The 1,153,433-nt window shown below is 45.7% G+C and overlaps 1 protein-coding gene across 1 annotated transcript; it reads left to right on the forward strand.

The window, feature by feature from the left end:
• The first annotated feature begins 152,971 nt into the window (after positions 1 to 152,971).
• ING5 (inhibitor of growth family member 5) lies at positions 152,972 to 827,061 on the forward strand. The gene is made up of 8 exons (XM_069213625.1): positions 152,972 to 153,181; positions 229,561 to 229,632; positions 266,628 to 266,794; positions 369,288 to 369,399; positions 541,905 to 541,998; positions 645,281 to 645,416; positions 768,306 to 768,367; positions 825,171 to 827,061. Exons 1-8 carry the CDS (start codon positions 153,145 to 153,147, stop codon positions 825,208 to 825,210), a joined length of 720 nt encoding a protein of 239 aa, XP_069069726.1. The 5' UTR covers positions 152,972 to 153,144; the 3' UTR covers positions 825,211 to 827,061.
• The last annotated feature ends 326,372 nt before the right edge of the window (positions 827,062 to 1,153,433 follow it).

The raw sequence follows: 1,153,433 nt of genomic DNA on the forward strand, positions 1-1,153,433 counted from the left end.
GCTACATCCAAGAAGGAGAGGAAGTGGCACCATGGGTCCTCTTCAGGAAAGTCGTCTCACAAGAAGCGGTGTCATCGTGACTCCCGGAGTCGGTCAGAGTCGAGGTCTCCATCGACTCGGCGTCGCAAGTCTTGGGAAGTGAGTCCGACGGTGTCTCCACAGCCTGTGACACCGCAAACATCCCCAGCGCCGTCAGTCTTCGAGGTCGTGGAGCCTAAGTTATCTAGCTTCTCCGGTGCATCTAGGATCTGATCCGGCGCCATTTCTTAATACCATGTTTGCCATATTCCAAAATATGGCTCCGGGAGGTGGTGCGCCGGCTGGCCCCACCGGTCCGCTGGCATTCAATCTCTGCGTTCCGGCTCCATACAAGCCGACGGCGTGTATGCTGTTCTGTTCGGCTGGAGACTCAGGGCAAGCACCTCTGCCGGCGGCGCAGCCCTCGACATTGAGGGAGAGACCTTCAACGCCGGTGTTGGAGGGGATGGAATATAGAGGTCGGATGGCAGTGTCGGATGCAGGGGCCTTGTCCATGGTGCCGATGGATCCATCTGCGGCGTCGGGTGGATCCGGGGATCCCATCATGACACCTTCCTGGTGCCATTCACCGACGTTGTTGCACTCCATGTCGACGCCGGGGCTGGAGGCTAAGTTGAGGTCTCGGCGAAAGGCCCTTAGGTTGCTGGAAGAAAGAGAATATCAACAGCAATTCCTTGAAGAAGAGGAGATCACTGATCCCCCTGGTGACTTCCCAGGACTGGATACGGCAAGTGGACTTGACACTTCTCCAGAATATGATCTGGCCTCCCCAGGAGAGTATACGGAGGAGGCAGACCATTTCCATTCAGTGATTAGAAAAGCCGCAACATTTTTGGAACTTCCCTTACCTACAGCACAGGTTAAGACCAACCTGTTGATGGAAGTTTTGCACCCTGCTACAGCCATGGCGGATCCTCTATTGCCATTTAATGAGGCTCTGATGGAACCAATCGAAGAGGTTTGGAAGAAGCCCGTCACCTCTTCGGCTGTTAGTAGGTCAGTGGCCAGGCATTATAGGTCTGCACCTGGGGACCTGGAGTTTTTGTCCAAACACCCTTCACCAGAGAGTCTGGTAGTGCAGGCATCCTGCTCTTCGAGGTCGGCCCCTGGTTAGTTTCCGGGAGTCCCATCTGACCGGGAATCCAAGCGAATGGACCAATCTGCCAAGAATGTGTTTTCGTCGTGCAGCATGGCTCTAAAATCTGCCAATGCTACTTGTATTCTTGGCAGGTATATACATGCTATAATGGATGCGGCAAAGACTGTTCTTCCGGACATGCCACAGGACTTGCATAGCCTTCTTTTGGATGCTCAAGCGGCGGCTACGCAAGTTATTCAGTCAGGGCTGGATACCACGGACTCTGTTGCAAGAGCCATGGGGACTTCCGTTGCCACCAGGCGTCCTGCATGGTTACGCACTTCTGGTTTTTCATCTGACGTCCAGGCCACGCTATTGGATTTGCCTTTTGATGAGGCAAAACTATTCGGATCAAAAGCGGACTCTGCGCTAGAGCGCTTTAAAGAATGTAGGGCCACTGCTAGGTCTTTGGGTCTGCAGGCTGCTTCCACCCGTTTCGGTCATTCAGACAGCTGCGAGTTTTTGGTAGAGGGGCTTCCTTTTGTGGGAGGTCACAGCAGCCGGGGCAGCAGTCTTCCAGCCTCCCTTATCGATTGTTTAGGGGGCGGAGTAGAGTCTGCACAAGAGGGGCCACCCAGCAGCAGCACCACTCTTCCTCTGGAGGGTTACCTCAAGGAAAGCAGCCCTAGTCCTCTTGCCATTGCCTCTCATGTCTCTCCGGTAGGGGGGAGGCGGTCTCTTTTTCTTCCCATATGGGAGTCCATAACATCAGATTCCTGGGTCATCAATGTGGTAGGAAAAGGTTACGCTCTTCCCTTTTGGGAGATTCCTCCTTCCTTCCCTCCCCATCCTTCCTTTTGTTCAGAAGATCATCTCCTGTTGCTAGAACAGGAGGTTCTCTCCCTATTGTTGAAGGGTGCAGTGGAGTTGGTTCCGGAGCAAGAGAGGGGTCAGGGGTGTTATTCCAGGTACTCCCTGATCCCCAAAAAGTATGGTCGTCTAAGACCTATTTTGGACCTGAGGGTTTTGAATTGGTTCCTCAAACAGGAGAAATTCAAAATTCTGACTCTGGCACAGGTGTTGAACAAGGAGGATTAGATGGGGTAGGTCGACTTGCAGGATGCTTATTTTCACATTCTCAAGTCCCACAGGAAGTATCTCTGGTTTGTGGTAGAGTCGCAGCACTATCAGTTTGCGCTCCTTCCTTTTGGTCTTACTTCTGCACCACGGATCCTCACAAAGGTGATGGCGGTTGTTGCAGCACACCTCCGTAGGAAGGGAATAGCAGTATTCCCTTACCTGGACGATTGGCTGATCAAAGCAGAGTCTCCGGGGCTTGTGTTGCGTCATCTGCAGCTGACAACCCAGTTGATGTTCAGTCTGAGTTTTTCAATAAATGTTCCCAAGTCTCACCTAGAGCCCTCTCAATGCCTCCTGTTCATAGGAGCAGTACTGGATACGACATTGAATCAGGCCTTTCCTCCGCCACAGCGGATACAGGATATTTAGGTGTTGGTTCCGATGTTTCAAGGAGGAGCGGTAATTCCAGTCCTCAAGGTCCCTCGCCTGCTCGGTCTGTTCGCTTCTTGCATTCTGTTGGTCACTCATGCATGCTGGCATATGAGGGCTCTTCAGTAGTGCCTCCGCAGGCAGTGGTTTCAACACAGAGGAGATCTCAGGGAGTCAATAAAGATCTCCAGAGACACTGCAGCGGATCTCCGATGGTGGGCTGCGGAAGGCAACCTTTCTCAAGGAAAGCCGTTTTCGATGCCAACTCTGGTGATAACGGATGCCTCCACCTTAGGGTGGGGAGCTCATCTGGAGGATCTGGAGAGCAAGGGTCGTTGGTCTCCTGTGGAGCAGAGGTTTCATATCAATCTGCTGGAACTGCGGGCAATTCGTTTGGCCCTCAAGGCCTTCCTCCCATCCCTTTGTGGTCAGTCAGTTCAGATTCAGACGGACAACACGACGCAATGTGGTATATCAACAAGCAGGGGGGGGTGTAGGGTCGGACCTTCTTTGCAGAGAGGCTCTGCGACTCTGGTCCTGGGCTCAGGGCCATCGGCTTTGCGTAAAAGCAAACCATTTGGCTGGGGTCCAAAACGTACGGGCGGACAGACTCAGTAGCTTCTTCTCGGATGACCACGAGTGGTGTCTGCATCCGGATCTCACTCTTCACCTCTTTCGGATGTGGGGTTTTCCCCAGATAGACCGGTTTGCCACTTGGGAGAACGCGCACTGTCTGTCGTTCTGAAGCCTTCAGTATCCGATGCAAAGATTGTTAGGGGACGTGTTTCAGATGTCCAGGTGCAATCAGCTGCTTTATGCGTTTCCCCCCCCCCCCCCCCCCCATACCTTTGATTCCTCGGGTTTTGAGGAAGATTCGCCAAGACCGGGCCCATGTTATTCTAATAGCTCCGGATTGGCCACGAAGGGTATGGTATGCAGACCTTCTTCAAATCTCGCTGTGCCTCCCGCTCCGTCTCCCTCTCAGGGCAGACCTCCTCTTGCAGGGGCAGGTTTTACACCCCCCACCTCCAGAGCCTGCACCTTCATGCCTGGAGATTGAGCTGGGCAACCTGAGTTCCTTTTCTCTCCCACCAGAGGTGGTGGACATTCTTTTATCGGCCAGGCGACACTCCACCAAATCGGTCTATGCGAGTAGGTGGGCTAAATTTGTTTGTTGGTGTGGAGAGCAGAAAATTGATCCCTTAAGTGCCCATCTTTCTGATATTTTGTTATTTGAATTGTCGTTGGCTTAGCGCGGTTGTGCCGTGGCCACTGTTAAAGGCTATCTTTCAGCCTTCTTATGTCTTCCAGATCAAACCTCTTTATTCAAATCTCCTTTGGTTTTACGATTTTTGAGGGGGCTTACTAATAGATTTCCTCCCACTCCTTTTATTATGTCGCAGTGGGACCTGAATTTAGTGTTTACTTTTTTGATGGGCTCCCCCTTTGAGCCACTTCATTCTTGTCCCTTGAGGTATTTGTTTTTCAAAACTGTGTTTTTGACAGCAATTTCATCGGCTAGACGTGTTAGTGAACTACAGGCCCTTTCTGTTCACCCGCCTTTCATAAGGACAAGGTGGTTTTGAGGACCAGGGCGGCTTTCCGCCCCAAGGTGGTGTCTGTTTCACTTGGGACAGTCCATAACACTCTCGTCGTTCTACCCTCCTTCGCACCCATCTAAGGAGGAGGAAAGACTCCATCGTCTGGACCCTAGGAGGGCTCTCAGCTTTTATATTGACAGGACGAGAGAGTTCCGGTTGGATGAACAACTCTTTATCGGATACGTGGGGAAGAGGAAGGGGAAGGCCGTGCCCAAGAGAACGCTCTCCAGGTGGGTCGTTCTTTGTATAAAAATATGTTGCTCATTGGCGAAGAAGGATCCTCCTGAAGGGATCAGAGCCCATTCCACCAGAGCCAAGTTGACCTCATCTGCTTTGGCCAGAGGTGTTCCGGTGACAGACATCTGTAAGGCAGCGACTTGGTCTTCCCGCCACACCTTTTGTAAAGCATTATTGTCTGGATTCTGCGGTGCGGAGGGTTGGCCATTTTGCGCAGTCTGTGCTGCAGGAGTTCCTGGTGTGACCAGACGGACACCCTCCTCCAAGGTGGTACTGCTTTCGGACTCTATTCATTAGGGGAGGAATCCACAGGTGTAGTTGTATCCATCAGAAGAGCAAGTTACTTACCGTTGGTAACGCTTTTTCTGGCGGATTCATTAGCTACCTCTGTATTCCTCACGGTCCCTCCCACCTCCCCGTTGTCGGTCTGGTCATACCAGGATCCTCTTGGGTGTGCACTTCAGTGCCTTAATTTCTATATATGTTTATAGTTGCAATTCAGGTTATTTCCAAGTTTGCAAACTGTTCATGATGGTATGTTATTTTTAAAGAGTTATGTAAAAGTTTTTATATGAAGGTTCTCTAAAAAGTTGAATTCTTTTGATCATGAAGTGTTTAGATTGTCGATGTTCTTTATATGGTTCAAAGGCACGTAAAAAATGGTGTAAACTGACGTCAGCACGCTGGCGAGTGTCTCTCGTTGCCACGATGACGTCTCACAGAGCCGCGTGGAGTCGGGCAATTGTGACTTCCTCGCCAACGTGCGGAGCTAGAGAGAAGTTTCCATCAAATGCTACGCATGGGGAGAATTCATTAGGTGAGTAATCCACAGGTAGCTAATGTATCCACCAGAAAAAGCGTTACTGAAGGTAAGTAACTTGTTTGTCAGCCTCTTAAGAGGTAGAAGGGATCTTCCTGTGTTCTAATTAATGTCATTGGCTTCACCAGGCAGGGTTAGTTTAATGGATGCTGACAACTTGAAATTTGTACTTCAGGCTTTCATTACCTTCAGCTGTACTTGACAGCTATAGTACTTTGGGACAAACGTCTTCACCACACTAACTTTGCTGATGTTTGTCTGGCTAGGATCTAGAACACTGGGACAGAGCATCTCTACAGACTGCCTGGAATATCGAATTGGAACTTTGACATAAGCTGCTGTCTCCTCAAAACTCTTATTCAGCAAGTTGGGCCTTGCTTGTATTGAAAACATTGGATTAGTTAGGCCAGTGGGTTTACATGTTACTCTTAACTTTTTTGTTCATCAAGACCCTTTACAGCAAACCGAGTGGGATCTGATGAGCTCAAACTCTACTTCTTATCTTGCTGGGATGGAGAAGAGAAGTTCAGCTAGTTTCTGTAATGACCAAGCAACTGCATGGAGGAAAATGATTGGAGTGGATTATATGGCGGTGTCCCTCTTTACTAATGCAGATGGGCATGTGTTGGGGGCTTTAAACAAGTAGGATTATTGTGAGTTGCAGATGGTGAGGCAGCTGGTTAACTGGGACAGCAGCCATGCACATGATCCTTGCCCCCCAGACATTGTGCTCTGGGTGCATAGAAAGGGCTGAAATTTTAGCAAGTTGGTCAACTGGGAATGTAGTGAAATATGGTAATTCACAGGCCCTGCTAAAGTAAGAGCTGGGTGTTCCACAGGCAATAGGAATCAACAATAAAACATGCGAGGCTAAACTGTTATGCAGCCTACCATATATCCTCACAATCAAAACACACACATTTATAGCAAATTAGAACTGTTGAATTCCTGTACTGTAGTTGCATAATCTGAGATTGTGGTATTGATGATAATGCCTGATGCTTCTTACTTAAAAGAACAGTGGGTCCTCATTGGCCTAGGTAGCATGTTTCAGAATTTAGCCTGCTCTCCTTGGTTGAAAAAACCAGGCTCCCCAGGAAATACTCACAAAGACCACCTGTGCAGGTTGTGAACTGTCTCCAGGGTGGGTTTATCCTTCCTGCCCCCCCCCCCCCCCCCCCCCCCCCAAAGTGTGATGCACTATCCGTATATCTTCCTAGCAAAAGAAGGCAAAGGACCGCCATTACTGCTAAAAGGGCATCAAGAGAAGACAGCATTATTTTATTCAGGTCATCTGATACTATTGAAACGGGGAGTAGTCCTACCAAGGGTAACTAGGTCAGTTTGTCTCTGCAAATGTTGCTCGTGAGGGCTCTGACTTTCGTCCAAGTTAGGGGCCCTCAGGTTACCCTAACCAACAACTGTGTGTGTGGGTATGCAATAGATCCGGAGTTGTTTTCTGGGTCATTACCTGCATATGGAGAAAAAAAAAATTATAGAAAAAAGAACTAATTGTGACAGGTGGCATACTTTGCCATGTGGACAGATTTAGTTGAAGATCGGAAGGCACAAGCAAAATAATATTGCTAGAATTTAATGTGGTAATCAACTGCTTCATTTGTACAGGCCCTTAGGTGATAACCCTTATACTTAACATGCAACCAAAAGCAAACCAGTGTATATATGCATGCATTAAATTGACAGCAAAAAAGGTGTTTTGTATTCATTCTTCATCTGGGGGCCTTTATTGTTTTTAGATTTCAATTGCGTTTGCGAAATCTTTTGTGTTTAAAAAAAAAAAAAAAAAAACTGAACAAGGGCTTAGAACCAGCCCTTTACTTACCTAAACTTAACCATTGGTTTAGCCCAACTCACTCCAATTTACGTGCTTCTGATTGACCAGCATGTCGTCTGCTTTCACTTCGTGCCCTCTGCTGCTTTTGCTATGCTGGCTTCGTGTTGTCCTGGGAACAAGTACTCCTTCCGGTCACTGTCATTGGCTAATGGTCAATATCTTTCCACTGACCATATGCCTCCAAAGCTACTTCTAGGTTTACTTTCAAGCTCCCCCCCTCCCCAACTTCCTTTGATCACATCATCCCCACCGGATTAATCAAGGTGATAAAGGAAACTTAATTAGCTGTGCTAACAAACCGCAAAAAAAAAAAAAAGGAAAGTTGAACGGGGGATGTAGGTCTTGCATTCTAATGGAACCTAAATGTGCTAATGCAAATTAGCAACAGCGTGCTTGAAAGCCCCCTTGAGCAATATTTGATTGGTTTAAAATACCTTGCCTTAATTGCACTTTTGCTAGCCGCATGATTTTACCAAAATTATAGGAATGAAGGACCGTTCAACCCCCTTCATGAAACCATCAAATGATTTGAGCTCCCATATGCTTGGGCCCTGTTCACGCAAGTTAGCACTCATGTAATCATTCAAAAATCGAGGCAACAACAACTTGCTAAACCTACAAATACGTGGTGGTAATAGCAGACTGTGGAATTCTACGGAGCTTGAACTTCCTCTCTCTCACTGCCTTTTTAGATGTTTTGTTGATAAAGCCTCAGAATCCTGTCTGCACGCAGACAGTGGCACCTTTTTGATATGAGGTGTATGTGGCAGGGAGGCTTACTCAGGCACAGCAGGATTTCCATATACATTTTCTCTCCCTGGAGCACCTTCCTTATCTCACAATGAATATGGAATACAACAATGATCGCGGTCTCGCCGGGAACTCTGGTCATACAGTTTGCTGAAATCTTATCATAATTACAGTCGGGTGGGCAAAGCGGGCCTTGCGCTGAACACTGCTTTCCCTCACATCTATCTAATGTAGAATGTGATGGGAAATAACTTCATCTGATAGGATACAATTTAAGGAAGCCGATAGCTTGTTCATTTCACTCTGTCTATAATTAAGATTGTGTTTAAACGTTGAATGAACTCCACGTGCACGTTCATTTAGACGAAGCTGCACCATGAACTTTGTTTAATAAGTAACAGCCTGTGTCAATTCTAGTCATTGCTTTCATATACTTGAGTGTACCATCACACACCAGTCGTAATCATGTGAAGAGCTGTACCCTAATATGGTAGTCATTCCTGTCATATAATCAGTTAACCACCACACACCATTCAGTGCCGCTGTGATGTCTCCCTCATATTCCACAAGTACCATGATGTAGTGCAGGGATTTCAAATTTGACAGTGACCACCATGATGGGCCCCTCATCTGCCATTCAGTGCCATATTGTGTGTCATGCTTCTGCCTTACAAGACTTGGAGCCATAATGTACTCCAGGGATTACCTATGAGACATTCTATACATATAATAATATGCCAGTGTTATACCGAAATGCCATTTTAAGCCATGATATGCTGCAGATCTTTTTCCCTATTCCACTTAATGCCATGATGTACCCCAGGTGCACGTCATATGCCAACCAACCTCACGATGGGCTCTGTTACTGTTCTGCTAAATATTTTCCATGATGTGCTCAGACATTGCCCTACAAACCGGACAGCACAGTGATATGCCCCAGGTAACCCACACACCCCAGCCAATGCAACATTTTCCATGTCACTCTTGTTTCCTATCTCAAAACATTGACAATAGATCTTGCATAGGTGAAACCTATTGGTTTTGCCAATGCTTGTTTGTTTTATTCTGTTGCCCATTTTGGAATGCCTAAGTTGCCTCATGGAGGAAACCATTATATTTGGTGCAACTTTGAAGTGTATGATTGCTGTAATATGTAACTTGTGTGCACAGTGTGGCCGTTATATTGCATTAGGCTGTAGAAGTATCAACTCACTTTTCCTTGAAGCTGAACCTGGCCATTTAGCCTGTGATTTATATGTGTCTTGTCTGACAAAGTGAATGGCTAAGGTGGACATAGCTTCTTTAAATGTTACTGATTTGACCATGTACACCTCTCCCACAGAAGAGGGGAAACATTAAATGGAAATAAACCACATTAAACAAACCCCCAAATAACAAGGGTACAATTCTGTTTAAGTTCCATATCCTACCATCTTCCGATTTCAGTGCTCCCATAAACACACAACAGAGTATCCTAAAATAAGAATAATTGCTTGTTTCCTATGGTAACTTCACTTTCACCATGTGTCCAACCTTCTTAATTAAAGGATAATCCGCTTTCTAATATCAAGTTGTCTTTTCCTTTCCCCTTACTTTCAAAGTTCAATAATCTTTATTTTCCTGCCAATTCCTCTTTATTAGTGGTGTCTGTGCTGTTTGTATTAACCTAAGGAGGACACACTTGGCTTATGCTTCTGAACAATTCAAAAGGCCCGAGTTCGTGGTGTGAAGAGTAAACTGCTATTCCTCCATCCCTACCCATCACCCTTTTTATCCAATCGTTCCCTTAAAAATCAATCAAGAATTTATACAGCGTGGCTAATCATCCATAGGGTCTCAAGGCGCTGTGTAATTTGTATTGTCTCCTTCAATGTCCTATGGAACCTCTCAACCATCCCATTGGTTTCTGGATGGTACGAGGAAATGTGTTTTTGTGCATAATACCTCTCTCACTCAAATCTTTCCATTTCTTCTGAGGTTGGCTGTACTGCATTATCAGTTAGGATACACTGAGGATTTCCTTCTCTAGAAAACACAGTCAAAACTTTTATAACACACAATGTTATTTCATGTGCTAATGCTACTTCAGACCACCTTGATAACCAGCAAATACTTTAATGAATCAACAGAACTCAAAGGTCTCACAATATCCTAGGCCTTTTCTTCCCACATTCCTGCAGGAATTTCACAACAGATCATGCGCGATGACCATAGTTTCTGAGACTTATTACTGTTTTGAATAGCTCTTTACTGAAATGTTAACATTTGAAGGAAGACAATATTCTGAATTATTTATTAGTCTGATGCAACAACCAAGCATTTCATTTTTCAACATTAAGTTTAGAGTGGGTTAGGTGTGTGGGGGTTATTAGTGTTTAGGAATGGCAAGTATAAGTGAAATGCTGAAACAGCATGCAAGACAGCTCTCAGTGCCATTATAATGCCCCACAAGGGTTGGCTAGGGATGGTCAAAGAGATGGGCTGCTACTGACTTGGTCAGTGTCAAAGAAATGCTATGAGACACTGGGAGGCTAGATCCCAATGTATGTCGGCCCCTGTGTGCTGTCCACCCAGGTGATCCTGGGGACAGATCCCAGCCACCAGCCTCCGAGTTGTAGCCAATCCAAAGTTCAACTGTTATTCTGGTAAGGAGAAACTCCAGCAACTTTGTAGCAGCATAGAAAGATCCACTAGCAAATGCTTTCACATCTCCTCATTTAGGCATAAAGATTCCAAAACAGCAAACCGCAGTAAAGACCACAGGGAAGTCTTCAGGAAAAACCATCTTAATAAGAAACATCTTATTGACTATATCACAGTCTCTAAAGGATGGCTTACTGCAACCCTAGATATGTTTGATCCCCTGTCAAACTTTGTGGACTGGGTGGTGGTTTCATAGGCACATATGACCTAAACAGATGAAACACATTTGAAGCCCACTGGACACCAACGCCTGGGCAGAAGGCAATGTAAAAGCCACCTGGAAACGCCGTCCATTCGGATTTGACCTTAGACATGAAACAGGGTTTTTCCACAATTGACAGCAAAATAGATACTCTAACAAGACTTGATTGCGTGAAAAATGTTGGACAAGCCTACTAAATGCATTGAAACAATGGAAAAATGTGGGTGTTGAAGATGGTGCAACTGAGACCACAAATTGCAAAAACTAGAGAAAATAATACATATTGTAAAAGTGACAAATAAGGATTTAGAATTGCACTTTAGGCTCAGCAACCAGAACGTCATCGGAATACCAGGATCTCCAAACACTGAGAGGCTTGAAGACTATTCTGAAGGGCTTGTAGCGTCTACTGTTGATAAGACCAAGCTTTCCTCAGACTTTATTGTAGTGGATGCTCACAGGCAGCTGGTGCCAAAATCTCTTCCTGGTGGCCCTTCACACCATATTATCACTTACATTTTGAATTATTAGGATTGTGTTATGATCCTCAAAATGACTAAGTGAAAAGGTTAACTGTAATTTAAAGGAATGCCCATCTCCTTTTTCCCCTGACTTCACATCAGCATTACAGGACGAAAAAGACAAGCAAAACAAATATTGCAAAACGAGAACAGATTTTATTTATCTGTAACCCCAATGAGAGGGGAATTGCTTCTAGGAGTGAGGTGCAATTCAGACATACACATTCTGCCTCATATTCTGAAGGTTGGTTCTATATAATTCAAGGTATCCTATATGATGCTCATATCGCACTCATCAGCATTTGTCGTTTAACTGTGGATGTTCCATCTTTCTTTGAGATCATGAGGGTATGTGAAAGACTGATTCAAAAATATGAATCTGCCACCCCCTGCTCACATTATGTCCCCCAGGATACAAACAGCATTCTCATGTCCGCTTAAGGGTATGTTTGGGATGCCCTTTCAGACCACAGAGGCATGCCCTAGGTCTTAAAACTTTAAGGATCACCCAAGCCACTGTTTGCATATATGATGTGATGGTCGTGCCAGCTAGGCCAAAATAAAATTGTAAGTATACCAGATATTCAGCTGGGTTATCAGGACAAGGGTTGCATGTCCCTTTTATTGTGCAGGAGACATTCCTGCCCCCACAAAAATACTTCACCCTATGCCAAAAAAAGCAGGTTGCAGGTGATAGCTTCATATTTGTTAGGGTCAGCAGGAAGAGAGACAAAGTACTCAGAAGATAGAAAGGCTAGTCCAGGAACTTTCCCTGAAGCAGTACAAGGTATTTTATTATTGTATTTTCAAAAGATCTGGATACGGTACCCAGAGGCAGTATATTACTGAAAACAGTCTGCAGTGCCAACAATGATAGTTGAGAGCATTCCGCTGCTATCCTCGTTGCACCTGAACCAACAGATTTAATATTTGTCCTTTGGTGCAATGCTCATCAATCATAAGTACTGTATACCAGATGAACTCAAACACACAATTAGCATGACCTCTGAGCTCTCCTACCCGTGGTGCATTGGTAATGATGAATGGTAGGGCAGCTCTTTTATCGCACTCCTAGGTGTAAGTGACTAAGTGAAGGGGACAGGCTCATCCTTCAGATGTCAGTGTGATCCTGGGGGGGTCTACCTCTTGTATCAACGCCAGTATAGCGTCTCATGGAAGGGCTTAACTTTCATCCAGCAGTTGGTCCTCTGGATCCCTGAAGGAGTCTGCCAAGGTCTTCCATGCCTGTGCCACTTCCATGGAACCTGTCCCTGTTGTATAGCCATTTTAGTAGTGTCTCGGTCATTTTAGCTTCTAGGCCTGCCGCTTGTTCCCTTTAGCTCAGTTACATTTTATTTTGCTTCATTTTATTATTTTAGACTCTGTGGTGTTGTTTTATTTCCTTTATCTAATTGTTATTTGCCTAGGAAAGCATTGCATTTTAAAGCAAGACAGTCTTTTCCCTTTGTGCTTTCCTCAAGGCTGCAGAGAGATAGGGCTGCCGGCAAAGTTGTACACTGCATCTCCGACATTCACAGAAACATACACATACTTACGTGGGGACATTTTCTCAGAACATCAGTTATTTTATGATTTAAAAAAAACAAAAAAAAACCTTCTCTGTCCCATGCACGTTAGAGTGGATTCCAGCCAGATGACCACAACTGCATGGTGACGGACTTTGCTACAGCTGCTTGCTGAGACTACCAGTTCCCTGGCCTACATGAGGATGGTGTCTCTCTAGACAACAGGCTTCCTTGCTCAGGTATGGGGGATGATGTCTTCCCAGGGTGGAATCCTGAAGGATGGATTAGGGCTTATCATGCTGTGCTCTAACACATCTTACATTACACATAATGACAGAATGGTGGGACTTTTCCTTTGTTTCACTCTTCTTGTCCCCATTTTCTAGCGTGTTTCATAATTTTAATGATTGCATTTCATGCCATTTTATCTAGAACGCAGCTGCTTCAATAAATCTTATTGAACCATTTTCTGCCTCTTTGCATGTTTAAGACTAATCAATGTAACTGAGAGAAAAGTATGAGATCTGATGCACCACGATTTTCCTGAGAAGTCATTCTCGTCATGTGCCCAGTTGCCACAGATCATCACTGCTCTTGGGCAGAGACAAGGCGCTGCTAGTTGGCCGGAAACGGATTAGGCCGACAGTAGGCACATGGTATGGGATTGGACTCAGTTACCCACAATTCAGGTGCTATTGCCACCCGAATCCAGCAATCTCATTAGGATAATGAGCCCACACGACATCGTGCTGCCAACGTTTGGTCAGGCCTCCTAAGTATATCCATCTTAGTATGTACTAAACGTACCTCATTGATATATATGGAGACGTCCGTGGTATTGAGAATTTCCTCCTCAGTTAGGTATTTGCTAGCAATGGTCTTTACAGCCCAGGGGTGGTACTGTAACATTTGTAGTTGAGGCTTAGCCAGTCTACAGAGCAGAAATATTCCAGCAGTTGATGGGAACATGAATACATTTTATCACTACACACCTGCTAAAATACCTGAACAATACAGAGTACATGCATATTTAGAAATACCTCTATCTTATCAAGACCATAATAATTGGCTTGAAGGCGCCTTACAACAAACAATATTACACGGTAGGTTAGGTCCTCTGAGCAATGATGGCCCTGCTTGGCCTTTATTGGCCACATATACACCTCATCCTGATGCAGCCACCTTGGCGGTAGCTGAGGTTCACTGCTTATACGTTGAGCTTACAGCAGTATACTGACTTACTACAATTTATAATGCAGACATTAAATACAAACCTAGCACGTAGTGTCCCAGTGCAACCACATGTAGTCACACTAGGCATTAACCCTGCGACTATACATTCGATCATGGCTAAAGTACCCACCAAACGGAAGGAAATTCGGTTTTGGTTAGCTCAAAAAATAAATGCAGTGTAAAGTCTTTCCCCATACAGGACCACAGAATAAACATAGAATACTCACTGTGCTTTCCATTTGTGATAATTCCCACAGTAGATAACTGAAATACTTGGGGCATGGTATTTGCCACGCTCTATACTACTGCACACGGTACACCAACATTTGCCAGTCTTCCGGACAGCTTGGAACAAATTCAAGATGAATACGGGGCTGCCCCGGCCCTGGATTTGGGGATGCAATTAATGGACAATTTTGCCAAAATATCTTCAATTCTATTAAGTAACTTAAAAGGGGAAGTAGTTGTACTAGCAGTACGTATGTGGCTATATGACGTTCCTGCACAAGATCCAGAACCCAGGCTGCGAAAGAATATCGCTGAGACCTATTCTAGCATTGGTCTAGATAGTCTTGGAGCCAGACCTACTAACTAGATTTCCAAGGTAAATCCAATAAGGATTCTACAAAGCAAGCACCTGAGGGTTCTAAAGAAAACGCTGGGATAAACAAAAACTAATACCTATAAAAGAAAGGGGAGAATCTCCGCATTGGGAGACCCTTCAACATTGCTCTAATCTTAGAAACAATATAAAAATGCCTGATATCAATATACTGATACACGCCAATCTCGTTCCTTTCTGGTGGGGCGGTTAGAGTAACAAACAGAGTATGTGAAACCGAGAAAAGACTCAAAACTCGTCAGATGTTTCTGTTGAAAAAGAAGAGAAACCCCCAACAAAAACCCCAATTCAAAAATAAAAAAGTGGCATTTATTTCTGTACAAAATGCCACTCAGGATGAGAGCTTTATTGAATAACAGGAAGGGGCATTGGCGCTGCTAGACCACGAGGTCACAATAGTTCACCGGAAGCTTCAGGAGCATCTGGAGGTGAAAGCAGCTGATGACTTCTTACAAGTCAAGACAGCAGACGTGTGCATCTCCACACCCGATAAGGTGTATAAACTAAAATTACAATGAGGAGACATTGAGCACATAATAGACACCTTCTTTTGGGACTGCGTTGTTATTATTCATGATATCTTGCTGCCTGAAAAGGATTGTCCACCAGACCTTGGGCCATATGTATGAACACATTTTCCCATTGACACAGAATGGGAAAAACCCTTTGCTACATCTGGCCCCTTGTCCGTAATCTCTCATATGCCCCTTGTTCTCAGAGATTTTAGGGAAGCTTACGCCATTGATTGGGCATTGGCACCGGGACCCATGTTATATTGCTACCATGTGGGGTGGGATAAAGATTCCCCCTACCATATAATACCAATCAGATCCCAACCTCAACATCAAAAAAAGCATGAAGCTCAAGCACCCGTGAGGGAAATCCTCACACAGCTAGAGTAGCAGGGCGTAATCAAACCCTGTGTCTCACCAATTACCAATCCATTGTTCCCCATAGCCAAACCAGACCATTCATATAGAATGGAGACTACAGACATCTAAATAGTCACACACACACACACATTTGCCATACAAAATGCACAGAGCACTGACTTCATTAACAATATAGTGTGCGAAAAATACAAAACAACCCTGGATATTTCCAATGGGGTCTTCTGCCAAAATATAGTGCCTGAAATTAGGAACTTAACAAGTTTTAGCACCTTGGGCTCTCAGAAAAAATGTTGTGATCTCCCACAAGGGTACAAAAACAGTCCAGGATTGTTTCCAGCTCGTGTTACCCGACATTGACTCTGAGGCATTGTCCTACGTAGATGATATCTACCTTGCGGATGATCAACGCAACATGTAGGATAGGTTGCCCGCATTGTTGTGGGATTTGCTGAATTAGGCTACAAATTCAATTAAAAAAAAAAAATGCCTTCCTCAGTGCCCTATTTTTGGGATACGAATTATCAGATGAAGGCAAGAGTCTAGCGCCCCAATTTTTAGACAAATGTGCACAATTACAACCACCAAATACTATCAAAAAGCTCCAGTCACTGTTGGGCTTTTTAAACTTTGGCAGAACATACATTCCAGACTGCACAACGCATTAAACCGTTATGAAACTTAATACGTCCTGACTTTTCAAGCAAATATTGGACAGTCAAACACACATGCATTCTCTGAGCTTTGAAACAAGACATGCTTGCAGCTCAACACTTACACACAAGCAACAATAAAACATATTGGTCATCAGAGTAATTGCTGGTGCCATTTGTTTCACCTATTGTAACATTCAATGAAGATCATACCGTCCCCATAGCATACAAATCACAGCTGAACAACGCTTTGTTCCCACAGAAAAAATTCTGACTGCTGTTCCGATGGCTGTCATTAAAGAAAGATCACTGGCCCAGGGGAAACGCATCATTGTTGATATCTCTGATCCCAGCCCTTGAGATGGTCACCAAAGCCAGCGTTCCTAATGCTAAGGCACTACATCCATGTTGGATTCAATGGGCAATGTCTCTGATGGCCACCGATGTTGACTATGTTTTTGACCCAAAATTACAAACTAAAGAATTCTTACAAAATGAACTTGAATATCCAGTTCCTGCAAACACATTGCCTATTGAACAATATCAAATAATAATGTATACTGGTGGCTCAGCCCAGCCCGCTGTAGGTACTAAACATCAATACTTGCGAGGTCGTGAGTAGCTACATGAAAGATAGTGAATTCCATCTACAACACCCCTCCACTCAGACCTCTTAGGGGACTGCACTGCACAATTAGAGCTCAAGGCTCTTGTGATGGCACTGGAACACACGGATCCAGAACAGTTAATATTAATCGTCTGTGATTTGTATTCCTGTGCCCAGTCCTTCAATGGATATCTGCATTACTGATGCCAGAATGGGTTCAGAGTATCAAAAGGCAACACCATTAAACAGACTTCTGTGGGGGGAAAGTAGCAGATCTGAAGGAAATGCTACCCAGTGCCCATGTAGTTCATGCATTGGGACATCAACGTGTTGGAATACACGTTACTGGCAATACCTTGGCTGATGAAGCAGCCAAGTCAGCAGTAGCTAAGGCTCCTGTTGCTGCATTAACTTCTTCATGGACGAGGTTGGAGGATGAAACACTGGCTGCTGTGAAGGTTTCGGCTGAAGGCAAGTCCATGCCAAAGGCATATCCTGCTAAATATTTATACTATATATCTAGCCTCAATACTGTCCTAGTAACAATACCAGGGGTGGGTGATCGTGTGATCCTCAACAAGGATCAAAGTCCAGAGTTGATTAAAGCAGCGCATGAGGGAGTTGCTTTTGCCCATGGTGGTGTGGTGGTTAATATTTCACTGTTACAAGCATGTTATTGGTAGCCAGGTCTGTACAAGCAGACCAGTATGTCCTTTGTTGTGACATCTGTCAGCAGATAAAAGGACACACCGTCAAACGCCCACCGCAGACAACCCTCTTCATGTCCAACAAACCTTTACTATGTGTGTACTCGAACCACTTTAGTACCCGACGCTTGATAGTGCATACAAATACATTTTAGTCGCTGTTGACTCATGCTCTAGATTTTTATGGGTATGGCTACAATGCTTGGCTGACGCTCGAGCTGTTATTTAAGATTTGCAAATCTTTATTGGCACATATGCAGTTTCAGCTTTCCACTCGGACCAGGGTCCTGCTTTCACTTCAAGGGTATTATTTGTCTCCATTTCATCCTGAGGGATATAGTGTAGTGGAGCGAAGAAACTGTCATTCAGAGCAATCCTTAACAGCCAGAGTACTAGGCAAGGGTTGTAGTTGGCTTATTCACCTGTATGGAGTCCAGAGAGCACTTAATAATCTGCCCAGAAGGTCCCAGGTGGTGTACCTCAAATGAATGCCTGTTCGGATCACAAATGTATGTTCCAGATCTTGATGGTCCTGGTGTGGAGGCAGCAGATAAACCTCTTGACATAAATGAATGTCACTGTCTTGCAGGACTTATAACAGTTCTGTGATGACAACGCATCTGCCAGTGCTGCCTCCTTGGGAATAGGGGCTGCACCAATAACACCTACTGGCTGGATTCCTAAAGTTGAGGATCTAGTGCTTGAAAAGACTTCTGTGAAAAAGGAGTTTGATGCTTCCTATCGTGCACCGGTTCCAGTCCTGGGAATAGACAGTACCAGAACTGTCATTCTACCACTGATGCCTGGTTCTAAAGAAAATCGCTTTGTCGACATCGACAATGTCTAGCTACACCATATGGCTGATTCTGCACAGTAGACCTAGAGGACTCCTGGGTAGTACCCAGATTCCTCTCACTACAGACCAGGATGTTCCTCTACAGGTTTTAAGCAACAGCGCTGACACCTCTCCAAGCTTGGGGAGGTAGGACAGTGATCTTTCATTAGTCCCATTAACCTCTTCTGCGAGAAGTAACGTCATCAGTGTTGAGCAGTTCTACTCAAATTCTACACAAACAGATGGACTATATGAACCACCAAGGAAGACTTCTGCCAGCTCTCCCATTCCAAACACAGCTCCAGTTTTTGCATTAACTGCTTCTGGATAATTTGCCTTTGTCAATGACACTTTTACCGACTCATCTGCTGCTTCTGCAGCAAGACTGTCAAGAGCACCTAAGCTTATAATTTGGCTCAAAATTAACTATTTCATTCATCCATGGAACTATCTGTTGCTACTATTAACTGTACTTGCCTTCCTTCTTTGGATTGAGTTTGTCCTCGTTTTTTTCTTAATACATGGTCATTACCTTCCTGAACGCTCTACAGTTGTTGGATGAGGTCCTAAAATCAAATTTTTCTCTCCCATAAGGTCCATAGAGACTTGTTCCTAGTGAATATTTTAGCCATACCAATTCCTGATGGGATTGTTTGGGATAAAGTACCCTTTGATATATACGGTCAGACTGAGGTTATTCAAATTCCGTATGTGTTCAAACTGTCAATTAACAATGTAATAACACCTAGAGTTGTTTCTGATGATTGAGATGTAAAATTTGTCGATTCTATGCTATCTGAATTAGAATATTTTAGTGTATTGGAAAGTGAAGATATTTATCGGTCGGAAGAAAAGTATGGAGGTATGTTCTGTTAGAATTATTATTATGGAGATTATTACATTCACAGAGCAAGTACCTCAAAGACTATTGTTAATTACACACAATGGGATCGTTGTTTAACTCTGCCAGTGGGGAGTTCCAAAATATATTCTGAAAAGTTTGCATATTTTTCTGGGCAAAATGATAAAAATGCTGATTCATATTATTTTAAATTGCCAGTGATGGAAATGCCACATATCTTATTAACTCCTTCGCTGCCAGGCCTTTTCCCCCTCCTGTGCCGAGCCTTTTTTTTTTTTGGCTATTTGGGGCAGTTTGCGCTTAGGCCCTCATAACTTTTTGTTCACATAAGCTACCCATGCCAAATTTGCGTCCTTTTTTTCCAACATCCTAGGGATTCTAGAGGTACCCAGACTTTGTGGGTTCCCCTGAAGGAGACCAAGAAATTAGCCAAAATACAGTGAAACATTCGTTTTTTTAAAAAAAATGGGAAAAAAGCGCTGCAGAAGGCAGCTTGTGGTTTTTTCCCTGAAAATGGCACCAACAAAGCGTTTGCAGTGGCAAGATCACCATCTTCCCAGCTTACAGGAACAGGCAGACTTGAATTGGAAAACCCAATTTTGACATTTTACTGGGACATACCCCATTTTTACTATTTTTTTGTGCTTTCAGCCTCCTTCCAGTTAGTGACCAAAATGGGTGAGAAACCAATGCAACACTTTTTCCTCTCATTTCGGTGACAGAAAGTTCTGGAATCTGAGAGGAGCCACAAATTTCCTTCTACCCAGCGTTCCCCCAAGCCTCCCGATAAAAATGGTACCTCACTTGTGTGGGTAGGCATAGCGCCCACAAAAGGAAATGGCCCAAAACACAACGTGGACACATCACATTTTTTCACAGAAAACAGAGTTTTGTTTTTTTCAAAGTGCCTACCTGTGGATTTTGGCCTCTAGCTCAGCCAGTGCCGGGGGGGGGCAGAAATGGCCTAAAATAAATTTGCTCCCCCAACCCCCCTGGGGAGCGACCTTGCCTACGCCGTTGCTCCCCCTGTGTGACATTGGCGCAAAAAATAAAGATCCCCAGTGCCTAGTGGTTTCTGCTAAAATCAGCCGATCTGCCAAAAATGGTCTAAATACAATTTGCCCCCCCACGGGAGCTCCCCATCCCTAAAAAAAAAAAAAAAAAAAAAAATTTGCCCTGGCGCCTAGAGGTTTCTGTCCCCCCCCCGGGGGGGCAGATCGGCCTAATAACAATAGGCCGATCTGCCCCGAAATGGCCTCAAATAAATTTGTGCCCCTGCCCCCCCCCCCCCTCCTGGGGAGCGACCGTTCCCTACGGGGTCGCTTCCCTTGCGTGACGTTGGCACAAAAAAAAAAAAAAAATCCTCGGTGCCTAGTGCTTTCTGCCCCCCTTGGGGGCAGATTGACCTAAAATCGGACGATCTGCAGAAATGGTCTAAATACAATTTACCCCCCAGGGGAGCTACCCCTGCCTAATGGGTCGCTCCCCATCTCTAAAAAAAACAAACAAACAAACAAAAAAAAAAAACACAAAAAAAATTTGCCCTTGTGCCTAGAGGTTTCTGCCCCACCTAGGAGCAGATCGGCCTGGTTAAGGCAAATAGATCAGGAAAATTTACAGAAAGCATTAGCCGTTTTAGGTAATGAAAATTAACACCTTGTCGATCGCATACACGTTAAGTAACATCGTCTCTTCTGCAATAGACACTGTGCAAAGTGACATGTCATTTTTACAACATGGACAGAGCCAGCTAAGGTCCATTATGCAGTTGGGTTGGACACTACAAACACTGAAATCGGGCCCATTTCCCTGGCAGCACGTTAGTGCGAGGGATATATTTTCAACATTTAATTTGACGCTACAGCAACAAATAATGGCTAAGAAGGAAGCGATTTATGTTATGCTAAACATCGAGAAATTGGAAAAGTTGCCTTTTGCTGTAGCTGAAATACCATCTGCTGAATGGTTGATAAACAGGGTTTTTAACCTGCCTATTTCAACACTTCAGTTCACATCCTGCTTGAAACACATTACAGTAGGCAGCTATGAAAGGTTAGGAGACAGTTATATTCATGAGGTGTGGGAGCTTCCCTTTTTGCATAAATGTTTCAAAAGCACGAAAGAGGTCTTTCTTAGCGGCAGTGAATACAAGTCTTCTGTGAGCCATTCGATGGTTTGTAAGCAGCTCTCCTTGCATGGGGTATTAACCCTCCAGCAGCAAATTTAGCTTGCTATCTGAAGGGAGTGCCTGTGCCCTGTGACTTGTGTTCCGGGTTCTCTAATGGAAGCTATGTGCTTCTTAACAGTGAGAGCTGTTGCCGAATGCAAACTGGAATCACTTATGTCATTTCGGTATTCCAAATTGTCAGCTGTTGTGGGAATATGCATTTTCCTCCTGCACAACAGACTAAAGTAGCAGATATTTAACCTTACTTTGCTACTTCAAATGTTCATTTTTGACAAGTTGAGCAGACTAAAAGCTTTATTATTTTGTAACCATGTGGTGCTGACATCTGTGCGCAAGATCTATGCGCTTCAAGTTGCGAGGTCATCTGCAGAAATACAGTCTCTTTTAAATACAAACTTTCTGAGACACTTTTGTGAACTCTTGGGACAAATTTTCTTACACGTCCAGTAGTACTGGGATTGAACATTTCTTTAAGGCTGCTGGTTTTGGTTTTGTTCGCACCTTTTCTATATTTGGCTTAATATCTTCAGCCATACACTCAATATTTTTGGGGGATTTCCGCTTACTTTGGCTATAATAGGTGGCATCTTGCTGTTGCTATTATTTCTTTGCAATGGCTGTCCCATCACACCAAAGAGGACTGAAAGTGCTTCCTCCAGCGCAACTGTGTCGTGAATGCGTGATGCAGTATTTTGGGGCACCACTCCTGGAAGAACTGGAGTGCAACTGGTCCCCGTCATTCACCCTGGTTTTGGATTGTGTGCAGCCAGTGTTTCAATGCTTCTGGTGCCTTTTCAGATGTGCACTAAACGTTTTTCTTCTACACAGCGCTTACTTTAATTGGATGCTGATCTGTTGATTTTCTCGCGGATGGCTCATTACTAGACATGCACGTTGAGAGTATGTTTGCTACGGAAAACTGTCTATGAGTTGCCTTTTGTGGATCATGCAGCTCTTAACTCAACATAAGGCACAACACGGAATGCTGCTGTCTCAGCTTTTCAGGCTTTGGAACATGAGTGCTCTTTGGTTTACCTTAGCAACAACTTGGTTACCTTACCACCTGCTGAAGTGGAACATTTCCTTGCTTCATTTGTCCCCGGTATAATTGGAGATTTTAAAAATGACATTGACTTTGATTTTTTATTGCCGTCCATGTTATAATTTTAAATTGGCCCCTTCTAATATTTAAATGCTCAAGAGTGTTTTAACTTGTCATTTTGGCATTTATGTATATAGGTTTTTAGATAAGAGCTTTTAATTGCTTTTTAATTTTTGATGTTAGGCTGTTTTTACCACCTTTGAACAGGCAAGGGGGGGGGTGCTTTATAGCCATTTTAGTAATGTCTCTAGGCATGTTATCTTAGCATCTAGGCCTGCCGCTTGTGCACTTTAGCCCAGTTACATTTTATTGTGCTTCTTTTTATTATTTCAGAATCAGCCACATTTGTGGTGCTGTTTTATTTACTCTATCTGATTAAGCACTGCGTTTTTTAGCAAGACTTTCTTTTCACTTTCTGATTTCCTGAAGGCCTTAAGGCCTCAGCGAGATAGGTTTACCAGCAAAGTGGTACAATGCGTCTCCGACGTTCACGGAAACATACACATCCTTACATGGGAACATTTTCTCAGAACATCAATTGTTTTATTATAAAAACACTTCTCTGTCCCATACATGTTAGAGGGAGATTCCAGCCAGATGACCACGACCGCGTGCTGATTGACTTTGCAACAGCTGCTTGCTGAGACTTTGGGATCCTTGCTGAGGTATGGGGGATGATGTCTTCTCAGGCGGGAATCCTGAAGGGCGGATTAGGGCTTATCATGTTGTGCTCTAAATTATCTTAGGTAGGACTCGCACATAATACGCATAGTGACATTATGGTGGGACTTTTCTTGTGTTTCACTTTTCTTGTCACCATTTTGCTTCAAGCACGGTTTCATCATTCTAATTATTGCACTTCATGCCATTTTATCTAGGACGCAGCTGCTTCAATAAATCTTATTTAACCATTTTCTGCCTCTGTCTTAGCATTTGTGAGACTAATGTAACTGAGAGAAAAGGATGAGATCTGATATACCACAATTTCCCTGAGAAGTCATTCTTATCATGCACCCGTTGCCACAGATCATCCCTGCTCTTGGGCAGAGATGTGGTGCTGCTAGTTGGCCAGAAATGGATTAGGCCAACAGTAGTCACATAGTGTGGGATTGGACTCAGTTCCCCACAATTCAGGTGATACAGCAGCTTCATTAGGATAACTACAGCCCATGCAACATCCCTCTTCATGCATCTTGGAGACGCACCTCTGCCTCGTAATCTGCCCACTTTCTAAATTCTCTTCTCCATGCATGCAAGCTAGGACCCCTCGGGTACTTCCAGTTCCCAGTGATCTCTCTTTTAGCAAGGACAATTGCTAAGTCTTGGAAGTGGCTGGTGACTTTATTCTTAGCTATGTGTGGTAACCATCCCAAAAGGCAATGTTGGGCTACGCAAGGGACCTCGCGCTTTATGATAGTGAACTGTGTCTCTGTGATGCCCCCGCAATAAGTGATGAATTCTGGTCAGCCCCAAAACACAACAGAATTCCGTTATTTCCGCATCATCAGCTTCTACAAGTGGAAATTATCTATTGAGTTTTACAGGTGTAAGTTATGCTCTGTGTAGTATAGAAAAGTTAATCTTGTGCTTCTGGTTGCTTTAGCAGTGTTTTATAGGATACTCGCCCAGTCCTTGTTGCCTATGGCCAAGTCAAAATCCATCTCCCACTTGCCCTTCAATGTTGTCAGAGCGGCCATGACATTGTCCTGGTAGCGTCTATATAAACAAGTGACCACCTTGTATGTCTCTGATGCTGTTAGGATGTACTGATAATAAGCTGCTTCTGAGGGCTCTGTCAGATCGGCCCTCCAGTGCTTGCGAATAGCTGCAGTTAGTGCACTGTACAATAGGAAGTGGCCCTCAGGCAGGTCATATCTCAGATGCAACTCCCCCAAAGGGAAGGAGCATTCCTTCCTTGAAGGGAGGTCCCACAGGGACTACTCCTGCCTCCCACCAAGCTGTCAGCCCACTCCACGTTTTCTCCATGAGGCAATTCATTGATAATTTTTAGCAGTTAGTCCGGGGAGAAAGGAACTGGGATTCACACCTTACGGAGACTGCGAGTCCAGCAGCGCTGTACTATTTGGAACTCTGTGTCGTCCATAGTGCTGGGTGACAAGAGGCCAAACAGGGCCCGGCCCAGCTTAGTCATCTCTGGAGTCGATGGTGGTACCTCTCTGCATGCTGGCCACTCACTGCGTGAGCCATCGCATCTGTGCCACCAAATAATAGTCCTCAAGGTCTGGGACCGTCAGCCCCCCCTCCATCAAGGGGTGCTTGCAGGTTGGTCAAGGCAATTCTGTGTCAGCCCGATCCCCAGATGACACCCTTTACTATGTTGTTTATGCCACGAACGTAAGAGGCTGGAGTCCTAATCGGGAGTGTGGTAAAGAAGTATAGTAGGCAGGGCAAATATACCATTTTTTGCAGGGCCACCCTGCCCCCAACCGAGAGCAGCAGTGTCACCCAAAAGGCGGCGCTGGTCTTGAGAGACCTGATCGCTCTGCCTGTGTTACCTTCTAACAGGTCATGGTATATTCAGACTCTTAGATATGAGAAGGAGTCAGGCTTCCACACCAGGGATCCCAAGTCCTCTGGGGGGTTGTCTCGAATCCTGCACTTGGGAACAGGCAAGATCTGCACCAATTAACTCTGAGACCCGATAGTGACCCAGAAGAATAGAAGCAGGTTGTCTGCATACCGTACAATATTATGGGTATAACCTCCGGACTTAAGATCACAATATAAGGTTCCTGTGCGGGGCCAACATGCCAGGCGTTCCACTGCCAGGGTGAATAGCAAAGGAGAAAGCGGGCAGCCCTGTATTTTCCACCTCTCCGAGACTGAGCACCCAGTCCAGACTCCAGCCTTCGGGCCAGCATAGAGCAGGCACGTCCATGTTATAAAGCTCTTTCGCAGTCCCATGCGCTCCATAATGTCCTAGAAGAGTTTCTACTCCAAGCTAACCAAGGCTTTTTCAATGTCTATTGCCAAAATTTACGCTCTCCCTCCATCCTACGTGCTATCCCCTAGTATAGCGCATAACAACCAGATGTTATGGACTGTGTTGCGTCTCAGTATAAAGCCAGCTTGATACCTGTGGATGAGGGTTTGACATATGTGGCAGGAGATGCGTGGCCAAGATTCTGCTCAATATTTGTTGTTCGTGTTTAGGATTGATAACGTCCGTTAGGCCCGATTATCACGTGGCTATTCTCTGGGTTTCAGTAAGGTGACTATCATGGTTTCCTGAGTTGATTGTGGGAGGAGACCTATGGTTTTGGTGGTATTATGTATGTCTACTTAGGGGCCAGTATCTCTGAGTATGCAGCATAAAATTACTGTAGGTAGTCCGTCTGTCCCGGGCTTTTTATTCCAAGCTGTGGCCTTTATGGCCACTCTGACCTCTTGGATGGTCAGAAGATGGAAGGAGGCCAGAAGCTCAGGCAGCTAGGCTGCAAGGAGTTCCATGACCCTGCTATACAGCTAAGCACAGTAGCTGTGGAATGATCTGTTAATGTCACCATGGCGGTTCAACCTGCATCTGCCGTCAATTCCACAATTCCCAATCTGCATTTGTCTGGGTTCATGAGCAATGCCAAGAGGGGGCCAGGGCGGTCACTTTCAGCATGTGCCTGTACCATATAATTGTGATAATCGAAGCATCGCAGCCGTTCCACTTTCGTTGTCACCACCTCTTTTGCCTTGAGTAGATCTCTGTGCTTCGGGTGTTCCAGGCAACGCTTCTTGCATAATCTAATGTCTTCTTCCAACTCCAAAGTCTCCTGGAGCTGTGTCCTTCAGAATTATCACCTCCAAGATGCACCTCCTCCTGAGCACTACTTTGAGGGCATCCCATTCGAATAGTGAGGTCCTGTGTTGTCCTCAAAGTATTGTTATGCCGGTTCTGATCATGTCTCTAAGGACATGGTCATCCATGAAGTTCGAGAGCAGGCACCACGTCAGTAACGCAGGTTGTACCCTCTCCCACTGCAATCCCATCAGCAGGGGATTGTGATCAGAAATGGTGCAGGATAAATACTCAGTGCTGGTCACCAACGCATGAACGTCCAGCGTGCATAGGAGGGCATCCAGTCGCATCTGAACATCGTGGAGACTGGTGAAGAAGGAATAATCGCAATCTTGCAGGGATGTTGTCTCCAGGAGTTGAGTAGTCCCCACTTCCATTGTCAGCTAGCAAACACTCTGGACACTTGGGTGGCCGGTGCCTCCCGAAATGGGGGAGGAGGGTGGGGCGAGATTGTTCCGATTACAGATCTGCAACACTATTATAGTCCAATCCCAGAAGGATCGATCGCATCAAGTGTGGGGCGAGTTTTCAAGAAAGCTGTTTGAAAAATTCCAGGTGACCAGTATTCAGGCCGTAAATGCTGGCTAGCCTGATATCACAGCCATCGAGTCTTCCTGTCATGATCACATAATGACCCACAAGGTCAATAACCTGACTGATGTGCTGGAATGGGACTACTGCCCTGATCCATATTAAAACTCTACGCGCATAAGCTGAATAGGTTGTGTAAGAAAGATGTCCTCTCTGCCTGCGTTGTAATGCCAACCCCCTCCACTGCAGTTACGTGTTTCCTGAAGGAGTGCAATCTGTACCCTGCTGAGCTGTAGGTATGAGTGGACCTTGTATCTCTTAATCATAGAGCACATTCCTCTGATGTTCCAACTGATAATTTTATAGGGTATGGGGTCACCAAGGAATCGCAGTGTAGAAGTAACCTATGCCCATCCGCAGCGAATGAAGGCCCCTCCTAGTTTCTCGCTCTGTCATACTCGTTAAAGAAGCATAGCGCCCTCTCGATGCACGTACAAATAAATGTTCCTGTGCAATCATTTATGTGCAGATGGATAGGCGGGTGCAGGGCCCCACTGTGGTGCTGGGTCCCTCCCCCGTGCATAATGTGGGTAAACCACAGATCATCTTGGTACAGCAGATATTGTGACCTGCATTATGCAGTGTACCATTAAGCAGGCCATTTAAGAGTTTTTATATTCGAAGCTAAAATAAGTCATCCAATCTTAGAGAGTGCATCATCCGGCTGCCCAGGTATGCTTTCAACACTGGAAGTGGCTGAGTTTTGGGAATCTTCTCCTGACAGCAGCGAGGGTGAGGTACGGGCACTCCAGCTCCTTGCCGCCACCTCCTGCCCTGCACGTTGTTGGGCTTTCTGTGCTTCCTCCCCCGATGGTAAGAGCCCGTCAGGAGCTCATGTGCTCTGCTTTTTCCTCGTTGCTGGTGGTTGTGCCCTGCTGTGGAACCCCTGCTAGGACAGGCCTCTGCCTGCGTGTTAAGTCAGCTCCAAACTTCTTGGGCTGTGTGAAAAACTTTCATGCCTTCTTGCGATCACTCGTAAGCGTGCCAGAAACAGCATGGCGTATTTGAGGCCCAGTTGCCAGAGTCTTTTTTTTTTTTTCTCCCCCATCAACAAACAATGCATGCTGCTTTTGGATAGCTTTTTTGAAATCCAGAAATATCATAACTTTTTGATTGCCCATGCAGATAACTCCTTTGGTTCGGGTGTACGCTAGCATGTGGTCGCAGCCCCTGTAATGCAGTAGTCACGCCAACATAGGCCTTGGCGGCCCTCTCGACGGTAGCGGCTGGGCTGGAGTAGTGTGGACTCGCTCCAAGGTGAAGGGGCAGAGGCCCTACGGGGCCACCTCCTCTCAGCCATTTTTCCAAGAAGGCCGGGGCATCCCTTCCTTCTGCACGTTTGGGGATGCCCACTATTCGGACGCTATTCCGATGCAGTCTGTTGTTGCCGTCTTCTGTTCGGGTGTCCAGTGTACGCACCTTAGTTACATCTGGGTGGAGGTCAGTCAATGTTCACTCCGTTGTAGTCACACATTTTGTTAAACGTCTGTGGTCATCTCGCAAAAGGCTTAAGTCTGTTCCCAGCGTGTCAATTTTTCTTTCCAGTACTTTTCTGGTAGCTGGGCCAGCCTGAAACAGATCTTGGAGGGTGGTCCCAAGGGCCATCTCATGTAGGTGACATGTCTGGGGCTGCCTCTTTCCGGGTCTGAGAGCCGGTGTCAGTTTAGTGTTACTTGGCCACCTTACCCATCTGGATGCACCAGAGACCCGTACAGTTCAGAGCGATGGGGCCACACCTCCGACGAGCCACCAGCCTGACCTGCGTGGAATGATACTCGGCGGCTTTCCATTGTGCTCGTTCCAGGTGGTAGGGTCCCATCCAACAGTAGGCACTAGCTCAGGAGGTCCACTCTCAGCCCTCTGCACTTTTCTCTTTGGTCCCGCCAGGCACAGGTCTTCAGTACCTGCACGGGGTCAGCACGCTAGGCAGGGTGGGCCAGAAGGGTCTCTCCCGTCACGCACTCCAGTGCGCCCACATCTGCAGCTCCTAGTGTCCCTAAGGGCATTAGCCCATCTTTGTGCTTCTCGTAGTTGGTGGTTGCAGGGTTTTATGGGGGGGCAGAGATCCCTGGCGCCCCAAGGGGGGGGTCTCCACATCTTATGTACTCCTCTATTGTCCCAGGACCTCCCTCAACTGCACTTGCCCCCCCCCCCCTTTTTTTTTGGTGGCCAACTCCTTCTTAAGGCTTGTGATCTCCCAGAGCAGTTGTTTCCTCCCAGAGTTCAAGCAGTGCTCCTGGTGCAGGCAAGTACAAGGGGGAGTTTGTGAAATGGTGGCAATGTAAATTCACAGTCCTGATGCATCTTTGACAGTAAGTGCTTCAAATACAATGGCCCTTGGGTGGGAGTACAGTCTCCCACACTCTTTATGCAGTGGAGTTGGACTCCACTCTCCTTGTGCAGTCCTGAGAGAATAGTTCCCCTCTTCCCCTGTAGTGTGGTTAATATTACGTATATTTTGCGCATTAGCTTCAGGCTTTAGGCCTTTGTACACTTTGCCCTGAATGTATTTTATTCATTTGCTGACAGCTTAGAGCCTCTATGCACTTTGCTCTAAATGCTTTTTTATTACGCTTCGTACTGTTATTTTACAAAATAGACAGTTCTATGGTGTTGTTTTTTATTCATATCACACTGTTTTGCCTACTTCAGCACTGGAGTTCTTCATAACATATTCACTCTGTACTTCAGTCAAGGATACAGTCTGGTACATTGCCGATAGACGTGGTAGAAGTTTAGTCTTTAGGGTTCGTAGAAAGTATACATTCTTACGTAGGGATGTTTCTTAGAACACCAGCGTGTTAATTATAAAAACACTTCCTAGTCCTAGTACACGGCAGAGGGAGATTCCGACCAGGGAACCACAACTAGACGCCAACTGCCTAGTTGCAGATGCTGAACAAGATCACAGGCCTTTGCTCAGGTATGAGGGCTTGTGTCTCCCCGGTGATACGGAAAGGCAAGCTAGAAGCTTAACATGCTGTGCTCTAAATAGAACAAGCAGAGGGAGAGTAGAAACTGTTAGGCAATATGATAGCTTTGTTCTTATGTTTTACTCTCCTGGTGACTATTTCAATCCTACTATGTTGTATTGTTCTGGTTATTGCGGCTCACGCCTTATTATCTAAAATACAGTCGTTTTATTAAAACATTATATAAAACTTATACTGTCTTTGTCATTTGTATATGAGACCATATTGTAAATGAGAGAGTTGGTTTTGATCGTAGTGACCATGACTTCCCTGAGAAGTTCCAAAGATGTCATGCGCTCGGCTGCCCAGTCATCTCTTTCCCCGTGGGAGAAATGAGGCACTGCTAGTTAGCCGGAGCAAAAACCGGATTTAGGGTGACAGAGTTCTTTACACGTGGGTCAGACTCAGTCCCCCACACCGTTATCGATCCTGCTGCCTAGAAATCCAGTAGTCTCATTTAGGATAATGAGAGCCCACGCGACACCCCTATCCAAGGGCCTCATTGGGTCCTGTGGTGTCAGGTGCTACCAGCCAAGGTACTCCAGGGTCCCCACGTGGCTTGTGCTGCTCCCAAGCGCAGGGCCCCAGAGGCATGCAGCTAAGGTGACATAAGGGTCGTGGTCTGGCCCGCTCAGCACTGCAGGTGCGCTCTCCTTGCTGGGAGTAGCAGGATTCCATGATCAAGTCCAACTAAGTTGTAGATCTGCCATCCTGGTCCCCAGCAGTAGTATCAGGGCTGCCAGGGTCTGCTGGGTTACAGAGTATCTCTGCCTGGGGGCCGCCGCGTCTTCCTACTCCACGCCTCAGGACCCTGCTCTCTGTGCAGCACTCAGGACGCTAGAGTGCCCCAAGTCGTGGCTGCCTTGCGCATTCGTCCAGCGCTGCCTCCCCGACTGCCGAGATTAGATTTAGCGGGTCTCCTGTCTAGTCGCCATTTTGTATAGGCCGCGCCTGATCACCAAGCTGCATCCTCGGGAGGCTGCAGTGGCGAGTCCGCTCTGGTTTGGGTAACTGTGGGATGAGTACATATGTTAAGAGGTACGAGGTTGTTGTGGTGGGGGGGGGCCCGCAGGGCACGCCAGATTACCATGGATAGGGGATTGCCAGGTGGGAGCTGACAAGGATGCTTCCTACTCCATCAGATGCTAGCCACACCCTCACTTTTCCCCCCAAAAGAGGTACAAGGTAGTTGAATTTTTTTGTCTAAATGTGCCTTCAGGGCCCAAACCCAGAGTTCTTGGATAAACAAGGCGGATAAAGTTTCTGCTCTCCCTGGACAGAGGTGAAGTGCACCATGCAGGACTAAATTAACACGCCTTTGCTGGCTAAAGTCATCATTTATAAAGGATTATTTTGAAGCTTTCTAGAAAAGGAAATGACACTGAGGGCCTTATTATGACTCTGGCAGTCCAATGTCTGCCGGGGTCACGGTGGCAGTCCGAATGCCACATTACGCCCGTTGTCAGACCACCAGCACTGCCACTTTTCCTCGACACACAGTGTGGCAGTCCTAATCCACCAGGGCAGCGACTCCCTTCTCCAGCGGTTTCATGGTGGTAGCACCGCCATGAAACGGCAGGCAGTGACGGGGTGCAGGGGGCCCGAAGTGGGGGCTGCACTTGGAATGGCCAGCCCGGTCGCAGTGTTCATTGTCTGCTTTGCAGACAGTGAACATAGTGACGAGTGCTAGTGCACTCTACGTGCTGCAGCATTGCCGCCTGCTCTATTATGAGCAGGAGACATTACTGTAGTCTGTTTCCCACTGGGCCAGTGGGAAGAAACTCTGTTTTCACCCAGTGGGAAACTTGTAAGGGGGCCAGCGGGTGGCAGCCGCACTGGAGGCAACCTCCCCGTTGGGACTTTGGCAGATGGGCTTTTCCGGCCGCCAAAGTTATAATGCCCCCCTGAATGTCTACTGTTTCTTTTGGATCGAAGGCCACATGCTAGAGCAGACAGCACAGTAAAAAAAAAGGGGGGGGGGGGAGTGGGAAAGGCCTAGGCGGAGAGTATCAGAATAAAAGTTAACTTGGAAAGAAAGTTGCATAAAAGCTTGTTTTCCCATGGTTCACAGGTCACATAGGGGGTCATTCTGACCCTGGCGGTCAACGACCGCGGGAGCACCGCCAACAGGCTGGCGGTGCTCCCATGGGCATTCTGACCGCGGCGGTACAGCCGCAGTCAGAAACGGAAACCGGCGGTGTACCGCCGGTTTTCCGCTGCCCTGGGGAATCCTCCATGGCGGCGCAGCTTCCTGCGCCGCCATGGGGATTCCGACCCCCATTACCACCATCCTGTTCCTGGCGGTCGGGGTGTCATGGGGGCCCCTGCAGTGCCCATGCCAATGGCATGGGCACTGCAGGGGCCCCCGTAACAGGGCCCCACCATGATTTTTAGTGTCTGCCATGCAGACACTGAAAATCGCGACGGGTGCAACTGCACCCGTCGCACCCCTTCCACTCCGCCGGCTCCATTCGGAGCCGGCATCCTCATGGAAGGGTGTTTCCCGCTGGGCTGGCGGGCTGCCTTCTGGCGGTCGCCCGCCAGCCCAGCGGGAAACCCAGAATACCCGCAGCGGTCTTTTGACCGCGCAGCGGTATTCTGGCGGTCCCAGCCAGGCCAGCGGCTTCCGCTGCCGGCCGGGGTCAGAAGGACCCCCATAGTCTTTGTAAGCCTGGTCACAAAATCTAGAAACAGAGATGCCTATGGAAAACAGAGATGTTTTCAACAGTTTCACACACTAAGAATTTATTGAAAGGGGGTCCTACGTCTGTGAAGTTCAGGCAGCAATGAGTTTAGAGATAGTTGTGAAGAACAGATACTTTGCTTACTGAGAGTGAGATCTCAAAGCTTCCTTCCTTTAACAGCCAAAGAACCAAATGAGATAACAAGGACCTATAAAGAGCGAGTACACGGGTGGTGTGGATGTAACAGTGTATATAAAAAATAGTATGCGTCACATTTTTCATTCCCACACAAGAAGTCACTATAAATTAGCCTTTCTGCAAGTACAACTTTATAATTTTGGCTGCTGGAAAAACCTCTATTAATATGCTTTGAAATTTGCATTTGCTTTTCCCTCATGCCATCGAGCTTCACAGCCAGTGTCTACGAAGGGTCACTGTTGCCTAATCCACAAAGACCTAACTGACCCCAACCACCCTTACTTTCCAAAAATAAAGAACAGGCCTTTGCATCTGGCCCACATCTCAAGTCTGCAAAATCCCAAGGAGTTCGGGCAGACAAGGGGGACATTGGGATGCTCTTCATAGGAGTCCTGCTTGTCAGTTTTGTACATAACAGCCACAGGCACTTCCAATGTGCTATGGTCGGCTGAGAAGACTCTTTAGTGGGTTTATGTTCCTGCTGGCAAGGGGAGGCTCCACTAAAACTCATCCCCATTAAATCTGATCTTTATTTTCAAAAACTATGGATCCTCTTGAAAGGGCCCTCGCTGCAACAGCCTAAAGCAGTTGTCCCCAAAACTTTTCGACCAGCGACTCCCTCGACCAATTAGCTGTTGGCCGCGGCTCCAATTAAACTACTTTTTTTTGGCAGGGGTGTCGAATTCACACTCTCGAAAAATGCTAAACAAAATGTTGCATGGCTCGATATGTTTCTGCTTTGAGACCATATTCTCCCTCAAGAGGTGCCTTTGAATCTGGACATGACAGTGCACTGGACACCTCCCCTGGATAAACAGAAACTGCATAGTTCAATTTGTGCATTTTTGGTTGGGTGTTACTCAAAATTGGTTTCAATAAATAACATATTTATGATATACATACTTTCAGGGGCTTTCAGTCAGCCCTGTTCATCCATTAGACTACTGTGTTCCTTTTACATTTTGCTTCTGCCAATCACAACATATGGGATGGGGCACAGAGTAGGGCAATAGGCCTATTTTGCCCTTGCACAGTGTGCGCTACCAAATACCAAGTAGCCCCTTCAGTGTCAGGTCAACGTTGCCTGCCTCACATCCAGCCTGAGCCCAGCTATTCTCAGTGTGTTGCACAGCATTGCAGCCTCCAGCAGTTTCTCGCCTCATTTGCTGTGCCAAGCATATTTTAGTTCCTGCTTGCTCTAACATGGGTCACAATATTGTGATATGCTGTTGTGGGGATGTCCGGCTGTTCAGAGAGGCTGAATGAAAACTCGCTGAAGAATGTAGTTTTTCCTTTTGTATCCTGATGTTTTTGCTGCTTCCAAGTCTTCAGGTGTGCACTCATACTGCCACCTAGTGGCTGTTATAAGAAGTGCTGAAGAATAAAAAAAATTCTAGCATCCGTGCTAAGAATTTTTCAATTCTATTAAGGACACTGAGGCGAGGATTATGCTTCTCTTTCCATGCTTTATTTTAACAGCAGCCAATGAAAATCATGGAAAGTAAAAAACTACATGACCCAACATCGGTCATATCACGTGATAAACCATAGAGGAGGAAGCCTATAAAGTGTTGCATCAAACCCAGCCACTCCTCTTTCTTTGTCCAAAATTCGCAACAGAAAAGTCAAAGTCTTAACATAAATTTGAAAACGAAAATCCTGAAAACAGATAAACTGGCATCCCACTTGAATGGAAGAAGAACGATATCGCGGCAGTCCGCACTACTTCTCATCATTTCCTAGGAAAAATGAAAAAATCCAGGCCATAAAAACTGAATAACATAAGAAATACTTATATCAACTATTCAATAGGGAGGGATAGCACTGAAGTACAGTAACTTGCACATAAAATCAATAAAATAACATGAAACTCTACAATCATATATATATATATACAGTGCGGTGGGATAATCCTCGCCTTCGTGTCCTTAATAGAATTGAAAAATTCTTAGCGCGAATGCTAGACATTTTTTTATTCTATGTCAGGACCGGAGGCTCAGATTATGCTTGGTCAAAGCTGATTCACCACTACAGATGCTATATCAACAATAGGTTTATAATAAAACGTTTTAAAAGTTGAAGGCGAAGACCAATCTGCTGCGTTTGAAATGTCCTCCAAGCGAGAACCCAAATCTAAAGACTTAGATGCCATAGCCCCTCTGGCCGAATGCGCACCAAACTTAGAAACATCAATACCTGCTTCACTCAGCAACCAACGCATCCATCTAGCGAGTGTGGCTTAGGAAACAGGATGATATGGTTTAACTAAGGAAATGAGTAATTGACCCCCCATATCAGAACGAAATTCTTCTGTACTCACCTTGTAAGCTTTAAGACATTGCACCACACAAAGCTTAGGATTGTCTACAAAACAGGGGTAAGACACTGACTTCAAATTGCATTTAGTTCTACACGAAATGGAGAAAGAGACTCCTTCAGGAGAAAACACTCTCCCAGCCAAATCAAGTGCTCTAACATCTGAAACTCTCTTACAAGATATCAAACACAACAACATGGTGAGTTTAGCTGATAACTGTTTCCTAGACAAAAATCTATTAGCAGGCCAGGATTCTAAAAATCGAAGGACAACATTAACATCCCAAAGAGACGAATAACAGGGACGAGGGGGATTAGCTAACCTGATACCCCTCATTAATTTACACACAATAGGAGACTCACCAATGGGTTTACCCTCCACTGGTAAATGGCCTGCTGAAATGGCGGATCTATAATTATTAATAGAACGGTATGCTAGACCTGACGCTGCTAGGGAGGAAAGGAAATTCAAGACCAGACAGCTACCTGCTGAAGAAGGATTTGCACTCCTAGAACTACACCGAGCACTCCATCGCTTCCACACCGAAGCGTATCTCTTGTGAGTACTGGAGGACCAGGAACCCGCAATGAAGTCGGAAGACTCTTGCGAAAGTCCTGGGATGACCCATCTTTCCCTGAAAGACGCCATGCCATCAGGGATAACTTGCCTGACAGGATCAACGGATGCAACAAGCCCCGAGGGTCCTGGAGGAGATTCTCTCGGAAGGGCAGAAGGGTCGGATGATCGCAACTGAGTTCCATTGCTACCGGAAACCAAGCTTGCGATCTCCAAAGGGGTGTCACCAGAACTAACTCTGCTTGCTGACGTCTGACCTGGGCCAAAACCCTGGGAATCATTAGGAAGGGAGGAAATGCATAACTCAGTTCCTGAGACCAGTCCTGAAGAAATGCATCCGTCCTTGATGCCTCCGGATCTGGCCTCCAACTGAAAAAACGTTTCATCTGCCGATTGAGGCGAGATGCAAACAGATCGATCGAAAAGGGGCCCCACTTCGCAGAGAGAGTTTGGAAAACTCTAAGATGCAACCTCCAATCGCTGAAGTCTCTCAGGTGACGAGAGTTCCAATCGGCCACTAAGTTGCTGGCCCCGGGAAGGTATTCCGCCACCACTGAAATCCTGTGCTGAAGGCAAAAATGCCAGAACTCCTTGGCTATCTCCGCCAGAATGCGGGAACGAGTTCCCCCCAACTTGTTGACATATCTCACTGCCGAGATATTGTCCATGCGAAGTAGAATACAACAATTCGTTTTGATGGGAGAAAGACTCTTGATTGCAAAAGAGCCTGCTAGGAGTTCCAAACAATTTATGTGGAGACTCAACTCCGTGTTGGACCATCTGCCTCCCGTGGACACTGAACCGCACCGGGCTCCCCAGCCCCACCGACTGGCATCGGACTCTATCACTACATCTGAGAGAGAGCTGAATATGGCTCTGCCATTCCAGGCTTCCATATGATCGAGCCACCAATGCATCTGTGCACGGGCCTCCTCTGACAGGGGAATTTGATCTGCATAACGTCCCTTCTGAAGATGAGAAATCTTCAAACGTTGAAGGGCTCGGTAATGCAAGGGACCCAGGAAGATCGCCTGAATCGAAGAAGAAAGCAGGCCCACGTTGCGAGCAATCGCTCTCAAGGAAATAGTCTGTTTGGATAATAGACACCTCAATTCTCTCTTGATTGAACGGATCTTCCCAGAAGGAAGAATCAGAAGAGACTGCAACGAGTCTATCTGGAACCCCAGAAAATCTATCTGATGTGAGGGGGCTAGCACGGATTTTTGGGCATTGATTATGAAACCCAGACTCTGGAGCAGAGACACTGACCATTCGAGATGATTTAACAGAAGGTCCCGATCTTGGGCCATGATTAGGATGTCGTCTAGGTATACAGTTAACCTGACCCCTTGGGATCGAAGGAATTCCACTACTGGGCGCATAACCTTTGTGAAACGCCAAGGGGCGGAGGATAGACCAAAGGGCAGCACCTTGTACTCGTAATATTCGGTCTCCCAACAAAACTGAAGGAACCTCCGATGTGGAGGAAAAATAGGAATGGTCAAGTAAGCGTCCTTTAGATCTAAGTGGACTAACCAGTCTCCCTCTTGGAGAACATCTCTCAGTAAATGGATACCTTCCATTTTGAAATGACGATATAGCAAAAAAACGTTGAAGTCTTTTAAGTTTAGAACTAGGCGCGCGCCGCCACCCTTCTTGTCTACCAGAAATACTGGGCTGACAAAACCTGACGGATGATGAGGAACTCTGATAACGACACCCTTCTTGAGCAGAGCCAAAATTTCTGCGGAAATAAGACTGTGTTCTTGAAGGAAAAAAAAATCCCTGCCTGGGAAGGCATGTCTGATAAGGGGACTCGTAAAATTCTAGCTTGAACCCCTGCACGGTCTCTAGGACCCAAGCATCCGAAGAAATTAGACACCAATTCTCCAAAAACATCTGAGTTCTGCCCCCCAAAATCACTTCTGAACTCAAGACCAAGCTCACCTGTGGCTCCCGACTCCTGGGAGAAGGATTGTTGTCCTTTGGATCTCCCTCTGCGGAATCTGCCACGACCAGATCTAGGTCTTGATGGGTAGAAGGTAGATGAGGAGGAGTCGTAGCCCTGATAACCCCCTCTTCCTTGTTGGAAGGATCCACGATGGGGGCCTTGTTGATTGAAACGGCCGAAGGCACGCCCTCTGTAGCGTCTGGCCCCTCGAAAAAGTGGACATAGCACTCTCCGGATGGATCCTTGTGCCTTGTCCAGACTGGCGTAGGTGGATACGAACTTAGAAAGTTCCTTCATGAAGGGCGAGCCAAAAAGTAAAACTGGGCCACGGGGCCTGATTCTGATGCAGCGAAGTCCGCCAGTTTGGGATCTAGCTTCATCAAAACCGATCTGCTTCGCTCAGATGAGATGGCGCAATTAGCATTGCCCAAGAAACATAGAGCTCTCTGAGCCCAGCCTACCAGAATATCTGGGTTAATAGGATCACCCGATTCCTTGGCTTGAAAGGCTAATTCGAGGATCTTAGTTAGAGGTCCGGAAATGTCTAAAAGTTTAGGCACGATCGATACCCTTCTTAGGATCCTTAGCGGATTTTTTGAGGAAAGTTACTAGGGTAGGATCCAACTCTGGAGTCTCGGTAACCTTGGATGGAAAATCAGGTCTGGGGCACTCAGACCTTAATCTAGAACAAATATCTTTATCAAATCCATGTCTAATATGGGCTTCTACATAATCCGCCACCTCAGGGGGCAGTAACCACAGAGAAGATCTGGGGTGCCTCGATGTCCTCTGGTTCGAAAGTCAACACCTTAGGGGTAGGAACCTCCTGGTGATGAGCTTTCTTCTTGCGTTTACGAGGAGGCGCGTCCTCTTGCTCGGAGGAAGGCTCAGAGGAAGAAGAAGAAGAGGCTGGAGTATCCACACCCTTCTTTTGTGATCCTGCATTGTAATCATGCTCTCTTGCCATATTCCTTATAAGGGATTGGAAATCCGTAGCATGCAGGTTAGAAAGTTGTTTCTCAGGCTGCGGGTTTGCCGCAAAGGAAGGATCTCCCATGGTAGAGGCGCTCACTGGAGCTGCCCAAGCCTGTTGATCGACCAAGTCCAAGAGATGATGCTTGATGGGCTGAATGGCCTGAGCCAAGGCCTGATTAACTGAGTGACGCACACCTGCGTCTAGAGCATACACTAAGTCCTGGTCAAACGAGCCAGCAGTATCATCCATATAGTACAATTCTTCGGCTTGGTCATCATAGTCAGCCATACTGAGATACAGCAGAGGTGAGCTCCAGGGGAGCAGTATAACTAATAAAATAATAAATCAGGGCAGTAATCACAAAATTAAATTTTTTAAGATGTGAAGGGAGCTGCCCTGAAGGGGTTAATACCCTTAAGCCAAGCCCAGCCTGAATCAGAATTGTTTCAACCCCAGTGTCCAAGCACTGGGGCGTAGATGGGAGCTGAGCCGGTGGAGGAATCTCAATGAGGGTCTTAAAAGCGTTGAAAAACACTTTGATTTTAAGAGGCAGAACCTCTAACAAAAGTCCCCGTGACAAGGAGGTTAATGGCGCAGGAGCGCTTAATTCACACGAGGCAGCGCCTCATAAACGCCCTCGTGGAGAAAGAAGAAAATTCTAAGCCGCGCTCCGGTACGAGCGCTTAATTCCGACCCCCCGGGGGAGAAAAATAAACAAATAGAAGAAGCGCTCCGAGTGAGCGCGAAGACACACCAAGCTGAAACACTCCGACCGAGCGTTAATAATTAATCGACCCGGGAGGGGAAGAATCCTTGAAATGCGGCCCGGGGAGGAAGGCTTCACACGCGTGTCTGATTGCACACGCGGTGAAGCAGGGAGAAACGATAAAGCCTAGACCCATAAAACGCGCTCACTCTGAGCGCGGGTCATAAAACATGAATAAAGAGAAAGGAAAGAAAAACCTCACCGGCATAGAAAAGGACTGCGCGGAGAGCGCGAATCGTCGCTCCCTGCTCCCACTCCACTAGATGAAAAAGCATTCCAAAGGACGCTTATAAGGAGGGGAAAAGCCCGCTCCAACACATTTAAATATATACACAGTAGGCAAAAATAAATCATACTTATCTGGCTGCGAAGCAGCAAAGAAAGAGGAGTGGCTGGGTGTGATGCAACACTTAATAGGCTTCCTCCTCTATGGTTTATCACATGATATGACTGATGTTGGGTCATGTCGTTTTTTACTTTCCATGATTTCCATTGGCTGCTGTTAAAATAAAGCATGGAAAGAGAAGCATAATCTGAGCCTCCGGTCCTGACATAGAATAAGGTGTGCAGCATTAATAGTTTGGTAGAACACCACTGACGTGATGAGTCACGTCGATTTTAGACTCAGCTCTGCAACTGTGACCACGGCGCCAAAGGGTGCCGCACCGCACAGGCAAGAAAACCTACAGAAAACCTTGAAATCCTATACATTTTTAAAAACTAGATACCTCAAGTAATCCAGTATGGGGTGACTTTGTGGCTCTCAATAGGTTGTGTTATCCAGAATCCTTTGCAAACCCCAAACTTTGACTATAAACACATTTCTATGATGGAAAGTTCTGTAATCTGCGGGCGCCACTAACTTCTTTCCGCTCAGAATTCCTCCAAGTCGTCTGATTAAACTGGTACCCCACTTGTGTGGGTAGGCATAGTGTCCACAACAGGAAACAGCCCAAAACACAACATTGACAAATCACATTTTTTCGATGGAAACTGGCCATTTTTTTTTTTTTGCAATGTGCCTAGCTGTAGAATTTGGGCACTAGCTCAGCTGGCATCTAGGGAAACCTAGCAAACTCATGTCTTTGAAAACTAGACACTTAGAGGAAGATGGGATTGGTTGTGTTACCCAGAATCCTTTGCAAACTTCCAACTTTGATTAAAAAATGCATTTTCCTCATATTTCAAGCTTCCTACCAACCAGCATTCGCCCAAATCTTCTAATAAAAATGGTACCCCACTTGTGTGGGTAGGCCTAGTGCCTGAAACAGGAAACGGCCCAAAATGCAACATGAACACATCACATTTTTCCACTGAAAACTGACCTTTTTTTTTTTCTTTGCAATGTGTCTAGGTTTGGTTCTTTGGGTGTAACGCAGCCGGCACTTAGGGAAATGTAGCAAACCTATACATTTTTTAAAACTAGACACCTAGAGGAATCCAGGATGGGATAACTTGTGTGCCTCTTGGTTGCAGTACCCAGAATCATTTGCAAACTTCAAACTTTGACTAAAAAACACATTTTCTTCACATTTCTATGATTGGAAGTTTTGGAATTTGAGGGCAGCCAAAAACTTCCTTCCACCCAACATTTCCCCAAGTCTTTTGATAAAAATGATACCTCACTTGTGTAGGTAGGCTTAGTGCCTGCTACAGGAAACGGTGCAAAACGCAAGGTGAACACATCATATTTAGCCACTGAAAACTGACCCTATTTTTGCACTGTGCCTAGATGTGGAATTTGGGCCCTAGCTCAGCCGGCACCAAAGTAAACCTAGATAACCTATACATTTTTTAAAACTAGACACCTAGAGGAATCCTCAGTGTGGTTATTTGTGTGGCCCTCACTAGGTTGTGTTCCCCAGAATCCTTTGCAAACTTCAAACTTTGACTAAAAACAAATGTTTCCTCATTTCTGTGATGTAAAGTTCTGGAATCTGCAGAAGGCCACAAACTTTGTTCTGCTCAGCATTCCCCCAAGTCTTCTGATAAAATTGGTACCTCACTTGTATGGGTAGGCTTAGTGCCCGCAGCAGGAAACTGCCCAAAATGCAACATTGAAAAATCACATTTTTCCATTGAAAACTGGCCCTTTTTTTTTTTTTTGCAATGTGCCTAGCTGTGGAATGTGGTCCCAAGCTCAACCAGCGCCTAAGGAAACCTAGCAAACCTATACATTTTTTAAACTAGACATCTAGAGGAAGCCAGGATGGGGTGACTTGCATGGCTATCACTAGGTTGTGTTTCTCAGAAGCCTTTGCAAACCTCAAAATGTGACTAAAAAATAAATTTTCCTTATATTTCTGTGATTGGAAAGTTCTGCAGTCTGCCAGAAGCCACAAACTTCCTTCCATCCAGCATTCCGCTGAGTCTTCTGATTAAAATAGTACCTCAATTGTGTGGCTGGGCCTAGTGCCTGTGACAGAACAAATCAAATCAAGGTCAAGGACAGTCCCTTTGCGAGGACGCCCATTGATGTTAGTTTGATCTGTTCCTGTCACGGGCACTAGGCCCGGCCACACAAATGGGGCAGCTTTTTTATTGGGACATGTGGGGAAACGCTGAGTGGTAGGAATTTTGTGGTTTCTTTTTCATTCTGGAAGAAATGTCACAGGAATGCAAAGGAAAAGTGTGATTTTAGCCAAATTTTGAGGTTTGCAGGGCACTGGGTGCAAGAAAACTTAATGGCATCCACAAGAGGCACACCATCCAGTACTCCGACGGGTGTCTAGTTTAAGAAAATGTCTAGAGTTGGTAGATTTTCCTCAGCGACAATGTACACCCTGGCAGAGAAAGACAGAAAAGATGAATATTACTATTACTGCACAACCAGCTATTCCTCAAGTACACTCACATAGTGGTTGGATTTGGCACAAGGGTGAGTGAAAGGTTAAAAATGCAAATTTTATTAACAAGAGATTTCACAAAAATGAACTACACTGTTTATAATCGACAGTTCTAATTACTCAGAGCTTATAAACTTTAACGAAGCAACAAGGCACCAACTGCTTTACAGAACATTTACACACCTTTCATACATGACACACACAAAAACATCCATGCAACCAGCTTTGGGTCCAGCACATTACAACACTCACATCAACAGACAGCTCCATTTAATGTCCTGTCACTTTCATACGCCCACATGACTAACAAAGTAATCACACTGGGTGGCGACTGACGGAGTGTGTGGACTGGCATTTCTCTGGCAAGCTATGTGCAGTGACCAGCAGCAAATCACTACACACACACCGTGCTAAGTGCCAGTCCACAAACCTCCAGCCGAGTGCCAGTCCACGCACACTGACAGCCAAGCTCCAGTCCACGCACACTGACAGCCAAGCTGTGGTTCTAAAAATTCTGGACCCATGTAATTTACTTTGCCACAGCAGTACGATTTTAGTATCAAAAGACCGATAATGACTAGTACACTAAGCATGAGCATTTTTGCTCAATTCCAGCAGCGTTTTCACCTCGAAATCGCCATTTTCGTCCTGCACTCGTGGCTCCCATTTTATACACGGCAGCCATTTTTAAAAGTTGCCCTCACATAGGCTTATAATACAGTCAGATTTGATTCCAAGGACACGTACACCTTGATTGACTTTTCTCTGACCTGGGCAAGCTGGAACCATTGCCTCAGGCCAAACCTGTTTGGTCAGTCCCTCTCCCAGTGGCCGAATCAGATAGCATCAAGGCACACCATGCCATAAAACCCTTATTATCGCTCACACACCCTGCCTAATCTTGCTCACACCTGCACCTGCTCTTTTCTTCTTCTTACTTTACGAGGGGGAGGTGCCCGTTTTTATTGGGGGTCCACACTTATCTGATGTAAAATACTAGGCCTTGCCGGGTAATTTATTATGGGTTGGATGACATGAAATATGAGGTTTCTAAATGACACTGTTTTTTCCTTTGTAGTGAAAACATGTGAATGACCAACCAAAATCTCAAGAATGTTTGCCTGAAGCTTAAAAAACTGTATATAAGGAAACCTGACTTTGCATTGAAACACATCTCCTGAGAACATACAAACCGTGCTGTTGTACTTCTAAGACGCTTGTTACTTGGTTGCAGCCAATAAATTCGATCTTTGACTTCACCTAGAAGACTCTGAGTTTCTGTGGTCTGAATCAGGAAAGTACCCGAGGTCTTTGGGTGTACCCTGGCACCACTGGGTTACTGGATCAGTACTGGTTCTGAAAAACCCAGTACCTCAGTTGGCGCCCAACGTGGGGCGATACCAGCGGTACCAGTCCAAGCCTGAGGTCCGTGAGGAGCTTTGTGTGAAAATTCTGACGGAAGGCCGCCACTTCATCGACCCCTGCATGTCGACGTGGTCCGAAAGTCTTTGCTGCGAGGTTCCCCACTTCCCGACGGCTACGAAGGACTGCTGCCCTGGCTATCGCCCTGATTTGGACCCTTGATGTTTGGTAGAGCGAAACGATAAGACGAGTCTTCTGGTGACGTCATCGATATTTTCAGTTAAGTATAAGTGGAGGGTCTCCCAGTCCTTAGTTGGACACTTGGTTTGGTCCTTAGTTGGACATTTGGTTTGGTATCCCTTCGGGATCACTTTGATTTCGAACTTGCAAGTACCAAAGCCGAAGGACTCGTGTATTCACGAGACTATCGTAAACGATAATCCTTTGAAGTTTGAAGCTAGACTAGTGAGCGAAGATGCCTGGTCTTAGCAGACTTGGAAATTTGTTTTGTCTTGGTTGTAAAAGGGACTCCCGGTTGGAGGACTCATGTCCGGTTCCTCCGATTGGAACTCCAACCTATGAACTATATGTGAAGCACGGAGTGGGCCCCATCACGTTTAATAAAGTATGGGTCCGCTATTCTTGGAAATAAATGTCTGTGAGGCTGTTTTTGCAGTTTTTTGGAACACTATTGAGAAAAGTTTTCTTTTCTCTTGTAAATATGACTTACAACTAGGATCTGCAAACGGTTCTGTAAGTAAATTACGACGGCGCTATTTATGAAAAATGGCTAAAGCGCGCTGTATTGTGTGTCCTGAGTGTTTTCTGTTTATATCTGAAATGAGCTCAATGTGTGTTTGTGGGTCTTCTTGATGTTTTCAGTTTGTTAAGTAAAATGTTGGTTAATTAATATTAAGTAGAAACTTAGAAAAAAATCCAGAAATGAACCATGTGATGTGCTAACATAGCTATATGTTGCTCTTTAATTTATAGAATGAGCAATTGTGCACATATACAAAACTGCTGTTAAATGCTTAATAAATTAGAAAACACATTCAATAATTATAAATAGGGCCCCAAAAAAAAAACGAAATTATCTATTTTTGCAACAAAAAAAAAAAATGTACAGCATTTTTCTTAGATGCATTGTATTAGATGTTCACAGGCAAACTTTTCAGCTGCAGTATATTTGATAGGAATGTTCAATTCAGCCAGCACTTTCCCAGTTAAACACAGGTGGAATTTTGCATAACCTTCCTTTTAAATGAAAGTGGTGCAAAAATGTGACGCATTTCAAGTTAGGCTTATGCGCTTAGGCTTGTGAGTTAATGTATCCCAAATAATAGGCAAGGGATGCAGCTTGCTTTTATATGTGGAATTATCACAAAAAAAAGAATCATTGTTTTAAAATTTTTTTTTTTTTTTTATTAATTATGGAAAAATTATTAAAAAAATAAGTGCCTTTCAAAATCGTTTTTTAATATTTATAAAGCTTAATACCTATACTATGACCTCCTAGCATTAAAATTTAATTTAAGTTATGTTGCACCGCTAAAATGACATTTGTATGTGCAATTTTCCCTTGGCGCAGGAGCAAACAAGCTCATTTCTATAAAGTATAAGTTAATATTTTCAATGGCTGACTCATGGATTGTGTAATAGACATTCTGGTAATGCATATTATGCAAGAAAATTGTAGGATATTGATTTTTAATGCCTAAAATATCAAAGTCGATTTTGGGCAAAAGCACTGTTTAAACTGCATTTTCTTTCATTCAGAGTACTTTTTAAAGTGTCTCAGGCTTCAGTAAGTGCATACATTTAGGTTTGATATATATTTGCAGGTTGTGCCTTATGATTCAATGAGTCAATGTGCCAGTACAAAGGCTTGTTTTAATATTGAGGTTGAAGGTTCTAACTTCAGCTGGGCCTACTGAGACGTTCATTCATTCGAGGTTGATGAAATATGTACCATTGCATGGGATTGCAACAAGCATTTATTCTAACAACTGGTATGTGTGTTATTAAGGTTTGTGAATTATTCACAGTAAATGTAGTTTAATAATCTGGAAATATAAATAATTTTTTTTAGCGCCTAAAAAGGAAAATTATTTTTTTTAAAAATAGAGTGAATTATTGCAGGTTAGAAGGAAAACAGGAAGGCCTACTGTCTTTGACAGATTCAGAGTGGCAGAAGCTAGGAGAGCTACAGAGGCTGGCTCAAGTCACGCTGCTGAGATGCTATCTTTAGTTTTCCCATAAACAATGGGGGAGGCTGTCATGTTGACACTTGTGACCTTTTAAATTAGGGCCTTGTCTCTGTGAAATGCAGAATGACCCTATGGGCCTCTAAAAGTGGGATTTCTGGTTTCTCCAGAAGAACATCAATACAATTAAAGAACTTAATTCCAAAGGGAAAATATAAAAAAAAGGGGTTTCTTCGAAAGTCCCAACATCATGTTCAATGCTCTGCAGAACTGATACATTTGTGTCTCCGCTCTAAAAAAATAAAATGATGCCTGCTAGTTGCTTTTATTTGACAGAAAACGAAGTGTTGCATTAAGTCTTAGACAGAAAATAAGATGCAGCCCTTTTTTAAAATTTTGAAGGCTACATGCCTTAATGAGAACGATTTACCAATTAAGACTTATTTTTCACAGTGGAAATTGTAGGTGCCAAATTAATATGGAGTGTCAGTGTAATAATTTTTACTTTTAGAAAGGTAAAACTAAGGTGGCTTGATGTTGCGAAGTAACTGACAAGAGGGTAACAGTTAAGTAATGGAAATTTATTTTCGTGTATTTGGTCCTATCATGAATTGTTCTTGCTGGTCCTGTATGTTAGAAGAGAAACAGTAAAGTTATATTTGACAGCAGATTTCCATTGCCTGGTGAGCTACTGTCAAAAGGAGGGTAAGGATTTTAAACCTGACAAATTAAACAGGCCCAAATATTGGGTTTTGGGCTGCAGGTTTACAGTGCATAAAGTACATGACATGGTGTTGTGTGTCACCGCTTATTCACACATGCTATTGTTTTGTCTATCCTTTTTGTGCTTGATACACAGCAAGTATATCTGATAGCTTGACGTTTTGTGCGTTTTTATTATTTTTTATTTGTTTTTTTGCATGTTTGTTGCTGCTTTTGATACTATTACAAGCTCCCCTGTGTTGTGAGGGGATGGTCATGACGATGCCCATCGCTACGCAACAGTTGGTTGAACTTGTTCTGGTTACTAAATTCCACAGATAATGATATTTCATGCTGTGAGCATAAGAGACAACACTTCACCAGTGCATGTCTATTTGGCTATAATGGTATTGAAGGAAAATAAAAAGAGATATACAGGATCAAAGTGTGTCACCTGCAGTTAGTCACGTTACTGCCCCTTCCCTTAAAGGAACAGGCAGCCCTACATTTATGTAGCCTTGATTGGACCTAAGGATGAAATTATAGATCTGTGACTCAAGGTGGACTAATTTCTATATTACATTAGTTAATGATGTTCTGTTTCCTAAGTAGCATATGGCTTTTGTTCCTTAAAAGAAAACCAGGTTTTCATTTTTTCCTGAAGAAGGAACTGAAACATTAGCTAGGAGTACCGTATATGGTGTAGTCACCAACGGTAGAGTTAAAATTTGTGTAACTTTGGCCTTTGTGTATCACCCGTACTCTTGGTGTTGTGTCACATGCCTGACTATCACCCAAATAATTTTTTTGTTCTTCCTATAGATTTTTTTCTTTTGTTACTTCCCCTGACCAATGTCGCATCATGCTTAGTTATTGAGATTTTAGCTATGTCCTAGTCCCATTTCTCTTTTTCAAATTCCTTTCACCAGTCAGACCTTTTATTATTATTGATGTATTGTTCAGGTTCACATTTCCAGACTGCAGTGATGTACCAGGGACCCCCATGTTATGTATAATTCCCTTTGGTATGACCAGACTGGTTTTCAAGAATTTGCCTTAGGCCTGCTTCAATGTTTTCCAGCCTGACTGTCAGGGTAGCGATAGACTGGTTAACTGACTCAATATTATAGTAAGACAAGTTTTCCATCTCAATAGGAGATATCTTATGTTTACCTTTTTGAACATGCCGAATTTTCAATGTCTATTTTAATTTGGTTTTCGGTTCCCTTCTGTTCCTGCTACTTTAATTTGTGGTGGGATCAGATGTGTCCTAATCATGCAAATATCAGGACCCTCTAGTTCTTTTCTTTTTGTTTGCACATTTGACTATTAGCCTGTGTATTGCATAGTGCACCTGATGCACAGTTTTTAAAGGAAGGTTTCTACATGTCCCTGATAATCGGTATCATGTGATTTCTCTATTGAGATGTTCTAAGATAAGGAGGAACACCTAGACTTAATCATTGAGGAAAATATGTGTTTACCCCATCAGACAATGCCACTGTGTGAGGAAATCCATTCAGATAGAATTCTCATGTAACTATAGATGGCAGAGAATAATGGAGAGAACCCAATTAAAGATGCTAGAGACCCTGTTTTGCCCTTCTGCCTTTGTCTTTGTATTTTATGCCCATGGTGTATGGCTACTCCTTTGAAGATTGCAGACCACCTGCTTGCAGTCCCCTTGTTAAAAACCATGAACTGTTTTTGTACTAAATTGAAGGGAACTAACAACTGTGGCACATTTCGTACGTAACTAGATTCTGCGGGTATCAAGTCATAATAACCTACAGGACATTGATTTAAGCCTAATTCCCATCAGTGACAGCTACAGATGAAAGACGGACGTTTTGGCCCTACAGTCTCAGCACCCAGAAAGTAGCAAAGCTGGACAGCGATCGCCAGCGCATGGTATCGTACTTGCTCCATCAGACGGCGTTGGACATCACAAAACCAAAGTTTCAGTATAAAAGAGCTAAAGAGAAGGATTCCTGTTGTTGATGGCAGAGCTGTTTTGAGGTTTCATTTCTCTACCTGTCATGTGCTGGTAACCTCTGACAGTGTGCAATCCCTTGAGCCCCTTGGCCTGAGTTTTGGCCACACCCCCCCCTTTTCTTTGCTCCAACGGAAGAAGGGCAGTGCACCGGAGATTTCAAGTTTGAAAAAAGGCACTATATTGTGGTGCCCATGAAAGAGCAGCTTGAGCGTCCTCTGACACTAAATAATGAGTGTTGGAGTCTGAAAGTGCTGCTGAGCTTGAGCTATTTCCCAATTAATGGTGCTTGGGTCTGCACGAGATGATTTGTGCCCTTGATCAATGAAGAGCACATTGTTTGTAGTGTCTGCCACAGAGGAGAGACACTGGTGCATTGCTTTAAGACATTGAGACTTTCGAGTGAGCTGTGGGTGTTTGCCAGGAGGGCTCTCCAACTAAGCAGTACTTTTCTCACGAAGAGGCCTGAATTGAGAGGCCCATGCGAAAGAAAACAACAAAAGAAAATTTGATGGACAATAGAAGCCTGCCAGAGAGGCTTTTTGAACGGACTCTGGGCATAGTTGGTTTCACAAGAGGTTTCCGTGTGATTGTATAGACTAGGTGTTAGGAGACTGATTGTTTTGCTGGCATTGTTTTAAAGTACTATTCTGTTTAGTAAAAGCAAAATAAAGTCCATTTTCTGTGGAAAGAGTACCCCCTTTTCACCTTAGAGCATTGATGAGAGTCACCACTGTTCCACCTGAACATACCAAAATTACTGAAATGCAGAGGAGCCCTAAAAATGTTACTAGATAATTTTAGGATTTGCTTTTTGGTTAGGGTTGTGAAAAATTATTATTTCATTTGTAATAGTGGTCACTACTTTCTCCCGTTGTCTATATGTTCTTAATAACGTGTTTTCTAGTGTCTTTTAAACATGACGTTGTCATTTATGGGTGGGATTGTTTTTCTCTACTCAATTGACTTCTGCACCCACTTCCCAACCTATGTCTTTTCCTACTATTGTTTCTTTGCACGCTTTTCACCCTTTTCCTGAACATGAGCAGGTTAGAAGATCAGAATTCGTAAGCAATTCTTTTGTACAGCTTCTGCATCAACACTAGTTAGTAGTGAACATCACTAATTGTTGGGTGTGTGATCTTATGCCACCTACTGCAGATAGAGGTATTCCTTACTTTGTCCTGCCATATGTGGCCTCTGTGTTACATCATGCATAAGGAAACCTGCACCAAGAGACGAGCTAAATACTAGGATGATGTTACAGCAACATCTCAACGACTTTAGAAACATAGACCTGGACTCAGATTAGCATGAGAATAGGTTTATTGCCTATGTAAGGGCAAAAGCAGGGTTTGTGGTTCTAAAAATTCTGGACCCATGTAATTTACTTTGCCACAGCAGTACGATTTTAGTATCAAAAGACCGATAATGACTAGTACACTAAGCATGAGCATTTTCGCTCAATTCCAGCAGCGTTTTCACCTCGAAATCGCCATTTTCGTCCTGCACTCGTGGCTCCCATTTTATACACAGCAGCCATTTTTAAAAGTTGCCCTCACATAGGCTTATAATACAGTCAGATTTGATTCCAAGGACACGTACACCTTGATTGACTTTTCTCTGACCTGGGCAAGCTGGAACCATTGCCTCAGGCCAAACCTGTTTGGTCAGTCCCTCTCCCAGTGGCCGAATCAGATAGCATCAAGGCACACCATGCCATAAAACCCTTATTATCGCTCACACACCCTGCCTAATCTTGCTCACACCTGCACCTGCTCTTTTCTTCTTCTTACTTTACGAGGGGGAGGTGCCCGTTTTTATTGGGGGTCCACACTTATCTGATGTAAAATACTAGGCCTTGCCGGGAAATTTATTATGGGTTGGATGACATGAAATATGAGGTTTCATCATGACACTGTTTTTTCCTTTGTAGTGAAAACATGTGAATGACCAACCAAAATCTCAAGAATGTTTGCCTGAAGCTTAAAAAACTGTATATAAGGAAACCTGACTTTGCATTGAAACACATCTCCTGAGAACATACAAACCGTGCTGTTGTACTTCTAGGACGCTTGTTACTTGGTTGCAGCCAATAAATTCGATCTTTGACTTCACCTAGAAGACTCTGAGTTTCTGTGGTCTGAATCAGGAAAGTACCCGAGGTCTTTGGGTGTACCCTGGCACCACTGGGTTACCGGATCAGTACCGGTTCTGAAAAACCCAGTACCTCAGTTGGCGCCCAACGTAGGGCGATACCAGCGGTACCAGTCCAAGCCTGAGGTCCGTGAGGAGCTTTGTGTGAAAATTCTGACGGAAGGCCGCCACTTCATCGACCCCTGCATGTCGACGTGGTCCGAAAGTCTTTGCTGCGAGGTTCCCCACTTCCCGACGGCTACGAAGGACTGCTGCCCTGGCTATCGCCCTGATTTGGACCCTTGATGTTTGGTAGAGCGAAACAATAAGACGAGTCTTCTGGTGACGTCATCGATATTTTCAGTTAAGTATAAGTGGAGGGTCTCCCAGTCCTTAGTTGGACACTTGGTTTGGTCCTTAGTTGGACATTTGGTTTGGTATCCCTTCGGGATCACTTTGGAACTTGCAAGTACCAAAGCCGAAGGACTCGTGTATTCACGAGACTATCGTAAACGATAATCCTTTGAAGTTTGAAGCTAGACTAGTGAGCGAAGATGCCTGGTCTTAGCAGACTTGGAAATTTGTTTTGTCTTGGTTGTAAAAGGGACTCCCGGTTGGAGGACTCATGTCCGGTTCCTCCGATTGGAACTCCAACCTATGAACTATATGTGAAGCACGGAGTGGGCCCCATCACGTTTAATAAAGTATGGGTCCGCTATTCTTGGAAATAAATGTCTGTGAGGCTGTTTTTGCAGTTTTTTGGAACACTATTGAGAAAAGTTTTCTTTTCTCTTGTAAATATGACTTACAACTAGGATCTGCAAACGGTTCTGTAAGTAAATTACGACGGCGCTATTTATGAAAAATGGCTAAAGCGCGCTGTATTGTGTGTCCTGAGTGTTTTCTGTTTATATCTGAAATGAGCTCAATGTGTGTTTGTGGGTCTTCTTGATGTTTTCAGTTTGTTAAGTAAAATGTTGGTTAATTAATATTAAGTAGAAACTTAGAAAAAATCCAGAAATGAACCATGTGATGTGCTAACATAGCTATATGTTGCTCTTTAATTTATAGAATGAGCAATTGTGCACATATACAAAACTGCCGTTAAATGCTTAATAAATTAGAAAACACATTCAATAATTATAAATAGGGCCCCCAAAAAAAAACGAAATTATCTATTTTTGCAAAAAAAAAAAAAAATTCCAGCATTTTTCTTAGATGCATTGTATTAGATGTTCACAGGCAAACTTTTCAGCTGCAGTATATTTGATAGGAATGTTCAATTCAGCCAGCACTTTCCCAGTTAAACACGGGTGGAATTTTGCATAACCTTCCTTTTAAATGAAAGTGGTGCAAAAATGTGACGCATTTCAAGTTAGGCTTATGCGCTTAGGCTTGTGAGTTAATGTATCCCAAATAATAGGCAAGGGATGCAGCTTGCTTTTATATGTGGAATTATCACAAAAAAAAGAATCATTGTTTTTTTTTTAAAAAAAGAAAATTATTAATTATGGAAAAATTATTAAAAAAATAAGTGCCTTTCAAAATCGTTTTTTAATATTTATAAAGCTTAATACCTATACTATGACCTCCTAGCATTAAAATTTAATTTAAGTTATGTTGCACCGCTAAAATGACATTTGTATGTGCAATTTTCCCTTGGCGCAGGAGCAAACAAGCTCATTTCTATAAAGTATAAGTTAATATTTTCAATGGCTGACTCATGGATTGTGTAATAGACATTCTGGTAATGCATATTATGCAAGAAAATTGTAGGATATTGATTTTTAATGCCTAAAATATCAAAGTCGATTTTGGGCAAAAGCACTGTTTAAACTGCATTTTCTTTCATTCAGAGTACTTTTTAAAGTGTCTCAGGCTTCAGTAAGTGCATACATTTAGGTTTGATATATATTTGCAGGTTGTGCCTTATGATTCAATGAGTCAATGTGCCAGTACAAAGGCTTGTTTTAATATTGAGGTTGAAGGTTCTAACTTCAGCTGGGCCTACTGAGACGTTCATTCATTCGAGGTTGATGAAATATGTACCATTGCATGGGATTGCAACAAGCATTTATTCTAACAACTGGTATGTGTGTTATTAAGGTTTGTGAATTATTCACAGTAAATGTAGTTTAATAATCTGGAAATATAAATAAGTTTTTTTAGCGCCTAAAAAGGATTTTTTTTTTTTTTTAAATAGAGTGAATTATTGCAGGTTAGAAGGAAAACAGGAAGGCCTACTGTCTTTGACAGATTCAGAGTGGCAGAAGCTAGGAGAGCTACAGAGGCTGGCTCAAGTCACGCTGCTGAGATGCTATCTTTAGTTTTCCCATAAACAATGGGGGAGGCTGTCATGTTGACACTTGTGACCTTTTAAATTAGGGCCTTGTCTCTGTGAAATGCAGAATGACCCTATGGGCCTCTAAAAGTGGGATTTCTGGTTTCTCCAGAAGAACATCAATACAATTAAAGAACTTAATTCCAAAGGGAAAATATAAAAAAAAGGGGTTTCTTCAAAAGTCCCAACATCATGTTAAATGCTCTGCAGAACTGATACATTTGTGTCTCCGCTCTAAAAAAATAAAATGATGCCTGCTAGTTGCTTTTATTTGACAGAAAACGAAGTGTTGCATTAAGTCTTAGACAGAAAATAAGATGCAGCCCTTTTCTAAAATTTTGAAGGCTACATGCCTTAATGAGAACGATTTACCAATTAAGACTTATTTTTCACAGTGGAAATTGTAGGTGCCAAATTAATATGGAGTGTCAGTGTAACAATTTTTACTTTTAGAAAGGTAAAACTAAGGTGGCTTGATGTTGCGAAGTAACTGACAAGAGGGTAACAGTTAAGTAATGGAAATTTATTTTCGTGTATTTGGTCCTATCATGAATTGTTCTTGCTGGTCCTGTATGTTAGAAGAGAAACAGTAAAGTTATATTTGACAGCAGATTTCCATTGCCTGGTGAGCTACTGTCAAAAGGAGGGTAAGGATTTTAAACCTGACAAATTAAACAGGCCCAAATATTGGGTTTTGGGCTGCAGGTTTACAGTGCATAAAGTACATGACATGGTGTTGTGTGTCACCGCTTATTCACACATGCTATTGTTTTGTCTATGCTTTTTGTGCTTGATACACAGCAAGTATATCTGATAGCTTGACGTTTTGTGCGTTTTTATTATTTTTTATTTGTTTTTTTTGCATGTTTGTTGCTGCTTTTGATACTATTACAAGCTCCCCTGTGTTGTGAGGGGATGGTCATGACGATGCCCATCGCTACGCAACAGTTGGTTGAACTTGTTCTGGTTACTAAATTCCACAGATAATGATATTTCATGCTGTGAACATAAGAGACAACACTTCACCAGTGCATGTCTATTTGGCTATAATGGTATTGAAGGAAAATAAAAAGAGATATACAGGATCAAAGTGTGTCACCTGCAGTTAGTCACGTTACTGCCCCTTCCCTTAAAGGAACAGGCAGCCCTACATTTATGTAGCCTTGATTGGACCTAAGGATGAAATTATAGATCTGTGACTCAAGGTGGACTAATTTCTATATTACATTAGTTAATGATGTTCTGTTTCCTAAGTAGCATATGGCTTTTGTTCCTTAAAAGAAAACCAGGTTTTCATTTTTTCCTGAAGAAGGAACTGAAACATTAGCTAGGAGTACCGTATATGGTGTAGTCACCAACGGTAGAGTTAAAATTTGTGTAACTTTGGCCTTTGTGTATCACCCGTACTCTTGGTGTTGTGTCACATGCCTGACTATCACCCAAATAATTCTTTTGTTCTTCCTATAGATTGTTTTCTTTTGTTACTTCCCCTGACCAATGTCGCATCATGCTTAGTTATTGAGATTTTAGCTATGTCCTAGTCCCATTTCTCTTTTTCAAATTCCTTTCACCAGTCAGACCTTTTATTATTATTGATGTATTGTTCAGGTTCACATTTCCAGACTGCAGTGATGTACCAGGGACCCCCATGTTATGTATAATTCCCTTTGGTATGACCAGACTGGTTTTCAAGAATTTGCCTTAGGCCTGCTTCAATGTTTTCCAGCCTGACTGTCAGGGTAGCGATAGACTGGTTAACTGACTCAATATTATAGTAAGACAAGTTTTCCATCTCAATAGGAGATATCTTATGTTTACCTTTTTAAACATGACGAATTTTCAATGTCTATTTTAATTTGGTTTTCGGTTCCCTTCTGTTCCTGCTACTTTAATTTGTGGTGGGATCAGATGTGTCCTAATCATGCAAATATCAGGACCCTCTAGTTCTTTTCTTTTTGTTTGCACATTTGACTATTAGCCTGTGTATTGCATAGTGCACCTGATGCACAGTTTTTAAAGGAAGGTTTCTACATGTCCCTGATAATCGGTATCATGTGATTTCTCTATTGAGATGTTCTAAGATAAGGAGGAACACCTAGACTTAATCATTGAGGAAAATATGTGTTTACCCCATCAGACAATGCCACTGTGTGAGGAAATCCATTCAGATAGAATTCTCATGTAGCTATAGATGGCAGAGAACAATGGAGAGAACCCAATTAAAGATGCTAGAGACCCTGTTTTGCCCTTCTGCCTTTGTCTTTGTATTTTATGCCCATGGTGTATGGCTACTCCTTTGAAGATTGCAGACCACCTGCTTGCAGTCCCCTTGTTAAAAACCATGAACTGTTTTTGTACTAAATTGAAGGGAACTAACAACTGTGGCACATTTCGTACGTAACTAGATTCTGCGGGTATCAAGTCATAATAACCTACAGGACATTGATTTAAGCCTAATTCCCATCAGTGACAGCTACAGATGAAAGACGGACGTTTTGGCCCTACAGTCTCAGCACCCAGAAAGTAGCAAAGCTGGACAGCGATCGCCAGCGCATGGTATCGTACTTGCTCCATCAGACGGCGTTGGACATCACAAAACCAAAGTTTCAGTGTAAAAGAGCTAAAGAGAAGGATTCCTGTTGTTGATGGCAGAGCTGTTTTGAGGTTTCATTTCTCTACCTGTCATGTGCTGGTAACCTCTGACAGTGTGCAATCCCTTGAGCCCCTTGGCCTGAGTTTTGGCCACACACACCCTTTTCTTTGCTCCAACGGAAGAAGGGCAGTGCACCGGAGATTTCAAGTTTGAAAAAAGGCACTATATTGTGGTGCCCATGAAAGAGCAGCTTGAGCGTCCTCTGACACTAAATAATGAGTGTTGGAGTCTGAAAGTGCTGCTGAGCTTGAGCTATTTCCCAATTAATGGTGCTTGGGTCTGCACGAGATGATTTGTGCCCTTGATCAATGAAGAGCACATTGTTTGTAGTGTCTGCCACAGAGGAGAGACACTGGTGCATTGCTTTAAGACATTGAGACTTTCGAGTGAGCTGTGGGTGTTTGCCAGGAGGGCTCTCCAACTAAGCAGTACTTTTCTCACGAAGAGGCCTGAATTGAGAGGCCCATGCGAAAGAAAACAACAAAAGAAAATTTGATGGACAATAGAAGCCTGCCAGAGAGGCTTTTTGAACGGACTCTGGGCATAGTTGGTTTCACAAGAGGTTTCCGTGTGATTGTATAGACTAGGTGTTAGGAGACTGATTGTTTTGCTGGCATTGTTTTAAAGTACTATTCTGTTTAGTAAAAGCAGAATAAAGTCCATTTTCTGTGGAAAGAGTACCCCCTTTTCACCTTAGAGCATTGATGAGAGTCACCACTGTTCCACCTGAACATACCAAAATTACTGAAATGCAGAGGAGCCCTAAAAATGTTACTAGATAATTTTAGGATTTGCTTTTTGGTTAGGGTTGTGAAAAATTATTATTTCATTTGTAATAGTGGTCACTACTTTCTCCCGTTGTCTATATGTTCTTAATAACGTGTTTTCTAGTGTCTTTTAAACATGACGTTGTCATTTATGGGTGGGATTGTTTTTCTCTACTCAATTGACTTCTGCACCCACTTCCCAACCTATGTCTTTTCCTACTATTGTTTCTTTGCACTCTTTTCACCCTTTTCCTGAACATGAGCAGGTTAGAAGATCAGAATTTGTAAGCAATTCTTTTGTACAGCTTCTGCATCAACACTAGTTAGTAGTGAACATCACTAATTGTTGGGTGTGTGATCTTATGCCACCTACTGCAGATAGAGGTATTCCTTACTTTGTCCTGCCATATGTGGCCTCTGTGTTACATCATGCATAAGGAAACCTGCACCAAGAGACGAGCTAAATACTAGGATGATGTTACAGCAACATCTCAACGACTTTAGAAACATAGACCTGGAATCAGATTAGCATGAGAATAGGTTTATTGCCTATGTAAGGGCAAAAGGAGGGTTTGTGGTTCTAAAAATTCTGGACCCATGTAATTTACTTTGCCACAGCAGTACGATTTTAGTATCAAAAGACCGATAATGACTAGTACACTAAGCATGAGCATTTTCGCTCAATTCCAGCAGCGTTTTCACCTCGAAATCGCCATTTTCGTCCTGCACTCGTGGCTCCCATTTTATACACGGCAGCCATTTGTAAAAGTTGCCCTCACATAGGCTTATAATACAGTCAGATTTGATTCCAAGGACACGTACACCTTGATTGACTTTTCTCTGACCTGGGCAAGCTGGAACCATTGCCTCAGGCCAAACCTGTTTGGTCAGTCCCTCTCCCAGTGGCCGAATCAGATAGCATCAAGGCACACCATGCCATAAAACCCTTATTATCGCTCACACACCCTGCCTAATCTTGCTCACACCTGCACCTGCTCTTTTCTTCTTCTTACTTTACGAGGGGGAGGTGCCCGTTTTTATTGGGGGTCCACACTTATCTGATGTAAAATACTAGGCCTTGCCGGGTAATTTATTATGGGTTGGATGACATGAAATATGAGGTTTCATCATGACACTGTTTTTTCCTTTGTAGTGAAAACATGTGAATGACCAACCAAAATCTCAAGAATGTTTGCCTGAAGCTTAAAAAACTGTATATAAAGAAACCTGACTTTGCATTGAAACACAGTCTCCTGAGAACATACAAACCGTGCTGTTGTACTTCTAGGACGCTTGTTACTTGATTGCAGCCAATAAATTCGATCTTTGACTTCACCTAGAAGACTCTGAGTTTCTGTGGTCTGAATCAGGAAAGTACCCGAGGTCTTTGGGTGTACCCTGGCACCACTGGGTTACCGGATCAGTACCGGTTCTGAAAAACCCAGTACCTCAGTTGGCGCCCAACGTGGGGCGATACCAGCGGTACCAGTCCAAGCCTGAGGTCCGTGAGGAGCTTCGTGTGAAAATTCTGACGGAAGGCCGCCACTTCATCGACCCCTGCATGTCGACGTGGTCCGAAAGTCTTTGCTGCGAGGTTCCCCGCTTCCCGACGGCTACGAAGGACTGCTGCCCTGGCTATCGCCCTGATTTGGACCCTTGATGTTTGGTAGAGCGAAACGATAAGACGAGTCTTCTGGTGACGTCATCGATATTTTCAGTTAAGTATAAGTGGAGCGTCTCCCAGTCCTTAGTTGGACACTTGGTTTGGTCCTTAGTTGGACATTTGGTTTGGTATCCCTTCGGGATCACTTTGATTTGGAACTTGCAAGTACCAAAGCCGAAGGACTCGTGTATTCACGAGACTATCGTAAACGATAATCCTTTGAAGTTTGAAGCTAGACTAGTGAGCGAAGATGCCTGGTCTTAGCAGACTTGGAAATTTGTTTTGTCTTGGTTGTAAAAGGGACTCCCGGTTGGAGGACTCATGTCCGGTTCCTCCGATTGGAACTCCAACCTATGAACTATATGTGAAGCACGGAGTGGGCCCCATCACGTTTAATAAAGTATGGGTCCGCTATTCTTGGAAATAAATGTCTGTGAGGCTGTTTTTGCAGTTTTTTGGAACACTATTGAGAAAAGTTTTCTTTTCTCTTGTAAATATGACTTACAACTAGGATCTGCAAACGGTTCTGTAAGTAAATTACGACGGCGCTATTTATGAAAAATGGCTAAAGCGCGCTGTATTGTGTGTCCTGAGTGTTTTCTGTTTATATCTGAAATGAGCTCAATGTGTGTTTGTGGGTCTTCTTGATGTTTTCAGTTTGTTAAGTAAAATGTTGGTTAATTTATATTAAGTAGAAACTTAGAAAAAATCCAGAAATGAACCATGTGATGTGCTAACATAGCTATATGTTGCTCTTTAATTTATAGAATGAGCAATTGTGCACACATACAAAACTGCCGTTAAATGCTTAATAAATTAGAAAACACATTCAATAATTATAAATAGGGCCCCAAAAAAAAAACGAAATTATCTATTTTTGCACAAAAACAAAAAAAATTTACAGCATTTTTCTTAGATGCATTGTATTAGATGTTCACAGGCAAACTTTTCAGCTGCAGTATATTTGATAGGAATGTTCAATTCAGCCAGCACTTTCCCAGTTAAACACGGGTGGAATTTTGCATAACCTTCCTTTTAAATGAAAGTGGTGCAAAAATGTGACGCATTTCAAGTTAGGCTTATGCGCTTAGGCTTGTGAGTTAATGTATCCCAAATAATAGGCAAGGGATGCAGCTTGCTTTTATATGTGGAATTATCACAAAAAAAAGAATCATTGTTTTTAAAAAAAAAAAAATTTTTTATTAATTATGGAAAAATTATTAAAAAAATAAGTGCCTTTCAAAATCGTTTTTTAATATTTATAAAGCTTAATACCTATACTATGACCTCCTAGCATTCAAATTTAATTTAAGTTATGTTGCACCGCTAAAATGACATTTGTATGTGCAATTTTCCCTTGGCGCAGGAGCAAACAAGCTCATTTCTATAAAGTATAAGTTAATATTTTCAATGGCTGACTCATGGATTGTGTAATAGACATTCTGGTAATGCATATTATGCAAGAAAATTGTAGGATATTGATTTTTAATGCCTAAAATATCAAAGTCGATTTTGGGCAAAAGCACTGTTTAAACTGCATTTTCTTTCATTCAGAGTACTTTTTAAAGTGTCTCAGGCTTCAGTAAGTGCATACATTTAGGTTTGATATATATTTGCAGGTTGTGCCTTCTTATGATTCAATGAGTCAATGTGCCAGTACAAAGGCTTGTTTTAATATTGAGGTTGAAGGTTCTAACTTCAGCTGGGCCTACTGAGACGTTCATTCATTCGAGGTTGATGAAATATGTACCATTGCATGGGATTGCAACAAGCATTTATTCTAACAACTGGTATGTGTGTTATTAAGGTTTGTGAATTATTCACAGTAAATGTAGTTTAATAATCTGGAAATATAAATAAAAAATTTTAGCGCCTAAAAAGGAAAATTATTTTTTTTTTAAATAGAGTGAATTATTGCAGGTTAGAAGGAAAACAGGAAGGCCTACTGTCTTTGACAGATTCAGAGTGGCAGAAGCTAGGAGAGCTACAGAGGCTGGCTCAAGTCACGCTGCTGAGATGCTATCTTTAGTTTTCCCATAAACAATGGGGGAGGCTGTCATGTTGACACTTGTGACCTTTTAAATTAGGGCCTTGTCTCTGTGAAATGCAGAATGACCCTATGGGCCTCTAAAAGTGGGATTTCTGGTTTCTCCAGAAGAACATCAATACAATTAAAGAACTTAATTCCAAAGGGAAAATATAAAAAAAAGGGGTTTCTTCGAAAGTCCCAACATCATGTTAAATGCTCTGCAGAACTGATACATTTGTGTCTCCGCTCTAAAAAAATAAAATGATGCCTGCTAGTTGCTTTTATTTGACAGAAAACGAAGTGTTGCATTAAGTCTTAGACAGAAAATAAGATGCAGCCCTTTTCTAAAATTTTGAAGGCTACATGCCTTAATGAGAACGATTTACCAATTAAGACTTATTTTTCACAGTGGAAATTGTAGGTGCCAAATTAATATGGAGTGTCAGTGTAACAATTTTTACTTTTAGAAAGGTAAAACTAAGGTGGCTTGATGTTGCGAAGTAACTGACAAGAGGGTAACAGTTAAGTAATGGAAATTTATTTTCGTGTATTTGGTCCTATCATGAATTGTTCTTGCTGGTCCTGTATGTTAGAAGAGAAACAGTAAAGTTATATTTGACAGCAGATTTCCATTGCCTGGTGATCTACTGTCAAAAGGAGGGTAAGGATTTTAAACCTGACAAATTAAACAGGCCCAAATATTGGGTTTTGGGCTGCAGGTTTACAGTGCATAAAGTACATGACATGGTGTTGTGTGTCACCGCTTATTCACACATGCTATTGTTTTGTCTATGCTTTTTGTGCTTGATACACAGCAAGTATATCTGATAGCTTGACGTTTTGTGCGTTTTTATTATTTTTTATTTGTTTTTTTTGCATGTTTGTTGCTGCTTTTGATACTATTACAAGCTCCCCTGTGTTGTGAGGGGATGGTCATGATGATGCCCATCGCTACGCAACAGTTGGTTGAACTTGTTCTGGTTACTAAATTCCACAGATAATGATATTTCATGCTGTGAACATAAGAGACAACACTTCACCAGTGCATGTCTATTTGGCTATAATGGTATTGAAGGAAAATAAAAAGAGATATACAGGATCAAAGTGTGTCACCTGCAGTTAGTCACGTTACTGCCCCTTCCCTTAAAGGAACAGGCAGCCCTACATTTATGTAGCCTTGATTGGACCTAAGGATGAAATTATAGATCTGTGACTCAAGGTGGACTAATTTCTATATTACATTAGTTAATGATGTTCTGTTTCCTAAGTAGCATATGGCTTTTGTTCCTTAAAAGAAAACCAGGTTTTCATTTTTTCCTGAAGAAGGAACTGAAACATTAGCTAGGAGTACCGTATATGGTGTAGTCACCAACGGTAGAGTTAAAATTTGTGTAACTTTGGCCTTTGTGTATCACCCGTACTCTTGGTGTTGTGTCACATGCCTGACTATCACCCACATAATTTTTTTGTTCTTCCTATAGATTGTTTTCTTTTGTTACTTCCCCTGACCAATGTCGCATCATGCTTAGTTATTGAGATTTTAGCTATGTCCTAGTCCCATTTCTCTTTTTCAAATTCCTTTCACCAGTCAGACCTTTTATTATTATTGATGTATTGTTCAGGTTCACATTTCCAGACTGCAGTGATGTACCAGGGACCCCCATGTTATGTATAATTCCCTTTGGTATGACCAGACTGGTTTTCAAGAATTTGCCTTAGGCCTGCTTCAATGTTTTCCAGCCTGACTGTCAGGGTAGCGATAGACTGGTTAACTGACTCAATATTATAGTAAGACAAGTTTTCCATCTCAATAGGAGATATCTTATGTTTACCTTTTTGAACATGACGAATTTTCAATGTCTATTTTAATTTGGTTTTCGGTTCCCTTCTGTTCCTGCTACTTTAATTTGTGGTGGGATCAGATGTGTCCTAATCATGCAAATATCAGGACCCTTTAGTTCTTGTCTTTTTGTTTGCACATTTGACTATTAGCCTGTGTATTGCATAGTGCACCTGATGCACAGTTTTTAAAGGAAGGTTTCTACATGTCCCTGATAATCGGTATCATGTGATTTCTCTATTGAGATGTTCTAAGATAAGGAGGAACACCTAGACTTAATCATTGAGGAAAATATGTGTTTACCCCATTAGACAATGCCACTGTGTGAGGAAATCCATTCAGATAGAATTCTCATGTAGCTATAGATGGCAGAGAATAATGGAGAGAACCCAATTAAAGATGCTAGAGACCCTGTTTTGCCCTTCAGGCCTTTGTCTTTGTATTTTATGCCCATGGTGTATGGCTACTCCTTTGAAGATTGCAGACCACCTGCTTGCAGTCCCCTTGTTAAAAACCATGAACTGTTTTTGTACTAAATTGAAGGGAACTAACAACTGTGGCACATTTCGTACGTAACTAGATTCTGCGGGTATCAAGTCATAATAACCTACAGGACATTGATTTAAGCCTAATTCCCATCAGTGACAGCTACAGATGAAAGACGGACGTTTTGGCCCTACAGTCTCAGCACCCAGAAAGTAGCAAAGCTGGACAGCGATCGCCAGCGCATGGTATCGTACTTGCTCCATCAGACGGCGTTGGACATCACAAAACCAAAGTTTCAGTGTAAAAGAGCTAAAGAGAAGGATTCCTGTTGTTGATGGCAGAGCTGTTTTGAGGTTTCATTTCTCTACCTGTCATGTGCTGGTAACCTCTGACAGTGTGCAATCCCTTGAGCCCCTTGGCCTGAGTTTTGGCCACACACCCCCTTTTCTTTGCTCCAACGGAAGAAGGGCAGTGCACCGGAGATTTCAAGTTTGAAAAAAGGCACTATATTGTGGTGCCCATGAAAGAGCAGCTTGAGCGTCCTCTGACACTAAATAATGAGTGTTGGAGTCTGAAAGTGCTGCTGAGCTTGAGCTATTTCCCAATTAATGGTGCTTGGGTCTGCACGAGATGATTTGTGCCCTTGATCAATGAAGAGCACATTGTTTGTAGTGTCTGCCACAGAGGAGAGACACTGGTGCATTGCTTTAAGACATTGAGACTTTCGAGTGAGCTGTGGGTGTTTGCCAGGAGGGCACTCCAACTAAGCAGTACTTTTCTCACGAAGAGGCCTGAATTGAGAGGCCCATGCGAAAGAAAACAACAAAATAAAATTTGATGGACAATAGAAGCCTGACAGAGAGGCTTTTTGAACGGACTCTGGGCATAGTTGGTTTCACAAGAGGTTTCCGTGTGATTGTATAGACTAGGTGTTAGGAGACTGATTGTTTTGCTGGCACTGTTTTAAAGTACTATTCTGTTTAGTAAAAGCAGAATAAAGTCCATTTTCTGTGGAAAGAGTACCCCCTTTTCACCTTAGAGCATTGATGAGAGTCACCACTGTTCCACCTGAACATACCAAAATTACTGAAATGCAGAGGAGCCCTAAAAATGTTACTAGATAATTTTAGGATTTGCTTTTTGGTTAGGGTTGTGAAAAATTATTATTTCATTTGTAATAGTGGTCACTACTTTCTCCCGTTGTCTATATGTTCTTAATAACGTGTTTTCTAGTGTCTTTTAAACATGACGTTGTCATTTATGGGTGGGATTGTTTTTCTCTACTCAATTGACTTCTGCACCCACTTCCCAACCTATGTCTTTTCCTACTATTGTTTCTTTGCACTCTTTTCACCCTTTTCCTGAACATGAGCAGGTTAGAAGATCAGAATTCGTAAGCAATTCTTTTGTACAGCTTCTGCATCAACACTAGTTAGTAGTGAACATCACTAATTGTTGGGTGTGTGATCTTATGCCACCTACTGCAGATAGAGGTATTCCTTACTTTGTCCTGCCATATGTGGCCTCTGTGTTACATCATGCATAAGGAAACCTGCACCAAGAGACGAGCTAAATACTAGGATGATGTTACAGCAACATCTCAACGACTTTAGAAACATAGACCTGGACTCAGATTAGCATGAGAATAGGTTTATTGCCTATGTAAGGGCAAAAGGAGGGTTTGTGGTTCTAAAAATTCTGGACCCATGTAATTTACTTTGCCACAGCAGTACGATTTTAGTATCAAAAGACCGATAATGACTAGTACACTAAGCATGAGCATTTTTGCTCAATTCCAGCAGCGTTTTCACCTCGAAATCGCCATTTTCGTCCTGCACTCGTGGCTCCCATTTTATACACGGCAGCCATTTTTAAAAGTTGCCCTCACATAGGCTTATAATACAGTCAGATTTGATTCCAAGGACACGTACACCTTGATTGACTTTTCTCTGACCTGGGCAAGCTGGAACCATTGCCTCAGGCCAAACCTGTTTGGTCAGTCCCTCTCCCAGTGGCCGAATCAGATAGCATCAAGGCACACCATGCCATAAAACCCTTATTATCGCTCACACACCCTGCCTAATCTTGCTCACACCTGCACCTGCTCTTTTCTTCTTCTTACTTTACGAGGGGGAGGTGCCCGTTTTTATTGGGGGTCCACACTTATCTGATGTAAAATACTAGGCCTTGCCGGGTAATTTATTATGGGTTGGATGACATGAAATATGAGGTTTCATCATGACACTGTTTTTTCCTTTGTAGTGAAAACATGTGAATGACCAACCAAAATCTCAAGAATGTTTGCCTGAAGCTTAAAAAACTGTATATAAAGAAACCTGACTTTGCATTGAAACACAGTCTCCTGAGAACATACAAACCGTGCTGTTGTACTTCTAGGACGCTTGTTACTTGATTGCAGCCAATAAATTCGATCTTTGACTTCACCTAGAAGACTCTGAGTTTCTGTGGTCTGAATCAGGAAAGTACCCGAGGTCTTTGGGTGTACCCTGGCACCACTGGGTTACCGGATCAGTACCGGTTCTGAAAAACCCAGTACCTCAGTTGGCGCCCAACGTGGGGCGATACCAGCGGTACCAGTCCAAGCCTGAGGTCCGTGAGGAGCTTCGTGTGAAAATTGTGACGGAAGGCCGCCACTTCATCGACCCCTGCATGTCGACGTGGTCCGAAAGTCTTTGCTGCGAGGTTCCCCGCTTCCCGACGGCTACGAAGGACTGCTGCCCTGGCTATCGCCCTGATTTGGACCCTTGATGTTTGGTAGAGCGAAACGATAAGACGAGTCTTCTGGTGACGTCATCGATATTTTCAGTTAAGTATAAGTGGAGCGTCTCCCAGTCCTTAGTTGGACACTTGGTTTGGTCCTTAGTTGGACATTTGGTTTGGTATCCCTTCGGGATCACTTTGATTTGGAACTTGCAAGTACCAAAGCCGAAGGACTCGTGTATTCACGAGACTATAGTAAACGATAATCCTTTGAAGTTTGAAGCTAGACTAGTGAGCGAAGATGCCTGGTCTTAGCAGACTTGGAAATTTGTTTTGTCTTGGTTGTAAAATGGACTCCCGGTTGGAGGACTCATGTCCGGTTCCTCCGATTGGAACTCCAACCTATGAACTATATGTGAAGCACGGAGTGGGCCCCATCACGTTTAATAAAGTATGGGTCCGCTATTCTTGGAAATAAATGTCTGTGAGGCTGTTTTTGCAGTTTTTTGGAACACTATTGAGAAAAGTTTTCTTTTCTCTTGTAAATATGACTTACAACTAGGATCTGCAAACGGTTCTGTAAGTAAATTACGACGGCGCTATTTATGAAAAATGGCTAAAGTGCGCTGTATTGTGTGTCCTGAGTGTTTTCTGTTTATATCTGAAATGAGCTCAATGTGTGTTTGTGGGTCTTCTTGATGTTTTCAGTTTGTTAAGTAAAATGTTGGTTAATTAAATTAAGTAGAAACTTAGAAAAAATCCAGAAATGAACCATGTGATGTGCTAACATAGCTATATGTTGCTCTTTAATTTATAGAATGAGCAATTGTGCACATATACAAAACTGCCGTTAAATGCTTAATAAATTAGAAAACACATTCAATAATTATAAATAGGGCCCCAAAAAAAAAACGAAATTATCTATTTATGCAAAAAAAAAAACAATTTACAGCATTTTTCTTAGATGCATTGTATTAGATGTTCACAGGCAAACTTTTCAGCTGCAGTATATTTGATAGGAATGTTCAATTCAGCCAGCACTTTCCCAGTTAAACACGGGTGGAATTTTGCATAACCTTCCTTTTAAATGAAAGTGGTGCAAAAATGTGACGCATTTCAAGTTAGGCTTATGCGCTTAGGCTTGTGAGTTAATGTATCCCAAATAATAGGCAAGGGATGCAGCTTGCTTTTATATGTGGAATTATCACCAAAAAAAGAATCATTGGTTTTTTTTAAAAAAAATAAAATTATTAATTATGGAAAAATTATTAAAAAAATAAGTGCCTTTCAAAATCGTATTTTAATATTTATAAAGCTTAATACCTATACTATGACCTCCTAGCATTAAAATTTAATTTAAGTTATGTTGCACCGCTAAAATGACATTTGTATGTGCAATTTTCCCTTGGCGCAGGAGCAAACAAGCTCATTTCTATAAAGTATAAGTTAATATTTTCAATGGCTGACTCATGGATTGTGTAATAGACATTCTGGTAATGCATATTATGCAAGAAAATTGTAGGATATAGATTTTTAATGCCTAAAATATCAAAGTCGATTTTGGGCAAAAGCACTGTTTAAACTGCATTTTCTTTCATTCAGAGTACTTTTTAAAGTGTCTCAGGCTTCAGTAAGTGCATACATTTAGGTTTGATATATATTTGCAGGTTGTGCCTTCTTATGATTCAGTGAGTCAATGTGCCAGTACAAAGGCTTGTTTTAATATTGAGGTTGAAGGTTCTAACTTCAGCTGGGCCTACTGAGACGTTCATTCATTCGAGGTTGATGAAATATGTACCATTGCATGGGATTGCAACAAGCATTTATTCTAACAACTGGTATGTGTGTTATTAAGGTTTGTGAATTATTCACAGTAAATGTAGTTTAATAATCTGGAAATATAAATAATTTTTTTTAGCGCCTAAAAAGGAAATTTTTTTTTTTTTAAAATAGAGTGAATTATTGCAGGTTAGAAGGAAAACAGGAAGGCCTACTGTCTTTGACAGATTCAGAGTGGCAGAAGCTAGGAGAGCTACAGAGGCTGGCTCAAGTCACGCTGCTGAGATGCTATCTTTAGTTTTCCCATAAACAATGGGGGAGGCTGTCATGTTGACACTTGTGACCTTTTAAATTAGGGCCTTGTCTCTGTGAAATGCAGAATGACCCTATGGGCCTCTAAAAGTGGGATTTCTGGTTTCTCCAGAAGAACATCAATACAATTAAAGAACTTAATTCCAAAGGGAAAATATAAAAAAAAGGGGTTTCTTCGAAAGTCCCAACATCATGTTAAATGCTCTGCAGAACTGATACATTTGTGTCTCCGCTCTAAAAAAATAAAATGATGCCTGCTAGTTGCTTTTATTTGACAGAAAACGAAGTGTTGCATTAAGTCTTAGACAGAAAATAAGATGCAGCCCTTTTCTAAAATTTTGAATGCTACATGCCTTAATGAGAACGATTTACCAATTAAGACTTATTTTTCACAGTGGAAATTGTAGGTGCCAAATTAATATGGAGTGTCAGTGTAACAATTTTTACTTTTAGAAAGGTAAAACTAAGGTGGCTTGATGTTGCGAAGTAACTGACAAGAGGGTAACAATTAAGTAATGGAAATTTATTTTCGTGTATTTGGTCCTATCATGAATTGTTCTTGCTGGTCCTGTATGTTAGAAGAGAAACAGTAAAGTTATATTTGACAGCAGATTTCCATTGCCTGGTGAGCTACTGTCAAAAGGAGGGTAAGGATTTTAAACCTGACAAATTAAACAGGCCCAAATATTGGGTTTTGGGCTGCAGGTTTACAGTGCATAAAGTACATGACATGGTGTTGTGTGTCACTGCTTATTCACACATGCTATTGTTTTGTCTATGCTTTTTGTGCTTGATACACAGCAAGTATATCTGATAGCTTGACGTTTTGTGCGTTTTTATTATTTTTTATTTGTTTTTTTTGCATGTTTGTTGCTGCTTTTGATACTATTACAAGCTCCCCTGTGTTGTGAGGGGATGGTCATGACGATGCCCATCGCTACGCAACAGTTGGTTGAACTTGTTCTGGTTACTAAATTCCACAGATAATGATATTTCATGCTGTGAACATAAGAGACAACACTTCACCAGTGCATGTCTATTTGGCTATAATGGTATTGAAGGAAAATAAAAAGAGATATACAGGATCAAAGTGTGTCACCTGCAGTTAGTCACGTTACTGCCCCTTCCCTTAAAGGAACAGGCAGCCCTACATTTATGTAGCCTTGATTGGACCTAAGGATGAAATTATAGATCTTTGACTCAAGGTGGACTAATTTCTATATTACATTAGTTAATGATGTTCTGTTTCCTAAGTAGCATATGGCTTTTGTTCCTTAAAAGAAAACCAGGTTTTCATTTTTTCCTGAAGAAGGAACTGAAACATTAGCTAGGAGTACCGTATATGGTGTAGTCACCAACGGTAGAGTTAAAATTTGTGTAACTTTGGCCTTTGTGTATCACCCGTACTCTTGGTGTTGTGTCACATGCCTGACTATCACCCAAATAATTTTTTTGTTCTTCCTATAGATTGTTTTCTTTTGTTACTTCCCCTGACCAATGTCGCATCATGCTTAGTTATTGAGATTTTAGCTATGTCCTAGTCCCATTTCTCTTTTTCAAATTCCTTTCACCAGTCAGACCTTTTATTATTATTGATGTATTGTTCAGGTTCACATTTCCAGACTGCAGTGATGTACCAGGGACCCCCATGTTATGTATAATTCCCTTTAGTATGACCAGACTGGTTTTCAAGAATTTGCCTTAGGCCTGCTTCAATGTTTTCCAGCCTGACTGTCAGGGTAGCGATAGACTGGTTAACTGACTCAATATTATAGTAAGACAAGTTTTCCATCTCAATAGGAGATATCTTATGTTTACCTTTTTGAACATGACGAATTTTCAATGTCTATTTTAATTTGGTTTTCGGTTCCCTTCTGTTCCTGCTACTTTAATTTTTGGTGGGATCAGATGTGTCCTAATCATGCAAATATCAGGACCCTCTAGTTCTTTTCTTTTTGTTTGCACATTTGACTATTAGCCTGTGTATTGCATAGTGCACCTGATGCACAGTTTTTAAAGGAAGGTTTCTACATGTCCCTGATAATCGGTATCATGTGATTTCTCTATTGAGATGTTCTAAGATAAGGAGGAACACCTAGACTTAATCATTGAGGAAAATATGTGTTTACCCCATCAGACAATGCCACTGTGTGAGGAAATCCATTCAGATAGAATTCTCATGTAGCTATAGATGGCAGAGAATAATGGAGAGAACCCAATTAAAGATGCTAGAGACCCTGTTTTGCCCTTCTGCCTTTGTCTTTGTATTTTATGCCCATGGTGTATGGCTACTCCTTTGAAGATTGCAGACCACCTGCTTGCAGTCCCCTTGTTAAAAACCATGAACTGTTTTTGTACTAAATTGAAGGGAACTAACAACTGTGGCACATTTCGTACGTAACTAGATTCTGCGGGTATCAAGTCATAATAACCTACAGGACATTGATTTAAGCCTAATTCCCATCAGTGACAGCTACAGATGAAAGACGGATGTTTTGGCCCTACAGTCTCAGCACCCAGAAAGTAGCAAAGCTGGACAGCGATCGCCAGCGCATGGTATCGTACTTGCTCCATCAGACGGCGTTGGACATCACAAAACCAAAGTTTCAGTGTAAAAGAGCTAAAGAGAAGGATTCCTGTTGTTGATGGCAGAGCTGTTTTGAGGTTTCATTTCTCTACCTGTCATGTGCTGGTAACCTCTGACAGTGTGCAATCCCTTGAGCCCCTTGGCCTGAGTTTTGGCCACCCCCCCCCTTTTCTTTGCTCCAACGGAAGAAGGGCAGTGCACCGGAGATTTCAAGTTTGAAAAAAGGCACTATATTGTGGTGCCCATGAAAGAGCAGCTTGAGCGTCCTCTGACACTAAATAATGAGTGTTGGAGTCTGAAAGTGCTGCTGAGCTTGAGCTATTTCCCAATTAATGGTGCTTGGGTCTGCACGAGATGATTTGTGCCCTTGATCAATGAAGAGCACATTGTTTGTAGTGTCTGCCACAGAGGAGAGACACTGGTGCATTGCTTTAAGACATTGAGACTTTCGAGTGAGCTGTGGGTGTTTGCCAGGAGGGCTCTCCAACTAAGCAGTACTTTTCTCACGAAGAGGCCTGAATTGAGAGGCCCATGCGAAAGAAAACAACAAAAGAAAATTTGATGGACAATAGAAGCCTGCCAGAGAGGCTTTTTGAACGGACTCTGGGCATAGTTGGTTTCACAAGAGGTTTCCGTGTGATTGTATAGACTAGGTGTTAGGAGACTGATTGTTTTGCTGGCATTGTTTTAAAGTACTATTCTGTTTAGTAAAAGCAAAATAAAGTCCATTTTCTGTGGAAAGAGTACCCCCTTTTCACCTTAGAGCATTGATGAGAGTCACCACTGTTCCACCTGAACATACCAAAATTACTGAAATGCAGAGGAGCCCTAAAAATGTTACTAGATAATTTTAGGATTTGCTTTTTGGTTAGGGTTGTGAAAAATTATTATTTCATTTGTAATAGTGGTCACTACTTTCTCCCGTTGTCTATATGTTCTTAATAACGTGTTTTCTAGTGTCTTTTAAACATGACGTTGTCATTTATGGGTGGGATTGTTTTTCTCTACTCAATTGACTTCTGCACCCACTTCCCAACCTATGTCTTTTCCTACTATTGTTTCTTTGCACGCTTTTCACCCTTTTCCTGAACATGAGCAGGTTAGAAGATCAGAATTCGTAAGCAATTCTTTTGTACAGCTTCTGCATCAACACTAGTTAGTAGTGAACATCACTAATTGTTGGGTGTGTGATCTTATGCCACCTACTGCAGATAGAGGTATTCCTTACTTTGTCCTGCCATATGTGGCCTCTGTGTTACATCATGCATAAGGAAACCTGCACCAAGAGACGAGCTAAATACTAGGATGATGTTACAGCAACATCTCAACGACTTTAGAAACATAGACCTGGACTCAGATTAGCATGAGAATAGGTTTATTGCCTATGTAAGGGCAAAAGCAGGGTTTGTGGTTCTAAAAATTCTGGACCCATGTAATTTACTTTGCCACAGCAGTACGATTTTAGTATCAAAAGACCGATAATGACTAGTACACTAAGCATGAGCATTTTCGCTCAATTCCAGCAGCGTTTTCACCTCGAAATCGCCATTTTCGTCCTGCACTCGTGGCTCCCATTTTATACACAGCAGCCATTTTTAAAAGTTGCCCTCACATAGGCTTATAATACAGTCAGATTTGATTCCAAGGACACGTACACCTTGATTGACTTTTCTCTGACCTGGGCAAGCTGGAACCATTGCCTCAGGCCAAACCTGTTTGGTCAGTCCCTCTCCCAGTGGCCGAATCAGATAGCATCAAGGCACACCATGCCATAAAACCCTTATTATCGCTCACACACCCTGCCTAATCTTGCTCACACCTGCACCTGCTCTTTTCTTCTTCTTACTTTACGAGGGGGAGGTGCCCGTTTTTATTGGGGGTCCACACTTATCTGATGTAAAATACTAGGCCTTGCCGGGAAATTTATTATGGGTTGGATGACATGAAATATGAGGTTTCATCATGACACTGTTTTTTCCTTTGTAGTGAAAACATGTGAATGACCAACCAAAATCTCAAGAATGTTTGCCTGAAGCTTAAAAAACTGTATATAAGGAAACCTGACTTTGCATTGAAACACATCTCCTGAGAACATACAAACCGTGCTGTTGTACTTCTAGGACGCTTGTTACTTGGTTGCAGCCAATAAATTCGATCTTTGACTTCACCTAGAAGACTCTGAGTTTCTGTGGTCTGAATCAGGAAAGTACCCGAGGTCTTTGGGTGTACCCTGGCACCACTGGGTTACCGGATCAGTACCGGTTCTGAAAAACCCAGTACCTCAGTTGGCGCCCAACGTAGGGCGATACCAGCGGTACCAGTCCAAGCCTGAGGTCCGTGAGGAGCTTTGTGTGAAAATTCTGACGGAAGGCCGCCACTTCATCGACCCCTGCATGTCGACGTGGTCCGAAAGTCTTTGCTGCGAGGTTCCCCACTTCCCGACGGCTACGAAGGACTGCTGCCCTGGCTATCGCCCTGATTTGGACCCTTGATGTTTGGTAGAGCGAAACAATAAGACGAGTCTTCTGGTGACGTCATCGATATTTTCAGTTAAGTATAAGTGGAGGGTCTCCCAGTCCTTAGTTGGACACTTGGTTTGGTCCTTAGTTGGACATTTGGTTTGGTATCCCTTCGGGATCACTTTGGAACTTGCAAGTACCAAAGCCGAAGGACTCGTGTATTCACGAGACTATCGTAAACGATAATCCTTTGAAGTTTGAAGCTAGACTAGTGAGCGAAGATGCCTGGTCTTAGCAGACTTGGAAATTTGTTTTGTCTTGGTTGTAAAAGGGACTCCCGGTTGGAGGACTCATGTCCGGTTCCTCCGATTGGAACTCCAACCTATGAACTATATGTGAAGCACGGAGTGGGCCCCATCACGTTTAATAAAGTATGGGTCCGCTATTCTTGGAAATAAATGTCTGTGAGGCTGTTTTTGCAGTTTTTTGGAACACTATTGAGAAAAGTTTTCTTTTCTCTTGTAAATATGACTTACAACTAGGATCTGCAAACGGTTCTGTAAGTAAATTACGACGGCGCTATTTATGAAAAATGGCTAAAGCGCGCTGTATTGTGTGTCCTGAGTGTTTTCTGTTTATATCTGAAATGAGCTCAATGTGTGTTTGTGGGTCTTCTTGATGTTTTCAGTTTGTTAAGTAAAATGTTGGTTAATTAATATTAAGTAGAAACTTAGAAAAAATCCAGAAATGAACCATGTGATGTGCTAACATAGCTATATGTTGCTCTTTAATTTATAGAATGAGCAATTGTGCACATATACAAAACTGCCGTTAAATGCTTAATAAATTAGAAAACACATTCAATAATTATAAATAGGGCCCCCAAAAAAAAACGAAATTATCTATTTTTGCAAAAAAAAAAAAAAATTCCAGCATTTTTCTTAGATGCATTGTATTAGATGTTCACAGGCAAACTTTTCAGCTGCAGTATATTTGATAGGAATGTTCAATTCAGCCAGCACTTTCCCAGTTAAACACGGGTGGAATTTTGCATAACCTTCCTTTTAAATGAAAGTGGTGCAAAAATGTGACGCATTTCAAGTTAGGCTTATGCGCTTAGGCTTGTGAGTTAATGTATCCCAAATAATAGGCAAGGGATGCAGCTTGCTTTTATATGTGGAATTATCACACAAAAAAGAATCATTGTTTTTTTTTAAAAAAAAGAAAATTATTAATTATGGAAAAATTATTAAAAAAATAAGTGCCTTTCAAAATCGTTTTTTAATATTTATAAAGCTTAATACCTATACTATGACCTCCTAGCATTAAAATTTAATTTAAGTTATGTTGCACCGCTAAAATGACATTTGTATGTGCAATTTTCCCTTGGCGCAGGAGCAAACAAGCTCATTTCTATAAAGTATAAGTTAATATTTTCAATGGCTGACTCATGGATTGTGTAATAGACATTCTGGTAATGCATATTATGCAAGAAAATTGTAGGATATTGATTTTTAATGCCTAAAATATCAAAGTCGATTTTGGGCAAAAGCACTGTTTAAACTGCATTTTCTTTCATTCAGAGTACTTTTTAAAGTGTCTCAGGCTTCAGTAAGTGCATACATTTAGGTTTGATATATATTTGCAGGTTGTGCCTTATGATTCAATGAGTCAATGTGCCAGTACAAAGGCTTGTTTTAATATTGAGGTTGAAGGTTCTAACTTCAGCTGGGCCTACTGAGACGTTCATTCATTCGAGGTTGATGAAATATGTACCATTGCATGGGATTGCAACAAGCATTTATTCTAACAACTGGTATGTGTGTTATTAAGGTTTGTGAATTATTCACAGTAAATGTAGTTTAATAATCTGGAAATATAAATAATTTTTTTTAGCGCCTAAAAAGGATATTTTTTTTTTTTTTAAATAGAGTGAATTATTGCAGGTTAGAAGGAAAACAGGAAGGCCTACTGTCTTTGACAGATTCAGAGTGGCAGAAGCTAGGAGAGCTACAGAGGCTGGCTCAAGTCACGCTGCTGAGATGCTATCTTTAGTTTTCCCATAAACAATGGGGGAGGCTGTCATGTTGACACTTGTGACCTTTTAAATTAGGGCCTTGTCTCTGTGAAATGCAGAATGACCCTATGGGCCTCTAAAAGTGGGATTTCTGGTTTCTCCAGAAGAACATCAATACAATTAAAGAACTTAATTCCAAAGGGAAAATATTAAAAAAAGGGGTTTCTTCAAAAGTCCCAACATCATGTTAAATGCTCTGCAGAACTGATACATTTGTGTCTCCGCTCTAAAAAAATAAAATGATGCCTGCTAGTTGCTTTTATTTGACAGAAAACGAAGTGTTGCATTAAGTCTTAGACAGAAAATAAGATGCAGCCCTTTTCTAAAATTTTGAAGGCTACATGCCTTAATGAGAACGATTTACCAATTAAGACTTATTTTTCACAGTGGAAATTGTAGGTGCCAAATTAATATGGAGTGTCAGTGTAACAATTTTTACTTTTAGAAAGGTAAAACTAAGGTGGCTTGATGTTGCGAAGTAACTGACAAGAGGGTAACAGTTAAGTAATGGAAATTTATTTTCGTGTATTTGGTCCTATCATGAATTGTTCTTGCTGGTCCTGTATGTTAGAAGAGAAACAGTAAAGTTATATTTGACAGCAGATTTCCATTGCCTGGTGAGCTACTATCAAAAGGAGGGTAAGGATTTTAAACCTGACAAATTAAACAGGCCCAAATATTGGGTTTTGGGCTGCAGGTTTACAGTGCATAAAGTACATGACATGGTGTTGTGTGTCACCGCTTATTCACACATGCTATTGTTTTGTCTATGCTTTTTGTGCTTGATACACAGCAAGTATATCTGATAGCTTGACGTTTTGTGCGTTTTTATTATTTTTTATTTGTTTTTTTTGCATGTTTGTTGCTGCTTTTGATACTATTACAAGCTCCCCTGTGTTGTGAGGGGATGGTCATGACGATGCCCATCGCTACGCAACAGTTGGTTGAACTTGTTCTGGTTACTAAATTCCACAGATAATGATATTTCATGCTGTGAACATAAGAGACAACACTTCACCAGTGCATGTCTATTTGGCTATAATGGTATTGAAGGAAAATAAAAAGAGATATACAGGATCAAAGTGTGTCACCTGCAGTTAGTCACGTTACTGCCCCTTCCCTTAAAGGAACAGGCAGCCCTACATTTATGTAGCCTTGATTGGACCTAAGGATGAAATTATAGATCTGTGACTCAAGGTGGACTAATTTCTATATTACATTAGTTAATGATGTTCTGTTTCCTAAGTAGCATATGGCTTTTGTTCCTTAAAAGAAAACCAGGTTTTCATTTTTTCCTGAAGAAGGAACTGAAACATTAGCTAGGAGTACCGTATATGGTGTAGTCACCAACGGTAGAGTTAAAATTTGTGTAACTTTGGCCTTTGTGTATCACCCGTACTCTTGGTGTTGTGTCACATGCCTGACTATCACCCAAATAATTTTTTTGCTCTTCCTATAGATTGTTTTCTTTTGTTACTTCCCCTGACCAATGTCGCATCATGCTTAGTTATTGAGATTTTAGCTATGTCCTAGTCCCATTTCTCTTTTTCAAATTCCTTTCACCAGTCAGACCTTTTATTATTATTGATGTATTGTTCAGGTTCACATTTCCAGACTGCAGTGATGTACCAGGGACCCCCATGTTATGTATAATTCCCTTTGGTATGACCAGACTGGTTTTCAAGAATTTGCCTTAGGCCTGCTTCAATGTTTTCCAGCCTGACTGTCAGGGTAGCGATAGACTGGTTAACTGACTCAATATTATAGTAAGACAAGTTTTCCATCTCAATAGGAGATATCTTATGTTTACCTTTTTAAACATGACGAATTTTCAATGTCTATTTTAATTTGGTTTTCGGTTCCCTTCTGTTCCTGCTACTTTAATTTGTGGTGGGATCAGATGTGTCCTAATCATGCAAATATCAGGACCCTCTAGTTCTTTTCTTTTTGTTTGCACATTTGACTATTAGCCTGTGTATTGCATAGTGCACCTGATGCACAGTTTTTAAAGGAAGGTTTCTACATGTCCCTGATAATCGGTATCATGTGATTTCTCTATTGAGATGTTCTAAGATAAGGAGGAACACCTAGACTTAATCATTGAGGAAAATATGTGTTTACCCCATCAGACAATGCCACTGTGTGAGGAAATCCATTCAGATAGAATTCTCATGTAGCTATAGATGGCAGAGAACAATGGAGAGAACCCAATTAAAGATGCTAGAGACCCTGTTTTGCCCTTCTACCTTTGTCTTTGTATTTTATGCCCATGGTGTATGGCTACTCCTTTGAAGATTGCAGACCACCTGCTTGCAGTCCCCTTGTTAAAAACCATGAACTGTTTTTGTACTAAATTGAAGGGAACTAACAACTGTGGCACATTTCGTACGTAACTAGATTCTGCGGGTATCAAGTCATAATAACCTACAGGACATTGATTTAAGCCTAATTCCCATCAGTGACAGCTACAGATGAAAGACGGACGTTTTGGCCCTACAGTCTCAGCACCCAGAAAGTAGCAAAGCTGGACAGCGATCGCCAGCGCATGGTATCGTACTTGCTCCATCAGACGGCGTTGGACATCACAAAACCAAAGTTTCAGTGTAAAAGAGCTAAAGAGAAGGATTCCTGTTGTTGATGGCAGAGCTGTTTTGAGGTTTCATTTCTCTACCTGTCATGTGCTGGTAACCTCTGACAGTGTGCAATCCCTTGAGCCCCTTGGCCTGAGTTTTGGCCACACACACCCTTTTCTTTGCTCCAACGGAAGAAGGGCAGTGCACCGGAGATTTCAAGTTTGAAAAAAGGCACTATATTGTGGTGCCCATGAAAGAGCAGCTTGAGCGTCCTCTGACACTAAATAATGAGTGTTGGAGTCTGAAAGTGCTGCTGAGCTTGAGCTATTTCCCAATTAATGGTGCTTGGGTCTGCACGAGATGATTTGTGCCCTTGATCAATGAAGAGCACATTGTTTGTAGTGTCTGCCACAGAGGAGAGACACTGGTGCATTGCTTTAAGACATTGAGACTTTCGAGTGAGCTGTGGGTGTTTGCCAGGAGGGCTCTCCAACTAAGCAGTACTTTTCTCACGAAGAGTCCTGAATTGAGAGGCCCATGCGAAAGAAAACAACAAAAGAAAATTTGATGGACAATAGAAGCCTGCCAGAGAGGCTTTTTGAACGGACTCTGGGCATAGTTGGTTTCACAAGAGGTTTCCGTGTGATTGTATAGACTAGGTGTTAGGAGACTGATTGTTTTGCTGGCATTGTTTTAAAGTACTATTCTGTTTAGTAAAAGCAGAATAAAGTCCATTTTCTGTGGAAAGAGTACCCCCTTTTCACCTTAGAGCATTGATGAGAGTCACCACTGTTCCACCTGAACATACCAAAATTACTGAAATGCAGAGGAGCCCTAAAAATGTTACTAGATAATTTTAGGATTTGCTTTTTGGTTAGGGTTGTGAAAAATTATTATTTCATTTGTAATAGTGGTCACTACTTTCTCCCGTTGTCTATATGTTCTTAATAACGTGTTTTCTAGTGTCTTTTAAACATGACGTTGTCATTTATGGGTGGGATTGTTTTTCTCTACTCAATTGACTTCTGCACCCACTTCCCAACCTATGTCTTTTCCTACTATTGTTTCTTTGCACTCTTTTCACCCTTTTCCTGAACATGAGCAGGATAGAAGATCAGAATTTGTAAGCAATTCTTTTGTACAGCTTCTGCATCAACACTAGTTAGTAGTGAACATCACTAATTGTTGGGTGTGTGATCTTATGCCACCTACTGCAGATAGAGGTATTCCTTACTTTGTCCTGCCATATGTGGCCTCTGTGTTACATCATGCATAAGGAAACCTGCACCAAGAGACGAGCTAAATACTAGGATGATGTTACAGCAACATCTCAACGACTTTAGAAACATAGACCTGGAATCAGATTAGCATGAGAATAGGTTTATTGCCTATGTAAGGGCAAAAGGAGGGTTTGTGGTTCTAAAAATTCTGGACCCATGTAATTTACTTTGCCACAGCAGTACGATTTTAGTATCAAAAGACCGATAATGACTAGTACACTAAGCATGAGCATTTTCGCTCAATTCCAGCAGCGTTTTCACCTCGAAATCGCCATTTTCGTCCTGCACTCGTGGCTCCCATTTTATACACGGCAGCCATTTTTAAAAGTTGCCCTCACATAGGCTTATAATACAGTCAGATTTGATTCCAAGGACACGTACACCTTGATTGACTTTTCTCTGACCTGGGCAAGCTGGAACCATTGCCTCAGGCCAAACCTGTTTGGTCAGTCCCTCTCCCAGTGGCCGAATCAGATAGCATCAAGGCACACCATGCCATAAAACCCTTATTATCGCTCACACACCCTGCCTAATCTTGCTCACACCTGCACCTGCTCTTTTCTTCTTCTTACTTTACGAGGGGGAGGTGCCCGTTTTTATTGGGGGTCCACACTTATCTGATGTAAAATACTAGGCCTTGCCGGGTAATTTATTATGGGTTGGATGACATGAAATATGAGGTTTCATCATGACACTGTTTTTTCCTTTGTAGTGAAAACATGTGAATGACCAACCAAAATCTCAAGAATGTTTGCCTGAAGCTTAAAAAACTGTATATAAAGAAACCTGACTTTGCATTGAAACACAGTCTCCTGAGAACATACAAACCGTGCTGTTGTACTTCTAGGACGCTTGTTACTTGATTGCAGCCAATAAATTCGATCTTTGACTTCACCTAGAAGACTCTGAGTTTCTGTGGTCTGAATCAGGAAAGTACCTGAGGTCTTTGGGTATACCCTGGCACCACTGGGTTACCGGATCAGTACCGGTTCTGAAAAACCCAGTACCTCAGTTGGCGCCCAACGTGGGGCGATACCAGCGGTACCAGTCCAAGCCTGAGGTCCGTGAGGAGCTTCGTGTGAAAATTCTGACGGAAGGCCGCCACTTCATCGACCCCTGCATGTCGACGTGGTCCGAAAGTCTTTGCTGCGAGGTTCCCCGCTTCCCGACGGCTACGAAGGACTGCTGCCCTGGCTATCGCCCTGATTTGGACCCTTTATGTTTGGTAGAGCGAAACGATAAGACGAGTCTTCTGGTGACGTCATCGATATTTTCAGTTAAGTATAAGTGGAGCGTCTCCCAGTCCTTAGTTGGACACTTGGTTTGGTCCTTAGTTGGACATTTGGTTTGGTATCCCTTCGGGATCACTTTGATTTGGAACTTGCAAGTACCAAAGCCGAAGGACTCGTGTATTCACGAGACTATCGTAAACGATAATCCTTTGAAGTTTGAAGCTAGACTAGTGAGCGAAGATGCCTGGTCTTAGCAGACTTGGAAATTTGTTTTGTCTTGGTTGTAAAAGGGACTCCCGGTTGGAGGACTCATGTCCGGTTCCTCCGATTGGAACTCCAACCTATGAACTATATGTGAAGCACGGAGTGGGCCCCATCACGTTTAATAAAGTATGGGTCCGCTATTCTTGGAAATAAATGTCTGTGAGGCTGTTTTTGCAGTTTTTTGGAACACTATTGAGAAAAGTTTTCTTTTCTCTTGTAAATATGACTTACAACTAGGATCTGCAAACGGTTCTGTAAGTAAATTACGACGGCGCTATTTATGAAAAATGGCTAAAGCGCGCTGTATTGTGTGTCCTGAGTGTTTTCTGTTTATATCTGAAATGAGCTCAATGTGTGTTTGTGGGTCTTCTTGATGTTTTCAGTTTGTTAAGTAAAATGTTGGTTAATTTATATTAAGTAGAAACTTAGAAAAAATCCAGAAATGAACCATGTGATGTGCTAACATAGCTATATGTTGCTCTTTAATTTATAGAATGAGCAATTGTGCACACATACAAAACTGCCGTTAAATGCTTAATAAATTAGAAAACACATTCAATAATTATAAATAGGGCCCCAAAAAAAAAACGAAATTATCTATTTTTGCACAAAAACAAAAAAAATTTACAGCATTTTTCTTAGATGCATTGTATTAGATGTTCACAGGCAAACTTTTCAGCTGCAGTATATTTGATAGGAATGTTCAATTCAGCCAGCACTTTCCCAGTTAAACACGGGTGGAATTTTGCATAACCTTCCTTTTAAATGAAAGTGGTGCAAAAATGTGACGCATTTCAAGTTAGGCTTATGCGCTTAGGCTTGTGAGTTAATGTATCCCAAATAATAGGCAAGGGATGCAGCTTGCTTTTATATGTGGAATTATCACAAAAAAAAGAATCATTGTTTTTAAAAAAAAAAAAAAAAATTATTAATTATGGAAAAATTATTTAAAAAATAAGTGCCTTTCAAAATCGTTTTTTAATATTTATAAAGCTTAATACCTATACTATGACCTCCTAGCATTCAAATTTAATTTAAGTTATGTTGCACCGCTAAAATGACATTTGTATGTGCAATTTTCCCTTGGCGCAGGAGCAAACAAGCTCATTTCTATAAAGTATAAGTTAATATTTTCAATGGCTGACTCATGGATTGTGTAATAGACATTCTGGTAATGCATATTATGCAAGAAAATTGTAGGATATTGATTTTTAATGCCTAAAATATCAAAGTCGATTTTGGGCAAAAGCACTGTTTAAACTGCATTTTCTTTCATTCAGAGTACTTTTTAAAGTGTCTCAGGCTTCAGTAAGTGCATACATTTAGGTTTGATATATATTTGCAGGTTGTGCCTTCTTATGATTCAATGAGTCAATGTGCCAGTTCAAAGGCTTGTTTTAATATTGAGGTTGAAGGTTCTAACTTCAGCTGGGCCTACTGAGACGTTCATTCATTCGAGGTTGATGAAATATGTACCATTGCATGGGATTGCAACAAGCATTTATTCTAACAACTGGTATGTGTGTTATTAAGGTTTGTGAATTATTCACAGTAAATGTAGTTTAATAATCTGGAAATATAAATAAAAAATTTTAGCGCCTAAAAAGGAAAATTATTTTTTTTTAAAATAGAGTGAATTATTGCAGGTTAGAAGGAAAACAGGAAGGCCTACTGTCTTTGACAGATTCAGAGTGGCAGAAGCTAGGAGAGCTACAGAGGCTGGCTCAAGTCACGCTGCTGAGATGCTATCTTTAGTTTTCCCATAAACAATGGGGGAGGCTGTCATGTTGACACTTGTGACCTTTTAAATTAGGGCCTTGTCTCTGTGACATGCAGAATGACCCTATGGGCCTCTAAAAGTGGGATTTCTGGTTTCTCCAGAAGAACATCAATACAATTAAAGAACTTAATTCCAAAGGGAAAATATAAAAAAAAGGGGTTTCTTCGAAAGTCCCAACATCATGTTAAATGCTCTGCAGAACTGATACATTTGTGTCTCCGCTCTAAAAAAATAAAATGATGCCTGCTAGTTGCTTTTATTTGACAGAAAACGAAGTGTTGCATTAAGTCTTAGACAGAAAATAAGATGCAGCCCTTTTCTAAAATTTTGAAGGCTACATGCCTTAATGAGAACGATTTACCAATTAAGACTTATTTTTCACAGTGGAAATTGTAGGTGCCAAATTAATATGGAGTGTCAGTGTAACAATTTTTACTTTTAGAAAGGTAAAACTAAGGTGGCTTCATGTTGCGAAGTAACTGACAAGAGGGTAACAGTTAAGTAATGGAAATTTATTTTCGTGTATTTGGTCCTATCATGAATTGTTCTTGCTGGTCCTGTATGTTAGAAGAGAAACAGTAAAGTTATATTTGACAGCAGATTTCCATTGCCTGGTGATCTACTGTCAAAAGGAGGGTAAGGATTTTAAACCTGACAAATTAAACAGGCCCAAATATTGGGTTTTGGGCTGCAGGTTTACAGTGCATAAAGTACATGACATGGTGTTGTGTGTCACCGCTTATTCACACATGCTATTGTTTTGTCTATGCTTTTTGTGCTTGATACACAGCAAGTATATCTGATAGCTTGACGTTTTGTGCGTTTTTATTATTTTTTATTTGTTTTTTTTGCATGTTTGTTGCTGCTTTTGATACTATTACAAGCTCCCCTGTGTTGTGAGGGGATGGTCATGATGATGCCCATCGCTACGCAACAGTTGGTTGAACTTGTTCTGGTTACTAAATTCCACAGATAATGATATTTCATGCTGTGAACATAAGAGACAACACTTCACCAGTGCATGTCTATTTGGCTATAATGGTATTGAAGGAAAATAAAAAGAGATATACAGGATCAAAGTGTGTCACCTGCAGTTAGTCACGTTACTGCCCCTTCCCTTAAAGGAACAGGCAGCCCTACATTTATGTAGCCTTGATTGGACCTAAGGATGAAATTATAGATCTGTGACTCAAGGTGGACTAATTTCTATATTACATTAGTTAATGATGTTCTGTTTCCTAAGTAGCATATGGCTTTTGTTCCTTAAAAGAAAACCAGGTTTTCATTTTTTCCTGAAGAAGGAACTGGAACATTAGCTAGGAGTACCGTATATGGTGTAGTCACCAACGGTAGAGTTAAAATTTGTGTAACTTTGGCCTTTGTGTATCACCCGTACTCTTGGTGTTGTGTCACATGCCTGACTATCACCCACATAATTTTTTTGTTCTTCCTATAGATTGTTTTCTTTTGTTACTTCCCCTGACCAATGTCGCATCATGCTTAGTTATTGAGATTTTAGCTATGTCCTAGTCCCATTTCTCTTTTTCAAATTCCTTTCACCAGTCAGACCTTTTATTATTATTGATGTATTGTTCAGGTTCACATTTCCAGACTGCAGTGATGTACCAGGGACCCCCATGTTATGTATAATTCCCTTTGGTATGACCAGACTGGTTTTCAAGAATTTGCCTTAGGCCTGCTTCAATGTTTTCCAGCCTGACTGTCAGGGTAGCGATAGACTGGTTAACTGACTCAATATTATAGTAAGACAAGTTTTCCATCTCAATAGGAGATATCTTATGTTTACCTTTTTGAACATGACGAATTTTCAATGTCTATTTTAATTTGGTTTTCGGTTCCCTTCTGTTCCTGCTACTTTAATTTGTGGTGGGATCAGATGTGTCCTAATCATGCAAATATCAGGACCCTTTAGTTCTTGTCTTTTTGTTTGCACATTTGACTATTAGCCTGTGTATTGCATAGTGCACCTGATGCACAGTTTTTAAAGGAAGGTTTCTATATGTCCCTGATAATCGGTATCATGTGATTTCTCTATTGAGATGTTCTAAGATAAGGAGGAACACCTAGACTTAATCATTGAGGAAAATATGTGTTTACCCCATTAGACAATGCCACTGTGTGAGGAAATCCATTCAGATAGAATTCTCATGTAGCTATAGATGGCAGAGAATAATGGAGAGAACCCAATTAAAGATGCTAGAGACCCTGTTTTGCCCTTCAGGCCTTTGTCTTTGTATTTTATGCCCATGGTGTATGGCTACTCCTTTGAAGATTGCAGACCACCTGCTTGCAGTCCCCTTGTTAAAAACCATGAACTGTTTTTGTACTAAATTGAAGGGAACTAACAACTGTGGCACATTTCGTACGTAACTAGATTCTGCGGGTATCAAGTCATAATAACCTACAGGACATTGATTTAAGCCTAATTCCCATCAGTGACAGCTACAGATGAAAGACGGACGTTTTGGCCCTACAGTCTCAGCACCCAGAAAGTAGCAAAGCTGGACAGCGATCGCCAGCGCATGGTATCGTACTTGCTCCATCAGACGGCGTTGGACATCACAAAACCAAAGTTTCAGTGTAAAAGAGCTAAAGAGAAGGATTCCTGTTGTTGATGGCAGAGCTGTTTTGAGGTTTCATTTCTCTACCTGTCATGTGCTGGTAACCTCTGACAGTGTGCAATCCCTTGAGCCCCTTGGCCTGAGTTTTGGCCACACACCCCCTTTTCTTTGCTCCAACGGAAGAAGGGCAGTGCACCGGAGATTTCAAGTTTGAAAAAAGGCACTATATTGTGGTGCCCATGAAAGAGTAGCTTGAGCGTCCTCTGACACTAAATAATGAGTGTTGGAGTCTGAAAGTGCTGCTGAGCTTGAGCTATTTCCCAATTAATGGTGCTTGGGTCTGCACGAGATGATTTGTGCCCTTGATCAATGAAGAGCACATTGTTTGTAGTGTCTGCCACAGAGGAGAGACACTGGTGCATTGCTTTAAGACATTGAGACTTTCGAGTGAGCTGTGGGTGTTTGCCAGGAGGGCACTCCAACTAAGCAGTACTTTTCTCACGAAGAGGCCTGAATTGAGAGGCCCATGCGAAAGAAAACAACAAAAGAAAATTTGATGGACAATAGAAGCCTGACAGAGAGGCTTTTTGAACGGACTCTGGGCATAGTTGGTTTCACAAGAGGTTTCCGTGTGATTGTATAGACTAGGTGTTAGGAGACTGATTGTTTTGCTGGCACTGTTTTAAAGTACTATTCTGTTTAGTAAAAGCAGAATAAAGTCCATTTTCTGTGGAAAGAGTACCCCCTTTTCACCTTAGAGCATTGATGAGAGTCACCACTGTTCCACCTGAACATACCAAAATTACTGAAATGCAGAGGAGCCCTAAAAATGTTACTAGATAATTTTAGGATTTGCTTTTTGGTTAGGGTTGTGAAAAATTATTATTTCATTTGTAATAGTGGTCACTACTTTCTCCCGTTGTCTATATGTTCTTAATAACGTGTTTTCTAGTGTCTTTTAAACATGACGTTGTCATTTATGGGTGGGATTGTTTTTCTCTACTCAATTGACTTCTGCACCCACTTCCCAACCTATGTCTTTTCCTACTATTGTTTCTTTGCACTCTTTTCACCCTTTTCCTGAACATGAGCAGGTTAGAAGATCAAAATTCGTAAGCAATTCTTTTGTACAGCTTCTGCATCAACACTAGTTAGTAGTGAACATCACTAATTGTTGGGTGTGTGATCTTATGCCACCTACTGCAGATAGAGGTATTCCTTACTTTGTCCTGCCATATGTGGCCTCTGTGTTACATCATGCATAAGGAAACCTGCACCAAGAGACGAGCTAAATACTAGGATGATGTTACAGCAACATCTCAACGACTTTAGAAACATAGACCTGGACTCAGATTAGCATGAGAATAGGTTTATTGCCTATGTAAGGGCAAAAGGAGGGTTTGTGGTTCTAAAAATTCTGGACCCATGTAATTTACTTTGCCACAGCAGTACGATTTTAGTATCAAAAGACCGATAATGACTAGTACACTAAGCATGAGCATTTTCGCTCAATTCCAGCAGCGTTTTCACCTCGAAATCGCCATTTTCGTCCTGCACTCGTGGCTCCCATTTTATACACGGCAGCCATTTTTAAAAGTTGCCCTCACATAGGCTTATAATACAGTCAGATTTGATTCCAAGGACACGTACACCTTGATTGACTTTTCTCTGACCTGGGCAAGCTGGAACCATTGCCTCAGGCCAAACCTGTTTGGTCAGTCCCTCTCCCAGTGGCCGAATCAGATAGCCTCAAGGCACACCATGCCATAAAACCCTTATTATCGCTCACACACCCTGCCTAATCTTGCTCACACCTGCACCTGCTCTTTTCTTCTTCTTACTTTACGAGGGGGAGGTGCCCGTTTTTATTGGGGGTCCACACTTATCTGATGTAAAATACTAGGCCTTGCCGGGTAATTTATTATGGGTTGGATGACATGAAATATGAGGTTTCATCATGACACTGTTTTTTCCTTTGTAGTGAAAACATGTGAATGACCAACCAAAATCTCAAGAATGTTTGCCTGAAGCTTAAAAAACTGTATATAAAGAAACCTGACTTTGCATTGAAACACAGTCTCCTGAGAACATACAAACCGTGCTGTTGTACTTCTAGGACGCTTGTTACTTGATTGCAGCCAATAAATTCGATCTTTGACTTCACCTAGAAGACTCTGAGTTTCTGTGGTCTGAATCAGGAAAGTACCCGAGGTCTTTGGGTGTACCCTGGCACCACTGGGTTACCGGATCAGTACCGGTTCTGAAAAACCCAGTACCTCAGTTGGCGCCCAACGTGGGGCGATACCAGCGGTACCAGTCCAAGCCTGAGGTCCGTGAGGAGCTTCGTGTGAAAATTCTGACGGAAGGCCGCCACTTCATCGACCCCTGCATGTCGACGTGGTCCGAAAGTCTTTGCTGCGAGGTTCCCCGCTTCCCGACGGCTACGAAGGACTGCTGCCCTGGCTATCGCCCTGATTTGGACCCTTGATGTTTGGTAGAGCGAAACGATAAGACGAGTCTTCTGGTGACGTCATCGATATTTTCAGTTAAGTATAAGTGGAGCGTCTCCCAGTCCTTAGTTGGACACTTGGTTTGGTCCTTAGTTGGACATTTGGTTTGGTATCCCTTCGGGATCACTTTGATTTGGAACTTGCAAGTACCAAAGCCGAAGGACTCGTGTATTCACGAGACTATCGTAAACGATAATCCTTTGAAGTTTGAAGCTAGACTAGTGAGCGAAGATGCCTGGTCTTAGCAGACTTGGAAATTTGTTTTGTCTTGGTTGTAAAAGGGACTCCCGGTTGGAGGACTCATGTCCGGTTCCTCCGATTGGAACTCCAACCTATGAACTATATGTGAAGCACGGAGTGGGCCCCATCACGTTTAATAAAGTATGGGTCCGCTATTCTTGGAAATAAATGTCTGTGAGGCTGTTTTTGCAGTTTTTTGGAACACTATTGAGAAAAGTTTTCTTTTCTCTTGTAAATATGACTTACAACTAGGATCTGCAAACGGTTCTGTAAGTAAATTACGACGGCGCTATTTATGAAAAATGGCTAAAGCGCGCTGTATTGTGTGTCCTGAGTGTTTTCTGTTTATATCTGAAATGAGCTCAATGTGTGTTTGTGGGTCTTCTTGATGTTTTCAGTTTGTTAAGTAAAATGTTGGTTAATTAATATTAAGTAGAAACTTAGAAAAAATCCAGAAATGAACCATGTGATGTGCTAACATAGCTATATGTTGCTCTTTAATTTATAGAATGAGCAATTGTGCACATATACAAAACTGCCGTTAAATGCTTAATAAATTAGAAAACACATTCAATAATTATAAATAGGGCCCCCCAAAAAAAACGAAATTATCTATTTTTGCAAAAAAAAAAAAAATTCCAGCATTTTTCTTAGATGCATTGTATTAGATGTTCACAGGCAAACTTTTCAGCTGCAGTATATTTGATAGGAATGTTCAATTCAGCCAGCACTTTCCCAGTTAAACACGGGTGGAATTTTGCATAACCTTCCTTTTAAATGAAAGTGGTGCAAAAATGTGACGCATTTCAAGTTAGGCTTATGCGCTTAGGCTTGTGAGTTAATGTATCCCAAATAATAGGCAAGGGATGCAGCTTGCTTTTATATGTGGAATTATCACAAAAAAAAGAATCATTGTTTTTTTTAAAAAAAAAGAAAATTATTAATTATGGAAAAATTATTAAAAAAATAAGTGCCTTTCAAAATCGTTTTTTAATATTTATAAAGCTTAATACCTATACTATGACCTCCTAGCATTAAAATTTAATTTAAGTTATGTTGCACCGCTAAAATGACATTTGTATGTGCAATTTTCCCTTGGCGCAGGAGCAAACAAGCTCATTTCTATAAAGTATAAGTTAATATTTTCAATGGCTGACTCATGGATTGTGTAATAGACATTCTGGTAATGCATATTATGCAAGAAAATTGTAGGATATTGATTTTTAATGCCTAAAATATCAAAGTCGATTTTGGGCAAAAGCACTGTTTAAACTGCATTTTCTTTCATTCAGAGTACTTTTTAAAGTGTCTCAGGCTTCAGTAAGTGCATACATTTAGGTTTGATATATATTTGCAGGTTGTGCCTTATGATTCAATGAGTCAATGTGCCAGTACAAAGGCTTGTTTTAATATTGAGGTTGAAGGTTCTAACTTCAGCTGGGCCTACTGAGACGTTCATTCATTCGAGGTTGATGAAATATGTACCATTGCATGGGATTGCAACAAGCATTTATTCTAACAACTGGTATGTGTGTTATTAAGGTTTGTGAATTATTCACAGTAAATGTAGTTTAATAATCTGGAAATATAAATAATTTTTTTTAGCGCCTAAAAAGGATTTTTTTTTTTTTTTTAAATAGAGTGAATTATTGCAGGTTAGAAGGAAAACAGGAAGGCCTACTGTCTTTGACAGATTCAGAGTGGCAGAAGCTAGGAGAGCTACAGAGGCTGGCTCAAGTCACGCTGCTGAGATGCTATCTTTAGTTTTCCCATAAACAATGGGGGAGGCTGTCATGTTGACACTTGTGACCTTTTAAATTAGGGCCTTGTCTCTGTGAAATGCAGAATGACCCTATGGGCCTCTAAAAGTGGGATTTCTGGTTTCTCCAGAAGAACATCAATACAATTAAAGAACTTAATTCCAAAGGGAAAATATAAAAAAAAGGGGTTTCTTCAAAAGTCCCAACATCATGTTAAATGCTCTGCAGAACTGATACATTTGTGTCTCCGCTCTAAAAAAATAAAATGATGCCTGCTAGTTGCTTTTATTTGACAGAAAACGAAGTGTTGCATTAAGTCTTAGACAGAAAATAAGATGCAGCCCTTTTCTAAAATTTTGAAGGCTACATGCCTTAATGAGAACGATTTACCAATTAAGACTTATTTTTCACAGTGGAAATTGTAGGTGCCAAATTAATATGGAGTGTCAGTGTAACAATTTTTACTTTTAGAAAGGTAAAACTAAGGTGGCTTGATGTTGCGAAGTAACTGACAAGAGGGTAACAGTTAAGTAATGGAAATTTATTTTCGTGTATTTGGTCCTATCATGAATTGTTCTTGCTGGTCCTGTATGTTAGAAGAGAAACAGTAAAGTTATATTTGACAGCAGATTTCCATTGCCTGGTGAGCTACTGTCAAAAGGAGGGTAAGGATTTTAAACCTGACAAATTAAACAGGCCCAAATATTGGGTTTTGGGCTGCAGGTTTACAGTGCATAAAGTACATGACATGGTGTTGTGTGTCACCGCTTATTCACACATGCTATTGTTTTGTCTATGCTTTTTGTGCTTGATACACAGCAAGTATATCTGATAGCTTGACGTTTTGTGCGTTTTTATTATTTTTTATTTGTTTTTTTTGCATGTTTGTTGCTGCTTTTGATACTATTACAAGCTCCCCTGTGTTGTGAGGGGATGGTCATGACGATGCCCATCGCTACGCAACAGTTGGTTGAACTTGTTCTGGTTACTAAATTCCACAGATAATGATATTTCATGCTGTGAACATAAGAGACAACACTTCACCAGTGCATGTCTATTTGGCTATAATGGTATTGAAGGAAAATAAAAAGAGATATACAGGATCAAAGTGTGTCACCTGCAGTTAGTCACGTTACTGCCCCTTCCCTTAAAGGAACAGGCAGCCCTACATTTATGTAGCCTTGATTGGACCTAAGGATGAAATTATAGATCTGTGACTCAAGGTGGACTAATTTCTATATTACATTAGTTAATGATGTTCTGTTTCCTAAGTAGCATATGGCTTTTGTTCCTTAAAAGAAAACCAGGTTTTCATTTTTTCCTGAAGAAGGAACTGAAACATTAGCTAGGAGTACCGTATATGGTGTAGTCACCAACGGTAGAGTTAAAATTTGTGTAACTTTGGCCTTTGTGTATCACCCGTACTCTTGGTGTTGTGTCACATGCCTGACTATCACCCAAATAATTTTTTTGCTCTTCCTATAGATTGTTTTCTTTTGTTACTTCCCCTGACCAATGTCGCATCATGCTTAGTTATTGAGATTTTAGCTATGTCCTAGTCCCATTTCTCTTTTTCAAATTCCTTTCACCAGTCAGACCTTTTATTATTATTGATGTATTGTTCAGGTTCACATTTCCAGACTGCAGTGATGTACCAGGGACCCCCATGTTATGTATAATTCCCTTTGGTATGACCAGACTGGTTTTCAAGAATTTGCCTTAGGCCTGCTTCAATGTTTTCCAGCCTGACTGTCAGGGTAGCGATAGACTGGTTAACTGACTCAATATTATAGTAAGACAAGTTTTCCATCTCAATAGGAGATATCTTATGTTTACCTTTTTAAACATGACGAATTTTCAATGTCTATTTTAATTTGGTTTTCGGTTCCCTTCTGTTCCTGCTACTTTAATTTGTGGTGGGATCAGATGTGTCCTAATCATGCAAATATCAGGACCCTCTAGTTCTTTTCTTTTTGTTTGCACATTTGACTATTAGCCTGTGTATTGCATAGTGCACCTGATGCACAGTTTTTAAAGGAAGGTTTCTACATGTCCCTGATAATCGGTATCATGTGATTTCTCTATTGAGATGTTCTAAGATAAGGAGGAACACCTAGACTTAATCATTGAGGAAAATATGTGTTTACCCCATCAGACAATGCCACTGTGTGAGGAAATCCATTCAGATAGAATTCTCATGTAGCTATAGATGGCAGAGAACAATGGAGAGAACCCAATTAAAGATGCTAGAGACCCTGTTTTGCCCTTCTGCCTTTGTCTTTGTATTTTATGCCCATGGTGTATGGCTACTCCTTTGAAGATTGCAGACCACCTGCTTGCAGTCCCCTTGTTAAAAACCATGAACTGTTTTTGTACTAAATTGAAGGGAACTAACAACTGTGGCACATTTCGTACGTAACTAGATTCTGCGGGTATCAAGTCATAATAACCTACAGGACATTGATTTAAGCCTAATTCCCATCAGTGACAGCTACAGATGAAAGACGGACGTTTTGGCCCTACAGTCTCAGCACCCAGAAAGTAGCAAAGCTGGACAGCGATCGCCAGCGCATGGTATCGTACTTGCTCCATCAGACGGCGTTGGACATCACAAAACCAAAGTTTCAGTGTAAAAGAGCTAAAGAGAAGGATTCCTGTTGTTGATGGCAGAGCTGTTTTGAGGTTTCATTTCTCTACCTGTCATGTGCTGGTAACCTCTGACAGTGTGCAATCCCTTGAGCCCCTTGGCCTGAGTTTTGGCCACACACACCCTTTTCTTTGCTCCAACGGAAGAAGGGCAGTGCACCGGAGATTTCAAGTTTGAAAAAAGGCACTATATTGTGGTGCCCATGAAAGAGCAGCTTGAGCGTCCTCTGACACTAAATAATGAGTGTTGGAGTCTGAAAGTGCTGCTGAGCTTGAGCTATTTCCCAATTAATGGTGCTTGGGTCTGCACGAGATGATTTGTGCCCTTGATCAATGAAGAGCACATTGTTTGTAGTGTCTGCCACAGAGGAGAGACACTGGTGCATTGCTTTAAGACATTGAGACTTTCGAGTGAGCTGTGGGTGTTTGCCAGGAGGGCTCTCCAACTAAGCAGTACTTTTCTCACGAAGAGGCCTGAATTGAGAGGCCCATGCGAAAGAAAACAACAAAAGAAAATTTGATGGACAATAGAAGCCTGCCAGAGAGGCTTTTTGAACGGACTCTGGGCATAGTTGGTTTCACAAGAGGATTCCGTGTGATTGTATAGACTAGGTGTTAGGAGACTGATTGTTTTGCTGGCATTGTTTTAAAGTACTATTCTGTTTAGTAAAAGCAGAATAAAGTCCATTTTCTGTGGAAAGAGTACCCCCTTTTCACCTTAGAGCATTGATGAGAGTCACCACTGTTCCACCTGAACATACCAAAATTACTGAAATGCAGAGGAGCCCTAAAAATGTTACTAGATAATTTTAGGATTTGCTTTTTGGTTAGGGTTGTGAAAAATTATTATTTCATTTGTAATAGTGGTCACTACTTTCTCCCGTTGTCTATATGTTCTTAATAACGTGTTTTCTAGTGTCTTTTAAACATGACGTTGTCATTTATGGGTGGGATTGTTTTTCTCTACTCAATTGACTTCTGCACCCACTTCCCAACCTATGTCTTTTCCTACTATTGTTTCTTTGCACTCTTTTCACCCTTTTCCTGAACATGAGCAGGTTAGAAGATCAGAATTTGTAAGCAATTCTTTTGTACAGCTTCTGCATCAACACTAGTTAGTAGTGAACATCACTAATTGTTGGGTGTGTGATCTTATGCCACCTACTGCAGATAGAGGTATTCCTTACTTTGTCCTGCCATATGTGGCCTCTGTGTTACATCATGCATAAGGAAACCTGCACCAAGAGACGAGCTAAATACTAGGATGATGTTACAGCAACATCTCAAAGACTTTAGAAACATAGACCTGGAATCAGATTAGCATGAGAATAGGTTTATTGCCTATGTAAGGGCAAAAGGAGGGTTTGTGGTTCTAAAAATTCTGGACCCATGTAATTTACTTTGCCACAGCAGTACGATTTTAGTATCAAAAGACCAATAATGACTAGTACACTAAGCATGAGCATTTTCGCTCAATTCCAGCAGCGTTTTCACCTCGAAATCGCCATTTTCGTCCTGCACTCGTGGCTCCCATTTTATACACGGCAGCCATTTTTAAAAGTTGCCCTCACATAGGCTTATAATACAGTCAGATTTGATTCCAAGGACACGTACACCTTGATTGACTTTTCTCTGACCTGGGCAAGCTGGAACCATTGCCTCAGGCCAAACCTGTTTGGTCAGTCCCTCTCCCAGTGGCCGAATCAGATAGCATCAAGGCACACCATGCCATAAAACCCTTATTATCGCTCACACACCCTGCCTAATCTTGCTCACACCTGCACCTGCTCTTTTCTTCTTCTTACTTTACGAGGGGGAGGTGCCCGTTTTTATTGGGGGTCCACACTTATCTGATGTAAAATACTAGGCCTTGCCGGGTAATTTATTATGGGTTGGATGACATGAAATATGAGGTTTCATCATGACACTGTTTTTTCCTTTGTAGTGAAAACATGTGAATGACCAACCAAAATCTCAAGAATGTTTGCCTGAAGCTTAAAAAACTGTATATAAAGAAACCTGACTTTGCATTGAAACACAGTCTCCTGAGAACATACAAACCGTGCTGTTGTACTTCTAGGACGCTTGTTACTTGATTGCAGCCAATAAATTCGATCTTTGACTTCACCTAGAAGACTCTGAGTTTCTGTGGTCTGAATCAGGAAAGTACCCGAGGTCTTTGGGTGTACCCTGGCACCACTGGGTTACCGGATCAGTACCGGTTCTGAAAAACCCAGTACCTCAGTTGGCGCCCAACATGGGGCGATACCAGCGGTACCAGTCCAAGCCTGAGGTCCGTGAGGAGCTTCGTGTGAAAATTCTGACGGAAGGCCGCCACTTCATCGACCCCTGCATGTCGACGTGGTCCGAAAGTCTTTGCTGCGAGGTTCCCCGCTTCCCGACGGCTACGAAGGACTGCTGCCCTGGCTATCGCCCTGATTTGGACCCTTGATGTTTGGTAGAGCGAAACGATAAGACGAGTCTTCTGGTGACGTCATCGATATTTTCAGTTAAGTATAAGTGGAGCGTCTCCCAGTCCTTAGTTGGACACTTGGTTTGGTCCTTAGTTGGACATTTGGTTTGGTATCCCTTCGGGATCACTTTGATTTGGAACTTGCAAGTACCAAAGCCGAAGGACTCGTGTATTCACGAGACTATCGTAAACGATAATCCTTTGAAGTTTGAAGCTAGACTAGTGAGCGAAGATGCCTGGTCTTAGCAGACTTGGAAATTTGTTTTGTCTTGGTTGTAAAAGGGACTCCCGGTTGGAGGACTCATGTCCGGTTCCTCCGATTGGAACTCCAACCTATGAACTATATGTGAAGCACGGAGTGGGCCCCATCACGTTTAATAAAGTATGGGTCCGCTATTCTTGGAAATAAATGTCTGTGAGGCTGTTTTTGCAGTTTTTTGGAACACTATTGAGAAAAGTTTTCTTTTCTCTTGTAAATATGACTTACAACTAGGATCTGCAAACGGTTCTGTAAGTAAATTACGACGGCGCTATTTATGAAAAATGGCTAAAGCGCGCTGTATTGTGTGTCCTGAGTGTTTTCTGTTTATATCTGAAATGAGCTCAATGTGTGTTTGTGGGTCTTCTTGATGTTTTCAGTTTGTTAAGTAAAATGTTGGTTAATTTATATTAAGTAGAAACTTAGAAAAAATCCAGAAATGAACCATGTGATGTGCTAACATAGCTATATGTTGCTCTTTAATTTATAGAATGAGCAATTGTGCACACATACAAAACTGCCGTTAAATGCTTAATAAATTAGAAAACACATTCAATAATTATAAATAGGGCCCCAAAAAAAAAACGAAATTATCTATTTTTGCACAAAAACAAAAAAAATTTACAGCATTTTTCTTAGATGCATTGTATTAGATGTTCACAGGCAAACTTTTCAGCTGCAGTATATTTGATAGGAATGTTCAATTCAGCCAGCACTTTCCCAGTTAAACACGGGTGGAATTTTGCATAACCTTCCTTTTAAATGAAAGTGGTGCAAAAATGTGACGCATTTCAAGTTAGGCTTATGCGCTTAGGCTTGTGAGTTAATGTATCCCAAATAATAGGCAAGGGATGCAGCTTGCTTTTATATGTGGAATTATCACAAAAAAAAGAATCATTGTTTTTTTTAAAAAAATTTTTTTTTATTAATTATGGAAAAATCATTAAAAAAATAAGTGCCTTTCAAAATCGTTTTTTTCATATTTATAAAGCTTAATACCTATACTATGACCTCCTAGCATTCAAATTTAATTTAAGTTATGTTGCACCGCTAAAATGACATTTGTATGTGCAATTTTCCCTTGGCGCAGGAGCAAACAAGCTCATTTCTATAAAGTATAAGTTAATATTTTCAATGGCTGACTCATGGATTGTGTAATAGACATTCTGGTAATGCATATTATGCAAGAAAATTGTAGGATATCGATTTTTAATGCCTAAAATATCAAAGTCGATTTTGGGCAAAAGCACTGTTTAAACTGCATTTTCTTTCATTCAGAGTACTTTTTAAAGTGTCTCAGGCTTCAGTAAGTGCATACATTTAGGTTTGATATATATTTGCAGGTTGTGCCTTCTTATGATTCAATGAGTCAATGTGCCAGTACAAAGGCTTGTTTTAATATTGAGGTTGAAGGTTCTAACTTCAGCTGGGCCTACTGAGACGTTCATTCATTCGAGGTTGATGAAATATGTACCATTGCATGGGATTGCAACAAGCATTTATTCTAACAACTGGTATGTGTGTTATTAAGGTTTGTGAATTATTCACAGTAAATGTAGTTTAATAATCTGGAAATATAAATAAAAAATTTTAGCGCCTAAAAAGGAAAATTATTTTTTTTTTAAATAGAGTGAATTATTGCAGGTTAGAAGGAAAACAGGAAGGCCTACTGTCTTTGACAGATTCAGAGTGGCAGAAGCTAGGAGAGCTACAGAGGCTGGCTCAAGTCACGCTGCTGAGATGCTATCTTTAGTTTTCCCATAAACAATGGGGGAGGCTGTCATGTTGACACTTGTGACCTTTTAAATTAGGGCCTTGTCTCTGTGAAATGCAGAATGACCCTATGGGCCTCTAAAAGTGGGATTTCTGGTTTCTCCAGAAGAACATCAATACAATTAAAGAACTTAATTCCAAAGGGAAAATATAAAAAAAAGGGGTTTCTTCGAAAGTCCCAACATCATGTTAAATGCTCTGCAGAACTGATACATTTGTGTCTCCGCTCTAAAAAAATAAAATGATGCCTGCTAGTTGCTTTTATTTGACAGAAAACGAAGTGTTGCATTAAGTCTTAGACAGAAAATAAGATGCAGCCCTTTTCTAAAATTTTGAAGGCTACATGCCTTAATGAGAACGATTTACCAATTAAGACTTATTTTTCACAGTGGAAATTGTAGGTGCCAAATTAATATGGAGTGTCAGTGTAACAATTTTTACTTTTAGAAAGGTAAAACTAAGGTGGCTTCATGTTGCGAAGTAACTGACAAGAGGGTAACAGTTAAGTAATGGAAATTTATTTTCGTGTATTTGGTCCTATCATGAATTGTTCTTGCTGGTCCTGTATGTTAGAAGAGAAACAGTAAAGTTATATTTGACAGCAGATTTCCATTGCCTGGTGATCTACTGTCAAAAGGAGGGTAAGGATTTTAAACCTGACAAATTAAACAGGCCCAAATATTGGGTTTTGGGCTGCAGGTTTACAGTGCATAAAGTACATGACATGGTGTTGTGTGTCACCGCTTATTCACACATGCTATTGTTTTGTCTATGCTTTTTGTGCTTGATACACAGCAAGTATATCTGATAGCTTGACGTTTTGTGCGTTTTTATTATTTTTTATTTGTTTTTTTTGCATGTTTGTTGCTGCTTTTGATACTATTACAAGCTCCCCTGTGTTGTGAGGGGATGGTCATGATGATGCCCATCGCTACGCAACAGTTGGTTGAACTTGTTCTGGTTACTAAATTCCACAGATAATGATATTTCATGCTGTGAACATAAGAGACAACACTTCACCAGTGCATGTCTATTTGGCTATAATGGTATTGAAGGAAAATAAAAAGAGATATACAGGATCAAAGTGTGTCACCTGCAGTTAGTCACGTTACTGCCCCTTCCCTTAAAGGAACAGGCAGCCCTACATTTATGTAGCCTTGATTGGACCTAAGGATGAAATTATAGATCTGTGACTCAAGGTGGACTAATTTCTATATTACATTAGTTAATGATGTTCTGTTTCCTAAGTAGCATATGGCTTTTGTTCCTTAAAAGAAAACCAGGTTTTCATTTTTTCCTGAAGAAGGAACTGGAACATTAGCTAGGAGTACCGTATATGGTGTAGTCACCAACGGTAGAGTTAAAATTTGTGTAACTTTGGCCTTTGTGTATCACCCGTACTCTTGGTGTTGTGTCACATGCCTGACTATCACCCACATAATTTTTTTGTTCTTCCTATAGATTGTTTTCTTTTGTTACTTCCCCTGACCAATGTCGCATCATGCTTAGTTATTGAGATTTTAGCTATGTCCTAGTCCCATTTCTCTTTTTCAAATTCCTTTCACCAGTCAGACCTTTTATTATTATTGATGTATTGTTCAGGTTCACATTTCCAGACTGCAGTGATGTACCAGGGACCCCCATGTTATGTATAATTCCCTTTGGTATGACCAGACTGGTTTTCAAGAATTTGCCTTAGGCCTGCTTCAATGTTTTCCAGCCTGACTGTCAGGGTAGCGATAGACTGGTTAACTGACTCAATATTATAGTAAGACAAGTTTTCCATCTCAATAGGAGATATCTTATGTTTACCTTTTTGAACATGACGAATTTTCAATGTCTATTTTAATTTGGTTTTCGGTTCCCTTCTGTTCCTGCTACTTTAATTTGTGGTGGGATCAGATGTGTCCTAATCATGCAAATATCAGGACCCTTTAGTTCTTGTCTTTTTGTTTGCACATTTGACTATTAGCCTGTGTATTGCATAGTGCACCTGATGCACAGTTTTTAAAGGAAGGTTTCTACATGTCCCTGATAATCGGTATCATGTGATTTCTCTATTGAGATGTTCTAAGATAAGGAGGAACACCTAGACTTAATCATTGAGGAAAATATGTGTTTACCCCATTAGACAATGCCACTGTGTGAGGAAATCCATTCAGATAGAATTCTCATGTAGCTATAGATGGCAGAGAATAATGGAGAGAACCCAATTAAAGATGCTAGAGACCCTGTTTTGCCCTTCAGGCCTTTGTCTTTGTATTTTATGCCCATGGTGTATGGCTACTCCTTTGAAGATTGCAGACCACCTGCTTGCAGTCCCCTTGTTAAAAACCATGAACTGTTTTTGTACTAAATTGAAGGGAACTAACAACTGTGGCACATTTCGTACGTAACTAGATTCTGCGGGTATCAAGTCATAATAACCTACAGGACATTGATTTAAGCCTAATTCCCATCAGTGACAGCTACAGATGAAAGACGGACGTTTTGGCCCTACAGTCTCAGCACCCAGAAAGTAGCAAAGCTGGACAGCGATCGCCAGCGCATGGTATCGTACTTGCTCCATCAGACGGCGTTGGACATCACAAAACCAAAGTTTCAGTGTAAAAGAGCTAAAGAGAAGGATTCCTGTTGTTGATGGCAGAGCTGTTTTGAGGTTTCATTTCTCTACCTGTCATGTGCTGGTAACCTCTGACAGTGTGCAATCCCTTGAGCCCCTTGGCCTGAGTTTTGGCCACACACCCCCTTTTCTTTGCTCCAACGGAAGAAGGGCAGTGCACCGGAGATTTCAAGTTTGAAAAAAGGCACTATATTGTGGTGCCCATGAAAGAGTAGCTTGAGCGTCCTCTGACACTAAATAATGAGTGTTGGAGTCTGAAAGTGCTGCTGAGCTTGAGCTATTTCCCAATTAATGGTGCTTGGGTCTGCACAAGATGATTTGTGCCCTTGATCAATGAAGAGCACATTGTTTGTAGTGTCTGCCACAGAGGAGAGACACTGGTGCATTGCTTTAAGACATTGAGACTTTCGAGTGAGCTGTGGGTGTTTGCCAGGAGGGCACTCCAACTAAGCAGTACTTTTCTCACGAAGAGGCCTGAATTGAGAGGCCCATGCGAAAGAAAACAACAAAAGAAAATTTGATGGACAATAGAAGCCTGACAGAGAGGCTTTTTGAACGGACTCTGGGCATAGTTGGTTTCACAAGAGGTTTCCGTGTGATTGTATAGACTAGGTGTTAGGAGACTGATTGTTTTGCTGGCACTGTTTTAAAGTACTATTCTGTTTAGTAAAAGCAGAATAAAGTCAATTTTCTGTGGAAAGAGTACCCCCTTTTCACCTTAGAGCATTGATGAGAGTCACCACTGTTCCACCTGAACATACCAAAATTACTGAAATGCAGAGGAGCCCTAAAAATGTTACTAGATAATTTTAGGATTTGCTTTTTGGTTAGGGTTGTGAAAAATTATTATTTCATTTGTAATAGTGGTCACTACTTTCTCCCGTTGTCTATATGTTCTTAATAACGTGTTTTCTAGTGTCTTTTAAACATGACGTTGTCATTTATGGGTGGGATTGTTTTTCTCTACTCAATTGACTTCTGCACCCACTTCCCAACCTATGTCTTTTCCTACTATTGTTTCTTTGCACTCTTTTCACCCTTTTCCTGAACATGAGCAGGTTAGAAGATCAAAATTCGTAAGCAATTCTTTTGTACAGCTTCTGCATCAACACTAGTTAGTAGTGAACATCACTAATTGTTGGGTGTGTGATCTTATGCCACCTACTGCAGATAGAGGTATTCCTTACTTTGTCCTGCCATATGTGGCCTCTGTGTTACATCATGCATAAGGAAACCTGCACCAAGAGACGAGCTAAATACTAGGATGATGTTACAGCAACATCTCAACGACTTTAGAAACATAGACCTGGACTCAGATTAGCATGAGAATAGGTTTATTGCCTATGTAAGGGCAAAAGGAGGGTTTGTGGTTCTAAAAATTCTGGACCCATGTAATTTACTTTGCCACAGCAGTACGATTTTAGTATCAAAAGACCGATAATGACTAGTACACTAAGCATGAGCATTTTCGCTCAATTCCAGCAGCGTTTTCACCTCGAAATCGCCATTTTCGTCCTGCACTCGTGGCTCCCATTTTATACACGGCAGCCATTTTTAAAAGTTGCCCTCACATAGGCTTATAATACAGTCAGATTTGATTCCAAGGACACGTACACCTTGATTGACTTTTCTCTGACCTGGGCAAGCTGGAACCATTGCCTCAGGCCAAACCTGTTTGGTCAGTCCCTCTCCCAGTGGCCGAATCAGATAGCCTCAAGGCACACCATGCCATAAAACCCTTATTATCGCTCACACACCCTGCCTAATCTTGCTCACACCTGCACCTGCTCTTTTCTTCTTCTTACTTTACGAGGGGGAGGTGCCCGTTTTTATTGGGGGTCCACACTTATCTGATGTAAAATACTAGGCCTTGCCGGGTAATTTATTATGGGTTGGATGACATGAAATATGAGGTTTCATCATGACACTGTTTTTTCCTTTGTAGTGAAAACATGTGAATGACCAACCAAAATCTCAAGAATGTTTGCCTGAAGCTTAAAAAACTGTATATAAAGAAACCTGACTTTGCATTGAAACACAGTCTCCTGAGAACATACAAACCGTGCTGTTGTACTTCTAGGACGCTTGTTACTTGATTGCAGCCAATAAATTCGATCTTTGACTTCACCTAGAAGACTCTGAGTTTCTGTGGTCTGAATCAGGAAAGTACCCGAGGTCTTTGGGTGTACCCTGGCACCACTGGGTTACCGGATCAGTACCGGTTCTGAAAAACCCAGTACCTCAGTTGGCGCCCAACGTGGGGCGATACCAGCGGTACCAGTCCAAGCCTGAGGTCCGTGAGGAGCTTCGTGTGAAAATTCTGACGGAAGGCCGCCACTTCATCGACCCCTGCATGTCGACGTGGTCCGAAAGTCTTTGCTGCGAGGTTCCCCGCTTCCCGACGGCTACGAAGGACTGCTGCCCTGGCTATCGCCCTGATTTGGACCCTTGATGTTTGGTAGAGCGAAACGATAAGACGAGTCTTCTGGTGACGTCATCGATATTTTCAGTTAAGTATAAGTGGAGCGTCTCCCAGTCCTTAGTTGGACACTTGGTTTGGTCCTTAGTTGGACATTTGGTTTGGTATCCCTTCGGGATCACTTTGATTTGGAACTTGCAAGTACCAAAGCCGAAGGACTCGTGTATTCACGAGACTATCGTAAACGATAATCCTTTGAAGTTTGAAGCTAGACTAGTGAGCGAAGATGCCTGGTCTTAGCAGACTTGGAAATTTGTTTTGTCTTGGTTGTAAAAGGGACTCCCGGTTGGAGGACTCATGTCCGGTTCCTCCGATTGGAACTCCAACCTATGAACTATATGTGAAGCACGGAGTGGGCCCCATCACGTTTAATAAAGTATGGGTCCGCTATTCTTGGAAATAAATGTCTGTGAGGCTGTTTTTGCAGTTTTTTGGAACACTATTGAGAAAAGTTTTCTTTTCTCTTGTAAATATGACTTACAACTAGGATCTGCAAACGGTTCTGTAAGTAAATTACGACGGCGCTATTTATGAAAAATGGCTAAAGCGCGCTGTATTGTGTGTCCTGAGTGTTTTCTGTTTATATCTGAAATGAGCTCAATGTGTGTTTGTGGGTCTTCTTGATGTTTTCAGTTTGTTAAGTAAAATGTTGGTTAATTAATATTAAGTAGAAACTTAGAAAAAATCCAGAAATAAACCATGTGATGTGCTAACATAGCTATATGTTGCTCTTTAATTTATAGAATGAGCAATTGTGCACATATACAAAACTGCCGTTAAATGCTTAATAAATTAGAAAACACATTCAATAATTATAAATAGGGCCCCAAAAAAAAAACGAAATTATCTATTTATGCAAAAAAAAAAAAATTTACAGCATTTTTCTTAGATGCATTGTATTAGATGTTCACAGGCAAACTTTTCAGCTGCAGTATATTTGATAGGAATGTTCAATTCAGCCAGCACTTTCCCAGTTAAACACGGGTGGAATTTTGCATAACCTTCCTTTTAAATGAAAGTGGTGCAAAAATGTGACGCATTTCAAGTTAGGCTTATGCGCTTAGGCTTGTGAGTTAATGTATCCCAAATAATAGGCAAGGGATGCAGCTTGCTTTTATATGTGGAATTATCACCAAAAAAAGAATCATTGGTTTTTTTTAAAAAAAATAAAATTATTAATTATGGAAAAATTATAAAAAAAATAAGTGCCTTTCAAAATCGTATTTTAATATTTATAAAGCTTAATACCTATACTATGACCTCCTAGCATTAAAATTTAATTTAAGTTATGTTGCACCGCTAAAATGACATTTGTATGTGCAATTTTCCCTTGGCGCAGGAGCAAACAAGCTCATTTCTATAAAGTATAAGTTAATATTTTCAATGGCTGACTCATGGATTGTGTAATAGACATTCTGGTAATGCATATTATGCAAGAAAATTGTAGGATATTGATTTTTAATGCCTAAAATATCAAAGTCGATTTTGGGCAAAAGCACTGTTTAAACTGCATTTTCTTTCATTCAGAGTACTTTTTAAAGTGTCTCAGGCTTCAGTAAGTGCATACATTTAGGTTTGATATATATTTGCAGGTTGTGCCTTCTTATGATTCAGTGAGTCAATGTGCCAGTACAAAGGCTTGTTTTAATATTGAGGTTGAAGGTTCTAACTTCAGCTGGGCCTACTGAGACGTTCATTCATTCGAGGTTGATGAAATATGTACCATTGCATGGGATTGCAACAAGCATTTATTCTAACAACTGGTATGTGTGTTATTAAGGTTTGTGAATTATTCACAGTAAATGTAGTTTAATAATCTGGAAATATAAATAATTTTTTTTAGCGCCTAAAAAGGATTTTTTTTTTTTTTTTAAATAGAGTGAATTATTGCAGGTTAGAAGGAAAACAGGAAGGCCTACTGTCTTTGACAGATTCAGAGTGGCAGAAGCTAGGAGAGCTACAGAGGCTGGCTCAAGTCACGCTGCTGAGATGCTATCTTTAGTTTTCCCATAAACAATGGGGGAGGCTGTCATGTTGACACTTGTGACCTTTTAAATTAGGGCCTTGTCTCTGTGAAATGCAGAATGACCCTATGGGCCTCTAAAAGTGGGATTTCTGGTTTCTCCAGAAGAACATCAATACAATTAAAGAACTTAATTCCAAAGGGAAAATATAAAAAAAAGGGGTTTCTTCGAAAGTCCCAACATCATGTTAAATGCTCTGCAGAACTGATACATTTGTGTCTCCGCTCTAAAAAAATAAAATGATGCCTGCTAGTTGCTTTTATTTGACAGAAAACGAAGTGTTGCATTAAGTCTTAGACAGAAAATAAGATGCAGCCCTTTTCTAAAATTTTGAATGCTACATGCCTTAATGAGAACGATTTACCAATTAAGACTTATTTTTCACAGTGGAAATTGTAGGTGCCAAATTAATATGGAGTGTCAGTGTAACAATTTTTACTTTTAGAAAGGTAAAACTAAGGTGGCTTGATGTTGCGAAGTAACTGACAAGAGGGTAACAGTTAAGTAATGGAAATTTATTTTCGTGTATTTGGTCCTATCATGAATTGTTCTTGCTGGTCCTGTATGTTAGAAGAGAAACAGTAAAGTTATATTTGACAGCAGATTTCCATTGCCTGGTGAGCTACTGTCAAAAGGAGGGTAAGGATTTTAAACCTGACAAATTAAACAGGCCCAAATATTGGGTTTTGGGCTGCAGGTTTACAGTGCATAAAGTACATGACATGGTGTTGTGTGTCACTGCTTATTCACACATGCTATTGTTTTGTCTATGCTTTTTGTGCTTGATACACAGCAAGTATATCTGATAGCTTGACGTTTTGTGCGTTTTTATTATTTTTTATTTGTTTTTTTTGCATGTTTGTTGCTGCTTTTGATACTATTACAAGCTCCCCTGTGTTGTGAGGGGATGGTCATGACGATGCCCATCGCTACGCAACAGTTGGTTGAACTTGTTCTGGTTACTAAATTCCACAGATAATGATATTTCATGCTGTGAACATAAGAGACAACACTTCACCAGTGCATGTCTATTTGGCTATAATGGTATTGAAGGAAAATAAAAAGAGATATACAGGATCAAAGTGTGTCACCTGCAGTTAGTCACGTTACTGCCCCTTCCCTTAAAGGAACAGGCAGCCCTACATTTATGTAGCCTTGATTGGACCTAAGGATGAAATTATAGATCTTTGACTCAAGGTGGACTAATTTCTATATTACATTAGTTAATGATGTTCTGTTTCCTAAGTAGCATATGGCTTTTGTTCCTTAAAAGAAAACCAGGTTTTCATTTTTTCCTGAAGAAGGAACTGAAACATTAGCTAGGAGTACCGTATATGGTGTAGTCACCAACGGTAGAGTTAAAATTTGTGTAACTTTGGCCTTTGTGTATCACCCGTACTCTTGGTGTTGTGTCACATGCCTGACTATCACCCAAATAATTTTTTTGTTCTTCCTATAGATTGTTTTCTTTTGTTACTTCCCCTGATCAATGTCGCATCATGCTTAGTTATTGAGATTTTAGCTATGTCCTAGTCCCATTTCTCTTTTTCAAATTCCTTTCACCAGTCAGACCTTTTATTATTATTGATGTATTGTTCAGGTTCACATTTCCAGACTGCAGTGATGTACCAGGGACCCCCATGTTATGTATAATTCCCTTTGGTATGACCAGACTGGTTTTCAAGAATTTGCCTTAGGCCTGCTTCAATGTTTTCCAGCCTGACTGTCAGGGTAGCGATAGACTGGTTAACTGACTCAATATTATAGTAAGACAAGTTTTCCATCTCAATAGGAGATATCTTATGTTTACCTTTTTGAACATGACGAATTTTCAATGTCTATTTTAATTTGGTTTTCGGTTCCCTTCTGTTCCTGCTACTTTAATTTTTGGTGGGATCAGATGTGTCCTAATCATGCAAATATCAGGACCCTCTAGTTCTTTTCTTTTTGTTTGCACATTTGACTATTAGCCTGTGTATTGCATAGTGCACCTGATGCACAGTTTTTAAAGGAAGGTTTCTACATGTCCCTGATAATCGGTATCATGTGATTTCTCTATTGAGATGTTCTAAGATAAGGAGGAACACCTAGACTTAATCATTGAGGAAAATATGTGTTTACCCCATCAGACAATGCCACTGTGTGAGGAAATCCATTCAGATAGAATTCTCATGTAGCTATAGATGGCAGAGAATAATGGAGAGAACCCAATTAAAGATGCTAGAGACCCTGTTTTGCCCTTCTGCCTTTGTCTTTGTATTTTATGCCCATGGTGTATGGCTACTCCTTTGAAGATTGCAGACCACCTGCTTGCAGTCCCCCTGTTAAAAACCATGAACTGTTTTTGTACTAAATTGAAGGGAACTAACAACTGTGGCACATTTCGTACGTAACTAGATTCTGCGGGTATCAAGTCATAATAACCTACAGGACATTGATTTAAGCCTAATTCCCATCAGTGACAGCTACAGATGAAAGACGGACGTTTTGGCCCTACAGTCTCAGCACCCAGAAAGTAGCAAAGCTGGACAGCGATCGCCAGCGCATGGTATCGTACTTGCTCCATCAGACGGCGTTGGACATCACAAAACCAAAGTTTCAGTGTAAAAGAGCTAAAGAGAAGGATTCCTGTTGTTGATGGCAGAGCTGTTTTGAGGTTTCATTTCTCTACCTGTCATGTGCTGGTAACCTCTGACAGTGTGCAATCCCTTGAGCCCCTTGGCCTGAGTTTTGGCCACACCCCCCCTTTTCTTTGCTCCAACGGAAGAAGGGCAGTGCACCGGAGATTTCAAGTTTGAAAAAAGGCACTATATTGTGGTGCCCATGAAAGAGCAGCTTGAGCGTCCTCTGACACTAAATAATGAGTGTTGGAGTCTGAAAGTGCTGCTGAGCTTGAGCTATTTCCCAATTAATGGTGCTTGGGTCTGCACGAGATGATTTGTGCCCTTGATCAATGAAGAGCACATTGTTTGTAGTGTCTGCCACAGAGGAGAGACACTGGTGCATTGCTTTAAGACATTGAGACTTTCGAGTGAGCTGTGGGTGTTTGCCAGGAGGGCTCTCCAACTAAGCAGTACTTTTCTCACGAAGAGGCCTGAATTGAGAGGCCCATGCGAAAGAAAACAACAAAAGAAAATTTGATGGACAATAGAAGCCTGCCAGAGAGGCTTTTTGAACGGACTCTGGGCATAGTTGGTTTCACAAGAGGTTTCCGTGTGATTGTATAGACTAGGTGTTAGGAGACTGATTGTTTTGCTGGCATTGTTTTAAAGTACTATTCTGTTTAGTAAAAGCAAAATAAAGTCCATTTTCTGTGGAAAGAGTACCCCCTTTTCACCTTAGAGCATTGATGAGAGTCACCACTGTTCCACCTGAACATACCAAAATTACTGAAATGCAGAGGAGCCCTAAAAATGTTACTAGATAATTTTAGGATTTGCTTTTTGGTTAGGGTTGTGAAAAATTATTATTTCATTTGTAATAGTGGTCACTACTTTCTCCCGTTGTCTATATGTTCTTAATAACGTGTTTTCTAGTGTCTTTTAAACATGACGTTGTCATTTATGGGTGGGATTGTTTTTCTCTACTCAATTGACTTCTGCACCCACTTCCCAACCTATGTCTTTTCCTACTATTGTTTCTTTGCACGCTTTTCACCCTTTTCCTGAACATGAGCAGGTTAGAAGATCAGAATTCGTAAGCAATTCTTTTGTACAGCTTCTGCATCAACACTAGTTAGTAGTGAACATCACTAATTGTTGGGTGTGTGATCTTATGCCACCTACTGCAGATAGAGGTATTCCTTACTTTGTCCTGCCATATGTGGCCTCTGTGTTACATCATGCATAAGGAAACCTGCACCAAGAGACGAGCTAAATACTAGGATGATGTTACAGCAACATCTCAACGACTTTAGAAACATAGACCTGGACTCAGATTAGCATGAGAATAGGTTTATTGCCTATGTAAGGGCAAAAGCAGGGTTTGTGGTTCTAAAAATTCTGGACCCATGTAATTTACTTTGCCACAGCAGTACGATTTTAGTATCAAAAGACCGATAATGACTAGTACACTAAGCATGAGCATTTTCGCTCAATTCCAGCAGCGTTTTCACCTCGAAATCGCCATTTTCGTCCTGCACTCGTGGCTCCCATTTTATACACAGCAGCCATTTTTAAAAGTTGCCCTCACATAGGCTTATAATACAGTCAGATTTGATTCCAAGGACACGTACACCTTGATTGACTTTTCTCTGACCTGGGCAAGCTGGAACCATTGCCTCAGGCCAAACCTGTTTGGTCAGTCCCTCTCCCAGTGGCCGAATCAGATAGCATCAAGGCACACCATGCCATAAAACCCTTATTATCGCTCACACACCCTGCCTAATCTTGCTCACACCTGCACCTGCTCTTTTCTTCTTCTTACTTTACGAGGGGGAGGTGCCCGTTTTTATTGGGGGTCCACACTTATCTGATGTAAAATACTAGGCCTTGCCGGGAAATTTATTATGGGTTGGATGACATGAAATATGAGGTTTCATCATGACACTGTTTTTTCCTTTGTAGTGAAAACATGTGAATGACCAACCAAAATCTCAAGAATGTTTGCCTGAAGCTTAAAAAACTGTATATAAGGAAACCTGACTTTGCATTGAAACACATCTCCTGAGAACATACAAACCGTGCTGTTGTACTTCTAGGACGCTTGTTACTTGGTTGCAGCCAATAAATTCGATCTTTGACTTCACCTAGAAGACTCTGAGTTTCTGTGGTCTGAATCAGGAAAGTACCCGAGGTCTTTGGGTGTACCCTGGCACCACTGGGTTACCGGATCAGTACCGGTTCTGAAAAACCCAGTACCTCAGTTGGCGCCCAACGTAGGGCGATACCAGCGGTACCAGTCCAAGCCTGAGGTCCGTGAGGAGCTTTGTGTGAAAATTCTGACGGAAGGCCGCCACTTCATCGACCCCTGCATGTCGACGTGGTCCGAAAGTCTTTGCTGCGAGGTTCCCCACTTCCCGACGGCTACGAAGGACTGCTGCCCTGGCTATCGCCCTGATTTGGACCCTTGATGTTTGGTAGAGCGAAACAATAAGACGAGTCTTCTGGTGACGTCATCGATATTTTCAGTTAAGTATAAGTGGAGGGTCTCCCAGTCCTTAGTTGGACACTTGGTTTGGTCCTTAGTTGGACATTTGGTTTGGTATCCCTTCGGGATCACTTTGGAACTTGCAAGTACCAAAGCCGAAGGACTCGTGTATTCACGAGACTATCGTAAACGATAATCCTTTGAAGTTTGAAGCTAGACTAGTGAGCGAAGATGCCTGGTCTTAGCAGACTTGGAAATTTGTTTTGTCTTGGTTGTAAAAGGGACTCCCGGTTGGAGGACTCATGTCCGGTTCCTCCGATTGGAACTCCAACCTATGAACTATATGTGAAGCACGGAGTGGGCCCCATCACGTTTAATAAAGTATGGGTCCGCTATTCTTGGAAATAAATGTCTGTGAGGCTGTTTTTGCAGTTTTTTGGAACACTATTGAGAAAAGTTTTCTTTTCTCTTGTAAATATGACTTACAACTAGGATCTGCAAACGGTTCTGTAAGTAAATTACGACGGCGCTATTTATGAAAAATGGCTAAAGCGCGCTGTATTGTGTGTCCTGAGTGTTTTCTGTTTATATCTGAAATGAGCTCAATGTGTGTTTGTGGGTCTTCTTGATGTTTTCAGTTTGTTAAGTAAAATGTTGGTTAATTAATATTAAGTAGAAACTTAGAAAAAATCCAGAAATGAACCATGTGATGTGCTAACATAGCTATATGTTGCTCTTTAATTTATAGAATGAGCAATTGTGCACATATACAAAACTGCCGTTAAATGCTTAATAAATTAGAAAACACATTCAATAATTATAAATAGGGCCCCCAAAAAAAAACGAAATTATCTATTTTTGCACAAAAAAAAAAAAATTCCAGCATTTTTCTTAGATGCATTGTATTAGATGTTCACAGGCAAACTTTTCAGCTGCAGTATATTTGATAGGAATGTTCAATTCAGCCAGCACTTTCCCAGTTAAACACGGGTGGAATTTTGCATAACCTTCCTTTTAAATGAAAGTGGTGCAAAAATGTGACGCATTTCAAGTTAGGCTTATGCGCTTAGGCTTGTGAGTTAATGTATCCCAAATAATAGGCAAGGGATGCAGCTTGCTTTTATATGTGGAATTATCACAAAAAAAAGAATCATTGTTTTTTTTTTTAAAAAAGAAAATTATTAATTATGGAAAAATTATTTAAAAAATAAGTGCCTTTCAAAATCGTTTTTTAATATTTATAAAGCTTAATACCTATACTATGACCTCCTAGCATTAAAATTTAATTTAAGTTATGTTGCACCGCTAAAATGACATTTGTATGTGCAATTTTCCCTTGGCGCAGGAGCAAACAAGCTCATTTCTATAAAGTATAAGTTAATATTTTCAATGGCTGACTCATGGATTGTGTAATAGACATTCTGGTAATGCATATTATGCAAGAAAATTGTAGGATATTGATTTTTAATGCCTAAAATATCAAAGTCGATTTTGGGCAAAAGCACTGTTTAAACTGCATTTTCTTTCATTCAGAGTACTTTTTAAAGTGTCTCAGGCTTCAGTAAGTGCATACATTTAGGTTTGATATATATTTGCAGGTTGTGCCTTATGATTCAATGAGTCAATGTGCCAGTACAAAGGCTTGTTTTAATATTGAGGTTGAAGGTTCTAACTTCAGCTGGGCCTACTGAGACGTTCATTCATTCGAGGTTGATGAAATATGTACCATTGCATGGGATTGCAACAAGCATTTATTCTAACAACTGGTATGTGTGTTATTAAGGTTTGTGAATTATTCACAGTAAATGTAGTTTAATAATCTGGAAATATAAATAATTTTTTTTAGCGCCTAAAAAGGATTTTTTTTTTTTTTTTAAATAGAGTGAATTATTGCAGGTTAGAAGGAAAACAGGAAGGCCTACTGTCTTTGACAGATTCAGAGTGGCAGAAGCTAGGAGAGCTACAGAGGCTGGCTCAAGTCACGCTGCTGAGATGCTATCTTTAGTTTTCCCATAAACAATGGGGGAGGCTGTCATGTTGACACTTGTGACCTTTTAAATTAGGGCCTTGTCTCTGTGAAATGCAGAATGACCCTATGGGCCTCTAAAAGTGGGATTTCTGGTTTCTCCAGAAGAACATCAATACAATTAAAGAACTTAATTCCAAAGGGAAAATATAAAAAAAAGGGGTTTCTTCAAAAGTCCCAACATCATGTTAAATGCTCTGCAGAACTGATACATTTGTGTCTCCGCTCTAAAAAAATTAAATGATGCCTGCTAGTTGCTTTTATTTGACAGAAAACGAAGTGTTGCATTAAGTCTTAGACAGAAAATAAGATGCAGCCCTTTTCTAAAATTTTGAAGGCTACATGCCTTAATGAGAACGATTTACCAATTAAGACTTATTTTTCACAGTGGAAATTGTAGGTGCCAAATTAATATGGAGTGTCAGTGTAACAATTTTTACTTTTAGAAAGGTAAAACTAAGGTGGCTTGATGTTGCGAAGTAACTGACAAGAGGGTAACAGTTAAGTAATGGAAATTTATTTTCGTGTATTTGGTCCTATCATGAATTGTTCTTGCTGGTCCTGTATGTTAGAAGAGAAACAGTAAAGTTATATTTGACAGCAGATTTCCATTGCCTGGTGAGCTACTGTCAAAAGGAGGGTAAGGATTTTAAACCTGACAAATTAAACAGGCCCAAATATTGGGTTTTGGGCTGCAGGTTTACAGTGCATAAAGTACATGACATGGTGTTGTGTGTCACCGCTTATTCACACATGCTATTGTTTTGTCTATGCTTTTTGTGCTTGATACACAGCAAGTATATCTGATAGCTTGACGTTTTGTGCGTTTTTATTATTTTTTATTTGTTTTTTTTGCATGTTTGTTGCTGCTTTTGATACTATTACAAGCTCCCCTGTGTTGTGAGGGGATGGTCATGACGATGCCCATCGCTACGCAACAGTTGGTTGAACTTGTTCTGGTTACTAAATTCCACAGATAATGATATTTCATGCTGTGAACATAAGAGACAACACTTCACCAGTGCATGTCTATTTGGCTATAATGGTATTGAAGGAAAATAAAAAGAGATATACAGGATCAAAGTGTGTCACCTGCAGTTAGTCACGTTACTGCCCCTTCCCTTAAAGGAACAGGCAGCCCTACATTTATGTAGCCTTGATTGGACCTAAGGATGAAATTATAGATCTGTGACTCAAGGTGGACTAATTTCTATATTACATTAGTTAATGATGTTCTGTTTCCTAAGTAGCATATGGCTTTTGTTCCTTAAAAGAAAACCAGGTTTTCATTTTTTCCTGAAGAAGGAACTGAAACATTAGCTAGGAGTACCGTATATGGTGTAGTCACCAACGGTAGAGTTAAAATTTGTGTAACTTTGGCCTTTGTGTATCACCCGTACTCTTGGTGTTGTGTCACATGCCTGACTATCACCCAAATAATTTTTTTGTTCTTCCTATAGATTGTTTTCTTTTGTTACTTCCCCTGACCAATGTCGCATCATGCTTAGTTATTGAGATTTTAGCTATGTCCTAGTCCCATTTCTCTTTTTCAAATTCCTTTCACCAGTCAGACCTTTTATTATTATTGATGTATTGTTCAGGTTCACATTTCCAGACTGCAGTGATGTACCAGGGACCCCCATGTTATGTATAATTCCCTTTGGTATGACCAGACTGGTTTTCAAGAATTTGCCTTAGGCCTGCTTCAATGTTTTCCAGCCTGACTGTCAGGGTAGCGATAGACTGGTTAACTGACTCAATATTATAGTAAGACAAGTTTTCCATCTCAATAGGAGATATCTTATGTTTACCTTTTTAAACATGACGAATTTTCAATGTCTATTTTAATTTGGTTTTCGGTTCCCTTCTGTTCCTGCTACTTTAATTTGTGGTGGGATCAGATGTGTCCTAATCATGCAAATATCAGGACCCTCTAGTTCTTTTCTTTTTGTTTGCACATTTGACTATTAGCCTGTGTATTGCATAGTGCACCTGATGCACAGTTTTTAAAGGAAGGTTTCTACATGTCCCTGATAATCGGTATCATGTGATTTCTCTATTGAGATGTTCTAAGATAAGGAGGAACACCTAAACTTAATCATTGAGGAAAATATGTGTTTACCCCATCAGACAATGCCACTGTGTGAGGAAATCCATTCAGATAGAATTCTCATGTAGCTATAGATGGCAGAGAACAATGGAGAGAACCCAATTAAAGATGCTAGAGACCCTGTTTTGCCCTTCTGCCTTTGTCTTTTATGCCCATGGTGTATGGCTACTCCTTTGAAGATTGCAGACCACCTGCTTGCAGTCCCCTTGTTAAAAACCATGAACTGTTTTTGTACTAAATTGAAGGGAACTAACAACTGTGGCACATTTCGTACGTAACTAGATTCTGCGGGTATCAAGTCATAATAACCTACAGGACATTGATTTAAGCCTAATTCCCATCAGTGACAGCTACAGATGAAAGACGGACGTTTTGGCCCTACAGTCTCAGCACCCAGAAAGTAGCAAAGCTGGACAGCGATCGCCAGCGCATGGTATCGTACTTGCTCCATCAGACGGCGTTGGACATCACAAAACCAAAGTTTCAGTGTAAAAGAGCTAAAGAGAAGGATTCCTGTTGTTGATGGCAGAGCTGTTTTGAGGTTTCATTTCTCTACCTGTCATGTGCTGGTAACCTCTGACAGTGTGCAATCCCTTGAGCCCCTTGGCCTGAGTTTTGGCCACACACCCCCTTTTCTTTGCTCCAACGGAAGAAGGGCAGTGCACCGGAGATTTCAAGTTTGAAAAAAGGCACTATATTGTGGTGCCCATGAAAGAGCAGCTTGAGCGTCCTCTGACACTAAATAATGAGTGTTGGAGTCTGAAAGTGCTGCTGAGCTTGAGCTATTTCCCAATTAATGGTGCTTGGGTCTGCACGAGATGATTTGTGCCCTTGATCAATGAAGAGCACATTGTTTGTAGTGTCTGCCACAGAGGAGAGACACTGGTGCATTGCTTTAAGACATTGAGACTTTCGAGTGAGCTGTGGGTGTTTGCCAGGAGGGCTCTCCAACTAAGCAGTACTTTTCTCACGAAGAGGCCTGAATTGAGAGGCCCATGCGAAAGAAAACAACAAAAGAAAATTTGATGGACAATAGAAGCCTGCCAGAGAGGCTTTTTGAACGGACTCTGGGCATAGTTGGTTTCACAAGAGGTTTCCGTGTGATTGTATAGACTAGGTGTTAGGAGACTGATTGTTTTGCTGGCATTGTTTTAAAGTACTATTCTGTTTAGTAAAAGCAGAATAAAGTCCATTTTCTGTGGAAAGAGTACCCCCTTTTCACCTTAGAGCATTGATGAGAGTCACCACTGTTCCACCTGAACATACCAAAATTACTGAAATGCAGAGGAGCCCTAAAAATGTTACTAGATAATTTTAGGATTTGCTTTTTGGTTAGGGTTGTGAAAAATTATTATTTCATTTGTAATAGTGGTCACTACTTTCTCCCGTTGTCTATATGTTCTTAATAACGTGTTTTCTAGTGTCTTTTAAACATGACGTTGTCATTTATGGGTGGGATTGTTTTTCTCTACTCAATTGACTTCTGCACCCACTTCCCAACCTATGTCTTTTCCTACTATTGTTTCTTTGCACTCTTTTCACCCTTTTCCTGAACATGAGCAGGTTAGAAGATCAGAATTTGTAAGCAATTCTTTTGTACAGCTTCTGCATCAACACTAGTTAGTAGTGAACATCACTAATTGTTGGGTGTGTGATCTTATGCCACCTACTGCAGATAGAGGTATTCCTTACTTTGTCCTGCCATATGTGGCCTCTGTGTTACATCATGCATAAGGAAACCTGCACCAAGAGACGAGCTAAATACTAGGATGATGTTACAGCAACATCTCAACGACTTTAGAAACATAGACCTGGAATCAGATTAGCATGAGAATAGGTTTATTGCCTATGTAAGGGCAAAAGGAGGGTTTGTGGTTCTAAAAATTCTGGACCCATGTAATTTACTTTGCCACAGCAGTACGATTTTAGTATCAAAAGACCGATAATGACTAGTACACTAAGCATGAGCATTTTCGCTCAATTCCAGCAGCGTTTTCACCTCGAAATCGCCATTTTCGTCCTGCACTCGTGGCTCCCATTTTATACACGGCAGCCATTTTTAAAAGTTGCCCTCACATAGGCTTATAATACAGTCAGATTTGATTCCAAGGACACGTACACCTTGATTGACTTTTCTCTGACCTGGGCAAGCTGGAACCATTGCCTCAGGCCAAACCTGTTTGGTCAGTCCCTCTCCCAGTGGCCGAATCAGATAGCATCAAGGCACACCATGCCATAAAACCCTTATTATCGCTCACACACCCTGCCTAATCTTGCTCACACCTGCACCTGCTCTTTTCTTCTTCTTACTTTACGAGGGGGAGGTGCCCGTTTTTATTGGGGGTCCACACTTATCTGATGTAAAATACTAGGCCTTGCCGGGTAATTTATTATGGGTTGGATGACATGAAATATGAGGTTTCATCATGACACTGTTTTTTCCTTTGTAGTGAAAACATGTGAATGACCAACCAAAATCTCAAGAATGTTTGCCTGAAGCTTAAAAAACTGTATATAAAGAAACCTGACTTTGCATTGAAACACAGTCTCCTGAGAACATACAAACCGTGCTGTTGTACTTCTAGGACGCTTGTTACTTGATTGCAGCCAATAAATTCGATCTTTGACTTCACCTAGAAGACTCTGAGTTTCTGTGGTCTGAATCAGGAAAGTACCCGAGGTCTTTGGGTGTACCCTGGCACCACTGGGTTACCGGATCAGTACCGGTTCTGAAAAACCCAGTACCTCAGTTGGCGCCCAACGTGGGGCGATACCAGCGGTACCAGTCCAAGCCTGAGGTCCGTGAGGAGCTTCGTGTGAAAATTCTGACGGAAGGCCGCCACTTCATCGACCCCTGCATGTCGACGTGGTCCGAAAGTCTTTGCTGCGAGGTTCCCCGCTTCCCGACGGCTACGAAGGACTGCTGCCCTGGCTATCGCCCTGATTTGGACCCTTGATGTTTGGTAGAGCGAAACGATAAGACGAGTCTTCTGGTGACGTCATCGATATTTTCAGTTAAGTATAAGTGGAGCGTCTCCCAGTCCTTAGTTGGACACTTGGTTTGGTCCTTAGTTGGACATTTGGTTTGGTATCCCTTCGGGATCACTTTGATTTGGAACTTGCAAGTACCAAAGCCGAAGGACTCGTGTATTCATGAGACTATCGTAAACGATAATCCTTTGAAGTTTGAAGCTAGACTAGTGAGCGAAGATGCCTGGTCTTAGCAGACTTGGAAATTTGTTTTGTCTTGGTTGTAAAAGGGACTCCCGGTTGGAGGACTCATGTCGGGTTCCTCCGATTGGAACTCCAACCTATGAACTATATGTGAAGCACGGAGTGGGCCCCATCACGTTTAATAAAGTATGGGTCCGCTATTCTTGGAAATAAATGTCTGTGAGGCTGTTTTTGCAGTTTTTTGGAACACTATTGAGAAAAGTTTTCTTTTCTCTTGTAAATATGACTTACAACTAGGATCTGCAAACGGTTCTGTAAGTAAATTACGACGGCGCTATTTATGAAAAATGGCTAAAGCGCGCTGTATTGTGTGTCCTGAGTGTTTTCTGTTTATATCTGAAATGAGCTCAATGTGTGTTTGTGGGTCTTCTTGATGTTTTCAGTTTGTTAAGTAAAATGTTGGTTAATTTATATTAAGTAGAAACTTAGAAAAAATCCAGAAATGAACCATGTGATGTGCTAACATAGCTATATGTTGCTCTTTAATTTATAGAATGAGCAATTGTGCACACATACAAAACTGCCGTTAAATGCTTAATAAATTAGAAAACACATTCAATAATTATAAATAGGGCCCCAAAAAAAAAACGAAATTATCTATTTTTGCACAAAAACAAAAAAAAATTACAGCATTTTTCTTAGATGCATTGTATTAGATGTTCACAGGCAAACTTTTCAGCTGCAGTATATTTGATAGGAATGTTCAATTCAGCCAGCACTTTCCCAGTTAAACACGGGTGGAATTTTGCATAACCTTCCTTTTAAATGAAAGTGGTGCAAAAATGTGACGCATTTCAAGTTAGGCTTATGCGCTTAGGCTTGTGAGTTAATGTATCCCAAATAATAGGCAAGGGATGCAGCTTGCTTTTATATGTGGAATTATCACAAAAAAAAGAATCATTGTTTTTAAAAAAAAAAAAAAAAATTATTAATTATGGAAAAATTATTAAAAAAATAAGTGCCTTTCAAAATCGTTTTTTAATATTTATAAAGCTTAATACCTATACTATGACCTCCTAGCATTAAAATTTAATTTAAGTTATGTTGCACCGCTAAAATGACATTTGTATGTGCAATTTTCCCTTGGCGCAGGAGCAAACAAGCTCATTTCTATAAAGTATAAGTTAATATTTTCAATGGCTGACTCATGGATTGTGTAATAGACATTCTGGTAATGCATATTATGCAAGAAAATTGTAGGATATTGATTTTTAATGCCTAAAATATCAAAGTCGATTTTGGGCAAAAGCACTGTTTAAACTGCATTTTCTTTCATTCAGAGTACTTTTTAAAGTGTCTCAGGCTTCAGTAAGTGCATACATTTAGGTTTGATATATATTTGCAGGTTGTGCCTTCTTATGATTCAATGAGTCAATGTGCCAGTACAAAGGCTTGTTTTAATATTGAGGTTGAAGGTTCTAACTTCAGCTGGGCCTACTGAGACGTTCATTCATTCGAGGTTGATGAAATATGTACCATTGCATGGGATTGCAACAAGCATTTATTCTAACAACTGGTATGTGTGTTATTAAGGTTTGTGAATTATTCACAGTAAATGTAGTTTAATAATCTGGAAATATAAATAAAAAATTTTAGCGCCTAAAAAGGAAAATTATTTTTTTTTAAAATAGAGTGAATTATTGCAGGTTAGAAGGAAAACAGGAAGGCCTACTGTCTTTGACAGATTCAGAGTGGCAGAAGCTAGGAGAGCTACAGAGGCTGGCTCAAGTCACGCTGCTGAGATGCTATCTTTAGTTTTCCCATAAACAATGGGGGAGGCTGTCATGTTGACACTTGTGACCTTTTAAATTAGGGCCTTGTCTCTGTGAAATGCAGAATGACCCTATGGGCCTCTAAAAGTGGGATTTCTGGTTTCTCCAGAAGAACATCAATACAATTAAAGAACTTAATTCCAAAGGGAAAATATAAAAAAAAGGGGTTTCTTCGAAAGTCCCAACATCATGTTAAATGCTCTGCAGAACTGATACATTTGTGTCTCCGCTCTAAAAAAATAAAATGATGCCTGCTAGTTGCTTTTATTTGACAGAAAACGAAGTGTTGCATTAAGTCTTAGACAGAAAATAAGATGCAGCCCTTTTCTAAAATTTTGAAGGCTACATGCCTTAATGAGAACGATTTACCAATTAAGACTTATTTTTCACAGTGGAAATTGTAGGTGCCAAATTAATATGGAGTGTCAGTGTAACAATTTTTACTTTTAGAAAGGTAAAACTAAGGTGGCTTCATGTTGCGAAGTAACTGACAAGAGGGTAACAGTTAAGTAATGGAAATTTATTTTCGTGTATTTGGTCCTATCATGAATTGTTCTTGCTGGTCCTGTATGTTAGAAGAGAAACAGTAAAGTTATATTTGACAGCAGATTTCCATTGCCTGGTGATCTACTGTCAAAAGGAGGGTAAGGATTTTAAACCTGACAAATTAAACAGGCCCAAATATTGGGTTTTGGGCTGCAGGTTTACAGTGCATAAAGTACATGACATGGTGTTGTGTGTCACCGCTTATTCACACATGCTATTGTTTTGTCTATGCTTTTTGTGCTTGATACACAGCAAGTATATCTGATAGCTTGACGTTTTGTGCGTTTTTATTATTTTTTATTTGTTTTTTTTGCATGTTTGTTGCTGCTTTTGATACTATTACAAGCTCCCCTGTGTTGTGAGGGGATGGTCATGATGATGCCCATCGCTACGCAACAGTTGGTTGAACTTGTTCTGGTTACTAAATTCCACAGATAATGATATTTCATGCTGTGAACATAAGAGACAACACTTCACCAGTGCATGTCTATTTGGCTATAATGGTATTGAAGGAAAATAAAAAGAGATATACAGGATCAAAGTGTGTCACCTGCAGTTAGTCACGTTACTGCCCCTTCCCTTAAAGGAACAGGCAGCCCTACATTTATGTAGCCTTGATTGGACCTAAGGATGAAATTATAGATCTGTGACTCAAGGTGGACTAATTTCTATATTACATTAGTTAATGATGTTCTGTTTCCTAAGTAGCATATGGCTTTTGTTCCTTAAAAGAAAACCAGGTTTTCATTTTTTCCTGAAGAAGGAACTGAAACATTAGCTAGGAGTACCGTATATGGTGTAGTCACCAACGGTAGAGTTAAAATTTGTGTAACTTTGGCCTTTGTGTATCACCCGTACTCTTGGTGTTGTGTCACATGCCTGACTATCACCCACATAATTTTTTTGTTCTTCCTATAGATTGTTTTCTTTTGTTACTTCCCCTGACCAATGTCGCATCATGCTTAGTTATTGAGATTTTAGCTATGTCCTAGTCCCATTTCTCTTTTTCAAATTCCTTTCACCAGTCAGACCTTTTATTATTATTGATGTATTGTTCAGGTTCACATTTCCAGACTGCAGTGATGTACCAGGGACCCCCATGTTATGTATAATTCCCTTTGGTATGACCAGACTGGTTTTCAAGAATTTGCCTTAGGCCTGCTTCAATGTTTTCCAGCCTGACTGTCAGGGTAGCGATAGACTGGTTAACTGACTCAATATTATAGTAAGACAAGTTTTCCATCTCAATAGGAGATATCTTATGTTTACCTTTTTGAACATGACGAATTTTCAATGTCTATTTTAATTTGGTTTTCGGTTCCCTTCTGTTCCTGCTACTTTAATTTGTGGTGGGATCAGATGTGTCCTAATCATGCAAATATCAGGACCCTTTAGTTCTTGTCTTTTTGTTTGCACATTTGACTATTAGCCTGTGTATTGCATAGTGCACCTGATGCACAGTTTTTAAAGGAAGGTTTCTACATGTCCCTGATAATCGGTATCATGTGATTTCTCTATTGAGATGTTCTAAGATAAGGAGGAACACCTAGACTTAATCATTGAGGAAAATATGTGTTTACCCCATTAGACAATGCCACTGTGTGAGGAAATCCATTCAGATAGAATTCTCATGTAGCTATAGATGGCAGAGAATAATGGAGAGAACCCAATTAAAGATGCTAGAGACCCTGTTTTGCCCTTCAGGCCTTTGTCTTTGTATTTTATGCCCATGGTGTATGGCTACTCCTTTGAAGATTGCAGACCACCTGCTTGCAGTCCCCTTGTTAAAAACCATGAACTGTTTTTGTACTAAATTGAAGGGAACTAACAACTGTGGCACATTTCGTACGTAACTAGATTCTGCGGGTATCAAGTCATAATAACCTACAGGACATTGATTTAAGCCTAATTCCCATCAGTGACAGCTACAGATGAAAGACGGACGTTTTGGCCCTACAGTCTCAGCACCCAGAAAGTAGCAAAGCTGGACAGCGATCGCCAGCGCATGGTATCGTACTTGCTCCATCAGACGGCGTTGGACATCACAAAACCAAAGTTTCAGTGTAAAAGAGCTAAAGAGAAGGATTCCTGTTGTTGATGGCAGAGCTGTTTTGAGGTTTCATTTCTCTACCTGTCATGTGCTGGTAACCTCTGACAGTGTGCAATCCCTTGAGCCCCTTGGCCTGAGTTTTGGCCACACACCCCCTTTTCTTTGCTCCAACGGAAGAAGGGCAGTGCACCGGAGATTTCAAGTTTGAAAAAAGGCACTATATTGTGGTGCCCATGAAAGAGCAGCTTGAGCGTCCTCTGACACTAAATAATGAGTGTTGGAGTCTGAAAGTGCTGCTGAGCTTGAGCTATTTCCCAATTAATGGTGCTTGGGTCTGCACGAGATGATTTGTGCCCTTGATCAATGAAGAGCACATTGTTTGTAGTGTCTGCCACAGAGGAGAGACACTGGTGCATTGCTTTAAGACATTGAGACTTTCGAGTGAGCTGTGGGTGTTTGCCAGGAGGGCACTCCAACTAAGCAGTACTTTTCTCACGAAGAGGCCTGAATTGAGAGGCCCATGCGAAAGAAAACAACAAAAGAAAATTTGATGGACAATAGAAGCCTGACAGAGAGGCTTTTTGAACGGACTCTGGGCATAGTTGGTTTCACAAGAGGTTTCCGTGTGATTGTATAGACTAGGTGTTAGGAGACTGATTGTTTTGCTGGCACTGTTTTAAAGTACTATTCTGTTTAGTAAAAGCAGAATAAAGTCCATTTTCTGTGGAAAGAGTACCCCCTTTTCACCTTAGAGCATTGATGAGAGTCACCACTGTTCCACCTGAACATACCAAAATTACTGAAATGCAGAGGAGCCCTAAAAATGTTACTAGATAATTTTAGGATTTGCTTTTTGGTTAGGGTTGTGAAAAATTATTATTTCATTTGTAATAGTGGTCACTACTTTCTCCCGTTGTCTATATGTTCTTAATAACGTGTTTTCTAGTGTCTTTTAAACATGACGTTGTCATTTATGGGTGGGATTGTTTTTCTCTACTCAATTGACTTCTGCACCCACTTCCCAACCTATGTCTTTTCCTACTATTGTTTCTTTGCACTCTTTTCACCCTTTTCCTGAACATGAGCAGGTTAGAAGATCAGAATTCGTAAGCAATTCTTTTGTACAGCTTCTGCATCAACACTAGTTAGTAGTGAACATCACTAATTGTTGGGTGTGTGATCTTATGCCACCTACTGCAGATAGAGGTATTCCTTACTTTGTCCTGCCATATGTGGCCTCTGTGTTACATCATGCATAAGGAAACCTGCACCAAGAGACGAGCTAAATACTAGGATGATGTTACAGCAACATCTCAACGACTTTAGAAACATAGACCTGGACTCAGATTAGCATGAGAATAGGTTTATTGCCTATGTAAGGGCAAAAGGAGGGTTTGTGGTTCTAAAAATTCTGGACCCATGTAATTTACTTTGCCACAGCAGTACGATTTTAGTATCAAAAGACCGATAATGACTAGTACACTAAGCATGAGCATTTTCGCTCAATTCCAGCAGCGTTTTCACCTCGAAATCGCCATTTTCGTCCTGCACTCGTGGCTCCCATTTTATACACGGCAGCCATTTTTAAAAGTTGCCCTCACATAGGCTTATAATACAGTCAGATTTGATTCCAAGGACACGTACACCTTGATTGACTTTTCTCTGACCTGGGCAAGCTGGAACCATTGCCTCAGGCCAAACCTGTTTGGTCAGTCCCTCTCCCAGTGGCCGAATCAGATAGCCTCAAGGCACACCATGCCATAAAACCCTTATTATCGCTCACACACCCTGCCTAATCTTGCTCACACCTGCACCTGCTCTTTTCTTCTTCTTACTTTACGAGGGGGAGGTGCCCGTTTTTATTGGGGGTCCACACTTATCTGATGTAAAATACTAGGCCTTGCCGGGTAATTTATTATGGGTTGGATGACATGAAATATGAGGTTTCATCATGACACTGTTTTTTCCTTTGTAGTGAAAACATGTGAATGACCAACCAAAATCTCAAGAATGTTTGCCTGAAGCTTAAAAAACTGTATATAAAGAAACCTGACTTTGCATTGAAACACAGTCTCCTGAGAACATACAAACCGTGCTGTTGTACTTCTAGGACGCTTGTTACTTGATTGCAGCCAATAAATTCGATCTTTGACTTCACCTAGAAGACTCTGAGTTTCTGTGGTCTGAATCAGGAAAGTACCCGAGGTCTTTGGGTGTACCCTGGCACCACTGGGTTACCGGATCAGTACCGGTTCTGAAAAACCCAGTACCTCAGTTGGCGCCCAACGTGGGGCGATACCAGCGGTACCAGTCCAAGCCTGAGGTCCGTGAGGAGCTTCGTGTGAAAATTCTGACGGAAGGCCGCCACTTCATCGACCCCTGCATGTCGACGTGGTCCGAAAGTCTTTGCTGCAAGGTTCCCCGCTTCCCGACGGCTACGAAGGACTGCTGCCCTGGCTATCGCCCTGATTTGGACCCTTGATGTTTGGTAGAGCGAAACGATAAGACGAGTCTTCTGGTGACGTCATCGATATTTTCAGTTAAGTATAAGTGGAGCGTCTCCCAGTCCTTAGTTGGACACTTGGTTTGGTCCTTAGTTGGACATTTGGTTTGGTATCCCTTCGGGATCACTTTGATTTGGAACTTGCAAGTACCAAAGCCGAAGGACTCGTGTATTCACGAGACTATCGTAAACGATAATCCTTTGAAGTTTGAAGCTAGACTAGTGAGCGAAGATGCCTGGTCTTAGCAGACTTGGAAATTTGTTTTGTCTTGGTTGTAAAAGGGACTCCCGGTTGGAGGACTCATGTCCGGTTCCTCCGATTGGAACTCCAACCTATGAACTATATGTGAAGCACGGAGTGGGCCCCATCACGTTTAATAAAGTATGGGTCCGCTATTCTTGGAAATAAATGTCTGTGAGGCTGTTTTTGCAGTTTTTTGGAACACTATTGAGAAAAGTTTTCTTTTCTCTTGTAAATATGACTTACAACTAGGATCTGCAAACGGTTCTGTAAGTAAATTACGACGGCGCTATTTATGAAAAATGGCTAAAGCGCGCTGTATTGTGTGTCCTGAGTGTTTTCTGTTTATATCTGAAATGAGCTCAATGTGTGTTTGTGAGTCTTCTTGATGTTTTCAGTTTGTTAAGTAAAATGTTGGTTAATTAATATTAAGTAGAAACTTAGAAAAAATCCAGAAATGAACCATGTGATGTGCTAACATAGCTATATGTTGCTCTTTAATTTATAGAATGAGCAATTGTGCACACATACAAAACTGCCGTTAAATGCTTAATAAATTAGAAAACACATTCAATAATTATAAATAGGGCCCCAAAAAAAAAACGAAATTATCTATTTATGCAAAAAAAAAAAAATTACAGCATTTTTCTTAGATGCATTGTATTAGATGTTCACAGGCAAACTTTTCAGCTGCAGTATATTTGATAGGAATGTTCAATTCAGCCAGCACATTCCCAGTTAAACACGGGTGGAATTTTGCATAACCTTCCTTTTAAATGAAAGTGGTGCAAAAATGTGACGCATTTCAAGTTAGGCTTATGCGCTTAGGCTTGTGAGTTAATGTATCCCAAATAATAGGCAAGGGATGCAGCTTGCTTTTATATGTGGAATTATCACAAAAAAAAGAATCATTGGGTTTAAAAAAAAAAAATTTTTTTTTATTAATTATGGAAAAATTATTAAAAAAATAAGTGCCTTTCAAAATCGTTTTTTAATATTTATAAAGCTTAATACCTATACTATGACCTCCTAGCATTAAAATTTAATTTAAGTTATGTTGCACCGCTAAAATGACATTTGTATGTGCAATTTTCCCTTGGCGCAGGAGCAAACAAGCTCATTTCTATAAAGTATAAGTTAATATTTTCAATGGCTGACTCATGGATTGTGTAATAGACATTCTGGTAATGCATATTATGCAAGAAAATTGTAGGATATTGATTTTTAATGCCTAAAATATCAAAGTCGATTTTGGGCAAAAGCACTGTTTAAACTGCATTTTCTTTCATTCAGAGTACTTTTTAAAGTGTCTCAGGCTTCAGTAAGTGCATACATTTAGGTTTGATATATATTTGCAGGTTGTGCCTTCTTATGATTCAATGAGTCAATGTGCCAGTACAAAGGCTTGTTTTAATATTGAGGTTGAAGGTTCTAACTTCAGCTGGGCCTACTGAGACGTTCATTCATTCGAGGTTGATGAAATATGTACCATTGCATGGGATTGCAACAAGCATTTATTCTAACAACTGGTATGTGTGTTATTAAGGTTTGTGAATTATTCACAGTAAATGTAGTTTAATAATCTGGAAATAGAAATAAAAATTTTTAGCGCCTAAAAAGGAATTTCTTTTTTTTTTAAAATAGAGTGAATTATTGCAGGTTAGAAGGAAAACAGGAAGGCCTACTGTCTTTGACAGATTCAGAGTGGCAGAAGCTAGGAGAGCTACAGAGGCTGGCTCAAGTCACGCTGCTGAGATGCTATCTTTAGTTTTCCCATAAACAATGGAGGAGGCTGTCATGTTGACACTTGTGACCTTTTAAATTAGGGCCTTGTCTCTGTGAAATGCAGAATGACCCTATGGGCCTCTAAAAGTGGGATTTCTGGTTTCTCCAGAAGAACATCAATACAATTAAAGAACTTAATTCCAAAGGGAAAATATAAAAAAAAGGGGTTTCTTCGAAAGTCCCAACATCATGTTAAATGCTCTGCAGAACTGATTCATTTGTGTCTCCGCTCTAAAAAAATAAAATGATGCCTGCTAGTTGCTTTTATTTGACAGAAAACGAAGTGTTGCATTAAGTCTTAGACAGAAAATAAGATGCAGCCCTTTTCTAAAATTTTGAAGGCTACATGCCTTAATGAGAACGATTTACCAATTAAGACTTATTTTTCACAGTGGAAATTGTAGGTGCCAAATTAATATGGAGTGTCAGTGTAACAATTTTTACTTTTAGAAAGGTAAAACTAAGGTGGCTTGATGTTGCGAAGTAACTGACAAGAGGGTAACAGTTAAGTAATGGAAATTTATTTTCGTGTATTTGGTCCTATCATGAATTGTTCTTGCTGGTCCTGTATGTTAGAAGAGAAACAGTAAAGTTATATTTGACAGCAGATTTCCATTGCCTGGTGATCTACTGTCAAAAGGAGGGTAAGGATTTTAAACCTGACAAATTAAACAGGCCCAAATATTGGGTTTTGGGCTGCAGGTTTACAGTGCATAAAGTACATGACATGGTGTTGTGTGTCACCGCTTATTCACACATGCTATTGTTTTGTCTATGCTTTTTGTGCTTGATACACAGCAAGTATATCTGATAGCTTGACGTTTTGTGCGTTTTTATTATTTTTTATTTGTTTTTTTTGCATGTTTGTTGCTGCTTTTGATACTATTACAAGCTCCCCTGTGTTGTGAGGGGATGGTCATGATGATGCCCATCGCTACGCAACAGTTGGTTGAACTTGTTCTGGTTACTAAATTCCACAGATAATGATATTTCATGCTGTGAACATAAGAGACAACACTTCACCAGTGCATGTCTATTTGGCTATAATGGTATTGAAGGAAAATAAAAAGAGATATACAGGATCAAAGTGTGTCACCTGCAGTTAGTCACGTTACTGCCCCTTCCCTTAAAGGAACAGGCAGCCCTACATTTATGTAGCCTTGATTGGACCTAAGGATGAAATTATAGATCTGTGACTCAAGGTGGACTAATTTCTATATTACATTAGTTAATGATGTTCTGTTTCCTAAGTAGCATATGGCTTTTGTTCCTTAAAAGAAAACCAGGTTTTCATTTTTTCCTGAAGAAGGAACTGAAACATTAGCTAGGAGTACCGTATATGGTGTAGTCACCAACGGTAGAGTTAAAATTTGTGTAACTTTGGCCTTTGTGTATCACCCGTACTCTTGGTGTTGTGTCACATGCCTGACTATCACCCAAATAATTTTTTTGTTCTTCCTATAGATTGTTTTCTTTTGTTACTTCCCCTGACCAATGTCGCATCATGCTTAGTTATTGAGATTTTAGCTATGTCCTAGTCCCATTTCTCTTTTTCAAATTCCTTTCACCAGTCAGACCTTTTATTATTATTGATGTATTGTTCAGGTTCACATTTCCAGACTGCAGTGATGTACCAGGGACCCCCATGTTATGTATAATTCCCTTTGGTATGACCAGACTGGTTTTCAAGAATTTGCCTTAGGCCTGCTTCAATGTTTTCCAGCCTGACTGTCAGGGTAGCGATAGACTGGTTAACTGACTCAATATTATAGTAAGACAAGTTTTCCATCTCAATAGGAGATATCTTATGTTTACCTTTTTGAACATGACGAATTTTCAATGTCTATTTTAATTTGGTTTTCGGTTCCCTTCTGTTCCTGCTACTTTAATTTTTGGTGGGATCAGATGTGTCCTAATCATGCAAATATCAGGACCCTCTAGTTCTTGTCTTTTTGTTTGCACATTTGACTATTAGCCTGTGTATTGCATAGTGCACCTGATGCACAGTTTTTAAAGGAAGGTTTCTACATGTCCCTGATAATCGGTATCATGTGATTTCTCTATTGAGATGTTCTAAGATAAGGAGGAACACCTAGACTTAATCATTGAGGAAAATATGTGTTTACCCCATTAGACAATGCCACTGTGTGAGGAAATCCATTCAGATAGAATTCTCATGTAGCTATAGATGGCAGAGAATAATGGAGAGAACCCAATTAAAGATGCTAGAGACCCTGTTTTGCCCTTCAGGCCTTTGTCTTTGTATTTTATGCCCATGGTGTATGGCTACTCCTTTGAAGATTGCAGACCACCTGCTTGCAGTCCCCTTGTTAAAAACCATGAACTGTTTTTGTACTAAATTGAAGGGAACTAACAACTGTGGCACATTTCGTACGTAACTAGATTCTGCGGGTATCAAGTCATAATAACCTACAGGACATTGATTTAAGCCTAATTCCCATCAGTGACAGCTACAGATGAAAGACGGATGTTTTGGCCCTACAGTCTCAGCACCCAGAAAGTAGCAAAGCTGGACAGCGATCGCCAGCGCATGGTATCGTACTTGCTCCATCAGACGGCGTTGGACATCACAAAACCAAAGTTTCAGTGTAAAAGAGCTAAAGAGAAGGATTCCTGTTGTTGATGGCAGAGCTGTTTTGAGGTTTCATTTCTCTACCTGTCATGTGCTGGTAACCTCTGACAGTGTGCAATCCCTTGAGCCCCTTGGCCTGAGTTTTGGCCACACACCCCCTTTTCTTTGCTCCAACGGAAGAAGGGCAGTGCACCGGAGATTTCAAGTTTGAAAAAAGGCACTATATTGTGGTGCCCATGAAAGAGCAGCTTGAGCGTCCTCTGACACTAAATAATGAGTGTTGGAGTCTGAAAGTGCTGCTGAGCTTGAGCTATTTCCCAATTAATGGTGCTTGGGTCTGCACGAGATGATTTGTGCCCTTGATCAATGAAGAGCACATTGTTTGTAGTGTCTGCCACAGAGGAGAGACACTGGTGCATTGCTTTAAGACATTGAGACTTTCGAGTGAGCTGTGGGTGTTTGCCAGGAGGGCACTCCAACTAAGCAGTACTTTTCTCACGAAGAGGCCTGAATTGAGAGGCCCATGCGAAAGAAAACAACAAAAGAAAATTTGATGGACAATAGAAGCCTGCCAGAGAGGCTTTTTGAACGGACTCTGGGCATAGTTGGTTTCACAAGAGGTTTCCGTGTGATTGTATAGACTAGGTGTTAGGAGACTGATTGTTTTGCTGGCACTGTTTTAAAGTACTATTCTGTTTAGTAAAAGCAGAATAAAGTCCATTTTCTGTGGAAAGAGTACCCCCTTTTCACCTTAGAGCATTGATGAGAGTCACCACTGTTCCACCTGAACATACCAAAATTACTGAAATGCAGAGGAGCCCTAAAAATGTTACTAGATAATTTTAGGATTTGCTTTTTGGTTAGGGTTGTGAAAAATTATTATTTCATTTGTAATAGTGGTCACTACTTTCTCCCGTTGTCTATATGTTCTTAATAACGTGTTTTCTAGTGTCTTTTAAACATGACGTTGTCATTTATGGGTGGGATTGTTTTTCTCTACTCAATTGACTTCTGCACCCACTTCCCAACCTATGTCTTTTCCTACTATTGTTTCTTTGCACTCTTTTCACCCTTTTCCTGAACATGAGCAGGTTAGAAGATCAGAATTCGTAAGCAATTCTTTTGTACAGCTTCTGCATCAACACTAGTTAGTAGTGAACATCACTAATTGTTGGGTGTGTGATCTTATGCCACCTACTGCAGATAGAGGTATTCCTTACTTTGTCCTGCCATATGTGGCCTCTGTGTTACATCATGCATAAGGAAACCTGCACCAAGAGACGAGCTAAATACTAGGATGATGTTACAGCAACATCTCAACGACTTTAGAAACATAGACCTGGACTCAGATTAGCATGAGAATAGGTTTATTGCCTATGTAAGGGCAAAAGGAGGGTTTGTGGTTCTAAAAATTCTGGACCCATGTAATTTACTTTGCCACAGCAGTACGATTTTAGTATCAAAAGACCGATAATGACTAGTACACTAAGCATGAGCATTTTCGCTCATTTCCAGCAGCGTTTTCACCTCGAAATCGCCATTTTCGTCCTGCACTCGTGGCTCCCATTTTATACACGGCAGCCATTTTTAAAAGTTGCCCTCACATAGGCTTATAATACAGTCAGATTTGATTCCAAGGACACGTACACCTTGATTGACTTTTCTCTGACCTGGGCAAGCTGGAACCATTGCCTCAGGCCAAACCTGTTTGGTCAGTCCCTCTCCCAGTGGCCGAATCAGATAGCATCAAGGCACACCATGCCATAAAACCTTTATTATCGCTCACACACCCTGCCTAATCTTGCTCACACCTGCACCTGCTCTTTTCTTCTTCTTACTTTACGAGGGGGAGGTGCCCGTTTTTATTGGGGGTCCACACTTATCTGATGTAAAATACTAGGCCTTGCCGGGTAATTTATTATGGGTTGGATGACATGAAATATGAGGTTTCATCATGACACTGTTTTTTCCTTTGTAGTGAAAACATGTGAATGACCAACCAAAATCTCAAGAATGTTTGCCTGAAGCTTAAAAAACTGTATATAAAGAAACCTGACTTTGCATTGAAACACAGTCTCCTGAGAACATACAAACCGTGCTGTTGTACTTCTAGGACGCTTGTTACTTGATTGCAGCCAATAAATTCGATCTTTGACTTCACCTAGAAGACTCTGAGTTTCTGTGGTCTGAATCAGGAAAGTACCCGAGGTCTTTGGGTGTACCCTGGCACCACTGGGTTACCGGATCAGTACCGGTTCTGAAAAACCCAGTACCTCAGTTGGCGCCCAACGTGGGGCGATACCAGCGGTACCAGTCCAAGCCTGAGGTCCGTGAGGAGCTTCGTGTGAAAATTCTGACGGAAGGCCGCCACTTCATCGACCCCTGCATGTCGACGTGGTCCGAAAGTCTTTGCTGCGAGGTTCCCCGCTTCCCGACGGCTACGAAGGACTGCTGCCCTGGCTATCGCCCTGATTTGGACCCTTGATGTTTGGTAGAGCGAAACGATAAGACGAGTCTTCTGGTGACGTCATCGATATTTTCAGTTAAGTATAAGTGGAGCGTCTCCCAGTCCTTAGTTGGACACTTGGTTTGGTCCTTAGTTGGACATTTGGTTTGGTATCCCTTCGGGATCACTTTGATTTGGAACTTGCAAGTACCAAAGCCGAAGGACTCGTGTATTCACGAGACTATCGTAAACGATAATCCTTTGAAGTTTGAAGCTAGACTAGTGAGCGAAGATGCCTGGTCGTAGCAGACTTGGAAATTTGTTTTGTCTTGGTTGTAAAAGGGACTCCCGGTTGGAGGACTCATGTCCGGTTCCTCCGATTGGAACTCCAACCTATGAACTATATGTGAAGCACGGAGTGGGCCCCATCACGTTTAATAAAGTATGGGTCCGCTATTCTTGGAAATAAATGTCTGTGAGGCTGTTTTTGCAGTTTTTTGGAACACTATTGAGAAAAGTTTTCTTTTCTCTTGTAAATATGACTTACAACTAGGATCTGCAAACGGTTCTGTAAGTAAATTACGACGGCGCTATTTATGAAAAATGGCTAAAGCGCGCTGTATTGTGTGTCCTGAGTGTTTTCTGTTTATATCTGAAATGAGCTCAATGTGTGTTTGTGGGTCTTCTTGATGTTTTCAGTTTGTTAAGTAAAATGTTGGTTAATTAATATTAAGTAGAAACTTAGAAAAAATCCAGAAATGAACCATGTGATGTGCTAACATAGCTATATGTTGCTCTTTAATTTATAGAATGAGCAATTGTGCACACATACAAAACTGCCGTTAAATGCTTAATAAATTAGAAAACACATTCAATAATTATAAATAGGGCCCCAAAAAAAAAACGAAATTATCTATTTATGCAAAAAAAAAAAAATTACAGCATTTTTCTTAGATGCATTGTATTAGATGTTCACAGGCAAACTTTTCAGCTGCAGTATATTTGATAGGAATGTTCAATTCAGCCAGCACTTTCCCAGTTAAACACGGGTGGAATTTTGCATAACCTTCCTTTTAAATGAAAGTGGTGCAAAAATGTGACGCATTTCAAGTTAGGCTTATGCGCTTAGGCTTGTGAGTTAATGTATCCCAAATAATAGGCAAGGGATGCAGCTTGCTTTTATATGTGGAATTATCACAAAAAAAAGAATCATTGGGTTTAAAAAAAAAAAAAAAAAAAATATTAATTATGGAAAAATTATTAAAAAAATAAGTGCCTTTCAAAATCGTTTTTTAATATTTATAAAGCTTAATACCTATACTATGACCTCCTAGCATTAAAATTTAATTTAAGTTATGTTGCACCGCTAAAATGACATTTGTATGTGCAATTTTCCCTTGGCGCAGGAGCAAACAAGCTCATTTCTATAAAGTATAAGTTAATATTTTCAATGGCTGACTCATGGATTGTGTAATAGACATTCTGGTAATGCATATTATGCAAGAAAATTGTAGGATATTGATTTTTAATGCCTAAAATATCAAAGTCGATTTTGGGCAAAAGCACTGTTTAAACTGCATTTTCTTTCATTCAGAGTACTTTTTAAAGTGTCTCAGGCTTCAGTAAGTGCATACATTTAGGTTTGATATATATTTGCAGGTTGTGCCTTCTTATGATTCAATGAGTCAATGTGCCAGTACAAAGGCTTGTTTTAATATTGAGGTTGAAGGTTCTAACTTCAGCTGGGCCTACTGAGACGTTCATTCATTCGAGGTTGATGAAATATGTACCATTGCATGGGATTGCAACAAGCATTTATTCTAACAACTGGTATGTGTGTTATTAAGGTTTGTGAATTATTCACAGTAAATGTAGTTTAATAATCTGGAAATAGAAATAAAAAATGTTAGCGCCTAAAAGGGAATTTTTTTTTTTTTTTAAATAGAGTGAATTATTGCAGGTTAGAAGGAAAACAGGAAGGCCTACTGTCTTTGACAGATTCAGAGTGGCAGAAGCTAGGAGAGCTACAGAGGCTGGCTCAAGTCACGCTGCTGAGATGCTATCTTTAGTTTTCCCATAAACAATGGAGGAGGCTGTCATGTTGACACTTGTGACCTTTTAAATTAGGGCCTTGTCTCTGTGAAATGCAGAATGACCCTATGGGCCTCTAAAAGTGGGATTTCTGGTTTCTCCAGAAGAACATCAATACAATTAAATAACTTAATTCCAAGGGGAAAATATAAAAAAAAGGGGTTTCTTCGAAAGTCCCAACATCATGTTAAATGCTCTGCAGAACTGATACATTTGTGTCTCCGCTCTAAAAAAATAAAATGATGCCTGCTAGTTGCTTTTATTTGACAGAAAACGAAGTGTTGCATTAAGTCTTAGACAGAAAATAAGATGCAGCCCTTTTCTAAAATTTTGAAGGCTACATGCCTTAATGAGAACGATTTACCAATTAAGACTTATTTTTCACAGTGGAAATTGTAGGTGCCAAATTAATATGGAGTGTCAGTGTAACAATTTTTACTTTTAGAAAGGTAAAGCTAAGGTGGCTTGATGTTGCGAAGTAACTGACAAGAGGGTAACAGTTAAGTAATGGAAATTTATTTTCGTGTATTTGGTCCTATCATGAACTGTTCTTGCTGGTCCTGTATGTTAGAAGAGAAACAGTAAAGTTATATTTGACAGCAGATTTCCATTGCCTGGTGATCTACTGTCAAAAGGAGGGTAAGGATTTTAAACCTGACAAATTAAACAGGCCCAAATATTGGGTTTTGGGCTGCAGGTTTACAGTGCATAAAGTACATGACATGGTGTTGTGTGTCAACGCTTATTCACACATGCTATTGTTTTGTCTATGCTTTTTGTGCTTGATACACAGCAAGTATATCTGATAGCTTGACGTTTTGTGCGTTTTTATTATTTTTTATTTGTTTTTTTTGCATGTTTGTTGCTGCTTTTGATACTATTACAAGCTCCCCTGTGTTGTGAGGGGATGGTCATGATGATGCCCATCGCTACGCAACAGTTGGTTGAACTTGTTCTGGTTACTAAATTCCACAGATAATGATATTTCATGCTGTGAACATAAGAGACAACACTTCACCAGTGCATGTCTATTTGGCTATAATGGTATTGAAGGAAAATAAAAAGAGATATACAGGATCAAAGTGTGTCACCTGCAGTTAGTCACGTTACTGCCCCTTCCCTTAAAGGAACAGGCAGCCCTACATTTATGTAGCCTTGATTGGACCTAAGGATGAAATTATAGATCTGTGACTCAAGGTGGACTAATTTCTATATTACATTAGTTAATGATGTTCTGTTTCCTAAGTAGCATATGGCTTTTGTTCCTTAAAAGAAAACCAGGTTTTCATTTTTTCCTGAAGAAGGAACTGAAACATTAGCTAGGAGTACCGTATATGGTGTAGTCACCAACGGTAGAGTTAAAATTTGTGTAACTTTGGCCTTTGTGTATCACCCGTACTCTTGGTGTTGTGTCACATGCCTGACTATCACCCAAATAATTTTTTTGTTCTTCCTATAGATTGTTTTCTTTTGTTACTTCCCCTGACCAATGTCGCATCATGCTTAGTTATTGAGATTTTAGCTATTTCCTAGTCCCATTTCTCTTTTTCAAATTCCTTTCACCAGTCAGACCTTTTATTATTATTGATGTATTGTTCAGGTTCACATTTCCAGACTGCAGTGATGTACCAGGGACCCCCATGTTATGTATAATTCCCTTTGGTATGACCAGACTGGTTTTCAAGAATTTGCCTTAGGCCTGCTTCAATGTTTTCCAGCCTGACAGTCAGGGTAGCGATAGACTGGTTAACTGACTCAATATTATAGTAAGACAAGTTTTCCATCTCAATAGGAGATATCTTATGTTTACCTTTTTGAACATGACGAATTTTCAATGTCTATTTTAATTTGGTTTTCGGTTCCCTTCTGTTCCTGCTACTTTAATTTTTGGTGGGATCAGATGTGTCCTAATCATGCAAATATCAGGACCCTCTAGTTCTTGTCTTTTTGTTTGCACATTTGACTATTAGCCTGTGTATTGCATAGTGCACCTGATGCACAGTTTTTAAAGGAAGGTTTCTACATGTCCCTGATAATCGGTATCATGTGATTTCTCTATTGAGATGTTCTAAGATAAGGAGGAACACCTAGACTTAATCATTGAGGAAAATATGTGTTTACCCCATTAGACAATGCCACTGTGTGAGGAAATCCATTCAGATAGAATTCTCATGTAGCTATAGATGGCAGAGAATAATGGAGAGAACCCAATTAAAGATGCTAGAGACCCTGTTTTGCCCTTCAGGCCTTTGTCTTTGTATTTTATGCCCATGGTGTATGGCTACTCCTTTGAAGATTGCAGACCACCTGCTTGCAGTCCCCTTGTTAAAAACCATGAACTGTTTTTGTACTAAATTGAAGGGAACTAACAACTGTGGCACATTTCGTACGTAACTAGATTCTGCGGGTATCAAGTCATAATAACCTACAGGACATTGATTTAAGCCTAATTCCCATCAGTGACAGCTACAGATGAAAGACGGACGTTTTGGCCCTACAGTCTCAGCACCCAGAAAGTAGCAAAGCTGGACAGCGATCGCCAGCGCATGGTATCGTACTTGCTCCATCAGACGGCGTTGGACATCACAAAATCAAAGTTTCAGTGTAAAAGAGCTAAAGAGAAGGATTCCTGTTGTTGATGGCAGAGCTGTTTTGAGGTTTCATTTCTCTACCTGTCATGTGCTGGTAACCTCTGACAGTGTGCAATCCCTTGAGCCCCTTGGCCTGAGTTTTGGCCACACACACCCTTTTCTTTGCTCCAACGGAAGAAGGGCAGTGCACCGGAGATTTCAAGTTTGAAAAAAGGCACTATATTGTGGTGCCCATGAAAGAGCAGCTTGAGCGTCCTCTGACACTAAATAATGAGTGTTGGAGTCTGAAAGTGCTGCTGAGCTTGAGCTATTTCCCAATTAATGGTGCTTGGGTCTGCACGAGATGATTTGTGCCCTTGATCAATGAAGAGCACATTGTTTGTAGTGTCTGCCACAGAGGAGAGACACTGGTGCATTGCTTTAAGACATTGAGACTTTCGAGTGAGCTGTGGGTGTTTGCCAGGAGGGCACTCCAACTAAGCAGTACTTTTCTCACGAAGAGGCCTGAATTGAGAGGCCCATGCGAAAGAAAACAACAAAAGAAAATTTGATGGACAATAGAAGCCTGCCAGAGAGGCTTTTTGAACGGACTCTGGGCATAGTTGGTTTCACAAGAGGTTTCCATGTGATTGTATAGACTAGGTGTTAGGAGACTGATTGTTTTGCTGGCACTGTTTTAAAGTACTATTCTGTTTAGTAAAAGCAGAATAAAGTCCATTTTCTGTGGAAAGAGTACCCCCTTTTCACCTTAGAGCATTGATGAGAGTCACCACTGTTCCACCTGAACATACCAAAATTACTGAAATGCAGAGGAGCCCTAAAAATGTTACTAGATAATTTTAGGATTTGCTTTTTGGTTAGGGTTGTGAAAAATTATTATTTCATTTGTAATAGTGGTCACTACTTTCTCCCGTTGTCTATATGTTCTTAATAACGTGTTTTCTAGTGTCTTTTAAACATGACGTTGTCATTTATGGGTGGGATTGTTTTTCTCTACTCAATTGACTTCTGCACCCACTTCCCAACCTATGTCTTTTCCTACTATTGTTTCTTTGCACTCTTTTCACCCTTTTCCTGAACATGAGCAGGTTAGAAGATCAGAATTCGTAAGCAATTCTTTTGTACAGCTTCTGCATCAACACTAGTTAGTAGTGAACATCACTAATTGTTGGGTGTGTGATCTTATGCCACCTACTGCAGATAGAGGTATTCCTTACTTTGTCCTGCCATATGTGGCCTCTGTGTTACATCATGCATAAGGAAACCTGCACCAAGAGACGAGCTAAATACTAGGATGATGTTACAGCAACATCTCAACGACTTTAGAAACATAGACCTGGACTCAGATTAGCATGAGAATAGGTTTATTGCCTATGTAAGGGCAAAAGGAGGGTTTGTGGTTCTAAAAATTCTGGACCCATGTAATTTACTTTGCCACAGCAGTACGATTTTAGTATCAAAAGACCGATAATGACTAGTACACTAAGCATGAGCATTTTTGCTCAATTCCAGCAGCGTTTTCACCTCGAAATCGCCATTTTCGTCCTGCACTCGTGGCTCCCATTTTATACACGGCAGCCATTTTTAAAAGTTGCCCTCACATAGGCTTATAATACAGTCAGATTTGATTCCAAGGACACGTACACCTTGATTGACTTTTCTCTGACCTGGGCAAGCTGGAACCATTGCCTCAGGCCAAACCTGTTTGGTCAGTCCCTCTCCCAGTGGCCGAATCAGATAGCATCAAGGCACACCATGCCATAAAACCCTTATTATCGCTCACACACCCTGCCTAATCTTGCTCACACCTGCTCTTTTCTTCTTCTTACTTTACGAGGGGGAGGTGCCCGTTTTTATTGGGGGTCCACACTTATCTGATGTAAAATACTAGGCCTTGCCGGGTAATTTATTATGGGTTGGATGACATGAAATATGAGGTTTCATCATGACACTGTTTTTTCCTTTGTAGTGAAAACATGTGAATGACCAACCAAAATCTCAAGAATGTTTGCCTGAAGCTTAAAAAACTGTATATAAAGAAACCTGACTTTGCATTGAAACACAGTCTCCTGAGAACATACAAACCGTGGTGTTGTACTTCTAGGACGCTTGTTACTTGATTGCAGCCAATAAATTCGATCTTTGACTTCACCTAGAAGACTCTGAGTTTCTGTGGTCTGAATCAGGAAAGTACCCGAGGTCTTTGGGTGTACCCTGGCACCACTGGGTTACCGGATCAGTACCGGTTCTGAAAAACCCAGTACCTCAGTTGGCGCCCAACGTGGGGCGATACCAGCGGTACCAGTCCAAGCCTGAGGTCCGTGAGGAGCTTCGTGTGAAAATTCTGACGGAAGGCCGCCACTTCATCGACCCCTGCATGTCGACGTGGTCCGAAAGTCTTTGCTGCGAGGTTCCCCGCTTCCCGACGGCTACGAAGGACTGCTGCCCTGGCTATCGCCCTGATTTGGACCCTTGATGTTTGGTAGAGCAAAACGATAAGACGAGTCTTCTGGTGACGTCATCGATATTTTCAGTTAAGTATAAGTGGAGCGTCTCCCAGTCCTTAGTTTGACACTTGGTTTGGTCCTTAGTTGGACATTTGGTTTGGTATCCCTTCGGGATCACTTTGATTTGGAACTTGCAAGTAGCAAAGCCGAAGGACTTGTGTATTCACGAGACTATCGTAAACGATAATCCTTTGAAGTTTGAAGCTAGACTAGTGAGCGAAGATGCCTGGTCTTAGCAGACTTGGAAATTTGTTTTGTCTTGGTTGTAAAAGGGACTCCCGGTTGGAGGACTCATGTCCGGTTCCTCCGATTGGAACTCCAACCTATGAACTATATGTGAAGCACGGAGTGGGCCCCATCACGTTTAATGAAGTATGGGTCCGCTATTCTTGGAAATAAATGTCTGTGAGGCTGTTTTTGCAGTTTTTTGGAACACTATTGAGAAAAGTTTTCTTTTCTCTTGTAAATATGACTTACAACTAGGATCTGCAAACGGTTCTGTAAGTAAATTACGACGGCGCTATTTATGAAAAATGGCTAAAGCGCGCTGTATTGTGTGTCCTGAGTGTTTTCTGTTTATATCTGAAATGAGCTCAATGTGTGTTTGTGGGTCTTCTTGATGTTTTCAGTTTGTTAAGTAAAATGTTGGTTAATTAATATTAAGTAGAAACTTAGAAAAAATCCAGAAATGAACCATGTGATGTGCTAACATAGCTATATGTTGCTCTTTAATTTATAGAATGAGCAATTGTGCACATATACAAAACTGCCGTTAAATGCTTAATAAATTAGAAAACACATTCAATAATTATAAATAGGGCCCCAAAAAAAAAAAAAATGTATCTATTTATGCAAAAAAAAAAAAAATTTACAGCATTTTTCTTAGATGCATTGTATTAGATGTTCACAGGCAAACTTTTCAGCTGCAGTATATTTGATAGGAATGTTCAATTCAGCCAGCACTTTCCCAGTTAAACACGGGTGGAATTTTGCATAACCTTCCTTTTAAATGAAAGTGGTGCAAAAATGTGACGCATTTCAAGTTAGGCTTATGCGCTTAGGCTTGTGAGTTAATGTATCCCAAATAATAGGCAAGGGATGCAGCTTGCTTTTATATGTGGAATTATCACAAAAAAAAGAATCATTGGGTTTAAAAAAAAAACAAAATTATTAATTATGGAAAAATTATTAACAAAATAAGTGCCTTTCAAAATCGTTTTTTAATATTTATAAAGCTTAATACCTATACTATGACCTCCTAGCATTAAAATTTAATTTAAGTTATGTTGCACCGCTAAAATGACATTTGTATGTGCAATTTTCCCTTGGCGCAGGAGCAAACAAGCTCATTTCTATAAAGTATAAGTTAATATTTTCAATGGCTGACTCATGGATTGTGTAATAGACATTCTGGTAATGCATATTATGCAAGAAAATTGTAGGATATTGATTTTTAATGCCTAAAATATCAAAGTCGATTTTGGGCAAAAGCACTGTTTAAACTGCATTTTCTTTCATTCAGAGTACTTTTTAAAGTGTCTCAGGCTTCAGTAAGTGCATACATTTAGGTTTGATATATATTTGCAGGTTGTGCCTTCTTATGATTCAATGAGTCAATGTGCCAGTACAAAGGCTTGTTTTAATATTGAGGTTGAAGGTTCTAACTTCAGCTGGGCCTACTGAGACGTTCATTCATTCGAGGTTGATGAAATATGTACCATTGCATGGGATTGCAACAAGCATTTATTCTAACAACTGGTATGTGTGTTATTAAGGTTTGTGAATTATTCACAGTAAATGTAGTTTAATAATCTGGAAATATAAATAATTTTTTTTAGCGCCTAAAAAGGAAAATTATTTTTTTTTAAAATAGAGTGAATTATTGCAGGTTAGAAGGAAAACAGGAAGGCCTACTGTCTTTGACAGATTCAGAGTGGCAGAAGCTAGGAGAGCTACAGAGGCTGGCTCAAGTCACGCTGCTGAGATGCTATCTTTAGTTTTCCCATAAACAATGGGGGAGGCTGTCATGTTGACACTTGTGACCTTTTAAATTAGGGCCTTGTCTCTGTGAAATGCAGAATGACCCTATGGGCCTCTAAAAGTGGGATTTCTGGTTTCTCCAGAAGAACATCAATACAATTAAAGAACTTAATTCCAAAGGGAAAATATAAAAAAAAGGGGTTTCTTCGAAAGTCCCAACATCATGTTAAATGCTCTGCAGAACTGATACATTTGTGTCTCCGCTCTAAAAAAATAAAATGATGCCTGCTAGTTGCTTTTATTTGACAGAAAACGAAGTGTTGCATTAAGTCTTAGACAGAAAATAAGATGCAGCCCTTTTCTAAAATTTTGAAGGCTACATGCCTTAATGAGAACGATTTACCAATTAAGACTTATTTTTCACAGTGGAAATTGTAGGTGCCAAATTAATATGGAGTGTCAGTGTAACAATTTTTACTTTTAGAAAGGTAAAACTAAGGTGGCTTCATGTTGCGAAGTAACTGACAAGAGGGTAACAGTTAAGTAATGGAAATTTATTTTCGTGTATTTGGTCCTATCATGAATTGTTCTTGCTGGTCCTGTATGTTAGAAGAGAAACAGTAAAGTTATATTTGACAGCAGATTTCCATTGGTGATCTACTGTCAAAAGGAGGGTAAGGATTTTAAACCTGACAAATTAAACAGGCCCAAATATTGGGTTTTGGGCTGCAGGTTTACAGTGCATAAAGTACATGACATGGTGTTGTGTGTCACCGCTTATTCACACATGCTATTGTTTTGTCTATGCTTTTTGTGCTTGATACACAGCAAGTATATCTGATAGCTTGACGTTTTGTGCGTTTTTATTATTTTTTATTTGTTTTTTTTGCATGTTTGTTGCTGCTTTTGATACTATTACAAGCTCCCCTGTGTTGTGAGGGGATGGTCATGATGATGCCCATCGCTACGCAACAGTTGGTTGAACTTGTTCTGGTTACTAAATTCCACAGATAATGATATTTCATGCTGTGAACATAAGAGACAACACTTCACCAGTGCATGTCTATTTGGCTATAATGGTATTGAAGGAAAATAAAAAGAGATATACAGGATCAAAGTGTGTCACCTGCAGTTAGTCACGTTACTGCCCCTTCCCTTAAAGGAACAGGCAGCCCTACATTTATGTAGCCTTGATTGGACCTAAGGATGAAATTATAGATCTGTGACTCAAGGTGGACTAATTTCTATATTACATTAGTTAATGATGTTCTGTTTCCTAAGTAGCATATGGCTTTTGTTCCTTAAAAGAAAACCAGGTTTTCATTTTTTCCTGAAGAAGGAACTGAAACATTAGCTAGGAGTACCGTATATGGTGTAGTCACCAACGGTAGAGTTAAAATTTGTGTAACTTTGGCCTTTGTGTATCACCCGTACTCTTGGTGTTGTGTCACATGCCTATCACCCAAATAATTTTTTTGTTCTTCCTATAGATTGTTTTCTTTTGTTACTTCCCCTGACCAATGTCGCATCATGCTTAGTTATTGAGATTTTAGCTATGTCCTAGTCCCATTTCTCTTTTTCAAATTCCTTTCACCAGTCAGACCTTTTATTATTATTGATGTATTGTTCAGGTTCACATTTCCAGACTGCAGTGATGTACCAGGGACCCCCATGTTATGTATAATTCCCTTTGGTATGACCAGACTGGTTTTCAAGAATTTGCCTTAGGCCTGCTTCAATGTTTTCCAGCCTGACTGTCAGGGTAGCGATAGACTGGTTAACTGACTCAATATTATAGTAAGACAAGTTTTCCATCTCAATAGGAGATATCTTATGTTTACCTTTTTGAACATGACGAATTTTCAATGTCTATTTTAATTTGGTTTTCGGTTCCCTTCTGTTCCTGCTACTTTAATTTTTGGTGGGATCAGATGTGTCCTAATCATGCAAATATCAGGACCCTCTAGTTCTTGTCTTTTTGTTTGCACATTTGACTATTAGCCTGTGTATTGCATAGTGCACCTGATGCACAGTTTTTAAAGGAAGGTTTCTACATGTCCCTGATAATCGGTATCATGTGATTTCTCTATTGAGATGTTCTAAGATAAGGAGGAACACCTAGACTTAATCATTGAGGAAAATATGTGTTTACCCCATTAGACAATGCCACTGTGTGAGGAAATCCATTCAGATAGAATTCTCATGTAGCTATAGATGGCAGAGAATAATGGAGAGAACCCAATTAAAGATGCTAGAGACCCTGTTTTGCCCTTCTGCCTTTGTCTTTGTATTTTATGCCCATGGTGTATGGCTACTCCTTTGAAGATTGCAGACCACCTGCTTGCAGTCCCCTTGTTAAAAACCATGAACTGTTTTTGTACTAAATTGAAGGGAACTAACAACTGTGGCACATTTCGTACGTAACTAGATTCTGCGGGTATCAAGTCATAATAACCTACAGGACATTGATTTAAGCCTAATTCCCATCAGTGACAGCTACAGATGAAAGACGGACGTTTTGGCCCTACAGTCTCAGCACCCAGAAAGTAGCAAAGCTGGACAGCGATCGCCAGCGCATGGTATCGTACTTGCTCCATCAGACGGCGTTGGACATCACAAAACCAAAGTTTCAGTGTAAAAGAGCTAAAGAGAAGGATTCCTGTTGTTGATGGCAGAGCTGTTTTGAGGTTTCATTTCTCTACCTGTCATGTGCTGGTAACCTCTGACAGTGTGCAATCCCTTGAGCCCCTTGGCCTGAGTTTTGGCCACCCCCCCCTTTTCTTTGCTCCAACGGAAGAAGGGCAGTGCACCGGAGATCTCAAGTTTGAAAAAAGGCACTATATTGTGGTGCCCATGAAAGAGCAGCTTGAGCGTCCTCTGACACTAAATAATGAGTGTTGGAGTCTGAAAGTGCTGCTGAGCTTGAGCTATTTCCCAATTAATGGTGCTTGGGTCTGCACGAGATGATTTGTGCCCTTGATCAATGAAGAGCACATTGTTTGTAGTGTCTGCCACAGAGGAGAGACACTGGTGCATTGCTTTAAGACATTGAGACTTTCGAGTGAGCTGTGGGTGTTTGCCAGGAGGGCACTCCAACTAAGCAGTACTTTTCTCACGAAGAGGCCTGAATTGAGAGGCCCATGCGAAAGAAAACAACAAAAGAAAATTTGATGGACAATAGAAGCCTGCCAGAGAGGCTTTTTGAACGGACTCTGGGCATAGTTGGTTTCACAAGAGGTTTCCGTGTGATTGTATAGACTAGGTGTTAGGAGACTGATTGTTTTGCTGGCACTGTTTTAAAGTACTATTCTGTTTAGTAAAAGCAGAATAAAGTCCATTTTCTGTGGAAAGAGTACCCCCTTTTCACCTTAGAGCATTGATGAGAGTCACCACTGTTCCACCTGAACATACCAAAATTACTGAAATGCAGAGGAGCCCTAAAAATGTTACTAGATAATTTTAGGATTTGCTTTTTGGTTAGGGTTGTGAAAAATTATTATTTCATTTGTAATAGTGGTCACTACTTTCTCCCGTTGTCTATATGTTCTTAATAACGTGTTTTCTAGTGTCTTTTAAACATGACGTTGTCATTTATGGGTGGGATTGTTTTTCTCTACTCAATTGACTTCTGCACCCACTTCCCAACCTATGTCTTTTCCTACTATTGTTTCTTTGCACTCTTTTCACCCTTTTCCTGAACATGAGCAGGTTAGAAGATCAGAATTCGTAAGCAATTCTTTTGTACAGCTTCTGCATCAACACTAGTTAGTAGTGAACATCACTAATTGTTGGGTGTGTGATCTTATGCCACCTACTGCAGATAGAGGTATTCCTTACTTTGTCCTGCCATATGTGGCCTCTGTGTTACATCATGCATAAGGAAACCTGCACCAAGAGACAAGCTAAATACTAGGATGATGTTACAGCAACATCTCAACGACTTTAGAAACATAGACCTGGACTCAGATTAGCATGAGAATAGGTTTATTGCCTATGTAAGGGCAAAAGGAGGGTTTGTGGTTCTAAAAATTCTGGACCCATGTAATTTACTTTGCCACAGCAGTACGATTTTAGTATCAAAAGACCGATAATGACTAGTACACTAAGCATGAGCATTTTCGCTCAATTCCAGCAGCGTTTTCACCTCGAAATCGCCATTTTCGTCCTGCACTCGTAGCTCCCATTTTATACACGGCAGCCATTTTTAAAAGTTGCCCTCACATAGGCTTATAATACAGTCAGATTTGATTCCAAGGACACGTACACCTTGATTGACTTTTCTCTGACCTGGGCAAGCTGGAACCATTGCCTCAGGCCAAACCTGTTTGGTCAGTCCCTCTCCCAGTGGCCGAATCAGATAGCATCAAGGCACACCATGCCATAAAACCCTTATTATCGCTCACACACCCTGCCTAATCTTGCTCACACCTGCACCTGCTCTTTTCTTCTTCTTACTTTACGAGGGGGAGGTGCCCGTTTTTATTGGGGGTCCACACTTATCTGATGTAAAATACTAGGCCTTGCCGGGTAATTTATTATGGGTTGGATGACATGAAATATGAGGTTTCATCATGACACTGTTTTTTCCTTTGTAGTGAAAACATGTGAATGACCAACCAAAATCTCAAGAATGTTTGCCTGAAGCTTAAAAAACTGTATATAAGGAAACCTGACTTTGCATTGAAACACAGTCTCCTGAGAACATACAAACCGTGCTGTTGTACTTCTAGGACGCTTGTTACTTGGTTGCAGCCAATAAATTCGATCTTTGACTTCACCTAGAAGACTCTGAGTTTCTGTGGTCTGAATCAGGAAAGTACCCGAGGTCTTTGGGTGTACCCTGGCACCACTGGGTTACCGGATCAGTACCGGTTCTGAAAAACCCAGTACCTCAAAGCGCCAGTCAACGCACAGACAGCCAAGCGCCAGTCCATGCACACTGCCACCCAAGCGCCAGTCCATACACACTGCCAGCCAAGCGCAAGTACACACACACCACCAGCCAAGCACCATCTATGAACACTGCCAGCCAAGTGCCAGTCCACGCACACCGTCAGCCAGGGGCTAGTGCACACACACTGCAATCCCATGCCACCAGCCAAGCGCCAGTACAAGCACACACTCAGCCAAGCACCAGTCCACACACCACCGCCACATTTTCTTTTAGTTAAAAAAAAAAAAAAAAAAAAGCCAAACCAATTTGAAGAAGATGAAAAACTAACTAATACCACAAACACATCAGGCCTAACAAAATAAATCAAGGTACTGACAACAGTGAAACTGAACAAAAAATATAAGATGTTGCAAACCATTGCAGTTCAATTTTACGCTCAGGGTTGCTCCAAATATTTTCGTTGTGTGTGGTACAATTTAAAACATGTGGGCTCAAGCTGTGGAATTTGGGCACTAGCTCAGCCGGCACCGAGGGAAACCTAGAATATGCCTATACATTTTTTTTTTAAATAGTTAACTAGAGGAATCCTGGACAGGGTGACGTGTATGGCTCTCAGTAGGTTGTTACCCAGAATTCTTTGCAAACTTCAAACTTTGACTAAAAAAACTAATTTCCCTCACGTTTGGGTGATGGAAAGTTCTGGAATCTGCGGGGAGCAATAAACTTCCTTCCGCTCAGTATTCCCCCAAGTCTTCTGATAAAAATGGTACCTCACTTGTATGGGTAGGCATGGTGTCCACGACAGTAAATTGCCCAAAATGCAACAATGAAAAATCTAATTTTTCCTTTGAAAACTGGCCCTCTTCTTTGCAATGTGCTTAGCTGTGGAATTTGGGCCATAGCTCAGCCCACACCGAGGGAAACCTAGCAAACCTATACATTTTTTAAACTAGACATCTAGAGGAAGCCAGGATGGGGTGACTTGCATGGCTATCACTAGGTTGTGTTACTCAGAAGCCTTTGCAAACCTCAAAATGTGACTAAAAAACACATTTTCCTCACATTTCTCTGATGGAAAGTTATGGAATCTGCAGGGAGCCAATAATTTTCCTTCCATCCAGCATTCCTCCCAGTCTTCTGATAAAAATGACACCTCACTTGTGTGGGTGGACCTAGTGCCCGATACAGGACGAATCAAACCAAGGTCAATGAGGGTTCCTTTGCAAGGACTCCCATTGATGTTAGTTTGATCCGTTTCTGTCATGGGCACTAGGCCCAGCCACACAAGTGGGGCAGCATTTCTATGGGGACACGGGGAAATGCTGAGTCGTAGGAATTATGTGTTTTTTTTTTTCCTGATTCTGGAAGAATATGGCATAGGAATGCAAGGAAAATGTGAGTTTAGCCAAATTTTGAGGTTTGCAGGGCATTGTGGGTAAAACAATCTTGAAGGCATCCACAAGAGGCACACCACCTGGGTGTCTAGTTTTTTAAAATGTCTAGAGTTGGTAGATTTTCCCTAGGGACAATGTTCACCCTGGCAGAGAAAGGTTACAGAAAATATGAATATTACTGTTACTGCACGACCATTTGAATCTTAAACTTATTCCTCTGCTGAGATGCAGAGTCAGTCGCAGAGCCATGGTCCGAGGCAAATTTGAAAAGCAATCCAACAAACTGTTGAGCGGTAATCCTGCAGCTAGCCCTAATCCTTACTAATAAAAGTTACACAACAAATAAGTCAACAATACCCAGCACTGTGTAAAATACGTAATGAACAAACTGTGGCTCTATGAAACAGAAAGGAATAAGTGGCATATAGTAACCTGGAAGCAAAAGTCAATCATAACAAAGCACACAAAGGGCTATATTCCCAAAAACGATACCAGTCATTGCCAGAGACAGCTAGACTAAGGATCACCTACACCTACTCTGCACAGGCACAGCAAGCACCAATGATTTCCCACTAGAAAGCAAAACAAAAGAAAATTACACACATGACAACACAATACGCAACTTGCACAACTCCAAGGAGAATTTAACACATAATAAATATACTGCTATTATTGCACCATTAAAAAACACACTAATGCAGGGCAATATTACTCAATTGAAGTAAACAGTGCAAAAAAAAATTCTTACCAAACACATTCAACTACACAAACTGCAGATCTACCAGTGCTGAAATCGCAAGCAGGAGCTGCCACCAAGGAGCTCAAAAGTGTTGCACTAGAACAAAAAAAGAGAAATAAAACATTAAGATTACAAATGGAAATGATAACAAGAAATAAAACAGTTAACATTATAAAACACTATGAAGTCTGACCTTGGGGGCAGATCAGCATCTCGAACATCCAATTTGTCCCCAAAGAGGGCAGAAAGCATAATCAAGAAATTGCTACCCTAGAGGGGAGTGACCCTTATCCCTGCCAAACACCACTTCACACACACTACCTTCCAAATGCCAGCCAGAAGCAAATCCATACCACCAGCTAAATACAGAGTTCAAACACACCATCAGCCAAATGCCAGTCCACACACACTGCCAGCTAAATGCCAGTACACACACAGCATGCCAAGCGCTAGTACACGCAGACCCCCAGACGAACTCCAGTTCACACACACAGAAACTGTCCATGGTGTCTAGTGGTTTTCTGCCCCAATGAGGGCAGATGGGCCTAAACATATGGCTGATCAGCCTTAAAGGAGGGGCATAAAACTGCCAAAATGTTGCTCTAATAATGAGGAGTGACCCTTGCCCAAGGGGCAAACTCCCTGACTGACATATAAAAAAAGAAAATCCCTAGTGTCTAGTGGCTTTCAGCCCAGCCTAAAAATATGGCTGATCTGCCCCTGGAGGGAGTGGCTGGGCAGAAACAGACAAAACACGTACCCCAATAAAAGGAAGTGACCCTTGCCTAAGAGGCTGCCTCCAACATATAAATAAATAAAATCACTGGTGTCTACTGGCGTTTTGGTCCCCCCCACCCCCCTTTGGGGGTATAGGGGCCTAAACGTATGGTTGTTTTGCCTCTGGGATGCAGAAATGGCCAAAATACATGTCCTGCCCCAATAAAGGGAAGCTACCATGCCTAAGGGGCTGCTCCTTGACATATAAATGAATAAAATTCCTGGTGTCTAAGTGACTTTCTGCCTCCCTTGGAGGCGGATGGGCCTAAACATATGACTGATCTGCCCCTGTGGGGGCAGAAACTGATAAAATACATAATCCAAAAAATGGGAGTCACCCTTGCCTACGGGGCCACTCCCCAACATAGAAATAAATTAAATCCCTGGTGTAATAAATGCCCCAATAAAGGGGAGTTCACACACACAGAAACTGTCCATGGTGTCTAGTGGTTTTCTGCCCCAATGAGGGCAGATGGGCCTAAACATATGGCTGATCAGCCTTAAAGGAGGGGCAAAAAACTGCCAAAATGTTGCTCTAATAATGAGGAGTGACCCTTGCCCAAGGGGCAAACTCCCTGACTGACATATAAAAAAAGAAAATCCCTAGTGTCTAGTGGCTTTCAGCCCAGCCTAAAAATATGGCTGATCTGCCCCTGGAGGGAGTGGCTGGGCAGAAACAGACAAAACACGTGCCCCAATAAAAGGAAGTGACCCTTGCCTATGGGCTGCCTCCAACATATAAATAAATAAAATCACTGGTGTCTACTGGCGTTTTGCTCCCCCCCCCTTTGGGGATATAGGGGCCTAAACGTATGGTTGTTTTGCCTCTGGGATGCAGAAATGGCCAAAATACATGTTCTGCCCCAATAAAGGGAAGCTACCATGCCTAAGGGGCTGCTCCTTGACATCTAAATGAATAAAATTCCTGGTGTCTAAGTGACTTTCTGCCTCCCTTGGAGGCGGATGGGCCTAAACATATGACTGATCTGCCCCTGTGGGGGCAGAAACTGGTAAAATACATAATCCCAAAAATGGGAGTCACCCTTGCCTACGGGGCCACTCCCCAACATAGAAATAAATTAAATCCCTGGTGTAATAAATGCCCCAATAAAGGGGAGTTCACACACACAGAAACTGTCCATGGTGTCTAGTGGTTTTCTGCCCCAATGAGGGCAAATGGGCCTAAACATATGGCTGATCAGCCTTAAAGGAGGGGCAAAAAACTGCCAAAATGTTGCTCTAATAATGAGGAGTGACCCTTGCCCAAGGGGCAAACTCCCTGACTGACATATAAAAAACGAAAATCCCTAGTGTCTAGTGGCTTTCAGCCCAGCCTAAAAATATGGCTGATCTGCCCCTGGAGGGAGTGGCTGGGCAGAAACAGACAAAACACGTACCCCAATAAAAGGAAGTGACCCTTGCCTAAGGGGCTGCCTCCAACATATAAATAAATAAAATCACTGGTGTCTACTGGCGTTTTGCCCCCCCCCCACCCCCTTTGGGGGTATAGGGGCCTAAACGTATGGTTGTTTTGCCTCTGGGATGCAGAAATGGCCAAAATACATGTCCTGCCCCAATAAAGGGAAGCTACCATGCCTAAGGGGCTGCTCCTTGACATATAAATGAAGAAAATTCCTGGTGTCTAAGTGACTTTCTGCCTCCCTTGGAGGCGGATGGGCCTAAACATATGACTGATCTGCCCCTGTGGGGGCAGAAACTGATAAAATACATAATCCAAAAAATGGGAGTGACCCTTGCCTACGGGGCCACTCCCCAACATAGAAATAAATTAAATCCCTGGTGTAATAAATGCCCCAATAAAGGGGAGCGACTTTTGGCTAATGGGCTGCTCCCAGACATATAACTAAATAAAATCCTTGGTGTCTAGTGGCTTTCTGCCCCCTTCAGGGACATATCAACCTAAAAATATGGCAGATCTGCCCCAAGTAATGCAGAAATGGCTAAAATATGTACCGCTTAAAGGGAACAACCTTTGCCCAAGGGTCCGCTTCCCAGACAAAAAGAAAATCCCTGGGGGCCTAGTGGGTGCATTCCTCCTGTGTGACCACGGCCCCAACTGCGATTGTGCAGCAGGAAGGCACTGCAAAGAGACATCGGGGGAAAGGAAAAACTCTTTCCTTTTCCCCAATGCCTCTTTGCTCTGCCCACAGTGCCTCCACCGTGGGTAGGTTCTAGGACGGCTCAGAGCCGTCCACAGCACAAAGCCACCTTGGCTGAGGACAGCTCTGAGCCATCCTCAGCATGCATCTGGTTAAAGTGAGAGGATTTATGTGACAATCTTGCTGAACACTGGGGGTAAGAACGATGTTTTTTTTATCACAAAGCAACATTAAAATGAACTGTGTAAGTATTTCAGAATATATCAGAATTAGGAACGCAAATGAAGCACATTTTTTGTTATTTCAGAAGTGTTGTTTACTCTGCTATGCCCCTGCACTCTACACCAATCCACTGTATGCCACTCTAATCTACTCTGCACTACTGCACTCTACACCACTTTACGCTATTACACTCTATGCCATCTAGGCACCTGCACTCTACCCTGCACCACTTAACTCTACTCTGAAACAATCCACGCCACTCTAGTCCACTCTGCGCCACTCCAGTCTATGCCACTGCACTCCACTCTTAACCACTGCACTCTAAGCCAATGCACTCTACACAAATGCACTCTACTTTGCGTCACTGTACTCTACGCCACTGCTCTCTATGACACTCTACACCACTGCACTCTGACACTATTCTGCAACACTGCACTCTCTGCACACTATGCTACACCACTGCACTCTATAGTCCTATACTCTACACCATTCCATGCTACTCTGCCCTGTAACAGTCTACGCCACCACACTCCATGCCACTCAACTCACTCAGCAATAAATGCACTGCACTCTACACTACTGCCCTCTGTATCAATCAATTCTACGCCTCTGCACCACTCTATGTAATGCCAATCTACTCTGCACCACTCTACTCTGCACCATTGCACCTTGCACCACTGCACCCTGTTCTTGTCATTGGCTTTGTTCTTTGTAACTCACATTTTCTGGATTTCTATTTGCTGGCTTTATTTGCTTAAGTCTCCCTAGCTTGAGTTTGTACCTGCCCATGCTAAAGTTATGTTTACAATATACTTCCACAAACTCATTTTCTGTAATAAAGAGGCATGTAAACATTTTCTCATCACATTTGCTGGGCACTCAAAGACTGACGTCAGACCCCAGGGGAGGGAGCCTGGTGTTTTATTTTGCTTTCGGCTGACTTCAAAGAGAGAGTAGTTACAGAAAAACGGAATGCAGCGTACTTGTTCCATGGTATCTGCTTATACCTTTTTTTAATTTCATTTAATTTTAGATATAGCCATTTCAAATGGTATCTCATTCATCAGCTGTACAAAACATTTGCCTTTTAATCGTGTCACATGAAATTCACTATTCGGATTGTCAGGGTGGGTGGAAGCATGAACATTTCTAAAATCATGTTTGAAAACCATAAGGCAATTTATGCTGGTTATGGCCCACTCACTGTCAAGCACATGTTAGGATCTTTTCACAGGAAACAGCCAGACACATTGTAACAGAATTTAACAATGGTTGTTTTTCACTTTGTGTGTAAAGCATATGCTTTATTTATGACATCTGTGGTAACTCGTTTTCGGGAGCTAGATAAGTTTAAAGTACATTTTTATGAAAGTCTTTGTGTTTATATTTAGCACACTATAATTATGTATTCTGTCTGTAGCTGTGCCTATATTTTATTACTAAACAAACTCTCACAAGTGCACTTAGTTTGCCGGCACTAGGGCTACGATTTGAATGGTGCAGCATGTGCAGTGACACAGGGGCCAAAAGCTCTAGAAAGCCCACTAAACACTGATTATTGCTGTATTTTACTACTAAGCAAGCAGCCACAAGTGCAGTTATATTGCAGGCACTATGGCCATGATTTGTATGGTGCAGCAGGTGCAGTGGCACAAAAACTCTATGAAACCCACTGAACACCAATTATCAATATATTTTACTACTAACAAGCAGTCACAACTGCAGTATTTTTGCAGGCCCTAAGAACTAAGGCCATGATTCGAATGGTGCAGCATGTGCAGTGGCACAGGGGGCCAAAAGCTCTAGGAAACCCACTTAACACTGAGTAATGCTATATTTTATTACCTCCAACTCAGAACCAGTTTTAGCTGATACCTCCCTGCTCCCTAGCGACCATTTGCCGTCCCAGTGCTCCATGTGGTGCAATGCGAGCGCTGCCTCCTCCACTGCTGCACTTCCTCACCCTTCCTCTCCCTTCCTCTCTCCCCTCAAGTTTCCTCCCTTGCAGGCTTCCTGTTCTCCTCACCTAAGACTCTGGCACACTGTAAAAGTATACCGTCACTTTTGTTCTTGAAAAGGTTAGCTTTTTATAAAAATAATTTAAAAGTTCTATAAAGAATTTCAGCGCTTTATAAGAACACAAGTAATATTGCACAAAGACGCTTTTTTTCTGGCTCTGGAGAAATTACATGATTTGGCTAGGATCACAGGATGTTGAGTGGGCGCTAAGCCTCAAACCTGATTCCCCAAGTCTACAGCACTTCCCATCATTTCACATTTTTATTATAGTCATCTGCAACATGTATAAAAAACATTGACAAAGACAACAGATATTGCATAGACCATGGGTACTCGCAAAGATTTTCCTGGGGGCCAACATTTTGGTCTGTGATGTGACCGAGGGCCGCATTGAAGCGAGCAGGGCGGTAGTCATGGTTGGGGGGGTGTGGGAAGTAAAGTGGGTTTATGGGAGTAAAGCATAAACATCTAGTGGCTGAAGTGCACAAAGTCAAACCAGAAAACCAGGCATTAATCTCAGCTTCCCCACTTTACTAAACTGTGGGATCCTATGCAATTTTGTATTCCACTTTCCCTCCATTCTCACATTTAAAAGGACTAGAAACACAGGACTTCAGGATGAGAGGTGTATGAAACTTTCTCCTGTGCCTAGTTTAATAAACAATGTTGTTCATGTATAACACAAAACCAGGCCACTTAAGGGCCGCATAACCACTGTCTTGCCTCTTGGTTCACTATTGGAATTGTTTCCAGGGTGGGGAAAGAATGAATATTTCTAGATTCATGTTTTTAAAAAATCACTTTTAAAAATAAAAAACTTCTCAGTTTTCCATGTACGGATATAATCTGATTTACCAAGGTGAAACTGTTCTGCAAGTTATTAAAATAAACTTTTTCAATTCTGAAGAGACTTATATTTGTACCCTTTTGCTGCAAGATGTCTTTAAAATATTAAAGTGTTCCTAAAGTTAAGGGGTGCAGGATACCCAAGTTATATCCTTTTTTTTACTGCAATTAACCTGTAAATAAACGCCTGTTTAGTTAACATTTTTTTTAAGTTAGTGCTCAGTCTGATAAAAAAGCAGCTCAGTGACTAGGGGGCCGCATGCGGCCCTGGACCGTACTTTGAGTACCACAGGCATAGACAAAATCTCTAGGCATTGCCAATGCTTGTTCTTTATTATTACATAGCATACAATTGTGAAATACATACTACGATCTTGAAATACATACCTTCAGGATGTGCACTGCACAAAAACTTATCCAACATTTGATTTTACTAAAATGTTGCCTATGTGGAATAGAAACCCAGGTCATCCAAAGGGTACGTATAACCGACTTCCCTCTTAGTTCACTGTTGGCATTGTCACAATGGCTGGAAGCATGATTCATGTTTAAAAACTATTCCTTCATAAAAAATACTTGAACTGATTTAGTCTGATGTACTACTACTACGATTAAACTGTTTTGCATGTGAATAAAATATTTTTGGGAAATTTTTGAAGAGACTTTTTTCACAATTTATACGTTTGTTGCAGAATGTCTTTAATAATGAAGGGGTGGTCCAAAAGTTAACTGTGCTGGGCACCTTAGTTACTTGCTTTCTTTCAACAGGGGGCTGCATGCAAAGATCAGGAATGTGCATGTGCCCCCCAGACTATAGATTTACAGGGATGTTATAGATTATACAGCAGCGCTGGCTTCAGTGCAGCAAAGCTGCAACAACAACAAAAATGCTATAACGCAGCCAACACTCACTGTGCCATAAAGCTATTTATAATTATTTTCAGCCGTTTGCAACATGGCTAAAAAACTTTGACAAAGCCAGTATGTCTCGCATAGGAACGATATATTGGCTTTGCCAATGTTTGTTTCATCTGCTACAGCCTATCCAATTTATCAGTTTTCAAAAACAGTACGAATAGTAATTACAATCAATATTCTCAATCTCCGGTTGAGTTATATCGCTAAATTTGACCTCGTATAGAGAAGGAGATTTGGAACGAAACCCCAAAATGTTTATGGTTTCTTTCCCGCAAAAGCGTCTTCTGGTGTCAATGCGCATGCAAAATGTCCTGCGTAGTGAAAATGGAAAGTCAGATATCCCACTTTTATTAAATTAAATGAGAATGGTTGCGGGTTTTTTCCAGTGGAGCACTATTTGTAAGGACAGACTGGCATGCCTGGTGTAGCTTCAATGCACTAGTTGCACGCCTTAATGGGCTGCACTGCACAAATTCTGTCAGAAGCCCGTTTTATTGGAAATCTTATCCACTACCAAGATGGCCATTCCATTACGTGACTAAGTAGTGGATCATAGCAGCATTTCCCATAGTATTATGGCTGCCCACACGCTATCGGCGCGCTTGAAGTCTTTCTTTAGTGTCCACGTCAAAGGTGACCAACAGTTCACAGGGTCACTCCACCCTTCCCAATAGATGTAGACTGCGTGGCTAGCAATGAAGTCATTGCTCTACATGACGTCACTGCCTGTACCTACCAACCGGTGGCCGGCAGCTCATTAATATGAAAAGGTGTCTTGACAGCAGAGGAAGCGAAAGGGCGCGGTACACGACATGGCGACAGCTATGTACCTGGAACACTACCTGGACAGTAAGTGCCCTAGATACGGCGGCGGGTACGGTGTTTACGTGAGGGGATGTCAAGGGGCGGCCAGCCAGAGCACAGAAACGTCACTATTTATAGGCATGGCACGACTCGTGTTAAGCAAGCTGCATAGTGGTTGAGTTATCCTAGCTCCGCAGTTACCGTGTTTATCATGCGGACTAGTTTTTACAATGCGTCATTACTGTTAGGCTCTGGATTTCCTCATGTGGATATGCGCATGCGTTTTACGTATTTCGTCATAGTGCGAACGCCATGCGGGGCTACGTGTCATTTACGTTACCGTGTGAGCGTGGCAGTGGGGAGGGTATGCTGTTCATCAACTAGCAATAGTTTTTTTTCTAGCAACCAACAACATTTTATTGAAGTTAAAGTATTTCAGAATTAGGAACACAAATTACACACATTTTTTGTTATTTCTGGTGTGTTGGTAAAAATACTTCAATACTATTAAAATAAATTATTCACCTATGTGATGCAGTTTCCGCACATTTTTGTCTATGCACTGTATAGGTTTATTAGTAAAACTGAATGCCTGCAAATGTAATCGTAATTTCAATTGAAGATGTGTTGTCAGTAATGGCAGTGTGCTATCACACCACAAATCGCACCAAAGTCTGCGCCTCTCCACACCACTGCATTCTACTCTGCACCACTCCATTCCACTGCACTGTGCGCCACTCCACTCTACGCCACTTCAAGCTACGCCTCTCTCTCTCTACCCTGCACCACTCTACTCAGTGGTAATGCACCCTTTACCATTCCACACCACTGCAATCTACACCACTCCAGTCTAGGCCACACTCCTCTATTATGCACATCTCCACTCTACCCCACTGTACTCTATGACACTCTGCAACGCTGCACACTATGCCAGTACACTCCGTGAGTGTCAATACAATTTACTCTGTAACACTCAATTCTATGCACCTGTACTCTACGCCAATTCACTGTACCTCACTCTAATCTACTTTGTCCCACTGTACTCTATGCCACTGCATTCTACACCATTTTATGCATTACACTCTATGCCACTCTACACAACTGCACTCTACCCTACCCCAATCCACTCCATGCCACTTCACTCTACTCAGTAATAGTCTACTCTATGCTTTCTGCACCACTCCACACTGTTACAGTACTCTACTTTACTCTTAACCACTGCACTCTATGCCAGTGCACTCTCCACGACTGTACTCTGTCACTGCACTCAACACCACTGCATTATACTCTGCATCACTGTACTCTGCTCTCTACTCCACTCTTTCCCAATGCACTCTGACACTCTACTCTGCAGCACTGCACTCTCTGCCACTGAACTCTACTTCATGCTGCTCTACGCTACTCCACTCTATATGACTGCACTCAATGCCACTGCACTGTAAGGCACTCTACTGTACTCTGCACCACTCTATACTACTCTACACCCCTCTGTGCCACTGTACTCGATGCCCCTCAACTCTACTCTGCGCCATTGCCCTCTGCATCACTCAACTCTGTGCCAATCCTCTCTGCACCACTCTGTCACTGCACTTTGTGCCATTCCGCTCTCTGCCACTCCACTTTGTACCACTCATCTTCACCACTGCATTCTACTGTGCACCACCCTAATCTGTGCCTTTGCATCCTATGACACTGCATTGCATGCCGCTGAACTCTGTGCTACTGCTCTCAATGCCACTACACCCTACACTATACTCTGCAACACTCTACGCCAATGCACTCTACACCAGTCCTCTCTGCTCTGTGCCACCTCAATGTTTGCCACTCTGCGCGACTCCACACTATGCCATTCCATGGCACTCTCTGCCACACCACTCTACAACACTTTGCTCCGCTCTTTGCCATTCCACTCTATGCCACTCTCCTCTACACCACTGAATTTTAGCCATTCTGAACAGCAGCCATGCTGTTGTACAACATGGCTAAAACACATTGGCAAAGCCAATAGTTCTAGCACAGTGGAGACTGTTGGGTTTGCCAGTGCTTGTCTGCACTGAAGTCTTCTCTTTACCTCAGAATAAAACTATTTTCTTTGATGTTTCGAAGGATTTGTATGCAATTGTTGTGAAAAGAAATGTGAGGTAACCTGAATATTGAGCAGCACAAAGCAATTGGTGTGTTGCAATTTCGCCTAAGCAATCCACCAGGGGAATAAAAGTAGGGGAAGTGATTGTAATGGACTAATTTGGCTTCCACCAAGATACATTACAGCAACTTATGGACACCAATATTTATGACTAGGTGGAAAATCAGAAATCAAGCCAGTACATCAAGAACTGCTAAGTCTACTTCTAAAACGTTTTTGGGGACAAACTACTAAATGAAGGATACCAGCATTTCAAGGAGAAGGACCCCAAGACCTCTGCTATCTGTTTTCTTCCAAAAAAGTCATACCAAAGATATATTGCCTAGCTATTGAAGTAGTATATCAAGTATCCACTTGGAATGAGAGTGGGTTTCATAAAATAGGGAATTTCATATTGCTAGTCTAGTAGTAACACTGTCACCACTCATTAGAGGTTTGAAGACTCTATTAAGACTACTTGAATATATTCAGTGCAGAGCCGCTTGCTGTTTGCTAACTATCATTGTGAACTGTTATAAACAATTATTGAACATAATAAGAGGGTGAAGGCAATAGCACAACTATCCTATATGAGATTTGCCAGTTATTTTGCTCGTTCCAATATGTTGTTAACATCAACAGATTTTTTTTATTGCTCATTTTAAGTACTTTTTTTACCAGGCAGTGGTGTTCCATCAGAAAGAATGTACTGTTGTGGGAGCGAGGTTTGTTCCTTTTTGGACAGTAAAGTTTCCTGCATGGTGACAATTTTGGACCCCTGACCTGAGTACCCCAGCAGATGAATATCTGGCTCCCAGTAATGACTTTTTTGTCATAGCAGACACAGAATATTTGTGCGCTTCATGACCTAGGCCTGTCTTATTGTAATGCAGTCTTTTTGGACCACAAAGGTGACCGAGTGCTACTTTTGTGTATGGTAGAGGGCTTCTGCCCATACCAGGAGATAAGTACACCAGCACAGTGGTGTAGCATACCCGCTTTATGTTTCATAGTGATCAGTTGTGTGAACAGTGCTTTTTACCTGTATCGCAGCCGTGATGGCTGCTGGCGCATTCATGTAAATTTCAGTGGCTGGGCACTAAACTCACCCTTGGCGGCAATAGATTGTATCTAATTGGACAGCATGTGATACTTAAGTGTGCATGCTCAGTTGGGTGTGCCTGCATATGGCACAGATCATGGAGGTTTGTGGGACCATTTTGGAAGGGCCTGAAGAGGATTGCAACCTCAAGATAGGAGATGTATATTGCTGACATTCCTGAGGGCTACAATGGAAGCAGACACTGAAGGAAGAGAAGCAGCACATCCTCTGTGCAAATCAAGGGTCTCTTTGATTCCAGAAAGAAGTACCAGTCATTGGGGCCTGGCCTCATTGTTCTGGAAATGGTGGGACTGATGAGGCTGGCACAGTGGACAGGGAATTTTGATGGGGAAGAAAGCTTAGGCCTTTGAAACTTTGAGGCCTATTTCTGTGGAGACTGACGGTCGTGTGCAATCCCTGGTTACTCCTTTGGCCTGTGTTGTGGGTCAGTCAGAACTGGAGTCCCTCCTGCTGTGGAAGACTGTTCATTTGACAAAGGGCAGCTCAGAGGACAAAGCACTTCAAAGGAGCTGACACCCACAAACAGAATTTTAAAGGATCAGACACTAAATCATATTTGAGTCTGGAGTTTGACAGTAAAGGTGGGAGAATGAGAGCTGCAAGTTGTTCAGCAGTACTATAATAATACACAAAGGGAGAGTATAAGGGAGTAGGAGAAGACACCCTTCGTACTCGACTCCCCAAACACAATACTAAGTCACAAACGAGAGTACGGGGTTTTTTGAAATTACAAGTGGGTTGAAAGTGTGCTAATTGCATCACTATACCAATCCTAAAACTCAACTAAAGATAAAACGAGGGGTGGTTTAAGGTCTGTGGAGGGGGATTTCCTTTACGGACTAGGTGGTCTCACACACTATATAGTGTCATGCTTCATCATATGACCACCTAGCCCCACCCAGGTAGGACAATACCACCTGAGCGGACTCAACCTCGCTGTTAAAGGAACAGGAGGGAGTGCGTAAATTAGTTTGATTTCTGGAAAGTAGGGATCCAGCTATGCTATGGGAATAAAAACACCTACTCAGATACCAGGGTGAGTTTTAATAAAAGGTTCTGTGTGGTGTGAATAAAAGAAATGGGAGACCAGTGTGAGAACAATGACTCACAAGGTCACCTATCTAGCCGACATGTTGCTGCCCTTGTGATTGAGCTATGGAGGGTCTCTGGGCATTCATCAGGGCGTTGGATCCCTGTTGCAGATGCTTATGGCGCGCTGCATTTTAAATCGCAGTAGGAAAAAACATGGGAACGGAAGGAAGGGCCTACCTTAGCCAAGGGGATACCTGGGGAGGACCCTAACAATAAAGGCTACTAGCCTCTGGTATCCTGGAGAGGGAGCGTCCCCTTATAGTCAGACTTGCATCAAAGGTGGGCCTATACCGACCTCTCTATAGGGCATATGATGAAGCATGACACTATATAGTGTGTGAGACCTTAAACCACCCCTCGTTTTATCTTTAGTTGAGTTTTAGGATTGGTATAGTGACGCAATTAGCACACTTTCAACCCACTTGTAATTTCAAAAAACCCCGTACTCTCGTTTGTGACTTAGTTCAGCAGTACTATTCATCAGGGAACAGAAGATCACCAAGATTTCCAGCTGCTGGAACGAGGACTAGAAACCAAGGTCTGCTAGTCTAATTGTCTGGGGAGAGGCCCTATGAGATGCGGAGAGCACCTGGAGGGAGCGAGGCCCAGCCAAAATAATGGGGAGTGGATCAGTTGTGCAGAGTTTGAAATGCCCAGTCAGGTCACAACTGCAGCAAGAGTGCGGCCTGCCCGTCTGATTTTGCCAAAGTCGGCAACATCTGTCCTCGATAGCCCCCCCCCCACCCCATGCTGTCACTAGGAAGGAGACCACCAAGCAGTATAGGCCATCGCCCGTGTGAGTGCCAAAGGCAGTGACCCCCCCCCACCTCCGTGTGATCAGGAGGAGGCCACCTTAAAGTGCGGGCCATCACTAGTGTGTGCACCAAAGTCTGTGCCCCGCTAGTAACCAAAAAAGGGGTTACTGTGAAGTGCGAGCTGTAGCCTGTGTTTGCACTAAGGTGGATGTGTCACCAAGAAGGGTACCACTGTGAAGACAAGGCTGTCACCTGTGTGCAGGTGGAGGTCAGTGCCCCCTGACTCATATGACCAGTAGGGGGCCACAGTGAGTCAGGGCCATTGCTATGGTTTGTCTTACTGAGGAAGCATGAAGGAAGCTGCAGGAGCCAAATGAGGACATCCAGCACCGACTGGGGAAGCAGACGTGCCATTGGGAAAGATCTCAAGAGGTAGCAGACAATAAGTGTTTGGAAACCAGAGCTTACAAAGGAACACCCCAGTCCGCCCATGATTGGTGGTTGCCATCGGTTTGTGTAAGACTGTTCCAGGCCGTTGAGCCTGCCGGAGACTTGCACAAATGCACAACCTACATGCTGCTAGCATTGCCTCTTACGTTGAGACATAAGCTTTATGTGTAGGGACTCGGATGGGATGCATCTTTGAGTGGCCTCCAGTATAGAATTGGGAATGACAGATCCTACTAGACAGGACAGAGGGACTCTTGGATTCTGCCCGGGATGGCACTGGCATACTGATCTTAAGAGGCTGTGGGTATTCAGTGTGTTGATTCTGTGCTCTTTTTAATCATATTAAAATACTTCTTTTTACATAAAAGCAAGTATTTGGCTGGACAATCCTCTTTTTGCAGTTACTGTGTATGCTTTCAGTCTTAAGCCTATGCATGCCTTACACCTTCCCCTCGAAGAGCCTTGGACTTCTTGACCCACTCTGCCACTGAGAGTCAAGTGCTAAGCGGGCTAGTAGTCGGCCTCAGTTACTCAGGACCCACCGTAGGTCAGTCCATCAAGAATAAAATGCCTCAACCCTCATGGTTTAGTCCAGTAACTCTTGATTGTCCCATAATCCTCTTAAAGGAGTTCTGACAGCTCCTGTCTATTCCAGTATCTTGATATGAGAGCAAAAATGCCTGGGAAGGAATCTCCATATTTCCATCACATGGCAAGATTGTGTTGTTGGGGATCTTATGCTATGTTAGCAAGATTTATAAACAGTATGGCTACCCCAGAAGAGGCTTCCCAATGCCACAGAGTTTGGCTGCAGTGAGTCCTCTAAGATGTCCGCCTGCTTAAGAAACATGGAGTTTCAAGCAATTGCAGGGTGTTCGAATGCTTGGATGCCAAATTGCTGGCAGAACAACCACCCTGTCTGACTCGTTTAATCCTATTAACTTGTGCTAACTGGAAATTAGATACATTTTAGGGCCCTAGATGGAGCATAGGCGCTGGATAAAATTCCTCAGATAAAGTGACCTTATATTCACAGTAGGCTAAGCAGTGAGCTTTGAGTTGAATGCGTTTGACCACCGGCAACTAGTGCAGATCTCTCAGGTATGGTGTGGTAGAATGGTACTTCAGGATGTGTCTGAGCAGTCCTGTGGCCCAATTTTGGATAATTTGGAGTCTCTTAAGGAGGCAAGCTTAATGCCCAGGTTCTGGACATTTCCATAGTCTAAGCGAGATATTATAATTGTATGGACTATGGTTATTTTGTGCTTGAGTTGAAAGGGCCCAGAGTATCTTCTTTAGACATCTTAAAAGGCCCAAATATTCAGTACACAGCTTTTATTTGATTATCAAAATTGAGTTGGCTGTCCATCCACACACCTAGATTCTTCACAGTGGGTTTAAAGGCAGGTACTGGGCCTAAGGTGTCAGGCCACAGGGTATAGGACTCAACAGGTTTGGGTGATTTCCCATCATCATAATACCAGTTTAAGGTCCTTCCAGTTAGCCACTTTGGTCAGACACTCTCTTAGTTTAGGTGAGTTGCTCTCTGAAAGAGGAATTACGGTTATGACCAGTTGTGTGTCGTCAGTGTGAGAAATCAGTCAGGCCAAATGATTCAACGGTGTTCGTTTGAGGGCGAACATATATGTTGAAGAGTGTAAGGCTTAATGATGAGCCCTGTGGAAAAGACATGACAGTAGACATAAAAGGTTTAAGTGCAAACTGAAAGGAACAATAGTCTACACAAGATCTAAAATACTGAAAGGCCTTATTGCATAGCCCACACCCCAGTAGGCTAGTAAAAAGGATGTTGTTTGACACATTGTGAAAGAGGCACTTAAAGCAAGTAAAATATGTGCTGCAGCACCCCCTTATAGCCAAAGTAACTCACCATAGTTCTATTGATGCTTTTGAATGGGACAGAAGATGAACCTAAGAGTTTTTGCCCGTTTTGATTGAAAAGTAAATCACTGTGACACCATCATTAGAAAATCATAAGGACTGGATTGTTTTACTTGTTTTTGATCTATGTGTATTTAATATCAAGGTCCTTAGTTTTTTAACCAGCAGCAGCTCATACATGTTTACAATTTCGAGAAATATCATCAAACAAAAATAAAATATTCTGAAAGGATAGATTCTTAGAGAAAGATGAAATTGTGATGAGGATCATATATATATATATATATATATATATATATATATATATATATATATATATATATATAAAAACCAAGTGGTGGTCGCCACTAGGTAGTTTTAGTTAGGACCTAGTTTCGTTATGAAAAGCATTTTTTGTACTTGTTTGTAAAGTTTTGGGGTGATCTGTTTGGGAGAGCTGAGAAAAAGGGGAGAAAAAGGGGAGGGGATCCCCCAAAACACATAGAAAAAATTGAACGGCGATAGCGCTGAAACCACAGGATAGAATTACACCAAATGTGGCAGAAAGGTAGGCCCTGGTCCAGAAAGCAACTTTTTTTGTTTTGGTGTAAATCCGTTCAGTAGTTTTAGAGAAATTAAAGAAAGTCAAAATTTGAATATCTAGGGATGCGAAGGGTTCGGGACCCCTCCCGATATCATGCTGAGATCTGGTTGGCTACCAACACTTCAACAAGGAAGCCGGTGAAGTGTTGGCAGCCACCTTGGGACTCGGCTGAAGCCGAGTCCTAGAAAAAAAAATACAGAAGGGTCTAGAGTAAGAACACCCTGACCCCTTGGCTTTGGTGCTGGGGTCCCAAATGGACCAATCCCCCTTCCCGCCCCAGGGCTAAAAAGCATTTTTTTTAAACATTCTTTACTGCAAATTCGTGAAGGGGGTCGCAAATCTGTGTTAAACATAATAATTTAGAAAATATAAGCACAGGCTAAATACGCCCCTGGAATCCCCCCCCCCCCCCACCACCCATCCCGGGGACCACCAACCCCTAGGGAAAAATGCTTTTCTACTCTGGGGGAGGCCCAGTGGCCTTCCCCACTTCCCCGGGGCTATAATGAAATATGAGCCCCGGGGACTGCCACCTCCCCAGAGCCATATTAGAAATAATTACAGGGGGTCTGTTTCGGACCCCCTTAGCCCTGGGGATCACCACCTCCCCGGGGCTTTTTCAAAGTTGGGGGGGCACACGGCCCCCCTCGAGGAGCCACTGATGGCCCTGGGGACCACCACGGCCAGCTCCTGCTATGTTCTGGGGTGCCCACCCTCGGGACGTAGCTATTTGCTGCGGCTTGGCTGCATCTTTGAAGCTGCAGCCAAGTCACAGCAAACACTCTGGTTTTTGACAGCGGGACCTGTCAAGCAGGTCCCGGACCTTTCATCTCTGTTCCCTGCATGCAGATCTGTGTGCAGTGAACAGACATAAAAAGTTTGCTTCACAACCACGAAGCTGCTCCTTAATGCAGCTCTGTTGTTGCTGAAGCAATGGGATCGCGGGGGAAGTCTTGAGGCTTTCCTCACAGTAACAGGTAGCCTGTAAAGGGCTAAAATAAATGGCATAAAAAAACGACTTGCCCAGTGTGAAGGTCATAGACCTTCACACTGAGTGTTGAGGGTTCGAGTCCAGCGGGACACGTTTCTGATTTTATTTTTTTAAAACGTAAACATTTTTTTTTACTGCAAATCTTTAAGGCTCATACTAAAAGGTAATCTTACTCTTTTTAAATTACAAATACATTTTTTTTTTCTAGAAATATATAATTCTTTGTATGTCATATATCAAAGGCTAAAAACTTTCACTCTTTTTCTCTCTCTTCTGTCTCTCTCTCTCTCTCTCGCTATCTTTTAATCTTTCTCCCACTCACACACCCACTCAGATACTTACCCACCCACTCGGACACTCACGCATCCCCTCAGACTTTCACACGCCCACTCACAGACCCACTGACACCCTCATTCACCCACTCACAGACCCACGCACACTCTGATGCACCACTAAAACACTGATTTATGAACTCTCACACCCAGACAATCTGACAGCCACTCTCAACCCCAGATAACCCTCTTGTACATATTCTTACATCCCAGAGAGGCTGCAGCCCACTCCTGCCGCACATGGCAAAGGGCTGTACATAGCATGGGTTTGGTTGGTTGGGGGCTTGGCCTCAGGGTCTGGCTGCAGGCCAGGTCTTGCGGGCAACCTCCCCTGTGCATGGGGGGAGGCTGTGCACAGTGCAAGGTTGGGTGCATTAGTGGGTTGGCCTCTGTGGCCAACTGCCGCCATGCCTGGTCCATAGTAATGAAAATTACTATACATTAAAAAACATAGAAATTCATTGAAAAAAACAAAGGTTACAGGGATGTTATAGTTAGGAAATAGAATTAAAAGAAAACAGAGAAATTCACATAAAATACCAAAGGCTACAGGGACATTGTAGTTAGGCTCACATGCCAAAAGATCAAAAGAAATGATTTGTTGCTGGATGAACCTAATAATTCTAAAAGATTTGTGTGAATTATTTGATTTATAATTATAGATAATACTCAAAATAACTGGCTTTGTGTAATATTTGGATGCTTTGAAGCTAAATACTGGAATTAAGAAGGGGGATTTTCGGGGGGCGTGGCCAAGGCGTCAAGATGGCGGTCGCACTTTAATAGTGCTCCGGACCCCTCCGTCATCCGCCTAAAATAAACAGGCCATCCAGCCCCATCGCACTATGAACGACCCCTGGGGGTCCCGCAGTTTCCCCCCCCCCACACCGGCGGCGGGGTTTCCAATCCTTCTTGGCCTCGATTTTGAGCGATCTGGTCAGAAACAGCACGGGCCAAGATGGTGGCCGGAGAGTGAGGCCAGAAGACGGGGAGCCCGAGGCGAGCAAGCGGTATCGGCTCGCGGTGCTTGGATGCCTGACGAATGACCCCGCCACTGAGAGGAGAGCTCTGGGAATCGGGACACGGCGCGCGGAGCCGGCCCTGAAGGGCCCTGGCCAAAGACCTACGGCCGCGCTGCCTGCCGTCACGCCTCCCTCCCCCTCCCTCCCGTGGACATCGCTCTGCTGCCGGCAGAAATTGAGGGAACGACCCGGGGTAGAAACTCCCCCCCCCCCGCTAACCTTGGGCTGGTACTGAAATGAGGAAACGCCTCAGCAGCAAGAAAATCCGCAATCGGGCTGTGAGGCAGCGCCCAGTGAAGGTGCGGTCCCCGGGCCAGGATCGTGGTTGGGACCCTGTGGCAACGCAAAGGTAATAAACTAAGGTGGAACACAAAAGGAGCCTAACGAACCGGTTTAATTCTGCAAAACCTTGAGGGGTGGGCCGCGGCTGGGGACTGAAGAAAGCAGGAATACTACGGGGTACACAGGAAGCAGCGCAAAACCGGGCCTCCTCCAGAGCACACGGTTTCCTCTCTCCCCCCCTTACCAAAAGTAATTAAAGAGCAGAAAACCCACCAAGAAAGAGTGATGAAGTCATCGCGATGAACTATCTCAAAGAGAGATTACGCAACAAGAGGAAGGTCAGAAATATGCCATAAACGCCCGCTGCGGCCCCGCGGTTCCCCCCTACGAGATGCCACTAAATGGAAGGTTGAACCTGGACACTAGCACACCACAACTCTGAACCTGAAAAAACTGCGGAACCTCCATACGACAGGACAACCTCAACAAAACACACGACAAACTGAACACGGCGGCCCAAGTAAGCTCAAGACCAACAGCGAACGCCATGGGTAAAGACAAATCTGCCAAACAGGCAACAGCACAAACTCGTATGGACCAATTCACCACAGGGGCGACGGGCCCTCGGTCGGAGGACCCAAATTCGGGCGGAGTGGGTGAACAGCGGACAACATATGGCGACTTGGTGGCAATCCTTCAGGCGATCCAGGCCTCCCAGGTGGCGGTAGAGTCCAAAATTGGAGAAGTTAGGGTTGATGTCGCCCTGGTCCGACAAGACCTGCGCAATGCCACGGCTCGAATCACGGAAGCTGAATCCAGGATCTCCACAACAGAGGACGAATTAGCTGCACTCAAAACCCAAGTCTCGTTGTTAACTTAGCGCACATCAGAACTGCATAAGAGAGCAGAAGATGCCGAAAACAGATCGAGACGCAATAACCTTCGCCTGGTGGGGCTCCCCGAAACCACCGCAGAATCATCCTTGGCCGCCGGCCTGGAGGAATGGATCAAAACCTGGGTACCCGTGGACCATATCACACCATGGTTTATGTTTGAAAGGGCCCATAGATCGCTGCGGGCTAGGCCTCCGCCTGGATCCCCGCCCCGACCGGTAATAATCCGCCTCTTTAATTTCAAAGACAGAGACAGGGTGTTGCAAGAGGCACACTCCCAAGGAGACCTTCTCTACGAGGGAACCAAAGTCCTCCTTTTCCCAGACTACACATACGAGGTCCAACAACAACGCCGGTCATTTATCGAAGTAAAACAAAAACTAAGATCTATGGATATCCAATACCGCCTCCTATTCCCAGCGAGACTTCGGGTGATCTATAAAAATAAGACACACGTCTTTGAACAGCCAGACATAGCCTGGACGTGGTTGACAGAGGAGATCCCGCTGAACACAGACAAACCGGGACGAAGACCAACACTCAAAACAATACCAACCCACTCAAAGGGGGGACCGCCCGGTCGCCACAGACGCACTCGTTCACAGCGAGGGAAAGACAGACAAAAATCTCACTCGAGCTCCCCTGCCGGGGCTCACCGACCGGGATTGAGGAAATCACGGTCTCCGAAGACTTTGTTAAAACCCCCGAAAACCAAAGTCCACGGAATGACATCCAGACACCAAAAGACACACCTGAGGACACTGATCTATCCCGCAGTCCGACCTTATGAAGCCACAGGCCAAGAACCCCCCAAAGGGGGGAACTGTAACTAAATTACAACTGAAGTTGAACTAATGGATGAAAGCAAGACTGAGCTTGAACAACCTAAACATCTACTACTTATTCGCTATGCAGTCTTCGATGATCCGATACAATGGAGGGGTCCACCGCCATTCATACCACAACCCACCAGTTGAAAGCCACCTCACAAGTTACGGAAGTGAGGTGTCACATATTTATGGGTGACAGATGCTTCTGGGGGGAAGTATGGGGAGGGGAGGGAGTTGGGGGGGCAAAAGGGTTCAGGCCTAGTTCTCAAGGCCATTGTTCAATCGGTTCTATTATTGCAATGTTCATGTTCTAATTTGTTAACTCACACACAGGGCAAGGGATTTAAAAACATTACCAACACAACTGGGGCGCCAAACAAGTTTGAGATACAGAGGAAACATAACGTAATCCCCTCACAAACACAAATCTCCTTAATCCAAAACGAGGTCAGCCACGGTGACAAGCTACCCAAAACCACCCATCCACCATGAACCAGACACAAATTATTTCATGGAATGTCAATGGTCTCCTTGATAAAATTAAACACACCGCAGTATTCTCGTATATACAAAGATATCGACCAGAAATACTTATGCTGCAGGAGACACACTTGCTGGGGGATAGCTGTCCATTCCTGGCCTGTCGCAGGTTTGACAGAGTATATCACGCAGGGTTCACACGTGGATCACAAGGAGTAGCTTTAATACTACGCCGCACATTCCCCATGACACACATCCAGATAAGAAGAGATAAAGAAGGTCGATACATAGCCCTCACCGGCAAAATCGAGGGAGCCACAATTAATTTAATCAGTGTCTACGCTCCCCCGCCCCTGGTCAACAAAATGCTTCAAACACTCACCACACTTCTCTCTGACTTACCCCCGGGACGTACTATACTAGGTGGGGACTTCAACGCAACTCCAAATCCAACCCTTGACGTAACCGGACCAATTTCAACATATAGGACTACACTAGCGACAGAAATTAACGGCTGGCTCTCAACGACAGGGCTATGTGACGCCTGGAGAATATGGCATCCTAGAAAGCGACAATTCACTCACACCTCGGCAGCCCATGGTTCCCAATCTCGAATAGACCTGATACTCCTCCCAAACACAGAATGCGTAGCCCTTACACATGTTGAAATTCTGACGAGGGGAATCTCAGATCACGCTCCACTCCGGCTCACTCTGGGACAACCCCAGGCCCAGCCTCGCCCGATATGGCGACTAAACTCGTGGTACCTCCAAGACAAACAATACAGGGAACAAATACAACAAGCACTTTGTAGGAAAGTACCATCTTGCCTGGCATGTTACCCCCATATTTCACTGTATATATGTTGTTTTAGTTGTATGTGTCACTGGGACCCTGCCAGCCAGGGCCCCAGTGCTCATAAGTGTGCCCTGTATGTGTTACCTGTGTTATGACTAACTGTCTCACTGAGGCTCTGCTATCCAGAACCTCAGTGGTTATGCTCTCTCATTTTCTTTCCAAATTGTCACTAACAGGCTAGTGACCAATTTCACCAATTCACACTGGCATACTGGAACACCCTTAGAATTCCCTAGTATATGGTACTGAGGTACCCAGGGTATTGGGGTTCCAGGAGACCCCTATGGGCTGCAGCATTTCTTTTGCCACCCATAGGGAGATCTGACAATTCTTACACAGGCCTGCCAGTGCAGCCTGAGTGAAATAACGTACACGTTATTTCACAGCCATTTACCACTGCACTTAAGTAACTTATAAGTCACCTATATGTCTAACCTTTACCTGGTAAAGGTTGGGTGCTAAGTTACTTAGTGTGTGGGCACCCTGGCACTAGCCAAGGTGCTCCCACATTGTTCAGGGCAAATTCCCCGGACTTTGTGAGTGCGGGGATCCATTACACGCGTGCACTATACATATGTCATGACATATGTATGCGTCACAATGGTAACTCCGAACATGGCCATGTAACATGTCTAAGATCATGGAATTGTCACCCTGGGGAGACAATTCCATGATCCCCCGAGTCTCTAGCTCAGACCGGGGTACTGCCAAACTACCTTTCCCGGGGTTTCACTACAGCTGCTGCTGCTGCCAACCCCTCAGACAGGTTTCTGCCCTCCTGGGGTCCAGCCAGGCTTGGCCCAGGAAAGCAGAACAAATGACTACCTCAGAGAGAGGGTGTTACACCCTCTCCCTTTGGAAAAAGGTGTTAGGGCTGGGGAGGAGTAGCCTCCCCCAGCCTCTGGTAATGCTTTGATGGGCACAGATGGTGCCCATCTCTGCATAAGCCAGTCTGCACTGGTTCAGGGATCCCTCAGCCCTGCTCTGGCGCGAAACTGGACAAAGGAAAGGGGAGTGACCACTTCCCTGACCTGCACCTCCCCTGGGAGGTGCCCAGAGCTCCTCCAGTGTGCTCCAGACCTCTGCCATCTTGGAAACAGAGGTGCTGCTGGCACACTGGACTGCTCTGAGTGGCCAGTGCCAGCAGGTGACGTCAGAGACTCCTTCTGATAGGCTCCTTCAGGTGTTGCTAGCCTATCCTCTCTCCTAGGTAGCCAAACATCCTTTTTCTGGCTATTTAGGGTCTCTGCTTTGGGGAATTCTTTAGGTAACGAATGCAAGAGCTCATCAGAGTTCCTCTGCATCTCTCTCTTCACCTTCTGCCAAGGAATCGACTGCTGACCGCGCTGGAAGCCTGCAAAACTGCAACAAAGTAGCAAAGCCGACTACTGCGACCTTGTAACGCTGATCCTGCGCGCTTCTCGACTGTTTTCCTAGTGGTGCATGCTGTGGGGGTAGTCTGCCTCCTCTCTGCACTAGAAGCTCCTAAGAAATCTCCCGTGGGTCGACAGAATCTTCCCCCTACAACCGCAGGCACCAAAGAACTGCATCACCGGTCCTCTGGGTCTCCTCTCAGCACGACGAGCGAGGTCCCTTGAACTCAGCAACTCTGTCCAAGTGACTCCCACAGTCCAGTGACTCTTCAGTCCAAGTTTGGTGGAGGTAAGTCCTTGCCTCCCCACGCTAGACTGCATTGTTGGGAACCGCGTGTTTTGCAGCTACTCCGGCTCCTGTGCACTCTTCCAGGATTTCCTTTGTGCACAGCCAAGCCTGGGTCCCCGGCACTCTAACCTGTAGTGCACGACCTCCTGAGTTGTCCTCCGGCGCGTGGGACCCTCTTTTGTGACTTCTGGTGAGCTCCGGTTCACTCCACTTCGTAGTGCCTGTTCCGGCACTTCTGCGGGTGCTGCTTGCTTCTGAGTGGGCTCCTTGTCTTGCTGGACGCCCCCTCTGTCCCCTCACGCAATTGGCGACATCCTGGTCCCTCCTGGGGGCAGCAGCAGCATCCAAAAACCCTAACCGCAACCCTTGCAGCTAGCAAGGCTTGTTTGCGGTCTTTCTGCACGGAAACACCTCTGCACGACTCTTCACGACGTGGGACATCCATCCTCCAAAGGGGAAGTTTCTAGCCCTTGTCGTTTTTGCAGAATCCACAGCTTCTACCATCCGGTGGCAGCTTCTTTGCACCCACAGCTGGCATTTCCTGGGCATCTGCCTACTCCCGACTTGATCGTGACTTTTAGACTTGGTCCCCTTGTTCCACAGGTACTCTTGTCAGGAAATCCATTGTTGTTGCATTGCTGGTGTTGGTCTTCCTTGCAGAATTCCCCTATCACGACTTCTGTGCTCTTTGGGGAACTTAGGTGCACTTTGCACCCACTTTTCAGGGTCTTGGGGTGGGCTATTTTTCTAACCCTCACTGTTTTCTTACAGTCCCAGCGACCCTCTACAAGGTCACATAGGTTTGGGGTCCATTCGTGGTTCGCATTCCACTTCTAGAGTATATGGTTTGTGTTGCCCCTAACCCAATGTGCCCCCATTGCATTCTATTGTGACTATACATTGTTTGCACTGTTTACTATTGCTATTACTGCATATTTTGGTATTGTGTACATATATATTGCGTATATTTGCTATCCTCATACTGAGGGTACTCACTGAGATACTTTTGCCATATTGTCATAAAAATAAAGTACCTTTATTTTTAGTATATCTGTGTATTGTGTTTTCTTATGATATTGTGCATATGACACTAGTGGTGCTGTAGGAGCTTCACTCGTCTCCTAGTTCAGCCTAAGCTGCTCTGCTAAGCTACCTTTTCTATCAGCCTATGCTGCTAGACACCCGTCTACACTAATAAGGGATACCTAGGCCTGGTGCAAGGTGTAAGTACCCCTTGATACCCACTACAAGCCAGTCCAGCCTCCTACACACTAACAGAATATTTTCACATTAATGATAAATCAGTGTCCAAACCAAGCACCCTATGGGCAGCGGGTAAAGCAGTACTGCGAGGGGTAGCAAAACACCTGATACGCAATCAAGAACGTGCCAGAACCCAACAAATTACACAATTAGAACTCCGGACGATTGCCCTTGAAAATCAAAACGTAACAAGCCCAAACGAAAAGCTTAGGAGACAACTCTTTTTGATCCGAGAAGAAATCCGAGACCACTCCCTAGAAACGGCAAAATACATATGGAGGGCAAGCACCGGGAAACTGTACGGGTGGGGAGATAAAACCGGAAAAATGTTATACTCACTAATTTCCAACCAACATGCCTCCAGAATTGTCCCCGAAGTCTATGATAAAGGAAACGCCCTGGTCACAGGACATGCAGAAATTGTAAATGCCTTCGCTACATACTACACCACTTTATATCAAACATCCACACAAGTAGACCTACGACGAGCCTGCCAAACACTAAAAGGGATCCCCCTCCCACAGCTCCCCAGGGTGGAGGTACAATCATTGGAAGAACCCATTGAGTTAGAGGAGATCGGTGGAGCAATTTCTACTCTAGGCACGGGCAAAACGCCAGGCCCTGATGGGTTCCCCTCGGAATACTACAAAATACATAAAGAAGATCTAACCCCACACCTGCTGCGCCTCTACACGGAAGTCAGCGAAACAGGATCCTTCCCTCAAGAACTAGACACTGCCACGATCGTGGTACTTCCCAAAACCCAACCCCCTTCACCTCATTGCACAGACTATAGGCCAATATCACTAATAAATACAGAGGTTAAAATCTTTACATCCATCCTAGCCATTCGTCTCAAGAGGGTCCATCCGCAATTAATACACCTAGACCAACGTGGGTTCATGGCAACCCGTAGTACACGGCACTGCATCTGCAGATTACATGTGACCTTATCAGAAAGACACAGATTACCCTGAAACATTGCACTCCTGCTCATTGACTTCGAAAAAGCATTTGATTCGGTCGACTGGGGCTTCCTTCTCCTGGTGCTCAAACGCGCAGGGTTCGGAGCGCAATTCTGTCGATGGGTCCAAGCACTGTACACTAATCCTACAGCTCGGATGCTAGTCAATGGGATATTGTCCCCTGCATTTGATATCCGCAGGGGCATGCGACAGGGATGCCCCCTGTCCCCCCTCTTATTTACCCTGGCCATCGATCCTTTGGCCCAGATGATCAGGACCGACACAATCTATCGCGGGTGGAAATGGGGCCCCTCCCACGAGGATAGAATAGCACTGTACGCAGACGATGTCTTGCTATACATGCAAGAGCCCAGCATAACCGGCCCAAGAAGTCTCAACCTCCTACGACAATATGAACAAATATCAGGACTCAAGATGAACTCTGCCAAATCGGTTCTAGTCCCGCTGACAGTTTCACGGGATTGCTTTGATTGGCAGAGCACAATACCCCTGTGTAGGCTCAGCTTCAAATATTTGGGTATCTGGGTGTCCCTTCTGCCTGAGATGACATGGGCCAAAAACCTATGTCCCTTACTAACACGAATTAAAACAGACTTCCAGAAATGGCAAACCCTGCCACTAAACGTGATGGGTCGAGTGGCATTATATAAAATGATGATCCTACCAAGGCTCCTATACATATTTCAGAATTTTCCCTTCCCTATCCCCCACTCCTGGTTTCAGAACCTCGAAGGCTTCACAGGGAAATTTCTTTGGCGAGGAGCCAGACATAGAGTGGCAATGCACCACTGTCAAAAGGATGTTTTCGATGGGGGCCTAGGAGCAACAAATCCCTACCTGTACTACCTGGCCACCCAACTAATCGTGATCCACGATTGGTTTAATGGAGGATGCGATGACCCGGCCTACAAAACAGAACTGACAATCCTAGGCTTCCCCGGTGTTCTTGATATGCTCTACGGATCGCCGCTCCCCAGGGATATGGAAGACATAACTAAGGCAATCTTCCTGGCTTGGCGAGCAGCTCTGAGGTACACCAACTGGAACACCATTATCACCCTCCAAACCCCGTTGTGGAGGGGGAAGTGGCTGACCGCCCCAGCTGCGCTAAAGGGATTTACAGAATGGGACCGACTAGGTATCTCAATGGTGGGGGACGTATGGAGGGGGAGAACCATGAAAACATTTCAGGAGCTCCAGACAGAATTTCAACTAAACACAACACAATTCTTCAGATACCCCCAACTACGACATGCACTAAAAACACACTTACCCACCACGGGCCATATGCCAGAATTTAACCCGCTTGAAGCCAAGTTGCTCATGGGAAACCTGGGGGGGAAAGGCATCTCGCAAATATACAAGACACTAATTAACAACACTCCGGACAAACTAGTCCCAATTAGGGCCAAGTGGGAAACCTGGGTGGGAACCCTGGAGGAAGCGGAGTGGAGAGAGGCTCTAATGGCACCCAAGACACTGGCGATGTCCACTAGATTCCGAGTAATACAATTTTACTACCTGTATGAAGCATACCTGACACCATCCAGACTTCACAAAATAGGAGCCCGCCCCTCTTCCAAGTGCCCAAGATGCACGTGCGACCCAGCAGATTTCTTCCACATGGTATGGACCTGCCCAACAATACAAAAATACTGGGATGGGGTATTTCGGGAGCTGGAAAGAACACTGGGACAAGAACTACACAAATCTGCAAAATTAACTTTATTAGGGATAATGGAGGAGATGGAGGGAACAAGTGCAAAACGTGCCCTAGTAGCCACAGCATTACTAGTAGCCAAAAGAGACATCGCAACAGCATGGAGCCTCCCCGGGGGGCCATCGCTCCAAAAATGGAAGAGAGGGGTAGACTGGTGTGCCAATCAGGAGAAGATAGTCTTCGAATCCAGGGGGTGCCCACAAAAATTTCGAAAAAGATATGGGGACGATGGTTGGAACTATTGACATAAACCAAACTGATCACCGGGGAAAAACAAATCACTGAAAATATTGTATTGACACATGATTATAAGAAGGCTCAAAAGGAGGGAAAGGCTGCTACAATAATTGTTAACCTCTCTAACAACCAAATGCTATCTATTACTACGAAGACAGAAATGGAAATTTTGTTAGATGTTTGTCTCCCTTGCCCTGTACCCTCCCCCCCCCCCCCCCCCCCCTCTTTGTTTGGTTTCTTTTGTTTTCCCTTCCTTTTGAAAAATAATAAAAATTGTTTAAAAAAAAAAAAAGAAAGGGGATTTTCTCTACTTGACATATATCCTTCTTGTATATGATCGAAGCTAGGGTAATTGAGAACTGCGTTCGGTCCTCTATGTGCATTGCACTCAACTTGTCCATGTCACTTGTTATATTAATATATTAGAAACACTTTCATTTGTGGTTGAGCAATTGTAATGGTTAGCACTATTAGGTTTATGGTTTTTTAAACTTTTGACATTTTCCAATTCCTGATAATGGTATAATAAATGTAGCAGCTCACTATTAAGGAGGATCAGATACATATGCGCAAGGAATCGGGGTTCGAGTCGGTGGGCCAGAGCAAAGGAATCTTTTGAATTATGTTCTTATTAATGTTTTCTTCTTCGAGTTTTCATGACCCGCACTGCATATCTTTTTTTTCAGTGGTTTCTAAATACAGAACAATATGGATGTTTAGCTCTAAAATGTATATTCAGAACTGCCTTTCACCTGATAGTGGTAAAAATATGTTGTAGCCTGTAAAAAGGAATCCCATTGTAAGATGGTCAGACTTCACAGGCACCATCAAGATTTTGTGAGGTCCGACTTTCCGCTTCCAGGTCACAACATGAATGATATTTTTTTGTGCCACTTTTTTCTTGTCTAATTACGCGAGGAATGCTAAGTATAAAGAGTCAGATAAAATGGTGCCAGAAATTATCTATGTGGTTCCATATGAGCATGGGTTATTTGTTGCTTTTAGGAAAACTTTGCGGTAAGAAAACCGAGAAGCTTTATAATAAGCTAACATGACTATTAACAGCTAAAGCACAAAAAGACCTCTGAGATTTTTTTATATTTACAATGTACTGATACAAATCTCCTATTTAGTTTTTTATCAGTGACCTTGTCATCTACTTTTGTTAGTTGGTCTGATTTGTAAATTTTGTATTTCTGAAAGTGTTTGTTTTAAATGTGGTGAGTCACTTCACTACCATTGAAAATATCCCTAAAATATATTTTCTTTAATAGTTAATTAAGAAGATTTAAAAAGATGACTATTTTTGTTTATACCTTCCTATGTATTTTTTCTAAGCGGTCAAGATGCTAATTGTTTTGTGTCCTGAGCGAGACTAGCTTGATTCCACAATTGACAACTAAAAACAAATCGTAGGTGACTTACTATCTAATAGATTAATGGAATGTCATTAACAGACATGAATAATAGATTTGTTATAATACAACAATTATGTAACCTATACAGAAACAATATATTTGATATAAACATTTAGCTGCCGATTCTTTACTTGAGAATCCTCCTCAGGCGTGAGCCTAGATCCGGAAATCTTTTCACATATCATGTTTGCGCATCGGTAGAGGGTGTTGGGCAACTCCGTATCAATGATGACCCCCTCAGAAGTGATGTCAGCGGAGTCAGTATAACCCCTTCCTGAAGTCAGTTGCTTCTTTTCTGTGTTTGCAACGCGGATCCAGTAATGGTTGGTTAGGTCGTTTTCAGCCTACTTTGATGTTTTGGTCAACGGAACGGTGTGCTTTTACTGTCCATGTCTTCAGGCTTTAAGCCAAGTAGGTCCTGTGGATGACAAACTGCTACAGACCCCTACTCTGTTTGTATATGGTGCCTAGGAGACCACCACAAATCTGATGATTGCGACTCCAGTCGGCATCTCTGGACAAAGGCTCTGCAGGAACGCCATATGAAGCTTCTAGCAGTGTGGATGTCGGCGCCGACCCTGTCTTCATGTTGACCACAGTCTCCTTCTCGTACCAAAGCCAATTTGGGGTCCAGTCAAGGAGTCATTCTCGTAGACGTCCTTCTCCATTGATGTCATGAGGTAAGTCACGATGTAAGCAGGCAAAGTTGCGAACGTTTAACCGATTTACCCATGTTCGGCCTCTCACCATTCCTTGGCTGATCAGTCGAGGCATGAGTTTGCCCCACGTTTCCCTCCCTTTCCTGGGGCGGTGGGCTTGCCCTTGGCTTCAGTTAGGCCTCTGGCTTCAGCTGATGAAGCCGTTACGGTGCTGGTGCACAGCTCTACGGGGTTCACACCTTCGGCGCGGGTATCCAATCAGCTGACGTCGAGGATTCACCTTCTCAGCACCACTCGAAGTTGGGTACGGCACCAATCCTGTCAGTTATCCATGTTTGCCCTCTACATTATGGAGTGAACCCTCATGTTTGTACTTATGAGGGACATGGTGAAAAGGCTGTGGATATACGACACGTTTCACATGTGGAGCATGTTGCACGGCCTCTCATAGAGGACAGCTTTATAGCTGACCTAACTGGCTAGTGGTTTGGATTCTTCCCCAGCCTCAGGCCTCCTTTCACCCTCTGGCCTTGCTACCGAGGTGAGTTCCTCTCTAGCTGACAAGATAAGGGGTGCTATGTTTTTGCATTTGATACTTCCTTTAGTGGAATTGCCCTTGGATTCTCTCATTGAGATTCTCCATCAAGTACAAGCAGGAGTTGAGCCCGTGCTTCCTTACAGTGAAGCCCTACATGATTTTTTGTTGGGGGCTTAGGCTTAACCTGATACTGGGGTCCCTGTTGATCAGGTTATATCTCATAGGCATTGACCAGCCCTGGGTGATCCGGCTTGTAGTTTGGTGGTACTGGCTGCTTTAGCCTCCCATGATATTGAGGCTCTACTACGTGTCCCATCTGATATAGATTCCAGGAGCCTGTATGTTTGTGAAAGGCACATTCTTTTCTCCATGAGTTCTGCCTTCTTTCTATGAATAAGTCTTGCGTGCTGGGATGGTTTTCATATTCATTATGGGACTCATTGGCAAGCATCTTGCCTATGCTTCCAGTTGATATCCGGTAGACTCTTGCCCTTATTATTCAAGATGGCCAACAGGCAGCTAAACTAATCATTCTCTATGGGAAGGTAATACTACTTACTCTGTGGGTCAGGCCATAGCCTCTTCAGTGGTACTACGTCGCCATGCGTGGGTACGCACCTCTGGATTTTCTGAGGCAGTTCAAACCACATTAATTGACATGCCTTTGATGGTGTCTGTTTATTCTGTGCACAGGCTGACCGCACTTTAAGGTGTTTTTGTGACAGTAGGGTGGCACAGCAAATTAGCTTGGTTCCTCTCTAAACATTGGTCTAGTTAATACCTCCTGTACTAGCAGATGAGCCATGCTTTGGCAGTGTCGTGAGACTTTTTCTGTTCTTTGTCTGTTACATCAAATGGTGGCACCCAGTGGGTGTCCCTGCTTTCAGCAGGTGTTATTTTTCACTAAATTGTTAAGTATAATGTATTGAGATATTATCCTAGAACCCTATGCACAAGGTTTCATGCCTGATGTTTCAAGGTTACTTTTATTATTAATCTTTATTATGTGGTGTGAAAATTGGTTATATGAACTCTGCGACAGGATCTGCGAAATAGCATAGACACTGTCAGAAGTGGAAGGCCGGATATCAGGGCTGGTAAACACACTACGAGAGCTCACCTCTGAAGTAGCTCGCCTCAACAAGACATCTAAAACTCTTAATGACCAAGTGGAGAATGCCGAAAACATAGCCCCTTTGCATCAATCTCCAGTTTATCAGGTTCCAGGAGGGAGGCGAGGACTCGTCACCAGAAACATTCTTAGAGCAGTAGATCCAGTCCTGGTTGGATTCTGCTCACCTATACCTCTGCTTTTTAACTGAGAGAGCCCAAAGGTCACGAGCACAGAAGCCTCAACCTGGAACCAAATTATTGAACTATGATAGCCAAATTATGAAATACAGAGACAGGCATGCCATCCTGAGGTGGGCGAGGATGAAGGGTCAATTTTGGCATCAATATGGACCCTTCATGATTTTCTCAGATTACATCTGTCATGTCCAATCACAAAGGAAATCTTGTGATCAAGTTAAACAGAAACTCTGGAACATAAACCTTCAGTATATGAACAGTTGCTGGTGCTTCGTGCATCCAAGTCACACTCATTTGACACTCTGTAGGAGTCAGGGACATGTCTTCCAGTACAGCGACCTCTTGCACCAAATCAAATTCCATGATGGCAATTGACCAGTCCCTCAAAACCAAGGAGATGGCCACTGGAGAAGCCTTGCAAGGCGATCCAGGCAGTGACAGTAGTCCTCACATGACACCAAGCCTCCATGGAGTAAAGACAGGGGCCATGTTTTTGGGGCCCTCTATTCGGCCATTAAGATGCAACACTGCATCAAAAGCGTCCATCTGGCTCTTGCTCGCTTTCAATCTCTAGGTCGGCCCACGGCATTCATGCTTATTGATTTTGAGAAAAGATTTGACACTCTGAACTGGTCGTTCTTGAAAGAAGTGGTACTTAAAATAGATTCCTGCATGCAATATTGGGCATAAACTTGGGTCCTGTACGAGGCCCAGGTGAAAATCTGTGGGGCAATATCCCCCAAATTTCCCATTCGATGGGTTAGCAGTCTAAGATGCCTCCAGACCCCCCCCCCCCCCCAACCTGTTTGCATTACCCATTGAGTCCCTGACAAACTGGGTGTGCTACAATGCTCATGTATGGGACTTTGTCTGAGAAGTGGCAGAAGACTGGGTCACCCTCTATGCGGACGATATCCTCCTGTTCTTATCTCAACCTGCTGTAACGGGGCCTTGGTTGATCTGCATCCTAAATACCTTAAGCTTGTCCTCTGGATTATCTGTTAACTAGGACAATTCCCTCCTGGTCCCTCTATGGGTAACCAACAAAAGAAGACCTTGATTCCAGGGATCCCCATATGCTGCCTCAGCTTTCTATCCCTGGGAATGCACATGTCCTAGGGACTGGACCTTGCCTGGAGCCTGATTCTCTGCCCCCTCACTTCATAGGGCCTGTGAGGATATTGCATTGTATTGTATTGTATTGTATTGTATTGTATTGTAATAGTATTTATATAGCGCTTACTACCCCTGACGAGGCGTCCAAGCACTTTTCGGCGAGTAACACACTACTCCGGCACCCAACAAGAATTAGTGATGATTAGTATCGGGAAATATGAGTACAGTTGTAGTATTATGAGTTAATTTGAGCAGCGGATATAAGAGTTTGTTAGTTAGATTGACTGGAGTAATGGAGGGGTGTAGGAGGAAAGAAATCCAGAAGTTTGTATATGGGAGTATATCCCTCGTTTACTAATCCCAAAGGTTTGGGATGAATAAAGGGGGGTGGAGGAGGGAAGAGTCTGTGGAAGGGTTAGGGAGATCATAGTAGCAGGGTGAGATAAATGAGGGCGAATTTAGTAGGGTTGTTTGGGAGGTCATGGTAGTATAGTGAGGTTTGGTGAGTTAGATGTGGAAGCAGAGGGAAGAGCTTAGGCAGAGTTATTTAGGAGATGAAAGTAGTAGAATGGATTTGGGATGAGTCAGAGTGCGAATGGAGGATAGATTGATAGAGACATGACATATGATGATGGGTAGATAAGTGTGATAAGATGAGAGCGGGGATTCATAGATATCTAGTATAACAACCCAACCAGGAGCCATGTAATGACCCACGAACATGCCAAGCACAGAACATACACATACATTTATATATATATATATATATATATATATATATATATATATATATATATATATAAATAAATGTATTTCCGAATTTTCTCACCCAGTAGGACAGAATAAAATAAAAAATAAAAAATATATATATATATATGTATACACACACACACATATGTACATACAATACATAATTAGAACCATGGTAAATATACTTAAACACGTTTAAAGAGTGTGTGTATTTTATTGCTATGACATAGTAGCGATACATATTTTCTAAAGAACTATACATAACTAGAAATATGCACATAATCAGGAAAAAATATTTATCAACATAGGCATTTGCAGTCCATAGTTGTTTGAATATGGTGGTTATGAAGGAAAGAGCCAACTCTTGAGTAGTTTTCTGAAGACAAGAAAGTTATCTGTGGCTCTTATAGTTGGGGGTAATGAATTCCATAGTTTGGCTGCTTGAACAGAGAAGAATGCACCACATATATAGGGTGGAAATAAAATTAACCCATGCACCTTCTTGGACAGCATATTCCAGAGTCAGAAGTGATTTTGCTTTGCCTATTAACTAACAGAAGTGTCTAGAGTTAACCCAATTAAGCATCTCAGACAAACTTGTCTGCTAGTAATTATGTTTTTAAGTACCTACAGGGGCTCAGTACCTGCTTATGGGCTTTTATAAACGACTGAGGTTCCAAACAGATCTAGCATTTGACAGGTGGTTCTAAAAAGCAACTGTCCCATTCTAAATGTTGACCCTATGAAGCAAGTTATGGACAGGATTGCCCTATTCAAAATGATGATACTTTCCCATGATGCTCTACATTCTCCAAAATGTCCCTCTTCACATTCTGTGGCAATGTCTACATGTTACTTTTTGTGGGCAAATAAGCTTTCTAGGGTCGCCCTGGCAAATGCGCCTGCATCACCTACGATAGCTGATTTGCCGTGGCGGATATCTGCCTTTACTACAGGGCAACACAGAGCCTATTAGTGTACGTTTAGTTACACAGGGGCTGGGAGGAGGAGTTGTATCAGGGGAGATAGCTCTAATCAGTCTGGTTAACCAAACAGGTATGCCCTATGACTCTGTCCCAGAATCTATCCCAGAACTGACCAAGGTGGTGTTCTGAATGTGGAGAGCAGCTTTGGGCACGACCGGATGGGACCAAAGAATCACACTGTAGACCACTCTGTGGACAGGCCACTTGCGAGATCGGGAGATGTGCCTGGAGGAGTTCCTGTGCCTGGAGGAGCTCCGAGGGTGGGACTGAATTGGAGTCTCGTGCCTGGTAGATGTATGGGAAAGGGACAATATGAAATCCTTTGAAGACCTTCATACTGAGCTCCATATGCATAAATTCCAATTCTTCCGATACGTACGACTCAGACACGCCCTACCAATATCAAGAAGTCTTTGAAGATGTCATTGAATACATACCACTGGAGGCACGATTACTTATGGAACGACTAGGGAAAGGTGGGATTTCATAAATATATAAGACCCTGCTTATACACTGTCCCGACCAAGTGGGACACTGGGAGTAAAAGGAGAGGAGAAATGGGGCTCATGGATGAGATAAACTGGTGAAATGCCCCCATGGCACCCTGCACAATAGTGATTTCTGCACTACTCAGGCTCATCAGATCGTATACCTACACCAAGCCTACCTCACATCTCTGGAGAGCTCACACACTTCCATCACCCAGTGCCTCAGATGCCCACAACCCAAATGGGATTTATATCATATGACATGGCCTTGCCCAGTTACACAACACTACTGGTCATGAAGACTCCCCTCACTATCCAGAGTGATGCGATCAAACATTGAAGCCAATCCAGAATCGCTATCTAGGGTGTCCTAGAAGATACCAGGTTGGCAGTGGAGATAGGATACTGGTGGTGATCGGTACCCTGTTAGCCAAGAGGGATACCACCAAACGCAGGAGATCCCCCAAATATCGCTCCATTGAGGAAAGGTAGGAAATTGTGTGCAAAACAAGGATAAATAAAATACACAGTATGTGGATGTCCCTGCAAGTATGTTAAGGCATGGAGAAAATGGTGGGCTTAATAGGGTCTACAATAACTGATATTGAAAACCATAACAGTTCTGATTCTACATCTGTGGGGGCTAACGGGGATAGCGTGTTCATGTGATAAGCGTCACACTAATTATGTATGCTTTGTGAGGGAAATACCTATTACAGTAAAACTCAGTAAAGGTTTTACTATAAAAAAAAGACTAAAACGTTTTCTCTTGAAGAACAGTTAGTTGGCTTGCATGCGTGATGACCTTCCCCTGACAAAGTATTCTAAAGTCCGAAATGCATTAGGTGTTTTTTCCTACAACATATCCAAAGTACAACATGATTTTCAGTTCTGTTAAAAATGTACTCATTGTTTTATGAGAATTATGTGAATTTAATAAAAAGTAGGAATACGTTCATAGTGGATAATTTATATTAATGTCATGTTTATTATTGCATGAAGGCTTTGAATGCACTTAAAATTGGCACTATAATTATCTACAGTATATAGCTATTTTTCTGATAAATTTTGGCCTCTGGTCAGAAGACCAGACAGTCCAGCATGTTTGAACGTCTCAGTGTGTTTAAACTAACTACGTTTAGAAGTGCCTTAATAACACATTACGTATGCTTTATTGTACCTTCTCTAGCTCAATCTCTCTCTCTCTCTCTCTCTCTCTCTCTCTCGCCTCCGCATGCTTCCATACTGCTGCCACTATTGCCATAATCAAAATCCTACCACTCCAGTCACCTTACTGCTGCCCAGTCTGCCCCACATTTTCCTCAAAAGCACTTGAATAACTGGCCTTCAACAGTTCTACAATTATTCCATACTTCAACTGCATTACAGCATCAGAAAAAGCTAATCTTCTCAAACTGCTCATTCAGTTTCTGCATTTTCATCTAATCTGACAATTCTGCAACTTAATCCTTCAGCCTCCTCCTCCTGCCTGGGCTCAGCCACATTTTGTGCAATGGGCTGAGTATACTGTTAAACAATTATGTCCAGTTTAGGTAAATATCCCTATTCTTGTACTCACTCATGTCTAAAAGATTTTAATCTTTCTTTGTGCTCATGCAGCCCAGCTCTGATTCAACATTCTGTAGTAGTCATTAAGGCTTTGTCCATGATCTGTCCCTCTTCTTGTATAACAATGCTCCAGATAGCGATGGCTCTTAATTTTGATTTTATATCGGTTGTTTGCAGGTGACTCCAAACTTGCCATGTACATTCTACCTCACTACAAGCTACCATAGTAGGCTATCTTTAAGCCATCTGCTTCGAGATATACATACTTTGCTAAACTCAGTCAAACCAAAGATATTTTACCTTGCTCCCAACTAATGAATGACTCTTAAAATCACCTCTTGCCCTTGCTGCTTTCTCAGTACTCCATCCTTACTTCTGTCAAGGCTATAACTTAGTGGCCCTCTGACAATGGGATGCGTCAATCTCCTTCTTTTTTTTGTTTTTTTTTTGGTATTGCTTAGGCAGCGCATGCGGTGTCTCTTTGAGACATGCTGTTATCTACTGTGTGGAGTAAGTGCACGCCCATTGCTGCCTGTTGCTTTTAATTGGTTCTTTGTACTGCCTCTTATAAATGCATGTTTTTTAATGGTTACTTAGTTATATTTGTCCCTCCCTTCGTTGCTTGGTTTCCTCCCATGGAGACTGCCCCTGTTACATGTAAGCTTCCACTGTTCTTAATATATGTGTTTGTCTGCACACTGTTTTTTTCTTCTGTTTGGCTTATTTTCAGGTACGGTCTATGCGCTTCCTGCACAAGCCGCGCTGCCTGCTTCATAGTGCTTTTCATACCTTCCTGTTCTCCACCCCCACCTGCCCTCCTGTTCTTCATTTTCATCCACCCTCCTGTTTTCCACTGCACCAGGTTGCCAAAGCCAATAGTTCACCATTAGGCGAGACCGATTGGCTTTGCCAGTGCTTGTTTTCTTAATTATGACCGTCCCACTTTGAATAGCCAATTGTCGATTGGCAAGATTTGTTCCCACTTTAATTTCTTTCATTTTAAACATAGAAGCTCTCATCAGTTAAATAAATTACTACATCTGCTTCTTGCTTTCTCTTCTTTATACACATTTCAATCCCTTCTAAAACTCCTCAGTGTTGTCTGTTTGTGTTAACAGGTTTCACTTCTTACATCCTTTTCAGATGCTAAGCAGTTTTTTTAAATCAAAAATCCCCAAAGAGTTTCCTCACTTGATCTACTGACTTTATCCTCTTTTTATAGCATAGACCATTATCTGTTTGTCTCCCAACTTACCTCTATGAGGGTGTAAAACCTCCTATCTCTTTACTGTGCTAAAGAGCTGGTTTGCCACCTAATGAACAAATGTCTATCACCCTGCTAGCCCCCTTCTGCTTGCCTACTATAATGGCATCATCACTAACCTCAAAGACTTTTGAACTGTTTTTCCTGTGACTCAATCAACAGTATATCCATTTAAGATCACCTTATGAATCCTAGATTTGTATGTTGTTGAATTTATCTGCTTCAGTACCATAATGTATTGTAACTCATTTGCTTAGGTCACTAAACATATCTTTATCCCAGTGTACTGCCTTCTACGCATGTATACTCTGTAATTAATTACAGCGGTTTTGATTGAGATGATCTAGATATAAATGGGCCAAAAATGTCCAGGAGTTTATCCTGGCAATTTCTCCAGGATCAGTCTATGCCCTTTTTAGGGTCTATCATATATTGGAAAATGTGCATAATTTTGCATCAATATCCGGATTGGCTGCTGCTTTACCCTGCTGTGAGGGTCTTGGGCACTCTACCCTTGCTCTGCCCTTCTTTTTTAGAGGCTGGTGAATTTTACTAGAAACAAATCTGCAACTTTCTGTTCTGGTGCCCATTGGGACGAGCGTGGGTGGTAGATACTAGAGGGGTCCAACATGTCAGACTGGTTTGTGTCCCCATCTGGAAATCAAGTGTTAGACCCCAAACACAATGGTCTACTAGATTCTTGATCTTCCTCAGATGAAATGTCACCAACTAAGTCACTCTCCCCTCTATAGGGAAACCCACCATCAGGGTCTGTATTTTGGGCAACAGTGACACAGTTTTCTCTGGGGTGATCTCCCTCCTGGTAAGGTATATGCTTAAGCATGCGCGCAGTCAAATGGAAGGTTTCCATCAATTTATCAAAACCCTCAAGGCGACCTGTCTCACACTAGTGCTTGGGCCTGATTCTTCAGTAGTAGGGTCACTAAAAACCCAAGGGATACTCTTGGCCAGTTTATCCACTTGGTCTTTAAGGGGGAGCCAGCGCTCTAGAAATTGCTAAAGAAAGCGCTTGGTCCACCTCAGCAGGCTACCTTTGGGGAGGCCATTGTTCCTCAGCATCCTGGAAGAATGAGTATTCATGATCACTAAAGTGATCAGTTAGTAGTGAGGGTGATTGCACCAATATCAAAATTGTACACCCTAAACTTACAGAGGGCATCCCCCTCCCCAGTGCTTACAACCACGAAAATGGTTGTGAAATGAATTGTGGCCAATAGGTGGAGTTATAGTCATATTGTAGGACTTAGTGTTACAGAGTATAACAACCGCCGTAGCTGTGTAAGCGCGAGGGTTGGCAAGGGAATAATACAAGGAAACCGAAGGAATTCCTCACAAAAATCCCCTAATGCGCTTGCAAGCTTTAGGAAAGTACACCACAGAGTAGAAGACATAGACTGACGAAGATTATCAGATTCAGTACTTGTGGAAAATCATACACCCTGAATTAGGACTAGACAATACAAATTCAAAATCAACATCACCAGTTCCCTTGTGTCCTTGAAAGTTCGTAGTAGGAGACCTAGCCATTTCCCCCACACCTTTGTATGTTTACTGGGACATCTTCTCGCCTCGTAAACTGGACCCTTCTTGGTTAGCACACCAGTTAACCCTGTGCTTCCACTTCAGAAGGGACTGAACAGTGGAGGAGTTCCAGTGCACTGCAATGTCCTGTTTCGCCACCGTCAGCGCAGTATCCATAAAAGTTCTCTCTGCCCAAGATTACCCAATTCCCTCCATCACCTCCAACAAACCACTGCCGGAGACAGCTGCAGCCCCCATCCCATCACCGTATTCAGTTCTCAAAAAAGCCTCTGCCAATATAACACAATTTGGGGGCACCCCCTTACCATGTGAAAAAATATCTGCCATCACCCATGCACCGGGGGCAATTGGGGGAGGTTTGTAGCCCAGCTCGATGCAGCCGTACCGGAGAGAGGTATGCTCCATACAGGAAATACAGTTGTATCATTCTCAATCTGGATGAAATGGTTATCAACCTGGGTGCCATCAAAGCGTCCCGCCAGTCCTCGTCCCCCAGAGGACCCAACCAACCTTCCCAGCTGGCCCGAAGATGATCCAAGTCACCCAGAGTATTGTTAATTAGCATTTTATAGAGCTGGGAGTTACCTCCCCTCCCTAGAGCTCCCATCAATACCTTAGCCTCTAACGGGCTATGTTCTGGTATCGTGTCAACGCCCGGTAAGTGTATGTGAAGGGCATGTCGAAGCTGGAGATATATTATAAAACTGCGCGTGGACAAGCTGATGGGAGGCCTGAAGGTTCTGAAAGGATCTCTTGGATCCTCCTTTCCACACATTCCCTAGTAGAGATAGACCCAGACGTTCCCACCTCCCAAACCCATGCAAACTTGCAGATTCCTTCAGCCAGATACCATGCCATGGGGGTTCTGCCGGGTGAGCACATTCTCCCAACGCTTATGCCTTAAAGCTGCCACCCAGGTAAGAAAGACCACCCTGGTCACTGGTTCTAGGTCACAAGGGACTGAAGAGCCATAAAGAAGACCTAATATCTGAGGAAAGCTCAAAGCTGTCAACTCAAGTTGATAAGCCGGATCCGCCCAGCCCCCATTAAACCAGTCGTGGATGACCAGCAACTGTGTTGCCAAGTAGTACAGTTGTAGGTTGACTGTACCATTCCCCCCTTCGTACGTACCCCTCTGACAATCCTATAGCGCAATGCAGTGTCTGCCACCCTGCCAAAGAAATGAGTCTGCCGCACTATCCAAAGCCCGGAACCATGAGCAAGGGATTGGAAGTGGAAAATTCTGAAGGGCATACAAGAACTGTGACATCATCATCATCATCATCTTGTATAAGGCCACGCAGCCCAAAGCGTTTAATGAAAGGGCTTGCCACCGTGCCAAGTCTGGCTTCGCTCTTGAAGCGAGTGGGGTTATGTTCAGGGCCCATGTCCGCTCAGGAAAGAGAGTCACCCAAACCCCCAAATATTTAAAGCTCAGTCAACGGATAGGAACCTGGTCTTGCCAGTCGTAGCAGTCACGCATTGGGGCCAGTGGCACCAGCACCGACTTAGCCTGGTCTATTCACAAGCCCAAAGCCTCCTCAAAGCAATGCAACAAATGAAGTCTCTGTGGACCAGTATAACTGGGGTTTGCCATGTATAGCAGAACATCATCAGCATACAACGCCACTCGGTCCTCGTGTGTATGATCCCACCTCTACCCGCAGTATATTGGATCCATTCTAATCGGGTGCACTAAGGGCTCAATCGCCAGAGCAAATAGCAGTGGGTATAAAGGACAGCCCTGACGCGTCCCTCTACAAATTAAAAAGGCAAAGGATAATGTATTGTTCACCTGAACCTGGACTACTGGATTGATATAGAGGGCCTGGACCATCTGGTGAAATCTTGGTCCCATGCCCGCCAGGACTAGCACCGAACTTAAGGAGCCCAAGTACACTGTGTGAAAAGCCTTTTCGAAATCAATGAAGAGGAGTGCTAAATCAGAGGGAATGCGGTGACGTCGAGCCAATGCTACATGAAGAAGCCGTATACAATGACGTGTACTCCGGTTAGTCATAAAGCTGCATTGGTCAGTGTGGATCAAAAGTGGCAGGACCCTCCTGAGGCAGGTCGCCAGAATTTTGGCATAGAGATTTATGTCCTTGTTAATAAGTAAGATTGGTCTGTATTCTGCGCAAGACCTGGTCGGTGGTTGTGTCTTCGGGAGCACCACTATGGTGGCCATGTCCATTCCATCCGGAAAAGAACAAACCTGAGCCACTTCGTCATAGAGGGCCTGCAGTTGTGGCATCAACCATTCGGTAAACATTTTTCCAGCAGATACCCTTCGTGTCCCGGAGTTTTCCCTGGCCCCAGTGCCTTAATTGCCTCACTTATATCCTCCCCAGTTATGGTTTTGTCAAGGATCTATACGTCCATTTGTGACAACACCGGGAGGGGGATGTTGTGAAAGAATTGTCGGGTGTGCCCTGTATAATAGTCAAGGACGCTTTGTATAATTTGCTATAGTAAGAGGCCAAAAGTGTCTGATTTCTTCCTGCAGCTTAGTGACCAACACCCCCTGTGTCGCTAATCTCAGGGATGATTCTAGATGATTGATGGTGTGACACCAACCAATAAAGCAGTTTCCCATTTTTGTCTCCCCATTCATATACACGAGCGGTGGAAGCACGCCATAAATATCTTGCTGGTTCCAAAGAGTGGTCGCGTATCTCCTCCCGTATGAGCACAAGATGCCTATTCAGCTTCTCAGTGGGCTGTGTGGATTATTTAGCCTCCTGGCAGAGGGCTCGGGCTTCCAAATTAGAAATATGAAGCCTCTGGGCTTGCTCCAGAGTGTGGACCAATCCCTTTGCAACCCCCCTCACCACTGCTTTACACGCTTTCCCATAGGATACCCGCTGATGTGACTGAGTTTGTGTTTAGGGAAAAGTATTCCTGAATAGCTGCCTGTATCTGTTGGGCAAAGGGTTTGTGTTGTAAGTACCATGCATTCACCCGCACATCGGGCGGTCAACGGCAGACACGAACCCTAGTATGAGCTGCAACGGGGTGTGATCGGAGATGCCCCTTGAGAGGATCTCAATGTGCGTAAGTTGGCTGCAGTCCGTAGCCGGCAGGAGAATGAGGTCTATTCTAGATTGTGTTTGGTGTGCTGCCGAGGTGTGTGTAAACAGAGTTTGTCGTGGGTGCCAGGTCCTCCAGGTATCACATAGCCCCAAAGATGCCATCCAGTTTACCAGGTTGGAGGCTGCCGCCTGCCTGTGGTGTAGTTACTCTTCGCGTCCTGCAAGGGGTCTGGAACCACGTTGAAGTCTCCACCTATCAGGGTGGTCCCCTGAGGCAAGTCCAGGAGTATTTTGGTAAAGTTGTTTAAGATGGCATGCAGGGATGCTGGTGGTGCGTAAACACTTCTAACGTTAAGTGTGAGCACCTCGATGCACCGAGACAGGACCAAGAACCTCCCATGGGAATTCCTCTGTACTTTCGTCACCGTCATGGGAAAAGATTTACGCAGCATCACTGCCACCCCTCTTGAGCCACGGACAAACGTGGCATGATAAACCATGTCAAAGCCTCTACCTGCTAGAAAGACAGTAATCCCCGAGTAAGTGTGTCTCCTGAAGCAGGTCAGGCTGTTGACGGTGGGCATATATCTGGACGGCCATGTGTTTAATCGTATCCAAAAGTCTGTTAACGTTCCAAGAGAGAACCTGTATTGGTCCCACCATGTATACATGCATAGGTCAATGTTAAATCGCGGTCGGGCCATGCTCCCAGTTCTGCAAAGTGGGCAAGTGGACCTGTCGCCCCCATGTCCCTCAAGGCCTCTTATGAACCAAGGTGTATGTCTAAAACCCTGTGTGTCTGAAGTGAAAGAAAAGCAAGTAACAACCCCCAACAACAACATGAGCTGCGCTGTGGCAGATGAACCTGTAGACACCCCAACTCCTGCCCCACCCCATACCTCTCACCCCCCAAAGCATCTTTCTCCCTTGATGGAAAAAGACATTAAGCTCTTGGAAGTCTCAACCCAAACTTAATCTTAAGGCCGGATATTCAGTAGACCGTTACATAAGCAAGTATTGATATTGACTTGCCCTTCCCCTCTCCTCCCGGCCACACAAAGCCTCAGGCTCCGGCACAGATCAGAGTCACTGAAGGGGTTCCCTGAGCACGAACCCCCCTCCAGTAGTTCCATTACCGCTCCTTGAATCTTAGTTGTGTCTTTCTCTTCATGCAGGGCCAGACCAGCAGATTTCCCCCTGCTGCCGTAACACGGGATAACCAGGCCGGGACCCCGCCGTCCTCTGCACCTCCCAGAACTGGTACGGCGTCGCTGGTCCTGTAGCCGTGTAGACAGGTGGTCTAAGCCCGGCGCGGGTCGCTCCCGCCTGGAGGCCGCCTCCAGTTGCTGTCAGCGGAATCTCCTCTATCAGCCATGTCCAGGCTGCTGCAGGAGACTAAAAAAAAGTGGGTCTTGTTCGCGTTTACCACTCCGAGGCGAGCAGGGAAAAGAAGGTGGTATGATATCTCCATTGCCCTCAATTTCTGCTTTACTTCAGCGTATGAGCGCCGTTGCTGTTGTACCTCCTGGTGTAATCCGGTAACACAAAGACCCTTGCTTCATTACAGAGCAGTTCTCAATGAGTGCGGGCTGCCTGCAATACTGCATCTCTCTTTATAGTTGAAAAATCAAAGTGTTACTGGTCTCGGTGGAGATCCCATAGGGGGCCTGGCCAGCAGCACTCTGTGGGCCCGTTCTATGGGAAACCATGATGTGAGGCCGCTCAATGTCACCCTGGATTTAAACCAGTCCTCTAGATCGGAGGTGAGGGAGGCAGTCTCTGTGTTTCAGGGATGCCGATTATGCAAATGTTGTTGCGTCATTAGCAATTTTCAGCATCCTCTACTCTGCGGTGTAGCTCCTTGTTTCTAATAAGGTGGCCTAGATACATTCATTTTCTTGCAGAGGTCTTTGAAAAAATACAGAGCTGGGTTGTGTGAAGTGGAAAATTTTGTGCAGCGTCAGATTTACTTTGCGTCATGTGGCAATAACAACTTTGCTTGTTCGGGCACTAAAAATAGCATGGCACAGCATTTGCGGTTTGCTAACAATAAACTGTGTTGTGACGATGCTGTGTGCCATATAACTAGCAACAAAGCAAGAAACTTATGGCAGATATGTTTCCGTGTGAGAACATAATCTGAACACAACAAAAACAGCAAATCTGAGAGACTGAAAGTTGAGAAGACTTCAGGTAACCAGGACACCCAGATCACTAAAGGGTGGAAGATAAAGATGAAATTCACAAAGGCATTTGAAATCCTCATCAGTGAGGTGATTCAAAATCAAGATAAACTTTTTGTGTTCTTTAGTGTATGCCCATTCAAAAAAGTCATTTGGAATGAAATATTCCACAAAATCAATGTAAGAGAAGCCAAAAAGTGGACAAAGGTGGAATTAAAAAATAAACTGGCATGATTGTAAGAGATGCATGAAGCAAAAACTGCAGAGCTACGCTGACTACATGTGGGTGATCTAAGAGCTTGTGACTTGAGTTTAATTGCAGAGTAGGTAGAACTGTTATTGGACAAGTTGGTATGAGAACTGCAAGGGCAGGCCATTACAGACTTGGAGGATGAGTCAACCACAGGTACTCAAAGTAACTTGACACAAAATGTGTAACTAAGAGGCCATATGGTGCCATGTAGAAATGTGATCTCTCCATGTGAAATACATACATAATCAACCACGTCCAAGGCCTGTCATATAAAAACCTTATACTTGGCACCTGCTCTAAATCAACATCTTGCAGTAAAAAGGTGCAAGTGTAGGAGAAATGCCACATACCTTGAATATCTTAGGCAGACCCATGTGAAATGTCACTGTGACGGGCTGGTTCCAAAACCAGACCCATCCATGGATGCAGCAAGACCTACCTCTGCCTCTTCTACCCCGGAAGGGGAAGGTCCGTCGGGGATCCCCAACGGCTTCCGGGTTACGAGGAGCAGCGGCAAGGGCTGCGCGCCCTTTCCGCCGTAAAAGGAAGGATGGCCCGGGAGACAATAAGGAAAGCAGCCGGAGGAGCCGAGGAACACCGTCAGGACGTCCCAAGGAGCACGCCGATTCAATAATTACCCAGACGACGGCCAAGGGAAATCCAGAACTCCTACCGCGGCGCGGGAGGCGCCCCACGCGACATTCAGCCACGCTTCTGGAGAAGCGTGGCCAATCCAGGTGTGTGTTGTGTTCGGGGAGGGGAACAGTAGAGGATTGTTGAAAAGGAAGTATGAATACAATCAAGTAACAACCCCAAGAAGACAGAACAAAAGACAAACAGTGAAAGCAGAGACCAAAGACAGCCAGAAAAGATTCCTACCAAAGACAGTTAGGAAGTAAACCAAGAGAAGGGACAAAGATTTGTACGGGACAGCAGGGGGCGAGAGAGAAGAGTACCACAACAAGAGCAAACCAGAAACAGGATACAGGGAAAGGAAAACAAGAGGAAGAAGAGAGAAGGGAAACCTGACCCACCCAGAGTATAGACCCCAAAAGGATAAAACACCGACAAAGAAAGAAAACGCAGAAAAAAAAGGAAGTGGCAAGAAAATAAGGAAGGGAAAGTTAAAACCTGTATGCAGGATATCCTACTTACTGGTGCTTTCTCTTGTGTGTCCTCACATGTGCCTCCCGGGAGCCCTGAAAGTCGAGAAGATCAGAAAAGGAAGACCCTGAACCGCAACCGTCACCAGAATAGGACAGAAATCTAATATATATTTTGCGTGCACATCCCAAAATAAAAGCTCACCTGAACTGTTAATGCTCTGACTTTGTGTCCTCCTTTAGTCACCCGGCCACAGTCACATACCATGGGGAAAGGAAGTGTCACAGAAGCTACAGTTCTGTCCAGCTCCTTGTAAAACACACATAAGCCACATGCCTGGATATACAGGTTTTATAAAAAGGTGTATGACACGTTGCTATAAACGGCCACAATAGAAATCAATAAAATGCATGTGCATTGTTGCATTCTCATATAGGGAAATATTAAATGAGTAGTCCCCTGATTTTTGCAACAAAAGTATATAATTTGTCATTGCCACTTACAGCAATCCACAGGTCCATGCCTATTTCTTAAATTGCATATTTATCTGGACACAAATAGAACCTAATGTAAATGGTGGACTGGCAAATCACATTGCGGATTCACCCAATATAGAGGCGACACCCATCCAATGATGTACCTGTCCTATGGCTGTGCGCCGCAGGGACAGGGTGATCTACCAAGGCCCATTACCCAACCCGTTACTGGCATCCAATTCCCACGGCAGTTTAGTGCCCTACACAACGCTGGCACCCATCCTTCATCTGTGCACAGCAGAGTTTAGGCTCAGGGCTGGCCTGCCGCAAGGCCATGCACCAATATTCTGTGGGTGCCCAACCCTCATTGTACGTAGCCTTTGGTTGTGGGCAACGAGGCTTGGTTCAAGGCCTGGTCTGCCACCACCTTGAACATTTTAGGCAGACCCATATGAAATGTCACGCACCATGTGGTAAAGAAATATCACGAAAGCTACAGTTCTGTTCATGCCCTTGCAAAGCACATATAGGCAACATGCCTCATTATGCAGTCAAAACAGTTGCAACTTTTACGAAAGCACAATAAGACTTCTTACAAAGGAACATGAAACATTGGTATAAAGGACCACAATAGAAATTAGTAAAATGCATTTGCCATGTTGCATTCCAATACAGGGAAATATGAAATGAGTAGTCCCCTGATTTTTGCAACAAACTTTTATAATTTACATTGCCCACTCACTATTACAGCAATCCACAGGTCCATGCCTATTCCTTAAATAGCATGCATCTGGACACACATAGAACATGATTGTTGGGCCTGGGGCATGGCTTGGCCAGCAGCAATGGCGAACGTGTAGACACGCCGCTCCGCCGAGGCCTACAGATTATCCTTTAATTATTAACCCCAGAGGGAGCCTGTACGGACGATACGGGCTCATGGGGTGAAGAGGACACCCCGTGGCAACGATCTAATGCCCTGAGAAATGGACTGTGCCTGGGCACGTACAAAGAGCGGCCTCTCAGGCGCTGGAGCCGGTGGCTGGCCTGCGGGACACACTGTGGCACTGCGAAGGAGCAGAGTGGAGCCTGCACGCAGCGTAGACGTGGTGAGGGCTGGGAAGCGCCCGACACCGGCGGACTCCTGGAGGCGGGCCTGGGGCTAAAGTGGCCCCGAAAAGGCGGACCCGGGAGGCATGAGGCGGCTCCGACAGGGGCAAGGACTCTGCCCATCGGGGGAGCGAACGGCCTAGGAGGAAGGCCCGGGACTTGCTGTGGCCCTTCAATAACGAAGCGCTGAGCGCGCTAGAACACAGGTGTGTGCTGGGGTCCTCGAGGGGGCCGTATGGCAAGGAGAATGAGGCCGGCCCGAGAACGCCCTGCCCCGGGGGAGTAAAACAGGGAAGGGATGGTGAAACACAGGGCCGACAAGACGCCCGAGTGAGCAGGCCCAAGACACAGTGCACAGGGCCAGACAGAGGGTCTACGCCCCTTCGGCTGGACATTAAAATAATCACAGCTGCAGATGAGATGTACACAATGATGGGGTATGGCCCAAATGATTAACAGAAGGTGCGTAGGGTGCCTTGTGGAGTGGAGAGCTCAGCTGAAATAAAAGGAGAGGAGACAAAGGGTGATCAGTAGCCTAAGGTGCACCATATCTGGGGCTGCGCTTGCCTTGAGCGGATTGAGAGGAGGATGGAGGTGTGAGCGCAGCAACTGCTGCTGATTGCCGGGCAGGGGCACCCGAGGCTGCATGTTGACCCATAGCCGGAAGAAGGGAAGGCTGCAAGGGAAAGAACGCACTGGTAGCCAAAGCGCTTCGGAAATGGCCAAACCGGTACCACATTCTTTACAGGTGACACTGGACAAGATCCTGGGGGCAATAGAAGAGTCCAAGACCACGCTGCAGTGTGAAATTGGTCAAGTATCGGTAGAATTTAGGCCTGGTGCGCGCAGATCACCAGAAACATGCGGACAGGGTTTGAGAGGCTGAGACGACGCTCACAGAGGTGGCACCAGTGCAGAAGGAGATACAGGTCACGCTGGGGCAACTAATAGACTGTGTTCAGAGACTGGAACGCCGAGCAGAGGATGCGGAAGGCCGCGACCGGCGAAATAACGTGCGCATTATTGGGCTGCCGGAAGGAGCTGAAGGGACGGGTGCAGTGGCCTTCCTTGAAAAAAGGATGAAGCAGGAAGTGGCCCCGGGCCTACTCACATCATTCTTTGCCCTGGAGAGAGCCCACCGAGTACCGACAAGACCGGTGTCGCCTGGGCTCAATCCGCGGACTGTGATAGCCTAATTGCTCCAATATATGGACAGGGACATACTGTTGCAGCGCGCAAGAGAAGCAGGGCCTTTCAGGATAGATAACGGGTCAGTGACCCTGTTTCCGGTCTTTACTGCTGAGGTACAGACCAAAAGGGCATCCTATATGGCAGTGAAAAGGGCCTTGAGAGATGCTGGTATCCAATATTCACTCCTATTCCCAGCCAGGATGAGAGTAATGCAGGAAGGGCACAGCACATTTTTTCAGACACTGGAGGAGGCCTGGGAATGGTTGGAGGCGCATAAGGCTGAGGGGAACTCTGGGTCCTCGCCGGCGGCATCACACAGACGAAGGCGCAGAGGAGTGAGGGGACTCTGGAACAACCGCGCTCAGGCACCAGACCAACACCGGCACAAAAAGATCTGGCCAGGAGATCGGCCTTGGAAGCTGTAGCATCACTGCAGCAGGGAAAAGCGAAAGCTGAGGCCAGTGGTGGGGACTCGGACCACCGAACTTACTCCACGGACTCGGACTCCAACCATTCTGATGGAGCCCCAATAGTGACCCAACAAACAGCAGATGACCTGTAGGGAGAACAAAAGAGAAGGGGGTTGGCCTCCCTCTAGCGGAGCAACCTGGTTTAGGGCCTATAGGCAATAAAGGCCCCCCCCCCACCCGGATTCTCGACCAACATCACCAAATGGCAAGAACTCTACATGGCTTAATATTACTGTTTTGCTCACGGAGTGTAAACTGGACAACCGCTCGTTGCTACCTCCCGCCTCCCAGCTGCTCCTCCCTCCCCCCTCCCTTCTTAATGGCTGGCGCTGCAAGCCCGTCCGCGCCTGGACCGCGCCCAGCGCCACCCACCCCGTGGTCCGCACAACCCCCGCACCACCAGGCACCGCTACTCGGCCAACCAGCTCATCGCCCTCAACCCCAGCTGCTCCACAACATGCTTCCAGGCCTCACCAAAGAACACCAAAGGACCTTTCTCCTGCCGCACCTGCAATTTCACCTGCGACAGAACAAGGAAACCTGCAACAACCGGCACAAACCACTCCCACTGCATACTCCTCAACACACGCTCCGCACGCAAGCACGCCATCGTGCTCTGGGACCTGCTCGACACCACCGCCCGACGTAGCCTTCCTGACCGAAACCTGGTGGAACGACTCCTCAGCACCTGACATCGCCATAGCCACCCCGGACGGCTACAAGATCACCAGAAGGGATCGCACCAACGGAATCGGAGGAGGAATAGCCATCGCCCACAAATCCACCATCAAAATCCACACCCACACGGACGACACCCTCAAGACCGCCGAACACCTGCACTTCCGGATCCACACTGACCCCAACACCACTCTCAGGGGAACGCTCATCTACAGACCCCCAGGACCACGAGCACCCTTCAGCGACTCCATCGCCGACTTCACGAGCACCCACGCGCTCCCTTCTATGGACTACATCCTCCTTGGAGACCTCAATTTCCACTTGGAGAACAACAACAACGCCAACACCGCATCTCTGATTGACAACCTCTCCAACCTCGGCCTCAGACAACTGGTCAACACACCCACCCACATCGCCGGCCACCCGCTGGACCCAATCTTCTCCGCAAGCAACCACGTCACCTTTAACCACACCACCGAACTTCACTGGACCGACCACCACCGCATCCACTTCACATTCAAGAAGCACCTCGAGCACCACCGCACCCAACAACCACCACACCGCCGCTGGAGCAAAGTCACCGAAGACCACCTGACCAGCACCCTTGCCCAGAACCCACCCACTGACTCCACTGATCCAGACACCGCCGCTCTCAACCTACGACAGTGGATCAACGACTGCGCCAACACCCTCGCACCACTCAAGAGGTCCACTGACAACCAAGAAAGAAAAAAAGCCGCCTGGTTCACTGACGAACTCCTCACCTCCAAACACGTCTGCCAGAAACTAAAGAAGAAATGGCTCCTCGAACACACACCCGACAGCCTTTCAGCCCACAAGGAGGCCACCCGCAAGCACCACCAGTTAATCAGACTCGCCAAACGATCCCACTTCACGGAACGCCTGAACAACAACGCACACGACAGCAAAGAACTCTTCTGCATCGTGAAAGAGCTCTCCAACCCCAGCGCCAACGTCAACGACATCCCACCATCCCAAGAACTCTACGACGCCCTGTCCACCTTTTTCTACCAGAAGATCGCCGACATCCACGACAGCCTCAACACCACGCCTCCGGCAGACCCCACCCCCAAAAACTCCACCTAAACCAACCGCTTGACCACCTGGACCTACGTAGACGACACTGAAACACGCAAGATCATGAACTCCGTCCACTCAGGATCCCCTTCAGACCTATGCCCCCACCACGTTTACAACAAAGCCGACTCTACCATCGCCCCCCAACTTCGAAAGGTCATCAACTTATCCTTCGAAACTGCAACTTTCCCGGAAAGCTGGAAGCACGCTGAAATCCACGCCCTCCTTAAGAAGCCCAAGGCAGACCCCAACGACCTCAAAAACGTCCGACCGATCTCCCTGCTCCCCTTCCCGGCGAAGGTCACTGAGAAGATCATCAACGCTCAGCTTACCCACCACCTCGAGGACAACTCCATCCAGGACTCCTCCCAGTCCGGTTTCAGACTCAACCACAGCACCGAGACTGCACTCCTCACCGCCACAGATGACATCAGACAGCAAATGGACAACGGCGAAACATCAGTCCTCATACTCCTGGACCTAACCGCAGCCTTCGACACAGTCTACCATCGCACCCTGTTAACACGCCTCCACGAAGCCGGAATACAAGAAAAAGCCCTCAACTGGATCTCCTCATTCCTCTCCGGCAGAACCCAGAGAGTCCGCCTCCCACCCTTCCGCTCCGAAGCCACCAACATCATCTGCGGCGAACCCCAAAGCTGCTCACTGAGCCCGACGCTGTTCAACATCTACATGGTCCCCCTCGCACAACTGGCCCATCAACATTACCTCAACATTCTCTCTTACGCCGACGACACCCAGCTCATCCTCTCCCTCACCAAAGACCCACACACCGCCAAAGCCAACCTCCATGAGGGAATGAAATCCATCTCCGAGTGGATGAGAAACAGCCACCTGAAGTTGAACTCCGACAAGACGGAGGTCCTCATCCTCGGACGCACCCCCTCCGCCTGGGACGACTCCTGGTGGCCCACCTCGCTGGGAGCCCAGCCAACCACGCACGCAACCTGGGTTTCGGCCTCGACTCCGCCCTCACCATGTCCAAGCAGGTCAACGCAGTTTCCTCCTCTTGCTACAAAACCCTCTGCATGCTCCGTAGAATCTACAAATGGATCCCGACGGAAACCAGAAGAACGGTGACTCAGGCCCTAGTCAGCAGCAGACTAGACTACGGCAACGCACTCTACACAGGCATCCCAGCAAAAGACATCCGACGCCTCCAACGCATCCAAAACACCTCCGCCCGGCTGGTCCTCGACGTACCTCGCCGCTGCCACATCTCCCACCACCTGAGAGACCTCCACTGGCTCCCCATGGACAAGAGGATCACCTTCAAGCTCCTCACCCACGCTCACGAGGCACTCCACAACACCGGACCAGCCTACCTGAACAACAGACTCAACTTCTAAACCCCCACCCGCCAACTCCGCTCTGCCAACCTCACCCTTGCCATCGTTCCCCGCATCAGGCGCAAGACCTCTGGTGGCAGATCCTTCTCCTACCTTGCCGCCAAGACCTGGAACACCCTCCCTACCTCCCTGTGACAGACCCAGGACCTTCTCACCTTCAGGAGACTTCTTAAGACCTGGCTCTTCGACCAGTAGCAGCAACCCCCCCCCCTCAGCGCCTTGAAACCCTAACGGGTACGTAGTGCGCTATACAAATGTTGTGATTGATTGATTCAGCGACCTCCTCTCCTTACGATCTGCTGTGCAGTTCTGGCTTTCCCTTAGACTCCCAGTGATGGCTCGGGTGGCCTTATTTAAAATGATCATGCTACCTTGCCTCCTCTATTACTTCACGAACCTACCTGTGTCTATTCCAGGGAGCTGGTTTAGAGAACCAAACGTGCTCCTTCGGGGGGCTCCTATGGGACAGGGGCGCCAGCAAACATCGCTCTCTACTCTCTGCCGACCTACACTGGAGGGGGGGACTGGCAGTCCCAGACTTTGAATCGTACTACCGGGCAAGCCAGCTCCAATGGGTGGCTAGATGGGTCTCTGGGGGACATCGGACGGGATTGAGTATGGTTTGTGGTGAAATAATGACGGATGCTCTGGTGGCAGGTCTGCTTGACGCTAGGAACCTCCCGCCTGGGAGATCGGTCTTACTGACTGCGGCTCTTTCCTGCTGGAAGAAGAGTCTGAAACATACTGAGGTGATAGTGGCCTATTCCCCTGAACTGCCACTGACTGGCATACCGTTGGGAGCACCGGGCCACACTTTGAGTGGGGGCCGGGTCAGGGCCTGGACCCAGGTGGGGATACTGACGTTAGAAGACCTTTTCCGAGAGGGGGTACTGAGACCCTTTGTGGGACTAATGGAGGAGGATGAGATCCTGGCGGGCCAATTTCTGACATACCAAATGCTGGTGCTAGCTGTGCGAAGATAATGGCCCACAGTAAACGCGGAACTGGAGACTCATGCCTTATTGCATCTACTATTGACTGGGAGGATGACAGTCATCTGGTCACTAAACTTTACAAGGCTTCCATTGATACTACATTGAAGCCCTTACAGACCTTGAGAGCGAAGTGGGAGGAGACAAGGGGTAGAGCCTTAATGGATACCGAGTGGCAAAGGGTATTGACATATCCTCGGACAGTATCCAGAAACACACGGTTCAAATACATTCAAAACAACTATATCCAAAGAACATACCTCACCCCACATAGACTTAGAGTGATCTACGTGGGGAGTCCGGGGATTGCCCCAGATGTCAGGTGGCGGACCCGGACTTCCTTCACATGGTTTGGGAATGCCCTAGCATACAGGGGGCATGGTTGAATACTTAAATGTTTGAATAGCTACTTACTGGCTATGTCATTAACCTTAATAAGAAAGCCTTCAGGAGAATACACCTACAAAGAAAGCTCTAAGAGACATTTCGGAATGACAGGATACCTACATCCAGAATAGTGTCGGAGAACCCTGCTGAGGTGAGGAAATTACAGGGGGTTACGCTGGGTGCCAGAATGAGTGACCTGACAAGGGCAATTCATGTTACATCCAGACAGAAAGCATCTAACGGCCAATTCCCAAGAGTCTATGGTATCAACACTTTTCAGGATAGATGATGTCCTGGAGGTCATGCACACACCAAGAACTTCACATTGAGTTTCAGGTAATGTGTTGCACAACTTCATAGACTCAAAAACAACCCAACCTGTCACTGACTTCTAACCCTGGCTTGCGGCCAGACACTGTACTCTTCATCTTGCACTTAAAATGGCTGCTCTTGTGTTGCACACTTTTGATGTTTTTGCTAGAGTGCTTGTTACTTGCCAAGTATCTGGGTACTCCTGACCCCTGCCCTCAGACCTTTATGGGTTGACTCCCATGGCTGTTGAAAATGATTTCCAATAGCACAAATCTTTGAATTGAAGCTGACTTGCGAGACGATAAAAATCATCTAAATTTGATTGATGGGATTCATAAGTCATGACTCGCAATTTAAAATGGCAGAGATATCAAAACTGCTGAACAGGTTTTATATCAAACAATCAAAAGCATTCTTTGTTTGTAAGGTTCTACTTTCATGCCAAGTTTTGTGAACATTCAGTCAGCTGTTTGGGATGTAGTTGTGAGCAAAATTTCCTTTGGTGGATTAAATGGGAAATTGCTTGTTTTTTCACCCCGACCCCTTAACTTTTTTTAACTTGTGGATGGATTATTACATAATTTGAAATGCCAAATTTTAGGGCCCTATTTAGAACTCGGCAGGGGGGTTACTCTGTCACAGCCAAGACAGATATCTTGCCTGCTGAAATCTAAATCCTATATTCTATGGGATTTCGATTTTTGGAGGACAGGATATCCGTCACCGTTGTGACGGAGTAACCTGTCTGCCGAGTTTAAATCAGGCCCTTAGTTTCTTGTAAGGTCACATTTTTTAATAACCACATTTTTATTTTACTCAGAGAGAAGTTTGTCACAAAACAGGTCTGGTAGAAGAAAAAACACATTTTTGTCCCCTGTTCTCTCTGCAAATTACAAAAAAAAATACAATCATGTCAACATTACCATTTTTATAGCAAAATATTACATTTCCATTTCTTCTATCCGAGAGTCATCCATGCATTTGGACTAGATTCCATTATGTCTCTGTGGGCATCCTCGCGCCTCATATACAGGTCTCTCCATTTGGGCGCACCAGTCCATCCCCCCACTGCTACCTCAAGTGCATAAGGGAACTACTTGTCATCCACTGTCTTGCAATGCCCCATTTAGTGACCAGAAGAGTGGTGCCTAGTAAAACTCTGTCCACCCAGGAAGTCCCCACCCCCTCCATCACCTATAAAAGTACCATCAATGAAGAAAGTTCCAAAGTCTGCCCCACAACCATGGAGCGCTCTGCCAAAACCTGCTTCCAATATTGTACAATGAGCGGACAGGACCAAACCATATGGAAGAAATCCGCTGGAGAGCAGGAGCAGCGCCCACACCGGGTCGTGGACCGGAGACCAACTTGATGCATTCAAGTTGGAGTTTGGTACAGGTGTATTACCTACATTGAGAGAACCTATCACAGTCTGGCTGAGATCACAGTCCTCTGAGACGCCATTAGGGCGTCCCGCCAATCCTCCTTATACATGGGTCCCACCCAACTCTCCCACTGGGACCTTAGGGGCTGGATGGTCTTGGAGGCATTTAGTACGATCGAGCGATATAGTAGCGATACTCTCCCCTTACCCAGTTCCCCCATCATGACCTTTGCTTTCATATTACTAAATTCAGATATATGAGTAGCCTCGGGTATGGGTGATCTCCATGCGTGCCTTAATTGTAGGAATTAATGGAACTGTGTAGGACACTGTGTATCCCTGCTGGAGCTCCTGGAAGGACTGCATGTGGTTGCCAGACGACACATCGCCAAGCACAGTGGTGACTTTAGCATCCCATCGTGTGAAGCCCTCCAAGGCACTCACCTCCCCAACCAGGTCCCCCGCCACAATGGAGTTTGTTGCATTAGCTTCGTCCACCACCCGGTGCAATGCTAAGTAATAGTACTATAGGTTCGACATGCCCAGCCCTACCTTGTATGTGCTTTGCCCGCATGTGGCCCAACGGAAACGTCACCTCCCATTTTACCACAGGAAGGCATTAGCTATTGCATCCATCTCCCTGAACTAATGAGACAGTAGTTATATTGTAAGGTTATGAAGGTTATATAGAAATCGCTGCAGTACCAACATCTTAAAGAAGGCAATGCACCCCAGGACATTAAGTGGCAGCGAGTGCCACTTCTTCAAGTCCAACTTAACTGCGGACGAATGGAGTGTTGTTAAGTGCCCATAGCATGGATGATTCATGCGCAATTTTAACTCCTAGGTAGGTAGCTAAGGCACCGTATGGGTAGGTCGGATGGCCAATCAGTTACTTCCCGAGTCCCATTCAGAGGGACTAAGAGGGATTTTTTAGGATTTATAAGGAGTCCAGACGGCTCTGCGAAAAGATGCTGAAGGAAGCTGCCCTGGTGTGTAGTGGGTACCTGAGGTACTTACACCTTATACCAGGTCTAAGTATCCCCTATTAGTGTAGTGTAGGCAGTGTCTAGAAGCCAAGCTCTCTAGAGGTAGCTGTGGATTACATGCAAAGCTAATGCAATACCACTGTAGTCACACAGCACTTACACACATGAAAGAAAACACTCAGTATTACCAAAATAAAGGGACTTTGTTTTAGTGACACAATACCAACATTTTTTAGAGAGGCAACCCTCTAATAGGATGTAAGTAAACACACTAAATAAGTACACTAGTTATCAGCAATAGGCATAGAAAGTGATAGAAACCTCAAATGCAAATAGACAGAAGTGACCTAGGGAGAGCCCAAACCATATAAGAAAAAAATGGAATGCGAACACAGGACCCCCACCTAGGTGAGTGGAATGTGTAGAGGAGAGCAGGGGGTAATCGGAGACAACAAAGGTAAGTACCACACTGCCCCCTAGCGACCAGGAGAAAAGGAGTAAGTTACTGGATTTTCCCCCAAACCACCCAAAAGGAAGGAAAAGGAGAAAATGCAACACCCAGACAAGACTGCAATAAACCAGTGGTGGATTCCTGAAGAGGAAGACCCTTGAAAGAAGGGGACCAAGTCCAGAAGTCACAGAAGTCCAAGGGGAGCAGGAGCTACTACCCACCCAGCTGTGAATGCAGGAGTGGGTCGACGGTAGGAAGAAGCCGGTAAGGAATGCAGCCCTAGAGCAGGTGAAGAGTTTCTGGAGGATGCATGGATTGATGATTGCAGTCAGTTGGTGCTGTGGAAGAGACAGAAATCGCAGTGAAGCAAAAGTGGAGCTGCCGGGGTCCAGTGCGGTCCACGAGGACCCAACCCATGGGGGGGGGGGGGGGGGGGGGGGAGTCCTAGGAGGACCCTCAGCAAGGCAGAGAGTCCAAAGAAGAAGAGGCAGCCCCCACAGGAGACCCACTGGTTGAGGAACCAGGAGTCACAGAGGAGCCTACACAGCACAACTGGAGAAGGATCCCACGCTGCAGAAGACCCACACAGAGGAATGTGCATAGCAGGAAGGAGGGCTGGGGCTACCCAGAGCCTAAAGATCCCTTGGAGGAGATGTCAACAAGCCTTGGTATCTGCAAGAGACGCAGTTCATGAGGGTACTGTACTGCGTGGGAAGGCATGGGCTTAAAAAGACCAAGAGGACTACTCCGATCACCATCCATGATGCAGGATCCACGCAGCTGGTCGACATTGAAGTTGGTGACTGTGGATGCAGGGGAGGGACTCCTCCACTCCAAGGGTGATTCCTTCTTCCTTCTCGTGCAGACTGAAGACATGCTGCCCTCAGGGGATGCACAGCTGGGGAAATGTTGCAGAAGCTGGAAGGAGCCGTGGAAACAAAATTGCAAACAGAGTCTTTGTCGTGGATGCAGATTGTCGGTTCCTGGAGGGTCCAGTTGTGGTTCCAGTGGCTAGAAGTCAAAGTAGAAGTTGCAGAGCAGTCCTGTTCGAATCTTGGAAGCCGAATCTGAGGACCCACCGAAGAGGAAGACCCTAAATAGCCCTGAAAGGGGGGATTGGTCACCTAGCCAGGTGAGCACCTATCAGAAGGGGGCTGTGACGCCACCTGCCTGACCTGGCCACTCACATGCTCCCAGAGGTCCCTGCCAACATTGGATTCAAGATGGCAGAACCCAGGGTCCCTCTGGAGGAGCATTGAGCACCACCCCTGTGGTGGTGATGAACAGGGAAGTGGTCACTCCCCTTTCCATTGACCAGTTTCACACCAGAGCAGGGACTGGGGGTTCCTGAACCGGTGTGGACTGGTTTATGCGTGGAGGGCACCAAATGTGCACTTCAAAGCATACCAGTGGCTTAGGGAGGCTACCCCTCCCAAGTCATGTAACACCTATTTCCAAAGGGGGAGGGTGTTACCCCCCTCTCCCAAAGGAAATCCTTTGTTCTGCCTTCCTGGGCTTAAGTTGTTCAAGCAGCAGGAGGACAGAAACCTGTCTGAGGGGTGGCAGCCGCTTAGGCTACCTGGAAAACCCAAGAATACTGGTAGGAGCAATGCTGGGGGTCCTCTAAGGAGCCCCCAGAGTGCATAGAATCATACTTCCAATAATGGCAACAGTAGTGGGGTATGATTCCGACATGTTTGATACCAAACATGCCTAGATTCGGAGTTACCATTACTTAGCTGGTAGTGACCTATGTCCACTACACGCATAAAATGGCGTCACCGCACTCACGAAGCCCAGGAAAATGGAACTGGAGTTCGTGTGGGCACCTCTGCTAGTGCAGGGTGCCCTAACACACAGGTACTTGCACCCTGCCCTCTGGGCTAGGAAGGCCTGCCATAGGGGTGACTTACAGTTATGTGGTGCAGTGACCTGTAGTGAAAAGTGTGCATGCGCCCTTCTACGCAGGCTGCAATGACAGGCCTGCAGTTACACTTTGCATTGGCTCCTCATGGGGTGCATAATACATCCTGCTGCCCATGGGGGATCTCCTGGTACCCCAATGCCCTGGGTACCAGTATGCCAAGTGTAGGGTGTATGTGTTACAAGCAACCAAATTTAAAAGGAGAGAGCATAGTCACTGGGGTCCTGGTTAGCAGGATCCCAGTGAACACAGTCAAACAAACTGACAAACAGGCAAAAGGTTGGGTTAACCATGCTAAAAAGAGGCTACTTTCCTACAGATGCAATAGACAGAGATAGTGTGGACCACTCTCTGCCAGATTTGATCATTACAGCAGCACATCGTCCGCATATAAGGCAATATGATCCTCACCCTGAGGCCAGCACCAGCAAGTCAGCAACAGATTGTTGTGAATCATGCATGCTAAGGGCTCTATGGCCAAGGCTAAAAGAAGAGGGGATAGCAGACATCCTTGCCTTGTTCCCCTACAAATAGGGAAGGCCTCTGACACCGTCCCATTGACTAGCACCCTAGCTGTCGGGTACTGATAGAGTAAATGCACCACATGCTGAAATGTGTTGCCAAATCCTGCCCTAGTACATTCTTGTCTCGGATATCCCCAATTCACGATATCAAACTCGTACTCGAAGTCTATCAACACCAGGACCAGAGACGCTAGAAGGACATGCCTGTGCGCTCTTGCAACGTGCAATCGCCTAATACAGTGTCTAGTGCTGCGACTTGGCATGAAGCCGCACTGGCCAGGGTGGATCAGATATGCCAGAACTCTTTGCAGTTGTGTCGCCAAGACAGTGGCGTATATTTTTAGTTCCCCTGTTGATCAGCGATATCGGCCTATAGTTTGCGCATGATGATGGGGCTGAATTTTTGGCAGGACCACCATGGTGGCCTGGGCCAGGTTGTCCAGAAAGGTGCCTACTTCCAATGCTTCCTCATTGAGTCCATGTAGTTGTGGAGCCAGGAGAACTCTCTAATTGGAGTAGAACTCCATAGGATACCCATCTGGGCCTGGGCTTTTGCCCATTTTTAACACTGAAATGGCGTCTCCTATTTCCTCTAAGAAAATGGGCTGATCCAATGCCCGGTGTTCCTGTTCCAGGAGACTGGGCAGAGATAACTCATTTAAAAGCAGCTCTTCAAGCTCTATCAAAGGCTAAGGGGTTGCAGTATAGAGGATGGCATAGTATTGCACAAATGAAGCCGCTATGCCAGCAGAAGGGGCCTGCAGCGCTCCTGTCTCATCGACCACCTCGGGGCACCACCCTTCCTGCCAAGAGCTTGGTAGCCAACAAATACAGCAACTTGCTGTTTTTATCATCCCAACCATAGACCCTCGTCTGCGATGCTTACCGTATTTGTCTTGCAGCCTCCAATGATGGGGCCCGAATTTCCTCCTGCACAAGGTTTAGGGCACATACCAGTTCTCCCCCAAGCCCCTCTGGGCCACAAGCCTCTCCAGCTGCAGTGTGGTGGTCTCTAAGTGGCCAAAGTGGGCTTGCTTGGCTCTCTCCTGTTCCTGGAGGTGAGCTTTGGTGTGACCTTCCCGGCCTCCAACAGAAATGCATCTGTTTGTACTATTCCCTCGTTAATCTCAAAATATTGTTCAATCTCCTTACATATCTTTACATGTTCCACATTTAGTAGGAGCCAGGCATTAGGGTGCCACATGGGGCTATCATGGTCTGATATGCCTAGGGCAAGAATTTAGACCTTTGTGACAGAGGAGAGGTCAGTGGCCGGTATGAAGACCATGTCAATGCAGGCATGTGTGTGTGATGTGCAGTAGACGTATGAGAATATGGACTGGAGGGGGGAATTCCAAGTCCACCTCACAGAGGCCCAGGTTAGACATCCACTTATGTAAGGAAGCAGACCTGTGACATCGAACATCCGGGGCTGTACCCGTAATATCCATGTCAGGATCTAAAACAGCATTCATATCACGCCCGATGGCAGTGAGAAAGAGGGTCATCTGTGCATACCAAGTTCAAAGGGTGTCCCCACAACATGCCCGTCAGTGCGAAATACCTGCCCTGTGGGTCTGGCCATCGTTGATGTACCACCAAGGGCAACCCCTGATGCATAAGTATCACAGTCCACGGAAGCCACACATGAACTCCACGCGGTAGACCAAATCAAACCCCTATCGGGCCAGGAAAGGACAAGAATCGCCCATCAAGTACGCCTCTTGCAGAAACAGAATGGAGAAAGCAAAAAAAAACAACACTAAAGCAAGTATGCATTCACACACAACCCACCCTCCAACATCCCCCCACCCCATAACCCCCTCCCACCAAGTGGACCCCTCCAAGTAGTAGGATTAAAAATACGTCAATTCAGCTAATATACAGTGAATGGCTGCCCGGGTGCTGCTCAAACTGCGCCAGCGGTGTCTGGCTCAGTCTCTCCTTCTCCGGCTGCTCAGGTCCGTCACAGCCTCAGGATTAATTGCTCTGTCGGCCTACTCAACAACACTTCAGTCAGCACCCAAGGCCTCCTGGCTCCAGCACCGACCAGGCCCTAACACCTGCCATTTTCAATCCGTATATGGCACAGGGATAAGCCAGGCCCCACGGTCCAAACAGAATCTCTCTCTCTCTCACTGCTAGGAAGGGGGCTGAGCGCTTGGTTGCCCCCTTCCCCCTCAGTGGGCACCGCCCTGAGGGTTGAAGCAAGCTTGTGTGATGCATTTATCTCAACTGGCTCTCCATGGCCCCATTCACACCTGGATGACACACCAGCACTGACATGCGGGCTTGGCCCGGGCCCTCTGGTCACTCATGTAACCCTCCTCATTCACCAATGTAATGATGTGCTCTGCTCTTTGCTAGCCTCTCCTATTCTGTGACCCCAAGTCCGCTGGCAGTTCAAATCCAGACCCCCACCTCTGTCCAGAGGACCTCTGTGTGTTCTTCTTCCAGAGCCTCATTGCCCAGGCCCACCATCATTCACCAGTCAAGTCCCACTCAGGACTCATGAGGTCCTTCTCGCTGGGTCAATTTTAAGTGCGGGCCAGCGGCCATGTTCCTCCTCACACCCCTCTCCTCCTCCTGTAAGCTCCGATGAGGGCAGGTCCGCAGGGGGAGGCAGGCCCGCTCTTCACCGGCTTCGGCCTGCCGCTGCACCGGAAGACTGCCAGTCAGCACACCACCAGAGGCCCTGCTCCCTCGGTCCGCTCTGCACCATATGAAGTGAGCGTGTCTCTCCCAGTGTCCTCAGGCTGACACTCCCTCTCTCGTTTCTGTGGCGTAGCTGCATATCTCACAATCCACCATGAAGTGCAGGCCTGCTCCGCCAAGCTGATCTGGCAGACCCCCACTCCTCCCCACCTCCAGCGGCCACTAGGGTGCCTCAGGCCAGATAGTCTCTCCCCTGGCCCGGCTTCTAGGCACAGCTATCACCCCACAGCCCCCTGCAGTCGACCGCACCCTCCATCTTGTAGTCAGGTGAGTCCAGGCCTGCAGGATCACGGGCCTCTCCCAGTCCTTCAGGATCAACTCAGCAACCCTCACCTAAGGCACTTCACTTAGTGGGGCACACATCTGCCAAGGCAGTTGTAAGGGCTGAATATGGACGAGGATGGTGGCGGATGACGGAGGAGTCCAAAGCACTCTGAGTGCAACCGTTATCTTGACACCCCAAGCTATGCCTGCTCTGGTTCAAGTTATAGACCAATCTAAAAATGCCTTTGCAGTGTAAACACCACCTGAACCATAAATACTATGTGTAATATGCACCATCCTTTTCATCTTTTGTGAACAATTAATTCAAATCATCACATGAACGTTCCTCCATCTGTTTGACTTATTGACTTATCTACTCAATGCCTTAAGGAATACTGACAAGTCATTTTTTAAAGCTGGCTTCTAAAAAAATCTTTGTTTTTGTATAAAGCTAGTTTTGTAATATAGAGTTTTATCTGATTAAACCGCTGTGAAGGACTGAAGAAGTTCTATTTATGGACCAAAACACAGCTGTACTTTGAAGTTCTGTGAATAAAACAATAAAGAATCATATCTGATAGAGACTTCTAGTTGCAGATTCCTTACCTAAGAATTTCCCCCCAGGTGTCAGACTGGATCTAGAGATGTTTCTTCAAGCAGCACCCTTGCTCAGATGGATTTGGTCGACTCCTCATCTGTCGTTAGCTTTGTGGTTGCTGTGATGACGTCGTATATAAGCGCCACCCTTGCGTGCTGGCGTCCGTTCTTTTCTTTCCGTACCAGCCTACGCGCAGATCCAGAGAAGAGCTACCCTCAGACGCTTTTTGACTGACTTTTCAACCCTTTTGTCCAACTATTTGACTTCTTGGTGTGTCAAGATGTCTTCCCGTTAGACCGGATTGAAGCAGTAGGACTCCTGTCACTGCTTGATATCAGTGAGGGATCCGCATCATGTGTGCTTGTGGTGTCTGGAGAGCAACCGTGACCCAAAGTCATGCTCCGACTGCCGGGACATGGACCTGAAGGCTTTGAGGTAGCTATCCCTAAAGCTCATAGCGGCCCGGCGGTCGGCTCTGCGACGCCCCTGGTCTTGCTCGAGGGAAGGTCACAAGACCGTTCAAGGAGCCATCGCCACTTGTCCTCGTTCTGCTCCAAATCCTCGGTACATTCGGGTCACAAGAGGAAGAAGAAGAAGTTGAAGAAGAAGCGTTCTTCAACTTCACCTTGTCGCTCAGCGGATGCAACACAGGAGGAGCGTCGCCCTTCTAGGCCTCCGTCCACAGCCCCTACTTCTTGGTCAGCTCCACAACTCCCCAAGTTTCCAGGAGCCGGAGCCACCCCTGCCCAACTCAGGGAGTTTAATGAGGCTGTGCACCTCATATTTGGGCAGACCTACCCTCCAGTGACTCCCTCGGGGCCAGTAGGGTCGGTGGGGGCCTCCTCAGGTTCCGTGCCGGTGGCTTCAGCCTCAGCTCCAGAGGGCACCCCATGGTCTGTTTCCAGATCGAGGCAAAAACAGTCATGCCATTGCAACCTTCCCCAGCACCGGTGCAGAAGTCGATGCTTCCGACCTTGGTTGGGCCCATAATCAACGTCGATCCCATACTCATTCCTGACTCAGGCCCAGAAGTGGAACGACGATGCCCAATACGGATTCTGACTTTGACGGGGACATCACTCCCCAGGTTGGATCCTGACCCTTATACCTATGGGTATGGGTATGGTGAGAGTATGGAGGGGTCGCTTGTCCCTCTAGAATACCAGCTTTAAGACCCTTACATAAACTGGGCTCAGGAATTGGATGACACCAGTGGGTTTGCCACCTCCCCTGACTCTAGCTTGCTTTCTCCTCCTAACTGGCAACTGAGGAAGAAGCCTCCTACTCGATGGTGGTGCGAAGGGCGGCCGAGGTTCTGGGCCTCAAGCTGCCTTCAGTGGCGGTCAGGACTAACTTCTGGACTGAGGTGCTTCAGCCTGGGGCTTCCACATCAGAACCCATACTGCCCTTCAATGAGGCCCTCACTGATGTCCTGCGGGGACGTGATCTAAGCCGACACCGTCAACAGGACAATTGCCCATCACCATAGGCCTGCGCCTAACGACCCTAAATTCCTGACCCAGTACCCTATGAGAGCTTAGTCATTTAGTCTTCTTCCTCTTCTGGTGCATTCTCTTCCGCTCCCCCAGACAAGGAATCAGAAAGATTGGACTAACTTGGGAAGAAAAGGTTCTCTTCCTCCAGTCTGGCATTGCAGTCTGTGAACATTGCATGGCTTTTGGGACGCTACACCCATACTTTATGGGATAGGGTCACGCAGGTGCTGCCACAGGTAACGGAGGAGGCCCGCCCGGGCTATTCTCTTCCAAGCAGTTGCTGACAGGAGGGACGCAGCCAAGTTCACTATTCGATGTGGACTGGACACCACCGACTCCCTGGGCAGATCGGTTGTGCTGACAGTGGTCCTGCGGCGCCATGCTTGTTTGAGGATGTCTGGCTTTTCGGGGGATGTCCAGCAATCATTTATGGACATGCCCTTCGATGGCACCCATCTCTTTGAAGACAAAGCAGACTCAGCACTCAAGCGCTTTAAGGAGTCCCGGGCGAAGGCTCAGTCCATTGGCCTCTCGGCTGCTCCTTGCTCCCCTCTGCCCGCTTTTCACCCCATTCAAGGCTATAGAAGGGGCATTCAACTGCATCCATTTCTCTCCAGCCACCATGCCGGGCATGCTGCCCAGCCTTTGCGTGGCTGTGGACGCGGGATCCAATGTCCCTGTGGATCAAGGAGCCAGTGGTTGGCCCAGTCCACCAACCCCTCCCGCTGCAACCTCCAAACTTTCCTAGTCAGTCACTCCATCCCGGACCAGTTAATGGCAGGATTCACCATCACCTGCCCAATTGGGAATCATTCACGACAGACTGGCTTCTTTCTAGTGCCCAAAAAGGGCAAAGGCCCTCGTCCTATCCTAGACCTCCGGGCCTGCAATCTCTTCCTTGGTAAGAAGAAGTTCAAAATTCCCACTCTGGCTCCGGTCCTTTCTGCCCTGCACCCTGGATACTGGATGGTAGCGTTGGACTTGGATTTCCATATTCCTCTCATACCTTCCCACAGGTGTTACTTGGGGTTCGTGATAGGTCACGAGTGCTTTCAGTTCACCATGCTCCCCTTTAGCCTTACCAGGCCCCCTCGTGTGTTCACAGAAGTGACGGCAATGGTTGCAGCTCATCTGCACCGGCTAGGGGTTATCGTCTTCCCCCTAACTCGACGACTGGCTGTTGAAGGCAGGCTTGCCCCAGGCCCTCGTCTCCACCTCCAGACTACGGCGGACCTCCTGCACTCTCTGGGGTTCACTTAAATGTGCCAAAGTCACACCTGACTCCTTCTCAGACGCTCTCGTTCATCAAAGCTGTTATGGATGCAGTGCAGTTTCAGGCTTATCCTCCCGAGTGGTGGGTCCAGGATATTTTTAACTATGATATTGATGTCTCAGACTCTATCCTGGGTTTCGGTGTCTCCTGCATCCTTCTGGTTAGACATGCCAGATGACATATGCAGGCTCTGCAGTGTGACCTAAAGTTCCAGTGGGCGCAGCATCACAGGAATCTCTCCGACATGGTCCAGATCTTGGAGGGAACTGCACAAGATCTACAGTGGTGGTTACCAAACCCGGACTGGGCCCGAGGCAGATCCCTCTCCCTTCCCCAACCAGTTCAGACAGTGGTGACAGATACCTCACTCCTGGGATGGGGTGGCCACATGGGAGAGGCGGAGGTTAGAAGTATCTGGTCTCTGGCAGAGTCTGAGCTCCACATCAACCTGCTGGAGCTCAGGGCAGCCAGGCTTGCATTCAAAGCATTCCTTCCTTCTCTTCAAAGGAAAGTGGTGCAAGTGTTCATGGACAACACCACCTCCATGTGGTACTGCAACGGGCAGGGTGAAGTTGTGGACACTTTGTCAAGAGGCCCTGCATCTCTGGACATGGCTGAAACGTCAGGGCATATTCCTGGTGGTTCAAAATCTGGCAGGCTCTCTGACCACCAGAGCAGACAAACTCAGCCGTGCATGCATTGTCAATCACGAATGGCATCTCCAACCGGAGGTGGCTAAAGGTCTCTCTGCACTGGAGAAAGCCTTGGTTAGATCTGTTTGTGCATTCTCTGCTGAAGCAATGTCAGCTGTTCTGAGCGTTGGAGTTTCCAAAGCAGCACTCGTTCAGCAACGCTTGGCAACGAGTGGAACAAAGGTCTCCTGTACGCCTTTCCGCCAATACCACTTCTGCCCAGAGTTCTCAAGAAGATAAAGAATGACAGGGCCCAAGTAATTCTTGTGGCTCTGGACTGAACAGGAAGAGTATGGTTTCCTGAGCTTCTGAGCATGGACATCGATCCTTGACTGAGACTGCCTTTTCAGGAGGATCTTCTGTCACAGCAAGGGAGGGTTCTCCACCCGAACATGTCCAGTCTCCGTCTTCTTGCATAGAGAATGAACGGTGGCAGTTGACAGCTGTTGACCTTCCACCCGAAGTCTGTGATGTTATCTTGGCATCCATGCATCCCTCCACAAAAACGGTATACGACTGTTGTTGGCTTAAATGTGTGGCATGGTGTACCAGCAAAACTGTTGATCCCCTTTCTGCACCTCTTTCTAACGTCCTCTTATTTATTCTCTCTCTTGCCCAGCAGGCCTCTGCTTTAGGAACCCTTTAGGGTTATCTGTCTGCAATCTCTGCTTTCCTCAGACTTCATCATTAATCCTCCTTGCTTAAATCTCCCATTGTGGTGCGATTCCTTTAAGGTCTTAACTACATGTTTCCGTCTAGCCCGTTCATAATGCCCCAGTGAGATTTGAACTTGGTACTTACTTTTCCTCATCTGTGCTCCTTTTCAGCCTCTTCATAATTGTCCTCTTCAACTCCTTGCCTTAAAAACAGCCTTTCTTGGGGCCATCAACTTTGCACAGAGAGTAAGTGAGTTGCAAACTCTTTCTTCAAAGCCACCCTTCATCTCTGTCCATCCTGACAAAATGGTGCTTGGTACTAGGGCATCTTTCCTCCCTAATGTGGTCACACCCTTTCATGTAGGCCAATCCATCACCTTTCCTACTTTGTATCTGCTCTCACATCCTTCTTGTGAGGTGAAGAGACTTCACCATCTGGATTCAAAAAGACCATTGGTGTTCTACCTCAGTCCACCCAGAAGTCTTTGGAACGACTATCTACTCTTTATGGGTTATGTGGGTGCCAAGAAAGGATGGGCGGTGCAGAAGAGAATCATCTCTAGATGGGTTGTTTTCCTCATCAAACTGTGCTATGCTTTGGCTAGGAAGCAACCCCCTGAGGGTTTGTGTGCTCACTCCACCAGAGCAACAACGGCAACCTCTGCGCTAGCATGCAGAGTTCCAGTCCTGGACATCTGCCAGCTGGCAACGTGGGCATCCCTGCATACAATCACCAAGCACTTCTGCCTGGACAGTCAGGTCTGGTGGGAGGCTATTTTGGCCATTTGGTCCTGCAAGACTTCCTAGTATGATCTTGGTTGGCAGACCCTCCTCTGGGATGGTATTGCTTGGGTATCTATTCTCAGGTAAGGAATCTGCAACTAGAAGTCTCGATCAGATGAACAAGTTACTTACCTTCGGTAACAAATTATCTGGTAGAGACATATTCTAGTTGCAGATTCTTTACCGCCCCACACATCCTTCCTGCTCTGTGAACTGATTTATAGGGACAGGGCTCCCTTTCAGGGCCCTAGTCATGGAGTACCAATCTTAATATTCTTCATGGCTCCGCGCTTCTGGCGTGGAAAGTCGTGAAAAGAAACTGACGTCAGCATGCCAGGGTGGTGCTATTTAGGACCGCAGCATCATCATGATGCTAATGACGGACGTGGTGTTGACCATTGCCATCCGATGGCGCGCAAGGGCACTGCTTGAAAATAAATCTCTGGATCCAGTCTGATACCTGAGGGGAAATTCTAAGGGAAAGAATCTGCAACTAGACTATGGCCCTCATTATGATTCTGGCATCAAACACCGCTGAATACTGTGCTGACGGCCTCCAAAAGACCGGCAGTGTCGGCGTAATGCATTCTGCTGTATTATGAGTACAAAAAGCCAAACAGCCAAAAATCTGCCAAACTTCACACACCGCCAGGGCCAATGACGGCAGAAAGGCAGGACTCCGCAAACTGTCACCACCACGCCAACAAAAATCCGCCCACCAAATAATGATACACAAATCAGCCCCACAGTCATTCAATGGTGGTACGGACCGCCGCGGATAGTGATGGTACCCACCAAAAACAACCTCATGCATTGGGTCATTCAAAAGCCACTCACCTGAGACACATATACACACACCACACACAGCACTATAAAACACACACACATCCCACAATCCTTTGCAGCACCAATTGCACAATAGCTATTGCCACGAACACCATGCACACACTCTACAAACCTATTACACGAGTCACACAAACACACACACAAAACAACACAAACTACACAACCACCACACACCCCCAACTAGGACCCACACGTACACCCCCACACCACACCACCCCCACCGACTGACCCTCACAATACCACGCACATCACACACCATGGCACCCCCGCTTCACTGATAGGGAGCTAAGGACCATGGTGGACGAAATACTCCGGGCCAAGCCGCAGCTGTTTGGCGCACGGGTACAGCAGACGTCCATTGCCTGGAAGATGGAGCTATGGCCGAGGATTGTTGTTAAAAATGGGGTTTCTGGTTGGCTAAGGTATGCACCTAAGCCAGGCAGAACCCACCCACTTCAGTCAGGGCAAGGGAGTTACACATCAAAGATAACCCTTGCTCACCCCCTTGGTAGCTTGTCACGAGCAGTCAGGCCTAACCCGGAGGCAATGTGTCAAGCGTTTGCACAACACACACAACACATTTGCCGCAAAATGCACACCACAAAGTAAACGCAACACTGAGCTATGTAAAAATAAACTGTATTGCACAAAACATTATTAGACCAACATTACACGTTAGTAATACCCTGCTACCTTAGCAGTTGTCAGAACGTTACACAAGTTACTAATACTCTGCAAGAATACGCAGGTGTCACATTAGAACACGTAAGTACTCAGGATTCTGCTTCAGTAGTCAGGAATTACAGTAAGAATTCTATGCACTTGTCATGAATACCTCCTAAATACCCATAAAAGGAACATTAGAGAACATATCACAAGTCATAAAAATACATATCAGCATGTCATGCCCATAAAAGGAACATCAGCACATATATGTAATGGCAGGAAAGCAGGTAGGAAACCTATAAACCCCCCCAAGGTCTATACTAGGCTTCTGGAGCCAATATCTCCTAGAAAGTACCTGGTGTCCTGAAGAAGAGGTACACCCTGTGCCTAAAAGAGGAACATAGGGAGCCCCCGGCGCTCCTGTGTGCACAACGGGGGCCACGTGGTGCTCCTGGTGGAGAGGGGCGGTTGGCACCCTCTCCTCACGATAAACGGGTGCCTCCGGGGGCCCACGATCTTGGTGGGGGCCTGCCTCCTCACACCGCGGTGTGGGGGCCAGGAAAGGCCCACCAAACAAGTATGGGACGAGAGGAAGGGGGCCTCCGTCGGGGTCTCCCTTCCCCATTTTAGTACAGAGGTTGCAGAGTTTCAAAAGAGAGGAGCGTCCTGCTCCTAAGGCAGAGACCGGGGAAAGGGGTGTCCCTCGCCTTTCCCAGAGTCCTGCGGCTCTGATTTTGAAGCTCGGACCCCTCCTGAGGCCCGAGAAGACACTCGCCCGCACCCGATGTGGTGTGCAAGTGTATAAAGATTGATCCCGGGCCGCGGCGGTGATTCCTTTAGAGTTGAAGGCGGCTGGTGCCCCGGTGGCGCTTTAAGGAGCGGACCGTGCCCCGGGGTCGCCGACAGCACGCTTGCTCTGCTTTGCTTTTGCTCGTGCCTTAGGGGCACTGGAAGGAGCGCTATTCTCTCGCTTGGAGGATATAGGACATCTGGGCTGCGGCGGAGATTTGGGGCATAAAAAGAGCGTTTTTCAAAGCGCTAAGGCCAAATCTGTACCCCAGGCTGCGGCAGTGATTTTCTTCGACAGGCAAAACACGCTTTATAAAGCCCAGTAAGGCCCCAAAGGAGAGCTCCCAAAGCGCTATGCAGCAACAGCCGCACTCCTCGTGCTGGAGGAAGTTTATAGAGGTCAGGGGCCACAGCACCCTGCCTCTGGCAACAACAAATGAAGAAGGGGGCACAGGGCTGGCAAACTCAGCAGCAGGTCAGCACAACAAGGGGGTGCAAGCAGTGGCAGTTCATCCTTGTGACCAGGCAGGTCACAGGTCAGCACAGCAGCAGCAGTCCAAGGTGGTCCTGGTGATTCCTCTCTACAGCTTCCTGTCCAGCTCCAGGTAAGGTTCCTGGAGTTCCAAGAATGTCCAAAGTGACGTCCAAATTGTGGGGAAAATTCCCTTGTACTTATACTAAGTTTACAGTGTGTTTTACAATGGGGAGGAGAGTGTTCCAACCAGTTACAACAGGTTCTGGGAGTGCCCTTTCTCTCCTCCAGCACAGTCTCCAAACATCAGTGGGGGGTAAACGACCCTATTGTGCGAGGCCAGGGCACAGGCTTTACAAATGCAGGTGTGGCCCGCCTCTCCCTTCTCTCAGCCCAGGAAGACTTTACAATATGTAGATACACCTCTGTGATACCTCCCCCCTCCCTGTGTAAAGGCTGTCTAAAAAGTATGCACAAAGCCCCAACTGTCAGTCTACCCAGACGTGGATTGGAGCCAAGCTGCAAAACACCAGTCATAAGCACAGATAAATGCGTACGTTCTAGAAGTGGCATTCCTGTAATAGTAATAAAAGATACACCTACACCAGTAAGCAGCATTTCTTATCACTATCGCAACCATACCAAACATGCCTACGCTACCCCTCATAAATCCGACAATGCCCCTTACACATAAGGCAGGGCATTTCTAATGCAATCCCATGAGCAGTGAGACGCCAAGTTAGGCTGTTTGTCACTACCAGGACAGGCCACACAACCTGGCACATGTCCTGCCTTCTACATACATGGCACCCTGCCCATTGGGCTAGCTAGGGCGTACATTAGGGGTGAGTTACATGTAGTAAAAGAGGAGTTCTGGGCCTGGCAAGTAAATTTAGATGCCGGGTCCCTGTGGCAGAAAACTGTGCACACAGGCCCTGCGCTAGCAGGCCTGAGGTAGGTTTGAAAGGCTACTTCAGTGGGTGGCGCAAGCAGGGCTGCAGGCCCACTAGTAGCATTTAATTTACAGGCCCTGGGTATAGGGATGCCACTTTACAAGGGACTTATTGGTAAATTAAATATGTCAATTAGGTATAAGCCATCACACCAATTTTGTAAGGGAGAGCACATGCACTTTAGCACTGGTTAGCAGTGAAAAAGTGCTCAGAGTCAAAATGCCAGCCAACAAAGGTCAGAAAAATTAGGGGGCAAAAAGTCTGGGGAATGACCCGGTAAAAGGGCGCGGTCCAACAATTGTCAACAAGGTCAATGCAGTGGGAAACCATCCACGCACAAGGGACGACATCAGCAAGAGGTGGAACGACCTGCGGGCGAAGGTACGTTCACAACATCAAATTCAAGTACAGAAGACTGGCGGTGGCCACCCCCCAAATACACCGACTGGGAGGAGAAGGTCCTGGCTATCATGCTCCCGGAGGGCCTCACTGGATTCACTGGAGGACTTTACTTTGGTGAGTCAGATAATCAACACTACTATGCATCCCTCCTGTAATACATGTATTATCCTACCCCTCCCACCCTATCTCATACACATCCAGCATCCCAATTTCAACAGTACCCAGAATCCCTGCATGCCCGCAACACCCCATCCAACTCACGACACTTCCCTTTGAGCACAATCCCAACCCCTGCAAGTAATGTATGCTGCACTACATCACCAACAATGCACCACCCATGCCATAACTAAAAATGCATCACACCTATCCCGAAGTGCCCCTGCATGCAAGTGACTGGGAATTGAAGCACAAAAAACAGATGGCCAGTGCTGCAAGGGAAATGGCAATGACAGTATAGGGGGCAGAAAACAGAAGAGAAATATGACAGTGGCATGAATTACAAAAAAAAAAAAAAAAAAAATAGAAAACTACAAAAATACTCAGGGACACTACTGTCAATGCCAAATCCCCTCCAGCACTGCCACTGCACTATCACCCACTAGCCCCAGTTCATACCACATTGCAGGAACCTAAATACTCATTGATGTGACACACAGGTACCACAGCCCATGGCACCTGGCTTGAGATGGGAAGAAGTGCAAGTCCCCCACCAGAAGAAGGCCCCAGTGAGGATAGTGCAACTGCATGTCTGGGCCATGAGGAATTCTCTGGCCCATCCCACAGCCCTGGGCAGTCATCCTCCAGAAGCCCCACCCAGGTCAACACTGACACCCCCCACTACTTAGCCATCACCAGTGGCCCAGCGTCCCCACACCAGTGTCTCCAGGCCACGGACTGTCTGCCTACCTGTACTGGGATTGGAGTCACCACCCACCACCTGGCAGGACGATGAAGGGCCCAGTGCAAGTGGTACTTGCCCACCTGTGGCGGGGACACCGGCGGCTAGGCCCAGTAGGAGGATGTCAGTGGCCCAGGGGGGTGGGCCAAGGAAGGATGTGCCTGCCCTTGAGGCCATATCAGAGCTCCTGGGGGCATACCACCATTCCCAGTACAGGATAAGCCAGATCCTGGCCACATTGCAGGACAACCAGAGGCTGCATGTGTCACATCACCAGGAGGCCATGGAGCAATGGAAACAACTAAATGTTACCATGGCCTCCATTGCAGGGGTGCTTCAGAGCTTTCCTTACATATTGCCAGAGTCCACCACCCACCAGCAGACCCCTTCTACTACCCAGGACACAGCTCAGCCATCAACATTTGCAGCAGCCAGTTGAATGATGGCCCTGCCAGAGGACACACAGGACACCAGCACCACTTCCCCTATAGCCCAGGAAGTCCCTCGCAAACGTGGCTGGGGATCCAGACAAACCTGTGACTCTGTTGCCAAGACTAAGACCACCACCAAGAAGTGACTGCCCTGAACTGTCTCCCTTATGTCCCACTGAGCCATCTTGTTGACTATCCAAGGCCATTTGGCCATTTCACATTGGCCCCATTGATTCTGCCCCTGTGTTACCAATAGGTGTGGAAATGTAACAGAGTATTGTGTTCACCATGTGCCCAGTCCCTTCCACATTTCCATCCCTATTGTCATGCACAACATCAATAAACAGTACCTGATCACACTAAAATCTTGCTATAATTTCATACCAATATCTCATATTTAAATGTAACTGACATCATCAAACAGAAACTTCAGTACATACATCTTGCAGGAATACATTGTACAGAGAGGTGGATGGTAAGTACGTGACTCTGTACACTCCAGTAGTGTTAAATTCATCCCTTCAACATCCATGATGTAGCTAAATGTCTGGGGTAGGAGACCATAGCAGCATCTGTCAGCTAGAGAAACGTAACACAATTTTAACTGCACTGTACCTAAACAGCTGTATCCACTTTTGCTGCCAGACATACCCTTCCCCCCCCCATAACAGCCTAGGGAACTCGGTTAAAGGTTGCATCCAGATCCAGTTGAGCTCCAGACAGCAGCCCTTTTAAAGGTATGTGGAGAAAAAAGCCATCACAGTGTAATGCAGGTAATGATGTAACTACTGTGACCACTCTGTTCAACATTCTGCAGATGGCTAAAAGTGGATCCCCAAAACATCCACACATACTCATATCCACACAGCACTGTGGAGGTACAGTCACCATCTGCCACTGACATCAAGCCCAGTCTAGCTAACGTCACAGTGCAACATGTACCTGAGAGTCACTGGAAGTAGAGCTGTATTAGCTGGGTCCTGGAGTCGACTTCATCCCCCTCATCCTCTCTATCACTGTCATCCATCCCCTGAGATCCCACAGGTGGCAGTGCAGCATCCTCCTCTTCCAGCAGTGGAACATGTTTCCTCAGACCCAAATTATGGAGCATGCAGCAGGCCACAACAATCTGACACATCTTGTCAGGGGAATAGCACAGGGATTGCCCGGACAAGTGCAGGCAGCGGAATCTGGCCTTCAGGAGCCCAATGGTCTGCTCAATCCCCCTTCTTGTGCGACCATGGGCATCATTGTACCTGTCTTCTTCATCTGTCCTGGTATTTCTCACAGGTGTTAAGAGCCGCTGCATGTTTGGATATCCAGAATTACCTGGGAAGAGGGATAAAAGTTACTTCAGAATACACTTTGCTGCAACGCAAACAAGCTGACAGTCATGTATGACTGCAGACCTGTGTCATACACACCCACCTATTAGCCAGGCTCTCTCCCCCTGTAGTAGTGTCATCATGTGTGGCACACTGCTGTTCCTCAGTATATAGGCATCATGGACAGATCCTGGGAGTCGTGCAGCCACTATATACTGATCTGCAAGACAGACCAACTGCACATTCAGTGAGTGGTAGATTATGCAATTCCTGTACACCTGTTCATAGGCTCGGGGGGGGGGGGGGAATTTGGGGTATGTGAGTGCCATCTGTGGCACCAGTCACATGTGGCATTTTGGCAATGGCATAAAAATTGGATTTGACAATAGTGAGATCAGGGTTTTGGGGAAACCGGATGTACCTCTGCATGTGTTGTATGAAGCCATGCAGGAATCTAGTAAGGTTTCTTTTTTTTAAACAGATTTTATTAAGTTTCAGATACAACCATTACAACCCTCTCACGGGTTCCTCTTGTCAGTTGTGCCCCACTGCAATAGACATTGCCAGTGACTTGTACAGGGTGATGAATATCTGGCATAGCAGTATATTTAACACTTAACATAGGCAGTGGTTACTTCGTACCTAATTATTGCACAGTGTCTCTTATTTTCCTGATCTTTCTCTCCATTATATATGGTCCAACGGGTATTTCACTGTGACAGAGGCCCCTCGGAGTCTCAAACCCCCCCCCCCCCTTCCTCGCCCCTCGTGTGCCTAGGTGGCCCGACATGTCAGTGTGTGGTAGGTATCGCCTACTGCTATGTGGGAGAAGGTCCCCCATCAGTGTGTGGTTACCTCCCATGTCTCCATATGTGTCCGTATGGTTTCTGTTGGTGCCGAATTTGGGTGTCCGGGTTCCATAGTGGGTGCCAGCATAGAACGTGCAAGGGGGTGCCACCTCATCTTGCGGCCCCTCCTCCAAGCGCTCCAGCTCGCACACCAGTGTGCCCCAAGCCCACGTCCTGTCCCGTGGTCCCTGGCTCTCTGCACTTCCGTGTGCCTAGTTGCCTCATATGCCTTTGCCCATTTCAACACTTCTCTCCTCCATATATTCTCTCGGGGACCCCGTGTCGCCTTCCAAGTCATTGCTATTTGTCTTTTAGTCAAAACCAAGGCCAAATCTTGGAACTGGTCTGTGACTTTGTGCCAGGTTTGCCGGCGATAGCCTCCTAGTAAACAGTGTCTGGGATCAACAGGTATTTATCAGTCGATCGTGTCTGCGATGTGATGTGTAATTGATCTCCAGAACTCCTGTATGTTTGGAAAGGACCAAAACATGTGGATAAATTCTGCATCCTCCTCCCAGCATCTAGGACAACTGGCCTCTGTGAGACCGAAGTGCCTCTTAATTTTGCCTGGGATCAGGTAGGCTGCATGCAGCACGTATATGTTGATGAGCTTAAATCGGGCATTCCTAGAGACTCGTGGGGTTTGAGCCAATATTCTCTCCCATTCATCATCCGCAATAAGGGCCTGGAATCTAGTAAGGATTTTGCTGAACATTGGCTGTGACACACCGGATGCCACCCACACTTTCACCTGAAATTACCCTGTTGCTAAGAAACGTAGGACTGATAGTACCTGCGATGTTGGAGGGATGGCATGTGGGTTTAGTTTTGCAGCCATGAGTTCATCCTCCAATTGGGCACACAGCTCACGGATTGTGTTAAGATTCAGACGATAAGTAGTGATTATGTGGCGCTCCTCCATGGTAGCCAGATCAATGTTGTGTAGGACTAATTACTCTCCATTCACCTCTCACATCCATTGCATGTGTATGCCACACACACACCACACAGTAACTGTTCCGAAGCAGGATCTAACCCTGAATGGGCAATGTGTCATGATTACTGTGGAAGGGACGTTCAACAGTGTAGGCATTCTTGCAACCATTATATGGGTACAGGCATTTGTCATGTCACCTCTAGCTCCCTGATGGTAGACGAAATGTAGCCATATAAACTGCCCCTGTCCCTGTTTGGGTACACGTTTTGATCATAAAATGGCAGCCTCCAGTCATACAGGTTGTGGAGAGTAGGAAGTGACATCATACTGCTGGCTTATGTCGTCATGCCGCCGTGGAAATGATCATCAGTTAACATTTTTGTCTATGGGAAACACGGGCCAATCAAGATCACCGTCGGCAGCAACGGTGCACACCGCTACGATCTACACTGCCATTTTGTTTTGCCAATGCCACTTGAATCCTGCATTTCAAGAAGGCCACTACTCGACTGCGTGTGCTGCTGTGTCCTGATTCTGGTCCTGGCAATGGCGTGGGCTACAGGGGAACGAGCCCCAGCCTTCACATTGTTGGAGAAGCTGGTGGACGGGGCCCTTCCCCTGTACGCAAAGCTGTTTGGGTGACCAGAGACCAGGTGAGTGGTATTCATGCGTCCTAGGAATGTGTGGGAGGGTTGGGCGCATGACTGGTGAATGTGGGCATGAATAGGTGCAGTGTGCTAGGGCTCATGTGTGTTGGATCATGGATGACAGTACGTATGAATGGTACATTTGCAGGTGTTGTTGTATCCCATGTGTTAATGGTGCACCTCCACTCAGAGCTACATTTTCCTCTGTGTGTTCCATGCAGGTTAGCGCCCATCAGAAGAAGGGATACTGTTAAGCCATTGCCAAAGAAGTGCGGACCCTGGGGGTATACAGCCAGTGGAGCATCCACAGCAGGAAGCGGAGGGAGGACCTGAGACGCTGGGCACGGAAGACTGCAGAGGCCCAGCTGGGGACGGCCTCCCAACGAGGAAGGGGTGCCCGTCAGACCATGACCCCCCTAATGGCCTGCATTCTGGCGCTGGCAAATCCTGAGTTGAATGGGCGCTTGAAGGCAACACAACAGCCACAAGAGGGTGAGTACCACCACTGTTCACCTTGCTTATTGTGAAGTATAGTTGGGTGCAAAAGGGTGGTTGGCAAGTAGCAGCTGGGTGGAACTCAGGTGTGTCCATGCAGGCGTCCCCCCTTTCCTTCAGTGGGATTGTGATTTCTGCTTAGAAGGGGTGGGTATTTTGCCATGTAACAGGTCCCATTGGTGGGCTAATGGGTCTGATGTATGCCCGCTGAGACTGGACACATTGTGGTCAGACAGCATCCCTCTCCCTTCTTCGCACACAAACTATTTGGAAATGTAGGGGATGGATGGTAATGTAGTTGGCCAGTGAAGTGTAAGGAGGTCAGTGTAATGTGAGCGCAAGAGCACCAATCGGATGAACCTACTTTGATGCAGTGGATGATGTTGAGGGATAGTGTCTGGGATGGGTGGGAGTGCATTTGTGCCAACATGCCATTCAATCAGATATTGACAGACTACTTCCTTCCTTTTTCCAACCTACCTGTGTTCTTGTGTGCAGTAGGATCATCTGGCGAAGGAGCAGAGGCACCGGCGAGTGGAGATGCTGGTGTCCACGGGTCCCAGGAGGCTGAGACCACCGACGCCGAGGGGACTAGTGGGATGGAGGGCGAGGGGAGCACCACGGGGAGGCAACTACCACTGCAGGTAGTGACTCTGACAGCTCCTCTGATGGCCGCTCCCTGGTGGTGGCAGACACTTCTGGGGCCACCGGATCTACAACATCTTCCGCCATCCCCCCCGTACCAGCACCGCCCTCCCAGTAGCTACCCCCGAGTGGCCCGTGCCCGCTCACCTAGGAGGGTGGGCATCTATTTCGCTGCAGGCGCCTCTGCCCTGCCCCAGTCAGTCCTTCTGTCCTCAATGAGGAGGCTATTAACCTCCTGAGAACCATCTCTGTAGGGCAGACAACCATTGTGAATGCCATCCAGGGGCTGGCATCCCAGATTCAGCAATGCAGTGCCTACCTGGAAGGCATTCACTGTGCCATATCTGGCCTACAGAGTTCTTTTCAAGCTCTGGCCTCCTCATTGACGGAAGCCAGTGTCCCTGGTTCTTCAGTCCCCCCTCCCACCTCCCCTGCCCCTTCCAGCACCCCACTCCCTTCACCCATCCCAAGCACACATACAGACAAGCGTGCACCCTAGAAAACTCACAAGAAACTCATAGGAACACAGGCACCACACGTCCCACCACAAGCAAGCACACACCCAACATCCAAGTGCACACGCCACAGCAGCCACTTCCACCAATGTGTCATCCACCCCTCCTCCATGTCTGTCACCTCACAATGCACAACCACATTCTCTGCACCCTCAGTCACTGCCCCTGCTACCATTCTCGCAGTCACCACAACTGCTGACATCCACTCATGCACCCCAGACACCACACCCGCACATCCACGCAACAGCCATCCACCAGACATGAGCAGACGATGCACGCACCTGCATCCACTGACAGCACGCCTACACCACACACTTCCACTCCCTCAACCTCCATTCCCAAACCTGTCTCCAAAACCCCTCCATCTGCACCTAAGAAGCTTTTAGTCTCCTGTGTCAACCTTTTCGAACCTACTGTCCCACCCGTCTTGTCCCTAAATGCTCCCTTGGCCTCACCAAATCCACTCCTTTCTCGTCAGAATCCTCCCCAGTCCTCCCTTCACAGTCTCATGCTGCTTCCCCAGGGAGGAAAAGAACATGTGCCTGATCACAATCCCATCCACAGGTCTAAGCCCACTCCCACTTCTTCCCAGGGTAATCCCAAAACCCCACCCACTCCAAAACCAACGCCAGGGAAACCCCCTCCCAAGCCTGAGTCCCCGCCACCCCTTACCCCTGCTCCCACAGGTGCCTGCCTGCCCCATTGATGCCCCTTACCTGTGGAGGCCATGGTTGTGGTAGGAGTCAAGTGGGGACCTTGTGGGTCCAGTAGGACTATTTGAAAGGACTGGCCCATGGCCTTATCTGTACATATTTTTCGGTCTCCAGTTTCTGGTTGAATTTATATGGCCAACAGGCATGTTGGTGCAATGTTCTTCCGTAGTCCTGCGTTTTAATGTGGGAGGGTCGTGTACAAAGGTATGTGCTCCGGATTTTCTTTCTATGCATGTGTCAGCTGTCTACCTACACAGATTGTGTACCTATTTTGGGGGATGGAGTGGGTGTGTGTTGGGCTGTTGGTGGTGAGGGTGTGTGTGTGTGTGTGTGTGTTTGTGTATGGAATGCGTGTGGGTGTGTGATGTCCCCTTCCCTCCCTTGTGTGCTGGGCGGCTGTACTCACCATTGTCGTCTTTGTCGGTGTCACGGTCATGGAGAAATGTTGCAAGGATCAGCACTGGGAAGATTTCCAGTTCACGATCCATGCCGGCCTCGGCGTCATCTGAGTCCCTACGATGAGTCTGTCCTTTTGTATGGATCACTTCCACCAGGCTTTGTGTGGTGGTGGTTCCGCCCCAGAAATCTCAGCAGTGTGGTGTTTCGTAATGTGGTGGGCGGGAAGGGCCATGTAACCGGCCTGAAGATGGCCGTCATCAGCGCTCGTACCGCACTGGTGGTACAGGCGGGGAAGTGGCTGTATTGATTACAGTACACCGCCGCACTCAGGGGCGGTCCAACAACGCCAGACTCATAGTGACCACCTATTTCTCTATGAGATAATTAGTTTCGTAGGTAAGTAACTTGTTCTTTAATGAACATTCAAATTCGTTGGAGTACTGAAGCAAGTGGGCGATGAAGAATGTGAAGCTATTTACTAAGACATTGTTAACAAAAGCAGTCCGGATTTGGAGGACTGTGTATTGATAGAAAATGCTTTTCATTTGTTGAGCTGTCATTAAAGGATGGGTATCTTTGATGGCTGATCCAGGGAGATGAGCAGTCTCAGTGAATATACATTTTCGTATGACTGGGTAATATGGCACAATTGTCCACAATCGTCTTTTGTATATTGAGGAAACCATGCCTCCCTTCCTGTAGCAATGCAAGTGCCTCTTCTTTACCCCTATCATTCAGATAAGCTGCTATCTTCCTTTAAGCCACTTCTAGACCAGCAAGGGAAAGTCTAGACTCCGTCTTGAAGAACACATTTAGCATTAGGTTTGGAAATATGCCATTGTGCACTTGAAAGCCCAATCATTAATGCAATACAATTTCCAAAACAGGTGTTGGGACTCAACCATAGTACACATAGCACTGAGGACAGTGGGTTGCAACATTTTGTGTAGAAGGAATGAACCACAGAAGTTCTAACGACACAATATGGCATACCTCCCAGGTTCCTCCCAAAGCCAAACATTAAACGCTCCTGTAAAGTGACGGTACACCCCTCACAACACCAACCTGATGAACCTATGCATACGTGAGTCTCCTGGAGCTTGTCTAAATTATTTTAACTAACATTAAGGTCTGATGTCTGAAAGCAGACGTACTATCAATAAATCTGCTTAGTGTTTTTGTTTCATCAGACTCTCTTTTCTCATGTAAGCGGTAGCTGGTTTAGAACTATAGACAGTTTATTTTGACACTTGAAATGCTTAGAACCTCCTAAAACATGAACAATATTGGAAACTCTATCCTCTTGGTGTTTGAATTTTACACTGTTGTCAAGAAAAATGAATGTGTTTTATTTGCATTTTATCATTGTCTCTGAAACATTCATACACAATGTTGTGAGTAAGTTAAGCAGTCTGGGATTACATTGGGCGGTTCCTCTATTGGACTGTTGGCCCACTGACCCCTGTAGTTGTCCTCTTTAGCCCCTGTAGTAAATAAATACATTAGTTGTTTTTTACCAAGCTGCAGGCGTGGCATTGCTTTTTTTTTTTTTGCCGTGGGCAGGGTTGCTTAGTGTGAGGTGGGGCTTAAAAATGATTGACAGCAGGCACTCGTAGACATAACAATGCAGTCTCAGGCTCACCTGGGTCATTTACACATTCACACTTCGAAGTGTGCATGTCAGGTTGGTGGGTTTCCTTTCTATGACCAGCCCGACATGCGCACTGAAGGCTTCTCACCATCTGTGCAGTTAGTTCATAGATGCAGCCCACCAGACTACGAATGAGCGCTGGGTGCGCCTGCCTCAGCCAATCCTGGCACTGCTCTCATGCTGTTTTTGTAACATATCACCATGGGAGTAGCGCCTAGATGGGCTCAGGCACATAGCTAAACTACTGGCTCAGTGGTTATGCCCATGAGGCAGCGCTGGGTGGGAGGTTCAGGTCCACGGAACGATAAACAATCACTGCATAGCTTTATTATGAAGCCATGCATTGATTGTCCGTTTCCGTCCTTGCTCTCTTCCTCCCTCTTCATGTGCAGCACCAGTAACAGCTTTGTGTACGAGGGAGAGGTGGAGACAAGTCGTAAAACGTCTAAACTACTGACCTGTTCTCGTAGATTGAAAGGCAGCAGTGGTACTCTTGAGTCGGAGGCATCCTTTGTAAAAAAAAAAATATATCAATGAAGTGAAATGACTGCATGGATTAACTAGGGTATGCTATGCTGTGGCCAAGGTTGAAATATGTGGCATGATTAGGCATATATTGTTTAGGTACTGTGTTTTGTAAGCTCCACTTGAAGTGACCACTTCTTGAAATCCTAAATGAGATGATGAAAACAATTATGCATGGTGCAGTGCTTGTTGTTCTTCCGCTGAGAAAAGAAATACCCATCAGTCAAATGATTAAATCAGCGAAGATTGTATTTAAAGAATTGTGGCTGTGTTTGTAAATCAAAGAAAATGTGTTTGCATTTTGCTAGCTTTTGAATATACAGCCAGTCGGAAAGCAAAGCGTAAATTTGGACTTGGTCACTCGGATCTTTGAAACATAAAATATGATCTACAATTTACGGTACCTTTCAGTTTGTTTAAGAGTGACTTCTAATAATCCATGGATGCATATTAAGTTTGTTTCTGTCGATACCTGACATGATGACCCAGGAATCAGTTTAGGACTCGAATGCAAAGCTAATTCATCACAGTCAAGGTAATTAAAGAAGTGAGTAGTGTAACGCTTGTGTTACAAAATAAGATGTGACTCACTCAAATAGTTTGCAACACTGCACATTTTGAAGCCAACACGCATATATAAAATAAATGTCGTGGGTTTCAAGGCTCTGTACCTGAGCAACACACATCAGTAATGATCAGACAGAGTGGCATACTAACCTTGTGGAACTGGCAAGTGAAACAATATAATTAATAACTACCGTAGTTTGTGAAATGTTAATTGTGATGGTGTGCTTAACTGAATTTATGGTGGATTGTGCGACCTCTGTGAACTTTTTCGGATGCCTGCGTTTAAAAATCAAATACATTTATTACTTGCCGCATAAGCACCAGTTAACGAGTTACAAAATGGCGGCACAGCCGGACCAGCACACACGCTGCCATCTCATTAAGAGATTAATGTTTAAGTTTCAGTTCAGAGACTTGTCTTCGTCAAAAAATATTAGACATCTTGGGAAAAAAACGTCTGGTAGTGTGAGAGAGGATATTTCTGTCCTGTCTGTCCCCTTTGGTATATTCAAAGACCAGATCTTACAGCCACCTTCCTCACACAGCCACTGTGTTACATAGCCCGGCCTAAAGGCAGCAGCTAGAGACTGTAAAAATAAATTAAGAATCACTGGTAAAAGTGAGTTCAAGGGTCACTGCTGTCATGTAATAGTGTGTATCTATGGCCTTGGGCTGTCCGATGACTTTAATTATGGTATAATGTGGCTGTCGCCACTGTTGTGGTACACTAACAGTGTCGATGAACATTTGTAGACTGTTTCTGGCTGGCAAATGGCAATATATGAGTACTGAAGTGATTGAAGCATTTGCCAATTTTAATTGTGGTAGGTATGTGCTTAACTACTGCATTGTCTTCTTGTCAGTGTGACATTGCTGAAGCTTCTCGACAATGCTGTGTCCAATGTACACCAGTACAAATAGCAACACAAAAGGATGGTGGACGGAGTGTTGAAACTTTTCAAACACTCACCCCCAGTCACAGATCTGGGTTTAATGCATCGTTCTTTTGCTCACCATGCCACCCCAGTTTGGACCCAAGACTGATTTGCATATGGCTGGAGCGAGCAAAATAACTATGTATTAAACCCAGGGGTGTGACTGGGGTGAACGCTTGAAAAGTTTCAATACTCAGTCCATCATTTTATTTTGTTTTGTGATGTTCACCAGTACAAATACACATCTATTACTTTTGTGGTCCCTTTGCCTCACCTGCTCTCAAATTATCCCTAATTGGGTTTCAGTGCGTCCATCACTGAATCCCCCATCCTACCAACTCCCATGCTTCCCACGCCCCACTTTCCTCCCCACATCATTTTACGTTTGGGCTTATTTTCTGCGCTTGCTTGTGAATCATACTTGGGTATAAAGTCCTCCCCACCACCACCACCACTTTTAAAATCCACTGGCCACTACTGGGCTATATTGTTGAGACAGTAAACTGTTAATTGTTTGCTATACAAAGGGATACTGATGAAAGGTGGTCAGACAGTGAAGAGAATCTGTGTCCTTATTGGGCAGTGGTTTATTGCTGTATAAAACCCTCAGAACTGCAATATTGTTCGTCCAGTGAGTGGGGGTTAGAAAGATGAGAAGAATGGGTGTCATGTGCAGGTCTGAATGAATACAAAGTTGTTTGAGAGTGGATGTGATGAGATACCTTATTGGTGGATAATGCACCATGTGAAGCATATTTATCTGGTTATTTTACTGTGGGCGAATTGGTCATGAGGTGATTGAAAGTGTATTGGTGATGAGTGACAGAACGAGTGGGGGACCCTTGAAGTTTTATTTTGTTGAACGATTAGTCAAGATCACAGCTGAATTGAGACGGCCTTGAATAGGCGTGTAAGGAATAGTGCAAAAGGAAAGAATTTGCCAGTGATGTTGAAATAGAAACGTAAGGGTTAAGGTTAACTAAGGATGCCTACTTTTATGTTATGTTACATTAATACAGCTATATCTGTTGATGGCTCATTTTGTGCAGTGTTAGCATGCATGGTGGAAAGTTTATAAAGGAACTAACAAAGGACCCTAATTGATGTTTCAGGCATAGAAAACTTACCATGTGAACTGCAAAGGAATTTCCAGCTGATGAGTGACTTGGACCAGAGAACAGAAGGTATGTTAAGCCATTCGTGTAACTTGTCGCAGAGCAGCAATTGTTTGGCATGTGAAATAAAAGTAGGTGCTGTGGTAACAAATTTGAGCAACCTCCTCTGTATCTGCATTTAAAATGGTACTTTAGAGTGTGTGGGTCTCCAGATTCAATTAAACTTTCCACTGAGATTTACAAGTAGGCCAGAGCCTAAGGATCTAAGAAATGTGTTTGACTTTAATAGCTAGCTATGGCAGTTTGTTCCTAAATGGATTTCGAAGGTTGTTCTCAACAGAATCACTGCCACAGTACTTTTTCTGAATTTAATCTGTTTAAATATTGGAGCTCTGTTTGTGGCCAGCACATCACATTACAGATTATCTGCAACTGTGTGTCTGGGTATTGTTTCTGGATTTGGCTGTACATTAACAAGCACAATGGGCCAGATGTACAAAGCTTTTTTGAGGTCTCAAACAGCCTGTTCGCAACACTGGATTATTTGCGACCACAGAAATGTTTTTTTTTAATGTACAAACCCCAAATTGCGATTTGGTAACTTGTCAATAAATTACAATTTGTGTTTGCAACCCATATCCCATCCTGTATTTGGAAGGGGTGTCTTTATGAAGTCCCGTCCAAATACCAAATCAGCACGATAAGTGTTAATGTTTTGGGACCTAGTTATGTTCACAAAACATTGATTATAGATTGCTCAAAGGTAATGGTAACTATTCACAAATGGGGAGAGGTCCCAGGAGAAACTTTCTCCTTTGAGAATGTGCATTTAAAAGCAGGCAGCGGTCCCAATGACCACTGCCTACACTTAAAAAAATAAAATGTGAAAGTATTTTTTTTTGTAGTTTTTTTTTAAGCACATCCTGCATTTTTTTTTTTTTTTTTTTAAAGCAGTCACAGACCTGATGATCTACTGAGCCCAATAGGGCACCTTACCTGTGGTGGCAGCGATTCCTAAAGGGTCAGAAATTGCAACCTACCACATTAATATCCATAAGGTTGGTTGATTTGCGACCCCATTATAAAACACTAATTAAAAGTTCTAACGTTTCTTACAATAGGAATTGTGATTTCCTAATTGCAATTTGATAGACTCACAATTTGGAAATCGCAGTTCCTATTTTTTGTACACCTGGCCCAAAGTTCTTAAAATTAAAATGAATGCTCATTGAGAGCTAAGAAAGATGGGATCTATTTAGACCGATATGATCCTGAGTTTTCAGTATAACTTGCATAGGCCCGAACCTCTATACCAAGTAAGTGGCATAATCTGAGAAACAGGTGTTCCTAACAGGGAGCACCTGCCTTTGGTGTTTACTTTGGAGTCATGTTTTGCCAGATCGAGATTGTAGGTGTGCACAAACTATTTTCTTTTCTTTTGTATTAGCGTTTTACAATTAAACCCACGGAATATGCTCTTCATTTTGGGTCAGTGTCAAAAGCACTGGACCTAGTACTGCAACCATTTTCTGGGTGGCGAGCCCTGGATTGCTGACAATAGCAACATGATCTCAGTATTATTACATTTAGAACCAGCATGGTGATGCTTTAGCCTAAATCTCACCAAGATATTCTTGACTGTATTCCTGCCTTTCCCCTTTGATCTGCCCCACTAATTAAGTATCGATCCGAACGTTCTTCCTCTTAACCTAACTCAATACACAGAAATTCTTTGGCATTCATAAACAGTACAGTATGTCAAGCAGTGCGTCCAGTCCTGCATCACATTTTCTAGTGTAAAATGTTCATTTGTTTGGTAGTATTCGCCCATATCTGGTAACATTTTCTGAAAAGTTTACACATCCTAATGGAATTTTGTAGTCTACACCATAACACATATTAGGCTGAAGAAAGAGTGAACCTCCCTGGTAAAAGAAAAACAAAGCAGTAAACCATGATATAGTCATCGCACTATACATTGTTTTTTAACAAAACGTTATTGGCTTCATACTTCGTGTTTACTAATAAACGAAGTTCATGCATGTTATAGCACATACTATACTATCATTGTAGCTATTCTTTCAGTTCATCTAGTTGCAGAGCCTTTTTAATTTTGCTTGTGTACATAATATACTTATTACAGCTTACCCTTAGAACCACCCCTAACCACGAAAGAACAAGTAGCACCAGCAAAGGTGAACTCCTCGGTCTTATTTTTTATCCTCAGTTAAGGAGAAAAACTTGAGGAGGCAGAAAAGATACGTTCCAGACGTTTTTCCTTTGTATGGCAATATATTTTATTACTACTACAATCCAGGAATTCTGAACACTTTGACAATTTTATCAAACCAATAAATGGCATTTGGGCAGGTCGTACTGTGCAAGGAACTGCTATGATAGCAAATGTGACCAAATCAACATTAATTTGTTAGCCTTTTGTATTGTCTTCCCTGCTTGCAAGCCCATGGAAGGTTGCAGTTAAACTGTACAAGATAGGATTAGAAATGTTTCACTGCTGCTTTAAGATATTCAGAAACTTCACTATCCCAACACATCTTGCCAGGTCAGTTAATTAGTCCGTTTCTCCACTCTGTTAAGTAAGGAAAGTTGACTACAGTGTGCCTTTTGGACATTTTCTTTTTCAGGAATCATCTTTGTACATCAGACACTGATTTATTTTCCTTTACGTTTATTCCTCTTCAAATAGGATATTAATACTTTCTTTATGTTTGCTTGAATTTTTACTTCGAATGCCGTGGCAGTCTCTGTACCTGCTTTCTATGACAGAGTCCTTGTTGTAGTAAAAAGTCCTAGAAGGTTCGGCATGAGGTTTGTGTGATTTGTTATCCAGACATCAGCTCCAAAGAAGTTACTGAGTATGTCATGAGTAACTGTCAGATCAATTCTCTGGGATCTGGGGAACCCATGAACAATTAAGCATCCTTGGGACGCAAGAGAGAGAGACAGAATATGAATATATATCTCTATATATGTGTATGTTAAGAATATATGTGTTTATTCCTGGTAACTCTAAAATATGGTTAGTAAATTTGGTAATATAGCTTACCATCTCAGTGTTTGTCTGCAGCATGTCATATGATTCATTATCTCAATGTGTGCTTTCTAGGTTTCTAGAAGTGCACATGCTTTCTAGGTGCAAGGGCAATAAGACTGTTTCTAAGGGATATGAACATTTGCAGTGTTCAGCATTACTTAGTTTTTTGTTTACTTCTGTTTATGCTTTACCTTGATTTCTGTGATTCTTTGTAGTTGAACTGTTGAGGAGAGGGGAACCTGCATTTTCTGTGAGATGTGACTCGCGCAGAAAGAACCATTATCTCAGAAAGGCCATCCAGGTTGCACATCTGTCAACATCAAAGCCTTTGTACCCTGATGCTCGTAGCTCGTTATTTAATGATAACTGTTTCTGTCTTACTGTGATTCACTGCACTGGCACTTTAGTCTGTTGAGGAGAAAAAAAGCCTCTACTGCATGCGAGGTGTGACTGATGCTGAAGGAAATGAAGTCTGAGCAAAAGGATCTAGTTTGCACATCACTGGCTGCCAGGTCATTCATTCTTCCCTGAACCTGACCCTCATTTACATTAAAGCTTTGTGCGGTGACACAGACAGTAATGCATCAGCCCGATGATCACTCTAAGCACGTTGCAGACCAGCAGGACAAGCTGTATTGGTCATCAACTGAAATGTCCTATTAGAGTCCTTTAGGGAGATTAATCATCTTTACAACATAACTTCGCAAGACTTTAAGCAATTTATTTGGAGCAAAGAAGACTTTGGATAATATACTGCATGTCTAAACACTTATAAGGGCCAAAAGGCGAGCCCTATTGGCCATGACAATGCTTGTTTACAATGTAGGTATCTTTGGAATTTGGGCCTGGGTCCTAGCGCCATTCAGGGAAACCATCCAAGCTGAAAACCAGTCTCCAGTGGGGTGCCAGGGTACCATGACTTGCGTGGAACATGAATAGGGTCTTACCAAAAGCCCTTGCAAACCGCAAACTATGGCAAAAACCATGCTTTTTCCTCACATTTCCTTGAGGAAAAGTTCAGGAATCAGTGCAGATCCACAACATCTTCAAACAAGCGTTCCCACGGAACAGCCTTGCATTTGTTAGGTGGTGCTGGAATTTTACGTCGGAAATGCTAGTTGAATATTGCAATATCCAGATGAGCCAGGACACCTGGTGAATCATGCCTCCTCAGTTACGAGTTATGTAAACTTGGTACCACCAACCTGAAAGGCAAGAGCAGTTGATGGTTTAGCAATTTCTCTCAGAAATGCATCAATGAAATGGTTGTCAAAAATATTTTGTCTGAATTGGCCTGCACTAACATCTACATTGGACCCGGAAGTGTAATTATAAATATACTGACACTGTTTGAGGAACTGGTCCGCCAACTACACAGGAAGTAGCCTGACCTGGTAACCTTTGTAGAAGGGTACTGATTGGGCCTGTAAAGCCTCAACTGAGTCAGATGCTGCTGATAATTTTAAAACCAGTGTATATTCAACAAATAAAAAAAAAAACGTCAAATTGATTTTGCGGAAAAGGTCAACCAGCATGGACATTTTTATAAATGGGGAAACGTCATTGCCCATTTGGTTAAATGTAAACTGATACATGGTTACATACTGGTTTTGTTAATTTTTTTGAGGTTATGTATCTGGGAGGGAAAAGTTTGCCTTAGAAACAACAATACTGCACCTACTAGAAATTCATTAACAAGAAGGGCAGAATAGTAAACTGAATGCTGGTCCTGGTTGGGTAGGATTGTGTCCGCAGTTGGGACATAGTTGAAAATGTTGAGAAACATACCCCTCTGTGATATATTTAAGAATTCAAATTTGTAACAGACTACAATGTATGTTTTTTTAAAAGTCCAGTCATGATGAATGTATATCATGTTTATTAGGACCTTTGCATCTAAATAAAGTTGTTTCAGTAAAAAGATTCTTTGCTGGGTGCAATTGCTATGCAGGAGAAAGTGGGTGAACCATGACATTGAGCAGGGTTTTGATCTATGCTGGCATTCACACACTAACAACAAATTTAGTGTCTATGAAATGTCCATTTGCAAGAGTAGGCGTACTGAAGAGAAGAATGGATCATGTCTATAAATAGGCCTCTACAACTGCTCACATGTCAAAAGATTTTGCAGCAGGTTTTATTATAGGTTGCGGTGCTACTGAGGGTTTCCTCTCCACCCACTGTGGAAAAAATAGTAATTTTTAGGTCTGGGCACTCTTCGTGACAATACTTGTAATGTTTTCTCCTCAAAGAAAGAGTTTTCAAGAGCCAACATTGGTATTTACGTTTGTTCATTAAAAGCAATTTGAACATCCAACAAGTGTTTTGCTTGACTTGCAATATGCCCAAGAGCTTTTCCATGACAAGTGTAAATATCAGTTGATGAGAAGTCCAGAGTTCAATTACATTGATGTTGAGCCTGTGTGTGGCTTCGTTATTGGGTCTTTCAGTCAGTATGATGTCATCCTTCTAGTTACAGACAAGTCGTTCAGTTCATGCAGGGGTCTAGTCTTCAAGGCAAAGGAGTGTTCTGATAGTCAGGCCTGCATAGCAAGCCAAGGACTTTGGAGTCCTTCCGTTGCAAGTGGCATCACAAAGTAGGGCAGGGTTGCTTGACTAGATGTAGGTCGGAGGCACTGTCGGCTTTTACACATCAGCATAGTCTCGCATGCCACGACCTCTGAAATAAAGAGAGTTGAGGAGTATTGGAAATGCATTGGAATGGATACACCATCAGCCTGCTTTATTGTAGCAGAGCTGTGGTTACTGGGGCATAATGATGCTTATGATTGGGGTTGTCACTTCAGCACATAAGGCTGCAAGCCAATGATGGGAGGAGTGCAAGGCTATGAATCAATCAATCAATCAAAAAATGTATTAAGCGCACTACTCACCCGTTAGGGTCTCAAGGCACTGCGGGCGGAGAGTTGCCGTTTACTGCTCAAAAACCCATGTCTAGAAGTGCTTTCTGAAAGTTAGGAGGTCCTGGGTCTTGCGTAGGTTGGTGGGGAGGGAGTTCCAGGTCTTGGAGGCGAGGGTGGGAGAAGGATATGAAAACCTACTGATGTGACGGCCACGGGTCATGGGCTGCATTGTCAGCTGCTCTGTGATCTTCAGTGGGACTGGGAAACAATTACGTAAATACTTAAGGAGTTGAAGATTGTCAGAGCAGCATGATGAATACCTGAATCAAGGACTGAGCACAGAATAAAATCAGGATCTGTACGAGCCAGGCAGTTTCCCTCTTTTTTGCTTGTCTTACCTCAGATTTGGCGTACTTTGTGGAAAAGTTTAATGTTTTCAGTTTAGGAATAACACAACTAACAGTCTGTGACAATTATGTAATAAGCTCAGGTACAAATATACAATTCCAACCAACTGTAGGGCAGGTAGATAAAAAAGACATATCATAAAAAGATTAGAAGGGACTGGCATTCAATCTTAAACATTGGCAATTCGAAAAAGTCTGGCTTTCAAGGAATGTTGTATGGTAATGTGAAGCATTAAAAGTAAATTGCATAGGAATGACCATGCATTTATGTAGAAGCAAATAACTGTAGAATAATATTGGTGTAGGTTAAAAGGTCAAACCAGACCTAAAAATCCATTTAGGTTAATGACTGCCCTCTTCCTCTTTGTACTGCAGTGAGGGGAAAACAACATAAATTATCAGTTATCTAAGATACTTTAATAGCATTACAATGTCACATGTGTGCCTTTTGAAAGTTCAAGCTTAGGTAGCTGGATAAATAAACAAAATTATTCCAGTTGTATGGATTGGAAGCACACAACTTCTGCCCAATCAAAACATTTACTCTGGGCTTCAGTGATACTCACATAATTGTCAGGCGACAGCTGCTCTTTCAAGCCAGACCATAAAAAGAAAAAAACAATTACGATTCTTTCCTTAGAATGAACCATGCTGACCATACAAAAGAAGCGACTGCGAAAACAACTGAGATGTTGTCAGTACTGTGACTTATTGATAGAGCATGAAGATAAGGCCTTGACACTATTGTTGTTAAATGGCCGGATAAACCACTTCTGTCTTCGGCCAGCAGTGTGAGAACAGAAGAGCATAAAATGCAGTATTATTCCTCTGCCCCCATTCTACAACTACAGAACTTTGACAGCTTTGCATCCCATTTGAACGATGGACTGTATTTGGAAATGTGCCTAATTTGATCTTTATGTATAAGGAATGTGTCATTTCTAGGTGCATCTGGTCAAGATAAGGCTAGCACCTATGTTTGTGGTGCAGCAAATACATTGAGGTCAGAGAGCCTATTTTTGAGTTGTCAATAGTTGATTTCCAGGGCCAGTATACCTCCTTAACAGATGTGATATTTTCAGCATTAATTTGGCCAGGTCATTCCAAAGATAACTTAGCTTCAGATCTTTGAGCAAACTACTTACTCGCCCCTCCCAGCTAGTACCTTTTGTGCCATTGTGCCTTTAAGAGGCAGCACTTTTACTGTCAATCTTAAATAGACACTAGCAAAGTGGTTAATGTTTAATTGAAACCAATACAGGTCTGGTGCGGGGCAATCAAATCAGAAATCTGTTTCATGTTCAACTCCAGGTGGTGTGCCCAGACCCAGTAATAGCAAGGTGTGCAGGAAACTACTTTATTTTAGGTGAAGGTGCCTGACCTTAGTGTGTTCCAGAATTTCAGCTCCTTAGTGGTGTTTGACTCCCACCCACCACCACTTGGGCCGGTCCCTCCCTCCCCAGATACAAGAGTCTTTGTGCACCCCAAGAGGTAATAGGGGATATTTACTTCCAATCTTCCTGCCTCCCACGGTAGCAGAAAGACCACTAGAGACCAGGGAATGGCATTTCTACTGTTTTTGTAGAGGAAGCGGTTCCCTGCCCATGGGCCCGCATTTCCCGACAATGCCCAGCAAACCTCAAACTTTGCTGAAAATCACAACTTTTCTTCACATTTATGTGACGGAAATTTCTTGGACGTGTAGAGGTCCACAAAATTTCTACCACAATCAAGGCCCCCCCAGGCTGGACTACCCCAGTTTTCTGTTTTTCAAAAATGTCTGGGTTTAGGAGGTTTCCCTTGGTAGTGGCTGAGCCCATGCCCAAATGCCATAGCTACCCCATGGTCAAATCTGAAAGCCTGACCAGGTGCTTTAAAGGTCCTCAGAAATCAATACAGTAAACAGAAAGTTAGTCATCCCGTTTGCCAATGGGCTTCTGGGGTATGCTGCAAATCACTCCCATTTTCTAAACGCTCCTTCGCGTGATTCTGAACTGTAAAAATAATAACGTAATAATGCTGTTTCTCACATTAAGAGCGTTTAATATTGATATCATAGGTGTGCTCAATTAACTTCTGTTAAGTTTTCACCAACTGATATCTATTTTTAGACAAGGATTCATTCACTCCGTTGTGCACTTGTAAATCAGTAAAGGTTTGCCTGCTGCTAAATGACAGAATTGTGAACAACATATTTCAGTAATTAACAGGGATACAAATCGCTGAAGGGAAAATATTGTTTTTCTGTTTCCATAAAGGTTTTCGCTTCTGAAAAAGGGACTCTATTTTTTTTTTTTCAATAAAAATAAATGTGCAATTCCACGGTTTTATATGAGCTTTTTGGTGTAGGCTTACATGTTAAAAAACAAAAAAAAAGTGGATTATAGTCCCTGAAAAATATGCAGCAAAATACTGAACCCCAGGACACAATCTAGTAATTTCAGGAGCTTGCCAATGAGCGCATACACACAAACTGATGCAAGTAAGTAAACCAAGAGCGCAAGGATCATGCGTACGCATCACAAGTGCTCAAATGAAGGACATTTAAACAAAGTGATAAAGTGACTGATGAGTGCTAATGAACACATGAGTGAACAGATTCTGGGGAAAACATATTTTTCCTGTACTTTTCAGATTCTGGACTTGGATGTCGCTTCTCTGTCTGATCAGCTTCTCCCTGCTGAAAACACACAGCAAACGGTTCAGCAAGAGAGGGGTGCCGGAAGTGTCCTGTTCTTGTCCCAAGGCAGGAGGACGTAGGGCAGCAGCTTTCCCAGCTCAGGGAGTAGAGTGTGAAGCAGCACTTGGCCATCTCCCAGGGTTGGAGAGGAGGGAGCAAGAAGTGCAGCAGTGGGGCAGTGATGGGAGGGCAAGAGAAGACTATAACCAGGAGCATGGAAAGGGCATGATCATGGTAGAGGGGTGGAGAAACCGTCCAGCAAAAGCAGCAGAAAGGAAGTACCTGGTCCGGAGAGAGGGGTTGCAAGCTCCCTGTCAGTTCAGTGAAGCTTTAAATGAAAAGATTGAAATAGCTGCGGGAGCCAGAGAGGGGGCAGGGAGGGAATTACAAACATTACAATCCCAGTCTTTGAATTCACAGCAAATGTGACCAGATATGATTTACAGCACTGTTTACAGCAGAGCTCGGTAAACCACAAGGACTTATCTCCATTGCTCCACGTGTGTATTTACATAGTACTGGTTGGTGCGCTGTGGAGGAAACAAAAAAGAAAAAGGAGGGACAAAGAGTAAGGATTGCCCATTAGCAAGCAAGGATTTTCAAAGGGACACTGACATAGACAAATGAAAATCAGTGGGCGGAGTTGAACTGCACAAAGCGTATACAACAGTTCACTAAGAAACACTGCAAGCGCTGTCTAGGCTTGACCTAAAAAGGGGTGGTTTTGAGTGCAAAATGTGTCCGTTCATATTGCGTTTTGTGTGCTCTTCTGTGGTGGGCGCTGGGCCCATCCACACAAGTGGGATAGTGCTATTAGCAGGACAAGCGTGGAAACATTGACTGGTAGGACATTTGTGGATCCACGCAGATCCTGGAACATTTCCTCACAGAAATCTGAGGAAAATGTTTGTTTCTAATTAAAGTTTAAGGTTTGTAGGGGTTTCTGGGTAAGGAAGTTATGAAATCCACTCAAGTCACACTATCCTGGACTCCTCATTCCCAATCCACGTCTAGTCTTCAGAAATGTCTGGTTTTGCTAGGGACAAATTCTGCAGCTAACGGCATTGTAAAAAAGGGTTATTTTGCTGATTGAAATAAGATGTTTACCTTTTGGGTTTTGTGTCACAGGTGCTAAGCACAGTCATAAAAGTGGGTTACAGTTTTTATCAGGAGACATGTGGAAACACAGATTAGTAGAACAATTATAATTACCAATTGGATTTCTGTACATTTTCTGTTTCAAAATGTAAGGGTTTGTGCAGAAAAGAAAATATTTTGCAAAGTGTGTTCTGAATCATAAGATGGTATGGGGAAACCCCACATTCAGACTATATTCCTGAACTCCATTTCTTGTGCTCATTTCAGAGGTACATAGATTTCCTTTGTCGCGTAGGCTCTCATTATTCTAATGAGACTACTGGATTTTGAGCAGCAAGATCATCCACAGTGTGGGAGACTGAGTCTGACCCACGGTGGGTGACGCCTGTAGCTCCAAATCCGGGTTTTGCTCCAGCTAACTAGCAGTGCCTCATCTCTCTCAAAAGGTAGAGATGATTGGGCAGCTGAGCACATGACGTATCATACTTCTCAGGGAAGTCGTGGTCACTCAGGTAGCATCCGGTTCTCTCATTCACAATTCGGTCTCATATATAAATGACAGTGAAAGCAGTATACGTTTTAAAGACTGGTTTAATTAAACAACTGCATTTTAGATAGCAAAGTGTGAGATGCAATAACCAGAACGACACAACATAACAATATGAAAATGGTGACGATGAGAGTGAAGCATAAGAATAATGCTATCATATTGCCACTAAAGTCAATGGACTATTTTCTATCTGAATCATAATTTGAGCACAGCATGTTAAGCTCTAATCCTGCCTTCCAGGTTCCCCCGGGAGGACATCAACCCTCATACCTGAGAAAAGGCCTGTAGTCTGCGTTAGCATCTGCAGCGAAGCATTCAGCATACAGTTGTGGTTCCCTGGCTGGAATCTCCCTCTTGACGTGTAATGGGACTAAGAAGTGTTTTTATAATAACACAGCTAATGTTCTAAGAAAATGTCCCTACGTAAGGATGTGTATTTTCTACAAATGTTGGAGACTAAACTTCTACCACGTTCACCGGCAGTGTACGAAACTGTAGCCTTGACTGAAGCACAAAGTGATCAAGAATGTGTTGTTTGAGAACACAGTGTTGGGTTAAGCAAAACAGTTAGATAGAATAAATTAAAACAAGACTGTAGAACTGGTTCTTTTAAAAATAACAATGCAGAGCTGAATAAAATATATCTAGGTCAAAGTGTACAGCAGCCTAGTGTATGAAACTAACGTGCATGGAGCTATAACTAAAATGGCTACACAACACCCTCCCCTTGTCGGTTGAAAGTTGTTAGAAAGGGGGTTTCTGGTTGGCTAGGGTATGCACCTCAGCCAGGCAGAACTTACCCACTCTAGTCAGGGCAAGGGAGTTACACGTCCAAGATAACCCTTGCTCAACCCCTTGGTAGCTTGGCACGAGCAGTCAGGCTTAACCCGGAGGCAATGTGTAAAGCGTCTGCACAACACACACCACACATGTGACGCAATATCCCCACCACAAAGGAAACACAACACCAGATTATATGAAAATATACTGTATTGTTCACAACGCAATTATCAGGCCAAACATCACATATCCGTACTATCCTGCTACCTTAGCAGTTGTCAGAACGTTACCCATTAGTTACTCTGCAACCTAGCAGTAGTCACACATAACACACCGGTTACTCAGTATTCTGCAACATAAGCAGTAGTCAGGAAACACGTTATCACATTAGAACACTTGTCATAAGAATATCATAAAACGCCCATAGTAGGAACATTAGAAAACATATGGCAAGTTAGGGAAACATATTAGCAAGTCATGCCCATAAAAGGAACATCTGCACATATATGTAAAAGCATCATAAAACAGGCAGGCAATATATATCAATCAGCAAAGTCTTTAGAAAGAACTTCGATTATAATTATATTGGCCCTTTAAAAGTACCTGACTTGGTGAAGGCACCTCCAGTGCCTATTGAATGAAAAGAAATGGGGCCCCTGGCGCTCCTCTGCGCAAAACGGGGGCCTCCTTACAATCCTGGGGAAGAGGGCGGCGGCACGCACACCCTCTGCACTACTGATGGGCCCCTCCTGGGGCCTGTGATCACTGGGGGCCCCCCTGGGCCTCCACCGGCCCTCACGAGGGGGGCCAAGGTCGCCCACTACTTTTATGGAGGAGGGGGGCGCCACGCACCCCCTCCGATTTGAGGGCGGGCCCCTCCTGGGACCTGCAAACCTTGTAGGGCCCCCCCGGGCCTTGACTGGCCCTCCACGAAGGGGGGAGCCGAAAAAGATCCAAACTGGCCCACACAAGGGCCACGCCAAGGACCGGCGGCACAGGTGGCCTCTGGTAAGGCTCCCGCCCCCACCAGCGGTCCAAGAAACAGCAGGACGGCCTCGTTGGGGCTGGAGGGAACCTCCGATGAGGTTTCCTTCCCCCCGCCCGGCGTCCAATTGTAGGTGCGGCCCGTCGAAAAAGAGGCAGACACCAAAGTCGAGCTGGAGCGCACTTCTCCCCGGGGGCACGACAGGAGCACTTGTGCTCCGAGTTAAGAAACAAAGATACTTCGGTAGCCCCGGGGGCACGAGGAGGAGCGCGCCAGCTCCTCTGCCTGTCGGCAAGTGCCCTGAGGCTGAAATGGCAGCGCGCTCCAACGCGCTTCAGTGATTTCCTTTTGGCACAAATAAAAAGATAAATACACAGTCAGCAGCACGAAGCCCCAGCAAGGGGAAAGCGCGTTCCAGCGCTAAGGAAATCCCCTGATCCAAAGCGATTAGTTTTCTAACCAGGTGAAGCACCCCTCGTGCTTCAGGGTGAAAATGCAGGGGTCAGGGGCCACAGCACCCTGCCTCTGGGGAGCCAAGTTTACTAGAAAAGGCCCACAGGCGGAGGGCCCAGCAGGCCAGTTCAAGGAATGTGCAGCAAGTGGAAAGTCCTCTGCAGTGACCAAGCAGGTCACAGGTCAGCCCAGCAGCATTATTCCATGGTGGTTCCTGGTGAGTTCTTCCAGCATTTCTGTGTCCAGTTTCAAGAGTCTCCAAATTGTGGAGAAAATTCCCCTGTACTTATAGTCAGTTCTTACAGTGTTTTACAATGGTAGGGAGAGGAGGTTCCAGCCAGTTACAACTGGTTCTGGGAGTGCCCCCTCTCTCCTTTCAGCACAGGCTCCAAACATCAGTGGGGGGTTAACGACCCTATTGTGTGAGGCCAGGGCACAGCCTTTACAAATGTAGGTGTGCCCCGCCTCTCCCTTCTCTCAGCCCAGGAAGACTATTCAGTATGTAGATGCACCTCTGTGACATCTCCACCCTCCCTGTGTACAGGCTGTCTGAAAAGTATGCACAAAGCCCCAACTGTCACTCTGCCCAGACGTGGATTGGAGTCAAGCTGCAAAACACCAGAGTCATAAGTACAGATAAATGCACACTTTTTAGAAGTGGCATTTCTGTAATAGTAATAAAAAATACACCCACACCAGTAAGCAGTATTTATTATCACCATCACAACCATACCAAACACGCCTACGCTACCCCTCATAAATCAGACAATACCCCTTACACATAAGGCAGGCCATTTCTAATGCAATCCTATGAGAAGGCAGCACTCACAGCAGTGAGACACCAAGTTAGGCTGTTTGTCACTACCGGGACAGGCCATGCAATATGGCACATGTCCTTCCTTTCTACATACATGGCACCATGCCCATAAGGCTAGCTAGGGCATACCTTAGGGGTGACTTACACGTAGTAAAAGGGGAGTCCTGGGCCTGGCAAGTAAGTTTAGATGCCAGGTCTCTGTGGCAGAAAACTGCGCATACAGGCCCAGCGCTAGCAGGCCTGAGACAGGTTTAAAAGTCTACTTCAGTGGGTGGCGCAAGCAGCGCTGCAGGACCACTAGTAGTATTTAATTTACAGGCCCTGGGTATAGAGATACCACTGTACAAGGGACTTATAGGTAAATTAAATATGCCAATTAGGTATAAGCCAATCATACCAACTTTAGATGGGAGAGCACCTGCACTTTAGCACTGGTCAGCAGTGATGAAGTGCTCAGAGTCCTAGAGCCAACAGCGAGAGGTCAGAAAAACCAGGAGGAAGGAGGCAAAAAGACTGGGGATGACCCTGCGTAAGGCAAAAAGTCCAACAAAAGTGGTTCAAGACAAAACTAAAATTTCTCAACCTAAGATATTTATAAAACCCTAGTAAATTTTGACAAATTAAAAGGACACACAAGCACACTACGTGGCAAATTAAAACATGAGCAAGTGGCTTATAACCGAATACAACGATAAAGCCAATTTAGAAAATTTCCAAATTAAGTACGAGTCATGGAAAGCAAGAGATCTTCCACTTCGGCAGGTGACAGAACCGGAAAGTCCATGCCCAAAATGATTGAGCAGCAAGTGTGTTCCATAGCCGCAGTATCAACCAAGTCGGCATCCCGTGGAGTGCCCATTGATGAATTGATGACAACTTCCTCCAGGATGGGCAACTCATAATTAGCTTCACGTAGCAAACGCAGCCTCAGTGCGCATGTCTGGTAATGAACCCTCAGCGAGAACATCAACAGATCAGCATCTATCGCCGGGGGGCGCTGCTGTGAAAGACAAACTTCCAGTGCATGTTCAAAAGAGCACCAAAGGCACTGGAACATGGGCTGCACACAATACGAAACCGGTCTGAATGACAAAGACCAGTCACACTCGAAATGCTCCAGGAGTGTTGTTCCAAAATGCTGCATCATACGTTCACGACACAGCTGCGCTGATCGGAGCGCCGTCATTTGTCCTTGTTGCGGTGGGACAGCCATTACGCATAAACAACAGCAGGATGCCAGCTAATAAACCCAAATTTATCGGAAATCCCCCAAAAATACTACCAAAAATTGAATCGATAGCTGAAGGTATCAAACCGAATATGGAGGAGAAGGTGTGGAACAAAACCAGAACCAACAGCTTTGAAAAAATGTGCTATTCCAGTCGTGCTGACGCATTAAATATTCGTCCCATGAGTTCACCAAAGTGTCTCGTAAAGTTCCTGTTTAACAGGGACTGTATTTCTGCTGATGACTTTGCCACTTGAAATGCGTAGGTCTCGCGTGCAGATGTAAGGACCACATGCTTTTGAAACCATAAAGCCTTGAGTCTACTTAACTTGTCAAAATTCATGTTTGAAGTAGCAATATAAGGCCAGATATCAGCCACCTCCCTAAATTTAGTGGAGGGAAACAGTACATTCCCGCAGCATGTAACAACCTTAAAGTCTGAAACAACGTAAACTATTCCTGCTCTCATGCACAACAGTCTTCACTATTGAGAAGGACTTAGCTGCCGTTTGAAAGCTCCTGGAACATAGGTCTAATCAGGGGGACTGGAACTCCCTTAAGATAACAAGTCAAGTTTGCAGCCGAGGTGTTACACGTCCCATGCAAAGTCAGCTGTTTACAAATCATCGAATGGCTGACAGAAGTCTCACATTCACTACCGCTAAGAAAGACCTCTTTCATGCCATTGAAGCATTTGTACGAAAAGGGAAGCTCCCACACCTCATGGATGTAACTATCTCCCAGCTTTTCATATCTGACTAGCGGAATGTGTTTCAAACAGGAGGTGAATTGTAGTGTGGAAATAGGCAGATTAATAACCCTGTGTATTAACCACTCTGATGATGGTATTTCTGCCACGGTAAAAGGTAACTTTTCTAATTTCTCGATGTTAAGCATGACATAAGTCGCTTCTTTCTTAGCCATTAGCTGTTGTTGTCGCGTCAACTTAAAAGAAGAAAATATCTCCCTTGCACTGACGTGCTGCCATGGAACGCGACCCGCCTTCAATGTTTGAAGCATCCAACCCAACTGCATAATGGACCTGGTCTGACTCTGTCCATGGTATAAAGAAGACATATCAGATTGTATAATGTCTATAGCAGAAGAGACATTGTTGTTAATTGTATATATCTGGTCGGACAAGGTGTTAATCCCATTATCCACAACAGCTAGTACCTTTTTTAGATTTTCCTGATCTACTGCCTTAACCGGGCAGCAGCATCTTGTTGGGAAAGTTGACATATTTCATTGAATACTGCATATAAGAAACGCTTCCTCCGTGGTGTTCTAGAGCCTGACAAGAAGACTTGTAAGTCAGTAGACAAGATATTGAGGTGTTCTTTAACCGCGTTTAGTGAGGATGATTTTAGCCACTGTTGGCATAATTTTCCTACACTATATGTTGTAATGATATCTGCATGTTCTGGAGATATATAGCGAGAGTCTGGCCTACTCGTCCTCAAACCCCGAGGAGTTAATACATATGTTTTAGAACTCCCTTGCGGTGGAGTTAGACAATGTTCCCATTGCATGTAATTAAATACCATTTTGGGGCTGTTTGCTCTATGTATGAATTGGTGCCCATAGTAATTATAGCAAAACATATCACCATAATTTTCTTTGAATTGGTAAACATCTTAGTTTTTAAAGACAGTATAATATTGCAATTCTGTCATCATAGAATCAACTGTTTTCACATCCCAGTCATCAGATACAATGCCTGGTATTACTATATCATTCATTGATAATTTTAACACATACGGTGTTTGAATAACTTCCGTGGGACCATATATATCAAACATTACTTTGTCCCAAACAATCCCATCAGGAATTGGCACTGCAGAAATGTTCACAAAAGATAAATCTCTTCAGACTTTGTGTGACGAAAAATGTGGTTTCAAAACCTCCTCTACCTGTTCAACTGTTGATCTTTCAGGAAGATAATGACCATGTATTAATAAGAAAAAGGTGATAACAAAACCAATCCAAAGTAGAAAGGCTAGGACAGTCAGAGAAAGCCATATATAGTTCCATGGAAAAATGAAATACGTTTCTTTAAGCCAGTTTGTTAGCTCACGTGCACTTGACAAATCAGCTGTCGAAGAGGCGAATGAGTCTGAGAAATCATCATTTAAGTCGGCAAAATAACCAGAGGCAGTTCGTGCAAATGGCGTAGCCGTTGTCAGTGGTGGAGTTGGTGTTTCCTGTGGTGGTACACTATAGACAGCACCATCCGTTTGGCTTGTAGTCGAGTTGACTTGGTCAAATGTTTCTAAGTTAGTTGATGTTAGTGGGACTAATGCAAGATCATCTTCCACCCTCCCCAAGCTCGTCGAAGTATCGGTGTTGTCATAAACAACTTGTAGTGGAACTTCTTCCCCAGTAGTGAGAGGGATTCGGGAACTACTGAATGTTCCTCTTGGTCGGCTCTGCAGGATCGGCCACATGGTGTAATTTGACATTGTCAATTGAGACAGAACGATTTTCTTTGGCACCTGCCAGCGGTGCTAGAATAACAGTCCTGGTACCATGTATTCCTAGTACAGGGACTGGTGCTCAATAAGAAGGGCCAAATTCCTTTTTCACAGCGACTTTTTCACGTACAAGATCCCCAACTCTGGGAATCCAGCCGGTAGATGTTACTGGCACATCCTTAATTCCTGTGGAGGTGGCACTTTTGGAAGAATTATCACAGAACTGTTGCAATTCCTGTAAGACAGTGACACTTTCATTTATGTCAAGAGGTGTTTCTGCTGCCTCCACGCCAGGACCATCAAGATCCGGAACATACATTCGAGTTCCGAACAGGCACGCCTATGAAGTACGACCCCCCAGGGACCTTCTAGGCAGGCTATTTAGTGCTCTCTGGACTCCATATAGGTGATTAAGCCAACTACGACCCTTACCTAAGACTCTGCTGTTAAGGATTGCTTTAAATCGCGGTTTAATCGCTCCCCAACACTATTTCCCTTGGGATGAAATGGAGACGAGTACTGGAGTTGGACCCCCAATGAAGCCATGGTGTCCCTGAATGCCCTTGAGGCAAAAGTAGGGCCCTGGTCCGAATGGAAGGCCGCAGCTGCATATGTACCAATAAAGACTTTCAAATCTTTAATAATAGTTTGAGCGTCAGCTGAGCGTTGTGGACACATCCATACAAATCTGGAGCATGAATCAACAGCAACTAATATGCATTTGTATGCATTATCAGGTGATAGGGGACCGCAGTGGTCCAAGTACACACACTGTAATAGTTTGTTTGAAATAAAGAGGGGTGTCTGCGGCAGGCGCATGGCAGTGGAAACTTTGATTTGTTGACGGATGTCACAACAAAGGACATACTGCTTAGTCTCTTTGTAGAGACCTGGGCACCAATAGCGGGCCTGTAAGATTGAAATTGTAGCCGCCACACCAGCATGTGCAGATGCCACCCCCTCATGAGCTGCTTTAATCAATTGTGGTCTTACATCTTTGTTAGGGATGTCTCGTACGCCTACGCCTGGTATCTTAACTTCAGCACACTTCCCATATGATAATGATAATTGTTAGGAAATACTTTAGGATGGGGCGTACCATCAGCCGTAGCTTTCACGGCAGCCCAAATGTCTGTGTCTGGTTTAGAACTCGAGCGAGTCACTGTAGCTACAGTGGCTACTGCCACTGCTGACTTTGCGGCTTCCTCAGCCAATGTATTTCCAGCAACATGTATTCCAACGCGCTGGTGTCCAAGTGTATGTACAACATGGACATTCGGTAGCGTCTCTTTCAGGTCAGCTACTTTCCCCCACCGTAGTCTGTGTTTAATGGTGTTGCCTTTGGAGTCTCTGAACCCATTCTGGCGCCAATAATGCAGGTATTCATTAAAGGATTGGACACAATAATATGAATAACAATCAGTGTAGGCTGTGCCGGATCCGTGTTTTCCAGTGCTGTTAGCAGAGCTTTCAGCTCAGCCAATTGTGCTGTACTATCCCCTAGGCTCTGTGTAAAGGTATGTAGAGGAGAAAATGTATTCCCTTCCATATAGCCACTTACGACTGCGCAAGCAGCAGAATATTGATGTTTAGTTTCAATTGCAGGTTGTGCAGAGCCAACAGTGTACATGACTCTATGATACTGATCAAAAGGCAGTGTATTTGCTGGAACTGGATATTATACTTCATATTGTAAGAATTCCTCAGTTTGTAACTTTGGGTCAAAAATGTAGTCTACATCAGTGGCTGTTAGAGACGTGGCCCATTGTATCCAACGTGGATGTATTGCTTTTGCGTTTGGAACGCTAGCTTTTGTTACAGCCTCTAGGGCTGGGATTGGAGAAACTACAATAATGCGCTTTCCTTGGGCAAGAGGTCTTTCTTTAATGACAGCCATCTGTACAGCAGTGAGAATTTTCTCTGTGGGAGCAAAGCGTTGTTCAGCAGCTGAATACAAATGTGATTTGTATGCAATCTGGACTGTCTCACCTTCATTAAATGTCACATAGGTGAAACCGATGGCCCCAGCTATTACCCTGATGACCAAATGTGTTTTGTTGTCTCTTGTGTGTAAATGTTGTGCTGCAAGCATGTCTGTCTGCAATTCTATAAGAATGCATGTATGTTCAGTTGTCCAGAATTTACTTGAAAAATCAGGACGTATTAAGTCGTATAACGGTTTTATGCGCATAGCATAATCTGGAATGTAGGTTCTGACAAAATTTAAGAAACCCATTAATGATTGGAGTTTTTTAATCGTTTTCGATGGTTGTAACTGTGCGCACTTTTCTAAGAATTGTGGCGCTAGGCTCTTCCCTTCCCTTGACAACTCATATCCTAGAAACAGGACGCTGAGGAAGGCTATTTTTTATTTTTTGAAGTTGAATTTGTAGCCAAATTCGGCAAGCCCTACAACAATGCGGGCTACTCGTCTTCAATGTTTTAAATATTGTAGTAATTCATCATCCGTTAGATATATATCATCTACATAGGACAGTGCTTCAGGGTCGATCTGGTGTAAAATGGCAGTGACAAGAGCTGCAAACAGTCCTGGGCTGTTCTTATACCCCTGAGGTAAACAACAGAATTTATTCTGAGAGCCTAGTGCGCTAAAGCTTGTTAAGTCTCTGCTTTCAGGCGCTATACTCTGGCAGAAAAACCCATTGGAAATGTCTAGTGTTGTTTTGTATTTTTTATGCACTATGTTGCTCATTAGTGCAGTGCTATGTAAATTTTGTATAGCATAGTTACGTGTATGACTATTTATATGTCTGTAGTCTAAGACTATTCTGTATTAATGGTCTGGTTTAGGGAATAAAGGTTTATTCATTGGCGAGACACAGGGTTCAATCACACCCTGGTACTCTAATTGTGTGAGTATTTCTCTCACTGGTGCTTTTGCCTCATGTTTCATAGGATACAGCGGTTGTCGCTGAGGTTCACTTTTAATAGGAATTACATGGTAAGGGGAATCCTTATCCCATCCTACGTGATTTTTGTATAATGCGGGTGCTTATGCTAGAGCCCATTCAATGGAATAGGATTCAGCTACTTCCTCTGGAACAAGGGGCAAGAAGGAAGGCTTAATGACATCATCTCCATATGAGCAGGTATGGCCAAATTCAGGCAGCCAATCTTGTTCGGCCAACAAGACATCATACACTTTTACTATGCGATCCCAAAAGATTGCGTCTATTGTGCGTTCAATGTCTCTTTCTAATTGTAGCGTTACTTTGTGCACCCTATCAGGCTTGGAGACACACCTATCCGCTGTTTCTACTTGTATAAAGTCATCAGTTGCTTTCACCTCCAAATGCTCTAGAAGAGTCCGGCAAACTATTGTGACCTCTGACGCGCTGTCTAGCAATGCTAGAGCCCAATTCTTGTTCTTCAAGAGGACCCTCTTCCTGTGTGGCATGTCAGACTGCGACTGCTGCCACTTTTTTCTTTTTAAATTGTTGTTTTTGTTGGGCAGGTTTTTCTTCCTTTTTAACAGAAACCTCCAAAGAGCGTTGTGATTCCTGTCTCGGTTTCACGTACTCTGTTCTTCGCTCTGATCGCCAACCTCTCTCATTTCTCTTTTCCGATGAGTCCTGAAAGGAATGGGATTGGCGAGTATCAGTATACAGATATCTATCAGGCGTTTATTATCTCTATCTCTGAGATTATACCTATTGTGTAGGGTCTCCGTACGCGGAGATTCTGCCCTTTCTTTTTTAGGCGTTTGTTGCTTTTTATCCCAGTGTTTCTTATTACCCTCAGGTTGTTGTTTGAGGTTTTCTTTACAGGGAGTGCAGAATTATTAGGCAAATGAGTATTTTGACCACATCATCCTCTTTATGCATGTTGTCTTACTCCAAGCTGTATAGGCTCGAAAGCCTACTACCAATTAAGCATATTAGGTGATGTGCATCTCTGTAATGAGAAGGGGTGTGGTCTAATGACATCAACACCCTATATCAGGTGTGCATAATTATTAGGCAAATTCCTTTCCTTTGGCAAAATGGGTCAAAAGAAGGACTTGACAGGCTCAGAAAAGTAAAAAATTGTGAGATATCATGCAGAGGGATGCAGCACTCTTAAAATTGCAAAGCTTCTGAAGCGTGATCATCGAACAATCAAGCGTTTCATTCAAAATAGTCAACAGGGTCGCAAGAAGCGTGTGGAAAAACAAAGGCGCAAAATAACTGCCCATGAACTGAGAAAAGTCAAGCGTGCAGCTGCCACGATGCCACTTGCCACAAGTTTGGTGGAGTGCCCAAAAGCACAAGGTGTGCAATACTCAGAGACATGGCCAAGGTAAGAAAGGCTGAAAGACGACCACCACTGAACAAGACACACAAGCTGAAACGTCAAGACTGGGCCAAGAAATATCTCAAGACTGATTTTTCTAAGGTTTTATGGACTGATGAAATGAGAGTGAGTCTTGATGGGCCAGATGGATGGGCCTGTGGCTGGATTGGTAAAGGGCAGAGAGCTCCAGTCCGACTCAGACGCCAGCAAGGTGGAGGTGGAGTACTGGTTTGGGCTGGTATCATCAAAGATGAGCTTGTGGGGCCTTTTCGGGTTGAGGATGGAGTCAAGCCCAACTCCCAGTCCTTCTGCCAGTTCCTGGAAGACACCTTCTTCAAGCAGTGGTACAGGAAGAAGTCTGCATCCTTCAAGAAAAACATGGTTTTCATGCAGGACAATGCTCCATCACACGCGTCCAAGTACTCCACAGCGTGGCTGGCAAGAAAGGGTATAAAAGAAGGAAATCTAATGACATGGCCTCCTTGTTCACCTGATCTGAACCCCATTGAGAACCTGTGGTCCATCATCAAATGTGAGATTTACAAGGAGGGAAAACAGTACACCTCTCTGAACAGTGTCTGGGAGGCTGTGGTTGCTGCTGCACGCAATGTTGATGGTGAACAGATCTAAACACTGACAGAATCCATAGATGGTAGGCTTTTGAGTGTCCTTGCAAAGAAAGGTGGCTATATTGGTCACTGATTTGTTTTTGTTTTGTTTTTGAATGTCAGAAATGTATATTTGTGAATGTTGAGATGTTATATTGGTTTCACTGGTAATAATAAATAATTGAAATGGGTATATATTTTTTTTTGTTAAGTTGCCTAATAATTATGCACAGTAATAGTCACCTGCACACACAGATATCCCCCTAACATAGCTAAAACTAAAAACAAACTAAAAACTACTTCCAAAAATATTCAGCTTTGATATTAATGAGATTTTTGGGTTCATTGAGAACATGGTTGTTGTTCAATAATAAAATTAATCCTCAAAAATACAACTTCCCTAATAATTCTGCACTCCCTGTATTTGATTTATTGTAAAAATAACAATGCAAAGCTGAATAAAATATATCTAGTTCAAGGTGCACAGTGGCCTGATATATTAAACTAACGTGCATGGAGCTATAACTAAAATGGCTACACAACACTGTAATAGATTATACTGCAGCAAGTCTATCAATCAATCAATCAATCAGGTTATTTTAAAGTGCAGCTAGCCACCCACAAGGGTCTCCAGGCGCTAAGGGGGAGTAGTAGCAGTTCAGTCGAAGAGCCAAGTGTTGAGGTTCTTCTTGAGTTCTTGCGGGTCTTTCGGGTTGTGGCGAGGGCCAGTTAGGCGGAGCGGAAGTGTCTGATTGGCGTGTAGAAGGGCAGGCGGTGGTTGAGGTATGATGGTCCGATGTTGTGGAGGGCCTTGTAGGCGTGTGTGAGGAGCTTGAATGTGATTCTACTGTTGATCGGGACCAGTGAAAGTCTCTCGGGTGAGTGGTGATGTGGCTGTGGTGAGGGATGTCCAGGATGAGTCTGGCCAAGGCATTCTGAATTTTCTGCAGTTTCTTTTGAAGCTTTTGGGTGGTGCTGGTGTAGAGTGTGTTGTTGCAGTATAATTTGCTGCTGATGACCGTCTGGGTGACTGCTCTCCTGGACTCGATGGGGATCCACTTGAAAATGTTTCGAGGAGGCGGGGCGTGTGGAAACAGGAGGAAGAGATGGTGTTGATTTGGTGGATTACAGGAGTCTAGGATGATGCAGAGAGTGCATGCATGCTAGGTCGGTGGGTGTGGGGAGGGTTCAGAGCACTGAGGGCCACCAGGAGTCCTCCCAGGCAAAGGGGGTGGACCTAGGATGTCAGAGTTGTTTCAGGCAGCTGTCCTTCATCCAGGTGGCAACTGCTTTCAGTCTGTGAGGGTGTTGTTTTTGGCAGTTGTAGGTTGTTTGGTGAGGGATGTTAAGTCCATGGCTTCTGATGATGTTCTCAAGTGGGGCCATGTAGATGTTGAAGAGGGTGGGTCTCAGAGAGAAGCCCTGAGGAACTCCGTAGATGATCTCTGTCAGTTTTAATGAGAACGGCTGGAGCCTGGCTCTCTGGGTTTGCCCGGTGAGGAAGGAGCAGATCCACTCATAGGCTTTGTCACGATGCCAGCGTCGTGGAATCTGGTGAAGATGGTGTGGGGGGAGACGATGTTGAAGGCAGTGGAGAGTTCTAGTAGGATGAGGGCTGCGGTTTCGACTTGGTCGAGGAGAGTGCGTATGTTGTCCGTTGCCGCAAAGAGTGCGGTCTACTACAATTTAAGCACATTATCAATTATAGAATGGGAAAGTGCCTAGAAAGCAACCACGTGCCTCAAATTATTAAACTTTCAAGTAAGCTCATTCCCTTTCAAAAATCAAACCCTTTGTGATACAACCATACACTAAAAATCAAAAGAGATTAAAATGGAATGTTTTCTCAGGTCATGATATAGATACGAGCTGTGCCATCCTGTTGGAACAGTGCAATAAAGAGGATGAGAATCTTTTACATGAATGGGGTCAATTCATCAAGAAATTATATATAATATTTCCCAACTCCGACTCAAAAGGGTGCATCCAACGGGCAAATTCAGTACTAGAGGGATTAAGTTCACTCTACTCTCCGCATGTCGAAAAAAGCCTTAAATGGAGTACTACTAATTCTGCAAACAAATCTGCAGGATACAACACAGGTTAAAAAGTTAACGAAGTTAAGGAAAAAATATATTTGAAAAAAACTCTGAGCAGTAAGGAATCAACAACAAGATCATTTTGAGCAAATCTCTTGCAAGCAAGCAATGATAACAGCTGAAAGGAATTGTTGGACAGTAGTTAAGCATTTAGATATGGGCTCTTCCTTGGTGACCAATGCCATCCTAACTGAATTAATGTGGATAACCTGTACACAAACACTTTCTCAAGATAGCCTCTCATAAAGTGAAAGGATAACCTTAAACAACTTATCACCTGTGCACCACTCTGATGAAGATGGGCTAATTGAAAGCTCTCCAGAATGTCCATATTTTAGTAATATCACCTAGTAGCATGATGTGGGACGCAGCTAGCTAAAATAATTTCAAAATCCTGAACAGATGGTGCATATGGCTCAAATGGCCTTCCACAAACTGTATTTAATCTAAAACCGGAGTTAAGATCCAGTACATTAACTCCCCTCTTTAACTGTGTTTTAGAGCAATAGGGAGTACCAGATTCCTTGGGAGGAACAATTCGCCAGATTCCTGGGCAGGAACAATTAACCCCATGCACCCTATTTTCAAAGGGGTAAGCACAACAAATCCAGCTAACTATTGCCTAATTACTCTGTTTGATGTTAAGGCAAAAAACTGTGCAGGTCTTCCGCTTAAAAATGTAGTGTGTTCAGCAACAGAACAAAAGATAATATAATCACTGTGCATCAAACTGGCTTTTGACAATGTATGGGAACATGTCGAATTGCTGGCTCGGTCTCTAATCATTAATAAAACCTTCCAAGCCCACTCTTTACTATATCTATGCTTTGTACACTTCAGAGCTGCGATAGACAAGAGAAACCTTTTATTACAAGTTTGATTAAAACTTTCTTCTGGGGTATCCCTCTAAACTTCTAGAAACTTAAAAGGAATTCTATTGTTGTGCACCAACACAAGGGTTCAAAATTGGGGATGGCACTTCGGTCTCACGAATTGGTCCTACCATCTCTGATTTGAAACAGGGCTTTGTTCTTGCTCCTTTGTTGTTTAACTTGTACATTGCTGACTTACCCACTGAACTAGATAAAGCCAATAGGCAGCACCAAATCTGGGTGGCGAGTTGACACCAGGCCTACTGTATTCAGACAACCTTTTACTCATCAGCAAAACAAAAAGGCCTGCAATGGCTTCAGCAAAATGAAATGAGTACTCGTTAGCAAATTAAATGAAATTGACCATGAAAAGATAAAAGTACTTATCGGAGTAAAGTAGGAAAAGAAAGAGGGCAAGTGTCATTTAAACAATGGACCAGTCGTTAAGGAATCAGAATATAAATACTTGACATTAATATATATAATCATGACTCCTTTCATGCTCACAAACAGCTAATCAACTATAAAGCAAGCACACTACAAATGGCTTCCCACTCGATCTATAGGAACCTGTGGGGAATGGCCTTGGTTCCTATGATTAAAGTAATACGTGCAAAATTGTTGCCAAATGTTTCACATGGCAGTGAAGCTTTCTGCAGTAGAGACACCACTACTGGACACTATTATAGCGAAAGCCTACCAACAATTATTCGTGCCACCAAAAAATGTGTTGCAGTCTCAAATTCGACTTACGTTTGAATGAAAAAAACAAACTATTGCAAGACAAAGGCTATATATATATTATATATATATATATATATATATATATATATATATATATATATATATATATTCGGTGGCATGTGTAGCTGCAGATACACATGCTGTGCATTATCCTGCCATCTAGTGTTGGGCTCGGAGTGTTACAAGTTGTTTTTCTTCGAAGAAGTCTTTTCGAGTCACGAGACCGAGGGACTCCTCCCTTTCGGCTCCATTGGTCATGGGCGTCGACTCCATCTTAGATTGTTTTCTTTCCGCCATCGGGTTCGGACGTGTTCCTCTTCGCTCCGTATTTCAAATCGGGAAAGTTAGCTAAATATCGAAAATTTGACGGTATTGTTCGCGCTCGGTACCGGTTTAGTGTTAGCGTATCGACACCGATAGTAGAAGCGCTCCGGCGGCCCTTCGGGGCTTCCGCTCTTTATCGGGGCCTGGTCGGCCCGACCGCATCCATCGACAAAACTAATGGACCGGACCCCCTTCCGCTTCTGTCCGAAGTGCCACTCGAAGTATCCCTATACAGACCAACACTTGGTCTGTAATCTGTGTTTATCACTGGAACACAGGGAGGATACTTGTGAGGCCTGTCGGGCGTTTCAATAAAAAAAGACCCTACGTGAAGAGCGAGAAGACTTCAAATGACGTCGACACCGAGAGAACAACTCGACGTCGAAGAGGAGGAAAGAATTTCCATCCAGGGGACGGACTCTGACGAATCCGAAAGCGAACGACCCATGACGGTGCAGGAAAACAGTGAGTAAAACTGCCACGTCCAAAACTCACACAAAGATTTTAAAGGCCAAGCGGATGCCACCGCCAGCAGGCCATGGCTTAACCCATCGAAAAGAAGGTGACCAAACATTGGCACCGAAAAAGGCCAAAGAATTGCCGAAGACATCCGACTCCGGTCGAGATTCAGGCACCGAATGATCTCGGCACCGAGAGTTCGACTCACCCAAGGTGAGAAAAGTAATGCCGGAACCAAAAAAGACTCCTCATTGAGGAGTCCTTCCACTCTGGAGCTCTGGCTGAAGGGAATATATGATCGAGACTTCTAGCTGAAGATTCCTTACCTTTGAATTTCCAAGGCGTCAGACTGGATCTGGTAACTTTTGCTTGAGCAGCAGCCCTGCACGTGCCTTCAGATGGCTTCAGTCGTTTCCGCTTGGCTCTTTCGGCGTCATTGGTGCCGGATGTGACATTGCAGTCACCTATATAGGTGCCACCTAGGAGTGCAGACATCAGTTCTTTTCTTTCCATGCCAGTTGGTGCTGATCCACAGAAAGGTACCCCACTGTCATTTTTTGGCAGGCTTTTTTATCATCATTATATCAAATATTTTTTCAGTGTATCGAAGATGTCATCCAGAAAGGTAGGATTCAAACTGTTTGGTGCCTGCCACTGCGCCCTGTTGGTTATGGACCCTTACCTTGTCTGCCTATGGTGTCTCAAGCACAACCACGATTCAAAGTTGTACTCTGACTGCTGGAACATGGTGACGAAGGCTTTAAGGGAGGGGTTCCTAAAGCTGCTTGCGGCCTGGCATTCAACACTGGCAGGCGTGACTTCTCATCATGGTCCTGGTCAAGGAGGTCATCGCAGTACTGCTCTAGGAGCCCCCAGTCCTCTTCCTCGTACTTGAGGCCCTTGGGACACTCAGAGAAGAGGCACAAAAAGAAGTTGTCTAAGCAGACTTCGACTTCACCTTGTCTATCGGCTGACACAATGAGTGAGAAATGTTGGTGTTCCAAACAAGGTTCTGCGGAATTGTTATCAGGTCCGACTCTACGTCTTTCTCCTTTTTCAGGAGCCGGAGCAACTGCCGCTCAAGTCGAGGACTTTTACGAGCTATCCACCTTGTATTCAAGCACCAACATCACATGGATCCAATAACAGATTGGCGCAGGTCGTACCATTGTGACCTTCTTCGGCACCAATCCCAACGCTGAGGCGATCGGTGTCCACAAGGGGCGCCAGACCCATTCTGATCACAGACAATCCGGAACGATGTTGCACGACCCCTATTCCGGTGCCCATGGGTGCTAGATCATTGCCTAAGCATTATTTTCAGCAGTCAGGCTTGGGGGAAGATTGGGAGAGGTCACTGGACCCTTAAGAACACCAGTTAGAGCCTACTTCATTGGACTGGTTTGAGGAACTAGGAGATGCCTGTGGATTGTACACATCTCCAGATTCTGGCTTGCTCTCCTCCTACTGTGGCTGTGGAGGAGCTTCTTATGCAGTGGAGGTGTGGTGAGCAATGGAGGTCCTTGGACCCGAACTGCCCTCAGTTGATGTCAAGACTAACCTCTTGACAGAAGTGTTTCAGCCTGAAGCTTCCTCTTTTGAACTCCTTTTGCCCTTTAATGAGGCACTTACTGATGTCCTGTTGGGAACCTTGTCCAAGCCCAGCGCAGGGGCTTCTGTGAACAGGACAATTGCCCGCTGCCATCACCCTGCACTGGGCGACCATAGTTTCCACAGCCAGCACCCCACTCCTGAGAGGTAGTCCAAGCCTCAACGTCCCATAGTGCATTCCCTTTCACTCTTAGGGAATCCAGGAGGCTGGACCAACTTGGGAAAAAGATGTTTTCTTCCACCAGCTTGACATGGAGGTTGGTGAACGCCCCATGCTTATTTGGCCGTTTCTTGCACACCTTATGGGATACGGTTGTGCAGGTGCTGCCACAGGTCCTAGAGGATGCCTGAGCCATCCTCTCCCAAGCAGTAAAAGATGGGAGGGACACGACTGATTCGCTGCTGTACTGCCATTTGTTAAATTTTGTTTTGACCAATGACTTTGTGTTTCACCACTGCGCATATTAGTTGCTCAATGTTCACCAGTAGCACATGGTATGTTTTGTTCAGTTGAGCCGCCTATGGGCTTTGACACTGCATTAGCCATTACTTTCTGTATTCAGTTTAGCCGCCTATGGGCTTTGACATTGCATTAGTCATTACATTCTGTATTCTGCCTATTGGCTTTGACATGGCATTAGCCATTACTTTCTGTATTCAGTTGAGCCGCCTATGGGCTTTGACATTGCATTAGCCATTACATTCTGTATTCTGCCTATTGGCTTTGACATGCTGTATCCAGTCTAGCCGCCTATTGGCTTTGACATTGCATTCCTATTGGCTTTGACATGATGTATTACATTACATTTTGTATTCAGCTCAGCTGCCTATTGGCTTTGACATGATATTATACATTGCATTTTATATTCAGCTTAGCTGCCTATGGGCTTTGACATGATATAAGACATTGCATTTTGTATTCAGCTTAGATGCTTATTGGCTTTGACATGACACTAGACATTGCATTTGATATTTAGGTTAGCTGCCCATTGCCTTTAACGTGGAGTTAGACATTGCAGTTGAGAATCCAAGCTGTATTTTTCCAAGCTGTGTTTTTGCACCAGAGAACCAAGATGTTTTTCTGACTAGACCTGATAAGAGAGGGTACATGGTGGTGTTCTCTCTGCTTGAGCTTGGGAACAGGAGTAGTCTTGGAGACCTGGCCAGTCTCCAAAAGGCTTGCTCAGTTTCCCAGGTCTGAGAGGAGGGGGCACACCTTTGTAACGAATGTAACAGGCTGCAGAGGGTCAGATTCGAATCTGCCGGACCTCGTGCTGGAGCTTGGCGCCAGCTGCCAGCAATCCCGTGTGGGTAGATGAATCTCTTTCTCGCGGCTGACAGGGGTCATCAGCTTGCAGACCTTAGAAAGATGAAGCTGTAGATAGTTTCCCACACGGTGAAGTATTTGTTTTGCTTTGCATTCAATATCTTATAAATATAACCTGCTGTGTATATTGCAAACTGATATATTTTGTTTGATTAACGCGGACTTGAAAGCTACTAATTCGTCATACATAAAAATTGGGGTTGGGGAAGAATTAACAACAATAAAAGTCTTCTTTGACCTCAGAAGTGCATTTCTGGTGTGTTATGTTAGTGCTTAAAAACTAGATAAGAGGAAAGCACTACAATTGGTACCAGAAGTGGGGTGTCGGTCATTAAGAGGTGATTAAGAGGGTGTTGACGAGTTGGTAGATTTCTAAGTGCACACTTTAAAAGTGTAATTGTTTTTGTTGTTTGGAGAATTACAGAAATTGTTTTTTTTTTGGAGAATCACAGTAGCACGGCAGACCATGTCTGAGAATGCATGTGTTGGTAAACTGCCCGATGGTGCTAAGAAAAACTGTGAATTGTTTTCTGTTTGGAGAATTACAGAAGCACAGCAGACCATTTTTGAAAATGCATGTGTAGCTAAAATGCCTGATAGTGTTTTGAGAAATAATTTCTGTTGTACATATGTAGAAAAAGTGTCTTTTGGAAGTAATGATGACAGAAAGGTCTGGATACCTTTATCTGCTTACAGAGAAATGCAGGAGAAATGTAGGAAGTTGGAACATGAAAATAGGAATTTACGTGAGCAAATTAGCCCGACTGAAAGTTATAAAAAGGCTGTTTTTGAAGAATCTTTCTTGTCCCATTCCAGTAATGAGGGGGTTAAGACAGCTCCGAGCTGCACTGAGCTTTCGTGTGAGCCAGGGTTTTTGGCAGCCAAAATGCATTCCTTAACTGATAACACGGAGGAGAGAGCAAAGAATGTGATTTACGAGTTACCGTTGCAGAATGAAGTAAAAAGAAAGGTTTTAAAGGAAGAGACACCGAGTTTCATTAGCTTGTTTGATTTTTGGAAACAGAAAAGCCCTCATTTGAGAGAAATCCTAACACTTTTGTATATGGTCACTGTGAAAAATTATATGCAGTTGCGCGCTTGTGATTTGGCAAATGAAATAATGCAGACTTCAGGTTTCTGCGCAGTGCAAGAAGGAAATACTTATGTACATGTAACTCAAGAACAAGGAAAGAAAATAGTGCCCCTAGCTAGAATCATACAATGGATCTGGTACTTGCAAGACAGGGCTAGAGTACCACAGGTAAAAGAGTTACCAATGAAGTTGAGTGCACCATTTGAACTCGTGTCCACTGAAGATAAAAAGCATGTTTGTTTTACTAATGATTCATTGACTGAAATGTTGCTTTCTGGCACAGTAGAAGGAACAGCGTTGTATAATGTGTGTCAGATTTTAAAGCAAGAGCTACGTGAGATGTGTCATTTTTATGCTGATTTTTGGTTCATTGCTAAGCAAGAGCTACGTGAGATGTGTCATTTTTACGCCACATGGCTTGTACCTAACTGGTTCAATTACCTTGCAGATGTTAATGAGAAAAATTCAGAGAGAGAAGTGTTCACCCAGAATTCTGCCTTAGTGGGGATGGCTAAGTGGGTGCCCCAGAAATGTGAACAGCTGAGAGAAAAAGCCACTTACAGGTGGACAGAGATGAGAGAGATGCACATTCCCCTAGATTTGATAAAAACTGTGCAGCACGCACAAAAGCAATCTGTCATGCAAGCAGTCACAGAGCAGTTGGGGAGAGGAAAGTTACCAGGACAGAAATGGCAAAGTGATCAGGTTTTTTGGGAGAGTGATTGCTGCAGATTACCAAGGAAAAATCGAAATTATGCTGATACCTAGAAAAGAATCTGATTTATTCATACAAATTGGAGACAGAATGGCCCAAATTGACAAAAGTGCAGTGAATGGAGGTTTGGTAAAGAATGAGTCTGCCCCAGCCCTTCTGACAGTGCAAGAAAAGGGAAGCTGTGGCGCAGCAGATAAAAACCTCAGTACTGATGTGTGGGCTGAAGCCCCAAGTGATCCTCCAGAACCTGCAGTGAATATAACAAAGGGCCTCAAAAACGTCCTGCTGATTATAAAACAGGGAAAGGAAGAGGAAGGGTGCAGTTTAAATGAAAAATGTTATTTGCAAGAAAAGTCATACTTGTTTCTTTTGCAGATCCTACCACGTTTCGCCACTGTCCCTGAATGTGCTGTGTGGTCCCCCTTCCGGTGTGTGCGTGTGGGGTCGGGGAAGGGACCGAACCCCCAACCTGAACCTGGCTGAGTAAAGTGCCAGCACCATGGATCCATTTTGCGCAAACTGCGCCTTCAGTTCAAGTTCAACTTGTTTGATTGCATTCTTCCACTGGAACTAAGCTGTGTTTTTTTTTTTTTTTTTCCCCCTCTCGTATGGAACTCTGACTTTTGCTTACCTTCCAGAAAACCTTTCAGGTGGACCGTGCACCTTTACATGAGCAGAACTCATGCTACATCAAATTGCTAACACTGTTGAATTAGAGACTCACTCAGAGTATAAAAATTGCCCAGTCTTTTCTGTGTAGATGTAGCTGATGTGAAAGGTTATGAGATCAATGTGTTAATTCACTTCTATTGCTTTACAGGGATTGCTTTGATCATTCAAATGTGACTTGCTGATAATGTTTTTTTTTTTTTGTGCTGATGTTTTTTTTGTTTTTGTTTGAAACAAGAGATATGTGAAACAAAAATTCATTGGTCAAAGGGCGGAATGTACTGCCATTTGTTAAATTTTGTTTTGACCAATGACTTTGTGTTTCACCACTGCGCATATTAGTTGCTCAATGTTCACCAGTAGCACATGGTATGTTTTGTTCAGTTGAGCCGCCTATGGGCTTTGACACTGCATTAGCCATTACTTTCTGTATTCAGTTTAGCCGCCTATGGGCTTTGACATTGCATTAGTCATTACATTCTGTATTCTGCCTATTGGCTTTGACATGGCATTAGCCATTACTTTCTGTATTCAGTTGAGCCGCCTATGGGCTTTGACATTGCATTAGCCATTACATTCTGTATTCTGCCTATTGGCTTTGACATGCTGTATCCAGTCTAGCCGCCTATTGGCTTTGACATTGCATTCCTATTGGCTTTGACATGATGTATTACATTACATTTTGTATTCAGCTCAGCTGCCTATTGGCTTTGACATGATATTATACATTGCATTTTATATTCAGCTTAGCTGCCTATGGGCTTTGACATGATATAAGACATTGCATTTTATATTCAGCTTAGATGCTTATTGGCTTTGACATGACACTAGACATTGCATTTGATATTTAGGTTAGCTGCCCATTGCCTTTAACGTGGAGTTAGACATTGCAGTTGAGAATCCAAGCTGTATTTTTCCAAGCTGTGTTTTTGCACCAGAGAACCAAGATGTTTTTCTGACTAGACCTGATAAGAGAGGGTACTTGGTGTTGTTCTCTCTGCTTGAGCTTGGGAACAGGAGTAGTCTTGGAGACCTGGCCAGTCTCCAAAAGGCTTGCTCAGTTTCCCAGGTCTGAGAGGAGGGGGCACACCTTTGTAACGAATGTAACAGGCTGCAGAGGGTCAGATTCGAATCTGCCGGACCTCGTGCTGGAGCTTGGCGCCAGCTGCCAGCAATCCCGTGTGGGTAGATGAATCTCTTTCTCGCGGCTGACAGGGGTCATCAGCTTGCAGACCTTAGAAAGATGAAGCTGTAGATAGTTTCCCACACGGTGAAGTATTTGTTTTGCTTTGCATTCAATATCTTATAAATATAACCTGCTGTGTATATTGCAAACTGATATATTTTGTTTGATTAACGCGGACTTGAAAGCTACTAATTCGTCATACATAAAAATTGGGGTTGGGGAAGAATAAACAACAATAAAAGTCTTCTTTGACCTCAGAAGTGCATTTCTGGTGTGTTATGTTAGTGCTTAAAACTAGATAAGAGGAAAGCACTACAGCTGCGTAGAGTGATTTAGTCGATGGTGGCCTTAAGGCACCACGCCTGACTGAGAACATCTGGCTTTTTGGGGCATGTCCAGGCAGACCTTATGGACATGCCTTTCAACGGGAACTAATTTGTTTAACGAGAAGGCGCTGAAGCACTTTAAAGACTCTCGATCTACGGCGAAGTCCTTGGGCCTCTTGACCCACCCCCCCCCCATCCACAATCTCTCTTTGCCCCTTTCGTGGCTTCAGAAGGGGCGTGCCACCACGCCAGCCCTTTGTCAGCCACCGTTCTCCGCAAGCTCCCCAAGCTATATGAAGACGTGCATGCGGTGCCTTTAGACCTAGAGGGTCTGGAAGCTAGAATTCATTCACCACCCAGACCCAGGCAGCAGCAACCTCCAAGCCCTCCTAGTCTGATTTTGCAGGACCATACTTGCCCAGTGGGAGGGAGAATTCAGCCACAACCACTTTCAGTTCACCGTGCTCCCCTTTGGCCTCCATGAGATCCAGTTAGAATTGAAAGCATTTCTTCCCTCTGTCAAGGGAAAGGTAGTGCAGGTGTTCAAGGACAACACCACCGCAATGTGGTACTCAACAAGCAGGGCGGTGTGGGGTCATGGACCCTTTGTCAAGAGGCCTTGTGTCTCTGGACATGGCTGGAACAGCAAGGCATATCCCTGGTGGCTAATTACCTGGTAGGTTCCCTGAACACCAGGGCAAACGAACTCAGCCATCAAAGCCTAGTGGATTATTAGTGGCGTTTCCATTCGGAAGTGGCGCAAGGACACTTTCAGCAGTGGGGAGATCCTTGGTTAGGTCTGTTTGCCTCTGAAGAGATCACGCAAAGTCAGCAGTATTGCATGTTGGAGTTTCCAAGGCAGCAATCGCTTTGCAATGCTTTTCGGCGCAAGTGGAGACCAGGTCTTCTGTAAGCCTTTCCACCCATACCACCTCTTCCCAGAGTTCTCAAAAAGATTAGGAACAACCAGGCCCAAGTTATCCTTATGGCTCTTGACTGGACACAGGCTGGCCCTCCGGGAGGATCTTCTGTCACAGCAACACGGGAAGGTCCTCCACCCCAACCTGTCTACTGTGCGCCTTCTTGTGTGAAGATTGAGAGGCAACAGTTGGCAGCCTTCAACCTTCCTTCTGGAGTCTGTAATGTTATTCTGGCAGCCAGATGTTCCTCCATCAAAATGGTATACAGCTGATGTTGGCAAAATTTTGGAAAATATTGTACAGATAGGTCTATAGATCCCTTTTCTGCTTCTCTGTCTGATGCTCTTCTTTTCATTCTGTATCTTGCCCAACAGTGCTCTGCTCTGGGCACTCTTAAGGGCTATCTGTCTGCTCTTCCCTCTTTTCTGAGACTGCCTGACCAACCCTCCTTATTTAAGTCCCCTATTATAAAGAGTTTTTTTAAAGAGCTTCTACATGTTTCTACCTTCACCCTTCATTATCCTCCAATGGTACTTGAACCTGGTTCTTACTTTCCTGATGTGTGCTCCTTTTAAGCCACTCCATATTTGTCCCCTCAGGCTGTTCACTATCAAAACGACCTTTCTCGTGGCCATAAAATCTGCCTGGTGGGCGAATGAGCTGCAGGCTTTGTCATCCAGGCCTCCATATCTCAGTGTGTCCTGATAAATTGGTGCTTTGCACCCATGCCTCTCTCCTTCCAAAGGTGGTGACCATTTCATTTGGGGCAGACTGTCCCCTTCCCCACCTTCTTTGCTACACCTGCATCCTAAGAAAGAGGAATGACTCTGCCAAATGGACACAAAAAGAGCATTGTCATTCTACCTTGACCGGACAAAAGAGTTCCGGGTGGACAACCAACTCTTTGTGTGACATGCAGGAGCAGAGAAGGTTTGGGTAGTACAGAAACAAACCATTTCGCACTGGGTTGTTCTCCGTATACAAATGTGCTACACACTGGCCCAAACGCACACGTTTGCAAAACATTACTGCCTGGACATTCAGGTCCGAGATGGGCATTTCACCCGTTCGGTCCACCAAGACTTCCTAGTGTAGGAAACTCTGCCTGCAGCCCACACCAGTATTGTATGTGTGGATTGAGTCTATTCAGAGGTAAGGAATCTGCAGCTAGAAGTCTATCAAATGAAAAAGTTACTTAACTTTCGTAACGCATTATCTGGTAGAGATAATATCTAGCAGCAAATTCCTTCCCCTCACCCATGCCTCCCTGCTCTGCAGACTCATTTGCTGTGGTTAGGGTGATCCCTTTCAGGCCCCTAGTTTAGACACACATTCGTCAGTTCATTTCATGGCTCTGTGCTCCTGACGTGGAAACTCGTGAAAAAAGTAACTGATGTCCGCACGCCAGGGGTGGCGCCTACAGAGGTGCCTGCAATGTCACATCCAGTGCCAGAAATTCCGACGCCACCAGGTGGAACCAAATGAAGCCACCCGATGTCGTGCGCAGGGGTAATGCTCAAGCATAAGTTTCCGGATCCAGTCTGACACCTGGGAAATTCAAAGGTAAGGAATCTGCAGCCATATATAGTCTCTGCCAGATAATGTTGCAGAAAACAAGTAATTTGTTCGGCACAATCTACACAAATTAACACATGTTCATTAAAATTGGCATCCGTCCATTCATATCCCATTTACATAATGAAAAATCCTTCTAACCTTTTTTATTCTGGCAGTATTTAGTTTTTCAAGCCAACATCTTTGCCATCTTTTCTTCGGCAAGTACTTACATACCATTTGTTTACTACCTTTTGAAATCACGTCATTTAAGAACAATGTCAAGATGACTACGTTATCCTCAGAGGGAGATGCAAAAAAGCAGTTTTGTTTAAAGGCTGATTCGGTTTCCAGAACACCTAGGTCCTGACTTTCTATAGACCTTTGCTTCTTACTGCTGACCACTTAATTTCTGATAAACAGACATGGTTTCTAGATAATGAAATGCACGCAACACACCAGCAGAAAAGATCCCTTGAGATCACATCATCTCCATCATTCATACAAAATGGCATAGTACATTTGCTGCAATCTTGTGATTTAAAAAAAAAAAAAGCAAAAGAAATGTTTTGTGTAGTTTGAACTTATTAGGTTTATTTTTGGAAATGAATTCTTGTCTATTAACTGTCATACAAATTAAAGCTTATAATATACACTGTAATCAGGCTTTTGCTTCTTTCATGATTTAATGCATATTTTAAATGCTGGCTGTCCTGTCCTTTGGGACTACAATGAATGCCTGCGTAGCTCTGGTCTTCGGGAATTTACTTTGTGAACTTGACTATTTTTATTGAGTGCGTTGTGCTTAACTGGTGCTTAGCTTTCGCGAAAGTGTCAAACCGCTAACTTTATTCTATGTTCCCTTTTCTTCAGATAAAAAGAAAGAGATTGACTGCCTGGCAGGAGAGTACATTGCTAATGTGCGCAGCCTGTCTCCAGAGCAACGGGTCGATTATCTGCAGCGTATCCAGAATGCGTACAGCAAGTGCAAAGAGTACAGCGATGATAAAGTGCAGCTCGCCATGCAGACTTATGAAATGGTGAGGAGGTGGGGAAGCAGGGTGTGTAGTTGAGGGCAACTTGATATACATATGAATGGTGCATGCTGAAACTGAGCAGAAACTTGCCACTATGCAAAGATAATGCCGCATACTGTATTTCCGATCTTCCTTCCTCTAGATCATGAAGCTTCAGTGTCTCTCAGACCCTAACCTGTATTGCACTGCACTAGTGAATGTGTAATGGCTGCCAGAGCTCAAGTACTAAGTCTCTGAATATATTGCTGAAAAGTTTGTACACTCTTCCTTATTGAAACCTATTCCTTACTGAAACTTGATGCAAGACTCTTACTCATAGACAGAGCCCTAGCTGCCCCATCTCTTGACAGGATTGCTCCTTCAGGCTGCAAGTACGAAAGTAGGTGAGCGTTTTCTGTCATATTATGAGCTCTCCCCCGTTTTCTTATTACCTTTGACACTTTTCACAGTCTGGATTATTTGCCGTGTCCTAATCCTATTCTCCTTCTCTTTCTTGTACGTGTGTTTCTTTTGTACCCTCGCGGTCCGGCTAGTGCCTTTGAACTTTTCTTGAATGATATCTAAATAAAGGAGAGTCCCAAACCATCAACCCACTTGCGACCTCCATGTGTCAGATCTTCCTATTGGACTGAGTCATATCAACCACTCTTATGACAGGACATTGGCATAATTTCACCGTCTAAATCCTTTAATTCATTGTCGTTTCATTTGCAGTCTAAATAGCACAGACCAACCCACTTACCAGTCTTTTTCTCTTTTGTGAAACCTAACTCCTATGAAATAAAAAGCTGTAATTGGTTCCTCCATCTCTGTCCACTAGGCTAGAATTAACAATTGCCACTGAAGAGAAGCTTTCAATGTTTCAGAATTTAGATAAATGCCTTACCTGCTCCTCCTCTCCCTGGTATTTGGAGGTTCTGGCCCAGGTGAAATGAGCATGTAAATCCTTTGAATTGAGTCAGCATTGTGATTACTTGTGTACCTCCAAGAACGCTTATTTTCTCAAGTTTGAAGCTTTTAAACATCACATTGAACATGCTTTAGAGCAATAATTGTCTTTCCCTGTCTCTACAAACTTTGTGAAAAGTATACCGAAGGAACCTTTGAACCGTTCTTGTTGGACCTCCTACATCACTCTGCAGTGACGTTACAAAGTGCATTATTATTATTCAGGTTTCCTTTACATCTTCTGCGTGTTCCTAATGTAAATCAAAAAGGTGATGGATTGAATGCTTAAATTAATCTCAGACCCTGGTAGATCTCAGACCCTGGTAATACGTAGGGGCCTCATTCTAGACCATTGTTTGTTTTCCCCACCATGCTACTTTAGACAGATCCATTGTGGTGCCTTCCTTTGTGGTCACTTGCTCTGCTTCAGGCTATTTCTCTGCTACCTCAGATATGGTGTGTGAATTCATGGCTACCTCCCTGAATTATATCTTGTCTTTTTGATCCTTAGATAGGTCTGGATCTGTTCTAGAAACATGTCCTGTACCTATTATGCAGTTTGTAGTTGAAGATGTGACCTGCTATCACAGTTCTTTTTGACTGAATCTTTTGATTCGCCAACAGGTACATCTTTATGGAAACTCACTCACGAAGACATACTTTTAAAGAAAACTTTGGCAGGCCCATCAGTACAAAGCAGCTGCCCACCTGCGTCCTTACTTCCATTTGCAGCCAAAGCAGTAGGAAAATACATTGACAGGCAGCTTTTCTCATTAGTTATCGTCTAGGCCAGAATCAGACAGGTTCAGACCTATGCGTGGAACTAAAATGCTCACCATAAATGATCAGCTGAGGTCTATCACAGATTAGGGCGGGACTGTAGTAGTTCTTCTTATAGACAAATTCGTGGCATTTGGCACTGTGTTCAATAGTACCCTAATTTCCCTATGCTTCAGTCTCGGTGTAAGAGAAAAGGAATTAGCAGGGTTAACTTTCTTTCAAGTCATTTAAAAGTTTTCACTAAGTGGCTGTCCATAGCGCCCCTAATGGGTAAATACTTGCTTTACAAATACACTAAAATAAATGTGCTTGAAATACTTTTAAAGATGCTATTCACATGCAGCCGGGGGCACTTACATGCTTTGCTGTGAATACAAAGTCACCAAATCCCAGGAGGCACCACCGTCTAATTAGCTTATTTTGATGCATTCGATAAGATTTGCACATTGCTTCAGTGTGCTCTCACTTCCTTGCTTGGAATGAACATCTTGTGAATTGTACACAATTGTGTTTTGTAAATGGTTATGAATCAAATATTAACTTAATAAATGTGTAGTAGAATATAGTAAAGTAGGAGTCCTGTTAATCATTTTAATCCTGAAATAACACATAACCGTTGAGCTCTGCAGTAGAATTTCTCTTATTTAAACTCACCAAGCTGCATATTAGCAGTAAGAATGAAAAGTTTTCCACCATTCTCGTAAATAATTTACAGTTCTGTTAAGGACAGCTAGGCGAGTAATATGCTTCTTCAACTTTACTTCACTTTTTCAGTAGTCAATTAAAACAGTAAAACAGAAAATATACAAACTCCACTTCCAATAACCCCATTAATCAATCAAAGCACACCACCCCTTATATCAGAAGCCAACCAGAATGATTTCTCATCTTTTTTTGTTGTTGCGAAAAATACAAAGTTCTGCAAACACTCTATGCCCATGAACCCCTCGATATGCCAGACATGCCCAACTGCTCCTCAGGAACCTGGAACCTGGGCCGACCAGAATTAGATGAATGACTGTCACACAACTTGAGAGCTATATTGCCAGCCAAACTATTTGGAAACTCTGGGACTTAGCCTGGGATCTGCTCAACTCTGCTTCTGCTCCTCACCTGCTGTATAAAAAGGAAGGGAAGTAACCTCCACCTTATACCACATATTCTGTCTAAACAGAGGGATCAATACAATCAAACAGAATAATTTTGTACATTGCAGTAAAGACCGTAAGAGTGGGATAATCTTTGCCTCCATGGCTCTAATAATATTGAAAATTCTTGATTCAGATGCTCTAAATGTTTTATTCTATGTGTGGACCGGCAGCTCAGATTATGCTTATTCGAAGCTGATACTCCGCCACAGAAGCAACATTCGCAATAGACTTATAATAGAAACGTTTAAAAGTAGAGTCTGAGGGCCAATCAGTGGCTCTCATGATGGCTTCTAGACGAGCACCCAGAATAAGAGTTTGACGCCATAGCTCCCCTGACAGAATAGGTGCCAAAACTTACATCCATACATGCTTTAGCTAGCAGCCTTTTGACCCAACTTGCCAAATTGGCTGAAGTCACTGGACCAAACGGCTTCTACAGCTCAGTCAGCAACTCCACTGTAGGTTTTCAGTGGATAAGGTGGGTCACCAATTCGTAAGCCTCAAGGTATTGAACAATTCTCTATTGAGAATTGTTTGGAAAACTGGGATATGAAATGCATTTGGAGAAATTCTTTGCACGTTAGGTAATGTGGAAAGAAACTCCTTCTGGAGTAAAAACTATACCTGCAACATTGAGTGATTTCACACCCCAAACTCTGCAGCAGGAAATAAAGCACAGGAGAAGAGTGAGCTTGGTTGACAATTGCTGATAAGACGAGGGAATTCTGGGGCCAATGTTGCAAAACTCTGAGGACAGTGTCCAAATCCCAAAGACCAGCGAGAGACCGGAGGATTCAAGATGTGAAAACCTCCACCACCTTACAGATCAATGAATACTCACCAAATGTTTACTCTGAAGAGGAAGCTGACCAATGGTAATGGCCAAGCGGGCGTTGTTAACTGATCGATAGGTCATTCCATCTGCCACCCAAGACAAAAGAAAATTCACTACATGGGGTAAGTCTGTCTCCATGGGATCAATAAGTTGAGGATCGCATCATCTGACACATCAATGCTAAGCAGACGAGTATTGTCTGTGTGTGTTGGCAGACCAGGATTGATAGACAAAGGATTCAGCCAACTGCGAAAGTCCAGGCAGTCTCTAGCAACCCCTGTAAGTCACCGTGCAATGAGTTTCTACCAAGCAGTATGGCACGACCTAGAAAAAGAACATCACAAGTACCTCAAGGCCTCCAAATTTCGTCCTAACAATTTACCCTGATACCACCAACATTTATTATTATTATTAAAGAAGCAGAGAAAGGGGGTAATTTAGTTATCCAACTTATAGCTCAATACCTAATGGAGGCTTTGCGACAACTATCAGATCATCAGTGTTATCAGATCATTCAACAGGACCCCCCTCCAGATATTCAAGCCAAGGTCCGTACCCAACTTCAACAATTGCACAAGAAAAACCTACTTAAAGATGAAGAAAATAATAATCTCAACATCACTTATCCCACTTTGCCTACATTTTACATGTTACCCAAGATCCACAAAAAAGTTATACCACCCCCAGGGGGACCCATTATTGCAGGGATTAATTTGGCTTGCTCACGAATAAGAGAATATATTGAGAGACATCTGTAAAAATGTATGAAAGATTTTCCATCCTATATGCAAGATACCAAGGATATCCTGAGGAAACTTAAAAATATCAGTTGAGAAGAAGGCTTAACTTAGTCACTATAGATATTGTGAGTCTATACACTTCAATCCAACATTTTGATGGTATGGAAGCAGTACGCAAAGCACTATGGATCAAGCTGGCTAACTTCTTGAAAACAAACCAGATGATCCTCGACATGTTGTGGTTCTGCCTCACAAAGAAATTATTTCTCTTTAATAATAAGTTCGACCCCCAACTCCGTGGGAAAGCGATGGGCACAACATTTGCACCCCTGTATGCCTGTGTTTTCATGGGCATGGTTGAAAGATATTGGCTCTGGGATGGCAACTTCACAATATTCACTCCACATATTAATTTTTGGGAACTATATATTGATGATATCCTTTGCATTTGGCAAGGCAAAATGGATTTGCTACAAACCTTTCGAAGAAGCTGGATTCCAACATCTGGAATATCAGAACAGCATCCCACTATTCCCAACAAGAGATTAAATTTTGGACCTGACTATTTATGTACATAACGACAAAATACATACCAAAGTATTCCACAATGTGACTGCAGCCAGTGCTATACTGCACACAGAGAGCTGCCATCCCAAATACAATGTCCTTACTATGCCTAAAGGAGAACATATGCACATTAAAAGGAGCTGCAGTGAGAAGAATATCTTATGGCAAACAGTCAAGACCTCCTTACTCGCTTGGAACAACGGGGCTGTCGTCCAGCCAAACTCAAGAAGGACCTGTTGGAGGTTTTAAAGATGAATCATACTGATGTCTTACAGCCTAAATCCCATGCTCCTTCCAACAAAGCCTCTATTAGGTTTATCACTAGTTACCATCAGGGACATCGTAAAATCAGGATCATCCCTAGGAGACACTGGCACCTTCTGCTCAATAACCCATGCATTAATGACCACATCAAAGCTTTCCCAGAAATTGCTTTCCGTAAAGCACCTAATTTGAAACAACTTTTGACCAGTTCAGCAGTCAATGACGAGAGCAGTTCAATCTACCTTTCCCTCTCGACCTACTGGATTTCATACCTGTCACAATTGCAGCGTCTGTAAATTGGGTACGGACTGGACACAGAAAAGCACTTTGGTAACAGGAAAACAATTGCAAATGAGAGACTGGATTGATTGCAATAGCAAATTTGATATCTACATAATCCTATGTCCTTGCAACAGATGGTACATAGGTTGCACCATCAGAGCCTTACACATTTAGGTCCAGGAGCACTATAGAAACATACATAAGGATGGAACCGGACATCCTCTCCCAGAACATTTCACTCCGATACATCCATATAATAAGACATTCAAATCTGCAGGAATAGAACTGGTACATAAGAACCCTAGAGGAGACAATTGTGAACTACAACTGCGACAAAGGGAAAGCTACCGGATTTTGAAAAACCAAGTTGCTACAAAAGGCCTTAATAAGGACATGGAACTCCATCATTGGCTTCATGATGACTAAGTTTTACCCTGTCTTTCAGGAGGCCATATACAGATGGCCAAATATTTAAGTTTGATTACCTGTAACACTTTTAAGTTCTGAGTGATTATATGATTGTTCATCTTGCACATGTCCTTATGTCCAGGTCTACCCCTTAACAGTTTTTATCTCTCTCTCACTTTGGGAGCACTCTTGAGCTACACCAGTTGTTTTTTTCACATTTTCTATTTCATCTTACATCACAGATATGGTTCTCTCCTTGAGATGGGACACCCTTCTTCGGCCATGCTTTCAGTGCTGTACTTTTCAATGACTCTACGTGATTTACATACAACTCCGACGAGACAAGGTTAGATTATAGGATGTTTGACTTTTTTACATCTGTAAACCATATTATACCTCTGCGGTTGTCCATCCTCCTTTAGTATGAAATACACTCGCTCTACTTCAGAAGGGCATCAATGTGCGATCACTTACATTATTACCATGGTAACAGATCTTCGGTTTAGGCGACACCTTATCAGCCTATGGGTAGGGCCAATTGCTTTGGTAACACCTTACACCAATGTGCCCTTCCTTTAATACTAAACAGAGATTTGGATGAAGGAGCGGAGAACTGCCTCTCTCCTTCCTGACTTTTTCAGACACTGCATGGGCACCGCCACTTTATAGGTGTGTTCTCCCCACCATTAGTAGATTCCAGACTCTCCGTGATTTTGGCCATGTGGACTAAGCGTACTGATGTCTGCTTTCCTTATTCTGTGTTCGTCTCCTGTGCATACGTAGTGCCTCACCGACCCTAATTTATATCCCTATCACCTTTTGTGATGAGGACGGTAAGCGCAGCCAGATAATGATTTATACACTTCTTAGTACTCAGGTTGCAGGTTTATTCGGGACTCTCTATCGAAACTCATTGTTTACATCTCTTCTCTATCATCTACTTGACTGTGAGATTCTGTTACAGATATAAGATTCCCTGACCGGTTTTAAGAACTCATAGACACAGGAGTGTGGGATTGGATTTAATGCCATCTTGTCTTTCTTTCGAGGTGCGATCTGTTTTTTGCACATCAACCTTTCTGTATTACTTTGTCACGGTATCCCCATGGTTTTATAATTTTCTCCACTGCTTTTACTGCATGACTGTTAGGGTTAAGTCATCTAACTTATGTGTTACTTCTCTTTTCTCCTGTTTACCAATTACGAACTGATGTTGTGGGGACCTGGATACCATTTAGCCTAGTTAATTGCATGTTGTGAGACCACCCTCAATACTTATGTATTCAAATATGTTTGGTTTTGCATTTCCCACAATTTCATGGCAACACTTCCCCCATGACGTATTATCATATATCTTTTGATAAAAATGATTTTTTTACTGTAATGACTATCCCTCTGCAATTTTGCCCAAATTGACATGGGACAATTGGTCTGTATTTTAATATCAATATGGCTTTGAGATATTAATTATATGCACCGGGTACTTTATATGTTTTCCTCACGGTTAGCTTGTTACATTTTACATTCTTTCATATATTGTGGCCCTGTGGTACAACATGTATATAACACACATTTCTGATTTCGTATAATATATTTTATTCCGACCCCATGGGGGTTTTTCCATCCTTTTCTGGCCCCTTTTTTCATCCTCTTGTTTCTTTTTTTGTATGGACAACTTCTGTCCTTTCAATGTGTTTTTTGCATTTGTTTGACGGACACTTTGGTATTTGATATTCAGTAGGTCACTCCAATGTTTTCTCATTCTTGAGAAAGCCCCAGGCTTGCATGCCAGAAGGGGGCAAAACACGTTGGCTGTTTGCACTATGAATGTGTGAAAAAAAGCACAAGACGCACCTACATGAAAATAATACATGTTAACAATCATTACTGTCAATGAGTTTGACAGCCATCTTTAAATTGGGACTACCCTTGGATTTTGAAATCTATATGCAGTTCAACCCTGAGGCCCCCTCAACCCCTTCTGCTTGCATCCAACTCAATGATGATGTCTGGACGGGATCCAAAGATCACGCTGCCATTCCATGTGATGCAATCACCATTTTATCTCTTCCCTGGCCTCCTGAGGCAGGGGAACAAGGTCCAAATAGGACAAACCTTTCCAGAGGTGGTGGATTTTGAGGCTTTGGAGATCTCTGTAGTGTAGTGGGCCCAGGAAGATGATCTGAATTAAGGAGGCAAGAAGCCTCACAAATCAAGCAATCGACCATAAGGAGACCAGAGCAGGGAACTCAATTCCTGTTTCACATCTTGGACTTTCTGAGCAGATAACAATAATTGCACCGTCATACAATCTATGTGGAACACCAGGAATTCCACTGGTTGTGAGGGGATCAACATGGATATTCCCACATGCAGGAGGAACTTCAGTTGTCGAAGTTGAGAAAGTGGTGTCTAGGTGCAAGAGAAGAAGCTTCCTCTGTTGGGTTAAGATTAAGAGATTGTCCAGATAAATGATGAGTGGTACTCCGCGAGTCCATAGAAACTTCATGACTGGCTTCATAAGCTTAGTGAAGCACTAAGGGGTGGCGGACAGATGAATACTCAAACCATGGTTTCACCACTTAAACTGGAGAAACCAGCGGTGAAGATGATAGATAGGGTCTGTCAAGTAGGCATCTTTAAAATCCAGTTGGACCATCTAGTTGCCCTCTCTGAGGAGATCCCTGCGATGATGAATGCCCTCCATCTTGAAATGGCTGTAGTAAATCCAACCCGGCACCTCTACTGCATTTAGGAACCAGAAAAGTGGTGCTGCAAAACCACCTTTGGTGACATTGAGAAGAAGATGAGGTCCATTTCTTCAGAAGATCTCTTATTTCCTTGTCTATGACTGTTGGTCTGGAAGGGAAAAAGATAGGGAATGGGGTGGAACACGTTGAGAGGGGTCCTATAGAACTCCATCTGATACCCATGCACTGTCTGAAGAATCCAAGCATCCTGAGTAAGCTGACCCCATTTGTGAAGGAAAAATGTATTCAAACTGCCCCCCTCAATAAAACCTCTGAAGGAAAAAATCAGCCTCCCCTATAATGTGCCAACAGTGATTCGATGTTGGGACATGCGCAGGAGCTGCCCGTGCTGTATCTAGCTCTTTAGAAGCTAGAGCAAGTTGGGTAGAAGGAGGGTCTGCCGCTAAAGTCCTGCCAGGAGGATTTATGGCAGTTGTCCTAGCCTTATGGGGGAAACTCGTAGGAAGGCATCGCTGGTCGAGCAGCCTTGATAGCGCCCTGTCCTGGCAAATACTCCCCTATGGAGTACTTTCTACAGAGAAGATTGTGCCTTGTCTAGGGTAGTGATAGTATTCACAACTCTAATTAGGTCCTTCATGAAGGGGTTGCCAACAGAAGTCCGTTAGCCACAGTACCAGTCTTCGCCGAAGCCAAGTCCAAAAGTTTTGGATCAATGCTCATTAGAATGGACTTCCTGAATTCTGTGGATATGGCACAGCTGGCATAACCCACCTGACAAATGGTGTGTTGAGCACAACCCGCCAGAACCTTGGGGGCAGTGGGAACACAAGACTATTTCGCATAAATTACCAGTTCCACAATTTTTGCCAAAGGCCCAGTCACGACCTGTAAATGTTCTTGGTAGGATCGCTAGACCCTGTTGATGCACTTCTTGGTGTCTTTTGCAAACTTTTTAAGGAACGTGTTCATAGTCGGATCCACTTCTTATGGGTTGGTCACCTTGCCCTGCAACATAGGTCATGGGCATTCAGTCCAGAGTCTGGTATGTATCTCCTTGTCAAAACCTTTGCAGAAGTAAGCATTGATGTAAGTAGCCACTTTGGGGTTAGGAGTCCAGTCACTGGATCTGGTTTGGACAATTTCATCAGGCTCAAAATCACAGAGGTCTACCTTAGAAGAGTCCTGGGAAGGATTAGCGGTCAGGACAGCCCTTCACTTCTTGGTGGGTACGGGGCTAGCATTGAGGGGGCGGGGTGGAGGGTGACGGGTCAAAGGAAGGAGAGTCATCATCCTGCTGATTAGAGTTAGGGTCCAAGGTGGACAGGGCAGCAGACCCTGTGGGGGGTGTGATCCATCATGAAGGAATGAGTGAGGCAGGCAAAGCGTCAGAATGGGGCAGTTTATCACCCAGAGGTGGGGGTTCCCTGGAAGGCCCCTACAAAGGGATCAGAAGGTCCAAAGGTATGAGAGGGGGGGAATGGGGACTTGTTCAGCATTGACAGAAGTTCCAGGTAAAGGCCTGGAGGACAAGTGCCAGGGCTTTGTTAACCAAATGTTTGACAGAGAAATGATGGGCCTCTGCTGGTTCTTCCCCAGATCGAACTCCACTAGAAAGTGAGGGTCATGGTGGTCTTGATCCATAGGTGAGCAGTAATCAAAGACAAAACTGGCCAGGACTCTACCAGGTACAATTAGAGGGAGCTACTGAGTCCCCAGAACTATGGATTGGTTAGAGGCCAGCACCTCGTGTCCACAGGGGTCTTGTGGTTCAGAAAATCTGTCCGAAGGGCTGTGACTCATGAAAGGGACAAATGCCACTAGAGGGATACATATAGAGGTGTAGCCATTTTGGGTGGCTTCTGACAGAAGGGGTAGTGTGCTCTAATTTGTTCATTGGTTTATGGGAAGTGTAGTTTGTATATTTTCTGTTTTAGTGTTAATTCACTGCTGAAAAAATAAAAAACAGTAAAGTTAAAGAAGTATATTCTGAGCCCCCGGTAATGACTGAATTTTAACCAAATTTCAACCTTAGAATATTCAGTGCTGGTCTGTAATGGCCCAACTGCCAAAAATTGTTTGGGGACTGTCCGCTCAGCTCTTGGATCCCTCTGCCCATTTAGGGGTGGTGGAAGCATTGTGTTCCCCACACTGGAGTCAAGGGTGGATCTGCTGCAAGAAGAACCCTTCTTCCTCCTCCTGCTTCTGCCAGCTGATGTGGCAGGACTTCTCATTTTGCCACATGGCAATCTCAGACAGAAAAAGTAAGCCTCAGTACACCTAGGACATTACTTGCCCCATCCTTCCTGCACCACGAAGAGGCCTTGAGGACGTGTGGGTATGTTACTAATCAAATCACTAATGTCAGGCACTGTTAAAATTCTTATCATGTGACGTGGAGAGTCACCATGCACAGCCCACCTGAAGCCTAAGAAATACATCACTAAAACTCATCCACAGCCCCCCAGGGATTTCTTTCAGCAGGGTTTGTTTTTTTCAGTATCAGATGATGGAAAAATCTTCACTTGTTTTACCAGGACTGCACATCGCAGAATTCTCTGTATTCATGGAAACTCACCAACCACTGTGCAGTGCTATCAATGTTAATATTTCTGCTACCACTGAGCAGCGGGTTCTCTAATGCAGGCCTTGTGATTTGGATTACATAAACTTGTGGCTATTCTTGAGCGGCCCAGTCCGGTAACTCTGGCGTTGGCTTACTGCTTCATGGAACTACATTTTAGCTTCCACCGCCTAAAGCACCTTATTCAGTCTTTGCATGACAAACCTTCTATGAAATGAGCGTCTAGTTTCCTGATTGCTGAGCAGTCCTGATTTGCGTTGGTCAGTTGGGATCTGTTTCTTTTTTGTTTTACTAAGTTTCTATAGGTTAACAACAAAAGTCATAGCTCATACGTTAATGTGCAGTACGTTACTACAGGTGCAAACACATACACAAAGTAAGGACATTTTGTAGGCAGTCAATTGTTGGTGGTACAAAACATGCAAGATCGCTAACTGAGTTTAAAGGTGCAATGTCGACTGAAGTCAGAATGGCACAAGGTAAGATCTATATGGGGCCAAAAGGCCTCTGGGGTGTACAGAGGGGTGTGATAATTCTGAATATCATTCGCCTATGTCTTGACAGTAAGCATTGTCTTGTAGCCATGCTTAGTTACTGGTGTTCTCCTTTGATTCCACATCATGGCAACACATATTTTATCAAGTACAGAGAGGATGGAAGCAAGTCAACGACATCCAGCAGGAAAGGCTGATTTGTCATCCAACAAGGCCACATGGGGTGAGGAAGCAAGGCGGTCTCAAGGATCTCCTCAGTGATTGAAAAGACTTCTTGCCATTATTGGGCAGGGCAGGGCATGACCAAGATGCGAGTTGCAACAAAGCTACATCTAACACAATTACTGTTACCAGATCTACTTAATTATGTATACACTCAGGAATATAGTAATATTGATGTAGATATTTGAAATATATCAGTTTATGTTTGTAATTGAGTGGGGTATTCTTCACCTGTCCTCAACAGTAGGCCCATGTCTTAACAGTTACAAGGTAGCACAGAGAGGCCTCCCATTTGCTTTGGTCATCCAAGAGTGTGCCTATGAATTGGAGCTGAAGTCAGAATACAAGTAAGGGACAGAGTGTCCCATAGCTACCAATATAAGGTGTAAGGAGAGACATCTCTTGTGGTGCCTCAGAGAAAGTTGAAAACCCCGCTCTGGCTGCCAAGCCTAGCCCAAGGTAGCAATAGGGAGCCGTTGGCGCTCTGTCAAGATGAGTACAAAAGTTGTACCATGAAATGAAAGTCCCATTCTCAAATAGGTCCCTAATGTCATCATGTGAGACTGCTGTAATAGTTCTTTAATGTGTTTTTTGCTTTGTGGGAGGAAGCATCGGGTTGTCTGCTAGAGGCAGCAGGGCCGGAAATGGTTGTTTCAGTTTCAGGCCCTTTGCAAGATCCCACCATGCCTGGCACGTTGTAGCAAGAACATCGACGTCTCCCTTATCAGATCTTTCATAGACTCACAAGCTTGAATTATTCACTCTTGTAGAAGTGGGAGTCCCACAATACCATAGAAAGCAGTAAGGAAAAAAACTACATTGAAGTTAATGCCAAAGACATTCACCTTAACAGCTTATTAGTGTTATTAGAAATTACCCATAGTCCAGCCAATCAGGTGACCGCTCCTATCGGAACCCTCACCACATAGGCACCAGTCTCTCAGATTATGTACCGCACTTCGTGTGATGGGAGTCTCCCTGAGCTTTGCTCAGTTTGTCTGATTTCTACTCCATTTCTCAAAAGACTGTTAAAAAAAGCCTATCATTCACAGTCCAGGGCAGAGAAACTTCTAACTACCTCAAAAACTGGACATGTTACCTCAGAAACAGCTTATTCTGAGCCATCTACTCCTTCCATTCAAACAGAACAGGATACAAAACCTGCTAGATTCTTGGCAACATCGACAGCCCATTTTTTTCACCTCAGGCTGCAAAATGTACTTTCCTGTTGAATACACAGTCGACGTTTGCCTAGTCAATGGCAGTCTCCACTTACAATGCTACTACAGTGATGTAGACGTTGACTACAGCCGCCTTGCCTATGATAATATCATTGTTGCCATTATCCTCAACAATTACCTCTATCAAGAGTCATGCAAGGCCAAGGTTACCATCAATGGCACCCCCATCAACCACAACAATGTCGAAGAAAGCGTTGATAAAGGTGTCTGAAAACTGCCCATTGACATCAATTATTCCATCGCCAGTGACCCCACGGTCAACAGCAGCATAGTCGGTGACCCCCAAAGTCATCAACAGCATCATTGACGGCAGTACCATAATCAACAGCAACCCCGTCAACAATGGAAGGACGGTCGACAAGACCGTCATTGAGAGACCAAACGACACTGGGAGAACAGTTCGTGATACCATCGACGAGACCACCATCGGAGGGGGAGTTGTTAGCAGTGACAAAACCTTCCTCCTTTATGCCCTTATCTTTTATTACAGCAAAGCGCAGAACTTCACCGGAGTCTATAGTGCCTTCCCACACCTTATTGGTGTCACGTATGCCACCTGATACTCTATTGGATGACAATGAAGAGGAGGAAGGGTGCTCAGAGGTTGAAGGCCCATTCGGAGTAGCAGCTCAGAGTCCCTCAGAGCTATATGTCAAATATCCAGAGGAGGACGAAGAGGATCAAAGATATTATGGTAAGCATCATGCACAAGAACAACATGGGCATCAGGTGCACACTCCCTATAGTGAATAGCAGTATGAACCTTAAATACAAATGTCAGCATCATTAATAACCAAGTTGCAGTATATGCTGTAGGACTATTACTGCAGATACCCACAATTGGTATCTGCCACCCCATTACCACAGACACCTCAGTAGAGACCACCTCTTCCAGCATGATCTGCTACAGAGCATAATATACCTCTATTTACAGCACCTCCTACGCCATTGCCCACATTGGCTTCTATATTATCCGAACCGCCACTGGACAATGCATCATCCTTTGACAGAGATGATGACAGAGAAGAGAGGGAGATCAGGGGCACAGCTTCAGTCCCCAATGAGTGGGACGATTACCAGATACAGGCACCTTCCCCTTCCACAATACCACCAGAACGACTGCCCTGGTTATCCCGATTGTCGATTTTATATTGGAAGAAGACCTCAAGGTTTCTGAAGACATCAGCATCCATACCAGCAAGTCTTCCCAAACTTGATAAAAAAAACTGCAAAGCAGCTGAGGATTATCCTGCCTGTTTAGTCAGTCATCCAAAATCAGATTCAGTTGTTTTTCTCGCAGCCCAATGTTGCTTCAGAAATCCTTCTACAGTCCTCTGTAATACACCAGACAAAGATGGCCTGCGGCTAGACGGTATTGGTGAGAGAGTCTGTACCATGACAGCCCCTACCGTTTGAGCAGCAAACTTGCTGACTATTCTAGGCAGTTATGACCGTCAAATGTGGTCAGATATTTACAAATACATTGACCTCTTACAGGATGAACCCAAGATTGAAGCTCAAAAAATCCTGCAAGAAGGAGAGAAAATACCTGCAGAAATAACTGACTGCACCATACATGTGTCATCCACAGGCTTTCAGGAACTAGCTGAGGCAGCTGTCCTCAGACATCAGGGTTGGCTCAAGGCCTCCTCCTTCTGCCCGAAGGTTCAAACCAAGATTTTAGACATGCCATATGACGGGGCCATTATTTCGCAAGCATGTGGATGACGTTCTTCAGTCTATGAAGAGGGATACCAACACAGCCCAATCTCTGGGCACTCTGCAATTTAGAAATCAGCCCTTTGGGGAGCCAAAGGCTGAGGTGTCTCCACTTTTAGACAAGGATATCAACATTACAACCAATGCCAGCCCAGTCAGGGTCAATATCGTCATTGATATCGCCAGCAACACCAGCAGTCCTATAGGCTAGGGCCATCCGCAGTTTACAAACATTCCACCAGAGGAAAGACACTGCCAGAAAACAGTGACCTCCGTTTGGTGCTGATAGCCCCTTATCCGTCAACTCAGATTGGGGGCAGAATTTCCAACTACAAACATCAATAGGTCCAGGTAACATCCAACAAGTGGGTGCTCGATATCCCTAGGGGGAATACCCTAGAATTTCAGAAAACTCCACCAAATGTCCCACAGAAAGGTCCTCCCTTTTCCACCGAAATACCTTCTCTTGTAGATTTCCACCAGGATACGCAAAGGAGCAATAGAACTAGTTCCAAAGACTCAGAAAGGGAATCGGTTTCTACTCTTGCTTCTTCCTTGGTCAGAAAAAGACACGAAACTGGCACCCCATCTCAGATCTCCGACAACTCAACAAAACTCTGAAGAAGCAGTCATTTCACATGTGCTGCATCTTCTCAATCAAGGAGATCATATGATGGTCTTAGATCTCTGACATGCCTACTTCCATCTTGAAATCCACCTCAATCACGGGACATTTGTGAGGTTCAGGATAGCCAGTACCCATTACCAATTAAAGGGTTGCCATTCAGGCTACGGTCAGCACCTCAGATCTTCACCAAGACTTTAGCTCCAATGGTGGCATGTCTCAAGCAAAGGGGAGTCCAAGTATTCCTGTATTTGGAGGACTGGCTGAAAAAGGCACACACATCAAAACAAGCAGCAAGACACACAACAACATGTCTATTGCTATTGTGTACCTTAGGTGTTACAGTCAATGGCCTAAAGTCCCATCTAATACCTACAACCAATTTCGCCTTTTTAGGAGCAGTGCCGATACACAGCAAACAAAAGCATTTGCTTTTCAGGGGAGAAAAGAAAAGATTCAAAGGCTTGCACTGAGACTAACTACAAAAAAGTCAGTTTTGGTCTGACTCTACAAATCTTTCCTAGGGATACTCACCTCATTCATTCCCCTTATACCAAACTGCAGTCTCTACATGAGACCACTGCAGCAAGAGCTAGACAAGCAGTGGTTGCAGACCAGCGGATCATTTGACAGCACCCTTCAGATTACTCCAATAAAAAGGCATGCCATGCTATGGTGGTTGCCCGGAACCAACCTCTCTGAAGGTCTCTTTTTTTTTTTCTGGCACAGATTCCAGAGTATGTCATTACAACAGATGCATCCCTAGAGGGCTAGGGCACTCATGTAGAAGACTTGACAGTCAAAGGAAAATGGAACCTCCTGGAACTAAAGGTCATTGCCTCAGCACTCAAGTCCTTCCTGCCAGAAAGCAGAGAGTGAACTTCTCCCTCACCTCCTCTCAAATGACCCTAAAGATGGGTCAGTTGATGCTGTTGTCTACTCAGACACCCTCACTGCCCAACAGCAAGCTGACTGCAGGCAAATCTTACAGCAGTTTGCTGGGCTCCTCTATTTGACCCCTAGACCGACCACACGCGTACCCATGATGTGGACACAGGAGACAGTTTATCTGTCAAAACAAAAATCTATAGACAGTCTGACCAAGTCAAAGAGAGTATCAAAGTGGAAGTCCACAAAATGCTGGATTTAGGGGTTATTGAGACCCCAAACCTCAGTCCAGAGATGGCAAGAGAGAGAGGAGGTTTTGTGTGGACTATAGGGGTCCCAACTCTGTCACCAAGACAGATGGGGGGGGGGGGAATGTGTTCTTGATGTGATGGTCAGGGTTCTATTCTTATGCTTTTCCCTCAGTCACGTTGATCCCAAGGTTTCTAACAAGAATGAAGAGAGAGCCTTGCAGAGTCCTTCTCATTGCAGCCTGATGGCCCAGGCAGTTCTGGTTCATGTAGCACATCCTCCTCTCAAAACAACCTCCATACTGCTCTCTCCAATACCATCACTGCTGACAATGAACCAAGGCCAGGTCTGTCATCTCAACCTGACATCACTTCATTTGTCGGTCGTGCTGCTGAATTTAACGAGTTTGCCGGAGAATAATCAAACAGTTCATTAAAGAAGTCCTCAGAACATTTACCCCTGTAAAACTCCCTCCTCCTCCTTGACACCTAAATATAGTACTGTCCCAACTAATGAGGCATCCGTTTGTGTCCATTCACAAGGCAGAGTTAAAGTACTTTTCTTGGAAGACTGTGCTCCTATTACCGCTAACTTCAGCCTAACGAGTAAGCGACATCCAAGCCTTCATGATCAATCAACCATTTCTCCAATTCAAATAGAACAGTGTGATCCTCAGGACAAATCCTAAATTCATACCCTAAGTCCCTTCAGACTTTCACCTAAATAAACCAGTAATATTGAGAACATTCTTTCCTAACCCTCAAACAGCAGCAGGGAGATCATTGCATATATTAGATGTCAAACAGTATTTAAAATTTTACCTACACTGAACTATCCCTGTTCGTAAAGCAGATCATCTGTAGCCTATGGAGACATCAGAAAGAGACTTCCGGTCTCCAAACAGGCTATAGCAAGGTGGACTGCTTCAGCCATACAGCTTTGCCATCAGCTGGCGGGTAAACCTGCTACCAATGTCAAAGCCCACTCCACCAGAGCCGTCTCCACCTCTACAGATATATTTGTAGGTGATCCCATTCAACAGGTATGCCTGGCAGCAACCTGGTTCAGTATGCACACCTTCACTCAACATTACTGCCTTGACTCCACAGAGAAGACTGATGCAGCAGTGGGGCAGGCAGTTCTGCAACATTTGTTTAACTAAGGTGAGTGACTTTCTTTCCCGCCTTCCTCTACGTTATTACCATTACAAGATGTTGACTGGAATGTTTACTGCTAACTATTTTGATTTAAGCATATGAATCTATAAAAGATCCCATAGTGGAGAACAAAATAAGTTACTTACCTGTAACTGTAGGTCTCCAGTATTGGTATCTTTCAAAGATTTACGTGCAACATACCCTCCTTCCTATTCAAGAAGTTTGGTCTGGCACCTGAAGAATACAGGCAAAAGTTCAGGGCCAGTTGCAAACTCAACATCAAACACGGGTAGATTTTCTAGATTATGCTGGTAAGGCACTGAAGAGAAGGGTGAACGGCAGCAGTGTTCATGATTGTAATGGGCTTTACAACTTGTTTTTTGAAGGAGCACAGGCTTGATAGTTGTTTTTACAGAGCTACGCCAACACCTGGTGGATAACAAGCTGGCTGATCCCAGGAAGCTTGCTGAGGAGGCGGACATCTGGGTCAGCACCACAGTGTTCATAAAAGTATATAGGAGGGGACTCCCAACAGGATACTCACCGTTCCCACTAGAGGAAAGAGGGCGGGAGATAAAAAAGAGTTCTCCAAAGGCTCCCAAAACAACTCACAGGACAAAGGGTCTGGTTCTCCTTCCCAAGCTGGCCACCCGAATCCAAACTACCCTGACAATATTCAGCAGCCCAAAACGCTAACGTGGTACGAGTGTGTCGAGTATGGACACCACAAGAGTAACCTCAGGTGTCCAAAAGGAGCACATCCTCCCACTGAAGGAAAGAACCCAGGAGTGGCTAGCATAGTGCTGAGGGATGAGTTTGTCTCAGTTAATGGGGGGGATTTAGTGAGGTTACCCTATTGTCCCTGGGTGACTGTGAGATGTTCCTGTGATCAATGTGCCATCAAATACTCCAAAAATAAGCAGTGGATCATCATCAGTGGGTAAGGTCTCAGAGGGACACAGGTGCCAGTATGAGTATGGTATGGAATCAGCTGGTGTCCCCTTAATGTGTTCCACCAAGTTGTGGTGGCCGACAAGAGGAAGGGTCACTGTCCAGTGGCTTTTGTTCCATTTGATGGGGAGGGGGGGGGTGGTTAGGTTTTCTAAAGGTTGCTGTGAGCCCTGCCATGCCTGTGGACTGTTTCTTAGGTAATGACCTAAAGTCTTCTGCCTGGTAGGAGGTGGAGCTCAGGTTGATGTGGAGAAGTTGGGGTTACATGATTGGATCTGTGCTACCACATGAGCCATGGCTGCCCCGTAGGGTAGTGAAGAAAGTCTGGAGCCTGAAACAGTGGCCCAGTCAGCTACTAAAAAGGGGAAAGGCAAAGGGCAATGGTAGACCAGTCCCTGAGTGCATCCCTAGTGAGATGGATGGGGTACTTGTGGTGGCCCCCCCAGAATCCTGCTGACCGGCAGGTGAAAGGAGGACCACCCAAGGAGGAGTTCTGTAGGGCACAGAGGGAGTGTCCAACCCTGAGGGCGTGTGGCAACAGGCCAAAGCACAAGCAGCAGGTGATGTCTCTGGGAGCTACCACATTTACTGGGAGGACAACCTTCTTTACAGTGAGCCTAAGGCTCCTGTACATGGGACAACAAGAGTCCCAGTGGTCCCCCAGTGCTGCAGGGCATTTCTACTGGAGCTGGCTCTTGAGATACCCCTGGCATGGCACTTGGGTCTAGACAAGGCATCGCATGGCTTGTCCAGTACTATAATTGGCCTAAGATCGGACTTCCTCTGACATGGTCTGCAGGACCTGTGTGACCTGCCTGGCCAGTGAGAAGACAGGGCAGAAGCTGAAAGCTCCCCTGGAACCACTCCCTGTCATTAGCACCCCCTTTGAGAGGGTGGGCATCAACATTGTTGGGCCTATGAATTCCCCACCCCCTTCTGGTCACAGGTTTATCCTGGTTCTAAGGGATCGTACCACACGGTACCCAGAGGCCATCAGTGCACTTGTAGTGGCAACGGCTCTAGCAGCGTTTTTTACCCAGGTGGGGTTCCCCAGGGAAGTGGTGTCTGAAAGGGCACCAATTTCATTTCTGCATACACGCAGTCCATGTGGAAGATGTGTGTAGTTACTTACAAGTTTTCCACCCTTACCTCCTTCAAACTAATGGACTTGTTGAAAGGTTCAACAACTCCCTGAGAGGCATATTCATAAGTCTGCCTGAGGAAAAACTCTGATATCCTCTTGCCCTGCATGTTGTTTGACTGCAGGATGGTACTAAAGAAGGGAGTGGGCTTCAGCCCCTTTGAGGTTCGGAACGGACACCCTGTCAGAGGACCTTTTGGTTTGGTGAAGGAGGGTTGGAAGCAAGCTCCCAATAAGGTCCCCCAGGATGTAGAAAGCTACATACTGGCCTTGCATAGCCAAATGGCTAAGATGTGGAAGCAAGCTTCTGACAACTTAGAATCCTGTCATACTGAACCAAAGGAGTGATATGATCCAAATTCTTCCACTGTGGAAGTCCAGCTTGGACGGAAAGTGTGGGTGATGGAACCTGTGAAACCTGAGGCCCTTGAGGATTGCTAGATGGGGCGCTACTAGGTGATTGAAAAGAAGGGTAAGGCCACTGATTTGTTAGACCTTAAGACCCCCAGTCTGCCTCTCCGGATGTTTCATATCAATCACCTCAAACCACATTTTGAGGGGTCTGATGTAACCATACTGCTGGTGGCTAATGGAGCTAATGAAGAGGAGAGAACGCCTGCCCGACCTCTTAGCTTTCAAGGAGAAGGATGGGTCTGCAGAAGGAGTGATCATTTCCTCCACTCTGACTCCTGAACAGCAGAGTGACTGTTGCCAAGCACTGGAACAATTCTGCTCTCTTTTCTACCTTACTACTGGGATTACCCACCTGTGTACTCGAAGGTATGGACACAGGGGACAATCTCCCTGTCCAGCACAAATCTTACAGGTTGTCGGATAAGCTGAGGTCTAGCATCAAGAGCAGGGTTGCTAAGATGTATTTGGGGGCGATAGAACTCGCCAGTAGCCCCTGGTCCAGCGCGGTGCTTCTGATACCAAAAGCTGTCCCACCAGGCACGACACCTGAACTGAGATTCTTTTTGGATAACGGAGGGCTCAGTTCTGTAAATAAATCTGATGCTCATCCCATCTCCCTGGGCGATGAGCTCGTTGACAGTTTAGGGGCTGCCAAGTACGTAAGTACCTTTGATCTTACATGAGGGTAGTGGTAGATCATCCTAACTGAAAGTGCAAAGGAAAGGTCAGCCTTCTCCACTCAAGAGAGCCACTCCCATTTCAGAGTGATGCCCTGTGGTAAAAAAAAAAGAAAACGCTCCTGCCACCTTCCAGAGGCTGGTAAGCCAGGTACTTGCTGGGTTGGAGGCCTTCTCTGCTGCTTACTTGGATGACATAGCTGTCTCCAGTAGCAGCTTGGAGGACCACTTCTGTCACCTCCGGGAAGTGCTTACGGCCCTGCAGCAGGAAGACCTGACTATCAAGGCCAGTAAGTGCCAAATAGGGCAGGGGTCCATAGAGTACTTTGGACACCTGGTCGGCGAAGGTAAGGCGCAGCCCCTCCAGGCCAAGATTGAGACTATCATGACCTGGAAGCCCCAAAAATCCAGCGTGAGGTCAGAGCATTCTTGGACCTCATTGGGTTTTTATAGGAGGTTTGTCAAGGGGTATGGCTCCATTGTTGCCCCCTTGACTGAGCTGGCTTCCAAGAAGCAGCCCAGAAATGTGAATTGGTCAGAGGCATGCCAAAATGCATGCAACTCCCTTAAGCAAGCCCTGTGCACAGCCCTGGTGCTCAAGGCTTCTGGCATCTCCAATGAGTTCATTGTACAAACAGATGCCTCCGAGGATGGTGCAGGGGCAGTTTTGTCACAGCTCAATGAAGAAGGCCTGGATCAACCTGTAGCTTTGATCTCTAGGACGTTACTACCCTGGGAACAAAGATGGAGTGCTATAGAAAGGGAAGCTTTCACTGTGGTTTGGGCCCTGATGAAGATGAATCATTTCCTGCTTGGCACTCCCTTCCTGATTCAGACTGACCACAGACCCCCTAGTTGATTAATGCACATGAGGGGCAAAAATCCAAAACTGTTGAGATGGTCCATTTTCCTGCAGGGTATGGACTTCAGGGTGGAACGCAGACTTGGGTAGACCGCACAAGTGCTGACATTCTATCTAGGTTTTTCCATCTTAGTGATGAGAACATCCTAGAGGTTGAGTAGCTCTCCCCACTTTCACCTGGGTGGGGGGCATGTGTTAGACCTGACATCCTCAGGGAGGTCTTACCCCAAATGCTTTGCCTTTTACCTCCTATTTTGTTGCTATATCTTTTTGTTGGCCTTATGACTGAGCACTTTACCCCTGCTAACCAGCACTAAAGTGCATGTTCTTCTCCCCTAAACATGGAAATATATGTGTATCCCCAATTGGCATATTTAATTTACCTGTAAGTCCCTTGTACAGCGGTATACCATATACCCGCGGCATGGAAAATAAATGCTATTAGGGGGTCTGCAGCACCGATTATACCACCCATAAAAGTAGCCCTCTAAACATATCTCAGGCCTATCACTGCAGAGCCTGTTTGTGCAGTTTCACAGCCACCTAGACTTGCACTTAAGACACATTGCCAAGCCTTAAACTCCCTTTTCTTATAAATGTCAGCCCTAAAGTTGGCCCTAGGTAGCCCAAAGTGTAGGGTGCCATATAAGTAAAAGGCAGGATGTGTACTTTTGAGTTTTGCATGACCTGTTAATGAAACCCCCCTGAAGTCGTTTTTCATTACTGTGAGGCCCTCCCCTCTCATGGGCCAGCATTGAGAATTCTTTAAAATACTTTAAAGCTGTAATTCCTGATCAGAGAGGAGGGGCTGTATCACGTTTAGTATAATTGGAATGGTAATGATAAAACCTCTGTACTGATAAGGTCAGATTCAATCACTCCTGCGGTGCTCCCTGTTCTCGCACAGAAAGACTACACTGAACCTTCTGTGGTTGTTGCCCACTTGCTTGCTGGAGTAGTGCTCCCTATTCCCCAAGTGCCTGGAAAGGAACATCTCTAGTCCGAGACGAGATGAGCATCGGAGAGCAGCGCTTCCTGCCTTGTTCGGAGCTGATAAAGAGCCGCCTCATGGGGCCCGTTGGGTATTGCAGCACCTGTCCAACAAGGAGCACATCAATGATGAAGCATGACACCCATCTGGGTGTGTGAGAGCAATCACTTGTAATTAATCAGCTCTCCCGATCCAGTTGATCAGCCCCCCTCCTGTTCCCGACTGGCAGCTTCTCTTCCCTCTTTCTTCAGAAGAACAGCATCCTTCTATATCTAACTATTCCATTTAAGGAGCACGGGTGCTGGACCTAAAAACTAGCTCCTAGTCCCTCTCTTTGTTTATTTCCTGTAAAAGGCATCATTTGGCCCTGCATTGTCCATGAAGTGATGTGTGCAGTGCCTAAAAAGGTGCCACCCTACCATGCTGACGTCAGTCATTTTCTTTACACGCCAGTTAGGCCAAATTCGTAGAGAGCTACACCCAGTCTTTTTTTATTTACTTTTTTTCTTAATTTTTTTTTTTTTTTCGAGATTGTATCTCCGGGTGTGCTAGGGATGTCTGCTAAAAAGCCTACAGACTTCAAGCTATGTGGTGCCTTTCATAGCCAAATATCTGTGAGAGACCCTCATCTGGTTTGCCTCTGGTGCTTGGATTGGGACCACAACTCCAACGATTGCAAGGACTGCCACCCCATGAATCCTAAGGCTGTGAGACAATGGTCCCTCAAGATCCTTGCCGTCTGAGGTCGGACAAACCCATGATGCTCTCGATCCTGGCCGCGAAGTAGGTCCCGGGACCGCTTGCAGAGCCGCTGCTGGCTGTTGTTGTCTCTATCAAGATATTTGGTTAAGTCCCATGAAAAAAAGAAGTTCAAGAAGTTAAAGCACTCTTCGACTTCTCTGTTATGGACCAAGTCATCGGTCCTGGTGTGGGATCGTTGGCACTCCAGGCCTTGCTCTGCGGTGGAACCAATGTCCTGCTCAGCTCCATGTCTCCCACAGTTTACCAGAGCCAGAGAGACCCTTGCCCAACTAAGTTTTATGAGGCTATGCAGCTCATGTTTGGGCTGCCCAGATTCCTTTCTCTGGAGTGCCTGTAGGCCGCATGGATGCAGGAGGGGCCCCTGCTTGTTTTCTGCTGGCGGGTGCACCCTCGGTACCAGTCGGTTCTCTTGGATCTGGTGTTGGATCTGGTGTTGGATCGCGAGCGCCACTGCCTATGAGACCACTACCTTTTCCAGCCGCCGCTGCAGTACCGACACTCCCTCATTGTTATGACTCTGACATGGCTTCTGATTGGCGTTGCCCAACTCAGATTCTGGCACCAACTGGTACATTGCCCTCCGATTCTGAAATAATCCTTTGTTCTTTTGACAGGCCTGGAAAGGGTGACGATCGGTGCGGGTCAGAGGACCATTATGGTTACCAGCATTCCCTTGGTGACACAGAGGCCAACTGGAACAAGGAGCTGGCGAAGGCAGTGGTTTGGACACCTCCCCAGACACTGGCCTGGTCTCACCCCCTAATGTAGCTATGCAATGATGGTGCCCAAAAGTGGCAGTCAAGATGAACTTCTTGACAGAGCTGCTCCAGCTGGGAGTCATCCCTTCTAAACCTTTACTTCCATTTAGTGAATCCCTTACAGATGTCCGCTTTGGGGCCTGGTCCAAGGCCAGCACAGGAGCTCCTGTGCACAGGACAATTGCCCACCTCCATTGCCCCACTCCTGGGGACCCCAGTTTCCTCACCCAACACCAAGTGGAGGCTTGGATCACCAAGCCTCCGCTTGTAGGATCAATCTCAGCACAATCCCTACCACACTACCAGATAGGGAATCCAAAAGGATGGATGCCTTCATTAAGAGGATTTTCTCTTCTGCCAGACTAGCACTGTAGTCGTAGAACATCTCGTGCCTTTTAGGATGATAACTAGCACACTGTGTAGGATTCAGTTGTACAAGTGCTGTCCATGGTCTCTGGTGAGCCCGAGCCATACTCTCTCAAGCAATTGCTGAAGGGCAAGTTCAGTGAAATTCACCATCAAATGTAGACTTGACACAACTGACTTGCTGGGCAGAGCGATTTAATCGTCAGTGGCACTGAGGCGCCACACGTGGCTGAGAACCAATGGCTTTTCATGTCCTTAGACGGCTCTCACCTCTTTTGTGAGATGGCAGACTCAGCCCTGAAGCCCTTCAAGGATAGCACAGTGACTGCCAGGTCTTTGGGTCTATCGATGGTCCTTGCCACCCCCAGTCTGGCCTTTGAGCCTTCTGTGGCTATGGTTGAGGCTGCTAATGGCTCCTTTTACACCCAGCCACCAAAGCTAACCGGGTTCCCAGCCCTGTTGCGGGCATGGTTCACACAGATCACATTAGATGACTACAGCATACAAACCCTTTTAGTTTGTCCTCTCAGCAACATGAGCACCCACTGGGCGGCCAGATCCACTATCAAATGGCCCACTGGATGTAAATAACATCTGACAGGTGAGTTTTGAAATCATCCAGAACAGACACTTCATCCCTTTTCTGGAAGCCCCCCCACCACCACCATGTCACCCACATATGATTGGCTGGTGGAGGACCATCTCTCCTTACTCCTTCGGTAAGTGTTTGATCTTTGGACCAGAGGATCCATCGAGAGGATGTAGGCATCAGAAGTAGGTCATGATTGCTCTTCCGGCTACTTTCTAGTGCGGAAAAAGGACATAGGCTTTTGTCGTATCCTAGACTTGCACCTTCTCCATTTCTTCCTGAACCAGGAGGAGTAAAAAGAATACTCACCTTACCTTGGGTCCTGTCTGCCCTGGCTCCTGGAGACTGGATTGTGACATTGGACTTCTAGAATGTGTATTTCCACATCTCTATCCTACCAGCCCACAGATGCTACCTGTGGTTCACGGTGAACCAAGAGCCCTTACAGTTTACCATGCTCCCCCTTGGCCTCACCAGCACCCTTCAGGTGTTCACGAAAGTAATGGCAGTGGTTGCAGCACATCTGCAGAGGTTAAGGTTTCCAGACTTTCCTTACCTCGACAATTAGCTGTTGAAGGTGGGCTTGACCCAGTAACTCGTCTCCTCTATCAGCGTGCCTAAGTCATACCTGACTCCCTCTTGTATGTTCCCTCTCATTGGGACCTTTCTGGACACAGTACAGTTTCAAGCCTGCCCTCCCTAACGGCTAGTTGAGGATATTCAACCTTTTATGGCTATGTTTCAGCCTCTATTCTCGATTTCAATGAGACTGATTCTGAGGCTGTTAACTTCATGGCCTCCTGCATGCTTCTTGTAAAACTTGCCTGTTGGCATAGGAGGGCTCTGCAATGGGACCTCAAGTTACAGTGGGCAACAGAATCATGGAAATCTCTCTGACTTGGTCCAGAGCTCAGAGGGAACTGCAAAAGTCCTGGAGTTGTGGCGGACAAGTTGCAACTGGGTCAGCAGGAAATTCTTCTTCCTTCTCCACCCCAGAGCTGATGGTACTGGCAGATGTCATTTCTGGGCTGGGGCAGCCATCTGGGAGAGGTGGAGATTGTTGGAGTCCAAGCTTCACATCAACCTGCTGGAGCTCCGGACAATCCGGGTTAGCATTGAAAGCCTTTCTTCCTTCAATCAAGCAAGGCTAGTGTAGGTGTTCACGGATAACATCAGTAGCATGTGGAACTGCAACAAATAGAGCAGGGTTGGGTCGTGGACCCTTTGTCAAGAGGCCCTGTGCCTCTGGACATGGATGGAATGTCAGGTAATTTCCCTGGTGGTTCAACACTTGGTGGACACTCTGAACATCAGGGCAGATGAACTCAGACATCAAGGTCTCTTTCAAGAGAGGAGAGAGCCTTGGTTAGATCTGTTTGCCACTGCTGAGAATACTCATTGTCAGCAGTTTGCGTGCTGGAGTTTCCATAGCAGTTCTCTTTCAGAGACGCTTTCCCTCTGGTATTCTGACCTTCTCTATGCCTTTATGCTGATACCACTGCTTCCTAGATTTCCCAAGAGTACCAGGAACAACTGGGCCCAAGTCATTCTTTTGGCTCCAGATTACACATGGAGGGTTTGGCATCCCAAACTCCTTAGCATGAGCATCGGTGCTCTGATCAGGCTGCCCCTTCGGGAAGACCTTCAATGACAGCAGCAGTAGAGGGTGCCCCCTCCGCCTTCATCTTTGAAGCTTGAGCAGCGACAGGTGACAGCTTTCAGCCTTGCTCCTGATGTCTGTGACATTATTCTGGCAGCCAGACGTCCCTCCACCAAGACAGTATATGCCTGTCATTGGGGCAAATTTGTATTATAGTGTGCATCTAGAAATATCAAACCTCTCTCTTTCTGCACTGTTATTGCAGGTTCTGCTATTTGTTCTTTCTTTGGCCCAGCAGGCTCTGCTTTGCGCAGTGTTAAAGGTTATATGTCTGCCATTTCGGCATTCTTGCGGTTGCTGGACCAACCTTCCTGGTTTAAGTCACCCACTGTGAAAAGGTTCCTGAAAGGACTCCAGCACGTGTCTCCCCTTGGCCATTCATTATGCCCCAGTGGGATCGTAACGTGGTCCTTAGCTTCCTCACGTGTACTCCCTTTAAGTGGCTACACAATTGCCCACTTCATTTGCTGACTGTCTAGACAGCATTCCTAGTGGCCATAACATTGGCCAAGAGGGTCATTGAACTACAGGCCCCCTCTGTACTCCCTTCTTATACTTTTTTTTTTTTTTTTAACCCAGATAAGCTGGTTCTTAGGACCTGTCCCTAATTTTTCCTAAAGATTGTCATACCCTTTCATGTAGTCCAAAACATCACCTTGCCAACCTTCTTTGCTCTGCCTCATCCTTCTAAAGAAGAGGAGAGACCCCACCATCAAGAGCATTGCCATTCTACATTGATCACGCAAGAGAGTTCCAGGTGGATGATCAACTTTTTGTAAGATATGTCGGGACAAAGACAGTGAAGGCAGTGTAGAAACAAACCATCTCACAATGGATAGTGCTCTGCATAAAGACCTGCTGCGTACTGGCAAAGAAGCAATTCCCTGAGGACTTGCATGCTCATACTGCCAGAGCGATGGCTGCAGTCACTGCTTCAGCCTGTGGAGTTTCCTGTACTGGACATCTACCAGGCATCAACATGGACGTCCTAGCACCCATTAACCAAGCACTACTGCCTAAATCGTCAGGTCCATCATGACCGGCACTTTTCCCATTCAGTCCTGCATGACTTTTAAGTCTAATATGTTTGCAGACCCACCTCTTGGGAGGTATTGCTTAGGTATCTATTCTAAGGTAAGGAAGCTGTGGCTAGAAGTCTGTATCAGATGAACAATTTACTTACCTTATCTACTAGAGACTTTAGCAGCAGATTCCTTACAGGCCCTCCCATTCTCGCTGCTGTCAAACTGATTCAGTAGGGTCTCCTTTCTGAGGGCCTTAGTAAAGCACAGCAGGAATAATCAGCATTTTTCGTAGCTCTGCGTTTCTGATGTGGAAAAACATGAAAAGAAATATGATGTCAGCGTGCTGGGGTGGCGCCTATATAAGCACTGTGCACATCACTTCTGGTGAAGATGGTGCCGACACAGAGCCGAACGACACCACCTAATGCCACTGTTAGAACATTTCTGGATCCAGTCTGACACCTGGGGAATAACTTAAGGTAAGAAATCTGCAGTTAGATAGAGTCTGTACCATATAAAGCATTACTGAAGATAAGTAACTTGTTCATTGGTTACATTTAATTTTTTATTTTTTTTGCTTCAACAAGCTTTTACTTTGACCATAAGGAGAGACTTCATGTGTTGGAGAAGTTTAAAAAAAAAAAAAAAAAAAAGCCTTATGAACAAACTTGTGGAATAAGCCAGGCTAATGAAAACTGTGAACTCACCATTACCAAATACTTCCAATCCATTAAGTAAAAAGAAAAGGCCTCCAAGAATTTGAATGAAGCTTTATGTGTACAAATAAGAAATATTACATCACCTGCAAATACACTTGGCATAGGAGTTTGGTGCATTATGGGAATGCCTGCTTCTGTTCGAGACTTCTATGTGCAGATTCCTCTCTTTGTAAAATTACTTAGGCTCCAAATTGGATCTGGAAAATTTAAAATTTCTTCTGCATCAGTAGGTGGTGTTGAGCAGCTCCGCGTCAACGTCATTCCCCCTCGGATGTGCCATTGGGGCCCCTACATATGCACCACCTTTTAGTTCTTTCTTTCCATGCCTTCCAGTGATGATGCAGAGCTAGCAGCTCTGTCTTCTGATAGATCTTTTTCTTCCAGAAAATATTTTTTCCTTCACAATACTCTTCTAGCTTGAAGATATGGGCTTTAAGACAACAGGCTTCAAGCCTTGTCTGGACTAGAGCCAACAGATGTCATTTACAGACACCCACAGCGTCTGCCTCTACAGCCGTGGCGATTGATCTCGCTAGCAATCCACATTGAGATCACGGAGCTTGGCTAGGTCCCAAAAATCACATAAAAACACAAAATAGCCAAACATGGCCCCCGCAGTCCCACCATTTGCACTTTTTTGAGTCATGTGACACCCAGAGCACCTCAAGGCCACAGAGCTGCTCCACAAAGAAAAATCCTGCAGGGCTTCCGTTCAACCTCCTTCCTCAGCAGACATCCACAACGGATGACTTACATCAGCTGAAAAACTCTGTGGACAAATTCTTTGGTACCCCACCAAAACCCACTGGAGCACCCTTAAGCCCGAAAGATTTGAGGCCGCTGCCATTCAGAAGCCCATTAGCTGATCCCTCCCTGACACGGACAGCCCACTTGAACTCTACCACAGGTCAACCACTCTAGTGCGCTATGCCTCTGGCACCAGCCCTGGTGCAACATCCGTCTCTGTCTGCGGCCCAGAGACTGACACCACCAGCCCAAGCCTCAACGCTGACACTGACGTCTCTGACGTCACACCTAAATATAATAGTTTTTTTTAAATTGGAAGCTCAAACAATGACATCTAGAGGACACCACTATCCTTTTCCTGACCCAGAAAATCTGTTTTATGACCATGACAATAGAGATGAGGATGTTTATGTTGAGGAAAACATTTTTGAGGGCCTAAAAGTTGCCAGTGGGTTAGACACCTCTCATGACATTGGCTTAAATTCTCCAAACACTAAAGCTACTGAAGAATCCTCTTCCCTCGCCACTATCATTGGGAGGGCAGTGGAAGTCCTAGACCTAACAGCTGTGCAGGCGGTCAAAAACAACATGGTTATAGAGGTCCTTAACCCTGCAGCTAGCCCTTAAGAACATCTGCTGCCTTTTTAGGCTCCCATTGATATACTAGGGGGCACCAGGCAAAACCAAGATCTTGCTGCCAGCAAACCGATAGTTGGCAAGAAGGCAAAGACCTGTTTCTTGGGACCCTAACTTTCTGCTGCAGCACCTCACCCTGGAGAGTTTGGTGGTACAGGCATCATTCAGCCCCTTCAACCAAAACTCATTCTCTACTACCACGCCCAAAGGAATCCAAGAGAATGGAAAATTTTGTAAAGTATGCCTTTTCTAGTGACAGCCTCGATGTGCGATCCCTGTGTCTCCTGGAATGGCATACACACATCTTGTAGGACAGAGTGGTGCAAATCTTGCCAACTTTCCCTGAAGAAGTCAGACAAAAATTTGGACAACTGATCTTCGATGGTCAACATGTTGTGAAATACACCATCTGTTCTTGTCACGTACTGCGCTGGACTTCTCACCTCTGGATTTCGGATTGGCGAATACACCAAGCCTTCTATAGGTCCTGGATACTCCCAGATAAGGGCGGCCCCTTCTAGTAGACACAGTGCCGCTTGACAGGCTACGCCAAAGCAGACCGTACCCTCCAGAAGGAGTCCCAGAGGGAAAAAACCCTAACACTGGAGAAAAAACCTCTAACAGGAACTCCTGAAGGAAAACAAGAAAAAACAGGACTTGACAACAGGAAACAAAAATAGGCTAAATCCAGGGTAAAAGGCAGGAAAAAAGGAACAGGCAAAAATATCCCAAGGCAAAAGCAGGAACAAAGAACAGGCAAAAATCCCCCAAGGCAAAAGCAGGAACAAAGAACAGGCAAAAATCTCCCAAGGCAAAAAGCAGGAACAAAGAACAGGAGCGAACAGCACAACCAGAAGGAAGTGTTTGCAACGCAAGGAGGAACAAGACTGACTGAATTATATACTGAGAAAAGGGAAGTGACATCACAGGAAAAGGAAGTAACACCATCTTGGATTGGGAAAAGCCCATAGACCAGTATAGGAAAAAGAAAGTAGTATAAAAGAAAAACAGAGCATGCTGGGACAAAAACATGAAGAAGACAAGATGGACACAACATGGATAGAGACAGGCAAAAGGACCAACAAAATACAAACCACCAACAACAAAAGAAGAAAAAAAGGCTACAAGTAAGTGTAGCGCGACCAGGAGCGAAATATATGCTTCCCAGAAAGCATAGTCAAAAAACGCGGGAAACGGCGCTCCGAATATCGGTAGCGCGTTCCACCTGCGAGGACAGAAAGAGACGCCGCGTCAGAGCGCGGCGTTACAGTTCTGGCCTGGACACAACGACTGCCTGGGTAGGGCTCTTGGGACCAATGTGGTACTTTGCACAACAGCCGGATTCACTCCACTAGCTATTCATCTGACGGGCAGCAGTCCCTCATGGACATGCCCTGTGATGGCTCAGAAACTTTCAGAGAGCAGACTGATACAACCATCAAGAAATACACAGAACAAATCCACCTTCTTCTTTCTGTCATTAGCTCAGCATGTTTGGCCGTTTCCACAGCATCAGCCCCTTTCAAGGCTTCAGTAGGGGACTGCAGCAGAGGCAATGCCAGTACAATCCTGATGAGTAATACGTCTCCCTGCCCTTTTCGAGAGTGAGGCCAGAGAACAGACCGCAGTAAATGGAGTGAGATCACCAACGACGACCCTTATCAAAACACCTCCTCCACCCACTGATGACACCAGCACCTCAGCATGCAACCTTAACTCCTGGATCACCGAATACTTCAACTCCTTAGCTCCCTCTCGAGCGACTTGGGTCAAGCCGATCCGAAAGAAAGCCAGCGGTTTACCACTGAACTCCAAGAATCCAAACGCTCTTGTGGGCGCCTAGAGAAGAAATGGAGAAATAGCAAAACCACAGAAAACCTGCCTCCTTCAGGACCGCCACCACCACTGACGCATCATGGAACGCAAAGAATGCTGCACTCTGTGAATGCATCAACTCCTCCCCGCACAACACCAGAGAACTCTTCATGTTAATCAACTAGTTCACCAGTCCACCCTCCAAAGCCACTAACATCCCCCCATCACAAGACCTCTGCAACAAACTGGCCACTTATTTCCACAGTAAGATAAAAGACATCTACAACAGCTTTCTCCCGCAGAACACCGTCCAACACCTGCGACCGACCTAGCCTCCCCAGAGCTCACCCAATCCGTCCGCAGCTAGTCCACTCTCACCACTGACTAGACTGAAATCATCATGAACAGCACTCACTCCATAGCTACCGCAGACCCCTGATCCCACCACATCTACAACAGAGCCAGTGCATCCATCGCTCCTGAACTGCTCTATCGAAACAGTCTCCTCTCCTGAAGGCTGGAAACCTGCAGAAGTCCGCCCCCTTCTGAAGAAACCCACAGCTGACCCATCAGAGCTAAAGAATTTCCGGCCTATCTCACTGCTACTTTACCTGGCCAAAGTCCTGGAAAAAGCCATAAACACACAGCTGCTACAATTCATCGAGGACAGCAACTTACTAGATACCTCTCAGTCTGGCTTTCACAACAACCACAGCACAGAGACAGCTCTTCTAGCAGCAACTGATGACATCCGCACACTCCTGCTCCTCGATCTCTCAGCAGCCTTTGACATGGTCTCCCACAGCACCCTATGCACCAGATTCCACAACATAGGAATCTGCGGAAAAGCCCTTCAATGGGCTCGATCTTTCCTCACTGGAAGAACACAGCCAGGCTCCCACCCTTCATATCCAAACCAACAGAAGTCAGCTGCGGAGTCCCTCAGGGATCCTCTCTGAGCGCAACGCTCTTCAACATCTACTTGGCCCCACTTGCAGCCATTATCAGAGGCCACTGAATGAACATCGTGTCAAATGCAGATGACACACAACTCATCATATCTCTCACAGAAGACCCGGACAAAGCTAAGAGGAACTTTCACACCAGAATGCAAGCCGTCGCCTCTTGGATGAGGGAGAACTGCCTCAAGCTCAACTCAGACAAGACCGACATCCTCATCTTCGGAAACCCCACTTCAGCCTGGGATGACTCCTGGTGACCTGCATCACTCAGCACCCTGCCTACATCCTCGACTCTAACCTCTCGATGGCCCGACAGGTAAACACAGTCACCTCTTCCTGCTGGCACACACTCCGCAAAATCTTCAAATGGATCTTTGATGACTGCCGCAAGATAGTCACCCAAGCCTTAGTCACAAGCAAGCTAGACTACAGTAACACACTACGCCGCACCACAGCAAAGAACACCAAAATAACTACAACTCATCCAAAATGCCGCCGCCAGACTCGTCTTGAACATCCCTCACCAGGAACACATCTCCCAAAACCTGAGGAACTTCCATTGACTCCCAGTGGAGAAGCAAATCAAATTCAAACTACTCACCCACTCCTATCAGGTCATTCAAAACATCGGACCATCCTACCTGAATCATCGTATCTCATTCTATAACCTCGCCAGACCTCTGTGCTCCTCCCAGCCGGCACTCGCCGCCATCCCACGCATCTGGAAAACCACCGCCGTAGGGATATCGTTCGCATACCTCGCAGCAAAGAGCTGGAACAACCTGCTCACACACCTCAGACAGAGCCCATCACTCACTATCTTCATGAAGAAGCTCAAGACATGGCTCTTCGAATGAGGCACAGACCCACCACCAGTGACTTGAGACCCTCACGGGTAAGTAGTTGCACTTAATAAAAAATGATTGATTGCCCAACAGCATTTTAGCCCACAGGGGCAATGGACTACCCCAAAACCTCCCCAAGGAAAACCTTTTTAAATTTGTATTGCCGGCTCACGAACACCTGTAGGAGGTGGAGTCACCTTTCATAGCCCCGGATGGAGGAGTATCATGTCAAATCAATGAGTGCGCCAGATCATGAACACACATACTCCCTAACCTTCCTGTCCTATCCCTGGACATGCCACTCACACTCTATCACCTCTCTGTGGACAACTTGTCTGTGCTTCATAGAGAAGTTCTGTCTCTCTTGGCCAAGGGAGCAGTAGAGAAGATGCAGTTGTCAGAGATCTGGACTGGTTGCTACTTCTTTTATTGTCCAGTGCCCAAAAATATGGAGGCTTTTGATCCATCCTAGATCTTTGCCTTCTGAACTTCCTCTGGAAGGAAAAGTTCAAATGCCCACCATGTCCAAGTCCTGTCTGCCTTAGATCCAGGAGTCTGGAAGGTAGCACTGGACTTGCAGGATACGTACTTTCACTTTCCTGCCATGCCTTCCCACAGGCGTTACCTGTGGTTTCAGGTTGGCCATGAGCACTTACAGGTGCTCTCCTTTGGCCTTACCACTGCATCTCAGGTGCTTATAAAAGTGCTCATCGGCAGAGGTTGGGGATACCAGGCTTCCCGTACCTCAATGACTGGCTACTGAAGGCGGGCTTGCCTCAAGCAGTTGTAAACTACCTCCAGACAATAGGTTGCCTTTTGTCATTCTTGGGTTTCTCCAGCAACATGACAAGGTCACAGTAGACTCCTTCCCAACACCTCCCCTTCATCTGAGCCATCCTGGACACTGTGTTTTTCTGATCCATCCCTCCGCCTCAACTAGTCCAGTACATTTGAGCTGTGATCCTGAGTTTTCAAACTTTGACCTGGGTCTCAGTTAACTTGCCTCTTAGGCTTCTGGGCCTCTTGACCTCCTGTATCTTGGTTGTGGACCAATCCACATGGCACATACAGGCTCTGCACTGGGATTTGAAGTCTCAGTGGGCTCAGCGTCAAGGTAACCTCTCAGGCTCTATCCAGTGGTCAAAGGAGACTGCAAATGACTTGCACTGGTAGGTGCTTGACCACAATTGGATCAGCAGCAGAACCCTCTCCCCACCCCACCCAGAGCTAACGGTCATAATAGGTGCATTGTTGCTGGAATGAGGAGGTCATCTGGGAGAGGTGGAGATCAGAGGACTTCTTTGGCAGAGGCTTGCCTCCATATCAACCTGCTGATACCAAAAGCGTTCTTCCCGACCTTCAAGGGGGAACAGGCGCAGGTTCTCAAGGACAGCACGACAGCTATTGGTATTGCAACAAGCAGGGCATCATGGGATTGTGGTTTCAGTGCTAGGAGACCCTGTGCCTCGGGAGGTGGCTGAACACTTACGGCATCTCCCTCGTCGGCCAGCACTTTGGCACAATCTTTTTCTTTGTCAAACTTTATTTTGGGATTTGTTTACAGCAATACCTATACCATACGAACTGGGTGAGAGCACTGGAATAGCATATGTTTACAGATTAGCAAAAGTCATCCCAGCTCACGGACACACCCAGTATCATATGAGACACAGCAGCGTCCTAATCACCTTCCCCTAATTGCCATGTGAGCCTAAGGTAAGAATATGATAAGGCCCGACTCCTCAAAGCAGTCTTTTTTTCTGAAGTTATGAGAGTTTTACCAACATTTATGTCTGTATCACTAAATCCTCTGTCACTTTATTATCGTGGCGTTACTGTTTTATTTACTCTCCGTCTGCCGGGCCCATTCTGACAAGTCCGTTTTCCATCTGTTCATCTCTGGAGTTCCCTGCTGGACCCAGAGTATTGCAGTCCGTCTCTTTGCCAGTATAGCTCCCAATGCCCACATTCTGAATTTCATTTTAAATCTCTCTCCCTGACCATCTGCTCAACAAACATGTTTTAATTGCCATTTTCATAGACAGCCCCGTCATCTGATTCAGGGTTCTCCCCACTTCCTCCGAAAACCCGGCAATCATGGGACTGCACTGTCCACCGGGCACGCTTGCAAGACAGGAGGTATGTTCAGTGTAAATAGTGAAATTTGCAGGTTTGAAGCTGGCGCAGATGCACTTGACCTGTTCACACGCCTTCTTCCAGTCTGATTTTGTCAGGGTATTGGGTCAGTCAGTTGCCCAGCAGTCTCTGTCCCTACATGTGTCTCCTCCTCTGTCCTGTACCATTGCTGCATATTTTACTATAATAATTAATTTCCTACATCGTGCCATATAGAGCAGTCGATACACTATTGTGTGGTTGGCAGTGGTTCCAGGAACATGCTCCTGATCAACAGTACAGTGTATGCCATCCTCACTTATTATAAGAACTGGCCTAGGCCATACTGTTCCTCTGCATGTTCACAAGTGATAAATCTGTTGTTTATATGCATGTTGCCTCCTGCTCTGCAACAGTCACCCTCCCGCCAGGCCCGAAGGATATCTCCCTGTCCATGCCCCTTAATGTTTTAAGTATTTAGAGGGGCAAGTTGCCTACGAATTGGGGTCATTTCAGGGCTTCTGATCACCACCTTATGCCATTACTATGCCACACAAAATATCATGGCATGAGTCCCCACCAGGAGTGCCTTGGTGCATAAGGCAGAGTCTGTCCTAGAGTCATGTCTGCAAACAACTGTGTTTCCCAGTTAAGACTGTCATCCACACCTTGGCAGGGCAGGATCTTTGAAGCCAGGACACAGTTGAGTCATGCGTCCGAGCCTGCACAGTGTACACCTGCATGCGTGAAGATTGAGTGGTAAGAGTTGATGACTTTCGATCTTCCTTCCAAAGTGATTGGTGAAATCTTGGCAGCCAGGTGTCCATCAACCAAGTTGATTTATGCAGTACTGTTAGAAATGGGGTCTCTGGTTGGCAGTCAGTTTGCACTCTGTCCAAGCAGAGACCTTCACTATAGTCAGGGCAGTGGAGATACACACTTAAGATAACTCCTGCTTCACCCCCTTGGTAACTTGGCACAAGCAGTCAGGCTTATCTCAAAGGCAACATGTAAAGTATTTGTACCAAAACGCGCAGTAATACAGTGAAAACACTACAAATGGACACCACACTTGTTTAGCAAAGTAGCCAATATTTATCTAAATCCAACAAGACCAAAACGACAAAAAATCCATCATACACACTTAAGGTTATGAATTTTTAATATAGTAGACTCTTACACCATAGAAAACAATGGAAATGTTGTTGTTAGGCAAAGTATCTGGCTTTGCGTTAAAAATAAAGCTGCATGGGTGAGCGTGCATCAGAAAAGTAAGAGATCTGTCGATTCCTTACTCGCAAGGGAGGTAGTGCGTTGTTTCTTCTCCAGACAGGTAGGTGATGCGTCGTTTTTTCTCTCCCGCAAGAAAGTGATGCGTCGAATTCCGGCCAAGGCACCTCGGATCCGAGCAGGTTCATGTTAATTTTGATGCCATGCAATGATGCATGCGAAATATGTCCACACAATAACGGAAAACCGCGCTGCGTGGGGTTTGCGTTGTATTCAGCAGCCGCAAGCTGGTGTTGCATAATTCCTCCAGCCACAATGCAGGTGATGACTCGATTTCCCTGACGCAATGCAGGGGTGTGTCGGGTTTAGCCGTGCTGCTGGTGTCGTGTTGGTTTTACAGCCACGTTGCAGGTGGTGCGTCTAAATTTTGCCCGCATGACTCCTGTGCGTGGATTTCCACCTTGGTTCTTCCAGCTTCACCTTTCAAGGGCCCGGGGACTGGATAGGGCACCACTCAGCAGGGTACGAGTTTCAGCGGAGAATCCAGGTGCTGGCAGAGGAAGTCTTTGATGGCCCTGAGGCTTCAAATCAGGAGGCAAACTCAGTCCAAGCCCTTGGAGACACTTCACAAGCAGGAATATACCACAAAGTCCAGTCTTTGTTCTCTTTCAGGCAGAAGCAGCAACTGCAGGTCAACCCAGCAAAGCACAGTCACAGGCAAAGGGGCAGTACTCCTCCTCCAGCTCTTCAGCTCTTTTCCTTGGCAGAGTTTCCTCTTGAATCCAGAAGTAATCTGAACATCTGGGGTTTTGGGTCCACTACTTATACCCCTTTCTGGCTTTGAAGTAGGCAAACTTCAAAGGAAAGTCTCTGTTGTTCACAAAATCCTGCCTTTCCCAGGCCTGGCTCCAGACTCACACCAGGGGGGTGAAGACTGCATTGTGTGAGGGCAGGCACAGTCCTTTCAGGTGTAAGTGACCACTTCTCCTGCCACTGTAGCCCAGATGGCCCATCAGGATATGTAGGCTATACCCCAGCTCCCTTTCTGTCACTGTCTAGTAGAGATTCACAAGCAACCCAGCTGTCAATCTGACCCAGACAGGGAATACACAAGCAGGCATAGTCACAGAATGGTTTTAGCAAGAAAATGCCCCCTTTCTAAAAGTGCCATTTTCAAAATGAGACTTTAAAAAACAACTTTACTAAAAGTTGTATTTTTAAATTGTGAGTTCAGAGACACCAAACTCTACACCTCTTTCTTCCCCCAAAGGGAAACTCCACTTAAGTTATTTAAAGGCAGTCCCCATGTTAACCTATGAGAGAGAGAAAGGCCTTGCAACAGTGAAAACAGAATTTGGCAGTATTTCACTGTTAGGACATGTAAAATTACATATCCTGCCTTTAACATACATTGCACCCTACCTATAGGCCTACCTAGGGCCTACGTTAGGGGTGCTTCACTAATAAAAAGGGAAGGTTTGGGCTGGCAGTTTAAAACTGCAGTGGCAGGTCTGAGCCATATTTACAGGGCCACCCATGTGGGTGGCACAATCAATGCTGCGGTCCCACTAGTAGCATTTGATGTACAGGCCCTGGGCACCTCTAAAACACTTTACTAGGGACGTCTTGGTAAATCAAATATGCAAATCATGGAAAAGCCAATTTCACATACAATTTACACAAGGAGCACTTGCACTTTAGCACTGGTCAGCAGTGGTAAAGTGCCCAGAGTAACAACACCAGGAAAAACAGAGTCCAGCACACAGTCAAAACATGGGAAGCAGGGCCAAAAAAGATAGGGGAGACTACACCAAGGATGTCAGGTCTAATATGCACCACCCCCCCCCCCCCCCCCCCCCCCCATCTGAAAGTGGGGCGAACTACCCAACCTCATGGGAGTTCTCATCACTAAGGCAGAAGAATCTGGGCAGACCATCAGCATTGGTGTGTCTTTTGCATGGTGGTGTTCCACAGTAAAGTCCATTCCCTGTAGGGTGATGAACCACCTCAACAGTTTTGGGTTCTTACGCCTCATCTGTATTAACCATCTGAGGGGCCTGAGGTCTATCTGAACCCGGAAGTGAGTCCCAAATAAGTAGGGTCTTAGCTTCTTCAGCGCCCAGGCCACAGCAAAAGCTTCATGCTCAATTGTACTCCTCCTACGTTCCCTGGGAAGTAACCTCCTACTAATGAATGCTACAGGCTAGTCTAGGCCCTCTTTGTTTAGCTGTGCTAGTACTGCTCCCTCACCATGCTCTGAAGCATCAGTCTGCACAAAAAAATCTTTAGAGAAGTCAGGTGCCTTCAGCACGGTGCCACGCACATGGTTGCCTTCAGGGCATCAAAAGCTGTCTGGCAAGCCTCAGTCCAGATCACCTTTTTAGGTTGCTTTTTGGAAGTCAGTTCAGTCAAGGGAGCAACAATAGTGCCATACCCCTTGACAAACCTCATATAGTATCCTGTGAGACCTAAAAAGGCTCTCACCTCACTCTAGATTTGGGGAGGTTCCTAAGCCAGTATGGTGTCAATCTTTGGCTGCCAGAGTGCCACCTGGCCATTCCCTACCTGGTGTCCCAAGTACACAACAGAAACCTGCCCTATTTGGCACTTACTTGCCTTAATAGTGAGGCCTGCCTCCTGCATAGCCTTCAACACTTTGCAGAGGTGCTGCAGGTGTTCCTCTCAGCTGGAACTGAACACAGCACTGTCATCCAGGAAGGCTGCACTGAAGTCCTCCGACCCAGCCAAAACCTGGTTAACCAACCTCTGAAAAGTGGCAGGGGCATTTTGCATCCCAAAAGGTATCACCTAGAACTGGTGGTGCCCATCTGGAGTGGAAAATGCAGACATCTCCTTGGCCTCCTCAGTTATAGCAATCTGCCAATACCCAGACGTTAGTCCTAACATGCTGAGAAACTCTGCAGCTCCCGACCGATAAAATAAGCCCATCAGCTCAGGGATGGGGTGCGCGTCAGTCTTCGTGAAGGCATTGAGTCCACGGTAACCCACACAGAATCTGAGTTCTGGAGTGGCACCAAGCACAGCAGCCTTTGGGACCAAGACCACTAGACTGGCCCAAGGGCTACTGGAGAACTCAATAACCCCAAGGGCTAACACTTTGGATTTCTCATCCTTAATGCTAGTTCTTACCTTGTCAGTCACCCTGTAAATCTTGTGTTTTACAGGTGGACTGTCTCAGTGTCCACATCTTGTGTACACAAATGAGTGACCCCTGCGGTCAAGGAAAACAGTGAGGCAAACTGTCCCAACACCTGGCGACAGTCCCTCTGTTGCTCTGGGGTCAGTGAGTGGGAGAGATTCACACCCTCCACAGACCCATCTTTCTCCTTAGCAGACAGACAGTCTCGTCCTCCACCCCATTGTCTGTTGCTAGGAGCATTGTCACTTCAGACCTCTTGAGTCTGCAAGTTCACCAGATAGGTGATACCACTCTTGTGCTCCACCACCTTATAAGGCCCAGTCCACTTGTCCTGGAGAGCCCGAGGCTCCACTGGGGCCATCACCCACAGCCAGGCTGAAACTCATCTCCTTGCTTGCTTCCAGGTTCTCCTGAGCGAGCTTCCTGAAGCTGTCTGGTTCCTAAAAGCCAGAATGTAGCTAAATACATCCTGGGGGGTGCTTACTGAAGGCCTTCTCCAAGCCTTCCGTAACCTGACTCAGAGGGTGTCCATACAACAGTTCAAAGGGGCTAAAACCAAGTCCCTTCTGTGGAACCTCCCTGTAAGCAAACAGAAGGTATGGCAAGAAGATGTCTCGGTTACAGCTCAAGGACTCTGACAGGCCCATAATCATGCCTTTCAAGGTGTGGTTGAATCTCTCAACCAGACCATTTCCTTGGGGGTGGTAAAGGGTGGTGAACTTGTATGTCACCCTGCACTCCTTCCACAGGTACTTCATATAAGTTGATAGGTGAAGCTGATAGAACAAGGAAAGAAACCCACGCACATGAAGCTGTGCAGGGAAAGTTTTGACGCACCACCTGCAACGTGGCTGTAAAAACGATGTGCTGCCTGCCTCACGGCTGAAATCGATACAAGACTTGCAATGTGGCTTGGAAATCAATGCATCACCCACATCGCTGCTGGAGAAACGATGCAACACCCGCTTGCGGTTGCTGAAAAAGACACAAACCCCATTCAGCACGGTTTTTCCATCACCATGTGGCCAGATTTCACACGCACCATCGCTGAGTGTCAAAATGAGCATGAACCTGCGCGGACCAGAGGTGCCCCGTCTGGAAATAATGCATTGCTCCCTTGTGGGAGAGAAAATCGACACATCACTGACTTTTTTGACGCACACTCAACCATGCAGCTTTATTTTTGATGCAAACCAGGTACTTTGTGTAACAACAGCATTTCCATTGTTTTCTATGGAGTAACAATCTATTATTTAAAAAATCCATAAGTTTGCTTGTGTATGTTGGATTTTTGTCGTTTTGGTCTTGTTTGATTTAGATAAATATTGCCTATTTTTCTAAACTGGTGTAGTGTCAATTTTGTAGTGTTTTCACTGTATTACTGTGTGTGTTGGTACAAATACTTTACACATTGCCTTTGAGATAAGGCTGACTACTTGTGCCACGATACCAAGGGGTTGAGCAAGGGTTGTCTTAGGAGTCTAACTCCCTTACCCTGACTAGAGTGAGGGTCCCTGCTTGGGCAGAGTGCAAACTGACTGCCACCCAGAGACACCATTTCTAACAAGTACACTTAGAGAAGGTTATTGTCTAGTGCTCGTCCCAAAGCATACAACCTCTCTTGGATGTTCTTTTGTCTGTATGGCACTGGCCCACCAAGACCTTGGTGTGGCAACAGTTTAAGGTTATCGTTTTGCCCTTTCAGCCTTTTTACGTTTACCTGACCATCCACCCATCTTCAAGTCCGATGTTTTGGTGCTTTTATTGAAGGGGCTTGTTCATATGTTCCTGCTAACTCAATTTGTCATGCCGGATGTGCTTTCCCTTTGCACCCATGCACAATTTTTCTCTTCATCTTCTTACAATCAAGACAGAATTCTTCAACGCCATAACTTCCACCAGGCAAGTGAACAAACTCTGTGTGTTGTCCGTAGTCCCCTCATATACATCCTGCTTCAGATTAGTCCTCCGAGCAAAAGTGCCATTCTTGCCCAAGGTAGGTGCGCTGTCCCACATAGAGCGATTCATCACCTTGCTGGCTTTCTATTCACTCCCTCATCCCTGCATGGAGGAGGAAAGACTTCAACACCTTGACCTCAGATGGACACTTAGCTTCTATATGGATCAAACAAGGGACAACCAATATCACAGCCAACTTTTTGTGGGTTTCTCTGGGGCTACGAAAAGCAAAGCGTTGTAAAAGAGGACCAAATAAAGACTGATTGTACTATGCATCAAGAACTGATATCGGCTGGCCAAGGATTATCCCCCATAAGGCTTGTGCACTAATTTAACTAGAGTGAAGGCTGCTACCACTGCGCTGGTGCACGTTTGGTTTTGCCAGTCAAGGACATTTGCCAGGCTGCTACATGGGTCTCCCTTCACATGTTAACAAAGCGTTACTGCTTGGGTGGACTGGTCTAGCGGGGCGGGCACTTGACCCAATCCGCCCTGCAGGATTTCTTGGTCTAAGCTATTACACAGACCCACCACCACCAGCTGAGGTGTACTGCTTTTGGTATTTATTTACAAAGTGAGGAACCTGTGGCTAAAAGTCTTGATCAGAAGAACAAGTTACCCACATCCAGAACAGGATATACTCACATAGCCCTTTAATATGATACCTGATTTGCATGGCTCCATGTCCAACGGCGTGGACAGAGATGAAATAGAAACTGACATAAATACACGAAGATGGTGCATTTATAAAGGCTCCGACAGCCTATGCGAGGTGGGACGGAGCCCACACATAGATGCACAACACCACGTACCAACATGCAAGGGAATTACTTTAAAATACCCAGATCCAGTCTGTCGCCTGGGCAAATTCACAAAGTAAGGAATCTGCAGGTAGATATAGGGCCACATGTTCGAAGCAAACTAATTGCGATTCGGAAATAGCTACTCCTTGCGAATCGCTATTTCCGACTTGCAAAACTGGATGCATGCAAAAATCGCAATACCAAATTGCGATTCGGTGCAGAGTCGCACCGCAATTTTTGATCTCGCAATTTGTGAAATTGCTATTTGCGAGGTAGCAAATTGCACAAGGGTGTGGTCCGGAGTTGCAAATTGCAACTGCCTTGCAAATTGCACGCAGGTGCAAATAAAATAGATGAAAACACACTTACTGGTCCTGAGTGATCACATCAGAACCAGGAAGTACCCCCAGGGAACAGAGAGGAGCCTACACAGCACAGACAGCAGAGGCACAACAAGCTGAGAGGAGCAACTACAGCCATGTCAGCTCAGGACAAGGAGACACCCACTGCTGGGAGGAAGAGGAAACTTAAGTTTTCTGAAAAGGAGCTGGAGGTCCTAACTGAGGAGTGCTGCCTGCACCATGATGTCTTGTTTGGCAAGGCATCAATGAGTGTCCCTGACACCCAAAAGAAGAATATCTGGCAGGACATCCTTAGTAAGATCAATGCAATCGGAGTCAGCCATCGAACCATTGATGAAGTCCGCAAAAGGTGGTACGACCTCCGGTCCAAGACCAAGGAAAGGGTGGCAGAGCGGATGAGGGAGATGCACGGAACTGGAGGAAGACCATCAACAGTACCACCCCCTACAGCCTTAGAGAGCATGGTGGAGACCACTCTGGAGCCGGAGGCTGTGATAGGAATTGGAGACCTGGACAGTTCTGCACTGGGAACATCCAAAAGTAAGTACCAAAAATCACTTATTTACAACACAACCACAGTACACAAAAGCATGCATCCTCCAGATATGCTCCATCCACATATTGCAACCTACAGAGCAATGCATTATGGGCAATGTAGTACAGTAGTCCAACTTTAGAGAAATATTTATTCTGATACACCAAGCATATGTGACGCACTAGCAGTGTCCCACAGGTCACCCACAAATATCCCCCAACAACCGTACTGTGCAGGGAGAAGAACCTGCCACCAACACAGAAGACGAGGCAGCCAGTGTAACTGCAGGGGAGTGCATGACTACACTCGTCCAACATGCATGAGAGACCACCGACGAGACAGATATTGATCTTGAGGCAGGCAACATGACACCGGGGACAGTGATGAATGGGAGTCGGCCACATAGGTCAGCTGGGTCTCGGGGGAGACGGCAACGTCCAACACAGTCAGCCAGTGAGGAGGATGTCACCGGTGAACAATTTCTAGGACTGGAGGTATCCTTACTGAGAAGTCACCGGCTGCAAAATAAACACATGCGGGTTATGAATAGGAACCTGCACAGACTGCAACAAACCCTCTCCCAGGGTTTTGCCAATGTGGACAACCAATTCACTGCCATGAACAACAACATGGCAAACCTCACCAGCTCCATCAATGACTTGGTCAGGAAAATTTTGGCAGATCGGGCCCATGCAAGACGCAGAGAGTGCAACACTGCTGCTCGTTTGGACCAACTGAGTCAATCAATTGGGCGCCTTTCAACCACAACTACCTGCCTGTCAAGGCGCACCGTAAAGTTGCAAGTAGAACTTGGCCATTTTGCTGGTGATGTGGCAAGGGGACTAGGGCACATCAGCCATGCAGTGGACCTAATAGAAACCACCCAGGCAACAAGGGGCATTGGCGATACCCCTCAGGATAGCGAGGACATCTACAGTGTCAGCAGTGTATCTGCCTCAGATGCACGCATCTTGCGGAGTAGCAGTGCCCACCAAGGATCAGGGGACCAACCAGGATTGGGCCATGGTGGCCATAGTCACAGGAGGGTGTGAGCTACCTATTCTGTGTTTTGACTGAGGCACATGATGTTAATGTGTCAGACATTACATTTTGCTTTTTTTGTGCAGTTGAGATGACAAAATTTCATCATTACATTCCTGACATTAAAGGGATTATTTGTTGTACTACACAACCTGGCCATGTGTGTCTTACATTTGAGTGTTGTCACAGTTGCCATGTACCTGCCAAAGTAGTGAATTGCAATGTGGTCCCGTCTCTGTCTGCCCTCCATTGCGATGCTAACATCCCCAGCCTGTCGGTCTAGTAGCTCTTGCTCCTCATCCTCTGAATCTGTGTCGTCGAGGGTGAGGTATAGCCCACGTCTGGTGGCAATGTTGTGGAGAATGGCACAGGTTGCAATGATCTTGCAAGCAGTTTCGGGGGCATACTGGAGTGCCCCTTCACTTTTGTGCAGGCATCGGAAACGTGACTTCAACAAGCTGAAGGTCCTCTTATTAACATCTCTGGTCCGCCGATGTCCTACGTTGTATCGCCTCTCATTCTGATTGCCAGGTGTTAGGTATGGGGTGATTATCCATGGTCTCAGAGCATATGCACTGTCACCTGTGTGACAAAAGAGCCAAAATTAGCAGTGCATAACAGGGTTATGCAGTGACGTGTATTTAAGACATCAGAGTGTACTATAGCAAACTCCCCACGTTCTAGGCGTTGGTGTATCCCACTGTGCCTGAATATGTATGCATCATGTGTACTCCCTGGATATTTTGCCACAATGTCAGTAATTACATTATGGGCATCACATACCACCTGTATGTTTAATGAGTGGGTACATTTCCTATTACGGAACATATTCCAGATTTGCTGGTGGGCAAATTGGTATATGTGTCCCGTCGACACACCAGATTACATGGGGGAAGTTGGCAATTCTGTAGAAGTCTAACTTGGTGCTGTTAATTTTTGCCTCGTTCCCGGGAAGGTATATATATATATGGACGTGTGCATGTATGGCATCTAGGAACCGTCTGAAGAATTGTGAGAGGGCACTTTGGGACACCCCACCTGCAACAGCAATCACCCCCTGATAGCTACCCGAGGCCAAGAGGTGCAGTGAGCACAGCACTCGCACATGTGTGGGGATGGAGCAGCCGCGCATTGTCTGGCGTTCAAGCTGAGGTTTCAGCAGTTCAATGATCTCTAGGATAACTGCGCTGCTCAGTCTGTATTTATCATAAATCTCGTCCTCAGTTTGTTGAAATAGTGTCTGCCTGGTTCGGTATATCCTCTCCTGTCTCCGCCGCACCCTCCTCTGCTGGGCAGCCTGGACTCTTCTCCTCCATGCTATTGTATAGTGCAGCCATTTTGAGAAACCCAGATGCCTTCTGGGTCTTCTTTTATACTTTGGTTCTGGTTACCACCTGTTTGGAATCAGTGCTAATCTGGGTGTGCAAAACGGGCTTTTTGCGACTGCCTTGTGCATTCGGTTTGCGAGTCGCAATTTCAAGTCGCAATTTTTGCGAGTCCGTAATGGGTTGCATCGCTATTTGGAACTCCGAAATGGCATTGGAACATACGATTTTGCTTTTTGCGAGGTCGCAAATAGCGCTGCGACCGACTTGCGACTCGCATGTCTTTCGTACATCTGGCCCATAATCTCTACCACAGAAAGCGGTACCAAAGGTTAAGTAACTTGTTCTTCCATTCCCTAGGTATGAAACCATCCAGATCATTGAGAAGCTGCTTAAGTGGTCAGAGGGCTATCACTACATCCTAACATCAATACTTTAAGGAAGTTCTTTCACTTTCATTTCAACCATGTTTCTTATGTGCAAAGAGTTTTTATGAAGGTACTTGAGACTGCAAACCATTGCAAAATCAAACCCACTCACTATTAATAAAGTCTCAAGAGCAGATGCCCCTTTTTGAGTATGGAAAATTTCGATTGAAAATCCATTCACTACCCCATACTCAAAAGCCAGCATAGCCTGTGGTACTTACGTTTCCAAACCTGCAGGTGATTTAAAATAAAACTTGACTTGCAGCACCAGTGATGGCAGTCTGTTGGTGCCAAGATAATTGTGCTATCCTTTTAGGTCTCGTATACAGGCAGTTTTGCTGCCTGTTATCAATCATATGCTATGTGCCATACAATGCACACAGGGTGGACTTAGGTCAAACTCTTGCTCTTGATTAGATAGCTTTCATGTCTGTCTCAATGCTATAATACTTATTTAGTGGTCTTTCCTTCCTATTTTTGTGTGTGCCCCTATAAGACATTTGCTTTGAATTGGTTCGGATTAGATGGGTAGCATCCTGCCACTGATGACTTGAGGGACGTTTTCTTCAAGTCTGTCCTGACAACATAGCTTTCTACATACCTAATATTAGCAATTTTTTTTAATGTACATAGTGGACTTTAGGCCAATCCTGAGGAGTTCTTCCGGCTCACCTCACAGCCTTGGCTGTTTGATTTATCATTCTACCTCCTTTGAAGAGTACGCGTTGCAATATATGAGGGGCTATTTTACATCTCAAAAGTATACTGAAAAATAAATAACACATTAAATTCTGTATTTCTTATGCATGATATGCAAAAAATAAACATGTTTTGTTTATATTCATTGCCGCAGTCAGTTTTAATGTTTTAATCAGGAATTGTGTACGAGTCACACATATATGTATACCTACATGTGGACACACACATGCTCAAGGGTGCACAATAAAGGTGCTTTAAACAAAATAGGCATTTGCATAGCCATTAGTTTAGATTTACTGTGGTATCTTCTGACAACACGAGTGCAAAAATGCAGATTACATGCATTCGAATATTAAATCCAGACCTATTGACTTTGTCAATGCTTGTTGTATGTCCTTTGTCCACTGTGGATTAATTTATCATTTTCCTTGCTTGCTCCCTGATCCGTCCATTCCCCCTTAATCCCACACCCTCCATGCTTTAACCCCTAATATTTTTCAATTGTTTCTTGTCTGTCTTCCTGTATTTTTACATATTTTTGTTCTGGGATCCCTACCATGCACTTTGCTATTTGCTTCTTACCATTAATCTTCAATTGCTCTTCCACCCTTCTCTGTACCACAGATTTGTTGTTGTTTATTTTTTAAATAAAAACACCTTGTTTAGGCCTAATAGCTGCATAACTGTTACTGGCTGCTCACTTTTTTTTCTATGTGCAGCATCCCGTCCATATTTTAAAACTATAAGGCACCACAGTAAAAATAGCATTAGGAAGAAGCATGGTCATGTAACCATATAGTCAGCCCCTAGAGGGCATAACCACATGAAAAGAGAAAGGCAGAGAACATTACAGTGTAACCATATATTCAACCCCTTTAGGGCATAGTGCAGTACACATTTTCCTGCCTAACAGGCCTGCTAGAATATTATGATAAAAAAGCTCTTACAACACAAACTACTCCCAGTTGTAAAGCAAAAACTCCTTCCATGAGAGACTTTAAAAAGACATAGGATGGTGGGAGAGGTTACGCTTTTAGGGTCCCCCCCAACCTAGAGTGGGGACCCAGACGATGAGCTGGATAGAAAAAGCATGTCGTGGTCCCATTCCTTGGACCACCACAGATTGAGTTATAGGCAAACATTTGTTGAAAAATTAATGTTCTGCAAGGCATTAGGGGTCGCATTTCCCTAGTGCAGTGAATATTGCAGTATTAGCTTTCCCGCTGTGCCGGGGAGAGCCCTTGAGGGATTCCCTTGTGTTTTTTTTCTATTTAAAAAGTGCCTGTTGTTTATTTTTCAACTGCTAAACGTGAGAAGAATTTAGGGATGGGGCTGCAAATGTAACCAGTGCTCATGTAAAGCGCTCTAATCTTCCGGACGAGTTTGGGCTATATAAATACATAAAAAAAAAATCCTCTCCAGCTTGCCTCCTTTGTTGGGTGCAGACAACGCAAAGAAACAACAAGATGTCAGAGTAAGAAACAGCATACCCCCACGAGCATGAAGCTGAGAGGCAAAAGAAAAAAGTAGTGCGCTGACACCAAGGTGTATGGCGGATTGTGCAATAATCCATGTAACAGGGTCAGTCTCCAAGGCGGTAACAAAACAGCCTCAAGACGGGACAAACCTAAATTATTTACCTAACAAACCAAAGGATTTTTGAAAGTCAGGCCAAGGAACGTGTGAAAGTATTGGGGGTGTGATGGGCGTGGTGAAAGCTCACAGAAGTAGATTACAGCATGTCAAGAGACTGCGCATGCGCGTTGCTTAGGCTCAACCTAAAAAAAAGAAAAATATCTGAAATGGCCTGTGGGTGTCGAGAAATGTTAAACTCAATTTTTACAAAAATGGTTGGTGGCAAGTCACAACACATAGGCACGATGTGTGCAGATCAGCGACAATCTTGGAATGCTTTAAAAAAAAAAAAAACATTCCAAGATGGTCACCTTTGCGTGTGCTTGTATCGTGACATACAGACAGCCATCTTGTCTTTGTCAGTGGTTAAGGGAACCTGTATTGGCAAATCCACAAGCTCAGGAACCTTCACACTATGTATGTTGCCTCATCCTGCTCTACTTGGGCTGTAGCTTTGCCCTTTTGTCCCGCTAGTGCCAAACGTACATTCCCGTTTTCTTTTGATTTACTTATGCTCATTTACCTCTCGCAGTCTACTTTCTGTTGTTCATTTTGTATTCTTCTTGGGTAATTAGTGGTTTTGCAAGTCTACTATTTTGTCCTAACCTTTGCACAAATATATTTCTTTTGTACAGTGATTGACTCCTGGATTTCTATTAAGCATCCCTCTTTTCCATCCCTTATCCTATGCTAACGGGGTTTTAAATGTCTTAATTGTTAAAATGTGGTGTTGCTGTTTTCTTTGGAATATTCGCTGCATTTTCAACTTGACCTATAGGGCCATGTTTGTCTCTGTAAACATATTTTTAATTTGTGCCTGGGGGGCCAGCATTCCCTTCTTTCTACCGGGCTTGCATAGTGACCATCTGGAAGACTAATCTGCAAAGAGACTGAGTTTTTGTATTTCCTTGGGAAATTAGGCGTTACCGCTACACTCTTAGTGGCAACCCAGTGTGTTTGTTCGGCCGTTAGTTCCTGTGTGTGACTGTAAAGATGAGGGTTGCCTTGCTTCACTTATCCTATCTGCACCTGCTTTTTACATTTATGTACCATTGCCTCCTGTCCTCTGTCCATTGCCTCCCCTTGCTTTGCTCTGATATTTCTTGACTTTAGGCAATGGACCTCTTTGAGATCAGTAACAGCTTTTTGGGTTTTTAAAATGAAGTCTTGCTGCCATGTCATGTTGAACTGGATAGTATCTTATTTTTTTCCACCAAACCTGCACTTGTGTTGTCAGATGGATTTTTAGCAAAAGCATGGCCCCCTGACACAGGTGGACATTCTTAACCCTTGCACTGATAGGCCTTTTCCGCACCCAGTGCTTAGCATTTGTTTTGGCCATTTGGGGTAGTTTGTGCTTAGGGCCCCATAACTTTTTGTCCATATAAGGTATCCACGTCAACGTTTCGTCCTTTTTTTTCCCAACATGCTTGGGATTCTAAAGATACCCAGGGTTTGTGGATTCTCATGGAGGGGACAAGAAATTAGCCAAACTACAGCTACATTTTGTTTTTTTTGGGGGGGGGTAAATAGGGGGGAAAAAACTGCTGTGCAAGATTGCAGCTAGGGTTTTTCTCCCTGCAAATGGCATCAACAAAGCGTTGACAGTGCTTCGATCACAATTTTTCCAGCTTTCAGGAACAGGCAGACGTGAATCAGAAAACCACATTTTTCAACACAGTTTTGTCATTTTACTAGGATATAATCAATTTGTCCTGTTTATTGTCCTTTCAACCTACTTCCAGTTAGTGGTAGAAATGGGTGTGAAACCAATGGTGGATCCCAGAAAGCTATACATTTCTGAAAAATTTGCAAAACTAATTTCAGCAAGGAGTCATATGTGTAGCTATTTCAAGGTTTTCCACAGAAAGTAACAGTTGAAAAAAAAATATATTGAAATTGAGTTGAAAAAACCCCAGCTATTTGTGTCTACATTTTCATCTGTAACTTCTTCTAACAATGGCAGATCTTCACTTCCGCTAGACCCTTCTGGTTGAGGGTATGCATAGGGCTTGTAGACTCACCAAGAACCCTAGGTACCCAGGGCCAATAACTGAGCTGCACCTTGCAATGGTTTTTCATTGTATACCGGCTATATAGTAATTAATTTGGTAAAATAGAGAGTGAAAATAGGTATCAAGGAAACCTATCTATTTCTGAAATGGGCACAGGATATGGAGTTTAGAAGCAGGGGTTATTTGCACATCACTGAATTTGGCTTCTTTCTTACACCCTGTCTTATATCTGGATGGTGCAAATGGAGAGAAAGGCAATTGGTAATAGCACTTGTTCTACTATTCTGTAATTCCCTAAGCCTTAACGATATAAATGGTACCTCACTTGTATGGGTAGGCCTAGTGCCCACAACAGGAAATGGCCCAAAATTAAACATGGATACATCAAATTTTTCCACGCAAAACTGACCTCCTTTTTGTTTTCTCAAAATGGGTAGCTGTGGTTTTGGGTTACTACCTCAGATGGCACCTATGGGAACCCTGCAAATCTATACATTTTTGAAAACTAAACACCTAGGGGGAATCCAGAGTAAGGTTTACTTGTGTGGCTCTCACCAGGTTGCTTTACCCAGAATCCCTTGCAAACCTCAACCTTTGACTAAAAACACATTCTCCTCACATTTCTCTGATAGAAAGTTCTGAAACCTGCATAGAGCCACAAACTTCCTGTCACCCAGGATTCTTCTAAGTCTTCTGATGAAAATGGTGCCTTACTTGTGTGGGTAGGCTTAGTGACTGCAACAGGAAATGGTCCAAAACACAAGATGGCTACATCAAATTTTCCCACTCAAAACTGGCCTGTTTTTTTGCAAAGTGGGTAGCTGTTGTTTTTGAGCCCTACTTCAGCCGACACCTATGAAAACCTAGCAAACCCGTACATTTCTGAAAACTAGACACCCAAGGGAATCCAGGATGGGGTCACTTGTCTGGCTGTCATCTGCCTATGTTACCTAGAATCTTGTGCAAACCTCAACATTTGTCTAACAAAACACATTTACCTCACATTTCTGTGATGGAAAGTTTTGGAATCTGAGGGGGAGCCACAAATGTCCTACCATCCAGCGTTCTTCCATGTCTCCTAATAAAAATGCTACCTCACTTGTGTGGGAGGGTCAGGTGCCTGCGACAGTGAAGGGCCCAAAACATATTGTGGACACATCAAAATTATCTATCACAAAATGACCTATTTTTTGCTAAGGTGGCACTTGCGTTTTTGGTCCCGGGCTCAGCCGCCATCTAGGGAAACTTAGCAAAACCAAATATTTCTGAAAACTACAGGGAGTGCAGAATTATTAGGCAAGTTGTATTTTTGAGGATTAATTTTATTATTGAACAACAACCATGTTCTCAATGAACCCAAAAAACTCATTAATATCAAAGCTGAATATTTTTGGAAGTAGTTTTTAGTTTGTTTTTAGTTTTAGCTATGTTAGGGGGATATCTGTGTGTGCAGGTGACTATTACTGTGCATAATTATTAGGCAACTTAACAAAAAAAAATATATACCCATTTCAATTATTTATTATTACCAGTGAAACCAATATAACATCTCAACATTCACAAATATACATTTCTGACATTCAAAAACAAAACAAAAACAAATCAGTGACCAATATAGCCACCTTTCTTTGCAAGGACACTCAAAAGCCTGCCATCCATGGATTCTGTCAGTGTTTTGATCTGTTCACCATCAACATTGCGTGCAGCAGCAACCACAGCCTCCCAGACACTGTTCAGAGAGGTGTACTGTTTTCCCTCCTTGTAAATCTCACATTTGATGATGGACCACAGGTTCTCAATGGGGTTCAGATCAGGTGAACAAGGAGGCCATGTCATTAGATTTCCTTCTTTTATACCCTTTCTTGCCAGCCACGCTGTGGAGTACTTGGACGCGTGTGATGGAGCATTGTCCTGCATGAAAATCATGTTTTTCTTGAAGGATGCAGACTTCTTCCTGTACCACTGCTTGAAGAAGGTGTCTTCCAGGAACTGGCAGTAGGACTGGGAGTTGAGCTTGACTCCATCCTCAACCCGAAAAGGCCCCACAAGCTCATCTTTGATGATACCAGCCCAAACCAGTACTCCACCTCCACCTTGCTGGCGTCTGAGTCGGACTGGAGCTCTCTGCCCTTTACCAATCCAGCCACGGGCCCATCCATCTGGCCCATCAAGACTCACTCTCATTTCATCAGTCCATAAAACCTTATAAAAATCAGTCTTGAGATATTTCTTGGCCCAGTCTTGACGTTTCAGCTTGTGTGTCTTGTTCAGTGGTGGTCGTCTTTCAGCCTTTCTTACCTTGGCCATGTCTCTGAGTATTGCACACCTTGTGCTTTTGGGCACTCCAGTGATGTTGCAGCTCTGAAATATGGCCAAACTGGTGGCAAGTGGCACCGTGGCAGCTGCACGCTTGACTTTTCTCAGTTCATGGGCAGTTATTTTGCACCTTGGTTTTTCCACACGCTTCTTGCGACCCTGTTGACTATTTTGAATGAAACGCTTGATTGTTCGATGATCACGCTTCAGAAGCTTTGCAATTTTAAGAGTGCTGCATCCCTCTGCAAGATATCTCACTATTTTTGACTTTTCTGAGCCTGTCAAGTCCTTCTTTTGACCCATTTTGCCAAAGGAAAGGAAGTTGCCTAATAATTATGCACACCTGATATAGGGTGTTGATGTCATTAGACCACACCCCTTCTCATTACAGAGATGCACATCACCTAATATGCTTAATTGGTAGTAGTCTTTCGAGCCTATAGAGCTTGGAGTAAGACAACATGCATAATGAGGAAGATGTGGTCAAAATACTCATTTGCCTAATAATTCTGCACTCCCTGTAGGCACCGAGAGGAGTCCAAGTAGGTGTGTTTGCATGGATCCCTCAGCGTTTTCATTACCCAGAATCCCCTGCAACACTCAAATTTAGCTAAAACATCTCATTTTCCTCACATTTCTCTGTGAGATTACCGCACTAATTAACTACCACCCAGCGTTCCCCTTGGTCTCCCAATAAAAATACCTCACTTGTGTAGGTGAGCCAAGTGCCTGTGACAGGGAGTGGCCAAAACATGTGGGAATTGTGGGGGAACTAAAGCGGGTCCAAAGGGGCAGGTTTCTTCCATATATTTTTAGGCTGACTCTGCTTTGGGTACCCATACAAGTGGGGCAGAGTTGTTATCAGTACAGGTGGGGAAATGCTGGGTGGTGGTAGAAATTCTGTGGGTTCCTGCAGATTCTGGGCATTTTCATCACAGAAATGTAGGGAAAATGCATGATTTCAGGTAAAGTTGGAGGTTTGCAGGGCATTGTGAGTAAGAAAATGGTGTGGGGTGCATGTTTAGTACATCACCTTGGATTCACGCAGATATTTATTTTTCAGAACTCTCTGGGTCAGATTGCTTTTTCCAGGTGTCTGCGTACCCAAGTCCATACCCAAGCTGCTCACCATTGCAAATGGGACAATACTGGGAGTCAGCCAAGCTCTCTTGGCCCATATGCTTTAGCCCACGTCGGGGGGGGGCGTAGAAAGACTGTTACCCCTTTTATTAAAGGTGTTGGCATAATCATGCCCATGGTGGTGGGCAGCCCTCACCACTCTATTTAAAAAAAAAAAAATACTTCTCTGGTGTTTAGTGGGCTTTCTGCCTGCCATGGGGGCAGATCGGGGTAATAATTCCTTTCTGCCCCTGTAAGGGAGGTTAAAAACAGCCTCAGGAGCTGGGGAAGCTATTCCCTAGCTCCCAAGGCTGTTTTGGCAGAAAGGAAAACCCTCTGGTGCCCACATCAGAGAGATTTCCAGTGTAATGTGTGCAGTCAGCCGGGAGCCAGCTGACACATATGAGCACTGTAGCGTCGGCAGGCTCCTGACTGTCCGACGCATAGAAGGGGTTAATACAGTGGGATACTGCAGCTTATCTGGGACAATGAACTGATGGTTGTTGCTGTCTTAGTGCCCCAGTCCCTTACCTCTAAATGAGCTCCCTTAAAAAGCATATTTTTTATCATTTTCACAACCACATGGACCCATCTACTGCTAGTCTTTTTCTAAAAAACAAAAAAACAACAATGCTTAGCCAAATCCATCATAAACTTCCTGGCAAAACAGCTCCCCCAGAAAGTTACTCTATGTAAATACTAGGTTGTTTTAAGCATTGGTGTTTATGGTCTATCACAGCGCAATTCTTATTGTAGTTATTTTCGAACCACATATCTAGCAAGCTTCTTAGAGCAGTGGAGCAGTTCCAGGGACCATGTTTTCATGGGAACTTGAAATTACAACAAAAAATAAACGCAGGTCACATAAGTACAACTGGTACTTTTTATGTAGTCAAGACCCCCAAATTAGTTTAGAGCATATAGTTTTAAATTATATATTTACTTCTACAAAACTCCCTCAGGCAAAGGGGACTATATTATAATAGAATTGATAGAGGCGTAGCACACCTGACTGATGCAGAGAAGCTAATCTACTTTAACAGAAGTATAGGCGTCAGTGAGAAAGAGGACAGAGTCAGGGAGCAGAGTGCAAATACTGTTGAGCAGTAAATGAGAATTTTAAATTCAAATGGTTGAAACATGTGGGTCTTCAGTTTCTTTGGGCACTACTGTGTCAATGCGAAAATGAATTGGAGGTCCTTTCCGTAACTGTCAATGTAGATGGAGATGCTGGTCTGTGAGTCTTAACTTTTTTTCCATGACTGTGGTGTAGATTTTTCACTGATTGGTAGGCTGGTTTGTGAGGGATAACACCCCTGTTGATGATGCAGACAATAGTGAACGTAATCATTGCAGTAAGGGTGAGCTGATACAACTCTATTGTGAGGGTGATTAGATAAAGTTTTTTGGAATTGTTTGATCAGACTGACAGCAGTGTGGGGTATTGGAAAGATAAATATGATGTCTGAGTTGTGCATTTGTACCACCAGGGTGAGCAATATAAATGTATTTTAATATGGTACAGTCTTTGACATGGTTATTTAGGGCTTGATATTTTTTTTTAGGAGGTTTATCTAGTGCAAGGCTAATTGGAGTGTTTTGCTGATGTGCGGTTTGCAGGAGAATTGCAAGTCAGGGTACAGGTGGAAAAGTGATGACAGAAATGTTTTAAGGTAATGTCAGTGCGTCATCTTTGTGTTTGTGGATCTGGCCTTCATTGTACTGTATAACTAAATGGTTGTTTGTGGAGTTAAGATTGAGGCATATTGCTTTTGAATGACTAATGCCTTTCATAACACATTTTGGCAGTGCTCAATGTCATCTAATCTTTAGTGGATTTACCGGGCAGCATACTCAGATTTTCATGTTTAGACTGCTGGCCCAAGGATCGTGCCTTGATAGAGATAGTATCTTGAAAATTTCATGTGGGAGAGATAGTAGTAAACAAAATGTGGTGAATCCTCATGTTATGCCTAGAAGAGGGTGGTATCCAAGGTGGGTTAGGCCACTAGAGGGAGTAGGTCAACAATAGACATTGGTCTCCAATATTCATATTCTGCAGTGCTTAATCAACAGCCTAAATGACTGCTAGCTCCCTGCTGCATGTACAGCTGTAGCTAGATTGGATGGATTATATAATGAGAGAGTAATTAATGTGGACTTGAAGATGTATGGTTGCTATTCTCCTAAACACTTTTCCTAAAATAGATCCTCAGAGACACGGTTAGGGCTCTTAGGAACTGGCCTCTTTAGTAAGAGTAGGAAGGTAACTGTGACAACTAAGGGGCAGAGATACCAAAAAATCAACTTTGACATGGCTTTGAACCTGAATGTAGACGTTGATGAAGACTGAGATCTTTAAACCTGAGATCTTCACTAAGCTACTAGTTCCTAGAGTTTCAGATCGCTTTGAACCAACAATGATGGTATTTCTTACTCCAGTCTCAGTTAAGTTCTAGCAGTGCAGACAGAAAAAGCAATATAGGGCTCCTGACACTACGACTGGTTTCTTTAAAGAAACCCTCCTCCATATGTTATTGTATAAGTAGTCTGGAAGACTTATCCATCATAAGCTTCTTGTGCTTCACCAAGGAAGGTAATTGCCCTTTTAAAGTAGAGAGCACTGGGCCCAGCTGGAGTGATTAGTGGTTGCCAGCAGCATTTTCTCTGAGAACAGGCTAGCCTAGATCAGTAAAAGCCAGGGAGATTACAGGTTTGCTCATCACTAGTTGCCCAAGGTTTGACCCAAATACATTCTTTGAAGGGTAACAAACAATACAGTATGATTGGAATCACTGGTGATTCAGGAGCTCTTATATATGCTAAGGCCTATATTTAGGCATTATAAGAGATTGTAACAAAGCTCCAGAACAGGGTTTTAATAAAGGCAAATATGCACAACCACTGCTCGAGAGGTAGCAACAGAAATGTGACAATAGAAATGAAAAGATACAGGAGATCCGAGGGTTTGCACCTGTGAAGAAAATACTATTTTATTTAATTAATTGCTTAGTAAAGTTTTAATTTTAAGTCTCTCTAGCATTGGATCTTTCATATATTCACATGCTTGTATCATTCTACGTGGTCAGGGTGAGAATCCCAGGTAATTTTAAATGGCAGTAAACAGTGTTGAAATGGCTTTAGACTAGCATAAGTTTAGTATTGTACCACCCTCATGTGAAACTTTCTAAACTTTGAGCATTGAGGTGGAAGTGCTATGCTCTCCTGCTCTCCTTAGAGGCCACCATAGCTCACATATCTACTGCACGTAGTGCGTTAGGGAGTCCCCATGGAGGTACTGCTTTAACCTTGCAGTGACCTTTTTTTTATTACTTTTCTTGTAAACCATGGAACTGATTCAACGTAACCTTCAGTTTTCAGAGTACTGTGAGTAGTTTTTATGGGACATTTCCCAGAAGATTTCAATTTTCTGGGCAAGGGAGATCTCTACTCTGTCACTAACCATTATCATGACTGACGGAGAAAAAAACAGTCTCTTTTACAGTCCTGCTCTACTGCGGTCAGAAAAAGGTCTTGTGAGAAATTGGGATATTAGTTGTGCAGGATTTCAGGCCTGCACACATATTAGGCCCACAATTGTCTCCACACTGGAAACCAAGCACCCCATTGTAGCATTGGACACTCTCATTGTAGCGAAGCAGAGCACTCCAAGGCCTACTTATTGGAGGTGATGAGGGCTAGTGGTCACAATTCACTGGCACACAATAACACTCAATAAATGATTGTCGTACACTTATTACACACACTACTAAATACTATGCACTAATTTACAAATATATATATAAGGTAGGTGGAAGTACCCTTGGTGACAATCTGAAATCACAGTTGGCCCCTAGTGGTTTCTGACCCCCAGATTCTTAATACCCCCATATCTATATCAGACAGAACATCACAGTATAAGGGGGTGCCACTTTAAATGACACCGACCTATTGGCTTCTAAGGGGATCACCAAATCAATATATCAAGCAAGTCTATTGACTTTGTCACAGGGTGACCACATTAAAACACAAATTACCACATGTTCAAAATATCACAATCTTCTCACCGGAATCCAGAATCATTCTGTGTCTCCAACATAGGCTTCCATCAACTGGCAGAAGCAAATATTTTTAGAAGGCAGGGATGGCTGAGATTGACAGCCTTCTGTCCAGAGGTCAAAGTAAGGATCCTTGTTATGCTATTTTACGGACTCACACAGTTTGGAAAACATGTGGATGATGCCCTACAAAATATAAAGACAGACCGAGATACGCCATGTCTGAATTATTGACATACTGACTGCCACTTTTCAAGGATCACAGCGAAATGTGTACTGCCGACAACCGAAAAAGAGCACGGCTTCCCACAGCTGCCACTTCAACCATCCCAATTTCTGCAGGTAGGGTAAGTTTCCCTTTTTGTCCCTCATGGGTGTTCATACCATCAGGCCAATGCCTGCCCAAGAAAGAACTTCCTCTTCATTTGAGGGAGGTACAACAGGTGAATCTCCTCCTCCTTTTCAAGGGAGCAGTAGAGATGCTCTAGAGATTCCATAGAAACCAGGAACTGTATTCTAGATTATTTCTGATAAAGAAAAAAACAAGACACTGAAGTCTGATTCTTGAACTGAATAAGTTCCTGAAAAAAAAAAACAGTCTTTTCTCATGGTAAATTTCCAAGAAGGAGATTACCTGACCTCCATGGATCTTAAAGATGCATTTTTCCTCATCCATATATGCTGAAAGCACAGGAAATTCCTTAGATTTTTAGTAGTGGAGCAGCACTGCCAATTCAAGGCACTTCTTTTTTTTTTTTACCTCAAATCAGAACATTCGATATTTACCAGTTGCTTTCTTCCTTAATGGACAGGGCCACCAGTCATACCTACACTTGAAACTGACTCATCAAGGCTCCATCAAGGGAAGAGGCAAAGGCTCTACGGCCGCCTGTATCAGTCTGTTGTAAAGGTTGGGACTTATGCTGGACGTAGACAAATCCTTTGTGTAACCTCAAATGAAGCTCCAGTTCTTGACAGAAATAGTAGACACAGAATTTGGAAAGGCATTTCCCTTGCCGGACAGAGCAAAGAAGGTCCAGGCCATGGGAAAGAGCTTATCTTCTAGGCAATCTATCACAATCGGACAATAAAAATCTCTGCGTGGCATGATGTTACCCTGCATAGGCCGTATTCCCTTTTGCAGGCTCTGAAGTTCAACTAGAAATGGACAATCACTGATAACAAATAGACGGATCATGGGACTACATGGTCCGAGTCGCAAGACTGTTGAAGCAGGTGCTGCAGATGGGAAGAATCTCCATAAATCTCTTTACAGGCCTTTTTTTCTGTCCTTCATCAGACAGAATATGCGTCGATGGGTGGCTTGGAAGCTCACCTGCAGGAACTGTCGACCACTGGCCTCTGGTAAGGGACAGTAGAGATGCTCCATGTCAATATCCTGGAGCTTCCTGCCATAGAACTGGGCCTACAAGCATTCCTCCCAAGACTAGCAGGTTAAGCAATCCTTATCAGGATGGACAATACTATTTCAATGTTTTCCATCGCTAAACAGGAGGAAACAAGGTCACAACCTCTCTCAGGAGAAATGCAACTACTATGGGAATGACGCATTTCTCACCAAGTCGATATTGCAGTGAAGCACCTACCAGGATCTCAGAACGATCAGGGAGACACACTTTGTTGAACACAGTCAGAGAACCACGAGTGGGAGCTCCAACAGGAGTAAATGGGATCCGTCTTTCACAAGTGGGGTCAGCCACACATCAGATTTGTTTGCCACTGAGAGCAACAGGAAATACTGGTGCTACTCCAGGAGGCACTGGCAACCAGGACCCAGGAGCAATGCCTTTTGATCAAATAGTCCATCATCTTTGTATATGCTTTTCCTCAATTTCCCCTTATCCCCACGGTTCTGAGAAAGGCAAAGGCGATGACTCTACAGTGATTCTCATTGCCTCTGTGTTGCCATGGCAGCACTGGTACAGAGGACTCCTCAAACTATCAGCACTGCTAACAATACAACTAAAAGTGTGTTTCAGGGTACTCTCTAGACACAACCAAGAGATACTCCTTCACACCCTCAAGTCACTGAGCCTGACAGCATGGTGTCATTGTGCAGGCTCGAGCACCAACAACTACAAACACATATAACGCCAAGTGGAATCGTTTTTGTGTCTGGTGAAAAGGCAGATTATCCCATCCTGTGTATATGCAGCCCCACCAATTAATTGCATACTTGTTGGACCTAGCCAAGAGTGGTCTTAAATACTTGTCAGTGCGAGTCCATCTGACAGCCGTTTTAAGTTTCAGAAGAATGCAACACTCCTTTTTTTTACTCTTTTCTCACAAAGGATCATCGAACAGGTTTTAATAGGTCTTTTCAGAGCATTTCTGTTTATACGGCACCCCCACTCCTCTTGGAGCTAAACACTGTGTTGAGCCAGCTTATGCTACCAACCTTTGAGCCAAGCCACAGGATGCATCCCAAATCCATCACATTTTTCTACTGCATTCCTTTTGAATGAAACTGTCATTCTGCTGTCTTTTTTGCGTCAATCCCTCATCTTCAGCAGAGAGGTCATTATAATCACTGGAAGTGTTCAGGTGCATTAAGTGCCTCATGGACAACACAAAAGACACATGGACGAGCTATTTGTTTCCTTCAGCCATCCAGGAAGATGCCGAGGCCTGTCCGAATAAGGAATACTATGTTGGCTGTCACCCTGCATCATTGTTTGCCACAGAGAGGCCAAACACACAAGGGGGGCAGCCCGTGTGACCTCCTGACAGAACCTAGACTTAACATGATACTAAGAAATAAGGTTCTCCATGAGAATAAATTAACAATATAAACTTTAAATAACAATACTATTATAGAATCGGACCAGCTAAGCTATTTAGCTCAAAACATTACTTCAAAATGATACTGCACATAAACCTTCACCCACAACCATCATAACCTATTAAATATATTGTAAACAATGTCTATAGTGTATGTTGCATTAAATTCAAATACATTGCAATAATTTAGTCTACCAGAACATTATTATAGTTTTTCAAAAGCCCAAAGTACATTATACGCCTTGTTGTTGGCATTATATTGTAAGATGTCTGCTTTTTCTCTTATGTGGTCCAACCAATAGATAACATGGTCACACAGCTTAGAGATTTATCTATAGCCCAAATAATGGTTCTGTATTCCCCAGCACAATGTATATTGTTGTGTTGTTAGTAGGTGGTCATGCTTCTGCTTTTGAATGTTGAAGCGCTTCAGTCTCTAGGTACCAGACTTATCAGGACTAGAAGCTCAAATGTCCACCCATGCACTAAAATAAGTGGTAAACAATAGGAATTCAATTTAAAACCTTTTTTCCAACATAGAAAATACACAGCTCGTGTAGTCTTGAAACACATTAATGATAAATTAACCAGAATCTAATGTGAGTCAGGCCTACCCCCTCCACCAAGAAGTCTAATGCCAGCACACTCACTGAACGTCACAGACCGCATCTGCATGTACTGCGCATGCACAAAGTCCACAAACCATCCACTTCAATGTGTTCACGTTATTGTGAGGTAGTCATAGAATGAGATTTGGCTAAAAGCATGCTAAAGTTTTGTCTGTACACGCCCATATACTCACACCCTTGTGTGTGTGAAACATGGTAGCCACAAAATCAACATGGTTCTACTTATAGTTGTGCAAAAAATCATAGAGAGTCAAACCCTGTCTGCGATCTAACATCTTAGGAGCTCTAAACAAGCCAGGTGTGAAGGAGTACGGTTACGTCTTATACTCTCTGAGCTCAGTCTATGCACACTGAGCCCAGTTTTTCAAAGCACCCGACAAATTTGTATGTTTACTTACTAAATCAGTTTGAGAAACTGCTTATGTGCTAGAACATGGGTGAATTCTTACCGGTTCCTGCACGGATCACAAAAAATGTTTGCGTCTTTGTAGACCCCTCAGTCTGCTGGGTGAAACAACATCTCTCTGACCGTGTGTATCTCCTGTGCTCAGTAGCTTCGGTGTGCTCGGAGTTTTTTTTAGATGCGCAAGGCACCCTGTGATCTTAAGTCACATGATCTCTTATTGTGCTAAAACAGAAGTATCTGCACGCTGTGCTGCCATCTTGGAGTTGTGACTCCATGCAATATCTACATATATTGGACCAGATTTATCAACCTTAGGAGCAAAGTAAGTATTGAGCAAAACATTTTCAAGAGTAACTAAAAGGAAGTAGGTCCGCTGGGATTACATGGTGACTGTCCGTGCAAACTAGTGGGTGGCATGACATTAGAGGGAGATTGAAGACCACTCTTGTTGATTCAGAGAGGCCTATTCTTAATTTCATCCGCAATAAATCATACACAACTCAAAATCAGAAGCCAGTTTATCAGTATTAACTTCAAGTAGTAATTCTCTGTCTCTTAGATTATCAAGTTTTTATGATACCAAGAATAGAGTTATATTCTCACTAGATTCGAAACTCTCAATTGAGTTCGACATAATGGCATAGCATAATAGAAGTGCAGGCAATGTATCTTTACAGGGTGAAATTCCACTTCTGACATGTAGACAGAAACAGCAGCATAAGAGACTTTTCAAAACTCTACTCCAATCATCATCCATACTGAAACATTATGGACATGTCCTTCCAGTGAGTCAAAGAATTGCATTACATCAACAGTCATTTGTGCCATTGAAGTTACATTTTGAACAAAAACTTCCAGTGAGTAGAACATACCCCATTGTCATGATATTGTCAAACATTAGACAACATTTCATCATTGTCACTTAATGCAATCAGAATCAAAAAGATCATTAAATCTACTTGAAAACTGCTTGCAGGCCTTGGCCTCCCTTATCCATTATTTTAAAGAATATCAGACATCTCCTATGTGCAGCACGTACAACCCTACGTAGGTATCTTCTGGAGGTTATTAGGTTTGCTGTCCTCACAAGGTCACTACAGGTGTAGTGGATGTACCACATATCAGTTTACCAACTCAAAAGAATTATACATTAATGGGATCAGTATTGTACTAAAACTATTTTCAAACTGCAACACTAGGAGTGCTGTATATTGTATCTCGTTTCTGAGAATTTTGCAATTTGAAGAAAAAGGTAGATTTCTTAAGAGAGTCTGAGATTCTAACTGATAAATTCTTGTTGCGAGCTTACCCTGAAAGCTTAGTAAAACATTCAGAAAAAAGAGCCTGGTATCGCCATATGGACACTTGATTAATACCACAGGTAAAATAAAAATCGGAGCGACTAGTATGTGTCGCCATATTTTTCCCAACCTCAAATTTTGGGTCCAAATGTATCAGAAAATACTAAATAATATTGGCAACTGGTGACTTTCCATTTGACTCTCCAGTGTTCACATACAAAAAAGGTAAAATTGAAAGAAATTTGAAATATTCCCTTGTCAGTACAGCCCTGCCCCAGGAGAGAACCCCTGAGGCAATCCTACCCTGATCAGAAATTACAGATGTGGAAATTGTGCTGTATGTACCCTAACTATCGAGGCAAAGGTGTTTAGCTACACTATTATGCTGTGCATCTCAAGAGACGCTCCAGTTGCAAGACATGTAATGTTATTTGTGTTATATTTTGCCCATGTAATCAAAATACGCATTTGTCAAGATTGAAGCAGACTTACATACATAGTCCTGACTTCACCATGGGTCACACATTTCATTGAATATGGCCACACAGAGAATGACATCTGATGGCAGGTGATTTCAACTGTCTCTGTCTCTAAAAGAGGTGGTAATTTGGAGCAAGTCCTGAACAGAGAAGAATTGAGATGGTTCTCGAAATGGACACTATGAAATCCAAATTAAACAGACAAGAGGACTAGACATCCCTGTATGTTGATTGCAGTGAGAGCACCAAGCATTCACAGTCCTTTATTTGGTGTATTCATAAAGACTTATAGCTACTATGTGATTTATATAAACTTTCGGAACTCACCCACAGGATATCATCATCAGGCATTTGGTGATATACTCACTTTGTGGTTGCACATCCTTCAGCTCTAATTGGTCCTCATTGGGCTTCAAGACTCTTGGAAATCAGGCCTTTATGCATGATTGTTACATTGATTGTTCATTTTTCATTATTCACTATGATTGGAGTGGTTATGAATCATTGTTAAATCATTGTTAGGAGCTTTCCTCTTTCTGGCATGGTTACCCCAGCTTTTTGCCTGTTGCCAGTGTGCTTAGACTTTTTTCACTGGGATCCTGCTAACCAGGACCCCATTGTGCTCTCTCCTCTAAATTTGATTTTCTTGGTATCCTTTACACCCCACAATTGGCATACTGGTGTACCTCTGTAAATCCCTAGTGTATGGTACTCAGGTACCCAGGGCATTCTTACACCAGGGGTCCCCCATGGGTTGCAGCATGTATCATGCCACCCATGGGAGCCCATGCAAATTGTGTCTGCAGGCCTGCCATTTGCAACCTGTGTGAAAAGGTGCATGCACACTTTCACTGCTGGTCACTACACCAGGTCACTGTAAGTCACCGTTATGGTAGGCCCTTCTAGCCCTAAGGGCATGGTGCAGGTCCCTGTGTGTGTATGCGCCACTGCAGGAGCAGAGGTACCCGTATGAACTCCAGTTCTGATTGCCTGGACTCCGTAAGTGCGGGGAAGCCATTTTCGCTATCTACTGGCCATAGGTCACTGCCTATGGTCCAGCTACATAATGGTAACTCCAAACCTCAGCATGTTTGGTATCAAACATGTCAGAATCATACTTCAATATTGATGCCAGTGTTGGTGGCTTGATTTCGTGCACCTTTGGGGCTCCTTAGAGGACCCCCCCAGTATTGCTCCTCCTAGTCTTCCAGGATTCTGCCCTCCTGCTGCTTGACCAGCTCATGCAGGGAAGGCAGAACAAAGGATTTCCTGTGGGAGTGGGATGCAGCCTTCTCTCTCTTGGAAATAGGAGTTACAAAGCTGGGGAGGGGTAGGTAGCCTCCCCACACCACCAGCTTGCTTTTAAGGGCACATTTGGTGCCCTCCTTGCAAAATCCGGTTTGACAACTCCCATGTCCATCACCACCCCAGGGGTGGTGCCCAGAGCTCATCCAGGTGGCCACTTAATTCTGCCATCTTGAAACCAAGATGGGCAGAGGCCCCTGGTAGCATCTGACTGGTGAGGTGAAAGAGATGATGTAATTGACCCCCTCTGATAGGTGGTCACCTTACAGTGACCAAGCCCCTTTGTGGGCTATTTAGGGACTCACTTGTGGGTGGGTCCCCAGCTTTGGAGTGCAAGCCTCCCCCAGGACTCCTCTGCATTGACCTCCTCAGCTCCTGGGCACCAGAACCACTTCTGGACTTCACAGGAGCCAAACAAGACTGCAACACCAAGATGACCTTTCCTTGCAACATTGTTTCCACGGCTCCTGTCAGCAACTTGCAACATTTCCACAGCTGTGCATCATCTGGGGTCGGCAAGACTTCAGCTGCACCAAAGGATCAAATAGGAATCTCCATTGGAGTGAAGGAGTCACTCCCCTGCATCTGCAGGTACCTAAAGCAATGACGTCAGGCTGCTGGGATCTGCTGTCCTCTGGACCTGCGAAGATTCTCCAACACAGGTGGTGGTTCTGAGGGGTCCTTTGGGTCATCCCTGCCTTCTGGCCAACTTGGGAGATGGTTCATCCTTGCCTCTCCCTCCCTGTACACTGTGACTGTTGCAGTAACCAAGACTTGTGGACTCCTGCTCCGAGGGATATTCAGGCTCCAAGTAGCTCCGGCCCCCAGCACTTTACCTCTGCAAGGATTGACTCCTCTTCAGGTGTGCTGCCTATGCCTCACTGCGATTTGCTGTGCCTGCTGCAGGTGGGTTGTTCATGGGGGCTCCGACTGCTTCTGCTGGCTCTCCTGTCTTCTGAGCGTCATCCTCGGCTTCCCTCCAAGGGCCGAGTGTCCATCGCCTTGCTGGTCCTCTTCAGCTCTACAAATCCCCAACAGCTCCAGTTGCATTTGCTTGTTGGTGGTCCTTCTGACCACTGACCCATCTGCAATCTGGTGACCATCCAGGGACAGTTCCTAGGTGACTTCAGGGACTCCTCTGCAGCTCCTGGACTCCACAACTGGACTTTATTCACCACCGCTGAACAGGATCTTCACCCACAGAAGGGTGGTCATTGCCTTCTGCCCCACCTGGCAAATCCTGCGTGGACTGGACTCTGTCTCCTTCTTTTGCAGGTCCTCTTTATCCGGAATCCACCGTTGGGTTCCACTGGCCTGGTCCTGTTCTTGCAATATTCCATTTACAAGTCCCCATGTTCGCCTATTGGATGACCAGGTAACTTACCTCTGCTCTCCTGGTCGCTGGGGGTCTTCTTGATACTTACCTCTTAGGGTTCCACTCTCTCTCAGCCCTTGGCTAACTTCTCCACATCATCTGGTAGGGAGACACATTCTCACATTCCAACTATTTTAGGTTATGGTTTGGCCACCCATTAGGGCCCTTGCTATCTTTTTTTGCTATTTCCTAATACTTACCTATGAAGGGGGTTTGTCTATAGTAATCTAGTTTGGTGTTCCTATAATAAAGTACCTTTATTTTTACAACACTGTGTGGTTCCTTTCATGTGTGATAAGTTACTGTGTGACTATTGTGGGATTGCAACTGCTTCACACTCCACCTAGATAGGTCTTGGCTGCTCACCGCAGGTACCACTATAGAGCCCTGGCTACCTAGACACTGTAACACTATCTAATAACGATTTCCTGGACCCGGTAAAAGGTGTAACACCCACACCCTGGGCCAGCTTCCTACATCCTGTTTTCCATCTTCTCATTTCTGCCTTTACACCCTTTTAGGATTAAGATTTGTGCTTTATCCTTTTCATTATAGCCTTTATGCCTGCCCTAAAATATCATGGTCCTGCCTGTTTTACCTTTATATTACATTATACTCCATTTCAACTACCCACTTTAAAATGTCCACCACTTCAACTTACACACATTGGTCCTTCTTTGATTTTACTACTTAATCTCCACTTTTTGCATGCCCACTTCTGTGCTGAATTTGCTACCCCTAGATTGCAGTCGTCCACTCTCATTGCTGAGATCATGAACTAGATGGACACTTGCGCTCAGTGGAGTCTCTGTATTCCCATGTACAGGAACTACATCTGGTGACTTCTCTCAGTTTAGAGCCCTTGCACTACTCATGAGATTCATGCTATAACCTCACAGGTACCTACACAGAGCGCGTGTGTCCTGGATGTAATCTGTTCACGGTGGCATCATTACCGGACCGTTTTTACCTCACCGAGGTTATTCCTCATTCCTTCTTTCACTATTTCCGTTCTACCACGTTAATGCAGGCATGGTAACTATTGACCACTTTTTAACAGATCAAGGCTCAACTATTTTTTGTGATGCCTTTCCATTGAACCCGGGGCTAACCGATACCCTGACAATTGATTAGCCTTTTCGGAATTGTTTGCATTATCTTCTGCTTATTTCATCAAGCAATATTTAGTTATTTCTGACCCTCTTTTTATATTTTCTAATTTTCTTGTTTTTCTCATTTTATTTTTTCCATCTAGTTTCTCTGACCTCAAATGTATGCAAGTCATCTATGGGGTTCTTTAGCCCTACAAATTAGCCTCTCTTTTTCTCACTTTCTCTTTTTTCGCATGAATTTCAGCTCTACCCACGTGCTCCACCATTCAGAGTCCTGATGATGATCCCTTATCTCTTACTGGATCGAAACATCGATGACTATGGCACAGACCCTTAAAATATTTTGTTTCCAATGTTAACGGGCCATGGTGTTCTTGTATATTTGATACACGCAATGATCACTTTTATCACATATATGTATAATGTTTAAGAGAGCATTGAACATGTTTTATTCACTAGAACCTGCTGCATTGTTGTAATATGTTCTTTGTTTTGCATTTTGTAAATACATATTATTTGATTATGTTATCAATTGTTCTTATTTTTTACATTAGGTACTACTATTCTTGCATTAGCTATTATACCCCACGTCCATGGTGATTTATGGGTTTACCCCTATGTCATTAAATTTGAAAGTGAGAGGACCGCATTAAGAAGGGAAGAGCATCACCAAAATACCAGGCCTCCTGCAGTACCACCTTGCATCAGGCGCAACTCTAGTTGATAGCCTGCGTCCATGGTCAGCAAGGCTGAGGTCACTGTGTAGAGAAGCAGGTGGGGCCAAGTCTTGGCTGTCTGTGTGTCCTTGTGGCTCCTGCGACTCAGCGTGTGAGATGGCAGCCGCAATAGCTGTCCTGTGATTCCATGGAGGAACCGGCTGAGGTTTTCACTGGAGTGTTTTTTATGGTACCCTGAAGGGACACACCCCATTGGGTCCCGTACTGTGGATTCATGCAATCAGAGTGCCTGAGGACCAGCAGACAACAGTGTGCGTGTCCAGGCCAGCAGAAACCGCCCCAGCGGTGAACAGCACAGCAGGGGCCTGAGGGAATGATGGACCTCACTCACTTGTTAGCTGTGAGGGTCTCTGGCCCCTCCTAAAGGCTGCACCAACTGAAAAAGGTGAGGAGGAAGCAGGCAGCTTGCAACACACAGCCAGAGGAGGGCTGGTGGATTGGTCATCTGTAGCCTCTGACACACATCTCTGTCTGGAAGGCGGGGCACGCCGCCTGACTGTGGCTGCCCACTTACATGTCAGTTAAATGGCAGGCATACCTAGAGGAACCGCAGGCTCGGACCTCTCTGGGGGAGGCCTCTGACAAATTACTGTACCCAGGCACCTTCTAACCACATGCCAGTAATGGCCCTGAAGGAAACAGTGAGCTGACTGTGGGAACGCACACACCTGGATTTCTGGTTCATTGACAGTGTGTGCTGCTGTGTTCCGGCCCTACCCTGAGACAGCTATGACTCCACTCTGGAAAAACTAGACTGTACAAGCTGCCCATGGCTTCATAAAAGACTACGGAGACCCAATACAGGCACAATTGAAAAATTTTGTGGGTGTAGTAATGATTTTGCAGGCCATCCAGGTCCACCTGAGAGTCTACAATTGGGAAAGTGGGCATTAAGGTCACCCTACTCCACCAAAACCTTTATGATGTGGGCCTTGTAGGCTGAAATTTGAGTATCTGAGCAGAAAGACACAGTACAAGAACTTAAATCTATAGTCCTTCAACTGCCCATGACATCCAAGCCCCTTATAAGCAGGGCAGAAGACGCAGCAAGAAGAGCAAGGAAAAATATTTTGAGGGAAGGGGGCTCTGGTTGTTTCCAATTTGAGCAATATCCATTTTGGCCACCAAAGAGACCACATCAATGAAGGTCCTTTTAGCTCCCCCAACTTCGCCCAGGAAATCCAGCAGGGCCACCCGAGGACTCAAGTTTGTGTCGTCCCAGCACCTCAGACATCTCTTGTCCCACCCCAGTGAAGAAGGGTGACCAGACCAGGCAGGACCAAGCCATGTGAAGGAAGTCAGCAACAGGAAGACTACATCTTGTGCATGTGGACGGAGTCACACAGCGCATCTGCTGCAACTGCCGGTGGGGTCAGATAAGTTGCATGGTAATAAGTAATTTGGAACATACGAAGCCTCAAGATATTCACCAATTCTTTTGAGGCCAAACATACCTCCCTCCAGTCTTCATGATCGAGCTCGCCCGCCCAGCCCTCCCACTTCTATGGGAGTAGGAGAAAGTAATCCGGCATATTGGTCAACAGTGAGTGACAGATCATCGATACAGCTCTTTTACCTAATCATCCCATCATTAGCGTGGCCTCAAGGGGACTATATTCGGGTATCTGGGCATCCGCCGGGCAAAGAATCAACAAAGCGTGGAACAGTTGCAAATATCGAAATAACTAACTTGTGTGAAAGGCTGTACTGATCTTGCATGTCCTAAAAATACATCAACATGCCCCCATCCACATGTGAACATCTCCTAAGTATGTGATTCCTATTTGGTCCCACTGGGAGAACCCTAGCAGGTCTGACACCTGCCTAAGCCAGGTACCCTGCCACAGCAGGGTGATGTCTGTAAAGGGGCAGTTCCAGCAGATAAAACGCAAAGCTTCTCTCCAGCAGAGCAACGTCACCTGGGTACAGAAGGGAGTTGACGGAGGCATTGTGCTGCTATATAGCAAAGCAAGAAGGCAATCAAGACCCATGAGGTGCAGCTCAAGCCGGTATGCTGGATCATCCCATCCCCTCATAAACCACTCGATTGGGACCAGAAGTGCAGCGAGGTAGTAGCCATAGATATTGGGCATGCCAAAGCCTCCATCAAACAGGGATTTTCGTGCGAAGGCCACACAGTGTTGCACTACCCTTGCTCAAATGAAGGCTGTCATCTTTGAAGTTAAGGTTTCAATCCACAACCCGCCATCGGAATGAGGGAGTTTGTCAGAATATAAAAGCATTGGAGAGACATTATTTTAAAGAAAGTAATGTGTCCCAATGGTTTAACGGCAGACAACCCCACTTACGCAAAAACCTATCCAAAGTTGATGCAAGGGAACAAAAACTGAGAGACCAGGCCAGCTCCGGGAGATGGGAGATATACCAAAACATTTGAAGGAGTTACTTTGTACCAGTACCTCAGGGTACCAGCACTGCTCAGTGGCATCTCCAACCACCACCACTATCAAAAATGACTTGTGTATGTTGATTCTCAAACCAGAGGCCTCCCCATAAAGGAGGATAATTTCAAGGTATTTAGGTCCCAAGAACTGTGGATCACCCAGGAAGAGCAGGATGTTGTCTACATAAAGGGCAATGAGGTTCTCAACTCCACCCTCGTCCCAGAACCCAAACATCACATCTTATGAGGTGTGCCAAATGCTTGACCATGAGGGCAAACAATAGGGAGGACAGAGGACAACCCTTGTAAGTGCCTCTTCGAATCAGAAAGTGCTGGGCAGAACCCCATTGACTTGAACCAAGGACCAGCTAATGTTATGGAAAGAATAAAATGCGAGGAAATCTCACCACCACAGACATCCGTAGGGAGCATTATAGAACTATACACAGTGAAAGAGCAGTACAGACCCCTTCTGCAAGGACACAAAGCAGGTGAGGGTTCATCCGAAAGCATAACATAAACTTATCAAATTTAAGTTAAATTTGAAAACATGTTTAACAATCGTTGAAGAGTTTATGATCCCAGTGCACAAAGAACGTATTTAATTGTCAATAGAGATGTGACTTAGAAAATATTGGTCAAATGTTACTTTAGTCAAGGGTATACAGAGTCAAATAAGAAGTCCTGGGAACAGTGCAAAATACACACACTTGGGGAAGGAAGGTTAATGTTTTATCAGAGGTCCCTTAGATTTACAATAAGGGTAACCTAGAGAAGAGGTCAACAATTTAAGGATGCAGGTGATGTGGTGTTTATATGAAAGTATATTAGCGTTTTTTCTGTGACATGTTATTGGATTTTTAAGATAATATGAATGAAGTCATCATTTTTTTAACATATAAACAGCTGCTTGTAAGCAGTCATTTGGGATCAGCTTTTCAGCTATACTGAGGTGACCGGATTCCTGGCCGTTGTGATTAAGTTTACTTTTGCGTTGCCAGAGAAGTCTGGTCTCTCCTTATTCCAGTTTCTCCGAACATTTGGCGAGCCAGCCAGGCATCCCGTTTGTCCTTAGCCGACTGCTGCCAACAGAATATCGCCTTCCCCCTCTGCCTAGACTATTGCGTATTCATGGCAAGGTAAGCAGACACTGTGTTACCTAAAGTTCTGCATACTCAATGGGCCAGGTAGGACTGAGAGTTACCGTTTCAAGATGAGGCCAATGTTGACTCATTTCCATGTTTGTATATTATGTGACTTTCTCTTTGGCAGTGGTAAACGTGAATGAAATGTAATGTGTGATCTCATGCAAGATTGTGTATGTAATATCGCACAATATTAGTTAAATGCAATGTGTAGACAGTTAATTCCAACTCAGCATTGAAAGTGGTCAAGACAGTATAGGTGATTCAACTTGTGTTCCAACATTTTGACACAAGGGACAGCCAAAAGTAAATGTTGTTAAACTTTACCTCTGAGTAAGAACAGAACACTTGAATCAACAGAACTACAACCTTATGTCTGGGAGTCATTCTTTGGCTTATGAGGTCCATGGAATGAATTAATCCCCTCCTGAGTTCAGAGGGAAGAGTCCAAAAACTACAGACCTAGTGTGTTGTTTAGAGCAAGAGATTGTAACAGATTTAGAAATAGTTAGAAAAGCATTTCTATCTAAGGGAAAAACATATTGGTGATAAACATATATATGTAAATAGAAATATGTTGACAGAGTAATGTCATTTTATGATACACGACATATAACTAAGAAACAAAATGATGGATTCCTTATCTTGGGAGGGTTAGTGTAAAAATTCAGGAAAGGAAGTTTTAAATAGGTCAAACATTGAGTGAACAGATAAAAAGTCAAATTACAAAAGTGACCAGAAATACGGGTAAATATGGAGACTCCCCTAGTACACATGAAAAAGATCTTTCCTGATGATCAGAAAAGGAGACAGAAACTCTCAGAGTTACTCATACCCCTGGCCACGGGAAGTGACATTTCAAGATGAAATATTTAAACATACGGACATGCTGCTTCAAAAGCAGAATCGAGAGGCCACCTTAGCCTGTGGGGAGTCTTTTGTGATAAGTTTAAAGAGTCTTCCATTAACATCACATCTTATACTTCAAAGGTATCCGGCATTTATGCACTAGCACAGATACAGGAAGCTGCGATGGGATTTGAGAATCCTGAGGTTGAGACTCCTCCAGTATCTCTGAAGGGACCAATACCAAGCCAAAACACACAAGCACTCCCAAACAACAAACAAGGTTGAGTGACTCCCAGTTTTCAGGACAATTGGAAGCACAGTTTGCATTACATTTAGATCGGGTCTCTCCCCAGGAAGTTAGAGACCAAAGGCAGAGTCCAGTGAACAATGATACCAAGTCGCTCACCTAGTCAGCAATGTCACACTTATTACAAAAAAGAGAAAAAACATGGATGGTAGTCAAGGAACAGATGACCAGCCCACCATGGAGAGATGCAGAATATGCAAAGTAGATTGATTATACAGATAGGCCTGTCAGGATGGCCCGATGACTAGAACCTCGAGAAAAAGACGAAGACCCTAAAAAAACTGAGGATAATTTGCCACCTTGGCAGAAGAAGGGGGAAGTGTTCTAGTTCACCAAAGACTATTTTGGAATGGTTGTCACAAAGTGAAGACAGAAGAGATGTGAGGGACTCAAGGAGAGAAAGACATTGTGCAAATATATCAGAACAAATATAGGGATGTGTCAGGAGAATGGCAGAGAGAGCTGAACCAATGCATAGGCACGTAGATAACATGGGTCAGATGCTTTAATCGCCAGAGGCTAGATGCCCCACTTACAAAAATAATACCGAAGAAAAGTCCATTGTCTACCTTGACCATATGGATGGTCTGTTCAATTTAGGCATTTAAGAAATGCAATTACCTTCGAACTTGAAGTCGATAGTAACCATGTGCAATTTAAAAAAAAAAAAAGAAAAAGCACCCCAATTTTTTTTTTTTTTATTGCAATAGAGCACACACATGCCTCTTGGGCACAACTATGCTCTACATGTGCACCACTAATTTTGGAGTGCACCAAGGGGGGGCATTTTGCCCATTGTCATCCTTGGTTTGGCACTTCCCAAACAGCAATTTCCTAATAGGAAATCGCTATTTGGGAAATACAAAACCGAAATGCAATGGGATTCCTTATTTGCGATTTCCTAACAGCAATTCATACTTTGTAGGAATCGCTATTAGGAAATCAGTATCTCTGTTCATAGCATTTTGCTTTTCCTAAATAGTGATTTCTATGAAGTTGCTATTTAGGAAATGCAGAATTGCATTTTAGTATAACTGGCTCTAAGTTTCCTGGCCACAAATGGATGAGGAAAACCTCATAAAGTTGTTACCACTCCTTACAGTGGGACCAGGAAAATGGATTACGACCTTTGAAAAACAAATTGCAGGTGTCACCCTGGCAAAAGCGGACATAAAGAGTCTGCCTTTCTCCCATATAGAAGATGAAACAGACACTGTCTTCCATAGGGCTTGAGTGAGAAATAACACCCTTGCCTAAACCAGGTATGATGGGTCCCCATTTAACTTGGTTCGGACAGTAGTCTGGGAAAATGAGGAAAATGTATACCAATAGGCCAGACATCGGGTCTCTTATGGTTCAATCAGTGCAGCCCAATAAGGACCCCGCCCAATTCATCACCATGATGAAAGATAAATGGATTCAAGAAGTAGACCATGGTTGGAAAGTAACAGATGGAAATGCTGTGTTGTTCTATAACATAGCAAAGAAGGGTTTACCCTCAGATGTGCAGGATAATCTCAACAATATAGTGGCATTGGAGGCCAAAACCTCGATGGAGATGCAGGAACACATAATACGCTTTTGTAAAAAGGAGGAGGATAAATATTGGAAACAAGCAGGAGGTAATGGAGAAAGCAGCAGCCAAGTTGGTTCAGCAAATACTGCCAAAGAAGGGAGCAAGGGAAGGGGCTGTAATAGCACCCAAAACTCAGATGACTGCAATGTCTGTGGGGTTAGTTCCAAAGACCAAACAACAACAATTCCCTGCACAGCAAAATAATGCAGAGGCACAAGGAAGTAGCAGAGGAGGACAAGGAGATATAGGAAGGGGCAGGATAGGCCTACAGAGGATGGATCAGGCATGTCATTATTGTCACAGATATGGACATTTTATTAAAGAATGCAGGGTCAAGATGTGGGATGAACAAGGTGGAAGGACAGGGGTTTATAACTAGCCGGAGGGTGCAGTAATGCAGGGGGAAATGCTGTGTTGTTCTATAACATAGTAAAGAAGGGTTCACCCTCCGATGTGCAGGATAATCTCAACAATATAGTGGCATTGGAGGCCAAAACCTCGACGGAGATGCAGGACCACATAATACACTTTTGTAAAAAGGAGGAGGATAAAGATAGGAAACAAGCAGGAGGTAATGGAGAAAGAAGCAGCCAAGTTGGTTCAGCAAATACGGGCAAAGAAGGGAGCAAGGAAAGGGGCTGTAATAGCACCCAAAACTCAGATGACTGCAATGTCTGTGGGGTTAGTTCCAAAGACCAAACAACAACAATTCCCAGCACAGCAAAATAATGCAGAGGCACAAGGAAGTAGCAGAGGGGGACAAGGAGATATAGGAAGGGGCAGGATAGGCCTACAGAGGATGGATCAGGCATGTCATTATTGTCACAGATATGGACATTTTATTAAAGAATGCAGGGTCAAGGTATGGGATTAACAAGGTGAAAGGACAGGGGTTTATAACTAGCTGGAGGGTGAAGTAATGCAACCACAAGCAACACTACAAATGATGTATGTACCCATCCACCACAAACAAATACACAGCACCCAGTAATGCCTCAGATTCAACAAATGCCACCACAGCAAAGTTACCAAGCACTCCCAATGGCGACTCCACCCCAAGTTGGACAAGGAGGTATGATTGTGCGAGGAGAAATCCCCATCAAACAAATTACGTGGGAGGGTCTACACAATGAACAAGCCTACAGAATTGTACCATATGTCCAGTATTGTCAGTGACGCACAGGCCAGTTGAGGAGCTCACTGTAATGGTAGTTTTCAATAATAAGAGGTATCCATTCTTCATAGATATAGGAGGAACCCAATCTTTTATTCAAGAGGGAGATCTCTCAATTTTTAACAGATCAGTGGTACACACAAGGATTGTCTGGGGCAGTAATTAGGGTTCCATTCACTAAGCAGGTGGAGATGGAAGTAGGAGGGAGGTACGTCGATGGCCGCTTACTATTTTTCCCAGCTGCCCCACCCAATTTATTGGGGAGATGCCTTATGACTAAACTAAACGACTATCCATTTTGAGCCTGACTGTAATATGATTTGTTCTCCCCCTGGAGTCAACTCCCTTCCAGGATCATGGCTGTAACAGTAGATTTTACACTGAAGATCACATCAGTGCTCAACTCACTCATATAGAGGCATTTACCACATGGATATACACAGAAACCCTAGAGCTATTGGGAAGGGAGGTCCCGATACCCAAGGAGTTATTTTCTCAAAAGTAGTGGCAGGATCCTTGGATAACTGACAGTGAATTGATATTACAAATAAAGGCCTTAGAAATAACTCTACCATAGGGTGCTCTGACAGCCAGGGATAATAACCAGATACTGTGGGCATGTGTTATATTTATTGAGCCAGATAAAACAGTCAAGGAAATACTGGATGACCATAAGAAAATAATTATAGTTTTTCAGGATGACATACTGCTAAGGGCAGTATTAGAAGTGAGGACGCCCTTACCTACAGTATGTTGTTGATATACTAGTCTGCAACCCCACAAAATAACAGTGTAGGAAAGCTACTGTGATGCTTCTGGTCACTCAGACAGAGAGGATATAAATATGAGAAAGACAAAGTTCAGTGCTGTAAGGAGGAGGTCCACTATCAAGGGCATTTACTGTCAGCTTCTGGTTGGCGAGTGACCTGTGAGAGGGCAGCATCTATATGCCAGATGACTGAACAGAGACTATAAAGGGAATGCAGAAGCTCCTTGGCCTCTGCAACTATGTAAGGCAGTTTGTCTTTTACTACAGCACCTTAATAGCACCCCTGCTGACCGCTATTAAGCAAGCAAAAGACAGATACAATAAAATAACATGGACACCAGTACTGAAAAATTGAAAACTGAGATAGCAAACGCCCCAGTTTGCGGCCCCTTGACTACACCAAAGAGTTTTACCTCTTCTACCACTGCAGCGGTCATGAGATGACGGCTGTCCTCACCCAAAAATATATTTTAGGGCACAAACCCACTGCATACTACAGTGGTCTGTTCCTCGTGAACAAGCCCTCACCACTGCAGTCTTTGCGGTAAAGAAAAGCACCTCCATGGTCATGGGGGCGCCTCTGACACACTATGCAGAACATGCAGTGTTTTCCATCATGCAAAAGGTTTAGACTACCCTAATTACACAGAAAGTATGCTCTTTGCTACCCCATGCCACAGGATCAGATAGATTACCCTCAACTAAAGAAGTACCCTCAGGAACAGCTTTTTGTCTCATACACATCTACCTCTGTAGAATTAAAGCTGAAATGCATCCTACACATGTTAGGGTAGTACGTTTTAGAATTAATTCCACCAAGCATGACTCCCTAGTAGGAATATTAATTATCCTCACAGATAGGCAGGAAATAAAGGACAAACTGGCACACCTGCCCACCAGGTGCACCTATTACTTAGTAAACCCCTTGCCCCGGGATTGTGTTCATAGGCCAGAATTCATAGATACTGGATTTGTTTATGCTCATGACCAGTGGAATTCCGATATTTAGTTTTCCTGTAGGACCATGATGCAATGTCACTGATATTTTTCGGGATGAAATAGGAAATTGTGTGCGTATACGGGACCATAGTATTGTGCGATATACTTGGATGAGTGGTGCAGTAAGCCCCGGGACAGTCATCAGATTGATATCTGTTTCTTTGGGGTTCAGAGGGAATGGCGCCATCAGCATAGGGAAAAAACTCAACTACATTATCACAATAGATAAAGCCAACATGCATGTGGGTGCCTTCAGCCTCATCGATTATTATTGGCAGTGCGGAAAACTGATATACACCCAGTTGCCATCTAACTGGTACGACTGCTGTTTTTTATTTTGCGCTCACAAGTTTTGGCTATTCCAGGAATAAATATTTTCCAGTTACATGACCACCCCATGGGTTGTCCACCGACCTTCCTACATACTCACCAAAGTGGGAGATCTGCAGAATATTACAGCACTTCTACCTGCAAAGAGCACAGGTTGTTTAATGACACCCAGCTGTTTTTGGAAGAGTCTGACTGTTCATTCAGGCAAAAGCAGCTTCTCAATGGTTGCAAGTAACTTGATGGGAACTAATGAAGGAGATCAATGCCACAAGAGACTGATTCAATGCTGTTAAGGAAAAGCTGTGTGCCATGAGAATGATGATCCTGCAGCACGTTATGTACTTGATCTTATGATGGCTATGGAAGGAGAAGCATGTGCCAAGATAGGAACTGCTTGTTTTAATTATGGCCCTGCAAACAGTGTGGACAAGGAACATTGTTGGAGGCCATACAAACTTTGCACAATTTCCAAAACAAAATGTTAGCTGAAGGAGGTGCCCCATATGAGTGGTTTTAGGGTTGTTTTGAATGGGTATCATCCTGGATGTCAGGACTGTTTAAAGCTTTATTACTGCTTACTGTGTTATTAAAACAAATATATTTTGTCCTATTCAGTTAAGTATAGGTTGCTGTAAGATGATGAGCGCAAAGATGGGAGGGATGTTCACAGTCAGACCACCTACACAAGTGGTAGAAGCTCAGGTTAATATATATAATTTGATAACAAGTGCAGAGTCAAGATTAGAGGAAATAGTTGAAATATCAACTAGAGGGGAAATGTTAAGGAAAGAATAAAATGTGAGGAAATCTCACCACCATAGACATCAATAGAGAGCATTGTTGAACTGTATTTAGCTAAAGAGCAATACAGGCCCCAGCTGCAAGGACACAAAGTAGGTGAAAGTTAAGCAGAACCTAAACTCAGCAAGTTTTAGTTAAATGGGAAAACACGTTTAGCAAGCCTTGAAGAGTTTATGATCACAGCGCACAAAATACGAATTTAATTTTTATTGTCAGAGACGTGATTTATAAAATATTGTTCAAAAGTAACTTTAGTCAAGAGTGTAAAGCGCCAGATAAGAAGTCTTGGGCACAGAGCAATAAACACACACTCAGGGATGGAAGGTTTATGTTTTATCAAGGGTCTGTTAGGATTACGATAAGGGTAACCTAGAGAAGAGGTCACAAGTTTAAGGACGCAGGTGATGTGGTGTTTATGTGAAAGTATATTAACTTTTTTCTGTGACTTATTATTGTTTTTTAAGAGAATATGTATGAAGTCAGCATTTTTGTGACTATATAAAGGGTTGCTTGCAAGCAGTCATTTGAGATCAGCTTTTCAGCTCTACGGAGGTTACTGGTTTCCTGGCCATTGTGATTAAACCTACTTTTGCCTTGCCAAAGAAGTCTTGTCTCTCTTTATTCCAGTTTTCCCCCAACATTTTTGCTGCACTTTGTAGTGCAGAGAGCCATTTTATTGCTGTCTCAGAAACCCCCACATGGTGCTCCTCATGCTCTGTGATCGCTAAGCTGCTAAACTACAAATGCAGGGATTCCATTTTCAAGTATGTGCAGGTGAAAGGGGAGCTTTTATTTAAATCTGCACGCATCCTGATCTTCCCAGACTACAAGAGCCACGTAAAAAAGCACAACCGTTCCATGAAACTGTCAAACAAAGATTGAGAGCCATGAAACTCATGCTCCTATACTCAGAGGAGCTTAAACTAATCCACAATTCCAAATCCTTCTTCTGTGACACCCTGGAAACTGCTTGTGAATGGGCAATCGAATGTCCCTCCATTGTTTGTAATCCAGCCCCAGGATGGGATACTGTCCCCTCTGAAAAAGGGCAACGGCAGAGAGGCCACTTGGGTCAGCCTCGGGGTCACAAAAGAAGTGCGGCTCGCCTGGTGGAACACCAAACTCATCTAGCAACAACGGGATGCTGAGACCCGAAAGGATCTCGGGCAGGATCCCATGAGGGGATCTCCACCATCTCAAAGTATTGAAATGATGGACAGGAGTGTGATGGACACCATACTTTTTACACAATATTAAGCCAGCAGCACTGTATCCAATTTATGCTGTTGATTGCATTGGGATCTGATTATGGAAGGAGACTTGAGGGCTTGGGTAAACTTTGTGCCTAGTTCTTAAGTTCTTATTAACAGCAGGGTGACAAATGCTTCTGGTGTGAAAGTGTGGGGAAAAGGGGATGGTGGGGGTGAAAGTATCTATTATTGTTTGGTTGCAGTTAGATCTTTCAGCCTTATGGTGGTCTTCCCCAAAACCTTTTGGCTACAGTTGATAGAGATAAAAACATGTCAATGTACGCCATGATAGGTGTGCTCATAACAATGAACTCGCATTACTATTGTTGATTCCACCTGATGTGACCTCGTCATCACCCCAGTTTCAAAAATACGTAGTAGGCAAGCTCTGCAACCTAGGCCTGAAGCAACTGGTTGACAGATCACAGGTGGAGGGTACCTGCAGCCTGTAGGCAAGCGCTTGAACACGAAAAACCCAGTTTGATCCCTCAGATAGGCAGCAACACCACAATAGTTGTAGGAGATTGGCCCCCAGTAAAACACATTTGACCGGAGGTGCGCACGTTCCCAAAACACCATACAAGTTAGATGCCACATGAAGTTAGGAATACTAGCCACTCGGATCACAACACATACACAACACACAGTGATCTAGCACTCCTCAAGCTGGACATCTGGACATGTTACCTACTGGCTGATTTTGCTCACTCTCATTGTCGGTCTGTTTTACTTCCCATAGGTCCCCTCCCAGGTAGTTTCCTGGCAAGGTAGGCCCCTTCTCTTTTTACTCACTTTTTCATATCCTTAGCGTGAGTAGCAGGGATCCTCCACCCTGATGAATGCCCCGAGACTTTCCAGAGCTCATGACTGAGGGCAGAAACATGTCGGCTCCTTCCTCCTAGATAGGTGACCCTGTGAGTCCTTGTTCTCACAGAGGTGTCCCAATCTCCATTTTTTAACCATACCAAACAGGACCTTTTATTAAATACTCACACAGGTACCTGTTTAGGTGTTTCTATTCCTTAGTTTAGCTGGATCCCTCTATTTCCAGAACCAGAATTAATTTACGCACTCCCTCCTGTTCCTTTAACAGTGAGGTTGAGTCTGCCCAGGTGGCACTGTCCTACCTGGGTGGGGCTAGGTGGTCATATGATGAAGCATGACACTATATAGTGTGTGAGACCACCTAGTCCTTAAAGGAAATTCCTCCCCCCCCCCTGTTTTCCAGACCCTCTGCAGTACCATAGCTAACTGATACCCCGCCTCCAATTGAGGACCACAAGGGATCTGGCATCACAATTGATGCACCATTGATCCCTCCCTCGTTATACTAAAAGAACCCCATACTCCTTTTTGTGTTTTTGTAGTTATTTTGGGAGCAGAGTACGGTTGTGTTCTCCCTTTGCCTTCCCCCTCTCTCCCACACACTCTCTCATTGTGTATTGATAAAAATAGGATCTTCAGACACAGTCTTCAGTTAACTACTGGACCTTTGGAAGGGTACTCAGGACTGCCTGCTGCTGTGACCTGTTGTTCACTCTGCAAGACCGCTGCTACACCTGGAATGGCTGCTTTGCTGTTTGGTGCCTGTCTTGAACCCTTAGAGGACATCCCTGCTGCTGAGCCCTGCATCTTCACGTGAATCCAGGACTACTAAAGTAACTCCAAGGGATAGTTTGCTGGCCTCCTGTTCGGAGCCAGAGGGATGCAAAAGGCTTCCACCATCTTGAACCCACACCTGGACCCAGCCTGAGTAAGTCCTGAACCCCCAAGGGGGGGTCTCCATCAGTCCTGCACCCTTGTTTGTGGTGCTAAAGGAGCCCAGATGGCAAATTTCCAAAACAGAGGACTTGAACTAAATTTGCCCAAAACTGCTCTGAGAACCAGAAGGAGACTTGGACCAACCTGCTCACCTTTCCTCCCAAGGTACATCTCCGGGCGACTTCTCCTAGTACGTTCTCCTTCTTTTCAGCAATCCTTCACCGAATGGGTATATGGCCTTGTGCAACTATCTTTGGCTACAGTCCTCTGCCTCGTCTCCCTGGATATTTTCTATTCCATTTCAGAGACTAAGGGCCACATGTACGCATATTTGGAATAGTGATTCCCTAATTGCGATTCCATGCGAATCGCAATTCCAAATGTAAGAAACTCCATTTAGTTTCTTTTACGATTCCCGGTGGGTCGCAAATAGATCTGCCTCATTAATATTAAAGAGGTAGGTCGCAATTTGCGAATCGCCGTTATAGCAAAAATCACAGAGATGGTGGCCTGCTGGTGTCAGCAGACCACCATGTCTGTGATTGCTTTTAAATAAAGCAATTTTTTGTTTTTCAGGGCAGCCAGTTTTCCTTAAAGGAAAACAAGCTGCGTTTAAAATAAAAAAATAAAAAAATGTTTCAGTTTAATTTTTTAAGAGTAGGCAGTGGTCCGTGGGACCACTTCCTGCTTTTAAAAAACCTTTATGCATGCATTCACAAAGGGGAAGGGCTCCCGTAGCGACCCCTTCCCCTTTGCGAATGGGTTAGCACCTAACTGCGTTGTTTTGCGACTGCATTCACGGTCACAAAACAATCATACATACCATTTAGATTCGGTATTCGGAAGGGACGCCCTGGACAAGCCCCTTCCTAATAACGAATCACAAAACCCAAATTGTGATTCGGTAATAAGTTACTGAACCACTGTTTGGGATTTGTAGGTCCCAAAAAGCATTTTTCTAGTCGCACACGTAGAAAAATGCTTTGTACATGTGGCCCCAAGTCCGAATGTAGAAATCTTCACCACAGCTTTGACCCAAGGTTATCTGATAGCGACGCTCCCTTTTCGGACACCTCCTGCTGCCTTGCCGAACTGAACTTAACCTTCTCAGACACTTCTTCTCAAAAGGTAAGCACTGACCGCTCCCAGTCCACTTCTTGTATCCGAACCGAGCTCCATTGCGGTCCACCATGTGTTTTTGACTTTGACCCAGTCTTTCATGACTAAAATGTCTGCAGTTGGCAGCTTGATTTTTGAGGTGCTAATTTTCACTAAAAACGTTTAAAAAAATCATAACTTTGGTTCTACTGGTTGGGGGTTTGTTGTTTTGTTGCCAAATAATTTATTAAAATGCACAAGTATTGTTCTAAATTGATTTGGGATTTTTCTTGTGTTTTGTTTTCACATCATTACTGTTTGTGTGCTGCATAAATACTTTATACATTGCTGGTAAGTTAATCTGGCTGCTTTCTGCGCCTAGCTTCCCCGGGTTAATTAGACGTTAATGTAGTGATTTTTTGTAGTTCACACTTCAAGGGACTGTAGCTGTTGCTTGACCAGGGCTCTCACCCCAGTCAACCAACAACCTAATTTCTCAAAGTTTTCAACTTCTGTTTCTCTTACATAGTGTGCATTGTTCCTTTGTGTGTTCAATACGTTTCTAGAAAAGTCTGCTAGATCCTTCCTTACATGCAAATCCTTTTTGGCAGCTCTTACTGGCCATCACTTGCTTCCAATAGACATCAACATTCTTCTGATTTTATTGCTACTCTGAATGCATGGATTCATGATTATGACATGGAGTGTAAATTAACTAAACAACTGTATTAAGCGAGGACCAATCCTATAGTTCCTGAATCACCATGCTTCTGCAGTTCTTATGATACTGGAAGCCCACTTATTGGTCCCCAAATGCTTGCTGCTTGCCCCCTTTGGGTATGCAGGATGCATCAGGGTTTCCAGGGGGGTGGCGATCCTCTTTCACAGAAATGTCCTTCTTGTTGTGTTCTGCTGTCTTTAGCATAGTGTGTGATCCCATAGGCAGATACATAGCTAATGAAGGCTCCCTCAAGGGTCTCCATTTTTATCTGGTTTCTGCCTACGTTTGCCCATTAGTGGCTTGATCAACATTGGAGGTCCCACACAATCTAATCCTGTGTTTCCCCCAGGGGGTTACCATAATGGCAGGAGAATTCAATGACACTCTGTGACCACACATCAACTCCACCTGCACCAGGGGGACGGGCTGGAATGACAGTGGGAATTTATAGGACTGGGTGGAATCTTGGGTGTGATGTGTGGCGAATGTGGAACCTCCAGACCTGCGCTTGCATGTCATCACCTCAGAAAACTGTTTCCCGCGTAGTTCTGATGTTGCTCCTTTCAGTTGATATCCTGTGGATGGCGGCACCTTATATGTTACCACAGGGCATCTCAGATCATGTGTCGGTGGTGATTTAGTTTGACATACTTGAGGGGGGTGGGTGCCAGATCTGGCAAATTCATGCATGGTGTCTGGTTGACAGACAATTTAGAAATTCTTGGCAGACTAACTGAAGGCATACCTATCCACAAATAAGTCACCGGACTCTCCCGGCTCCATATGTTGCCAGGAAAGCAACCCTATGTGGCATTGCTTGGCCCTTCCTGGAGGCAAAGGATAGGCAGAAACACACTCAAATCCTTGAATTGGAAGCTAAAATATTGGACTCGGAGCAAACATGCCACTTTCACTAAAGTAAACGATCATGCACCAACTGGAGGTCGACAGTGCCTCTCTTCTGTAGCTTTGCCTGGAGGAAGCACACCAGTGCTGGAATGCATCATCCAGAAAAATATATGAATGGGGAGACAAATTTGGGAAACCTTTGTACTGGCTGGTAACTAAGAAAGAGGCCTCATCTCAGGGACTCAGCCGCATTGCTACTTATTGACTGTGAGAAAGCATTTAATTCTCTGGATTGGGGCTTTCTGGAAGGGGTATTACTAAAAATGGGTTTCGGCCCGAAGTTCATATTGTATACTCAAATCCTTGTGCTCACTGCATACTTAAGTGCAGCTGAACGTTATTCTTTCCTCCCAATTCCAAATATGTCAAGGCACTAGGCAAAGGTGTCCCCTATCCCCTCTCCTTTTTGCCCCGGGCTATTGAACCATTGGCAGTATGAGTCAGATGCGATGGACAGGTGTTCGAGGTTTGATTGGAGGATCAGAGTGGAAGATCAGATCAACCAGTATGCTGACAACGTGCTTTCGTTCCTCTCCTATCTCTCACTTTCTAGGCCTCATCTAGTGCATGTAGTCTGGGACTGCCCCATCATTGCCAAGTATTGACGAGATTTTCACTCAAATAATGAGGATTCTTACCTGTCCTTTAGACCCATCACCCCAAATTGCCCTTCTGGGTCCCTTGAAAGACTTGTGGGGGTTGGGATGCAGGAGAGACCGTGCTTTGGTGGGAATAGGCACCCACCTTGCTAAACCGAGACATCGCAAAACACTGGACCTCAAAGAATCCACCACCCCTCACTGAATGGAGAGTGGCTATGGACTGATGGGCTAAAGGAGAGAACCCCATATACGTGGTACAGGATTGTCCTCGGAAACAAGGAGATATGAGCGAAGTGGTGTGATTATTCTGGTATGTCTGAAATATATATATATTGCCTTAAGATGTCCGATATTGCCTGGGGCCTGTACATTATGAATGCATATGTTTGTTAGGTTTTGTTTTGGTGCCAAAATCAATACAACTTGAATTATAAAAAATAAAGAGAAGAGTGCAAAGTTATCAGAAAGTACCTAATTGCATGTATTTGGGATGAACTGTTAGCTGCCTTTGAGAAACCAGGACGAAGCACGGAGGATCATAAACTCTGAAATCTGTATTAAAGTGAAGCACAATCAGTAGGGTTGCGGGGAAAAAAGGAACATTAACTTCCATTTTAAGACAAAGCAAAACAACCAGAGATTGATAATTTTTTATTGGTTAGGTACAGTTGTATAGAAATTTTAAATCTGCAATAGCCATTTTGAAAGACTAGTGGAGATGATGCGGCTACGTGATAAGAATAATTGCATATGTTCTAAATTATGATATATACATTGTAAACATAAATCGATATTGAAAATATGTAATTACCCAATGTTAAATATGCAATAAGCAGATTTATTTTAAAATCACTTTATAAACAAGAAAAATACACTTAGCAGTGTGCGTATGTGCACACCTTTTGCAAGCACAAAAGGAATGTTTAAAGGTACATGCCATGAAAGGCAAAATAAGCCAGCATTCTTTACAATTAATACCATGGAAAATGACAATCCTTGAAGAACGAAGAACATGTACTAAGCACAATGGGCTCTCTGTACTCAGGATACCGAGCTATTATCCAAGTACACCTAGTATTGTGGGTACGTAATGCTGGGTTTACGAGGTGAGAATGTAATGGATGACTGAATGATGTAATAGTTGCAACCTGCCCATTGTTTGTGTGCCCATCCTGTGCCACGTACAGACTTTGGCCATGCACAGTGTACTCTGAGCACAAGGCCTGGCCCGCAGCAAGGCAGACCTACCACCACGTGCCAGCAAAGTAGATGCTCACAGCTTTTGACTGCACGCAATACACTCTGATTGCAGTGCCTGGACCTGCACCAGCCCCCATACAACTGAACCAGTTGTAGGAGTTTGGCCATTCACAGCGGGCTCTAAGCACTGGATATATGTGCAAATATGTGGATCAACGGACTTGAATCTGCAAAACCTTGCAGATAGGACACAGGCTTTTTATTTTGTATTTTTAGCAATGGTTTCTTCCTTCCTCACACCATTCCTAAACTACCGTGATCCGGGGATGCTCTCCTAACCCATTTATACCTCATGTGTCACGTTTTTTAGGACACGTTTCGGTGCTTGGCATTCTGTAATAGCCCTCACAAAAATAATTAATTTGTTGCCAGTCAAACAGATTGTCTGGACCCTTGAGTTCTCTGAGGTTTCACAGATCCTGCTTTGGGAATAGGGAAAGATGCTACCGCCTTCACTGGAATTTATTTATTTTGCATATTTACTGTCCTCAGAGAATTGGGGGATCTTAAGATAAAAATAATCTGAGAATAAATTGTCAAGATATAGAAAAGCCCCAGTCTGTTTAACCTTAAGCCAGCCCAATGCCTATTTTTGGAATAAGCCAGATATTAAAACCACAATGGAGCTGGGCTTCATTTGATGGTCGGACTTGTTAATATGGAGTTTGCTTGACTCAGTGTTCTGTAAGACGTTTCCACAAAGCAGCTAGGCCCACTTTGACAGCTAAAACATAGATACTGAAAAGTAATTTTTTTGTCTTTTGTGATGAGCATAGGTCTGCACCATCTTTCCTCGATTCTGCATGAATTGATTACCTGTGTGGTCACTAACTGATTTAGGACTTAAGGTTTTCGTAAATCAAGGTTCATTGTGAGGCCATCTTAAGATATAGAAGGTGTGGAATACCAATGACATTCGCACAACAGCTGAATAAGGAATTCATATAAGGTCTATTCTCAAGGTTCCCCATCTGGACAAAACGTCCTTTAGCTTGGAGACTCAACGTAATTGTTCCTAGCACCAATCCAAGCTCATCGCAACAGGAGTGGGAGCAATATATAGATCAAAGTGGGGGAAAGGAAAAGCAGCTGATGTGGGAGAGAGCAGGAAAACAGATGCACTCCAATTGAGTACCAAAAGCAGACGAAACAAGCATTGGCAAAGCCAATAGGTTTGGATTTAATGTACTAATGCACGCACAATGAGTGTATAAGAGGCAGATGGAGAGAGCCAACAGAGAGAGCTCTAGATGTATAGTAGTCCCTGATGAATTGCAGTGCAAGCATGGGAGTGGAAACACTCAAACAGCTATTAGGTGAGAGTCTAATACTGTATTGGGCTGTGCCAAAACATGATTGACAACGTCTAAAGCCAATGGTTTAAAGAGGCAGATTAAGGAAGGCAGATGGCCTAAAAGGGTGGATCCAGAGGCCCGTTTGTGTATGCTGTTAGCAATAGGTCTGTTTGACAGCTGTGCTGTCAACACTTAGATCTAAAAAAAAAAATAGTTTTGATTATACAAGCAGCGTCAGCAGTGCAAGGTTAACAGTCAACGAATCGGAATAATGAGAGACTACAGTGCTACTGGGTGGGACAAATACATGCATTGGGAAAAGCCACAGAATCAAGAGACAACTGAGAAAGACAGCAAACAGGCATAATGCCAATTTTTTCCTGACCCTGTGCTGGTAATATGTACCAGAATTACCACATCATTTTTTAGGGTCGAGCCTGCATCGCATGCGCTTGCGCATGCGTATCGTTTGCGATACGCTTTAGGGGTTAGAAAAGGGCTTGAAGCCCCGTCCACGTCACGTCAGTGTCTTTCATTGGTTTGTGGGCTTGCCTGTTAATATCTTTTTGCTTTCATTAGTGGAAGGCACTCATACGTCATGCGTTTTCCGGTGGTTAGCCCATCTAGAGCGCAGCGACCAAGTACTGAAAACATGCAAGGCTCGCTGGGTTTTTGGACTACTTTTTCTCTATTTTCGCAGCGCGATCTCGCTTGGCAGAAGTCAAGCGCTTTGCATAATAGCGACCCTGGTACATAGCTAATTGCACTTTTGCCGGTTACGTAGATAACTGCACTTTTGCCGATAGGTTTCATTACGAGTGAACTGTAGCAGCGCAATTGCGCTGTTTTTTTCTTTCAATGTGGCAAGAAAAATCCAGTTGGACGTTTACAACTGGTAATAGCTGCAACTCGGACAAACGCGAGACCCTAGTGCATTGCAAATGCTAGTTTATCCCAAGAAACCTTGGTTCGGATTTCTCTCCCAATTTGACAAAGTTATCAGATTTTGTGAACTCTTCAGAAGAGGACACAAAAGTGGTGGGTATAGATCAGACCTTTGAAATTATTGAGTGTCTTTAAAGCTAAAATTGGCACTGGAGTAGAACCTTTGTTGGAATTGTGTGGTACAGTATTTTTTTAGTCTCCCCAAAGAAACTGACAGCATACAAACATTCAAACCCATGGAAAAATTCAAATTCATTTTATGAGCTCACATAACCTGTCTGGTTATTGATCATGTTGATCATACTTTGGTCTTATCTCGCCTTTGCTGCTCAGCTCTTTCCCTTTAAGTAATCTCATGTCACGAGAGTGATCATAATCTAGTGATATTAAAAATAGTCTCCCTGAAAGGGAATTTACTTTCTGACATCAATAAGGGGTTTCTGAGGGAACACAAATGATAACAAGTTTCCTACATTGTTTAGACCTGCAGGGGTGTAATAAAACATTTTCATTTACCTTTTAGGCAATTAATAATTGCATACTACATTTGCAACTGCCCCTTAAGTCAAGATAAACCAGTGCTTTAAAAAAATGCTGTAAAGCTAAACGTGATAGTTGGGTGGCATTGAGGACGTTTCCTCTTAACTAAACGCATTACCTCTGTGAGATCACAGTATAAAGGAACTATAAAGTTATTGAAAAGGCAACGCACCTAAGAAGTCTAGAACAAGCTCAAGGAGACTTTTAATGACTGCCATGGGAGGTTATTTTGGCAACTAGTATTTGATCGCTCAAATACAAGATTGCTCATGTTCATGCCCTCAAATGAGTAAAACATTTTGGCAAGCTATTTTGCGGATGTGGTTCTTGAAAAACAGGCTAATAATTTTCAGATGATCATTTCTCATTTAACATAACTCTTGATGGGATCTTCTCTATTAATAAAGCTGACCTGATGAAAAACATTTGCTTTTGTTAGCTGCTTTGCGTATGAGCTATCATCCCAGATGGGACAAATGTCTTACTTTACCTCTGCAAAAGGACTTAGGTAGGGGCATGTGATGTCCCTGTTTATACTTTATATAAATTAACTAGCAGAGGCTTCATTGCAGGAAGTTCCTAATCCACCCAAGGTACGACAGAGGCAGTTCCAATTACTGCTTTCTGGGGATGACTCTGTCCTGATGTCCTAAACTCTGAGTCAACTGCAACTGTCGGTCACTAGATATGTGTAATTTATGAAATATTTACTATTGGTTCCCAACCTAGCTAAGTCAGAAGTAATATCAATGGGACAAAACATACCGAAACGTACTCCCACTAAAATCAGTAACTACCATTTTAAGAGAGTCACATTTTTCCTTTATTTAGAAATGCTCTTATACTCCAAGTTAAGCTGGCCTACTCTTCTACCAGCACCATCCATTAAATATAATAGAATTAATGGGGAAATGTATCCCTTTGCTATAGAGCAAGGTACTGCTCACATTCCATCAGCGCTGAATGTTTATAAGGCCACTCTGGCAGCAACTTATTGTGCTTGCGTTTGGTGTTATTTTAATATTCACTGACATTGCATTCTGGGCTTATCATGCTATCTGTTCATGTTGCATGCCATGAGGGACCATGTTTGCAATACGTCGCATATAATATTGAAAGGTCTCCATTTCACTTAAGTTATAAGTGTGAAGTAATCCCTTAGTTAGGGAGAACATGAAAAATCCTAAAACCCACCAGTTTCCTTGGCCAGTTACATATTAAAAAACGTTTCTGTTCTAGGTTGTTTACAAAGTTTTCAAGAAGCTACATATTTCTCTCACTGACACTAAATAGGCTTCTTACAGGCTTAAGGAACGAGCGTTTGTTCAGTCAAGTGCTACCTGCAGTAGTGGTACATCAAGCCCTGGACCAAGTTTTATCCGAAAGAATCAATGACCAGATGTACTAAGAATTGTTTCACAAAATGCGGTTGCAAGTGTTTTGCAGAGAAGTTCTGCTTTTGTGACCCAACCTATGTACTATAGGTTGGTTCTCAAAAGTTACATTTAGAGTGGGTAACAATTCTACCTATCTCATGAATAACAATTAGGTAGGTGTACTCACTCTTATTGGAGGCACTCACAGAGATTGTGACCTGCTAGGCTCACCAGACCAGCATGTCTGATTGCATTTTAATAAAGAAAACTTTTTTTCCGAATGCAACAGATTTTCCTTAAAGGGGAAGGGCTGCAATAATTTTAAAAAGAATAGTTTGATGGTTGGCAGAGGTCCCATAGACCACTGCTTACTCCCCAACAAACATTTTCTAACATTCACAAATGAGCAGGAGTCTCAACGGGACCCCTTACACTTTGACAATCAGTTACTAGCTCCTTTGAGGTGGTTTGTAACCTCAATTGCAGTTGCAGACTAGTGACACACCTGATGCTGAATTGCAGTTTATAAGGGACACCCTAAACATGCATCTTCCAAATTGCAGTTTGGTACTAATTTCTTAACCCATTTTTCAATTCGGTAAGCATTCATGGAATCAAAAAATGAGTTTATTGAATACCAGATATCCATTTTGCTGTTGCACACGATTTATGTTTAAGAATCACAGGGTTTGCGACCACAGAAAGGCTTAGCACTTCTGGCTTCAAGCCTTTTAGAAAGACTCTCTCTGTTTATTGATGTTAGGACTTCTTTCAAGAAAACAGGAAGTAGCTAGACAATGCATTAGAAGTTATTTTAGAGCAGGAATTACTTTCTGATATACCAAAGTGAGAAGGTCACTTTCAAGTAAAGGAATATTGCATTGCACACGTGAATAGCAGTAACTTTGGTGCTCTTTGAAAATAGAGTTTCTACAGATTCACAAAAATTACTTGGGCACGCAGGCCAGAGGTGAATCTAGATTAGTATAAGGATTCACATGAATCTCTTCCAGTAAGATGAGCTGCATATCGCCTCCTGTTTTTGTACTGTGAAGCGTTCAAGCATGTGGAGCTAGGAACATACAGTGCTGCAGAAGATGTTACCTACCTGTTCTCTGTTCCACAGCATTTGTAGCTTTCTGCGACCCATATGCACCTCTCTCGATTCTCTATGATGCTCTTACTTTAGACATTATGGACCATTTGTAGCCTGTTTTTTCCTTCTTTTTTGTCTATTTCTTTTTTCCCCTTTCTTAATAGGGGCTTCTTTTTTGTCTCTATTTTTTCTATTCTTTTCCACCCTTGTATGCTTTATAATGGACTTTTGATTGCTTGACATTATGGAATATCATTGTTATATTATATTTGTTTACGCTTTTTTCAGCTCTGTTTAATACGTATGCTGTATGCATCTTACTTTTACTGTTTGTTGCTTACATTTTAATTTGTGATAGTTAGCCTGGTTCCCTTATATCGGATATTCCTACAGATTATATGAGGGATTGTTTGCAATAGCTTCATTTTTTGAAATATAATAAAGTTTCTGAAAACGACCAAACAGGCCATTAGATATACTGTTTTAAATGTATGTATTTCAATAGTGCTGTTTGAAAAATTTTCCAGTGCTTCCCAGACTGACTGTGGAGAATGTTTCAAGAAAGTAAATGTTCGATGGTATGTGTAGCTGTAGATATACATGCTGTGTATAACCTTATCATATGGTGTTGTTTTTGTTCGAAGAAAGTTTTCGAGTCATGGGATCGAGTGACTCCTCCTCTCGGTAAATACTGCGCATGAGCATCGAGTCCTTTGTTAGATTATTTTTTGCCGCCCTCGGGTTCGGTTGTGTGTTCCTCTCGCTCCGAGTTCTCAGCTCCAAACAGTCTAAAACAGTATTCTTTCCATCTTACTGTCGTCGTCGGTATTGTTTCTGAACGCATATTCTATAATAATTCAACTCTCGGTTCCTTTTTCTACACTCTGACTCAAATTTCTCGCCCCTTTCAGGACGGCCCTCTCGGGCCCTCTTCGGGCCTACCTCTTCCACGTGGTATCGAACAATGCAGCCCTAATGGAACATACTCCAGTTCAATTTTGCCGTTGATGCCATTCCAAGTTTCCACACAACGACCATCACCAGGTGTGTTATTTGTGTCTTTCGCCTGACCACAATGACCAGACCTGTGAAGCGTGCCGTTCTTTTCCGTCAAAGAAGATGCTTAGAGATCGAAGAGCTCATCAAATTGGAGTCTCGACATCCAGATGATACACCGGACATTTTCAGCGACAAGCACGCACAAGAAGACTTGGAGCAAGAGGAGGTCTTCTCCATTCAGGATTCAGACTCTGATGTGCATTCGGACATCAAGAGTCGAGCATTGCAACCAGCACAAACTGTAAGCAACAATCCCCCTTTCCCATCAGACAAAACATCCACAAATGAGATCACCGGTCCGCCACTGCCTTACAGCCATGGTCGAAGCCAAGAAACGTATTCAGATGCCTTGCATTCCATCTCCGCACCGAAAAAAAGCCAAAGATAAACCTTTGGCATTGACCTCGGGTACCTCCATTTTGGAACTGACAAAACAAAAACTATATGGTGCTTCAGTGCCGACAACTTCGGCACTGAAAAAGAGACAACAGGCATTTGTTAATATTTCAGCACCAAAACTTTTCTGTTCTAAAAAAAACCTTTGGAATTGAAAAAAACACAAAAGACTTTCAGTGACTGTAGACAGTCTGTAACAGCCCTTACATCACAGGTGGAGCCAGTTTTAGAAGTTATGTACGCTAGACAGCGCCAACGGAATTCAACAAGGAACAGGGCAAATTATGACATCACCTTTGCCACCTTTTAAAGGTGAAATTAACTTTTCAAGAGAGTCTTGATTCCTCTACACCTCCAAAGAAGACTACCAAAGAAAACACTTATTTTCATACTTATACATCTTCACCTTTACCTACTGCTCAGCAACATACTTCTCCACCATCATCTCCCCCTCATTCAGCATTCACACCACCTAGTTCACCACCTGGTGGGTCTCAAGATATAGGGCATACATTAGACAAACAGGACCCATGAGATGAGTACGATCGAGATCCGATTACACTAAATGATCCAGATCTTTACCCAGCTAGACCTTCACAACCTGAGGATTCCACATCATACCAGCAGGTTATATCTAGAGCAGCAGCATTTCATAACATGCACATGTATAATGAGCCAATAGAGGAATATTTTTATTTGACACACTTGGTGCAACACATAAACAGAGTCAGCTCCTACCAGTGCTTCCAGGCATGCTCAGACAAGGAGAAGAACAATTCTGTTGCATCTTTTTCACATGAAAAGGGCTAATAGCCAGTCTACAGGAGACACACCACCTCTTAATAGGGAAGGTAAAAAATTAGATGCAGCTGGGGAAAGAGTGGCAACTCAAGCAGCCGATCACTGGCAAATTGCTAATGCTCATGCTTTACTATCCAGATATGAGGGACAAACAATTTCCAATAACTCCATTCGATGTGCACTTATGCTGCTGGTACATCAGCAGCACGCAGTATTAACACAAGTGGCATCAGAAGGCGCCATGCCTAGCTCAGATGTTCAGGGTTTAAACAGGAGTACAGCTGCTAGTTTTAAATATGCCTTTTGATAATTAGCATTTATTTGGTCCACAAGTAGATACCACACTTGAAAAATTAAACAAGGACAATCACACTGCCAAAGTTATGGGAGCCTTACAGGCCAGCACACATAGGGGTAATTTTCGTCGTGCAGGGTTTACCAGAGGATTTAGGTCATCATTTCAGAAAGATTCCACAAATCAAACTAAACACACCTCTCAATACACCAGAGGTTACTTTTGAGGATCATATAGAGGAAATAATAATAAGGGAAGAGGAAAAACCTCTACATCTAAAGGCTCCTCATCTGTCACTAAACAATGACTTAACACAAACGCACATCACTCCTGTTGGGGGGAAGGTTACAACTTTTTTACCCACAATGGACTCAGATTACTACAGATCAATGGGTACTTCAAATTATCCAGAATGGTTATTGTCTGGAGCTCATTTCCACTCCACCAAATATACCCCCTCGTACCCACAGACTCTCACAAGATCACCTATATCTTCTCAAAAGGGGAAGTATATTCCCTTCTTCTAAAAAGGGCTATAGAACCAGTACCATTGCAATACCAAGGAACAGGAGTTTACTTTCTGTATTTTCTAATCCCCAAAAAGACTGGTCTTTCAGACCAATATTAGATCATAAGCCCTTAAACCCCTACATCCTATCAGAGCATTTTCATATGGTCACTCTTCAGGACATTACGTCTCCTAGTTTCTCTATTACAACTAGGAGACATAATGACAGTGTTAGATCTAAAGGATACTTATTTTCAAAATCTCATTCATCCTGCACACTGCAAATACCTACGATTTGTAGTAGCAGAAAAACATTACCAATTCAAAGTATTACCATGCGGAGTCACAGCTGCTCCCAGAGTATTCACAAAATGCTTTGCAGTGGTTGCAGTACATCTCAGAAGAAAACAAATTGACTTTTTCCCTTATTTGGAAGATTGGCTCATCAAAGCCAATTAATTCCCACAGTGTCAAAAATATACTCAAACTACAGTTCGTCTCGTACACTCTCTAGGGTTCATCATAAACTACATCAAATGCACAAGGCGCATATCATTCTGGTAAAATTGAACAGGCCGCAGGCTCCCCTAAAGAGGTTTTTCAGGTGCTTAAAGAGATTCTCATTCAGCCTCAGGAGACCATAGTAACAAGTTAGCCAGTTTTTTTCAACAGAAGATCAACACCATCTACTGTAGTCTTCCAAAGGACAAAGCCAAGTCTTAGGCCCAAGCTACAACCCCCCCAATAAGTACAGTCACTCTATCACATTCCTCCCCCTTATCTCAGGAACAGACCGCCTCCTATCTTGCCGCTTTAAAGTCAGGTTCCCCTTTGGACCCAGCTCCCCCTCACGTGTTAGCTCTTGGAGCTCCAGCTATTATCCCTGTTCTAACCAAACTACTGAACTCCTCCCTGCGGAGCGGCTGGGTCCCGGAACAATGGAAACATGCGCTAGTGAAGCCTTTACTAAAAAATCCAAATTTAGAGACCAGGGATCTTAAGACTTATAGGCCCACATCCTTACTTCCTTTCATGTCTAAAATATTGGACAAATACATTAACTCCCAACTCTCTGTTTTTTTGGAAGAGAATAATATCTTACACCCTACTCAGATGGGCTTTAGGCCTTTGCACAGCACAGAATCAGCCCTCATAGTGGTCACGGAGGAGGCTAGGAAACGAATGGATCAGGGCTATATGACAGCTATCATACTTCTCGACCTAAGCGCTGCCTTTGATACAGTAGACCATCATCTCCTGATTCAAATGATAAAAGCAACAGGAATTGAAGGCTCCGCACTCAAAAGGGTCTCCTCTTTTCTTGAGGAAAGATCATTTCAGGTCTTGGGCCGCTCTCATTCTTCTGATCAGTACAAACTGAGCTGTGGGGTCCCACAGGGTTCATTACTTAGTCCCACCCTATTTAATATATACATGGCCCCCTTGGCAGAACTAGTGGAGCCCTTTGGACTGTCACTGGTTTCCTACGCAGATGATACTCAGCTGGTGGTATCCTTTTCCACGATAGAGGGGGTAATTGGATCGGCATTGACGTCATGTTTACAGGCAATATCTAGTTGGATGACCTTTAGTATGCTCCAACTTAATGGGGATAAAACTGAAATAATGATCCTCAGCCATCACTCAAACCCTGGCATTAATTCCTTGGCCATGGCCTCTTTGGAGTCCCTGCCATCCCCCAAGGATCACATCAAAAGTTTGGGAATTTGGCATGATCCCCAGCTCACCCTGGAATACCAGGCCAAGAAAAGTGCTGCTGCCTGCTTTGGATTATTGAGACTCTTGAGAAAGGTTCTGGGATTACTCCCACCTTTGGCGAGAAGACTCCCTGTACAATCAGTCATTCTGACGCAACTTGACTATGGCAGTAGTCTATTTCTCGGCTTCCCCAAATATGTGATCAACAAATTTCAGGTGGCTCAGAATGCAGCATTGTGTCTTCTGCTTGACATTCCAAGACATAGTTTAGCCAAATGGGCACTGTCCGCACTCCACTGGCTTCCGGTGGAATAGCGGGTGAATTTCAAGACTCTTTGTATCATTCATAGAGCATTACATAACAGAGGACCCCATCTGTTAAAATTTATGGCAACTTTTTACAAACCCGCCAGAGCTCTCAGATCGGCATCGACTGCCTTAGCTGTACTTCCCATTGTCAAAGTCAGATGGGGGGTGCTACAATGGAATATCGGGAAGCCAAACTATGGAATTCCCTCCCTTTTAAATATTCGACTAATTAGACATGAACTGAACTTTAGGAAAGCAATCAAAACCTTACTTTTTAAACTAGTTTCCCGTCCCTGGTTCCTGTTGTTGTTCTTTAGCACTGCAAGGCCTCCGGGTAGTTTGGCGCTTTATAAGTTCATATAACAAATAACAAATGTCACCTGCAACCTCTCCAAATACAACCATATCTAGGGGCTATCCTCAATACACAATTAGGAATAGCCTTTCCCAACCAAAACAGGGTCCAAGCTTTTGAGACATTAATTGCATCATGAAAACAGAGCCAAACATACACAGTAAAAACTGTTAAGAATAATGGCATCTTGTATTGCCATAGTGCCTCATGCTAGACTTCATATGCGTCCTCTTCAGCAATCTCTCTCGTCAATGGTCTGAGGCACAGGGTAAAATAGAAGATCTAGTGTTGTTGGACCGCCAGACTTATCTCTCTCTACACTGGTGGAATATCGCAAACCTTATGAAAGAGCGGCCCATTGTAGACCCTGTGCCTCAGATCACTCTCACAATAGATGCCTCAAACAACGGTTGGGGAGCTCATCTCCTCAACCTAACAATTCAGGGGATATGGGACAACACTTCATATCAGTTGCCTGGAGCTACAAGCAATATTCTTGGCAATGAAAGCATTCCTTTTACATTTGCAGCACAAAACAGTGTTGATACGTAAAGACAACATGACTGCCATGTACTATCTTCAAAAACGAGGGGTTGGGGGGCACACCCTCAACAACTGCCTCACCTAGCACACAAATATGGAAATGGGCAATTTGTAACCATATTCACATAGTGGCACAATATCTCCTGGGGACAGACAACCACTTAGCAGACCTACTAAGCAGGATGCATCAACAAACACATGAGTGGGAACTCCACCCACAAGTCCTTGAACAGTACTTCAAAAAATGGGGAACACCTCAAATAGATCTGTCGCAACATATAAAAAACAAATGCCAAAACATCGCCTCCAGGTACCCACACCCTCAGTCTAAGGGCAATGCTCTATGGATGAGTTAGTCAGGGATATTTGCTTATGCTTTTCCCCCTCTCCCACTCTTACCATTCCTAGTACGGAAGATAAAACAATCTTCCCTCAAGATCATCTTAGTGGCCCCTACATGGGCACATCAACCATGGTACTCATTACTTTTGGAACTTTCAGTTGTTCCTCATCAAAAACTTCCCAACAGTCAACCTAGCAATATGGCTCCTGAAGTCATAGAATTTGGATAATGAAGTCCTAGATCTTGGATATTTACATTTACACAGGATTGTATGGATATCCTTAAACAAGCACGGAAACCTACCACTAGAAAGAGTAATGCAGCAAATGGAAGCATTTTGTTTTACTCCCAAGCACAAAATATTGACCCTCTAAAACTAACAGTACAGGACATTGTTCAATATGTATTACATTTACAAAAAGCAAATTTAGCCTACACATCTATCCGTTTATATTTAGCCGCAATAGCTCCATATCTTCAAAATATACAACATATTTCTTTGTTTAAAATTCCAGTTATCAAAGCATTTATGGAAGGACTAAATAGAATAATTCCACCATCTTGGAATCTTAACATTGTGCTCACAACGCTCATTGCTCCACCATTTGAGCCACTTCACTCCTGTCCTCTACAATTCCTTTCATTGAAAGTAGCCTTTTTAATTTGCTATCACCTCCCCTAAGCATTTCAGTGAGATTCAGGCATTAACTTTAGAAAAACCTTTCTTTCAAGTTCATAAAGAAAATATTGTATTAAGAACAAATCCAAAATTCCTTCCAAAAGTAATTTCACAATCTCATATTAATCAACCAATAGAACTGCCAGTTTTCTTCCCAAAACCAGACTCTGTAGCAGAATGAACTCTACATACTCAAGATGTTAAAAGAGCTCTTATGTACTCTTTAGATAGAACAAAACTTTTTAGGAAAACAAAACAACTTTTTGTGGCTTTCTCCTTACCTCACAAAGGAGATCCTATATATAAAAACAACTATAGCAAGATGGATAGTCAAATGCATTCAAACTTACTGTACTAAAACTAAGCAACAGTTACCTCTACCAGCTAGAGCACATTCCACTAGGAAAAAAGGTGCATCTATGGAATTTTTGGGTAACATACCTGTAGCAGACATTTGTAAAGCAACATCATGGTCTACACCACACACATTTACTAAACACTATTGTGTAGACGTCTTTGTGAGACAACAAGCAAATGTTGGACAAGCTGTACTTAAAACACTTTTTCAAACAATTGCAACCCCTGCACACTAGCCACCACTTTATGGAGGGACTGCTTTACAGTCTGTGCACAGCATGTGTATCTACAGCTACACATGCCATTGAATGGTAAATGTTACTTACCAGTAGACATCTGTTTGTGGCATGTAGTGCTGTAGATTCACATGTGCCATCCCTCCTCCCCAGAAGTGTGTAAAGGTTCAATTTAGTCTTGTATATATGTGTGTGTGTGTGTGTATATATCTATAGATATATATATATATATCTATCAAAAACGAAGTTGTCCTCATGTGAAAGCGCACTCCCAACAGGTTATATAAACGGGAAGAAAAAAGCAAAGCCAGCAACTCACAGTGAATTCTTTAAGCAGTTTCATTATTCCAGGCCTTGGGTTATAAAATCATCTCTGGACACGTGTTTCTAGGTCAATCCTTTCTTCAGCAGAGAAAAATATAGAAGTGTTTCACCCTCGTAGGTGCAGCCAGTGCTGGAAGTGTTCCAGGCATTTCTTTCTTGTTGAAAAGACCGGCATGGCTTCAGCTTGTCTAATTGCAGGCACCTGATTAGTCTCTTTAAATACCAGTCCGCCCCAGTGGGCCTCTCAAGTGAGTACAGTGCATGCTGGTTATGGTGGTCCTGCAATTTTTTTATTTTGCCCCAAGTGGGTTGCTGGAGCCAGACGAAATAATGAACCAAAGTTTAAAACCTTTGTAGGCGAATCCAAAGTAAAATTGTCAGATTTGCTGTGAATATCCCCTGTAGTGCTGTAGATTCACATGCGCCATCCCTCCTCCCCAGAAGTGTGTAAAGGTTCAATTTAGTCTTGTATATATGTGTGTGTGTGTGTGTGTGTGTGTGTGTGTGTGTGTGTGTGTGTGTGTGTGTGTGTGTGTATATATATATATATATATATATATATATATATATATATATATATATATATATACACATGTGCATATGTAAATACAGTGCATGGACATCTTTTCGATCCTACCATATGTTTTTCACTTCCTCACTCTCCCGCCTGCATAGAAACAATCTAACAAAGGACTTAATGCAGGTGCGCAGGATTACAGAGGAGTCACTCGATCCCGTGACTCAAAAACTTTCTTAGAACAAAAACAAGTTGTACTACTCCGAACCCAACACTAAATGGCGAGCTTATGCACAGCTTGTGAATCTACAGCACTACTTGCCACGAACAGATGTCTACTGGTAAGTAATGTTTTGCATATGAAACATAATGTTGAAAACTGTTGAAGTTAAATATGGGGAACGTTGAGAGTGGTAGAGTGGAATCTAAGTGATTCAATTGCCTTTACAAAAATGAGGGGAGTAGGCGGGGGCAAACTTATTATTTTTCCATAAAGAGCAGCAAGACATCTCGCGGGCAGGGATGCATTTATCTATCAAGATATGGCAGATTCTGTCCTATGCTTACGCTAATGCACTCAGTGCAGCCTATTGCCAACTCAGGAACCCTTGCACTGTGGTGCAAAAGTGTCTGCATTACAGGCAAAATTGTTTTTGTGCAGGAAGGGCCTTCTTGCACAAAAACAATCTTTAGGGGTAATTTCCTTTTTCTAAGGGTGCTGCACCCACGCACCACCTATTTTACACCACATCATGCAGCGTAACGTAAGACAGTGACTTGCTTTGCTTTGCATGACATCATATTTACCAAGCCACGCAAGGCAGCCTTGTGTGGATGGTCTGTATAACCAATCTGAATATTGGTTTGGCATTGTCCTGCATCCCCTTGCGTGGCAGAAGGGTGATGCAAAACATTGAGAAATCTGCCCCCTGGATATTTAGAGAGGCACATTTGTTTGATAAACCATTTTTTAGTACAAAAAGACAACTTTTGGTCCCACATTCTGCCACTGCTGAGTGTAAAGCTGCCTCAAAGCAAGTTATCACAAATTGGTTGTCCTGCATTTAAATGTTGTGGTTTAATCGTAAAGCGTTGTTTTAGCTGCAGCCTGCAACAGTAACACCTGTTATTCAAATGGCAAAAAAATCAATACACTTGTTCTATGTCCTACTTAGTTGTCAGTACCATTGTGTTTTGATAAGTTGTATCATTATTCTCCAGTGAGAGCACCCTGCTTTGAGTCTTCATTTTGCTGATAGTTGTAGGCCGGCTATAAAACACAACCTTGCAATATGTGAGTGTCATTATCTGGATTGCGGTGCTGTGACTGTTGTTCAAATAGGTTTGCCTCTCTCTAAAAACCTGTCAGATTAAGTCCTGCTTCCTTGTACCTGTATAAGATATTGTGTACATCTGGGCAAGCTAATTACATTGGTCTTGAAAACCCATTACTGAGAGAAAACACTATCTGTCAAATATGTGTATTCAAAATTACACTAAGCCTTCTTTTTGTCTTGTCTTGAAAGTGCGCTTTGATTTTTATTTTAATGGTACTTACCTTAATGAAAGCGAGAACCTGAACCTGCAAAATCAAAAGTTTTTTATAAAGTGTTCTGTGATTATCCTGACAGTTTACTCTAATACTGTGCAAGTATGGTACATGGGCGGCTACACCCTGGTGCACCCTACAGTAACAAGCTGTCCTATTCTAAAACATCAAAAGTAATTAACGTGTCAGACAACCAATTTTAAAGGTGGATTTCATACCATAAATATTTTGAGAATCTTGTACTGTTTGTTCCTCCATATAGTTAGTGTCATTTTTCTGTCTTTGGATGACCATCATATTTAAATTCCATCCATATAATTTTCAGAAAATCTCTTATAGACTGGAGTTTCTGTAGGTTTGGCTATGTTGTGTTCACTTTAATGTCTGGTCTTTTGCCCTTAAAAGGATGAACGTTCTGTACACAGTTCTTAGTGGCCTTGGACTCCGGTCAGAGTTTTCAAATGTTAGTAATGTGATGTGACTATTGACTATTAGTAGCACGGTGAAAAAGTAAATAATTCCAGTTGCTTGATACCCTTGATTAAGTTCTGCTATGTTCTTTCTCATGCAGGTAGACAAGCACATTCGGCGGTTAGATGCTGACCTAGCACGATTTGAGGCAGACCTAAAGGAGAAGCTGGATGGGAATGATTTTGAAAACCCTGCAGGACGAGGCCTAAAAAGTGAGAATGAGCTTTAAGTAGATGAAAATCTTTAATTAAACCTGTGGTATACTGTAGAGGAGTACACCTCTCTAAATCAAATATGTACTCTAGGATTGATCATGCGTTGGAGTAAGATCACACTGTTGCCTCACGGGGAAGTTCTCAGTGAGCTTACGTAAGGAATATTGGTGAATAGTAGTAGATGTTGTTGCCAAATTTTAGCTAGAGGCTTATTTGGGATACTTGAAAAGAACAGAGATATATGGAGGAGTATACCGTTTTCATGTCTAAATTTACTTTTGACCCACTAACTTCCAAATATGGAAGACTAACAACTTCAAACAATGTGTGTATGATTGTTGCGCACTAGGCTCCACCGTAAACGGTGAACTGATAGATGTGAAGTGTGTCTCAGTTTACACATAACGCATACTATAATTTATGTTTGCAATTGTTTTTTAGGTTCAAAAAGTTGATTCATATTGCACTATTATATGACAATACTGACCTTTTTCCGCGTTGCAAATAGTCTCATATAATTATGTCATGAGAAAGCATTGACTAAGCAGAACATTGCATAGTGATCGAATTCCCAATCCATCATGAGTCTGGGAAGAGCAGCAAACATACAGCACTGTTATTTGTTTGTTCCAATCATATATTTATACCTAAAACTTAAATCAATAAAACTGAAAAGCAACAGGACCTCAGATTGAATTTGAGGATCATAGGTAAGTAAACAGGATTAGCTATCTATTTCAGAGGCAATGCTAATTACAAATTTGCTTGCAAATTTAAAAAACAACATACATCCACTCTGGAGGCCAGGCTCTGCTTCCTGCAGAGAGTCAGGCACAGGGTCTGGCTGAAGACCGTGCACTGCATGTGTTTGCCACCTGTGAAGGGTAAGGTGCAAGACCCAGATCCTTGGCCCTGCGCCCAACCTTCCTGTCCCTTACCCAGTAATGCACACGACAGGAGTTAGCCAAATCAGAGGTGTGGGGTTTCAGGGAACTCTTCGACATAGCGTATGATGACACCTCCGACACCCCCCCCCCCCTACACCCCTCCCAAAAAAAATGTAACTGGTACAACTGAAGTTTTAAGTAAAGTTATGCTTATAACACCACAGCATATGTAACATAACACATAACATCACACCAAAGAACCACTGATTCAGGGTGAAGAGGGATAGGCAGTTTGTCTGGTCTGTGTTGCAGGACTTAGTAGTGTAACTATCCATCAGGCCCTCCATTCCTGAGGTGGAATTGATTGCAAATCTGTTCAGGAGGTGAGGAACCTGGAGGTAGGAGTATCCACTGAAAGATAAACTCACTTAGCTTCTGTAACAATGTTTCCAGTGAATACTCTGTGTCCATAAAGATTCCTTAGAGACCCTACCCACCTTCCCGATTTTAATGGATATCTATGGGCCCCAACACTTCTTATGCTGTTGCATATTACATTCACAGCCTGATTTCATTCCAGTCCTGCTGCTTCTGCTGTGTTGAAAAAAATGGATGGAAATCTGACTTTGTCTCTTTGGTGGGGGCTCTTTGATGTCCCAATGATGTCACAAAACCTCTTTTCCAATGCCAGAATGAAGTTGGTGCCCTCTACCATCGCTGGAGTGCTATGAGAAAAAATAACTGCTAAAGACATCTAGTTGCAGATTCCTTACCTTAGAATTCGTCCAGGCCCCAGTCTAGATCCGGAGATTTTTCCCGAGCTGTACCCCTGTGCACTGTTAGGTGGCGTTGATGGGCTCCTTGTCCGTCATTGGTGCCGGATAGGCCATCACAGGTCCTATATAGGTGCCACCCTAGCGTGCTGGCACCAGTTCTTTTCTTTCCACACCAGCCAGCACTGATCCGAAGAAAGAGATACCCCACAGTGACTTTTTGACTGGTCTTTTTCAACTTTTGTCAAAGCTTTTTTGATTGTTTCTACTCCTGGTGCGTCAGTGTCTTCTCTTAAGACTGGGTTCAAGCCCTGCGGAACCTGCCACCGGGCGATGTCTGTGACGGATCTGCACCTTGTGTGCCTTTGGTGTCTGGAGCACGACCACAAACCAAAGTCGTGCTCTTGAGTGCTGGGCCATGAATCCGGAACATTTGAGGGAGCAGCCCCTACATCTGATGGCGGCCCAGCACTCGGTTCCGCATAATTCCCGATCTCAATTGAGAGGAAGGTCTCGGGATTGGTCATGTAGCCCCCTCCCCCCTCATCTTTGTCCCACTCCAGGCCCTCGGGACAGTCGGGTAAGTCAAGGCATAACTAAGATGAGCCACTTCAACCTTCCCCAGTGCCAGTTTTGATGTCAACATTCCCTGTGCCGCCCGTGTTCCCAGGTGGCGCCGTCCGCTCTCCTATCCTCATTGGTGACTGACACAGAGTCGGATGGGCATCATACGATGCCGATTCGGCGCCAGCACGGGCCTTGACTCCTATCTCGGATCCTAAGCCTTATTACTATGTGCTAAGTTAAAGTGAGGAAGGGGCAGAAACGCTGGACCCTTTAGAATACCAGCTTCAAGACCCCATGGACTGGCTAACAGCCTGGATACCTCCCCAGATACTGGAATGCCCTCTCCCCCCTTCATGAGTAGGTAGGAGGTACCGCTCGCTAACATCATCCGATCCCACATCCTCAACATCATCTCCTACGCCGACGCCATCCAGCTGAACCTTTCACTCACCAACGACCCAGCCACTGCCGAAACCAACCTCCACGATGGAAAAAAGGCCATCGCCAACTGGATGGAGAGGGGCCGACTAAAACTGAACTCAGACAAGACGGAGATCCTCATCCTCGGCTCCAACCGCTCCGCATGGGACGACTCAAGGTGGCCAGCCACCCTTGGAACCGCACCAATGCCCACCAACCACATACGCAACTTAGGTTTCATCCTAGACTCAGCGCTCACCATGACCCAGCAAGTCAACGCCGTCTCATCTTCCTGCTTTAACACCCTCCGCAAGATCTTCAGATGGATCCCCACCGAAACAAGAAGGACGATCACCCACGCTATCGTCAGCATTAGACTGGACTACGGCAACACACTTTACGCGGGAACCACAACCAAGCTCCAGAAAAAAATGCAGCGTATACAGAACGCCTCTGCACGCCTCATCCTCGACATCCCACGCCGCAACCACATCTCAGCCCACGTGAGAGACCTACACTGGCTCCCTGTCAACAAGAGAATCACCTTTAAAGTCCTCATCCACGCTCACACAGCACTCCACAACGCTGGCCCTGCCTACCTCAACGAGCGACTCACCTTCCACACTCCCAACCATCTACTCTGCTCCGCCAACCTCGCTCTTGCCACTGTCCCTCGCATCCACTGAACTACAGCCGGCGGCAGATCTTTCTCCTACCTCGCTGCCAAGACCTGGAACTCCCTCCCCGTCCACCTACGACAGACCCAGGACCTGCTGACCTTCAGGAAACACCTCAAGACCTGGTTGTTCGTGCAGTAGCACTCCCCCCCCCCTCCTTTCAGCGCCTTGAGACCCTAGCGGGTGAGTAGCGCGCTTTACAAATGATTGATTGATTGATTGATATTCAGTGGTGGTGCAGAGAGTGACCGAGGTCCTGAACCTTGAGCTGCTTTCGGTGGCAGTCAGGACTAACCTCCTGACAGAGGTGCTTCAGCCTGGGCTTTCCTTCTTGAAACCCCTTCTCCCCTTTAATGAAGCCCTTATAGAGGGTTCCTGGTCCAAACTCAGCACAGAGGCTCCTGTGAATAGGACAATTGCCCGACGCCATTGCCCTGCATCAGGTGACCCAGGTTTCCTAGTGCAACACCCCACCCCTGAGAGCTTGATCATCCAAGCCTCCACCTCCCAGGGCCCGTTCTCCTCCACACCCCTGGATAGGGAATCCAAGAGGCTGGGCACACTTGGGAAGAAGATGTTTTCTTCCACCAGCCTGGTATTGCGGTCCATAAACACTGCATGCCTTTTTGACCATTATTCCCACAAGCTGTGTGATACGGTTGCGCAAGTGCTGCCTCCGGTCCGGAGGAGGCTGGACAGAGCAGTTTCTTCGACAGTGGCTTTGAGGTGCCACACATGGTTGAGGACGTCTAGCTTTTCGTGGAATGTCCAAGCTAACCTTCTGTCTTTTGATGGCACCTGTCTCTTCTGAGAGAAAGCAGATTGAGCGCTTGAGTGCTTCAAGGATTCTCGTGCTACGACCAGGACCTTGGGCTTCGCAGAGGCCCTTCATTCCCCTCAGTCTGCTTTTTGCCCCATTCGTGGCTACGGAACAGAGCTCCCAGCCACGTCCGTTTCCCTCCAGCCACTGTGCTGTACATGCTGCCCAACCTCTGTGTGGCTCGGTACGTGGGATCCTCCGTCCTCGTGAGTCAGTGAGCCAGTAGTCTGGCCGCCCCCTCCTCTACTTCAACCGCCCCAACCCTGGCACCCCCCCTCCCCACAGCTGCCTCCTAACCTTCCTAGTCTGACTATTCCACACGAGGGACCAGTTGGAGGCATAATTCGCCATCACCTGCTCCGCTGGCAGTTCATCACTTCAGACAGGTGGGTTTTGCAAATATTCTGAAGGGGCTACTCCCTCCCCTTCGAGACAGCCCCTTCATCCATGCCACAATCCAGTGATCGGAAGATGGAGGATCACTTGCCACTTTTCACAGTGAAGTTATGGATCTCTTGGCCAAGGGAGTCATAAAGATTTCCCCTGTGCCAGAAGTAGGTGTGGTTGCTATTCCTGCTACTTTCTGCTACCCAAAAAAGACAAGGGCCTCCTCCGTATCCTCAATCTCTTTCTCAAGAAGGAGAAGTTCACAATGCTCACTCTGGCTCAGGTTCTTTCTGCCATGTATGCAGAGACTAGATGGTAGTGCTGGACTTACACAACACGTATTCCTATATCTCCGCCCTGCTTGCCCACAGATGTTACTTACGGTTTGTGGTAGGTCACAAGCACTTTCAGTTCACCATGCTCCTCTTTGCTCTTACCAGCTCCCCTCGGATGTTCACCGGGGTGATGGTGGTATTTGCAGCTCTTCTGCACAGATCAAGGGGTTTCAGTCTTCCCCTATCTCACCGACTGGCTGTTGAAGTTGGGATCGCCCCAGGTTGTAGTATCCCACCTCTAGACTATGGTGGACCTCCTGCATTCGCTGGGGTTAATTGTAAAAGTGCCAGTCACACCTGACTCCCTCTCAGACGCTCCCTTTCATCAGAACTGTTCTGGATTCAGTGCAGTTTTGGGCTAATCCTCCCGATCAGCAAGTCCAGTATATTCAGGCTATGATATAGATGATTCAGTCTCTGTCCTGAGAATGACTCTGAGGCTGCTTGGCCCCATGGCCTCCTGCATCCTGCTGGTGATACATGTCAGGTGGCGTATGCGGGCTCTGCATTGAGACCTGAAGTTCCAGTGGGTGCAGCATCTGGAAAATCTCTCCGACATGGTCCAGATCTCAGATGAACTGCAAGAGATCTGCAGTGGTAGCTAATGAACCACCATAGGGACAGAGGCAGATCCCTCTCCCTTCCCCAACCAGATCTGAAAGTAGTGACAGTTGTCACTCCTGGGATGGGGCAGCCACCTGATAGAGGTGGAGATCAGAGGCATCTGGTCTCCTGAAGAGTCCAGACTCCACATCAACCTTTTGGAGCTTCTGGCACTCAGACTAGCATTGAAAGCATTTCTTTCCTTTCTGAAAGGGAAGGTAATGCAGGTGTTCATGGATAACACCACCACCATGTGGTAATGCAACAAGCAGGGTGGGTTGGGGCTCCGGAATCTTTGTCAAGAGGCTCTGCGCCGCTGGACGTGGCTGGAACAACAGGGCATTTCCCTGATGGTTCAACATTTGGCGGACTCTCTGAAAGTCGGAGCAGAGGAAGTCCACTGACAACGCTTAGTAGGTTATGAATTGCGTCTCCAACTGGAGATGGTGCAAGGTCTCTTTCAGCAGTAGTTAGAGCCTTGGTTAGATCCGTTTGTCTTCGCAGAGGTGCGCAATGTCAACAGTATTGCGTATTGGAGTTTCCAAGGCAGGAATCACTTGGTGGCGATTTTCGTCTCGAGTGGAACTCAAACTACTTGTACGCCTTTCCGCCCATACCACTTCTGCCCGTACCACTTCTGCCCAGAGTACTTAAAAACATCAAGAACAACCAGACCCAAGTAATCCTTATGGCTCCTGACTGGGCACGTAGAGGCTGGTATCCCAAGCTACTGAGCATGGCCATCGATCCTCCAATCAGGCTTCCCCTTTGGGAAAAACTTCTGTTGCAGCAGGGGAGGATTCTGTTCCAGTTTCCGCCTTCTTGCATGGAGATTGAGCGACAGCAGTTGCCAGCTTTTGACCTTTCCCCAAAATCTGTAATGTAATCTTGGCAGTCCCTATACTAAAACAGTGTATGCCCCAAGTTAAAAGAAGTTTGTGGTATGGTGCACAGACATGTCTGTTGACCTCCTTTCTGCCTCTTTCTCTGAGGTCCTATTGTTTATCCTTTCGTTGGCCCAGCAGGGCTCTGCTATGGGCACTCTCAAATGTTTTCTATCTGCCATTTCTACTTTTTTGCGATTGCCTAAACAACCTTCTTTGTTTAAGTCCCCTATTGTAAATAGGGTCTCTTAAGGCCTTATATGTTTCCTCTAACCCTATTCATTGTGCCCAAAAGGGATGAGTGAGCTTCAGGCATTGTCATCTAAGCCACCCTACCTTTCCATCTACCCTGACAAAGTGGTGCTTTGCACTAGTGCCTCCCTTCTGCCGAAACTGGTTATTCCCTCCTATTTAGGCCAATCCATCGCCTTGCCTACTTTTTACGCACCCCCACATCCTTCTAAGGAAGAGGAGAGACTCCACCACCTGGGCCTAAAAAGAGCTTTAACATTCTACCGTGATTCTACCAAAGAGTTCCGGGTGGCTAACAACTCTTTGTTGGTTATGTTGGTGCAAAGGAAGGTTGGCCACTGCAGAAGAGAACCACCTCCAGATGGGTTGTACTCTTCTTTAAACTGTGCTACGCACTGGCTAAGAAGCAACACCCTGAGAGTTGGCATGCTCATTCTGCCAGAGCTAAAGCTGTGCCCACTGCATTAGCACGCTGGGTTCCAGTCCTTGACTTCTGTCAGGTGGCATGTGGGCATATCTGCACACATTTACCAAACTCTACTGCTTGAACAGTCAGGTCCATAGGGATGGGCACTTTGCCCATTCGGTCCTGCAGGACAGTCTAGTATGATCTTAGTTTGCAGACCCACCTCCAGGGATGGTATTGCTTGGGTATCTATTCCAAGGTAAGGAATCTGCAACTAGATGTCTCTATCAGATGGACAAGTTAGTTACCTTTGTAACGCCTCATATAGTAGAGACAACATCTAGTTTCAGATTACTTACTGACCATCCCATCCTCCCTTCTCTACAAACTGATTTCTAGGGGCAGGGACTCCCCTTTCTGCGCCCTAGTTTTTACACACCAGTGGTCAGTGTTTTTCATGGCTCTGTGCTTCTAGCGTGGAAAGTCGTGAAAAGAAATGACGTGAATGCACCTAGGTGGCACCAATATAGGAACCGCAACATCATATCCAGCGTGGATGACATGGACGCAGAGCTGAATGACACCACGTAACAGCATGCAGTGGTACTGCTTGCAAAAAACTTCTGGATCCAGACTGACTCCTAGGGAAATTTTAAGGTAAGGAATCTGCAAGTAGATATTGTGTTTACCAATTAAGGCGATACCAAAGTTAAGTAACTTGTCCTTCCGGTCCAACAAATCTGCAGATAGAGTATCCACCAGAAACACTGTTATAGAAGGTAAGTAACTTTTTAATTTGAAACCTTCTTTGCAGATAGCATGGTCAAGATAATCCCCTTCACAATTTCTGAACTTACATTTAGACAACTGAACTGTCAAACCTTTCTTTGATAAAATAAAACACATTGGGGGTTATTACAACCCTGGCAGACGGTGTTAAAGCGGCGGTAAGACCGCAAACAGGCCGGCGGAAAAAAAAGGGAATTATGACCGTGGCGGAAACCGCCAACAAAAACAGCCACTTTAACACTCCGACCGCCACGGCGGTACAGACAAACAGTGCGGCGGTCACCGCCAACAGACAGGCGGGAGACAAAGTACCGCCCACAGTATCACAACCTACCAATCCGCCACCTTTTCCAGGGCGGATTCACCGTGGATAAAAACACAGCGGAAACAGCCATTTCAATGGGAAAACGCTCACCTCTACACACTTCACGAGGAAGGAGGACACCATGGACCCGGAACACCAAATACTCCCTGCGATAGTTTTCCTGCTCCTGTACGATCATCATCAACGCCGGCGCCGAAGACAACGGTGAGTACTGCACCTACGACATAGGGGAGGGGGGAGGCAAAAGTCAGGGACACACACACACGCAACACCCCCACCCGACCCCCACCCACTACAACACACACACACCAATGCATATCCAAACATAACAGTAACAACAACAACAACAACAAGAATGCAAAGACAAAAGGAAATGAGTGCAACCATTGTAATGTATCAAAATACAGTAAGCAAATATATACAGATATAATTTCACATTCAACAAAATATACATCACGATTAGTAGTGCAGGTATGCACCATTCAATGTCCGTGGACGACTGGGCCCAAAATGCATGGGCGAGGCACACACACGATTCCTAAGCAAAACGGAGAGAACACTGCAGGGGCATCAGATCGAAATACAACAGGCACCTCAGGGGGAAGGGAAGGGGGGGGCACATCAGCCAGATGAGAGCACCACGCCAGATCCACGAGGGGGCTCCATGCCGATTGATGTATCCTGGGGAGTGCAAAGCCACAGTCTCTCAAGTCTCTACAGTGGGTGGGTTGCCCACTGTACCATCCTGGGGAGTGCAAAGCCACAGTCTCTCAAGTCTCTACAGTGGGTGGGTTCCCCACTGTACCATCCTGGGGAGTGCAAAGCCATAGTCTCTCAAGTTGATAACAGTCTCCACTGGTTCTGGAGGGGGACTGGTGCCCAGAGTGCTTCATCCTGTTAAGGACTGAGGTAGTGGATGCATGTCTCCACTGGTTCTGGAGGGGGACTGGTGCCCAGAGTGCTTCATCCTGTTAAGGACAGACGGAGTGGATGCTGTTCTCCACTGGTTCTGGAGAGGGACTGGTGCCCAGAGTGCTTCATCCTGTTAAGGACAGACGGAGTGGATGCTGTTCTCCACTGGTTCTGGAGGGGGACTGGTGCCCAGAGTGCATCACTCTCCCCGGGACGGTCCCAGTCCCGTCACTGCCCCTGCCGCACATGGGCTAGCGGTGCTTGAGTTGGCGGTGCTTGCCCTGTTCAGCGGTGCTTGCCATGGTGGTCTTTGCCCTGTTCTGCGGTGCTTGCCCTTTTCAGCGGTGCTTGACTTTGCTGTCTCTGACCTGTTCAGCGGTGCTTGCCATGGCGGTCTTTGCCCTGTTCAGCGGTCTTTGCCCTGTTCAGTGGTGCTTGACTGCTGTCTCTGACCTGTTCAGCGGGGCATGCCATGGCGGTCTTTGCCCTGTTCAGCGGTCCTTGACCTGTTCAGCGGTGCTTGACTTTGCTGTCTCTGACTTGCCCTGTTCAGCGGTGCTTGACTTTGCTGTCTATGACCTGTTCAGCAGTCTTTGCCCTGTTCAGCGGTGCTTGACTTTGCTGTCTCTGACCTGTGCAGCGGTGTTTGCCATGGCGGTCCGTCATTGCCCACTGGGGCTGTGGCTGCTGGGGCCCTCCTGGGTACTGACTCTGGCGGTGGCCTCCTGGCCAGTGACGATGGGACTGCCCTCCTGGGCACTGACTCCGGCGGTGGCCTCCTGGCCAGTGACGATGGGGCTGGCAGTGGCCTCCTGGGCAGCGAGGATGATGGCGGGCTTCTCCGCCGTGCTGCTCTTCCCAGACTTTGGCGCTGTCTTCTGGGAGGAGTCACAGCTGAGTGGACAGTCCCCCCGGGACCCTTGTGAGCGGCTTTGCCGGCTGGAGTCTTCCCCCTATCACGTCGGGCACTGTCCAACTTCTGGTGCTTCACAGGGGGGGACTGGCTGTGCTGTGGCTCCGTGTCACACTGGCTGCTCTGGTGCCCGGTGCCCTCCACATACCTCTAACAGGCACCACTGGTACCGGAGATTTTTTGGCTGAGGTGCTAGTACGGGACCTATGAATTGGAGGGGGGGGTGGGAAAGAGGTCAAGGTTGCTCAGGAAAGGTTTCTTAGGAACCCTGGGACGGGTAGCTGGAGGGGGTCTGGGAGTGGAGGAAAAGGAGGTGGTTGTAGGAGGAGTAACTTTTGTTGATTTGGGTGCAGGTGCATGTTCTGGAGGCTGTCGTGAGGTGGATGCCTGTTGGGTGGGTGTATGCCTGCGTTTGTGTACTTTGGGAGGGGGGCGTCACAGACACACTGGGAGAGGACACAGGGGACGTGTAAATGGTAGTGGGGGTGGTGAGTGCAGGTGAGCGGTTTGTGGTGGGTGTGCTGGTGTGCTGGTGCGGGACCTAGTGGCTGTCGTGGTAGTGCATGCAGGTGAGAGTGTAGATGACACTGGGAGGGAGGAGGGAGATGACGAGGAGGGGGACACAGTGGAGGCAGTGGATGTTGCTGTGTCTGTATGTGGGTGATGCTTGCATGAGTGCCTGTGGGATGTGTGGTGCTTATGTTTGCCTGAGCTTCCCTTGTGTGTTGACGTGTGTGCAGGCTGGTCTGATGGTGTGCTTGGGATAGGCTGGGGTACAGGGGATTGGGTCTGGGTGGAGGAAGTTGGAGGGGGGAGGCTAGAGACAGGGACAATGGCTGCCATCAGTGCTGAGGCCAGAGATTGCAAGGTTCGATGATGGGCATCCTGACCAGAATGAATGCCCTCCAGGAATGCTTTAGTGTGTTGCAACTCCCTTTCTACACCCTGGATGGCATTCACAATGGTAGACTGCCCAACAGTGAGTGACCTGAGGAGGTCAATGGCCTCCTCACTGAGGGCAGCAGAGGTGACAGGGGCAGGGGCAGGGGCTGAGGTGCCTGGGGCGAAGGTGATGCCCACCCTCCTGGGTGAGCGGGCACGGGGCGAAGGCTGAGGGGCTGCTGGGAGGGCGGTGCTGGTAGGGGGGGTGGCGGCTGTACCTGTAGAAGTGGGGGGCACAGATTTTGCTGCCACCACAAGGGAGCTCCCATCGGAGGACGAGTCCGTGTCGCTGGTTGCTGATCCTGTGACCGCTGTGAAGCTCCCCTCGCCCTCCGTCCCACTGGTGTATTCAGAGTCCGTGGTGTGGCCCTCCATGGCCATGTGGGATGCAGCTCCCTCATGCTCCGGTGCCACTGTACCTCCTCCTGATGATGCTGATGCACAAAAGAACAGGGAGAGCACAAAAAGGGGGGGGGACGACAGAAGAAAGACAGGTTGAGTGCTTGGCTTACCGCTACCGTTGGCAGACAATACAGACAGAGCAGCCCCCTGCACTACGCCGCGCTGTTGGGCTCTACTGACGCAGTTCCTGGGATATGGCCTACATGGCTATGGTGGACATCAGCACACATAGATGACACAGGGGCATGTATACCTGTACTTGGCACTCTACAGAGGTGGGGTGGAGTGCCACATGGCCTGCATTATGGAGGGGCATAGCCTACGGAACTCGCCCTGGCCTAGGGAAACCCACAGCCCTCCTCCCCCACCCAGACACCATCACTGCACGCAAAGTCCGCTGCATGAGAGTGTACTCACCCCCTTGTGTCTGCTGTGATGCCCTCAAGCGCTCATCCAACTCAGGGTAGGCCAGGATCCGGAACATCAGGGGGGTCATGGTGCGACGGGCACCCCTCCCACGTTGGGATGCCATCCCCAGCTGAGCCTCCGCCGTCTTCTTGCTCCAGCGGCGAATGTCCTCCCATCTTTTACGGCAGTGGGTGCTCCGTAACTGGTGGACCCCCAGGGTCCGTACGTCCTTGGCGATGGCACGCCAAATATCCTTCTTCTGGTGGGCGCTGACCTACATGACATGTACAGGGGAAGAAGAGATGTCATTAGCAACTGCACCGTTGAAGTGAGTGGCCCACATCCCTACCCTTGCCATCTGGCACATGCATTCACAGTCCTTCGTGCTTGCAGAACTCTGCCCCCTTCCTTCCTACATCCAGCCCTCTCCACCCAGCCATAGCCCATACAACTTGCTCCCTGTGTACTCACCTGTTGGTCAGGAGGACCGTAGAGTAGCGTGTACTGGGGGAGGACCCCGTCCACAAGCTTCTCCAACTCCTGTGCAGTGAAAGCAGGGGCCCTTTCCCCAGACGCACGAGCCATTGTATCTTCCAGACCGAGGTCACAGCAGCACTTGCAGTATAGGTCCTCTCCTGTCGAAGATCCGGTATCGAGTGATTCAACAGATGGAAAATGGCGGTGACGTCCGCGGCGGTGCGTATCATCACCGCCGGCGCACTTCGTCATTGGCTCCTGGGACCCATAGGGTCCAATGTTAACCAATGCAGCATTGCGCAGCGGTCTTCGACCGCCTACCGCGACGTGTACAACGCCAGCGCAGTTACCTCACATCCCATTGTCCCAGTTTAGAGGTGAGGCAGCGCCATTTCAGGGGCCCACATGGCTTCATTTTCAACTGCGTCACACATACCTAGGCCTGGACTCTACACACATACACACAACTTTTTGGATTATGTTTCGTGTTCTGTGTAGCTGTGGGTACATACCTCTGAGTTGCTTGACTCTGTGGTCGCTGTTGTCCTTCCTAGGCACCGTCAGCTGGGACATGTGAGGAGGTGGCGGAATCCTCCAGTGTACCGACCGCTGGTGGACCTGTTGACAATGGAGGAGCGACATTTAATCATCACCTACAGGTTTGACCGTGCCACAATCCAGGAACTGTGTACCCAGTTGGAGCCTGACCTAATGTCAGCTATCCGCCATCCCACAGGGATCCCCCCTCAAGTGCAGGTGCTATCAGTGCTCCATTTCCTTGCAAGTGGGTCTTTTCAAACAACAGTGGCCATGGCATCAGGGATGTCCCAGCCTATGTTTTCCAACGTGTTGTCCAGAGTGTTGTCTGCCCTGCTGAAACACATGAGGAGCTACATCGTTTTCCCTCAGGTGGAGGATTTGGCTACTGTTAAAAGTGACTTCTATGCCCTTGGACATATCCCCAACATCATAGGTGCCATTGATGGGACCCATGTGGCTTTGGTGCCCCCCCACAGGAGTGAACAGGTGTACAGGAACCGGAAGAGTTATCATTCCATGAATGCACAGATGGTATGTTTGGCAGACCAGTACATCTCCCAGGTAAATTCTGTGTTCCCTGGCTCAGTGCATGACGCCTACATCCTGCGGAATAGCAGCAGCCCTTATGTGATGGGTCAACTCCAGAGGCACTGTGTGTGGCTATTAGGTGACTCTGGTTACCCCAACCTGTCATGGCTACTGACTCCAGTGAGGAATCCCAGGACCAGGGCAGAGGAACGCTACAATGAGGCCCATGGGCGGACTAGGAGGGTGATCGAACGCACCTTCGGCCTCCTGAAGGCCAGGTTCAGGTGCCTCCATATGACAGGTGCCCTATTCTACTCACCAAGGAAGGTGTGCCAGATCATCATCGCCTGCTGTATGCTTCATAATCTTGCTTTGCGACGCCAGGTGCCTGTTCTGCAGGAGGATGGTCGAGGTGACGGTGTTGTGGCAGCTGTGGAGCCTGTGGACAGTGATGAGGAGGAAGCAGAGGAAGAAGACATTGACAACAGGGACTCAGTTATCCAGCAATATTTCCATTGACACACAGGTGAGAACACTTTCTTGCCTACTACAAGTACTTTCACACTTCTACCTCTATCCTGTCTGTCAATTTCAAGCAGTATTTGGTAACTGAGTTGTACATTTCCATTATGGTTTCACAGGTGTGGTTACCAACGTGTGTCATCTGCTTGCATTCTTCATGGACTTGTGATGTGTGACATAGGTATGTTGACATTACATTTGTTAACGGATTTTGTCACTGTCATAGCTAATACACATTTTCAAAATCACATACTGACTCCAGATTGTTTTGTGCTTCAAGGGTGTTTATTGAAGTGCTAATTATTGGAGGGGGTGGTAAAATGGTGAGGGGTGACGGTGGAGGAATGTCCATGGCAGAGTCCAGTCTATTAGTCTCATAGGTGCACTGCCCATATGGGCATAGGAAGTGGAGCTGGGGCAGTTCCAATATGGCAGGGTTACAAAGTGGGACAGTGGGATGACAATCAGGGTGGTCTCATTTCTTGGCGGGGGTCTTGGCATCGTGCTCTGTCCTGTTCCTGGATCTCAGGGACCGCTTGCGGGGTAGTTCTCCGTCTGCAGGGGGTCGGGTGCTGGTGTGGTGGTCCTGTGGCGGTGCCTCCTGTCCACTAGCGCCGGCGAAGGTGGTGGGCAGTTCATCGTCCATGCTAGTGTCAGGGGCTCCTTGGAGTGCCACGGTGTCCCTCATGGTGTTCTGTATGTCCTTCAGCACCCCTACGATGGTGCCCAGGGCGGAGCTGATGGTTCTGAGTTCCTCCCTGAACCCCCAAATACTGTTCCTCCTGCAGGCGCTGGGTCTCCTGAAACTTGGCCAGGACCGTAGCCATCGTCTCCTGGGAGTGGTGGTATGCTCCCATGATGGAGGAGAGGGCCTCGTGGAGAGTGGGTTCCCTTGGCCTGTCCGCCCCCTGTCGCACAGCAGCCCTCCCAGTTCCCCTGTGTTCCTGGGCCTCCGTCCCCTGGACCGTGTGCCCACTACCACTGCCCCCAGGTCCCTGTTGTTGTTGGGCTGGTGGGTTATCCTGGGTTCCCTGTAGTGGTGGACACACAGCTGATTGACGTGTCCTGGGTACGGAGGTATGGGCCCACTGGGTGGGTGCTGTGCTGGTGTTTCCAGAGGGTGGAAGGTCTGTTTTGGGCTGTGCCTGTGCGAGCGGAACCGACTGTCCCGAGGCACCCGATAGTCCGGGCTGGTCATCTGGATCCAGTTGGCCAGAGCTGCTGTCATCACTGTGGGCCTCTTCTGTGGGTGGGGTAGTGATTTCTGGACCCTCGTGTCTGGTGACGTTGGGTAGTGGTCCTGCAGGGGTGTAAAAGCATGATTATTGCATCTGTGTGTGTCATGGTGTGCAATGGGTGGGTGACGTGTACCCCAGTGCTAGCATTCCTGTGTGGGGGCTTGTGTGATGATGGTTGGGGGGGTGTTATGGGTATGTGCAGTGGGCATGCTTTAGTGATGGGTGTCCATGCTTTGTTGTGTCATGCAGGGCTTGGTGTTGGGATGTGTGGTTTGTGTTATTAGTACATTAGTGAGGAGTTGGAGTGATAGGGGAGGGGGGGAGGGTGGGGGTCTGTGATAGCATGCAGGTAGGGTGGGGGATATGATAGTTAAGATTTGACTTACCAGAGTCCATTCCTCCACCGACTCCTCCGAGGCCCTCAGGATGCATAATGGTCAAGACCTGCTCCTTGTGGGGGAGGAGGTGGGGGTCCGCCGCCAGTCTGCTGTACCGCGATGTTGTGCCTGGAGACCAAGGAACGCACCTTCCCCTGTAGGTCGTTCCACCTCTTCCTGATGTCCTCCCGATTTCTTGGATGCTGTCCCACTGCGTTGACCCTGTAGACTATTCTTCGCCATAGCTCCATCTTCCTAGCTATGGAGGTGTGCTGCACCTGTGCTCCAAATAGCTGTGGCTCTACCCGTACGATTTCCTCCACCATGACCCTGAGCTCCTCCTCCGAGAACCTGGGGTGTCTTTGCCGTGCCATGGGGTGGTGTAGGTGATGTGTGGGGTGGTGTATGTGGTGATGAGTGTGGTGATGTGTAGTGGTGTGTGGTGTTTTGTGCGTGGATGTTGTGTAGGTGATGGTGTTGTGTGCCTCTTAGTGGTGGGGTTGTCTATGCTGTGCAGTCTCTCTGGCATTCGTCAATAATATTTGGTCCTAGGGGTTTGTGGGTGATGTGGGTGTGTGTTTTATATTATTTTGGGTGTGTGGGAGTGGTGTTTGTATGTGTATCAGGTGTGTGTATTTCGAATTGTCCAATGTGGCTGTGTTTTGGAGAAGTGTGTGTATTTTGAGCGCAGCGTTGTGTACCGCCAATGGAATACTGCGGTTGAAAGACCGCCGCGTGGATTCGTGGGTCGTGATAGCATGGGCGTGTTTCTGTTGGCGTGACGGTGGAGGTTTTGTTTTCGCCAGTTTATTACTGACCTTTGGTGTGACGGACTTGTGTGGGTGTCTGACTTTCGGCGGATTCCGAGATGTGGGTCATAATAGTTGTGGCGGATTTCCGCGGCTTTGTATTGGCGGTCTTCTGCACGGCGGTAAGCGGCTTTTACCGCCAGTGTTGTAATGACCCCCATTATGTTCTTGTCATAGTCCGAGTTCCTACCAAAAACAAAAATGTCAGCTTTGAATCCTACATAGGCCCATCTATTCCATTTAAGGTTTTTCTCATAATACGTTGGGAAAACTGAGGCTGGCTAGCTAACTGGAACATAATTTTGTGATGCTGAGGTACATGTAGACCTAGTTATTCAGTCCTCTTGTCGTGGGAAAAAAGGTATCACTAAAAATGAACGTGGACTGTTGTATGTTATTTGTGCAAACAGCAAACTGTTACTAGAAGCCAGAACTGTGGAATAAACAGCTATCGCTCAGATCCTTCTGCTTGCACAGATAGTACTGTTCAAGGGCAAAAAGCAAAACAGCAGCATAGGGAACTAGATTATTAGTTGAGAAGGATGTGAGGTCTGCACAAGTAATAAGTCTGCAATTGTCTTTTTACTGGGAACCGAGTACCCCGGCTTTCTCGGGATAGTGAAGCAGATCAGTCCAAGATGTGCTTAGGGTATGGGGTTTGGGCTAGCAAGCCCACTTTACTGGCATGCAACAGCAACACTCAATAACCATTATAGAGCTAGTGCTTTTCCTTTTATGCACACACTACTAAATACTACTCTTTAAATTACAAATGTATGCATTAAGGTAGGTGGAAGTACTTTTGGTGACACTCTCCATATCACATTATATCCCTAGTGAGTCCTGAAGCCTATATGCCATATCACAATATAGGAGGTGCTAGTATGCATAAGGTAGTCCTACTGTTTCAGTCACCACATTATTCTACAAATACTCTTCCAGGAGATTGTCCCACCCATGTGCGGGATCCCAGAGCACTTTGAAAAATATATATCTATACATGTGCAAGTTCTTTTAAAATACACAAAGAGATAGATATTTATATGTTCGATGGCATGTGTAGCTGCAGATACACATGCTGTGCACATCCCGCCATCTAGTGTTGGGCTCGGAGTGTTACAAGTTGCCTTTCTTCGAAGAAGTCTTTTCGAGTCACGAGATCGAGGGACTCCTCCCATTTCGGCTCCATTGCGCATGGGCGTCGACTCCATCTTAGATTGTTTTGTTTCCGCCATCGGGTTCGGACGTGTTTCTTTTCGCTCTGGGTTTCGGTTCGGAAAGTTAGTTAGAATCTCGGAAAAATCGTCGGTATTGTTTGTGTTCGGTATCGGGTTAGTTATAACAGATCGACACAGACTTTTGAAGAGCTCCGGTGGCCCTTCGGGGTTTTTTCGATTCCCCCGTCAGGGCCTGGTCGGCCCTACCACGTGTCTCTTCAAAGGTTGATGGAACGGACCCCATTCCGCTTCTGCCCAAAATGCCATAACAAGTATCCATATACAAATCAGCATCTGGTCTGTAACTTGTGTTTGTCTCCAGAGCACAAGGAAGATACTTGTGAAGCCTGTCGAGCGTTTCGGTCCAGGAAGACACTAAGAGACCGAAGAGCAAGAAGACTGCAGATGGCGTCGGCACCAACAGGACAAGGGCGTTTCGAGGAGGAAGAAGAAACCTTCTCCATACAAGAGTCGGACTCGGACGAGCTCAATCCAGAAGAAACGCCTAAAACCGTGAGTAAGACGTCGAAACATAAAACTCACGAGAAGACCACAAAAGCCCAGGGGACGCCACCGCCAACAGGCCATGGCTTAACCTGAAAAATAGGTGACCGATCATCGGCACCGAAAAAGGGCACGCTGGTGTCGAAGTCATCCGACTCCGGTCGAGATACCACCACACAGCAATCTCGAGCCCGAGACAGCGGCTCCGAGCAAGTTCGGCACCGAGACAGCGGCACCGAAATGGGTCGGCACCGAGAGACCACGACGCCGAAAATAAAAAAGGTTTCGTCGGAACCGAAAAAAGCAGCCAAAAAGGTTTTAATACTGAAACATCCGGCCTCGGAACCGAAATCAAGTTCCTACACAGAGGAACAGGGACTGTCCTCACAAATGAAAATACATAGATTTGGACAGGAACTGGAGACAATGGAGCCAGATTACACCCAAAGAAGGCTCCACATACAAAAAGAAACGGGAAAGATCAGCACTCTCCCTCCTATTAGAATGAAACGCAAACTTGCCTTCCAGGAGAAAGATAAGCAGCCACAGGCAAAGGTGGCTAAACAAGTAAGCCCGCCACCGTCTCCACAACGCTCGCCGCAACCATCACCGGTAGCCACTCCACCTATGATGCAATCCCCGACTCATACAGGGATGAGTCAAGATGACCCTGACACTTGGGATCTTTGTGATGCGCCAGTGTCAGATAATAGTCCTGACTGTTATCCAGCTAGACCGTCGCCACCAGAAGATAGTACAGCCTACGCACAGGTGGTGTCGAGGGCAACGGCATTTCATAATGTCAGCCTGCATGCAGAGCCCATTGAAGACTACTTTCTATTTAATACACTGTCGTCCACACACAGCCAGTACCAGAGTCTCCCCATGCTACCTGGAATGCTAAAACACTCCAAACAAGTGTTTGAGGAGCCTGTAAAAGGAAGGGCCATTACTCCAAGAGTGGAGAAAAAATATAAACCGCCACCAACAGACCCCGTGTACATCACACAACAGCTAACACCGGACTCAGTTGTAGTAGGGGCAGCTCGCAAGAGAGTGAACTCACATACTTCAGGAGATGCACCACCTCCAGATAAAGAAAGTCGAAAATTCGACGCAGCAGGGAAAAGGGTGGCAGCACAGGCAGCAAACCAGTGGCGTTTTGCAAACTCACAGGCTTTGTTGGCCATATACGATAGGGCTCATTGGGACGAAATGCAACACTTTATAGAACATTTGCCCAAGGAGTTCCAGAAGAGAGCACAGCAAGTAGTAAAAGAAGGACAGAGTATCTCCAACAATCAGATACGGTCAGCAATGGATGCAGCAGACAGCTGCTAGAACTGTCAACACAGCAGTGACAATAAGGAGACATGCATGGCTGCGTACATCAGGATTTAAACCAGAAATGCAGCAAGCTGTGCTGAATATGCCATTTAACGGACAGCAGTTGTTTGGGCTGGAGGTGGACACTGCTATCGAAAAACTTAAGAAAGACACTGATACGGCCAAAGCCGTGGGCGCACTCTACTCCCCACAGAGCAGAGGCACATTTCGGAAATCAGTTTGGAGGGGGGTTTCGAGGGCAAAGCACAGAACTCACAACCTCACAAACAAGGCACACTTATCAGAGCCAATATCTGCGGGGAAGTTTTCGGGGACAATATAGAGGGGGACAGTTCCAAAAAAGTAGAGCGAAGTTCCAAAGTCCCAAAACTCCACAAAACAAACAGTGACTTACGTCACAAATCCCCAACACGTAACACCTGTGGGGGGGGGGAGACTAACCAAGTTCTACAAACAATGGGAGGAAATAACAACAGATACTTGGGTATTAGCAATTATCCAGCATGGTTATTGCATAGAATTTCTCAAATTCCCTCCAAATGTCCCACCGAAAACACACAATATGTCAAAACAACACATAGACCTTCTACAACTGGAAGTACAAGCGTTGTTACAAAAAGAAGCAATAGAATTAGTACTAGTTCATCAGAAAGGAACAGGAGTTTACTCTCTGTACTTTCTCATACCCAAAAAGGACAAAACTCTAAGACCTATATTAGATCTCAGAACGTTAAACACCTACATCAAATCAGATCACTTTCACATGGTGACATTACAGGACGTAATCCCATTGCTCAAACAGCAAGACTACATGACAACACTAGACCTAAAGGATGCATACTTCCATATACCGATACATCCTTCACACAGAAAGTACCTAAGGTTTGTATTCCAAGGGGTACATTACCAATTCAAGGTATTGCCATTTGGGATAACAACTGCACCAAGAGTTTTTACAAAATGCCTGGCAGTGGTAGCTGCGCATATCAGAAGACAGCAAATACACGTGTTCCCATACCTAGACGATTGGCTAATCAAAACCAACACGCAAAAAAGGTGTTCACAACATACAAAGTATGTTATCGATACACTCCACAAACTAGGTTTCTCAATCAACTACACAAAGTCGCATATTCAGCCGTGCCAAACACAGCAATACTTAGGGGCGACAATCGACACAACAAAAAGGGTTGCCACTCCAAGTCCACAAAGGGTACAAGCTTTCCACGAGGTAATACAGGTCATGTATCCAGAACAAAAAATACAGGTCAAGATGGTAATGAAACTACAAGGCATGATGTCCTCATGCATAGCCATTGTCCCAAACGCTAGATTGTACATGCGGCCCTTACAACAGTGCCTAGCATCACAGTGGTCACAGGCACAGGGTCAACTTCTAGATCTAGTGTTGATAGACCACCAAACATACACCTCGCTTCTATGGTGGAACAACATAAACTTAAACCAAGGGCGGCCTTTCCAAGACCCAGTGCCACAATACGTAATAACTACGGATGCCTCCATGATAGGATGGGGAGCTCATCTCAATCAACACAGCATCCAGGGACAATGGGACACTCAGCAAAGACAACTTCACATAAATCACTTAGAACTACTGGCAGTATTTCTAGCGCTAAAAGCATTTCAACCCATAATAAGCCAAAAACACATCCTTGTCAAAACAGACAACATGACAACGATGTATTATCTAAACAAACAAGGAGGAACACACTCAACTCAGTTGTGTCTTCTAGCACAAAAAATATGGTATTGGGCGATTCACAACCACATTCGCCTAATAGCACAGTTTATTCCAGGGATTCAGAATCAGTTAGCAGACAATCTTTCTCAGGATCATCAACAGATCCACGAATGGGAGATTCACCACGAAATAATGAACACTTACTTCCAAAGATGGGGAACACCACAAATAGACCTATTTGCAACAAAAGAAAACGCAAAATGCCAAAACTTTGCATCCAGATACCCACAAGATCAGTCTCAGGGCAACGCGTTATGGATGAGTTGGTCAGGGATATTTGCATACGCTTTTCCCCCTCTTCCACTCCTTCCATATCTAGTAAACAAATTGAGTCAAAACAAACTCAAACTCATACTAATAGCATCAACTTGGGCAAGACAACCTTGGTACACAACACTACTAGACCTCTCAGTAGTGCCTCATGTCAAACTACCAAACAAACCAGATCTGTTAACTCAACACAAACAACAGATCAGACACCCAAATCCAGCATCGCTGAATCTAGCAATTTGGCTCCTGAAATCTTAGAATTCGGACACTTAGACCTTACACAGGAATGTATGGAGGTCATAAAACAAGCTAGGAAACCAACCACTAGACATTGCTACGCAAATAAGTGGAAAAGATTTGTTTATTATTGCCACAATAATCAAATCCAGCCATTACACGCATCTGCTAAAGACATTGTAAGCTACTTACTACATTTGCAAAAGTCAAAGCTAGCTTTTTCATCCATTAAGATACATCTTACCGCAATTTCAGCTTATCTGCAAATTACACACTCAACTTCATTATTTAGGATACCAGTCATTAAAGCATTTATGGAAGGCCTAAAGAGAATTATACCACCAAGAACACCACCAGTTCCTTCGTGGAACCTCAACATTGTCTTAACTCGCCTCATGGGTCCACCCTTCGAACCTATGTACTCATGTGAAATGCAATACTTAGCATGGAAGGTTGCATTCCTAATTGCGATCACATCTCTAAGAAGAGTAAGTGAGATACAAGCATTTACCATACAAGAACCATTTATTCAGATACACAGGCATAAAGTAGTCTTACGAACAAATCCTAAATTCTTACCAAAAGTCATATCACCGTTCCACTTGAACCAAACAGTAGAACTACCAGTGTTCTTTCCACAGCCAGATTCTGTAGCTGAAAGAGCACTACATAGACATCAAAAGAGCGTTAATGTACTACATTGACAGAACAAAACTAATTCGAAAAACAAAACAATTATTTATAGCTTTCCAAAAACCTCATACAGGAAATCCAATTTCTAAACAAGGCATTGCTAGATGGATAGTTAAGTGCATTCAAACCTGTTATCTTAAAGCAAAAAGAGAACTGCCTATTACACCAAAGGCACACTCAACTAGAAAGAAAGGTGCTACCATGGCCTTTCTAGGAAATATTCCAATGATCGAAATATGTAAGGCAGCTACATGGTCTACGCCTCATAGATTTACCAAACACTACTGTGTAGATGTGTTAACGGCACAACAAGCCACAGTAGGTCAAGCAGTACTACGAACATTGTTTCAAACAACTTCAACTCCTACAGGCTGAACCACCGCTTTTGGGGAGATAACTGCTTACTAGTCTATGCACAGCATGTGTATCTGCAGCTACACATGCCATCGAACGGAAAATGTCACTTACCCAGTGTACATCTGTTCGTGGCATTAGTCACTGCAGATTCACATGCGCCCACCCCCCTCCCCGGGAGCCTGTAGCCGTTTAGAAGTTGATCTTGAACATTTATAAATTTGTAAATATATTACTTTAAACTACATTATGTACATACGTATTCACTCCATTGCATGGGCACTATTACTAGCATACACAACTCCTACCTCACCCTCTGCGGGGAAAACAATCTAAGATGGAGTCGACGCCCATGCGCAATGGAGCCGAAATGGGAGGAGTCCCTCGATCTCGTGACTCGAAAAGACTTCTAAGAAGAAAAACAACTTGTAACACTCCGAGCCCAACACTAGATGGCGGGATGTGCACAGCATGTGAATCTGCAGCGACTAATGCCACGAACAGATGTACACTGGGTAAGTGACATTTTCCATATATATATATATATATAAATCATAGACTTTGAGTCCAAAAAGGGCTGCAAATGGCCGAATTTCATTTGTTTCATTTTTAGAAACATCTTCACTTGTATGAATATAGTCATTGTAAGTGACTAGAAATACTCGTCACAAACTTTTTTTTTTTTTTTTAAAGGGAAAGATGCCACAGATGTCGTAGTTGACGAGCATCTTCACCCAGGACATCTAGGTGACAACACTTTTCACCATTGGTGTCACATTCTGCGTATTGCTCATCTAGAGAGTACTCTCCAACACTTTTAGATTCACCTCCAGCCAGATTAGCATCACTAGATAACATTAATACTTTTAATGAAGTGTTGCTAAGGAGACCTTCCAAAATGAAAGCATCCCTATCCCAGTGCCTGCCATCTTTAAGTCGGTGATTTTTTTAAACTCTTCATCAAAGGGATTTGTTTTTCTTAGTTGCAGATCTTTTGCTATTTCTGGCATCGACTTCTCCGAACAATGCACCTTACACATTGATGGAAAAATATACAGCACCAGATTAAGACCCTCTATTTTTTAGATCAGATTCTCCTTCTGATTCAATGATAATTTCTGCTGGAAAGAAATCTCATACTGTTGCTTCTTTATCCATTGTTCAACCTGACAAGGAGAGTGAAATTACAGGTTCAGTAGGAAGAAAAATATGTGGCCCGCTGTTACTAATATGAAAACTGCAAGCACAACTGCTTTATTGGGCAGATACAACAGATCTTTGTGGGACTCTGCAAGGATTCACTGAAAAGCTGCTAAAGGAAGACAGAGGATTTTCAAGAGAGCTTACAGAAGGGCTTCAGGCACGTCTGCCATTTCTGCTCATGGATCCCATCATGGATTGTTCCTTAGATGCAGTGTCTGGTTGATGCTGACAGGCTTGAAGTCAGAAGTACAGCAAAGAATTATCAACCTTCCTTTTTCAGGAAATTCACTTTTCAGATCTTATGAAGATGGTGAGATGGTTAGTCCGAACGAAAACTGAACTGGACACACTGAATGTTGTATGCCTTGAAAAAGAATACAGAAGACACTATACAAACCTCATGATAGTATGCATTTCCTGCAGAGGGTTAAGGGCCTTCAACGGCAGCCTCAACAACAGCAGCAAAAGCAGCCTTATCATCCCAGAATGGCATTTAGAGACTACGTTCAACAAACACTGGATGCTGCACTGAAGCACTGAGGTTTTTCTTCCCTTCTCTCCTTCAGTCACTCCAGTGGGAGGAAGCATTTTAAATAATTCCCAAGAGTTGCAAAACATAGTGGTTCTTGAATATTTTTCAGAATTGATACTCTCAAGGTTAAATATCCTTCCCCTGCCACAATAAAATTGTGTTTCATTATCATCAATATTTGCTTTTGAGAAAGTGAACACCTCATTAGAAAAGGATATGGTGGAGGAAGTACCTTTCTACCGAAAAGGAATGGGAATTTATTCCTGTTACTTTCTAGTGCTAATGAAAGGTCGAAAATGAGAATTTAGACTCATTCTTGATTTGACACTAACAAATAAAAGGCTAAAGAGAGATTCAGGATTATTGGTCTTTCATAAGATCTACCCACAGTTGCATCAAGTGGGTGGATGTGCGCAATAGATCGTCAAGGTGCTTATTTCCACATTCCAGTCATAGGCATTTAATGTGCTTCCCTATGATTTGTGGTGGGAAATCATCACTACCAGTTCAGAGTTCTCCCCTTCAGCCTCATGTCAGATCCTCTCACCTTTTCAAAGTGAAAAGCAGTGGTACTAAAACGAAAGATTTTCACCTACCTCGATGACTGGTTAATAAAACCATCATCTTGATATGTAGTAAGGGAACATTTTTGGATGTCACTAAACACCTAGCAGAACCAGGAATTGAAACTGAAAATCGACTTTCAAAAGTCAACCGTCACCTCAGTACAAATGATTCACTATTTGGGAGCGATACTGAAAACCGTTGTCACAAAAGTGTTTCTTTCAAAGGAGAGAGTCAAATCTATTAAGCAGAAGTGTCACAGTCTGAAACACACACTCCATCCAACAGCAGGTTTAATTTCCTCAATACTGGGATCAACAGCAGCATGCGTTTTTCTTAGACAAATTTCCGGACTCCACCACATGAGGCCATTACAACAATACCTGGAAATGGAACCAGAAACTAGGAAGCCGGAAGAACAAGTTAACATTATCCCAAGAAGCCTTCCAATCATTACCTTAGTGGTGCAAAACAACCAATCTTCTGAAAGAGGTTCCCTTTCTCCAGAACATTCTTTCTTTCCTTCCTTCCTTCACATCAATTGAAATGATACTTGATAATGCGCATAGCTTCTTCAACAGAAGCGCCCTGGTGCTCTAGCAGACAGTATAAGGTAGGCCAAAGTGGAGGGTGACTAAACAGGATCACATAACCAGGTTTTGAGTTGCCTTTTAAAGCATGACAGAGACTCAGCCTGCCATAGATTAAAAGGAAAACTGTTGTATAATTTTTCCGTGCCCACAGTAAAGGAACCACTGGCACATTGAGACTTCAAGAATTTTGGGATCTGCAAAGCCTTCATTCCTTCTTTTGAACCAATTCACTTGTTTATAGGGACAATACAACTATAATGTATTACCTGAACAAGCAGGGAGGAACCTGCTTGAAGAAGTCTTCTATGGAAGCTCAAAACATTTGGAAATGTCTCTTTACAAGAAATCTAACATTACGATATCTAGATATTACTAACTAGGAACCACTGGAAATGCCTTTTTGATCCATTGGCCGGGGAGATATCGCTGCCTTTCCTCCTACCCCACTGAATCTAACAGTGTTGATCAAACTACATCTTTTTCAAAGCAATAATTAATCTAATAGTCCCAGAATGGCCTTGTCAGTGGTGATTCACAGGTCTTGTTCATAATCAGAGTTACCACTCAGGAAGCTGCTTTGTAGCCTGGACCTTCTCTACAGGTGTAAAGGCTTGATTCTACAATTCAATCTCAGCGTCACCCCCTTGCCAGCAGCTGCAAAACTTTAAAAATAAAATGATAATAAACTATGTTTATTATTGTTTTATTTTTAAGGGGGCGGGGCAATTCACATGATCTGCATGGAGGGGGAGTGCACACTACTCCCCTCAGTGCGCATGTGTGTTTGGCCAGCTGAACACACATGCGCACTGAGCTCGCTCCAACCCGGCATTCTATTGCCGGGTTGGAGTCAGCAGGCAGAGGCTCCCAGTCTGCCTGGGAGCGTCCATTCATGGCGCTCCGGCCAATCCTAAGGCTTCTTTCATGCTGGCAGCAGCGTGAAAACAGCCATAGGCTTGGCTGCAGGGCACCCTGGGAGCTTTTTGTGGTTTTTGTAATGTATTTTAGTGTTTGTCGTAACCCCTCTGCCCCTTGCCGCCCTGCCCCTTTTCCACGCAGCGACTACCCAATCTACCATTGATGAACTTGGTGCTTTGGCTCCAATGTTCTTGCAGTACAGACATTTAGATGTTCCACAAGATTACATGAACATCTTGAAAGAGGTAAAGAGACCCTCTGTCAGGGAATTGGGATGCTTTCTGCTGGAAGAGATTCTGCACCTGGCATAGTCTGAAAAACCATAACCAGATTTCATGCCAGCAGGTGGAGGTTTTCCCATATCTTTTGCATCTGGCCTTTCTTATGCCTCCATAAAAGTTCTTGCTGCAGTTACTACATATAGGAAAATACCTTCACAAATCTCTTCCTTTAAAATAGTTCTAGTGAAAGATTTCCTCAAGGAATTAAGAAAGTTGTTCTTCCCATTCAGACCCAGTCATCACATTGAATATTGTGATTTAAAAACTTCTAAGTCCTCGTTTTGAACCTTTACATAAAGTGAGGGCAACATTTATCCTCGAAGACAGCCTTCCTTGTAGCTATTACATCAAAAGCAGCCAGCAGAATCCAGATTTTGTGCTCATAGGAGTCTTATACAGATTTTCATCATAACAGGGTTGTGATGAGAACTCACCCCTTTCTTCCAAAGGTGGGGCCAGAATCTCATGTCAGTCAGACAATCTCTTTACCAACCTTTTTTCTCAAAGCCGTCCAGTCTGGCAGAAAGAGTCCTTCATTCACAGGATGCCAAGTGAATATTAAACTTTTATCTTGATAAGACATACAAGGTCAGACAATCTGACCACATTTTGTGAACTGCGGTCCTCTTAGGACTGGGCTCTCTACTTAAAAACAATCCTGGTCTCTTGCTTCATTTTCTGTTACTAATTATCTAAAGGTCCCTCCCTGATATGCCTAAAGCTCACTCAAATAGTGGAAAGCATTGACTATGGATGTACAAAGAAGTATACCAATTTTAGAAATGTGTAAAGTTGCTACCTGGAGATCAATGCATGCATTTATCAGATATTGTTGTTTGGATTCAGATTCAACAGCAGATGCCCAAATAGGTCTGGCCTTTAAGTCATTTTTTTGGGTAAGTATGGAAACTGTTCTGCTTTTTTTTGCTAGTGGTTTTATAGTGAGATGAGCTTGCTATTCTCCTCTGTGCTTATGACTACTGATTAGGATCCGCTGAAAGAGAAGGAAAGGTTTCTTACATAATCCTAGTTGTGTTTCAGTTCAATCCTCATCAAACTTGTAATCAAAACTTCCACCTCCACAGACTAGAGTTTAAGGCAGAAATTTCTGTTTTGTGCCCATGACGTTTATCTCTGTGAAAACAAACTGATTAACTTTCACATCTGGTGCATGATGGGATACTGTAGTTAAGGCAAGCCACTTAAAGGCACAGAGCCAGTTTTAATACTGTAGCTGTGTAGCCTTTGTGCTAGCATTGTCCTGCCTTCCCTTTAATTTCACTTTTTAAAACAGTGTTTGTGACAGATATTTGTAGTCATTTTAGATAAAGTGTCAACAGTAATACACTTGGGAGATGTTGTTTTTTTTTTTAGTATAAATGTAATTTGGTCATTTCTGATGGATACATCTACCTGTGGATTCCTCACCTTTTGCATAGAGTCCCAAAGCAGTCCCGCACTTGGAGGCGGGTGCCTGTCTGCCTATACCAAGAAATCCTGTAGCAATGAACGGGCAACATGGCTGTCCCTCCTCACTTCCAAGTCCAAGTAGCAATTTTTTGCTAAAGTATGGAGGGAAGTCCAAACTGCTACCTTGCAAATGTCAACAACAGGTACACTTCTAGTCAAAGCCAAAGTAGCTCTGGTTGCATGAACTTATTCCCTCAGGAGGTTCCTTCTTTGCCAAAGCGTGAATTATTTTGATGCAAAGTATGACCCACCTTGACAATGTTCTTTTGTGTACGGCTTTGCCCTTCAACTTGCTTACATAGCCAATGAACAACTGATCGTCTGTACTCAATTTGCTTGTCCGGTCCATTAGAAGCTCAACGCTCTCTCTGGATCCAGACAATGCAGCCTTTCCTCCTCCTTAGAGGGATAGGGAGAAGGGTAAAAAGATGGAAGGGTAATTGACTGCCCCAGATGAAAAGGAGTCACTACCTTTGGCAGGAAAGCCACCATGGTCCTCAAAACCACCATGAAAAGTGGTAAACAGGAGTTTTACACTCAGAGCTTGCAACTCGCTAACACGTCTAGCTGACGTGATCGTCACTAGAAAAACAGTCTCTATCATAAGGAACCTCAACGGGCAACTATTCAAAAGCTCAAATGGTGCGCCCATCAGGTACGCTAAAACCAAATTTAAATCCCACTGAGGCATGATGAATTGAGTGGGAGGAAACATTAGTCAAACCTTTAAGAAACCTTAAAACTATAGGGGACTTAAACAATGAGGATTGGTCAGGTAAACAAATAAATTGTGACAGTGCAGACAAATATTCTTTCACTCTTTCACGCAACTGCACAACCCTATCATGCCAAGAAAGAGCAAATTCCAAAACAGTAGATAAGTGAGCCTTCAAAAGGTCAACATGCTGTTCTGCACACCATCTGACAAATTTGATCCTTATACCAGCATAAACAGTTTTGGTGGAATGTCGCCTGGCCGATAGAAAAACATCCACCACATCATCATCATCAGGAAGAGAAAAGGAATTCAGGTTTCCCCGTTCAGTCTCCAGGCATGTGGTGCAGACTCTGGAGGTGGGGGGTGTACAACCTGGCCCTGCGAGAGGAGATCTTCCCTTTGGGGGAGACGGAGCGGTGGGCACAGTGAGAGTTAGGGGTCGCCTGGTAGCCCCTACTGCTTCAGCCGGCCCACACTGTTTCACTGGTACTGTGTCCACATGGAGCCCGCAGTCCCTTCTTATTCTCCCTCCCATGGTGATGTGTCCACATGGGGCCCGCATTCCCTTCTTGCTCTTCTGCCCGCGGTATTCTTGTGCAAGTGGGGAGAGCATCACTGCTTTCCTCCTCCCTGGCCCACAGCCAGGTCGGTGTAGTTGGGTTCATCCTTGCCACTTCTCTCCATGCCACCTCTTCTGTTCCAGCAGGAATGTATCCTCCAGGACTCCTAAATTGTGTCTGCCTCTGGAAATGGGGTATCCGGGGCCAACAGTAGGCTTGGGAATGGGGCCTTATGCTTACCCATTTCTCTTCTTTTAAAAAATTGCAGATCTTTAAGGTGGGATACCTGTGGCCCAGTAAGGCCCACTTTGCTTATCTTTGCAGGCGCCATGCAGGCTTCCTGGCTACTAAAGGGACACATTTTTGGAGAGTTGGGTTTTCTGACTCCCAGCACTAGACTGTCCTGTGCCTAGCTCGTGGTGCTCTGGTCCTGCTGCTCTGGTCCTGCTGAGAGAGGAATCTTGTGTAGCCCCTCCATTCATCTAGGTGTCTGTTGTTAGTTGGAATTGTGTTTGCACTTTCTAAAAGTCCTGTGCTCCATATATATTCTTTTGTTCACAACCAAGTCATGGTCTAGTTAATCTTCATGGTCATTTGCATGTGGTCGTCCCGTGGCCTGAGATCAAATATCTTGCCCTGGCAGGGGTCTTATTCTCAGCCATCACTGAGGTATTAGAGGAACGCCAGATAACATAATCACTGCTAGCTTTCTGTTTTCTGTTGTACTGTACGTTGTTGCTTGTCTATAGGTTGTCAATTTCAGTTAAGTCCCATGATGAGCTCAAGGCACTACAAAATTAAGTGCCAGAGAATAAAAAGAAAAGATGGGGGAAAGCAGGGTGTTCAAAAGATTAAAATGATATTTGGAAGTCAAGTGATGAAAGATTTGTTTTGTCAGATCTGATATGATTGCCACTGGCAACGACCTGCCATGGTCCTACACATGTTGAGCATGATGCAGTGCTTAGGACTTTTAAAAGGCTTCGGGTCGATCCTCATTTCAGAGCTGGCGCCAATATTTTGTGTCAAAGATGTGTAACGTAGAACACAATAAGAGGGAGCCCATGTAAATCTAACAGAACCTGGGCATTGGACCCTACTGCAAAAAATCAAAAGTGGGTTATTCGTAGGGATAGATTCAAATATTATGTAGTCAGCATTAATAGGATGTATCTGATAGAGACTTTTAGCTGCAGATTCCTTACCTGTGAGTTCTCCCCAGGCGTCAGACTGGATCTGGAAGATTTTGTGTGTGAACTGTACCCCCTGCACACCGGTAGGTGGCTTCGATCGGCTCCTTGTTCATTATTGGCATCATCTGTACCGAAAATTACATTGCGCTTCCCATATAGGCACCACCCAGACATGCTGATGTCAGCTCTTTTCTCTCTGCGTCAGCCAGCGCTGATTAGAGAGAGAGCTTCTCTGATGCTGGTCCTAATGTAGACGCTGCATGCGCTTATTGGCGACACCATCCCAATTGTCATCAGCAACTCCAACATGGACCCGGATGGGCGTCACAGCTGGAGTTATGCCTCTTAGATTGGATCCTGAGCCCTAGTCCAATAGGCTAGGCCTCAGGGAAGGTTGGGTGGGTTTGCTGGACCCTTCAGAATACCAGCCTTATGAAGAGGAAATGGACTAGCGTGAGGATTTGGGTGAAGCCATTGGACCGAATACAGCACCAGATACTGATATGTTTTCTCCCCCTACCGTGGCTACAGAGAAGGGAGTCTCTTATGCAGTGGTGGTGAGGAGCGCAGCTAAGGTCTTCGACCTTCAGCTTCACTCTGTGGCAGTCAAGCCTAATCTCTTAACTGAGATGCTGCAACCGGGAGGTTCCACATCCAAACGCCTGCTTCTGTTCGTTGATGCCTTCATGGATGTCCTGTTGAGTAACTGTTTCAAACCCAGCACAGGGGCTCCTGTGAGTAGGATGATTACCCACTGCCATCACCCCACAGCTGAGGACCCAACCTTCCTCTTGCAACGCCCCACCTCTGAGAACTTGATGGCACAAGCCTCAACTTTCAACAGCACTTTCCCTAACACTCTCCCGGATAGGGAGTCCAAGAGTATGGACTCATTTGGGCAGGAGATCTTTTCTTCCGCCCGCTTGGCATTGTGGTCTGTGAACACTGCATGCCTTTTGGGTCATTATTCCCACACTTTTTGGGACACAGTTGTGCAAGTGCTGCCTCAGGCCTTGGAGGAGGCCCGGGGCTGTACTCTCTCAGGCTGTTGCCACCAGGAGAGATGCAGCAAAGTTCATGTTCTCTTGCCAACTAGACATGACTGACTCACTATGTAGAGCGGTATCAAAGACAGTGGCCGTGAAGCATCGCACCTGACTGAGGATGTCTGGCTTTTCAGGGGTTGTTCACGTTCCCTTATGGACATGCCCTTCGATGGCAACTGTCTCTTCGGAGACAAGCCAGATTCTCTGCTTAAGCGCTTCAAGGATTCTCAGGCTGCGGCTGGGACCTTGGGCCTCCCAGCGGCCCCTTGCCCCCCTCAATCTACCTTTTGTGGCTACAGAAGGGTCCTCCAACCACGCCAATTATCGGCTAGCCACCAGACTGCGCATGCTGCTCAGCCTCTGTGTAGACAAGGGTGCGGGACCCACCAGCCACCTGAGTCAGGTGGCCAACGGTCTGGTCTGTCTGCCGCTTCCTGCAGCAATCTCTAAACCCTCCTAGTCTGCCTCTCTACCACCATGGGCACCCAGTGGGTGGCAGGATTTGCCATCACCTGCCACTGGCAGTTCATTACCTCGGACAGTTGGGTTTTACAGATCGTCCGGGGGGGGCAACCCCTTCCCCTTCGAGACTATCCCTCCCTCCATATCACCATCTCACAACCGGATGACGGAGGATCATCTGTCCCTTCTTGGCAGGGAAGTTATGGCTTTCTTGGTCAAGGGAGCCATTGAGAGGTTTCCGGTGTCAGAAGTAGGCTGTGGTTGACATTCCAGTTACTTTGGGTCCCCAAAAAGGACAAGGGTCTTCGCCTTATTCTAGACCTGTGAGCCCCTACACTGTTCCTCATGAGGGAGAAGTTCAAAATGCTCATGTTGGCTCAAGTCTTGTCTCCTCTGGACCCTGTAGACTGGATTGTAGCGTTGGACTTGCAGAACACTTATTTCCACATTCCTGCCCTGCCTGCACACAGATGTTACTTGCAGTTCATGGTAGGCTGTGAACATTTTCAGTTTACTGTGCTTCCCTTTGGCCTTACCAGTGCCACTCGGGTGTTCACCAAGGTGAGGGCGGTGGTCGCAGCTCATCTGCGTAGATCAGGGGTGCCAGTCTTCTTATATCTCTACAACTGCCTGTTGAAGGTAGGCTCGCCCCAGGCTGTCTTCTCTCACCTCCAGACTATGGCAAACCTCCTTCATTTACTGGGGTTCACTATAAAATGGCCGAAGTCACACCTGACTCCCTCTCAGATGCTCCTTTTCATTGGAACTGTTCTGGACACGGTGCAGTTTCCTCCCAAGCGGTGAGTCCAGTACATCCAGGCTATGATACCAATGTTTCAGCCTCTCTCCTGGATTATGGTGAGACTGACTTCAAGGCTTTTGGGACTCATGGTCTACTGCATCCTGATGATGGCACATTCCAGATGGCATATGCAGGCTATGCAGTGGGACCTGAAGTTCCATTGGGTGCAGCATCAAGGGAATCTCTCCAACATGGTCCAGATCTCTGATGGAAATGCAAAAGATCTGCAGTGGTGGTTAACGAATTGTGATTGGGTTTGAGGCAGATCCCTTTCCATTTCCCAACCAGATCTGACAGTAGTGACAGATGTGTCTCTCTTGGGATGGGGCGGCCATCTGGGAGAGGTGGAGATCAGAGGACCCTGGTCTCCGGAGGAATCCGGACTCCATATCAGTCTATTGGAGTTGTGGGTGATCCGACTAGCATTGAAAGCCTTCTTACCGTCCATCAAGGGGAAGGTAGTGTGGGGTTCTTGGACAATGCCACCAAGTGGTACTGCAACAAACAGGGTGGAGTGGGGTTGTGGACTCTTTTTCAAGAGGCTTTACGCCTCTGGACATGGCTGGAACAGCAGGGCAAATACCTGGTGGTTCAGCATCTGGCAGGCTCTCTAAAAACCAGAGCAAACTAACTCATCTGAAAATGCCTAGTGGATCACAAATGGCGTCTGTACCCGGAGGTGACACATAGGCCCTCATTCTGACCCTGGCGGTCGGTGATAAAGCGGCGGCCAACCCGCCAACAGGCCGGCGGTCCAAAATATGCAATTCTGACCCTGGCGGGAACCGCCAACACAGCCCGCCGCATTAACACTCCGCCCGCCACGGCGGAACAAACAAACAGCGCGGCGGTCCCCGCCAACAGCCAGGCGGCAGACAATGTACCGCCCACCCTATCACGACCCACCAATCCGCCACCTTTTCCAGGGCGGGAGCACCGCCGATAAAAACACGGCGGAAACAGACTACGAACGGGAAAACGATCACCTCCACATACACCACACGAGATTCCGGCAGTATGGAACCCGAGTTGCAGGTCATCCCCGCACTCCTATACCTGCTCCTGTACCAGGAGCACGCCTGGCGGCGCGGAAGACATCGGTGAGTACTGCACCTACGACACAGGGGAGGGAAAAGATTACCGGCACACACCCACCCACCCACACCCACTACAACACACACATCAATGCATTCCCACAGATCACTGTCACAACCCACAAACCCCCCCCTTCCGAAATAATGCAAAGACCAAAAGAAGAGATCTCAAACGGGCAGATATATTGAAAAATGGACAGCAGTAATCCAAATAAATAAATAAACTATGTACAAAATATATACAGCTACTAAATGTAGTCCAACCACTGTCCGTGGACCACAGGGGTCCTGAGCAAAGGGGCAAGGCCTAGTCCCACGACAAGAACTCCACGGAGAGAACACTGCAGGGGCATCAGAAAGAAAAAAGGACAGGCACCTCAGGGGGAAGGGAAGGGGGGGCACCTCAGCCACTTGAGTACACGACGCCAGATCCACGAGGGGACTCCATGACCACTGGCCCATCCTGGGGAGAGCAAAGCCACAGTCCAAACAGTCCATACAGTGGGTGGCCTGCCCACTGGGCCATCCTGGGGAGAGCAAAGCCACAGTCCAAACAGTCCATACAGTGGGTGGCCTGCCCACTGGGCCATCCTGGGGAGAGCAAAGCCACAGTCCATACAGTCCATACAGTGGGTGGCCTGCCCACTGGGCCATCCTGGGGAGAGCAAAGCCACAGTCCAAACAGTCCATACAGTGGGTGGCCTGCCCACTGGGCCATCCTGGGGAGAGCAAAGCCACAGTCCAAACAGTCCATACAGTGGGTGGCCTGCCCACTGGGCCATCCTGGGGAGAGCAAAGCCACAGTCCAAACAGTCCATACAGTGGGTGGCCTGCCCACTGGGCCATCCTGGGGAGAGCAAAGCCACAGTCCAAACAGTCCATACAGTGGGTGGCCTGCCCACTGGGCCATCCTGGGGAGAGCAAAGCCACAGTCCATACAGTCCATACAGTGGGTGGCCTGCCCACTGGGCCATCCTGGGGAGAGCAAAGCCACAGTCCAAACAGTCCATAACAGACTCCACTGCCACTGGAGGAGGCATGTTGGCCAGAGGACATCCTGCAGCCCTGCCCGAGACAGATCCTGCCCTGCCACGTCTGCCAAAGGGCCAGCGGTTCCTGCCTGGAAGGGCCCAGTTCAGCGGTTCTTGCCTTGTTGGGCCCAGTTCAGCGGTTCTTGCCTTGAAGGGCCCAGTTCAGCGGTTCTTGCCTTGAAGGGCCCAGTTCAGCGGTTCTTGCCTTGAAGGGCCCAGTTCAGCGGTTCTTGAGACGGCGGTCCCCAGCGGAGCGGTGCTGGAGACGGCGGGGCCCAGTTCAGCGGTTCTTGCCTTGAAGGGCCCAGTTCAGCGGTTCTTGCCTTGAAGGGCCCAGTTCAGCGGTTCTTGCCTTAAAGGGCCCAGTTCAGCGGTTCTTGCCTTGAAGGGCCCAGTTCAGGGGTTCTTGAGACGGCGGTCCCCAGCGGAGCGGTGCTGGAGACGGCGGGGCCCAGTTCAGCGGTTCTTGCCTTGAAGGGCCCAGTTCAGCGGTTCTTGAGACGGCGGTCCCCAGCGGAGCGGTGCTGGAGACGGCGGGCCCAGTTCAGCGGTTCTTGCCTTGAAGGGCCCAGTTCAGCGGTTCTTGAGACGGCGGTCCCCAGCGGAGCGGTGCTGGAGACGGCGGGGCCCAGTTCAGCGGTTCTTGCCTTGAAGGGCCCAGTTCAGCGGTTCTTGCCTTGAAGGGCCCAGTTCAGCGGTTCTTGAGACGGCGGTCCCCAGCGGAGCGGTGCTGGAGACAGCGGGGCCCAGTTCAGTGGTTCTTGCCTTGAAGGGCCCAGTTCAGCGGTTCTTGAGACGGCGGTCCCCAGCGGAGCGGTGCTGGAGACGGCGGCCATTCTATGGCCAACTGCTCATTGCCTGGTGGTGCCCTCCTGGGCAGCGGGGATGGTGCTCCTTCAATGCCCACCTGGGCTGTGGGTGGTGGGGCCCTCCTGGCCAGCTGGGCTGGGTCCTCCCTGGGCAGCGGCTATGGGGGTGGTGGGCTCTCCCGGGGCAGCTGTGCCGGTTCCTCCCGGGGCAGCGGCTATGGGGGTTGCGGGCTCCTCCTGGGCAGCTGTGACGGGTCCTCCATGGGCAGCAGGCCTGCTGCCTGACTTCTCCGCCTTGCTGCCCTTGCCCTCCTTAGTCGGGAGTCTGTGGCCCTTTCCTCCCTTTGGAGTTGTGGCTGTTGACGGTGGCTGGCTAGTGTCCTGGGGGGATATCGAATCCGGGCTCCGGCGGCGGCCCTTCCGCCTTCTGCTCCTCTTCCCAGGGGGTGGGCTGGCTGTCCCCTTGCTGCTGGGCGAAGATCCAGACCTGCGGGCTGGTGGGCTCCAATACCCCTGCACCCTTGTCAAGGGGGCTGCAGGGCTGGTGGTGGCTGAGGTGCTCTTTTTACCCCGACGAGAAGGAGGGGGGGGCTCAGGGTCAGGAAAGAAGGTAGCAGTAGAGAGATAGATTTTCTTGGGACAATGGAGAGTGGTAGGTACAGTGGGTATGGGAGTGGAGGGAGAGGATGTGGTTGTAGGCGAGACAAGTTTGCTGTCTTTGGGTGCAGGTGCAGGAGCGGGAGGCTGTCGTGAGGTGGATGGCTGTTGGGTGGGTGGGTGGCTGCGTTTGTGTGGTGTGGAAGAGGGGGTGACAGACACAGTGGGAGAGGACACAGGGGACGTGTAAATGGCAGTGGGGGTGGTGACTGCACGTGTGCGGACTGGAGTGGAGGGTATGCTGGTGATGGAAACACTGGCTGATGGTGAGGTGAATGAAGGTGTGAGTGTAGACGTCACAGGGAGGGAGGAGGGAGACGAGGAGGTGGCGGTCACAGAGGTGGTAGTGACTGTTGGCATGTCTGCATCGGAATGTTGCTTGTGTGAATGTCTGCGTGATCTGTGGTGCTTATGTTTGGATGAGCTGCTCTTGGGTGTTGAGGTGTGTGCAGGCTGGTCTGATGGTGTGGGTGGGACAGGCAGAGGAACAGGAGACTGGGAGGAGGGAGTTAGTAGAGGGAGGCAGGAGACAGGGACAATGGCTGCCGTCAGTGCTGAGGCCAGAGCCTGGAACGATCGCTGATGGGCAGCCTGACCCGAATGAATGCCCTCCAGGTACGCATTGCTGCGATGAACCTCCCTCTCCACCCCCTGGATGGCATTCAAAAGGGTAGTCTGCCCAACAATGAGCGTTCGGAGGAGGTCAATGACCTCCTCACTGAGGGCAGCGGGGGTAACAGGGGCAGGGCCTGAGGTGCCTGGGGCGAAGGAGATGCCCGGCTTCCTGGCAGAGCGGGCACGGGGCGAACGCTGAGGGGCTGCTGGGAGGGCGGAGATGGTGCGCTGGGTGGCGGCTGTACCTGTAATGGCGGGGGGCACGGATGGTGCCACCCCCGCAAGGGAGCTCCCTTCCGAGGACGTGTCCGTGTCGCTGCAGGGTCCAGTCGTCCCCGTTGTGGAGCTCCCCTCGCCCTCCGTCTCACTGGTCCAGTCAGACTCTGTGGCATGGCCCTCCTGGGCCATGTGAGATGCAGCTCCCTCCTGCCCTGATGCCACTTCTCCTCCGCCTGATGATGCTGATGCACACAAGCACAGAAAGACAAACAAAAAGGGGGGGGGGAGAGAGAAATAAAGAGATTTTGAGTACATGGATCACCGGTACAGTTAGCGGACATGACAGACACAGATGCCCCCTGCACTAAGTTGCGCACTTGGGGTCCGCTACGCATTCCGTGGAACATGCCCTACACGCCTAGAGTTGACAACTGCACCCATGGATGACACGGCCCAGGGATGGCTGTACTGACACACTACTGAGGGTGGTGGCTGGGGACACAGGGGCTTACGGGGGTGCCCAGCCTACAGATATCGCCCTGGCCTAGGGGGACCCACAGCCCTCCTCCCCCACCCAGACACCTCCACTGCGCGACAACAGAGTAGATGATGCTTGTACTCACCCCCTTGTGTCTGCTGTGCTGCCCTCACGCGCCCATCCAAATCAGGGTAGGCCACCGCCAGGATCCGGAACATCAGGGGGGTCAGTTGACGGCAGGCACCCCGCCTACGTTGGGAGGCCATCCCCAGCAGAGACTCGGCGGTCTTCTTGGTCCCGCGACGGATGTCCTCCCACCTCTTGCGGCAGTGGGTGCCCCGTCGATGGTGGACCCCCAGGGTCCGGACTTCCTTGGCGATGGCACGCCAAATCCCGATCTTCTCATGGGCGCGGACCTATGTGACACGTACAGGGAGGGAGAAATACCACGTTCAAGTTTGTCTGCATTTTCGTTGCCAGTGGCCCAACGCCCCCCATCCCCGCCAGGCCCCCCGCCAGGCCCAACATGCCCCCCATCCCCGCCAGGCCCCCCGCCAGGCCCAACATGCCCCCCATCCCTGCCAGGCCCCCCGCCAGGCCCAACATGCCCCCCATCCCCGCCAGGCCCCCCGCCAGGCCCCCCGCCAGGCCCAACATGCCCCCCATCCCCGCCAGGCCCCCCGCCAGGCCCTCCGCCAGGCCCAACATGCCCCCCATCCCTGCCAGGCCCCCCGCCAGGCCCAACATGCCCCCCATCCCCGCCAGGCCCCCCGCCAGGCCCAACATGCCCCCCATCCCCGCCAGGCCCCCTGCCAGGCCCAACATGCCCCCATCCCCGCCAGGCCCCCCGCCAGGCCCAACATGCCCCCCATCCCCGCCAGGCCCCCCGCCAGGCCCAACATGCCCCCCATCCCCGCCAGGCCCCCCGCCAGGCCCCCCGCCAGGCCCCCCGCCAGGCCCCCCGCCAGGCCCAACATGCCCCCCATCCCCGCCAGGCCCCCCGCCAGGCCCAACATGCCCCCCATCCCCGCCAGGCCCCCCCCAAGGCCCCCCGCCAGCCCCAACATGCCCCCCATCCCCGCCAGGCCCCCAAGCCAGCCAGTGGCCCCAAATCCATATTGAATTAAACTCACTTGTTGGTCTGGAGGACCGTAGAGTAGCGCATACTGGGGGAGGACCCCATCCACAAGTTTCTCCAACTCCTCTCCAGTGAAGGCAGGGGCCCTTTCCCCAGTCGCAGCAGCCATTGTCCCTTCCAGACCGAGGTCACAGCAACACTTGCAGTATAGGTCCTCTCCTGTGAAAGTTCAAGTCGCAAGTGGATAAGTAGATAGGAAATGGCGGTCACGTCCGCGGCGGTGCGTACCGCGGCGGGGCGTACCGCCACCGCCGGCGCCCTTCGCCATTGGCTCCTGAAACCCATAGGCTTCAATGTTAACCAATGCGGCTTCGCGCCGCGGTCTTCGACCGCCGACCGCCGCGGTGTGCCACGCCAGCGCATTGACCTCACATCCCATTGTCACACTTCACAGGTCAGGCAGCCGCCATTTCGAGGGTCCACATGGCTCAATTTCAACTGCGTCACACAGGCCTAGGCCTTGCATAGCCACTCAGACACGCCATTCACTGCATAGAGAATCGTTTACTGTGCAAGCTGTGAGTACGTACCTGTGGGTTGCTTGACTCTGTGCTCCATGTTGTCCTTCCTAGGCACCGTCCGCTGGGTTTGGCGAGGAGACGGATGAATCCTCGCGTGTACCGACCGCTGGTGGACCTGTCGACAATGGAAGAACGCCACATTATCCTGACCTACCGGCTTGACCGTGCCACTATACATGAACTGTGTGCCCAGCTGGAGCCCGACCTGATGTCCCCCATCCGCCAACCCACAGGGATTCCCCCTCTGGTGCAGGTCCTGTCAGTACTCCATTTCCTGGCAAGTGGGTCATTTCAGACAACAGTGGGAATTGCTTCTGGGATGTCTCAGCCCATGTTTTCGAAGGTGTTATCCAGAGTGTTGTCTGCCCTGATGAAATACGTGAGGAGCTACATCATTTTCCCTGAGGTGGGCGAATTGGCTACAGTGAAGGGTGATTTCTACGCCCTTGGACATATTCCCAACGTCATTGGTGCCATTGATGGGACCCATGTGGCTTTGGTTCCCCCAAGAGACAGGGAGCAGGTGTACAGGAACAGAAAAAGTTACCATTCCATGAACATCCAGGTGGTGTGTTTGGCTGACCAGTACATCTCGCATGTAAATGCCAAGTTCCCTGGGTCAGTGCATGACGCCTACATCCTGAGGAATAGCAGCATCCCTTACGTGATGGAACAGCTAGAGAGACACCGTGTATGGCTATTGGGGGACTCTGGGTACCCCAACCTGTCGTGGCTACTGACCCCAGTAAGGAATCCCCGGACCAGGGCAGAGGAACGGTACAATGAGGCCCATGGGCGTACTAGGAGGGTGATCGAACGCACCTTTGGCCTCCTAAAGGCCAGGTTTAGGTGCCTGCATATGACAGGTGGATCCCTAATGTACTCACCTAAGAAGGTGTGTCACATCATCGTGGCCTGCTGCATGCTTCACAACCTGGCTTTGCGCCGCCAGGTGCCTTTCCTGCAGGAGGATGGTCGAGACGGTGGTGTAGTGGCAGCTGTGGAACCTGTGGAGAGTGACGAGGAGGAAGACGACGGGGCTGAAACAGACAACAGGGACAGAATCATTGAACAGTACTTCCAATAGGACACAGGTAACAATTCAAACATAATTTAGTGAATGTGAACTACTCTCCTGCATCTCTGCTGCCTGTCTTTTTGCCCCAGTGTATGATGACTGAGTTGTGGCTTTTCCCTCCCTATTTCAGATCTGGGGTCCCCACTACGAGTCCTGTGCTTCGTTTCCCCATGGACTACAGCTTTGTGGCAGCTGTTTGTTGACTTCACTATGTACAAGGACATATTTGCACTGTCATGTCAATTACAATATTTTGAAATCACAGCCAGACTCCAGATAGTTTTGTGCTAAATGGGTGTTTATTTCAGTGCTCAAAATGGGATGGGTGGTTTCAAGTGGGTGGGGGCTATGGTGAAGGAATGTCCATGGCAGAGTCCAGAGTAACAGTCACACAGGTGCATTGTCCAGAGGCCTGTGGAGAGATGGAGCATGGGCAGTTCAAGGATGGACAGGGTGACAATGTGGGACAGTGGGATGACATCAGGTGGTATCCTTTGCTGGCGGGGGTCTTGACATCCTACTCTGTCTTCTTGCGAGATCTCAGGGCCCTCTTGCGGGGTGGTTCTTCTCCTGCAGGAGGTGGGGTCTGGTGGGCTGCTGTTGTGCGGGGGCCTCCTGTCCACTAGCGCCGGCGGAGGTGGTTGGCTGTTCTTGGTCCAGGCTAGTGGCAGGGGCCCTTTGTTGTTGTTGAGTGTCCGTCCTGGTGTTGATGAGGTCCTGCAGCAGCCCTACTATGGTAACCAGGGTGGAGGTGAGGGCCTGATGTCCTCCCTGTACCCCCGATAGTGTTCCTCCTGCAGTACCTGGATCTCCTGGAACCGGGCCAGTACCGTCGCCATCGTCTCCTGGGAGCGGTTGTATGCTCCCATGATGGTGGTGAGGGCCTCGTGGAGAGTGGGTTCCCTGGGCCCGTCCCCCCCTGTCGCACAGCTGCCCTCCGAGTTGCCCTGTTTCCCTGGGCCTCTGCCCCCTGGCCGGTGTGCCCACTACCACTGCCCCCAGGTCCCTGTTGTTGTTGGGGTGGTGGGTTATCTTGGGTGCCCTGTAGTGGTAGACACACCGCAGATTGACGCGCCCTGGAGACAGAGGCATGGGCCCGCTGGGTGGGAGCTGTGCTGGTGTTCCCAGAGGGGTTTGGGTCTGTAGTGGCCTGTGTGAGGGGAACCGACTGTCCAGAGGTCCCCGATGGTCCGGGCTGGTCATCAGTGTCCAGGTCGACAGAGCTGCTGTCATCGCTGACGGCCTCTTGGGTGGGGGGTGTGGAGAATTCTGGGCCCTCCGTGGCGGTGTGTTGACGGTCGGGTCCTGCAGGGGTATAGAGGTATGGTTATAGTTTCAATGTGTGGCATATGGGTGTATCTGTGGGTTCCCGTGTCCCCAAGTGCTGGCATTCGTGTGTGGGGGCTTTGGTGAGGGTGGCTTGTGGGGGGGATGTGTATATGCATTGGGCATGCTTTGGTGATGGGTGTCCATGCTTAGTGGAGGCATGCAGGCCTAGGTTTTGGGATGTGTGGGTTGTGATGGTGAGACGTTGGCAGGGAATAGGTGTGCTGGGGGTGGGGGTGAGGATGGTGGTGGGGGTGAGGATGGTGGTGGGGGTGAGGATGGTGGTGGGGGTGAGGGTGAGGGTGGGGGTGAGGATGGGGGTGGGGGTGAGGGTGGGGTTCGAGGATGGGGGTGAGGGTTGGGGTATGATTTGGCATGCAGGTGGGGGGGAAGCAGTAGTGAAGCTTCAACTTACCAGTGTCCATTCCTCCGCCGACTCCTGCGAGGCCGTCAGGATGCAGGATGTTCAAGACTTCCTCCTCCCATGTTGTAAATTGTGGGGGTTGAGGTGGGGGTCCTCCGCCAGTCTTCTGCACGGCGATGTTGTGCCTGGATACCATGGAACGCACCTTCCCCCGTAGGTCGTTCCATCGCTTCCTGATGTCTTCCCGATTTCTGGGGTGCTGTCCCACAGCGTTGACCCTGTCGACAATCCTCTGCCATAGCTCCGTCCTCCGGGCAATGCTGGTGTATTGGACCTGTGTGCCGAAGAGCTGGGGCTCTACCCGAACGATTTCCTCCACCATGACCCTGAGTTCTTCGTCTGAGAAGCGGGGCTGTCTTTGGGGTGCCATGGAGTGGTGTGTATGATGTGTGGGGTGGAGTATGTGTAGTTAAGTGTGTTGAGTGTGGTGGTGTGTGTTGTTTTGTGTGTGGATATTGTGTGGGTGATGGTGTAGTGTGCCTCTGTGTGATGGTTTTCTGTGATCGCTGATGTGTCTCTCAGTGCTTCTTTCTGAATTTTTTGTCGTAGGGGTTTGTGGGTGATGTGGGTGTGTGTTTTATATTGTATTGTGTGTGTGGGAGTGGTGTGTGTATGTGTATCAGGTGTGTGGAATTCAAATCGGCCAATGTGGCTGAGTTTTGTTCGTTTGTGTGTATTCTGACCGCGGCGGTGTGTACCGCCAATGGAAAACCGCGTTTGAAAGACCGCCGCGTGGATTCGTGGGTCGTAATGGCATGGGCGTATTTCTGTTGGTGTGACGGTGGAGGTTTGGTCACCTCCACTTTTCCGCCGACCGCTGGTCTGGCGGTCTGTTGTGGCTGTCGGATTTTCGGAGGTTTGGCTGCTGCGGGTCAGAATGACCGTGGCGGGTTACCGTGACCGCGGCGGAATTATGGAGGATTTCTGACCGGCGGTAGGCGCCTTTTACCGCCGAGGTCAGAATGACCACCATAGTCTCTTTCTGCTGTGGGCAGAGCCACCGCAAACGCACAATGCCTGCAGTTTTGGGCGTTGAGGTTTCCAATGCAGTTCTCACTTGGAAATGCTTTTTGTCTCAACTGGAATTCAGGCCTTCTGTACGCCTTTCCACCCATACCACTCCTGCCCAGAGTTCTCAAGAAGATCTGGAATGACCAAGCCCAAGTAATCCTTCTGGTGCCGGGCTTGGCATGAAGAGTCTGGTATTCCAAGCTTCTGTGCATGTCCATCCATCCTCCATTCAGACTGCCCATTCGGAAACATCTTCAGTTGCAGCAGAGGAGAGTTCTTCACCCAAACCTGTCCATTATCCACTTCTTGTGTGGAGATTGAGGGGCGACAATTGAAAGCTTTTGACCTTCCTCCTGAAGTCTGTAACTTCATCCTGGCAGCCAGGTGTCCCTCCACCAAAGTGGTATATGCCTGTTGTTGGAAGACATTTGTGATATGGTGCACAGACAAGTCTGTTGATCCCTTTTCTGCTCCTCTTTCTGATGTCCTAATATTCATTCTTTCCCTTGACCAGTGGGGCTCTGCTCTGGGCATTCTTAAGGATTATTTGCCTGTCATTTCTGCCTTCTTCCAGTTGCCTGATCATCCCTCTGTGTTTCAGTCTCCTATTGTACATGGGTTCCTTAAGGGCCTTACTCATCTCCTCCCTCCTTCCCCATTCATTATGCCCCAGTGGTATCTTAATTTAGTTCTGACCTTTTTGATGTGCACTCCTTTTAAGACTCTTCACACATGTCCCCTCAGGGTTCTCCCATTGAAAACAGCCTCTCCTGTGACAGTTATTTCTGCCTACTAGGTGAGTGAGCATGCAGGCCTTATCATCAAAGCCACCCTACCTCTCTATCCTGACAAAGTGGTGTTTCGCACTAGCGCCTCTTGTCTACCAAAAGTGCCCATGCCTTTTCATGTAAGCCAATCCATCGCCTGGCCTACTTTTTCGCACCCCCACATCCTTCTAAGGAAGAGGAGAGACTCCACCATCTGGACCCAAAAGAGCATCGGTGTTCTACCATAATCGAAGAAAAGAGTTCTGGGTTGACGACCAACTCTTCGTGGGGTATGTGGGTGTGAACAAAGGTTGGACGGTGGAGAAGCCAACTATCTCTTGTTGGGTCCTGCTCTGCATTAAGATCGGCTACACACTGGCCAAAAAGCAACCCCCTGTGGGCATGCAAGCTCATTACACCAGAGCTAAAGTTGCGACTGGTGCATCAGCATGCAGAGTTCCAGTCCTGGACATCTGCCAGGCAGCAACATGGGCATCTCTGCACACGTTTAATAACACTGCTGCCTTGAGAGTCAGGTCCGTAGGGATGGGCACTTTGCCAGTGCAGTCCGTCAGGACTTTCTCGTTTGAAAGTTGGTTCGCAGACCTGCCTCTGTGGATGGTATTACTTGGGCATCTATTCACAGGTAAGAAATCCAAAGCTAGAAGACTCTAGCAGATGGACAAGTTACTTACCTTCAGTAGCACCTTTATCTAGTAGAGACTGTATCTAGCTGAAGATCCCTTACTGACCCACCCATCCTCCTAGCTCTGCGAACGGATTTCTAGGGGCAGGGACTTCCCTTTCAGGGCCCTAATTTTGACCCACCAGTCGGCAGTGTTCTTCATGGCTCCATGCTTCTGACATGGAATGTCGTGAAAAGAAACTTACATCAGCGCACCTAGGTGGCACTTGTATGGGAACCGCAATGTTTTTTCCTGTGTGGGCAATGGATGCGGAGCCGTCAGCGTCATTTACCAGTGCGCAAGTGTACTGCTCACAAAAAATCTTCCGGATCCAGTCTGACACTTGGGGATAATTCACAGGTAAGGAATCTTCAGCTAGGTATAGTCTCTACCAGGTAAGGCATTACCAACGGTAAATAACTTGTCCTATTGGACAAGCAATGTTATTCAACCAAAATAGTTATTTCACACTGTGTTTTACATTTCTTTCTCACATTACAAATGTATCTAAATATGGCATCTTCCAGTTTACTTTCTAAAAAATTTATTAATCAGATTTCCATATTAATCGTATAAAGTCCAAGGGCACTTTTCCTTGTTGCTCAAACATTTTATATGCAAAGGCACCCGCTTCCCATTTTCAGCATGTGGTTCGGCACATGGTCTTTTACATATCATGCCATATATTTTACAAAATTTTCCATGTCTAGGAGGCCTGCTCCATGTGAATATCACTTCATTTCTACAGACTCAATACACCGCAGTACCAAGTGTGTTCATCTGCTGTGCTTAGACTACTGTGGGGTCTATGGAAACCAGCCTGCCAAACTCAGAGTGAGAAGATTTTCGGATATGCCTGCAGAACCCTCCAGGGAATACAAGCAAAAGAAAAATTGCACTCCTAGAATAAAAGGAATGGTGCCAAATTCCCTGTATCTGCAATGAAAGGCATCTATTATTTGTACACACGGCTGTTAATGTATCCACCTTCAGTGCTCCTCTTCAAACAGAAACTGAGGGAAACGCCCAACGAATCCCCAAATGAACCCGTTAGAAGGCACACACCCACTTCTTATAGGAATACAGGAATTAACAAGGGGGAACAAGCTCCTTACTGATACCCGTAGGTCTGCCACTCCCAGAGTAGCAGCACAGTGCTTAATTTGCGCCTATGGTTTCCGGTGGGGGGCACCAGCATATTTTTTGGGGGGGCCGGCACTTAATTTTTCTCCATTAGGCGTTTACTACCAGCAAAAACACATATGAGAAAGACGCAGGAAGAGAAAGACGGAGAAGCGTTGCATAGGGAGAAAGCAGAAAGCTGCAAGAGTGAGCTTGAAGGGGCACAGAGTGGCTGTAAATGGATTAAAGAGGCCGAGATGGCTCTAGAATTATGCTGCCTCAGTATTCTGTTCTCACAAATTTAATTTCAGTAGCCGCGTGTTTCAGAGGAGATCTTTGGGCACCTGCATGTTTTTATTTACAAATTAAGCACTGGAGCACAGGCTGTGCTGCTGCGGAAAACTCTTGGGGGTAAAAAGTGGGTAGGTTAGAGACTAAATGGACAACTAACGGAAAATCATACAGAACCATAGTGATACATACTCACCTGTATAACCTAAACCCAAATTAAATCTCTTGTGTCAGCAGGGCGCTTCCAAATAGAGTTGCCACAAGTATCCGTACGGAGTCCTGGTGAGACAGCAACCATCACAGTATATGATCGTCATAACCTCCACCCTTTTCTTCTGAAAAATGAGGCTAGTGTGTGACATCATACAATCTGCCTGTGCTGTCCAGGGGTGCCATCTTGGATAGGAATCCCAGCCCATGCTCTTATGCTACAGGACTAATAATATCCTGACTCCATCTCAGACATCCAAGGAAGGAGAAAAATACTTCCTCACCTATACGTGAGACATATGGTGCACATGATCGCACACTAAAAGTGCAAATCTGTCAAACTAACCATACCTACACACTGTTTACCAAAGGGATTAAAAGGAAGGGCAGAGGTGAGATCGACAGGAGCACAACTGAGGGCATTATGGAGAGACGTATCTCAACAATGTGTTCTACTATCAACATTTGAATTGCAACAGTGGGACATTACATGGTAGTTAGTGCTGTATATATATCTCAAATACAGACATTAATCCGCAATATAGAGCTAACCAAATATCCAACCAATAATGACGTCATTGCGTCATATAGGCATAACTGTACACATCTTGCTTATCCACTGCATCAAAGCTTTTTGAATCATACCATATACATTTCCCTTTGATCCTTAACATGTACATGTGAATTTCACAATCCTTACTAGTCACAAGCTATAGCATGAGTTATAACAGCTTCCCCTCTTCTAAAACAAGCATCTCCAGTTCTCACATCTTGTCAGAAGCCAATTTACCAAAAAGGGTTTTGTTACACCCGAAGTAAAGCCAATACGTTGTAGTTTTCATTCAACCCATTGCCAGCTGTTTTACATCTCTCAATTCATTTTGCTTACATTCTCAGCAGAGTATTTTTTGAGGACCCACCCTTTATATCAGTCATGGCCACACAAATCATTAACCACTTTATCTGATTTTCATTATGGTGTTGGGTCTTGAAGTGCTGTACCAGGGAGGCTCCTTGGGGCTGACTTCGTATCCTAAATCTCTGCTGCAGGATCCAACTTTTGGCTGGTTGGCTGGTTTGTCCAGCATAAAACCTGTCTGGTATTACAGTTGGAAGACTGTTTCTGGGTGATAGTAATCCCATTAATGTTAAGTTATTTTGAATTAGTGGTAACGTGACAAGTGGTACGTCCATCGCACCTGTAGTAACCCTGTAAAGATGGTAAGCCCAGCAAATATAATAAATCACCACACGTGGTTTTCATTGCTGCATGGACCAAATGCTGCCTATTGTTTTTGCCTTTTTTTATGAAATAAGGGGTCCATAAAATTGAGAACCTATTAAAGTTTCCAATGAGACCTAATGAACTTAGTCCTATGAGCGCTGGGATCATATGTTAGTGCACATGTTAATGGTAAGGTCCGATTGCTATCTCTCAGTTAAGAGAGTTTCCCCAGTGATGTAGCAAGCCCTTTTTATAATCTTATGGACCAGCTTCTTCGAGTACACTTTAGAAGCCATCCCTATTTGCACAGCGTCTGCGAATCCTCAGAAAATGTCCTAATGGGATATTCTTTTTCTAGAATCTGGGGTAGTTGCTCCTAAAATGTAGTATAATGCTCCTATTTGTGGGCTTGGTGTAAAGACCCATAATCAGCATGCCGTATTTAGATAAATGTTTTGATGTATGAGTGACAAAGGAAATTTTCAACACAGTGTTTAATAACTATTTAACTATTTTGTCTGAATTACATTGCCTGTCCAATCAGATGCTATTATTGTTGACTAAATAATATTTGAATCAATCCCTATGTAACCCCCCCCCCCACCCTTTTTGTGTTGCAAAGATGTGTAACTTGCCAGCAGTTAAATGTTGGCAGGATAATTTGTATGACCCTGAATCATATATGAAATTCAGAAGGTACCTTTACAAGATTACAAATAGCTTTTGTTAAAATATCCCTGTGCTGTGGCCTGCTGTATACTCTAGTTATTGTTTGTTTATTCAGCAGGGGGTGGAAGCTTACCCAGCCAGAAAATGCAGTGCCCTCGCTGTAGTCAAGCTTTTATTAGGACAATTGATCCCTAGATTTGGTTTGCCAACTTCTTTAGAGTCAGATAGAGGAATAGTGGATATCATTCAGAAGCAATAAAGAATTGAAGAGGGGGACAATGGTATCCTGAAAGCAAATTAGCCAAGATCTGTATGTCAACAGCAATGAATGACCAGAAGCCCTTGCCTTAGTTTTGCTGAGTGTGAGAACCACATCCAGCAAGATTACAAACCTGTCTCCCCATGAATACTTAATAGATCAAGGTATGAGAATTCCTGGTATTCCTTCAGCTGCACTTGTGAATTTTATTAATGATATGGTTTGGATTACCTCAAAGGTTTGGCTGATTTGGTATGCTATAGCTCTTACCAAGAGAATTTGACTACACCTTCAGCATGTGAAAAACCTTGCCATGACCTAGAGCCTAGTTATTGGGTCGTGGTGAAGAAACACATTTGAAAGTTGTCTGGAGACTTGATGGAAAGGCCCTTACCAGGTTATCTGGCTGACAAAAACTTTGGTGAAGTGTGGAGGTTTGCCACATTGGATCTACGCAGCTCACACAAAGAGTGAAGACTGCAGGTGAAGAAGTGGGTAAGAAACCACTAATTTACAGTGTCAAGCTTGAGTTCGCTATGTGGATCCAGATGAAAAAAACAAAGCGTTTAAGAAGAATAAGAATAACAGCAACAAAATAAAAAAACAAGAAAATAGAACTTCAAAAACTAAAAGTCTGAAAATTGAAGGTGTTCCTGTTCCAAGTTGTTCAAATCAAGAACAAGTTGAAGATGAAAATGAGGCAGGTGGAACTACTGTAGCAGAAGATGGAAGCTTGATTCAAGCTGATTGAACTGACTGTGTGAGAGTAGGAAAAAGAGCAATGAAATGAGTGAACAGTCTGAAGACAAATTTAGAAAATTAATTAAATCAGTTATAAATATGAATGACAAAGATACTAAAATCCCTGAAGTCAAATGATGAACAAGAGTCAGATTGCCAAACCAGAAGTATGCTGCTCCTGAATGAGTATATTTTGCAAAGATTGAACCAGAGAAAAGAAACATTGATTTGAAGGATATTGAATTATTGAATTATTGTTGGAGAAACCATCATGAATAGTCGTGAGGTAAGAATGAAGGTGATAATCATTGAATAATTTCCTGATGGAGTAGTCTAACTGAATTTTTTAATCTTTTGAGAAAAATTGTTTTAGATTTTTTTCATAGTGTGCCTGTATAACTATCTTAGATGAGAGTTTCAGTGAAAGATTTTTGTTTATACCCACCTTTGAAAAATATTTATTTTGTACCTTGGGTATCCAGCTAAATATAGGTTTATGCCAGCATTTTATGAACTGAACTGCTGAAATACTTGTGAACATCTGCTTGCATCACTTTATTTTTGAAACACTAAAAGTACTCAGATTTCTAACATTTCTGAAGATTTTGTTTATTTTGCACCTTGTTTAGAGATTATATTTTGTAATATATTTGAGAAGTGTGTTTTATCGAAAAAAGATGGCTGCATGTAAAGAGAGTTTGCTTGGCTCTAAAAATAGTTTTTGGGGTTTTAATTTTGCAGGTATTAATTGGTATATTAGCGAGTCTGTATTATCTGGTTGAGCAAGCTGCAAATAACAGAAATATATTACAACATACTAATGTTACTATAGATAGAATGTTAGATCATAGAGATAGTTCTAATGTAAATTTAGGAAAACATACTTATGCTAGTTTGCTAATGGAGTACATATTAATTCTGAATGTTTCTAGTTGTTACATATGTACTTACCTTATGTCATTTCAGAAGGTACTACCTATTTGCAACTTCCTCTTTCATATCGTCTGACATGCAGTGTGTACATATATATTCTTTTGGGACATGACTTACTTCAAGGATTTACAGTAGATTGCAAAATTCTTTTAGACAATTTGCAAGCTAATAAATATAACACACCTATTATGCTGTATAGTTAAATACTAACCGTACTGATGAAAGACTGTTGTACTTGGACTCTCGCTCCTTAGCGAACCTGCTGGTTTAGGGATGACAGCATTTTTGTTTGCAATTGACTGAGTCACTCCTACAATAATTTGTAACTGTTGGCCCAACGCTCACGGCTCACAAGCAGTAACTCAACAAAACTCAGAAAGCAAAGGTGATTTCTGGCAGCATTATTCATGGACTTTAGATAGGTCCTCTAAGGGAAATCCCGGTGGAACAGAAGTTACCCTTTTCTCTCATTGGCAACAAGTCTCATACACACGAAGGCCATGAAGGAGATGCACAATAGTTTTCAGCAGATATATTGAAAAAACTGCAATCTACGATAAAATGCATGTGCTGCAATGATTAGGATCATGAACAGTAAAAGAAGCAGAATTGTAAACATCAGTGTTGTGAATACAAAACCCCCCACCATCGTACAATAAACATGGGATATAGAATTCCTAACCAAGAAGCCTAATTCACCACAAGAGGTGTGTGTGAATTAACTGATTCAGAGTGTAACATCATTGCAGAATTTAATGAGAGAAGTGAGAATTACTAAGTATGTTGCTGAAGCAATTTATATTTTTTCAAGAAGCTGACATTAGAGCTAGAAGTTTGCAGATGAATCCTAGACTTAAGATTGCCAAAGAGAAGGTACTTATATGTATGACACAAAAGAAATGTGATATAGGGGATGTTCCAGTTATGGGTGGAATTAGTTAGTTTAGTTATAAATATATAATTGATAGATGTTTTATGTTGGTTAATGAGCCTGTATTTAGAGATATTTATCACATCTGGTAAAACAGTTTATTTTACTGTTCCAAATAACTGGGTTGGTTCATGGTGCTTAGCACTAGTTTTCCCCTTAAAATACCATAACATTGATTTAAGTAAAATGAGTTCTGTGTGTCTTTGGAGAATGTAATTTGGGTTTGGTCAAGTGCTTAGAGATATATTTGGTGTGTTGATTCTCCTATTGGTATGGCTTTGAATGGTGTGAAAATTAGAAAGCTTTCTGCTTTAGTGGATCGTTTGGCCACTAATACTGCAGGTGCATCTACTAAAATTAATGAGGAGATGGTAGCTGTTTGTATAGTGGTTATTGAGAACCAGCTTCCTTTAGCTATCTTACTAACAGAGGAACATGATGTGCATTGTATAATTAAGATCCAGCTGTGTCACATGTTATTACTGATAGTAACTTTGGAAATTAAGCAATATATTTATAATATAACTAATATTGTGAGAAAAGCTAAAATGTTAGGAGAGACTGGTTTATGAGAAACAGTTGGTTCATGGTTTAATAAGATTGGGAAAGGAGTTGGGAAGATTGGTGAATGGTTTGGTGGTATGGGTGATAGCTTAATAAACAAGATATTAATACATGCTATAGATTTATTATATGGGGTGGTTGTGTGACCTCACCCTGTAATAGACTCACAAACCCATCTTGGGTCCAGTCAGGCTTGTTTGCAAAACCTTAGCTCAACCCTGAGTAGCTGTGGCTTCGAACAGTCAGGCTTTGTCAAAGGATCAGATGCAAATCATTTAGAAGTACCAAAATAGCTTAATACGTTTGAAACATGGCACAGAGATAATTTTACACCAATTTATACACATTTATTTAAATAGCTCTTATCTTTATGAATGTCTGGACACCACTGGAGGATTCCGGAGATATAGATTATCAAACAAATAATAAATCACTGTTTTTTATTTAAAATTGCCAACAAGCATTGGCAACTACCGAGGTTGGCGATTTCTTGGAAAACGTTTAAAAAATTTTGTAAAGTTGTGTTTGCTTACTCTGGCCTGCTTGGATGACCATCTCCGGCAGTGAGCAGGTCAGAGGGACCAATAAGGCTTGGTAACACAGTTACCTAGCAGTCACCAGTCCAACTCGAGGCTCTATGGGCGAACTGCTATCGACATCAATGGAGTGGTCCTAATGCAAGGGATATAGGATGGTGAAGGATGCTGTGAATGTTGATCTGGTTGGTGGGGGTCTTCCTGGGGTCATCCCTCAGTTCACAAACATTGACTTTGGCCAAAGAGGTCAATGTCCCTTGAAGTCGTTTGAAGTCCAGCCAAAAAACAGTTGCCACTGGTCTACTGGTCTCCGGTTACCTGCAAAACCAGTGGTTCCCTTTAACTGAGGCTAATGTCCGTCTTGAGTGACTAAACCACACTCCAACAATTCTTACAGGTCCAGCAGACTCGAGTGCAACTTTTGAATATCAAGACTTGGTTTCCCAGGCTGCACTTCAGCAGTCAGTAGAGGCAAAGAAGTTGTAGCTACTGAATTGCCAAAGCAGGCTTATTCAACTTTAGTGGCGCTGGAGCTATAATAGGAAGTCAGCCAACTGATTTTTGGAGTCACCTTCTGTCTGAAGCTAGTGGATGACTTTTCCTCAAGCAGGGCACCACGGGCACAGTCCTCTCTTTGCTAGCACTAGGATCAGCAGGTGTAGTCCAGTCTTTAGTGTAGTCTCTCTTTGCCAGGTCCAGGGAACAGCAGGACCGAAGAATGATGCTCTCCAGTGCAGACGTGAACTGAAGTCTGAGTGCCACTTTTAGCCCCTCATTGACTACTAGCCATTGGGCTGTTGGTAGATAACGCTGGTTTGACATATTGTCTGTTTTTATGCTCCCATTATGGTTCCTTGGAGCCATGTATATATGTGGCATCCAGTGAAAATAATCAACCCTGTGGCCCCCACTGAAATCGGCAAGAGGAGTGCTCTGGGGAACAGAGTTTGACACCTTACTGGAAATGTTGGGAAGACATTTGATCTATCATACACTCAGCTCTGCCAATTGCCACTGAGGACTCTATCCCCATGTAGAGTCAGGTAGACTCTGAAAGGTCCCTAGATATCTATGAATGTAACTTTAATCATCGGCACAAGTTCCCAGAATGTATCAAGTTCAGCCAGTCACTCATCAACTTTATTCGGCCAATACAAAAAAGATATAAAAGTACATAAATATAAATACATATTCAACATACTCATATCCTAATTCATAATACAGATACTAGTTAACCATAATAGATAAAAAATCAATATATAATATATAATAATACACTAACACAGACCCCCCCTCCCAATTCAAAATAACAATAATCATAAAAGGAATAATTAAAGGCTAATTATTGCACTTATCCAGCTTCACCGGAGATAGAAACAAGACTTTTTCTTACTTGTATGGCATTTAAGATATATAATGCTACCCTATGACACACATGTGAATTGTTAAGTGTTGCCACCAGATGAGTTCTTATACTGTATTTCCTAAAAATAGGTTTAAGATAACAGATTCTAAGATGTTCATAAAACTTGCAAAATAACAAAGTGCTTTGTTTACTTGTCCCATCACAGGGGCAACTATATGTCTCATGAGAGCGAGACCTCATATGAGGAAATGCTTCTAAATGATGTGCTATTCCCAACCTTAATCCAAGTTGATAACCGTCTCTGCTTGCCTCCAACGAAAGGGACACATAAATGCCAACAGTGGAATTTATGGATTCATTTATTTTCCTGCTGTCCACCCTATATTGCAAAAAAGTGTCCTTTATAGATTTCTTTGATAATATCAACACTTCCTCTGGGTCTGATTTTATATTTATGTTGAATACAGATTTAAAAGAAGAGTCAATAAAGGCAATCCATGGAATATGCAGAGCATGATCCAATTTTAAACAATCTAGGATAATTTGCTTAGTGAAAACGGTTTCCTCCTTGGACCAAATACTATGCCACAGGAGCAAGGGGCTCACCTGCAGCACGTCCGCCACCAATTGGAGACCCACCTCTTGATGTACAATCCAATTAGATGCTGAAGTAGGTAAACATAACAAACCTTTAAAAAAACGATTTTCCTCTAATTCTAAAAAGGTGCTTTTTGTGTACCGCCATACACCAGCTCCATACACTACCTTGGATAATGCTCTAGCCCTATAGACGTTAACCATAGTGCGTATGGGGCGACTCCGTAAATTACTAGCAAATCTAAAAATAGCTCAAGAATTCCTTCGTAGCTTATCCTTACCCATAAGTTGTTCCCATTGCTCGAGAACAATACACCCAGATAACTGAAAGAATTAACAGTAGTAATCTCCGTATTATGGATATGAAAATTCCTGCATTTCTTTGCCTTTTGGCCACAGTAAACATTTTAGATTTGTTAAACACAATGCCCTTTGAGGTCATGAACTGTTCTAAATCATTCATTAGTTTTTTGAAGTCCCAGTGGGGTCCTAGAAATAAGGAGAACATCATCAGCATAAAGTAATGTGGGTATGGGCCGCCCTGCCACATGGGGGGGTCTGCCTGAATATCCTGCAGGAACTTATCCACCCCATTAATATAAAAAGAAAACAGCAATGGGCGAGTACGCAACCTTGGCGAATACTTCTTCGAATCTGAAGAGGTGGTCCATTCTCCCAGTTGCCCAATGTGAACTTTGCATGTTAAATCTGCATATAGGTGGGCAATGAAGTCAATGACATACCTTGGGCCACCCATATCCAGTAATGTGGTCCAAAGTAGGACATACTCTACTAGATTAAACGCACTACTAAGATCTGCAAAGCAGAGGTAGAGAGACACTTTTTTGGCCTTTGTATACTTTCCTACAATCAAATCTAGGTTAACACATTGCTCAATAGTGCCCAGTCCTGTCCTAAATCCGAACTGGATGGGTGGAAAAATGTTGTTGTCCAATGCCCAGTTGTTAAGCCTTGCCAAAATGACCCTACTAAAATTTTCATGGGTGAGTCCAACAATGATATTCGGCAATAGCTTTTGGGATCAGCTTAATCAGCTATTTTCTTGTATATAGGTGTAATAACGGATGTGATCCAGAAGATTGGGATATCCCCAGTCATGGCTGCATTGAACAGCCTAGTCAGAATAGGTGCCCAGAACTCACTTTTATATTTGAAAACATCCACCTGGACCCCATCCGGGCCTGGCGCCTTACCCCCGGCACTAGATAAGATGGCTGATAAAACCTCATCCGTGGTAATATGTAAGTGGTTGGGGCACCCCAACTCCAGTTGCCTAGTTATGTCTAATGGCCCACTCCTTTTCTTAAAGACCTCTGAAAAGTGGTCCACCCATTCTACACAGGATACACTGGAACCCTGTTCAGGAGGTGCCCATTTGGACAAAAAGGGGGCATTTACTATTTCCCAGAACAATGTAGTATTCTTTGTATCTGTCGCCAACGCCAAATTTGTCCATGCCTCTTCCCTCAACTCTTTCTTTCTTTCTTTGCTCCAGAGCTTCCCTGTATTTTACCTGGAGTGACCTAATTGCCACTGGGTCTCTGGGTGATACATGAAGGGCTAGTTTAAGATCCCCCCTGGCTTTGGTACATGCATGGTCAAACCACCTTTTATTCTTCTTGGTCTGCCTAAATTGGGGGTAATATGTCAGAAGACCCTTAGTATTGTATTTTATAGTATTGTAATAGTATTTATATAGCGCTTACTACCCCTGACGAGGCGTTGAAGCGCTTTTCGGCGAGTAGCACGCTACTCTGGAACCCAACAAGAATTAGTGATGGATTAGTATCGTGAAATAGAAGCACAGTTTTAGTATTATTATGAGTTAATTTGAGCCGCGGATATGAGAGTTTGTTAGTTAGATTGACTGGAGTAATGGAGGGGGGAAAGAAATCCAGATGTGTTAATTGGAAGTATATCCCTCATTTACTCAACCCAAAGGCATGGGATGAGTAAAGGGGGATGGAGGAGGGAAGAGTCTGTGGAAGGGTTAGGGAGATCATAGTAGCAGGGTGAGATAAATGAGGGAGAATTTAGTAGGGTTGTGTGGGAGGTCATGGTAGTAGAGTGAGGTTTGGTGAGTTAGATGTGGAAGCGGAGGGAAGATCTTAGGCAGAGTTATTTAGTAGATGAAAGTAGTAGAAAGGATTTGGGATGAGTCAGAGTGGGAATAGAGGATATTTTGATAAAGACATGACATATGATGATGGGTAGATAAGTGTGATAAGATGAGAGCAGGAATACATAGATATCTAGTATAACAACCCACCCAGGAGCCGTGGGTGTGAGATGTCAGTATGTGACGCATTTTAATGTTTTCATAGTATTCTAGAAATATGATCAATGTTTTGGCCGAAGGTGTACAAAATAAAATCAAATTTTGAGACTACTTCTTTTTTTATTTTTTTCTGCTTTGTTTATAAAGATGTTCTAGGTATTTTGCTCATCCTTTTTCTGCCATACACCAAAGTTTTCTTGAGTAGCCTCTCTGTAAAAACCTACTCTCTAGATAGTCTAACTCAATTTCACATAAATCTGCTTCACTACAATTGGGGGGGTATGGAAGTAGGGGTCATGGTGGGGGTTGTGTGTGTGTGTGTGTGTGTGTGTGTGTGTGTGTATTTACACAACCACTCAAAATGAGGAGCCAAGTGGAAGTTTGTAACCAAAGGTAATTAACTTGTTTTCCTGGTGGATACATCTACCTGCAGATTTGCTCGCCTCTCTAATCAGTACCCAAACAATACCCCCAAGGTGGTCGGTCCGAAGAGATATTCAAAGCAGGAAGTCCTGCAACACAGATATTGCACAAAGGCTGTCCTTGTGAACTTCAAAGTTGAGGCAATAATGCCTGGTTTGGTTGAGAACTAAATCCCATGCTGCAGACAGGGTGATATCTATAACAGAAATAACTCTGTACAATGCTAAAGAAAAGGTCTTCGCTCTAGTGAAGTGGGCCCCCCACCCTCAGGAGACTCCTTTTTGGGAAAAGCATAGTAGATTTTGATGCACAGCACAATCCAAGTGTAACTTTTACACTTCTGAATAGGTTTGTCATTCTTGGAGTCACCATCAACGAGGAAAAGCTGGTTACTACTCTGGTACTCGCTTGTCCTTTCAAAGTATATACAATTCTTGAAGGGTTATAAAACAATTCTATACATTAGTTGCAGAAAGAAACCCGGGCCTAGTCATGAAGTCATGAATCTGACCATCTGATAAAGTGCTCAGGTGGATCTCAACCCTGCGTGGACAAAATGCAGGCCAGTAGGTAACATGTCCAGATGTCCAGCACAAGGAGCACGTTATCACTGCGTGTTGTGTGTTGATTGGCCGAGTGTTCCCTACCTCATGTGGCATCTAACTTTTATGGTGTTTTGGGAACGCATGCCCCTCCAGCCAAATGTGTTTTATTGGGGGCCAAGCTCCTACGACTATGGTGGTGTTGCTGCCTATCAGAGATCAATCAGGGTTTTTGCTGTTAGAGCATTTGTCTACGGGCTACATGTCACCCCCATCTGTAATCTGTCAATCAGTAGATTCAGGTCTAGGTCGCAGGGCTTGTCTGACCACGTATTTCTGACTCAGGATTGATGAGGAGGTCACATCGGATGGAAATACATTAGCAATGTGAGTCTGTGGTTATGCGTATACATTTCATAAACAATGACATTGTTTTTATCTCTGTCAACCCAGGAAGAAAAAGCAATCAAATATGTGAATCCCTTCATAAAATGCATAGTGATCAGAGACATGAGCAACAATGGCTAATCAAAAAAAAATTAAAAACATAAAAAGCAAAACACAAAGCACGACAAATCAAAAAAACACAACCTTGTTAGTATCAATTTTGTTCTTGGGGCACCAAGAAACTTGAAGGGAACAAAGTCCAGAATAAATAGATTTAGAAGAGGAGCAACAAGCTGACAACTAAAGTTCTAGTCTTTGTACAGTGGTTCTACCTGGTTTTACAAATCTCTAAAAAGCAATTACATGGAAAAAGTATGCTGACAAATTGAAAGGAAGGGGTGGGCCATTCAAATGTTTGATTGTGTCTGTAGTAAATCATGGTAAAACTCCTTCCATTTAATTTTATTTACTAAATGGTGTTATTTCCTTTGCACTTTGAGTGTGATGCCATCCGATTGTGCAGTAATGTATTTGTTCATAGGACAGTTTGGCTTTAAAGTATTGCCAGTGTGATGGGGATTATCTTTTTATGTTCCTTCCAGCTTCTATATACCCATCATAACACCAGGATATGTTTGGAAGGGTCAGTGCCAAAAAAAAAAAGACTACACGTTCATTGGTCCCATCTGGACAATGCAAGACTATCTTCATTTTGTTAAGCCATACATTGTTTGAATAATGGCTTCCATAAAGTTTCAAGCTTCAATTACTTCAGAGGACCGAGCCCTAAGACTTTAACTTCACTCAAACATACCTGGTGGGACAGCAGCAATTTTCCCCAACTTAGTAAAAGTTTTGTTAGACCAAAGAGACAGTTGATTCCACGTTCTTTTAAAACAAGAAATAGCTGCCACATGGACTCTGACTGACTGAATGTGACAGATATAGAAGATACAGTAATATTTGTTGAGACAAGGCAGGTTTTGATTTAGCCTTTTTTGTATACACCGGTTACAAAAACGCTTCCATTTTGTTAAGTATGTTTTGTTTGTGGATCCTGCTCTGGCTTTGGAAAGTGCTTCTTTACATTCCCGTGGGATGTCTAATAAAGGGAATTTGTAGTAATTAGTATGTACAATAACTTTACTAAATCTACTAAGCAACCATGAGGGTTCAATTTCTTCTTGTAGGCAGTAGTTAATTTCGGGCAAACACCATTGTACAATATTCTGTAAACGGTCAGCTGGATCTGTATCTTTCCATTTCAATCTCACCCCATTTGTTCTATTTCCCTCTACCTGGTTCGCAGTAATTTGGAACACATCCTTAGAGCCCCAAAATACTGTTGAAAGAATAATCAGATCATGATCGCTCAGTAATGACTGGGCAATATAGGGGGTATCACATACATTATTGGCAAGTGATGACACTACAATATATTCAATTACAGATGAAGAATTAGTACCTCCAAACGATGGTATTACCTCACCATTAACACCATGTTTATATTCCATTAACATCAAACCATATTTAGACAAAATCATATTGAGCGCCTCTCCATAATCATTATGACAAAAATTGTCATACCCTACTCCCTCATGGCTGGTTAGCCCACAGGTTCGGGATATTGGTAGGGGATATGATTGGATGTTAAAACCTCCGACCCATAAAGTAGTAAAATTAGAATGAATAAAACATAAAAATGTATGTAGGTTCTGATCTAGTGCATGAACTACTCTGCAGTGGGTGGAATCAAAAAAATAATTATAATAATCAATTAAAACCACATTGATCATACTCTTATGCTTCAACCACAACTATTGAAAGTTTGGAGTCTCCCAGGAGGTCTTTTTGACCACTATAGGGACTTTATTTGAAATAAGCATCTGAAGCCCACCCTTAGCCCTCCCAACTTGGGAACGAGTAGCTGGCAAGAAATATGAGGTAAATCCTTGCATATGAACTGGAGAAACACACCATGTTTCTTCGATACATACCAGGTCAAGTTTATTAATGATGTTGCCCAACTCCTCAATCTTTCTTCATCAAGTTGTTGTTAGCACTACACTGCATCTCTAAGCCAGACTGTAACTTGAGGAAGAGTGTCGCGCTCCCAATGCATGTCCACTAAGTATTTAGCTAGAACAAACATCAGGGCAGTTAGTTTCCTCACTTCGATTGGGATTCCTTTCTTTTTGTACATAAAACCACCATTGAGAATAACTATGTCATCCCAAACTATACTATGCCCACTGCTTCCCCCAAACTTTCTTCCGTTCCTGAAGGCAACCCCTGGATACATATATTGGTTCCTCATGCTTCACACTGCAGTCCATCGCCACCTGCCACTCGGCCAGAGACAGGGAGGCAGCTGAGTTTGTGTCTGGCAGTGTCTCTTTTGGCAAGCATCATTCATATCCCGACTAGGATGTGATCTCCATGGCATCCCCCCATATTATCCAGAATGCCTAAAGTTGCAACATGGGAGAGGGTTCCTACACACCTGGAAGGACCCCCAAGGGAGAATGAAAGAAAGAGCAGACTAAAATCTCCTGTCAATATGTTACAATAACAGGACATCCCCAAACCAAGTGAAAAAAGCCGCTCCTCTGCTCCGGTCAACAGAACTTGTGGTCTCAGTAGCTTGTTTGCCTTGCACAACCTCAGTGGAGCCAGGAGGAAATAACTAGCACCCGTGGGGACCTAGAGGAATCTCTAGTCCTTCTCATCTAATGACCTCACCCAATCCTCTCAGTGTGCCCTTAAGTTTGAAAGTTGGTCAAGAGAATTAACTACCAGGGTCTTATATGTCTGAGATATTCCTCCTTTCCATAAGGGGCTATAAGGATCTTCGCTTCAAGTGGACTATATTTGGATATTGGGGCATGAGTGCATGGCGTAGTTGTAGATAACAATAAAACTGAGATTTATAAAATTCAGATTCAATTTGGAGCTCCTGAAAGGACTTAATTTGTTCCCAATCCCAAATATCTCCCTCCTTTGATATGCCAGTAAGATCCCACCCACTAAAACCCTCAATGATCGTCAAAGATTTCGACCCTCTGCTCCGCCATAGAGTCGTCTCAAGTGTAATCCTCTGATCCAATCCATTCCATCTTAAGGCAGATCTCTATGCGATTAGAGGCAATCTCCAGCAGGGCCTATGGGATAGAGTTTCTGTAGAGCAGCCCACAGTGTCATCTGGCCCCACCAGTGGCACTTCCATCTGGAAGCCAAGGTGCACCACTAACCACAGCTGGTCATTTACCACCAGCATCTGTGCTGCCCAGTAATTTAGAAGTATATCTGCCATGCCCAACCCTCCCGTCATATGGTGACTGCACACGTTTACCAAAGGACATACGGGAAAGCTGATTCACCATAGGGAGGATCAGACCTTAATAAACAATTCCAGAAACAAAGTTTGGGGGATAGGAAGGTGGAAGTTCTGGAGTACATACAGACGTTGTGGCAACACCATCATTTTAAACTGGGCGACCCTGCCAGTCTACATCTTCAACATCACCCTTCAACAGTATAAGGAGGGATTTAGCCCGGTTATGCATGAGGCCAGAGGCAGACGCATAAGGGTCAGTATCTGAATGGGACGTGGTCCTATGAGGAAGAATCCGGAGAGAAACAGAATGATGACTTTCTAAAGAGCAATTCTGTCCTCGCTTCTTACTCCCCAATTAAATCACCAAATTTGAGCATCCCACTTTAGCCACACTCCCAGGGGCCAAATGGCCAAGGCAAATAGGAGGATAGATAACAGACAGCCCTTTCTGGTGCCTCTACGGTTCAAGGAGACGATGCTCTTCACCCAGACCTGAGCCTGTTGGTTTTCATCGAGAACCTGGACATATGACATAAACTGCTGCCCATATCCCATTTTTGGACCACTCATTCGAGGAAAATCCAGTCCAAGGAGTCAAAGGTCTTTTCAAAGTCAATGACCATTAAGGCACTGGGATCTTTCAGGTTGTTTAGGTGTGCTAGAGCCACAATGTTGAGTACTGCTGTGTGGGTCAAAGCCTTATTGGTCTGGGTGGACCAATTGTGAAAGTAAACAGAGCCCTGGCATAAAGTTTGATCTCAGTTCATAAAGGAGATCTGCCAGTAGGAAGTACAGCAGGCTGTTTGTTGGCTTGGTTTGTGCAGCACCACAATGGCTACCAGGTCCCACTTGGGGTGGTGGGGACGAGTGGGGAGCAACACACCTCGATTGCTTCATGGTACATATCCACAAGGGGCAGGAGTAACAGTGGCCAAGCGTATGGTAATATTCAATGGGGTAACCCTCTGGGCCTGGAGTTTTACTGAGGTTCTGTCTTTCAGGACTTCCTCGATCTCTCCTTCCATGATGGATTGTTCAAGTTCTGCTTGGTCACTGGGGTGCAGTGACAGTAGAGGTAGGTCCTCAATGAAAGGAGTAGAGGCCTCTCAGGAGGTCACTCTCATGCCGCATAGACAGAGCTGTAACAGTCTGCAAAGGCTGCAGTGCTTTACTATGCCAATACAAGCCCTCTCCCAGTATCATCCATCTAACAAGAGACTATAAGGAAGGCCTTTTACCTGGTTGCCAGCCAGTGTAGCATTTATTTATTGATTACAGAGGCAGTTCAATACATATAAGGTGGTAGGTCATTACAAAATCTGAAACATAATCACGTATGTGACCGATATTCAGGCATACAAAAACGCATGAAAGTGGTTTGCATAATAAAACATCTCTACATGATACAGAGCAAGCAGGCATAACCATATTCCCCAGTAGTTGGCCCAACATGAAGAACAGTTGCAATACCAAACAAGAAATACTTCAGCAGCGTAAAATAAAAAAGCACATCTTTCAGTATCTCCTGTCCTCAGCGGGCATTGATGGATTTCAAGTAAGCACGAAACGGCTCACGAAAGTCTTTAGGCCGTGAAGAACTAGGCAGATTTTTGGAGTAACTTTCCGATCATTCTTCAAACAATGTCATGTCTTTAAGCCAGTCCTTAAAGTAAAGAGAGTGAAACTCTCTCTCTACACTAAGGCTACTCTCTGTTTGTCCAAAAGAATAGCAGTTGAAATGAGCTTATGGAAAGCATTGTGAAGGCATTTAACATATCCCAGAAACACAATGTCTGCTGATAGCTGCATTTCAATGTGAGTTATGAATTCCACAGCCTGTAGGAGTTGGGACCAAAATTCAGTTATACTTGCACACTTTCACACAAGATGTAAAAACACTTGATCCCAGTCCCCACGTTTTTTTACAGCGGGTGTTATCAGATGGACTATATTTAGCAAATGTCTTTGGGGTAAAGTACACACATAGGAGGAACTGGTAATGTATTAAGTGGACTCTACCATTAGGAGACACGTCCCCAGACAGCAATACTGCAACATTTCTTACATTATGTTTATGTCTAGTCCTCTGCCCACAACAGCATAGCTCAGGGCGAATCAACATCGAGGAAGGCAATGGCAGTTGAGTGGAGATGTGAGATTAGCTAAAGGGGGCGTGTTGATGCTAAGTAAAGGTGACAGTACAGGCCAATCAGGAGCTCCTTGGGGAACATTTGATATAGGCTCCAGAAAGCATAGTAGAGAGTACCATATGTAATGGTGCTCAGGAGCGTGGGTTTTGCCACCCCGCAGGTAATATTCATGCTTTTTAAAATCCTGGTTTTGGAACAGATCGCCTTCAGTAATAATGTGTTTGTAATGTAGATGGGCCATCAAAACAGAGGAGCGCTCCTGGCAGAGAGGCTTGTATTGTTTAATAGGAATAAGTGGGGAGTAAAGCACTGCCACGTTGCATTTTTTGGCCAATTTGGACAGTGCTCAGGCCGTACATCGTACTGTATGGATCTCTGTTGTCAGTCCAGTAAAACAGAAGTAGGGTGCCTCCTGTATAGGAAGTTGGGTGTATTTGGCCCTTCTCTAAAGCAAGATGTGGGGCATATCTGCTATTGTGAATCTAGTGGCGCATACATTGAATCTGGGCAACTAAGTAGTAAATTTCAAATTGAGGAACTGCAAACCCTCCCCTTTCATAAGGAAGACAATATAGAGTAGATTGGCCAGGATTATCATTTTCATCAGAGCAGCCATGCTCGCCAGAGACAAGGGCAAAGTGATCCACTTTAGCTCCGAGCCCACCAAAATATGCCCCATAATTCTCCAACAGGGTAGTTTGAGGGTCATTATGAGATAAAGTGCCTAATTAACGCAACAGATCAGCCACTGTAAAGGAAATGATAATGAGGGCTGAGTAGTGATGTTCACAAGCGGAACCAGGATGGATTTCAACCAATTTATTTGAAAACCTGACCAGCGGCCAAATTGGGTAATCTCATTTATAATGGAACACAGATTACCTTCCTATTCTCCCACCACAAGGAGTGCATCATCAGCATACATAGAGAGTAAGGTGTAGCAATACCCTAAAGTAATCCTGTGCAGGGAATGAAACTCTCAAAGTAAGCAAGCAAGGGCTTCCACAGTAAGGATGAAAAGAAAGGGGCAAGGGTAGAGCCCTTCTTTGTGCCTCTACTGATTGAAAATGCTATAGACGTCCCTTCCTTGGTCCTAGCGCGAACCAATTGGTCTGTGTAGAGTAATCTAATCCATCCAGTCTCTGCTCCACCAAGCTCCTTTCTGGTAAGCGCTGCCATTAAAAAAGACCATTCAGCAGTGTCAAGGGCCTTAAAGTAATCTACAAATGCTGTCGTAATTTTCAAGCTAGGGTCTAACTGATGTGTAAGAGCAAACAGAAAGCAGAGGTTGTCTGCGGTGGAAACTCCAGGAATAAAACCTGATTGATCTGGTCATACCAGGAGAAGCATGAGGTGTAATAATTTGTTCACCAGCAGTCTAAATAGTATTTTACTATCCAGAGCTATAAGGGACAAGGGGGGGCGATAAGAATCACACCACTCTGGGGGCTTATCTGGCTTGAGGAGGGTGTTGATGAGTACCTTCTGCAGTATGCAGGAGTGTACTTAATTCATAAGCTTCTTTGTATACCTCTAATAATAAAGGCTTAAACTCTTAGGCAAGTGTCTTATAAAATTTGGCAGGGAAGACACCACTGCCATGGGCACTACCATTTTTGAGCTGCTGAATTACCATTTTGATCTATTCTAGTGTAATGGACTGGTTTAAAACAGCATATTCTTCAGGCCAAAGTGGCCAACTCCAAGTTGTGACAAATAGCCATGTTTTCCCCTGTAACTTGGGAGTGTATAACTCCCTGTAAAACCCAACAGAGACATCTTTGATGGCCTCAGGTGCAAAAAATGTACTCACTGGTTGACGTTTGGAGGTGTGTTACATGGCTAGAGGCCCATCTCGGTCAGAGCAAAGAGACCATTGTGCTCCCCATCTGTCTCTCTTCCCATAACAACTGGCCAGTGCATATTTGCCCAAGAATTTTAGTCCTTTAACTGCTTCCTCGTTAGACTCTGTCAGAGTAGTTTGCATGGGTTCTGTATTGGATTTAAAAGAAAGACATATGGTAGGGAGTCATAGCTTTACTCTAGACTACAGAGCTTACTTTCCAGTTTGTGCATGTAAGCCCAAATTGATTTTAAAATCCCTTTGCCCATAGCTATGTACTCACCTTGCACATCGGACTTCAGTGCGTCCCGTAGCGTAGCCACCTAATTAACCGATCCTCTGTTTAGTTCCAGAAAGTTGATTATCACCTGACGTACCTCCTCTCGAAAGGCAGTATCCAATATCCACCTACTGGGATAGTCAAATACAGGCAACACTGGGGAGTGATCTGATAAAGTCCCGGGAAGATGCCTAATGCCCACCAGCCAGTCCACCACGTCTCTAGTGCCCATCCAGAAGCCTATACAGGATGAGACGTTATGAACAGAAGAGTGGAACCTGTACTTACAATGTGTCCGATTTTGCATCCTCCAAAGGTCAAACTGCTCAGGTCAGAGCAATCCAGGGTTGTGTTCACTATCACATTGTACCCCCCCAACCCCGAATCCCTCCAAACGATAGTCTTGGGGTCCACCTCCTGACAGTGTTGCATGACAGAAGTAAATAATTCAGTGCAGTCTGTGTTCAGACCATATGTGCTAGCCAGGGTGATGTGAGTTTAATTAACCAGACCTTGTACAATCACAATTCTACCCTCTGGATCAATTACACTGCTAATATGCTGAATTTGAATTGACGTACAGATAAGTATGATTGCCCCTCTGGAGAATGTGGAGTAGGAGGAAAGAACCTGTGAGGGCCTCACGTGGTGGCAAAAGGGGGACCCTGACGAGGAGAAAAGTGTGACTCTTGGAGGAAGGCAATATCCACTGAAGACCCAGCTAGATATGCAAGAATTTGCCTGCTTTTCCTCTGATTTTTGAGCCGACGGATGTTCCATGTGAGCAGCTGTATATTAATAAGGTCTGTAGCTTTGCACCCAATCATGATAGTTTGTCAACTGCAATACCGGCCCAGTAAGGCACAAAGGTGACCTATGTCTAGTCACAGAGTGTGTAAAGCAGAACATTGCCTCACTTTGATAAACATCCCATGCCCACCCCTCGCCCTCACCCACACCAGGACCCAACCTCCCAGTGGACACCCAAATCCTATTTTCCACAACCAAAATTGTTAACTCGTATGTAGTGGTATGAGAATGATAAACTTACAATGGTGAAAAGCCGGGGACGGCCAGAGAAACTTTTAGCATGAATAGGCATGGAATGTACCACATGTATATATGAAGGTGCTAGTATATGATTATCGTAAAACAATGACCAATCATCAAGGACAAACCGTAGTTATACTTGCACCCTACTCCAAACATGACCAATGTTCATGTTAAATCTGATAAACAAATATATTGATACAGGGCAGAAACATCTAGCATATATAATAGGTAGTGGATCAACATAGCAGAGGCTCATTCAGTCTCCTCCATAGAGGATCCAGAGTAAGCCTGTTGCAGGGAGACCCTGAAGAATAGCTTGGAATGGATCGCTGAAGAAATGAAAGGGCCTCCCTAGAGTCAGTAAAGATTTTCAGTTTGCCTTCCTTTACAAATTTCAGACAGGCAGGAAATTGCATACTATAGAGAATGCCTCTTTCTTGAAGTTTCTTTTTCACCAGAAGAATTTCTTTCCGGGTGTCCTGCAAAGCAGGTATGGAGTCTGGATAAAAGGATCATTTCATCCTCTTGTGTTGGGTTTCTCCAGCTTCCCGGTCTAAACGTGGCAATTGGTCACGATGTCTGTAAAGCTTAGTTGTAATTGGGCGAGATGGCACACCCGGAACTGGCCTGGGGACGAATGAACAATAAGCTCTCTCAACAACAAACATTTTCGACAATTTATTGGCACTAAGGAGTGTGATCAGTAGGTCCTCATTGTAGTCCTCAGTACGGCCCATGATGGTAGATTCAGAATTTCCCATTATGCAAACGTTGTTTCATTCTAGCTTCCACATCTTCATTTTTAAGGCAAGTGTGACAAAGTGCGTCCTGCATCCCACTAACCAGCTTGGAGCGATGTGTTGCTTCATCCTCAGTGTCTGAGGAACTTTGTTCAGCATTTGTGATCCAAGAGTGTTGCTTGTCCAAGCGATCTCTCATGTCATCCAGTGTCAGTGACTCTATTTTTGGACAATTGCAGAAGGCTACATTTCATATGCAGCAGAAAAGCACCTCCTTCAGGATCGCAGCATACTGAAAGGAGAACCCCAACCGCGGAGCTCTTATCAGTGTGCTGCTATCGTGGATTGTTGCTAGTCCACGACCCCCTAGTATAGCGGTTTATCTGATTTGTCCCACCATTCATATACTGTTGTTGTTGAAGCCACCAAACACTGTCAATTATCCTCAAGAAGGAATTGTCTAAGGGAGGCCATGTAAGTATCCAGGCCGCAACACAGCTGTTTAGCCTGTAGCCCCTTTTTCTCTCACTCCAGGACCATTCTGTTAGCCTCCAATCTAGTTATCAGTCGATATTTCTCCCTTTACCTCTCAGATACAACACAATAGGAACATGGTCCAATATGCCCCGGTGTAGGCTGTATGCACCAGTTGTGTGAATGAAATCAGGAGCTGGGAGCAGGAAGTACGTCAGTGCGAGACATTGTCTTGTGTACCACAGGAATAGAAGTATACACAAATGAATCTCCTGTTTCAACCCCTTCTGGACAATCATAGACAGGATACAGTGGGGTTGGCAAGTAGGAAATATAGAATTGAAGAAATAAACTATCCAGTGGCCTCCATCTCCTGCCTACCCCTTGAGTTTAGGGAACAATGAGCACTGCAGCAGATCATGATCAGGATTATGGTTGGGTCCAGACTGTCCTTCCCTGGAGTCCGAAGAGGCCTGTGTCTCCAAAACTGCTTGTGACCTGTGTGACTTTCTGCGTGCATTGGGTCTGCCAGGTCACCCCACCACCCATCTGGGCCTGCTGAGCCGTCCACTATGGCGGAACTGGGTTGCATTTTGCCGCTCTTTGTTCTGTCATTCCGTCCCAGGGTGTCTCCAGAATCTCAAAGAAGATGGATTTAATTTCATGAATCACTTTTGAGTTTTACTGTGTACAGGAGCAGGTATTGAAGCTTTATGGTCCTAATCTTCTCTTTAACATTGTGGTAGGCTTTCCGCTTCTGTTGAAAACGGCATATGTAATATGGGAAGACCATACATTACATACATATAACATGATCTCCAGATGATCGCATCCCTGTCCCTATAATTGACTATCTTTGCAATCATAAAATAAGTCGAGAGGTGTTGTGCAGGTATACATGTTGCAATCCATGTGTTAGGAATGTCTCCAGTGCTGAGCCCTGTACCCCCTCCAGGAATCCCACAAGATGGAGATTACAGTAGTTTGTTCTATTTTCAGCATCTTTTACGCAATCCTCCAGAATGTTAGTGGTTGTTGAGAGGTGAGAGACCATGGAATTAAACTCGTATACCGTGTCTACAAATTCTGAAATGCAAACGTGAGCCTCCTAGACTCGGTCAGCCAATCCCTGAAAATCTTGCCATAGGGGAGTGAATTTGACAAGCACTTCGCCAATCTTGTTTTCGAATGGTGAACGGGAGGCTTGAAAAGTTGAAGGATGGCACCAGTGTCCCCAGCCGCCATGGGCCGAGGAGACTGATCTCCGCTCCGCTCCCTGTGCCCTCGTGGGACCCCAATGTCAGGGCTGTATGCTTGTCAACAATCTTGGTTTGTGCTTGGAAAGAAGTGTGTTTATCCCATCCGTGGACCAGGCTCCAGAGCCTCCAGTTCACCACAACAGTGAGACCATTTTTACCATCCAGCGATTCCAGGAGGAGCAAGGCCAGATTAGGCCCTCCCAGGTACATGCTATTGACACCCACTGCCACAAAAGGCAAGGTTGGGGCGTAGGTCCCCAGCCCACAACACGTAAATCAGCATTTTCCCAGTAGCTTGTAGCTGAATACCAGCAAGTGGTGGTCCCCATCTCGCTTACACTGCAGTTCTCCAGACATATTTCTGGCAGCAGCTGTTACCCAAAACTGGGGATTTAACTTGTGTATCAGCACAAAGATAGTCCAGAGATTGTGAGCAGTGGAACTACCTGGGATAGAACCCACTTTACCAGGTCTAATACATCTGGTGAGCAGGTGGAGTATCCCATTAGCTATCAGCTTATCTAATACCTTGCTGTCGATATTAAATGTTGATAGAAGTCTATAGGAATCGCACCATTCAGAAGGCTTGTCCGGTTTCAGGATGGTAACTACCAAAGCCTTATGGAGTGAGGGGGGATGAACCTCCGTCTTCTTACACTCCTCGTATACTGACAGTAACTGATGGGCCAACATTTGTGCATATTTTTTGTAGAACTGCATATCTGGCCCAGCTCCTGCTTCCATCCTTGCTTCCCCTCCCACTGAGGAATTGACCTGCTGCTGCTTTCCTGCATGACAGGAACACAAAGTGGGCCAACACAATTGACAAGGAACATGCTGAATGCACACCTTGAAGAAACACTTGCTGGAACTCCTGCAAGAACTGGCAAGTCTCTACAGCCATCTCGAGTGTGGAGTTACATAAAGGACACACCCAAGCTATAAAGGACATACCAAACCAACAACCATCCACCAGTACTGCCACAGCAGCAATATCGTGCTTAAACTCCAGAGACCTAAGACCCTTGGCACTTCGCTCACAGAGGAGCGTGGCGGCCTGAAAACTTCATCAGGCGGAGTGAGCGAAGCAGCGCCGATGCAAGGGACCCAGCTGGTGATCGCATTGATAGAGCAGTGTCACCTTGGTGCTTAATGCTTTACCCGGAGATGGCTGCCTGATTTACTGCACCCCCCGGTGACTGCCCGGTGTGGAGCCCCAGCTGCCTCAAGAACACCACCTTCTCAGGCCCAGGTTTGCGGGGCCCTTGGCAATGGAGCACTGAGGTGAACTGAAACTTGAGGCACCAAGTGGGGTGAATGTGGTACCCCATATGTGTGTGGGCTGACAAGCGGAGATTATATGTGGGTGGGGGCCTGCGGATCCTGAGTGCTGGCCCCTGGTGTGCACTGTGCAGCTTGCAGAGTTGTCAAGGTGGATGCAAGCACAGACTGAGCACTTAAGTAGGCAAAGCAATTGCTGCATGACTGGGAACTCTCATGCACCATGTTTGGGGGGAGAATAAGCAGCGCTATGATGGTAGCTAGTAGTGATTGGGCCCCCAAACTCATAACACTTGTACAGTAACATTACCACCCCTGGACTGCCAAGCTTGTGTTCTCAGTACCTTACACGACTACAGCCTGCCTGTAAATTCACACAGGGGGACCCCTGGTAGTCGGTGTATCACCTCACCACTGGATAATCAGCTTTATGTCCCACCTACCATTGTAATCCATAGAACAGAGGGGGAAATGGCCCTAGGGCCGTGGGCATAGACTGATGGACTCTCCCTTCTTGTGATGGGGGGCACGTAGCGTCCTTCTTTACTGCCATGGGCAGGTGATTTTTTTTCATGAACATGTCCCATACCCAGATAGTGGTCCATTCATGTATGTGACAAACTAGAGACCCCTGCAAAAGGCTGAGAACTGGCATGGAGTGGACATTGGTTTGGTCGCTGGTATTGATTTGCTGGAGCTAACCGATCAGGGCTCCTCTTGGTGGGCAGGCTAGCACAGGGAGAGGAAGCCTCTGCTCGGAGTACAAGAACATGGGGCTGCAAGATAGAATAAACAGCCTAATTGCAACCCAAGTTGCACGTCGACCTCAGAAACGCATCCAAGACCCGAGATGAGGAGGCAGCATCCTCGGGGGATGCAAGCAGAGAACCAACTGCAGAAGTAGACACAGACTTGAAACAGATCCTAGCGGCCATGCAGCACAGTCTCACGAAAATTGATGGCTAAAAGAATGGATAAGCATGTGGAATTGTTGGAAATGGTGGAACGCTGAGTCTCAGAAGTTGAGAATGAACTGGTCAAGACTATGACGACACACAAACGGATGGACAGATTTCTTGTGCTGCAGGCAAAGATGGAAGACGTTGAAGCACTCTCTAGATGGAACATCCTCAGAATTGTGGGTGTAGCTGAAACCACCAAATTGTGAAGCATCGCCTCTCAGACGTGCTGTGGCATAAGACGTTTTTAGGTATGTTGATTGTGGAACACGCACACCGTACCCTAACACCTCGACCGATTCCTGGGGCCATTCATCATCCCATTGTTGTGAGACTGCTAATTTATAGTGACCAGGATGCTTTGCTTTGCAAGGCTAGAGAACTTAAGGAACTTTGAGACAGGGCACTGAACTGTCCCCAGATCCAGACCTTACTCAGCAGGTACAGGAGACCAGAAAGCAATTTGTCTCAGCCAGGCAAAGATTCTGAGAACTGCAGCTAGTGTACAATATGTTATACCCGCTAGGTTGAGCATAGTTGTTGACGGCAAGGCTACCATCTTCATTGACCCGAAAATGTTGCTTCGGCTCATGAAGTGAAGGGAATCTGGATGGTCTCAACACCAATCCCCCAAACTCAGTGACATTCTGCAGGATATGGTGGAGTGAACTTGTATTCTTTGCTGTTACAAATCTGACCTCTGGTCCGGAGGTCCTTAGGCAAACCCACCCTGAGGGATACCGTCTGTAACTGTTACTTTTTGGTGGAACACTCTGCAGTTGCTTTTTTTCTTTCATCCATATTCTCCTACCAGCTGTATTTATTTGCATTAGGCACACATTAGTACAAGCAGGAATAAGATGCCCAGAGGCAGAGGGGTCACAGACATACACAGGTATACCATGGCTGCCGCTGTGGGGGCGCAGTGGCTCTCCCCATATTTGAGGGTTCAGAGATTGGGGGAAGTATGGGATCGGGGTTGGGCAATGTCCACTGCACCAGTTTTGGGTGGATACAGTGTGGGAGGGGGGTGGGATTCATTACTTAAAGGACTTACAAGAATGTATGACTTGGCATCCCAAGATGTGTAGTGAGTGTTAATAGACGCCAGAGAATGATGTGATGAGGTCTGGCGATGGTCCAGGTGGCGCGTCGCTGATCCAACTCCTTACTAATGTCCGGGGGTTAAGCGATAGCAGGAAGTTGTGTAAATTTGTAGCCTACTTACAGCGGCACAGGATAAACATTGCTGTGCTGCAGGAAACACATTTGGCACCTAAAAGTGGATTGCTAACAACTCGCAGATTTCAGTACCTTTGCTACAAGGTAGGTTTCACTACACATGCCACAGGTGTCCTTATTTGGGTGTGTAGGGGCTCAGGAGTCCAACTAAGAGGTGTGTGCAGATCAAGGGAGATGCTATGTAGTAGTAGTAGTAGTAATAAGTTGCAGTAAAGTTGAAATGTTGATGGATGTGTATGCCCCAAATTATAACGAACCCCAGTTGTATCACACTCTCAACACCAAGCTGACTCAGTGGGGTTGCTTACCTCAAATAAGGAGTGGGGGGATGGGACTTTAACTGCATACTCTGTCCAGATTGCAATCACTCTAAGGCCAATCTCGGGGTCCCTCAGTTGCGGCTCGCGCCATTGTAGGCATATCAGCACATAACAAACTGCTAGACATATGACGTCACAGGTCACCAACAGAGGCAGGGTACACGCATTACTGTTCTGTACACGATGTACATATGAGAATTCAGTTCTGACTGTTGTCACTGGGATGGCATGGTGATCAAAAGGAGAATGGATTAAACCCAGATCTGTGACTGGGGGTGAGTGTTTGCATTGTTCACCACTCTGTCCATCATCCTTTTGTGTTGCTAAAATTACCTGGGCACCTGTCAGGGGTGCCCCTTATCACCATTACGGTATGCCTTGGTGGCGGATCCGTTGGCTTGTACGCTTCGTGAATACCATGCACACCGGGGCTTAGGTTCCCTCATTACAGATTAATTATCTCAGCACATGCAGTTGACACTGTACTTCATGTCCGTGACCCGGAGCATAATGTGACCCCTATGCTCCGGGAGATAGTCTTATTGGGTGGGGGGGGGCATTCCAAGCTCCAAATAGACTGGGACAAATTGCTTATCTTTCCATTTATCTTGGCTACGACCCCTGTACAATCTGAATATCCCTTGCAATGGACGACGGACTGTTTAGGGATACAAGCACACACATACCCAGACATAGTGCTGCTTGACAATTACAGAAGGGCAGTATAGAAACTTATGGGAGCATTAGAACGCTGGATTAGGCTACAGCTATCACTCACTGGGCCACTATGAAAATGGTGGTGCTCCCCCAATTCCTTTTCCTGTTCACGAACATTCCTTTACTTCTACCCAGAACAGTGCTTCATACTCTGAAGCAGGCCTTAAAAAAATCATAAAAGGTTACTAAACCTGCAGGTTGAGCAACTTGAATAATCTACTCAATTTAACTGTAAGGTACTTTACCCGTAAACGGGTCTCAAATTGTGTGATCCTCGGCAAAAAATTTAGTTTAGAGTTGGCTTTTTCTTCATTCTCACATATGAGTGCGCCTTCAAATATGTGAGCTCAGTATTTCTGCTGTACAAAAAAAATCTTTTGTTTGATTAAATAGACTAAATGTTTTCTCCATGTACAAACATAATCTAGCCCACATATAGGGGACACATGATCCATGACTTGCCTATTAGTTTACTAATAGCATTGCCATTGGGGAAGGGGTGTTTCTCAGTTTGATTAAACACTCACTTTTATTAAATATATTACTAATAAATAAAGCAGTAGCTTTATGTCATTTACAGACACTACATTTCTAAGAAATGACCAAAAACCTTCCCACTAACCTTCAGCTTTACTGATAAAACTATTTAGGGGGTTATTACAACTTTGGAGGAGGTGTAATTCCGTCCCAAAAGTGACGGTAAAGTGACGGATATACCACCAGCCGTATTACGAGTCCATTATATCCTATGGAACTCGTAATATGGCTAGTGGTATATCCGTCACATTTGGGACGGATTAACACCTCCTCCAAAGTTGTAATAACCCCCATAGTGTATTAACAATAATCTGTACAAATTGGGTTTCAGGAAATATTTATCCCTTGCACATTCCCAAGTGAAGTGTTCTGATTTGTTTTCATCCTATAAAAATATTTTTTCATCACACAGAAGAACAAAAACTGGGAAGTCGCAACTACTGAAATATTTTTTGCAATACTTGTACAGTTATTTAGTTATTTAAATGTTGTGTGTTAGGAAAAACCTGACACCCCACGGCCTTCCATTTCACACTCTGGTACATCATGTCAGACAGTTCACCTTACAAGATCTTGGAAAGCTTGTGAGAAAGTAGCTGCTTTCTAGCATGGTTATCCCCATTTTTGGCCTGTTTGTTAGTGTTGTCAGAGTGTTTTAACTGTCTCACTAGGATCCTGCTAGCCAGGACCCCAGTGCTCATAGTTTAAAACATATTTGTCAGTGTGTTTTGCCTGTCTCACTGGGATCCTGCTAGCCAGAAACCCAGTGCTCGTAGTTTGTGGCCTATGTGTGTTGTCAGTATGCTTGACTGTGTCACTGAATTTCTGCTAACCAGACCTCCAGTGCTTATGCTCTCTCTACTTACCAAATTAGTCAATACAGTTTAGTGACTCCATATTCCAATTCTAATTGGCACACTGGACCCCCCTTATAAGTCCCTAGTATATGGTACCTAGGTACCCAGGGCATTGGGGTTCCAGGAGATCCTTATGGGCTGCAGCATTTCATTTGCCACCCATAAGGAGCTCATACAAACCTTTCTTCAGGACTGCCACTGCAGCCTGAGTGAAATAGTGCACACTGTTTCACAGCCATGTTTCACTGCTCTAAGTAACTTATAAGTCACCCAGATGTCTAACCTTCATTTACTGAAAGCTAGGTGCAAAGTTACTGTGTGTGAGGGCACTCTTGCACTAGCAAAGGTGCCCCCACGTTGTCCAGGGCCAATTCCCCGGACTTCATGAGTGCGGGGATACCATTATAAGCATGCACTACATATCTGTAGCTTCACAATGGTTACTCCGATTATGGCCAAGTGAGGTGTCTAATATCATGTAATTGACCCCCCCCCCCCCCAATTCAAATCTGGTATTGGGGTGCCAATCCCATGCACCCTGGGGGCTCCATGGACCCCCAGTACTGCCAAACCAGCTCTCAGAGGTTTCCACTGCAGCTCCACCTGCTGCCACCTCACAGACAGGTTTCTGTCCTCCTGGGGATTGAGCAGCTCAATCCCAGGAAGGCAGAACAATGCATTTCTTTTAGGAGAGGGGTGTTACACCCTCTCCCATTGGAAATAGGTGTTACAGGCCTGGGAGGGTTATCCTCCCAGAGCCTCTGGAAATGCTTTGAAGGGCACAAAGGGTGCCCTCCTTACATAATCCAGTCCACACCAGTTCAGGGTCCCCAGTCCCTGCTCTGGTGCAAAACTGGACAAAGGAAAGGGGAGTGACCACTCCCCTGTCCATCACCTCCCCAGGGGTGCCTAGAGCTCCTCCAAGGTGTCCCTGGCGTTAGCCATCTTGGATTCGAAGGTGTGGGGACCCTCTGGAGACCTCTGAGTGGCTAGTGTCAGCAGGTGACATCAGAGACCCCTCCTGATAGGTGCATACCTGGGTAGGTAGCCAATCCCCTTCTCAGGACTATTTAGGGTCTCTCCTCTGGGTGTTTACTCAGATTCGGTTTGCAAGGTTCCCCCAGAACTCCTTTGCATCCTCTGCTTCAGCTTCCGTCCGTCGGATTAACCGCAGACTGCTCCAGGAACCGCTGTAACTCCAACAAAGTATCTAGGAAGGCTACTGTGACCTGCAACTTCAGCTCCAGCCATCATTTGCAGCAGTTTCCAAGGTGTGCACGCTCGGAGGACTGCCTGTCATCATCCTGCACCAGAAGAACCAAAGGAATCTCCTGTGGAGTGAGAGTCGCTTCCCTGCTTCAGCAGGAACCCTTCTGCGATGACAACTGGTACTCTGGGACTCCTCTCCTGGCGACGAGCGTGATCCCTGGAACACAGGTGGTCGACTGAAGTGACCCTGACTGTCAGTGTAGTTCTGCGACAACTGCACTTTGCACCTCCTTTGTCCTGTGTTCTGGGACTCCCGTGGGTGCTGCCTGGTCTTCTGAGGGTTCTTTGAAGTGCTGAGAGACCCTTCTGTCTCTCCTGTCTGAGTTGAGACCCCCAGGTCCCTCCTGGGTCCAGGCAGCTCCTCTTTGACGCAAACTGCGTACTTCCTTAAAGCAAGGCTTGTTGGCGGAATCCAGCGACACAAACAGCCTGCATCCAACAACTCGACGTGGGACATCTCTTGCACCAAGCAGGAACCCGCAGCTATCTGCTTTGGTGCATTTCTGTACTTTTCTTCTAACCGGAGGATCCACTTTTGCTCCTTCTTCCAGGTTGGCAGAGGCCCCTGTTCTTCCTGGACTCTTCTTCTACTTCTGGACTTGGTCTGCTCTCTCCACTGGTCTTCATGTCCAGGAATCCATTGTTTGTTGCTTGCAGTCTTGCTTGGTTCTTGCGTAATTCTTCATCACAACTTGTAGTGTGTTCTGAGGAAACTAGATGTACTTTACTCCTGGTTCCCTGGGCTATGGGGTGGGATACTTTACTTACCTTTGGTGTTTTCCTACACTCCCAGCGCCTCTCTACACACTACACTTGCCTAGGGGGAATTCGACATTCATATTCCGTTATTTTAGTATATGGGTTGTATGGCCCCTAGGCCCATTGCAATCTATTGTATTTTCTACTGTTTGCACTATTCTTTGACTGTTTACTTACCTGATTTTGGTTGCTAGTGTATATATTGTGTATAATACTTACCTCCAGAAGGATAAAGGATATTTTTGGCCTTGTGTCACTAAAAAATAAATACCTTTATTTTTGATAACACTGAGTATTGTCTTTTATTGTGTATAAGTACTGTGTAACTATAGTGGTATAGTGGTATTGCAGGAGCATTGCATGTCTCCTAGTTCAGCCTTGGCTGCTCTGCTACAGCTACCCCATGACACCTCCTCTTGGCTACCAGGGGATTGCCATTGGAACAACTGGAGAGTCACAGCACAGCCAATCTTCAGTGCATCAGGAGCAGGCAATTGCGGTGACTGTAGCCAGTCACTGCGAAGGTTGTGCTCCAGCCAACCTCAGAAGCGGCCCAGCTAGGGTAAGTGTGGCTTGCGGGATCTGTTGAGCTTCACTTGCCAAGGCGGCATCAGCAGCGATCTCGGGATGATCCCCCAACAATGGAGAACACTCCAAGCTCAAGTTCCAGCCGATTTGCCAAGACTAGCATACCCCACCACCTTCGGGGCAACACGCCCAAACTATCAGGACTGAGGTCCACGTGGAACCTCGGCAGGCCCCGGAAGAACAATGGTGGGCTTCCCCCCACCAACAGACTGCAACCTGCCAAAACGACTCAGTGCTTTGCAGAACTAAAGTGGCACAGTACACGATCTCCAAAGAGGGGGGCCAGGAGTCTATTGACAACCAGGTCATGATTGCAACTTCTGACCTATACTCTCAAGGAACTTCAACAAATGCTGCGAATCAGGCCCTCCCCCTGCCAACCTCCCCAGTGAGCTTGCAAACAGAGGGTGTTCGTCAGTGTAGCAGCAGACGAAGAAACACTATCCTGTCTAGATACGCAAGAATGGGAAGACATGCTGATCGCATATTCTCAAGACTCTCCCTGAGACCCCAGGAGTACCCCTGCTCCTGCTCCCAGTCAGCCGTCACACAAGGATGGTGGAAGGACTGACGCAAGCATGGACACGAGCTCAGCAACACCAGCTGACCCGAATCCCACCTCCAACTCTTGCAATCTACACATGGATGGTGCATGTGCCTCTCTACTCAAAACCATTCAGCTCCTACTCGAAGCTCTTCATTACCAGTCAGACAAAATGGATGTTCAACTAACCCTACTTAACACACTGGCAGTGTTTGTAGCAGGAATAGATGGGGAAACTAGGTGACCTGAAATCTCTTCTCACAGCTACAAGCAAATTCCGTGAGTGCTCTGACCAACTGTCCATGTGGGGTGATAATAGACAAACTATCTGTGTTACCCTCCATGCTTCACAATCTGTGCGATTCTCTAAAATCGGGACCTTCCATCTACCCCGCACCCTCCCATTCCAAAACAGACCCCCCAGCTCACGACCCGCAAAGTAATCTACCTAAGTTTAGCCAAGAGCACAGAGCATGGCCCAGGAATAAGGAGCCAGGTATTGATAAAGAGGCCCAACCAGACGCCACCGCAACAGTAGCTCTAACCACTGCAGCACTAACAGCATCTACTGTCCAAACTCCTGGGAACAAGCAACCATGTGGCAGCTCTGTGGGCGGTAACCCCAATGAGAAACCCAACGCTAAGCAAAGGTGTGCCCAAAGAAGAAAAGGTCGCAAGAAGGAACTTGCAGGAAATGGAAAGGCCAGTGTTTTGGCGTTCAAACTGGCAATTGACTACAAACTGGGAGCACCCGCAAACTGGTCTCTCAATGAAGTTACATCTGCCTGGCCCCCTGGGTTAAAGGTGATCCTAGAGCACCCACGCCCAGATAGTCATCCCTCGGGGGAGTTCAGCCACAACTGTCCCCTCCTCGCCTGTTACAACAGTTCAGGAGGCTCGTGAAACTCAATCCACTAAGGCAGATCAAGTACCCATTGGAAACACGGCGGGGGGAGGGTGGTTCCACCAACCTTCGGCACAACTACTGCAACGTTTGCACCTCCACCACCGGCCTCTAGGTCAGAGAAAGGGGTGGGCAACAATGCAGAATACGAATCTCCGCAGTCTGTGCAAACTGTAACGATTTCAACACATGGAAACTACCACCAACCAATGCGATCGACTTTACTGAACCATACTATCGTACCATCAAAGGACCTTCCACTACCGGACCACTGGAAATGTCAGCAAGTTACTTGCATACCAACCAGCCCTATACAAGATACCCAAGTGGGGAAATATCACTCTCAATATGCTTAATAATTGCTTGAGTCAGGAAGCGGGAGGTACATCAAACCAACCTTTGCAGAAACGGGAATCTCGACCAGGTCCTACAAACACTAACATATTTATTTTTCATCCTCACTACAAATCTAAGGGCACAGGCGACATCCTGACCAGGGGAAACATTCGCCGGCTCTTATTGCACATTCCATCTACAAAGCAGTCTGAGTACAACTGACCTCGTGACAGTAGAATTTGTCCGCCCCCATACATCATCAGCCCTTGCAGCAACCAAGGCTAAATGGAAGACAAGTCCAATTGCCCAATAGATCTTCGCCGAAAGAGCAACCTTTGAATGCTGGGGCATCAGTATCACCACGCACTATGACGTGGGTTACCAGACCCCTCTATTAACGATGGGACCAGCTATAAAACCAGACCCCCTGATCAAGGAAACTCGCTCCATACTTGAGCGCCCACGGCTGTTTATTAACGACCTCAAATTGCTCCATCACCACTTTGGGTGAGTTCTGGAGCTACATGTCGCACACTCCAATAGACTTTCTCCAACCCATCAACGATTTAAGGTGGATCTCAAGAACGATCAATAATTGTGGTGACAAACGCAAGACACAAGGAGGGGTGTCACACCAACAAAGGAAGCTCTTCGCCTTTGCTCTTGGAATGTGAACGGCCTACTCACCAAAACCTTGGATCATGACTTCATCAAATATATTAGCACCTTTGTCATTATACTAACGCAGGAAACATGGCTGGATGAACCATTTTACCTACCGGGCTATACATGTTTCTTTACGCCAGCAATCAGAAAAGCGAAGTACGGTCACCTGCTGGGTGACCTAGCTACCTACGTCTCCCTAGCACTGTCAGTCAGAGCCACCCTTCTTGTCTCCACCCTTTCATTTACTAACACTGTGAAAATTGCTACCTCTATGGATGTGCCTACAGCAGAGATAGTATTAGTAAATACCTTCATCCCAAGCTCAAATCTAACATTGCTACTAAGCTGGTGGAACAACTTGAGAACTATATAAGTGGTGGAGAAATAGCTGAAACGGCCGACATCATTGTCTCCGGTGACTTCAACTGGCACCTACCTAGAGCTTCCACAGATAAAGCCACAATCACTCTTTCCAGTTCCTGGGGTATTCCAACACAGGTGGCCAATAATCCCGGGTGACCTACGACGATAAGCAGGACACTACTCAAAGTCCAAAACAACTACAGTTGAGAGCCTTGAATGGTAGATTTCTGGAGGACTCACCACCTGCAGCAACATACTTTTCAACAACCGACTCCACAACAATCGACTACACCTAGGAGACAGGAGCGAGAGCGACCATTGTCCACAAGAACTAGCCATTAACATGACGATTTCTAAAATGGATAAAGCAAGCATCCCACTTATTACTTCTTACACTAAATGGGCACAATCGAGCATAGAGCCTGTATCTAACGCAGCAATGGACCTCGCAGTCAAACTGGAAGCGAACGATAGCAGTGAGGTGCTGAAGTGGGAACCTCTAACTACCAGATTAAGCAATAATTTTGCAGAGCCGGCGATTCATAGCCCATTCAGCAACAATACGCTTTCTGCATGTCCACAGAGTCTCATTGCGAGACGCAAAAAGGAAAATAAATTCCACCATAAGGCACCTTTGCGGCAGGCCCGGGAATCCAGACCAGCTGGAAGCCCTGAGGCATCAAAAACAGTCACTAAAAAAGCTAAACTGGGCAATCAATAGGGCTCGCAGTGAAGACCTATAGGCCAAGCTATACCCAGATGCAAAGAGTAACTACAGCGCGTGCTTCTGGCATACAATATGCAATCTTACACGCCCCTCACACAATGGTATTACATCACACATACCAGAAGCTTTCTGGACACAACATCTCAGAGTCTACTTCACCTGCCAGTACTCAATCCAGGCACCACTCAGCATGCCTACACAAAGCCTGCTAATTGTAGGAAATCCTCGTCTACATCAGTCTCCTGAGAAGATTCTGTTTTCAATATTTACTGAATCTGTCACGGTAAAGGACAGAAGGGTAGGAGAGAAGGTGCCCCGGGCGCCAACAGACTTTCCCCCACAGTCTTCAAGCACAACAGGTCCTTCTGGGGAACAATTTTAGAACCTCTCTACCTGGAAATAGGCCACACAGGCATTATCCCACAGTCCTGGAAAGGGTCCATAATTTCACCCATCTTTAAAAAGGGGGACGGAACGCTCCCAAACATCTATCTCTTAATAGCCGTAATAGATAAAGAAGCAAAGTACTTTGCAGGCCTGCTGTTGGAGCATCTGTCTGCATGGATTGCTGAACAGGCAATAATCCCCATGTTTCAAATGGGGTTCTCTAAACTAACTGGTACCATAACGAATATTATGGCCATTGGACTCCTTTTCGACAAAGCTAAGACACAGAAACTGCAGCTTCACTTATGCTTTGTCGACTTTAAGGCCGCATTTGACCACATGGAGAGGAATCTGCAGTAGAAGAAGCTCTCAAACTGGGGACTTCCACATCCGCTTCTACACCTGTTAATAGCCCTTCATACGGATACATTGGTCCTGATTAAACTGAGAACGGCCACCCATCTCTCGAGGAGGATACCAACTACCAAAGGTCTTAAATAGGGCTGCGTTCTGGCCCCTACACTTTTTAATCTATAATTGGCAGACCTGGCAGGTTTGCTTGCTCCTACAAACCCATGCGCCCCAAAAATTGGAGACCTGGAACTACCATGCCTAAGGTACATGGATGATCTTGTGTTGATTAGCCATATGAAAATAGGGCTCCAGAGATTAATAAAGGCCATGCAACAATACTCAGCTGCCAATATCCTGACCGCGAACTTTGAAAAAAACCTGCACATTGTTAATCAGAGCCACGCCCCCCCAGTGAGTGGTTCTGGGGCAAGACACAGCTTTTGCAAACAGAAAAGTACAAATACCTCAGCATCACCATTGACAAATCAGAGAATTTTGGGCATCAAAGAGGGTGCATTATGAGAAAAGGCTTAGCCATAGCACTATCCTTAAAAAGACTGAACGCAGACTTGAATGGTCCCTCATTCACACCCCTCTTACAGGTACTAAAAGCCAAACTCTTGCCCACGAAAATATATGGAAGTGAAGCACAAAGAGTCAGAGATTCAGAAATTCAAAATCATACAGTGAGCAAAGCCTATCGGATCATCTTTCACCTTCATAAATTTACTTCCCCTGCTCAATTCAGATTGGAATTTGGCCTAATGGATCAGTCCCTGGCTAGAGGAGGTGCATATATAAACTTCTGGAGCAAAGTCCGAGATGCCACCTCTGACTCCCTAAGCTACCATCTATGGCAGGAGCTCGAACGTGAGAACACCTCCCTATCCAGAGTTCACCTAGAGGACTCATTTAGGATGACTGAGCTTACTGATCTCTAAAGGACCCCAATCTCACACAGCGCTTTCAAAAAAGCTGTCTGGAAATCAATTAGACTTCAATCCCTGCTGGAGGACAAAGCAGCCTTTTCACGGAGATCTCGCGCTTGGATGACTCTGAATACTTACACAACTCTGGTCCTGCAAGCATATCTTGGCCACGGCTTTTCGAGGCAAACAAAAGAGCAATTTTTAAAGTATCAACTAGGGCATCTACCATGGGCTCTAAACGCAGCCCCTTGGCTGAAAAACTGGACAAGCACAACCTGTTGTTTATGCAGTTAAGGCACAGAAGATCTCCCACACGTACTCTGTTCATGTGAACATCTTGTGTCGGAAAGAAAAGCTTTACTAAAAAACAAGTTCAATCAAAAAGGCCTACAAACAAGGAGGCAAGCCTTGCTGGTGTGTTTGGCACATGGGGGCCTGCAACTGAACTACGCCCTAGTGACATTTTTATCCCAGGTAACACAGAAACAGCGCCTAACACAGCAAGCCATCCACTCTACACACCATTTTTCTCCAATCCTTAATATGGACCTTTAGGTACAAGACCTCTGGTATCATGACAAACTTGGCTCTTAGCTGTCACATGTGCCTTAGCTAACCAACCAGTGAAAAAAATACGAGCCAATGACTGCTTACATTTTAAAGATTTTAAACAAAGATGTGTCCATTTGTGCTAACTGTTTTATGTAACGGCTGTGCTAAGCGTTTTATGCAATGGTTTTAGGTAACTATGCAAATAAAGTATCTATCTATCTAGCCTGTCTTCTGCACAGCAAGTCTTCACAAGGATAATTGCAGAACTGGTCATCCATCTCAGGAAGTCGGGGATTCCAGTTTTCCTCTACCTGGCTCCTGAAAGTCAGGACTCCGAATGCTGCAGTCAGCAGTGTCACTGCTGTACAAACATGGGTTTTCCATTAAAGGTACAAATCTCACCTGCAATGCACCCAGGGCCTCCTGTTCATAGGCGTAGTACTGGACACCACTTTGTTAGGGGCATTTCCACCTGCACAAGAAATACAGGACATCCATGCCCTGTTGCTGCATTTTAATGAAAGTGCTCATGTTCCAGTCCTGTGTATCATATGCCTACTTGGTCAGCTAGCATCTTTCTTCTTTCTGGTCACACATGGCACTAGCACACAAGGGGCTTCCAGTGGTACCTCTGCAGGCAGTAGTTCAACATGGGATAGCTTTCAGACTCTGTAATGGCCTCCAAGGACCCTACAGCAGCAGAAGAGCTTGTCTGGTGGGGTGTGCAGGAGAATCAAGCCTACAGGAACTTCTTCCAACCCCTTCTGGTCATGGCGATGGTAGTAACAGATGCTTCAATTCTAGGGTGGGGAGTTCATCTGGAAGAACTTGACATCAGAGGCCTCTGGACACCAGCAGAACAGAAGTTGCACATCAATCAGCTTGAAGTGAGTATGATTCCCTTCCCACTAAAGGAATTTCTCCCTTCCCTTTGTGCCAGATCTTAACAGACACCGCAACCGCAACGTTTACCAGCAAGCAATGGGGAGTGGGGTCTCAAGCCCTCTGTCAGGAGTCTCGGAGATTCTTGTATGGAGTGCACCAACACTAAATGTGAATTGTGGCGAATCATCTTGCTAGCTGTTTTAAACCCCAGGGCTGATCTGCGTTGGGGTCTGTAGGAAAGTACCATCTTGCCTGGCATGTTACCCCCATTTTCACTGTATGTATGTATGTTTTAGCCCCTGTGTCACTGGGATCCTGCTAGACAGGACCCCAGTGCTCATAGTATGTGCCCTGTAAGTGTTCCCTGTGTGGTGCCTAACTGTATCACTGAGGCTCTGCAAACCAGAACCTCAGTGTTTATGCTCTCTCTGCTTTCTAAATTTGTCACTGCAGGCTAGTGACTACATTTACCAATTCTCATTGGCATACTAGTACACCCATATAATTCCCTTGTATATGGTACTTAGGTACTCAGGGTATTGGGGTTCCAGGGGATCCCTTTGGGCTGCAGCATTTCTTTTGCCACCCATAGGGAGCTCAGACAATTCTTACACAGGCCTGCCACTGCAGCCTGCGTGAAATAATGTCCACGTTATTTCACAGCCATTTTTCACTGCACATAAGTAACTTATAAGTCACCTATATATCTAACCCTCACTTGGTGAAGGTTGGGTGCCAAGTTACTTAGTGTGTGGGCACCCTGGCACTAGCCAAGGTGCCCCCACATCATTCAGGGCAAATTCCCCGGACTTGTGAGTGCGAGGACACCATTACACGTGTGCACTATACATAGGTCACTACCTATGTATAGCGTCACAATGGTAACTCCGAACATGGCCATGTAACATGTCTAAGATTTTGACATTGTCACCCCAATACCATTCTGGTATTGGGGGGACAATTCCATGATCCCCTGGGACTCTAGCACAGAACCTGGGTACTGCCAAACTGGCTTTCCGGGCTTTCCACTGCAGCTGCTTCTGCTGCCAACCCCTCAGACAGGATTCTGCCCTCCTGGGGTCTGGGCAGCCCCAGCCCAGGAAGGCAGAACAAAGGATTTCCTCTGAGAGAGGGTGTTACACCCTCTCCCTTTGGGAAATAGGTGTGAAGGGCTGGGGAGGAGTAGCCTCCCCCAGCCTCTGGAAATGCTTTGATGGGCACAGATGGTGCCCATCTCTGCATAAGCCAGTCTACACCGGTTCAGGGATCCCCCAGCCCTGCTCTGGCACGAAACTGGACAAAGGAAAGGAGAGGGACCACTCCCCTGACCAGTACCTCCCAGGGGAGGTGCCCAGACCTCTGCCATCTTGGAAACAGAGGTGTTGGGGGCACACTGGACTGCTCTGAGTGGCCAGTGCCAGCAGGTGATGTCAGAGACCCCCTCTGATAGGCTCTTACCTCTCTTGGTAGCCAATCCTCCTTTCTTGGTAGCCAAACCTCCTTTTCTGGCTATTTAGGGTCTCTCCTCTGGGGTATTCTTCAGATAACGAATGCAAGAGCTCAACAGAGTTCCTCTGTACTTCCCTCTTCGACTTCTGCCAAGGATCGACCGCTGACTGCTCCAGGACGCCTGCAAAACTGCAACAAAGTAGCAAGACGACTACCAGCAACATTGTAGCACCTCATCCTGCCGGCTTTCTCGACTGTTACCTGGTGGTGTATGCTCTGGGGGTCATCTGCCTTCACCCTGCACTGGAAGTAAAGAAGAAATCTCCCGTGGGTCGACGGAATCTTCCCCCTGCTAACACAGGCACCAAAAGACTGCGTCACTGGTCCTCTGGGTCCCCTCTCATCCTGACGAGCGTGGTCCCTGGAACACAGGAACTCTATCCAAGTGACTCCCACAGACCAGTGATCCTTCAGTCCAAGTTTGGTGGAGGTAAGTCCTTGCCTCCCCACGCTAGACTGCAAACCTGTGTACTGTGTGATTTGCAGCTGCTCCGGCTCCTGTGTACTCCTCCAAGGATTCCTTCGTGCACAGCCTAGCCTGGGTCCCCAGCACTCCGTCCTGCGGTGCTCAACCCTCTGAGTTGGCCTCCGACATTGTGGGACCCTCCTTTGTGACTCTGAGCCAGCTCCGGTTCACAAATCTTCTAAGTGCCTGCTCCGGTAGTTCTGCGGGTGCAGCCTGCTTTTGTGGGGGCTCTCTGAGTTGCTGAGTGCCCCCGCTGTCTCCTCCTCCAAGGGGCGACACCCTCGTCCTTCCTGGTCCCCAGCAGCACCCAAAAACCTCTACCGCGACCCTTGCAGCTAGCAGGGCTTGTTTGCGGTATTTCTGCGTGGGAACACACGGTGGGACATCTTCCATTCAAAGGAGAAGTTCCTAGCTCTCTTCGTTGTTGCAGAATCCTAAGCTTCTTCCATCCGGAGGCAGCTTCCTTGCACCTTCATCCGGGGTTTCCTGGGCTCCTGCGCCACCCCCCCCCCGGACACTATCGCAACTCTTGGACTTGGTCCCCTTGCCTTGCAGGTCCTCAGGTCCAGGAATCTGTCTTCAGTGCTTTGCTGGTGTTTGTGTTTCTTGCAGAACCCCCCATCACCACTATTGTGTCCTTTTGGGGTAGTAGGTGTACTTTACTCCTACTTTTCAGGGTCTTAAGGTGGTGTATCTGGGACACCCTGACTGTTTTTGTACAGTCCCAGCGACCCTCTACAAGCTCCCATAGGTCTGGGGTCCATTTGTGATTCGCATTCCACAGGAGTATATGGTTTGTGTTGCCCCTAGACCTATGTTTGCCTATTGCAACCTATTGTAATTCTACTCTGTTTGTATTACTTTTCTAACTCTTACTTACCTGTTTTGGGTTTGTGTACATATAACTTGTGTATATTATTTACCTTCTTACTGAGGGTACTCACTAAGATACTTGTGGCATATTGTCATAAAAATAAAGTACCTTTATTTTTAGAAACTCTGTGTATTGTGTTTTCTTATGATATTGTGCTATGTGATATAAGTGGTATACAGTGGCATAGCGTGGGTTGTCAGCACCCGGGGCAAGGCAAGTAATTTGCGCCCCCTAACCCGGGGCAAGGCAAGTAATTTGCGCCCCCTAACCCGTGGATTTAGTCTCTTCCAAGATGTTGCGCCCGGTGCGGCCGGCCCCCCCCCGCACCCACCACGCTACGCCACTGGTGGTATAGTAGGAGCTTTGCATGTCTCCTAGTTCAGCCTAAGCTTTGCCATAGCTACGTTCTATCAGCCTAAGCTGCTAGAAACACCTCTTTTCTACTAATAAGGGATAACCGGACCTGGCACATGGTGTAAGTACCACAAGGTACCCACTATAAGCCAGGCCAGCCTCCTACAGGGTCACTCTGCTGATCATGAGTAGTGTCTTCACCTGGTGTTTGTGAAGAGCATGTTCGATTATTGGGGCGTGGCCCTGGTGGGACCTCTTTGCCACATGTTCCAGTTCTAATTTCCTACAGTTCTGTGCCCTGAAGTACCTGAAGCAAGGAGCATAGGGAGGGCTTGTTTCAATTGAAGCTGAGTTTTCCTTTTCACTGCGCATATCTCCCACATACCATTGATTCCTCAGCCATTAATGAAGATTTGACAAGACTGGGCCCAACTCATCTTAATGTCCATGGATTGGCTGAGAAGAGTGTGGTATGCAGACCCTCTGCACTGCTCCATTTGTACCTCACTCTGTTTTCCTCTGAAAGTGGACTTTTTTTCCCCAGTTAGAATGCCAGATCCTCCATCCAGATATTTGGAGCCTTAACCTTGACTTGTGAAGATGGAGCTGGAGAGGTTTAGCAGTTTTTTAGCTGCCTGAAGTGGTGGTTGTCATCATCTCTGCCCCTAGCTCTTTCACTAAAATTGTTTACCCTAGGGGGTGATGTAGGTTTATCACTTGATGCAGGGACCGCTAGACCTATGCTTTGAAAGCGTGCTTATCGTACATCTTGAAAGAGGCATCTTGGGTACAGTGAAGGGATATCCTGAGGCCTTGTTGTCCTTCCTCTGCCTCCCGGATCAGCAGTCTCTTTTCAAATTCCCTATTGGGTTGAGGTTTGTGAAAGGTCTAACCAGCATTTTCCCTCCCTCCTTTGTTATGCCTCAGTGGACTTAACCTACCTACCTTGTTAATAGACAGGAATGCATCAAACGCCAACAAGCAATCCTATTATTGCGGCACAACCAACATTTGTATCATCCCTACAGTCTCTTCGGTGCCAGAGAGTTCGATACCCTTGTCAGATTTCCAACAGTTCCTTGTACTTCGTTCCTTTGGTCCCTTCCTGCGTCCGATCGCTACGTGCATGTGTCCTTGGGCTTGTCAATCTCCATATTTGTTCTTATTCCCTACAATTGTTTAATCATTATCCAACCCTTGCCATGGTCACCACACACTTTTAAACCTATGCAGGCATCCCTTGGCAGTGTACACTAACTCCTCTGCCTGCTGACACCAATCCATATTCTGTGTTGTCGGCAGTTCTGCCCTCTCTCAGCTGCGCATGACACCTCTCCTGGTGATTGCCAGTGCTGTGTTGAACAGTAAGAGTGTAGCGGTCTAGAGTTAAATCTCCCCATATACCTAACTTTATTAGTTGGGTTAAGGTGTACTGTGTTTCCCTCCATCAATGTCAGTTTGCATCGTATCCCCTGACAGAAGTCTTAAATCCGTGGGCATTCTCAGATCATGTGTAACAGTGTACCCGGGAGGCCACACCCTCTCAGCAGTTGTCTGTTGGGATTCTCCTCATCTCTTACAGAATGCCACTGTTTTTAATTCTCAGCAAACCTACTAGACACCAGAGAATAATAGGCAAATAAAATGAAGGGGTGGGGTTGGTCTACCATGAGCATGGCCATACCCCCACTCCACAAAAGAGAACAGCAGTCTTTCTGCCGCCTTGGGTGGACAGATTGAAGTGTTTGCTTCAAATCTTCCCCCCAAACTGCCCCAGGATGCAGAACGCCCACCAGACAAGAGGGAAAACAATAAAAAAAAAACAAAGGGTTGGGAGTGGCCGCCTTGCCCTCATCCCAGAAAGGGCACGGCAGTCTTCCTGGTCCCCTAGGGCGAAGATTTGGGATTTTCCCCCAGTATGCCCTCCACCCTCGCCTTGGGGATGGCAGAAAGACCTCCAGAAATCAGGGAATAATAAAAAATAAAAAGTGGTTGTAGCTGCCCAGCATGGGCAGGGTCATGGCCTGACCCCTTAAAAGAGTACAACAGTCTTTCAGCCCCCCCGAGGGTGGCTGAATGTGGGGGATTGCCCCAGTCTGCCCCGCGTGGGGGGGGGGGGGCAGAAAGCAGACTTGACACCAGGGATTATACATTTGGGCTGATCAGAGGGCGCATGCCCTCCCACTCTGCTATTGGCTCCTAACCCCCTCCCAAAAGGGGCACACTAGTCTTTATCCAGTATTGAATCTTTCTTAGATTCACATACTTAAATCATTCCCCGTTTTCGAAGTGTGAGTCCAATGGTGCCATAGTAAAGCAGTATGTAAAAAACATAATAGGCTATAATGACAGTAGGCCATCAGCTTATCTATGTCCTTTTTAAAATCAATCTGGTGCCAGCACCCTCTAAAATACTCTCAAGAAAGGCTGATTTCCTCAGATTTTCTACCGCAAATCGTGTGAAGGGAGTCTCCTTGAGCTTTGCTAAGTTATTCTTTCCTTTGATTTCCTATTTTCAGTATCTATAATGTCTGAATCTTCCAAGAAAGGTCTTGGAAGTCCTATGGGAAGAAAAGACTGCATCTGGGCGACCCACACAGAGACTGTCTCTACTGCCTTTACCCACCACATTAGGTCAAGGAGTTCAAAATGTGTCATACCTTCTGAAACATTAAGAGACAACGAAGGAAGATTACTTCTGTGGCTACAGAATTCTAGATCCCAGAAATTCAGCTCTCCTGTTGAGGACAGTAATTCAACTGTAAGGCCCCATAAAAGGTCAAGATTCTCTGACCAAGGGTTTTCTGATGAGAGTAGTTATGCCTTCAAGTAACACAAATAAGATCCTCAAAAAAAAGGAGAAAATTGCGCTTATCGCCGCAGGGTTGGCTTCCTCCCAACCGTCCACTCCATCTCTGAAGAAAAAGGAGCATCACCATTCTCCTTCATCAGAACCATAGAGGTCTAAAAATTCTCTCACAATTAGTGTCGACGACAACAGCTACCATCACCATGATCTCATTGACGAAGGCATCATCGTCAAGAACATCGTTTACAAAAGCTACTCGTGGTATTTTCTTCTAAGTGACCGTCAACTGTGGATTTGACTTCTCCAACACTGTTGCAGAAGATGCAGTTGATGAAGCCAGTATCAACAGATGTTGTCAACAATGACAGTAGCACCATCGACAGCATCACCATCAATGGCTTTACCTTCTTCTACACTGTCCTCGACTGCAACAACATCGACGACAGCACTGTCAACAGCAGTACCTTCGTTGACGACACTGTTGACAGGAGAAATTTTACCTGCGACGTCCCACTTCACATTTGCATTGTCTACTACGTTGTTGATGGATGCAACCACTACAATAAAGATCACAAAGACTGCTTTGCGCCCTGAAGTAACTTCTCCAAACAAAGTTTCTTCTTTGCTACCAAGTCATCTACTGGACTGGGAGGGGTCAGATTATGAAGGACCTTTTGGGGACGCACACTGTCCTTCAGAACTTCACGTGAAGTATCAGGAGGAAGAAGATGATGAAGACGAACAACAGTGCGATGACCCTTATTACACCCCTCATAGCTGGCATTATTAGCATTATGAACACCCTCAGCCTAGGGAGGATGTTGTAGAAATGCCTACAGCGTTGGTTCAGTTATTGCAGACCATGCTGAAAGATTATATCAGATGTTTTCCTGAATCTACCCAAGAGCAATAGTCGAGGCAACCTCAGACTGAGTCTCCTGTCACGCAAAGAAACATCCCTCCACCACCAATGCCCAGGTTCACATCAGCTTCAACCACTGACACACCTCGTAGGGAAAATAACACTTTTACAGAAAATGAGAGAGCGGAGGGCGAAATCCCTGGTCCACAACACCCACAGGACAATGGGGACAATTTCCTGGTACCTACTCCATCCCTCCGCCTCCTCATCCTTGGGACTCTCACCCTGAAGATATCGGGGTTTCCACAATCTAATGGACCGAGCTGAAGAACATTTCCATCTCCCAACCTCCATTACACAGTCAGAATGTTTTCTCCTCAGGTTTTAGGAGCAGGCTAGAAAATGTGTGAAAGCCATTCCCATCATAGAATACATCTGGAATGAGGGACTTAAAACAATGAAAAATCCAGCTATAGTACCTCCTGAACAAAAAATGTAAGCCCACTGATGATTCCTCTGCTTGCCTCATTGGTCAACCCATACCTGACTCTATTGTCTCACTTTGGAGGCTATGACCGCCAAATGTGGTCAGATGTCAGCAGCTTACTCAGTCTCATCCCTGAAGACAGGGAGTCTGAGGCAAAAAAGATACTGCAGGAGGGAGAACGTACGTCTTATGAGCTTATAGATTGTGCCCTCCACATTTCCTTCATAGGTTTCAGCCAATTAGCCAGAGCAGCAGTTTTAAGAGGACGAGGATGGCTGAAGGCCACATCTTTTAGACTGGAGATCCAATCAAAAATCTTGAACATGGCCTTCGATTGTGAAACCTTGTTTGGGAAGCGTATTGACGACTCTTTATTGGCAATAAAAACAGACATGGCTAGATCTCTTGGCACTTAACAGTTTAAGAAATTGCCCAGGTGCCAGAGGGAGAGGTTTCTCCTATTATAGAGGTGGCTGCCAATCACCCAACAATTTCAAACCCAGTGTCAATATAGGCCCTCTTGCCATCAGGCCTATCGCCAGCTGCCCTCAACAGCCTACTACAGGCATGGTGCCTGCAGGAATCACCCCCACCCCCTCCCAGGGTCGTGATACAAGCTGCAAACAATGACCTGGACCAGGTACCGACTCCATCCACTCCTTCCACCCATGTTGTTGCGAATATCTCAAACTACCTCCACCAGTGGAAGGAGATAACATCAGACAAATGGGTGTTGGATTTAGTAAACTGTTGCCATACCTTGGAATTTGTGTAGAGACCACAAAACCACCCTCTGAAAGCAGCACACCCACCTCGTCTTCAATTACTGAGGAAAGAATCCTTGGTAATGCTTACCAAAGGTGCAATAGAGAAGGTTCCCCTTCACGCCTCATCAAAGAGGAAAACGATTGTATTCCCATTGTTCCCTAGTGCGAAAGAAGAAAGGGAAATGGGGGCCAATATTGGACCCCAGGAAACTGAACACATGTCAGTGTGAACAATCTTTCCGTATGATTACTGTATTAGACATCCTTCATCTTTTAAACAGCAGAGATTACATCACATAATTGGATCTGCAGAATGTATACTTCTACATTTCCATATATCCCAAGCAAATATTTCCGAATCACCGTACCTGGTACCCATTATCAATTTAGAGTCCTTCCTTTAGGGCTAAAGTCAGCCTCTCGAATTTTCACAAAATGTCTCACCCCGGTGGCAGCTACACTCTGCAAACAAGGTCACCACGTATTTCCCTACCAAGACAATTGGCTGCTGAAAGCTTCATCACCGCAACAAGCATCTAAAGCTACCAGAGCCTGCCTCTCACTGTTTCACAGACTAGGCCTCACTGTAAACTATCAGAAATCCTCCACCATTCCAACTCCAAGGATAATGTTCTTGGGTGCCAACCTTGATACTATCAAGAACAAAGACAGGTAACGAAGGCTGTCCAACCTGGCTCTACAAACAGCCAGAAGAAAGGCAGTCTCTGTAAGACTATTCAAGGTACTCCTGAGGATGATCTCCTCTGTGATACGCCTAATTTCGTTAGCACGACTAGAAAGGAGGCAATTGCAAGAGTAGCTGCAGTTGCAATGGACCCAGTCTCAAGGCTCCTTCGAAGACTTGATCAGCATTACCCCAAGGATGGTGAAGACCCTAGCATGGTGGTCACACACAGATCATCTCTTTCAGGGCCTTACATTCCTGACTCCAGTTCCAGACTTTGTCATCACAATCACTGCTTCCTTGGAGGGCTATAACAGCCATCTACAGGACCTACAGATCAAAGGGAAATGGTCCAAACATAAACAACTAATGCACATCAGTCATCTAGCATTGAAAGGGATATTTCTTACCGTACAAGATTTTATGTTGCGATTAGGAGGTGCCTCCATGCTGGTCTGTACAGACAACACGACCAGCATGTATTAAATCAACAAGCAAGGAGGAACACGGTCTCTATGTCTTTCTCAATAAGCTCTGTGAAATTGGCTCACAATTCACAAGCTATCTCTAAGAGCTGAACACATTTCGGTGGTGAATAACACCTTAGCAGACATTCTCAGCAGAACCAGAGACAGTTGCCGTGAGTGGGAACTGGATCAACTAGAACTGGACAAGATTTTCTCATGCTGGGGCAAGGCAACGTTGGATCTTTTCATGACAGACAAGAACACCAAATGCCAATTCCACCCCAGTCGATATCCACTTCCAGGGTTGTGGGGGAATGACTTTCGATGCAATGGTCCACAATGTATACATACGCTTCCCCCTGCCTTCCCATTAATTCCCAAAGTTCTTAGCAAAATGAAAACAGAACACTGTTGACTCATCCTGATCGTTCCAAAGTAGCCCAGGTAGTACTAGTTTACGGAACTCATTCTCCAGTCCGTAACCGAGCCCATGCGCCATTCGAGGAAGCAAACACTTCTGACAATGAACCAGGGCCATGTTTTGCACCCGGAGCTAGCCTCTTTCCACTTACACACATGGCTCCTGAGGTCTGTGAGTTTCAGAACTTAAACATCAATCAAGAACACAGAGATATATTGTCCAAATCAGGAGCAGGTTGTACAAATAAAACGTACAAGCTACAGTGGAGAAGATTCTGTTCCTGGTGCCAACAAAATAACTTGCATCCATTCAAAACTTCTCTCAGAGAGACCACCCCTTATCTCCTTTCGCTTGTCACTTCAGGCCTTGTTCATACATCAGTTAGGGTTCATCTTGCTGCAGTTTCAAGATAGGCATTGTACGCAAGCTACATGTCTTAGCTCCACAAGACTTAAACAATTAATGAAAGGGCTATTCAGGGCTTTCCCACTGGTGCAACTCCTCACCCAGGATGGCATCTCAACGTGGTCCTCTCACAATTGATAAAGCCTTGTTTCAAACCAGTTCATAAGGCTGACTTAAAGTTTCTCATGTGGAAGGTTACTATAATGCTTGCTCTCGATTTAACTAGAAGAGTCAGTGAGAGACAGGCCTTCTGAACCCTACAGCCTTTCCTACATTTCACACAAAATTTGTACTTCTTAGAACAAATCCAACATTCCTTCGCAATTTCATCTCAATGACCCCATCATGCTTTGAACATTTTTGTCAAATCCTATCACACCAACTCAAGGGGCTCTCCGTACTTTAGACATTAAATGGTGTCTAAAGGTCTGCCTCCACAGTACTAAACAGATTCGCAAAACAGATCAACTGTTAGTCTCTTATAGTCAAGGGCATCAAGGGACTGCAGGGACAACAGCAACAATAGCACAGTAGATGTCAGCAACAATTCAGTTTTGCCATTCCAAAGTGGGCAAACCCCTAACAATAAAAGCTAAAGCACATTCCTCAAGAGCAGTATCTACCTCTGCTGCACTATTTACAGGCATCCCACTAGAGAAAATATGATGTGCTGCAACGTGAAAGAGCGCCCACTTGTTTATGCTGCACTACTGCCTACAGTCAGCACAACACAGTGACGCAGCTGTGGCGCAGGCTATCCAACGCTATCTATTCCAATAAAGTGAGTCTCTTTAAATAGAGGTGTTTGTTCCTATTATATTCAAATGCTTTCCGTCAACTGTATATTGCCACCTGCTTGTTTCTTTTGTTGCCTACAATACTGTTTGCTATTCTGATTCAAGCATGTGAATCTATTAAGGATCCAATGCTTGATAAGAAAATGAGTTACTTAGCTGTAACTGCAGTTATTCAGTATTGATATCTGTCATAGAATCACATGCGACCCACCCTCCTCCCCTCAGAGGCTCACCTTATGATTAGGGATGTATTCCCTCTTGTGCTCGGAAATCTGAGGAAATCAGCCTCTCTTGGGAATATTCTGGATGGTGCTGGCACCTGATTGGTCATGGTTCAACTTTGGTCCTTTTTTAAAAAGAGCATTGATAGGCTATCAAACTGATGGCTACTGCCACTGTAGCCTATTACGGTTTTTACATACTGCTTTACTATGGTACCATGGGACTCCCACTTCGATGACGGGGAATGATTCAAGCATGTACATTTATGGAAGATACCAATACTGGATAACTGCAGTTACAGGTAGGTACCTCATTTTCTTCTGCTCTGTGAATTGACAGAGAGTGGGTTTGCTTTCAGATTTCCTTGGGGAAGGGAGGCCAGAAAGCCCACTAGACACCAGGGGTTTCAAAACGGTGCCAAAACAGCACAATAGGATGGGGCCACCTACCCAATAATCCAGCCATACCCACACCCCAAAAGGGGCATTAGTATCTTTCTGCACCGTGGGGGTGTGTAGGACATTTGGATCAGTTGGGGAGGCTACCCCCAAGGCTGTAAAAGTACAGTAGCGATTTTATATGTGGGCAAAAGAAAGGGGTGTGTGTCCCACCCTGGGCCATACTCCCACCCCAAAAGGGCAAACCAGTCTTTCTGTCCCCTTGGGATGGTGGAGAGGGGTTTGCCTCCAGTTTGCACTGGGGGTTGAAAGCCCACTATACACCCCCACCCTAGAATGGGCAGGTTGGAGTTTTGTCCTCGGTAGAAAGGTCACCTGACACCCGGTATTTTACATTTGGGGAAAATAAAAGGGTGCAGGTGTGCCACCCTAGCATTGGGCCATTTACCCACCTCAAAAAGGGACACAACTGTCAATGCCATCCAGGGACAAAGAGTGGGTTTGCCCCAATTTGCCCCACAGTGGTGGGGCACAGAAAGCCAATTGGATGTCAGGATCTTTTTTTTTTTTAAATAAAATAATGTGTGTTGGGGGGTGGGTCTCTGGTTCATCCAGACATCAGGCCCTGTCCTCATTCCTCAAGCCTCAGCTGTCTTTGTGCTCTCGTGGATACTAAAGCATCTCCATCCCAATGACAAGCAAGAGGAAATTCTGATTCTTTTGGATTTTAATTTTACATATTGGTCACTTTAGTGGGAAAAAATCTAAATACCGTACCACTTGCCTTGCTGAATAGCTGCACTTTTTGGGCTTGGGTCAGCTAACACTTGGTAAAATCTACCAAATCCAGACATTTCTGTAAGCTATACATCCAAGGGAATCAAGGGTGATATAACGTTCATAGATCCCATGACATGTTTCTGCCCACAGTGCTTTGCAACCCTCAAACTTTGCCTAAAATTGTGCATTTGTCTTGCATTTCTGTGATGTAATCTTCCGGAATCGCAGTGGTCCAGAAAATTCCCACCACTCAGTGTTCCCCCAGTAGTCCTAATAAAAAATACTACACCACTTGTTTGACTCAGCGTAGTGCCACAAAAGTCCCCTTAATGCAATGTGGAGAGGAGTGGTAATTGGGTCTGGGCTCAGCCTCCGCCTAGTGAACCATACCAAACCCAGACATTTCTGAAAACACATGGAGAAGTCCAGGGTGGTGTGCCTCATGTGGATCTCACTATGTTTTGTTACCCAAGATACCCTGCAAACTTCAAACTTTGTCTAAAATCACATATTTTCGTTGTATTAATGTGATGTAAACTTCCAGAACCCACAATGAGCCACAAAATTCCTACCACCTAGCATTCCTCCAGCTGTCCCATTGTAAAGCCACCACACGTGTGGCTGTGCCTAGTGCCTGCAACAGGAACAGATCAAATCAGAGTCAACGAGAGTCCCTGCGGGGGAACTCCCATTGACACTGGTTTGATCCACTGCCTGGTATGATCCATGCCCTGATTTATTCTCCCTTTCCCCATCTGTCTTTGTAAATTCTATCTTCCTCCATATATATTCCACTACAGTTATTCAATACATTCCTTCTTTATCTTTTCATTATCGCATTCATTCTCCTTTACTGCATTTCTGTTCATTATTTTCTACGCACCCATCTTTACAATTTTACTCACATCAATCTCATCCCTAGGCCTTTCTTTCTCTCTTCTTTCCATTGCTTTCACTCTCCTTTTTCCCTTTGTCTTGGTTTTCCTTCTTTCCTTTCGGTCATTTATCCCTCTGACTTTCTTTCTACTCCCCTTGTTCTCTTAATTATATCCTAATTATTTTTTTTGCTTGACCCCCCAACCTTTAAATCATGTATTTGTATTTCCTTTTTCTACCTCCTTGCAACCCACTTCATCGATTCACAGCTTTTCCTTGCCTTCCTTCTTTCCAACATTTTTCTTTTATCTTTCTCTTACACTGGTAAATCTTAGTGCAGTATTAGTCTTCCTTTGCCCCTCTTTCTTTAACCCAAGACCCCATTCTTTCACTATTTTCAATCCTCTTTCTCCTCTTAGCCGCTCTTTGATTCATGATTAATCCAATGGTTTCACTTAATCTATACAATATTTACTGTTCTTGTAAATTATTATTGCCCTTTCTAAGTGCTTCAAGAGGTTGCCAGGCCTCTGGCAAGAGTTGAGACTGTGCGTCCATCTGAGAATTAGTCCCGCGGTGGGCAGCTAAAATACTTGGACCGGTAATCTGAGCTGCCAGTATTCTGGAGTGCCCCTTAATTTTTTAGTAATTAACTGTTGGTGGAAACATGGTCGACAGAACGTGAGCTTCAGAGCTCCCGTCTAGTTTAACAGTAAACTCGTTTGTAATCCTGCAAAATCCTTCCTAATCCTTGCTTTCTGAAGGTGTTGCTGCTGGTAACACTTACTGCTGCACTGTGACCGGTGGAGATGGCTGCCCCTGCTTCCAGTGTTGAGGAGACGGAACAAACCCCTGCCGCTGCTTGTCGGGGCCTACCACTAATGTAGCAGAGGGCTGCCTTGGATGATGCGTGGCCTGCCTGAACCTGGCTATCTAAGATTGAGAGATGTGCGGATGATGCTGAGGGCCACTCTGGTCACAGTAACATCCGGGTTTCGTGTCTTCCCGAGAGAATGGAGGGGTCATCTACGGAACACTTTTTGGAAAACTGGGTACGAACTGTCTGGAAGCCTCAGAGACTTGTTTTGTAGTGGAGAGGGCGCACAGAGCCGTGGTGCCCCCTCTGTGACCTGACTTCCCCTGCAGGGCTATTATTGCGAAAATACTCAACTACTGGGACAGTGATTGTATTCTGAACACGAGATCCCTCACTTTGACAATAGTAAGATTGCCATTTACCCGATAACCCGAAGTCGGTGCAGGGACAACACAACTCATTCCTTGCCATTAAAAATAAACCGATGGCTCTCCAGCTGCAGTACAAGCTCCTGTTTCCAGCACGGGTGAAAGTTATTTTTCAGGATGAAGCACACTGTTTTGACAGACTGGAAGAGGTGTGGGAGTGGCTGGAACTCGGGATGGCGCAAAGGCTCCTCGTCCTGGAAGTAATCTGCGGAAATCGTGGGGAAATCACCCTTGCGCAGGCTGCCCCTGCGCACAGACATTTGTTTCTAATCCGAATTTAACCCCCTTGCCGGTCACACATCGTGATGATCGGGGAAGATGAAGCTATGCATTTGAACACCGCGATAATATCTGAGGACAGTGGCTGTTCTGCCTCCAGGACATCTTCAGATGGAGAAGGTTTCAGGGCTCCGAGTCCCACAATGGACATGATACCGTACACTATCACCGCACAAGGGGTGGTGAGGGTTGAGCAGGTGTGTCATGGATGTCCTTATTTGGGGGAGTTTGCATGCCGTTCGGCTGCAGTTTGTTCGGTGAGAGAATGAGGGGTCTTTTCACACTTTTAGGCACTGCCTGATTGGTTTTACCGTTTGCTCCATTTGAGGGGGTGAGGGAGGGGAGGTGTGTGCGGTCGCGCAGAATTACCTGATATACCAGGCCCGCTCATGTTGCTCATAGTATCATGGAGGATGTGTTTAGTCGTATGGACTATGATAGAACGGATGTGACTGGATCATTAAATTTCCATGCAACAGCAGCTGGCTGGCTGAATAGCTCTTTCGGTTGAGTGTGTACATTGTCCCTGTTGGACTGATTGGGAGCTGAGCTTGTCCTCGCACTTGCATTGGGTGGGCATTAATGGTCATATGGTTGAGCTACATTTGCCCGAGGGTGGGCGGGTGTTTCTTGGTTTGCTTACTTTGTTTAGTTAATTCGTTTTTCAGGTTCAACAGCAGGAGGGGAGGACATGGGTAGCTCAGAGGGGAAGTAGTTGCAGATGTATTTTCACACACTATGTTGCAGGGTGACTGCAGGGTTCTCTCGTGGAACATACGGGGCCCGGGTACGTATGTCAATCGGTATTGGTTGCTCTCCTTCCTAAAGCGACATAAAATTGATGTTGTTTGCCTGCAGGAGACGCATTTCGGACGACTCTGGGACCCCACAACTGACTATGAAACGGAGGGGCAGGTTTTTCATTCCTTCTATTCGTCCTGTACTAGGGGAATGCTAATATGTTGACCCCAGATGTCCTGTTTTCTCACACATATTCCGAAGCTGATGTGTTGGGATTGATATGCACTATTGCAGGATACTTTAGCTGGGCGGGACCTGACCATATTGGATTCCTGTGCTTTTACCAATGATGTCCCAGTATTCTTTTACACTATGCAGGACATACTGACACAGACCCTAGACATGGTAATGCTCAGGTTGGGCGACTTCAACGGTGTGCTAGATCCCCATCTGGACAGAGTCCCACAGACCCAGCCTCCCCTTGAGGGCAGGAACAAAGCTGCATATGACAGCAGCCCTGTGGGATATGATGGAGAATATGGGATTGCATGATGCTTGCACACCCTGCCAAACACATATTCACATGCTACTCAGTAACATACTTACAGTAGTTTGGACAGGTGTGTTCCTGAGTTTGGAAAATGTCAAGGTCACACATTTAGCACATTATTTGTGTGATCACTCGCCTGTGTGCTGCCGGCTGACTTTGAGGGACTGGGGGGTGCGTGCTGCTCAGGGCAGTAGGTCACTGAGAATGCTGGTGGACCTACTAGAGGACCAGGTGGGGCGTGAGGCGTTGACTCTCACGCTTGCAGATTATTTGGACATGAACTGGTGCTCCACTGCACATTGATCCACAGAGTAGGACGCCCTTAAAGTGGTGATGAGGCGGTGATGAGGGGCGCCTGTCTGGGTCTTACTTGTGGGGTGTGCCACCTGCTTCAGGTGGCATCCCTCTAGAAGGAAGCCAAAGTGGCCAGACTACAGGTGGCAACTTTAAACTGTACATACTTGCCTTACAGAGAACTTAAGTTTCATAGGTGGGTTGCAAAAATCTCGGACCTCCTGTATAAATACGTGCTACGACAGTACAGGCAGAGATTACAATGGGAGGGAGACAACACGGTTAAACTACTATCTTGGATATTACGCAGGGAACAAGCCCCACCACTAATGATTCATTTGAGAATCCCTGAGGGCTGTAGGGTCATCTCCAGAGCAGATATCATGCACACCTTCCATTGGCACCTGCAGCAAGTATATACAGCAGACCATGGTATAGATGCGCAGCACCTCACTTCCTTCATGGATAATTTGGGTCTCCCCAGGCAGGGAAAGTGGATGTAGTGGAGGCTCTGTATGCACCCTTAGAATTAGAGGAGCTTAGGACAGTAATACACGCACTCCTGCATTAGTAGGCACCTGAGAGTGAAGGCTTCCTTCTTGAACTCTTCCCAGCTTTTCCGGAAACGCTAACACCAAGACTTATGAAGGTCTTTCTAGAAGCTTGTGATGCAGGTATCTTACACCCGGTTATCAGAGAAGGGGAGATATGTATGCTACTCAAACCGCTTGAGGATGAGTCTAACCTGACTGCTTATAGGCCCCTCACGATGATCAACTCAGATATGAAGATCTTTTGCAAGGCACTCGCATCACGTCTGGTCTCCTATATGCCTTCCCTGGCTCATGAAGACCTGGGTCGGGGGACACTCCAGGGTTACCCGTTTTTGCTGCGTTATGGGCCTTGGGCCTCAATATCACGGCTGGGTGCGCTGCTACATACTGAAGCCCTAACTAGGGAGCAGAAGGGCCGTTCTCATTCAGAAGCGTGGGCTTTGGGTCTGGGAACACACTGGGGTTTCCAGCTCTCACCGCACTTGGTCACACTTGTGATGGAACCCTTGGGAATTTGGGTGCGTCCGGAGATGTGGGAATCTGATATCCGATTGGGTGATGTGTGTTGCATCATCTCCCTATATGCGTTTGACTTGTTGTTTTATCTGTCCTCCCCACAAGTTGCAGTACCAGTTTTGCTAAGTCTTTTGGAGGGGTTTGGGACATACTTCAGGCTTTGGATTAACCGTGTGAAGTCTGTTATTTCCACTTTCCTCGCTGGCTATGACTTTGCCGGAACAACTCATAGGCCTCTCCTCGGAGACATCCCAGTTTTGGTATTTGGGGATCAAGGTTGCTCATACACAAAAGCTCCTGCTTCACCTCAGCATAAACAGAGTACTAGAAGGTTTGAAGTCCTCAGTTTTATTACGGAACTCATTACCCCTCTCGATCGGCAGACCGACCGTTGCTAGGATGGTACTGCTCCCCATATGCTCATACATTCTGCAGAACTCATTATGTTCATTCCCGGCACGGGCATTCTGGAAGTTAGTCTCCATCCTAATATCCCTTTTTTGGGCAGGTAAGCGCAGTAGGCTAACTTTATGAATGCCGATGAGACAGTATGCAGAGGGAGGCCTCAAGATTCCACGTTGGACCTATGTTACTATGTTGCTCAGTCGCAGTACGTTGGCTGGACCCGGCCAACAATTGCGAGAAGTTATTGCTGGCAGGTAGGGTGGCTGCCAGATGCCTGCCTAAACTTTTGATGGAAGGTGTAGGCTTTCCACTGAACGTTCCTCATATTGTCAGGCACACAGCCATACTTTAGCATTGGTTTGTTTGGTTAGTATTAAAACTGACTCCGTTCCACCAAAAACGTCCAATATGGATATTGAAGCCCGTCCAGCTAATAATGGACCACAAGTCCTCCCAGTCTTGGCAAGAGGGTGGCTGCAAACTTCTCGGGCCAGTGTACTCTGGTGAACACTTAATTTCCTTCCAAGAGGCCCGCATTACATTTACACTCTGACCCGGTTATTTCTTGCAATATACTGGCCTGGCAGATATACCTAGGACGGCCCTCCTCTCCCTCTGCCCCCAGCTCACACACAAGCTCGGCATCCATCCACTTGTTGTACATGCCGTCATTTGATCACGCTGTTATATAAGACCATGCACATGGATGCTGTGGGAACTAACCTGCACATGTGCCTCGTGCACTGATTTAGGTACTCAACTCACAGAAAGGCACTGGGCAGGCATGAATGACCTCACAATTCAAGTTTGTCCACTATACCTTTCTTCACAGAACTTACCTCACTCCCAGACGTCTCCATCATTTGACTCCCATTCTCCCTGATACATGTCCCAGATGTGACAATGAAGGGGCGGATTTTCTACATTTAGCCAGGCAATGCAGGGAGGTGCAGGATTACTGGGTCTGGGTGGTAGCGGAGATACAGAGAATGGTACACGTACTCCTTGATCTTATGCCACTGCAGTTTACTGGGTAATTGTTTGTGACTTAAGGGGAAGAAGATGGTGTACAGATTCTTTCAACTGGCGTTAATTTTAGCCACATAATATGCAAGAACATAGGGATAATATAACCTGCAGCAAACTGCTGTTTTTTTTCTTTTCTACGATATAATCCCAAACAGTTATTTGCCCTCCCCCCTACCCCAACTGAACATTTCAACCTTTCCCAGTCAGCATGCCCCCCATCTGTTCCTTCCCACTGCCACCAGTGTGTATTCACCGCAATATACTGTGATATCAGAAAGTCAGTTTTCTGGCAGTTGTCCAATTTGAATTGTTGAATAAGGTATGCAGGCTAAGGAGATATAATATGTTAGAACAGCAATGTAGGATCATTGGAACCAGTGTCAAGGAGGAATGCCAAAGGGAGTAAATACGGAGGGCGCGTGTCGTCTTTAGTGCAATGTGTAAAAGTCTTCATTTATGAATCCCAATCATGTGCTATAGGGTATTTCCTTAGCCCAGCCCTCTCTTCCTAATGTAGGTGCACACTTTCTCAAGACATTCAGAGAAGCACCTCTTTATCCCAAGTCTGGACCGTCGGTGATGACTGGCTCTAAGTTTGTTATGATGTGTGGTTTAGCTAGTAGGTAATTTCTATTAATTTGGTTGAGGCTTAGCTCGTGATCGGACAGTGAAGAAGCACTAACGCTTCCAGACAGTTAATCAGCATCTGCCCTGGAACCTGGGACATAAGTGGATAATCCCTGTCCAATAACCAATAAGCAACCCACACAACCAAAGCCCATGGGGTAGGTCTGTGTTGGGGGAATGACATTGGGGACAGATGGAAGAAGCTCCCAGATATGTCCTGGAAATGTGGTGTGGGATAAGGAATGCTCTAATTAAAATGTTTAATTGTATGTATTTAAAATGCAAATTGTGGGAGATCTTGTGTGGGTATTGTAGAGTTTGTTGCCACTCTGGACCACGGACTGGACAAGCTACATCCTCCTCACACTTCGCTCAGATAGAGTCCCTAGATTGGTCCCAATGTTGGAGGTGGGCCTTGTAAATGGAATGAACCAGTTTATCACAGTCTCCCACAGTATATAGCACTGGTGGTCACCGCATTGGTGGGTGGTTCCGACCCCTGGAACCAAAAAAAGTGTGCAGTGATTGTTTAATTTGAACATAGGTAAGGAAATGGCTTTGGAGAATATCAAACTTGTTCATAAGAACCTCAAATGGATGCAGTTTCCCAGCACTAAATAAAATAAATGAGATAGAGTGGAGATGCCACGTTCTGGGCATATGTTTAAGTGGGACGGATTGATATCCTTGTAGTCCATTAAGAGGGATGGAAGGGGCACATGGGGGGACATGGGGAATGAGAATCATTCTTGAAAATTGAAGGCAGCCTAGCACAGCAGATAATAGCGAAAGGGTGTCAGACAATGGGTGTTTTGGGGACAGAATCATCTAAATAAAATGGTCTGAGTCACAGTCTCTCAAAGAGAAGCCAGTATTGTAGAGGGAGTGACCTGCTAAACAACAAACCCGTCAAAATCTGGCGCACTCTTATAGATCATTTCAGTTGGCGGGCAGAAGAGGATGTGATGAGCAATCAAGAAACTTATCCAGCACGCAACTGATGTCCCTTCCCTAACACCCATAGAACTGTAGCCCAATCCAGCAAGCACTTGGGCGGAGTGGACCATAAGCTAGTGTGACCCACATTTGGACTATGGATTCCCCTCAAAACCGAGGGCCTCCCATCTAGATGACCCTTAACCAAGACACAATAGACGTTGACTTTAATCTTACTGGCTACTACCTCAAAGGGAACTCCTCCCTTTATCCAGAGCATAACCAGTCCTGTTTAATATGAAAAACTAATGCCAAACATTTGACCTGCAATTTGCTTCCTAACTTGGAGACCTCATGGCCTCACTAGTGGGTTTCCTGTATGGCTGCTGTGTGTACCTTCTATCTGACCAAAGTAGAATACATTGTTTGAAAGCTCATATAGAGAATGAATTCCTTTGACATGCCAGGTTACCATTATATATTGGATTGCGAATGATCTGGGCTAGAACAGAATGTCCCCGGACAGTACCCACAAGGATATATCCATAAGACCAGAACAGTACGACCTGTGTTGTTATTGCCGTGTGCCTCTAACGTTCCAGTGACTTTACTGGCATGTGTCGAAAGAACTCCGAACAAAGTGAAGAGTAACAAAACAAAGGGCCAAAACCCAACATAAAACCCCCAAAAAGCCAGTTTCTTCACTAATACTGAGTAGAGTAGCATAGGTGACAGGGGGACGCCAGGCAGCGAGGTAGCCTACAGACCCGCTAATCAAAATACATTTTGAACAGAAATGAACAGCAGCAGTACAGAAAGCATGTAAAGAATTCTGAGATATCTCATTGGTGGTCTTCATGCCGCCCAGGCACCAGACCAGGCAGCAGACCTCACAACATGTGGAATTGCTTAAAGCACCTCTCCATGCCTGAGAGGGTATTCCCACGTGCAAAAGAAAGAGCTCCTATTGCAGTAAGTTAGCCTGGAGTAAGCGTGTGTGGGGTAGTTCCATCAAGTGGAGCAGGATGATAATTAAAGCAGGTTGTCAATAGATTGTGCCGAAATCACTAGTGGAGCCTCAGCGCTCTGATTTCAGATTATCAGTATGCCATATTACCAAGTATTTTCTAGGAGAAGCTCAGTCAGCTTCAAGAAATAAATAAAATCTTCAATTTCAGGCCTGCATTGCCCGATGAGTCAGCTCCATTTCTTATTCACCCTGAAAGATGTCAGCCAGCGTGATTCACATTTACCAATTGATGTCCTGCATGAGTGGGTTCGGGGTTAGGTTAAAATCATCAGGCCATGAGTTCATTTCTGTTTTACTGTGCCTAACACATCTAGACATAGTTATTTGTTCCTTTTGTCGTTGGAAAAATGGTACGACTAAAAGATAATTGAGTGCTATATTTTGTGCAGACAGGGCAGAATGTTCACTAGAAGAGCTGTGGAAATAGCCAGAAGTAAATTAGATATTTCTGCTTTCTTGGACAGCGCTGTCCATGAGCAAAAACCAAAAAGCAAAATAACAGCCTCAAGAGAGGCAGGCAGTTATGGCACGGTTGGGAATTGGGCAAAGGATAATGGCACTTGACATATTGCAGGGCTGGGCAAGGCCTCATATAGACCAGATCAGTACATCAGAAAACACATAAGCTCTACATCCAGGTGTGACTAGGGAAGACGGTGCAGTGTAATTAAAAGGTAGGACATGTACTTTTAAGGGTTACATGTCCTGGTAGTGAACAACTCCCAAATTAGTTTTTCACTACTATGAGGCCCACCCCTCCCGTAGGATATCATTGTAATTCCTAAATGAGCGGAGGTGGATACCTCACGTTTGGTACCTATGGAACTGTAATGTTAAACTCTCTTTAATGGTAAAGTTTAATTTAATATTGCGGTTTTGAAAGTGCCACTTTTAGAAAGTTGTCATTTTCCTCCCCTTGCTCCTTTATGCCTTTAGCCTGTCTGGGGTCACAAAATTGTGTTTAGTTAACAGACTTTGGTGGTCATTCTGACCCTGGCGGTCTTTGACCGCCAGGGCGGAGGACCGCGGGAGCACCGCCGACAGGCCGGCGGTGCTCCAATGGGGATTCCGACCGCGGCGGTAAAGCCGCGGTCGGACCGGCACCACTGGCGGGCTCCCGCCAGTGTACCGCCGCCCCATAGAATCCTCCACGGCGGCGCAGCTTGCTGCACCGCCGCGGGGATTCTGACCCCCCCTACCGCCATCCAGATCCCGGCGGTCCGACCGCCGGGATCCGGATGGCGGTAGGGGGGGTCGCGGGGCCCCTGGGGGCCCCTGCAGTGCCCATGCCACTGGCATGGGCATTGCAGGGGCCCCCGTAAGAGGGCCCCTACATGTATTTCACTGTCTGCCGCGCAGACAGTGAAATACTGGGCATTGCAGGGGCCCCCGTAAGAGGGCCCCTACATGTATTTCACTGTCTGCCGCGCAGACAGTGAAATACGCGACGGGTGCAACTGCACCCGTCGCACAGCTTCCACTCCGCCGGCTCGATTCCGAGCCGGCTTCATAGTGGAAGCCTCTTTCCCGCTGGGCTGGCGGGCGGTCTGAAGGCGACCGCCCGCCAGCCCAGCGGGAAAGTCAGAATTACCGCCGCGGTCTTTCGACCGCGGAACGGTAATCTGACGGCGGGACTTTGGCGGGCAGCCTCCGCCGCCCGCCAAGGTCAGAATGAGGGCCTTTGTGACTTCCTTTCAGGTAGTCAGACAATAGTGGGTTGGCTGAGCCATCAACTGGTAGGATGGGGGGTGGAGCTGAGCAGTCCAACTTGCACCTGAATAGGCTGTGTCCTGTCTCCTGACAACAGGCCTGACACAATGTATTGTCAGTGCTGTCAGCTTGTAGCCAGGGCAGAGGAGGCAGGAAACTCCAAAAACTTCAGAGAACCTTTCCAGAAATGTCTCCCACTATCTGGGAGCATGGCACAAGGGTATAAAAATAGGACTCTCAGATCCTTACTTTAGTTCACTACTGGACCGGCAGAAGGACTCTCAGAGGACTGCCTGCTGCTGTAACCTCCTGGGCACTCTGCCAGACTGCTGCTGTATATAATTAAGGCACTTTCTTGTTGTCTTAGCTTCAGCACTTGGTCCCCACCACTTAGGTGCTTTTTTAGTTTGATGAGTCCACAGAAGGAAAACATTTGCTGGTATTGATGATGAGAGACATAGGCCCTCATTACGAGTCTGGCGGTCTTCAGACCGCCAGACTTGCGGTGGCTGTCTCACTGCTGATGGGCTGGTGATGTGGACCGCCATATTACGAGTGTGGCGGTTTGGCCTTTTTCGTTCCTACCGCCAGGGCGGTCAGACCGCCGAGCCGGAGATAAGCATCTCTAACCCAGCAGTTCACCTATTATGGGTCCCCTCTCCGCCAGGGTTTTCGTGGCGGTAGCACCACCAAGGAAACCCTGGCAGAAGGGCTACCAATGACAGGAATTTGCATTCCTGTTGCCAGTAGACAACTCCCCCACCCCCCTTACATCCAACAGCCCCCCACACCCCTTTCATTACAACATTCTCACCCCCAAGCCCCGCTCACCGTAGCAACCCGCCTGCACCCCGTAATTACCCCCCGCATACATGCACGCACCCAATCACACACACTTCCATATAGGCACCCACACGCACACCCTGACACACACTCACAACACCCTTACACGCACGCACATCACACCCCCTCTACCCCGAATCCATACACATACTCACACATGCGCAGACCCACAACACCCCCTCCCTCCCTTCTCTTTTGGACGGTCAACTTACCTGGTTGTCGAGGTGGTCCTCCAGGAGGGAGCGGGTCCTGGCTCTTGACCCGCCACCCACACCCTGCCAACACAACACCTCCACAAATTGAAATACGACGGGCGGTGTTTTGTTGGCATGGCGGTGTCGGCAGTATAACTGATACTAGACCGCCAACTGCCAGTACCACTGTTGTCGGTTTTCCGCCTGGAAAATGTCGGAAAGTCACCAGCAGTCGTAATATGGCGGTCTGAGGACCGCAGTGCTGGTGGTCGTTTGGCGGCTGCCAGCATGGAGGTCGACTGTCTTTCTCATCAAACTCGTAATGAGAACCAAAGTGTTCTATGAATGCCAGCTTCTGGTTGTCCTTGTGAATATTACGGAAATGTTCCTGAATTCTTGTTTTCAAAGGTCTGGTAATACTACCAATATAACGCTGATTGCAGGGACAAGTGATGAGATAAACTACCTTTGTGCTCTCAAAATTAATTAAATTGCGTATGGAAAGTATAAAACCACTGATTGAGACCTTCTTTGTTTTTGAATCCCCCAGTTTGCAGATTGAGCTGTTTATGCATGTATAAAAGCCCGCTGTTTGTTGAAGGAAGTGTGTTTTATCTTTCTTCTCCAGGAGAAAAGAAGGACATTGTTTTTTCCTTAAATTTGGGGCTCTTCATAAACTCAACTGTGGAAAAGATGGAATATCCTTGGAGATAGCAGGATTGCTTGTCAGGAGAAACCAATGTTTATGTAGTGCTTTCCGGGTATGGTAATGATCATTGCTGAATTTTGTGATAAAACAGATTGGTGTATTGATGTCCGATGCCTTGGACTTATGTAGAGTTTTGTTTATACCGGTCTTTGCAAAGTGTTCCCATGATTTTATTAGTTGTAGTGGGTCATAGCCCCAACATATGTGATGCCACAAGACTACTGGGAAACATCAGCCGAGGGGCTGGCGCTTGTGACGGTCCTACCTACAAGAAGACCTTAGGAGCTGGTGTCTTTGACTGACTGCAGGTGGGTAGCTAATATCAGTGGCAAGAAGCTACCCCCGGTGTTGAGGTCTGACGAGATTCAGATCGCATAGGGCATGAGACACTCAGACTTGTAATCTGTTTAAATTACTTGTCTGCTAAAGAACCTATCAAGGGCAAGTTCCACTATTGGAATCGGCTGGCTCAACTGGGGAGCCCTGCGACTGTACTTACTCGTCAATCGGGGGTGGCCAGCTTTGGTGGCAAGAGGCTGCCCCTTTGCATGTGAATAGACAACAGTGGAAAATGGTGGTAAAGCACCTCTACTGTACCTGAGCACATGATTGCACCGCCCTGATGCTATGCAACTACCTGTAGGCGGGAGGCCTGAAGGTGGTTCTGTTGCTGGCAAGGGAGGGGCATGTGCATTAGCAATGTTGTAAGGCCTCTCCTGCGGGGTTGCTCATACCCTTGGAGGGACGATTAGGATAGGTCTCCCCCTTTTGCTGGCTGGGCCTCTTGAAGATAGTGCCTAGATCTTCTGCTATACTATGCCACCGGTGGTGTCCTCCCTCTGGTCAGTGTGTGGGGACACACCCACTGTGGTGTCTAGCTCTGGAGATCAACATGGTTAAGCCGAAAGCCAAGCTGCAGGGGTCTTACTTGCTACCTCAAGACACACAAAAAAAAGTCTGATCTAGAGGGGCCATCGGATACCACTCCATAGGTTATGCAGGCCACCCTAGACAAGATACTGGGGGGCATTGAAGACTAGAGGTCTGCACTCTAGCGTGAAATAAGGAAGTCTCAATTGAACTGGGCCTGCTGCGGGCAGACCATCAGAAGCTAGCTAGCAGGGTGAAAGACACTGAAAGTCCCTGGCAGACCTACACCCCTTGCACCAAGCTGTGAAGACCCAAATTACTCACCTCACGGAGCAGGTACAGCTCTTGGAGCACTGAGAAGAAGACGCTGAGGGGCACAGCAGGTGCAACAGTGTATCCATAATAGGCCAACTGGAGAGAACTGAGGGGTTGGACTCTATCTGGAACACTAGTTACAATCTGTGGTGGCCTGGACACAACTCACACCCTTCTTTATTCTAGAGAGGGTGCATCAAGTGCCTGCCAAGACGCCAGCCCTGGACGACCCCCCCCAGGCCTCTGGTGGCTAAATTATGGCATTACAAAGACAGGGGCCTAGGGGGTGTGACCAGAGACTGGCCCTAAAATCCCAGGGGTCTAAGCACTGGGGGAACCTGAGGCCCTGTACTCTGGAGAACAGAGGTGGCGCAAAGGGCCACAGCGCGGACTTGGGGTGGGCACCTTCCATTGAGGAGAGAGCATAGAGGTGGGTGCGTAGGTTTCTGCACTGTGCTGCGAGATTTGATTAGCCCTCATGCTTTCAACTAGGGGTGCGATGAAACACTGAACAGAAGAATACAGAGGGACCACCCAGCTACAGAGGATGTGTATACAGGGTGGGTCACTGCACAAATAGGAGAACTCAGAACGTGAGGTCTCATGCTCTGGGTGTGAAAGGAGATCATCCTCAACCCCACCTGAGCATTTCCGAGGGGAAGAAAATTAGAGATTGGACTGTCTAGCTGACGCTTACACGTTATAATAGCAGCAGCCTTTGGGAAAGGATAGCCCAGGCCAACCAGTAGTATTTTCCCAGAAAATCAGTGGCGTCAATGAGAATGGGGGATTGAGAGTTGGCCATAGAAGCTGAGTTGACCAGCTGAGGGCACGCTTGGAGGGAACTGATTAAAACCTGAACACTACCCCAACAGATATGGGGAAAGTGCAAATGAAAAAAGACGATGCAGTGGGAATACCAGAGGGCAGCAAAGGGACCTCGGAAGGGATGAAGCAGAATATGGGAGAGCCCCAGCAGGACCCCATGCTGAAAGACATCCTTCATGCCATCACGACCACTAAAGAGGTGCTCGAAACTAAGGTTGATGCGCAGGACATGGACCTTGATATTCTTAAGGACGACCATCAGCAGTTGTCTGAAAGAATCACCATGACAGAAAGAACACTGAAGGAACTCCCCCGATGGTAACATCATTGCAGGCCAAATTGACTCTGATGGAGGCAAAGGTGTGCACCCTAGAATTCCGTGCAGAGGACAGAGAGACCATATCCAGGAGGAATAACACCCGCACTGTAGGCATGCCTGAAAGAGCAGAGGGGGGAAATATGCTATCTTACATGGAGAAATGGCTACGAGAGGAGATAGCACAAGAGAAACTTATCTCCTTTCTACGTTTTGGAGCAGGCTGATAGGGTGCCTGCCAGGCTGCCACAACCTGGAATGCCCCCCGGGCCTATTGTAGCTTGCCTCTTACACTTCCGAGACCTTGATCATATATTGGCAAGGACACGAGCAAAAACTGAAACAACAGTGGGCAATCACAAGGTGATGATCTTTCTTGACTTTGCTAAAGCCATACAAAACAGAGGGTGACGTTTACTGAGGCAAAGGCAAGGCTGCAGCACCTAAATATGAAATATGCCATGTTGTTTCCTGCCTGCCTTTGGACCTCCATGGCTGAAGGGACACAGTTTTTCAGACACCCTGAGAGGTATGGGACTGCCTGGATCTCCAAGTGCAGCCTGGACCTAGCTGTGATCCACTTCCAACATGGAGTGAGAAGACAAAGAGAAAGAAAAGGAGGGAGCGGAGCCCGAGAGGAGGCACACCAACTAAGATGGAGGCATGGAGAGTTCGACTGAGGGCGATGGAGACAGTGGCGGCGATGAGTAAACAGAGAGGAGGAGAAACCAATCCGACGGTGAAGAAAATAGCTAGCGAGTCTTCCATTTCAGGTGGAGATGGTTCCTCGGCCCATTCAGTGGACGAAATACCCAAAGTCACCCCCAGCACAGTAGATGACTGCTTCTGACACTGACTGAGAAAGGGATGTGGATGACCTGTTGATTAGCTTTTTATTTTTTTTGGAGTAACCCTCACTATCTATTTGCCTGGGAGGAGTGCTGTCATGAGCGCACTGGCTGTTCAGCAGCAGGGCATGATTTAGGGATTGTGGCTTGTACTGCCCAGTTGCTGAGTTATAAGCTCTATATGGATGAGTTAAATCAAATGTGAAATATAGCACTGGGCTGGTGGGCCACTATATGATAATGCCGGCAGGTGGGAGGCAGTCGGGCCGGATGCAATTTGCTGGCTGTGACCACCCCCTGAAAGTTAGCTGGTGGACAGTTCTACCAATATTAAAGTAAGTGTTACTGTTTGGATGAGGAGGGCAGACCTACTTGTCCTGGTGGAGGGGGAGTTATGGGTTAGTTCCCAGATAGGAAGTTTTCAGGAGATGGATGTCCTAGGTTACATTATAAGAGTAATAATGGGAGAATGTAAATATCCTGTGGTGGGCTGGGTACAACTCAGAAAGAAGAAGATAGGGAGGAATAAGTCTACACATGGCAGACACCACAACATATAAGATAGTTACTTGAAATATCAAGGGATACATACCATGGTTAAAAGGTATAAAGTCCACTCATCTGCAACACGGGGCTGCAGATTGCCATCCTGCAGGAAATGCACCTGAAAGCCTAGGAAGGGTTAGCATTACAGCGCAGATGGCGAGCCAAAGTTTACCACACTACATACTCTGCATACATGCGGGGAGTGCCGGTCTGGATCAGGGCAGGGGTACCATTTCAGCATATGAGCCATGTGATTGATCCGAAGGGTAGCTATTTGGTGGTGACGGGCCGATTGGATGGCCGAGATATAGTGCTGGGTAGCATATGGGGCCCAAATGCAGACAAATACAATTCTTTAGAGGCATATCCTGGGTTCTGGCGCCCCTCTTAGTGGGCCCTGAGGTAATGGGTGGTGACTATAACTGTGTAGGGGTACCCACGCTGGACAGATCACACCCACCGCTTCCAGGCATGCAAACTGAGCGAGTAGCCCATTACTTTTTCAAAATGGCAGACTGAATGTGGAATTATAGACTCTTGGCAGCTACACCACCCCAAAGACCGAGATTACTCTTTTCATTTCACCATATATGATCTGCACATGAGATTAGATACTAAACTATGTTTGCCTGATTTGCATGCCCAAGTCTCTACGACAGAATATCTATCTCGTACCATATTGGATCTTTTACTTTAATTTACTTTATTCGGTGCAAAAAGACCATAAAAGACATAAAATAAATAAATAACGTACAGATTTCACAATCATAAAAATTTCTAAAAAACTTTGTTAAGACATTTTCCGAACACCATGAGCAGCATATATAAAATTTAGCACAGCCTGGATTATGTCCATGTTTCCCAAATCATGTAAGTGGAGTAAGCAAGTTGGCTAGTTCTAATACTGTTAGACTGAAATAGCGGACGTAAAACCCTTTTTCTTGGAGCAGTATATAAAGTGCAAAAAAGCATAAAATGTAGTGTACTTTGAGATGTCTTTCCATCGCAGCAGCAAGGAGGGAGGTTCTTAAACCAGGTTCCAGCAACTGGGAATGCTACCAAAAAGTGTAAGGTGTTTAGACGTAGTCTTGTAAGTAAAAACCTTTGTTGCTCATGATTAATGATGGTCAGATACAACTTTGGTTGAAGTTGTTGTGTCTCATAATTTGTCCATAGTCTCATTGAATTAGAGGCTGGGTCCATGTCCTGGTTTTTCTGCCAGAAAATGTCTTTAACCTTCTTAATGTCCTGTCTTGTTAAAGTATCTGGTTGGAGGAAAAGGTCTCCTAATCCTAATGATAAGAGAGAGAGATAAACATATCTAAGCCAGGGAATATCTAGAGATCGTGACAGAAGGAGACAGTCCTGTATCACCTTTCTACATAGAAGCGCTTCAGGCTTGGTCCAGATTTTAACCCACAGTATAAGAGGTTGAAGTTTTATATAGCTAGATATGTACCTCAAACCTACTTCTTTATGACAGAACTTTACTGATGTAGATTGAGGGACTGATAGAAGCCTTCTTAGAAATTTATTTTCTATAATCTGGAGCCCTGTACAATCTGCAAGCCCCCAAACTCCAGCTCCAAATGTCGCCGTAGAGAGGCATTTAGAATTGAAGACAGTCATAATTTCCTTAACAGGTTTATGCCGGAGACTTCTTGCAAACCTAAAAACAGCTTCAATGGTTTTTTGGAATTGTATTGAGCGTATATTAACTAAAAACTTCCAGTTAAAATCTACATCAATGGGGACCCCCAGATACGTAAAATGTGGGACCTTAAGTATCTCATACCCATTTAGAGTAAATATTTTCGTTTTTGCTAATTTAGGACCGCACTTCATAACAAATGACTTAGTTCTGTTAATTTTAAGACCAAGGGTCCTCATAAAGGTATTAAAAGCATTCAATAAAATCTGAAGGCCATTTGCTGTCCTTGAAATTAGTACTGCATCATCCTCATATAAAAGTTCAGGGATTGGAGAGTTATTGATAACTGGGGAATCTTTCCCTATTTCACAAAGAAATTTCTCCAGCCTATTTATATACAGGAGAAAGAGGAAAGGGGCAAGAACACATCCCTGTCTGACTCCTTTTTGAGAGGGGAATTTCTCTGTCAGGCCTCCCTCCCGGGAGTAACGGACCCGAGCCACTGTGCAGGCATGAAGTTTACTAAGTAATATAACTATGTCTTTATCCACGCCCATACCCAGCATTACCTTCCACAATTTCTCCCTGCTAACTGTATCAAAGGCGCAGGAAAGATCCATAAATGCTAAGTATATACAGCCCCTTTTGGCTTTAGTATATTTCTGGACTATAAGTGTCAAATTAAGAGTTTGTTCGACTGTGCCCACCCCTGGGCGAAAGCCAAATTGTATTTCTGAGAGGGAGTGAGTATCAGCCGCCCATTCTTCTAACTTATTTAAAATCACTCGGCCTAGAATTTTGACTGAACTGTCTAGCAAAGAGATTGGGCGATAGCACAGGGGGTCTGCCCTATCTCCCTTCTTGAAAATCAGGACGATGATCACTTCTTTCCAGGAGTCTACTAGAGGGCCTACCATGGCCGATCTCATGACATTGGTTAGCAGTGGTCCCCAGAAATCTGGAAGTGCTTTATATAGGTCAGCAGGAATTCTGTCTGGACCAGGGGCTTTCTCTGATGGACTATCTTGAATTGCTTGTTTGACATCATCCACACTTATAATATTACTAAAAGCCAAACTTAACTGATCGTTTCCTGCAGGTTTTAGACAGTTTAGCATTTCTGATTGGATATTTGTCTCTATGGCGAAAGTTTTTTTGAAATAGTCCACCCAAGTCTTGGCTGGAATGACAGTGTCCATGGGCGTCTCATATTTATCGCTCAGTAGTGAAGAGTTAACCACACGCCAGTAAGCAGTTGTATCTTTGATTTTGCTTGCAGCCATCAATTCCTCCCACGCAGATTCGCTTAGTTCGACTTTCCTTTTGGCAAGAGCTTTTTTATAGTTTTTCCTGGCAATCTTAATTGCTTGTAGATCTTTGGGAAATACATTAATTGTTTTTTTTAGCTTGCTTAAGGATGTGGTACATGCGTGGTTAAACCATCTTGAGCCATGGGCTTTATTAGCTCGTGAAGGCTGTAATTTCTCCGCCATGTATTTTGTCAGAGAGGAGAATGCACAAATAATTTCATGGGGGGGCCTTATTTTCATCCAGAGATGTCATAACATCTGGCCACTTATTCAAGAATAAATCTCTAAAAAAAATATTACTGTTTATCTTCCCCCCCATTTGATTGTGAGCCCTTTTTGGGATGAGAGCTTCATAGCAGGGTGTCGCGTCCCTCTTCTTGAAACCATATTGGATCATAATCCTATGTTGCTATGCCTTAGATGGGGAGCTGAACACCCCAGCATACCAACCTGGCGGCTGTGACTGAAACCATAGAGGATCCGGTGTTCCGAGACACAATTGGTTTGACTATTAATCACTACTTTGAGGAAAACAGCTGTCTCCTCATTAACAGAATGGGATGCATTTAAAACTGTGATAAGGGGGAGAATTATCTCGAAATGGTGGGGATTGAAAGGACTTTACTTCAGGAGGTCCTAGTGGCCGCGGTACTCCTTCGGGAGAGTGAAAAGTGACGCCCTGACCATCCAGCGCTACAACAAGAGCTCCTAACAGCAAAGGAATCAGTGGCAGTTAAAGTTGAAAGTTCTCATTGTCTGAATTACCGAAACTATATGATGCTGGCCTATGCCGAGAGAGACAGTACGGGTCCACTATTAGCATGGTTGGTGAATCCTACCAAGCATGGGTCTGTTATTGTAGAGGTTGAGGTCGAAGATAGCTTGAAAAAGTTTCAACAGAACAAAATAAATGCAGTATTTTATGAGTACTGTGTGCAGCATTAAGGGAGGTACTGGACTTCACATGACAGCACTCAGAGTTTTTGGCCACACTGCCACTGCCATAGGGGCCGAAATCTCAGTTTCAGAAATTCAGGCAGCGATTACAAGACAACGGGTACAGATGGGATCCCATTGAGTTTTATGCTACATATGTGGAAACCCTAGCTCCTAAGTTGGGTGATATGCTTAATGCCAAACTCAATATAATGTTGAATGGTCAATCACAAATCTGTCAGGATGCAGACAAGGCGTCAACCTGGCGAGAAATTTGCTGATCTGGGACAGTAAAACCACCAGCTGCTACAATAGGAGCACCACCACGCTCAGAAAGTAAAGGAGATCGCGGAGCCGCAAAAAAAACAGCTTGTTGACAAAATCCACCCTGTTACAGACTGACCTAGGTAACACAGCGGTGCTGCTCACTGAGTGCGGGGCCACCAACAAAGAGCATGGCAGCAGCTTGGAACCCCAAGAAGATACTTCTGATTCAGACTTTGTTCCTGATGAAGTGGGCGGACTCCCACATGTGACTCCCCAGACAGCGGAGGATATTGCTTGACTATTACCTTAATTTCTCCTTCATCGCCCCCCTGTTGTGGGTATTAGATCTAGTACACCTGCTGCTGTGGCCACCGGAGGTGAGATTGACAAATTATTGTTGACTACTTCCCTTCATCACCCTGGGGTTTCCAGAGCAGTGATGCTATTGCTGTTTGCTGTTTTCTTACCAAACTATATGGTTTGGGTGGCCAGCTGTTGCTGGACTGCTCTGGGGTTTGGGAGTTTGTATTTCATTGTTGTCCTGTGTTCTTAGGAGTGGCACTACTGGGTGGGGAGATTGCTAGTTGAGTGGAATTGGGTGGGGTGATACCCTATGCTTGGTTGCTATGTTACGGACTATATGGCTAACACACCCAGTACGGATAAACTTATGACCTGGAACATTCGCAGCTTGGGTTCGGTAGCCAAACGGCACAAAGTCCTGACATATCTAAAAAGATGGGGTGCACATTGTCCAACTTCAAGAATCCCACCTCACACAAGCAGAGGCCGTTCACCTATGTAGACGCTGGCAATGGCATCCTCAGGCTACCACTTACTCTACCTGCATGAGGGGGGATATTGCTCTGAGTATGGGCGGAGGTTCCCTTTGCTCTTTGAGACCACCACAGTTGACTTAGACAAAGATGGCTGATATGTCTTAGTGGAGGGGCACCGTTGCAGCAGACCAACAGTACTGGGTAGCAAATATGCACCAAATCAAGATCAGTCCTCGTTCTTTCACACACTGTCGTCACAACTGGCCCATTTGACGGAGGGATCATATCTCATTGGAGGTGACTTTAACTATGTTTTTGACACGACTATAGACCATTTCACTCCTCCCCTTCTGTAGGCCATGACCCGCAGGGTGGCCGCTAGCCTGGTGGCCTGGTTTACACATTGGAACGTGGAAGACCCCTGGAACACTCAAACCCCGATAGATAGGGATTACTCCTTCTGTTGGATTCTATACCAGGTCCACACTAGGATAGACCGATTTGTTAGTTCTAAGGTCCTTAATAGTTGTATAACACATCTGGAATTTTTGGGCCATACCGTGTTGGTCCATAGTCCATTCCTACAGTCACTGCAGCCAACTGACACACGCCCACCTTGCCAACCTGGCAAGACCAGATAACGGAATGCTTTACTTCCAACCCAGGGACAGCGTTGCAACAATGAATGGGAAACCTTTAAAAGTGTGGTGAGGGGACTGTTTAGGCAGACAATGGGTATTCAATGCGACCTGGAGCGAGAACCCCAAAAACTGAAGGTTGACCTTCAAGCACAAGACAGCGAACAAGGTGGGAGCCCTGGGGCTTTTCCGTTCTTGCTGAAAGCGCAGGAACAGTATAATTTGGTTCTGGAAAGTCTCAGATGCCATGATTACAAAAACTACATAAATCTGGTCTATGAAGAGGAGGGGAAATCAGGACGACTACTAGCTTGGTTGATTTGTCTGGAGAATAGAAGCACCCTTATCACTCAACTGCTGACAGTAGAGGGAGAGGTTATTTTTTCACCAACCCAAATGAATGAGACATTCAGGAGTTACTACGTCTCTTTATAGCTCACAGATGGTTAGACCTCCCGCTGACGCCATGCCTCTTTTTGGAAGGCCTGCCACTGCGGACCTTCTCAGTAGAGGAACAGGTGCTGCTAGGCGACCAGGTGTCATAAAAGTAATTCAGAAAGGCCATCCAGTCCTTGGCAACGGGTAAAATGCCAGGAGCCAATAGACTCCCACAGGAATTATACAAGGTGCTTGTGAACAACCTGGCACCAAGATTGACAGAGATGTACTCTGAGGTCTACAAGAAGCGTATCCTCCTGGCTACGACTAGGGAGGCCCGAGTGATCCAGCTACCTAAGACCTCTTCCTGAGACAAACAGATTTTAGACCCCTCTCCATGTTGAACTCTGACTTAAAAATACTTATTAAGGTACCGGCCTGCAGACTGTTACTCCACATGCACGCCCTGACTCACATTGATTAGAACGGGTTCATACCAAACTGTAATACATCCCATAACCTTTGGAGGCTTTATTCAATACTCTATCGTCCACCTCATCCCACTGCAGTGATCATATCAGTAGACCTGGAAATGGCCTTTGAATACGGTGTGGTGGAACATCCTAGAAGGCAGCCATGCTCCGAATGGGAATGGGTGCTGGTTGGACAAGATGTGTCAAACTACTCTACACCCACCCAATAGTAGGTGTTAAATCGAGGCTAACGATTTCTGAAGGATATGAAATATACAGGGGCGCCAGACAGGGTTGCCCCCTGTCACTCTTTTTATTTGCTATGTCTGTTGAATCCATGGCGTAGAGATTTCACTGGGAGGGAAGGGACTGGGGCATTGTAATGGATGGTTCAGTACATGTGATATCTCTTTATGCGGACGACCTGCTTGTCTGTCTCCGTGATGGTGAGAGGGATATTCTCAGAGTGCTGCAGCTTCTTCAGGGCTTCGGCAGGTGCTTGGGCCTCCAAATGAACTGGAGCAAGACTTGCGTGTTTCCACTAGTTGCAGACTTGGGCCGTTACACTATCTGTCTAAATGCTAAAATCTGGGCTCTGTGTATCTTTAAATATCTAGGCATCCAGGTCTTCCACGACTTGGAGGATCTCCGAGAGGGGAACCTGGGGAAGGCCTTCCAGTCCCTGAAGTCTGGTGTCTCCTTTTGGCGCTCCCTCTGAGTGCCCACCATGGCATGTATATTGCTCTCTTAAATAGTCATGCTTCCAAGACACTTTTATATTGTTACGAGAACCTTCCAGAGAGGGTCCCATTGGTTTGGTTCAGGAAGCTGGACCTACTGCTTTAAGAGCTGATCTGAAGTGGTGGATGCCAGAGGGTTGCTCTTGCTAACCTTGGCCGCAACCCACTCCCGCACCCCTTTGAGTGTCAATTAGGGATTCCCAAGTTTGAATTATATTTTTGGGCAGCCAAGCACCAGTGACTTATGAAGTGGCTCGGAACTGGGCCTGTTGAGCATGGAACCCAGCCAAGGGATGTTGCTGGCGAAATTAATCAGACAAACATTGCAGGTGTCCTACTGTCTACTGCCCTGACCTACTGGTCCTGTGGGCTGCAATGCACTGGTACGAAGATCCCTTATGCCCTCAAACTATCGTTAGTTGCTTTTCCCCATAGCGACCCTCCTACCTTCTTTACCACAAGTTAGTTGCGATCATGGACAGGCTTGGGATTGGTGACACTGGCAATTACTTCCAAGTGGGTACTCATCCCTTTTGGTGATTTGTCAGAACAGCTTGGACTCCCACTGAGACAATTTCTTACCCATGAGGCACTTACCTCTGCTGTGTGAGAAGTATGGGGAAACTGCTGAAGTGGAGCCACCCGCAGATGCAGTCCTTCAACTCCTCTTGACAATAGGAACTGGCACTCACCTGGTCACGGGGTTCTATAAGACGCTGAGTGGACTTGTTATGAAGCCACTAGACTCCATCAGGACCTGCTGGACGTCTGATTTGGGCAGGGAACTGACGAATGCTGACTAGAAGAGGGTGGTCGCTTACCCACAGAAGGTCTCTCGCAACTTGTGTCTTAAGTACATACAGTATAGTTACACTCAGGGCCTATATCACCCCCAACAGGATTAGGTCAATATACAGGCCTGACCCTAGTGGCTGCCCCCATTGCACAACACCTCACTCTGATTTTGGTCACATGACCTGTGTATGCCCTGAGCTCACTGGGTTTTGGGATGAGGGTATTTTGAGACTAAATCAGACACGAAAAAGGTCACTTGAAAATCCCCCTGAAGTTTGCCCACTGGGCCTCTTCCGTAGATCTGCTTCCAAGAAGGTAGGGAACAGATTTCTGTACCTGGCCCTGGCTATGCACAGTGTGTTCATGGCTTGGAAGACATCCATGAGCCATAGCTATGATGCCTGGGTTGGCGATGTTACACACTGGGTGCATGCAGAGAAAAAAGCCTTACATTGGGAAGAAGCATGAGGTGTCCAACGCCGACCCATTGCACCCCTGTGGACGGAGGTAGTTGACAAATGGGAAAAGGTGGATCACCAGACAGGAAGTGACAGTGCTGAGTTGACGGGGGCAGCGAACCCCTGCCAGTGATGGAGAACCTGCTCTGTTTGGTAACGTGTGAAAGACAAACCTAGTGAAACAGAGGTAGAGAGTGGGAGGTTGGAGGGTGGCCCCTGTGAACTGTTGTGATCGTCCCTCAGGCTTGGCGTGTTTACTTTTCCTCCTTCCCCCTTGCACCTGGCTCCACACCCCAGAGCCCTGACCCCCACTAATATTGTATATCAGACACTGATTAGACACTCCACATTGAGACAAGATGCAAATAGACACAGTTATGTTTCATAAGTATTATAAGATTTTTATTACTGTTGTTTTTCTGGCATATAGTCATCCTGAGCGTGTCTCGTCATCCCGAACGCCTACACAGGAGAATGTTTGATCTGGTCATCCAGAGCGTGTGTCGTCATCCCTAAAGCCTATACAGGAGAATGATTGATCCAGCGTACATTATGAAACACAATGAGACCTGCTACTGTTTTAAACAACTAAATGTGTTCCTTGGACAGAAACCAGTCAAACAGTCACCAATGTACCAAATGTGTGCCTAAAATATACTATGACATTGTGATTACCAAAATGTCAATAAATATAAGTGTTAAAAAAAAAAGTGTTTTACCCCCAGTACACTTTATTGGATTAAAGCTGCTACTCCAGTAATGGCTTAAGAATTGCCAGCCTCGCAGATACCAATCTAATGGTAATAAGGGACCCATATTTGAAGAAAGAAGAAATCTCTGGTCATAACTGTATCGATCGATGTAGTGGGAAGAGAAAATGAAAATAGTCCAAGGATCACATTTACTGTAAGTGTAGAGGAGCCATTTCCCATTACCGCTCACCTCAACTTCTTCTAATCGCAGGAAGGGCTTGGATCCCCTAATCCCTGCCCCGTGATACACCCACCATAAAAAATGTTGTCCAGAGATTTTCATTTTTGATTTGTGTTTTGGATCATTAGAAAAGTAATTTATCTTGGATAGACACTGCTGATCCGGGCCAAGTTTTTCTGGATGACATTTTCAAAAATCGCTGATGTGTTGCAGTGATGATATAATATTTCAAGACCCCTGAGACCTATATAATTCATTTTGATGTCAAAGCAAAGGTTTTGGGGGTTAAGTAGTCTTATAGAGACAGAAAATAGCTCCTCAGAGCAACCCTGCCCCCATTTTCCAGAATGGCGGCTATAATAGAGGAAGATGGGACAAATATGGAAATGAAACAAATTATAATAATTGTTTGTAATCTTTTTATGTATACACCAAACAATGTTTATTTTCTTAATATGAAAAAATAATGTTTATCACTCCTGTTTTTTAGACACGTTTTCATAGTTCACTTTAATTTTTTTCAACAATCACTCGTGGTACATTTGTAGAATGATAAACATTTGAGAGGAGCATAACGACAGGGACATTTTTGTAGCACAGGTTTTACAAGTCCATGTACGTGCAAGTTATATGGGTAGAGGCGTTAGAAATGTTGTAGGTTTTAGCACCCCACCAATATCCTTCCAACAAAATTCACTCAGATCTTTCTGTACATATGCATGATCCAAAACATTTACACATCTTCTGATCAAGTAGAACACTCTTTTAATGTGTCCAGGCACAGAATTTGATGTCGGTGGAAGGTCACTTAGCGGGACTGATCTCTTGAACTCACTGTACCGAAGACAGTCAAATTCTTCTTCTGTCTTCGCAAATTCTTTTAGAAACTTCATAGGTTCTGCAGTTAAAGCTTCAAGCATTGTTCCAGTTTTGCTCATGGTTTTGTTACCCGTAAGAATATATGCCTTGATAAGAACACTGGGCATCTCTGGGTCAAGTTTATTGTACAGAATGGTAAGCGGGATTAAGTGTCTTTTCTCGCCTGTTCCATAATGCATCCATAACTCTGACAATCCTTGCCTTATGAACATTGCAACAACTATAAGTAGCACAATAATAACAACTGTCATTTGACAGTACAGTGACTTGATTGAAACAATTTCGAACAGCACACTTAACATGTGGCACATCATCAAGGGCAGCTTCCTCCAATGTGCTGTTCAGTTCTTGAACAATATGGCGCACACCTGTTGAATATAACTCTGCAGGTACCAACTCCTCATTGTCAATCATTCCACTTGCAACAATAGAAAACTCAGTGCTCATTGAAATATCAGCAATGTTTTAGCAAGTTAACATCTCCAAATTAATGTTGTTCAATGTTGATGACGAGAATTTATCAAGTTGCACAGGTATAGGTGTTGAATTTTTGATGCAGGCAAGATCAGTTGTTCCCCTTGTAGACATTCGCCTGATTCACTCACATTCTTTGACAGATAGTTCAAGATAACTGTGAAAGACAATGTGCAGTTCTTGCAAGGTGCACATTGACTTTGATATCTGTAGAACAGTCTGATCGACCTCTCAGACGTTTTGCATGGATGAAATCTTGACCATTCGCAATTGTGATATATAGTCCACAACAACAGCAGTTTTCAATGAGGACACCTTTTTTAATTGAAATTCTTCAGGTGAAAGGTTTTTTTCGAGCTCTTGTACGAGTTTGTGCTTCACTGGTTTGATTGCAGCATCTCCATCAAATAATGTGTTCCTTGGAAGGTCATGTAAAAGAATGTCCATTATGAATTCACCCCTTTCTTTTGCTGCATCTGTCTCTCTATGTGCTTGCAAAAGATGTTTTTTGTAACCCATTTTGTAGTGGCTGGTTGGACAAAACTCTTACTATAGCAAAATAATGCGTCAACATTTAGCTTTAGTGATTATGTCAAACAGCCTTTTCTCTTTCAATACAAATCTCTCTTGCTCAGTTCTGCTTATAGTTTCAATCCATGTTCTAGGACATTTAGTAGACACGTCTTTATATTTTCCTTGCTCCTGCATAAAATGAAGACGGCTGTCAACATGTTTATTAAAATGTTCCCCTCTCTTTCCCACAAGTTCATGGTTAGGAATAGTTTCACGGTGGTCCATTAATTTAGAATTAGTCATCTCTTTGAAAATATTGCAAATAGAAAGGACTTCATGGTAAACTGGCTGCCATTAAAACATATTCATTTTCACATGTCTGACCAACAGTTCCCTCTGAGGTTTTTTGTGATATGTGGATCATCTGTTCCAGTTTCTTATCTGGAGCCACACCATTCAACCTTAACTCTCTGTTTTTCACCATCAGATGTCTTTGGATGAATGTTCTGTAGAGGCATGGTTTTTCCATCTCTACCTTCTTCACTTGTTCTAATACAAGGAACCATGTCTCTGGTAGTTTTTGCAATCGAAGTCGTGAAACACAGTAATCAGTGACTTCACAGTCTTCACATGCAGCTCTCAATCATTTTCCCAATCAGCATGTACCAAGTTTTTCATTAGAGCTATCATATGTAAAACATTTCCCCAGTACTTCCAAAGTTCTGATTTTTCTTCATGTTCTTTAACAAACTCTACAAACTTGTCAAGGAGACCGGATCCTCGGGTCATGTTCCCAATATGTCCACCTCTTGGCAGCTCCAAACTCTAATAGCTATTATAGCACAGAGTTAAAGAATGGCCAAGCGGGGATGGGGATTTAGGTTGGGAACAGCAGGGAAGGAGACCTGTGGGAGCAAGAGTTAAGAACACAATAGCAAGATTATTCACATTGACTTTCATAAACTGGTTCTTAATATTTATTTATATATGGACAATATGAATGATCAAGAGCTTTTCTATAACATGACCTTATTAGCTCTGAATACCTGGAAAATAAAGAAGGATTATGCAAACTTTCATATGAGCTTTTTTGAATAACATCTTATACTCTGAATATTGAACTTTCTCAAGTTAGTTCTTGGAATAGCAACTACATTATAACAGGAATCAATGAACAAATTAGTTTTCATGAATGAACTGCGATAGACTTATGAATGGTACTACAAGGTCACACTCTGTTTTGAATTTCAGGATTCAATTGTCTAGAAATGATTATGCACTTTAAAACCAAATATGCATCAAGATTTCAATGCCTAGAAATTATTGTGCACTCTGCCGATCTGAAACACAAGGGATAAATGCCAAGAATAAATCACACACACTCCTGCTGGTTCAACCATCAGGATTCAGATGTTTAAGAGCGATCACGCACTCTGCTGATCTGAGCTGCAAGGGTTAATTGCCAAGAATGAATCACGCACACTTGCCGATTCAACCATCAAGATTTAAATGCCAAGATACGATCGCGCACTTTGCTGATCTGAACTGCAAAGGTTAATTGCCAAGAATGAATTGCGCACACTGTTGCCGATTCAACCATCAAGGTTTAAATGCCAAGATACGATCGCGCACTCTGCCGATCTGAGCTGCAAGGGTTAATTGCCCAAGAATGAATCGCGCACACTGTTGCCGATTCAACCATCAAGATTTAAATGCCAAGATACGATCGCGCACTTTGCCGATCTAAACTGCAAAGGTTAATTGCCAAGAATGAATCGCGCACACTGTTGCCGATTCAACCATCAAGGTTTAAATGCCAAGAAAAAACCCGACCTCCACCTTACCCCCCTGCTTGAGGATGACCACGATAATGAGGACGGCGCCTGGAAAAGCCTCCGGACCAGGAGCTCAGGAAAATGCTGTTGCTCTGCACCGGGACCTCTGAATAGTGAGCACGTGGAGCTGGGCTGGGTGCCTTAAATAGACCCAGACCCCGCCCACATTCCACACCCAGCCAGACTGCAGGAAAGGATTCTAGAAGGGCTAAGAATAGGGACCACACCCTAACCACACCCTGTAATCCTGCAGCAAAGCCTTGAAAATGAATAATACATTGCAAACAGCATTTATGACATTTCAAGATAAATCTCTGCAATGCAAAAGATTAACATACTGCATCAACACACAATGCATGAATTATTACATTGCATAAGGATTGGCTTTTTGAATTACGTCGCCCGTAGAGCGCGCACTGTCCTGATGTTGACAAAACTTGTTTTTCAGGATTACTGATTTTGAACTGAGTGTATTGAACATTGCCTGGCTTTGCAGTATGTCTTTTGAATTAAGTGCACTGTGCGCCTTGTTCATTTCTGAGATAAGATATGTAAAACCTAATTTGTCATTCTTGTTCCAGAAAGCATTCCAATGCAATGTTTCTATAGCCTCAGATATGAAGAGCATACTTGGTACCGAACGAACATAATGAGTTCCACTCAATACTGACTGGACAGTTTTGCTTCCAAAGATTTCAGCTTCAATAAGTGCATCGTCTATGCCACATCCACTGAGATAAAATCCTGCATACGGCAACGCAACATTAGTCATGTAGAAAATGTCTATCATTGGATAAAGATCATCAAATTCTACTGGATTGCTCTTAAAAATGTCAGCTACAATACGGAAAACACCTTCATCGCAGAAAATTGGCAGGGTAGGCTGGTCTTCAAGCTGAGAACGCACATTTAGGAAGTTTTTTAGAGCTGTGTATTCTGTTGTGTAGTTTGTGACTGGAGAAGGAATTATTGGTAAAAAAACAACCTTTTTCAGTGGTATAGTATTCTGGGAGATCCGAGAATGAATTGCAGCCCACATAGGAACCACAGAATCAGGTAGGAGAAGATCCATGTCCTCAGCCACTTTAAAACTTTCTGGTAGTCTGGGACGTGTTGATGGCTTGTAGTGATTTTGCAAGCAAAAGCAGACAAGGCAGTTGGCAAGGCAGTTGAGTTATAAGTTTGCCCTTCGTTTGTTTATGCCTGGGGCTGACGCAGCTTGTTTTCCAGAAGCTACTTCATTGGTGCAGTCTTGAAAAAGCAACGTGGCAGTATCATGTGTGCTGGATATTCCAGACAAAGAAGAGCTGTCTTCAAAACCAAAATTATCAAGAGCAGCAATTGTAAATCCTTTCTTGGTAAAGTGACTTGGAAGTGGTGTGCTGTCTGATTCACAAGATTTTACAGCATGAACTGCTAAGAAGTTCCTGCTCTACACTATGTCATTATAACTTGTTGATACACCAGTGCTATTCATTGAAGTGATTAGCTCTCAACTCTTGCACTTGTCATAGATTGCGTGGTGAGTCATCATGTAATGGAGTTTTCTTTTTGCTGTGATGTAATTCATAAAACATGATTTGGAAAAGGCAGTACATTTGCACAACATAAGCTTGTGGGTTCATGGGATTGTCTTCACTTCATCACTTATATCTTCAAAGCCATCATCAATGTTGTTGACTTCTGTTCCGAACTCTAGAACTTTAGTTTGTAACAGTTTTGCTTTGCTGATATTAAACAATGAAGTAAAAAATGTTAAGACAACATCAGGCCTTCTTGTTGATGCCTATGATTTGTGGAGCCTCTGGGGCATCACAAAATTTGTCATTAAGTCGAAAATCTGAATCTTTAAGGATATTTGCTAAAACGGTTCCTGCTGATTTTACTGCATCCTGTGACGTATTTTGGCAGTAAGAACTTCAGGAGTGAAATCAGCTGAGAACACCATAAGTGGCTCATTCTTTCTGTAAGACTGACAAAAATAAATTCTGTAATTGTACATTCTCACCAGAAAAATCTTAATTTCATTAGTATGGATCAATACAGTTTCATCAATGTCGACCATTATTTCTCTGATCTCACGTAGTGTGAACCCATAGCCAGCACTCAAGAGTTGCTTTAAAACTTAAGTTGCTTTTTCAAAGAGTGCAAACTTAACTGAAGGCTGGCCGTTACGTTGTTGCTGGGAACTCATTGTACATTTATATTTTCCTATGTACACATGCATGCAATTCAGCTGGGCATACAAATAAGCTGCAGATACATTCACTTCACTGTTCAGATCAGTTACTAGGCTGAAAACTTCATCCTGGAACAAACTATCTGCAGATAAAAAAAATGTTTGCCCTTTGAGACTTGCATATTTTGTACTTTGTTCTTTTGTCAATCCCTTTGGCCCTTGTTCTGTCTAAACCACAGATAACACATTGAAGATCCTCTGCTTTCTGGTCAGTTGTTGAAAGTTGATGAGGGGCAGCCATTGATCTTCTAAGTGGATGGGCTTTGGGTTTGGTTGTCATCGCTTTCTCAGAAGACTCGGATTCTTGTTGTGGTTCACTGATTTCTGCCCTGTTTTGAAACATTTTCCAGTTTTTTCCATTGTATACGACTTGTTACAATGATAAAATATCCAATCCTCTTCACCCATCAGTTTCAATCTTTTGGGAGCATCTTGTTGCTGTATTTCTGCAGCATCTCAAACTCTCCTCTGTCCAGCCACAGTTGATGTTAGCTTTTCTTTCAGATTAGTTTGTCATATGACACATTTTTCTTTGTTGAAGGAGTCTTCAGAATTTGTAGTTAGTAACACTCTGTCAGGAGGTAAAGATCTTCTGCTACCACCTGCTTCGCTCATGCTTACAAATTTGAACCAACAGAAACCTGAAACAAAACAATATTAAAATAAATTACCAATACATTGGCTAAAACACATCATCACGTCATTATAGAGGCGCCATTATTGAAAATGGCGGAAGGGTTACTGTGATGAGTTATTTTCTGTCTCTATAAGACTACTTGACTCCACAACTTATGTTTTGACACCAAAATGAGGTATATAGGTCTCATAGTTCCTGAAATATTACATAATCACTGCAACACATCCATTTTTAAAAATGTCACCCAGAAAAAATCGGCCCGGCTTAGAAATGTCGACCCAAGATAAATTACTTCTCTAATGATACAAAAACACAAATCAAAAATGAAAATCTCTGGACAACAATTTTTTATGACAGTATATCAAGGAGCCAGGGCTACCCGTAGCTCAACTACCCATCTCTGATAAGTTTAATTCACTTTTCAGAGCCCTACACAGTGGACAAATTCTTCAGAACTGCTTCCATCTGAGTGAGTACTTTCTTTTTTATCTGTTCTTTATTTTAATCTTCAAAGGGTAATCATCAATGCAGTCACTTGGATTGTTCAGCTCCTTTTTAACTTCTAGGAAGGCTTGTTTACGCTTAAAGCATCAAGGCTGAGGTTAGAAACAGTAGAAGGTTGTTTACTCCATACTGTGCAGCCAAATCCACTTGCACTGCTCCATTAAGTGTAGTATCATTACAATTGTTCCTCCTCCCCCACTTTCAGTGTTTCACAAGTCATGGGAATCCGGTATGCATGGTTCACCCATACATCACTATCATTGAAGTCAGACCTCTAGATTCATCAAACCCTTCCTTCATCATCTGTCATTTGTTACACCTGTAACTGTTGGAGATAAACGTTTGGAAATGCAAGGCCCTCTCCAGGTTTTCTAGGCTCTCTAGTTCCTGTTTAATTCTCACTATTCATCAAGCAACAAAGTCCTTAAAATCAACTTCTTGGGAGCACAGTGACAGCAGATGCATAATATCTGTACTCCTCTCTGGCTGTCGAAAAAGCTCTGCGCTATGCAATGTCTTGGGTGATCTCAGATCAGAAGTATGGACAGATCGCAGGGAAAGATAATTCCATTGCAAGTCAGCAGGGGGGGATGGGCTCAGTTGACAGGCAGTTGGTGCACCAAGTAGGAGCGCTCTGAAGACTCAGGCAGCAAAATGGCACATGAGGTCCCATCTAGCAAAGCTCCACATAAGAAGATCCACACCAGATTATTCCTCACTGTGGTTAACAGGATGAGAGATGACGCCACAACGCTCTAATTTGGCACGCTAAGAGGACAAACGAGGAGATGGGAGGATTAAATGAGTACTTTCAGCCCAGAGACATCTAAACATAGAGGGTAACAAGTAAGTAGAGCACCAAGGTAATCCCAGAAGGAGAGGAACAGCTGAAGTGTGCCCTGGGAGAGAAGTCTCCTAAACAATAAACAATTTACTAAAAAAAAAGCAAACCTTAGCAAACACAAAAAGTGCAAAGCATTTGTTGCAGCAATGAGCTAGAAGGTGTTCTCAAGGCCTGAGAAAAGAGCCTAAGCAGCATAGTTAGTAAGAGCTAATTCTGGGGACCACTGCCTTTGTCGTTGTTTGACTCTTGCTCTAGGCAAGGCCGCTGGCTTAAGGTGGACAGTACTTATGTTTGTAGGTGACTAGGCCAATCCTACAAGTCGCAACTGTTGTCCCAACCCTCCCAGCTTACATGCAGCACCTCACCAAAAACCCAAACAGTAAAAGGTGAATTGTGCCAGCCTTTACGCATGGACTCTAGAGTGCTACATGTCAAGGAGTGTCATGGGTAAATGGAGATGACCCATTTCTCTCATGAACAACATGTCTCAATCAAACACAGGCAATGAAGGAGATGCAATAAAGTTTCAATAGGCTTTGTTAACAAGACTGCAATCTACAATAAATTGCATGGGCTGCAATGATAATGATAATAATGAACAGTGCAAGATACAGAACTGTGAAGATGAAAGTCATTTATGCAAAGATCCCCACCATCCTGCAATAACATAAAATGACATGAGGTATGAAATATGTCCTAATACCCTAGCATGAGGAACCTAATCTCTAACCTAAAGAGATCTGGGTGTGTTCAACCCAATCTGCCAGTACCATGTCCATGACAAGAGCCCCCCAACCCTTGTTACCTTGGAATCAGGTCTCTAGATCAGACTCCGTTGTGACACGGAGACTGGGTCAGCATCAAGACGATGTGTAGCATAGATAGCGTCAATGGCATCTGGTAGGAATCCCTCTAACTATCTGTCTGTGTAAGGTGTATTTATACAGATCTGATCAGACCCCTGACGTAGGTCTGTTCCCAAACAATAAATAACAAGACATGCTTGGGGCGGCAATTACATAAATTATTCCCTCGAAAGCACAAAGTGGGAAAGTACCTAATATGATTACCTACAGTTTGTTTATCTTTTGCGCTGAGAGTGACGCCTTTCCACAGTAGCACTGATACCATGAAACTAAAACATCTTCCTAGCTAGAAACAATGCAGCCATCTTGCAAAGATATAATTACATAATTGCGCTAAAACAGAGGAAACTAAGTAGGGTAAACGTCACTGCGTGACGGGGCACAAGTCTGCAAGCCAGAATGCTAAGCTGACTCCTGCTTCCCATTCAAACAAAATTGGATTCACTACACCCTCCCCATTGCCGAAACGAGTATGATGCCGTAGAACGACGCCACCTAAGGCAAATGAATCCAAGCTAAAATGCTCTGTACTATAACAAGCTAAAATCATTAAAAAATAGCTAAAAATCATATTTAAATGTTAAAAAAAATAGCTAAAACATACAAAGAAACATAATGTCCACCATGACAAGCACAGAAGAGGCCAAAGTTAAAGGCAATATATGCAGACTTTAAATTTGGTGAGATAAGCCAATCATCAAATCAATTTACAGTAGTCATGATCTTGAAGAGTGTCTTCGAAGCCATTAAATGGAAAGGCCCTCAAATAAGAGGCCATGTCGTCATATGTTAGATCGATGACAGGATAAGCAGATGGATCCATGAAGCAGTAATGTGTGGCAGTCTCTTGTGCAGGTCCACCTGCAGGAGCGGCGCTCTCCACAGCGCCGAAAAGAGCCAAATCGTTCACCAAGGGTGGTTCATAGTTGGCCTCGCGAATCAGCCTTAGTCTCAAGGGGCACGACCATGAATTAACCCTCATCAGGACATTAGCAGTACTTGGCTCACAGGATGCACTGGCGGCGCAGTAAGGCACACAACAGGCAAATGTTTGAAGAGACACAGCACGCAGCGAAAGACTGGCTGCACACACCAGAGGACTGGTCTGAATGGCAATGGCCAGTCACGCCCCAACTCTCCCAGCAACAGAGCATTAAAGAACTGAACCATGCGTTCACGGCACAGCTGGGCTGGTGGTAGTAGCTCCATTAGTCCGCTTAGCTGGAAAGGTGCAACCTCTGCGAATCAGAAGCAATAGCAGTAGTATTCTGTCTATTAACGCCAAAGTTACAGGAAAGCCGCCAAACACACTTGAAAGGAGTGAATGGATGGCTGAAGGAATGACTCCGAAGTCAGCCTGGAAGATGGATAAAAATCCATACCCGACTGCCTTAAAGAAATGGACAATCCCTGTAGTGCTCAAATCGTTGAAAGTTATGGATACCAGCTCTCCAAAGTGCTTGGGGAAGTTGGTGTTTAATAGGGATTGTATCTCAGCTCATGACCTTGCTATCTGGAGAGCATACGTCTCTCTAGCCGATGTCAACGCAACCTGTTTTTTGGAACAATAGCACTTTTAGTCTACTCAGCATGTCATAATTTACATTAGTAGTGTCAATTTGAGGCCACATTTCTGCTACTCTTATCTCTTGTGTGGGGGGAATAAAACATGTCCGCAACACGTAACGACCTTAGACACTGAGATTGCATAGGCAATCCTGGTCGCATACTGCAACAGCCATGGTTGCTCAGCACCACATAACTTCTATTTGAAAGTACATGAAATGGTGGTTGAATCAAAGGGACAGGAGTACCCTTCAGAAAACAGGCTATGTTCGCGACCCCCGCATTGCAAAGGCCATGAAGGAACACCTGTTTGCAGATCATTGAATGACTAACAGTAGTCTCACATTCACTTCTGCTAAGAAAGACCTCTGTTTTGCCGTTCAGACACTTGTATTCAAAGGGCAACTCCCACTCTTCTTCAATGCAGTTATCGCCCACCGCAAGATGTTTCAAGCATTTTGAAAAACGAAGGGTGGAAATGGGCAGATTTATAATGCATTGTAAGAGCCATACAGTCGATCGACTCTCTGCAACTGTGAAAGGCAACTTTTCTAGCTTTTAGGTTCACTTTTAGTCATTGTCTGTTGTTCCAGAGACAAATTAAAAGCAGCAAACAAGTCACTACCGTTATTATACTTCCATGGAACGCGGGCATTTTTCAGAATCTGTAGCGTCCAACCTAATTGCATGATGGAACGCAGCTGACTTTGCCCACGGTATAAACAGGACATGTCTGTCTGAATAATGTCAATTGCAGATGACACTATGTATTAAAGCAGTCAATCCTGTTGAACAGAGTGTTGGCGACAACAGCTAAAGCCGTTTCCAAATTTTCATTGTCTCTCTGCCTTAAATGTAAACAGCTTCTATCTGAGAAAGCTTCCAGATCTCATTGTATATGGCATAGATTCATCTTTTAGAGTGTGGCTTTCTCTGACCTAACAAGAAGTCCTTAAGTCTTTATGTTCAGAAAGAGTGTTACGATGTTCCTTAACTGCGGCTAATGTGTTAGTCTGTAACCATTGTTGGCACAGTTTACCCACACTGTATTTTGTAACTCTACCCATGTGTTGGCCCGAGACAAAGCGAGGGTCTGGCCGGCTAATCCTGAAACTCCCTGAGGAATTCACAAAACATGTCTGACACCCATTTTTGTCTATTGCCGTACATACATCCGCCAGGACTGGAAAGTGAAGAGTTATAGGTACCAGTCTGAACACTTGCATCTAGTTCTTCTCAGTGATATTCAGGAAGGACTGCCAATCAATGAATTTCTCTGGTGTGGGGATACTGGACGCACTAATTTCCTTAATTTTTGCTGACCCCAGACAGGATGTCTGTTGAATGGTGTCCTTTAAAAAGATTATTTGCGCAGGAATAAGGCACACTCTAAATAAAGCTTCCCCACCCTGTGTTAGACAATCTTGTGCTCCCCATACACTGTTTACATCAATAGTGCTCTTCCAGTATTCGTAACCTGCATCTGCAAGACGGAAAACAAAGGAATCTAAGTATATTAACTTTGTGTTAGTTAGCAAACATTTCCTAATTTTAGAGGGTGGTAACTTGGAATAAAATGACTCTGCATTTTTGGTGTCATGCCCAGAAAAATAAATGAATGTATCCGAATGTTTTGCGCTCCCAACAGGTGGAGTTGAATACTGATCTTTGCCTTGTTGCACGGTGCAAGTAGTAATGTCCCCAGTTGTTATAGCAGAACATTTCCCCATAATTCTTTGTGTTGATATACGCATCATCACTTTCAAATACAGCATAGTCCTTCATTTCAGTTAACATGGTATCAACTGTCTGAACATCCCAATCATCAGATACAACACCAGGTGTAATTACATTAGTCCTGAAAATTTTGAAGACATATGGAATTTGAATGACTTCAGTAGGCCTGTATATATCAAATAGAACTTTATCCCACTCTATCCCATCAGGAATAGGTACTGCTCAAATGTTCACAAGGGACAGGTCTCTTCAAACCTTATGTGAGGAATGATATGGAGTAAAGACTTCATCCACAGGCTTATCAGAGGAGCATTCAGGAAGGTAATGAGCATTTATAAGCAGGAAGAAAACAGTCACAAAACCAATTCATAGAAAAAATGCAAACAATGTCAAGAATAACCACAGATAGTTTCATGGATTAATGAAATAGTTATTTTTATGCCATAAATACAGCTTACATGTCTTTGAAACAGTTTCAATAGCAGGAGTGGATGACGTTGAAGAAAAGAGTTCAGTGTTTTATGGTATTCCCTTTAGAATCTCTGAACCCGTTCTACTTCCAATGAGTAAGATAATCATTGTATGATTTCACGCAGTAGTGTGAATCACACAATGTAAGTAGTCCTGGCTCTATGTGTTCTAGCGCTAAAATAAGTGCTTTGAGTTCAGCCAGGTGGGCTTTACATTCCCCTAGGGTCTGTGTGTAGGTATTGTGAGGGTGGAATATACCATCCTTCACCACTCCGCTCATGGCTGCGCAAGCAGCTGAGTATTGATGTTTGGTACCTACAGCTGGTTGTGCTGAACCATCAGTGTAAATGACAGCATGGTATCTGTCAAGTGGCAAAATGTCTAGAGGTTGTCTAATCTTGTTCATATTGGAGAAATTCTTGTGTCTGAAGTTTTGGATCTAAGATGTAATCAACATTGGTGGCAGTCAGGGAGGTTGCCTATTGAATCCAACGTGGATGTAATGCTTTAGCGTTAGGAACGCTTGCTTCGGTGATGGCCTGTAAGGCTGGCACCAGGGTAATAACAATAATGCATTTCCCTTGGGCAACAGGCCTCTCCTTAAGGACAGCCATCTGAACTGCAGTTAGATAATGATAAGGATAATGAATAGTGCAAGAAACAGAACTGTGAAGGTGAGAGTCATTTATACAAAGACCCTGACCATCGTGCGATAACATAAAATGACATGAGATATGAAATATGTCCTAATACCCTAGCATGATGAACCTAATCTCTAACCTAAAGAGAGATGGGTGTGTTAAACCTAATCTGCCAGTACCATGTCCATGAGAAGAGCCCCCCAACACTTGTTTCCTTGGAATGAGGTCTATGGATCAGACTCCGTGGTGACACGAAGACTGGGTCAGCATCAAGGCGACGTGTAACATAGATAGCATTAATGACATCTGGTAGGAATCTCTCTAACTATCTGTCTGTGTAAGGTGTATTTATACAGATCTGATCGGACCCCTGACGTAGGTCTGCTCAAAAACAATAGATAACAAGACATGCTTGGAGCATTGGGCAATTACATAAACAATTTCCTCAAAAGCACAAAGTGGAAAAGAACCTAATATGAATACCTACAGTTTGTTTATCTTTGGGACTGATAGTGACTCCTCAGCACAGTGGCATTGATACAATGAAACTAAAACATCTTCCTAAATAGAAACAATGCAGCCATCTTGGAAAGATATAATTAAATAATTGTGCTAAAACAGAGCGGACTAAGGATTCACTACACATTGATGGGGACTCCCCCCACCCCCACACACACACACACACACACACACACACAGATCAGTGGTAATACAAAGAACCTGAGGGAGAGTAACCAACCTGTGAGTGATTCTTACACCAGAAGAAAAAGATTGCAAAGACTGAATATGCAGAGGTGGATATATTAAATGGGGGAATCAGTTTCTGTGAGAAATAAACTCATGCAGTTGTGGCAATGGAGAGCTTTGGGACAGAACTCACAATTGCAAGAGTCATGGAAGGAAGTGGACAGGAGAGGCTAGAGCTGATCACCAGAAGACCTGAAAACTAGTTTGAAGCTGATCAGTGAATGGACTTAATAGGCAAACTTCAGTGATCAATCAAAATGGAAAATGCGAAGGAGGGAAAATAAAACAATATAAAAAACCATGCTGCAGCAAAGAGGAACTAAACATAAGATGACAGAAACCTCCAGAAACAGGACTAAGTACATCATGAATTTTAAACACCTCTGGGGTAAAAAATTAAGCAGTGATGAATTGTTCATGAAGCGTTTCTTAAGAAAACTCAGAGGGAGTAGGTGGAATGGAGGAGGAATTAAAGCAATACCTTCTGGATATGAAGAGACTTGGTAGAACTGGATGACAGGGTATGCATACTGGAAGAGAACAACAGTGAGAGGTCACTCAATCAGTAGAAACTTACCGGGCCTGTCCTCCATAATTCCAACTAAAATTGTTTGAAACAGGGTTGCGTGTTGGCTCGTCTTCTCTTTTTACTCTATTTCAGACCTTCCTGATTGGTAAACAGTAAGGGCTATGCTCCTAGTATTAGTGGTTGTCCTTTTCCATGCCTGATTTACACTTGTTTAACTCCTAAGGGTTTGAACAATAGGTTGACCTCTTTGCAGCAGTTTGTACTCGTCATTTCTTGAAAATGAATGCCTCAAAAAGTGAGGTGCTGACTTTTAAAGGAAGAAAACGTATGAAGGTATGCAATTATGTTTGGGGGTTGGGGTCAGAGAAGCTGAAGGTAGTAAAATCATACCCCTATTTGGGTAAAAATATAACCGGCAGTATGAACGAAAAGAATCACAAAAGTAATGTTTCTCTAAGGCCTCATCACATGCCAATGGACCAAGAGCTTTAATGTTATGGGTTGGAGACACTTTTTGTATTTGATATCTGTATATGAGGCAAAGCTTCCCCCAACAGTCAGTGTGTCGAAATGTTTTGCTTTTTTTGTTTTGTTTTGTTGAGATAATGGATCGGCAAATTCTGTGTAAATTGGATAATTTTAATTCACTTGTCCCGGTTTCTGCATTAAGAATGGAATTTGACTTAACAAGCTGTTGTTTGCAAGGATTGGTTAGTTTGGTTCAGTGGGGTTTTCAGTTTATGAAGAGCAAAGAGGGTTCTTTGAGGGACTTTTTTGTGCTCAGAAATCTTCACTCAGAAGATATTCATTCTCTAAAGATCTTTGTCATATGTTAAACCAATTTGATTTCAAGGGGGCTTCCCTTGTCTCCTTGTTCTCATTCTCATCTTAACAGCTTTTTAAAGCAATTGTCAAATTTTATTATTCAACAGTTGGATGTAAAATATTGCAAATTAATTAAATTAAAGAACAAGTGTGAGGTGGTGACCTCCTCCTGCCGGTTACAGGAATCCCAAAAGTATCTGTATTGGAATTAGAGCATGGTCTTGGTAGTTTTAGACATCATTACATATCAATTTAATTCCTCTAAATGTGCTAACAGCAAAGTGGTCTAACTGCAAAGAGAAAGTGTGTAATTTGTATAATCTGGGTACTCGGGATTTTAACCATGTACTCTTTGTCTGCTTCTCATTGAACCTTTTGCGTTGTTACTTTTTATGACCATTATTTTTAAATAGGAATATTAAGACAGTAGCGGCAGTTTTGACAGTTGCTCTTGTTTCCTAAAAATGAAATATTTTGTCTAAAAGATTTTACTTTTTTAATGCTTTTAAATGTATATTAATGTGAATGTCATTTGTCATATCATCTTCTTTTATGGGGGTCTCATTTGGGTTCCAGATTATGAATACATGTTAGCTGAATTGACAAACTTACGTCGCAAATCTTGAATCTGGAAGAGAATGTATCTTACTCAAGGAAAAGCAAGAATACTTGAATACTTGAAAAACCAGTCCAGAATGGACAAAGTACAGATCTGGGAGCAGTTCAAGTAAAATGAAGAAGGCACAAAAATCAAGTAGCATATTCCAGGACTCATGTGAGGACCTTCCACGTATCCCAGATAAGCTCCCAGTGAATATCATCAGAGCTCCCTGAGTATTGCCCATGTAGGACTGGAAAACCCTACCACCAGACACAATAACTTGACTGCACAACCTTTAGGGTAAGGGGCAGCTTATAAACAGTTTGATTGGAGAGTATGCAGAGAGCTAGGATGGCATTTGTGTACAAATATTCCAATACCGCTTGGTGATAAGGCTACAAAAAAAAGACTTAAAACCTGGACATTTTTTTGCGAAGGAAGGGGTGAAATTTCAGTGGAGCCACATTTTCCGCATCTGTTTTCCTACTGAGTCCTTGCTTATCATTATTAGCACTAAAAGTCGAAGGCTTGAAGCCTGCAAAGACCAATTCTGTTTAATGAAAATCCATTGTGCTCTCAGTCAGCAACCTAGATGGAGAAACAACAAGTTCCCTGCAAGTTGAAAATAATCTTCTCTGCCAAGAGAGTTGATGGCACTGCCTTTATAATGATTCTCACAGTTATCATGAGAAATTGTCCTTGTAGTTAATGTTGTGATGTGAGAAAAAACGTGTTGGTATTCTTGTACCATGCAGTTCAACTAGCTCTTTATGAGAGCAGTTGTCATTATAAGAATAAGCACACTATTAGAACTCAGAATACTTACAGCACATATTGTCATATGGTAAAAAGTATAAATGAAGAATATAATCAACAGTTGCAAATATTGGAATCTTTGGAATGTGCACAGGACTCATCATAACTAAATAATCTTTATTGCTTGATTAATAATAAAAACATTGCAATATAATACATAATAAAACGCCAATCTTGGACAAGTGACCTATGACAAAATTTGAAAAGTTAAGACCTTAAAATACTTAAAAACGGTGGGGGCAGAAATGTTGTCAAGGGCTAATTACTGTAATTGGTAAACCTTCCTGTTCTGACTCGGAAAGAAAACCCTCATATGCAGTATCATGAACAAGTTTTAAAAAGCTGATTTCATGAGAAGATGATTGTGCCTTAAACGTGTAAACAATCATTTACGGATCGCCAACCGGGGCACTCTGCATGTCAAACAATTACCCAGAGTCATCCATAGCCAGCTTCTTATGAAACGGTTGCAAAAACTGCCCCCCCCCCCCCCCCCACACACCCCCCTGCAACAGAATGGAATTGACTTGCCCTTCAGCCAACTTATTACAGCCAGTCTGCAGGAGCAGACATTATGAATAAAAAAATACTATTTTAGCAGCTTTCTTCTTTCCAGGCCAGAGACGGGTAGGTACAAAGGGCGTGCAACAAAGTTTCTCAGTTATGGCCGCATAAGCGGCAACATTGGTCAGGAAACTGATCTTTCCAAGAGGGGCAAGCGTCTTTGGTGTCAAAGGAACTGATGTTTTACTTGAATAGAAAAGTGTTCAGCTAGATATCCTTGTGGGGACAGAGTTGAATAAGACCCCGGAACTGCACAGGCATGCCGTCATTTGGCCAAAGAGGCCTTGTCTTTGAAAAGGGATAGGGAGCGGACAGAGACATTAATTAATCTATTATATGCTGGCTTCCCCATGCCACACTTCCGTGCTTCTTCCATACCCAAGATTTGGATGACTTGGTTTAGGTAGCTTCCCCAGGTTCCTTTTCTATTTCTGATGTGTTGCGCCTGCACTTCTTGCAGCAGGAATAATTTATGGAGGTATTCTCTGGGGTCCATATCATCCAAGATGCTTTAAGAAAGGCTCTGTTTCGCTGAAAGCCTTGTTTTTTTAGGTCCATCTCCAGTCTGACCTGGGCCACGGAAGCACTTTTCGGAATGTTAAGAGCAGCCTTATATACTTTAACTTGGCCGGTATTTAGTAAAAGGATCTCCCAGCCTGGCAAAACTACGGTCCCATAGGAAATAGCTGTGAGCAACTGAGCTGACAAAACTTTTAAGAGATGAGACAAGTTTGGACAATCCAGCTTCTTTTTAAGCAGCTTGAAGCTATATATTAATGAGCGGACCTTTGCCTGAATCGAAAGCAGGTATTGCTTCCATTTCAATCGAGGTTCAAGGTGGACTCCTACATATTTGTATGACTGCACCACCTCCACTTTTTTTCCTCCCAGGAACCAATTGAAAGATTTGTAATTTGCACAGAGGAGCCGCCTCAGTTTTGTTTTGACCAGAATTATTTCTAGGCCTGATCCATAAAAGTTTGAGCACTGTTTACTCTGTTGCAGGCCCCTTGGAGTATGACTCAGTGATAAGATTTCTTTGGTGTATTGTAAGCACCCGACTTTCTCTGAGCCTAAAGATGGAGGAAGGCTGTTTACTTGTGCCAACACACCGGCGAGGTCTGCTGTGTATAATTTAAACAGAATTGGAGCCGAGACACAGCCTTGCTTTAGGCCAATGTTTGTAGGTATTCTTTTTGTTAGTCTGGTACCATCTCCTATTTTAACCTGAACCCAGATGTATGTGTAAAGATCTTTAATGGCCCTTAGCAGATTGGTCGGGATTCTCCATTTGGCCAGCTTGGACCAAAGCCTTTCACTTGGGACCTGGTCAAAGGCAGATTTGAGATCAATCAAGCAAGCATGAAGGCTCAACTTCCTGTTTCTGGCCTTTTCCACAATATGGGAGAGAGCTATTTGATTTGTTGATGTTCTCATTCCTGCCCTGAAGCCTATTTGAAATCTCTGGGATTAGTTTATTTTGATCTCCCCAGGTTTGGAGGTGCTGTAACAGGCAGGATGAATACAGCTTTGGGAGGTCATTGGGTCTAGCAGCCCCTTCGGACCTCATTTTCTTGATCAGGTGGGCTGGTTGTTCTGGCTCCCAGACTTGTCCGTGATAGACCTTCTCCGCTATGGCCGAGAGCTTCCCCTCTACTTGGTGACTTGGGGGCTGGTTGTTTCCAGGATGCTTTTTTTTTCAAGGCCCACAGGGTGAGGTTGTCTCCACCCTCGCCCCGGAGGGTCGCTTTTACCAGTTTCCTGGACTACTGCACAAATTGTGATTTCTGAGTGCGCATGGCCTTATTAAACCATGGCTGTCGGTTTCAACCCCTCTTTGAGTCGAAACTTGGTGGCTGAAATGTTGAATTGGAGGTAGCCGGAAGTTTTGCAATCAGACCGCACCTTAACTCTGCCTAATGCTCGTTCAGTTCACCTTTAAAAGCCAGCTGTTTTTCTTGCATGGCCGCTAGGATTGTTCTCACTTCTAGGGACCCTGCCCTGTGATACACCTCATCCATCACAGCCGCTATCCCTTGCTGACGCCATTTTATTCTTTTAAGACTGAACATAGATGCGGGTGAGATTTGCAGCGTCTCAAATTTGAATACCATTTCCAATGTTTGTGGGAAATGATCGCTCTCGCCTCTGCATTTGATTTGGAAATTCTGCACCAGGGGCACCGCGGAGTTGTTTATCAGAGTGTTGTCAATAATGGACATGTTTTGCCACTTGCAGAAGTTATGGTTGCTGGAGTGTCCTTCTCGCTGTTTCCATTTAATAACGTTAGGCCTAAATCTTCCAGATATTTCCTATGTGTACGTGCAGCTCAGTTCTTTGCAATTCCCCCTTTTGTGGCCAACAGGTTGAGATTGAAATCGCCTATAATGATGAATATGGTCTCGTTATGCTGTCTTTGTAAGACCTTAATTAATTCACCGAACGTTTCCACTTTGCCCCCTTTTCATGCTTTTTGTGGGTGGATGTACGCATTTTTAAGGATTAATTCTGTTTGACTACTGTGGGGCCTACCAACTGTAACCTTGGTTGCCTGGATCCAGTTTGACCCTCTGTCAGCTGTGACTTTGTATCCTATGAGTGCCGTGGAAACCAAGGTTGTGAGGTCCCCTTTCGCGTGACCATATTTGCAGGAGCTCTTCGCTGGTATTTACAAGACTGCATACCTGGACAACGCAGTCGGCCCTGGGCTCCAGGTTTCCTGAAGTAAGATGATATCGTTCTCCTGCAGGAAGGACCGCACTTCTGGGTCTTGTAAGATTGACTCAATTCAGTGGACATTCCATGAGCAGATATTCATGAGCGGTCTCAGTGAGCCCTGGTCCCCAGGCTTTTGGCTGTTGTCAGAAACATTTTTGTGATTTAGGGAGCTGGTGCTATTTGAGGGCCTGATACATTTGGCCTGTGTCTGTTTCGCCAATGTTAATCATGTCTGTTAGATTTTCTATGTCCAGTAGATTTGTTTCAGCTCCTATCACCCCTTTTAGCACTGATTTGTTGCAGGACATAGGAGCCCACAGCAGACCTGGGTAGCGAGGATGTTCTACCTGTCACAGCTCAATGTCCTATGAGTCAAAGATGTCAGAATGTAATACTAGTTGATGTACTAGGCCTGCCGTGGTCCATATGGTAACTATGACGTCTTGGTCGCTCCTCAAGGGATGGGGTTTAAATTCGACGGAGAGTAAGTAGATCTACTGATGACACCTGGGAAGTTCTCTTATTTCCCCTATCAATTTTAAAATGTTTCCTCTGTTAAAAATATCAAAACTCCCCTCTGACTTCTAGTGTGGAATAAGGAGCAGTTTATGTGCCTCTGGAGACATGGCAGCCGACAAAAACGACTGGTTTCCTTTCCCTGCATTTGTTCGATGGGGACCCTTTAAGACCTACTTCTTGGCGCTGTTGAAGCGAATGGTTTGACTGCAAACTGGTGCTACATATGCTCCTCTCTTTCTCTGTTTGGTCCATGGCTTCCTCCTCAGGCTCCTTGTTGTTGTAAATTGGGCATCCTGTTGAATTGCGAAACTCAGTGCATATAGGGAAACGCACTGGTGTGTTGTCTGTGTAAACAAGCTTTCTGCTACCCAGTTTACTGACGGAATTTGCCTCTTTGCCTTTTCCCTTTTATGTTATCAGTTGCCACCATGACTGACCGAGAGAAAAAAATATTTTCAAATCCTACTCTGACAATGTACAGAAAAAGGTCTGTACTGATGATCCACATGAACAATTTATTTACTGCCTATATCTAGTGCAAAAGGCTTGAGGTTGCAACATTTGTAATACTTTTCCTCGAAGAACCTGAGGGATAGGGAGAGGAGGTTGGCATTGTATGGTTTATAAAAGAAGAACTACCCCCTAAGGAGGTTCCCTACTCATCGGGATGAGTACTCTATCAAGCACTTCCACAAAGGCAGCACTAAAAAGGAAACCTGTATGTTTTACAGGGCTGGAGTTAGAATCAAATGCATCAGCAGTATTCTCCTCACAGAAGAAACCAGAAGTTTCCTCTGTACACTTCAGGAAGAAAAACACCAACCTGCATAGGAAACCATCTGAAAATCCAATTCTTATGATCTGCTGTCTGACCTGCTGTCCTTACCTGAAACCTTTAAGTCATCAGCATCAGTGATAAAGAAAAAAAATGGTTGTGGATGGCATTCCCATTGTCACCTATGTGGCCTTGCCAATAACAGTAAAGGACTATGGTGGCCATTGCAACCTCGGCGGTCTTTATGCAAGACCGCTGAGGGACCGCCGTGCTGAAGACCGCCAGTGCAGGCGGTTTTCCCCTCGGCGAATTATGACTGCTGGCAGCCCTCTGTCCTTTTCCGGATGGAGAGCCGCCAGCAGCCATACTGGCGGTCGGCGGGGAAGTGGAAGTTGCTCCACCTCCACCGCCCGTCAACAGAACACCGCCCACCGAATCAGGTTCTGTGATTCGGCGTGGCGGTATTCTGTTGACAGGGTGCTGCCGGCGGAGCAGCCCCCACGGATCCCGCCCCTCCTGGAGGTTCAACGGACCAGGTAAGTTGATCGTCCGTTAGGGGATGGGGGTGGGAAGGTGTTGTGTGCGTGAATGGAGGTGTGCCTGTGAGTATGTAGAAGGGGGTGTGTGAGTGCATGAATGCATGCGGGGGGGTGTTGTGTTTGGAAATGTGTGTGTTTCTGTTTGTATGTATGTCTGAATGGATGTGTGCGTGTATGTCTGTATGTGGGTGTGCGTGCATGACCATGTTTGTGGCTGTTGGCATGTTTGGTGATATGTGTGCGGGTATGTGTGTTGGTGGTGTATGCATGCGTGTACGGTGTGTGTCTGTGTAGCAATGTTGGGGGTGGGGGGGGAGGGGAGTTCCTGCCCCCTTTAGGGGGTGGCAGGGGTGTAGGGGGTGTGGGAAGAGGAAGGGGGGGTAGGGGTGGGGGGGTGGTGGTGGTGGTGACCCCTATCAGTGCCACCAAAGGAATTTCCTGGCACTGATAGTGCTTACCGCCATGGATTTCATGGCGGTTCCCAACCCCATGAAATCCATGGCGGTCAGCCGGGTCGTGATACTGCTGGCGGTCTTGTGACGGTCTTGTGACGGCCGCTGGGCTGGAGACCCAAGTCTCCAGCCCAGCGGTCGTCTCAGCCCTGGTGGTCGGATCGGAGAAGTGGCGTAATGAGGGCCTAAGTGTATCAACCACAAAACCTCATAGCTGACAGCCTGACTCACTCTTATGGACCTCCTCATTACAGCAGAAAGCCACTAGGTGTTGGATGCATTTTTATCAACTTTGCAACAAGTGATGGTCACCATTCAAAGATGATTTCCTCAGCAACCTACAGGGCAACCTTCCTCGGGTCCGTCATTGGCATCTACCTTACCTTCTCTAAATCCATCTTCCTCTGGCACCTATGCCTCATCCCCCACCCCAGCATCCACCCGCAGTGAACACACCTCCCTGAGTTGTCAAAGAACCACTGACACCGCTGACTCCTAAAGACATGGGGAAAGAAGATTCTTCGAATTCTATGTATTCACAAGACGATGGAGGTATGAAGGAGTGGGATGACTATATCTTACCAAAAGAGGATTACAAATTGCCCTTCACCCCAGATTGACCTCTGTATAATGTAGCTTGTTTTCATGCTCTAATGGAGCGAGCGGCTTTGGTGGAACAGCATTGCTGCCTTTATGACTTGAAGGAATAGGCGTGGAAAGCCATAAGATTGATACCCATGCTTGACTTTTTTAATTTAAATGTCTAAAATTGATGAGGATGTAGGATACTGTTCTTTCAGTAGTACCATGTCTAGAGATGAATTACAAAACCCCAAAGTTGGCCCCTACCTGCCATAGGGGACATCTGAAACCAGATTCTGTTATGTCAGTGGCCCAAGGCAGATCAAAGAATCCAATTGCGCCATCATCATTTCTTCCAGACAGAGACAGACGGTGGATGGATAATTTGGGCTGTGTGGTTAGTTTAGTGGCAGCTACTTCAATCAAAGCTACAAATGCCTTATTTTGGACCTGACATCCTTGGCGTGGTTTTCTACTAACCTTTTGCCTTTTATTTTCTTGGTTTTTGCTGACTCTGGTTTTGACCTTGGGAGTGTCTTTCACACAATTGCTACATTTATTTTACTTGTAAGTCCCTATTAAACTGGTTCTACATGTGCCCAGGTCCTGTAAATGAAGTGGTACTAGTGGGCCTGCAGCACTGGTTGTGCCACCCACCTAAGTAGCCCTTTGAACATGCCACGGCCTGCCACTGCATCCTATGTGTGCAGTTTTAATCTACCATTTCGACCTTGCAAAAAAAAATCTTTTGCCAGACCCCAAACCTTCCTTTTAAAGACATATAAGTAATTGCACAATAGGCCCTAAACAACCCATGGGGCAGGATGCAGTGTATTAAAAAAGTTAGACATGTACTTTTAAGTTTTACACAAACCTGGTAGTTAAAAACTCTTAAATTCATTTTTCACAACTACATGGCCTACCTCTCCTAAAGGATACCATTGAGTTACCTTATTACGTTTCAAAAGTGAATACTTTCAGTTGGGAGCAAGTATGAATATTGTGTTGGTGTCTACAAAATTGTAATTTAAAACCCTCTTTAATGGTAAAGTCAGATTTTAAGTCATAATTCTGAAAATATCACTTTTAGAAAGTTGGTATTTTCTTGTCCTAACCATTTGTGCCTACAGCCTGTATCCTGAATCACAAAACTAAGGGTAGCTGGCAGTTGGTCTTTTTGTATTACTCCGAGACTGTGACAATAGGGGAATAGGTGTTGGCAGCATGGACCATCTCTGACCTGATGGGGGAGAAGCTGTCACCTACCATACTTGTAAATCACAAATGCTGTGCCTCAGCATACTTTCAGAGGATTTCACACTAGTCTTTTGTGCTCACAGACAAGCTGGGGCCAAGGCAAGAAGGCTGGAAACTCCAGACATATTTGAGGTTAGAACCTCCAGAACCTTCTCCTACTTCAGACCTGGGACCGGGGATAAATATTGGACCCTCAGACTTTTCAGGACACCTCTGTGCCTATGGAAGACTCCGAATGACTGCTGTGCTGCTCTGATTTGACAAGGACTGCTACTCTGGTACACTGTTACTCTGCTGCCCTGCTGCCTGAGTGAAAAGAGCTGGCCCTGCATCTTGAACCCCAGACCACCAGAGTGATTCCAAGGGCTAGTTGGCTGGTCTCATGATCAAAGCCTAACGGACAGAAAAAGTTCCAACCACCTTGAACCCAGCACCTGGACTTGCCCTGTTTTTAAAAAACAGGTGGATTTTGCCCAACAAAACAGTAAGACAGACACCAATATGGCAAAATAGCTAGGAGTTCTGCACTATCCACATCCTGTCTCAGGCATTTTCCAGGCTCACAGAGATTCCAGACCTACAGGGGAGGATTCAATATGTATAGAGATCAAGGCCGACTATATTACCACCCATGACAAATGGAATATGATCAGGGATACATACCTAACGAGAATCAAACAGAAAAGTATGGCAGATCATCCAGACGGATGGCGAGCACCTCTCAAATGTGCTCAAACAACAACCAAAAGAGAGATTGACTCCCTGCAGCTGCCTTTTACAACCCCAATCTGAGCAGGTGAGGGAGGTGGGGGGAGGGGGGATTTCCCATTTTGCCCATGCAGGGAAGTCCATAATATTGGACTAATGAGTGTGGCAGATTGTACAGTGAGGACATACGTTGGAATTTGTACAGAACCCACCTATCTGTCTGCCCAAGAAAGAACATCATCTTAACTTGAAGGAACTACAACAGGAAATTCTCCTCCTCAAGAGAGTGATAGCGACAGTCTAGAGATCCCATAGTAACTAATTTCTTCTGGCCACCTGGGCAACAATGTGGTTTTAAGACCAAAAGGCGGGGAGAAAGGGTCTCATTTCTGTTTTCATTTCACACTGTGGTAGTCAAGAGTTCTCCTTGTGTATGAAATGTGCAGACATCAGGACAGGGAGAAGGTAAGTGCTTCATGGTTTGGTACATGTTCCATAAAATGGCAGTCAGAACATTTCTGCAAATAATGAATATCTGTGGATGGAGATGAAATTTCCCTGTCAAGAATCCTGAGAAACTGAACTGGCGCTACAGCTAGACAATGACTATTTTTTAAAACCTTTATCAGTTTTATAAACAATAGGAACATGGCACATGAGACACACACAGCTCCCGCTCCATGGTGACATATCGGAGTTGCATAAAGGAAGAACATTTTGTTACATCGACAGTGATCACAGCAATAATATTGATACGTACATTGGTCCAGTAGGGAGACGTGGCAAAGAATAAGCATCATGTTTGTAACCTCCAAAGACCCATATCATTTACCCTAGATTGCAGCCTCTGTCATTCTGACTTCTCACTGCAGCTAGTCCACCCCCCCACTGTTAGTGCGCATCATTGGCCTCGATGTAATCCTGCAGTGGTTGCCAGTTATTCTTGGGGCGAGAAGTAGGAGGCTGAAGGATGCATATATCTCACTGTTGGTGTAACAGTAGAGGAGACTAAGGATCCAGGCCTCCATCTTGGGTGAAACTTTAGTTCCCCCAGTGCATAGCTATTTCATGTTTAGCAAGTAGGAGTGCTAGGGTGGTATACAGTTTGATTGATATTGGAATATTTGCCACATATTCCAGCAAGCAGGCAGAGGATTTGAGTCCAGCGACATCTCGACTATTAAGGAGAGGCAGTTGAATACTTCCCTCCAATAGTGTGCAATCGTAGGGCATGTCCACGCCATATGGGCAAAATCCACTGTAGGTGCCTGGCATTTAGGGCATGATTGTGGACGTGTTCTGTCTAGTTTGGAAAGTGTAGCAGAGTGTGGCAGAGAAATTTGTAATGAATCAGCTAATGGTGGCACAGCAGGCCCTCCACACCTTGTCTGAGATTGGACTTCCGAGGTTGGCCTCCCAGTGGCTGCGAAGCTTAATAGCATGTGTGTGTAGAAGATCCAAGCACACATTGTATAACCTGGAAACCAATCTAGTGCCGTCTGTGATGAGTAGTGCGAGGAGTGGTAAAATCGTCTGGTGCAAGTGGGTATTTGGGAGCAGGGTGCGCAGAGTACTTTGCAGTCTGCTGAGGATGAAGTGATCCATGTGGGTTGCTGCCGCAAAATGCCTATCCTCTGTTCTAGAGAAGATGTACCTTTCTGGGAACAGGTCACCTTTGGTGTATAGTGACATGGCAGTTAGCGTACACTTTACCAGCTTTTCGCAGGTCAGCGTGATCCATGGATTAACAGCTTGAGGTAATGCAGGTGAATGTAGATTTCCCCATTGAGTATTTGCTCTAGCAGGCCATGCCTAGCAAGTGGTTGAGATCATCTGTATATCAGTGGGATCTATCGGGTGCCCCTGTGGGAGCAGTGTGCACAGTGGTGGGGGGTGCATAAGATCTCTCTCTGTATAGTGTATTGGAGGCATGCATCTGAATGGTACCAGTGGAAAGAAAAGCAGCATTGTGCTACTAGGTAGTGTAGGTAGAAATGGGTTAATCCAAATCCACCTTTCTCATAGGGAAGCACTAGCACCGCCCATCATATCCTCGCGCGTTTGTCTGCCCATACGAGGCAGGTCAGTAGTTGACGAACTTCTGCAAAAAAGGAGTTGGTCAAGGGGATGGGAATGCTTGCAAAAAATATAGAAATGGGGGGATGCCACCATTTTGACTATGACAATTCGCCTCACTAGCAAAAGCCGTAGCTTGATCCAGCGTTCAATTTGAGTGGCAAGTCTCTCCATTGCTGGATCGTGATTAAGATTAAACGCAACGGGACCACTGCATCTGTTAGTGGGAACAGTTCCGATTTTGCCCAGTTGACCTGCAGTCCTAACAGGGCACCAAAGGAGATAATTTTGTGAAGGATGGGATCCATATTTACTTCAGGGTGGTGGATGAACCGCAGTATATTAGCCGTGTATAATGAGATGCTAAAACTGCAGTCCCCTTTGAATGTGATTTTTTTGCAGTTGCTGGACTAGGGGGTCCATTGATATAATGAAAAATAAAGGGGATAGAGGGCAGCCCTGCTGGGTTCCTCTGGAGATGTGGAACGAAGGGGTAATGGTGCTGTTCACTCTTATTCTAGCGGTAAGAGCAATGTATAGTAATTTGATCAGGGCAGTGAAGCCCTGCAGGATTCTCAATTTGCAAATAGAAAGGGCTATTCGAGGGAGTCGAATGCCTTTTCGGCGTCCAACAATGCAATCGCCACTGGGGGTAGAGGCGGATATCTTGTAGCATCGAGAACAAGGTGCGTAGATTGATATTCGTAGAGCAATTGGAGACAAAACCCGTCTACACTGAGGATATTATGCTGTCCATCAGTAGAGAGACCCGGGTAGCCAAAAGTTTTGCCAGGATCTTATTCTCAAAGTTTAACAGCGATAGTGGACAATATGAGTCACAATAGAGAATATCTTTATCAGGTTTGGGAAAAAGTGTGATTACTGCCTTCGGTAACTTTGGGGGTAATATACGGTGTGTGAGGGCCTCATTGTAAACCTCTAGCAAATGAGGGGCAACAATCTGTTTATATTCTTTATAGAATTATCTGGTAAAACCTTTGAGCCTTGGGCTTTGAAAGCACTCGGTGTCATTTGCCAATATTATTTCTTCACATGTTAATGGGTCACCAAGGAATTGTTGTGCCGTAGTAATCCAAACCATAGCCACCTCTTCCAGATATTGAAAATTATTGGTGGTTCATCCCCATGTTGCCGGCTGTCGTACAGTGCAGTGTAATAGGAGAGAAACTCGGATTGCACCTCCTCTGTGCCCAACCTTCGTACCTCCCAGTAGTGGACAGTTCAGGCATATATGTTGCCGACCAGGAGAGTCTGAAGAGGCTTGCCAGCGTATGCCCCGGGTGGTCTCCCTCCCGTAACAATGGACTGTGGAGTATTTCCACAGATAGATTGCGGTCTGCTAGTTCACGGTACTCCTCCATGAGGGCAAATCACCTTCCTAAATTCGAGCCATTACCACCCTGTGCATCTGCCCAGTCCAGGTCGCGTAGAGCAGGCTCAGCTTGCGACAAACTGTTGGATATATCTCTCAGTATGCCGGCATGTTTCACTATATATATATATACCCCTTGCATAGGCCTTGAAAGCATACCAGAGTGTAGCATATGTGGAAACTGACCTAGCATTTAATGTGAAGTATTCTGTTATTGCCATCTGCTAGTCTGAGCGAAACATTGAGTCTTGGAGCACAAGTGTGGGAAAACGCTAACATCGCTCTTGTACTTCTGGGTGGGGAGTAGAGCTGGTCATAGTCACCGTCGAGTGGTATGATAGCGTGCACAGCAAGCATGTGACAGCATTCAGCCATGTGGCCACAGGCTGGAAGATCAGCCAGTAATCAACGCACATCCACGTGTCATGCAGTGCTGAGTAATGTGTGTATACTAGTGCCGCTTGTGGTCACAGATACCACAGGTCTCTCAATTGGTGAGATTCGCAGATTTGTCGCACGAGGCGCAATGATGTGTTTTTTATAGTTGGTTTTGCAGCCTTAGTGTTGCATAATGGATCCCAGATCCATGCAGGCAAGCTGAGTCAGTACTGTGTGAAAAAAAATTGGGGTCATCTATGTTAGGAGTATATTTGTTAGCAAGAAGGATCTTATGCCAGTATATATCTACCGTCTTTGTCGACGATAGTGGAGACTAGATGGAAGGGGACTTTTGTTTGTATCAATATGCAGACCCGTCTGGTATAAGAGCTGTGGGGGCCCCCATTAGGCTGCAAATGTGTAGGTGGATCGGTGGGTCAGATGTGTCTCCTGCAGGAGGGCGATCACGGCTCAATGTCTGTTTATGTACTGCAATACCTGTTTACCCTTTCGGAGATGATATTCCAAGATATGAATGTAGTGGATTGTGTGCAGGGAATCCTGTGTGTAGTGTGCATTATTGGAATACTAGTGGGCTAATTTTAGAGAGCGGTGTTGTGGACCATCATGCGTCAAAAAACAAACAATGAACCAGAAATCAAACATACCAATACAATCATTAACCCCCAAGATGAACCCCTATGGTGCCCCGGACGAGCTGGCCTCTCCCTCAGCACCCGTTGCCCGGTGCTGAGGACGAGACCAGCTCGTTCTGCTATGGGACCCCGGGGGGAGCGCTAGCGCTCCGCCAGATGGCCGAGCACCCCCCTCCCCTGGGCAGAGATGGAAGGGGAATCGCTTCCCCTTGCACCCCCCACTTGCCCAACCTCCTGTGGCGTCTGATGACATCAGCACACTTTCGTGCGCTGACCTCATCAGAGGCCTTCCCCCCGGCACTGAAAGCTCAGCTTCCAGCACAGATCGAAGGAGAAATGCAAAAGCATTTCTCCGACGATCACGTGGAGGGGGCAGAGAGGCATGAAGGGAGAGGAAAGGCCTTTCCTCTCCTTTCATGTTTCTCTGAGCATTTCTGCCACCCGATCGCAGAAATGCCCACTAGACACCAGGGAATTTTTTATTTTTGTTATATGAAATAAGGGGAGCAGTCCCTTGGGCAAGGGCCGCTCCCCAGGGGGGCAAATGATTTTTAGGCCATTGAAAACCACTAGACACCAGGGATAATTCTTTTTTGGTTTATTTTTATTTTTTTATGTTTGGGAAGCGACCCTTTAGGCAAGGGTCGCTCCCAGGGGGGCCAAGCCGATCTGACCCCGGGGGGAGCAGATACCACAAGACACCAGGGAATTTTTATTTTTTTATACTAATGCATAAGGGGAGCGGCCCCTTTGGCAAGGGCCACTCCCCAAGGGGGGCAACATATTTGTAGGTCTTTTCTGCCCTCCCTGGAGGCAGATCAGCCTAATATGATTAGGCAGATCTGCCCCAGGGGGGCAGAAACCTCTAGACACCAGGGATATATATATTTTTTATTTACTTTGTTTTTATGTATGGGGAGCAACCCCTTAGACAAGGGTCACTCCCCTGGGGGGCAAATTGTATTTAGGCTATTTCTGCCCCCCTTGGGGGCAGATCGGCCTATTTTTGTTAGGCCAATCTGCCCCCAAAGGGGGCTGAAACGTCTAGACACCATGTATTGGTGTGTGTATGTGTGTGTTTTGTTTGGAGGGGGCAGCCCCTTGGGCAAGGGTCACTCCCCATGGGGGCACATTACTGTTGGCCATAACTGCCCCCCTTGGGGGCAGATTGGCCTATTTTAGGAAGTCCCATCTACCCCCAAGGGGGGCAAAAAGCCCACCAGAGACCAGGGAAGATTTGTTTTTCAAAATAAGAGGTTGGGGGTTTGGCCATACCCCCACCCCAAATAAATGGGGCCAAAGTTGTTCTGCCCACCAGTGGGCAGATTGGGCAATTACCCCTGATCCACACCCAGGGGGGACAGAAAGTCTAATAGATGCCAGGGAATAAAAAATAGTCAGGTGGTGGTTACCAACCAGTATGAGCCTGGGTATCCCCCACCCGAACTGAATGGGCTAACTGTCTTTCAGCCCTCCACTGCACACTAAAACATCTTATCCCATGGCAAGCAAGAGGACATTTGATTGTTTTTGGTTTTTGTTTTACATTTGGGCCATGAGAGCTTGGTAACTCTCAAAAACGTCCCACTTGGAATGGTGAGGGCTGCACTTTTTTTTTCCTTTGGGACGCTGCTATGTAGAAAAATCCACAAGACCTAGACACATCTGAAAACTAAACATCTAGTAGATTCCAGGGTGGTGTGCTTCACATGCACCCCGCACCATTTCCTTACCCACAATACACTGCAAACCTGCAACTTTGCTGGAAAGCACACATTTTCCCCACATTTTTGTGATGGAACCTTCCGGAATCTGCAGGAATCCACAAAATTCCTACCACCCAGCATTGTCTCATCTATACCGATAAAAGTTCTGCTGCACTTGTCAGCCTAAAAATGTGTTTTTTCAAACTACCCTTTTGGACCCACTTTGGTTCCCCCTCAATTTCGACGTGTTTTTGGCTCTTCCCTGTCACAAACACTTGGCCCACCTACACAAGTGAGGTATCATTTTTATCGGGAGACTTGGGGGAACACTGGGTGGAAGGACATTTGTATCTCATTTCAGATTCCAGAACTATCTGCCACCGAAATGTGCGGAAAAAGTGTTTTTTAGCCACATTGTGAGGTTTGCAAAGGATTCTGGGTAACGGAACCTGGTGAGAGCCCCACAAGTCACCCCATCTTGGATTTACCTAGGTCTCTAATTTTCTAAAATGCACAGGTTTGGTAGGTTTCCTTAGGTGCCGGCTGAGCTAGAGGCCAAAATCCACAGGTAGGTACTATGTAAAAAAAAAAAAAAAAAAAAAAAACAGCTCTGTTTTCTTTGAGAAAATATAATGTGTCCACTTTGTGTTTTGGGGCATTTCCTGTCGCGGGCACTAGGCCTACCCACACAAGTGAGGTACCATTTTTATCGGGAGACTTGGGGGGAACATAGAATAGCAAAACAAGTGTTATTGCCCCTTGTCTTTCTCTACATTTTTTCCTTCCAAATATAAGACGGTGTGTAAAAAGACATCTATTTGAAAAAATGCCCTGTAATTCACAGGCTAGTATGGGCACCCGAGAGATGTGCAAATACCCCTGCTACTCAACACCTTATCTTGTGCCCATTTTGGAAATACAAAGGTTTTCTTGATACCTATTTTTCACTTTTTATATTTCAGCAAATGATTTGCTGTATACCCGGTATAGAATGAAAACCCACTGCAAGGTGCAGCTCATTTATTGGCTCTGGGTACCTAGGGTTCTTGATGAACCTACAAGCCCTATACATCGCCGCAACCAGAAGAGTCCAGCAGACATAACAGTATATTGCTTTCTAAAATCTGACATTGCAGGAAAAAGTTACAGAGTGAAACTTAGAGAAAAATTGCTGTTTTTTCCCCTCCATTTCAATATTTTTTAATTTCAGTTGTTATTTTCTGTAGGAAACCCTTGTAGTATCTACACAAATTACCCATTGCTGAATTCAGAATTTTGTCTACTTTTCAGAAATGTTTAGGTGTCTGGGATCCCGCATTGGTTTCACACCAATTTCTGTCACTGACTGGAAGGAGGCTGAAAGCACAAAAAATCGTAAAAATGGGGTATGTCCCAGTAAAATGGCAAAATTGTGTTGAAAAATTGGGTTTTCTGGTTCAAGTCTGCCTGTTCCTGAAAGCTGGGAAGCTGGTGATTTTAGCACTGCAAACTCTTTGTTGATGCCAATTTCGGGGAAAAAAAACACAAGCCTTCTTCTGCAACCCTTTTTTAAAAAACACAATTTTCACTGTATTTTGGATAATTTCTTGGTCTCCTTCAGGGGAACCCACAAAGTCTGGGTACCTCTAGAATCCCTAGGATGTTGGAAAAAAAGGACGCAAATTTGGCATGGGTAGCTTATGTGGACAAAACGTTATGAGGGCCTAAGCGCACCCTGTCCCAAATAGCCAAAAAAAGACCTGGCACCTGAGGGGGAAAAGCCCTGGCAGCGAAGGGGTTAAGTATGTTTGGGAGGAAGTCCTTATGGCTGTTGAGTAAACAAATTGGTCAGCCATACAGGAATATAGGGAAGTGATCTGTTGGGATTCCCTGCAGAGTAACTCCATCCCCTGCTTAATAGAAATGTTTCACTTGCTCTTAGCAGCAAAGCAGATACTATTAAAACCCCGGCGTACACAGTTCATGCCCACTGGAGATATGTGGCTTCAAAAGATTTTAGTGGATATTACCAATGGAGAAGGTCGCAAAAGCCAAGGGAAAAAGTTTTTAGGAAATGGTGGTAGCAAGTGATTACCTACATGGCAAGAGACGTTGAGCATTAAGATTCCTCCTACTCCTTCAGACACTAAACATATAAAGAAGATGCAAATGTAGGCCTAAGAGAACTATAGTGTGAGGATCGGAATTAGGAACGCAAACTGATAGAAGGATAAGGTGTTGAGAGAAGTAAAGTGCTGCTCAAAAGCACACGTTTTGTGACTGGGGTCTGGGCAACAGATGGGGAAATCATGGTTGGGGAACTATAAACTACAATATACTTACTCATCTTGAAAAGCAATAAAAAACGATTGAAACCTATAATCAATTTCATCCTCTATAGTTCCTTCATTAGTAGCCTGCTGTTGCACCATCTTTTCTGTCACACCTCCATTGATGTCACCATTTTCTCCACTCCTTTCACCCACTCCTGGAAAGATTTTAGTTTCATTTCATCATCCTTGGATGCTTGTTCAAAGGCATCAGTCTTTATTTCAAGGCATTGTGCAGAGCTTTCATCAACTCCAACATCAGATCACTGCCTCCGGGCCCACCCCTTCACATAGGATTTACCCTGCCACTGTTCTTCCTGGTGCTCCTCCAATTCTTTCTGCTATTGTACCCTTTCAGACTGCTGCAAAGAGGCCAGATAGGTATCCCCTAACTCTGGTTATGTCAACCGAGATCTCACTGATGTACAAATCTTAGCACTGATTTTAGTCCTCTTCCAACCTACCATAGCCGCAGTAGCCTGAGAGGGACATGTTTGCCACCATTAGAACACTTATTTGATGTTGCTGCTATATTGTGACATTGGAAATGGGGAGGCAGTGCAGTTCAGTATTTCTTGCCTTTCTTTGTCACAATCCTCCAGGCCTCCAAAGACTCCTTAAGGGGGGGATTATAGTCCCCTAATTGTTCCAAGCCTCAGGTAGAAGCCTCCACCCCTAGCCCGCCAGGGCGGACCGACTTCTGGAGTAGTGGCTCCATTTGCACAGCCATTGTGGTTCATGGCTAGATCTGTGCCCCTCTGGATGCTTTTTGTGTGTGAACTGCGTAAATAATGTCCAAGACTTTCATGTAGTATTTACAAGGCAGGATGATCCTGTTCTGTGCCAAACTGAAAATTCTTAGTCACTTTGATGTTTCAGGTTGTCAAACTACACATGTTATTTAGCAAATACAAATATTTAGGAAGCTGTGAAGTACAGAAATTATTTTGGAGTGATAATTCCTTGAATTGCTGGTAATGGGTTCAAAACTCCTGGAAACATAGTCATCCAGTTTATACCTAAAAAAAAAGGCTACTGCCTAGATATGAACAACTTAGTGAAAACATTTCCTAAGGTCATAAGGGGAGAAAAGTGAATCATTTATTTTTTAAAACAGATTTTTTTGGATTTTAAAACAAGACCTGCATATGAGCATTGCCATAAAATCTAGCAGGGACATGCAATTACAGCAGTTTAATATTTCCCGGGCCTGAGACAGTCAATATTTCAATGGGTGCAATTCAACAATAACCACATCCCCCTAGGCACCCCCTGAGTAGATTACAAGTTGCATAAATGTTGTCCATATAATAGTTAGCAATGTCAACATGTGCCCAGTGGCACAGTCATCAGCATATTCGCCTCAGAGGTTGGCGGCGCTCCAGGAATCCCAAGGAGAGAAGGGATGCCCGTGCATCTATTACTTCAGTGTACAGAGTTCTATGGTGCGGGTGATCTGGGTGGACCTTCTGGTGAACCCATGGGTTGTCCGGTTCAGGGTTCTTAAGGCTATCCAACTGTGTCTCCCAGGCCTTAGCCCCATCAAGAGTGCCAATCCCCTACTCACCTCACAGAGTAGCAGTCCCCTCTAATAGTCTGTTCATATCACCAGTTCCCTATGCCAGGCAGGAGTGCGGGCCCCCCAGGTGATTTCCAGTTTCTGGTAATTTCCTGCTTCGCTAAGGTATAAGCCAGGTCTTGTAATTTTGTTCTTGGCAGTATGTGGGAACAAGCTTAGGAGGTCCTGAGCAGGGGAGCAGGGGATGTCTTTCTTGATGATTCCTCCTGTCGTTTCCACCACCACCTCCCAGAAGGCCTGTAGTGGAGGGCAGGACCAAAACATGTGTAATAGGTTGGCGCCCACTTCTCCGTATCAAGGACATGCCACTTTGGGCACATGAAAGTATCTACCAATGCGCTCCAGGGTAAGAACATAGTAGTTGATACAAATTTAATTGAGTGTTTCTGAGTAGCATAGGGGTCCTGTCTAGGATGACTGCCCAATCCCCTTCCTGTATGAGGCTGTTCAGATCTTCTTCCCATTGTGTCTGTAATTTCTCCAGTGGACCAGCAAGTCCTCTTGGATCATTCTGAGGAGGTTCATAATTGCTTTAAACGTACCTGCTGAGAGAGCTATATATTGACAGCTCTTAAGCGAAGGTGGCTCAGAGGCTCCAGTGAGCCAATGTCTGCGAAATGATGTGGTCACTACTCTATGCAGTAAGAAGTGTCCCTGTGGAAGATCAGATTCACTTTGGAATTCTTCAAATGGGAGCATTTTGGGCTCCCTGAAAAGATCTCCTACCGGGGTGGCTCCGGCTGCCTCCCAGTCCTCCCCAATGTCCCCCATGTGGGAGCTCCCTAAGCATGGTAATGGGTAGACCAGGTGAGTAGGGAATTTTCACATTCACCTTTTGTAGCTATCTGGTCCAGCATTTAAAGATCATGAGCAGTTCATGGGTGTCCCCAGCTGCAGATTGCCTCAGTCACAGCAGCACTCTGATCAATTCAGATAGCCCCAGCACAACGGGTCCCAAGACGTTGTCTGGAGTCTGTCTACCTACTAGCTACCTCACTAACCACTAGAGTTGGGCTGTGATATAGTACGTTTCGAAATCTGGGACCGCTAGTCCCCCATCCGTTGTAGGCCTTTTTTTGACTGAAAGCACCACTCCTTTCTGACCTGTTTCCCATATAAATGTAACAAGCAAAAGGTTCAAGTCTCCGAACATTGTCCATGGGATCCAAAAAAATACAACAGTCGGGGAAGGGCTACCATTTTCAATAAGAATATGCACCCCACCACCGATATCTGGAGCGTTCTCCAAAATTCAGTGTTTGATCGGAGCAATCTAAAAGCCAGTACCACATTGCCGTCCAGGAGGTCGGTGCGATCGTGGTAAATCTCCACTCCTAGGTAAAGTAAACATCATGGTTCCCTTTGCAGTTGATCCAACCCCTCTGGAGGATGCTGGGCCCTGGTAGTCCACTCCCATTCTTGAGCAGCTGGCCATAGGCTCCATGGCCAGAGCAAAGAGTAGAGGCGACAGGGTAGCCCTGTTGCGTCCTACCAGTTTGGACACTAGCCATCGGGTTTGTATATAACAGTTTAGGCCATTCTATAAAGCCCCTTCCCGGTCGCATGTGTTACATCATGTCATACAAATATTCCCATTTCAGGCTATCAAAAGCCTTTTCTATATCTACTGCGCATATCGCTGCAGTCTTGTGATCATAATCGTTAGCCTTCAGGATCAAAGAGGTGCCTGATGTTAAACACAGTGTTGCGGCCCGGGATAAAACCCAGTTGGTCAGGGTGTATTCATTTGATTATAAATGTGAGTAGTCTAGTTGGTAATACTCTACTTAGGATTTTATAGTTGATATTTAGCATCAACAGTGGACGGTAAGCCATGCGATCCATCGCAGGTCCACCGAGCTTTAGAATTGGGACTATCTGCGCCTCTCTGGTCATGTCAGGTAGGCTCCCTCTGGCTGTGCCATAAAACCTCACCAGCTTGGTGGTCAGTTCCTCAGAATACATTGCAAAGAACTCAGCCGGGAAGCCGCCTGTCCCCAGTGTCTGACTGTGCACCAGCTCTTTAATTGCCGCTTTTATCTCTTGTGGGATAAGGTCCCCACCCAAGCTGTCTGCTTCCTCAGGAGTGAGGTGTGGAAGCAACACCAACTTTAGAAAACCCTATGTGGCCTTTGCATCCTGTGTTGTGGTACTCCGATACAGCTCTGAGTAATACTGTGAGAAGAGGTGGTTAATCTCCTTCTGACTATAGGCCCGCCCCGCCTTGTCAGTCTCGATTTCAGCTATGGGTGACCCCCATTTTTTTGGGTTAGCTAACCAAACTAGTAGGGATCCGAAGCAATCCCATTCCGCATGTGTGCGCTCCATGTATTGTATCGTTGGTAATCAAAGTATCTACGTTTCTCCATCTGGGGCCATTCCCTCCTTAGCATACAGGAGAGACATTTGAGCTTCCATGTGCAAAGGCCTATGGGTCTCTACTGTACACAACTTACACACTGAAGCCATCACCTCTCTCATCACTGTCCCTCTGACCCCAATTGACTCTGCTGTTCAGTGTCCCCTTATTACACCTTAAAGTCATCCCATTCAGTTTGGAGAGAGATGGCTGTGCCTTCGTTTTCCGTGAAGTATTGTCCTATTTTCTCTCAGATTGATTCCCTGAATGCCTGGTCCTCTAGTGATTCAGATTTCAGTCTCTATGTTGGAATACAGGGTCTGGGTGGTGTCCACCCCATATGTAGGAGTATAGGGTTATGGTCAGAGACTGTGCAGGCCAGAACTCCGTGGTGCGTACTAAGCTATGAATATCTGGAGTACATTGGAATGTTTCTAACCTTACATGAAGTTTGTGTAGGCTCAAGAAGTATGAGTAGTATGGATGCATGTGCTGCCAAGTGTTACGGAGTCCCCATCTGGTTTGCCAGTCTGCAAATGTATGGGCCAACTTACATGCATGGAAGTTTCTCAATGGGTAGGTGAGAACGGTTTATCTGGGGGTCTGCAGCACATTATGGTTGTGTGAATCTGGAGTCAAAAGGCCCAATAGACCTTGTGAAGAAAGCTCTCTGGTCTATATTAGGTGCCTGCACAGCAGTAATCGGTATATCCTGGCCCTCCAGGTCACCCATCACCACCACATATCTGCCCTCTGGGTCAGTTCTTTCCCCAGTGTTGGAAAGGGACTCCCGTCGGAACCATATTAATACGCCCCTGGCATAGGCCAAGTAGGTAGTGTAGTATGTCTGGCCCCTCCCTCTGCACTGTATGGCTAACCCCTCTTTGGCTGTGAGGTGTGTCTGCTTTAACAGCGCTACGTGTATACCTCATCTATTCAGGAAGGAAAATACCTTTTAGCGTTCAGCCATTGTGTGCATGCCACAGATGTTCCAGGAAATACATTTATAGGTAGGTGATGAGGGTCACCATCTAGCTGTTATATCTAAGCAGGTCTCGTGCCCTGCTTCAAACAGTGCCCAGTCTCTATCATTCAGAGTTCCAAGCAGGCTCATGGGCAAGTACTTCTCAGTGCTGTAACTTATGTATTCCCACAAACTTAACAATTTCTATCCTAACTCCTCCCCAGGACACATAGGTTGCGGCCCTCCATCCAAACAATCGGTCAGACTATGACAACAAGTGGTAGTGTTCACAGTTCTTGCTACTGGGGGTGCTAGGTCAATGAGCAGCCCCGCCTTCAGGCCTCCCACCCAGCAGCGCTATGTGTGAAGAGGAAAATCTCTGGCCCTGTTGGCAGTAACCCACTATTCCCACTCCTCTCATAAGGAATATCACAGTTTACAGTTCAGAACCCCCCCAACGCTTCCCCCCTTCTCTCCCCCCCATCATTACCGGCTTGGTGATCTCCTCAGATAATATCGTACAACGTCCCTGTAGTCACCCTAGGGCAGCTCAACACTCGAGCCACCAGTCACTAGAGCCGTGCTCAGACTCAGAGTCTTGAGTCGTTGCATCTTTCACAGGCAGTGGGGGCCCTGTCCCACCCCCACTCACTGATGCCACTGCTTCCATTCCTTTTTGCCTCTGCCTGCGACTGGGCCACTGATCCACGGTCTCAGGATCTGAGTCTTTTTGTAATTATTTTATTAGAGATTTTGCCAAAAACAGACAAGCAACAAACACAAGATGTCACGTAGCACAGCTCAAGGCAGTTATTGAACTAAATAGTACCAACACATCACATTATCACATTCAGATACAGATACAGAACATTGAAAATATGCATATCCATATCTTATTTTGGAATACACAAGTAGGGGGTCCAATGAAAGGAAAAGGAGTAGAGAAGGCTGATCACTATGAAGAGTCATGTTCAAGTGTATTGAGGTAATCACGGAAACGCTGCCATATATCCATGGGCCTAGACGTGGGGGCTGCAGCAGTGCGTAGTCTTTACCGACACTGTTGCAGAAGATCATGCTTCGGAGCCGGTCCGTGGAGGTTGGGGCCCTGTGGTCTCCCCATTGCAGTGTGATCTCACGTTTGGCTAGTAAAAAAGGCGCTGGAGACTAGGCAGCGCAATGATCATGGACAGTCTTTAGTGTAGCCCATTAAGGCCTGGAGAGGGCTCGGTGTTTTTATCTGTATGGAGCATGGAGAATATCTGTCTATAGACAGATGTCCAGTATGTGGAAATTCTGGGGCATGCGCATGTGGAGTGTGCAAAGTCTATGTCTGGCATATTACACTTAGGACAGTGATCTGACCTGTCAGAGTCGAATCGAGCTATGGCCATAGGAGGTAGATATGAACGGTGAAGGAACTTAAAATGAATTAATTTATGTCTGTGATTATGCGATATGCGCTGTATCTGGTTACAGCAATAGGTCCAAATTTTGCCTGTGATGGGAAGTCTAATTATTGAGCCTGTGTCTCTTGTACTCAAATTGTAGTGTTAGGCTTCATGGCTATGCTTAACCGGTATAGTTTGGAGACTAATCGGTCCCCATCTACATGGGTGGAAATTCCACAGGGGCCAGCGGCATTTGGGGAAAATGGAGCAGAGGTTGTTGTGTATTCTCCAGAAAACAAAGAGGTCCAAATAGGAGATATCCAACTTTTCCTGATTCAATGGGTTTTGAATGACATGCCCATCAGGGAAAAGGTCACCTATTGTGGATAGATTATACAGTTGAAGCATGCGTTGAACTAGCACTTCCAGAGTAAGAGGGAGGTATGGATTCTTGTAAAGGGGAATGGGGGGGCAATAAAGGGGTACACCCCCTAGAATTCTTTGCACCTGCCAGGTCCAACATGTTGCCGAGACTGACTGGATATCATGCATATCTAATGGTATTCCTTTTGGTAAGATTGGAGAATTTAGGAGTCCGTTTAGTTGGTCTCATTAAGGTTTGAGATACAGGACACAAGCATCCAGATGGTACCATCTGTGAGAATAGTGGCATTGAGCTGCCAAATAGTATGGATAAAAAATCGGGCACCCCAAATCCCCCGTGATTGAAAAGAAAGGTGAACGTGTCCCAATGAACAAGGGGGCGACCCTCCGACTATATTAATCATAGGAGTTGGCTTCGTACTGTATGAAAGGTGAATGGGAAAGCGATAGGGATATTTGAGAAAAAGTACAGAAAGCGGGGAAGTGTCACCATCTTGATAATGGCGATGTTGCCTGCTATAGATAGTGGTAATTTAATCCACTGTGTGACTTGCGTTTCAAGGTCCATCATCGCTGTCCCATAACTAAGTTGGAGTATTTTGTATTCATCCCTAAGCAAACGAATACATATATATTTGTTGTCGTCGGTAACTCATCCGAGGGGGAACTCAGCTGCGTCCTGTTGGGTACAATCAGTCCACGAAAAGAGCTCAGACTAAGCCCAGTTGATTTGTAGTCAGAACAGTTTCCCCATAACGGGCAATCTCCTGCATAATTGGAGCAAGGTCAGTCAAAGGATGGCAAAGAAAAAGCTAAATGTCATCCACCTAAAGAGATGGCAAAAGAAGGCCATGTGTAAGTTGGAGTCCTCTATGGGAATGGGAGTCCTGCAGGACACAAACCAAGGGGTCCATTGTAATTATAAATAGGAGCCGTGAAAGAGGGCAACTTTGCCTAGTACCACGCAGTATTGGGAAGCTGTCCGTAAGGGATCCATTGATCCCGATGCGAGCCACTGAGCATTATTAACCCCTTCTGTGCCCAGGACGTAATGGTTACGTCCTGAGGCACAGTGCTCCTGTGCCCAGGACGTAACCATTACGTCCTGGGCACAGAGCCCAGGGGGAGCGCTAGCGCTCCCTCTGTGGGGTTCCCCCCACCCACCCCCCAAGACAGGGATGGAAGGGGAAGCCCTTCCCCTTCCACCCCTGAAACTCCCCCCCCCGTGACGTCAGTGCGCGATTGCACGCTGACAATCACAGAGGCCTCCTCCATCGCGCTGGAAGCTTAGCTTCCAGCACGATCGGAAGAGAAATGCAAAGCATTTCTCTTCCGATCACGTGGAGGAGGCCGGAGAGGCTTTAAAGGGAAGGAAATGAATTTCCTTCCCTTTGAAGTCTCTCTCAGCGTTTTAGCAGCCGGATTGCAAGCAATCTGGCTGCTAAAACGCCCACTAGACACCAGGGATTTACTTTTGGACAGGAAATTGGCATGAGTGAGCGAACCCTTGGGCAAGGGTCGCTCCGGGGGGGGGCAATTTTTTTTAAGGCCTTTTCGGCCCCCTTGGGGGCAGATTGGCCTATTTTTATGAGGCCAATCTGCCCCCAAGGGGGACAGAAACCACTAGACACCAGGGAGTTTTTTTTCCGTGAATTTCACGCAAGGGGAGCGACCCCTTAGGCAAGGGTCGCTCCCCTATGGGGCAAATTATATTTAGGCCATTTATGCCCCCTTGGGGGCATATTGGCCTATTTTTATGAGGCCAATCTGCCCCCAAGGGGGACAGAAACCACTAGACACCAGGGAGTTTTTTTTTTCCAGTGAATTTCACGCAATAGGAGCGACCCCTTAGGCAAGGGTCGTTCCCCTGGGGGCAGATTTATTTTTGGCCTTTTCTACCCCCTGGGGGGCAGATCAGCCTATTTTAATTAGGCCGATCTGCCCCCAAGGAGGGCAGAAACCACTAGGCACCGGGGATTTTTTTGGTTGTTGTTGTTTTACAGATGGGGAGCGATCCCTTAGGCAAGGGTCGCTTCCCGGAGGGTTTGGGGAGGCGGGGGTCAAATTTATTTTAGGCCATTTCTGACCCCCCTGGGGGCAGATCGGCCTATTGTTATTAGGCCGATCTGCCCTCAGGGGGGGCAGAAACCTCTAGGCGCCAGGGCCAATTTTTTTGTGTATTTTTTTGTTTTGTTTGTTGTTTTAGAGATGGGGAGCGACCCATTAGGCAAGGGTCGCTCCCCTGGGGGGCAAATTGTAATTAGACCAAGGGGGGCAGATCGGCCGATTTTTGTTAGACCAATCTGCCCCCATGGGGGCAGAAACCACTTAGGCACCAGGGATTGGTTTGTGTGTATGCGTATGTTTTCTTTAGGGGGGCAGCCCCTTGGGTAAGGGTCGCTCCCCATGGGGGCACATTACTGTTGGCCATATCTGCCCCCCACTGGGGGCAGATGGGCCTATTTTTGGAAGGCCCATCTGCCCCCAAGGGGAGGCAGAAAGCCCACCAGAGGCCAGGGAAGTTTTTTTTCAAAAAGAAGAGGGTGGGGGTATGGCCATACCCCCACCCCAAGTAAATCGGGCCAAAGTTGTTCTGCCCACCAGTGGGCAGATGGGGCAATTACCCCTGATCCACACCCCGGGGGGGCAGAAAGTCTACTAGATGCCAGGGAATTAAAAAATATATATATATGTATTGGGGTGGTGGCTACCAACCAGTATTGGCCTGGTTATACCCCCACCTCAACTGAAGGGGGTAACAGTCTTTCAGCTCTCCCCCGCACTCTAAAACATCTTATCCCACAGCAAGCAAGAAGACATTTGATTATTTTGGGTTTTAGTTTTACATTTGGGCCAGGAGAACTTGGCTTACTCTCAAAATCGTCCCACTTGGAATGGTGAGGGCTGCACTTTATGGACTTTGGGACGTTGCCATGTAGAAAAATCCACAAGACCTTGACACATCTGAAAACTAAACATCTGGGTGATTCCACGGTGGTGTGTTTCACATGCACTCCGCACCATTTTTGTACCCACAATCCCCTGCAAACCTCCAACTTTGCTGGAAATCACACATTTTTCCCACGTTTTTGTGATGGAACCTTCCGGAATCTGCAGGAATCCACAAAATTCCTACCACCCAGCATTGTCTCATCTATACCGATAAAAATTCTGCTGCACTTGTCAGCCTAAAAATGTTTTTATGCAGACTGCCCTTTTGGACCCTCTTTGTTCCCCCCTCAGTAGCGACATGTTTTTGGCTCTTCCCTTTCACAAGCATTTGGCCCACTTACACAAATGAGGTATAATTTTTACCGGGAGACTGAGGGGAACATTGGGTGGTATGAAATGTGTCCCAGTGCGGTGATTCCACACAGAAATGTGGTAAAAATTAGATTTTTTTTATAGCAAAATTTGAGGTTTGCTGAGGATTCTGGGTAAGAAAACAGTGGGGGATCCACACAAGTCACACCTCACTGGACTCCCTCGGGTGTCTAGTTTTCAGAAATGTCTGGGTTTGGTAGGTTTCCCTAGAAGGCTGCTGAGCCCAGGACCAAAAACGCAGGTGCCCCCCTGCAAAAACAGGTAGTTTTGTATTTGATAATGTTGATGTGTCCAGATAGTGTTTTGGGGCATTTCCTTTCGTGGGTGCTAGGCCTAACCACACAAGTGAGGTACCATTTTTATCAGGAGACTTGGGGAACGCTGGGTGGAAGGAAATTTGTGTCTCCTCTCAGATTCCAGAACTTTCTGTCACCGAAATGAGGAAAAAGTGTTTTTTTTTGGTCAATTTTTGAGGTTTGCAAAGGATTCTGGGTAACAGAACCTGGTCAGAGCCCCACAAGTCATTCCATCTTGGATTCCCCTAGGTGTCTAGTTTTCAGAAATGTGCTGGTTTGCTAGGTTTCCCCAGGTGCCGGCTGAGCTAGAGGCCAAAATCCACCGGTAGGCACTGTGCAAAAAACACCTCTGTTTTCTGTGAAACAAATGTGATGTGCCGTGTTGTGTTTTGAGCCATTTCCTTTTGTGGGCGCTAGGCCTACCCACACAAGTGAGGTACCATTTTTATTGGGAGACTTGGGGGAACACAGAATAGCAAAACAAGTGTTATTGCCCCTTATCTTTCTCTACATTGTTTCCTTCCAAATGTAAGGCAGTGTGTAAAAAAGACGTCTATTTGAGAAATGCCCTGTAATTCACATGCTAGTATGGGCACCCCAGAATTCAGAGATGTGCAAATAACCACTGCTTCTCAACACCTTATCTTGTGGCCATTTTGGAAATACAAAGGATTTCTTGATACCTATTTTTCACTCCTTATATTTCAGCAAATGAATTGCTGTATACCCGGTATAGAATAAAAACCCATTACAAGATGCAGCTCATTTATTGGCTATGGGTAACTAGAGTTCTTGATGAACCTACAAGCCCTATATATCCCCGCAACCAGAAGAGTCCAGCTGACGTAGCGGTATATTTCTTTCAAAAATCTGATCGCAGGAAAAAGTTACAGAGTAAAACGTGGAGAAAAATGGCTGTTTTTTTACCTCAATTTCAATATTTTATTATTTCAGCTGTTATTTTCTGTAGGAAACACTTGTAGGATCTACACAAATGACCCCTTGCTGAAATCAGAATTTTGTCTACTTTTCAGAAATGTTTAGCTTTCTGGGATCCAGCATTGGTTTCTCACCCATTTTGGTCACTAACTGGAAGGAGGTTGAAAGCACATAAAATAGTAAAAATGGGGTATGTCCCAGTAAAATGTCAAAATTGTATTGAAAAATTGGGTTTTCCAGTTCAAGTCTGCTTGTTCCAAGCCGCAAACCCTTTGTTGATGCTATTTTCAGGGGGAAAAACACGAGCTGCCTTCTGCAGCCCTTTTTTCTGTTTTTAAAAAAAACAAAATTTTCACTGTATTTTGGCTAATTTCTTGGTCTCCTTCAGGGGAACCCACAAAGTCTGGGTACCTCTAGAATCCCTTGGATGTTGGAAAAAAAGGACGCAAATTTGGCGTGGGTAGCTTATGTGAACAAAAAGTTATGAGAGCCTAAGCGCGAACTGCCCCAAATAGCCAAAAAAAGGCTCGGTACAGGAGAGGGAAAAGGCCTGGCAGCGAAGGGGTTAAATCTATGAATGAGGTAGGGATGCAAAGTCTGCAACAGGACAGCATACAAAAACGGCCACTCCAAGGAGTCGAACGCCTTCTTGGCGTCCAGCAGGACTACAGCAGTCGGGATCTCAGGGTATACCCGATGTAAGACCGCAAAGATAGTGCAGAGATTTAAGGAGGCCGAACGGTGAGGAATGAAGCTGGACTGTGCCAGTGCAGTAATCTGCTCCATCAGAAGCGCCTGTCCGGTGGCAAGAATTTTGGCCAAGATCCTATTGTCTAGATTCATCATGGAGAGAGGGCAGTAAGATGCGCAATATAAAGGATTCTTACTAGGCTTTAACAGCAAAGTCTGTACCGATTTGCAGCATTTAAGGGGGGGGAAAGGGTGCCATTTTGTAAGGATTCATTATAGACTGCCAGTAAGTGCAGGCCAGTTTTTGTTTGAAAGTCTTGTAAAAGGCTCCGGTCAGGCCGTCCAGATGCCTTAGAACCGTTAATGGCGTATATGGCTTCTGTTACCTCACTGAGGGAGATGGACTCTCTGAAAACTTCTTGCTGCCATTCCGTGAGCCATACCAAGGCTGTCTCGTCAAGATAGGCATTTATCACCAGCAGGTCATCAGGTGTGCTTGGTATAGAGTTGTGTGTAATATTATAAGAATTCCGCCCTGACCCTCATGCTGCCTACTATTCGCCTCCCGTCCCTCCCTCCAATTCTGTGATATAGCTATTAAGTTGGTTCGGGTGCATTAATCGTGCAGGGGGACATCCTAGGCGTTCTCCCTCCCCATATTGTCAAGCCCAGGCATTCTTCCCTAGGCAAACTGCTAGTGCAGGACTGACTGGTCTGTGCCAGCCTGCCACTTTCAGACAAGTTTCTGACCACATGGGGAGAGAGCCTTTGTGCTCTTGGTGGTCAGAAACAAAGCCTGTCATGGGTGGTGTTGTTTCACACCTCCCCCCTTCAGGAACTGTAACACCTGACGGCAAGCCTCTAAGGCTCAAGCCTCGGGTTACAGTGCCCCAGGGCACTCCAACTAGTGGAGTGCCTGTCTGCGGACAAAGCCCCACTTTTGGCGGCAAGTCCGGTGGGAAAATTAGGGAAAACAGGGAGGAGTGACAATCCCATCTAGGACCACCCCTAAGGTGTGCAGAGCCGAGGCGACACCCTCCCTGCAGAATCCTCCATCTTGGTTTTTGAGGACCGGGACCAATAAGGTTAGGTTTGTGCCCCTCTTCCCCCCCAAAGGGAGTGGACACAGGAAGGGTCTAGCCACCCTCAGGGACAGTAGCCATTGGCTACTGCCCTCTGACCCCTGTAACGCCCCTAAATCTTGTATTTTAGGGCTTCACTGAACCCAGCTCACCAGATTCCTTGCGACCTGACAAAAAAAAAGGACTGCTAAGCTAAAACCCCAGCAGAGAAGAAGGAAGACAACAACTGACTTGGCCCCAGCCCTACCGGCCTGTCTCCTGCTTCGAAGAACCTGCAGAAGAACAGCGACGCATCCAGCGGGGCCAGCGACCTCTGCCAAGCTAAAGAGGACTACCCTGCAACCAAAAGGACAAAAAACTCCAGTGGACAGTGGCCCTGTCCAAGAAGAAACAACAACTAACGACTCCAGCCTCACTCCCAATGTGTGAGTCCTGACCAGTCTACACCCGATGCCCACGGCCTGTGTCCAGGTGGCCCAACCAGCTAGAGAGGATCCCCAGGCGATTCTGAGCAAGTGCCCACCCTGGGTTGACCTCTCCACCCCTCCACGACGACGCCTGCAGGGGGAATCCCAAGGACCCCTCTGACCACGAAAGCTCCGGACGAAGATATCCAACACCTAAAGACACACTGCACCTGCAGCCTCCAGCCCTTGGAGAACCAGACCTCCAGTGCAGCTACGTTCAGCAGATGGCCCTCCTCCCTGTCCAGCCTGTGGTTTGCCCGGGACGACCTTCTGGACCTTGCCTGCAGCCTCTTAGTGACCCCCCCCCTTCCCCCTCCCCCCCGGGTCCCTTCATAGAGAATCATTGGAGACCTGATGCCTTGTTTGCACCTTGCACCGGGCCACCCCTGCGCAGCTGAAGGTGTATGTTTGGTACCTACTTGTGCCCCCGTGCTCATTTAAACCCATCCAGGTCTGCCCTCCGAAGATGCAGGTACTTACCTGCCTGCAGATCTGAATCCGAGTGCCCGCAGTCTCCATAGGAGCCTATGTTAATTTTGCCTCAGCTTTGCCCTCTGCACCCGGCCGGCCCAGTGTTGCTGGTGGTGGGTGTTTGGGGTTAACTTTAACCCCGACCTGTGGACTTCCTAACCCCCGGCGACTGGAACTGTAAGTGTTGTACTTACCTGCAAATCAATCTAACTTTTCTTCCCCCAGGAACTGTTTCTGAAAATTGCACTGTCAGCTTTTACAACAGTTAATTGCCAATATTTCAAAACCTGTGTAACTTATCGATTTCAAACACTGTGCTATTGATACATATGTGAAATACGAAACTATTGAAGTACTTACCTGCAGCTTGAATCTTTTGGTTCTAAAAATACATTTAAAAAATATATTTTGCTATATAAAACCATTGGTATGGAGTTAAGTCATTGAGTGTGTGCTTCTTCTGTTGACTGTGTGTATACAACAAATGCTTTGCACTACCCTCTGATAAGCCTAACTGCTCGACCAACTACCACAAAAGATAACATTAGTATTATCTACTTTAGCCTCTGGGGAACCCCGGACTCTGTTCATACTATGTCTCATTTTGATATAGTATATACAGAGCCAGCTTCCTACAATGTGCCTCTCCATGGAACCTCCAGGTGCGTTCCTTACCACATCTGGAGGGTATTTGTAGCGTAAGCAAGACTGTGGTCGGACAGCGTCCGGGGGAGAACAGCAATGTTCTCAACCCTGAGGTAAGTGGGTCAGAGGAACAAATAGTCCAGCCTTGTCCAGATATCATGTGGTGCGTAGTAAAATGTATAACACAGGTTGTTTGGATACCTGGAGCACCACACATCGCGCAAGGCATAGGTACCAATAATGTTTTGAAGCGCGGCTGGGGCTCGAGGTTTATTGCTAGGTTGGGAACTACTGGAATCAGGTTGCAAACACTGAGGCACATTAAAGTCTCCCCGAGTATCACATGGTCGACATCCAGCCGTCGTTTGTGGTTCGCTAAGCCGTGGAAAAAGGCAGGGTCGTCCACATTAGGGGCACAGATATTTAGTATAAACAAATCGGCCCTCTGGATCAGAGTGGCATGACTGAAGCTTAAAGGGCATGCGTTTAATTATTAGATTGCATGTGCATTGTGAGTTTGGGCAGTACCCTGAGAAAAAGCGCTGTGTGCCTCAGCCCTTAGCAAAGGGAGTGTGTCGCTATTGGGAGGTACGCCACTCCTCCATTCTGTCTGTGTAAATATGCTAACACTTATTTCCCTCTCTGTGGTTTGTTAATTCCCCGTATATTCCTGAATATGAATGTGAGGTCAAGCAGTCTGGCCATATTTGTATGATCAGTAGCTCATAATCAGTAGCATATTCCAGATGTATGGTAGCTAATGTGTTGAATCGTTGGTGTAGTGACATAACGAACATGTTGAACTATAAAAATGAAACTTCAATTGTTTGAAAGCAAAACACCCGAATCCCCCAACCGACAGTGGGCAAGAAAATATTCATGCGCATCCCCTACAGCAGTGATAATTGTAAAGAATACATTCAAATCAATAGCTAATGCATCATGTAGACTAGTATAACGAGCACATGACAGAGCCAGTGGGGCCATACATCTGAACCAAACCTGGAGACTTGAACAGTATTTATCTTATGTAGTCAGAATGAGTACAGTACTCATGGTGAGTCTGGTGTAGATGGTCGATGTGTGTCTCCTGAGTTTGTAGGTTTGGATGCACCCGAACACAGATTTGGGCAGTAGTTTTTGCTAAAAGCGGTCACTTCTGCTGGAGTGTCAAACGTGATACTTCCCATTGAGTTCTACCTGCAGTGAGGAATAGTAGAGTATATCATAGTGCAGGTCCATCTTTTTTAGAGTGTTTTTGATCTTTTTAAACTTCAGACGGGCCTCCTGTACTATTGGTGAGTAATCAGGATATATCGAGATTAGGGTTTCCTGCTAGCCAAGGGGGCCCGTGATCTCAGCAAGGCGAAGTGTGGAATATCTGTCTTTATAACTGAGAAGACTGGCTATAAGAAAGCGTGGGGGTGTACCTTTGGGATGGTCTCAGGCCTAACAAGCGGTGGGCACGTTCAACAGCAAATGCAGTGGAAAAGCTTGAGCGATCAAAAAGGTCAGTGAGGAGTATATCCACAAAAGTGTCTGCTCTGCCCATGTTGGTGGTCTAGGCAGTGCCAGATATATCTGGATCTTGTGTGCCCGACAGCAGGCTTCCAAGTCCTCACATTTCACTGCAGCTTGTTTGAGCACACGTTCCAACTTCTCCCCTCGTTTATCTACCGCTGTAGCACTGTCTTCCAAGCTTGAAATTCTTTCCTCTGTGATGTTTATTTCTACCCCTTGGCGGTCCAAAGGTTCCCCCAGTTTATCAAGGTGGCAGGTGATGGTGTCAAATCGTTCTTCCATTGAGCGAAAGCCTGCTTTAAGTTCCACCAATAATGCGGCCATGTCGGCTACTGTTTTCTCCGCCAATATCTGCCCAGGAGCAAGCTTTTACTTCGTAGGGGTAATCTTGGCCTGCGATGCTGCCTTCTGGGGCGGCATATGTAGTCAGGATGACACTGGATGAGGTCCTGGCGGCTGGAGCTCCATTATCTGCTCCCTACTCTATCTGCTTCAGGCCACGTCTTCAAGAAAAGTTAATTACTTATAAAATTTTAGTTTTATAGTAATATTTCCCTTCAGAATGTCTATACAACGAGTGCTGTGTTACACACACTTGAGTTTTGAAAATTAACTCAGATGATAACATTAACTCAAATAGCTTTGTTAATTAAGACCGTGACCAGTTTTACTCTTTCATGACTACTGCTTTATTCGCTCAAAATATTTAATTTGGCTCTGAAAGTTAGTATATTGCTCACCTTGACAAGCAAGAGGATATTTGAAATATTTCGAATCTGAGCAAGATATCTATTTTTGGATAAGTGTCTCTTCTTTTTCCCTACATTTGATTTACCTGGAGGGTAGATGGAAAATCAGATATTTTGCCTTTGATTGTTCTCTAGTAGCTTAGAAGTCTTCTGGAAATCATTTCCATTGTGTTTCCTTTCTAGAGGGACGGAGCCAGAAAGACAAGAGAGGATCACGAAGCCGAGGACGACGAGCCTCTGAAGAAGATAACCTGAAGAAAAAGAAGCTCAAAGCAGGGTAAGTTGTATTAATGCCCGACTATCTGTCATGTCTTCCACCTGAACTGTTGTCCTTTTAGTATCACTCTACTTTATCTTAATGATAACTGTTGGAATATATATAGAGATCCTTTTCAGTACCCATCACGAAGACTGACTCTTGTATTGAGTTGCAACAGGGTATTTCTGGGATAAGGTGATGGACGCCATTTGTGTCCCATTCCTCCCACACATTCTTCTCTAGGTCTTTACTTGTTTTGGGTGATTATTCGATTCAGGTCTGTCAGATTTATATTTTTCGCCTTTTATTTGGTCTGTTGACTTTGATTTTGCAGTAAATCACAACTGCAATTTTACACAGTATTTAGCAATACAAGAGACAAAATAAATCTGATTATGACCTCCATTTAATTCAGATACGTAATTTAGGAATGAAAAGCTAGTAGTGAAAAACTCAAATTCATCCTAAATGGTTTCTACATGTTCAGAATACACATTAAGATCAATAATGAATTATAGTTATCCATATTTAACGGAATATGATTTTCATGCTTGCGTTTTGGACATTATTAGACTCTGTCGGCTTCCACGTGATGGCCAAACTCAACAAACAACATTTGAGCAAATAAAGCTTTTTAATTTATAGCTTTAAAATGAGATTTGGAGATTAACTAATGCCCTTCTTTAGTTTAAACTGAGCTCTTACCCTCTCCTTGTATAACATATGAGCATATATTGCAGATTTATAAACAATAGTCATCAAAAGGAGTTGTCCTTTTGCACAAGAAATCGATAAGGCAAGCAAGAATCCAGTGAAAATAGTAGACTTTACAAGCATTTAAACGAAGCAGCAGCTCCCTGTAACAGACAACATGGCCTTCCAGGCAGCAGGGAGGTGGGCCACATCAGAATGAAAGAATACACATATCACCCAAAAGTAAGGCAGATGTAGTTGGCATTAAACTGGACCTGTTGCAAGACACCATCGAAAACTGCAGTCATTCATACAGAGCAGATGGCTTGCACCGTGGCAGGCACGAGCGACATGGATGACACTGTGCGGAAACATTTCTCATACTTAAAAGTTGAGGTTGTACATGACAGCTACTCTGGTGGATAGGAGCTATCGCCTCCCCTATGTGCTTACGTGGCAGCACAATGATAGATACCTTACTTCACACAGTGTGGGAGGGCTCAAGATTGGAAACATTCTGGCGAGGTGTACTGACATGCCTGGGAGAGGTCTTATTATGGCAGATCCCTCATAACCTACGTGTTTTATCCAGGTGACTGATTGACACCTGATCTGTTCGATATAAGTCAATAAGGACGCTCAATGAAGGACTACACGCCAATTATAAACACAATTTAGCTTTTCAGGTAAATGTATACATTTGGCACATCAACAAAATAGAATGCAAATAGCAATGAAAAGCATCAATTTATATGTAAACACATGACAGAGCATCTATTTATGTATATATGAGCAAAGAGTTCATTGATAGATATAAGCTTTGAGTAACGGCATACGAAAGGCGTATTTCAATTACTGCAGCAAGCTCACACTGCGTTGTTCAGGAAGTAAAATATAAACAAGCTAGATACTTCAGATTATAAACACAGTGCAAGCATAATAATCAATCATAATAATAGAGCAGAGAAACAAAGGCCTTTCATCCCTGGGTGGAACTTAACTTAGTCCACGAAATGCTGGGAAGCCCTCTACCGCCCGCTTGGACCTCTCTCCCTCTCAAACGTCACGGTCTCTGAACAGCAAAAACAGGGAGGCAGCGCTGTGGGCCTAGAGATGGCAGTTTTCACAACCCCATCTGCGAGCTTCAGTCCCCTCATCCGCACTTTAGTGCTTAAATAACCTGAAGCTTGGATTCTATCCCTTTCCAGCATTTTCTAGCTATGTTATCAGCATGTGTCTCTTGGCTGCTCTGCCATTCCCTGGCCATTGTTTTCATTCCATCTTTTTCCTGTACTCTCGTTCTCAAGGTTGAGACGACCTCCGTCTTTCGCTCCTACACATCCTGTTTCTTACACATGCAGCTGCGAATAAGTATATCTATGGAATGTTAAAAAACAAGCTTGAAAGCGAACATCGTGAACTTTTCCACATTGTTCGGGTTTCAGCAGGCATCACGCTCATCTACACTATTCAAGCTAATTAACCCTTTGCGTCACAATGTCTTCCGCACCTTTCCCTACACTGATCACTCCACCCCTTAGATGAGTGAAATGCATGCAAAACAAAAATCATTTATTTTGACGCTTCGCTAGCTAGGTTGCTTCGAATACTTGTTAGCGTTATTCTAAGCACCTGCATCTTAGTATAAAGCTGTTTTGTGCGTACATATAGTCTACATAGTATAGTCATTAGCGTAACACAAACAATCAATAACCAAATTAGCGGATGTATCACTATATTTAGCCTCTTCGTAGCTCCTGGTGCCCAGCCTAAGAAGATGTCATACCAATGGTGCTCAGTTACTTGCTGGATGCGTGAAGCAGTGTGCATAAGCTGTTTGGCGTCTATGATCATCTGTATGGCAGTATCCTTGGTATATTTAGCCACCATGTCAAATTTAGCAAATGTGACTTGTGCGTAGCGCCTGATTGCCTCTAGGCTAGGCAGCTTAACAACAAGTGGGATGTTCCATTCTAACTGTGCTTGCATTTGCGTCTGTAATGTGTTTGTGGTGAACTTAGTAGGTCGGTATAATATGTGAGTGCTTATGTCAATAATGCTGGTAATATTGCACATACACATTACCTGCTCTCTGGTGGTTTGTACAATTCCGTTAATAAGTAAGGGATGATTAGTAACGTAACATATACTCTCTGTTCCTATCTGATATAAGTCTGTGCCATTCACATTCTTCTGGTATTGGGTGAAGGCATGGATCTAGCACCCGTCCAGTGTGGGTACATACCCACCCCTTAGACCAATCTGCACATCTAGTGGGATCTACGGTGTGATATGTTTGATCAATCCACTTTTTGTCAGTGTGAGGTATCCACCATTCTTTACCTATCACTACGGGAGCAATATAAAGGGGCACCATATTTCAGGAGGAAGATCACTTCTTGCTATATCAAAATGAGCACAACACATTTCTCCCTCACAATGAAACTGTATGGGCTTTACCCATATTTCCTCAGGCAAATACAATTGTTGTCTCCAGTATTCACCCTGAAGCTGTCCCCACTCCGCTTTGAAGTCTACATACTGTTGATTAATAATGCTTTGCCATCGTATGCACAGATGCCTTTGGACACTGTTTGTGTGCTTTGAAAGCTTTTTCTGAATTGTTCATAAGTGAAAGTTCGATGGCATCTGTCGCTGTAGATACGCATGTTCTGCAATAGCTCGCCATCTGGTGTTGGGCCGGAGTGTTACAAGTTGTTTTTCTTCGAAGAAGTCTTTCGAGTCACGGGACCGAGTGACTCCTCCTTTTGTCTCCATTGCGCATGGGCGTCGACTCCATCTTCGATTGTTTTTTTTCCGCCATCGGGTTCGGACGTGTTCCTGTCGCTCCGAGTTTCGGAACGGAAAATTAGCTAATTTCGGAAGATTTTCGTTGGTATTGTTGCGTTCGGGATCGGCGTACTTAGATTCCACACCGCATCGAAGATCGAAGAGCTCCGGTGCCCTTCGGGGTAGTTTTTCGATCCACCGTCGGGGCCTGGTCGGCCCGACCGCGTGCTGAAGAACGCCGATGGAACGGACCCCGTTCCGTTTCTGCCCCAAATGCCACAATAAATACCCCTACACAGACCAACACTTGGTCTGCAACCTGTGCCTGTCAGCTGAGCACAGCGAAGACACCTGCGAGGCCTGTTGTGCGTTCCGGTCCCGAAAAACACTCCGAGACCGTCGAGCCAGAAGACTTCAGATGGCGTCCGCACCGACAGCCCAACGGGAGTTCGAGGAACAGGAAGAGGAAGGTACCTTCTCGATCCAAGACTCAGACTCCGAAGGATTCGACGATACACAAACCGTGAGTAAGACGTCGAAATCCACTCAAAGGAACATTTACAAGGCCCAGGGGACGCCACTGCCACCAGGCCATGGCTCGACCCATAAATTCGGTGACCGACCGTCGGCACCGAAAAAGGCCCAAACAGTGCCGAGATCGTCCGACTCCGGTCGAGACACCGGCACGCAGCCTTCTCGGGACCGAGAAAGTGCTGGAGACAAGCCTCGACACCGAGATGCCGGTGTGGACACGGCTCGACGCCGAGACAGCGGCACCGAAACAGATCGACGCCGAGAGGTTTCGGCCCCGAAAAGGAAAAAAGTCACCTCGGAGCCGAAAAAACACGCAGACAAAGTTTCGATGCCGAAACAAACTGCAAGCGACCCAGCTTCAGGCTCTTATACAGAAGAGCACTCGCTAACCTCCCAAATGCAGAAGCATAGGTTTGAGGAAGAGCTACAAGCAACTGATGTGGACCATACGCAAAAGCGTATCTTCATTCAGCAGGGGACAGGAAAAATCAGCACCCTTCCCCCCATTAGGAGAAAGAGAAGGTTGGAGTTCCAGACGGAACAGACACCACAACCAAAGGTGGTGAAAAGAGTTACCCCACCACCCTCTCCTCCGCCCGTGATTAACGTCTCACCAGCACAAACTCCATCACACTCCCCAGCTCACACCACCATGAGCCAGGGTGACCAAGATCAGGACGCATGGGACCTATACGACGCCCCAGTGTCAGATAACAGTCCGGAGGCATACCCTACAAAGCCATCTCCACCAGAAGACAGCACCGCGTACTCTCAAGTGGTGGCTAGAGCAGCACAATTTCACAACGTAAGCCTCCACTCAGAACAGGTCGAGGATGATTTCTTATTCAACACACTCTCCTCCACCCACAGCTCATACCAAAGCCTGCCTATGCTCCCTGGTATGCTCCGGCACGCAAAAGACATCTTTAAGGAGCCGGTCAAAAGTAGGGCAATCACACCAAGGGTGGAAAAAAAGTATAAGGCGCCTCCTACGGACCCGGTTTTCATCACTACACAGCTGCCACCAGACTCTGTCGTTGTAGGAGCAGCTAGGAAAAGGGCCAACTCTCACACATCTGGAGATGCACCACCCCCAGATAAAGAAAGCCGCAAGTTCGATGCAGCTGGTAAAAGAGTCGCAGCACAAGCTGCAAACCAGTGGCGCATCGCGAACTCCCAGGCACTACTTGCGCTCTATGACAGAGCCCACTGGGACGAGATGCAACATCTCATTGAACATCTGCCCAAGGACTTACAAAATAGGGCAAAACAAGTGGTTGAGGAGGGACAGACCATCTCCAACAACCAGATACGCTCCTCCATGGACGCTGCAGATACAGCTGCACGGACAATTAATACATCTGTAACTATCAGAAGGCATGCATGGCTCCGAACGTCTGGATTTAAACCAGAGATTCAACAAGCAGTTCTCAATATGCCTTTTAATGAAAAAGAACTGTTCGGTCCAGAAGTGGACACAGCGATTGAGAAACTCAAAAACGATACGGACACTGCCAAAGCCATGGGCGCACTCTACTCCCCGCAGAGCAGAGGGAATTACAGCACATTCCGTAAAACGCCCTTTCGAGGGGGATTTCGGGGTCAAAGCACACAAGCCAGCACCTCACAAGCCACACCGTCCAGTTACCAGGGACAGTATAGAGGAGGTTTTCGGGGACAATATAGAGGAGGGCAATTCCCTAGAAATAGAGGAAGATTTCAAAGCCCCAAAACCCCTACTACTAAACAGTGACTCACATGTCACTCACCCCCTCCACACAACACCAGTGGGGGGAAGAATAGGTCATTATTACAAAGCATGGGAGAAAATCACTACAGACACTTGGGTTCTAGCAATTATCCAACATGGTTATTGCATAGAATTTCTACAATTCCCTCCAAACATACCACCAAAAGCACAAAATTTAACAACACACCATTCCAATCTCCTGGAGATAGAAGTGCAGGCACTACTGCAAAAGAATGCAATCGAATTAGTGCCAAACACACAAATAAACACAGGAGTTTACTCACTGTACTTTCTGATACCAAAGAAGGACAAAACACTGAGACCAATCCTAGACCTCAGAGTAGTGAACACTTTCATCAAATCAGACCACTTCCACATGGTCACACTACAAGAAGTATTGCCATTGCTAAAACTACACGACTACATGGCAACTTTAGACCTCAAGGATGCTTATTTCCATATACCAATACACCCATCGCACAGGAAATACCTAAGGTTTGTATTCAAAGGAATACATTACCAATTCAAGGTACTGCCTTTCGGATTAACAACCGCACCAAGAGTCTTTACCAAATGTCTAGCGGTAGTCGCTGCACACATAAGAAGGCAGCAAATACATGTGTTCCCATATTTGGACGACTGGCTAATCAAGGCCCATTCGTTCATACAGTGCTCAAATCACACAAATCAGATCATACAAACCCTCTTCAAACTCGGGTTCACCGTCAACTTTACAAAATCCAACATTCTGCCGCGCAAGGTACAACAATACCTAGGAGCCATAATAGACACATCAAAAGGAGTAGCCACTCCAAGTCCACAAAGAATTCTAAATTTCAACACCATCATACAACGCATGTATCCAACACAAAAGATACAGGCAAAGATGGTATTACAACTCCTAGGCATGATGTCTTCATGCATAGCCATTGTCCCAAACGCAAGACTGCACATGAGGCCCTTACAACAATGCCTAGCATCACAGTGGTCTCAAGCACAGGGTCACCTTCTAGATCTGGTGTTAATAGACCGCCAAACTTCCCTCTCGCTTCTGTGGTGGAACAACATAAATTTAAACAAGGGGCGGCCTTTCCAAGACCCAGTGCCACAATACGTAATAACAACAGATGCTTCCATGACAGGGTGGGGAGCACACCTCGATCAACACAGCATACAAGGACAATGGAACGTACATCAAACAAAACTGCATATCAATCACCTAGAACTTCTAGCAGTTTTTCAAGCACTAAAAGCTTTCCAACCAATGATAGTTCACAAATACATTCTCGTCAAAACAGACAACATGACAACAATGTATTATCTAAACAAGCAGGGGGGGACGCACTCCACGCAGTTAAGCCTGCTAGCACAAAAAATTTGGCATTGGGCAATTCACAACCAAATTCGCCTAATAGCACAGTTTATACCAGGGATCCAAAATCAACTCGCAGACAATCTCTCTCGAGATCATCAACAGGTCCACGAATGGGAAATTCACCCCCAAATTCTGAACACTTATTTCAAACTCTGGGGAACACCTCAGATAGACTTGTTTGCGACAAGGGAGAACGCAAAATGCCAAAACTTCGCATCCAGATACCCACACAAACAATCCCAAGGCAATGCCCTATGGATGAACTGGTCAGGGATATTTGCTTACGCTTTTCCTCCTCTCCCTCTCCTTCCTTACCTGGTAAACAAACTCAGTCAAAGCAAACTCAAACTCATATTGATAGCACCAACTTGGGCAAGGCAACCCTGGTACACAACGCTGCTAGACCTATCAGTGGTACCCTGCATCAAATTGCCCAACAGGCCAGATCTGTTGACACAGCACAACCAAAAGATCAGACACCCAGATCCAGCATCGCTGAATCTAGCAATCTGGCTCCTGAAATCCTAGAATTCGGGCACTTACAACTTACCCAAGAATGTATGGAAGTCATAAAACAAGCCAGAAGGCCATCCACCAGGCACTGCTATGCAAGTAAATGGAAGAGGTTTGTTTGCTACTGCCATATTAATCAAATACAACCATTACACACAACTCCAGAACATGTAGTGGGTTACTTGCTTCACTTACAAAAATCTAACCTAGCTTTCTCTTCCATTAAAATACACCTTGCAGCAATATCTGCATACCTGCAGACTACCTATTCAACTTCCCTATATAAGATACCAGTCATTAAAGCATTCATGGAGGGCCTTAGGAGAATTATACCACCAAGAACACTACCTGTTCCTTCATGGAACCTAAATGTTGTCCTAACTAGACTTATGGGTCCACCTTTTGAACCCATGCACTCCTGCGACATACAGTTCCTAACCTGGAAGGTGGCATTTCTCATCGCCATTACTTCCCTAAGAAGAGTAAGCGAGATTCAGGCGTTTACAATACAGGAACCTTTTATACAACTACACAAAAATAAAGTCGTCCTAAGGACCAATCCTAAATTTTTGCCAAAGGTTATTTCACCGTTCCATCTAAATCAAACAGTGGAACTTCCAGTGTTCTTTCCACAGCCAGATACCGTAGCTGAAAGGGCACTACATACATTAGATGTCAAAACAGCATTGATGTATTACATTTACAGAACAAAAAACATCAGAAAGACTAAACAACTCTTTATTGCATTTCAAAAACCTCATGCAGGAAACCCAATTTCAAAACAAGGTATAGCCAGATGGATAGTTAAATGCATCCAAATCTGCTACCTTAAAGCTAAACGACAGCTGCCCATTACACCAAGGGCACACTCAACCAGAAAGAAAGGTGCTACCATGGCCTTTCTAGGAAACATCCCAATGCAAGAAATATGTAAGGCAGCCACATGGTCTACGCCTCACATATTCACCAAGCACTACTGTGTAGACGTGTTATCCGCACAACAAGCCACAGTAGGTCAAGCCGTATTAAGAACATTATTTCAGACTACTTCCACTCCTACAGGCTGATCCACCGCTTTTGGGGAAATAACTGCTTACTAGTCTATGCAGAACATGCGTATCTACAGCGACAGATGCCATCGAACTGAAAATGTCACTTACCCAGTGTACATCTGTTCGTGGCATCAGTCGCAGTAGATTCGCATGTGCCCACCCGCCTCCCCGGGAGCCTGTAGCAGTTTGGAAGATACCTTCAATTATTTATATATGTGTCATCTCAACCTTAAATAGGTGCATACTTAGTCACTCCATTGCATGGGCACTATTACTACAATTCAACTCCTACCTCACCCTCTGCGGGGAAAAACAATCGAAGATGGAGTCGACGCCCATGCGCAATGGAGACAAAAGGAGGAGTCACTCGGTCCCGTGACTCGAAAGACTTCTTCGAAGAAAAACAACTTGTAACACTCCGGCCCAACACCAGATGGCGAGCTATTGCAGAACATGCGAATCTACTGCGACTGATGCCACGAACAGATGTACACTGGGTAAGTGACATTTTCATTATGCCATTGCCAATCACGATACAACCCATGCAGAACCTTCCATACTTCTTGTGAGTGTGTGGGCCCCCATTGTGAAATTACTTTTATGGCCTCTCCTGTACTATAGCCTGTAGAAGATAGCTTATTCCTAATGGCTTCAATATCAAAAGAATTCAGGGCCCCTACACCGATTCCGGTGGCCCCGGCTATCAAGGATCCTAGATTTCTTCTAATGCGTAACTTTGGCAAGGGCCATAACTGTAGTGTCCATGGTGCGCATAATGAATCATACTTTGAGACATTTCCCTTGGCAATAGTTATCTGTATCACAATATGGTTAATTATGCTTGCATGCAAAGCTTGCTTACATCCTATTCTATATCGAACTATGGAAACGTTGCCTAAGTTGCTAACCATGCGTCTTTCGGCTACATAAAACATGAAAGTGGGCGGTTTGGAGTATCAAACTCCTTTTGTTCCATTGTTCATTGTAACAACTACCATATGTCCTGGTAAAACACTTTGTTTGTTAGAACAATCATAGGGTTTACACGGAAATGCCTGTGCTGGTGTAAAAGGTACAATTGTATCACAATATTTACATATCATGTTTAGCGTATAATTCAAAGCCTGTACTGTTGCTGGCGTCCCCTGCATCTTGTTCAGTCCGTTAGCATGTCGGATTTGCTGTCCAGTTACTTTCCAGGTTACAGCTTTGGCAGCCATCCACTTGCCTCCAGGTACCTTCACGTTGCAAAATGAAACATTTCCTTGGTCATCAGTTACGTTAGCGGCTTGAGGTGCACAAGTGACATGAAGGTCCGTAACAACATTCTCTGCTACATTCGGTCGAACCCAAACACCTCTTCCGGCTATAATCATGACCGCAAACAGGAACCACGTCATCGATGCAGATGTCATCATTTACGACCGTGGGGTAAGTCTCACTGCAGGTACAAATACAGGTACATTAGAGTTCTTTAAAAGTACAATACACGTACTCCCCACCCCTTGACTCAATATCTCGCCTGCCTCTGGCTTTTTCCCTGGATGGTGCACCCATACTTTTCTTCCTGTGCTTCCAAATCCTCCCTCACCTCTTTGGGTGTTATCGGGGGCAGATCTTTCTTCAATATGGGGGGTGTACGCTTGTTCACAAATCAATTGAGCAAGTCTGTCATGTGCTTGATATGATACAGCAGCATCTCATTGGTTCAGTAATACTACTTTAACCTCTCCTCTAAAATCTGGGTCTATGACTCCCCCTAGCACCTACACCCCCTTGATGGCTAGGCTGGATCGAGGGGCAATTCTACCATATGTTCCAGGTGGTACTCTTACTCCTATTCCTAGGGGAACAGTTTTCACCTGTCCTACGGGTATTTCTCCATCCTCTGGAGCAAACAGGTCCAGTCCTATACTGCCAGGAGTAGCCTGTAAAGGTAATCGAGCTTAAGGGTCTGTTTTACAGACAATCATTGTATGGGTGGTTTCTTTATCATGCCCTGTCATCGGAATGAAAGGAGTCTGCTGCCCAACTAGTCTGTTGTTCAATTCGAACAAGGCTTTGTCTAAATTACTACTCCATCCTTTTAGAGTCTGATGTGCTGATAACTTTTTTAGCTCTTCTTTCAACAATCCGTTATATCTCTCAATTATGCCTGCAGCTTGTGGATAATAACTAAGCTGTAAAATCCATCGAATTCCCTGTTCCTGTGCCCAATCCTGCACTGTTTTCCCTGAAAAGTGTGTACCTCTATCTGTTTGGATTTCATCAGGTACCCCATAATGTTTTATCAGGTAGTTTAGCCCTCGCAAAGTGGACTTCTGGTCTGCAGACTTACAGGGCATACCTAACATAAGGCCAGAGTAGGTGTCCACCATGGTCAATACGTAGCTTTTTCCTCCTTCTTTTGGTAGCGGCACGATATAGTCCAATTGCCACACCGTAGCAGCTGCAGTTGTCCCTCTGATGTGGCCGCTAGGCTTCTTTTGCAGGGGCATTTGTCTAATCTGGTTGCATGTGGGGCACTCCTTTACTTCTTGTTGCACCTGTTCTTTAGTAACTGGAATCTGTTGTTGCTGTGCCCATGCATAAGTGCCATTCTCTCCTAGATGTCCAGATGTCGCATGGACCCAGTTTGCTAGAGCAGCTTCAGCCTCCTCATTGATGACCACTTTTCGTGTTTTGGCCATCTGATCTGCGGTGTTGTTGAATAGAGATGCAAGTGAGGTGTCTGATGGGCAATGGGCATCCACATGTCCCACATAGATTTGAAATTGTTGCCCTTTCTCCCACATCTCTCCCCATAGCTGCTCGCCTCCCCAAATGGGGGTGCCTTTGATTTTCCATCCATCCTTGCGCCAAGGCAGGGCCCAGCTTACTAGTCCTTGGTAAGTGGCCCAGCTGTCAGTGTACACAAATGTTTTCTCTCCGATGGGGGCCCGTTCTATCACTGCTGCTACCCCCTGCAGTTCTGCAAGCTGGGTTGATCCATTATCTCCTCCTCGCAGCAACAGTGTTTCTGTAGCAGGCTGGAATGCAACTGTTTGCCATTGCCTTTTTCCTTGATGGTACCGGGCAGTGCCATCTGTGAACCATGCATTTTGCTGTTCTTCTTCAGTGAGTTGTTCAAAAGCTGGGGCTGTTTTAAATGGTGACGATTCCATTTTAGAGGGTTCTGGCGAGGGGGCCATTGCCTGTAAGTCCACTGCCCCTAGCATATCTTCTTGTAACTTCGACACTCCTGCTGACCCCGGTTTTGCCCTCTGCTGCAGATACCATTTCCACTTTACGATGGTAGACTCCTGCGCCCTGCCTACTTTAGTGCCAACCCCTCCTTCTCTTATCCAGCCTAGTAAGGGGACCCGTGTTCTTAAGGTAACCGGCCGGTCACCAGTTATGCGTTCTGCTTCCACTAATTTCCAATATGCCCCTGCTAGTTCTTTTTCTAACAGGGTGTAATTGCTCATGGATGGTCTTAATCTCTTTGACCAGAATCCTTGTGGCACCCTCTTTTTTCCCTGCCTCTGCCATAGGCTCCACATCACTATATCATCCTGTACTATCATTTCCAGCTCAAATGGGTCTCCTTCTGTGATGGGACCTAACGCAAAATAATTCTGTAATACATCTTTTGCTCTCTCAAAGGCCTCTTTCTGTTCAGGTCCCCATTGGAAAGCGTGCTTTTTTTCATGTGACTTGATACAGTGGTCTCAGTATTAATCCTAAGTGAGGGATATGTTGTCTCCAGAATCTCATCAAACCAATAAATCGTTGTGCTTCTGCCTTAGTTGTAGGAATCTTTAGCTGCTGTACCGTATCAATCACTTTCTGCGGTATTCTTTTTACCGGCCCTGACCAAATAGCACCCAGGAATTTCACCTCTTGTGCTGGGCCTTGGACCTTTTTCGGGTTAATAGCCCATCCCCTCTGCTGTAAGTATTCAATTAACCTTTCTAATGTGTCTGAGACTTGCTCTTTGGTTTCTCCAGTGATCATGATGTTGTCAATGTAATGTGCAAGTCGGGTGTTTCCTGCCGAGAAGTTGGCTAAATCTCTGGCTATTAGTCCATGACACAATGTGGGACTATGCACGTACCCCTGGGGCAACTTCCTGAATGTGAATTGTCTGTCCTGACAGCTTATTGCAAATTGGTCTTGCCTGGCCTCATCAATGTCAATTGAAAAGAAGGCGTTTGCTAAATCAATCACAGCATGCCATTCCCCCACATCTTTACTCAACTGTTCCACCAGCGTGATGAAGTCTGGGACTATGGCTGCCAAGGGTGGGGCCATTTTATTCAGTTGTCGATAGTCGACAGTCATTCGCTAGGTATCATCTGGTTTCTTCACCGGCCATATGAGAGAGTTAAATGGGCTCACAGCCTGCCTTAAAACACCTGCATCTAGCAGCCCCTGAATGGTTTCTGAAATCTCTTTATGACCTCCGGGTATGCGGTACTGTTTAATGCACACTGGCTCCTTTGGAGGAGGCACATGTAATGGGCTCCACTTTGCATGCCCAACCAGAACTGTTCTAGATTTCTTTATATGTACGCTCCTCACACCAAAAATAAATGTTCCCCATTGCGTATCAATAGTTTTGCCTAGTAAAAAAACCATGCCAATAATGTATTTTGGTACTTCGGCTATTAGCACTTCTGCCGTGAACGGGGGTCCTTTACCAATTGACAATTTGAGTTTAACAGGTTTGGCCTCTGTCTCTGCACCCCCATAACTATTAATGATCACACCCTTTCCTGGCAGCCTCTTAGGGTTTCCATTTATCAAAGTTACTTCCGCACCTGTATCGAGCAGTGCCATAACATGTTGTGTTCCTTTTTGCCAATAAATGATGAGAGGTACATATGGCCGCCTGTCCCCGGGGCTTACCTCTTGCACTGCTCTGACCCCCGGGGTTTGGCCTGACCTTCATAATAAGGGGTCTGCGACTTCCCAGTCATCGCTGGACAAGTTGGGATATAGAGTTGAGACAGGCACCTTCCTATTTTTCTCTGATTCTGTTTTTTTCCTTCTCAGACTCTTCCTTGGGTGGTGCTGAGGGCTGCTTCTCATCAAATGCCTCCTTCTCTTTCTGTCTATGCTGCAATGCTTTACATTCATTAAGCAGATAAGGGGTAGGCTTCCCATCTATCTCCTCTTTCTTCACCCCAGCATTCAACAAATCTATCCACATTTGTCGTCTGGTCACTTTTATTGTAGACTCTCCTCCCTTATACTTATTGTCCTGCCCCACTGCTCTTGCTGATTTTTGTCTATCAAGCCCTTCCAATTGTGCCATTAATAACACCACATCCCCCACTGGTCTTCCCTGAGTGGGTCCTAGAAGAGCCAACAAGGCACCTTTCGTATGCGGAGGGGCATTTCTGATTAACCGTGCCCTGATCCCTGCTGTCACGGGTTCAACATCAGGTCCTAAAAACTGTTGGGAATACACTGCATTCTGCATCCCCATTTCTCGCAGTTGTTCATTTGCCTCTGAAATCGTATACCAAGGGCCCCAACTCTCTTCCACATCTATAGCAGTTGGGTACAATTGCTTTACTCCTTCCACCAGCCAACCCATTAGAGAGAAAGCTTGTTGCCCCTGTGCACCTCGTAACCGTTGCCCTAACATGGCATGTTTAGTTACTGATCCCATTTTCAAATGTTCAGTTGGTGACAAATATGTACCATCTGCTCCAGTGTCCCACAATCTCACCAACCATTTAAACAAAAGCTCTGCAGGCATCTGCCTAAACATACGGGTTATCTCCAACAACTCACTCTGTGTATAATCTCTTACCAAACGAGAATTCTGTATTTGCCCACCATACACTCCCTTTGATTTGTTTTGCACGAGTGGGCGAACCTCCATTAAACTTCCCCTTTCACCTTCAATTTCACCTACACGTCCTTCTCCACTTTCAATCCCACCTAGTTCTGCTACACGTACTTCCACCTCATCCTCCCAATTCCAGTCATCATCATTATCCGAGGCTGTTCCATCCCAAGTATAAGGATCCCAGTTTTCTTTGTGTACCAATGCCCTCACTTGCACAGCTGAGGGTATTTTAGGCTTCTGCCTACTCTTCTGTTTTGCTACTCGTACTGTTAATGCGGTGCACCTTGCCTCCATTTGATCACCCCGAGTCACTGCACTTTCTATAGTCTCTTTCATTAGTAACTGCCTTTCCTGCAAGGCTGCAACCTCATCCCACAGTTTTCTTATCTCTGCATCTTGTGTTAATGTTTTCCTGTATACCGTACGGAGCGCAGACAGGAAAAGCCATCCCACTTGCCCTGCTGCTTTCAGCTCCAGCTTCGCCTCTCTTAGCTTCACACTCTCGACCGCATCTTCCACTAAGAGAGGAGTCACTTTCTCATCTAATGCCTCCCATAACACCGGCGCTGCCCACCAGTTCAGGAGTCCTGCCACACCAGAGAACCGGTCAGTTGCTAACCACACGGGAATGGATCTGGCTTCTGCCCCATGCTGCCTTCCGCTCTCTGCCTCACTTTTCTTACGTCCCCAAAGAGGCATTATTGACTTATACCCCACTTCTGGTACCAAAATGTCTTATCCAGGTGACTGATTGACACCTGATCTGTTCGATATAAGTCAATAAGGACGCTCAATGAAGGACTACACACCAATTATGAACACAATTTAGCTTTACTAGAGTTTCAGGTGAATGTATACATTTGGCCCATCAACGAAATAGAATGCAAATAGCAATGAAAAGCATCAATTTATATGTAAACACATGACAAAGAGCATCTATTTATGTATATATGAGCAAAGAGTTCATTGATAGATATAAGCTTTGAGTAACGCCATACGAAATGCGTATTTCAATTACTGCAGCAAGCTCACACTACGATGTTCAGGAAGTAAAATATAAACAAGCTAGATACTTCAGATTATAAACACAGTGCAAGCATAATAATCAATCATAATAATAGAGCAGAGAAACAAAGGCCTTTCATCCCTGGGTGGAACTTAACTTAGTCCACGAAATGTTGGGAAGCCCTCTACCTCCTGTTTCGACCTCTCTCCCCCTCGAGCGTCACGGTCTCTGAACAGCAAAAACAGGGAGGCAGCGCTGTGGGCCTGGAGATGGCAGCTTTCACAACCTCATCTGCGAGCTTCAATCCCCTCACCCGCACTTCAGTGCTTAAATAACCTGAAACTTGGATTCTATCCCTTTCCAGCATTTTCTAGCTATGTTATCAGCAAGTGTCTCTTGGCTGCTCTGCCATTCCCTGGCCATTGTTTTCATTCCATCTTTTTCCTTTACTCTCGTTCTCAAGGTTGAGACTACCTCCGTCTTTCGCTCCTACACATCCTGTTTCTTACACATGCTATAAGTTTATCTATGGAACTTTAAAAAACAAGCTTGATAGCGAACATCGTGAACTTTTCCACGTTGTTCGATTTTCAGCAGGCATCACGCTCATCTACACTGTTCAAGCTAATGAACCCTTCGCGTCACAATGTCTTCCGCACCTTTCCCTATACTGATCACCATGCTTAGTCCTCCTTAACCTAATGGATGATATTGATGGCAATGGGTACAAGCTGTCCTTGTTGCAGCTAGGAATCACATTAGCTAAACGAAACATGCAAAAAAATGGAAGGCGACTGATTCCCCGATACTTACAGTCTGGGAAAGGGGATGGGCCACTGCATGGGTATGGTAATAGCGGTCTATAAAGCTAGAGGATGCCCACACAAACACTCCAGAATTTGGCAATGCTGGGCATATTACAGAGGAATAAGTTTGCGTTCTACCTCATTACAGCAGCATACAATACATAATGATTCTGACACTATACCTTCATAACATCCCAACGACACAATGGGGAGATGTGAAAGATATACAACACTTACACGATAATCCATATGGTATTCAGAGGAAAGGGGAGAGGTGGGAGGGGTGAGACGGACAAGTCGATTGTTTATATAGTTCTTATAAACTGTGATGTGCACGATTTATCACTTTGTAGGCCATTCGGCCACTCTTCATCCCATCCTTGTACATTATTAATAAAAAGAGTTATTTGAAACATTTTTAGTTTGTGAGTAGAGAAGCTGCAGAGGGATGCTCTAACTCCATCAACATGATGTGATTTCCTTAGGATTTTGTTTGCAGAAATATGAAGCAACGTATGTATGCATCTGGTATTTCCAAGGTGAAAACCTAGTAAAAAGGCAGTGGAGTGCTGTACAAGAGCAATAAATCTGGGAAATCCTACTGAAGGGAGAAACGTTCACACATCGTTTCGGTGGTGAGGGATGACCGGTCCTTGAGTGTTAGACCAGTTCAAGGGCCTGCATGATTCTGAATTAGTGGAACTAGAATGCCATCATGAAGGCTGCCAGGGACATTAGTGATATTACAGAGGGCAATATGAAGATTAGCTATTAGGCTATTTCTTCTTGTTAGTGCAGATGGTGCAGTATTTTAACATGAAAAGCAAAAGGAGCTGCTATTATTGTTTGTGATCCGTAACTATTAGTCCCTTCTCCAAAATTGAGCATGTGGGAGCTGCAATCTTCATTGCAGCAGCAGTTCTTGAGATGTGCTTTGCCGCATATCCTCTAGACATAAGAAAGTGCACCGCTGCAGCAGTTACAACTGCAGCCACCAGGCACCCCACCCCACCCAAAAAGGATAGATGCATTTCACCAGATCACAGAGCACACCAACCCATTACTTCATGGATCATGCCTCTCCTGTCCCCAGATTTTAGCAATGAGCCATTCAGAACTGCGGACCCTGACTGAGAAGGGGAAACAACACATACCCCAGCAGGTAAAATCCTGACTTTGGTAGCAGACAAAGTCCTCAGCACAGTGCTTAATTTGTAAATAAAAAGGTGCTGGTGCCCAAAGCCCTCCTCTTAAACACGTAGCTTCTGCAATTAAATGTGAGAACACGGAATACCCAGGCGCCGTAATCCAGAAGCCATCTCGGACCTCTTCAGTCCATATAAAGCCACTCCCTGCCCCGTCGGCTCACTCTAGCAGCTTTCTGCTTTCTCCCTTTGTGACACTTTTTCGTTTTTCCTTTTCTCCGTCTTTCCCATATGTGTCTTTTGCTTGCAGCAAATACTTTTGGCAGAAGAGTAAGACCCGGCCCTCAAAAATAAGTGCCGGTGCTCAGCATCGGAAACAAGCACAAATCAAGCACTGCCTCAGCAGAAAGGTAATGTATTCACTTGAAAATCGAAGGCAAATCAGGCAGGCACAATAATTTGTTATGTTTCATGACTCATGTTTAATGAAGAAGTCTGTAAGTAAGGGTACAGTTGCTGTTTGAATTGCACATCTATCCCACTCATTGGCTGGAAAAACGTCACAGTGAAGACCAAGGGCATGTTGTACAAGAAAGAAGGACACTTTATTTGCTTATATCAGAAATGTATCAGGCATTGACATGCTGCAGCTACTTAGCCATCTATATATACTTTAACAAATCACTTCTGTATAGATATTCAGTCATAACAGAAAGCAGTTGTAGGACAGATAATTATTTAGAAAAAAATATTTATAGTATTTATAAATCAGACTTAGCCACATGGACAGCAGAGTGCTTTACAGAAAACAAGAGAAAAGTACAATTAACAAATGAGTAGGTTAGTGGGGGAGGGTCACATGGTCACCATGGGAATGGAAGAGAGTGGAGACTGGGAGAAAGGATTGATATGTTCTGAGTAGACAGGTTCCTTCTGAAGTAGAGAAGGTTGTTGTTGGTTATCAGGTCTTCAGACACAAGCAGGTTGTTCCAGAGTCTAAGCACCAAGCATGAAAAGGCCTTGTTCAGGGTCTTAGATTTACAAGCATGGTCCTGTTACTTTTCTTCCTTATGGAAGCCTTGAGTTTTGTATACAGGTAGTTGGGTAAACGTAGATGTGTGACTTTTGGGGTGTAATTTTAAAGTGTATTCTAGCATCTAGGGACAACCAGTGAAGGTCTTTCAGGATACAGGTGAAGTACTGATATTGTTTGCGCCTTCATGTAGAGGTTAAATAGAAATGCTGATAAGATGGATCCTTGGGGTGCAACGTAAGAAAGTGGGAGAGTGTGATGTGGATTCCCCCATTTTCTCATACTGTGATCTGAAATTGGAGATGAATTGGAACCATTTTAGTTTTGTGTCCTTTGTTTCCATTCTTGATGGGGGGAATTTTTAGAAGAGTTCTGAGGTTCGATTTATTGAGTGCTGATGGCAAGTTGAGAAGCACTATCAGACAGGCCTTGGGCACTGGAGTGCTCAGCTACAAGATGGCTGCCATTTAGTGAGGCTCTGCCGGCCAGAGTACTTTATCTGTCAATTACCTGTTTTTATTGGGGCATCAATACTTGCCTGAGTGTGCATGCATGTTTGGAACACTACTGAATAAAAAAAAAAACGCTGTGGATTATGCCCCGGCAGGTGAGTGGAGGACCGCCTCATGGAAGGAGCTGGTTGCGGCCTGCATCCTTGGAGGTAGCCATATGAGTGTAAGGTGGTGCTGCTGTGCTAGCAGGAGTGCAGCCAAGAACACTGCAATGGCTTGCTGGGGACTGAAGCTTAGTGGCCGGGGGAAGTGGTGTGGGGTGCAGACTGGAGCTTCACCGAGTGAGTGTTTGTCCCAGCGAGGCATCCGACTCTTGAGAGGCTGGCAGGGGGGGAGACCGCAGCTGCTTCACCTGCCATTGGCTGGCTCGACTGGTGTAATCAGAGCCGGGCTGTGGCGAGGACATAGGGCGACCCTGCATTGGTTCCCACTGAAGCTGTTATGGGGGGGATTCCCCCGAGCATCACGTGGCAGCCTGAGGAGCAGGGCTTAGCTCCCGACTTGGCTCACTGCCTGATTCATAGCAGCCCTCGTGGATCACTGAGAGGTCAATTTGCTGGTCATATGAGCACACTGCAACAGAGAGGCAAAACGCAACCTGATCTTGGTTGTGGCAGTCTGCCTTGCTTTGCCCCCAACTATATGGGAGAAGCTACTGTTTCATAAGGACTTGGAGTTTACATGATTCATTCGTTCAGAGTGACTGTCGACATGAGGCTTTGATTAGACCCTGGGGCCCTGTAAATGAACATGTTAAATTGGCTGTGGTTGGGATGACAATGTGACTCTAGTGAGCATTTGCTGAATCCTCCTGATGAACTGTGATGTTTTGTTGGTGTACTCTGGCCTGCTCGTGCCCTCCGAGACAAGGTAACCCGAATGGGGTATTGAGGAGGCTTCCTCTCTGTAAATTGTGTTAGTAAAAAACAATCTCATCAGCGGTGATTGCCAGCTTGTACCTGCGATGGGTCGCGGATCCACACCATTGCACTGCTGAGGTGCTTGAGGTCTGCTCATGCACCCGACTGCAGTTCAACAGGGCGAGGTCGGGACCTGGAAGGTACCGGTGACCAGCTGAAGATCTCATAATTGCGTTTTCCCATCTCCTGCTACTGCAGTTCGCTGCTTTATACCTGTTGCACAATGGGAAAACTGAAGCAAAACAGTCCAAGCTCTCCTTTGAGAGTCGCAGGCAGACACAAACAATGGATTTGCCTCCTGATGACCACCAGGGGAGTCAGGACGATGGAGAGGGCTCCGTTCAGGAGCTAGACATCTGTACCGTGGTTGTAGACCTTAAGCAAAGTCTGACTGCAATCAATACTAAAATTGACTTATTGGCGGACAGGTTTGACTGCCTCAACTATATTGAGGCAATACTCTGAGCACTATTTTGGAGAAGCACTTCTAGCTTATTGTTGAAATGGCCCGCAGATTGCAGGGCTAGCTCTCTTCTCTGCATGTGCTGACCAGCCCAATAATATTCCAGCTGTGGAACTATAGAGATAGATATACAGCTTTGTGACTGACATGCAATCAGTGACTACTCTATTATCAAGGTAATGATCCATCGTCCCAGATTTCTCTGCACGCTGCTAGAAAGCAATTTCTACCAATCAAGAGCTCGCTGCAACGAACGGATGCCAAGTACTCTTTGATTTATCCAGCCAAGCTATACATACACCACTCAGGAAAGAGTCACAACTTCACAGATCTGAAGGCATGCGCCAAATTCATTAGAAATATTCCAGTGACTGTGGCGGGGTCACCGTTGGCAGCACAGGATGCTGAGCTGAGACTTCTGAGCGAAAATGAATGAGGTGGCGCACCTCCTGCGAGCACTGTTTGTAAATGTTCTGCCAGGAAGTTGATAGTGAGCCCAATGCAGATTCCTCACCGCGCCATAGACCACTGAATTGTCCTTCCGTTGCACTGTTAGTGGAAGTAACTTGGGTAGGCGACATGACTCCTATGAGTAGTGACAGTAGAGAAGCTACTTAACCGGCGGACGGCCATGCCCCTTTTGCGGGAACATCCCAGGACCATTTGCCACACAGTGACAATGATGTGGCAGGGTTGGCGGCAATGAAAGACACAACGCTGCGCCTGATGGCCACCCGGTGGGCCTCGGCTACCCAGACTTTGTACTCCTTCGAAACCCAGCTCTTTTCTGGTTGGGAGAGTGCCGGATCTCTGGTTCACTCCCTCGGGATGATTCCCTGATTGTTCACACTGGTTGAACATAGGGTGTCACATGGAGGGCAGGTTGGTGGAATTTGGCCCGATTGGGGTGGTCAAAGTGGCAGGTGGGTGGAATGTTGAAGTTTTGGTGGCTAAACTAATTTGTAAGGGTTTACCATGACGTACATGCCGAGTTGTTTGTGATCAGTAGGGTCAATATGTCTTGATCTCTGGCACACTGCAGGGCCACCCAATCTGAATTCTGTCCATGTACAGGCCAAACGTAGAAAACTCCAGTTTCTTTGCAGAGGTTTGGATACTGGAAGGTGCGAGGTGTGGGTCCTGGGGAGTTTTTTTGGGTTGGGTGGGAGAGATCGAACGACTCCCCGGGCCGGTACCCAAAGGCATCTGCACAACTATGTCTACTAGTGAATAATAATGACATCATTGATCTTTGGCACTCCCAACATGTGTACAGCGCTGAGGGCACATGTATAGCAGCTACACACACCACATGGTCACAAACTCTCTACTGGCTGGCAACGCACAATATTGAAACATGAACTTCTTCTTGCACACCTGCCGCGGACATTGTCTGACCTTGCTCCTTTTTTTGTTGGAGATGGTCCCACTGGATTGTGGTGCACGCGCAGTTACATGGCGCCTCCTGACTGGGGCATTGCAGGACCATTGTGTGAAGGAAGGAGGTTAGATCGGCTATTGTGCAATACTTTTGAGCTCAATCAGCCCTCTGTGTCCCTGCAGTCTTCCCTATGTGAGGCATTCAAAGTGGTACTAAGGGGAGTATGTATAGCAACACAGTCTGGGATGCTGAATGCCCTGCATGGTGAGCTTGCATGTTTAGAGTAGGAGATCCGTGGTGGAGCTCCAGTATTTTGCTGATTGCAGTGCATCCACGTTGGCGTCTATCCATGGTAAGCTCGCTGAATACAAAGAGGCAGCACATAGGGAAACTAATTATCTGGGGAAAGAGGCCCACGCTCTGGAACATGGTGAGGGTGAATAGGGCTGGTAAGACACTGGCCAATTTGCTGTGCAAACCCTGGGCAAGCAATTATAAGGGTGAAATACAGCATTACCAATCTAAAAGCATGTTGATATTGAGGCCATACAGAGAGAGATGACCACCTTTTTCCCCACCCTTTACACAACAACACACCTCACACCTCCTCTGGACCTTGCCTTTTCTTTTGATTTAGTGCAGTTGCTGTGGCTGGAGGAGTGCCTTAGGCGATTGTTAGATTAGCCCGTTTCAGTGGAAGAGGTGGTCCAAGTCATCAATGCAATGCTTGGAGACAAAGCCCATGGCCTGGATGACCTCACCACTGCTTTCTATAAAAAATATGTCCGCACCCTGACCCACATCTTCTTGACATGTGTGAGGAGTCCCTTACTGCTAGTATTCTCCCCGATCCATGATGGCGGTTTTGATCAAGAAGATACTCAAACCAGACAAGAACCTCAAGCTCTGTGAGTCATATTGACCCTTACCCATGATTAATCCATGATTAATATGGATAATAAAATCCTTGCAAAGCTGATAGCCTCATGGTTACGCCTGATGATTCCACTTATTGTGCACCCAGACCAGTCTGGCTTTGTTCTTGGGAGGTCAACGACCCACAATCTCCATACCTTATTTGCCCTAGTCCTTACTATTTATCATGACGTAAGTGCAGCTGCGGCATTCTTGGACGCCACTAAGCTGTTTGATTCACTCGAATGGGCTTATCTCTTTGCTTTATTATAGCGCCTTGGAGTGAGCCCTCGTTCATAAGATTAATTGGTCTCCTGTATGCCCAGCTCGTTTCCAGATAAAAGGGAAAATAACTTCTGCCCTTTCCAGTGTCCAGAGAAATCTGACTAGGATGCCCCCTATCGGCCATATTGTTTGCCACAGCCATGGAGCTGCATTTGTCTCGATTGTATCAGTACCACTCCCATCGGAGCCTGGCATGTATGCCGCACAAAATTCTTGTATCTATGTATGCAAATATCCCACCAGTTTTGGTGGGATATCGGGAATCACTATAAATTGGGACAAATCGATCCTTTTACCACTGACAGCTGCAACAGCATAGTTTGTCTCATAGTCCCCGCTGGAGTGGGCGAGAGAATTGGTGAGATACCTAGGGATTTGGCTCTACAGAGACCTAGATGATCTGTGGAAAGGTAATTATGGGTGCTTAATGACATGGGTGGGCAGACGCGTGGCAAGCTGGCAGAAGCTTCCGTTAGCTTTAACTGTGAGGCTAGCTATTGCTAAGAATTTCTTTATCTGTTCATTAACCCGCCACTTCCCCTGCCACTGTATTTCCGCCAACAGCTTGGATCGCGCCTAGTATCCCTCGCTTGGGCAGGTGGATAGCTTCGAATTGCATGGGATGTATTGAGGCTGCCTTTCAAACAGGGAGAGCTGGGGGCTCCAATTATGGATTTATATTACTACAGCTCCTAGACACAATTTGTACCTATTGGCTTTAGCCTATGCAGCTTCAGGCACACAGCTCCTGAACATGACCACGCTGCACCATGCTCCCTCCAGATGGCTCTATACTTGGCCACCAAGCAACCCATTAGACACTGTGACTTGCACTGTATGGGCGTGGAAAGAACTCTGATGATGAGTCCGGATGATTTATGAATGTTTCCCAGCAACCCCACCTACATTTTAGGTACTTGAAGCAACTCTTAAAAACACTTCCCCGCATAGGCTAGTCACAACACTTTGTACAGCAGACTGTGCTGGTATGGGTGGGATGCAGATCTGGCATCTGGATTTTTACTTTGCTATGCTGCTTATTTGCTGCAGTTTTTTTCTAGACGTGCTCTAGTTGTCATGTCTGGCCCACCTTAAATGAAGGACACGGTGCGGACATGCGCAGCGGGTGCGCCTCTGACGCCTAAGACTGTTGATTAGCCATTTTAGTTATAGCTCCATGCACATTACTTTAACACACTAGGCCGCTGTGCACTTTAACCTAGATATATTTTATTCAGCTTTGTCTTGTTATTGTTACAATAACCATTTTTACAGTCTTGTTTTATTTCTGTCTATCTAACTGTTTTTGCCTAGGCCAGCACCCTGTTCTCAAACAAGACATTCTTGAACAGTTCTCCCAAGGCTACAGCATGGTCCATTTCAGGTGAACGTGGTAGAAGTTTAGTCTCCAACATTCGTAGAAAACACACATCCTTATGTAGGGACATTTTCTCAGAACATCAGCTGTGTTATTATAAAAACACTTCTTTGTCCCTTACACGTTAGAGGGAGATTCCAGCCAGGGAACCACGACTGTATGCTGATTGCTTTGCTACAGATGCTAACGCAGACTGCAGGCCTTTGCTCAGGTATGCAGGTTTATGTCTTCCCAGGGGAACCTGAAGGGCAGAATTAGAGCTTAACATGCTGTGCTCTACCCTAGCCTAGGTAGGAACTAGTCCATTGACTATCGTGACAATATGATAGCGTTGTTCTTATGCTTCACTCTTCTAGTCACAATTTTAATACTGTCATGTTGTGTCGTCCTGGTTATTGCAGCTCACGCTTTGCTATCTAAGATGCAGTTGTTTTATTAAACCCATTATTGAAACATATACTGCCTCTGTTTGTCATTTATGTATGAGACTGAACTGTAAATGAGAGAAACAGATGAAACCTGAGTGACCACGACTTCCCTGAGAAGCTAAGTATGTCATGCGCTCGGCTGCCCAGTCATCCCTACCCTTAGTTAGAGATGAAGCGCTGCTAGTTAGCCGGAGCAAAACCCGGATTGGAGCGACAGGTGTCACCCGCAGTGGGTTAGACTTAGTCTCCCACGCCGCAGGCAATTCTGCCGCTCAAAATCCAGTAGTCTCGTTAGAATAACGAGAGCCTACATTACATGGCGCCGCCAACGTTTGGTCAGGCTCTAATTTTCGGGTCCTACGGAGTATCTCTGTCTCATTATATACAATGACTCCTCAGTGCCGTTTACGGAGACGTCAGTGGTACTGAGGATTTCCAACCCAGCTACGTACGCTATCCTATCTGAAGCTGGAGGTTGTTCAAGCTTGAACTTTAAAAGGAAAAAAAACATTTGGTGTGCCTTCTCTGCGATGGCGAATCCACAGCAGATACAAATAGCAGTTAATATGAGATAACCTCTGACTGCACATTTATTAGCAAATGGCCTAACGCCCAGGGGGGTCCTGTCACATTCGTGGTGGATGCCCATGCAGCTTATAGAACAGAACTTTTTTATTCTTGGGTCACATTTCCAGCAGTTGATGGGAACACAAATACATTTCATCATTATACACTTGCAAATGCACCTGGACAATACAGAGCATACGCATATTTAGAAATACCATTATCTTATCAAGAACATAATAATTGGCTTGATGGCGCCCTACCCCACACAATTTTACCAGTAAGGTTAGGTCCTCTAAGTAACGATGGTCCCACCTGGCCTTTATTAGCCACCTGTACACCACATCCTGCAGTTGCAAATTTAGCGGTAGCTGAGGTTCGTCGCTCATATATAGAATTAACAGCGATATATAGAAGATTAGTACAATTCGTAATGCAAACACTAAATGCACACCCAGCACATGCTGCTCCAGCACATCTACATGCAGTGACACCAGGTATAAACCCTGCGACTGTACATTCGATCATGGGTAAAGTACCCGCCAAACGGGAGGATGCTCCGTTTTGGTTAGCACAAAAAATTAATGCGCTGGAGGAAGTATTTCCCCATACCGGACATCAGGAAAAACATAGAATATTAACAATGTGCTTGCCTTTTGGGATGGTCTCTACAGTAGATAATAATAATACTTTTTTTTTAATTGTTTTATTCAGTTAAACACAAATCAAAGAAGCATACATTAATTCAGCAGATCTCTCAACAGGTGGATAAGGATATATAAGGGTCGTTACACATCATATAACTACTGTGGTATCCCGTATCACAGATGTGACTCTACCGGTATCTCTCTCTATATGCTGATACCCAGGGATCCGTTCCAGGAAAAAGAAAGGGAAGAAAGAAGTCCTCCATAGCGGAGGAATGCAACAGTCCACCACTCCGTAGAAGGGCAAGGGCGGCTACGCCCTATGGTGTTAATCTAACCACGTCGAGTAGAAAGAACTGCAAAAAGATAACAATTGCAAAACCTCTAAAAATCAGGCAGGTGGAGGACACAGCCCCATCACGCAGGGCTATCTCACAGCAAAGAATCTCGCATGATTCGGGGGGGGGGATTGAGGCACGCAGATAAGGGACATCAGTCACACAACACTCTCAGTCTGCGTCGCCAGGTATTCGTTTAAAGGGCTCCAGATATCTTTAGGGTGGGATCTCGCTGGCATGAGTTCCCAGAATACTAACAGCTGATCATGGCAAAAAGCAGCATCTCGCAACCAATCCGCCCTACAGGGGGCCCTCCCCCGGCCCCAGCACATTGCGACTCTTCGCTTAGCCAGCAGCATGAGAAGGCCTACTAGACGTCTATGCGGGCCATGAACCTCGTCCATATATCCCAACAGCGCTAACTTAGGAGAGAGGGGTATCTCCTCCTCTGTCATTTCAACAATCGACCGTCTTATCTCCTCCCAGAACTTATACACTTCCGCACACTCCCATGCCAGGTGAAGGAAGCCCGCGTCCAGAGCTCCGCACCGGGCACAGCGTGAGTCCGCCAGCAGTCCCATGGAGTGTAGTTTTCCTAGGCGTATAATATATTCGGTGCAGAAACTTAAAGTGTAGCAAGCGCAGTCTATAATTCGGAGACAATGCCCTCATATGAGCACAGCAGCTGCGCCACATCGCTTCCGGGATAGGCTCCCCCACATCTCTCTCCCATGCAGCCCGAGCAGATATCACAAGGCCGCTCCCCTGCTCCTGCACAGCATTACACAGCTTAGTTATCAACTTGGAGGGGGATCTCGCGCTACAGAGTGCCTCCATAGCCCGAAACTCCGAGGGAGCATCCGGCTCTTCAAAAAAACATTCCCGCAGCAAAGCGCGGACACGGAGAGCACAAAAACGCTGCAGCGGGGTGCCATCACAGTTCGAGAGTGTACCAGGAACATCCAACAGCCGACCGTCTACCACCCAGTCTCCCAGCACCAACAAGTCAGCGTCTCGTAGAAACCCATGCACCCCTCCATCACGGAACATCTGGGCATCTGCCACCGCCATAACAGGCAGCGATGGAGCAAAGGGAACCGGCAACCCAGCCCGCCGCATCAACACTCTCCATGCCCCGGCAGTGCAGGAGATCGTGTCTATACCTCTAGAACGTGGGAGAACCCGTCTGCCGAGCGCACATACCAAGCCGTCAGGCCAGACAGAATCACTATCCGGTGCAAGGTGTGGCATATAACGGGTCGGATTCAGCCAATAGTACGCAAAATGTGCCTGTGCACAGTGATAATATAACTCCAGGTCTGGGGCTGCCAATCCACCTCGCTCAAATGGCAGCGTCAATTTCTCCCAGGCGATGCGAGGCTGTTTACCGGCCCACGCCAGCCGCACAAGCGCAGATCTCAGGCGCCGGAAATAAGCCTTAGTGAGTGGCAGGGGAAGATTCACGAATAAATACAAAAACTTAGGGAGTACCACCATCTTAGCAATAGCAATGCGACCGGTCAGCGAAAGGGGCAGGGCTTTCCAGACCTCCACTTTTTCCTCTAGCCATGTCAGCGCTGTCCCGTAATTAGCAAGCCGAAGCGTTTCCGCGTTCTGCCCAAACCAGAGGGTATCGCGAATCAAATCTCTCCACGCTAGGGGTTAGTGGCAGGATCATTGATTTCGACCAATTGATAGTGACCCCAGAAAAGTTCCCAAAGCGAACAATCTCATCTAGTAAAATATCTAGATTTTGCCCTAGATTGCGCACGTATATCGCGATGTCGATAATTGTAATACTTGGGGCACGTTACACCGACACTTGCCAATTTACCGGAGGTGTTGAAGCAAATTCAAGATGAATATGGGGCTGCCCCGGCCCTAGATTTGGGGATGCAATTGATGGGTAATTTTGCCGCAGTATCCTCATTCATTTTAAGTAACCTTAAAGGGGAAGCGGTCGCACTTGCAGTGCGCATGCAGCTCCATGACGTTCCGCAACAGGATCAGGAACGCGAGCTGCCTGAGATAATTGCAGAGACCTATTCTAGCATTGGTCGAGACAGTTTAGGGGCCAGACCAACTAAACCACAATTTCAGGGCAAATCGAATAAAGATTTTCCCAAGCAAGAACCTGAGGGTAATAAGAAACGTTGAGATAAAAAACAACAAACTCCTGAAAAAGAGAGAGAGGAGATTCTCCGCGTACGGAGACCCCGGAGAACAGATCTAATCTCAGAAATAGAGATAATATAAAAACGCCTGATAGATATCAATATACTGATACACGCCAATCTCGTTCCTTTCAGGACTCATAGGAAAAAAGAAATGAGAGAGGTGGGCGATCAGAGCAAAGAACAGAGTATGTGATACCGAGAGAGGAATCACAACGCTCATCTGAGGTTTCTGTTGAAAAGGAAGAGAAACCTGCCCAACCAAAACCCCAATTTAAAAAGAAAAAAGTGGCAGCAGTCACAGTCCGACATGCCACTCAGTTAGAGGGTCCACTTGAAGAACAAGAAGTGGGCACTAGCACTGTTAGACAGCTCGGCAGAGGTCACAATAGTTCGCCAGAGTCTTCTAGAGCATCTGGAGGTGAAAGCAACTGATGGCTCTATGCAAGTAGAAACTGCGAACATGCGTGTCTCAACGCCTGATAGGGTGTATAAAGTAACGCTACAGTTAGAAGGAGACATTGAGCGCATAATAGACGCAATCTTTTGGGATCGCGTGGCAAACATATATGATGTTTTGTTGGCCGAACAAGATTGGCCACCTGAATATGTCCGTACCTGGCCATATGGGGAAGACGTGATTAAGCCTTCCTTCTCGCCCCTTGTTCCAGAGGAACTTGCTGAATCCTATGCCATTGATTAGGCTTTGGCACATGCACCTGCATTATACCGAAATAATGTAGGATGGGATAGAGAATCCCCCTACCATGTAATTCCAATCAAGAATGAACCTCAACCTCAACTGCAGTATCCAATAAAACATGAAGCAAAAGCACCTTTGAGAGAAACTTTCACAAAACTAGAATACCAGGGTGTAATTGAACCCTGTGTCTCCCAATGAATAATCCATTGTTCCCAGTAGCCAAACCAGACCATTCATACAGAATAGCCTTAGACTACAGACATTTAAACAGTCATACAAACACTTATGCCATACAGAACTCACATAGCACAGCACTAATTAATAATATAGTGCGTAAAAAATACAAAACAACACTGGATATTTCCAATGGTTTCTTCTGCCAGAATATAGCACCTGAGAGTAGAGACTTAACAAGTTTCAGTGCACTAGTGTAGGAAGGTAGCCTCTTTCTAGCCTTGTTACCCCCACTTTTGGCCTGTTTGTGAGTATATGTCAGGGTGTTTTTACTGTATCACTGGGATCCTGCTAGCCAGGGCCCAGTGCTCATAGTGAAAACCCTATGTTGTCAGTGGGTTTGATACGTGTCACTGGGATCCTGCTAGTCAGGACCCCAGTGCTCATAAGTTTGTGGCCTATATGTGTTCCCTGTGTGGTGCCTAACTGTATCACTGAGGCTCTGCTAACCAGAACCTCAGTGTTTATTCTCTCTCTGCTTTAAAAATTGTCACTGCAGGCTAGTGACTAATTTTACCAATTCTCATTGGCACACTGGTACACCCTTATAATTCCCTTGTATATGGTACCTAGGTACCCAGGGTATTGGGGTTCCAGGAGATCCCTATGGGCTGCAGCATTTCTTTTGCCACCCATAGGGAGCTCAGACAATTCTTACACAGGACTGCCACTGCAGCCTGAGTGAAATAACGCCCATGTTATTTCACAGCCATTTTACACTGCACTTAAGTAACTTATAAGTCACCTATATGTCTAACCCCCACTTGGTGAAGGTTAGGTGCCAAGTTACTTAGTGTGTGGGCACCCTGGCACTAGCCAAGGTGCCCCCACATTTTTCAGGGCAAATTCCCCGGACTTTGTGAGTGCGGGGACACCATTACACGCGTGCACTACATATAGGTCAATACCTATATGTAGCGTCACCATGGTAACTCCGAACATGGCCATGTAACATGTCTAGAATCATGGAATTGTCACCCCAATACCATTCTGGTATTGGGGGGACAATTCCATGCATCCCCGGGTCTCTAGCACAGAACCTGTGTACTGCCAAACTTGCTTTCTGGGGTCTCCACTGCAGCTACTGCTGCTGCCAACCCCTCAGACCGGTTTCTGCCCCTCTGGGGCCTGGGCAGCCTAGTCCCAGGAAGGCAGAACAAAGGATTTCCTCTGAGAGAGAGGGTGTTACACCCTCCCCCTTTGGAAATAGGTGAGAAGGGCTGGGGAGGAGTAGCCTCCCCCACCCTCTGGAAATGCTTTGATGGGCACAGATGTTGCCCTCTCTGCATAAGCCATTCTACACCGGTTCAGGGATCCCCCAGCCCTGCTCTGGCGCGAAACTGGACAAAGGAAAGGGCAGTGACCATTCCCCTGACCAGCACCTCCCAGGGGAGGTGCCCAGAGCTCCTCCAGTGTGTCCCAGACCTCTGCCATCTTGTATGCAGAGGTGTGAGGGCACAATGGACAGCTCTGAGTGGCCAGTGCCAGCAGGTGACGTCAGAGACCCCTCCTGATAGGTGCTTACCTTTCTCAGTAGCCAATCCTCTCCTGTGGGCTATTCCTCAGATAAGGAATGCAAGAGCTCACCAGAGTTCCTCTGCACTTCCCTCTTCGACTTCTGCTAAGGATCGACTGCTGACTGCTCCAGGATGCCTGCAAAACCGCAACAAAGTAGCAAGACGACTACCAGCAACATTGTAGCGCCTCATCCTGCCGGCTTTCTCGACTGTTTCCTGGTGGTGCATGCTCTGAGGGCTGTCTGCCTTCACCCTGCACTGGAAGCCAAGTAGAAATCTCCTGTGGGTCGACGGAATGTTGCCCCTGCTAACGCAGGCACCAAACTTCTGCATCACCGGTCCTCTGGGTCCCCTTTCATCCTGACGAGCGTGGTTCCTGGAACACAGGAGCTGGGTCCAAGTGTCTCCCACAGTCCAGTGGCCCTTCTGTCCAAATTTGGTGGAGGTAAGTCCTTGCCTCCCCACACCAGACAGTAATCCTGTGTACTGTGTGATCTGCAGCTGCTCTGTGCACTTTTCCAAGACTTCCTTTGTGCACAGCCCAGCCCAGGTCCCCAGCACTCCATCCTGCATTGCCCAACTCGCTGAGTTGGACTCCGACATCGTGGGACCCTCCTTTGTGACTCTGAGTCGACCACTGTCCTCAGATCTTCTAAGTGCCTGTTACGGTACTTCTGCGGGTGCTGCCTGCTTCTGTGGGGGCTCCCCAAGTTGATGAGCGCCCCCTCTGTCTCCTCCTCCAAGGGGCGACCTCCTGGTCCTTTCTGGGCCCCAGCAGCACCCAAAATCCTCAATTGTGACTCTTGCAGCTAGCAAGGCTTGTTTGCGGTCTTTCTGCATTGAAACAACTCTGCATCCTCCAGCATGCCGTGGGACATCTTCTGACCAAAGGAGAAGTTCCTGGCATCTTCCACTGTTGCAGAATCTTCATCTTCTTTCACCCAGAGGAAGCCCTTTTGCACCTTCATCCGGGGTTTAGTGGGCTCCTGCCCCCCCAGACACTTGCATGACTCTTGGACTTGGTCCCCTTCCTTTACAGGTCCTCAGGTCCAGGAATCCGTCTTCAGTGTTTTGCTGGCAGTTGTTGTTCTTGCAGAATCCCCTATCTCGATTTTACTGTCTTTCTGGGGTAGTAGGGTAACTTTACTCCTACTTTTCAGGGTCTTGGGGTGGGGTATCTTGGACACCCTTAGTGTTTTCTGACACTCCCAGCGACCCCTACAACCTACACTAGGCCTGGGGTCCATTCGTGGTTCGCATTCCACTTTTGGAGTATATGGTTTGTGTTGCCCCTAGGCCTATTGCTACCTATTGCATTCTATTGTGATTCTACATTGTTTGCACTACTTATCTAGCTGTTACTTACCTAATTTTGGTTTGTGTACATATAATTTGTGGATATTACTTACCTCCTAAGGGAGGGTATCCTCTGAGATACTTTTGGCATATTGTCACTAAAATAAAGTACCTTTATTTTTTGTGACTCTGAGTATTGTGTTTTCTTGTGATATAATGCTATATGATATAAGTGGTATAGTAGGAGCTTTGCATGTCTCCTAGTTCAGCCTAAGCTGCTCTGCTATAGCTACCTCTAGCAGCCTAAGCTGCTAGAACACCTCTATTCTACTAATAAGGGATAACTGGACCTGGCACAAGGTGTAAGTACCACAAGGTACCCACTATCAGCCAGGCCAGCCTCCTACAACAAAGCTCCCAGAAAAAAATCTGTTGTTTTCCTCAGGGGTATAAGAACAGTCCAGGTCTGTTCGCAGCTTGTGTCGCAGCAATTTTGCACGAAATTGATCCTGATGCATTGTCCTATGTAGATGATTTCTATATTACGGATGATGAACTGCTACAACATCTAAGACGGGTAGCCCACATTATTGTAGGATTCGCAGAATTTGGCTACAAATTCAACTTAAAAAAATACAAAAATCACCTTCCTCAGCGTCCTGTTTCTGGGCTATGAGCTGTCAAGTGAAGGGAAGAGCCTAGCGCCACAATTCTTAGAAAAATGCGCACAGTTACTACCACTGAATACGATTAAAAAAACTCCAATCTCTATTGGGTTTCCTAAATTTTGACAGAACTTACATTCCAGATTATGCTACACGCATAAAACCTTTATATGATCTGATACATCCTGATTTTTCAAGCAAATTCTGGACAATTGAACATACACTCATTCTCAGAGAATTGCAAACAGATATGCTTGCAGCATAACCTTTACACATAAAGGACAACAAAACACATTTGGTAATCAGAGTAATAGCTGGTGCCATCGGTTTCACCTATGTGACATTTAATGAAGGTGAGGCAGTACCGATTGCGTACAAATCACATATTCAGCGGCAGAACAACGCTTTGCTCACACTGAGAAAATCCTCACTGCTGTACAGATGGCTGTCATTAAAGAACGGCCTCTTGCCCAAGGAAAACACATTATTGTTGTTTCTCTGATCCCATCCCTAGAGGCTTTTACAAAAGCCAGCGTTCCAAACGCAAAAGCATTACATCCACATTGGATACGATGGCCCACGTCTTTGACAGCCACTAACGTAGACTACATTTTTGACCCAAAATTACAAACCCCACAATTTTTGCAGTATGAAATAGAATACCCAGTTCCAGCAAATACATTGCCTATTGAACAATATCATAGAGTCATATATATCAATGGCTCAGCACAACCTGCAATTGGCACAAAACACCAATATTCAGCTGCTTGCGCTCTCGTAAGCGGCTACATGGAGGGTGATAAATTTTGTCCCCTACATACATTTACGTAAACCCTAGGGAATTGCACAGCACAGTTAGCAGAGCTAAAGGCTCTGGTATTGGCACTGGAACACACGGATCCTGCACAGCTTACGCCGATTGTATGTGATTCATATTATTGTGTCCAGTCATTCAATGAATATCTGCATTACTGGCGCCAGAATGGGTTCAGAGATTCTGAAGACAACACCATTAAACACAGACTTCTGTGGGGGAAAGTAGCAGATCTGAAGGAGACGCTACCGAATGTCCATGTTGTACATACACTTGGACACCTGCGCATTGGGATACATGTTGCTGGAAACACATTGGCTGATGAACCCGCAAAGTCAGCATTGGCTGTGGCCGCTGTAGCTGCAGTAACACGTTCAAGTACAAAACCGGACGCAGACATATGGGCTGCTGTGAGAGCTACGGCTGATGGTATGCCCTATCCCAAAACATTTCTGACTAAATATTACTACTGAATGGGAAATTGCCTGAACGCTGAAGTTAGAATACCAGGTGTAGGCGTGAGGGACATTCCCAAAAAAGACATAAGACCAGGGCTGATTAAAGCAGCGCATGAGGGGGTGGCATCTGCCCATGCTGGTGTGGCGGCTACAATTTAAATTTTACAAGCGCGTTATTGGTGGCCAGGCCTCTAGAAAGAGACCAAACAGTATGTCCTTTGCTGTGACATCTGCCAACAAATTAAAGTTTCCACTGCCAAACGCCCGCCGCAGACACCCCTTTTGATTTCAAACAAACCCTTTACATTGTGTGTACTTGGACCATTGCGGTCCCCTAACACCGGATAGTGCATACAAGTATCTATTAGTCGCTGTTGATTCATGCTCCAGATTTTTATGGGTGTGGCCACAACGCTCGGCTGACGCTCGGACTGTTATTAAAGAGTTGCAAGTCTTTATCGGTACAAATGGGGTTGCGGCTTTCCATTCTGACCAGGGCCCTGCTTTCACCTCAAGGGCATTCAGGGACGCCATGGCTTCGTTGGGGGTCCAACTCCAGTACTCGTCTCCATTTCATCCTGAGGGAAATAGTGTTGTGGAGTGGTTAAACCATGATTTAAAGCAATCCTTAACAGCCAGAGTCTTGGGTACGGGTCGTAGTTGGCTTAACCACCTATATGGAGTCCAGAGAGCACTTAATAATCTGCCTAGAAGGTCCCTGGGGGGGTCGTACTGCAAATGAGTGCCTGTTCGGAACTCAAATGTATGTTCCGGATCTTGAAGGTCCTGGCGTGGAGGCAGTAGAAACACCTTTGGACATACATGAATGTGTCACTGTTTTACAGGAATTGCAACAGTTCTGTGACGATAATTCTTCTATCAATGCTGCCTCCATAGGAATGAAGGATGTGCCTGTAACACCTACCAGTTGGATTCCCAGCGTTGGGGATCTTGTACGCAAGAAGGTCGCTGTGAAAAAGGAATTTGGCCCTTCCTATCGCGCACCAGTCTCAGTATTAGGGATACACGGTACCAGACCTGTAATTCTACCACCGTTGGCAGGTGCCAAAGAAAATCGTTTACTCTCCATTGACAATGTCAAATTACACCATGTGGCTGATCCTGCACAGCAGACCAAGAGGAACATCCAGTAGTTCCTGAATCCCTCTCACTACTGGTCAAGAAGTTGCTCTACAAGTTGTTTATACCAAAACTGACATCTCCCCAAGCTTGGGGAGGGTGGAAGATGATCTTGCATTGGTTCCACTAACATCGAACAATACAGAAATAATTGACCAAGTTAACTCATCTCCAAACAGATGGTGCTATTTATTGTGTGCCACCACGGGAAACACCAACTCCACCAATCACCACGGCTCCAGCATTTTCACATACTGCTTCTTGATATTTTGCCGACTTCAATGATGACGTCTCAGACTCATTCATTCATTCATTCATTAGCTTTATTTCGGTAAATATAAATACCATAAAAGCACATCACACAAAAAAGGAACGGCAAGCTACATGATAAACAATTTAAGTCATAAAAGATTAAAAAGGAGAGAAAAAAGAAGAGAAATATTTACACATAAGCAGTTCCCTACTGGAAAATCGCACCTTATAGTTATGTAAAAACACATTATGGGTAAAGGAATAAGATACAAGCCTGGCAAACCATATCAGATAAAAAGGACGTTTCTATTTAAAAGATATCTAAGAACAAAACAAAATAAAAACAACAGGTAGGGAATGCGTCTGAACCAATAAAAGTGATATGTGCATACAATGATAAATCCATCAATTGTTGTTTACCACATTCATTGTTAAATTTCCCTCTGCTTTTTTAAGCGTGTTCAGTCTGATACGCCAGATTGAATCTAAATATTTTGACAAACAACAAACCACTAAAACCGATGAATCAGATTTAAAAATTCTCAAAGCTAGCAAGCAGTTTTTAAAACCCTTACTTCTGCACAGAGGAATAATCCAACGGGCTCTTTGTTTGGAGTATGCGGGGCATTGAAAGAGAATATGAGTTACTGATTCTTCTCTGGCACAGCCCATCGGACACATCTTAGAAGAACAACTAAAATTAGACCATTTATAAGTGAGGGAACGCAAAGGAAGAGAGCCCACCCTGAATCTGATGTATAATGAACGAGCAAACGGAGAAGATACTATATCCATATATTGTGCAAATTCATAATGGCATTTAAAATATAGAAAGTTTCCCGTCATGGATGATGACGAGACAGCAGACAATTGGGAAAGTTGAACGTGGAGCCAGAAAGCATCCTTTAGTGTCTGGGTTGCGTTCTTAGGGATAGATAATGGTTCCTTCCAATAGGACCCCAGACCAAGAAGCGAGAGGGTCCTTTCTACATATGCACACCACTTGATTTTGGAGCTAGTGTTGTTGGCCATCAAGTTAGCTAGCGCACATCTATAATGGACAAGAGAATCTGATGACCATAAGCGAATCCAGTACAACAGGGGCTTGAGTGCAACAATTTGGCTGATAGAAGGGAGATTTAGGTCCATGCGTATTGGGAGCAGTGGGGTACTGGAAGGAACTCTTAGCAGTGACCTTAAAAAAGAGTTCTCCACTTTTATCAAATCATCTAGGCAACAGTGGCCCCACAGTTCAGCTCCATAGATTGCTCCCCCTCTTGCTTGTAGTTTATAAATTTCTACTGCGGGCGTCATGGCAAAGCTAGGAGATCTAGCTGCAAATCTTGCAATGCCACTCGCTCGCTGTTGCAATCGTAAAGTTGCCTTCTGGATGTGGCGCTGCCACTTGTGCGAGTCTTCTAGTTTCAGGCCTAAATAATCAAAGTCGCTGACTCTTTCCAGCGCGGCACCCTCTAAATAAATAGGTCGTCTCATTCTGCCTTTCCTATCGCCAAACACCATGCACTTGGTTTTTAATCGGTTGATTTCGAGCCCATAATCATTGCAATAGTCAATGAATCTTGAAAGCAGGGTTGAAAGGCCTGTGGCTGTTTGAGATACCAGCAGGGTGTCATCGGCAAAAAGAAGGCAGGGGATCTTCTGCCCTCCTATTTTAGGCGAGTCGTTAGAGCACTCCATAAGATAAGGGATGCATGCGTTTATGAAGAGAAGGAATAAGGTAGGGGCAAGAACACAACCTTGTCTTACACCTCGGGCAGTAAGGAATTTTTCTGTTAATTCACCTTGTGGGCCCCATCTAATTCTACCATAGTTGCCAGTGTAAAGATCCCTGATAATATTTAAAATAGAGCACGGGACTCCTATTTTAGACAGAACTTCCCACAGTTTGTGGCGGGGTACTAGATCAAAGGCCGATTTTAGATCTACAAATGCTACATATAGGTGGCCTAAGTCAACATCGACAACTTTCCATTTAATAGAAGTAAAACGAAATATCTGATCTAATGTGCTAATTTTTTCTCTGAAGCCCGCTTGTAGATGATTTAAGATTTGATTTTCAACTAGCCACTTATTCAGCCTGCTCAACAACTGATAACATAAAATTTTTTGAAGGTTGTCGAGGAGGCTGATGGGTCTATAATTACCCGGGTTGTTCCTCTCTCCTTTCTTATGGATGGGCACTATGATCACCTCTTTCCATGAGTCAGGATAAATTCTGCTAGTCAAGATGGCATTAGAAAGTCTGTTAATATATGGGCCCCAGGTATTCTGGTCCACTTTAAACATATCAGAGGGGATCCCGTCCATCCCAGGGGCTTTTGCTGCTTTCTGAGCTGCAATGGCCGACACAGTTTCGTTCAGTGTAAAAGGGGGCAAGAAAGACATGGACTCGTCAAAAGTTGTTAGCTCCTCCAAAATTATGTCAGGAATATGACTTGCCAACAATGGTCCATACAATTCCTTAAAGTAGGAGAGCCAGATGTCAGGAGGAATAAAAGACTCCAGGTGAGATGCGCGGTTCTGATCACCACAGGAAACTAGGAGCCAGAACCGTTTTGAATCATGGACGGTAGCTGCCTCAAGTAAATTGCTCCATAGCCCCTCTTCGTACTCGAATTTACTTTTATTGCAAGTAGAAGCATAATGGCGTCTAGCAATGATGATGCCTGATCTGTCCTTGGTCTTTAGCGCGATGGCCAAAGTATTTTTGGCCTCCCTACACCTCTTGTTGAACCATTTAGTATGTGGTCGAATACAGGAGATAGTCAGTGGCCTAGGACGTTTAGTAAACAGCTCTTTCCAAGTAGTAAAAAGGTCCAAATGAAGAGGCAATATTTCTAATGGAGCCAGAATAAGGTTGGTATCAAATAACTGATGAGAAGAGGTTAGGGCACGCAATTTTCCTTGAAGCTTGTTTGATTGCACAAAGGAGTCCCACCTGACTGTACGCCTATTACTAGACAGCTCCATAGCAGTAGAGGAGACAGGGGGAAATGCGACCCCTACTAGGAGAGAACTCTTGTATGTGATCTGGAGGGGAGCATGATCACTAGTATGGGGAAGACCCACCTCTAAGTCTAGAATATGGTGCCATAGTCTTAAGTCAAAGAGGATATAATCCAATTTGTTGCTATATGAGCCCCTGAAGAAGGTTGGTCTGGCCGGAATGTCCGCTGGAAAGCGGCCATTACCCAAACGAAGGCCATGGGATATCATGAGATCCACTAACTGTGAGGCCCTAACGCTTGGTTTATATGAATTTTGCTGGGTAGAATGAAAAGTCACAGGAGGAGGGATATTCCATACACTATCTTCAGACTGCATGACCTCTATGTGATCTGCATTAAGTTCAAGTAGAACGTTAAAGTCACCAGCTATTATGATATGATATTTGAGGCGAAGGTCTGAGATTAAGATATTCAATAGCTCGACAATGGGAGATCGGTGATTTGAGGGTCCCGGTCTGCTATAAATATTTAGACAAAGGACAGGAGTGCCTGAGGCTGGGTAGATAGCAACGGCCAAAATATCATGGGAATCCACATATATCTCCTTTGTACCACTCCCCTCTATAGATTTTACCCATGTGATTAAACCCCCTGCCGCCCTGCCAGCTAAAGATGGCTTAGCATGTTTTAAAAAAGAACTATTCCCTTGTTTGTATGTACAATGCGTTGCCCATGTTTCCTGGAACATGCAGACGTTAAAATTTCCGACGAGTGCCCCCCACTCAGTGTCAACAAGTTTGCTGTTAATGCCAGCCACATTCCAGGATAAAAGTTTTGCTGTGTGCTGGGCACAAGAAATGTTTGAGTTCGTGGTAGTATCGACTTGGACGTAACTGGCAACGGGGTTCGCCTTAAATAAACTTGTGGTATTATTAATAGTTCCAGGTTTTGAGTCCGATAAAAGAAGAGAGGCTGGGCAAGGTGAATTAGATGGAAAGTTCATGGCTGCTGTGGCTGTGCAAAGGTTGGTGAAACATAGTCAGTCAATATCCGAGGTAGCCCCAGGATCATGGGTTAGATGGGCCCTTGAAACAGGGCCAAAACAGAACTTAGGGGCCAAATCAGGGAGTGGATCTCTCTGGACCTGATGGCCTGTTGGTCTTATATCTTGAGTAGTTGTAAAATAGTTCGGGGCCAAATTGGCTGATCTAGTGGGAGGATTCACACGCATATAGCTAGCAATAGGACAGCTAGCTGAAAGAGTAATTGCTGAGGACTTCCTGCGTATAGACCGTGCTTCCATTTCCATGAGGCCTGCTACCAAATGTGGGCTTTTAAGACTAAGTGTTATAAAGTCACTAGGACCAGAGAGACCAGGGGAACCATTAGATCGCTCGACAGATACAATGTCATCATGGATGATTGAACCACAACCCCTGGTATGTCTCACCCAGTGCAAGACCTTGTTTGTTAGTGAGGCTTTGTCTTCTCTCACGTTTGGAGGCAAAGGTGGAACATTGCACATGTATATGTAGTTGTTGCTAATTAATTTATGATTGTGGTATAAAGCTTTGGTAGTATCCCATTTGAAGGGAACATTAGGAAGGAGAGGAGTAGTTCTTCCAAAAGAGGACGTAAGCTGTTTTGCAGGACACTGATCGTCTATGGGACCTGCAGCACAAGCTAGTGGCAGAAGAGGCCCGTTTGAAAAAACGCCTTTTGCAGGTGGATGCTTGGTAGGCAAAAGGTTTGAGTTAGGCTCGCTAATAGGGGAAGAATATTTGCTTTTAAGAAGGGTGGTGATTTCAAGCAATAATGCTCTCAACTCGCCAACTTCAGTCTTAAGGCTACACACCAATGTGAACAAATCATTTTGTAGAGGAGGACTCACTGTACATGGCAGAGCTGAGACGGCTGGTTGCTGATTGTCCGAATCAATGGATGCCAGCGGAGAAAAACGATTAGAGCATAAAATTGAAGGGTGAGGTGTGCAAGCTCTAAGAGCATCTACGTCAGAATAGGGTGTAGGGAGGGCAATAGGATCTTGACAAGGCAACGACTGTTGAAGTGGTTGGTGAGATGAGGCGACAGAATGTGAGTTAACAACAGTATGTGAACTAGATGTTAGAAATGGAATAAGCGTGCCAGATTTTGAGCCCTTTCGACTAGGCTTCTCCTTGTTGTTTAGAATCTGTTCTACCTCTTCTATTAAATCGTCTATTTCCTTGGCAACATGGCTAGTGTGGGGTAACATAGTCTTATTGATTTTGAGTATTTTGGATTTGCCAGAGCCTAAAGTCGGGCTGTCTTTGGCCTTACGCTTCCCCATTGGCGAATGGTACTATGTCACAATGTAGAGGAGAGATTGGAGTACTTCCCTATGCAGGAGGGGCAATTGCCGTGCCTTAGGACCAAGAGAGGTGGCCCAGCCCGGCCTCCTTCGGCCTCTGACGGGCACGGACGGGCCCGCCCTTGGCCCGGGCTTTGCCCGGGCACGCCCGCGCGCGTCCCCGCGAGCGGGAGCGCAAAGGAAGAATTTAAAGGGCTCCTGCCCTTGAGCTCTGGTGCTCCGATGTCAGCCCCCAGGTGAGGAGAGTCAGGACAAACCAATAGCGCAACCCGCGTCCCCGCGAGCGGGAGCGCAAAGGAAGAATTTAAAGGGCTCCTGCCCTTGAGCTCTGGTGCTCCGATGTCAGCCCCCAGGTGAGGAGAGTCAGGACAAACCAATAGCGCAACCCGCGTCCCCGCGAGCGGGAGCGCAAAGGAAGAATTTAAAGGGCTCCTGCCCTTGAGCTCTGGTGCTCCGATGTCAGCCCCCAGGTGAGGAGAGTCAGGACAAACCAATAGCGCAACCCGCGTCCCCGCGAGCGGGAGCGCAAAGGAAGAATTTAAAGGGCTCCTGCCCTTGAGCTCTGGTGCTCCGATGTCAGCCCCCAGGTGAGGAGAGTCAGGACAAAGCAATAGCGCAACCCGCGTCCCCGCGAGCGGGAGCGCAAAGGAAGAATTTAAAGGGCTCCTGCCCTTGAGCTCTGGTGCTCCGATGTCAGCCCCCAGGTGAGGAGAGTCAGGACAAACCAATAGCGCAACCCGCGTCCCCGCGAGCGGGAGCGCAAAGGAAGAATTTAAAGGGCTCCTGCCCTTGAGCTCTGGTGCTCCGATGTCAGCCCCCAGGTGAGGAGAGTCAGGACAAACCAATAGCGCAACCCACGTCTCAGACTCATTCGCCTCTTCGACACCTGACTTGTCAAAAACACGTAAGCTAACGAACTGGCTTAAAGAAACATATTTTGTTTTTCCATGGAACTATCTATGTCTCTCTTTGACTGTCCTAGCCTTCCTATTTTGGATTGGTTTTGTTGTTACCTTTTTCTTGTTAATACATGGTCGTTTTCTCCCTGAAAAATCAACAGTTGAATTGGTGGAGGAGGTCTTAAAGCAAACACAAAATTTATATATTCGGAATCCTTTGTTTTCTGATTGTCTCTAGAAGGCTATGAATATTGGCTGAAGTCGATCAATCTGAAAAGTGTATGGGGAACAAGAAATTGGCAAATTAGGGGAAAGAAAGCTTTATTTAGAGCATGCCTCATACCTTTACAAATGATATTCTTAAATGAAACAGTACAACAAACAAGTTGTTTAGGCTTAGCTAAAATTAAGGAATTTAACATGCCCAGTATACCTGCCCCAGCAAAGTTTTATAAATGGCAAAAATATACAAATGCAACTGAAGTTCAGCTTGGAGAATGGGTCCAGAATAGTACATTTAATGTTTCACTGACACGTCCTGGTGGGTGGTTATTGTGGCCAGTAGATAACATTGGGTGTCATAAATGTTTTATCAACTCCTCAGGTGGTTTTAGAACTAGTAGGCCGGAATCTCGCTAAACATCATCTGAACATGCGGGTATAGTTACGTCATGTAGTGTAGGAAAATTGTGTCAGCAGTGGTTAAGAACATCCTCACTAGATGCAGTTAGAGAACACCTCAGTCTCCTGTCTAATAACACTGATTTACAGGACTTCCTGTTGGGCCCCAGAATACACAGAAAGATGCGTTTCTTATATTAAGTATATAATGAAATTTGGAAGCTTTCCCAACAAGAAGCAGCTGCCCAGTTAAGGCAAATAGACCAGGAAAATCTGAAAAAGGCATTAGTTGTTGTGGATAATGGGATTAATACCTTGCCCGACCGGATATATACTTTAAATAATATAATCTCTTCTGCTATAGACATTATACAAACAGATATGTCTTCTTAACATCATGGACAGAGTCAGCTAACATCCATTATGCAGTTGGGTTGGACACTTCAAACATTGAAGGCAGGTCACGTTCTCTGACTGAACTGTAAATGAGAGAAACGGATGAAACCTGAGTGACCACGACTTCCCTGAGAAGCTAAGTATGTCATGCGCTCGGCTGCCCAGTCATCCCTACCCTTGGGTAGAGATGAAGCAAAACCCAGATTGGAGCAACAGGTGTAATCCGCAGTGGGTTAGACTTAGTCTCCCATGCTGCGGGCGATTCTGCCGCTCAAAATCCAGTAGTCTCATTAGAGTAATGCGAGCCTAAGCAACAAGACAAGCCAGTCTGCGCCCTTCCACACCCTTATGGGATCCGGGACCCTGCCCTTTTCCGCCAGAAAAGGTAATTTACTCATCAACCCAACTCTCAGCACTACAAATAATTTTACCCAACTCCTAGAGGCACTCTATTTTGACCCTATTCTACTTACATGGGCTTGTGACTATTGTGGATGGATTCTCCAGCATGGTCTGAGTCAGTCTCACAGGGCTACTGCATTCCCACCCTCAGTTTGGCTCCTCTTTTTTTTGGTCAAGTGCCACTCCTCAGTCATCCATAAGTTGGACATATTTGACTTTCTAACCAAATCCAGCCCAGATGTGTTTTTTCTTACTGAGATGTGGCTGTTGGAGTGCTTGGGCCTGACGTTGTACAGGCTCTTCCTCCTGATTATTACAATTCAAGGTTAAGTAGACAGGGCAAGGGCAGTGGTGATCTGGCGATTATACACTGGGATTAGTTAAAGTGCCCAACGTCGTTGCTCAATATTTTGAATTGTTAGAGTGTGCCTTTCTTACTTACACTATGCTTTCTCCTTCTCTGGAGTACTTTTATAGACCTCTGGGTCCTTATGCCCAATTTCTCGAGGCTCTTCCAGACATATTGCTGGACTTGCCACGGATAGGGACAATTTTACCTTACTTGGCGACTTCAGCCTCCACATGGATAAAGTGACCAACAGTGACTCCTAGCAGCTCTTACACAACATGGCCTTCCTACAGTTAACACTTTTGGTGGATGGACCAACTCATGATAAAGGGCACACTATTGACCTTTTGTTCAGCAACATTTCCAATCTTCAGGTCCAGGCCCCTCTTCCTTTAACTTGGTCTGACCACTTTCTTATTCCTTTCATTCTCTGCATGTCTTCTGTATCCTTTTCCCCCTCCCCCTCCCCTAAACTGTCTAGATGCTATGTAAGCATCCAGTCCAAACTTCTAAGCACAGGTCATTGTGTCCATCCTTCTGTTCAGCGAGTGGATTGGCATATCGTTGGACGTGGTTTTCTCATTCTGGGGTGAAAGATTGCCCGGTGGTCCTAGAAATCCCATTGGTTTAATCCCCATCTAATGACTCTGAAGAAGGAGTGTACACAACTAGAGAGAAGGTGGAGAAGGGCCTATGACGAGACTAGTAAATCTGAATATAAGAAATCCATCAGGCTCTAAGATGCAGAGTTCAGAGCGCCTCAAGCTGCCTACTCCTCCACCAACATCATAAATGCTCCCAACTTTCCATAAGAAATTTTCAAGATTCTTAAAAATATCACAGGGCCATTAATAGTTTCACCCCAAATGATTCTGTTGAGCACAGCGACAACCTGGCATGTTTCTTTCCAAAGACAATTATGGACATGTATTCTTCTTTCTTTGACACTTCCAGTTTGGTTGACCCCCTCTGTTGTGAACCCTCTGGAGACCATCAAGAGAACTCTCTCACAGTCATTACAGATTTCAGCGAGAACCTTGTAAAAGATCTTTTAAACACAATAAAATCTGGTTCTCCTTTGGACCCTAGCCTTCTTCATATTCTTTGCCAAGGCTCTGAAATGAATTGCCCCCGAACTGCGTCCAACCCCGCAGAGAGATGGATGACTTCGGAATTCAGTTTATTATTAAGGAACAATTGACTGCCTACTGGGAGCTGATGCCGGCGAAACCCCACCCAAAGATATATGGCCCCCTTTGAACTGTTTCTAGCGCCCAAGCTGGGGAGGAACAACTTGTAGCTGCTACGTCACTGGGGGGTGACTGACCAGCTGGAGCTCCCTACCACAGGCTCCTTAGGTAATCCAGTTTGATTAAAATGCAATGCGAATGCTGATGTATCTGAGTGCACGCCATGAAGATCCCTTTGCAGAGTCTTGCAATTACTTCCCTTTGCTGGGTGGCTCTCCCCTTCCTTTTCTCTTCTCTCTTAGCTGTGGAAATGAGTAGTACAGTAAATTCAGATGCTATTTGCTGATGACATTTTACTGAGAATTGTGAGCACATATTGGATTGTGCACTGTTTGCTTATGCTTTGTTTGATTAGTTCAATGAAAAGAACTTTAAAAAACAGACGGGCATTTTCTTTATCCATCCTCCTTATGGCTTTATCAACAATTTGAAGAATGGTAATTTCAGTGCTGCACTACAGGCGGGACTCAAATTGGTAGGTATTGTGGGACGTATTCAAGATTGCTCATGCGTAGGTGTGCTTCCTTGGAGCTCTGCCTCATGCTTCCCAATTGGGCGACAGCGACCTTCTCTGTGGCTCCCTCTGCCGCCACCTACATCGGAACAGTCTCCTGATCGTTGCCAGCAATTGTGGGAAATTTGAGGCTGCACAGCCACCCGCGGAGGCACCTGATCCCGAGACAGACACGGCGGCCCGGACAAGATGGCGGGTGCTACAGGCCGTAATCCTAGTTTCTGGGCTGCGGGGGCGGGCAGACGGTTTCGGCACGCATCTGTGGCCTGTCGCGGATAGCGGGATGAGGGTCCGATTGTCGCACACCACACGCCTGCTACCGTGGGGGCAGCCTGTCTGCTTCTTTGCCCCCCTCGCCTTTTTAGGAATAACCTCGCCCACACATAGTCATCAGCCAAACACTGGGGCCTAAGCCTGGTTGAATAAATTTACCCCGGGCACCGCTGGCATTCCACTTCAACCCTGCTGCCCATCTTTGGAGTGTTCGCGGCGGAGAGGGTAGTGTAGGACGAGGGTCCCTCCAGCGAAGACCTTCTGCGGCCCTCCTGGTGATAGGGCCGGTCCGTCCTATTGCTAGACTAGATTCATCCCCCATCCCCTGGTGTGGTCCCCATACAGAGCACCTGCTGCAGGGATAGACCAGGCGCACCATGTGTGGATGCTATTTGGTAGGGCTCTAGAGATTTGTGGATCTGGGAGGTCATCAGCCCCCCTCTGCTGACATACCACCCTGCATAACAGCTGGCTGAGGTTGTCTACTCCTGTGGCACGTCAAGCCTATTCAGTGACCCTGGTGGGAGTGACTCCTGCGCTGCATGCCCACAACAGACCAACAACAGTGAAGCTACCTCGGAAGCCTACTTCTAGGCTTCTGATCGACCCACTCACTTCTGCTTTTCTACACCACACAAGTTGCTTCGACTTGGAAAGTGTGAGCCTTCTGATTGCCTCAGCACATGTACAGTAAGGCCCTCATAAGGCATACTGGCGCTCCAGCTGCTCATATCTTTGGTGCCTCTATAATGTCTGCTGTGCGGCTCAGCGCCCACGTCACTATGTCCTCCTAACCCAATGCTAAAAAAGATACCTTATTAAAGGACTTGTTCCACAAGATGCAAAGGAAGAATCCTAATAAAGTTAGTGAGGCACCTCCATCTCCACCAACTTCCAAGGGGCCAGAAGCTTTGCGACCCTCAGAGGAGACATAGCCACGGAGGTGAAAGATCTCAGACGTGAGATTGGTGGCCTGGGCCACTGCGTAAACTTCCTGGAGCAGACCCATGACTCTCAGGAGGAGGAATTGGATTGTCACCGCCGTGAGCTTTTGGATCTGCAAGATAGGAATCAGGAACTTCTCTATCAGTTGGAAGGTCGCGAGAACTGGTCTCGGCGCTCAAAAATATGCATCAAAGGGGTCCATTACAAGCAGTTTCTGGCAGTCTTGATGAAATCGTTATTTGCCTTTTTTGCTATGTGGCTCCAGCACTCGCAGACCAAGAGATCATCCTCGATCACACTCATCCCAAGATATTCTCACATGCCTTCACTATTACAGGCAAAAAGAGACAATCATGGCTGTGGCACGAGATAAATCTGCCATATAGTTTGAAGGATAAAACTGTGGATATAGCAGTATCTCTCCCCAATACCTTTACAGCGGCAAAAGGCCCTTCGGCCTCTGACGGATGCCCTATGGGAGAAGGGCCTCTGGTACAAATGGGGAGATCCCTTCCACCTCTAGTTCACTTGGCAAAACGAGCTGCGGAATGTCCACACCCTTGAGGAAGCTCATTTGCTGATGGTACTGTTCATGTTGATCGTAGATACCCAAACTTCCTCCTCCCCATGAGACTTAGCCACTGTTACTACAGATTTGCGCTGCTCTACTCAACAGAGGAAGTTATGCAAATCTTAGGAGACCGACAGCTGTGATGAATGATCAGCGCTGCTCAGACAGTTACAGCGACATGATAGTGCAACAGAGACCAACAGTGACCGTTGACCTCACTACTGGCTGCCCTGGGCCTCCTTATCAGGATGGCAGAGTGGGTCTCAAACTCACATTCCTATGCACTGTCTACTCATATACAACAATCCCCTCTTTTTTTCAGGATGTTGCTTATAATGGCGGAGCTCCGCAGATATCCCTCATTGACGATCAAACACACTTGCTGCCGATGACAAGAACCCTCACTGATTGGTTCCTGTTGTTCCCATGTGGGGAAGTTGCTGGTTGAAATGTTCTTTGTTCTTTTCTGTCCCACTTCCCTTGCACCCCCTGACTACCCCTTCATACCAATCTCACCTTGTATTAGCAATTCAAATTCAGGGCTGGTTTACCCTCCCACATGAATGTGGCCAACATCGGCTCACCGTATAACCATAAGTAGATGATTACTATCCTTAGCCTTAACGTCAGGGGCCTTAATGCTCCAGTGAAGCACCTGGCCATGTTATCCTTTCTTAAGGATTTGAAAAGAGACATCTGTCTCTTGCAAGAGAGACACTTGCTCAAAACTGACTGGAAACGCTTACGCTGCTGTTGGTTTGACCACCAACGTTTTTCCTCTGCAGCACCGAATAAGGCCGGGTCATGATCCTGTTGGCAACCCATTTTCCAGGGCGAGTGACTCGGATCCATACTGAGTTTCCGAGCAAGCTTTTAGCTGTACTGATAGTTTTGAAAGGGCATGTGTTTACACTGCAAATATTTATGCCCCCAATGACCATCAAGAAGCTTTTTTTATGGGATGCTGTGGGACGGGTGTTGTCCACGCCAGACATAAATATCACTATAGCTGGGTACTTTAACATAGTAATAGATGTGCAGAGAGTCAGATCACTCCACAGACTGGGACAAATGGGTGCTCTTATGCTTGCCTTTCAGCAGTGGCTGACAGACACGACAGACGGGTGGCAACACATCCATCTGACAGATTTAAGCTATACTTTCTTCTCAGTGGCACACCAGATCTACGCCCGTATCGACCTCTTTCTTACTTCCACTCATATCCCAAAGGCAACGATGGGGGTGGAGATTGATATTGCGGCCCTGTCTGATCACTCCCCAGTTACCCTTTACTACACCAACCCCTATTGTCCTCCTGCCATTGCGGACTTGGTGCCTTAACACAAGAATCCTCACGTGCGATTCTGTAATTACCAAAATCTTGGTCACTGTCTCCACTGTCCTAGAGACTAGTGACACACTTACTACGTCCATCTCACTTCTGTGAGAGACTTTGAAGGCAGTCATGCGGGGCCAATTCATTGCCATTGTCGTCCATTTTGACAAAGGTAGATGTGACTGGACTTGCACACCCAACTAGAAGCTAAAGTATGTGATCTAGAGGACTCCCACAAACACTCTGGCTTGCTAGTGATTCAGCATCAGTTGACCGCAGCCCCTGAAACAACTGAAAACACTGAATACGAATAGGGCAGAATATACAGTCCTCTGAACGAAACAGAGATACTAAGTGGGGGGTGGGGAAACAATGCAGGTTGTCTGCTGGCCTACGGCCTGTGTACCCAGGTGGTGGACTGCAGGGTGAGTGAACTCACGGGCGCAGATGGTACCCCTCTGTGTCAGGACAAGTGGATTGCCTGTGAGTTTGAGCGATTCTACACTGCCCTCTAATCAGCTGAGGATCTTCCAGCTGACAGTCCCCTGCACTCGGCGCTGCTGCTGCCCAAATCCAGCAGTCTTGTTACTATACTGAGAGTCTCTAGTACAACTATTTCCCACTGGCTGATGAAACCCTGGCTTCGCCCTGATGCGAGTCGACCTCTTACATCCTTTGAGAAATGTCTCTTTAGCCACTCTTCCGATAAGCATCTCCTCTCCAATATTTACACTTTCCTCATCTCCCCCTAGAAGCCAAGGAAATCACACATGCAACATAGATGGTAAGGGGATTGTGAGAGAGCCTTTATGGACAAAGAGTGAAACGATAACCTTCACCGTGCCAATCCCTGAGCCCGTAACACCACGATTAAAGAGATGTTTTTGAAGATCACCCATTATTGGTGCTTCATGCCAGCTAGAGTTGCTCAATGAGAAGCAAGTATAAACAGCACTTGTTGGCGCCAATGCGGGCAGACAGGCACTCTTACACATCTGCTTTGGCAATGCCCAAAACTCAACTCCTTTGGGGATGAGGTGCTGGGTGTGGTGAGCAACATGTTTGAAACAGACTTTCCAAGATTCCCCAGCTTTGTTCTGCTGGGCTTCCCTAATCCCTTGACGTACCCTCTGAAATCTTTTAGAGGGTGGGCGATCACCTTGGCAATGGGAGCCGCTAAGCAGGTTCTCCTAAATGGGGTACAGATGGAATCCCCATGCAACTGGACTGGCTGCATAGGCTGTGGGAGTTACTAGGGATGGAGAAGCAGACTGCTGTGGCAACTTACTCCTTACCACTCTTTGACAAGACCTGGGGAACTTGTATTTACTACCTCTTGGACGAGTTCCAAGAACTATCATGCCTGCTATATCTGCAGATCCGCTGACTGACCGAACCATATCAGGCTACCTTTACATTTACTACCTGAGGGCCTTGTGCCCATATGCACTTTCCAGACAACCAGGCTTTGAGACTGGTGTCCAAACCCCGCACTCCCCAACATATCCCCCTGATATTGCCTAACTCTCTCCCCTTATTGTGAAGTTCTCTGATACTTTGTTATAGCCCATGGTAATTATTCTAATGACTCCCCACCGGCCAGTGGATGTGGCTGGGCTACTGTGGTATTCATGTTGCTTCTTGTTACTAATAGGATCAAATCTTAAACCTAAATTGGTAGGTATTTAAGAGGTTACTGTTGAAGACATGGGTAAGTCTTTTCCCAGGGAGGGCAGTTTGGAAACTGGTGTCAAGTTCTGAAAGTCAGAGAGGTCCAGATGAGGTTTCTTCAAAAGTGGGGTGATCTCCCTAACCTTGACGGCAGATCATAATACATCTTACTGGAGAGATAATTTGACAAAATACAGAAAGAGGGAGGCGTGAGTACTTTAGTCGGTTTGCTGGGAAGGAGTCATCTGTATAAAAAGATGGTGTTGTTGATGTTAAGATGTGTAGGATGGATTCCAAGTCTTATTGATAAAATGAGGGTAATTTTGTAGTATCCTGTCCAGGTATCTATGGTAGGTCCGAAGTTAAGTAGGTATTATGACACTTGACAAGTTATGATATTTGATTTTACGTTTACATTTTTCACACCTCCTTATAAAGGGAAATATTTTTGTACAATTTATGCAATGAGTGTGAATCTAGATTTAGGTTCATGGTGCAAAAGAAACAAATTTGTCCCCAAGATGTGTAGCTCTAGATACATAAGCTCTAAGTACCCTGTATACCCTGTGCACTCAGACTTTTGCATGTTGTTTTTCTTTAAAGAACTCTTTAAAGTTACATGATCTGATGTGACTCCTCCTTTGATTCACAATGCTCATGGGCACTGACTCCATCTTAGTTCATGTTTTTTTTATAATTGGTTTTCAAAGTACACTGAGATGGCTCTGAGTTTGTCGTGTTCCGTACATGTTTTTTGAGCCCACATGGTTTAATTTGACACCAGTATTTCAGAAGAACAGTCCACTTTTTGGTGACTCTCCTCCTCTTTACTGCCTTGGACTCTTACTGTGGACCTCTTGGTCCCTCTCGACACCTAGGACACTGGGGGGCTTTCCTGCTCCCCTTCTGAGCCATGTGTCCTTTCTAAACCATTGATACTGGAGAATGTAGATCGTTAGGTGTAATTGAACAGACTGCCTTTCAACATTGGCCTCAGTGCAGTTCCAAGTATCAGTGGTGTTATCTTCATGATGTGTCCAATCTGTCTCTCTCCTCTGACTACAACAGCACCTCTTGTGAGTCCTGCCTTGCCCTCTACTTGAAGAATACTTTAAGTTACCATAGGGAGAGGTGCTGGGCACACCACAAAATGAATCCTCTGAAACTCTGGACATTTTTTTGAGTAGATCCTACTGGTGCAGAAGAAGGCGATGATCCGGAATCCTGACAGCCCAACCACCGCCTAGTTATGGTATCCTTGAGCAAGTTGGAATGAGAGGAAGAGGATGAAGTCGAACGGCTACTGAAGACCTCTAGCTTTCAAACCAATTAGATATCCAGCCCTGTAAGTACTAAACTCATCTCTTAGAGATGTGCTCAAACTAGTGTGGCATAAAAAGTCACATACCGAGGTGGAGCACCGCTCCCACCAGCATCAGGTATCAAGGCCTGAGCAGAGACAAAAGACTGCCACCTCCTGGGCCTCTGCCGCCTTCAGGTTCCAATCGGCACTGAGAAAAGGCTTTGAAGTCGACCAAGCCTCCACTGGTGTTGAGCCTTGCCAGCTGTGAAGCCCTACTTGACCCAAGGGTGCTGAGCATCCAGTATCACAGCTGAAATCAGCGTCAAAGGAACCACCCAATCTGGCACTGAAGATCTCGTCAACACTTAAAGGTTCCTCAACTGCTGATTCAAATGAGTTGGAGGCACAGATACTACAGATACCCAAGGAAGAGCTCCATGCTAGGTAGAAGTGTCTCTTTATCCACCACGTCACCAGCAAGATCTCAATAAAACCATATCTGCTGAAGCCCACAAGGTCACTCCTTTGGAGGCCCCTTTGGAGCTGGCGATAAAGAAACTTAGGAAACACACATGGCTTCACATCTGTGGGTTCAGCCCGAAGTCCTGCACCATCTCCTCAATCTCTCCGTTGACAGGTGCATCTCTTTGGCCCCAAGGTTGATGAGATGAAATAAACAAATAACGGGGACACAGTCCACCTGCAGGCGTACAAAAGACAGCAGCACTCTTTTCACCAGCAGGCTGAGGTTACTCAGGTGGTGCATATAAGGGAAACAATTGGGAGGAAGGGCAGAGTTAGTTCCAGTAAAAGAGTTTCCACCTATAAGCAGTGACTCGCCCCTTTCTCCCCCCAGTACATGTCACCAGTCTTGGGGGAGAATGCAAGATTGCCTCTCTCAGTGGAGGAAATCACAAGACCAGTGTATTTTAGCAGAGGGTTGTCATAACTACTGCCTTAAACTTCTCGCAGTACCTCCCCACATTCCTCCCTGCACTCATGTCTTCAGCAGAGACCATCTCCATCTTCTCAAGAAAGAGGTACAATCGCTCCCTCAGAAAGAGGCAATAGAGAGAGTGCCCCCACACCATTAGGCAAAATGTCTACTCCCTTCTCCCTCATTTCCAAAACAGACAGCACCCTCAGGCCCATGATAGACCTTAGGCCTCAAAACAGTACATCCTGTCATAATATTTGGATGTGACCTCTCTGCTCTGGCAAGGTGATTACCTGGCAGCGTTAAACCTCAAGTAGGCTTCTTTCATATACCCACCCAACTTACACATCGCTTTCAGGTAAGTGGACAGCACTGCCAATTCAAAGTATATCCTTTTGTGGTCACCATGGCTCCAAGGGTGTTCATGAAATGTCTAGCAGTGGGGACCACACATCTTTGAAGGAGGTCACTCATGTCTTCCCCTTATTCAACGATTGTCTGATCAAGATCCTTGGCAGGCAGCAATGTCCAGCGTACACTCAAGCAGCAGTGTACCTGCTCCATAGTTTGGGAATCATCATAAGTGCCATCAAGTCCCACCTCCAGCCTCACTAGTCCATCACTTCCTGGGATCTGTGTTGAACAAAGCTACAGAGAAAACCTACACCAACTAACAGTGATGGCATTCAAGCCACTGCTGCCTGCTTTACATCCTAGTCGTCCACTCATGGCCAGAACCATGATGCCATTCTGCATCTCTATCTTCCCTCAAACAAGGCTTCCCATATGCTCCCTACAAGAGTGCCTTGCGAGGCAATGGTCACAAGTGGATGGTCACTGGAAAGATCCAGCATTGGTGAAAGGAAGCACTTACCACTCTGCATTGGTGGAACAGCAAAAGCTTGCTGCAGAGTAGTCCTTTCTCAGATTCGATTCCGCAGTTGACCGTTACCACAGATGCCTCCTCCGTGGCTGGGGTGCTTATCGCTATGCCATGACTGTAGGCCCTCAACGCAAGGGGTAGCACATCAATTTCCTAGAACTCCTGGAAGCGGTTGGGCCTTAAAGCTTTGTTCAAGGTTATTCAAGGGAAGGTAGACTTCATTATGACGTACAATATGACGGCTATGTGTTACTTGCAGACAGAAGGGCAGCACACACTTGCATCAGCTCTCAGGTTTATAGCAGAGGATTTTGCTTTGGGCAGTCCTCCACTTCATACAACTTCTACCAGAAAAACTAGGTGAACAACAACTTTGCAAACCTGCTCAGCGGGATGCATCAATAAATACACAGGTGGGAACTTCACCGTCAAGTCCAGCACCAGTATTTCCAGCATTAGAGCACTGCAGAAATAGACCTGTTTGCCAGCCTGAAAATTCAGATTGTCCACACTTTGCCTCCAGATACCTGTACCCACAGTCCATGGGCAATGCATTATGGATGAACTGGTCAGTGATCCTTGCCCTCACTTTTCCTCCTTTCCCACTCCTCCTGTATATTGCAGCCCTAGTACGTCCATCAGCCTAAACAAAAAGCTGCAGGTCAGGCCAGAGACCAACTCAGACCCTAGACAGCTTAACTTAACAATGTGGTGCTTGAGGTCATAGAGTTTGACTATTTAAACTTCCACCATGATGGGCCTAATACACAGCAAAGTGGAAAAGGTGTGTACACTACTGTATTTCCAAAAACATGGACCCCCTAAAGTCTAACATCCAGGACATCGTCTGCTATCTTTTACAACTGGAGAAGTCGGGCTTTGCCTACTAATCAAAACACCAACACATCACTGCCTTATGAGCATACATGCAAACCAGGGAACATTTATCCCTCTGTAGGATCCCAGTAGTCAAGGCTTTCATGGGGGTTATTAAGAGGATCATACCTCCTTGAATACCTCTTGCCTCGATGTGTAACCTTATTGTAATACTTATAAGGCTCATGGAGTCACCTTTTAACCTTTACAGTCATGACTCCTGTCATTCCTTTCTTGGATGGTGGAAGAGGAACACTGTTAGACTTCCAGAAGATTTTGAAAAAAGGCATGGTGACCTCTAATCATATTAGGAAAGGGGCAGCAGACTCTACAAATTGGGCCACTATGTACTAGAAGTGGATCTTACTTGCTCCACCTAACAACCTTAAAAACAGAGGTTCAACAACTTATTCTTATCTCTCCTGGCATGCTGATGAAGAGGATCAGAATATGATGGTGGAAGTAGAAATTGTCAAGGCTGTGCGCCTAGGCAAGAAAAAAGGAGGATAAGATCATAGGAAAAGCACCACATGCAGTGGAGGATTCCAACCACACCAGTGTCCACAATTATAGCCCCAGTAATAATAACATGAGCCTTGTCATCAGAGGCACCTAAATTAAAAAAGAGAAGGTCAACCACCTGCTGCAGGAGAATCAATTCTCTGGCTGGAGGAAAGCAGTGAGACTTTCCTTCCCCTGTTCTGTCAATAAATATCACAGCAAATACATCACTTTCTGCAGAGGATTCAAACCCCTCAGTGTCCAAAGTTCAGTACCGTCAAAGGGAGCTATAACAACAGAGGAACCCATATATAGTAAGAAAAGTTCAGCAACTTGCTGCAGTGCATCCTTCGGCTGGAAGAAAGTAGTGACTCCTCCCTTCTGCCCTTGCCAACAATACAGATGACAGAAAAGGTGCCTCTGCCATCAGGAAATTTCAACCCCTCAGTGACCCTAGTTTCAGCCTCAGCAACGTTGAGGCATGTCATCTGTGACACCCAAGTAGAGTAAAAGAAGGTCAGCCGCCTCCTGTAGGGAAGTCTCCGGCTGAAGGAAATCAGCCCCTCTCCTCTGTCAGCTTCTTCGGAGGTAGAAAGCATTTCCAATTATGTTCTAAAGTGGCGCAATATCACCATAGACACATTTGTGTTGAATATTATGCAAAATGACTGCTCATGCATGTTCAAGTCTCCTCCACGAGTGATTTCTCTAATGGAGGAACAATAATATCAAGTCAGAATGCATCAAGAAGTCAGCTTCCTACTGGGTAAGGAAGCCATGGGAAAAAATATCTCAGTTTCTCAAAAAGTAGGGGAAATGAGCATAACATGGATGAGCATGGAGTATGACAACAGCTATAGAGACCCTTCTTTTTGGTGCTTTACAGTGTTTAGCAGCACCATCTCATACCTGTTTTCATCACCAAATGCAGCGAAAGTCAGTGGAGTTAATAGCAGAGTACAAATGTGGTTGGAGTCAGTGCTGAGGTTCTGACAAGGTAAAGTAAAACTGCAGGCTACAGTGGATGCAGCAAGAAGACAGATGCCATTTTTCGACTGCTTTTGTTCTGGTGGCATGAGATCCTGACATGGCAGCAGAATTGATTGCGATTGCAGACCTTTCATGGCAGAGCATAGGGTAGCAGAGAGCAGCACTGGGGCTCCAGGAGTACTGCCTCCTCCAACAAGGAGACTGTAGTAGAGACTTATGTCTACAGTCCCTTTGGAAAGCATCAGTGAAAGTAGTGGCAGTGAGAGGGCTTCAGCAGGCAGTTGGGGTGCCTCGGGGGCCAGCATCTAGCAGCTCTAGTTGACTTGCAAGGCCCAGTATTGGCAGGGACATGGCTCGGACACTGGGCCCTTCTTTCAATTCGTGGTCCATTCAGGGGCAGGTGTAGGGAGAGGAGACAGTATTTGAAGGTTGCAAACCCAGTGTGTTTTCACTGCACATATCCAACAGTGATATGCACATGGCAGGACAACAAATGCTCTGTCCACAGACTGTAAAGAAAAGGGAATTAAAGAAGAACTCCACAATGACCTCACACTACTGAAGCGCCCCCTCGCAACATGTAGACAATTCATCACATCAGCCAAAGCAAAGAATTATACCAGCAGCATGAAGCTGCCAGCGGAAGCAAAATGCACTTCAAGACAATCAACTTCAAGCCCGGCATTATCCCCCCTAACTTAGCCTTCCTATCGCACACTCCTGAAACAAGTACAATGCCATCAACCTTTTGTTAAGTGAAAAAACAACTAACCGCACATCAACAGCACTGTGCCTGCATCTTCTCTTGGACCCGTTGCTCCTTTTAGCATCTTGCAACTGTTATCATTTAAAGCACTCTCTTGCAGATCACACCAAGGTATGCAACTCTGTCAAAGCTACCTCCTGTGCAGATCATGTCTTACCCTTGTTCCTCATAAAAGCTGCTGCCAAAGAAGCTCTCTCACCCCTACTTATCATTTGCAATGCCCCCCTCACTCAAAGCATCTTTGCAGAATCTCTCAAGGAAGGACAGATTTTCCCCTTCATAAAGAAACCTACAGTAGACAATGATGACCTTGCCAGCTACCTTAACATCATAGATGACACCCTCCGGCCCACATATTAGTGGTTTTCCTCCTACATCCCCAACCAACAGTAGTTTATTCGGTAGATCATGTCGAGGTCCCAGAAGTAGCCTAACAACTGCAGAGTCACCCAAGGGTCTTTACTGTTTCCCATCTCTTCAACCTCTACACGGAGCCCCTTTAGAACTCCACTCAACAATAACACCATCACAGTTCTCCAATATGATGACAATACTCAACTGTACTTGAAACACTCTTGCCCTCCAGATACCTTACACTTATAGCAGTGCCTACACCTTCTCCACACCTAAATGCCCAGCACCTAGTATCCATACATTTTAAAGTGACCTGCATGACAGTAATAGGGCCTAATGGAGTACTGAATGAATGTGATTCCTTAAAGCAGTACTATCAGTGTTCCATCCTTTAAAGGCTGCTGCTCATCCCACTGCATTGTCCCCGATTTGTTTAATTTTTTCTTTGAAAAATTTTTGTGAAAGAGGATTTTTTTCTAGTCACTACCTAAATAATGCTGACTTTCCCTGAAGGTTGCATGTTCTTTTAAAGGAAAATAAATTGAATTTTGCCAGTTTAGCATATAGATAGGTCAGTATATATAAGTAATTTATCTGTCCTTTCTGCCCTTTTGGCATCTGCTAGCATGATGCCCACTGCCTACCTGAAGCACAGCTCCTCCAAAACAGATTTTCTCTTATTTGCCAAGAAAAACATGCATAAAATTGTATAAACCTCGATCAATGACTTGAACTGGAGTGCTTCGAACCCCAACTTTCACCAAATTCTAGGCCACTTTGATTCACCCTAGTCACCATCCTCACCCTCAAGGAACATATTGACCTAAAAAAAAATAAGCACAGCCTGTTGCCAGCTTTCTGTTCCAAAGAACGTGAAACCATTTCTTTCGGAAAATGACTTAAGATCTGCTTTTTAATCACTCATGCTCTGGATAGTGGTAACACTCTGCTTGGTTGTCTCCCAAGCTTCACATTGGCCCTTCTCAAGGGAATCCTAAACTCTGTAGCTAGTCTCATCCAGGACCTGAACAAATATGATCTCATCAGACCCATTCTAATAGAAGCCAGTGGCTCTCCTTGCCAGCCCACCCTGTGTTTAAAACCAGCTGGATCATTTACAAAACCACCATGACCAGAACCCCAGCTTGTCATGCAGACAGGTTCACGATTTGTGATGGCCAGAACACCATCAGACTAGAGTCTATGAAGTGTAAAAACAAACAAAAAAACAAGAGAGTAGTCCTTTTCCATCAATGCACTCAGGATCTGGATCAACATCCCAGTATTCATGAGGAACACCCAAATGTTACTCCAATTTAGGAAAGAGTTGAAGGTCACCTTCTTAAAGAGTACTGCATCACAATGCAGTAAGAGTACACTTCTGCTTTCAGAACCCAGCTACCTCTCCTATCACTTGTTAACTGTATGCCTGCCTTTAGCTCTTTATATCGAACCTCTGCCTTTTGGCCATTTTGTGCTTTAAATATGCCACGTATATGTGCATTATAAGCAAAAGATATCGTGTTGCGGTAACAAGAGTGGCATAAGAATATCTTGGGAGGTGGATAATTCTGCATAATTCAGTAACAGGAATGTTCAGGAGTACACTTCTTTGACCCTACTCTAGATGGTCTGTACCCATTAGTAGAATTATTGTTGTAAGTAGTTGACTTCTGCCTTTCTGTAATTATGGGAGGAGACATTAATGTTTCACTACAACATAAGATAGATAGTTTCAGATAGGTACTTATTTGAAACCTTTTGGTAAAAGTGGTGCTAAAATGGAGTGGCAGCTGCATTACGTCAACAGTGATATGGTCTGATAGATATTTGGCTGCAACAGCACCTAAATGAGTACGGTTATTCTTAAGCAGAAACTAAAATAGCCGAGGTAGGAAATTTACTTTCTAATATCTATTGAGATTGGAAGCATGACTCTGGTTTCTTGCCATTGGTACCTTCTGACCAGGAATATTCAAGATAAGAGAAAAATAAACATGATATAACAAGAGCTAGCCAATCATTCCTCAGAAGAAAAAATAAATGCATTATGTTTCTTAAGGGAAAAATCCAGATTGAAGAGATTGGCAAAAGTATTGGTCAAGCAAAAGACTATGGCCCTCAGTACAACATTGGCGGTAAATGCCACTTATTGCCGTGCAGAAGACCGCCAGCACACCGCTGCGGCCGTGGAATTCTGCTACAGCTATTACGCCTCACAGCTCGGAATCTGCCAAAATACAAACACCCACACAAGTGCGCCACACCAAAGGTCAGTGATAAACTAACAATAACAAAACCGACACCGTCATGCCAACAGGAATACGACCACACTATCATGACCCACGAATCCATGCGGCGGTCTTTCAACCGAGGTATTCCATTGGCGGTACACACCGCCAAGCTCAAAATACACACACACTTACAAAACACAACCACATTGGACAATTCGAAATACACACACCTGATACACATACACACACCACTCCCACACACCCAATACAATATAAAACACACACCCACATCACCCACAAACCCTTACAACCAGAATTGCTAAAGAAGGCCATGGAGATACACCACCATCAACAAACTAGCATCCACAGGCACTCAACACCATCACTCACACAACATCCACGCACCTCACACAACACACACAAACACATCCCCTCACACATCACAACACACACCACCTCACACATTACCCACACCACCCCATGGCACCGCAAAGACACCCCAGGTTTTCTGAGGAGGAGCTCAGGGTCATGGTGGAGGAAATCATCCGGGTAGAGCCACAGCTGTTCGGATCACAGGTGCAGCACACCTCCATAGCTAGGAAGATGGAGCTATGGCGCAGAATCGTGTACAGGGGCAACGCAGTGGGACCGCATCCAAGAACACAGGATGACATCAGGAAGAGATGGAACGTCCCACGGGGGAAGGTGCGTTCCGTGGTCTCAAGACACCAGATTGCAGTTCAGAGGACTGGCAGCAGACCCCCACCTCCTCCCCCACAACTAACAACATGGGAGGAGCAGGTCTTGGCTATACTGCATCCTGAGAGCCTCGCAGGAGTAGCTGGAGGAATGGACTCTGGTAAGTCAAATCTTAACTACCATAGCCCCCACCCTTCCTGCATGCTATCACATACCCTCACCCCCATCACTCCAAAACCTCACATATGTCCCACTATCACAAACCACCCATCCCAACAACAAGCCCTGCATCCAACAACAAAGCATGGACACCCATCACCAAAGCATATCCACTACAGATACCTACACAGACCCCAAAACAATTATCACACAAAGTCCTAGACAAGAATGTAAGCACTGGGGTACAGGGTCACCCACCCATTGCACACAATTGCACACACAGATGCAATAATCATGCCTTTACACCCCTTCAGGACCCCTACCCAACGTCACCGGACAGGAGGTTCCAAACATGTCCATCCCCCACAGAAGAGGCCCACAGTGATGACAGCAGCTCTGTCCAACTGGATCTAGATGACCAGCTCGGCCCATCTGGGACCTCGGTACAGTCTGTTCCCCTGACACAGTCACGAGCCACCACAGAGCCTCCCCCTCATGAAACACCAGCACAGCACCCATTCAGTGGGCCCATACCTCTGTCCCCAGGACACGTCAAGCAGCAGTGTGTCCACCACTACAGGGAACCCAGGCAAACCCACCAACCCAAGAATAGCAGGGACCTGAGGGCAGTGGGCACACGGTTCAGGGGACAGAGACACAGGAAAACCGGGGAACTGGGAGGTCTGCTGTGCGACAGGGGGAGGACAGGCCCAGGGAACCCACTCTCCACGAGGCCCTCTCCAACATCATGAGAGCATACCATCATTCCCAGGAGACGATGGCAACGGTACTGGCCAAGTTTCATTAGACCCAGCGGCTGCAGGAGGAACAGTATTTGGGGTTCAGGGAGGAACTCAAGTCCATCAACACCACCCTGGTCACCATTGTAGGGGTGCTGAAGGACCTTGTGAACACCAGGAGGGACACTGTGGCACAACAAGGGGCCCCTGACACTAGCCTGGACGATGAACTGTCCACCACCTCCGCCGGCGCTAGTGGACAGGAGGCACCGCCACAGGACCACGACACCAGCACCCCACCCACTGCAGATGGAGAACCACCCCGCAAACGGTCCCTGAGATTCAGGATAAAGACAGTACAATGCCAAGACCCCGCCAAGAAATGAGACCACCCTGAATGTCATCCTTCTGTCCCACTTTGTCACCCTGTCAATCCTTAAACTGCCCTAGCTCCACTTCCTATGCCCCTTTGGACAATGCACCTGTGAGACAAATAACTGGACTCTGCCATGGACATTCCTCCACCATCACCCCTGACCATTTTACAACCCCCTCCACTATTTTGCACTTAAATAAACACCCTTGAATTACAAAACAATCTGGAGACAGTCTGTGCTTTCAAAAATGTGTATTTGCAATAACTGAGGAAAAAAGCAATGTCCATTGTATTGTCAACATACCTACGTCACACAACTCTAGTCCATGCGGTAACATAGCAGAGGTCACACAGTGGGACCCACATCTGTGAAATGGAAAGGCAAAGTAGGTCTAACAATTTTATCAGATGTAGGAGGCAGTGATGCCTTCTTACCTGTTTCTCATTGGAAGTATTGCTGGATCACGTTGTTTCTGTTGTGGATACCCTCTTCTTCTGCCTCCTCTTCTTCACTGTCCACAGGCTCCACAGCTGCCACAAGACCTCCTTCTGGACCATCCTCCTGCAGAAAAGCCACCTGTCGTCGCAAAGTCAAGTTGTGCAGCATACAGCAGGCCACGATGATCTGGCACATCTTCTTTGGTGAGTAGTACAGAGAACCACCTGTCATATGGAGGCATCAGACCCTGGCCTTCAGGAGGCCAAAGGTCCTTTCTATCACTCTCCTAGTTCGCCCATGTGCCTCATTGTAGAGTTCCTCTGCCCTTGTCCTGGGATTTCTCACTGGGGTCAGTAGCCAGGACAGGTTTGGGTAACCAGAGTCACCTGCAAATGTCGAGGGACAACTGTTAGACACACACTAACCCTTAGGGACAACCCCAGACCCAGACAAGTATTCACAGGGTATAGGGTCCTTGTCCTCACCTATTAGCCACACACGGTGCCTCTGGACTTGCCCCATCACATAAGGGGTGCTGCTATTCCTCAGAATGTAAGCGTCATGCACTGAGCCAGGAATGGTAGCTCTTCTGGTTCCTGTACACCTGTTCACTCCTGCGGGGGGGACCAAGGCCACATGTGTCCCATCAATGGCACCTATGATGTTGGGGATATGTCCCAGGGCATAGAAGTCACCTTTCACTGTAGGCAAATCCTCCACCTGAGGGAACACGATGTAGCTGTGCATGTGTTTCAGTAGGGCAGACAACACTCTGGACAACGCGTTGGAGAACATAGGCTGGGACATCCCGGATGCTATGGCCACTGTTGTTTGAAAAGACCCACTTGCCAGCAAATGGAGTACTGACAGGACCTGCACTAGAGGGGGGATTCCTGTGGGATGGCGGATAGCTGACATCAGGTCTGGCTCCAGCTGGGCACACAGTTCCTGGATTGTGGCACGATCAAGTCTGTAGGTGACTATTACGTGTCTCTTCCATTGTCGACAGGTCCACCAGCGGTCTGTACACCGGAGGATGCCGCCATCTCCTCACCTGTCCCAGCGGACGTGCCCTATGGATGAGAACAGCGAGCACAGAGTCAGCCAACACTGAGGTAGTAAAAAAACAATTTTATTGCACACATTTGTCAATCCGCTATGTGCCTGTCTTTGTGTGTATGCAAGGCCTAGATTTGTGATGCATTTAAAAGTAATGCCATGTGGGCCACTGAAATGGCGGCTGCCTGACCTGTAATGTGGAGCAAGAGGATATGAGGTAACTGCGCTGGCGTTGTACATCGTTGCGGTAGGCGGTCGAAGACCGCGGTGCAATCCTGCATTGGTTAACATTGGGCCCTATGGGTCCCAGGAGCCATTGACGATGTACACCGGCGGTGACGGTACGCACCGCTGCGGACGTGACCGCCATTTTCTGTCTGTTCACTCACTTGATACCTGATCTTCGACAGGAGAGGACCTACACTGCAAGTGCTGCTGTGACCTCACTCTGGAACCGACAATGGCTCATGTGTCTGGGGAAAGGGCCCCTGCCTTCACATCGGAGGAGTTAGATAAACTAGTGGATAGGGTCCTCCCCCAGTACATGCTACTCTACGGTCCTCCAGACAAACAGGTGAGTACACTGTGAGCATGCTGTATGGGCAATGCCTGTTTGGAGTGATGTGGATGGAAGATACGGGGGGATGAGGCCTACATGATCGGGCAGTGAGTGTATGTGCGTCAGGGCAAGGGTGGGAAGGTGGGACAATGACTGTGAGGGTCTGGACGGTTAAAGTTTGTCCTTTTCCCCTGTACTATTCCTGTAGGTCAGCGCCTACCAGAAGAAGGATATTTGGCGTGCCATCGCCAAGGACGTCCGGACCCTGGGTATCCACCACAGACAGAGCACCCACTGCCGTAAAAGATGGGAGGACATTCGCCGCTGGAGCAAGAAGACGGCGGAGGCCCAGCTGGGGACGGCCTCCCAACGTGGGAGGGGTGCCCGTCCCACCATGACCCCCCTGATGTTCCGGATCCTGGTGGTGGCGTATCCGGAGTTGAATGGGCGCTTGAGGGCATCACAGCAGCCACAAGGGGGTGAGTACCATCACATCCATCTGACTCTGCATGCATTTGATGTGTCTGGGTGGGGGAGGTGGGCAGTGGGTTCCCCTAGGCTAGGGCGAGCTTTGTAGGCAAGGACCCTTGTGAGGCAGGCTAAGTGGCACCCCACCCCCACCAGTGGTAAGAGCCATCTACACCTAGTCAGGCTCCTGTGACTTCCATGTGTGCAGCAATCGGTCATAGGCCATGTACCCCATGTCCCTGTGATTAATTAGGGAACTCTAAGTGCATGGCGTAGTGCAGAGGGCTGATGTGTCTGTAGAGTCTGCCAACAGTAGCGGTATTGCATGCACTGAACATGTCTTTCTTCTTTCTTCCCCCACCCTTTTTGTGGTCTCCATGTTCTTGAGTGCATTAGCATCATCAGGCGGAGGAGCTGTGCCACCGGAGCAGGAGGGAGCTGCATCCCACATGGCCCTGGAGGGCGAGACAACGGAGTCTGAAGTCACCAGTGGGACGGAGGGCGAGGTGAGCTCCACGGCAGGGACAGAAGTAGAGACCAGCGACACCGACTCCTCCTCTGATGGGAGCTCCCTTGCGGTGGCGGGCCCCTCTGTGCCCACCGCATCTACAGGTACAGCTGCCACCCCCCCACCAGCACCGCCCTCCCAGCAGCCCCTCAGCGTGTGTCTCGTGGCCAATCACCCAGGAGGGGCGCGTCTCCTTCGCCACAGGCACCTCAGGCCTTGCCCCAGTCAGCCCTGCTGTCCTCAGTGAGGCCATTGACCTCCTGAGATCTCTCACTGTTGGGCAGTCTACCATTCTGAATGCCATCCAGGGTGTAGAGAGGCAGTTGGAACAGACAAATGCATACCTGGAGGGCATTCATTCTGGCCAGGCAGCCCAATAACGAGCATTTCAGGCTCTGGCCTCTGCACTGATGGCAGCCATTGTCCCTGTGTCCAGCCTCCCCCCTACAACTTCCTCCACCCAGACCCAATCCCCAGTACCTCAACCTATCCCAAGCACACCATCAGACCAGCATGCACACACCTCAACACACAAGGGTGGCTCTGGCAAACATAAGCACCACACATCCCACAGGCACTCACACAAGCATCATACCCATGCACACATACCAACATCCACTGCCTCCAGTGTGTCCCCCTTCTCCACGTCTCCCTCCTCCCTCCCAGTCACGTCTCCACTCACACCTGCATGCACTACCTCCATCACCAGCATGCCCATCACCACATACCGCTCACGTGAACTCACCACCCCCACTACCATTCGCACATCCCCTGTGTCCTCTCCCAGTGTGTCTGTGAGCCCTCCTCCCAAAGTACACAAACGCAGTCACACACCCACCCAACAGCCATCCACCTCACGACAGCCTCCAGCCCATGCACCTTCACCCAAAGTCAGCAAACGAACACCTCCTACAACCACTACCTCTTCCTCCACTCCCAAACCCCCTCCATCTACCCATCCCAGTGTGTCTAAAAAGCTTTTCCTATCAAATGTTGACCTCTTCCCTACACCTCCCCCACCCCGTCTGCCCCCCAGGGCCCTCCTTTACAGGTCCTAACCCCGCACCTCAGCCACCACATCACCGGGCACAGTGGTGCCAGCAATATCCGGATTTTGGAGTGCGTCAAGCAACAGGGCTGCCAGTGTCCCAAGGAGCGAGGCCAAGGACATTCCTCCACCTCCAAAACAGAAAACATTGCCCACATCCCGGAGGGAGAAGGCCAAAACACCTGCCACCAAGGGCTCAGGCAAGACAAATGTTGGAAGTGGAAGACATCTGCGCCACCATCCAAGGTGGGGAAGGGCCTGAAAATGAAAGGCAAGTCAACATCGCCGCCAACCTGCACGGTGGACAAGACCGCCACCGGCACTGCCACATGCACCGCCGCCACAGACACCGCCGCCAGCACCCCAGATACTAAGCCCTTCACCAGCACCGCAGACACTGTGCCCTTCAGCAGCACCGCTGTCAGTGAGCCCGCCACCAGCACCGCCGCTACTGACACCGCCGCCAGCACGGCAGTCAGTGAGCCAGCCACCAGCACGGCAGCCAGTGAGCAAGCCATCTGCACCGCAGTCGGTGAGGCTGCCACCAGCACCGCCGCCACAATGACCGCCGCAAGCACCGCCGCTACTGACCCCGCCACCAGCACCGCCAGTGGCCCGCGACATCCTGAGCCAGTGGCACCACCGCAGACATGGCTGCCATCCCCGTGGTCATTCTTACGAGGCTGGTGGTCAGTTACAGGGGCCTGGGCAGATTGCATGTTGCACCACCGTCAGTGGAGTGTCACATCCACTACCCCAGTCGTTGGCAGGATGAAGCACTCTGGGCACAAAGCCCCCTCCAGAACCTGTGGAGAAAGACATCCACTACCTCTGTCCTTGGCAGGATGAAGCACTCTGGACACAAAGCCCCCTCCAGAACCCGTGGAGAAAGACTTCCACCACCTCTGTCCTTGGCAGGATGAAGCACTCTGGGCACAAAGCCCCTCCAGAACTAGTGGAGAAAGACATCCACTACCTCTGTCCTTGGCAGGATGAAGCACTCTGGGCACACAGCTCCCTCCAAAACCAGTGGAGGCTGTTATCCACTTGAGAGACTGTGGCTTTGCCCTCCCCAGGATAAAGCAGTGGGCAAACCACCCACTGGAGAGACTTGGGAGACTGTGGCTTTGCACTCACCAGGATGCAGCAGTGGACAAACCACTCATTGGAGAGACTTGAGAGACTGTGGCTTTGCACTCCCCATGATAAAGCAGTGGGCAACCCACCCACTGGAAAGACTTGAGAGACTGTGGCTTTGCACTCCCCAGGATACATCAATGGGCATGGAGCCCCCTCTTGGAGCTGGCGTCGTGCACTCATCCGGATGAGGTGCCCCCCTTCCCTCCCCCCTGAGGTGCCTGTTTTATTTCGATCTGATGCCCCTGCAGTGTTCTCTCCGTTTCGATCGGGTATCGAGTGTGGGCCTCGCCCATGCATTTTGGGCCCAGTGGTCCACGAACTATATAGGTGCAGTACCTGGACTTCAATTCTTGGTGTACGTAATTGTTTATAGTGTAAATACATTTTTGACTAATGGATTATTCTTGATTACAATGGTTACAATCATTTCATTTTGTCATTGCATTCTTCCAGGGGGGTTGGGCGGTGTAAATGTAATGTTGCAGGATGTATTTGTGTGTATGTTGTTGTGTGTGAGGTTGGGGGGTGGGGGGTGTTGCGTGTTGTGTGTGTGTGTGTCACTTTTTTCCCTCCCCTGTGTTGTAGGTGTAGTACTCACCGTGGTCGTCGCCGCCGTCTTTCGTGCTCCTGGTAGAGGAGCAGGAAGACTATCGCAGGGAGGATTTGGAGTTCAGGCTCCATGGCGTCACAGTTCCTCGTGGGGTGTGTAGAGGTAAGTGTTTTCCCTTCCAAGTCCTGTTTCTGCCGTGTTTTTGTTCGCGTTGAATCCGCCCCGGAAAAGGTGGCAGATTGGCCTCTCATAATATTGTGGGCGATACATTGTCTTCCGCCTGTCCGTTGGCGGTGACCGCGATGCTGTTTGTTTGTACCGCCGTGGCGGTCGGAGTGTTAAGGTGGCTGTCTATGTTGGTGGTTTCCGCCATGGTCATAATTCCATTTTTTTTACCGCTTTGCCACCGACCGTCAGGATTGTAATGAGGGCCTATATAACATAAAAATAGAGCTATTGTGATAGAAGACAGGCTCCTAATACATAACATCCAAGTCAATAAGATTTTTGATAAGTACTTCAGGAGAGTGATAAAATATCCTTCCGCTATTGGTTACGTATTTTTAAAGTTTTTTTTCAGAATTCGGACTCTTTCACTCGGCCTAGGAGGACTTTTTGTCATGCACTGTTAAAACATAAATTCTGAGAACAAAATTGATATCAACTAATCCAATAAGTAAGGAGGAGGAGTCGGCAGCCATACTGTCCTTACCTTCTTCTAAAGCATCTGGAGGCAATGAATTGCCTGTTGAAATATATGAACCGAGTTAGTACTGCGAAGTACCGTTCCTTATTCTGGTGTAACCATTTTCCGAGTCATTTAGACAGGCTAAGTAGATCTCCTTTTTAAGCCAGGTATTAGACCTGGCACCTTAGGGTGGTCTTCTCCCTAACATGTTGCCTACCTCCTTCACTCTTCTGACCTTATTTTTGCTAGTATTATGACTCTGTACTCCTGAAGCACAGCTTCTCAGTGTTTTAATGCTTGTGCTTTCCCCCCTAAACATGATAATAGTAAAGTAAAGTGGTACTATGTGTACCCATGGCCTGTAAATCAAATGCTACTGGTGGGCCTTCAGCACTAATTGTGCCACACATGTAAGTAGCCCCTTAACCATGTCTTGCGCCTGCCATTGGAGAGCCTATGTGTGCAGTTTTACACTGCCATATTGCCAAACGGTCCCTTTTTTTGTACATATAGGTCATCCGTAAGGCACCCCTGGACAACCCTGAGGACAGGATGCAATGTATTTAAAAGGCAGGACATGTACTTTTTAAGTTTTACATATCCTGGTAGTGAAAAACTCCCAACGCCGTTTTTCACCACTGCACGGCCTAGCTCTCCTATAAGATAACATTGGGATTACCTTATTACATTTTTTAAGTGTAATTCCCATTTGTGAAGAGATAGACTTTTGAGTTTGGTGTCTCTGTAATCACAATTTAAAATCCAAACTCATGGTGAAGTTGGATTTTAAATTGAAATTATGAAAATACCATTCTTAAAAAGTTGGCATTTTCTTTAGCCAGTTGATGGCTGTCTCTGATCACATGTCTGGGGTGGGTGACGGCTGGGCATTGTGTAGTCCCCCTAGACAGCCACACACAGTTGGAACTTAGATGTGGCTTGATGGGCCATCGTGGCAGGATGGGTAGGAGGAGCTGGACCCAGTTTCACTTATACCTTGATAGGCTGCATCCTGTCCCTGAGGTGAGTCTGAACCCAGAGCAGGAAGGGCAGAGCCTCTGTACACTTCAAAGACCTATCTTTGAGGTCTCCCTCTACTTCTAAGGGAACACTGGGTATAAGAACTGGACCTCAGACACCACCACTTCAGTACACTTCTGGACTCTGGATACTCTGTCAGGAAGAAAGGCCCCTGTGCTGCTGAAGGATGCCACTCTGTTGGACTCCTGCTTTGCTGTGCTGACCTCTTGCCCTCTGCCCAGTTGAGAAAGACAGGACCTGCATCACTTGAACCCAGATTGACTCCAAGGGCTAGCTGGCTGGCCTCCTGATTTGAAGTCTCAGGGACATAAAATACTTCCAACAACCCTGCTTCTACACCTGGACTCTTGCCATCTGTGAGTCTACCCTGCCATGTGGTGCCACCTCAGTCTTGGACCCTTAGAAGTGGACTTAAGGTGTTTTCTCAGCTGAACAGATGCATCCCCAAGCAGAATCCATGCACCTCTTCAGCCAGTGGTGCATCCTCGAGCACAACCAATGCTTCACCTCTGTTGCGTGGATTGGGGCCGTCACAAAAGACATCCCGTATCTTGGGTTTGATGCATCACCTTTGGAACCAGCACTTCATACCGCTTTTCCCAGTGCCAGCTCCTCGCATCTCCCATCAACAGCAGCCGCGACGACGACATAATCACCACTTCACCACGCATCAGAACTAGTGGATCGTATTGACTGCGCAATCCATCTTTGATGCTGGCTTTCGCATTGCCAACCCCATCAAAAGGATCCTTGATGCAACAGGGCCTTGTACGGCACCCTTGCTGCATCTCAGAAAGGACACATTGCCTCGGCTGCATGACGCATCTTTGACGTGGTTCCATGCAACGCTCTTTAAACAGGATTCAAGGTACTTTGGCTCAGTGGGCATAACAGGTGCGTGCTCCATTGTTGTCAGCCTAAACTTTCGACTTTGCCCCGGTCCGGTGCAACCTGACATAACCATTAGCTCTTCTTTCTTCTTGGAGGTATTTTTACTTAAAACTTTGAAGTTCAGTGTCTCCAGTTCCAGATATTGGATTTTTGTTATGTTGGGCTTGTTTTATTTATCAAATTCAGATCTATTTTTCTAACCTGTTGTGGAATCTTTTTGTCTGGTGGTTTCACCGTTTTACTGTTTGAAGTGTTGTACAGATGCTTTAAACATTGCCTCTAAGTGAAGCCTGACTGCTCTGTGCCGATCTACCAGAGGGTGACCACAGGTTTATTTAGGGTTTGTCTGTGCCTTACCTCGAATACCCTGAATAGGATTGTGGTTTCTGCTTGATCAGTTCTTACACCGCAATCAACCAACAACCCAATTTCTAACACTGGTGATCAGCGGTGAGGATAGGACTTGTGTTTTTGCAGTGCCAGATGGTAACTTGGTGAATGCTACCATTCCACATCTGAGACCAATTTGAATTTTACATTCTCACTGCTTGGCATTTTTTACTGTTCCTTAAAATCATGTCTTCGACTGCTGGATCTACACCCTCACCTGCAAAAGTGGAATTTGAACCTGGCGACATGGCCGTCTGCACAGTGACCCAGTTCAAGGATTTCTGCAAAGCGTTTGGATTTCCTGCCAAGAGCACCACCAGGAAGGTGGAGTTGTAGAAGGTTCTGAGGGTCTGACCAGAAGACCACTTTGCACTTGACATAACCACAGGAGAGGATGATGAGATAAAGGGGCCTGAGGAGAGGACCCTTCAGAGGAACTACCTGCAATGGAAGGGGAGGTATTGGCCCCTGAATTGGAACTCTCTGCCAGGGCAGGGAGCAGTGTCTCTTCCCTGTGGCCTCTCCCCAGAGGAACTGACAGAGAGGAGTAAGGAGAAAGAATTCAAGCTGCAGATGACTAAATTGAGAATGGAGGAGAAAAAGCCGTAAAGGGCCTTGGAGGAGAAAAAGATGTCCCTCGCTACTGAGAAGAGCTTAAAGGAGTGGGCCATCAAGGCCAGACAGGCGGATTCAAGAATTGATGGCAGCAGCATACCCACAGTACCTGAAGGAGAGAAAAGAGTTTGCATACCTAAGGTTTTGTTGCCCAGTTACGTGGTGGAAGATGGCATAGACAAATGGTGTTCTGCCTATGAAGTTGCACTGAGGGTTCATAAGGTACCTGAAGAGTCCTAGGTGGGATAGAGGTCTGTGAAAACACATGCATACTGTGTTGGGAGGGACACACTTCTAACACTAGAGGTGGGGGCAAGCCCAGGTAACCTCCCATTAAAGCCATTTTACTTGCAGTGTTTGGGATGACCCCTGAATAGTACCACCAACAGTTCAGGCACTGACAGAAGCTCCCCAACCAATCCTGGGTAGATTTTGTAGACTGCTCCAAGAAGGCACTGAATGGTTGGGTGCAGAGTTAGAAGATTTAGTTGAATAGTAAAGAGCACTTGCTCAGTGTCTGTTTTACATTGTTGTGCCAGCACCTAGTGGACAGTAAGCTGACTGACCCGAGGAGGCTTGCTGAGGAGGCAGATCTGTGGGCTAGAACCAGGGTGTCCAAAGAGGTATCAGGGAGTCGTAGTGGTAACCAGTCCCAGTCTGATCCTAAGAATAAGGGGTTTTTTGATCATAAGATAGGGAGGTTTGCACCCCAATGTACTGAGTGCTAGGAGTATAGGCTCTCCATGGGCAACTCCAAATGCCCCAAGAGGGCACAGCCCCTGTCAATGGGCAGACACCTGGGTTTGTAAGTTTAGAGCTTGGGGAGGAGATTGTCCCAGTTAGATTTGGGGAGCAGACAGAGGTGACTCTAGTTTCCATGGGGGCTAAGGAAAGGTTGCCAAAAGCCCATATGCCTGCTAATACTTCCAAATATAGGCAGTGGGTCACCATCAATGGGCAATGAGTAGCGGCTCTGCGAGACACAAGAGACAGCATGACTACTGTGAAGTGTCAGCTGGTGTCTGCAGAGCAGATCCTACTTATTAAATGTCACCAAGTCTTAGACGCCGACAATTGTGAGAGCCATCTACTGGAGGCGCTGTTTCCCTTTGAGTGAGTGGATGTCCTCAGGTTCTCTGAAAGTATCTGGGAGCCCTGCCATGTCTATAGATTGTCTGTTAAACAACTATCTTGATCACACAGCCAGGTGGGAGGTAGAGCTTAAGTCACACTTGGAGATGTTGGGATTACGTGAGTAGGTCTGTATGACCACACGGTTCATCGCTGCCCATGAAGGGAGTCAGGGGGTCTGGAGCCTGGAAATATGGCCCAGACAGCTGTCAAGATGGAAAGGGGAAAGGGTTGTGGGAAACTAGCACCTGAAGTTCCTATAGTTGAGGTTAACTAGGCCCCTGAGGGGGGGGGGCGGGGCAAGCTAACCGAGGAGGACATTGCCACCCCAGGTGACCTGCTTGAGCTTGCTGGCTGGCCATTTGGTTCACCAGGGAGGAATTCTGCAAGGTGCATAAGGAGTGTCCCACTCTTGTGGCGAGAAGCCTGAGCCCAGGCAGCAGGTGATGCCTCTGGCAATCACCTAATTTACTGGGAGAGTGATCTTCTTTATAGTGAGCCTAAGGCTCCTGGTATTGGGGCAGCCCCTATGCTGGTGCCGCCCCTCCCCCCACCTCCCCAGTGCTACAGGACCATCCTTCAGGTTTTGGCTCACGACATACCCCTGGCAGGGCATTTATGGCAAGACGACCTTCGCCAGGCTTGTCTCCCACTTCTATTAACTCAGTATGAAGACAGCCTCAGTTGCATTCTGCAGGTCCTGTCCCACCTGCCAGATTAGTGGGAAGTCGGGGAAGAAGCAAAAAGCTCCTCTGACAACCAGGAAAAAGACAAAGGTTAGTGAATTATAACAACCAATTAAACTCTAAAACACCAATTATACAGATTTGATGAAATTGTTATCAATAAAGTTAGCTGAGATGGTCCAGAGCCTTACAGATCCTGATCATGCTGGGTTTATACCTGAACTATTGTTAGCATCTAACACACATAGAGGCCATGGATTATTGTGATAACACAACACCCAAGTTGGTTCTTTTCTTAGTTGTCATAAAAGCTTTTGATTGCTGAACTGGATACAATTGGCTCATCCAGTTGATCTTGTGATTTTATAATGATATTGCTGCTATGCTTCCCATTAATTGTGACTTTGCAAGGTAGGTGAGGATAGAGCGGGGAACCAGCAACCTCTGTAGTATTATTTGCCATTTGTTTGGAACCATTTGCTCTTTAAAACAATATCTCAGGCAGTGTTCATGTTAGTCACAATCTACCTGTTGCTCAAAAATCCATTTATGTACAGACAGTATTGTTTTTGTTTTTTTAAATCCTGAGCAAAAATCTATAAAATGCTTTATGCCGGTGATGGTTTCGACTTGGAAGGGTGTTTCTTCTTGAGGTTGTGTTGTCAGGGTGGTTGAAGTCGCCCAAGAGAGTGGTGTGGGTGTATTGGATGGTGACATGGCAAGGAGACCTGAGAATTCATATTCAAAGTCCTTGTTTTGCATGGTAGCCTTACAGATTAGGTGGAAATCAGCAGTCTGAGATGCAGAGAGTGGGAAGTTGCATGTCAGTAGCTCTGTGAAGTTCAGTGTCTCTTGCTTGCCTAGGGTGTAGGTCAAGGAGGGCTTTGGATGACAGCGAGCCACCCTAGTCTCTGGGAAGAAGGACGTTTAGGATATGTGAGAAATAGTTTTTCCCTTATGTCTGTGAAATAGGAACTTTCATAAAGAAATAGAGTTATATTAATTGGTAGAAAAGGCAGGTTTTACCAAATATTGTAGGTTGAAAGCTGTTAGTCTGGTCGAGATTTTGTTTTTGAACCTCCAACTTTCTTATATAACTGTGACATTAATCTGCACACCATTTGTTGCTAGACTAGTATACATGAAAAACATATTGACATTTGGGCCAATACTGCCACTGCAAGTTATGTTTGTTGTTTTTGATTTCAGTGAACATATACCTGTTTGGCAGCTAAGATTAAAAGTAAGAAATCATCAGTGTTCATATTTAAATATTTGTTAATAATATTAAACATTAAATTATTTTTTCACATTGCACTGATTTGTTAGCTTTGGTACATTTGTTGGTTTGGAAATGTGTTTGGCCTGGGGCTCCTCATCATATTTGGATCGTTAGACTACTGTACCTCCTCAGTTAACCATTGTGTGTGAGATCAGATGTGCATTTTACGATTTGAGATTGTTGATCGGTGTGTAACAGGGTGTATGTTTCTGAAGGTATTGTATGTAAGACCTAAATACTTTACACTTCACTTCACATCCATACAACTCTATCAATGCCGTTAGGTGGATTTGTGTAGGTTAAGGCAGAGTTTAACTACTAGATTTAGTATCCTTTTAGCTTTGACTTTTCCTTCTTGCCTGGGTCCCCAGCACAGACTGTTACTCTAAGCCATGGATAGAACAAGGGCCCTTGTAAGGATGATGTGATGGCTCATCTGAAGAAAAGGGAGCATCCTTCCCAGCATTGTGAGTTGGTAGATGGTGGCTGAAATATGGTGGTCCTGGGAGTTTGATTTTATGCTGCTCTGCTGTTGAGCCAGGTGGTTGACTCTCATACCATTTAAAGTGGATTTGTTGCAGTTTGCAATGAGTGTACCTAAGCCCATGCTCTCACGTAGATTCCAAAATACAGCAGTGGCAATATTATTCACTAATGGATGCCACGAGACACTGCATTGGCAGAAACAGTTCTCTTCAGTTGAATTCATTGTAGGACTATGCCATTGTCTACAAACCATGTTGCAAGCTGCTCCAGTAATATTTTGGAGTCTTTGTTGTTGAATGCAGTAGAGGTGCTGAGTTGGATTAGAGTGTCCAATTGACCTGCAACAGTCTGATGTTAGGTAATGTATATTCAGTGCCTCTGAGAAGTTTGATGCCCAGTGATCAAGAAGGATATTTTATGAGCCTATGAAATGCAGGTACTGGTGTGTTAACTTGTTCTCTGTCATCTTGCTTGGGAGGTGTAGAATGAGAGTTTATGGTAGTTTGTTAAATCTAAGGGGTAATGGTAGTATTCATAAGAACCCTGGGGGACTAGAATAAACACAAGCCAGCTCATCTACTAGCAAAGAGGCAAGGATTGAGGTATAGTAAACATTACTTATAATGATTGTGGGACGAAACAATCAGACAAACAAGTACACCAGAGGCCCAACCAGCTGCCATGTGTCCCCTGGACTCAGCTTTTGGGTATTAGTGTCTAAATTAAGTTGGACGTTGTTTCCATTTGGTCGCTCTGCTCACTCTGCATAACTATATTTTTTACATGGATGGAGCTTACTGGCCTTTGATAGTATGTGGTAATACATGCTACTTTGCACCTGGTTGTGAACTGCTTAGAAGTAGCCAAACCTACTCTAACCATCCAGTAATTAACAAAGTTGTTGGTGTTCTTATTCTTTGATTTTTGTCTCTGATAATACCAAAGGGCTGTTTGCACATCCAGAATGCTATGTTAGTTTTCTGCTGTAGAGATTGATTATAGAAAAGGTGAGGGTTTAGAGGAAATTCCTGTAAAGATAGCTTGCGGGAATCCTGTTAACTAACTGATGCAGTTTGATTGTGTTTGGCAGGCACAAATCCTTTGTTCTTACTCAACCTAGTTTTCATTTATATGTTTTATGTAAAATACAGAAAGTTATCCTTTGGGTTTCAAGACATTAAAGGGAAACCAAACAGTCATGGACAATGTCCAACATTTAGTAACCTAAGCAGATGAGTAGAAACAATGATTCTTTTATTATGCTTCAGTCAATTTGTATTAGATTTTGTCGCTGTGACCTAAGGCACGCATACCTTACAACATCCCCAAAACTGACTCCATAACCTTCATCTCACCCCACTTCACGTATCAGTATAGATGTATCATTTATGCAGGCCTTTCGTCCCTGCTATCCCAATAATTTCCCCAATGATTTCTCTCCCACCTGCCCGCTTCACCGCAAGGTAATGTTCACATTACTCTTTGAGTTCTCTGCTTCCCTGTGTCATCCGTAATATATTTAGCTCTGTCTGATAAACCCTTTACTCTAAGCCTCTCCTGGTATTTGAGACCTCTAGGTTTGGTAAATAATCGTTCTTTGCCTAACATGTCATACACCAGCTTCTCAATGCTCAAAAGCTTCAAATATTCTGCAGCCTCAAGTCTATTATCATGCTGTGAACTTTGACCCGCAAGGATAGGAGCACTTGTTTCACAGATAAGAGGTGTGACAGTTTCCCCACTGACATAGTGTAGTGAGTATTCCATCCGAACAAGTTGCCTCAGGAGAATCATCTCGGGGCATCACTCCAGTTCCCTCCCTATCGCATGTGTTATGCACTCCAGGAATTCCTTCCAGAACTTGTCTGTTTTTGAGTAGGCCAGTAAAATATGCATTTTATATACTGCACCTTTCCTTTGCACATGCCTAACATTATTGTTAGCACAGAGGAATAGCTCCTCCCACTGCTTTGCATCTAGAGTGATGGTGATTTCTTTCTCCCAGAGTAATTGGCAGGGAAGTTTGGTGGCAGTATAGTGATCATCACTATCAACATCAGATGTTCAGACGAAAAAAACAGCTGTAGGAATTGTTCAAAGGACTTCATCATGTGTGCACGTGGTATTTCTATAGCTTGAGCCTAGCTAAAAGGCAGAGTAGTGCTACAAAGGGTCAAAGATCAGGGTGAGTGAGTTTCATTGTTGCCTTTTCCTTGACCCTAGTTGGAGAACTCACTTCCTCAGTTAGGTAAGGTGGAAACGTTCTAACTTGTGGGATCTGAAACTTGCTGCCAATCTCTTCAAATGATTTAATTATACTGCGTCCGAGGAGATCACCCTGAAACATTAGTGGTTTATCCAGGTCAATGTGAGAAATCTGGGTTTTGCAAACCGAAGCCATTTGAATTCCAGTTATCAGGCCATGTGCTCGTTTTATTTGATCTGAAGTGTACTAATCAGGTTGCTGAAAATCAAATAATTTTAAAGTACCAGCTTACAGGCTGTCTTAAATAATGAATGAGTTGGCCCTGAAGAAGCGACATTTTGAACACATACTAGTCACAAAACATGTGTTTGGAATTTTTCTTTGGACGAACGGAGATCATTAGTTAATAAAGAAGATTAATCAATCGAATTGATGTCTAATGATATTTTAAATTTTGACCTCTAAAAAGCCCGTCTTTATTTTGCTTTTGCAGACAGAGGTAGGGGAGCTGAGCGCTACAAGTGCTTCTAGAGGGCCTGCAGTTGTTTTGATTGAGCGCCTTACTCCCCTGCTTTTTTTTAAAGAATGATATAGAATGGTTACACCATGTCATAAACCCTCTTGTATCCTCTCTAAACAAGGCTGTGATGTTTTTGAATGCACACAAGTGCACAGTAGGTGTTAGTTTGATTCTCTGATATCAACCACTTCCTATGGTCCATCTTAAAGGAGTGCTAAACTGAAGGTGATTTAACAAATGGAGTCCTCTTGCCAGAACTAGGCCCTCAGGTTTGCTGTGGTTTATATGGAACCTTGCTATGGTCTGGAATGTTTCCAGTTCAGTCTTAAATTCTGTTAGGAATTGTAGCGGATCCTTTAATGTTTTTTTATGAACATCTCTTTTGATTGGATTTTTACTAACCACAATAAACAATACATGGCAACCAGGCTGTTGGCACACATTTTCAGTTTGATTAATAGCAGCTTAAATTACCTATCACAAGGATAAAGGAGGATCTAGCCACAACTGTCTTCTATCACCCCCAATAAAGCCATCATACTATCCCATAACTGTGCCCATTATGATGAGTATCTGTTGCCAATAGGCATGGATCTTAGAAACGTTTCATACAGTATGATAAAAGGTTTCAACGGGGACCTTGCACAATATGCAGTACTGGTGCTCTCCCCATCATCCACAAACTTTCAGGGTTGTAGTATTGTGTATGACAATATTTATCCTGGATTATTCTGAGCCTGGACGCAAGAGCTTATACGTGAGTCACCATTTTCACATCCTGCCATTTCATAAAGATCTTGTTCCCAATAACATCATGTCTTGCATAACTGATCAGGAATATTGAGGACCAGAAACATATACATAATGAAAATGTCTTTGCAGAGTACTGGTTGCATTGTTCAAAGTCAAAGATTATTTTTTGGTTAATATTCCATAACCATAAAAGATAACATAACAAAATAAAATAATAAAAAAATTAAAACCAAATTCAGTCAGTATGCATATGTGGTAAGGATTTCATTATCCTTACAACACAGCTTATAAAACTTAGCACAGCAGCACATATAGGATTGGATGGCAGAGGTTGAAGGTATAAAAGAGCAGGCCTACACTGTTTAAAACAAATAAAAAAATGTTGTAACAACCACGCTCTAGACGATTTATAAAGCTTACCAAAAAGGGCTAAGTGTAAAGTGTTTTGAGATGACATTCCATCTTATCTACAAAGTTTATTTCCTTTAAACCAATGGCCTGGCATAGGGTATGCCACCATGATGTGAATTATACCAGGGTGAAATCAGGTTAAACTACAGCATTGTTGCCTATTAAAAACATGCAAGAGCTAAAATTGTCTTGATTAGCTGGAATGAGCACATGTGTCGCTACTGTGCTTTTGATACTTTCACATTGTTCCCTAGACACATTGTCAAGGCTTCTAAGCTCTGTTTAAGATCTTTTTTAGTGGATTTCCTAGTACTATGGGAGATGCTATCTTCATTGTACCCAGCGTAAAATCCAAAGACTTGTAGGTTGATTTAATGAATCCCAGCCAATTAAATTTATTGAATCAAGAGATTTCAGCAATTAAGGCCCTATTCAAGGTGGGCTCACGTTTCAACCAAATTACATGCCAGAGCTGCATCAGGCATAACCTGATGATATCTTCAATATAGTAGGGTGTCAGGGGTGTGGTTAGCAATTTTTTTATTTGAGGGGGGGATTTATAAAGCTCACTGTCTCTCCCAGGGGAGCAACCTAGCGCCGGGCGGAGACTTTCATGACTGCGTGCCACAGGTATGCCAAGATCCTGCAGATTAGATGATCATAAGTGAATAGCAGAGAGCATCAGGAATACCGAAGATCCATGTTTTAAGTTGCCTTCTGAATGATGCTTCGAATTGTAAGAAAAGCAGGTGTCAGGGAATGGGGTTCCATGCCTTTGATCCCAAGACTGTAAACGATTTTCCTCCTCTTGTTTTGAGTCTAAACACAGGGATCTTGAGTGAATTGCTATTAGAGGACCTCAGAGAGCAAATTAATGTATGTATGATTAAAAAAAACTGGTGGTTGGATATTTTGATCCCAGCGCTCTATAGGCTCTGAACATAAATAAAATAGTTTTGAACAACACCCTTTTATGCACTGGCACCCAGTGCAACCTTCTCAGTGCTGTCAATGCCGAAGAGCGACAAGGCAATTTCAAAACCCATATGGCAGCAGTGTGTTGGATCGCCTAAAATTTCTGGGTGGTTATCTTAGAGGAGCCGATATATAGACTGTTACAGTAATCCAATCTTGATGTTATTAAAGTAACAGCAACTGATTTTCTGGCCACCAAAGGAAGAAAGTTAACAAATGTTTTTAGAGATTTAAAGAGGCCAAAACACGTTCCTGCATCTGTGATCGCTTGTGGCCGGAAGGACAAAGCCATATAAAATTTTACTCTAATATTTCTAACAGCCTTGACCATGGCCAGAGGTCTCTGAGTGGAGTGATGCCACCATAGCATAGGGTTAAAGGGAGTAGACTTCCCGAGAAGCATAGTTGTCTTATCAGTGTTACCCTAAAGGTGATTAGCTTGTAACAACCACGCTCTAGATGATTAGCTTGCATCCATCGAATAGCCTCAGGCAGTTTTTAAAGTTGAGCTCAGAGCCAAGCGAGTCTTTGACCAGTGACAACATCAATTGTGTGTTATCGTAAGAGGTAACTTCAATGCTGATCTAGATCAGAGTAATTAGGGGAGCCATGTAGATACAGAATAATGCTGGGCTAAGTGAGGAGCCCTGGGGAACCCCTGAGTTAATAGACCTTTCAGGTGAGAAGAAAGGACCTAGCATCACTGTTTGTCTGCAGTCAGAAAGGAAGGATTTAATCCAGGCCCAAGCTAAGTGAGAAATACTGCAGACCTTTACATGTTGCACCAAAATATCAAGTGAAATGGTATCGAATGCTGTATCTAGTGTAATTTTCAACATATCTGCTACCTACAGCAGCGCTGTTTCTGTAGAATATTTTGGGCAAAAACCTGACTGTTTAGGATGTAAGGTATTTGCATCTTTCAAAAACACCATTAGTTGTGTTTTCTATAATTTGGCTTAAGGCTGGGAGCAGTGAAATAGACCAAAGGAGTGGAGGCGTTGGCAAGTTTATTATTTTATTTTTTTCTATAACAGTTTTACCACTTTTGGGACCTCTGCAGAGGACAAAGAGGTGTTCAAGTTTGCATTAATTATTGGATTCTTGCTATGTACAACTTTGTGGAGTATACAAGAGGGGCACGGTCATAAGGGGATCCTTACTTACATGCTAAGATGGCTTGATAAGATTTAATTTTCTGGAAGGTTGAGAATGAGGGTCCTGATTGGGGGATATAACTTTATATGCCAGGGATATGGTTTTCTTCAGCGAGGGGTCTCCCAAGAGTCTGCCCTCCAGGAGGGAGGATTGCACTTGCTCTGTTCCTTCCAACAGCACAGTCTGCAATGCATGTCTCAATTGTGGGTAGTGGTAGATCTCAGAGGCCACCAGTCAATACTCATGATTAAGTCTGGCAAGGGGAGTACATCCCCCTTAACCCACATGTCCCCCACTGTCAAGATAACAATTAAATCCCATTTGGCAAAGCCTGTCAGTCTCAGCATCTCCACGTCCCAGGGTGGGGTGGACTGTGCGATTTTGCTTCTCCACCCCAGATATGTTGGCACCTTTTGCCAGAGTTTGACCACTGTTGTGGTATGGGTAGGTAGATCAGCCAATTTCATCCCGCCATACAGGACCTATAGGTGCCCTCTATCTCTCAACATAGGCCTATCCATTCAGAGTGCTGGTTCGGTCTGTGGCGTATGGGCCCAGTCGTTGACTGTAATTATGTGTGACTCCCAATAATACTTATGAATATCTGGGAGGGCAGAGCCTCTGTCATACCGGAGCTCTAGTTAGTTTGGGCAGTGTAATCCATGCTGGGTCTCAATACCATAATAATAGTTGGACTTCTGCTTTGATTGCCTTAAATATGCCTTGGGAAACTAGTAGGGAGTGTTTTGAAGTCCGAACAATAAACGTAGCAGATTGGGAGCCTGAGAACAGGTGCGCAAAATGGCCTCTTTCTCGTGAGGCTCCTGCAGTGTGGGGACAATATCCACCATCATCCTGGCTCATTAGCCATAACCAGAGTCCTTGGAGGAGGCTAAACCACATCGGCCACCTTGGAGTGTGGGACGACCTCTTGGCAGGGGTGTCCGACCTCCTGGTAGGAGTGAACACTGTGTTCGAGGATCCAGGGGCCGGCAGACTGCCTTAATGTGAGGCCTGCATTTCCGACGTGGAGGCACATCCACGATTCCGCAGCAGAGCCGCCTGTGACAGATATTGGTGTTTGGGCCCTGCGTCACTAGGGAGCAGTAGTGGTGGTCATCCCTCACCCCACCCCTTGAGCACAGGGTGAATGTGGCACCTGGCCAGTGTATGGCATGTGGGACAGCCCAACCTCATTGTGAGAGCGGTGCAGCACTCAAGACGCAGGAACTTCCATACACACATAGGTAGTTCTTGGGGGCTGCAGCGGCTTCACACTTGACCCTCTGTCCCTGTTTACTGATTATGCTGTGCCCAGGGTAGAAATGGGCCTTAATAGTGTTCTGACTATTGGATTAAGCTGGCTAGACCACATACTGCAACACACAAGCCTTTGCGCAAGGGGCATCAGGCGGCCCGGCATGTAATTCTTCTCCTGGGTGCTAGTGCCCACACCCAGTCTGCATGTGGAAGAGGGAGAAAGTTGTAGGGAATGGCAGGGAGAATGTCAGGTTTCAGGTGCACAAGCGTTCTGGGCGTCCACATCCACCAGTGACATAGGTGAATCATGAAATGTATCAACAGGTGGTATTGTCACCTGAAAGGCCTCCATGATCATGTCCCAACTGTTTGCTAATGGGTATTTGCGAAGACTGCATGGGTCCTCTCTGCACAGAGATGTACCTTCTGCAAGGACCCATGCCTGCATGGACCTCTCTGAGGTAGGAACTGCCAGTGGTGTTGACGATCTCCACCCTCTAGTGATTAAACTGTTGGCAAGGATCAGACCCAAGTCTATAATTGAGTGGTGGCTCTGAGTTTCTTGTCTCTGCGGTTTAGGCCCAGTAAACAGGCCACCCAACTGTGGGGCATCGGCCTCTGCGTAGAGTGAACTAGACGAGAAGTCACACCTTGCCAGTATTGATGAAGGGATGGGTAGTCCCATAGCATATCTATCAGGCCAGCGTCGGGTTGGGAGCAGTGGGGGGCATGCAGCATCAGTCCAATGATAATAGTGCTTAATGTTTGCAGGTGTAAGGTAGGCACTATGGAATATGTAATGTTCAATAAGGCAAAAGCGGGCATTGCATGGGTTAAAGGCGGGGTATTCCGTCATACGTGTCCATTCTTTGTCTGTGCAGGGGCGACCTAAATTAGTTTCCCAACAAGTGTGCAGCGGGGTAAGAGAAACTGCTGCATGTGTAAGCAGCGACTCAGCAAGCCATTGTGTCAAATGGCGGCCTGTGCCCGTGACATGGAGGTTCTGGATGGTGAGATCCATTAGACTTTAGTGCTGCATACCACACCTGACAGCATTAAGGGCATCAATCAGTGAGTTACAAAGGAGAAAGTGACCAGGCGAGAGTACCTGACCTGTTAGCAAAGTAATAAACAACATAAGAGTGCTGTTGTGGTAGAGGTCCCATGTGTGTTTATCTATTTCATGCCAGGCACCAATTTCTCTCGCGGTGGTGATACGGTCTTCTCTCTGGGTGCCCAACAAGGGAAAGGCCGGAGCTTATGGATGTGTGTCTTTGGTTATGAAGAGGCTGCGCTTAAACAGCGGTATGCTACTCATACAGGTGTTGGAGTCCTCCTGGACACCCTTGTCGTGACAAGGATGAACCCCGCTGGCTTACTGGCTGCTGTTTGCTTTTCTTCTTCCTTTACCAAACTGCTTGATGTGTTGTTTGGCACTTTTCTGTTGTGGGTTATTTGAGATGGGTGGGACGATCTTCCTGACGAAATTGGGCCATCAGTGTGGGTGGGGGGGGGCGGCTATGTTTTACTTGACTGTACATTGTTGCAATATAACCTGCGTATCCGCTCTTATACTCCAGTGATCCAGCCCTACGCCCTATATCCCAACACATAACATGAGTACCCTATGCTATCTCTAACTCAGCTGGCCGTGACTGGTAGAGCAAGTGACGGTTCTACCCTTCCACACTCGTTATATAACTGTTTCATCTGTAATATTTGTGACTTTAGGGACACATGCCAGCATATCCTATCATATCTCAACAGGCACAAACAGTACTCACATAGTGCTGTTACGGGAAACTCACCTGGCTCCTTGCATCTCCCCACCTTTTGCTGCAAATTGGGCTTCCTATAGGGTGTTCTCCTCCTAGTCTTCATGTGCAAAGGGTACTGTAATTCTTGTTCGGAAGGTGGTGCCATATATATCACAAGGTCCCTGAGCGATTATCGGGGGAAATTAATGATCAAGTGGGAAAAGCTGTTATCACACCCAATCACTATTGTTAATTGCTATAGGCCAAATACTGAGGACCCCATTTTTTAGGGGCAAGCGCAAAGTGCTCCGTCCCTCTTCTAATATCCCTTTAGGATGATTTTAACCACGCCCATGTTACGTCAGTCACTTACATTGGTTGGTGGGCTTGCCTTTTAAAATCAGCTTGTTTTATTTCGTGAAAGGCATGCATACGTCATGCCTTTTCCAGTGTTTAGCCCTCCTCGAGAGCACCGGTAAACTACAGGAAACCTATGAGGCTCTGTTTTCCGTATGGTTTCTGGACTACTTTTTCTCTTCACTCCGCAGCACGATTGCGCTGGGTTTTACACAGCGCTGTCACTCTTGTTTTTATTTTAATGTAGCAAGAAAAGTCTGATTAGGCGTTTACAACGCTAATAGCTCTAACTCGATGTAACTCGAGACCCAGTGCATTGCAAATTCTTGTTTCATTTACTATGAGGTCAAATTGCCTCCACAGAATCTTCCCTATTACTTTGGGAGGGTGGGGGGGCTCTTTAATTGTGTTCTTGCCGTAGGCATGCACTGCTCACCTGTACAACCTAATTATCGCAGAATTGCCTCACACCACCTCCACAATATTATGAGGGACTATGATCTATTAGACATTTAGTGAGTTTGGAGCTCCCTTGCCCCAGAAGGTACCCTTTACTCAGGGCTGCATGGAAGCTGGTCATGGTTGGACCACTGGGTAGTTTCTTGAGCAGTGGAGCCCTGGGTGCAGGAGATTAAGCACCTGGTGTGCACTTTATATGATCACTCACCGTTGCGGCTTACACTGCCCACCCCCTCACAAATCGTGCTGGGTGCTTATTGGCACCTCTCCCCACTCATGCTGATTGACCATCAATTTAAGGAAGGGCTTTGGCAGGACATCTCTGAATTCTTTAAACAAAACAAAGGCAGAGTGCTGCTGGCTGGCAAAGTCTGGGATACCTTCAAGGTCACTGTGAGTGGGTTCTCCCTTGCTAAAGGTGGAAGGGTGATGCGAATCCTCAGGGATCAACTGTTCCAATTAGAGAAAGACCACAAGATTTTAGAAATATAGAAAGCAGCTGCTGCAGACCCTCAAGTAGCCTACCAAATTAAGTCAATTACGTTGGAATATCATGATATGGCCACTAAAAAAAGCCTCTTCCATGGTAACTTTGCCACTGCATGAGCCTATGGCGAGGGTGAGTGCCAAGTAAAACACTGGCCACTATGATCAAGTGCCCCTCAGCTGCTAATGATATACTCAGTATTCGTGGGGATCAAGACCACCTGCATATTGACACCCCCAGTATCCTGTAGACATTCTTGGCTTATTATTGCTGTCTACACCACTCAGCAAAAGGCACCTGTTGAGTTGAGGTCTTACTTGGAGGATGTATCACTGGAATGGCTCAGTGACACACTGCATACTTTTCTTGAACAGAACTTCCCCAGAAATGAGGTCCGTCAGGCTGGTATGGCACCTGGGCCCAGTGGGCTGCCTACAGAATTTTGTAAGACCTTTGTGGATGCTCTGGCACCTGTGCTGCTTACGGTCTTTAAGAAGGTCAGGAAAGGGGAACAGCTCTCCCCCCCCCCCAATGAAAGAGGCAGTAATTGTCACATTGCCAAAACCCAGTAAACCCCCCTGATCGTTGTGAATCTTACCAACCACTCTCGTTGAAAAACTGCGATGTTAAAATCCTCGCCAAGATACTTGCCTACCCACTGACTCTCCTTATGACAATCCTGGTCTGTCCTGATCAGTCAGGCTTCATCCAGGGGTGCTCTACCACCTACAACCTGCGTACATTGTTTACGGTGATGCAGGTTATTGATCCGGACCTGGCAGCAGCAGTGGTTGTTTTAGATGCTAAGAAGGCCTTTGATTCCCTCAAATGGGACTATCTGCACGCTGTTTTTTCATGGATGGGCGTTCCCCACACATTTTTAGCTCTGGATTGGGCTCCTCTATTCCAATCCAGTGGCCAAGGTTCACATGATCATAGCGACGTCCTCCCCTTTTGTGTTTACACGTGGTACCAGGCAGCGGTGTCCGCTATCACCTTTTCTTTTTGCCCTTGCAGCAGAGCCCTTGGCAGCTCTATTGTGACTATGCATTACGTTACCCATGTTGGCACCTTCTAATCTCCCTGCATTCTGACGACATCACTCTATATCATCAGGAGCGGCACCTGAGTCTCAATGGAATCTTTAGAGTTTGTCCTGTTTAGTGTGCTGTCAGGTATCCACTGGGAGAAATAGCAGCTCTTTCCCTCACACAGGCCACAACACCTTTTACCATGGATTTCCCTCTGCAGTTGTGTTCATCATAACTTAAGTACCTGGGCATAGTGGTATGATAAGGTGGAGATTATATGCTCCAATTATGAAATGCCCTCTCCACGCTCACTGACCAAACTACCAGCTGGATTTCTCTTCCGTTGTCTCTAGCAGATGGCGATCAAGCCCAAATTACTGTACCTCTTTCTCCACAAACCCCTTCACGTTAATTCAATCTCTTTTCGAACACCAACAGCACAGTTGTTTTGCTTAGCTTTGGTGGGGAAACAACCCTGTATACAATGGGACACCCTTACATTACCTTTCTAGGAGGGTGGTTTTGAAGCCCTGGACAAGGAGCTTCACTATCTATGCTCAAGCCCAGCATGCCATTCATTTGTATCACACCTCCCTGTTTCTTCCTCATCTAACTGTAGAGTTAGGATACATGCCACAGATTCCTCCTGTTTTATTCATTGGCATCCCCTCTAGGTGCCCCTCAGAAGGTTCTTTCACAGTGGCATGTAGATAGGATGCTTGGCAGAGACTATGCTGCATAGTGGGCAAGAATGTTCTATGCTCCCCTCTGCTCCCACTGGAATTTCACCACTTGCTACTGGTCCCACGTGAAACCCTGTGCAGGATCTAACTCAAAAGGCTCAGTTTTAATCATTGGGGAGATCTGTCACGGGATGGCCTCTTTATTACAAAGGCCGAATATGTAGGAGGCATGTCGTGCTCTCCCCTTGATTTTCTCACGTATATCCGCCTGAAATGCAATGATAAGGTGGCCTCATCAGACCCTCCAGCCGAGCCTCCTACCTTTCTCATGCTCCACAGCATGCCACAAGCTATGAGTACTAGACACTTGGTCTCTTTCTTCTACTGTTCCATGATTCCATAGTACACCCCCGAACTCCAAGACTCAAAGCGCAAATGCCGCAAAGTAGAGAAAATATGGCAGCTGGAACCCTCCACAACCAACTTCTCCACCCTCAAAACCACCATTCGCACCAATCACCAACTCATACGCACTGCCAAAAGAGATCACTACAAGACACGCCTTGACAACAACTCTCAAAACAGCAAAGAACTCTTCACCATCATTAACGAACTCGCCAAACCCAAAGCCAGCAACATAGACCCCCTCACACACACAGCCCCTATGTGACGCCCTCTCCAACCACTTCCACCACAAAATCCTGGACATCCACAACAGCTTCATACCACACACACCCACCGCACACACCCCTCACTCACCCAACCCCCACTCATAACCCCCCCACCACACTCACCACCTGGACCCCCACCACACACGAAGAAACCGAAAAAAACATGAACTCCATCCACTCCGGATCCCCTCCGACGCCTGTCCGCATTGCATATACAACAAAGCCAGCCCAACCATCGCCCCCATACTCTGCGACATAATCAATTCCTCTTTCTACTCCGCCACCTACCCAGACCCCTGGAAGCACGCGGAAATCACCGTTCTCATAAAAAAAAAACAAAGCTCACCCGGAGATCCTCTCCAAGTATCGCCCCATCTCCCTCCTCCCTTTCCCCGCCAAGGTTACCGGGAAACTAGTCAACGCCCGCCTATCCCACTTCCTCGAAGCAAACAACACTCTTGACCCCCTCCCAATCCAGGTTCCGCAAGAACCACAGCACGGAAACCGCCCTCATCGCATGCACTGACGACATCAGGACCAAAGTCAACAAAGGCGATACCGTCGCACTCATCCTCCTAGACCTCTACGCAGCCTTTGACACCGTCTGCCACCACACACTCCGCACACGCCTCCACAACATAGGAATTCGCCACATAGCCTTAGACTGGCTCACCTCCTTCCTCACCGACCGGACCCAGAGAGTCCGCCTCTCACCTTTCCACTCCACCACTTCCAAGATCATCTGTGGAGTTCCCCAAGGGTCCTCCCTCAGCCCAAATCTCTTCAACATCTACATGATCCCCCTAGCCAACATCCTCCGAGCACACGGAATCACTATCCTCTCCTACGCAGATGACACCCAGCTCATCATCTCCCTCACCCACAACCTCACTACTTCCAAAACCAACCTCCACGCTGCTCTCCTCGACACCACCAACTGGATGACTACTAACCACCTCAAGCTAAACTCCAACAAAACCGAGACCATCATCTTTGACCCCAACAAAACCACATGGGACGACTCCTGGTGGCCCACCGCCCTAGGCCCCGCACCCACCCACGCAAATCACACACGCAACCTCGTCATCATCCTAGACCCCTCACTCTCCATGACACAGCAAATCAATGCCCTAACCTCCTCCTGCTTCCACACACTCCGCACTCAAAAAAAATAATAATAATTCAAATGGATTCCCCCAGATACCAGGTAGACAGTCACCCATGCACTCATCAGCAGCAGACTATACTACATTAACGCCCTCTACGCCGGCACCACACTCAAACTCAAACGCAAACTCCAGAGAATCCAGAACACAGCCGCACGCCTCGTCCTTGGCCTCCCCTGCCACGAACATATCTCACCACACCTCAAATCCCTTCACTGGCTCCCCATAGACAAGAGAATCACATTCAAGATCCTCATCCACGCTCACAAATCCCTCCACAACACCGGCCCAACCTACCTCAACGGAAGAGTGAACTTCCACACGCAACCTCCGATCAGCCGACCTCACCCTAGCCACAGTCGCCCGTATCCAACGCACCACCACAGGAGGCAGGTCCTTCTCCTACCTCACCCCCAAAACCTGGAACTCCCTCCCCACCAAACTTCGCAAAACCAAAGACCTCCTGCTCTTCAGAAAGAGCCTCAAGACATGGCTGTTCGAACAGTGACCCTCCCTGCCCCCCTCCCCCTCCTTCTTTGATTCCCCCCCCAGCGCCTTGACAACCTCACGGGTGAGTAGCCCGCTCTATACATTTTTTGATTGATTGATTGATTCAGCACAAGCAGGATCTCTAGGCTATCGCAGGCGGGTGTAGCAGCAGTGGAATGGGGAACTTGGCAGGGTGGTCAGTTATGAACAGTGGCGGTATTGCTGCACACAGACAGTACAGATAGCGTCCAGTAGTAGACTTGAAATTATAAATTATAAATTCCTTCACAGGGATTACTACACTCCTGTCAAGCTGCACAAGTTTGGTCTCAGGCCGGATATTAACTGTGCCAGATGCCAGATGGCAGGCACAGACTTCCTCCATCTGGCCTGATCTTGAGGGCCGGTACCGTCCCATTGGCAGGAGGTGTGCAATGCTTTCTCCATTATGATAGAGGAAGAGCTCTTGCTGACCCCTCTCATGGCAATTCTTGGGCATGTCAAAGATTTAGGCGCTGCGTATAGGAGATATTTGGCACTGTTGCTACTGCCTGCTGAGAGATGTGTAGCCTGCCAATGGGAACGCGGATGGGCTCCTAAGATTTTTAAGTTTGGATCACGGACCTCGTCTACTGTAATGAGCAGCTTACCACCTATGAAGAACTCCTGCATCCTACTTCACAACCTAGAGATATCTGTCTCCCACTACATACCAATCTCCAAATGCAAGCATCCTCTCCTGCTGACTAGTGTGGACTCCAGAGACGCCTCACATAGTGGTACTATCTAGAAGGGCACATGTAGTGATGCCCCTTTGTCATCAAGACTGCTGTCCTCTCCTGGATGCTCTTCATCTCCTTATGAGGGACCCTTCTTGCTACACCAGCAACTGCTATATGTTTGTGTTGGGTGAAGTACACACTGGTTTGCGTGGGCTGGGGAGGGGGTACAAATGTGTGCTCTATACCTATTATGAATTTATGTTGCAACTATTGTTGTTTTTGATCTTTATGCAATGACGTTTAGTAAACTAATAAGAAAAAAGAGGCACAGCAATAACATCATTTTAAATAAAGCTGCTGTACCCAGTAGGGAGAGCAGCAGTATTCACCAGTGCCTCACATTGCCCTTTTATCTTTCAAGCAGCAGGGTGAGGTTCCACTCATAAAAGAGTTCAGCATCAGGTGTTATGTATTCCTAGATAGCGGAGCTCACTACGCCCAGTGGTCACCTTTGAGTCCGGTGGTAGCTGGGGAACATCACCCCTCAGTAGGTATATTAGGGACTTATGCCAGTTTATAACATACCCCAGATATTTACAGTAGTTAGTGATAATCTTCATTATTCTGTCCACTGTTAGCTAATGTCACTTAAGTTTGATATTTCTATCAGGTCCCAGTTCCTGAAGCATTAAAGTTTTGACCAATGTGCAACCATGTCAGGAGCCAAAGAGGGAGCACTTAAGTCAATTTACCCCTCCATTTGATGTGTTTAAAGGTCTTGTGCCTCACAGCAAGAAGGGTAGCTTGGTGATCTGCAGCAAGCAACTGGGTTCACTAACAAACACAGCTGTATTGTTAAGTCTTATATGCCACCAAACACTGATCCTCTAATGTTATCAAGATATCATCTGCAAAAGCCATGGTTTTGTGGGTCCTGTGATAATTTGATCCCTTTCAATCAAGGGATTATTTGTAATATTTTGCAGGAGGGGGTTTGTAGGAAGCACTTATAGCAAGGATGAAAGGAGGCAACTCTGGCTTGTTCCTATTGGATGTGAACATGTCCTGATTTTTAGACATTCAATTTGATTTTTGCATAAGGAGTTTTATAGTTGGCCAGCATTTAGTGTGGGAAGAAGGGCCTAATTCCCAACACATGCAGGGTGTCTGTCATTGCATCCCAGTTCTTTGTGTCTATTCCACTCTTTCTAGCTTATCTTTGAGTTGCAGGACTTTCTTGGTGTTATTGTGGCATCCACAGACGTAGCCCATCTGATAAGCATGTCAAGTCTATTAACCAAAACATTTGTAAATATTTTAGTGTCTACATTCAAGAGTAACAGAGGATGACATGAAGAACCGAGCCTTTAATCTTTGACAGGCTTTAGAATTTGGGAGATCATTGTCTTGTTCATGGAGTGCATAAATCCCCTGAGCTCACTGAACCAGATGAAAACTTTGGTCACTATGGGAACCAGCGGCTTTGTAAAAAGTCTTATAAATGACAATTGAGAATCCTTCAGATCCTGGTGCCTTTGCTGATTTCAGCCCTCAGAACATTTTCTTTGTTTTTTCCTTATTCTGTCATTCCATGTTGATCACTCCGCATTCAGCCAAAGATGTAGAGTATAGATACTTATTCCTATTCTGTTGGTCTTTGGAATCTGGAGTATACAATGTGTTGTAGAAGACATTAAATTGTGTTAGTGTACAAGGTTCTGACCCCAGAGTACATCTCTCATCTCCATGATATAGCTGTGTGGCCCTATTGTTCTCAATGGTGCAAATCTACCCCCTCAGACTCATCAGTGGGCACCAAACGTTCTTTGAGAGTTTGGTTTTGTGTTTCTCTTCTAGACTTCCGAGTTCCTGCATTAGTTTGGAAAGTAATGCATTTCTCATTAGTTTCAGGCAGGCAGTTTATTGAGTCAGCTCGCCTTAAATTACCACTTTCAGTGGGTCCTATCATTGTGTTCTTTTGTCAATTCGCCTGTATCATTATGTGTTATATTGTCTGCAGTCTGTTTACTAGTGGTGTCAAGGACCACTGAGTCATTTAGTAGGAATTCATTCACTTCCTAAAGTGTGCTGTGTTTCAGATAGGGAGCTGTGATCTGAAAGTGTTTGGAGGGCTTGGTCTATGACCTTCAATATGTGTTGCAAGCACTTGTCTGTGAATTAGTACTCAATCCTGGCATATGTTTGGTTATCCACCAAGTGTGAATAACTAGGTGTGAGTGTGATCTGCTATCCTTTAAACCCAAATCTTCCAGCCAGTATTGTCTCTCCACCAACCATTCTGGCATGCCATTGTACCTGTCCTGCTGTGGATTCATAACTGTGTTAAAATCGCCCCTAATATTAAGTGGGCTAGTGGAGAACTCTAAAGTCTCTGAAATGGTGTGCCTAAGGAGTTCCCATATTGGTGTCCGTGATTGTGGATGACCCCCTAGAGTTCTTTTGATCACAATCCAGCTTCCCTCCTATCTTTTCTTGACAGAACAGTCCACAAACAAACTACCTGGGTTAATTTGTATTCCTCCCATGCTGTCATCTTGGAATTTGACTCATGATATTGCTTATTGAGTGGTGGGAGCTTTATTCATCCCTGGTCAGTCCATATGCTGTATTTCTTGTAAAAAAACATATGTCTGCATTCACGATGACTGAGCAATATAATGATGGTTTAAACCCAGATCTCTGACTATGGTTGAATGTTTGACAGCATTCCACCCATCATATTTTTGTGATTCATAAGCATTTGGTCAGGCCATTGAGGCTTCTGACATTAAGGCCCTCATGTTTCGTCAGATGCATCGCCAACAGGCTGGCGGTGCAATCTATGGAATTACGACCGTGGCGGAAGCGCCGCGGTCGCACCACCGGCGCCCAGGAGATTACGAGTCCCCCTCCCGCCAGCCTTTTCATGGCGGTAGGAACCGCAATGAAAAGGCTGGCGGCAAGTGGAGTCGCGGGGCCCCCTGCCACGGCCCCATGGAGCTTTTCACTGTCTGCATAGCAGACAGTGAAAAGCGCGATGGGTGCAACTGCACCTGTCGCACTGCCGCAACACCGGGTAGAGACCCCCATTCCACCCTGTTTCTTTCAACACCACCACAATCCAGCACCCTACTGCCCAAACTTAACTTTGAACATATTTGCAACTTCATCGTATCAACCTTGAAGGAATCATCTCAAGCAGTTTTGGAGAAAGACTCATCTTAAATTTCACTAGCGACCAATGAAGTGGGAACTCAACTTGTGAAGAATTAGGGTAATTAGTCCTGTCAGTTTTCGCCCTGTCCATTTCCCGCCCAGCCTTGGGAACCACCAGCACTTGTGATTTACCACCACTACTCCTCCCCAGTGTAGGCAACGGCAAAACATACACCTCACCAGGTTTTCCTCCAGTTGTAATACCATTATTAGGGCCCTATTAAATCTTGGCAGGTGTCTCATTTCTCTGCCAGAGCTAAAGAGTAAATTACTCTATCACCCTGACTGAGCTGCCGCACACCAAATTTAGAAATGTCTGCCGGCCCAGCAAACAATTCTAGCATTGGCCCTAACCAATATCACAGCGGTTCTTGTCTAACTATTGTAAGTTTGAATGATGGCTTTTTTATCATAATGGAGCTACATAGCAAATGCATCATGTTTATTTTTTATTTACAAAAATGAAATCCCTTGAAAATAAAAACATTGCCCCCCTCACCATAGTAGTTTCGTCCTGTAACCAGGGGGACATTAGGCACTTTTCAATTCCTCTAACTACCAGGTTTTTCCTGGCAGTAGCAAGCATTGAAAGTGTGCCGTAAGCCCGCCCATCTAAATAAGGTGGGCCGACTTACAGGCAAACCTTTGATGATGGACCTTTCTCTGTTGGGGCGTTGGAGGGGTTTGACCACGGTAGAGACAGAGTAGTCTTCACTGTAGTTATACCTAGGGTCCGCATAATTATAAATCTGGCGGGTGGACCATAATGTTGGTGGGGAGGGAACTTTGTCGCAAGTGCAACAGAGTTCCCTCTCCACCAACATTTAAATCAGGCTCTTAGTTGTCTTGTACGCTGATGTCCAAGTCACTGTTTACTCCCTGCAGATGCAGGAGCACCTCCTCCTTACTTGCTTTAACTTGTGTCCTGTCAGTGGGGTTGTCTCTGTGCTGAGAGGTCACTTTGTACCATCGTCTACATGGCACCCTCGCCCGCATCATAAGTGCCCACTGAATCAACACTGTCTCCTGCGCCAACGACACACATTTCATCCTCTCCCTCACCAACGTGAACACCCCCACCAGGACTAACAACATCTCCTGCATGATCAACGTGGCCAGCCTAATGAGAGAAAACATCCTTAGATCAACACAGACAAAATGGAGATCCTGATCTTTGGAAGCTCGGCTGTGGTTCTTTTATTGGGACATGGGGGCATTGCCCCTCTGTTTGTTTTGTTGTCCCCAGGCAGCTGGCCCCATATTAAATGTTTACTATTTTACTTTGAATCCCAGTTTTTTTTTTTTTTGTCACATTGCACGCCATGGCCTGGGCAAAGTTTGTGACTGAGGGCGGGTTGGCGTGGGTGGTTGGAGCATTGGGGGAAGGATGCTTGCTTGAATGACACAGGTCATTTGCTGGGCCTCCTTGAGATGAAATGCGCATGTTGGGTTGGACGGCTGCCTTGCTCTGACCAACCCAACATGTGCACTTGAACCCTCTCATACCAGTGCAATGTAGGAGCCCAGGAGATTGCATCTAAGGCTTCTAAGGAACACTGGCAGTGCCTGACTGAGCCAATCCTTGCGCTGCTCTCGTCCTATTTCCTACCATAAACAGCAAAAAAAGCAGTACAAGGATTGGCTCAGGAGTTGCTGGGGTGGGACAAGGACTGAAGGGCAGAGCTGGTGGTCACAATTTACGCAGCACACCAGGATGCAAAGTCACGAGTCACCAGTGTTCTTCTCTGAGATGGGCCAACAATGAGTGTTTTAGTTAGTCTAAAGATTAAGACTGGGGAGTTCTGCCTGCAGTGACCCGTGTGTGATTTGGAGGGCCTAGTTTTGAAAGTCAGTGAGGCAGATCAGTGGATTAATGCACCTGCTCGTGAGAGCTCTAAGCAATCTGTCAAGTTTATTTTTGCACTTTACTTGAACAGCTTAAAAGAGGAATCTCCTTATCCTTAATAGCAGATGTATTGGTTGCTGAAAGGAAGGCAGCCCCGTTTCTTTTTTATTAAAAAAAACGAAAACCCATTTTCTGTGCTTATCTACATATTTAAGATAGAACATGTAAATGTTGCTAAGGTTTTAAGGCCTCTCCTTAAACATGACAGGTGTCAGTATTATCTTTGGAAGTTGTTTCTCAAAAAGTCTGCTATTTTCAGGTAAATTAATGGAGCGCAACCCACTGATATTCTTTCAACGAGGAAAAATCTGTGAATGCCAGGGATAATGCCTACCAGGACTTCTTGGCCAGATGTTTATATTTTAAGAATTAGTTTGAATGATTTTTAGATGGGGGACGCACTGATAACTTTGCAACTGGTGACCTGGAACCACTAATTCAACACGCGTCAGAGGGTGCGGTCATAAGGGAAGGAACCTTAACCCTCCAGTACAGTTAAAGCTTGCCTTTCCCTACGCAGCCCGGGAAGCGCTGATAACTTTGCACCTGGCGAGCTAAAACCACTAATCCGACACGCGTCAGGAGGCGTTGTCCTAGGGGGAGGAGCCTTAACCCCCCAGTACAGTTAAAGCTTTCCTTGCCATACGCGGCGCGGGACACGCTTATAATTTTGCACCTGGTGACCTGAAAGCACTAATCCAACGCGTCAGGAGTCGCGGTCATAGGGGGAGGAGCCTTAACCCCCCAGTAGTGTTAAAGCTTTCCTTCCCTTATGCGGCGTGGGACACGCTGATAACGTTGCACCTGGTGACCTGAAACCACTAATCCGACATGCGTCAGGAGGCGCGGTCATGGGGGGAGGAGCCTTCACCCCCGGTACATTTAAAGCTTTCCTTTCCCTACGCGGCACGGGACGCTCTGTAAAGTTTCAAATAAACAAAAAAAAATTGATTAGCCACAATTCAAGCAAACTTTGAACGGTCGGGGTGCGGATACAGTGATAGATTATGTATTAATGTCTACCCAGTTCGCACATTGTCTTGCCAACTATTTAATTCACGACATTGCAATCAGTTCCCATTTCCCGCAGAGTATATGGATTACATTAACATCCCCTATAGAGCCCCAGAAGAATAACTCTGTTTTGGTTAATTTTATTGAATTAGCCTCGTGTAATGGGTATTCATTGCAATGGTCTCAAATAGAACCACAGGGCCTTCTGAGGCAGTTAATTAGTGATCACACGCCAGAATTCGCGGACTGTCTTAGTGATGACATAGACCCCCAAAAATGTATTTGTGCTTTTTCCTCGATAACTCGAGGTGTGAAAACAGCTCTCACTAACAACAGGGGAAAGTCGGGGCAGCAGGTCAAAACAGGCTGGTTTGATTCGGATTGTACTAAAGCACATAAAAGACTCAAGAAGGCTTTAAGTACTCCTACTAGATGCATGATTGAGGTACGTGCACTGAGGCAGGAATATAAGGCAGCAATCAAGAAAAGGAAAGACAACTTGAAAGAAACAACCTGGGAATCTCTTCATAAAGCTAGCCTTACAAACAATAACATCCTTTTCTGGAAAATAATAAACTCCCCAATGTTACGGGTCAGACAAGAACCCAGAATGGAGATTTCCATAATGGAGGGGGAATGGATTGGTCACTTTTCTGAGATATATGGCCTAGTCTCTGAGACAGAACTATCTGACTTCTTAATCAGTGACCCTACCCAAAAGAATCCACACCTGACCATTTCACCTCTGTTTACTTTAGAGGAAGTAGTTGAGGCCATCAATGCAAGTAAAGCTGGTAAAGCTCCGGGCCCTGATGGCGTCCCAGTGGATTTATATAAGGCCATCATACACCTATGGGGCCCCTTGCTGACCCAGGTATTGAGGACCTGCTGCATCTTGGGGCCTATACCATCTTGGCTAGAGTCCATCCTTGTCCCTATATTTAAAAAAGGTGATCGCCTCAATCCAGCATGCTACAGACCAATCTCACTTCTTGATTCACTAGCTAAAATAGCTGGGAGAATAATTTTAAACAGACTACAACAATGGGCTGAAACAAACAACATTCTATCTGAATTACAATATGGATATCACACAGGGATAGGCACGGTCGAACAGGGACTGAACTTAAGCATCATAATTGGGAAATACACAAAGATCAGGGAAGGTAATCTGTATCTGGCCTTTATAGACTTATCATCAGCCTTTGACTGCATAGTTCATGACAAATTATGGAAAATCTTAAGCGAGTTAGGGGTCGACCTGACATTAATTCAGCTTATACGGGAATTGTATTCAGGAAGCAGGGCGAGGGTAAGATATGGAGTAGGAGGGGAATGTACTAGAGCCTTGGGTATACATAGGAGTACGTCAAGGTTGCGTACTAGCACCCTTTCTATTCTCTATATATATTAACAAGTTGGAAGTAGAATTAATAAGTAAATGTAAGGATCTTCTCCAAATTGGCCATCACCTGATCCCAGCCTTACTTTACGCAGATGATTCTGTTCTCATGACCCGGACTCCACTTGCCCTCCAACGACTTTTATCAACTAGTGTAACATACATGACAGAACTGGGCCTTATTGTCAACCGCTCCAAAACGTACATAATGAAATGCCGTAGACAGCCACTTAAGGCTCGAGACATTATCATGCAAGGCAGAAAAATCGACACTATTTAGGAATAATGTTTGATAAAGACAGCTCCTGGGTTTGGAGAAACTACAGACTATTAAAAAGATTACGGCTCTTCAGAATTTTTCCAAGTGGTTAGGGACATTCACCCCACAGAATATGTTAAAAGTATATAAAGCTAAATGCATCCCCACTGCTACTTATGGGGGAATACCAACTGCAATTCGATTCGAATTGTGGAAAACGATTTTTTGAGACACTTATTAATGGTACCAAAAGGCACTTCAACATTTGTCAGCCATGCATAATTAAGGGCCCCTTATTTGGTAGACCTAATAAGGATACAGCCCATACTGCTATGGCAGAAAATTTGGACCTCGGAACACGCAGGCCTGAACAGGGCAGTTTTACGGGACTGTATGGTCTCGAGATTTTCTTTGAGTTCCAATGTTGAGGTACATAAGGAATCTTTTTAAAGATTTGGGACTCAAAGAATTTTATGAAAACTCAGAATTATTGGGGACAGTAAGTAGAAAAGATCTGAGGTTACTGTCCCTCAAGCATCTAGAAGATCTGAGGTGGACTGTAGAGACTGTAGAGGCAAAAAAACACAGTGTTATGAGCAACCAACTCATTTTGACTCCGAAGAGTATGCGGCCATACTTAATGTGTGTAATGAAACCCAGAAACCGCTTCATTCTTACTCTGATAAGGCTAGACACGTTTCATCGGCTGGTAACCTTCCCTATCATGAACGACTGGAGTCTAACACTAGGGGCCTGTCCATGTGATTCGGCGTCTACACAAAGAACAATACAAGTAGTTTTTAAAAAAAACTGTATGATAGACAGAGAAAACATTACTTAATTCCTTTGTTAAGATCTTCCCACATAGGACAGTGTGGTCCCTGTATTTTAGCGAACTTCTTAAGCTCTATAATCTCCATGAGAAAGTTTCTGGAAAAGATAGTAACGTGAACAATAGTATAGAGTTATTCGAGGGGCATACTTACAAGTTAGTAAACTGTCTTGGGCGCAGAAACGGTGGTGAGTATTTTTTAAGGTAACATCTCATGCAAAGCATTATTTATTTAACGATAAAAGGGAGTTGATTTGTCAAGTATATTTTTTACAACATCTAGACAGAGTGGTATTTTATGGCAGCATGTTTTCCTATTTAGAAGATTACTGTATTTTAGATACCTTTTTCCGTCTGTATCGGATTTTATCGGTAATCTATTAATCACGGTGTTCAAATTGTATTTAATAGATTTTTCACTGAGCAAATCAGGACCGATGTAAGATCCTCAATCGTGGTTGTGCATACATAAAACAATAATGTGATGCTTTTATATTAATTAATGAATAATTAAGAAATGTGTATATTTTATCCTTTTGGCTTGTATGGTCTTTTCAGACCGAATAAAGAACTTTTATGAACTGTGAATTTATGATTTCTAGATTGGGCTGTGACATATAAGCCAGTTACTGCAGCCAGTTGTATCCACTCAACTCGTTGATTAGTTTATTAATTATTAGTTTTAACTATTCACAACAGAGCTCACACGTTTTTTAAGGGATGGGGCGTATAAAGCTTTGCGCGGATGACGTGCCCCCGCACCGTGTTTTACTTCTCAGCAGCGATAATTTCAGCTCACTAATTACCTTGTAGTTCCCCAGATATATGTTTACTGTTCTGAGAACTTTTCCTTCTGCGTGAAAGGAAGGCAGGAGAGCACGTTTTTTATGGCTTAGTTTATGGCCCTACCTTAATTCCATCATTTTATTTTCTCATGTTAATATTTGCTTTCCAGCCTCTGAGGCACCTCCAATCTGGACAAGATTTACTCTTCGGTCTTTTAATTGACTCTTTGAGATTCGTAAATGCATTGCTAATGAGGCTAGAGATTGTGTGCCTGGCTGAGGCGGCTGGTAAGGAGTTCAGAAAGGACATTTGTCTAACCCATACTGGGCCACACGAGATCCCATGAGGAAAGAATGAAAGGTCAAAGGGCCTGCTCCCAAATCATTTCACCTCACCGTGGAATGTAGAGATTAAACAGAAATTTCAGTCAGCATAGACCGAGTTGACATACTTGTCTAGAACTACTGTATACTGTCTTGTAAGAATTATTTGATGGCTCGAGCCCTTCCCTTGAATGCTTTAGTGGCAGGCAGAGCCACTGGAATTATATGGTTTTGCGGCCGCAGCGTTTTCTTTATAATTATGGATTTGCAGTGTATTCCAGCATCAACTGCATAATCTACAAAAAAATATATATTTTAGATGGACTGAATCTAAAGTTATTTAAAATGTTAACGATGAAGTTCTTGCTTATGTTTCACATGTTTTAATTAATCTTGCATTCCTTAAGAGTGCTCACTGTTTACAGGATGTTGTATTTATGTATTTTTCGTGTAGCATATTTCTCAACTATAGTGCATACTTTTAACTGAGTCGCCTTCAGGCGTATTTTTTATGGACCACCATTGACAGCTCTGCAGCAAAGGCTGAAGGCAGTGCACATTTTTCTCAGTGCATTACAATGGGTCAAAAAGGTGTTCAGAGAACTTGGTAATCCATTCCTTGCCCTCTCTGTTGAACAAACAGAGCAATTGTCACTTATTCTAGTTGCAATTGTGATTCTGTGCAACTATGTGTGAAGGACGTACACAGTTGCCAAAATATTGAGAAGGCTAACGTAAATGAAAATACAGTGCTTACAGGTGAGTTGGTGCATTATATGGTTGGGGTTTTAAAGTGAAGGAGATGCGAGGAAGTGCATTCAGGAGTCAGTGAAAGGAGGATGCTGAAGATGTTAAGATATGCAGATGGACCAGATGTGGAAAGATAGGGGTGCACATGTCTAAAGTACAATAAGAATAACAAGCATTATTGAGACACTCTGAAGTCTACTGATGCTTGTGGAAGGGGTAGTAATGTTTAATTCACACACTGCATTGTTATCTCAAAGACTGTTATGAAGTTCTTTGGCTATACTGAATAAGCAGCTATCAATGTCATGATCATATGAAATCTCTTTATTGATGACATAACTAAATTTTCACAATTACTTTATTAACCTTTTTGCTTTCTCACATTTGCATGAGAATGCACCATTTGCCCACTCTTTAAAAAAAAAAAAAAAATCCTAGGGGGAGATCCCCCTGAATTTCCTATGGCGGTCAAGCTCGCTTGTTATTCTTGCTCACCACAGGGCACTCATCCCGAACTTTTATGCCCCACCACTTTCAAATGTCACCAGTAACCACTGCAAGAGCTCCCTATGGGACACCTACTGGTGACCATCTGAACTAGGTTCCACACCCACCCCCACACACCACACCAGGAATCTTGGCATTATCCTAGACGACAAACTCATGACGAACAAACAGGTTAACACTGTGACCTCATCCTGCTGCCTCATTCTCAGAATGCTTCACAAGATCTTCAAACCGCTCCCCACGCACACAAGACGCACAGTCACCCAGGCCCTCATAATCAGCAGACTAGACCATGGCAAAACACTCTACTTTGGCATCTCTAACCAGCTCACACAAAGACTCCAGACCATCCAAAACACCGTCAGACTCACACTAGATATCCTCAGAAACACTCACAGCAGTCCCTACCTCACTGAGCTACAGTGGCTAGACATCCAGAAACATTGTCAATTTAAACTGCTCATCCACGCCTACAAAGCCCTCAACAACACCGGAGCAGTATACCTCATTGACCGACTTCAGTTCTACCAACCATCCAGACAGCTATACTCTACCTTCCTCACTCAGAGACCCCTTCATCCGCAGAAGCAAGTCAGGAGGGTGCGCCTTCTACTTCATCGCCATCAAGCATTGGATTGAACTTCCTCCATGCACCAGGACAGCTTCCTCACTTCTCAACTTCCGCAAGACAAGGAAGACCTAGCTGTTCAACTAGGAGCTCCGCCTAGCCTATGTTCCTTTCTCCAGCACCTGGAGCACCTCCACATGTGATAAGTTGCACAATACAAATCAATATAACGTAACATCTCTCTCTCATAGTTGGTAAAAACCACTCTCCTGATAAGGGAAGATCAGCATTCTTCTCAGGAAGGATTCCTAGAGTTGCTTGAGCATTTTTAAGGGAGGAGAAAGAGCATTGATGCCCCTTCCTATTGGAAACTCGGTTTGGTGGCGCAGCCCCAGTGATATTTGTTCTCCTTGGATTGCAAGAGTCAGTGACCGATTTGAAGGTTTGGTGCTAGGCCAGTGTCACTGGTGATAGACCTAGACCCTGCCACAGCTGTATTTGTGCACCATTGTGGTAGATCTGCCCCCCTTCATGAGCTTTGCTAATTCTTGCCACTTTGTCTGAAAAAAGTGTACCCTTAGCTGGACATCCAGTCGGATAGTATTCCTACTTGACATCAGTGTGGCAGTTCTGTGGTCCTCTCCAGCTTCATTGCTTCCCACTCCATCCTTTCAATTATGGCATCAGCAGTCCCAAGACATATTAGGCAACATTGTCTTTGGTGATTTCTTGTGGTATCCCTTGGATCCTGCATAGAGTGGGATTCTCGGTTCTTACATTTTGCTTTGCTGCATGGTATGTTGTTTCTCCAGCTGCAGCTTGCGTCTGCATCGCCTCGCTTTGTCTACATGTTCAATTAAATTTTCTTTGAGAGAGTCCATCTAGCCCCCAGCTTATTTACATCCTTCTGAATGTCTTTTAGGTTCTGCTGAAGCTCCACTTTGATCACTTTTATTTTGTCTGTAATACTCCTGGAAGGCTTGCAAATGAAAGTCATTTGTGATGGTCAGAGGTCTGTCACTGACATAATTTCCACTTCTAGCATGACCATTCCACCATTCTCACTCCCAGCTTTACAGGTAGTCCCATGTTGGAACATGCCCCTGCTATTTGACTTTATTATTATTTCCTCCAGTCATGGCTCTAGTTGTGCATGAAAGCCTCAGCAGCGGGCCACTATCTTTTCTAGTGGTAGTTGGACTCCCTCCTCCATGCAAGTGTCTTGCCTCACTGTTCAAGTCATAAGTTGTTGTTATCCTCGCTGCTCACTTCTGTATGTATTTCTGTTTATTTATAACCTGCCTTTGAGGGGTCCACTCAGGCTTGAATGTGTAGCTCTTCCCCACAAGCTCTCTTAACCTCTCGGGCTGCTGATGACACTGCAAGCTTTGAGAGTGAATGTCTTCAGTGATGATCAGATCCTTAGCTCTGCCATAGGAGGCAAGTACTTCCAGTGCCGTAGGGTGCCTCTCTCCACCCATCAATCATTGAGGGCTTGGGTGCAGGACGGTCTAGGCCAGCCTGCCATGTGTAATCTCATTTCCCATATAGCACAAAAGCATTAATATAAAATTGTGCTATGCCTTCCCCAAGGCCCGTCATGCTAGCTCCCTGCAGGCTAGTGGTTGAGGGGGACTCCATTAACTGCTTAAATGTCAGTGGAGGGCCCCACGCAGGGCTGTGCACATCAGTATGGTGCTGTTCTTATTACTCAAGCAGGTTTGCCTCAGCATCCAGCTGGGATGATGTTTCTCCCCAATGTTTTATCTTGGTTGACTATTTCACCAGAGTTACAGGCCACCCACTCTTAGGGCCTACCTCTCTGCACCTTCCACTTAAGTCTTGGTATACTTCTAAGCCAGCTGGGTTGATATCCTTGAGGGGCGCACTCTTTAGTTCTCACCTCTGACTACTTATCGTGACTCTCCGACTCAATCCACAGTCTGCAGCTGAGCTGCCTCAGACATTCCTCCTCCGCTGTTGCAACACCCTGCCAACTTGTACAGGCTGTTTTAATGTAGCTCCAGTAAGCTGTTCCATTCTGGCCTCTACCAGCTGTTATCGACCCATCAGTTCAATTGATGCATTATCCATCAAAAACGCCCTAGGTCTCTGAGTAGCCAACTCTTTCCTCAGGGCTCATTGTCTGGCAGTTTCACTGCAACTGGGCAGGAACTCAAGGACTACACACTTGCTGTCTTGCATGCCTGGTCAATGCAGATTTTTTCAGGACCTGGTTGGCTTGACTGATCTATTATTTAATTTCTAATTGGAGTTCGAATTGGTGATATTTTTTTAACAAAATTGTAAAAATTTATTGTTAGACACAGTGTTAACAAACACGTTTTGGAAAAATAAATTTCTCTTTAAGGAAAAAGTGTTCCATAATTCCACATATAGGTGGTGATGCTTAAAATGTAAGATACCTGTGGAGGACAACCAGAATTGCATGTAAATAACTAATCCTTCTTCAAAATAGCTAACTAAAAAGTAATTTCAACTATATATTTCCTTTTCAGATAACTGATACTCACCATTTCATTGTATGATCAAGACACCATGGATTCTTTCCAGGTGTCTCACCAAATATTTCTCAATTGCCATTTTTAAAAATCAAGGATACTAATCGTTTGCTGTGTTTTCCTCTCTCATCTTTACTTGCAGATCAGATTTTGTTGAGAATGTCTTGGCAGTGCATCCCTCTGATGTCCTGGACATGCCGGTAGACCCCAATGAACCTACGTACTGCTTGTGCCATCAGGTGTCCTATGGCGAGATGATCGGCTGTGACAATCCAGATGTAAGTGCTTAAGTTCACCATCTTTGCCCTCTTAATGTATATTATCCATAATATATCCTTATTGATCATTGACAATTCAGATACTAGTTTTCAACCCTTACTCAGGTTATGGAACAAAGCCAATGCAAAGGCACATGATGAGGGTAAGGGACAATAACCTGTGTTGTAGTTCGGCTCCAAAGTCAGTGATACTGTCATACACTATCAACCTCCCTCAATCCCTTCATCATGAGTTATCTTTTGCTCATTGCAAATGACCCAAATTAGCTGTGTGTTTTCTTTTTGTGTACTAGTTTTGAAGGTCTGCATTCTGAGGAGATTATAGGTTGACTAACCCCTTCTTTAATCAATGCCCAAAACTTTTCTTGACATAAACACAATAGCTTTCTGTGCCCATCCCGTAGCTGGCTCGATTATGCAGGATATATAAGTATAGAATGGTTTGAAGTTACAAAACTATTCTTATAAGTAAGTAACAGGTTCCTTTGTTTTCATTACTTGCTTCTGCTGGTCAAATATTTTTAAGGTCTCAACCACTTGTACCTGCCCTATCTACAGTTCCTAAATTATGAAAATGTGATGGAATCCTGTTGAAACTGGTTCCAAAGAAAGGTCTAAGGGACTATTTTCATAGTTTTGGGATGTTACTTTACGACCATGAAAATATTTCCAAAGCAATGAATATTAAAACAAAAAACAAAAAAAAAAACTAAATTGCGTAGGTTCTTTATTTGAAGATTTTGATTTTGATTTGATTTTGCCAAATTTAGGTTTCTGTTGTTTCATTTATCTACATTTGTACTCCTTTTTAATATTAATTTATCTCATTATTGTACATTCTTCGCGCATTTATGTTTTTTTTCATTTGGCTCTAATTGAGTGGGCCCTTTACTAATCAGTTGACCCTTTCCACTTGCTCCTACTTTTCTTCTCCCATAGTGGTCTTTTAAAGCCTGTGCTGTGCCTGTGGATGGTGGGCATGCCTGAGGATGGAAGGAGGATGTACAACAAAAGAACACTTCTTTGTTTTGATTACCCTGATATAGAGATTGATCTTTTGACTTGAACTCAGATCTATCAGCATGGTATCTCCAAGCCTTCTTTTTAAAACTGTGAGGTGAATTTGGTGTTTATTTTAGAGCAATTCCTATTAAGTGTAGCTCAGAGTCAAAAGGTTAAGCTTAGACCTTGATTTTCAGCATGAACCTATTATACATTCACATGCTGTGCAAACACCAGCAGTCTGTTGATGGAGACTAAGAAAACTTCCTTCAACATGAATAGATTTACTTGTTGGGCTTCCGCTATAGGCAGAGCCTGTGTGTTTCATGATGAGATCTGGCTTATGTTCATGATACCCCAGTAGATAAGAACCATTTTTAGGATTCAATCTTCTGCCTGTTTTTCATCAAGACCTCAAGATTTTAACTGGGCCGGAGGTCAATAAATCTTCACCATTGGTTGGAAAAAAAACAAACTCATCAAGGATATTCCAAGTTTGTAACTGTACTTTTTGACCACATTGACCATGAAATTTCATCAAAGTCGAAAGGTATGACTGGTACTGGTGATTGAGAAATCTTCAGTGTGGGACAGGGAGTTCAGTTGATCCATGTGGCTTTCAAAAGGTTTTAAGAACTACATATAGGATGCCAGATCATGTAAAACAAGTATTTTCTAGGTTCTTGTTTTCTCTGTGTATTTTGTGTAACTTTTCATAGTTTGCTGATGGGACATGGATACCTTTAGATTGTGCCATGTGTATCTTTCATAGGTGTCTGAGTAGATGACCACAAAGTCTGCAGTTTTTTCATATTAAATCATGGTGACACAGGACATAATATTGTTCTCATCTGAAACCAAAAAGTATGAAACAGAGAAAGGAGAAAGGTTTCATTTGACACACCATATAAAAAATGTCTCTTCCTAATATCTAGGGTTCAAATAAGACATTTTCAGAACTTAAGATTTGGTTCCAAGCATGAGGACTCAGATCTAAAACTTACACTACAAGCACGGGGAAAGAGTAATTGAAGTTATAAGACCAAAGAACTGGAATACACAATATCTGTTGCATGTGTAGCCATAGATCATGTGATATGCACATTTCACTTCTGGTATCCAGGTTTTGAGTGCAGATGTTGCAAATTGTTTTTCTTCAAAGTATGTTTCAGATTAAAGGTAACTCATGATACCTCCCGGAAACACACAATGCACCGGGACAAAGACTCCACCTTTATATTGTGTTTTTCCTCCATTGAATTTGGATGTGCTTTGACATTCCTGGACCGTCGAGCTTCAGTCAACAATTCTTCAGCTCCAGTGACCAGAATCACCTTCTACAACATTAGTATAACCACCACTAATAGAAGTGACTCAGTTTCAACCGGGCTTAGATGATTTTCTCTCAGGCCAGGTTGTATGAGAATCTTCCTCGGGGAGGTGGGTTATGTAGATCAAACCCTTCCAGGTTATCCCAAAATGTAACAGTAAGCTCTCATAGTCGGACCATACTGGGTTTGTAACTTGTGCTTGCCACGGCATGAACACTGGAGCTGTTCGGTCTGCCAGTTCTTCAGAAATGAAAACACTATCAAATACTAAAGAGAGCATGAAAGAGAGCACTGTTGAGTGCAGCGCAATGACCTATAGGCCACCACTGGTCTTCATACCAAGGACATTGAGTGAGCTGGTATCCCAGTGGAGAAACTGAATCAAAGTCCTGAAGCCTTCTCCTTGGAGGCCTCTGACTATGAAGAGGAAAAGACTTAAGGGGCCCCTATCAAACCTGCACCTGGGATGCAGATTGCACCTAAAACACAACTCCTCACAGGCCTTCCTAGGATTGACTTCTTAGGGTTTAACCTTGACAAGAGTCTTGTGTCCAAGGTGAGCACTTCTCTTGAGGGAGCCAGACTTCAAGCTCTGAGACTATTCTAAAGAAGCCTTGACAGTCTGCTCTGGCAACTGTCCTTGAGCCTGCTTGGCACGGAGCACACATTTCGGCCCTGGCGAAGCCTCAAAATAAAGAGTCTGAGCCTCTAGGCTAAGCCTTCTTGTCCCCCAAGTCAAAACTTTCAGCGTTGAAGTCGACCCCAAAGTTGACACCAAAACACGGTGACACCAACCTTAACAGCAAAGCCATATCACAGCAGCCATTGAGCTCCTTGCTGAAATTGAGCTCCTGGAACATCCTGATGTCAAGAAGATTTATATTCATCTTTAATCTGAAAAGATCTTAGCTAGTCCTCCAACACATGACCCACAACCAAAACCTCTGAAGTCGTTTTTTTTGTTTATGAAGAATTACGTATGTTCCCCATACCAATGATATGTAAGCAGAAAGACACCAGCCCCGTTTCTCATTCTCCACCAAGCACCGCTCCTCCTCCACCTTCCCCGAAACAGTCCACACACACAAACTCAGAGCAGGATAGTCAGTTTGACCCACAGGAGCCCTAGTATGGTCTTGCCACACCACATGAGGTTGAAGATCCTTGCTAGGACTCTAAGGTGGGCCCTAACGATGACAACAGTCTGGATCCCTACCCAGTGAAGACTTCACCTCCAGAAGACAAAATTAAACTGCATGTCACAGAGAAAGAGGACAACTTCCAGGCAGACAGAGGTATTTGTGGAATTCCTGTCAATGCTTATAAGCATGACAAAATGCAGATGTGGCAACTTTCAAGGCTGGATGGTTACACCTTGAACTGAAAAGAAATACAAGTTGTTTCCAAATGATCTGCTTTACATCAGGATGCTAAACCACTAGATTCCCTTATAGTACATACCACTAGATAAAGGGTATCCACTCAGGGAACAGGAGAGTCACAACCTCCATATAAAGGAAGCCACAAAACTGTTGCAATTGGAAAGTGATTAGCAACACTGCTGCCCATAGCATCTCTATGGGCCTGTTCTCAAATTATGAACATTACTATTGGGAGGAGATGGAACAACTAATCTGGCAGCTCTCTGAGGCCACTTGTAAGTGCAACAGTCAGTGTACTAGGACATGATTGTTCTAAACGCCAACTTTTGTTGTGCATTTGATGCAGCAGATACGGCTTCCTGGGAAATGAACGCAATCGTCATCCTCCGAAGACAACCCTGACTGCCAGTATCCCATCTCCACCCTGAGGCCCAACAGCACAGCATCAGCATGTCCCTTTTGATAGCGAACTCTTGTTTGGGTCTCAACTGGACACCATGATGGATATCAGAAAGGACACAGCCACGGCCAATGCCATGGATGCATGCCAGACACAAACCAGTAAGTCTGGTTTCTGGCATCAACAGGTGAGAGGGGTTGCTTGACCTGGTGCAACACAGCAGCATCCCCTGGCTTTCATCAGCAACAGCCATTTCAAGAGAGTCAAGTCCACAAGGCTTTACTAGAGGAGGTTTCAGAGGGGAGAGCAGAGGAAAGGGTTGACACAGCCATGGGAGGGCACCCCCACTTCCAAGTACCCATCAGTCACCCTATTCACACCATACATGTATGAGAAGGTTATTCCTTCCATGATGGGAGGAAATAATCTCAGACGGGTGGATCTTTTACAGAAAGAAGATTGTTGAGATTTCCACACCACAAAACATTCCATCTCGCTGTCACACCATCAGTTAGGAATGTCAGAGACTTTTGCACGAGGAGGTGTAAGCGCTTCTCGGCAAAACCCACAGAACCTATTTTTCCACACCAAACAGGTCAAGGGTTATACAATCTGTAGTATCTCATCCCAAAGAAGAAAGGCGCCCTATGGCTTATCCTAAACCGCAGGCACTTAAATTGTTACATATTGTGGAGCACTTCTAGATGCAGGATGTCATTCTGTTGCTCTGTTCAGGTGATTACATAGTGAACCTCGACCTCAAGAATGCCTGCTTTCAGATCCCCATTCCACCATCACACCATTGTTACCTCAGATGTGCGGTAAGTGGACACTACTACCAATTAAAAGTTCTGCTCTTCAGTGTCCCAACAACCACAATGGTGCTTACCAAGTCTCTAGCAGTGGATGCAGCGCACTTGTGCTGCAATGCAATTCATGTCTTTGTGTGTGAACGAATGGCTAAATAAAATCCAACTGTTACTTGCAATGCTTGCACACACTCAGAAAGCTGTGTCACTGTTACAGAGGTTAGGTTTTACAGACAATAGCAAAAGATTGTATCTCTCCCTAAAACAGATACAGACCTTTTTAGGGGCAGTATTGAACAAAGTCACGGGGTAAAGCCTATCCCGACGTCGAGGGAGTGATGGCATTAGTCACTGCTCTCTTTTTAATTCATGCAACATCCTCTAACTGTGAGAGCGAGATTAAAATTGTTGGAATGATGTCCTAATGCACTGCAATAGTGTTGCACACTAAAATCACCATGTGCCCACTACCAGAGTGGCAGTGGTTCTGGACTTTGTGGAAGACAAGTTCACCATTCTCGCAGTTGTTAAGGTGGCAGCAGCCCTCCTCTAGAGGAATAGGGTGCCTCCGCAGGACGCCAAATTTCTAAAATCTGACCCAAAATCAGATTCTAGACTGACAACTTAGTTCAAATGTCTACATACTTTAGCTCCAGGGACTGCTGCACCAATAGAAAGAGAAAGCAAGAGCAGAGACACTACAGGAAGGAAAGTGTGCCTAACAGCTCTAACAGCATTAAAGAATGCCAGGGCCACTCGTCTTCTAAGAAGATATTACATCTTTCTTAGATGGCCTTTCTTTTCATAGACAACAAGGCTTCACAGAGATGGTGAAGAATGGCTTTCTGGTCTTTAACCAAGTTATTTGTGCTGCAATAAACTCTGCTGAGTTAGCTGCTGTTGGCTATTGTCTATTGTCACAGAGTTTTGCTCAGGAAGTCTTCTTGGCTTTCCTTTAAGACTACAAGCCTGACACTAGTGGGACAATAATGAACTCCCCCTTCTCTGAATCCCCCTTATTTTGTCAGAAAAAAGAGGAAGTGAGGATAAAAATAAAAATTGAAGCCAAGGACCTAAAGCTGGTAAGGCTTGAGGAGAAAAATATGTTCTTCAAGGCACAGTCCAAATCTAATAACAGTTGATCCTGCGCACGGAGAGTTCAATCCCCTTACTAGCCTTATCGGCTGTAGCACCACCACCAGTGGGGTCAGTGGTAACACTGTGAAAGGAATTGACACATCAACTAGGCTTTCTAATACGTTCGGAATGTGCTCCTCTTTAAATAGATAATGCTAGCCTTACACACCCCAACCACTCTTCGTTTGCTACTCCAGTAAGGGGAGTGGTTTGGCAACATTTAAGAGTGTGAAGCAATCACAGTGGACAAGTGGGTACTAAGTATTGTCAGTCATGGATACTATGTATGTTTCAAGGCCAACAACATCTAAGCAGCAATTTCTATCTTGAGGATGAAAACGTCCTTTCTATTAAAGAAACATGCCATTGAACAGTTAACATCTCAGCAAAAATGTCATGAAGTTTACTCTAGGTGCGACCTGATTTAAAAGAATGGCTCAAAAACAGAGTTCAGGCTGATATTAGAGCTGTGCTTTACTAACAAACATGTCAGTAGAGAAGAGTTTTGGATACTATCTCCACAGCAGATTTATTCACATTTAAAACAAAACAACTGGATGTGTTCCATAGACCTGCAGAATACCTACTTCCATAGTCCCCATCGCAAAACATCACAGAAATTATCAAAGGTTTGTTGGCAGAAACTTTCACTTTAAATACACAGTGCTACCATTCGGCCTCAAGTCAGCTCTGCACACCTTGACAAATGCCTAGCCATCATGTCTGCTCACCTAAGGAAACAAAGGATATTCATCTTCCTTTACCCAGCGGATTGGCTAATCTAAGCTTACACTCATTCGAAGGTGAAGCAGGATTTCAAAAGAAAAATATTGTTATGCAGACTGGGCTTCCCAATCAATCAATAAAAGTCGTTCTTACCTAGGAGCCACCATGGACGCTGTAGAACGAGAAGCATATGCTTTGTAGGAGAGAGTATCTTCTATCCAAGGCAAAAGTTTCTCTCTTTTTGAACAAAAACAAACCAACAGCTCAACATATCTCCTACCTGCTTGGTTCCAAGGTATCCTGTATCTACACAGTTCTAGATGTGAGCATGTGAGACCCCGCAGCAGGACCTAGAATATCTACGTTCACAAAACAGGATAATTGGGATGAACATTTCCGATTAACACTTACTATAAAACACTCCGTCCCTTTGTGGTGCAGACCAAGGAGTGTTCTGCAAGAAGTCACTTTTTAAAAGCGAACTCTGTTACAGATGATTGCCACAGATTCAACCCTTATAGGATGGGGCGTGTGCCTGTAAGATCTGGAAGACAAGCATGAGGTTGAGACTACTTTCACTAAAACCATGGACGATCTGGCTTTGAGCAATAGCCAGAGTTCTGACCCTGAAAGCAGTTCAGTTCCTGGGTGCTCAAAACCAGCTGTCTTCCTCTTCGAGGATTAAAACCACAAGTGGGCTCTGGATAACGAAGTCATGCAACACATTGTCGAAAACTCCACATCTACACCTCTTTGCAACAGTTCAGAACAAAAAAACAGTGTCATTGCATCCAGTGATTCAGAACCACATTCACTGAGAAATGCTGTTTACCTCAGTCCGTCATGGACATTACTAGATGCCTTTCCATTTATTCCACTCATTCTGTCTGTGGTGTTTAAACAACACAATTCTCGGGCCACAATGATTACATTAGCACCAGTCTGGCCGAGGCAATGGTCCTATCCAGACCTTCCCTAAATATCAATGAGGCCACAAAAGAGGCTGTCCTACCGACTTAGGACCGGATGTGCTTGCCAGGCTACTTAGGCTAATCAAGCATCCAAACTTGACTTAGCTGAATTTAGCAGTATGGCTCCTCAGTTCAGACATAATTGGCACTTGAACTTGCCACTAGCATGTATCGCAATTCTAAAGGCCAAACACTGATCCACGAAGACATGATATTGCCTTAAAATGGAAGAGATTCTGTATATGGTGCCAAAATAAAGGGTATGACCCAACAGTATGGTGTAGGAGGCTGGCCTGGCTTATAGTGGGTACCCTGTGGTACTTACACCCTGTGCCAGGTCCAGTTATCCCTTATTAGTAGAATAGAGGTGTTTCTAGCAGCTTAGGCTGATAGAAGGTAGCTATGGCAAAGCAGCTTAGGCTGAACTAGGAGACATGCAATGCTCCTACTGTACCACTTATATCCTATGCACAATATCATAAGAAAACACAATACACAGAGTTACTAAAAATAAAGGTACTTTATTTTTATGACAATATGCCACAAGTATCTCAGTGAGTACCCTCAGTAAGAAGGTAAGTAATATACACAAGTTATATGTACACAAACCCAAAACAGGTAAGTAAGAGTCAGAAAAGTAATGCAAACAATTTAGAATTACAATAGGTTGCAATAGGCAAACATAGGTCTAGGGGCAACACAAACCATATACTCCAAAAGTGGAATGCAAATCCCGAATGGACTCCAGTCCCTGTAGAGGGTCGCTGGGACTGTAAGAAAACAGTCAGGGTGTCCAAGATACCCCACCCCAAGACCCTGAAAAGTAGGAGTAAAGAACGCCTACTACCCCAAAAGAGCACACTAGTCGTGATAGGGGGATTCTGCAAGAACAACAAACACCAGCAAGTCACTGAAGGTGGATTCCTGAACCTGAGGACCTGCAAGGCAAGGGGACCAAGTCGAAGAGTCGCGACAGTGTCCAGTGGGGGCAGGAGCCCAGAAAACCCCAGATGAAGGTGCAAGGAAGTTGCCTCCGGGTGTAAGAAGCTTGGAGTTCTGCAACAACGAAGAGGACTAGGAACTTCTTCTTTGGATGGAAGATGTCCCATGTAGCGATGAAGGTTGCAGAGGTGTTCCCACGCAGAAATACTGCAAACAAGCCTTGCTAGCTGCAAGGGTCGCAGTAGAGTTTTTTGAGTGCTGCTGGGGACCAGAAAGGACCAGGATGTCGTCCCTTGGAGGAAGAGACAGAGGGGGCGCTCAGCAACTCAGGGAGCCCCCACAGAAGCAGGCAGCACCCGCAGAAGTACCGGAGCAGGCACTTAGAAGATTTGTGAACCGGAGTCCACGCAGAGTTACAAAGGAGGGTCCCACGACATCGGAGGCCAACTCAGAGGGTTGAGCACTGCAGGACGGAGTGCTGGGGACCCAGACTAGGCTGTGCACAAAGGAAATCCTGGAAGAGTGCACAGGAGCCGGAACAGCTGCAAATCATGCAGTACACAGGTTTGCAGTATAGCGTGGGGAGGCCAGGACTTACCTCCACCAAACTTGGACTGAAGAATCACTGGACTGTGGGAGTCACTTGGATAGAGTTCCTGTGTTCCAGGGACCACGCTCTGCAGGATGAGAGGGGACCCAGAGGACCGGTGACGCAGTCTTTTGGTGCCTCCGTTAGCAGGGGGAAGATTCTGTCCACCCACGGGAGATTTCTTCTTGGTTTCCAGTGCAGGGTGAAGGCAGATGACCCCCAGAGCATGCACCACCAGGAAACGGTTGAGAAAGCCGGCAGGATTAGGCGCTACAATGTTGCTGGTAGTCGTCTTGCTACTTTGTTGCGGTTTTGCAGGTGTTATGGAGCAGTCAGCGGTCGATCCTTGGTAGAAGTCGAAGAGGGAAGTGCAGAGGAACTCTGGTGAGCTCTTGCATTCGTTATCTGAAGAATTCCCCAGAGTAGCGACCCTAAATAGCCAGAAAAGGAGGTTTGGCTACCAAGAAAGGAGGATTGGCTACCAAGAGAGGTAAGAGCATATCAGAGGGGGTCTCTGACGTCACCTACTGGCAGTGGCCACTCAGAGCAGTCCAGTGTGCCCCCAACACCTCTGTTTCCAAGATGGCAGAGGTCTGGGCACCTCACCTGGGAGGTTCAGGTCAAGGGAGTGGTCACTCCTCTTTCCTTTGTCCATTTTCACACCAGAGCAGGGCTGGGGGATCCCCGAACCAGTGTAGACTGGCTTATGCAGAGATGGGCACCATCTGTGCCCATCAAAGCATTTCCAGAGGCTGGGGGAGGCTACTCCTCCCCCGCCCTTCACACCTATTTCCAAAGAGAGAGGGTGTAACACCCTCTCTCAGAGGAAATCCTTTATTCTGCCTTCCTGTGCCAGGGCTGCCTGGTCCCCAGGAGGGCAGAATCCTGTCTGAGGGGTTGGCAACAGCAGCAGCTGCAGTGGAAACCCCGGAAAGGCAGGTTGGCAGTACCCGGGTTCTGTGCTAGAGACCCGGGGGATCATGGAATTGTCCCCCCAATACCCCTTAGACATGTTACATGGCCATGTTCGGAGTTACCATTGTGATGCTATACATAGGTAGTGACCTATGTATAGTGCACGTGTGTAATGGTGTCCATGCACTCACAAAGTCCGGGGAATTTGCCCTGAACGATGTGGGGGCACCTTGGCTAGTGCCAGGGTGCCCACACACTAACTTGGCACCCAACCTTCACCAGGTGAAGGTTAGACATATAGTTGACTTATAAGTTACTTATGTGCAGTGAATAATGGATGTGGAATAACGTGGACGTTATTTCACTCAGGCTGCAGTGGCAGGCCTGTGTAAGAATTGTCTGAGCTCCCTATGGGTGGCAAAAGAAATGCTGCAGCCCATAGGTATCTCCTGAAACCCCAATACCCTGGGTACCTAAGTACCATATACAAGGGAATTATATGAGTGTACCAGTGTGCCAATGAGAATTGGTAAATTTAGTCACTAGCCTGTAGTGACAAATTTAGAAGGCAGAGAGAGCATAAACACTGAGGTTCTGGTTAGCAGAGCCTCAGTGATACAGTTAGGCACCACACAGGGAAAACATACAGGGCACATACTATGAACACTGGGGACCTGCCTAGCAGGATCCCATTGACACAGGGGCTAAAACATACATACATACAGTGAAATTGGGGGTAAGATGCCAGGCAAGACGGTTCTTTCCTACACATGTCAAGAAGGCATTTTCATCCCATACCTCTTTCACTTCATCCAGTCAAAAGTGCCTGTATCTTGGGGCAGTTGCAACTTATAGAAAGACTCCAAATCAAGTATCCTTCTTCAAGATTCCCAAAATAAAATATTTATTGGGAAAGCCTAAAGGCAGTGCTCCCTCCAATCACATTGCCTTCTTCTCAGTTGGAACTGACCTGGTGCAATCAAAATGAATGGTCCATGCTTTTGAGTCCATTTGCAAGGCTACATTGCAGTATCTTTCCTGGACAATAGCATTCTTACTAGTGATAATATTGGCTCGAAGAGTCAACAAGATCCAAGCTTCTTCTGTCGAACCACACAGTTTTCCATGTAAATAAATTGTGGTAATGCATACACACCTGCCTTTTCTGTCCATTGTTGTCTCAGAATTCCACATTAATCAAACCATTACCTTCCCTGTCTTTTTTACCAATCCACATAATCCAGCAGAACGCTCCCTGCAGTTTTTTTAATGAAGGGTGCTTCATTTTTACTCAAACAAAAATAAGTCACAAAGTCTATTCAGTTATTTGTCAACTGTGGCCATATACGATGGGGCTTACCCACACCTAGACAAACCTCAGTCAGGTGGATTGTGAGATGAATATCCTTATGCTACCAATTAGCAGAAAAACCTGTATGAGGAACACCCGGATCTCACTTCACTAGGGGTAAGGGGACACCATAGCTTGGTTCAGGAAGGTACCCCTAGAAGCCAGTTGTAGAGTGCAACATGGAGATCAGTGCATACGTTCACTAGACGCTAGTGCTTACAATCAGATGTGAAAGGGGACCCTAAAGTGAGCAAAGCCACTGATGCAGTACTGCTCAAACAGTTGGTGCATGTTATACAAAACAATATTGGGTTTAGTAATTACCTAAACAGACAATATTCAAAAACAGGTGCTACCACAACATCATATGCTCTGCTACCTAGGGGTGAATTTAAAGCTCTTGCCTGTAAGGCCTCAGCTATTGAGTGTTGAAAAAGATGTATATCAGAGTATTCAAATCAATTTATATTAAATTCAGAGCACACAAGCATTGGCAAAACTAGCATGTCTTGTCCATACAAGAGGTATTGGCTTCGGCAATGTGTTTTTGCCATGTTGTACATCAGTATGGTGACTGTTTGGCATGGCTAAAAGATGGTGGCGTGGAGTGTTGTAGAGTGGTTTTGTTGCTGTAGAGTGTCATAGAGTTGAGTTGAGGGAAGTAGAGTTCAGTTGTTCGGTAGCAGAGAGTGTTGTAAACTGCAGCGTTGTGGTGTGGAATAGGGTAGAGTGTTGAAGTGTATTGACGTAGTGAGTGCATTGGATTCAAGTATAGTGGGGTGAACTGGATTTGGGTAGGGTGGGGTGGATTGGAGTGAGTGAACTGGATGGGTGGATTGGATTTGAATGGTGTGGATTGAAATGGGGTGAGGTGGATGAGGTGGACTAGAGTGGGGTGGATTAGATTGCAGTGGGTGTATTGGATTGGAGTGATAGGACTGGGGTGGGGTGGATTGGATTAGGGTGAATTGCATTAGGGTAGGGTGGATTGGACTGGAGTGGGGTGGACTGGAGTGGGGTGGATTGGACTGGACTGGAGTGGGGTGGATTGGACTGGACTGGAGTGGGGTGGATTGGACTGGAGTGGGGTGGATTGGTTTGGAGTGGGGTGGATTGGTTTGGAGTGGGGATGATTGGTTTGGAGTGGGGATGATTGGTTTGGAGTGGGGATGATTGGTTTGGAGTAGGGTGGATTGGAGTTGGGTGGGGGATTGAAGTGGGGAGGACTGGATGGATTGGATTGACAGGTTGACTGACTGGGATGGGGTGGTTTGAAATGGGGTGGACTGGATGGGGTAGACTAGATTGGAGAGGGGTGGAATGAAATGGGGTGGGGGATTGGAGTAGGGTGGGTTGGAGAGGGGTGGATTGTAGTGGGATGGGTTGGGTTGAATTGTAGGGAAGTAGGGTGGATTGGAGTGAAGTAGGGTGGATTGGACAGTGGCAAAATAGATTGGAGTGTGGTGGAATGGATTGGGGTAGATTGGATTGGCGTGAGGTCAGGTGGATTGGAAAGGATTTGATTGCATTGGGGGGACTGGATTAAAGTGAGGTGGATTGGATGGGTTGTGGGATTGGAGTGGGAGGATGGATTGGAATGGGGTGGAATTTTTGGAGTGAGGTGGATTTGACTGGGGTGGATTGGATTAGGTTGATTGGATTGGGGTGGATTGGATTGGGTGGAGTGGACTGATTAGTGGACTGGATTTGAGTTGGGTGGATGATGGTACATTGGTATGGGGTGGATTGGAGTGAGGTGGATTAAGGTGGTTTGGAGTGGGGTAGATTGAGGAGGACTGGATTGGACTGAAATGGGATGGAATAAAGTGGATTGGATGGGTCGGAGTTGGGTGGGTGAGTAGATTGGAGTGTGGTGGAATGGATTTTAGAGGGTGGATTGGATTGGGGTGGATTGGAGCAGGGTGGATTATTTTGGATTTGAGAGGGCAGATTGGAGTGGAGTGAACTGTTTTGGATTGGACTGGGGCAGATTGGAGTGTGACAAATTATTTTGGTTTGGAGTCAGTAGATTTGAGTGGGGCAGATTGTTTTGAATTAGAGTGAGGCAGACAGGAGCAGAGCAGATATTTTGGGATTGGAGCGGGCACTATTGTTTTGGATTGGAGTGGACAGATTATTTTGGATTGGAGTGGGGTAGATTGGATTGGGGAAGGTAGATTAAGGTGGTGAGGAGTGGAGTGGTGTGGATTAAGATGGACTGGATTGGACTGGAGTGGGATGGAATAAGGTGGATTACGTGGAGTGGGTGGATAGATTGGACTGCAGTTGGGTGGATTGGGGTGCAGTGGATTGTAGTGGGGTGGAATGTATTTGAGTGGGTGGTTTGGATTGGTGGCGTGGATTGGAGTGGGGTGGATTGTTTTGGATTTGAGGGCATATTGGAGTGGGGTAAATTGTTTTGGATTGGACTGAGGCAGATTGGAGTGGGGTAGATTGGAGTCACAGATTGTTTTGGATTGGAGTGGTTCAGATTGGAGTGAGTAGACTGGAGCGGGCAGATTGTTTTGAATTGGAGTGGGACAGACTGGAGTGGACCAGATTGTTTTGGGTTGGAGCACTTGTTTTGGTGTGGGGCAGATTGTTTCGGATTGAAGTGGGGCATATTGGAGTAGGACAGTGTTTTAGATTGGAGTGCAGTAGATTGTTTTTGTTTGGTGTCGGGCAGATTGTTTTGAACAGGAGTAGGACATATTGTTTTGGATTGGAATAGGGCAGACAGGGGCAAGGCAGGTTGTTTTGGATTGGAATGGGCCAGATTGTTTTGAATTGGAATGGGACAGATTATTTTGGATTGTAGGGGGCACATAGTTTTGAATTGGGGTGGGGTAGATAGTTTTGGGTTGAGGTGGAGCAAATTGTTTTGGATTGGAGTGGGACAGATTGTTTTGGATTCGAGTGGGGCATATTGGAGTAGGATAGTGTTTAGATTTTGTTTGGTGCGGACAGATTTTTTTGGATAGGAGTGGGACATATTGTTTTGGATTGGAATAGGGCAGACAGGGGTGGGGCAGGTTGTTTTGGATTGGAATGGGCCAGATTGTTTTGGATTGGAATGGGCCAGATTGTTTTGGATTGGAGTGGGCCAGATTGTTTTGGATTGGAGTGGGCCAGATTGTTTTGGATTGGAGTGGGCCAGATTGTTTTGGATTGGAGTGGGCCAGATTGTTTTGGATTGGAGTGGGCCAGATTGTTTTGGATTGGAGTGGGCCAGATTGTTTTGGATTGGAGTGGGCCAGATTGTTTTGGATTGGAGTGGGCCAGAATGTTTTGGATTGGAGTGGGCCAGAATGTTTTGGATTGGAGTGGGGCAGAATGTTTTGGATTGGAGTGGGGCAGAATGTTTTGGATTGGAGTGGGGCAGAATGTTTTGGATTGGAGTGGGGCAGAATGTTTTGGATTGGAGTGGGGCAGAATGTTTTGGATTGGAGTGGGGCAGAATGTTTTGGATTGGAGTGGGGCAGAATGTTTTGGATTGGAGTGGGGCAGAATGTTTTGGACTGGAGTGGGGCAGATCGTTTTGGACTGGAGTGGGGCAGATCGTTTTGGACTGGAGTGGGGCAGATCGTTTTGGACTGGAGTGGGGCAGATCGTTTTGGACTGGAGTGGGGCAGATCGTTTTGGACTGGAGTGGGGCAGATCGTTTTGGACTGGAGTGGGGCAGATCGTTTTGGACTGGAGTGGGGCAGATCGTTTTGGACTGGAGTGGGGCAGATCGTTTTGGACTGGAGTGGGGCAGATCGTTTTGGACTGGAGTGGGGCAGATCGTTTTGGACTGGAGTGGGGCAGATCGTTTTGGACTGGAGTGGGGCAGATCGTTTTGGACTGGAGTGGGGCAGATCGTTTTGGACTGGAGTGGGGCAGATCGTTTTGGACTGGAGTGGGGCAGATCGTTTTGGACTGGAGTGGGGCAGATCGTTTTGGACTGGAGTGGGGCAGATCGTTTTGGACTGGAGTGGGGCAGATCGTTTTGGACTGGAGTGGGGCAGATCGTTTTGGACTGGAGTGGGGCAGATCGTTTTGGACTGGAGTGGGGCAGATCGTTTTGGACTGGAGTGGGGCAGATCGTTTTGGACTGGAGTGGGGCAGATCGTTTTGGACTGGAGTGGGGCAGATCGTTTTAGACTGGAGTGGGGCAGATTGTTTTGGATTGAAGTAGAGCAGATTGGAGTGGGGTTGGTTTGGAGGATTGCATTGGGATGGATTGGAGTGGGGTGGATTGGATTGGCATGGGGTGGAGTGGATTGATGTGGGGTGGGATGGGGTGGATTGGCGTTGGTTGGAGTGGGGTAGATTGGGGAATACTGCGCAATTATGTGTTAAAACATAGTTTTGGAAATTACACATAACAAATAAATAATGTCCCTTTGCAGTATTAAGAACAACATACTCATTATCATTTGAGAACAGTGCCTTGGAGCAAAAACAAAGCAAAACATGAGTGCTAAATGAGAAAAGAAGACTTGGCAAAATAAAAGAAACTATAGAAAATAAAACTTTGCAATTGTGATTGTCCTGCTGGGCATGTTTTTGCCAGTCACACACCTTTGCAGGGCACTAGAAGTTAAAAAGAACAAAATAGTACATCAGTTATGTCGGGAGCAGCGGAAGGGCACTGATTAAGTTGAATCAATCAGTGCTAGATCCCAGCTCCACAGAGAGGAACGGAAGTGATGCCTTCAGGGGTGGCTTCTCCACAATGGTGGAGGGGTGTCGCCCCTCTGGCTAAGAGCCAGCAGACGAAAAATAAAATGATAGCTTACTATTGTTTTATTTTCCATCTGCTGGCTCAGTCAGAAATGCAGGGATGGGTGGAGCTGGACCACGGGAGGTGAGAGTGTACCTAAGTGCGCATGTGTGTTTGGCCCGCCGTCGCAGGCTGGCCAAACACACATGCACACTTATGTTTCTCTAAATGGAGAAACTACACAGACCCAGGGTTGTGTCTTACTTAGCATGAAAGCAGCACCAGGATTGCTGGGGAGCCTGTGCTATTGTCCCAGTGAATGCTGGCACACCACCTTGAAGGAAGATGAGCAAGGAGGCAGGAGACGGCAGTGTTGTGGTGAGAGGTAACTTAATTTTTTTATTTTCATTATTTTCTACCTCCCGTTGAGATTTGCAGCAGCCGCCAATGGATGCCAGACCTGCAGTGGCAAATTACAAGGCTGTAAAGAAGAGTGCCAGTTATGCCAGCAAATGGTAAGCAACAGGCAGGCTCCAAGCCCTTTTTTGTCAATATGAGTGTCTTGCAAGCAATACGCATGCACTAGCGCATGCTCTCGCAGGCACGACCCTAAAAACAATGAAGTTATTAGGATACTAAGGCATTGAGTTATCTCAAGAAGTAATAAAATTAGCTGTTCGTGGTGTCCATGAAACCGGAGTGTAGATGGCAGAGACAAACTCAGTTCAGCAGTCAAGTGGTTCCATCCAAAGGAGGCAATTATATAAAATAAATGAATGGTTGTACTGGAGATATGAATGATAGCCTCTTTATAATAAAACTTTAGAGGCAAGTAAATCAAAAGTCTATGGTAAGCCTATGGTACTGGTCGGTTTGAAAGCTCCAAGTATGGAAATGTTTTACTGTATGTGTGAATGTTTCAAGTATTTCCACATGATCCTTGAGAAAGTCCTTAGGTCGAAATATGTTGACTGTAGAATGTATGTATTTTCACCAACTTACCAGAGGGTATACAAATCATCATTAAATGTTCAACAATGAAAAACTTGTGGACTATTTTATTACAGTATACATTGATTTGAGTGCTTCAAAATACACGTTTTAAAACACTTTGAAAAATCTGTTTAGTTAGGCAGATAACTTCCGCTCTTACGCTAAATGTTTTGAATAACTTCTATTTCTTCCGCCCAGGAGCCACAATGAAAAAATGGCGTATGGCTTACTATTGTATTTTAATGTTTATGACAATTAAGGAAGATCCTATGCTGCAGAAGCAAAGATCACTTGCATGTACATATGGTTTTGCATCAGAGGAGTTGTAAGAAAGTGCCCTCTTTCTTGCCATGGTTGCACCCATTTTCTGCCTGTTGTCAGTGTGTTTGACTCTGTCCACTGGGATCCTGCTATCCAGGATCTCAGTGGTTATGCTCTCCCCTGTACGTTTTGGCAACTGTACCCTTTTCTTTCCACATTTGGCATACTGGTCCCCCCCCATGTAAGTCCCTAGTAAATGGTACCTAGGTACCCAGGACATGGGGGTACCAGGGGAATCCATAAGGGCTGCAGCAGTTATTCTGACACCCATAGGGAGCCCATGCAAAGGGTTCTGTAGGCCTGCCATTGCAGTCTGTGTGAAACAGGTGCATGCTCCCGTTTTCACTACAGGTCACTGTAAGTCACCCCTATAGTAGGCTCTCTCAGCCCAGAGGGCAGGGTGCAGGTACCTGTGTATGAGGGCATCCCTGCACTAGCAGAAGTGCCCCCACAAACTCCAGTTCCATTTTCCTGGACTTCGTGAGTGTGGGGATGCCATTTTACGTGTGTACTGGACATAGGTCACTACCTATGTCCAGCTACAAAATGGTAACTCTGAACCTAGGCATGTTTGGTATCAAACATGTTGAAATCATACCCCAATACTGTTGCAAGTATTGGAAGTATAATTCCATGCACTCTGGGGAGTCCTTAGAGGACCCCAAACCCTGCAACCACCAGTTTCACAGGGTTTTCCGGGCAATCCCAAGCTGCTGCCACCCCTCAGACAGGTTCCTGCCCTTCTACTGCTTGATCTGATCAAGCTCAGGAAGGCAGAACAATGGATTTCCTTTGGGAGAGGGAATTAACATCCTCTCCCTTTGGAAATAGGTGTGACAGGCTTGGGGGAGGGGTAGCCTACCCAACCCACTGGCATGCTGTGAAGGGAACATTTGGTGCCCCCGTGCATAAACCAGTTCACACCAATTCAGGGACTCCCAGTCCCTGCTCTGGCGCGAAACTGGTTAATGGAAAGGGGAGTGACCACTCCCTTGTCCATCACCAACCCAAGTGGTGCTCAGAGCTCCTCCAGAGGGTCCCTGTATTGTGCCGTGTTGTTTCCATGGTTGGCAGGGAACTCTGGGAGCATCTGAGTGACCAGGCCAGGCAGGTGACGTCAGAGGCACCTTCTGATAGCTGGTCACCTGGCTAGGTGACCAAACCCACTCTTTGGGCTATTCAGGGTCTTCTTCTGTGGTGGATACTCTGATTCGGCTTGCAGGATTCCAGCAGGACTCCTCTGCAACCGCCACTTCGACTTCTAGCCACTGGAACCGCGACTGGACCCTCCAGGAACCGACAATCTGCATCCATGAAGAAGCCTCTTCTTGCATCATTGTTTCCATGGCTCCTTCCAGCTTCTGCAACATTTCCCCGGCTGTGCATCCTCTGAGGGTGGCAAGTCTTCAGTCTGTGCGAGAAGGAATCTCCCTTTGAGTGAAGGAGTCACTCCCCTGCATCCGCAGGCACCTACTGCCACGACGACCAGTTGTGTGGATGTCCTCTCATCATGAGCTGCATGGATCATGCGTCATGGGTGGTGGTCCGGAGAAGTCCTCTTGGTCCTCTCTACCAGCTATCCAACTTTGGTGGATGGAAGGTCCTTGCCTTCCAACGCAAGACAGTACCCCCATGCACTGTGCTCTTGCAGCAGACAAAGCTTGTTTAAATCTCCTCCAAGGGAACTTAAGGCTATGTGCAGCTCCAGCCCCTAGCACTCCTTCCTGCGACGCACACCCTTCTGAGTGGTTCTCCTGAGGCGTGGAATCTCTTTCTGTAGTGATGTGTGGGATCCTTCTGCAACTTCTGTGTCCTCGTCCTGTGGAACTCCTGTGGGTCCTGCTCCTGCAGACCCTCTGTGTCGTTGCGGTTCTCCTGTGACTCCCCTTCCTGGGACTTGCTGGTCCCCATCAGCACCACTCTTCCACTAACCGCAAACTTGCCTTTGCCAAGGCTTGTTGGTTGAATTCCTGCACCAACACCCGTCTGCAATCTCCATTCCAGCGTGGGACATGTTCTGCATGCACCAAGAACTCTTCTCTGGCTCCAGGGCTGCATTGCTGATCTGCTCTTCCTCACCACCGACCAATTCCTGCAAGTACAGCTGGGTGGATAGTAGCTCCTACTCCTCCTGCACCCTACTGACACTTTTGGACTTGGTCCCCTCTCTCCACAGGTCTTCCTCTCCAGGAATCCACTGCTGGTTTATTGCAGTCTTGTCTGGGTGTCTTCTTTTCTTCTTTTCCTTCCTTTTGGGTGGTTTGTGGGAATTCCAGTGATTTACTTCTGCTTTCCTGGTCTCTGAGGGGTACTGTGTTACTTACTCCCAGCTCCCCTCTACACATTCTACTTACCTAGGTGGGGGCCCTGTGTTCACGTTCCATTTTTTTGTATATGGTTTGGGCTCCCCCTAGGGTCACTATCGGTTATTGGTATTTGAACTGTTTTCTAACCTTTTCTGTGCCTATTACTGTTCACTACTGTATATATTTAGTGTATTACTTACCTTCTATTGGAGTGTTGTCTCTCTAGTATTTTGTGGTATTGTGTGACCAAAAATAAAGTACCTTTATTTTTGTATAACTGAGTGTTTTCTTTCATGTGTGTAAGTGCTGTGTGACTACAGTGGTTTTACATGAGCTTTGCATGTCTCCTAGATAAGCCTTGGCTGCTCATCCGTAACTACCTCTAGAGAGCCTGGATTCTAGACACTGCCTACACTTCACTAATAGGAGATACCTGGACCTGGTATAAGGTGTAAGTACCTTAGGTACCCACCACACACCAAGCCAGCTTCCTGTAGGAGTCTTCATTGAAGTGGTCAACAACCTGCTTGCTTCCCTGTCTGTACTTATCTTGGGAAATGGAAACACCAATGGCTTCATTATTAGAAACTTTCTCTCTCTATCTCTGTCTATTACTGCACAAATACTAACACTCTGAAGCACCTGCGACTACAATGTATTCTGGGTAGTTGAAGCTCCTGGAGCCTTAAAGGGACAGGAGACATTTTCAATGAAAGCATATCAAGCTACACGTTTCCTTCAAATTTCGACTGGTCTGCAGTATTTACTGCCTCACAGACTGCAATGTACTCTTGAGATACTCTTTTCACAAGTCTCACAGTGTACATTTAAAAAAAGATCTTGATTTCTGTAGGCTTCAGAAGAGTGTTGCTCATCATATGGACAATAGGAGAATTTCACCCTGTGTCTACAATTCTGTGGACAAATTCATAAAGATGACATGTTCCTTGGTCTGTGCATGCAGCAGGGAATTATTCTAACGTTTATGACTCCAATAAAGATCCCTACAATGCAGAACCAAGACAACAAGTAAGTAATAATTTCTTCTGCAATAAGTAGGGTAGAGTGTTCAGAAAGGGTGACAAGGATTTGTTCATCAAATGTTACGTTTTATATTTCTTGCCTGAGTAATTTACACTCTTAATTACATCATTATCCCTAAGAACCTATGCTGGGGCTTTCTTCATAAAGCAGAAAGCAGGATGAGAATTAGTATCCCTGCCTTTTCGCCCTAGTTCTGGTAGAAAGCCATTTAGATTTACTATAGTTCTTGGGGCAGCATAAAACGCAAGAACCACCTTAAACTTAGGTCCAAAGCCAGTCACAGAATATTGATGTGAAAGGTCTACTGGTTCCTTTCTGCATCTAGAGATAACATAAACTTGGGGCTTCCTTATGTCTAGCAACATAAACAAGGCCTAGAACAGTATGTGCATGATTATTAGCCTGCCTTCCCATAACAAACTATGGGGGTCATTTTGAATTTGGTCAGATGCCCCGCCGCCAACAGTGCCGGCGGTCAACGGAAGACTGCCAGTTGCGGCGGCTGGTATCCTGACAAATAATGACGCATGAAGCCATGCTGGCGGTAAGTGGCGGGAGTGTCTGCTGCTCCACCGTCACCTGCCACACCTATGATGATGCATTTATAAGTGTGGCAGTGTATCAAGAGGTGGCGATGGCGGCAGAGCAGCATCCAGGGAGCCAGTTCCCTCCTGGAGCAGCGCGACGGAAGAGGTAAGTGCTGTCCGAGAGGGAAGGGGGCAAGGGGGGTGAGTGTGCGAGTGCATGGAGGTGTGCCTGAGTGTCTGTGGGGGGGTGGGATGTGTGTCTGAGTGTATGAATGTGTGTGTGCATGTAGGTGAATGGGTGCATGAGGATGTGGGAGTTTGGGGTTTGGGGGGAACCTGAATGTAGGGGTGGGGGATGGTGAGGTACGTGCTGGGGGGCCTACATGGGATTTTGGGGATGGAGGGTTGGGGGGGTCGGTTTTTGGGGGCGGATCTAGGGGCTTGGGGATGGGTGGGTGGGCTGTAGTGGCAAGGGGGGGCCTGGCGTGTCACATACAGGTGACAGGAATGAGTATTCCTGTCACCCATATGCTTTCTGCCAAGGATTACGGAAATCCCAGGTGGAAATGGGATCATAATCCCACTGCCGGTCTGGCCTCCACCGCTGGGTCAAATGTGCGTACAGTCGGCCTGGCGGTCGATTCTGGCCTGGCGGTGGGTGGTAGTGAACTGGTGGCTTTGCAGCCAGTTCACTACTGTATTAAGAATATGGCGGTCTGGACCGCCATGCCGTTGGCGGTAATGACTGCCAGCGTGGCGGTCCAGACCGCCATGTTCATAATGACCGCCTATGACTTGTCCAAATTAAACAATTGGAATGTAGCTGCTTATCCTTGTGGCAAGGGACTGTGTATTTGGCTTGTCATCAGCTTTAGGTTAGCCCTCTGGTCCACGCTGGATAGGGAAACCAGGTCCATGCCTCCTGGACGCTCCTCCACATGGTGGCGGGATGACACTTAATTACATGGATCTACAAAATTATCTGAGAACACAATGGGCCCCCACTGACAGTGCTTTGAGGCAGATGGGACAACAATATTGGGAGGATGTCGCATCATAGAGAATGGGACCAGGCTTTTGAGTTCCCCCAGAAGGTTGCTTGGAAAGCCAGGTTTAAAAACATTCAATTTTCCATTCTCCACCGGGCCTACTTAACTCCGGACCAACTCAACTCAGTGACAGCATGGCATGGGGCACTGTGAAAATCGGAGAGAACTGAAGGAGACTCCCTCCCATATGTGGATGCCCACCACCTTTCTTTGAAACCTTCCCTTATCTGCAGCATGGGTTGCCCTCCTCCATCAGTTTAGGCAACTCTCACAATTGCTGCTACTTCAGCTTAGTGACCACACAGGGAGACCGAATACACCACACTACATACCCCCTCTATCTTGACCAGACCATGGCTCAGCCCAGGCATTGTCCCCTTGGGATCTTATATCCATATATATATTCCCACCTCCACCCATAGCGGTTCAGTCCATTCATGACTCTAATGGCAATTCCGCTCCAGCTTGGCTCATGACCGCCCTCACTCTAGCAGCGTGGCATTGGTTGGAGCTTGGCCTGGGAGCCTGACTGACCCCATCTCCCCTGCCACGTTTCCTTCTATACACACTTGTGGCCCTTCCTCCAACCCTTCCCTTGATATTTTACAGTTCAGGGAGCAAAGCTCCAGATGAAAGGGCCACCTTAGCTATGTATGGCAAACATGCACGGACACCCTAATTGTCCTCCGAAAAACAGCAACTATGCCTTTATACTCAAAGCTGCAGCAATGTATAGTTGGCAGTGTTCTTTATACCGATATTATGGTGTCAATGTACCTTTCTGATACCCCCTGGTAAGGGGACTTGTAATGCTCCTGCTCACTGTTTATTGTAAATAAGGGTGGGGTGGGGGCCTATGCTAGGAGCAAAAAAGAGGTGTCCTTACCTGGTGTACGGATGACAGTCTGTTGTATCACCAATTGATGTTGTCAACCTGAAACAGTCATTTAGGAATTGAAAAGATAACAAAAGAAGATCTAACGCTTTGCAGAAAAGTCTTGTAAAGGAAATATTAGAAACGACCCTGTGCTGTTTTAATTGTTGTCAAGTATAAGGTGGTAATATAAAGGTGTTTATATAATATTCTGAACACCTCAACTTTTGTTATCTGGTTGTACAAAACATCATCCCTTTCATAATCTAAAGCCTGAAATATGTTTAATTACACCTTTGCCTTTAGTTTAGACACGAGTTGCTGGTCTGGCTAATTGCTTTTCTTGTAATATCGTTGTCTGTTTGAGGAGCGAAACCTCATCCATGTTTGATAGCAGTGTGTTCAGCTGGCCCTGCACTAGTGTAAGTTCACAAAGGACGTTTGCTACAGTTAAAACTCTCTCCGTATCTGCTGCGTGGTCCAAAAATCATTTAAGACTAACCTTTGTGCCACTATGGCATTTTTATGGTGGGCTGCAAGTTAGAGGGCTGCTTTCAGAGCAGAATGGGGTGTCTTCACCCAGGCATGCCCTCATTACCCCATTCTAGATGTGGCGTTCAGCAGTTTGTGGCTGATTGAAACATTTTTGTCAGGGCTGAAATTGGTTTCCAGTTTGGCCCTGTTAAAAGCACTAATTTTGTTTTTAAATGCTTCCTATTGTAGGACTTGTATCGTGAACACTGTAATAAGGCCCGTTTATACCTCCTCCATTTTTATCATGTGCTTGTTGGCAGATTCTTTTATCTCTTTTTATTAGAAAGTGTGACCTTTTAGCCATGTGCATAAGTATTACTCTAGCAACACAAAAGATTGAAGGACGGAGTGCTGAACAATGCAAACACTCACCCCCGGTCACAGATCTGGGTTTAATCCATTGTTCTTTTGCTCACTATGCCACCCCAGTTTGGACACAGCCATAAGCAAATTAGTCTTGACCCTGTTCCTAATGGGAACAGTCCAGCCCGAACTGCCAGGCCAGGCCCTCCCTTGACCGGAAACGAGCATCCTGGGACCAGTGTCCGGATATCACCCTTCATCAGCCAGACTAGCTTAAATCCAGTGGCACAGTGAGCACGGGACCCACGTCACCCACGTCTGGGCATACCCTTCCCACAACTTTAGCAACGCAAACTGGGGTGGCATGATGAGCAAAAGAACGATGGATTAAACCCAGATCTGTGACTGGGGGTGAGTGGTTGAAAGGTTTCAGCACTCCGTCCATCATCCTTTTGTGTGCAACCTGACTGTCAACCAGAGTCCCTATTTCTAACAGGGCCTGATTGAGATCTTGCCAGATAGGATATGATAGGATTTATACTTTGGCAGACAGGATATCTATCACTGTTGTGACGGAGTAACTCGTCCACCAAGATCTCAGTCATACCTTTAGTGATTTGCCCTGAATATCAGGATGTTGAGCTGACACCAATCCCTGAACCTGGTTCATCAGTTATAAAGTCAGCTGCTCTGGCGATAATGCCACCTCCTCTCCCTAAGATCTATTTGTTTTGCCAGTGGTTGTTGTATTTAAGAGCATTGAAAAACTGTTGGCAGAGTCAAAAGTTTGGTTAACACAATTGAAAGGCAAGACCTATTATCTTTGCCAGTGCTGCTTGTTTAAGCACTTCACAAGTGCATGTGTTTTCCAGCCGTGTCCCTTGTGTGCTTCCGCGCCCCAACACCACTGCTCCATGTGGCTCTCTTTTGTCTGCCCCCACAAACTCCAGTTCCATTTTTCTGGACTTCGTGAGTGTGGGGATGCCATTTTACATGTGTACTGGACATAGGTCACTACCAAGTCCAGCTACATAATGGTAACTCTGAACCTAGGCATGTTTGGTATCAAACATGTTGAAATCATACCCCAATACTGTTGCAAGTATTGGAAGTATAATTCCATGCACTCTGGGGAGTCCTTAGAGGACCCCAAACCCTGCAACCACCAGTTTCACAGGGTTTTCCGGGCAATCCCAAGCTGCTGCCACCCCTCAGACAGGTTCCTGCCCTTCTACTGCTTGATCTGATCAAGGTCCGGAAGGCAGAACAATGGATTTCCTTTGGGAGAGGGAATTAACATCCTCTCCCTTTGGAAATAGGTGTGACAGGCTTGGGGGAGGGGTAGCCTACCCAACCCACTGGTATGCTGTGAAGGGAACATTTGGTGCCCCCGTGCATAAACCAGTTCACACCAATTCAGGGACTCCCAGTCCCTGCTCTGGCGCGAAACTGGTTAATGGAAAGGGGAGTGACCACTCCCTTGTCCATCACCAACCCAAGTGGTGCTCAGAGCTCCTCCAGAGGGTCCCTGGATTGTGCCATGTTGTTTCCATGGTTGGCAGGGAACTCTGGGAGCATCTGAGTGGCCAGGCCAGACAGGTGACGTCAGAGGCACCTTCTGATAGGTGGTCACCTGGCTAGGTGGCCAAACCCACTCTTTGGGCTATTCAGGGTCTTCTTCTGTGGTGGATACTCTGATTCGGCTTGCAGGATTCCAGCAGGACTCCTCTGCAACCTCCACTTCGACTTCTAGCCACTGGAACCGCGACTGGACCCTCCAGGAACCGACAATCTGCATCCATGAAGAAGACTCTTCTTGCATCATTGTTTCCATGGCTCCTTCCAGCTTCTGCAACATTTCCCTGGCTGTGCATCCTCTGAGGGTGGCAAGTCTTCAGTCTGTGCGAGAAGGAATCTCCCTTGGAGTGAAGGAGTCACTCCCCTGCATCCGCATGCACCTACTGCCACGACGACCAGTTGTGTGGATGTCCTCATCATGAGCTGCATGGATCGTGCGTCATGGGTGGTGGTCCGGAGAAGTCCTCTTGGTCCTCTCTACCAGCTATCCAACTTTGGTGGATGGAAGGTCCTTGCCTTCCAACGCAAGACAGTACCCCCATGCACTGTGCTCTTGCAGCAGACAAAGCTTGATTAAATCTCCTCCAAGGGAACTTAAGGCTATGTGCAGCTCCAGCCCCTAGCACTCCTTCCTGCGACGCACACCCTTCTGAGTGGTTCTCCTGAGGCGTGGGATCTCTTTCTGTAGTGATGCGTGGGATCCTTCTGCAACTTCTGTGTCCTCGTCCTGTGGAACTCCTGTGGGTCCTGCTCCTGCAGACCCTCTGTGTCGTTGCGGGTCTCCTGTGACTCCCCCTCCTGTGACTTGCTGGTCCCCATCAGCACCACTCTTCCACTAACCGCAAACTTGCCTTTGCCAAGGCTTGTTGGTTGAATTCCTGCACCAACACCTGTCTGCAATCTCCATTCCAGCGTGGGACATGTTCTGCATGCACCAAGAACTCTTCTCTGGCTCCAGGGTTGCATTGCTGATCTGCTCTTCCTCACCACCGACCAATTCCTGCAAGTACAGCTGGGTGGATAGTAGCTCCTACTCCTCCTGCACCCTACTGACACTTTTGGACTTGGTCCCCTCTCTCCACAGGTCTTCCTCTCCAGGAATCCACTGCTGGTTTATTGCAGTCTTGTCTGGGTGTCTTCTTTTCTTCTTTTCCTTCCTTTTGGGTGGTTTGTGGGAATTCCAGTGATTTACTTCTGCTTTCCTGGTCTCTGAGGGGTACTGTGTTACTTACTCCCAGCTCCCCTCTACACATTCTACTTACCTAGGTGGGGGTCCTGTGTTCACGTTCCATTTTTTTGTATATGGTTTGGGCTCCCCCTAGGGTCACTATCGGTTATTGGTATTTGAACTGTTTTCTAACCTTTTCTGTGCCTATTACTGTTCACTACTGTATATAATTAGTGTATTACTTACCTTCTATTGGAGTGTTGTCTCTCTAGTATTTTGTGGTATTGTGTGACCAAAAATAAAGTACCTTTATTTTTGTATAACTGAGTGTTTTCTTTCATGTGTGTAAGTGCTGTGTGACTACAGTGGTTTTACATGAGCTTTGCATGTCTCCTAGATAAGCCTTGGCTGCTCATCCGTAACTACCTCTAGAGAGCCTGGATTCTAGACACTGCCTACACTTCACTAATAGGGGATACCTGGACCTGGTATAAGGTGTAAGTACCTTAGGTACCCACCACACACCAAGCCAGCTTCCTGTAGGAGTCTTCATTGAAGTGGTCAACAACCCGCTTGCTTCCCTGTCTGTACTTATCTTGGGAAATGGAAACACCAATGGCTTCATTATTAGAAACTTTCTCTCTCTATCTCTGTCTATTACTGCACAAATACTAACTCTCTGAAGCACCTGCGACTACAATGTATTCTGGGTAGTTGAAGCTCCTGGAGCCTTAAAGGGACAGGAGACATTTTCAATGAAAGCATATCAAGCTACACGTTTCCTTCAAATTTCGACTGGTCTGCAGTATTTACTGCCTCACAGACTGTAATGTACTCTTGAGATACTCTTTTCACAAGTCTCACAGTGTACATTTAAAAAAAGATCTTGATTTCTGTAGGCTTCAGAAGAGTGTTGCTCATCATATGGACAATAGGAGAATTTCACCCTGTGTCTACAATTCTGTGGACAAATTCATAAAGATGACATGTTCCTGGGTCTGTGCATGCAGCAGGGAATTATTCTAATGTTTATGACTCCAATAAAGATCCCTACAATGCAGAACCAAGACAACAAGTAAGTAATAATTTCTTCTGCAATAAGTAGGGTAGAGTGTTCAGAAAGGGTGACAAGGATTTGTTCATCAAATGTTACGTTTTATATTTCTTGCCTGAGTAATTTACACTCTTAATTACATCATTATCCCTAAGAACCTGTGCTGGGGCTTTCTTCATAAAGCAGAAAGCAGGATGAGAATTAGTATCCCTGCCTTTTCGCCCTAGTTCTGGTAGAAAGCCATTTAGATTTACTATAGTTCTTGGGGCAGCATAAAACGCAAGAACCACCTTAAACTTAGGTCCAAAGCCAGTCACAGAATATTGATGTGAAAGGTCTACTGGTTCCTTTCTGCATCTAGAGATAACATAAACTTGGGGCTTCCTTATGTCTAGCAACATAAACAAGGCCTAGAACAGTATGTGCATGATTATTAGCCTGCCTTCCCATAACAAACTATGGGGGTCATTTTGAATTTGGTCAGATGTCCCGCCACCAACAGTGCCGGCGGTCAACGGAAGACTGCCAGTTGCGGCGGCTGGTATCCTGACAAATAATGACGCATGAAGCCATGCTGGCGGTAAGTGGCGGGAGTGTCTGCTGCTCCACCGTCACCGCCACGTCAGCCTAAACACTGCCACACCTATGATGATGCATTCATAAGTGTGGCAGTGTATCAAGAGGTGGCGATGGCGGCAGAGCAGCATCCAGGGAGCCAGTTCCCTCCTGGAGCAGCGCGACGGAAGGGGTAAGTGCTGTCCGAGAGGGAAGGGGGCAAAGGGGGTGAGTGTGCGAGTGCATGGAGGTGTGCCTGAGTGTATGTGGGGGGGTGGGATGTGTGTCTGAGTGTATGAATGTGTGTGTGCATGTAGGTGAATGGGTGCATGAGGATGTGGGAGTTTGGGGTTTGGGGGGACCTGAATGTAGGGGTGGGGGATGGTGAGGTACGAGCTGGGGGGCCTACATGGGATTTTGGGGATGGAGGGTTGGGGGGTCGGTTTTCGGGGGCGGATCTAGGGGCTTGGGGATGGGTGGGTGGGCTGTAGTGGCAAGGGGGGGCCTGGCGTGTCACATACAGGTGACAGGAATGAGTATTCCTGTCACCCATATGCTTTCTGCCAGGGATTACGGAAATCCCAGGTGGAAATGGGATCATAATCCCACTGCTGGTCTGGCCTCCACCGCTGGGTCAAATGTGCGTACAGTCGGCCTGGCGGTCGATTCTGGCCTGGCGGTGGGTGGAAGTGAACTGGTGGCTTTGCAGCCAGTTCACTACTGTATTAAGAATATGGCGGTCTGGACCGCCATGCCGTTGGCGGTAATGACTGCCAGCGTGGCGGTCCAGACCGCCATGTTCATAATGACCGCCTATGACTTGTCCAAATTAAACAATTGGACTGTAGCTGCTTATCCTTGTGGCAAGGGACTGTGTATTTGGCTTGTCATCAGCTTTAGGTTAGCCCTCTGGTCCACGCTGTATAGGGAAACCAGGTCCATGCCTCCTGGACGCTCCTCCACATGGTGGTGGGATGACACTTAATTACATGGATCTACAAAATTATCTGAGAACACAATGGGCCCCCACTGACAGTGCTTTGAGGCAGATGGGACAACAATATTGGGAGGATGTCGCATCATAGAGAATGGGACCAGGCTTTTGAGTTCCCCCAGAAGGTTGCTTGGAAAGCCAGATTTAAAAACATTCAATTTTCCATTCTCCACCGGGCCTACTTAACTCCGGACCAACTCAACTCAGTGACAGCATGGCATGGGGCACTGTGAAAATCGGAGAGAACTGAAGGAGACTCCCTCCCATATGTGGAGGCCCACCACCTTTCTTTGAAACCTTCCCTTATCTGCAGCATGGGTTGCCCTCCTCAATCAGTTTAGACAACTCTCACAATTGCTGCTACTTCAGCTTAGTGACCACACAGGGAGACCGAATACACCACACTACATACCCCCTCTGTCTTGACCAGACCATGGCTCAGCCCAGGCATTGTCCCCTTGGGATCTTATATCCATATATATATTCCCACCTCCACCCATAGCAGTTCAGTTCATTCATGACTCTAATGGCAATTCCGCTCCAGCTTGGCTCATGACCGCCCTCACTCTAGCAGCGTGGCATTGGTTGGAGCTTGGCCTGGGAGCCTGACTGACCCCATCTCCCCTGCCACATTTCCTTCTATACACACTCGTGGCCCTTCCTCCAACCCTTCCCTTGATATTTTACAGTTCAGGGAGCAAAGCTCCAGATGAAAGGGCCACCTTAGCTATGTATGGCAAACATGCACGGACACCCTTATTGTCCTCCGAAAAACAGCAACTATGCCTTTATACTCAAAGCTGCAGCAATGTATAGTTGGCAGTGTTCTTTATACCGATATCATGGTGTCAATGTACCTTTCTGATACCCCCTGGTAAGGGGACTTGTAATGATCCTGCTCACTGTTTATTGTAAATACAATAAAAACAGTTTTAATAAAATCAGTATTAGGTGAGGGTGGGGGCCTATGCTAGGAGCAAAAAAGAGGTGTCCTTACCTGGTGTACGGATGACAGTCTGTTGTATCACCAATTGATGTTGTCAACCTGAAACAGTCATTTAGGAATTGAAAAGATAACAAAAGAAGATCTAACGCTTTGCAGAAAAGTCTTGTAAAAGAAATATTAGAAACGACCCTGTGCTGATTTAATTGTTGTCAAGTATAAGGTGGTAATATAAAGGTGTTTATATAATCTTCTGAACACCTCAACTTTTGTTATCTGGTTGTACAAAACATCATCCCTTTCATAATCTAAAGCCTGAAATATGTTTAATTACACCCTTGCCTTTAATTTAGACACGAGTTGCTGGTCTGGCTAATTGCTTTTCTTGTAATATCGTTGTCTGTTTATGAGGAGCGAAACCTCATCCATGTTTGATAGCAGTGTGTTCAGCTGGCCCTGCACTAGTGTAAGTTCACAAAGGACATGTTTGCTACAGTTAAAACTCTCTCCGTATCTGCTGCGTGGGCCAAGAATCATTTAAGACTAACCTTTGTGCCACTATGGCATTTTTATGGTGGGCTGCAAGTTAGAGGGCTGCTTTCAGAGCAGAATGGGGTGTCTTCACCCAGGCATGCCCTCATTACCCCATTCTAGATGTGGCATTTAGCAGTTTGTGGCTGATTGAAACATTTTTCAGGGCTGAAATTGGTTTCCAGTTTGGCCCTGTTAAAAGCACTAATTTTGTTTTTAAATGCTTCCTATTGTAGGACTTGTATCGTGAACACTGTAATAAGGCCCGTTTATACCTCCTCCATTTTTATCATGTGCTTGTTGGCAGATTCTTTTATCTCTTTTTATTAGAAAGTGTGACCTTTTAGCCATGTGCATAAGTATTACTCTAGCAACACAAAAGATTGAAGGACGGAGTGCTGAACAATGCAAACACTCACCCCGGTCACAGATCTGGGTTTAATCCATTGTTCTTTTGCTCACCATGCCACCCCAGTTTGGACACAGCCATAAGCAAGTTAGTCTTGACCCTGTTCCTAATGGGAACAGTCCAGCCCAAACTGCCAGGCCAGGCCCTCCCTTGACCGGAAACAAGCATCCTGGGACCAGTGTCCGGATATCACCCTTCATCAGCCAGACTAGCTTAAATCCAGTGGCACAGTGAGCACGGGACCCACGTCTGGGCATACCCTTCCCACAACTTTAGCAACGCAAACTGGGGTGGCATGATGAGCAAAAGAACGATGGATTAAACCCAGATCTGTGACTGGGGGTGAGTGGTTGAAAGGTTTCAGCACTCCGTCCATCATCCTTTTGTGTGCAACCTGACTGCCAACCAGAGTCCCCATTTCTAACAGGGCCTGATTGAGATCTTGCCAGATAGGATATGATGGGATTTATACTTTGGCAGACAGGATATCTATCACTGTTGTGACGGAGTAACTCGTCCACCAAGATCTCAGTCATACCTTTAGTGATTTGCCCTGAATATCAGGATGTTGAGCTGACACCAATCCCTGAACCTGGTTCATCAGTTATAAAGTCAGCTGCTCTGGCCATAATGCCACCTCCTCTCCCTAAGATCTATTTGTTTTGCCAATGCTTGTTGTATTTAAGAGCATTGAAAAACTGTTGGCAGAGTCAAAAGTTTGGTTAAGACAATTGAAAGGCAAGACCTATTATCTTTGCCAGTGCTGCTTGTTTAAGCACTTCACAAGTGCATATGTTTTCCAGCCGTGTCCCTTGTGTGCTTCCGCGCCCCAACACCACTGCTCCATGTGGCTCTCTTTTGTCTGTCTCCTTATCTCCAAAGTAAAATGTATGGAAAAAAGTGGTTTTAACACAAAACTTAAAATCTGCACAGTCCAGTCTGTGGTAATGGGGCTGTCACACATTTTTAGGTCAAACCTACTTCGCAAAAGGCCTGATGTGGGCTTACCAAAAACGTCCTGAGGCTTACAGCTTGCCCATTGCATACAATTGGTTGGCTTTGTCTCTCTTATTTGTTTGCATATCATCCAGTGGCTGTCCTTCTCCCAGCTTGCCCATCTTGTGTTTGTCCCTCCCATGGAGGTTAGCCTCTTTAACATCTCACTGACTGGCTGTCTTCTATCTTTCAACTGCTTGCTTTTAGAGCATTATGCTTTTTATTTTAATGTAACACTCCATTAGACTGCATGTGTTTTCCAGCTATCTCCTTCGTGTGCTTCTACCCCATCAAACACCTGTTCCAGTGCTCCATGTTGCTGTCTCCCTAGTATTGCAAGCCCTGTCTCGGGTGGTTCCCCCTGCCGATCTCCCTCCTTCCCACACATTGTGTTAATTTCTCACTTGTGTGCTTGTCCGCTGCCCCAAGTTGCTCTCCCTCACGTGCCACTTTCTCCTCCGCCACCCATTAACCATTGCTTTACCTGCTCCCCTGTTGCCTCACACATTTTCTTCAAATTTTTTATTTATTTTTTGGGAAGAGGGCCAGCCAGCAATTGGTGCCAGCCCCTCTGCCTTAAAGTTTCTTTGTGCTATAACTAATTTTTTTTTACTTACCATCATCATAAAATCTTTATTGGATTGTGAATGTAATCATAAAAAACACAAAAAGTCATAAAATATTTCCTCATATCACATTATTTCAAAAGCAACAATATAAAACAGATATCAGATATCCTCTAAGATGCTGGGACAACAACAAAATGTATCCAACCTAGAGCACCTTGTCTTATCTCAGCCTGCAAAAAACTTAAAACAGCAGACAAGACGGACACATCTGCCAAAAACTGGCGGTACATCAGTGCAGGGCGAGCTTACACAAAACCCAGATTTTTTAAAATAGGTAAAAGAAGGAGCCTCCTGGAAACACAAAAATATTTTCACAATAACACAAAATGAAGGGTATCCTGTGGAGACAATAGTCACAGCCACAGGGCCTTAATGTGCCTAGGTTAGATCACCCACTAGGAGAGGCTAGAGGGTAATGCAGCATATTGAATCTAAAACAAACCACTACAAACCTATCCCTAGCATTTAATAGCAAGGATAGGGAGGGCTCCATACCCTGAACGGTTTTTAACATAAAATGCCCTAGCACCATGGGTTTCCCAAGCTCTTCCTGGTCACGTTGCCTAACAGGATATTCAAGAAACAATTCAGTTACCCTTCTCTTCTCAGATGGGAACAACAAATGGTAGTTCTAAAACACATCTGCCCTCCCTAGAGTAGTCAAGGTTTGCTTCACATACGTTAGCCAAGTGTTTTGGTCCAAATGATCAAGTGATAGTCCGAAAAAATCAGCCTGTTAAGCCAAAGATTATCCCCGGTCCATATCTTGACCCAACAGAACAAAGGCCTGAGAGCTGTCAGGTCACTATATCTGAGACCTAACTCCTCAAGTACTGAAAACACTGGGGTGCTATGTTGGACCCTGAGAATGTTCCTTAAAACATTTTATCTGCAGTTTGTATCTTATCCACTCATCTGTAGCCCCATACTTTACTGCCATGTAGCACTTTAGAGGTACACTTTGACTGGAAAAGCTTAATTAAAGTGGCCAGTTGCCTTGAAACCAACCTCTGTGCAAAACTGGCTACTGCCCATGTTGTCTTCACCGAACCATTTCTCTTGCCCTCCACTAAGGAATTCCAGCTCATGTTGGTATCAAATAATATCCCCAGATAAGGGAAAACTGGAACCTCGGCCAGAATATGATTCCCCACCCTAAATGTTTTTGAAGGTGTTGATCGAGGGCCCACTACCAATATATATGATCTGGAAAAGTTAACTGCCAAGTCCAAACTGTCAATATAGAAGGCAAATCGGTCCAGCAAAGACTGCAGTCCCACTGTCGTGTGGGCCATAAGCGCTGCATCCGTCAGCATACAGTAAGACTTGCAGCGATCTCAAACCTACCCTGGGAAATCAGCCTTCACTGATATAAGAGTATGTTCCAAACCATTAATATAAAGAGTGAATAGCAGAGGCGTTAATATGCATCCCTAACATACACCCATGCTAGTGCCAAAGCCCTCTGTAAGTGCCACTCCCAGGGAATACCTCACTGCAGTAGAAGTACTAGCACGGAGGTTCAAAAGTAGAAGAACGATTTGTGGCTCTGCCCCCAACTGAAGGCGCAAGTCCCAAAGCTTGCTGGGGTTTACCATATCAGTTGTGGGTGTGAGGTTCATGAATGCTAGACGAAGTGAACCGTGCTGGGCGACAGTGTATTTATTGATAATTAAACATAAATTAAGACACTGATTGAATATCGAACTGCCTGGCCTAAAGCCATACTGGACCTCAGAGAATATGTTATTTTCATCTGCCCACAGCACAAGCCTGTTTAGCAATATCTTCCCTAGAACTTTGTCCACGTCGTCTAAAAGCGATATTGGACGAAAGCACTGTGGGTTGTTCCTGTCCCTCTTCTTAAAAATTGGCAAAATAATAGCCAATGATCACAAGGGTAGGATGCCTTCCCCACACAAATATTATCCCGGAATAGGTCAGGAGGTATACCATCCTGTCCTGGGGCTTTATTTCAAGAGAGGGCCTGAATACCCTGGCAGACTTCCTCAGATGTAAAAAACACATTGGCTCTCGCCAACACCAGGACAGGCTGACACCCCTCACCCTCCATAGACTCATCATTATAGATACACTTGAAATAGTCAACCCACTGGTGCTCCAAAATGTGGTGTCACAGTGCCAGCGCTGCATGTTCTTTAAACCAGGGCCTATTAATCACCCGGCAAAAGACAGCACTAGCTTTCAATTCACAAGCTTGGGCTAGATCCTCCCAGCAGCCTTACACAACATGTGCTTTCGTTTCTGAATAGCCATCTGATAGTCTTTCCGTTGTTTTGCCACAAGCTCCTTATTTCTAGGGGACTCTTTGAGAGCAGCTTTCAAAAGGTGCAGAATATTGGAACACTCCTGGTCAAACCATTTAGGGTGGTCTAATTTGAACCTAATCACTGAGACCTAAAGTAAAGCCAAAACCTTCTGTGCGATCGATGTGAATGCAGCGAGAATCGCTGCTTCTCGCTGCATCCGGGTCACCCACATCCAAGAACTAAGCAATCTCATGCCTGCACTCCCAGAAGAGTGACTGGTTGAAGCCTCAGGATCCACAAGTGACCACCTCAACCATCTACCTTGATACAAGGGAATACGTTTACCGTATATCGCTGGCTCAGGCTTTATCCCACCGCTAAGGCCCACCACCCCCCATAGATAGCTACAGGGTGTTATGATCACTAAAGGGACTGTGTGTTATATTAAAACTTGAAATAAACTAAAACAAAGCTATAGAAACAAAAATAAAATCCATTATCAACTTACAGCCCCTATGGTGATTAGTTACAGTAAAAAAATTAGTTGTCCCAGGTGATGTAGATGTTGCATTATAAAAATTTATCATAACAAATGTGGTAGAGCCTGGTTCGTGCAGTTTAAGGTCCAAAAACAATTGTTAATTCTTCTTTGAGCTCTTTAATATAACTACACAAATCCAAGGTTACAAAAATTACCAGGCCCCCCTTGGCCCTACCCGAAGCAGAGCCTTTAAGGAAGGAGGAGTTATCTACCTCCTAAGTTTCCTGGAAAAAAATCTCATCATACTGCTTAATAAATTACATCCAGTTACAATCATTGAGCTTGGCAGACAGACCCTTGATGTTCCAGGACAGCAACGACAGGTTGCCACTAATACAAGAGTGGATATTCTGTTCATGAGCCATGGAAGCTGCCTCACCCACAGAATCCGTTTTTGCAGGGAGTCAATCACAAGAATCCAGATGACCCAGGGTCCCAAACCTGTTGTTCATTAAATAGGGAAAAGGGGCGGCTGGGAATAATAAGGGGAAGCCATGAAACCCTGCACCACCCTTTATTTGTTTGAAAGGAGTGTTGCATGCAAAATCCGACTTATAAGAATAACCCCAAAGGCAACGCAAGAATATCATTTGGAACAGGGGACTTTTTAAGACCGACTGTAGTTAGGATACATGCTGGGAAGTGGAAGCTGTTAAAATTCGCCACCACTTTATTCACAGCCCATTTCTTATCATCTGGTCCTATCGAATGCACCCTCCTAACCGTGATGATCGATTCATAAATTCCCATACCAAAATTCGTATGCACCTTAAATCAGTGCGCATCCTTATTCTTCATTTCTTTTAAAGTTTCTGGGCTGCAACCATTGTATTAGGGGACATTCCCTAAGGCCACCACATAAGGGGATGCTTCTGGGGGCAAGTTCATCGCCACCCCTGGTGCTTGAGGCTGGTGTATGAATGACTGATGAGGGACATGGCCCACGTGCAAGTGCTAGAACTAGCACATGCACGTGGGGCAACTGACAGTGACCAAGTTTGTCTCGAAGAAGAAGCAACCACCTACTCCAGACAAGGTACGGAACAATGAGGCCTTAATGCACCACTGGTTTCACAGCCCAGTTCCACCTGGCATTTCATAGCATCTGGGGCTTTAAATTGAGCTCCCAACTGTGCAATACTTGCCTCAATTAATTCCGACCTAGAGGGAATTGCATCCAGCTTTGCGTTCCCTATGCTACTGACCGCCCCAGCAGTCGTCTCCTGCCACCTACCTTCTTGTCCCAGGGGCAAAAGAAACAGAGGAAGCTCCATCTGCTCCCCCACTAATACACAAACAGCTCTTGGGTGAGGAGCAACTGATCACCTTCTGCTCTTGCACCTCAGACTTGTGGGAGGGGGGACTAGAGACACTACAAGCTCTATGTACATCCACCTCACTAGCGTCATCGTTTTGGGGTAAACAAAAATCTGTTTGAGGCAGCCCTTCCCCCTGCCCCCTTGTAGGTCCCACTGCCCTGGTACCCATGGCAGGAGAGTTAACTAGAATCTCCACAGGGCTATTTAAGGCGGGGCAATCAGTGGGGTATCCTCCCTGGACATAGACAGCCTTCTCTCCACCAGATCTATCTCTTTGGATACCACAGTCATCGCACGAGAGAGAAACCCCTCAATCGTCGCAGCCCAAGATGCCGGCTAAGGGGGCTTAGGCCCACCTTTCTCTTCCTCATCCTTGTTTTCATAGCAAAGGCAACACCCAAAGTAATGACACGAGAAAGGAGAATCAGCCAACACGTGTTTCGCCCCCTCTGGCTATATAAGCCGGGGCTTTCTCAAGGCGTAAAGGTTAACAAGCATTTATAATCTGAATATTGAGTTAGTCATATTACAGACCGCCTGTATTTCCACACACGTGTCCACCGACCGTAGCTGATCCATGGATCTCGTGTCATTACTTTGGATGTTGCCTTTGCTATGAAAACAAGTGACTCTTTGAACTTTTGGAAGTAGAACACCTGTATAACAATGAAATACATTTCTAATTTGACAACCTCAAGACTTCTTTGAGTGGGACTTTACCGCTTTCTTGTATTGCATACCCTTTCTAGAGGACATTGGGTCCCTGTCCTCTGGTCAAGTCCCCCACCTTATGAAAAAGGCACTTTACAAAGGAGAATAGTGACTTTGGACCCTCTCCATTATTGGAGTTTTGTCTTCATCCTGAGTCAATTAAACAACTTACTGAAAAAGTACATAGGCTGGCACAACATGGAGGGATAATCATGTACCTAGTAGCAAGTAACAGCTTCCAACACATAGGTATTTGCTGCATTGTTATTCCCAAAAGCCAAGGGGGATGGCCCTGCCCTGGCGTCTCCTGGCATTTACGGGTACAGGACAGTCCAGCCCATGGCCTGGGCGCGTCCCATGCCGCGGGGAAGATGCAGACGCTTTATAGAACGTCACCCGCCGTGCCCTCGTTGCAGGCAAGCCCCTCCTCTTCCTGTGGCAAATAAGAGGTTATGGGGCTGCAAATCCCTTCCAAGCAGGAATGTCTGATGTCTGGCAGGAGAGTCCCACACCGGGGGGGAAGAAGCAGGCGCTTTATAGTGCGTCACCCGTGGCACCCTTATTGCAGGAAAGCCCCTCCTCCTGTTGTATATTATAAAAGTTGGACATGCACTTTAGCCTTTTAAATGTCTTGTTGTGAAAAACTCTTAAATTTGTTTTTTACTACTGCAAAGCCTACATTTTCCATAGGATAATGTTGGGTTCCCTTATTACGTTTGATGTAATCATTTTCAAGTGGGAGCAGGTAGCAATGTTGAGTTTGATGTCTAAAAAATTGTAATATAAAACCCTTGTCCGTGGTAAAGTTGGATTTGTAGTCACAATTCTGGAAATCACACTTTTATAAAGTTAATGTTTTCTTGTCCCAACCACTTGGTGCCTGCAGCCTGCATCCTATGCCACATTTATGGGGTAGCTGGCTGTTGGTTTTTGTGTATTACTCTCAGACAGTGAAACAAAGGCACACTCAGAGGGTTTCACACTAGTCCTTGGTGCCCCCAGGCAAGCTGGGGCCAGGGTAGGGAGGTAGGAAATTCCAAACACCTTTTGGGGTGGAAACCTCCTGAACCTTCTCCTACTTCAAAGCTGCCACCAAGTATAAATATTGGACTCTGGGAACCAACCCTTCAGTACACCTCTGGACCTGTGAAAGACTCAGAAGGACTAATGTGTAACTCTGCTAAAAGAAGGACTGCTACTCTGCTGCCTAAGTGAAAAGGACCGGACCTGCATCTTGAACCCACGACCACCAGACTGACTGCAAGGGCTAGGGGGCTGGTCCCCTGGTTAGAACCTAAGGAGCAGAAGGCTCCAACCACCTTGAACCCAGCACTTAGACGCTGTCTGATGTGAGTCTTGTCCCCCAAGTGGTGCCACTGCAGTCCTGAACCCTTGGAAGTGTTCCGGAAGGTACGCTGCCAGTCCATCTGTGATCCAAGCAGAACCAACGCAGCACCTCTCAGCCTTGCATCGGAGCCAGCACTGCACACCGTATCCCTGACTCAGGATCTTGCGGCTCCTCAGAACTGTTGCTGCACAACACTTTCTCGATGCCAGACCTCACATAGTCACTGTATGAGGCCCGCGCTCAATCGCTGTCCGCCTGAACTTGTGACTTTTTCCTGGTCTGGAGCGACCAAATAACCACAGTTGGTGCTTTTTACTTTTAAGCACTATTTTTACTTAAATCTTTAAAACTGCTTATCTCTGGATCTACTAATTGAATATTTGTTATCTGATAGAGACTTCTAGCTGCAGATTTCTTATCTTTGAATTCTCTCCAGGCATCAGACTGGATCTGGAAGATTTTTGTGACCACTACCCCTGCACCTCTCCTGCTCTTCAACTACTCCTCGTCCGTCTGCCTACGACACGAGGGAGCATCGACGCTTCTGCGGACCTGGAGACCCAAGTTTCTTGATGCAACAATAAACCCTGAGAGCTTGGAGGTCCAAGCCTCTACGTCCCATAGCGCGTTCTCTTCTGCTACCCCAGACAGGAAATCCAAAAGGTTGACACACTTCGGAGGAAGATATTTTCTTCCGCCAGCCTTTCATTGCGGTTCATGAACATTGCATGTGTTTGGGCCGTTACTCCCACATGCTGTGGGATACAGTTGCACAGGTGCTGCCAGAGGTCCCCGAGGAGGCCCGGGCTGTGCTTTCTCAGGCTATTGCTAATGAGAGGTGCCATGCCTGGCTGATGACGTCTGGCTTTTTGGTGGATGTCCAGGCTTCTTTGATGGACATGCCCTTTGATGGCAGACTAGGCGATTGAGTGCTTCAAGGTCCTTGGGCCTTACTGCGGCCCCTCAGTCTGCCTTTTGCCCCTTTCTTGGCTATGGAGTTTGTCTCTGACTGCCCCCATTCCCAATCAGCCAATGCTGCCCTGCATCCGTGTGGCCAAGGATGCGGCCATGGGTTAGGTGCCCTCCCCCTTCAGCAGCCTCTAAACCTTCCTAGTCTGACTCTCCCCCACCATGAGCCAGGGAAGTTGGCTCCGCTGTCAATCCATGCTGTGAGATTGGTGGGTTTAGTTAGTCCGAAGGGGCTACCCCCCCCTCCTTGGGACTACCCCTACCTTCATTCAACCACCCTACAATCAAATGCCAGAGGATCATTTGTACTTTCTATGCAAGGAAGTTACGGCTCTCTTGGCCAAGGAAGCCAAGAGAAAGTGCCTGTGCTAGAAGTAATCTGTGGTTTTTATGACCACTACTTTCTGGTCCCCAAGAAGGACAGAGGTCTCTGCCCTACCGTAGACTCTGTCCCTCATTCTCTTCCTCAAGAGATAAAAGTTCAAGCTCCTCACTTTGGCTCAAGTCCTATCTGCCCTGGACCCAGGAGACTTGATGGTAGCTTTGGACTTGCAGGATGCTTCTTTTCACATCCCGGTCCTGCCTGCCCAAATACATTACTTGCGGTTCACGGTAGGCCACAAGCACTTTCAGGTCACCGTGCTCCACCTTTATCTTTACAAGCGCCCCTGAGGTGTTCATTAAGGTGATGGCGGTGGTTGCGCCTCATCTGCTGAGATTAGGGGTTTCAGTCTTTCCCTATCTCGATGACTGACTGTTGAAGGCGAGGTTGTCCTCTCCTACCTCCAGACTACGGCATCTCCTGCATTCACTGGGGTTCACTATAAACATGCCGTGGTCACATCTCACTCCCTCTCAGACCCTCCCTTTCATCTGAGCTGGTCTGGACACAGTGCAGTTTCTGGCCTATCCTCCTGAGCAGCAAGTCCAAGATATTCAGGCTATGATACCAGTGTTTCAGCCACTATCCTGAATTTTGGTGAGGATGAGACTGAGACTGCTGGACCTTATGGCCTTCTGCATCCTGCTGGTAACACATGCCAGATGGCATATATGGGCTCTGAAGTGGGACCTGAAGTTCCAGTGGGTGCAGCATCTGGGGCATCTCTCTGACAGAATCCAGATCTCAGCAGGAACTGCGCAAGATCTATGGTGGTGGTTAACAAATCACAATTGGGTCACAGGCAGATCCCTCTCCCTTCCCCAACCAGATCTGACAGTAGTGATAGATGCGGATAGGGCGGCTGCCTGGAAAAGGTGGAAATCAGAGGCATCTGCTCTCTGGCAGAATCGGGTCTCCACCTCGGTCTCCACATCAACATGGATGCTCCGTGCGATGCAGCTGGCATTTAAAGACTTTATCCACTCTATCAAGAGAAAGATGGTGCAGGTGTTCACGAACAACACCATCCCCATGTGGTACGTAACAAGCAGGGCAGGGTGGGGTCGTGGACCCTTTGTCAAGAGGTTCTGCATCTCTGAACGTGGCTGAAACAGCAGGGCATATCCCTGGTGGTCCAACATTTGGCAAGCTCTCTGACTGCCAGAGCGGACAAACTCAGATGAAAATGTCTAGCAGACCACAAATGGCATCTCCGTCCGGAGAAGACGCAAGGTCTCATTCAGCAGTGAGGAGAGCTTTCCTTAAATCTGTTAGCCTCTGCCAAGAACATGTAATATCAGTAGCTTTGCAGGTTGGAGTTTCCAAGGTGGCAATCTCTCAAAGACACTTTTCATCTCAAGTGGAGTTCAGGCCTCATGTATGCCTTTCCGCCAATGTAACACCTGCCTAGAGTTCAAGAACGACCGGGCCCAAGTAATCCTGGTGGCTCTGGACTGGGCGCAGAGAGTCTGGTATCCTGAGCTGCAGAGCATGTCTATCCTCCGATCAGACTGCCCCTTTGGGAGGCTCTACTGTCGCAGCAGCAGGGGAGAGTTCTACACCCAAACCTGCTCACCCTCCACCTTCTTGCATGGAGATTGACAGCCTTTGACCTTCCTCCCAAAGTCTGTAATGTATTCTTGGCAGCCAGGCGTCCCTCCACCAAAAAAGTATACACCTGTTGCTGGAAGAGATTTGTGGCTTGGTGCACAGACAAGTCTGTTCTTACCCTTTCTGCCCCTCTGTCTGAGGGCCTGTTGTTAATCCTTTCCCTTGCCCAGCATGGCTCTACTCTGGGCACTCATAAGCAATATTTGTCTGCTGTTCCTGCTTTTTTGCCGTTCAGCCTTCCTTGTTTACGTCTCCTATTGGACCTAGGATAGCCAAAGCTATTACTCATCTCTTCCCTCCATCCCCATTCATTATGCCCCAGTGGGATCTGAATTTGGTCATTATGTGTGCTCCTTTTGAGTCTCTCCACAATTGTCCTTGAAGGCTTCTCACGTTGAGAACAACCTTTACTGTGGCAATCACATCTGCCCCCAGGGTGAGTGAGCTACAAGGATTGTCATCTAAACTGTCTTACCTTTCTATTTATCCTGACAAAGCAGTGCTTCCCACAAGGGCCTCTTCTCTGAAAAAAAGTTGCCACGCCCTTTCATGTAGGTCAATCCATTACCTTGCTAATGTTTTACACACCCACACATCCTTCTAAGGAAGAGGAAAGGCTCCACCACTTGGACCCAGAAAAAGCATTGGCGTTCTACCTTGATTGTACGAGAAAGTTCGGGGTGGATGACGAACTCTTTGTAGGATATGCGGGTGCGAAGAAAGGTCAGGCAGTTTAGAAGGGGACCATTGTTACATAGGTTGTGCTCTGCATCAAAATGTGCTATGCACTGGCCGAGAAGTAACCACCCGAGGGTTTGCACACTCATTTTACCCAAGCTAAAGCTGCGACCACTGTATTAACACATGGGTTTCCAGTCTTAGACTTCTGCCAAGAGGCCATGTGGGCATCTCTGCACACCTTTACAAGGCACTGCCGCCTGGACAGTCAGGTCCGTAGGGATGGCAACTTTGTTTGGGTATCTCTTCAAAGGTAAGGAATCTGCAACTAGAAGTCTCTATCAGATGGGGCATGGCCAGGTGGCTGGCGATGTAGGACGTGGAACCTCAGAGCTCCGGGGAACTGGCCCTCGCCCGAACCATCCAGCCGTAGTATGGCCCTCCATGGGGACTCCACCCAATACATAAAGGTGAAGAGATCCCTGGGAGGGTAAAATGACGCAGAAGCGGACCGCTACGGGGCCCAGCGAGGCGGTGAACGGTGGAGGTGGGCTGCAGTGAGGGAATCTAAAATGGTGCACGCCGCAAGAAGCTGACGGAGTGTGCTGAAGGGTCTCATCCTGAGTGCTGAGGCCTGAAACCAGTACCAGTGGGACGCGCCGAGAGTCCTGTCCCCACCGTGAAGAAGGTAGGGGCGGGGCGTGGCCTTTGGGGGTCCGCGTTTTGCTAAGTGGGCCCATGATACCAGAACTGCAGTGCCATTCCCCCACCCCCTCTTGCTTGCTGCATGTGGTCATCGGGGGGGGGAAGCTGCCAGCCCCCCCACCCCATGTGTGCGGGGACTGCAGGGCCTGGGGAAGTGGCCTAGATGTGGAGACAGCCGGGGGCCCCACCAAAGGAGGAGGCATAACAGGGGACCCTGCAGATTGATTGGGGGAGAGCCCCAATTGCCTCCCCCCTGCGACCTTAAAGGAAGCGGGACTTAGGGCCCCACCGGGAGAGTGGAGTGCAGACAAAATGGTCAAGGGGCCCGAACAGCCAATGGGCCCTGAAACTACTTGAGCGCGGATACCGCCTTTGGCGTCTGGCCTGGGGAGCTGCCATACCCACACAGGAGTGGAGGGTGCTACAGGTGGGGTGCCTGGCTGAAGCCACCCAGCATGCGCGGACCCACAGCTTGATAAACAAGGCACGACCTGCAACGCATATGCAGCTCATGTCAACAGAGGGGAAAACACACCCAGCAAGCGAAGTCTTGAGCGTGCAGTGGAAACCATGCTCCCCACTCGAGACAGCTGGTGCCTACTTCACCCCCTAGAAAGCAACTACCCATTGTTCTCAAGCATCCACGAGCAGCACCTCTGCCTAGATTTTTTTCTTTGCTCCCCAGAAATCCACATCAAGGTAACGAGCGGAGTACGTTGCTCGCACACTGTCTGATCATAATTCAGTGTTGCTTAGGCTGGCCTGGGGAAAGCCGCTTGGGCCAATCCCGGGCTGGTGGCTGAACCCAGTGATGCTGGAGGATCCCCCCTTTTGGGAAAAACACAACAGCAAATAATGTGTTATTTTGCCGAGAGTGAGGGCATGGCCTCAAATTCTCAAACAGAAAGGGAAATGTTCAAGGTGGTGAAAAGAGGGCATTGTATTTCGGAGAGAGATGGGGTTCGCTCCACATTGCTCAAGGACATCAAAGATACGGAAGTCCAACTGTGCTCTTTAGAATTAGATAAACCGGGCCACCCAGACCTTGAACCCCGACTGCAGGAGGTCAGGGCCCGAATGGCGGAAAACACAGAACGGCTATGCTCATTTGACTATAAGGCTTACATTGCACAACAACATAACGAAGGGGACCGGGCGGGGAGGCTGTTGGCTTGGCTTGCAAACCCAGCGAGGAGGGGTTCTCCAATAGTGCAAATAAACTCAGACACTGGGTTCCTGTTGGAATCACAAGACTAAATAAATGCCTACTTCTCTGCCTTTTACCGCACCTTGTATAGTAGTAGACTCTTAGCTGACCCCAATCAGCGACTTAGCTTTCTACAAGACATCACAGTACTGGGGCCATTAAAAGAATGGGCCGAGTAAAGTTCCAGGATTAGATGGCCTACCGATCGAATTTTACTGCACCTACTCAACAGAGTTGGCCCCGAGACTTGTGGCAATGTTCAACAAGGCATATGCCCTAGGTTACCTGCCACCGACTAGTAGAGAAGCAGTAATTATTGAGTTGCTCAAACCTGGAAAAAAGGCATCAGACATAGGAGTATACAGACCGCTGTCTATGTTGAATTTGGACTATAAGATCCTGAGTGGAACCCTACCCTCCCGGCTTCTCCTCTTTATGCCCAAGCTAATTCACCCCAATCAATCTGGGTTAATTCCCAAACGCAGTATGGCGGCTAATATCGGGCATCTCATGTCTGTAGTAGTAGATACCTCCTATGACCGGGCCAGTGCTGCTATATTATCTGTAGATATTGAAAAGGCATTTGATAACCTTGAATGGGCATTCCTGTACAAAGTCATGACCCGTATGGGACTTGGGCAGAGGTTAGTGGCTTGGACGAAGCTCCTATATACTAACCTCACAGCCAGAGTGAAGACTGGGCAAACCATATCAGAGGGTTTTGGGGTGGAGCGGGGTATGAGGTAGGGATGCCCCTTATTCCCCTCAGTATTTGTCATTTTCCTGGAGCCCCTCGCGGCATGAGCCCAGACCGGAGCTCACTTTGAGGGGCTTCTGGCAGGGAGAGATGTGCAGTGCATCACGTTGTACGCTGATGACCTATTATTTGCGAGATACAGGATGCGATCTTTGGGAGGCGCTAGCCCTGTTGAACCGCTTTGCAGCAGTCTCAGGACTTCAAGTGATTTGTTCCAAAAAAAAAAATGTTATTAATGAAAATGAGACCCCAGTTGACTTGCCCAGAAATCTGGAGGTGGAACTCCTTTGCTTGCCATACCTGGAGGTTAGGGTGTACCGATCTGTCCAGGACACATTTGAGGGTAACTACGGGCTAGGCATTCGCAACTTGAAGGCATCTATTTCCTTCTGGCAGACAATGCCCATATCGGTGATGGACAGAATTGCCCTCCTGAAAATGGTTGCTCTGCCGCGGCTGTTGTACCTCTTCGTAACGCTCCCTCTATGGGTGCCCCAATCCTATTTCTAAGAACTAACCTCATTTAGGACGGCATTTATATGGAGCTGGCGGTGACGTCGGGTGGCATGGGCTGCACTTTGAGGTCCGGTGCGGAGGGGAAGTCTAGTGGCTCGGGACTTTGAGTTCTACTACTTGGCAGTGCAGCTGCAATGGCTTGTCAGATGGTTGATGCATGGGCAACAGCAGGAGGGGCACATAGACGGGTTTGTTCCCACATACAGGGCACTGCTTGGTTTGGTCCTGAGAGTTGAGACCCCCATTGGACCGAGTCTACAGTCCTTTAAGACCATACGAACGTGCTGGAGAACAGTCATGTAAAAAATCTGGTATTTAATGGCCATATTCCCCAGAACTCCCACTTTTGGTCATGCCATTATTGAAGGGGGGGCAGAATTGGCATGGCTTGGGTACATGGACTGTAGCAGGGGTAACTAAATTGGGTGACATTTTCTTGGATGGGATACTAACTCCCCTCGAGACGTTCAGTGCAGAACTTAATCTTCCGGGAGGACAATTCCTGAACCACGGGGCAGCACTGACAATCATATGCACGCACTGGGGAATGGGAGATGCCGAACCACAAACTCATGCATGCTGTTCTTACGTCCTGCAGGCAGCTGGGAGGGTGAAGGCAGTCACTTGTCTATACCGACACTTACAACCAGGGACTCTCAGGCTCAACAATACACTACGCCACAAATGGGAGGCAGATTTGGGGACCACCGTATCGGAAGCAGCGTGGGAGGGAATATTGGACAGGATGCCCAGAACCTCCAGAAATGCCAGGTTTTGGCTCATTAACTTCATTATCCTCCTCAGAGCATATTTGCATCCAGAAGGAATTTATACACAAGGAGTGGTTGCTACTGCTGTAGAGGTGGGGGCGTCCTTCATTCACATGATGTGGTCATGTCCTGTTCTTAATAAATATTGGGCAAAGGTCATACTTGCCGATATTATCAAAAAACCTATTTCACTCGAACCCGCTCACTGCTTACTGCACTGGCATCCACACACTGTCAAGAACAAAATCACTAGTAGATTTCAAGACCTGGGCCTATTAGCTAAGAGGGAAATCACAAGAAAATGGAAACACCCTACAGACCCCTCCTTTCAATCCTGGATAAAGGAGATGGAGAAGTGGGCAGAATGTGAAGGGACCTTTCTGCAAAGAGAGGTACATAAGGGAATAGGCATGTTAGATGGCGGGTGGGCTTGGGAATCACTAGTCCTGGCACTGAATAACCCCCCGAAAGGATTAGATTGAATTGAAAGACCTAAGGGACATAACAGAGCCCACAAGGGGAAAAGACGACAGTCACACGACTGCTCATCCACACAGGTTTCAAAGACACACCAGTTCAATAAACACGCCACACCAGCGGGGGTGGGGGTTGGGAAAGAGGGCTAGTTGTTCAGCCCCAGCAATGATTAATTCTGTATGCATAGTACTAGCAATGCTCACTGACATAATTGATACAAAACTGGTTTCACTGTTGCTGGCCTGCGCTATGCTGGCCGAATACTGATGTCCAGTTATTGCATATGGGATAGGGGTCACTTCGTTATAAGCTTACACGATGTTTTGTAAAATCTAATAAAATTTGTTGGGGGAAACAAAAAAGAAGTCTCTATCAGATGGGACACATTACTTACCTTCAGTAACGCCTTGTCTGGTAGAGACTATACCTAGCTGCAGATTCCTTACCGACACACCCATCTTCCCTGCTTTGCAGAATCATTTCTTGGGGCAGGGGCTCCCCTTTCTGGGCCTTAGTTTTGACACACAATTAGTCTGGGTTCTTCATGGCTCTGTGCTTCTGGCGTGGAAAGTTGGGAAAAGATACTGATGTCAGCGCACCTGGGTGGCACCTATATAGGACCTGTGACATCTTATCTGGCATCGATGAGGCTGATGACGGATGCAGTGCTGATTGACAACCCCTACCGGTGCGCAGGAGTACTGCTCACCAAAATCTTCTGGATCCAGTCAGACACCTGGGGAGAATTCAAAGGTAAGGAATCTGCTGCTAGATTTAGTCTCTACCAGATAAAGTGTTACCAAAGGTAAGTTACTTATCCAATTTGTTGTGAGATTATTTCCGACACTTTACTCAGTTTTTCAAAATTGGTGTGGGATTTTTCTTGTGTCGTGTTCTCACTTTATTGCAGTTTGAAGTGCTGCATAAATGCTTTACACATTGCCTCGAAGCTAAGCATGCTTGCTTTTGGGCAAACTACCAGAGGTTTAAGCACAGGTTAATTCAGGGTTTGCTTGTGTTTCACCATGACAAGAGGTGCAGTTGCTGTGTGAGTAGGGTCTCACCCACTCAACTAGTAACCCAGTTTCCTTTACTAAACCATCTCGGACCGGTCAATAAAATAATGGCACTCAAAATATTTTTTAGGCACACATGCGTATTGATGCATGAGCATGCCTACAAAATGACACAGAAGCTGCAGTAGGTAATTGCGCCTTTTTATTTGCTTTTTATGGAGACCGCAAAGTGCTCCGTCCATAAAGTAATCTCTCTTTGGGCTTCAAACCGCGCCCAGGTGACGTCAGTCTCTTTCATTAGTTCCTGGGCTTGCTCTTTAAAATCTGCTTACTTTCATTTGTGAAAGGCATGCATACGTCATGCCTTTTCCATTGTATAGCCCGCCTACACAGTACTGGTAAATTACTAGAAACATACGAGGCTTGATTTTTTGAGCCTGGTTTCTGGATTACTTTATCTGTTAATTTTCCCTGCAGCGCGATCGCTCTGGGGTTTACATAGCGCAATCGCGCTCCGTTTTTTCGTTTTCAATTTCAGCGCGATTGCGCTGCATTTTACATAGCGCCATCGCGCTGTGTTTTTTAAAATTTTATTTGTGTGGCAAGAAAATTTAGGTTAGGAGTTTACATTGCAAATAGCTCCAACTCGAGCAAATGCGGGCCCCGTTGCATTGAAAATGCTTGTTAACATTTCTTTTGGCCTTGCTTCTCAGCATCTTGCTGATGCTGTATAGCATCGCTGAAAGACATTGCCAAAGTCAGTAGGTCCCAAGAGTGAGACCTATTGTCTTTGTCAATTGTTGTTTTACTATTTCATTATGGGTTTGGAGAGGGAATGCCAGATTGCCTGCCTGGTTTACCCTTTGAAGTGGCCAGTAGCACTATTTCTGGATTCGTCCCTGCCTTTTAATGTTCACACCATCTGCCCCTAGTTCTTCCCATCTCTCAGCTGCCCTCTGTCACTGTGCTGTCCGTTTTCTGTCTTTATAACATTCAACTTCATTTTTTGCTGTCATTCTTGTGCTTAACTGTAGACACTTTGTCCTGCACCTGTTTTTCCCTCCCCCAGCATATTCCAGGATGGCTGATTTGCCATGCCAGTGTGTAGGCTGTTTGTGGGTCTGTTCAGAGGCTTATTAAGGCATGGGCAATGTAGGCTCTGGCCCAGGGCCCACCTTTCAAGGGGCCCCTCGTTAGACTTCTGTGACAGCTTAAATAGTCAATTTACTTTATTTTTGTAGCCATCACAGGCTGCCCAACCATTCCGGCTCCTACCTGATAGATGGTGACAGTTAAGGAAAAATACTTATTCTCGATTCTGGTTAGATTCAGCAAGGTTCAACATTTCAAAGTGCATAGGTCCTGCCCAAGTGCCAAAGCTTTTGCCTTTATGCAGTTTGTACCAGTTACTGTGCACTAAAGAGTGGCATTAAGTGCTTCCTTTGTGGCTGCATTGTTCTTTTGGAGCTATTGCCAGCTTGGTGCAATCACAGCCTAGTGTCACCGGACTCCGAATACTAGTCCTACGCAGCAGAGTTCGTGCAGTAAACAAAAGCACCCATCAGTAACATATGCCTGAATGATGGTGACAGACAAACTGCTCCACACATTGTGGGTTGATGGCTTGGTTGGACCACTAGTTTTACTGCTTTTCTGGCACAGTCCAGCTGGAGACTGCTTGCACCGATGTAGGGCCTCAAGGTAAGCTATGAGGGTACTCCACATGGCAACATGCAATGGAGAGCAGCATTTTATGCTCCCTTCTTGACTGCACCATCCATGTTGAGCCACTGCTTGGCCAGTTCAATTAGAGCATAGTGCCAACTGACTCAGAATCCTTGTTCCTCGTTCAGCAGATAATGGTCTCCATTAAACTTGTGCCAACCGTATGTACAGGCCCAAAATAACAGTAACCAATACACTACACCACACGCAGCAGGCTTGTTCACTCCACTAGTCTTTTAATCTTCATGCTTCTTTGGTGCTGGCCAGCCAGAGAGAACCTGTTTGTTGCAGGATTGTGCACAGATTTAGGCTGGCAAAGGAAGAGGGTTGTACTTGATCCCACCATAGTTATAGAGATAGTGAATGAGCCAAAATGTATAATAAATTCAGAATCATTCTGTGCTGCATTCCCCAGACTATGTTAGACCTGGGGCCCCCGAAATCCTTACGATGTCCCTGGTTCTGCGGTATGGTCTGGTGGGCAGGTTTTTATGGTTGATTTCCCTTTTATTAGCACAACCATTGCTTGCAGTACCAACAAATTAATGCATTCTCCTACACCGTATAAAACACCAACACCGTGTATCTTCACAGATTTAAAACTGCCTGATGGGGCCACCTTTTCACCTCTCCGATTCTCGAATGGGGGCCGCTTTTATTTTGGTGCCTGAGCTTATTTTCTGTTCCAGTCCCACCTTGACCGGAGCCAAGCAGGCAATCACTGCTCGTCCGCTACCAGATGCTTCCACCAATACACCTGTCTGCGCTTCCTGAAGAATAATGATGAAGACTCCCAGTGTGTGGCCTTCAGGAGCCAAGTCATTAGGCTCCTTAGTTCCAATATGTTCAAGTAGTCATCACCTGTGTATAACTGCTTATAGACTAGAATGATCTTCAGGTGCTTCTGTATATTGTTAATTGTGCACTTCGCACAAGCACTTTAAGAGTGTTGTATCTGCCATTTCTTGACTATTACATTACACAAAGGTAAGTGATTCCTACAAAACGAATCTCATTAAATGGCCATAGCTTCTTTGTTCCAGTCAGGCTAAAGTGTCACTCAAAGTTTCACACCCAAGAAATTTAAATGTCACACATAAACACATTCGAGTTACGGAAATGTCACACATAAGATATCTGAAAACCTGGCAGCTATGCCTCTTTTCCAGACAAATGGAATTGAGAAGGAAAAGCTACTGACTTAAGCATATGAGCTGTAATGAAGTTTGTCTTCCGAAGACAGACTGGGTTGACACATGTACGCATTGAGGTATATAAATTATTTCAGTCTGCAGACACTTTTATTTAGCAAATTAATGGTCACTTGTGTTAAAAGTTATCACCTTCAACATAAATGAAACGAAAAGGATGGTGTCCAGAAGCTTGAATGATAGTATTTTGACTAGCTCATGGGTTAGTGATTTGGGTGTGAAATTGAGCCTCGGATGCGCCCTCCCGTCCACTGTGTGTCCTCCAAACTTCAAAATGTTTAACAAATGGTGCAGTCTAAAAATTACATCAAACAGATTCTTAGACTTTATCTCCTTCCTTAGTTGGCCATTTCAAACCAGACACATCAGCTCTGTAACAGCACTAAACAACCAGAAAAAACTTTCCTTAGATATTTGGAAACGATCGGAACCTTCAGCCTTGTTATTGCCTCAAAATCTCTGCAGATTAGCATTCAATTATATCTTTCTTATTGCTAGGGTGGCATGAAAGGGTAGAAGCTCCACCACCACCCTTCTCCAGCTGTACCATCCCATCCATGGTCAGCAAACAAGTATTATTGACTAGTATTATGATTGGGAGAGGTGCATGATTAGTTGTTGCTTGGCTGCACAAGGTTAGTTTGGCATGACTTTTCGTCTGTTTGCTTTAGGCTGGCATGCATATTTCCCTCAAACTTGAAACAGATGACTAGCGGCCACCACGAGGACCCCAGCGAGTTGATTTCTTTACAGTGCTCAATACTCTAGCTGGTTTAAGTTGAGACATTTTTGGGGACATTGTATGCTCAATGCAGGATGGACCATTTGTAGTCCAATAACTTGATACAGGATAATCAGGGCTTCATCTGAGCCTGGGTGGGTAATGCACATTCTTCACAGAAAGCTGGGAAAAGCTGAAGGTAAGTATCACTTGTAGAATCAAATAAGGTGAGCAACTTCCAGACACGCTCTATAATGTCACTTGCAGAAAGGTGACCTATTGCCCATATATCCTTGGTGCCACAGAGTTTGAGTGAGCACAAAGCTCCAGGGACAGGCACATCAGTGGGGTCACTTACGTGTATTTGCAAAGTGTGATGGCAGCTGTGCTTCCAGGCATAACGGGATGCGGTCAATAGGCAGCTCCTGCCACTATCAACCCTTATGAGGACTAGACACCTCCACCATGCTCACTACGGAGCTCTCTCTCACAATTGCGTATCACTGAGGTTTTCCTGTGTGAAGTGGCACTGGCACTATCTTGCACAACGAGTCAGCTGGCCCTTTAAGATGAAATCAGGCCTTCAGAGCTCTGTCCCATCGACCACCCTCTGTTTTTTTATGATTGCTTTTTTCTTGGACCATTTGTTGGCAATGTTTTTCTAACGTGCTGACAGATTGATACAGTTTTATATGCAGACATCTCTACTGTGGCCTTTAGCCTATCTGTTCGTGAACCTTTTTTCCTGTCCTGTCCTTGCAAGGTATGCCTTTATGCTACTTTCTGCCTCCCTCTCAGTCACATTTGTATAGCTTGCACTTTGACCCCCATGTTGACATCAGCTACATCTGACACTGAGAAACTGCAGCGTATGCTTTTATGTCCAGCTAAACAGTATATCATTGACAAAGGCAACAGGTCTCCTTTTTCGGAACAGAAAGTGCTTTTATTTGGATTATCAAGTTTGTTCATGTTGTATTGCTTTTGCTCAAACTAAGAGGAAACGATGCCAAAGAATGCAGCACTCTTAATAAGGGTAATACATTTATTAGGGCACTTCTCAGATATAAAATAAAAAGCACACAAAGATGTGAAAATAAGCCTATAACTCAAATGAAGTAAAATATATGTATACAAGAATAATCACAGCAGTTAAGCAATCACAGAAAGAAATGTGCAATGCATCAACAGTGAATATATATATATATATATATATATATATATATACATATACATATATAATATGCTAAATAATCAAGATTTAAAATGCATCACCAATGGGGATTACTTCATCATCCTCGCCAACCAGACTGTGGAGAACCCTTGATCAGCCAAGGCAGGAGACCCAATTGTGATCACAAAATAGATCCTCGGCTACGCATCCGCTTCACAGGTGAGTTCTTGTTTTAGCGCCAAGCATCTCCGACTTTTATACCATAAAACAAGCCTAAGGAGAGGTTTCTAGACAACCCCTCCCCTCTATTATGAAATGAAATGCTTGGCTATACTTTGTTTGTGTCGAAAACACGCAGGAGAGCTGGACAGCCTCCCCATGCTTATTTCTGAGGAAGTGTTGTACATTCCTCATACTTGTGCACTTGGATCTAGTCCGCATCCCCCATAATATGTTCCACCATGGTATGACCCTATTCTGGTAAGCCGAGAAAAACAAGTTCTATGTGAAAAACAAGTTTTGTGTGGAAAAACAACTGCGTTGCCCTGCTGCCATAGCAGGGTACAAAATGAAATCACTCACACAAAATAGAGTTGATGGTCAAACATGGAGCCGGTGGTTAAATACACATAGCATTACACATGTGTATAGTAGAGTAGATTGGCAAGAGAGAAAATTAATGGTTGGAAGAATGGACTATTGGATCAGTGAGTGATTGAGTGATTGGAGTATGACCAGGTTAGTCAGGGAATACATAAATCACTGCCTGAAAAAAGAAAGTGAGTGCATTCATTGCTGAACACCTGGATGGATAAATGGGTGTGTGACCATGCGTAATTCTTCAATCCACACAGTAATCCAGACTACCATTCATACACCCATGAACTCCCTCCTTCATCCATCTGTTGAATCGTTCTTACTTTCACCCCTGCAACTAACTTGAGAAGCACACAAAAGCTCGAAATCAATTAATAACCCTTCTTCTGAGAGAGCTAAACCTACTGAGATGACAATGCTTGTTGGTTAGTGTTTTTCAGGATGTAAGGGCAAGTAACCCTCGCATTCATGTTTGTTCTTTTAGTTTCTGTTATTGATGTCCCCAGGTTAAGTGCCACGCCTCTATTAGTTGCAAAGAGAAGGATTGTAGTAACCCTAATATGTGGTCACTCGCCGGCCTTGAAAGCCAAACTGAAAGGCTTAGTACACTGTAATGTTGTGATTGAGGATACTCATTGTTGCTCATTTGACCTACACGACTGTATGATATGTCTTGCCCTCTTTGAGTCCATCTCCTCAGTTATGTAGTTTGCTTAATAATGATGATTTTGCTGTCAGAGTTGTAGACCTGGTAATGGCCAGGTATTACAAACCTATGTGCTCCATTATACAATTACTGTTCTACAATTATTAAATGAACTGCAGTAAATTTTGCTATTTACAAAGCTGTGGACTTGGAGAGCCTGGTTTGATTATTGAAAAGACGATTATTACTAGTAATACTGTAAAAATACAAATGTGGTTCTGAACTGAATTTTTCGATCTAACCCAGAGACAGTTTAATTGTTTTCTGGTAATCTGGGCAACTATTCCATCCTATTCTTAGTAACACTATGTATAGAAAAGGGGCTTTAGCTCAGGCTCTTTCAGTCTGTTCTGCAGAAGTGCTGTTCATTCTTTAATTCAGCCAATAGGATAGCATGCATAGAATAGGAGAGTGGGTCATAACACTCCTCTTTAAACATGGTGGCATGTAGGCAGTATCAGCCAAACTTTGTATCTGCTCTCATGATATCCAACCGGTGTCTTGACATGTCAGACATTGTTCGTGATTGAGTTTTGCCACTTGCTGTCTGCTTCTGCATCCAGAAGGAACAGTGACTGACAGGCATAAGAGTTTGTCTCAATCTGTGAACACCTGGCTCTGCACCACTCTTCTTGTGAGAGCTTTACTTCTCCTCTCAGCGAACCCAGTTTCTGCTTCACCCCACTCTCATTATGAGTGCTTTAATGATGCTCACAATGACCGTAGCGCTTTCTCTACCATTGTTACCACTGCAGGATTGACCCTACTCTGTCCTGCTCTGTCCTGCTGGCGCTACTTGGCCAATCTTTTCTTTATAGTGCTAAACTTCATGCAACCCCTAAGCATGGTATATGTTTATCTAAAGGTTTTACTGCGCCAATACATAACATTTTGAGATCTTGAAAATGTAGTACTTTACTACTATCACCACCACCATCCTGACCATCACCCCATTGTAATATCAACTCCACTCCTACTATTACTAACTCCACCAACCTTAATACGACCAAGATGGCCATTACCATCACCTTAACTACCACCATTATTCTTATAACCATTCATTATTATTATTGATGGTATTTCTAGAGATCATTAGACCAGAAGGCATCAAAGCGCTAAATAACTGAGAAGAAACAGAGTAAACAGTGGCAACCCAAAACAAACAAACCCACAGCAATGCAACCCCCAACAGAAACCTAATGTACAAAAATACACGTTTTAACTTGCTTACAGAACGGTAGTTGCAAGCTCAGGCTCCTGATATATTCAGGAAAGGAGTTCCACAACCTGGCAGCTGCCACTGTGAAAGCAGGTTCTTCCCATCTGGCTTTCTTACAATGTGGCACTGCTACCTAGTAGTGTCCTGCTGATCTCAAAGGTCTCCTAGTAACGTACCAGTTCAGGGTTGTGTAAAGATAGTTTGATCCCTGAGAGTGGAGAGCTTCATGCATCAGGCAGAGCGCATTGAAGGACACTCGTTTGTTATCAGCAGCAAGTGATGGTATCTCAAACCTTCCTTGGCCGAGGAGTGTTTGGGTACTCCCAGGACCAAGCGCTTGCAGCTGCATTCTGAATGATTTGGATCTTGTTGTTGGATATTTAAATACAGGGCATTGCAGTAGTCCAGAAGAGATGTAATAAGGGCTAAGACCACTGATACCTTGAGCTCTTTTGGAAGAAGAGGCAATATTTTCTTCAAGATCCTGAACATCCAAAAGCAAGAACTAACGGTTCTATTACCTGGGTGACAAAGGTCAGGGTGTTTTCAAACATCACACCCAGGTTTTTGTCCGCCGCTACTGGGATAGGTAAAGTGCCACAAATATTTGGTTACCAGCGTTCATTACATAGTGAACTGTCCATTCCTAACACCACAGTCTCGGTTTTCTCCCCATTCATTTTAAGCCAGTTCTCTCTCATCCACCTGCTGATTGCCCGAACTTGACTGCTGCCTCTTCCCAGTCATCAGCGTTAGACGATCCCTGGAATCCGAAAGAACGTACCAGTTTCGTCAGGGGGCAGTATACAAGTTAAATAGAGTCGGCTAAGGGGCGACCCTTGGGGAACTCTGCAGGGGAGCTGAAAGGGGGCTATTGTGAAATCACAACTCACTGTGACCGATCTATCACACAAGAAAGACTCCAACAGCTGAAGGGCCTGCCGCAGCCTATGCACCAACAGTGATGGTGATATGGTGTCAAAGGATGCTGACCGGCCTAGCAAAACCAAGATAGCCACTCCTTCCTGATCCACTTGCCTGTGAACAGAGTCTGAAGTGGCAATAAGTGCTGATTCTTCCTGACCCCTTTTTGCAAAGGGCCCAGGAGTTCTTGATCAAGGTGATAATTGGAAAGTTCCTGGTTTATATGCTTCGCCAAGATCTTAGCAGGAGCAGGCAACAAAGAGATCAGACATACATTTTATAGATTGCTGGAGTCCCTATCAGGTTTCTGTTTCAGAGGGATGACAACTGCCTCCTTTCAGCCCTGTGGGTTCACCCCATTCACCAGGACCTTAGAATAGATCTTCTCTATTGCCTCAGGCTTGAGGTCTGGAACCAACTGCGGGACCCTACGCAAACATGGGGTGATGCCAGCTAACATTGTCTTCATCTTAAGAGTAAGCAGCAGGGAGAATCTGGCTAAACAACTGGGGGGCAAGTTGTTCTAAGGCTGTCCTGTCCTCACTATAGCCTAACTGAGTCCCAGAATCACCAGGACCATCAGTGACAGCCGGAAAATCCACATGGATCTTCATAATTTTCTCTTTAAAGAAATCAGCTACTTTGTTGCAAAAGATTTGTGAGTTCTTAACTTCCTAGTTTATCAAACGTGACATAAGAGTGCATATTGTATTGAAGAGCTATTTTGGGACATCAGTGGCCTGGACTTTGAATAAAACCAACCTGTGATAGGTGCAGTCTAACTGCAAGTAGTCGGTAGTTTATTAAAACCTCTTGACTGGGAAAAAAACATCTAGTATATGACTGGCTTTATGAGTCACAGCTTTAACCTGTTGGATCAAGCCGAAGCTAAGCATGAAATACAGAAAAGCTCTAGTGTCCCAGCCCAGCTCTTTATCTAAGTGAAGAGTAAAATCCCCCAAGATTGTGAGGTAATTGCAAGAAATGAAAGGCTCAGGCACTTAATGCCAGTTAGAAAGGAATTGCTTTTTGGGACCAGGCGGGTGATAAATCAACAGCCCTGCCAATCTGACTCCATTCTTAATTGTGATTTTGAAGTGTCCTCCCTCGCAGCCTGCAGTGCAAATATTAATGGGCTCCAGAGTGCAACTCAGGCATTCTTCAAATATAATGGCTACCCCTCTGCTCCCGAGTCCCCCCCATTTTAATCCAGTGTCACCACCCCATAACCTGGTAGTGTGTCAGTAGTGAAATCTAGGCCGAATCCTCCTTGGCCCAGGTCTCCATGACGAATAGACTGCCCATATGGGCTGTCTTGATCAGCTCACTGATTTCAAGGCTTAATTGGAGACCGGGCATTCACCAAAGCACAGCAAATAGTTTCCTTGGACCCTGACTCCGCCCCAACATGCCCTTCCCAGGAACTCCTGGGGGAACCATATTTGAAGACTGCTTTATCCCCCCCTTAGGGCTTCCCAATGTGCAGTTGCAGCAAACACAAAACACCACCGTTCCTCCCACCTTGGGTCTAACGCTTCCACTCTCCCACATCTCACCTTGGACTCTAGATTTATGAGGGCTTGCCTAGGAGTAGATCAGGTGGTTCTTCCCTGCACTGGAACTGGCAGCATTCCTGGCCCCTTGTCCATTTCGGGCATGGATGGGCTTGTGACGTGTCTGTGCATCGGCTCCTTTAAACCTTTAAATGCCATTAACACCTTTACCACCACCATCAATTCCACCAATATTAACAGCTCCTCTACCACCACTGTTACACTACCACAATTACCACCATATTGGTGCAATTATTACTACGACAACCACCACAGCTACCACCAAAAGCAACCCTACCACTCCCACAGCTCTAACCACCATCCTCAGTAATATTACCCCATCATCACTACTATTTCTATAACCACTACTACCACTTTCACCATCATTATTACGACCACAACCACTACTGTAGTGCTACCACCAAAACATTCTTCTATTTTTTGTATGAAGTTGTGTGTCGGATAGTTTTTTGTTAATGCATTTAAGAGAAAGAGTGATATGGACATGCATGTGAAAGACATATTATATATACTACTATTAATGAACAAAACAGATACTGCATCGTACGATCGCCATTGGTCATAGTCATAAATGCTTGAATAATTTGCTGCTGTGTACATGGACCCGAGAATACGTTTATATATAGTTTACATCCATAGAAACCTCATCAAAGAATGTTTTAATCCATCAATTCATATATAAATCTGTGCGATGGAAACATAAGCAGAACTCATTTTTCATGAATGTTCAATTAAATCATCAGATTATATTCATAGAAACGCAGAAAGAAAAAAACAATACTGTAGAGAAAACATGAATGTAAAAATTTAGCCTTTTAGGCCTACATCAAACAGATACAGAAAGAAAGAAACTGCCCCTTTAAGAGGCCTCACTGTCCCAATTCCTTTTTCCGGTCTGTGAGAGACACCTGCTGAGGTTTTTCACCTCAAATTTCAGTTTTTTTTTTTGCACAGTAACAAAATTCTACCTTATTCACTCGTTGTCTTTAAACATCTATAGTTGAGTCGCTCATTTTTTTTTTCAGTCTTTTATTCAGTAAACGTGACCTATCTTTCCAAATTGGAAAAATGTATGGCCCATGCCACAATCAAAGCAGAAACACTATGTCTGCAAAAGAAATATTGACTGCTACAAGAAGACCCTGAATTTCTCAGGTAAGAGCCAAAACTAGACTCAGTCCTTGTTACTGCTGTGTGACAGAAGCACAAATCAGCTCCTGAGTCGGCTGCTGGCCTGAGTAAGATGTTTGACGCAACTGGAAGGAACAGCAAGTGCAACAGTAGTTCTCAGGGAAACAGGCTACTTCATCCACCTCAAAATTCAAGTTCAGTATCAAAAGATCAGTTCTTATTTGTAGGAAAGTACCATCTTTCTTGGCATGTTACCCCCAATTTCTAACTGTATGTAAGTATGTTTTGCCTGTCTAACTGGGATCCTGCGGGTCAGGACCCCCAGTGCTCATAGTTTGTGGCCTAATGTGTTTGTTGTCAGTGGTGCTTAACTGTGTCACTGAAGTTCTGCTAACCAGAACTTCAGTGCTTATGCTCTCTCTGCTTCCAAATTAGTCATTATAGTTTAGTGACTTTATTTACCAATTCCAATTGGCACACTGGACCCCCCTTATAAGTCCCTAGTATATGGTACCTATGTACCCAGGGCATTGGGGTTCCAGGAGATCCTTATGGGCTGCACATTTCTTTTGCCACCCATAAGGAGCTCAGACAAACCCCTCCACAGGACTGCCACTGCAGCCTGCGTGAAATAGTGCACACACTATTTCACAGCTATTTTCACTGCACTTAAGTAACATATAAGTCACCTATATGTCTAACCTTCATTTACTGAAGGCTAGGTGCAAAGTTACTAAGTGTGAGGGCACCCTTGCACTAGCAAAGGTGCCCCCACACTGTCCAGGGCCAAATCCCTGGACTTCGTTAGTGCGGGGATACCATTACACGCATGCACTACATATAGGTCAATACCTAAATGTATTTTCACGATGGTAACTCTGAATATGGCCATGTAAGGTGTCTAAGATCATGGAATTGTCCCTCCATTCCAAATCTGGTATTGGTGGGCCAATCCCATGCATCCTGGGGGCTCCACAATGGACCCCCAGTACTGCCAAACCAGCTCTCTGAGGTTTGCACTGCAGCTACAGCTGCTGCCACCTCACAGACAGTGTTCTGCCCTCCTGGGTTCTGAGCAGTTCAGTCCCATGAAGGCAGGACACAGCAATTCCTTTGGGAGAAGGGTGTTACACCCATTCCCTTTGGAAATAGGTGTTACAGGCCTGGGAAGGGTAGCCTCCCAGAGCCTCTGGACATGCTTTGAAGGGCACAGATGGTGCCCTCCTTGCATAAGCCAGTCTTCACCGGTTCAGGGACCCCCAGTCCCTGCTCTTGTGCAAAACAGGACAAAGGAAAGGGGAGTGACCACTCCCCTGTCCATCACCACCCCAGGGGTGGTGCCCAGAGCTCCTCCAGCGTGTCCCTGGCGTTAGCCATCTTGTTTTCCAAGGTGTGGGGACACTCTGGAGATCTCTTAGTGGCCAGTGCCAGCAGGTGACGTCAGAGGCCCCTCCTGATAGGTGCATACCTGTTTAGGTAGCCAATCCCTCTTTCAGGGCTATTTAGGGTCTCTCCTGTGGGTTCTTCTTCAGATTCAGCTTGCAAGTTCCCACCAGGAATCCTCTGCAATTCCTGCTTCATCTTCTGACCATCAGATCAACCGCAGACTGCTCCAGGAACCGCATTAACTGCAACAAAGTATCCAGAAAGGCTACTGTGACCCTGCAGCTTCTGCTTCAGCCAGCAGCTGCAACAGTTTCCAAGGTGTGCACGCTCTGGGAACTCCCTGTCTTCACCCTGCACCAGAAGGACCAAAGAAATCTCCTGTGGCAGGCACTTTCTAAGATGAAGACAGGTTCTCTGGGACTCCTCTCCTGGCGACGAGCGTGCTCCCTGGAACACAGGTGGTGGACCCCTTCAACACAGACTGTCCTAAGGTCCAGCTGTCCATATTTGGCAGAGGTAAGACCTTGCCTCCCCCGTTTGCGACAGTACCCCTGTGCACCGCTTCAACTTCACCTCCTGAGGCCTCTGTGCACTGTTTGCAAGAATCCTTCGTGCACGGCCTGGCCCAGGTCCCCAGCATTCTATCCTGTGACGCTCAACTCTCTGAGTTGTTCTCCGGTGGCGTGGGACCTTCTTTTGTAGTGCTGTGGCATCTGCAATTTGCACCTTCTTTGTCCCTGTGTCCTGGGACCTCCGTGGGTGCTGCCTGGTCATTTGTGGGTTTACTCCAGTGTTGGGAGCCCCCTCTGCCCCCTCAGTCCGAGTTGAGGCCCCAAGGTCCCTCCAGGGTCCAGGCAGCACCATTTTGACGCAATCTGCAACATTGCTTGAGCCAAGGGTTTTTGGACAATCCAGTGCTGCAACTCGCCTGCATCCAATATCTCGACGTGGGACATCCTTTGCATAACACAGGAACACGCAAACATCTTCTTTGTTGCTTTTCTGCAGACTTATTCCAACCAGAGAATCCTCTTTTGCACCATCTTCTAGGTTGGCAGGTGCTCCTGTCCTTCCTGGAATCTTCTGCGAATCCTGGACTGGTCTCCTCTCATCGCAGGTCTTCAGGTCCAGGAATCCACCATTTGTTGTTCGCAGTCTTGCTTGGCTCTTGCAATAACTCTAATCATGACGTGTAGTGTGTCCTGAGGAAACTTGCAGTACTTTACTCCTTCTTTCCTGGGCTCTGGGGTGGGGTATTTTACTCACCTTTGTGGTTTTCTTACACTCTAAGCGCCCCTCTACACACTACACTTGTATAGGGGGGAATTTGTGATCCACATTCAACTTTCTTATTATATGGTTTGTGTTGCCCCTAGGCCTATTTCTTCCTATTGCATTCTATGGTATTTTTCTATTGTTTGCACTGTTCTGTGACTATTTACTTACCTGATTTTGGTCTCTAGTGTATAAATTGTGTATAATAATTATTTCCAGGAGTGTTGCCTCTAAGATATTTTTGGCCTTGTGTCACTAAAATAAAGTACCTTTATTTTTGGTAACACTGAGTATTGTCTCTTATTGTGTATACGTACTGTGTAACTATAGTAGTATTGCAGGAGCTTTGCATTTCTCCTAGTTCAGCCTAAGCTGCTCTGCTACAGCTACCTCTAACAGCCTAAGCTGCTAGAACACTACTACATTTCACTAATAAGGGATAACTGGGCCTGGTATAAGGTGCAGGTACCTAAGGTACCCACTACAAGCCAGGCCAACCTCCCACATTATTGGCCAAAAAAGCAATATAATGGGTTTCTTTTCATCGAAAAAATAAGAGCTTACTCAAGGTATTTATTAGTACCCAGAAAAAGTTTAAACACACCATTATCGACCAAAGAGTATTTCAGAATGTTGGCTCTTAACCACAACCCCCGTACCCCATAAAGAGATGATTAGCTTTTTTCCATAGAACTGCAGGATGTTATTTTCACATTCCAGTTGCAGTTCAACACAGGAAATACTTGAGATTTCTGGTAGGAGATGCTCGCTGTCGGCGGCCAAAAATCTGCCCCAAGAGCATTCTCACATGCATGGCAGTTGTTGGAGTCCATCTCAGAAAAAACATAATTTTTATTTATCTGTATCTAGACAACCTGCTCATAAAAGCGAACTCTCCCCAAAAAGCAACCTAGGATTTTCAGTCCACAGTAAACCTACTGAGAGGTTTAGGCTTAAACATCAACCTACAAAAATCAGTCACCAAATCAGTTCCTAGACTTACCTACTTAGGAGCAATGATAGACAGATAAATGGAAAAATGGTGTCCTTCAGAGGAGAGAGTCTCATCTGAACAAAATAAATGTTTTAATTTGAAAGACAATTCCATGCCCACTCCCCATCACAGTGCCTTCCTCCTAGGATAAGTGGCATCTTGCATTTTCATAGTCATGAGTGCAAGACTGCTTATGAGACCCCACCCCCAACAATGTCACAAGAATCAGTGGTCTCAGAAGAAAGACATGTCTTCCTTCATCTACACCAGTAGAAAGGGCTCTCAATTTGTTAGATACTAGAGAGGCATACATTTTTATTTGGACCAAAACCAAAGAGATGAGGAACGCAACTATTTCTTAAATATGATCAAATTAAACAAGGGGTTGCCACTTATAAACAATACACTGCAAGATGGATAGTGGCTTGTATTTCAGTATGCTACCTTGTTTAGAACATACCGTTACCAAGGAGATCCAGAGCCCATCCCATGGGAGGAAAGAGGCTACTATAGCATAATAGAATAAGGAATGTTCTTATTGCAGATGTTTGTACAACTGAAATATATATATATTTGATGGCATGTGTAGCTGCAGATACACATGCAGTGCATACTTCTGCCATCTAGTGTTGGGCTCGGAGTGTTACAAGTTGTTTTTCTTCGAAGAAGTGTTTTCAAGTCACAGGATCGAGTGACTCCTCCTCTTTGGCTCCATTGCCCATGGGCATCAAATCCATGTTAGATTGTTTTCTTTCCGCCGTCGGGTTCGGACGTGTTTCCTTTCGCTCCAATAGTTCAATTCAGAAAACCTTAAAAATGCTTCATTTTTCGTCGGTATTGTTTCGAACGCGTTACACCTTCTGTCGATACTTCGGTACCGTCGGAACAAACATCTCTACTCGCCCTTCGGGGCACGCGCGCCCAAATCGGGCCTGGTCGGGCCGACGACCTGGAAGCCTCATGGATCAAACTCCATTCCGATTCTGTCCTCTGTGCCACGCTAAATTGCCTTAAACAGACCAACACCTCATCTGTAATCTTTGCCTTTCCCCGGACCATCGGAAAGAAAATTGCGAGGCCTGCAGATCCTTCCGGTCAAAAAAGACACTTCGGGACAGAAAAGCACAAAGGCTCGAGATGGCGTCAAAAAGTTCCGAACATCTCGACGTCGAAGAGGAAGAACTCACGCAGACCGCAGTCTCCGTTCGAAGATCTGACTCCGACCAGGATTCCGAGGCAGACAGGCTGGTCACGGCGGGAGAGCACATGAGTACACCTCCCCCTGTACCATCTAAGCTGAAACATAAGGCCTTGGGGATGCCACTGCCGGAAGGCCATGGCTCGACCCGAAAGAAGACACGTGGTGACCAAACCACCAGTTTGGCACCGAAAAAGGTCACTCCTCCAAAGCCATCGGAGTCGAGCAAACATCGCTCTTCCAAGTCCAAATTTCGTAAATCTTTTGCGGAGCCGAGACCATCCACAACTCCATCTTTTTCGATACAGAAAAAGCCAGCTTCAGAGCCAAAAAGAGCTGGTTATACTGAGGAGCAGAGTTAGATAGCAATGGCTTATCAATAATTACATGGAATCTAGCTGGCCTTGCGAGGAAATTGGACGACATAGATTGGTTCACGTATATAAATACCCAAGACTTGTGCCTTTTCCAAGAAACGTGGGCCGAGGATAGAATCAATATAGATGGGTTTCTTTCTTTTAATATTCCTGCCCAACCATCAGCAAAGGCGACAGGTCGTGCAAAAGGGGGGGCTCTTAATTCTTTTAAACAAAAAATTGCAATGTGATTACAAGATTTTAAAATGTGATTGTGTTGATTTGATGGGGCTGCAAATTTCGTTTCAACAGAGTTTTAATGTAATTTTCATTAATGTTTATACCCGATCCGTTCCTCGAGGATCAGAGTCTCAGACCCTAACCTTGCTATCTGATTTTCTAGATACCTTACAAACAAAATTTTATTTAATCGTAGCTGGGGATGTAAATTGCACCTTTGAACCTTCCGTGCTGCTTAGTGGCTTAACAGTGGAGGAGTATGAATCATGGGGGATTGCACAATTGAATAGCGATCACCTCCTGATTTAAACCTTGCACCTACATTCAAACGTGGTTCAATGACAAGTGTTATTGATTATTTCCTAGTGGACATGCGACTATGGCCCTTGTTGAGAGACATGAGGGTGGATCTGAGATGTGAGAGTGACCACTACCCCTTGTTACACTCCCTTTCTGGGGATGCCTTTGGAAAAACCTCGAACATACAACTTACAATGGTTCCCTCTCCTACATTGAATAATACATCCACGAAGGTCGGATGGCCAAAGGTGATGTCAGACCCCTATCTGTTACGTGAGGTTTATCAAGCGTTTATAGATAACTTGATAGTCTACAAAGACCACGATTTTACGGATATTCCACTTTGCATACACAAAATCATGACTGTAAAATTGCAAAGTATCTTTTATAAAAAAGGTTGGGGCAAGATTGCGAGGTGGGATCCCGGTAAACAATAAATGGTTTGATGAACTATGTTCCAGGGCCAAGTCTGGGTTAAAAAAAGCTATCACGAGAGGGACCCTGGGGGAAATCCAACAAGCTAGACATGCTTACAAGGAGATTACTTTACGAGCAAAGAAATCTTGGGAAGATTCTATCTGGCAGTAGTTGTTGGATGCCACGAAATCCAACAACAATACACTGTTTTGGGAATTGTTGTCCAAACGAGAGAAAGGGGGCAGGACTAGTGTAAGGAACCACATCCAACCCGAAAGTTGGCTGGAACACTTCTCTCGCCTCTGTGACAAAATTGATATTGAATTGTGGTTCCTGATATTTACGATGTGGGACAAGACCTCCCCTCCTTGTTAGACGCAAACCTTGCCAACGCCCCCATAGACGGGGGTCTATATGACTCCGAGGACCACATTTATTTTTCTCTAAAAGAAACTGCTGATGCAATTAATTCCTTAAAACCTGGTAAAGCTCCAGGACCAGACAAGATTCCAGGTGATCTTTATAGATCTGAGCCAACAATATGGACCTGGTACATTAATACACTCTCAAACAAAATTACTGAAGGAGGACAGATTCCCACTACGTGGAAGGGTGCTGAAATCATTCCCATCTACAAAAAGGGCAACGTAAATCTCCCAATAAATTAGACCGATTAGTCTCATAGATAATCTGCAAAAAATCTTTGCTAAACAACTTTTAGGTAGACTAACAAGTTGGGTCATGGAACATCAGATTCTCTCTCCCCTTCAGGTGGGGTTCCAACCTAGAATTAGTACGATGGACCAGATTTTTAGGTTGGCCGTGTTATACTGGAAATATGTTGTTTTGGCAAAACAACCCTTATATGTTGTCTTTGTTGATTTACGATCAGCTTTCGATTTGGTCCCAATAGAGAAGTTGTGGGAAGTATTATATAGAATAGGGACTCCAGCTAACATTATTCAATTATTGAAGCGAATGCATGAAGACACCTATGTACAAGTGAGATGGGGCTTGAGCTGACCGACAAATTCCCCATAAATAGGGGCGTTCGCCAGGGCTGCGTGCTGGCACCGCTTCTGTTTTCCCTTTTTATCAATAAGGTGGTGCAGGTATTAACGGCATGCCAGAATGATGCTCCCACTTTGGATGCCCAGAAAATCCCTATTCTTCTCTTTGCAGATGACTCACTACTCATTTCAAAGACCCCTATGGGTCTACAAATTCTTGTTGATAGATTTAATCCATTTTGTCGGAACTATGGTCTGGAGTTGAATTCTAAGAAAACAAAATTGAGGGTATTTCACTCTGGACCACAGAAGAAATGCACTATTAGTTTAGATGGCGATCTTTTGGACAAGGTTAGCTTCATTGATTATTTGGGTGTGAGGCACACATACAAATTACATTGGGAAGAATAGGTTAGCAAAAGTGCTGGACTCCTGCAACATACAGTAGTGCAGCATCCATACTGCGCTTTTATAGGAGTACGATGGCCAAAGCTGTATCTCCAGCAATCAAGATCTATGTGGCCAAGGCGCAGGGAGCTGCTGTCTATGGTGCAGAGAAATGGGGCTTCTTCTACAGTAACAGGATAACCACTGGCGAGAATAGTTTTGCGAGGGCTCTATGAGCGTGCCCTCCCAGTACCCCATTGATCCCATTGTTTCTAGACCTGGGACTAAAGGGGATAGCTGACCTAATTATTCTAAGACCTTTACTATATTGGGTAAAGCTATGAACTGGTCCTGAATTGGTTGTCAACAAGATCTCACTTTTAGAATTGTTAAAGTGTCCAAATTCTACTTCTATTCCACGGGTTAAGCATGTATCCAGCTGGCTTTGTACTTTGGGCTTAAGAGATTTCTGGGAGAATCCCCACAAACTTGAGAAATCTCACGCAAAAGTATTGAAGTGTGTTTATTAGTCCTATGTTCGAAATGACTATATTAGTCGTAAATCCCATGGTCGTTTAACCAATCTTTTTATTGATTTTAAATGGTACCCACATTTTGAATCATACCTAGATATAATACCCGATTTACTAAGCAAAGGACTATATGCTAGATTTCATTTTTGGACATTGCCATTGAAGACCTTGATGAGTAGATGGGGATCAAATGCCACATCTAATATCTGCCCCGCGTGTGGTATTACCCCAGAAACAGTCGAACATTTTATGTTTTTTTGCCCTGTTTATTCATCTCCCAGGCCTAAATGGATCCGCAAAATTTGCCGGGAAATGAAGATAAGGAAATGTGTTTTAGCCTTGAGGGTTTTAAAAAGCCATTACTCCAATGTTTTAATTTATGCCGTTAGTAAGTTTTTAGTGGCAGCATGGCACATACGTAACTTTTATGCAAACAATGATTTTTAATGGGATTTACAGATTGGGTAATTGGGGTTCTATTATTGTTACTGGTTTTAGGATGGAATTGTACTATTTTATATTTTATGATGGTATTTATATTTGTATTGCTTTGATGGTCTGATGATCGAATAAAGCTTGTGTTGACTGACTGACTGAGGAGCATGGACTTTCAAAAACACTTAAAGAAAGCCATAAAACTAAAGAGGAGGACTTCCAAATACAGCCAGTAATGGAAGTAATGGATGAAAGGCAAGCTAGGATTCATATCCATAAAGAAACTGGCAGAATTTTAACAGAACCTCCTCTAAAACCTAAGAGGAAATTAGCCTTTCAGGAGGAATTGGACACTACACAGCCTCTGGCTAAAGTGCCAAAAACAAAGGAAAGACCTTCACCTCCTCATTTTTCTCCTCCTCAGTCTCCCCATCACTCTCCACACTTGCATATCTCTCCTCCTACCAGTCCTACACCAATGCAGTCACCATCACATTCATTTGAGTCGCAGCAAGACAATGTGGACCCATGGGATCTTTATGACTCCGACCCCATTCCCGACAATCACCCTGATTGCTATCCTTCTAAGCCTTCACCACCAGAGGATAGTACAGGCTACAATCAAGTGTTAGCTAGGGCGGCAGCATACCATAGTGTCACCATGCACACTGAACCATTGGAGGACTTTTTCTTGTTTAATACACTCTCCTCCACGCATGCAACATACCAGTCGCTCCCTATGCTCCCCGGCATGCTAAAGCATGCTGATCAAATATTTTGCGACCCTGTAAAAGCAAGAATAATTACTCCTAGAGTAGAAAAGAAATACAAGCCACCTCCTTCTGATCCTGTCTATATTACTCAGCAACTCCCTCCAGACTCAGTAGTGGTAATCGTTGCCAGGAAGAGGGCAAACTCAGTCGACAGGTGATGCACCCCCCACGAGACAAAGAGAGTAGGAAGTTTGATGCTGCATTGAAGAGGGTGGCATCTCAGGCAGCCAACCAATGGAGAATAGCCAACTCACAGGCGTTGTTGGCTAGATATGACAGGGCCCATTGGGACACGATGAAAGATATAATTCAGCATCTCCCCAAGGAACAGCAAAAGAGGGCACAGCAGGTAGTGGAGGAAGGGCAAGCCATCACTAACAATCAGATTAGGTCAGCCCTAGACTCAGCAGATACAGTGGCCAGAAGCATCAACACTGCTGTAACAATCAGGAGGCATGCATGGCTTAGGTCCTCAGGATTCAAATCCGAAATCCAACAGGCAATGTTGAATATGCCATTCAACAAAAATCAGCTTTTCGGCCCAGAGGTCGACACTGCAATAGAAAAAATGCGTAAGGATTCAGACACCGCAAAAGCGATGGGTGCACTATACACCACACAATACAGTTTAGAGGTGGATTTAGGGCTCAAACTGCGGAGGCATCCACATCACAGCCAAAGCCGGCCTACCAACCTCAATACCAACGAGGTGGTTTTAAGAGCACATATAGAGGCCAGCACCCCAGAGGCAGAGGGAAATATCAAAAACCTAAACAAGCCTCACAGCAAAGTAAACTGTACCTTATTCCATTCCCTTCCAATCCACACCTCCCCTGTGGGAGGTAGACTGCAAAAGTTCCACACCAATTGGCTAAACATTACCACGGACAACTGGGTATTATCAGTTATCCGCAATGGCTATTGCTTAGAATTGATACAAACTCCACCAAACATTCCACCAAAACCACACAAACTATCCACAGAGCATATCATTCTGTTACAGGAAGAAGTCAAATCTCTATTACTCAAACAAGCAATAGAACCCGTGCCACAAAATCAAGTAGGGACAGAAGTTTACTCACTGTATTTCCTCACTCCCAAAAAGGATGGCACCCTAAGGCCAATATTAGATCTCAAGACCCTCAATCTTTACATCCTGTCAGAACACTGTCACATGGTAACTCTCCTGGCTGTTATCCCACTACTTCAAAAACACGCTTTCATGGCAACATTAGACCTCAAAGATGCGCATTTTCATATACCCATCAATCCGGCGCTCAGAAAATATCTCAGGTTTGTCATTCAAGGAAAGCACTATCATTTCAATGTGTTACCCTTTGGAATAACAACAGCTCCAAGGGTATTCACAAAATTCCTAGCGGTAGTCGCAGCCTACTAAGAAGACAACATATACTTGTCTTTCCATATCTAGACAATTGGCTGATAAAATCAAAAAGTCATACGCAGTGTCAAAACCATGCGCATTATGTAATACAAACCCTGCAAACGCTAGGCTTCTCAATAAATTACCAAAAGTCGCAACTATAGCCTGCGCAAATACAACAGTATTTAGGGGCAATACTAAATACTTGAAAAGCGCTTGCAAGACCAATTACGCAGAGAATACAAGCATTCCAAAACATAGTAGCACAGATACAGACAGGTCAACAGTACACTGTCAAATTTGTCATGAAAATGTTAGGAATAATGGCATCATGTATTGCGATTGTTCCACATGCAAGAGATCTAGTGTTGATAGACCACCAAACATACATGTCCCTTCAGTGGTGGAATTCCACAAATCTAAACAAAGGGCGGCCATTTCAAGACCCTGTGCCTCAGACCATAATTACAACAGATGCATCAATGATGGGCTGGGAGCTCACCTCAACAATCACAACATCCAAGGACAATGGGATGCCCAACACAAACAGCTGCACATAAATCACTTAGAGCTGTTAGCTGTCTTCCTAGCACTCAAAGCTTTTCAGCCTCTTCTCATTCACAAGAATGTCCTGATCAAAACAGACAACATGACCACCATGTATTACCTAAACAAACAGGGAGGGACACATTTGTGAAAACTCTCCCTCCTAACTCCAAACATTTGGAAATGGGCAATACACAATCAAATTCACCTGGTAGCACAATACATTCCAGGGATTCATAACCAATTGGCAGACGTTCTCAGCAGACATCATCAACAAACACACGAGTGGGAGATTTACCCTCAAGTACTTCAAAAATATTTTCAACAATGGGGAACACCAGGCATAGATCTGTTCGCCACCAGCGAAAACGCAAACTTTGCATCCAGATACCCACATCCCCTATCCAAGGACAATGCTCTATGTTACAATTGGTCAGGGATATTTGCTTACGCATTTCCCCCTCTCCCACTCATTCCATTTCTAGTCAACAAATTGCATCAAAACACACTCAATATGATACTTATAGCACCAACGTGGGCACGTCAACTGTGGTACATAACACCATTAGACCTGTCAGTAGTACCACACTCCAAACTCCCAAACAGACCAGACCTGTTAACACAAAACAAAGGGCAGATCAGGCACCCAAATCCCAACACACTCAATCTGGCGATTTGGCTCCTGAGGGCATAGAATTTGGGTATTTACAACTACCATCAGAATGTAAGGAAGTAATTAAGCAAGTTAGAAAACCCACTACTAGACAGTGCTATGCAAACTAATGGAAAAGATTTGTATATTACTGTCAGTCTAAACAAATTGCCCCATCTACAGCATCAATAGAAGATATTGTATGCTATTTGCTTCATTTACAAAAATCTAATTTAGCATTCTCTTCCATAAAAATACATCTCACTGCAGTTTCGACATATTTGCAAAATGTACAGCACAGCTCTTTATTTAGAGTTCCTGTTATCAAAGCCTTCATGGAAGGCTTAAAACGCATCATTCCACCCAGAACACCTCCACTCCTTCGTAGAATTTAAACATAGTGCTTATGCGACTTATGGGCCCACCATTCGAACCTATGGACTCATGTCAAATACAATTCTTAACATGGAAGGTTACCTTTCTAGTCGCAATTACATCATTGCGAAGAGTTAGCGAAATTCAAGCTTTCACTATTGAGGAACCGTTCATACAAGTACACAAACATAAAGTCGTACTGCGAACTAACCCTAAATTTCTTCCTAAAGTAGTATCACCTTTTCATATTAATCAAACAGTGGAACTACCAGTCTTCTTCCCACAGCCAGATTCTGTGGCATAAAGAGCTCTACATACATTAGACATTAACAGAGCACTAATGTACTATCTAGATAGAACAAAACCATTCCGAAAAAACCAACAGCTATTTGTAGCTTTTCATAAACCACATACTTGTAACCCCATTTCAAAACAAGAGTTAGTAAGATGCATCCAAACATGTTACGTTAAAGTTAAAAGACAACTCTTAGTTACTTCTAAAGCACATTCCACAAGGAAGAAAGGTGCTACAATGGCCTTCTTAGGAAACATACCAATGGCTGAAATATGTAAGGCAGCCACTTGGTCAACACCACAAACATTTACTAAACACTACTGTGTAGATGTTTTAGCAGCACAGCAAGCCACAGTAGGTCAAGCGGTACTAAGAACATTATTTTAAACAACGTCAACTCCCTACAAGCTAACCACTGCTTTTATGGGAGGACTAACTGCTTTGTAGTCTATGCACAGCATGTGTATCTGCAGTCACACATGCCATCGAACGGAAAATGTCACGGTACATCTGTTCGTGGCATGTTCCGCTGCAGATTCACATGCACCCTCCCCGGCAGCCTGTAGTCGTTAAAGTTAACAACACTTGTACATATGTATGTGTGTATATATATATATATATATATTTTTTTTTAACATTTTATTAGCATGGACATCTATTTTCTTTATACTCTATCATTCCTACCTCACCCTCTGAGGGAAAACAATCTAACATGGAGTTGATGCCCATGCGCAATGGAGCCGACGAGGAGGAGTCACTCGATCCTGTGACTCGAAAACACTTCTTCGAAGAAAAACAACTTGTAACACTCCGAGCCTAACACTAGGTGGCAGAAGTATGCACTGCATCTGAATCTGCAGCGGAACATGCCACAAACAGATGTACACTGGGTAAGTGACATTTTCCATATATATATATATATATATATATATAACTATTATCCAGCAGCTGCTAACTAAGTTACTGAGCTTGCTGCTCTATTCAAGCATTTATGGAGCATTTATGGATATCATTTGAGAATGTACAGTGTAGAAGAAATGTTACATACCTGAAGTACTTGGTCTACATCAGAGAAATCTCAATTAAAGTCTTAAATGTTTCAATCACCACTGTGTAGTCCTAGTTGGGTCCGAATTTCTATAGGATGAGGGTTTTTTGTTTTGACAGTTAATAACTTTGGAGCTATTTGACATATCTTCATAGAACTTTACAAAAAAAATCAACCACCTCTGCCTCTTCGTGGAAAGTTTCAGGTGGTCTGTCAAGTGGTGACCAAGAAAAAGGGCTGTCCCAGCACACATTTTTCCCATGCAGATTGTCAAGGGAAATTTAAGAGGCGGTACAGGAAAAAAGGTCACTCCTGATTGGATGGTCATAACATGATCATTATGTTGCAGCAGCATTGCGGGACTCATGGGCATTGGCCCTGTGTCCTGAAAATGAAATAAATATAATATAGAGGGAGGCAGGGTGAAGGTACACTCACCCAAAAAAGGCTTCGTGGGGGGGGGGAGGAGGATACCCCACCCGCTGTTGACACCATGTTGTGCTGTGGCAGCCATTGCAGGACATTGGGACATGGGGCCATATGTATGAAAAAATTGGTTTGTGAATCGCAAATAGCGATTTTAAAGAAATCGCTATTTCCGAGTTGCAATTGGCCATGTAACAAAATCGCAATTTGTATTTTTCACAAATTGTGACTTTTTTGCGATTCGGTAAAAAATCGCAAATTGCGAGAAATTTCTAGAAAGCACACCTAGAGGAGCCTGATGACATCACCAGCAGGAAATGAGTCATCCCAGGCAGTTTCAGGTGCCACACCCAAACCACCATCCTGAGAGAGAGCAGCCCAGCCACACAAAGCAGCACTCAGAAGGAGCCAGCACACCTGAGCAAAGATGGACACCCCAGGCCAAGCACGGGAGAAGGGAGAAAGAAAGAGCAAGCTAAAATTCAGCGAGTAAGAGCTTGAGGTGCTAACTGAGGAGGTGGTCAGGAGCCGTGACCGCCTTTTTGGAAAAAGCTCACTCGAGGTGCCTGAGAGTGAGAAGAGGAGACTATGGGCGGATATACAGTCAAAAATCTGCGCGATTGAAGTGGCACAGCGCTCCATTGAAGAGATCAAGAAGAGGTGGTATGACCTGCGGTCCCGTGCGAAGGAGAGGGTGGCAAGGAGACTTGCGGAGGCCAGGGGCACAGGAGGCCGTCCACCCACAGAGGCACCATCCACACCATTGGAGGACCTAGTTGAGTCCACACTCCTCCCTCTGTGACAGGGGTCCCAGAGATCGACACCTCCGGCACACCAAGTATCAGCCAAGGTAAGTGCAAAATTGATTTGTAACCCCATATGTATATGCACAAAAGCCCCTTAGGAATTAGCAAGTAATGTTAAACAGTGTGAGAAGTAGTCCAGTCCACATCTTAGAAGCAGCACAACAATGCATTATGGGAGTGGCAGTCCACAACCCAGAGCTGAAAGTAGCACATACAATGTATTTAAGTAGAGTGACACCCAGAGGAACACAACACACACAACACAGTGTAGATAAGTACCTGTACCTTTATTAGCATTGTCTGACAGTAAATGTAACATACATAACTAACATGATGCATATTGTTGTTGCAGGTGGGCCAGGCCCAGCAGCCACAGCATCAGCACGGGTAGGCGAGACTGACACCCATCTGGCCTCCGATTCAAACACCAGCGGGTCCCTCAACATTGCGACCGTCCGACGCAGGCCCAGGGCACTGCCACTGCCAGAGCTCAGCAACTACTCAGATGAGCAGCAGGAGGGCCAATTACCCCATCAGCAACAGGCAGGCGCAGCCCGATGCAGGATGTCAGGTGTCATCAGATCACAGCACCACGCAGGATGGCGACAGATTCTGGGGCACAGCAGCATGAGGCAGGTGAGGGTCCCTCCTTCTTTGGTGGGCTGGAAGCTGCTATGTTGCAGCAGCAGCACCTACAAAATAAGAGGATCCTCGGATTAGAGAAGAACTTGCGCAAACATAACCGCAACATGGTGGGTCTGCATCGCCAACTTGACTCCCTCAATAACAACATTGTACAGCTGCGCGAGGGACAGGTGCAGGCATCACAGGACACCAGGGACCTCACAAGTGCTGTCCGTGAACTCTGCCAGGAGCTGCGCCATGAGAGGGTGAGCCAGCGCAGACAGGAGCGCAGATTTCGGAACATGTTTGGCAGCTTCTGTCGTTCGTCTAACAGGGTGGCAAATTCAACTGCACTGATTGCCCATCGTGCAGTGGCTGCGCAAGTGGAGGCAGCACACAGCAGCAGGGACGTTGTGAATGGACTGGTGCAGATCACCAATGTGATTGAACACATTATGGGACCAAGGTCAGCCACTCCGAGTGAGCTTGCACTGGGGGACACTGAGGACAATTCCAGCCTCAGCAGTGTAGCTGTACCAGCATTGAGGGTGACAATAGAGGTGCCAGTGATGTAACTGGGCACCCGAGTGGAGTGCGTGGGCACAAAAAATGACTCTAGCTGCTAGTGGACTTCTGTTTTCTCTATGAAGTAATAGTGCATTACTCAGGTCCTTCATTGTTTTGAGTTTCTCACTTAACCTTTGTTTTGTTATTACTCACACGAACATTACCTGACTTAAGGTAATACATTTATTTCACTACAGGTACAGTTGTCAGAGGATTTGTGTCCTTTATATTCACTTCTGAAATGGTTGTGTGTGATGTTGGCAGGCCTTTGCCTTCCCTCTGCTGCACTGGTCCTGCCTGCTGGATGTAGGGGTGGTATGGGATCATCATCCTCATCAGATTCAGTATCACATATTTCTACAGGTATGCCCCTGGTGGTAGCTATATTGTGCAAGATAGCACAAGTAGCCACTATTCTACATGTCGTTTCTGGACTGTACTGTAGTGCCCCTCCACTTTTGTTGAGGCACCGGAAGCAACTCTTCAGCAGTCCAAATGTGCGCTCCACCACATTGCGGGTTGCCCTGTGTGCTGCATTGTATCTCCGTTCAGCTGGTGTTGCAGGATTGAGGTAGGGCGTCATCATGTAGGTGCGCACTGCGTAAGCACTGTCTCCTGGAAGGGATAGAGGGTATGATAAGAAGTGGGCCATCTGACTTCAGCATGCCATCAATGCGCCATTGTATAGAGGGACAATACCTAGTAGATATCCTTCTCCAAACTCCCCAGCTAGCAGTCGTGTGTGAATCCCGCTGTGACGAAAGATGTATGAATCATGTGTGCTCCCTGGGTGCCTGGCCACGTGATCAGTGATGATGTAGGGGGCATTGCATATCACCTGTATATTCATTGAATGTTGGAATTTCCTGTTGCGGTACACATACTCTGTGGCGGATGGTGGACATATTGCCACATGTGTCCCATCTATGGCACCTCGGACGTGGGGGAACTGTGCCATCTGGTAGAACTCAATTTTTGTCTGCTGTATTTCCTGTGGGGTGTGGGGGAATCTGATGTACTGGTGTAGTTTGCTCAGCATGGCGTAGATAAATGCATTGAAAAATCTGGAGAGGGTACTCTGTGAGACCCCTCCAGCTGCTGCTATGACCCCTTGATAGCTCCCTGAGGCGAGTAGGTGGAGGGAGCGTAATACCTGCACATGGGTGGGTATGCTGTGAGTCCTTAGTGTTCTGCGCTGCAGTATGGGTTGTAGCTCAGCTATCAGATCAAGTATCATGGCTGCGTTCAACCTATACCTCTCATATATTTCCTCCTCTGTCAGGTTAAAAAGTGTAATGCGCACTCTGAAAATGTGCTCCTGTCTCCTCCTCCCTCTCCTCAAACCTGCTAAGATCCTCATCCTCCTCGCCATGACGTAGAGTGCAGCCATTGTTGAAAAGCGTCTGAGGCATTCTGGGCCTCTTTATATAGGTTGCACCTGGTTACCACCTGGTTTCAGTTAGTGGTATTTTGCATGTGCAAAATGCCATTCTGCGAAAAATCACAATTTGCGATTTTTTGATGCATCTCTTTGCGACTTGGATTTTGCGAGTCGCAATTTGCGCTTAGCAATTTCCTACTGGAAATACTGATTCGCAAATTGTGACTCGCAAAACCAGGTCGCGACGCAAAAAAACCAAATTTTTGCGATTTCTTATTTTTGGTCTGCGAATGCCTTTCATGCATTGCAGACCACTTTTTTGCACTCGCAAATGGCCGATTTTTGCGATTCGCACCGTTTGCGAGTGCAAAAAAGTTACATACATCTGGCCCAAGGTTCCCATTGAAATGCACTGTAATGAAAGCCTGTTTTTGAGAATCACAAAAAGTAAAACATATAAAGCAGGGCTCAAAAAATCCACTTGACCACTCGCATTGGCGAGTGTTATTTGATTAGGTCGAGCTATTTTTAATACTTGTCCCTTCTGGCCAGTTGACACTGAACAGGTGTTCTGCTCAGTTGAAAAGTGGAGGGGCAATAAAAGATGCCTTTAAATCTTGTTCTTATGTCATATTTGCTCTCTGTTTACAGACATAGGTCAGAAGTAATTTTTCATTAAAACTTTCCTTCTGACTGCAGAGTTCTGGGACTTTGTAAGGTGAACTGTGTGGCCTGCTGCTTAGAATGTAAAATAAAAGGATAAAGGGTGTCAGGTTTTTCCTAACACACAACATTTAAATGACTAGGTCAACTGTGCAAACATTTAAAAATATATTTCAGTAGTCGTGAAAGCCCTTTTTTATATTTCTACATGATGAAAACTTATTTTAATAGGATGAAAACAAGTCAGAATACTTTACATGTTGATGTGCAAAGGATATGTTTTCTGAAACCCAATTCTCACAGATTGTTAATACACTATATAGTTTAATCAGTAAAGCTGCAAGTTAGTGGAGAGGATTTTGGACATTTCTTGGGAAGTTACTGTGTGTAGATGACAATATGTTACCACACCTTGGTTTAGTAATATATTTATTAAAATTCAGTGTTTAAACAAACTGAGAAACATCCCTGCCCTGATGGCAGTGTTGTTAGTAAACCTAAAGAAGTCCTAGGTTATGTGAGCTAGACCTTATGGGTATGTGGGCTAGATTCTTGTGATGCATGCAGCAAACTTTAGTCTACTTAATCAAACAAAATAGGTTTTTTGGTACTGCAGAATGCTGAGCTTACGTATTTGAAGGTGCAATCATATATGAGTAATAAGAAAAAGGCGACTCTGTAAACTATTTGCCTCGAATCACACAATTTGAGACCTGTTTACGGGTCAAGTACATTACAGTTAGGTCGAATAGATTTTTTTAAGTTACTCGACTTGCAGGTCTTGTAAAAAACTTTTGATTTTTCGAGCCCCGTAAAGGAAGAGTGATAAAATATTGAGTCACAATATAAATGATTTGTTTATGGTACCATACTAAGTGTTGGAAATGTGTGTATTCTAATGTGATTTTTACACTGTAAATGTTGATCCTGTGCTAGGATTTGATGACTTATGTTTGAGAAAAAACTATTTTCTCTCATGATTTTCTCATAGAAGGTCTGGAAAGTTCTCCAGAAGCTAAAATGAAAGCATATTTTCAGTAAATTCACACTAATTTCCTCAGCCACGTGAGAATAAAGTCTAATATACTGAGTAAAACATGCACTTTCAACAGAACCTGCAGCCTGTCAGTTGATTCCCTAGCAGTCTACTGCAGCCTGCCACAATGTTCTTATGAACAACTAGAGCTCTAACATTCTTATTTATGACAAAAGTGTAACACACCTGAAGCCATCTTGATGGAATCATAGCTGTAAAACTTAAAATATTTCCTTCAAGGAGGATGCAGAGGCATGAAGCTGACCATGACAAGCAGGAAGATGGATGGGGGGGTGGGCAGCAGCATTACAGACTTCGCAGGGCAGTGGCAGACAAGGGACCTTGGATGCGGAGGGGCAGGGAAGCAATTCAACCATGCAAGGTGGCATTAAAGGCTGTGGCAGCACAATAAACCAAAGAGGATAAGAGGAAGGAGCAGTGGCAGCACAACAAACCATGGAGGGCAGGAGGGATGGGGTAATGTCACAGACTTGGGCAATAAAAGGCTTCCGGGGGGGTGGCAGCAGAATAGATCACACAGGGCAGACGGGAGGGCTGTGACAGCAAAATGGACCATGGAGGGCAGGAAGGAGGAGCATGGCAGTGGCAGCACAACAGACAAAGGGATGGGTTCAGGCACACAAGCCAATGACACAGAAAGGTTTGAGGGATAGTGGCAGCACAATGGACTATGAGGAGCAGGAGAGAGGTGTTGGGGCATGCATAAAGACAACAGGTAGCAGGGGAAGCAATCAGAAAGCTGCACCATGCCGGGAAGACGGTGAGGGAGGGCAGGGGCAGCATGATTGACCATGGAGTCCAGAGGGAGGGGCAGGGGCACACCAGCAGACCATGGATGACAGCAAGGAAGGGATAGGGCACAGACTCAGACAACAGAGGGCAGCTGGAAGGGGTGCAGAAGCATCAAGCTGACCATGCAGGACCAGTGGGAGAGGCTGTTACAGCACAATAAACCATGCAGGGCAAGCAGAAGTGTGAGTGGCAGCACAGCAGACCATGGAAGGAGGGAGTGGCAGTGGCAGCACAATGGACTGTGAGAGAGAGAGGGAGGGAGAGGGTAGGAGTACATACTCGGAGAAAGGAAGGCAGCAAGCTGACCACACAGGGCAGGTGGGATGGACAGTGTCAGTACTACATCCCACTCAGGGCAGTGGCAGCACCATGGAGAACAGAGAGCAGGAAGGAGGAGGCAGGAGCATGCATATGGACAGCTGAGTTTAGGGAAGGGAGGCAAGGGCAAAAGCTGAAAGCTGATCATGCAGAGCAGGCGAGAGGGACAGTGAAATCACAGCACACCATGAAAGGCAAGAAGGGGGATGTTGGAAATTGGGTTACTAGTTGAGCGGGGTGAAACCTTACTTAAGCAGCAACCACAATCCTTGTCATGATGAAACATAAGCAAACCCCAAATTAACCTGTGCTTAACCCTCTGGTAACTTTGCACAAAAGCAGTCAGGCTTAACTCGAAGGCATATGTAAAGTGTTTATGCAGCACTTAAACAGTAATAAAGTGAAAACACAAGAAAAATCCCCCACCATTTTAGAAAAATGGAGCAAAATATAAAATTGACACCCAAACAACAAACATCTAAACAATATAACCAGAGATATGCAATTTTCAAGTTTCCAGGTAAGTATAGCATCTAAAAGCACAAAGGTGGTCATTACAACCCTGGCGGTCCGTGTTAAAGCGGCGGTAAGACAGTCAACAGGCCGGCGGTAAAAGAAAATTGCAATTACGACCGTGGCGGAAACCGCCAACAAAGACAGCCACTTTAACACTCCGACCGCCACGGCGGTACAGACAAACAGCTTGGCGGTCACTGCCAACAGACAGGCGGAAGACAAATTAACGCCCACAGTATCAACCTACCAATCCGCCACCTTTTCCGGGGCGGATTCACCGCGGATAAAAACACGGCAGAAACAGGATTTCGAAGGGAAAACGCTCACCTCTACACACTCCACGAGGAACCAGGACACCATGGAGCCGGAACTCCAAATTCTCCCTGCGATAGTCTTCCTGCTCCTCTACCAGGAGCACGAACGCCGGCGGCGAAGACCACGGTGAGTACTGCACCTACGACACACGGGAGGGGGGAGAGAAAAAACAGGGACACACACACGCAACACCCCCACCCTCACCCACTACAACACACACACTAATACATATTTATACATGATAGTTACACCCCCAACCCCCCCGGAAGAATGCAAAGACAAAAGAAAATGAGTGTAACCATTGTAATATATTAAAATCAAGTAGGCAAAAATATATATACACACCATAAACAAAATAAACACCAAGCTTAGTATTCCAGGTTGTGCTCCAATGAAGTCCGTGGAACACTGGGCCCACACGGTATTGGCGAGGCCCACACAAGATCTGCGACCATGACGGAGAGAACACTGCGGGGGCATCAGAGAGCAAGAAAACAGGCACCTCAGGGGGAGGGAAAGGGGGGGCACCTCAGCCGGCTGAGTGCACGACACCAAATCCACGAGAGGTTCACATGCCCACTGTTAAATCCTGGGGAGTGCAAAGCCACAGTCTCTCAAGTCTCTACAGTGGGTGGGTTGCCCACTGTTCAATCCTGGGGAGTGCAAAGCCACAGTCTCACAAGTCTCTACAGTGGGTAGATTGCCCACTGTTCCATCCTGGGAAGTGCAAAGCCACAGTCTCTCAAGTGGATGACAGTCTCCACTGGTTCTGGAGGGGGCTCTGTGCCCAGAGTGCTTCATCCTGCTAAGGACAGAGGTAGTGGATGTATCTCTCCACTGGTTCTGGAGGGGGCATGGTGCCCAGAGTGCTTTATCCTGCTAAGGACAGGTAGTGGATGTATCTCTCCACTGGTTCTGGAGGGGGCATGGTGCCCAGAGTGCTTCATCCTGCTAAGGACAGAGGTAGTGGATGTATCTCTCCACTGGTTCTGGAGGGGGCATGGTGCCCAGAGTGCTTCATCCTGCTCGTGACGGACTCAGTAGCGTCAGTGCCCTTGGCGCTCATGGGCCAGCGGTGCTTGAGGCGGCGGTGCCCTGTTCAGTAGTGCTCGAGGTGGCAGTGCCCTGTTCAGCGGTGCTCGAGGTGGCAGTGCCCTGTTCAGCGGTGCTTGAGGCGGTGGTGCCCTGTTCAGCGGTGCTTGAGGCGGCGGTGCCCTGTTCAGCGGTGCTTGAGGCGGCGGGCTCCTTTGCAGTGACTCAGCTGCTGGCGGTCCTCTCCATCCCAGCGGGGCTTGTGCTGGCGGTCCTCTCTGTCCCAGCGGGGCTTGTGCTGGCTGCCCTGGTGGCTGGTGCACTCCAGATTCCGGTGACTACAGGCACCACTGGTCTTGGAGAAGTTGTGGCTGAGGTGCTAGTTCGGGACCTAGGGGTGGGGGAGGTGTGGGAAAGAGGTCAAGGTTGGACAGGAAAAGTTTTTTGGAGACACTGGGACGGGTAGCTGGAGGGGATTTGGGAGTGGAGGAAGAGGTTGTGGTTGTAGGAGGTGTTTGTTTACTGGCTTTGGGTGTAGGTGCATGGGCTGGAGGCTGTTGTGAGGTGGATGGCTGTTGGGTGGGTGTGTGCCTGCGTTTGTGTATCTTGGGAGGTGGCGTCACAGACACACTGGAAGAGGACACAGGGGACGTGTGAATGGTAGTGGGGGTGGTGACTGCACGTGAGCGGGATGTGGTGGTGGGTGTGCTGGTGGTGGCAGTAGTGGCTGTAGATGTAGTGCATGCAAGTGTGAGTGTAGATGAGACTGGGAGGGATGAGGGAGACGAGGAGGAGAGGGACACAGTGTAGGGAGTGGATGTTGGTGTGTCTGCATGGGTATGATGCTTGCATGAGTGCCTGTGGGATGTGTGGGTCCAGTGGCAGGTCTAGGCATCAGATCAGCTGGGCAGTTGCAGGGAGCCTCTGGAGCTTGTTATGTCCCTTTAGCTCGGAATTGGAGGTCAGTCAGCTAACCCTTGGAATAATTTCAGCCTGGAATGAAGGATGCAGGTCCAGTCCTTCTTCTCAGAAAGCAGAGCAGCAGGGCAGAGAGTAACAGAGCAGCACAGTAGCATTCCGTCTGGCAGCAGAGCAGCACAGCGTTCCACCTTCTGTAGTATCCAAAGGTCAAGGAGTGTACTGAAGAGTTGGGTCTGATGGTCCACTATTTATACCTTGTGCCCACTTTGGAATAGGAGAAGGTTCTGGAGGTTTACACCCTCAGACGGTGTTTGGAGTTTCATACCTCCCTGCCTTGGCCCACGCTTGTCGGGGGTTGAAACAGACAAAGGGCCAGATGTACGAAAATTCAATTTAGCATTTCTTAAATAGCGTCTTCATAGAAATCGCTATTTAAGAAATGCAAAATGCTATGTACAGGGATACCGATTTATAAATAGCGATTTCTACAAAGTAGGAATCCCTATTAGGAAACCAGTATTAAGAAATCACATTCCATTTTAGTCAATAGGAAGGTTTTGCATTTCCTAAATAGCAATTTCTTATTAAGAAATCACTATTTAGGAAATGCAAAACCAGAAATGGCAAAAGGCCCCCATGGTGCACCCCAAAAATAGGGGTGCACCTGTAGAGCACACATATGCCTAAGGGGCATATGTGTGCTCTATTGCAATTTTATTTTAAAGCACCTTGGGGTGTTTTTTTTTTAATTTTTTTTTTAAATGCCCTGGTTACTACCAACTTCAAGTTGCATTTCCTAAATGCCCAAGTCACATTCAGGAAGTTTTTTGTACATCAGAATAGGAATCGCAAATAGTAAATCCCTATTTGTGATTTCCTGTTCTGGGAATTACGATTTGCAATTTCTTAAAGGCCTTTGTACATAAGAAAAGGCTGTTTTGCATATCTTAACGGCCTGAAATACCGATTCAGACTGTTAAGAAATGCAAAAGGGCTTTGCACATCTGGCCTATTATCCTTTAAGAGTTTTGCTGAGCAGATCCTTTGTGATGAGCAAGTGTGGCAGGTGACATCCCCTCCCCCTCAGCAAGTCAGAGATGGCCCATCCTGCCAGCTACTGTTTCCCTTTGTCTCACTGTCTGGGAGCAATACACAAAGACGAACTGCTAGCTACATCTAGTCATGTGACCCAGGATGCAGACTGCAGGCACCAAATGATTGGGACAAGAAAATGCCGTCTTTCTAAAAGTGGTGTTTTCAGAATTGTGACTTCAAATCCGACTTTAGCATTAAAGAGGCCTTTAAATTATAAGTCTTTAGACACCAAACTCTAAATTCCTACCGGTCCCCAATTAAACGTTATCACTTAATAAATGTAAAAGGTTAACTTAATCCTGTGGGAGGGGTAGGCCTTCCCGTAGTGAAAAATGAATTTAAGAGTTTTTCACTACCAGGACATGTAAAAGTAAATGATCAACTTTTTAAATGCACCACACCCTGCCCTTTAGGCTGTTTGGGCCTACCCTATGGGTGACTTCCATGTATTAAAAAGGAACTTTTGAGGCTTGAAAAAGGTGTATTTTGCAAGGTCGAAATGGCAGCTTAAAACTGCACATACACGCTGCAATGGCAGGCCTGAGACATGTTTAAAAGGGCTATTTAAGTGGGTGGTACAATTGGTGCTGCAGGCCCACTAGTAGCATTTCATTTACAGGCCCTGGGTACATGTAGTACCACTTTACTAGGGACTTACAAGTAAATGAATGTGCCAGTTGGGTGTAAAACAATGTCACCATTTTTAATGGAGGGAGTACATGCAGTTTAGCTCTGGTTTTAAAGTGAGCAGAGTGCTAATAGCTGACTAAAACGGTTTCAGGCCAACAGTTTGGGGATGAACCTGCTGAAAGAGCCAAATACATCAGAGGATATTGAGTAACATACATGGAAAAGGGAGGTACGGTGGATGGAGGGCAGGGGTAGCAAGCTGACCATGCAGGGCAGATAAAGGTGCCAGTGGTAGCACAATGTACCACGTACATCAGGTAGGAGGGTTATTGGCTGCATAAAGAACCATGGTGGCCAAGAGGTAGGGGGCTTGGGCATGCATAAAGGTTCATGGAAGGTGGAAGGAAGGGGCAGCAAGCTGATTAAGCAGGATGGGCAGGTGGGGCAATAACCGCACAACATACTAAGCTGGTCAGGCAGGAGGGGTAGTAGCAGCACAACGGATGATGGATGGCAGGTGGGACATACAGCACATCGGACCATGGAGGGCAGCAAGAAGGTAGGACAGCATACAATGAGACAATGGAAGGTATGAGGGAGTGGCAGGGACAAGGGCAATAATCTGACCATTCTGGGCAGGTGGGAGGAACAGTGGCCACACAATGGGCCATGCATGAGGGGCAGTGCCAGGTCAATGCACTGTGGAGCACAGGAGGAAGGGACGAGGCATCAGCAGACAACGGAGGGCAAGGGAAGCGTGGCAGGGAGAGCATACTAACAATAAGGATCAGTTGCAGCAGACCTACCAATCAGGGCTGAAGTGAGGAGGCAGAGTCTCAGACAACAAGGGGCAGGGAAAGAGGCAACAAGCTAACCACGAAGGGCAGACGGGAGGGGCAGAGGCAGCACATTGGACCATGCACACAGGAGGAGGGGGCGCAGGGGCATGAACTTGGACAATACAGTGCAGAGAGGAGGTGGATATGGGCAGCATGCTAAACAGAGATGGTAAGTGGGGGGGGGTGGTGGCATCACAAACGATCATGCAGGGCTACAGGAAGAGAACAGGGCACAGACTCCCACAACAGAGGGCAGGGAGGAGGGGGCATGGGCAGCACACTGAACAAGGGGGAAAGGGCTGCATGGGCAGGGACAATACAACGGACCATGGAGGGCAGGAGGGAGGAAGATGGTAGCGGCACATACACATAAAACGAAGAGCAGATAGAATGTGGGTAGGAGTAGGGGCAGAAAGTTAACCACATAGGTCAGGCCAGCTTGGGCAGTGGCAGCAAGTTGACCATGGAGGACAGGGGGTGATGGCAGGGGCACACAGATAGAGAACAAAGAGCAAGCAGGTGGGGAGCAGAGGCAAAGTAAGCAAACTTACCACAGAAGGCAGGCTGTTGTGGGTTGCCCCTGGAAGGTGTTGGCCTGTACCAAGCTTCTGTTGCAAATAGCCAAAAGATGTATGCAGTGGAGGTGTTGGCTGATTATGTACATTCACAGAAAAACACTAAAAGTTAAATAGATATTATATGAATGTATTGTTATATGATCTTGACCAAAAAACAAAAACAAAAAAAAAATCACTGAAAAAAAATAAGTCTAAAGTGACATTATAGTTACATATGATAATAAGATCTTAGCTTATGTTTAAAAAAAAGCCTCACAAATTCACTATGAAAACAAAGGTTAAAGCAATTTACTTATAGTTAGTTTTTGAAATGGGTTTAAAAACATAACGCTTAACAAAAAGCTGCTTAAATTCACCAGTTACAATTCAGTGAGCTGACTATATCATGCACCCTTACCAGGCACTTCTATGATCTCACATATTACATCACTCAAGACATGTTCAATGACATCAATGATGACATCATCCAAGCTACTGCTCCTCAAATTACTCTGTAGAATGCTTGATCTTTTTAGAAGAGTAGTAAGCAGTTAAAGGCCCACAAACATATACAGCATACATTGACTATATGTACTTGTGGGCATCTGGTCAACCTACAGAAAGTTGCCCTGAAGTCACTTCTAATTCAGTATGGTAGCATTTATATAGTGCAAAGCTTAACTACTAGCAACATTTTATTGTAAACAATACTTCATTTAAACAAGGTATGGACGGCATGCAACTAGTGGGAGTAGCAGACATTTGCTTCATATAGGTTGTGACTTAAAATCAAAGTCCTTTGCCAAATTATTTGAGAAAAACTAAAGCTTATGTTCAGTTTATTATTCACATGTGGAATACTGTCCACATTCCGATATTAAAAAGTTGTCATGTAGCGCTATCTACACTTTTTAGATAAACTGGAGATTTATTAAGTACAAATATTTATTTCCAGACGTTCAATGAAAATCTGAGACAGTATACATTGTTAACAATGTATAACCTACGATGGCTCACCTACAAATGTTTTAAGTCAAATGATTGTAAGCATTGGTTGAATGGTGTATGCCATTCTGCTCTGTTCTGGAATATGTGTAAGGTATTTTAACAAACATGCCTTATCAGTAGCTAAAGCATAGATGTGAAGCTGTTGGCTTAAAATTCTGTGTAAGATTAGGTATTTAACAGGTACATCTTAATAAGTTAAAGTTTATTTTTATTTATGTTGCAGAACTTCAAAAAGGGCCACATAAAAATCACCAAGGCTCAAATTTACAGAAGAGATACACAATTATCATACGTACGGTACAATAAAACGACACCAATATTTATCATAAAAACCACTCTAAAATATCCCATAATAAAAGGAGATATCTTATCAATTTCATCCTCTGCATTTCATCCTATCAGTTTCACATTGTAACCAAACTATTGCACATATGGACTAGATAAAGTGACTGTTGTGCCTCTGAACAGAAAAGTACTGCATGAGCCTTATCCGATTACAGGCAAACACTAATGAGTTATCAATTTCACAGTATGACCAAACGTTTATATATAAAATAAATAAAAAATTATCATACCTCTGGATAATAAAAAAAACAGTATACACCTTATCCGATTATGAACAAACACTTAATTAATCGAATAACGTCTGCCTACCATCCTCAGTTTCTATTATGCCCAAACATCAAATACATAATTAATACATCTTTTAAAAACGCTTTAGAAATATATAAACTCTCTAACAAAACATTTCGTTTGGAGGGGCACAGGGAACATTCAATAGCTTTGGGGCAAAAAGAATAGACAATTGCAGGCAAATATGCCTCAACCACTTCCGCCGAATAATAATAAAGCAGGACATAGAAAGAGAAGATGATTGAGGCCTTGTGGGCCATTTTGGGAACAATTACAAATCAGCAAACTAACATACCATTTAGCCAACAAAAGGTTTAGTGGAAGGATACCATGCCTTAAGAGATAACTAAAACATGTCAATCCATTGGGTAAATTCCAAGAAATATAAGGTTGTGCTTTATTTACCATCGAGGAGTCTATTACATTTTGACAGCCCATTTTCTTGGTACACTCCTCCCTATCTAGACTAAAACTCAAGGACCATGTAGCTTGTTTTAAACTAGCTTTTAATTGCTGAGGTGATAATAAAAGATCCTAAACAGGATCTAATTGCAATATTTTAATCACAACAACAACATCCTTTGAATCAATGATTTATCTATTAGATTACCCAAGATTTATTTCTTTATAAAAGACCTTAGAGAGCCTTCATCACTTTTTTACAAGATGCACAACCCAGGGCACGACTCCTGCCAGACCCTGGACAAAAGCACTTCTCAGGCCAAATTCTAGCCTTAGGGCTGCTGCAGAGGAGGGTGCTTGCACTAAAGCTAGGCTTCTAAGAACACAACCTTCCAGCACATTTAGAAAACTCCATTTGGAGATATCACTCGATTCTAAGCCATGCAGCAGGGAGGCAGGGATCTTAGCTCGATAGACCTCTAGCGAAAGCGAGAAATGGCTTCTCCCTGTAGCAATATAGTGCGCACCTAAGCCTTCCCTAAGAAAGGCCTTTGAAAGTATTTTTTCCTACATCTGCTTCTCACTTTGATTCTTAATACTGTCTTCCCCAGAAAAACATTCAGTTTTACAGTTTCTAATTTTTGGGCACCCAGGGACCATATATAATTTCCATATTGTGGCTTCTTCCTTCCGTGAAAACACATGGTTTTACTTTTGGACACATTGATCTACATGAAATGTGTATCAGCAAATTATTTTAATGCCTGCAGATAACTATTTAACCATTTTGAGGTAAGATCAAAGATGACTATGTCGTTCACATAAAGCAAGCAAACAATAGGGAGTCCTCCAATTAATGGAGCCACACCCTTGCTTTGAGACAAGTAGTCTGGAAAGTCAGAGACATAGAGGGAAAAGAGGAGCGGGGGCTAGTATTCTCATTTTAGGCCATTTAAGGTTAAAATAGCTTGGGATAAAACTCTATTCCCACCCAGAATCACCTTACACCAAGTACCCGAATTAAGGGAAATAGCTAAGTCTAAAACGGGGCCCGTAATACCCAGATTTTAAAGCTTACTCCACAGCAAAGAGCCATATACTTTATCAAAAGCTGTGGAGAAGTTTGTGAAAGCTGCATAAAAGACTCCTCCCCTAGTTACAACATATTTTTCAACTAGTACTTGGAGGGCAGTTAAATTATCAAGCGTTTCATGAAAACTCCTAAACCCTGTTTGCTCTACAGGGAGAATTTTATTCTCTTCCACCCATTCATTGAGATCGGCCAATACACATTTAGCAAAGACTTTGCCCACAGCATCAAGGAGGGCCCTCTGATGGTAATTTATTGGCAAATTACTGTCACCCATCTTGAAAAGAGGAACTATAGCACTTCCTGTCCCAGATGGGGAATCCTCTTAGTTTCTTAACTACTTTTAAAAACGAGGTAATATATTTTGTTTTAGTACTGATATAGGGATTTAATCGGGCCTCATTGCTGCCAAGGTACGCATTCAGTGAATTGCAGATCTAGGGCCTGTTTACAACTTTGGCGGATGGGATACTCTGCCACAGACATGACAGATATCCCACTCACCGTTTTACAAGTTCCACAGGATATAATGGAACTTGTAATATGGCCAAGGGGATATCTGTTGCGTTTGTGGCGGAGTATCCCATCCACCAAGGCCATAATCAGGCCCATATTCTCTTCAGAGGGAGGGCCGTAAGAACATAAAAAGCCTTTTACCAAAGGTTGATTAGCCCCCCCCCCTCATTTACCGCGTAAAGGCCCTTAATAAAAGAAACACATCTTGATTGCTCAATGGGTAAAGGGAGTAATCTAGCTCTTACTCCACAGCCATCCCCAAGTAATGTCCAAAAAGTCCTGGTCTGGCCTTTTACTATTGCCTCCCTTAGTTTAATCCAGAGCCTGCCACATTCTTTTTTCTTTAAACAAGCCCTTCTCCTCTTTAATAGGAGCACCCTAGCTTTTCTGTCTGGACCATAAGCCAAATATTGATCTCCCGTGAGTACATTTATTTCCCGATTTATTGATATAAGAGAAAGAGGGCCCCCCCTAGGCCGGTCTGATGGATTTTTTTGATTAACATCCTTTATTAACTGCTTTATAAAGGTATTAAAACATTCTATTTCATTTCCTACCCACTTATCTAGAATATCAAGGGTAGCTTCTAATTTGGCTTTCAAACCCATACTTGTTTTATAGTCCCACTGTGTCTGCCCTGTTTTCTTGTTAAGCCTGAAGGCAACCCTATCCGATTTTCTGGGGATGGTAGGGGTCGTATTAAAATCCAAAGAAACAGTAAGCTATGACTGCTAAGTGGAGATCTAAGACCTTTAGGTCACCCAAAAGGCAAAAAGACATTCAATCTACCACCACATAATCCAAAATAGACACCCCGTAGGGGCTCTATGCATATACGCTGCTGGAGAATCCAAAGGTAACCTCCCATTAGCTATAATGCTCTATTACCTACGGATAATCTTCATTACTCCTGGTCTTGTCCTCGTCCCATTAATCACTAATTGGAGATAACTATCTCCACAACAGAAAAAAAGAACATTTGGAATGCTGGGATATCCCCTCCCCAGCCGCTCCCTCTGGTAGTACATAAGCTATACCCACCCAGCATTCCTCCTGCACTACCAAGCCCCCAACAGAAGGCCGGAGGTACAGGAGGGTGGGAGGGGTGTGATGAATGGGACGAGGACAACAGAACCAGGAGTAATGAAGATTACCGGGAAGTAATAGAGCATTACCCCCAGGTTCCTCTAGTCCTCTTCCCAATCATCACTAATTGGCGAATACCCAAGCAGGCAAAACCGGCCTTCTGAAAACCGGAGAGAGCCAACACAACACATCAAGGAGAGATACCAAAAAAAAACACGGGAATCCCAACAATAACAGAGCCACAGACCACAGTCTGAAGACCCAGGCCAAAACAGAGGCCGAGGGCAAACCAGAAAAAGAGCGAAATGGCCAGACCCCGGGAGCAGAGAAACTGTCACCAGCAGCCCAGCAGAGCACAAGGAGGGTAACGAACGACTGAACCCAGAAGACTGCAATCAGCCCTGGAAACCAGTGCAAGATCAAGAACCCCTACTAGAGGAGGAAGACCAGACACCACAAAAGCCCCAAGGCACAGCCAGGAAGAAAAAAGGCTGACCAAAAACATCCAGAGACTGAGAACCGAAGGCCGGAAAATAACACCTTGCAGGCAAAGGAACAAAAAAGACAAGAGGAGGACCCAAGCCCCATAAGTGCCAAGGACCCTCAACCCCCAAAATGCAGAGAGGACCAACCAAGAGAGCCCCGAAAAGAGAAAAGCGGAACAGCAGCACCCTCTAGAGACACACAGGAGCTGAACCAAAGGCAAGCAGACCAAAACCCCACACAGCAACAGTCAGAACGGAGGGAAGCCCCACTCACAGCAGCGCCAGCCAGACAATGACCAGACAGAGAGCGGTCGGGGGAACAGAGTGAAGGGAAAAGGAATCCATGAAGGCCATCCACAGACAACCTAACAGGACTGAAAAACCCTTACCACTGGAGTAAACCATAAACAAGCAAACACCACCCTGAGTACGTCCCAGACACAAGGGCAGAAATAGGGCAACATGGTTACCTGGAAAAATAAGCAAAACAGATACCAGGGCAATGGGACTGACACGTCACCCATCCCCCAGGAACCACTGCAGACAAAGGGCAGAAAAGAAAGAGACCAGGAAACAAACAGCCCCTGAATGGCCAAAAAGAAACACCGCCACCCAGGAGGCCGAGCACACCACCATGGCCGCACCACCCAAAGAAACACTCCAAAAAGGAACAACACCTGTCCGAAAACACAAGCAGTGCAACAAAAGGTAACTAAGAGAAGGCCCAGCGGACCGGACCAGCGGGTCTGACATAACAAAAGCCTGAAGATAACCTCCCCAGACAAGGAACAGGTAACCACAATTAGAAACAAGGTCTGGCCTGAAACCAGGAAAAACCTTCCAGAACAGAAAAGTCCGAACAGGCATCACAAGACGCCAAAACCAGGCTGAGATAAAAGAAGAACCCACAAGGGGTGAGGAGAAATGAGTCACCAGCTGAAAAAACAAAAGTCAGCAGGAGGAACAGGACAGTGCCAACAAGCCCCTAAGCCAAAGCTCAGAAAAGAGGCCCCAAAAACTGTGCGGAGAACCACTGGACAGCTGGCCGCAACCAATGGCGGTGCAAGAACAGGGACCACAGACACCAGGCCCAGGAGCCACACAGAGCAACGAGCCAAGGGACGAGAGAAGAAGGAGCACCACCAGCAGGACCAACACACCTGGCGACAACTGGAGCAGAGACCGAAACCGGGACCCCCAAAAAGCAGCCGACCAAGCCACCCCAGCTGGAAAAACGCCCCAGCAACCTGGGAAGGAGATGTGCAAGAGTCCCCATCCGGAGAAGAGACAGAGCCGACCAGACAGAACAACACAGAACTGCAGACCCACCAGAAGAAAAGAGCTCAACCTCAAACCAAGGTAGGAAAAGACCCATAGGAGGGGAATACTGAGAAAAAATAACCCATTGTGGAAGGGGCAGCAAGAGACCCCTGGAGGAAGGGCAAAGAGCAAAGTTCACCCCAGACACGTCAGAAGACAACCTGACCCCACAAACAAAAAGACCAGAGTCAAGTCAGGGAACCACCCAGGGCGACCATCCACCGCACCTACCACCACAGAGGGGCAGGACCCCGTACCCAGTGTGGGAATATACAGAGAACAGGACACAGCCCCAGCGCACACAACAAGCACAGCCAGGGAGCAGCCTGAACCAGGAGAAGGGAAGGGCAAAAGAAAAAAAGGGAAAGCAACATCCCCAAAAGATCAAAAATGCCCAAAGAGAGACCCACGAAGAAACCCCCTACACCCAGCAAAAGAGGCCAAGACAGGGAGTAGCAGGAGATAGGAGGGCCCCAAAAAATGCTGAGGGACGCAAACAGACCAAGGCAAGCACCGGAGGGGAGCCAAGGCCACACCTTTATCATAAACAACATCTGGAGGAATATAAGCATATATCGACAGTAAGGGAGAAGACCCTTGATAACTTCCAGCATTAAATAAAGTTACTACCAAAAATAGATTACTTGAATCCTTGTAACATTCATACTTCCACTTAAGTCAGTTAGACAACAAACATGCCACCCCTCCCTTTGCATGACCTCTCCTTGAAGGTTTTGCTTCACACTCCAGGGGAAGAAAATCTTCACATACCAGACCCCCACACTCCATGTCTCCTTGAGGCATATTACATCTGCTTTTAAAAGGCACAAGAAATGTAGTTTATCCCTACTATTCTTTATCCCGGCTACATTCCAGGAAGTAACCTTAAAGTAATTGATAATTATGAGGGCTTCCCAAATATCTTTTCTGGGAAGCACTGGATAAAACGCTTGGTAACCAGTCACATCTAGGGGACTCATCTTCATGTGCTACTTGGGTAGAAATAATAGTAGGGTCTCTAAGGGATACCTGTCTGCCATGCTTACCTAGACAAACTTTTACCCCCTTTAGCTCTAATAGGGGCCCTCTATTAAGAGGCGGAACTCGGGAGAGGAGGAGTGGCTGCCCTTTACCCATATTCCAATGAGGAACCGTGCCATTATCTTTCCTCCCCTCATCTTTTTGGATAGGGATGAAGTCTATCCCCCTACATTGCAAACAATCAGCATTTTTTAATATTGTATTTATGGTAATTTTAGGGTAAGATGTTACCCTTGATATAAAACCAGATCCTACAGGTAGTAAAGAAACCAAATTCATATGGTTACTTTCAATCACCTTTAGGTTCTCAATTTCAGGAAAGCAATTAAGCAGTGAGGACCCGTTTAATATTACACCTACATCAAAAAGAGCAGTAAAGTCCAATGTATTAGTATCCACATTAAAATCTACAGGCATTATCTCTCTGAGTCCAAATGACCTCTCTTTAAGCCGAAATCTAAGAAAGGGGCACCATTGGATTCAGAGAGGATGGAATACACGAGGATTGCAGTATATGATCTTCCTTTGTTACTAAAGTTCTCTCATCTGGTACATTTGTGAGGAAACTTGTGGGTTCACATACAACTTGGGCTAAAGGGGAAGTTTGCAGATGGCCCTCAATGCTTTGTCGAATATCCGGAACACCACCAAAGTGTCGCCTCCTTTGAATGTTCTTTGAAAATTTACAGTGAGGTTTTTTCCTCCACTTATGGACCTTCTCCTATTTCCCAGACTTTACTGGCTGTGAAGACACACTTAATTCACCGCCATTTGACACATGTGTAGTGCAGGTTTTAAAAATTGGAAACAGGTCCTGCTCAACCAACTTGGAATTAACACTCAAGTTCTTTACAATTGTGGGGTTATCAAAGATAAATCAGATTTAGTCGACTGGGCTATCCAGGCAGGAGTTTTTTTTAGATTTCTTTCATTGGACTTTCCTGCTTGGGAGTCAAAATCTTAATGGGAGAGGACCTCTTTAGTGATGGTCTTTCCACCCAATAGTGACTTCCCCTCCAAGTCAGTAGGATCTCCAAAGCCAAAAGCTTGCTACTTGTTATTTATAAATTCTTTCACTATTGCTGTAACTGTATCAAAGATGCAATCTGATCCTCCAACAATTTTTTCTGATAGCTGTAAAATCAGAGATTGAAGCCTTTCTAGGCACAATAGAGAAGTTGACATATTTACTTCTTGATCTGCAGACTGACAAAATTGTAGTCCGCTTACTTCAAGATCGGGGGTTACAGACAAGTTAGATATAATTGAAGGATGAGTTGATGGAGCGCTACTAAAAAGTTTCAACCCCGTAAGGAGGAGTCCCCACATACTGCAAAGGTTCCCCCTTATCTTGATAGCTATACCTCTTACATAACTATAAGTCTAAATCTGGCAAGGTAAAATCATTAACTCAGGCATGTGCAGCCATTTCCAGTGATGGATCCGAACATGGGGGGAATTTAGGAACTGCCCACCCACATAGGAACAAAGGAAAATGATTCAACTGGGGTGTGGGAGTAGAGTAAGCCAGTAGTAGGGGAGTTAAAAGTATCCTCACAATCCTCTACGGTGTCCTTCTGCAGAACAACCATCCCAGCCTTTAGGTTTGGCAATTACCTGCTCCCCCCAAGCCTCTCTGGACCTTCGAGCTGTGCAATTTAATTTAATCCCCTATCTGATTCATATTCAGTTTTAACATCTGCAGTGGGGGTTTCTTCTTATCCCAGAGAATAAAGCGATGATTTTTACCTTTTAACAACGAAGTTGAAGAGTCTTTATTTCTGAGAAGATTAGGGTGGTCATTACAACCCTGGCGGACGGTGTTAAAGCTGCGGTAATACCGCAAACAGGCCGTCGGACAAAAAAAGGGAATTACGACCCTGGCGGAAACCGCCAACTAAGACAGCCACTTTAACACACCGGCTGCCACGGCGGTACAGACAAACAGCGCGACGGTCACCGCCAACAGACAGGCGGAAGACAATGTACCGCCCACACTATCACAACACACCAATCCGCCACCTTTTCCGGGGCGGATTCACCGTGGATAAAAACACGGCGGAAACAGCTTTTGCTATGGGAAAACGCTCACCTCAACACATCCCACGAGGAATGAGGACACCATGGATCCGGAGCTACAAATACTCCCTGCCCTTGCATTCCTGCTCATGTACGACCAACAGCGACGTAGGCGCGGAACATACCGGTGAGTACAGCACCTACGACACGGGGAGGGGGGAGGCAAAAGTTACGGGGACACCCACCAAACACCCCCACCCTCGCATATTACAACATACACACCAATGCATTCACAAAAATCACAGTAACAACACACAATCCCCCCGGAAGAATCCAAAGACAAAGCGAATAGCGGTCAAACTTTGTATTGTGCCAATATACTACTCATTAAAAAATATACGGATATATATATCACAAAATCTGTCAAAAATAAATGTACAATACAAGAAGTAGTGCAGATATGTACACAACAATGTCCGTGCACCAACAGTCCAAAAATGCATGGGTAACGACCACAATAGATACCTGACCAAAATCCGAGAGAACACTGCCGGGGCATCAGATAGAAACACTACAGGCACCTCAGGGGGAAGGGAAGGGGGGGCACCTCAGCCAGATGAATGCGAAGCCAGATCCACGACGGGGCTCCATGCCCATTGATGTATCCTGGGGAGTGCAAAGCCACAGTCTCTCAAGTCACTTCAGTGGGTGGGTTGCCCACTGTGCCATCCTGGGGAGTGCAAAGCCACAGTCTCTCAAGTCTAACAAGTGGGTGGCTTGCCCACTGTACCATCCTGGGGAGTGCTAAGCCACAGTCTCTCAAGTCTAACAAGTGGGTGGCTTGCCCACTGTTACATCCTGGGGAGTGCAAAGCCACAGTCTCTCAAGTCACTTCAGTGGGTGGGTTGCCCACTGTGCCATCCTGGGGAGTGCAAAGCCACAGTCTCTCAAGTCTCTACAGTGGGTGGCATGCCCACTGTGCCATCCTGGGGAGTGCAAAAACACATCTTCTCAAGTAGATGCAGTTCTCTACTGGTACAGGGTGGGACTGGTGCCCAGACAGGATGAGTCTCCCCGTGAAAGTACATGTCCTGTCACAGTCCCAGCTGCACATGGGAGAACGATGCCTGATGTGCCGGACTATTCATACCCACACGGTCTTTGCCCTGTTCAGCGGTGCTTTGCCATGGCAGTCTTTGCCCTGTTCAGCGGTCTTCACCATGGCGGTCTTTGCCCTGTTCAGCGGTCTTCACCATTGCGGTCTTGGCCTTGTACAGCGTTGCTTTGCCATGGCAGTCTTTGCCCTGTTCAGCGGTCTTCACCATGGCGGTCTTGGCCTTGTTCAGCGGTGCTTTGCCATGGCAGTCTATGCCCTGTTCAGCGGTCTTCACCATGGCGGTCTTTGCCCTGTTCAGCGGTCTTCACCATGGCGGTCTTGGCCTTGTACAGCGGTGCTTTGCCATGGCAGTCTTTGCCCTGTTCAGCGGTCTTCACCATGGCGGTCTTGGCCTTGTTCAGCGGTGCTTTGCCATGGCAGTCTATGCCCTGTTCAGCGGTCTTCACCATGGCAGTCTTTGCCCTGTTCAGCGGTCTTCACCATGGCGGGTCTTGGCCTTGTACAGCGGTGCTTTGCCATGGCAGTCTTTGCCCTGTTCAGCGGTCTTCACCATGGCGGTCTTGGCCTTGTTCAGCGGTGCTTTGCCATGGCAGTCTATGCCCTGTTCAGCGGTCTTCGCCATGGCGGTCTTGGCCTTGTTCAGCGGTGCTTTGCCATGGCAGTCTATGCCCTGATCAGCGGTCTTCACCATGGCGGTCTTTGCCCTGTTCAGCGGTCTTCACCATGGCGGTCTTGGCCTTGTACAGCGGTGCTTTGCCATGGCAGTCTTTGCCCTGTTCAGCGGTCTTCACCATGGCGGTCTTTGCCCTGTTCAGCGGTCTTCACCATGGCGGTCTTGGCCTTGTACAGAGGTGCTTTGCCATGGCAGTCTTTGCCCTGTTCAGCTGTCTTCACCATGGCGGTCTTGGCCTTGTTCAGCTGTGCTTTGCCATGGCTGGCTATGGACTGTTCAGCGGTGCTTTGCCATGGCAGTCTTTGCCCTGTTCAGCGGTCTTCACCATGGCGGTCTTGGCCTTGTTCAGCGGTGCTTTGCCATGGCAGTCTATGCCCTGTTCAGCGGTCTTCACCATGGCGGTCTTGGCCTTGTTCAGCTGTGCTTTGCCATAGCAGTCTATGCCCTGTTCAGCGGTCTTCACCATGGCGGTCTTTGCCCTGTTCAGCGGTCTTCACCATGGCGGTCTTGGCCTTGTACAGCGGTGCTTTGCCATGGCAGTCTTTGCCCTGTTCAGCGGTCTTCACCATGGCGGTCTTGGCCTTGTTCAGCGGTGCTTTGCCATGGCAGTCTATGCTCTGTTCAGCGGTCTTCACCATAGCGGTCTTGGCCTTGTTCAGCGGTGCTTTGCCATGGCAGTCTATGCCCTGTTCAGTGGTCTTCACCATGGCGGTCTTTGCCCTGTTCAGCGGTCTTCACCATGGCGGTCTTGGCCTTGTACAGCGGTGCTTTGCCATGGCAGTCTTTGCCCTGTTCAGCGGTCTTCACCATGGCGGTCTTGGCCTTGCTCAGCGGTGCTTTGCCATGGCTGGCTATGGACTGTTCAGCGGTGCTTTGCCATGGCAGTCTTTGCCCTGTTCAGCGGTCTTCACCATGGAGGTCTTGGCCTTGTTCAGCGGTGCTTTGCCATGGCAGTCTATGCCCTGTTCAGCGGTCTTCACCATGGCGGTCTTGGCCTTGTTCAGCGGTGCTTTGCCTTGGCAGTCTATGCCCTGTTCAGCAGTCTTCACCATGGCGGTCTTTGCCCTGTTCAGCCGTCTTCACCATGGCGGTCTTGGCCTTGTACAGCAGTGCTTTGCCATGGCAGTCTTTGCCCTGTTCTGCGGTCTTCACCATGGCGGTCTTGGCCTTGTTCAGCGGTGCTTTGCCATGGCAGTCTATGACCTGTTCAGCTGTCTTCACCATGGCGGTCTTTGCCCTGTTCAGCGGTCTTCACCATGGCGATCTTGGCTTTGTTCAGCGGTGCTTTGCCATGGCGGTTCCGGTACGGATATTGGTGTGTGGCATGACGATCTCCACACTGGACGTTGGTGTGTGGCATGACGAACTCCAAACTGGACGTTGGTGTGTGGCTTGACGTTCCATCATTGCCCAGCGGGGCTGTGGGATTCTGGACCCTCATGGGCTGTGACTCCGGCGGTGGCGGTGGTCTCCTGACCAGTAACGATACTTGGGCCCTCCTGGGCTATGACTCTGGCGGTGGTCTCCTGACCAGTTACGATACTTGAGCCCTCCTGGGCTGTGACTCCAGCGGTGGCGGTGGTCTCCTGACCAGTAGCGATACTTGGGCCCTCCTGGGCTATGACTCTGGCGGTGGTCTCCTGACCAGTTACGATACTTGAGCCCTCCTGGGCTGTGACTCTGGCGGTGGTCTCCTGACCAGTAACGATACTTGGGCCCTCCTGGGCTATGACTCTGGCGGTGGTCTCCTGACCAGTTACGATACTTGAGCCCTCCTGGGCTGTGACTCCGGCGGTGGCGGTGGTCTCCTGACCAGTACCGATACTTGGGCCCTCCTGGGCTATGACTCTGGCGGTGGTCTCCTGACCAGTTACGATACTTGAGCCCTCCTGGGCTGTGACTCCGGCTGTGGCGGTGGTCTCCTGACCAGTAACAATACTTGGGCCCTCCTGGGCTATGACTCTGGTGGTGGTCTCCTGACCAGTAACGATACTTAGGCCCTCCTGGGCTATGACTCTGGCAGTGGTCTCTGGACCAGTGACGACGGTGTTGGCGGTTGTGTCTGGACCGCCGGAAATGATGGTGCACTTCTCCGCTGTGACACTCACAACAGGTTGGGGAGACTTCCTCGGGACCTTCCCCACCTTCTTTTTAGTTACAGATGACTCACCAATCGCCTTGGATCCCATTTCACTGTTTGTCCCACCAGGAGTCTTGACACGGTCCCGTCGTCCTCTCTCCAATTTCGGAGCCTTTACAGGGGGTGGGCTGACAGTGCCTTGGCTCCGGGTCCTACTGCCTGCCCTGGTGGACGGGGCACTCCAAAAACCTGGTACACGCACCACTGGTACTGGAGGCTTTTTGGCTGAGGCGCTACGACGGGACTGATGAATTGGAGGGGGGGGGCAAAAAGGTCAATTTGACATAGGGACAGTTTCTGACGTACACTGGGATGCACAGACGGTGCCGCCACCAGAGGGGAGCTCCCATCGGTGGACGAGTCCGTGTCGCTGTTTGGTGATCCTGTGGTCGACGTGAAGCTCCCATCGCCCTCCGTCCCACTGGTGAATTCAGAGTCTGTGGTGTGGCCCTCCATGGCCATGTGGGATGCAGCTCCCTCGTGCTCCGGTGCCACTGTACCTCCGCCTGTTGGTGCTGATGTACAGAAGGACAGGGAGAGCAGAAAAAGGGTGGAGACAGAAGAAAGAGAGTTTTAGTGCATGGCATACCGCTACCGTTGGCGGACAAGACAAACGCAGCAGCCCCCTGCATTACGCCGTGCTCCTGCCCTCTGCACATGCAATTTCTGGGATATGGCCTACATGGCAAAGGGGCAGCTATACATCAATTTGCATTTTTTTTAGCTGGGGTAGAGTGCCACATGGCCTACATAACGGAGGGGCCTTGCCTACCTAACTCGCCCTGGCCTAGGGACACCCACAGCCCACCACCCCCACTCAGACAGCTCCACTGCACGCAAAGTCCATAGGATGAGGTTGTACTCACCCCCTTGTGTCTGCTGTGATGTCCTTAAGCGCCCATCCAACTCCGGGTAGGCCACCGCCAGGATCCGGAACATCAGGGGGGTCATGGTGCGATGGGCACCCCTCCCACGTTGAGAGGCCATCCCCAGCTGAGCCTCCGCCGTCTTCTTGCTGCAGCGGCGAATGTCCTCCCATCTCTTCCGGCAGTAGGTGCCCCGTTTCTGGTGGGCCCCCAGGGTCCGGACTTCCTTGGCGATGGCATGCCAAATGTCCCTCTACTGGTGGGCGCTGACCTACATGACATGCACAAGGAAAGAGGAACAGTCATTACCTACAGCACCGTCGTTGTAATTGGCCCCCTCCCAACTCAATCCCTGTGGCCCATTCATCCCCATGCATAACTGTTCTATGTACTCTGCCCCCTTCCCTCATCCACCGAGCCCTGTCCACCCAGGCCTAGCCCATACAACGTGCTCCCTGTGTACTAACCTGTTGGTCTGGAGGACCGTAGAGTAGCGTATACTGGGGGAGGACCTCATCCACAAGTTTCTCCAACTCCTGTGCAGTGAAGGCAGGGGCCCTTTCCCCAGACGCAGCAGCCATCGTCGCTTTCAGACCGAGGTCACAGCAGCACTAGCAGTGTAGGTCCTCTCCTGTCGAAGGTCAGGTATCTAGTGATTGAACAGATAGAAAATGGTGGTGACGTCCGCGGCGGTGACGTCTGCGGCGGTGTGCATCATCACCGCCAGCGCACCTGTTCATTGGCTCCTGGGACCCATAGGGTCCAATGCTAACCAATGCAGCATTGCGCTGCGCTCTACGACCGCCTACCGCGACGGTGTCCAACGCCAGCGCAGTTAGCACACAATTCCATTGCCCCAGTTTAGAGGTCAGGCAGCCGCCATTTCAGGGGCCCACATGGCTTCAATTACTACTGCGTCACACATACCGAGGCCTACACTCAAAACCTTTCACGGATGGGTTAATTGTCTGGTGCAGTCTTGTGTGTGACTGTGGGTACATACCTGGAGGAATGCTGACAGTTTTTTCGCTGTTGCCCTTCTTAGGCACCGTCAGTTGGGACATATTGGAAGATGGCGGAATCCACCGGTGTACCGACCGCTGGTGGACCTGTTGACAATGGGAGAGCGACATGTCATCGTGACCTACCGGTTTGACCGTGCCACAATCCGGGAACTATGTACCCAGTTGGAGCCAGACCTGATGTCACCAATCCGCCATCCGACTGGAATCCCCCCTGACGTGCAGGTGCTGTCAGTGCTCCATTTCTTTGCAAGTGGGACTTTTCAGACAACAGTGGCCATGGCATCAGGGATGTCCCAGCCTATGTTTTCCAACGTGTTGTCCAGAGTGTTGTCTGCCCTGCTGAAACACGTAAGGAGATGCATCATTTTCCCTGAGGTGGCGGATTTGCCTACAGTGAAAGGTGACTTCTATGCCCTTGGACATATCCCCAACGTCATAGGTGCCATTGATGGGACCCATGTAGCTCTGGTCCCCCCCGCAGGAATGAACAGGTGTACAGGAAGAGTTATCATTCGATAAATGTCCAGATGGTCTGTTTGGCAGACCAGTACATCTCGCAGGTAAATGCAATGTTCCCTGGCTCAGTGCATGACGCCTACATCCTGCGGAATAGCAGCATCCCTGATATGATGGGTGAACTCCAGAGGCACCGTGTATGGCTATTGGGGGACTCTGGTTACCCCAAACTGTCCTGGCTACTGACCCCAGTGAGGAATCCCAGGACCAGGGCAGAGGAACGGTACAATGAGGCCCATGGGCGGACTAGGAGGGTGATCGAGCATACCTTCGGCCTCCTGAAGGCCAGGTTCAGGTGCCTCCATATGACAGGTGGGTCCCTATTCTACTCACCGAAGAAGGTGTGCGACATCATCATCGCCTGCTCCATGCTGCATAACTTGGCATTGCGATGCCATGTGCCTTTTCTGCAGGAGGATGATCCAGATGACGGTGTTGTTGCAGCGGGTGAGCCTGTGGAGCCTGTGGACAGTGATGAGGAGGAAGCTGATGAAGATGAAAACGACAACAGGGAGTCAGTCATACAGCAATATTTTCAATGAGACACAGGTGAGTACAATTTCATGTTTCACATTATATTACATTTCACACGTCTACCTCTATCCTCTACCTACATTTCACTCCCTATTTGGTAACTGAGTTGTCTCCTTCCATTTCAGTTTCAGTAATGTGGAAGGCTTGTGATGTGTGACATTGGTATGTTGACCTTCCAATGGGTAACCTTTTTTAACACTGTAATTGACAATACAAAGTTCACAATCATTGACTGACTCCAATATTATTGAGGTTTCAAGGGTGTTTATTGAAGTTCATAAAAATATAGGGGGGTTGTGAAATGGGGAGAGGTCATGGTGGAACAATGTCCATGGCAGAGTCCTGTCTTAGTCTCACAGGTACATTGCACATCTGGCCATTGGAAGTGGAGCTGGGGCAGTTCCAATCTGGACAGGGTAACAAAGTGGGACAGTGGGGGGACAATCAGGGTGGTCTTATTTCCTGGCGGGGGTCTTGCCATCTTGCTCTGTCCTGTTCCTGGATCTCAGGGCCCGCTTTCGTGGTGGTTGTCCGTCTGCAGGGGGTGGGGTGCTGGTGTGGTGGTCCTGTGAAGGGGCGTCCTGTCCACTAGCGCCGGCGGAGGTGGTGGGCATTTCATCGTCCTGGCTAGTGTCAGGGGCCCCTTGGAGTGCCACGGTGTCCCTCAAGGTCTTTTGAATGTCCGTCAGCACCCCTACGATGGTGCCCAGGGCGGAGGCGATGATCCTGAGCTCCTCCCTGAACCCCAAATACTGCTCCTCCTGCAGACGCAGGGTCTCCTGCAACTTGTCCAGGACCGTTGCCATCGTCTCCTGGGAGTGGTGGTATGCTCCCATGATGGAGGATAGGGCCTCGTGGAGAGTGGGTTCCCTTGGCCTGTCCTCCCTCTGTCACACAGCAGCCCTCCCAGTTCCCCGGTGTTCCTGTGCCTCCGTCCCCTGGACCGTGTGCCCACTACCACTGCCCCCAGGTCCCTGTTGTTGGTGGGGTGGTGGATTACCGTGGGTGCCCTGTAGTGGTGGACACACCGCTGATTGACCTGTCCTGGGTAGGGAGGTATGGGCCCGCTGGGTGGGTGCTGTGCTGGGGTTACCAGAGGGTGGAAGCTCGGTGTTGGGCTGTGGCTGGGCAAGGGGAACCGACTGTCGGCCCACGATGGTCCGGGCTGGTCATCAAGATCCAGTAGGGCAGAGCTGCTGTCGTCACTGTGGGCCTCTTCTGGGGGTAGAGTGGTGTTGTCTGGACCCTCTGGTGTGGTGACGTTCCTTCGGGTTCCTGCGGGGGTATAAGTACATGATTATTGCATGTGTGTGTTTCATGGTGTGCAATGGTTAGGTGTGCGTGAACCCCAGTGCAGGCATTCCTGTGTGGGGGCTTGTGTGGTGATGGTTGGGGGGTGTTGTGGGTCTGTGCAGTGGGCATGCTTTAGTGATGGGTGTCCATGCTTAGTTGTGTCATGCAGGTCTTTGGGTTGGGATGGGTGGTTGGTGTTATGGGTAGATTAGTGAGGAGTTAGGGTGATAGGGGAGGGTGTGAGGGTTGGGGGTGTGTGATAGCATGCAGGTAGGGTGGGGGATTTGATAGTGAAGATTTGACTTACCAGTGTCCGTTCCTCCAACAACTCCTGCGAGGCCCTCAGGATGCAAGATGGACAAGACTTGCTCCTCCCATGTTGTTAGTTGTTGGGGAGGAGGTGGGGGTCTGCCGCCAGTCCGCTGTACCGCGATGTGGTGCCTGGAGACCGTGGAACGCATCTTCCCCCGTAGGTCGTTCCACCTCTTCCTGATGTCCTTTGACCCTGTCGACTATTCTTTGCCATAGCTCCATCTTCCTGGCTATGGATGTGTACTGTACCTATGAGCCAAATAGCTGTGGCTCTACCCTGATGATTTCCTCCACCATGACCCTGAGCTCCTCTTCGGAGAAGCGGGGGTGTCTTTGGCGTGACATGGGGTGTTGTGTGTGATGTGGTGTATGTGTTGATGAGTGTGGTGAGTGTAGTGGTATGTGGTGTTTTGTGCGTGGATGTTGTGTGGGTGATGGTGTAGTGTGCCTCTGTGAGATGGTGTTATATATTCTGTGCTGTCTCTCTCTGGCCTTCGTCTCTAATTTGTGGTCGTAGGGGTTTGTGGGTAATGTGGGTATGTGTTTTATATGGTGTTGGGTGTGTGGGAGTGGTGTGTGTATGTGTATCAGGTGTGTGTAATTGTCCAATGTGGCGTTGTTTTGTAGATGTGTGTGTATTTTGAGCGCGGCGGTGTGTACCGCCAATGGAATACCGCGGTTGAAAGACCGCCGCGTGGATTTGTGTGTCGTAATAGCATGGGCGTGTTTCTGTTGGCGTGGAGGTGGAGGTGGAGGATTTGTTTCCGCATATTTATCGCTGACCTTTGGTGTGGCGGACTTGTGTGGGTGTCTGAATTTCGGCGGATTCCGTGATGTGTGTCATAATAGCTGTGGCAGTCTCCCGCCGCCGCCGCGGTGTATTGGCGGTCTTCTGCACGGCGGTAAGCGGCTTTTACCGCCCATGTTGTAATGACCCCCTAGATCTGGTTTTCACACAGGCTCTTCCCTGACGCAGGCGGCCAGATCTCAATTGTTTAACTGTCATTGCTTTAAGTAATAGAAGCTAATAACCTGGGCCAGTAACTTTGCAGTGGCAGTTACTAACAGATGGTTGTGCAGGGAGTAGTATGGCTGCAAGCCGCACAACAACCTAGAGTGACCGCTTCCGTTGCACACTACTATCTCCCCTCCAGTGACTAATGCCCTACCGACCTCCGTACCAGGCCACTTGTCCTCTATTTCCTCCTTAGCCTCCAGGGACCTTCCACTATTTCTTCTCTATGATAGCAGTTAAACAGGACCTTTACAATGTGTTATATCGAAACTAATGCCATATGAAACAATGTACTAGGCCTCGCCTACTTCTTGGAACAAGGGTCAAATGTCAAAGAGTCAAATATACCGGGGGCTGCCCGGGCTGCCTCTCACCTTCAGGCCACTAGTTGCCAGCTGCATTAAGAGCTGTTAATCACACTGGCTTTTACTGCTGCACTGCCTCCAGTTGCATTAGATGCACGTACTGCCTCAAGTGGCCGTCGGATGCGGTGCTGCAGTGCTCTGCTTGCACCTCCGCTTTCACTCCCGTGCCTCTCTAGCTGTCAGTGGTCGCTCACACAGTTCACGGCTTCCCCGGTGCATCCCGCTTCTTTTTTTAAGGTCCTGCCACTTGCCAGCCACAAACTGTTACAACGGTAAGTTGTGTGCCATCAATGCATTGTAAACACAGCTGCTGGAGGAGGCTTCCCCTTACTCTTCTACAGACACAGAAGTTAATGCGGCTGTAAATCGTAATAAAGTAAATGATCACCAAACACTCTTTTGAATATTATTTAAGGTTTAATAAATTGTTGATTACATTAATATCTACAGAAACTTTATGTTCCTCGTGCACCTGAATAACAGTAAACAAAAGGGAATGATCTGTAATAAAATTGGGTTAAGTGTGCCTTCCAATATGAAAAGCATATTGCAAACTGCCATATTCATTGGATGATGTCATCAGTGATTTAATTTACCAAGTTGTAAGTGATGTAAACTGTGCATGGCAAGGACCCAAGTTATAATTACCTCACTTAACTATAACTGGCATATGTATTCACTAAGAAAACAAAGGTTACTGGGACGTTATAGTTAGGTACTGAATTTACGCACACAAAACCATGGCAATTTAGCAGTTAAAGTTACTAGCTATAAATATAACTTATGCCCCCGCAATGTACTGCTTTTCAGCTCACATATTACATCACTCATGACATGGTCAGTGACTTCAATGATTACATAACTGATAACATCTCAAATTACCTCACTGATGATATAATCCAGTATGCGTAAGTGTATAAAAAATGTTTGTGAGTTAAAGATACATACTAAGGTATTGCATAAGTGAAATTAGTACTCTTCCAGAGTTACTGATCTGTGATAGTATTTGTAATGTATGTCATATGAGTGGATATGTGTGTGTCTGTATTTGAATTTGAGTGCTTGTGTGAGTGGCTCTGCGGTTGGGTGACTGGATTTGTCAGTAGCTGTTTTACTGAGTGAGTGGGTTTCTGTGTAGCTGTATGGGTAAACTAGTGGATGTGTAAGTAGTTCTATATGTGAGCGAGTGTTTTTCTCAGTAGTTTTAATAGTAAATGAGTGAGTGCTTCTATGGGTGAGTTAGTGGCTGTGTGAGTGGCTCTTTGAGATAGAGGCTGTGTCAGTATCTGTATGGGCAAGTTAGTGGGCGTGTCAGTGACTGCATGCATGAGTGAGTGTGCCAGTGAATGTATGGGTGTGTGTGTACTTGTATCAGTAAAATTATGGGACGGTGAGTATAGGTGTTAGTACCTATATGACTAAGTGAGTGGGGTGTGTGGGTGAGTGGTTGTGTTATTTGTTGTGTAGGTGAGTGGGTGTACTAGTAGTTGTATGGGTGAGTGATTCATTGTTTGGGTGTCTGTATTTCTGTTTCACTGGGTGCTTGTGTGGGTGTATTGCTGTGTAATTGGGCGTATGAGTGGGTTAATGGGTGTGTGATTGGCTCAGTCAATGGCTTTATATGAGAATAAGTGAAGATTGTATTAGCTGTGTAGGTGGCTGTCTGAATGGCTTTATGGGTGTATAAGGCAGTGTGTGAGTAATTGCATGGCAAGGTGAGTGGTTGTGTGACTGGCTAAATGAGTAGGAGAATGTGTGTGTGAGTGCATTTTACAGTGAGTGAGTGCTTTTGTGTGTAGTTGTATTGGTGTGTGAATGGGTACCTGAGTAGTTGTGTGAGGGTGTGAGTGGATTATGAGAGGTTTGTATGTCCGTGTGAGAGGGGGTATGAGTCTTTAGGTAGATGATGTCATCAGTGATGTCACTGACCATGTCATGAGTGATGTAATATGTGAGGTCATAAGCAGTCCATTGTGGGGGTGTAAGTTAAAGTTAGGGCTGATAACTATAACTGCTGAATTTCTGTGGGTTTGTGCATGTAAATTCAGTACCTAACTATATCTTCCCTGTAACCTTTGTTTTTCAGTGAATTTCTAATGCTTTTTTAAAAATTCTGTTTCCCAACTATAATTTGCCTGTAACCATTGTTTTTTTTGTGAATATATATACACACACACAACAGTCACATACAGTAATGCATCTCTTTTCCACAGCATTTATCCTGCTTATACTCTGTCTCCTTATATCACCTGACTCCCTTCTGCTGGTTATCCCTGCTATCATAACCGTGGTAATCAAGAAAGCGCAAGCACATGGCATATTTTGCCTGTCATTTAGTCTCCTGAAGCCATGCTGCCTCATGTGCCTTAACTTCAAAAGGTTGTATGTTAGTGTGCTGCCTTGATGAAATGTGCTAGTTTGTTTTTGACTGGTGTACACTGCACAATATAGAATTGTGTCAGGCCATACAAATTGACTTGAAATGTGGTCTCCGTGCTGACCCATGATCTCGCAGGGCAAAGGGGACAAGGAGTGGAGTTGAGGAACCATATTGTGCCTTCTTCACACAAGTTTTTTTTTTAATGTCTGCCAACATGTGACTTTTCATGTGTGAATAAGGAGAAATGGCTTCATACATTAGTTATTTGCCTGAGACACCTTAGCGAGCTTGAAGTATTTAAACACTGCAGGTAGCCACATCCATTCCTCATGTCCCTTTTCCCTTAAATCTATGACAATCAAAACTGTCACATGTCCACACAGATGTGAATGTGAGTAACACCACTGTAAATGACACACATTTCTGTGTCCTCTCTTATCACACATTTCAGTCTCACAATGTGTAAAGAAGGGTCATTTCCACGACATCATTTTTTGCAGCATGTGCTCATGTATCATTGGGTTCATTTTCATATTTCTAAGCATGCATTGGCTTCAGAGCAGTTAGATGGGATTAACAGGGAGTTGTACCCACATGATTTATGAAATGTTGTTTCATTTAAGCTGAAAATGTGCATATTTTCTCATGTACCCACCGCATCTCTCCCAATGATTAACTCGAGTCAGGCGTTGCTGTTTTTTGGGCATGGGCACTTAATTTATCTTCCTCATACTTTGACCGAGAACAAAATAGAGAAAAACAGAAAGGAGGGAAAGGAGGAGAAAGAAAAAGTACAGGAGTGAATTTAAGTGGCAGGGCATGTCTGGTGATGGATTAAAGATGCTTGAGAGGGAATCAGATAGCCTTGGCATTAGGCATCACTGCCTTCAGCAGCTTCTAAGAAAAATTACGTGGTCACAATTATTTTCATACTTTTCTTTTTTTGACACATTCTGTATTTCCAATGGACATTTGTATGCACATTACATTTTGAGAGAACTGTGCTGGAGGACAGTGCCCCTCTGACTTTGGGAAAGTTTCTTCTCTGGTGCTTATGCATACAATCAGGTTTCCTAGATTTGCTGAAGAAAGCAGCAGGAACAGAACCTTGTAGATGACAGAGCACATGGCAGTGGTGAGAAGAAAGGAAAGTTGAGGAGTAGACATGCACATAATCGGCCTGAAAACCCAGAGAAAGTGGTGAGTAAGAGGGACAGGAAGGCAGCAGGCATGCACAAAATAGAGCTAAGAGCCTGGGGAAAGCAGTGAGAAGAATAGGCAGGCAGGCAGCTGGCATGCGCAAACTGGGGCTGAGAGTACAGAGAAAGTGGTAAGAAGGAGGGAAAGGCAGGTACGCACAAACTGAAGTTCAGAGCCTGGGGAAAGTCGTAAGAAGGAGGAACAGACAGGCAGCAGGCACGCAGCAGGTATACACAAACTGGGGCTGAGAGCCAGGGAAAGCAGTGAGAAGGAGGGACAGGCAGGCACGCACAAAACATGGCTGAACGCCCAGGGAAAGCAGTGAGGAGGGACAGGCAGGCATGCATACAACGGGGCTGAGAGCCCAGGGAAAGCGGCGAGAAGGAGGGACAGGCAGGCACGCACACAATGTGGCTGAGAGCCTGAGGAAAATGACGAGAAGTGGGGACAAGCAGGCACGCACACAATAGGGCTGAGAGCCAGGAGAAAGTGGTAAGAGGGAGGGACAGGCAGGAATGGACACAATGGGGCTGAGAACCCAGTGAAAGCGGCAAGAAGTAGGAACAAGCAGGCATACATACTATGGGTCTGAAAGCCCAGAAAAAGGAGTAATATTGTATTTCTTTTATAGAGGTGGTGGTCCCTGGGGTCCGATGGGGCTCTGCTTGGACCCCGCCCGCCCCCTGTTTTGCTTCACTAATGTTCAAGCTGAAACACTCATGCACTGACAGAAATTTCTGGAATGCGCTTCTTAGTCCAAAGAAGGCATTTATCATTTCACTACACAAGGTTCCTAAAAGGAGATTAGCATGCTGTAAGCACACGTTTTAAAAATGGTCACAGCAATGAAATGAAAGAATGTACAAATGATTCTCCACTGCAATATACACAGCAAATATATGTATCTATATTATAATGGAAAGCAAATAATTAATTAAAAAATATGCATCACCATGAGAAAAGGTCTTCACTGCTTTATCTCCCTCCTATTCAGCAAGTCGTTGATCCCGGTTCGACCGCAACGAGAAAGAGAAATCTCTACCCTCACAGGAAATATATCAGGCATTCGACATCTAAATCCTGATTGAGGTCTCTGAATCTCCCACTGTCGATCTGGGTCTCTTATATACCTTAAACAAACAAGGAAAGAGCTTTCTGGAAAAAACCCTCCCGCTCTGTAAGAAGTATTGAAAAATGCTGGCTATTTTAGGTAAGCTTTGAAAGAAACACATAGGAACTTGGCCAAAATCCCAAGGTGTCTTTCCCAAAACTAAATCGTTCCCTGCTGTACCATAAACATCATTCTAATACATTCTTATCTTGCTGACTGACTCCTCAAAGTTATGTCCTAGCCCTTCGGTGAAAAAAGAACACGCAGAATAGAAAACACGTTGCATAACATGTTTTGTACGGAAAACTACTTGCACCTTTAACGTGGCAGTGAAGTTAAGGCTAAGCTGAATACAAAATGGTGTCTGTAACTGGTGACCACTAATGTGATGGTGGACAGCTAAGCCAAGTGCAAATTGGTGCGTCACGAAGTCAGTGGTCAAAACACAAATATCACTACAGCCCCCTTATTAAGTTTGTAATTAATTTCAGCCCCAGGGAGGTGATGGTCCCTGGGGTTTTCATAAGCCCTTGGAGGGGGGCCCCGTACGCCCCCTCCATTTAAAAAAAAAAATACTTGCAATGTCCCTGGCACCTGGCCACCCAGGGGCTATTATAACAACAAGCCAGGGGGATCAGGCTTGGTTTTTCTTTGTTTGATTGTTTGTTTTTTTGGCAGATCCAGAGATTTTTTTTCTTGGCCTTTTTGTTTTTTGGGACTCAGCTGAAGCTGAGTCCCAGAATTGCGGCCAACACTTCCTGGTTGTAGTGTTGGCAGCTGGTCAGATCTCAGCAAGAGATCTGTGATCCGTGTCTCTAGATAGCTATATTTATTTTCCTTTTAATATCTCAAAAACTACTGACCGAATTTACACTATATAAAAAAAGGTGCACTTTCTGTACCAAGAGATACCTTTCTGCCGAATTTGTTGTAATTCCGTCCCTGTGGGAATTAACATGCAAAATGCACTTTTTATGCCCTCCCTTTTGCTTGACCCTCACTTGATGGATCACCCCAAAACTTTCCATGTAGAACAAGACTCAACTTGACAATTACATTTTTTTTTAAAATCATGATGATTTCTCAAACGACACCAAAGATATAGCCATGTCAAAAAACACCTTTTATATTGAAACTGGGTCCCTAGTTTCCATAGGAAAAGCGTTTTTTATTTCTTCACGAAATTTCTAAAACCAATGTAAAAGTCGGTTCACTGCTGTCTTGAAAGTTTCAGGGTGATCAATCAAGTGGAAAAACAGGGGGTCCCAAAACATGTTTTCCCCATGCATTCTCCAATAGGGATTTTGAACATGACTGCAGCCCAAACCGCTGGACGGAATTACACCAGATTTGGCAGAAAGCTAGCTTTTGTTCCAGAAAGCGTGCTGTTTGTGATCTGGTGTAAATTCGTTTAGTAGTTTTAGAGATAATAAAGGAAAGACAAATATAGATATCTAGGGACACAGAGGTTCCACGGATGTCAGATCTTGTGCTGAGATCTGATTGGCCGCCAACACTTCAACCAGGAAGTGTTAACAGCCATTTTGGGACTCTACTTTAGCTAAATCCCAAAAGAAAACATAAAAAAGAAAAGGGGCAGGGTTGGAATACCCTAACCCTCCTTGCCTTGGTGCAGGGGTCACCTCCAGGGCAAAAAGTTTTTTTTTTTTCGGTGGATCAGCATATGTTGCCAAAAATTTAAAAATAAAGTGCAGTCTCCTGCTTGTTTCATTTAGCCCCCGGGTTGGATAGGTCCCAGGGGTATGCCAAATAAAAAAAGAAAAGGATGGGGGCACAGAGGGTCCCCCTTTTAGGGCTCTTAGGAGCTCCAGGGACCAGCACCTCCCTGTGGCTACGTATAAAAAAGATACAGGGGCCGTGCCCTTTCTGGGGCTTTCAAATGCCCCGGGGACCACCACCTCCCCGGGGCAAAGTAAAACATTGAGGGGGTCCGCACAACCTACGAACCACCACTTCCCCAGGGCCAATTATGATTTTCTTTTAAACAGGAAGGGGTGCTGTGCGGGCCCTCTCTAGGGCCATAGGTGGCCACAAGGACCACCACTTCCCTGGGGCCGGCCTGTGCAAAGGAAAGGCCATTAATGGCCCTGGGGACTGCCATCCCCAAGGGCCGGCTCCTGCTATCTCCCAAGGTGCCCACTCTCCGGAGATAGCTGTTTGGCTGGAGTTCTGACAGTCCCTGCCAAGCAAAAAGCAAACAGTAACTCTGCTTCTAGCGGTCAGTGTAGGAAAGTACCATCTTGCCTGGCATGTTACCCCCATTTTTCACTGTATATATGTTGTTTTAGTTGTATGTGTCACTGGGACCCTGGTAACCCAGGGCCCCAGTGCTCATAAGTGTGCCTGAATGTGTTACCTGTGTAGTGACTAACTGTCTCACTGAGGCTCTGCTAATCAGAACCTCAGTGGTTATGCTCTCTCATTTCTTTCCAAATTGTCACTAACAGGCTAGTGACCATTTTACCAATTTACATTGGCTTACTGGAACACCCTTATAATTCCCTAGTATATGGTACTGAGGTATCCAGGGTATTGGGGTTCCAGGAGATCCCTATGGGCTGCAGCATTTCTTTTGCCACCCATAGGGAGCTCTGAAAATTCTTACACAGGCCTGCCACTGCAGCCTGAGTGAAATAACGTACACGTTATTTCACAGCCATTTTACACTGCACTTAAGTAACTTATAAGTCACCTATATGTCTAACCTTTACCTGGTAAAGGTTAGGTGCAAATTTACTTAGTGTGAGGGCACCCTGGCACTAGCCAAGGTGCCCCCACATTGTTCAGAGCCAATTCCCTGAACTTTGTGAGTGCGGGGACACCATTACACGCGTGCACTACATATAGGTCACTACCTATATGTAGCTTCACAATGGTAACTCCGAATATGGCCATGTAACATGTCTATGATCATGGAATTGCCCCCTCTATACCATCCTGGCATAGTTGGCACAATCCCATGATCCCAGTGGTCTGTAGCACAGACCCTGGTACTGCCAAACTGCCCTTCCTGGGGTTTCACTGCAGCTGCTGCTGCTGCTGCTGCCAGCCCCTCAGACAGGCAGCTGCCCTCCTGGGGTCCAGCCAGGCCTGGCCCAGGATGGCAGAACAAAGGACTTCCTCTGAGAGAGGGTGTGACACCCTCTCCCTTTGGAAAATGGTGTGAAGGCAGGGGAGGAGTAGCCTCCCCCAGCCTCTGGAAATGCTTTCTTGGGCACAGATGTGCCCAATTCTGCATAAGCCAGTCTACACCGGTTCAGGGACCCCTTAGCCCTGCTCTGGCGCGAAACTGGACAAAGGAAAGGGGAGTGACCACTCCCCTGACCTGCACCTCCCCTGGGAGGTGTCCAGAGCTCCTCCAGTGTGCTCCAGACCTCTGCCATCTTGGAAACAGAGGTGCTGCTGGCACACTGGACTGCTCTGAGTGGCCAGTGCCACCAGGTGACGTCAGAGACTCCTTGTGATAGGCTCCTTCAGGTGTTGCTAGCCTATCCTCTCTCCTAAGTAGCCAAACCCTCTTTTCTGGCTATTTAGGGTCTCTGTCTCTGGGGAAACTTGAGATAACGAATGCAAGAGCTCATCCGAGTTCCTCTGCATCTCTCTCTTCACCTTCTGCCAAGGAATCGACTGCTGACCGCGCTGGAAGCCTGCAAACCTGCAACATAGTAGCAAAGACGACTACTGCAACTCTGTAACGCTGATCCTGCCGCCTTCTCGACTGTTTTCCTGGTGGTGCATGCTGTGGGGGTAGTCTGCCTCCTCTCTGCACTAGAAGCTCCGAAGAAATCTCCCGTGGGTCGACGGAATCTTTCCCCTGCAACCGCAGGCACCAAAAAGCTGCATTACCGGTCCCTTGGGTCTCCTCTCAGCACGACGAGCGAGGTCCCTCGAATCCAGCAACTCTGTCCAAGTGACTCCCACAGTCCAGTGACTCTTCAGTCCAAGTTTGGTGGAGGTAAGTCCTTGCCTCACCTCGCTAGACTGCATTGCTGGGAACCGCGACTTTTGCAGCTACTCCAGCCCCTGTGCACCTCCGGCGGAAATCCTTCGTGCACAGCCAAGCCTGGGTCCACGGCACTCTAACCTGCATTGCACGACTTTCTAAGTTGGTCTCCGGCGACGTGGGACTCCTTTGTGTAACTTCGGGTGAGCACCGTTTCACGCATCCTCGTAGTGCCTGTTTCTGGCACTTCTCCGGGTGCTACCTGCTGCTAAGAGGGCTCCTTGTCTTGCTCGACGTCCCCTCTACCTCCTGGTCCAATTTGCGACCTCCTGGTCCCTCCTGGGCCACAGCAGCATCCAAAAACGCTAACCGCACGATTTGCAGCTAGCAAGGCTTGTTGGCGTTCTTTCGGCGGGAAAACACTTCTGCACGACTCTACAAGGCGAGAGGGATCCGTCCTCCAAAGGGGACGTCTCTACCCCTTTGCGTTCCTGCAGAAACCGCAGCTTCTTCTGTCCAGTAGAAGCTTCTTTGCACCCGCAGCTGGCATTTCCTGGGCATCTGCCCATCTCCGACTTGCTTGTGACTTTTGGACTTGGTCCCCTTGTTCCACAGGTACCCTAGATTGGAAATCCACAGTTGTTGCATTGTTGGTTTGTGTCTTTCCTGCATTATTCCTCTAACACAACTTCTTTATCCTTAGGGGAACTTTAGTGCACTTTGCACTCACTTTTCAGGGTCTTGGGGTGGGCTATTTTTCTAACCCTCACTATTTTCTAATAGTCCCAGCGACCCTCTACGAGGTCACATAGGTTTGGGGTCCATTCATGGTTCGCATTCCACTTTTGGAGTATATGGTTTGTGTTGCCCCTATCCCTATGTGTCCCCATTGCATCCTATTGTAACTATACATTGTTTGCACTGTTTTCTAAGACTATACTGCATATTTTTGCTATTGTGTATATATATCTTGTGTATATTTCCTATCCTCTCATTGAGGGTACACTCTCAGATACTTTGGCATATTGTCATAAAAATAAAGTACCTTTATTTTTAGTATAACTGTGTATTGTGTTTTCTTATGATATTGTGCATATGACACTAAGTGGTACTGTAGTAGCTTCACACGTCTCCTAGTTCAGCCTAAGCTGCTCTGCTAAGCTACCATTATCTATCAGCCTAAGCTGCTAGACACCCTATACACTAATAAGGGATAACTGGGCCTGGTACAAGGTGCAAGTACCCCTTGGTACTCACTACAAGCCAGTCCAGCCTCCTACAGTCAGGAGCTGTCAAAATGCTGCCGCTTATTGAAAGTGGAGTTTTCATCTGTGTCCCTGCGCACAGACATACAGGCATGGAAAGAGATGAAAGTACTGCTCCCGCACTGAGGGAGCGGCATTTTCAGCAGAACTCTACATGTGGTAGCAACGCCGGCTCCCGCAGGAGCCAGAGGTCCAGCTGTGGGACCACAGGGGCCTTGAGGCTCCTCCTGTGATCCCTGACATGTTAGAAAAAACATGGTGGCCTCTTCCAGGATAAATAAGCAGGTCAGAATTCAATCTGCAATGAAGCACATTTCACAGAAATTAAAGCTCAACGGGGAGCACTTACAGATTTAAACAAAGCAGCACTGATCATCCTGATTTCTTGCTCATGACCAAGGTGCAAAGCAAGTGTTTTTGTCAGCATTTCCACCTTGAACACTTATCTATAATCCTTGATGGAGGTGTTTGCATCCTGGCTTTTTTTCAAGCACAATATCTTAGATTGTGACTGCAACCAATGGGTTCTGTCCTGTCATGTGCTGCTGAGATAGAGATCATGTTCTCCCTTTTAAAAACTATGAGTATTTAAAATGGCCTAAAAGCCCCACCTTTTTGGCCACACCCCATATAAATTAATGATATACAATGTCTTCGTGCCATTTTCCCAAGATGATGGACAGCTTACTAAAAGGACCCCCCTGCCACAAGTGCATTTCCTTCAGTTTTGGAGAAAGATTCTTAAAGCACAAGTACACAATCACATCTCCACCAAATAAAGAAGCACTTTGTGAGTGTTGCGGGGTTGGGTGGGTATAGTGCATTACCACTGACCAGGCCCTGTGGCCAAACCATACCTTTGGCTGTGTGCAGCACAGGGTTGGGTGATTACAGGGGGTAGGCTGCAGGGTGTGGCCTGCAGCCAGTCCCTGCAGTCCATCCCCACTGTGCACAGCCAAACTGCGGGGTTAAGTGGTTATAAGGGGTTGTCCACAGGCCAACCGCCTCCGCACATGGTCAAAGGCTGTGTCGCATCGGTGGTTGTATTAGCATAAAGTAATGAAAATCACATAACATTGAAAAAACAACATAAAAAATTTATTGAAAAAACGAAAAGTTAAAGAGACATTATAGTTAGGAAATAGATTTAAAAAAACATAGAAATTCACTTAAATAATCAAAGGTTACAGGGACATTAGTTAGGCTCACATTTCACACAAATACAAAACCTTAGAAATTCAGCAGTTCTAGTTGGTTATTTCAAGTAACTATAACTAGCGCCCTTGAAATGCACGGCTGATTACCCCATATATTACATCAGTCATGACATCTTCTGTGACATCATTGAAATTATCACTGCAGCATTTATAATACAATTATTAATTAGGAAATTGTGCATGGCTGCGGTGTGAGTTTTAGTTAGCTTAGGGCACGAGTTATAGTTATTTGAAATTACTCTAACTGCTGAACTTTAGTGGGTTTCTATGTTTGAAATGTGAGCCTAACTATAACTTCCCTGTAACCTTTGTTTTCAGTGAATATATATGAATGTATGTATATCTATACCTCTCTCGCTCTCTCTCTCTCTCTCTATATATATATATATATATATATATATATATATATATATATGTTCGATGGCATGTGTAGCTGCAGATACACATGCTGTGCACATCCCGCCATCTGGTGTTGGGCTCGGAGTGTTACAAGTTGTTTTTCTTCGAAGAAGTCTTTTCGATTCACGAGATCGAGGGACTCCTCCCATTTCGACTCCATTGCGAATGGGCGTCGACTCCATCTTAGATTGGTTTTTTTCCGCCATCGGGTTCGGACGTGTTCCTTTTTGCTCCGTGTTTCGGGTCGGAAAGTCAGTTAGTATCTCAGAAAAATCGTCGGTATTGTTTGCGTTCGGTATCGGGTTAGTTACAACACAACGACACTGACTTTTGAAGAGCTCCGGTGGCCCTTCGGGGTTTTTTCGATTCTCCGTCGGGGCCTGGTCGGCCCGGCCACGTGTCTCTTCAAGGCTGATGGAACGGACCCCATTCCGCTTCTGCCCAAAATGTCATAACAAGTATCCGTATACAGATCAGCATCTGGTCTGTAACTTGTGTCTGTCTCCAGAGCACAAGGAGGATACCTGTGAAGCCTGTCGAGCGTTTCGGTCGAGGAAGACATTAAGAGACCGAAGAGCAAGAAGACTGCAGATGTCGGCGCCGACAGGACAAGGGCGTTTCGAGGAGGAAGAAGAAACCTTTTCCATCCAGGAATCGGACTCGGACGAGCTCGATCCCGAAGAAACGCACAAAACCGTGAGTAAGACGTCGAAACATAAAACTCATGAAAAGACAACAAAAGCCCAGGGGACACCACCGCCAACAGGCCATGGCTTAACCCGAAAAATAGGTGACCGATCATCGGCACCGAAAAAGGGCACGCTTGTGGCGAAGTCATCCGACTCCGGTCGAGATACCGCCACATAGCAATCTCGGGCCCGAGACAGCGGCTCGGAGCAGATTCGGCAGCGAGACAGTGGCACCGAAATGGGTCGGCACCGAGACACCATGACGCCGAAAATAAAGAAGGTTTCCTCGGAGCCCAAAAAGGCGACCGAAAAGGTTTCGATACCGAAACATCTGGCCTCGGAACCGAAAACAGGTTCCTACACAGAGGAACAGGGATTGTACTCCCAGATGCAAAAACATAAGTTCGGAGAAGAACTTGAATCAGTAGAGCCAGACTACACTCAAAGAAGGCTCCACATTCAAAAGGACACAGGGAAGATAAGCACTCTTCCCCCAATTAAGATGAAAAGAAGACTTGCCTTTCAAGAAAAGGACAAGCAGCCACAGGCAAAGGTGGCAAGACAAACAACTCCATCACCATCTCCACCACCATCAGTGCACACATCACCGGTAGCCACTCCACCTCTGATGCAATCCCCGACTCATACTGCAATGAGTCAAGAGGATCCCGACGCATGGGACCTTTATGATGCTCCTGTATCAGATAACAGCCCAGACTGTTATCCGGCGAGCCCGTCGCCACCTGAAGACAGTACATCCTACACGCAGGTGGTCTCAAGGGCAGCTGCTTTTCATAACATCATCTTGCATGCAGAACCAATTGAGGATGACTTTTTGTTTAATACACTATCCTCCACTCATAGCCAATACCAAAGCTTACCTATGCTCCCGGGAATGCTAAAACATTCCAAACAAATATTTCAGGATCCTGTAAAAGGCAGAGCCATAACTCCAAGGGTGGAGAAGAAGTACAAGCCACCACCAACAGACCCTGTTTATATTACGCAGCAATTAACACCAGACTCTGTGGTTGTCGGGGCAGCTCGCAAGAGAACAAACTCTCATACCTCGGGAGACGCACCACCTCCAGACAAGGAGAGTCGCAAATCGATGCTGCGGCTAAAAGGGTTGCAGCACAAGCAGCAAATCAATGGCGCATTGCCAACTCACAAGCACTTTTGGCAAGATACGATAGAGCTCATTGGGACGAAATGCAGCATTTCATAGAACACTTACCCAAAGAGTTCCAGAAAAGGTCACAACAAGTGGTGGAAGAAGGACAAAGTATCTCCAATAATCAGATACGGTCAGCAATGGATGCAGCAGATACGGCTGCAAGGACAGTAAATACTGCAATAACGATAAGGAGACACGCATGGTTGCGTACGTCAGGATTCAAGCCGGAAATACAACAAGCCATGCTGAATATGCAGTTTAATGAACAGCAGTTGTTTAGGCCGGAAGTCGACACTGCTATTGAGAAACTCAAAAAAGATACTGATACGGCAAAAACCATGGGCGCACTCTACTCATCACAGAGCAGAGGCACACTTCACAAAACACAATTTAGGGGAGGATTTCGAGGTCAACCTCCAGAGGCCACAACCTCACAAGCAAGGCCCACTTATCAAAGCCAATATCAGCGGGGAAGTTTTCAGGGGCAATATAGAGGGTGACAATTCCAAAAGAATAGAGGAAAGTTCCAAAGCCCCAAAACTCCTCAAAACAAGCAGTGACTTACAAGTCACACATCCCCAACACATAACACCTGTGGGGGGGAGACTAAGCAAATTTTACAAACATTGGGAGGAGATAACAACAGACACTTTGGTACTGGCAATTATCCAGCATGGTTATTGCATAGAATTTCTCAAATTCCCTCCAAACGTCCCACCGAAAACACACAATATGTCAAAACAACATATAGATCTTCTAGGACTAGAAGTTCAAGCATTGGTACAGAAAGAAGCAATAGAATTAGTACCAAACCAACAGAAAGGAACAGGAGTTTACTCTCTGTACTTTCTAATACCCAAAAAAGACAAGAGTCTGAGACCTATATTAGATCTCAGAACATTAAATACCTACATCAAATCAGATCACTTTCACATGGTGACATTACAGGACCTAATCCCACTGCTCAAACAACAAGAATACATGACAACACTAGACCTAAAGGATGCTTATTTCCATATACCGATACATCCTTCACACAGAAAGTACTTAAGGTTTGTATTCCAAGGAGTACATTACCAATTCAAGGTGTTGCCATTCGGAATAACAACTGCGCCAAGAGTTTTTACAAAATGCCTGGCAGTCGTAGCTGCACATATCAGAAGGCAGCAAATACATGTGTTCCCGTACCTAGACGATTGGTTAATCAAAACCAACACGCTAGAATGGTGTTCACAACACACAAAGTATCTCATAGAAACCCTCCACAAACTAGATTTCTCAATCAACTACACAAAGTCATACCTTCTGCCGTGTCAAACACAGCAATACTTAGGGGCGACAATCAACACAGCAAAAGGGATTGCCACTCCAAACCCACAAAGGGTTCAGGCTTTTCACAATGTAACACAGGCCATGTATCCAAAACAAAAAATAAAAGTCAAAATGGTGATGAAACTCCTAGGCATGATGTCCTCATGCATAGCCATTGTCCCAAACGCAAGGTTGCACATGCGGCCCTTACAACAGTGCCTAGCATCACAATGGTCACAGGCACAGGGTCAACTTCTAGATCTGGTGTTGGTAGACCGCCAAACATACACCTCGCTTCAATGGTGGAACAGTATAAATTTAAACCAAGGGCGGCCTTTCCAAGACCCAGTGCCACAATATGTAATAACGACAGATGCCTCCATGATAGAGTGGGGAGCACACCTCAATCAACACAGCATCCAAGGACAATGGGACACTCAGCAAAAACAGTTTCACATAAATCACTTAGAACTATTGGCAGTATTTCTAGCGCTGAAAGCATTTCAACCCATAATAAGCCACAAACACATTCTTGTCAAAACAGACAACATGACAACAATGTATTACCTAAACAAACAGGGAGGGACACACTCAACACAGTTGTGTCTCCTGGCACAGAGAATATGGCATTGGGCGATTCACAACCACATTCGCCTAATAGCACAATTTATTCCAGGAATTCAGAATCAGTTAGCAGACAATCTCTCTCTGGATCACCAACAGATCCACGAATGGGAGATTCACCCCCAAATACTGAACACTTACTTCCAGAATTGGGGAACACCACAAATAGATCTATTTGCAACAAAGGAAAACGCAAAATGCCGAAACTTCGCATCCAGGTACCCACAAGATCAGTCTCAGGGCAATGCGTTATGGATGAGTTGGTCAGGGATATTTGCTTACGCTTTTCCCCCTCTCCCACTCCTTCCATATCTGGTAAACAAGTTGAGTCAAAACAAACTCAGACTCATACTCAGACACATTAATGTTTCTCAGGCAATGATAAATGAGTATTGAAAATGAATTAATTTTGAAGCTCTAAATCTGTCATTAAATGTATCAAAGAAAACTATGGAGAACTATTTGTTTGTTGATATTGGTGTGATACAATAATTTCTCCTGATGAATTTAATTTAATTATAGTTGATAGAAATATTATGCATATAAATATATATAGATATAGAGTTTTTGTTGATATAATCACATAGGTGAATGTAGATCGGGATGCTATAGTATTTTCTTCCCCTTTTTTTGTGTATAGCACTACCAGCCCCAGCATGCACTATTTTGGTAGAACTGTGATTAGCTATAAATGGGATGTAAATGGAATCATGAATTTTGAACTTGACAAAGACCATGTTGGTCGAAACGCGTTGTTCGTTCTTTCTTTTTGTCACAGCCACTTAATAAACCATTAAATCACTATCCTTGGTGGAGTGCTCAACCGAACGTCGCTTTGTTATTTATGAATTGAGGGTTCGGCTTGCCCTCGGTTTGAGCACCGGTTCTTGGAGTGCGGCGCCATGAATTGAGCCGCTTTGTTTGTATATGTGTGTATATATATATATATATATATATATATATATATATATATATATATATATATATATATATATATACACTATAAGAGAGAACTTGGTCATAGAGGCAACTGACTGTAGAAGAAAGTCTGGGAAGGGGTGCTCTTTTTTCTGTCTCTAATGTAAGCCCATAAAGCTGCATTGTTACATTCATGTTTCCTCTACATATACATGATGTATTGCATTTCTATGAAACATAATCTGGAGAATTATTAAAACATTTATGAAAAAGTAGTCCCTTTTAGTCATTCATCCCATAGATGTACATTTGAATTTATAAATAAAGATTTAGGGCCTTATTCACCAAGGTAACTTACACTTTTGACTAAGTTTACTCTTTTGAGTAAGTTTACTACTTTTAGTATTTACAAACTCTGGGCCTGATTCATAAAGGTAAACTTACACTTTTGTGTAAGTTAATTCTTTTTCACTATAACAAAGAAATTATTTAATACTAAGTTTACAAGTACGAAGACTCCACAATTGGGCAGTGAACTCTGCACATAAAATGATAGACCTAGCCTATCTTTTTATGTGCGTAGTCTCCGAAGTCGTAAACTTCAAAAGTTAACCCTGAAGAATCAGGCCAACAGAATGTGAGCCTACTGCAAAAATGTAAGTTATGTGTTTCCATCCCCTGAGTATTGCAATTTGCTCTTTCTTTGTGTGGGTGCGGGATGTCCCTGACCCTCCCTAAACCCATGTTACTCCTCCATAATCCCATAATCCATTACCCTGTGTCCCTCCCATATATACTACAAGTTTGCAAATGATTGTTATTGTTGTTAAAACTGGCATAATAACAAGGATTGTAGTTTGTATGTTTTATTTTTTAAAACTCTATTAAAATGTTTTTTTATAATATTACAAATCTTGTCTCAGTGTTTTTAGGACTAAGCCAACTAAATGAACACAATAAATATTCTGGTCTCTTCTCACAAAATGTTTTCTGTTAATTATAATTTAACGCAGCCGGCGCATGTAGAGGAGAATGAACACCAGGTGGGCAGTACTCGCCTGAAATCCAGTACACCGGTGTTACTTGCCCCAGTCATTAGCAATAGTGTAGTTAATTGGTTTTGTACTGTTGTTGTAAAAAAAGAAATTCAGCTGTAAAAAGAGGTAAGTCAATGTCATCTTAAGTCAATGAGTTTCCTTACAATTCATGCAAAGAATCACTTTAAAATAGCAGACCACAGTTACACTATTAATATTACTAAAACAGCAGTGCTCTTTGTAAATTTAATAAGTAACTGTGATTTCAGTGTTGCTTTATGTCAACTGCCAATCGACGTTTAAACATCAGCTCCTGATTGTCCACTCTTTTGATCTCTAGAAAGAGGTGGCAGCCATTGTGACTTGGGAGAATTTCTCAGGGGACATATAACATCATCAGACAGTTATAGTTTTTTGTTATGTGATCTTCTGTGGCTTTGTTTTTTTCAGGCATGTCTGAATTATCTGTGTTGTTTCCCCTGTAATAATATTAAGTGCCACACTGTATCTTAGAAATCTAACCTGCGATTTTTGGAATCCATGGTGTCCAATGCAGCAGGTTAGAAATCCACGTTGGGACTCACTGGTGTTTCTTATTGCAGCATGTTTTATTTTTACTTCCCAGTTATTTATTTTATTTCATTTTATTTTTTTCACTCACTGTCCTATAGTGTCCAATCGAGTGGTTTCATTTTGCCTGTGTCGACCTCGCTACAAAGCCAAAAGGCAAATGGTAAGTAAGCACTCAGTGCCTCATTTTCACTGTTATCATGAATCTTTGGTACCCTTTATTAGCTTGCTTTACCACATTTTTGGATCCTTATCTTTTTGTATGAGCAGTCTCTCTGTAGCACCGTTCAAATCTGTAGCCTCTATGGTTTTTTGTTTCCCTCTCAGCTAATACCGTCTTAACATGCTTCTTCTACATTAAACAAAGTGTCTCCTGCCCTTCTATGCTTCCCCTGATTTCACATCAGTTGTCTGTTTTGCTATCAGCACTTAATTTTTCCTTCAACACAGGTACTTCTTTGCATCGTCACTCTTGATGCCTCTTCTACTGCAGCTAATTTCACAAATCCTGCTGCCTCTCTGCTCCTGTTTACTCTGGTGCCTGTTATGCTGCCTCTCAGCTTTCAATACATCACATTTTACACCTGGTTGGTCATCTTGCCATCTATCCTTCCCATCTGATAGGAAATTGTGCGTGATAATGGAAGGGCTAGTAACATTTTAATATGGCCCCTTAACATTCCTAGAGGAACCCTAAAGAAGGCATTCCTGTACTTGCCAGCTTGAGCATCAGTACTCATTTCCACCCAGTTCTTTCTGTCTAGAAGGCAGGAAAGAGAGATTTTTTTTCTCTGTCATTTTTTCCGTTTTGGGTGGTCCTAAGCTTCTGTTTCCTGTCATACCTTCACGAACCGGGCAGGTTTTCAAATCTAATTATAGTGGAGTGTGGGAGAGAGGGGGCCCAGTTTAGAGTTTGGCAGATAGGGTACTCTGTCTCAGTGACAATGGAGTACCTTGCCACTGAACCTATTTCTAGGCGGGCAGACCACCAGGTTTACGCTAACGGAATAAAATTTACTCCATCTGCGTTAACCCTTTGGGTGCGGGCGTCGGCCACTGGCCGACGCCCGCACTACCTCCCTGGTGCGGGTCACGACCACTGGCCGACACCAGGGAGGGGGTTAATAAATCCACGGGTTCGTCGCACCCGAGGATTTATATATTTTTTTTTATACCCCGGGAGACACGGAAGCTTTTCCGTGTCTCCCCCCGGCGCGCCGCGCTGACGTCACTTTGTTGATTTCCCCTGCTCCAATGGGGAAAACGGCCTTCCCCACATTCGGGAAGGCCTCGTAAGAAAGGGGAGACTCTCCCCTTTCTTACGAAGCCTTTCTGAAAGTGTTTCCTGGCCCCCGATCGCAGCACAGCTGCAATCGGGGACCAGGAAACACCACTAGACACCAGGGATTTCACTTGGGGGGGTCGGCCCCCACGGAAAATGCCCCCCCCCAAGTGAAATCACGCCCCCCCAGGGGCTAAATTTTATTTAAAATAAATAAATAAAAAGAAATGGACAGGGGGTCGCCCGTGGGCAGGGCGACCCCCTGTGGGGGCAATATTTTTTTTTAGTTGTTGTAGGGTTTCCCTGGGGGCCATTTTGGCCCCCAAGGAAACCATACATCTACTAAAAAAAATAAAGATCTATATATCAGATTATTGAAAAATTAAACCAAACCTATACATTTGATGATGACACTCTTCTGGCTACATTTGATGTTACATCATTATACACCAATATACCACATGATGATGGGCTTATGGCATTATCTGAAGCTCTTAATAAAAGAACTGTGAAAAAACCATCAACAAATGTGCTTACCAACTTTGCAAGAGTTATCCTTAAATCCAACAATTTTACCTTCAATGGTAAACACTATTTGCAGATACAAGGGACATCAATGGGCACTCGGATGGCTCCTTCCTATGCAAATAGCTTCATGGGAAAACTGGAGGACTATATACTTGCGAGTTCTAACATCAAACCACTGGTATGGCTACGATACATTGATGACATATTTATAATATGGAATGCAGGAAGCAGAACACTTGAGCAATTTACAGCTTTTATCAACAGTATCCATCCTACCATCAAATTCACTGGCAGCAATACTACACAGAAGAGTCATCTCCCTTTTCTGGATGTGTTACTCACCATTCATGAACAAAAAATTATAACTGATCTGTACAACAAGCCTACAGATGCTCATTTGTATCTAAACTGGACTTCATGTCACCCACGCCACACTAAACTCAGCATCCTCTACAGCCAAGCACTCAGAATAAGACGCATCTGCAGCAATGAAGACACTTGTAAAGGCCATTTACAGGAGCTTGTTAGATTATTTAAAAAGCGAGGCTATCCTCTGAATATCATTCTGCAACAAATTGACAAGTCTTTGCAGTTACCCAGGGAAGCACTTATTTGGAATAACAACAGAAGAAACAAAAGTGACAGAATCCCTTTTGTGGTTGACTATCATCCATCAGCTCCCAACTACAGAAATATAATACAAACAACTTTTCCCTTACTATCTACTTGTGAAAAATTGCAAAAGCTTTTTCCAAAACCGCCAGTCATTGCTTACCGCAGAGCTCCCAATTTACGATCACTTATTGTGAGAGCTGAACTTAAGCAAGCTGTAACAAATGCAGGAGTTCATTGCTGTGATTCCAAAAGGTGCATCACATGTGAATACCTTTTACAAACATCATCAGTAACTAGCTCTGTTACAAAAAGGACCTATGGAATAAGACAGCATCTTACATGTCGCTCTACATGCATTATTTATGTGATTCAGTGCCAACGTCAAAGCTGTAAAAAACAATATGTAGGTCAAACTGTGAATGACCTCCGTACACGATTCATGAACCACAAATCGGCAATAATTAACAAGAAACTTGACCAGCCTGTAGCCAACCATTTTAACCTTGTGGACCATTTACTATCCTATTTGAAGATTTTCCCTGTGGAACATGTTTTAAAGGAAGAACTACTGGACATCAGAGAAAATTTCTGGATGTACCGTTTAAAATCACTGCATCCAGATGGACTGAACATCACTGACAATACCACTTGATTTCTGCATATCTGAAGAGTTCTCAGGACTGCATTGATTCCACATTCCAATTGGAATCTTCACTCATGATGCTTTTTGAAAATCCACCAGTGTCAGCTGTGCAGCCACTGAGCAAATAATTTTGTACTACCTGAGGAAGGCGGAAGCTGAAACGTTGTAGTAGAAATATATTTTTGTTCTTTAGTGAGATCATCTGTTTGAGTCACTTCTTTCTTGGATATTACATTTTCTTGTGGCTCATTGTATCCTTTGAGATCCAGATTTTTGCCCTGGCTGGCTGTTGTTTTCTTGTGATCCTGCATCTTCCAGTATATATATATATATATATATATATATATATGTGTGTGTAGATATATCTATGTAGATATATCTATCTACATGGATATATCTATAGATAGATCTATCTATATAGATAGATATATATAGAGATAGATCTATATATATACATATATATATAGATCTATCTCTATATATATCTATCACTTTTGTCAATACATGTATGGTTTCCCTGGGGGCTGCGATCGGCCGCCAGGAAAACCAGACCCACATATAAAAGTGATATATATATATATATATATATATATATATATATATATATATATATATATATATATATATATATATTATATATTTGCCACCAGTTGTCTTGCAGTTGCAGCTTGTGTCTTCAAAGCAATGCATATACTTCAACTGACGCATTTCAACTGTAGCTTTTAGGCAGCAATAAAAACGACAAGTAAGTATTGTGATTATGTTTCTGCTACAATAGGGTCAGACTTTTGTCTAGTGGAAGTTTTAGTGCCATAAAGAAGGGCAGAAGGTTTATATGCCTACTGCAAAGAGCAAATCTGTATTTTATGTAAATAGCTGAGTACATTAGTAAAGTCAGCCATTACCTGCGTTATAATACAAATGAAATGTATGTGCGGGGTGGAGGGCGGCTATGGAGAGATGAAGGGCACTTTTGCTGGGTGGTAATGAGGGAATCCGAGGAGGAGGGAGTGGGAGCACCAATAATGATTGTTGGACTGGGCGCAGGAGGTGCTAAAGACTGTAACGAATGGTATGTGACAAGGTGTTTTTTTGAGTGTCTTGAAAGAACGTGCTGATTGAGGGAAGAAGCGCAGGTAAGGTGGCCTCTACTGTTGCACGTATCTCACACACACACCATCGATTTTGAGACTGTCTACGTAGGCTAGTGTTTTAGAGCAACAGTTTAGCCAATAGCAGAGATGGCATCTTGATGGATGACTGCTGCCGTCACTCGGGTTATAGAGGACAGCTCTGACATAGGATCAGAGACTGAGACATCAGATACTGAGACAGCATCTGAGGGATAGGACAATGGCGCAGACTCTGGGAGTGATTTTTCAGTCGTAGGAGTCCCATTCAATAACTCCTCTTCCAGTAAATTATGAGGGAGGTGATGAGGACAGTCCTGCTGTCCCTTCGCAAGCACAGTCTGTGCAACGGGGTAATAGTGGGTTCGCCCAACCCAGCGAGCAGGTGAATGCGGCGACCAGCAGAGAGAGAGTGTGCTCTCTTGGGAGCTCCCCAATTTAGTTCAGCCCCAAATTCCACCGCCCAAATCGTATTGTGAAGACATCAAAATTATCTATCACAAAACAAACTGGTTTTGTAAGGCAGGCACCTGTGTTTTTGGTCCTGGGATCGGCAGCCATATAGAGAAACACACTAAACCCAAACATTTCTGGAAACTAGACATTCGGGGGAGTCCACAGAGGTGTGACTTGTGTGGATTCCCCAAAGTTTTCTTCCCCAGAATACCCTGCAAAGCTGAAATGTTGAATAAAAACTATTTTTCTCGCATTTCTGTCACACAAACTACAGGAATATGCTGGGATCCACAAAATTCCTACCACCCAGTGATTCTTCACCTGTCCTGAAAAAAAACACTACCCCACTTGAGGGCCTACACCTAGTGCCTGCGTCAGGAATGGATCACCCCAGGGTCAACAGCTGCCTCATGTAAGGACCAACATTGACCGTTGTGTGATATATTCCTGTCGCGGGCACCAGGCCTACCCACACAAGTGAGGTACCATTTTTATCAGGAGACTTGGGGGAACGCTGGGTGAAAGGAAATTTGTGGCTCCTCTCAGATTCCAGAACTTTCTGTCACCGAAATGTGAGGAAAAAGTGTTTTTTTAGCCACATTTTGAGGTTTGCAAAGGATTCTGGGTAACAGAACCTGGTCAGAGCCCCACAAGTCACCCCATCTTGGATTCCCCTAGGTCTCTAGTTTAAAAAAATGCACAGGTTTGGTACGTTTCCCTAGGTGCCGGCTGAGCTAGAGGCCAAATTCTACAGGTAGGAACTCTGCAAAAAACACTTCTGTTTTCTGTCAAAAAATGGGATGTGTCCACGTCGTGTTTTCGGACATTTCCTGTTGCGGGCGCTAGGCCTACCCACACAAGTGAGGTATCAATTTTATCGGGATACATGGGGGAACGCTGGGTGGAAGAAAATTTGTGGCTCCTCTCAGATTCCAGAACTTTCTCTCACCGAAATGTGAGGAAAATGTGTTTTTTTTAGCCACATTTTGAGGTTTGCAAAAGATTCTGGGTAACAGAACCTGGTCAGAGCCCCACAAGTCACCCCATCTTGGATTCCCCTAGGTCTCTTGTTTTCAAACATGCACAGGTTTGGTAGGTTTCCCTAGGTGCCGGCTGAGCTAGAGGCCAAAATCTACAGCTAGGCACTTTGCAAAAAACACGTCAGATTTCAATGTAAAAATCTGATGTGTCCATGTTGCGTTTCCTGTCGCGAGCATTAGGCCTACCCACGCAAGTGAGGTACCATTTTTATCGGGAGACTTGGGGGAACACAGAATAGCAAAACAAGTGTTATTGCCCCTTGTCTTTCTCTACATTTTTTCCTTCCAAATGCAAGACAGTGTGTAAAAAAGACGTCTATTTGAGAAATGGCCTGTAATTCACATGCTAGTATGGGCACCCCGGAATTCAGAGATGTGCAAATAACCACTGCTTCTCAACACCTTATCTTATGCCCATTTTGGAAATACAAAGGTTTTCTTGATACCTATTTTTCACTCTTTATATTTCAGCAAATGAGGCCCAGCAGCTAAGAGGTTAATGTTCCTCATGTCAAATCATGCAAACATTGTCAACAATGGAAATGTACTATTGACCAATCTTCATTACCTAAAGTCCTCTGTCCTAACTAGTATCTTAGGCTTTGTTCATTAGTATTTCTTACTAAGCTGGAATCAGTCTTCTGTCCATATTACGGTCATTGCATAAAGCAACAGAATATTTTTTGTAAGCTACAGAGAAAACAGCCTTAGGCCACCAGTGCCTTTTTCAGTGTATGCTTGTAAAAGTCTTTCCTGTCTTAGTGAAGATAAGTTGTTTGTTCACCTAAGGAAAGATCATTGTACCTAGGGTGTTATTTTTTAAAATTTATTATTTTTATTGATATGATAACGTTTTAAATAAACATACTGACAAAAGAAAAACAATGGTATGCATAAGAAAATTACGTATTTGACATAAATACATACATCAATTTCACAGACCTACCAGCTTGAATAAAATTCTCACCATGTGAGGAGGGGGCAGGAACTTGGAGGGGGCAGGGACTTGTGCCGAGATGTACCTAAATGGCACTGTGTGCTGTCCGCTCCTCACTGGGTGACCATGTGATGGGAGCCGATATAGAGTGTGTCATTGTGGCACCGTGTGAGTTGGCAGTTCCAGTTTCAGTAATGTTAACTATAACCTAAGACAAGATATATAGGGGGTCATTATGACCCTGGCGGAAGGCGGAGAAGTGGTGGTAAGACCGCCAACAGGCTGGCGGTCTTTTTTTTTTTTATTATGACTAGGCGGTTACCACCATGGTCATCTGCTGCTTCTCCGTTCCGCCCGCCAGGACGGAGACGACCGCTGGGCTGGAGACCTGGGTCTCCAGCCCGGCGGCCGTCACTATACCGCCTGCAGTATTTTGACCCTGCTGACCGCCATGGATTTCATGCGGTTTGAAACCGCCATGAAATTCATGGCGGTGAGCACTATCAGTGCCAGGGAATTACTTCCCTGACACTGATAGGGGTCTCCCTCTCCCCCCACCCGACTCCCTCCCCCCCTACCACCCCTGCCACCCCCCATAGGTGGCAGGACCCCCCTCCCCACCCCGACCCCCAACATAACATCATTCATACACACACGACATGCACACAGGCACCACCAACACACATACACGCACACACACCGACATACATGCCAACATCCACACACACAGTCAGACACGCACACCCACATTCAAACATACACGCAACCATCCATACAGACATACCTACAGACATAAATGCACTCATTCTCAAACACACAACACCCCAGCAAGCATACACGCACTCAAACACCCCCTCAACATACACACACGCACACCCCCATGCACGCACACAACACCCCCCCCACCCCCTTCCCCTCACGGACGATCGTCTTACCTGGTCCGACGATCCTCCGGGAGGGGACGGGAGCCATGGGGGCTGCTCCGCCGACATCACACCATCAACAGAACACCGCCACTGCGAATCACAGGACGTGATTCGCTGCGCGGTGTTCTGTTGGCGTGGCGGTGGAGGTGGAGGTGGAGCAACCTCCACTTCCCCGCCTCCCGCCAGTATGGCTGTTGGCGGCTCTCCGTCCGTAAAAGGACGGAGAGCTGCCAACGGTCATAATAGGCCGAGCGGCAAACCGCAACCACTGGCGGTCTTCCGCACGGCGGTCCCTCTGCGGTCTTGGGAAAAGACCGCTGAGGTCAAAATGACCACCATAGTGTTCTTCATAGTAGCATAAGAAGCAGTGGTGTAACAAAGGCCCCCACAACCCCAGCGGGGTGGCAATGTTTTCACTGGAAGTCACATAAATACGATGAAATCATATGTTGTCATGTTAGAATAATTGTTCAGTCAGAACGGGAGCTTAGCAGGTTAGAAGGAAGTATTTGAAAAATGTAGCCCCTCAATGGGAAGGGAAAGCATTGAATATCCATATAATGTTATCTTCTGTGTAAATTAGGGTTGTCAGTGTTCATTGGCTAAGAATTCCCGAATGTCGCTTAATGTACTGAAAGTGAAACTGTTTTATTTAAGTGAGTACTATGGTCACAGTCAACAACAATGTAGTTCTGAGTATGTTTCTCGTTTACCAACTATCACTTCTCTGTGGCTCTGTGCAAAGGTGACATCTGTTTGACAGAAAATAATTTATCTGTTACAGTGATGAGAGGTACAATAATTAGTGGGTGCCTCTCAACCAGATTGCTTATCAATTTGTAATCATCTTTTATGTGAATTTTAAGTGGTTAGATTCTCAAGCAACACTTGGAATTGATGCAGTTGATAGTACAGGCAATATGTACAGTGTTTGCTGAATCAATCCATTAAAGTTTTGTGTACTTTTATCATTTTAATTATTCCAAGTTTGCATATGTGATCAATTAATACAGGTATAGAAACCTTTTGCTGTTTCTAAGGCAAAACTCTGTAACTCTGATTTCCTAGTTTAAATGTGTTCAGAGGAACATATATATGATTTCACATCTGAGAACATTTTAAACCTCAGTGATGCTTTTTTTTTCATAAATCTGTTTACTGACATTTTTTAACTTTACATTGTTTCATATTTTGGCATTTGTTTCAGATTAGCATATTCTGATGTGTGTTGCTTACATCATTAAGAAATATTTAGTACATTGGCGACACATTAATGCAGTGTATTTTACAGCATATCTTTGTAGTTGTTCAAGTGTTAATCACAACCACTATGTTGCTTTTGGTTTTCACCCTGTATGGCCTTTATTTTCTAATGTGTTGTGCTCTTGTTGTTCTGTTCTATGGGTGCAGTTTAAGTGGTCATTAGTATGTTTAGTGTCTGTTTGATCGGCACAACGTTTGGTGGCACTCATTAGTATAACATTGTTTCAGTCACAAATGTTCAATTATGGCGCTTTTGTTAAGAAAACAGACACTGTGAATTTTATATAGGTTAACATTTGAATAAAAAAACTAAATAAAAAAATAACATTAACATTTGCCGGGGTCAGACAGTTATGCGGTCATTTCGGACGTGACTGTTTCCATGTCAGAGTGGGAGTCAATTACAACAGATCGGTTTACCAGTAGTGGGGCTGGGTCAGTTGTCGGGTCCGGTGTGTGTAGTTTTCCCGCCCCTGGTGCCATAGTGTGTCTAATCAGTTTCCGCATTCAGTCCCCTTATATGGTGCATTTTCTAGGCCACTGATACTCGTCTGTGTTGGTCCAGTCCCTCCTCTACTGGGTGTGCTTCTATGTTACGCAGCTGCAGTAAGAGCTCTTCCCAGCTGGTGGAGATCGGGAATTGTCGCAGCCCTTGGATTTCCTCTCGTCTCGTGCTGAGCCCTCTGCTCCTGCCCACACCTTGAGCAAGCGCCTCCAGGCCTGTGCCGGCGGAGGGTCTGGTGATTTCCACCTGCGGGTCACTAGTCTTTTCGCCACAATGAGTCCTAGGTCTGTAAAGCACGCCTCTGCTCTGCGTTGTTTGCTTCTGGGGAACAGTGCTAGGATGCATGCCTCCCATGTGAAGGGTATCTGTTGTGCTATGTAGTTAGATAAATTGTCAATCACTACCCTCCAGTAGGTGACTTATGCATCCTTTATGTATGATGGGTGTGCCTATACAAGTGGCTGTAACTGAATGTGAATATATACCGGATATTTGAGATGTGGTGGAGAAGGCCTCTCTGGTGGTGGGGGTGTCCTGATTTATGAACCTTAGGTAATAAAGAACCATTTGCAATTACAGGATGTGATGTTATCAGACAGTTAGTTTTCTAGTATGTGAGTAGATTATTTTCTTTCTAGACAGTTAGTTTTTTATTCAAAACAGTTGCAGTGCTCTTTTAAGTTGGGTGGACAATCCTGCCATAGAACTCTTTCTGTTGGTTTCAGTCAGAGTCACTCAGACAACTTCTCAAATCTAATTAAGAATCAAGTTGTACTAAAGTAAACCATGGGCATTGAAGTGGGATGAATGCCTTGTCATCCTGGTGAAGGGGATTAAGACTGGGCAGGGTCAGTGTGACCTATCAATACCAGCCAAAAGGTGCTACTCCTGTTTCATGCCCATTGCTGCTCATGTAGGAAACTCCATGTGATACACTTGTAAGAGGAGCCCCAAATCAAACGACTGGTGTCTTGTGGGCCTGGATGACCTTTTTCCAACCCAGTAAAGTTCTGAAGGTCGAGTAAGAAAGGAATATCCCTTAACTGATACTACTTTCTGGGACGTTGACCGAAGTTGGAACACTCTGAGGTTGACCATAAGTCTCAGGCCAAAGTACCTCAAGAAGCTTGATATAACCCTTTCTTCTGGAGGTTGAGCAATCTTTCTGCAGGATCCTTGTACCTGCACGTTGGTACCACTGTTTCCTGGGATTGATACTGCTGAACTAAATACCACAAAAAAATATAATCGTACCCCTAGTTCTCTTACCCTGCATAACACTGAGGTTTTATGCACTGTTTTGAAATTAGGAACATTAAAAAAAAACACAAGAAGGGAATTAGAGAAAAGGGTAAAGGTAGATTGGTATTGGTTTCAGAGTCGGGTTTCTCTGGGGCACTGACATATTTATCTATCTCTTACAATATTCAGGTTGTTTCTCAACCTGCAAAGCACCCTCTTTCAGTCTCAACACATCTAATGATTCAGATGAGGATTATAACAACTGCACCTATCTCTGTATTTAACCCCTCAATTTTTTGTTTAATGATTTTCATGGCAAACCTGTGAGGAAGGTCTAAAATGCATTCCTCAATTTTCAGCTGATGAATAAGGTTCAGGTGACCACATTACAACCCCTCACCTCTCAGTTTTGGTCAGGGTTCTCCAGTCATCCTGAGTTTATACAAAAAAAGGCAAAAGAGGTCTTAGATCTCCATCCACTTCAAGTATTTTCATAGACTAATCTCTGCTTCCCCGAAGCAGATACTACCTAGAGAGTCTTCCTTGATGGAGCAATTCTTGCTTATATCGAAAAGACAGATCATACGTTGATTCACTTAAATCCAAGACCTTAGATACTAAGCACAGAACACCAGAAGATGATTCCTTAATTGTTATAGCCTATCTACTGTGCCATTTGATGTAGTTTCGGCAAAAAGTCAAAGGGCAGGCCCTTCATTTTACCATTTTGTGTTTGAAGTAATGAGGCTGCTACGCCGAAGACTGAAGAAAGAATACTTCACAAATGTCTCTTTTGCATAGACAATTCAGACTTGCTTCAAGACGGTCATGCTGCTGTCTCAGATGATCTTAACAAATCTGTGGAATTGTATAATAATGTTAAAGAAAATAATCGTATCTGATAGAGACTTCTAGTTGCAGATTCCTTACCTCAGAATTTTCCCCCAGGCGTCAGACTGGATCTGGAGATGTTTTCTTTGAGCAATACCCTTGCGCGTTGTAGTCATCGTGATGATGTCGGAGTAGACATAGATGGCGCCTCAGCGTAGTGAGGTCAGTTCTTTTCTTTCTGCGCCACACACTGATCCGGAGAGAGCTACCCTTGGTCACTTTTTGACTTTGACTCTTTTGTTGACTTTTTGGTGAGGTTTTTGGTGTGTTGAGGGATGCCCCCAAAGACTGGTTTCAAACAGTGCAAGGACTGTCACTGCATGATGTCAGTGACGGATACGCATTGGATCTGTTTGTGGTGCCTGAAGTGCGACCACGACCAGAAGTCGTGCTTTGAGTGCCGGGCCATGCACCCGAAGGCCTGGATTGAGCAGTCCCTCAAGCTTATGGCAGCCAGGCGCTCAACTCCACGTAGGTCCCTCTCTCGCTCGAGGGGAAGGTCTTGAGACCAGTCGCGGACCCACCACCACTCTTCTTCAGGCTTCAGTTCAAGGTAAGAAGAAGAAGTCGAAATGATCCTGTCATCCTTCGACTTCACCCCGTCGCTCGGCTGATGTGACGTGAAAGGAGCGTCAACGCTCGAGGCCTCTGTCTTCAGAGCCTGCTTCTGAGTCCACTCCGTGCCTCACTGAGTTTTCGGGAGCTGGGGCGACCCCTGCCCAATTACGGTAGCTTTATGAGGCCATGCTCCTCATTTTTGGGCAGGCCGACCCTGCTCCGACACCTTCGGGTCCAAGTGGTTCGGTCGGGGGGGGCTTAAAGTTCAGATCCACACTAGCGCTGGTCGTTCCATTGAGACCTTCCCGGCACCGGTTCAATTGTTGACGCTCAAATATCTGTGTGCCCATCATCGACGTCGATCCGATCCTGATCCCTGATGACCCGGAGTCGGACCGCTGTCGATGAGGCCTGTTCACCCCAGGTTGAATTCTGACCCTTTTTCTTACACGGGTACGAATTCAGGGAAGGGTCCCTGGACCCTTATAAATACCAGGATGACCCTAACTTGGACTGGGCACAGGAGTTGGGCGAGGCCAGTGGTCTGGATACCTCTCCAGACGCTGGCATGCTGTTTCCTCCTACCGTGGCTACCGCGGAGGGGGCAACTTATTCCATTGTGGTCAGTAGGGTGGCTGAGATCCTCATCCTTGAGCTGCCTACTGTTCAGGTCAAGTCTAATCTCCTGACAGAGGTGCTTCAACCAGGGGCTTCCACATCTGAGCCTATTCTTCCATTCAATGAAGCCCTCACCGATGTCCTTTTGGGTACTTGGTCCAGACCCAACACAGGGGCTCCTGTGAACAGGACTATCGCACACTGAGTTGGCCTGCCCCGATGACCCTAAATTCCTGTCCCAACACCCCATGCCTGAGAGCCTTGTCATCCAGACATCCTCATCCTCGGGCACACTCCCTTCTAAACCCCCGATAGGGAATCAAAAAGGCTGGAACAATTTATGAAGAAGATGTTTTCTTCCTCCAGTCTTCCGCTGCAGTCAGCGAACACTGCGAACACTGCATGCCTTTTGGGCTGCTATACCCACTCTCTGTGGGATACGGTCGTGCAAGTGCTGCCGCAGATACCGGAGGAGGCCCGTGCTATCGTCTCCCAAGCTGTCACCGATGGGAGAGACAGAGCAAAGTTCACTATCAGATGTGGGCTGGACACGACCGACTCTCTAGGTAGATCGGTTGCAACGGCTTTGGCCTTGAGGCGCCACGTCTGGTTACGTATATCTGTTTTTTCGGGGGATGTCCAACAGACTCTTATCGACATGCCCATTGATGGCTCCGGGTCTCTTTGAAGACAAGGCGGACTCATCTTTGGAGAGGTTGAAGGACTCGGCTCGGTCCCTTGGCCTGTCCACTGCTCTTCATCCCCAATAGTCTGCCTTTTGCCCCTTTGGTGGCCACAGAAGGGGCTCCCTGTCGCTTGCCCTATCCCAGGCACTGTGGCACCCATGCTGTTCATCCGCTGCGTGGCCGGGGACGTGGAATCTCACATGGGACAGGGAATCAGAGGTCTGGCCTGTCCACTCATGCCCCTGCTGCAGCCTCCAAACCCTCCTAGTCCATCCCCTCACTCTGGTCCAGTTGGCGGCAGGATTCGACATCACCTGCCTCACTGGGAATCCATCACTATGGACAGGTGGGTTATGCAGATCGTTCGAAGGAACTACTCCTTCCCCTTCGAATCTGCCCCACCAGCCATGCCTCTATCAGTTAGTCGTATTCCAGAGGATCATTTGGCACTTCTCCGCCAGGAAGTTGCGGTTCGCTTGGCCAAGGGAGCCATCCAGAGGGTCCCTGCACCAGAAGTAGGTTGTGGTTGTTATTCCCTCTACTTTCTGGTGCTAAAAAAAGACAAGAGCTTACGTCCTATATTAGACCTTCGGGACCTCAATCTCTTCCTCAAGAGGGAGAAATTAAAAATGCTCACCCTGGCTCAGGTCCTAGCTGCCTTGGACCCAGAATCTGGATGGTAGCATTGGACTTGCCAGACGCTTATTTCCATATTCCCATCCTGCCTGCCCACAGACGTTACCTACCATTCATGGTAGGTTATGAGCACTTTCAATTTACTGTGCTCCCCTTCGGCCTTACCAGTGCCCCTTGGGTGTTCACGAGTGATGGCGCTGGTTGCAGCTCATCTGCACAGGTTGGGAGTTTCAGTGTTCCCCTACCTTGACGACTGGCTGAAGGAGGACTCGCCCCAGAAAGTCGTCTCTCACCTTAGGACTACAGCAAGCCTCCGGCACAAGCTAAGGTTCACTATAAACGTGCTGAAGGCACACCTGACTATCAGACACCCCTTTCATCAGAGCTGTTCTGGACACAGTGCAGTTTCGGGCCTATTCTCCCGAGCAGCGAATCCAGGATATTCAGGCTACGGTTCCGATCTTTCAGCCTCTATCTTGGGTTTCGGTGAGACTGGCTGTGAGGCTGCTGGGCCTCATGGTCTCCTGCATCCTGCTAGTGACACATGACACATGCCATATGTGGGCTCTGCAGTGGGACTTGAAGGTCCAGTGGGCGCATCATCAGGGAAATCTCTCCGACATGGTCCAGATCTCCGAGGGGACTTCGACAGACCTGCAGTGGTGGCTTTCGAATCCCTCTCCCTTCTCCCAACCAGATCTATCTATAGTGACGGACGCATCGCTTCTGGGGTGGGGCGGCCACATGGGAGAGGTGGAGATCAGAGGCTCTGCTCTCCAGCAGAGTCTGGGTTCCATATCAGTGTTCTGGAGCTCCGGGCGATCAGGCTTGTGTTAAAAGCATTTCTTCCCTCTCTCAAAGGGAAAGTAGTGCAAGTGTTCATGGACAACACTACCGCCATGTTGTACTGCAACAAACAGGGCGGAGAAGGGCCTGGACCCTTTGTCAGGAGCCACTGCACCTCTCAACATGGCTGGCAAATCAGGACATTACCATGGTGGTTCAACATCTGGCAGGCTGTCTGAATGCCAGAGCAGACAAACTCAGCCGTCGATGCATAGCCGATCACGAATGGCGTCTCCCTCTGGAGGGTGGTGCAAGGTCTCTTTCAGCAGTGGGGAGAGCCTTGGTTAGATCTGTTTGCCTCCGCAGAGAAGGCACAATGTCAGCTATTTTGCGCATTGGAGTTTTCAAGGCAGCACTCGCTCAGAGATGCTTTTCGTCTCAAGTGGAACTCCAGCTTCCTTTGCGCCTTTCCTCCAATACCACATCTGCCCAGAGTTCTCAAGATCTGGAATGGCCGGGCCCAAGTCATCTTAGTGGCTCCAAACTGGGCACAGAGAGTATGGTATCCAGAGCTATTGAGCATGGCCACCGATCCTACACTCAGACTGCCTCTTCGGGAGGATCTTCCGTTGCAGCAGCAGAGGACCGTTCTCCATCCGAACCTGTCCAATCTCTGCCTTCATGCATGGAGATTGAGTGGCGACAGTGGTCGGCTTTTGACCTTCCACCTGAAGTTTGTGATGTTATCTTGGCAGCTAGGCTTCCTTCCACCAAAACGGTATACGCCTGTCGTTGGCATAGATTTGGCGTGGTATACCAACAAATTTGTTGATCCCCCTCTCTGCGCCTCTTCCTGTGGTTCTTTTGTTCATTCTTTCTTTAGCCCAGCAGGGCTCCGCGTTGGGCATCCTTAAAGGTTATTTATCAGCTATTTCAGCCTTTCTTAGGATTGCCTTATCAGCCGTCACTCTTTAAATCTCCTGTTGTTAGCAGCTTCCTTAAGGGTCTCACCCATTTGTTTCCTCCATTTATCATGCCTCAGTGGGACCTCAATCTTGTGCTTACTTTCTTAATGTGTACTTCCTTTGAGCTGATGCACAATTGTCCATTGCAGCTCCTTACTTTCAAAACTTTTTCTTGTTGTCATCACTTCTGCTCGCAGAGTGAGTGAGCTTCAGGCTCTTACTTCTAAGCCCCCATACTTGTCTGTGCACCCTGACAAAGTGGTGTTACACATTAAGGCTTCCTTCCTTCCCAAAGTCATTACACCTTTTCATGTAGGCTACTCTATCACTTTGCCTATTTTTTTCGCACCTCCAAATCCTTCTTATGAGGAGGAGAGGCTCCACTGTCTGGATCCAAAAAGAGCATTGGCATTCTATCTCAGTCGTACTAAAGATTTCTGGGTGGACAATCAACTCTTTGTTGGATATGTGGGTGCGAAGAAAGGGAGGGCAGTGCAAAAATGTACCATCGCTTTATGGGTACTTCTTTGCATCAAGATGTGCTACACTTTGGCAAAGAACCAACCCCCTGAAGGCTTGCGCGCTCATTCCACCAGAGCAACTGCTGCTTCCACTGCATTAGCACGTAGAGTTCCTGTCCTGGACATCTGCCAGGCAGCTAATTGGGCATCTTTGCACACATTTACTAAACATTACTGCCTGGGCAGTCAGGTCTGTTCTAGTATGATCTTGGTTCGCAGCCCATCTCCGAGGAATGCATTGCTTGGGTATCTATTCTAAGGTAAGCAATCTGCAACCAGAAGTCTCTATCAAATGTACAAGTTACTTATCTTCGGTAACGATATATCTGTTAGAGAACTATTCTAGTTGCAGGTTCCTTACCGACTCACCCATCTTCCCCGCTTGCAAACTGATTTCTAGGGACAGGGCTTCCCCATTCAGGGCATTAACTCTGGCGCACCAATGTCAGTGTTCTTCCAGGCTCTGCGCTTTGGCGTGGAAAGTCGCGAAAAGAAACTGACGTCACTGCGTTGAGAGGGCCTCTGTGTACTACTCCCGACATCATCACGGTGACTATGATGCCAACAATGCCACCTACCAACACGCAAGGGTATTGCTCAAAGAAAAAATCTCTGGATCCTGTCTGACACCTGGGGTAAAATTCTAAAGTAAGGAATCTGCAACTAGAATATGTCTCTACCAGATACAGCGTTACCAAAGGTAAGTAACTTGTACTTTATGGTTTTGAGGAAAATTAGGCTACTTGACCTCCGCATCAGAACAGTAAAGCTTTAGCTAAGAAAACTCGAGCAAAGTAAACTCCATGTGTAGGCGTACAGGTGTCTAGTCAGAATTTATCTTACTTTTACTATAACATCAACAACAAAGTCATGAAGTTAACATTTCATAAGGAAAAAATATTTTCATCAACCACAGATGAAGGCTTTCACAAACAAACAAATGTAATTATTGAATCTAAATGTTCCAGCACTAATGCTCAGTGTACACTACGTTAACCTACGTACACATAAGACAACTTTGTAAAGTTACCAAAGTAATGTAGTCTACTCTAAACAAAAAGTAGAGGTTTTGATCTAAACAAAAGCCAGTTGTGTATAGTTAAGAAACCGCACAAGACACAATGGGGGTTATTACAACTTTGGAGGAGGTGTTAATCCGTCCCAAAAGTGACGGTAAAGTGACGGATGTACCACCAGCCGTATTACGAGTTCCATAGGATATAATGGACTCATAATACGGCTGGTGGTATATCCGTCACTTTACCGTCACTTTTAGGACGGATTAACACCTCCTCCAAAGTTGTAATAACCCCCAATGTGTCCTAATCATCTTAAAATACGCATTTGCTGTTTTACACAAGAAAATGCATTTACTGCGAAGGTGAGGCGAGGAGTACTGAATAATATCATTTTGCCATTGATGTATCTTTATTACCCAAGATAAAACTGCACTTAAGGTTGTTCAGTAAACCAGCATCTGCTAATTTATTGTATGCTCATAATTGCCACCACCAAGTTAATTGCCAGCGTACCTTATGGGGGAGGTGATATTTGTGAGACGTAATTGGGTGATTTGATGGTCGAACAATGCAAGCAGAACAAAATGATGGCAAGTACAGATGTGTCATGGATTATGTAAGGAAATGTTTTGTTTTGCATTATCACCTTCAAAGTTTTGGACTGATCTGCTGGTTTTTCGAATGCACTGAGGCCTGCTAATCAGTCCTCAGTGCCAATGCTTTGACCCCCTACAAGTGTATGTTTGATTAGCTTATACCCAATTGCCATAAGTTAACTTAGTTGTATGACCCTAATATATAGTACCAGTTGTACCGAGGGTCTGTAATTTAAATTGTCATTCAGGTGCTGCAGCACTTAATGTGCCATCATGAGTGTGACAAAGTGAAATATGTCTGCCAGCCTACCACTGGATACTGTTTGAGCGTTTTAACCTGCTAACTCGACTTTGCCATTTAAACCAATGACAAAGTCCAGAACTCCCTTTTTTAATACATATGTCACCCCTTCAGGAGGCCTATCAAGTCCTAAGGCATGGTGTTGTATATTAAAAAATAGGAAATACATTTTCATTTGTCCTAACAGTAAAAAGTCCAAATTGATGTTTTTCCTGTGGCAAGGGTGGTGGCTCCATTGGCAAGTGCAGGGTTACATGATGACAACTCAGTCATGCTTACTCCTGAATGGGACTACAAATGTTGGTAGCTCAGGGTATCAAAATAATCATTACATTATATCCAACTTGATGTCCAAGTCATATTTAATGTAACTTTTGAGTAAAAGGCAACTTTAGAAAGTTGCCAATCTGTTGTCCCAAGTTTTCCAATGGCATTCACGGAGGCTGGCTACAAACCACACTCCTGCCACCCCTGGGGAGAAGGGTGAATGACTCCCAGGAAAAGAAACAAAACAATAGAGGCCTGCCGTTGGAAGAGGTGACACCTCTTCCTGGCAGGAAGCCACACGGGGTATTAGCCCAAAAGGCAAGCTTCAATGGGGAATCTGCATTTGAAGGGCAAATGGTGGACACACATGAGAGGGGCTGCTCTTTTGTTGTAGTAGACAGGTTGGTAATGGGGACAGAGAGGGGTATCCAGTTACCTAACCGGTTTTGCCTTGGGAGTTTAGCCGCCAGGTAGCCACACCTCTGGGGTAGGCTACCAAGCTACACACTGAGAGGGATTTTGCCATCTTGGTTAGGCAGAATACAGCATTATGGGATAGCTAAATGCCACACTTCACAGGTAGTCATCATCAGGCAAGGAGGGACCTAGTAGTCAATGGGCTAGTAAACACCACACCATCTGAGGGCACATTTTCAGTATAAATAATGCACCCCTGGTACCCAGTCCTCAGATCACGTCTGCACCGATTAGAGGACTAAAGAAGAACTGCCCTGCTGTTCCCTGCTGCTCTTGGGCTAAGAAAAAGAGGACTGTTCTTGTGGTGCCCTGTTCAAAGAAAGTCATCCCAAGCCCCAGACAGAAGGGGTGAACTCCAGCAGTCAAGTAGGCTGACTTTCTGTTACATCTCCAGGGCCACAAAGAAGAAGCCTGACTTAGCTAATCAGTGGCTGCAAACGCTTCATCACCACTAATCGCCAACTTGCTGCCTGGAATGTTGATTGCCAATAATCAAAAGTTGCACCCAAGTATGCTGGACCATGGAGTGTCATCGGAATGCAGATTGGTTGCCCAAGAAGGGACACTAGACTCCACTGAAGGGGACCACTAGTTTTGTTGCGACCCGAGACCAGTAGTCTAGTCGTAACTGGAGTTTTGCTGGACCCATCAGGATTTCAAAGGACATCAAACCCTATGGCCCCGCCCCAACCTGCTTCCTGCCAGAGTTGGTCACCCAAAGCAGGCTGGAGTACACGAACACAAATTTGTAAACATTCTACAAAGTTTCCAAAGTTTACACTAACCACAATAGTTGCCAATGCTTGTTTACATTTTGAGTGTAAAGCATCGATTTTCTTTTTACTTAAAAACCTGTAACTCCAGAACCCTCTGGAAGATTTAATTCATTTTGTTGTCTAAAAATTGGATCTGTTTTTATAAATTGGTGTCTGATTTCTATTGTTACAGTTGTTCCTTTATTTAAACCTGGGTGTTTGAAGCCTCAGCTACCCAGGGTTGAGTTAAGGTTTTACAAACAAGCATGTCTGAATCCAGGATGGTACTGTGAGTGTATTACAACGTGAGCTCACAGAACCGCACCATATAACACACCACTTTCCTCAAAGATAACATAACATGAGTAATAGCAGTAAATTACGATAGACATTGGCCAAGAACTGGAAAAGCATTCATGCTCATCAGGATTTTAAAGATTCTGTTTCACCAGATCCAGGTATTACTTTTGGAAACGTTGTTTTTGTTGTTGACATTAGCGACCTCTTTACATATACAAAGCAGAAAATCTGGCTAAATGTGATTTTTTTTGGGGGGGGGAAAATGTGAAGTGGGTGACTCATAAATCGATAGAATTAAGCAGGCTAAGAATATGAATTGTGGGATCACATAAGGTCTATGATTAACTGCCAGTTCGGTCACGTGGGTTATGCTTAAATCTGTCAATTCAAATTACTGTTCGTAGCATATGTGGCTGTAGATGCAAATGGTTTTCATTCTCCTCCAAGGTAGTGTTGGGCCTGGACGTTTGCAGCTTGTTTTTCTTCAGAAAAGTTTTGAGTCAGTAGACTTGCTGTGATTCCTCCCTCAGTCCAAAATGAACCAGGACAACAACTCCACCTTGGATTGTTTTCTACCACCACTGGGTTCAGACTTTTAAGTGCCAGATCTGGGACCATTTTGTTCTTCGCTAGATTCTGCAGACCCAGTCTTCGGGCTTTCCATCCCAGCGACTTTAAAAACAATTGCTTCTTATGTGCCCAGTCAGAGGATTCTTCACTGATGTCCAAGTGCCTTCCTTAGAGACACCATGTTGTCAACTTCTTGATGTTCATCTGTCCACACTTCCACCTACAACTGGCATTGACAGGCCATTGGGTGTTATGAAATGGACATATTTGCAGTTTTGCTCTAGGTGCAACACCAACTGCCTCTGATTGGATCATCACTGCATATACAATCTTGTTCTCGCAACAGCATGATGGCCCTCTGTGACAGCTGCTGAGGCTTTCACTGCTAGAAAATCTTCTGGCACCAAAAAGAGAGGCATTAGATGCACCACAGGATGCAACAACAAGCCTCCCCTTTAATCCCTAATGTCTTCAGATCAGAAGATCTGTTCACCAAGAGGAGGTTGGCCGGACCGGCCTTCCAGCTGCAGGGGGGCAAGAGCTCAGCAATTGTGTCCTTTGAAAGCTTTGATGTCAGGTAGGAGGAGGCTGTGTACATGGTTCTGAAGCACTAAAGCCATGTCCACCTAGGGTCCTAGTCCTTCCGCAGACACTTCATGGCCAGTCTTTTGACCTCCAAAGTGTCCCCAGACAGAGCACTGCTTCCAGCGAAATTCAGTCTTGAGCTCAAAGTCCGACATGAAATTACACCAAACTTCAGATCTGGCTCCTCCAATTGAGAACCCAGAGAGCCTCCTTCTATGTCAAACAAGCCTCCACCATACGGTGACCAGCCATCTGTCGATGTCCCCCTTGGTATTGAGACACTGAATACCTAAATTCAGTGCCAGAGTCGATGCTGAAAGGCCGCTGTTTGCACCGTCAAAATCCTTGACTCAGAAATTCGTTCCTTCAAAGGAGCTATCCAGCTGCAACTGCCACAGGTCTCTGACATGGAACAGCAGAAGGCTTTCATCCTCCCCTCTTCAGAGAGGATTCTTGCTAAGCCTCTTGCTTCTGAACCCACATATGCACCCTTCTGCAACCACAAGAAATGGAAGTTAGCTTTTGATGATGAGTCACACTTTCAGCCTCCTACACCTCAAGGGCCCAAAACGATTAGAGACACAAGCCTACCACCTCTTTCTCTTAGTCATTTTCCGTCATCACTTCCTCTTCAACACCCTTGCAAGCCCCCACAGCATCACTCTTCCCAAATTCCCTTCTGAATCTCTTCTTTCAAATTCAGGTCCTGGAAGCCTTATCTCCTATAAAACCTGTACTTTGAGCCCTTAGTGCCCAATTAAGGGGGTGACCCATGAGAGGACTAATGTGGATTCCAACCATGAACCTGACCTATATTCATACCCCAACAATTTCTCCCCATCTGACGATACTACCGGCGCCCACCAGCACAAAATGAAAATGTATGTTGTGCATGTTTTCCAAGAGGGTGATTTCTTCCAAGAGACTCTCAAAGACAGAGATCAGTGCAGTACCTCCCTGTGTTCAAATTTGTGTTAATGTCTGCTATTGACAGTTTCCTCGAACCAGTAAAAGCCAAGGTCATTTCCCCCAGGGTTCAGACCTTCTATGAATTACCCACTGTACATTTGTGGTCAAGTTCCACCAGCCTCATTAGTTAATCACACAGCTTGTGTATGTGCTGGCAGCATACAATACTCCTATGCCTAACAAGAGAGCAAGCAAATAGATTCTGCTATCAACCATGAGGCAGTGAGGGCTACCACACACACTCGGTAATAGCAGATTCTTTTGGCCTTCTCTTCCAGGTATCACTGGGAGGAAATGCAAGATCTCAACAAACATCTCTCTGAAGTACCCTAGAAAAATGAGAGGAGGACCTCCAGTTTCCAGCCTGTGGTGCCACAGCACCTCCTCAGCATGCCACTAGATGGGGATTATCTATTTGTCTCTCAGGTTAAGAGATGCTAGAAAAGAACCAAAAGGAAACACACATTGCCAAATCCTTGGGTACCCTTCAGTCCTCCACACAAAGGTCCACCTTTTGCAAACACCAACCCAGATGTTTACCTAAAGTGCCTGCATCCACCCAAGGACAGGACTACCAGCACCACTAACAGTCCTTTCTGGACCCATGGCCTTCCAAGCCTTTTTCATAGGGTGGCTGTATAGGTGACGGCTGAGGCAAGGACTGAGGTGGCTCCAACTGGGGTAGCTTAGCCTCAAACATGTGACTCCCTTTCCATTGTCCCGCGACCACAAACCTGTCAGGGGAAGACAGATGTTATTTGTCCCCCAGTGAGAGACAATTGCCTCAAACATATGGGTACTCTTTGCAGTACATGCATTCCGCCTCAGTGCCACATCCCGAGCGCAGATAATCTTCAGCTGCTCAAGGAGGAGATACAGACTCAAGCCCTCATGCTGATGTCCCCACTCCAGCACAGCAAGGGAATATATTCTCTCTACTTCTTAATACCCAAGAAGGATGGCTCCCCCTGTCCAGTCTTCTGCCTTCTGCTGTGGAACCACTACATCCTGTGAGGTCAGTTTCACATGACCACCCTGGAGAATGTCATTTAACTGGTCCAACAAGGGGACTTCATGGCAGTGTTGGTGTTAAGACGCTTGTGACCCAGTTCATCCTGTCAACCATCAGTACCTCTGCTTTATGGTAAGTGGAATTCACTACCAGTTAAAAGTTCAAGCATCTGGGATCCCTACAGCCCCAAGGGCCTTCACAAAGTGTTAAGTAGTGGTGGCCATGCATCTGCGCAGAAATGCCATTTATGCCTTTCCATTTCTAGAAGACTGGCTGATCAAGAGCAGCAGGAGACAAGTTTGCCTAGCAAACAGCAGTGTCCTTACTCTACAAATTATGATTCACCATAAATGCCAAAGAAGTTCTAGCACCCCAAAAAGAGCCAGCCCTTCCTAGTGTCCATTGTAAATCCTGTCACTGGGAAAGTACTCCCCAACCAAGACAGGGTGGTGATATTACAAAAGCTGTTCCCTCTTTTTCAGACAGAACATCCTCTTGCTGTGAGGACATTAAGGTTATTGGGGATGAGGCTATTTGCATTGTTATTGTGACCAACACCTGGCTGCGCAAACTCCCACATCAAGAGTGCCTTCCTAGACATTGTTGGAAGTGAAAGGACAAAGAGAGGGCCTAGTGTTGGGAAAGGCGAGAACTCAGTGCTCCCTTCCATGGTGGAACAGTAACAAGCTGTTACTGGGCAGGCAAGTGACCATTACCACAGATGCTTTGCTTATGGGATGGGGGCTCCCCTCCAAAATAAGAATTTTATTGGATCCTGGACCCCAAAATAGCAGGGTTCTCATATTAACTAACTGGATCTCTTGGTCATCTTTGTAGCCCAAACAGCTTTTCTGAATCTCAGCCAGTGCAAAATAGATCTCAAAATGACGGACAACATGATGGCCATGTGCTGCATGCAGACATAGGGGAGCATCCACTTCCCCAGCTGTCTATGCAAGCACAAAAGGTTTGGCATTGGGCAATTACCAACAACATACACCTGTTGTTGAAGCACTTGCCGGGGGGGGGGGGGGACAAAGAACGATTTTGCAAACCTGCAAGTTGTCCGCACGTACTTCCGCCCCATCATCATTTCTTTTGCCACCCACAAAAATGCATCATGCCAAAGCATCATCTAGGTACCCACAGTCCTTAGACAATGCACTATGGGTATACCGGTCTGGGATAATTGGTTATGCTTTTCCACCTCTTCCACTCATTCCATGTGTAGGTTGAAAAATGTGACAGGTATCCATGACCCTTATCAAAGTGCACCAACATCGGCCAGACAACCTTGGTACTCTTTGGTCTTGGAGATTGGTCAGGTCACATGGAACTCTTCCCCTGAAGCTAGACCTTCTCCTTGAACTTGAAGGTTGGCTCAGACACCTAGACCCCATACAGCTTAACCTTGCAGTTTGGCACCTGAGGACCTAGAACTTGGGTATCTCAAGCTCTCCGAAGAGTGCATGCTTATTCTGCATGAGGCATCCAAGCCCACCAAACTTGCCTGTTATGCAGCAAAGTGGAAAGGTTTACCCACTTCTACATCAATATTCCCATAGACCTGCTTAAGGACTCTCTAAAGTGTACTTTGTACTATCCCCTACATCTTCATAAAGTTTGGTTAGCATACATTTCATTTGACTCTAGTCACAGCATACTCGCAGGGACCATATTTCCTGTTTCAAAATCATGGACTTTAAAGCTTTAATGGAAGGCATCAAGAGGATGATGCCCTTTAAAACTCCTCCAGTCCTCATAATGAACTTGATTGTTGTCCTGAGGTGACTCATGGGCCTACCTTTGGAACCACTCCATTCCTGTAATTTTCAGTTTTTGTCATGGCAGGTGGCCCTCTTAACAGCAGTCACTTCCCTCAAACGTATCAGTGAACAACAGGCTTTAACCGTAGCGGACCTTTCATTCAGGTCCCTAGGGACAGGGTGATTCTTATAATAAATCTGAAATTCCTGCTAACGATAGCCTCATAATTTCACATTAATCAAATTTCAATCTGGTCATCTACTTCTTGCACCTTGTGTCTGCAGCGGAAACAGCTTTCCACATATTAGATGTTAAAAGGACAGTCATGTATTAGACTGAGAAGTTCTTTTGTAGCCTTTGTCAAACCTACATAGGACACCGCTTCTCCAATTTAGGCATTAAGAGGAAATAGGGCACTCGGGGTACCCAATGGTGTCTTCCTCGCCGTTGAGGCAGACTATACAGTCACTGCCAATGCATCATTCCTCAATGGCACTTCCATGATCACGACACCCCTCAAGGTGAAGATTTTCAACATCAGCCATTTCATCTGATCTGCCTAAAAAGCTTGAGACTATCACCAATTACAGCTACATCTCCACAACCCGAAGGCCTCCTCACTTTTTCAAAGTGACTGGCAGTAGTTGGTGGCCTGCCTTCAACAGCAGGGAATAGAAGTTAATACTTGCCCGGATGATTATCTGATAACGGCTCGCAGCTCACACAAAAAAAAGAACAGGACTTTCAGACAACATAGTCTCTATTGCTCCTTCTAGGTCAATAAATACATTTTCAGAAGTGGGTTACAGCTTTGGTTCAAGTTTTGGTGAGTGAGCAACACTAGACACAGTGCAAGGAAGATTGTTTCAGAGTAGAAATTGTTCTGTATTAGAGAGAAATGTGGTCTTTTACCGAAGACTGTCACTCCAACAGTACGTTAAGTCTCCCTTCTGGGATCCATGGATTTATGCATTTCCATTATCCCTAATGCACAACTACATATGAGGCTTCTTCCACAGTGTCTAGAAGATCAGTGGTCTCAGACCATCAGCAATGGAACAACAGAACTTTCGGGTGGTGCTAGAGAGCAAACCTATTTCAAGAGATCTTTTTCCAACAGAATCACGCAACACACAATATTGCAGAGGACTTCAAACTATGAGGCACATCCCCCCCGGGAGTCCATGACTGTATTCCTTGGAGGCACACAAATGCGTTTGCAAACACTTGTAAATAAAGATGGCCTGGAAGCGCGACTGGCGCGTTTCCAAGCTGCCTTCTTTTATGTGCAGTATATGATGTGCAAAAAAAAAGTGGGATACAGAGTTCCCTGGGGCAGGCAGGGGTGTAGCTTGAGGAGGGTTGTTTGGGGTGGTACACCCCCTTAATAAATGTATTTTCTGGTAAATAGAAGGGTATAGGTACTTTATTTGTTAATATTTTTATTCATTTTTGCAAAAAACAATACAAGAAAATAACTTACTAAGTCCTTAATCCCAGTCCTCTCTCCCCAGCGAGAAACTTTGATTCACAGTGCTCATGACAGTCTATTCTAATCTCGCAATCAATTGTACCAGGCAGGCCTACTCCATACCACTCTACATCATGTTTTTGTATCTTGCTGATCAAAGGTGTCATTTCTGCATCGTTGCAAGCGTTTGAGTCAGCACACTGAAGCCATAATATTTACTCCACGGTCCCCAGATCTTAGCAAACTTCCAGAGGCAGCCTCTAGCTTTATACGTGACCTGTTCTGTTACAATGTATTGGTCGATCCCTCTATGTCATTCTGCCAAGATGAGCTTCTCAGGGGCTCCCAAATGTTTTTCTACATCTATTTTTACCCCAGTCAGTCTCAGGTTACTAAAGAGGAGTTGGGCCCTTGGGATGTCTAAATCTGTTGGGATACCAAGAATGATATATTTGGGGTCTAATGGTATCGCTATGGCAATGATACTGCTTAGTTCTGCAGTGATCTCCAACCAATATGTATACGTGAACAATCCCAGAGTGTATGATATAACGACTCCCTGTGTTCCCCACATGTCAAATAATTCAGTGTGTCTGCCCTTTCAAAGTGATATAGTTGGGCCCGATCATAGTAGGCTCTATGAAGGATCTTATATTGGATCAATCGGAGCCTTGACTTGATCGCAATTTACCTTGGATGCATCAAAGCCGCTTCCCAGTCCGTGTCATCTAGGTTGCCCATTTCAGCCTCCCATTTTTCTCTTAGCTTCTTTAGTTTGTCTGGTACATTGTTATTAATGGTTTTGTAGTTGTATGAGACCGCCTTCTCCTGTAGTTCCTCCTGGAGTAGACTACCTTCTAGGGGGTTGTAGTCAGGGGTATCTGTCACATGTAGGTTTTCTGCTCGCCATGCGTGTTGTAACCACATGTACTCATAATATTGTGAGTCGTGAAATAGATAGTCTCGTTGGAGGGAGTCAAAGGTAATTAAGTCTCCATTCGCAAGTAGGTCTTAGATCGTGGAGATCCCGCTAAGATACCACTCGTTAAAACCTGTTAACTTGCTAACCTCACTAAACCTTGCTTCTAAACAGAGCGAGGTCTGCATGGTGTATTTCCCCTCCCATCCTATGCATCTCAGTGTTTAGCCGGTAGTAGTGCCTGTCTTCCTTTGCCTCCATAGAGATAGTGCAGATACGATGTAGTTTGGAACTGGAGATGTTCTAGAGTGTATGTAAGGTGAACGACAGGTAAGTGTCCCCAGTCGTTGATGTCTGTCAAGTGATAGACCAGGAATAGCCCTGATGTCAGGAAATGCTATTGCTCCAATGTATGGGTTCCGCTGCAGGGTTTGTAGTGCTATTCTGGGGTGGCCACTGCCCCACAACATTTTACGCAACTCCCCATCATGTCTGATGAAATAATTATCTGAGATAGGATAGTAATAATTTTGGAGGATGTAGAGGAGTTTTTGTAATGTAATCATCTTGAACATTGCTGCTTGCCCCAGCAATGTCAGTGGGAGTTTATTCCGTCTTTCCACGGTTGTCTGGAACTCCTGCAAAACGTGACTTAAGTTACGATGAAAGTGGCAATCACTGTAAGAGGTCACCAAGAAGCCAAGGTATTTAAAGCCCTCTCCCTGATCATCAGCTGTCTAGGGAGTGCTCTCATCCCTTGTTCATTTACCAATGGGTAAAGACCCAACTTACCCCAATTGATTATATAACCGGAGTGTGCCCCGTATGTGTCAAAGACTTCTAATATCACTTGGATAGTTTCTTGTGGGTCACAAGCATATAGGAGGATATCATCTGCGTAAAGTGAAATTCTTTCCTCTTCAGCTAGCTCTCTCTCTGCCCGGAAGCTACGTATTGTGGCGTGCATCCTGATCAGACAAGCCAGGGCAAATAGGAGAAGGGACAGCGGGCAGCCCAGTCTGATGGTAAATTTAAACAATAGCATCCCATTCACCCTGACCGCTAACACTGGGTCGGAATATAGGAGTCTGATCCATTCCCTAAATTTTGGTCCACAGCAAAATTTTCTTAGGACCTTCATTAAGATGGACCAATGGACAAAATCAAAGGCCTTTTTGGCGTCCAATGTAAGTAGCACACATGGGTCTTCCCTGTCTTTGACTGTTTCTATCCAGTTGATCTCGTGGGCATAAATTCAGATTCGTTTTTGTGGATTAGTGGGGAGATCACCACTATCAGTCTCGTGGCCAGTATTGTTGTCAATAGTTTGGTCTCCACATTGAGGAGGGAGATTGGGCAATAGGAAGCACATTGTGTCGCTTGCTTTCCTAGTTTTGGGATAATCACTAATATTGCCTTCTGCAAGTTAGCTGGAAGGTGTCCATCCCATCGAGCCCTGTTTTAAATTTGTAGGAGGTGAGGTGCTAAGATTTTGGCATTTATAAAAAATAAAAAAATAAAATTCAGCCGGCAGTCCATTGTTTTCAAGACACCTTGCATGGCTTACGTTGCGCTATTGCATCTGTTACCTTTGAGAGAGTAATGTCGCCTTCCAGTTTATTATAGGGTCAGCTGTGGGGTGTGTCATAGGTACCTTTGAGGGGTGTCTGCTAATGGGCATACCTATAGAAGTCCACTTAGTATTTGGCAAATGCTTGGGCTATCGCCTTGATGGTGTCATAGATAGTGTTTCGTCTATTATGGTGTGTACGCAACGGGTCTCAATATCTTTACGTCCCAACCAGGACAGCAGACTACATGCCTTATCACCTGCATCGTGTAGCCTATGCTGAGCTTCTAAGATTTGTGTCTTTACTTCTCTGTCCGCCACTGCTCAATACTCTTCTCGGAGTATCTCCTGAGTGCAGAGTGTCAGGGGGTTTGGTTCTGTTCCCACATGCTACTCGAGAGCCAGCAGCCTCTCTTCTATAGTTCCCAGTTGATTCACCTCTCTTTTTTGTTAATCGCTTTGATGTTTTGGGCTCTGTCCCGAAGTACCGTTTTCAAGACCTCCCATATCACTGCTGAGTCTACTGAATCTTTGTGCTCCTTGAAGCATAGCTATGTGTCTACCCTTATTTTTTTCGAAACCTGGGCATTTTTCAGCTTCCATGCATTGAGATGCCATTCCATAGCAGGTTAGTGGCTTCTGGGCCCCAGGGTGATTAGAAGTGGCCAGTGATCTGAGATTCCCCTTGCCAAATAGTCTGTCTTGGTGATAGCAGCAATTTCCTCTGCTGGGTCGAACACATAGTCTAGGCGGAAGAAAGCCTTATGGGTGGCGGAATAGTAGGAGTATTTGCTTCTTGTGGGTGATACTTACGTCAGAGGTCCATAAGGCCCAGGATATGTGCGAAGCTAGCCAGTGGTGTGTCCCTCTGGGAACCTAGGGCATCTCGTCTACTCCATAAACTTCTGATGGCTCTATATGGTCCATTTGGGTCCGTCCACATCTTCTGAACTCTAAATGGTTGGGGAGGGGGGTGTTTCTAATTAAGATAACTACTCCCTGGGAGCCCGTGGTATAGCTGGCCGGTGCAAGGGTAATGTAGGCCCCTTTATTAAGAAAATAGTTCTTCGTTCCCATTAGGTGTATCTCCTGTAAGAAGACTACGTCTGGCTTTAGGTGTCTTATATATGTGGTCACTAGTCCTCTTTTTATTTCATTGCCCAATCCATGTACATTCTATGATAAAATGATGCTGGAGCCCTGATCTAGGTCCTTACGTCATGCCATATCTCTGGTATATCTGTATCAGTCTGTTCCTGCTAACAGTTTGTGATGACAAATATGTCTCAACATTCTCCGTTCCTGCCAGGTGGGAGATTGTATGACTTGATGGTGGAAACTATGAACACCTGAGCTCTACCGCCTTCCCTACCCTCTGTTCCCATGGATGTGTAACACCATGAATTTAAAACAACTGCATCCCGGGGTAAGCTTGAAAGGTCTGCTGCCTTCCCTCCCCAACTTTCCAACAAATAACTTTTAAATCAAACAGAAGCAAAGTAAGCTTTTCTCACCCTTCCTTTTACACCCAGTTAAGTCACTCGTATGCTTGGGGGTAGTGTCATATGTGCCCCAATGTTTGCACACACTCCGCATTCACCACTCATCTGTCCACAGGCACTCTCAAACACAATATTAGTTGGGGGGGGGGGGCATAATCAAATCTAAATTTTCTCGAGCTCCTTTCGAGGCCCACTCGTCTGTTCTCCATAGTGCTGCTCCCAAAATCTGTGAAATGTCTCTTTGTGTACTGTTGGGCCATTGACTACAGGGCTTAAAGGTGTTTTTGTTAGTTTCATTCAGCCCTGGATCTCATTGCCTGTCTCACAATCATTCTGTATCCTACATAACCACTTCTTCACCGTCTTGGGAGGAGGGCAGAGACTCATGTTCCAGATTTGCAGTTGCTGGTGTCAATGGATACTGGTATTATTCTCAGTCTCTGGGGCTTCTCTCCTGCCACTTCCCTCAGAGTCTCCTTCCCAGGCATTGATTTCTTGGTGTCTTCTGGCCAGTCTCCCTCAAAGTCAGAGGTGAGGACTCGCTGTTGCCCACTTTCAAGGTTTCTCCATTGCTTCCCATCTTGGTTTAGGTGTGAGCATCTGCCTCTCCGCCTTGGGGTTTGCCAGGTGTCCAGGCAGGTACTTGCCTCTCCATTGCTTGTGAGGCTATCCCTTATCCTGGGTGGGTTAGTGTATGTCGTTCCTCCCACCACTCCTAGACTTCTTTGGATTGCCCTCTGGTAGCTTGGTGCTGAGCAGTCAGGCTTAATGTAGAAGGCAATATGTAAAGTATTTGTGCAATACATCATACAGTAACACAGTGAAGACACCACCCAGGATTACAAAAATAGATAGTATTTATCTGGTTAAATAAGGTCAAGACTATAAAGATTCAATAAGCACAAGTTGAAATATCACTTTTGCAAGTTTAAAAAGAGTTTTACATCTTAGAAATCAACATTTGTATTTGATTACACAAAGTACCTGGTTTGCGTAAAAAATAACATGCACGGAGACCGCAGAGGAGAAGATTCATGGAAAAATATGGTGTGCGTCGGATTTTCCGATGTGGCACAGATGTTGCATCGTTTCTTTCCATGCTGTAATTGGCTTGCATCGTTTTTTGGCGTGCAATCTTGGTTCCTCACTGTGATGCAGGGATCTTTTTGATACCCAGGGACGATGCAAGGAAATCCTGGGCACGATGGAAGAAGTCACAGGTGTTGTGGCGATCTGGGAGGGTGATGAATGAGTTAAACTTTTTGTCGCACGGCAGACGCTGCGTCGATTTTCCATTCGGGGAATTGGCTGTGTCATTTCGGTTCAGCTGTGCGTCAATCCGGTAGGGTGGTGCGTTGAATTTTCTGTCGCAAGGCACGCGCTGCGTTGAATTTCCACTCAGGAAGTCGGGCTGCATGGTTCTGGTTCGGCTGTGCGGTTATTTATCGGTCACAAGGCAGGCTGTGCATCATTTCTGGCAGGCTGTGCATAGTTTTTCAGCGCACAAGGAGTTTTCTGAAGAGATTAAGGCCCTCATCATGACAGTGGCGGTAAATCACGCTTACCGCCGCGGTGACAGCTGCCAACATACCTCCGCAGAAGCAAACATTAGTTCGCCAAATTATGACACACACACACACTAATCCAACAGAATACTGCCACATACACAAACCCACCAGCCCAAAGGTCAATGCTAAAGTGGTGGTACGAGTACCCATACCATTATGCCAACAAAACAACGCCCACCACATTATGACCCACGAATCACCATAGCGGACATTCAGTGACAGTAAACCATTGGCGGTACACACTGGTGCGCTCAAAATGTACACCCAGATACTAAACAACACACACCTGACACTGATACACACACCACACTCACCCACCCACAGCCCTATAAAACATACACCCACATTACCCACAACCCTTTATGAATACAAATTATTATTGCCACCAGACTGACTCCAATACCACTGCGACAACTAGACACACACCACATACACCCATACGTCCCTCATGCACCCCACTTCACACATCCAACCACAGTACCCAGCACCCACACACGTACACCACACAACACTGATGTCCCCTCAAAGGCACCCCCGTTTCACAAATGAGGAGTTGCGAGTCATGGTGGAGGAAATAGTCAGGGTAGAGCCACAGCTGTTTGGAACACAGGTACAGCAGATATCCATTGCCAGGAAGATGGAGCTATGGCGGAAGATCGTGGACAGGGTGAACGCCATGGGACAGCATCCAAGAACAAGAGACAGCATCAGGAAGAGGTGGAACGAACTATGGGGGAAGGTTCGTTCCGTGGCAGCAAGGCACCAGCTCACTATACAGAGTACTAGGGGTGGACTCCCACTTCTTCCCCCACAGCTCACAGCATGGGAGGAGAAAGTCTTGGTATTACTGCATCCTGAGGGACTCACTAGAGTTGCCGGAGGACTGGACACTGGTGAGTCAACATTTACTACTTATCACCCCCCATATCTGCATGCCATCTCACCCTCACTCCCATCACTCTATCCCACACACTGCACCTACACATATGACTAACCCCAATGCCAAGCCCTGCACGCTATGCCAATGCATGGACAACCCTCCCAACCCTGCATGAACACCCATCACAAAAGCATGCACAGCGTAGGGAAACTAACAATCCCTCACTACATTACCATACACAAACAAAGGTGGCAGGGCAACAGCAACGATAGAGGGGAAGCTAGGGATGTACAATATGTCACAGACATGAAGCATAATACACGACTTACATCCCCACAGGTGCCCTAGCCAATCACAGCAGAAAGGAGGTGCCACGACAAACCAGTCTCCCAACAGAAGATGCCTCCAGTGATGACAGTAATTCTGGTCTTCTGGATCTGGATGAACCACCTGGCCCATCAGGGACCACTGGTCAGTCGGTCACCCCAGTCCACTCCCAGTCAACCACAGAGCCTCCCCCATCAGTATCCAACACCACAGCACCCACCCAGCGTCCCCACACCTCTGTCCCCAGGACACGTCAATCAGCAGTGTGCCCACCCGTACAGGGTCCCTAGTCCACACCTCGCCCCAAGACAATCAGGGACCTGGGGTCACTGGCAGTGGGCACACCATTCAGGGGACACAGGCACAGGGCAACAGGGACACTGGGAGGACTGCTGTGCGCCAGGGGGAGGAGAGACCCTGGGAACTGACTCTCCAGGAGGCACTCACCAAGATCCTGGGAACCTACCAACAATCCCAGGACACAAGCGGATGCAGGAGGAACACCATCAGGAGATCAGGGAAGACTTGCAGGCTCTCAACACCTCAATGATCTCCATGGCGCAGGGGTGCTGGCAGACATGGCCAACATCATGAGGGAATCGACAGCACACCAGCAGGTCCCTATCACTTGACCAGCCCTCCACCTCCGCTGCAGCGAGTGGGCAGGAGGCCCTGCTACAGGACCCACAGGCCGCCAGGACCCCTCCCCCTGCAGAAGGTGAACCACCCTACGCCCCAGACTGAAGCCAGAGACAGTTGCCAAGACCAAGACCACCTCCAGGAAATGACTCTCCTGATTGTCCCCCTTGTATCCCACCCTGTCACCTTGTCCACTTTGAACTTCCTTTGCTCCCCTTCCTATAGCCCCTTGGACACTGGACCTGTGCTACAAACAGACTGGAACAATACCCTGGACTTTCCTCTACCATCACCCCATTCCATTTTACTTTTCAGTCAATTATTTGCACTACAATAAACACCCTTGAACACAACTTGAGTGACACTGTTTTATGTGTTGAAAATGTGCATTTATGGGAGCAGTCACATCTAGTGCAAATGATTTGAACACTGTGATAGCATACAAATAATGACCTGGACCTGTACCTGTCTCTGTATGCAGTAAAAACATCAGGACACTGTTGTTCTATCACCAACATCTTTAAAAAGACAAGCCATAGGTGACAGTAAGTTGAGATGCAAAGGAAGTGAATGCCTTCATGCTACAGCCACACAGAAAACATCAATAGTTAGAGTAATGGTCAGTTGCACTTACCTGTGTCATTGGAAGAAATGTCGTATAACGGATGTTCTGTTGTCCTCATCCTCATCCTCTACCTCCTCATCCTCACTGTCCTCAGGGTCCACTGCTGCCACAGGGTCATGTCCAGACCCCTCCTCCTGCAGAAAAGGCACGTCGTCTGCGGGCCAGGTTGTGCAACATGCAGCATGCTCATGTAAAGGCCCAGGATACTTGGCAGTGACGTGGGAGACCAGGCACACCATTTGCACATTGATGAGTGGAAACTCTTCCGATTCCTGAACACCTGTTCATTCTGGCATGGGGGACAAAAGCAATATGTGTACCGTCAGTCGCCACAATAATATTGGGAATAATTCCCATTGCGTAGAATCCTGCTTTCACAGTGGCCAAACCTTCCACCTGGGGGAAAGAAATGTAGCTGCACATGTGTTTCACCAAGGCAGACAATACCCTTGCCAGCACGATTGAGAGAACATTGGCTGTGAAATTCCTGCTGCCAAGTCCACTGTCATTTGGAAAGAACCAGTTGCCAGGAAATGGAGCACTGATAGAACCTGCGCAAAAGGGGGGGATCCCAGTGGGATGACGGATAGCTGATATCAGGTCAGGCTCCATTTGGATACACAGCTATGTGATTGTGGCCCTGTCCATCCTATAAGTGTGTATAATGTGCCTGTCCTCCAGTGTAGCTAAGTCCACAAGGGGTCTGTACACTGGGGTTTGTCTCCTCTTCCTAATTGTCCGCAATGGTAGGTATCTAAGGGACACAAGAGTGAGTATGTTGTCACAATTTGAACAATGGAGCCACCACCTCAGTGTGCATACAGCATTAATGTGATGGATCAGTGGGGATGGCAATGTATGTATGTGCAGTTTTCGGCAGTGACATAGTTATGGAAGATCTGTATGTAGTCCACCACCATGAAATGGTGACCGCCTGTCCTGTATCTAGGGACAGGTGGAAGTGAGGTAACTCCGCCGACGTTGGGCGTTGTGGCGGAAGGCAGTCTTGCACTGCCGTGCAACTCCTCATTGGCTAATATGAGGCTCTGTGGAGTACAGTGGCCAATGGGGATCAGCGTCGGCAGTGAGGGTGTACACCGCCGTGGACGTGACTGCCATTTTCTGTTTATAACCTCACTTGATTCCTGACTTTCCACAGAACAGCACCTACACTGTGTGTGCTGCTGTGACCTGTGTCTGGAACCACACGTCCCCTGTGTCTTCTCCTACCCTGTCTGTCCCCCCCCCCCCCCTAAAGGACACAAATGCAGGCACTCAGACACCCAACAGCCATCCACCCCACATCAGCACACTGCCCATGCACCGGCACCCAAGTCCAGCAGACATACTCTTCCAACAACCACTCTCTCAACTTCCACTCCTATCCGTCCTCCCTCATCCCGCCCCACCGTCCCTAAGAAGCTTTTCCTTGCCCAACTTGACCTCATCCCCCCCCAATCCTGCCCATAAGAGCAGGGTCCGACAACCCAGCCCAGCACCTCAGCCAAACAGTCCATGGGGACAGTGAAGGCACCTCCTAGTCGTGGAGGAAAGGGAAGGATCCCACTCCACCATCCAGGGAAGGGAAGGATCCCACTCCACCATCCAGGGAAGGGAAGGATCCCACTCCACCAACCAGGAAAGGGAAGGATCCCACTCCACCAACCAGGAAAGGGAAGGATCCCACTCTACCAGCCAGGAAAGGGAAGGATCCCACTCTACCAGCCAGGAAAGGGAAGGATCCCACTCTACCAGCCAGGAAAGGGAAGGATCCCACTCCACCAGCCAGGAAAGGGAATGATCCCACTCCACTAGCAGGAAAGGGAAGGATTCCACTCCACCAGCCAGGTAAGGGAAGGATCCCACTCCACCAGCCAGGAGGGGTAAGGTTCCTACTCCACCACCAATGACAGAAGAGGTTCCCACTCAACCACCAACGACAGACGAGGATCCCACTCAACCACCAATGACAGAAGAGGTTCCCTTTCAACCACCAATGACAGAAAAGCTTCCCACTCAACCACCAATGACAGCAGCGGATCCCACCCAACCACCAATGACAGACAAGAATCTCTCACCTCCAGCTGGGACACAGCAGCCCTCTCCTCCAGCAGAGGCTGCCCAGGAGACACCTTCCCCGGCAGAGACTATGCAACCCTCACCTCCAGCAGGGGCTGCCCAGGAGACATCTCCCCCAGCAGAGACAATGCAGCCCTCACCTCCAGCAGGGGCTTCCCAGGAGACACCTCCCCAGCAGAGACAATGCAGCCCTCACCTAAATCAGAAGGAATGTAGGACACCCTCCAGGGACTGTTGTACCAGGAGCCCCCTCCAGAAGCAGTGGGCAAGTTCCTCACCTCAGACTATGGCCTTGCACTCCCCAGCATTGGGAACTGAGCATGGAGTCCCCTCCAGAAGCAGTGCACAAGTTCCCCACCTCAGACTATGGCCTTGCACTCCCCAGCATTGGGAACTGAGCATGGAGTCCCCTACAAAAGCAGTGGGCAAGTTCCCCCCTCAGAGACTGTGACCTTGCACTCCCCATCATTGGGAAATGGGAATGGAGCCCCCTCCAGAACCCGTGGCCAAGTTCCCAACTTCAGCTGATGTGCCCCCCACCCTCCTTCCCCCTGAGGTACCGGTCCACTTCCAAGATGTTGCCCCTGTACAGTTTTGTGCTCAGTTAGTCAGGATCAAGTTGGGGCTTGGACTGTGCCCTGTGGCCATGTGGGCTTTATGTACTTTGGACTGGGCATTGTCGTTTTCTGGACAGTTGTTCATGTATCTTTGTTCTAAAATTGGTTCATATGGTGGCTGCTGCCTTGCTATTCCAATTTCAGTACTGCCGACCTGTAATCCTTGTATTATTATGCTGTGTGTCCTGTGCCATTGGTTTACATCTGCAGGTGGTTGTGTCTGGTGTGTGTCCTGCATGTGTGTGTGTCACTCTCCTTTTCCTCCCTACCTCCCTTGTGTGCTAAGCAGCTGTACTCACCGTCGTAGTTTTTTTAGGCATTGGTGTTCCAGGTGGCGCATGGCTTAGAGGAGCATCGGGGAGACTTGCAGTTCCGGTTCCATGGTGGCGTTGATCTTCTCTGTGTCTCTGTTGGTAAGCCTTTGGTCTTCTGTGATGTGTTTCTGCCAGGCTTTTGCAGTGTCATAATATGGTGGGAGGTATCTTGTCTTCCGCCTGGCTGTTGATGGCTACTGCCGTAGTGTGTGGTTATAACACCCTGGCGGATGGTGTGGTACATTGGCTGTCTATGGGAGTTATCACCGCCATGGTCTTAATTTGGCCAGCCTGTTGGCGGGATCACCGCCACTTTAACAGTCACCGCCAATGTCATAATGACTACCTAAGTCTTTTTTGGCCCTGAGACTTCAGAAAACAGGAGGCAAGCTCAATCCAAGCCCTTGGAGAGCACTTCTCAGCAATTTCAGAGGCTAGCAGAGCAACAGCAGGGCAGAAGTAGTTCTCAGCACAGCAGTCCAGATGAGTCCTTTGGGCAGCCAGGCAGTAAATCCTGACAGGTTGCAGGTTCAGGTCCAGAAGTGTCTGAGTTGATGGGGTCAGAGACCCAGTTTATATACCCAAAAATACCTTTGAAGTGGGGGAGACCTCAAAGAGTGATTTTGAAGTACACAAGTTTCCCGTTCAGTACAGGTCTGTCTGCCAGGGTCCCAGTAGGGGTTTTGACAGTCCATTGTGTGAGCAGGCACTAGCCTTTGAAACGTAAGTGTCAGGCCCTCAACCCTTCCAGCCCAGGAAGACCCATTCAGTATGAAGATGTGTGCAGGTGTGACTGAGTGTCCTGTGTTTGTGGTTGTCTGGATGAAATGCACAAAGAATTTGTCAACTAGACTAGCCCGGACGTTGATTGGAGACAGGCTGTAAGGCAAAGATGTATTTTAAGGGCAGAGAAATGCTCACTTTCTACAAGTGGCATTTCTAAAATAGTAATATAAACTCCAATCTCACCAATAAGCAGGATTTTCTATTACCATTCTGGCCATATTAAATATGGCCTGGTTCCCCCTTTCTGATAAGAATCTACAACTCAAACTATATATAGGGTAGTCCTAATGCTTTCCCATGAAAGGAGCAGGTCTCACAGTAGTGGAAAACGAATTTAGGAGTTTTCCACTACCAGGACATATAAAACACATATGTACGTGTCCTGCCTTTTACCTACATAGCACCCTGCCCTATGGATTACCTAAGGCCTACCTTAGGGGTGACTTGTATGTAGAAAAAGGGGAGTTTAAGGCTTGGCAAGTACTTTTAAATGCCAAGTCGAAGTGGCAGTGAAACTGCACACACAGGCCTTGCAATGGTAGGCCCGAGATATGGTTACTGGGATACTAATGTGGTTGGCACAAACAGTGCTGCAGGCCCACTAGTAGCATTCAATTTACAGGCCCCTGGCCTATGTAGTGCACTTTACTAGGGACTTATAAGTAAATCAAATATGCCAATTGGGAATGAACCAATGTTACCATGTTTAAGGGAGAGAGCATATGCACTTTAGCACTGGTTAGCAGTAGTAAAGTGCGCAGAGTCCTAAAGCCTGCAAAAACAGTGTCAGAAAAGTGGAGGGAGGCAGGCAGAAAGTTGGGGGATGACCACCCTAAGGCTGTCAGTTCTAACATGTGTCCCCCCCCAGCTGAAAGAAGGGAGAGCTACCCCACCCCCTGGGAGCTCTCATCGATAAGGTAGAAGTATCTGGAGTGACCATCAGCATTGGCGTAGTCCTTCCCCAGGCGATGCTCCACCATAAAGTCCATCCAAGTGGAGCACCTCAAGAGTTTAAGATTTGCACCCCTCATCTGCATGAGCCATTTGCGGGGCCTGTGGTTTGTCTGAACCCGGAAGTGAGTCCCAAACAGGTATGGTCTCAGCTTCTTCGGTGCCCAGACCACAGCAAATACTTTCAATGGCACTCCACATCTGTTCCTGTGGTAATAGCCTTCTGCTAGTAAAGGCTACTGGTTGCTCTAGGCCCCGACTTGAGACACTGCTCCCTGGTTTAGCTGGAGGCACAGATCCAGGGGTGTCATCCCCTGCTGCTGTTGGTAAATCCTCTGGAGAGCCAGCCTCTTGCTCTTCCAACTCAACATTCTCTTGTGAACGGGCTTCTGGCCAGGCCCTCAGTGCCTTCTGGTACTCCTACTTCTTGGAGGCACCCCGGGTAGGTATTTCCTTTGCCTTGAAGAACTCTTTCAGCTGGCTGACAGTGTATGCTTCCAGCCTCCAGCTTAGCTAGGTCCAACTCTCCAACTTCTCATTAAGACCCAGCCAGAGACATGTTGTATAGGATTAGATTAAAATGTCCAGCATGAAAATTGCAGCCAAAAGAGAACAAATCAAATTGACCTTTAACTGTAGGTAGGTAGTGTAAACGTAGCTATTGCATGTCACTCCACAAACACAAGTCTTATCCTCACCTCTGATCAATGTTAGAAATGGGGTCTCAAGTTGGCAGAGGTATACACTGTTTTCCAAGTAGGGACCACAATCCTAGTCAGGGTAAGTCACACACAATCCAAATTATTCTGTGCCTACCCTTTGATAGTTTGGCACAGAGCAGTCAGGCTTAACTTAGAAAGAAATGTGTGAAGTGTTTGTGCAATAAATCATGCAGTAACACAGTGAAAGCACCACATAAATACACCACCCAGGATTTTAAAAATAGATAGTATCTATCTGGTTAAAATAAGGTCAAAACAATAAAGACTCAATAAGCACAAGTTGAAATATCACTTTTGCAAGTTTAAAAAGCATCTTAAATCTTAGAAATCAACAGTTACATCTTGATTACACAAAGTACCTGGTTTGCCTCAAAAATAACAAGCACGAAGACCACAGAGGAGAAGATGCATGGACAAATAAGGTGTGTGTCAGATTTTCTGATGCAGCACAGACGTTGTGTTGTTTCTTTCCACACTGCAAGGGGCTTGCGTTGTTTTTCGGCGTGCAGTCTTGGTTCCTCACTGCGATGCGGAGATCTTTTATACCCCAGGGATGATGCAGGGAAATCCTGGGTGTGCTGTAAGAAGTCACAGGCATTGCGTCGATCAAGGAGTGCAATGCATTGAATTTTCCATCGCACAGCAGGCTCTGTGTCGATTTTTCCATTTGAGGAATCAGCTGCGTCGTTCCGGTTCGGCTGTGCATCAATCCGGTAGGGCGGTGCGTTGAATTTTCAAATGGGACGTTGGGCTGCGTCATTCTGGTTTGGCTATGTGGTGATTTCTCAGTTGCACAGGAGGCTGTGCGTCGTTTCTGGCAGGATGTGTGTCGATTTTTGGCGCACAAGGAGTTTCCCGAAGAGATTAAGGTGGTCATTATGAACAGGGTGGGAAACACAGCCCGCCGGCGCTGCCGGTAACTACCGCCAACAGGCTGGCGGTACGGACCTCTAAATAATAAAGCCAATGAGAAACAAGTAGCGGTCCATCAACACTCCGCCATCTATGTAGTCCCGACGAGGATGGAGGAGGCCACCCAGAGGCCAGCGGAAAGCTCCGACCCACCCACCAAATAATGAAACACAAGACCGCCAGCAGTTTCGGGCGGGGACCACTGCCAGGCAAAGCGGAAATGAACAACATAAAAGGAAACACTCACCGGAGGCACACACAACATGCTGACGCAGACATGGAGAGAGAGTTGGAAATCATGCCAGTGCTGCTCCTTGCCATATACCTCCACAACCGTGAACGAAGACGACTACGGTAAGTACTGCAACCTAGTATAATTGGGAAGAAAGGGCACAGTTACACAACCACCCCACCCACCCTGCAACGCACTCCCAACCCCTACCACCATCCCAAGCCATACATACCAAAACAAGTATTACTTACCAGACACAAGGCAACAAAGACCTACCAATGTACACACCTGTGCACACCACACCCCCACAGTGAAACACTGAACAATGTCACTATATTGTGCCAACAGCACCACTGGGCACTCAAATTTTATTGAATGAAAAAAAGTATTGTCCAAATAAGGCCCTTGGCCAGTCCTTTGCAAATACCCTGAAGGGCCAAAATAGGCCGAACTTGACTCCCACATGTGCAAAGGGTACTCCACTTGAAAGGGGCATCAATAAGCCAGCCATGCACCTCAGGGGGTGGGGGTGGCAGAGGTAGGGACTTACATCTGGAAGGGGGAGTTTGGGCTTATGTTTGGGAGGTGGAGGAGGTTTGGGCTTGCCCTTGGAAGGAGGAGGAACGGTCTTGGACCGGGGGGTAGCAGAGGAACCTGGGGCACGCGAATGGGAAGGGTGGACTTGGACGTGAAACGAGTGGACAGGGCAAGGAGATGGGCAAGTTTAGGGACGAGACCGGGTGGGCCAGTGGGTTCGAACAGGTCTATAGGGGAGAGGAAAAGCTTCTTAGGGGCAGTTGGAGGGGATTTGGAGGCAGGTGTTGGAGTGGAGGTAGAGGGAGTGTTTGTATGAGGTGTAAGTGTGCCAGACATGGATGCAGGTGCCTGTAAAGTATGCTGATGTGTGTGGTATGGATGTCTGCGAATGTTTGAGTGTTTTGGGAGGAGGTGGGGTGGACACAGTGGACAAGACAGGTTGCCAGTGTATATGGATGTTGTCTAGATGTCTGTAGGTCTGGTGAGTGTACTGCAAGTGTCTGTCAATGTAGTTGTGTGTGAGTGCAGGTCTGGTGACTGGGGTGCATGCCTGGATGTCAGATGTTGTGGTGACTGCATGAATGGGGGCAGCAGCAGTGACTGAGGGTGCAGTGCTTGTGGATGTGCATGGTGAGGTGACAGGGTGGTGGGGAGGAGGACACACTGGGGGAAGCGGATGTTGTTGTGTGTGCTGTGATATGTTGTGTGTGTGCCTCCCAGTGGTAGGAAGTGTGGTGCTTGTGTTTGTCTGTGTGCTTCTTGTGTGTTGACGTGTGTGCATGGCTGTCTGTACGTTTGCTTAGGATGAGTGAATGGAGTGGGGTGCTGGAAGGTGTGGAGGTGGTGGGAGGGGGGACGGAAAGACCAGGGACACTGGCTGTTGTCAAAGAGGAGGCCAAAGTCTGAAAAGATCTCTGTAGGCCAGACATGGCACCGTGAATGCATTCCAGGTAGGCATTGCATTCCTGCATCTTGGATGCCAGCCCCTGGATGGCATTCACAATGGTTGTCTGTCCTACAGAGATGCTCCTCAGGAGTTCAATAGCCTCCTCCATGAAGGCACAGGGCTGACTGGGGCAGGGGATGAGGTGCCTGGGGCGAGGGAGACACCCACCCTCTTGGATGAGCGGGCACAGACAACTGGGTGGGAAGCAACTGGGAGGGCGGTGGTGGCATGGGGGTGGAAGAAGATGGCATAGAATGGGTGTGCCCAGTAGGGTCTGCCACCACCAGGGAGCTCCCATCGGAGGAGGTATCAGAGTCACTACTTCCAGTGGTAGTTGCCTCCCCCGTGGTAGTCCCCTCGCTCTCCAACCCTCTGGTCCCCTTGGCGTCGCTCGGCTCTGCCTCCTTGGAACCGTGGGCTGCTGCATCTCTACTCGCCGGTGCCACTGCTCCCTCGCCAGTTGATGCTGATGTACACAAAGGACACAAGAGGACGGGGTAGAGAGACTAAACAAGGGAGAACTTTGTCAGAAATTGAACATATGTACATCTCTGGCTCACACACACTCCCATCCAGATCACACACTTACACGCAGCACATACAAGATACATCATGATTGTGCCCCTGACTAGTGGCCATTACCCCAGAATCCACCACATTACCCACAGAAAACATGGACCTGATACACTGTGTGGAGTACACCCATGAGAGACCATGCCCAGCCAATGCACTTACAAGTCCATGAGGCCACAAAGCATAACAGATGACCGAAAGGGGACCCGCCATGGGCCTATAGATACTGCCCAAACTAGCCCTTTCACCATCCCATGGACTTTGAGGGGGCAGGACTGCAGGAACCCACCTGTCCAAGTGCCTGCCACTAGAATGCATACATACCACAGCACTAACATACGTCCGTCAAAGCAGTATCACAACAGTGTTGGTACTCACCCCCTGGTGGCTGCTGTGCTGCCTTCCGGTGCCCATCCAAATCTGGATAGTCCACCTCCAGAATGCGGGCCATTAGGGGGGTCAGGGTCCGACGGGCACCCCTTCCTCGTTGGAAGGCCTTCCCTAGCTGGGCCTCTCTGGTCCTCCGTTCCCCTGTGATCCGCGCCATCTGAGGGGCCAGAGTCAGGACACAGCAGCACATGCAGTGGAGTACTAGCCTGCACGGGAATCAGGAGTCAATTGTCAAGAGTCTGCCGAAATGGCATAGGTACCAAAGCGGTGTGCTCCGTCAGCGCCGGCGGCGATCATGATTGTCCCAGGTTCCCCATTGACAACCATGTAAACCAATGATTGGGTGCATGGCGGTGAACACCGCCTTCCGCCATGACGAATAACGCCAGCGGAATGAAGTCACTTCCACTCCCTCATACCTGGATGGCAGGAGGCTGCCATTTTGCCTCCACCACATCACCATAGCTTGGCAAGGGGCCCCATCCGGGGCCTCCAAAATCTCCAACCTTAGTCGCTTGCTGACATGAGTCTAGGATCCAAACATGTACCCATTTTTGGAATTGTGTCCACACTGGGATGCCAGTATTACAGAGTTAACTCAGCACATAAATGCCTGATGGTGTACTTCATACATTGTGTCTGTGTGTTCCCTATGTGTCGCACTTACAAAGATACAGTGACCTCATGTGATGCAGGTGTATGTTTACACTTAATATGTGTTCCTTCCTCCACCATAGGTAAAGACCCATGTGATGAGGGAGGGCCCCATCTGTTTACAGACCTCTGGTTGCCTTGGAAACTATGGAGGAATGTCACATCATTATCACCTACAGACCCAATAGAGCTAATATCCATGACCGCAGTGCATTAATGGATCCTTTTCTGAAACCGGCAAATCGGAATCAGCATGCCATCCCTACAACTGTGCAAGTGCTATCTGTACTCCATTTTTTGGCTATGGGCTCATTTCAGGTGTCCGTGGGCATGGGTGCACGGGTCTCACAGCCAATGTTCAGCCTCATCCTGTCAAAATTCCTGGATGCATTTGTCCAACACCTGCAAACATATGTCCAGTTTCCTCAAAGGTCTGATCTTCCTGCCATCAAATCTGAATTTTATGCCTTTGCCAACATCCCACATGTGATTGGATCCATTGATGGGACCCACATAGCTCTCATACCCCCAAGAGTGAATGAACAGGTGTACAGGAATCGAAAGAACTATCACTCCATGAATATACAATTGGTGTGTACTGCTGACCAGTACATTTCACATGTCAGTGTCAGGTTCCGAGGCTCAGTCCATGATTCTTTGTCCTGAGAAACAGCAGTGTACCACACTTGATGGGACAACTACAAGGGGACAGAGGATAGCTCATAGATAAGCGTGTTTAACACTAGATCTGTATATAGCTAACAGCCAGCCAGTATGCATGTAAAGTCAGTTTCTTAAGGTCCTGTTTCACCCACTTTTGCAGGTGATTCTGTCTACCCCAACTTGCAATGGCTCCTGACACCAGTGAGGAATCCCAGGACAGATACAGAGAGGAATTATAATGAGGGCCATGGAAGTACTAGGAGGGTGATTGAGCGCACAATAGGTCTCCTGAAGGCTAGATTTTGTTGCCTCCATCTCTCTGGGGGATCCCTGTGCTATGTCCCTGACAAAGAGTGTAAGATAGTGGTGGCCTGCTGCATGCTGCACAACTTGGCTGTGAGTAAAGCTATTCCCCTTCTGGAAGACAAGGGTGCTGTCCAACCAGCCCTACAACCTCAGAGAGGGGATGAGAGTAATGGTGAGGAAGAAGAGGGGGGGATCTTAAGTACAGGAACCAGCTGATCCGCCTATACTTTCAGTGACCATGAAGTACTTTGCACTGATGCTGATGTTTTCACTGCATAGTTTCAGTCTGACTCATTTAATTGGTAATGTGGTGTCTATAGTCATTGGCACTGTTAGCTGATGACTGAAGTGGCATGTCCCAGGCAACCCAATAGTAGGTACAGTGTGACATACTTCAGACACTACAGTGTGTTGGATCCCCTCCTGCAATAAAGGTATGATGATGAAATAGACTGGCTAATGCATACACACTCACAATTGATATCTCATATTGACAAGGGACATACAATTTAAGTGCATAGATGTTTTTATTAAGTGACAAAATATGCATATTTTGTGGAACAGTGATAGGGAGTGGGCACATGGTGCATATCCATACTCAGGTACATATGCTCAGCTGTTGGTAGCACTGGGTTTTGTTCCATGTGGCCATTGGTAGATGGTGTGATGGCAGTGGCAAGTCGACAAGGGAGCACAGTGGCACACAAGGGAGACAGTTCAGGGCAGAGTCACTTCCTAGTGCTGGGCTTGGTCTTTGCTGGTATTTCAGTGGTGTGTCTGGTTCTAAGGGCACATTTGCGAAGCTGGAGCTGGGCTGCAGGGTTAGGGGTGCTGGTTTCCTGGGTGTCCTCTGGCAGTGCCATCAGTCCAGTAGCTGGTGCAGATATAGATGGCGGCAGTGTCCTGGCTAGTGGTAGGGGCCTGCAGGTGGGTGGAGGTCTCAGACTGGCTGTGGTATTGGTGCTGTAGCACCCCTGCAATGGTGGCCATGGTGGCATTTAGCTGTTTCCATTGTTCCATGGCCTCCTGGTGGTATGCTATCTGCAGCCTCTGATTCTGCTCCAACGTGGCCAGGATCTGGTCCATCCTGTCCTGGATATGGTGGTATGCTCCCAGGACCTCAGATATCACCTCCTGGGTTGCTGCATCCATCCATCCTTTGGCCACCTTCCCCGGGCCACTGATATCCTCCCACTGGCCCTCACCCCCTGTGCTTGTGTCCCCTGCACAGGTCTGGCAGTCCCACTTGCACTGGGTCCTTCCTAATCCTGCCTGTTGGTGGGTGGAGACTGTGAATGTGGGCTGGCAGTCTGTAGCCGGGTGGCACTGGTTTGGGGTCGTTTGGACAGAGTTGTTGATGGTGGCTTGGTGGTAGGGCTGTCAGTGGTATCCTGGATGGGGTTGCTGGAGCGTAACAGACCAGGACTGTGAAGGGCCAGGGTATTCCTCACTTTCCATACATCCCTCTCCACTTTCCTGAGTGGGGCCTTTGTCTCTGTGTGGGGCGCTGGCACTCCTTGGCGTTTCTGTCCGGGTGGCATGGGTGGTGGTGCTTGTGGGGGGATAATGGACATGTGGGTGTCAGGTACCTTTTTCAGCAATTGATGCACAGCTCTGCCCTAATTTGTGCTTATATTCCCCTGCCGTGGCATGCAAGGTCCCTTTGTGTACATATCTTTGCATTTTATGTGGGGGGAGGGGGAGTGCATTGTAGGTGCTGTAGTGCCACTGTCAATCCATGCACTGGGTGGGGATGGGGTTCTGGTGGTAGTGAGAGGGGTGGGGTGATGCATGCATTATAGGTGGGGTGACTGTTAAGGTATTGTAGTTGACTTACCCGAGTCCAGTCCTCCAGTGAGGCCCTCCGGGTGCTGGATAGCGAGGACCTTCTCCTCCCAGTCGGTGTAATCGGGGGTTGTAGGTAGGGGACCTCCACCAGTCTTTGGTACTGTGATGTTGTGCCTGGATGCCATTGACCGAACCTTCCAGCGCAGGTCATTCCATCTCTTCCTGATGTCATCCCTTGTGAATGGATGGTTTCCCACTGCATTGACCTTGTTGACAATCATCTGCCATAGCTCCATCTTCCTGGTCAAGGGTGTCAGCTCCACCTGTGCCCCGAATAGTTGTGGCCCGACCCTGAGTATTTAATCCACTATGGTCCTTAACTCCCTATCTGTGAAGCGGGGGTGCTTAGAGGGTGACATTGGTGTGTGTTGTGGGTGGTGTGTTGTGGGTGTATTGGTGAGGGTGCTGCTGTGTGGTTATGTGTGTGGGTTATACAGGTGTTTGGGGTTTGTATGTGTTTTGGTGGTGTATTTGTGCATGTGACTTGTGTGATGTTGTTTTCAGTGTATACGTGTTGTATTGTCAATCTCAGTTGTGCTATTGGCGATGCAAAGGATTGTGGGGTGTGCATGTGTGTGTTTTATAGTGTGGTGGATGTGTGTCAGGTGTGTGGACATTAAATTTGCCAATGTGTGCATTTGTTGTTGGTGGGCCTCATTGCTGTCCGTGGTGGTCCATACCGCCAATGATCGTCGACATCCACTATCCCCCACTCTGATTTTTGCTTCATTATTTGGTGGGCGGAGGAATTGCCTGCATGGCAGTGGCGGGGTAGGGCATACTGCCTTTCTGCTGTCGTAGGCCCTGGAGGTGGGTGGAGGTTGCAAGATTTTTGGAGGTTTAACTTTTTGGCATCATAATTCAGCGGCGTCCAATCTTCCACCACTGGCGGTCTTCTGTTCACCGTCGCCATGGCGGTAAGCAAAGATTGCCGCCAAGTTCAGAATGAGGGCCTAAGTCTTTTTTTGGGCCTGAGACTTCAGAAAACAGGAGGCAAGCTCAATCTAAGCCCTTGGAGAGCACTGCTCAGCAAAGTCAGAGGTTAGCAGGGAAACAGGGCAACAGCAGGGCAGTAGTCCTTCTCAGCACAGCAGTCCACATGAGCCCTTAGGGCAGCCAGGCAGTTCCTCGTGACAGGTTGCAGGTTCAGGTCCAGAACTGTCAGGGTTTGTGGGGTTAGAGACCCAGTTTATGTACAAAAAAATGCATTTGAAGTGGGGGAAGACTTCAAAGAGTGATTTTGAAGTACACAAGCTTCCTGTTCAGCACAGGTCTGTCTGCCAGGGTCCCAGTAGGGGGTTTGGCAGTCCATTGTGTGAGGGCAGGCCACTAGCCTTTGAAATGTAAGTGTCAGGCCCTCCACCCTTCCAGCTCAGGGAGACCCATTCCGTATGCAGGTGAGTGTAGGTATGACTGAGTGTCCTGTGTTTGTGGTTGTCTGGGTGAAATGCACAAGGAAGCTGTCAACCAGCCCAGTCCAGTTGTTGATTGGAGACAGGCTGTAAGGCACAGATGGCTTTTAAGTGCAGAGAAATGCTCACTTTCTAAAAATATCATCCCTAAAATAGTAATATAAACTCCAATCTCACCAATAAGCAGGATTTTCTATTACCATTCTGGCCATACTAAATATGACACAGTATTACCACTTTCTAATCAGAATCTACCACTCAAGCAGTATATGAGGGTTGTCCTAATGTTATCATATGAAAGGAGCAGGCCTCACAGTAGTGGAAAGCGAATTTAGGAGTTTTTCATTACCAGGACATTTAAAACTCACATGTACATGTCCTGCCTTTCACCTGCATAGCACCCTTCCCGATGGGTTACCTAGGGCCTACCTCATGGGTGACGTATATGTAGAAAAAGGGGAGTTTAATGCTTGGCAAGTACTATTAAAATGCCAAGTTGAAGTGGCAGTGAAACTGCACACACAGGCCTTGCAATGGCAGACCTGAGACATGGTTAAGGGGCTACTTATGTGGGTGGCACAACCAGTGCTGCAGGCCCACTAGTAGCATTCAATTTACAGGGCCTGGGCACATGTAGTGCACGTTACTGGTGACTTACAAGTAAATCAAATATGCCAATTGGGAATAAACCAATGTTACCATGTTTATGGGAGAGAGCATATGCACTTTAGCACTGGTTAGCAGTGGTAAAGTGTGCAGAGTCCTAAAACCAGCACAAACAGTGTCAGAAAAGTGGACAGAGACAGGCAAAAAGTTGGGGGATGACCTCCCTAAGGCTGTCAGGTCTAACACCCTGAAATAGTACCTTCGGCTTCACAGGGAACAGGAGCATACACCGCAAATTGTACGCTCACAGTGTGACCTTGATGGAATCAATAGTCTATCTTTCTTTTTGGACTTTGAGTGTGTAATCCGGAAACACCACGATCTTTACATTCTCACGTCAGACTTTTCCCTTCTTGCGTATTTCAGCAAGAATCATATCTCGGTCTTGAAATTTCAGGAATCTCGCTATCACCGGTCTTGTGGGGGACTCCAGGAGGGGGCCTACCCTCCAGCGCTCGTTGCGCTCTTTCTATTATGAAACAGGAGGAGAATTGATCAGGGGCAGGGTGTGCCGCAGCCACACATCCAGGAATTGTGCCATATTGGAGCCTTCTACCCCCTCAGGGAAGCCCACAAATCTAAAGTTGTGTCTCCAAGCTAGATTTTCTGTATCTTCCAACCACCAGGTTATTGTTTTGGTGGTGGCTTGGGCTTCAAACACCACTTTACAGAGGTCTTTTACTGTGTCCTTTAGGACCAAGATTCTCGTTTCAGCTGTTGTGCCCTCTCTGCCACGCTGCATAGGTCTTGGTGTAGAAGGGAGACCTCGGGTGCACCTTGCCCATATTTCCTTCTAGGGCTTCGTGTGAGAATTGTATGGCTGTGAGAAGGGCTGTACTGGCGGGGAGATCCGGTGGGTCAGCGTCCGGCAGGAACATAATGGTTATTGTATACCTGTCCATTTTGCCCTGTCAAGGGGGTTTAGGATCTGTGTCACGCACTGTTTCTCTTCTAGTGACCTGCACTATGGCGGTCTCCCTGTTGCGGTTTCTCCAACTCCCTTTGCTTTGTCCCCCTAAGTGCCCCACTAGGCACTACTTGTGACTCGCCAGACCTAACCGTTTGTGTCTTCACGCATTTTTATGGGTTCCCACGTCATCTGTTCGACGTCCCAGAAAAGCTTCACATTTTTTAATTCTATTAGGGTATCAGGTTCTGGATGCTCTGTTCGGCATACTTAATCAGCGTTAGGTAGGGGAAAAGAAAAAAGTCTCTCGTCGACATTACTCTAATCACAGGATATATTTTGGTGTCTCTCTCCTCTGTTGTGTGTCTTGGCCCAGTGCCACAGATTTGTGCACTGTCCTCAAGTCTCTGAGTCTCACTGGGGACGTGAGTCTCCCTCCTGTGGATTTCAGGTCTGTTCTGGACAGTTGTGGTGTCACTTGTGTTCTCTGGTGATCCCCGGAGGGTGTGTGTTGTCTTGTGCTTCTCTAGCCTGGGGTCTTCCTAGGCCTGGGACGGCTTATGTCTGCCAGGAGGGGGCATCTGTTTCCTGCCGATTCCCCTCAGGACTTCGTCCAGTGTTTTTAACAGCAGGTAGGAACCAGGCATGAGCTTTGGCATTGCGTTGCTAACTTTTTAGGCCTCCGCTCCCAGGGCTCGCGCCTCTCTCCTTGCGGTCCGACCACTCGTGCCTCACCCCCCCAATCCAGAACATGAGGTGGGTCAACTTCTGTGGGGGAGAATGAGTACTGAGGAAGGGGAATATGGGGATGACGAGTGCCTCCCGTTTGATTTATTGTCACTCACAGGCACTCACCAACACCTCCTGTCACCACACTCGGCCAGGCTCAGCCCAATCTCCGCTTTGGGCCTCCACTGCAGCCACGTCCCAGTGTTGCAGGTGCTCCCACCGAGGACTTGCAGGTTGGTGTAGGGAGTTTCTTTAAGTGTACCACACCGGCCAAGTGCTGACCATCCACGGTTCTGTGCCTTGCGGGTCCTTCTCCCGGCGCGGAAGGCGGGTCTGCTTCCCTTTAGGGGGGTATGCTGGTGTGAATGGGAGGGGGGGGACCCGAGCTCTTCTGACCAGGCGCCCGGCCCCTGATGTCCGATCGCACAAGGTCTGCCAGGGAAGCTCCAGGCGGCTCGTCCCACCTCCACTACAGGTTGGCTCTGTGTCTTGGATGGCACTGAAAGTTGCGTCCGCAGCTGCTGGGGTTTTCTCTAAGTGACTACGTTTGTCTGATAGGGTAGTTTCGTGGGATGGCAATAGGATTGTATAAGATTAGTTAGGGGCCCGGTGCGGAGCTTGCTCAGGGATGCCCGTGTCGTGGTTACTGGCACCTTCAATCTGGTATTGTGAGTGGTCTGTCGAATTACACCAAAATATTTACATAGATGGAGACAAAAACGCTAATTCACTCTTCCTTTCTCTGGTTTAAAAGTCTTCAAAAATAAGTTTTTTTTCAAAATACTGTTTTTTTCTTTCACTTAGTACCCCTACCAATCCGCATTCCTTTCCGTTTCCAATGCTCCTGAAACCCCTCTCATGCACCAGGCTTGTCCTTTAATCTATTTTAACATTATATGCCAGTGTGATTGTTGGAAAGTCTGAAATTCACAGCCCCCCCCCAATCTTACTGACCAAGCTACACCCCAGGGGTCAGGCCCAGTGAGTGTGGAGACTGGGTCAAACGCATGGCTAAAAAGAAGAAAATATTCTGCATTTTGTTTTTTGTTTTTTTACAACTTCGGGTAACGACATATAAATTAGCATGCACACCTTACATGAAAAATAAATGCATGTTAAACTGATCAGTGGGATGCAGTCTTACATTGTCAAACCTCAGTTGGTTAATGTGATCACTGCAGGTGTGTGCGTGTCATAGTGATTTGTTTATTTATGGCCCTAGAAGATCCTAGCCTGTGATAGAAAGCACAGTGAATAAGTCATTATTTTAAAGTTGTTTTAAACAGAAGATGTGCTGCCAAAAAATGTAGTTTTTACTTGATTTGTTTTGTGTGTATTTTTGATGTAGTTAAGATGAAACAAGTGTGTTAAAAATATACAATTTAGTAATACTGATACCACCCATATGTCACCACTCAAAAAGAATAAATATTTGGCAACAAGCAACTCCATTAATTAAAACCTTTAATGACTTCAAAGCAGACTTTATATTTGGTGATTAACCAATAGCACATATCGCAGATAGCAGAGAACAGGGGGAGAAGGCATGTTTCATTTTAGCTCTCTATCCCTCTTCTCTGATTCCCTCCGGCCCTCTCCACCACCTGATCCTTCACTTTCAGGCACAGGCACTGCGAGGTCAGCATTATCTGTTCAGGGTAGGTTGTTTTTCCAAATTGTGAGTTAAGGTGGTGGTGAGGAGGCCAGCAGTGTTGCATTCAGATGCAGAGCCCGGATCCTCAAGACCCCCAAGGGTCACAGAGTAATGGTCCAGGAGAAAAAAACAAAGGAGGAAGATCCAGTGGCAGTGCGGTGCCAAAGAGATAGCCCCAAATATGGGGCGCTACGTGGGGGCTAATTTTTTGTTCACAAAAGAAAGGAGGGCAATATGTAGGGTTCCCTTTTTTTTTTTTAAGGGCAATCACTATAATCAGTGCAGCAGGCGCTGTGACAGCAGTGCCAGGGGTATGAGTGACCACTGGACCCCAGTCATGGTTGTCTTAGTATGAAAAAGGAGCGGGGCAATTTTCTTTGAAGCATTAGGGTCCAAGTCATCTTTGCTGCACATGGGATAGGACCCAAGCATGGGGTGGGGGGGTCGCAGGATGCTTGATTTTTTCTTTTCCAAAAGGCAGCAGTAAGCCAGCTTTGGGCATCAGGCCTTGGATTTGATATCCCTCTGAAATGGGCAGAGTAGAAGAGTAGACAGACTATCCTTTCTTTCTTGCTTTAGGTACCAGTGCCGACTTGCTGCACCAGTGTTGCGCTGGCCCTCAGTGCAGTAGCCCAAAGGAGGGGGAAATTGAAGCAGAGAATGAGATGAGACCCCATGTTGTTAACAGGGCAGAGGAGACAGCCTGTTTCGCAAGGCAGTAGCTATCATTAGTAAAGCAGGTGCAGAGACTTGGGAGCACAGTAGTCTGTATGACCCGCAACATCACAATTATGAATGTCTTACTTTAAAAAAGGAGGTATTGAGGCTCAATGTCCTTGCTAGGAATATAGGAATATGACGGAGTCACCCCTGCCGCAAAAATGGGGCATGGGGGCAACATGCAGGAGCTCATTTTTTTCAGAAAGGAACAGACACCTGGTTTCAAGGTTGAAGGGTTAGTCAGGCATGGAAGGGAAAGCTTGAAAGGAGAGAAGACGTGCAGTCCTGAGAAGCAGTTTGTCACTAGTGCAGCAATTGCTTTGGGGCTCTGGCCTGACAGCAACCCCAATTATAGGAAGTAATGTTTTGGTCAATTCCCCTTGTGTTTGACACATTTGCTCTTTTATAAGTCTCACATTTATTGTGCTTATGAGCTACAAAAAAGCGGCCCTGAAATGATCTCATAAAAACATACTTGCGATCAGCTCTGCCTCTTCTGCTCACTCAATCCTTGCCATAACGTTTTGGAGGGGGGCTGACATTTTGCGTGGGAGGGGCTCTATGCAAACATTTTGAGGACCTCTGAATTATTGTGACAGAGGCTTCTCTTTCAGGATGGGGTGCACATCTGGGAATTTGATGTGTGCAAGGCCACAGGTCAGAGAAGGACAGCTTGCATTGCATCAGTTTGTTATGGTTAGGGTATTTATCAAGCGCATCATACAACTGAGTTTTCTTGGCATTCAGTCACTACAAAAATATGGGCAGCAGAATAATTAAAGATTACTTGTTAAATAGGTATGGACTTAGCCGATTTTCAAAAGACGACTAGAGAGGGTTGACTTTGAAGATCAAAAGGAAGGGTATTACAGGTTCTGGTAGCCAGAATAGATATCAGATGTATCTCCATATAGTGCTGTGCAGAATCTTGGCAGCTGTAAGGAAAAGATGTAATCTGATTTTCATTGTCTGGACATTCTATACCAAGTCAATGTTTTTACTAGGAACTCAGTACAATTTGTGTAGGTTGCCCTATGGACTTTTGTTATTGCCTTACAAACAACTTTATTATGAACGGGGAACCAATGAAGACTCCTCACAATTGACTCACCTTTCCTTGGACTGCTTAAAAGTCATGCTACTGAATTTTGTATCAGTTGGGGGCTCGAGGTGCGTTTCTTGGGGGCAGATAGGAAAACAGCCTTTCCGATAATCTATTCTAGATTTGATCAGTGTTTTGAGTTCTTTTTCAAGAAAACGCCTGATGATGCAAAGTATGTTCAATTGGAAAAATAACAGGTTTTAGTGATTTTTGAGACCTACTTCGCCAGCCTCAAGTTTTAGTCAATATGTATGCCTAGATTGTCTATACAAGCAGAGGGAGGAGGACCAATGATTGCAAGCCAGGGAAGGTTACCTATGGTTTCTCTTGGAGATGTAGGAAACATCTCAATTTTAGAGGATTTTATTTCAGATAATTTAATGGCATACGCCATTGAGTGACAGACAGACTGTCGGCCAGTGTAGAATATCTCTCACTGCTTAAACTTGAAAGACATGACAAATCAAAAAGAAATTGTGTATTGTTGGCTCACATCAAACAATTGTGTCTTTATCTGATGCAACAAATGTTCGAATTGATGCAACGGGGCAAAATTGATCCCTGCAGAATTCCACAATTGATTTTTCTGGGTTGAGAGGAGAATGGAAGGAGAGAGGCCAGTTGTTGGCTATTAGACAAAAAATCTTTTGGCCAAGACATAGGCGTGGCAATAATTTAAAGCTCTGAATGGGTAGTAACAAAAAATGCTTTTGTGTATAGTATCTTAAGGTTTCTGAGAGGTCCAGGAGAAAAGTGGCCCCCAGACCTCTGGCATCCATCAGTCTTTTTAAATCATATGAGATTCAGGGCACGGGTGGCAGATGAATTTCTTCCGCAGCCATCCCTGGTGGGGACATGAGGCGAAGGATGCACCAAGATGGTGGGGTGGGGGGTGCTAGGTCGTGCTGGACACGTCCTCAGCACCCAATGACCGGTGCTGAGCACACGCCCTGCACTTCCTTAGCACCAAAGGAGTTAATTAATGGAAAAAAACAAAAAACAAAAATAATATGGGTATGTATCTCTCTGTATATTTTTATACTTATTAGAGGAATGAAAAATGAATAAATACATTTTTCATTTCAATATATCAATACCATATAAGGTGATGAGTGTATGCATGTGAATTTATTTTCCTATAATAACACATATCTGTCAAAATGTGTAAATATAATTATAGCAATTGTATCTATAAGTGCTTCACTATTGAAATATTGGGGGACAGATATACATTAAGAATAAAAGAAAATATAAAATTATTAAAATATGTATTCATTTTTTGTTAACAATTCCTTGATTTACAGCACAAATGGAACGCCTGTTACTATTAAAACTCCCAAATAACCCGTAACTCTTCCGTTCTCTATCCATCCTTTATCCTGTTCATCCAACTAGCAGAGTCACGTGTGCGCCACTCCCACCACTTAATCCCAGCAACTATATATATTTCCCTCTACTAATCCACCATTAATCCACTTTACAGTACAGTGTACTCGCTGAAAAGTGCTTCCATGCCTCGTCATGGGTAGTAAGCGCTACATAAATAGAGTTACAATTACAAGTAAAGTCATACCTTGAAATGTCACATGCCAGAACTGAGGAAAAACTCTTGGTGACACTGAGGCACTACCAGCCTCCTTATGATCTCTTTGCTTGTCAATACATGTGTCATTCCTCCTAGGACATCTTGTATTGTCATTGTATCATATTGTATTCTAATCTCTTGAAATTAATTCTGTGTCTAGTGGTTGCTCCCCTGTTGGTGCAGGCAACAGCGGGATCTCTGTAGTTAGCCTCTCAGTTGCTTTTCTTCATCTCGTCTCTGTTTTGTGCTTAGTGGCAGTCTAAGACATAATGACCACTCCAACTCACACTCGAGTAGATAGTTTATAATAATGATCTGGCCGTACACATGCCTTGCTGTTTGTTGTGCCTCCCTCCCTCTTTCTCTAGGAACTCCTCAGCAATGGGGAACTTTTCTGCTTGATATTTTTCAAGGGTGAATTCATTAGGGATAAACTTCTGTGGCATCACAAACATAATATTCACTAAGGTGCTGCTGACCTCCACGTACTATTACATTTTTATTGGACCATTTTATTGCCATTTTCAAATTTGAATGCAACACAGGAAGCAAGACAGCATAACACGCATCATTTGACTAGATCTGTGTATGGCCACAGCCCAGTCACAAATTTACGATTACTACCCAACTATAGCTTGATTCACAAAGGTAAAATTACACTTTAGTGTAAGTTTTCGACTTTTTTGTTATTCACAAAAGAATTTTACAAGTGAAATCTTATGGAGTCTTCGTACTTGTGGCAGACACTAAGAACAGACCTATCTTTTTATGTGTGGAGTTTCCGCCATGAGTGCAGAGACTCCACAGTTGTAAACATGCTACTCGTAAAATGTTTTTATGAATTGCAAACAAATTGAAAACGTTCACTAAAGTGTACATTTCAAACTTTTTGAATCAGGCCCCTGCTCACGTCCACATTTGCTCTCTGGTGAAGAGTATGAGAGGGGATTGTACTTGTTTGGGAGTCTTCTTAGCTTTACATTAAATGCACCTTAAGCATGCTGAAATCGCTACTTGTCTTGGTATCAATAAAAGTGTTAGCCAAAATTCATCATCAATAAGACCTAGGTTTGCCTGTCAGCTCAACTTAAGGTCTGGAAATGTCAGTGGTCTGTATACCTTCAATTTCATATATCTGCAAGAACATTTGGTCGAGGAGGGACAACTTGCTCAAATGGAATTTTGAGGTACCTCAGAGTTCCACACAGCTAACCAGAATGCTTTGAGTAATTCATCATAGATAAAAAGTGAGTGGTTACTAACTAACCTGCGACCAGGTAAAATGTCTAACACCTCTTTCTATCCTATCCACAGGTTCTGCCCTCGTTGTGTTCAGGAACGCAAAAAGAAATGAAGACCCAAACTTGGTGGTCGAGAAGACAGAAGTTTAATATATTCCTTTATTCTCCTTGCAATATTTTATATTCAAATACTTTCTCTTGATTTTTAACTATATTGTTCTTGTCCTTTTTAGCTCTTAGGGCAGTGAATTTTGGTTCACTTCATCAGGAAACTGGCTAGATAAGGAAGCTGGTTTTATGTAAGAAAAAGAATAACGAAGAATAATTACATCAATGTGAACATTTTATTCTGTGAATGTTGCGTAGCAAAGGGCAGACATATTGTAGGATATGTTATCCAGGGTTGTGTGGGAAAGGGAGGTACTTTTCCTTCGACATATGAATGTTATAACTAGGTTTGGGGCTATTGTTGGATCTAGTCTTGGAGATGGGGTGGGATCATTTAATATGAATAGTCTGGAACATTGTGGGATGATGGTAGTCAAAGAGCTATCATCTTAATGCCATAACAAACCAGCTATTTTTGATATCCTCTCTTCATATGGTTTGTCCTGGGATGTGGGTGAAGAACAACAATTTATTTACACAGGACTTATGATGGGGGACAAAGGTGGAGGAGGGAGTGGGAGCTGAGATGACAAAGGATTATTTTTGGATAATGTGTAACTGATGCAAGAAACTGCATTATCCAACGTCTGTCAGATGAATTATGCACTGGCTGAGTACATCAGTTGTAACAAGCAGGTCACAAGTTTGGATGAAGGCCTGGCTTAAATGGTCCTTAATCTTGCTGATGTTGATAAATTAAGTACCATTAAACTGGGAAGTAGGAATAACTGTTATTGAGAGTACTCTACAGTGGCAAAACAAGGATAGGAATTACATACCCCACAAAAGACCACATTGCACAGCAAGTTTTGAGAGTATTGCCTAAGCTTCAGTGGACACATATGTGGCATTTATCCCTTAGTTCTTGGCTCTCCTGGCACTCTTTATCTTTAAATGTGCATACAAAACATATGAATGAGGAAAAATAGAATGGCGATTGTTTGACAAATGTGCACACATCCATTCTAGCCAAAGCAATATAGTTGCAGAGGTAGCTTACTTCTCACAGTGTTAAAAATTACTTATTATCATGGAGACAGTCGGAGGGTAGAGCACTCCCTAGGTTGCACTGTTAAGGCTAAAATCATTATCTGTGATATTTAGGGCACAGAATCACTACTAAGTACGTATTCAAGAGATCGCCTCTTACCTGGTTTGCTTTTGCAATGGCTTTACCACTATTTGGGAACTGGGCTTAAAGGAAAACTAGTCCACCCCCTGCAAACGTCTAATTGTTTGACTTGTTTTACTGTCTCATTTCTCATCTTTCCTGAGGAGGTGGTTGTAAGTTCTGACCATTAGCATCTCAATCATCATCTACTCTTCTGACTAGTGACTGTCTGCAGCCAGGAAGGAGCCATTTCAATACTTGTATCTCCTGACAAGACACTCAATATTCCGCACTGTGATCTGAAGGTACATGGGTTGAGAGTTAGGACTTAATTACTTTGCTGCTTATTTCAGTTGGGTGGCTCTGAGAGATATTTTAAACTGCTGTGGATATTTTAGTTTCACTTTATACAAAACCCAAAAGTCCAAGCTTGGTCTTGAACTCGCATTTGCATCCTACAGTACTAGCATTCTAATATTAAGTGCTACTGGTTGTCCTAAATCAATTCTTATGATTTACCACTATTGCACAGCCATCATTATCTAAAGAAAAACACGTCTACACCGTTAGGAACGGGGATCTTCAAAATATTCAAAAGATTCCTTTCATGTAGACTCTGTTTAAACTGCTACATCTTGCCAAAAAGAGTTTAGAAGATTTGATCATCCTAATAAATACATTAACTAAAAAAAGAAAACAAAATTAAATGGTAATTCTTAAAGTAGGGATTAAAAATTCCTATTCTTACGAGTTATGTATGAAACTGCACCATCCAGGGTCAGTCTCAAAATCCCAATTTCAGTCAGTCAACCAATCAATCTGTATTACGGCTACAAGGCCATAAAAGAACATATTGGAATTACAGTACAAAAATGTAAAACAATGAATACACAATAAAGCAATTCTCGTTTCTTAAAATATCAGCAATTATGACACAAATAGCTTACAATAAGCATTGTAATACCATATGACTGCTAAAATCAAACAGATAAAAAGGGGAAGGAAACTGAATAAAAGCCTATACCTCATCTGGATAACAATTTCTGCATAAGACTGCACATGTGCAGCAGAAACCGAGAGACAGCAAAGACAATTAATTGCTTAGCGTCGCTCTGTAATACTCTAAAAGCTATCCCTAAATTCCTTATCCCCAGACTGCGACAAACCTGTACGATCCATCTTTTTCTAACCCCTGGTAGGTGGAAAAAAATAGCAAAGCATGTTTGGATGATTCTACCATTAGAGGGCAGAATGGACAAAAATAGTCCTGATCGCTAGGATGAGTTTCCTACTTGGCGGAAAAGGAACCAAGGAGCAAAGTTCCCAGGCGGAATTTAAGATATAAACTCTTCACAAGAGGATGTTCAATCTCATCCAAGAACTCCTTGAACTGACGCACCACTTTGAACTCCAGAAATGATGCAGTAAGGGACCTGATCCTGGAGATGGTCAGATGAGAGTTGTCAACATAAAGCCAATAAGCACCATTCCGGTCAGACATAGACACTGAGGTAATAGCTGGAAAGGAAGACCATATATTTTTAAACCCAATCTGACCCAGACTCGCTTTCAGGGACCTCACCCACGGAATCCTAGCAGTACCCCAGTACATCTTCCAGGGCCTCGGGGAAGGGTGTGAGCTGGGGAACTGTCCAAAGGTTCACCAATATAGGAGGGGTCTTATCCCAACCAAATCACTAACCCTTCTCAAACCACAATCCAGCTGCAGGGGAACAAGTGGGGTGCTAACAGGAATATTAACTAAGCTTCTCAAAAAACAATTTTCACACGTTTCTAGGGCTCTTGTATCATGAAAGCCCGAAAGCTCCCCAACATATAAATCTGACTCTTGTAGATCTCAAGGGCTATTGACACTGGTCGAAATGAGGACAAGCGATGAGCCTTAAAAATACCTCCACAATATTGCTCTAACTTGAGTCTATGCAACTCAACATGAGAGGACCCCTATCAAAGCTTTCAGTAAGCATAACCCCTAAATAATCAAACACAGAAACTCTCTCCAGTGGCACCCCATTAAGGGATGAGTTGGAATGAGATGTCAGACAGGGGATGAAGACCATAAATTTAGTCTTACTGGGGTGACTCTCCAACCCTCTCCATCTGCAAAATGACTTGAAACAATCCAGAAGCCTCTGAATCCCCACTGGGGACTTGGATAGCAATACAGTGTCATCTGCAAACAGGGGGGCCAGCCTCTTAACCCTAACAAGAGTGGGGCATTGACCTCACATAACGGCAGCTGGGATACCAACTCATTAATATGCAAAAGGAAGAGGATTGGGACCAGCACACACCTCTGTCTCACTCCCCAGTTTACCGGTACAGGTTCAGTCAGTTCACCATTTGGCCTGCATCTAACTTGCGTATAGTTGTTGTTTAATCTGATAATAATACTCAGAAGGTAGCCAGGACTCTGAACTCCGCAAGGACTGCCCATCGAGCAGTGTTTTTGGGGACACAATCAAAAGTGGACAGATAACATAGAGTCTGCCAACCCTCAGTGTCACAAATTTCCTGTATAGCAGTTGCAAATGGAAGAGCTGATCAATTGTCCCAACACGGTCTGTGAACCCAGCCTGCAGCGGAGCTAAAACATTCGAGTCAGAAACACACTTGGTCATCCTATTCCGAATAATCCAGCTAAACATCTTTTGCAAGCTGTCAATAAGACTGTAGTTAGATGGTAAGGATCTAGAGCCCTTTTTATAGATTGGAACAATTCCAGCCCCTGCTGTAGTAGAAAGGATAGGATTGCCATTCAGTATAGCACTGAAAAACAGGGCTAGGTAATGGCACCAAACATTTTTGTATGACCTGAACAGATCACCAGGCACTTTATTCATCCCAGGGGCTTTATTTGGTGCAATCTAGTCTGATGCATTGGAACATCTTGGAACTTGAGATGTGGTTATTCCAGGGTAGCACATTCTCAGTAGGGTGTCCAGCCATGGGGACAGCAAATCATTGATTGCATAATGCCCCTAGAACCTCAATAGAATCGGCTACTTGCGCTGAGCCCTGATCCTCAATGCCAGAGTATAACTGAGAGAACATTTTCTACCCAGGTAGAGGCAGGAATGTTGCTATCCAGCTTAGTCTGATTACTAGTGATACCTTCAACAACAATCCCCCAAAAGGAACAATAATCCTTATCTTTAATGGCACCCAACCTTGTACTCCACTTGGAACACTCCCAGGTTCACTTGGCGCTAGTAATAGCTTTATAATGCAATCTAACACCCTGAATTATAACAGGGTGGAGGTACAGCAATAGTGCTCAATGCCACATACTCCACCACTAAGGTGAAGTGGAACTCAGGCGACTCTGGCCTATCAGGCATGGCATTACTGTGACTAATTTGGGAACAATGACATTAATCTAACTCGTCTAAATCCACAATTTCATCTTACACTGCCAGCATTCTAATATCTAGTGGTAACTGATTGCCCTACCTCAACTCCTGGAACCGGTTAGCACTAAATATTGCTTTACTTTAAGGTGAATGAATTATCATATCAATTTTATTTTATTTACTAAATGCAATTTTCTGAAGCATGGACCGTTTCTACTGACTTATTGCCATTGTTGGATCCACTGTCCATTGTCCCATATCACAATACTTTTGTACAGGTACATGATAGGACTTTTACCGTGTGGAACAACCTTGTGGTGTACACCTTGCATGCTAAATGATTCCTATTTAAATTATATCTCTGTTATCTATGGTTCTCAAACTTCATACTCACCAATTTTAGTTTTTGTATGCTATTTCCATTTTTATTTCCCTTGTATACTGTTTTTTTTTACAGTGGTATGAAGGGGTTGTTTTATTTATACCCTTGCCTTCGACCTTTATGTCTTGCTAGTATCTGCTTTTCCTCCCACTCTTGAGTTGTACAGCCCAGTGTGCCTTCTTTGTTGTATTCACTTAGGTTTATTTCGTCTAGAGTCTCCACCTTTTTATGTATCAAGAGCTACTCATGTTCAATGAAAACCACCCAGAGCTACTGATATTATTATTGTTGTAACAGGGACTACATGAGACGCGATTACATTAGTAGCCACTATATGCATAATTAGTAGCAATGATCACCTCAGTGTATTAGGCAGGGTTCTAAGCATTAAGGTAAAAATCGGGTTTGTCAATTCCAATGCCTTTACATGGGTAGGACATAATACCCACAGCTTCAATTACCTTGGCAACAAAGTAATTATATTAGTTATACATCTCCCCAGTGTCACATGACTTATTACTCAAATATCAGCTTTAAATATATTTTGGAAATTCAGCCATTTTTTCTCCAAATATCAGCCTATGCATTTTGAAAATACACACATTTTCGTCTCCAAAGCAGAAACATTCTACTTTGGTACACACATTAATTTAACAAAACAAAAGCTTCTAACTTGGGGTGCTGAGCGGCAAACAGGAGAGCTACTTCAGGCAGCTGAAGAGCTACCAGAAGCTCACAAGCCACTTGTTGGAGAAACCTGATTTAGGGTCTGGTTTGGAACCTGGCCGAGGGCATTAATCTGTTCCAAATGTGACGGATATCCTACCCACCATATTAGAAGTGCCATTATATTTTATTGAACTTGTAACACGGCAGACAGGATATTCGTCACATTTGGGATGTAGTAATCCCTTCTGCCAAGGTCGTAATCAGGCCCTTAGTCTGTCCTCTGAGTTTTCTGTGTTTTCCTATTTATGTCTTTTTCTACTCTGTTATCTCTCTTCCACATTTGTTTACGAGCTTTGTTGCATCACTATTTTAGTCTGCCTTTCACATTTTCTTCTCTTCCACTACCTAGGACCTGCCAGGTCTTAATATAAGAGTAGAAATTGCAGTTTTGGACAGGAAGTGGAGTGCATTGGTGCTGAGGGTGGTGGGTAGCAGGAGACCATGATGTTATATATATATTGGATATGGGTGGCGTAGTGCAATTTTCAGGGTGTGGTGGGGGAGAACAGCAGTAGTACTGATATTTATTTTTCGATTTGGGGGGTTACAAATGTATATATTGAGAATAGTGGAGGTGGGGGCAGGAGGCCAGTGTGTTTTTGTAACCTTTGGAGTGCAGACCATGTTACGTATGGCTCCCCCAATTATATCTCTGCATGTTTGGTATAATGTAATGTGAGTAACAGGGATGTTTTTGAATGATATCATAGATATCTTTGCTCTTGTTTATTTGATGTCACTCAGAACAGCCCACTAATAAATATCCCCACTATTCACATATTTATAATTCTGTGGCTCTAGTTCTAAGTTGTGCTGTACTTTTATAAAAGTAATCCTAAAATCTCACAAGATTTTACTGTGTGCTAATTTCACACCACTAATGTGATTATACAAGTAAAACCACATGTAATGGCGACTTGCTGCTTTGTAGCTAATTTTATTCTGGTTGCAAATCCGCACGGAATTCACCTGTGTGTGGGATTTCAGTTCATACATTTCTGAGCTGTGTTGAGCAGGTGGTAACATTATGCACAGGCCTGTTCTGTGCTCCCCCTGTCAGGAAAAAAAACAGTAATGAGACTTGGAAGCTGATGCAGCCAAAGTCTCATATGATTTTTCCAGCCGGTAAAATCCAGTCAGGGTGTGAAAAAAATCCACCTACTCAGAGGCAAATTGGAATTTAGTGAGGTAATTCTTATCTGTCTGACTAATAATCATACCCTACACGTATTCCATGAGTTTTCCAGTTTCCAAGTGAGATAAAATAGACAATGAGAGTGAAGCTTGGATTGTCTATCTTATCGCTTGGAAGCCCGAAATGGAAAACTCGATGTTATTGAGAGCAAGGGAAGAGGAATCCTGGGGAATCCATGTTCAATGTGCTCCACCTGCTTCAACCTCACTTCCTGAATGAATATTAAAAAATAACATTATACAGGTGCCTTGTCATCCACCCCACCCCTACTGTTAGTGCCCTTCCTTCACCCATATACCGGAATATACCTGGCATCCTCCCACCCAGCCCTATCCCCATTGTTAGTTGTCTTTGCTCCCAAATAAATAAAATATGCACAGCCTCTGGCCAAAAACTCACCTTTCATAACTTTTTTCCTCACCCCATCCACATACTTTTAAATCTTTCCACTACCTGGCTACCTGCTACTCTTGATACCTCCCTCACTCAGCCTGTCCTAAAAAAACTATACCTTTATAACTCACATCTTGCTGCTCTACCACATTAAGGGCCATATCTCAAAATTGGGCTGCTACCAACCGCAAACATGCTTTTCCATATGTACAGAGCCCAAATTGCGATTCGGTAATATGTTACTGAATCGCTATTTGTGTTGAGTGATTCAGTATTTGGTAGTGATTCAGTATTTGGAAGCGCTGAGTTTACGGTGTCCCTTCCTAATACTGAATCACTGTGGTATATTTTAATGTCTTTTGACCAAATAACGGTCGCAAAACATTCATTTTTTTAACGACGCCTGTTTCCTAATTGTGATTCGCAAAGAATCACAATTAGATAATCACAAACCCTAAAATGTATGCATATGGCCCTCAGTTATTTCCCAGCCCCACCTGGTTCACCCTCTGCTCTAAAAGCGGAGAGCCCTGACAGCGGTAGCAGCAGCTTTGTGAGAGCGGCTCGTCCGCATTGCTGGAATCAACAACTGGCGCTTCTGATAGCCCTATCTGGTCTTTGGGGGCCAAGCAGGGAGGTGGAGAAGACCGTGATTCTGCTCCGTTTCTTGGCCCTCCATGGACTAAAGCGAGGCAGCTCACCTCCGTCAATTTAACACCTGCTTCATAGCGCAGTTTTTCACAGCTCTGACAAAGCGGATTAAAAATGAAACCCGTACTTTCACTGCTCAGAAGTCAGAGCAGTAAATAAATAGGTTTCAGAGGTAGCATTCAAGATGATGACTTCTACTGGATGCCATGCCTAATAGTGCTTTCTGCAGCACTAGGGATTGGAAACATTTTGTGAACACTGGTGTCCTCTTGCACAAAACAAACCCTAATCCCGGTGATTCACCCTGAGCCTTTAAATCAGTTAATGGCCAGTTGTATGTAAATAACTATTGATTGCAGCCCCTCTAATATTGCTGTTCTTTTCCAAAGTTCAAACATTTTAGTAAGTTTGGCTTAATATATTTAATTAAAATGATTCTGTCTCTAAATAGATCTGTTTTCTATACTCCGCTTCTTATTTGATGTAAGTTGTCTATAAAGTGTAGAATGGTTGACAATGATTGCTATACAACATAGGGATATTTCATATGAATCAGGAGAGATGTGTGAATTTCCAAGCTGGGGACCGCAAAGATTTAGGAGAGTCATGTTCTAGCTAAATACCTGCACAGAAAAAGAAAAAATTGTGGTGGAGGAATAATCGATCGGGATTGTATCACAAAGATGTGTGAATGGTTTTTCTGACACCTAGACTATTGTGACATGACTGTAATAGAACTGTAAAAATAGTTATAAAACTCTTGTTAAATGTAAGAACATCCAAAACCCTTGCCTTTATTCTGTCAAAAATATTTTTATGTTCTTAGCATAATTTACATAAAGAGCTTAAGCAACATTTTTGACTGTGAAAAATTGACAGACTTTCTGTATTTTTGAATTGTCATGTTTTGGGAATAGTAAAGCAGCCTACATAGTGGTGAAGAAGCCTAGTCTACCTGTTCTGCAAGTTTCTTATCTTTATGGGGTTTCGGCATACGCAAAACCCTCTTTCTATGAAGGATAACATAAAACGACCTCTCATGCATGTGCATATGCTGCTTGTAGCTTCATTGCTCTTCATCAAGAAGAAAGGAATAAGAATTCCACAGCTTTAAAACTGAATGGTATAAAACATTTTTTTCTGTTAAACACAGTTGTTCCCTTTGAAAATGAATGAGAATATTATAATTCATGTTACTAAAATGATAATATTATGTAAAAATATGTATATGGGTATTTTTGAATCTTTTTGATTATGAATCAGTTGTTATAAATAAAGTATTTTTGGAAGCTAAAACATGATTTGTTGTTGATTCTGATTGAAACCTCGAATACGGTTTGCTGTTGCATACACTGAGTTAGTTTAGGTTTGGAAACATTGGGTTGGAGGGAACAACCCCCCCCCCCCCCACCCCCCAAAAAAACGTTCTGAAATGGAGCACCATAATCTACCCCAGAGGTTATCAGTGCAATATGTAACTGAAGTGACAATATGCCTTTATCAGTTGATCACCACAAATATATCTTTGTTTGCAGATGCTTGTTGATGTTGAGCTATAGCTGTCCTATTCACCTCAGCACTCTTTTGCACTGATTGTTGTAAACCACCATTAAAGTGATCCAGAGCAACAAAAGTATTAAGTCAAGTATCAAGTAAATTATTATGTGTTGGCACTCCAGAGAGGACCAATCAATCAGGATTTTGTAAAGCGCACTACTCACCCGTGAGGGTCTCAAGGTGCTGAGGTGGGGGAGGGAGTGCTGTTACTGCTCAAACAGCCAGGTCTTGAGAAGTCTCCTGAAGGTAAGGAGGTCTTTGGTCTGACGCAGGTGGGTGAGAAGAGTGTTACACGTCTTGGCGGCGAGGTGCAAGAATGATCTGCCGCTGGTTTTAGATCTGTGGATGCGTGGGACGGTTGCAAGGGCGAGGTCGGCGGAGATGCCGGGTCGGGGTGTAGAAGGAGAGCCGTCTGTTGAGGTATTCTGGTCCGGTGTTGTGCAGTGCTTTGTGAGCGTGAGTGAGGAGTTTTAAGGTGATTCTGGGAGCCACTACAGGTCTCTCAGATGGCCTATGATGTGGCAGTGGCGAGGGATGTCCAGGATGAGGCGTGTGGAGGCGTTCCGGATGCGTTTCAGCTTCTTCTGGAGTTTGGCCATGGTTCCTGCGTAACGGGCATTGCCGTAGTCCAGTTTGCTGCTTATGAGGGCTTGGATGACTGTTCTTCTGGTATCGGTAGGGATCCATTTGTAAATCTTTCGGAGCATGCCAAGGGTGTTGAAGCAGGAGGAGGAGATGGCGTTGACTTGCTGGGTCATGGATAAAGAGGAGTCCAAGATGAATCCTAGGTTGCATGCGTTGGCAGTGGGAGTCGGAGTGGATCCGAGAGTGGCAGACCACCAGGAGTCATTCCATTCAGAGGGGGTGGAGCCGAAGATGAGGACCAGTGGGGCCATTGAAGAGGGTCGACTGAGGGACGAACCCTTGGGTACGCCACAGATGATTTTGGTGGCTTCTGAGCGGAATGGGGGGAGGCGGACTCTCTGGGTTCTGCCAGTGAAAAAGGAGGTGACCCAGTCCAGGGCTCTGTTGTGGATTCCTGCATTGCTGAGGCATGAGCGTAGGGTGTGGTGGCAGGCGGTGTTGAACGCTGCCGAGAGGTCCAGAAGGATGAGGGCCGCGGTTTCACCATTGTCCATTATGGTTCTGATGTCGTCTGTGGCGGCTAGGACGACAGTTTCGGTACTGTGGTTGCTGTTGAATCCGGATTGGGAAGGGTCCAGGGTGCTGTTCTCTTTGAGGAAGCAGGTAAGTTGTCTGTTGACAGCTTTCTCAATTACTTTTGCCGGAAAGGGGAGCAGGGAGATAGGCCAGAAGTTCTTGAAATCCTTTGGGTACGCCTTGGGGTTTTTGAGGAGGGCGTGGATCTCGGTGTATTTCCAGCTCTCTGGGAAGTTGGCGGACTCGAAGGAGCTGTTGATGATCTTCCATAGTTGGGGTGCGATGACAGAGCTTGCTTTGTTGAGGATGTGGTGAGGGCAGGGGTCAGATGGAGAGCCGGAGCAGATGTTGTTCATGATTTTGATGGTGTCGTTGACGGGGGTCCAGGTGAGCAGGAGGTTGGTCGGAGATGAGTCTGGGGTGTTGGTGGTTGCCGGAGGGGAATCTGAGTGCTGAAGCTGTCGTGGATGTCTGAAATCTTGCGGTGGAAGTAGGAGGCTAGGGAGTCACAATGATCTTTAGATGGCGGGATGTCGTTGGGGTTGGGGTTGGAGAGTTCCTTCACGATGTTGAAGAGCTCCTTGTGGCTGTGTGCGTTGTTGTTGATTCGGTCTTTGAAGGCGGTTCTTTTGGCGGTTCGGATGAGTTGGTGGTGTCTGTGGATTGTGTTTTTGAAGGCAGTGTGGTTGTCTATAGTCTGATCTTGGCGCCACTTCCTTTCGAGTCTTCGGCAGGTTTGCTTAGATTCGTGGAGGTCTGTTGGAGGGAGTGTTGATCGTGGCGAGAGTATTGGCACGTGTCGATCCATTGCCTGCAGCTGCGGGCAGCTGTGTCGGTGGTGTTGATGGGTGGATTCCGGAAGAGGGTTGCGATAATTTGGTCTTCGGTGACCTTGTTTCAACTGTGGTGGGGGATCTGTTGTGGTTTCTTGAAGGAAAAGTGGATGCAGCGGTGATCTGTCCAGTGACATTCGGTGGTGTGGTTGAAGGAGACGTGATTGCTGGCGGAGAGAATAGGGTCGAGTGTGTGTCCTGCGGAGTGGGTCATGTCGTGACAACCTTTTGAGGCCGAGGTTGGAGAGGTTGTCGAGCAGGGTGGCGGTGTTGTTGTCATTGGTGTTCTCGAGGTGGAAGTTTAAGTCCCCAAGGATTATGTAGTCAGTGGATGCGAGAGCGTGCATGCTGATGACATCGGTGATGGAGTCGCTGAACTGCTGTCGGGGGCCAGTCGATGAGTGTCCCTCGAAGGGTGGTGTTTGGGTCATTGTGGATCTGGAAGTGCAGGTGTTCGCTTTGCTGAGGGTGTCTTCGGTGCTGGTCGTCATCGTGCAGGGTGTTCTTGAGGTTGATGGCGATGCCTCCTCCTGGTTTGTTGGAGCGGTCCCTGCGGGTGATCTTGTAGCAGTCTGGGATAGCTATGGCGATGTCAGGCGCTGAGGAGGGGTTCATCCAGGTCTCGGTCAGGAAGGCGATGTCTGGGGAGGCTGAGTCGAGTAGATTCCATAGCTCTACTGCATGTTTGTGGATGGAGCAGGTGTGGAGGAGGATACATCTGAGATGGTTGCATCCTACCTTGGTTGGTGGGTCGTTGGCGTGGAGGCTGGTGAAGGTGTAGTTCCGGCAGGAGAAGGGTCTGCAGGTGGTCTGCGGGTGGTCTGCGGGGAGGCTTGAAGACAGGGGGGAGAGCAGTCGGTGTTGAGGGCGCGGCGGGTGCCGTTGTCGTAGTGGAGACGTGCGTGTCGGTGGTGGGGGGGTGAGAGCCAGGGATTCTGGCACTGGGCACGGATGGGCGTAGATGGGCTTGCCTTTGGCACATCAGTGGCGCTGCCACACAGCGGCCACCATTAAGTAGGGAGGAGAGGACAGCTGGGAGGCGGGAGCAGGGGCTAAAACGGCACAAAAAACGGGGCGGGCTGCGGGGGGGATCAGTGGCGGGAGTGCAGCACGAGAGAGAGGAGGGGGCGGGCCTCAGGGGCAGCAGCGGCAGGGGAGAGAGAGTGATGTGAGGGAGGGAAAAACAAGGAATAGTGTAACGTGAAGCAAAAAGAGCACGAAAGGGACAGCCACAGAAGAGAAAGCAGGACAGAGAGCAAGCAGAAAAAAGGAGGAAAGAGGCAGAGGGCAGCCTAGTAGGGAAGCAGAGCTCTTCCACTAGACACCAGTGATGAGGCGCAGGCAGAAGCCTGCAGGTGGAGGAGGGCCTCGAATTCCTGACAGGGGTCAGGATTTCAGAGGAGCGAAGGACAAGGGCTTTACTTACCAGGTGGAGCCACGGGAGGCAGAGCAGTGCACTGACCAGGTCAGTGGTATTGCTCTACAAACAAATTATAAAAAAAACAACTAACAATACACATAATACAAATTATGAAATACTAAAAGGTAATGCTCACTAGGACCATACTTTACAGTAAAACCCCGAATGTAAATAAAATGCAATTAAAGTGATGCATTTTAGGGATGCATTCAATAAACAAACAAGTCTTGAGCAGCACAGTAAACTAACGTCCTAATACAGTACCAAATTGGACAATAAAATTAATTTAACATTATGACAAAATACTAATACAGTACTTCATCATGAATTACATTATCGGGGTTGATACATAATATATGAAAATACTGATTCAGGAAGCAATTATATTAACTCAATTTAAAAAATATTTAAAGAAGTTAAAACAATTTGTGCAATCTGTTTCAGTGCAAGGGGCAAATAAATATTGGCGAGCTTCCTCCACTGAAGTTATACTATACTTTGTAAATAATGGTCTTAACAATTGATGATGTAGTGTATAAAGATAGGGACACACAAATATCACATGATTTAGATCTTGGACATAGCGCAGGCAAAGATCACAAACCCTTTCCTCCCTAGGTCCCACCCCTCAAACACCAATAACAACTTGTATCAGAAGCAAATTCAACCTTGATAATAAGATTATTCTGTGCACACCATGGGAATGGTTCCATACTATGTAAGGTTGAGGTTTTTAACAAATACTGCTCTCCACAACAATATATTTCCGTGCATGCTGAGCACAAAGCAAAGTATTACTTTTTCGACTCACTATATGGATCGTTTTTTTAATGACATTTTTTAACAGACACTTGAGCAGAGGTGCCATATCATTCTGGCCAATATAAAACATATCCAGAGCTTTCAAGAAATTTGCAAATAGAGCACTCTTTTCCGTCAAATTGTAGAATATTTCATGTTTCAAAGCCGCACGAATGGAGCCCGGATCACTATTCAGAAGAATGGTCCCCCTCCTCAAAACAGATGCCATAACAAACAAAGTTGTAGAGAAGAGGCCAGACTTTAGTTGGAGGGCAGTAGGGGCAGCCAGCTTATTCAAATTACAAATTTGTCGCCAGATACGCCCTTCCAGCTTTTCTAAAAATGACCAATACTGCTCCTCCATTACTTCACAGGCATAACCCAAAGATGGCGGGATTTTGATCTTAAAGTGCATTTGCCCACTGCCTTTATACAGTCTACCTATAGCTGATGCCTGGGACAATGCCTTGTTTCTACACTGATTAATATAATCATTACTTAAATAATTACTAGAGAATATTCTGCCAACGTATGGATACAATTTCACCACTTCCAACCTACCATTGTCCAAAGATCAAAAAATACCTTTCCCGACGCAGCATCCAAAGGACCTAAAAAACAAAACTTTACTCATAGAGATATTTATTTTCAGAAATGTTTGTCAGCAAAAATTCCTAGCGCAACAAGACAGTGCTGCAATCCTATTGGGATTAAAGAAAAAATAACAACGTCTTCAGCATAAAGTCAACAACTAGCATTCATTAATCCCAATTTAGGGGATCCCCTTTCACTTGTCCAACTCTACTGTGTAAATCATGAATACAGAGAGAGAAAAGAAGAGGTGCCAATAAACACCCTTGCTTCGGAACATTTTGTGTTTCCACTTCGGTAGATAAACCATAATTCCCTCACATCAGGACCTGAGACCAGGTAGAAGAGTGCAGGGCAATAATTAGCCAGAGAAGATAAAACAGAATCCTCATGGCATACAATTTTCTCAATAGCATCCCACGGTCACCCCTATTGAACGCTGTGGAGAAGTCAATGAAGGCAGAATACAAATGCATACGTTTCCCCACCGGGTATTTTTCAAGCACAGTTCTTATGAACACCTGCCTGTTCACAGGAATGAGGTTGTTCCAGAAGGCCCATTCTTGAAGATGAAGAAGAATACTTTTGGCATGGTTTCCCAATCGCATCCAACAGGGAGATCTGCCTATAACTGGCAGGGGAGGTTTTGGGGCCTTTTTTGTATAAGGGTACGACAATACTTCCCTTCCAGGAGGACAGTATGTCCGCGGTCTGATAGCAATATTGAAACAGGGGACATATAAATCGAGCCCAGGCAGAAAATTCTTGCTTAATGAGAGAGATCTGAGCTCTTCTGGACCCATTGCCCTTGAGGACCTTGCACCCTTAATCATACTCTCCGTCTACTTATTGGAGGGCGGAACAAATGTATTCAGAGAGTCAACCTCAACGTTGCACTTCAGCTGAACATCACTGCTAGAATTAGAAGCATATAATTGTAAGACATACTGAGTCCACTCTTCATCAGAAATGGGAATAGACTCAACCTTAACTCTGAAGTCGCAGTATTGGTCTATTAAAGCCCAATGTCTGTGTAAATCGTAGGAATAGGTGCCTCCTCTCAATTTCATCCATTTCTGGTCTTTCTCCTTCCTGCGTTCTGACATCTTCAGTCTAGTTCTGACACACTTCAGCCGATTAATTTCCATTTGCCTAAATACTTATGACGATTTAAGCTGTAACCTTACCAAGAAATTAATATCACAATTCAGCTTTTTTATCGCCCTAGGATGGCCACCGGTGGCTAAGCGCTAATGCTTGCAACTTTACTCCCAAAGGTACGAAATAATGACAACTGCTTTTGTAAACCAAAAGATTTGATTATCTGTGGAGAAATCAAATGAGCCAACACTCACTGATTTTTTTATAGGAGGCCAGAGTCAGAGCGTTATTACTAGACCAAAAGGTACACCCATTTGTTTTATTATAAACTACAGTACCCTCTGCGAAATTCCAAGAATCCAACACCTTGAACTCTAAATCCATGACTACCAAAAGTACACCATGATCACTTAAATCCATCCTCAAAACCTCAAACTTGGATACAAGCTCCAACGTGTGATAAGATGCCACCATATAATCAATAAATGAGTGGCCTTGAGAAGAATAAAGGGTGAAGGAAGCTGGAGAATCCTATGGGAATATCCTATTAGGGACACAAATTCATTGGATCTCAAGCTATCTAAAAAAAACTTACACCCCTCCAATCTGGTCGAATTTTTCCCAGTAAAATAGCCTCAAGGATGCACAAAACTTCTTCTAGCTCACAATTTTGGAGGGTCATACTAGCAGAGTTTGAGATATTAGTATTAAAATCCCCCATAACAATGATCAAAAACAGTCTTTAGCAATACTGATATTATGCATAAAGAATGCATAGAATTAACTAAGGCATCATAAGACCTCCCTGAAGACCCATCATCCTAAATAGGGTTAACTTTAAACAAATACATAATTTAGACGAATGGACAAACACTTTGGGTTTCCAGTTTATGTCACTTTTCTGTAAAATAGCAATACATCTACTAGCATGGACTCTTGCAGAAGATTTTGCTGGGCATGAATAAACAAAATAATTCTCATACTTAAAATTGTTGAATCTCCAGGTTTCCTGCAAGCAAACAATTAACAGACTGGGACATGCTGTAAAATGTAATTTTGAATTAGTCTGTCCCAAGCCTGCCATATTCCAAGAAAGGATTTTGGCCAAAGGGCTACCTCTGCAACATAGGAGTATTGTGTTGCTTTTTGCAGCATTCAGAAGGCCGTCTACCCAGCACCAGGTGCCAGCTCTTCTCCCATCTCAACCTCCCTGGCACACAAGTCCTCATAACCCACAATATTTATCACTGTTCACCCAGTGTTTCTACAAATGGAGACTGTAATATCCCAGCGCTTTACAGCCCCCCCCTACCACGATCTAGTTTCTGAGTAACCTCCTGAAAATCCAAGCTTGCACTTTTTGGCTTAGAGTCAACAATCATTTTAATGGAAAAAACATCAATACCTTTTTTTCCGAAAGTGATCCGCATTACCCAAGATCAGAATTGCAACTATCCCTGAGGTAATTGTAACCCTCAAACTTGGCAAAGGAGCTAGGGGGACCAGGTACAAACGATCAGTATTGCTATTAGTTACTAAACTTAATGCTTTGATTTCCAGTAAAAGCTCCAAAATGAAGCTTCTATTCAAAGGGCCCAGTTCACTATCAAACAGGGAAACAAGATTCAAGTATTAGAAAAATTACCAGATTCATGGCCCCTCACATAATTACTAATATATTTTGAATCAGCCCCCGAATAAGGCGGCTGTGCTGAAGGTAAAAAGGAGGGAGCCTCACTGTTAAGGGTTCCAGATACCTTGGAGGTGACATGTGGGGTCTGTTTACAGAATAGGCAACTGACCCCTCGGGAACCTTCCCACCCTCTTGCTCTGGCTCACTCCCAACCTCTTTTCTTTTTCTCGCTATTTTTACGTTCACAGCGCCTAGCCCTTTATCTCTTTTCCCATAATCTACTTTCATGCCACCCTCATTTTGGTAAACAATCACCTCTGTATCTGGTGCTAACCCCTTATCCTGCCAATAGCAATTTAAATTCAGCCCTTGTAATATAGTAGGGAAGGGGTGCTTACTAGTTATTTTAGGCAAAACAGACTCCAGACTTAGGGGTAAAGGAACTTTGTTTGGTTCTTCAACTATACGGGCTGAATAGTAGGCATAGACTCTTCTGGAACATTTGGAAAACTACGTTTTTTAGGCTTACTTTTCATAATACGCCAAGTTCTTCTCTTTTTTTTCCTTAAGACATTTTACCCTAGGACTACCCAGAGAGGCCCCCTTCACAGAGGAAACAGTTTTTTTGGGATCCCTTAGCAACTCAACACAATCATCTGAGGAACAGGCAACACTAGAAGAGGGAGGACGAGCCCATTTTTTTGAAAATTGAAAAAATGGGTAGGGGATTCTCAGTTTCAGTTGCATTAGAACTTTGAGTATCTTTGCACCGCCCCTCAGACAAATGTATAACAGAGGGAGAAAATACCTTGTCACTCTTGTGCGTGGCCTCAACTTTACCATCAGACTGTACAAATAGCACCGAAGATGCACCCCAGCTCCACCTGGGCCACCCACTGTATTCCAATCTCTTTCACCCTACTTCTCTCCACAGTGTTCATTTGGGAGGCCTGAGATTTTACCTCTTTGCCCATTTCTTCTTTCCTCGAACCAAGGCCGAAAGAGGTGATGTGCTGCACCCCCATTAAAATTGGAGACAGCACATCCAACACATGGTCAGAGTTGGTAACAGATCTGAAGGGCCAAAATCAAACATAAAACCCTCTCAATACACAATAAAATATCAGAAGAAATAAAACCTTTATTCCCTCCCTCCCCTTGGAAATGAGATGACTGCACAATTACATGTCCTCCAGCGGGCACGGAAAAATCACAAGTTGTAATATTTGTAGTATCCAACAAGGTCGCCCTCAGAGATGGTGTACTACTGTACAGGGCGAGTAATGGTAGACGACCAGGTAAACGTTGCAATGAAAGTCTCAAATCTGACTCCAAGTCCGTATCCAGACCCATACCCAAAACCATAGATTGACTCAAGTTAGCCTCCCTTATCTGATTCTTCTCTATGAGAGCAGCAATGTCAGGCAAAGAGTAGTCCTCCAGAATCCCAGGTTCCTCCTCACACAATACCCTACTGGACACCGAGGTGAGTGTAAGGAAATTTCCTTGTGTGACAGATTTACAGGAGCAGAAACCACATCTTTACCCTTAGAGGGAGCCATGGAGCTTTTGAAACAATTCTCCGGCTCCACCAAAATTACTATAGTATTTACATTGGTGCTGCCCTTGCTCCAATTGCCATTCCAGGACCAACAGAGCCATTAGACGGGCTTGAAAGAGCAGCTGAAGATGACCCATGACGTAATCCACCAGTCTGGCATAAAAACTCAACCGGAGGTGATACCATATCCAAGGTCTCCATAACTGCATGATTTAAACCCAAACCCAGCCCCAAATCCTTTTCTCTTCCCTACAACCAACCTTTGGAAACAAGACAAAATAGTAGGGTTAGACTTCAGGAGGGACAAGTGAGATTCTGACTTCTTGCACCAGCTAGTTTTTATAAGTTTGGGAGAACAAAGGGAAGTAACAGCTGAGCCGGTAGAAGAAGCTAAACGGCAAGAGTGCAACCACCTGGGAGACATCTTATTACAGCGTCCAAAAAAGAACAACTGCAAAGGATGGTTGGTTAAGGTTAGCAACAGCCGAACCTAGTGTGATCACGCGATAATCTTCCCCATGACCACACCCCAACCTAGCGGGACCCCCTTCGTGAGACTGGACTCAGCCCAATCCAATATTATTGAAGGCGAGTTGTAAGTGAAATATAAAAAAAATCTTAAGAAAGCAATTTAAAATTTCTAGGCAACATGACGGCATAACGGCAGCAGTGAAAAATAATAATAATTAAGTGGGCACACTACCCCTCACCAAGGCGCAAACCGCAACAGCATATTTGTGGCAACTTCCGCTCCCCAGATGAGAGGACTGCTGCCTAACATTTACCCTCACACAGTCAGTCCTTCAAAAAGTCCTTCACAAGAGCTTCAAAGAGCTTGTCCTGTTCGTTCTGTCTGTAATATCATTGTAACAGGCAACCAGCAAACCTACCCCTGCGCTCTACTCCACTTTACTATGATTGTGGGGTAAATGGAGGGCAGGGCAGTAAACTGCAAATTACATGCAGTGGTAATGGCAGTTATGCGGCAAAAGGCTGCAACAGCAGCAGGCCCACGTGAACTGGCACTTCAAGTGCGGCTGCTGAAGCACTTGCCAAGATCGCACTACGCCCCCGGGTCTCCGACTGCGACATTGGCTCCTCACTTCTGGCACTCTCTGGCCTCCTTGGCTCAACAACTGGGTGGTCGGCACCGTGCCGTATCGACAGCCGACAACAACACGCTCCTCCTGATCTCGCCACAGACGCGGTGCTCCTCCACACGCCCAGTGCTTCCACACCCTGGATAATTAATTAAGACAACCAAGAAGATACTTGTATCCATTTGGCTTTCTGTGAACCACTGTAGCTCCTAGCCTGCTTTACCTCCGCACATGATATATATTTTTATCTCCATTATTAAACTCACACTGTTGGAGCACTTCACCATATAACCGTTTTGCACTTCAAAGTTAAAGTGTTCTTCCTAGAACCTCTAATTCCAATGTAAAACTCTTCTGAAATAGGACCCACCTGCAAATCTCTTCATATTCCAATCCATGCTTTGCCCACCAATCCTGCACATTCATCACTCATAATGCTGGATGTACAAAAGTGTGATTATTCTCTTTGCTGCCCTCAAATGATTTTTTAGTCTGTGAATGGAGATACCATATTCAGATTAACAGTTGCATATATTCACCTACTTCCTTAGAATTCCTTACCCATCATACTATAATCTCTCCGAATTCAAGCCTTCCACTGTATCTAGGGTTCAAGTGATGTTTGTTCTCCATGACTAATTCTGCAACTAAGTTATTCTTTTGCCCCTGTAGCAGTTCTTAGGTTTCATGTGTCTTTAGAATTGTATTTTGTATCTGTCGAGAAAAAATGTTGAAGAAAGTTGGAGCAAAAACTTCTGATGAAATCAGGATAAAAAATCTTTAACGTAATGAAGCTGGAAGCCCGCACTTGTTTTTTTTTTATTTCACTTTTTTGCTCTTGGGTGGGGGTACCTCCTGGACCACAGCACCAGAGCAAAGGGGTCAGGATGTTTTTTTACATCTCTTTTTTTCTGGCTGGAGCTGACACACACACATGCATATATATATATATATATATATATATATATATACACTACATTATATATATTTATACTCGCTGACTCTCGCTGAAATTTTATCTCATCCACCTACCTCGCAGGTGCTCTGTAGCAGGCACAAGTCCTCGCAGTGTATGTTATCAAAGACCTTGGGAATCCCAAAGAAAGACGGGCACGTCCGGGTGAAAATTGAGTCAATTCCTTTGTTCAGCAAATGAACTCTGTAGTTATAGTTAGGATTCTGATAGATAGGACAGGCCACTCCCCTGTACAACACACCACTCCACTCTGTGACATGCCACTTTGCTCTACGCCATTTCACTCTAAGAAACTCTACAACATGCCACTCTGTGACACACCACACCACTGTACTCTGTGATATGCCACTCCACTCTACAACTACACCATTGTACTCCACTCATTGCCCCTCTACTCTATGCCACTCTACTCCACTCTACAACATGCCACTCCACTCTACTCCACCTTATGACACTTTACTCTACGCTTCTCTATGGCACTCCATTCTATGCCATTTCTCTGTACTCCACTCTGACAGTCTGCTCCACTTTGACACTTTACGGCCCTTTATGACATTCTACTGCACTCTGTCACTCCATGACACTGTACTCAACTCTGTGACTCTCTACACAGTTCCCTTTGCTCCACTCTACTTTACTCCACTGTACGACACACCACTTCACTACAGGCCACTCTACTCCACTGTACAACTCAGCGATATATGCCACTCCACTCCACTGACAAGCCACTCTACTCTGTGACACACGGCTCCACTGTACAACACACCACTCTACGATACTCCACTTCACAACCCACCACTCCACTCTACGACACACCCTTCCACTCTCCAACATGACACTTCACCCCATTCTACTCTGACACTCTACGACACGCCACTCAGTGACACACCACTTTACTCTATGAGATGCTACTCCACTTTATGCCACTCCACTCTACAATATTCTGCTTCACTAAATGCCCCTCACCTATACAACACTCTACAACATGCACCTCCACTGCACTATAATAAACAATAATATGAGATGAAACAATTATTTTAAGAAGAAAAAGACATTCAAGGGCAATAAATAAAAAACAGTGTTAAGATCAGTTATAGTTACTTAATTTATTATTTATATACAATACCAACTCAAACTCCACAAACATTAGAAATTCTAAAGTTATAGTTATAACTTTAAGTTGTCATTTGCTGAGGTGCTGACACTTGCTGGGTATGACAGGATAGTGGAGGGCTGTGAGCCCTTAAAAGTACAATGTTAGTTTTTATAACTACTGTACTGCATCCTGTATGTCTACATTGCCCCACCGCTTCTTCTCCATTTCTTTAAAAAAAAAAGGTTTATGAATCGGGCTCGTAAACTCCACTGTACCACTGGCAGTCCCTTCTGGCAAGTTGACACTGAATAGGTGTTCTGTTCAGTTGAAAAGTGGAGGGGCAATAAAAGGTGCCTTTAAATCTTGTTCTTATGTCACATTTGCTCTGTGTTCACAGACAGAGGTCAAAAGTCTGTTCTTCTGCAGAGTTCCAGGACTTTGTGAGGTGAACTGTGTAACTTGCTGCTTAGAATGTAAAATAAAAGTATATAGGGTGTTGGCTTTTTCCTAACACACAACATTTAAATGACTAAGTCAACAGTGTAAACATTTCAAAATATATTTCAGTAGTTGTGAAAGCCCTTTTTTATATCTCTAAGTGGTGAAAAAAATATTTTAATAGGATGAAAACAAATCAGAATAGTGTTTATGTGTAAAGGTAATATTTTCTGAAACCCAATTTTCAAAGATTGTTAATACACTATATAGTTTTACCAGTAAAGCTGTAAGTTAGTGGAGAGGTTTTTAGACATTTCTTGGAAAGTAACTGTGTGTAGATAACAATATGTTACCACATCATGGTTTAGTAATATATTTATTAAAATTGAGTGTTTAAACAGACTGAGAAACACTCCTGCCCTGATGGCAATGTTGTTAGTAAACTAAAAGAAGTCCTAGGTTATGTGGGCTAGACGTCATGGGTATGTGGGCTAGATTCTTGTGATGAATGCAGCAAACCTTAGTCTACTTAATAAAACAAAATAGTTTTTTTGTACTGCAGAGATGCTGAGCTCACATATTTGAAGATGCAATCATATGTGAGAAGGAAAAAAAAGGTGACTCTGTAAACTGTTTGCCTAGGATCACACAATTTGAGACCGGTTTACGGGTCAATTACATTACAGTTAGGGCGACTAGATTATTTAAATTACTCGACCTGCAGGTCTAGTAACATTTTTATGATTTTTCAAGCTGTGTGAATGATGTTTATAAGAAATAGCTACCCACTCTACCCATAGCTTTCTATGACTTTAAAATGATGATGTGGAAACCCAGCTTTTAGGTATGAAATGCCTGTTCCTGGCCAGGTACAGCTATGCAAGGGTATACCACTTAGGACATACTAGGGGCTCCAGAGGTGTAGCGCAGTGGCATAACAAAACCTTTGTGAGCCCCCGCACAAGAAATGGAAAGCCCCCCTTCATACCCATATCGTCTCAGTCGGCAACCACTCTGTAGAAGTACTTCACCTTCACTTCCTGCATTCACATGACATCAGCAGTAGTTTGTGATACATTTAGTGGCAAAGAGAAACAACCACTGGCAAAGCCAAATGCCTGCGCTTGTGCGAGAGCTAAGGGCTTTGGTATTGTGTTTAGCCATATTGTACACCTGTGTGACTGCTGTTCAGTGCAGCTAAAACTTATGGCATAGAGGAGAGTGGCATGGAGTGGAATGTAGTAAACTGGAGTGGAATAGAGTGGAATGTTGTGGAATGTCATGGAGTGGCATAGAGTGTCGTGGTTGGCCTAGAGTGTCATGGACGAGTCTCATGGAGTGGCGTAGAGTGTTGTGGAGTGGTGTAGATTGTCATGGAGGGAGTAGAGTGTAGTGGCGTAGAAGTGATGGGCATAGAGTAGAGAGGCGTAAAGTGTAGTAGAGAGTTGTGGAGTGGTGTAAAGTAGAAAAGTGTGTCAGAGTGGAGTAGTGTGTCGTAAAGAGGAGTGGAAAAGGGTTTAGTGGCATATAGGGATTTGTGTACAGTGGAGAAGGGTGTCATGGTGTAAATGTAGTTGATTGTTGTAGAATGGAATGTCATGGAATGTAGTGTTGTAAAGTGAAGTACAGTGTTGTAGAGGGGAGTGGCATAGAGTGGAGAGCCTTAGAGTAGAGTGGCACAGAGTGGCTTAGTGGAGTAAAGTTGCATGGAATGGCATAGAGGGAGTTTCGTAGAGTGGAATAGAGTGTCATAGAATTGCATATAGTGCAGTAGAGTAGAGTCTCCGGACGTGGAGATTATCACCTTTCTTTTTTGGGTGTTTGTTGTTGTTTATCCCAACATTTTTAGAACCCTCAGGTGCTTGCTTGGTAGAATCCTTATTGGATTTACCCTGTACTTTACTAGGTCTGGCTCCCAGACTATCCCAACCAATACTAGAGTAGGTCTTGGCCTTAATCTTTGGCAGCTCACATTTTTGATCCTGGTGAGGAATGTCCTGGAGCCACTGGAGTACAGCCAAAGCTACTGCTTATTAAGATTACTGAATATTATTGAAGACACAGTAGCAAAATTGCCCATTAATTGCATCCCCTAATTCAAGACCAGACCCATATATGTATTTGTTTTAACACTTCCAGAAGATTGGCAAGTGTTGGAATACCGTGTACAGTGGTAAAGAGCGTGGCATGTACTGCGGCACAGGTGTTGCAATTATCCATCAAGGGAACCATCCAAAATGGCAAGCACGTAGTGGGAATTCTATGTTTATCTTGAGGTCCAGTATTGGGAAAAACAGCCCCTAATGATAGTGTGGTTGGTCCCCTGGGTGGGCACCAAGGCACCCACCATTGGTTGTTTGAGGTCCAGAGGCCGAAAGCAGCCCAGGTAGGGATGCTGCATGCCCCCTCCCTCTTTAAATTGGTACTGGGCCCTTGAGGATGGAGTCCCTAGGCCAAAATCAGCCCAAGGAGGGGGGCTGCATGCCCCCCTCCACCCTTGGAATAGCGCCAGGCCTTTGGGGATGGGGTCCCCTGGGCCAGGCCCTATTGCCAATCTCCAACTGGGTATGTGGGTTTTGCTGCATGGAGGAGTGTTGGCTGCAGAGCCTGGTCTGTGACCAGGCCATGCAGCCAACCCGCTTCGGCCCTGTGCAGTGGGGGTTTACAATTACGTATGATAATTAAGTATTACAATTTAAAAAACTCAGAAATTCACTGAAAAAAACAAACGTTAAAGTAACGTTATAGTTAGGTGTGATAGGAGGATTAAAAAAACAAACAAAAAAACCTTAGAAGATCACTGAAAAAGCCAAAGATTAAAGAAACTTTATAGAAAGGTCACTATCAGTGACAATAATAAAGTTTTACGCTAAAAAAAACACAGAAATTCACCAGTTATAGTTAGCGTTAACTATAACTTGTTGCTCCGCCGTGCACTGTTTGTGACCTCACATACGACATCACTCATGACATGTTCTATGATATAATTTATGACATCACTGATGACATCTCAAATACTGCCGCTGCAGATGTCCGCTCTCTGGGTTGGTCTACCGTGTTATGGTCACTTCGCTGCACAGGACAGCACGACTGCCATCATCATGTCCCTCAATCTCTGGAAGACGTGTTGTAAGCTGGTACTCCGCCCACTGAAAAATCACTTCCAGATTCTGCTCCATTTTCTTCTCCCACAGATGCTGTCTCAGTAGCTGCTGTCCCTGTTTCTGATCCTGTCTCAGAGCTGTCCTCCATAACCCAATGAGGATCTGGGCAGCAGTCATCCACCAAGACGCCATCTCTGCTGACTGGCCAAAACCTTCCTTCTAAAACACTGTTCTACGTAGAAGGCAGAAGTATTCTGTTTATTGAATTTTAACAGAGTACATACATGCCGACCGGGAGAGGCACAGAGCAGGTCACAAAATTACATCAATGCAATGTTATTGTTTTGCATGTATCATAAATCAATAGCCAGGGCATGGATAATGGAAAGCAGCAATTAGGTTGTGACATAGACATTGAGCTGCAAGAGTACAAAAGCAATTGGGTTAATCAGCCATAATCTTGTAAGAACATCAGAGGAAGCACAATCAGTGGGAGCAGTGTGTTCCTTGGTTTCTGGTAGGCAGCTCAGTGAGCAAGAGGTGAATGCTCAGCATGTGATCCCTGCCCAACCCTCTTTAAGGACAATGCTAGAGGAGAGATGAGGTGGAGGCAGGATAGCGGTGAAGTTCCATCCGGTGTACTCGAAGAATAAAACTAAAGGGCCAACGGGCCCCGTGGCAAGTTAAAAAGGGAAATAATCAGTAGCAAACCGAAGAAACAAATGTTCCGCACAAAGCAGAGAGAAAGAACAGTACCTCTGTGAATAAGAAGTCAGAGGAATGGCAGGGGGAGGGGCATGCTGAGGAAAAAAGATGCCCATGGAGAAAACTGACATCTTCGTCAAGTGTGAGGCTGTAACGTGGCAGGGCTCAGGACCGTATCATAGGAGAATCAGTCAAACAGGTGGGGAACGCTAAGTATGGGTGACTGGAAGCAAAGGTGTTCCATCACAACATGTAATCGAGTAGAGGTTGCCATAACCAGGTGCATTTCTCCTTGATAAAGACTTTGTGTGACAGATGTTCCAGTGCTAAAGTGTGCCATAATCTGGTGAACACCGACAGCGGCTTTCCAGGCCAGGGCCAGGAGATGTATCGCAGCATCTGGCATATGGCAGACCAAATACCAATCTGAGTATGTCAAGGCTTCAAGTGTATTATAGTCTGAAGGAATCAGTATCTCCAAAGTGTTTTTGATGTGTACCAGGACTTCGTTCCAGAAGACAGTAAGGTGCAGGCAAGACTGCCAGATGTGCTAAAAGTCTCTCACTTGCGCTCCTCATCACCAACATCCCACTGAAGCTGTAGGGAACATAGGGCCAGATGTAGGAAGCCTTTTGCATGTCGCAAACTGCGAAAAACGCAGTTTGCGGCATGCAAAAGGCCGAACGCGATGCTCATCCTCAAATTGCGAGTCGATACCGACTCGCAATTTGGGGTTGTGACTCGCAAATAGGAAGGGGCGACTGCATCACCATGCTGAGTTGCTTTGTGACCGCGAATGCGGTCGCAAACCAACTCGCAGTTACCACCGGTGTCATACTGGTGGTAACTCATTCACAAAAGGGAAGGGGTCCCCATGGGACCCCTTCCCCTTTGTGAATGCCGAAAAAAATATTTTTTCAGAGCAGGCAGTGGTCCTATGGACCACTGCCTACTCTGAAAAAAACGAAACCAAATGGTTTCTTTATTTTTTTCATTTTGCAACTCGTTTTACTTTAAGGAAAACGGGCTGCAAAATGAAAAAAAAAAACTGCTTTATTTAAAAAGCAGTCACAGACATGGAGGTCTGCTGACTACAGCAGGCCACCATCCCTGTGAGTGCAGGGACTCGCTATGGGGTCACAAAATGCGACCCACCTCATGAATATTGATGAGGTGGGTCTTTGCGACCCCATAGCGAGTCGCAGAAGGTGTCTGAAACACCTTTCTGCATCCCATTTTGCGAGTTGCAAATTGCGAGTCGGTCAGACTCGCAATTTGCAAGTCGCAAAATTTTCATTTACTACATCTGGCCCATAGTGTGCAGTCAGACCGGGGTATAGTACCATTGGATCATAAGTTTGTAATCCGTTTCCTGCTTTAATATACTCCTACGTGTCTTGGGGTTCCCACTGCTTCTGTGTAATGCCGGTGTAGCTTAGGCTCTGATTATTCTAATGGGACTACTGGGTTTCGAGTGATAGAATCGCCTGTGGTGTGGGGGACCGAGTCTGACCCACTGCAGGTGATACCTGTCACTCCAATTTGGGTTTTGCTCTGGCTAACTAGCAGTGCCTCAACTCTACCCAAGGGCAGGGATGATTGGGCAGCCGAGCGAATGACATAAATGGTTTCTCAGGGAAGCCGTGGTCACTCAGGTCCCATCCGTTTCTCTCAGTTACATCAGTCTCATATACATAATGACAAACAGAGGCAGTACATGTTTCAATAAGTTTTTAATGAAGTGACTGCATCTTAGATAACAAAGTGTGAGCTGCAATAACCAGGATGACACAACATAATAAGATTAAACTTGTGACTAGAACAGTAAAGCATAGAAATAATGCCACCATGTTGTCATTAGAATCAATAGACTAATTCCTACCTATGGTATTATAGAGCACAGTGTGTTAAGCTCTAATTCTGCCCTTCAGGTTCCCCTGGGAAGACATCATCCTCCATACCTGAGCAAAGGCCTGAAATCTGCGTTAACATCTGTAGAGAAGCATTCGGCAATCAGCATACAGTTGTGGTTCTCTGGCTGGAATCTGCCTCTAACGTGTAAAGGACAGGGAAGTGTTTTTATATTAAAACAGCTAATATTCTGAGAAACTGTCCCTACGTACGGATGTGTATTTTCTGTGAATGTCAGAGACTAAACTTGGACCACGTTCATGGACAACCTATCTTTCTACAGCCTTGAAAGAAGCACAGAGTGAGCAATAATGTCTTGTTTAAGAACATAGGGCCAGATGTAGCAAATAAAATATTTGCGAGTTGCAAAGTGCGAGTCCATGCGACTCGCAATTTGCAACTCGCAAATTGGTATGCAGTACGGTGTCTCAGACACCGACTGCGACTCGCTATGGGGTCTCAATGACCCACCTCATGAATATTCATGAGGTGGGTCGCAAATTGCGGCCCCATAGCGAGTCAAGGCACTCGCAAACATGGAGGCCTGCTGTAGTCAGCAGACCTCCGTGTTCGTGACTGCTTTAAATAAAGCAGTTTTTTTTTTTTTAAGTGTAGCCCGTTTTCCTTAAAGGAAAACGAGCTGCACTTAAAAAAAAAAAACGAAACCTTTAGTTTCGGTATTTTTTCAGGGCAGGGAGTGGTCCCTTGGACCACTACCTGCCCTGAAAAAATTATATGGGGTCCAGTCACAAAGGGGAAGGGGTCCCCTGGGGACCCCTTCCCGTTTGTGAGTGGGTTACCATCCACTTCAAGTGGATGGTAACTGCGACTCCATTTGCGACCGCGTACGCGGTCGCAAATGGAATTGCATCCAACTGCGAGTCGCAAATAGGAAGGGAACACCCCTTCCTATTTGCGAGTCGGAAATGCATTTTGCGAGTCGGTCCCGACTCGCAAAATGCATTTCTGCATAGGAAACTCACATTTGCGACTCGCAAACGGCCATTTTTGCCGTTTGCGAGTCGCAAATCGTTTCCTACATCTGGCCCATAGTGCTGGCCTGAGAAAAACTGTTAGATAGAAGAAAATAAAATAAGACCGTAAAAATGACTACTTGTAAAAATAATAAAGCGAAGCTGAATAAAACATATCTAGGCTAAAGTGCACAGCGGCAGGCCTAGTATGCTAAAATAACGTGCATGAAGCTATAACTAAAATGGATACACAACACCCGACCAGCTATCTAGTTCCCATTTCACCTGATAAGGGTGGCTAGGAAGGAGATAAGAGTGTTGGATGACACCACATCTCTTAGATATCAGGCCTCTTGAGCTGTCAAAGTTTCGAACTAACGTGTGAAAGGGTGTCGCTCCCAGGGTGTTGGAGGGAAAGTGTGCCAGTGATGTAGCTGTTGGTGCCAGAGTCTGTCGGGCGAGGAAATCTGTCCTACACTGCTCAAAGGTTTTACTGTCTGTCTTTGGAAGAGACCCTACAACACACAACATTCATCCGCACCCCAGTCAGTAATGGACCCCAGGTGAAGTGCAGGTGTGAAATTGGGATTACGGACTGTGGGAGTATTCGGGAAGGGGAATGTAATCAAGCCACCTTCAACTGCTGCTTCATTCCATATTTCTAGAACCGCCAGGGTTGGGGTCGCCAGGTATGCACAGCGAGGGTGATGGGCTTTTGGCAACCAGGCCAAGTCCAACAATGGCCTACAGGCCGCCGCAAGGGCCATGTGAAGGCAATGATTTTCACTCTCCCTCACCACCCATTCAGAAATGAAGTGTAAATGGGCTGCCCGATAGTAGTCCAAGAGATTGGTGCAGGCCAGGCCACTGCCATTTTTGTGGAGAATGAGCAAGGCATTAAAGATAAGGAGCTGTTTCCCTTTCCAAATAAGGGATTGGAGATCCCTTTGCATAGTGCGAATGTCCTCTGCCGGAGTGGAAGTCAGAAGGGCCTGAAAGAGGTAAAGGTAATGTGGCAGAACATTCATCTTGACTACGCTCATCCATCCTAGCCAGGGGAAAAGTAACAGCCTCCACAGGCGCACGTCCTCCAATATGGCCCAAGTCCAGGTGTGCAAGGCGCTAGTGATGGTGATGGTGAGGCCTAGATATTGAACAGAACGAGTCATTCATTGAAAAGGAGCCAAGCTCTGCAGGCAAGGGAGATGTTGCAGAAGGACGGTAAGGTTAAGTGCCTGCATTTTGGCCATATTAATCTTGAATCCTGAGTCTAGTTCAAACTCCTGTAGTTTCTGCATCATTCCTGAAAGGGTGATCACCTGTTCCGTCAGGGTCAATGGAAGGTTGTCTGCAAAAAAGCTGCTCATTGAGTTCCCGCCCTCCAAATGGTATGTCTGCAGTGTCCAGAGCTTGACGAAGGCAGAAGCTCTACAACCATGGCAAAAAACAGGGGGCAAGGAGGTGCCCTGGCCAGTCCCCTGCTGGAGCTGAATGGGTTTAGTAAGTTGTTTGTTCACCTGGATGGTGGCTGTCGACGTGGGGTACAAAGCCAATATTTTACTGGCCATAAAGGAACCCAGCCCAGTCTTGTTGAGAACGGCTCACATGAAGGCCCAGCTGGCCTGATCAAATGCCTTGTCAGCATCCAAGGACAGAAGAACGGTGGGTATACTATGCATTTGGGCCTTTTCTACTAAATGGGAAAGACATCTAGGGCCAGATGTAGCAAAGGTTTTTACCCATTCAATGTCTATGGGAAAAAGTGTTCGTACATATGGCCCCTAGTATTTTGCAGGCTCTACCAATGCTGGATGTAGCCCACCTGATCCGGGTCTATCAGGCCAGGCAGAAGAAAGCCAGCATCTTAGTATATATGTTGGTGTTTAACAGTGCAATGGACCAGTAAGAGGCATAAAGGGTAGGATTCTTGCCTGGTTTGAGGATTAGCGAGATTTCGGCCGCTAACATAGTGGGTGTTAGGCCAGTACTTTGAGTATGGGAGTTAAATAGCCCGAGCTGCGGGTCCTCCAGGTAGGGATAAAATATCTTATAAAAAGTGACCTGCAGGCTATCTGGGCCTGGGGCATACCCCACTGAAAGCTCCTCAAGAGCTTTTTTAAGTTCTGGAGCTGAAAAGGGCACTTCCATGTCTTGGGTTAACTGTGGGTCTAGGACACGAAGGGGCAGTCATGCAAGTATGAGTGGATAGAAGTCTGATCCTCCTCCCTGTTAGCGTAGAGTGTCTGGTAGTAAGCCCAAAAAGCCCTGTAGCACAGCCAGGTGTTTATTACACCCGAGGGCTCTTGCATATCAAGAGTCTCCAGAGCACGAATTTCCTCCATGAGGTTAGGTTCAAAGAGTCGTGTCTCACACGATCTGGCTTTAGAGATGGAAGAGATGATGTCCGTTGGCCTTGAAGCCAAAGGATATGGGGGGATTCTGGCACGGTACTGAGTTAAAAGAGCTACTTTATTTCATCCTGAATTGTGACTTTATCCACTGGGTCACACAACAGCTGAGGAAGGAGCCGCCAGTAGGGAGTAGCGCACCAGGGCCCACCATAAGGGACCAGGCCAATTCCATATGTTTATGATCAGAGATGGAGATATCTGATACAGATTCTAGGCCGCGCAAGAGGAAATGTGTAATGAAAACATAATCAATGCAGGAATATGACCGGAGGACATGGGAATAAAAAAAGAGTAGTTCTGGACATCAGGGTGTAGATAACGCCAGGCGTCCACTAGGTGTGCATCTGTAAATCCCCTCTTAAGCTGGCCAGACATAGCTCCTGTACCCTGGAAGTGTGTGGTATTCCTGTCTAGCACTGGATCCCAGGCCAAATTGAAGTCCCCCTCCCACAACCAACTCTCCTTGAGACAGGTTGAGCTGATCATTAAGTATAGTATAAAAAGGTCTCATGGGCATTACTAGGGGTGCATAGATTGAGAAAGGCCAGGGTTTGGTGTGTCCTCTCCACAATGACCATCAGTAAATGCCATCCTGGGTCCCTGACTAAGCGCAGCAGCTTGGAATATAAGCTCAGTTTAAAGAAGACACCCACTTCCAAAGTTTTAGAGTCACTATTTGCCCAGTGTGGGAAAAGGTATGGTGGTTGCATTATGTGGGAGCAGTCTTCACTGAGCAAGTGCGTCTCATGTAACAAATAAATGATTTCGGGGTCCTGCTGAAGGAGATAGCTCCATATCTGCTGTCCCTTGCTGGGGGGTTTAAACCTTCGCACATGCATGCATAATAGTTTAGTACTAGTGAGGGTCCCCGTACCTTACCCAGTGTGAATGTGGCTGTCAGATGACATGGGCAAGTCCACAGTGGGAGAAGGCTCCTCCCGCAGTCCCACAGCCACCAGGCGAGCAGTGAGTACAGTATGCAAGTTGGAGCAGCAATAACTCAAATACAGAAACCGGGCCAACATGGCCTAACCTTACAAGGCCCTTCATCAGTGAACCGATGGGACATCCCAGCTGGTAGACAAAGGGTGTCACCCCACATGGATTGTTGCCCTCAATTTGGGGAGGAGAGACCGGTAGAAGAGGTTTAAGTAGTAGACACCATAGTGCAGAACTCAGAAACACTGTCAGTCACTCAGAACAAAGGGCAATAAGTTATAAGCTTAGGGGGTGTGGCATGCGAAAGGAAGAGTAAGGTTAACATGGCAATATATTCCGACATGTGAAAGATATCTGGTACAGAGTGTCAAGCATCACCAATGGAAGATGGTGAGGATTCCTGCTTCATATGCTGTAAATGGGAGGTAATGTCCTCCTTTGCTGCAGAAAGGGTTCTCGCTTTGCCAAAGCGATCTCAGCCATGCACACCAACCATGCTCCAGGGCGAGCACAGGCCATCATGTTCCTCCAGGGGAGCAGGTGAGGACCCATGGTCCGGGGACCCCTCAGGTAAGCCCGGCATGCATTTGGCTTCAGTCAGGGATAGCACTAGGTATTGTTTGCCCTGCTGCTGAGAGAGGAGACCAAAAGGATGAGTCCATTGGTATTTAAGCCCCTGATCTCCCAACTTTTCAGTTACCGGCTTAAAGTCTCACCATTTCTTGATCATCAGAGGAGACAAGTCTTGAAAGATTTGAACAGTGTGGCCACGGAAAACCAAGTCCACCTTTCCACTAGCTGCCTGCAGGAGGGCCTCTTTTTTCTGGAAAATGTGGACTGTGGTTAGGATGTCAGGGGTAGTGTTCGGGCAACCAGCGATAGCAGCAATGTGATAAGTACCCTAAATGGCTTGAAGCAAGTCCCTCGTGTAGGCCAGGATGTCCTCCCCCTGTGCTCCATGGGGAATTCCTCTGTTGTGGATATTGTTTCTACTGCTGCAATTTTCCAAGCCTTCCTGTTTGGCCACAATCTGGTGGTCCTCCGGGCTAGTGATGCTGCACTTAGGCATGACCTGGTCCTCCGTGCGGGAGTCCATGGTGCACTCAAGATCATCTACTCATGTGCCACTTCCGTAATGTGTCTGCAGAGATCCTGCATGCAGCCCTTGGAATCAGCCTTTAAGGATCAGATTATGAGTTTAAGAAATTTGTCTACATAGTCATTGGTGATAGGCGGACCTGCCGCTGCTCCTAAGCCATGTGAAGAGGGATCATCTTTGTTATTCATGATTGTCGTAAAGGGCTTGAACCATATAGAGGCAACAGAACAGTCTCTGGAGGATTTGTCCCTCTGCATATTCATGTGCGGAGATCAGGCAGATGTAATTCATGAGGGGTAGTTTTGTGGCCACTCAAATTCTGTCAGTACCAAAGAAGCAGGATTAAGGACAGCTGACGGGGGTGTCATCTCGCAAGATGTGAGGGTCCAAGAGGGAGGGCAGAGTAAGTTTGGCTTTTGGGAGGGGGCAGGAGGCCAATGGGAGTTATCTAGCACTGGGCAACCACTACAAAAGCCTGCCGAGCCCACTGAATCCAAATAAACATGAGAAAGTATCAGAGGGCCCCTTTCCAGGTGACCAGAAAGCAAGAGTTGTCCCAACACTGCCCCGGATCAGAGCTCACCTCTGAGTCCGCCCAGCGTGTTCAGGTGGGATCCTTGACCCCCCTGTTCCACTGTCTTGAGTCTTCAGGCTTCTCAAGCTTCTAGCAGAAGCAGGCCTCAGTTTTAAGTTCAAAGCAGGAGATGTTCCACTGGGTGTCCACTGCCAGGGCCTGACACATTCACCGCTGCTGGGTGGCTTTTATAAGGGGGGGTCTGTGTTCCCACCTAGGCCAGGTAACACAAGAGCAAGCAGGTCCCCAGCCAAAAGCATAACTCCACAGCTCATAATGGGCACTGAGGCTCTGAGGGCAACCGGGGCAAATCTGCACCTCCTGGGTTCCAGTGAAGACTAATGGGAGACATGCGCTGATAAGGTCTAGATAGCAGGGGTGCTATCTCTGAGTCCATCTTCTGTCATGCCAGATTGGGGTGTAGGGTCATGAGGTGAGGAGATAGTCCTGTTGCATTCCTTGAAACTGCCAGAAAGGCCTCTGCCCCAGCAAAGTCAGCGCTGCCATGGTGTGCCAACTCGGAGGCCTCTCCTGAGCCAAAAAGTTAAAGGTCTTCGATGGCCCCCACCCCCCCAAGTGTTAAAGGGACTGCAGAAGGAAATCCCTGCCCCCTGCCTCCCGGTACCTCTGGGTCAGTCCGCAAGCTCCAGTGGAGCACAGGTCTCTCCTCTCACTTCAAGTTGGGCACGGCATCATCAAGGGTGAGGCCTCTCCACTCCCATCACCAAATCATCCTGGGCTCCCGAACTCACCGTTTTGCCCAAGCATTTACCTTAGGCCCCAATAGCAGCTAGGTGGTCCACAGGGTGGCTCAACGCTCCCACACTGAGGCGCGTGTCAGGGTGGCACCAGCCACACTGAGCAGGGCAAGTAGAAAATTATGGCACTCCTCTCCACAATGCCATCAAAGACCCCAGTGGTGATGATCCGGCACACATTGATGTGCTCTGTCCCAAAATCAGGGGCTAGTGATCGTTACCCATATCACTCTGGAGTCAGGGCTCACCCGCTCGTTGCAGCAGAGCCCCTTTGTAGTCACTTCAGCACCGCTCATAAAATGGTGGGTGCACACAAGCCCGGGTCCGAGCCAGGCAGGTCCGCTTTTCCTAAAACAGAGTTTGATGGCACCACATCCGGGACCCCCTGCTATCAGGGCAGTCGGAGGTCCAAACGAGGCGGACGTGACAACTGCGGGACAGGCTGAAAAAGGCTTAAAAGCCAGCTGGACCTAGCAGCAAGCACAAGCTGCACCCTACTCCATTCCAAGCCAGGCTATGCCCGAGAAGTATTATTCTAAATCAGACGGTGGGTGTGTGCATATGTGAGATGTATGGACCGGTAAATAAACAAAAAGCGATTATATTTTCAATTAATCTGCAGGTTCCCCAATGTCACAAAAAAAGACAAAAAAGACACAGTACTACTTCACCTTGCCACATACCAATATCACTGCATACTTTCGTCATGGCTTATGCAAAACTTTATTGTTGGGGACCTGCTGTGTGTTGGACCTGGTCCTTTTTACAGAGTAATTCCCCAAACGTTTTGCCTTCTTATTTTTCTGACCCTTTTTGGCTGACGTTATGACTCTGGGCGCTGTACCACTGCTAATCAGTGCTAAAGTGCATGTGCTCTCCCTTGTAAACTTGGAATGATTGGCTTATACCAAATTGGCATATTTAATTTACCTGTAAGTCCCTTGTAAAGTGGTAACTCTATACCCAGGGCCTGTAAATTAAATGCTACTAGTAGACCTGCAGCGCTGCTTGCGCCACTCACTGAAGTAGCCTTCCAAACCTGTCTCAGGCCTGCTAGCACAGGACCTGCATGCACAGTTTGCTGCCTCAGGGACCTGGCATCTAAATTTACTTGACAGGCCAAGAACTCCCCTTTTACTACATGTAAGTCACCCATAAGGTAAGCCCTATCTAGCCCTTTGGGTAGGGTGCTATGTATGTAGAAGGCAGGACATGTGCCTGGTTACGTGGCCTGTCTTGGTAGTGACAAACAGCCTATTTTGCTTCTCACTGCTGTGAATACTGCCTTCTCATAGGATTGCATTGGAAATGCCCTGCCTTATGTCTAGGGGATATTGTCTGATTTATTCGGGGTAGCCTAGGCATGTTTGGTATGTTTGTAATGGTAGTGAGAAATGCTTCTTACTGGTGTAGGTGGATTTTTTTACTATCATTACAGAAATGCCACTTCTAGAAAGTGAGCGTTTCTCTGTGCTTATGACTGGTGTTTTACAGCTTAACTCTAATCCACGTCTGGACAGAGTGACAGTTGGGCTTTGTGCATACTTTTCAGACAGCCTGTACACAGGGAGGGTAGAGGTGTCACAGAGGTGCATCGGCATACTGAATAGTCTTCCTGGGCTGAGAAAACGGAGAGGCAGGGCACACATCCATTTGTAAAGTCTGTGCCCTGACCTCACACAAAAGGGTCGTTTACCCCCAACTGATGTTTGGACCTGTGCTGGAAGAGAGAGGGTACACTCCCAAAACCAGTTATATCTGGTTGAAACCCCCTGTCCTCTCCATTGGAAATGCTTGACAAAACTGAGTATAAGTATAGGGCAGGGGATTTTCCCCCACAATTAAGACATCTTTGGTACACAAGAAACGTACTTGGAACGGGACACTAAATGCTGCTGAATGGACTCACCGGGACCCACCTTGGACTGCTGCTGCTGTGCTAACCTGTGACCTGCTGGGTCATTAGGAGGATCTGCCACCATCTGCATCCGTTGTGTGGCGTGTGGCACCCAACGGATGCCCCTACTCCTGTCCACATCACGGCACTAGAGGTGCCTTGGCAGCATCAAATGAGGTACTTTCAAAGACCATATGACTTCAAATGTTGCTAATATGGACATGATGGATTATTATGTGTCTTTTTGTGCCGTATATATGTGCTGATGTACCTTTCAGGGGCTGAACAGGCTAATATGTGTTGGTTACTTGCCGTAGGGTTTTATAATGCTCCTGGTATAGGCAGTTATGATACTTTTATGACAAGTGCATTACGTTCGTAATGTGATTCCTGACAACTGCTTATGTTGCAGAATCCTGAGTGCCTATGTGTTCTATTATGACTACTGCTTATTACTGCAGAGTATTAGTAACTTGTGTGACATTCCAAAAACTGCTTAGGTAGCAGGGTATTTCTGACATGTTATGTTTGGTCTAATTATGTTTTGCGCAATACAGTTTATTTTTAAATAACTTGGTGTTGTGTTCCTTTGTGGTGTATTTATTGCATCACGTGTGCATGTGTTGTTCAAACGCTTTTCACATTGCCTCCAGGTTGGGTCTGACTGCACGTGCCAAGCTACCAAGGGGGTGAGCAGGGATTATCTTGGACATGTAACTAGATTGGGTGGATTCTGCTTGTCTTAGGTGTATACCGTAGCCAAACAGAAACCCAATTTCTGACACTGTGCCATTGCCAATATAAATGTAATTTTCCCAAAGCTATAAATCTCCTTTTGGTCTCAAAAAGCACACATTCACATAGTAACCACTGCAACTTTATGCACAGGTGTTCTCCTTGTAAAACTCAAAGTGCTATCACTAGGGTCAATGAAATTATGCGGCCGGAAAGCACCAAGTTATGCAACAGGGTGACTAAATAATGCAGCTTGAAAAGGCAAATTGAGTGGCAAAATCCACATTTTTTATAATATGATTTCATTATTATATGACTTGCAACCATGGTAATACTGTCAGGCAAACATTTCACCTCATTAGTACCAGTTTTTCAACCACATAAGGAAATAAGCAACTGACAGAATTATAAACCTGTGAGCAGGCCCTTCCACTCAGTCCAGACGTTGCTACATCCATTAGAATTATACTGCATATGCTACATAAATCTACCATCTACTGAATGAACTATAGATGGTAGATGTGTGGCATATGCAATATATATATATATATATATATATATATATATATATATATATATATATGTGTGTGTATATAATATATATATATATTTTTTTTTTTGGAAATGTGTGTTTTCTCCTAGGGTCACAATCTGCCCTCCTAGAACATTTCAGCACTCCGTCCATCATCCTTTTGTGTTGCTAAAGTTGCCCTAAGTGGGAAGGGTATGCCCAGACCTGGGTCCCTTGCTCACTCTGCCAATGGATCCAAGCTAGCCCGGCTGATGAAGGGTGATACCCTGAAACCGGTCCCAGGATGCTTTTTTCCGGTCCAGGGAAGACATGGCCTGGCAGTTCGGGCTGGACTGTTCCCATGGGGCACAGGGTCAGGACTGATTTGCATATGGCTGGGTCCAAACTGGGGTGGCATGGTGATCAAACGAACAATGGACTCTGTGACTGGGGTTGAGTGTTTGAAAAGTTTTAGCACTCTGTCCATCATCCTTTTGTGTTGCTAAAGTTGCTCCCAGAAAGAGTTGCACGCACTCAAAATGAATATTCAAAAGGTATTTAATACCAAATGACTACAACCCCTGGCCGCATTTTAGCCAACAGGCCTTGCTCATGCATAGGGCAGTTACATTACCACACTATATATATACAAAACCCAGTGTTACGAAAAGGTGCAAAACTAAAATCGACAAAGGACTAGCATTGATCACCAGAAATCACAATAAGTTGCCGCCATCTTAGACTGTAGAATCAAAAGGATAAACTAATAAACCATGAAATGGAAACCCTAGCATTTCATACTCACAAGGCACAGTTTTGCAACAAAACAAAAGTAAATGAAACCCTAAGTACATATGCCAGAATGCATCTATAAAAGTAGCAGTACATATAAAAGTGACTAACAGTCCCATTGTATTAATGGAGCGAGACAACATTAAGAAATAACAAAACATCAAAATATCAAAACATATTAAAATTCAAACATAAACCTTTGTGAGCAAAGCGCACATAACTCAGCCACAGTACTCGTACCCTGGGGGCCCTTCAATGAACTTGAGAAAGAGGAACGTACCTCCTTGATTAAGTGTAATATAATACAATGTGTGCACAAATCGGTTATATGTGATGTTATGCAATATATCCGCTCTTCAAGAAGAGGAACATAGTAAATACGTCTGATATAGTCTGATAGTGTATGAATAAAGGGCCATGTATTCCTCAAAACAAATAAGTGATGTTAATAGTGCAGCCCAAAGAGGGATATACATCCTAAAGTCAGAGATGCATGCATCAGATTAAACTCTAATACTTGGCACAAGTTAACTGTGTCGGAAAATATTCTCAAGGGACAATTAAAATGGGAAAAAGCTCCTGAAAAATGAGCTTTTCAATACAGCCCAAGTGGGCATAAACTACGCATCCTGTGGTCAGAAATAGCTACATTGGGTAAACAATAACACATGGTGCAATTGTTACAAAGTTAAATATTCACCGGGTACATAAAAGTGTCACGTTGTAAAGCCAAAGTGGGCGCCCAGTGCGCCTGCGCACCACACTCTATATGAATAGTAAGCTATCAATATACACTAGCCCCCCATCAAATACAATTCAGACAAACAGGTGAAAAAATCTAACTTATATCACCCAAGTGCTTGAAGTGTCCCGTAAAAAAAGGGTAGGGTGCCCCCGCAGGAGCCTCCTCTCAAAGTCAGATCGCTGGTTGAGAGACCCTTCCTCTTCTCCCTTGAAGAAAAAAACATAAAAACGGGTATCACCAGAGTGCAGAGAAGACATAGTGAAAAACCATCTATGTTTAAAGCAACTACATAATATGCAATATAGTACAGTTGAAACCAGTAGGCATTACATTGTCCTCGTAGCACAACCCTGTGTCATTTTAAATGGACATGTAACTCTTCATCTGAGTTTAACCTATGGAGATGATTGTTGTTCAATTCAGTAATAAGTCTGGATTTTCGTTTCCTAAGTGTAATAACCTAATCGCCTCCCCCTAGCATCTGTCTTCATATGTTCAATACCAAAGAATTGTAGTTTCTTCCAATCACTGAAGTGATGTGTAGCAAAATGACGGGCTACCTGATAATGCTTGTCTTGGTTAGTGTTAGCCCTGGTGTGTTCAAGGATCCTTTTACGTACTGGGTGTATGGTGCTACCTACATATATCAGGTCACAAGGAGATTGAAGGGCATAAATGACAAAAGTAGTGCTACAAGTAATGAACTGAGTTATGGGTTTGTGCTTGTTGCTGTGGTGTATCAGGAAGTCTTTTAAGTTGGTAGAATGCTAACTGGCTTTACACGTCCCACAAGTTTAACACACAGTAAGGGATTGTCCTGCCTTGCTGAAAGTGTTAGCTGTTGTGTGGACCTCTGTCCTGACTAGCATGCCTCATACGTGATCCCAGGAGCCTCACTGATTGTACCCCCAAAGATCGGATCATATTTAGGGCGATCCAAATTTCTGGCTAGAATGCCATGTATAAAACCTGCTCTCCGTTGAAAGTAGTGATCAGCCTTGTATTATCAGATGTACTGTCCTCCCTGGTCTACTTGCTGGGCCCAAAAAAGATTTAATTTCTTGACTGTGTCTTAATTCTAATCATGGCTTTGTTTGAGGACCCATTCAGGGTAACCTCACTCTCTGAAACACTGATTCATGATTTTCTGTTAAATCTGAAAAGTGCTCTCATCACTACATTTTCTTTTGGCCCGAACCAACTTCCCATAAAAGATACTACACTTGAGCTGGCAGGAATGACTGTTCAAGGCATGAAGCAGGCTATTGCCTGCTGTGGGCTCTCTATGTACCTTGGTGGTAACAACGTTTTTCACTATATCCACTTCTACATCCAAGAACATAATGTGTTCTCCGCTTAGACTATAAGAACATTCAGAATTAAGATCATTGGTATTGAGACGTGTTACACACTGTTAGCATCAGATTCACTGCCCTGCTAGATCATAAAGAAATTCTTCATTGAATCATATCTAGAGGATAATATTGTTCCTTTCTTCTCCGAATTCTAGTGCGGTTGACACCTGCTCCTCCCACCAGCCCATGAGAAGATTTTCATAGCTGGGGGTGAAGCAGGTGCCCATCGCAGTCCCCTGCAGTTGTTTATATAGGGTCTTATCAAAAGTGAAGATATTGTTGGTCAGGCAAAATGTCATCATTTCAAGGAGCATCTGTATGTGAGCAAAGTAGCAGAGTGGCCTGGTACTCAAAAAGTGTGCACAGACTTTAACACTATCATTGTGTCAAATGCTAGTATGTAGCTCTTTGACATCAAGGGTCATCAGGAGGAAATGAGGCTCCCATGTGATACCCTCAATTCTCCTGAGGCTATCCTTGGTTTCATCAATGTGAGAGTGTAATCCTCCTACTAATGAGTAAGAAATTGCCAATTTATCTTGACATATTTTCCAGCTCACTACCAATAGACAACACTGTGGATCTGCCTGGAGGGTTGATGATCAATTTATGAACCTTTGGGAGAAGGTAAGGTACTGGTGTTCTGGGGAGAAGATTCTTAAGAAACTGATATTCCTCTGATCAATTAAGCCCTCGCTAATCACAGACACAAATACACACACACCTAACACCTAGCCATCCGTCACGCACCCCACCACATCATTCAACACCCACTGCACAACACACATCACCCATGTCCCCACAAAGGCACCCACGTTTCACTGATGAGGAGTTGCGGGTCATGGTGGAGGAAATAGGGTAGAGCCACAGCTGTTTGGAGCACAGGTACAGCAAATATCCATAGCAAGAAAAATGGAGCTATGGCGGAGAATTGTGGACCGGGTGAACACTGTGGGACAGCATCCAAGAACAAGGGACGACATCAGGAAGAGATGGAATGACCTACGGGGGAAGGTACATTCCATGGCAGTAAGGCACCAACTCGCTATCCAGAGGATTGGCGGCAAACCCCACCTCCTCCCCCACAGCTGACAGCATGGGATGAGCAGGTCTTGGCAATCCTGCATCCTGAGGGACTCACTGGAGTACTGATGAGTCAAAACTAACCACTTATCACCCCCCCCATACCTGCATGCCATCTCACCCCCTCACCCTGACTCCCAACACTTCACTCCATCCCACACATTGCACCTAAACATATGACTAACCCCAATGCCAAGCCCTGCATGCCATGCCCACTGCATGTACAGCCCTCCCAGCCCTGCATGTGTACCCACCACCTATGCATGCACAGCACAGAGAACTAACAATCCCACAATACATCACCATACACAAACAAAAGGAGCAGGGCAACATCAACAATATAGGGGAAGCTAGGGATGTAGAATATGTCACAGACATGATGCATAATACATCACTTACATCCCCGCAGGTGCCTCAGCCAATCCCAGCAGCAAAGAGGTGCCCGACCTATCTAGTCCCCTAACAGAAGATGCCCCCAGTGATGACAGTAACTCTGGTCATCTGGATGAACTTCCTGGCCCATCAGGGAATACTGGTCAGTCGGACACCCCAGCCCACTCCCAGTCACCCACAGAGCTTCTCCCCTTAGTATCAAACACCACAGCACCCATCCAATGTCCCTACACCTCTGTCCCCAGGACACATCAATCAGCAGTGTGCCAACCTGTACAGGGACCCCAGTCCACAGCTCACAGCCAAGACAATCAGAGTCCTGGGGACAGTGGCAGTGGCAGTGGGCACACCGTTCAGGGGACAGGGACACTCTGAGGATGGCTGTGAATCAGGGGGAGGACAGGCTCAGGGAACCAACTGTCCTGGAGGCACTCACTAATGTCCTGGGGGCCTACCAACAATCCCAAGACAAGATGGGCCGGATTCCTGACATTATGAAGGAGAACCAGGGGCTGCAGGAGGTACACCATCAGGCGATCAGGAAAGATTTGCAGGCTCTCAACACCACCATGGTCTCCATAGCAGGGGTGCTGGTTGGTATGGCCAACATAAGGAGTGAATATACAACAAACCAGTGGGCCCCTTCCACTAGCCAATCAGCTGAACAGCCCACCACATCTGCTGCAGCTAGTGGACAGGAGGCCCTGCCACAGGACCGACAGGCCACCAGCACCCCTTCCCCTGCAGAAGGTGAACCACCCCACAAACGTTCCCTGTGACCCATACAGATACCAGAGACACTTGCCAAGACCACCACCAGGAAACGAGACCCTCCTGAATGTCCTCCTTGTGTCCCACTCTGTCACCTTGTCGACTTTGAACTGCCTTTACTTCCCTTCCTATGGCCCCTTGGACACTGGAGCTGTGCTACAAACAGACTGGACCAATACCCTGGACTTACCTTTAGCATCACCCCATTCCATTACACTATTCCGTCTATAAATTTCACTACAATAAACACCCTTGAACACAACTTGAGCGATAGTGATTTATGTGATGAAAATGTGCAATTATGGTAACAGTTTCATCTTGTGCAAAGGACCTGAACATTGTGTTAGCATACAAATAATGAGCTGTAGCTATCTGTAGTCATCACATCAGTATACTGTTGTTATAACACCAACATCTGCAAAATGAGAAAACATAGGTGACAGTCATTTGAGATGCAAAGGAAGCGAATGCCATCCTGCTACGGCCACACTGAAAACATAAATAATCAGAGGAATGGTCAGTTCCACTGTCTTACCTGTGTGTCATTGGAAGTACTGACGTATAACTGATGTTCTGTTGTCCACATCCTCACCCTTTGCCTCCTCATCCTCACTGTCCTTAGGGTCCACTGCTGCCACTGGGGCATTTACAATCTCCTCCTCCTGTAGATAAAGCACATGTCGTCTGAGGGCCAGGTTGTGCAACATGCAGCATGCTACAACTATCTGGCATACCTTCTCAGGGGAGTAGCAGAGGGATCTGTCAGATGGAATCATCTGAACCTGGCCTTCAGGAGGCCGAAGGTACGTTCTATAATCTCACTGGTTCACCCATGTGCATCATTATCCCGATTCTCAGCCCCTGTCCTGGCATTCCTCACAGGGGTCAGGAGTCACAATAGGTTTGGGTAGCCAGAGTCATCTGCAAGTATTGAGGGACAAACATTAGCCTTACACAATGGTATGGGGATAACTCCTGAAGGCATACACTGACTCAGTAGTTGTGCCATCACATTTGGGATGCTGCTATTTCTCAGGATGAAGGCGTCATGCACTGACCCAGGATACTTGGCAGTGACGTGGGAGATGTACTGGTCCGCCAGGCACACCATTTGCACATTGAGTGAGTGGAAACCCTTTGATTCCTGAAAGCCTGTTCATTGTGCCGGGGGGACGACAAACGCAATATGTGTTCCGTCAGTCGCCCCAATAATATTGGGTATATGTCCCATTGCATAGAATCCTGCCTTCACAGTGGCCAAATATTCAACTTGGGGGAAAGTGATGTAGACATTGGCTGTGGCATTCCTGCTGCCAATCCAACTGTCACTTGGAAAGAACCAGTTGCCAGGAAATGGAGCACTGATAGAACTTGCACACGAGGGGGTTCCCAGTGGGATGACAGATAGCTGGTATCAGTTCAGGCTCCAATTGTGCACTAAGCTCTGTGATTTTAGCCCTGTCCAGTCTATAGGTGAGTATAATGTGCCTGTCCACCAGTGTAGCCAAGTCCACAAGGGTTCTACACACGGGGTCTTGTCTCCTCCTCCTGTTCTTCCGCAGTGGTAGATATCTAAGGGACACAAGAGTGAGTAGGGTGTCACAAATTGAACAATCACCTCAGTGTACATAGAGCATGTATATAATCAGACAATGTGAATGCCAATGTATGTGCAATTTACAGCAATGACGCAGTTTCTAATTTCTGAATGTTGTCTACTACCATAAAATGGTGACCGCCTGTAGGAAGTTGGCTCTGTATATACTATTTCAAAGTAAGAAATAGTGTGCACAGAGTCCAAGTGTTCCCCTTAGAGGTAAGATAGTGGCAAACAGAGATAATTCTAATGCTCTATTTTGTGGTAGTGTGGTCGAGCAGTAGGCTTATCAGAGGGTAGTGTTAAGCATTTGTTGTACACACAAAGGCAATAAATGAGGAATACACACTCAAAAGACTTACTCCAGGCCAATAGGTTTTTATATAGAAAAATATATTTTCTTAGTTTATTTTAAGAACCACAGGTTCAAGATTTACAAGTAATACTTCAAATGAAAGGTATTTCACTCAGGTATTCTAGGAATGTTGAATAATCACAATAGCATGTACAGTTTTGACAAAAAAATGGCAATAAGCTATTTTAAAAGTGGACACTACAAAAAATCAACAGTTCCTGGGGGTGGTAAGTAATTGTTAAGTTCAAAGGTAAGTAGAACACTTACAGGGTTCAAAGTTGGGTCCAAAGTAGCCCACCGTTGGGGGTTCAAGGCAACCCCAAAGTTACCACACCAGCAGCTCAGGGCCGGTCAGGTGCAGAGGTCAAAGTGGTGCCCAAAACACATAGGCCTCAATGGAAACAGGGGTGCCCCGGTTCCAGTCTGCCAGCAGGTAAGTACCCACGTCTTCGGAGGGCAGACCAGGGGGGTTTTGTAGGGCACCGGGGGGGACACAAGCAGGCACAGAAAGTACACCCTCAGTGGCACAGGGGCGGCCGGGTGCAGAGTGCAAACAGGCGTCGGGTTTCAGATAGGAATCAATGGGGAGACCCGGGGGTCTCTTCAACAATGCAGGCAGGCACAGGGGGGGCTCCTCGGGGTAGCCACCACCTGGGCTAAGCAGAGGGTCACCTGTGGGTCGCTCCTGCACTGGAGTTCGGTTCCTTCAGGTCCTGGGGGCTGCGGGTGCAGTGCAGGTTCCAGGCGTCGGGTTCCTTGTTACAGGCAGTCGCGGTCAGGGGAAGCCTCTTGATTTCCTCTGCAGGTGTCGCTGTGGGGGATCAGGGGGGTCAACTCTGGCTACTCACGAGCTCGCAGTCATCAGGGAGTCCTCCCTGAAGTGTTAGTTTTCCGCAGGTCGAGCCGGGGGCGTCGGGTGCAGAGTGGAAAGTCTCATGCTTCCGGCGGGAAACGTGGGGTCTTTAAAGTTGCTTCTTTGTTTCAGAAAGTTGCAGTTTCTTGAACAGGGCCGCTGTTCTCGGGAGCTTCTTGGTCCTTTAGATGCCTATGGCACAGGCAGTGTGAGGTTGGCATGGCACTCTGAGGGGAGTGCCATGTCGACTTAGTCATTTTCTCCCCACCACACCCTGCGTGTGTCTCTGTGACCTGTGTCTGGATCCTGCCATTGCCCGTGTGACTGGGGAAAGGGCCCCTGCCTTCACTTCAGAGGAGTAAGAGTGCTTGGTAGATGGTGTCCTACCCCTGTATGGACAGCTGTATGGGCCTCCAGACCAACAGGTGAGTACACCTTGGGGAAGATGCATGTGACAAGGTTACATGGAGATGTGTGTGCTAGTAGCGTGTCATTTGGGTAGGGGGTTTGTCTGGTGGTAGTGTACATGCAGGGCTCCAGGTGATGTATGTGCCAATGGAGACAGAAATGGTATTTGTAGGCCATATGTGTAACAGGCTGGATTGTATGGTTAATGGTGTCCTGTCTGTATTACCTCTGCAGGTCAGCGCCCATCAGAAGAAGGGATTAAGGCGTGCCTTTGCCAAAGACGTGCAGACCCTGGGGTCTATAGCAGGCGGAGCACTCACTGTAGGAAAAGGTGGGAGGACCTGAGACGCTGGGCCCGGAATACTGTGGAGGCCCAGCTGGGGATGGCCTCCCAACGAGGGCGGGGTGCCTGTCAGAACCTGACCCCCCTTATGGCCTGCATACTGGCGATGGCCTATCCAGAGCTGGATGGGCACTTGAGGGCAGCACAGCAGCCACAAGGGGGTGAGTACAGTGAGCGTGACAAGAATTATTGTTGGGTGGCATGGGATCATGGTGGTGGGTTTCAGTTAGTGGGTGCCCCTTAATGCCATCTCAGCCATTGCTGCGTGATACAGCTCAAAGTAACTTAGCTAGGTGGCATTCCATGTCAGACAGGGCTTAGTGGGTCCCAGAACGGGTGCAGTTTGTGGTGGTTGGCTCTCATCTTGCTGTGGCACCTAGCCAATGGAATGCCAGTGCAATGCATAGTGCACAATCCTGATCCCTGTGTGTGATGGTAATGTGTATGCCAACTGTGGTATTGGAGCTGTAATTGACCCAGTGCTCCCTTTCTCTCCCCCCCTATTTTCTTCTGTCATCCTGTCCATGCGTGCATTAGCATCATCTGGCAGAGGAGCAGGGGCACCGGTGATTGAGGGAACTGCATCCCACAGGAACCAGGAGGGAGAGTCCACGACGCCGAGGGGACCAGTGGGATGGAGAACGAGGGGAGCACCACGGCGGAGACTGGAGGTGACAACACTGACTCTGATTCCTCCTCCGATGGAAGCACCCTAGTGGTGGCGGACACCTCTGGAACCATCCCAGCTACAGGTACAGCTGCCACCCCTCGTACCAGCACCACCCTCCCAGTAGCCCCGCACAGAGTTGCCCGTGCCTGCTCACCCAGGAGGGTGGGCATCTCCTTCGCCCCAGGCACCTCAGGCCCTGCCCCATTGAGAACTGCTGTCCTCAGTGAGGAGGCTACTGACATCCTGAGATCTAACTCTGTAGGACAGTCTACCACTGTGAATGCCATCCAAGGGCTGGCATCCCAGATGCAGCAATGCAGTGCATACCTGTATGGCATCCACGTTGGGTTGGCGGTCCTACAGAGATCGTTTCATGCTCTGGCCTCCTCTCTGATGGCAGCCAGCATCCCTGTTCCTACCGTTCCCCCTTCAACTACCACTTCTTAGTCCCAGTCTCCTCAACCCTAACCTATTCCAGGCACAGATACAGACAAGCATGCACACAAAACATCACACAAGAGTAGCACAGTCAAACACAGGCAGCACACTTCAGCCACAAGCACTCACACAAACAACAGACAGTTGCACGCGTAACCACATCCACTGTCCCCACTGTCTCCCCCTCCTCCTCCTCCTCCCTCACAGTCACATCCCCAGTCACACCTACATGCAGTGCATAAACAGCCACCACCACCATCACCACATCAAGCAGCACACACACCTTACTTGCAGACACCTCCACAACACCCATCCACTTGTCCTATTTGTCTTCTCCCACCCTGTCTGCCTCCCCCAAGGGGGACAAACGCACGCACTCAGACACCCAACAGCCATCCACCTCACACATGCACACTGTCCATGCACCTGCACCCAAGCCCAGCAGACGTACACCTCTGACAACCACTCCCTCAACCTCTACTCCCATCCATCCTCTCACATTCCACCCCAACATCCCTAAGAGGCCTTTCCTTGCCCAACTAGACCTCTTCCCCCCCACCCCCTGTCCCGCCCTTAAGAGCAGGGTCCCAATGACCCAGCACAGCACCTCAGCCAAACAGTCTGCCACTGCTCCCATCAAATCATCAGCTGCTGGCACAAAGGGGCCCCAGAGTGTGCCGCCTGCCACTCCTACTGAGAGCACACCTCCGGCTCAGAAAGGGAGGACTAGGGTGGTGAAAAGCAAGGGACAGGAGACACGGACAGTGGAGGCAACTCCTAGTCCTGGAGGCAAGGACATAAGTGACATGTCAAAGGCCAAGGGGACCCGTCACAAGACGGGACACATGGATCCCTCTCCACCACCAAAGATTGCCAATGATCCCCTTCCACCAGCAAAGAAAGGGAAGGTTCCCACTCCACCACCAATGAAAGGGAAGGACCCACTCAACCACCAATAAAAGGGAAGTTTACCACTCAACCACCAATGAAAGGCAAGAGGCCCACTCCACCAGCAGAGGGCAAGGAGCCCCCACCTCCAGCTGAGGCACTAGAGCCCTCACCTCCAGCACAGGCGCAGCAGCCCTCACCTCCAGCAGAGGGCAAGGAGGCCCCACCTCCAGCACAGGCACAGCAGCCCTCGCCTCCAGCATGGCACAAGGAACCCCCACCTACAGCACAGGCACAGCAGCCCTCACCTCCAGTAGACAGCAAGGAGCCCCCACCTTCAGCACAGGCACAGCAGCCCTCACCTCCAGCAGAGGGCAAGGAGCCCCCACTTCCAGCACAGGCACAGCAGCCCTCACGTCCAGCTGAGGCACAGGAGCCCCCACCTCCAGCACAGGCACAGCAGCCCTCACCTCCAGCAGAGGGCACGTAGGCCACCCTCCAGGGACTGTTGTACAAGGATCCCCCTCCAGCACCATTGTGCAAGTTACCCACTTCAGAGACTGTGGTCTTGCACTGCCCACCAAAGACAAATGGGCATGAAGCCCCCTCCAGAACCAGTCTGCAAGTTCCCCACTTCAGAGACTGTGGCCTTGCACTCCCCACCAAAGACAAACGGGCATGGAGCCCCCTCCAGAACCAGTGGGCAAGTTCCCCACTTCAGAGACTGTGGCCTTGCACTCCCCAACAAAGACAAATGGGCATGGAGTCCCGTCCAGAACTAGTGTGCAAGTTCCCCACTTCAGAGACTGTGGCCTTGCACTCCCCACCAAAGACAAATGGACAGGGAGCCCCCTCCAGAACCAGTGGCCAAGTTCCCCTACTTCAGCTGAGGTGCTCCCCACCGCTCCCCGTTCCCCCCTGAGGTGCCTGCCCATTTCCAACATGATGCCCCTGAACAGTGGATTCCAGATTGTGTCCAGAGTCATATTGGGCCTTGGACTGTGCCCTGTGGCCATGGTGCCCTTTTGTACTTTGGACTGGTCATTGGCCCATTCTGAACATTGTTGCCTGCATTTGTATTCGAATGGACAATATGGTGGCTGTTGGCATCTAATGACAGTGTTTGTTGATAATCATTGTGGTCCTTGTTTCATTTTAACATGTGTCCTGTGACATTGGTTTAACTCTGCAGCTGGTTCTGTGTATGTGTGAATGGTGTGCGTTGTGTGTGTGTGTGTGTCACCCTCCTTTTCCTCCCTCCCTCCCTCCCTTGTGTGCTGGTTGGCTGTACTCACCGTCGTCGGCGGCGTTGGTGTTCCAGGAGGGCCATAGCGTAGAACAGCATCGGGAAGACTTGATGTTCTGGTTCCATAGCGCTGAGGAGTCCTCTGTGTACTTGTTGGTGAGTCTTTCGTTTTCTGTGATATGTTTCCGTAAGGCTTTTGATGGCATTGGTACCACCCCGGAAATCCTGGCTGTTTGCTATGTCATAATATTGTTGGCGGGACCCTGTCTTCCGCCTGGCTGTTGATGTCTACCGTCATGGTAAGTGGTGTTAACGCCATGGCAATTGGTGTGGTACATTGGTTGCCTTTGTGAGGGATCACCGCCATGGTCATAATTTGGCGGTAATTACCACCAGCCTGTTGACGGTATTACTGCCACTTTAGCAGTCACCGCCAATGTCATAATGACCACCTTTGTGTCCTGAGAGTTCACTCCAGGGTATTGCTCTGCCATTTCTCCGACTTGGGACACCGTTGGAAACAGTTCCCGTTTAACCCCTAGGGTGCCTTGGACGAGGTGACCTCGTCCCATGTGCACCCCACCATGCAGGGATGGAAGGGGAAGCCCTTCCCCTTCCACCCCCAACCCCTCCCCCACCCCCCTGTGACTTCAGCGCGCGATTGCGCGCTGATTTGTCGCAGGGCCACTTGCCATTGTGCTGGAAGCTCAGCTTCCAGCGCGATCAGAAGAGGAATGCTTTGCATTTCTCTTCCGATCACGTGGGGGAAGCCGAGAGAGGCTTCAAAGGGAAGGAAATTTATTTTAGGCCATTTCTGCCCCCCTGGGGGCAGATCGGCCTATTATTAGGGGGCAGATCAGCCTATTATTAGGCCGATCTGCCCCCAGGGGGTACAGAAACCTCTAGTCGCCAGGGCAATTTTTTATTTAGTGTTTTTTTTTGTTTGTTTGTTTTTTTAGAGATGGGGAGCGACCCATTAGGCAACGGTCGCTCCCCTGAGGGGCAAATTGTATTTAGACCATTTCTGCCCCCCCTTGAGGGCAGATCGGCTGATTTTAGGTCAATCTGCCCCCAAGGGGGCAGAAACCACTAGGCACCGGAGATTTTTTTTTTGGCGGCAATGTCACGCAGGGGGAGCGACCCCGTAGGCAAGGGTCGCTCCCGGGGGAGGGTTGGCGGGGGTAAATTTATTTTAGGCCATTTCTGCCCCCCTGGGGGCAGATCGGCCTATTGTTATTAGGCGATCTGCCCCCAACGGAGCAGAAACCACTAGGCACCGGGGCTTTTTTTTTTGGCGCCAATGTCACGCAGGGGGAGCGACCCCGTAGGCAAGGGTTGCTCCCGGGGGAGGGTTGGGAGGGGTGGGGTGCAGATCAGGAAATTATTTTAGGCCATTTCTGCCCCCCCCTGGGGGCAGAAACCTCTAGGCGCCAGGGCATTTTTTTTTTTGTTTTTTGTTTTTTTAGAGATGGGGAGCGACCCATTAGGCAAGGGTCGATCCCCTGGGGTGCAAATTGTATTTAGACCATTTCTGCCCCCCTTGGGGGCAGATCGACCGATTTTAGATCAATCTGCCCCCAAAGGGGCAGAAACCACTAGGCACCGGGGATTATTTTTTTTGCGCCAATGTCACGCAAGGGGAGCAACCCCGTAGGCAAGGGTCGCTCCCGGGGAGGGGGTGGGGGGCAAATTTATTTTAGGCCATTTCTGCCCCCCTGGGGCCGGCTGAGCTAGAGGCCAAAATCCACAGGTAGGCACTTTGCAAAAAACACCTCTGTTTTCTGTGAAAAAATGTGATGTGTCCACGTTGTGTTTTAGGCCATTTCCTTTCGTAGGCGCTAGGCCTACCCACACAAGTGAGGTACCATTTTTATCGGGAGACTTGGGGGAACGCTGGGTAGAAGGAAATTTGTGGCTCCTCTCAGATTCCAGAACTTTCTGTCACCGAAATTAGAGGAAAAAGTGTTTTTGTTGGTCAGATTTTGAGGTTTGCAAAGGATTCTGGGTAACAGAACCTGGTCAGAGCTCCACATGTCACCCCATCTTGGATTCCCCTAGGTTTCTAGTTTTCAAAAATGCGCTGGTTTGCTAGGTTTCCCCAGGTGCCGGCTGAGCTAGAGGCCAAAATCCACAGGTAGGCACTGTTTCTGTGAAAAAATTTGATGTGTCCACGTTGTGTTTTGGGCCATTTCCTTTTGTGGGTGCTAGGCCTACCCACACAAGTGAGGTACCATTTTTATCGGGAGACTTGAGGGAACGCTGGGTGGAAGGAAATTTGTGGCTCCTCTTCGATTCCAGAACTTTCTGTCACCGAAATGTGAGGAAATCGTGTTTTTTTAGCCAAATTTTGAGGTTTGCAAAGGATTCTGGGTAACAGAACCTGGTCAGAGTCCCACAAGTCACCCCATCTTGGATTCCCCTAGGTCTCTAGTTTTCAAAAATGCACAGGTTTGGTAGGTTTCCCTAGGTGCCGGCTGAGCTAGAGGCCAAAATCTACAGGAAGGCACTTTGCAAAAAACACCTCTGTTTTCTTTAAAAAAATGTGATGTGTCCACGTTGTGTTTTGGGGCGTTTCCGGTCACGGGTGCTAGGCCTACCCACACAAGTGAGGTATCATTTTTATCGGGAGACATGGGGGAACACTGGGTGGAAGGACATTTTTGGCTCCTCTCAGATTTCAGAACTTTCTGTTACCGAAATGCGAGGAAAACGTGTTTTTTTAGCCAAATTTTGAGGTTTGCAAAGGATTCTGGGTAACAGAACCTGGTCAGAGCCCCACAAGTCACCCCATCTTGGATTCCCCTAGGTCTCTAGTTTTAAAAAATGCACAGGTTTGGTAGGTTTCCCTAGGTGCCGGCTGAGCTACAGGCCAAAATCTACAGTAGGCACTGTGCAAAAAACACCTCTGTTTTCTTTCAAAAAATGTGATGTGTCCACGTTGTGTTTTGGGGCATTTCCTGTCGCGGGCGCTAGGCCTACCCACACAAGTGAGGTATCATTTTTATCGGGAGACTTGGGGGAACGCTGGGTGGAAGGAAATTTGTGGCTGCTCTCAGATTCCAGAACTTTCTGTCACCGAAATGTGAGGAAAACGTGTTTTATTAGCCAAATTGTGAGGTTTGCAAAGGATTCTGGGTAACAGAACCTGGTCAGAGCCCCACAACTCACCCCATCTTGGATTCCCCTAGGTCTCTAGTTTAAAAAAATGCACAGGTTTGGTAGGTTTCCCTAGGTGCCGGCTGAGCTACAGGCCAAAATCTACAGTAGGCACTGTGCAAAAAACACCTCTGTTTTCTTTCAAAAAATGTGATGTGTCCACGTTGTGTTTTGGGGCATTTCCTGTCGTGGGCGCTAGGCCTACCCACACAAGTGAGGTATCATTTTTATCGGGAGACTTGGGGGAACGCTGGGTGGAAGGAAATTTGTGGCTCCTCTCAGATTCCAGAACTTTCTGTCACCGAAATGTGAGGAAAACGTGTTTTATTAGCCAAATTTTGAGGTTTGCAAAGGATTCTGGGTAACAGAACCTGGTCAGAGCCCCACAAGTCACCCCATATTGGATTCCCCTAGGTCTCTAGTTTTCAAAAATGCACAGGTTTGGTAGGTTTCCCTAGGTGCCAGCAGAGCTAGAGGCCAAAAGCTACAGGTAGGCACTTTGCAAAAAACACCTCTGTTTTCTGTCAAAACATGTGATGTGTCCACGTTGTGTTTTGGGGCATTTCCTGTCGCGTGCGCTAGGCCTACCCACACAAGTGAGGTATAATTTTTATCGGGAGACTTGGGGGAACATAGAATAGCAAAACAAGTGTTATTGCTCCATGTCTTTCTCTACATTTTTTCCTTCCAATGATAAAAGAGAGTGTGTAAAAAAGACGTCTATTTGAGAAATGCCTTGTAATTCACATGCTAGTATGGTCACCCTGGAATTCAGAGATGTGCAAATAACCACTGCTCCTCAACACCTTATCTTGTGACCATTTAGGAAATACAAAGGTTTTCTTGATAGCTATTTTTCACTCTTTGTATTTCAGCAAATTAATTACCATATACCCGGTATAGAATGAAAACGCACTGCAGGGTGCAGCTCATTTATTGGCTCTGGGTACCTAGGGTTCTTGATGAACCTACAAGCCCTATATATCCCCGCAACCAGAAGAGTCCAGCAGACGTAACGGTATATTGTTTTAAAACATCTGACATTGCAGGAAAAAGTTACAGAGTAAAACGTAGAGAAAAACTGCTGTTTTTTTACCTCAATTTCAATATTTTTCTTTTTCAGTTGTTATTTTTTGTAAGAAACCCTTGTAGGATCTACACAAATTACCCCTTGCTGTATTCAGAATTTTGTTTACTTTTCAGAAATGTTTAGGTTTCTTGGATCCAGCATTGGTTTCACGCCCATTTCTGTCACTGACTGGAAGGAGGCTGAAAGCACAAAAAAGCATAAAAATGGGGTATGTCCCAGTAAAATGCCAAATTTGTGTTGAAAAATTGGGTTTTCTGATTCAAGTCTGCCTGTTCCTGGAAGCTGGTGATTTTAGCACCACAATCCCTTTGTTGATGCCATTTTCAGGGAAAAAAACACAAGCCTTCTTCTGCAGCCACGTTTTCCCATTTTTTTGAAAAAAACAAAATTGTCACTGTATTTTGGCTAATTTCATGGACTCCTTCAGGGGAACCCACAAAGTCTGGGTACCTCTAGAATCCCTAGGATGTTGGAAAAAAAGGACGCAAATTTGGCTTGGCCAGCTTATGTGGACAAAGGGTTATGAGGGCCTAAGCGCGAACTGCCCCAAATAGCCAAAAAAAGCCCTGGCACAGGAGGGGGAAAAGGCCTGGCAGCGAAGGGGTTAATAAAGGATGCAAGCTCCTCGGCTTCAACAAACAGTCACTCCTTGATGCCACAATTGCCGAACTGCCAACGTGAAGGTGGCGCATGGTGCCAGGTGTGGCCCTGGTTAATATTCCAAAACCAAACTCCAAACAAGATTTGGCAAAGCCAATAGGTCTTGCTTTTGAGAGAGCTAGAGCTATTGGCATTGTAAATGACTATCTTTTACTCATGTGTTATGGAGTGGAGTGGATGTATGTGGTGTGCAGTGGAATTATGTGGGTTATATTGGAATTGTTAGTTGTGGAATTGTGTGGCATGGAATTTGGTGGTGTGGAGTGGATTTGTGTTGTCTGGTTGATTGTGATGTTTGGAATATTTCAGGGTGTGAATGAGTATTCATAAAATCCACAATAGAGACCTCTGGAGGGAAGGCTGAAGGCAGTGCAAGTTTCTCAGTGTCTGTCAGAGGGTCATAAAGGTATTCTGACTACATGCACATCCAATCCGTGGCCTCATTGCAGAGCAATAATCCTATATGTTAAGTTAAAATCCTAATATAAAACAGTGAGCTATTACCTGTTATCAAAGAACTGCATGCATAGTGCAGGGTATAGATGAGAGCGTTGTTTTCCCCCCAGTCTTATTATCTTAATGTTGCAAAAATGGTTCATTTGGGTAGAAATCAATTCTTATAATTAAAGAGAACCCCCAACTGTGGTGTCACATTTTAAATTCTGAGTTTGTTCTTCTCCAGACCAAGCAGTCAAATTATACAGCCTACCAATATGGATGACATGTGATTTCTACACCTTGTAGTCCTCTGTCTTATGTAACATTTACACACCTACAAATGATTGTATCTGTGTAATATGTGTGTAATATAGAGTGCTCTGACACCCTACACTGGTATGAGTGGTGCTATAGAACTAATCAAATGCATCTGAGTGAGTGTGGTTATGGAGACTTGAGGGGCACTGTTGGAGGGTGGTAGGGAGGAAATGTAGGAAAGTACCATCTTTCTTGGCATGTTACCCCCATTTTGACCTGTATGTCAGTATGTTTTTGCCTGCCTCACTGGGATCCTGCTGGTCAGGACGCCAGTACTCATAGTTTATGGCCTAATGTGTGTGTCTTTATAGTGCTTAACTGTGTGACTGAGGCTCTGCTAATCAGAACCTTAGGGCTTATGCTCTCGCTGCTTTTAAATTTGTCACTATAGGCTAGGACTCCATTTACCAATTTCAGTTGGCACACTGGACCCCACTTATAAGTCCCTAGTATATGGTACCTAGGTACCCAGAGCACTGGCGTTCCAGTAGATCCTTATGGGTTGCAGCATTTCTTTTGTCACCCATAAGGAGCTCAGACAAACCCTTTCACAGGACTGCCACTGCAGCCTGCATGAAATAGTGCACACATTATTTCACAGCCATTTTCACTGCACTTAAGTAACTTATAAGTCACGTATATGTCTAACCTTCATTTAACGAAGGCTAAGTGCCAGGTTTACTAAGTGTGAGGGAACCCTTGCACTAGCAAAGGTGCCCCTACATAGGTCAGGGCCAATTTCCCAAGACTTTGTGAGTGCGGGGACGCCATTACACACGTGCACTACATATAGGTCAATGCCTTTATGTAGCTTCACAATGGTAACCCCGAATATGGCCATGTAAGGTTTCTAAGATCATGGAATTGTCCCCCCATTCCAAATCTGGTATTGGGGAGCCAATTCCATGCATCCTGGAAGCTCCACCATTGACCCCCAGTACTGCCAAACCAGCTCTCTGAGGCTTGCAATGCAGCTACAGCTGCTGCCACCTCACAGACACGGTTTTGCCCTCCTGGGGTCTGAGCGGCTCATTCCCAGGAAGGCAGAACAAAGCATTTCCTTTGGATGCAGGGTGTTACACCCTCTCCCTTTGGAAATAGGTGTTACAGGCTGCTTGGGAGGGGTAGCCTCCCAGTGCCTCTGGAAATGCTTTGAAGGGCACAGATGGTGCCCTCCTTACATAAGCCAGTCTACACCGGTTCAGGGACCCCTTGTCCCTGCCCTGGCGCAAAACTGGACAAAGGAAAGTCCATCACCACCCTAGGGGTGGTGCCCAGAGCTCCTCCAGTGTGTCCCAGACTTCAGCCATCTTGCTTTGTAAGGTAAGGGGGCACTCTGGAGGACTCTGAGTGGCCAGTGCCAGCAGGTAACGTCAGAGACCCCTCCTGATAGGTCCATACCTGATAAGGTAGCCAATACCCATCTCAGGGCTATTTAGGGTCTCTCCTGTGGGTTCTCTTCAGATTCTACTCACAAGTTTCTAGCAGGAATCCTCTGCAACTACTCCTTCATCCTCTGACTTCGGATCAACCGCAGCCTGCTCCAGGAACTGCTGTAATAGCAACAAAGTATCCAGAAGGGATACTTTTCCTCTGCAACTTCAGCTCCAGCCAGCAACTGCAACAGTTTTCATGGTGTGCATGCTCTGAGGACTCCCTGTCTTCACCCGGCACCAGAAGGACCGAAGAAATCTCTTGTGGGTTGAGGGAGTCACTCCCCTGCTGAAGCAGGCACCTTCTAAGTCAACAACGGTTTCTCTTGGGCTCCTCTCCTGGTGGCGAGCGTGCTCCTAGGAACACAGTGGGTGGACCCCATCGACATAGACTGTCCTGAAGTCCTGCTGCCCCAATTTGGAGGAGGTAATACCTTGCCTTCCCCCAGAACGACAGTACCCCTGAGCACCGCATCTTTTTCACCTCCTGAGGCCTCTGTGCACTATTTGCAAAATTCCTTTGTGCACAGTCTGGCCCAGTTCCCCAGCACTCTATACTGTGACGCTCAACTCGCGGAGTTGTTCTCCGACAGCTTGGGACCTTCCTTTGTAGTGCTGCACCAACCAGATAGCGCCGACTTGACGCAAAACGCAACTTTGTTGGAACCAAGGCTTTTTGGAGGAAACCAGTGCCAAAACTTGCCTGCATCCAACTTCACGACATGGGACATCCAGTGCATCACACAGGAACCCGCTGACATCTTCCTAAGGTGCATTTCTGCAGTCTTCGTCCAACCAGGGACTCTTCTTTTGCACCCTCTTCTGGGTTGGCAGGGGATCCTGTCCTTCCTGGAACTTCTTTTGACTTCTGGACTTGGTCTCATTCCTTTGCAGGTCTTCAGGTCCAGGAATCCACCATTTGCTGTTTGCAGACTTAGTTGATTCTTACAATAACTCTAATCACGACTTGCAGTGTGTCTTAAGGAAACTTGCAGTACTTTACTCCTGCTTTTCTGGGGTGGGGTAGTTTACTTACTCTTTACTGTATTCTTACTCTCCCAGCGATTCTGCACACACTACACTTGTCTAGGGGGGAATTCGCAATTTGCATTCCACTTTCTTAGTATATGGTTTGTGTTGCCCCTAGACCTATTTTCTCCCAGTGCATTCTATAGCATTTCCTATTGTTTGCACTATCCTATGTCTAATTACCTTATTTTAGTGTCTAGTGGATATATTGTGTATAATACTTACCTCCATAAGAAGTATTGCCTCTAATATATTTTTGGTACTGTGTCACCCAAATAAACAACCTTTATTTTTTATAACACTAAGTATTGTCTTTACTTGTGTATAAGCACTGTGTGACTATAAGTGGTATTGCAGGAGCTTTGCATGTCTCCTAGTTCAGCCTAAGCTGCTCTGCTATAGCTACCTCTATCAGCCTAAGCAGCTAGAACACTACTACATTTCACTAATAAGGGATAACTGGACGTGGTGTAAGGTGTAAGTACCCAAGGTACCCACTACAAACCAGGCCAGCCTCCTACAGGGAACCCGTGTTAAAAGTGGTCATAGGGGGGCACCAACAAACACTCTCACACAGGGCACCACCAGCGCTAAGACTGGCCCTGGCATCACCCACTCATGGGCCCTTAACCATTTAAAAAGTGATTATTTAGAGCTGCAGGAACATTTCAAACCTTGTGTACATGTTAAGAAATCTGATAGCTTGATTAGTGGTACAAGTACAGCTTATGGTATGGACAGTTGGTGACCTGATAGCACAACATGTAACAACAAAAAAAGTACATTAGGAACAAAAAAGACAAAGCAATATGTTGCAGCCTGCCATATGGATTTGTCTTTTAGTAATTCAATTTTTTGAAATGCTCTGAAATTGCTTAGGTGGGGTTGTCAGTAATCATTTAATAGGGTCCCCAGAATCCCAAAGTTTATTAAGTGATACATAACACTTCCATGCCAGAGAAAGGCAAAGTAGTCTGTGGGCCAATGCATATTACCTGCTCTTAAAATAAACATTACAAAACGTTTCTGAAATGACGTTTGGTTGGGAGACAATTAGGGACTGCCCACTGAAAGCACGAGCAGTGTAACACTTGTTGGACAAGAACAGTCTACCACCTAATTGAGCTGCCTCCTTGTTTACCATCAACAATACATGCAGGATGTGACGCCTTCATAAACACATAAAGAGCTCTGCTGCACAGTATGCAGGTTTTACTCTGTATGTAGTTGTTCATGACTCTGTACCCAAACGTTGTATCAACGCAGAGGCTAACATGCAAACACGTTTAAGAACAGTCGGGCAAATATGCAGGCACTTGTGTCTAGCTTTTACGGTGTTACACACAAGAGACCACCTACAGGTTTCTGACGTATTTTAGTGTCCAATCAATAAAAACGATAGCTCCACACGTTGAACGTTAAAAGCTCTCTATAAACCCCACACACCAATGATGCATCGTACCATGCCAAATACCAAGAGGTATTTGTTAAGCGCAATACATTGCAGTGTCTGCTGATCTGCTGTTCCTCACAGCAGTTTGTACTACATTAACAAACCGCTTTACACGTGTTAGGCTGAATGGGTTGGGTCATAGTTCCCCTTTCACACATGGAAATATAGTGGGCGAGGAACGTATTTTTATTGACTTACAAAACACCAGCGGTCCATTAGCGGGCCACGCACTGTACATCAAATGCCCATTAAGATCTTAACCTCCCAGGGCACAACAAAGAGCCCCGCAGCCCTGGCGGGGGTGGGGGGAGGGCGGGGACGAGGCAGTCTTTCCCATACTGGAGGGGCCCCCCCTCAGTCACTACTGATGTGAGAGTGGGGGAGGGGGAGCTTCAGCATACCTTGCAGAGGGTCCCCTTCACGTTTTGTGCCTGGCTGAACAAAGTGCTGACTATGACTGCAACAATCATACCTACAATTGGGGATTAACAATGTAGACCAAACAGCAATACTATCAGCCAAAGTTTGCAAGGACCCCCTGCCACTGCAGCTCCTCCAGGTTCCTGAGTTCCTGAGACCCACCTCACAGTAAGTCCCCCCCCCCTCCCAGCCCCTCGCTCTGCCCTGCGCTACTCACCCTCTCTCCTGCTCCTGCTTCTTTTCTTCTTCTCTGTTCTTCTGTTCTTCCTCCTCGCTCCTCGTCTGTAATTTTCTTCTGTACTCTTCTTTCCCCCGTCTTCACTCTTCTTCTCTTCTTCCTCATCTTCTTCTGTGGTCTTCTGCCCTCTGTTCTTCGTTTTTCTGTATCTTCTTCTGTGTTCTTCTGTGTTATTCTGTGTTCTATGTTCTTCTGTGTTCTTCTATGTTCTTCTGTGTTCTTCCGGTCTTCCTTTCTTCTCTCCTTCCGGTCTTCTGATCTTCCTTTCTTCTCTCCTTCCGGTCTTCTGTTCTTCTGTTCTTCTTGTCTTCGGCTCTTCTGCCTCCTCCGTCCTCTTCTCCCCGCGCCTGCCCTCCTGCTCCTGCCTCATCCCCCTCCCCCACTCGCATCCCCCTCTCTATCTCTCCTATCTAACCTGTTCACTATCTACCTCCCTCACTCCTCCTATCTACCTATCTCTCTATCTCTCTATCCCACTATCTAACTCCCTCACTCTCCACCTCCTCCTATCTTCCTATCTCTCTATCTATTTCCCTATCTATCGATTTCCCTATCTATTTTCTCTATCTATTTCTCTATCTCTCCCCCCCTCCCTCACCCCCTCTATTACCTATCTTCCTATCCTCTCACTCTACCTCTCACCCTCACCCACCTCTACAACCCCCCCTCCCCTATCTTCTCAACCCTACTCCTATCTTTCTCCCTTATCTCCTAAACCTCCTAATACTCACCCCCCTCCACCCTTAAACCCCCCTCCCCCAGCTCTTCTCACTCTACCTGTCCCCCCCCTCCCTCGTGCTTTCCCGCCGCGACCTCCTGCACGCCCCCGCCCCCCAGCTCCCATTCGCCCCCACCTGACCCCTCCCCCCCCTCCTACCTCATATGGCGGCCGCTGCGCGACAGTGGTCGTGACCCTTGACCCAAGGGTAGGTCGCTCCCCCTGCCGCTGCAGCTCCTCCAGGTTCCTGAGTTCCTGAGACCCACCTCACAGTAAATACCCCCCCCCTCCCAGCCCCTCGCTCTGCCCCGCACTACTCACCCTCTCTCCTGCTCCTGCTTCTTTTCTTCTTTTCTTCTTCTCTGTTCTTCTGTTCTTCCTCCTCGCTCCTCGTCTGTAATCTTCTTCTGTACTCTTCTTTCCCCCGTCTTCACTCTTCTTCTCTTCTTCCTCATCTTCTTCTGTGGTCTTCTGCCCTCTGTTCTTTGTTTTTCTGTATCTTCTTCTGTGTTCTTCTATGTTCTTCTGGTCTTCCTTTCTTCTCTCCTTCCGGTCTTCTGATCTTCCTTTCTTCTCTCCTGCCGGTCTTCTGTTCTTCTGTTCTTCTGTTCTTCTTGTCTTCTGTTCTTCTTGTCTTCGGCTCTTCTGCCTCCTCCGTCCTCTTCTCCCCGCGCCTGCCCTCCTGCTCCTGCCTCATCCCCCTCCCACATTCGCATCCCCCTCTCTATCTCTCCTATCTAACCCGTTCACTATCTACCTCCCTCACTCCTCCTATCTACCTATCTCTCTATCCCACTATCTAACTCCCTCACTCTCCACCTCCTCCTATCTTCCTATCTCTCTATCTATTTCCCTATCTATCGATTTCCCTATCTATTTTCTCTATCTATTTCTCTATCTCTCCCCCCCTCCCTCACCCCCTCTATTACCTATCTTCCTATCCTCTCACTGTACCTCTCACCCTCACCCACCTCTACAACCCCCCCTCCCCTATCTTCTCAACCCTACTCCTATCTTTCTCCCTTATCTCCTAAACCTCCTAACACTCACCCCCCTCCACCCTTAAACCCCCCTCCCCCAGCTCTTCTCACTCTACCTGTCCCCCCCCTCCCTCGCGCTTTCCCGCCGCGACCTCCTGCACGCTCCCGCCCCCCAGCTCCCATTCGCCCCCACCTGACCCCTCCCCCCCCTCCTACCTCATATGGCGGCCGCTGCGCAACTGCGCAGCGGGCGCGCCACTGGCGCGCCAGAGGCAAGCCCGTCTGCGCCCGTCCGCACCTGGCCCGCGCCCAGCGCCACGACCCCTGGTCCCCAGCTCTCCCAAGCCCCGCTGACCCGCTACGACCCCACCACCTTCCACGCCCTCAACCCAGGACGCTCCAACACCTGCTTCCAAGCTCACCCCAAACGCACCCATGGACCCTTCGCCTGCAACTCCTGCAAACGCACCTTCCACCACGCAACAACCACGACCACAAGCCCACGTGCCATCAACCACCTCAAGTGCATCCTAGTCAACGCTCGCTCCGTCCACAAACACGCCATTGAACTCTGGGACCTCCTGGACTCCATAGCACCGGACGTCGCCTTCATCACGGAGACCTGGATGAACGCCTCCTCGGCCCCTGACATCGCCACTGCCATCCCCGAAGGCTACAAGATCTCCAGAAAAGACCGCACCAACCAGGTAGGAGGAGGTATCGCCATCGTCTTCAAAGACTCCATCAGCGTCACCACCTCCACCGAAGACACCCCTCTCGCCGCTGAACACCTGCATTTTCAGATTCGCACCGATCCGAGGACCACCCTCAGAGGATCCCTCGTCTACCGTCCTCCCGGCCCACGCGCCCCTTTCAGCGACGCCATCGCCGACTTCATCTCCCCGCACGCCCTCGCCTCGCCGGACTACATCCTCCTAGGTGACCTCAACTTCCATCTGGAACAAAACAACGACCCCAACACCACCACCCTGCTCGACAACCTTGCCAACCTCTGCCTCAAACAACTGGTGAACACCGCCACCCACATCGCCGGACACACGCTTGACCCCATCTTCTCCGCCAGCAAACACGTCTTCTTCAGCCACGCCTCCGCCCTACACTGGACCGACCACAGCTGCGTCCACTTCACATTCCGACGCAAGACCCGCCACCTCCGCACCCAACCCATCCCTCGTCGACAGTGGAACAAGATCCCCGAAGAGCAACTCTTCTCCGCACTCGCCGCCAACCAACCCACCCTCACCACCGACCCCAACGACGCAGCCCTCAACCTCACAAACTGGATCTCCAACTGCGCAGACATCCTTGCTCCCCTCAAACGCACGCATCGACAGACCAACACCAAAAAACCTCTCTGGTTCTCTGACACCCTCAAAGAATCAAAGAAAACTTGTCGTGCCCTTGAGAAAGCCTGGCGCAAGGACCGCACCGCTGACAACATGACCGCCCTCAAGAACGCTACCCGCGAACACCACCACCTGATCCGCGCTGCCAAAAGGAACTTTTTCACCGACAGACTGGACAAAAACAGACACAACAGCAGAGAACTCTTCAGCATCGTGAAGGAGTTCTCCAACCCCAGCGCCAACGCCAACGCCGTCACGCCCTCACAGGATCTGTGCGAATCCCTCGCCACTTTCTTCCATCGCAAGATTAGCGACCTCCACGACAGCTTTGGACACCAGACCCAACCATACACCACCGAACCGGCATCCCCGGCCATCACCCTCAACAACTGGTCCCACATCAACACGGAAGAAACCAAATCCATCATGAACTCTATCCACTCCGGCGCCCCTTCGGACCCCTGCCCGCACTTCATCTTTAACAAAGCTGATGACATCATCGCCCCACACCTCCAGACCGTCATCAACTCTTCTTTTTCTTCTGCTACCTTCCCCGAATGCTGGAAACACGCCGAAGTCAACGCCCTACTAAAGAAACCTACGGCTGACCCGAGCGACCTAAAAAACTTCCGCCCCATCTCTCTTCTGCCTTTCCCAGCCAAAGTAATAGAGAAGACCGTCAACAAACAGCTGACCACCTTCCTGAAAGACAACAACCTGCTCGACCCCTCACAAACCGGATTCCGAACCAACCACAGCACTGAAACCGCCCTCATCTCAGTCACTGACGACATCAGAACCCTGATGGACAACGGTGAAACAGTCGCCCTCATTCTGCTCGACCTCTCGGCTGCCTTTGACACCGTCTGTCACCGCACCCTAATCACCCGCCTCCGCTCCACCGGGATCCAAGGCCAGGCCCTGGACTGGATCGCCTCCTTCCTCTCAAACCGTTCCCAAAGAGTTTACCTCCCTCCGTTTCGCTCAGAACCCACCGAGATCATTTGCGGCGTACCCCAAGGCTCATCACTCAGCCCGACACTCTTCAATGTCTACATGAGCCCCCTCGCCAACATCGTACGCAAGCACAACATCATCATCACCTCCTACGCCGACGACACCCAACTTATACTCTCCCTCACCAAGGACCCCGCCAGCGCCAAGACCAACCTACAAGAGGGTATGAAGGACGTCGCAGATTGGATGAGGCTCAGCCGCCTAAAGCTGAACTCTGAAAAAACGGAAGTCCTCATCCTCGGCAACACCCCGTCCGCCTGGGACGACTCCTGGTGGCCCACGGCCCTCGGCACCGCACCGACCCCCACAGACCACGCCCGCAACCTCGGCTTCATCTTGGACCCTCTTCTCACCATGACCAAGCAAGTCAACGCCGTGTCCTCCGCCTGCTTCCTCACCCTCTGCATGCTCCGCAAGATCTTCCGCTGGATCCCCGCCGACACCAGAAAAACCGTGACCCACGCCCTCGTCACGAGCCGCCTGGACTACGGCAACACCCTCTACGCCGGGACCACAGCCAAACTCCAAAATCGCCTGCAACGCATTCAAAACGCCTCGGCCCGCCTCATCCTCGACATACCCCGCAGCAGCCACATCTCCGCACACCTGAGACACCTGCATTGGCTCCCTGTCAGCAAAAGGATCACCTTCCGACTTCTCACCCACGCACACAAAGCCCTCTACGACAAGGGACCGGAATACCTCAACAGACGCCTCAGCTTCTACGTCCCCACCCGCCTCCTCCGCTCCTCTGGCCTCGCACTCGCTGCTGTCCCTCGCATCCGCCGCTCCACGGCGGGTGGGAGATCTTTCTCCTTCCTGGCGGCCAAGACCTGGAACTCCCTCCCCACCAGCCTCAGGACCACCCAGGACCACTCCGCTTTCCGGAGACTCCTAAAGACCTGGCTGTTCGAACAGCGATAACCCCCCCTTTTTCCCCTAGCGCCTTGAGACCCGCACGGGTGAGTAGCGCGCTTTATAAATGTTAATGATTTGATTTGATTTGATTGGCATGAGATGAGGACTTGTTACCTTCCAATCACGTCTACATCTTTGATATTACGTTTATTGCTTCTGCAGCTTTCCCCTCTGACTGGTCCGACACGCCATTGGTTTAATCCTCTGTGTTATTCAAGTCTTCAGTATTTCTTCGCTTGCCTTGCAGCACACAAGACCTATCCATCCATTTCTTTCTGAAGCCTATTCGCTCCATAAAAAGTTCACTTACAAACACTTCGTAAAAGAGATTGGGTGCACATAGTACATGTGAAGCCTGTAACTGCATCTACTCAAATACTGAAACTGAGGGAGCCCACCCACACCAAATCTATTCAGTCTAGTGCATTCTGGAACACAACACGACAGGCCTCGTGGCTAAGCATTTGGCTGCATGCAGAAATTGATAGGTCTGCACCCAAGAGTATTAAGATAAAGATGGCCTAATAACTCAAAACAGCAAAAGCTCCAAATGCGTGGAGCAGGGCAAAAAAATCCAGCAATTGGGAGTGCAAAGTAGTACTTCACAATGTTTTGCAAACAGTCCACTAGCACCAACCATGAGCCTGCATGTTAACAGTAAAAGTAAGCCACTATCCAAAGCAAATAACAGACTCAACACCTTGACGACCATAGTCCGAATACAGTAACCAAAAAATACAGAGCAACTCTAGGAAGTAGTACATCTTTACTCCTTCTGCTGCTTCTGAAAAGATGCAGAAAACGTTAATAATAAATACACCAAGACGTGCGTTACCAAACAAGTAAAGAGCATACCAAGTTGTCGTGGGGTCATCTTTTCCACAACAAGCTTCTATTGTTGTCCTTAAAGTGGATTTCACATGAAAATAGCCTTGTAGCAGAGGCCATCTCCAAAACACCTGGCAGTGAGACGAGCCGCTGTTACAAAATGTTTCACAGCATGCGTGCAACAAAAATCGAGACACGGGGGGCATGCAGATGGTAGCGATGCGAGTCTTTGCAGAGCAAACAGCGACAGACAGTACTGTGTCTTGTGCTCTATCCGAGTGAGCTTTACCCATATTTCTCTTATCATCCTAGCCTATTTACGTCTCCCATCACCGGACGGAAGCCCAAGTACTTGAGGCAATGATCATTTCCCAATAAAACTTGTATGAATATTATAGAAAATAAACCATGACCACAAGCAAGACGCCCAGAGATTGGCGCCATAAATTCAATCAGCCCTGGCTCCTAGATAAATGAGTGCAAGGTAATGCACCTGTGGTAGTCTGCCTGAAATGGTCTAGGTACTACCTGTGCAGTAGAGTATGACACCACAATTCATCACAGGTTGTGCGACAAGAAATGCACTGTTGTAAAATGGCTGATCAAAACAAACACCAGTGCAGCCAGGTGGTGATGTCAGCACGGAAGTGAGCAGGTGCTGGGCACGATGGGGTATGTAGTTCCTGCAGTGCAGGGGTTGCAAAAGAAGCATGTTAAAAACAAAAAACATATGAGGAACTGCATTTCCCAGCAGACACTGTGTCACAACCCTTCAAACCTGCCATGCAGTAATAGTGAAAAGTCAGAGAAAAGCATTGAGAATGCAGGCTAAGAAGTATCCTCATTGGAGACAGAGATGTCCTAGCTGGAAGAAGGTTTACGAAGTCCTGTTGCGTTATTTACAAACAAAAGGCCAAAGAAAGGAATCCAAGATGGCTGACGAGAAGCCAGAAGGTTAAGTTGTAGTTCTAGTGTTGCATTCAGCTAGTTGCTAGGATACGCGCACGCCTCTTGAGAGCTTCGCACTTCAACTTGATCTGATAGGAATCAGATGTGCAGAGAGAGCGCGTCTTCTGAGGTAAACGTTTTTGTGAGGAAAAAACTAGACTTCGCATGCAGTTTTACAGATAACGAGTTATCAGCAGTTATTAATAGTTCATGGAGAAAAGGCATTAACTGATTCAGAAAGTCTTCGAGTGTTTTAACACATTTTTGGTGGAGAAGGACAGTCAAAAAACGTTTGAAGGATATTCAGATATTTAAACAACAAACGTAAGAAGACTTCAACTGGAAGTTCAACACGCATTGTTTGTATCAAGCACGAAAGCTACTTTTGTGACAACAACAATAATACAAAAACTGTCCAGAGGAATTCTTTATCTCGACTAATGCAACCATAAAATAAAAATTAAGTATATATATTTATGTATAGCGACACAACAGATTATTACAAACATATTAAGAAAACTTATTTAGAACTGAAAATCTTATCACATAAAATCAAGCAGCAAACAACTCTGCGTGTTACATAAAGAACTATTCCACGAAGTTCATTGGTATATCCATAATAAACATTTACATAGACAGAGAGAAACAAAACCTCAGGGAGCTCAGGGTGAGTGGGTATAATATTGAAAGTCAGAGAGAATTAATTGTAAATTAATAGGAAAGCAAATTAACTAACAATGTTGTGTCCCTAGTAATTGTGAATGTGATATTTCAGGTGCCGTTATCCAGTCAGACAAGATGTGAAGTGGCAGACTGAGCATTTGACGAAACATCATCTCTGAGGCAGTCTCTCTGTCCCATTCCCCTTTCCCCTTCCAGAGTGCTCAATACGGAGATTTGATTTTGTTGCGAGTAGTCTGGGTTGGGTCTGAGGATTTAGATTCTGCTCCTGAGGGAATCAAATAAAGGTACTCTAACAGATTGAAGTGCCCTCCCTAATTTACGGGGAAGTTAGATTTCCTCCTGAGCAGAATGGCAGAAGGAATTGATGTAAAGGCATTAGCCACTATTTTATAAGGACTGCAGAAGCAATTAAATGATACCATAGAAGTAACAGTCCAAATAAAACAACAAATAAATGAGTTAGGAAACACTTCCAAGTCTAGTGACTCAGGCCCTCATTCTGACCCTGGCGGTCGGTGATAAAGCGGCGGCCAACCCGCCAACAGGCCGGCGGTCCAAAATATGCAATTCTGACCCTGGCGGGAACCGCCAACACAGCCCGCCGCATTAACACTCCGCCCGCCACGGCGGAACAAACAAACAGCGCGGCGGTCCCCGCCAACAGCCAGGCGGCAGACAATGTACCGCCCACCCTATCACGACCCACCAATCCGCCACCTTTTCCGGGGCGGGAGCACCGCCGATAAAAACACGGCGGAAACAGACTACGAATGGGAAAACGCTCACCTCCACATACTCCACGCGAGATTCCGGCAGTATGGAACCCGAGTTGCAGGTCATCCCCGCACTCCTATACCTGCTCCTGTACCAGGAGCACGCCCGGCGGCGCGGAAGACATCGGTGAGTACTGCACCTACGACACAGGGGAGGGAAAAGATTACCGGCACACACCCACCCACCCACACCCACTACAACACACACATCAATGCATTCCCACAGATCACTGTCACAACCCACAAACCCCCCCCCCTCCGAAATAATGCAAAGACCAAAAGAAGAGATCTTAAACGGGCAGATATATTGAAAAATGGACAGCAGTAATCCCAATAAATAAATAAACTATGTACAAAATATATACATCTACTAAATGTAGTCCAACCACTGTCCGTGGACCACAGGGGTCCTGAGCAAAGGGGCAAGGCCCAGTCCCACGACAAGAACTCCACGGAGAGAACACTGCAGGGGCATCAGAAAGAAAAAAGGACAGGCACCTCAGGGGGAAGGGAAGGGGGGGCACCTCAGCCACTTGAGTACACGACGCCAGATCCACGAGGGGACTCCATGACCACTGGCCCATCCTGGGGAGAGCAAAGCCACAGTCCAAACAGTCCATACAGTGGGTGGCCTGCCCACTGGGCCATCCTGGGGAGAGCAAAGCCACAGTCCAAACAGTCCATACAGTGGGTGGCCTGCCCACTGGGCCATCCTGGGGAGAGCAAAGCCACAGTCCAAACAGTCCATACAGTGGGTGGCCTGCCCACTGGGCCATCCTGGGGAGAGCAAAGCCACAGTCCAAACAGTCCATACAGTGGGTGGCCTGCCCACTGGGCCATCCTGGGGAGAGCAAAGCCACAGTCCAAACAGTCCATACAGTGGGTGGCCTGCCCACTGGGCCATCCTGGGGAGTGCAAAGCCACAGTCCAAACAGTCCATAACAGACTCCACTGCCACTGGAGGAGGCATGTTGGCCAGAGGACATCCTGCAGCCCTGCCCGAGACAGATCCTGCCCTGCCACGTCTGCCAAAGGGCCAGCGGTTCCTGCCTGGAAGGGCCCAGTTCAGCGGTTCTTGCCTTGAAGGGCCCAGTTCAGCGGTTCTTGAGACGGCGGTCCCCAGCGGAGCGGTGCTGGAGACGGCGGGGCCCAGTTCAGCGGTTCTTGAGACGGCGGTCCCCAGCGCAGCGGTGCTGGAGACGGCGGGGCCCAGTTCAGCGGTTCTTGCCTTGAAGGGCCCAGTTCAGCGGTTCTTGAGACGGCGGTCCCCAGCGGAGCGGTGCTGGAGACGGCGGGGCCCAGTTCAGCGGTTCTTGAGACGGCGGTCCCCAGCGGAGCGGTGCTGGAGACGGCGGGGCCCAGTTCAGCGGTTCTTGCCTTGAAGGGCCCAGTTCAGCGGTTCTTGAGACGGCGGTCCCCAGCGGAGCGGTGCTGGAGACGGCGGGGCCCAGTTCAGCGGTTCTTGAGACGGCGGTCCCCAGCGGAGCGGTGCTGGAGACGGCGGGGCCCAGTTCAGCGGTTCTTGCCTTGAAGGGCCCAGTTCAGCGGTTCTTGAGACGGCGGTCCCCAGCGGAGCGGTGCTGGAGACGGCGGACATTCTATGGCCAACTGCTCATTGCCTGGTGGTGCCCTCCTGGGCAGCGGGGATGGTGCTCCTTCAATGCCCACCTGGGCTGTGGGTGGTGGGGCCCTCCTGGCCAGCTGGGCTGGGTCCTCCCTGGGCAGCGGCTATGGGGGTGGTGGGCTCTCCCGGGGCAGCTGTGCCGGTTCCTCCCGGGGCAGCGGCTATGGGGGTTGCGTGCTCCTCCTGGGCAGCTGTGACGGGTCCTCCATGGGCAGCAGGCCTGCTGCCTGACTTCTCCGCCTTGCTGCCCTTGCCCTCCTTAGTCGGGAGTCTGTGGCCCTTTCCTCCCTTTGGAGCTGTGGCTGTTGACGGTGGCTGGCTAGTGTCCTGGGGGGATATAGAACCCGGGCTCCGGCGGCGGCCCTTCCGCCTTCTGCTCCTCTTCCCAGGGGGTGGGCTGGCTGTCCCCTTGCTGCTGGGCGAAGATCCAGACCTGCGGGCTGGTGGGCTCCAATACCCCTGCACCCTTGTCAAGGGGGCTGCAGGGCTGGTGGTGGCTGAGGTGCTCTTCTTACCCCGACGAGAAGGAGGGGGGGGCTCAGGGTCAGGAAAGAAGGTAGCAGTAGAGAGATAGATTTTCCTGGGACAATGGATAGTGGTAGGTACAGTGGGAATGGGAGTGGAGGGAGAGGATGTGGTTGTAGGCGAGACAACTTTGCTGTCTTTGGGTGCAGGTGCAGGAGCGGGAGGCTGTCGTGAGGTGGATGGCTGTTGGGTGGGTGGGTGGCTGCGTTTGTGTGGTGTGGAAGAGGGGGTGACAGACACAGTGGGAGAGGACACAGGGGACGTGTAAATGGCAGTGGGGGTGGTGACTGCATGTGTGCGGACTGGACTGGAGGGTGTGCTGGTGATGGAAACACTGGCTGATGGTGAGGTGAATGAAGGTGTGAGTGTAGACGTCACAGGGAGGGAGGAGGGAGACGAGGAGGTGGGGGTCACAGAGGTGGTAGTGACTGTTGGCATGTCTGCATCGGAATGTTGCTTGTGTGAATGTCTGCGTGATCTGTGGTGCTTATGTTTGGATGAGCTGCTCTTGGGTGTTGAGGTGTTTGCAGGCTGGTCTGATGGTGTGGGTGGGACAGGCAGAGGAACAGGAGACTGGGAGGAGGGAGTTAGTAGAGGGAGGCAGGAGACAGGGACAATGGCTGCCGTCAGTGCTGAGGCCAGAGCCTGGAACGATCGCTGATGGGCAGCCTGACCCGAATGAATGCCCTCCAGGTACGCATTGCTGCGATGAACCTCCCTCTCCACCCCCTGGATGGCATTCAAAAGGGTAGTCTGCCCAACAATGAGCGTTCGGAGGAGGTCAATGACCTCCTCACTGAGGGCAGCGGGGGTAACAGGGGCAGGGCCTGAGGTGCCTGGGGCGAAGGAGATGCCCGGCTTCCTGGCAGAGCGGGCACGGGGCGAACGCTGAGGGGCTGCTGGGAGGGCGGAGATGGTGCGCTGGGTGGCGGCTGTACCTGTAATGGCGGGGGGCACGGATGGTGCCACCCCCGCAAGGGAGCTCCCTTCCGAGGACGTGTCCGTGTCGCTGCAGGGTCCAGTCGTCCCCGTTGTGGAGCTCCCCTCGCCCTCCGTCTCACTGGTCCAGTCAGACTCTGTGGCATGGCCCTCCTGGGCCATGTGAGATGCAGCTCCCTCCTGCCCCGCTGCCACTTCTCCTCCGCCTGATGATGCTGATGCACACAAGCACAGAAAGACAAACAAAAAGGGGGGGGGAGAGAGAAATAAAGAGATTTTGAGTACATGGATCACCGGTACAGTTAGCGGACATGACAGACACAGATGCTCCCTGCACTAAGTTGCGCACTTGGGGTCCCCTACGCATTCCGTGGAACATGCCCTACACGCCTAGAGTTGACAACTGCACCCATGGATGACACGGCCCAGGGATGGCTGTACTGGCACACTACTGAGGGTGGTGGCTGGGGACACAGGGGCTTACGGGGGTGCCCAGCCTACAGATATCGCCCTGGCCTAGGGGGACCCACAGCCCTCCTCCCCCACCCAGACACCTCCACTGCGCGACAACAGAGTAGATAATGCTTGTACTCACCCCCTTGTGTCTGCTGTGCTGCCCTCACGTGCCCATCCAAATCAGGGTAGGCCACCGCCAGGATCCGGAACATCAGGGGGGTCAGTTGACGGCAGGCACCCCGCCTACGTTGGGAGGCCATCCACAGCAGAGACTCGGCGGTCTTCTTGGTCCCGCGGCGGATGTCCTCCCACCTCTTGCGGCAGTGGGTGCCCCGTCGATGGTGGACCCCCAGGGTCCGGACTTCCTTGGCGATGGCACGCCAAATCCCGATCTTCTCATGGGCGCGGACCTATGTGACACGTACAGGGAGGGAGAAATACCACGTTCAAGTTTGTCTGCATTTTCGTTGCCAGTGGCCCAACGCCCCCCATCCCCGCCAGGCCCCCCGCCAGGCCCCCTTCGCCATTGGCTCCTGAAACCCATAGGCTTCAATGTTAACCAATGCGGCTTCGCGCCGCGGTCTTCGACCGCCGACCGACCGCCGCGGTGTGCCACGCCAGCGCATTGACCTCACATCCCATTGTCACACTTCACAGGTCAGGCAGCCGCCATTTCGAGGGTCCACATGGCTCAATTTCAACTGCGTCACACCGGCCTAGGCCTTGCATAGCCACTCAGACACGCCATTCACTGCATAGAGAATCGTTTACTGTGCAAGCTGTGAGTACGTACCTGTGGGTTGCTTGACTGTGTGCTCCATGTTGTCCTTCCTAGGCACCGTCCGCTGGGTTTGGCGAGGAGACGGATGAATCCTCCCGTGTACAGGCCGCTGGTGGACCTGTCGACAATGGAAGCACGCCACATTATCCTGACCTACCGGCTTGACCGTGCCACTATACATGAACTGTGTGCCCAGCTGGAGCCCGACCTGATGTCCCCCATCCGCCAACCCACAGGGATTCCCCCTCTGGTGCAGGTCCTGTCAGTACTCCACTTCTTGGCAAGTGGGTCATTTCAGACAACAGTGGGAATTGCTTCTGGGATGTCTCAGCCCATGTTTTCGAAGGTGTTATCCAGAGTGTTGTCGGCCCTGATGAAATACATGAGGAGCTACATCCTTTTCCCTGAGGTGGGCGAATTGGCTGCAGTGAAGGGTGATTTCTATGCCCTTGGACATATTCCCAACGTCATTGGTGCCATTGATGGGACCCATGTGGCTTTGGTTCCCCCAAGAGACAGGGAGCAGGTGTACAGGAACAGAAAAAGTTACCATTCCATGAACATCCAGGTGGTGTGTTTGGCTGACCAGTACATCTCGCATGTAAATGCCAAATTCCCAGGGTCAGTGCATGACGCCTACATCCTAAGGAATAGCAGCATCCCTTACGTGATGGAACAGCTAGAGAGACACCGTGTATGGCTATTGGGGGACTCTGGGTACCCCAACCTGTCGTGGCTACTGACCCCAGTAAGGAATCCCCGGACCAGGGCAGAGGAACGGTACAATGAGGCCCATGGCCGTACTAGGAGGGTGATCGAACGCACCTTCGGCCTCCTAAAGGCCAGGTTTCGGTGCCTGCATATGACAGGTGGATCCCTAATGTACTCACCTAAGAAGGTGTGTCACATCATCGTGGCCTGCTGCATGCTTCACAACTTGGCTTTGCGCCGCCAGGTGCCTTTCCTGCAGGAGGATGGTCGAGACGGTGGTGTTGTGGCAGCTGTGGAACCTGTGGAGAGTGACGAGGAGGAAGACGACGGGGCTGAAACAGACAACAGGGACAGAATCATTGAACAGTACTTCCAATAGGACACAGGTAACAATTCAAACATAATTTAGTAAATGTGAACTACTCTCCTGCATCTCTGCTGCCTGTCTATTTGCCCCAGTGTATGATGACTGAGTTGTGGCTTTTCCCTCCCTATTTCAGATCTGGGGTCCCCACTACGAGTCCTGTGCTTCGTTTCCCCATGGACTACAGCTTTGTGGCAGCTGTTTGTTGACTTCACTATGTACAAGGACATATTTGCACTGTCATGTCAATTACAATATTTTGAAATCACAGCCAGACTCCAGATAGTTTTGTGCAAAATAGGTGTTTATTTCAGTGCTCAAAATGGGATGGGTGGTTTCAAGTGGGTGGGGGCTATGGTGAAGGAATGTCCATGGCAGAGTCCAGAGTAACAGTCACACAGGTGCATTGTCCATAGGCCTGTGGAGAGATGGAGCATGGGCAGTCCAAGGATGGACAGGGTGACAATCTGGGACAGTGGGATGACATCAGGTGGTATCCTTTGCTGGCGGGGGTCTTGACATCCTACTCTGTCTTCTTGCGAGATCTCAGGGCCCTCTTGCGGGGTGGTTCTTCTCCTGCAGGAGGTGGGGGTCTGGTGGGCTGCTGTTGTGCGGGGGCCTCCTGTCCACTAGCGCCGGCGGAGGTGGTTGGCTGTTCTTGGTCCAGGCTAGTGGCAGGGGCCCTTTGTTGTTGTTGAGTGTCCGTCCTGGTGTTGATGAGGTCCTGCAGCAGCCCTACCATGGTAACCAGGGTGGAGGTGAGGGCTCTGATGTCCTCCCTGTACCCCCAATAGTGTTCCTCCTGCAGTACCTGGATCTCCTGGAACCGGGCCAGTACCGTCGCCATCGTCTCCTGGGAGCGGTTGTATGCTCCCATGATGGTGGTGAGGGCCTCGTGGAGAGTGGGTTCCCTGGGCCCGTCCCCCCCCTGTCGCACAGCTGCCCTCCGAGTTGCCCTGTTTCCCTGGGCCTCTGCCCCCTGGCCGGTGTGCCCACTACCACTGCCCCCAGGTCCCTGTTGTTGTTGGGGTGGTGGGTTATCCTGGGTGCCCTGTAGTGGTAGACACACCGCAGATTGACGCGCCCTGGAGACAGAGGCATAGGCCCGCTGGGTGGGAGCTGTGCTGGTGTTCCCAGAGGGGTTTGGGTCTGTAGTGGCCTGTGCCTGTGTGAGGGGAACCGACTGTCCAGAGGTCCCCGATGGTCCGGGCTGGTCATCAGTGTCCAGGTCGACAGAGCTGCTGTCATCGCTGACGGCCTCTTGGGTGGGGGTGTGGAGAATTCTGGGCCCTCCGTGGCGGTGTGTTGACGGTCGGGTCCTGCAGGGGTATAGAGGTATGGTTATAGTTTCAATGTGTGGCATATGGGTGTATCTGTGGGTTCCCGTGTCCCCAAGTGCTGGCATTCGTGTGTGGGGGCTTTGGTGAGGGTGGCTTGTGGGGGGGATGTGTATATGCATTGGGCATGCTTTGGTGATGGGTATCCATGCTTAGTGGACGCATGCAGGCCTAGGTTTTGGGATGTGTGGGTTGTGATGGTGAGACATTGGCAGGGAATAGGTGTGCTGGGGGTGGGGGTGAGGATGGTGGTGGGGGTGAGGGTGGGGGTGAGGATGGGGGTGGGGGTGGGGTTCGAGGATGGGGGTGAGGGTTGGGGTATGATTTGGCATGCAGGTGGGGGGGAAGCAGTAGTGAAGCTTCAACTTACCAGAATCCATTCCTCCGCCGACTCCTGCGAGGCCGTCAGGATGCAGGATGTTCAAGACTTCCTCCTCCCATGTTGTAAATTGTGGGGGTTGAGGTGGGGGTCCTCCGCCAGTCTTCTGCACGGCGATGTTGTGCCTGGATACCATGGAACGCACCTTTCCCGTAGGTCGTTCCATCGCTTCCTGATGTCTTCCCGATTTCTGGGGTGCTGTCCCACAGCGTTGACCCTGTCGACAATCCTCTGCCATAGCTCCGTCCTCCGGGCAATGCTGGTGTATTGGATCTGTGTGCCGAAGAGCTGGGGCTCTACCCGAACGATTTCCTCCACCATGACCCTGAGTTCTTCGTCTGAGAAGCGGGGGTGTCTTTGGGGTGCCATGGAGTGGTGTGTATGATGGGTGGGGTGGAGTATGTGTAGTTAAGTGTGTTGAGTGTGGTGGTGTGTGTTGTTTTGTGTGTGGATATTGTGTGGGTGATGGTGTAGTGTGCCTCTGTGTGATGGTATTCTGTGATCGCTGATGTGTCTCTCAGTGCTTCTTTTCGGATTTTGGTCGAAGGGGTTTGTGGGTGATGTGGGTGTGTGTTTTATATTGTATTGTGTGTGTGGGAGTGGTGTGTGTATGTGTATCAGGTGTGTGGAATTCAAATCGGCCAATGTGGCTGAGTTTTGTTCGTTTGTGTGTATTCTGACCGCGGCGGTGTGTACCGCCAATGGAAAACCGCGTTTGAAAGACCGCCTCGTGGGTCGTAATGGCATGGGCGTATTTCTGTTGGCGTGACGGTGGAGGTTTGGTCACCTCCACTTTTCCGCCGACCACTGGTCTGGCGGTCTGTTGTGGCTGTCGGATTTTCGGAGGTTTGGCTGCTGCGGGTCAGAATGACCGTGGCGGGTTACCGCGACCGCGGCGGAATTATGGAGGATTTCTGACCGGCGGTAGGCACCTTTTACCGCCGAGGTCAGAATGACCACCTCAGTGTTTTCACAGTCCCCAAGTACTTCACAGCCTACAGGTATATCTACTCCAGTAATTCATGCTATTTCCCCTATTATTCCCCTAGCCCCTCCTGAGCGTTTTGGTGGAGCTCCAAATAAGGCACAAATTTTTCTAACTCAATGCTCATTGCATTTTCTATGTAGACCCATCATTTTTTCTGAAGACCAATCCAAGGTGGCATTTATATTGTGTTATCTGACTAGTGATGCAGCTGCATGGTCCATACCAATTGTTTCCAGAAATGATCCAGTTTTATATAATTTTCAAAATTTCAAAGAAGAGTTTTTAAGAATATTTGATCGCCGAACTGCCACCTAAGCCACTGACAATGAGCTGTTGGAAATTAAGCAAGGTAAAAAAAGATCTAGGGCCAGATGTAGCAAAGGGTTTTTCCCATTCTTTACCAATGGGAAAATGTGTTCGTACATATGGCCCCTAGTAGCTTATCTAGCTCATTTCAATGAACTCATAGTAGAAACTAATTGACCAGAGTCAAAGAGAGCCGCTATATTCTATCATGGGTTGAAGGATGAATTAAAAGATGCTTTGGTGCAAGTCCCAAATAGACCCACTGAAAGTTCAGAATTAGTTGATCTTGTATTGCAAATTGATCATCGGTTAACTGAACGAAGGGCAGAAAAAAGGAGAGATTAGGAGCCCCTCCCACCGAGATTCGATCAAATAAAAAATTATCATACAAAAGTAGGAGAAGGAATAACAGTGGAAGAACCAATGCAAATTAGCTCCATTCGAGGTCCGGTGTCTAAGAAAGAGAAGGAAAAACAAAGAATGAATCAACTTTGTTTATACTGTGGTGCATCCGGACATTTTGTTAAAGACTGCCCCAAGAAACCAAAGACTGTTCAGTTAGGAAAAGGCCAGCTTCATCAGTAGGGGGAGTTGCCCTGATGGAAGCTGAATCTAAGACAACTTCCTCAGAGCAGTGGCAAATAATTAACAGACAGCAGCACCACATTTGGTACAAACCGTGACAGTCAAGACTTCTGAGAAAGAAATTCAGGGAATCTCAGTTATGATTGATTCTGGAGCTACAGGCAATTGTTGTGACATTAAATACGCTCATAAGATGGGAATTCAGTTTGTCAAGAAATCAACTCTAGAAGTAGTAAGAGCAGTAGATGGTACCAGTCTCTCTACAGGTCCAATTACTCACAAGACCGAACCGATTCAATTGCAAGGCTTTGGTGGACATCAGGAACAGATAATTTTTAGTTTAATAGATGCTCCACAATTTAAATTGATTCTGGGTCTGCCTTGGCTTACTGAGCATAATCCTCAAATTGATTGGAGTAAGAGAACAATAGAAATGAGTTCCTCCTGTTGTAAGGAGAATTGTTTTCATGGTGAAGTCGGAACGATCACAAAGTCCCAAGCGGCCTGTTTATCATCTCATTCTCCAATAATTTGTGCACTTGAAATAACAGAAATCCCAAAGGAATATGAAGATTTAGTTAGTCTTTGACAAGAAGGAGGCTGAGAAATTGCTGCCACATCGACCTTATAACTGGAAGATTGAATTGGAGCCAGGATCAATATTGCCATGTTGTCAAATATATGCATTAACCAAAGCGGAGAACCAACATTTGAAGGAGTATTTAGATCAGTATCTCGCTAATGGGTTTATTCCCCCTCTCAATCTCCTGTTTCCTCTCCACTGTTCCTCATACCCAAGAAGGATGGGGGACTTCAAACTTGCATTAATTACTGAGCTCTCAATCAGGTTACCATCAAGAATCGATACCCGCTGCCTTTGGTGTCAGTTCTTCTGGATCAAGTAAAAAATGCTAAAATGTACACCAAACTAAATCTGCGAGGGGCGTATCATTTGATATGAGTGGCATCTGCAGATGAATGGAAAACAGCCTTTAGAACTCGATATGAATTATTTGAATATCAAGTGATGCCATATGGATTATGCAACCCTCCTGCAGCTTTTCAGCTTTATGTCAATGACATATTTCGAGAATTCCTCGACAGATTTGCTGCGGTGTAAATAGATCATATTTTGATTTTTTCCGACAATTTGCAGGAACATGTTTCACATGTACGATCCATCCTTACAAGACTGCAAGAGCTCAATCTTAATGTGAAATTGGAGAAGTGTGCATTTCATGTAGAATGAGTAGAGTTCCTAGGATTAATTATGTCACTGGAAGGACTTAGCATGGATCCAGCTAAGATAAAGACAGTTCAAAATTGGCCTCCTCCTTGTAATGTTAAAGAAATCCAGAGTTTCTTGGGATTCGCCAATTTTTATCGAAGTTTTAAATCCAACTTTTCCCGAACAGTCAGTCCCATGACTCGTTTGTTAACGAAAGGAGTGAAGTTTCAGTGGACAAAAGAAGCAGATCCCGCTTTAAATTTTTAAAAAAACTCCTTCACCACAGCTCCAGTATTGCTCCACCCCATTCCAGATGAGCCTTATTATGTGGAAGCAGATGCCCAGGACGTCACTATAGGAGGTATTCTTTCCCAGCGTCATAAACATGCCCGTCAATTGCATCCAGTTGCCTTTTTCTCTCAAAAATTAACTCCGCCAGAGATAAACTATTCAATTGCTGATAAATAGCTTTTGGTGGTCAAAGAAACCTTTCGAGAGTGGAGACATTTTATTTTGGGAGCTAAGCATAAAGTGACCATCTACACTGACCACCAAAATCTACAGTTCTTAAAATCAGCTCGTACATTAACAGCAAGACAACTGCGATGGTCCATTTATTTTGCAGATTTTGATTTTGCCATCACCTTTCGTACAGGAAAAGCTAATGGCAAGGCAGATGCTCTATCTCGAATTGATGTTGATTCAACTAAAGAACTTCTGGTAAAACGCCTAATCATTCCACAAGAGGAATTTATATTAACCATTCATTATGCCGATTTGACAAAAGAAATTCAAGAAAATTTAACACCCAAGAAGATGCTGAAATGGTCCAAAGAAGCCCCGGAATGGGTGATCAAGAACAGCTTGCCTTATTATAAAGGTGAATTGTATATATTGACTTTGAAATTACAAGAAAAAGGTTATTCAGGCTTGTCATGATGATCAGTTGGCTGGACATAAAGGAATTCAAAAGACTCAGAATTTGATACAGCAAAACCTTTGGTGGCCACAAATGAAAACTCAGAGAAGACAATGTGTGTCAACTTGTGAAAACTGTCAAAGACGGAAATCCAACAGAAGAGCTCTGCAAGGTCTTTTAAGACCATTACCCACAGCACCTCATACCTGGCATACTGTCACAATGGATCTCATCGTAGATCTCCCTAGTAGTCAAGGTTTTAACACTGTAGTGAATCCTAGTTTGTTTTAATGGGACAACAGGAGTTAGCTTAGCCTTTGGCTTGCAGACTCGTGCCCCGTCACCTAGTGACTTTTAACCTACTTAGCTTGCTCTGTCTTATCCCACTTATTTAATTAATTATTCTAAGATGGCTGCCTTGTTTATAGTTAGGCCATTTTGTTTAGCTTTATGTTATCAGTGCCACCGCACTAAGGCGTCAACTCATGCAACAAAGACAAATAAACTATAGGTGTTCACATTAGGAATTACCGTCCCAAGCATGCTGCGTTATCTATTGCTTGGGAACAACCTACGTCAGGGATCCAAGTAGATCTGTATAAATACTTCACACTTTGGACAGATAATCAGAGGGATTTCAACCAGATACCATAGCTGCTATTGATGCTGCATGTCGCCTTGACACTGACCCGGACTTCGTGTTCCTTCGGAGTCTGAGCAGGAGACCTCATTCCAAGGTAACGAGGGTTGGGGGCTCCTTCCAGGGACATGGCATTGGCAGATTAGGTCTAACACACCCAGCTCTCCTCTAGATAGAAGGTTAGGCCTATTATGATAGGGTACTAGGACATATGATACACTTTGTCTTTCCATGCTATTGAAGATGGTGGGGGTCTTCATAATCATGACTCTCGTCTTTACAATTTTATCTTTTGTACTGTTCATTATCCTAATCATTGCATCCCATGTGATTTACCGCAGATTGCAGATTGTATTAAATAAAAACTATTGAAACACTACTGCTTCTTCGTTATTGTCTGTGTTTGGTTGAGATATAATGTATCTGTGAGAAAGGGGTAATCTCTGTTTAACCATAACACTCCCTGAGATGTCATACTTCTGAGTCCATGCGGAAAGGCTGCCACAAATCACCTTTAACTGTTCGGGTTATTGGTGAGGTACTGCTAGTGAGCCGGAAGGGTTGGGGCTACAGTTGCAACTTGTTGTAGGATAGGCATAGTCGCCTACAAACATAAGTACTGTTACCCTTGAACCAGCAGTCTTGCCCAGAGCAAGAGTCCAAACTACAACATGGCGCCACCAACAATGGTGTTTAGGCACTAATTTACGGGTACCCCCGACTATCACTGTCTCGCAGACAACAGGTACCCTAAGTACCATTATACGGAGACCTCCGTGGTCTTTGGGAAAATCCTCCTCAGCTGAACAGGGAACACCTAATTAGGCTGTAGGTTGTTCGAGCGCGAACTCTTAAAAAGGACTTTACTCCCCACTTGGTGTTCCATCTCTTCACCCATTTTTTACAAATATGGCTAACGCCATAGACATTCCTGAGAATGCTAGACAAGCATTAACATTACATATAGTAGCGCATGGCTTAACAGAAGAGGGCTGGGATGTCACTTTCATAGTAGAAGCTAATGAAGCTTACCCAACAAAAACATTCTACTCCTAGGTCACCTTTCCTGAGGAAGACCACAGGTCAATCACATTTCACACATATAGAATTGCAAACGTACCTCAACGGTACCAAACTTACCAGTATCATGAAATACCCCTCACATATCAAGAGCATCAGAACTGGTTTGAAGGCGCCCTACCACATGTAATACAACGAGTGAGATTAGGTCCTTTAGGTAATGATGGACCAACGTGGGCCATGTTTGCCACATACACCTCACCCGGGTATACAAAACTTACAAGCAGCAGATCTGCAAAACCTATATAATGAAACAGTAACATTATATAGATGGTTTGTTTAGTTCGTAATGCAGACTTTGAACACAACACCAGCGCGTCCAGCACCACCAGCACCTGCTGGATACCAATTGGCTACTGGGATTAATCCACAAACAGTGCATACTATTATGGGTAAAGTACCCACAGAACGGGAAAAAATACCTTACTGGATAGCCCAGAAAACAAATCAGCTGGAAGCTGTGTTTCCCCATACGGGACCACAGGAGAAACATAGAATTCTAACAATGTGCTTGCCTTTTGGGATGGTTCCCTCTGTGGATGACTGTGCCACATGGGGTACAGTCTTTGCTGCAATATATACTACCACACATGGTACCCCGACACTTGCCAATTTACTGGAAGTGTTAAAACAAATACAGAATGAGCATGGGGCAGCACCTGCTCTAGATTTGGGGATGAAACTAATGCGGAATTTTGACGCAGTATCTTTGATAATACTCAGCAATATTAAAGGGGAAGCGGTAGCACCGGCTGTACGCCAGCATCTCAGAGAAACTCCATATTTGCATCAAGAGAGACAGCTACCAAAAATGATTCCCGATACCTATGTCAGTATAGGACGGGATAGTCTGGGAGCCAAGCCAAAGAAATTAGAAGTACAGAATATCACACCTAAGGAAGGTACGAAACAGACACAAGAGGGTTCGAAAAAGCACTGGGAGAAGCCAAAACAATTTAAAGACAGACAGAAACAGAGAGCAGACCCCCCACATCCGGAGAACTCTAAAGGGAGATATGCTCTCAAAAATAGGGAGAATATTAGAACTCCTGATAGATATACTGATTCACGTCCCTCTTGTTCCTTTCAGGACGCTCCGGATAGGCATAGCGAGAGAGGGGGGCTGTCCTGAACGACATCCTGAATACGTGATACAAAGGAAAGACTCATCACAGTCTACAGTCAAAAAAGAAGAGAAGGCTTCGCAACAAAAGCCGCAGTTTAAAAAGAAAAAGGTGGCAGCAACATCAGTTAAGAATGCCAATACACTTGTGAATGTTGCTGAAGAACAAGACGTGGGCAGTGACACTGCTAGACAGCGCAGCAGAGGTCACGATATGTCTCCAGAGTCTGAAAAATCATCTGGATGTGACAACAACTAGCGATTTTGTTGCTTTTGAAACGGCGGACGGGTGCATACTCCCACCTGATAGACTTTATGGTCTGAAGATCCAAATTGAGGGAGACGTGGAACGTACCATCGGTGTGATCTTTTGGGACGAACTTAATTGTGACATCCTATTGGCCGAAAGAGATTGGCTGCCCAAACACGTCTGTAAGCTCCCACATGGGGAAAATGTAATTTTGCTTTCTTTCACTAATCTTGTTCCAGAGGCGAAAAAGGAAGCCAATGCTGTCAGGTGGGCTCTAGCGCAGGCACCTGCATTATACTGCAATCATGTAGGTTGGGACAGGGACTCTCCGTGTCATGTAATACCTATCAGATCTACATCCCAGCCTCAGACACAATATCCAGTTAAACATGAGGCTAAAGCTTCAGTGAGGGAGATCCTCACTCAGCTAGAATTTCAGGGGGTAGTTGAGCCCTGCGCCTCTGCAATGAATAACCCGTTATTCCCAGTTGCGAAGCCAGATCATTCCTAAAGGGTAGTCTTAGATTATAGACATTTAAACAGTCATACACGCACATATGCTATACAAAATTCACATAGCACAGCACTAATAAACAATATAGTATGCAAAAAGTATAAAACAACGTTTGATATCTCCAATGGGATTTTCTGCCAGAATTTAGCAGAAGAAAGTCGGGACTTGAGTGCATTCTCATTTGGCTCACAAAAATGCTTTTGCCTTTTGCCCCAAGGCTATAAGAATAGCCCAGGGCTATTCCCAGCCCGTGTTACATCGATATTACATGATATTGATTCCGAGGCATTGTCTTATGTGGATGACATCTATCTCACGGATGATGACCTCAACATTCATCTTGGCAGGGTCAATCGGATCATTTTAGGATTCACAGCCCTTGGATACAAATTCAGTTTTAAGAAAACGAAAATAACCTTTCTCCATGTACTGTTCCTGGGATATGAGCTATCAAACAAGGGGAAGAGCCTGGCCCGGCACTTTCTGGAGAAATGTGCACAACTGCACCCACCGAACACATTAAAGAAACTACAGTCTTTACTTGGTTTCTTCAATTTTGGCAGAACATATATTCCTGACTATGCACAACATATCAAGCCACTATACAACTTAATACATCCAGAATTTTCTAGCAGACACTGGACAGTTGAACACACAAGCTTACTTAGGGATTTGCAGCAGGACATGCTAGAAGCTAAACACTTGCACACACGTGACAAAACTAATTTGGTCATCAGGATAATTGCTGGTGCTATTGGATTTACTTATGTCACCTTCAATGAGGATGACACAGTGCCCATAGCATATAAATCACATTTATACTCCAATGCAGAACAACATTTTGCAATCACAGAAAAAATTCTAACTGCAGTTCAGATGGCTGTCATAAAAGAGAGACCACTTGCCCAAGGGAAACGCATTATTGTTGTTACCCTGGTGCCAGCCTTGGAGGCCGTCACCAAAGCGAGCATTCCTAACGCTAAAGCATTACATCCTCATTGGATTCGGTGGGCAAATTCCCTGACCCCTACTGATGTTGACTACATCTTTGATCCGAAACTCCAGACACAAGAATTTCTCCAATACGAACAGGAGTGCCCCACTCCTCTAGATCTATTGCCCTTAGACAGCTACCATACTGTCATTTATACTGAGGGTTCAGCCCAACCAGCTATGGGGACCAAACATCAATACGCAGCTGCCTGCGCAGCCGTGAGTGGAGTGATGAAGGATGGAGTTTTCCTCCCTCATAACACCTACACGCAGACCCGAGGGGACTGCACAGCTCAGTTGGCTGAACTCAAAGTCCTTATTGTAGCGCTAGAACAGAAACAGGAAGACTGACCTTAATAGTCTCCGACTCATATTACTGTGTGCAGCCTTACAATGATTATCTTAATCATTCGAAGCTGAAAAGGTTTAGAGATTCTAAAGGGAGCACCATAAAACACAAGACATTGTGGGGGAGGGTGGCTGATCTTAAGGATAAGCTACCATGTGTCCCTTTAGTACATACATTGGGCCACCAAAGTGTAGGAGTACACGTTATCGGTAATACTTTGTCTGACGAAGCAGCCAAATCCGCAGTAGCTACGGCTTCTGTGGTTGCAGTGACTTGTTCCCATACGAGCATACGAGATTATATAATGAAATAGTGACTGCTGTGAAAGCTTCGGCTGAAGGCAAGTCTCTCCCGAAAGGGTACCCTACAAAATATTCTTACCACATCAGTGCACAGAATGTTGTTCATGCAACACTTCCTGGGGTTGGAGATCAAGCAATCCCCAATGAACAGCAGAGATTAGTTCTAGTAAAAGCAGCTCCTGAGGGTGTTGCATCCGCTCATGCTGGTATTTCAGCTACAGTAACACTCTTACAGAAAAGATTCTGGTGGCTAGGTCTATACAAACAGACAAAACAATACGTCCTTTGTTGTGACATTTGCCAGCAAATAAAGGGCTCCAATCTCAAACGCCCACCACAGACATCCCTCGTAGTGTCCAGCAGGCCATTACAATGTGTGTACCTGGCCCATTGTGGTCCACTCCAACTGGACGGTGCATACAAATACGTTCTAGTCGCTGTAGATTCTTGTTCTAGATTCCTGTGGGTGTGACCGCAGCGGTTGGCTGACGCTCTAACTGTTATAAAAGATTTGCTGATCTTTCTCAGTACATATGCGGTTGCAGCATTCCCCTCGGACCAGGGCCCTGCATTTGCCTTGCATTCAGGGACACCATGGGAATGATGGGTGTTGAACTCCATTACTCCTTACCATACCATCCCGATGGAAATTCGGTTGTGGAGAGGTGGAACCGTGATCTAAAGCAGTCCTTAACAGCTAGAGTATTAGGTTCTGGCTGCAGTTGACTTAATCACCTATATGGGGTCCAGAAAGCACTGAATAATCTGCCAGACGGTACTTGGGGGGACAAACTCCCTATGAGGTTATCTTTGGGATACCTATGTATGTCCCAGATCTTGATGGTTCTGGTATGGTGGCAGCAGAAACCCCTTTTGACATAAATGAACGTCTCACTGTCTTACAGGAGCTTCAGCAATTTCGAGATGATAAATCATTCACCAGTGCTGCCACCTTAGGAATAAGGGATATACCAACAACTACCACTGGCTGGATTCCTAAAGTTGGAGATCTGGTTCATGAAAATATTGCTGTAAAGAAGGAATTTGGTCCATCGTACAAAGCACCAGTCTCAGTTTTGGGAATACAAGGCACCAGAACTGTTATCTTGCTGCCGTTGCCTGGTTCCCGAGGAAACAGATTTGTTTCAATCGACAATGTTAAACTACACCATGTGGCCTATCCTGCACAGTAGACACAGAGGTCCCTTGGGTAGTTCCCGATCCCCTCTCACTACCCAATAGGACATACCTCTTCAGAATAGAGTTATCAACACTACTGTGGCCTATGCAACAATGTCCAACAATGCTATAAATTCCTCTTCGACCATGGGGAAGGCGGAAAATGAGCTCTTGCTAGTTCCAGTCACCACTTCAACGATGACACCTGGTCAAGAATTGGCCTTCTTATACACCAATACAACAGAGACTGATGGCACTATTTACTATGAGCCTCCATGTGCAGTAAACGCATCTACAAGTACTGAACATGCTCCTGTTTTTGCAGAAACTGGCTCTGGTTACTTCATCGACATAGATGACTTTTCTTCAGACTCATCCACTCCAGTGATTGAAAATGTCTCAAAGACATGCAAGCTATAGCTATGGCTTAAAACAAATTACTTGATATACCCCTGGAATTATTTATGGTTCTGCTTAATATTTTTTACCTTAGTTCTAAGGATTGGTTTCAAGACTGTCTTCATCTTACTTATAAATGGTCATTATATTCCTGAACACGCCACTTTCACACCAGTGAATTAAGTCTGAACTCCATATCATTCCTCACACAAGGTCCTCAGAGACTTGTCCCCGGTAAACATTTCAGCTGTACCCATTTCTGATGGGATTGTGTGGGACAAAGTTCCATTTGAAATATATGGGCCTACGGAGGTCATTCAAATTCCATATGTATTCAAAATATCCATGACAGATGTTATTTCACCCAGTGTTGTGTCTGATTATTGGGATGTCCAGACTGTTGATTCTATGTTAACTGAAATGAAGGATTATTCAGTATTTGAAAGTGATGATGTATATGTAAATACAATGAATTATGGGAAAATGTTCTGCTACAATAAATGGGAACATTACTACCTGCACTGTGCAACTAGACATAGACCGGTACTTAATTACACACAGTGGGAACATTGTGCAACACCACCAGTGGGGAGCCCAAAAATATATTTAGATAAATTCACTTAGTTTTCTGGGCATGACACACGAAATTCTGAGTCATATTTTTTCAGATTGCCTCCTTCAAAAATTAGGAAAAATTTGCTTACAGATACAAAACTGATATATTCAGATGCCTTTGTTTCCCGTCTTGCCATTGAAAGTTACGATCACTGGAAGAACATAATTGATATAAAGAGTGTATGGGGAACACAAGATTGGCAAATACAGGGTAGGGAAGCCTTGTACAGAGCATGTCTGATTCCTTTACAAATTATGTTTTTTAAATGACACTGTTCAACAGACATCCTGCCTAGCGTTAGCAAAAATAAAAGAAATGAACACGCCCAGTATCCCCACACTGGCTAAGTTTAATGATTGGCAGTTCATTCAGAATAACACAGAGGAAGAACTAGATGCAAAGATTCCGGCTGGTACCTATAATTCTTCACTTTCCAGTCCCGGCGGGTGGTTAGTTTGACCAATAGACACCAAAGGATGTCAGGCACGTTTTTTAAATTCCTCAGGGGGTTTAGCCGGCCAGATCCTCGCTTTATTTCAGGTCAACACACGGGGATAGTAACTACATACAGTGTGGGTAAACTGTGTCAACAATGGGTACAGTCTAACACGTTAGCCGCAGTTAAAGAACACCTTAACACACTTTCTGAAGATATAGACTTGCAGGACTTCTTGTTAGATCCTAGGAAACAGCGCTCTAAAAGATTTATATATGCTATGTATAATGAGAGATGGAAACTTTTCTCAGATAGAAGCTGCTGCACATTTAAGGCAGATAGATAAGGAAAACTTAGAAAAGGCTTTGGCGGTTGTTGATAACGGCATAAATACCCTGTCCAACAGAATCTATTCACTAACAAACATAGGGGGTCATTCTGACTCCCGCCGGGCTCGGTCACCGTGCGCCCGGCGGGACCCGCCAAAATACCGGGTATTTTGAGTTTTCCCCTGGGCTGGCGGGCGGCCTCCAAAAGGCCGCCCGCCAGCCCAGGGGAAAACGACCTTCCCACCATGAAGCCGGCTCGTAATCGAGCCGGCGGAGTGGGAAGGTGCGACGGGTGCTACTGCACCCGTCACGTATTTCACTGTCTGCTATGCAGACAGTGAAATACAAGCGGGCCCTCTTACGGGGGCCCCTGCATTGCCATTGGCATGGGCACTGCAGGGGCCCCCAGGGGCCCCGCGACACCCCCTACCGCCATCCTGTTCCTGGCGGGCGAACCGCCAGGAACAGGATGGCGGTAGGGAGTGTCAGAATCCCCAAGGCGGCGCAGCATGCTGCGCCGCCTTGGAGGATTCTGACGGGCAGCGGAAAACCGGCGGGAGACCGCCGGTTTTCCTGCACTGACCGCGGCCAAAGCGCCGCGGTCAGAATGCCCTGCGGGGCACCGCCGGCCTGTCGGCGGTGCTCCCGCCGACCCTGGCCCCGGCGGTCTAAGACCGCCGGGGTCAGAATCACCCCCATAGTGTTGTCTACGATTGATATCATTCAGTCAGACATGTCCCATTTATACCATGGACAAAGTCAGCTGCGTTATATTATGCAGCTTGGTTGGACGTTCAGGGGTGTGGAATTTATTAAAATATCTACTTGTCCAGGGGACAGGTTGTTTCTCAAATCTACTTGTCCTGTAAAAAGATCTACTTGTCCCTTTGGTGCCATGTAGTGTGGCGCCAAATTATGGCAGCAATCTCATTATGTAAGAGCTCTGATAATAGCCTTTCTGATTATGCCAGGGCTACTACCACAGTAGGGCTTGAATACTTGCAGTTTCAATCCCTTCTGTAGCAATTTCCTTATTTTGCCACCTTTCTGCAGATCTGCATAATGGGGCTGGAGGAAGCAGTAAGCAATATTTCCAGGGCTGGAATGCCTTTGAGTCTGCAAACCTACTAACCTGCATGTTTTAAAGATTTTCACCAGCTTCTCTCTAATATTTTCCCATAATAAGAAAGGTTGGACATTTACTCCTGACAATGGCAGAATTAGAACTTCTTCCAGGGTTGGGAAGAAAGTGGCTGGAGGGAAAATGAACTTGCAAATGCTCAATAGATTTTCACATGAGCAAATCTACACATGCATATTTACCCATGCTAAAATACAGTTCACAAATATTTTATAGGGGTACGACATATACCATGGGTGCACTTTTGTGACTTTCTTTAAGAATTTGGGGCCGTAGGTAGGTTCAGATTTGCGACCCGCAAATCCGAATGTAGGATGGTGTCCCTGACACCGTCTGTGATTCGCAAGGGCTTCGCAAATGCCCACCTCATGAATAATCATGAGGTGGGTCGCAATTTGCGACCCCCTTGCGAATGGCGGCCCTCACAGGGATGGTGGCCTGCTGGAGACAGCAGACCACCATGTCTGTGACTGCTTTTCAATAAAAGCAGTTTTTTTTTTTTTTTTGTAATGCAGCCCGTTTTCCTTAAAGGAAAACGAGATGCATTACAAAAACGAAAAATGAAATGTTTTTGTTTCATTTTTTCAGAGCAGGTAGTGGTCCGCATTTTTTTTTTTTTTTACAGTGACATTCACAATGGGGAAGGGGTCCCATGGGGACCCCTTCCCTTTTGCGAAAGTGTTAGCACCCATTTGAAATGGGTGCAAACTGCGATTGGATTGCCCGCATTCGCAAAACAATCCTACATTGCACTGCGAGTCGCAATTAGGAAGGGAACACCCCTTCCTAATTGCGAGTCGCAAACCCGTTTTGCGATTCGGTAACCAGGTTACCGAATCGCAAAACTGGGTTTGTGCATCGCAATGTGCTTTTTCGCTGTTTGCGACATACAAAAAGCTACCTACATGTGGGTCTTGGTCCCTAATTAGGTCTGGTGTTAGCAAAGACATTTTGTTTTTATTAAACTTCTATTTCTCTCTCTTTTGGCTGGCTTTACTGTGAGTGATCGCATTCTGCTCTTCCACAAGGAGCATATTGGCACACAAAGTAGTTTTGTTCAGTGTCAGGAACTACAGTGGCAATCAGTGACGTAACAAAACTGGAGGGTACCCCTTTGCAAAGAACATGGAGGAGCCCCCTCTCCAGACTCACTCAGGGCAGGTGCTGTGCTGAAGGGGCCCCCTGGAGGGCGGCTGCGGGCCTTTGTTATGCCATTGGTGGCAACGTGTGCTTTTAGAGTTCAAAAACGTTTTGGGGGGGCTTTTGCCAGTGTTTGTTACAATGTTGAGGGCCTGGTAGCTCCCACAACAATAAAGTGTTACAAAAGCCATGTCAAAACAAGACACGCATTGATGAAACTAAAGCTGGCTTTGTCAGTGTTTGTTTATTTTCATGCTTCCCATAATCATGTTGAAAATGGTTACACTGATTTTCCATTAGAAATATTTTTGGGAAATACTAGCATGCATCAAAACATTTTACTAAATGACACTTCATTTGCATCTAATCAGAGAGCATTCTGGGAGCATTTTACTTAGCCTCATAGCCTAAACTTTTCTAACATGTGTATACACGTTTTTTTTTAGTACTGGAACCAACATCAGTAGTGAAGTGTGGCCTTAAAACATTTATTTACAGCACTCACCCTAATAATAAAGGCTTTCAAATAATGAACCATAAATACAAGTTCGAACAGCATTATCTGCTATACATTAATATATCATAATAGGCATGTAACCATTTACCATTTATTTAATTGTTATTAGCCTATCCGGCCTTAACAATAATCACACAATAGATTCAATCTCTCGAACTCAATAAAAATCACATTAAATAAAACATCTCAATAAAAGGAACTATGCTTGAATTTTTGATTTAACATGTGCCAAAATGTATCCAATTTACCATGCATTATCGTAAAACCTGATTTGACCATAATTTACATAAAAACTTAACTTATTCTAGAAAAACATAATGAGTCTAATATTTAAAATGTCTTATTATGGGACGAGTCATTTGGGGCCTTGCGTTGCCTTCCAGCCATTTAATAAAAGCCCGAGGCCTAACCCAGTTTACACTACCCTGCACCGATTTCCCAAGCTAAATAGGTACGGGATAACATAGGCTATTGTGCCTGTGCCAACTGTAGGTGCATTGATAGACGTAATTTCCATGCTTCCAAGATATAGGTTGAGACCTTTGTCACAATGTATTTCTCATCTGAACGCATACATAGCGCTTCCGCCTCCTTGCACTTCCTAACTCTGGAAGTTCTGAAAAGTGGGCGAAGGTACAATTTACGGAGTCTGAGCGTAAAGTGGCATAGTAAAAGGAAGTGGGAAAGTGTTTCCGGACCACCATGAAGGCATGGACAACATTTCAAACTACTCGGAGGAGCGGATTGCCATCTGTTGACCACCGCTGTCACTGGTAGTGTGCCCATACGGAATTTAAAGTAGAGAGCCCTTTTTTCCTCCGGATAAATACTGTCTATGAATGATGCTGGTTTAAGCTCTTGGTTAAACAAAATATACCGCTTGAATAAAGGGCTAAATGACTCGCACATAATCTCTGTCTTTCGCTCCCAATATGCCTTTTTTATGACAGCTAGACTAGGCCTTCCGATTTTTTCTGGATGGAGCCAAAAGTCATCCTGGCCGATAGCAGCCAGGATAATTGAGATATGTTTGAACCAGGGCAGTTTCCGATGGTTTTGCAGCTTCATGATATCCTTAAGTACGTCTCTGAATGGTTTAAGAGCCTCTTTTGTCCAAATACGGATCCAGTATCTTACTGGAGCCAGAGCGATGTAGTCCTCAACCTTTCTCATCTGTAGATCAATTCTTATTGCGTTCATTGGTGTAGCATTACCTAGACAAAGTAATTGGCGTAAAAATTTGTTCTCGGTTACTTGTATTGATGGAATCTTTCTGAATCCCCAGATCTCTGCGCTGTAAAGTGCTGCGGCTCTTGCTTTTGTTTTGTATGCAAGCAGTGCAGAGCTCACGGAGTGATTGCCTGTAGCCTTGGCAAATCTGAGTACTGCTCCGGCTTGTTGGGCCAAGGAAATTCTGCTTTTGTAGATTTGTGGTTTCCATGTCTGTTTTTCATCTAATCTGCAGCCCAGGTAATCATAGGTGGCCACTCGGGCCAGAGGCTTATTATTTACCCTAAAAGTCGATTGCAACGTCTGTTTTTGGTTGAGAATCATAAACTTTGTTTTCCCCTCATTGATTACCATGCTCCTTGAGGTACAGAAAGATTCGAAGCCCCTAAGTAGACCATGCATTGCTATCTCTGTTCTTGCCAGTAATACGGCGTCATCAGCAAAGAGCAAGATAGGTATACTTTCATTGGCTAGTTTTGGCACGTCCAGATTTAATTCCTTCAAAACTTGACTTACTTTATTTATATAACAATTGAATAAGGTTGGGGCCAAAACACAGCCTTGTTTTACACCTCGCTCAATTGGAATTTTGGCCGTATAATCATTTCTCGTAGAATATCTGACCCTGGCAGTGTTTCCTGTATGCAATAGAATTAACAGCCTTAAGATTTTTCCCTGTATGCCCATGTCCGACAATAGCTGCCATAATGTTTGGCGATTTACGCTGTCGAAGGCTGTTTGGAGATCCACAAAGACCAGGTATAATGGACTGTTTTTAAGGGTGGCGTATTTAGCACAGATCATGTTTAGCTTAAAAAGTTGATCTGTTGTACTTTGGCCTCTCCTAAAACCAGCTTGGTGTGTTGATATTAAATCTCCGTCCTCTAGCCATTGGTCTAGACGCGACTGAATCAATTTGGCAAAGATCTTTCCAACACTATCAAGCAGTGAGATAGGTCTATAATTGCTCACCATGTCCCGAGGCCCTTTTTTGTGAATTGGAACGATTATTGATTCCTTCCAAGAAGGAGGGATTGCCTCATAATGCCAAACACTGTTGAATAGACGGGCTAGAGCAGGTAACCATAACGTTAGCTGGTTACGGTAAGCATCTGAAGGGATGCCATCTGGGCCTGCAGCCTTATGCGGCTTTTGAAGGAGGATGACTTGTTTAATCTCTTTTTCACTGAATTCCGGTATTAACTTCATTGCACGTGGAATGACGTGGGCTACTTGCGTGGAATTTGTGCTGGAAAATTCGTTAGAGACTAGTGCATTCTGGATTCCGTTTACCGATCTAAAAAGACAATTTGAAGATGCTGCGTGGGTCTTTTGAAGAGGAAATACTTTGCTTAATCTTTGATTTCTGCCTCCCAGCCCTTGAGTGAGGATGTTTGGGTTAGTGGTCATCCCTGGTTCTGTCTTGGCCACTTCCTGATACAAGGCAGTAAAGTGCTTTACCCAAAGTTGAGGGTTAATATTCAGTTCTAGGTTTTTCGGGGGGCCTTCGCATCCCCACCTGACTATCTCCCAAAACTTTTTGGGGTTCCCTGCCGTTATTGCTTGCAGTAAAGTTTTCCAAAGTTTATGTGGAAATATCTTCCTTTTGTATCTTAATAATTTTTTGTACTGTTGCCTACATCCATGAAAATGTTGCTCGTTGGAATCATTCAAGTGCCGGTTCTTCAGTGCTTGTGATAAGGTCTTTTTTAGCTTTAAACACTCTTCATCGAACCAGCCCTCCATCATTTTAGGATTGATTTGAGGATGCTTGATCTTTTCCTTTTTTGTTTGCAGTAGCAGATTATTAAAGTTATGCAGGAGGGGTATAGCGTCATTATCTGATGGGTTTAAGAACGTGCTAAGTAATGACAACCAGGTTTGGCTGGGAACACTCATATAAGGTTCATCCTCATTTGACCTTAATATGTTTTTCCTGTTTGGTCTCATAGTTATTGTTAGGCTATTTCCGTTGAATGGAGACTCCGCCTTCCCTGGGCTCGCGTCCGTATGGACTATCTCCATTAGCAGTGGGTCGTGATCACTCTCGATTCTGTCCCTTATTTCCATATCGATGACATAATGCCAGGCTTCGATGTTTATTGCCATATAGTCAATTATGCTTTGCCTTTTTCCAGTTCGAAAGGTAGATTTAAAGGTTTTATCTGACTTTGTTCTCCCATTTAATGTGCGAAGTCCTCCTTCTATTAATGCTTCAAAGATTAATTCTCCTTTCTTGGAGTCATTACAGCGTTGGATAAGAGGCGTTGGGATATTCCAAGCATAATCTTCCTCTGCTACTTGTTCGTCCCAGAGGATAGAATGAGGTTTAGTGTTGAAGTCACCACATATCAATAAAAAGGTTTTACAAGGTTGGTTTGGTCTCATAGTTATTGTTAGGCTATTTCCGTTGAATGGAGACTCCGCCTTCCCTGGGCTCGCGTCCGTATGGACTATCTCCATTAGCAGTGGGTCGTGATCACTCTCGATTCTGTCCCTTATTTCCATATCGATGACATAATGCCAGGCTTCGATGTTTATTGCCATATAGTCAATTATGCTTTGCCTTTTTCCAGTTCGAAAGGTAGATTTAAAGGTTTTATCTGACTTTGTTCTCCCATTTAATGTGCGAAGTCCTCCTTCTATTAATGCTTCAAAGATTAATTCTCCTTTCTTGGAGTCATTACAGCGTTGGATAAGAGGCGTTGGGATATTCCAAGCATAATCTTCCTCTGCTACTTGTTCGTCCCAGAGGATAGAATGAGGTTTAGTGTTGAAGTCACCACATATCAATAAAAAGGTTTTACAAGGTTGGAGAGAGCGATTGTTCGTGTGGTCTGGTACTGGGTTCCTCCGATCCATGGTTCTTTTGTTTAGGATATGTTCTTTAAGGAGCCGCACCCCTGGCATAACTTGAGCCCGGCTGATAGGTGGGAAGTACACATTTACTATTTCGAGTGACCATTCCTCGTATTTGACTGCGAGCGTCTGGATTCCCTTGCTTTGTACGGTGTGAGTTACTACGGAGTTCCTCAGTAATGAAGTTCTAATCCAAATACTCAGACCTCCCGAGGGTCTTCCTTTTTTTTGCTTGATTGCAGGTGAGTGGAAGGTGACGAACCCGTCTAGGTCAATAGCATGAGTAGACCAAGTTTCTTGGAAGCAGCTGATGTCTTGTTTTTTAATAAATTCAACCCAGTCTTTATCTTCCATTTTGTTTTTTAAACCTGCTATGTTCCAGCTTAGAATTTTTAATATGGGACTGATTTTATTTTTTATGTTCGAGTTATCCATTTTTTGCTACGAGCTTTTAAATGATTGCTCTTTGCAATTCTGTAACTGTGGGGGATTACCCCTACTGTTTCTAGGGGAATTAGCTACCAGGCGGAACCTCATATTACTCAAGTTTGTTCGTTCAGGGAGTTGTTGTTTGGAGCTGATTGCTCCCTGAAGTATCGAGCCAGAATTGCCTTTTGCCTCTTGCCTACGCATCATGTTTCGGTCTGTAGCTTTTTCAAGAAGTATTGTTGGATATAGTTCTATTTGCGGAGTAGCAATGGATATTCCCCAGGTCTTCATCGTGTTTGAACATTTTAAGATCTGTTCTGCTATCCAAGGTGAGGCCCAGACTGTTTCTGTTGATTCCCCGTTCTCTAATTCTTTTTTTGGTATGAATCTTACTGAAAGGAGATCTTTAGTTGTTACATTCTGTAAGGCTGGCAGGGAGTTGACAAGACATAAGATGTTAGACCTGTTCAGGATGTCGTGACTTCCTCTTGAGGAGTACTCAGGCATGAACAAGATCGTGGCTTCGGGCTTTTTAGTTGTTTCAGACCGGATCACAGTGTGCCCGCCACCTTCCTGCGACAGTCTTCCTTGGAGTTGGGTGTTCTCATTTTGTCTGTCTTGAGTGGTAGCTGCACGACTAGTAGGTGTTCGATTTACCTGGCCTTTTTCCCTCCCCAGTTTCACTTCTTTGTTCCTTTGTTCTTCGTAGGGTTGCCTTTTTGGAGGCCAATTGTCCCTTTTTCCTTTGATTTCATTGGTTTCCAGGTCCAGAGCTGGGCGCGATGGTGCAAGCGAATCAGTGATCCACCCAGGCTGGTTGCTGAGATTATAATTTCCAGGGCTGCCCTGAGAACAATATTTTGCCTTTGTCCGGGGTGCGGGAACTGGAGCTGTTGTGTTGTCCACGCACATGGTTGTTCTTATACTTTGTTCGTTTCGTATATACTCTGGGGTCTCTGCCCTACTATTTTCGCCTTTGCTATTATCTTGTTCTGCCCCCTCACTAATGGAGTTCGGAGGCTGCTGGCATTTTCCGTAGTGGTCTTCTACTATGTTTGAGTAGTGTACCTGAACTAAATGTTCAGTTTTTGTAGCTGGGAGGTGCTTATCGATACAAATGCTAGGTTTGGATGTTCCTGGGCTCCATTTGGGTTGTTCGGTGGCTGGAGGATCATTTACCTCGTTTATCCCATGATTTGTTCCAGGGTCTTTTCCGGACCACCTTTCTTTGTCTAAGTCATGCCCAGATGCTTGGTGTCCCCTGGGGCCAGTGGGTATGCGGTTTATATGGGAATGGTGAGTGCAACTTTTGTCGCACAATAATCCGGGATTTTTATTTATAAAGTTAAAGACTTTATCAGTGGGTTTCTCAAAACTCTCCGACTTAATGCTTTTATCTTTATACTGACGTTGGGCGCTCTCATCACCTGTGTTCCTGATTTCTCCTATTAGGCCTATCTGTTGTAACATGTTTAAGGCCTTTCCTGCTGGTGCTTTTTTTTTTCCTCTAGCTTTCTTCCATGTGTTTTTCCATCTGCCTGTTAGTTGAGGCCTTTTACCCGGTGGCCTTTTTTCTACTGTGTTTGGGACTTTGCTTCCAAATTCAGGACTTCCATTTGTTCTCTCCCTCTTAGGTGTCTGTTTTTTTGCATCTGGATAGTTCTCTCTTCCTGGGCCGAAGTGCCTTTCTATATTTTCTTTGTCTGCTGGCCCTTCAATTAAACTAGATTCTGTTTTTCCTAGCTCGTGAATGCACCCCTGTGTGCTTTTAAGGTTGTGTTTGCAGTCTTCGATTATGTCTTTGATTACTTTTGGGACTTCCAATAGTTTTTCCAGCAGCGGTCCACAAACTTGTCCATCCAACTTGTCCATTTTATCGGCCACTGCTTGATGCAACAGGTTTTCCCTAATTACGCCCTCTACTAGGGCCATCCTGTAATCTATAGACTGTATTGAGGATGTAAGTTGTTTGGTCAGTTCAAGTTGATCATCAAATTTTTGAGACTGGGCCATGATCGTTGCTGCGATTGAGCCCAGTGTTGCACATATAACTTTCATGATACTAAGAATTGGTTGGTCTAGTGAGAGGTCATCTCCGTTTCCACTTTGTTCGTTGGTTATCTGACCTTCTGAATTTTTACCTTCCTTTCCTCTGTGGCCTATGATTATACTACCTTCCAGGAAGTTTAGATCTTCTGATGTTATGCTGTTTAGTTGAGGGTCTGTGTTGCCAATAACGGAGTTGTCGAGTGAGGACAGCTCCAGACTGAAAGAACTACTGTTGAGTCTGCCCAGCATTAAATTAGTTTTAACAATTTGTCTTCCGCAGTGAAGCTGTGGCGCTGGGGTTTTATGGGTCTGTTTGGATGGTGAGCAGTCTGTTTCTGGACCCATTACATTTTGGAGCGCTGTGAATTCTGCTTGGGCACATTGTGGAGAGGATGTTAGTGAAAAATTCCCGGAGTTCAATAGTCCCGTTTGGGGGTCAGGATAAGGTGAATCGTTACCTTTTCTTTGCTCTCCCGAAAAGTTGCTCCACTTTGGGGGGTTATTTAACTCCACTTCACCATCCCCAAGAGGATTACTCATTGGGCAGAATAATTGCGATAAACCAAACGGTTGCTGTTGCTGCTGAAGTGGGCGGGTATCCTGGAGCCCGGTCGCTGGTAGCTCCAGTTCACCCCCCCCCATGTTGTAGCCACCCACTCCCCCCGATGGCTGTGATCGGAGGCCACTGGCTTTAGGACTTTGCGTTTGCGGCTGTTCTGAGGTCAGGTTCACTTGGTTGTAATAGTTAGTGATAGTGTTTGTTTTTGGTCTAGTTTTCCTTACTCCCGTAGATCCACCCGGGCCCGGGTGCGTCGGTGTATACTTATGTCCCCTGCACAGAGGAATTAGAAGGCCCCCCACAGTTTCGCCTACAGTCTCTCCTGCATTCGGTAGGGCACCCCCTATATCGTCAGAGTCAGTATGGGCTGGCAAGCAAGGCAGTGTCACCTCATCTAATGTCCCGCCTGACTCTTCTCCTGGCTTGGAATCGCTTTTGTTGGTGGGAGACCCGAATTGGACACCCTCTGCTGTGTCTGCTGTGTCTGCTGTGTCCTCACCTAGGTTTGCGAATCCCCCCTGGGATTGCTGGATGGTTCTGGGGTCCTGGTCCTGATCCTGGTCTAACCCTAGGCTTTGTAGACTTTTGAGCTCCTGCTCTGATCTTTGGGAATCCGCTAGGTGAGTGAGCGCCTTGTTGGCCTCCCTAGCCTTCTTTGTTTTTCCTCTTGTCCCAACCATCCTCCGGTTACCGTTCGCTGCTCACCGTTCACCACCCCCACGCGCCCCTCCCCTTGGCTCCTTGGTTCCTTACTGGGTTCCTTCCTTGCTTGGTCTTTAGAAGAGACCACCAACATCAACGACAAGTCCAAGTCCAAGGCCAAAGGCCAGCTAGGGCCAGCTAGGGCCAACTAGGGCTATGGCTAGAGCTGTTGCTGTGGCTGCGGCTGGGTGAGGCTGGGTGAGGCTGGGTGAGGCGGGTGAGGCGGCGTGGCGTGGTTGGGTACCGATGCCGGAGCTGAGGGCAGGGGCAGGAGCCGGGGAGGGAGGCAGGAGAGGGGTTCAACGGCCAGGATGGACTCCCTCCCCCCCACGAAGTCTGCTTACCCGGTCCCGGACAGTCCCGGACAGTCCCGGTCAGTCCTCACCCGGTCTGCTCTCCCGCTCAGCGTCTTTTCCAGGAGGGGCTGCAGGAGGTCACAGGGGTCCACAGGGGATGGCTCCTTCTCCTTCTCCTTCTGGCTCCCTTTGGCTCCCTTTGGCTCCCTTTGACTCTGGCTTCTGGCTTCCCGGCTCCTCCAGCGCTCAGGTTACGCCTGGTCCTGCCGGAATGCCAACCTACAGCCGGGGCGCACAGAGATCCTCTGACCCCCAAAGGCCGCGACAACGCCGTGCTCCGCGCTCCGTGCGTGAGCCGACCGGCAAGAGTTCTCCTTAGCCCCCAAAAGCAGCAATAGTGGTTGTGGCAGTTGCGGCCGCGCTCGTGCTCCGCGCTGCACTCGGCGTCGTGAACCACCCGGCGCCTACGTGAATACGTGCGTCTGGGTCTCAAAAAAAAGAAACGTGTAACAATTCTAGTGTGCTCGTCTTTTGGAGCCTTTTTTGATCTATGGTAAACCTAACGCTGACAACTTTGGGCTCAAATTCTCCGGCATACAATTTGTGAATTCCTACCTGACGGTGGCCTCACAGTGCGCCGTCTTCCATACAGGATATAGGGAGACCTCCACGTATTGTTTGACGCAAGTTGTTGGAACAATAATATTCGGTTTCAGCATATCGATACTTGGTGGGAGCTGTCATTACTATGCATTGACATTTCTAAATCGGCATGTACTAATTTTAGCGCGCTCGTCTACTCACACCTTTTTTGATCTGTGGATAACCTAACGCTGCCAATTTTGGGATCGAATTTTCTGGCATATGACTTATGAATCTCTATCTGACGGTGGTCTCACTGTGCGCCTTCTATCGTATAGATACTACATCTCCCTAATTAGTATATCATTCTTCTGTGACATTCTAAAGATAAGTTCATCTCTGATTACCATCCAGAACATAATTTTATCAGACAATTCCTTTATTGACAATATTTTTTCATCATGTTTTTTATATACATAATTATCACACATAACAGACTATTAACTGTCTATGTTATATGTATACCTAGATAATTAGACCACTTTGGACCACTGATGCTTGCTGCCATCCCGATGGGGCCCATCCTTTAATACAAGGAGGGTAAGGATATATCCTCTTTTTTGAGGATTATGTGTATTGTTGATGTATGTTTCACAGTGTTATTCACTTCGCACAAGGGACAGGTCACCTGTGTGGGTTCACAATACACAACAGTCCATCTGTACATGAGTTGATGTAATTCTTTTTCTTTTTTAGGTTCCTGTGAAACAACTTGATTGTTAGTTTAATATTACATAGGGATTAGGTATGTTTTGGTCCTGACGAATCGCACTGATCTTATATGACTTTAAATGCGAGAAACACGTTGACCTCATTAATAGCAGTATAGGTATTTCTGTACTGTCATTCCAAAACATTCTCTGAATCTAGGGAGTGTAAACTCTACTTTAATCTTTTTCTTTTGAGGGTGGATTAGACATTAACACTAATCATTTCCCCACATTACGGTTTTTATTCATGACAGGGGTCTGATTTTGACCCCTAGCCATTTTTAACCTCACACACTCATACCTCTCTATACCAATCCCACATTCCAACACTCAACGACCGGCCCCTCTATATCTAAGAAGATCTACGGCAAAGAGCCCCCGTGAGGGGCCCATCAGGCATTGCAGTGCCGGCCTGACAAGGAGCAAAAGCCCGATGATGAAGCATGTCACCATAGGGTGAGTGAGGGATCTTGTTAAAAAGAAAGCAGACTCACAGGACCTATCTCTTATTCATCGTATTTATACATTATTTTTGTCTGGAACTGTGTACCCTTTTGTTTCTTCCTGTTTCTTTACAGCAACACAGAGCGATGGAGCCGCTGCCACCAGCACAACTGTGCTGTGAATGCATGGTTCAGATCTTCAATGCTTCCTTGGTGGAGGAACTAGAGAGGAATTGGTCATTGTGATTTTGACCACTCCTCTGTTGCGTGCAGCCTGTCTTTCGCTGCGTATTGTGCTTCTCCAAACATTTGCCAACAGCAGTGGTCATTACAACCCTGGCGGACGGTGTTAAAGCTGCGGTAATACCGCAAATAGGCCGGCGGACGAAAAAGGGAATTACGACCCTGGTGGAAACGGCCAACTAAGACAGCCACTTTAACACACCGCCCGCCACAGCGGTACAGACAAACAGCGCGGCGGTTACCGCCAACAGACAGGTGGAAGACAATGTACCGCCCACACTATCACAACACACCAATCCGCCACCTTTTCTGGGGCGGATTCACCGTAGATAAAAACACGACGGAAACCGCTTGTGCTATGGGAAAACGCACACCTGAACACATCCCACGAGGAACGAGGACACCATGGAGCCCGAACTACAAATACTACCTGCCCTTGCATTCCTGCTCATCTACGACCAACAGCGACGTAGGCGCAGAACATACCGGTGAGTACAGCACCTACGACACGAGGAGGGGGGAGGCAAAAGTTATGGGGACACCCACCAAACACCCCCACCCTCGCATATTACAACATACACACCAATGCATTCACAAAAATCACAGTAACAACCCACAATCCCCCCGGAAGAATGCAAAGACAAAGCGAATAGCGGTCAAACTTTGTATTGTGCCAATATACTACTCATTAAAAAATATGCGGATATATATATCACAAAATCTGTCAAAAATAAATGTACAATACAAGAAGTAGTGCAGATATGTACACAACAATGTCCGTGCACCAACAGTCCAAAAATGCATGGGCGATGCCCACAATAGATACCTGACCAAAATCCGAGAGAACACTGCCGGGGCATCAGATAGAAACAATACAGGCACCTCAGGGGGAAGGGAAGGGGGGGCACCTCAGCCAGATGAATGCGAAGCCAGATCCACGACGGGGCTCCATGCCCATTGATGTATCCTGGGGAGTGCAAAGCCACAGTCTCTCAAGTCACTTCAGTGGGTGGGTTGCCCACTGTGCCATCCTGGGGAGTGCAAAGCCACAGTCTCTCAAGTCTCTACAGTGGGTGGCTTGCCCACTGTTACATCCTGGGGAGTGCAAAGCCACAGTCTCTCAAGTCTAACAAGTGAGTGGGTTGCCCACTGTTACATCCTGGGGAGTGTAAAGCCACAGTCTCTCAAGTCACTTCAGTGGGTGGGTTGCCCACTGTGCCATCCTGGGGAGTGCAAAGCCACAGTCTCTCAAGTCTCTACAGTGGGTGGGTTGCCCACTGTGCCATCCTGGGGAGTGCAAAGACACATCTTCGCAAGTAGATGCAGTTCTCTACTGGTACTGGGTGGGACTGGTGCCCAGACTGGATGAGTCTCCCCGTGAAAGTACATGTCCTGTCACAGTCCCAGCTGCACATGGGAGAACGATGCCTGATGTGCCGGACTATTCATACCCACACGGTCTTTGCCCTGTTCAGCGGTGCTTTGCCATGGCAGTCTTTGCCCTGTTCAGCGGTCTTCACCATGGCGGTCTTGGCCTTGTTCAGCGGTCTTCACCATGGCAGTCTTGGCCTTGTTCAGCGGTGCTTTGCCATGGCAGTCTTGGCCTTGTTCAGTGGTGCTTTACCATGGCTGGCTATGGACTGTTCAGCGGTGCTTTGCCATGGCGGTCTTTGCCCTGTTCAGCGGTCTTCACCATGGCAGTCTTGGCCTTGTTCAGCGGTGCTTTGCCATGGCTGGCTATGGACTGTTCAGCGGTGCTTTGCCATGGCGGTCTTTGCCCTGTTCAGCGGTCTTCACCATGGCGGTCTTTGCCCTGTTCAGCGGTCTTCACCATGGCGGTCTTGGCCTTGTTCAGCGGTGCTTTGCCATGGCTGGCTATGGACTGTTCAGCTGTGCTTTGCCATGGCAGTCTTTGCCCTGTTCAGCGGTCTTCACCATGGCGGTCTTTGCCCTGTTCAGCGGTCTTCACAATGGCGGTCTTTGCCCTGTTCAGCGGTGCTTTGCCATGGCGGTTTTGGTACGGATATTGGTGTGTGGCATTACGATCTCCACAATGGACATTGGTGTGTGGCATGACGATCTCCACACTGGACATTGGTGTGTGGCATGACGATCTCCAAACTGGACATTGGTGTGTGGCATGACGAACTCCAAACTGGACGTTGGTGTGTGGCTTGACGTTCCATCATTGCCCAGCGGGGCTGTGGGATTCTGGACCCTCCTGGGCTGGGACTCCGGCGGTGGTGGTGGTCTCCTGACCAGTAACGATACTTGGGCCCTCCTGGGCTGTGACTCTGGCGGTGGTCTCTGGACCAGTGATGATACTTGGGCCTTCCTGGGCTGTGACTCTGGCGGTGGTCTCCTGACCAGTAACGACGGTGCTTGTGGTTGTGTTTGGACCGCCGGAAATGATGGCGCACTTCTCCGCCGTGACACTCACAACAGGTTGGGGAGACTTCCTCAGGACCTTCCCCACCTTCTTTTTCGTTACAGATGACTCACCAATCGCCTTGGATCCCATTTCACTGTTTGTCCCACCAGGAGTCTTGACACGGTCCCGTCGTCCTCTCTCCAATTTCGGAGCCTTTGCAGGGAGTGGGCTGACAGTGCCTTGGCTCCGGGTCCTACTGCCTGGCCTGGTGGACGGGGCACTCCAAAAACCTGGTACACGCACCACTGGTACTGGAGGCTTTTTGGCTGAGGCGCTACGACGGGACTGATGAATTGGAGGGGGGGTGGGGGCAAAAAGGTCAATTTGACATAGGGACAGTTTCTGACGTACAATGGGATGGGTAGCTGGAGGGGCTCTGGGAGTGGAGGAAGAGGAGGTGGTTGTAGGAGGTGTCACTTTAGCTGTTTTGGGTGCAGGTGCAGGTACTGGAGGCTGTCGTGAGGTGGATGGATGTTGGGTGAGTGATTGCCGGCGTTTGTGTACTTTGGGAGGGGACATCACAGACACACTGGGAGAGGACACAGGGGACGTGTAAATGGCAGTGGAGGTGGTGAGTGCAGGTGAGCGGCTTGTGGTGCTGGGTGTCCTGGTGCGAGTCCTAGTGCCTGTAGATGTGGTGCATGCAGGTGTGTGTGTGTAGACGAGACTGGGAGGGAGGAGGGAGAAAAGGAGGAGGGTGACACAGTGGAGACAGTGGATGTTGCTGTGTCTGTATGGGTCTGATGCTTGTGTGAGTGCCTGTGGTGTGTGTGGTGCCTATGTTTGCTTGAGCTACTTGTGTGTGTTGACTTGTGTGCATGCAGGTCTGTAGGTGTGCTTGGGATGGGCTGGGGTACAGGGGATTGGGTCTGGGTGGAGGAAGTTGGAGGGGGGAGGCTGGACACAGGGACAATGGCTGCCATCACTGCTGAGGCCAGAGATTGCAGGGTTCGCTGAAGGACAGCCTGACCAGAATGAATGCCTTCCAGGAATGCATTACCGTGTTTCAACTCTCATTCTACACCCTGGATGGCATTCACAATGGTAGACTGCCCAACAGTGAGTGACCTGAGGAGGTCAATGGCCTCCTCACTGAGGGCAGCAGGGGTGACTGGGGCAGGGCCTGAGGTGCCTGGGGCGAAGGTGATGCCCACCCTCCTGGGTGAGCGGGCACGGGGAGAACGCTGAGGGGCTGCTGGGAGGGCGGTGCTGGTAGGGGAGGTGGCGGCTGTACCTGTAGAAGTGGGGCGCACAGATGGTGCCGCCACCACAGGGGAGCTCACATCGGCGGACGAGTCTGTGTCGCTGTTTGGTGATCCTGTGGCCGACGTGAAGCTCCCCTCGCCCTCCGTCCCACTGGTGAATTCAGAGTCTGTGGTGTGGCCCTCCATGGCCATGTGGGATGCAGCTCCCTCGTGCTCCGGTGCCACTGTACCTCCGCCTGTTGATGCTGATGTACAGAAGGACAAGGAGAGCAGAAAAAGGGTGGAGACAGAAGAAAGAGAGTTTTAGTGCATGGCATACCGCTACCGTTGGCGGACAAGACAAACGCAGCAGCCCCCTGCATTACGCCGTGCTCCTGCCCTCTGCACATGCAATTTCTGGGATATGGCCTACATGGCAATGGTAGAAATCTGCCCACATGGATGGCAAAGGGGCAACTATACATCAATTTGCCTTTTTTTTTAGCTGAGGTAGAGTGCCACATGGCCTACATAACGGAGGGGCCTTGCCTACCTAACTCGCCCTGGCCTAGGGACACCCACAGTCCACCACCCCCACCCAGACAGCTCCACTGCAAGCAAAGTCCATAGGATGAGGTTGTACTCACCCCCTTGTGTCTGCTGTGATGTCCTTAAGCGCCCATCCAACTCCGGGTAGACCACCGCCAGGATCCGGAACATCAGGGGGGTCATGGTGCGACGGGCACCCCTCCCACGTTGGGAGGCCATCCCCAGCTGAGCCTCCACCGTCTTCTTGCTGCAGCGGCGAATGTCCTCCCATCTCTTCTGGCAGTGGGTGCCCCGTCTCTGGTGGGCCCCCAGGGTCCGGACTTCCTTGGCGATGGCACGCCAAATGTCCCTCTTGTGGTGGGCGCTGACCTACATGACATGCACAAGGAAAGAGGTACAGTCATTACCTACAGCACCGTTGTTGTAATTGGCCCCCTCCCAACTCTATCCCTGTGGCCCATTCATCCCCATGCATGACTGTTCTATGTACTCTGCCCCCTTCCCTCATCCACCCAGCCCTCTCCACCCAGGCCTAGCCCATACAACGTGCTCCCTGTGTACTAACCTGTTGGTCTGGAGGACCGTAGAGTAGCGTATACTGGGGGAGGACCCCATCCACAAGTTTCTCCAACTCCTGTGCAGTGAAGGCAGGGGCCCTTTCCCCAGACGCAGCAGCCATCGTCGCTTCCAGACCGAGGTCACAGCAGCACTAGCAGTGTAGGTCCTCTCCTGTCGAAGGTCAGGTATCTAGTGATTGAAGAGATAGAAAATGGTGGTGACGTCCGCGGCGGTGACGTCCGCGGCGGTGCGCATCATCACCGCCAGCGCACCTGTTCATTGGCTCCTGGGACCCATAGGGTCCAATGTTAACCAATGCAGCATTGCGCCGCGCTCTACGACCGCCTACCGCGACGGTGTCCAACGCCAGCGCAGTTACCCCACAATTCCATTGTCCCAGTTTAGAGGTCAGGCAGCCGCCATTTCAGGGGCCCACATGGCTTCAATTACTACTGCGTCACACATACCGAGGCCTACACTCATAACCTTTCCCGGATGGGTTAATTGTCTGGTGTAGTCTTGTGTGTGACTGTGGGTACATACCTGGAGGAATGCTGACAGTTTCTTCGCTGTTGTCCTTCTTAGGCACCGTCAGTTGGGACATATTGAAAGATGGCGGAATCCGCTGGTGTACCGACCGCTGGTGGACCTGTTGACAATGGAAGAGCGACATGTCATTGTGACCTACCGGTTTGACCGTGCCACAATCCAGGAACTATGTACCCAGTTGGAGCCAGACCTGATGTCACCAATCCGCCATCTGACTGGAATCCCCCCTGACGTGCAGGTGCTGTCAGTGCTCCATTTCCTTGCAAGTGGGTCTTTTCAGACAACAGTGGCCATGGCATCAGGGATGTCCCAGCCTATGTTTTCCAACGTGCTGTCCAGAGTGTTGTCTGCCCTGCTGAAACACGTAAGGAGATACATCATTTTCCCTGAGGTGGCGGATTTGCCTACAGTGAAAGGTGACTTCTATGCCCTTGGACATATCCCCAACGTCATAGGTGCCATTGATGGGACCCATGTAGCTCTGGTCCCCCCCGCAGGAATGAACAGGTGTACAGGAACAGGAAGAGTTTTCATTCTATGAATGTCCAGATGGTCTGTTTGGCTGACCAGTACATCTCGCAGGTAAATGCTATGTTCCCTGGCTCAGTGCATGACGCCTACATCCTGCGGAATAGCAGCATCCCTGATATGATGGGTGAACTCCAGACGCACTGTGTATGGCTATTGGGGGACTCTGGTTACCCCAACCTGTCCTGGCTACTGACCCCAGTGAGGAATCCCAGGACCAGGGCAGAGGAACGCTACAATGAGGCCCATGGGGGGACTAGGAGGGTGATCGAGCGGACCTTCGGCCTCCTGAAGGCCAGGTTCAGGTGCCTCCATATGACAGGTGGGTCCCTATTCTACTCACCGAAGAAGGTGTGCGACATCATCATCGCCTGCTCCATGCTCCATAACTTAGCATTGCAACGCCAGGTGCCTTTTCTGCAGGAGGATGATCCAGATGACGGTGTTGTTGCAGCGGTTGAGACTGTGGAGCCTGTGGACAGTGATGAGGATGAAGCTGATGAAGATGAAAACGACAACAGGGAGTCAGTCATACAGCAATATTTTCAATGAGATACAGGTGAGTACAATTTCATGTTTCACATTATATTACATTTCACACGTCTACCTCTATCCTGTACCTACATTTCACTCCCTATTTGGTAACTGAGTTGTCCCCTTCCATTTCAGTTTCAGTAATGTGGTAACCTACGTGTCAATAGCTTGCACCCTTGAAAGGCTTGTGATGTGTGACATTGGTATGTTGACCTTCCAATGGGTAACTTTTTTTAACACTGTAATTGACAATACAAAGTTCACAATCATTGACTGACTCCAATATTATTGAGGTTTCAAGGGTGTTTATTGAAGTGCATAAAAATGTAGGGGGGTTGTGAAATGGGGAGAGGTCATGGTGGAAGAATGTCCATGGCAGAGTCCTGTCTATTAGTCTCACAGGTACATTGCACATCTGGCCATTGGAAGTGGAGCTGGGGCAGTTCCAATTTGGACAGGGTAACAAAGTGGGACAGTGGGGGGACAATCAGGGTGGTCTTATTTCCTGGCAGGTGTCTTGCCATCTTGCTCTGTCCTGTTCCTGGATCTCAGGGCCCGCTTTTGTGGTGGTTGTCCGTCTGCAGGGGGTGGGGTGCTGGTGTGGTGGTCCTGTGGCGGGGCGTCCTGTCCACTAGCGCCGGCGGAGGTGGTGGGCATTTCATCGTCCTGGCTAGTGTCAGGGGCCCCTTGGAGTGCCACGGTGTCCCTCAAGGTCTCTTGAATGTCCGTCAGCACCCCTACGATGGTGCCCAGGGCGGAGGCGATGGTCCTGAGCTCCTCCCTGAACCCCAAATACTGCTCCTCCTGCAGACTCAGGGTCTCCTGCAACTTGTCCAGGACCGTTGCCATTGTCTCCTGGGAGTGGTGGTATGCTCCCATGATGGAGGATAGGGCCTCATTGAGAGTAGGTTCCCTTGGCCTGTCCTCCCTCTGTCGCACAGCAGCCCTCCCAGTTCCCCGGTGTTCCTGTGCCTCCGTCCCCTGGACCGTGTGCCCACTACCACTGCCCCCAGGTCCCTGTTGGGGTGGTGGGTTAGTCTGGGTGCCCTGTAGTGGTGGACACTCCGCTGATTGACCTGTCCTGGGTAGGGAGGTATGGGCCCGCTGGGTGGGTGCTGTGCTTGGGTTACCAGAGGGTGTAAGCTCGGTGTTGGGCTGTGGCTGGGCAAGGGGAACCGACTGTCCTGAGGCCCACGATGGTCCAGGCTGGTCATCAAGATCCAGTAGGGCAGAGCTGCTGTCATCACTGTGGGCCTCTTCTGGGGGTGGAGTAGTGTTGTCTGGACCCTCTGGTGTGGTGACGTTCCTTCGGGTTCCTGCCGGGGTATAAGTACATGATTATTGCATGTGTGTGTTTCATGGTGTGCAATGGTTGGGTGTGCGTGAACCCCAGTGCAGGCATTCCTGTGTGGGGGCTTGTGTGGTGATGGTTGGGGGGTGTTGGGGGTCTGTGCAGTGGGCATGCTTTAGTGATGGGTGTCCATGCTTAGTTGTGTCATGCAGGTCTTGGGGTTGGGATGGGTGGTTGGTGTTATGGGTAGATTAGTGAGGAGTTAGGGTGATAGGGGAGGGTGTGAGGGTGGGGGTGTGTGATAGCATGCAGGTAGGGTGGGGGATATGATAGTGAAGATTTAACTTACCAGTGTCCGTTCCTCCAACGACTCCTGCGAGGCCCTCAGGATGCAAGATGGACAAGACTTGCTCCTCCCATGTTGTTAGTTGTGGGGGAGGAGGTGGGGGTCCGCCACCAGTCCGCTGGATACCGTGGAACGCACCTTCCCCCGTAGGTCGTTCCACCTCTTCCTGATGTCCTCCCTATTTCTTGGGTGCTGTCCCACAGCGTTGACCCTGTCGACTATTCTTTGCCATAGCTCCATCTTCCTGGCTATGGATGTGTACTTTACCTGTGAGCCAAATAGCTGTGGCTCTACCCTGATGATTTCCTCGACCATGACCCTGAGCTCCTCCTCGGAGAAGCGGGGGTGTCTTTGGCGTGCCATGGGGTGGTGTGTGTGATGTGTGGGGTGGTGTATGTGTTGATGAGTGTGGTGAGTGTAGTGGTATGTGGTGTTTTGTGCGTGGATGTTGTGTGGGTGATGGTGTAGTGTGCCTCTGTGTGATGGTGTTATCTATTCTGTGCTTTCTCTCTCTGGCCTTCGTCTCTAATTCGTGGTCATAGGGGTTTGTGGGTGATGTGGGTGTGTGTTTTATATTGTGTTGGGTGTGTGGGAGTGGTGTGTGTATGTGTATCAGGTGTGTGTATTTGTAAATGTCCAATGTGGCGGTGTTTTGGAGCTGTGTGTGTATTTTGAGCGCGGCGGTGTGTACCGCCAATGGAATACCGCGGTTGAAAGACCGCCGCGTGGATTTGTGGGTCGTAATAGCATGGGCGTGTTTCTGTTGGCGTGGAGGTGGAGGATTTGTTTCCACATATTTATTGCTGACCTTTGGTGTGGCGGACTTGTGTGGGTGTCTGAATTTCGGCGGAATCCGTGATGTGTGTCATAATAGCTGTGGTGGTCTCCCGCCGCCGCAGCGGTGTATTGGCGGTCTTCTGCACGGCGGTAAGCGGCTTTTACCGCCAATGTTGTAATGACCCCCAGTGTGTCTTGCCGTCATGCCAGTGCCTCCTGTGGACCAAGAACTGCTTATGTCTCCGATGAGGGTTCATACAGGGTCGTGCCCGATGAGACCAAGGCTGCTCCGCGAGGCCACTTATGAACACTCCGTGTTGATTGAGTTGGCTCTTCCTTCTACGGACAATGGCCCTAATGCAGGTGGACATGCACAAGAGACTACTGTGCACTTTTGCTCCGTGAATCCATCCTCCCAGGTGATCGATCTTACAACTGACGATTTGGCCCCATTTTTTGATGACTTTTTAGTCGGTGACTTCGGAGCTATTCTTCAAGATCATGGTTATAGTTGCACAAAACAATGATTGGAATTTTTGTGTTTTTTCTTAACTAAAGTATATCACAAAGTATGATTCTTTCTTTGGCCTGCTGTGCTTGTCATGGTTGACATTTAAGTCTCTTTCATATGTTTTTAAACATTTAATTTTAACTATGTTTTTAACTTTTGTATTTAAGCTTCGCTTTTAGTCCAGAGCAGTTTATTAGCTTTTGGATTCCCTCACCTTCGGTGGCGTGCAGTATTGGTGTCATACTTATTACAGCAATGGGGTGGGTGTAGCAAATCCTAGTTTGTTTAAGTGGGATAACAGGAGTTGCCTTAGCCTTTGGCTTGCAGACTTATGCCCCGTCACCTAGTGACTTTTAACCTTTTCAGCTTGCTCTGTCTTAGCCCATTTATTTAATTAATTCTTCTAAGATGGCTGCTTTGTTTATAATTAGGCCATTTTGTTTAGATTTATGTTATCAGTGCCACAGCGCTAAGGCGTCAACTCATGCAAAAAAGACAAATAAACTGTAGGTGTTCACATTAGGAATTACCGCCCCAGCATGCTGTTATCTATTGTTTGGGAACAACCTACATCAGGGGTCCAAGTAGATCTGTATAAATACATCACACTTTAGACAGATAATCAGAGGGATTCCGACCAGATACCATTGCTGCTATCGATGTTGCACGTCGCCTTGACACTGACCCGGACTTCGTGTTCCTTCGGAGTCTGAGCACGAGACCTCATTCCAAGGTAAAGAGGGTTGGGGGCTCCTTCCAAGGACATGGCATTGGAGGATTAGGTTTAACATACCCAGCTCTCCTCCTGATAGAAGGTTAGGCCTATTATAATAGGGTACTAGGACATATGTTACACTTTGTCTTTCCATGCTATCACAAGATGGTGGGGGTCTTCATAATCATGATTCTCGTCTTTACAATTTTATCTCTTGCACTGTTCATTATCCTAAGCATTGCAACCCATGTGATTTACCGCAGATTGTATTAAATAAAAACTATTGAAACACTACTGCATCTTCGTTATTGCCTGTGTTTGGTTGAGACATAATGTATCTGTGAGAAGGGGGTAATTACTGTTTAACCACAACACTCCCTGAGATGTCTTACTTCTGAGTCCATGCGTAAAGGCTGCCACAAATCACCTTTAACTGTTCGGGTTATTGGTGAGGTACTCCTAGTGAGCCGGTAGGGTTGGGACTACAGTTGCAACTTGTTGTAGGATAGGCATAGTCGCCTACAAACATAAGTACTGTTATCCTTGAACCAGCAGTCTTGCCCAGAGCAAGAGTCCAAACTACGACAACACTATCTTAGTTTTTGTGGATACTTTCACTAAAATGGCACATTTTATTCCTTTAAAAAAAATTCCTCGAGCCGCACAAGATGTCCAGTTGTTGACACAACATATTGTACGCGCCCATGGGATTCCAAAATGTTTTGTTTCTGACAGGGGTTCCCAATTTGTTTCTCACTTTTGGAAGGCTTTTACTAAGCAATTGATAATAGAGTCACTTTTCTCTACCAGTTATCATCCGGAAACAGATGGGCAAACAGAGAGAGTTTATCAGGAATTAGAACACTATCTACAACTTTATCTTTTTGATCAAGAGAAGGAATTGCCAGAGTTGGTTTGGGCAGCTGAATTTGTTTATAATAATGCTGTGCATTCCACCACTGGGTTCACTCCCTTTTTTTCTAAACCAAGGTAGGTATCATAATGTAATTTTAGGTAAAGAAGATGACTCAGTGCCTGCAGTAGAGGAAATGATAAAAAGATTGCAGACCACGTTAGTTAGTGCCAGAAAACATATTACCCGAGCAAAAGACTCATATAAGGTTCAGGCAGATAACAAAAGAAGAGAAAGTCAAATTTTTGCAAGAGGAGACAAAGTTTACCTATCGACTCATCATTTACATCTCAAAGGAAATTGAAAATTTCAGCCACGATTCATAGATTCATTTAAAGTAGACAAGATGATCAATCCAGTTGCAGTTAAATTACAGTTGCCCTCACGTCTAAAAGTACATCCAGTTTTTTATGTTTCCTTGTTAAAGAACAGTCCTTCAAATTTGCGTCTAAACACTCCTCCGAGTCCAATTGAGATTAGTTCTGAATTTTAGATTCCAAAATCCGAAAAGGCAAGTTATACTATCTAATCGATTGGAAAGGCTATGGTCCAGAAGAATGATCTTGGGAACCTCATGAATACGTACATGCCTCAAGATTAATGGATAAATTTCACATAACCTATCCAAACAAGCCTAAATTGGAGAACTGTTCATTGAGGGGAAGTACTGTCATGACCCTTCAACCTACCACACAGTAACAGTGAAAAGTCCAAGAAAATCATTGAGAATGTAGGCAAATAAGTATCCTTAGTGGAGACAGAGATGTCCTAGATGGAAGAAGGTTTGCCAGGTCGTGTTGCGTAATTTACAAATAAAAGGCCAAAGAAAGGAATCCAAGATAGCCGACGTGAAGCCAGAAGGTTAAGTTGTAGTTCTAGTTGTGAATTCAGCTAGTTGCTAGGATACACGCGCGCCCCTTGAGAACTTTGCACTTCAACTGTGATCTGATAAGAATCAGATGTGCAGAGAGAGCGCATCTTCTGAGGTAAATGTTTTTGTGAGGAAAAAACTAGACTTCGCATGCAGTTTTACAGATAACGAGTTATCGTCAGTTATTAATGGTTCATGGAGAAAAGGTATTAACTGATTCAGAAAGTCTTTGAGTGGTTTAACGAATTTTTGGTGGAGAAGGACAGTCAAAAAATGTTTGAAGGATATCAAGATATTTAAACAACAAACCGTTAATCTAGTCACAGATATATAACAACGAACGTAAGAAGACTTCAACTGGAAATTCAACATGCATTATATATATATATGTAGTTGACTAATGAGGATCATTATGAGAGGTTGCAAATGAAAAATCCTACCATGAGATGTTGGCACGATGGTCTATAAACCAACTCATAGAATATGAAGAATATTCATATTTAAAAACTGACTTTCCAAAAATTCCATGTATTTATTTTTTACCTAAAATTCATAAAAATAAACAACATCCACCAGGCAGACCAATAGTGAGTTTGAATAACTCTCTGTTTGAAAATACTTCAAGATTTTTGGATCTCTTTCTATGTCCATATGTCACTGAGCTACCATCTTATCTACGTGACACCGCTGACTTTCTATCCAAAATACACAATATTCCATGGCAGAAGGATTACTTGATGGTTACAATGGATGTAGCCTCATTATATATGTCAGTCAAACATCAGTATGGCATGGAGGCCTGTAGGTATTTTTTTAAAAAGCGCAACCTATAGAATTTCTTCAACACACTGAAATGCTTATGTCTACACTGTCATTTTGTCTCACGCACAATGTCTTTCTATTTAACAACAAATATTATCTTCAAAAGCATGGCACAGCTATGGGGGCTTCCTTTGCTCCCACCTTTGCAAATCTCTATAAGGGATGGTGGGAGAAAGAAATAGCTTGGTCAGATGCCTATCGTGCCCACATAGAAAAGGTAGTACTGTGGGTACGATACATCATGATCTTTTTCTTATATCAGATGGTCATGAAGAGCCTTTACAGGAATACATTAATGTGCTGGACAATAATGAGCTAAATATTTGACTTGAGACAGTTTGGAGTAGAAAAACAATTGAGTTTTTGGATTTCTTGGTTGAAGTGAAGAATGATAAATTGGAGACTGCATTATATCGTAAACCTATGGCTTGTAACTCCATTCTCCATGGCAGCAGTGGACACCCCAAAGCATTGAAATGGAGTATACCATATAGTCAATTCCTGCAGGCTCGCAGGATATGCTCGGACGATGCTAGCTTTGAAAAGGAAATTTTGATGATGACTCAAGGATTTCTGAGAAGGGGATATCCTCACAACATTTTAATTGATGCACACAATAGAGTAAGCAGTAAAACAAGAGCAGAATTACTCTTCAAAAATCAGCCAGTTGATGATAATGCTACCACAAACATATCCCCTCCAAGACTTGTCCTTGCAAACAATCACCAACATGCCACACTTAAGAACATTTTGTAACAGAATTGGCATGTGTTATAACAAGATCGGCACATAAAAGGGGCAATTAGCCAACATCCTCAAATTACTTATCGTAAGACTTACTCATTGGGAGATCACCTGACCAGGAGTTTATACAATCCAATTGATAATAAAAACAATATGCTGTGGTTGACCATGAAACGTTTAGGGTTTTGGAAATGTGGCCACTGCAAGGCATGTAAATATGCAGAAAATGTGCAGAGTTTTTTAACATTTGATGGCAGAAAATGTGAGATTAGAGACCGGATTACCTGTGAAACACAATATGTTGTTTATGTTATTGAATGTGGCTACCTGAAGAAATATGTAGGCAGCACCATTCATATAGTCAAGATCAGGTTTCTACAATATTTTAGGGCCATCAAAATCAGGATAGGTTTTACCCTTTGGCCAAACATTTTTTGGGACATTCATGGAGGAGACTGCAGCACTTTGATCTTTTATGGAATTAAATCGATCAAATTAGGTCCCAGAGTAGGTGACAGAACATCTGAGTTAAGACAATTGGAATCCAAAATGATATTAATGTTGGGCTCTGAGAATCCTTGGAGGAACAATCTTGATGCTGAATTACATGTGCATTTATGAAGCACAGATGGAATATAATTGACATGATTATGAGGAAAGATTAAGTTGCTGCTGTATTTACTTCGTCCCGGGTTATCTAGATTTGCACATAATGGGCAATGAAAATTGAGGCTGCTTTGATATAGCTCTGATTATTAAGATTGAGGAGATAAGTTGATAGTACCCATTATGAGAGCTGAATGGTTCATAAGTCTCTTTTTCTATATATTTTAATATTTTTGTTTTTTAAAATACCAATCTAATGCACTTTTTATCACTTTTTGCACTTGACACTTTATGGGTTATGCCATAGCTCTACACTACAATAGGAACTTATTGACCCAGCCAGTTAAACCTATAGGTGCTGATCATAATAGGTGGTCCATTCAAATTGTGAGGACGAGATAGAAGGCTATCTGAATCACATGACAGACTATAGGCCATTCTAGTTATACATCATGAGATCAATTCTCAATTAGAGAATGGGGCATTACATTCACCCCAATATGGATATAGAAATACTGATGGGCCTAACCTGTTATATGATGCACAAATGACAAAATAGACGATTTTGAAATTCTATGACTAGATTATGCACATGGCAAGATATTTATAATAAAGAAAAAATGGATATCCATGACACAGAAGTGTGTTGATGTCTAGAATTGTATTGTCTTCTTTAGGTCCTTGGTTGAAGATTATGTGACTATAATTTTGAATAGAAATATGAAAGAGGGAGAAATATTCATGTATGTATATATATATATATATATATATATATATATATATGTATAATTCTACATTATTATGTGAGTTCCTCAGCATTTTGGAACCATATCATGCATGTGACACTTTGATATTTGACATATAAAATAGAGAGTTGATGTTTACATTTGCACTATTATACATGGGCTTGGTGTTGATAATTATGCAAATATATGTTTCAATGAAATAATGAAATATTCACCAAATGTCTTTCTATATATATATAGGTGCATTTTTGTATATTGTCACATAAGCTAATTCATAATTTGGGGGTTCCAATATGCATATGCGTATGTCACTTTATTTACGATCTAGGACAAAAAAAGAAATAGAAAAACCTAAAACTAAAAGGATGGACATGGAATTTGTACACACATGTATGTAACTACTTTTGCACAATTTAATAGGGATTTTAATATGCTTTAATATGTTTGAGATGTGCTTATGGTTTAATTGGGGTAATTATATAATGCCTCAGTGACAAAATGTTGCACAAAACCTAGTAATTTTACATACAAGACATAATTGACATCTTTTTATCTTGATCAAATTAAGAATTGGGCAATATCAGATATGTGAATTTGGAATTAGACAATTTGGATGTTAAAAGATGGCCGCCGATTTGGTTAGCACCATTGAGTAATTAACACTGATGCGGGACCAGTATGTGTATTTGTAGAGGTTTCTACGTGGGGTAGAAATGTCCAGTAGAAGGCGTCAGCCGAAACACGTAGACATTTCTGTTTGGAAAACAGCATGGACTTTGCAACGTATTCTAAATAAACAGACAAGCACCTACAGGTTGAGACAGCATGTGTTTCTTCTATTGTGTCGGCACACGTGGAAATCCAGTCTGGTTTAGTGCAGCCGTACGATGAGTGAGCTCTCATCGTTGTGGATAATATATATATATATATATATATATATATATATATATCGACACAACAGTATATTAAGAACGTATTAACTAAACATATTCAGAACTGAAAATCTTATCACATGAGTCAAGCAGCAAACAACTCTTTGTGTTACATAAAGAAATAAAGAACTATTCCACGAAGTTTATTGGTATAGCCATAATAAACATTTACATAGACAGAGAGAAGCAAAACCTCACGGAGCTCAGGGTGAGTGAATATAATATTGAAAGTCAGAGAGAATTAATTGTAAATGAATAAGAAAGCATTGTAACAAATAATGTTGTGTCCCTAGTAATTGTGATATTTCAGGTGCCGTTATCCAGTCAGACAAGACGTGAAGTGGCAGACTGAGTATTTGATAAAACATCATCTCTGAGGCAGTCTCTCTGAATCTCATTCCCCTTTTCCCTTCCAGAGTGCTCAATACGGAGATTCGATTTTGTTGCGAGTAGTCTAGGTTGGGTCTGAGGATTTATCTTCTGGTCCTGAGGGAACTCAAATCAAGGTACTCTGTCACTCTGCGCACAGCACTTAATGGGTGGCAGGGAGTAGTTCTGGTGCTTGAAAGTGGCAGCAGCGGTGGCAGGAGGGGTGGGGGTAGAAACAGGTGCCCTTTGGAAAACAGCCATTTGACAGATGCACAGCAAAAGAACAAGAACATTATTTACAGCCCTGTTTAAGGGAACAGACCTCTGAGTGACTTTCCTTTTAGAGAAAGGAAAATTTAACCCCTAAACAGATGCTACAATGGGACAAGTTTAAGGATGTAAGTACTGGGGCACTGTTCCATGGGAGCGAACAACTGAAGTATATACAAGAGGTCTCGAATGCTCAACCTAAAAAGAGAGTCACAGGCATTCAAAATGAATATCTGAAGGTATTTAACACCAAATTACTCCAGCCTCTGCTACATATTTTGGTCACCAGGCCTTGCTCATGCATGTTGTATTTGCGATAGCAGACTACATATCTACAAAACCCAGTGTTAGGAAAGCGGCTCACAGTCCCATTGTGTTAATGGAGTGAGAAAACATTAGGAAATAACAAAACATCAAAATATATTACAGATCAAGTGTAAGCTTATGTGAGCCAAGCTCACGTAACTCAGTCACAGTACTCATACCCTCAGGGACCTGCAATGAAGCTGATAAAGAGGAATGTACCTCCTTGTTTAAGTGTAATGTAATGCAATCTGTCCACACATCGGTTGCATATGATGTGATGCGATCAGTCTGCACATTAAGGTGCGGAGCATAGCCTGCACTTTCTCCAGAGTGAAAGAGTTTGTAAATAACATTGATATAATCCAATAGTAAATTAATAAAGGTCATATGGTCCTGATAATAAATAAATAATGTTAACAGTGCAGCCCAAAGTGTGCATATACATCCTAAAGTCAGATATGCCTGCATCAGGTAAAACAATTATAGATGGTACAAGATAAATGTGTGGGAAAATATTCTCAGGGAACAATGAAAAGGACCATATGCTCCTGAAAAACAAGCATATGGCCCTTTTAATTTATAATAAATAAGTTGCCACTAGGTAGTTATATTTAGGACCATACAGTATGTATTAAGAAAAATAGTCTTTTGACTTGCCTATATTTTTGGCACCGTTTGATAAATCTTCACAGAATTTTCCAAACAAAGGGTCCTGGTGATTCTTGTTGCACATGGAAAGTTTCAAGGTAATTGGAAGCGGGGCTGAGAAAAAGAGGGGGGGGGGGGGGGTAAAAAAATGTGTATTTCCCATGTTAATTCCCATAGGACCTTTAGACATGACTACAGCCGGAACCACTGGACGAAATCACACCAAATTTGGCAGAAAGTTAGCTTTTGGGACAAAGATTACACTTTCACTTATTTGGAGTAAATCTGTTAAGTAGTTTTGGAGATATTGAAGGGAAACTAAATTTGTATATCTCTGGCCCGGATCCGTTGCGACTAATATGCAGCGATTTTGCAGCATTTGCGATGTGTTTGCAAATGCACGCAACAAAAGAAAGTCTGTGATTCGATGGCCGCAACGTGACCAGAAAGGTGCGACTGCTATTTCATATAACGGGACACGGTCGCCAGGGCTGATAAGTGAATTTAAAAAAGGCATAAGTAGTGAGAACGTGGTTACTCTGACCCCAGGGCAATAACATACTAGTGTTTATAGGTATAGTTATGGATTTAGAATGTTTTTTTTTTTTGACACCGTGCAATTTTTGCTAATAAGTTGTGATGCTCAGCACAGGCTCCCGTGTAATGTTGCGACAAATCCACGAGTACTCGATAGAATAAATCATTCACTTATAGTAGCAATGAGGCACTCATGGTTGCACTGTCAGACGCACTCAGACACTCAAGCACCCGCTCACAGATCCACTCACACACTCATTCACCCACTCAGAGACCCACTCAGACCCTTACGCACCCTTTCAAATACCTAGTGAGAATCTCATATGCCCACTCACAGACCCCCTCAGACTCTGATGCACCCACTCAGTTTGTCATGCACCCACTCACAGACCTTCTCAGACACTTATGCACCCATGCACAGATCCAGTTAGATCCTCATGAACCCACTCACACACTTACTCAGACTCTTAAGCACCCACCCACAGACCCATTCAGATGCTTATGTACTGTAGGAGGCTGGCTCTCTATGTGGTGTGCAAAACCAGGCACACTGTGTAGAGAGTCCATGCAACCACACAATGGTTTACAGAGGTAAAAACTAGGCCACCTAATGCTCTAATTTTTATGGCAGCACGCCTGAGCAGCTAGGCTAATCTTGGAGAAGTGCAAAGCATTTGTTGTGCTTACAGGATCAATAAATGAGACCACACACTCAAAAGAATACCTCAGTACGAATTTACAAACATATTTCAGATTTTTATAAAGTTTTTAAGACCCTGATCATCAAAATCAGATAATTACTTTTTAAGTTATGAGAAATACTTTAAAAATGCATATAAAATCAAGCAATGTGTTTACCAATGTCTCCTTTTAGGTAGGTCGAGGTCATTGGTAGGCCCTGTGGACCAGCTGGAGTAGTTTGGGCAGCTCCCGGTTTTGACGGGAGCAGCTGCAGGGTGTCGTTGGAGCTGGTGCAAGGCCACTGCGGGGAACCACTTGGAAAAGCACTGCATAGGTAGACATCAAGGTGAGTCCGGTGGGTCCCATTGGAGTGTCGAGATCACAAGGGGCAGGAGACCCTTAGAACATAGATGGATCTTCTATGCAGGGCACAGGTTGGCCAGGTGCAGAGTGAATTGCTGAGCCAGGAGCTGTGCACAAAGGTGCACTTGGAAGCAGGAGGTAGGTTGCTTTGATGGTCGCTTTCAGGACAGCAGGGGCACTCTCATGGAGGTCCTGGGGTTTTCTGAAGTCCCTTAACTGGGGCTTCATCCTGGTCTTTTTTTAGGCCAGAGTGGACTGTCCTGCTGGGTGTCCGATGTGGAGAGACCAGTAACTGGGGCTATTGCATGGTTTGGCCACTGGTAGTCGCAGTGCCACCAAACTTGCACACTGGTAAGTTTCGTCCTCGCAGTCTCTTTTGGTCTTTGTTGCAGGAAAGTGATGCCTTCACTCTGAAGGGACATCTTCAGCGATTTTCAGAAGTGTGGAGGTCCTCTGGCGGTTTGAAGGGTCTGATGTCTGAGCAACCCCTCAGTGGTAATTGTCGAGTCCTGGGTGCACCAGGCAGGGCTTGGCACCTTCTTCTTGGTGCAGCAGGACTTCAGTTCTTGAACCTTGGGTCTTCTTTGTTGCTGGTCTTCTTGCGTCCTTGGTATCTGAATCTCTGGTGTAGGCGTGCCCACTTACGACTGTATTTAGTGAGCGTTTAGGGGCGTACCTAGTAGTGACCAAGGGGTCATCTACCTTAGGGTGGCTACACCTTCTAAGTGACCACTTCCTGTGGGCAGAGGTCACTTCCCAACACTTGATTGTTTATTTTCCTTCCATGCAAGATGGAGGAAAATGTAAAGGAGGGGTCAACTCACATGCAACACCTTAGGGGTGGTGCAAGCTGGGGCTGATGACTCCTCCTGTCCTTTGTGTCTTTTTCTGCTCCCATCAAAAGTGGGGATTTACAATGGGGGCGGCCATCTGCTGCTAGCAGCAGGCTTGGAGGTCAAGTTTCGAAGGTGGTAAGCCCTTTGAAGGTTGCAAGCAGGGGAGTGCATATTCCTGAGGAGGGAGGTGTGACACCTCCACCAAGGAAAGGCTTTGTTCTGGGAGCCAGAGAGCAGGAGCTCTCATCCAAGGGTACCAGAATCTTGTCTGGTGGTGGCAGGCTGGTTGTGACCAGTCAGCAACCATGCCAGAGTTAGTTAGCTTTGCAGGAGTCACCTCTCAGGTGGGCCCTGTGTACAATTTGCAATAAATCCAATAAAGGTACCAGTTTTGATTTATCATTCAGAGTTGTTTGTTACCAAACAACCCAGGGGTCAGACTGGCCATCAGGTAGCTTAGAAACGTTTACTGACAAGTGTCCAGCACATGCATTTAAAATGGCTGCTCTGTTCACTTACTATGTCCTAGGTTTGGCAAGGACCCAGTAGGGACATATTGCTCATTCATCTATGCCCACACACACATTATAGAGCTCCCTGCCTTAGGGCTGAAAGGCCTCCCAGAGGGGTGACTTACCTACATTGCTTGCACTGTATAGTGGACAGGGCACACAGGTGTGTGCCATGTCGTGTTTGAATTTTAGGATTGCAGCAGGACACACAGCCTGCAGTGACAGTGCTGGGTGCATCTGGATGCATGGCCCTAGAGGGTGGCGCAATCTGTGCTGCTGCCCTCAGTTGCCTACCCTTGTTACCCCATGCCCTGGTACTTAAGTACCATTTACTAGGGACTTATACTGACAGCTAAAGGTGTTGCCAATTGTGCCACTGCATCACAACAGTTTTGGGAAAGAGATATGGCCCAGGAAACCTGGTTAGCAGGACCTCTGGACACTAACATCATTGAGATCACATCAAATACCAGGCAAAACGATGCGGCTAACCATGACAACATAAGCCTTTTCTCACACTGCCCCCCTCAAATGAAAGAGGATGAGACTACCCTTTCCCTAGTGAGTCTTCATCATCTAAGTGGAAGAACCTGGAAAGACCATCTGCGTTGGCATGGGCAGTTCCAGCTCTGTGTTCCAGTTGAAAGTCTATCCCATGTAGGGAATTAGACCACCTAAGCAGTTTAGGGTTTTCACCTTTCATCTGTTGTAGCCATCCTAGAGGCCTGTGGTCAGTCTGAACTATGAAGTGAGGGCCAAACAGGTCTGACTTCAGCTTCTTCAGGGCCCAAACCACAGCAAAGGCATCCCTCTCTATGGCACTCCATTTTTGTTTGCTAGGCAGTAGCCTTCTGCTTATAAAAACAACAGGCTGCTCATGTGCTTCATTATTTTTCTGGGCTATCACTGCTCTTACCCCCAGTTCTGAGGCATCTGTTTAGACAATAAACTTTCTGGAGTAGCCTGGAGTTTGTAGGACAAGGGCAGAGTACAAAGTATTCTTCAGAGAGTCAAAGGCCTTTTGACAACTCACTGTCCAGTTAGCCTTTTTGGGCATTTTCTTGGAGGTTAACTCTGTGAGGGGGGCAACTATGGTGCCATAATCCTTCACAAATCTCCTGTAATACGCAGTCAAGCCAAAACCTGTGTCTGGGTTGTGGGAGCTTCCCTAGCCAGAATGGTCTGAATCTTGGGTTGGAGGGGTTGAACTTGGTCTCCACCAACCAAGTGGCCCAAGTAAACAATGTTCCCCTGCCCTATCTGGCACTTACTGGCCTTGATAGTGAGGTCTGCCTTCTGCAGAGCCTCAAGAACCTTCCCTAGGTGAATCAGGTAATCCTGCCAGGAGGAGCTATAGACAGCTATGTAATCAAGGTAAGCTGCACAAAAGGATTCCAGCCCAGCAAGGACTTGATTCACCAATCTTTGGAAGGTGGCAGGGGCATTCTTTAGTGAAAGTGCATACCAGTGAACTGATAATATCCACTAGTAGAGGAGAATGCTGACCTCTCTTTTTCTCCTTGGGTCAGGCCAATCTGGCAGTACCCTGTGGTTAAATCAAAGGTACTCAGATATTTGACTGCCCCTAGTCTGTCTATGAGCTCATTAGCTCTTGGGATCGGGCGTGCATCGTTTTTTGTCACAGAATTGAGGCCACTGTAATTCACACAAAACCTAATTTCCTTTTTCTCTCCTTTAGAGTGAAGTTTGGGGGCTAAATTACTAGGCTAGCCCAGGGACTCTCTGAGGGTTCAGTGACACACAAACCCAACATCTTTTTGACGTCTGCTTGAATGCTCTCCCTGGCACAGTCTGACTGTCTGTAAATTTTGTTTTTGACAATCACGCTGTCACCATTGTTCACATCATGGGTACACCAATCAGTCTTCCCAGGGTTCAGGGAGATTAATTCACCATACTGGTTGAGGACTTGCCTGCAATCAGCCTGCTGTTGTTCTGAGAGGATGTCTGATAAGACCACTCCATCCACAGAACCATCTTGTGGGTTGCTGAAGAGGAGATCAGGGAGAGGCTCATTCTCTTCCTCCTGTCCCTCACCTGTAACCACGAACATGGTCACATCAGCTCTGTCGGGTTTTAGGCGGTTGACATGTATAATTCTTTTGGGACCTTTGCAACTGCTTCTGTCCACCAAGTAGGTGACTTCCCCTTTTCTTTCAAGAATGGGATAGGGCACAGACCATTTGTCCTGGAGAGCCCGTGGCATAACATGCTCCAACACTCAAACTTTCTGCTCTGGTTGGAACTCCACCATAGCAGCTTTTTAGTCATAACAGAGCTTTTACAGCTCCTGGCTAGCCTGAAGATCTTGGCTGGCTTTTTCCATGTACCCTGCCATCCTTGAACTTAGGCCAAGTACATAGTCTGCTCTGTCTTGTTTTGGCTCTATGAGAAGCCTCTCCCAGCCTTTCCTTACAAGACCCAATGGTCCACTAACAGGATGCCCAAACAAAAGTTCAGATGGAGAGAATCCTACTCCCTTTTGTAGCACTTCCCTGTAGGCAAAAAGCAGACATTGAAGCAAGAGAGCACATTTCCTTCTGGGTTTTTCAGGGAGTCCTCCAACCATGCCTTTTAGGGTCTAGCTAAATCTTTTAACCAATCCATTTGTTTGTGGGTGGTATGGGGTTGTGAACTTATAAGTCACACCACATTCCTTCCACATGTGTTCAAGTATGCAGACATGAAGTTAAAACCTCTGTCTGATAATACCTCCTTAGGAAACCCTACTCTGGCAATAAATACCCAGGAGGGCTTTTAGTACTGCAGGAGCAGTGATGGTGCTAAGGGGTATAGCCTCAGGATATCTAGTGACATGATCTACTACCACCAGACTGTTTCTTTGTCCTGATGCTGTTTGAGGGTCAAGGGGGCCAACAATTTCAACCCCTACCCTTTCACAGGGAGCCCCAACCACAGGTAGTGACATTAAGGGGACCTTTAAGTGTCCACCTTCCTTGCCACTGTCTTAGCAGGTAGTGCAGTACTGACAAAAATCCTTCACTTTTTGGGACATTCCAGGCCAGCAAAAAGTGTTTACCAACATACTCCAAATTTTATTTTGGCCGAGAACTCAAGGTAGGGGAATGTCATGAACTAGAGTGAGGAGAAACTCTCTGAACTGATGGAGGTACTACCTCCCTCCTGGTTGCACCAGGCCTGAGGTCTCTGACCTTAGTGAACAGGAGCCCCTCCTTTCAATAAACCCTGTGGGTACCACTGACACTACCCTTCTCTTCCTGTGCAGCTTGCTCCCTTAGGCCTTCAAGAGTGGGACAGATTCCCTGCCACTGGCACTGATCCTCCCTAGAGGGCCCCCTGGGCCCAAGAGCTCTGGGTAGTAATGCCCAAGCTCTGCAGGCTAAGTTCCCTCTGGAAATGGCAAGTCCTCTTCCTGGGAAGAGGGGTTCTGACTTGTGATCTGAATGGAAGCTGGTTTCCCAGTCTTCTTATCCTTTCTCTTAGGAGACTGGTCCACTATTTCAGGATCCAACTCTCCTTTTTCTCTCTGAAGTTTACTCTTTGCCCTAGTCTTGACACAGGCCCATTCTGTGATCCCAAGCATGGCTGCGTGGGGCTTCAGTTCTACGTCAGCCCAGGGGAAACGCTCCTGGTAATTTCCAAGCAGGCAATCTACTGGGATGGATGAGGACACAACCACTTCTTTCTGCCCTACTACTCCAGGATAAGATTTCCCTGCCATGATATGATTTGAGTGGACAAAGTGCTGAGTTACCATGGTAACCCTAGCTCCTGTGTTCCCCAAGGCTTCACCTTTCTCCCCATTAATCAAAGGGTGCTGCCTGTATTTTTGCATATTACTTGGCCTCGCAGCATAGGATAATTCTACCCCTCCCTCAGTGACTAATGTTGTCTCTGTGGGTTCACTGACATAGCCAAGCCACTACTCAGAACCCATCTGGAGATTGGCTACTGCATTTACGGCAGGTTGGCTAAGGACATTATTTTTTTCTTACAGCTAGGATCTCCAGTTTGGTGCCCTCTATTCTTGCAATCATAGGCCCTCATTACAACATTGGTGGTAAAAGCCGCTTACCGCCGTGCAGAAGACCGCTAATACACTGCCGCCGCCGCGGGAGACCGCCATAGCTATTATGACACACATCACGGAATCCGCCGAAATTCAGACACCCACACAATCCCGCCACACCAAAGGTCAGCGCTAAATATGCAGAAATAAATCCCCCACCTCCACGCCAACAGAAACACGCCCATGCTATTACGACCCACGAATCCACGCGGCGGTCTTTCAACCGCAGTATTCCATTGGCGGTACACACCGCTGCGCTCAAAATACACACACAGCTCCAAAACACCGCCACATTGGACAATTACAAATACACACACCTGATACACATACACACACCACTCCCACACACCCAATACAATATAAAACACACACCCACATCACACACAAACCCCTACGACCACAATTTCTGAGAGAAGGCCAGAAAGAGACAGCACAGAATAGAGAATACCATCACACAGAGGCACACTACACCATCACCCACACAACATCCACGCACAAAACACCACATACCACTACACTCACCACACTCATCAACACATACACCACCCCACATATCACACACAACACCCCATGTCACGCCAAAGACACCCCCGCTTCTCCGAGGAGGAGCTCAGGGTCATGGTGGAGGAAATCATCAGGGTAGAGCCACAGCTATTTGGATCACAGGTACAGTACATATCAATAGCCAGGAAGATGGAGCTATGGCAAAGAATAGTCGACAGGGTCAACGCTGTGGGACAGCACCCAAGAATTAGGGAGGACATCAGAAAGAGGTGGAACGACCTACGGGGTAAGGTGCGTTCCACGGTATCCAGGCACAACATCGCGGTGCAGCGGACTGGCGGCGGACCCCCACCTCCTCCCCCACAACTAACAACATGGGAGGAGCAAGTCTTGTCCATCTTGCATCCTGAGGGCCTCGCAGGAGTCGTTGGAGGAACAGACACTGGTAAGTCAAATTTCAATTATCATATCCCCCACCCTACCTGCATGCTATCACACACCCCCACCCTCACACCCTCCCCTATCACTCCAAATCCTCAACTATCTACCCATGACACCAACCACCCATCCCAACCCCAACACCTGCATGACCTAACTAAGCATGGATACCCATCACTAAAGCATGCCCACTGCACATACCCACAACACCCCCCAACCATCACCACACAAGCTCCTACACAGGAATGCTTGAACTGGGGTACACGCACACCCAAATATTGCACACCATGAAACACACACATGCAATAATCATGTACTTATACCCCCGCAGGAACCCGAAGGAACGTCACCACACCAGAGGGTCCAGACAACACCACTCCACCCCCAGAAGAGGCCCACAGTGACGACAGCAGCTCTGCCCTACTGGATCCTGATGACCAGCCCGGACCATCGTGGGCCTCAGGACAGTCGGTTCCCCTTGCCCAGCCACATCCCAGCACCGAACTGCCACCCTCTGGGAACACCAGCACAGCACCCACCCAGCGGGCCCATACCTCCCTACCCAGGACAGGTCAATCAGCGGTGTGTCCAGCACTACAGGGCACCCAGGCTAACCCACCACCCCAACAACAGGGACCTGGGGGCAGTGGTAGTGGGCACACGGTCCAGGGGACGGAGAAACAGGAACACAGGGGAACTGGGAGGGCTGCTGTGCGACAGAGGGAGGACAGGCCAAGGGAACCTACTCTCAACGAGGCCCTCTCCTCCATCATGGGAGCATACCACCACTCCCAGAAGACAATGGCCACGGTTCTGGGCAAGTTGCAGGAGACCCTACGTCTGCAGGAGGAGCAGTATTTGGGGTTCAGGGAGGAGCTCAGGACCATCGGCTCCGCCCTGGGCACCATCGTAGGGGTGCTGACAGACATTCAAAAGACCTTGAGGGACACCGTGGCACTCCAAGGGGCCCCTGACACTAGCATGGACGACGAACTGCCCACCACCTCCGCCGGCGCTAGTGGACAGGACACCCCGCCACAGGACCAACACACCAGCACCCCATCCCCTGCAGATGGAGAACCACCACGAAAGCGGTCCCTGAGATCCAGGAACAGGACAGAGCAAGATGGCAAGACCCCGGCCAGGAAATAAGACTACCCTGATTGTCCCCCCACTGTCCCACTTTGTTTCCCTGTCCACATTGGAACAGCCCCAGCTCCACTTTCAATGGCCAGATGTGCAATGTACCAGTGAGACTAATAGACTGGACTCTGCCATGGATATTCTTCCATCATGACCTATCCCCATTTCACAACCACCCTACATTTTTATGCACTTCAATAAACACCCTTGAAACCTCAATAATATTGGAGTCAGTCAATGATTGTGAACTTTGTATTGTCAATTACAGTGTTAAAAAAGGTTACCCATTGGAAGGCCAACATACCAATGTCACACATCACAAGCCTTTCAAGGGTGCAAGCTGTTGACACGTAGGTTACCACATTACTGAAACTGAAATGGAAGGGGACAACTCAGTTAACAAATAGGGAGTGAAATGTAGGTACAGGATAGAGGTAGATGTGTGAAATTTAATATTATGTGATACATGAAATTGTACTCACCTGTGTCGCACTGAAAATATTGCTGTATGACTGACTCCCTGTTGTCGTTTTCTCCTTCATCAGCTTCATCCTCAAAACTGTCCACAGGCTCCACAGCTGCTACAACACCGTCATCTGGATCATCCTCCTGCAGAAAAGGCACCTGGCGTCGCAATGCCAAGTTATGGAGCATGGAGCAGGAGATGATGATGTTGCACACCTTCTTCAGTGAGTAGAATAGGGATCCACCTGTCATATGGAGGCACCTGAACCTGGCCTTCAGGAGGCCGAAGGTCCGCTCGATCACCCTCCTAGCCCGTCCATGGGCCTCATTGTAGCGTTCCTCTGCCCTGGTCCTGGGATTCCTCACTGGGGTCAGTAGCCAGGACAGGTTGGGATAACCAGAGTCCCCCAATAGCCATACACAGTGCCTCTGGAGTTCACCCATCATATCAGGGATGCTGCTATTCCGCAGGATGTAGGCGTCATGCACTGAGCCAGGGAACATAGCATTAACCTGGGAGATGTACTGGTCTGCCAAACAGACCATCTGGACATTCATCGAATGATAATTCTTCCTGTTCCTGTACACTTGTTCATTCCTGCGGGGGACCAGAGCTACATGGGTCCCATCAATGGCACCTATGACGTTGGGGATATGTCCAAGGGCATAGAAGTCACCTTTAACTGTAGGCAAATCCGCCACCTCAGGGAAAATAATGTATCTCCTTACGTGTTTCAGCAGGGCAAACAACACTCTGGACAAGACGTTGGAAAACATAGGCTGGGACATCCCTGATGCCATGCCCACTGTTGTCTGAAATGACCCACTTGCAAGGAAATGGAGTACTGACAGCACCTGCACTAGAGGGGGGATTCCAGTCGGATGGAGGATAGGTGACATCAGGTCTGGCTCCAACTGGGTACATAGTTCCTGGATAGTGGCACGGTCAAACCGGTAGGTCACGATGACATGTCGCTCTTCCATTGTCAACAGGTCCACCAGTGGTCGGTACACCGGAGGATTCCGCCATCTTCCAATATATGTCCCAACTGACGGTGCCTAAGAAGGACAACAGCGAAGAAACTGTCAGCATTCCTCCAGGTATGTACCCACAGTTGCACACAAGACTACAACAGACAATTAACCCATCCGGGAAGGTTTTGAGTGTAGGCCTTAGTATGTGTGACGCAGTAGTAATTGAAGCCATGTGGGCCCCTGAAATGGCGGCTGCCTGACCTCTAAACTGGGACAATGGAATTGTGGGGTAACTGCGCTGGCGTTGGACACCGTCGCGGTAGGCAGTCGTAGAGCACGGCGCAATGCTGCATTGGTTAACAGTGGACCCTATGGGTCCCAGGAGCCAATGAACAGGTGCGCTGGTGGTGATAATGCGCACCGCCGCGGACGTCACCACCATTTTCTATCTCTTCAATCACTAGATACCTGACCTTCGACAGGAGAGGACCTACACTGCTAGTGCTGCTGTGACATCGGTCTGGAAGCAACGATGGCTGCTGTGTCTGGGGAAAGGGCCCCTGCCTTCACTGCACAGGAGTGGGAGAAACTTGTGGATGGGGTCCTCCCCCAGTACACGCTACTCTACGGTCCTCCAGACCAACAGGTTAGTACACAGGGAGCACGTTGGATGGGCTAGGCCTGGGTGGAGAGGGCTGGGTGGATGAGGGAAGGGGGCAGAGTACATAGAACAGTCATGCATGGGGATGAATGGGCCACAGGGATAGATTCGGGAGGGGGCCAATTACAACGATGGTGCAGTAGGTAATGACTGTTCCTCTTTCCTTGTGCATGTCATGTAGGTCAGCGCCCACCAGAAGAGGGACATTTGGCGTGCCATCGCCAAGGAGGTCCGGACCCTGGGGGCCCACCAGAGACGGGGCACCCACTGCCGGAAGAGATGGGAGGACATTCGCCGCTGCAGCAAGAAGACGGCGGAGGCTCAGCTGGGGATGGCCTCCCAACGTGGGAGGGGTGCCCGTCGCACCATGACCCCCCTAATGTTCCGGATCCTGGCGGTGGCCTACCCGGAGTTGGATGGGCGCTTAAGGATATCACAGCAGACACAAGGGGGTGAGTACAACCTCAGCCTATGGACTTTGCGTGCAGTGGAGCTGTCTGGGTGGGGGTGGTGGGCTGTGGGTGTCCCTAGGCCAGGGCGAGTTAGGTAGGCAAGGCCCCTACGTTATGTAGGCCATGTGACACTCTACACCAGCTCTAAAATAAGCCAAATTGATGTATAGTTGCCCCTTTGCCATCCATGTGGGCAGATTTCTACCATTGCCATATAGGCCATATCCCAGAAATTGCATGTGCAGAGGGCAGGAGCACGGCGTAATGCAGGGGGCTGCTGCGTTTGTCTTGTCCGCCAACGGTAGCGGTATGCCATGCACTAAAACTCTTTCTTCTGTCTCCCCCCTTTTCCTGCTCTCCCTGTCCTTCTGTACATCAGCATCAACAGGCGGAGGTACAGTGGCACCGGAGCACGAGGGAGCTGCATCCCACATGGCCATGGAGGGCCACACCACAGACTCGGAATTCACCAGTGGGACGGAGGGCGAGGGGAGCTTCACGTCGGCCACAGGATCACCAAACAGCGACACGGACTCGTCCGCCAATGGGAGCTCCCCTGTGGTGGCGGCACCATCTGTGCGCCCCACTTCTACAGGTACAGCCCAACCTCCCCTATCAGCACCGCCCTCCCAGCAGCCCCTCAGCGTTCGCCCCGTGCCCGCTCACCCAGGAGGTTGGGCATCACCTTCGCCCCAGGCACCTCAGGCCCTGTCCCTGTCACCCCTGCTGCCCTCAGTGAGGAGGCCATTGACCTCCTCAGGTCACTCACTGTTGGGCAGTCTACCATTGTGAATGCCATCCAGGGTGTAGAACGAGAGTTGCAACACGGTAATGCCTTCCTGGAAGGCATTCATTCTGGTCAGGCTGCCCTTCAGCGAACCCTGCAATCTCTGGCCTCAGCACTGATGGCAGCCATTGTCCCTGTGTCTAGCCTCCCCCCTCCAACTTCCTCCACCCAGACCCAATCCCCTGTACCCCAGCCCATCCCAAGCACACCCACAGACCAGCATGCACACAAGTCAACACACACAAGTAGCTCAAGCAAACATAGGCACCACACATACCACAGGCACTCACACAAGCATCACACCCATACAGACACAGCAACATCCACTGTCTCCACTGTGTCCCCCTCCTCCTCTTCTCCCTCCTCCCTCCCAGTCTCGTCTACACACACACCTGTGTCTGTGACGCCCCCTCCCAAAGTACCCAAACGCCGGCAATCACTCACCCAACATCCATCCACCTCACGACAGCCTCCAGTACCTGCACCCAAAACACCTAAAGTGACACCTCCTACAACCACCTCCTCTTCCTCCACTCCCAGACCCCCTCTAGCTACCCATCCCAGTGTCCGTCAGAAACTGGCCCTCTGTGAAATTGACCTTTTTGCCCCCACCCCTCCCCTCCAGTTCATCAGTCCCGTCGTAGCACCTCAGCCAAAAAGCCTCCAGTACCAGTGGTGCGTGTACCTGGTTTTTGGAGTGCCCCGTCCACCAGGGCAGGCAGTAGGACCCGGAGCCAAGGCACTGTCAGCCCACCCCCTGTAAAGGCTCTGAAATTGGAGAGTGGACGACGGGACCGTGTCAAGATTCCTGGTGGGACAAAAAGTGAAATGGGATCGAAGGCGATTGGTGAGTCATCTGTAACTCCAAAGAAGGTGGGGAAGGTCCAGAGGAAGTCTCCCCAACCTTTTGTGAGTGTCACGGCGGAGAAGTGCGCCATCATTCCTGGCGGTCCAAACACAACCGCCAGCACCGTCGTTACTGGTCCAGAGACCACCGCCGGAGTCACAGCCCAGGAGGGCACAAGTATTGTCACTGGTCCAGAAACCACCGCCGGAGTCACAGCCCAGGAGGGCACAAGTATCGTTACTGGTCCAGAAACCACCGCCGGAGTCACAGCCCAGGAGGGCACAAGTATCGTTACTGGTCCAGAAACCACCGCCGGAGTCACAGCCCAGGAGGGCACAAGTATCGTTACTGGTCCAGAAACCACCGCCGGAGTCACAGCCCAGGAGGGCACAAGTATCGTTACTGGTCCAGAAACCACCGCCAGAGTCATAGCCCAGGAGGGCCAAAGTATCATCACTGGTCAGGAGGCCACCGCCACCGCCGGAGTCAGTGTCCAGGAGGGACCAGGATCCCACAGCCCCGCTGGGCAATGATGGAACGTCAAGCCACACACCAACGTCTAGTATGGAGTTCGTCATGCCACATACCAATGTCCAGTTTGGAGAACGTCATGCCACACACCAACGTCCAGTGTGGAGTTCGTCATGCCACACACCAATATCTGTACCAGAACCACCATGGCAAAGCACCGCTGAACAGGGCAAAGACCGCCATGGTGAAGACCGCTGAACAAGGCCAAGACCGCCATGGCAAAGCACCGCTGAACAGGCCAAAGACTGCCATGGCAAAGCACCGCTGAACAGGGCAAAGACTGCCATGGTGAAGACCACTGAACAAGGCCAAGACCGCCATGGCAAAGCACCGCTGAACAGGGCAAAGACCGCCATGGTGAAGACCGCTGAACAAAGCCAAGACCGCCATGGCAAAGCACCGCTGAACAGGCCAAAGACTGCCATGGCAAAGCACCGCTGAACAGGGCAAAGACCGCCATGGTGAAGACCGCTGAACAGGCCACAGACCGTGTGGGTATGAATAGTCCGGCACATCAGGCATCGTTCTCCCATGTGCAGCTGGGACAGTGACAGGACATGTACTTTCACGGGAGACTCATCCAGTCTGGGCACCAGTCCCACCCAGTACCAGTAGAGAACTGCATATACTTGCAAAGATGTGGGTTTGCACTCCCCAGGATGGCACAGTGGGCAACCCACCCACTGTAGAGACTTGAGAGACTGTGGCTTTGCACTCCCCAGGATGGCACAGTGGGCAACCCACCCACTGTAAAGACTTGAGAGACTGTGGCTTTGCACTCCCCAGGATGGTACAGTGGGCAACCCACCCACTGTAAAGACTTGAGAGACTGTGGCTTTGCACTCCCCAGGATGGCACAGTGGGCAACCCACCCACTGTAAAGACTTGAGAGACTGTGGCTTTGCACTCCCCAGGATACGTCAATGGGCATGGAGCCCCGTCGTGGATCTGGCTTCGCATTCATGTGGCTGAGGTGCCCCCCCTCCCCTTCCCCCTGAGGTGCCTGAATTGTTTCTATCTGATGCCCCGGCAGTGTCCTCTCGGATTTTGGTCAGGTATCTATTGTGGGCCTCGCCCATGCATTTTTGGACTGTTTGTGCACGGACATTGTTGTGTACATATCTGCACTACTTCTTGTATTGTACAATTAGTTTTGACAGATTTCGTGATATATATCAGTATATTTTTTTATCAGTAGTATATTGGCACAATACAAAGTTTGACCGCAATTCGCTTTGTGTTTCCATTCTTCCGGGGGGATTGTGGGTTGTTACTGTGATTTTTGTGACTGCATTGGTGTGTATGTTGTGATATGCGAGGGTGGGTGTGGGGGTGTTTGGTGGGTGTCCCCCTAACTTTTGCCTCCCCCGTGTCGTAGGTGCAGTACTCACCGGTATGTTCTGCGCCTACGTCGCTGTTGGTTGTAGATGAGCAGGAATGCAAGGGCTGGGAGTATTTGAAGTTCCGGCTCCATGGTGTCCTCGTTCCTCGTGGGATGTGTTGAGGTGAGCGTTTTCCCATTGCAGAAGCTGTTTCCGCCGTGTTTTTATCCACGGTGATTCCGCCCCGGAAAAGGTGGCGGATTGGTGTGTTGTGATAGTGTGGGCGGTACATTGTCTTCCGCCTGTCTGTTGGCGGTGTCCGCCGCGCTGTTTGTCTATACCGCCGTGGCGGGCGGTGTGTTAAAGTGGCTGTCTTAGTTGGCGGTTTCCGCCAGGGTCGTAATTCCCTTTTTTTGTCCGCCGGCCTGTTTGCAGTATTACCGCAGCTTTAACACCATCCGCCAGGGTTGTAATGACCCCCATAGTACCAAGCCTTGTTGGTATCAAAGCTCTTTCCTCTGTACCCACCCTAGACTGTGAGGTGTCTCTGGGCCCACTCTTCTGTGCAGGTTTTGGGGACCTTGAGAAGACTCTTTATTTTTGTTTTGGCTCCCATCTTTCCCTTGGAAGGGGGGGTGCCTCTTTCTTTTAGTCTTCCCCACCAGTGGTAGTTGTGATTACCCTTATGTTGACCCAGTGGTCTGCCTTTCTCCCCATATCCTGAGGGAAAAGTGTACCTTGGTGTACCAGGATCTGATGTAGCCTCTCACTGTAACAATGACTCAGTAGGTGCTCTTTCATGAATAGGTTATACAGACCATCATAATCTTGTACCTTGTTACCAGCTAACCAACCACCCAGCATTTATACTGAATAGTCCACAAACTTTACCCATGTTTGACTCTGGGTTTTTTGAGCCTCCCTCAACTTTATGTAGTACTCTTCAATTGTAAATCCAAAGCCCTAAATCAGGGTACCCTTCATAAGGTCATAGGATTTAAAATCTGTCTCATTCAGTGTCAGGAGCCTATCCCTGCACTTTGGGAATAACTCACACAACAACGTACCCCTGTGTTTTTTCTCAATTTTCCACTCTATTCAGGCTCTTTCAAAGGCAGAAACCCATTTCACTATATCATCCCCTTCAGTGACGGGAGGGACAGCTCTTTTTGAGAATTTAAGATTAAAAGGTCTCTCTTTTAATACTTGGATGCTGCCACCAGAGATGGGTCCAAGGCCCAACTCTTTTCTCTTTGTTTCAGTTTCCAGAAGCTGACTCTTTAAGGCCAGTCTTTTGTTCAGCCTGGCTAAAACCTGGTCTTCTTCTGTGGGTGCACGTATGCTATGGAAAGAGGAACTAACCTCATACACATTGTCCACAGGGTTGTCCTCTCCATCAGAGACTTAACCATCTACTTCCTCTGTTGAGTGGGCTTTCTCATGCTGAGCTACCAGGAATCAAAGCTAATCAACTTTAGCTTGTTTTCCAGTAGGAATTTTGAATGCTTGCAAAGCTTCCTTAACTGGGCATAGCTATATGCCTGGTAAGGGGCCAGGTCGAGGTCCTAGCTCTGGTTCTCTGAATCTATTATGATTACTTTATTAAAGTTGGGACCTTTTTAGAAATTTGGAACCCCTTTTTGGATAAGGTCAACTAAAGTAAGTTTTAAACTTTTAACTACTGCTGCAGGGAACTAACAAGGGTCCTAGCAGTTATATTAAAAATATGCAAACATTCTAGCCAAAAAATGCTATTAAGCTAAAGACAATTTAAATAATTATTCATGTGCTCACAAGTGACAAAGTGGTATCAGCAAATGTAATGTCTTTTTCCCACTACTGAGACACCAGATGTAGGGGCTGGCCCTCTATGTAGTGTGCAAACCTGTGCACACTGTGTAAAGGGTTCGGGCAACCATACATTAGTTTACAAAGGTAAACATTAGACTACCTAATGCTCTAATTTTTATGGTAGTTGGGGTTTGCAATGATGGTGGCCATCGGCTTGGGGTTGAGTTTCAAAGGCAGTAAGCCCTTTGAAGCTAGCTAGCAAGGCAGTGCACATTCCTGAGGAGGGAGGTGTGACACCTCCATGCATGAAGGGCTTTGTTCTGGGACCAAGCGATCAGGAGCTCTCACCCCAGGGTTCCAGAATCTTGTCTGGTGGTGGCAGGCTGGTTGTGTCCGGCCAGCAACCTTGCCAGGGTGAAATTAGCTTTGCAGAGATCACCACAGATACATTTTGATACCAAACAACCCAGGGTTCAGAGTGGCCATCATGTAGCTTTGAAAGTCGTACTGACCAGTGCCCAGCACATGCATTTGAAATGGCTGCTCCGTTCACTTACTATGTCCTAGGTTTGGCAAAGACACAGTAGGGGCATATTGCTCATTCACTGTGCCCACACACACAGTATAGTTCACCCTGCCTTAGGGTTGGAAGGCCTGCCAAAGGAGTGACTTCCCTCTATTGCATGCAGTGTATTGTGAACAGGGCACACAGGCTTTGTGCCATATCGAGTTTGCATGTTAGAATTGCACCAGGACACTCAGCCTACAATTGCTTCTGGATGTATGGCCCTCGAGGGTGGCATAATCTGTGCCTCTGCCCTAGAGGGCCTGCCCTTAGTACCCCATGCCCTGGGTACCATTTACTAGGGATTTATAGTGGCAGCGAAAGTTGTTGCCAATTGTGTCAATGCAGTTTTGGGAAATAGATCAGGTCCAGGGTACCTGGTTAGCAGGGGCAATGAACACTAACCACATCAAATACCAGGCAGAAAGTGGGGGTTAACGATGAAAAAAGAGGTGTTTTCTCACATGTACCCACTCTCAGACCCTTACTCACCCTGTTATAGACCAACTCACACACTTATCCACCCACTTACAGATCCACTCCGACCCTTATGGTGTGAATCAGAGACCTACAACTTAGCTATATTTAGTGAGAAAGAGAGTTAGTTATATTTGAGTGTTTCGAGTTGTTTGTAAAGTAATAATTGATGGCTGATTTAAACAATTTCTAATATATAATGATTTTTGAATTGGCTGGTGTACATTTAAAGACTTGCTTCAGTTTTCCTTTTTCACGACGTAGATGTGAATCTCGTGACATGGTTGTGAATATTTTTAAGAATTTCAAAAACAAAAAGAAAATTGTAAACAAAATTAACAAGAGTTTTGGGCAATAAGGTGGCCCTGAGAAGAGCCTTTGAGTTCACTGTAAGAATGTTATAACTACATATAAGTGTTGATGCAGTTTTAGGTTGGAAATAAAAACTCTGTAGCCTTCATCTGTGAAATGGACATTGTCACTTCTATATATACCATTTGTGTGAAAGCGCAGGTTGTTGTTGTACATACACCCCTTGTAATGGTCCCTGAGGAATGCAGTTTTATTTAAATGTTTCCTGGCTTTGTCAATCTGAGGACAGAATTAATTTGACACTTCCATTTCTGCCTTTGGCATATGTTGGAGTACACCAAGACAGTGTGAGGGAAAAGTCTCATCAATTGTGTAAAGGTATCCTTCAGTAGGATTTCCAGTCCTACCCAGTCAGTGTGCCCAGGTTATTACCACCACAGTGCACAATCATGAGGTCATGGGGTTGGCAATCCCTAATGCTTCCAACCAAAGGCAGTAATTGATTCCATTTTAACCCTCTCTGGCCAATCCAACTAATGTCTGCATTAGCCAAACCGCAGTCCTTGTCAATGCCACTTTTTCTAGCAGCCCTTTCTAGCCCAAAACACATAGCTGTGCCTAATAATCCACACTCTAATCATTTTGAAGAGAAACAGCAGTAGCAATCAGGAGAAGGCTGTACCAGAATGAGACAGTTTTGAAAGTGGGATACAGTTAAAATGAAGGTGTGGTTTTGGTTTACAAAAAACATGCTTTTGATTGGGTACTGTAAACATACAGGTGACTGAACTTAGGTAGTATCTTGAAACTAAAAGTAAGTAGATCTTTCATTGGCTCTGGTAAGAGCAAAATGTATACTGCAGACTTAGATATGCTTTTGATTCTGTACAGTAAACCACACCTGCTGCAGCTCATTTTGTAACAAGTATGCCCCTTCCAAAATGTGCAGTGAACTTGTGACCTACTGGTTCTAGTTGGTTGCTATGTAGACTGTCCTAAGACTGTATTGGGAGAAGGGACTTAAAGACACAGTTAGGACTTTGTAAAAAATAAAGTGTTTGTTCTGATTATTTTATATAAAGGATTTATTTTCCTAATGAGGCATTGCTGATAATGGGAATTATACTCTTGAAGTGCTAAAACTACCAAGTTAAATGTGTTTTTAGTCACATGTCTTTTTCGCAAATTCATTGCAATGATTGCAGTTATCCCACAATTATGGAAAAAAAGTCTACTATGTGTGCCATCTTTATAAAAGTACATGAAAAGATTAACACATACCAGCCGTTCAGAAGTGGACTTGCAAAAATAAAAAATGATAGATATTCTTTTATTTGCTCTCACCTTCATTATCACACAGTGCAAAGTTGAAAAGTTTGCCATTTCTGGGTCCAAAGTGTAAGAGTGCTGACACATTCTTATGCTTAGTTTTGACAATTGCTGGGAGTATTGAAACTATCATATAAGAGAGAAGAAAATGTTTTCACCGACGTACATAATTTCAGGTATGTGAATGATATTTAATTGTCATTAAAAAAAATATATATAATATTTTGAGATTAATAAAACGGAGTATAAAGCATGTAGAAAAGTATTGAAACTACCTAAAATGATATTTGAATGTCAGGTTTGTATGTGACTAGATTGAAAAATGGGCTGTGTAAAGGTACCATCTCTCCAGAGGGTCGAAAATAATTTTTTGCGAAGATTACTGTTGGTTCCAAAATGTACTGCAAATATCATCTGCCACGAAGAACTTGGTCAGTGTTTTTTGGAGGATAGGGTTTTTTTGGCGCCATTATTGCTTTGGATTAGATGTTGGCTAAACCCAATGGCAAAATTGGTCCAAGATTGTATTTCCGAATGCTTACAATTGGAAAATTCAAATAGGATCCCCTGGCTTATGTTTCTACGAAACTCTTTTGAGAATTTAGGTCTTAGATATATGTTTGATGAACCTCACCTATTAACTATAAATTCTAGGTCCGTTCTGAAGGCTACTTACTCCGAGTACATATCAGACCTGAGATTTTACAGTTCTCTGAAATTAAAATCCTTTGATTCCTATTCTCAGGTTGTGACAGCCCCATGCCTTGAACCTTATCTGACCTGGTTTTCCAGTTTTAAGATACTTTCTTTTTTAACACTTTTTAGACTTAATTTAATTCATTTTAAAGTAGCGTTTCCTGAACCATGTTTTTGGAAAAGGGATTTACCTCTTTGTCCCTGTGATTCTAGTTCAACCCAGAGTACTTTGCACTTTTTTCTCTTTTGCCCTTTTTATGCTGCTCCTAGAGGGGTTTGCATTTTACCCACTTTACGTTCTGTTAGACCCATCCATTACAAGGAAGCTTTAATATATTTTCAGAGATTGCCAGATAGACAAATTTGTCATTTTGTATTAGATTTTGTTACAGCTTCTTTAAGCATTAGGAAAAGGCTCATTTCATTTTAAATGTATATGTATGTATAGTTTAATATTGTAAGTTAATCTTTGTATTCTGTTATTGTGATTTTTCTTATGTTATGAGTTTTATTTGTTTCTTTTATGAGATTTTAGACCGGATGTTTACGTAATGTTTTAGATATGGTACTATTTTATTCTTCTATCTATTTACTGTAACGTAATTATTGTGTGGTATTTGTGTTTTTGTCTGTACTTTTATGGCATTTGCCGAATAAAGTTTTGTGACTGACTGACTGACTGAAAAATATCTTGTTTAAAGTAATAATCAGTTAGATGTGTAGAAGTAGAGTGCTAGACATAGTTACATATGTAGTTTTTGAATATAGATCAGGTTTCTTAGTGCACACTCTGTGTATGGAATACCACTGCCAGCTTCTCATGCCATGTACAAGAAATTAGTAAAGTAGCAGTGATGTGTTTTAGTAGATATCAGTGATCTCAGAGATATAGGGCCTGATTCTAACTTTGGAGGACGGTGTTAAACCGTCCCAAAAGTGGCGGATATACCACCTACCGTATTACGAGTCCATTATATCCTATGGAACTCGTAATACGGTAGGTGGTATATCCGCCACTTTTGGGACGGTTTAACACCGTCCTCCAAAGTTAGAATCAGGCCCATAGTGTACGTATGTCCTTAAGTATGGTACTTTGTTCTTAAAACATTGAAGATCTCCATTTGAGGTGAATACATTTTTTATGCAGTTGTAGCGTCCTATGGGAGGTAGTACACAGAGTAAGCCACCCAGAAAGTAACTGACATTAACAATCAGGTACATACTTGGAAAGCAGTTAAACACTTACCCTTGTACTTTCACAGCCCTTACCCAAGTACTAAGTAGAGTATCCCACTCACCAAGGAACTGAGATTCAAATTTCCACACGATGGATGCTGTGTTTCGGCAGTGACAGAGAAAAGAGACACTTCTACAGTCACTCACATGCTCAGAAACCACTTATATAAGCAGCATTAAGAAGGCAATTGCAAACACCCTCACATACCCTGGCATCCCCTAAAAGAAGCACTGAGGTATATGTTCAGCCAGTTATGTACAGATTTACAGAGTAATACAGGAACTAAAATAGCCAGTTGCATACCCGCAGGTGTATTAAATATGTAATTGTGCTACTAGATGTAGACAGCTACATTCACTGTCACCTATAAACAGGAACTGACAGAATATTTTCATATATCCATGTAAATACTGCTTTTCTGAAGAGGGAGGCAGAGTAGTGACCAACCTATATGTGGGATCTCAGTGGCAAGTGAATTTAGCCTGTAAAACTGCTAGGCTAAGTCTCAAAGTCAAGTTTTACTGCACAAATCTCAGCTCTCTGCCATACTGTAGATATTCCACCAAGCATGTTGCAATGTGCTTAAGTGTTTAGAAAATGTAGTTTTCAGTTTTAAAGAGTTACTCTTGCGTTTTCACAGCCTTCAGCCAAGTGCTACCTACAGTATACCACACACCAAGGAACTAAGATTCATGTTTCCACACCACGGATGCTGTGTTTCAGTCACTGACAGGGAAACAAAGAAACTTATACAGTCGCTCACATACAAAGTGCTTAAATAAGCAACAATAAGAAAGGCAATTGCAGACACACTCACATACCCTTCTATTCCCTAAGACAGGCACTGAGCTATATGTTGAGCCAGTTACGTACAGAATTAGACAGTCATACAGGAACTGACGGATACAGTCACACACTGGCTGGTATACTAAAATATGTGATTGCGCTACTAGAGCTACGTTCAGTAAGATATATAGACAAGTACTGACAGAATATTTTCATGTATCGAGAGGAATACCGCTTTTCTGAATGGTGATGCCTACTACTGCAGACCTTGTGTGGCTATCTCAGTGGCCTGTAAAACTGCTTTGCAAAGTCTCAAACACATTGTTTACTCCAAATGTCTCAGCTCTCTAACATACTCTAGGTGTTCCATTAAGCATGTTGCAATGTGGTTAAGTGATTAGGAGATATACTTTTCAGTTTTATAGACTTACTCTTGCACTTTCAGAGACCTATCCCAAACACTTCATAAATTACACCACTCACCAAGGAACTGAGATTCATGTTTCCACACCATGGATGTTGTGGTCCAGACACTGAAAGAGAAACAGAGGCACTTCTACAGTCATGCACATACTCAGAAACAACTTAAATAAGCAGGAATAAGAAAGGCAATTGCAGACACACTCACTTACCCCTGTATTCCCTAACACAGGCACGGAGGTATATGTTCAGCCAGTTACTTACAGATTTAGAGAGTCATACAACAGATAAAACAGGCAGTCACATACCGGTAGGTGTACTAAAATATGTAATTGAACAGCTAGATGTAGACAGTTATGTTCACTGAGATATATAGGCAAGTACTGACAGAATCTTTTCATGTATCCGGAGCAGTACTGCTTTTCTGAAGGGTGAGGCCTAGTAGTGCAGATCCTGTGTGTGCTATCTCACTGGCCAGTGAACTTGACCTGTAAAACTGCTTTGCCAACTCACAAACCCATCCTTTACTGCAAATGTCTCCGCTCTCTGACATGCTTTAGGTAGTCCATGAAGAATGCTGCAATGTGCTTAGGTAAGTAGGAAATGTACTTTTCAGTTTTAGAAACATACTTATTCACTTTCAATTCCCTAACCCAAAGAGTAAATAGGGTAGACAAGTGAATTAGTAACTGTAGTTCATGTTTCCAGAGCATGGATTCTGTGTCTCAGCCATTGACACAGAAACAAACACACTAGTACAGTCACTCACCCAGAAAGCACTTATATAAGCAGCAGTAAAAAAAGCAATTGTAGCACAGTCGCATACCCCTGTATTCCCTAACAGCTACTTACATACAGTTTAGAGAGTCATACAGGAACTAAAATAGGCAGTCACATACTGGCAGGTCTTCTGAAATACTTAATTGCGCAAGTAGACTTAGACAACTACTGTCACAGAGATATATAGGCAACTAATTACAGAGTCTTTCTTCATGTATCCAGGTAAATACTACTTTTGTGGGCCTAGTAGTGTAAACCCTGTGTGTGGTATCTCACTGGCCAGTGAAGTTGTCTTGTAAATCTTCTTTGCCAAGTGTGAAACACATGTTTTACTGCAAATGTCTTAGCTCTCTGATATGCAGTGGGTATTCCATCAAGCATGCTGCAATGTGCTTAAGTCATTATGAGATGTACTTTGGAGTTTTAGAAACTTACTTGTGCACCTTCACAGCCTTAACCCAAGCACTACATATATTATACCCCTCACCTAGGAACTGATATGTATGTTTCCAGAGCATGGATGCTGTCATTTAGCCAGACAGAGAAACAGAGATACTTTTACAGTCACTCACTCCTCACATACTGAGAAAACACTTATATAAGAAGTAATAAGCAAGGCAATTGCAGACACACTGAAATGCCCCTGTATTCCCTAACAAAGACACTGAGGTATATGTTCAGCCACTTTTGTGCACATTTAAAGAGTTATACAGGAACTAAAACAGTCAGTCACATACTGGCAGCTGTACTAAAATATCTCATTGTGCTACTTGAGGTACACAGCTACGTTTACTGAGATATATATGCAAGTACTCCCAGAATCTTTTTATGTATCCAGATCAGATAAATACTGTTTTTCTGAAGGCAGAGGCCTACTTGTGCAGACACTGTGTGGGCTGTCTCACTGGCTAGTGAAGTGGACATGTAAAACAAGTTTGTAAAGTCAGCTGTGTGATATGCTACATATGTGTTATGAACCATACTAATGCATTTCTTATAACTATTTAAAATGTTTAATGTAGAAGTAATGTAGAAGAAAGTAATTTGAAACTACATTTATCTTCTATTATTAGTTTTCAGGTGGAAGAATCTACTTAGCTACACAGACTTGGAATGCCATCTAAAAGTGAGCAAAAAAAGAAAGAAAAACAGAAGTATTAACTTCATATGTCCGAGAAACAAAAGGGGCAGAATTTTGGAAATGTAGTGAAGGAACAAGGGGCTGCTGTATGAAAGCAGAGGCATTTCTTAAAATACTATGGGGCATATTTTTACTCCGTCTGCGCCGATTGTGCGTCAAAAATGTTGACGCACAATCAGCGCAACCGTTGTCCCGTATTTAAACTTTGACACCCGCGGATGACAAAATTCCGCCGTGTGCGTAATTTTTTGGATGCAGAAACCCGCCTTGTGTTAATTATATGCAAGGTAGGCGTTCCCGTCCAAAAAATGGCTTAAACGGCCGTGCGTCATATTTTTGCTTTCGGGCAAAAATGACGCACGTCCGGGAGGCGGACCTAGAAAATGACGCACAACCCAATTTGCGTCAAAAATTAACGCCTGGGTCAGGGCAGGCGTTAAAATGGGGCAAATACACCTGTATTTAATCAGAACACACAGAACAAACAGCAGAGCAGCAGAGCAGCAGAGCAGCAGAGCAGCAACAGGGAGCCATGGAGGTGATACTAATCCAGCATGCACGCAGAGGCAGAGCCCAGCAGCAACAACACCAGCTACAACAACACCAGCAGGGACCCCAAAGGCATCGCAGAAGGCAGGAGAGGATATTCCGCCCAAGAACCACCCTTCAGGGCCTCAGGGAACACAACATCATCCAGAGGTACCGGTTGAACTGGCAGGCCATTCAGCAGCTGCTGCGCAACATTGAACAGCAGTTGGCCCCCACTTTGGTGACACCCCGCACCATCCCAACAGAAACAAAGCTGCTTGCCGTACTTCATATGCTGGCAAGTGGCTCATTCCAAACAACTGGTGCCCTGGTTGGCTGAATATCACAACCATCATTCTCCGCCTTTTTGCCCAAAGTACTGGATGCCATCATTCGACTGACACCCGCCACATCTGCTTCCGTAACACACTGCAGAAGCAGCAGGAAACAAAACAGGGGTTCTACCTCATCAGTGGCTTCCCACACGTCCCTGGTGCAATCAACTGCACACATGTACGCCTTGTGCCACCTGCTGCAACTGAACACCTCTACCGCAACAGGAAGCACACACATTCCATCAACGTGCAGGCCATAGTCGATCACCAGGGATTGATCACCAACATCGTGGCTAAATATCTTGGGAGTGTAAATGACTCATACATCTTCCGTCACTGCACCATCAATGAACACTTCCAGGATGGACGGTATGGCAATGGACTACTTGTTGGTAAGTACAAAAACCTACTTATATACACACTGCACAGCAACCCTCTAGGAAACACAACACATACACCACAACAGCAACATGTGAACAGGAACACACTGAGGTTGTGACATCGCTAGCCATGTTTCTTAGGTCACCATTGAACCTGTCACACATCGGAAATTACTGTACAGCCTAATGTTAAGACGTCAATGAGTGTGGTTGCCTAAATGTCACCTTGCAAATTGTAAGTGTCCCAATGACCTTTACATTAATCCATTGCTTAAGTCTAAAGGTATGGGATGTCCAGGGTACATTGATATAAACGTGTTAACAACACTGTCAATTTTAACTGTGCATGGAACTATCATCTCACCCCCAGTGAAGACACACGGACACCTGTATCACAAATCACAATGCTAGGGAGGGCACACTGTACTGCAAATCCCAAAACATACTGCTGACAAACGGTTAGCAGACAAACACTTGTTCTGCCAAGGAAAGAACACAATGCAGATGGTACATCCTACAAGCATAGGATGCCACATTATTACACAAAAGAGTCACAGACAACACAAGACAACTACGGCCATGAACAGTCATTTCAATGGGGCCAGCTACATTAACATGATCCCAATCATTTTCTCTTGCAGCTGATCAGGGGTATGGCATCCAGCCATGGATTATGACACCATTTGGCAACCCAAGTACTGCTGCAGAGCGTGCCTACAACGACGCCCATAGGAGGACACGCAGCATTGTCGAGAGGACCTTCGGCATCCTCAAGTCAAGGTTCCGGTGCCTCGACATCACTGGTGGTAGCCTCCTATATTCCCCGGAGATGGTCTGTAGGATCATCCTCATATGTGCAATATTGCACAACATTTGTATCAAAAGAAACATTCCCCTCCTGGAACCAGAGCCACACATGCCTGAAGAGGAGGAAGAGAAGGATGCTGGCCTACAACAGGAGGGGGAACTACAGAACACGGCCGCTGGTATACGCAGGCGGCAACAGATCGTCAACAATTTCTTTTGAATATGATCACCTTCACCACTTTAGTTAACTAATTTAGATAAACACCTATTCTAATCACCATATCATGGTCTGGCTATTCCTTTTAGCACACCTTCATCTCTACTTATCAGAATAAGAGTGTTGCCTCATGGAGCATTGCTGAGATACTGAGTAGGACACAGAACATCCCAGAGCTAATGTGATGCCTAACATACAATGGTCACATACACACACACTCTTAATGACATATATCATGTACATTTCTCCTTTGAAGGCCAATAGCAGAGGACCACAACTATTTCACACATACATGTTGAAATCAAGGTCCAACGCAGCATATGGCACACAACTAAGACACCATCACTCAATAAGGGGAAAACAAGCCTCATTCATTAGGCAGTCGATGTGCTTTGGCATCAGTAACAGGAATGCCTGACCAGACCCTTGACAGCAGTAAGTCCAACTGCATCCAATATTTGCAAGGACTATCTGTGACCAGAGTCCCATAGAAGCAGAACAGAGACAGCACAAGTGACACACATATGAGCAGCATTGCACACATGACATTCCATGTACATGTCAGCCCATTTCCTAACTCCTGACACACCCATGCACCTGGTCACAACCCACCTGTCGAAAGAGGTCCCTGGAATACGAAGGTGTGTACCCTGATATTCCCTCCTCTACACACACGGACCAACATTAGCAAACCAGTGTGCTACACCCTTTCCTATGGTATGCCATTGTCATAGAACATCTGACTGCAAGGACGTCAGGTCAATTTATACACTGTCTTCTAGTTTCAAAGCCCTGTTAGCACATGTAGATTGCTTCCCCTGTGAAAATGTCTGTTGGCCCTTAGAATGCAAGTCTCACCTACAGGACTGTGAGAAACAGATGCAGCCCACACCTGTGATCACCTCCATGCACACCACCCATTTAAAAAAGCAATGCCCCTGCTGATTCCTGGAACAGCATAGAAGTTGCCATTATGTCAAATACACCGTTAAGCATTGATACTAATTAAGACGTGTAACACAGCCACTGGGTTCATTTGTCACCATCAAAAACACAGGACACACACAGTTTGACATGTCAACTGTCTAGTTTGTCCTCCAAATAGTCTCAGTCAGACCACTGATTACGTAACTTGTCAAGTAGCTGGATCCTGAATCACCTTGCATTCTGTCAGCCTGACTGGCAACTGTCTGTGCGTCACACTAAAGTATCCCTGTGTCTACATATGTACCACACTTGCGTTAGCAAACCTCTCATTCATCAGGGGGCATTGGGCATGGGCTTCTTCCATGCATACACAAATACATTGTATAGCCTCATCTGCCTTTTAACTGTACCATTTGAGTTACATCCTCTTGGAAAAGCAAAATTCATGGCCCATCCCTTGTCTGGGTTGCATTTATGCATGAATGACAAAGTGTGACAGTGTCCCAGGGCCGTAGGCAGGGATTGGGAACGGGGCTTTCAGCACAACCAGCAACCTCTGATAATGTCCATGAATAATACACAAATGTCAGGACCATGACAGTTCACACACAGAATCACAGTGCGCACAACATAGTGAGGGGCCGTGTGTGGTGAATAGCTGCGAGAATAATCAGCACAGAGACTATGATGTTCCCAAATGCAGTGGGAAGTGCAGAGGCCAACCTGTGTACAAATGTTGTAATGACACCTGCCGGAACAGGACACCTGAGACATTATCTCACTCAGCACACCAAGGTTGCCCTGTTGACTGTCTCATTACATGTCTTTAGTGACAGGGTGGGACCATCCACATGTTGGTTCACGTGTCCACATCCACTTTACTCACATTGATCAACCAAGGATACTCAGTAGATACAGGAATTGCTGCCACTGACTCATGATGAGTCCTGGACCGAACTGTGACAAATTACACCCTCAAAAATATACAGGATCATCATTGGACCACACACATGACAAGACACCTATGTGCAATTGATCACTGGAAATAAGTGGACACGTGCTGTCTTGTATGCTAGTCCACCACAGCCACTTGATAGTTGGGGCTCACTTCTATGGCCTCAACTGTGGTGTCATCATACATTTGAGATTCACCCTTGCCTGTCTGTGCAAACAACATGGTAACCACTTCCTCAATGCATGTGTATGACTCACTGTGGGATTCACCAAGTAGTGCCTAGGAAGCTCTTACCAATACTGTAAGACATAGGATATAGAAAATGTGGACCATTGACATGAACTAGCGTCTGCCATCCATCTGGTGCATGCTATGTCACATGTGGTGTCTACGTGACCCTACAACTTGGAAGTACACTTTACGGGTGTTGTTACATGTATGACTAACACATGCCCTCGCTCATTTCCAATATGACTTGCATCTAAGGATTGGACACATGGACGTCACATTCATACAAGCATATGTACAATTATGCTTCATGTGATACACACACACTTGGTCAACAAACACATTATTTGCCAAAGCACACAATTTGAGCCAAAGGCATTTAGGTATTGTACATATGTGCATCACTTTGCTATCCTCTACTCATGCCAAACATGCCCAATTTGTGCAACACATATATGTAGGCCACACTTATGACCATCTATTGCATCAGCCAACTGTAAAAATACTGTGAAGGGAGTAGTGGATCATGTTCCGCTGCAGTATGATGTCACACATGTGAACATACACCATCAACACCATACTGTCTTCAATCAGCCTATCTCTGATGTGTCCCAAATGTAACATAACCAAAAAACAAGTAAAAATGCCCCAAACCAGTTAATGCACTGTAATATTGACATCCCTAGCGTTATGCGTCATTTTTTTGACTACCAAAACTGTATTTGCGTCGTTTTTTTTGACGCACAGGAGTGAAATTTAGCCCGCATCCAGATATTTGCACAGTCCATGTACTATTATGTGGGTGCGGGTTAATTTTCACTTCTGTGCGTAAAAAAATGACGCAAATACAGTTTTGGTAAACAAAAAATGACGCATAGCGCGAAAAAGGCGGGACTTTTCATACAGGAAGTGATGTAATAGGATATCCTGTTTACAGATCATGTACAGTGGGTGTACTTTCACTTTCACTTTCACTTTGGAGTCTATGATCCTTCTAGACTGTGTGGCTGTGTAGAGAGTGTTGTCCTGAGATTTTGTGCTGTTTTTGTCCTCTGTGCTATCTGTATTGTCAATTTGTGAAATAAATATTGTTGGTGTATACTGTACTACTGTGTTTTGTCTACATTTGTCCATTTATCTTGTGTTTTTGTTGTTTGTGGGAGTCTGTTGTCGGTAGTGTTAGTTTGGGGATAGTTGGGCTCTTTTAGTGTTTAGGTTTACTTTTTTTCTGTCTTTGTACCCCTACTTTCCCCATTTTCCCCTTTCTATTTCTTTTACCCCTATTCCATTCCACTTCCAATATGTCTGGTAGGCCACGTCTTGGCAGGATGGGGGAAGAGGAGTTGGGGGGTTCATCTGGCTTGTGACGCATTTATTGCCGCTCATGATCCATGCAGGGTGATACAGGGGTATCCAACAGAGGCGCGCAGAATCCGGTGGGGAAAGGTGCTGCATCACCTGCAGCGTGTGTATGCCAGCCAGAGGAGTGACCACCAGCTGAAGCACCGGTGGGCTGACCTCATCACCAGGGAGCAGGATCTCTTGGACCACCTGGGAATCATGATTGGTGGCACTGTTGGTGAGTACGAATCATGTTAATGTGCACGATTACATGCTCTGTAGTGACATAAGGGGATTAGTACAATGTCTGCCAGCTAACTTGCCGACTGTGTGTAATGCTGGGGATATATATAGGGATCATTGATGCACTATGGCAAGGATCACAATTGCTAGCTGTCAGGTAGCACGTGCTCAGCAAACTTACAGGTTACTTTTCCATGAAGGAAATTGGTGCGGCCTTTTTGTCAGAAAAGCTAACAAAATAGGAGCCAATCATGTCTATATATGGTACTATTGACAGAGAAGTACAGATGTACCAACATTTAGGCCAACTTTGTTGACGCAATTGCTAGACTGACTTTAGAATCACTACATGATGCAGAAAATGAGTGTTACCTTCACGTCAATTGATAATAGCAAAGTGGCTCAGACATATGTCTTCTGTGATTCTGGTGAGTGTGGAAGGAAAGCGTTCACGGAAGTACTATGAATGTGTGGGATTATTGTGTTCCTTGATCTTTTTTGATACATGTCAGTTCTTGATTTGAAAACATCGTGAAAAGGTGTAAGGTGCCCTCAGCTAACATCTTAAGATGTTTGTTGGAATTAGTTGTGCCACAATCCAAATATGGATAGCAGTCCAAGTGTATGCACATGGCCTCACATCTCCATGGTTGGTACAAATCACCATAGCTGGGCCACATCAATTGAATAAACTGTAACAACAGGATGGCTTACAAAAGTCCCTGCCCCTCCCTCTGTACATTGGACCTATGTGCAATAAATGTGTCATGGCCACAAGGCATGTTTGACTGGTAAAGCAGTCCTCAAGTAACCAGGCTTTGGATGTCTCTCTTGGATGCACATGATGAGACGATTACACTCCATATTTTTTACTGCTCACCAATTACGGGGCATATTTGCAACCACATGATAGTTAGGGCCAATGTATGTGTGCAGATATGTGTGTAACTGTCACAGGAGACCCATGCTATGTACAAGTTGGCCGTGATATATCAGATGCAGTACCATCGTGCCTGAATGGCTGCCATTTCCTTGTTCAGCCTACACATTGTATATGTTTATGAAATTGTTGCACTGTGCACAGATTTTGAGCACATTTCTTCCTTCCATACCTTACAGGTGGACCAGCACCCTACACTGTGGGAGAGGTGGCGACATTTGAGGACCCCGACCACTCCAGTAGGTGTTGATATGTCTGTTATGTGTTGTGTTTGCTGGTTATGGACTCGTGTGAGTTGGACGCAAAGTAAGGTGTGATGCGTTGGGCAGGCTTTTCTCTTGTTCCATGAGTGGGAATGCAGTTCTCACATGTTTTGAGTTGGCGAATGCGTATCCAATGGTATCATGTAGGGATTGTAGGACATTCCTGTAGGCCCTACTGTGAGTTCAGGGGTTAGTCATGTGTATGACACTTGTATCACCAAGAGCCGCAATGGAAGTCAGCCCCAATTTAGTCAGCCTGTCAGACCCACATTCTCTAAGATTGGTACAGCAAATAGCTTTCCAATATACATCTGCTTCCCTATTTACCTACGTTATTTTGAAACAGTAGGTAGAACCTCCTAGCAGCATGTACTTCCACATGTAGTGCTACAAGTCTGTGGAATCTGAGTGCAATGGCATAGGTGTGCATGCAATTCATGATCATGGGTGTTCTAGCAACTCTGTGTCTGATGTAAGTCAGTCCTCACTGGAAGTATATGTTGTGTACCAAGTTCTGCATTTCCTGACATGTCTGACCCTATGAGTGCTCTAGGGTTTGCTGACTCCTAATAGTAGATAGACCTTACCTGTGGTGTGTCTGTAGAGACAAACATGTGTGGAGTTTCCTATACACTCCTCGGTGTACATGTTGTTGGCAAATTATAGTTGTGTATCCACCCCCCCCTCAAACACGGCCATGGGTTTGTGAATGGGATACCTAGTACTGATGCTACCAGTATGTTACACATACATGTGAATAAGTGACGGTTTGGTTGCAAACTAGTATACACACTCAGGTTTGGCACTTGGTACTATACTGGCAAGTTACAACTTGCAGACCATGTGGCTTTAGTTTTGCTTTCCGTACACTGACATTTGTAGCCCAGGTCTTGGCAGAGGATATGCAGCATGATTCTTAGCTGATAACTGGCAGAACTCAGATTGCAAGTCAAAGCCAGTTGTTACCCATCTTGTAGGTTATGGATGTGCTTTGTGTGATGTAACCTTTGTAGTCTGGCCTGCCATGTACTTCCTCCGTGACATTCAATGATCTGTATTGTGATATGAGCTGTTACAAGTACAGTAGATGTAATGTCTGATCTTCACAGCTGCTAACATGACTCCAAACCAGGTCCGTGAATTTCAGCGCCGGGCCATGAGATATCAGCACATCCTTCTGGTGGAGTCGGGGATCTGGAGGATGGCCCAGCGATATCGCCATGAACGGGCCTCCGGGGCATGGATAGCCTTCCCACAGGGTGGGCCTACTTTGCCCACCACAGCCACCACCAGCACAACCACCAATACGAGCCAAGTGGCCCCACCCACAGCTGCCACTGTTGGTCCGACATCTGCTGGACTTCCAGGCCCCAGCATTGCCACCGGTGCAGGACAGCCCACTAGGCCTGGCACCACACCCACACAGACCTCCTCCACCGGTACCCAGACTGCCACTGCTCCATCTGTTGACCCTGCCGCCTTCAACCGAATGGATCATAAAATGGACAAAGTGCTGCGCAAGTTGAGCCACCTGAGCCGGGATGTGCGGCACATTAACCGGCGGGTTAAGTCCATTAAGAGAACCCTCCGGAGGGCGAACCTCTAGACATTTATAGTTGGACATGATTCCCTCCTCTCCTTCCTCTTTCCTTGTTCTTATAGTTAGTGGGCTTAGGGGGCTTAGTGTTAGGTTAGTATAGGCTGTTAGTTTAGTTAGTGTTAGTGGGTGGGGGGTGGGAGGGCCTGCTTGTTTCTATTTTTACTTATTACATGTGTGGGTGGGTGAGTGGTGGGCTATGTTGGGGTTCTTGTGTGTTAAAACAATCAAATAAAAAAATCCAAAAAAACAAAAACAAAATCAAAATATATATATATTTGTATAGGATAGTATAGTATGTGTTTAGGTTAGTATGTGTTGTCCTCCATGTGTCCCATCTCATAAGTGGGGTGGGGGGTAGATGTTTAGAACGTTTTGTTACATGTGATAAGTAAGTGTAGCTTAGGTTAGTTAGGGACAGTTGTGGGTAATGAGTAGTCAGGGTAGATTAGGGTAGGTAATAATTTTCCCTCATCTGTGATTATCATTTAATAAATATTTGGTTAACCCTTAATAGTATGTGTTGAATGGTACTTGATCGTGGGTTTGGATTCAGTATACATCAGTTTTATACTATAACATCTGTGTCCTATGCTACAAACAAATCCCAACTGAGCTGTACGATTGGCAGCTAGCCCAGAGCTACATTGCAAAGTGTCGACCCTTCGTTGCAACCACCAATCACAGTTAATATGGATCCCAAAGTGTTTCTGTTGATAAGTGTGTTTTGAAAGTCACAAACAGTGCTTCCAGACTTGATATTGGGGAAACAGTTTTAGGTCTGACTGCAGTGTGATGATCATGCACACCCTTATAAGATGAGTTCTCATTGGCAATCTTGTATTCTTGTCTTCATGACCCTCATACATCATTTGTGACACAGTTCGGCATAATTACCTATTTGTATGTTAACTCAGACACCTTCATTTATGCAGTTTTTTTTAGTGTTTACTTAGATTAGTGTGGCATGTTTATTGTGTTATTTTTCCATGTTGACAACATTTTGCGGCCACTATTTGATGACTTAGTTATCCCCTGAGGAAGCATTCTTCTGTCCAACACAGCCTGGTGGTGTATGGTTTCCCACTTCATCAGATTTGCCCCTCAGGATGGGCAGAGTATGATGCAATCATGGGCACTGTGCAGAATTCTCTGACTACATATTATCAGGACAGTTGTATTGACAAGCGACGTAATTTTACAGTATGCACATTTCAGTTATCTACTTCACAATTGATATGTCACATTACCCAGTGACAGATTTGTTGTGTAAGTGCTATTTATTGAAACGTGTTGTAGTGCTATCTGTACATTGTCCATGATTGTGAGTCCATTATTGTGACATCTTACATTGTGATCCAACACAAGGGGTTATGGAAATGCTTTAGACATGCTGGGGTTGATGTTTCAGACAGTGCAGAGGGACAGGATTTGGCAATGAGTAGGAGAGAGACAATCACTGGGCTGGGTGACAAGATATACAGTGGTTTGCAGAACAGTGCTTGAGTAAAGTTGTTGCAAGACTGGCAACTTACAAAGCGCAGGACCTTGGTAAATGTGGGCCATGTGGCAGGGACTAGTGCTTCCGGGTCATTTTCTTTGTAAATGTGATCTGTTCCATGTCTTCTTCTTCTGATGTGTGTGTTGCCTGCTCTGTCCTTGTTGTTGTTGGTTTTGAAGGGGCAACACACACCTCAGTGTTAGAAGACGTGGAGTCAGACATCCCGGTCGCTGCTCCCTGTGAAGGTCTTACAGGCAGTACTGCAGCTAGGAGGGTCTGCTGGTTCTTGAGAATAGCAGCCACATCACGATGGTAGGCAGCCAGGTCAGCCCTGAGGGAGTCATGATTGCATTCGTGCATGCAGTGGAAGGTTTGGGGTGCGAGGTGTTGTGGCAACTCCCTTACTGCAGTGTTGAATTCCTTGACAGTTTCTTGTAGTCCTTGCAGTATGGATGTTAGGGCTTGCATAGCTGCTGCCTGATCTGCAGATGACATCATGCACGAACGCATCCCCTCAAGGCTGGCTGCCATAGTTTGCATCCCCACCAGCACCTCCTTGGCCAGCTCCCGCTGTACTCCAACTACAGTTCTCTCAAAGCTGGTGCCAGTGTTGTCTGAGTCCTCAACTGTATAGGAGCTGGCAGGTCTTACAATTGGGGTGGTGGGTGGATCCTCTGCGATGGCTGCTTGTTCTGTGCTCCTCCTTGTGACTGAAAGTGGGGTCTGGAGGGTGTCAAGGACCTTTTGGATAGTCTCCTGGGGAATGTTTATCGGCTAGTCATCCATGTCATCAGGGAAATCTAGGACAGGCATATCGGCAGGAGATCCATCTTCCTCTGCCATGAAACAGGGTACAATTAGTGTGTCTGTGTTGTGGTAATTTTGATGTGACGTGCCTGCCTTTTGATGAATTCACTTTGTGATCTTGTTTTGTGTTAATTTCTCCAGTCCTTCAGATGAGCATTCTTCCAGGCCTATGACCCACCTGTGTGTCACAAGTATGTTATTGAGTTATCAGACTTGTCAGCCTCATCGCCTCTAGGTGTTGGTTTATGCCAAATAGAGATTTGCCACCTTCTTTTCCTACTCAACCCTCCGTGTACATCCATTCTCATGGTGAGACCTTTCACTGGCTGTGGGTGTACTGATGGCCCTGGCAGCACACTTAACAATCTGGACCTGCCCCAATCTCTGATCTTTCACAGCCACTTAAATGTAATTGACATGTGGCATATCCTATGCATGGCAAGGTTATGATCCAATATGGATGTTGAAATTGGTAATGTGTCCTGCTGATGTTGGGGAATGTGTGTTACATTGGATTGCCCTGATAATCGTATCAGTGTCCTATTTCCTCCTCTGACTATGCAGGTATATTTCAGTGACCAGTTACATGTGTCCCCCCCTCAATGCTGTTGTTTGAGCAGTATGACATTTGGGATATTGCATTGTTACACAGGCACAGGATGGACCCTGACATATGCAGCATGGGTGTGTCCTTAGTGCTGTGTAGCTCCTATTGTTGTTTACATTGGCTGATGTTTGCGACAACTATGGGCATTGACATTTGAGAGTACTGGGGCCTTTGTCTTGTTTCCGGGGATTTTTGTTGTCATCCTCACCCCCTAATTTAGGTGTGTATGATCCATGGGGAGGTTACTGCCATTGGCTACTTGAGCTGCACACAGAGCAGAGGTGGTAGTGGCAACTGTTGCCGCAGTTACATTCCAGTTGTCAGTATGGCTAGAGGTTGTTAAAAGGGCCCTAGTTAATGTAGGGTTTACAGCATGCCCCCATGGGACTGTTGTTGGTGTTGTGTAATGGTGTGCCCCAGGTCTTCTCAGAACGGGCCATGCCCCCCTGCCGTGCCCCTTTACCCATGCCACTCCATGTATTAGATGCCTTCCATGCATTTAGTGGTCGGTATCCCCCCTGCTCACAGTTGACATTATTGCATTTTAATTCCTCATGCGACTTACCCTGCATGTGCGTTGTCTCCTGGTAGTCTGCGCTGTCCTGTCCTTGAATCCCTGTGATGATCTCCTCAGGGATGACGGCTGCGACCATCTCCTCCATGTGGTCCAGGGCCTCCTGGTGTGCTGGACTCCCCCCTCCAGTCTGCAATGCTGCCTTCCTGTTCCTGGCCATCTTTTCCTTGGTCCTGCGCTTCCAGTCATGCCAGCGTTTCTTGCACTCGATGACAGTTCTGCGTATTTCAGCCACACTGTTAATATTTTCGACAATTTGTTGCCATATAGCCTCTCTCCTACTGATTGGCAACTTTGATGTGACAAACAGTTGGTGCTGGTGTTCCCTCACCTCTTTAACCAGAATTTCCTGCTCCTCTGCACTAAAGCAACACTTTCTTTTCTTCTTAAAAGTGTCCTGGTTCTTGTGTGGGACATCCTGGCTGGTTCCTGGTCTGCTGTCATCTTCTGGGGTCTGTAGTGGCATCTGGGGTCCATTTTGGCTCTCCTCTGGTGAAATGTCAGTGTTCGCTGGCTTTTTTGACGCTATTGGGGAATGGAGACATATATTTAGTACTGAGACTTTCTTCAATAAAAAAAAAAACTACTTGCAAGAGAACAGACTAGTGCATGCAGTTGATTAATGTGGACGTTGGTGTGAAGTTAAAGATGGTTTTCCCATTGAGGAAGAGGTAGTGGTACCTATAAATGTAGAGGAAGTTATAGCTGAAGAGGTTCAGGTTAGACATAGATAGGCCACTATTTACAAGTGGAATTGTAGCAGTAATTGCAGTGTTCACCAGAAATCAATTGATACAATGAGAAATTTCTTACATATCTTTCCATGCAAAAGTCTAAACAGAAAATTGCCATTTTGCAAGGATTAGATCAATGCAGACTAAGAAAATATACAAACCTACAGGGACATTCACTAGCTTGTTTATCAAAGGAAGTGTGGCACAGCACCTTTATTAATTTTAAAATGTTAGCTGTACACCACTCACCAATGCAAACTTTATTTAGAAGACTTTATCATGTGAAGAGTCCTGCACTATGTTTAGGGGAAATGAATAAAGCTCTTTTGCATGGAACACTGACAGAAGTAGAAAAGATTTGTGATGAGGTTGAGTTTTGTTTCTTTGGACCTGAATCAGGAGTGCAGAGAAAATGTTTAGTTAGAATCTGCAAATGTAGCAGAAAAGGAGTTAGGTATTTCTGTGGATAGCTTTCATGAAGATATTAGGACGTTTACAACAATATGCTCAGAGAAACCATCCTGTATTTGTGTATGTTGTAGACACACTCACTACAAAAGCCAAACCTATGTTATTGTGACTTCAAAACTGAATAAGAGAATAGAGATAAGTGGCAAGATTATGCAGCTTATTTATTTGTTGATGAACACTTTGATTGTTCACACAACAAGTTATATGTACGTATTGTTATAATAAATTAGAGGAGAACAAAATGACAGCTAGAGCAGTTTATAGCAACTTAAAATTATTTTCTATTCCACAAGAACTACAAGAGTTGAATGTTTATAAGTCTATACTTATACAACGTGTACATCCATTTCAAGCAATTGTCCGTATGGAGCCAAAAAAAAGAAAGTTGCCTCCAACTGAGCTCCAGAAGAGTCTAAAAGGTAGAGTTGTTTACTTGCCATTAGATTATAAGCAGAATGTTGAAACTGTAGGTGTTAAAAGAGATTTGAAAGAAGGACTTGTAATTCTAGTCAATGGTGTGCCCACTAAGAGTAAAAAGATATGGCAAGAGTTAGTAGATTTTACCAAATTTAAGAAAGCAACATTATGGCCCTCTTTACAACCCTGGCGGTAAATCCCAGTTCCCGCCGTGCTGAAGACCACCAACATACTGTTGTGGCAGCGGAATTCCGCTACAGGTATTACGACTCACATCTCAGAATCCGCCACATACAGACACCCACAAAAGTCTGCCACACCAAAGGTCAGTGATAAACTGGCAATACCAAAACCCACACCGTCACGCCAACAAGAATACGCCCACACTATCACGACCCATGAATCAACGCAGCGGTCATTCAACCACGGTAATCCATTGGCGGTACATACCGCTGCACTCAAAATACACACACATTTACAAAACACAACCACATTGGACAATTCCAAATACACATACCTGATACACATACACACACCACACCCACACACTCACACCACTATAAAACACACACCCACATTACCCACAACCCCTTACAACCAAAAATGTAAAAGAAGGCCAGAGAGAGAGATTAACTAACACAACACCAGCATCCACAGACACACAACACCATCACTTATACAACATCCACGCACCTCAAACAACACACACCAACACATCCCCTCACACATCACAACAGATAGCACCTCACACATCACCCAAACCACATCATGGCACCTCAAAAACACCCCAGATTTTCAGAGGAGGAGCTCAGGGTCATGGTGGAGGAAATCATCCGGGTAGAGCCACAGCTATTCGGATCACAGGTGCAGCAGACATCCATTGCCAGGAAGATGGAGCTATGGCGGAGAATCGTCGATAGGGTCAACGCAGTGGGACAGCATCCAAGAACAGGGATGACATCAGGAAGAGGTGGAACGACCTACGGGGAAAGTACGTTCCGTGCTATCAAGACACCAGATTGCTGTACAGAGGACTGGTGGTGGACCCCCACCTCCTCCACCACAACTAACAACATGGGAGGAGCAAGTCTTGGCAATAATGCATCCTGAGGGCCTCGCAGGAGTAGCAGGAGGACTGGACTCTGGTGAGTCATATCTTAACTACTTTATCCCCCACCCCACCTGCATGCCATCACATACCCCCACCCTTACCCTCACCCCCATTACACCATCATCTCCATATGTCTCACTATCACAACCCACACATCTCAATACCAAGGCCCTGCATGCAACACCTATGCATGGACCACCGTCACCAAAGCATGTCCAGTACAGAAACCAACACAGACCCCAAAACAACTATCACAAAAGGGCTAACACAAATATGCAATCACAGGAGTAGAGGGAACCTCACCCAATGCACAAGATGGCACACACAGGGGCGTGGTTTGGCCACCGCAGAGAATGTCCACCTGAGGACGAAGCTCCCCGTGCCGAGCTAGATTTCAGCTACGGCGGGGGCAACACGCGCCTCAGGCAGCCTCCCAGCAGCTTCCCGGAACTGCGAGACATGCAGACCGGGGAAGCAACAGATTTCCCCAGCGAGATACAGCGCCCGCGGCACTATCGGACGCGGATAACTGGAGGCCTCCGGCGGCACGTCCGACCGCGGCCTAAAGTGAGAGGCCCGCCCGCCGGAGGAAGTCACCTCAGAAGATTCGGAGTCGTGACTGCGCTCTGAACAGCGAGGTCGGGACCACCAGCACAGGACAAGGCGTCGGGAGGCGTGGGGGTAAGCAGCAACAGAAGCGGAGCCCCCGCTTATCTCTGCATCCACACTGCCACCCACGGGCAGTGCTGCAGGCTCCGGCTCACGACTGCGACGAAAGTGGCGCGCGCCGCGGCCTACTACTGGGTAACTTCTTGAAGCCGCAGGGCATGTGGGCCAAGGAGGCGGCGGAGCCCCCTGAGAGGACGAGACGCTCGTGGGGCGGAGGGCAAGCCAGCTTGGAGGTCGCTTGGGGCCCACAACTGTGTGCCCGGCCGCGGCATAGAACAAAGGGCCTGGGAGAGCGGAGAAACAGCTTCTGAAGAATGAGTGCTGTGGTCACACCCGGAACAAGCAAAACAGAGGATCCAGCTACCTACTGGTAGCACAGAATTTTTTTTTAACTACCAGCCTTATAACGTAGCAGTGACGCTGCGGTCTAGAGAGGCATAACGTGACACACACGGCTCCAACTGCACCACTGCATACAGTACAATAATACAAGGAAATCATGAGAGCTGTTGATCCCCAATTGCAACATACAAACCTTGCTGAGAGAGGTCATCAATATACAGCCTCACAATAGAATGTTAGAAGGCCATTACTAACGGGATCGATACCCCCCGACACAAGCTGCCACCCTACCCAGAGACCCACAGAAGGCAGAGACGAGGGTGGTAGAGAGGGGCAATACCACCAGGGGGATAGAGTGGCAAAATGAAGGAGGCGAAGTGGGGGACCATCACAAGGGGGACAGAGTGAATAGACACAGAAGGTGAAGAGATGGGGTACCACCAGAAGATCAAAGTGAAGGGATGAGCGCATGGAAAGGGTGAATTACTACAAGGCGGATGGAATAAGAAAAAAGATAGGGATAGTGAGGAGGAGAAATATCACCGGAGGACAGAATGAATAGACTAGGATAGCGAAGAAGCAAAATACCAGCAGAAAGACAGAGTGAAGAATAAGTACGAGACAATCACTCATACCAGGACGCCACAGAAACGGAGGGACAGGAATCGATGCCCAGTGGCAGTGTCACCCATCGTGCCACAGTAACAGTAAGGCTCAACTTCCTACCCCCCTCCTTTTTCGTCATAGACCTCATCTCTTAGATAATAACACTACTGCCTGGAAGAGGCCTGAAGGCAGATTTCCATTTGCCACACAAATAGTGGCTGTCTTAGGGAACGGACCCTAACAACCTACAGATGACACGAAAGGAGAACAGAAACAGTCCCCCACTGCCTACACAGCTTTTTAACTAGCCCGCACTTCACATCAACACATCACCTCCTCTCCCAAGTTCAACTCCTGCCTACGAGGATTACCTCCCTACAACAGATACGACCTCGATGCCTAAACCTTCAGGACAAGAGAAGAACGGTTGGCATACTCCGCTCTCATCGTGCCCACACGACGAAATTTACCATCTAGAGTCTCTTACATCCCAAATTAAATGCCCAACGGAAAGCCTTTAGGCAAACATTCCAGACAACTCTCAGAGGCTATCACACTATCAAAATCCATGACAGTGCAAATGGCAACACCGGGGCCAATGCCCACACCAACAGACCCTCCTGCCCTGGAAGCCACAGAACGTATACTGCAGGAGATTGCTTTGGTGGGACGCCGTCTCGAGGCAATGGACCTGAAGATCATGGACTTAACCATAGCCTCCTCCTCCATCCGTGCAGATATAGCCGGCTTCAAGGACACAGCAGACGCCCTGGACCAACGCCTCACTGCGGTGGAAGATCAAATGGCGGCACTACCGGATCAGGAAACCGAATTACGATCCCTCCGAGCAAAGGTAACTGACTTGGAAGACCGGAGCCACCGAGACAACATACGACTTTTCGGTATCCCGGAACGCAAAGAAGGATCTGATATCAAGGCCTTCCTCCAATCACTCTTGCCCAACCTTTTCGGTATTGAATTCTCACCGCCACCAGAATTTCAAAGAGTGCACAGAATTGGATCACCCCACAAGGCTACTTCCGACAAACCACGGCCTATCATAGCATGCTTTTTAAGACATGAACAGGCTCAACAGGTTCTATCAGCAGCTAAAACACAAGGACCGGCCTCTCTAGCTTCTGATTTCTCCAGACTGACAAATGAAAAGCGAAAAGTGTTCCTAGCCTTAGACCACAACTCAGGACCCTAGACATCAAATATGGCCTTTTCGAACCCACAAGGATGTGGATCACCTACTGTGGTAAATCCAAAGACTTTACTGATGCGGAGGACCTCAGCTCATTCCTCAATGATCTTACCTCACGCCCCATGGACGTCTCATCAGGACAAGACGACCCCGACTCCTCTCAGACCGGGAACAACCCCCCTGCTGCACTATTACGAGCCAAGTCACAACGGCCTGCCTCACACAAGAGAGGCAGAATGTATGACCGCCTTCCTAAGCCACAGGACAATAGTGATCAGGTGCTACAGGCAGTAATAGACCATACCCAAGACATGGGCAGGGACAAATCCCGCTCCCCTCTGAAGCCGTCACTGGACGATCACTGAACTCCGAGAACACTCAGAACCCTAAAGGAATGGACCTTCATTCAGCAACCGACCTACTTATCGTCGGACAGATAAGTAGCATACCCAGCTGTTCTGAACCAAAGCTGTATCCTTGATGGGGAGGGAGTGGGGAGATCTGAGAGTTTACTGCCACCCCCTCTCATTATGGGATACCAGCTCTTAAAGGGTAATGTCTGCTTGTTGGCTAGGACATCCTTAATCCACCTCAGAGCTATAGCTGAGGCCCCTACACAGATCTATAGAGACAGTCCTGAAGGATGTAAAAACTGTTCTAAATGTGTCATTTTAAACTATATACTCTGCCTTAAACATATATGATCAGGTCTTCTCCAATACTTTTCCCCCACATTCTCTCGAACCTGGACTCCTTTTATACTCAAACCCCAGTGATACCATTATTTATCTACACTCACGGCATGTAACACATAATACAAGGAGGCTGACTGCTGACCCCCCCAAAATTATCTAAGAAACATCGAAATAACCCCCATCATATTTACACCTCATAACAATACCCCCTCGGCGCGCCAAACCTACAGGTACAAACCCGCAGGTTAACAGACTAACTGACAGCAAGTTTTCTTTCTCCTTCCCTCTTTCTCCTTTACATAGGTCTTTCTTTCACCCTTTATTCATTAGTGCATAAGTTAATTCTCCGCTTTAGGAGCCTTCCAACCTCATCTCTAACTCTATAACTCCTACTCATTGCCCCAGATGACCGAGGGACCCAGACACATCTCGCTTTTACCCCTTATGTTATATTATTATCCTCACTACACGTTCCTGAACAAATAATACCCCTACGATACCCTCCCCCCGCGCCCTCCTTCCCTGACCATACAATACAGATACATTATACGGAATACACCTCATTCACATAGCACCCAACGACAACGCCGCTCACAATCATCTCCTGGAATGTCCATGGTATGACCCGCTATGTCAAACGACAGAAAGTACTATCCTATTTATGCTCTAAACATGCTGATATTGCCCTGTTACAGGAAACACACCTTGACTCAGCAGAATCTGAAAAACTTCGTAGAGACTGGGTTGGTAAAGTACTCTATAGCGGTAAACCGCACGTGTCTGACAGAACGCAGGGTACTGGGAGGAAATGCGGGGTGGCAATTCTCATACGTCGTTCACTACAGTTCCGGTTGCTTAAAACTTGGCATGACCCGGAAGGTCGTTATGTCCTAGCCAAAATCAGGATAGGTCTTTCCACGATCTGCATAGGTTCAATATACGCCCCAATAGGCTATAAGCGCACTTTTTTCCTCTCTCTCAATCGACTGTTCACACAGATTGGTGCCTCCCAATATATACTGGGTGGAGACTGGAACATTGTAGAAGATGCTATCCTTGATCGCCCAAGCGGCCTCGACGCAGGCAATAACTCAGATAGGGCCCTAATCCGCGACGTCCTTTCTGACCACGGCTTGTTGGATTGTTGGCGCCTATTACACAACTCAGACCACCAATACACCTTCCTCTCTCCAGTCCATGGAACCCAATCGCAACTAGACTACTTTATGATCGATCAGAGATTGATACAATTGATAAAACTGTCGGATATCCTCACGGCCACACTCTCTGATCATTCCCCGGTTCTACTAACATTGGAACTATGAGTGATCAGTCCCGGCCGTAAACCATGGCGTCTCCCCAACTCCAGATATAGAACCCCAAAAGGAAAGGAACAACTTAAAACCCATTTAACCACCTATCTAAAAGATAACAAAGGCTCGGTATCCTCACCCCAACTTCTATGGGCGGCAGCAAGGCAACTATTAGAGGTCAGCTAATGAGAGAAGCTGCCATTGCCAGCCCTCAAAAGAGAGACCAACAGGCTAAACTGGAAGACAGGATAGCCCATGCAACCAGGGAATATACGCGAACCGTCCCCTTACCCAATCGCCGCCATCTTGAACAAGCTAAAATGGAACTCAACTCCCTATTTACCTCGCGGGCGGAATATGCATTGCAAAGGTTAAGGGGCCGCCATTATGAGCACGCCGAGAAAGCAGGCCGTCTACTAGCTGCCCAACTATACCAAAGAGAAATCACGTTAGCCATACCAGCAATCAATGACCGAAATAATGACCTCCTCACGCACCCACAGGCAATTGCGAACGAATTCGGCAGCTATAACCAAGCCCTATACACCCCAGAAACAGTAGAAGCCACTGACCGCCTGAACACCTTCCTACAAAGAGCAAATATACCCTGTCTTTCGACTGAAAGTAGGGCACTCCTAGAGGGTGATATTAGCAAGATAGAGATCCAACAGGCGATAGCCAACCTATCATATCACAAAGCCCCGGGGGAAGATGGCTTCACGTCCGAATTCTATAAATGGTCCGGGACAGATACAGTGGAAACCCTATATGACGCTCTCCAGGGAGCTGATCGCACGGGATCCCTATACCCTATCTCCAACAAAGCCACTATCACAGTCTTACCCAAACCAGGAAGAGACTCTCTTCTCTGCGGGAGCTATTGTCCCAAATCACTACTTAATGGAGACACCAAAATCTTAGCAGCGATATTAGCAACCCGACTTAAAAAAGTTATCCCCTCACTAATCCATCATACCAGGTGGGCTTTGTGTCGGGCCGCTCATCAAGGAACCACCTCCGCATGCTATTCCATACCATATGGACAGCGCGAGATTCAAAGGATGCAGAGAAGGCATTCGACCAAATAGAATGGTGGTATCTTTTTGAAATTCTAAAATGCTTCGGACTAGGGACTAACTTCATCAATAGAATACGACTACTCTATGACTCCCCGACAGCTCAGGTGAACTGTGGAGGGTTTCTTTCTGACACCTTCCTGATCTCCAGAGGAACACGACAGGGCTGCCCACTATCCCCACTATTATTCTTATTAGCTGTAGAACTCCTTGCAGTGGTAATTCGGAATTCTAATTTAATATCAGGAATCCCAAGCGGATGTTCCACTATCGACCTCTATGCAGATGATATTTTCCTCACGCTCACCGACCTACCCAATTCCCTACCAGCTCTTAAACAGATATTGACAGAATTTGAACAACTCTCGGGCTACCGGATAAACTGGAATAAAAGAGAGGCTATTCCCTTATCCCCTGTAACAACCAGCTCCTCCCTACAAGGTCTGCCGGTTAAGTGGAAACACGCACGTCTCCATTATCTAGGCATTGATATAAATAGAGGCCTAGAAAACATAGAGACAGATAACTTAAACCCCTTTAATTAATAACGTGAAACAAGACTTTGAGAAATTGAAACAATTAGGATTCTCCATGTGGGGCAGAGTGCAGGCGGTGAGAATGGTAACCCTCCCAAGATTCCTATACGTACTGGGTATGCTCCCTTTACACATACCATTAACCCTCCTACGAGAGAAAGACCGCTGCCTCCATGCCTTTGTCTGGGGATCCCTGCGCCCACGACTGCCCAGAGCCACGTTATTAGCACAACGTGAATTTGGAGGTTTGAATCTCCCTTCCATAGAACACTATTCTTCCGCATTACACCTATCAAAGATTACCCTGTTACTCCCGAATGTGCGGGACCCACCACTCTGGGTGACAGTGGAAAGGGCAATTGCAGGAGCTCCTCATGAACTACAGATAATATACAACACGGACATGATGGACCAACGAACTACCAACCCCATGATTGGAGCCATGAGGAAAGCTTGGCGACAGGCGCACCGCTCCCTGAAAATAGACCCATATCTCCATGACAGAGCCCCCCTAAGGGGCAATAAAGGGCACCAGATAGGAGGTAAGACCATCCGTTGGAGGGACTGGTCTCAAAAAGGCATCATAAGGATAGACCAACTCATCTCTGGAGACAATTGGAAGACGTTCGGGGAGCTCCAGGGCGAATTTGACCTCCCCGATCACTATTCATGGCGCTATCTACAGTTGCAACACTGTCTGACACAGCGACTAGGATGTTCCCCCCGGCGATTAACACATTCGCCAATACTCCAATACTTGGGGCCAAATGAAAGGGGCTGTATCGGGGCTACAGGCGGTGCTGAATCGACACCTTTTCTCACTACCAATACTCAATTCCCTTAGGGAAAAATTGCAAATCCGACTACAGAAAGACTCCGACTGGGCTGAATTAATTGAGGCTAGAGACCGGGGAGCCCGTGAGGCTCACCTGAAATTCTGCCTTTTCAAGACTCTACATGACTGGTATTGGACCTCCCAGAAACTATGCACGGCACGACACCTACCCCATGCATCCTGCTGGAGATGCCCCACAATCATTGTGATCTTACCCACATCTTACATGATTGTACTGCTATACAACCCTTCTGGTGGGCGATAGGGCATACTCTTGGAGAGGTATTGCCCTTACCGCCAACGCTCACATCATCCCTCATACTCTTACACGATACAGGGGAACTACAACATCTCTCACGACCCCAAAGCCAATTACTACATACTGCACTGGCCACGGCAAAATTATGCATCCTCAGACATTGGCAGGCAACAGCTGCTCCCTCCCAGGAAGAATGGATCGGTGCAACGTATCAGGCAGCCTCCCACAAACACCTCATATACGACTTGCAGGATAAAACTGATATGTTCTTACAAACATGGTCACCCTTCCTACCTAATTTAACGACCTAGGTATATCCTACGATAGACCACAACCATTTAATTTATGCAAATACAAACCACTACTCACCCATTTATTTATGTAACATTACCTTCAACTATATTGTATCCTCTTTTCCATTCCCTTAAAAGAACCGCCCCAACAATGATGTTTCAACAGTGACACTCTCTCCGATTACTCACTTGCAGCCCAACTACACTCTGCACCGACGTCTTATTTTCTCCAACCCCAATGACCCCTTACTCCCTCACCTTTGTCCCATTACCCCCAGTAGATTATTATTATTACCGCCCCACCTATTTCTTTAATAACATCACCTTACCTACCACAGAATCCTGATTCCATTAGTGTTGTCCTTACCCCCTCTCAAACCCTCCCCCTTACCCCCCGCTCGGGCACCATCGCTCCAGTCATCATTGCCGCCATAGCGGTCTCCATTATCATCCTTTCTACTAGTGTTACTATCATCATAATGGGTACTATTACCCTCATGGCCCTCCTTACCTATCTTTCCTTACCTAGAAATAACTTAATTGTCACGCTCTTCAGTATTACTTATCCAACTAAGTTGAATACCCCTTAATCATGGATGCATCCCCATCTTTGGCGATAGACCATCTTATTATCAATATTCTAAAGCATACCGCAAACCGTCTCCCCACATATTAGAATAGCACAACACAAATATCCTCGATCAATGTTCCTTCAATGGAAATCACTCAAGTTTATTATCTCCATATCAGTACTCATTGAGTCTTTCTCATCCTCTCCGTAAAACTGCTCCCCTAATGAATCCCTGAACTCATTAATGAAGGGCTACTACTAGAAATAGACAGAAATTACCCCACAATGACCCATCTCTGTTAGAGATATAGACCATGTTACGGAGAGACTACTATACTAAACACCCGCTAATGGCACCTATTAACATACTAGTACTGTACTACAGTTAATCTATGACATAGATATACTTAACACCTATGGCTGTATACCCTCCATTGATGAAGTTCAAGCACTCTCCAGGTTGATATACTTTGATTGTTTGGAGACATGAGACCACTATGCTAATAATACTGGTTCTTAAATGTGAATATTAACGCTGGGACAAGGCACGTTTTTGTTTGATATATTTGTATACAATGATTGAAGACTGTAAAGATGGTGTATTCCCAAAGAAGGGATGAATGTTGTTTATTTACCCTCTGTACATGACTTGTGTTACGAAATACTAATAATGACAATAATAATAAAAAATTACAACACAAACAAAAAAAGATGGCACACACAGATACTAAAACTATGCATTTACACCCAAACAGGACCCCTTCCCAACGTCACCAGATAGAAGGTGCCAGACATATCCAGTCCCCCCACAGAAGAGGCCTACAATGATGACAGCAGCTCTGCATGCCTGGATCAAGATGACCAGACCGGCTAATCAGGGACCTCGGGACAGTCGGTTCCCCTGACACAGTCACAAACCACCACAGAGCTTTCCCCCTCAGGAAACACCACCACAGCACCCATCCAGCGGGCCCATCCCTCTGTCCCCAGGACACATCAATCAGCAGTGTGTCCACCACTATGGGGAACCCAGGCAAACCCACCAACCCAAGAAAATCAGGGACCTGGGGTCAGTGGCAGTGGCAGTGGGCACACGGTTCAGGGGACAGAGGCACAGGATGGCAGGGAAGCTGGGAGGACTGTCGTGCGACAGGGGGAGGACAGGCCCAGGGAACCCACTCTCTACGAGGCACTCTCCAACACCATGGGAGCTTACCACCATTCCCAGGAGACAATGGGCACGGTACTGGCCAAGATTCAGGTGACCCAGCTGGAGGAACACTACCTGGGGAGTAGGGAGGACTTGAAGTCCATTAACACCACCCTGGTCACCCTTGCAGGGGTGCTGGCAGACCTTGTCAACACCATGAGGGACACAGTGGCACACCAACGGGCCCTTGAGACTAGCCTGGATGATGAACAGCCCTCCACCTCCGCTGGTGCCAGTCGACAGGAGGCACCGCCCCAGGAACACCAGGCCACCAGCACTCCACACCCTGCAGAAGGAGAACCAGCCTGCAAATGGTCCCTGAGATCCAGGAACAAGACAGAGAACATTGCCAAGACCCCTGCCAGGAACTAAGACCCCACTGAATGATGTCACCCTTCTGTCCCACTTTGTCACCCTGTCCACCTTAAACTGCCATTGTTCCACTTCCTATGCCCCATTGGACAATGCACCTGTGATAGAAATAGACTAGACTCTGCCATGGACATTCCTCCACCATCACCCCGGCCCATTTCACAACCCCCTCCACTTATTTGCACAGAAATAAACACCCTTGAATCACAAAACAATCTGGAGTCAGTCTGTGCTTTCACAAATGTGTAATTGCAAAACCTCTGGAATATAGCAATGTCAATGTAGTTGTTCACATACCAATGTAACACAGCTGTCGGCCAGCAGTAAACATAGCAGAGGGCACAAAGTGGGACCCAGATCTGTGAAATGGAAAGGCAAAGTAACAAGTCAGGGTCCAGTAAGTAGAAAATGTATCACTCTCCTATAGATTTAGAGAGAAAGCTCAATCTAATCAGAAAGCCTGAAATGATAAGTAACAAAAAGTTTTTCTTTTATTTGATAATCAAACCCTAGATAAATCTGCATCAGTCTTCTCATTAATACCATATGTATGTCAAAATTTGTACAAAAACACCCCCCTTCCAATGATCATAACACAACACACAGTATTCCAACGGACAGACGAGAAACATAGACAACCACCCATACATAAACATACATATATACAACACCAAGACCCTGAGTCACCAATGATTCAACATGTCTGCATATCTCAAAACATAGTCTATAAATCAAAATTCTTTTAACAACATGAATATAGATCTCATATATCGATCTCAGCAGATATCAGACTAATGTGTGAGTTTTCGCATAAACATCAAGCAAGAGCTTAGAGCGGAGTCCATTCAACAAATGTTGTGATCAGTATCGCAAAAACAAATACTCATGTTATCCAATTAGATGTGAGCTAACATGACTCAATGCAGTCCGTCTTTAGAATAAAGTTTTTTATCATAGATGTTGCTCATTCTGTAAGTATGTCATCCTTCTTGCAGACACGCGTTTCAGTGGGCTTGTACTTCAAAATATATACATCTAAATCACAGCCACCTTCATCAGGGCATTAAATCCATTCTTGCGCATAGCGTCATCTCTTCAAATCAGGTCAAATAGACTCCAATCCTCTACTGTTTATCCTTTGAGCAGCTGTGACACCTGTCCCCGATTTTCCGTGGCAGGCCATTGGGGTATGTGTCTTTTCCAAAAACATGCGGTCTCCGCAACATATTTGCAAAACCAGAAGATACGTATCTTGAGTTTTTTCACATATTACAAATATGAAACTTATGTTCAACAAACATTCTTGATTACTGTTCCTTCCTTTCTCTTAGGGTCACATGTACAAATATGAGGTTTTGCGACTTGCAAATTGTTAGTCTTAGTGACTCGCAATTTGCGAGTTTCAAAACCTGATGTACAGCAGTGTCAATGATACTATTTGCGATTCCCAATGGGGTCGTAAATGACCTACCTTACAAATATTCATGAGGTAGGTCGCAATTTGCGACCCTCTTGGGAATGGCCGCCCTCACAGGCATTGAGACGCATTGCCTTCTAATTGAGTAAAGAGGCACTACAGTTTAAAGTCTCCGTGTTTTTAATTTTTGTAGAGGTGACCTTGCCCCCTCAATAGTCCTGATGAAGCCCCAAGTAAAGAGGCCGAAACGGGTTGACAGATACACCGGCGAGATTGTGTTCTCTAATGCTCTAATGGAAATCAACATTAAATAACGGTCTAAATGCACTATAGAATACCTTAAAGGAAATATAGATAGGTATCGAATAGTTGCTTAGACGGGAACTATCAATCATCGCAAGAGAGTGGATTACAAGCATAATGTTGTAAGCGTGACCACCAGTTTCCTATAAAGAAAAGTTGATGGGCACAACCCTCTACTGACGGTATTAGCTAGATGTTGGTCTGAGTTTCACTATGTAAATAAATGTGAATTTGTTGTCATGTGTGTAATATAATGTTGGTTGTTGTAAATAATCTTTGATATGGTTTGACATTTTGGACAATTTAACAGTGAGTCATTTTTTTGCCTTGCATTTAATTAGTTGGAATCAACATTGGGAAGTAAATAACCCACAAAGACGGTATTGAACACAGTTTCTTAAAGTAGATATTTAATCTATCCTTCCAGTTAGTGGCCGAAATGGGTGAGAGACCAATGCTGGATCCCAGAAAGCTAAACATTTCTGAAAAGTAGACAACATTCTGAATTCAACAAGGGGTCATTTGTGTAGATCCCACAAGTGTTTCCTACAGAAAATAACAGCTGAAATAAAAAATATTAAAATTGAGGTGAAAAAAACAGCCATTTATCTCCACGTTTTACTCTGTAACTTTTTCCTGTGATGTCAGATTTATGAAAGCAATATACTGTTACGTCTGCTGGACTTTTCTGGTTGCAGGGATATATAGGGCTAATACGTTCATCAAGAACCTTAGGTACCCAGAGCCAATAAATGAGCTGCACCTTGCAATGGGTTCTCATTCTATACTGGGTATACAGCAATTCATTTGCTGAAATATAAAAAGTGAAAAATAGGTATCAAGAAAACCTTTGTATTTCCAAAATGGCCACAAGAGAAGGTGTTGAGAAGCAGTGGTTATTTGCACATCTCTGAATGTCAGGGTGCCCATACTAGCATGTTAATTACAGGGCCTTTCTCAAATAGACGTCTTTTTTACACACTGTCTTACATTTAGAAGGAAAAAATGTGTAGAAAGACAAGGGGCAATAACACTTGTTTTGCTATGCTGTGTTCCCCTTTGTCTCCCCATAAAAATTGTGCCTCACTTGCGTGGGTAGGCCTAGCGTCCCCAAAAGTAAATACCCCAAAACACAACGTGGACACATCACATTTTCACAAAGAAAACAGAGCTGTTTTTTACAAAGTGCCTACCTGTTGATTTTGGCCTCTAGCTCAGCCGGCACATGGGGAAACCTAGCAAACCAGCGCATTTTTGAAAACTAGACACCTAGGGGAATCCAAGATGGGGTGACTTGTGGGGCTCTAACTAGATTCTGTTACCCAGAATCCTTTGCAAACCTCAAAATGTGGCCAAAAAACACTTTTTCATCTCATTTCGGTGACAGAAAGTTCTGGAATCTTAGAGGAACCTTCAAATTTCCTTCCACCCAGCGTTCCCTCAAGTCTCCTGATAAAAATGGTACCTCACTTGCGTGGGTAGGCCTAGCGCCCGCGAAAGGAAATGCCCCAAAACACAACGTGGACACATCACATTTTCACAAAGAAAACAGAGCTGTTTTTTATAAAGTGCCTAGCTGTGGATTTTGGCCTGTAGCTCAGCTGGCACCTAGGGAAACGTAGCAAACCTGCGCAGTTTTGAAAACTAGACACTTAGGGGAATCCAAGATGGGGTGACTTGTGGTGCTCTGAACAGGTTCTGTTACCCAGAATCCTTCGCAAACCTCATAATTTGGCATACAAAAACACTTTTTCCTCCCATTTCGGTGACCGAAAGTTCTGGAATCTGAGAGGAGCCACAAATTTCCTTCCACCCAGCGTTCCCCCAAGTCTCCCGATATAAATGGTACCTCAGTTGTGTGGGTAGGCCTAGTGCTCGCGAAATGAAATGGCCCAAAACACAACGTGGACACATCAAATTTTTCCACAGAAAACAGAGTTGTTTATTACAAAGTGCCTAGCTGTGGATTTTGGCCTCTAGCTCAGCCGGCACCTGGGGAAACCTAGCAAACCTGCACATTTTTTAAAACTAGACACCTAGGGGAATCCAAGATGGGGTGACTTGTGGGGCTCTGACTAGGTTCTGTTACCCAGAATCCTTTGCAAACCTCAAAATGTGGCCCAAAAAACACTTTTTCATCTCATTTCGGTGACAGAAAATTCTGGAATCTTAGAGGAACCTTCAAATTTCCTTCCACCCAGCGGTCCCTCAAGTCTCCTGATAAAAATGGTACCTCACTTGCGTGGGTAGGCCTAGCGCCCGCGAAAGGAAATGTCCCAAAACACAACGTGGACACATCACATTTTCACAAAGAAAACAGAGCTGTTTTTTACAAAGTGCCTACCTGTTGATTTTGGCCTCTAGCTCAGCCGGCACATGGGGAAACCTAGCAAACCAGCGCATTTTTGAAAACTAGACACCTAGGGGAATCCAAGATGGGGTGACTTGTGGGGCTCTGACTAGGCTCTGTTACCCAGAATCCTTTGCAAACCTCAAAATGTGGCCCAAAAAACACTTTTTCATCTCATTTCGGTGACAGAAAGTTCTGGAATCTGAGAGGAATCTTCAAATTTCCTTCCACCCAGCGTTCCCTCAAGTCTCCTGATAAAAATGGTACCTCACTTGTGTGGGTAGGCCTAGAAATGCCCCAAAACACAACGTGGACACATAACATTTTCACAAAGAAAACAGAGCTGTATTTTACAAAGTGCCTAGCTGTGGATTTTGGCCTGTAGCTCAGCCAGCACCTAGGGAAACCTAGCAAATCTGCACAGTTTTGAAAACTAGACACCTAGGGGAATCCAAGATGGGGTGACTTGTGGGGCTCTGACTAGGTTCTGTAACCCAGAATCCTTTGCAAACCTCAAGATTTGGCAAAAAAAACACTTTTTCCTCTCATTTCGGTGACAGAAAGTTCTGGAATCTGGGAGGAGCCACAAATTTTCTTCCACCCAGCGTTCCCCCAAGTCTCCCGATAAAAACTGGTACCTCTTTTGTGTGGGTAGGCCTAGCACCCGCAAAAGGAAATGGCCCAAAACACAACGTGGACACATCACATTTTTCCACAGAAAACAGAGTTGTTTTTTACAAAGTGCCTAGCTGTGGATTTTGGCCTCTAGCTCAGCCGGCACCTGGGGAAACCTAGCAAACCTGCACATTTTTGAAAACTAGACACCTAGGGGAATCCAAGATGGGGTGACTTGTGGGGCTCTGACTAGGCTCTGTTACCCAGAATCCTTTGCAAACCTCAAAATGTGGCCCAAAAAACACTTTTTCATCTCATTTCGGTGACAGAAAGTTCTGGAATCTGAGAGGAATCTTCAAATTTCCTTCCACCCAGCGTTCCCTCAAGTCTCCTGATAAAAATGGTACCTCACTTGTGTGGGTAGGCCTAGAAATGCCCCAAAACACAACGTGGACACAACATTTTCACAAAGAAAACAGAGCTGTATTTTACAAAGTGCCTAGCTGTGGATTTTGGCCTGTAGCTCAGCCAGCACCTAGGGAAACCTAGCAAATCTGCACAGTTTTGAAAACTAGACACCTAGGGGAATCCAAGATGGGGTGACTTGTGGGGCTCCGACTAGGTTCTGTAACCCAGAATCCTTTGCAAACCTCAAAATTTGGCCAAAAAAACACTTTTTCCTCTCATTTCGGTGACAGAAAGTTCTGGAATCTGGGAGGAGCCACAAATTTTCTTCCACCCAGCGTTCCCCCAAGTCTCCCGATAAAAACTGGTACCTCTTTTGTGTGGGTAGGCCTAGCACCCGCAAAAGGAAATGGCCCAAAACACAACGTGGACACATCACATTTTTCCACAGAAAACAGAGTTGTTTTTTACAAAGTGCCTAGCTGTGGATTTTGGCCTCTAGCTCAGCCGGCACCTGGGGAAACCTAGCAAACCTGCACATTTTTGAAAACTAGACACCTAGGGGAATCCAAGATGGGGTGACTTGTGGGGCTCTGACTAGGTTCTGTTACCCAGAATCCTTTGCAAACCTCAAAATGTGGCCCAAAAAACACTTTTTCATCTCATTTCGGTGACAGAAAGTTCTGGAATCTTAGAGGAACCTTCAAATTTCCTTCCACCCAGCATTCCCTCAAGTCTCCTGATAAAAATGGTACCTCACTTGCGTGGGTAGGCCTAGCGCCCGCGAAAGGAAATGCCCCAAAACACAACGTGGACACATCACATTTTCACAAAGAAAACAGAGCTGTTTTTTACAAAGTGCCTACCTGTTGATTTTGGCCTCTAGCTCAGCCGGCACATGGGGAAATTTAGCAAACCAGCGCATTTTTTAAAACTAGACACCTAGGGGAATCCAAGATGGGGTGACTTCTGGGGCTCTGATTAGGCTCTGTTACCCAGAATCCTTTGCAAACCTCAAAATGTGGCCCAAAAAACACTTTTTCATCTCATTTCGGTGACAGAAAGTTCTGGAATCTGAGAGGAACCTTCAAATTTCCTTCCACCCAGCGTTCCCTCAAGTCTCCTGATAAAAATGGTACCTCACTTGTGTGGGTAGGCCTAGAAATGCCCCAAAACACAACGTGGACACATTACATTTTCACAAAGAAAACAGAGCTGTATTTTACAAAGTGCCTAGCTGTGGATTTTGGCCTGTAGCTCAGCCAGCACCTAGGGAAACCTAGCAAATCTGCACAGTTTTGAAAACTAGACACCTAGGGGAATCCAAGATGGGGTGACTTGTGGGGCTCTGACTAGGTTCTGTAACCCATAATCCTTTGCAAACCTCAAAATTTGGCTAAAAAAACACTTTTTCCTCTCATTTCGGTGACAGAAAGTTCTGGAATCTGAGAGGAGCCACAAATTTTCTTCCACCCAGCGTTCCCCCAAGTCTCCCGATAAAAACTGGTACCTCTTTTGTGTGGGTAGGCCTAGCACCCGCAAAAGGAAATGGCCCAAAACACAACGTGGACACATCACATTTTTCCACAGAAAACAGAGGTGTTTTTTACAAAGTGCCTACCTGTGGATTTTGGCCTCTAGCTCAGCCACCACCTGCAGAAACCTAGCAAACCAGTGCATTTTTGAAAACTAGACACCTAGGGGAATTCAAGATGGGGTGATTTGTGGGACTCTGATGAGGTTCTGTTACCCAGAATCCTTTGTAAACCTCAAAATTTGGCCAAAAAAACACTTTTTTCCTCTCATTTCGGTGACAGAAAGTTCTGGAATCTGAGAGGAGCCACAAATTTCCTTCCACCCAGCGTTACCTCAAGTCTCCCGATAAAAAAGGTACCTCACTTGTGCGGGTAGGCCTACTGTCTGCGAAAGAAAATGCCCCAAAACACTATCTGGACACATCACAATTATCAAAAACAAAACTACCTGTTTTTGCGGGGGCACCTCCGTTTTTGGTCTTGGACTCAGCAGCAATCTAGGGGAACCTACCAAACCCAGACATTTCTGAAAACTAGACACCCGAGGGAGTCCAGGTAGGTGTGACTTACGTGGATCCCCCAATGTTTTCTTACCCAGAATCCTCAGCAAACCTCAAATTTATCTAAAAAAACTAATTTTTACAACATTTCTGTGTGGGATTACCGCACTGGGACAAACTTCATACCACTCATTGTTCCCCTCAGTCTCCCGGTGAAAATTATACCTCATTTGTGTAGGTGGGCCAAGTGTTTGTAAAAGGGAAGAGCCAAAAACATGTCGATATTGAGGGGGAATCAAAGGGGGTCCAAAAGGGCAGTTTGCAAAAAAAACATTTTTAGGCTGACAAGTGCAGCAGAATTTTTATCGGTATACATGAGACAATTCTAGGTGGTAGGAATTTTGTGGATTCCTGAAGATTCCGGAAGGTTCCATCACAAAAACATGGGAAAAATGTGTGATTTCCAGCCAAGTTGGAGGTTTGCAGGGCATTGTGGTTACAGAAATGGTGTACAGTGCATGTGAAACACACCGCCTTGGAATCACCCAGATGTTTAGTTTCAGATGTGTCTAGGTCTTGTGGATTTTTCTACATAGCAGCGTCCCAAAGTCCATAAAGTGTAGCCCTCACCATTCCAAGTGGGCCGATTTTGAGAGTTAGCCAAGCTCTCATTGGCCAAATGAAAAACCAAAACCCAAAATAATCAAAAGTCTTCTTGCTTGCTGTGGGATAAGATGTTTTAGAGTGCGGGAGAGCTGAAAGACTGTCACTCCCTTCAGTTGGGGTGGGGGCATAACCAGGCCCATACGGGTTGGTAGCCACCACCCCAATATTTTTTGTTTTTTTTTAAATTCCCTGGCATCTAGTAGACTTTCTGCTCCCCCGGGGTGTGGATCAGGGGTAATTGCCCCATCTTCCCACTGGTAGGCAGAACAATCTTGGCCCCATTTATTTGGGGCGAGGGTATGGCCATACCCCCACCCTCTTATTTTGGAAAAAAAAACTTCCCTGTTCTCTGGTGGGCTTTCTCCCCCCCCCCCTTGGGGGCAGATGGGCCTTCCAAAAATAGGCCTATCTGCCCCCCTTGGGGGCAGATATGGCCAACAGTAACGTGCCCCCATGGGGAGTGACCCTTACCCAAGGGGCTGCCCCCCTAAAGAAAACGCATGCATACACACACACCAATCCCTGGTGCCTAAGTGGTTTCTGCCACCCTTGGGGGCAGATTGACCTCAAATAAATCAGACAATCTGCCCCCAAGGGGGGCAGAAATGGTCTAAATACAATTTGCCCCCCAGGGGAGCGACCCTTGCCTAACGGGTTGCTCCCCATCTCTAAAAAAACAACAACAAAAAATTATCCCTGGCGCGTAGAGGTTTCTGCCCCCCCGGGGGCAGATCGGCCTCACAACAATAGGCAGAAATGGCCTAAAATAAATCCCCCCCCCAGGAGTGACCCTTGCCTAAGACAGGGCGGTTGTCTGGGGTGTTCCCTTCCTATTTGCGATTCGGAGTGGAATGCAATACCATTTGCGACCGCATATGCGGTCGCAAAGGGTATTGCAGTTACCATCCACTTCAAGTGGATGGTAACCCACTCGCAAATTGGAAGGGGTCCCCATGGGACTCCTTCCAGTTTGTGAATGGACCCAAAACATTTTTTTCAGGGCAGGTAGTGGTCCAATGCACCACTGCCTGCCCTGAAAAAATACCGAAACTAAAGGTTTCGTTTTTTTTTTTAAGTGCAGCTCGTTTTCCTTTAAGGAAAACGGGCTACACTTAAAAAAAAAAAACTGCTTTATTGATAAAGCAGTCACGAACATGGAGGTCTGCTGACGACAGCAGGCCTCCATGTTTGCGAGTGCCTAGACTCGCTATGGGGCCGCAATTTGCGACCCACCTCATGAATATTAATGAGGTGGGTCATTGCGACCCCATAGCGAGTCGCAGACGGTGTCTGAGACACCGTTCTGCATACCAATTTGCGACTTGCAAATTGCGAGTCGCAGGGACTCGCAATTTGCAAGTCGCAAATTGGCATTTTCCTGCATCTGGCCCCTACTCTTTAACCCATAAATAAGTCATACAGACACCCATTCAGCTATCTATTCAAAGAGACACACAATCACTTTTCAACACAGACAGTAATACACAAAGTAACTCACCTGCATAAGAAATACCACACCCAGTCACTCATCCATACAATCACTAACACACCCAGTCAGCCACCAATGGAGACACTAACACACCAACTCACTTACTGAGAACTACTCACACATCCATTTACTTCCCTATATAGTTACTGATATAGCATGTCACTTTTGTATACAGTTACTCATACACCCATGTAAACACCCATACAGTCACGGACTCACCCAGTCACTCACCAATTCAGTCACTAACACATCCTCCAATTCATCCATGCAACCACTCACACACCCACTCACTCATGCAGCAACTCATACACCCACTCATTCACCAAGGAACACACTAAGATACCCATTCAGTAACTGCTTTAGCTACTCACACATCATTCACTCTCCCTTAAAGTCACTGACACATCCATAGACTTATGCAAAAACCTATTCAAATATCCACCGACTCACCCGTACATCCACTGACTTGGCCACCCACTCACTGATAAAATCGCAAACACACTCAGTCGCTCACTTGTAAAAGCACTCACACACCCTCTCATTCACCTGTACAGCTACTCAGACACCTTACTCACTCAACCAAATAAGCTACTCACACAAGCACTTGCTCACCCATACAACTACTTACACATTTACTCACTCTGCCATACAGCAAATTACTTAACCACTCAGTCACCCATAGAACCACGTGTACATCCACTCACACATCCATAGAACCACTGACACTCACTGGATGATGTCATCAGTGATGTCACTGACCATGTCCTGAGTGATGTAATATGTGAGGTCATAAGCAGTGCATTATGGAGGTGCAAGTTAATGCTAGCTGAGGTAACTATAACTGCCAAATTTCCCTGGTTTTGTTTGTGGCAGATATGAGCCTAACTGCCTAACTATAACGTCCCTGTAACCTTTGTTTTTTCAGTGAAAAAAATAAAATAAAAATAAAATAATTATATATATATATATATATATATATATATATATATAATTCACTGAAAAGAACAATGGTCACAGGGACATTATAATTAGGTTCTGAATTTACTCATACAAAATCATAGAAATTTAGCAGTTATAGTTAGAGTTCTTTCAACCAACTATAACTTGTGCCCTAAGGTAGCTATAACTCGTGCCTTCGCCTTGCACAGCTAATTGCTCCACATATCATTGATGAGATCTTGTATGTCATCTCTAATAGTATCACAAGTTATAGTTACCTTAGGGCAAGAGTTATAGTTACTTGAAAGAACTCTAACAATAACTGCTGAATTTCTGTGGTTTTGTATGAGTAATTTCAGAACCTAACAAAATCCCTGTAACCTTTGTTTTTTTCTGTGAATTTCTATGGTTTTTTAATCTAAAGTAATTTTAATTACTATGCATAATTCCAACCCCAGCCACGCAGGGCCTTTGGCTGTGTACTGCAGGTGTTGGTCGCAAGGCCCCATAACCACCCAACCCCGTGCCACGCACAGCCTTTGGCCATGCGTGCAGCAGGTTGGCCACAGGGCCTGTCTCTGTCAGTGAATCTGTGAATGGGTGGGCGTGAGTGTCTGAGTGGGTCTGAAAGTGGCTGTGTGAGTCTATAAGTGGGTGTGTGAGTGGGTGCATGAGTGAATGAATTAGTATGTGAATGACTGTGTTTTTTCTTTTACATTTTTTCATATTTGCAAATATCTGGCGAATAATTTGCACAAATTTTTGATTTTTTTGTGACTATCGCGCATGTTGATGAATAGTATTTTAAATACATAACTAGCACCTAAAACACATCTATGTCACACCCCTGGGGTCAGGGGACCTTCACCCTGATCTCTTATGCCACTTTCCATTAGGATTTTCACACCCAGGGACCGTGTCCCATGAAATAAAATGGGGGCCACAACCTTCTAGTCAGGTTTCGGTCCGCCAATTACATCGCTTCTTTTCGCAAGTGCAATCACAAAAATAAGCACATTTTTGCAAAATAATCTCAAAGTTACCGCGGCCATAGTTATACAAATTTCGATTTCCCACATTTCTCAAAAACTACTGAACGGATTTAGACCAAATAAGCAAAAGCATGATCTGCATATCAAAAACTACCTTTCTGCGAAATTTGGTGTAATGCCATCCAGCGGTTTGGGTTGAGTTGTGTTTAAATGTCCTATGGAAATTGACATGGGAAACACAACTTTTTTTTACCCCTCCCCCTTTTTCTCGGCTCCCACTTGGCGGATCACCCCTAAATTTTTCAACTGGAATCATGGCACACTTTTTTTTCGGAAAATTTAGTGAAGATTTGTCAAATGGTGCCAAAGATAAAAGCAAGTCAAAAAACGCTTTTTCTATGGAAACATGGTCCGAAGTACCTAGTGGCGACCTATATATACCAAAGGAGGTTGACCCATTAGCTGGGGATCGACGCTCTACCGCATGGATTTTCTTTTTCTTTTTTTTTTGGGAAATGTGTGGTTCCCCTTGGGGCTGATCATGGGCCCCAGGAGAACCAGACATTTTCAAAAAAAAATGTTGGGGTCCACAGGGGGTTGGCGCATGTGCAAGAGGGCCGACCTATAACAATTTCATTGTCTACTTTTTCACTTTTATATTCCCCTGAGGAGCGCAATTGCCCTCCACCCAGGGGAAAAAACACCTTTTAAAAAAAGTAATATCTTCCCAGGTGGGGGCTGGTCCGATGCCACAAGGGCTGACCTCCATAAAGATTCCTTGGTGGCCTATTGGGTTTCCTGGCTGCAGATCGTGGCGAAGTAACAATCCACAGCAAGGAAACCATTTCAGGGAGGCCTTGTTTGAAAGGGAGAGACTCTCTTCTTATCTTTATGCTTGTCAATTTTGTTCTTGATAGACAGAAAACAGGAATAAGAAAAATAATAGTAAAAATGGGTGTTGCTTTCAAAAAAGCTTGCAGAGACTTCCATCTCATTACCATCTTCCCACTATAAACTCTTCAGATATTTGTACTTTATTTCATAGTACAACTATTCAACGTTTCCGTAAAGTTTGTTAGTAGCTTTATATATAATCAATTTCTTGGTACTATCAGTTTTGCCACTGAAAGGTGATTTTATAACAAACCTCAAATTCCCCAAAATTTTGTAAATACTGGGTATGTTCAAATAAATTAATAAATACAATTGGCATGCTGTTCTCTATATCTAGGATAGGAAACCAGTTTGTATAGCAGAAACAATAGATTGTCTGATACTTGCTAAATATGAGAGCTCAACAAGCGTCCTTATCCATAGTTGTCCTAAAATCTATGCACTTTTGCATAGACATCACTAAACATCATCTGGAGCAATATTCTGTACTAATGTTTAATACCCCTCAATGAACCTTTGGTTCCTCTTGATTTGCCACTTCATAGATAGTAAGATCTTGCTCGCTAGTTTTTATATAAATATGTCTTATCTTGCATTTAAATATTTCAATACAGCCAGTACTCCCTCCTTCACATAAACGGTCTATTAGATTTTTTTTAAATGCCAATTTTGCCCAATAGCAATACATATTCTAAGAGAGTGATCTGTTACCAGATTAGAGAAAGTGCTTACTTTCTTGAAATCTCCACAGCAGTTCCTTCAAACATGTAATTACTAAGCTTCCATTGGATACATCTACCTACGGATTCTTCATCTTTTCGATACCTCTCATTTGGTGGTAGGTGTAACTGGCTTTGTCTTTGCAAGAGAAGTCATGTTGATTTGATGTCACTGGAGTCATATATCACCACCCCAGTGCACCAACATGAGTTAACCTTTTTTCCATGCTCTTCAACATGGATCTCAGTGAGTGCTTTTCAGTGTTTTCTCCAACAAAAATGTCAACAACTTTACAGTGCTTAGTGATGTCTCCCCCTAAGTAGTCAGGGTTCAACCTTTGACTCTCCAAACATGGATAGATGCCCATTCCAATCCCCTTAAGGTCTCCGTATAATGCCTTGGGCTGAAATGCAGCCTTATACATGAGGCCAACATTTTATGGATTGTGCTTGCAACAAGCACTAAGCTGCACGCCGCTCATACTTAAGGTCAGCCTTGAGGTCCCGTTCCTCTCTGTCTTCCAAGTCCTCTAAAGTAAAGAAGGGGAAACACAAAAAGAAAAGAAGGGACTCACCTTATCGTCGCTTGAAGTCTTGGAATAGGTCACCTTAGCGCTCCCCACCTCTGCCGATTCTTCTTGGACCCAAAGCAGGATGACTACATTCCGCCAGAGGAACTGGTCTCTGGGCAGTCCTTGGGCCTACTTCGGTCACCATTCTGGGCCCACTGCCGAAACCAACTACTGCATAGGAATTGTTGCATTTTTTTATGCCAGCACTCATGAGTACCTACCCAGAGTTCTGGTTCCAGCTGGTGACCCAGCATAGATCCCCCACTCCTTGATGCCATTATTTAAAAGTGCTGTGGTCCTCACTGGAGCACATTCAGGTCCCCTAGGACCATTTGGAGATCCATTTCCAGTACTGCCAAAAGGTTTGCCCTCTGCAGCATTGGACCCCCAGAGGACTACCTTGTAGCCCACTTCTGGTGCTGGTTGGAGCCTCTCCTGTGCCAAGCCCCTTTCCACTGGTCCCTCTGCCTCCACCGCAGGCACTGACACTGACATCCGTTCATCCATGGGAGCAGTCGGTGAAGGCCCAGTCCATCCTGGTGCACTCTATAAAAGACGCTCAAAGACTAGCTGGGGATGTCAGATATAGAGAAGAATTCCATCTAGATGGTGGAGATAATGCTTGATGACAATGGGGATAGCAGAGAGGTAGTCCATTTCCTTCCTCCAGATTCTCTGCACACACTGGCTACCTTGCATTACAAAATGTCAGTGGGCAGGATACATCTCTAGAGATTGAAATAGAGCCCCTGCAGTGCCAGCTTTTACAGATGTCACCCCTTTTACATTCAGTGCTTAAGAAGGTAGCAGAAGTGTTGGATTCGCCAATGCAGACAGTGGAGGCCAGGTCTAATATTGTTACATAAATATTACAGACCGCTTTGCCAGCAACATAACCAATACAAATATTTTCAGAGTCTCTGCTGGACCCCATTATGGCAACTTTGAACAAGCCTAATTCCTTACCAGCTGCGAATTGCTGGAATGTGATATAGGCTGGCCACTCAGAATATTGTTCTTTGCTCTACTCATCTTTCAGCAAAAAGTTTGGTTGCAAGCCTTTGTCTTGCACAAAACAAAACACTGATGCTTTCCCTACAGCTCCACGAGATAGCGAGCCCAAACATTTGGAAGCAGTAGGACAAATGGTGTTTTCAGCAGACAGTTGGAGCTAGACATCTATGAAGGTCACATGCTTGTGTGCTACTAGGATCCTCTGGGTTCGTCTTAGCCCTGATGAGGCACAAGTGGCTGAGATCCACTGGGTCTTCCGGTGCTGCCCAAGTGACCCTCATGAATATGCTCTGGGATGGGACATGCCTGCTTGGAGATTAAGTCAACTCTGCCTTGGGTGAGATTTAAGTTGGGGATCACAACCAGCCAATATTTGAGACGTCAAGCCCCAACCCAAGACTACAGACAGATTTGTAAATTTGGGGACTTCTACATTAGGTTTGCTTTTTGCCACTGCTAGCCCTCCCAGACTGGCCAGCAGTTGAACTAACTTTTACAGTGATAATGGGCAAAGGCAGAGGAAAAGGCAGATTGACCCAATAATTGTCCTCCTCCTCGTTGGATGGAGAGTGTCTTCCTTTCTGCGGGCCCAGAAGAATATAACGCCAGACAGTGGGTACTACAGATGTTAGGAAGGGTGTATGTCCTTTGTTTCCTACTGCAGCTCCTCCTACCCCTCCTGCTTCAGTCGCATGAGCAAATAAACACCTTAGGATCCTACAGCAGGAGGTGGAAGCCCTGTTGCAGAAAGGTAATTGGAATTGAAAATTGGTTGGGGGCCCTACTCTTAGTACTGCCTAGTACCAAGACGGATGATAGTTTTCATCTAGTCCTAGAACTGAGGTGGTTAAACTTTTGCTGTCGCAATGGGAAGCTCAAGATGCTTTCCCTGGCTCATGTACATCTGACGGTGGAAGTGGAATACTGGATGGTGTTCCTCAACTTGCAGGATGAACACTTCTACATACCATTCCTGCAGTCAAACAAGAAGTACTTGTAGTTCATGATAAGTTCTACCCACTACCAATTTGTGGTCCTCTATTAGGGTTTATATTGCACCCTGTGACTTCAAAAGATGATAGGGGTGCACATCTATGCAGGTCAAGGGTCACAGTATTATTATACTTTGATAATTGACTGCTCAAGACAAGTTTGCTGCAGCTGGTATAGGACCACCTTTAGGCACGAACATCTATGTTGTTCGACCTGGGCCTTTCCATCAACCTGCCCAAGTTTACTAGATACCACCTAGCTCCTGTTTATAGGGACATTACTGGGCACAAAATCGCTGAAAGCTTTCCCTCATTAGATAAGGTTCCAGGACATTCCAGATATGAGTCAGATGTTCCTGTCCTCATAGTTCTTCACCTGGTAGGCTTCCTGCATTATTTTGGTCACACACACCCGCCCTGGTACATAAGGGCTCTCCAGTGATGCTTTCGTCAGCAGTGGTTCCATCATGGGACGGGGACTATCAAATACCATCAGGATCTCCCTCAACATTGCAATGGACTTGCACTGGTGAATGGTAGTGGAGCACCTTGCACAAGGGATGTCCATTCATGGGGGCCACAGTGGTAGCATACTCACCTACTGTGGTGTAAGTAGTGCACCTGGAGGAACTGGTGATTAGGGGCATTTTTCTCTTGAGGAGCAGGACCTAAACATCAACATGCTCAAACTGCAAGCATTTCACCTGGCCCTCAAGGCCTTCCTGTCCACACTTCTCAGTTGGTCCAGATCTTGGTACATTATATGATTGCAATGGGGGTATGTCAACAAAAAAGGAGTGGGATCTCATCTTCTCTGCCAGGAAGTTATGAGACTCTGGGCTTGGGTGCACACATCTGGCTGGCTACCAATCATCTGAACACCAGACCAAGACCGCCAGAGTCAGCATCATTTGGCCGACCGGAAGTGGCATCTTAATCTAGATTTAGTCCAGAACATGTTTGGCTAATGGGACGCTACTTAGGTGAACCTTTTCACCACTAGGGTGAATGTCCACTGCCCATGTTTGTGTTGAGGTGGAGTTTTACTCTTCAATACATTTGCGCCCATATCCCTGATTCCTCAGGTCTTGAGGAAACTACTACAGTACCGGGCCCATGAGATAGTCCCAGGCTGGCCAAGGAGAGTGTGGTGCACTCACTTTCTAAACTCTGTGTCCCTCTGCTACAAATGCCTCTTAGAGCAGACCTTTTCTGTTAGTAGGAGGAGCATGTTCTGCACCGTAACCTCCAGAGCCGCCACCTTCATGCCTGGAGATGGAGTAGGAACATTTGATCTCATTCCACTTGCCACTGCAGTGTTTGACTTTAAAATGTCTGTCTATTCATAAATCTGGAATTGCTTTGCCCATTCACTGGCCCAACTGGGTTGTGCAATGGGAACTTGCAAAGGCTACTGTCCTTTCAGCATATACATGTTTTCCCAATCAGTCATCCTTCTTCAAATCTCCAAACTGCCATCAGATTTTTGAAGAGGCTCACATAGTGTTGCTGCTCAAGTGGTTTGTGATGCCCAAATGGGATTTTAGTCTAGTCTTTACTTTTCTGATGGAGGTTCGGTTTCAATCCCTTCAAAGTTGTCAATTGAGCTTAGCTTTAAAAAAACTTTTTTGTACTAGTTACTTTTGCACGACACAGCAAATTGCAAGCACTGTGTGTTTGTCCATGATTCATGTGCTTGTATCTGGATATAGTGGTCTTGGAAACTAGAGTGACTGCCAGCTGAATCCTTCTAACTGGTAATTCCTTACCTTATGGATATCCTCAGGTACCAGACTGGATCTGGAAAGTTCAAAGCAGTGCCCCTGCATGCTGGCAGGTGGCGCCTTGTGACTTAATTGATGTCTTTATTTTCACTCCCGAAGGGATGAGCAGACCCCCATATAAACTCCAGTGATGCACTCTGACATCAGATCCTTCCTTTCCACGCATTTAAACTTAGATCAGGAGCTCTGCTCCTTTTTTGTCCTCCACTTGTGAAGAGAATTTGTTTTCCCTTCAGGTTTTCCAGTGTGGAAGGAATGTCACACTCTGAGACACCAGGGTTTAAAGCTTTTAGGGACCGTCAAAGACAGGTCTCTATGACAGATCTCCACAAGGTTTTCTCCACAAGGTTTGCCTTTGGTACTTAGGTTTGTCTCATGACTAATGGTCCTGCAAAGACTGCACCCAGATGAACCCAAAACCCACCCTGCTTCCAGTCCTGCTTTCATTCCCAAGGCCATTCCTTCCTCGCGTTTGAAGTCTTCAGGTAAGTTACAAAGAAACAGGTAGTTCTAGCGTGATTCACTCCTTCCTGCCCCTCTTCAGAGAAGACTCAAGGTCTTAACTGTGCATCTTGGTCTTGCTTCTGTTCCACCAAGCAGCAGATTATATATTTGGTTGTAATGCATCCCAAGTTTCGGAGCACATCAGTAAAATTGCAGCAAATGTGAGGCTATGCTGTGCATCTTTGGCATGTTTTTGGTTCCCTTTGGCATGCCTTTGGGCGCTAAAGCTCCTTAGGGCCATCCAGTCAAGTTTGCCCTCAGTGGCGAATGGACCACTTGAATCTCCCTTCTATTCTGTACCAGTGTGGGGCTTGGCACTTAAAACTACCCTTCATTCATGGGTGCTTATACCAATGCTGCCAGAGTCATGGAAGGCCCTCAACCCAGTGTTCTGACCAACTCCAATCCAGCTTTAGTTCAACTGAAGTAACATAGTGCTCTTGACATACACAGCCTATACTGAACCATTCAGACTCAGATACAATCTCATTACTGCAAGGCCATGCACATACATTGCACCAGCTTTTTGGCTCGGAATGTGATCAGAACCAGACCTATGGAGTTGACAAGGAGGAGACGAGGGAGAACTTTTCTCTCCTTATGATGCAGATGGTACATGAGATTACAGGAGGTCAGTGGCCTGGACACCTCATTTGACTGCTTCCTTCGCCACAGGGATTAGAAGGGCGGCTGAGGTCCTTGACCTTCCCCTCCTGACTATGGATGTTAAAACAAACGTTCTCACGTAGGATCTACAGCTTGGCCATGCACTGACTGAACCCTTTTTGACATTCATGGGTGTTTGGGCTAAGCCATCCTCTGGCCCCTACAGTCAACTGACAAGTCACCTCTTGCCATCAACCTGTTCCAGCAACCTATATTTTTTGGCCCAGCATTCAGTACTGGAGACCTTGGTGGTACAGGCGTCCATCAGAAAAGTATATCCTAACGTTTTTCCAACCACACTTCCTGTCAGGGACTCAAAACAAGTGGACACATTTTCACAAGTATATGTTTTCCTTGCACTGTGTTGCCCTTAGGTCAGTTTATGCAAGCTGCTTCCTGGGGCATTATAGCCAGACACTTTGGGACAGAACACTTACAACCTTCACTTGCCAAATTCAAGATGGTTGAGATGCAATCAAATTTGTCAACCCCTCAGGCCTGGACACCACAGACTGTCTAGACAGCGCTATGGAAACTAGTGTGGTGCTTCTGTCCCTTACTTGAATGGGGTCATGGGTTTCTCCATGGACATCAAGTCTTTAGTAAACGTGCCTATCGATGGCTCCTGTTTAGTGAAAAGGCAGACTCGACTCTGGAAGGTTTAAAGAAAGCCAAGCCACTGCACATTTTCTGGGCCTCTCAGTTCCAGTCCGGTAGTCCCACAACATTTTTGTCCTTTTAAGGAATATGACAGAAGTTGCATTTATCAACAGCACCAGTCTCTACTATCTGCACAACAGGCTTCCCAGCCCTTTCAAGGCTGTGGTGAGACTACAAGACAACAGCCCGGCTATCAGGGCCACTGCACCTCTGGCCAAATTGCCAAACCTCTTTAGTGCACCCTTATCACTAAACTACCATCCAGTGAGAGACAGGATCAGCCACTTCCTGCAGACATGGCAAAATATCACATCTGATGAATGGGTCCTGCAGATCTTCCAAGGAGCTATACCCTACCATTCCTTTTTGGTCTGCAACAGATTCCACCCACAGTGGAACATCCGTCTTATGCTAGGAAGTGCAGGCTCTTTTGGCCTGAAGAAGCTGTATGGTGGGTAAGTGGGGACTGGGTATTATTCCCACTACTTCCTTATGCTGAAGGATGGGGGCCTCTGCTCTGTTCTGGATGTTTGCTCTTTGAATACCTTCATGTGCAAAGAAAAATTCAAGATGCTCACTTTCGCCCTGCTTCTTTCTGCCCTGATCCTGGAGACCCGATGATGGCTTTAGACCGGCAGGACACTTGTTTTCATATCCCCATCCTACAGGCCCACAGGCTCTACCTAGAATTCAAGGTGAGTCAACAGCGCTTTCAGTTTGCCATGACCTCCTTCAGCCTCACCAATGCCCCTTAGATGCTCACAAAGGTGATCGCTGCTTATCTGAGGCAGTCTGGTGTACCAGCCTTCCCCTACCTCAATGAAAAGATTGTTGGAGGTGAGCTTGCCACAGTCTGCCACAAACCACGTGCAGGTGATGGCAAACCACTTGACATCATTAGGGATCAGGATCAACCTGCCAAAGTCAAGGCTGACTCCTTCATAGAGGCTCTGTTTCATCCTGGATATGGTGTGTTTTCAAGCTTTTTCCCCAGCCTAAAAGTCCAGGATACTCAGGTTACGACCCCAATGTTTCCACTCTGTGCTGGGTCTCAATCAGGATGGCTCTGAGACTTCAGGGCCTTTTAGTTTCCTGCATCCTGTTCACCCATCATGCTAGATGGCATATGTGTGTTTTGCAGCAGGACCTGAAGACATAGTGGGCCCAACACTAAAGGAACCAATCAGATTCCATTCAGGTGTCAGAGGAAACTGCAAAGGTTCTACAGTGATGGCTGCTTGACTGCAATTGGGCTAGTGGCAGAGCCTGCTTCCTGTCCCACCCAGTGCTGACAGTGGTAATGAACGCTATGTTACTGGGTTGAGAGAAGTGGAGATAAGAGGCTTGAGACCCGCCTCCATATCAACTTGTTGGAACTGCAGGTGATTTGCTTATTGTTTGGTGTTAAAGGCCTTCCTGCCACCCATCATACGGGACCGGAGCAGGTTTTCAGAGCAACACAACTGCCAGGTGGTACTTCAACAAGCAATGCAGGTCACGGTCCAGGGTGCTGTGCCAGGAGGTTCTGCGCCACTGGAGCTGCCTGGATCAACAGGCAATTTCCTTGGTGGCAATTACATCCAGATGTGGCACAGAGAATCTTCCAAGAGTGGGAGGAACAATGGCTAAATCTGTTTGCTGCCATCAAGAATGCACACAGTCAGCAGTTTTCGAGTTCCCAAGAAATCTCTATCTCTGTAACACCCATTCTGTCTACAGTGGAGCACAGGACATCCTAGTCAGCCTAGTGGCACCCGATTAGACCAGGAGAGTGTGATACCTTGAACCTCTGGGCCAAAGCTTCTTGCCTCTGGTCAGGCTTCAACTACAGGAGGATCTTTTGTCATAGCAGCAGGACATAGTCTTGCAACTGAGCCTGTATAATCTGCACCTCCATGTGTGGAGATTGAGCAGTAGTAGTTCAGTTCTTTTGCCCTCCTTCCCAAGGTCATTGATGTCATCCGGGCAGCCAGGCACCCTTCCACGAAATATATAAATGCAGGGCACCGGGTGAAGTTTGTGGCATAATGGGGTATTAGCAGTTAGATGTGTTGGTGTTTGCTTTGTATTTGGCCCAGCAAGGCTACCTGTTTGCTTTATGCACCTTTTTACGTTTGCTGGACCAGCTGTACTTGTTCAAATCACCAGTTGTGAGGCATTCTGTTAAGGATTTGAGGCATTTGTTTCCACCAACACCCTTTGTAATGCCACAGTGGGACTTGCATTTAGTCCTCACCTTTCTGATTTTCCATTTCAAAACAATTTACAGTTGTTCGTTGCACCTTTTCACCTTAAAAATGGTCTTCCTTGTGGCGATAACATCTGCACACCGGGTAAGTGAACTTCAGGGTTTTTCAGTCTAGCCTACTTATACAACATTTTTCAAAATTTACAAAATGATGCTCAGAACTGGAGTGGCACTGCGTAGCATTACTACCGAAGGTAGTTACACATATTCACATCAGACAAGTCAACCTTGTTCCATCCTCCTTTGTTCTGCCTCATCATTCAAAATAGAAAGAAAGACCACATTGTTTGAACCACAAGCGAGGACCAACGTTTTACATTAGTTGTACCAAAGAATACCAAGTGGAGAATCAGTTTTTGTGGGGTTCTCTCGGGCAAAGAAGGGCAAGGTGGTGCAGAAATGACTATCTCTCAATGAAAAGTCCTCTGCATTAAGATTGGCAATGCATTGGCTAAGAAGCAGCTGTCAGAATTCTTACAAGTTCACTCTACCAAAGCCAAAGCTGCTACCACTCCGTTGGCACATGGAGTACCTGTCCTGGATATCTGTGTTCTGATTATCAGTGCACACGTTCAGGAAGCACTACTGCCTCAACAGTTAGGTCCGTAGGGTTGAGCATTTTGCTCTTCCAGTCCTGCAGGATTTTTTACTCTGAGCCATTCCGCAGACTCACCATCTTGGTAGACACAGCTTTAGTATTGATTCACAAGGTGAGGATGCTTTGGTTATAAGTTTCCATCAGTAGAACAAGATACTTACCTTCGTTAATGCTCTTTCTAGTGGATACCTAACCACAGATTCTTCACTGCCCTCCAGTCTCCCTATTCTGTGGTTTGGTGTCTTACATCTAAAAAGATCCCAATTTAAGAATCTGCACACTGGTTTTCAGTTGGTCAGTTAGTGTTGCATCTGAGGGCATGGACAGATTAATTAAAAAACTGTCATCAGCGTGCACCAGTGGCTCTTCTATGTGGCTCTATTCATCACTTGCTAAGCAGAATTAGGTCAATGCCTGTTAGCACACAGGAGCAATGCTTTTCATTTTTCAAATCCAATCTGGCGACTGGGTAACTTCACAAGGTGAGGAATCTGCAGCGAGAATGTCCACCAGAGAGAGCATTACCACAGATAAGTAACTGGTTCTCCCTGGCTAAAATAGTGACGCCTTCTCATCTGAAGCAGTTCATGACCTTTCTGACCTTCTTCCCTCCACCACACCCCACCAAGGTGGAGGAGAGACTGCATTGACTGTTTCTTCAGAGATTGGTCAGTTATTACATCGACCAGATGAGGAAGATCAGGTCTGACAACCAGCTCTTAGTTGGGTACATAGGCAGCAAGAGGGGCAAGGCAGCCCAGAGGAGGACCTTATTGTGATGGATAGCCCTGTACAATTAAAATGTGTATTGCCTTGCCAATAAGGAATCACAGGAGGGGTTCTTTGCTCATTCTATCAAAGCAAAGTCTTCAAATTAATCTCTGTCCAGGGATGCTCACTGAGAAAAAAAAACACTTTTGCAAAACACTTTTGCTTGGACTAAGAAATGGGAAGGGATGACCATTTTGCTTGCTTCTTGCTAGAGGATTTCTTTATCTGACTACTCCTTCTGACCCCACTTCTGGGGAGTGGGATACTCCTGTGGTATTTATTCAAAAAGTGAGGAACTTGTAGGTAGACATTTGTCAGTTGAAAATATTACTTATCTTATCTTTATTAATGATCTTTTTTGGAGGATACCCTATTTACCTTCAAACTTCTCAACAATCCGCCCACCCACTGTTTTAAAGAATAGTCATAGGTCTCTAATATTCTTATGGTACCAAGTTTGTTTCTTTCACTGCCCATCCAAACTTAGGCCTGTTGGTGTTAAAGCGGCGGTAAAACCGCCAACAGGCCGGCGGTAAAAAAAATTGAATCACGACCATGGCGGAAACCGCCAACACAGACAGCCACTTTAAACTCCGACCGCCATGGCGGTAGAAACAAACACCACGGCGGTAACCGCCAACAGGCAGGCGGAACACAATGTACGCCCACTGTATTACAAGGCACCAATCCTCCACCTTTTCCGGGCCGGTACCAACGCCATCAAAAGCACAGGGGGAAACAGTCTTTGGAACGGAAACCACTCACCTCTCGACACCCTACGAGGAAGCAGGACGCCATGGAGCCCGAGTTACAGGTGCAACCAATGTTGGTTTACCTCCTCTTCTACCAGGAGCAGCAAAGACGGCAGCGACGACCACGGTGAGTACTGCACCTAGCACACAGGGGAGGGGGGGAGGAAAGAGAGAGTGACACACACACGCAACACCCCCACCCCCACCCTCACCCACAACACCATACACACAAATACATGCCACAGCATTACAAACACACCCCGTCACCCCCTAGAAGAACGCAAGGACAAAATGAAATGATTGTAACAAGTGTAATCATTGAAAATTCAGATATGGAAACAGGTCTGTAACAGATCATTGTATACAAATATGTACTGCAACTACACAAGTCCGGATAGTGTTCCAATCATTGTCCGTGGACCAGTGGCTCCAAAATGCATGGGTGAAGCCCACACATGATACCTGACTCTAAACGGAGAGAACACTGCTGGGGCATCAAGTCGAAAATAAACAGCCACCTCAGGGGGAAGGGGAGGGGGTTACCTCAGCCGGATGAAGGGACAACGCCACTGCCCCACAAGGGGGCTCCATGCCCACTGTTTGGTCCTGGGGAGTGCAAACCACAGTCTCTCAAGTGTGTGACATGTTCCACTGGTTCTGGAGGGGGCTTAGTGCCCAGAGTGCTTCATCCTGCCAAGGACTGGGGTAGTGGATGCAGTTCTCCACTGGTTCTGGAGGGGGCTTTGTGCCCAGAGTGCTTCATCCTGCCAAGGACTGGGGTAGTGGATGCAGTTCTCCACTGGTTCTGGGGGGGGGGGGTTGTGCCTAAAGTGCTACACATGCTGTGTGGCAGGTCCCATTCCCTCACCTGGGTGTGTATGCCACAAGATTGCCAGGGAACAGGTAGCATGATACTCCATGGAGTCAGAGACACAATCCACCCTGCTGCGGATTTGCCTTCCAACGGCTGGTACTAACAGTGCTGGTTGTGGTGCAGGGTCCAGGACGTCTCCTGCAGCCTCGGACGGCTGTCCACTGGGAATGTTGTCCATGTCGGCTGTGGTGGCACTGTCTGTGCACGTCGTGGGGCTGGTGGCGGTGGTTGCAGCGGTATCTGTGGCGGAGATGCTGCCTCGGACGGCTGCCCACTGCGGATGATGCTGGGGACTGTTGCTGAGGCAGCAGACGTGCAGTTGGTGGTGCAGGTGGCGATGCAGGTGGCTGTGTCCATGCCGTACAGGTTGCTGCTCTGTTTGCCAGAAGAGGTGACACCAGTCCCTCAGCTGGAGGCTCCGTGCCCTGTGTTGACTTCCCTTTAGACTTGTGTCCCTTCCCCACCTTGGAAGCCACTGCTGGGACCTTGGCACTGTCCCCTTTTGGCTTGAAAGAGGCCTTGCTGGGTGGTTGATGCAGCTTTTCCCTACGGCATGTGGGCCCCTTCTTCACCTTGGCAGGTGGCAAAATGGGCTGATCCTTGGCCTTGCTAGGTGGCACACTGGCAGCCCTGATGGGTGCCGCCCGCGATTTTACAGGACTTGCGGGGACCACAGTGCTGAAGGATTTGGTGGCTGAGGTGCTGGGCTGGGATCTGGACATCCTGGCCCTAGGGGAAGGACGGGGGGAGGTGTAGGGAAGAGGTCAATGTTAGCCAGGAAAGGTTTTTTAGACACACTGGGACGGGAAGATGGAGGGGGTTTGGGAGTGGAGGAAGAGGTAGTGGTTGTAGGAGGTGTACGTCTGCTGAATTTGGGTGAAGGGGCATGGGCTGGAGGCAGTTGTGAGGTGGATGGCTGTTGAGTGGGTGTGTGCCTGCGTTTGTGTACTTTGGGAGGAGGGTTCACAGACACACTGGGAGAGGACACAGGGGACGTGTGCTTGGTAGTGGGGATGCAGATTTCACATGAACGGTGTGTGGTGATGGGCGTGCTGGTGATGAAGGTAGTGGCTGAGGATGTAGTGCATTCGGGTGTGAGTGGAGACGACTGGGAGGGAAGAGGAGAATGTGGAGGAGGGGGACACAGTGGAGGCAGGAGATGTTGTTGTGTCTGCATGAGAATGACGCTTGTGTGAATGTCTGTGGGATGTGTGGTGTTTATGTTTGCCATGTCCACTCTTGTGTGTTGATGAGTGTGCATGCTGGTCTGATGGTGTGCTTGGGATAGGCTGAGGTACAGGGGATTGGGTCTGGGTAGTGGAAGTTGGAGGGGGGAGGCTGGACACAGGGACAATGGCTGCCATCAGTGCTGAGGCCAGAGCCTGAAATGCTCTCTGTTGGGCTGCCACTCCAGAATGAATGCCCTGCAGGTATGCATTTTTTTGCTGCAAATGCCTCTCAATACCCTGGATGGCATTCTCAATGGTTGATTGCCCAACAGTGAGGGATCTCAGGAGGTCAATAGCCTCCTCACTGAGGGCAGCAGGACTGACTGAGGCAGGGCCTGAGGTACCTGGGGCAAAGGAGATGCCCACCCTCCTGGGTGAGCGGGCACGGGAAATACGCTGAGGGGCTGCTAGGAGGGCGGTGCTGGTAGGGGGGGTGGCGGCTGTACCTGTTGATGCTGTGGGCACAGAGGTGCCCGCCACTGCAAGGGAGCTCCCATCAGAGGAGGAGTCACTGTCGCTGGTGTGTCCTCCTGTCCCCGTCGTGGAGCTCCCCTCGCCCTCCGTCCCACTGGTGCCTTCAGACTCCGTAAATTCACCCTCCAGGGCCATGTGGGCTGCAGCTCCCTCCTGCTCCGGTGCCAATGCTCCTCCGCCAGATGATGCTAATGCACACAAGGACAGGGTGACAAAACAAAAAGGGGGGGGAAGATAGAAGAGACACATGGTCAATGTCTGAAACACCACTACCGCTGGCAAACACAACACACAGGGAGCAGCCCTATGCACTAGCCCATGCACTAACAGTTCAGGGGAAAAGCACATGCCCATGGGGGACTCTGCCTAGACCCATTTGATGCCCAGCTGGAACCCACTGGAGCCTGACTAGGTGTAGAGGGCCACTACCACTTCTGGGGTTGGAGTGGCACTGAGCCTGCAAAACAATGGATCTACCTTGGTACGTCTGCCCTGGCCTAGGGGAACCCATAGCCCACTCTCCCCACCCATAAACCTCATTTAAGTGCGCAGAGTCAGCTGAATAAGACTGTACTCACCCCCTTGTGGCTGCTGTGATGCCCTCAAGCGCCCATCCAACTCAGGATATGCAACCGCCAGGATCTGGAACATCAGGGAGGTCATGGTGCGACGGGCACCCCTTCCACGTTGGGAGGCCATCCCCAGCTGGGCCTCTGCCATCTTCTTGCTCCAGCGCCGCAGGTACTCCCATCTTTTGCGGCAGTGGGTGTTCCATATATGGTAGACCCCCAGGGTCCGCACTTCCTTGGCAATGGCACGCCAAATCTCCTTCTTCTGGTGGGCGCTGACCTAGAGGAATAGTGAAGTAAGAATGGATGTTACTCCCCCGTCCGGTTCTACTTACTCATTGGCCACAAACCTCCACCCTGGCCCAGAAAAACATACACTCACCATCCTCACGACACTCCATAAATTCATGTGCCATGCATCATGCTCACAGTGTACTCACCTGTTTGTTTGGAGGACCGTAGAGTAGCATGTACTGGGGGAGGACCCCATCCACTAGTTTCTCCAACTCCTCTGCAGTGAAGGCAGTGGCCCTTTCCCCAGACACTGTAGCCATTGTCGCTTCCAGACTCAGGTCAAAGCACTTGCAGTGTAGGTCCTCTCCTGTTGAAGGTCAGGTATCAAGTGAGTGAACAGATAAAAAATGGCGGTCATGTCCGCGGCGGTGCGTACCGTCACCACCGGCGTACATCGTCATTGGCTCCTGGAACCCATAGGGCCCAATGATAACCAATGCTGAATTGCGCTGCGGTCTTCGACCTCCTACTACAACACTGCACAACGCCAGCTCCGTTACCTCATTTCCCCTTGTCCCTCCTTAAAGGTCAGGCAGCCGCCATTTGAGGGGGGCACATGGAAGAGCAACTAACTGCATCACAGCACTTTTGGCCAGGAATACGGACAGACAGCGCCAAACACTGATTACATCACGATTGTTCTAAACAGCTTGTGAAACATATGTGGTGTATGACCCTCTGCTCACCCTTCTCCTCCATAGGGCACTTCCGCTGGGGCAGGTGATCAGATGGCATCATCCTCCGGTATACAGTCCCTTGGTGGACCTGTCAACAATGGAAGGCAGACACATCATTATCACCTACAGACTTGATTGTGCCACAATCCATGAACTGTGTGACCAGTCCTGATGTAAGCTATCCACTATCCCACAGGAATCCCCCCTCTAGTGCAGGACCTTTCAATACTCCATTTCCTGGCCAGTGGGTCCTTTCAAACAACAGTGGCCATGGCATCAGGGATGTCACAGCCAATGTTCTCTAACGTGTTGTCCAGAGTGCTGTCTGCCCTGCTGAAACACATGCGCAGCTACATCGTTTTCCCTCAGGTGGAGGATTTGCCCACAGTGAAAGGTGACTTCTATGCCCTGGGACATATCCCCAAAATCATTGGTGCCATTGATGGTACACATGTGGCATTTGTCCCCCCGCGCAGGAATGAACATGTGTACAGAAACCACAAAAGCTACCATTCTATGAATGTGCAGATGGTGTGTTTGGCAGACCAGTACATCTCCCAATTGAATGCCAAGTATCCTGGCTCAGTGCATAACGCTTACATTTTGAAGAATAGCAGCATCCCTTATGTGATGGGGCAACTCCAGAGGCACCGTTTGTGGCTAATAGGTGAGCCCAAGGTCCCAAAACAGTTGACATAGGTGTCTGGGTATGGGAGAGTCCCTAAGGGTTGGAGGATGTCTAACAGTTGTCCCTCGATATTTGCAGGTGACTCTGGTTACCCCAACCTCTCATGGCTACTGATCCCAGTGAGGAATCCCATCTGACAGGTGGCTCACTATACTACTCACCGAAGAAGGTGTGCCAGATCATTGTGGCATGCTGTATGTTGCACAACCTGGCTTTGAGACACCAGGTGCCTTTTCTGCAGGAGGATGGGCCTGATGTTGGTCTGGTGGCAGCTGTGGAGCCTGTGGACAGTGAAGAAGAGGAGGCAGAAGAAGATATAGACAACCGAAACAACATCCAGTGAGACACAGGTAAGAGGATGGCACTGCTTCTCTCATATCATACTACTGTAGGACATTGCATAAATCAGCCTTTTTAGCTCTGTGTATGGACCCTGACTTGTCACTTTGGCTTTCCATTTCACAGATCTGGGTCCCACTTTCTGCCTTCTGCTATGTTTACTGCTGCCCAATAACTGTCTAACATTGGTATGTGAACATGAACATTGCCATTGCTATATTTCTGAGAGGTTGCAATTACACATTTGTGAAAGTACAGACTGACTCCAGATTGATTTGTGATTCAAGGGTGTGCATTTCTGTAAAAATAAGTGGAGGGGGGTGTGCAATGGGCTGGGGTGATGGTGGAGGAATGTCCATGGTAGAGTCCAGTCTCTTGGTCTCACAGGTGCATTGTCCAAGGGGGCATAGGAAGTGGAGTAATGGCAGTTCAAAGTTGTCAGGGTGACGAAGTGGGAGAAAAGGGTGACAATCAGGAGAGTGTTATTTCCTGTCAGGGGTCTTGGCAATGTTCTCTGTCTTGTTCCTGGATCTCAGGGACCGTTTGTGGGTGGTTCTCCTTCTGCAGGGGGTGGGGTGCTGGTGGCCTGTTGGTCCTGTGGCGGGACCACCTGTCGACTAGTGCCGACGAAGGTGGAGGGCTGTTCATCATTCAGGCTAGTGTCAGGGGCCCGTTTTTGTGCCACTGTGTCCCTCATGGTGTTGGCCAGGTCTGCCTGCACCCCTGCAATGGTGACTACGGTGGTGTTGATGGACTTCAAGTCCTCCCTGATCCCCAGGTAGTGTTCCTCCTGCAGCCACTAGGTCTCCTGAAACGTGGCCAGTACCGTACCCATGGTCTCCTGGGAATGATGGTATGCTCCCATGATGTTGGAGAGTGCCTCGTGGAGAGTGGGTACCCTGGGCCTGTCCTCCCCCTGTCGCACAGCAGTCCTCCCAGTTTCCCTTTTATCCTGTGCCTCTGTACCCTGAACCGTGTGCCCACTGCCACTGACCCCAGGTCCCTGATCGTTCTGGGTTAGTGGGTTTGCCTGGGGTCCCTGTAGTGGTGGACACACTGCTGTTTGACGTGTCCTGGGGACAGTGGCATGGGCCCGCTAGGTGGGTGCTGTGGTGTTGTTTCCTGAGGGGGGAGGTTCAGTGGTGGTTTGGGACTGTGGCAGAGGAACCGACTGTCCAGAGGTCCCTGATGGGCCAGGCTGGTCATCTTGATCCAGGCGTGCAGAGCTGCTGTCATCACTGTGGGCCTCTTCTATGGGGGGACTGATTATGTCTGGCACCTCCTGTCTGGTGACGTTGGGTAGGGGTCCTGTTGGGGTGTAAATGCATAGTTATGGTATCTGTGTGTGCCATCTTGTGCAATGGGTAAGTTACCCTCTACTCCTGTGCTTGCATTATTGTGTTTGCCCTTGTGTGATTAGTGATTTTGGGGTCTGGGTTGGTATCTGTACTGAACATGCTTTGGTGATGGGTGTCTATGCAGAGGTGTTGCATGCAGGGCTTGGTATTGGGATGGGTGGGTTGTGATGGTGGGGCATATGTGAGGTGTTGGAGTGATGGGGGTGAGGGTGGGGGTATGTGATGGCATGCAGGTGGGGTGGGTGGGATATAGTAGTAAAGATATGACTTACCAGAGTCTAGTCCTCCTGCTACTCCTGCGAGGCCCTCAGGATGCAGTATTGCCAAGACTTGCTCCTCCTATGTTGTTAGTTGTGGAGGAGGTTGGGGGTCTGGATACCACGGAACACACCTTCCCCAGTAGATCATTCCACCTCTTCCTGATGTCATCCCGTGTTCTGGGGTGCTGCCCCACTGCGTTGACCCTGTCGAAGATTCTCCGCCATAGCTCCATCTTCCTAGCAATGGAGGTGTGCTGCACCTGTGATCCGAAAAGCTGTGGCTCTACCCGGATGATTTCCTCCACCATGACCCTGAGCTCCTCCTCAGAAAACCTGGGGTGTCTTTGAGGTGCCATGATGTGGTGTGGCTAATGTGTGAGGTGATGTTTGTTGTTCTATGTGATGTCTTGTGTTGGGGTGTGTTGTTTGAGGTGCGTGGCTGTTGTATGAGTGATGGTGTTGTGTGCCTGTGGACGCTGGTGTTGTGTTAGCTATTCTCTCTCTCTGCTTCTTCAAAAAAATGTCATTGTAAGGGGTTTTGGGTAATGTGGGTGGGTGTTTTATAGTGGTGTGGGTGTGTGGGTGAGGTGTGTGTATTTAGAATTGTCCAATGTGGTTGTGTTTTGTAAATGTGTGTGTATTTTGAGCGCGGCGGTTTGTACCGCCAATGGATTACCACGGTTGAAAGACAGCTGCGTTGATTCGTGGGTTGTGATAGTGTGGGCGTATTCCTGTTGGCGTGACAGTGTGGGTTTTGGTATCGCCAGTTTATCACTGATCTTTGGTGTGACAGACTTGTGTGGGTGTCTGTATTGTGGCAGATTACGAGATGTGGGTCATAATACCTGTAGCGGATTCCTGCCACGGTATGTTGGCGGCCTTCAGCATGGCGGTAAGCAGGATTTACCGCCAGGGTTGTAATGAGGGTCTTAATCTGTTGTTACCTTCATCTCTGTATCTAATGGCTCAGAATAAATGGAAAAGGAACTGACATTGCTGTGCCGAATAGCTATATATGGCTTTACTGATGTCAAACCTGTACTGCTTTCCTGGCACCAAGATAGAGCCAGTGCCACATACTGGCAAGGAATAGCTATGTCAAAAGCTTCCAGATCTAATCGGGCAACTGGGGACAATTAAAAGTTGAGGAATCTGCAGGTAGATTGAGTATCCACCAAAAGAAAGTAACGTTTGATTTAACACCCTTCAGCTAATTTGACCTATGGTGAAACGGAAACAATACAGAATTTTGTCAGCCCATACCTGTGCTTCAATAGAGGCCACTGATTGTCCTTGCTAGAGTCTTTTTGCAGTATGTGTCCTGCCTCCACATATCAAGCTGATACCAACTTACTATTTAACCTCAAAATTAAAATCCCTGCGCTTTTGTAGAGCATTTTAAAATTGAAAATTGTATTTGAGTTTTTTTGTACATATACTCAATCAATCTGCTAAAAATATTTCATTTAATTTTCTAAAGTGTTGCTGACCTGTAGAGTTGGCATTGGAAACCCCCAGAGGTCCATCAACCACAGTTTAAGAACCATTGTTCTAGACTCTGGGCCTGATTTAGAGTTTGGCGGGTTGTTCCGCCACAAACGTGACGGCTATCCCGTCCAACATATTACGATTCCCATGGGATACAATGGGATCATAATATGGCAGCCAGGATATCCGAGTAATCCCATCCGCCAAACTCTAAATTAGGCCCTCTTTATCTTTCTTTGAGGCATAGATTACAGTTTTCTGAGTAGTTGAAGCAACCTGTTTCTTTCTTGGGTAGACTGAAGACTCATTATGTACTACCTTGTGCATTGCCTCTCCCATTTTCTGTGTTCTGAACTTTTTCTAGGGCCAGCAGTTCCTCATAAAATGGTTTATGTGGGAATAGAGAGCTATTTTGAGCTGAGCTTGAGAGCTTTTTCTTTGTACTGGGCTTGTAACCTTTGTTCTAATGGAGTAGCATTTTGTGCCAGTGAGGTAGCTCCCTTCTACTTGCAAGGTAAGGAGCCTTGTTTAATATCAATGCAAAGTATTTTTCTTTATTTTTCTTGTGGCCTTCTTTCCAAGTTCTCCTTTGTGCTGCTTTCTAAGGGTTTGTATTCTTTCTTCACTTGAATCCACAGATTTGTGGGTACAGGTAAAGATTTTCTGAAAGGATTTTCTCCTCTATTCATTATATCACCTTGGTTGTACTTTTGGCTTTTGTCTCAAAATCGCTGTCCATATCAAAGCCTGAGCTTGTTTTTATCGGTCCACTCAATCTTTTTTTTTTTTTAACAGATTTTTATTGGTTTTATTTATGATACATTTCAATTAACATTTCTTAACAACTCCACGACTGTTACATCATACTTTTCCCAAGGGCTCCCAATATTCGGCAGTTCTGGTGTAGTTAGGCCCCCATCATATCTTCGGGCTCGGAAATCTCAGTGCTCCTTTTTTTCCTCCCCCTCATGTGCTGTTTGTCAATTATTATTGGCTAAAAATGATGAGCTAGAGTGGTGTGGTGCTGCCTTGTGTTAGTTATGGCTGTTGTGTCCCTTATCTAACCCCCCCTATTCCTTCCTGTCTTCCCCTCCCCGTGCCCAACTAAGTGCAGCCTGTAGCTCCCCCTCTGTCCTCCCCATCGTCACACCCATCCCCTGTGGTGGGGTGATCTGGTGTATCTCTTGTGTGTTCAGTAACCCTCTCAGATCTATTGGTGGGTCACATCCTATCAATCAATGGGTGTGTGAGCTCATCCCTCCTCTCCTCCCAGCTCGGAGTCCGGCTCTTCTCATAGTTTGTCGAGTAGCCGATCCCATGCCTCCTTCAATTCTGGGGACCCCCCTTTCCTTCTGAGATCTATGTGCATAGCCATGCTCTCGCTCTCTGACCACCTCTGGAGCTCTCTCCTTCAGCTAGGAAGGCTGGGTCCAGCCCCGCTCTTACAGTTCTTTGTCAATTCCCGTTTGGCCAAAATGAATGCTAGATCTTGGAACCTACTTGTTGCTCGATTTTTTGGGGTGTGGGGAAACCAGTGCAATAGGCAGTGCTTGGCATCGGTGGGGATCTCACGGTCAATGACCGCTGCTACTTCATTCACCACTGAGCTCCAGTATGTCTCCAATTTGGGGCAGGACCAAAGCATGTGGAGGAATTCAGCTGCCTCTGCCTCGCAGTGAGGGCACCTCACATCTAAGATCTGAAAGTGGTCACAGAGTCTTCTCGGGGTGAGGTACGCTCTGTGTATGATGTAAAATTGAATAAGTTGAAATTGTGAGTTCCTAGAAATCTTCGGGACCCTCCCCAGGACCCGCTCCCAGTTTTCCTCTAAGATCTGGGTATCAAGGTCAGACTCTCATTTTTGCTTTCATTCTGTTAGAGGCCCCCGTGTTCCAGCTGTAATCACTTTATATAGGGTAGAGATCGCTCTATGTGTGCCATCCGCTGTTATAATGGAGGTGCTCAGGCGGTGAAGAGCCGGCTCCGTCACTCCCGTCTGCCAGTATGCCCGAACCCCTTGGGTGATTGCCCTATGCAATAGGAACTGGCCCCGCGACAATCCGTGCTCCTGACGGTAGTCTTCAAAGGGCAGCAGGATGCCCTCTCTATAAAGGTCCCCCATCTCCAGGGCCCCCGTCTCTTCCCATGCCATCAGTCCTCTCCAATCCCCTGCTTTAGGCAACCAGCGAAGCCAGGTCATCTGAATCTCCGGCGCATATGGCACTGTCGATCCGGAGCACCTAAGACAGCGTCTCCAGCAGCGAGCCAGCACCTCAGCCTCGGGGGAGAGTCCCAGTCCCAAGGTGGTACGACCCAGGAACACCCTCGCAAGCGAGGATTCAGGAGGCGCCGCCCCACCCTCTCCTCCCTCTTCAGCCCCTCTTGCTGCCATCCATCTGGCCAACCATTGTAGTTGGGCCGCAAGACAATAGGATTTGAGCTTGGGTACCGCCAGGCTGCCCTCCTCTCGGGTCTCTTATGTTTAGCAAGCGCCACTCTGCGTCTTCCTTATCCCCAAATAAATGCAGTAAGCATGGAATCCAGCTCCCTGAGCACAGCCACCTGGATCCAGATCGGCAGGGGCGCAAAATAATAGAGCAAGCGGGGAAGCGCCACCATTTTAATAACTACTACCCTACCAGCTACAGAGATCGGGAGCGTGCTCCAGAAAGCCAAGTTGGATCTCAGGGCTCCCATGGCTTTACCAATGTTGCCATCCAGCAGGTCAGTTCTGGAGTGGTATATTTTAACCCCCATGTATGCCATACAACGGGGCTCCCACGGCACACTTCCCAGCCCCTCCGGTGGATCGGCCCTTGCAGTCAGGGGGAACAAGTACGATTTCTGCCAGTTGACCTTCAATCCTTTCAAACGGCCGAAAAATGTTAATAGGGATTGGGCTCCCATCAATTCTCTCCCAGTGTTCTGCAGGAAGAGTAGTAGATCGTCTGCAAATAGTGCAATAGTGTGTCTTCTTGTACCCTGTTGTAGTCCGTGATACCAGGTCATAGTCCTAGCTTGAGCCGCCAGTGGCTCCATCGCTAGCGCAAACAGCAGCGGGGAGAGGGGGCATCCCTGCCTGGTGCCCCTCTCCACTGGATACTGCTCCGATACAGTAGCCCCAGTTCTGACTCTCGCCGTAGGATTTGTGTATAATAGCCTCGTCCAACAAAGCCCTCACCCAATGCCATATGTTGAAGGACCGTGTAAAGGTAATCCCCCTCAAGACTGTCAAATGCCTTCTCGATGTCCACGGTCAGCACCGCAGACTCCGGCGTCATCGGGCGACGGTGTCCATGATATGTATGACTCTCCTGATGTTTTGAGCTGTGTTCCTGGAAGGGATAAACATCCCTGATCGGAATGCACTATACGGGTCATGTATGGGAGCAACCTGGCCACTAGAACTCTACTCAGTATCTTGTAAACAGTGTTTAGCATAGATAGGGGTCAGTAAGCTCTGCTGTCAGTGGGTGTCTTGCCGGGCTTTAGTAGCGGGATGATCAAAGCCTCCCCGGTGGACCGTGGTAGGCCCTCCGCTGCCCACGCTGCGTTAAATAACCGCTCTAGTCTGGGGGTCAGTTCTCGCTCATATGTAGCATAGAACTCAGCCGGTAGGCCGTCTGTCCCAGGCGTTTTCCCCCGGGCTAGACCTCTTATGGCCGCACTAATTTCCAGGACAGTTATTTCACCCCCCAGTTCCTCGCTTACAGAGGAGCATGGGAGTGCATCCAGAAAGGTTCCCAGCTCTTCCCCCTCTCCTCTTAAAGTGCTAGCAAAAAAGTGACGGTTAATATCATCTTGCCGGTAGAGCCTACCGTCTCCCTGCTCTCTATTTTCCATAATAAGGGAGCCCCAGCGGGCCGGATTAACTATCCACGCCAGAAGGGCTCCTGCTTTGTCTCTCTCCCCGTGGGCCCTGGCCATATATCGTTTGTAATTGAAACAACACAGTTTCTCTGTATTTTCGGCCACTAGCTCCCTGGTTGCTCGGAGCTCATCCCGTAAACTGGGGTCTCCGGGGATCTGTGTTTCCAGGCTGCGTAATTCGTCCTCATCCCTCTCTACTTCCCTTAGCAGGGAACTTCCTGACCCCCGTGGATTCAGCATTACAACGCCCGCGTATCACTACCTTAAATGCCTCCCAAAGTGTATGGGGGGATGGTGCTGTTGGCTCCTTATTCTCAAAGTATTGCGTGATGTGCTCTCTAATTTGGTTCGGTAAGCTGGGTCTTCGAGTGAGTCTGGCTTAAGTCGCCATGTCGGAATGCTAGTGATAGCCCATGTCCATGTTATGTACATCAGCACAGGGCAATGGTCTGAGAGGGTCCTCCCTAGGTATTCTATACTACGTATTTGGACGTGTATATCTGGTGTGCTTAGGACCGTGTCGAGCCTTACGTGTAGGTCATGTACTACAGAGTAGTGGAGTATTCTTGGGCTCATGGGTTGAGGGTTCTCCAGGAGTCCAGCATCTGCCATCTTGCTTGCCAATCAAAGAACCTCTTCGCTAAGGTGTTCACCACAGAGTCTCTCAGCGGGGGATGCGATCTGTCCAGATCCGGGACAGCTATACAATTAAAGTGCCCCCCTATCAGAACAGATCCAATCAGGTGAGGGGTCAAGGCATTCGACAAGTGCTCTAGGAAGGCGCCCTGTTCTACATTAGGTGCATATACATTTATCAGGGTAATATCGCGCCCTCCCAGCTTGCCAGTAACCAGCACATAGCGCCCCTCCATGTCTGTCAGTGTGTGAGTCATCTGAAATGGAATCCCTGCGCGTATCCAAACAAGGGTGCCCCTAGCAAATACCAAGTAGGTTGTGTAATAAGTCTGGCCTCTCCATCTTTTCTGCAGTGCCGTCCCCTCCACAGCTGTAAGGTGGGTCTCTTGTAATAACACTATGTGCACCCCTCTTCTACATAAGTAAGAATGAACTTTATAGCGTTTGGCCATAATATGCATGCCCCTTACATTCCAGGAAATCATCCTATAGTCTTGGTGGTCACCCATTGAGATAATGCCGAAACAAATTGTCTCTGTACCCCCTCCAAGGATGGGGGAACCGTAGGGGGACGGGGGGTGGATGGGTGTCTCTTCTCATCCTCAGGCACAGGGCAGGGACCCAAAACTTGAAACAAAACAAAAACTTCCCCAACTCCCCAATCCCAGGACAGGTGTCCATACAATCTCCCATCCAAACTCATTCAAAACTGAGAGTCAGTGCCTGTGGGGCAGTGAATCAAAAAGTTCAAAGGCCTCGATCGATTGGGTCCGTCGATCCCAGGGGCCCCCAGTCTGATATTTTAGACCTTACCAGTTTACGTTGTGCCAGGGCGTGAAAGGGCCATTCCCCAGAACCTTTATTCGTGTTCTTGTGATTAAGTCCAGAGGTGTGTTCAGATGATGTCCTCGGAGGTGCCCGGCGTCACCACTGGCATCTCAATGCTCGGGCCGCCGAGTCCTCCGATCCCGCGTCGGTGTCGGACCCTCGGTCCTCACCACACGGTCCCATGGGTCTTGGGCTTGACTCCCCTCCGCTCAGGGCTGCAACTGCCACTGTTGCTCTCTGTCTTTCCGCTCTGATCTCCTCCGCTGTGGGTGCCGTTTTCCTTTGCCTAGGTCTCTGGAGCTGCCCAGCTCTGTGCCCTGCTCCCCGGTGGGCCCCGTCGCGTGTCGAGCCCTCTCGAAGATCCAGCCAGTCCCTGGCTTTCTGGGGTGTCCAGAAGAATTTAGTTCCTCCGTCCTCCACTACTCGGACCATGGAAGGGAATAGCATTGCGTACTGGATGTTTAAGGTGCATAGCTGTCTTTTGATTTCCATGTAGGATGTCCTGTGACGCTGGACGTCACGTGAGAAATCCGGAAATATTCCAACCTGTGCATTATCTATTTTCAGTTCTCCAGCTTTCCTGGCTTGGGCTAATATATGGTCGCGATCTTTGTGGTTTCACACAAGCTTTATTCGGCCAACAGACCATCAAAGCAATACAGTACAAAATAAATAATCATCATGGATAAAACAATACAAATCTACCATAAACCAAATTTAAGAAAAGAGAATAAAATCCCTGCTTGCCCAACTTAAAAACAATTAAGATCATTGTAGATCAAAGTTACGTATACGCCATGCCGCTACTAAAAACTTGCTTACAGCATAAATTAACACATTTGAATTGTGACTTTTTAGAATCCTCAGAGCTAAAGCACATTTTCTTAACTTCAATTCCCGACAAATTTTGCAGATCCATTTAGACCTTGAGGTTGAGTAAGCAGGACAAAAAAACATACAATGTTCTACTGTTTCAGAGGAATTGACAGACACAGGACAAATATCCGAAGCTGAATTGGATCCCCATCTGCTTGTCAAGGCCATCAATGGTAATGTTCCAAAGCGGAATCTGGCATACAGTCCTTTGCCTAATAGGTCAGGTATTATATCTAGGTATAATTCAAACTCTGGGTACCATTTAAAATCAATAAACAGATTAGTTAAACGACCATTAGATTTGTGGGAAATGTAGTTGTTACGTATAGAGGACCAGTAAACTCCCTTCAATACTTTTACATGGGACTTCTCAAGTTGATCGGGATTCTCACAGAAATCTCTCAATCCCAATGTACAAAACCAGCTGGATACGTGTTTGATCCATGGGATGGAGGTAGAATTAGAACATTTTAACAATTCTAGAAGTGAGGACTTATATACGACCAGTTCGGGGACTATCCATAGCCTCACCCAATACAACAAAGGTCGTAGAATAATTAGGTCAGCCATTCGTTTTAGCCCTAAGTCTAGAAATAGGGGGATTAATGGGGTGCTAATGGGGCATGCACATAAAGCCTGTGCAAAGCTATTCTCAATTTTGGTTATTCTGCTACTATCTGACATGCCCCAAATCTCTGCGCCATAGGCAGCAGCACCCTGCGCCTTTGGCCACATAAATCTTTATTGCTGGGGATAAAGCTTTGGCAATCGTACTCCTATAAAGGCGCAATATGGATGCTGCCCGATGTTGCAAAAGCCCAGCACTCTTGCTAACCTGTTCCTCCCAGTGGAGTAAATCTGTGAGCCTCACACCCAGATAATCGATGGAGCTAACCTGGTCCAAAATAACACCATCTAACCTTATAGTGCATTTCTTCCGAGGGCTGGAGCGAAGCACCATTGATTTAGTTTTCTTCAGGTTCAGCTCTAGAACAGAATTCCAACAGAATAAATTTAGTTTGTCCACAAGAATTTGTAAACCCATAGGGGTTTATGAAATCAGTAGGGAGTCATCCGCAAAAAGGAGAATAGGAATTTTCTGATTGACTAAGGTAGGAGCATCATTCTGACATGCCCTTAGTTCTTGCATCACCTCGTTAATAAATAGAGAGAACAGGAGTGGTGCAAGCACACAACCCTGTCGGACACCTCTTTTAATGGGGAATTTATTAGTCAATTCACCTTGGTCACCCCACCTTACTTACTTGCGCATATGTGTCTTCATGCATGCGTTTCAATAGGTGAATTATATTGGCTGGTATCCCTATTTTGTATAGCACTTCCCAAAGCTTTTCTCTTGGGACCAAATCAAAGGCAGAACGCAAATCAAGAAAGGCAACATATAAGGTTTGCTTTGCCAGAACTACATATTTCCAATGCAGCACAGCCAACCTAAAGGCCTTGTCTACCGTACTAATTCTAGGCCGGAACCCCGCCTGTAGCGGTGAAAGAATCTGCTGTTCCGTAACCCAGCTAGATAGTCTACCTAGGAGCTGTTTGGCAAAGATTTATTGCAGATTATCAATTAGACTAACCGGTCTATAGTTGATTGGGAGATTTGTGTTACCCTTTTTGTAGATGGGAATAATTTCGCCACCCTTCCACGTCTCGGGAATCTGTCCTCCTTTTGTGATTTTATTTGACAATAAGTTGATATACCAGGTCCATATAGATGGCTCAGATCTATAAAGATTGCCTGGGATTTTATCTGGTCCTGGGGCTTTACCAGATTTCAAGGAATTGATAGCATCGGCAGTTTCTTCTAAGGAGAAACAAATGTGACTCGCAGAGTCATATAGACTCCCATTGGGTAAAGAAATGGCAGGGTTAACATTTAGTAAAGTGAGGGGGTCTAATCCCACGTTATCGCAATCAAAAACCCCAGAGGAGGTAGTTCCCTCATAAAGAAGAGAGAAGTGCTCCACCCAACTTTCAGGTTGAATATGGTTCCTTAGATTAGACCTACCCCCTCTCTCATGTTTAGTCAACAATTCCCAAAAAAGCGTGTTATTATTTGTTTTTGTAGCATCCAACAACTCCTGCCAAATAGAGTCTTCCCAGGATTTCTTTGATTGTAAAATTGTCTTTTTGTACATGCATCTTGCTTGTTTGATCGCCCCCGGGGTCCCAACCTTAATAGATTTTTTAGGCCGGACTTGGCCCTCATACACGAATCCTTAAAACATCTACTGTTAGTCGGAACACCGCATCGCAGGCTTGCGTAGCCTTTTTGTAAAAAATACTTTGAAGTTTGACCATCATATCTTCATGGATGCCAAGAAGTGGAATAGCCTCAGGATCAAGATCTTCATAGGCTGACAAGTTATCTGAAAACATTTGGTATATCTCACGTAACAAGTAGGGGTTCGACATTACTTTTGGCCACCCTACCTTTGTGTAAGCATTGTTCAAAATAGGGGGAGGGACCGTTGTGAGTTGCGTGTTCGAGGTTCTACCGAAGATATTCCTAGAGAGGGTGAGTAACAGGGGAAAATGATCGCTCTCCCACCTGGAATCCACCCTCATATCTAGCAATAGCGGCCAAAGTCGCACATCCACTAGGAAATAATCGATAACACTAGTCAGAGAACCTCGTTGAAATGTAGGTGCAAGGTTTAGATCAGAAGGAGTACGGCCATTACAAGCCCTAAGGCCAAACTTAAAACATAATGTGGCTAGCTGGGCTGCAACACGAGAACGTGGACAAGGGCTATCACCATTCAATTGTGCAATCCCCCATAATTCGTCCTCCTCCACGGTTAAATCACTAAAAAACACAGAGGGTTCAAAGGTACAATTTACATCCCCAGCGATTATTAAATAGGACTTAGTTTGTATAGTATCTAAAAAGTCAGAGAGTAAGGTTAAAATATGTGATTCTGAGCCACGTGAAACAGAACGGGCGAATACATTAATAAGAGTTATGTTAAAATTCTGTTGGAAAGAAATTTGTAAACCCACCAAATCAGGACAGTCAAATTTTAAGACCTTATAATCACATTGAAGTTTTTAATTTAAGAGAATTAAAAGTCCCCCTTTTGCACGACCTGTTGCTTTCTCTGATGGCTGTGCAGGGATATTAAAAGAAAGGAACCCATCTATACTAGTTCGACCCTCAACCCAGGTTTCTTGAAAAAGACACACATCTTGGGACTTTATAAAAGTAACCCAATCAATATCGTCCAGTTTCCTAGCAAGGCCAGCAAGATTCCAAGTCATTATGGATAAACCATTAGTGTCCATTTCAATATCATAGGTTGAAGGAGAACAATCCTTGTGGTTCGACTCATTAGCAGTGGTCTTATCAAAACTATTTATTAGAGACTCCTCTAGATTGTCCATGTTAAGAGCTTTCTGGGCAGAAGACAGTCATACAGAACCATGGTGCATAAATTCGCCTTTCTCCTTAGAGCCTCTCCTATTAACATGGCCAATGTGACCAGACGCAGGGGCCTGCTTTAAATCAGCTAGTTTAGAGACTAACATAATACCTCCTCCTTTTTGCCCCTTGTACTGGCACGCGCGTGCAACAAAGTCAATGAGTTGGTCTGCCATAATTTTGTCCAAAAACACAATTGAAATTACATCGAAGTTTGACCCAGAGGGACTCCATCTTTCAGTTTTTAGGATGTCCGAGCGTATAACTGAAAGGCATTCCTGTTGATGACGTAACCAGTGGATAACCTTATTAAGCATGGACTCTTGGTCCTCAACAGACCTGGATAACAACTTCGGAACGTTAGTTAAGAAGAGAATATTGCCTCTGTACCTAAGACCTATACTTATTGAAGGCATGTCTAAGGCACTATGAGCTCCTTGGGAAGAAATAATGCAGGTTGGATCCTTAATCGGAGGGTTGACAAGCAACCTATTGATATTAGGAGGAGGACAGTCCATTTTGTTTAAAATATTGGTAGTGATATTATGCCTCATAGTAATGTGACGATTCGGTGGGGCAAGGGAACTACCGACAGTGTCAACACCATCCACCGCCGTAGTTCCACCAGAAGTGATACTATTACACCCTATATATTTACTTTTAGAATTGGCTGTGTGGGGAATTAAATTAGCCTCTGCGGCACCCATATAAAATCCAGTACTTTGGGAATAGTTGGTTGGCCCCTCACATACATTAATATTAGATGAAACTAATTTGGCTGCCAAGATTCCACCGGCCCCAACTGCCTCTGACATTTGGCATTTACATCTCGGTTGTTGAGCCATATTCCCCTGAAGGAGTTTGGTTAGCTGCAATACTAAATTCCTACCTTCATCTACTCTATGAAGAATTAGAGGCAAGTTAACTTCACTAGCAGGTGGTTCAGAGCACGTAACAGTAATAGGAGGGGAGATGGCAGCCTCGATAGCTGTATCTGCCATCTGGAGGTCATGGGTCTCGATCAGGTCACCCTCCTCAGTCAAGAGCTCAAAGGGATTTCTACATGGTATGTTAGGGACCAGCCTTATCTCAGGGCTCAATGGTAGGGGTATACATTCTATTTCCTCTACGTGAGATGTCCCCTGGGTATGTAAAGAATTGGAGGTGCTACTATAAGCCACAATATCCTGCTGAGTTGAGGGAATAGTGGCATTAACAATGGGCAATTTTCCTGCACCATCAATTGGTTCCCCAGAGTCAACTGTCTGGCCCTTCCTCTTCTTATTAAAAAACTCCTGGATCCTTTTGGGTTGGAGCAAAGGCTTCTTCTGGAGCAAGGTTCCGTGGGTACCTAGTTCACTATTAAGTATGGCCTCCACCTCCTCAAATAGTAGATCTATCTCGTCAAGTGATTTCGGGCCACCTTGTACGATCTTATTAGTTTGTTTCCTAGGTCGCTTTTTCTGTTTTTTAATATCATCCAGTGGTGCCTGCGGGTCAACAGCTTTCCTTTTCCCCATAGTTCTAAATGACAATAATAGGCAAAAAAGGAATAAAAAAAATAGTCTTACTTGGGAGCTTCCTTTAAAGGGACTGGTCCCGTCCCCGCGTCCCGCGGGGAGCGCACTTCTCTTATGGCCGCCCAGGAGAGAGAAGCCGGAAGGGGAGTCCCGTCCCCCCGGCAACGAGATGCTTATGGCTGGCGAAGTGGAGTCTTGAAGAGATCGCTTCCTGCGGGGAGCTCACCTCTCTTATGGCCGCCCAGGAGAGAGAAGCCGGAAGGGGAATCCCGTCCCCCTGGCAACGAGACGCTTATGGCTGGCGAAGTGGAGTCTTGAAGAGATTGCGACCCGCGGGGAGCGCGCCTCTCTTATGGCCGCCCAGGAGAGAGAAGCCGGAAGGGGAGTCCCGTCCCCCCGGCAACGAGACGCTTATGGCTAGCGCAGTGGAGTCTTGAAGAGATCGCGTCCCGCGGGGAGCGCGCCTCTCTTATGGCCGCCCAGGAGAGAGAAGCCAGAAGGGGAGTCCCGTCCCCCCGGCAACGAGACGCTTATGGCTGGCGAAGTGGAGTCTTGAAGAGATCCGCGATCTTTAAAGTGTAATAAACTGGCTACTATCGGTCTAGGAGGTGTTCCCGGAGGGGGTCTCCTCGCCGGCACTCTGTGAGCTCTTTCAAACGTGTAGAATCTTGTGCGGCCCTCTGGAGCTACTTCCTCCCGAATCCACTTTTCCAGATATTCTGGTAGGTTCTGCTGTTCGATTGATTCAGGAAGCCCAACTATCGGGATGTTATTTCTCCGGGATCTGTTTTCCACATCTTCGCCACGGGCCACTAGAGTGCCCACTTGTTCCTCGAGGGCCGCCACTCGGTCATCGGTCAACCTCAACTCTGGCCTTATTTCTGCAACAGTTTTTTCGGTTGTTGTTACTCTTTCAGTGAGGCGACGTTGGTCCTCCCGGAGTAAGCCCAGGTCCAGTGCGAGAGTGTCTATCTTGTGCTCCAAGCTTTCCCTACAGGAGGTGATGGCCTGCATTATGTCCCCCAAGGATGGGTTCCCTGCGTCCTCCCTTGGTTCCGCGGCCTCGTGAGAGGGGGCAGGATCCTCAGAACGGCCCCCGGTCTCCTGGGCCATTTCTCTTTGCTTGGTAGTTTTGCCCATTGCTGCAGTGTCAGCTGCCGGTTCCCCAGCGGACGCAGCCAAGTTTCTCCCTAGTCCCCACAGAGCACAGGCCGAGCTCAGCCACCCTCCTCGCAGGCCTCGGGGTTCTCCGTCTTCTCCTCCCCCGTTCCTCTCAGCTTAAGCGTCTGATAATTGGGGGGGCTGTCAGTGACCCCACTCCGCAGGTCCGCCACGCCAGGCCTCTTGTTGCACTCCAGTTGTGGGCCCTCGCGCGGAGGAGGGCGAGGGGCCCAATCAGGCAACCCCTCTCTAAGACATGAGCCGCAAGGCAGGGTGGTGCCGCGCTTCTGGCACTCTTCCTCTGGATATCCGTTCAATTGGGTGGTCTGGGCCTCCCCCCGGTCCATCTTATTCCCAGGTCGTGCTCGTTTCGCCCACCTCACGAGCACGACTGCCATTTTAGGGTCAGGCAGGCCGTATGCTCTTCCTCTTTCAGCCGGCTCTTCGGAGGTCCCAGGGGGGAATCAGCACAAGAGATTTCGCCTCCTGCTCTCACCTCTTGACCCCTGCCTCCGGGGGTCCCTTAGCAGGTGGCCTCCAAGGCCCTAGTTCTCAGGGGCTCGTTGCTCGAGTTGTGGCCGCCATTTTGAAGTCAGGCGGCTCGCACCGAGTTTTTTCAGCGGTCGACTCCGGGGTCTCGGGATGGCCCTCCCGGTCCCAGTCAGGCTGCCCCTAGCCTCCCAGCCCCCACTCTTAGAGGGGAGATGCCAGGGGGGTCAGTCCGACTCCTCGGGATGGTTGAAGACGGAGGCCCCCGATCGGAGCTCTTCTTCGGCAAGGCTCACTCCATGAGCCCGTGGCCACGCCCCCCATTGGTCCACTCAATCTAACCAGCGTTTTATTCCCTATTGCTAGCATACACATGTCAATCCAGACTTTGTCACAGTGAGCAGTCATAGCTGAAAGGGTGACTGGAATCCTATGTGTGTATGAGGCTCCCCCCAAATGATACTCTGTATGCCACAAACATTTGAAATTGGAGTATATAATCTGCTTTTTCATTATTTTTGGCCAATTTATATTTTCTCTACTTTCTTTACCACCACTGCAGTCTAACATTTCTGAAATGTGCATATTGCTCTTTGAATGAGCGCCTACAGGCAGGTTCAGGAGCTTGAGTCCTGTGGTCACTCGGTGATCTTGTAATACCAGGCCCCTTTTCTTTCAACCCCCTTTGCCCTTTGATAGCCAACATTTCTCTTGTCATGATCACAAGGCACAAGATATTTTAGGCTTAAGTGTAATATAATTTACTAAAATGTGTGCAGAGCGGGTGTAATGCTATCTGTATTTAACCACCAATTCCATCTTGACCATTAACTCCATTTTGTGCTTAGCTTAGCTTCAAATGCTGTCACATTGGTTACTCAGGTATTTGTCTACACACAGCTTGTTCTCTACATTGAAAGTGTTTTCACTATTCTCACCAGGGAAGGGAACATAACATGGGGGATGCAACACTGATAAGAGTGTATAAGGATGAGAATGTTTATTGCACAGAAGGGTACAGCTCTGTCTCTGAAATGCACCTTGGGATCTGGCCAATCCTTTTGTGTGTCTTCAACAGTGACCAAGTATTGCCAACACTTGAATTTCACAGCTTACTCAAAAAGAGGGGGAAGGTTACCAGAACCTTCCTCTTAAATTTGTTTAAGATATACAAGGTGGGGAAGTTGGCAATGAGGCAGAAGGAACTCATTTCTGAGGGTGGGCACACTGCTCGGAAACATCAGAGTCCCTTTGGAGAAAATGTCTCCTGTCTCAGCTGGCCAGGGTTCCACAGCTTGACGCGGGCAAAGAAAAGGATGATGTTGAATTCGATCCCCATGGTGATGCATTTTTGTAATTCTTAATTATCTAGCTCTGCTCTGTGCATGCATAAATATATATAAATTCACAGCATACCTATTCATTGTTGATATATTGCATTTTTTCTGATTATTATTCAACTGCTGTGATTAGTTCAGTAGCTGAATGTGTTTTGCTGCATTCAAGTTAAATGCTCACGTTAATATTTCTGTATACTTTTATTTGAGCCCTGGAGAGTGCCTTGATAAATTCATTACCCAGACTAAGAGTCCAGTATTCTTAGCGTTCTTTAGCCTTGTTTCCTCTTAGTTTGAAGCTAAGCAGGACAATTTGGCATAGTCGGCAGGATACGAAGTGAAAGATGTTTGGCAAAAAATCAAAGGCAGTTTCCAGGTATCAAATAACATACCAGGGTAGGAAAAAGCACCCTATGATGTTCTTGTGAATTAATGGTCATGTGGAGCAGCATTATGTGAGAATTGGGATGGATGGCTTAGCGATGATGAGACAAAAACAGTTTTACTCTGTTTACAGAAAGTGCCAGTAGAACAGCGATGTGATTTATCTATTTTAGGAAGATGGGGCTGGATCTTGTTATCAGTTTATAAACAATTGCACACAAGATATGTGCAGTTGGAACACGAAAACCAGCTATTAGAGAGGCAGCTAGGGGAAGCTAAAAATAATGTACCTATGCTGTTTTATCAGAATAAGTTATTGCAAGATAAAGCGGATACTTATCAATCTGTCGCCGAGAAGGCAGCTGTCGGCGTTGCTCAACACAGGTATTGGAAACGTAGGAGTAGAGTTAATCAAAAGAGAGTTCATTTAGCTATTACTAAAGCAGGGATCCAGAAATCTGGGATGCAGATATCTGGGACTCAACCTGATTTTTCCGATTCAAGTGATGAGTCAGTTAAAAAAGGTAGAGGCCAGTTTGAGCCACATGAACCAAAAGTGGTTTGTGCACAGCCAGTATTTAGATGGAAAATACAGCGCACTCCACAAAACCGGGGCTGGGGGGCAGGGAGGGATTGAAATGCACTCCCTAGAAGATTACACACAGCAGGAAATCAATGATATTATATACACATTCAAGCAGAGATCTGGAAAAACATTACCTACATGGATGGTGCGATTATTTGACACAGGAGCCTCTGGAGTAATTTTAGATATAGGAGACACTCCTAAGTTTTGTACTCTTAGCACTGACCCCATAATACAGGAGCAATTTAGGGGTTATCAGGGTAACTGACAGATCACCCTACTGCAGCTAGCAGTTGTGGGGTGTAACCATAAGTATCCTACAGAATCAGAGTGGCCAAAAAATGACAAGCCCTGGTACACCTTAAGAGATGCAATGCAGAGAATTAAGGAGGAGGGAATGAAAACTGATATTTTCCTGGGTGACGCTCACCTTCTGTTAGATGGACCGCTCTCTGTGTCAGTGCAAAATAAAATTATTCGCTTTGCTCCTGCTTACAAGCAGGTAATAATGACTCTCCTAATTAACCAGACAGGGTATGAATTGAAAGATGTACTGGAGGCAGATTGCGAGTTAGAAGAGCTTTGAGACTGGACAAAACTTGAGAGAGCCTCGAGGTTTGAGGGTCACACAGATAATGACAGAGTATCTAGGAAAGACATGTTTATGGCATTACTGAAGGATGGTGTCAACAAGAAGCAGATTGATGGGATAGTTGCCGAAAGCTTGTGGGAGGTGTACTGTAAGTGATGTCTGGACAGAAAGGAGGGCAGCAGGAAAGTGAACAAACAAAATAATAAACAAGTGAATCAGGGCCAGCCACGAATGCAGGTGGAAGAAAAAGAAAGGGAGAAAAATGTTTCTGCACGAGGGAAAGAGGAGGAAGATTTGGACAGAGATTGATTAACTGCTGAAAACAGGGAATGAGAGGAATCTCCATGCAGATATAAGAGCATACATCCAGACCTGACTTGGGCAAAAGTTGACAGGTTTAAATCAGATTAGGAAACAGGCCAAGCTCTGGTACGGGGATGGGCTTGTAAAGATAACAGACCCCATGTTGATTTAGAAATTCACTGGAAGCACAAAAATGTTCAAAGGGTCACGGGAGCGGAGGCCTCTTTAATTTATGGAAATCCCAAAAAGTTTACAGGTCAGCTCTACACCATCAAGGGTTGGGTGGAAAGCAAACCCCTGCAGTGCAGACTACTGTTCAAATGAAAATAGGGAGAACACCAAAAAGACAATATAGTGTTTTGATTGTGCCCCTCTTAGAATATATACTGGGAATTGACATTCTGCAGCGGATGCCTTTATACTTGCATGATGGCTGTTACCAGTTAGGATCAAAGAGATACATTTCAGTGGCAGCAGTGAGAGTGGGTCATCTGAAGATACCCCCAGTGAGGGTGCCCCCAACAACCAAGGTGGTTCATTTGAAACAATACCGAATTCCAGGAGAGCATGAGGAAATAATTGAGACTATACAGGAGTTAATGGAGGCAGGTGTGGTGGCTCCAGTCACCACTGAGTGGAAGAATCCTCTGTGGTTTGTGTGCCAACCGGATGGGCGCTATAGAATGACTATTGATTACCGTGAATTGAACAAATATACGCCCCCATGACTGCTGCAGTTCCCGACACCATCACTTCGATTGAGAGAATACAAAAACATTAGGGGACCTGGGGCCAGATGTAGCAACGTTGAGCCAATTTCGCTGTTTGTGACGTGCAAAAAGCACATCGCGATGCCCAATCCCTGTTTTGCGAGTCAGGAACGCGGTCACAAAGCAATCGCAGTTACCACTAGTGTCACACTGGTGGTAACCCATTCGCAAAAAGGGAAGGGGTCCTCATGGGACTCCTTCCCCTTTGTGAATGGCATGGAAAACAGTTTTTCAGAGCAGGCACTGCCTGCTCTGAAAAAATGAAACGAAAATGTTTCATTTTTTTATTTAGTAATGCATCTCGTTTTCCTTTAAGGAAAACGGGCTGCATTACAAAAAAAGAACTGCTTTATTTAAAAGCAGTCACAGACATGGTGGTCTGCTGTCTCCAGCAGGTCACCATCCCTGTGAGTGCTGGGAGTCTCAGGGGGTCAGCAAATTGCGACCCACCTCATTAATATTAAGGAGGTGGGCTTTTGCAACCCCCTTGCGAGTCGCAGATGGTGTCAGGGACACCATCCTGCATACTGAATTGTGACTCGCAATTTGCGAGTCTCAATTCAGGAATTAGGTACATCTGGCCCCTGGTATACAACCATTGATATTGCCAGTGCTTTCTTTTCTATACCATTTGCCCCTGAGAGTCAGGAGCAATTTGCTTTCTCGTGGAACAGCAGACAATTCTGAATACTAAGGCTCCCCGAAGGGTATGTACATAGCCCAACCATCTGTCACCTGCTGATGACAGAACACCTGGATGAAGTATCTGTCATTCCAGGGGTTCAATTGTCTCATTATATTGATGATGTGATGATTCAAGGAGAGACACAAGAACAGGGGCAGACTCAGTTGGACAGTGTTGTAGAAGTCTTGCAGAGCAAAGGGTGGATGATTAATCCAGATAAGACACAAGGACTCTCTCAAAATGTAAAGTTTCTAGGAATTCAGTGGACTCAAGGACATAGAGAGGTGTGGCTGCAGGTAAAACTCAAGATATTAGAATTTGCCACCCCCTGTACTAAGCAGGAGACTCAGTGATTCATTGGATTGTTTGGTTTTTGGAGACACCTTATCTCTAATTTGAGTCAGATTTTGGCCCCTTTGTACAAAGTAACAAGAAAGAAATATGGGTTTGAATGGGGAGAGCAGCAGCAGTGTGAGTTTGACTTGGCAAAGGAGGCGATTGAACAGGCTTTAGACTTATGGCCTGTAGGGGAAGGAGACATATAGGGCCAGATGTAGCAAAAATTTGGGAGTCGCCAATGGCCCGAATTGCAATTTGCGACCCCGCAAAATCGGAAATGGGATGCAAAAATCCCATTTCCGAATTGCAAATTGCGACGTGAGCCATTACCGACTCGCAAAATTTGCGACCCCATTGTGCGACTCGCAAATAGGGAGATGCAATTTACGAGTCGCAAACCATATGAAAAAGCCACTCACAAATTGTGACAAGTCGCAAAAGCCCATTTTGCACACCCAAATGACCACTAACTCAGAGCAGGTGGTAACCATGACCAAAGTATAAAAGGAGACCCAGAAGGCATCTGGGTTACTCAAAATGGCTGAAATATATGTGAAAGCAAGGAGGAGGAGAGTCCACGCCGCACAGCAGAGGAGGAGGAGGAGCCAGAGACAGGAGAGGATATACAGAAGCAGGCAGACACTTTTCCAACAAACTGAGGAGGAGATTTATGACAAATACAGACTCAGCAGTGCAGCAATATTATAATTAATTGATCTACTCAATCCGCAGCTTCAACGACAGACTGTGCGCGGCAGCGCCATCCCCACACATGTGCAAGTGCTATGCTCACTGCACCTCTTGGCCTCAGGTAGCTATCAGGGGGTGATTGCAGTGGCAGGTGGGGTATCCCAAAGTGCACTCTCACGATTCTTCAGATCATTCCTAGATGCCATACTCACACACATGTCCAGATACATATATCTACCCAGGAATGAGGAAGAAATCAACAGCACCAAGTTTGAATTCTACAGAATTGCCAACTTCCCAAATGTAATAGGGTGTGTGGATGGGACACATATACAAATCTGCCCTCCTGCAATTCTGGAATATCTGTTCCGCAACCGGAAGTGTACCCACTCACTGAACATCCAGGTGGTATGTGACGCCCATTATGTCATCACTGACATGGTAGCCAAATTTCCAGGGAGTACACATGACTCTTACATTTTCAGGCACAGTGGGATACACCAACGTCTAGAATGTGGGGAGTTTGGAGACGGATATCTACTAGGTATTGCTGCAGACACCCTGAAGCCATACACACAGGTCACTGTAGAAACCATCCATGCCCTGCTAACATTGTCAAATTTTGCCACACAGGTGACAGTGCATATGCGCTACGACCCTGGTTACTTACCCCGTATCTAACACCCAGCAATGAGAATGAGAGGTGATAGAACAGTGCACATAGGAGGACCAGAAATGTCATAGAGAGGACCTTTGGACTGTTAAAGGCAAGATTCCGATGTCTCCACAGAAGTGGAGGTGCGCTCCAGTATGCCCCAATAACAGCTTTCTAGATAGTAGGCACTTGCGCTATACTGCACAACATTGCCACCAGACGTGGGCTACATCTCACCCCTGAAGACCCAAATTCGGAGGATGACGAGCAAGAGCTACCACATCGCCAGCCTGGGGATAGAAGCATTGCAAATCAAGGTAGACAGAGATGGGACCACATTGCAAACCAATACTTTGGAAGGTACGTGGTAACTGTCACCACACACACTAATGTCACACACAAAGAGCCCAGTTGTGAAGTGGATCAAACAATACTTTTTAATAAGTGAACCTAATAACGAAATAACTGAACTGTTGTTAAAGGTCTGCAAATGTCCACCCTCAATGAGGACACATTAACTCCATGTGCCTCATGTGTCCTGCAGTGCTTGGGCCTAACACCTCCTCCTGGTACGCCCAGCTTGGCTTGTGCTAGGTGGGTCAGCAGACCCCTGACGTGCACTGCCACTCCGCAAGACACGTGTGTCTGTGGCAGATGCGCTGCTGATGGTGGACCCCTCCTCACTGTCCTGAGGTGTCTCAGCCATGCCCCTAGCCACCTGTCTGGCCTCCAGCATGTCCACAGCGTGGCTAATGTAACCCAGTCTCCGAGCCACATCCCCTGCAAAGTGGCCCAAGTCCACCTGCAAGCTCACAGTACGTCGTGACAGCAGTGTGGTGTTCACTGCGAGACGGACAATAGATTCAGCCATGCGGTCCAATCTCTGTACCAGTTGGCACTCACAGCACCTTGCACTCTGTCTCTCTGACACCAGTTCCGTCACCAGTTGCCGGATGGATAGTGCAAGGTCACTGACATTGTCATTCAAACATGTGAACTGTGGGGGTGATTCTAACCCTGGCGGTCGGTGTTAAAGTGGCGGCCAACCCGCCAACAGGCTGGCGGTCCAAAAAATGGAATTCTGACCCTGGCGGGAACCGCCAACACAGCCCGCCAACTTAACACTCCGACCGCCGCGGCGGTACAGACAAACAGCACGGCGGTCACCGCCAACAGGCAGGCGGCAGACAATGTACCGCCCACCCTATCATAACTCACCAATCCGCCACCTTTTCCGGGGCGGGAGCACCGCCGATAAAAACACGGCGGAAACAGACTACGAACGGGAAAACGCTCACCAAAACACACTCCACGAGTACGGAGGACAGCATGGAACCCGAATTAAACATCCTACCTGCTCTCGTCTACCTTCTCATCTACCACGAGTACGAAGTCCGGCGCAGACGACAACGGTGAGTACTGCACCTACGACACACGGGAGGGGGAGGACGAAAGGTTACGGGCACACACATATGCGACCCCCCCCCCCCCAATCATGTACTCACCAATGCAGAGCACCAAGTCACAGTGACACCACCCAAACACCCCTGAAAAATGCTAGGACATAATCATATTTGGAATAAATATTTATGTACCAAAAAGCTCCAGAAAATTAGCGTACAACCATGAAAGATATCCACAACAAAACAAATGACATACACATCAGTGTATAACTGAAGTACCAAGTCCTGCACATCCTACGAATTCAGCATGTCCGTGGGCCAAAGTCTTGAGAAACAAGGGCAAAGCCCACACAGGAGACCTGAGTCCTTTGGAGAGAACACTGCAGGGGCATCAGATGTAAAAACTACAGGCACCTCAGGGGGAAGGGAAGGGGGGGGCACCACAGCCACATGAGTCCACGACGCCAGATCCACGAGGAGCCACCATGCCCACTGTTCAATCCTGGGGAGTGCAAAGCCACAGTCTCTCAATGTCTCTACAGTGGGTGGGCTGCCCACTGGACCAACCTGGGGAGTGCAAAGCCACAGTCTCTCAATGTCTCTACAGTGGGTGGGCTGCCCACTGGACCAACCTGGGGAGTGCAAAGCCACAGTCTCTCAATGTCTCTACAGTGGGTGGGCTGCCCACTGGACCAACCTGGGGAGTGCAAAGCCACAGTCTCTCAATGTCTCTACAGTGGGTGGGCTGCCCACTGTGCCATCCTGGGGAGTGCAAAGCCACAGTCTCTCAAGTCTCTGCAGTGGGTGGATTGCCCACTGGACCATCCTGGGGAGTGCAAAGCCACAGTCCATCAGGTGGATGACAGTCTCCACTGGTCAAGGAGGAGGCATGGTGGGCACAATGAACCATCAACGGTGCTTGAGACGGCGGTGCCCTGTTCAGCGGTGCTTGAGACGGCGGGGCCCAGCGGAGCAGTGCTTGAGAGGAAGGGCCCAGCGGAGCGGTGCTTGAGAGGAAGGGCCCAGCGGAGCGGTGCTTGAGACGGCGGGGCCCAGCGGAGCGGTGCTTGAGAGGAAGGGCCCAGCGGAGCGGTGCTTGAGACGGCGGGGCCCAGCGGAGCGGTGCTTGAGACGGCGGGGCCCAGCGGAGCGGTGCTTGACAGGAAGGGCCCAGCGGAGCGGTGCTTGAGACGGCGGGGCCCAGCGGAGCGGTGCTTGAGAGGAAGGGCCCAGCGGAGCGGTGCTTGAGAGGAAGGGCCCAGCGGAGCGGTGCTTGAGAGGAAGGGCCCAGCGGAGCGGTGCTTGAGACGGCGGGGCCCAGCGGAGCGGTGCTTGAGAGGAAGGGCCCAGCGGAGCGGTGCTTGAGAGGAAGGGCCCAGCGGAGCGGTGCTTGAGAGGAAGGGCCCAGCGGAGCGGTGCTTGAGACGGCGGGGCCCAGCGGAGAGGTGCTTGACAGGAAGGGCCCAGCGGAGCGGTGCTTGAGACGGCGGGGCCCAGCGGAGCGGTGCTTGAGAGGAAGGGCCCAGCGGAGCGGTGCTTGAGACGGCGGGGCCCAGCGGAGCGGTGCTTGAGAGGAAGGGCCCAGCGGAGCGGTGCTTGAGACGGCAGGGCCCAGCGGAGCGGTGCTTGAGAGGAAGGGCCCAGCGGAGCGGTGCTTGACCGGAAGGGCCCAGCGGAGCGGTGCTTGACCGGAAGGGCCCAGCGGAGCGGTGCTTGAGAGGAAGGGCCCAGCGGAGCGGTGCTTGAGACGGCGGGGCCCTGTTCAGCGGTACTCTTCTGCACCGCGGGCCCTGTTCAGCGGCGCCTATCTCCACGGCGGGGCCCTGTTCAGCGGTGCTCTTCTGCACCGCGGGCCCTGTTCAGCGGTGCCTATCTCCACGGCGGGGCCCTGTTCAGCGGTGCTCTTCTGCACCGCGGGCCCTGTTCAGCGGCGCCTATCTCCACGGCGGGGCCCTGTTCAGCGGTGCTCTTCTGCACCGCGGGCCCTGTTCAGCGGCGCCTATCTCCACGGCGGGGCCCTGTTCAGCGGTGCTCTTCTGCACCGCGGGCCCTGTTCAGCGGCGCCTATCTCCACGGCGGGGCCCTGTTCAACGGTGCTCTTCTGCACCGCGGGCCCTGTTCAGCGGCGCCTATCTCCACGGCGGGGCCCTGTTCAGCGGTGCTCTTCTGCACCGCGGGCCCTGTTCAGCGGCGCCTATCTCCACGGCGGGGCCCTGTTCAGCGGTACTCTTCTGCACCGCGGGCCCTGTTCAGCGGTGCCTATCTCCACGGCGGGGCCCTGTTCAGCGGTGCTCTTCTGCACCGCGGGCCCTGTTCAGCGGTGCCCATCCAGCAGGTCAAGGGAGCCAGACCTGGCCTGGACTCCCTGTTCAGTCGCCCTCGGACCGTGACGTTTCTGGACCCTTCGGGGACGGACTCCTGGCCTCCTTAGTGTCCTCCTTCCCAGCTGGGATGTGGCATGTGGGGTCCACCTTCTCCGCGCTCCTGCTGCCCTTCCGCTCCTTTGATGGGGCTCTCGGGCCCTTGCCTCCCCCAGATGGTGTGGGTGGTGAAGTGGCCGCACATTGCTCCTTGGGGGCAGCCCTGTCGGTCCTCGCACGGCGGTCCTTGGTTTTGCGGGTCCTCTTGCCGGGGGGGGGGGCTGGACGTGTCCTTGCTGCTGATCGATGTGTCACTGCTGCCAAAGGGTGGGCTCCAGAACCCAGGCACAACAGTGACACCCGAAGCTGGGCTGGTGGTGGCTGCGGTGCTCTTGGGACTCTTTGAAGATGGATGGGGGAGGTCATCGGGGGGAAAGAGGTTAAGGTTAGCCAGGAAAAGTTTTTTAGGGCCAAGGTAAAGGGTAGGAGTAGTGGAGATGGAAGTGGAGGTAGAGGAGGTGGTTGTAGGAGAGTCAGGTGTGCTGTCATTGGGTGAAGGTGCTGGTGCTGTAGGCTGTCGTGAGGTGGATGGCTGTTGGGTGGGTGGCTGCCTGCGTTTGTGTGTCTTGGAAGAGGGGGTGACAGACACAGTGGGAGAGGACACAGGGGACGTGTACATGGCAGTGGGGGTGGTGACTGCACGAGTGTGGACTGTACTGGAGGGTGAGGTGGTGATGGAAGCACTGGCTGATGTTGGGGTGCATGCAGGTGTGAGTGTAGACGTCACAGGGAGGGAGGAGGGAGACGAGGAGGAGGGGACACAGGGGTGGCAGTGGCTGTTGGCATGTCTGCATCTGGGTGTTGCTCGGGTGAGTGTTTGCGGGATCTGTGGTGCTTGTGTTTGGATGAGCTGCTCTTGGGTGTTGAGGTGTGTGCAGGCTGGTCTGATGGTGTGGATGGGATAGGCTGAGGAACAGGAGTCAGAGACAGGCTGGAGGCAGTCAGAAGAGGGAGGCTGGAAACAGGGACAATGGCTGCCGTCAGTGCTGAGGCCAGAGCAGTGAACGCTCGTTGATGGGCAGCCTGACCCGAATGAATGCCCTCCAGGTACGCATTGCTCTGTTGCACCTCCCTTTGCACACCCTGGATGGCATTCAGAAGGGTCGTCTGCCCAACAATGAGCGTCCTTACCAGGTCAATGAGCTCCGCACTGAGGGCAGCAGGGGCAACAGGGGCAGGGGCTGAGGTGCCTGGGGCGAAGGAGACGCGCGCCTTCCTGGGCGAACCGGCACGGAGCGAAGACTGAGGGGCTGCTGGGAGGGCGGGGCTGGTGCGCTGGGTGGCGGCTGTACCTGTAGAGGCGGGGGGCACGGATGTTGCCGCCACCCCTAGGGAGCTCCCATCCGAGGACGTGTCGCTTTCGCTGCTCTCACCAGCGGTCCCCGTCGTGGTGCTCCCCTCGCCCTCCGGATCACTGGTGCCCTCGGTGTCTGTTCCTGGGCCCACCGGGGCCTTGTGTCCTGCAGCTCCCTCGTGCTCCGATGCCATATCTCCTCCGCCTGATGATGCTAATGCACACATGCACAAGAAGATGAAGAGAAAGGGTGGGGGAGAAAAAAGAAGACCAGGTTGAGTGCATGCAATGTCAACACCGTTGGCGGAGAGGACAGACACAGGTGCCTAATGCACTAAGCCGCGCATTCGGGGTACACTACTCAGTACTACTGACTAAGACAACAGGCCAAGAGACGTCAAACGCGCACATGGGAGATGCTGGACCTTCAATGGCTGTACTTGTCACCCTACAGAGGTGGGGGCCGGGGGCACAGGGCCATGCCTAAGGGAGAGGACTACACTACAGAAAGCGCCCTGGCCTAATGTCACCCACAGCCCTCCTCCCCCACCCAGACGCCTCCACTGCGCAGAAAGATAGGAGAATGTGCTGATACTCACCCCCTTGTGTCTGCTGTGATGTCTTAAAGCGCCCATCCAATTCAGGGTAGGCCACCGCCAGGATCCGGGACATCAGGGGGGTCATGGTGCGACTGGCACCCCTCCTAGGTTGGGAGGCCATCCCCAGCAGTGTTTCTGCGGTCTTCCTTGTTCCGCGGCGGATGTCCTCCCACCTCTTGCGGCAGTGGGTGCCCCGTCTGTTGTGGACCCCCAAGGTCCGGACTTCCTTGGCGATGGCACGCCAAATATCGATCTTCTGATGGGCGCTGACCTATTAGACATGTACAGGGTGGAAAGGAGGAAATCATCAATGGCCTGCATGTTAGATGTAATTGCCCCCCCCCCACCCACTTTGCCATATGGCACATGCTCTCATCTGTCGGGCGTTGCACTCCTCATTCGCCCCCCACCCCACCAACTTACATCCACCCCAATCCACACAGGCATAGCCCATTCCATTAGCACCCGGGGTACTCACTTGTTGGTCTGGAGGACCGTAGAGTAGCGCATACTGGGGGAGGACCCCATCCACGAGCTTGTCCAATTCTTCAGACGTGAAGGCAGGGGCCCTTTCCCCAGTCACAGCAGCCATTGTATCTTCCAGACCGAGGTCACAGCAGCACTTGCAGTATAGGTCCTCTCCTGTGGATGATCAGGTCTCGAGTGATTAAGCAGATAGAAAATGGCGGTCACGTCCGCGGCGGTGCGTACCGCGGCGGTGCGTACCGCGACCGCCGGCGCACTTCGTTATTGGCTCCTGAAACCCATAGGCTTCAATGTTAACCAATGCGGCTTTGCGCCGCGGTCTTCCACCGCCTACCGCCACGGTGTGCCCCGCCAGCGCAGTGACCTCACATCCCATTGTCCCACTTCACAGGTCAGGCAGCCGCCATTTCAAGGGCCCACATGGCTTAATTTTGACTGCGACACACAGGCCTAGGCCTTGCATTGCCACACATACACGCCTTTCAACCCATTGCCATTCTTTAACTGTGCAAGCTGTCTGTACGTACCTGTGGTTTGGCTGACTCTGTGCTCCATGTTGTCCTTCCTAGGCACCGTCCGCTGGGACTTGGGATGAGAAGGAGGAATCCTCGCGTGTACCGACCGCTGGTGGACCTGTCGACAATGGAAGAACGCCATATAATCCTTCGATACCGACTTGACCGTGCCACTATCCATGAACTGTGTGCCCAGCTGGAGCCAGCCCTGATGTCCCCCATCCGCCAACCCACAGGGATTCCCCCTCTGGTGCAGGTTTTGTCAGTCCTCCATTTTTTGGCCAGTGGGTCATTCCAGACCACAGTGGCCATGTCATCTGGAATGTCTCAGCCTATGTTTTCAAAGATTTTGAGCAGAGTGTTGTCTGCCCTGATGAAACTCATGCGGAGCTACATCATTTTCCCCGAGGAGGGTGACTTGCCCACAGTGAAGGGTGATTTCTATGCCCTTGGACATATCCCCAACATCATTGGTGCCATTGATGGGACCCATGTGGCTTTGGTACCCCCAAAAGACGATGAGCAGGTGTACCGAAACAGAAAGAATTATCATTCGATGAATGTCCAGGTGGTCTGTTTGGCTGACCAGTACATCTCCCATGTAAATGCCAAGTTCCCAGGGTCAGTGCATGACGCGTATGTGATGCGAAATAGCAGCATCCCCTATGTGATGGAGCAGCTACAGAGACAACGTGTGTGGCTAATAGGTGACTCTGGTTACCCCAACCTGCCGTGGCTACTGACCCCAGTAAGGAATCCCCGGACAAGGGCAGAGGAACGCTACAATGAGGCCCATGGGCGTACAAGGAGGGTGATTGAGCGAACCTTTGGCCTCCTGAAGGCCAGGTTTAGGTGCCTGCATATGACTGGTGGATCCCTAATGTACTCACCAAAGAAGGTGTGCCATATCATCGTGGCGTGCTGTATGCTTCACAACCTGGCTTTGCGACGCCAGGTGCCTTTCCTGCAGGAGGATGGTCCAGATGGTGGTGTTGTAGAAGCCGTGGAGCCTGTGGAGAGTGAAGAGGAGGAAGACTCTGAGGACGACACAGACAATAGGGACAGAGTGATACAACAGTATTTCCAGTAACACCCAGGTAAGAATCACCCACGCCATTTCACAATTGCTTCTAGCCTCCTGCATCTGTACTTTCTGTAGTTCCCCACAGATGATTTTTATTAATTTTTGCCTTTCCCTTCCCTTCTCAGTGCTGTCTGACTCAGTACCTGACTTCTGCTTGGTTCACCCATGAAATACAGCGTATTGACATTGGTATGTTGTCATGACTAATTGACAGAACAGAAATTGAACAGTAATATGTTATCCCTTTGTTAATAATACAGCATGACTCAAAACAGGTTTGTGTGCAAAATGTGATTTATTTACAGTGCTAGATACCGGTACATGTGATTCTAAGGGTGATGGGTGGGGGTGGAGGAATATCCATGGCAGAGTCCAGTTCTCAGTCTCACAGGTGCATTGTTCTTTTGCCTGTGGAAGGATGGAGCATAGGCAGTTCATGGTTGGACAGGGTGGCAATGTGGGACAGTGGGAAGACTTGAGGGGGTATGTCCTGCTGGCGGGGGTCTTGACATCCTACTCTGTCTTTTTCTTTGGTCTCAGGCTCCTCTTACGGGGTGGTTGTTCTTCAGCAGGAGGTGGGGTTCTGGGGGGCTGTCGAGGTGTTGGGACCTCCTGTCCACTAGCGCCGGCGGAGGTGGTAGGCTGTTCCTGGTCCGGCCTAGTGACAGGGGCCCTGTGTGGTGCACCATGGTCCCGCAACGCGTCCTCTATCCTGTGGAGGGCCAGGACGATGGTCCCCATTGCGGTCCCGATGATTCTCAGCTCCTCCCTGAAGCCCATGTAGCGTTCCTCCTGCTGTGCCTGGATCTCAGTGAACCTGGCCAGTACCGTCGCCATCGTTTCTTGGGAGTGGTGGTAGGCCCCCATGAGGGTGGTGAGGGCCTCTTGGAGAGTGAGTTCCCTGGGCCTCTCCTCCCCCCCCTGTCGCACAGCAGCCCTCCGAGCTGCCCGGTTTCCCCCGGCCTCTGTCCCCTGGCCGGTGTGCCCGCTCCCACTGCCCCCAGGTCCCTGTTGTTGTTGGGGTGTCGGGTTAGCCTGGGTGCCCTGTAGTGGCAGACACACCGCTGATTGAGCTGTCCTAGAGACAGAGGCATGGGCCCGCTGGGTGGGAGCTGTGCTGGTGTCGGCAGAGGGGGTCGGGTCTGGTGTGGCCTGTGTCTGGGTGAGGGGAACCGACTGCCCAGAGGTCCCCGATGGTCCGGGCTGGTCATCAGGTTCACTGTCGACAGAGCTGCTATCCTCAGTGTGGGCCTGTTCCGGTGGTGGGATGGACACTTCTGGACCCTCCTGGCTGGTGTGTTGTCGTTCGGGTCCTGCATGGGGTAAGAGAGTTTGGTTATTGTTTCTGTGTGTGCAATAGCATGCGTGTTGTGGGTGCCCTTGTCCCCCAGTGCAGGCATTCCCTGGAGGGAGGTGTTGTGAGGGTATTTAGTGGGGGGGAGGGGTTAGTGCAGTGGTCATGCTTAGGTGATGGGTGCCCATGGTTTGTGTTGGCATGCAGGAGTTGGTGTTGGGATGGGTGGGTTGTGCTGGTGAGACATTGTCAGGAAGGATGTGTGCTGGGGGGTTGGGGGTGAGGGTGGGGGTGTGGGTTGGCATGCTGGTGGGGTGTGGGGGATATAGTAGTTGAGATGGGACTTACCAGAGTCCATTCCTCCGGCTACTCCTGCGAGGCCCTGAGGATGCAGGATGGTCAAGACCTCTTGCTCCCACGATGTAAATTTGGGAGGGGTGGGTGGGGGTCCGCCGCCAGTCTTCTGGACCGCGGTGTTGTGCCTGGAGACCATCGACCGGACCTTCCCCCGTAGGTCGTTACATCTTTTGCGGATGTCCTCCCTATTCCTGGGATGCTGTCCCACCGCGTTGACCCTGTCCACGATCCGCTGCCATAGCTCCGCCTTCCTGGCTATACTGGTGTGCTGCACCTGCGAGCCGAAGAGCTGGGGTTCCACTCTTAGGATTTCCTCCACCATGACCCGGAGTTCTTGGTCCGAAAATCGTGGATGCCTTTGGGGTGCCATGGGGTGGTGTGGGTGAGGTGTGGGGTGGTGTATGTGATGAGGAGTGTGTTGGTGAGTGGTGCTTTGTGCTACTATGTGGTGTGTGTGATGGTGTAGTGTGCCTCAGTGTGTCTTGCTTTGGATTGTCTGCTGTGTCTCGTTCTCCTTCTCTCAGTAATTGGGGTCGCAGGGGTTTGTGGGTGATGTGGGTGTGTGTTTTATAGTTGGTTGATTGTGTGGGAGTGGTGTGTGTATGTGTATCAGGTTGTGTTTTTCAAATTGGCCAATGTGGCTGTGTTTTGGTGATGTGTGTGTATTCTGACCGCGGCGGTGTGTAGCGCCAATGGAATACCGCGTTTGAATGACCGCCGTGTGGATTCGTGGGTCGTAATGGCCTGGGCGTATTTCTGTTGGCGTGACGGTGGAGGTTTGGTCATCTCCAGTTTATCGCTGCCCGCCGATGTGGCGGGCTGCAGTGGAGGACGGATTTTTGGAGGTTTGGCCGTTGTGGGTCAGAATGACCGTGGCGGTTGACCGCGGCCGCGGCGGTGTTATGGCGGTCTTCTGACCGGCGGTAAGGGCATTTTACCGCCGAGGTCAGAATCACCCCCTGTGTGTTCACTTCTGCCAGGCCATTTGTAAAATTGTGCTCCATCCTTTGCATTGCCCCAGAAATGATTCTCAACTGCCTTGTTTGCAGGCGCTGACCAGATATGAAGGATGCCTCAGCTATAGACATGGATGCGTCACCCATATCCTCCTGGGACACTGCTTGGACATGGAGTCTGCATCTGCGACGAGGTGGTGCTTCTGGGTCTTGCTGTCTCACACTGTGGCTGGGACCAGGTGCTGTGTCTCTTTCCTCCATGTCCACTTCTTCAGCTGGAGGGAACTGTGGTGGTGTGGTGCTGGGCCCTGTAGTGGCTGCTGCAGCCTCCTGCCCTGCCTGTGGCCTGCTTTCTTCACCCTTGACGGTGTGGCTGGTGGGGGTGTCTTATGGGAGACCTGTGGAACATAGGGAACACACTGTCAGTATCTAACATCTGTTGTATGCCTCCTAATAAACAGTTGCCTACAAGCTGACTACTGTACTACATTGCCCATAATGCACCATTCTGGTGGTTGCTAGTCTGGAATGGAGCTAGTCTGGTTGTGCATGCTGCTGTGTACTGGGTGGGTGCGGGTATAGCAGTTATAGGTGTCCATGCATGTTTCATGGTACTCACTTTTTGTTGTCCCTGGCGCTGACGTGTCCAGTATTCCCATTCCTGACACTGCCTCAGGCTCCAAGGTCTGTTCAACCAGTTCCTCCATGGCTGTGGGTGGTGGGATGGTGGGTGGGCTACCTCCTGTGCCCCTCATCTCCCTGAGGTGCTCTGCCACCCTCTCCTTTGTCCTGGAGCGCAGGTCATACCACCGTTTTTTGATTTACCTCTATGCTTCTGTGGCTCACCCCTATGGCATTGACCCTCTCCTGGATGTCTTGCCAGATTCTCCTCTTTTCAGTGTCTGGGACACTCAGGGCAGCCTTTCCAAACAACTGGTAATGGTGCTGGCAGCATTCCTCTGTCAGCACCTCAAGTTCCTTTTCAGAGGATTTCAATGTTCTCTTCCTGCCTGCACTGCCTGAGTCTTCCATTGTTGTTGCTGTTCCTCCAGGTAGTTGCTCAGCAGTTAGAAAAGGGTGTGGTCCTCCCTTCTCCCAGGTGTATTTGATGTCTTCCTGGCTCTGATGTTATCAGCAAGAGCCAGGAAGTGTTTTTCAAACTGTTTTGTTGCACCCCCATGCAATTTGAGGCACAGTCGCAATTTGCGATACCCACTCGCGATTTGCGAGTTCGTTGCTAACAGCGGACTCGCAATCTGTGGTGCAACGTCATTTGCGAGTCGCAAAATGATGTTGCTTTTTTTTTATGGATCCCATTTTGCTAGTCAGAAATTGCGAGTCGCAATGACTCGCAATTTCCGACTCGCAAATTTTTTGCTTCCTACATCTGGCCCTGAGTTACATGTAACTGTTAAGGGGCAATATGCATATTTGGAGGCAAAACAGGGAAGAAAGAGGGCGCTCCTGGGTTTCTGGACCGAATCTACCTGATGCTGGAGAGCGATATACTTCCTTTGAGAAACAGTTACTTGCTTGTTACTGGGCTGGATACTGAGCAAATGCCCCTGGTCATAATGTTATTCTAAGACCTGAGATTCCATAAATGCAGTAGATGATGAGTTCACCTAAAACTCACCGCAGGCAGAAGTGGCAACACAGGATTCTGATTTGGTGGGGTTGGCTAAGTGGGCACACCAAAAATGTGGACATCTGGGAGAGAAGGCCACTAACAGGTGAGCAGAGATTAGAGGATGCACATTCCCTTAGATTTAATAAAAACTGATCATGCGGTCAACACACACAACAGAGATCTGTCTTGCAAACTGTTAAAGGTCAGTTGGGGAGAGGGAAGTTGCTGGGCAGATACGTCAAATTGATTACATTGGGCCACTACCGACTAGTCGTGGGTGTCAATACTACAGAGTAGTGGACACTTATTCTGGTTACCTGATTGCCGTCCCTTGCAAATGTGCCACTCAGTTCAATACCATTAAAACTCTGGACTTGTTGATGTTGTATTATGGAGTCCCACTCAAAGTCCAGAGTGACAACGGGTCACATTTCAAAGGAAAATTGGTGCAAGGTTATTGCTCACAACACAATATTGAGTGAATTTATCATATTCTATATTATCCACAAGCGGCAGACTGATTGAGAGAATGAACGGCTTGCTGAAAGCCCAATTACAAAAAATATCAGATGGAACTTTGAGAAACTAGAGAGAGAATTTAAATGAAGCCCTCCACATTTTGAATAACAGACCATTGACAAATGCAGAGACCCCTTTAATGTGAATGTTAACCTCAGCATTACAGATACAACCCCATGTAGCGGCAAACACCATCATGTAATGGCAAATAAAACCAGGAGCTTTAGCCCCTTACCTAGGCACACCAGAAGCAGCAGGTCTTGATCTACATGACTTAAAAACCCATCTATTGAAACCAAGAGATATGGCACTTCTTGAAACAGGTGTTAAAATACATATTCCCCCGTAGCATTTTGGATTGATTGCTCCCAGATCTTGGGTGGCACTGAAGGGTATTCAGGTCTTGGGGGGAGTGATCAAAGCAGACTACCAAGGAGAATTTAAATCTATTCTCCTGAATAGTGGAGACACTGACTTGATAATACAACCTGGAGATAGAATTGCTCAAATTGTAATTATTCCAGTGTATGGAGGAATAGCGAAAAAGGGGACTGCCCCAGCTCTTCTTACAGTGTGTGGGGAGGGAGGTTTTGGCTCAACTGACAAAAACCCTGGTGCTAAGATGTAGGTAGAATCCCCAAATCGTCCTCCTGAACCAACAGAAATCATAGCAAAGGGCAAAGACAATGTCCTGTTAGGCATGAAACCAGGACAAGCGAAATGGGAATATATATATATATATATCGGCCGAAACGCGTAGACATTTGGTTGGGACAGCGTGTGTGTCTTTTGAATGGTGAGCACATTGTCGACCGTTTTTTTTGTGCTTTTTGTACCAACTTTTGCTGGTGTGATTTACCTGCAATCTAATCTTTTTTCAATAAACAGCAGCCGATGAACCTATCGAGAATAAATGGTTTTCTGAGTATTTTACCAGCTGGTATTGAATGATGTGCAGCCCTTGGTGTGCGATTTAAATACACCATTCTTCTGGATATATATATATATATATATATCTACACACAAGAGGATAAATGTTATTTGTGAGAATGATCATACTTGTCTCTTTTACAGATCATACTACGAGGTGTCTTTGTGCTAGCTGTTCTACGTGGTCTCCCTTCGGGACTGTGCTTGTGGGGTGGGGCCTAAAGCCCCCATCTCTGAATTGATTGAGCGACCACGCCAATCGACACCTTTACTGCACCTGACCAAACATTTTTGGATCCATCTGGCACAAGCTGTCCTCAACAGATTGGATTTTTTCATGTCTAACATGCAAAGTACTGTTGATGTCATCTCTAAATGTTTGCTCGCCATACCAACTCCTGCCAGTGTTTTGTTGCAAATCTTTAATGCCACCAACAAAGATGGAGCAGATCAAAAAAGTGACGTGTTGTCACACTTTTCTTTATATGAATGCTGCAGGGTTTGCCAAGAGGTAACGGATGAGAAACAGGATAACCTAACCCATATGATTACAATATTACTACCGGTGATGTCTGCTACAACTTAACTTGCTTTTCTGACAAAATAATGTGCTCAAAAGCGCATGGAGACAACAATGGTGTCTCCTCAAGACATCACGTGGTAACAACGAGTACTGTGTCAGCATAGAAATGATCAAACTTGTAAGAACATGGACAATAGCATGTTTTCCCAGCATATTGTGACTGCTGCTAGCCACATCAAGCATGTCAAACTACCAGTGGGATGGTTGTTCTCGTGTAGAAGTACCACTTATACATACATTCCTGCCAATATGGCAGCTGTACAGTGTGCTTTTACGCGGTTTGGACTCATAATGTTTTCATTCCACTCTGTACATACTCTCTATCTAAGGGAAATACTTAAATTAGGTGAAGACTGTGATTCTGAAATTCAGTTATTATCTCAATCAGAATATGTGAGTTTAAGCATTTCTATAGTAGGAGTTCCAGGATTAGCTGTTTATAATACTCGGGTTATTAACAAGTTAGCATGTTTGATGGTTAAGAGCATCAATCACACATCCATCATCTTGAGCGAACTTCCTCCTGGATATACAAGGCACTAGAAAAGCTGCATTGCAAAACAGGGCATTCATTGACTACTTGCTCTTGAAGCATGACCATGGCTTCTCAAAGTTTGAGGGAATGTGTTGTTTCATACTATCAGACCACTCTAAATCAATCCAGTCTCATATTGACAGTTTACATGAATTGATGAAAGGAGTAAGACAAGATGTTGACAAAGGGTGCTGGGACTGATTTTTTAACTGGTTACCCGATTTTGGGCAATTACACAATATTTTAGGCGGAATACTAGTAGTGATTTGTATTATAATAATGTTATGTTGCTATGTACAATGCATCCCTAATCCACTTACAATGTTTAAACCAAAAAGGGTTACTTTTAGATCAGTATGTTATGAGAATCACTGGTCAAAGGGTGGAGTGTAATACTACCTGTATTTAACTACCAATTCCATCTTGACCACTGGCTCCATTTTGTGCTTAGCTTAGCTTCAAATGCTGTCACATTGGTGGCTCAGGTATTTTTCCACGCACAGCTTGTTCTCTACATTGAAGGTGTTTTTGATATTCTCACTACGGAAGGGAACATAACATGGGGGATGCAACAATGATAAGAATGTACAAGGATGAGAATGTTTATTGTAGAGAAGGGTACGGCTATGTCTAGGAAATGCACCTTGGGATCTGGCTAATCCTTTTGTTTGTCTTCAAACTGACCAAGTACTGCCAATGCTTGAATTTCACAACTTACTCGAAGGGAGGGGGGAGGTTACCGGACCCTTCCCCTTCAGTTTATTTAAGATATATAAGGTGGGGAAACCTGGAGCTGAGGCAGAAGGAACTCATTTCTGAGGGTGGATGCATTGCTGGGAAAAATCATATTCCCTCTGGGGAAATCTTTTTGTCTCCGCTGTCCAGGGTCCCACAGCTTGACATTGGATGATGTTGGATTTGATCCCCATGGTGAGTGCATTTTTAATTCTTAATTATCTAGCTTTACTGTGTGCTTTCATAAATGTGTATATATATATATATATATATATACACACATATATATTCACTGGATACATATTCATTGTTGATATATTGCATTTTTTCTGATTATTATTATTCAACTGCTGTGATTATTTTAGTAGCCTCATTCAAGTTAAATTCTCACGTTAATATTTTTGTAGACTTTTGGTTGAGCCCTGGAAAGTGCCTTAATAAATGTATTACTCAGATTAAGAGGGCTGCCGTCTTTGCATTCTTTGGCCTCGTCCCCTCTTAGTTTCAAGCTAAGCAGAACAGAAGGAGATGTAGAATGGGCTAACTAAAGTTACAGTTTCAGCTAGATAAAACTCACCTACTTAGCACTGATGGCTCAACCGCAATAGTGGAACCCCTTGCAGAAAGTTGCTGCTTATGACAGGGAAACACTACTGTCTCCCGTCTCACTTTGCAGCCACTGTCCTCTATGACAATCTCAGGTTTTCTTCACTGACAAAATTGACAGCCTGAGAACCCCAAATAACCAATTCTGATCTTCAGGTCTCTGGTTTCTCATCCAGTTCTGCCATTCCTGCTGGCATAACCCCCCTCGGCTACTCAGTGCCTGTCTCTGAGTCAAACAAAAGGATTATCCTGTCCTGCGTCAGGATGTGTGGCCTTCCTGGGACATTTTTAAAGCTGCAGTCATTAACTGGGCCTTGTTGCCCTATCATCCATCATCACAAGCCTAGCTAACTATTACCTCACTATCAGTCATTCTGCAGTCCCTTAACCATGCTATTATTACCCCTTTCTAAACAACAAACCCCTGTATGAGAAAGACATTATCAACAATTAAAACCTAACTTAGTCCTTCCTTGTGTCACTAAGGCACTCAAAACAGTTGGTATCCACCAGTTATCATACGTGGAGAGAAACAACCCCTAAGTGATTATCAATCAGGTTTTAGACCCCACCACAGCATTAAAACCATACGTCTCAAAATTGGGGAATAGCTACTTGAGGCAGGTGACCAAGACCTCCCCTGCGTGCTCTTCTTCTTTAACCTTTCAGTTGCCTTCAATGCCATAGCTCATCATCTCTTATTCGATTTTCCACCTTAGCCCATTTGACTGGCACGGATTTGGCTTTGTTAGAGTCCTTCCTGGTAAACAGTTCCCACCAAGTAATATTGGGACTATTTATCTGCAGGACCACAAATATCTGCTGTAGCATCCTCTGTAGTGTGGTTAGTTTTACGTATTCATTGCGCTTTAGCTTCAGGCTTTAGGCCTTTGTGCATTTTGCCCTGAATATATTTTATTCATTTGCTAATAGCTTAGAGCCTCTGTGCACTTTGCTCTACATGCTTTTTATTAGGCTTCGTACTGTTATTTTTCAAATAGCCAGTTCTATGGGGCACGGTGTTTGCCGCGCTCTACACTACGGCACATGGTACACCGACATTAGCTAATTTACCGGACGTACTTAAACAGATTCAGGATGAATATGGGGCTGCCCCTGCCTTGGATTTGGGCATGCAGTTGCTGGGCAATTTTGCCACAGTTTCTTCTATTATTTTGAGTAATCTCAAAGGAGAGGCAGTAGCACTAGCAGTGCGTATGCGTCTTCGGGATGTTCCGCTGCTTCAACAGGAGCGGGAGCTTCCGAGAATAATAGCGGAAACATATTCTAGTATTGGTCGTGATAGCCTAGGGGCTAGACCACAAAAACCCCAGTTACAGGGTAAAAATAATAAAGATAATGCTAAACAGCAACAACCTGAGGGTTCGAAAAAGCGCTGGGAAAAGAAACAGCAAACACCTAAGAAGGATGATGGGCAGTCTCCGCAACCGGAGACCCCACAGAATAAGTATAATCTCAGGAATAGGGATACTTTGAAGACGCCTGATAGATATCAATATACTGATACACGCCAATCTCGTTCCTTTCAGTACTCCTCGGAAAAGAGAAGTGAGAGAGGTGGGCGGTCAGAGCGGAGGACGGAGTACGTGAAACCGAGACAGGATTCACAACGCTCAGCGGAGGTTTCTATTAAACAAGAAGAGAAACCGCTGCAACAGAAACAGCAATTCAAAAAGAAGAAAGTGGCAGCTGTCTCAGTTAGACATGCCGCTCAAGAAGAGAGTTCTCTTGACGAACAAGACATGGGCGTTAGCTCTGTTAGACAGCGCGGCAGAGGTCACAATAGTTCGCCGGAGTCTTCTAGAGCATCTGGAGGTGAAAGCAACTGATGACTTCATACAAGTAGAAACGGCGGATATGCGAGTCTCTGATCCTGATAGAGTATATGAAGTAACTCTGCGATTGGAAGGGGACATTGACCGTGTTATAAACGCAATTTTTTGGGACCATGTGGTAAAATCATATGATGTTCTGTTGGCCGAACAAGATTGGCCACCTGACTTTGTTCGCGACTGTCCAGTTGGGGAGGAGGTTATTACACCTTCCTTCTCACCACTTGTTCCAAGAGAACTTGCGGAGTCCTATAGTAAATCATGGGCTCTAGCTCAGGCTCCCGCCTTGTATAGAAATAACGTGGGGTGGGACAGACAATCACCTTATCATGTAATACCGATAAAGGGCGAACCTCAGCCACAACCGCAATATCCTATCAAATTTGAAGCTAGGGCATCGGTTAGGAAAATTCTTACAGAATCGGAGTATCAGGGTGTTATTGAGCCCTGTGTCTCGCCGATGAATAATCCCTTGTTTCCGGTTGCTAAACCGGACCATTCATATAGGATAGTGGTGGATTACCGACATTTGAATAGTCATATACGCACATATGCAATACAGAATTCACATAGCGCAGCGCTTATGAATAATATAGTGCGTAAAAAATACAAAACAACATTGGATATCTCGAATGGATTTTTCTGCCAGAATATAGCGCCCGAGAGTCGGGACTATACCTGTTTCAGTGCGTTTGGCTCTCAGAATTTTTTTTGTCGTTTGCCTCAGGGGTATAAGAATAGCCCAGGACTGTTTTCGGCTCGTGTAACTGAAATGCTGCATGAGTTCGACCCTGAAGCATTATCATATGTTGATGACATATATCTGACAGATGATGAGATTCTGCAACATCTAAGGCGTGTATCGCGCATTGTTGTGGGATTTGCTGATATTGGCTATAAGTTCAATTTTAAGAAATCAAAGATTGCTTTCCTCAGCGTCATTTTCCTGGGATATGAGTTGTCGAGTGAGGGCAAGAGCTTAGCGCCACATTTTTTGGAGAAATGTGCTTTATTGCAGCCTCCTAATACGGTTCGGAAGCTCCAGTCATTGTTGGGGTTTCTGAATTTTGGCAGAACTTACATTCCTGAATATGCAACGCGTATAAAACCATTATACGAGTTGATTCGCCCGAATTTTTCGAGTAAACTTTGGACGATTGAACATACACACATACTGCGAGAATTACAGAGTGATCTTTTAGCAGTTAAACACTTACACACTCGGGACAATAAGACACATTTAGTGATCAGGGTAATACCTGGGGCTGTTGGGTTTACTTATGTCACCTTTAATGAAGGGGAGACTGTCCCGATTGCATACAAATCTCACTTGTATTCTGCTGCAGAGCAACGTTTTGCACAAACTGAGAAAATTCTCACTGCAGTACAGATGGCTGTTATTAAAGAAAGACCGCTGGCCCAGGGTCAACGCATTGTTGTCGTTTCCCCGGTTCCGGCCTTAGAGGCTGTTACCAAAGCGAGTGTTCCTAATTCGAAGGCTCTACACCCGCGATGGATACAATGGGCTACGTCTTTGACAGCCACTGATGTAGATTATGTATTTGACCCTAAACTGCAGACTCAAGAATTTCTTCAATACGAAATAGAATACCCTGTTCCTGCTGGTACATTGCCTATTGACCAATATGAAGTGGTCATGTATACCGATGGCTCTGCGCAACCGGCGGTTGGGACTAAACAACAGTATTCTGCTGCATGTGCGGTGGTGAGCGGCACTATGGAGGGGGAAGTGTTCTGCCCCCGACATACTTATACTAAAACCTTGGGAGATTGCACGGCGCAGCTGGCTGAGCTCAAAGCTCTATTGTTAGCGCTGGAGCATGCGGATCCGGCACTTTTAACCTTGCTGGTCTGTGACTCCTACTACTGTGTGCAGTCTTTCAACGAATATTTACACTATTGGAAGATGAATGGGTTCAGAGATTCTAAAGGCAACACCATTAAGCATAAAATGTTGTGGGGTAAGGTTGCGGATCTGAAGGAAACGCTTCCTAAAGTCCATGTTGTGCATACACTTGGACACCAGCGCGTTGGAATACACGTTGCTGGGAATACTTTGGCTGATGAAGCCGCGAAATCGGCAGTGGCTGTCGCCACTGTAGCCGCAGTGACTCGTTCGAGTTCAAAACCAGACACAGAAATTTCAGCTGCCATAAAGGCTACGGCTGATGGCACGCCTTTTCCTAAAGGATTTCCTTCAAAATATAGTTACTGCTTGAATGGTGCGCTACATGCTACTGTTACAATTCCAGGCATTGGTGTACGTGAAATTCCCAATACAATTGAGAGACCTCGATTGATTTCTGCAGCACATGAGGGGGTGGCTTCTGCACATGCTGGGGTGGCTGCCACAATTTCACTTTTACAGGCTCGTTATTGGTGGCCTGGTCTCTATAAAGAGACGAAACAGTATGTCCTTTGTTGTGACATTTGTCAACAAATTAAGACATCGTCGGCTAGACGCCCGCAGCAGACGCCCCTTCTGATTTCAAACAAACCATTACAGTGTGTGTACTTGGATCATTGTGGTCCGCTGACACCAGATAGTGCATACAAATATATATTGGTTGCTGTAGATTCGTGCTCCAGATTTGTATGGGTATGGCCACAACGCTCGGCTGACGCTCGCACTGTTATTAAAGATTTGCGCATCTTTGTCGATATATTTGCAGTTGCGGCTTTTCATTCGGACCAGAGCCCTGCTTTTGCCTCTAAGGCATTCAGGGACACCATGGCTTCGTTGGGGGTCCAACTCCAATTCTCGTCTCCATTTCATCCCGAGGGAAATTCTGCCGTGGAGCGTTTAAATCGTGATTTAAAGCAGTCCTTAACGGCCAGAGTTATAGGTACGGTTCGTGGTTGGCTAGCCCACCTATATGGAGTACAGAGAGCACTTAATAACTTGCCTAGAAGGTCACTGGGGGGTCGTACTTCATATGAGTGCCTGTTTGGAACACAAATGTATGTTCCTGATCTAGATGGTCCTGGTGTGGAGGCGGCAGATACGCCCTTTGACATAAATGATCGTGTCACTGTTTTGCAGGATTTACAACAATTCCGTGAAGATAACTCTTCTGCCAATGCTGCCTCCTCAGGAATTAAGGATGAGCCAGTAACACCTACTGGTTGGATACCCAGGATTGGGGATCTGGTGCGTGAAAAGGTCGCAGTTAAAAAAGAATTTGGTCCTTCTTATCGAGAACCTGTCCCTGTGTTAGGGGTAAGCGGCACGAGAACTGTGATTTTACCGCCGCTGCGAGGGGCCAAAGGAAATCGCTTTGTTTCCATTGATAATGTCAAGTTACAACATGTGGCCGATTCTGCACAGCAGACCAAGAGGGACACCCAGTAGTTCCGGAATCCCTCTCACTACTGGGGATGAGGTCCCGCTGCAGGTGATTTTCACCGACACTGTTTCCTCTCCGAGCTTGGGGAGGGTGGATGATGATCTTGCGATCGTTCCACCGACGGCGATTAATATGGAATCTTGTGATCAAATTGCTGTACGTTCTACTGATGTTTCTGAACATGTGGTTTATAGCGTGCCACGGCGGGAGCCTCCGTCTGCTTCTTCGTTCAGAGTTGCACCTTTTGCTAGAACTGCTTCTGGCTGCTTCAACGACGCTGATAATGATGGGTCCGGCTCCTCGTCTTCGATGTCTTCTGTCCACGGTCCACGACGGCTGCTGAAATGGCTTAAACGAACATATTTTGTTTTTCCTTGGAACTATTTTTGGCTATTTTTGGCCGTGATGACTATATTATTATGGTTGGGATTTGTGGTAACTTTTTTTCTGATTATACATGGTCATTTTCTTCCTGATCGATCTGACATTGAGCACGTGGAGACTGTGTTGAAACCACATTTTTCGTCTCATATGGTTCGAAGAGACTTGTCCACAGTGAACATTTCTGCTATACCAGTTCCGGATGGAATTGTGTGGGATAAAATAATGTTTGATATATATGGTCCCACTGAATTGATTCAAATACCGTATGTCCTCAAATTATCTATGAATGATATTGTTATACCAGGCATTGTTTCTGATGATTGGGATGTGAAGACAGTAGATTCTATGCTAACGGATTTGCAATATTATACTGTCTATGACGATGAAGATGCTTACCAGTTTAGAGATAATCATGGTGACATGTTTTGTTACAACTATTATGGACACCACTTTATTCATAAAGCTAGTAGCCCTAAGTCCATGTTTAATTATGTGCAATGGGAACATTGCTCGACTCCTCCACAAGGGAGTTCAAAAACGTATTATGACAAATTTGCATATTTTACTGGGCATGATCCGCGTAATGCTAGGTCCTACTATTTTAAAGTTACACCGTATTCTAATAAGCAAATGTTATTGACCGATACTAAATTACTGTATTCTAATTTGTTTGTATCTAAACTGTCGGTCGAGGGATATGAATACTGGTTCAAAACTGTTGACTTGAAAAGTGTTTGGGGTACGAAAAATTGGCAAATGCGAGGCGGGGACACGTTATTTAGAGCATGTATTATCCCTGTGCAGATGATTTTCCTCAATGACACAGTACAACAGACTAGCTGTTTGGGCTTAGCGACGATTAAGGAATTAACTTTGCCTAGTATACCTGTCCCTTCTAAATTAAAAAATTGGCAGCACTATGTGAATGCTACTTTCAGTGACTTTACACATTGGGTCCAGAATGGTACACTTAACACTTCATCGTTACATCCAGGCGGGTGGTTATTATGGCCTATAGACACTAATATGTGTCATCAACGTTTTGTCACCTCTTCAGGGGGGTTCAGGACTAGTAGGGCAGACCCTCGTTACGTTTCACCAGAACATGCTGATATTATAACTACATACAGTGTGGGGAAGCTTTGTCAGCAATGGTTGAAGTCCTCCACGCTGGATGCAGTTAAGTCACATCTCATGTTACTGTCTAATAATACTGATTTACAAGATTTTTTGTCAGGTCCCAGAGTACCACGGAAGAAAAGGTTCTTATACGAGGTTTATAATGAGATTTGGAAGCTTTCACAACAAGAGGCTGCAGCCCGGTTGAGGCAGATTGATCAAGCAAATCTGATGCAGACTTTGTCTGTTGTTGATAATGGCATGCATACCCTTTCTGAACGTGTTTACACGATTGACAGCATTGTGTCCTCTGCTATAGACATTATTAAATCGGACATGTCTTCTTTATATCATGGGCAGAGTCAGACACGATCCATCATGCAGCTGGGTTGGACTCTTCAGACCTTGAAGGCGGGTCGCGTTCCATGGCAGCACGTTCGTGCCAAGGAGATCTTTATCTCTTTTAACTTGACTCGTCAACAACAACTGATGGCTAAAAAGGAAGTGACATATGTTATGTTAAATATTAAAAAATTAGAGAAACTGCCTTTCACGGTAGCTGAGATTCCGTCAGCTGAATGGTTGATCCATGGGGTTATTAATTTGCCTATCTCTACTTTGCAATTTACTTCGTGTTTGAAGCACATTCCGGTGGGTAGATATGAACTATTGGGAGACAGTTACATACACGAGGTGTGGGACCTTCCCTTTCAGTACAGATGTGTTAATGGTTTGAAGGAGGTTTTTCTTAGCGGCAGCGAATGCGAAGCTTCTGTCAGCCATTCAATGGTTTGTAAACAGCTGTCCTTGCACGGGGCGTGTAATGCTTTGATTGCTAACTTAGCTTGTTATCTGAAGGGAGTTCCAGTCCCGGTTATTAAAAACACTTTCCAGGTGCTTTCTAACGGCAGTTACATTGTTCTTAACAACGAACGCTGCTGTGGCATGCGTGCCGGAATAGTTTACATCGTCGTTGTCAACAAGGCCGTTACGTGCTGCGGGAATGTGTTGTTTCCCCTAGCGGACATCTGGCCTCATATTGCTACTTCCAAGGTTGATTTCGACAAGTTGAGTCGGCTAAAAGCTTTATTGTTTCAAAAGCATGTGGCCCTTACATCTGCTAGCGAGACCTACGCACTTCAGGTGGCAAGGTCATCGGCGGAGATACAGTCCCTTTTGAATACTAACTTTCCGACTCACTTCGGTGAACTTGTGGGACGTATATTTAATGCATCCAGCACTGCTGGTATTGCACATTTTTTCAAAGTCGTTGGTGTTGGTTTTGCTAATACCTTCTCTTCCATATTCGGTTTGATACCTTCGGCTATACATTCTATTTTCGGAAGCATTTTTGGGGGTTTCCCGATTACTTTGGCTTTATTGGCTGGAGTCTTGCTGTTATTGCTATTTTTTCGCTATGGCTGTCCCGTCACGACGAGATCCTGTACTGCTGCTCCCATCAGCGCAGCTGTGTTGTGAACGCATGATGCAGCATTTTGGAGCAACACTCCTGGGACATTTGGAGTGCGACTGGTCTCTGTCATTCAGACCGGTTTTGGATTGTGTGCAACCCGTGTTTCGGTGCCTTTGGTGCTCGTTTGAACATGCACTGGCTCTCTGTCTCTCATTGCAGCGCCCTCCAATGGTCGATACTGATCTGTTGATGTTCCCGATGAGGGCTCATTCCCAGACTTGTGCACTACGGATGCGCTTGCTTCGTGAGGCAGTTTATGAGATTCCCTTCCTGGAGGAAGATGGTATTGTCTCTTTCATAGGCCCTGCACGGGGTGCCGCCCTGAGTGGTTTTGGGGCTTTGGATCACACCTGCTCCATGGTACTTTGTGGCGTGGATCTTCCGATATTGACATATATCGAGGTGGAGGAACTCCTACGTTCTATTGCTTCTGTCTGATGATTGGATTTTTACAAAATTTACACTATATTGAATTTGGTTGTGCTCACATGTTACCTAAATTTATGACTTTATTGTCTTCTCACCTTGTCGAAATACTTATTTTAGATTTGGTTTATATTTAGGGCATCCTTTTATGTTATTGGAACCACTTGCTACCGACAAGGGGAGGGTGTAGTGTGGTTAGTTTTACGTATTCATTGCGCTTTAGCTTCAGGCTTTAGGCCTTTGTGCATTTTGCCCTGAATATATTTTATTCATTTGCTAATAGCTTAGAGCCTCTGTGCACTTTGCTCTACATGCTTTTTATTAGGCTTCGTACTGTTATTTTTCAAATAGCCAGTTCTACGGTGTTGTTTTTTATTCATATCACACTGTTTTGCCTGCTCTGCACTAGAGTTCTCCATAACATATTTACTCTGTGCTTCAGTCAAGGATACAGTCTGGTACATTGCCGATAGACGTGGTAAGAGTTTAGACTCGGCATTCCTGCGTAGGGACATTTTGTGATCTCGCTGACATGTTAGTTATAAAATCACTTCCTTGTCCCAGTACACGCAAGAGGGAGATTCCGACCAGGGAACCACAACTTGACGCTGACTGCCTCGTTGCAGATGCTGAACCAAGATCACAGGTCTTTGCTCAGGTATGAGGGCTGATATCCCCATAGTGATTCTAATAGGCAAGCTAGAAGCTTAACATGCTGTGCTCTAGATAGAACAAGCAGAGGGAGAGTAGAAACTGTTTGACAATATGATAGCTTTGTTTTTATGTTTTACTCTCCTGGTAACTATCACAATCCTACTGTGTTGTATCGTTCTGGTTATTGCGGCTCACGCCTTAATATCTAAAATACAGTCGTTTTATTAAAACATTATATAAAACTTATACTGTCTTTGTCATTTGTATATGAGATCATATTGGAAATAAGAGAGTTGGTTTGGATCTGAGTAACCACGACTTCCCTGAGAAGTTCCAAAGATGTCATGCGCTCGGCTGCCAAATCATTCCTTCCACATGGGAGAAATGAGGCACTGCTAGTTAGCCGGAGCAAAAACCGGGTTTAGGGTGACAGAGTTCTTTACACGTGGGTCAGACTCAGTCCCCCACACCGTTATCGATCCTGCTACCTAGAAATCCAGTAGTCTCATTTAGAATAATGAGACCCCACGCGACACCTCAAGGCTCTGCTCTGTCATCTGTTCAACATTTACGTCACACTTCTCACCGCCATCTTGGACTCCTATAAGATGGACTTTCACCTGTATGCAGACAATGCACAGGGATACCTCAGGCTGGACAACAAACCTGGTATTCTTCTAAATTCGTTTCAGTGCCTCACTTCTGTCCACATGTCGATGGAAAACAACTGGTTATGACTCACCAGTGAGAAAACATAAGTGTCCTATTGATGTGTTCATTTGAAGCAAGTGTTTATGAAACTTTTATGGAGATATTACAATATTTTATCTCATTCTCTATCCTCAGGTCTTTACTTATGATACCCTCGTATGTTGTTCATGGGGTGTCAAAGTAATCTTTAATTATCAAACTAAGAATTTTGTAAAGTCCAGTGACTTATTTATATCAAATCCCAGTTGTGAACAGGACTGGTAGTCTGAGCTTGGGCTGAGCCAGTCCCCCATTGTTGTCTCAGAGCTTTCACCACCATTCTGTATCTTATAAACTGGTTATCTATCACCGGCTGTAAGAATTTGGGTTATTGGTTGAGTCAGGGTGTAAACCCTTCTGAAACAACAACGACAATGCTTGTCAGGGTGAACCACAAGAGTCAGTAAATTAAACTGTGTTTAACCCTCTGGTAATTTGGCACAAAAGCAGTCTGCTTAGCTTAGAGGCGCTACGTTAAGTATTTATGCAGCACATAAACAGTAATAAAGTGAAAACACAACCACACAACACAAGTAAAATCCCAAGCTAATTTAGACAAATAGCAACATTTTAATAATTAAAATGACACCAAAACAAATTAAATCCAATCAGTAGAACCAGAGTTATGAATTTTTAAGTTGTAAGTATAAAACAGGGGCTAAAAGATCATAATGCCAACTGCAGGGGGCTAGTTGCAAGAGACTGGGACAAAGTCAAAAGTTAAGGCCAACTGCGAAAGAGCGCAGTTTGGCTACAGAAGGTGGATTGGACCCATTCGCAACTTAACCAGTGGACTTCCAATTTTTCAAGACAAATTCCTGAGAAGGTAAAGTTCAGTGAGCAATCAGATGGCAGTGTCCAATGAGGAGGCTTTGCTGTCAGGGAGTAGCTAGATGTTGCAGCAGTGAAGATTTCTGCCTTTGGACGTTGTCACTTTTGGGAAGTCAAAAATCTCCAGCGGGACGAAGCTGCAGGCTGTAGCTTTTGAGGGCTCCGTGAGGCTGGTTACCTTTGGTGAGAGATCCTGTTCAAAAAGATTTGCTGCTGTGGGTAAGACGTAGCAGGAAGTACTGCGGAGTCATGCCGACCAGCAATGCACTTTGCTCGAATCAGCAAGGAGGTAGGTCTTGGTCTTCTGACAGTTCTCAGACCACTTTGTGGTGGAAAGTTTTCTAATTCTCAACTTTTAAGATTAGTCAGGAGCAGTACATTCAGCACCACCATCACCACCAAGGGTCCAGGACTTGAGGGGCAACAATTAGGGGGTTAGGAATCACTCCAGCAATGGCCAGGAGCAGGATTCAAGGTCTCTGGAGCTTGTTATATTCCAATAGCTCATACAGTAGGCCAGCAAACTACCCCTTGGTGTAACTTTGGTAGTCCAGGGTTTTAGCAGCAAGGTAGGCCTCAAGCAGCAGAGCGATCCTCTGCGAAGCAACACAAGCATCAAGCAGCAGGGCAGTGTTCTGGTAGCAGTAGGGGAGTTCTCTGAGGTACAAGGCAGGCCTCAAGCAGCAGGGAAGTTCTCTGGAAATACAAGGCAGTCCTTCTGAGTCCTCTGCAGGTCCTGGAGTATACTGAAGAGTTGTTCTGAAGGTCCACCATTTATATATAATGCCAGGCGTTGACGTGGGGGAAACATATAGGCTACCCCCACATCTGGTTCTGGAAAGTTCGCCACCTTCCCCTGCGAATGCTCCAAGAAGTCTGTGGTAGCAAAAGACTAGTGTCAGTTCCCTCTGTGTGTGTACTAGAGGTAGCCCTTTGAAATGTAAGGGCCTGATTATGACTTCGGCGGAGGGGATTACTCCGTCCCAAATGTGACGAATATACCGCCGGCCGAATTACGAGTCCATTGTATCCTATGGAACTCGTAATACGGTGGGCGGGATATCCGTCACATATGGGACGGAGTAATCCCCTCCGCCAAAGTCGTAATCAGGCCCTAAGTGAGATAGGAAACAACTCCATCCCAACCGTCCTGTCAGGATGGGCCACCCTGCTACCACCTAGTTCCCCTTTGCCTCACTGTCATCACAGTCTGTCCAGCGTGTTGAGGCATTTTTCTCTCTCTTCTTTCATTTCATAATATCACAGAGAGATCATCATCAGTTCATTTCCGCATTTACCACTTACATAATACAAAATAGTTATACATGTAAATCAGCCGGCAAAAAAGCAAAATAAAGCAATTCATCACAATCCGTTGGTTCCTTACAAATCATTCCTAATTTCGCTGCTCATATCAAAATTTATCAATAATAGAATTTATAGCAGCCGAAGCATTTATCTTATTGATATTGCCCTGGTTCCTCAAATTAAAAATACAGCACGTAACTGTTCGGGTAATATACATCAAAAGACTTATTGAGACCCATTAATAATAACCCCACCCTCCTAGCGACCACTTCTCCAGAAGAGCCAAGATTTTCTTCCCCTTTTTCTTAGCCTTTCTACCCTTTCAACTATATATGCTGCTTTCTAGACGGAACATCGAGAGCAGCCAAGCCAGCCACTGATGAAATGTAGGGGGATCTTGATTGAGCCTGGCGGCAGCAATGCAAATGCTGCAACCGCCACTGCGATGAACACAAAAAATTGCCCAAGCCTCATGCCTGAATTATTGTGTAATCCCAAGGGCACTAATTGAGGAGATAGCTCCTTATCTGTAAAAAAAACAGCCTGCAGAAAACCGGATATCTCTTGTTTAGGTGGATCTAGAGCCTGGCAACTAAAAATGTGCACTAAGTGGGTCATTCTGACCCTGGCTGTCCAAGACCGCCAGGGCCCCGAATGACGGAAGCACCGCCAACAGGCTGGCGGTGCTTCCAAGCCCATTCTGACCGCAGCGGTAAAGCCGCGGTCGGAAAACCGGGTCCGGCGGTTTCCCGCCGTTTTTGCCCCGGCTGGGCGAATCCGCCAGGGCAGCGCTGGATTCTGAACCCCTTACCGCCAGCCTGTTTCTGGCGGTTTTCACTGCCAGGAAGAGGCTGGTGGTAAGGGGTGTCCTGGGGCACTGGCATGGGCAGTGCAGGGGCCCCCTAACAGGGCCCCATGAAGCTTTTCACAGCAGACAGTGAAAAGCGCGACGGGTGCAACTGCACCCGTCGCACCGCCGCAACACCGCCGGCTCCATTCGGAGCCGGCTCCTGTGTTGCGGCCCCCATTCCCGCTGGGCCGGCCGGTGCTAACTTGGTTAGCGCCCGCCGGCCCAGCGGGAATGTCCGAATGGGGGAAGTGGTATTTTGGCCGCATGGCGGCCAAATGCCGGTTCCCGCCTGGCGGACGGCTACCGCCGCCCTCCAGGGTTGGAATCAGGGCCTAAATCTGCTTCCAGACATTGCAGGCAGGAGATACCTGTATCTCTCCCCCAGCTCGCTATTTTAGCCAGAGTGTAGTACAAGTTAAAAAGTGTTTTGAAGTGTGCCAGCAGCATATAGATAGTAATATCCCGTGGCTAAGCGCTAGTGAATCGAATAAACTACCATCTCTGCCCCCTACCCTTCTCATTCAATTATCTTACTGTTTCTAGAGATCTCTGGGCATACAGCTCCCCAGATATTCATACATCTGACATATTCTACAACCTGAAGTGTTGAGGAGTATTTCAAGTAGTGTTTCCTTATTGAACCCTATAGAACAACTAATCGTTCTGGTTAAGAGATCCCTGACCTGTAAGTATTTAAATAAATCCTTTTCTCTGGGCCAAAATTCATCTGAAGCTCCTTAAATGATACCATTTGATTTCCAAAAAGGCAGCTTATCTATCCCTGTAGCTTCCCACCTAGAGAAATATGCATCATGAAAAATCATTGGAAACACCGGGGACTGCCAAATGGGGAGTATGAAAAAATGTATTCTCCCAATGCCAATCTTATTCTTGACCGCCCCTCATATCTTAAAAGCAGCCTGTAGGGTCTTGAATTTCACCTTTTTATACTAGCTCATCTCAACACTTTTCAGGAAAAGGGCTCAGCATCACCTCCTAGTAGCAAATCATAGATAGAAGGTGCCTGCTGCACCTCCTGGGGTTAATCTGTTGATCCCCTACTAAAATATTCATATATTGTAGGGCGTCAGGCCACTAGTAGTACTTAAACTTTGAAACATCCCAGCCCCCCCTTTGGCAACATCATATACTTTAAGGCCCTTGTGGCTTAGCGTAGGACCAGATGAATCTACTAGATATCTCTTCCATTTTTTGGAACCAGCGCTTTTCAAACTGTCCCTGAAGTATTAAAGTAACTTAGGCAGAAACAGTATTTTAATAATATTGCAGCAGCCAATTATTGTAGGATGTACATTATCCATCCTCCTAAAATCAAATTTCGACTTTTGTATCATCGAAGCCAGGTTCAGTTCCACTATGTGGTCTATTTTGGGCATGATACTTACTCCCAAATAGATTGCACGATCCACAATCCAATCATTCAGAAAATGTATCTGCTCATTAACTACCGGCTGTGTCTTATTGCGATTCAAAAGATAGCCTGAGATTTCTTCAAAATGTAATGCTTATTTTACTAACTCCAAAATAATCCCTTCTGAGTCAGGTGTCGCAACTGCAATATCATCTGCAGAAGCAAGTGTTTTTGTACTGAGGCTGTGAGATTACATTGGTCTGACTAAAACATTAGCTTCTAGTTTCCCTATTAAAGAATCAATATATAGAGCAAACAATAAGGATGAGCATGGACATCCTTACCTTGTACCCTGCCTTTTTTGATACGACTCAGATTCTTCACCCATAATTTGCAACCTTACAGTTGGATTCTTATAAACCACTTGGACTGCCCTGATAAACCCAGGCCAAAAATGATTCAATCTCAGCACTGCCCAGAGGTAGTCCCATGCCACACAGTCAAAAGCCTTCTTGCCATCTAAAAGCACTAAGTCCAAAGGAACCCCTCTCACACTGGCTCCCTTAAATAATGCTATAAATCGTCTGACATGGTCTGTGGTTCCTGTACCTGGTATGATGCCATGGGAGGTACCAAATTTCCAAAAATTCAACTTAGCCTAGTAGCCAGAATTTTGGAGAGCAATTTAGCATCACTATTTATAAGGGAAATGGGTCTTTATGACCGAGGATCATGAGGTGATTTCCCTTTTTTCATAAAGACAACAATATTTGTGGGTGCACTCAGAAGGTGGAGCATGTTGACCACTTTGTACCCCCCAAAAGATACTGGTCAGGTCTTTTTCTAAGGCAGAATAAAACACACTATAGAAGTCAAGAGGGATTTTATCTATGCCTACTGCTTTGCAGATGGGGAAGGCCTTGAGCGCTTCTATAATTTCATCCTGGCTAAGGGGGCCATCCAAAACAGCTTGATCGTCTGTATTAACTTTACAGCCAGCAATAGAACCCAAATATTGGGCGAGGCACTGCTCATCCACTCCTGTTCGGCTTGATAGAGTTCTTTATAGAACTCTAAGAATACTTCAAGAATTGCCTGAGGGGTCCTTTATCTCTGATCTCAGATATTTCCCCGTAGACTGCCAGCAATCGACCTACACTTTCACTATACTCATAGCACTCCTTTTTATAAGCCATATGTTTTTCAGCGGACTTACCTGCTGACATATTATTTATAGCAGTTGTAATTACAGCTAATTTATGCAACACTTGCTGTAGCTCGCACCCTGCAGCAGTCACCTCCACCAGTTGCATCTCTACAGCAAAGAGTTGGGAAAGAGACCTTTGCTGGTTAAGACTAAAACAGAGGGTCGCCTCCATTATTCTAGCCTCTAAGGTGTCCCAGACCACCCCAGTGGAGGCACTGCCCCGATTCCTTTCCACAAATTCTGGGACCCAATCTTTAATATAGGAAATTTAGGCCCTCATAATGATCTCGGGCTGGCGGTCAATAGATTACCGCCAGCGCAACTACCCCCCCGCCGGTCGTATAATGTTTTCCCCACTGGGTTTCCACCCGCCGGCCAGCGGGGAAAAGAGCTGTAACATTGACACCACCTCCAAATGGACCCGCTGCCAATGTTGGTGTGCGGCAGGTGCAGCTGCACCCGTCGCGCAGTGACCTGCGCGATGGGGCAATACACAGGGGCCCCTGCAGTGCCCATGTCAAGTGCATGGGCAGTGCAGGGGCCCCCAGGAGGCCCCCAGATCACCCCAAGATACCCATTCCGCCAGCCTTTCCCAGGTGGTGTGGGTATCATTATTCGGAGGGCAGCGGTGCTTGCAGTGCTGCCCTGTTGGATTGGAATACACCGCCCCCGCCAGCAATACCGCTGGCGGTGGAGGTGTATTCCGCCGTGGGGTTTTAGGCGGGTCATTATATGGCGGTCTGGGCCGCCATGCCGGATGGCGGTATTTACCGCCGGCATGGCGGCCCAGACCGCCAAGATCATAATGAGGCCCTTAATCTTCATTAGAAACGAACTCCCTAGCAAACGATCATGTCTATAGGGACCTTTTACTACCCAGGGATGAGATTTCAATCACCAGCGGATTATGATTCAATAGAACCCATGCGTATTTATCAGTTTGTATTCCACTAGCCAGACTTTCAGAGGTTAGGAAATCGAAATATCCACCAGGCCATGATTCAGCTTCAAATGTTGAAGTGCTCGATAGACCTTGGGTGTCTTATCCAGATACTTTCTATCTACTAGGTCCTCTTGCCCACTCTCTATGTTTATGTTCAGATCCCCACAAACTATAATGGAGTTGTCCATAGCACCAGCTCGGCATTCAGATAGTCTAAGATTGTAGGGTCATTCATATTGGAGCCAAAGATGGAGCAAAGCGTAGATACCCTCTCAACAATCTGACATTCACCTGTGATCCATTTATCATATTTATTGGAGGTGCCACGAATCAATCAAACGGCACTCCAACAAGCCAGTATTGCCATCCCTTGTGTGTTTGTACCCTGTGTAGTGTACTCAAGAAGATTATAACCCAGCATTTCCAGTAGGTTTTTTATACCTCCATCTATATTTGTTTATTGGAGAAAGATTACATCTGCATACAGTAGTTTCAAGCCTTCAGGTATATTTCTTCTCTATAGCTGATCATCAAGCTCACAGATATTAATCAAAGCTATGCGTATGTGAACTACTCAAGCCATTCAAAATGTTTTTCAGTCCGCAATACACTTAACCTTAAGCACAAATCAAATAGAATTCTCATATTGGTCAACTGTCAGCCACAATACTAAAGTCTTATAACCATCTCAGCTTTCTCAACCTATTTTGGGAGAGAGCTAAACCCCCTAATTCAAGGTCAGATCCCTCATTTGGGGATCATAAACATAACTGCCCTACAGCAAAATAAAGGAAAGAAAAGGGGAGGGAAAAAACACTTCTGAAACAGAAAAAACATTTTACGGAACTTTAGCTTAAACCAGCCTGTGCCTCCTTTGCAGTCTAACCCATCAAACTCGGCGGTCAGCCTCAGCCCGCAAGATCATCTAGAAACTATTTAGCCTTAATTTCCAATGTAAACACACAGGTCTGATTTTTTAAAATAATTTTAAGTAATGCAGGATTCAACAGATAGGCCTTGGCGCACTTGTCCTGACAAGACTTTATGAATTGTCTCAATCTCCACCAGCGTTCAACAGTAGCATGGCAAAAATCCAGCCTTGTGTAAAAGGAGCACCCTTCAAAGGTCCACTTGGATTCTGGGCTTGCCTTCTTGAAGACAGCCAGTCGCAGAAGAAAATTGCCAAAATACACTATACCTGCCATAGCCCTGGGGGTGCCATCCTTATGTGATTGATTTTGCTCTTCCAGCATAAGGGGAAACCGGTATACTCCCGCAGCTCCAGTTCCAGGACTCCAACTGCGGGGGAAGCTCCCTTAAATACCTTGACTACAAAAGACCAAATGTCATTGCTCTTGAGGCCAAGAATTGACAGGTTATTCCGTAGTCGTCTGTTCTTGAAATCCTCAAGTTTCCATTGCATGTCTAAAATTCGAAATTCTTGGGCTTCTGATTGGCCCTTGATACCCGTCAAGTCCATCTCAAGTATTGAAGCACGAGTGTCCAGTGCTGAGATCCTCTCTCCAATTTCAGTACAAGCCTTCAAAATCTTTCTCATCCTGTTGTTGTTTGATAGAGTGGTATATGAGCTCAGGCTTCAGCTCTTCCACTGGCCTCAGCAGGTTTGTAGGCAGTGCGGGGTTCTGTTGCCCATTAGGCAGATGGTCATACACCTGCTGGATTGCTAAATAGTCCAATTTCAGTGCAGAAACAGACAAGTTCCCCATTTTTCTCTGGCCATCTGCCAAGATTTAGACCTCTTGTGGCAGTTTACATACTTAGAAGCTGTTGCTATTGCTAAATCTTGCTCTTCAGAAGAGCCACTCATTGTTCTCTCCGTTGGTGGTGCTGAATCCTCGTCTTCTGGCAACAGGAGTCAGAGCCTTCAGTTAAAGAGAAAAACCTATCCTTTATTGCTTCGGCTGCCACCATGACGAGGTCGGCTGTAGCGTCCTGCCAGCGACGCAACTGGTCGCAGGCACTACCATAAATGGTTTGTGGAATGCGAGGGGGGATATTGTTAACTCCCCCACTGACGTGTCTAGTGATGTGAGTGGACTTTGGTCACTTGAGGTAGGAGTATAAATAAAGTGCGCCGGCAGGCGGGGTCAGGGCGACGGATAGATGGTGAGGTTGCAAGGACGGATGTCCTGCCTGTCGGCGAACAACCAGATACCAGTGCGTTTCAGTCATCTGTATTCTAGTGATGATATTCAAGCACCACATACGATCATGACACCAGGTCAGTCTAGTGCACCAAATACACAACACTGGCGACAAAGGTGCGCGACAACCCACCATGTCTCTTGATACCCCGTTGTCGCTGCGTGTCCCTCAGTGGTGCTCGTGCCACATGGGTTCCAAACATCGCCTGCGGATGGAAATTCGCCTACCTGTTTCCACCTGCCTCCACCACCCCCTGCATCCCATGCGCAGCCTCCTCACAGATGCATGTGGCTCTACGACCTCGTCCAATGCACTGTGTCTGAGCAGACCTCCCTAATTTCTAAGCGTTGGCTCACTGCCAGCCCCGCCCACTCCGATGCGTGCAGCCTGGTAAGTATTCATGTTCAGTACAGCAGATTCCACATGATTTTCATCAAAAAAATAATAATAATAATAAAGACAAGGGACATACCCAATATAACTGCACAGAATCAGGGCACACCAATCACAGTTCCAAGATGAACAACATACCTCCAGTTGAGCCATTCCTCATAGAGGGTGCACCGTCAGCACAAGCACCCAGATGGAAAGACTGGGTTGAAAGGGTTTTATTGTTTTTCAAGGCCACCAAGGTTGAGAATGCCCAGAAGAGAGCCACGCTGCTTCATCTTGGGGGAAAAGAGATATATAGGATTTTCAAAACGCTCATAGAGGCCACCCTGGAAAAACCACCTCACTCTCATTGCTGCTCTCAAGCAACACTTTGAGCAAATGGCAAACAAAGACTATGAACAGTTCGTATTCTGTCAGTCTAGACAGCAGCCTGAGGAGTCCATTGACTCATTTCATATGAGACTCAAAGAACTAGCCACAACATGTGGGTTTGCAGATGAGGTCGAAGAGATTAGGAGCCAGATCATCCAGGGGTGCGCATCAGACAAACTGTGCAAAAGAATCCTAGAGGAATCAGGAAGATCCTTAGCCAACATTTTGACCATGGGGCGTACGAAGGAGCTGTCCAAAGCCAGGGCATCCCACATGGAGGCTGCCCTCCAAAGACCCATCAAAGAAGAACCGGTCAATGCCATAATGCGGTCACCGTGCAAGCAAAAACCCAAAACTACACACCAGTCATCCCGAAACTGCGGATACTGTGGAGGGGCTACACACCGACCTGCCGATTGCCCATCCAGAGGTAAGCGATGCGCAGGATGTGGCAAAATCCACCATTTTGAGAGAGTATGCCGTTCAAGCCCAACACGAATGACCTCAGCTAACGCCAACGTGGCCCAAAACAATCCAGACAAGAACAGTGACATGGACGATGAGGGTGAGAAGGAACACACGTACACTCCCTCTTCGCCATCGGGAAAACGACAACATCACGATGCCTACTGTGCTGTCAAATACGTGTCAATGTGCACCCAACAATGGCCTTCGTAGACACCGGTACCTCCTTCAACATCACATCGTCTGACGTTTATGACCAAATGAACCCGACCCCTCGAATCAAACTAGCTAAAATTAAAGTATATGCGTATGGACAACACACATCAATCGCTCTTCGAGGTCGATTCAAAACGAGGATCACCTATGGACCCTGCTCCATCGAAACACAAGTCTATATTGCCGAAGGTGGCCATGGGATGCTCCTAGGATGCCGAGCTGCCGAAGACCGTGGCATCGTCACGTTCACGTTTGAAGTACAACAGGAGTCCCTGGCCAACATCCTAGGAGAATTAACAGCAGTCTTTTTAATAGCATCGGTTGCCTACATGGTAAAGAGATACAGCAGCACATTGATGAGTCAGTACAACCAGTGGCGCTCCGACAGAGGCGCACTGCATTCCACTTGAAGCCTCAGGTGGAGAAAGAACTTCTGAAGCTGGAGAAAGTGGGAATCATTGAAATAGTGAATGGACCAACACCCTGGGTATCTCCAATAGTGATGGCACGGAAGCCCAAACAGCCGGGCGAAGTGCGCATTTGTGTGGACATGTGCTTGCCAAATGTTGCGATAAAGAGGGAGAGGCAACTGACCCTCACCATTGATGATATAATCAGTGAGCTAAGTGGAGCCTGCTGGTTCTCCAAACTAGAATGGCGATCAGGGTATCACCATCTAGTCCTTGCAGATAAATCCCGATACATCACAACTTTCTCTACGCATGTCGGCCTCCAACGAAACCGGCGGCTCAATTTTGGGATTTCCAGCGCGGCGGAGGTATTCCACAACGTGATACAAGAGCTTCTGGTTGGCCTTCCTGGCATCGTAAACGTCAGTGATTACATTTTAGTATACACCAGAACGGTATCAGAGCATCACATCAGACTGAGAGGAGTACTACAACGGATCAAAAACTCTGGCCTAACCCTCCACTGTCAGAAGTGCGAGTTTCAGAAGCCAAAGCTGCAATTTTTAGGATACGTGTTCTCTGCTGAGGGGGTGTCCCCTGATCCTGACAAGGTGAGAGACATCAAGGAGGCACGACTCCCCACAACAGTGACTGAAGTCCGCAGCTTCCTGGGAATGGTCAGCTATTGTGGATTTTTCATCAAGGGCCTCTCAACATTGACCCAACACCTCAGGGATCTAACTAAGGCCTTCAAAGCCTGGGCGTGGGGCCCCACTCAAAAATCAGCTTTTGATGCCACCAAGGCGGCCCTTTCTGCAGACACCACCCTCAGATATTTTGACCCCAGCTATGAGACCCCCATTGCTGTAGATGTTGGCCCAAGGGGTTTGGGTGCAGTACTCCTACAAAAACAGGGAAATGAAGAGTGATCTCCAATTGCTTTCTCTAGCCGGTCTCTGACAGACACAGAACAGCGATACTCGCAAATTGAGAAAGAGGTCATTGCGGTGCACTGGGGCTACAGACATTTTCACCTGTACCTATATGTCCATCCTTTCACAGTGACCACAGATCACAAGCCATTGATCCCGCTGTTCAATGGGGCCGCCTCCAAGCCACCCCTAAGGATAGAAAAGTGGCTATTACAACTACAGGACTACAATTGCTGTCTAGGGTACCAGCCCAGATTGAGTAACACAGCCGACTATCTGTCTAGACACCCTAGAGCTGCCACAATGGAGGAGGAAACGAGGAGCAGGAGGTGGAAGAATTCGTACGGTACATATCTGACAGATCAAGACCGCTACCCCTGTCCATGGACATTATAGTACAAGAAACGGTCCAAGATTACTGCCTCCAAAAAGCCCTAAGCGCAACACAGACCAATCAGTGGCATGCAGTAAAAAAAACAGTGGCAACAACTAACCACTGAGGCCAGATGCATCATGGAAGGTTTATATCACGTCCGGCAAGAGCTGACGATTGATCCAGAAGGGTGTCGGCTACGATTTCCTCCTTGACCACGGAGGAAGTGATCCCGAAGCTGGAGAAGGTTATGGCTACCCACGGTTTAATAGCCACGTTGAAAACAGACAACGGACCCCCGTTTCAAAGTCATGAACTATCAGCTTACCTCAAATCAATGGGAGTTCGCCACAGGATGATCACCCCTCGCTGGCCTCAAGTGAATGGAGAGGTAGAACGGTTTATGTGATCCATTAACAAGGTCATCTGCATAGCCACTGCTCACCACCAATCTCCTGAACTAGCGATATACTCCTTTCTAAGAGACTACCGTCAAAACCCACACTCCACCACTGAGCGAGTGCCAGGACACCTTTACATGGGGCGCTTGGTTGTTGATTCCAATCCCCACCATCACCTCTGGCAACCTGCCCCCCGATGGCGATCGAGGACATCAGAAGAGAGAGAATGCGAATCAAAAGGCCAGCCGCCGCCGACGAGCGCGACCCTCAGACCTGGGGGTTGGAGACTTAGTGCTCCTAAAGGATTAGTCCCAAGGTAGTAAATTCCCGCTACCGTTTGAGCAACATCCCTGGACAATCACTCGCTGACAGGCTTCCCTGATCATTGCACAGAGAGGGACGGCCACCATTACTTGACATCTCATTGTTCAAAAGATTTCACCCTCCGTCTTGCCCGCTCCAGTCAGGGCATGGTCAATCGTTCCAGGGGTCCAGCCCCAGTTTGAATTCCAATGACAGCAATGTTTCATTGCCAGCTCTGTCATCTCCATCCCCCGAACTGAGTCCAGTCCTTGAGCAAGACGGTCAAGGAGCCAGCTCTCAAGGTTGTCAGACTACAAGTCAATTCACTCGAGGTGCGCATACCAGATATGGACTGAGGGAAAATCCGACACCTTCACAGAAATTATGAGATCATCTGGTGTGACCCCGATTTAACATTATCCCTTGTTTACTGTGCTACGCCATATTGTTGAAAAATGTTTTTTTTTGTTTTAAGGAGGAATGAAGTGTCGCACCAGCGACGCAACTGGTCGTGTGCACTACCATAATTGGTTTGTGGAATGCGAGGGGGGATATAGTTAACTCCCCAGCCGACGTGTCTAGTGATGCAAGTGGCTTTTGGTTACGCGAGGTGGGAGTATAAATAAAGTGCGCCGGCAGGCAGGGTCAGGGCGACGGATCGATAGTTAGGTTGCAAGAACATCTGTCCCGCCTGCCGGCGAATAACCGAATAACAGTGCGTTTGAGTCATCTGTATTCTAGTGGCGATATTCAAGCACCACATACTATTTTGACACCAGGTCAGTCTATATTGCACCAAATACCCAACAGTCGACTATGGAGGATCGAGTCTGAGAGACAGGAGCTGCTGCAGCGTTTATGCCTTTCCCCTGCAAACCTGGCTCACTGCCATTTGGGAGCAGCTTCCGTGTACTAGCAGTGCCTCTACCACCGCCTCCGTCTGTTTTCGTGCGGAGAGGTCTTGATATTTGTGGGCCACCGGCTCTGCTAAACTCTTCCCCATTCGATCATGCAACCGTGGATTCTTCAGCAGCATACTTGATCCAAAATAGGTCTGCCTTACAAAAGGCCAGGCATTGTGAGGCTGGGAGTGCCTGCCAAGGCACTCAAAACAAACAGAGCACACCAAAATGTGCAGCCGTTAGCCTACTTCAACGAAGCAAAGCAGTGTCTCCTAAGCCGTGCCCACATGTGACTACAGCTGCAACAGCTGACGTTAATGCCCTGTCAAAGCAGAACCTCTCACTCTAGCTCTCAGACAAAACTAGCCAGGATGGAGCAGAGCACATGCTCCACCTGCTCACACAATTGCCATCTTGCCTCCCTTTCTCACTTCTTTCGCATTGTTTTTTTTTGTGGGGCTCCTTAATTGCCTTTTGTTCAAGAATGTTTGTGTCCATTGTCATCAGTTCGTGTTCAAGTGATTTACTATCCCACATTGATTAGCCAATACAGTGTCCTTGTGTCATGGTATTCAGTGCCTCCCACTAAGTGACTGTTTTAGAGTCGGTGCCTTGAATCCTCATGAAAAAATCCTTGATCATGTCTTTCAGGGAGACCCTAAATGTAGTGTCTTGTACCATTCCCTCCAGTAGTCTCCAGGGTGAAATAGGTGGAGCCTTTTGCCTCCATTAGATCCTTAACATCAAGGGATTGTTATCAGACAATGTGTGTCCAAGATATTCTGTGTGACTAATTGCACCTGTTAGGCTTCTCAAGCACAGCACTCTCGGAGTATTCACTGATTAGTCTGTGCCTCAATCTTCAAAATTCCATGGGTCCCCAGTCTTGAGACCATTTTGCAAGGCCTAGCGCAGTCCTGCTGAGCACTGTAACAGATAATGAAGAAGTGGGGAGGTCTAAATATATATTAAAGACACAGCAGATGCACCGTAACCAAATCAAAGGGACTTGCACACCTTTGGACAATTTAGGTGATATATCAGCCAAGAAAGACAGCTGATCCACATTAGGCGCATAATTGCTGCCAAGGGCGACCTCAGTCCTATCCAATATAATCTCAACTAGAACATATCAACATTCCTTTTCTGTTTGAATCTCGAATGCTAACAAATGTAGTCCGGGTCTGATTCATATAAGGTTCACCTGGCTTCCTATGAAAAAACAGTTGTGTAAACCAATCCAGGGCTGCATCTCTGCAATCTTGGCACTTTTCTGGTGTGTGAGTAACACAACCAGGACACCCCTACATTTTGGGGTAAGCAGGTATGGAAAAAACATGCTAGTCCCACTCAAGCACAAGGGCACGGACTTGTTTCCACACAGGTTCTCATTGCGGTTGAAGTCTTCGGGTAACTCTAAATCAAAGTTAAAGAGGAAACACAAGAAAGAAAAGCAGGACTCTTTGTATCCAGGAAAATCGCAGGGGTGTCAGAGTGCCACTTGCCACTTGGTCTCGTTCCTGCTCCACCTTAGAGCCAGTTTTACAACTGATACTGATCCTCCCCAAGTTCCCGTGCTGGGTGATACTGCAACATGCAGAAGCCTTTAGGAAGACCTTGTTGCACATCTTTGGCTCTCTCCCGGTCCCCTCTGATGCACATTCAGACCCCTCTGATGCACAGGGGATTCCACTCAAGTTAACTCAACACCCTCAGTGCCTCTCGAGCTTGCTTCTGGTGCCACAGTGACTTTGTTGCCATCTTGCACTCTGATGCCAAATTCTTTGCCGGTCCCTTCAACTTTGACACCGGCCCTGATGCCTCCAGAGAAAACTCTACCAATACTGGTGTCCAACTCTGAGTAAAATTTGTCTTAGCCTCGACCAATGTCACAACCTAAATCTCCAGTGACACATCGGGCCTCTATACAGTCTGATTCAGATTGCACACTAGCTCTGCCATGGACATCCTCAGCTGCTCCACCAACTTTTTGGCTCCTCCTCTGATCCGAGTCAGCCCCCATTTGTAAATGATAATGGAAATTACAGGGATCAACCCCCATTCTGATGACAGCAACCTCAACATGAACTTACAGGATGCAAGTGAGCTGTATACATCCCCTGATACTGGGTTGAACTTCCCCCCTGACCACGAAAGGAGGAAAGGGCTTCCTTTGCTGTAGTGATTAAACATGCAGCTGATATTTTGAACTTACAACTCCCTTCTGTGGAGGTAAAGACTAATGTTCTCACAATGGTCATACATCCTGTCCAGACTTCCTCTGCGTTTTTGCTACCATTCAACAAAGTCATTACTGACACACTGACCAGCACTTCAGCAAAGCCTTTTTCTTGCCATATAGTGAATCGCCATAATGCCAGGCAGCATAGATCAGTGCCAGATGACTCTGATTTTCTGACTCAACATCCGACTTGTGAGAGTTTGGTGGTTCAAGCTTCCAGAAGCAAACTGAACCCCAATTAACTTCTTATTTCCCCCACACACTATCAGACAGAACACCAAAGAGAATTTAGGCATTTAGGAACCAAATGTTCTCATCAGCCAGCCTTGTCTTGAAGTCTCTGAAGATAGTAAGAATGCAGTTGAATACGTAATTAGGTGTGGCCTGGATGCTGCTGACTACATGTGATGGGCAGTTGACACCAGTGTGGTGCTTCATGGCTAAGCTTGGATGAGATCTACAGGCATCTTTGGATCTCTGGACCTATGCAGATGTCGATTTTTATGGATATGCCTTTTGACGGGACTCTCCTGTTTGGCAAGAAGACAGGTTCGGCCCTGGAATGCTTTAAGGAGAGCTGGGCCACGGTGTGTACTTTGGGCCTTTTGGTACCTGCCAGGCAGTATCTCAAGCAGTCTCATCCCTTTGAAGGCGATTCTGTAGGGTTGACGTAAAGGCAGCCCGAGGCCTCCCTACAGCAGGCAATCAGGCCTGTCGGAGTTTTGGCCGACAATGTGTAAGTCATAGGGGAAAGCAATCATCCCATTTCCCCAACTCTGTGGCATCAGCCTCCCAGCCTCTTTAGTTTGCCCTTAGTGGTACATGAGCACCCTGCTGAGGGTAGATCCAACATGTTTTCCACGTGTGGCAAAGGCTCACATCCATCGGATGGCTCTTTCAGACTGTTCAACTGGGCTATGTCCTTCCATTTTAGTCTGACCCGCCGCATCTTTCACCTACATCAGAGCAGTTTTCAGAGGCGCACCTGGCCATTTTTTTGCAGGACGTTCAAGCTTTCATATCCAAAGGGTCCATTGAGAGGGTCTCAGCCTTGGGAATAGAGACTGTTTTTTACTCCTGCTATTTCCTTTTGTTGCAGAAAAATTGTGAGTTTTGTGCTATTTTAGATGTCCACCCTCTGAATGCCTTCCTGTGGATGATAGATTCAAGATGCTCACACTGGCCCAGGGTCTGTCTGCCATAGATGTGAGCAACTGGATGGTAGCCTTAGACCTGCAGTATTTTCATACATCCGTCCTTCAATCCCACAGACATTACCTGTGGTTTAAGGTGGGCTGTGAGCATTTTCAGTTTGACGTGTTCCCATTTGTCCTCACCATTACTGCTTGGATGTTCACAAAAGTGATGCAGTTGGTCACAACACACCAGCAGAGGTTGGGGATACCAGTTTTCCCCAACTCTGCAACTGGGTATTTAAAGCTTTTTATATGCACAGGCTGCTGGCAATATATTGAAAATGGTTCAAGTAGCGAACATAGGCCTTCACCTTTGTGACCAGTTTTGCCATGTATATGCTGCGAGCCCCAGTTAACTTTGTGAGTTCTTCCATCAAGTTGGCTTCCATTAGTCCTTTTACCATTTTATTTGTATTTTAGATCAATTATATGTGCGCTACCGGTGCCTGTGTTCACAGATATGTCGGCAGCATATTTAAAATAGTTTAAGTGGTAAGCATTGGTTTCCATCTGTATGAGCAGTTTTATCCACTAAACTAGGCATGTTCTGTGTTATTGTAGTTAGTACCGCCACAGGTATTTCAGTAATAGATTGAAGACAAATTAAGTGGCGAGTATTTGCTTTCACTTTTGTGAGTAGTTTTGCCAACTATAAGTCACGAGCCTTAGTTAGCCCCATCGGTTCTTCGCCAAGATGGCCTCCGTTAGTCGTTTAATTAGTTTGACTGAATTTTAGATCTACTATGTGCATGCTGCTGGTGCCCTGATGTAGTGCAATCTCTTTCCATTTATGTGTACAGACGCAACCTGCTGCAACATTTTAATAGGGTAGGTGGTAATTTAGGGTCGTATTTGTAAATACATTTTGGTATTTCATCTTTGCGACCAGTTTTGCCAGCTTTGTGCACCTAGGTTACGTCTGTGTTTTAGTTTCCTCATCCAAAATAGCTCCCCTTGAGTCTTTTTGTTATTTCGATTACTCTCAGCAGCACACGTGCATGTGGTTCTGGCGTTTCTGCTGTACGAAACGCTATAAGTAGAGAGGTTCCGAGAGGTGCTTTGATATACAATGTGGATCAGTACTCCTGTGCGACATTGGTTACACTTTCTCGGGTGTGTGCTTGCTGCCTGCTGATTGTTATCTGTATTTGTAGGCTCCACCGTATGGGAATAATTTGGAGGTAAGTTACGGCTCCGTTTGTGCTATCAGTATGCTTTTTTGAGGGGTGTTCACTAGTTATTTTTTTCAGTCAACAAGCCTTTTACATTGTGTTTAGGCATATTAGGTTCAAGGATTTCTGCTCAATCTGTTTGGCGGCCCTGGGATGGAGTTTGCCGTGGCCGCAGCCATATCAAATTGAACCGCTCCCAACAGCTCTGCAGGTGAGCCTATGCTCAAATGGTGCCATCAGAGATGATTCACTGGTTTTGGATGCACAACAGTAGTTAGTATTTTTAGGCAATTAAGCTTTGAGTGTCTTTGTTGCATGATTTAATGTGTAGTTGTAATAGTTATATCAAAAAGTGCTATTCCTACCTGTTCCTAGGTGAACATTAGCTCATTTAGTGTTACTGCTGAAATTGTATTTCTGTATCGTGTGGTGTCATTCAGCACTGAGTAGTTTTTTTCCTCTGTTTTTGAATATCTAGACTGCTGTTCCATTTTAGCTACAGGTGGACACCCTGATTTGCATATGGTTGGGTCCAAACTGGTGTGGCATGGTGAGAAAAAAAGAACGATGGATTAAACCCAGATCTGTGACTGGGGGTGAGTGGTTGAAACGTTTCAGCACTCCGTCCATCATTCTTTTGTTTTGCTAAGGACACCCTATAATCACAGCTAAGGGTCACTGTGTAGATATGTAGTCCTTCGGGTATTTCCTTACATCAAATGAACGCATCATTATAGCCATAGTAGGTGGTAAGATTGGCTCTGAGGGTTATATAGTAAAGGTTCTGATTTTCTTGTTTAGGAATAGATTAATTGTTTTAATTGGATTTTTTACAATTCCCAATCTGTTAGTCTGATTTCCTGCATGGCGTGTGAACGTGGTGTGGTAGAAGTATGTATGTAACTTATAAGCCTATATATAGTGTTTTGTTTTATGTAACAGCTTTCCATATGCTTGTATAGTTATTATATCATTGACAATAATAAATAATTTGTAGGTATCATTAGTATTTTGCTGTGCATTTGTTTCTGCCCTGTCCTAGTTATGTGTAAGGAAGTAGCAAGTGTCCACTGTTCTTCACATTTTCATGTATTTAAGGTTGGCTCACCACAGTTAGTTGTAGACCATGTCCAGGTGATGGTGAGTCCCCTGACATTGTTAGGACAATACACATGCAGAAGTCATACCTGACTCCTTCGCGGTGGCTGCCTTTCTTGGATACAGTGCAGCTCAGGGTGTTACCTCAATCACAATGAAATTGAGGACCTTTGGGCTATAATCTCAATGTCTCAGCCTCGGCCCTGGATCTCAGTAAGAGTGGCTCTGAGGCTTTTTGGCCTGCTTCCTTCTGCTCGTCAACTATGCCAGGAAGCATATAGTGGTTCTCCAGTGGAACCTGAAGCTAGCAACAAGGGAACCTGTCTGACTTCATTCAGGTTTCAGAGGAGACTGTAAAAGATCTGCAGTGGTGGTGTTGCTTAGGCTTTCATTAATCTAATGAGGCTGCTGGATACGGGTGGCAGAATCACCTGAATTGTAGGGAACTGAGTCAATCCCACACCATGTGACAACTGTCAGCCTAATCTGGTTTTCCGGCTAACTAACAGTGCCTCACCTCTACCCAAGAGCAGGAATGATTGTGGCAACCAGTTGCATGACAGGAATGGCTCCTCAGGAAATCATAGTTGATCAGATCTCATCCTTTTCTTTCAGTTACATTAGTCTCACATATGCAAAGACAAACCGAGGCAGAGAATGGTTCAATAAGGTTTATTGAATTAGCTGCATTTTAGATAAAATAGCATGAATTGCAATAACTAAGATGATAAAACACACTAGAAGCAAAATGGTGACAAGAAGAGTAAAACACAGGAAAGGCCTACCATACTACCACTAGGAGTAATATACTGTATGTGGTTCCTACCTAAGCTATGTTAGAGCACAGCGTGATAATCCCTAGTCCGCCCTTAAGGTTTCCCCCCCTGGGAATACATCATCCCCCCCCCCTAACTGAGCAAGGAAGCCTGTTGTCTAGACAGATACCATCCCCATGTAGGCCAGGGATCTGATAGTCGAAGCAATCAGCATGCGGACGTGGTCATCTGGCTGGAATCTCCCTCTAACGTATATGGGACAGAGAAGTGTTTTTATAATAAAACAGCTGACGTTCTGAGAAAATGTCCCCACATAAGAATGTGTATGTTTCTGTGAATGTTGGTGATGCAGCGTACCAGTTTGGTGGCAACTCTATCTGGCTGCAGCCTTGAGGAAAGCACAAAGTGAAAAGAATGGGAGCTTGGGGGGGAGCAGAGGGCTTGCCCGGTCTCCCCCCCCCCGGCTGATCGGGCAATGGGAGGAGCCATGGGAAAAGATCGTAGATGATTGGTTAAGGGTTTCAGGATGGGGTGGGTCTTAAGGGTGGGTATATATGGGGTGGGTTGGGTGTGGGCGGCCTCTTCGCCTGTTGTCACACCCAGGAGGCGGTACTGTTTTTTTGGGCGTGTGGTTTAAGAGTTTATTTCAGTGCCTTGAATATAGTTAGTGGTGGTGTTCTAGAGCTTATTTCAGTTTTTTGAGTATAGTTAGCAGTGGTTGTAGTTGTTATGGAGCCTAATAAGGTAGTAGAAGCGTTGAGGATTTTGCAGCAAGAAGGGCGTGAGGATCTTATCAAGGAAGGTGTTTTGGAGCAGGCATGGGTGGGGCTAAAAAGACCAAAAAGGTCGTCAGCTGAGGGGGTATCGGCAGCTATTTTAGCGTGCACGTCCCCAGCTGGTAGCCCTAGGAAGTCCAAGAAGTTTAGAGCCAAGAGCATTTCTGGTAGGAAAGTATCAGTTTCACCAGAACGCGTGTTACAAGAAAATGAATTGAGGGTAGACTTACCAGGAGGTCGATCATGTAGGAGTGGTGGGGTTAAGGTCCCCAGGCGGTCGGGAGCCTCTTATAGGCAGCGGCCCTCGGGTGGGGGTCGTACCAGGTAGCTGCGGTGCGCGGGTTGGAACAGGTGGTGGCGCAGGACTTGGGAACGCGCGCGTCACCTGTTAGTGCAGAGAGGCAGTTAGGGAAGCTGGCGGTTGGCGCGCATGCGCTTAAGAGGCGGCGTGTTGGGAGGAGTCGTGCGCAACAAGCTCAACTCACTTTAGAAAGCGAGGGGAGCGTTCCGTCTTCATTAAAGGAAAGAACCTTAGGAGGGGCAACCAATATGGCGCCGCCCTCGGGTTTTTCAATAAATTCCGATTGCAATGAGGATTTGCAGTCGGTGATTGTCAGAGAGGTGTGTGAGGATCAATTTTGTGAGGATGTTGTTATTGTGTTAGATTCCGATGACGATTTGGAGAAAGGCAATGAATTTTATGGTGAGGGGCGTAGTCAGAGTTTACCAGTGTCTGTTAGGCTGCCTGTGCAGGGTGGCAGACCTGTTCAATGGATTCCTCGGCAAGTGAGTCCTATGGTGCATAGGGTGCAGGAGTGGGAAGTGTCTAACCAGTCGGTTTTGAGGGCAGGTGAGCAGGTGGAATTTGTGGATGAGTAGGGTGCAGTTATTAGGGGCACTATTTGTGGTGCGGCAATGGATGATGGCACGTCAGGGTCAGCACAGGTTAGGCTTGATTTTTGGCAGCAAGGAGAGAGGGCGTACCGTCCTGGGTGCGATGTTGCTCATGCTTTGGGTGGGCATGAGGTGGCTGCAGCTGGACAGCGGCTAGGGCGGCCGGCTGTTTTTTCTCGACCGGTTGAGTTTCGGGCACCTTCAGGACACCGGGTGGAAGAGAGGGCGCAGCCCGGAGCGGTTCGCCTGACTTCGAGAGAGGTATCAGTTAGTGGAGAAGGACCTTCGGCTTCCAATGTCAGTGGTTTGCGGTCACTTCCGGCAAGCCAGGGCGCTTTGTCAGGATTGGCATGCGAAGAGGAGGCTTTGGATTATGAAGATGACGATACGAATCGGCTGGCTACAGTCACGAAAGCGTCATCTAGCAAGAGGGCGGTCCCGGGCGATCGTCTTGCAGGCGGCAAGAATGTCTTGTCTGGCAATTTGCTTAGAGGTGAGGTCGCTAATGCATCGGGTACGGTTGGGGCAGTTTCTGGTAATAAACAGGTGGTGGGCGATAATTTGAACAATGTGGATGTGGCTATTCAAGTTGAAGATGTGGGGGTACAAGCGGGGAAGATTGAAAGTTTGTCGGGCGCTATTGAGTCGGTGACAGGTAAGCCGGATTTGACTCAGGTGAGTATGGGGCAGTCTGGTGCTGGGTCAGGGTAAGGTACATCTAGTGGTTCTAAGGCAAAGAAATTGCCTTACATGGGAGTGTCGATGCCTCTGGGGGCGCATCTCACTCAAAGCTTGAAAGAGAAGATTTGGAGAGGGTAATTCATTGATGTATTTAAACTACTTCATAGAGAGGTCCAGGCTAAAGAAGGTTCTAAGGAGGAGGAATGGGAGCTGGCCCGTAGGCCTAAGGTTCCATCGACAATTGAAAATTGGACTTTGGCATTTTTGATCCATGCAAGTGTTTTATGTGAGCATTTTCCGGACCGTTGTGTGGCCCTTTTTAAGTATATGGATGTGGTGAGAAGGGTTCAGATGGATTATGGAGGGTTTGGCTGGTTTCGTTACGATGAGGAATTTCGAGCACGTAAGGCTATGTATCCGGAGAAGGTGTGGGGGGAGATTGATAATGAATTGTGGATGCAGTGGCTGAGGACGGCAAGGAATGCTCCGACGACACATACGGCAAGTGGTTTACCGGTTCAGTATAGGCCCTTTCAGGGGCGTCCCACCCATGCTGGGGTGGGTTTCGGGCAGAGAGGTCAGTTCCCACACAATGGAGCATGCTGGGCATTTAATAGCGGGCAGTGCAGTAGGCAACAGTGTAAATTTAGGCACGATTGTTCCAATTGTGGGGGCAGGCACCCAGCGTATCAATGTTTTGGAGGGTTCAATTGGGCTGGGCAAGGGGTGCAGGGTAGAGGAGCAGATAGAGGCAGGGTTCATGGGCAGCAGCTGGCAAGTAAAGGGGCCTACTCCTATTAAACTGGAAGTTGTGAGTTACTGGTTACAATTTTATCCTTGGTTGGACGAAGCAAAAGTTTTGCTTAGGGGTTTTCAAGAAGGTTTCAAACTGTGCTACCAGGGTCCGAGGTTGAGGAGATGGGCCAATAATTTGAAGTGAGTGAGGCAGTTCCCGGAAGTGGTGAGGGCTAAACTCCAGAAGGAGCTGAAATTGGGTAGGATTTTGGGTCCTTTTTACAGCTGGCCTTTACATAATTTGACCATTTCACCCTTGGGAGTTGTCCCTAAGAAGCAGCAAGGTGAATTTCACCTTATTCACCATTTATCTTGGCCAGCGGGAGCATCAGTTAATGATTTTATTGCCCCTGAGGATTCTGTTGTTCATTATGCTTCGGTGGATTTTGCAATTTCTTTGGTGAGGAGATGCGGGCGTGGGGCTGAAATGGCGAAATCAGATATTCAGTCTGCCTTTAGGCTTTTGCCTGTTCACCCTGAAGATTTTTCCTTGTTGGGCATGCAGTTTGAGGATGCTATTTACGTTGACAGGATGTTACCAATGGGTTGTTCAGTTTCCTGTTCTCTTTTCGAGATGTTTAGTAAATTTCTGCAATGGTTTGTTCAAGCTCAGAGAGGCTGTAAGTTTGTCACTCATTACTTGGATGACTTTCTTTTTGTGTGGAGACCACGGTCTGGCGAATGTGGTTCAGCGTTGGCGGTTTTCGAACAGGAGATGGCTAATTTTGGGGTTCCTTTGGCCCGCAATAAGACTGAAGGGCCTTCGACTTGTTTGAGTTTTCTGGGTATTGAGTTGGATTCTTTGAAGATGGAGGTGCGGCTACCTGTGGAGAAAGTGAGGCAGTTGATTTTGTTGTTGGAGGAAGCGGTTGAGAAGCCAAAATTAGAGTTGCGTTGCGCTCAGAATTTGCTGGGTCACCTGAATTTTGCTTGCAAGGTGGTTCGGGTTGGCAGAGCTTTTTGTAGGCGCCTGGGCTTTGCGATGCGGGGAGCGGTTTTACCTCATCATCACATTTGGATTCGAGCAAGTGTAAAAGAAGATTTGAGGATGTGGATCGGTTTCTTGCAGAAATTCAATGAGGTTGCCATGTTGGTGGATGATTCGGACTGGCTTTGGCAGATTACATTTTTTTGGGATGCTTCAGGAGCGCACAGTTTTGGTATTTTCTGGGATGGACATTGGGCTGCGGAAAGTTGGCCTTTGAGCTGGAAGAAAGCTAAGCATAGCATTGCATTTTTGGAATTTTTTCCGCTGGTTGTGGCTTTGACGCTTTGGGGTCCCACCTTTGAAAATAGGAATGTTATTTTCAACGTGGACAATCAGTCAGTTGTTAACTTGGTCAATTCACAAAGAGCAAAAGATGAGAGGGTTCTCAAGCTTTTGAGAGTGTTTTTGTTGAAATGTTTGACGTTTAAGGCGAAGTATGTTCCTGGAATCAACAATGACGTGGCTGATGCCCTGTCTCGTTTTCAGTGGCGGAGATTCCGTGGGCTGGCACTGGGAGCGGATGTGATGAAGACGGCAGTTCCCAGGGAGTTGTGGGAGTTAGGAGAATAAGGATGTTGGAGCTCATCCAGCATTTCATAGCTCTGTCCACTCGGAAGAGTTATGCTCAGGCCTGGTTGGAAATTTTACATTCAGGTGCTGTTAAAAGGGTGGGAGGTTTGGATGGGTTGGCACAGAGGAGAGAGGATGCTGTTCAATTTATTATGCAGCAGATAGAGTTGGGTTTATCTGCGGTTACCATATCATGTAAGTTATCTGGCCTTTCTTTTTACGGTAAGTACTTTTGGGGTTATGATCCGGTGGAAGGTGAGTTGTGCAGACGGTTAATTTCTGGTTGGGCCAGGGAGATGGGTGCAAGGATGGATAGGAGGCATCCTATAACATCGCAAATATTGCAGGATATTTTGGGCGTTTTGGTCCAGGTTTGTTTTTCAGGTTGGGAAGTGAAATTATTATCGCTCTGTATGTCATGGCTTTTTCACAGAGCGTTTCGGCTTTCGGAACTTCTTGGAATTAAAGGGCATGGGAGCTTATTCCATTCAGATGTGCAGGTAAGGAATGGTAATGTAGTCCTTTAGCTTTGGGCGTCTAAGATGGACCAGTTGGGGAGGGGTCAGGAAGTGGTTTTGTAGGGTACTGGGTCTTGTATATGTCCGGTTAAGTTGTGGATGTCCTTTGTGGGAGGTCTGACAGGGTCGTCAAGGTTTGTATTTATTCATCAGGATGGTTCGCTGTTAAAGGCTCATCAGGTACTTGTGGTTTTAAAAAGGGCTTTGGGTTTGTTGGGTCTTGATTCTAGACATTATGGAACACATTCCTTTAGGATTGGAGCTGCCACGGAGGCCAAACGGATGGGTAACTCTGATAAAGCGATTATGGGTTTGGGGAGGTGGAAATCTCAATGTTTTAAGCGTTATATTCGTTCTTTTAAATGATGGGTGGGGTTTACTGGGGTGCGGTTGCAATTTGCTGTTGGCGGGTAGGATATGGTGGGGAGGTCTTCTAGTATTTGTTTCCATTCTTTGCTACCTCTTACTATATTTCATCGCTTTAATTATCTGTTTACACGATTAATTGGAATCTTTTTCATGTAAAGTTTGCTGTTTTTTCATAGGTTGTGTCGGGGGTCCTGATGGAAGCTGTTCCGTATGGACAGTGGGGCACTCGTTCGTACGGTGGGCAGAGAAGCAGGCAGCATCCAGACATTTCGGAAAACAATTGGGTTTGGATGGAGCAAAAATTAGGATCAGTTGGGTGGGTAAGAGCGGCATGAGATGGGGAGAATTGTTGTTGGTTCTTTCAAGGAGGCTTGAGTGTGGGGTTTGCCCAGATTTGCTGGTTATCCTTCTTGGGGAGAACGATTTGGTGTCTCTTTCCGGTATCAGACTTTTGAAAGCGATGAAAATGGATCTGGTAAGGATAAAGGATCTTTGGGCTGGGACACACGTTGTTTGGACTGGTTTGGTGCCCCGTAGAGTCTGGAGGGGAGCATATTATTTTTCGGGAATCGAGAAGCAGAGGAAAAAGATGAACAGGGAAATGAAGAATTTTTGTAGGGATCATGGGTTTTCTTATTTGTTTCATGAGAATCTGGTAGCGTCAGACAGGGATTTGTTTAGGCAGGATGGTGTGCATTTGTCTTTTATGGGGAATGAGTATTATTTACTGGATCTTAGGATCATGATTGCAGATTCATTAGGTGAAAAGCTTTGGGATCGTTAGTAAGGTTTTTTGGGTGGGGCAGGAAAACGCCTGGGCGGGTTTTCCTGTGGCGGGGAGTAGCATATAAAGGCTTTGGGGGGGAAGGGGATGATGCGGAAGATTTGCGGGCAGGGAGGTTTTAGTAAGGGTCACATGGGAGGAAAGGCAAGGGGAACTACAGAAGTTGGGCAGCAGGACAGATGGGGAAGGGATTGATAAAGGGCTATTGGGGTGGGGCAAGTTTAGAGGGTGGGGGAGGGGTTAGGAGGAAATACTGTTTAGTGAGGTTTCTAGTTTTGTGAGGCTTAAAGCCAAGGTTATTGTTATACCAGACCTGTTCTATTAAGTGCTAAAATAATAAAATGAAGCTGAATACGATGTAACTGGGCTTAAGTCCACAAATGGCAGCTAAAAATCTTGCTGCTAAAATAAGGAGCCCAAATGGCAGCTAAAAATATTGCTGCTAAAATAAGGTGTCTAAAAAACATGCTGAATTAGTTATACACCCCTCCCCTTTCTGGTTCAAAGATAGTAAAAAGCTTAACAATAAAAACACAGAAGCACTAAAAAGTATAATTAGGACATATATACATGAATGTCAATAATGACAAGTTAAAAGACACTTGAGCATGGAAAATATAAAAAGGGGACAATCCGCAATTACACCAATAGAACCGAATTTAAAAGTCAGTGTCATTTTTAAAATCGCTAATTATACTGGGCCAATTAAACGCAGGAAATGTTCCACTTCGGCAGGTGGTAAGGTAGTCAAATCATTGCCAAGAAAACCCAAGGAACACTCATGCTCCAAAGACTGAGCTCCAGCTGAGGCAGCAGCTTTCCATGTTGAGTTAAGATCTGCATGATCCACGAAGGATAACTCATAAACTGCTTCTCGAAGCAAACGCACCCTCAACCCGCATGTCTGGTAATAAGCCCTTAGCGAGAACATCAACAGACCGGCGACCAATGAAAGTAAGCACCGCATAGAAAGACAAACTTTTAGTGCGCATTCCAAAAGACACTAAAGACATTGAAACACAGGCTACACACAATCCAAAACAGGTCTGAATGGCAGGGCCCAGTCGCACTCTAGTTCCTCCAGGAGTTGTGCTCTGAAATACTGCATCACGCGTTCATGACACATTTGCTCTGGTGGAAGCGCTTTCAGCCATCCTTGTTGTGATGGGACAGCCATTGCGAATAAAAAAATAGAAACAGCAGGATGCCACCTATTATAGCCAAAGTAATCGGAAATCCCTTGAACATACTCAAAAATATTGAGTATACGGCTAAAGGTATTAAGCCAAATATAGAGGAAAAGGTGGGAACGAAACCAGAACCAACATCCTTCAAGAAATGCACAATCACAGTAGTACTGGATGCATTACATATTCGTCCCACAAGTTCACCAAAGTGTCTCAGAAAGTTTGTACTTAAAAGGGACTGTATTTCAGCAGATGAACTCACAGCTTCAAGCGCCTTGGTCTTGTGCGCAGATGTAATTGCCCCATGTTTTTGAAACAATAAAGCCTTGAGTCTGCTCAGGCAGAATGAATCTAAGGCTAAACTGAATACAAAATGTAGTCTGTAACTGGTGAACATTGGACAGCTAATTCAGGTGCAAAGTGGTGCAACACAAAGTCATTGATCTAACTGGTGAACATTGGACAGCTAATCCAGGTGGATAGTGGTGCAACACAGTCAGTGGTCAAAACACACATTTCACTACATTCCACCGTTAGATCAATCACTTTGTGTTGCACCACTTTGCACCTGGATTAGCTGTCCAATGTTCACCAGTTACAGACTACATTTTGTATTCAGTTTACGCTTAGATTAATTCTGCCTATTGACTTTATCGTAGCATTAGACACTGCCATGTTAAAGGCTGTCCGTAATTTTCCACATTGTAAACTGTGCATTCTGTCTGTGTTTGATGGAGTTGCCTTTTGAATCTCTGAACCTATTGTGGCGGCAGTAATGCAAATATTAATTGAAGGACTGGACACAAGAGTACGAATCACAGATGATTAATGTTAACTGTTCTGGATCCGTGTGTTCCAGTGCCATCACCAGAGCCTTGAGCTCTGCTAATTGTGCAGTGCAGTCCCCTAAGGTCTGGGTGTAAGTGTGTTGTGGATGGAATTCACCATCTTTCATGTAGTCACTCACGACCGCGCAAGCGGTGGAGTATTGGTGTTTTGTGCCTACTGCGGTTTGTGCTGAGCCATCAGTTTACATAATTATTTGGTATTGTTCAATAGGCAATGTGTTTGCAGGAACAGGATATTCAAGTTCATATTGCAAAAATTCTTGAGTTTGTAATTTTGGGTTGAAAATATAGTCAACATCAGTAGCCGTCAGAGACGTAACTCATTGAATCCAACGTTGATGTAGTGCTTTAGCATTAGGAACCCTGGTTTTGGTGACAGTCTCAAGGGCTGGGATTGGAGATACGACAATTTTGTGTTTCCCCTGGACCAGAGGTCTCTCTTTAATGATAGCCATCTGATTAGCATTGAGAATTTTCTCTGTGGGAGCAAAGTGTTGTTCTGCTGTGGAATATAAATATGATTTGTATGCAATCGGGACGGTCTCACCCTCATTGAATGTTACATAGGTGAAACCAATGGCACCAGCAATTACTCTGATGACCAAGTGTGTTTTGTTGTCCATTTTATGTAAGTGTTTCGCTGCAAGCATGTCTTGTTTCAATGCTCTGAGAATGCGTGTGTTCGACTGTCCAATATTTGCTTGAAAAGTCAGGACGTATTAAGTCATATAATGGTTTAATGTGTTGTGCATAATCTGGAATATATGTTCTGCCAAAGTTTAAAAAGTCCAACAAAGACTGGAGCTTTTTGACAGTGTGTGGAGGTTGTAGTTATGTGCATTTTTCTAAACATTCAGGTGCTAGGTTCTTGCCTTCATCTGATAACTTGTATCTCAAAAACAGGTCATTAAGGAAGGCTTTTTTTTAAATTGAATTTGTAGCCTAATTTGGCAAATCCCACAACAATGCAGGCAACCCGTTTTACATGTGGTATGAGGTCGTCATCTGTAAGGTAGATGTCATCTACGTAGGACAACGCCTCATGGTCAAAGTCTTGTAAAATAGAAGTAACATGAGCTGAAAACAGTCATGGACTGTTCTTGTTCCCTTGTGGGAAACAGCAAAGCCCAAAGCTCAAACTTGTTAAGTCCCTACTTTCAGGCACTATATTTTGGAAGAAAAACCTGTCGGAAATAGCCAAGGTTGTTTTATATTTTTTGTGCATTATATTGTTTAGTGCTGTGTGCATTTTTAAAGGCAAATGTGTGTGTATGAATGTTTAAATGTCTGTTGTCTATGGTCCGGTTTAGCTACGGGTAACAATGGATTGTTCAGTGCTGAGACAGAGGGTTTGATTAGGCCCTGGTACTCTTAACTGTGTGAGGATTTCCCTCACAGGTGCTTTAGCTTCATGCTTTATTGGCTATTGAGGTTGAGGTTGGGATATGATTGGTATTATATTATAGGGGGAATCTTTATCCCACCCTAGGTACTTCTGATATAACGCGGGTGCCTGCACCAATAACCAGTCAATGGCGTAAGTTTCCCTGAGCTCTCAGGGAACAAGGGGCGAGAAAGAAGGTTTAATTACCTCTTCACCATATGGGAGATTATGGACGAATTCTGGTGGCCAATACTTTTCGGCCAGCAAAATATCATAAATGGACAACGCAATCCCAAAAGATAACGTCTATTGTGCGTTCAATGCCTCCTTCTAATAGTAATTTTATTTTATACACCCTGTCGATTGTGGAGACACGCATGTCTGCAGTCTCAACTTGTAAGAAGTCATCAGTTGTTTCACCTCCAGATGTTCTTGAAGATTTCGGAGAACTATTGTGACCTCTGCCACGCTGCCTAGAAGTGCTAGTGCCCACTTCCTGAGCTTCAGTAAATCTCTCATCCTGAGTGGCTTGTCAAATAGCAATCGCTGCCACTTTTTTCTTTTTGGGGAAGTTTCTTTTCTTTCTTAACAGAAACTTCAGATGAGCACTGTGAGTCCTTTCTCATTTTCATGTACTCAGTTCACTGCTCTGACCGCCCACCTTTCTCTCTGCGTTTTTCCGGTGAGTCCTGAAAGTAATGAGACTGGTGTGTATCTGTATATTGATATCTGTCAGGCGTTTTTATGTTATCTCTATTTCTAAGATCATAGGGATTTTGAAGGGTCTCCAAATGTAGAGATTCTCCCCTTTCTTTTTTAGGTGTTTGTTTTTGTTTATCCCTGCATTTTTTTTAAACTTTCATGTGCTTGCTTGGTAGAATCTTTGTTAGATTTACCCTGTAATTGTGGTTTAATGGGTCTGCCCCCAGGCTATCTCGATCAATGCTAGAATAGGTCTGATGGATAATCTTTGGCAGCTCCCATTTTTGATCCTGTGCAGGAACGTCCCGGAGCCGCATACGCACTGCTAGTGCAACTGCTTCCCTTTTAAGATTACTTAATATAATTGAAGCTGCAGTGGCAAAATTGCCTATTAACTGCATCCCCAAATCCAGGGCCAGGGCATCCCCATATTCCTCTTGAATTTGTTTTAACACCTCCAGAATATTGGCAAGTGTCGGTGTACCATGTAGTATAGAGCATGGCAAATACCATGCCCCAAGTATTGATGTTATCTACTCTGGGAATCATCCCAAATGGCAAGCATATAGTGAGAATTCTTTGTTTATCCTGAGGTTTATTTTTTTGAGCTAACCAAAACGGAATCTCCTCCTGTTTGGCGGGTACCTTACCCATGATCAAATGTACAGTCGCAAGATTAATACTTGGCGTGACTGCATGTGGTTGCGCTGTGGCAGCATGTGCTGGGTTAATATTTAGTGTCTGCATTACAAACTGTACAGACAGTCTGTATATAGCTGTAAGCTATGTATAAGCGGTGAACCTCAGCTACCGCCAAGGTTGCTGCATCAGGATGTGGTGTATGTGTGGCCAGTAAACGACCATCATGGCTCAGCGGACCTAACCTAACGTGTAATATTGTATTGTTAGGACATCATCAAGCCAGTTATTATGGTCTTGATAAGATAGAGATATCTCTAAATATACATAAGCTCTGTACTGTGTAGGTATGTTAGCAGGTATGTAGTGATGAAATGTATTAGTGTTCCCATCAACTGCTAGAAAACTGACCCAAGAATAAAATATTTCTGTTATGTAGGCTGGATGAGCCTGAACTACAGATGTTACAGGACCCCCTGGGCTGTGAGGCCATTTGATAGTAAATGAGCAGTGAGGGGTTGTTGCATGTTTACTGCAATTTCTACCTGTAGTTGGTTCCCCTTGGTGGGTGCACCTGTTCAGAGATAAGGACACCAAGTGGGGATTGATCCTTTTAAGGTTCAAGCTTGAACAACCTACAGCGTTGGATAGGTACTACATACCTAGATGAGGAGGAAATCCTCAATACCATGGACATCTCTGTATATAGTACTGAGGTGCCTTTAGCATGTAGTAAGACAGAGATACTCAGGAGGATACAAAAATTAGGGCCTCATCAACCTAGTGAGACTTCTTGATTCGGGTGGTCAAATCACCTGAATTGTGGGGAACTGAATACAATCCCACACCATGTGAAAACTAATATAGTTTTCCCGCTAACTAGCAGCTCCTCACCTCTGCTCAAGAGCAGGGATGATTGTGGCAACCGGGCACATGACAGGAATGACTCCTCAGGGAAATTGTGGTCAATCATCCTTTTTTCTCAGTTACATTAGTCTCACATATGCAAAGACAAATAGAGCCAGAGAATGGTTCAATAAGGTTTATTGAATTAGCTGCATCTAGATAAAATGGCATGAATTGCAATAACTAGGATGATAAAACACGCTAGAAGCAAAATGATGACAAGAAGGGTGAAACACAGTGTAGGAAAGTACCATCTTTCTTGGCAGGTTAACCCCAATTTTTGTCAGTGTATTTTTACTGTCTCGCTGGGATCCTGCTAGCCAGGACCCCAGTGCTCATAGTTTGTGGCCTCTATGAGTCATCAGTATGCGTGACTGTGTCACTGGACTTCTGCTAAACAGAACTCCAGTGCTTATGCTCTCTCTGTGTACCAAATGTGTCACTATAGTTTAGTGACTCCATGTTCCAATTCTGATTGGCACACTGCCCTCCCCCCTTATAAGTCTCTAGTATATGGTACCTAGGAACCCAGGGCATTGGGGTTCCAGGAGATCCCTATGGGCTGCAGTATTTCTTTTGCCACCCATAAGGAGCTCATACAAACCTTTCTTCAGGACTGACTGCCACTGCAGCTTGAGTAAAATAGTGCACACACTACAGGGAGTGCAGAATTATTAGGCAAATGAGTATTTTGACCACATCATCCTCTTTATGCATGTTGTCTTACTCCAAGCTGTATAGGCTCGAAAGCCTACTACCAATTAAGCATATTAGGTGATGTGCATCTCTGTAATGAGAAGGGGTGTGGTCTAATGACATCAACACCCTATATCAGGTGTGCATAATTATTAGGCAACTTCCTTTCCTTTGGCAAAATGGGTCAAAAGAAGGACTTGTCAGGCTCAGAAAAGTCAAAAATAGTGAGATATCTTGCAGAGGGATGCAGCACTCTTAAAATTGCAAAGCTTCTGAAGCGTGATCATCGAACAATCAAGCGTTTCATTCAAAATAGTCAACAGGGTCGCAAGAAGCGTGTGGAAAAACCAAGGCGCAAAATAACTGCCCATGAACTGAGAAAAGTCAAGCGTGCAGCTGCCACGATGCCACTTGCCACCAGTTTGGCCATATTTCAGAGCTGCAACATCACTGGAGTGCCCAAAAGCACAAGGTGTGCAATACTCAGAGACATGGCCAAGGTAAGAAAGGCTGAAAGACGACCACCACTGAACAAGACACACAAGCTGAAATGTCAAGACTGGGCCAAGAAATATCTCAAGACTGATTTTTCTAAGGTTTTATGGACTGATGAAATGAGAGTGAGTCTTGATGGGCCAGATGGATGGGCCCGTGGCTGGATTGGTAAAGGGCAGAGAGCTCCAGTCCGTCTCAGACGCCAGCAAGGCGGAGGTGGAGTACTGGTTTGGGCTGGTATCATCAAAGATGAGCTTGTGGGGCCTTTTCGGGTTGAGGATGGAGTCAAGCTCAACTCCCAGTCCTACTGCCAGTTCCTGGAAGACACCTTCTTCAAGCAGTGGTACAGGAAGAAGTCTGCATCCTTCAAGAAAAACATGATTTTCATGCAGGACAATGCTCCATCACACGCGTCCAAGTACTCCACAGCGTGGCTGGCAAGAAAGGGTATAAAAGAAGGAAATCTAATGACATGGCCTCCTTGTTCACCTGATCTGAACCCCATTGAGAACCTGTGGTCCATCATCAAATCTGAGATTTACAAGGAGGGAAAACAGTACACCTCTCTGAACAGTGTCTGGGAGGCTGTGGTTGCTGCTGCACGCAATGTTGATGGTGAACAGATCAAAACACTGACAGAATCCATGGATGGCAGGCTTTTGAGTGTCCTTGCAAAGAAAGGTGGCTATATTGGTCACTGATTTGTTTTTGTTTTGTTTTTGAATGTCAGAAATGTATATTTGTGAATGTTGAGATGTTATATTGGTTTCACTGGTAATAATTAATAATTGAAATGGGTATATATTTTTTTTTGTTAAGTTGCCTAATAATTATGCACAGTAATAGTCACCTGCACACACAGATATCCCCCTAACATAGCTAAAACTAAAAACAAACTAAAAACTACTTCCAAAAATATTCAGATTTGATATTAATGAGTTTTTTGGGTTCATTGAGAACATGGTTGTTGTTCAATAATAAAATTAATCCTCAAAAATACAACTTGCCTAATAATTCTGCACTCCCTGTATTTCACAGCCATTTTTCACTACACGAGGTAACTTATAAGTCACCCATATGTCTAACCTTCACTTACTGAAGACTAGGTGCATAGTTACTGTGTGTAAGGGCACCCTTGCACTAGTAAATGTGCCCCCACGTTGTCCAGGGCCAATTCCCCGGACTTTGTGAGTGGGGGAATACCATTACACGTGTGCACTACATATAGGTCAATACCTATATGTAGCTTCACAATTATAATTCTGAATACTGCCATGTAAGGTGTCTAAGATCATGGAATTGTCCCCCCATTCCAAATCTGGGATTGGGGGGGCAATCCCATGCATCCTGGGGGCTCCACCATGGACCCCCAGTCCTGCCAAACCATCTCTCTGCGGCTTGACTGCAGCTACAGCTGCTGCCACCTCACAGACCGGGTTCTGCCCTCCTGGAGTCTGAGCAGCTCAGCCCCAGGAAGGCAGAACAATGCATTTCCTTTAGGAGGAGGGTGTTACACCCTCTCCCCTTGGAAATAGGTGTTACAGGCTTGGGAAGGGTAGCCTCCCAGAGCTTCTGGAAATGCTTTGAAGGGCACAGATGGTGCCCTACTTGCATAAGCCAGTCTACATCAGTTCAGGGACCCCCAGTCCCTGCTCTGGCACGAAAGTGGACAAAGGAAAGGGGAGTGACCACTCCCCTGTCCATCACCACCCCAAGGGGTGGTGCCCCGAGCTCCTCCAGTGTGTCCCTGGCATTAGCCATCTTGTTTTCCAAGGTGTGGGGACACTCTGGAGATCTGAGTGGCCAGTGCCAGCAGGTGATGTCAGAGACCCCTCCTGATAGGTGCAAACCTGGGTAGGTAGCCAGTCCGCCTCTCAGTGCTATTTAGGGTCTCTCCTGTGGGTTCCTCTTAAGATTCAGCTTGCAAGTTTCCACCAGGAATCTTCTGCAACTCCTGCTTCATCCTCTGACCGTCGGATCAACCGCAGACTGCTCCAGGAACCGCTGTAACTGCAACAAAGTATCCAAGAAGGCTACTGTGACTCTGCAACTTCAGCTCCAGTTAGCAACTGCAACAGTTCCCAAGGTGTGCATGCTCTGAGGACTCCCTGTCTTCACCCTGCACCAAAAAGACTGAAGAAATCTCCCGTGGAGTGATGGAGTCACTTCCCTGCTCCAGCAGGCACCTTCTAAGACGACGACCGGTTCTCTGGGACTCCTCTCCTGACAATGAGCATGCTCCCTGGAACACAGGTGGTGGGCCCCTTCGACCCAGACTGTCCTAAGGTCTAGCTGTTCAAATTTGGATGAGGTAAGAGCTTAGCTTCCCAGTTTGCAACAGTAGCTCTGTGCACCGCATCATCTCTAGCTCCTAAGACCTCTGTGCACTATTTGCAAGAATCCTTTGTGCACAGCCTGGCCCAGGTCCCCAGCACTCTATCCTGCGACGCTCAACTAGCTGAGTTGTTCTCCGGCGGCGTGGCACCTTCTTTTGTAGTGCTGCTGCAACAGCAATTTGCACCTTCTTTGTCCCCATGTCCTGGGACGCCGGTGGAGCTGCCTGGTCATCTGTGGGTTCCCTCCAGTGTTGGGAGCCCCCTCTGCCTCCTCAGTCTGAGTTGAGGCCCACAGGTCCCTCATGGGTCCAGGCAGCGCCATTTTGACACAAACCACAACATTGTTTGAATCAATGCTTGTTGGACGAATCCAGCGCTGCAGCTCGCCTACATCCAACATATGGACGTGGGACATCCTTTGCATCATGCAGGAACCCGCAGCCATCTTCTTTTGTGCTCTTCTGCAGACTTCTTCCAACCGGAGAATCCTCTTTTGCACCATCTTCTAGGTTGGCAGGAGTTACTGCCCTTCCTGGAATCTTCTGCGACTTCTAGACTTGGTCTCCTCTCATTACAGGTCTTCAGGTCCAGGAATCCACTATTTGTTGCTTTCAGTCTTGCTTGGTTCTTGCAATACCTCTTATCACGACTTGTGGTGTGTCCTGAGGAAACTTGCAGTACTTTACTCCTACTTTCCTGGGCTCTGGGGTGGGGTATTTTACTCACCTTTGTGGTTTTCTTACACTCCCAGCGCCCCTCTACACACTACACTTGCCTAGGGGGGGAATTTGTGATTCGCATTCCACTTTCTTAGTATATGGTTTGTTGTACCCCTAGGCCTATTTCTTCCTATTGCATTCTACGGTATTGTTTGCTGTTTGCACTATTCTGTGACTATTTACTTACCTGATTTTGGTCTCTAGTGTATGTATTGTGTATAATACTTACCTCTAGAAGGAGTATTGGCTCTAAGATTTTTTTGGCCTTGTGTCACTAAAATAAAGAACCTTTATTCTTGGTAACACTGAGTACTGTTTTGTTTGTGTATAAGTACTGTGTAACTATAGTGGTATTGCAGGAGCTCTGCATGTCTCCTAGTTCAGCCGAAGCTGCTCTGCTACAGCTACCACTATCAGCCTAAGCTGCTAGAACACTCCCTACATTTCACTAATAAGGGATAACTGGACCTGGTATAATTTGTAAGTATCTAGGGTACCCATTGCAAACCAGGCCAGCCTCCTACAGTGTCCAGATAGTAAAAGCACGCTAGGGGTAGCTGAGGTGAGCAGCTGAAGCTTATCTAGGAGGAATGTAAACCACTTGCAATATCACAATAGTCAGACAGTATCTCACTCACAAGAAAGAACCACACAAGTGTTGCAAAATAAAGAATACTTTATTACAGCACTATTACTAGACTAGCATCGGTATATCTCCCTTTGCAGATATCTACACACAATATACAGACAAAATAACCAGCAGAAATAGCATATAATATACAGTTCCCTATTGGGGCAGGGGGGCAAACCATATACTAAGAAAGTGGAATGTGGAATAGTTATCCCAACCAAGCTATTTGTGGTAGTTAGCTCGGGACTGGGGGTAGATGAAAACACCAGATATATGTACGGTAAGTGTCAGAGCGACCAGGTACAATGTAGTTACCCATCCAGTCGACCTGTAGACTAACATAGGGAGTAGTAGTTGGATTTGGTGTGATTCAGGACCCTTCCCAGTGGATTCCAAGGAAACCAACAGACAAAAGGAAGGTTGGAGAGTACCCCCTCCTGGGGCTACCCAGAAGACAGGATTACCTATACCAGGGGACCCTAATGCAAAGGGGAGAAGGGACTCTCTCTGAAGTCAGTGGAAGCCTTGGATTGTCCAGCTGATGTCACGACTTATGGGCCAGGTCGGTGGAACCCAACGATGGATTCAGGATGTGTAGGACGTGAAGGGGATGTAGTCCAGCACCCAAGGAGGTGCCCAGGTGGTGCAGGTGGCAATGCCCACCCTCCTTGAGGTGAAGTTTCTGCATGTCGGTGGAGAAAGAAGTCCAGCTGTGGGGTCCAGGAGCTGCAGAAGATCCCAGGAGTTTCCTATGAGCTGTCCCTCGACAGTCACTGAATTGAAGGAGGGTCAGTGACCAGCCAGGTCACCAACAAGCACTGGCAAATGCAAGCAGGAGCTGAAGAGGTATTTGCAGAGTTTTGGGAACCATCAAGACCCGGAAAATCTATCCTTGAGGTGGAGTCAGAGCTGGCCATCAGCATGCAGGAAAGCCAGCAGAAGTAATTGGAGCCCCCATGAGTGACCCACAGGCGATGGACAGGAGTCACAAGGAGGCCTCACCAGCACAACAAAGCAGAAGTCCCACGTCGCAGGTGTTGCAGGACAGGGGCTGATCTTTGGGTTCCGGGGTGCTGGAGGCTGGTGCTTCTTGGTGTCTGAAGATCTCCTGGAGGAAAAGTCAAAAAGCCTTGGCAAGTGTAAGAGTTGTGGTGCACATGGGTTCCAGTCCAGTGGTAGAAGCAGGGGCCCACATTCTCCCAAGTTGGTCAGAAGACAAGCAGGACCCAGAGGTGGCCACAGACTCACCACGTGTGAAGCACAGCCTTTAGATGTCGGTGGGACAGCAGACCCCACCAGACAGTCGACGTTGTCTTGGGGAGCCTGCTGATGCATGAGAGTGACTCCTTCACTCCAAGGGAGATCTCTTCATGCTTCCAGGTGCAAACAGAGTCCTTGTGACCCTGGAGGATGTGCAGCCTTGAATGTTGCAGAATTCTTGAAGGATCTGGAGAAACAATGTTGCAATAGGAGCCTTCCCACCAGAAGCAGAATTGTTCAGTTCCAAAGCAGACCAGCAGCGGTTCCAGAGGCCAGGAGCAGAAGATGTCTTACAGAGAGTTCCTTGGAGAGTCTTGCTCAACGAATCTGAGGACCCACCCTCGGGGGAGCCCTTAAATAATCCTAACAGGGGGTTGGTCACCTATTAGAGGGGGTCAGAGATGTCATCTACCTAGCCTAACCAGTCATATGCTCCCAGGGGCCTCTGCACATCTTATTTTCAAGATGGCAGAATCAAGTGGCTATCTGGCAGAGCTATGTGCACCTCCCTACGGGAGGAGTTGGAAGGGGGGGTGGTCACTCCTCTGTCATTTGTGCAGTTTCGTGCCAGAACAGGAACAGGGGTTTCTGAACTGGTGCAAACTGGATTATGCAAGAAGGGCACCAAATGTGCCCTTCAAAGCTGTCTGGTGGTGCTCAGAGGCCACCCCACCCAATCCCTTAGACACCTAATACACAGGGGGAGGTGGTCACAACTCTCCCTTACAGAAATCCTTTGTTCTGCCTCTCTGACCTGAATAAGGTCACCAGTAGGAGGGCAGAACAGTGTCTGGGGTCAGCAGCAGCGTGGGCTGGCAGCCAAACCCCATAAGGCTGCACAGGCAGAACTGGGGGATCCTCTAAAGAGCCCCCAGATTACATGGTATCATGCAACTAGCACTGGAATCGGTGCTGTTGCATGATTCCAGCATGTTTTATATCAAACATGCCTAGGTTTGTAGAAGCCATTATGTAGTTAGGCCACTTGTGTTGTCCAGTGTCCACTAAATGCCGGAAGATGGCTTCCCCGAACTTACTGAGTCCAGGAAATGGGCATGGGGTCTGTGCTCATGCATGGGTACCCTCACACTTAGGGACATGCAACCCTGCCCTTGGGCTGAAGGGCCTACCAGAGGGTTGACGTACAGCGTCTAAGTGCAGTGACCAGGATATAAGGCAAGTTTTATATCTGTGGTGAAAGGGTGCATGCACCATTTCACGCAGGCTGCAATGGCACACCTGCAGACACAGTTTGCTTTGCCCCTTTGGGTGGCACAATACATACTGCAGCCCATGAGGGACTTCTGGTGTACCAATGCCCTGGGCTCCTAAGTGCAATATACTACGGACTTACATAGGTGTACCAATATGCCAATTTGCGATGTAAAAGGTTTACCAGCAACCAATTTTGGAGGAGAGAGCACAGACACTTGGGGTCCTGTTTAGCAGGATCCCAGTGAACTACAGTCTAAACACACTGACATCAGGCAAAAGGTGGGAGTAACTATGGTAGAAAGATGGCACTTTCCTGCATTATGAAGTTGCAGACTCTGTCATTTGAATAATGTCTTTATTTGTAGAACCTACATACCAAAGTTAAGGTGAGGCAGAGCTCTTCCTTAAGCTGATCAGAATGTGAAGTCCCTCACAACAGTAAACATTATTAACATGTGTTTACGCTGGAACCTTTATACCTAGTATAGGAACACCATACAGTAAGAAGAAATATACACACACCTTCATGCAGTGAAAGGAACTACACACACATCTAAGTACCACTACCACAGAAAGGAATGGTATTCTCAACCATCTTTTGTTTTATCCTTGTATAGCAGTGGGTATTTTATTCTCCCATAGAAATCCTACTAACTATATCTTTGTTTAGACCATTTTTAGCAGAAGAGGTACACAGCCGAACAAGTAATTTGTTTGTGGTTGGTCACTATCGCTATGTGATTCATATACAAAGGAAATTCCTAACACCTCATAAAATTAGCCTCAATTTGTGTCCACAGTTTTACAATTTCTGATGGGTACTTCTAACCTCAGATTTCTCGCTTTGAATCCCTCTAGACACCAGCATGGATCTAAAACCTTTCCAGCAATTGCTACACTATGCTCAGAGGTGGTGCCATTGAACTTCATTGTGATAATGTACTGCCACTGGAAGTGATGGCACTTAACAATTAGTCTATCTATTGGGGTCCAGAATTCCACTCCCAAATGTTTCTTCAGTGTCTTACCAACTGCAAAATTGTCTCATCACAATGGCGTGCTATGTAAAATGTCTGTCCTGAAAACCAAAGGATTCAAACCTTGCCATGACTATCCGAAGGGGATGTCAGTTATGGATCCACATGATGGTTGGCTATGGTGTCTAGAGCCTAGGAATGAATTGAAGTTCCGTGGAAAATGAGTGGGAGACAAAACCGTACATCCTGAGCACAATATGTGGGGCAGATTGCACTCAAGGATGCAGACATGTTTTCACTCCAAGTTGTGGGACCACTCCCGTATGCTCCAAGTCACCATGGTGAGTAAGTCGAAGCCAAAGCTCAAGGATAAGTACCGCCTTGAACAGAAGTCCAAGTGGGTCTCTTTTCAGTCCTTTCACTTCAGCTCTGGGGAGAAGTAGCGCAGTCGGCACTCGAAGGACCTGACTCCACGCACCTTGTTCTACTAGGAGCCTATTTCAGGGGTGATCACAGCATGCCCAGAGTTCCCTGGGCCTTCTTTGTATCAGCAGCAAGTACATGCCTTCAAGGAAAACATGCCGCAATTTTTCCATATGATGCCAGTTCCCTTTGTTGAGCTTTTGGGCCCCATGGAACTACAGGGACAGCCAGTTAGATTTCTATAAGTAGAGCCTGCCTGTGTGTGACTCACCCAATTGGGCCCCAAAATGGACCCCAGCTGGCACAAGCCTGTACCTCCACAACTGCTCTGAGGTTGTCTTTGGCGCTACCCTTGGCCAGTGGCATCATCTAAAATCCAAACTCACTGCCTGTTCTCATTGGCTATTTTTCAAAGGGCATGGATATAGTGCCCCGGCAGGCAAACAGCATTCATGGACCTCACGGTCAGACTAGCAGATGAGAAGATCTTTTTTCTGAAAGCATCTTAGAGCTTTGATTCCCTGTCTGGCAGAGCAGTGGGAAATGCACTGGGGTTGACCTTTCTGGTACAAGCCTGAACTGCCCAGGAGTTGAGTGCTGGGTCAGAAAGGCTGGCTCCTCAGGGGCACTGGGTGACATACTGGAGGAGCCAAGCACTGCTTGAACAGATCGCCGTCAATGGCTCTTTCAATGCTTCATTAAAGGGCAGCAAGGGTTCTGATGTGGCAGGCCTCAGGTGCAAGATCTCCGTCAATAGGTTTGCCTTGCTCTCTTCTGTAAGTAACTGGATATGAAGCTCTGTGGGCTACAACTGCAAAAGACCACACAGAATATGATTGACATGTCTGACAGTGGAAAAACTATGGGCCTGATTTAGATGTTGCCGGTCCCGCCGTTGACTTTTCGACTGGAAACCTGTCTGCCCCATGACAGTCCACCAGCTGTATTTAGATGTTGCTGGTCCCAAAGACGAAAGCCTGCATTCGAACCTCTATCTCTGGTGGGAGAGGGAAAAGGAAATGCCGGCGGGACCCCAGCCACCCTTCCTGCCGTGCAGATTCAGATGCGCCTTAGCACCCCCAAAAAAGTGGAAGTCTGAGCTCAATGTCTGAGTTGGCGGATTAGGGTTGTGAAAACTCACCTTTTTCCCCCATTCCACCCCCCGTATTTTAACAATACACGATTGGACAGCACCTGCCATCACTTCTGCCACCAACCCATGGAGAAAACCCGACCCAACCCCCATCACCAGACTCGAAGGTAGGGACACCGCATTGCCAGGGTAAATTGGGTGGGCACTGCACAGGTCAGGACCATTGCAGAAATATGCATGTCACTGTAATTTTTTTAAGTTACTGTGACATTCGTATGTCGGGACACAAGTGGGTCAGACAGGGATGGAGACACACTGGTACACAACACATATTGCGCACATACACAACTATCATTATGGTGCCAGTAGTCATCAGCAATTGAATGCTGGCACCACAGTGATGGTACATTCACACTTGTCAACTGTGTCCATGTTGTGCTGCGCGTTACGTGAGATGTGTGCCACCAGCATATGGCTGTCATGTTGTTGTGTTGTGTTGCTGCATCCAACATTCAGGTGATTGGTGTTGTGTGGTTGTGGTTTTCGTGATGTGTGTAGTTGTGCTTGTGTGTGAGTGTGTTTGTGTAGGTGAGTGTTGAATTGTGTTGGTTGTTGTGGTTTGGTCGTGTGTCGGAGCAGTGTCAATGATGAATATATGTTGTTTCCTGGATGTATGTCAGTGTTTGTTTGCACCGTTTACATGGTGTGTTGTGGTAGCGTGGCAATAGAAAATTGTGTGTATGTGACAGTTGTCTTCAGGGATTTAGTCACTCTATAGAGTGTTTAGCTGCAAGCACTTCTACTGTTTGTAGACACTAATTAAAACTAAAGGCCAAGTGAACTCAGCAAAACGGGACCTAACACAAAGTTCTGGACAGGTCAGTGTTTCAGAAGAATTTCACTACAATACAGGAATTGTGGCTGCCCTGCCACTTCTTGGGAGTGAAGAAGGGTATAGTGTCAGTAGTTGGTCAGTACAAAAAGGTACCACTGGAACGCATAGCAAGAGCAGTGGTGAACTCTAATGTGATGTAAGAAGCATGGCCATGACAAGGCCAACTGTTATTATGTAAAAAACACGAAATAAGAAACATACATTAATTTATACTATATATGGCATGTTTATGTAGAAACTTATGACATTTTATTTTGAAAGTTTTTTGGATCCTTTGCCATTCATTATTGTTCATAATATCAGAGGTTGAAAAATGCATGTGCATAAACAGGAATTGTAAGTTGAAAACACAAAATAGTTTTTTGTGTTATTGTTCATACAAATATGCAAGTAGCGTTCATCAATAATATTTGCAATTTCTGCTCTACGTTCGGTTCCATTTGCAGAACATACATTGTCTTGTCTAGGTGCATGGTGGAAGGGAAGGGGACTGTCTTTCATCAGGAGCTTCTTCCATCTGTTATTTTGGCCAGCCATGGCACATTACAGTGTTTTGTAGGATTGCACAAAGCTGCAGTCGTTTTACAACATGTTTTCTTCAAGTGTGGTACTCCAAGTCCCCACCACCTTCATGTAAACACCAAAATCTATCTTCAAAATGACAAACGTTCTTTCAATGACTGCTCTTGTTTGCTTATGTGCTGTATTGTAGTGACACTCCCTTTTGTGTTCATGAATGAAGATATGGTGTGAGTATGCATGGAACAAAGCATACTCACTCTCACTTGTAACTTACAAACATGGAATGAATGACAAAATGGAAGTTGACACTCACTTAACAAGTAACCATCTTCCATGTCTTCACTTGCAAGTTCATGGTTCTGAGCACAATGACATGAATCAGTTGTGTGTATTCCTGGGTAACAAGAATCAGAGGGCCTGCTTTAGAAGTCAGTGGAGGGGAATACTCTGTCACAAATATGGCGATATCCCTTCCGCCGTATTATGATCCCATTCTATCCTGTGGGGATCATAATGCAGGAAATCAGACCCAGTGTCTGTAGTACTGTATTCTGTATTGTACACCACTTGGATGGTGAGTAAATCCTGTTTTTCTAATTTCTGCATAGATATTCTATAGTTTATGGAGGCATATAGGTATGTGTGCCATCTACATAGGCTCTGATCTGATTTTTTCAAGCACATTTTATTCCATTTTGAAGCGTCCAACCTCAATACATAGTTTAATCTTGATTCTGCATGCAAGTTACAGTATTGTCATTGAAAATTGTAATGTGTGGTTCCCTTTGTCAAGGATCTAATTTGCTCAAACTCAGTAACAATGGTAAATCATACATATAACTAGTGAGGCATGTCAACTATAGGTATTGCCTGCTGAACACTCTTGAACATACAACTAACATTTCCCAGAAACTCCCCTTCCCCCTTGGTGTATCTTTTGGGAGGTCTACTCTGTCATCAGTGATCCTAGTTGTAGGCTATTGAAAGGTAGGAAGATGGACATCTTACAGCAAGTAGTGAGGTTCCAGAGGCAATCCCTTGCAGTGTTGATACTAGGATTGCAAGGGAGGGTATCTTAGTTGTCAGTCAGTGGCTGATCCTCCAGATCTCTAAGGGAGTCCACTAATGCCTCTCATGCTCAGGCTCTGTAGGAAGCTGGCTCTGAATATACTATATCAAAATGAGATATAGTGTGCACAGAGTCCAGGGGTTCCCCAGAGGCTTAACGGAGGCTAAAATAGATAATACTAATGTTCTATTTGTGATAGTGTGGTCGACCAGTTAGGCTTGTTGGAGGGTAGTGTCAAGCATTTGTTGTACATACACAAGCAATAGAAGAAGCACACTCTCAAAGACTTAACTCCAGACCAATAGGAGTTGATATAGAAAAATATAGTTTTGTTACTTTATTACTAGAACCCCAAGATTCAGTTCAGGAGTAAATACTGTTGCAGGTAAGTACTTAACATAGACATCAATGTAACTTGGTTTCACTTTAGTCAAGTAAACAGTTATTAAGAAAACAGAGTGTCTATTTTGAAGGTGGACACTGCTTTTTCTGAACAGTTCCTGGGGGAAGAAAATAGAGTACAGTTTTAGAGGTAAGTACATGACTTACACTCCCAGTCCCCAGGCTATAGGTAGTCCACCATTGGGGGTTCAAGTCAACCCCAAACACCCACCACTAGCAACACGGGGCCGGCCGGGTGCAGAGGTCAAAGTTGAGCAATATTAACGTGGGCTCCTATGGAGAAAGGGGGTACTCAGAATCAGGTCTACCATCAGGTAAGTACCAGCTGCCCAGAGGGCAGCCCAAGGGAGATTAGAAGAGTACTGGAGGGGCCACAAGTAGGCACCAAAAACACACCCTCAGCGGCACAGGGGCCGCCAGGAGCAGGGTGCAAACAGGATGTCAGGCTCCCAATGCTGGCCTATGAGGGGACCACGGGGGTCACTCGGAGGCTGCAGGCGAAGTCCAGGGGTGTGTCTCGGGCACACTATCGCTAGGACAGGGAAAAGGGCCGCCTGTTGATCGTTGCTGCACCGGGTGTCGGTTTCTCCAAGGCCTGGCGGCTGCCGGTGCAGTGGGTCCTTTGGCATCGGATATCTTCGTCCGGAGCTTTCGTGGTCAGAGGGGTCAGAGGGATTCCCTCTGAAGGCGTCGTCCTGTAGGGGTGGAGGAGTCAACCCAGGGTGAGCACTTGCTCAGAATCGCTGGGGGACCCTCTCTGACTGGGTGGACCACCTGGACACGGACCGTGGGCATCGGGTGCAGAGTGGTCAGGACTCGCGCTTCTGGAGTGAGATGGGAGTCCTTTAGAAGAGGATTCTTCTTCTTTTCTTCTTTGGACAGGGCTGCTGTCCACGGGAGTTCTTGATCCTCTGTGATGCAGGCAGTCCCCTGGAGGTTTTTTAGAGGTCGCTGGACCTGCAGGACACGGCATATTTCTTCTGCAGATTCTTTGAAGCAGGAGACAGGCCAGTAGGGCTTGGGCCAAGTCTGTTATTGTCTCCTTTCCTTCTCTGCTAGGGTTTCAGCTAAGCAGTCCTTCTTCTTGTGAGGTCATCAGGAATCTGGTGAGCTGGATTCAGGGAAGCCCTTAAATACAAGATTTAGGGGCGTTACAGGGGTCAGAGGGCAGTAGCCAATGGCTACTGTCCCAGGGGGAGGCTATACCCTCCTTGTGTGCACTCCCTTTGGGGAGAGGGGCACATTCCTATCCCTATTGGTCCCTGTCCTCCAAACCATGATGGAGGATTCTGCAGGGAGGGGGTCACTTCAGCTTTGGACACCTTAGGGGTGGTCCCAGCTGAAGTTTTCACTCCTCGTTGTTTTTCTTAAGTTTTCTGCCGAACTGGCCCCAAAAGTGGGGGCTTGTCTGGGGGGCAGGCAACTCCACTAGCTGGAGTGCCCTGGGGCACTGTAACACGAGGCCTGAGCCTTTGATGCTCACCGCCAGGTGTTACAGTTCCTACAGGGGGGAGGTGTGAAGCACTTCCACCCAGAGCAGGCTTTGTTTCTGGCCTCAGAGAGCACAAAGGCAGTCACCCCATGGGGTCAGAAACTAGTCTGCTAATGGCAGACTGGCACAGACTAGTCAGTCCTATACTAGAAGATTGGGTAAAATACAGGGGTCATCTCTAAGATGCCCTCTGTGTGCATCTTTTAATAAGTCTGACACTGGCATCAGAGGGGGTTGATACCAAACTTCCCAGTATTCAGTGTGGCCATTATGGAACTGTGGAGTTTGTTTTGACAAACTCCCAGACCATATACTTAATATGGCCACACTGCACTTACAATGTCTTAGAATGGACTTTGACATTGTAGGGGCTTATTGCTTATGCAGCTATGCCCTCACCTGAGGTATAGAGCACCCTGCCTTAGGGCTGTAAGGCGTGCTAGATGGGTGATTTACCTATGCCACATGCCGTGTTTTGTGGGCATGGCACCCTGAGGGGGATACCATGTCGACTTTGCCCTTTTCTCCCCACCAACACACACAATCTGCACTGGCAGTGTGCATGTGTTAGGTGAGGGGTCCCTTAGGGTGGCACAACACATGTTGCAGCCCTTAGTGACCTTCCCTGGTCAAAGGGCCCTTGGTACCACTGGTACCTTTTACAAGGAACCTATCTGTGTGCCAGAGGTGTGCCAATTGTGGAAACAATGGTACATTTTTAGGGAAAGAGCACTGGTGCCAGGGCCTGGTTAGTAGGATCCCAGCACACTCTCAGTCAAGTCAGCATCAATATCAGGCAAAAAGTGTTCGGGGGTGGGGAGGTAACTGCAACAAGTGCCAGTTTCCTACACAACCCCCCCCCCACCAGCCCACAGGCCAGGAGACTCAGCCAAACCTGGTAGAGTCTTTGTCTGTCAGGCGAGGAAGAGTAGGGAAACAGGCTGTTGGTTGCAGGGCCTACTCTGTCTTACATCCTTTTGTCTAGGTTATTCCCTCTGGGAAATGGACCTACCTCAACAGTGATAGGACCCAGTCTGAATTGCTTCTTGCCTGTATCTTTAGTGCCTTCACCCATCCTTTTTATCTTGGGGCTAGAGGTATCCACCTCTCCTAATCCTATCTTAGCCAGGGTCACCACTAGCTTACCCAAAGAGATTACTCACAGCTGGAGGAACCCCACCATGACCAATAGGGTCAGGGGGCCTATCTTGCTATTTGGCATGGGGTCAAACCACAATGCCAAGGACAGTGCAGCCACATAAAGGCTAACACCCAGCAGAGGCCTCTGACAGCTGTCAGTACTCAGAACCACACCTTTAGCTCTTCACCCATGGGGAAAGGGGCTAAATTACAGGCTTCTTTGGGTTCAGGGTGTCCGTCTGCTGTGATAGAGTTGGGGTTGCTACATCTTGTAGTAAACTCCTTCTTCTGTTAGATGAGAAGCCACCCACTCATGTTTAACAGTTGCCTGACTAGTCAATACTTCTTGTGGGCCAGTTTGACTTTATCAGTGCCACTTTTGGAGTTCTCCCCTACTGGAGCAGAAGCTCCTTGGCTTACTGGAACCTTGGCTAAAGTTTATCCTCCTTTCCTGCACTGTTTTCTCTTTGTTCTCTTCTGGGGCCTACCTTTAGACACTGCAGGTGCAGTACCTCCAGAATCTTAGGGAGAGGGCTGGTACTGGACCAGCTCCTCTTTTGGGCTCTGACTAACCTCTGGGTAGTCATTTCCAAGGAGTCAATCAAGGGGGAGGTCTGTACTGACTACCACCCTTCTTCAGCTGAAAGTCCCACCCACTTCTAGGGCCCTAAAGCCATAGGCCTATTTGTGACATTTTCCGGGCTAACCCTTACTCTGGCAGTCTCACCTGGGATGAACTTGTTTGAGAGCACCAGCCTGTCTTGCACGATAGTGTGACTGGCACAAGTGTCTCTCTCAGCAGTGGCTGGGATTCCATTCACCAGTAGGTGATGGAAGTGTCTACTTCCCTCTGGAATCTCCAACTCACCAGTTGGGCCCATTTTCCAGTTGAAGGCTATGAGGACCTCCTCATCTGAGAAGTCATCCCCAATGGCTACACTGGTCCCCCCTTGGGTTTCGCTAGGGGGTTTGTTTTTGGGACAAGATGTGTCCTTGGTGGTGTGCCCTGTCTGCCTACAGTAGTGTCACTATGCCTTAGTGGCATCCCAGGTCTTACCCTGGTACCCCCTTTTTTTTTAGGATCTGTCTTGTGGCCCACCCACCTGAAAAGGTTTTCGGGGCCCTACGGAGGACTCTTTTTCTTTACTTCTAGGAGTGTCACCCACTTTCTCCTGGGAAGGCTTTGTAAGCCCTTTCTTTTGGTCACCCCCAGTGGAAGTCTTGGTCACCCTAGTCTTGACCCAGTGGTCTGCCTTCTTTGTTCACATAGGAACTGGACTCCCCTGTGGAAGATCCAGGTCCCGTGAGTACTATCTTTGGAGACAGGGATCTTAGGTTAGGAGGGGGGAGTTCATTCTCCTGATCCCTAACTTCTTCCCACTCTGAGGGGAGGTCTTCCTCCTCAGTAGGGTAGTCCCTTGCATACTCTGCAAGTAGTTCCTGGAGCTTGACCTTGTTAGGGTTGGAACCGGTTTTAATTTTCTTGAGGCTGCAGAGATTCCTTAACTCTCTCATCCCAAGATGGAGGTAAGGGGTGAGGTTGAGTTCCATCACCATGTCCTCTGAGCTACTAATTTTATTTACTAAGGGGGTCATTCCTACCCTGGCGGTCCGAGACCGCCAGGGTAGGGGACCGCGGATGCACCGCCAACAGGCTGGCGGTGCATCCAGGCCCATTCTGACCGCCGCGGTCAGAAAAGGGAAACCGGCGGTTTCCCGCCGGTTTTCCCCTGGGCTGCAGAATCCTCCATGGCGGCGCTGCAGGCAGCGCCGCCATGGGGATTCTGACCCCCTTCCCGCCAGCCTGGTTCTGGCGGTTTTGACCGCCAGAACCAGGCTGGCGGGAACGGGTGTCATGGGGCCCCTGGGGGCCCCTGCAGTGTCCATGCCAATGGCATGGGCACTGCAGGGGTCCCCTAACAGTGCCCCACATTGGTTTCCAGTGTCTGCATAGCAGACACTGGAAATCGCGACGGGTGCAACTGCACCCGTCACACAAAAGCAACTCCGCCGGCTCCATTCGGAGCCGGCTTCATCGTTGCTGTGGCTTTCCCGCTGGGCGGGCGGGCGGCCTTTTGGCGGTCGCCCGCCCGCCCAGAGGGAAAGCCAGAATGACCGCCGCGGTCTTTTGACCACGGTACGGTCTTCTGGCGGTTCCCGCTTGGCGGGCGGCGACCGCCGCCCGCCAAACTAGGAATCAGCCCCTAAGTGTGGGGAACTAAAAACTACTTCTAGTTACTAACCCCTAACTTACAAGAACTTTTAAATCTAAAAATAAATGCTAAAGGGACTTATCCAAGGCCCTAGCAGGATTTTAAACATTTAGAAAAAAATGCCAAATTCAAAAATCAGTTTCTAAAGGCCATTTCGTGCGATCAGGTATTGGCTGAGTAGTCCAGCAAATGCAAAGTCGTGCACCCCACCACTGATCCACCAATATAGGAATCTGGCACTATATATACTATATCAAAATGATATATAGGCCCTCATTATGACGTTGGCGGTAAATCCCACTTACCGTCACGCTGACTGCCGCCAACTTACCGCCACAGCAGCGGATATCCATTCACCATAATATGATACACACAACAATCCATCAGTATTCAGCCACAGACACAAATCCACCACACCAAAGGTCAGTGATAAATTGGTGGTATCCAAACCCACACTGTTACGCTAACAGAACAATGCCCGTCACATTATGACCCACGAATCACCATGCGGACATTCAATGGCAGTAAACCATTGGCGGTACATTCTGCAGTGCTCAAAATGGACACACATACAAAACAAGACCACATTGGACAATTCAAACAACACACACCTGATACCCATACACAAACCACACCGACACACCCACACCACTATAAAACACCCACCCACATTACCCACAACCCTTTATGAATACAAATCATTGCCACCAGACTGACACCAAGACCACTGACACAAATAGAGCCACACACTATTCACACCTATACACCACTCACGCACCCCACATCACACACCTCAACACATTACCCAACACACCCTCACCTACACACCTCAGACAACACCTATAGCACCACAAAGACACCCCCGTTTCACAGAGGAGGAGCTAAGGGTCGTGGTGGAGGAAATTATCAGGGTGGAGCCACAGTTATCTGGAGCACAGGTGCAGCAGATATCGATAGCTAGGAAGAAGGAGCTATGGCGGAGAATCGTGGACAGGGTCAACGCAGTGGGACAGCACCCAAGAACTAGGGATGACCTCAGGAAGAGGTGGAACGAACGACCTACAGGGGAACGTACGTTCCATTGCAGCAAGACAACAGCTCGCTGTACAGAAGACTGGCGGTGGACCTCCACCTCCTCCCCCACCACTAACAGCATGGGAGGAGAAAGTCTTGGCAATCCTGCAACCGGTCTGGTCAGAGTAGGAGGAGGACTGGACTCTGGTAAGTCAACTCTCTACTACTATCAGCCCCCTACCTGCATGCCATCACATACCCCTACCCCCACCCTCACTCCCATCACACCACCACTTCCCACACACCCCACCATCACATCTCACTCATCCCAATGCCAAGCCCTGCATTCTCTACCAATGCATGGACACCGCTCCCAGCCATACATGGGCACTCATCACTAAAGCATACATACTATAGAGAACTAATCATCCCACCATACACCAGCGTACACTAGTGAAAGCTGCCAGGGCAAATACAACCAAAGAGGGCATGCCACAGATGCACAGTATGTCAGACACAGAAACCACAACAAATTATTTACATCCCCACAGGTACCCCAGCCAATGTCAGCGGAGAGGAGGTGCCAGCAATATCCAGTCCCCCAACAGAAGAGGCCCACAGTGATGACAGTAACTCTGGTCTTCAGGATCTGGATGACCAACCTGGCCCATCAGGGACCTCTGGAGAGCCGGTTACCCAGGCCCAGTCACACACCACCACAAAGCCCTCCCCCATCAGGAAACACCACCACAGCACCCAACCAGCGAACCAACACCTCTGTCCCCAGGACACGTCAATCAGCAGTTTGTCCACCTTTACAGAGACCCCAGGCCACACATCATACCCAAGACAATCAGGGACCTGGGGTCAGTGGCAGTGGGCACACGATTCAGGGGACAGAGGCACAGGCCAACAGGGAAACTGGGAGGAGTGCTGTGCACCAGGGGGAGGTCAGGCTCATGGAACTGACTCTCCAGGAGGCACTTGCAGAGATCATGGGAACCTATCAACATTCCCAGGACACAATGGGCCAGATCCTGGACAGTGTGCAGGAGAACAGGCGGCGGTAGGAGGGACAGTAGCAGGGGATCAGGGAGGACTTTCAGGCCATCAACAACACCCTGATCTCCATAGGAGGGTGCTGGCAGACATGGACAATATAATGAGGGAGGCAGTAACACACCAGCGGGCCCCTGCCACTAGCCAGACATCTGAACAGCCTTCCACCTCCGATACCGCTACTGGCCAGGAGCCCCCGCCACAGGACTTACAGGCCACCAGCACCCCTCCCCCTGCAGACGGAGAACCACCCCGCAAATGTTCCCTGCAATCCAGATAGGAGCCAGAGACACTTGCCAAGACCCCCGCCAGGAAATGAGACTCTCCACTCAGTCACCATGTCCACCTCTTACTGCCTTTGCTCCCTGCTCTCTGTCCCCGTGGACAATGCACCTGTGCTACCAACAGACTGGAACAATACCCTGGACTTTCCTCCCTCATTACCCCATCTGAACGACCCAAGATACTTAGCATTGACGTGGGAGATGTACTGGTCCGCCAAGCACACTATCTGTACATTCATAGAGTGGAAACTCTTCTGATTTCTGAACACCTGTTCATTCTGGCAGGGGGTGGGGACAAATGCAATGTGTGTTCCATCAGTTGCCCCAATTATGTTGGTGATATGTCCCATTGCATAGAACTCGGCCTTCACTGTGGCCAAATCTTCAACCTGGGGGAAAACAATGTAGCTGCACATGTGTTTAATCAGAGCAGACAACACTCTTGTCAGCACTATTGAGAACATTGACTGTCACATTCGTGCTGCCACGCCCACTGTCACTTGGAAAGAACCAGTTGCCAGGAAATGGAGCACTGATAGAACTTGCACAAGAGTGTAGATCCCAGTGGGGTGATGGATAGCAGATATCAGGTCAGGCTCCAACTGGGCACACAGCTCTGTGATTGTGGCCCTGTCAAGTCTATAGGTGAGGATAATGTGCCTCTCCTCCTGTGTTGCCAAGTCCACCAGGGGTCTGTACACAGGGGTATGTCTCCATCTCCTATTCATCCACAGCGGTAGGAATCTAAGGGACAAAAGAGTGAGAAGCTGGTCACAAACTGAACAATGGAGCTACAAAAGAACTTTGCATCCTGTTAACTTGTAATGGGTCAGTGTGATTTGTCCAGTATGTCCTAATATCACCAGTGACGCAGCAATTTTCCACGGCCTGCCCCCCTGCCCTTGAAATGACATCCGCATGTCCTGTGTGTAGGGACAGGTGGAAGTGAGATAATTCCGTTAACGTTGTGTTCCGTTGCAGGAGGTGGTCCGGAACTGCCAAGCAACTCCTCATTGGTTATAACTGGGCCCTATGGGGTACAGTGGCCAATGGTGATCTACGCTGGCGGTGACGGTATGCACCGCCGCAGAAGTGACCCCCATTTTCTATCTGATTCCTCACTTGCTACCTGACCTTCCACAGGAGAGGACCTACACTGCATGTGCTGCTGTGACCTGTGTCTGGAACCTACCATGGCCCATGTGACTGGGGACAGGACCCCATCCTTCACTTTGGAGGAGTTGGAGAGACTGGTGGATGAAGTCCTACCCCAGTAAGGACTGTTGTGTGGGCCTCCAGACCAAGACCTCGTGTAAGGGGGGTGGGTGGATTTCCTCTGGGCGCGTATAGGTTGTGTGCTGGGCCATGTGTGTGCCAATGGTGATGGAAACAGGTATGGTGGGCCATTTGTGTAACTGGCTGGACTGTTTGTCACAATCTATTTTCCTGTGTGTATTGCCTCTGCAGGTCAGCACCCATCACAAGAAGGGTATATGGAGTGCCATCGCCAAGGAGGTGCGGACCCTGGGGGTCTATGGCAGGCGGAGCACCCATTGTCGAAAACGGTCGGAAGACCTGAGATGCTGGGCACGGAAGACAGCAGAGGCCAAGCTGGGAATGGCCTCCCAACGAGGAAGAGGTGCCCGGCTGACTCCCCTGATGGCCCGTATACTGACGGTGGCCTATCCAGAGCTGGATGGGCGCTTGAGGGCATCACGGCAGCCACAAGGGGGTGAGTACAGTGCCCTCATTACAACTTACGCATGGTAGGGTGGTATCCGGGTGAGGGACGCATGTCAGTGGGTGCCCCCGGGCCAGGCCTGACATTGCAGCATAGGTCCCCTGGTGGCTAGGGGTCAGAAGGGAAAATCTTGCTACCTAGCTCATAGGCATCCACTACTGGTCAGGGCTGCGTGGATCCCAGGTGTGCATTTGGCAGTGTGTGCCCCTCCCCATGCCTTGGCTGCTAACTATTTCTCTGGTAGTGCTATGGCATATTACATAGGCCTGTTCCCTGTGTGTGAGGGTGCTCTGTACACCAACGGTGGTGTTGGTGCAGCCATTGACCAAGTGTATCCTTTGTCTCTTCCCCCCCTTTTTGTTTTGTCATCCTGTCCTTATGTGCATTAGCATCATCTGGCGGAGGAGTAGAGGCAGCGGCAGCGGAGGGAGCTGCATCCCACAGGACCCAGGATGCAGAGTCCACCGATGCTGAGGGCACCAGTGGGATGGAGGGCGAGGGGAACACCACGGCGGAGACTGGAGCGGACAGTTCTGACACAGATACCTCGTCTGATGGAAGCTCCCTGGTGGTGGCTGACACTTCGGTGACCACCCCAGCTACAGGTACATCCACCACCCCCATACCAGCACCGCCCTCCCAGCAGCCCCTCATTGAGTTTCCTGTGCCCGCTCACCCAGGAGGGTGGACATCTCCTTTGCCCAAGGCACCTCAAGCCCTGCCCCACTTGGCCCTGCTGCCCTGAGTGAGGAGGCTATTGACCACCTGAGATCCATCTCTGTAGGGCAGTCAACCATTGTGAATGCCATCCAGGGCTGGTTGCCTAGATGCAACAATCTAATGCATTCCTGGAGGGCATTCACACTGGATTGGCAGCCCAACAGAGAGCGATTCAGGCTCTGGCCTCCTCCCAGATGGCAGCCATTGTCCATGTTTCGACCCCCCCTCCCCTCCAGCTTCCACTGCCCAGTCCCATTCTCCTCAACCCCAAACCATCCCAAGCACATCCAGACGAGTATGCACACAAGACAACATCTAATAGTGTCACAGGCAAACACAAGCACCACACTTCATCCCACAGGCACTCACACAAACACCATCCAGTTATAGACACACCAACATTTCCACTGTCTCTCCCTCCTCCTCCACCACCTCCGACCCAGTTCCGTCCACACTCACACCAGCATGCACTACTTCATCATCCATTACCAGCATCACCACAACAAGCAAAACGCACACCTCACTGGCAGACACCTCCACAACAGCCATGCACACGTCCCCTGTGTCCTCTCCCACTGTGTCTGTCCCTCCCTCCTAAAGTACACAAACGCAAGTACTCAGACACCCAACAGCCATCCACCTCACAACAGCATACAGGCCATGCACCTGCATCCAAAGCAGCAGACAGACACCTCCAACAACCACTCCCTCATCCTCCACTCCCATTCCTTCTCCCTCTTCCCGCCCCAGTGTCCTTAAAAAAACTGTTCCTATCCACCATTGACCTCTTCCCTACCCCTCACCTGCCTGTGCTGCACGTATGGGCAGGGTAGGAAGAACCCAGCCAAGCACCTCAGCCACACAGTCATGGGCCCAGTCGTCACCACATCCACTGTGGTTGAAAAGGATCCGGGCCACAGGTTTCGAAGGAGCCTGCCCCAGCTGCCAGGAAGACGAAGGAACCTGCACCAGCAGGCAGGAAGACCAAGGGGTCTGGGGCAGGAACTGTGATGGAGCCCCCACCACCAACCATGGTTGTGCAGCCATGCAAGATTGCAGGGGATGGGCAGGAGCTGCCACCCACCAGTAGCACCACCACTGTACAGCCGTCACCACGGGCAGACAATATGTAATCCTGCCTCCATAGCGTGCTGTGCCGCCTGCCCCCTCCAAAGCCAGTAGGTATGACACCCACCTGAGAGACTGTGACCTTGCACTCCCCAGGATCAAGCACAGGACATGTTGCCCCCTCCAGAACCAGTGGGTAAGACACCTACATGACCATCACTCCCCAGGATCAAGCACAGGACATGTTACCCACTGGTTCTGGAGGGGGCAAGACACCTACATGACCATCACTCCCAAGGATCAAGTACATGGCATGTTGCCCCCTCCAGAACCAGTGGGTAAGACACCCAGCTGAGAGACCGTGGGCCATCACTACCCAGGATCAAGCAAAGGGCATGTTGCCTCCTCCAGAACCAGTGGGTAAGACACCCAGCTGAGAGACCGTGGGCCATCACTACCCAGGATCAAGCAAAGGGCATGTTGCCTCCTCCAGAACCAGTGGTCTTGTAACATCTCCCGGCTGAGGTGTCCCCCGTCCCCCTGAGGTGCCTGCCTATTTACCAACTGATGCCCCTGCAGTGTTCTCTCCATGTTGAAGCAGGTGACATGTGTTGCTGTGGACTTTGGCCGGTGGCCATGTGGCCTACGAACATTGTGGACTGGGCTGTGTCCCTTTTTCTGTACATATGTATATATCTATTATCGTACCTAACTTATTTTTCATACTGTGTTGATCTCATTACATTCACTTTTGTGAAATCGTTTTGTTCTTGCCTTATTCAGCCGAGCTACGGGGTAAAACTGTTTTTATAATGCATCTGGTTGTGTGTATGGTGTGTGTGTGTGTCTGGGATGTGTATGATTCGTGTGTGTGTCACTCTCCTTTTCCTCCCCCCACTCCCTTGTGTGCTTGGTGGCTGTACTCACGATCGTCGTCTTTGCCGGCGTCGGTGTTCGTGGTGGAGCAGAATGTAGAAGATCATTGGGAAGACATGCAGTTCTGGTTCCATGGCGGCGTGGTTCTTCCCTGTGTCTCCAGTGGTGAGTCCTTTCCCTTCTGAGCTCAGTTTCTGCCAGGCTTTTGATGTTGATACCGCCCCGGAAAAGGTGGCGGTTTGCAGGGTCATAATATGGTGGGCGGAACATTGACTTCCGCCTGGCTGTAGGTGGCTACCGCCGTGGTGGCTGTTGTTTCCGCCCTGTGAGTGGGTGTGGTACTTTGGCTGTCTTTCGGCAGTCTATCCGCCATGGTCATAATTTGGCGGTAGTTACCGCCAGCCTGTTGGCGGCATTACCGCTTTATCACCGACCGCCAGGGTCGTAATGAGGACCATAATGTGCACAGAGTCCAGGGGTTCCCCAGAGTCTAAAATAGATAATACTAATGCTCTATTTGTGGTAGTGTGGTCGAGCAGTTAGGCTTATCAGAGGGTAGTGTTAAGCATTTGTTGTACACACACAAGCAATAGAAGAAGCACAATCTCAATGACTTAACTCCAGATCGATAGGATTTTATATAGAAAAATGTATTTTTGTTACTTTATTACTAGCACTACAAGATTCAGTTCAGGAGTAATTACTGTTGCATGTAAGTGCTTAACATAGACATCAGTGTAACTTGGTTTCACTTTAGTCAAGTAAACAGTTTTTAAGAAAACAGAGAATACCTATTTAAAAAGTGGACGTCTGCATTTTCTGAAAAGTTCCTTGGGGAAGAAAATAAAGTTCAGTTTTAGAGGCAAGTACGCGACTTACAGTTCCAGTCTCCAGATTATAGTTAGTCCACTGTTGGGGGTTCAAGTCATCCCCAAACACGCACCACCAGCAACACGGGGCTGGCCGGGTGCAGAGGCCAAAGTTAAAGAATTTTAACATGGGCTCCTATGGAGACAGAGGGTACTCGGAATCAGGTCTATTAGCAGGTAAGTACCCGCGGCTCGGAGGGCAGACCAGGGGGGATTTGGTCCTTTGGCGTTGGATATCTTTGTCCTGATGCTTTTCTGGTCAGGGATGTCCTCGGGATTCCCTCTAAAGGCGTCATCGTGGAGGGGTCAACCCAGGGTGAGCGCTTGCTCTGAATCACCTGGGGACCCTCTCTGGCTGGGTGGACCACATGGACACAGGCCGGGGGTGCCGGGTGCAGAGTGGTCAGGACTCATGCTTCTGTAGTGAGGTGGAACTCCCTTAGAAGAGGTTTCTTCTTCTTTTCTTCCTTGGACAGGGCCCCTATCCGCGAGAGTTCTCAATCCTTTGTGATGCAGGCAGTCCTCTAGAGGTTTTTTAGAGGTTGCTGGACCTGCAGGACGTGTCGCCTTTCTTCTGTAGGTTATTTGAATAGGAGACAGGCCGGTAGGGCTGGTGCCAAGTCAGTTGCTGTCTCCTTTCCTTTTCTGCTGGGGTTTCAGCTAAGCAGTCCTTCCTCTTATTGTGAGATTGTCAGGAATCTGGTGAGCTAGGTTCAGGGAAGCTCTTAAATACAAGATTTACAGGCGTTACAGAGGTCAGAGGGCAGTAGCCTATGGCTACTGTCCCTGAGGGTGGCTACACCCTCCTTGTGCCCACTCCCTTTGGGGAGGGGGGCACATTCCTATCCCTATTGGTCCCTGTCCTCCAAACCAAGATGGAGGATTTTGCAGGAAGGGGGTCAGTTCAGCTCTGGACACCTTGAGGGGGGGGGTTCCAGCTGAAGTGGTCACTCTTCCTTGTTTTTCTTAAGTTTCCAGCCAAACTGGCCGCCAAAAGTGGGGCTTGTCTGGGTGGCGGGCATCTCCACTAACATGAGGCCTGAGCCTTTGAGGCTCACCGCCAGGTGTTACAGTTCCTGCAGTGGGAAAGTGTGAAGCACCTCCACCCAGAGCAGGCTTTGTTTCTGGCCTCAGAGAGCACACAGGTGCTCACCCTATGGGGTCAGAAACTTGTCTGCTAGTGGGAGGGTGGCACAGATCAGTCAGTCCTATACTAGAGGATTCAGTAAAATACAGGGGGCATCTCTAAGATGCCCTCTGTGTGCATTTGTTAATAAATCCCACACTGGCACCAGAGGGGGTTTATTGTGCTGAGAAGTTTGATACCAAACTTCCCAGTATTCAGTGTAGCAATTATGGAACTGTGGAGCTTGTTTTGACAAATTCCAATACCATATATTTAATGTGGCCATACTGCACTTACAATTTCTAAGAATGGACTTAGACACTATAGGGGAATATCGTTCATGCAGCTATGCCCTCACCTGTGGTATAGTGCACCCTGCCTTAGGCTTTAAGGTCTGCTAAAGATGTGACTTACCTATGACACATGCCGTGTTTTGTGGGCATGGCACCCTGAGGGGAATACTATGTTGACTTTGCTTTTTTCTCCCCACCAACACACACAGTCTGCACTGGCAGTGTGCATGTGTTAGGTGAGGTGTCCCTTAGGGTGGCACAACACATGCTGCAGCCCTTAGGGACCTTCCCTGGTCACAGGGCCCATGATACCACTGGTACCTTTTACAAGGGACTTATCTGTGTGCCAGAGGTGTGCGAATTGTGGAAACAATGGTACATTTTTAGGGAAAGAATACTGGTACTGGGGCCTGGTTAGCGGGATCCCAGCACACTCTCAGTCAAGTCAGCATCAATATCAGGCAAAAAGTGGGGGGATAACTGCAACAAGTGTCAGTTTCCTACAGGCTGCCTCAATGGAGCCCTTCCCCCTCTTCTCATCCTGGAGCCACGCTTCTGCCTCATAGCTTGCCCATTTACTAAATTCCCTTCTCCACATTGCCATACTGGGACCTCTTGGGTTCTTCTGATTTTGAGCTCTCTCTCTTTTGCAAAGTACAAAGGCCAGGTCTTGAAAATAACTAGTGACCTTATTCTTTGCTGTGTGTTGAAACCAGCCTAGGAGACAGTGCTTTGCCATGCATGGAACTTCCTGTTCAATGCTAGTAGTCAGTATCACCATAATGCCTCCCCATTATGGACCTAACTCTGGGCATCCCCAAAACATGTGGTAAATCTCCGCTCCTGTCGGTCCACATCGTGGACATTTGGCTTCTGCTAGTGGGTAGAATCTATTGACTTTCCCATGGGTGAGATGTGCCCTGTGCACAACATAGAAGTTAATAATCTTTTATCTGGTATTTCTGGTCGCTTTTGTTGTATTGTATAGGCTGTCTTCCCAGTCCCCTGTGGCCATGCCGAGGTCCGCCTCCAATCGGTCTCTCAGCATTATTAGAGGGGCTTTATATCTCCTCATAACTGTCTATAGAGGCAGGCGACTGCCTTGTATGTTTCTGATGCAGTCAGGGTATATTGGTAGCTGGCTACTCCCCTCGGCTCTGGTAGGCTGGCTTTCCAATGCTTTCGAATGGCTGCCTGTGATTGATCTATGCAAGAGGAAATGGCCCCCGGGTAGGTCATATTGGAGGTGGAACTCCTCAAAGGGGAGGAGTACACCATCCTCAAAAAGTGCTCCCACTGTGGTCCCCCCGCCTCCTGCCTGTTGTCCAACCCACCCCAGTTCTTGCCTTAGGGCAGTTCCTCTAGAAATCTGATTGACATGTCCGGGGAGTATGGGGACCGGATATGCGCCCTCTGGAGGCTATGAGCCCAGCAGGGCTGTATGACTTGAAACTCAATAGTGTCGTCAGTACCCAGGAATGGAAGTCGAAGCAGGGCCCAAGCCTTCCTGGGCAACGCCAGGACCAGAAGGGGAATACCTCTACCCGGTGTGAATCTACAAGCTACCCACTGCGTAAACCATTGTAACTGAGCCACCAAATAGTAAGCCTCAGTCAGGGACCACCAGAACGCACCCCCCCCATCAGTTGTTGGGCTTTGCAGTGTGAATAAGGCTAGTCTTCATTGACCCGAGCCCCAAAGGAAGCTCGTAACTATCTTATCTATGTTGCAGAAGTAAGAGATAGGAATCCAGAGCGGGAACATCATGAAATAGTATAGCAGTCGAGGGAGAGCAATTCCTCGTGGCCACTAAGACGCGAAACATGTCGACCTAGTACTATAGGAATTTGGACAGTATTCATCTTCCCTTACACATATGGAGTGTGAGTGCGGCTGAGCATTATCTCTACAAGCCCTCCCCATTTCTTTTTTTAACCTTGGCCTGGACCATTTTCTGAATTATTAAATGTGATGGTTATGGTTCAGAGTCAATTTTATGTTTCACTTTCTTTTCTCTCCTGTACACATCTATAGTTTGTGTCTATTACAGACACACTCACCATTGGTAGTAAAATCTCCGGTTAAGTGCCACCTCCTTCTCTGAAAGGGGTGACCCGTCAGACATTGCAGTGCCGGTCTGATGAGGAGCTTGCCCAGGGATGAAGCTTGACATCCTATTGGATGTGTGAGAGCTGTTCTGCTCCTGATTATTTCTGTTTCCCTGTAGATTAGTTGTGTCTCTTTTTGTTTTCTGTGGAACTGTGTACTTTACAATTGTTATCGGTTACATTAGGGAGAGTGTACACTGAACCATTAATCTCCCTGTTGCCTCCCTCATTATTTTCCTGACGGTATAGCCTGCAGCTGTCATCTGTTGTTAGTTCTACAATTACTGTTCCCCATTGGCTGGGTTCGTGAGCCACAGTAGGAGGGGGCTGGCACGGTCTTATTCAGCGTGTGCTCATACCATACAGTTACGGTAGTTGAAACATTGGAACCTTTCATCTCTTTCTGCCACTGCTTCCTTCGCAGCAAGAAGGTCTGGATGCAATTCCGGGTCGCTCGGGCAGCACCTCTCCATGTTCTTAGGGCGTCCTCTGCCACTAAGGTCTCTCATAGCAGGGTCCCCCGGATTCTCGCCAGCTCCTAGATACACCTTCCTCTAATCACTACTTTAAATGCTTCCCATTCTGAAAAGTGGACTCCGTGGTTCCCATTGTCCTCAAAATACTGTGTGATACCATTCCAGATTCTGTCTCTAAAGACAGAGTCCTCCAAAGACTCCGGGCACAATTTCCAGCGCCCCCTCTCCAACCTCAATCCAATCAGCAGGGGATTATGATCAGAGATTGTGCAGGATAAATATTCAGTAGTGTTAGCCAGCTCTTGGATGTCCGGCGTACAGAGAAAGACGTCCAGCCTCATGTGAAGATTGTGGAGGCTGGTGAAAGAGAAGTAATCATGTACCTGCGGGTGCTGTAGTCTCCACGTGTCGACCAGCCCCCATTCCGCCTGCCAATTTGTGAACGCTTGAGCCACTCGCATAGCCGGTGCTTCCTGAAGGGGAGGATGAGAGCAGTCTAGGTCTGTTAAACAATTATAATCTCTGCCCAAAAGGACTGCTCAAGTCAAATGAGGGGGCAAGCTTCCAACATAGTTCTTTAAAAAAAATTCACTAGATCCACATTAGGGCCATATATACTACCCAGGGCTATATCGCGACAGTCAAGTCTTCCTGTTACAAGCACATACTGGCCTGCTAGGTCAATATCATGACCGGTATGCTGAAAGAAGACTCCTGTCTGGATCCATATTTATACCCCACGCGCAAAAGCTGAATTTGTCATGTAATAAATCTGACCCCTCCACTTGCGCTGTAGCGCCAGTCCTTCTTTAGCAGTCAAATGCTCTGCTTGTAGGAGGGCAGTCTGTACTCCCCTACGCTGCAGGTATGAGTGAACTTTGTACCTCTTTGTCATAGAATGCATCCCTCGGATGTGACAATTTTATGGGTCATGGGGGTTACCATGGTGTCCTGTCATAATATTAATGTGCACTTTTCTGTAGTGGGTAAAACCATTTCCCAGGATCCTGCCTCTCCTCTCTTGCTGCTAGCTCAGATCAGCCTCCCAATACACTTAGATAGCCCAAACATAGAAGCAAGTAATAACAATCCCCTGACCTCCCCAACCCAGGACATGCAGGAAATCCCCCCTCATCCAAACAATGGTGTTTCAAGCATCCAACAGTGGATGAATCTGATTTGAGTCTAACCTGGGTCGTCAACGGCCCACTAGGCAGGTCCCGCATGGTCCTGTCTCTCCCTCCCACCACCATCTTCATGAAGAGGGAATTTACATATATGCATGGATGCATAAGTGTATGTATGTGTATATGTGGCCCCACTGTCAGGTCTGGCCCTCCCCATAATCATTCTGGGTACAGTAATTATCGCTCGTTACATAGTAAGTACAAGGGTCCATTTCCCCTATCATAGCAGAGAGAGGGCAGTTCTATTTCTTAACCTTCATTTCTACAACAAATCATCTGCCATACTTGGTTTGATCCTGGGGAGCTCAACATCTGACAGACCAGTCTAGCTATCATTACTGGAAGCAGCTGAGTGGGTATCATCCTGTGTCAGCGAGGGGCCATGTTCCCTTCTCCATTCTCCCTTGCTCATGCCTGCACTGCTCATTCCTGTTATCTCTGAGCTTCTGGCCCACCAAGGTTTCTTTTGCACCTCTTCCTCCTCCTCTCTTGCAGCCGGGCTCTTCCAGTAGGCTCTCTGCTAGGGCCTGCATGCGCCTGTGTGTCCAACCAGTTCCACACTTCCTGGGATGTGTGAAAGAATTGCACACTGTCCTGGGCAATCACACGAAGCAGATCAGGAAACAGCATTGCGTTTTGCAGGCCGAGCTGCTGAAGTCTTTTTTTAGCATCAACATATGTCCCTTGCTGTTTTTGAATGGCTTTAGTAAATGTCTGAAAAGATCATGTCATTGTGGTTGTCCATGTGGAGGTCACCTTTAGTCCTGGCACATGCCACTCTATGGTTCCAGTTCTGATAATGGAGAAGTCTAGGCACCATTGGTCGTGGTGGTGCTCCCAGCGGAGGAGGCTGGGCTGGGAACCTATGGGTCTGCTCCAGTGCATAGAAGGGGGAGAGACCTTCTGGGGCCACCTCTGCTTGCAGCCATCTCTCCATGTAGTTAAGGCGTTCTTTACTTCCACGTGCTCCGGGAGACCAACTATTCAAATGTTTTTTCGTATTGATCTAGTTTCACTGTCTTCTTCCCGGATCACTAGCGTGCGTACTCCATTGCGTTTATTCTGTCAAGCATTGTGGCAACATCTGGTTGGAGCTCAGTCAGCACTTGTTCTGTTGTAGTGACACCTTCAGTTAATCTTCTATTTTCACCCCTCAGGAGACTCGGGTCTGCTCCCAGTGCGTCTATTTTCATTTCTAACACTTCTCTGGTAGCTGTGATAGCTTGAAAGATATCCTGAAGGGTGGGCCCTGAGGTCAATTCTCTTGTAGGTTTCTATGACATATCACCAATAGCCTCTTTCCGGGCTAAGATACTTGCTTCTAATTTGCGTTTCTTCATCGCCTTACCAATTTACAGTGCTGGGTGTTCCATAAGCTCTGTCTACCAGTGAGGAGGCTCATCCTCTCCTGGCCTCCTGGTGGCCCCTTGATAGAGAAATAGTTGGAGGCGTCCTACCCTGCTCATTTAGGGCTAGCCCGGGTTCCAGCGTGTAGTAGTCGTCAGCACAGCGGGCCCTCCCCAACACACAGCACCAGCTCATGGACACATTTTCCAATGGTCCCTCTCCACCACATTCAACACTAGTCCAGCCCCCTTTCGCTGTCGCCGTCAGTTATTCAAGGATTCAGGAGGGGGAGTGCAACAGTGGGGCCCGAGTTCCAACTGTGCCCAGGCTTGCTGTGCCCTGCATCCCCCAGAGCAACAACCCTGTAGGCGGGTCTCTAGGAGTTGCCGTCCCCAAGGCAGGGCACCCATGCTTCGTGAGAGAGAGAGCGCCCCCCCCCCCCCCCCCCCCCACGAAAGCCCAATTGCGCAGTTTCTGGTTCCTCTCTGCAAGTACACTCCTGGTATGCAGTCGCCAACCAATGCTCTTTGTGTGCTTGTGTCCCCTCTGGCTACGCTGGTCTTCTTCTGATGTTTATATGCTGTCCTGGTGTAGTTGTTCAGGGGGGAGGGGGGTCTGTGGGTCGTTGGGAAGTGGGAGTGCCGAAGTGTACCCCTCTTCCAGCAGCAATGTGCTCCTTTGCACTGTGTTTCTTTGTGGCCTGGTCAACCCCCTACTGTCCTGATGTCAATACCAATCTGCGGGGGGGTCCCCCTCCCCGGTCGATGAGTTGCTGCACCACTCTTTGTCGTTCCTAAATTCTGCAGCGCTAGTGTTTTGTGGGAGTTCCTATCTTATTGCCTTGGGGTCCGCACTACGAGTGATGTGTCTGCACACCAGGCCCCAGAGTCACTGCATGAAGAGGGGTACACACAACTCACAGGTTCATACTCTATTATATTGTCAGGTTGCTAGTCTTACTGCAGTTGTTAAGTGTCTCCAGCCCGCAGTCACTAGGGACACTGACTAATCCCTCTGGCCAAATGCACTTGTGTTCAGTCAGACACACTCTCAGGATTACATGGGCCAGTTGCACTGGAGGGTGCCATATTGAGCATCTGTCAGCGCTTTGCTTCTGGTCACCAAAACTGCCCTGGGTCACTCTGGGTTCAGAGTCCATGCAGCTCCATAGTGTTAGCTCACTCCGCCTCCCGCCGAGGTCTTAAGTAGTGTGGGCGCGTCCCCAGGACAAGTCATGGCCATTCAACTCAGGTGCCACCCTCGTGGATGATCCCCAGCGCTTTGCTCCCAGTCTCCAAGACTGCTCCTCTGCTCTCTAGTTAGTGGCCTAGTTGTCTTGGCTGGGTGGTGACTAGCTAGGTGCAATATGCTAGAGGTTTGGGGGTAATAGTGGGGCCACTAATTTCACTGGATGGCTGCGGATGGGGGATCGCTAGGTGGGAGCCGGCAAGGATGTGTCTCACCTCATTGGCCGCTAGTCACCCCCCCCCCCCCCCCCACACACACACACACACACACACACACACACACAGAGCTTCTGATGTTAGAAAAATGTGCCATTTGGTAAAATGTCTTTGTTGCTTGCAAATCACCTAGGAAGAACTTTTTTGGGGTTGCAAATAACTATGGAGGCATTTGACGTTTCTTCATACACTTTCCAAAAAAAGGTTCATCCACCTCAGCCCCTCCCTTGAAAGTTTCAGGGTGATCCATCAAGAGGGTGCTGGAAAAAAGAGGGTGCCAAATGAAATTTCCCCATACAAATTTCATAGGTATTGTTTAACAGGACTACAGCCAAACGTCTGAACAGAATTAGGCCAAATTTATCAGAAAGCTAGATCTTTACTCAAAAAGCATGTTTTTGTGATTTGGAGTAAACCCTTTCAGTAGTGTTTGAGAATTTAATGCTTAAAATGTATCTACATCTGGGCAGTTAAGTTCGCTGGATTCTCAGCCTGGAGTCCTGTGAGCATGCAACTTTAAAAAACGGTACAATCTGATTAGATGAGAGAGCCTCTTTTCCTGTTGGCCGTCTCTCTCCCCCGAGTCCTAAAGGAGCTTGTGCTCTGATTGGCTGGCCACAACATGAGGAGAAAAGTTGTGGCTGCCACTTCAGGACACAGGGACTGGGTCCCTGTGTCCTAAAAATTAGGAAGAAATAAGGTATAACGGGCACTGTAGCGGATACCATAAAACCCCATGACCTTTGACACCTTCCCTCACTTCTCCCCCGTGGCACTAAAATTATTTGGGTTGCTGTGATTCCATGGGACTCTCACTGGGCCATGCTGGCTTCTGTGAGCATCCTGCCCGAGTAGAAGATCTTAACAAAAAACATGGAAGGTTTATGTCTGCATTGGGTGTTGTCGTATACAGGCATTTGGTCCCTCTTCTTCTTCTTTTGCCTTGTGCATTGAAAGCTACTGTTGATTGGGTTCTGAGGAAGGTGCACGGCCTTGGAGCTACTGGGCACCAAAACACGCGTCGACACAGCAACAACAACAGTTGATACAAAATCCTTGGTGTCTCCTGATTGGAAGGGAGGCCTCTGATTGCCTTTGATTGTTTGCTATGATTGTAACATCTTTATTGGACTTCTATCATTGATACTGTGAAATTGTTTAATTTATTACAGAATGGTGATCAGATTATATATGTGTTAAAGAGAATAATATGCAATGTAATGTTAATATAATTTCTTGTAGAATATTTTGATACTGTAAAATAGATGTCAATTTTGTTTTTTGTATAATATTGGTTTGGGGTATTACAGCTGTATATTTATTTTAGTTGGGAGAGGATGAAATTGACATGTGATATGGTATGACAGATGATGTGTGGTATGGGGTATGATTAGATTTAGATGAATGACATGTATTTTTTAAATTGGGAGGGGGGCTGAAATGTATTATGATAATGTATCAGAATATTTTGTGTATTTTGATTGATCAGTTTTGATATATAATAATATTTTTCAATAAAGATTATAGAGATTCATTATTATTTCAGGTACATTGGTACGTTTTTGGGATTTTTTATGTGGAACCTATAGTTGGAGGTGGAGTTGCTGCCTTTTCATGTGACTAACCCATGCTGCCCATAGCCGAAGGACTTACAAGGGATGGCCACCCGTGGGAACTGGACGCACAGCACAGCCTACGTTAAAAAATAATCCTAGCAAATTCTTAACAAAATCAAAGGTTAAAGTGACATTATAGTTAGGTATAGGTAGGTATGGTGCTTCTATCTTACTTTGCATTAAAAAAAAAATCAGGAATTCACTGAAAAAAACAAAAGGTTAAAGTGACCTTATAGGTAGGGTCAAATTTCAGTTTAACTGTACCATTTTAAACTAATAAAACACTGACATTCACCAGTTATATGTATTTCTATATATAAACACCCTCCATGTGGCCGCCTTACAACAGGTCAGCTGTGAGTTCCAAATAAATCCAGACTCTGTAGCGTTCCCAGTGCATTTTAGTCAATGTTGTCCACTTCTGCACAGTAGTAGTTCTTACAGTGGTGCAAAGCTTGGGAACTGTTCATTTCTTTTAAATGTTTATTTTTCTCCAATATACTGTTATATTTACGTCATCGGCGCATACCAGGTATGCGAGGGGTGTGCTTACAGCGTGTGGTGTAACACGTGTGAGCAATCACCCCTGTTAAAGGAGAGATAGTTGGTTTAACCGAGAGTTAATAAAAGAGCCGAGGGCTGCGCGTGAAGGCAGACGGCGGCGCATGAAAGCCAATACCTGTGTCTGTGTAATCTATTCATGCATATTGTGCGGGCGTTGTACCTCATAGCAAGACAATCCCTGGTTCAGGTTATCCAGGGACATAACATATACGTGTTTCACTTTTCAAGAGCTATTTAGTTCCTTTGTTTGATAAAATATGGACTACAATTCTGCTCCTGTCTTCTTCTTCGGGACAGAGCTCCCAGTAACCCTAGCACTCACCATCTCATAGCATGCAGCCATTTCAAATGTTTCAGTTGAATTTTTCGGTGGATTTTTATACCTTTAACCCGGTTATCACCTGCTTCCAGTTGATGATTTGCACATGCAATTTGCCTCTTCAGCAAAATCCTTTGTACATGGGAACTGTAATTGTGATTCACTATTACTGAATCACATTTTGAGGTTCACAAAGGGTCATACCTTTGTGATTTTTTTAATGTATCAGGTTGCTCTATAGTTTTTGTGAATAAACAATTTCAACCCGTTAGTACATCGTCTTGGCCTTTTTTGCAGTCACAAACCAGTCTGGCTGATTTGCTTCTCACTATTATTTTATACTTTAGGGTCTTCATGTGAAATTTACAATGATCCCATACATATAACCATATCCCCTACAACAACTCTGCTCAGACACCTCCATACCACAGAAATCTCACTCAGTGATGAAATGAACTCCCTCTTCCTACAAATGGAACTCTGTCACACTTCCTTACTCACACCAACAACTCTCTAATGCTCGTAAAACATTATCTATTACAACTTACAAACCTACTCTTAACTCTAGGCCATTACCGCAAAATCCATGAAAAATAAAAGAGATCCTTGCTCAAATAGTTCTGCACAAACAGCATATGCAGAACACATCAACTATCATTTAACACTTCTGGAACATGTAACCAGATCAAGAACTTATCGAAAATCATAGTCATCTTGAACGATGAAGGTCGTCCATACGAAGATAGATCAAAATTAATTCAAACAATCTAATTCACATTCCCATCTCCATAACACATACAATTAGAAACAAGCACTCTTCTTTCAAAGGCATCCTGCACAACTGCTGATCAGTAGGTAAACATTAGTTAGAAATTACGGACATAATCTTGGACAACCTAGACCTTTTATTTTTGACCGAAACGTGGCTCACAAAATCCTGTCAGCCAGTACTAGACCTTTGCAGAGTGTGCTGAAATTGTAAAGTGGGAAAATCGAGGGGTGGTGTTGCAGACCTGCCAGCCTTGGAAATTTTTTGTCAGTGTGATCCTTCACCTGATTCACAAGAGTGGGCATAGCATCGCGTGCAGGGATGCGTCATGAGAGTTGAAACATGAAATATAACGTTTCTATTCTGAGAATTACCAGGTAGTTTATTAATTCCTGCATGTGCATTGACTGTGCTTTAAATCATAACATTATTGTAAACATTTAAGTATATACATTAGAGGTTTTGCAGTGTTTCCTTTGCTAGCCAATACTGGTCTGTTAAATAAACTGACGGTTCTGTTCTCTGCCCAACCCTAGCTTAGGCTTTCAGATTCGTGTTGCTGCTTTTCTGTAATGGGAATGAACAATGCAAAACCTTTGGTTTTAATGACTCAGCTAATTCTTGTGCAAAATAAATAGACCCAGATCCTACCTTGAGGAATGATCCCTATTATATGAGTCAGTGGTGCACACAGTAATAAAGTCTAAGGGAATGTGGCCCTAGATGCAACAAAATTGGATAGGGTTTTAGAATTTGACTATCTAGGGGTGAGAGTGTCGGACTCCAACAGTTAGTCAGCACAGTTAGGGAAAAACACTTTGTCCCTCAAGCATAAAGCCGGGCCTACTGTCAGATTTGCAAGTAAAGCCTCCTCTTACCCTGTATCACCTGCTTTGTAAATATATAGGGCCCAAGCATGTAGTGCTGCTCTCTATGGTTCTGATATGTGGGGGCATTGTAACCTTGATGTGCCAAGCAAAGATGGGAATTTCTTTTTAAGATCTTTATTGAAGTTACCTTAAAATATACCACTTATCCCTTTGAGGTTTGAACTAAATATAAGGCAAATTTAAGACATAGCACGTCTCAAATCTTATTTTGGGCAAGATTATGGTCATCTGAGTAACTTGTCACTTATAGAGAGTGTTTTACTGAAATCTTAGCTCACCAACTGGCCCTTGGTCCCCGTGGATAGCCCATGTAAAATCATGGCTGGTTAAGCTAGGATTGTCTGAATTTTGGCTTCACTCCACTTCAATGACCAGTAGTTCCTGAGGTCTTATTAAAGACCATTATTGGAATGTTGTCCTGGGCCTCAGAATTTCTGCTATTTCCTCAGGTAGCCTAACAGGCCAGTATGTCTTTTAAAAGTGATTCTTTCTTTGAGGATTTTCTGGACTACCTGAGTACGTGTGATGCTATTAATATTGTGTTTGACTAATGACTTTGTGTTTCACCACTGCGCATATTAGTTGCTCAATGTTCACCAGTAGCACATTATGGGGGTCATTCTGACCCTGGCGGTAGGCTACCGCCAGGCCAACGACCGCGGATGCACCGCCAACAGGCTGGCGGTGCATCCATGGGCATTCCGCCGCGGTCAGAAACGGAAAACCGGCGGTGTCCTGCCGGTTTCCCGCTGCCCTGGGGAATCCTCCATGGCGGCGCTGCAGGCAGCGCCGCCATGGGGATTCCGACCCCCTTACCGCCAGCCTGGCTCTGGCGGTTTTGACTGCCAGAACCTGGCTGGCGGTAACGGGTGTCGCGGGGCCCCTGGGGGCCCCTGCAGTGCCCATGCCACTGGAATGGGCACTGCAGGGGCCCCCTAACAGGGCCCCACCAAGATTTTCAGTGTCTGCCAAGCAGACACTGAAAATCGCAACGGGTGCAACTGCACCCGTCGCACCCCTTCCACTCCGCCGGCTCCATTCGGAGCCGGCATCCTCATGGAAGGGGGTTTCCCGCTGGGCTGGCGGGCGGCCTTCTGGCGGTCGCCCGCCAGCCCAGCGGGAAACTCAGAATTACCGCGGCGGTCTTTTGACCGCGCAGCGGTATTCTGACGGCGGTACTTTGGAGGGCGGCCTCCGCCGCCCGCCAAAGTCAGAATGAGGCCCAATATGTTTTGTTCAGCCTAGTTGCCTATTGGCTTTGACATGGCATTAGCCATTACTTTCTGTATTCTGCCTATTGGCTTTGACATTGCATTAGCCATTACATTCTGTATTCTGCCTATTGGCTTTGACATGCTGTATTCAGTTCAGCTGCCTATTGGCTTTGACATGATATTAGACATTGCATTTTGTATTCAGCTCAGCTGCCTATTGGCTTTGACATGATATTAGACATTGCATTTTGTATTCAGCTCAGCTGCCTATTGGCTTTGACATGACATTAGACATTACATTTGATATTTAGGTTAGCTGCCTATTGCCTTTAACGTGGAGTTAGACATTGCAGTTGAGAATCCAAGCTGTATTTTTCCAAGCTGTGTTTTTCCACAAGATGAACCAAGCTGTTTTCTTCGCACACCAGACTAGACCTGATAAGAGAGAGTACATTTGGTGTTTTCCTTTCTGCTCAGGCCTGGGAAGAAAAGCAGTCTAGGAGATCTGGCCAGTCTCCAAAGGCTTGTGTAGTTTTCCCGAGTCTGAGAGGAGGGGGCACGCTTTTGTAACGGATGACTCGGGCTTCAGAGAATTAGATTCTTTTCTGCCTGACTTCGGACTGGAACTTGGTGCCAGTTGCCAGTCTCCCTTGTGGGTAGATAATCTCTTTCTCGCAGTTGACCGGAGTCATCAACTTGCAGACCCCAGAAAGATGAAGCTGTAAACAGTTTCTCACACAGTGAAGTATTTGTTTTGCTTTGCATTCAATATCTTATCCATATCTTATAAATATATAACCTGCTGTGTACATTGCAACTGAGATATATTTTGTTTTAATGCTGTGACTACTTTTGTGCTTGAAATCTAATAATTCGTCCCTCAAGAACTTGTGGGTGGGGAAGAATTAACAACAATAAAGGTCTTCTTTGAACTCAGAAGTGCATTCTTCATATGTTCTGTAAGCTCTGATACGAGATAAGAAGGAAAGCAGAACAGTACGCCAAAGTTAAGGTCCCTTTACATTAAATTTAGATTGGGGATGGTACCTACTGCTTCGTTCACTGCCTTTTGAAGGAGTAATGTTAACTCCTCCAATCTATGCCCTATGGGTTTGTCTGATAGTGCAGAACGATGAGCACCTCTTGTTTTTCTGTGGTGCATACACAATACATTGTGATCGCTAAATCATCTCTTTGTGCGGCCTCTTGGGGCTTGATTTACTAAGAGCTGTGTTGTTTACTCTGTTGCCCACTATTTAGGCTCCGTATAGCATCTCCGAAAAAGAGGTAATAAGTCCTTAACACACTATGCACTTTAACTCTAATTGAGTTAATGACTCTACTGAATGATTTTAAGTGATTTCGATGGTTCGCAACTATAACGTGGAACAGTACTTTCTGGGTAGGCATATTTAACAGATAAAATATTGGATAGTGTCCCATCAAGTTTTAACAATGCTCTTGAATCACTTTTATTTTTCGTAACAATGCGAAACAGTTTTTCAATTTCTGCATTTGAATGAATTAAAAGTACCAACTTTGCAACCTTAAAAAACAGTTTGAATCGCTTTTTATTACTTGTGCCAGTTACAACATAGACTGCAAGTGGTACCATAAAATATCCATCCGAAGATGGCACCTGCTATCTCCATCATTCATAAGGGCCTCTGTTCATGCAGATTGTCCTATTTCCTCATCGGAAAGGCTTTGGGAATCCGGAAAGTCATCAAAACGCTGCAGGACCTCTTCTGAAAATCTGAGAAGGCTGGAAAATCTTACTACAAAGTACTCAACATAGGGCCAAGCAGCATTGACACGGTTTTTAATATTAACCCATTTTGCATTGACAATTAGAAGATTATTAAGTGGACATGTCTTATATAAGGAACACTAAACATAAAATACGGTTATGCTGCCTTCGAAAACTTGCTTATACTTTGCTTCAGAGATGTCTCCATTATTGAATATTTGAAGTAGAATAGTTTTGTAAGGAACCCTTCTCATGACTTTTAGATGTTTTCATCATTTAAATCAATGTCCCACAGGGGAGTTGTCTTGAATAATTCTGGCAGTATGATATGCTATGGCATCTTTTGCCAAGATCCATCATGGGTTTGTGTAAAATACAGATGCATGGTTCTTGCCCTGAAAAAAAAGTGTTTGAAAGTTGGTAGCGCTGACAAATGAAACAGTAGGTGGACCTCTTTAAATGGATCTTCAAACAATTTTTGAAGATGCTGAAATCTTACCTCACAGAAATTCTGACTTAGAAAGTACGACTTTACACCTTTACGTTTTGTTAGTGCTCTTTCATCACAGCATGCCAGTGACAGACATCTAGTTGTTACACACTTTAATACTTTTGTGTAATCCAAATCACAAAATTCTCTGCAGTCTAGTAATAAAACCTTTTCTTTTAGAGCTTTTTTCAAACCAATATAAAAGGTCTATCATCATCTCCTTTACATTGTACCCAGCAATAGATGTATAGCCATCATTGCATTCAGAAGCTGATATATGAGTAAGGTGGCATGGACATCCAGACATAGAGATACTACCAGACTCCTTTGCAAGCCTGGTAGCCAGTGATGTGGTTGTTTACAGTGAATATTAGTAGCTTTGTTATCAGCACTCAATGAGACGGAGTTTCTGAACAATATTTGATCATGCTGAAATGTGCCTTTTAATGCAGAAAATATAGATTCAGCAGTTGCTCCAAGTTCTCGTGATGTAAGGCACATATCATAAGTGTGGTTTGTGACAATATTTGCTCTTTCCACATCAAATACATTTATACCCACAGCATTCATTTTTACTCCCCGGTGTCACTAGAGCCATCAGTCCCCATGCTAAAGTGTTCATTATGACACAGACCTATCAAATACTTTTTGCATTCTGGGCCCATGGCGCCATTCAAAATACAGGTTGTTTTTGTCTGTGCTGTTGTATACTTTTTTGCAATTGCTGAATCTGGAAACGTTGATTTGAATAAAGGGCCGATATGGTCTGTGGTTGAAAGTGGTAAACTATGCTGCACCAACAATAGTGCAACTTTTACTTCAGCCCGAAGTACTTTTTTATCTAGGCCATTGGTAGCTGCACTCACACCAAATTGCAGTATTTGCTGTGATTTCATTGCATTTCCTCACTTCCTGTGACCCTCCGTACAATAGTGCACCTGTATGTCTCTGACTCCTTGTTGTTTACATTTCATTATTTTTAAGCAAGGAAGACATTTATGTGAAAATGAGTACTTTGTTTTGTATTTTGCAGTACCATCCAACAGCCTTGTCTTAATAGCCTGACCATTTTCTTCATGGCTACTCTTCCTCATTTTTGGCATAGGATACCTATTTTCACCATCAATCGAGATTTCACAGCTAAACAAATATCCTTCTGTAGTACTCTCTACTACTGACATCGTGTGCTGAACTGAAATAAAGTTAAACATATAATGGTCACACTCCAAAGGTCATCCTCTCTTTAAAGCCCTTATTGGACTAATGACCTCTAAACTCTCTGAATGTATCTAATAAAATGCATTCACAAAAATAATCTTGTTATTTATACTGTTGATTGTGGGATTTGGATTGATGGGGCATGAAAATGAGCATTATAGAACCCATGATGTAGTGCTTGCAAATCTTTGTTTTTTAACTGTAGTATGCCTCTCCTCCTGTGTATGGTTCCCATTTATGAGGCTTCCCTGATTTCCAAGTCCTGAACAGGAGGTGTGGGACGGGATTCATGGCAGTCTGTGACAAATCAAAAGCTAAAATATACCTTCACATCTTACTCACATTTTACTGTGTACGCCAGAAAGCTAGGAATATCAAATGTGTTAGCCTAATTAAAGTATTATCACTCAGGGCAGTGTTTTCTAATTGTTTGTTTGTTTGTTCTGCTAATTCCCACTTTTTCAAAACAAAGCTACAAATACCAATGAAGGCAATCAGATCACTGCAACCACCTGCGCTAATTGTTTCCCACAGATATAGAGCACAAAAACTGAGAAAGCCAAATTTGCCAGGGGAAATGCAAAGAAATATGTAGGTTGTTTAGTTTATATGGACCTATTACGAAAATGTCAAAGTTTGTGATGTAAGTAAAACCATAGAAAGAAACCATCAATCAAGTACTGCTAGAAAATATACATTGACTATGGCTAAATGTTTACCACACAGACTTCAAAGAAATATCCCACAGAGAACGAAAACATGGCTTTTGCTATAAGTAAGTACACTCACTCTTACCAAGTAACTATCACTTCTTATTATATTAGGGATAATGTACCCCCTACTGTATGTTATAAGGACATTTCAAGTCACCAAGGATTTCCATAACCATATAGAGGAACAATACATGTACACCAGGGGATACTTTATCCCATATAATACATGGTCACACCATCACCTTCCACACAAACTACTTAAATCCTTGAAGCGTAGCTCTTTCATATAAAAAAGCAATCATGTTTAAACATTAAAAATAAAACCTCCTGTGCAAAATTAAGCACACCAGAAACCTGCTGGATATTTGTTGCAAACAGATATCAGAAAGACATCAAAAGAAGTCAGTTAAAAAAATAACGTACAGTAGCTTGGAAAGTGCAGAAACATGCACAAAGGTATTCTAGCTTTTCTCTGTCTAAGGAGTACGAAGCATGAACATTTTCTCTCTGCTTACAATAGCGCTGAAGAAAGAAAAACAAAAGTGTATCTGCTGCTCTGAATGGACTCGTTGCAGCCAAACAACAATCCAGCCACGCCTTCATTTTGCCTGGGAGAGCTGTGAAGATATATGAATGCAACGTATCTGAGATTATCTCAGGAAAATAGACTTCCTCAGCTTTAGCTCTCTGCTTGTTTGTACCACTGGATACAAAGGAGAGTCAATGAAAGTACTATGAGCCAGAATCACACAAATTGGTTGAGCAGGGAAGCCAGTACTGATCTTCGGTTTTCCAATTTCACTGCAATTCAGCCACCAACTGGGCATGTTTTTGTGACAGCAAAGGGTAACATCAGCTCACAGGCATCCCCATCTTTCACGCTCCACACAGCTGGTGGAGGGTCTTTTGGAGATGCCTAATCTCTTACTCCTCTGGCAGGACCAGAGTCACCTCATTGATTCTTGTCAGATGGGGACCTACACTATTCTGTACCTGGCAATAGTACGAAGGAAGACAGAAGGGTGTACCTCCAAAGCAAAGCTAATGTCAGAAAGATTGCACGATTACGGCTGAAAGCAATAATTTTCCTGTACTTGCAGCATTGCACAGAAAGGCACATGAAAGCCTAAAGTACCTCTTAAAGCAAGCGATCAATAATCTAGTTGCTGTAAACAATTGCAGATATATCTCTAGTATAGAGGGTTCAAGGTTAGATTGACCATAAGGAGGCGTGAGCCAATGAAATGCCCAACCGATAATGAAAGGGCCCTTAAACATACATATATTTTGTTTACAAATGGGCAGCCACTATAGCTCATCAAGAAAGGCCAGATATGCATGCATCTATGCAGGCCCTGTGTAATGCATGCTGTCAAATTCTGGATCAGCTGCAATCTAAAACCGAATCCTTTAGGAGTACCCAAACACAAAAGATCAAGTCAGTTGAAGGCTGATACCTAGGTGTGTTGCAGCCAGAATTAAGTTGATATCTTCTGATGTAACTGACGTAATTTGTTTTGCTGAAAGGATAATGAATTATGTTTTTTGCTATGTTTTTGTTATCTCTCATATATCGATGCAGGGCTGGATTAGATAGTGGATGGTGGCTAGTTTTACCTTCAACAATTGATTTGCGTTTTTGGTTTTGGAGTGGAGGAGCTGTCCCCATACAAATTCTTTTGGTGAGGGAGAAGAGTACTGTTAGGTGCTGGAATTACTCAAGGTGTAGGTAGACTAAGAGGTAAGGTGGGTAGTTCTCCCTTAAGGGGCACTCAAGAAGAGAATGGTGTAGAAAGGGGGGCGTGGCCATCCATCATGGCTGAGTGGATGTAATCCACGTAGGCTCCGCTCACCACCCCTACAGTTCACCGTTATCTAATGCCATCGGCAATCACGGACGCACGGCCTGGCAGGAGATCAAGGGGCTGCCTTCAACAATGTGAAAAACTGCTGTCTTTCCACCTCACCGAAAGTGGAAAATACCTTTTGAATTAAGATCCCGTCCTAAGCGGCGCCCGCAACAACATGCCCGTGACATGGACTGGTCGGACGATTCCCAAACCACGCTAGCAACAAATGTGAGCCCCAACCCCCTTCTTCCATTGAATCTCGCGGCAAGAAAGGGCACAACGCTACTGGAGCGAAATGGGAGGCTTATGGGAGCACCATAGATCCTCTCGAACCCACATGGGACTGAAGACTACAAGCGGACTCATGTACCTGAGACATCAAAGTATTTTGCGAGCAATCAAGGTGTTTCTACAAAGATCCATGGCTACCTCGTGTGCTACCTGGGGCAAGTTAATGCTGAGACGAAACACGGCCAGGCGGTCCACACCACTGGTTTTTGTTTATTGGCTGACTTTAAAATGGAACCCTCCATGGCGAACGGCCTGGGAGTACCCCTCTGAAGGCACACAAAAGGCTCCCTATAGAGCCTAAAATACCGCTCTATCTGCAGAACTAACAATGCAGACAAGACATAAAGGAATGGCGAGCCTGACTCTGCCCTAATAAGAGAGGCCCATTCAGTGGCCTCATTAGCCTCCACTTGGAGCCCTAGAGACCTCTGAGGTCCTTGCCACCTGCCAGGACAGAAGAACGACTACAAAGCACCCTAGGTGGATTGGAAGGGGCCACATCTGATGGCCCATGCTGTTTAGTCCCATCTCAAAGTGGCACTGAGAGACAGGATATAGGGAAGGACCGAAGGGCTACCTAATATTTTTGTAACCTCCTTTTCTATAGCAATTTACTCATCCCTCCCCAGACATCTCTATGCCACCAAAGAAAGCTCAAAACAATTGGGTATCTAATTATTTCACCCTGTCCGCATCACAAACCTCTGATACAGCCACCCCCTTGAACACAACAATGACTTTGACTAAAGCCATCTGTACAAGCCTTCAAGAATGAGCTCAGGGAGGAACTCAAGGCGGACATTGCAGCCTCCTTTGACTCTTTCAAGTCAGAATTCAATTCCTGCCTGACCTCCCTCCAAGCTGATATAAATTCCATAGGCACACACATGTTGAACCTGGAACCAAAGCACCAGGACATGGAATGACGCCTGGACCAATTTGATCTTACTTCAGAAAGGTTACACTCCCAATTGCAAGAAGCTATCCTTAAATTTGAAGACTTAGAAAACAGGTCTAGAAAAGACAATATCCACGTGAGAGGCCTGGCGGAAGAACAGAGAGCCCCGACCTCAAGGCCTTTTTAACCGGCCTATTCTTGGAACTACTGGGAGGAGATCAATCAGCTGTGCGAACAGAGCAAGTGCACTGAGTGGGCCCTCAGCAACTAGGGGAAAGCAAACGACCATGAGACATACTGGCTAAATTACACTCCCAAGCTGAACAGAAAAATGAACAGATCTACTTTCAAGGAGTGACCCGCACCTTGTAGCAAGATATCGGACCTGCCACTCTGGAGCGGCGCTTGCAGTTTAAACCTTTAACAGAAGCCTTGCGTAAAGACCATGTTAAGTATAGGTGGACAGAGCTGTTTGGTAAAGCATTTGAGCTACACACCAAACTTCACAACAGCTGTGGGAAACGCAGCTTCCCTACTAGGCCTCACTCTAACAGAGTCCCCCAGCTCAAGCATGATGACCAGAAGCCACCCTCCAGAACTTAGCACTGGATCCTCTTCAAGAACATGGCTAAGTTGAAGGAAAAGAAGATGTGACAGCAAGAGATAAGCCGTTCTGCTCGATCTCCTGCACCTGAATCATTTCTGACATGGATAGAGCAGCCACAACTATAGAAGAATATCTACACTTTACTCACTCAACGTTTCTTCTACAGCTGAGACACTTAAAGACATCCTAGGACAGATGACTGAAAAACTTCAGTAAGTACCTACCCAGGAGCTTCTTCTTTTTTTTGCACTACGCAGGGAATCCAGACTGTGCTTAAGCATCAGCTATTTTCAGTGCAACATGCAAACAGCAAACCGCGGGGTAGACAGGTGGGCATCTGTGCCACGTGCCCATTCGCTTTATCTCTTAAGACTGGCTTCAAACCTAAATGAAACTTTTACTGCACCGGTTTAACTGTGTATGTTTAACAACTGTTAACCCGTCTAACAAAGGTTACGTGCTACCTGAAGGAGAGACTATTGGACCTGACTCCTGATTTGGTTGAATGGGCTACATTAGATTGTGTTTCAACTATGACACGTTATGGTACTTACTACTTTATCCTGGAATGTAGAATGGAATGGAATGGAATGTAAAAGGCCTCAACTCCCATAATAAGTGGCAACGGATCTGGAAATATTTCCTAGATAGACATCTAGACATCATAGCCCTTCGAGAAACCCACTTAAAATTATGCGAAGACCATAGGATACACCATGAAACATACCCCTTGATCTATAAGTCATCTGCAACCACTAAACATAATGGCGTAGCTCTTCTCTTTCATTCATCGTTGCAATTTCAAATCACAGGAAGTAAAAGTGACAAAGATGGACACTTCATAATGGTTATGGGGCTAATGAAAGGTTGTATGTGCACCATTGCCACATTATATGCTCCCAACATGAACCAGTCCATATTACTTCAGTCCTTCCTTTCTCTACTGGGAGGCTTCGCTGAGGGTGGCATATGACTAATGAGGCATTTTAACCTTGTATGGAACCCCGCCTTAGACAGTTCTCACCAATGCAGGCCCCCAGCGGGCACCTTTTCTAAATCCACAAAGTCATCACCCCGCCAACTGGGTTTAATCGATGCATATAGGGCCATTAACCCCACCACACGTGATTCTACCTTTTTCTTCCACATTCATTGCACATATTCTAGAATCAATCACACATTTATTAGCCAAACTTTACAACAAGCTATCTGGAATGCCACTATTCACTCCATTGCCATTTCAGACCATGCTCCGTTAGAAGTGGTCTCAAATTACACACACCACATCCTGGCTACCGCAGATGGTTTTTAACCAATATTTTATCAGGCGATCAATCTTCTCGGACTGAACTACGTAAGAAGATTAAAGAATGTTTTACCCTGAATAGACCTGGAAACACTTCCCACCCCACAAATTGGGATGCTTTTAAAGCTGTCCTACAGGGGAAATGCATCTCCTTGCTCTCCACTCTGTCCCAACAGAAAACTAAGGAGCAACTATTATTGGAATGCAAACATTCTCAAACAGAGAAGACACATAAAACAACCCACTCTCTCGCCCTCCAGAGAAAGGTTACAGCCCTGAGAGGCAAGCTCAAGGCAATCTCTGCCAATAGAGCTGAGCTGGCACATCTACACCTCAAAAAGACCACCTATGAACAGGGCAACAAAGGGAGCTCTTTATTAGCACGACAATAAAGGGTCAAGCAAGAAAAAGAATACATTCCACTGATACAATGGGAATAAGGGGTGACACATACGTCTGATAAAGGGGCGACTGACACATTCAGAGACTTTTATAAACCACTCTGTGCCACCGACCCCACTAATAATGACAACCAAATAAAATATCTTGAAGATGCCACACTCCCACAGATCCCTCAAGACATGCAGGAAATGCTTAATAGCCCTAAAACTAAAAAGGAGGTACAGGCTGCTACAGATACACTTAACCTCTGCCAAGCACCTGGTCCAGAAGGGTTGAATGCCCATTTCTACAAATCTTTTAGCTCAGATGTCGTTCACATCTGACCACTTTATTTAACTATATAACGGACTTCCACGTAGTCACCCCTACAATGGACGAAGCCCTCATAACCATCATCCCCAAGCCCTGGAAGAACCCTTAGGGCTGTTCATCCTATAGGCCAGTTGCTTTACTAAATCTCGATGCTAAACTCTATACTAAAATATTAACCAACAAATTAGAAGACATTATGCCAGATTTAATACACCAAAATCACTCTGGTTTATTAAAGGAAGGCAAACCCACAACAATCCACTTAATAGAGAAGGCCAGTAATAAGAGAATCCCAATGCTCCCACTAGTGCTTGATTCTGAAAAGACCTTTGACCGGGTGGACTGGAACTTCCTTTTCCATACACTACAATGCTATGGGTTTGGGGAACGCTTCATTTCTATGGTTCACGCCAACTGTACCTGCCTTCGATCTTGCGTAATGGTTAACTGACTCAAGGAACGCAGCAGGGTTGCCACCTGTCAACACTACTCTTTATGCTCTGCATAGAACCTCTTGCAACCAAGATACGGGCTACAGCCTACATCTCAGGCCCCCTATTTGGCTCAGATGAACATAAAGTATGTCTATTCGCTAACAATATCCTTTTAACTATAACATTCCCTCAAATGTCTCTACCAGCCTTTCAAATATCCCTTCAGCTATTTGAATAAGTAGTAGGCTTCACTGTTAACCTCCAAAAGCAATATATGTTTAACCTGACCTTTCCCCTGAGATAGATGAAAGAGATAGCAGCCTCCTTCCCCTTCCAATGCGTGAAGGGTATTACATAGCTAACTACCCACCCTTACTTCAACAATTACTCCTAGACCTCAAAGACCGGGCTCCTCTGTATTTATCCTAGTTGGAACGTATCAATGCTGTTCAAATGACAATATTGCCACGCATTTTGTGGCTCTTTCAAGGACCACCTATCAAACTGAATAAAGACTTCTTCTCGGCTACTCGGATACTGAGAACAAATTTCATATGGCAAAATCGCAGAGCCTGCCTCTCCCATAAACTGCTGATGCTTCCTAAAGAGGCCAGAGGCATGTCACTGCCTGACCTTGTGTCCTATTATAAAGCGAGCAATTAAGAGTAATCACTAAATAATCCCTTAAATAATCCAATAAACTGTGCCTTCACATGGAAAGAACAGTGGTGGGTAGGACAATCTGGGACACCCTATGGAAGCCCAAACATGTACGCTCACCCCACGCCTACCTTAGCACCCCGACCGCTGTTACAGGATAGGGTGACTAGATCACACAGCATTGCAACCTTTCCCCCTCCATATACATCCAGCCACAATAATGTGGCTTTTCCACCAGCACTTCAACCAGTACCATTTGATCTTTGGCGGGAAGGCGGTTGCCTTCGGATTCCCATATGTTCCATGGAAGCGATATACTAACTTTCAAAAACTCCTGTAGAAATTTCACTCTGCCTCCTTCCAAGCTCTGGTGATATAATCAACTGAAACATTGGATCTTGCAACACTACCTCTGACTAGCAGCCATTGGGGATCTGCTCCCTATTGAGCAGTTCATGAAGCAAGCAGGCTCCACCCAGGGGAATATTTCCTTTTTATACTCACTATTGATCTCAACACAACACACCTCCATTCCTCATCACATCTCATTCTGGAAAAGCACACTTGGAATCCTGATTAAAGATAAGCAATGGCAAACCGTCTGTAAGGGTATTTCTGAATATAACCACTCACTTGGCCCTCGAGAGGCCCACTACAAAGTCCTTACGACCAGTATCTCTACCCAGTCAAACTTTTGAAAATATTCCCAAACACTGCGGAGTTCTGCTGGAGAGAATACAGTTTACAGGGGGATTTTCAACACATTTGGTGGGATTTCCCAATGATTCGGCCCTACTGGGCTGAAATCCTGGCTGGAATGAAGGATATTCTAGGTTACTCAATGCCCTGCACTCCTGAATTTGTCCTGTTGCAGCTTTATGACCCTTCCCTTAAACAACAGACCCTAGGCGATTGATCTATCATGTGGCTCTGCCTAGGGGCAACTAAGATGGCTGTAGCTGCCATGTGGAAAAACCAGAGGCCCCTTCTATCACACAATGGCATGCATGCCTCTGGCATGCCTTAATAATGGAACACATGACAGACATCCTCACAGATACCCGGAGAGGATTTGAATATATCTGTGGACCCTTGGCACACTTCCTGTCTCGTGGCCTCCCACATTTCTCCTGCCCCACTTGAACCAGAACATTGCAGCTTTTCCAGATATAAGGCCCTCCCTTTCCTCCCTGCTCTGACTAGCCTTTAACATGCTTTGCTGCCCTACAGATAACTCTCCTCCCGTCAACTGTTCAGTCCCCCCCTGTATTCGCCATCCTTAGTATCCCATCCAAACCCTGTTTTAGTGTTATTGTTACATTCCAATACTTCCTTTTTAGACATTGTTCAACAACATGTTGGCAATATGGTTTCTTTATATTGTGTGGCAATGTTAAGTATCTCTCCTCCTTCATTCTTTTACTCCCTTTGTCTCGTGTCTCTTTCTATCTTCACCTCTACTTCTTATTTCGAATAGGTCAGGTTCCATTTTTAAAACTGTACCTGTCATTTGCCTTTGAATTTTTGATATCGCCTAAATAATCTTGCAATCTATATGATCCTTGTATTGTCACTAACTGTGAAAATATCACTAAAAGCAATTTGACAAAAAAAGTAGAATGGTAGCATGAAGGATGGAATGGGGACACATGGGGTAGGTGTCAGGGGGAAAAGAGCAGTGCAGTTGAAATAAGTATTATGGGTAGTAGCCAGGACTGTGGGACATATGTATTTATATAGTTGTTCCTTTTCTTGGATGGGCTGGGGGGAAGAAAGATGGTTTTTCAGTTCAAACTAACCCACAAAATTAATTTGTATTCAGGTTATTAAGTACAAATAGTGGAATTGATTAGGATAGTCACATGCAATGCAAATGGTCTACTGAATAGGCTAAAAGAGCGTTTGCTTATGAATTGACTTTCATTGTTACTTTTAATGTGATTTTTCTATAGTAGGCACATTTTAAATTTAACAATCCAAACTTGTTGAATTCTACAACTTTTCCTCATGCCTTCTATTTATGTTCAGGGGCAGCGGTGAGGCGATTGGCGAGTTATCTATCAGCGAACATTAGTTGGCAAATAGTCAGTATTAGGAGAGATGGATCTGGGTCAAAGGTGTAGTGGAAAGGGCATATCTCAACTTTGTTAATTATTACGGCCCAATAGAAGACAAAGCCTATGCCTTTGGACAGCTCTGTGAGACCTCCACGGATGCAGTAGGAGATCTAATCTTCGGAGGGGATTCAATTATATACAACATTTAAATTTAGATATTTCTAATGAAGGAAAAAAAAAATCGCTGTGATTTAGCACCACATCCTGTTTGGATTGTTTTGGTTTCACAGACATTAAGAAGAGGACTTTTTGCTAATTCCTTCCCAGGCCATTCAATAGTTTCTTTGGAAATTGAACAACATTCTCAATTTAGGCTGAGCCCAAGATAGCAATTTTGAATAATTACTTCTGGCAGATCAGGCAAGGAGAGAGGAAACTATATTATTAATGAGTTTATTCAGATTAACAGGAATTCAGCCACAATTCTTTCAGCCTTTGGAATCCTTTATAGCAACATTTATAGGGTCGGTCATTGCTTATTAATCTAAAATAACCAGGGAACGCTCTAAGAGAATACTGGAACTGCAAATAGCTCT

The sequence above is a fragment of the Pleurodeles waltl genome, chromosome 11, assembly GCF_031143425.1.
Source record: "Pleurodeles waltl isolate 20211129_DDA chromosome 11, aPleWal1.hap1.20221129, whole genome shotgun sequence".
Taxonomy (NCBI): domain Eukaryota; kingdom Metazoa; phylum Chordata; class Amphibia; order Caudata; family Salamandridae; genus Pleurodeles; species Pleurodeles waltl.

Coding starts and splice junctions, on each gene's coding strand:
- ING5 (XM_069213625.1), top strand. CDS start 153,145: ATGGCGACAGCTATGTACCTGGAACACTACCTGGACA. Junction 153,182..229,560: donor CCTGGAACACTACCTGGACA/GTAAGTGCCCTA, acceptor TTGATGTTTCAG/GCATAGAAAACTTACCATGT. Junction 229,633..266,627: donor CTTGGACCAGAGAACAGAAG/GTATGTTAAGCC, acceptor CCTTTTCTTCAG/ATAAAAAGAAAGAGATTGAC.